This window comes from Tricharina praecox (assembly GCF_024521635.1).
Source record: "Tricharina praecox strain CBS 144465 chromosome Unknown BZA05scaffold_17, whole genome shotgun sequence".
In the NCBI taxonomy this organism is placed as follows: Eukaryota; Fungi; Ascomycota; class Pezizomycetes; order Pezizales; family Pyronemataceae; genus Tricharina; species Tricharina praecox.
In genome coordinates this window covers 1-869811 of record NW_026250419.1, presented here as the reverse complement: position 1 = coordinate 869811, position 869811 = coordinate 1, and the positions used below count along the sequence as shown (strand labels likewise).

General features: G+C 54.3%; 266 protein-coding genes and 8 non-coding genes across 274 annotated transcripts; 137 read left to right on the top strand and 137 right to left on the bottom strand.

Moving 5' to 3' along the window:
* Window positions 1-5796: 5796 nt before the first annotated feature.
* On the top strand, window positions 5797-6012 carry BZA05DRAFT_325507 (uncharacterized protein; the record flags this gene model as incomplete). The annotated part of the gene is made up of 1 exon (XM_051480469.1): window positions 5797-6012. A coding segment is annotated over one exon (216 nt), but the record flags the coding sequence as incomplete, so codon positions are not given.
* A 7190-nt stretch (window positions 6013-13202) lies between these two features.
* On the top strand, window positions 13203-14290 carry BZA05DRAFT_86892 (uncharacterized protein). The gene has a single exon (XM_051488730.1). It carries the CDS (start codon window positions 13687-13689, stop codon window positions 14230-14232), a length of 546 nt encoding a protein of 181 aa, XP_051338330.1. The 5' UTR covers window positions 13203-13686; the 3' UTR covers window positions 14233-14290.
* A 404-nt stretch (window positions 14291-14694) lies between these two features.
* Window positions 14695-15917, bottom strand: BZA05DRAFT_86887 (uncharacterized protein). Its single transcript, XM_051488729.1, has one exon. The coding sequence runs from the start codon at window positions 15558-15560 to the stop codon at window positions 14910-14912; it is 651 nt and encodes a 216-aa protein (XP_051338329.1). The 5' UTR covers window positions 15561-15917; the 3' UTR covers window positions 14695-14909.
* BZA05DRAFT_86834 (uncharacterized protein) lies at window positions 15918-17262 on the top strand. Its single transcript, XM_051488728.1, has one exon. It carries the CDS (start codon window positions 16275-16277, stop codon window positions 17034-17036), a length of 762 nt encoding a protein of 253 aa, XP_051338328.1. The 5' UTR covers window positions 15918-16274; the 3' UTR covers window positions 17037-17262.
* A 1678-nt stretch (window positions 17263-18940) lies between these two features.
* BZA05DRAFT_402674 (uncharacterized protein) lies at window positions 18941-19661 on the bottom strand. Its single transcript, XM_051484136.1, has one exon. It carries the CDS (start codon window positions 19475-19477, stop codon window positions 19127-19129), a length of 351 nt encoding a protein of 116 aa, XP_051338327.1. The 5' UTR covers window positions 19478-19661; the 3' UTR covers window positions 18941-19126.
* A 1376-nt stretch (window positions 19662-21037) lies between these two features.
* Window positions 21038-24542, top strand: BZA05DRAFT_419927 (uncharacterized protein; the record flags this gene model as incomplete). The annotated part of the gene is made up of 2 exons (XM_051485616.1): window positions 21038-22683; window positions 22823-24542. 2 exons carry the CDS (start codon window positions 21038-21040, stop codon window positions 24540-24542), a joined length of 3366 nt encoding a protein of 1121 aa, XP_051338326.1.
* A 4559-nt stretch (window positions 24543-29101) lies between these two features.
* Window positions 29102-29967, top strand: BZA05DRAFT_419926 (uncharacterized protein; the record flags this gene model as incomplete). The annotated part of the gene is made up of 3 exons (XM_051485615.1): window positions 29102-29783; window positions 29831-29855; window positions 29940-29967. The coding sequence occupies 3 exons, from the start codon at window positions 29102-29104 to the stop codon at window positions 29965-29967; spliced, it is 735 nt and encodes a 244-aa protein (XP_051338325.1).
* Window positions 29968-32317: 2350 nt separating this feature from the next.
* On the bottom strand, window positions 32318-33816 carry BZA05DRAFT_86739 (sodium bile acid symporter family-domain-containing protein). The gene is made up of 3 exons (XM_051488727.1): window positions 33684-33816; window positions 33448-33618; window positions 32318-33391 (listed from the first exon to the last, which is right to left on the bottom strand). Exons 1-3 carry the CDS (start codon window positions 33739-33741, stop codon window positions 32469-32471), a joined length of 1152 nt encoding a protein of 383 aa, XP_051338324.1. The 5' UTR covers window positions 33742-33816; the 3' UTR covers window positions 32318-32468.
* Window positions 33817-34141: 325 nt separating this feature from the next.
* On the top strand, window positions 34142-34733 carry BZA05DRAFT_419924 (Rhodanese-like domain-containing protein; the record flags this gene model as incomplete). Its single annotated transcript, XM_051485614.1, has 3 exons — window positions 34142-34303; window positions 34361-34475; window positions 34540-34733. 3 exons carry the CDS (start codon window positions 34142-34144, stop codon window positions 34731-34733), a joined length of 471 nt encoding a protein of 156 aa, XP_051338323.1.
* A 1864-nt stretch (window positions 34734-36597) lies between these two features.
* BZA05DRAFT_375528 (fungal-specific transcription factor domain-containing protein) lies at window positions 36598-39562 on the top strand (the record flags this gene model as incomplete). The annotated part of the gene is made up of 5 exons (XM_051481791.1): window positions 36598-36793; window positions 36868-37152; window positions 37258-38669; window positions 38731-39269; window positions 39354-39562. The coding sequence occupies exons 1-5, from the start codon at window positions 36734-36736 to the stop codon at window positions 39560-39562; spliced, it is 2505 nt and encodes an 834-aa protein (XP_051338322.1). The 5' UTR covers window positions 36598-36733.
* A 2925-nt stretch (window positions 39563-42487) lies between these two features.
* BZA05DRAFT_86688 (uncharacterized protein) lies at window positions 42488-46453 on the top strand. Its single transcript, XM_051488726.1, has 2 exons — window positions 42488-42560; window positions 42639-46453. The coding sequence occupies exon 2, from the start codon at window positions 42654-42656 to the stop codon at window positions 46416-46418; it is 3765 nt and encodes a 1254-aa protein (XP_051338321.1). The 5' UTR covers window positions 42488-42560; window positions 42639-42653; the 3' UTR covers window positions 46419-46453.
* An 899-nt stretch (window positions 46454-47352) lies between these two features.
* On the top strand, window positions 47353-48342 carry BZA05DRAFT_86662 (pyridoxamine 5'-phosphate oxidase-domain-containing protein). Its single transcript, XM_051488725.1, has one exon. It carries the CDS (start codon window positions 47575-47577, stop codon window positions 48244-48246), a length of 672 nt encoding a protein of 223 aa, XP_051338320.1. The 5' UTR covers window positions 47353-47574; the 3' UTR covers window positions 48247-48342.
* A 1237-nt stretch (window positions 48343-49579) lies between these two features.
* Window positions 49580-52086, bottom strand: BZA05DRAFT_402659 (magnesium transporter NIPA-domain-containing protein). Its single transcript, XM_051484135.1, has one exon. It carries the CDS (start codon window positions 51640-51642, stop codon window positions 49879-49881), a length of 1764 nt encoding a protein of 587 aa, XP_051338319.1. The 5' UTR covers window positions 51643-52086; the 3' UTR covers window positions 49580-49878.
* A 777-nt stretch (window positions 52087-52863) lies between these two features.
* BZA05DRAFT_339600 (uncharacterized protein) lies at window positions 52864-54813 on the bottom strand (the record flags this gene model as incomplete). Its single annotated transcript, XM_051480939.1, has 4 exons — window positions 52864-52982; window positions 53107-53384; window positions 53435-53886; window positions 54391-54813. Coding segments are annotated over 4 exons (1272 nt in total), but the record flags the coding sequence as incomplete, so codon positions are not given.
* Window positions 54814-55120: 307 nt separating this feature from the next.
* BZA05DRAFT_402658 (uncharacterized protein) lies at window positions 55121-56717 on the bottom strand. Its single transcript, XM_051484134.1, has 5 exons — window positions 56432-56717; window positions 56155-56379; window positions 55889-56102; window positions 55575-55833; window positions 55121-55520 (listed from the first exon to the last, which is right to left on the bottom strand). The coding sequence occupies exons 1-5, from the start codon at window positions 56707-56709 to the stop codon at window positions 55189-55191; spliced, it is 1308 nt and encodes a 435-aa protein (XP_051338317.1). The 5' UTR covers window positions 56710-56717; the 3' UTR covers window positions 55121-55188.
* A 234-nt stretch (window positions 56718-56951) lies between these two features.
* BZA05DRAFT_402657 (XAP5, circadian clock regulator-domain-containing protein) lies at window positions 56952-58410 on the bottom strand. Its single transcript, XM_051484133.1, has 2 exons — window positions 57678-58410; window positions 56952-57618 (listed from the first exon to the last, which is right to left on the bottom strand). Exons 1-2 carry the CDS (start codon window positions 58279-58281, stop codon window positions 57152-57154), a joined length of 1071 nt encoding a protein of 356 aa, XP_051338316.1. The 5' UTR covers window positions 58282-58410; the 3' UTR covers window positions 56952-57151.
* A 123-nt stretch (window positions 58411-58533) lies between these two features.
* BZA05DRAFT_86625 (uncharacterized protein) lies at window positions 58534-60029 on the top strand. The gene is made up of 4 exons (XM_051488724.1): window positions 58534-58744; window positions 58815-58984; window positions 59033-59151; window positions 59204-60029. Exons 1-4 carry the CDS (start codon window positions 58588-58590, stop codon window positions 59721-59723), a joined length of 966 nt encoding a protein of 321 aa, XP_051338315.1. The 5' UTR covers window positions 58534-58587; the 3' UTR covers window positions 59724-60029.
* Window positions 60030-61110: 1081 nt separating this feature from the next.
* BZA05DRAFT_402650 (uncharacterized protein) lies at window positions 61111-61701 on the bottom strand (the record flags this gene model as incomplete). Its single annotated transcript, XM_051484132.1, has 1 exon — window positions 61111-61701. A coding segment is annotated over one exon (591 nt), but the record flags the coding sequence as incomplete, so codon positions are not given.
* Window positions 61702-61736: 35 nt separating this feature from the next.
* Window positions 61737-62132, bottom strand: BZA05DRAFT_446296 (uncharacterized protein; the record flags this gene model as incomplete). The annotated part of the gene is made up of 1 exon (XM_051487070.1): window positions 61737-62132. One exon carries the CDS (start codon window positions 62130-62132, stop codon window positions 61737-61739), a length of 396 nt encoding a protein of 131 aa, XP_051338313.1.
* Window positions 62133-64906: 2774 nt separating this feature from the next.
* On the top strand, window positions 64907-68369 carry BZA05DRAFT_375515 (uncharacterized protein). Its single transcript, XM_051481790.1, has 3 exons — window positions 64907-65458; window positions 65515-65985; window positions 66049-68369. The coding sequence occupies exons 1-3, from the start codon at window positions 65137-65139 to the stop codon at window positions 68361-68363; spliced, it is 3108 nt and encodes a 1035-aa protein (XP_051338312.1). The 5' UTR covers window positions 64907-65136; the 3' UTR covers window positions 68364-68369.
* Window positions 68370-69731: 1362 nt separating this feature from the next.
* BZA05DRAFT_t221 lies at window positions 69732-69839 on the bottom strand. Its single transcript has one exon. It is a non-coding gene; the product is annotated as a tRNA-Leu (tRNA).
* Window positions 69840-71889: 2050 nt separating this feature from the next.
* Window positions 71890-72682, bottom strand: BZA05DRAFT_86495 (uncharacterized protein). The gene is made up of 2 exons (XM_051488723.1): window positions 72405-72682; window positions 71890-72327 (listed from the first exon to the last, which is right to left on the bottom strand). Exons 1-2 carry the CDS (start codon window positions 72602-72604, stop codon window positions 72162-72164), a joined length of 366 nt encoding a protein of 121 aa, XP_051338311.1. The 5' UTR covers window positions 72605-72682; the 3' UTR covers window positions 71890-72161.
* A 73-nt stretch (window positions 72683-72755) lies between these two features.
* Window positions 72756-74779, bottom strand: BZA05DRAFT_446294 (aspartic peptidase domain-containing protein; the record flags this gene model as incomplete). The annotated part of the gene is made up of 3 exons (XM_051487069.1): window positions 72756-74028; window positions 74104-74586; window positions 74652-74779. 3 exons carry the CDS (start codon window positions 74777-74779, stop codon window positions 72756-72758), a joined length of 1884 nt encoding a protein of 627 aa, XP_051338310.1.
* A 929-nt stretch (window positions 74780-75708) lies between these two features.
* BZA05DRAFT_402639 (uncharacterized protein) lies at window positions 75709-79491 on the top strand. Its single transcript, XM_051484131.1, has 3 exons — window positions 75709-75870; window positions 75924-76258; window positions 76325-79491. Exons 2-3 carry the CDS (start codon window positions 76183-76185, stop codon window positions 79189-79191), a joined length of 2943 nt encoding a protein of 980 aa, XP_051338309.1. The 5' UTR covers window positions 75709-75870; window positions 75924-76182; the 3' UTR covers window positions 79192-79491.
* A 1038-nt stretch (window positions 79492-80529) lies between these two features.
* Window positions 80530-80637, bottom strand: BZA05DRAFT_t220. The gene has a single exon. It is a non-coding gene; the product is annotated as a tRNA-Leu (tRNA).
* Window positions 80638-81280: 643 nt separating this feature from the next.
* On the bottom strand, window positions 81281-82668 carry BZA05DRAFT_86456 (ankyrin repeat-containing domain protein). The gene has a single exon (XM_051488722.1). It carries the CDS (start codon window positions 82386-82388, stop codon window positions 81363-81365), a length of 1026 nt encoding a protein of 341 aa, XP_051338308.1. The 5' UTR covers window positions 82389-82668; the 3' UTR covers window positions 81281-81362.
* A 3581-nt stretch (window positions 82669-86249) lies between these two features.
* BZA05DRAFT_402633 (uncharacterized protein) lies at window positions 86250-86902 on the bottom strand. Its single transcript, XM_051484130.1, has one exon. It carries the CDS (start codon window positions 86839-86841, stop codon window positions 86548-86550), a length of 294 nt encoding a protein of 97 aa, XP_051338307.1. The 5' UTR covers window positions 86842-86902; the 3' UTR covers window positions 86250-86547.
* On the bottom strand, window positions 86901-88345 carry BZA05DRAFT_402632 (Inositolphosphorylceramide synthase subunit Kei1-domain-containing protein). Its single transcript, XM_051484129.1, has 3 exons — window positions 88033-88345; window positions 87852-87957; window positions 86901-87764 (listed from the first exon to the last, which is right to left on the bottom strand). Exons 1-3 carry the CDS (start codon window positions 88063-88065, stop codon window positions 87049-87051), a joined length of 855 nt encoding a protein of 284 aa, XP_051338306.1. The 5' UTR covers window positions 88066-88345; the 3' UTR covers window positions 86901-87048.
* Window positions 88346-88618: 273 nt separating this feature from the next.
* BZA05DRAFT_t222 lies at window positions 88619-88726 on the top strand. The gene has a single exon. It is a non-coding gene; the product is annotated as a tRNA-Leu (tRNA).
* Window positions 88727-88873: 147 nt separating this feature from the next.
* BZA05DRAFT_402630 (beta-lactamase-like protein) lies at window positions 88874-91624 on the top strand. Its single transcript, XM_051484128.1, has one exon. The coding sequence runs from the start codon at window positions 89183-89185 to the stop codon at window positions 91496-91498; it is 2316 nt and encodes a 771-aa protein (XP_051338305.1). The 5' UTR covers window positions 88874-89182; the 3' UTR covers window positions 91499-91624.
* An 87-nt stretch (window positions 91625-91711) lies between these two features.
* BZA05DRAFT_446289 (uncharacterized protein) lies at window positions 91712-93545 on the bottom strand (the record flags this gene model as incomplete). Its single annotated transcript, XM_051487068.1, has 4 exons — window positions 91712-91795; window positions 91844-92494; window positions 92552-93145; window positions 93213-93545. The coding sequence occupies 4 exons, from the start codon at window positions 93543-93545 to the stop codon at window positions 91712-91714; spliced, it is 1662 nt and encodes a 553-aa protein (XP_051338304.1).
* Window positions 93546-93789: 244 nt separating this feature from the next.
* Window positions 93790-96461, top strand: BZA05DRAFT_446288 (flavodoxin and radical SAM domain protein; the record flags this gene model as incomplete). Its single annotated transcript, XM_051487067.1, has 4 exons — window positions 93790-93814; window positions 93864-95269; window positions 95317-96104; window positions 96167-96461. The coding sequence occupies 4 exons, from the start codon at window positions 93790-93792 to the stop codon at window positions 96459-96461; spliced, it is 2514 nt and encodes an 837-aa protein (XP_051338303.1).
* A 363-nt stretch (window positions 96462-96824) lies between these two features.
* BZA05DRAFT_402625 (uncharacterized protein) lies at window positions 96825-98185 on the bottom strand. Its single transcript, XM_051484127.1, has 3 exons — window positions 97933-98185; window positions 97468-97784; window positions 96825-97404 (listed from the first exon to the last, which is right to left on the bottom strand). The coding sequence occupies exons 1-3, from the start codon at window positions 97992-97994 to the stop codon at window positions 97031-97033; spliced, it is 753 nt and encodes a 250-aa protein (XP_051338302.1). The 5' UTR covers window positions 97995-98185; the 3' UTR covers window positions 96825-97030.
* A 4572-nt stretch (window positions 98186-102757) lies between these two features.
* Window positions 102758-104194, top strand: BZA05DRAFT_86302 (uncharacterized protein). The gene is made up of 2 exons (XM_051488721.1): window positions 102758-103116; window positions 103711-104194. The coding sequence occupies exons 1-2, from the start codon at window positions 102844-102846 to the stop codon at window positions 104110-104112; spliced, it is 675 nt and encodes a 224-aa protein (XP_051338301.1). The 5' UTR covers window positions 102758-102843; the 3' UTR covers window positions 104113-104194.
* A 465-nt stretch (window positions 104195-104659) lies between these two features.
* Window positions 104660-107043, top strand: BZA05DRAFT_86259 (G protein-coupled glucose receptor regulating Gpa2-domain-containing protein). Its single transcript, XM_051488720.1, has 5 exons — window positions 104660-105054; window positions 105152-105303; window positions 105377-105584; window positions 105649-105706; window positions 105779-107043. Exons 1-5 carry the CDS (start codon window positions 104825-104827, stop codon window positions 106868-106870), a joined length of 1740 nt encoding a protein of 579 aa, XP_051338300.1. The 5' UTR covers window positions 104660-104824; the 3' UTR covers window positions 106871-107043.
* Window positions 107044-109503: 2460 nt separating this feature from the next.
* BZA05DRAFT_430770 (uncharacterized protein) lies at window positions 109504-111004 on the bottom strand. Its single transcript, XM_051486166.1, has 4 exons — window positions 110723-111004; window positions 110226-110668; window positions 109900-110175; window positions 109504-109843 (listed from the first exon to the last, which is right to left on the bottom strand). The coding sequence occupies exons 1-4, from the start codon at window positions 110917-110919 to the stop codon at window positions 109608-109610; spliced, it is 1152 nt and encodes a 383-aa protein (XP_051338299.1). The 5' UTR covers window positions 110920-111004; the 3' UTR covers window positions 109504-109607.
* A 392-nt stretch (window positions 111005-111396) lies between these two features.
* Window positions 111397-112610, bottom strand: BZA05DRAFT_475099 (uncharacterized protein; the record flags this gene model as incomplete). The annotated part of the gene is made up of 2 exons (XM_051488164.1): window positions 111397-112136; window positions 112190-112610. 2 exons carry the CDS (start codon window positions 112608-112610, stop codon window positions 111403-111405), a joined length of 1155 nt encoding a protein of 384 aa, XP_051338298.1. The 3' UTR covers window positions 111397-111402.
* Window positions 112611-113003: 393 nt separating this feature from the next.
* On the bottom strand, window positions 113004-114048 carry BZA05DRAFT_402607 (uncharacterized protein). The gene is made up of 5 exons (XM_051484126.1): window positions 113802-114048; window positions 113626-113729; window positions 113371-113554; window positions 113248-113305; window positions 113004-113186 (listed from the first exon to the last, which is right to left on the bottom strand). Exons 1-5 carry the CDS (start codon window positions 113852-113854, stop codon window positions 113115-113117), a joined length of 471 nt encoding a protein of 156 aa, XP_051338297.1. The 5' UTR covers window positions 113855-114048; the 3' UTR covers window positions 113004-113114.
* A 1836-nt stretch (window positions 114049-115884) lies between these two features.
* On the top strand, window positions 115885-118056 carry BZA05DRAFT_426239 (mate-domain-containing protein; the record flags this gene model as incomplete). Its single annotated transcript, XM_051485999.1, has 7 exons — window positions 115885-116568; window positions 116629-116664; window positions 116728-116965; window positions 117021-117097; window positions 117151-117727; window positions 117778-117962; window positions 118018-118056. The coding sequence occupies 7 exons, from the start codon at window positions 115885-115887 to the stop codon at window positions 118054-118056; spliced, it is 1836 nt and encodes a 611-aa protein (XP_051338296.1).
* Window positions 118057-122437: 4381 nt separating this feature from the next.
* BZA05DRAFT_402596 (phospholipid methyltransferase-domain-containing protein) lies at window positions 122438-126252 on the top strand. Its single transcript, XM_051484125.1, has 6 exons — window positions 122438-122969; window positions 123070-123654; window positions 123786-123889; window positions 123961-125738; window positions 125797-125887; window positions 125951-126252. The coding sequence occupies exons 1-6, from the start codon at window positions 122813-122815 to the stop codon at window positions 126017-126019; spliced, it is 2784 nt and encodes a 927-aa protein (XP_051338295.1). The 5' UTR covers window positions 122438-122812; the 3' UTR covers window positions 126020-126252.
* A 387-nt stretch (window positions 126253-126639) lies between these two features.
* Window positions 126640-131619, top strand: BZA05DRAFT_402593 (uncharacterized protein). The gene is made up of 5 exons (XM_051484124.1): window positions 126640-127791; window positions 127857-129290; window positions 129344-129616; window positions 129670-131280; window positions 131335-131619. Exons 1-5 carry the CDS (start codon window positions 126922-126924, stop codon window positions 131383-131385), a joined length of 4239 nt encoding a protein of 1412 aa, XP_051338294.1. The 5' UTR covers window positions 126640-126921; the 3' UTR covers window positions 131386-131619.
* Window positions 131620-131858: 239 nt separating this feature from the next.
* BZA05DRAFT_402589 (V-type proton ATPase subunit D) lies at window positions 131859-133282 on the top strand. The gene is made up of 4 exons (XM_051484123.1): window positions 131859-132002; window positions 132072-132144; window positions 132197-133143; window positions 133207-133282. The coding sequence occupies exons 1-3, from the start codon at window positions 131988-131990 to the stop codon at window positions 132889-132891; spliced, it is 783 nt and encodes a 260-aa protein (XP_051338293.1). The 5' UTR covers window positions 131859-131987; the 3' UTR covers window positions 132892-133143; window positions 133207-133282.
* A 444-nt stretch (window positions 133283-133726) lies between these two features.
* Window positions 133727-134592, bottom strand: BZA05DRAFT_446278 (uncharacterized protein; the record flags this gene model as incomplete). The annotated part of the gene is made up of 3 exons (XM_051487066.1): window positions 133727-133893; window positions 133962-134045; window positions 134130-134592. 3 exons carry the CDS (start codon window positions 134590-134592, stop codon window positions 133727-133729), a joined length of 714 nt encoding a protein of 237 aa, XP_051338292.1.
* A 1375-nt stretch (window positions 134593-135967) lies between these two features.
* On the bottom strand, window positions 135968-137526 carry BZA05DRAFT_475092 (uncharacterized protein). The gene is made up of 2 exons (XM_051488163.1): window positions 136827-137526; window positions 135968-136758 (listed from the first exon to the last, which is right to left on the bottom strand). Exons 1-2 carry the CDS (start codon window positions 137035-137037, stop codon window positions 136163-136165), a joined length of 807 nt encoding a protein of 268 aa, XP_051338291.1. The 5' UTR covers window positions 137038-137526; the 3' UTR covers window positions 135968-136162.
* BZA05DRAFT_402584 (clathrin coat assembly protein ap19) lies at window positions 137527-138565 on the top strand. Its single transcript, XM_051484122.1, has 4 exons — window positions 137527-137707; window positions 137767-137800; window positions 137863-137980; window positions 138041-138565. Exons 1-4 carry the CDS (start codon window positions 137697-137699, stop codon window positions 138355-138357), a joined length of 480 nt encoding a protein of 159 aa, XP_051338290.1. The 5' UTR covers window positions 137527-137696; the 3' UTR covers window positions 138358-138565.
* Window positions 138566-138567: 2 nt separating this feature from the next.
* On the top strand, window positions 138568-139549 carry BZA05DRAFT_375465 (uncharacterized protein; the record flags this gene model as incomplete). Its single annotated transcript, XM_051481789.1, has 3 exons — window positions 138568-138706; window positions 138765-139096; window positions 139176-139549. Exons 1-3 carry the CDS (start codon window positions 138654-138656, stop codon window positions 139547-139549), a joined length of 759 nt encoding a protein of 252 aa, XP_051338289.1. The 5' UTR covers window positions 138568-138653.
* A 308-nt stretch (window positions 139550-139857) lies between these two features.
* On the bottom strand, window positions 139858-142120 carry BZA05DRAFT_85964 (Anp1-domain-containing protein). The gene is made up of 5 exons (XM_051488719.1): window positions 141910-142120; window positions 141157-141836; window positions 140740-141059; window positions 140302-140664; window positions 139858-140228 (listed from the first exon to the last, which is right to left on the bottom strand). Exons 1-5 carry the CDS (start codon window positions 141987-141989, stop codon window positions 140166-140168), a joined length of 1506 nt encoding a protein of 501 aa, XP_051338288.1. The 5' UTR covers window positions 141990-142120; the 3' UTR covers window positions 139858-140165.
* Window positions 142121-143498: 1378 nt separating this feature from the next.
* Window positions 143499-146224, bottom strand: BZA05DRAFT_402577 (uncharacterized protein). The gene has a single exon (XM_051484121.1). The coding sequence runs from the start codon at window positions 146136-146138 to the stop codon at window positions 143562-143564; it is 2577 nt and encodes an 858-aa protein (XP_051338287.1). The 5' UTR covers window positions 146139-146224; the 3' UTR covers window positions 143499-143561.
* Window positions 146225-147534, top strand: BZA05DRAFT_402574 (HIT-like domain-containing protein). Its single transcript, XM_051484120.1, has 4 exons — window positions 146225-146421; window positions 146474-146933; window positions 146988-147178; window positions 147233-147534. Exons 1-4 carry the CDS (start codon window positions 146361-146363, stop codon window positions 147454-147456), a joined length of 936 nt encoding a protein of 311 aa, XP_051338286.1. The 5' UTR covers window positions 146225-146360; the 3' UTR covers window positions 147457-147534.
* Window positions 147535-148783: 1249 nt separating this feature from the next.
* Window positions 148784-153869, top strand: BZA05DRAFT_339335 (sister chromatid cohesion C-terminus-domain-containing protein; the record flags this gene model as incomplete). The annotated part of the gene is made up of 4 exons (XM_051480929.1): window positions 148784-151609; window positions 151666-151773; window positions 151826-152803; window positions 152862-153869. The coding sequence occupies 4 exons, from the start codon at window positions 148784-148786 to the stop codon at window positions 153867-153869; spliced, it is 4920 nt and encodes a 1639-aa protein (XP_051338285.1).
* Window positions 153870-155828: 1959 nt separating this feature from the next.
* Window positions 155829-160801, top strand: BZA05DRAFT_402567 (Lon protease C-terminal proteolytic domain-containing protein). The gene is made up of 9 exons (XM_051484119.1): window positions 155829-156348; window positions 156444-157519; window positions 157599-158112; window positions 158392-158525; window positions 159014-159545; window positions 159646-159776; window positions 159909-160032; window positions 160265-160397; window positions 160461-160801. Exons 1-9 carry the CDS (start codon window positions 156105-156107, stop codon window positions 160543-160545), a joined length of 2973 nt encoding a protein of 990 aa, XP_051338284.1. The 5' UTR covers window positions 155829-156104; the 3' UTR covers window positions 160546-160801.
* Window positions 160802-164849: 4048 nt separating this feature from the next.
* Window positions 164850-165336, top strand: BZA05DRAFT_85781 (uncharacterized protein). The gene is made up of 2 exons (XM_051488718.1): window positions 164850-165194; window positions 165278-165336. Exons 1-2 carry the CDS (start codon window positions 164900-164902, stop codon window positions 165280-165282), a joined length of 300 nt encoding a protein of 99 aa, XP_051338283.1. The 5' UTR covers window positions 164850-164899; the 3' UTR covers window positions 165283-165336.
* Window positions 165337-168636: 3300 nt separating this feature from the next.
* Window positions 168637-169215, top strand: BZA05DRAFT_475085 (uncharacterized protein; the record flags this gene model as incomplete). The annotated part of the gene is made up of 2 exons (XM_051488162.1): window positions 168637-168679; window positions 168782-169215. 2 exons carry the CDS (start codon window positions 168637-168639, stop codon window positions 169009-169011), a joined length of 273 nt encoding a protein of 90 aa, XP_051338282.1. The 3' UTR covers window positions 169012-169215.
* A 1140-nt stretch (window positions 169216-170355) lies between these two features.
* Window positions 170356-171389, bottom strand: BZA05DRAFT_85627 (uncharacterized protein). Its single transcript, XM_051488717.1, has 2 exons — window positions 170598-171389; window positions 170356-170462 (listed from the first exon to the last, which is right to left on the bottom strand). The coding sequence occupies exon 1, from the start codon at window positions 171187-171189 to the stop codon at window positions 170641-170643; it is 549 nt and encodes a 182-aa protein (XP_051338281.1). The 5' UTR covers window positions 171190-171389; the 3' UTR covers window positions 170356-170462; window positions 170598-170640.
* A 3052-nt stretch (window positions 171390-174441) lies between these two features.
* BZA05DRAFT_437273 (uncharacterized protein) lies at window positions 174442-176617 on the bottom strand (the record flags this gene model as incomplete). Its single annotated transcript, XM_051486448.1, has 6 exons — window positions 174442-174778; window positions 174841-174882; window positions 174923-174958; window positions 175499-175711; window positions 175868-176005; window positions 176545-176617. 6 exons carry the CDS (start codon window positions 176615-176617, stop codon window positions 174681-174683), a joined length of 600 nt encoding a protein of 199 aa, XP_051338280.1. The 3' UTR covers window positions 174442-174680.
* BZA05DRAFT_402545 (uncharacterized protein) lies at window positions 176473-177629 on the top strand. The gene is made up of 3 exons (XM_051484118.1): window positions 176473-177134; window positions 177209-177512; window positions 177595-177629. The coding sequence occupies exons 1-2, from the start codon at window positions 176757-176759 to the stop codon at window positions 177386-177388; spliced, it is 558 nt and encodes a 185-aa protein (XP_051338279.1). The 5' UTR covers window positions 176473-176756; the 3' UTR covers window positions 177389-177512; window positions 177595-177629.
* Window positions 177630-178313: 684 nt separating this feature from the next.
* Window positions 178314-179488, top strand: BZA05DRAFT_402540 (uncharacterized protein). Its single transcript, XM_051484117.1, has 2 exons — window positions 178314-178518; window positions 178604-179488. The coding sequence occupies exon 2, from the start codon at window positions 178807-178809 to the stop codon at window positions 179257-179259; it is 453 nt and encodes a 150-aa protein (XP_051338278.1). The 5' UTR covers window positions 178314-178518; window positions 178604-178806; the 3' UTR covers window positions 179260-179488.
* A 684-nt stretch (window positions 179489-180172) lies between these two features.
* Window positions 180173-182747, top strand: BZA05DRAFT_446268 (uncharacterized protein; the record flags this gene model as incomplete). The annotated part of the gene is made up of 3 exons (XM_051487065.1): window positions 180173-180929; window positions 181438-181478; window positions 181542-182747. The coding sequence occupies 3 exons, from the start codon at window positions 180173-180175 to the stop codon at window positions 182745-182747; spliced, it is 2004 nt and encodes a 667-aa protein (XP_051338277.1).
* Window positions 182748-184144: 1397 nt separating this feature from the next.
* Window positions 184145-185060, bottom strand: BZA05DRAFT_419891 (uncharacterized protein; the record flags this gene model as incomplete). Its single annotated transcript, XM_051485613.1, has 4 exons — window positions 184145-184171; window positions 184238-184336; window positions 184621-184705; window positions 184876-185060. 4 exons carry the CDS (start codon window positions 185058-185060, stop codon window positions 184145-184147), a joined length of 396 nt encoding a protein of 131 aa, XP_051338276.1.
* A 2223-nt stretch (window positions 185061-187283) lies between these two features.
* On the bottom strand, window positions 187284-189760 carry BZA05DRAFT_85437 (uncharacterized protein). The gene is made up of 2 exons (XM_051488716.1): window positions 188978-189760; window positions 187284-188925 (listed from the first exon to the last, which is right to left on the bottom strand). Exons 1-2 carry the CDS (start codon window positions 189609-189611, stop codon window positions 187439-187441), a joined length of 2121 nt encoding a protein of 706 aa, XP_051338275.1. The 5' UTR covers window positions 189612-189760; the 3' UTR covers window positions 187284-187438.
* Window positions 189761-193532, bottom strand: BZA05DRAFT_85436 (ribosome 60S biogenesis N-terminal-domain-containing protein). Its single transcript, XM_051488715.1, has 6 exons — window positions 192974-193532; window positions 192703-192902; window positions 191088-192624; window positions 190207-191032; window positions 189872-190005; window positions 189761-189815 (listed from the first exon to the last, which is right to left on the bottom strand). Exons 1-5 carry the CDS (start codon window positions 193275-193277, stop codon window positions 189966-189968), a joined length of 2907 nt encoding a protein of 968 aa, XP_051338274.1. The 5' UTR covers window positions 193278-193532; the 3' UTR covers window positions 189761-189815; window positions 189872-189965.
* Window positions 193533-193625: 93 nt separating this feature from the next.
* Window positions 193626-194940, top strand: BZA05DRAFT_475082 (putative isoflavone reductase like protein P3). Its single transcript, XM_051488161.1, has 3 exons — window positions 193626-193912; window positions 193956-194379; window positions 194451-194940. Exons 1-3 carry the CDS (start codon window positions 193880-193882, stop codon window positions 194891-194893), a joined length of 900 nt encoding a protein of 299 aa, XP_051338273.1. The 5' UTR covers window positions 193626-193879; the 3' UTR covers window positions 194894-194940.
* A 151-nt stretch (window positions 194941-195091) lies between these two features.
* Window positions 195092-196271, bottom strand: BZA05DRAFT_375444 (3' exoribonuclease family, domain 1-domain-containing protein). The gene is made up of 2 exons (XM_051481788.1): window positions 196083-196271; window positions 195092-196026 (listed from the first exon to the last, which is right to left on the bottom strand). Exons 1-2 carry the CDS (start codon window positions 196201-196203, stop codon window positions 195296-195298), a joined length of 852 nt encoding a protein of 283 aa, XP_051338272.1. The 5' UTR covers window positions 196204-196271; the 3' UTR covers window positions 195092-195295.
* Window positions 196272-196332: 61 nt separating this feature from the next.
* Window positions 196333-197329, top strand: BZA05DRAFT_355349 (uncharacterized protein). The gene is made up of 2 exons (XM_051481384.1): window positions 196333-196575; window positions 196653-197329. Exons 1-2 carry the CDS (start codon window positions 196498-196500, stop codon window positions 197214-197216), a joined length of 642 nt encoding a protein of 213 aa, XP_051338271.1. The 5' UTR covers window positions 196333-196497; the 3' UTR covers window positions 197217-197329.
* Window position 197330: 1 nt separating this feature from the next.
* Window positions 197331-199916, bottom strand: BZA05DRAFT_402522 (uncharacterized protein). The gene is made up of 2 exons (XM_051484116.1): window positions 199711-199916; window positions 197331-199619 (listed from the first exon to the last, which is right to left on the bottom strand). The coding sequence occupies exons 1-2, from the start codon at window positions 199765-199767 to the stop codon at window positions 197610-197612; spliced, it is 2067 nt and encodes a 688-aa protein (XP_051338270.1). The 5' UTR covers window positions 199768-199916; the 3' UTR covers window positions 197331-197609.
* Window positions 199917-200638: 722 nt separating this feature from the next.
* BZA05DRAFT_85078 (glutathione S-transferase) lies at window positions 200639-202104 on the top strand. Its single transcript, XM_051488713.1, has 3 exons — window positions 200639-200883; window positions 200940-201851; window positions 201908-202104. The coding sequence occupies exons 1-3, from the start codon at window positions 200785-200787 to the stop codon at window positions 201992-201994; spliced, it is 1098 nt and encodes a 365-aa protein (XP_051338269.1). The 5' UTR covers window positions 200639-200784; the 3' UTR covers window positions 201995-202104.
* Window positions 202105-202229: 125 nt separating this feature from the next.
* BZA05DRAFT_446261 (uncharacterized protein) lies at window positions 202230-203722 on the bottom strand (the record flags this gene model as incomplete). The annotated part of the gene is made up of 2 exons (XM_051487064.1): window positions 202230-202906; window positions 202960-203722. 2 exons carry the CDS (start codon window positions 203720-203722, stop codon window positions 202230-202232), a joined length of 1440 nt encoding a protein of 479 aa, XP_051338268.1.
* A 257-nt stretch (window positions 203723-203979) lies between these two features.
* Window positions 203980-206609, bottom strand: BZA05DRAFT_402513 (major facilitator superfamily domain-containing protein). Its single transcript, XM_051484115.1, has 8 exons — window positions 206003-206609; window positions 205916-205932; window positions 205829-205839; window positions 205679-205765; window positions 205550-205620; window positions 205396-205496; window positions 204878-205346; window positions 203980-204827 (listed from the first exon to the last, which is right to left on the bottom strand). The coding sequence occupies exons 1-8, from the start codon at window positions 206377-206379 to the stop codon at window positions 204146-204148; spliced, it is 1815 nt and encodes a 604-aa protein (XP_051338267.1). The 5' UTR covers window positions 206380-206609; the 3' UTR covers window positions 203980-204145.
* Window positions 206610-207312: 703 nt separating this feature from the next.
* Window positions 207313-210533, top strand: BZA05DRAFT_437264 (uncharacterized protein; the record flags this gene model as incomplete). Its single annotated transcript, XM_051486447.1, has 3 exons — window positions 207313-207538; window positions 208089-208234; window positions 208365-210533. 3 exons carry the CDS (start codon window positions 207313-207315, stop codon window positions 210531-210533), a joined length of 2541 nt encoding a protein of 846 aa, XP_051338266.1.
* Window positions 210534-224018: 13485 nt separating this feature from the next.
* BZA05DRAFT_84939 (uncharacterized protein) lies at window positions 224019-224464 on the bottom strand. The gene has a single exon (XM_051488712.1). It carries the CDS (start codon window positions 224365-224367, stop codon window positions 224101-224103), a length of 267 nt encoding a protein of 88 aa, XP_051338265.1. The 5' UTR covers window positions 224368-224464; the 3' UTR covers window positions 224019-224100.
* BZA05DRAFT_402483 (uncharacterized protein) lies at window positions 224208-225332 on the bottom strand. Its single transcript, XM_051484114.1, has 2 exons — window positions 224894-225332; window positions 224208-224756 (listed from the first exon to the last, which is right to left on the bottom strand). Exons 1-2 carry the CDS (start codon window positions 225014-225016, stop codon window positions 224472-224474), a joined length of 408 nt encoding a protein of 135 aa, XP_051338264.1. The 5' UTR covers window positions 225017-225332; the 3' UTR covers window positions 224208-224471.
* A 12976-nt stretch (window positions 225333-238308) lies between these two features.
* On the top strand, window positions 238309-241291 carry BZA05DRAFT_84833 (uncharacterized protein). Its single transcript, XM_051488711.1, has 5 exons — window positions 238309-239100; window positions 239157-239543; window positions 239606-240044; window positions 240097-240291; window positions 240344-241291. Exons 1-5 carry the CDS (start codon window positions 238464-238466, stop codon window positions 241122-241124), a joined length of 2439 nt encoding a protein of 812 aa, XP_051338263.1. The 5' UTR covers window positions 238309-238463; the 3' UTR covers window positions 241125-241291.
* A 4689-nt stretch (window positions 241292-245980) lies between these two features.
* Window positions 245981-246613, bottom strand: BZA05DRAFT_402459 (uncharacterized protein). Its single transcript, XM_051484113.1, has one exon. The coding sequence runs from the start codon at window positions 246554-246556 to the stop codon at window positions 246200-246202; it is 357 nt and encodes a 118-aa protein (XP_051338262.1). The 5' UTR covers window positions 246557-246613; the 3' UTR covers window positions 245981-246199.
* A 3083-nt stretch (window positions 246614-249696) lies between these two features.
* BZA05DRAFT_402456 (uncharacterized protein) lies at window positions 249697-251129 on the top strand. Its single transcript, XM_051484112.1, has one exon. It carries the CDS (start codon window positions 249965-249967, stop codon window positions 251075-251077), a length of 1113 nt encoding a protein of 370 aa, XP_051338261.1. The 5' UTR covers window positions 249697-249964; the 3' UTR covers window positions 251078-251129.
* On the top strand, window positions 251130-252436 carry BZA05DRAFT_402454 (uncharacterized protein). The gene has a single exon (XM_051484111.1). It carries the CDS (start codon window positions 251561-251563, stop codon window positions 252362-252364), a length of 804 nt encoding a protein of 267 aa, XP_051338260.1. The 5' UTR covers window positions 251130-251560; the 3' UTR covers window positions 252365-252436.
* On the bottom strand, window positions 252437-255206 carry BZA05DRAFT_475069 (gamma-tubulin complex component protein). Its single transcript, XM_051488160.1, has 2 exons — window positions 254702-255206; window positions 252437-254636 (listed from the first exon to the last, which is right to left on the bottom strand). The coding sequence occupies exons 1-2, from the start codon at window positions 254800-254802 to the stop codon at window positions 252557-252559; spliced, it is 2181 nt and encodes a 726-aa protein (XP_051338259.1). The 5' UTR covers window positions 254803-255206; the 3' UTR covers window positions 252437-252556.
* A 10-nt stretch (window positions 255207-255216) lies between these two features.
* Window positions 255217-257118, top strand: BZA05DRAFT_475068 (P-loop containing nucleoside triphosphate hydrolase protein). Its single transcript, XM_051488159.1, has 2 exons — window positions 255217-256391; window positions 256443-257118. The coding sequence occupies exons 1-2, from the start codon at window positions 255320-255322 to the stop codon at window positions 257045-257047; spliced, it is 1677 nt and encodes a 558-aa protein (XP_051338258.1). The 5' UTR covers window positions 255217-255319; the 3' UTR covers window positions 257048-257118.
* Window positions 257119-257830: 712 nt separating this feature from the next.
* Window positions 257831-259040, bottom strand: BZA05DRAFT_437257 (uncharacterized protein). Its single transcript, XM_051486446.1, has 2 exons — window positions 258124-259040; window positions 257831-258071 (listed from the first exon to the last, which is right to left on the bottom strand). Exons 1-2 carry the CDS (start codon window positions 258702-258704, stop codon window positions 257996-257998), a joined length of 657 nt encoding a protein of 218 aa, XP_051338257.1. The 5' UTR covers window positions 258705-259040; the 3' UTR covers window positions 257831-257995.
* Window positions 259041-259803: 763 nt separating this feature from the next.
* Window positions 259804-261959, bottom strand: BZA05DRAFT_455064 (major facilitator superfamily domain-containing protein; the record flags this gene model as incomplete). The annotated part of the gene is made up of 9 exons (XM_051487535.1): window positions 259804-260292; window positions 260351-260523; window positions 260576-260882; window positions 260936-260990; window positions 261045-261200; window positions 261252-261304; window positions 261358-261438; window positions 261494-261574; window positions 261642-261959. 9 exons carry the CDS (start codon window positions 261957-261959, stop codon window positions 259804-259806), a joined length of 1713 nt encoding a protein of 570 aa, XP_051338256.1.
* A 6382-nt stretch (window positions 261960-268341) lies between these two features.
* BZA05DRAFT_437256 (uncharacterized protein) lies at window positions 268342-269997 on the bottom strand (the record flags this gene model as incomplete). The annotated part of the gene is made up of 5 exons (XM_051486445.1): window positions 268342-268706; window positions 268798-269266; window positions 269319-269556; window positions 269619-269905; window positions 269959-269997. The coding sequence occupies 5 exons, from the start codon at window positions 269995-269997 to the stop codon at window positions 268342-268344; spliced, it is 1398 nt and encodes a 465-aa protein (XP_051338255.1).
* Window positions 269998-272724: 2727 nt separating this feature from the next.
* Window positions 272725-273895, bottom strand: BZA05DRAFT_402441 (uncharacterized protein). Its single transcript, XM_051484110.1, has one exon. The coding sequence runs from the start codon at window positions 273806-273808 to the stop codon at window positions 272792-272794; it is 1017 nt and encodes a 338-aa protein (XP_051338254.1). The 5' UTR covers window positions 273809-273895; the 3' UTR covers window positions 272725-272791.
* A 622-nt stretch (window positions 273896-274517) lies between these two features.
* BZA05DRAFT_402439 (uncharacterized protein) lies at window positions 274518-277439 on the bottom strand. Its single transcript, XM_051484109.1, has 4 exons — window positions 276952-277439; window positions 276667-276820; window positions 275775-276599; window positions 274518-275720 (listed from the first exon to the last, which is right to left on the bottom strand). The coding sequence occupies exons 1-4, from the start codon at window positions 277151-277153 to the stop codon at window positions 274664-274666; spliced, it is 2238 nt and encodes a 745-aa protein (XP_051338253.1). The 5' UTR covers window positions 277154-277439; the 3' UTR covers window positions 274518-274663.
* Window positions 277440-279145: 1706 nt separating this feature from the next.
* On the bottom strand, window positions 279146-281046 carry BZA05DRAFT_355326 (UPF0075 domain protein). The gene is made up of 2 exons (XM_051481383.1): window positions 280087-281046; window positions 279146-280019 (listed from the first exon to the last, which is right to left on the bottom strand). Exons 1-2 carry the CDS (start codon window positions 280744-280746, stop codon window positions 279342-279344), a joined length of 1338 nt encoding a protein of 445 aa, XP_051338252.1. The 5' UTR covers window positions 280747-281046; the 3' UTR covers window positions 279146-279341.
* An 874-nt stretch (window positions 281047-281920) lies between these two features.
* On the top strand, window positions 281921-284136 carry BZA05DRAFT_84618 (sugar transporter). The gene is made up of 3 exons (XM_051488710.1): window positions 281921-282467; window positions 282525-283643; window positions 283697-284136. The coding sequence occupies exons 1-3, from the start codon at window positions 282332-282334 to the stop codon at window positions 283999-284001; spliced, it is 1560 nt and encodes a 519-aa protein (XP_051338251.1). The 5' UTR covers window positions 281921-282331; the 3' UTR covers window positions 284002-284136.
* A 4536-nt stretch (window positions 284137-288672) lies between these two features.
* Window positions 288673-291381, bottom strand: BZA05DRAFT_402432 (uncharacterized protein). Its single transcript, XM_051484108.1, has 3 exons — window positions 290199-291381; window positions 289540-290059; window positions 288673-289475 (listed from the first exon to the last, which is right to left on the bottom strand). Exons 1-3 carry the CDS (start codon window positions 291145-291147, stop codon window positions 288773-288775), a joined length of 2172 nt encoding a protein of 723 aa, XP_051338250.1. The 5' UTR covers window positions 291148-291381; the 3' UTR covers window positions 288673-288772.
* A 2985-nt stretch (window positions 291382-294366) lies between these two features.
* Window positions 294367-297567, bottom strand: BZA05DRAFT_84516 (uncharacterized protein). The gene is made up of 4 exons (XM_051488709.1): window positions 297248-297567; window positions 297125-297179; window positions 296828-297063; window positions 294367-296763 (listed from the first exon to the last, which is right to left on the bottom strand). The coding sequence occupies exons 1-4, from the start codon at window positions 297438-297440 to the stop codon at window positions 294500-294502; spliced, it is 2748 nt and encodes a 915-aa protein (XP_051338249.1). The 5' UTR covers window positions 297441-297567; the 3' UTR covers window positions 294367-294499.
* A 3107-nt stretch (window positions 297568-300674) lies between these two features.
* On the bottom strand, window positions 300675-302305 carry BZA05DRAFT_446239 (uncharacterized protein; the record flags this gene model as incomplete). Its single annotated transcript, XM_051487063.1, has 4 exons — window positions 300675-301163; window positions 301224-301493; window positions 301562-301578; window positions 301651-302305. 4 exons carry the CDS (start codon window positions 302303-302305, stop codon window positions 300675-300677), a joined length of 1431 nt encoding a protein of 476 aa, XP_051338248.1.
* A 1487-nt stretch (window positions 302306-303792) lies between these two features.
* On the bottom strand, window positions 303793-305522 carry BZA05DRAFT_84503 (peptidase S8/S53 domain-containing protein). The gene is made up of 4 exons (XM_051488708.1): window positions 305384-305522; window positions 304648-305325; window positions 304090-304595; window positions 303793-304031 (listed from the first exon to the last, which is right to left on the bottom strand). The coding sequence occupies exons 2-4, from the start codon at window positions 305295-305297 to the stop codon at window positions 303820-303822; spliced, it is 1368 nt and encodes a 455-aa protein (XP_051338247.1). The 5' UTR covers window positions 305298-305325; window positions 305384-305522; the 3' UTR covers window positions 303793-303819.
* A 4746-nt stretch (window positions 305523-310268) lies between these two features.
* Window positions 310269-312324, top strand: BZA05DRAFT_84464 (Alpha/Beta hydrolase protein). The gene is made up of 3 exons (XM_051488707.1): window positions 310269-310582; window positions 310641-312098; window positions 312153-312324. Exons 1-3 carry the CDS (start codon window positions 310371-310373, stop codon window positions 312241-312243), a joined length of 1761 nt encoding a protein of 586 aa, XP_051338246.1. The 5' UTR covers window positions 310269-310370; the 3' UTR covers window positions 312244-312324.
* Window positions 312325-315993: 3669 nt separating this feature from the next.
* Window positions 315994-316925, top strand: BZA05DRAFT_339263 (glycosyl hydrolase family 61-domain-containing protein; the record flags this gene model as incomplete). The annotated part of the gene is made up of 2 exons (XM_051480925.1): window positions 315994-316539; window positions 316599-316925. Coding segments are annotated over 2 exons (873 nt in total), but the record flags the coding sequence as incomplete, so codon positions are not given.
* Window positions 316926-320716: 3791 nt separating this feature from the next.
* On the top strand, window positions 320717-321541 carry BZA05DRAFT_446234 (uncharacterized protein; the record flags this gene model as incomplete). Its single annotated transcript, XM_051487062.1, has 1 exon — window positions 320717-321541. The coding sequence occupies one exon, from the start codon at window positions 320717-320719 to the stop codon at window positions 321539-321541; it is 825 nt and encodes a 274-aa protein (XP_051338244.1).
* A 378-nt stretch (window positions 321542-321919) lies between these two features.
* On the bottom strand, window positions 321920-323223 carry BZA05DRAFT_84411 (uncharacterized protein). The gene is made up of 3 exons (XM_051488705.1): window positions 322826-323223; window positions 322393-322772; window positions 321920-322335 (listed from the first exon to the last, which is right to left on the bottom strand). Exons 1-3 carry the CDS (start codon window positions 322938-322940, stop codon window positions 322012-322014), a joined length of 819 nt encoding a protein of 272 aa, XP_051338243.1. The 5' UTR covers window positions 322941-323223; the 3' UTR covers window positions 321920-322011.
* Window positions 323224-324640: 1417 nt separating this feature from the next.
* Window positions 324641-325810, top strand: BZA05DRAFT_402408 (uncharacterized protein). The gene is made up of 2 exons (XM_051484107.1): window positions 324641-324895; window positions 324965-325810. Exons 1-2 carry the CDS (start codon window positions 324831-324833, stop codon window positions 325722-325724), a joined length of 825 nt encoding a protein of 274 aa, XP_051338242.1. The 5' UTR covers window positions 324641-324830; the 3' UTR covers window positions 325725-325810.
* Window positions 325811-327231: 1421 nt separating this feature from the next.
* BZA05DRAFT_419857 (uncharacterized protein) lies at window positions 327232-328025 on the bottom strand (the record flags this gene model as incomplete). Its single annotated transcript, XM_051485612.1, has 2 exons — window positions 327232-327373; window positions 327526-328025. 2 exons carry the CDS (start codon window positions 328023-328025, stop codon window positions 327232-327234), a joined length of 642 nt encoding a protein of 213 aa, XP_051338241.1.
* Window positions 328026-329637: 1612 nt separating this feature from the next.
* Window positions 329638-330055, top strand: BZA05DRAFT_339435 (chorismate mutase; the record flags this gene model as incomplete). Its single annotated transcript, XM_051480935.1, has 2 exons — window positions 329638-329746; window positions 329814-330055. 2 exons carry the CDS (start codon window positions 329638-329640, stop codon window positions 330053-330055), a joined length of 351 nt encoding a protein of 116 aa, XP_051338240.1.
* Window positions 330056-333640: 3585 nt separating this feature from the next.
* On the bottom strand, window positions 333641-335200 carry BZA05DRAFT_339270 (ankyrin repeat-containing domain protein; the record flags this gene model as incomplete). The annotated part of the gene is made up of 2 exons (XM_051480927.1): window positions 333641-334563; window positions 334759-335200. 2 exons carry the CDS (start codon window positions 335198-335200, stop codon window positions 333641-333643), a joined length of 1365 nt encoding a protein of 454 aa, XP_051338239.1.
* A 1265-nt stretch (window positions 335201-336465) lies between these two features.
* On the bottom strand, window positions 336466-339106 carry BZA05DRAFT_339283 (uncharacterized protein; the record flags this gene model as incomplete). Its single annotated transcript, XM_051480928.1, has 6 exons — window positions 336466-337484; window positions 337537-337810; window positions 337922-338337; window positions 338475-338737; window positions 338804-338942; window positions 338995-339106. Coding segments are annotated over 6 exons (2223 nt in total), but the record flags the coding sequence as incomplete, so codon positions are not given.
* An 815-nt stretch (window positions 339107-339921) lies between these two features.
* On the bottom strand, window positions 339922-343642 carry BZA05DRAFT_402401 (tubulin folding cofactor D C terminal-domain-containing protein). Its single transcript, XM_051484106.1, has 2 exons — window positions 343333-343642; window positions 339922-343262 (listed from the first exon to the last, which is right to left on the bottom strand). Exons 1-2 carry the CDS (start codon window positions 343489-343491, stop codon window positions 340026-340028), a joined length of 3396 nt encoding a protein of 1131 aa, XP_051338237.1. The 5' UTR covers window positions 343492-343642; the 3' UTR covers window positions 339922-340025.
* A 42-nt stretch (window positions 343643-343684) lies between these two features.
* BZA05DRAFT_475048 (Metallo-dependent phosphatase-like protein) lies at window positions 343685-345495 on the top strand. The gene is made up of 3 exons (XM_051488158.1): window positions 343685-343906; window positions 344006-345143; window positions 345203-345495. Exons 1-3 carry the CDS (start codon window positions 343890-343892, stop codon window positions 345203-345205), a joined length of 1158 nt encoding a protein of 385 aa, XP_051338236.1. The 5' UTR covers window positions 343685-343889; the 3' UTR covers window positions 345206-345495.
* A 62-nt stretch (window positions 345496-345557) lies between these two features.
* Window positions 345558-345643, bottom strand: BZA05DRAFT_t219. The gene has a single exon. It is a non-coding gene; the product is annotated as a tRNA-Tyr (tRNA).
* Window positions 345644-346835: 1192 nt separating this feature from the next.
* Window positions 346836-350023, bottom strand: BZA05DRAFT_84305 (uncharacterized protein). The gene is made up of 5 exons (XM_051488704.1): window positions 349724-350023; window positions 349506-349636; window positions 349185-349382; window positions 348658-349126; window positions 346836-348586 (listed from the first exon to the last, which is right to left on the bottom strand). The coding sequence occupies exons 1-5, from the start codon at window positions 349925-349927 to the stop codon at window positions 346928-346930; spliced, it is 2661 nt and encodes an 886-aa protein (XP_051338235.1). The 5' UTR covers window positions 349928-350023; the 3' UTR covers window positions 346836-346927.
* Window positions 350024-357824: 7801 nt separating this feature from the next.
* On the top strand, window positions 357825-359220 carry BZA05DRAFT_402392 (oxidoreductase). The gene is made up of 2 exons (XM_051484105.1): window positions 357825-358190; window positions 358248-359220. The coding sequence occupies exons 1-2, from the start codon at window positions 358029-358031 to the stop codon at window positions 359040-359042; spliced, it is 957 nt and encodes a 318-aa protein (XP_051338234.1). The 5' UTR covers window positions 357825-358028; the 3' UTR covers window positions 359043-359220.
* A 338-nt stretch (window positions 359221-359558) lies between these two features.
* On the top strand, window positions 359559-361367 carry BZA05DRAFT_402389 (triose-phosphate transporter family-domain-containing protein). The gene is made up of 6 exons (XM_051484104.1): window positions 359559-359932; window positions 359983-360050; window positions 360108-360113; window positions 360163-360380; window positions 360441-360854; window positions 360919-361367. The coding sequence occupies exons 1-6, from the start codon at window positions 359781-359783 to the stop codon at window positions 361225-361227; spliced, it is 1167 nt and encodes a 388-aa protein (XP_051338233.1). The 5' UTR covers window positions 359559-359780; the 3' UTR covers window positions 361228-361367.
* Window positions 361368-361400: 33 nt separating this feature from the next.
* Window positions 361401-363592, bottom strand: BZA05DRAFT_375379 (uncharacterized protein). Its single transcript, XM_051481787.1, has 4 exons — window positions 363156-363592; window positions 362961-363098; window positions 362517-362914; window positions 361401-362465 (listed from the first exon to the last, which is right to left on the bottom strand). The coding sequence occupies exons 1-4, from the start codon at window positions 363479-363481 to the stop codon at window positions 361474-361476; spliced, it is 1854 nt and encodes a 617-aa protein (XP_051338232.1). The 5' UTR covers window positions 363482-363592; the 3' UTR covers window positions 361401-361473.
* A 1123-nt stretch (window positions 363593-364715) lies between these two features.
* On the bottom strand, window positions 364716-365574 carry BZA05DRAFT_419847 (uncharacterized protein; the record flags this gene model as incomplete). Its single annotated transcript, XM_051485611.1, has 3 exons — window positions 364716-365154; window positions 365237-365349; window positions 365443-365574. The coding sequence occupies 3 exons, from the start codon at window positions 365572-365574 to the stop codon at window positions 364716-364718; spliced, it is 684 nt and encodes a 227-aa protein (XP_051338231.1).
* Window positions 365575-370405: 4831 nt separating this feature from the next.
* Window positions 370406-372486, bottom strand: BZA05DRAFT_402383 (uncharacterized protein). The gene is made up of 3 exons (XM_051484103.1): window positions 372468-372486; window positions 370946-372395; window positions 370406-370890 (listed from the first exon to the last, which is right to left on the bottom strand). Exons 2-3 carry the CDS (start codon window positions 372138-372140, stop codon window positions 370763-370765), a joined length of 1323 nt encoding a protein of 440 aa, XP_051338230.1. The 5' UTR covers window positions 372141-372395; window positions 372468-372486; the 3' UTR covers window positions 370406-370762.
* Window positions 372487-377025: 4539 nt separating this feature from the next.
* Window positions 377026-377809, bottom strand: BZA05DRAFT_84225 (uncharacterized protein). Its single transcript, XM_051488703.1, has one exon. It carries the CDS (start codon window positions 377607-377609, stop codon window positions 377079-377081), a length of 531 nt encoding a protein of 176 aa, XP_051338229.1. The 5' UTR covers window positions 377610-377809; the 3' UTR covers window positions 377026-377078.
* Window positions 377810-380313: 2504 nt separating this feature from the next.
* Window positions 380314-381268, top strand: BZA05DRAFT_437233 (uncharacterized protein; the record flags this gene model as incomplete). Its single annotated transcript, XM_051486444.1, has 7 exons — window positions 380314-380413; window positions 380473-380508; window positions 380614-380622; window positions 380745-380794; window positions 380923-380959; window positions 381078-381187; window positions 381240-381268. Exons 1-7 carry the CDS (start codon window positions 380379-380381, stop codon window positions 381266-381268), a joined length of 306 nt encoding a protein of 101 aa, XP_051338228.1. The 5' UTR covers window positions 380314-380378.
* Window positions 381269-388264: 6996 nt separating this feature from the next.
* BZA05DRAFT_455025 (kinase-like domain-containing protein) lies at window positions 388265-389750 on the top strand (the record flags this gene model as incomplete). The annotated part of the gene is made up of 3 exons (XM_051487534.1): window positions 388265-388796; window positions 388882-389125; window positions 389179-389750. 3 exons carry the CDS (start codon window positions 388265-388267, stop codon window positions 389744-389746), a joined length of 1344 nt encoding a protein of 447 aa, XP_051338227.1. The 3' UTR covers window positions 389747-389750.
* Window positions 389751-398286: 8536 nt separating this feature from the next.
* Window positions 398287-400024, top strand: BZA05DRAFT_402371 (uncharacterized protein). The gene has a single exon (XM_051484102.1). The coding sequence runs from the start codon at window positions 398665-398667 to the stop codon at window positions 399760-399762; it is 1098 nt and encodes a 365-aa protein (XP_051338226.1). The 5' UTR covers window positions 398287-398664; the 3' UTR covers window positions 399763-400024.
* Window positions 400025-401198: 1174 nt separating this feature from the next.
* BZA05DRAFT_455021 (uncharacterized protein) lies at window positions 401199-407449 on the bottom strand. The gene is made up of 3 exons (XM_051487533.1): window positions 406751-407449; window positions 406623-406691; window positions 401199-406564 (listed from the first exon to the last, which is right to left on the bottom strand). The coding sequence occupies exons 1-3, from the start codon at window positions 407234-407236 to the stop codon at window positions 401531-401533; spliced, it is 5589 nt and encodes a 1862-aa protein (XP_051338225.1). The 5' UTR covers window positions 407237-407449; the 3' UTR covers window positions 401199-401530.
* A 156-nt stretch (window positions 407450-407605) lies between these two features.
* On the top strand, window positions 407606-410829 carry BZA05DRAFT_437229 (MCM2/3/5 family-domain-containing protein). The gene is made up of 3 exons (XM_051486443.1): window positions 407606-408044; window positions 408096-408408; window positions 408456-410829. Exons 1-3 carry the CDS (start codon window positions 407743-407745, stop codon window positions 410694-410696), a joined length of 2856 nt encoding a protein of 951 aa, XP_051338224.1. The 5' UTR covers window positions 407606-407742; the 3' UTR covers window positions 410697-410829.
* A 364-nt stretch (window positions 410830-411193) lies between these two features.
* On the top strand, window positions 411194-411882 carry BZA05DRAFT_402366 (uncharacterized protein). The gene has a single exon (XM_051484101.1). It carries the CDS (start codon window positions 411315-411317, stop codon window positions 411723-411725), a length of 411 nt encoding a protein of 136 aa, XP_051338223.1. The 5' UTR covers window positions 411194-411314; the 3' UTR covers window positions 411726-411882.
* A 1818-nt stretch (window positions 411883-413700) lies between these two features.
* BZA05DRAFT_84052 (uncharacterized protein) lies at window positions 413701-415071 on the top strand. The gene is made up of 4 exons (XM_051488701.1): window positions 413701-413964; window positions 414129-414334; window positions 414396-414440; window positions 414628-415071. Exons 1-4 carry the CDS (start codon window positions 413803-413805, stop codon window positions 414905-414907), a joined length of 693 nt encoding a protein of 230 aa, XP_051338222.1. The 5' UTR covers window positions 413701-413802; the 3' UTR covers window positions 414908-415071.
* Window positions 414741-415550, top strand: BZA05DRAFT_84060 (uncharacterized protein). The gene is made up of 2 exons (XM_051488702.1): window positions 414741-414975; window positions 415044-415550. Exons 1-2 carry the CDS (start codon window positions 414938-414940, stop codon window positions 415510-415512), a joined length of 507 nt encoding a protein of 168 aa, XP_051338221.1. The 5' UTR covers window positions 414741-414937; the 3' UTR covers window positions 415513-415550.
* An 805-nt stretch (window positions 415551-416355) lies between these two features.
* BZA05DRAFT_402338 (S-adenosyl-L-methionine-dependent methyltransferase) lies at window positions 416356-418679 on the top strand. The gene is made up of 7 exons (XM_051484100.1): window positions 416356-416943; window positions 417061-417189; window positions 417480-417536; window positions 417599-417613; window positions 417671-417796; window positions 417859-418308; window positions 418406-418679. Exons 1-7 carry the CDS (start codon window positions 416684-416686, stop codon window positions 418488-418490), a joined length of 1122 nt encoding a protein of 373 aa, XP_051338220.1. The 5' UTR covers window positions 416356-416683; the 3' UTR covers window positions 418491-418679.
* A 150-nt stretch (window positions 418680-418829) lies between these two features.
* On the bottom strand, window positions 418830-420596 carry BZA05DRAFT_83940 (uncharacterized protein). Its single transcript, XM_051488700.1, has 3 exons — window positions 420047-420596; window positions 419970-419996; window positions 418830-419906 (listed from the first exon to the last, which is right to left on the bottom strand). The coding sequence occupies exons 1-3, from the start codon at window positions 420119-420121 to the stop codon at window positions 418950-418952; spliced, it is 1059 nt and encodes a 352-aa protein (XP_051338219.1). The 5' UTR covers window positions 420122-420596; the 3' UTR covers window positions 418830-418949.
* A 4879-nt stretch (window positions 420597-425475) lies between these two features.
* Window positions 425476-425979, bottom strand: BZA05DRAFT_316111 (uncharacterized protein; the record flags this gene model as incomplete). Its single annotated transcript, XM_051480383.1, has 1 exon — window positions 425476-425979. A coding segment is annotated over one exon (504 nt), but the record flags the coding sequence as incomplete, so codon positions are not given.
* A 3480-nt stretch (window positions 425980-429459) lies between these two features.
* BZA05DRAFT_83807 (uncharacterized protein) lies at window positions 429460-430698 on the bottom strand. The gene has a single exon (XM_051488699.1). The coding sequence runs from the start codon at window positions 430478-430480 to the stop codon at window positions 429782-429784; it is 699 nt and encodes a 232-aa protein (XP_051338217.1). The 5' UTR covers window positions 430481-430698; the 3' UTR covers window positions 429460-429781.
* A 6453-nt stretch (window positions 430699-437151) lies between these two features.
* Window positions 437152-437547, bottom strand: BZA05DRAFT_419833 (uncharacterized protein; the record flags this gene model as incomplete). Its single annotated transcript, XM_051485610.1, has 1 exon — window positions 437152-437547. One exon carries the CDS (start codon window positions 437545-437547, stop codon window positions 437152-437154), a length of 396 nt encoding a protein of 131 aa, XP_051338216.1.
* A 4403-nt stretch (window positions 437548-441950) lies between these two features.
* On the bottom strand, window positions 441951-443146 carry BZA05DRAFT_83731 (uncharacterized protein). Its single transcript, XM_051488698.1, has one exon. The coding sequence runs from the start codon at window positions 442815-442817 to the stop codon at window positions 442092-442094; it is 726 nt and encodes a 241-aa protein (XP_051338215.1). The 5' UTR covers window positions 442818-443146; the 3' UTR covers window positions 441951-442091.
* Window positions 443147-445226: 2080 nt separating this feature from the next.
* On the top strand, window positions 445227-446074 carry BZA05DRAFT_419830 (uncharacterized protein; the record flags this gene model as incomplete). Its single annotated transcript, XM_051485609.1, has 2 exons — window positions 445227-445706; window positions 445772-446074. The coding sequence occupies 2 exons, from the start codon at window positions 445227-445229 to the stop codon at window positions 446072-446074; spliced, it is 783 nt and encodes a 260-aa protein (XP_051338214.1).
* A 645-nt stretch (window positions 446075-446719) lies between these two features.
* On the top strand, window positions 446720-447481 carry BZA05DRAFT_446204 (uncharacterized protein; the record flags this gene model as incomplete). Its single annotated transcript, XM_051487061.1, has 1 exon — window positions 446720-447481. One exon carries the CDS (start codon window positions 446720-446722, stop codon window positions 447479-447481), a length of 762 nt encoding a protein of 253 aa, XP_051338213.1.
* A 1945-nt stretch (window positions 447482-449426) lies between these two features.
* Window positions 449427-450786, bottom strand: BZA05DRAFT_402307 (P-loop containing nucleoside triphosphate hydrolase protein). The gene is made up of 2 exons (XM_051484099.1): window positions 450492-450786; window positions 449427-450350 (listed from the first exon to the last, which is right to left on the bottom strand). Exons 1-2 carry the CDS (start codon window positions 450492-450494, stop codon window positions 449724-449726), a joined length of 630 nt encoding a protein of 209 aa, XP_051338212.1. The 5' UTR covers window positions 450495-450786; the 3' UTR covers window positions 449427-449723.
* A 3014-nt stretch (window positions 450787-453800) lies between these two features.
* Window positions 453801-455204, bottom strand: BZA05DRAFT_83567 (uncharacterized protein; the record flags this gene model as incomplete). The annotated part of the gene is made up of 3 exons (XM_051488696.1): window positions 453801-454381; window positions 454681-455057; window positions 455157-455204. Coding segments are annotated over 3 exons (666 nt in total), but the record flags the coding sequence as incomplete, so codon positions are not given.
* A 1333-nt stretch (window positions 455205-456537) lies between these two features.
* BZA05DRAFT_402284 (uncharacterized protein) lies at window positions 456538-456904 on the top strand. Its single transcript, XM_051484098.1, has one exon. The coding sequence runs from the start codon at window positions 456557-456559 to the stop codon at window positions 456803-456805; it is 249 nt and encodes an 82-aa protein (XP_051338210.1). The 5' UTR covers window positions 456538-456556; the 3' UTR covers window positions 456806-456904.
* A 3275-nt stretch (window positions 456905-460179) lies between these two features.
* BZA05DRAFT_83428 (uncharacterized protein) lies at window positions 460180-462065 on the top strand. The gene has a single exon (XM_051488695.1). It carries the CDS (start codon window positions 460404-460406, stop codon window positions 461862-461864), a length of 1461 nt encoding a protein of 486 aa, XP_051338209.1. The 5' UTR covers window positions 460180-460403; the 3' UTR covers window positions 461865-462065.
* On the top strand, window positions 462066-462970 carry BZA05DRAFT_83427 (uncharacterized protein). The gene has a single exon (XM_051488694.1). It carries the CDS (start codon window positions 462268-462270, stop codon window positions 462772-462774), a length of 507 nt encoding a protein of 168 aa, XP_051338208.1. The 5' UTR covers window positions 462066-462267; the 3' UTR covers window positions 462775-462970.
* Window positions 462971-464629: 1659 nt separating this feature from the next.
* Window positions 464630-467038, top strand: BZA05DRAFT_355271 (P-loop containing nucleoside triphosphate hydrolase protein). Its single transcript, XM_051481382.1, has 3 exons — window positions 464630-464747; window positions 464847-466769; window positions 466823-467038. The coding sequence occupies exons 1-3, from the start codon at window positions 464739-464741 to the stop codon at window positions 466862-466864; spliced, it is 1974 nt and encodes a 657-aa protein (XP_051338207.1). The 5' UTR covers window positions 464630-464738; the 3' UTR covers window positions 466865-467038.
* Window positions 467039-467139: 101 nt separating this feature from the next.
* On the bottom strand, window positions 467140-468088 carry BZA05DRAFT_402271 (uncharacterized protein). The gene has a single exon (XM_051484097.1). The coding sequence runs from the start codon at window positions 468003-468005 to the stop codon at window positions 467289-467291; it is 717 nt and encodes a 238-aa protein (XP_051338206.1). The 5' UTR covers window positions 468006-468088; the 3' UTR covers window positions 467140-467288.
* A 45-nt stretch (window positions 468089-468133) lies between these two features.
* BZA05DRAFT_402270 (uncharacterized protein) lies at window positions 468134-469337 on the top strand. The gene is made up of 2 exons (XM_051484096.1): window positions 468134-468472; window positions 468518-469337. Exons 1-2 carry the CDS (start codon window positions 468292-468294, stop codon window positions 469162-469164), a joined length of 828 nt encoding a protein of 275 aa, XP_051338205.1. The 5' UTR covers window positions 468134-468291; the 3' UTR covers window positions 469165-469337.
* Window positions 469338-470488: 1151 nt separating this feature from the next.
* Window positions 470489-471402, bottom strand: BZA05DRAFT_426200 (uncharacterized protein; the record flags this gene model as incomplete). Its single annotated transcript, XM_051485998.1, has 2 exons — window positions 470489-471285; window positions 471336-471402. The coding sequence occupies 2 exons, from the start codon at window positions 471400-471402 to the stop codon at window positions 470489-470491; spliced, it is 864 nt and encodes a 287-aa protein (XP_051338204.1).
* A 1009-nt stretch (window positions 471403-472411) lies between these two features.
* BZA05DRAFT_339512 (SacI homology domain-containing protein) lies at window positions 472412-475694 on the top strand (the record flags this gene model as incomplete). The annotated part of the gene is made up of 2 exons (XM_051480938.1): window positions 472412-474659; window positions 474706-475694. 2 exons carry the CDS (start codon window positions 472412-472414, stop codon window positions 475692-475694), a joined length of 3237 nt encoding a protein of 1078 aa, XP_051338203.1.
* Window positions 475695-476615: 921 nt separating this feature from the next.
* Window positions 476616-478336, bottom strand: BZA05DRAFT_454967 (transcription factor TFIID-domain-containing protein). The gene is made up of 4 exons (XM_051487532.1): window positions 477644-478336; window positions 477481-477568; window positions 476932-477346; window positions 476616-476868 (listed from the first exon to the last, which is right to left on the bottom strand). The coding sequence occupies exons 1-4, from the start codon at window positions 477895-477897 to the stop codon at window positions 476852-476854; spliced, it is 774 nt and encodes a 257-aa protein (XP_051338202.1). The 5' UTR covers window positions 477898-478336; the 3' UTR covers window positions 476616-476851.
* Window positions 478337-484925: 6589 nt separating this feature from the next.
* On the bottom strand, window positions 484926-485966 carry BZA05DRAFT_402259 (kinetochore component CENP-S-domain-containing protein). The gene is made up of 4 exons (XM_051484095.1): window positions 485800-485966; window positions 485561-485684; window positions 485459-485492; window positions 484926-485352 (listed from the first exon to the last, which is right to left on the bottom strand). Exons 1-4 carry the CDS (start codon window positions 485833-485835, stop codon window positions 485136-485138), a joined length of 411 nt encoding a protein of 136 aa, XP_051338201.1. The 5' UTR covers window positions 485836-485966; the 3' UTR covers window positions 484926-485135.
* Window positions 485967-487303: 1337 nt separating this feature from the next.
* On the top strand, window positions 487304-488732 carry BZA05DRAFT_83287 (HAD-like domain-containing protein). Its single transcript, XM_051488693.1, has 3 exons — window positions 487304-487504; window positions 487571-487733; window positions 487899-488732. Exons 1-3 carry the CDS (start codon window positions 487488-487490, stop codon window positions 488589-488591), a joined length of 873 nt encoding a protein of 290 aa, XP_051338200.1. The 5' UTR covers window positions 487304-487487; the 3' UTR covers window positions 488592-488732.
* A 736-nt stretch (window positions 488733-489468) lies between these two features.
* On the top strand, window positions 489469-490873 carry BZA05DRAFT_83227 (uncharacterized protein). Its single transcript, XM_051488692.1, has 2 exons — window positions 489469-490024; window positions 490110-490873. Exons 1-2 carry the CDS (start codon window positions 489626-489628, stop codon window positions 490728-490730), a joined length of 1020 nt encoding a protein of 339 aa, XP_051338199.1. The 5' UTR covers window positions 489469-489625; the 3' UTR covers window positions 490731-490873.
* A 165-nt stretch (window positions 490874-491038) lies between these two features.
* On the top strand, window positions 491039-491146 carry BZA05DRAFT_t223. Its single transcript has one exon. It is a non-coding gene; the product is annotated as a tRNA-Leu (tRNA).
* Window positions 491147-492182: 1036 nt separating this feature from the next.
* BZA05DRAFT_83217 (uncharacterized protein) lies at window positions 492183-492995 on the top strand. The gene is made up of 2 exons (XM_051488691.1): window positions 492183-492431; window positions 492497-492995. The coding sequence occupies exons 1-2, from the start codon at window positions 492270-492272 to the stop codon at window positions 492968-492970; spliced, it is 636 nt and encodes a 211-aa protein (XP_051338198.1). The 5' UTR covers window positions 492183-492269; the 3' UTR covers window positions 492971-492995.
* Window positions 492996-493638: 643 nt separating this feature from the next.
* Window positions 493639-494983, bottom strand: BZA05DRAFT_83211 (uncharacterized protein). Its single transcript, XM_051488690.1, has one exon. The coding sequence runs from the start codon at window positions 494846-494848 to the stop codon at window positions 493754-493756; it is 1095 nt and encodes a 364-aa protein (XP_051338197.1). The 5' UTR covers window positions 494849-494983; the 3' UTR covers window positions 493639-493753.
* A 479-nt stretch (window positions 494984-495462) lies between these two features.
* On the bottom strand, window positions 495463-496562 carry BZA05DRAFT_83199 (uncharacterized protein). The gene has a single exon (XM_051488689.1). The coding sequence runs from the start codon at window positions 496381-496383 to the stop codon at window positions 495730-495732; it is 654 nt and encodes a 217-aa protein (XP_051338196.1). The 5' UTR covers window positions 496384-496562; the 3' UTR covers window positions 495463-495729.
* Window positions 496563-498273: 1711 nt separating this feature from the next.
* Window positions 498274-500248, bottom strand: BZA05DRAFT_437207 (major facilitator superfamily domain-containing protein; the record flags this gene model as incomplete). The annotated part of the gene is made up of 4 exons (XM_051486442.1): window positions 499554-500248; window positions 499342-499484; window positions 499044-499283; window positions 498274-498986 (listed from the first exon to the last, which is right to left on the bottom strand). The coding sequence occupies exons 1-4, from the start codon at window positions 500042-500044 to the stop codon at window positions 498274-498276; spliced, it is 1587 nt and encodes a 528-aa protein (XP_051338195.1). The 5' UTR covers window positions 500045-500248.
* A 2511-nt stretch (window positions 500249-502759) lies between these two features.
* On the top strand, window positions 502760-504970 carry BZA05DRAFT_83176 (mate-domain-containing protein). The gene is made up of 3 exons (XM_051488688.1): window positions 502760-503875; window positions 503958-504312; window positions 504383-504970. Exons 1-3 carry the CDS (start codon window positions 502916-502918, stop codon window positions 504676-504678), a joined length of 1611 nt encoding a protein of 536 aa, XP_051338194.1. The 5' UTR covers window positions 502760-502915; the 3' UTR covers window positions 504679-504970.
* Window positions 504971-506394: 1424 nt separating this feature from the next.
* BZA05DRAFT_83152 (arginase family-domain-containing protein) lies at window positions 506395-508341 on the top strand. The gene is made up of 5 exons (XM_051488687.1): window positions 506395-506793; window positions 506856-507043; window positions 507122-507205; window positions 507268-507391; window positions 507453-508341. Exons 1-5 carry the CDS (start codon window positions 506635-506637, stop codon window positions 508110-508112), a joined length of 1215 nt encoding a protein of 404 aa, XP_051338193.1. The 5' UTR covers window positions 506395-506634; the 3' UTR covers window positions 508113-508341.
* Window positions 508342-508378: 37 nt separating this feature from the next.
* On the bottom strand, window positions 508379-508486 carry BZA05DRAFT_t218. Its single transcript has one exon. It is a non-coding gene; the product is annotated as a tRNA-Leu (tRNA).
* A 1824-nt stretch (window positions 508487-510310) lies between these two features.
* BZA05DRAFT_375338 (uncharacterized protein) lies at window positions 510311-511201 on the top strand (the record flags this gene model as incomplete). Its single annotated transcript, XM_051481786.1, has 2 exons — window positions 510311-510759; window positions 510823-511201. Coding segments are annotated over exons 1-2 (627 nt in total), but the record flags the coding sequence as incomplete, so codon positions are not given.
* Window positions 511202-513063: 1862 nt separating this feature from the next.
* Window positions 513064-516077, bottom strand: BZA05DRAFT_402234 (uncharacterized protein). The gene has a single exon (XM_051484094.1). The coding sequence runs from the start codon at window positions 515599-515601 to the stop codon at window positions 513412-513414; it is 2190 nt and encodes a 729-aa protein (XP_051338191.1). The 5' UTR covers window positions 515602-516077; the 3' UTR covers window positions 513064-513411.
* Window positions 516078-516138: 61 nt separating this feature from the next.
* BZA05DRAFT_402233 (uncharacterized protein) lies at window positions 516139-519734 on the bottom strand. Its single transcript, XM_051484093.1, has 10 exons — window positions 519410-519734; window positions 518277-519340; window positions 517978-518223; window positions 517840-517920; window positions 517671-517783; window positions 517365-517621; window positions 517217-517309; window positions 517043-517165; window positions 516584-516988; window positions 516139-516524 (listed from the first exon to the last, which is right to left on the bottom strand). The coding sequence occupies exons 1-10, from the start codon at window positions 519452-519454 to the stop codon at window positions 516267-516269; spliced, it is 2685 nt and encodes an 894-aa protein (XP_051338190.1). The 5' UTR covers window positions 519455-519734; the 3' UTR covers window positions 516139-516266.
* A 300-nt stretch (window positions 519735-520034) lies between these two features.
* BZA05DRAFT_419809 (uncharacterized protein) lies at window positions 520035-524698 on the bottom strand (the record flags this gene model as incomplete). Its single annotated transcript, XM_051485608.1, has 5 exons — window positions 520035-520366; window positions 520430-521587; window positions 521715-521861; window positions 521999-524336; window positions 524393-524698. 5 exons carry the CDS (start codon window positions 524696-524698, stop codon window positions 520035-520037), a joined length of 4281 nt encoding a protein of 1426 aa, XP_051338189.1.
* A 702-nt stretch (window positions 524699-525400) lies between these two features.
* Window positions 525401-526053, top strand: BZA05DRAFT_426188 (translation protein SH3-like domain-containing protein; the record flags this gene model as incomplete). Its single annotated transcript, XM_051485997.1, has 3 exons — window positions 525401-525419; window positions 525589-525701; window positions 525790-526053. 3 exons carry the CDS (start codon window positions 525401-525403, stop codon window positions 526051-526053), a joined length of 396 nt encoding a protein of 131 aa, XP_051338188.1.
* Window positions 526054-526793: 740 nt separating this feature from the next.
* Window positions 526794-529191, bottom strand: BZA05DRAFT_83093 (uncharacterized protein). The gene is made up of 4 exons (XM_051488686.1): window positions 528738-529191; window positions 527453-528657; window positions 527364-527403; window positions 526794-527313 (listed from the first exon to the last, which is right to left on the bottom strand). Exons 1-4 carry the CDS (start codon window positions 528909-528911, stop codon window positions 527176-527178), a joined length of 1557 nt encoding a protein of 518 aa, XP_051338187.1. The 5' UTR covers window positions 528912-529191; the 3' UTR covers window positions 526794-527175.
* Window positions 529192-530462: 1271 nt separating this feature from the next.
* Window positions 530463-532238, top strand: BZA05DRAFT_83067 (histidine phosphatase superfamily). The gene has a single exon (XM_051488684.1). The coding sequence runs from the start codon at window positions 530568-530570 to the stop codon at window positions 531933-531935; it is 1368 nt and encodes a 455-aa protein (XP_051338186.1). The 5' UTR covers window positions 530463-530567; the 3' UTR covers window positions 531936-532238.
* BZA05DRAFT_83084 (uncharacterized protein) lies at window positions 532110-533358 on the bottom strand. Its single transcript, XM_051488685.1, has 2 exons — window positions 532973-533358; window positions 532110-532862 (listed from the first exon to the last, which is right to left on the bottom strand). Exons 1-2 carry the CDS (start codon window positions 533237-533239, stop codon window positions 532284-532286), a joined length of 846 nt encoding a protein of 281 aa, XP_051338185.1. The 5' UTR covers window positions 533240-533358; the 3' UTR covers window positions 532110-532283.
* A 909-nt stretch (window positions 533359-534267) lies between these two features.
* On the bottom strand, window positions 534268-535863 carry BZA05DRAFT_83051 (Metallo-dependent phosphatase-like protein). Its single transcript, XM_051488683.1, has 3 exons — window positions 535338-535863; window positions 534635-535260; window positions 534268-534582 (listed from the first exon to the last, which is right to left on the bottom strand). Exons 1-3 carry the CDS (start codon window positions 535480-535482, stop codon window positions 534391-534393), a joined length of 963 nt encoding a protein of 320 aa, XP_051338184.1. The 5' UTR covers window positions 535483-535863; the 3' UTR covers window positions 534268-534390.
* A 21-nt stretch (window positions 535864-535884) lies between these two features.
* Window positions 535885-538155, top strand: BZA05DRAFT_402222 (Smg-4/UPF3 family-domain-containing protein). The gene is made up of 2 exons (XM_051484092.1): window positions 535885-536252; window positions 536314-538155. The coding sequence occupies exons 1-2, from the start codon at window positions 536008-536010 to the stop codon at window positions 537959-537961; spliced, it is 1893 nt and encodes a 630-aa protein (XP_051338183.1). The 5' UTR covers window positions 535885-536007; the 3' UTR covers window positions 537962-538155.
* A 2683-nt stretch (window positions 538156-540838) lies between these two features.
* On the top strand, window positions 540839-542393 carry BZA05DRAFT_419802 (galactosyl transferase GMA12/MNN10 family-domain-containing protein; the record flags this gene model as incomplete). Its single annotated transcript, XM_051485607.1, has 4 exons — window positions 540839-540942; window positions 540980-541343; window positions 541428-542078; window positions 542148-542393. The coding sequence occupies 4 exons, from the start codon at window positions 540839-540841 to the stop codon at window positions 542391-542393; spliced, it is 1365 nt and encodes a 454-aa protein (XP_051338182.1).
* Window positions 542394-543723: 1330 nt separating this feature from the next.
* On the bottom strand, window positions 543724-546111 carry BZA05DRAFT_402215 (uncharacterized protein). Its single transcript, XM_051484091.1, has 2 exons — window positions 545842-546111; window positions 543724-545756 (listed from the first exon to the last, which is right to left on the bottom strand). Exons 1-2 carry the CDS (start codon window positions 546019-546021, stop codon window positions 543792-543794), a joined length of 2145 nt encoding a protein of 714 aa, XP_051338181.1. The 5' UTR covers window positions 546022-546111; the 3' UTR covers window positions 543724-543791.
* A 161-nt stretch (window positions 546112-546272) lies between these two features.
* On the bottom strand, window positions 546273-547710 carry BZA05DRAFT_402214 (uncharacterized protein). Its single transcript, XM_051484090.1, has one exon. It carries the CDS (start codon window positions 547618-547620, stop codon window positions 546412-546414), a length of 1209 nt encoding a protein of 402 aa, XP_051338180.1. The 5' UTR covers window positions 547621-547710; the 3' UTR covers window positions 546273-546411.
* Window positions 547711-548424: 714 nt separating this feature from the next.
* Window positions 548425-549246, bottom strand: BZA05DRAFT_339367 (DNA polymerase-like protein epsilon subunit C; the record flags this gene model as incomplete). The annotated part of the gene is made up of 2 exons (XM_051480933.1): window positions 548425-548733; window positions 548986-549246. 2 exons carry the CDS (start codon window positions 549244-549246, stop codon window positions 548425-548427), a joined length of 570 nt encoding a protein of 189 aa, XP_051338179.1.
* Window positions 549247-550322: 1076 nt separating this feature from the next.
* On the top strand, window positions 550323-551084 carry BZA05DRAFT_402209 (uncharacterized protein). Its single transcript, XM_051484089.1, has one exon. The coding sequence runs from the start codon at window positions 550521-550523 to the stop codon at window positions 551040-551042; it is 522 nt and encodes a 173-aa protein (XP_051338178.1). The 5' UTR covers window positions 550323-550520; the 3' UTR covers window positions 551043-551084.
* Window positions 551085-551626: 542 nt separating this feature from the next.
* BZA05DRAFT_402206 (uncharacterized protein) lies at window positions 551627-553279 on the bottom strand. Its single transcript, XM_051484088.1, has 4 exons — window positions 553075-553279; window positions 552457-553012; window positions 552129-552393; window positions 551627-552059 (listed from the first exon to the last, which is right to left on the bottom strand). The coding sequence occupies exons 1-4, from the start codon at window positions 553113-553115 to the stop codon at window positions 551794-551796; spliced, it is 1128 nt and encodes a 375-aa protein (XP_051338177.1). The 5' UTR covers window positions 553116-553279; the 3' UTR covers window positions 551627-551793.
* A 617-nt stretch (window positions 553280-553896) lies between these two features.
* On the top strand, window positions 553897-556386 carry BZA05DRAFT_446170 (P-loop containing nucleoside triphosphate hydrolase protein; the record flags this gene model as incomplete). The annotated part of the gene is made up of 5 exons (XM_051487060.1): window positions 553897-553954; window positions 554064-554378; window positions 554461-554565; window positions 554633-556161; window positions 556219-556386. 5 exons carry the CDS (start codon window positions 553897-553899, stop codon window positions 556384-556386), a joined length of 2175 nt encoding a protein of 724 aa, XP_051338176.1.
* Window positions 556387-556757: 371 nt separating this feature from the next.
* Window positions 556758-558111, bottom strand: BZA05DRAFT_82735 (uncharacterized protein). Its single transcript, XM_051488682.1, has 3 exons — window positions 557678-558111; window positions 557598-557616; window positions 556758-557534 (listed from the first exon to the last, which is right to left on the bottom strand). The coding sequence occupies exons 1-3, from the start codon at window positions 557868-557870 to the stop codon at window positions 556793-556795; spliced, it is 954 nt and encodes a 317-aa protein (XP_051338175.1). The 5' UTR covers window positions 557871-558111; the 3' UTR covers window positions 556758-556792.
* A 353-nt stretch (window positions 558112-558464) lies between these two features.
* On the top strand, window positions 558465-559559 carry BZA05DRAFT_446168 (uncharacterized protein; the record flags this gene model as incomplete). The annotated part of the gene is made up of 2 exons (XM_051487059.1): window positions 558465-558718; window positions 558839-559559. 2 exons carry the CDS (start codon window positions 558465-558467, stop codon window positions 559557-559559), a joined length of 975 nt encoding a protein of 324 aa, XP_051338174.1.
* A 1497-nt stretch (window positions 559560-561056) lies between these two features.
* Window positions 561057-562087, bottom strand: BZA05DRAFT_402192 (uncharacterized protein). The gene is made up of 5 exons (XM_051484087.1): window positions 561977-562087; window positions 561783-561897; window positions 561638-561703; window positions 561536-561551; window positions 561057-561469 (listed from the first exon to the last, which is right to left on the bottom strand). The coding sequence occupies exons 1-5, from the start codon at window positions 562009-562011 to the stop codon at window positions 561219-561221; spliced, it is 483 nt and encodes a 160-aa protein (XP_051338173.1). The 5' UTR covers window positions 562012-562087; the 3' UTR covers window positions 561057-561218.
* A 3385-nt stretch (window positions 562088-565472) lies between these two features.
* On the top strand, window positions 565473-567445 carry BZA05DRAFT_82580 (uncharacterized protein). The gene is made up of 3 exons (XM_051488679.1): window positions 565473-566147; window positions 566213-566617; window positions 566673-567445. The coding sequence occupies exons 1-3, from the start codon at window positions 565757-565759 to the stop codon at window positions 567389-567391; spliced, it is 1515 nt and encodes a 504-aa protein (XP_051338172.1). The 5' UTR covers window positions 565473-565756; the 3' UTR covers window positions 567392-567445.
* A 1129-nt stretch (window positions 567446-568574) lies between these two features.
* BZA05DRAFT_82577 (uncharacterized protein) lies at window positions 568575-569188 on the bottom strand. The gene has a single exon (XM_051488678.1). It carries the CDS (start codon window positions 569086-569088, stop codon window positions 568678-568680), a length of 411 nt encoding a protein of 136 aa, XP_051338171.1. The 5' UTR covers window positions 569089-569188; the 3' UTR covers window positions 568575-568677.
* A 6380-nt stretch (window positions 569189-575568) lies between these two features.
* BZA05DRAFT_402175 (uncharacterized protein) lies at window positions 575569-576365 on the bottom strand. The gene has a single exon (XM_051484086.1). It carries the CDS (start codon window positions 576225-576227, stop codon window positions 575934-575936), a length of 294 nt encoding a protein of 97 aa, XP_051338170.1. The 5' UTR covers window positions 576228-576365; the 3' UTR covers window positions 575569-575933.
* BZA05DRAFT_82547 (uncharacterized protein) lies at window positions 576066-576982 on the bottom strand. Its single transcript, XM_051488676.1, has one exon. The coding sequence runs from the start codon at window positions 576900-576902 to the stop codon at window positions 576240-576242; it is 663 nt and encodes a 220-aa protein (XP_051338169.1). The 5' UTR covers window positions 576903-576982; the 3' UTR covers window positions 576066-576239.
* Window positions 576816-578627, bottom strand: BZA05DRAFT_82555 (uncharacterized protein). Its single transcript, XM_051488677.1, has 2 exons — window positions 578053-578627; window positions 576816-577843 (listed from the first exon to the last, which is right to left on the bottom strand). Exons 1-2 carry the CDS (start codon window positions 578485-578487, stop codon window positions 577064-577066), a joined length of 1215 nt encoding a protein of 404 aa, XP_051338168.1. The 5' UTR covers window positions 578488-578627; the 3' UTR covers window positions 576816-577063.
* A 1361-nt stretch (window positions 578628-579988) lies between these two features.
* Window positions 579989-580417, top strand: BZA05DRAFT_82524 (uncharacterized protein). Its single transcript, XM_051488675.1, has one exon. It carries the CDS (start codon window positions 580032-580034, stop codon window positions 580320-580322), a length of 291 nt encoding a protein of 96 aa, XP_051338167.1. The 5' UTR covers window positions 579989-580031; the 3' UTR covers window positions 580323-580417.
* Window positions 580418-589248: 8831 nt separating this feature from the next.
* On the top strand, window positions 589249-590139 carry BZA05DRAFT_402163 (uncharacterized protein). The gene is made up of 2 exons (XM_051484085.1): window positions 589249-589742; window positions 589790-590139. Exons 1-2 carry the CDS (start codon window positions 589572-589574, stop codon window positions 589997-589999), a joined length of 381 nt encoding a protein of 126 aa, XP_051338166.1. The 5' UTR covers window positions 589249-589571; the 3' UTR covers window positions 590000-590139.
* Window positions 590140-591327: 1188 nt separating this feature from the next.
* Window positions 591328-595601, top strand: BZA05DRAFT_82468 (uncharacterized protein). The gene is made up of 2 exons (XM_051488674.1): window positions 591328-593698; window positions 593766-595601. The coding sequence occupies exons 1-2, from the start codon at window positions 591492-591494 to the stop codon at window positions 595513-595515; spliced, it is 3957 nt and encodes a 1318-aa protein (XP_051338165.1). The 5' UTR covers window positions 591328-591491; the 3' UTR covers window positions 595516-595601.
* BZA05DRAFT_82465 (uncharacterized protein) lies at window positions 595602-596222 on the top strand. Its single transcript, XM_051488673.1, has one exon. It carries the CDS (start codon window positions 595687-595689, stop codon window positions 596113-596115), a length of 429 nt encoding a protein of 142 aa, XP_051338164.1. The 5' UTR covers window positions 595602-595686; the 3' UTR covers window positions 596116-596222.
* A 464-nt stretch (window positions 596223-596686) lies between these two features.
* Window positions 596687-597940, bottom strand: BZA05DRAFT_419789 (uncharacterized protein; the record flags this gene model as incomplete). Its single annotated transcript, XM_051485606.1, has 4 exons — window positions 596687-596949; window positions 597172-597295; window positions 597771-597786; window positions 597912-597940. The coding sequence occupies 4 exons, from the start codon at window positions 597938-597940 to the stop codon at window positions 596687-596689; spliced, it is 432 nt and encodes a 143-aa protein (XP_051338163.1).
* BZA05DRAFT_t217 lies at window positions 597418-597503 on the bottom strand. Its single transcript has one exon. It is a non-coding gene; the product is annotated as a tRNA-Arg (tRNA).
* A 3154-nt stretch (window positions 597941-601094) lies between the features above and the next one.
* On the top strand, window positions 601095-602521 carry BZA05DRAFT_402157 (pyridoxamine phosphate oxidase). Its single transcript, XM_051484084.1, has 3 exons — window positions 601095-601362; window positions 601549-601851; window positions 601948-602521. The coding sequence occupies exons 1-3, from the start codon at window positions 601264-601266 to the stop codon at window positions 602320-602322; spliced, it is 777 nt and encodes a 258-aa protein (XP_051338162.1). The 5' UTR covers window positions 601095-601263; the 3' UTR covers window positions 602323-602521.
* Window positions 602522-605095: 2574 nt separating this feature from the next.
* BZA05DRAFT_402153 (uncharacterized protein) lies at window positions 605096-605486 on the top strand. Its single transcript, XM_051484083.1, has one exon. It carries the CDS (start codon window positions 605126-605128, stop codon window positions 605342-605344), a length of 219 nt encoding a protein of 72 aa, XP_051338161.1. The 5' UTR covers window positions 605096-605125; the 3' UTR covers window positions 605345-605486.
* BZA05DRAFT_402152 (aldehyde dehydrogenase domain-containing protein) lies at window positions 605487-607553 on the top strand. Its single transcript, XM_051484082.1, has 5 exons — window positions 605487-605677; window positions 605760-605822; window positions 605879-606244; window positions 606324-607199; window positions 607258-607553. Exons 1-5 carry the CDS (start codon window positions 605616-605618, stop codon window positions 607379-607381), a joined length of 1491 nt encoding a protein of 496 aa, XP_051338160.1. The 5' UTR covers window positions 605487-605615; the 3' UTR covers window positions 607382-607553.
* Window positions 607554-608191: 638 nt separating this feature from the next.
* Window positions 608192-609477, top strand: BZA05DRAFT_402149 (Golgi apparatus membrane protein TVP15). The gene is made up of 5 exons (XM_051484081.1): window positions 608192-608419; window positions 608505-608579; window positions 608651-608737; window positions 608795-608884; window positions 608972-609477. The coding sequence occupies exons 1-5, from the start codon at window positions 608356-608358 to the stop codon at window positions 609046-609048; spliced, it is 393 nt and encodes a 130-aa protein (XP_051338159.1). The 5' UTR covers window positions 608192-608355; the 3' UTR covers window positions 609049-609477.
* An 856-nt stretch (window positions 609478-610333) lies between these two features.
* On the top strand, window positions 610334-610830 carry BZA05DRAFT_315219 (transcription initiation factor TFIID 23-30kDa subunit-domain-containing protein; the record flags this gene model as incomplete). The annotated part of the gene is made up of 2 exons (XM_051480366.1): window positions 610334-610402; window positions 610456-610830. Coding segments are annotated over 2 exons (444 nt in total), but the record flags the coding sequence as incomplete, so codon positions are not given.
* A 403-nt stretch (window positions 610831-611233) lies between these two features.
* BZA05DRAFT_402147 (mitochondrial ribosomal protein S19) lies at window positions 611234-611835 on the top strand. Its single transcript, XM_051484080.1, has 3 exons — window positions 611234-611408; window positions 611482-611680; window positions 611765-611835. Exons 1-3 carry the CDS (start codon window positions 611366-611368, stop codon window positions 611805-611807), a joined length of 285 nt encoding a protein of 94 aa, XP_051338157.1. The 5' UTR covers window positions 611234-611365; the 3' UTR covers window positions 611808-611835.
* A 951-nt stretch (window positions 611836-612786) lies between these two features.
* Window positions 612787-615413, bottom strand: BZA05DRAFT_402146 (uncharacterized protein). The gene is made up of 4 exons (XM_051484079.1): window positions 613737-615413; window positions 613425-613678; window positions 613296-613364; window positions 612787-613228 (listed from the first exon to the last, which is right to left on the bottom strand). The coding sequence occupies exons 1-4, from the start codon at window positions 615214-615216 to the stop codon at window positions 613139-613141; spliced, it is 1893 nt and encodes a 630-aa protein (XP_051338156.1). The 5' UTR covers window positions 615217-615413; the 3' UTR covers window positions 612787-613138.
* Window positions 615278-616462, bottom strand: BZA05DRAFT_437180 (uncharacterized protein; the record flags this gene model as incomplete). Its single annotated transcript, XM_051486441.1, has 2 exons — window positions 616234-616462; window positions 615278-616143 (listed from the first exon to the last, which is right to left on the bottom strand). Coding segments are annotated over exons 1-2 (867 nt in total), but the record flags the coding sequence as incomplete, so codon positions are not given.
* Window positions 616247-616928, top strand: BZA05DRAFT_82346 (uncharacterized protein). Its single transcript, XM_051488672.1, has 2 exons — window positions 616247-616596; window positions 616686-616928. The coding sequence occupies exons 1-2, from the start codon at window positions 616371-616373 to the stop codon at window positions 616808-616810; spliced, it is 351 nt and encodes a 116-aa protein (XP_051338154.1). The 5' UTR covers window positions 616247-616370; the 3' UTR covers window positions 616811-616928.
* Window positions 616929-617653: 725 nt separating this feature from the next.
* On the top strand, window positions 617654-618658 carry BZA05DRAFT_82306 (mediator complex, subunit Med20). Its single transcript, XM_051488670.1, has 2 exons — window positions 617654-617741; window positions 617799-618658. Exons 1-2 carry the CDS (start codon window positions 617728-617730, stop codon window positions 618415-618417), a joined length of 633 nt encoding a protein of 210 aa, XP_051338153.1. The 5' UTR covers window positions 617654-617727; the 3' UTR covers window positions 618418-618658.
* Window positions 618658-620612, bottom strand: BZA05DRAFT_82315 (nucleoside transporter-domain-containing protein). Its single transcript, XM_051488671.1, has 3 exons — window positions 620136-620612; window positions 619754-620073; window positions 618658-619697 (listed from the first exon to the last, which is right to left on the bottom strand). Exons 1-3 carry the CDS (start codon window positions 620178-620180, stop codon window positions 618899-618901), a joined length of 1164 nt encoding a protein of 387 aa, XP_051338152.1. The 5' UTR covers window positions 620181-620612; the 3' UTR covers window positions 618658-618898.
* A 3215-nt stretch (window positions 620613-623827) lies between these two features.
* BZA05DRAFT_402139 (Retinoic acid induced 16-like protein-domain-containing protein) lies at window positions 623828-627126 on the top strand. The gene is made up of 6 exons (XM_051484078.1): window positions 623828-624047; window positions 624136-624252; window positions 624332-625008; window positions 625067-625303; window positions 625363-626890; window positions 626950-627126. The coding sequence occupies exons 1-6, from the start codon at window positions 624039-624041 to the stop codon at window positions 627019-627021; spliced, it is 2640 nt and encodes an 879-aa protein (XP_051338151.1). The 5' UTR covers window positions 623828-624038; the 3' UTR covers window positions 627022-627126.
* A 132-nt stretch (window positions 627127-627258) lies between these two features.
* Window positions 627259-629925, bottom strand: BZA05DRAFT_402136 (dihydroxy-acid/6-phosphogluconate dehydratase). The gene is made up of 8 exons (XM_051484077.1): window positions 629777-629925; window positions 629581-629705; window positions 629403-629512; window positions 629215-629273; window positions 629027-629142; window positions 628886-628961; window positions 628644-628824; window positions 627259-628579 (listed from the first exon to the last, which is right to left on the bottom strand). The coding sequence occupies exons 2-8, from the start codon at window positions 629640-629642 to the stop codon at window positions 627390-627392; spliced, it is 1794 nt and encodes a 597-aa protein (XP_051338150.1). The 5' UTR covers window positions 629643-629705; window positions 629777-629925; the 3' UTR covers window positions 627259-627389.
* Window positions 629926-631758: 1833 nt separating this feature from the next.
* Window positions 631759-634342, top strand: BZA05DRAFT_454930 (kinase-like domain-containing protein; the record flags this gene model as incomplete). The annotated part of the gene is made up of 3 exons (XM_051487531.1): window positions 631759-631825; window positions 632084-633295; window positions 633404-634342. The coding sequence occupies 3 exons, from the start codon at window positions 631759-631761 to the stop codon at window positions 633910-633912; spliced, it is 1788 nt and encodes a 595-aa protein (XP_051338149.1). The 3' UTR covers window positions 633913-634342.
* Window positions 634343-636692: 2350 nt separating this feature from the next.
* BZA05DRAFT_375283 (ABC transporter) lies at window positions 636693-640122 on the bottom strand. The gene is made up of 5 exons (XM_051481785.1): window positions 639140-640122; window positions 639039-639087; window positions 638892-638991; window positions 638196-638842; window positions 636693-638146 (listed from the first exon to the last, which is right to left on the bottom strand). Exons 1-5 carry the CDS (start codon window positions 639621-639623, stop codon window positions 637093-637095), a joined length of 2334 nt encoding a protein of 777 aa, XP_051338148.1. The 5' UTR covers window positions 639624-640122; the 3' UTR covers window positions 636693-637092.
* A 613-nt stretch (window positions 640123-640735) lies between these two features.
* Window positions 640736-642549, top strand: BZA05DRAFT_339423 (uncharacterized protein; the record flags this gene model as incomplete). Its single annotated transcript, XM_051480934.1, has 5 exons — window positions 640736-640764; window positions 640826-640863; window positions 640944-641874; window positions 641934-642282; window positions 642355-642549. The coding sequence occupies 5 exons, from the start codon at window positions 640736-640738 to the stop codon at window positions 642547-642549; spliced, it is 1542 nt and encodes a 513-aa protein (XP_051338147.1).
* Window positions 642550-642902: 353 nt separating this feature from the next.
* BZA05DRAFT_402123 (RNA polymerase II-binding domain-containing protein) lies at window positions 642903-644911 on the top strand. Its single transcript, XM_051484076.1, has 5 exons — window positions 642903-643294; window positions 643344-643435; window positions 643502-643560; window positions 643620-643761; window positions 643815-644911. Exons 1-5 carry the CDS (start codon window positions 643191-643193, stop codon window positions 644693-644695), a joined length of 1278 nt encoding a protein of 425 aa, XP_051338146.1. The 5' UTR covers window positions 642903-643190; the 3' UTR covers window positions 644696-644911.
* A 1288-nt stretch (window positions 644912-646199) lies between these two features.
* BZA05DRAFT_426172 (putative CTP synthase 1) lies at window positions 646200-648116 on the top strand (the record flags this gene model as incomplete). Its single annotated transcript, XM_051485996.1, has 6 exons — window positions 646200-646234; window positions 646305-646446; window positions 646518-646847; window positions 646904-647537; window positions 647593-647992; window positions 648053-648116. 6 exons carry the CDS (start codon window positions 646200-646202, stop codon window positions 648114-648116), a joined length of 1605 nt encoding a protein of 534 aa, XP_051338145.1.
* Window positions 648117-648370: 254 nt separating this feature from the next.
* Window positions 648371-649788, top strand: BZA05DRAFT_402114 (uncharacterized protein). The gene has a single exon (XM_051484075.1). It carries the CDS (start codon window positions 648410-648412, stop codon window positions 649610-649612), a length of 1203 nt encoding a protein of 400 aa, XP_051338144.1. The 5' UTR covers window positions 648371-648409; the 3' UTR covers window positions 649613-649788.
* A 2336-nt stretch (window positions 649789-652124) lies between these two features.
* BZA05DRAFT_446146 (calmodulin) lies at window positions 652125-653084 on the bottom strand (the record flags this gene model as incomplete). Its single annotated transcript, XM_051487058.1, has 7 exons — window positions 652125-652159; window positions 652224-652376; window positions 652432-652491; window positions 652562-652687; window positions 652760-652775; window positions 652866-652922; window positions 653067-653084. 7 exons carry the CDS (start codon window positions 653082-653084, stop codon window positions 652125-652127), a joined length of 465 nt encoding a protein of 154 aa, XP_051338143.1.
* Window positions 653085-654782: 1698 nt separating this feature from the next.
* On the top strand, window positions 654783-656221 carry BZA05DRAFT_339351 (uncharacterized protein; the record flags this gene model as incomplete). The annotated part of the gene is made up of 4 exons (XM_051480931.1): window positions 654783-655231; window positions 655292-655541; window positions 655590-655824; window positions 655884-656221. The coding sequence occupies 4 exons, from the start codon at window positions 654783-654785 to the stop codon at window positions 656219-656221; spliced, it is 1272 nt and encodes a 423-aa protein (XP_051338142.1).
* A 172-nt stretch (window positions 656222-656393) lies between these two features.
* On the bottom strand, window positions 656394-658270 carry BZA05DRAFT_355176 (acyl-CoA N-acyltransferase). Its single transcript, XM_051481381.1, has 2 exons — window positions 657796-658270; window positions 656394-657715 (listed from the first exon to the last, which is right to left on the bottom strand). Exons 1-2 carry the CDS (start codon window positions 658094-658096, stop codon window positions 656718-656720), a joined length of 1299 nt encoding a protein of 432 aa, XP_051338141.1. The 5' UTR covers window positions 658097-658270; the 3' UTR covers window positions 656394-656717.
* Window positions 658271-659036: 766 nt separating this feature from the next.
* On the top strand, window positions 659037-660377 carry BZA05DRAFT_402106 (Zinc/iron permease). Its single transcript, XM_051484074.1, has 2 exons — window positions 659037-659997; window positions 660055-660377. Exons 1-2 carry the CDS (start codon window positions 659126-659128, stop codon window positions 660197-660199), a joined length of 1017 nt encoding a protein of 338 aa, XP_051338140.1. The 5' UTR covers window positions 659037-659125; the 3' UTR covers window positions 660200-660377.
* BZA05DRAFT_402105 (legume-like lectin family-domain-containing protein) lies at window positions 660378-662080 on the bottom strand. Its single transcript, XM_051484073.1, has 6 exons — window positions 661813-662080; window positions 661665-661735; window positions 661522-661603; window positions 661183-661443; window positions 660933-661119; window positions 660378-660880 (listed from the first exon to the last, which is right to left on the bottom strand). The coding sequence occupies exons 1-6, from the start codon at window positions 661930-661932 to the stop codon at window positions 660636-660638; spliced, it is 966 nt and encodes a 321-aa protein (XP_051338139.1). The 5' UTR covers window positions 661933-662080; the 3' UTR covers window positions 660378-660635.
* Window positions 662081-662323: 243 nt separating this feature from the next.
* On the bottom strand, window positions 662324-664171 carry BZA05DRAFT_81711 (glycosyl transferase). Its single transcript, XM_051488669.1, has 4 exons — window positions 664024-664171; window positions 663688-663960; window positions 662849-663634; window positions 662324-662798 (listed from the first exon to the last, which is right to left on the bottom strand). The coding sequence occupies exons 1-4, from the start codon at window positions 664098-664100 to the stop codon at window positions 662414-662416; spliced, it is 1521 nt and encodes a 506-aa protein (XP_051338138.1). The 5' UTR covers window positions 664101-664171; the 3' UTR covers window positions 662324-662413.
* A 122-nt stretch (window positions 664172-664293) lies between these two features.
* On the top strand, window positions 664294-664620 carry BZA05DRAFT_446140 (mitotic-spindle organizing gamma-tubulin ring associated-domain-containing protein; the record flags this gene model as incomplete). The annotated part of the gene is made up of 3 exons (XM_051487057.1): window positions 664294-664374; window positions 664426-664503; window positions 664561-664620. The coding sequence occupies 3 exons, from the start codon at window positions 664294-664296 to the stop codon at window positions 664618-664620; spliced, it is 219 nt and encodes a 72-aa protein (XP_051338137.1).
* Window positions 664621-664800: 180 nt separating this feature from the next.
* BZA05DRAFT_355164 (SCA7, zinc-binding domain-containing protein) lies at window positions 664801-666850 on the bottom strand. Its single transcript, XM_051481380.1, has 6 exons — window positions 666600-666850; window positions 666335-666505; window positions 665974-666264; window positions 665467-665811; window positions 665146-665409; window positions 664801-665080 (listed from the first exon to the last, which is right to left on the bottom strand). The coding sequence occupies exons 1-6, from the start codon at window positions 666625-666627 to the stop codon at window positions 664986-664988; spliced, it is 1194 nt and encodes a 397-aa protein (XP_051338136.1). The 5' UTR covers window positions 666628-666850; the 3' UTR covers window positions 664801-664985.
* Window positions 666851-666868: 18 nt separating this feature from the next.
* Window positions 666869-668892, bottom strand: BZA05DRAFT_402095 (uncharacterized protein). The gene is made up of 3 exons (XM_051484072.1): window positions 668119-668892; window positions 667819-668053; window positions 666869-667741 (listed from the first exon to the last, which is right to left on the bottom strand). Exons 1-3 carry the CDS (start codon window positions 668586-668588, stop codon window positions 667166-667168), a joined length of 1281 nt encoding a protein of 426 aa, XP_051338135.1. The 5' UTR covers window positions 668589-668892; the 3' UTR covers window positions 666869-667165.
* Window positions 668893-670513: 1621 nt separating this feature from the next.
* BZA05DRAFT_446137 (CAF1 family ribonuclease-domain-containing protein) lies at window positions 670514-672466 on the top strand (the record flags this gene model as incomplete). Its single annotated transcript, XM_051487056.1, has 10 exons — window positions 670514-670598; window positions 670665-670823; window positions 670892-671006; window positions 671063-671204; window positions 671266-671421; window positions 671496-671600; window positions 671656-671748; window positions 671804-671871; window positions 671937-672046; window positions 672102-672466. The coding sequence occupies 10 exons, from the start codon at window positions 670514-670516 to the stop codon at window positions 672464-672466; spliced, it is 1398 nt and encodes a 465-aa protein (XP_051338134.1).
* Window positions 672467-672507: 41 nt separating this feature from the next.
* Window positions 672508-674186, bottom strand: BZA05DRAFT_402088 (ketoacyl synthase domain-containing protein). Its single transcript, XM_051484071.1, has 5 exons — window positions 674086-674186; window positions 673861-674027; window positions 673698-673805; window positions 672864-673649; window positions 672508-672809 (listed from the first exon to the last, which is right to left on the bottom strand). Exons 1-5 carry the CDS (start codon window positions 674135-674137, stop codon window positions 672642-672644), a joined length of 1281 nt encoding a protein of 426 aa, XP_051338133.1. The 5' UTR covers window positions 674138-674186; the 3' UTR covers window positions 672508-672641.
* Window positions 674187-674382: 196 nt separating this feature from the next.
* On the bottom strand, window positions 674383-675083 carry BZA05DRAFT_446135 (uncharacterized protein; the record flags this gene model as incomplete). The annotated part of the gene is made up of 5 exons (XM_051487055.1): window positions 674383-674496; window positions 674551-674669; window positions 674720-674752; window positions 674820-674937; window positions 674988-675083. 5 exons carry the CDS (start codon window positions 675081-675083, stop codon window positions 674383-674385), a joined length of 480 nt encoding a protein of 159 aa, XP_051338132.1.
* A 2196-nt stretch (window positions 675084-677279) lies between these two features.
* Window positions 677280-682191, top strand: BZA05DRAFT_402082 (uncharacterized protein). Its single transcript, XM_051484070.1, has 9 exons — window positions 677280-679063; window positions 679111-679223; window positions 679280-680417; window positions 680470-680576; window positions 680630-680933; window positions 680985-681164; window positions 681217-681413; window positions 681473-681763; window positions 681826-682191. Exons 1-9 carry the CDS (start codon window positions 677603-677605, stop codon window positions 682007-682009), a joined length of 3975 nt encoding a protein of 1324 aa, XP_051338131.1. The 5' UTR covers window positions 677280-677602; the 3' UTR covers window positions 682010-682191.
* Window positions 682192-682512: 321 nt separating this feature from the next.
* On the top strand, window positions 682513-684689 carry BZA05DRAFT_402080 (uncharacterized protein). Its single transcript, XM_051484069.1, has 5 exons — window positions 682513-682928; window positions 683028-683680; window positions 683735-683926; window positions 683992-684093; window positions 684147-684689. Exons 1-5 carry the CDS (start codon window positions 682625-682627, stop codon window positions 684276-684278), a joined length of 1383 nt encoding a protein of 460 aa, XP_051338130.1. The 5' UTR covers window positions 682513-682624; the 3' UTR covers window positions 684279-684689.
* BZA05DRAFT_355151 (uncharacterized protein) lies at window positions 684690-686433 on the bottom strand. The gene is made up of 4 exons (XM_051481379.1): window positions 686108-686433; window positions 685462-686040; window positions 685159-685396; window positions 684690-685105 (listed from the first exon to the last, which is right to left on the bottom strand). Exons 1-4 carry the CDS (start codon window positions 686148-686150, stop codon window positions 684973-684975), a joined length of 993 nt encoding a protein of 330 aa, XP_051338129.1. The 5' UTR covers window positions 686151-686433; the 3' UTR covers window positions 684690-684972.
* Window positions 686434-689790: 3357 nt separating this feature from the next.
* BZA05DRAFT_426161 (quinon protein alcohol dehydrogenase-like superfamily) lies at window positions 689791-691980 on the top strand (the record flags this gene model as incomplete). Its single annotated transcript, XM_051485995.1, has 5 exons — window positions 689791-690186; window positions 690304-690917; window positions 690992-691354; window positions 691410-691758; window positions 691819-691980. 5 exons carry the CDS (start codon window positions 689791-689793, stop codon window positions 691978-691980), a joined length of 1884 nt encoding a protein of 627 aa, XP_051338128.1.
* A 1336-nt stretch (window positions 691981-693316) lies between these two features.
* On the bottom strand, window positions 693317-694433 carry BZA05DRAFT_446130 (uncharacterized protein; the record flags this gene model as incomplete). The annotated part of the gene is made up of 4 exons (XM_051487054.1): window positions 693317-693596; window positions 693659-693948; window positions 694059-694315; window positions 694415-694433. 4 exons carry the CDS (start codon window positions 694431-694433, stop codon window positions 693317-693319), a joined length of 846 nt encoding a protein of 281 aa, XP_051338127.1.
* A 597-nt stretch (window positions 694434-695030) lies between these two features.
* Window positions 695031-698393, bottom strand: BZA05DRAFT_339456 (uncharacterized protein; the record flags this gene model as incomplete). Its single annotated transcript, XM_051480936.1, has 5 exons — window positions 695031-695388; window positions 695454-695562; window positions 695627-695839; window positions 695893-697895; window positions 697945-698393. The coding sequence occupies 5 exons, from the start codon at window positions 698391-698393 to the stop codon at window positions 695031-695033; spliced, it is 3132 nt and encodes a 1043-aa protein (XP_051338126.1).
* Window positions 698394-699804: 1411 nt separating this feature from the next.
* Window positions 699805-701339, bottom strand: BZA05DRAFT_81399 (uncharacterized protein). Its single transcript, XM_051488667.1, has 3 exons — window positions 701142-701339; window positions 700047-701011; window positions 699805-700000 (listed from the first exon to the last, which is right to left on the bottom strand). Exons 2-3 carry the CDS (start codon window positions 700997-700999, stop codon window positions 699907-699909), a joined length of 1047 nt encoding a protein of 348 aa, XP_051338125.1. The 5' UTR covers window positions 701000-701011; window positions 701142-701339; the 3' UTR covers window positions 699805-699906.
* A 6204-nt stretch (window positions 701340-707543) lies between these two features.
* Window positions 707544-711094, top strand: BZA05DRAFT_426158 (Pleckstrin homology domain-containing protein; the record flags this gene model as incomplete). The annotated part of the gene is made up of 8 exons (XM_051485994.1): window positions 707544-707799; window positions 708095-708725; window positions 708778-709013; window positions 709072-709327; window positions 709362-709796; window positions 709854-710158; window positions 710213-710930; window positions 710986-711094. 8 exons carry the CDS (start codon window positions 707544-707546, stop codon window positions 711092-711094), a joined length of 2946 nt encoding a protein of 981 aa, XP_051338124.1.
* A 1625-nt stretch (window positions 711095-712719) lies between these two features.
* On the top strand, window positions 712720-714635 carry BZA05DRAFT_402054 (peptidase family M48-domain-containing protein). Its single transcript, XM_051484067.1, has 12 exons — window positions 712720-713012; window positions 713086-713217; window positions 713294-713380; window positions 713455-713544; window positions 713611-713631; window positions 713685-713733; window positions 713784-713969; window positions 714050-714088; window positions 714159-714197; window positions 714256-714306; window positions 714373-714404; window positions 714475-714635. Exons 1-12 carry the CDS (start codon window positions 712831-712833, stop codon window positions 714572-714574), a joined length of 1008 nt encoding a protein of 335 aa, XP_051338123.1. The 5' UTR covers window positions 712720-712830; the 3' UTR covers window positions 714575-714635.
* BZA05DRAFT_81285 (Neurochondrin-domain-containing protein) lies at window positions 714419-716950 on the bottom strand. Its single transcript, XM_051488666.1, has 4 exons — window positions 716491-716950; window positions 716279-716432; window positions 715913-716219; window positions 714419-715853 (listed from the first exon to the last, which is right to left on the bottom strand). Exons 1-4 carry the CDS (start codon window positions 716723-716725, stop codon window positions 714675-714677), a joined length of 1875 nt encoding a protein of 624 aa, XP_051338122.1. The 5' UTR covers window positions 716726-716950; the 3' UTR covers window positions 714419-714674.
* A 765-nt stretch (window positions 716951-717715) lies between these two features.
* BZA05DRAFT_375233 (uncharacterized protein) lies at window positions 717716-721328 on the top strand. The gene is made up of 7 exons (XM_051481784.1): window positions 717716-718505; window positions 718560-718961; window positions 719022-719212; window positions 719265-719492; window positions 719552-719687; window positions 719745-720729; window positions 720791-721328. Exons 1-7 carry the CDS (start codon window positions 717857-717859, stop codon window positions 721215-721217), a joined length of 3018 nt encoding a protein of 1005 aa, XP_051338121.1. The 5' UTR covers window positions 717716-717856; the 3' UTR covers window positions 721218-721328.
* Window positions 721306-722797, bottom strand: BZA05DRAFT_81219 (uncharacterized protein). Its single transcript, XM_051488665.1, has 2 exons — window positions 722752-722797; window positions 721306-722696 (listed from the first exon to the last, which is right to left on the bottom strand). Exon 2 carries the CDS (start codon window positions 722586-722588, stop codon window positions 721572-721574), a length of 1017 nt encoding a protein of 338 aa, XP_051338120.1. The 5' UTR covers window positions 722589-722696; window positions 722752-722797; the 3' UTR covers window positions 721306-721571.
* A 1484-nt stretch (window positions 722798-724281) lies between these two features.
* On the top strand, window positions 724282-728066 carry BZA05DRAFT_81181 (SH3 domain-containing protein). The gene is made up of 4 exons (XM_051488664.1): window positions 724282-724690; window positions 724776-726135; window positions 726220-727866; window positions 727947-728066. Exons 1-4 carry the CDS (start codon window positions 724487-724489, stop codon window positions 727970-727972), a joined length of 3237 nt encoding a protein of 1078 aa, XP_051338119.1. The 5' UTR covers window positions 724282-724486; the 3' UTR covers window positions 727973-728066.
* Window positions 728067-728752: 686 nt separating this feature from the next.
* On the top strand, window positions 728753-731072 carry BZA05DRAFT_402041 (uncharacterized protein). The gene is made up of 8 exons (XM_051484066.1): window positions 728753-728836; window positions 728894-729345; window positions 729540-729623; window positions 729686-729730; window positions 729783-729893; window positions 729948-730250; window positions 730301-730659; window positions 730721-731072. The coding sequence occupies exons 2-8, from the start codon at window positions 728935-728937 to the stop codon at window positions 730920-730922; spliced, it is 1515 nt and encodes a 504-aa protein (XP_051338118.1). The 5' UTR covers window positions 728753-728836; window positions 728894-728934; the 3' UTR covers window positions 730923-731072.
* A 124-nt stretch (window positions 731073-731196) lies between these two features.
* On the bottom strand, window positions 731197-733042 carry BZA05DRAFT_375225 (5-azacytidine resistance protein azr1). Its single transcript, XM_051481783.1, has 5 exons — window positions 732495-733042; window positions 732417-732423; window positions 732127-732352; window positions 731987-732056; window positions 731197-731923 (listed from the first exon to the last, which is right to left on the bottom strand). The coding sequence occupies exons 1-5, from the start codon at window positions 732936-732938 to the stop codon at window positions 731423-731425; spliced, it is 1248 nt and encodes a 415-aa protein (XP_051338117.1). The 5' UTR covers window positions 732939-733042; the 3' UTR covers window positions 731197-731422.
* Window positions 733043-733318: 276 nt separating this feature from the next.
* BZA05DRAFT_402039 (glucosidase II beta subunit-like protein-domain-containing protein) lies at window positions 733319-734624 on the bottom strand. The gene is made up of 3 exons (XM_051484065.1): window positions 734453-734624; window positions 733785-734390; window positions 733319-733731 (listed from the first exon to the last, which is right to left on the bottom strand). The coding sequence occupies exons 1-3, from the start codon at window positions 734552-734554 to the stop codon at window positions 733408-733410; spliced, it is 1032 nt and encodes a 343-aa protein (XP_051338116.1). The 5' UTR covers window positions 734555-734624; the 3' UTR covers window positions 733319-733407.
* Window positions 734625-735089: 465 nt separating this feature from the next.
* BZA05DRAFT_339630 (COP9 signalosome) lies at window positions 735090-735808 on the bottom strand (the record flags this gene model as incomplete). The annotated part of the gene is made up of 2 exons (XM_051480940.1): window positions 735090-735534; window positions 735603-735808. 2 exons carry the CDS (start codon window positions 735806-735808, stop codon window positions 735090-735092), a joined length of 651 nt encoding a protein of 216 aa, XP_051338115.1.
* Window positions 735809-736074: 266 nt separating this feature from the next.
* Window positions 736075-739088, top strand: BZA05DRAFT_375220 (Oligosaccharyl transferase STT3 subunit-domain-containing protein). Its single transcript, XM_051481782.1, has 7 exons — window positions 736075-736389; window positions 736465-736488; window positions 736560-736640; window positions 736699-737289; window positions 737350-738377; window positions 738433-738560; window positions 738617-739088. Exons 1-7 carry the CDS (start codon window positions 736269-736271, stop codon window positions 738891-738893), a joined length of 2250 nt encoding a protein of 749 aa, XP_051338114.1. The 5' UTR covers window positions 736075-736268; the 3' UTR covers window positions 738894-739088.
* Window positions 739089-739752: 664 nt separating this feature from the next.
* Window positions 739753-741059, top strand: BZA05DRAFT_402032 (integral membrane protein DUF106-domain-containing protein). The gene is made up of 5 exons (XM_051484064.1): window positions 739753-739878; window positions 739941-739974; window positions 740045-740130; window positions 740196-740632; window positions 740694-741059. Exons 1-5 carry the CDS (start codon window positions 739832-739834, stop codon window positions 740876-740878), a joined length of 789 nt encoding a protein of 262 aa, XP_051338113.1. The 5' UTR covers window positions 739753-739831; the 3' UTR covers window positions 740879-741059.
* BZA05DRAFT_81027 (WD40-repeat-containing domain protein) lies at window positions 741048-743410 on the bottom strand. The gene is made up of 5 exons (XM_051488662.1): window positions 743188-743410; window positions 742927-743105; window positions 742310-742868; window positions 742135-742257; window positions 741048-742075 (listed from the first exon to the last, which is right to left on the bottom strand). Exons 1-5 carry the CDS (start codon window positions 743302-743304, stop codon window positions 741083-741085), a joined length of 1971 nt encoding a protein of 656 aa, XP_051338112.1. The 5' UTR covers window positions 743305-743410; the 3' UTR covers window positions 741048-741082.
* A 746-nt stretch (window positions 743411-744156) lies between these two features.
* Window positions 744157-744748, top strand: BZA05DRAFT_446115 (putative ATP synthase subunit E, mitochondrial; the record flags this gene model as incomplete). Its single annotated transcript, XM_051487053.1, has 3 exons — window positions 744157-744183; window positions 744365-744551; window positions 744678-744748. 3 exons carry the CDS (start codon window positions 744157-744159, stop codon window positions 744746-744748), a joined length of 285 nt encoding a protein of 94 aa, XP_051338111.1.
* A 397-nt stretch (window positions 744749-745145) lies between these two features.
* Window positions 745146-747148, bottom strand: BZA05DRAFT_81055 (WD40-repeat-containing domain protein). Its single transcript, XM_051488663.1, has 2 exons — window positions 746749-747148; window positions 745146-746683 (listed from the first exon to the last, which is right to left on the bottom strand). Exons 1-2 carry the CDS (start codon window positions 746794-746796, stop codon window positions 745205-745207), a joined length of 1527 nt encoding a protein of 508 aa, XP_051338110.1. The 5' UTR covers window positions 746797-747148; the 3' UTR covers window positions 745146-745204.
* Window positions 747149-747951: 803 nt separating this feature from the next.
* BZA05DRAFT_402026 (Dolichyl-phosphate-mannose-protein mannosyltransferase-domain-containing protein) lies at window positions 747952-751201 on the top strand. The gene is made up of 5 exons (XM_051484063.1): window positions 747952-748709; window positions 748774-748785; window positions 748848-749115; window positions 749167-749736; window positions 749795-751201. Exons 1-5 carry the CDS (start codon window positions 748443-748445, stop codon window positions 750973-750975), a joined length of 2298 nt encoding a protein of 765 aa, XP_051338109.1. The 5' UTR covers window positions 747952-748442; the 3' UTR covers window positions 750976-751201.
* Window positions 751202-752037, bottom strand: BZA05DRAFT_474945 (RNA polymerase III subunit Rpc25-domain-containing protein; the record flags this gene model as incomplete). Its single annotated transcript, XM_051488157.1, has 4 exons — window positions 751202-751293; window positions 751350-751775; window positions 751860-751958; window positions 752026-752037. The coding sequence occupies 4 exons, from the start codon at window positions 752035-752037 to the stop codon at window positions 751210-751212; spliced, it is 621 nt and encodes a 206-aa protein (XP_051338108.1). The 3' UTR covers window positions 751202-751209.
* Window positions 752038-753407: 1370 nt separating this feature from the next.
* BZA05DRAFT_339635 (RmlC-like cupin domain-containing protein) lies at window positions 753408-754448 on the top strand (the record flags this gene model as incomplete). The annotated part of the gene is made up of 3 exons (XM_051480941.1): window positions 753408-753583; window positions 753652-754208; window positions 754276-754448. The coding sequence occupies 3 exons, from the start codon at window positions 753408-753410 to the stop codon at window positions 754446-754448; spliced, it is 906 nt and encodes a 301-aa protein (XP_051338107.1).
* A 6890-nt stretch (window positions 754449-761338) lies between these two features.
* On the bottom strand, window positions 761339-761419 carry BZA05DRAFT_t216. The gene has a single exon. It is a non-coding gene; the product is annotated as a tRNA-Gly (tRNA).
* A 741-nt stretch (window positions 761420-762160) lies between these two features.
* BZA05DRAFT_402020 (uncharacterized protein) lies at window positions 762161-763088 on the top strand. The gene has a single exon (XM_051484062.1). It carries the CDS (start codon window positions 762234-762236, stop codon window positions 762885-762887), a length of 654 nt encoding a protein of 217 aa, XP_051338106.1. The 5' UTR covers window positions 762161-762233; the 3' UTR covers window positions 762888-763088.
* On the bottom strand, window positions 763089-764426 carry BZA05DRAFT_402018 (cell division protein Cdc14). Its single transcript, XM_051484061.1, has 4 exons — window positions 763891-764426; window positions 763780-763830; window positions 763516-763724; window positions 763089-763454 (listed from the first exon to the last, which is right to left on the bottom strand). The coding sequence occupies exons 1-4, from the start codon at window positions 764144-764146 to the stop codon at window positions 763179-763181; spliced, it is 792 nt and encodes a 263-aa protein (XP_051338105.1). The 5' UTR covers window positions 764147-764426; the 3' UTR covers window positions 763089-763178.
* A 563-nt stretch (window positions 764427-764989) lies between these two features.
* BZA05DRAFT_80864 (uncharacterized protein) lies at window positions 764990-770003 on the bottom strand. The gene is made up of 7 exons (XM_051488661.1): window positions 769675-770003; window positions 769199-769612; window positions 768835-769139; window positions 767541-768778; window positions 767372-767490; window positions 765835-767308; window positions 764990-765773 (listed from the first exon to the last, which is right to left on the bottom strand). The coding sequence occupies exons 1-7, from the start codon at window positions 769720-769722 to the stop codon at window positions 765004-765006; spliced, it is 4368 nt and encodes a 1455-aa protein (XP_051338104.1). The 5' UTR covers window positions 769723-770003; the 3' UTR covers window positions 764990-765003.
* A 1045-nt stretch (window positions 770004-771048) lies between these two features.
* On the top strand, window positions 771049-771985 carry BZA05DRAFT_446106 (Clp protease-domain-containing protein; the record flags this gene model as incomplete). Its single annotated transcript, XM_051487052.1, has 4 exons — window positions 771049-771187; window positions 771267-771615; window positions 771693-771793; window positions 771849-771985. 4 exons carry the CDS (start codon window positions 771049-771051, stop codon window positions 771983-771985), a joined length of 726 nt encoding a protein of 241 aa, XP_051338103.1.
* BZA05DRAFT_80820 (WD40-repeat-containing domain protein) lies at window positions 771983-774609 on the bottom strand. The gene is made up of 5 exons (XM_051488660.1): window positions 774211-774609; window positions 774112-774155; window positions 773259-774037; window positions 772314-773210; window positions 771983-772262 (listed from the first exon to the last, which is right to left on the bottom strand). The coding sequence occupies exons 1-5, from the start codon at window positions 774428-774430 to the stop codon at window positions 772160-772162; spliced, it is 2043 nt and encodes a 680-aa protein (XP_051338102.1). The 5' UTR covers window positions 774431-774609; the 3' UTR covers window positions 771983-772159.
* A 163-nt stretch (window positions 774610-774772) lies between these two features.
* Window positions 774773-775578, bottom strand: BZA05DRAFT_402013 (uncharacterized protein). The gene is made up of 2 exons (XM_051484060.1): window positions 775137-775578; window positions 774773-775073 (listed from the first exon to the last, which is right to left on the bottom strand). Exons 1-2 carry the CDS (start codon window positions 775486-775488, stop codon window positions 774904-774906), a joined length of 522 nt encoding a protein of 173 aa, XP_051338101.1. The 5' UTR covers window positions 775489-775578; the 3' UTR covers window positions 774773-774903.
* Window positions 775579-777562: 1984 nt separating this feature from the next.
* On the top strand, window positions 777563-778791 carry BZA05DRAFT_339345 (mitochondrial carrier domain-containing protein; the record flags this gene model as incomplete). Its single annotated transcript, XM_051480930.1, has 5 exons — window positions 777563-777625; window positions 777700-777750; window positions 777830-777991; window positions 778062-778467; window positions 778550-778791. 5 exons carry the CDS (start codon window positions 777563-777565, stop codon window positions 778789-778791), a joined length of 924 nt encoding a protein of 307 aa, XP_051338100.1.
* Window positions 778792-779048: 257 nt separating this feature from the next.
* BZA05DRAFT_402003 (translation initiation factor SUI1) lies at window positions 779049-780095 on the bottom strand. The gene is made up of 4 exons (XM_051484059.1): window positions 779895-780095; window positions 779803-779822; window positions 779646-779733; window positions 779049-779578 (listed from the first exon to the last, which is right to left on the bottom strand). Exons 1-4 carry the CDS (start codon window positions 779959-779961, stop codon window positions 779151-779153), a joined length of 603 nt encoding a protein of 200 aa, XP_051338099.1. The 5' UTR covers window positions 779962-780095; the 3' UTR covers window positions 779049-779150.
* BZA05DRAFT_402001 (uncharacterized protein) lies at window positions 779954-781052 on the top strand. Its single transcript, XM_051484058.1, has one exon. It carries the CDS (start codon window positions 780204-780206, stop codon window positions 780699-780701), a length of 498 nt encoding a protein of 165 aa, XP_051338098.1. The 5' UTR covers window positions 779954-780203; the 3' UTR covers window positions 780702-781052.
* Window positions 781053-783402: 2350 nt separating this feature from the next.
* On the bottom strand, window positions 783403-786244 carry BZA05DRAFT_454871 (uncharacterized protein; the record flags this gene model as incomplete). Its single annotated transcript, XM_051487530.1, has 10 exons — window positions 785756-786244; window positions 785518-785594; window positions 785350-785424; window positions 785228-785229; window positions 785073-785180; window positions 784961-785014; window positions 784664-784748; window positions 784217-784310; window positions 783607-783651; window positions 783403-783567 (listed from the first exon to the last, which is right to left on the bottom strand). Exons 1-10 carry the CDS (start codon window positions 785789-785791, stop codon window positions 783403-783405), a joined length of 741 nt encoding a protein of 246 aa, XP_051338097.1. The 5' UTR covers window positions 785792-786244.
* Window positions 786245-786280: 36 nt separating this feature from the next.
* On the bottom strand, window positions 786281-787044 carry BZA05DRAFT_80685 (uncharacterized protein). The gene has a single exon (XM_051488659.1). It carries the CDS (start codon window positions 786817-786819, stop codon window positions 786319-786321), a length of 501 nt encoding a protein of 166 aa, XP_051338096.1. The 5' UTR covers window positions 786820-787044; the 3' UTR covers window positions 786281-786318.
* A 989-nt stretch (window positions 787045-788033) lies between these two features.
* Window positions 788034-789212, top strand: BZA05DRAFT_401993 (uncharacterized protein). The gene has a single exon (XM_051484057.1). The coding sequence runs from the start codon at window positions 788513-788515 to the stop codon at window positions 788810-788812; it is 300 nt and encodes a 99-aa protein (XP_051338095.1). The 5' UTR covers window positions 788034-788512; the 3' UTR covers window positions 788813-789212.
* A 112-nt stretch (window positions 789213-789324) lies between these two features.
* Window positions 789325-791646, top strand: BZA05DRAFT_430673 (uncharacterized protein). Its single transcript, XM_051486165.1, has 2 exons — window positions 789325-790476; window positions 790564-791646. The coding sequence occupies exons 1-2, from the start codon at window positions 789812-789814 to the stop codon at window positions 791552-791554; spliced, it is 1656 nt and encodes a 551-aa protein (XP_051338094.1). The 5' UTR covers window positions 789325-789811; the 3' UTR covers window positions 791555-791646.
* A 3640-nt stretch (window positions 791647-795286) lies between these two features.
* On the top strand, window positions 795287-798245 carry BZA05DRAFT_401990 (ELMO/CED-12 family-domain-containing protein). Its single transcript, XM_051484056.1, has 6 exons — window positions 795287-795467; window positions 795615-795830; window positions 795923-796603; window positions 796665-797110; window positions 797159-797403; window positions 797460-798245. The coding sequence occupies exons 1-6, from the start codon at window positions 795423-795425 to the stop codon at window positions 797906-797908; spliced, it is 2082 nt and encodes a 693-aa protein (XP_051338093.1). The 5' UTR covers window positions 795287-795422; the 3' UTR covers window positions 797909-798245.
* Window positions 798246-798691: 446 nt separating this feature from the next.
* BZA05DRAFT_401988 (uncharacterized protein) lies at window positions 798692-801015 on the bottom strand. Its single transcript, XM_051484055.1, has 4 exons — window positions 800675-801015; window positions 800428-800584; window positions 799313-800369; window positions 798692-799256 (listed from the first exon to the last, which is right to left on the bottom strand). The coding sequence occupies exons 1-4, from the start codon at window positions 800999-801001 to the stop codon at window positions 799073-799075; spliced, it is 1725 nt and encodes a 574-aa protein (XP_051338092.1). The 5' UTR covers window positions 801002-801015; the 3' UTR covers window positions 798692-799072.
* Window positions 801016-801392: 377 nt separating this feature from the next.
* BZA05DRAFT_339465 (60S acidic ribosomal protein P2) lies at window positions 801393-801846 on the top strand (the record flags this gene model as incomplete). The annotated part of the gene is made up of 3 exons (XM_051480937.1): window positions 801393-801551; window positions 801610-801753; window positions 801811-801846. The coding sequence occupies 3 exons, from the start codon at window positions 801393-801395 to the stop codon at window positions 801844-801846; spliced, it is 339 nt and encodes a 112-aa protein (XP_051338091.1).
* A 739-nt stretch (window positions 801847-802585) lies between these two features.
* On the top strand, window positions 802586-806368 carry BZA05DRAFT_375176 (tRNA synthetases class I-domain-containing protein). Its single transcript, XM_051481780.1, has 6 exons — window positions 802586-802870; window positions 802944-803235; window positions 803291-803968; window positions 804024-805047; window positions 805099-805490; window positions 805543-806368. The coding sequence occupies exons 1-6, from the start codon at window positions 802740-802742 to the stop codon at window positions 806254-806256; spliced, it is 3231 nt and encodes a 1076-aa protein (XP_051338090.1). The 5' UTR covers window positions 802586-802739; the 3' UTR covers window positions 806257-806368.
* Window positions 806369-806826: 458 nt separating this feature from the next.
* BZA05DRAFT_446096 (uncharacterized protein) lies at window positions 806827-808356 on the top strand (the record flags this gene model as incomplete). Its single annotated transcript, XM_051487051.1, has 5 exons — window positions 806827-806953; window positions 807015-807030; window positions 807118-807173; window positions 807254-808222; window positions 808286-808356. 5 exons carry the CDS (start codon window positions 806827-806829, stop codon window positions 808354-808356), a joined length of 1239 nt encoding a protein of 412 aa, XP_051338089.1.
* A 394-nt stretch (window positions 808357-808750) lies between these two features.
* BZA05DRAFT_339266 (uncharacterized protein) lies at window positions 808751-811853 on the bottom strand (the record flags this gene model as incomplete). The annotated part of the gene is made up of 4 exons (XM_051480926.1): window positions 808751-809886; window positions 810178-810598; window positions 810836-811354; window positions 811419-811853. The coding sequence occupies 4 exons, from the start codon at window positions 811851-811853 to the stop codon at window positions 808751-808753; spliced, it is 2511 nt and encodes an 836-aa protein (XP_051338088.1).
* Window positions 811854-812397: 544 nt separating this feature from the next.
* Window positions 812398-814255, bottom strand: BZA05DRAFT_401980 (uncharacterized protein). Its single transcript, XM_051484054.1, has 3 exons — window positions 814031-814255; window positions 813837-813971; window positions 812398-813777 (listed from the first exon to the last, which is right to left on the bottom strand). The coding sequence occupies exons 1-3, from the start codon at window positions 814088-814090 to the stop codon at window positions 812734-812736; spliced, it is 1239 nt and encodes a 412-aa protein (XP_051338087.1). The 5' UTR covers window positions 814091-814255; the 3' UTR covers window positions 812398-812733.
* A 94-nt stretch (window positions 814256-814349) lies between these two features.
* BZA05DRAFT_401979 (ubiquitin-conjugating enzyme E2-binding protein) lies at window positions 814350-816030 on the top strand. The gene is made up of 3 exons (XM_051484053.1): window positions 814350-815018; window positions 815416-815658; window positions 815718-816030. The coding sequence occupies exons 1-3, from the start codon at window positions 814431-814433 to the stop codon at window positions 816003-816005; spliced, it is 1119 nt and encodes a 372-aa protein (XP_051338086.1). The 5' UTR covers window positions 814350-814430; the 3' UTR covers window positions 816006-816030.
* A 2659-nt stretch (window positions 816031-818689) lies between these two features.
* BZA05DRAFT_80423 (uncharacterized protein) lies at window positions 818690-820587 on the top strand. The gene is made up of 8 exons (XM_051488656.1): window positions 818690-818935; window positions 819016-819099; window positions 819269-819371; window positions 819437-819493; window positions 819558-819800; window positions 819879-820118; window positions 820174-820275; window positions 820326-820587. Exons 1-8 carry the CDS (start codon window positions 818791-818793, stop codon window positions 820405-820407), a joined length of 1056 nt encoding a protein of 351 aa, XP_051338085.1. The 5' UTR covers window positions 818690-818790; the 3' UTR covers window positions 820408-820587.
* Window positions 820564-821521, top strand: BZA05DRAFT_401964 (uncharacterized protein). Its single transcript, XM_051484052.1, has 2 exons — window positions 820564-821219; window positions 821281-821521. Exons 1-2 carry the CDS (start codon window positions 820820-820822, stop codon window positions 821319-821321), a joined length of 441 nt encoding a protein of 146 aa, XP_051338084.1. The 5' UTR covers window positions 820564-820819; the 3' UTR covers window positions 821322-821521.
* A 639-nt stretch (window positions 821522-822160) lies between these two features.
* BZA05DRAFT_80498 (uncharacterized protein) lies at window positions 822161-826624 on the bottom strand. Its single transcript, XM_051488657.1, has 10 exons — window positions 826161-826624; window positions 825709-826095; window positions 825291-825609; window positions 825024-825214; window positions 824513-824957; window positions 823676-824443; window positions 823490-823618; window positions 823222-823428; window positions 822873-823171; window positions 822161-822814 (listed from the first exon to the last, which is right to left on the bottom strand). The coding sequence occupies exons 1-10, from the start codon at window positions 826497-826499 to the stop codon at window positions 822266-822268; spliced, it is 3633 nt and encodes a 1210-aa protein (XP_051338083.1). The 5' UTR covers window positions 826500-826624; the 3' UTR covers window positions 822161-822265.
* A 5759-nt stretch (window positions 826625-832383) lies between these two features.
* Window positions 832384-833567, bottom strand: BZA05DRAFT_446089 (peptidase S8/S53 domain-containing protein; the record flags this gene model as incomplete). The annotated part of the gene is made up of 4 exons (XM_051487050.1): window positions 832384-832634; window positions 832689-833039; window positions 833139-833425; window positions 833491-833567. 4 exons carry the CDS (start codon window positions 833565-833567, stop codon window positions 832384-832386), a joined length of 966 nt encoding a protein of 321 aa, XP_051338082.1.
* A 75-nt stretch (window positions 833568-833642) lies between these two features.
* On the bottom strand, window positions 833643-834501 carry BZA05DRAFT_80380 (uncharacterized protein). Its single transcript, XM_051488655.1, has 2 exons — window positions 833929-834501; window positions 833643-833853 (listed from the first exon to the last, which is right to left on the bottom strand). Exons 1-2 carry the CDS (start codon window positions 834406-834408, stop codon window positions 833755-833757), a joined length of 579 nt encoding a protein of 192 aa, XP_051338081.1. The 5' UTR covers window positions 834409-834501; the 3' UTR covers window positions 833643-833754.
* A 1206-nt stretch (window positions 834502-835707) lies between these two features.
* Window positions 835708-836753, top strand: BZA05DRAFT_401957 (uncharacterized protein). The gene has a single exon (XM_051484051.1). The coding sequence runs from the start codon at window positions 835741-835743 to the stop codon at window positions 836695-836697; it is 957 nt and encodes a 318-aa protein (XP_051338080.1). The 5' UTR covers window positions 835708-835740; the 3' UTR covers window positions 836698-836753.
* A 2280-nt stretch (window positions 836754-839033) lies between these two features.
* On the top strand, window positions 839034-841826 carry BZA05DRAFT_80303 (uncharacterized protein). Its single transcript, XM_051488653.1, has 2 exons — window positions 839034-841187; window positions 841360-841826. The coding sequence occupies exons 1-2, from the start codon at window positions 839237-839239 to the stop codon at window positions 841488-841490; spliced, it is 2082 nt and encodes a 693-aa protein (XP_051338079.1). The 5' UTR covers window positions 839034-839236; the 3' UTR covers window positions 841491-841826.
* Window positions 841827-843011, top strand: BZA05DRAFT_80304 (uncharacterized protein). Its single transcript, XM_051488654.1, has 2 exons — window positions 841827-842681; window positions 842752-843011. Exons 1-2 carry the CDS (start codon window positions 842162-842164, stop codon window positions 842940-842942), a joined length of 711 nt encoding a protein of 236 aa, XP_051338078.1. The 5' UTR covers window positions 841827-842161; the 3' UTR covers window positions 842943-843011.
* A 1054-nt stretch (window positions 843012-844065) lies between these two features.
* On the top strand, window positions 844066-846504 carry BZA05DRAFT_401946 (ubiquitin-conjugating enzyme/RWD-like protein). Its single transcript, XM_051484050.1, has 11 exons — window positions 844066-844258; window positions 844326-844359; window positions 844433-844527; window positions 844595-844616; window positions 844671-844767; window positions 844832-844843; window positions 844917-845085; window positions 845148-845684; window positions 845747-845879; window positions 845928-846114; window positions 846166-846504. Exons 1-11 carry the CDS (start codon window positions 844229-844231, stop codon window positions 846194-846196), a joined length of 1347 nt encoding a protein of 448 aa, XP_051338077.1. The 5' UTR covers window positions 844066-844228; the 3' UTR covers window positions 846197-846504.
* A 121-nt stretch (window positions 846505-846625) lies between these two features.
* Window positions 846626-849608, top strand: BZA05DRAFT_401944 (exocyst complex component Sec10-like protein). The gene is made up of 8 exons (XM_051484049.1): window positions 846626-846740; window positions 846818-847456; window positions 847534-847661; window positions 847716-848546; window positions 848599-848831; window positions 848885-849260; window positions 849324-849441; window positions 849510-849608. Exons 1-8 carry the CDS (start codon window positions 846669-846671, stop codon window positions 849522-849524), a joined length of 2412 nt encoding a protein of 803 aa, XP_051338076.1. The 5' UTR covers window positions 846626-846668; the 3' UTR covers window positions 849525-849608.
* Window positions 849609-850401: 793 nt separating this feature from the next.
* Window positions 850402-851352, bottom strand: BZA05DRAFT_446084 (uncharacterized protein; the record flags this gene model as incomplete). The annotated part of the gene is made up of 1 exon (XM_051487049.1): window positions 850402-851352. The coding sequence occupies one exon, from the start codon at window positions 851350-851352 to the stop codon at window positions 850402-850404; it is 951 nt and encodes a 316-aa protein (XP_051338075.1).
* A 1091-nt stretch (window positions 851353-852443) lies between these two features.
* Window positions 852444-855903, bottom strand: BZA05DRAFT_401940 (uncharacterized protein). The gene is made up of 8 exons (XM_051484048.1): window positions 855265-855903; window positions 854833-854995; window positions 854630-854760; window positions 854336-854536; window positions 853886-854264; window positions 853058-853830; window positions 852934-853004; window positions 852444-852876 (listed from the first exon to the last, which is right to left on the bottom strand). Exons 1-8 carry the CDS (start codon window positions 855588-855590, stop codon window positions 852740-852742), a joined length of 2181 nt encoding a protein of 726 aa, XP_051338074.1. The 5' UTR covers window positions 855591-855903; the 3' UTR covers window positions 852444-852739.
* A 273-nt stretch (window positions 855904-856176) lies between these two features.
* Window positions 856177-857059, bottom strand: BZA05DRAFT_401937 (uncharacterized protein). The gene is made up of 3 exons (XM_051484047.1): window positions 856827-857059; window positions 856608-856747; window positions 856177-856503 (listed from the first exon to the last, which is right to left on the bottom strand). Exons 1-3 carry the CDS (start codon window positions 856850-856852, stop codon window positions 856379-856381), a joined length of 291 nt encoding a protein of 96 aa, XP_051338073.1. The 5' UTR covers window positions 856853-857059; the 3' UTR covers window positions 856177-856378.
* A 102-nt stretch (window positions 857060-857161) lies between these two features.
* BZA05DRAFT_401935 (uncharacterized protein) lies at window positions 857162-858784 on the top strand. The gene is made up of 2 exons (XM_051484046.1): window positions 857162-858457; window positions 858514-858784. The coding sequence occupies exons 1-2, from the start codon at window positions 857246-857248 to the stop codon at window positions 858763-858765; spliced, it is 1464 nt and encodes a 487-aa protein (XP_051338072.1). The 5' UTR covers window positions 857162-857245; the 3' UTR covers window positions 858766-858784.
* Window positions 858785-858873: 89 nt separating this feature from the next.
* BZA05DRAFT_339357 (uncharacterized protein) lies at window positions 858874-860439 on the bottom strand (the record flags this gene model as incomplete). The annotated part of the gene is made up of 2 exons (XM_051480932.1): window positions 858874-859275; window positions 859336-860439. 2 exons carry the CDS (start codon window positions 860437-860439, stop codon window positions 858874-858876), a joined length of 1506 nt encoding a protein of 501 aa, XP_051338071.1.
* Window positions 860440-861213: 774 nt separating this feature from the next.
* On the top strand, window positions 861214-862639 carry BZA05DRAFT_80008 (uncharacterized protein). Its single transcript, XM_051488651.1, has 3 exons — window positions 861214-861396; window positions 861490-862388; window positions 862541-862639. Exon 2 carries the CDS (start codon window positions 861597-861599, stop codon window positions 862350-862352), a length of 756 nt encoding a protein of 251 aa, XP_051338070.1. The 5' UTR covers window positions 861214-861396; window positions 861490-861596; the 3' UTR covers window positions 862353-862388; window positions 862541-862639.
* Window positions 862640-865353, top strand: BZA05DRAFT_80009 (Sds3-like-domain-containing protein). The gene is made up of 5 exons (XM_051488652.1): window positions 862640-863621; window positions 863676-863757; window positions 863823-864130; window positions 864197-864369; window positions 864474-865353. Exons 1-5 carry the CDS (start codon window positions 862775-862777, stop codon window positions 865170-865172), a joined length of 2109 nt encoding a protein of 702 aa, XP_051338069.1. The 5' UTR covers window positions 862640-862774; the 3' UTR covers window positions 865173-865353.
* On the top strand, window positions 865354-865954 carry BZA05DRAFT_80004 (uncharacterized protein). The gene has a single exon (XM_051488650.1). The coding sequence runs from the start codon at window positions 865534-865536 to the stop codon at window positions 865915-865917; it is 384 nt and encodes a 127-aa protein (XP_051338068.1). The 5' UTR covers window positions 865354-865533; the 3' UTR covers window positions 865918-865954.
* A 137-nt stretch (window positions 865955-866091) lies between these two features.
* On the bottom strand, window positions 866092-868127 carry BZA05DRAFT_401925 (UAA transporter family-domain-containing protein). Its single transcript, XM_051484045.1, has 5 exons — window positions 867527-868127; window positions 867422-867447; window positions 866985-867342; window positions 866768-866914; window positions 866092-866714 (listed from the first exon to the last, which is right to left on the bottom strand). The coding sequence occupies exons 1-5, from the start codon at window positions 867806-867808 to the stop codon at window positions 866286-866288; spliced, it is 1242 nt and encodes a 413-aa protein (XP_051338067.1). The 5' UTR covers window positions 867809-868127; the 3' UTR covers window positions 866092-866285.
* An 810-nt stretch (window positions 868128-868937) lies between these two features.
* BZA05DRAFT_437110 (uncharacterized protein) lies at window positions 868938-869811 on the top strand (the record flags this gene model as incomplete). Its single annotated transcript, XM_051486440.1, has 3 exons — window positions 868938-869039; window positions 869118-869221; window positions 869285-869811. Coding segments are annotated over 3 exons (733 nt in total), but the record flags the coding sequence as incomplete, so codon positions are not given.

The following is an 869811-nucleotide window of genomic DNA, read 5'->3' as shown; positions in this document are numbered from 1 at the left end:
CCCTAACCCTAACCCTAACCCTAACCCTAACCCTAACCCTAACCCTAACCCTAACCCTAACCCTAACCCTAACCCTAACCCTAACCCTAACCCTAACCCTAACCCTAACCCTAACCCTAACCCTAACCCTAACCCTAACCCATAACCCTAACCCTAAGTTCTTCGTGCAGCAACTTGTTAATTCAACAACTGTTACCTCTGTCCCTGCCTCGGTGTTATTCGGTCGGGACGGGAAGGGCGAGGAAAAGTAGGGAGAGATCGCGTTTACAGTGCTGCCAGCGGGGGTATTTGTTCGTCCTATGTTTTTACCCCATGTGCTAGGTGACGTCAGCATGGCGCTGCCCAAAGCTTAACAGCTAACTAGTGCCGTCAACTCCTCGACAGCAGCGACGAGCTGATGGCACTGACGCGTTTATGGCACGGAAGAGTCAGGGCCCCGGAAGGGTCAAGGCCCAGGAAGAGTCAAGACCCCGGAAGAGATGTGGGAGCACAAAGGAATGAAAGAGAAAGGAAGGATAAGAGAGCAAGGAAGAATTGTGGGATCATGGAAGAGTGAGCGAGCACAGAAATTTTGGCAGAGGGCCAGTCAAGGGCATGGACGGGGAAGCGTTGACAGCGTGGATGAGATGCCGGCACAGAAGAGTTGTAATAAAGTACACTGGGAAAGTACTATACCACTCGGCCAAAAGGTATTTTGATGGCTGAAGGCCATCAACCCAGTAGCTACTTAAGGCCAGGATTTCTGAACTGTGACAAGAGTGGTAGGAGCACGGAAGAGGGAGGGAGCATGGAAGAGCTCGCGGCAGGAAAGAATGAGAGGGCATGAAAGAGTTGAAGGAGCGGAAGAGTTGTGGGAACACGGAAGACTTTTTGGAGCAAGAAAGATTTGTGGGACTACGGAAGAAATGACGCCGCCGGAAGGGTCGAGTTGACGACACCGACGAGCACGGAATGTTCGAGTTCACACACCGACGAGTTGATGGCCAGAAGAGGTTTAGGAGCGGAAGAGGTGTGAGAGCGAAAGAGGTGTAGGAGGAAGTCCATGCTGCGAACAAGTCAAGGAGCGGAAGAGTAAAGGAGCCAGACCACCGGCCGGAAAAGCTGACGGCACGGACGAGTCCAAGGGCCGGAAGTGGTGACGGCATGGAAGAGGTGACGGCACTGTCACGGTTGCCAAGACGGCACCGACGGGATCGGGTCGGGAAGGCAGCTATCGCCGTCACATGCGCCAAGGCCGACGGTCTTGGCGCCATGAGCGTCTAGAAGAAGGAATCTCTTAGCGTAAATAGAACATCACCATCGATTTATCCATCAACGTCATGGCTGATTTCTCTCAACTGCGTATCGCGCCCCTCAAAACCCCCTATTCTGTGCAGTAAACCAGTCTTCTCTCTATAGCCTCCCAGTCTACGAGCTAGGCGCCTTGACAGGCACGGAAGAGGCGACGGCGCCGATGGGTTGTGGGAGCACGGAAGAGGGAGGGAGCGGACGGGCTGTATGGACAGGGCGGATACTGCTGTTATGTAGATAGGTTCCCTGATATCAATGAATCTACAAGATGCTCGAATGCTCACCTAGCGTCGTGCCCACGGAAGATCATTCATGGCAGGGTGGAAAGCCCTACCACCTTTCTCTATGCACCCACCGCATTCACCGTGGCATTACATAAAGACGCAGTCGACTGCCTAATTGAGTAGATTTTTTTTTCCTGAGGTCGTCCTCCTCTGCCGGACCAGGACTGACCCGTCCGTCCCAGGCTCGGACCTGACGGAGAAATTTTGCAACCGTCCGGACCGAACGATAGAGAACACTGAGGCAGTACCGCTCCGTACTGAAAATTACGGCTGATTGCAGAGTTGTACCAGCCAATGTATCCTGCCGACCGCAGCTGCAGGCAGTACTGGTGAGTACCGCACCCGTCGATGCGGCGATAGCGATCCCGCTCTGTACTGAGCAGTACGGACAATTCCTGACCTATGGGCCAATGTATTATGCCCACCGCAGCCGCAGGCAGTACCCATCAGTACTGCGCCCGGCGATGCGGCGACCGCGGTACTACTCTGTACTAAGCAGTGCTGAATTTTACTGTGCGGTGCCAACGAAATGTGTGCTAATAGCCGCGGCCGCGGGTAACACGCGGCGACAGTCTGCTACTGCGAGTTCGGTACCATCGTCTAGCAACAAAAGGCCTCTATACTGTACCGGTCGGCACTGCGCATTACATATCATTACAGCACAGTAAGATGTGAGCGGGGCGCGCCCTGGCTGGTTATGACCCGATAAGGTCCATCGTGCGTGTCCGCATCCTACACCTAACCGGGTCGTGAATATGCCCGCCGTAGGGGTAGTGAACAGCCACCTTGATTTAACTACTGAACTACTTGGAACGAGATTTACTAGCTTGTGGAGTGATCACTGCGGAACGGCTGAGTCTTGACGGCGCGGAAGGGTTGATAGCGGGGGCGAGCTGACTGCACCGAAGAGTCAAGGAATGAAAGAGTTGACGGCGCGGAGGGGTTGACGGCGGGGAAGAGTTGAGTGAGGAAGTCGATGCCACGGACGAGTCACGGAGCGGAATCGACATGGAGCGGGAGAGTCAAGAGTTGAAGGCCTCGGAAAAGTTGAGGGAGCTAGTCAAGCAACAGAGGAGTTGAGGGCGGCGGAGAGATGATGGCACGGATGAGGTGATGGCACAGAAAAGCTGAGGGATCAGGATGAGGGCGCGGAAGAGTCAAGGAACGGAAGGGTTGACGGCACGTAACAGTCGACGGCGCCGAAGAGTTGAAGGTGCCAAAGAGTTGACGGCGGCGGAAGATTTGAAGGTACGGAGGAGTTGACGGAGCGGAATGAGGGCACTCACGCTTCAAGGAACGGAATACACGTGGAACGGAAGGGTTGACAGCGGCGAAGAGTTGACGTTACAGAACAGTCAAGGAATGGAAGGTTTGATAGCACGGAAGATTACACGGCATAGAAGAATCATGGAACGGAAGGGTTGACGGCACGAAAGGGTCGGGTTGACGGCACCGACGAGTTGACGGCAGCGAAGAGTTGACGCCACGAATGAGTTGAGTTGGCGGCGGCGATGAGATGACGGCGGCGATGAGATGATGGCGGCGATGAGACGACGACACCGATGAGTTGAGAGAGCGGCCGATTCAAGATGGCGCTGAGGAGTTGAGAGAGCGGCCGATTCAAGATGGCGCTGAGGAGTTGAGGGAACGGGCCGCTTGAGGGAGCAAGATCAGGGCGGGGAAGATTCAAGGCCGCGGAACAGTCAAGGCTCCGCAACAGTTGAGGGAGTGTCCTAGTCGAGGGAGCGGAAGAGTCGAGGGAGGAAGTTGATACCGCTTTCCGGTTAGCTGGAACCACAATAAACATTTCCAGGCCCTACGGGGTCCCAGTCGGACTCCGGGCATTTTGGACTTCGGACTGGATGCTCTGGTCCGGCAAATCCTCGTCCCGGACGGGACCGCGTCGCCAGGCCCTAATAGTTTTCCGTCCAGACAGACTACCGGTATTCCCAGGCCTCAACCGAGCATGTCGGTGATCCTTTTCTAGAAGTTATGATGAAGTAATGCATTTCTTCATGCAGAAACTGCAACACCATGAGATGAACCCCGGGTAATAGAGTTGCCGAACAGAGGAACCATGCGGAGACGAGTCGTTCTTGGTATAGAGTGAAGACTTGAACGGGGAGCGATTCCAACTGAGATGATGGCTTCGTATGGACCGAGAAGGGTGAATTCACACCGATAAAAAGCTGAAACAAGGAAAATCGCTCACAAAGTATAGGCAATGCTTTTCTCTCTCTCAATCACATAAACACTGCTAATACCCATAAACCATCCATCACCGGTGCCTCACCCGCCCATACGGCGCCGCCAGCCTGGCCTCGAATACTACCCTCTACTACAGCTCGCTCCGGAGACGTCACCGCTTTCCAGATGCTCCACCTGCTGATACAGAACACGAGGCCTGCTGTCTTCTGTGCGCGACTTGCATCCGAGTGCGGAAATGAGGGCATAGTAGTGTGCTATCGGATACGTAGGGAGGTTCTTCGCGCTCGGATGAGCTTGTGGCTGAACAGTCACCGGTTATCAGCTGGGATCGTTCGTAGAACTTCAAGATTAGAGCTGTGGAGCTGTGGAGATATGAGCTGTGGATGGACAATGTAGCACCATACGAACCCTGGACAAACCGACCTGAATACCCGTATCATGCAGAAGTCGCACGGCTGATCGGATGCCTGTTAGTAACCAACCGACGGCAATGCTTTCTGCACACACCAACGAATAGGCTCGCAGGACTATAATACCCCCGGGAAAGCCGAACGAAGGAATGAATGCACTGCATTCACCTCAGCTTTCGCTACGGTCAGTTCGGTCCGAAAAAATATGGCGGACTGTAGACTCAGGAGTTAAATATTTCCGGTAGCGAATGAACTAACAGTAAGGCTGCTGATGACACGGTTCGTATTGCGGCCGACTCTCAGCTACAGTCAACAAATACGCATCATCGACACGAGCCAATAAAGCGCTGGCTCCCACTTCAAGAACTTGAATAAACGCCCAGCCGACAACGATCGTTCCAGCCAATGGAATCCCGTACCACTACGGTGACACACCCCCATCTACTGCTTGAAGCACCGGCTTGAGTCGTTGATGACTCAGGACTCGCCGAATCAGGTGTCAGGACTGAGTCGTCCTTTACCCAAGAAATAAAACTGCACTGATGTAATTCGTTTCACTTCATATCACTTGGTATACGGCCTGGCGAATAATATTCTTCTTTCCCCCGACTGAATACGACCTTTCTGGACCATAGAAGTCGGTAAGACACACTACGAGTATCTTGTATGCTGTTTTCGTTTGCTGCAAACTCGTATTCCTTGATTAGGTACTCGATTTACGCGGCAACACGAGACGAACCGGTACTACCCTCTCTTTCACCTCGTCCCTCATGCCCCCCTCTCCCTTCCGCTTCCGCTGCGGAAGGAACGCGCCTACCTCCGCCACCGATGCTACCCTCGCCGTAATCTCTGCCGCGTCGTCGTCACCCGCCGCCCTAAACACCAGTCAGCCAGCACTTGTAGTGCGTGGGAAGTCCAGTACGAGCGGACTACCTCTTTCGACGGCAATTTGCATGCTGATCCTCGTATTTGCCCCCCCCCCCCCATTCCTCGTGCACGATTTGGTCCGACAGGCTTCCTGTCTGACCTCCTGCCACTGGGCTTTCAGCTCAATTACTGCGCTTGAAGGGATGCTCCCCGAGATTACATTCTCCTGTGACCGCACCCACTAGCAGCGGTCGGCTGGCCTACCATCGGCCACCCATTTCCGATCCTAGCCCGTTCTGGCTGGTGAATAGAGGAAGAAAGATGTATCTGGTTGGTGGATAGAGCCTTGCAGCTTCGGACGTCCAATGATGGCGAGTGACGGCTGCAGTTGTGACTGCGGTTGTCTGTGAGGCTGAACTTGCGCAGTTGGAAGAGAGGTCTCACGGAGTCCTCGACGTAATCCTAGAGGTCGTACATACAGTATGTGCAAGAAATATTCTGGTTATAAAAGCCCCTCCAGGCTCCAACTCCCACGAAAGGAGCATCACCATCACCGGCATCGACCAAGCAACAGATCAATCAAAGATTAGGAATATTCTCCCGAGACCTCTACACAGTCCCACTTTCCAGCTCAAGCTTCAACGATCATGCGCTGCTCCTCCTTCCTCATCCTCGCCGTCGCCACGGCCGCAAGCACAGTCGACGCCTGGTGCGTCCCATGGAAGGACGGCGGCACGCTCCAACTCTGCAAGCAACAGGGCAAGCGCAACTGCCTCGGCGTGAGTAGCGACGACACCTGCATAAATCTCATCGGCGGTCCCTTTGTTTCCGGCTGGGCGGGCGGCCACTACCAATGCACCATCTACGCGGGGAGTGGGTGCACGGGAACTCGTGCCATGGTCGATCGTGAGGGCTGGAGCAAGTTCGATTTCAATGCTTGGAGCATGAGGTGCCCGTGTGTCTGAGATTTTGCGGTGGAGAAAGCTTGATGGGCGATTGGTACTATAGTTTGTATTAGCAGGGGCGCCGGGCAGTTTGTAACGGGATAAATGAGGGGAATAATAGTGCTGGGGAATGTGTGTGCCTTTTCTGTTGTAATCTTGGTTATTTCTGAATGGTGCGACTCGTTCTGGAAGAAATCCATGTACGATTGAAACCCCTAAAGCTTGAAGTCTCGAGTGTCGTTCCGATGGTGTCCAGCGAGTTGTGGAGTTACACTGTCAGTTCCTTCCCCCAACCCAATAACGTGATCGCACAGTTGCGATCAAGCCTTGGATTGGGTTTCGTAGATAGCGCAGCAATTTCCACAAATCTAACCTCTCCACCGCTGCCACTTTCTCCCCCCCTCACTACCACCGTTCTCTTCGTCCCGGATTTTTGCACCGAGGCCTGTGCTTTTATCGTGCGATCCACACCTCGGGGACGCTGTCCTTGCGACACGGCAATCATTAGCAATCCCTTCAGGATCCGCAGATACACGAACCGTAATCCAAGTCGTTTTGGGCCTAGCGGGTGGTTTCGTACGCCGATGTCTTCTTCAACAGGTCGCCTGTCAGACTCTTGCCCTTCTTCTAACGTCGCCGAGTAATGAGGAAGTGATGGCCGAAAGAGTAATATTTCACTGGGGTTGGAGGGGGGTAAGATAGTGTGGTTGTAAAGAGTGTTGTGGTTGAAGAGGGGAGGGGGGGGCGGTTGGGGGGATACTTGCCGTGATTGTCGTGAAGACGGAATTTCATGGATGGATATTCCAGACATCCACCACGATTTATATCTACAGATTTAGTACCTCTCTCAATCCATCCAGAAAATTTTCTTCCTCTACATTTTCGGTACGTACCAACTCTACATTACAACAATTTACCTAGGTAATAGGTATACTCACCGGTTCTATATATATTAGTTATCACTGAACAGAGCCGAAATCAATCACGCGATTTCGATCCAAGACTGCGCTGGCTAAATTAAAAATAATACTTTATTCATTGGACAAGTAGGCACTTATGTGTCCTACTTGCCTATACACTCTATAAACCCCGACGAGGCAGCAAAAAACGCTCCTCGCCGGTGGCCAGGCCGGCTTTCCTCTAATTCTTGAAGAGGCGACGAACTGCACTCCTCGGGGCCGGCCTGGCCTTCTTCGCCTTAGTGTCTTCGCCGGCACCATCTCCCTCCACCGAGCGCTTGCGCTTGTTGGCATTCTTAGGGGTGGCTGTGCCCTCCTGCTTGATGGAAACGATCTCGTCAGCGATAACTAGCCGTGCCCTCGTCGCCGGAAAAGCTTACGCCTTCGTCTCCGCACTTGTTTTTGATGGCAACGACCCCCGTGGTCGCGCCGGAGTTCTTGACCTCGGCCAAGGCCTTGCGAGGCTCTTTGGCCTCGGGCTTCTTGTTGGAAGCCACGATGTTCCCAGACATCGCAGCCTTAGCCTTCCTAGCTTCGCGGATCTTGGCTAACATCGCAATCACGGTCGGGTCCCGCGGATGGCTGCGGGTAATCCTCCGGGTGCTGCGGCGGGGAGACCAAGACATCTGAAGGGTGTCGGCACATATTTAAATTAAGTGATCTGGGGAGGTGAATTTACCTTGAGTGAAGCTTGTGGTGAGGATATTATGATATTGTTGCTGCTGCTGTGGGGTCGAGGAGTCAGGACGAGTGCTCAACTAGCGAGAGGATAGGAGAGGAGAACTGGTAGGATGGGATAAAGAGAGATATGTGGAGCGGGTGGGTAGAGGAAGTGAGGTGGGTGTCGCGGTGAGATTAGAGGTAGCAGTGCTATTGTGCGGGGGGTCGATGAGAGATGTCGGTTGTGATGACCAGAGATTGTCTTTGGGAGTGGTGAGAATGGGAAGGGCGGGTGTGGAAGTAAGAATCTTACACTTGAGGATGACGAGCAGAGGTATTATTCGAGATAGATGAGAATGGGAAGTTTTTTGAAGAGAGAAGCTTAGACTTGAGGATGATCGGTCGAGGTTGTTGTAGGAAGGAAGGAGGGTTGTTGTGTCGTGGGTTTTGGCGGAGCAGAAAGAAAAGCGTTGCTTGGAATACTTGCAAATGTGAATATTACTAGCGAATCTCATAAACTTTTGCTTTTGTTGCATCCCTCTTGCACCAATCGTCTTTTGTAGCCGCGTATTCCCTTATCTAAAGCCCGGCATATGGAATCACTCGGAAACCGATTCTGAAAATACCCGGCCGGAGCCCGAAGCATGTTGGCGCACTCGCAACCGAATCGGAAAACACCGGCCCGCAGCCCTACAACGGTAGTTAGATGCGCAGGCGGCTATTAGAAGGAAGACGTACGATGCCCCGCCCCAAGACAGAAGTACGCCTTCCAGGCACGAAAGCACATCGCCGCCTCCGTCGAAGGGAGTCCGAGATCACCATTATCAGATGGTGCCCAGCACACAAAGGCGTCCCCGGAAACGAGAAGGCCGACGAATGGGCCAAACGAGCAGCTGACAACCCCACCGCACGCGGAGTGGAGGGCCCCCGCCCCCTCAACCAGTACAACACCAGGCCTCCACATTTTTGAGTCTATTCATTGATTTCATGCGACCTATGTAGATAATGGTAATTATTCACCCGTCCTTACCTCTACAGGGAGAGAGAGAGAGATTTTCACATGCAACCTATCACCTCCACAGGTGGCAGCGCAAGACGTATCACGTGACGACATATTGTCGAGTGATATTTCATGCCCCACCCGTGATGTCAAAAACAAAAACAAAAACCGTCACCACCCCCGGCGGGTGGCTTGGAAACCCCAAGAGCTGAATACATACGGCCATTCACCCGGTTTTGAACCGGGGACTTTCACTCAGCTCCCCTCGTCGATTACGTGGCCCTAGACCACTGGACCATGCGGGGTTTTTTCCGTGATGGAAATAGCAAATTGGAAAATATGAAGTGGTACGTGCCACCCCGCGATGGGACAGTAACAGCGACGATGAAGTGACACCCGTTAAGTCGGTGCATATTTTGCTCCCCCCCCCCCCCCCCGCAGCTGAGCGTCTAGATGATTCTTCCATCTCACGCTGCGGCATATATCTCCTGCTTCGACGCTCCGAGACACTGGCCTCCGCAAAGGAGATGTGCCTTCGAAGAAGCGAAGTATGTACTCTTGATACCTCCTGAGTCCTCCGTCGGAAGGATACCACTGTTGGGGAAAGCACATGCGCATAGACCGGTATGAGGGGCCGGATCGGAAAGTGGCATATACGAGGATAGCTAGGCCGACCCAAGAATACGTAACACACTGCAAGAATTGCTCCGGACACTGCACTTTGCTCTTCACCCGCTCCTCTGCTGGTGCGCTCATCACTTCTCGGTGCCCAGGCGGAGACGGAGCTTCCACACCCAACCAGTTGCCTGGACTGCGGACTGTGCACAGCAACTTTGAAGAATGGTTGCGTAGCCGAGCCAGAGTGGAGAATCGAATGCCTCGGTATGTAGAACAAACGCAAGCGTTCAACCCTTCGGCGTTGCGAGTGATAACAGTGGTTTCTACCCTCTCTCAAGATCTAGGTGGCTTCCTATCTTTCTCTCCACGGCATCGAAGACCCAATGTGAGTCTCACTTAGCAATCCCCTGCTTAACTCCGTTCGTACCGGAACTCAGCCGACAGGGTTATCGGCCTCTCCCGGCGATGCAACGTTCAGGGCAATGCGGGCGTCGTCTCAAGAGTGAAGACAGTCGACGGCGAGGCTAGAGAAGCAGCTGGAGTATGTACGTAGCCATAATCCACTAGCAGCTATAGTAGGATGACTCAAGTCCATGCATACTCCCTTCCGTGGGGATGCATGTTATGTACTCAGTACATGCTATCGCCGACCGATCTACAAACGCCACCAACGTGGCCGCCGCCCACGGGTCACATGATATCATTCCGGAGGATTCACCGCGCGAGATACCTCCGTCTGCTGGCCGGACTCCAGTAACAAAGTAACCACCCAACTCTACGCAAACCGTCGCCACTCCGCTGGCTGCTACTAGCAGTACGATATGATAGTATCCGAGGCTAACGAAACACGAGGCTCACTCACTTCCAGCGCATCGACATGCCTAAGTACACACGGTACTACATACCCACTCCAGTTGGAATCCGCAACCGAGCAACGTTAAAGCCTCCGGACTCCGGGCATCTACTGCGTCATAACGCTTGCCCTACGGCCGACGAGAGTCCTTCCGCAGCTTCGGAAGCCACCAACGACATTCTGCCATTCTGCCTGGACGGGCGAGTGCAGCCTGTATGTAGAGTAGAGTACTCAGTAGGTAGCAGGAGCGTGAGGCCGCATGTCCGGTCGTTTGAGCGTCATTACCCGCTACACACTTAGATAGAGTACTTGGGTATATATTGAAACCTCCGAGCTCCGCCCTCCGCCTCAAAAGCTCACGGCGGGTGGCAATAACCCGGAAACGGTAATGGCATCCCCGCAATTCGTCGAGTGCGATCACATGACGTTCATCACCACCACCTACCGTACTTTGCCTAGCACCTAATCTACGTGGAGAACAGTAGATCCTTCTGGTTCCCCTTGTAGTTATGTAGCTGTCTGGACCCTGCGTAGAGTACCTAGTTCAACGATACTCCACTCCGACGTCAGCACTGAGCAGCCGCAGCGCTTGGATATGTATACGGTATGTATGGACCGTATGTACGTATGTACGTATGTACGTAGGATGGGACAAGTATGTAACTATACATACCTTGTATCCAGATCTCGTGCATCTAGATCTCCGTGCTATACATCACGCCATGAGCAATGAGCCATGGCCACCGCACAGGCGCCGCGCTACTATACCTAGCACAAGTAGCAGTAGTTCGATAAGTACCCAGGTAGATACATATCTCGAGGGCGCAAGTTGCAACGATGAGGCCCTGGGGATGGGGCCTGGAGGGGGGCAAAACTTGTTGTGTACGGCTCGAGTCTAGATGGAGGTTTGCAGGTTTCTTACTTTCTTACGTACGTCACGGGGGAGGAGGCGTCACGGTGGCCATGTGCATCAGACTCTAGAGTAGAGGAGTAGTTACCCTGGATCTGCGAGAAACAGCGAGAAGGAACGAGAGGGGTACGTATGCCCGTCGAGAGAAGACGAGAGAAGACAAGACGAGACGAGACGACGAGAGACGAGTCCCTTCCACTTCCCCGTTATGTACGACGAAAAACAAAACACGGTTCGTCGCCGTCCGCCTCTCCATCCGTCCCTCTCTCCCATCCATCCATCCGTCCCTCTTTCCCATCCAGCCCTCCCTCCCTCCATCCTCAGCTCAGTCGTGAGAGTGAGCACTGAGCAGCGGAGTGGACCCTGTCCTGTCCTGTCCGCCTCCACCCCCCGGCCCCCCTCGTTGATTTTCAATTCAGGGTCCCCCCCGCCGGAGCTGCACAGTGCAGCGTCGCTATTGATCCCCGCAAGCATAGTTGTTGTGTCAAGCGAGTTTCTCCGCGGTCCTTTTTTAGCCTGATAACCACTAGTGCATTCACGGATCAGGTCGGAGAAATCGGATGCGGTTTAGCGGGGATGCGCATGGGCTTTCTCGAAGCGGTTAGGATCGAGGTGCGCGGGGGTGAGGTGGGGGGTGGAGAGGTGGAGGAGGAGGATGAGGAGTAGGAGGACGAGGAGGAGGGCGAGGGAGCTGGATTCGAAATTGGATTGGATTGGATTTGGATTGAGTTCGGATTGAGCTGTGTGCGAGGGGTTCGATCTCGAGATGTGGGGGGTACATGCGGTAGTTAACCATGTACACACGAGTCAGAAGTCAGTGAACAATCATACTCTGGTAGGCAGTAGATAGAGGAAGGTACCGATATCCATCTGCGTGTATAGTACCGTAGAGAAGAGTGGGTATCCTCCGTGTGGCTTGTTTGTTTTGCTTTGCCACGTCGTATGATGTATCGGCATCGACGGTGAACATCGGTTTCTCAACTACCGTCCGTCCGTCACCTGGGTACGGTAACTACTTCAACCTACTCCGCGGCCCCGTGGGTTGTTTTCATACGTATTTGCTTTGCCTGTCCGGTGGATCTCGATGGCAGCATGGCCGGGCATACTCGGAAGATGCGGTTTGCTCTGCGTAACGCTTCTATGCCATCGTGACGGTGACGGGCGGATGGGCGGATGGATGGAAGGATGGAATGGTGGCTGACGATGATGATGATGATGGTGTTTTGTTTTGTTTTTGTGTTTGTTTTTGTTTTTGTTGTTGTTGTTTTTGTTTTTGTTTTTGTTGTTGTTTTTGTTTTTGTTGTTGTTTTTGTTTTTGTTGTTGTTTTTGTTGTTGTTTTTGTTTGCTGGCTCGTTCGGGCCACGCACATCTCGGACCAGTTCACGGTTCCGGCATTGGTGTCGACGTTGACGTTGGCGTTAACGTTGACGCCGACGTTGACGCGTTCGACAGCCATCCGGACGGCCGTTTCTCATCGCCAGAGCGCCCGGCCACCGTGTCTGCGCCTATGTAGGTAAGTGGTAGTACACATAGGCTCTCTTTGATGCCATCGTCAACACTGAACCCCACTCGATTTTCGGTAAGGTGAGAAAGTTCACGATGTCTCGGACGTCGCGCGCTCCCCCACTCCCACTCCCAGGCGCAAGCCTCACCCGTCTCGCATACTGCTTGTACATATGATGATGTGTGATATGAGCGTTGCCACGTACTCTCTAGCCTGTGTAGAGACAGTATCTACCTGCTAGTAGTTACTCCAGAGTACCGGCGCTCCGGTCCGAGAAGTGTTGCTACTTGGTTAACTAACAGCTGGCAGCCACTCATCATCACTGGGGTCAGCACGTTGCGTGCGTGCGTGCGCATGTTGAGGTTTAGGGCGGCACGCGACCAGCGCGGTGTAGCGGTGTAGCGACATAAACCATCGTCGTTAAGCTTAAGGGTCCACGGGGGAAGAGGACGCGTTCGGCCTTCGGGGGACGCGGGGGGACGACGCATCGGCAATCGTGGGAAAAGGGAAAAGTCTGCCTCGTGATGGGCCCCGATCGGTGGACTGGACTTGCCAGCTCGCTTTCTCTCATAGGTTGGGAAGAAGGTAAGTACCGGCCTAGGTAGCCTCGTTTGAAATCCTCAACGCTGGTTCCGGATGTAGGGGAAGGGCGTTGTCGTCGTGCTGGTCGACGCGACCTGGATGGCTATCGTGGGGTACGGTGCGGTACTAGACGCGCAAGACGAGGCTAACTGTAGGTAGCTCCGCGAATCGGAAACAGCGTTTCGAATCAGCAGAGCTTCATTGCTCAGCTCCTAGTCCAGGAGGAGGGACGAAGGAAACAACGCTCTCGCAACCGCCGCCATACGAGTGACACCTAGGTTCTCCATATGACTCCTCTCCCTCTCCCGAGTCCCAGCGAGCCCGATCGCTAAGATTCGACTACGACCATCACCACCACCGCAACCATCGTCGCCATCTACCGTGTCCAGACACGTGCACCCGCCTCGGATATATTACACATCACCACCACCGTTATTCATATCATCCATGACCATCTCACCGTCACAAAACGGGAACAACAGCACAGCACAGACCCACCCTTAGGCAACGGAGGCGCGGCCCTGGGTTCCATCTCTCCGTCCATTTCTCCGGCGCTCCCCTATGCGAACCAGTCGTGTCACTGTGTGGGGTACGATATGACGCACGCGCACGGTCACGCTCTCGCTCGGTGTGTCAACTACCAGGCGAACCATCGTAACATAGTACTACGTTCTAGTCACGAACACTGTGCTCCGCCCCGCCTCGTCTCGTCTCGCCCGGGCAGACGGTGTTCCACGATCCGTAAGTCAAGGCGCCGCTCGCCTTCGAGGTTTCGACACCAGAGACGGAGACACCAGAGACGGAGACGGGGTGCTGCGGTGTTTTGCTCCGTCGGTGCACCTGTGCTGACCCACCTATTATGCGCGTACATACCTATTACCTATGGGCCAGCCAGGGTGGAGATAAGGCGGGCGGGTGGAATGGAATCAGACAGGCAGCAGCTACATATGATGCAAACAGCAGAGGCGGACGGGGCCTGGGGATGTGGATTGGATGGGTATGGGATGTGGATGGGATGTGGATGGGGATACCTGCCTGCAACTCGCGTCGGGAAACCTCGCGGACTCGATAAGAGATGGGGATGGCGGATGGAGATGTGTTCCGTTCGGAGGGCCGTAGATGTGCATAGGTACTCTGGGTAAGTACTGGTACAATGGCCAGCCCCATGGGATGGACCGGTCGAGCTCGAGGGAGTTATGGTCCTTTCGGGGCTATGCTATGCTATGCTATCATAGCAGAGCTCCTACCTCCTATCTACCTAAGGCGCAAATTCTACCGGGGAGTAGGGTATCCCGGTTCTTGGGAATGAACGAGGGAAACACGTGTTGAATGCTCGCTGCCCGTGCTGGGGGTTGCCTGTATCTGCTGTGCTTGCTCGCGAGCTCGCGAGCTGTTCGGTACGGAGATAGAGCATACATAGAGCAGCCTCGGCCGTGTACATACGGTACGCGGGGACCTGGGGTTGCCTGGGTGTCGGTATTTCGAGCCGTGCCATCCACAAGCAGCCAGCGTTAACTGGATATCAAATCAACGAGCTGTCAGATCAACCCTTCCGTGCCCTTGCTGGAGTAGAGTGGCTAGAGTACTCTAGACTCTGAGGTAGTCCGTTCTATCCGTCGTTCCCTGACTTCTCGGGAGAATCTCGGCCTATACTTTATATCTACAGAGGTCTCCCAGGGGCCAGATGACATCGGGCAGTCCGGGCAGCCCGCAGCAATGTTTTTCCGCGCTCGCTGCTTGCTTGCCATCATACTAGGTGTCATACCTTGTCGGAAAACCACCACTTCCACTGACTGCCATTCAGCACTACTGGTATCTACTAGTACATAGTCACTAAAGAACCCCCCAAACCCAAAAAGAAAAAGAAAACAAAACAAAAACATCTGCCCACAAATAAAACCCGAAACAATCGCCAGATCCCGCATCTCCACCAGACCTCGTGAGACCTGTAGGCTGTAGACTGGGTACCGTAGGTATCTACCTGCCTGCCCGGAGTGCCGAGATGTTCCTTCTTCTGCCTACCTACCGTATGTACCGTACCACGCGGGGGAATTTTGGGGCGGGGAGAAATGCAAACGAAACTTTGTTTCCCCCCTCCGCATCTAACCGACCTCCGCGGGGGAGGGGGGGTGACCGACCGACCGTGCGCGATCGATACCGATTGCTTTGCTTTGCTCTGCTTTGCTTTGCTCTGCTTTGCGTTGTTCTGCTTCCATCCTTCTTTTTTTCCCACGACCGTGATCTCGCCCCGCCCCGCCCCGCACCGCATGATGTGATGTATGAGGTATGTAGGCACCCAGCTCGGGTTCGCTGCGGGTTCGCGAGCGAGCGTGCGTCGTCGAGAGAGTCGAGACGGACGGAGGTGGAGGTGGAGGTGAGCCGTGACATGTTTTCCGTCCTTTCGGTCGTTTTTTCCCCCCTCACGCCCCTCTTCTCCCCCCTTCTTCGTAGCATAGACATTCGTTTGCATCCAGATCCCCGCAAAACAAAAATACCAAAAGGAAAAAAGGCAAAGTTTAAGGGAAAGAGGGAGGGATGGGGGAGTTTTGGGGGATGGGATCTGAGATCTCGCACATGAACTCAGATCGGGATGTAACTATGCCTCTGGGCTCTGGAGAGCCCAGAGGCCAGAGGCCAGGAGTCCAGGAGTCCAGCGCCCAGCGAAGCAGCAAGCAAGTTAAGGCAAGGCAAGCTTTCGCTTCGGTTTCTTCTGTCTCTCCAAGACTCCAACCCCTTCACCACGGCGCTCCCGTGGAAAAGAAAAGAAAAGAAAGAAAAAGAAAGAACGAAAGCGAAAAAAGTTTAAAGTCAAAACCGCCAGGAAACGTTTCGTGGGAGCTGGTATGTAGTGTAAATACCGTAAAAGAAACCCCCATATTTTTGATCGATCGGTCGAATTACTGTGGAGTTACTAGCTGCAACGGGCTAGGGTCTACAAGTGTGGGGAAATGTGTTTTCATTCCGATTCTGGTCGAGTATTTTCCACTGCGGTAACAGCGGCCGCGGCTTCCTGCGTGTCGTCGCGTTGCATCCTTCCATCGTCCGTGCTGGATGGATGGACGTGGGTGGATGTGGGCAGCAGCTAACTAGTGGGCACCGGGCAGTGGGCACCGGGCAGTGGGTTATGTAACTCCGACTTCCTCCATGCTCTAGTTGCAATGTGGACGCCATCCCGGCGTGGAGCATGCGTGTCGCTCTCTTCGTCTTCATCATACGTAGGAATCCCTTCTTTTCGCGACAACAGCCGGTTCGAGAAGTGTGGTGGGCGCGGGGGCGGCGGGGAGAGGGGCGGGAAGGGCAGCTTCAGACAGACGGACGGACAGATGGCAAAGGGAAGGGAAGGGAAGGGAAGGGAAGGGAAGGGAAGGGAAGGGGAGGGAAGGGAAGGGGAGGGAAGGGAAGGGGAGGGAAGGGAAGGGAAGGGAAGGGAAGTGACGGGACGGGGAGATACCCAGCTACCCATCGCATTGTTGATATTCGCCTCTCGGATGACTGTCAGCTCGACTCTCAAGACTCGAAGTCCTTGTTTCTCCTCTCACACACGGAGTTGCGAGTTGCGAGCTGGCTGGTTGGCTGGCTTGATGGGATGGGAGGGATGGGCACGGGATGGGCACGGGATATTCCGTCCGGCGGAAACGCCGGGGGCTTTTTTGTTTCTGTCTGCCATCTCTGGGCGACGGCTCGGGAGACGGTGGGTGTGGGTGGACTGCACCCTGGAGGGTTAGGCAAGTATGATATGTACTATGGTTATCTGCTCAATGTACATACATGCGTAGCGAGTCGATGGTGGGTTGGGATCAAGACTGGACGACAGTGGAGACATGTTTTGCGGCTTCCTTCAAAGAGGCGTCTGACGGTGCAGTTTCGACGGGGTTGTGGGTGTCGTTTAGGAGACAATCGTTTGTGCATAGCTTCTTTGGTGGACGCAGTGTACCGGTACCGGTAACTGCCTATCTTACGATCTGCACTTTACATGTGGTAGTGGTGGTGGTGGTGGTGGTGGTACACAACTATCTTACGATCAATACCTACATGTGGATTCGACGGTGGTGGTGGTGATGGTGGTGCAAATGACGAGGAGGGGTTCTCTGGTCGCTGAGCACTGAGCAATGAGCACTCTGGATTCACTATTCACCTTTCGCAGCAGTTCTGCCTCCAAGTTCCCCCCCCCCCCCCCCCCCGGGCCCCCCGGGGGACAATCTGTGCCGGAATGTCGACTGTGGGCCCGGGGCGACGCTGGCTGGCTGGTATGTGGGTAGGCAAACATGCGCAGACCGGGGGGGATGGGAGGAGTGCAGCGCGGTGCATGATCGGACATGATGTTCCGCCGGCGATACGGTTAGATGCAGATGGTATCATGGTAGGTGCTCTATCTAGAGTATGTACTCTATCTACTCTATTTCCCGCGTGACGGTAGATATAGTAGTGGATGAAGTCTCTCGGTTCGTCTGGGGAAGAAGAGGGAGGAAGGGAGGGAGGAAGGCATGAAGGGAGGGAAAGGGAGGGAGGAAGGCATGAAGGGAGGGAAAGGGAAAGAGGAAGGCATGAAGGGAGGGAAAGGGAAAGAATAAGGGAAGAGTGGGAGAGGGAAGGAGAGACGGAAGGAAGGAGAGAAGGAGGGAAGGAGATGGTGGATAGATGCCATTTGTTTCTATTTCCATTTCCGTCAGAGGTTTCAGGTACACATACTCTACACCTTCTTCATCTCTCCGTCCATTTCTACAATCCGAAGTGGGCTTTGTCCCGGGGTGCGGCGTTTCCGGGGGAGCAGCGTTTCCGGGGGAGCAGCTGGTGGGATTATCTAGATATTGAACCGGGGATATCTTTCGGCGGGCGCTTCTGACATGTACCTACTCTGGCTACCTGACCGGCCTGGATGGGGTGGGATCGGAGTGAAGTCATACATACCGCTGCAGAGTCGGCTGCAGCAGTCACGATTGTCGTATGTACTCCGCGGAGGTGAGGCAGTGGAGTACTGACTAGGAGGTAGAGTAGAGTAGCGAGTGTTCGAGGGGCAGCGTTGTTGGCTGCCTGCGCAGAGAGTCTCCCTCCTCGTCGTGGTCGTCGTGGTCGTCGTGGTCGTCGTGATTATCGTCGTGGTCGTGGTCGTCGTGGTCGTCGTGATTATCGTCGTGGTCGTCGTGGTCGTGGTCGTCGTGGTCGTCGTGATTATCGTCGTGGTCGTCGTGGTCGTGGTCGTCGTGGTCGTCGTGATTATCGTCGTGGTCGTGGTCGTCGTGATTATCGTCGTGGTCGTGGCCGTGGCCTTGGTCGTGGCCGTGGTCTCCTCGTCTCCTCCTCCTCCCCCTCCACACATGCGCATCGCCCAAACAGAACAAGTCGCTCCTGTCATCCTGGTTCCGAGTGAGGAATGGTCCGCGGATCGTGAGTGGCCGCCAGAGTTCAGAGTGCAGTGGACTGTGGAACTATTCACTGACCAGCACGAAGCTAGAGTGCTAGTGGTTACTTGGTTACTCGTAACTGCCTAGCACAGGTAGCCCGCCTGCTCGCCCGCCTGCTTTTTCTTCAGCGTCTTCTTTTTCTGCATCTTGCATCTTGCGACGTCGTCGTCGTTCTTTTTTGCCATCCATCGTTCTTCTTGGCTGTCCCTCTTCCCTCTTTCTGTCGAATCGGCACCCCATGGATCACCGTCTCTCTCTCTCCGCTAGTGGTTAGAGTCTCCTCTGCTCTAGAGGCCTTGGGGTGCTTTGGTCTAGTCTCGTGTAGGCGTAGGTGCAGTTGCAGTTGCAGCAGCGGTGCGGTGCGGATTCGTTTAGTGCTGGCGCGGGTGGTGGTGTCGAGGATGTCGGCATGGTGGTTACTCTTGATGGCGCGGAGAGGAGCGTAGCTTGGTGGAGTAGAGTACTTGTACCCCGGGTGCCCCGGGGCATCGTGGGCGACAAGACGAAGAAGAAGACGAAGACGGTGAAGGAGGGTTGTTTCTTCTCTCTCCCCGCGAAAGCCAAAAATACATACTACGACATTGCAACAGCACCGATCGTGATAGTCGCCATTACGGTATCGCCATCGAATCGCTCACACCGACACCGGATCGCTCACATCGACACCCTCAGACCGCCTGCGATTGGAGCCAATTCGGACGGACCGACGAGCGAGCGACAGCAGACAGCAGCGAGACGGACTCGAAGGAGGAGGAAATAGAGAACGCGCAGGACAGGACGAGCCAGCGACAAGCCAACAAGTCCAACGAGCCTGGGCATTCACACGGCCTCCCGTGTTCGATCGAACACTCCCACTCCAGCCACTACTAATCGATTTCGGTTGTCGAGTCCGGAGGGTGAACGCGGACCGACACCCCACGAGCCAGAACCCCCACCAGAGAGAGAGAAGCCTATAGCGAACCACCATTATTCCGAGTCGGCACATCCACTTACTCACCTATCTCTCCATCTCCCGGCCGCCCTCTCCGCTACCATCGTCGCTCGAGATCCATTTGGTTGGTCCCCTCGGAGTCGTCACACGCAGCCTGCTTCATCCGCCTGGTTGGACAGCCACGATCCACACAACGCATCGTCCGACATCATCGACATCCCCCCCTCCCCCCCCCCCCGGATTCCTCTGTCTGTCCGTTTCCGGAGACACGTCCACCCCACGAAGACGGAGACGAGAGGCGAGTGGTAGAATAGTTACTCGTGGATTCGCGGACGCATAGATACTTGAAAGGCTAGTTACCGTGGTGGTGGTTGTTGTTTTTGTGGCGGCAGCGCACAGCAGCAGCAGCAGCAGCGGCAGCAGCAAGAGCAGCTCCGTCTGCATCGCCGGTCACTACCGTCTCGTCTCTCCTCCCGTATAACAGTATCTTCATCATCATCGTCATCGTCAGCATTCTCATCACAACCATCGCCGACAGCACCGCCACCGCAACCACAACCTCAAAAACAACCACAACCACAACCTCAAAAACAACCACAACCACAACCTCAAAAACAACCACAACCTCAAAAACAACCACAACCTCAAAAACAACCACAACCTCAAAAACAACCACAACCTCAAAAACAACCACAACCTCAAAAACAACCACAACCTCAAAAACAACCACAACAGCAGCCACTCTCCCCTCCTCGCGACTTCTAAGCCCTCATCTCCTCTCGGCCATCGCTCTGCTCTCATCCTCAGCACAGGGTTAATCTCTCTCTCTCCCCTCTCTCCTTGTCGCCGGCCACTCACTCGACGATACAGCCATATATACCTCCGTCTACAACGTCGCATACGCAAGCTGGATCGTTGTGAAACACCGACACCTTCTCGACTCTCGAGTGTGTGAGACGCAAGCAACGCACGCGACACGCTAAACCGGACTCTCACACCCCCTTCGAAGCTCGATTATTTGAGTTCCTGTCCTCTCGGACATTCTCACTCTCTCACCTGCTCGCTTCTCGCTTCGCCCATCCTGCTCAACTGCCTTCCCTGAGCCCGAGCTTATCCCACCCCCCCCAGCTTCCAACAGCTCTCCCTTCGTCCCTTCATCCTACATACTACTATACCCACCGCTCCCTCCACCTAAGCCGTTGAACCCTCCCCCAACACCTCCCTTCCCACGGCGAAATCCACCCCGTCCACAGCTGTGCTCACTCACTCCCTCATACACCCACCCCTCCCCCTTCCATAGAATAGCCCATCCGTAGCTTAGCTATCATCACCAACACAACCCATACAACCCACACATCCCACACATCCCACACATCCCACACATCCCACAATCACAGCTCACTGTCCACAACCCACAATACTTAACCCGAGCCTATTCTCGTTGCCCCCCCTTCATCACACTTCTGAACCCGTTTGCGACCATGGCTTTCGCCCAGTTACGGCGTAATTAAACCCCCTCCCCCACAATATCGCGCCTTTTACCTTGCCTCAAATTCGCGCCGTCAGTTCCGTACTACTCAAAACCTATTCGATATTTGACAGTCGCGCGCAAACATGCTCGGCCGTCTCTTCAGCACCGCTACATCCACCGCGAACACATCCCCCAGCGGAACGCGCCCGTCAACCTCCCACGCACTCGAGAGCGACGAGCTCTACACACGAAACCTACTATACCCCGATTCCTCCTCCACCTCCTCGGTCGCTTCCTCCTTCCACTCGTCGTTCAGCCTCGCGCAGTCGCAGAGCAGCGTGAGCAGTTATGGCGCCGCCGACAACGTTGACCTCGAAGCTTCTCGGGATGTGCGCGTCATAATCGCACAAGACGCTGTCGCTTCCGAGCACATTAAGCTCGTAGTCTACGACTCTAAGCCTAGTAGCGCGCTTCCACCGCAATCACAACCACCGCCACAACAACCACCACATCTCCAGGGTTCGACCGGCCCGCCGCTTGAGGAAGGTCCAACATCACCGACGCTTGGTGCTCCTGGCGGTGGCAATGCGCCTGGCCCCTTGGGATGGTCCCGTCGACGGAATCAGTACTCGGCCGGCGGGCAGCATGCGTCAGCGTTGGGAGGAGGTGGTGGCTGTGTCCCTGGTGGCCCGGATGATGAGTTGAGGGTCGTTACGGACTGCATGTTTGGTGTGGCTCCATTGTCGTACAAAGGACCGTCGACAAAGGTACACATTTTGCCTGCCATTGAGGAACGCAGGGCTTCGGTCACCAGCACGTTGTTTCCTTCGAGGAGTGGATCGGTGCGCGACGATCGTCACAAAGCGACATATCAACCACAGCAGCCACAGCAGCAGCAGGGGAAGGAGAAGGAGAAGCGCAAAGCTGTGCTGATCACTCGACTATTCTCGGTGGCCGTACCCCCCTGTTCCACACCGACGATCGTCGATGGAGGCGTCGGCGGCGGCGCACGCACCATACCCCAATCGGGATCCGGGGAGCATCTGCTGTCAACCCCAGCGAGCTCAGTCGGTTCCACAAACGGGTTCCCCTTCCCAAAGACTGGTGGTCAGACGAGTAGCAACGGTAGCACCGCTTCCACTGCGCCGAAGCTGATCAAGCCTTTGAAGTCATCCATGTTCGCTATTGGATTGATCATATACCTGCCCCCTGCTTCCGCTTCCCCTTCCGGCTCGTTTCCGATGCGATGTTGCCAGCACAAGCCATTACTGTCGTACGATTCCGAGTTTCCCCCTCACCGCCACGAATACTGCTGTCCTACGCCACCGAGCTTCTTCGACGATGAGTACCAGCATTATCACCACCAATCCCTGCCAGCCGGAGGACTCAGATCGGGTTGTGGGCTGGATGATCTGCATGCCGCAGCAGCGGCTAGCGACGGTAGGATGGATCTCATCACCAAGCATTGGGACGTCATCAGTCGGGCGCTGTCGGATCTTCAACGGATCGCTCAGGCACGGATTCTCGAAAACCTCACCTCGGCGCGCTTGATGTCGCCGCAACCGGGTTCCGGTGTTCATGGTGGCAAGTACCTGAGCAACAGACCGGAACTGCGCAGGATGGCGCTGATGCGTGACGACGTTGTGCGATCCGAGGTGGAACGCATGCGGTGGCGCGTTGTGACTGGAATCAGCATGCCTCGCGTAGTGGTGGGACAGGGCCGATGGGACCTCTGGCAGGAGGAAGCCAAATGGGCGAATCATCGCTTTGGCGGCAGGGATATGAATTTGTCAGTTGACCTCTGCTCCTTTTTCTCGTTTGACTCGCGTTTTTATCCATGTTGTTTTCTGCACCTTGTTGCTGCGCATCGCATTTGTTACTGGGAAGGGGGGATCAGTTTGCTGACTTGACTTGCTGTTGTGTCACAGTTTCTTCCTCACCCTGCTTACATCCTTCCTCGGTCACCATACGGAATGGCTCGATGTGCTGGGACCCGACGCTTACAAACGGCGTCACAAGCAGCAACTTGAAGCGCGGAGTAATCCGGAGGATAGTGCGATTCCCAGGAGGACCATCATAATGACTTCGGATCGGATTTCCGCTAGGAGGTTAATATACCTCCTCTCGGCATTCCTACCAGCCAAGGCGCACCAGACCTTAGAATCTTTACCTTCCCCATCCAGAGCTTCCTCAGTTCACCATCTCTCTCAATCGCCGCCGAGCTTCCTTGCAACCGGAAGCATTAGCGCGCCCGTGAGTAATTGCGGATCGCTGAGACGAAAGGCCAGGAAGAAGCCCAGCAAACTCAACATGGCGGTGTCCAGCGAGAGCGAACCGGACGATGGCGTCGATGGAGCCGGTTTGGCTGGCTGGACCATACCCACCGGCAGCAGTAGTCTCTCATCTTCGTCGGTGTTGCCTTTGCCACCGGTTCCTACCTCCTTGCGCAACCAACGAGAGAGCACCGGAACAACACTCGTCACCTTACCAAGTTCGGCGACGTGTGTGGCCAGCGCTCCTGCAGGTGCCCGTGGGATCATACGGCCTGGCAGCAGTGGAAGCGCCGCCAGCATCAATCTCATGTCGACGCTCAAGAGGTCCGGAACCACAAACACCTCCATGGATTCGACCGGCTGGGGTAGCTTTCTCAGTTTCTGGAGCAATCCGAAGTCACGCTCATCTACAGCCACGAGTGAGGCGTCCTTACAGCCCGAGGAGCATGTTGCGCAGCAGCAGCAGCGTCGCGTCACATTGTCGTCGTCGTCGAAGGGACATGACGATGAGGAACCATTGGATATGAATTACATCCTTGACGATGAGTCATCCCAAGGACCGCCACAACCATTCTCGCCGTTCCTCACTGGATCACTGCCAGCGATGGAGCAACTCTCGGTAGATGATGTGGACGGTGCTATCAATGTTCCCCTAGACCTCTCCATCGTCAACTTCACCTCGCCGCTGTCGTCACCTCCATCGTCGTGGGCGATGCCGCATTTGCACTCGAGTCTTGGTATGGGACGTCCTTTCGTCCCTCCACCACCTCCCACCGTTCACCCCGACGATGACCAAAGCTATAATGTGGCTGGCTGGATCGAGGACGAGCGCTTCCATCCGGACTTTGTCCTCCAGGCGGTCAAGCCGTATGCTGAGATCGAAGCAGACATCCAACGCGCTATGCGTAGCGAGCCAACTCCTGCTTCCACGGGCCTCACTCCCTGGTCGGAAACCGGTTCTTCGTCCACCCCCGGTGGCGATAAGTGGACCACCGTCTCCGAGGTCTTGATCGCAGACACAAAGCGGCTGCAGATCAAGCGGATGCGCCTTCGGCGGCGGACAAAGAAGGCGTCGCAGAGCATGGTGACCCCGCTGCAGGGACAGTTCAATGGATATCTCGCTGTCGGCCTCGAGGAAAAGGAGGAGGAAATCATTGATGAGGAGATCCTGGTCGATGTCGATGACACGCTCGCGAGTGCAGTAGAGCGAGTGATTGACGAATGTGAAGGTGGCAAATGCAAGGATGCCATCTTGGGCGCACTTCAACGTGTCGTCGGTGAAGTGGTCAATGGCGATCCTGGAGCCCGATGGGGCGGCAACTGTCTCACAGAAGGCGTTGGCAGATGGATCTGTGGGGTCGAGGATTCGGGCTAATACCCTGCGGTTGATTTGCGGGAACTCCGTCCCTTCGTTTTGATCCTTCTACGGGTTGTATCACGAGTTTTCCAGTTTCTTTTTTTTTCTTTCCAATTGTTCCTTTTTTCGGCACGGGGCGCTCATCGGCATCGGCATCGGCATCGGCATCGCATCGGACGGACGGAAGGCTGGTAGATGGGGTGATCTAGCATTTGCATCTTGTTTTCAATCTTTTTGGTGTTTCTGTCATCGTTATCCACCCTTCGTTTCCATTTCAGCTTTTCGGGGGTTTCTCTTTTACGTCTGGGCTTCGGTGCGGTTTCGGGGTTTATTTTACTTTGCTTTACGATATTACACTTTGTAATAATTTCTTTCGGGTGTTCTTTCTTTCTTCCCCTCGCTTAGCTTAGAGCAGCGTTCTTTTCTTACTTTGTTTGGGGACAGGGACGGGTTTTTTCCATTTTTTTTTTCTCGTTTGGACTTGCGTGGTTCGTTGAGCAGGCTGGCTTCTGAATTTTGGTCCGGGGACGGGGCGCCAAAGGCGTTTTTTGTACTTGTTTTCTTGATTGCCTTGCAGGTGTTTTTTTCTTTTTCTACTGAGTTTTGAGCGTGGGATTTCTTTTATTCCTTATTGTATGAGTATCTTTTAGGCTACCGATAGGCTGGGTCAGTGCAGGGGTGAAGTGGAGCGGTGACATGAAACATGAGGATATAATTATGCAGGTGTCACCTATAATTTTGATTGTTGGTGGAGTGGACGAGGAAGCATGTGAATTTGGTATGCTACGGCGTAGAGTTGAGGAAAAGCCACAGTCGTCATGATGCAGAATGGAGCTGCAGATTCAGCAGGAGCGGCCGGCGGACATGGCGGGGCATGTGAAGCTCTTCGGATGGATGGTGGACGCGGATGTCTACTCTACTCTACCTAGTGTAGGCTGTAGGTACCAACATCACCTACCTAGAAAATTGGAGATTAGATGGCCATGAAGAAAGTTGTGCCCGGCCCAGAACGAAGGCTATTCAAGCAAGTGAGCACCTGTTTACTCTTCTTCGTCTTGTTTGTTTCTTCACTGATCTCGTATGACCTGACCAAGTAAGTACGGTAGGTACTGTATAGTTAGGTGTGGGGGATCTTGGTTTCGCGCTGGATAGATACTCGTTTCGTATCAACTGTATACTTTCTTAATCAAAGGGAAGGGAAGGCGGGGGGCAGGCTATTATTTACCGTATCGATACTCGCGGCAGGCATAAAGTATCTGGATAGCGACGCCTATCACGAGCACCGGTATGATGGTGCCGAACATTCAACAAGGTGGCATACTTGGAAACAAATACTGGAAGTAATTTCTACTTCAACGATGCACTGCACTGTTTTTTACATCACCAACGCGGCCAAAACACGTATTCACCCAGTGGCACCATGTGAAACGGCCGATCATGCGTGGAATCCGGATACCGGTACTACATGTCGGTAGCATAAATCCTATGCATAGTACATACTCCCTTGATTGGATATATGCATATACTCTAATCATGGCACATGCTAGTAATTACATACTTGAGTAAGAATGCAATGCAATGCTGGGTAGGTAAGTCGACCGTGACGGACCGCGTTAATCTACAGCTCGATAGACGCCGAATTTGAGTCTTCGTTGAACGCCTCCAAGAGTATCATCGAAGTGGGAGGATGATGATCTGCCATCGCACCGCTCCCGCAGCCTCCTTACTGTGGCGATTCTCGAGTCGACCGCAGGGGGTATCTCTCTAGTAAATTCCACTGTGCGGGTTCTTCCGTTCCGCGGAGTGATCACTGAAGGTAGTTATGAATATTAGTTTTGGTGGATAAAATTGGGGGGACGCGAGACGACCACCTATTATGGGGAAAAGAATCATCCGAAGTGACTCGTGCTGACGGTTGGTTATGTCTTAACATCGAGGCACTGGTACCCGCGACGATGTCAAGCGGGAAAACATCGTGGTATTACCATCTGTTATTTTAGGAAATGGTGGTGATGGCATAAATATGGTCAGATATGTATTTTGGCGCCCTCCGTTCATACTGCCATACAGTTACAGGAGCGCAGTAGTAGCAGCGCAAAAGGATCATAAGCAGGAGTGACCCTAGCTCATTGACCTCAGTGCCCGCCTCCTCCTCTCGTCTCTCTCCGCCCATCTCTCTTCCCGCTCCCTGAACTCCCACTCGGACACCTCACTTGCCGCCTCTTCCCTAGCACCTCCGGGATCCGCCCTTCCACATTAGTGGTGGCCGCGAGAAAGCCTAAGATGGCCTGGCTGCACTGCTCGTCTGCTAAGAGGTCACGGATCATAAAGCGATCCTCGCCTCCCCCCGTCTGCTCCCGAACCTCTGCCCACAGAATCTTCTGCTGGCTCTTCAATTCCGGGCAGCAATTGAAGAGGTGCTTCCGAGTCTAGGTCTTGTAGCGACACCATCCGCGCCGTGCGTCCGGGGGGGGGGGGGGGGGGGGGGGGGGGGGGGGGGGGGGGGGGGGGGTGTATCGGGAAAGCAGAGTTGTTGTTATTGTTCATCGCGGGAGGGCACCCACCACTTCATATTTTCCAATTTGCTATTTCCATCACGGAAAAAACCCCTGCGTGGTCTAGTAGTCTAGGACCACGCAATCGACGAGGGGAGCTGAGGGAAAGTCTCCGGTTCAAAGCCGGGTGAATGCCTTATGTATTCAGCTCTTTGGGTTTCCAAGCCACCCGCCGGGGGTGGTGATGGTTTTTGTTTTTGGCATCATGTGTGAAGCACAGAATCTCACTCGGTAGCAGTCATCACGTGACATGGCACGCCTTGTGATGCCGGCTCCTTTATAGTTTAATCATCATTGCATTCAACCTTGTTGGATCATGGCAGATTACATACCCGTTTCCACTGGGTCTCTGGCGCCGACCGATGGCCGCGAGCTCGATACGGGTTCCCTATTGCTCTCCGCTCAACCCTCCCTGCTCAACCCTCTCCGCCGCTTGCGCTGCAAAAATAGTACGTCTCGTCTATGGGTCCGGGCCCGGACTGACTGGGCCTAACTGGACTGGACTATGTAGAACACTGCTTTCGAGATGACAAAACGACAGAGATCTCTAGATCTTTACGGGGCTTTCATCAAAACATTGACCTCAGCCGATGCTAGAATTCCTCGAGGCGTGTAATCTGGAGGTGTCAATACTTGCAACTGCAAGACCAAGACGCAGGGAAATTTCGATATCCAGCACGGAGTCTAGTGATATTCTTTGATCGCCGATGTAGAAGCGACCTTGTCGATTCTACATACTGCATGTTTTACGGGGTGTAAGAATCGTATCGGGTATAAAATCCTTCAAGTATGCGATGGCAGTACCATTTCCTGCCAGCTCAAAGAACAACCTGTTCCATCAAATCAACATGGCGATCATTCACCAGGTGGATACAGCTCGCAATCCACCATGCTGGAAGTGTGTAATAACCTTTTTCTGCTGCTCCATCAAGCCTTTCACCACACCTCGATGTAAGTTTCACGGGTGGTACGGTTGCGGTAGAGAGAAGACATGCCGCCCGAGATGCTCGTGCCCTAATACCTCAATTACTTTAACGGCAAACGTCTGTAATGCCATAGCTTTTGGCACAGTAGTCTATGATGCCATAGTTTTGAAAAAAAAGTCTAAAATTCCATAGTTTTGTTCGACGTTTCCACCACCACTTAAACCAACCACCGCTCAAACCCACCACCACCCACCACGTAAACCCACTGCCGCGAGCGGTGGAGAAGCTGTCGGCGAGAGGAGAAAGTTAAAGAGGACTCCTGTCGGCCTGGAGTTGGCAAAGAGCCCTCGCAAAACCACCACCACTAAAACACCCGTCTACTTGCCAATGCCTCTCCTGGCCGAGAAGCGGGTCGACAGAAGGAGAACACGCAAGGGGAGAGAGGATGTAGATGTTTATTGACTATTCTGTAGACGATGAGAGAGAAAGAAGAAGAAGAAGAAGAAGCAGACGGCGGAGAGGGCAGGCGAATCGCTGGCCCCGCCAACGTTGATGCTCACTAAGTACTAATCACATCCGCTTCCTCCCACCGACAAGTCCTTTGGCTCCCTCCTCTCGCCGACAGCTTCTCTACCGCTTGCGGCAGTGAGTTTACGTGGTGGCGGATTTGAGTGTTGGGGGGTTTGAGTGGTGGTTGGTTTAAGTGGTGGTTGAAACGTCAAACAAAACTATGGCATTCTAGACTTTTTTTTTTAAAAACTATGGCATTATAGACTACTCAGTTCACCTCAAGGTTTTCCGGAAACTGAAATTGAACAATTCGGTGTCCTGGTGGGGAACTGAATTTGGCTCTAAAACCGGAAACTGAAAACTGAGGCCATCCAAACGGGCCCTTCTTCTTCTTTATAACCTGCGCTGCACGAACTCCTCGAATTCACTTCTTTCTCTACCTCCAACGCTGCACGCTTCTATCTAAATTGCCTGCGCAATTTTAAAGGTAATCCAATCTCTGCACCCCCCCCCCCCCCCATTTGAACTCGTCACTTACTATCCGCCCTCACAATCAAATTGAAGTCGCTTCGTCCCCACCGCCGTCATGTCGAGCAAGGTTCACTCTGTGGTCCCCTACCTTCCGCCCGAGATCTTCCTCGAGATCTTCAAGCACCTGCCCACCCACCAATCCCGCGCCGCCTTGGCCTCCACCAGCCGCACCCTGGCCTGCTACCTGCGGCCAAAGCTCTACAAGTTAGCGGTTGCCGCCGACAGCTCGTTCCGCGAAACCCGTCACCGGTGTGCCCCATGGCGGTTCGCCATTTTCAACAACATCCTCGGCCTCCTCCGTCACTGCCTCGACGCCGGACTCCCAGTGAACACCTCCAGGGGGTTACCCGAGAGGGACACACTCCTGATCTACGCCATAGCCTATGGCCGCAGCAGTATCATCGAGCTGCTCCTCAGCCGTGGCGCCGATGTGAATTCGACGCCGCACTACACGCCCCTCTCGGTCGCCGCCTACTCGTGGAATTCCTTGGAATCCACGCCCGCCGGCAGTCTCGCCTGCTGCAAGGTCCTGCTGAGTTACGGCGCAAAAGTCAATGAAGTGCTGGACACCGGCTACGTATGGGGGTATGCGCCGCTGTGTGCCGCCGTCAACAGCTATATTTATGATCCGCACTGTGGTCGTTTCGAGGTGATTAAATTGTTGGTTGAGAACGGCGCCCGCGGGTATAATGGGTCTGAACCCGATGCCTTGGCTCTCCTCATGGAGGGGGTGGTCGGTATGACTAAGAATCAATATCTACGGGTTGCTAAACTCGTGATTTAGGCGGAGGCGGATGGAATACTGGATTGTGAGTGTTTACGGATAACGACATGAACGGGTGGTCCGTATAAATAAGGAGCAATATCTACGGGTGACCACACTCTTGGTTTAGGCGGAGGCGGAGGGATACTGCATTGTGAGTGTTTACGAATAAAGATCTGATGTCCAACTTCAATCAATATCTCATAACGGGCCGTTCTTTTCAGGGGAGGGGTTGCCTTCCAAGTTTATTACCATAGTCCCCAAGTATCTGCACACTGTCACTGCCAACGTGTGCTTGCACAATTCTCCCCCCGTTTCTCCTCTCGAGTGACAGAGTATGTTCACTTGAGAGTGTCTGGTACCGCAGAAAGGCACAGCCGACTCGCTCAAGAAATGGCTTTGAGAACGGCAACTGAGCAGTGAGCACACACCCGGCCATCTTTAAACCTCCGTCTGTATATGTCGGCTCGCTTGAATTTCGTGTATTTGATGTTGATGATTGATCCTTGCACTCCAAGACTCAGGTTGGGGTTTAAGTACGGCACTCGCCTATCTAGCATGTTTAAGTGCTGACACACACACAACCGCGAAGGAAGTCTCCGGTGCCCGGGGCGAGAAGCGGATGCCAGGAACGAAGACACAGAGATAGGGTCATGGACGAGCCGGAGACGTCGTGCGGCCTAGGCAGGGATTCGGGGGGTGGGGTTGGTATGATAGACCAGGCGACACGGGGGCGGGGATGGTATTTATCTTCTTCTTCTTCTTCTTCATTTCATCTCCCTTGGTACATATGGCAGCAAATTACCTACATATTCACCAAAAACCTTTCCCTCCCAACGACCTCATTCTTAAAGTATCAACGCGCGTTCACCTACTCCCTGGTAGCAGGCAGCACACTGTGGGAAACGTCGGGTTCACTCGATGCTCAGCAAGCGCAGTGGGCCCAATCTTTAAGTCGGAAACTCTATTAATCCGTCTCTTTTGCTTTATCTACCGGTATCTACCATATCGAGCCGTGTACTAATGTCTTTAGCCTTATGTAGGGCTTGAATAGGCCTACGAAATAAAACAGTCCTCGTATAATCTAGCTATAAGCGTGTTGAACTCGTGAGGCCTCCGTAAGGGCTTTGTCAAAATAAGGCTGATATTCTCTTTTGCCTCAAATTGTCGTAACTCCGATGTAATGCCTATGCAGCGAAAACCACCATCGTATACATCGGCCTTCTCACTCTGTGAGCCTTATCGCTTCCGTCAGGCCTATATCTTCATTGTTGAAATGCCCAGCACTGCCGTACAATAATGATTGTGAACTTGGCAGGTTTTGTGAAGCATTATGGGATATATCAGTTTGAGACAAAAAATCCTTAGAACACTACACGCTCAATCTCTTCACATGCGTTATACACGCCTTCAATGAGCCTCGTTCAAAACCATGGGTTCTATCACTCTTATGAGTTAGTAGTGCATATGCGAAAATCAGCCTGCTTGACATCGGCAGCGGCGGCAGGTCGAGAGGAGAGAGCGGAGAGAGCGGAGAGAGCGGAGATGGGAGGTTGGCCGTCTAGGTATTCTGTAGGTGAGGGTGAGAGAGAGAGGCAGCTCGGACAGCATCAAACCCGCCAGATGTCCTAACATATTGTTAGGCGCAGAGTTTTCTGAAGACAGATATGATGAAGCTTATTTTGAAGTTTAAAACCCCCGAGCCCACGGCTTATCCTCTCGCCAACAACTCCTCCTCATCTTTCTAACACCTCCTCATCTCGCCCACAGCTCCTGCATCACTTCCTCCACTTCCCCCTCTCACCGCAACTGCTACTGCTACTCCCCGCTGATATCTCATCTCTCATATAGCTCCTTCTTTCGCCGCTGTTCCTCTTTTCCCGGATAGATTCTCTTGCTAATAGCTGCTATCTCTTACGGTTACCGTCGCACTCTTCCATCACTTTCTCCTCTTCCTCCTGTCGCTACCAGCGCGGTATCCACGGCGAGAAGCAGTAATTCAGCAGGACTCAGTGCTACTACTTTGCTGCGCAGGCAGGGCTGTATCCACGGCGAGGAGCAGTAGGGGACACAGTGTTGTGAGTGGGAGACTAGGGAGCGGGGAAGAAGAGTAGTTTAGGTATATAAGGGTACGGAACAAGTGATAGTCATCGTCAAATTAAGAGCATCGATAATTGATAAGCATTGCAAGAGGTGAGGCTTGTTGTAAAAGAAGTCATTAGGGAATACTTATGAGCGTATAAGCCTGACTAATCCTTATCTTTCAAAATTCCCTACAGAGCCCATATGGAGCCCTTATGAGCTTCTAAGGCGGGCCGGCCAGTAGGCGTTGCAGAAGGCTTATGAGTCGGGACTAATTTTCACTGGACTCAGTATTGAGGAAGCCATATTCAACAATCAGAGCTAGAATTTGAAAACCCTGACTAAGCCTTATTTTACGACAAGACTTTTGGGGAAAAAATACTAATATTAGTATTTTTTCGTCAAGAGTGTAGTGCCAAAATCGCCCCCATGTATAGCTGCCATAATGCTTTTGACTTTAGTACACAGCTCGATATGGTATATACACACAAGCCCCAAGAAACAAAAAGCAATATTATTGAGACCACATCCATCCATCCATAAATCACCTCTATCATCCTACGTTTCCATGATACACCTACTCGTCATCCTCCCACTTCATCCTTGGCTTCAACCACTTCAGGGCCTCGACAAGAGCCAACAGCACCGGCACCTCAACCAGCGGACCAACGGTTGCAGCGAGGGCCTGCTCGCTCCCAGCACCATAGCACGCCACGGCAACAGCAATGGCAAGCTCAAAGTTGTTACTCGCAGCGGTCAAACTCTGAGTGGCGGTCTTTTCGTAACCCCAGCGGGCGCGCTTCCCTCCATGACCGAGCAACCTACATGCCCAGACGGAGGCCGCAAAGATCATGAGGAAGTAGACGACCAACGGCGCGCAAACCCGGAGGACGGAGGTGATCTTGCCCACGACGTTGCGGGACTGACTGGCAAACAGAACGAGAATCGTGAACAGCAGTCCGATGAGCGACCAGGGCGCGATCCAGCGGACAAAGTTCTTGTTCCAGCGGTCGATGTCGCCCTTGAAGATTCCGAACAGCACGACGAAGCGGGTGACGACGGCGGCAGCCAAGGGGATCCCGAGGAACACGGCGACCGACTTGGCAACGACTTCGTAGCTGATGTCGACGGATGAAGAAGAGCGGGAAACAACACGGATGTAAAAGACCGCGAGCGGAGCGAAGAGGACGATCTGGAGCATGCTGTTGAACGCCACAAGCATGGCACAGTATTCGCCGTCGCCGCCGGCGAGGTCGGTCCAGATCAGCACCATGGCGATGCATCGGGCTACACCGACGAGGATGAGACCCTCGCGGAGCTCGGGGCGGTCCGGGAGGAAGGCCCAGGAGAGCGCGAGCATGAAGAGCGGCGCTATCACCCAGTTGGCGATCACCGAGAAGAAGATTTGGATCCAGAGCTCGCGGAGGCGAAGGAGCCTGGGAAGCATCTCGTAGCGCACTTTGACGAGGATGGGGTACATCATGATCAAAAGACCGACGGCTGTGATGCATGTTAGCCGAGTAAATGGAGGCTCAATTCAATGTGAAGCTACGTACCGATAGGGATGGAGACATCGACGAACTTTCCGCGCTGCAGCGCGGGACTAGTTTCAGGGACGAAGTAACCGAGGATGATGCCGATGGCCATGGCAAGAAAAATCCATATGGCCAGGAAGCGGTCGAGGAATGACAGCTGCTTGAACGACGATGCCGCGGGAGCGGAATCACCTGCGTGTTTGTTTATAGTCAATATCAAGATGATGAGAAGTAAACAACGAAGAAAGGCAACAAACATCCAGTCACGCAGTTCCCATTCTCGAGGTTCTTTTCATCGTCGCTGGGGCGATCCATCTTTCGCTGCTTCCGGGAAGATAAGAATCAATACGGGAAAACCAATGTTGCTGGAGTGGCAATGGGATAAGAAAGTTGCGAATACAGGCGCTGGTTGATGGGTATTCTGATACTCGGCCCCATGGCCCTTTTTTATGGCAGCCAGCTATGTGCGCGAGTGTTGTCGCTGGCCAACTCTGATTGGCCACCGGCAAATTCTCGCATATGCAGGGATCCGACAGCCTCAACCCTACTCCACCCCACTGCCCAGCAAACAAATGGCGGGATACTCTGCTCAGATTCACCAATGTTATTTCCACCTCTCCGTAGTTTGTATAAAGCTCGAGTTCCTCCCAGAAGCTTCAGATCCCCAGCTCTTTCCCCAAAAATACCCATCACTCTCCAGATTCACTTCCGAAACATGGCAACCACAGAGCAGAAGCCAGCGCCTTGGCACGCCGCCTTTCCGGCGCCGGTGTCGAAGGCCACCTTCGTCACCCGAGAAGAGACCCGCAAGCTCTTTGAGGCGAAGACTGCGGGGAAAGATTTCATCCTCGTTGACGTGCGCCGTACCGACTTCGAGGTAACTCCAGCCTTCTGCCTACTACTCTTCCGCAGTTATTGACGATGATATTCTCAGGGTGGCACAATTAAACACTCCATCAACCTTCCCGCCCACTCCCTCTATCCGACCCGCGAGGCCATCTACAACCTCCTCCACGGCGCCGGAGTGTCTCTCGCCATCTTCTACTGTGGTATGTTTCCTCCCCTCACCTCCCTCATGTTGTCCTAGGTACACGCACTAACACGGCTGAAAAGGCTCCTCCAACGGCCGTGGCCCCCGTGCTTCAGCATGGCTGCAGGATTACATCAATGAGAAGGGTGACGAGACGATCAAGAGCGTTGCACTTGAGGGCGGGATCAAAGGATGGGTTGGGGCTGGTGAGGAGTATGTGCAGCTCGTTGAGGGGTATGAGGCCGAGGTTTGGGCGAAGGGTGGAGAGGGGTGCTAGATATCAAGATGATATGCAGACTTCTCAAACCAGAGCCAACTCGGGATTATCAATGAATTCTTCCAGCTTTCGCAGCTCTATCAACATAGGCAACAGGCGACGATTCAGCTGGAGACGACGAGACGTGCTGCTGAAAACTGGCGCATTTTTCGTTCTGCATTCCAACGCAGCAGTTGAGAACGTGGAGAAGCTCCCGTTAGAAAGTTCAAAGATCACTTACCATAATTTATTTCCAACACAGCAGATGCCCCTCGCTCCACTCCACTGTGGAAAGTTCTTGTTTTATCATCCTGTGATAGTATCCGCCCAAGCCCGGCCATGATAGTTTCAAGTATATACACGAAGTTCGTTCCCTGAGAGTCAAGACCACAAGGACTCCTCAGTGCCTAGTCTGGTCTGTCTGTCAAAGTTAAAAGAGTCCACACCCACGTCCACGGCCAACCTTCCGGAACCGTGCAGCGCAAACTGCGAGTGATTGCTTGTGCACATCATTCACATCGGGACATGTCCCGGGAATCGATAACTGGAAATAGGGGATCCTAGTCTCTAACTATGCTGTTGTGTACTTCTTCCAGGCGTATCCTCATCCTCGTGGGCAGCCTGTTCAGAAAGTAGGTAGCGAAGAAAGCCGGTTCCTCAGAGGGAGCATGACGGAGCAACAACTTACACCGAGTATGTTTGTGTGAGCCATGACAGAGATATGTAGCATACCTAGGGTTTTTGGAACAGCGAGTCGATAGCAAGCAAGCATAGGTAGTGCTGTCTGCCACAAACTCAGCCCCATAGATCAGCACTAGCCATGTCATGTTCGCCGATGCCTCATCCACGAGATCGACTCCTTTGTTATTTTTTGGTTTGAGCGTAGTCGCATTCACTATGGCGGCGTACATTTTTCCCCCTTGCTATCCACCGTCTACCTAGGCAAATAGTTCGAGGTGGTCACCCCGGGTCTCCTCCCGCCCTCGAGATTGGCAGTCATTGCAGCTACGATATCGCGGGCAGCGAGTGATTTTCGATGAAATGGTTGGAGACGCGATTCCTCACTAAGAGGGGCATGTAGGAACCGGCAGATTAAGGAAACGATCAGCTTTATTTCTGAAGAGGGTGCATATAGAGTAAATCAATCACTGGGGAGATGGGATTCGCTGTGCCGGCTACCTATCGTGGACGATAAAATGCCGAAAGAGAACTGAACTGGACCAAAGAAAAACCCGGCTGCACAAGCAGTCACTCACCTCTTTTAGATTTTGTGAAGATCTGCGGTTGCTTCGGTTGGGTCCAGGTAAGTATAATAGGTACAGTACAGTGGGACAGATACCAGACGAACGTGTATCAAAGTACTATATCGAGGAATGTGTGCGATCCGGTGAAGCATTTTCAGCACCACAGTTTCGCACTCGTTCTCCGGGGATTTTCCGCTCGTTTCAAGCCATCGCGTAGTGCGTACTTAGCATAGCTAAACGTGGGTAGCTGCCCCTGCTATCACTATATCAAGCGGTTTGACATCGAGTGGCCGCTCTCCCTCACGTACATCGAATTGCATGGTGACATTTACTACCTACAGCGGCTTGAACGCTTCATACAAAGACATCACTGGCCTCAAAGAATAATGAAAATGAGGACGACAACGAAGAATAGGAGTTCCACAATGCGTTGAAGAGATCTCATTTATGTAGGATGTCATGTTAAATTTCCAATCCTCAGACAGGGGTTTCAACGAGCTGTCCGTGCGGAGAGAGGCAGTCCGTCGGCATGATTCTTCCCGGCTGTCCGTCGCGCCGACTAGGTCAGCAAAGACGCGCACTGTCTGCCGTGTTGCGCATCCTTGCACCGACGAACCAGGAACCTCCGATCCCAAGTCGGATAGGTACTCTAACTACAGTGCGCGGCAGGATGACCGCGTACTCTAGATAGGTCCCTCTCTCTCGAGTCTCCACAACTCTCACGGTTACCTACATACGACTGCAACACGGAGAAATTCTTAGACCGAGAGGAAATCAATGTCGCAACCCGAAAACGACTCGACCTACGACCGGGAGTCGCCCTCGGAAGCCGCAGGTGTGAGTAATTACTTCTCCCCTTACACAGCGGTCGCCGGTGTGCTGACGAAGAGTGCTCTTGACCCTCAAGCCAGACCACGACCGGTAAACACCCGCACAACCACAACCACAACAATCCGTTATACCAGTCGCAGAGCCAGAGCCAGAAAAACCCCGCGTGCGACCACTGCCGCGAAAAGAAAATCCGCTGCTCCCGCGAGCGCCCAACGTGCCAGCACTGCCGCGCGTCGCGAACAGACTGCTCCTACACCGAACCGCAGAAGCGCGCGCCGGAGGTCTCAAGGAATGTACACCGCTTCGAGGAGGTGAATGGTCGTCTGGATAGGATCGAGAATGCTATCGGCAATCTGACGAGGCTGGTGCAATCGCAAATGCGAGGGGGAGGGGGAGGAGGCGGGGGAGGAGGGAGGGTGGGGCAGTGTACATGTGGAGAGAAGTCGACGGCGGCGGCGGCGGCGGAGGAGATCGATAGACGACCGCGTGCGCGATTGCACAATCCGAGTTTTGCCACGTCGCTGGTGGCGAGTTCGATTACCGCGCCGTTTCTGAACACCGCCGACGGCAACGACAATTCCGGAAAGCAGTTTGTGAAGGATGCGCTAGGCACGCCGCAGTACCTTGGGTCTTCGTCGATTCTGTCGCTCACGACCGAGGCGCAAAGCCTGGCGGAAGAAAAGCTGAAGTCGGCGAATCTGCTCCCGCGAAGGCTGCTGGATCATGGGATGGCGCCCGCGGGTGGTGGTGCTGATGGTGCGAGTAGCCTCGAGGATATGTCGCATTCGTCCGCAACGTTGGCAGCGGCGATTCCATCGTACGGACATCACCTCATCCGCGAGGGAGCGGCGCAGGTGAAACAGTATATTCCGTGGAAGGCCGAGGCGCTGGAGATGGTGGATGAGTTTTTTAATTCCATGTATCACTGGTTCCCGATCATCAATGAAGAGTCGTTCCGTAGGGATTTGGACAGGATGTATGCGGAGCCAGAGGTGATGCAGAGAGACGGTGCATGGATGGTTCTATTCAACAGCGTGATCCTCTTCGGCCACTACGGGAAGTCCATGAACGCCACATCACACGAGCGCAAGGTCATCGATTCGTACAGTACGCAGCGCAAGCAGACACACTTCTACAATGCATGGTCTGCCCTCGACGACCTGGAAGTCACCATGACGCCGAAACTACGAAACGTGCAGGCGCTATTCACAATGTCTCTCTGCTCCATCGAGCTCTCGCGACCCGCACTCTGCTGGAGTCTTCTGTCGCAAGCCGCCAGATCCGCACAGGCACTCGGTCTCCACCGGCGCGGGAAGCCGCAACAATCCGCGTCACGCGTTCATGACGAGGAGAGGAAAGCGCTGTTCTGGTGCATATACATCCTCGACAAGGAGATGTCACTGGTCTTTGGTCGCTCGGCATCACTCCCAGAGTTCGACTGCGACGTTGAGTTACCCGTCGACGACGGGAGGAATCCATTCTTCAAGAACTTTCTGGCCGAGATCGAGCTGGCACGGATTCACTCGTCGATATACATCCGGCTGTACTCGGCGCAGGCAGCGATGCAGAGCGAGCATGATCTTGGGGTGGCAATCCTAGAGCTCGATAGGGAGGTGGATGGGTGGTGGGAGCGTTGGAGTGACACGGTGAACTACTTGAATAAGGATAGGTCGTTCAAGACCATTGACCTGTTCGAGCACGTACAGCTCAAGTTTGGGTATTACTCGAGCGTGACTCTGATCAACCGCATTGCGAGACCGGGGATGGCCGAGTACGCGCAAAGTCAGCGGAAGGCTTTGGAGAGTGCGCGGGCGGCGATCAAGATGACGATGGAGGTGGTAGCCAGCGCGCCCGACCTGGCCAATACCGGCTTGATGCTATGGTATGTAGGCTTCCGCATGCACTCGGAATTGTCAACGGAGACTGACCGAGATGTGTCACAGGCTCTTCAACTGCAAACCGTTCACCAGCTTCTTCCTGCTATTCTCCAACATCATCCGCAACCCCGCCGCACCCTCATCTACCAAGGTGGATCTCCCGCTGATGCAAGCGCTGGTTGACTACTTCCGCGAGATGCAAGACCGCAACTACGAGAGCGCTGCGCGGCTACGCAGCGTAGCCACGGCATTCACGAACGTCGCCATCTCCTTCCTGCACAACTACCGGCGACAAGTGGGCGGCTCGGGCTCGGGCTCCGACTCACCCCCTACCCGGGCGCGAAAACGTCCGCGGAAAGAGGACGAAGCACGGCGGACGTCGGAAGCCGAAGACAACCTCCCGCCATTATACCCACTGCCTCCCACAGGCGTCAGGAATCCTAGGTACTCGCGGCACTACCTAAAGGCCTGTCCCCCCGTCGCCACGGCACCACCGGCACAGGAAGTACTACCGGGCGTGGATCTTGAGACGACGTCGTTCCTGCGGTGGCCATCGCCGCCCATGACTGCGCCCGGCTCGAGCACGGACGACAGCCCCAACGCCGGTAGCAAGCTCAACTACGGATCTGCACCGCAGACCACAGATGCGCCGGACATCTTTGGCGGCGGAGGTGCAGGCGGAGGCGGAGGGGATATGCCGCTGCCCCACAGCGGCATAACAAACACGGATATAGAAACGCTCATCGCGGAGCCGCTGGGGTTCCAGATGAGGATGGAGCAGGCTGCTACGAGGGGCCCGCTGGACTTTGATTGGTTCGGCTGGGAGGCGCATTTTGGATTGCCGCTGGATGGAGGGGCGCCCGAGCAGGGCGGTGGTATGCCGCTTGGGGGAGGGTGATTGATGTGATGGGGATGGGCATCCAAGTATATATGTGTAGAGAGGATTTTTGGAATTTGAGTCGTTTAGAGATACCCTGTAGAGTTGAAGCTTCTCCAATCCCGCGATTGATTATGTATCTGTGTGCCTACTCGGACTCGGAGCTGCTGTGGAGTGACCATCTATGTGGTCCGATTTCTGTGTGTGTCCGGAAACTGCTGCAGTACATGGTAGTTACCTAGAAGCTTGACTCGGCGGCCGAGCGAGCATGTCACCAAACATATATATACCGGTATCGACGGAGCATCCAAAACCTCAGCATGCGATGATTGCTAGCTGGTGCCAGTGTGCAATACGCTTCCTCTGGCCACCGCGTGTCGAACTGCGGCTTGCGCCTTCCGGCGTGTACGTAGGATCAGGGCCGTGCACCAGCAGAGCACTCGGCGGCCGGAGTCCCTGCATACGGCGATGCACATTTGCAGCGGACAGTCGCGGCAGATCCGCACGCGAACGACATCACCGACACCAATGCGACGCGACGCGACCTAAAATGAGACACGGAAGCCCGAGCGCGAACTGCTAGTTGTGTCACGTGGCTCGGTGTTCCGACCGGCTCCCGACGACGCCCGTTAACTACACCGCCCCGCTGCCCACCACTCTGCTGAGGAAGGAAGGACAGGAAGGCCAGGAAGCGATTCACATGCCAAACGTCGCCGCGCCGCCGCCGCGCGCGCACAGCTCGTCGTGACTCACGCCATGTGTCCCGATCGAGGATCGATATGTAAGTTACATGGAGTCTAGAGTACACGCGAGGTTAGCGGGAGACGAGGGATGGATGGATGGTGGATGGGTGGGTGGATGGATGGGTGGTGGGTGAGGGCAGTGGTCAGGATGCGCCGGATTGCGGGGGGTGCCGGTTTCGGTCGGACAGAAGGTCCGGCCGGGGGAACGGGGCCGAGGGGGAGGCGGAGGAGCGGGGGGAGGCGGGGGGAGGAGAGGGAGGGGGGTTATGTAACTTGGACCGGCTGGGACGTGGCGGCGAAAGAGAGTTGTTCACAGCTCGTTAAGGACAGTTACCATAATTCGGGGTGAGGCTGTGAAGGTACCTAGGCTAGCCCCCCACCCCCCTCGAAGAACCACATATGTAAGTATACATCTTCCGGCGAATTTCGGGGCGGTTGTTTCTGACGGAGAGGACGGCAGGAGTGTCCTCGTGATACCTACTGCTTGTTTATAGTCAACGATCTTCACTCAGCTTATCGCATCCATGATGCATAGATATCGTAATTGCGCGCGCGTGTGCTCGAAATCGAGCAGTCGAGATCCCTTCTCGTCAGCTCGAGAGTCGAGAGTCGAAAGCCTACCGTGGCCGCAGAAATTAATCCGGAACGCAGAAGGGCGCGAAGAGAAGAGATGATCTGATATGATAGGCTCCCCCTCCTCCCTCCCGGCTCCGGCCCCGGCAACACGGATGCCGCGGCCACTCCCCCGAAGAGAAAAAACACCGATCGATGATGCTACCTAGATGGCCGGCTCGCATCGCATCCTGACTCCCTCCCTCCCTCCCTCCCTCCCTCCCTCCTCCTGAGGGGGTGGGCACCACCCAACTGAGGGGGCGGCCAGGGAGTAACCTTGAAAGTTGACGTAAGTGCTCGGAGCAATCAAATCCCACCTCGCAGCGCGCTAGGTGTTCTCGAAGAAAAAGATTCGGGACGAGTAGGGTGAAGAAGGAGGAGAAAAAGAAAAGAAAGAAAAAAAATATGATGAGCACACCAAGCAAACGTCCATGATTCATGCCGATATTTTGTTCGGAGGATGGTCGTGCGTGTGTATGGGTGTAGATATGTATGATATGTATGTACGGATGACTGGCTTTCCCCGCCTTTTCGCTACGATTGGCTCCTTTGCGGGTGTGACCACGGGGAGTTTTGTTTCTCGTTGAAGAAGAAGGAGAAGACGAAGACGAAGAAGAGATGGACCGTGACGGTCGATGAGAAGAGCTGGGTGCATCCTGGGTCCGATCGAGGGGCGTGGGGCAGAATCCGCAGGAAGCTTCGGCCGCCAGAGCATACCGATGTGTGAACCTAGCCAGCCCGGGACATCCAACGTCTCGCTATTCTACATGGAGACACCCGCGACGCTCGGCTGCTACGTAACGGCCATCTCGGTACATACCAGCAAAGTGGGTATACATACGCCGTATATACGGTATATAGTAGATATGGAAAGCAGATCGCAGGACTTGGGACTCCAGAGAGTTCTGGTTCGGTCCCTTTCTCCAGGAGGATCCCCCGCAAATATTGCGTACACAGCGCGTGTATTATATGTATCTTTACTTCAATCTACACCACGCAAATACGTATATACATGACTACAGTGTAATTGGTATAGATACTGCGAATGTAGAGCAGATACATATCTCCATACCAGCCCTTCCATTCGACACCCATCTCGATTCTCCAGCTCCAAAGAAGTAGCGTCTATGCAGACTCCATCAGAGACCGTGCCCTAGTGTATACTAGCACTGTACGCCATCCATCACGGCGCAGCCATCCCATGCTCGATGTGGGAAAGTGTAGTCCATTCCTTAGCACTGCCGACTGCCCAGCGGTCGCGCATCCGAAAATTTCTCTTCGAACTTTGAGTGTTTGTGTCACACACACCCTGCCTCCCCCAGCTCGGCCTTTCGTTCTGACTGCCTTCCTGCCCGCCCGCCCGCCTACTTACTCCGTCCATTCACTCCTCCATATTCCTTTTCTCCTCTTTCCTCCTTCGTCATCACCGTACTCGACTCTATAGAATCGCTTTCTTTCGATTCTTCCCTCTCGAGGTCCCACACGCACGCACTCATTCGATAAGCCTTCCGAGAAGAAGCACTACCACTCCGTTCGGTGTCATCATCGATTCAATCTCCTCCCCCGCCGAGAATATCCTCCCCCACACCATCCCACACGCGTACCGACGACCTTCGCAGTCGTCCGTCCAATGAGTACAAAAGCCAGTATCACCATCTAAACAGGTTCGTGATCTCCGGTCCCGGCGGAGGAGGCGGCAGCGGCGGCGGCGGAGGAGTGTGCTGACCTGACTCGCTCTACAGAATTTCGCTGTCTGAATGGTGTTCAAACCGTTCACCACTCTCGCTCGTCAGAGCATCTCGAGGCACCTCGTCAATGGATACGCACAGTCGGTCGTAGCCGCCACCCAATCGTCGTATGCCTCGTCGACGATCCCCATCAAGTTCGGCCAGAACAATGCTCCGGCCAAGATCCAGAATGCCTTCGGTGGTGCCCATTCGGGCCGCGCCGCGCCCAAGGACGGCTCCGGAAGTGAGAGCGTGAATGCTTACTTCGCGGCACAGTCGGCGGCGGATGACAAGGAGGACCGAAAATATCTCTTCTCGAAGAAGATACTCTGGTCCAAAGCCCAGCATCAGCAACAGCAGAAACAGCTGCTCGGCGCGATGCCCGAACCCATAGCCGAGCCCCTGTCGGTCCGAACACGATCGGATTCTCTCGGCTCGGTTGCGGAGGAGGAGGCCATTGTCGAACTCGAGGCCGGTGCTTCGAAGGAGGCGGAGGCGGCGGTTGTGGATGAAGTTGAAGCTGCGGCGGAGGAGGTGACGACGACGGAGGAGCCACAGGCTTCCCTTGAAGATGTCCTTCTGCAGGAGCCTGAGACCCCGGAAACGAGGGAACTCAACGCGCAGTTGCAGTCGTTGCGCGATCAGAGACGATGGGAGGAGGTAACTATGGTCTTCCGGCATATGACTGAGCAGGGATACACGCCGAATACGGCCTCGTATAATCTGCTTCTCGACTCCATGGTCAGCCTACGGCCTCGATATGTCGCGCAAGTAATCGATGTTTACTCGGCGATGCTTCGGCAGAAGCTGATCCCGACGACGAGCACTTACACCATCTTGATCGACTTCCTCTCGGCGCGCGCATTGGGATCCCTCAAGATCGCCACCGATGCCGAACGCGACGCCCAACGGTTCGGCGTTACACTCGAATCCAAGACACAGCAGGTCGAAGATATGAAGAATGAAGGCGCAATGGACCTGGCTCTCAGCCTATTCTACGACAGTACCGAAGTCCGCATCGAGCGCGTTTTCCCGACCTTCGTCTACCAGACACTGATCCACGCTTGCTCCAAGTACAAGCGCGACGACGACATGCTGAAGGTGTATGCTCACATGGAGACGCACGGAGTCGCACCTACGCCGGAAATCATCAGATCGCTCATCCGGGGATTCGGCAGGACCGGGGATGTCCGCGCCGCGGTCGAGACATATAACTGCTGGTTGCAGATGGGTATCGCGCAGGACCCCGCTATGATGGATCAAAGATATCAAGTCTACACCGATCTTATCAAGGCCTACATGGACGCAGGTGATGCGGCTGGCGCCCTAACTTTCCTTTCAAAGGTTGTCGACATCAGCCGCGAAAGAGAACGCATTGAATGGCTCAAGCGCGCCGTCGTTGAAGGGTTTGTCGCGCAAGGTGACATCGCCGCCGCCAAGAAGTGGACTTCTCAGCTGGCAATTCAATTTACACCTAGCGAGTGGCTTGCCCGCTTGATGACCCGGATCGCAGATCAAGACGAACTCGACTTCTCCCGACAAATATACAACACCATCAACTTCGACAACATGGAGCTCAACAACATCCAGAAACAGCAAACCACCGCCGAATGCCAGATGTCCGGTCTCGCGCTCTGCATCCGCGGCGAGAACGTCGATCTCGCCCGCGATCTCTGGCGTGACCTCTGGGATCGCAACACGTCGACCGGTCCCGACATCTCGGCGACACTCGCATACGTCGGCCTCCTCTTCCGCCAATCATACCCTAACGAGGCGCTCGTCGTGCTCAACCAGTTTAGTAACTTCTTCCTCGAGTATCCCACCATGAACCAAGTTCCGGATCCCATCTTCGATATCGAGGCCAAGCGCACCGCTCTCCGCGAGGGTTTCGAGCACGTGATCGTGAGCCTTTCAGCGAGGAGTCTCCTCAGTCCTAGCATTGCTCTCGACATCGCCGGTTTCAGCCTGGTGCACTGCAACGGACTCGGACTCGAAGCTTCAAGGCGTGTTGTCGGACTTTTCGACCGCACCAGACTGATGGGTTTGACTGCGTCTCAGCTCGCACTCGTTCTTCAAATCCAGTACAACTTGATGAAGACCAGCCTGGAGTCCGGAATGCCACTTTGGCCCAATGATAGTGCAACCTTCCACACTATGTTCGGTCTCGCTCTGGGTCATCAGTTCCCGATCTCCGGACCGATCGCGGAGCTCCTTGGACGTGGTGCTGCTATGCTCGCTTCCGTTTTCCCCGACATGGAGGAAACCTGGAAGCAATACGTGCAGCAGGAGTTTTTCAGGACCGCTACGCCCGTTTCCATGGTTTCCGTCTCTCCCACCCTTGTGGCGGTGAACGAACACGAAAACCCCATCGACAAGCACTACGATCCGTACTTCGCGAAAATCGATGTCAAGACCTCTGACTCTATCGACGTCATCCTCGATCGCTCCAAGTACAACAAGATTGCCGATCTGAGGCGCATGTACCGCAGCTCCCGACGACAAGGCCGCACTCTTCGGCTGACCACCCTGGCCAAGATCATCACCGCCGCTGCTCGCACTGGCATGCACGAGGACTTTATGGATGAGATCATGAGGAACGCTAAGATCGATTGTCCTCCCGGATCACTCGAGTATCCCGTCGCCAGATTCGGTTGGGGTTCTCTGTTGGACGCTATGATTGCCGCTCAGCTGAACCTTGGACATCGCGACAAGGCCCGCACCTTCCACAAGGAGATGTCGAGCTACAACCTTTCGCCTTCCGCCAATACCTATGGACTTTACATCGTCTCCCTCAAGGCCACTCATCAGACCTACGATGAGGCCTCTGAGGCTGTCACCATCTTCCAGGAAGCTGTCAACGAGAATGTCCTGCCCACTTCCTTCCTCTACAACGCAGTTATAGGAAAGCTCGCGAAGGCGAGAAGGGTGGATGATTGTCTTGCCTTCTTCACCTCCATGCGCCTTGCTAGAATCAAGCCTACCTCGGTGACCTATGGAACGATGATCAACGCGCTCACCCGTGTGGGCGACGAGACTTTCGCGGAGGAGCTTTTCCAGGAGATGGAGTCGATGCCCAACTACAAACCTCGACCAGCCCCCTACAACTCACTGATCCAGTTCTTCATCACGACCAAGCGTGATCGCACCAAGGTCCTCAACTACTACAACCGCATGCTCGCGCGTGGTATCGCTCCTACCGGACACACTTATAAGCTCATGATTGAGGCGAATGCTACTCTCGATGAGCCGGATATGGCTGCTGCGGAAGGTATTCTCGATACGATCGCCGCCAGTGGTCTTCCCATCGAGTCTGGACACCACGCCGCCCTCATTCACGCCAAGGGATGCGTCCTGCACGATATCCCCGCCGCGGTCGAGCACTTTGAGAAGGTCATCAACGGAGGCAAGATCGTTCCCGACAGCACCCTTTACCAGGCTCTTCTTGAGTGCTACGTTGCCAACCACCTCGTCTCCGAGACTCCCCGCTGGGTCAAAGACATGGAACACAAGCGCATCCAGATGACTCCGTACATCGCCAACACGCTCATCCACGGATGGGCCATGCAGAAGGACATCGAGAAGGCGCGCGAAATCTACGATATGCTCGGATCTCGTGCGGGTACGGCCCGTCGCGAGCCCAGCACCTACGAAGCCATGACCCGCGCCTACCTCGCCGTCCAAGACAGGGAGAACGCTAAGAAGATTGTCGATGAGATGATGGGACGCGGTTACCCCAGTGCCGTTATCGCCAGAGTCCTCGATCTTGTTCGTATGAGCGATCAGCCCGATGCTTGAGCGAGTCATCACCTTCCACGTCTGCGTGCAGCGTTGGAAACTTTTATTTTCCCTTGGTTCCGGGTCTGATCATTTAACGGTGTTTTTTTTCCTTTCATTTTTCATTTGTCTAGGGTCTGCTTTCGTGTTTCTGGTGTTTTCTTTTTTTTTCTCTTTGGTTTTTCCTTTTGCTGGATAGAGGGGATACGGAAACTGGATGGGGAAAGGGTGGATGGGTGGGGGTTTCTTGCGTTTCTGTTTCTTTTTCGTTTTCGTCATATGGACAATTCATTGATTTTTATTTGCATTTTTCTTTTCTTCCTTATTGGGGCGGGTTCTATCGAGTTTTGATTGAATCTGTTTTTTTCTTCATTTTTGTTTCATTCATACCTCTTTTCATTTTCGCACTAAAGCGGGCTTCTGGGGAAAGTATTGCAAAATTGTGCTGATATCTAATTGAGTGGGTGTTTGCTTTCCTCTTCCGCATCTCTTTTTGTTTCATTTCATACTTATGGGTTTGGGCAGGCGTTGGTGGTTTTGCTTTTTTATATCTTTGAGGTGGTTGATGGCGGATGGGGGGATGGCTCAGGCGGTCAGCGGCGATAGACGATACTCTCTACTCTTTTTTATGTCCTACTGGATGTAGAAGCAATTGGAATTTGGCGGGCGGGCCGGATGGGACGGCGGTGGATGGTGTAATATTAGGACGACAAGTCATACACAATATACATACTTAGGAGAGACTTTTGGGATTTTGTAACGTTGCGGTTGTGTGATGAATTCGAGTTCCCGATGGCAGACGAGCTGTACGTACGGATGTATTCCCGTAGCTTTATGCTAGAGATAGGTACGGGACGGACTAGGTACCTACTCGGGAATGAGACGCTGGAGCTCAGTGGAAATGGACGCATCATGATTGTATGATTATATCATACGGCCAATGGCCATGGGCCAACACGGATCGATTGACGCCGATGCCAGCAGGAGCACAATTGTGATACCTCTTTTTAGGTTCCGATCTACATAGTTACACCCCGCCATACTGGGCTGTCGTCATCCCGTCCGTCGCACGCATTAACCCCGCCCCGTCCTGTCGCTCTTCCATCTTCTCCATACACTCCCACTCCCACCAATACCTTCGATCCCACCCTCAACCCGCGAAAACAACCAAGACAAGATGCCCCCGCCGCAAGCGCCCTGGGCGCCCCTCCTGCAATCCCACATCGCGCACCTCAAGCCATGCACCTTCACACTCGCCACGCAATCTACCGCGCCCTCACCAACCTCCTCCTTGTACCCCTCCCCCATCCCACCACCCCTTCACCAGCCTCCGCCACCGTCTCCGCGCTGCCGCACACTGATCCACCGCGGCAACCTTTGCCGCCTCCCAGAGAACACACACAACCCTTTACTGCACCACAACGCGCGGGTATGGGACAGCGACCTGCCAACGTTCACGACGGACGCGCGGACGAGTAAAGTCCTTGGCGGGGACACGACGGGCGGGCAAGAGGTCGAGGCGTGTTTCTGGGTTGCGGAAACGCAGAATCAGTGGCGGATTCGAGGGAGGTGTTTTCTTCTGTCGGAGGAGGAGGCGGTGCCGCCGGGGGAGGTTACGGATAGGCTGCGCAAGAGGGAGCAGGGGGGGGGGGAGGGAGAGTTTAGTTGGAGGAAGGAGGTGCAGGCGCATTTTGGAAATCTGGCGCCTGCCATGAGGGGCAGCTTTGCGAATCCTCCGCCTGGCGCGCCGCTGGGGAGTGATGTGGGGGGACTGGTCAAGGGGGGAAGGTTGAGGATAAGGACGTGCTGGCTGATGAAGGGATCTCGAAGATTGCCAGGGGGAATATGAGGGTCGGTGTCGTGGTGCCGAACGTGGTCGAGCGGGTGGATCTGGCGGCGGATGAGGGGCGGGCGAGGAGGTGGGTCTGGTGGTGGGTGGGCGAGGATGTGAAGGGGGAGGGCGTGGAGGGGGGTTGGAGGGAGTGTGAAACTTATCCGTGAGGAGTGCGAGGGCGAGCAATACGTAAATGAGTGTACTATGGCAACCCGATGATCAATGCTGGGCGGAATACAGTACTCTCCAGCCAGACAATCAATATGTTTCGGCGTAAGCCACACCACCAGCCCAATGCTCAGCTCTAGTATGTACACGCCACACACCACCGTAACACGCAGCCCAGCCCAGCGCTCGGTCCACTTAAGCAAGACCCTACAATTCCCTCCGCAGTTCCCGTTCCCTTTTCCCCGTCCCCCGTCCCCACCCCGTTACCGCTCAACAACCACCACCTTCCCCGCCAACCCCTCCGCCACCCCCATCCCCTTCTCCTCGCCATTCTCCGCCCCAGGCCGGGGTATGGGACAATTCCCTCTATCCTTCACCCTGCGTACGGGCCGCGCCGATCCGTCATCGGCAATCTGTCGTCTGGGCGCCGGACACGGCAGCAAGTGCGGCGCTCCCACTACTAGGAACGCCAGGATCGCGGTCGAGGTGAACAGCGAGGCTGTGCTGAACGACTTTGGGTGCAGCGCGGGGGGCATTGTTTCGTTTGCGGGGAGTGGCGGGGTGTGGTTTAGTGGGGTGGTGGTGGTGATGGGGTGTAGTGGTGATGGGGTTTTCGATCAGATGGGTTGAGGGAACTGGTGGTGGTGGTAGTGGTGATGCGTGCGGTCGAGCGGAGGATGTAGGTTGAAGGTTGAATGAAACGAGTGTACGGTAATTCGCAGTGAGCGGAGTGGATGAAGATGCGATGCGGAGGTGGGAGGTATGATGGCGGCTGTCCGCTCAATTGGTGCAAGTGTCGAAGTGGGGAGAGGTCGTCTCAGCTTATGAGCCCCTGCGAGTTTGTGGCGTGGGCGTGGACGAGGGCGTGGGCGTAGGCTTGCGGCGGATAAGCGGCTCTCGGAAACGGAATTTGGCGGGATGTTTTTTTTTGTTTGGGCGCACGACGAGCCTCGAGAGGGGGATGCAGGGTAACTGCGAGTGCGGGGTGCCGGTGTCATCGGATGTCATTCGCTGCCATCAGAAGGTGAGACCGATGCTCATTGATGGTTGCTCTACCGAGGCGGCGATCGTGCTCATGATTCCCATTCCGTCCGAACTGTGACAGACGTCATTTTACAGACGGCTCGTCGTTTGGCATGAGACGTCACTCGCGGGTAGCTGCACCAGCACAGGTTCGAGTTTCAAAGATTTTACATAATTACTTACATAAGCGCTTCTCATCCAATCCGCCAGTAATAAGTTCAATCCCCCCTCTCTCCTTCCTCCTATCTTACAAAGAAAACTCCGCGGCAGTGAATACCACCAAATAAAACAAAGTATAAGACGAAATGAACGGACGGATGGTATAAAGCAGTCCAAACAGCACAAAAATCCAGCCAATAAACGAAACCGGGACTACAAATCAAATACATGCAAGAAGGAACGGTATATGTTACGGAAGGAAATAATCAAAAAAAGTATCACAAGTCTAGAGTGAAGTTACGCCCTCCCCTCGCCACCATTATCATCCTCCGCCTGCACCTCCGCAACATCGGCATCAGCTTTCCGCTTCCCCTTGACAAAATCCAACATGACAGAAAGACTACTCCTGCGTGCTCTTGGCGAGCCCTCCGTCGTCTCGTAGCTACGCTGCCTTGCGAGGGTGCGTTCGGCGATGACGGTTTGCAGTTGGTACCCGGTCATGAGGTTGCTACCGGGCATGAGGCCGAAGGCACGCTGCAGCTGTTCGCTCTCGGAAGGGCGCCGGCGGTGGGCGCCGGGGAAGAGCGGGTCTGAGGCGGCGGTTTGGAGACCGTGAGCTACAGCTTCCGGCGGTGAGGTGGAAAGACCGGGGGTAGAGACGGCGTTGGAGGAGACTGCAGAGATGGTGCGGTAAAAGGACGGGCGGGTGCTGTGGGATGGGGAAGGGGGGATTGAGGTGCCGGGACGGGAGCTAGAGGCGGGGAGGATGGGGATTGGCATTGCAACGTCGCCGTCTTCGTCTTCTGCGGAGTCGATAAAGCTTGAGGAACTGGAAGAGCCGCGCTTGCGACGGGATGAGATGAGATAGACTCCCGTGAATGTGAGCCAGCAACCGATGCCGAAGAGGATCATCTTCCTATTACTGACGGTCTCAAAGTCTCGGTAGAGAATGGCGGAGCCGACAATGACCGAGATCGTGAAGAGTACGAATTGCGTGGGAATTACTTCGGTGGAGTCGAAGCGTCGGAGCGCACGGTTGATGTATTTGACCTGCAGGACAGCGGTGGATGCCAGGACGAAGGTGAAGAGGTAGGCGATGGGATACTGGAAGATGTGGTAGAACGACGACGAGATCAGCGACGAGATGCCTTTCGTCGACAGGACCGTGTATCCACCGAACAGCGCCACCAATCCCAGGTCGATCATAACCGTCTTATGGCCATACTTCGACGACAGCCGCATCAGCACCACGATCATGACACACGTGACGGCAAAGTAGACCTCGAAGGCGGTCTGCGATATCGCATCCAGAATCTCGTCAGGCCCGAGCTTCGTCTCCTCCTTCTCGGCACTCCAGACGATTACCACTGCGCCGGCGACACTGACAATAACCCCCATGACATCCCTCGCGCGGAACGGCTCTTTAAGCAGCACCGGCGCGATGATACAGTTCGAGATCAATGCCACCACGCCTAGCGGCGAGACAATACTCGCCGCGCAGAACGCATACGCAAGGAAATTTCCACACTCGCCAAAAAACATCATAACCAAACCCAAGATCCAATACGGCGACGAGACATAGCTGACTGGGGCTTCCGAGTCCAAATCCACCTCGTCCTTCGCACTTCGTAGCGTCCCATTACTTTCCCCCCTACCCAGCAGCGGCGCATTCTCCCCCGCGCCCTCTGCGCCCTCGACATCCGGCGATTCGGGATCTCGGCGCCCAGCTATCCGTGACTTCAGCCTCCGCACTCGCCTCCCCTCCGCTTCTCGCTCCAGCCGTGTGTGCGCGTACTTCTGCACATTCAACGCTAGCGAAATGAGGACGTTTCCCGCGATGGCGATAATGATGCCTATGAACGACGACCACCGCTTCAGATTGTCCTCCGTGTCCTCGCCGTTGAGGATTTCCACCACGAACCATCGTAGTGGCGTTGTGTCGTTTGCCCCCGCGAGGAGGTCGGACGGAGGATAAGGGAGTAGTATTGGTGTTGCTTCTGGGAACGAGGTGAAATTCCGTGACAGCGCCGCTTGCTGCATGGTATGTAACGGGCTCGACATGGTGTCGAGAGAAGAAGGTAAGATCGGCCGCGCGACGTGAGGATGTGAAAGGTAGGAGAAAACGGAGTCGAGAGAAATTCAAGGAGTGACGGAGAACTACGTCGCAGTAGGGGTCGGATAGGTCGGGCGGTGCGGGGGTCCGAGGCGAAAGGTAAGTAAGTAAAGTAAGGTGAGAAATTAGTAAGTGAAGATGGATATCATGTTGATGTACGGCGGGACTGGGGACCGCGCATGAAGAGTCGCAGTTATGTCGGTTTGGCGGGTGTTAGTTACTCGATGATGAGGTGAGCCCACTGTTGGATTGTCTAGCGATGCATGGAGGAAATTGGCAGCGGCCCTAGAGTCGGGCCCGGGGGCTCGGCACTGGGCAGCCGTGCCAAGGTACAGTCACTGGGTATCACTCACAAGCAATACCGCCAGGTGTCGAATGGTGTCCGTTCAAACACGTTGCATATGGCGGAGAGCAGAGAGGATAGCGAATGTGAGTTGCTATCAATAGCTACCTCTGTTGCTCCGCTTGCAACTGAAATTCCACCTTGCCACTTCCAATTGTACCAAGAATGTGGTCACTCCACCGTCTCCTCTTCTCAAAACGTCCAATATTATACACCATGACTTGCCAGTCATGAACCAGACAAACACAATTCAACCAATCGCCGAGACTGCCGGCAAATCCTCCAATGTAGCCTGCCGGTTCGCGCGACACCACTGTACTCCCTCCACCCCCTCTTCGCTGCCCCGTCCCTCCTCCACAAGCTCAACAAACGGTACCTGCTCCGCCCACGCGGCTAGGACACATCTAACGATAACCGCACATTCCTTAACCCTCACATTTCGACGCAGGGCGCTGGTAACGTTCTTCACGGCTAGTCCGAGATCGTCAGAGTATTTTCCGTCCTGAAGGACAGCAGAGAGGTATGTGTTCTCGAGGAGTTCGCAGGATGCTTCGAAGACAGCGTCTAGTGGGTTCGGAACGTCGCAACAGGCAACTAGGCGCTCGATGAGGTTGGCATACCGAGAAAACCGAGCAGCAGCTTCACGGGGATGGCTGCGTACCGGCACGCAATAATCCACGTTCTCGACTGTAACGCCGTATCTCGCTCGGTGAGCGACGTAAGGGCCGAATGCTTCGGACTCTTTAGCTAGCCCGTGGAGCTTGTTGATTAGCTCTTCGAGTGCAGTGACACAGCTGCCAGTGGAGCCGCTGATAGTGAAGCGGACCGCAGAAACAAGGTTGGGCGCGGCTTGAGGGACGAGTCCGCCGAAAGCGATGCCGACGACGGCACGTGGCCAGGTACAGTTGCTACCAACAGGGGAGCCACAGGCGTCGAGTATTACGCCTAGTGGGTGTTTTTGGGCAGAAGTTGACGGTGTATGCATCGGTGGGAGGTCGAAAGAGAGGGAAGCACGAGAGCCTTAGGCGGCATTAGCATCAACGGTCTCTCGTGGTAGTGATGAACATACCGCTCTCTTTCCCCCGTAGCTCTCGCTTCATCTTCGCTCCGAGAAGATCAGCCGGTTCCTTCGTAGTCCCATAGAAAGCATCGACTTGTTTTGCGGACGGCAATCGGCGGAGGTATTCCAGTGAGCTGCCACCAAACTCCTCACTGTCCTTGATGTGACGGCCTTCTCTGATAGCCTTTAGCACAGAAGACGTGACGTATATCGACTGAACCCGGACAATTGAGTTTGCGAATGGAATGCTGCCGCATGCAATATGCTTCGCCATCAATGTGGTATAACTAGATCTGTTAGCAAGTTCAAAGTTGAGCGGAGGGCTCGGGAGACATACCCACTTCCCTGAGAGTGACCATGGCTCGGTGCCCTGCTGCTAAATTGCAAGGTGAGTTTCCAATACCCGCCAGACTGCGAAACATATAGCGAAGCACCGAACGCGCCAAACCCCGAGATGGAACTTGAGAAGTCATTGACTGTGAGCCTGATACCGAGGATGAGCGCCAACGCTGCCAGTGATTCCCGCGAAACCTCGATGCAAGCTCTCCCATTCAACATCCAGCTGGATCTGGTATCATTGAGCCCGCTGTTCAACTGTCGAAACATCACGTCTTCGGGCAGAAAATCTTCCGAAGTCGGCACTCTACCCCCACTTCCAGGGTGGTCGAGTGATAGCGCGCTGGAACCAAGCCACTTATTAAACTGCCGGCCAATCTCATTCAGCTGGACTTTTGAGGAAATTGATGAGGATACGGAGTGGATAGTCGTGGACGAATGAAAGCGAGTGAGCTTTGCACGGCCCGGTATCATACCCGTACTTCTGGCTCTAGAAAAATGTGGTCGGACTGCGGGCGAATGGCTCACTACTTTCGGCTGCTCGAGGCTTCTCATGCAGCGGACTAGTAGTGGTTGTCGAAGCCTTGCTTCCACAGGAGTATCATCACTGGCTTCGGGGGTCTTCTCTGCATCGCTCTTTCCACGGACGTAACTAAGGCCGGACTGGAATAACGTCTCCAGTGCCGGAAAACTTGCGAGCCTGGAAATCGACGGTGCTGCAGCAATTACGCCCTCCGGCATGCCTTCGTAGAGTTGCGATCTCAGAGGAGGAACATGTCGTTCCCCTAGACTTTGCACATCCTGCTTCAACTGCTCCAGTACCACGGGAAGACCATCCGGCGGTTCAATCTCCGAATTGATGTGCAGCTTCAACTCCTCCCATTCCGCCATCTTTTCTGCATGTCTCAGCTTCTCGTTGCGAACATCTTCCCGCGCCCTGTTGATATACTCCTTCACGACTGGCGTGAACTCCATCTCCCCTGGTAGTCCCTCGCCCTCTGCCACCATCTTGAAGATAGACCTATAAAGCGGGACCCAACAGATCTCATCATGCCAGCTCCTCCGCACCTGGTCGATGGCCGCAGACGTCCACAAGCCGTTATCCCCCGCTTCTATGAGCCCACGGATAGTGGTCAGCTGGGGTGGGTCCGTGCTTCCTCCCAAAAATGTGGCCAGCCACGAAGCACGCTTGACGTAGAAGTAGTCCATCTTCACCGGGTCTGTGGCGATGCGGGCATCGTCCCGGCTGCGAACTCGCTGGATTCGCTCTTGAACGATGGCCCAGAGGGCGAAGGCGACGCCGAGGACGGAGATCCATGAGGCCACCGTTTGAGAAACAACCCAGGGCTTTTCGTCGTAGTCGTAGAGACCAGTCCCCATGATTCGATGAAGTCTCGCTGTAGTTTTCGATCCCAGGGCGGTGTCGTCGATGGGAAAATGTGGCTGCCTATGTCTCGTGAGGTATTGTACGAAGATGCGGTGAGCAGCAGGACGTAAGGTTATAGATTATGCGTGGAGTTGAGCGGATGCTATCAATGTCAGGCACACTAGGAAACACCCAAATAGGATGAACAGGTATGGTATCCATGTCAAATGCCGCATCATACTAAAATGCAATTGCTACCACCGTTCCATAGATAAGTGCTGAGGCACATACTTAAGCAGGTACTTAAGAATCGTACAAAACCCCAAGCACAAACCGCCACAATAACGAATACAAGTGCCCGATAATGCTCTTTCCTCCTCGCCACTGCCTCAAACTCTGTAATCAAAGCCACCACCGCCATTTCCCCCGGGAGGCCTATTGCCCATACCATAACCACGCCCGGCATCACTGGCTCTCTCGTTCACATAATCCCCACCGAATGCCGCGCGAGACCGAGATTCCCCTACTACGGGCCTCTCTAGCGGTCCGCCAGCGAAGAGTGGACTGGCGTTTAGGCGTTTCCCAGCGTTTCTTTGTCCAGGCAGCTGGTTTCCAGAGATACTCGCTTCTCCTTCATTCCCACGTCTCTCGAAGCCCACAGGTCTTTGTGCTCTAGACCGAGGAGAGAACCCCGTAGGCCTATAAGCCGGATCATCACGAGCTTTAAACCATCCATGTCAGTATGTGAGCATTGCATGTGCGGGATCATACGTACCCGGGAATGCAACTTGGTCTATTGCTGATGTTTCCATTCTATAACGCTTATAAGGCGGTCCGCCCATGGTCCCAGTAGGGGAAGGATAACCGGACAATGAAACACCCGAGTCCGCGCCCACAGAAGGCCGCCAGTGTTGCCCTCGCGAGAGCTGCGGCAACCGGTCTTCTCCCGTAAGGTCTACAGCTGAAGACCTATCCGTACTCCGAGCCGTCATGACTGATAGGTGACGGGAATGCCTGTTTCTCTCGTTCGTCGCCTACAGCAACACATTAGGCTTGCGGACCACAAAAGCATGATACAGCGAAACAGACTTGCATCTGAAGTAGCTTAGGCTCAATCCTCTTCAGTTCCTCTCTTGCCTTGTCTGCTTGCTGCCGCAACTCCTGTTCATTGCTGAGCAAGGTCTTTATTCGTTCCCTAAGCTCAAACATCTTACTGTTCGCCAACCCAACGCTTCTCTGGTGCGCATGGAGCAGCTGGTTGTAGTTATTCTGCAGTCTTTCCATATTTGTCGCCTGATAGCGTCTATCCATAAACCTCAGTACATGGTGCCTTCGGAAGAGGGGGAGGAACTTACCGCTCCTGCTCCTCCTGGTAATTCCAAAACTCGAGGCTGCGCCAACAGATATCCATGATGGTCGTCGGCGACAATCCATAGAGCATCGTCGCTCTCTCTTCTTCGGATGGTTTTAACGCTCTTTGAACAATGAAGTTCTCCGATTGCAACGTTTCATTGCAGATCGCACATTGCCTCTCGGCGACGACGACTTTGCTGGCGTTGCACCGTCCACAGAAAATGTGACTTCACGGCGTTAGAGGGACTTCTGGACGAATGGAGAAAATGGTTCAGTCACCAGCAACGTGTAATGAGCGCACTTGAGCCTAGATCGCTGCGGCAGCCATTGCAGGTTAATGTGAAATCCCCCATTGTGACGGCTCTCGGTGCGGAGTATGTTCGATACGAGTCTGTGCGTAAAAGGCGAGGCGGGTTGTTCGTGCGGTAGAAGTATGTTTGGGCGTTTGTGCAGCAATAATTGAGGGCGAATGAAGTGGGGAGACAGTGGAGAGGGGTTGGTCTGAATGGCGAGAAGAGATAGGACGGGTGGGACAAGACACAAATGGCAGCCCGCATGATTAGTCACTCGATTGGGCGACGAGCAGCGACGAGTTGGGTAATCTTCTTTATGGACTCGGAACTGGCAGGAATGGTCGGGTTTGTGGTCACCACAGTCTAGTAAGATACCAGGTATGGTCTTCTACTCACTCATATGAGTTGGTGGACTATCAGTTGATGTCGTGGGCTGGTTGATCGAGCGACACCTTTTACACAGGATATCAGACTACCAAATACCCGTTCTGATGTAGAGCAAACGATTACTAGGTAAAAATTACTCATATTGTCTCTGAAGAATGCCCAGATCATTGTAAATAGAGCATCCCGCTCAGAGGAACAGCACACCATCGTGTACACGTGCTGCAAATCTTAAGGCAGGTATTTGTCCATGCTGTAGCTTCGATTCACATATCATCCCGAAAGTACACGCTTCATATCGTACACCCATCGCAAAGTCCCATCACCCAAAAAAGAACGCATTCCCACCCAAATCCCGCCTGACCATTCCCTTGTAATCCACATTCGGGTCGAAGTCCGTCCAGATGCTGGCAGGGAATATGTGTTTGTTCCTCTCGTACCACCGTCTGTCGACAACCTTGGTCATGGTGGGATCCTCTTTACCGCCCTGTGCCGTTTCGGCGGAATTCGACGACGATTCTGGCTTGGGGTTTGGGTTCGCAGTGTCCAGTTCCGATGGATAATCGAAGAGTAGCCCGTGAGGTCCAACCGTCCGATTGGCGATGAAGTAGTAGAATTCGTAGTGGTGTGGTATTATCACCTCGCCGCGAACTAGTAAAAGATCGTCGACGGAAACCCGGAGCCATTCCCGTCGTCCGGACATACGTCTAGCGCGCTCCAAGAAAAGCCAGACTGCCTCGCCCTTCTTGACTGTGACTCCTTCGCCGTTCGGTGGTGCTACGTTCGTGCCTGGAGACATCTAATCAACCTTCAAAGTCCACGGCCAATAAGTGAGAGGATGAGCCTACCGTCGTAAAAGACAAATGGTATCGTGATCTCCTCATTCTTGATCTTATCTTGCAATTGAAGAAATTCCCTCCGCAGCATTTCCCTCTCCTGGGCCTCCCTCAACAGCGTACTTTTCGTCAGAGCCTTCGGTGGCGGCGCCTTCAGCTTCGGATTGAACTTTCTCTTCTTCTCGGGCGCCTCCTTCATCGCCTCGCCTTCATCACTGCCCTCCACCGGTCCCCTCGAAACAGATCTCGACCGGTCCTTCTCCTCACTGCTCCCCCTCGACTCCCCACCCTCCTCGTCATCATCAAATCCAAACGACAGCTTTCCCTTTGCGACCGCCGGCTTCCGTTTCTTCTTTGCAGCTTGATCGGGGCCGGCGGAGCCCTCTCTCGACGTGTTTCCGGACCCGCCTCTCGTGGACTGGAACTTCTCTGCCGCCTGGCGATCGCGCTGCTCCGCAAGCTCGGTCCTACGTTTCTTAAAGTCGGCGAGGTGTACGAGACCAACGGTCTGGTTCTTCAGCGCATCTTCGAGCGTATCGGTGTGGCTGGTGAAGTGATTGGGTGTGGTCGTGCGCGAGGAAGGTGCCGACGGCACGGGAGTCGAATCTGTTGACATTGTGGTGGCGATGGTCGTGGTGTTGTTGAGAGCAGTTGCCTGGCGTCGGTCTCGCGCCGGGTTTGGATTTACATAATGGGGTTTCAACGGTAGTTGCCGAGGGAGACTGTCACGTGATTTCGCCGTTACCGTTAGGGTCACTCGCATTTTCGGTGTTGTACCTACATTCCGTATATGTAAACATTCCTTGTACGTCAGCCACCTATAATTCACTTGTGTGCTGCGGTCATCATCTGAATCCATCAACATTCCCTCATACCTCACTGAACACTATCATCATACAATCACTTTCGTTTTGCAGTGACCATGTCGTCTGTCGAACTCACTCCCTTCTCTTTCGCACAGGACAACCTCGCTCCTTTCTCATTCGTGGTTCTTCTTGGGCTTTCGTTTACTTCGGTCATGCTTGCAACTCTGACCATGTGTTCTCATGCGGACTTCAATGCTTACTGGAGGAAAATCAGTTCGTGATGCACATTGACACTCGGCTGGGAAACGAGAGTGGAGCTGACTGAGGCCATCACAAACAACAGATGCCGCCGCGATCTGTGTCATCACCCAGTGCTATGTCTTGAGCATGGCTACTGCGATAGTGTGGTTCGGCAGCGATGCTTCACTCCAGAATTGCGAGACGCTGTATATGGTCTGTGCTGCGTTCTGGCTGATGGGAAAGAGTATGCTGTACATGTGGTACAGTGAGAAGGTTTGGTAGCCTTGATGCCTCGCGGACTGTGTGCTGAACTGTTGGCAGGTATACTCTCACTGGAAGAGCGAGGGACTGGCCACGAGCCGGGCCAACGTCTTCAACATCACGGCCAATATCGCCATCTTGGGACCATACATGGTAGCCCTGCTCTGGGTCTTCAGCTCGTATGGCACTCCATTCACCAGCTCGTCATTCGCAGCTCACTGACATCCTCAGTTACGACGTAATCCCCACCAGTCCCACCAAAACCTGCAGCATCGGAATGTCCTTCGTCCCAGCCACAACCTACCTCCTAGTCTACACGACTGTGGTATGCCTCTTCATCTCGATGTCCTCCGTCTGGCCCTATCTCCGGCGAGACCGGCTCATACTGGCCGACGTCGCATCTCCATACCACCCCACCATCCACCCGCCGGAGCAATACCTCCAGCAGCGCAAGCAGAAAAAGAAAGCCATCGTCGATGCCGGGCTCAACATTGTGACCTCGCTGGTTGCCATCAACGTCCTGTGCGCGTTCCTGATCTGCCCCAACGGCGTCACCTGGTTCAATATCGCTTCTGCTGCCGCGCTGGATCTGGGCTTTGCCACGCTCGTGACAACGATCGCAACGTGGATGGAGAGGGACATCCTGCCCGATGATGCTTCGGAAATTACTCAAGAAAAAGTGCTTTGTGATGAATGTGCGTCGTATGCTAGCATGGAGAGTGACACGTTGCATTGGTACGATGTTTTGTGATGGGGATGGTGTGTGATATTACTGCTGTGACTCCCGCTCTTGCATACTGACGGTTGCTTATCTTCTTTGCTGGAGGATACTTGCCATTCATTGTGTTGTTGCTTCTATGTTTGTTCATTGTCTCTGTCTGCTGAATTCTTACCCTTGTTGCTTCTGATTACTGGACAGGTTTGTTTTTCCATTTTCTGGTTCTTCTTACTTCAAGAGAAGCTGGGCCTACTTTCATTGCCTTTTTTCTTCTACTGTTTAGCGACAGATCTTTGATGTATTAATATTGTGTGGACCCAAGCGCGGGAAAGAAACGTGAAGAATCATGCTACATCACTCTCATCTACCTACCGTATAGCAAGTAAGAAGTCCATTGTACTTAACACGGCCTCTGGGAACTCCTCCAGCTCTCGGGCTTTCTCAAGTTCTCACTTGACCGTCATCAGTCACCAGCTCCGGTCACCAGCCCCAACGACCAGTCACGAGCTCCAGCTCCAGCCACAGTCACCAGCCCCAGTCACCAACCTACTCCTCCGCCTTCGTTTCCTCCGCCTTTGGCTCCTACTCATATAGAGCTGTAGAGTAGATATACGAGAATAGTAGGCCCGGTCAGCAACGCACTGCCTCCTTCTTCTCTTACCCCAGTAGCCACCACCCCAGCCGCCCCCGCCCACCCAGCCTGCGCCACAAATCTGCAATTCGATAAGCCGCAGCTTCGATAAGCCGCAATATTCTCTACCCCAGGTACCCCAGGTACTTGCAAAACAAAAATTCACGCATTTCGCATTAGGCGTCCTCGCTTCAAGCATGACGCATATCATTTATGTATTTACGTCCGTCCCCAACCCGACAAAGAGCGCCCAGAAGAGCGCCCAGGAGAGTTCCCAGGACCCAGGAGAGCCCGGTGAAGCATTTCCCATGCGTGCGCGCGCGATAAGTTGTCTCCCGAGTGATACGGCGTGATCACCGCATCTATCGCTCCGATAGTGTGCCGCCAGCTGTCATAATAATCCAGGTGCTATGGTTATCCCTCACCTATAGTATAACACTCGTCGCTATACCCCCCCACCCCACGGTCCGCCCCTCATTCTCCTCGGGCCCCGACATATCCCCCGGCGTCAAATTCTGCCCCTGGACTTCCCTTGGCAGTGGGCCAGTCAGCCCTGTCGCCACGCCCGCCACGCCAGTTACGCCAGCTACGCACGCCAGCTACGCCAAGCTTTCCCCCACGTCGCCGATATAATACCGACACCCCCTCCCAGTGCATATCCCACCCACGCATGAACCGTGGTAACAGATATGATAGCAAGCGCTTGCCTTTCGACACACTGCAGTATGTAACTACAGGCATGCATTACCAAAGTGGTATGTGAAAACGTGAGCATATTCGCAGTCCCGATTACTCCCCCACCCAGCGCCCACCGCCCCACCGACCGACCGACCAATCTATGGTAGAGTAGTGAAAAAAAAGGCGAGAAAAGAAATGAAAAGAAAGGCTAGAGGCCATGTTGAGTACTCGGGTGTGAGGGTAAGTGATGCACCACCACCGCGAAATGGCGCTTAAGAAGGTACACCACTTACCCTTACACCCGTGTACAGACAGAAGAAAGAACAAAAAGAAAAACAGGGTATAGTACGGTACGGTATGGTAGCATAGTGGTGATACAGAGCAGCGCAACGCAAAGCAAAGCAAAAAAAACAAGAAATACCAGCACTCTGCATCCGGCGGCATCTCACAAAACAAAACAGGCTGGAAGGCTGCATAGAAGGATGCTTGAAACACACCACAGGCGGCAGTGTAATCGTGTCGATCACTCGCAGAAGTAAAGTGAAGCAAAGGAAACCGGTGTTCTCCATTCCCCATCAAGGCTGCCTTTCTCATTCCCCGTTCCCACAATTCCGGTTTGCTGCAGGGCCATACCTGCGCCAGTGTTGATCCAATGTCTGCCGATCCTCCTCCTCCACCCGCCCCTCCTCCTCCTCCTCCTCCTCCTCCTCCAAAGCCATCGCGAGAAGAGTATCGGCCTACCGAACTCTCTCGACCCTTTCACTCCTCGGCTTCGAGCCGACGGAGGTTTGCCCACTGCTCTCAACCTTCCTCACTCTCGTCCCCTCCATCTCAGCGAACCCCTCATCGTACTGGTAATAGTACCCCTTACTAGTCTTCTTCGCCTGAGGACGCTGCTCTCCGCTGAGCACGCAGCAGATGCAGAGCATGTAGGCGAGCATGCCGAGGCCATCGCCCAGGACCTTGAGTGTCTTCTTTGCCTTTGAGGGTTTCGGGGGTGGTGTGGGCACGAGCTTCTCGCGGATCGGTTCGACGACCGTGATGGATGTGGCACGCATGCGGTTTGGACCGGTGCCAGCGGGCTTGCGGGTAGTGGTAGTTGTGGGCCGCAGCGGTTCTAGGGTGTGGTGCATTGTGCTGCTCGAGATGGAGGTTCGGGCGGAGGAGGCTCGACGAGGAGTCGACGCATGTGATGTGGTGTTCAGGGCATGTGCATTTACGGGACTCATGGTGGTCGTAGGAGGTTCGGAGACTTGTATAGCTGGCGTGGGGGAGCCAGTTCGGGCAGACGAAAGGTGGCGGGAGAGGTTATGGGAGCTGCAACTGGGTGGTTCGTGGTGCGAAGGGGGGTTCGTATTCGGATTCTCGATTCGGGTTCGACCGGTGGTGGGGGAGGGGGGTTTTTTTTTATATTAAATTCCGTTTGCTTTTCAAGTTGTTCCGACGCGTCGGCGGGGTAAAAACGGGGTGATGGAATAGAATATAGTGGGTTGTGAGAGGTTTCTGTAGGTGGATGAGTTGAATGGGGGGGGGGAAGAATGAAGCAGAAGGAGAAGGAGGAGAATGAGGCGGCGGTGGATAAAGGGAAGTAGAGTCAGTCAGTTGGACCGGGGGTCGGAAGAGACGGAGAGGGTTTTTATTTATTTCGGGAGGAGGGGGGGCGAAGGAGTGCGGGTGGGCTGTAACTATCGGGGAAGGAATGAATGTACCTCACTCTGGCTCGCAGTACTCTACTCTACCCAGGTCTGGTTCGCAGTAAGTCTCGGACAGAGTGGTTGCCAGCGTCAGTTTCGCGAAGGTTTGCTGGCTTCGCTGCTGCTGGTGTCGCTGCGGTGTCGATGATGTATGCCTAGAGCTGGCAGAGTGGTCCGGGAGTCAGAAGGCGGAGTGTGGGTGACACCCACACCTGGTCGGAGGCGGTCATGCTAGCTGGATGAGTGCGTTGAATGATGCGGTTTTGCGCCGCAGAGTCTCCGGGATTGGCAACGGAACGCCGAGCTGAGACAATGTGGGGCAAGTGGCGGGTGTCAGCTGCGGAATGCGGAGAGGACTCACGGCGCAATTCTAGGCGAGGCGCGGAGGAGGAGGGAGAGGAGGAGGAGGAGGCGGAGGACGGTCAGTTGAGGCGCTGGTGGACGAGGCGAGTCAGCTCATCGGCAGCAGGATGGAGATAGAAAGGATAGGCAGATAGGTGGGCGGTGGACGGTTGGCATGTAGATCGAGTGTACTCGACATGGGCGTTATGATTGCCGGTGCGTGTGGTATTGTTATTATCGCCATGGATGGGTGTGCGGCACTCTATGGTTGAGCCATACAGGTGGTCGAGATCGGGATGGCCGTCCGACAAGTCAGGAACGCCCCAGGGCCGACAAACGAATGAAGCGAAAGAAGAAGACGGCAGAGAACGAAGGATGAAACGGCTGCGAAGGCCGAATGGACCGCGATCGAGCGAGCGAGCGATTTTGACGCGTGCGTGGTCAGCTTTGGAGGCGAGCGTACCGTGGGTATGCTACATCCGAACTCTGGAAACATTTGACTGGCCTGACGACTAACCACTGACGAACTGACGACTCCTGCGGCCCGATCTCCGGAACACCAATCGTTTCGGGCCCGCCCTCACGCGAGCGAGAAAAAGCGAAAGAAAAAAAAAAAGAAAAAGAGCTCTAGTGCGCTGCAGTCGCAGGTGTCTCGAAGGTGATCCTTGCAATGCTTGTCTACGGCGTGGAGCTGGACACTTGCTTACTTGGGTAGGCACTTCTTGGCTACAAGGCTGCTGTATTTAATCCGAGCACTTGATCGATGGTGACGAGGAGGAGGCTGTTCGCGCGCGCCGTGAGGATTTCGAAGCTCAAGCTCTCCGTCTCGCTAACGATCATGTTGATGGCACGCATGGTGGACGATCCGTGAAAACCCCGATGCAGAACGGCACGGAGAGAGATGGAACGCTAATGGGCTACACGCACCACCGTCATGATGTCGGCGAATCACAGCTGCTGCCGACTCCCGAGCGCCGACATCTATATGTACTCGTATGACCCTCCAGATCCAATTGGAACTCAGCCGTCGGCCGCGTAACTCTCTACTCTAGAGTGCATGCGCATGGACCCTCACTCGGTAATGTTCCGAGCTGCCGTGACGCAAGTCCCCTGCTTCCGGAAAGATGGCAATAGAGTGACTCTCTCTCTCTCTCTCTCTCTCTCTCGTCTCCGGAAAGATGAAAATGGAGTAGAGCGATTATCTCTATCTCTGTCTCACTGTGACTCTCTCTGTCTCTCTCTGCCTCTGTCTCTCTGTCTCTGTCTCTCTCTCTGTCCCTCTCCCTCGCCTCCAGAAATATTACATACAATGGAGTAGAGTGATTCCCCCCCTCTCTCTCGCCTCCAGAAATATTACATACAATGGAGTAGAGTGATTCCCCCCTCTCTCGTCTCCGGAAGGACGGATTCCGCTGGGAATCAGTATGACGGCACGGGTCCGTGTCGAAGGAACCAAAGTCTTAGTTAACCTTGGTCTCATCTCACCGACTCAAGCCGTGCAACCCCGTCCATCTCCGCAGGATCTTCGAGCCTCGCCATGCAGCGCCCGGTGAGCTTCACTCTGCAAGGGCGCAGTCCACGATACTATGTGTGGAGCGGAAGTACTTGTACCACCCATATCTACTCGTGTACACAGGAAATCACTCGACTCGTCACGCGATGAGCCATGTGATGTCGAAACTACATTCCATGAATTTACTTGTTTGCAATGCGCATTGCAATTTGCCGCAAGCTGAAGGTCGTTCTAATGTTATTCCCTTCCTGCCAACTGTAGATAAATCCGATTCCCCCTCCCCCTTCCTGCCAACCGACACTTACTCATCTTGCGGCTGATTGACGTTGCTTACTTGATTGCTGTCGCTTAGTCACCACTCGCCTGTCGCACAAAATTTCTCTCCAGCCTGCGGATCACATCTCGTTCTCCTTTCCTACATTCGTCGCCTGCATCCGCCTAACTGATCCCCCCTCCCCCCACTCCCCCGCTTCTGCTTCTCCGTACTCGCTCACATCTCGTCATACCTATCGCTCACCCTTCAGGCCTTTCTAAACGCTCAGAAACGGCCCGCTGTTCATTGAACCCATACCGATCAAACCCCCGTTTATGCAATCAGGATCATCAACAGATAACCTCGTGCCTCTTCCGAACCTCTCTCTAGCGTCTCCAACCAACAACTCGCAATATGGCTCAGGTTCAGCTGTCTTTGGTGGTTCCCACCCTCCCGACGGCAGCGATGTCGGCGGTAGCGGGGGAGGAGGCCGAGGCGGAGGCGCGTTAGATTCTGCGCAGAACGGAGAGCACACTCCCCGCTCGGACAAGGCCAACCGGATTGCGCGATACGATGTAGCGAATGCAGTACAGTTCACCGTTACCAGGACCGACTGGACTGGGAAGTCGTCGAGTCCGATCTCTCGATTTCCCAATGGTATGCCCCACCTTTGCCCCCCCCGTATGTGTCGACTGCGGCTAACAGTCCCCTAGAGGTTCTGATCCACGTCCTGTCGTTCCTCGAGCCTTCGGCGCTTCTGGCTGCGTCTCTGATATCGAAACGATTCTACGCCATGGTCAACTCGCCGGATGCGTGGCGCTCGGCGTTTGTTCGCTTCTTTCCGCTTCCGAGTGCACAGTTGGACGACCGTGTTTCACCTTCACAACTCGCTTCTCAAGATAGGCGGTACTTCACGCGGCTATCGGCGACCGATTCTGGCGGCAACTTCTGGAGGAAAGAGTATATGCAAAGGACCCGGCTGCTTCGGAGTCTGAGCAGAGGAAAGTCGCAGGGTTATGGCGTCTCGAACAAGCAGAACGGTGGGAACTTGGTGGTTACATATCGCTCTTCGACAGGACCATTGAGCGTCAGCCATATGGCGGCAAACTTCTCTGAAGCTGGGGTCCGGGCGGTGCATGCTTGTCTCGAAACTCGGTTTGTGACAGACAGCGACCCTACAAGAGGTTTGTGCTCTTGCTGCACCTATTGCTAACGACACCGACTAATATGAGTTGCCTGTATGTTAGGAATGGTGTTGCACAGTGCAGCAATCCCTCTTGCGCCCCGGCACATCCAGCAGTACCATCCTGATTACGAGGTCGCCGTCGACATGAACGTCAATCATGTCATGGATCTCTCGGAATCGCTAGGATGGATCATGGGCGAAAATGTCCCGGACGGCAAATGCTATCTTCAGCCATTCGATAACCTTAACATGCGCGACCGGAATCCCATCGATCCTCAGAACGCGGATTATATTCAAGCTGGAAACTACGGACACAACCCATCAGTTACTTGCGTCTGGATCGCGAAGAAGCGCAGTGGCGGTGTCCGTGACAGTACCAGGGCTTCCGCTATGGTCGGCAATTCTAGAGGATACCTCCGTATATTTTCGATCGAACCCAATAAAAGCAAATTTGCTAGAGGCGAGACCAGAGGAAGCGAACATATCCGGGAGCAAATTGGAGTGTACTGCATATCTCCGGGAATACCAATCGTACAAATCAAAGTGGACGAGGACTTCTCTCCCGGGACGGCCAAGTACGTGAGGAGGCCTTGGGTTGCCGTGATCAACGCATTGGGGGAAATCTACTACCTTCGCGGCAAGCCTGGGAATTCTTCAATCGACGACTGGAAGATCATCCCACAGACGACCCGAATCGCAACACCTATGCATGATGACATCTTTTTCGGGCTCGGTGAAGGACTGCTCGACAAGCCCGAAGAGATGGAACAATTGCTGCTGAACATGGAGTATTCTCGCATCAAATGTCTGTGGGAAGGATGCCGGATGGACTGGTTCATGGAAATGGATTGGGCCGGCGGTAACGTCATCACCGGGAGGACTGGAAGCCAGAGCAACTTGGATGGAGCTTTGACCCACAAGGCAGACATACCTTTAACGAGTTACCACCTGCGACAAGCGTGGGCGACCAAGCCGGAGAGTTTCGTCCGCGATATTCGAAGTGGGAATCCGGAGAAGCAATCTCCCTTTGGAGGTTGCCTAAACGGATCCGGCAGCGTTTCGCCATCGACCGAGTTATCGGAAGATGGAATTGAAACCCCCGACCAAAAGGACGACTGGATTGCTACCGAAATGCGCATTCCGGGTGGACTGTTTACTCGAATCACGGCATACAGTATCGACAATTCCCCTATCTCCAGGCTCGCCCCCACCGAAGATAGTATGCAGCAGCAGAGATTGCCAGGAGGAAGTGCCCGACTCTTTGCTGTCGGAACCAACAATGGGTCAATTTTTGTCTTCAACATAAGGCCCGCAGCAAACGGGCGTCCCATCCGGATCATCCACACAGACAGTCCGCAGATCACCACGCTCGCTGTCTCCTCACTGCTCGTAGTCCACGGCGGAGACGACGGCTTAGTACAAGCCTGGGATCCACTCGGATCGACGAGTGCCCCCGTGCGAACGCTTCACTCCAGGTTCTCGGCCAGGGCACGGCGCAGGTTGGAGCAAAACGTCGGCGTCATAATCCAAGACAACCAGTTCGCTGCTCGATGTCTGGTGCTCGATCCGGACCCGACAGCCCTCCGTGGTGTTGTGGCGCTCGGTACGCTCATCCGCTACTGGAGCCTCTCGACCAAGGATTTCAACCCGGGCAAGAAGGGAAAGAAGGTTGGTGGAGTGGGCAGACGCGGTGGAACGCCCAATTGGAACAACGGAAAGGCCGGGGTTCGAGACGTAATCGTTGGCGATTCATTGGCGTTGCAGAAGGAAAGAGAACTGGAATGGCGGGCGGCGGAAGAACTCGAGAAGCGCTACGGCATCGGTATCGGCCACGCCGCGCTCAGCGAGGAGGAGATGCTCGCATACGCCAGCATGGTCTCGCAGGAAACCTTCGAGCGGGAATCCTCCAACCGCAGCGACGTCGGCAGCAGCCTCAGCGGGCGCAGCTCCCAGACCATTACGCCCGAGGGCTCCCTGAGAAGCTTCAGCCACGAGGAAGGAGACGATGATTTCCAGCGCGCTTTACGACTCAGCCTCCAGGACGTTGAGGTCAGCAAGATGGAAGACCCGGGACCCGCGGAAGAAGAACTGTGGGAGGACCCTTCGCTGTTTACGGAGTCGACCGCTACTGCGGGACCGAGCAACTCCTACCCCGCACGCCTCCCGCCCTCGTTGGCTGCTAGTCCGATGCCCCGTGGATCACCGAAGAAGGGCGGCCGCGTCAAGGTGCCCATCAGTGAACTTGCCCAGTGGTCTGCCCCCATTGCCGCCCACACAGGCGACGAGTTTGAGGATGATCTGGAGCTCGCTATCAGGTTGAGTTTGCAGGAGTATGAGCAGGCGCAGGCGCATGGGAAGGGGAAGGGGAGGGCTTGAGCGGGTCGGAGTGGGTGGGGAATGGGTGCGGATTTAATGGTGCTGGGTTAGCGAGCGTGCTTGCGAGAGAGTGGGGAGGGATATGTGCGAGGGCGATATCTGTTTGTGCTTTAAGTTGCTTTGTCGAATTACCTACTCTGTGTATGTGTACTGTGTACTACCGTGACGATGGTCTTGTCTTGTGAGGCCCCGACGAGGGACGAGGGTGGTGTACTAGTAGGCTATCAAATGATGGGTATCAGTGATACCTAGAAGAATGCCAAAGCTGTAACCACTGTACAAAGACCGCTTGTAATCTCGGCGAGCCATTAGGGAAAACTGCATGATTACATTCCATCCGCCAACATGATTCACATAACACAACGACCACAACCTTTTAAGTGTAACAAAAGGGATAAAGGCCCATACCTCGCGGACCAAGAAATCGAGTGATATATCGCCACACTTCCCCTTCCCCTGTTGCAACATACCTACCGTGCCATTGAATCTGTAACAGCAAGAGATTCGGGCCTCACTTAGCACCTACCTTGTACCTACACAGTGCACTGAGTACTCGAAGCTTGCTACCTGCATATTTCGGGGAAGATCACCAACTCGCTCACCCCAGAACGACAAAAACGGAAACCCCAACCCGACCCCAATCCGCCGCCGCATCCCGCCGCATCTCAACATACGGTACCCAAGCACTTTCTGCCACCTAGTACACCGCATGGACCGAGCCCCAAGTTCCCAACGGAATCATGTACGATGTATGATGTGTATGATGTGTATGATGTGTATGATGTGTATGATGTGTAGTGGAGTGTATTGTAGTGTACAAAGTGAAAATAAACGACTGAAAAGGGCGGAAAAAGGCGGGAAGGCCGTTTACGGTTTGAACTTTGAAGGCATACCTAGAGGTTGGTAGGTGCGCTTCGTGACGTCACTGGCCAGTGCTCCGAGTTGAGTACGCGTATGATATGTACCTACCAGATGATCAGGGGACGTGGTCTGAACTCATGACGTCTTCAGGTGCCTGGTGGGTGAGTGAGCTAGGTATGACCTAGATATGTACCGTGTCGAGCTTCTCAGTCATTCCGGAGCTACTACTAGTAGTAGCCGTGTGCTCGGCTTCGGTACCGGTATTGAATAAGGCAACAAATGCCTGCTTTCCGGGATTTCTAATGCTGTATGTAGTAGATCGGCCCGGCTGTACTATGATCCTCCGGGGGGACCCACGGGGCACAAGCCGTGACTCGTATGTAAGAACAAGACTCCGTCCGTCCCCCGGCTCAACCTCGCCCCTCCTCCTCCTCCTCTTATTCCTCGCTCTAGTATCCCCACGGCAAATCTCTACCAAGCAAAAAAAAAAGACCAAAAAAGAAGTCGTGACAGGAGTGGGACTTGAACCCACGCTCAGTTTCCCGAACCAGGAATCGAAACGATCGTATTAAGGTAACCTTAACCTGGCGCCATAACCAACTCGGCCATCCTGCCTGATGATGGTGACTTTCACTACCAGCTAATCTTTTACATTAAGTCAGGACAGCGGAGGTTGCGCTCGATATTTTCCGGGCTTCTTAATCTTGATGTTGCTTCGACACCTGAACGACCGACCGACCGCGCATCGAAGCGAGCGAGCGAGCTTCGTTTGCCGAGTCAGGAACCCGCGCGCGCCCACTTTGAAGGCACTCAGAAGAAGCGTAATATGGGGGTGGGGCACTCTATCTCGCACGCGCTGCCTAGCCGTGGCAGGGTGTGCACTGTAAAAGCGGGGATATAAATTGCGGACGGAGAATGGATCCAGTTCGGTAAGGTTTGCAGATCATCCGTGGTGAGGATGGCTAATGGCTAGGGCATACTGCTTGCTTGGGTAGGAGGTATGATATGTAGGATCACTCACCGCTCACCGGTGGGTGGTGGCTGCTTACTCAACACTCAATTAACACTCAACACCCAACAGGCAAATGGAAGTCAACACTCACCGGTGGATGCTTACTCAACACTCAATACCTGCCGCTTGCTGATGAATTATATACTGACGAGCAAGGTACGGGGATTGCGCGCTGCATAGGGGAGGTGGGGGAAGGGGAGTTCATACCTGGAAGGAGAGTGTTGTAGAGAAGCGTAATTCTCCGAAGACCCGACGGCCATCTCGTCTCGTCTCACAGTCTCACTCAGGCTATGTAGGAGTGCAGTCTCCAGTCGTAGGGAATATCAAACGTTGAATCATAATCACTCACGCGGAGCTGATAGGTATGCATGCATCTACTCGCATTTTTGGGTGAGATGTCCGACTGATATGTAGACTGTAGCACCGGTATCAGCTTGCAACATGAAACAAAACAAAATACTGCTTACGAAAAACAAACAAACAAAAACAAAAACCGAAATACTCAGCTCTGCTTACTACAGATATAGGTACTTGGACATAGGGGGAGGAGCCTGAAGGCAGGATTTACCGTGTGCTACCTATCGGTATGTACGATATTGAAACCGGCCACATACATACATTCTACATACTTTTTTGGGGGAGGGGGAATGTAGATTCTAGAACCAATCGATCATGCAAGAAAACCACCGTACATCGATAGATAGCACACAATCCTATGTCCCATTTGACTGTACAGTGTACGGTACTCTGGTATCTAGTATCAACAGTACTTTATGACCATTGACCACGCCACAATGACAAGTTCAGTCCGGTCCTCCTCCTCCCTCTCCTCCTACAATCCCTTCTGGAGACGCCCTCACCGCGCAGTGCGCAGTACGCACGACAAAGGCGAATCCGCCGAGCATCATTAGATACGGAAAGGAAAGGTCAATTTGTGTATGTACCGACAGTCTGTACCCACCTAGGTATGTAGCTAGTAGGTCTCGCCCGCCCGTCCCAAAACCCAACACCCAGAACACCACTGCTGCCTATCCATACATACATGAAGCATTCAAGCGCAGCCCTACTAGAGTGCAGTAGATACTCTAGCTGTGCCCGGCCCATCCAGCCATCCAGCTTGCATCCATCTAACCTCCATCCAACCTCCAGCTTGCATCAATTCAGCCTCCAGTTCCAACCTCCAACCCGCAACCTCCAACCCGTCCCTACTTACTTGTGTATGAGCGCAAAGACCCGCCAAGCGACGCCACCAGATTCGTTTACGTCAAGCGGCAGGCAGGTTGCGGGCAGGACGCGGGCAGTGCGCACTTCTCACTGCCAAGTTGACGGCTTGACATCCTGCACCTCTCCTCCCGCGTCTAAAGCGTGACGGGACGGAAGGGCTAGCAGAAGGCAAGCAGAAGGCAACAGAAGTGGACTGCTCCCCACTAGGACTGCCCCCCCACTGGGACTGCTCTCCACAGTGACTGGGACTGCTCCCCGCTGGGACTGCTCCCCTGCGAGGACTGCTCCCGTGGGACTGCTCCACCGCTAGGACTGCTCCCCGTCACGATATATCGTCCAAGCCTCTCCAGCCAGCCAGCCAGCCAATCACAGTCTGGTGGCGGTGGCTGTCCCTGAACTCGAATCGAGTTCAGCCGCACGCAGTCAAGATATGCACCCACCACCCACCACGCACCTCCCACGCACCCACTTGCCCTCCCACGAACCGTCTGCTGCAACGGCAAGTCCCGAGCACAGAGCACATGCACTGGAGCTGACATCGCAGCAGACCAAGCCAAGCCAGAGGACACGTTGGCATGTCCTCCAAGTTCTAATGATCGGGGTTCGGGGCGTATCTTTCGGTGGGGCAGTGTTGACTGGTTGACTGGATTGACTGCTCCACCGTCCACGGCCAGGAACGGCTGAAGACTCTGAAGAAGTCGTCAAAAACCGAAATGGGTTGCCGGTGTCGTGTGATGGATGTGTGTGCGTCTGCACTGCACTGCACAGATATTTTTCGCCGCCAGGGCCAAGTCCTGGCCAAGTCCTGGCTCAGCCGCTTTCGCTGCCTGCGCTGCGCAGTGCGCATCGCCGACTATTTTCTTTCTTCTCCTCGAATTATTCACTGAGCCATCCAATACATCCCGTACATCTAGTACATACACGGTACATGAGTGGACACTTACATCGTATGTACATAATGTATGTACAGAGCCCGAAGGATCGCGCGTGTCATGTCTATGTACTGTACTGTACTGTGCTCAAGATTCATCGTCCCAGCTGCCCACGCCCCACCCCACCACCCAAACGAGAACACACAAAATGCATCAACTCCACTAAACATAACATCGGACAGTGCGTAATGCGGACGTATATGGAAACACATGGATAGGTATCAAAGAAAGAAAGAACGCCATGAAGGAAGAAAGGAAGAAAGGAAAGAAGGAAGGAAGGATTAGAAACGATAGATACAGTATCAAAATTGCAAACGCGCCCCCAGCCCGCAGACATACGTAAGGAATTATAAAGCACGCTCACTACCTAGGCGAACCCGGGCTGATAGGGCTGAAAGCATTACTATGCGGCCGCGAATCTGGCGTAGCCGGACTAATATCGCTAACGGAACGGTGATGTGATTCTGCCGTCATGGAGGACCTTACAGGACTGATGACCTCTCCCTGGTGCAGGAGCATCTGCTGGTGCGGGGGCAGGAGCGGGCTGTCGACGTTCCGATGTGGCACTGGGTCGACGTCTTCCCACGAGAAGCGTTCGCGTTCCCTCGAGATTCCCGACAGTTCTGCCGGATCCATGTTGACGGCTGCCAGTTCGGTGCGCTCCACGGGTATGTCCTCCGCCGCCATCTCGATCGTTGGGATCTGACTGCCGTACGGCTTTTGCGCTGATTCGCCGTACGCTTCCCACACGCCCGGCTTTTGCTCATTGGGCAGTTCTGCGGGCATCCCGCCCGCCATCCCACCGGGCATGTCCCCCGGCAGCTCCTTCCGCTTGTTGCGGAGACGACGACGGCGGCGGAAATAGAAAACTGCGATCAGAGCGGCGATAACAACCAGGCCGGCGCCGACAGCTATACCCGCTATTGCGCCGGTGGAAATGCCACCACCCCCACCGGAAGAGGTGTTCTGTGGCGCATCCTTCAGGTTGAGGATGGTGACGATCTGGTCGGCGCCAGGAGGAAAGACTGCCTGATGCAGCGAAAAATTGCCGCGGTCGAAATTCGTCACTATGTAGGCGTCCTGGAGGAACGCACGGCCGAGGGTATACTGTTTCTCGTCCGTTGCGCGCTTGAGGGGGAAGTATCTCAACTTTTCGGTGGTGTTGACGTAGGGCCACGAGATCTTGAGGTCGAGAGACTCGTACGGTACATCGATTCTGACCTGATTGGTGCTGCCGATCTCCCGCTCCAGTATGAATGAGAAAGTCATGTTCAGTCTCACGAGGCCGTCGTATACACTCGTATCGTTCATGAGATATAGGTTGCTGGTCGAATTCCATTTCAAGCCCAGATATGTTTCAAACTGCCTGCACGCGCTTTCGGGAAGCCAGAGAAACGGCGTTGTCGAGTCGATCTGGACCAACGCGGGCTCAATCATGAGAGTTGCCGGGCCGGCGCCCCACGGTGGAGTGCCGGTGCCCGACACGATAATCTTATTCAAGCTGGCGATGGGATTCTGGTTGGCGTCGAGCGCAAACGAAATGTTGTGCGGCACGTAGCGGCCGACGTTCGTCCCGCCCAACACGAGATCGGCCGGAGACCTCTGTCCAAAGTTTCCTGCAGTATATCCCCAGCTCCTGCGGGAACGTCAGTGGGTCATCGCCACGTCGAGCGCTCAAGCGCGCGAGATTTCAGCAGGTGTTGCTATGTACCTAGAAGGGATGGTGCCCGTGTCGAAGAGCGTCGAGACAAAACTCGGATACAGTTCCTCGGCGACAAAGCTACGACTCTTTAAGCTCAATCCCAGCGACCCCAAAAGCTGTGTCGTGTCGTTGACTATTGCGATCGTCTGGTCGTTCATCAGCAGCTCCCTGCCATCCTCGCTGCCGATTTTTATCGAATCCCGCCCGAACTCGCCAAAGCCGAAGTCCTTGCTGGTGTGCTGCAGATTAGGTTCGACGAGATTTGGCAGCAACCCGAGCTCGTACGGGCCGATCTCCTTCCACGTTATAGAATTCGCAGGCGAGAACGAGCGTCCGCGCGAATCGCAGCTGTAGCCGGATCTCGGATCATTACACCAGACCGAGCCCACGGTAGTGGTGATGGAGGAGCTCGTTCCCACGATGAGATATACGGTCTGCACGGGATTCCCGAGCCGCAGCGTTATCGTCGACCATTCTCCGTCGTTTCCATACCTGTCGGCCGGGAGGATGGGGGATCAGCTCGAGCGGGCGCGCGTGCGAACGGGGGGACAACAAACCACTTTGCGCCATCCGTGGGCACATGTATCGGCAACTTTTCGTTCGCGGCGAGCGTGCGCGACACGGCCAGAACGCCCACGACCAGGCCGATGCAGAGAAAGCGGCGATTCAGCGGCAGCATGGCCATGCGCGCGGGGGAGGAGGATTAGGAGGAGGATGAGGAGGGGGAAGAATATGCGATGGTATTCAGGTGACTATCCAGAGTGTGGGAGCCTGATTCCGACGACGAGCGGAGGGAGTCCCGACCACGGCAGCGATGGGGCTGTTTTTTTCCTTCTTTCTCAGGGATTAATTACCTGTGCTCGACCGACTACGGCTTCATGCCCTAGAGTTCTGAGTACATGCTCGTGTGGAGCCGAACGGGTAAGGCGAGAGAAGCGAGCGACGGAAAAGACGGACGGGATGGTATGCAGTTGGGGGGCTGGAGGCCACAAGGAGTGAGCGAGTGTATGTAAGTGAGTATTCGGGAAAGCGAGAGAGGACGTTGGCAGGACAGAGCACATGGGCTGCGGTACCGCCTGAAATCAAAGACCGGCCCGAGGGGACCCCCTCATCATCGACGGTCTCGAAGTCAAGGAATGAACTCCAGGCTGACAACAGTTCCCAGGATGGCAACTGCTTAGCACAGCCAAGTGAACCCGCCTGCGCGCAGACGAATCCCCGATGCTTGATCCCTATGGAGGCGGCGGGCCAATCATGCTAGTTAGTATGGAGACTTATGCATCTTCACAGTCGACATGGTCTACATGGTCTTCGGAGGACTGGGATCAATAATCTGCAGGCTGCGAGAGACGACTGCGTGCTAGTAATTGCTGCTCCACGTCCGCAGGGAGGATTCCCTCCAGTTCTTCCCCCCATCAGATCGTCCGCCCGCTTGCAGGCCTCTGACTGGCTCTATTCGCGACAACAGGGGCCCCGCAATGGGAAATCCGCCGCTCATCATCGGGCGTCGCGTCCTGCCCCGACCAACGGCAGACGGCCATGACTGCTGCGGCTGTGATATTGGTAGAGTATATGGTCGGAGTAAAGCAGGTGTTGGGTGCTAGATAGAGCAGTAAGCACTCACCCCCCGACATGCCCTGCTCCATTTACTCCACCAGTACTGCAGTATTCTACACGCCACCCAGATCGCTGAAGAGGATTTTCCGTTCCCCTCTCGTCTGGTTGTCCGGCTGGAACTCGGTGGCACTGGGTGCTGGGCAGGTGCCTGGAGCGGGTGTGCGTTTGTGTGTTGTGCAATGAGCGATGATTGCCAGGCTAAAATTAGTTAGTTGTGTTACGTGCACATCAGAATGCACCCAATGGATGGCTGCGATGCGCCAGACAAAAAGGCTGCCCTGCCCGCCCTGGACTGAATGCAATGCTGTGCTAGGTATACACACGTTCGTTCCCCGTCAACAGTCAACAGTCGTTAAAGTGACCATCATCCCCCCACGAACCCGTTCTGCCTCCTGCCTTGGCTGGTAGTGTAGTTGCTGCAGCATCACCATCGCTATTACCGCCGTCGTCAAAACAGCAGCACCAGCAGCCATGCGGTTCGTCGGTGGGCCTCTTCTGGCGGCCTTAGCCGCTTGCGGGACCGCCTCTGCGGAGCGCCTTGAATACGGTACGCATTGAGTTCGTTCGCGCTCAGATATATATCGCGAGAGAAAACTGACATCCTTATCTGCAGCCAAACATACAACGACGACAACATCGGAACACTTGGTTCCTCGGAGGGTTTGGGACCATAACCCCTATTTCCACAACACGACGACGACTGTCAACCGTCCAACTCCTCCTTATGAAACCACGTCTCCTCCTTATGTCCCGTCATCTCATCTTCCTCATGGCCCCAGTTCTCGTCCCCATGCCCCGTCATCTCCTCCCTATCCCATATACTCTCCGTTTCCTCCGGAGATATGTGAAACCGACCCCGTAACAACGACTGTCTACAAGTATAAAACCATGACTACGGCAATCGCGTCTGTCACCCAAACCGTCACCTCGACTCGATTCATGGCACCGCCTCGTCCTGTCCTGACATTCACGAAACTGCCGCCGAATGCTACGAGTACCGCGCTGATGCCGGGCACGGGAGGCGCTACTACGGCAGAAGATGCTACAGCCACAGACACGCTCGCAGCCAGCACTGCAACGCAAGAAAAAACCACACGGACTGTTGTCGTTGTCGTTGTCGCTCCGACGTCCGATGTCACAATGACCTGGACTCGCCTGGATCAACCACCGCCTACCGATGAATTCAATACTTTTGATTCGCAGTCGTGGACGCCTGCCACCGCCACCGCTCCCAGCAACGGCACTATGACCACAGCTCATTCTGTGAGGAAAAGGGACAAACGATATGGGTATTATTACGGTAGAGATGTCACCGAAATTATTACCGGGACGGGAGGAGGAGTGCATACGCTACCATCCTGCTCGCCACGCAAGACCATCACCGTGACCATGTCGAAAACCCTCTCCAAGAGTTTCGTCTCAACTTTCACCAAAACAAAAGTCACAACCGTTACCGCACAGCCTTCGATGTCCGAGACCATCGCTTTCCCCTCAACCTCAGCCGGGGAAGCTGAAACAGTAACAAGAACGACGCCTGGGGCCCAGCCCAAGCCTACGCCTACGGAAATTTTTGTCACTGTTACTTCGACCATCAATGAGGTCTCAAATCCCAGGACGGTATGGGTGCAGCCTCCCAGGCTGCCCGGCTCCGGTGGTGGGGCCCCAGTCACAGCTATACCTAATGATGGAGCATCAGGAGGGGATACGACTCAAGACTTGGCACAAAATCCACAGGTGCCGACCCAGGTACCGCCACCGGTAACACAGCAGCCTCCAGGACCAGTATCACAGCAACCTCCAGTACAACAGCAGCCTCGGCCAGTACCACAGCAGCCGCCAGGAGACGTAACTACTGATGCAGTGACAACGAACAATGGAAGGCCCGCGGTTACTCCTGTTCTTGCTCCGATCCCTGGTGATGCTGTGGTGACAACAGTTATCGGCGGCACTCCAACCGTTGTATTGGGAAGTCCAACCACCGTCGGAGGAACCACCAGGGTTGTAGCTCCGGACGGAGGACCCGTAAGGACCACGGTTGTCGGCGGGGTTACAATCGATATTCCAGAAGGACCGACCGTGGTGCTTGGAGGGACGACAAGGGTTGTGCCTGTGAATGGTGGTGGCGGCGGGACTCCAACTACGGTTGTACTAGGCGGAACCCCCACGGTCGTCGGCGGGGTCACCACGGTTATCGGTGGGGTTCCCATCATGACCGGCGGCACCCGGACAACCGTCGACGGTGCACCCACGATCATTGGCGGCTCCTTGACGTTCATCGGCGGATTCTCTACAGTCATCGGAGGTACACCGACAGTTGTTGGTGGAACGACCACAGTTATGGCCGGTAATGGTGGTGGCGAAGTGAGGACCACAGTCGTCGGCGGAACACCCACCGTGATCGGAGGACAGACCACAGTCGCTGGCGGAACACAGACCGTGATCGGAGGACAGACCACGGTTGTCGATGGAACATCCACCGTGATCGGAGGACAGACCATGGTCGTCGGCGTAACACCAACCGTCATCGGAGGACAGACCACGGTCCTCGGCGGAACGACTTCGGTGGTTGCCATTGGTGGCCCGGACAGGACTATCGTCATTGGCGGGACTACCAGCGTCATCGGCGGAACATCTACAGTCATTGACGGGACCTCTATGGTGGTGGGTGGGCAGACCACAGTCGTCGGTGGAATAACGTCGGTCATTGCTGGAGGAACTGAGGGAAGAACTACCGTCATCGGCGGGACTACCAGCGTCATCGGCGGAACATCTACAGTCATTGACGGGACCTCTATGGTGGTGGGTGGGCAGACCACTGTCATCGGTGGAATAACGTCGGTCATTGCTGGAGGAAGTGAGGAAATGACTACCGTCATCGGTGGGACCACGACAGTCGCCAACGGACGGACCACCGTCGTCGGGGGCTCCACGGCAGTCATAACCGGGGGCAGTGACGAAATGACCACCGTCATCGGTGGAACCACAACAGTCGTCAACGGACGCACCACCGTCGTCGGCGGCGTTACTGCGGTTATAACCCAAGGAGCAGAGAGGACAGTGGTAGTCGGCGGCACGACCACAGCCATCAATGGACGCACAACAGTGATCGGAGGAACGACGTTGCTCATGGACCCCGAGCCAACCGGGGATGTGCGGACCACCGTCATGGGCGGATCAACATCGGTAGTCGGTGGAACCACCACCGTAATCGGAGGAAGCACCTTTGTCCTCGACGGTTCGACCACCGTATCCGACGGCACAACGGTAGTCGTGAGCGGCACCAGCAGCAGCACTGTCGAAGCCAGCACCACTACTTCCGACGAATCCGCAACGACGACATCCGCCAGCACCGGACGTGCCAGCGCCTCTCGCTCCTCGGCCGCCATGGCCGGCTCCCGGCCAGCCGCATTCGCATCGTCGTTCCTGCCGCTGCACCTTGTCTTTGCGGGTATTCTCGGCGCCGCTGTGGTCCTCGTCTAATCTACTTCTTCTTTTTGGCGTTCCTTCATTTCATTTCCTTCTCTTTTCTTTAAAAGTATATGGCGTACATGCATGCACACTAATGACTTGACACGATGGATGGACTCTCTCTCTTTACGCGGGATTTTGGTTATGAACGGATCGGAATATGATATGTATGGGTGGGATGGTTTTTGTTTTCTTTGGGAGGGGATGGGAGGGAGAGGGGGAGGGGGGCGCACATGTAAGGTTCTTTCTGTCACAAACAAAGTATCTGCCTGCCATAGAATACTGCTACGTTTAATTATACCTACTTCTCTGGCCCGAATGCCACGTGCGAAGCGATCACTCGAGTGTAAGCATACGATACCTACTTGTTACCCAAAATATCTCATTCACGTGTGTGGGGACACGGGCCAAATGGATACGGGCCAAAGACACGGGCCAGACCGCTTGCGGCGCGGATGTACCGGATGCGGGTTACAGGTGGAAGCGCTCATGACGTCGTACGGTGGGTATATATTTGGGTTTTACTGTTGATGGTGGAGGAGTGGAGGGGTGGAGTGAGGTGTGCGTGCTTTCACCGTAAAGAAGTGCACTGGCTTTGCGAGGGATGTGGTGTACAAGTAGAGTAGGTAGAGTACGGATTAGAAAGTTGAAACCACCGGATTGGAAAACGGATTGCAGACAGAGTATGATCGATGATGATCCGAGCGGAATGGACACGGGATGTCACTCGGCTACTACGAGTGGTAGAACATTTTGCTTTCGGAATCATCACCGTACACACTCACATCCTAGGTATCTAGGAGGCGGTACAGACCGTAATCATTCGTTTATCTACGGCGGAGTAGATTGGTAGGTAGGTACATAGGTTGGTCGAATGCATCATGATGAAGCAAAAACCATAACTCAGGTCATCGCTATGTGTACTATGTATGTGTTCAATGTTGAGTTCGCATATCCGAGAGGTCAATGCCGGTTTCTTTTTGTGGCCAGCTCAGCTGTAGACTCTACTACTCGATAGACTTCCTGTTGCAATGCCTTTACTCTAGGTATTGATCGCGGGCACCATACCTCCACTGGGTACCACTAACCCGCATTCCTTACGCGGTGGACTTCTCTGTACTCTACGATATGTACGGCGGTTCAATGGAGCTGATATGTAGGACTGGCGTGGAGGTCAAGCACTGCCTACATACCAGTACATGTAGACAGAGTTCACGATCTCTGCCCTTGGATGGCATCGATCAAGATAGGGCTGTGCGCCATGTGACTGCGTCTATGTCGCATTCAGACACCCACCCCCAAAGATAAAAATAATTTGAATGAAAAATTCTCCCAAAACAAAAGATATCGTGACAGGAGTGGGACTTGAACCCACGCTCAGTTTCCCGAACCAGGAATCGAAACGATTGTATTAAGGTGACCTTAACCTGGCGCCATAACCAACTCGGCCATCCTGCCTTGTGATGGACGCTTTCACCTAGTAGTCAATATGTCCCGTCAAATTAGGTGGAGGCGGATTAGAAGAACCCGCAGCCTGCAGCCTGCACCCGGCTTGCGGGTACCGATATCGCTAACGCGCGGTTAAACTGCAAACCATAGACCGTAAACGGGACGTGGACAGTACAGACGTTTCGAGTACGTTCAGTCCCATGATAAAGCTGATGGAAAAGAATCATTACTACAGCTCGGAAATATAAATTGGGTAGTAAAGCCAAGGTAGGTAGCTAACAAAAAATGACAATCATCCACAGGACTCAGGAGACAGAACGGAAAAAACATCTACATGCCCGTATCTGTCTCTACGCGTATCGAAATGAGAAGAACGGAGGACTAAGAAGACCTAAGAAGAACTAAGAAGAATAAGAAGGGCCAGCGTGAAACTATAGGGTGTATGGGCAATAAACAAATATGTCCGCACAACATGAAGTAGAGTAGAAGGGGAATAGTGACTAACACTAAAAGCAGTAAAAGGGGAAGAACGAAGGGAAATACACGCGGGAGTCAACCAGGAAATCCCCATGGTGCAGTCGTAAAGTAAAGTAAAGTAGATCAAAGCAAAGTAGACTACACTATGTACATCGTACGAGTCAGTACTGTCGGGACCCTCGGTGGGCTAGGTATCGAGTGATGGCGCTTGGGACGGGTGTCACATGATCGCCGTCAACCCGACCTCGAACTCGCGACTATTCTCCCTCTCCCCCGGCACCATTGCTTCCGATGGTTTGATATGGAGCCGGGACAAAGACATCACCGAGCTTCCCACCCTGATGATCCTCCTCCTCCACTAACTCCTTGACCGTCATGAGCTCATTATCATGCCTGGCGCCAAAGCTGCGTAAGGCACCGACGATTTGGTGATTGCCATTCAACTCGGCAAGGGAAAGCGGACTGTCACCCGTAAAGTTACGAAGGTTGAAGTTGGCGCCGTGCTCGAGGAGCATAGTCACGATCTCGATGTACCCCGCCTCAGCGGCGAGGATGAGTGCCGTATCGTCGTCCTCGGTGCCCATGTCGATGGTCCGCCGGACGCTCTCGAAGCCGAGGAGGACCCTCAGCGTCTCGCTGCGATTACAGGTGACGGCGAGGTGGAGTGGTGTGAGGTGGCCGTAGTCGAAGGCCGAGGCCTTTGCGCCGCACATTAGGAGGAGGTAACATAGCTCGCTCTCGCCGTACTGGCTGCAGTAGTGGAGTGCGGACTTCTGGTTGTCGTCGACGCCGTCGAAGTTGACGCCGCGGACGAGGAGGAGTTGGACGATTTCCACGCGACGTGCCCGCTCGCGGGAGTCTAGTGGTTCGTCGGGCCGGGTGCCCACCTTCCTCGTGTAGACGTTCCAGCGAAAGATTCGAATGATGCATCCCCGGTCTGCGCGGACGGTGACGATGAGAGGGTTCCCTGCTTCGGGACCGTGATATGAGATCAGGTCGTCCGGGAGCGGGATCGGGTGTTCAATCGTGCTGTCCGCGTGGTTGAGGAGGAAGCGGACCACGCCGGCGTGCCCTTCCGCGCAGGCCCAGGTGAGCGCGAGGCCTTGAGATTGGGAGTAGTCGTTGAGGAGACGCTGGTAGAAATAGTCTTCGAGGGTATCGGAGAGGCCTATGGTTGCGCGACAAAGAGAGTGGACGTCCTCGGGGCAGAGGTTGTCGGCGATTTGGAGGAGGAGCTCGACGGGGATGGAAGTGGGCGTGAGCGGCAAATTTCGAGACGGCATCTTTTCCTCTTTGTGCTTTCCTTTCACCGCGGAGATGGTCAGTTTGGGTGGGGGTCGAGTTATTTGTTTGATATATAGGTGTGTATATGTATATCTCGAGCTGGTCCGTCTGCGTTTCCGAGTGTCTGTCCGTGTGTGTGTCCGGGTGTCCGAGTCTGTGTGTGTGTGTCTGTCCGTGTGTCTGTCCGTCCGTCCAACTGTCCGTCTGCCCGTCTGTCTGTGCTTTGCTGTCGTGTGCGTTGCTGTCGTGTGCTTCGTTCGGTATTCGTTTTTGTAGTTCGCTGTAAGTAGTCACTAGCAACAAACAATAGCAGACGCCGCCGATAAATAGACAAAAGAACGTCCGGGCATAACTCGACTCGGCCGCGCTCACGATCCGAAGCGGGAAGCGTACGGGGAGTGGGGTCTGGTGGTTCCTCGAGCCGCGAAGAAAAGAAGAAGTTGAGCGCAGTATGCGCGGACGAAGGAACTATGTAGCCCTTTGTGGGGGTTGATTCGACCCAGCCAGCAGCCTTTCCAGAACGCCCGCCCTGCGCCATCCATAGACCGTACCGTACTCGATGCCGAAAGGAGGGCCCGCCGGTCGTTGCGCTGGGTGGGCTGGCGAGGAGAGGGGAGGGGGGAGGCTTTCGTTCCGCCGCATCATTGGCGCTTCCCCGCCCCACCCTAGGGCGTCCAGCTACCTCTCCTGGGGTTCAATCGACTGCAGGATGATGCAATGGAGGAGGAGGGGCCGGTGGGCAGCGGGGGGACCCATCGTCTCTGCAATAGAGCGGCCTCTATAGGTGGATTATCAGACAATAGCGTCTCGCCATTCCAAAATGGACCGTCAGACTGGACAGAGGTGAGGATGCAACCCTGCCTTAGCCTGTGCAGAGGCCCTTCCAGTCCTCTGGGAGCAGCTGTACGTTGGATTGGCAAGCCCCGGGGGGGCGAGGGGAATGTGTAGTTTGGTTCCATTCGTCTAGCGGTTGGGGGGGGGGGAGGGTTGATTGTCGTGAGGTTGGATGAGGGAGAAACGGGGTGGACGAAGTGGGGCAATCGACAGGTAGGCTTGGTATCGCGGATGACCGGGGGGTGGACGGTGGTGAGCTTTCAGGACTGGCACGCAAGCAAGTTCCAGCAACCGTACTGGGTAACTGGCGGGGACAACGTTTCGGGCGGTGACACTGGAAGGCGGAAAGGGAGAATGATTTATCGTAGCCAGACATTCTGCAGAACACCTCTGGAAGTACTCTTCAGGTCACGACCCCGGGGATTTGTGTTGCAGCTGTGCAGCTCCCCCAGCTCTGCAGCTCCGCAGACCTTCAGGGCGTGGGCAGATACGATATGGCCATCAGACCCCGCCGTGAGCGTCCAATCCCTCTCAACCACGAAAGATCTCACTGCTTCCACCTCCATGCAGTGGATCACCCGCTGGATGATGCGGAGCTACTCTAAGCTGGGAGACGGAGGGAATGCATCGGCGCGTGGGCGGGTGCTCGACAGTGGATGCGTGTAGAGTAATTGGTAGATAGTGCTATGTATAGTAGTGGTAGAGCAACTCTGCTTCCTGGCAGGGGATCATGGATGCACTCTGGGAGTCCAGGAGTCTGGGGAGTCTCGGGTCTGGGGTCTGAGGTCGGGGGTCTACCGTACTCTATGAGTGGGGCGCACTAGAGCAGAGAGTAGAGCACGGTAGGGGCCAGCAGACGGTCGGAATGGGACGCTTCGGGCTGAATCTCCAACTGCAGACCTGGGCACGGGGCCCCATTCGCGCTAGATTTTAGCCGCGCGAATGACAGCGGGCTTCGCTTGTCAGGGCTGGAGTTCCGGGTGGAGGTGCAGTGGCGTACACTGGTTAGTGAGTTAACTTCATTCCACCAGAACGCAGAACGCAGTCTGCCAGTCCCGTAATGCCCTCAGCTTCCATCATCCTGTTGGTCCCCTCCCCCCGCAATCATCATCATCATCATCATCATCATCATCATCATCGTCCTCCTCACCGACCGCCTCCTCCCACCAGTCGCCGGCATCATGCCTGTCCTCCCATCACCAATCTCGCCACGTCTGCACGCCGCCCCCCAGTCACCACCAGCAGCTCCCCCACAGCCTAGGCCGTACATAGTTTCTTGGTTCTTGTATGTAGTTCTCGGGTTCAACCTCCATCCCTCCTCCCCTCCCCGCCGTGACCACTTCTACTTCCCCCAAACCTCGGGACACAATGGACATGAGCATGGGCATCGACTGGCCGCATCTTCCCTTCACTGGCGAGAAATTGCCGAGCTCGGGATGCATGCGTATGTAGCTGGGCCGAAAACCCTCCTCGCATTACATGCATTATCAGCATCCATCCACAAGCGCCATGATTCCCTTCCCCCTCCCCTCCCAACGACGTGGCAGACTGAAAACTCAAAATCCACGCCCGAGTGTTCCCCCTGCCTTTACTTCCCAAGAAAAACAATAATACCTACGGCAATGGTGCGGTTCCGTTTGGATACACTGCACCGGGTCCGGTAGTTACTGGTACGTACTGTACAATGCGTACTTGAGCATGCAGATCGAGTCCGACCTCGTGCCGGACCGGAATATGTAGAGTAAGCGGTTACTACTCTATGAGGGAGTGCTCCATGATACGGTACGGTAGTGTGCCGCATTCCACTCCACCAAGCCACCAACCAAAACCGCGGGGATATATATGCTATGCCACGGTAAATAGCTGGTCGGTACATAATGTATGATATCTCCAAGCTACCACTACCACTATATGCACGCGCACCCCGTACACACTGCAGTTGGATTGGGTTGGGTTGGGTTGGGTGCGAGACTGCGAGACTGCAAGACTGCGAGTCCTCAGTCGGCGGCCTGGGCACGTGTGGCGTTCGGTCTGGCCTTTTACAGGGCATACTATACATACGATCCATACGATCCATACGGTAGTTGGCTACCATCCATCCATCCATATATTTCCCACCGCCGGATTCAGTGCGGCCGGCGAATCCATCACGACCCTTCACCCCTCCCCGAGCCCCCCCTGGCCCCTGCCTGCTGGAGGGAATAAATATATCATATACCCTAGAGGTAGGCGCGTTTAACGTTTACAACCGTAATAGAATAGAGTGGTAACCTAGTTCCCCAGTTGGTTGTCCCGTTGTGTATGAGGTATGAGGTAGACATCGTGGACATCGTGGACAACACACCCATGGTCGGCCCCATGGTCGGTCCCATGCCGTAGACGGTGGACTGGACGGTGGACGGTGGGCGCCATGGTGGACGCCGTGGAAGGGCGCCGGAATCACGCTAGATGAACATCCAGTCCGTATCCAGTCCATATCCAGTCCACATCCAGTCCATACGGTAGCCATGTTGCAGCCAGACTAGGCGTAGTCCATGGGCGTAGTTTCTATGTGTGTATGTGTGTGCTTCAGCCTCAAGCCTCACGGTCTCCCAACACCATCGTCGTCGACAGCGTCGCGGAGGGTTATCCCTTTCGCCGTGAAGATCGGGCATTTTACGCGAGGACGGGGGAGGGGGAGGGGCGATTCGATTTGCTCCGGCCAATGGCACCGGGAGTTTGTTCTGTTCGTTCGCTGTGGGAATCATGAGATATGTACCGTAGTGGGAGTGACACAGAAGCGGGGCGGGGAGGGGGACAAAGGGCAAAAGGCAGAGGCAGGAAGTTCGTCAGGCTGCAGTTCCAGCGGCATCACTCGAGCGCGTCCCGACCCCCGATCCTCCCTCCCTCTCGCTCGTCTCCGACTTCACAGGCAAGTGCGAGACGTTTGGTTGCATGGCATGCATGATCGCTAGCGAGGACAAGACGAGACGAGACGAGACGAGACGAGACGCAAGCTTGCGCTGGAAGCAACGGAAGTATGATACAGAAGGTTTTGATGACGAATCATGCTGCGCAATGTTCTCTGCATGACGTTCAGCATCATGGCCCACCGCCCACCACCTTCTCCTCCTCTAAGCTCTTCCCTGTGCGTCAGGGCCGTGCGCGTGTAGGTAATAACTGAACTAACACTATAGGTAGGTAGCTTCGGTACCTATGGTATCATGTATGTAGGATACATACATCATCGCATGGTGTGCAGTAGGTACAGTATGTACCTCAGGTCGGTATTGGCCCCTCCCACAACTCCGATTCGCACCTGAAGAAAGTGCTAGTATCGATATCTCAATCCATCGCAACCGGCAGCCAGTAAAATAGCCAACCCATCCCATCCGCCCTGACAGTGGTGGACGGAACAAACACAGGAACATTAGAGTATGTAGAGTAAAAAGTAAACCAACAAAAAAGAAAAAGAAAAGAACACCACCGAACTGCAGTGGGAGGAAGAAGCTGATGACAACGATATACAGACAGACCGACAGACAGACAGACGAATCCTGCTATGCAACGTGAGAAAATAAAATTGAGAGATCCAATATGAGATTCAAAATCCAAACACCCGACGAACGAACGGAGCATCCCCGATTACCGCGCCGAAAATGAACCCCCGCCCCACCCCCACCCCACCCGCCCACAATCACACCGAAAAAAAAACCCAATCTCCCCGCACTCGCACGGACGCTGTCCGGCTCCACCCCACTACCCATCACTCTCGTCCGCCTGGACCCCGTCCGCCCCAAAACTAAAGGTTGCCCCCCCCCTCCCGTTTCGAGATATGTGATCCCTCTATACCTCGACGGTGATTCTCTCCCTCCTAAATCTTCGTCCATCGCTGGGCTCCGTGCTGCGACGAAACTTGTTTCCGCCGAGGGGAGCCCACCCATCTCCCTGCCAGTAGCTCTTCCCAACACCAATCAGCGCCCTGCCGAGGCGCCCCTGCCACCCCTCGCCATTATTCCTCCCCTCGAAGGGCTCCTCGGACGGCGTGGCACTAGTCCGCACGACGTGTCGGGCCCACGCAAAGATGATGACCACGAAATAGAGCCGGATGGTCCAGAAGATAGCAATGATGAAGATGCTAGTAGCGGATTCCGGCTGCAGCACGCCAGCACCAATGCCAGTGGCTGCCGCATCCGCGGGTGTGCCGACTGCCACCGCGTTTTGCCCGCCCATTAGCGTGTCGGCAGGTGTGACGACCACGTTGACGGCGGAAACGTTGAGCGCGGGTGACGTGAAGCCGGCGGTTTTGTCGATCGTGTTCGCAGCAGATGCGACTACTGCAGGCGATGTTGCGTGCTTGGCCGCGAGCACGAGGAACCACGACACCGCGAAGAGTATCGTGTACGCTATGTTTATTACCGAGTCGAGGAGGTAGATGTAGGCGAACGAGAGCGCGGCGAGTGGCGAGCGCTTACGGATGCTCGGCGTGAGGTAGCAGAGGAAGCCGAACAGGCTGAGCGAGTAGACGTACATGGACAATTGTACCACGGAAATTTGTGCACCTGTTTGCGATTAGCTTTTTTTGATCTGCCCGCCATTTATCAAGGTGACGATGACGATGAGGATGATGGTGGATATGGGCGACAAACCGCTGAGTATTGCCAGCACTCCGACAACCCCGGAGCACTTATTTATCAGCACGCTCATGAGAACGACTTGGGCGCCATGCTGGAGGTCGAAGAAGCCGAGAAATTTCTGAGTGTGCGATCTCGTTAGTTGCATCGCTCCCCCTCCACACCCACACACACGCAAGGGACACAAAGAACGCACCTTCGGTGTCGGTAACCGTAGATACTGGGACATCTTTCAAAGTGCTCGATAGGTAGATGTAGCACTACTTCGCGAAATCGATACGGCGGTGGCTATCCGGCCAAGGACCCAGTTGCGCGGTGTCGGTCGGGGTCAGGAGATCGGTAGAGTAGACTTGTCGAGCGATTCGAAGCGCTCAGTCGTGTTTTGTTCGCGTAGAGCAGTCGGCGAGTGTGCTGTCGGTGGAGTGGAAATCGATCGTGCCGCGACTGAGTATCGGTACGATTCGGGGGTCGTCAGGAGTAGGAGGTATGAGGCGGAGAAGGAAGAATGCAAGGAGACCGGATGGTAAACAGCCCGTTCTCATGATCCCAGCTCTTGGTCGGAATCCGAACCGGGTTCGGCACACGCGAGATGACAAACCCAATTTGCCATCCGCACCCATCGAATCTGTTAGAGTACTTGCTTACATACACCGCAATTTCGGGAATTTCTACAGCCATGCGACGCCTTATCGATGGATGCACGATCAGCTGCGATGCACAGTCTTCGAGACTCCGTGCATTGAAAGAATTGATGTACTTTTGAGTTAAGCTTACCATCCTCAGGCAGGATGGCCGAGTTGGTTATGGCGCCAGGTTAAGGTCACCTTAATACAATCGTTTCGATTCCTGGTTCGGGAAACTGAGCGTGGGTTCAAGTCCCACTCCTGTCACGATATCTTTTTTTTCTTCCCCGACATTTTTCTTCTTCACGTTTTTCTGGTGCTCATGTTTTGCGGGGTGACGGGTAACAAGCACTGCATTAGCGTCTTCCATTCGGGACTCGCTTCGGTCTGGTGTTCAGCAGTTTGCATGTCTAAGTTTTTCTGTATGCTTAAACCTACCAAGTAGATTCAATCCCATCATTTCCTGAAATATTACCGACCTCCACCGTTGTGAGATCCGAGTCATTTCCACCTACCGTGTCGGCCTAAATCCGAGTCCACCGTCGGCCTGAATCCGTCTCACCCTGACAGGCAGCCGTCGACTCACCGCACGTCACCCCACCAACCCACGCATTGGCGTCCCTCCAGCACCGCGCTCGGCGGAGTCTCCCAGCATATATACTCTCGCAGCTGTACACCCAACCACTCCGCCGACGAACATTCCACACGTCGCTCGCGCTCGCTATGAAAGTTCACGCCACAGTTCTCAGCGTGCCCTCCAGCGACACCCCCGGCACTAACATCGTCGTGCATTTCGACGACCGCCGCTACCTCTTCGGTCACATCGCTGAGGGCTCGCAGCGCGCGTATGTCGAGCGCCGCGTGCGCCTCGCGAAGGTGCAGGATATTTTCTTGACTGGACGGACCGAGTGGGCGACTACTGGTGGGCTGGTCGGGTTCTTGCTCACTATTGGCGATGCGAGGAAGGCGGATGGGCAGCGCGCTGAGGGGAATCCGGTCACGATTCATGGCGGCGAGAACTTGCTACATAGTATCGCGGCGACGAGGAGCTTTGTGTTCCGTGGGCAGCTGAAGGTTAGGGTGGATGAGCTCACTGAGGCCCCCGAGCCGAAGGTCTTTACCGACAACAACATTACGGTGAAGACGCTGCAGGTGCGGCCGCGGGGCGGAGTTGAGGAGTCGGCAAATAGGAAGAGGATGACGGAGGATATGGATGAGCAGGAGAGGATCAAGTTCCTGAAGGAGGTCGTAGAGAACATGTTTGCGTCGCAGAAGAGCGTCAATAAGGATCGAAACGAGTTGGAGGAAGTGGACCCGCTAGTGGTCGGCGGTAACGGCAGCGAGCGGAGCGAGAAGAGGAGGAAGAGTGAGGATGAGGAGAATCCCGGGGGGATAGCCAGATATGTGCAGTCGCTTCCACCATCGACGCCGTCCGCGGTAGCGCTCAGTTACATCGTGGTGCTGCACGATCACCGCGGCAAGTTCTTGCCACACATCGCGAAGCAACTCGGTGTCACCCCCGGCCCGATGTTTGGGAAGCTCTCCAACGGTCAATCGGTAACGACTCGGGATGGTCGGGTTGTGCAGCCCGAAGAAGTACAGGAGCCCTCGATCGCTGGAACCGGAATCGCCATCTGCGAACTTCCAACCGAGGAGTACGTCGAGGATTTCGTCGCGAACAGGGAGTGGTCGGATGTGGAAGCTGTCCAAAAGAAGCTCGGTGCTTTCTTCTGGATTCTCGGGTCGGGAGTAGCCCACAATGCTCAGCTCGTCGAGTTCATGCAGCGGTTCCCAGGATCGAAACATATCATCGCCTCCCCGGATGTCTGTCCCGATCCCATCAACTTCAAGGGAGCGGCCAAGTTCACCACGAGACTGAATATGATCGACCCGGTGTTCTTCCCACCATTACACTCCAATTCTACGGCCGAAGTAGCTCCGCCCAAGGAGGCCATCGGCGCCGAGGTCGGAATGGTGTTCAACATCAAACCCGAGTGGTCCCTGGACACGACTCAGATACCTCCCCCCTTCTCCCCAGAAGAGGCATTCCTACCGGAAGAAGGCGGCAAAGAATTCATTGCCATTGCCACGGAGACTCGGGAAGATCTCGCACAATCGCCCCCGGAAAAGGAAGACTTCCCCGGCAGCGATGTTGAAGTCTACACACTCGGCACCGGCTCCGCCCTCCCCTCGCGGTACCGCAACGTCTCCGCCACCCTCATCACAATCCCCAACAACTGCTCCATCCTCCTCGACTGCGGCGAGAACACCATCGGGCAGATGAAGCGCGTTCTCACCGTAGAAGACTACAAGCACCGTCTACTCGACATCAAAGTCCTGTACATCTCGCACCTGCACGCCGACCACCACCTCGGCTCAATTTCCTTCCTGAACGAGCAGCGGCAGCTGCTCCGCAGCACCGGCGACGGCTCCCGTCCCACCTTTATCGTCGCCCCGCAGCGCTTCTGGACCTGGCTCACGGACTACGCGCAGATCGAAGACATCGGCATCGACCACCTCGTGTTCGTACCGAACGAGCATCTGCGCAGCGTCTACGACGCTCCCGCCACCTACGGCGCGCTGCTATCCGCCCTCAAACTGGAGAAATGGGAGACCGCGCCGGCATGGCACTGCCAGTCATCGTTCACCACGGCCGTGACGTTCTCCTCGGGCTTCAAGCTGGCGTACAGCGGCGACACGCGGCCGACGCGCTCGTTCGTCGAGATCGGCCAGGGCGCTACGCTGCTGGTCCATGAGGCGACCTTCGACGACGAGCTCCTCGAGGAGGCTATGGCGAAGAAACACTCTACCATCGGCGAGGCGATCAAGAGCGGCAGGGAGATGGGCGCGAGGAAGACCGCGCTCGTGCATTTCAGCCAGCGGTACCCGAAGAGTCCGACGTTCGGCGCGGGCGATACTGGCGACGTCGTCTATGGGTTTGATTACATGCGGTTCAAGGTCGGCGAGGTTAATAGGTTCAAGAGGCTTGTTAAGGGGCTGGCTGAGGTTTATAAGGGCGAGGAGAAGGAGGAGGAGTAGATATGTAGACGGAATGGGTAAAATAGGTTGGAGTTGAGGATGCGGCTCAGGGTTTTTGATTTTGGACTTTGTTATGGTGAATGTAGAATTCTACGGATGTTGACGGTATCAAGTGCTACAGTATCAAGTGCTACAAACGTGGTATTCACAAGATTTCAGCAGTGAGGATGGGTGAAGATTTTGACAATGAGCTTTCCAGGGTGATCGCACTCCCTAAAACCCAAAAGTCGAACTCCTACTCGCAATGCCATCAAACACGACCGTATTATTGATGGGCACGTACTGCGAAGTGATGACCTATTTCACTAGTCAGCTTCATCCCATCCACTCACAAACCGAACTTACCTTGACGATCTCCTGCGCCACGATACCGCCTGCGAGAGAAGCAATGGCATGCAATTCTCCACCTCCAGCCCTGACAACTTCCTTAATCGTGTTCTGGGCATGTTCGTTCATTTCCCCCTCGTACCCCACCTCCTTCAGATACTCCTCCGCAATCTTTAGCATCTCGACAACATCCGCCTCCAACGTGCTATCCTCGTCGCCCGCTGCCCTGCCATGCCTATCATAAAACGCCTGCCACGCGCGGACCGCAACATATTCATGAATAGTAGACTTATTCCAATCGGGATTAAAACCCGCCAGCGCGGCGGTGACAGCGTGTTTATGGTGGTCATCTTGGGTATACTCCGGCGCGAGCGGGCGGTAATCGATCTTGCGCACGAAGTTGGCATGTTTAGCAAAGAGCGTGATTTCCTCGAGGGAGATGGACTCGGGATCGCGGCCGAGAGCGGCGAGGATCGATTGAGTGTTTTCGAGAACGAGGAGGGCGTCGCGGCGCGCGCGACTGCGGTATAGCGTTTGCAGGGCGACGTAGGTGCTGCTTTCTGCCTTCATGTCCGGGAAGCCGCCGGAGAGCGGGAGGAGACCTGCGCCTTGGTTTGCGCGCGATTGGAACTCCCGGACTGCGTGTGCGATTATCCAGAAGTTGAAGGACTAGAGGGATATGATCAGTCGTCGAAATGCAATGACCAAGGTGTGTGTGCTACAAACGTTTTTGGAAGGGTTGATGCATCGAGGATCCTCCAGCACTCCTCGGGTGTCCGACGAGAGCTCGGCTTCACGAACGTTCTTGAGAACTGCTGCTGCGGCTTCTTCGTAGTTCTCTTCGCTGCCGCCGGGAACATTCGTCCTCATCCTGTCCAGGATCATCGCCTTAAAGTCGGTTTTCTCCTTGTAGGTTAACGGGTTGGCGCCGCCGTGAGTGGCCCTCCATTCTTCCAGGTATTTCAACAGCAGTACGACGTACGGCACATGGCCGTGCTTGTGATCGCTCATTCCACCATCGTTTTCGGCCGCGTCAACGCCCGTACCAAGGTCCGCGACAAGAGCCGAGAGCTCCTCCCATGGGTTTAACAGCCTTAGGTCTATCAGGGTATCAGGGTGCGTGTCGACAATGCAACGGGTAGGCGCAGCGATCCGCAGCGAGCATGTAAATCCGATGGAGTAAGCTAGGAAGGTGGGTATCTCCGGCGACAGTTTGAGGACATCGGACGTAAGGAAGGGCGAGACGACGACAATGTGTGTGAACGGCGAGGACTCCGGTCGGAACAGCTCCGGCTTCGTGGCTAGGAGGTTCGAAAGGTTCTGTGCATCGCGAGTAAGTTATACGAACGTAAACGGCAAAGCGAAGGCTTCCAGCATGGTCACAGACGTCTTCGATGTAGCCCCCCCGGACATCCGGGTTCAGCTCACCCAGTAACGCAGCTGTCCGTTCCGCGCGAGATTTTCCTATGCTGTCCTCGTCCAGGAAGAAGTTGACGCCAAGATCTGCATCGACTACCTTCTTGTCGTCGATGATTGTGAATTTGCCGACGCTGGGGAGGATAAGGTTCTTGAGCGTCTCGCAGCCAGTCGCCGAAGCACCGAAGAGAGCAATGTGTGCAGACTCAAGCTTGTTCTGCCCATCTGCACCCCACAATCGCAGCTGTCGGTCGTACTTTTTCTCCTTTGAAGAGGGGACTCCGCTGGCTGTAGTTGACGCCATAGATCGTTTGCTGGCGAGCGAGGTACGCGGGGTGTGGATGGATGATGTGAAGTTAGACGAGAAGCTTGACCTCCGTATGATAGCTCCGACAGCGGAGCATGCGGAGATCTGATAAAAAAGACCTACTAATACTAGTAACTTTTCGGAATTTGCCGAAGCCCCACTAAAATTCTCTTTCTTCTTTGGAAACTGTTGTGAAGTGCCCACTCTGTCACCTCCCTCACCGCCGGCCATGATTTCTGCCATGGAAGAGCCCGGTGCTCTGCAAGGTCGGTGCTGCACGTCGATAGCCCACTGTTTATGCTTACGCGGTCATAGAGCTCGTTCAAATATGGCACAACTACCGGTCTACCTTCTTCGGCGTCGTGGTGGCGGCCGCGATTATCTACAAATGCCTACAGTCGCTTCGCACGCTTCTCCACCAAGAGACAGCCTCAATCGGAACCATAAAGCCCGCAAAGAGCCTGGACGGCGTAGTTATCAGCGGTAAAACGACGTCGGAACCGAAAGAGAAGAAGGAGCCCGTGGAAATCGAGAGCGTTGCCGACCTTGGAGCGCGTATCAAGTCCTCGTCTTCTGCTGAGGTCAAACTAGGTCCAAAGCGCGTGTCAGGGAAGAAGGTGCCGGCTAAGAAGGGCAAGACGTTGCGTGGAGGCCCTACCAAACCAGCGAAGGACGAGGGCGACTTCGATCTTCAGATCTGCATCTTCTACACCTCGTTGACCGGCTCTACTGCGCAGTACGCCGAACAGCTGAAAAATGACCTCTTCTCCGAGAAGGATGGGGTGTACCCCAAGCTCTCCATCCCCACACCGTCGAGCTCTCTGTCGGAAATCCCTCTGTCGCGCAAGTTCTTGCCGCCACAGTTGCACAACCTCGAGGAAATCGAACTGGACGACTACTTCATCTCGCCGCCGAGCACATCGGAGGATGGACGGAGTGTCAAATACATCTACCTGGTTATCACTCCGTCGTACGAGACCGACTCCCCAGTCGCGCCCTTCCTGGACCACCTCCAAGAGACCCACCACGACTTCCGCATCGACACGGCGCCTCTGCGCTCACTCGCCGGCTTTTCGGTATTCGGCTTTGGTGATTCATCCGAGTGGCCAGAGTCCGAAGGCAATTTCTGCCAGGATGCTGTGGCCGTCGACAAATGGCTGGGAAAGCTTACCGGAGGTCGCGCTGGCAGCCGCAGGATGTTTCCCCTGGGAATGGGCGATGTCAATCCGGCGTCGTCCAAGGCGGACAAGGAGTTTGGCACGGCCGTATCCAATCTGCGGGAATGGCGCATTCATTTGGAGGATGCGATGAAGGAATACTGTGAGACTGGTGAACTCGGTGGTGGCGGTGAATGGCGGGCCGCTGTCGAGTCCGGGGATGAGGATTCCGACGAGGAGGATGTTGCCGACGAGGAGCCGGCTAAGGATATGATGGATCTCGAAGATCTTGGGGGAATGATCAATCGGTCGCCCGATGTTCTTAAGACCAAAGCTTCGTACCGTCCCGCGCCACTTCCTGTTGACTTCACTTCGCCGGCTGGAAAACTAGCTCTCGAGGCAGGCGAAGGACAGTCTCCAGCACGCAAAGAGATGGTCCCAAAGGACGGCGTCACGTACAACGCTCTCACCAAGCAAGGATATGCCATCGTCGGATCTCACTCCGGTGTCAAGATATGTCGGTGGACCAAGAGCGCACTGCGCGGAAGAGGCAGCTGCTACAAGGTAGACCACATCCCTCCTCGCGCCCTCACTCAACTAACGATCCGCAGTTCTCCTTCTACGGCATCAAATCGCACCTATGCATGGAAACCACGCCGTCCCTCAGCTGCTCGAACAAATGCGTCTTCTGCTGGCGGCACGGCACGAACCCGGTCGGCACGACCTGGCGCTGGAAAGTCGACCCGCCGGAAGAAATCTTTAAGGGCGTAGTCGAAGGGCATTACCGCAAGATCAAGATGCTCAAGGGCGTTCCCGGAGTGCGTGCGGACCGCTTCAGCGAAGCGTTCCGCATCCGGCACTGCGCGCTCAGTCTCGTCGGCGAGCCCATCTTCTATCCGTACATCAACGAGTTCCTCGCGATGCTGCACGCCGACGGGATCTCGTCGTTCCTAGTGTGCAACGCGCAGCACCCCGCGCAACTCCGCGACCTGGGTCCAGTAACGCAGCTGTATGTGTCTATCGACGCCAGCAACAAGGAGAGCCTGAAGAAGATCGATCGTCCGCTCCACCGCGACTTCTGGGAGCGCTTCATGGAGTGCCTCGATATCCTCCGCGAAAAGCGCCACAAGCAGCGCACCGTCTTCCGCCTCACCCTCGTCAAGGGCTTCAATGTCGACAACGAGGTCAGGGGCTACGCGGATCTGGTCGAGCGCGGGCTGCCGTGCTTCGTCGAGGTCAAGGGTGTCACGTTCTGTGGTACTAGCAGTGCGGGAGAGGCGGGTCTGACGATGGATAATGTCCCGTTCTACGAGGAGGTCGTCGAGTTCGTTAAAGCCCTGGACGAGGAGCTGGCCAGGCGCGGGCTGGAGTACGGGATTGGCGCGGAGCACGCTCACAGGTACCTACACCTCCCCCCCTCCCCCCTTTCCCAGTCACGCACACTAACCATCTATTCACCAGCTGCTGTATCCTCCTCGCCTCGAAAAAATTCTTCATCAACAACCGCTGGCACACACTGATCGACTACGAGCGGTTCTTCTCGCTGCTCAAGGAAGGCCGCGAGTTCAGCCCCGAGGAGTATGTCGGCGAGCCGACACCGCTGTGGGCGAACTGGGGGAACGGCGGCTTCGATCCCAGCGATGAGCGCGTCTACCGGAAGGGCAAGGGGCCCGATGGCAGGCAGAAGGCGCGCGAGGCGGCGGAGGCGCGGAGGATCGAGGCGGAGGAGCGCGAGGAGGGGGTGGGGGGAAAATAGGGATTTATCTGTATGTAACTTACATAGTTTGGAACTTGGTTTTGGGCGAAATGGTATGGCGTTTGGAATTGGAAAAAAACGAGGGAGCTGGCGTGGTCGAGTGGCGGCTGGCGGATATGTGCACGCGATATCACCCGGTTTTCCCGAGATACGTAGATATGTGGATAAAAGCATTTAGCTGGCAAACTCGCCGGATGCTGCTCTACCTATCCGAACAGATCGGGAACACGTAGGAGATGAAATTCTACAAAGCTTTCACACAGTGTGATGTGTTCTATTTTGGCTTGGCTTGACTGGAGGGGAGTGCTCATGGAACTAATGGCCATGAAATGCAGGTGAACTGAAGCTTTCTATTCGTGCAACGTCCAACTTGAAGGGTTTTCTTACAAGGTCAAGCTGTTCGAACTACTGGTTGACGATAGATACGCCGGCACCGAGTGTCGAGCACCGGCAGACCGTTCACATCCCAATTACTCGCCAAATCCGCACCCTGCGCCATCCGGCAGCTGATATGTAGATTTCGAATATCCCTCACTAGATATGCTACTATTTGCCGTCTCCTCTTCCGCTCAATCAAACCCCTGCACAAGCGCAACAAGCGAAAAGTCGAGTCTCCCGGTACTCTCCTCCCTCTCAATAAAGCTCTGCACGACCTTCCTAGCTTCATCACAGAGCACGTCCTCATCGCCGATGTAGCCACGATCGAGCGGGCCCCTCCTCCGGCCGTCGAGCTCGTACAAGTGGTTGTCCTTGACGCTCTTGACGAGGCAGACGTAGTGCAGCTCTACATCATCCTCTGCGCTCGGCGCCGCCGTGGCGCCCCTCGACGCCGCCTCCAGGTGCGCGCTCGACAGCGCGGGACTATTCTCGAGAGCGAGCGCGCGCTCCGCCATTGGCAGCGGCTGCGCGGTCGCAAGGAAGTCGGCGAGCGGCGTGTTGGGTTCTAGGTAGTTACGACACATCCATCAGCGACGCACGCGCCTGTGGGCGGAAGCAGGAGGCGTACGGATCTGGCCCCGCGCGCCGTTGGCCACAGCGTGCAACACGCCGATCAGCCCGCACGCGTTCCGAATCGTCTGCTTGAACCAGACGGGGTCCTCGTCGGCGCCGTGGCCGGTGTAGTGCTCGGGGCGCGCGGCGTCCTCGCGCTGTCGGAACTCTTCGTAGCTGGCGGAGACGGGGAAGACGAGGAGCAGGGCGAGCGCGGGGCGGGGGATGAACGCCAACAGCTCAGGGTCGGAGAGGGAGTACACGTCTACGAAGGTCAGGGTGGGGGACACCCCGAGGTTGTGGATCAAAGTGGTCATCAGCTCGGGGTTGCATCTGGGAGGGTCAGGTACGTTAGCTGTGGGGGTGGGTGGGGTGGGTGGGGGTGGGTGGGGGTGGGTGAAACAGAGGGGGGCAACGGGGGGGGGGGGGGAGGAGGCAACGGAGGAGACAACGGAGGAGGGACAGCGGAGGGGGGACGTGCTCTAGAGGGATGAATGATTTTTTGGGGGTCGTCCCGGGCGCGATGCTGGCGGTGGTAGACATCGTTGCGGGTGGTGTGTGGGGGGGAGGATGTGGGAGGAGATGGCTGGTGATGGGCCGATAGTGATGAGCTGGTGGTGGTTGTGATGAGCTGGTGGTGACGATGAGCTGGTGGTGGTTGTGGTGGTGGTTGAGCTGTCTGGCAGGCAGCTATCCGGCATGAGGTAATGGCGACAAGTCTCCCACAGCAGAGCCGCAGGCCCGCAGCAGCTATGGTAATAATAGGCACATGTGCCGAGCAGCGAGCTCGGTCACGGTCGCACACGATTGACGAGCCATGATCCACTCGCAACACAGGCTCCGAATCGCACCGAGCGGCGGCACGTCAGCCGTCAAAAGAAAGTCTGACACGGTGACACGCAGCGAAGGCCGTCGGACAGTCGTGCTCGTCCTGTAAGTAACTGGTAGTAGATAGAGCAAGTCTGTATCCACCCGCCCGCCCGCCTGCTCAACCATCCACCCACCCACCCAACCCACCCGCCCAACCCACCCGCCCGTCCATCTCCGCGCGCGCGCTCAGACCAGTTGTTTTACATTCCAACTCGACGTTTGGTGGCCGTGGGCACGGACCAATGCCTCCGACGACCCCCACCCGCTCGTACCACAACCCCCCCGCTCTTCTCCCCTCAACTCCCCCCCCTCCCACCCACGCTGTCACTCACACTCACACATCCATCCCTCCACCACTAACTAGAGTTGAATATCCACCCTCCACATCCACCACCCACCACCCACCACCCACAACCCACGCACACACGCACGATGGCCATATAGATATATGTAGGCCATACACAACACATCGCTTATTCAATGGCTTAAGGGCATGGGCATGGGCATGGGCGCAGGCGCATCACCGCATCATATCATGCATCTGTCCAGTCTGTCCAGTCCGTCCTGTCGCCAAGAGGTGGGGAGGGCGAAACGACCGATTGGAGTCTCAACAGATATTTGTACTCGACCAAAGAGAGTCATGCAACCCTGAAGCGTGCGGGCGAGCGAGCGAAACGACCCGCTGAGGCTGGAATACCTAGAGTATATAGAGTAATGATGAATCATCTGACCCTCCCCACCCTCTCGCCCGCACCCACCCACCCACCGCTCCGCACCGCACATCTGCCCGCTCCGCTCCGTCTCGTGCACGCCCTGTGCACGCACCATCGCACCATGGCACCACCTTGACTCCTCGAGCTCAGCTCCCACCCCACCCTTCCTCCCACCTCTCCCAAGAAAGAAACATAAAAAAACAAAAAACAAAAAACAAAAGCAGAAACACAAGCAGAAACAGATGCTGGTGCTGGTGCTGGTGCTGGTGATCGTCGAGACCGTGTGCAGGCTAGCAACAAGCGAAATTAAATATCCGGCACCACGGCCGGACGCAATGGCCACCACCCCACACACCCCTCCCACCACCCGCGCACCCCCCGGAACCGGCGCGGCGCGGGAGGGGATGGGGGTGCGCACAATACAAACGTAGGTGTGTAGAGTGTGGAGAATACGGTACGTGACGGAAGGTAGATTGAGGGGAGTAGGAGGTATTGGTGTGCACGTTTAACTACGGGGAGGGGAGAGATACCTGTCACGGATGCGATGGGAGAGTGCGAGGGGACGGAGAAGGAGAGGAAGAGGATTGGAGGGGAGAGCGAGAGCGAGAGAGGATGTGCGGGAACAAGAACAGGAACGAGCAAGTGCCTGTGATGTTCGGATAACCGCATTCTCTCTCTCTTTCTTTCCCTCACTCTCGATCGACAGGTCAACTCTCCTCTCCATCAACCGGCCCCGCCCTTCAGTCTCTCTCTCCATCCATCCATCCAGCAGAGCAGCAGTTAACTACCGTGGAGGTTTGGTGACGCAAAGCATCCACCAAAGGTAGCCGCACCCGAAAGGATGGGTTGAGAGTGCCAGCACATACATGTTACAGCACCACCACGTCTGTCCTCCGCACTCGGCCGCCGCAGCTGCTGGATTTTATTCCATTTCGCCTCGGGGCGATGGATAAGGTGGATGTGTGGCAAGGATACCCGGAGTAAATGTAAAGGTGGAGGGTGCACGCTCGCGAACAACTGCTTCACTCGACGTGGTGGTTGTGGTGGTGCTCGTGGCGGTGGTGGTGGCGGTGGTGGTGGTGGTGGTGGTGCTCGTGGTGGTGGGAGCTGTTCCGTGAGGGTGGTTGCTGTGGTGGTGGTTGTGCCTGTAGGCAGATATAGATGGAGTCGTTAGTAGACGGGCGCCCTGCGGTGGGGTGCGGTGCGGTGGTAAAACAAGTAAGGGCGTGCGGCGCGTGGAGGCTGAAGCTGTGGATGCAAGTGGCCTTTAAGTCCGCTCGCCTGCTCCGGTCGCCTTCTCCGGTAGGTGCTAGTTATCGTGTCGTGCTATTGAAAGCAAAGGTGAAGTGAGAGTCGCATAGAGTCGCATAGATAGATTCTCGCCAGATTATCCCAAACGAGAGGTCCCCGGGAGCGGGAGCATGAATACCTCCCTAGGAAGCGACCAGAGCGGCTGTCGTCCGCGCATTCCATTCCATTCATCCGACGGACGGACAGACAGACAGCTCGACAGCTCGTCGAAGCTCAAAGCTCCTTCCTCACCTTCCCTCGTTCCGACAGCTCCTTCCTCGCTCCCTCGCTCCCTCGCTCCCTCGCTTCGTTCCGAGCGCAGCGGAGCGGAGCGTGCATATCATAAGAGGAAAGGAATCACAGACCGCAGACCGCAGCTCGCAGCTCGGTGAGTGCGCGCTACCTCAGGGATACGAGTCAGTACATAGCATACCTAGGCCGTACGTTACAATACGAGCGCAAAGCACAAAGAGATCATCTTTCCATCTTTCCTTCCTTCCTTCTTTCTTTCCTTCTTTCTTTCTTTTTTTCTTCCTCGTATATACCGTATCGTAGCGCGCGAGCGCTGCGGCGCGGCAAAGCGAAGCTGCCAAAGCAAGGCCTGGCCAGACTCCAGACTGTGGGGTCCGGGAATGCTTACCTTATCCCCCGTCGCCCTCCCCCGACGCCCGAGTCCTCCCCGGCTCCGGCTGCGACGCCCGACACCTGAGACCTGAGACCCCGTCAGCGTACGTAGCCGGGAAGCATCCGAAGACCGGGGAGGATCCGAGTGTGAGCTTGGCTTGAAGTGACTTGGCTTGGATGAGCATGGATGGAGCAGGATACGAGGACGAGGCTTCGTCTAGACTTCAGCTTGATCGATGGATATTGGAGGGGGGATCTGCCGGCCGGAAAGATCTGGGTACACAATCGCGGAAGAGACGTGGAATCGTGGAGACGTGGAATCGTTCCGGGCCAATTGATTTTTGCGGTGTTTCGTGGAGACGAAAGACGGTGGATGTTTACTCACGGTACTCCACGGTACTCTACTTCACTGGCCTCGACTTTCCCGTCACTCTCCTGTCACTATCTACATAAATACAACCGATCGTCACTCACCCATACACATACACGCCGACATACACACGCACCCACAAGCGCGCGCGCGAGAGCAGGTGACGGAACACTTACCTTACTTACCATTTACGCCACGATCCAGCTGCCGAGCTGCCAAACTGCAAAACTGCCAAGCTGATACTGCTGATCATGCTGATCTTGCAGCAGCCACCGATTAGTGTTGCACATTGATCCGAGCCTTCCTCGGCGAGAATCCCGAGGTTGCGCTCTACATATGTAACTTGTCACCTCTGGCGTGGCTGACAGCAGCAGCGAAAGCGACAACGACAGCAGCGGCAACGACAGCGAGGGAAGATCGGCGGCTGCTCTTGCCAGCTGTTAGCTGGTGGGGCAACGGGGAAGACACACAGGTGGGGGTGGTGGTGGGTGGTGACGTCCTCGATGTGTGAGTGAGTTACATAGCACCGGACAGACAGTGGAGCGTCGGAGGAAACTCGGGCTCCGTAGTACTGTCTGGGTAGGTAGAACGGAGCTGGTCGGTTTCGGAACTGTCGAAATGAGCATCAACTCAGAACCCAGGAGTCAGGAGCTCTTCCGGTAGTTTCGGTAGGGAGCGGAGGTTAGGTGGGGAGGTGGGAGGAGCCATTCATCGGTCGGCGTGGGATTCGGAATAGAGCCGTCGTCGTGTGTACTCCACGTAGGTAGAGGTAGATAGACGCCCTAGTTAGATACGACGGCGTTTGGAGGGGCCGGGTCTCGTGTTGTTGTTGTTGTTGTTGTTGTTGTTGTTGTTGTTGTTGTTGGCGAACTTGCGAACTTGCCAAACCGCGAATCACGGGAGGAGAAGCCTTGAGTCCTTGAACGAGCTCGACTGCTTGGCTCATGCCCCATGGGTGTTGCTTGTTCTGTTCATATCCACCTCCACCTACCACCCACGCTTTTGCTTTACATACCCCCCATGGTGGCCCGACCCATCCCAACCCCAACCACAACTCACACCCAAACCCAAACCCAAGTTACTCCATACCCAACCCAACAGTCGTTGTTGCACTCTATCTATAGTAACGTGCCCCCCCCCCCCCTCTGCCTCATCCAGAATCAGAATCAGATACAACTCGCCTTGTACAGTACGGTGCACGACTTGGGTACCTGCACTCGGTACGTACGTACGTGCAAGAGTGCGTGTTTCCCCGCGAGTCGCGAATCGCGAGTGCTTGCTCTCTTCGTCGCCGGCAGCGATCAGGTATTGAGGTATTCCAGGTATCGTCTGTATGTATGGCTGGGGTTGTGACTTGTCGACCTAGTTACTGACAGAGTGGGTACCGTACGTACCGGATCTGCCTGCTCATTTCACGGAGCAAGGGCACGCAGGACGATGAAGCAGCTCGAGGAGGACGAGATTCAAGGGCAAAACAAGGTCGCAATAGTTGCTCTAATGATGGTTACTCCACTCTACCTAGTTGATGATGGCCGGCTGGGCGAGACCTGTTCGCGCAGAGGGCTGGCTGGCTGCCATGGGCTGGTATGGGGCATGCTGGGGGATGGATCGGGGGTGCATGTTGACATGGCATGGCACGGACGGCTGTTCGTCAGTCAGTTGCCAGATGCCAGTTGCCAGATGCCAGTTGCCAGATGCCAGTTGCCAGTGTCGCAGTGGACGTACGACGGACGTGCTCGACTCGACTCTCCGTAGTTACTCTACCCTATCTGCTAGAGAGACACCAAAGTGCAGAGTGGTGAGTGAGTGAGTGAAATCGACATCGGTGAAGCCCCCCCTCCCCATTCGGTGCGCGGGATGCAGGTTGCTGCTGCTCGATCGCCGCCGTACATCTCGTTCCCATTCTCATTCGCTATCCCACACAACCTGACTGGAACCATGCCAACCTGCCTGCTCATTCGTGGCCACCACTCCCCCCCTCCACCCCGGGCGACAGACAGGCAAGCACCTGAGCTGCGCAACACAACAACAACAGAGGTGGCTTGAGAGCGGCCTACGTATCTGAGGAGGAGAGCGCCCGTCCATCTCTCCCCTGGTTGCTCCGGCTCGCTCTCTCGCTCACGGCTCTGCTGCTGCTGTGCTGCTGCTATTGCTGCTGCCGCTGCTCGTTCTCTCTCCCCTCTCCCTCCTTCTCTTTCAGCTCCCCTCCCCCTCCACTCCTCCTCCTCCTCGTCGATCACTCTTCCTTATTCCCCCGTCACTATTACCTACCTCCTAACCACCACCCCCCACCCTTCCTCCCCCCACCCCTCCTCCTTCTCATACTCCCTCCTCCTCCTGCCCCCCCCTCTTCCTCTTCAGGAATCACTCATCCTTTATTCCTTATCTTAAGTTATCGTATCTCTCTTTCCTCACATCTGTACCTCCGTCTCCCTGCCCACGCTCCATTCGATTGTACTGGTCACCATCGTGCTTGGGCCTGTACTACTACCTAGTACTCTCGACGCGGATCCCGAACCGCAACGGCAACATATCGACTCATATCCACCTACAGAGCCGCCCGCAGCCCGCCCGCCGCCCGCCTCCACCACCACCACTGCCTCCTCCCCTCCCCGATCCTCCATCCTCCATCCTCAATACCGAAACCAGAGCGAAGCAAAAAAGCTTCATCATCTCGCCCTGTCCGACTGTCTGCTCCACCACCCTTTCCGCCGTCGTAACGACCATCAATTTTTTTTTCGGCCCGGCACTGCCGCGAGATTGTTTTGGAGGGGGTGGATCGAATTTCGTCTAGCGAACTGCCCTAGCACCCGCTGCTCCGCTGCTGCCTCTACTCTGTTTACATCTCGCTCCCCGGCTGTTGTTGAAGTGACGGAATGCTATCTACCAGGGTTCGTCCACGCTAAAAACACGCACGCACAACAACTCTGAAGGCCTGCCTGCAGAGCGCCAAAAAATTAATCCAACCTAAAAAAAACACCCCCATACTGGGAGCAGTGCAGAAGAAGGAAAAAAAAATTAAAAAAATCTAGCACAAGTTCAAAAGACAAGGGCCCGCATATTCCACGCAGCGCACGAGTGTGCTGAGCAAAACTCTGGTGGAGACTCAAATAACGGCCCGAGTCTTTTTCGAACCCATCTTCGTGAATTCCCCACCCATTCGACGGCCAGCCCATTCGACGGCATTCGAGCACTACGGCATACCGAATACACTGCTACCTACCTCCCCCCTCCCTCCCCGATTTCGAACCAGCATATCCGTTTCGGGAAAGGAGACGGAGAAGGACAAGGACAAGGAGAACGACAGGGAGTAGGGAGACGAAAGACGAGAAAGACAGGAAAGACAAGAAAGAGAAGAACAAGGCGAAGGAGAAGAAGGAAGAGTGGGATTGCATTTTCGGGGACGGTTAGCGAGACGCAAAGGAGCCAAGAACCGAAGAACCGAAGAACCGAAGAACCGATACCAGTGCGGAAGTTGAGTTTCTGCGCCAGGCGATTGGGTTGTTATGCAATCGGAGAGCCCAGCAGGCGCCACAGGAAGCAAATGGACGGACGATCCGGTGTACGGTCTGAGAAGGATGACCCTAAGCGATGAGGCCGAGGGCAACCCGACGCTGTCGGACGACCAGCTGTATATCCTGCGCTCAATAGCCTTGGCCGCTGCGAGCATGTCAATGGTGAGCGGATTGTTGGTTGGGTTTTGGTTTATTCGAATGAAGAGGAGTTTCCGACATCAGTATGCGCCTTGCCGCCGCCTCCCGATCCTTCCCACCATATGTACGTTTATGTACGTTGTCTGTGCTGTTTGTACTGACTTGTGGTGCGCCCTCCAGCCTCATCATGTTGATGATATTCTCGGACTTTTACAAAGCGAGCTGGCAATTGATATACCCGGCAGTCGTCTTCACCAAAGGCGCCGTTTCGAGCGAATCTCGCTTCTGCCAGACAGCCGGATTCATGATGTCGATGGGGATTGAGGCATCGGGTATGTTCTTTCTTTTCTCCCAATTCTTGTGTATACATGTGTGTGTGTGGGGACTGACTTTTGCTCTCCTCAGATTTCGCCGTCCTCGCCATTGCTGTCCATAGCGCTCTCTACATCTTCAGACCTGGGCTGGGAAGGGTTGGGGAAGGTGGTCTCTTCAGATATCGATACTATGTTTACACGGCCTGGTTCGCCTTCTCGGTGATGATGCCGTCTCTGGCATTCGTGAACAAAGCCCCTGCATACAGTGCCCAAGGGACCTTTTGCTACCTACCCGTTCGGTTGGTGGTCCCCTTCCCCGGGAGCCTTGTTGCGATGATGATGATGCTGACTGGGATTCTGCAGGCCGTTCTGGTTTCGATTGGCTCTAGCATGGATACCGCGATATCTGATTCTCCTGACTGTGAGAGGCCCCCCTTCCCTCCGACGGGCCAGCGAATGCGGCACCGTGCTGACGATTTTTTCTTGGGAACAGATCCTCATACTCTACGCGGCGATATACGTCTACGTGCGCATGAAGTTCATGACGTTTCGGACTAGCGTAGGGGCTTCCACACTTGACGTGGAGACTGTTGATTTGGCTCCTCCGGAACAGCCCAAGGAGCCGCCACGGCTTCCCTCGCTCGATTCCCACGGCCTGATCCCGCCGCCCACGGACAGCCAGCCAACGCCGCCGAACGGGATCGAGCAGCCGTTTGCAAAAGCCCTCCTCGCGCCGTTCCACGACAGGACCAACCTGTCGTCGTCGTCGGACTCTCGCAGCTGCGACAGTAGGAGGGGATCGTTCCCAACACTTTTCCCACACGGAATGATGATACCGCCGAGCTCGGTCGAAGACCGTACGAGCACCGACAAGAGACGACAGATCAACGACACTGCCAACGAAGAAGCTCGGCGGAGACGAATCGCCATCAGCCGGCAGTTGAGGCTACTCTTCATCTATCCGTTGGTGTACGCGCTCATGTGGGTGCCACCACTCATCAGTCACGCCTTGCAGTTTACGGATCGATTCGTACAACACCCTAGTTTCCCACTGCACTGCGTGGTTGCTTTCACCCTACCATTCCAGTGTTTTGTGGACTGCTGGCTGTTTACCATTCGCGAGAAGCCGTGGCGATACATACCGGAAACGCATTATGGATTCGGCCTGCGCAAGTGCAAGGGGAAGAGCGCAAAGATTGGGGCGGAGGAGGGTGGGGATCTGGCTTGGAGGAACAGGAAACACATGAGCTTTGAGGCCAGGAAGGCGTACGAACGACGAGACGCCGAGACGCACGAGGCGGCCGAAGAATGGTACAAGAGGGGGGGTGACAGGAGGGAACGGGAACGGGAACGGGAACGGGAACGGCCGGAACGACGTCCGAGGGAGAGTTGGTGGGATCTCGAGCAACGACGGGCCGAGGAAGTCGATCTCGAGGACGAGGAGGAAGAGGAGGAAGAGGATGAGGACGAGATTATGGGAGTGGGGCCGCAGATCCGATATGACGAATTCGACGAACTATCGAGCATAGAAAAGAACGGCGGTGGCGGCGGCGGTGGGAATCCATCGTCATCAGGCGGTGGATAATCTTCCATTTTTGTAATTTGCTTGAGGTTGGGTGGGGATCAGGTGTCTTGGTTTTTTTTGGAGGGAGTTTTTCTGGAGTTCGGGTGGGCTTTTGTTTTCATTTTTTATTTCATTGATTTCATGCAAGCGGTTTTCTTTTCTGCACATAATTCTCTATACCTTTCTCATTCAAGGTTGCATTTTGTTTTGGGGAGAGTGGGTGTATTTGTTTTCTGTTGGGGGACTGCAACGATTATACCTTTGAGACGATTCTTTACTTGCAATCTAGGCATTCGCATAAGCATGGGGAAATAGCGGAGCGGAGCGGGGAGAGATGGGCTGTACTTTACTACCTACACACAAACAATGCCAATACCATTACTTGGCCTGTCTATTTTCTTTTTTTCTTTTCTCTCTCGGTCTGGCACTCTCTGGCTTGTGGATCCGCCACGCATCCAGCGTGCCCCAGCCGATGTGCTTGCTTGCTTGCTGCGCTGTGCTGTGCTGTGTATAAATGATTGGATGCCCAGCCGGTTGGCCGCTACCTGGCCGCTACCTGATACTTTAACTTACCTTACCTTACCTTGCTCGACCTGGGGCCGACCTGACCTGGGGCCGACCTGACCTGGGGCCGACCTGACCTGGGGTCGACCTTATGTACTCGACCTTACTCGACCTGAGCTGTGCCGACCGTTGGGCTAGAGAGAGAGGGAGGAGACTAGGAGGAGCGGGCTAGAAGGAGCGGGCTAGAAGAAGGGCTAGGAGTATATGATGCGCGCCGTGACGTGACGTTTTAGATGCAGAATGGATCTGGAGCTGGAGCGTAACTGCCGTGGTGGAGGGGGGGGGAGGACGGGGGAAGGTACTGCCGTTTGGACGGTGGAGGGACTGTGGTTGGCGGGGATACATATGAGAGGGGGGCTGTGGATTGGATGGTGAGGATGATGGGGATGAATCATGATGGGGATTAGGCGGGTGGGGATCGGGCTGCGGTCCGGACTGTGGACTGGACTGTGGGCCGGATATCTATGTAGGCCAACCGGCTGGTTTGCTGCTGATTTGTGGCTTGCTTCCTGGTTGGCGGACTGGTTCGCTGGCTGGATGGATAAAATGGTTAGTTAGGGAGCTGGCTGGCTGGTTAGCTGGCTGGCTGAATGTGCGGGGATTGGTGGCGGGGATTGGTGGCGGGGATTGGTGGTGGCGGTGGCGGCGACAGTTTATGAACATCACGATGGCTGACGGCGATGGATGGATGAACGACGGCGATGAATGGATGAACGAGCGGGCGGGGCGGGGCGGGCGGGGGATAGACCAATTACGTACCTGCCTGCTTACTTACTTCTTACTTATTTGGGTTTGTGACCACGTCTCTGCCGAGCGTCGTCGCTGATCGTCTTCGGTCGTCGGTATATAGCTAATCGGTACTTGGCTAATCGCTCACTCACTCTCCCTGGCTCCCTCTCGCGGAATTGAGCCGCGCGGAATCTGATCTCGCGGAATCCGGCCGCGAATACGGCATGAGGTATGTATCTCCACAGTTGTGCTCCGCCCGCTCACTGTCTCGGGCCCACCTTCCCCCGGCCCCGGCCCCGGCACAGGTTGCCGACGCGAGTGATCTCCGACGCGAGTGATGTCCGCACGGCGCTGGCATCCATGCTCCGACGCTCCGACGGCCGGTTTCAGTTCCAGTGGGCGGGGTGAATTGGTGCGAGACTGTGGAGGAGAAGGCTGTAGACGGATATCTTTTACCTACGGGGATGCTCGTGGGCGTGAGCTCCACTCTCGAGAGCTCGGGTTGAACTATACCTAGTGTACAAAGCTCAAGCTGGCCGAGCATACGGTATGTATCACTGAAAACCCGAAGCCTGCGTACTTAGACCTCGAGTCACGTACCAGGTATGTACCGTACAAAAACGAAAACATCGAACCTCACCGATCGTGTATCACATTCTGCATCACGACCTCGAATTCGGCAGTACCATGTACCTATCTACATTTCCATCTACCATACCGGCACAGCTCTCGGGGTTTCACACGCTCCACAATCCACCTCTTTCCCTTCCTTTTCCTTTTCCTTTTCCTTTTGTGGCTTGAAATAGCGTAGCCCAGTACGCCCGGCCCCAACCCTGACCCCGACCCCGGCCGATGACGGCTCCCTCCCTACTCTTCCTACTACCTAGTAGGGCTGATCGCTCACGTCTGTGTGTTTTTGTGGCTTACGTTTTTTCTTTCTTCATTTTTATGGGGCTTTTGCTGCTTGCAGGGTCATGCCGGCCGCACTGGACAACGCAGAGGAGGAACGGTATCTAGCGTTAAGCGCGGTTACGGATACCGGATGCGTACACACAGAGGTAGGTGCTCGATAAAAAGTCTCGCTTCGTATTCGCCCGAGGTTCACTCCTCTTCCTGTCACTCGGAACTTCTGTCACTCGGCTGCCTGCATAAGGTATGATACATGTGGATGTTATGCGTCTTATTGCCTGTTCCCGAGTCACTGCTACTTTTCTCTGTACTCTGTCCTTTTGCATAGCTACAGCTTTCATGGCCTTTAAGCCCACAGCCCGAGCCCGAGTCCGGCGACGGCCAGTTATCGTCAGATCCTCTGTCTGAAGCCCGGCTTCATCCGCCGTTTACACGGTCTCGTTTCCTTTATACGCAGTTCCATTTCCCATCTTTCCCATTTTCCTCGTATAATTACATCAACCAAGTCAAGTCCAGTTCTTCTCTCAATTCAAACACACATACACATCACCATTCCTCAACCCTCAACCGGCACCTCCGCCTGCGGCGTGATCCTGGCGAGATGTCTCCTGCCACCAGAATTCCAATCTAGCAGGGCAGTGTGCATAACCACGCGATTATCCCACACCACGACTGTTCCCGGCGCCCACTTGACACGCACCTGGAAGTCGACGCCGTACGCTGTGTGGTCGTACAGGAACTTCAGCAGCGCTTCCGACTCCTCGAGCTTGAGGTGTTCGATGTGGCGTGTGACTGCCGGCGGGGTGGGGGGTCAGTATATGTGTGTGGGGCGGGGAGGGTGGGAATACATTGCGGGTTGACGAAGAGGGCCTTGCGGCCTGTGGCGGGGTGCGTGCGCACCAGTGGGTGGCTGTTGACCACTGGTGGGCGGCGGACAACGTTGCCGCGTGCGGCGGCAGCGGCGGATTGCTCGATCCCGCTGTGGGTTGCGCGGAGGCCGGCGAGGCGCTCGCGGAACAGTGGGGAGAGACGGTCGTACGCTTCTGTCATCGAGACGAAGGCCGTGTCGCCGCCTGAGACTTTGCCGTCTGCGTCTGTGGGGGTGTCGAGGATGTACAGGAAGGCTGGAGGCGGGTTTAGTGGAGATATGAGAGGGGGGGAAAGGGGGGCAGACTGGTTCCCGGCGGCTGCTTCTCGTAGGTTACGTCCGAGTGCCAGGCGACGCTCGAAGTCCGCGTCTTGAAGATGTCGCCGAGCGTGGGATCGTCCGCTCCGCGGTGGACGAGATGGATCTCGGGGTGGCCCTTTGGCTGGCCGCTGGCGGGGTGGATATGGTGGCGTCCGAAGTAGCCGCCGAACTCGAGGGCCTGCGAGATCGGAAGGGAGGCGAAGTCTTGATCTCGGAAGGCGACGACGCCGCGCTGCGCCACGAAGAGGGCGAGCTCGTCTTTGCCGGCCGAGTCAAGGGACGAGAGCTGGACCCCGCGGACTTCGGAACCGAAGCGCGGCGTAAGGTTGTCCCAGGTCACGCTGCCATCGCTGGGGAGCAGGTGGGGGAAGGTGGGATCCGCATCTTTGCCGTGCTCGGTGTGTGTATATTCCTCTAATGGATAGTAACTTTTATACACAAGTCAGTTTTCTCTCCGTCCTGCAAAGGAATGAGGAACTTACACCCCGCCATTTTCCTTCGGACCAGTGAGCTCCAGTGTAGGCAGATACTCCGGGTGCGTAGCAGGCGCATGTTTCCCGTGCCCATGGAGCTCCCTTTCTTTGTTGAGATAGCCGCGGTCATAGTCTTTGTAGGGAACTCCAGACGTCAGGTCGACTGACAGCGGGGACCCATCGATAGTGACAATTGCCGGTGCCATGATGCTTTGAATTAACGATGGTTCGTCCGTACGTATTTACGCTCGTGATCCGATTTATATACATGCCCACCGATTGTCATTGGAGTCATCCGATGTCGCCATTACATGCTATCGATGCTGCAATGCCTTTGAATTATTTCGTGCTACCCCGTACCTCCCGAGTCCGGATAAGTCGGGTCATGTTGGATGTGTAGATACGCTGGCGATCATTGCGGTCACGTAATTTCGATACCGGGTTTCAACATGGCGGATAATAAGCAGCCGGAGATGTCTCCCCCACACGCAGGGGATGGATGGTGCAACACACTGTAGACGCAAACAACATATGTAAAGGCAGTATTATTCCGTCCATCTCCCCCAGTCTAAGCCATCAGCATCGAGCAAGTAAGTAAGTAAGCAAGTCGATCCGACCAACAGGGCAGCTACAAAAAGTAGCATTTCTCCTGTCTGCAGGAGACCATACAAACCTCCTTTCCTCCCGGCCTAAACGGCTTCACAATCAACAGGAAGAAGCCTCGATTCCTCATCTGGCCCACCCCCTCGTACACATTCCACTTTCTTCTCCTTGTAGGAGTTGACAAACGTCAGGCTGCCAATAATGAGGAGAATTCCGACTAAACTGGTGCCAACAGGAAAATCACCCCAAACCACCATCTCCCAGAACAACGCAAAGATCACTTGAGAAGCGATGATCTGAGAGCCGATCGACCCTTTTGTCAACTGCATGCCTCTCGTCAAAGCCCACTGCATGGGCAACCCTCCTAGACCAAGCACAAGAGCACATCCCCACTCCAACCGATCCGCCGGTAGGATGAGACCAGGAAGTGCTGGCACGGTGGCGAGGCAGATGATCGACGTGATGGAACCGAAGCCTAGGAAGTATGATACCGGGATGAGCGGGTCCGTCCGCTTGCCTATCCAGCGGAGACACGTATAGGCGGTCGAGGAGCCACACACGCCGAACAGGGCGAGCGCAACTGCAAAGATCCTCTGGGATTCAGGAGCGGCGGTGAATCCACTTCCATCCAGCGGAAGGAACAAGAACGAAGGCCGGGCTATCAGGACGACTCCGATGAACGCAACAAAGGCGGAGAGCCTCTCGATGAGGGTGAAGGGCTCCCGAATGGCTGGGATGATCGCACAGGCTATGCCCACCAGTGTCGGCACGAGAAAGCTGATCACCGTGGCATCTGGCAGAGGCAAGTAAACGAGAGCAGCTGCAGCCTGTTAGACAGACCCGCATCGTCTCGCAGACCAGATGACAACTTACAGTAGAAGCCCACAACACCCACGAACCCTCCCAATCCACGCAGCAACAACAATGGCTGGAGATCCCTGCGGCCCAGCGGAAAGTGGGAGACCTTCTTCCACCATCCAATTGCGAGGCAAACAGCGAAAGCGATGGTCATTCTCCAGGAAATGATGTTGAACGGGTGTAAGTTCTTTCCGGGAAAGGTCTCGAGATAGCGAGTGATCAGGGCATTCACAGATGCGATCAACTCGGTCAGGAGAAGCCACATGACTCCGCGGAGCTGGTCAGAAACTCCTCCATTGGCCTCGGAGTTGTCGTCGTGGTTGACATCGCTGTCCGGATGACCTTCACGAATAGCCTGGTTGTCGTCCTGAAGCATGACCGAAGGCGACGGGGAGGAGGAGCGGATACTGCCGTACTCGCGACATGTGGAACTCATGGTGAATGTATTATGGGTAGTAATTGAGTGTAAGAGAGGAGTGGAAGGGAAGGAATGGCGCGGGAATGTCCCGAAGGATGTGCGATGCGGAGGAAAGAGAGAGGTGGACTGGGTTGACAGAGCAACAACTCGAAATCAACAACTTTGGGATGACAATACCCGAATACAGTTAGCGGCATCCATTCCATCTTTGTGTCAAAGGGAACCGAACCGTTGGATTCTACATTCCTGATTTTATGTACACTTGACTGGAAGATCCTCTATTTGAACTACGGCTGTCGATATGATACATCCTGACCTATTAGTTCGACCCCGACATTACGGCTACCAGCCGCTTGCAAGGTAAATTTCAGCCCTACTCCTCTCTATGCAATCTTCTCACAGCCTCACAGCCTTCTCAGCCCTTCCCAGCCCTTCCCAGCCCTTCCCAGCCCTTCCCAGCCTTCCAAGCTCTCGCAGCCTTCCCAGTTCTCACATCGCAGCCCTCACATCCCAAACCTCTCTTCAGCGTTGAGCATTAGTAGTGATGAAGATGACACACGCTCCTACGATCACCACACTGACGATGATAAATATCTAGACAGTTGTGAGCACTGAGCAGAGCTCCAATGATGCCGCAAATAATGGAGCACTATACCATCTGCGTTTTTGCCCCTGATTGGACGATGGCGGCCCTCTTGCTATATTTCTCGATACTGCAGGAGTTCATTCAGTTGAGCCAATCTCTCTTTGTTCGTCTTCCGGGGTACGTAATACTAACGTCTTTAGATAGTTGCACAAGCCAGCGCCTAAGCACACGAGACTCAACGCCCAGAAGATCAGGCCCAGCGGCAGGGCCATGCGCCTTTCAACCAGTGACGGCTCAGTTTTGAGCTGGAAACTCAGGATTATGGCGATCGACACGATGCACATGTAGATGGACAGCCGGAGCCACGAGAGGAAATCTAGTGTCATGCTATGTGTGAGCTAAGATCGGCCACCACCACCACCAACTCTTCGGACGGAGCTCACTCACTTCTCTCATTTGCACAGTGATCGCGGGCATCGCTCGCCGTGTTCTCGAACACCAAAGCCGAAATGAATGGAGACGCGAGAATAAGAGGTGCTTCCGGCTCCAAACTGCGGACAGATATCAGTACATACCACCGCTGCGCATGTACGTCGAAGACCGGCGGGTATCCGGATACTTACTCCTTGACTATGACGGGCTGCGGCCCACAGGTGCGAGTTTGAGAGCCCGGCATTCTAACTGCTATCCGGGGGTAGTCTGGGGACGATCAAGTTGAAGCCCAAGTTTGTGGGATCCGAACTGGGGGAGACTGGTTTATTAACTCGGGTACGTAACGAATGCCCCTGAGCGCTAGTACATAGAGCCAGATGCTCATCTGATGCTGGAAGCTCATGCCTCCCAGAGTGGTGCGATCAAAGCCACACACAGGGGTAATAACGGTTATAGGCGGTGATATCATCACAAGCCACGAGTAACTACCTACTTGGACGCGACCGCACCCAACGCCGCCGGAGAACTCACAGCCTGCTCAGCTCGCCACAATATGCCCTCCACGTATCTCCTGGCCATACTCTCACTTACGGGTATATCAGATGGGAGTCGCTCCGCTTCGCTATTGCCAGATACACCGGAATGGTCTCCCCAAGGAAATCACCAAGTCGGAGGCAACCCGACGCAATTTGCCAGTTACGACGCCCAAGAGGGTCTATAGCTCCTTGACACCAGAGGTATGGAGGGTGGTTTGTTATAGGTAGATACCTACAGTATCGTTCCATCTATGGGTGAGATTTCTTGCTGACTATCTTGGCGGGTGGCTTGGATAAACCTCAGCTGAGCTCTCCGGATCTCCACCGAGGAATCATTATCCGATGCACAGTTCCACGATATCTCGGCCGATCCTACATACAACAGCCGGATCAGTATTAGATATTGCCGTGCTAGCAGTTATCGAAGGTCGTCTGCTGTGTCTCGATGTGGAGATCGAAAGCTGCGGATGGTAAAAAATAAAGCTGTGAAGCATCAAAGGATTAAGAGCCCAAGTCAATTACAGGCTTGATCGAGGTGGCAGGTACAGTACAGTGTACCTGTCTTCTGGGGACATCTAAGTTGTACTTTCGGTGGTATCGATTGCAGCACTTCGACACAGTGAGAGGGACTGTGATAGTGCTCCTTCGCCGGGTAAAAGGCAAGGAGAGAACGGGATGAGAGCAGTCTGGAAGTGAGGTTATTGTTTTGACGTAGACAGCTCGATTATTGAGCTTCGAGTATCGCAGTGTGAAACGTAATGGTGCGGTGGATTGACAATCATCTTTATAGCGGAGAGGTTCTTTGGTCGGTTGGAGGTGGCACGGCCGAGACTTGATGCAATGTAAAGGATCGGAGTAATGGCAAAATTCGCCATCCATTGTCCACTGAAGCCCATTAGTTATCGCCGTCGCTGTAATGCCTTCTACGCGGAGAAATACTTAGGTATTCGGAGACTGGACCCTTTCTCCGCTTCTTTTTCCACCCGGTTAGCTATCGATTCGGATCTGAGAAACTTCCCGCTTATCTACGGCGAGAAGTGTGCACCCTGCGCCATCCTTGTTTTCTTCACGATCCAGTAGCCCTCCGCAATGCGCATCAGAACAGGGTATGCTGCAAGGAAAGGGCATCCCTTGCGGCCTGCATAAAGATTCCGTGCCATGGCTGGGCTGGCCGCAGACAACGGACGACATCTTTCAACTCAACCTATCTCCCCGCCTTAGCCCGCGAGCTACTCATTGCCTGCACTCGCATTTGGATTCTCCTGCCTCATTGTATTTAGGCGGCCCGAAGAATAATAAATGGGCCCATCGTGGGATAATCGCTGCTTTACTTGCAATAATTCGCTCTGTTTCTCCGTCCCTCCATCCTGCAGCCTCCCCCATCTGCCTTATTGCGCCACTCCAGGCCCTGAGTAACTGATCCACGGGCACATTTTATACCTAATCCACGGGCACATTTTATACCTAATCCACGGGCACATTTTATACCTGGTCAGGGATCACGTCTGCAAAGCTCCGAGGCCCGCTTTATCGAGCCAATCAACGGAAGCCCGCTCCCCGCCATCGAGGTACGTGCTGGATTACATATGGTTTCTGGTCGCCAGTAGAACATCTCCCAGATCTCCGCTCGACAGAACACCACCGGCACGATCCCGTTCTCCGTTTTCCGTCCCGCAAGCCTTCAATAGCCAGAGCAGTGCGTCCTAACCATCCGGTACCTCGAAGAACAGCAGAAAAAATGGCGGCATCAAATCGGCCCCAGCACCTGTTCCCGGATGCCTGGAGCACTGTCTCGGCTGGATCAAACGATTCAGCCATCGACGACGAGTCAGACAGCGATGATCAGACACAGACTCACAGGCTCTCCCGGGCTCCCTCACGGTCGCCGGTGGCGGATGTTTCGTTGGTGGGCTCGTTTAGAAGGTCCTCGTTCACCTACGGCCAATCTCGGCCGACTTTCGTACCGTCGTCCCCGCTCCCTACAGCTGTTGAAACACTCAGCACGACGGAGAGAGAAACGATGCTGGAGCAAGAGCGTGAGCTTCTGCGAGATGCTGCTGCTGACCGGAGGAGGAACTATGGCAGTACCGCGAGGAGACCTTCCAGCCCTCCGAGCTCGATTATGTCTCTGGGACCACGGGCATTTCCCACGTCCAGCAGCGACGACGACGAGACTACTGGCTTACTCAAATCGACGGTTCAATGGGAGGAGGCTGTCGAAGCGGGACGGATCCATACGACCTACTGGAGGGAGATAAAGGTGGTGGCGAAATCTGCACCTTTGCTCTATGTTACCTTTGCTCTCCAATACAGCTTGACGATTGCGTCGATATTTGCCGCTGGCCGATTGGGCAAGAACGAACTTGCCGGCGTCTCGTTGGGTTCCATGACGGCCACGATCACTTCCAATGCGATAATTCAGGCACGACCCCGCTCACCAGCTTGCGGACTGTTCAATGTGCTAATTTAGGGGGCGGGATAGGGATTATCGACCGCATTGGACACTCTATGCGGGCAGGTGGGGATTCGTCGGCATTTATTCCGTAGTTGCCTTGCTTACTGCTGACACAACTACCGGCAGGCATACGGAAGCGGGAACAAGACTCTCGTCGGCCTTCACGTGCAACGAATGGTTTGCTTTCTCATGGTGGTTTCTTGCGCCGTGGCTAGCCTCTGGATGTGCTCCGAACCGATTCTGAATGCCATCATTCCCGAACGCGAACTGGTGGCCTTTGCCAGTCTGTACCTGAGGGTCCTTGCATTTGGTATTCCCGGCTATGCCATCTTCGAGTCCGGAAAGCGGTTTGTTCAGGCACAAGGTCGGAGATATTTTATTTCTAGATTGTTGTGGCAGAGTTATTGATACATTCATAGGACTGTTCATGGCTTCGACCTATGTGCTGTTGATTTGCGCACCTACAAATGCCGTGCTCAATTACGTCCTTGTACAGGTGAGGAATCTTTCCTGCGACTCGCCAGGGTACATGGACTGACCGTCAGCCAGCGCTTCGGTTACATCGGCGCTCCGATCGCGGTGGTAATTACCGACTGGCTTATGGCCCTGCTGTTGATCTTGTACGTCCGGTTCGTGCGGGGAATGGAGTGCTGGGGTGGCTTCTCCCGGAAGGCACTGTACAACTGGTCACCAATGATCAAACTTGCGGTCCCGGGGCTCATCATGCTGGAAGCCGAATGGCTAGCATTCGAGATCCTCACACTGATGGCGGCATACTGGAGCACGGCACATGTCGCGGCACAGTCGATCCTCTCCACCACTGCATCACTGACGTTCCAACTCTCATTCGCGCTCTCCGTTGCCGTTTCCACTCGTGTCGCGAATCTTCTGGGAGCGACACTTGGAGACTCGGCAAAAATGGCGGCACAGCTGGGATTGATGCTGGCGGCAGGTGTGGGGCTGTTCAATTTCATCTTGATATTGGCAACTAGGCACTGGGTTGCTAGGTTGTTCACGCAGGATCCCGAAGTCATACAGCTATTCGTGAAGACCATTCCCCTTGGTGCCGTGTTCCAGCTGTTTGACGCTATTGGCGCCTGCACCGCGGGACTCCTTAGAGGACAAGGTCTTTTGTTCTCTCCGTATATTCCGAAGTCATAACTAACGTATCCATAGGCCGTCAACACCTAGGAAGCTACATTAACTTGTTTGCGTACTACATCCTCGCAATGCCGATCTCAATCATTGGCGCGTTCGTTTTCGACATGCAGCTGCTGGGCCTGTGGAGCGGCGTCGCTGTGGCTCTCCTGTTTATTGCCGTGGTGGAGACGACAATCATCATGAGAACCGACTGGGATAAGGTGGGTTCCCCTTCTCTTTCTCTTCTTGCGAGGTCAACAAGCTGATAGAAGATAGGTTGTGCACGAGGCGAAGGAACGGGTGGAGACCAGTTAGTATGTGACTGGGTTTGTTTGATAGGGTGGAAACGGGCAAGGGATTACTGATGAAAGGTGAGAACCGGAAAAGAATGATGATGATTCGTCAATGGTCACTAGCGGCTGTATATATTAAGTACCAAGGCACACGGTTCACCCAATTTCTGCGATTCCGCGAGTGATACGTATGATGCCATAGTGAGGTGATTTTCGAATTGGCCAGCTAGGCAGCGTGGATCACTATCCAGTGAGTTGTCAGACATCGGCGAGCGGTGCCGCATACCGATTGTCCAGTATCACCTATGAGTTTCAGAAGCACCTTGCCATAGCTTTAATGGTGGTGAAAAGGAGATCAGACGTGTGACAGAGTTTTGAGCAGAGTTCCAAGCCTAGTTGCCAGAAGATTCTGGAAACCGAACGGCACTTGATTACAGCACTTGGTGGAAACCAAAAGCCGATGAGAAATGGGAAGCTGGTGGATCGAGAAGCCTGAGCGTTGCAAGGAGCCAGCATGAATAGGTATTCCCTGAGCCCGGCTGATTAATACCGACGTTTTCCTACTTTGCAAATAGATTTGTTGCATGATACGGTTACGGCGTTTGTAGTTTTGTATTCCTACTGTAGCTGGGTAGAAGCATTGACTTGCTGCTGCAAAGTATGGGTTGAGTTGAGCTGAGCAATCTGACTGGAGTCATCTCACAGTGGGTTGAGGTTTCATTGAGATTGGTATTAGTCGAGTCATTATGTGTGTAGCAAGATATATACTTGGCTTGTCATTACTTCGAGTCATTTGGCGAGATGGAATGAGTGTTAGGACCGTTTTCTTTTCTCCGAGTCTCGAGTCTCGAGTGATGCGTATGCCAAGCCAATGCTTTTAGCTGGGTGATCTAACTAACCGCTTCTTTGTCAGTGCAGATGGGGGCTGGCCTCACTTCGCGCGTCATCAACCGAACGTCACACCGGACGCAACAGCTCCATTGTCCCGCGGCCACCATCGTCCCAGCGAACACCGTAACTTTAAGCGACTCCGCCGTAGTATCCAGCGGCATGCCACGAAGAATCCCATGGCTCAGCAACACCGCCGCTGCCCCCAAGACCGGGCTTTCCGGCACAATCGCGAAGACCAAACCTGCCAAACCGCCCATAACCAACGCCGCACCAGCAACAAAACGTCAACGTGCCCTACCTGTAGACGCACCGGACGATGAAGACCCGCTGGCAAATATAGAGTATGTTGGGGGTGGTTCTCCCGGTAATGGTTCGCATCGCACGCCCGACTGACGCCCTGCTACCGCAGGTACATGCACTCCTCCGACGACGAATGGATAATGGTCGAAGACGAGTTCCTTTCCATCGCACAGCTCTACACGCGCTCGGTCCACCGTCAAGAATACCAGCGTCTACAGCTCGAGGCGGCGTCGAAGAATGCGGGCAAGATTTCCAATATCCAGCGGCCCGTCGTCGGAAAGCCGGCGCTCTCGAAGGCGACCTTGCTAAAGCGGAAGATCGTGGCAAAGAACGAACAGCAAAAACGGACACTTTCCAGGCTCGCCTCGGGCGATTCCTCGGAGGATGAGGACGAGAACATCACTCGGAGGAACACAGACCTGATGACGTTGATGCGTGGGGATACTGGTTCGCAGGCGTCGCTAAGCATGCTCATACCCCAGAAAACTGTGGTGACTAGGGCGGCGGCTGGATACACTGATTCCCAGGCGTCTAGCCAAAGGAGACATCTTGTACCGGTCCATAATCAACAGAACGCGAAGCCTTCCGCGCTTGCTAAGCCAAGCGGAATGGTTGCGCGTAAGCCTGTTTCTGCTATTCCTGCTTCGGTCACTTCAACTGATGACGATGACGATCTCGACGCGCCGGTGGTGAAGCATAGGAAGCAGTCCATGAATCCCCCTCGTCAACCTACCTCTTCCACAGCACCTGCAAGCTGGTCTGCTACTCAGCCGGTGAAGACGGAGATCCTACTGGATTCAGATGATGATCTTGATGCGCCGGTGATGAAGCAAAGAAAGCACTCCGTGAATTCCCTTTATCAATCAGCTTCCATTCCACTATCAATATCCACAAGATCACCTTCTGTCAATCCAATGGAGTCAGAAAGGAGTGTGGTGCCTGCAGCGAGACGGCCATCGAAGCAGGAGTTCTTGCTGGATTCGGATGATGACTTTCCGTCGTTGATGTCAACGAAGCCTATCAACTCGAGATTCAAGGGGAGGTCGATGGCAGCGAGAGAACGAGCCACCAAAGAGGCCATTTGATAATTGGGTTGGAGGACCGGCGTTTGGTTTGATTATACGGCCAGATTGGTCGTTGGGAAGGCGTTTGGTCTGTTTAGAAGATGACTATATATGATACCTTTGCTCAAATAATCCACATCCCATATGTATGCGGAGTTCCCGCCAATGTCGCCAACGTCGATATCTTCGGGCTCAACGATAAGCGACCGATACGGTCTAGCTCCCGCAGAGCCGCATCTTAATCCGTCCCTGATCTCTCCGCTGGTCCGAAAGGGCTTCCGAGTGCTACTGCAGCACGGGATCCCGAATGGCGTTATGGTCACCGTGTTAGTGAAGATTGTATTCGCAGCGGTCTCCAAGAAAGCCGGAAAGTGTGCGTGGATGTCATTTGAGAGCACAGCCTCGTGTACTTTTTGCTTGGGAGGCAGAAACTGACGGCCATTGGTGGGAACTCGACCAACTTTATGATTCAAGACAAGCCCGGGTCTCATATTCGGTCGGGTGACCCCACGGGGAGGTCATCAATTTATTTTGCATACAGTCTGGGCCAGATTATCGCAAAAGTAATATCCAAAGAAAGCTTTTCCTGTCCGCTGGGAGGCCGGAATGGGGATTTCGAGGGCGACCCCATTCACATGACAGCCCCACAGAAAATCCTCGAGTGATGGGCCGTGAAATGAGAGGATCGGGTGGCTCATGAGACACATTCGTTAACGAGTGTGGGTATAAACGGCTGAATTTCGCACCAAAAATGACTCCATCCTCCACGATCACGAGCACGGTAACATCGATGCGGACAGCCCGCACAGACATACAGCATTCGGACCTGGAACCGTTCTTCGCCACCAACACCAGGCCACTTGGGAGTTTCTCCGTGGCAGATATGGGGACTTGCTGGTTGGAGTACGGCACCTAGTCAGCCGCAAACGATGACGGCGATGAGATGGGATCTCAGCTGTGACTTCGATATTGCAGTGCACTTTCAAGGGCCCTGGATGCTCGCGCAATTGTCTTTCTTCTCCGTCCGGCGCCTAGTTTAGAATGCCGGTTGTTTAATTCCCAATTATTTTCCGGATCGTTTCCTCTTCGCCCGTCCGTTCGCCCCCAAAAAGATGCGGAGACTCACCCTAGGCCGCAACCGACCGGCGTACACCGTAGTCCTAAACCCGGGGATGTGTTGACGTACTCCATATTCTGTCCGACGAGGTTTCCTTGCTTCCTAGAAGCACTCTGTTGATTGTTATTTGGTTTATTTTAGTGTTTTTAGTTTTTTCTTGCGGGTTTCATGTGACTGGGAGGTTGTTTGCTCGTATGTATGCCGTCTCCTCCACTCCGCTCCCGGTCCCGGGGCGGTCGAGGTCCTTTCCTACATATGTAGAGCACTTATCTTGAGTACCTACTAGTACTTGGATAGATACCGGTATCCTCCCCGAGACGCATCCTCCGCATCGGATTCGCCAGGAGTCGATACGAGTTGTCACACAAGTTCCCCGTTGCCTACTTACTGACCTATCCCGTTATCGAGGAGGGCGATAACGGCTGCACGCGTACAAACCTAAGCACGTAGTACATACTTCAAGCATAGAAAGTTAGAAACGCAATTAAGCATATTGCTGATGCGATAAACATCTGTATCTACTCGCGTGAGAGCGGGATTGACACAGATTCCCGTTTGGCTTGCATCTGTTCTTCCGGTTAAAGGGCAACCGATCGGTGGCGGCTATCACGTGCTGGCTCATAACTCATGCTCGCGTGAACAACTGAACAGTCCTTCGGTAGGACGGAAGTAGTCGAGTAGTACTAACTGGTAGTTACCCAGCGTGAAAGTTCTTCACGAGCCGGAAGACAGCTGTACTGTGCAAGCTCGGTTCGACTACATACGAATTGTTTCTAGAGGTGTCTGGTGTGGGCAGCTAAGCACTTTTATAGAGAGGTTCCGATGGAACGTAGAGTACTTATCTAAGAGTTGACTACTCTGGATACTGGCCCAACGGCCCTTCAGGCGAGCGGCAGCTGGAAATGGCCGGCCTGTTGCCTGCCGTCAAGAATCCCCCCAACGGGTGCTGTTGTGAGGAACCCTATCCTCAACCCGGCTACTCTGCTGCAGATGGCCCCCGGGTATCACATCTTCGCATCCGCGCCAGGGCGCCCTCCCATACGCCCCACGAGTAACGACGAGAACACCGAGCTGGCCCAGAGGGCGCCCTTTCCCGATATCGGAACCTGGTCGCTGGTCTTAAAATCCTAGGTGTCGTCGGACTTTTCTTGGTGATCTGTACTCTTCCATCTTTCCCATCTTTCCTCCGTTCCCTTGTTCCCTCCTTCCCTCCGCCCTCGCTGCTCGGACAGACACAGTCCCAACCTTCGCTTCGCCCATACACACATTGAGCTCTCCTTCAACAGGAGCACGTACCGAAGCAAGATCCCCCCCTCCCGCCCAAACCTCACCTATTACATCTTGCCATCTTGCCATCTTCGAATCGTGCTCCACCACGGCCCTCGAGGATAGTTGTAGCGCTCGCCATGGCGACCCCAGGAGAGCAAGACGGTGCTGCATTACGAGCACGGACCACGTCGGAAGCAATGACGGCAGCGGCTGAACCGCCAGACTCTCCCCCACAACAGGATGATCCCTCAAAACCGCGAAAGACATTTGGTCGCATCGCACACAATGGCCGTTGTGAGTATTTCCTGTTCCGCATGGACATCGTTGGGCGTGGCTACTGCTGCTGCTGTTGCTGCTTGGGAACCCAGAGATTAACCGCCAGAAAAACCTCTAGTGTTCGTGGTCCCACAGACCCATGATATGGTCTCGACTCTCCTGTCGCCCTCAACGCCGAAGAAATCCATAGATCTGTTCATCCTTGGTGTATTGGCCGTACACATCGGCCTCTACTTCACCCTGCCGACCGCGCTCCGGACGCCCGTGCTACTCGTCCTGTTTTTGTTCTGGCGAGCTTCCTACAACGTCGGATTGGGATATCTCCTGCAGGCACAGTCGAAATATGGTCAGTTGGTGTATTGGGCCGAGAAGTACGCAATCTTTGATCCCAAGTCGCCCTTTTACTCGCACATCCGCGAGGACATCGAGTCGAAGGTCCGGAACGAGGTGATGAGTGGCGATTACAAGTTCGATGATGCGCCCATTGAATACAATACCTGGCTCGTGTTCCGGAGGCTTGTAGACTTGATCTTGATGTGTGACTTCGTGAGCTATGTGTTGATGGCCATGTCCTGCGCCACCCAGCCGGCCAATGAGGAATGGTACTTCACCGTCGGAAGATGGGCTGGCGGCGCTGTCCTCTTCCTGTTCAACCTCTGGGTTAAGCTTGATGCGCACCGCGTTGTCAAGGATTATGCTTGGTGTAAGTGCTGTTTTCCCCCGGTGGTGGCCTTCCCCTCAGGACTTCACTCCGTGTGTTTGTCTTGGGGTCGCCTACGCCCACATACGCCCTACACGTAACACGAGCTAACCGTCCGCGCTTTTGGCCTGCAGACTGGGGTGACTTCTTTTACCTCATCGACCAGAACCTTACCTTTGATGGTGTTTATGAGATCGCCCCTCACCCGATGTACTCGGTGGGATACGCTGGATACTACGTGAGTGATGATTCGAAAGAAGAAAAAACTTGCTTGCGTCTGGGCTGTGCAATTCTGACTTTCTATCTCAGGGCATTTCCCTCTTTGCTGCTTCTTACACCGTTCTCTTTGTGTCACTCGCCGCTCATGCCGCTCAGTTCGCATTCTTGACGTTCGTGGAGAATCCCCACATCGAAAAGACCTACAACCCACCGGCGCCGCGCAGAAAGTCCCAGTTGCAGGAGGTCCCTCAGTTGGACGACGATGTCGCTTCGTTGTCTGGGTCGGTCTTCACCGACATCGGCCATGCTTCCTCCGAGCGCCCGCTCGTCCAGTCTTTGGATCCTTGGAACAGCGTCCATTTCTCCAGCATGCTTCTCGTATTCTACCTTGGTGTGTTCGCGCTTGCGACGCCTAGTACTCCCATCTACCAGGCTTTGTTTATCATCCACGCCTTGCTCTGGAGACTCTGGCACACCATCGGAATCGGAGCTGTACTCGTTGGCCAGAGCAAGAACAAGAGCTATGTTCGCCACTTCTTGAAGTTCGGTGAGACCCGCGAGGACGCTTGGAGACAGTGGAAGGGTGTGTACTTCGTTTCCCTTTCGATGACGCACGCTTCGTTCATTGCCGCTGCCTGGAAGATGTACCAGCTCCCATCGTCCGACGAGCGTATGGCACTCTTCAGACACACCGTCGGAATAATGCTGGTCGCACTTCAGGTGTGGACCGCGTTCTCGATTCACGAATCGCTCGGCGAGTTTGGCTGGTTCTACGGCGACTTCTTCTTCGACCTTCCCAGCCCTCACCTGACGTACTCTGGAATTTACAGATACCTCAACAACCCCGAGCGTCTCATCGGTTGTGCCGGCATTTGGGGTATCGTTCTGATCGCCTCGTCTTCTCCCATCTTCTTGATCGGACTGTTCTCGCATGTCTGCGCGCTTCTGTTCCTTAACCTGGTTGAAGGGCCACACATGCGGAAGCTGTACGGAAGCCAGATCCGCAACGAAGCCGGGGTTGCCAAGACCATCCGCAAGGCCATGCCCCCTCCCGTTGCCGACCAAGTCCGCATGTTCCAGGGCAGCGTCGACAAAATCGTTGCCGAGGCTGCCGATTTCGTTGAGGAGTTGCTCGAGAGATCCAGACCCCGTTTCCCCAAGGCTGTCATGGGCGTCATGAAGAACACTCAGGCAAGATTCGCTCCCGCAAGGCTCGCTATCGAGTTGTTGTCCGATAGGGATAGCTCCTCCATCACCCACGATACCGAAAAGTACTCGCTCAAGATTGACAATGCTACGCCTCAGGAGGGCACCGAGACCTTGGCTGTAGCATACGGCGAGTCGATTCATGTTACTTGGACTGCCCCCATCGACCACTCGAGCAAGGACTGGGTTGCACTGTATAAGATTGGTGAGAATAGTGCTCGCGAGGTTTCCCGCATCGCTTCCATGGGCCGTTGGATTGCTGTCTGCAAAGACCAATACGACACCAAATCCGCCGACCAAGGAATTATCTCTTCCGACCAGAAGAACGACAACAACCCGGACACCGTTATCGGCAAGATGGAGTTCCGCGGCGAGAAGAGTTTCTGGAAGAACGGTGTCTTCGAATTCCGGTACCACCACGATGGAAAGCACTCGGTCATGGCCATCAGCCAACCGTTCGAGATCTGCGTGGAGAAGGTTGAGCTCGACGATGATGAAATCCGTGACGGATCTGCCCGGGAATCTGTAGAGAGACATCTGCTGCCCATCGTCAAGAGATGCTTCGATGACCAGGACCTCGCCCCCATCGATGTCGATGAGGTCTTCGGAGGTGTCGCCGATGACACCTGCAGTCGCAGGATCGTCTATGCAATTAGAGAAATGTATGCATCCTCCTCCCTCTCCCCCATACCTATACACACTAACCCCGTCATCACACAGGTTCGGCGTCGACCTCGCCCCTAGCGTCGTAAAAGCCGACGGCAACGTCCGAAGGCTCAGCTGGAGAATATGCAACGCCCGCAAGGTCTTGGTAAGCAATATTTCCGTTTCCCCACACCTGTCAACTTTCTTCTGACTGCAACTCAACGTGAAGGCTCCGTTTAGCATGCACCACGGCGCAAGCTCGGAAAATAACTCGCCGCCGTCTACTCCCAAGCGTTAGTTGAGTAAGTAGAAACTACTTACTTGTGTGTTATGATGACTTTGTTGATGATGGGCTTTTGGCGATTTCTTCTCTTCTCTCTTTTCTTTCTATATCTGGTGGGCGTGTGTGTATTTTAAGTGCATTGGTAACGAGGGTGTTGTTTGATTCTTCTCTTTTGGATGGTGGAAAAATGGAAATATGGTTGGATCTATATGTGGAATCTTAATTGATCTGTATACTCACTGTCGGTCGTGCTTTTGGGATGTAAATCGTGATGTGAGGATTATCGTTGCCTACACAGCACAGGTAGCATTGTTTGACTTCGTCCCACGGAAGTCCTCAAGGTGGAAGATGAAGGTGATCTCCGCCAACCGAATAATTACCTAGAATTTGGCGTTTGCCACACCGTTCGTGAAAATGAAGGCGAGCACCGTAGCGGGACCATTCGCACTATTGATGTGGACGTCGCATCCAACAAAGCAATTGGCAACGGACATGTAGTTTGCTGTACATATCTCGGTGTGATGATCTTGCTGCCGGTTGCAGAAATATTAGGGATTGTCTCATGTTCTCGCACTGGTCGCTTACTTAATCACAACTTGGGGTTCGGCTAGGTCCGACCGGGACAAGCGGACAGTCTTGGCGCACGCACAGCTCGAGAAAAAAAGTTCTGACATACAACTTCTGACCATAGCGAACCTAGAGAGGAGAAAATCTCCAAAACTTTGGATTCGCCTCCCACGCCTTCCCACTTGCCCTCAAAACCCATGCGGCCGGCATCCCCAAGAAGCCGCCTTCATTTGAAAATCTACAATCACTCGTTGCTTTAATTCTCACCATAAACACTCTCCCCGCCCTCGAGCACTTCTTTCAACCCCGCGATCCTCGATTGAAACCCAATCCATATCCGCTGCACGAAAATGCTTCGTGCCACCACCACCCGGATCTCCCAATATACCACCGCTCAGAGACACAATATCCGGCCGTCGAGCTCCTCGCCCACACGTTCCGTCCTCCTCCCGTTCCTGTATCCATCGTCTTGCCACACACCAGCATGGCTCCGGCATGCCTCGACGTCGAAACCCGCCGCCGCCCCAGCAGGCACCGCCGCCCCGGCAGCGACGCAACCCAATCCCGCGAGTCGAGACCGAGCATACTCCACACACTCGAGCATACCAATCCCGGATGGAATCCCGTCCATTGAGGGTGTATACATGCGGACCGGGACTGGGACTGGGAGCGGCCCCATGAGCCCGCCCGGATTCATTCCCGGACGATCGACGGATGCTCCCTCGCTGGTGATCGTCGACACGCCGCAGCTACCGATCACCGCGCGCAGAAAGCCTCGGATCATTCAGGGTGTCTCGGAGGACAAGCATGAGGCGCTGGCAACCTTCGAGGCCTGCGTCAAGGTCGGACGTATCGCTAGAGCGCAATTGATCCTAAACATGATTACCAATGTCCTGGACCGCGATTCGCCTCTGATGGTCGGCGCGCAAAATACTTTCTTGAGAGCTCTGCTGCAGAGAGCGCTGGCGGAGAATAATCAAGACAGTTTGCGAGTGTTTTTTGCCTGGTATGAGGACACGATGAAGCGCGACTTGGAGATTCTCGGGGATTCTTCGACGTATGCATTGTTGCTGGAGGGAAGTTTGGCTGTGAAGGAACGTACACTGAGCCAGCGGTATATCCGGCAGTACGTAAATCACTGGAAAGAACGTGGGATGGCCATCAAGGATGTGTTCGCGCAGCCGATTTTGACGGATGAGCAAGTCATCGCTGTTGCACAGGTAGGGTCTCCATCGTGCGGGGGGTGGGTGGGGGAAAGTGCGTCAACGCTAACCGACATCATCAGTCCTGCGGCCTAGACCCGGAAGAACTCTCCGATAAACACAAAGAACTCTTCGTCAAAGACGAACCGCTTACAGGTCCAAGTATCGCAGAGATCCCGGAGGTACATTCATCGAATGTTAAGGGAAGCAGTTTGCAAGCGATCAAGCAGTCGCTCGTGTCTCTGACCGACCCCGATGCAATGCCCAACCGCCGTCCGTTCGGCGAAGACGAAATGGCCTTCTTCATCGCCAGACAGAAGGTACTAGAGGAACATGCAATCCAGAGTGCTCAAGAGCGATGGAGGAAGGATCACGAGGAGCTCGTTGCCAGGGGAGCGGCCCCGCTGAGAGGCGACGTCGGTGCTCTCTTGTGGACCTGGCATCAGTCTATGGTTCCGTTGATCAAACAGGAGCTGCAACGAGTTAGCGAAGCCGAGGAGGACCCGACATATCAAAGTGCTTCCGATCGCTGCTTGTACGGACCATTTCTGCGGTTGATGGCGCCCGAGAAGGTCGCGGCGGTTGTGGTGTTGGAGATGATGAGGATGCAGAACTCGCAGCTGAGCGGTGAGGGAACGAAGTCTGCGTTCGCGGTCATGGCCATCGGCGGTATGCTAGAGCAGGAATACTATGCTCAGGAGTTAGCCAACAAGAAGAACCGAGATATTTTCGGCGTGCTGGAGAAGGACGGCTTGAAGGAACTTTTCAACGACCGGATTGCGTTCCGACAGCGTGTCCAGAGAGCTCGACAGAAGATGCAGGAACAACCTAAAGATACCTCCTCTGTGATGTTGGAGTGGCCTCCGGCCGTAAGGGCAAAGCTCGGAGCCGTTTTGATCTCGATGTTGCTTCATTGCGCCAAAATACCCGTCACCAAGAAGAACCAGCAGGGAGCGAAAGTAACCCAGTACCAGCCGGCATACCAGCACGCCTACGAGTACGTTCGGGGAAGGCGATTGGGCGTCATCAAGTTGCACCCGGATCTTGTGGCAAAGCTAGGTGCCGAGCCACTTCAAGGAAGTGCATTGGGACGGAATCTTCCCATGCTTGTTCCCCCGCTTCCATGGCTGGCATGGAACGACGGTGGATACTACTACTCCCGCTCGCGAGTCGTTAGAACAAAGCAGAGTAAAGAGCAGGATATCTATGTTCAGGCGGCATCAAATCGTGGTGACCTAGACCAACTGTTCGAGGGATTGGATGTTCTCGGCCGGACCGCTTGGCAGGTCAACAAGAGGGTGTTCGACGTAATCCTGGAGGTCTGGAACTCGGGCAAGGCATTGGCCGATATTCCTCCTAAGGAACTTACATCCGAAATCCCACCGGAGCCTCAGCCAAGTAATGATCCGAAAGTCCGAGTCGAATGGGTAAAGCTTGTGCGCGAGGCCAAAAACGCCGAGAAGAACAACCACTCGCAGAGATGTACCATCAACCTGAAGTTGGAAATTGCTCGTTCTGTATGTGCTTCCATCCTTGTAGCGATCACTGGACACCTGCTCACATGTGATAGTTCCTGTTTGAGAAATTCTACTTCCCTCACAGTGTCGATTTCCGAGGCCGAGCATACCCCATTCCGCCGAACTTGAACCATATCGGTGACGATTTGTCCCGTGGAATTCTCATGTTCGCGGAAGGTAAGGAGCTCGGCGAGAGGGGCCTCAGGTGGCTCAAGATCCATTGTGCCAACTTGGCTGGTTACGACAAGGCCAGTTTCGCCGAGCGTGAGAAGTTCATTGACGAACATCTCGAGGATGTATTCGACAGTGCGGACAACCCCACAAAAGTGGGTTACACTTCCCCTTTGAGTGATGCATTGATATCTGACAACCATGATAGGGCAATAGATGGTGGCTTAACGCAGAAGACCCATGGCAGTGTCTCGCCACTTGTATCTCCATCACGGAAGCACTGAGAAGTCCTGACCCAACCAAATACAAGTGCCAGACTGTCGTCGCCCAGGATGGTACCTGCAATGGACTGCAGCATTATGCAGCGCTCGGTGGTGATAGGGAGGGTGCAAAGCAGGTCAACTTGGAACCGAGTGACAGACCTCAAGACGTCTATACCGGTGTCGCGGAGCTGGTCAAGGCACAGGTCGCGAAGGACATGGCCTTGGGTGACCCCATCGCCACACTCCTCCACGGACACATCACTAGGAAGGTCGTCAAGCAGTCGGTCATGACCAACGTCTACGGTGTCACCTTTGTTGGTGCTCGTGAGCAGATCCGGAAACAGTTGGACAACGTTGATGCGATCCCACGTGACGATAAGCACCAATGCGCTTCGTACGTTACTCGGCTCGTCTTCGATGGTATCAAGGAGGTGTTCACGGGTGCTACCAAGATTCAGCATTGGCTCGCGTTGACCGCCCGTATGATTTCTCGGTCCGTCAGTCCATCGCAATACAACCACCTCGAAGATCACGAGAACGGGCTGCTACAGGACTCCACCAACTCTCATATCCGGCGCAAGGGCAAGGTCGAATTCATGACTTCAGTCGTGTGGACAACTCCCCTCAAAATGCCAGTCGTGCAGCCGTACCGCCACGAAACCAGCGTAGTAGTCCAAACCAACCTGCAGAAGATCTACATCTCGGACCCGGCAGCAATCGACCAAGTCAACTCCCGAAAGCAAATGACCGCCTTCCCACCGAACTTCATCCACTCCCTCGACGCAACCCACATGCTGATGAGTGCCATGGAGTGCGCGACGAACGGCATCACCTTCGCCGCTGTCCACGACTCCTTCTGGACGCACCCCAGCGACGTCGACGGCCTTAACCGCATCCTTCGCGATGCATTCATCGATCTCCACTCTGTTGATATCATGCAGAAGCTCAAGCAAGAGTTTGAGACGCGATACAAGGGGTACAAGTATCTCGTCAGCATCCCGGCACACACTGAAACCGCTGCGCTCATCAAGGCTGCACGGAAGAAGTACGCCACTCAGGTCCTGGGCAGTTCTGGCCTCACGGTAGTCGAAGACCTGCAGTGGGAGCTGAAGCGCGATCAACTCCTTGCCTCCAACGATCCCGACGAGGTCGAAGAGGGTCGGAACATGATCACACCCTCCGAGCTTCTCAACCGCGCCGGAGGTGCTGCCAAGGTCGAAATCAAGGAATCTCTTGGTGCCGAGCTGGGCGCTGTCGACTCCACGCCTACAGACGTTGGTATTGACGCCAAGGAGGAGGATAAGATAACTGGCGACGTCTTCGGCGACGACGAGAGTGATCCCACTCCCTACGATCCCGAGACGGATCCGGAGGAAGTAGTGGCGGATTCTGAGGCTGGACATATGGAACTTGACACTGAGGAGGCAGAGCATGAGTTGGCGGAGGAGCAAGAAGATGAAGAGCCACAGGAGAAGCCTAAGAAGAAGAAGTCGAAGCCAGTGATTCCCATGGTACATGTCTGGATGCCGCTGGAGTTTCCAGATTTACCTGCGAAGGTTTGTCTCATCCCCCTCCCCCATTTTCAAGCTTGGATACTAACGATGCGACAGGGTGAATTTGATGTCACAGTGCTCAAGGACAGTCAATATTTCTTCTCATGATCTCCCCCAAACGTTAAAAAGCGGTTTTGTTTGCGGTGTATTATATCTTTTTGGGGTGTAACGGGATTTGCATTTGTATTTTGATTTCGTTCGTATCGTGTACTATACTAGGATGTGTGTATTGATGAGTAGGAGGAGGAGGAGGGGAGGGGATAGAAGTTGCTTTTGTATATATCATAGACCGACTACATGCATGGGTGGTGGTGGGTGGTGGGCGGTAAATTCTAGATCTCCTCGTCGCAATTCACTGCGGTTTTGTTCAATTATCGTTGCATTCGACCTTGTTTTATCATAGCAGAATTCACTATGCGTGAGATTGTGTGTGTGTGTGTGTGAGAAAGAGAGAGAGAACACCCGGTGAGACGAATGCTCGCCAGCCGAGTGTGCTGCCATGACCTCCGTCCCAACCCAGATCACGTGAATCGGCGGCTTGGTTGGGTAACGACGTAGTTACATATAGCAGACAACTATCGAGCTCCAGTCCAGCTCCATCAAGCGAGTAACCGACGTCAACGCCAGCCCGCACAACAACCACCATCTTCTCACCATCATCCTCCCGTCGCCGTCGTCACCACCACATCCAACCCCCTACAACCGCAAAGATGTCAGGAACAGGAGTAAGTCCGCCCAGAGATGGCCCATTTGGCAGGTGACAGCGAGCGAGAGCTAACGACACCCCGCACCAGAACCGCGAAGCCGTATTCGCAACGCGGCAGTCACTGGGGCTAATGAAGTCGAAGCTGAAGGGCGCCGAGATCGGTACCTCCCGTCCCCGCCCCCCTCCCTCCCCTCCCTCCACTGACCATCCCAGGGCACTCCCTCCTCAAGCGCAAATCCGAAGCGTTAACAAAGCGCTTCCGGGACATCACGCGGCGCATCGACGAAGCGAAGCGCAAGATGGGGCGAGTGATGCAGATCGCGGCGTTCTCCTTGGCCGAGGTGACATACGCGACTGGGGGCGGGAACATCGCGTACGAGATCACGCAGTCGGTGCGTACAGCGCGGTTCCGGCTGCGCACGCGGCAAGAGAATGTTTCCGGCGTGCTGCTGCCCGCGTTTGAGGCGTTCGTTGTTGAGGGGGAGAGAGGCGCTGGAGGCGATTTTGCCCTGACGGGGCTGGGGAGGGGTGGCCAGCAGGTCGCCAGGGCGAGGGAGGTCTATGGTAAAGCGGTTGAGACCTTGGTAGAGCTTGCGAGCCTGCAGACCGCATTTGTTATCCTTGATGATGTTATCAAGGTTGTCAACCGTCGTGTCAATGCCATCGAGCATGTCATCATCCCCCGGACGGAGAATACTATCAAGTATATCAACAGCGAGCTGGATGAGTTGGATAGGGAGGAGTTCTACAGGCTCAAGAAGGTGCAGGGGAAAAAGCAGAGGGATGGCGAGGAGAATGATAAGGCGATTGCGAAGAGGCGGCTGGAGTTGGAGGAGAAGGGACATGATGACAAGGAGGGCGGCGAGGATGTCCTGGGCGATTCGAAGGATGAGGATCTTATCTTTTAGTCGGCGGTGGATGGGGGTTGATGATTGTGTTGGACTGACTGTTACTCTTTTTTCGGATGGGGCTTTCTCCTCCCCTTCTTGTAATTACTGTGTAAATTACACATCTTATACCCGGCGGTATGGTGCACGCACTTTGACGTTTACAAACAAAATCACAGTCGTGAGATGAATGCGTACCATTTCACCGAGTGATACCTGTGTCTCGCCGCCGCACATTATGTGATCAAACCAAGGCTGGCATCAAAATGCCGACTGAAGTATATCAGATTCGCATGCAAGAAGCATTTCCATATCCGCATTGCCGTAGTGTAGTACATTACAGCGTCCAAACAGGGCTCAATTATCCCGTCCATATCATCCCCTCTTGCCTCCTTCCTCCTTCCTTCCTTCCCTCCTTCCATCGTCCCTCCCTCCCTCCCCGCCAATTCTAAACTACAATTCCCCATCCTCCCCCTCCCCCTCCCTTCCTGTTCCCCCCTTCTCCCCAGCAGATAAAGAAAACCAATACACATAAACATTAAATGGAAATGTAAAGGAACACGACTAATGAGCTTTGGAGGAGAGGAGGAGAAGAGGGAAGTCGGAGCCCCCACCGCACCGAGCCGACGAACGCACTTGGAAAAATGACACGAAACGAGACGAAACGCAGCAAGATGGAATAAGCAAAGCGGGCATACAATTGTGCAATCGGGGGGAGTCGGGGGCGAGTAGCAGAGCAGAGCAGCAGAAAAAATTGCAAGTTACAATGGAATGGAAAATGGAAATCGAATAAAACACGCATTCAGATAGAAAGCCAACAGACAAAAAAAAAAAACCGCAGCAGCCCGGAAGAATATCATAAGATGACGCAGCGACAGCCCCTTGCGACGCCTGTTCCGCCGCCGCTGCCAGGCCCGCCGAACGCGCCTTTTGTGCTCCGCTGTGTGCCGTCGTCGTCGCCGACCTCGGCGGGTTTTATCGCCATGTGGATCACGTTCGACGAGTCGGTGCTTAGTCGGCAGTCTTGTCTGTCTGTCAGCCTTGGTTTTTCTTGCTTGCAACGGGAGACGGCAGGTGGGAAGGAACAGTACCTTTCAAGGGATTTGCATCCTGCAGATACGCCCCGAATTGTATCAGCCTGATAAACAAAGAGCTTGCCGGTCGTTGGTCCCAATCTATGCGCACCGATCGTCAGCCCTCTTCCTCTTCCTCGCCCTCTTCTCGCCCTCACCACCCCCCGAGTATCCCGCTTTTCTTACCATCTATCCAATCCTTCCAGATACACTCCTTCAGCTGCGCCACCGTCATCTCCATGGGATCAGTGAGCATCTCCTTCGAGCTCGGGGACTTGACGATATGTCGCTCGAGGTAGCCACGGTCCAGCACGAAATTCTGGCGAACGCCAGACTGCACCAGCACCGTGATGGACAGCGACGTGGACGTCGCCGTGATCTGCTTCGGCTCCGTCTCCGCCTGTGGTTCGGCTGCTGCTGCCGGCGAAGGCGAAGGTTCGGCAGGGGCTGCTGCTGTTGCTGCTGCGGCCGCCGAGGACGACGACGGCTCCGTCGACGTGGACGTCGGCTTCGGGTCTTCCTGTGGCGCCGGGGACTCGGTGGCGACTGCGGCGGCGGGCTCAGATATTGGTGCGGTCGCGACCTCCGGCGAGGGCGCGGACCCGGGCGCGGCGGGTGTGGGCGCGGCGGCGGCTGGCGTGTTCTCCATGGCCGCGTGGGGATTCGTAGACAATTAGATTATTCGGGTGCCGGTTTTTCGTCGCAGCAGAAGGTGTCAACGGGCTGCGGCAGCGGAGGTAGAGAAGGTGGAGGAGGCTGGTCACAAGTCCACAAGCTGGGTGAGGGCGGAATATCGTTTGCTGCCTTCTTTCTCTGCAACTACTCTATGTACTGCTGCCGGGTTCTTTTCGTTTTCGTTTTCCTTTCCTTCCTATGTATGCTATGTAGCAGCCCGGGCGGTCTGTCTTTCTTCCTCGTTCTTGGTTTCCTATATGTCGGAATGAGGCGGTCGGCCGTTCGTCCGTTCGTGTGTCGGAAAGGGGCGCAGCTGGAGTACGGCCTGCCGCGGATTGGATTGAGATGTGAGGTAATGAACCCCCCGAGCCCGAGCTACGTAATAGTCTGGTCGTCGTTGTCGCTAACTTTATTTCCCCAGTATTCCCCTCGTGTACATAGAGCGTGCTCTGCGTGTGTGGTGGTGGGCGGGCGAGAGAGCGAGCGTGTCGGTGGTCGGTAGTCGGTGTCGGGGCGGATAAGGAGTGAGTTGACGATGAGATGGGGGAGGAGGGAGGAGGGAGGGAGGGAGCTCCTGTTAGTTAGATAGATACCAGGGACTGGAAGGGAACAGGAATAGGAACACACAACGCGGTGAAGGATGAGAAAGAGAGAGAGAGAATAAGGCGCCACTTCACCTCGCTATATCTAGATACTCCGAATTCTATCTAGCTATCGACTTTATTCATACTAACCTCTTAACTCTACATGGCCGACCGACCGAACCCCTGGGGGAATGGTGCTTAAGTGCTTAGGCTTCCGACGTCGACGCGCTGTGGCTGCAGAATGTACCGTCTATTATGGCCGAGGGTCCTACGCAGCCCTCCGCTCCACGCGCCAGCGGCCATACGTGCAGCGGCAGCAGCGGGCGAGTGGGGCCTATGTCTACATATCGTGAATATAAATTACGAGACTTTGACAAGTGCTATCTGTACCCGTAGACACCGGCATATCGTCCACTCTATTCACAATACCACGAACGTGGCGGTAAAAGATACTCCCGTCCGTAGTGCTTCGACACATATTGCCGTCACGTGGAAATGTCGGATATAAGAGCGGATTCCCCAGCTGCACGGTGATGTATCTACTGCTGTCTGCGTCCGCAATCATTGCCTACCTGGATATGGATGGCCATCGATCCGTAGCGTGTCTGCTAGATACCTACTCTAGTGGATGGTCTTTGGAAAGAGCTGTGAGAGAGCTGTACTAAACAGCGGGTAGTAGCGGTATTAATTTTCACGCGACAGCACTCGATGCTTTCGCCCCGATGCCGACGATGGGGCTGTCGAGCCGCCACCTAGGAGTTGCGTGCAGACGAAGCGCGAGTGCCCGGTCCGGTTTACACAGATATTTCGGAATCCATTGCAATTGCCACCAAGAACCTAAACAACTCCCGCTCGCAAGCCAGAAGCGAAGCCCAAGCAGATACCTGCGCAGCAATGCAACACAAAACAGCCATCATCCAAAAGTCATAAATCATTCATTCGTTTCCACATCACATCACATCACTGCGGCGTGGTTCCCGCCTCTTCAACGACCACATCCAGGCCCCTCTGGTGGTACGGAGGATCGTACCCAATCCACAATCCCAGCCCCAGCGGCATTGGCATTGGCATTCCCACGCCCAGCCCCGTCCACTCCTTTGGCGCGCCTGTGCTCCCCGTCGACTTCCTTCGAGCGGCCTTTTTGTTCTCCCGGCGAGACATTGAGACCGGTGAGGAGGGGGTTTTGCTGCGTGTGTAGGGGGAAGGTGAGGAGGAGATTGTGGGCGGCAGGGTCATGCTCCGTCGCGGACGGGGTTTGGGACGGGATCCTGTGGGCGGGGTGGGCGCGGAATTGGGGTGGGGTGGAGCAGTAGCAGCATCCTCCGACGAGGAGGAGGAGGAAGAGGAGCTCCCGCTGAGCGACGGCGGAGGCGGCGGAGTAGCAGCAAAGAACGTACCGTAGCCACCCCCAGCGGCAGTGGGCGAGACGGGGGAAGCGAACAGCGGGGACTGTGCGGACCCGCGTCGCGGCGAGGGCAGGAACGTAAACACCGGCTCCATCTGCGGTGTGATCGGGGACGACACAGAGTGCGCGCGCCGCCTACGATGGTACCATTCTAGTGGACGGCATCGTTAGAGTAGTGCCCACGTCACGTCAACGGGGGTACAGTGGGGAATGGGTTACCCTGAAACCCGACCCTCCTCGTCGCGCCCCTCCTGCTCCGTCGCCGGAGACGGCTGCGCTGGTGATCGCGCCGCGACGGGCCAGACACACAGTGGATCCAGCCCGCGACGACGAGGAGGCAGGTTGCGAAGAAGGCGAGCACGGCCATTACGGTTAGGAATGGCGAGGCGCCCTGCGGCGGAGGGTAGTGGTGAATTGGCAGTGGTGGCATGGCTTGATGGTGGGGCCGCCGGCGAGGGTAAGCATTAGCGAGCGGGCTGGCGGGGAGGGAGGGAGCGCTATTATGGCGCCGATGGGCGGAGAGACAAGCTTTGCGGGGAATTGTCTCGGTCGTGCTTCTGTCAGTTCAATGTATGATCGGTTTGGTCCATGGGGCCGGGGGCGATGATCACACGGGGACATAAGCAGAAACAGAAGGCAGGAAGGAAAGAAGACCGGCACATTTACACGTGGCAGCTGGCAGGCAGAGCGATTTGTTTTTTTCCTTTCTTTTCTCGGGCGAGCGATTGGATGGATCGATGGTTGGGTACTTGCTTGTGCAAACTGGCTGCCTGCTGGAGAAAACCAGCTGCCCGCGCGTCGCATATGGCAATTCAATTCATCCCCCACTCTCTGCATTTGGCTGGGTGTTGTTTCCGGTTTTTTGCTCTGCTGCAAGGCTCAAGCAACCGTCAGTTACATAACGGAATGGCGGGGGACTTGCTGCTTGAAGACTTGGGAGAGCAGGGGATGCAGAGTAAGCCCCACTAACTAGAGTAACGTCCACACGCGCGACGGCGGTGAGCTTGAGCTTCGAGTTCCGCCTAAATAAACGCTCGCCGCCATCACCACCACATCGCATCACAGCATCGTCCAACATCCGCGCCCACTATGGCTTTCAAGTGAGTCTTCTAGCTGACGACGCCAATGCGGAGGAGACGAAGAAGCTGATCGTATCTAGATACCTAATCCTCCTTTCGCGACAAGGCAAGGTGGTACGTTTCACCCCCCAGTTCCCTCGCTGCTCGCCCGTACTCACCCGTGTCCCCCACTACAGCGCCTCGCAAAGTGGTTCTCTACCCTCGGCCCAAAAGACAAAGCCAAGATCGTCAAGGATGTCACGGCACTCGTCCTCTCACGTCGGACCCGCATGTGCAACTTCCTCGAATATAAAGGTTCCTCCCCCCGTCCTCCTCGCTCTCTGGTACGCGTCTGACCCGTATCTCTCCCCGCAGATAGCAAAGTCGTCTACCGCCGCTACGCGTCGCTCTTCTTCATCGCCGGTATCGACGCCACCGACAACGAGCTGATCACGCTGGAGATTGTGCACCGCTACGTGGAGCAGATGGACAAGTACTACGGCAACGTGTGCGAGCTGGACATCATCTTCAACTTCCAGCGGGCATATTTCATCCTTGACGAGCTGCTGCTCGCGGGTGAGATGCAGGAGACAAGTAAGAAGACGGTGTTGAGGTGCATTGCGCAGCAGGATGCGATTGAGGATACCGAGGGCGAGGAGGAGGGTCTGAGCAGGATGATGGGGGGCAGCTAGGCGCTGGGGCCGAAGGGAGCGTAGTGTCGTGTGGCCTGTGGCCTGTGGCGTGTGCGCGATTTGGGGGCGTTCTTAGACTCGTAATCATCGTTCCATTCTCGTATGTAGCTGGCTGGTTTGGTTGGCTGTGACTTGACTTCACGTGCTCTCACTCGCGGGATTGAGGCTCAGGAAACGGAATTTACCCGCCCCAACGACAAGAACCGAGCACCCAGCTCCAACTGAAGCTTGGGACTCAATCCACCCAAATTCAAGATACCCAGCACCACCACCACAACCCACCACACCACACCGCCATGGCCGCCGCCCCACCCACAACCGCGCTCGCCTCTGGCCCACCAGGCTGCACGTACTCGCCCCTCCCCCCTCCTCCCCGCTCCTCCCTTAACCCGCACTAACCCACGCAGCGTGTACGTCCGCAACCTCGAAGAAAGCATCAAGCTCGCGCCCTTGAAGCAATCTTTGCAAGCGCTATTCAGCCAATACGGCAACGTTCTCGAGATCGTGGCGAAGAAGTCGCTCAAGTCGAAGGGGCAAGCGTTCGTAGTATTCGACAGCGTCACGTCCGCCGAAAATGCTATCCGCGAGGTCCAGGCGTTCCCGCTGTTCGATAAGCCCATGGTCCTCGCCTTCGCCCGCACCCGCAGCGATGCCACGGTGAAGCGTGAGCATGCGGAGGATGGAGGTGAGGAGAGTAAAGAGTTTGAGGCGCATAAGAGGAGGAGGTTGGCTGAGAAGGGTGGGTTCCCTTTTGCCTTGCGTATTGCGTATGGGGGGGGAGTGTGGGAGGGGGAAGGCTGACGTGTGTGGCCTCTCAGAACGCAAACAAGCGCAAGCCGCTTTGGAGTCGTCGCGGGCAGCGGCGGCGCCCGCCGCGCCGACCGCCGCACCCAAGAAGCCAGCGGGGCTCAAGTCGACCGCACCCGCCGCCGCGCCGCAGATTCCGGACGAGTACCTACCGCCGAACACGACACTATTCCTGCGGGACCTGCCTGACGACACTGAGGAGGAGACGTTAGTTGGGCTGTTCTCGCGGTTCGACGCGTTCAAAGAGGTGCGCATGGTGCCGGGGCGCAAGGGCATCGCGTTCGTCGAGTTTGAGACGCTGGAGGGCGCGATTTCCGCTAAAGAGGGCATGGGCGGAATGGTCCTCGGGGATAATATCGTTAAGGTCACGTATCAGAGGCAGTAGTGGGAAGGGGTGTGTACTATTAATGAATACTTGCTTACCACGTACGGTACTTGGGTTTGTGATTGGGACATGGGATATCACTCGCTCCTGGCACCTACTGTGGGCAGTCAGTCAATTGGATGCGTCGTTCGGTGGCATGCAATTAATGATTAAACAAAAAATGGTGCATCGTTACTAACCCAGCTCGGGACATAGAGATGTGTATGATCGGATGGGATGGGGGAATGGGGGAATTAGAATGCTACACCGAGCCCGTTATCAAAACTGCAGACGGACGTTGGACAGAGGGGAACACAAATTGCCACAATTTAGATAGATCGTATGCAATAAATGAACAGTAAAGCACCTAGCAAAGGCAAAAATGTATCCATTTCGTATCAACAATCGTACAAGAGAAAATTACAGGACCACATTACAGTCAGTCACCGCATTTTGCAGCAAAGTCACATAATGTACAGTCGGTACCCATCACCTCATCTATAGCAGAATGCCTTCCTTCAGCAGCTCGTCCCAAGGATTTTTCATTATAGATCCCATCCAAAGAGCGGCGGCGAGGAAAAAAAGCAATAATACACATGATATATAGATTGAATCGAAACCACTACACTCAACTCCTCTATGCTGCAACCTTCTTTTCCACATTATTTCCGGCAGTGTCGACGAGTCCGTTTTCATTTGCCTGTGGTGGTGGTTCGTTAGCCATGTGTTCCCAATCCAGGTCGGTGGGAGGTAGGGTGGAGAGTTCAACGAACCTGAGGATTGACCTTGGCTGCGGCAGCGGCATCTTGCACGGGTGCAATAGCTTCGCCCTCGCCCGCATGAGCATGGGGTCCGGCGGCGCCTCCGACAAGCGGCTTCGCGGCCTTCTTAAGTTCCTCAGCCTTCTTGACCTCATCGATCTTGCGCTTATCTTCCTCCCACTGGTCCTTGGGGATGTCGTAGTTCTCGAGGAGCTTCGCAATGCGTTCCTTCTCGGCCTTTTCGGCGGCCTCCTTGGTCTTGCGCTCTTCCTCCATGCGCTCCATGTGCTTGAGGTCGTCGGCCGAGGGCTCGTAGAGATGCCAGATAACGTAATGCGGGAGTCCGACGACCGAGAAGCGCATGCGCTTCGCCATCTACGAGTTTGCACGTTGCGTTAGTCAGTCAGTCCCGGAGACGGACGGACGGAATGGTGCATGCATATATCGTACCTTGCCGAAACCTTCCGTTTCCGCGTGTTTCTGGAACGAGAAGGCGGGGAAGTGGACGCCTGCTCGGAAAACTTTGGCCTTGGCCAGGATACTGACACCGCCGACTCCGTCGATTTCCATCTCGACGTCTGGGTCACCGTAGGGGTCGCGGAGGTAGGCCAAGTGGGGACGCCAGGTGGCGTATTCGGCGTACCCTTCGACGATAACTGCATCCTCATCGAGGGTATCGGCAAGGGCGAGTGCTGTTTCAGATTCTTGCCAGGAATTCAAGTCGTAAGGCTGCTCGCCGCCAAGCCAGTCAGGCAGAGGACGCCAGACATCTTTTCCGAGCCACCGTGTCAGTAACCCGCACCGAGAAAACCATTGTGATCACCGCGCAAAATGCAAATCACCGGTTGATGTTCGGATGAGACCTACTCGGTACGATGACATCCTTATTATGCCTCATGAGATCCTCTAGGATAGTCGGCGGAGCAGTCTCCACGTCGGCATCCCTCCAGTAAACCCAAGAATGGTGCGGCCTCAATGCAGCGCTCAGTAGCCAATTGCGAGCCTGGGCCATGGTTTTTCTCCTGCTAGCCTGAGCAGCGAAGCCATGTCTGTTCTCGACATCCTGCTTGACCTTCTGGCCGAAGTCCTTCTCGATGAGCGAGATCTCTCCGTAGGGAATCTTATCATCCGGATCGTTCTGAAGCGCCTCGAGATACTCGGTCAACTTCGGCAGCGTCTTGTCCTTGGAATCCGACACCAGGAATGCGAGATCGATCAGGTGGTGCGGATAAGTGAAGTTACGCATGTGCGCAAAGAACATTGGAAGATGTGCCTCCGCATCACGGAGAGGAACACAGAACAAAATCCGCTCGCCCTTCTCCCATCCGCGCGCCGTGCCCTGAACATCGCCAAGATCGTAGTGTCTGACGGTGCTGAGTAGCGGGTCGTCCCGTAGGATGAAACCCAGGCCTAGTGACGGCAAGAGGATATCCCGGAAGGAAGGAAATATAAGGAGGAGAATGACGGAAGAGATCAAGGCCATGCCTCCGATCTTGAGTATTAATTGCCGTCGCCATCGTAACGCTGGTCGTGTTCTGGGTTGAAATCTGGCCGCTCGCTCGCGTTAGCTACACACATCCCCCAACTGAAAGTATGGCGAATGGGGGAGGAAACGCAGACCTATGAGGGGAAATAGAAAAAGTATTGCTGGGAGCATACGCGTGCCCATTAGAATGAGCGTGAGAGTGCCTGGGCATCATCGCAGGGCCGTTGAATGCATGCAGTCGCGGAAAAAGTTAGCAGGCAGGGGCCCGTGGAAGAGCTCTTTGTCGAGCAGTGAGAATGCCGAGACGAAAGGGAGCTGGCGGAGCTTTGTTCGATTCTGGAAGCGGAGGTCGAAGAGGAATCGAGCTTAGTTTTTGAGAAGGGAGCTTTCGGAGGCGATGTCTCTCAGATCTCTCCTATCTCTCGCGTTTTATCTTTTTCGTCCGTCTCGGAGGGAGGAGGAGGTGTGAGTGTCGGTTCAAGGGGCTGAGCGGGAACAGTGTTTGAATTGTTTTTGAGCGGGAGAAGCTTGTATGTGGGCCGGGTAGCTTTCACGTTTCACGAAGCCTGTAAGCCTGGCAGCGTGCAGCGAATAATATCCACCAGATGGACATAAGTGGTACTGGCGATCACTTCTCCGGCTTGGCAGCAAACATTCCACACGTGAGATGCACATCGCCATTCAGATGGGAGGGTTTCATTATCACCTTCACTCCAGTTCTTCTGACGACCACACATGTATTCCCCGTAGATGTAGGATCTGACCGGACGGCTCCCGGACTGGTCGATTGTTAGGAGGGAATCCAGATTCCAGAAGCGGTATGTTCCGTGTTACACATACTTTTTTTTTGGTAGGGCTTAAAATAAAGTGCAAGTGAGAAATTGGAACGAAGGTTGAAAAGATAACCCAATTTTGACTTGTCCTCCGGCAGTCTGATCTGGAATTGAAATGCATTTTGATCTTTGAGATGACAAACCAGCCATCAGCATTTTGCAAGTGGTCAGATGTCGGTCAACATCCATAACATCTCTCGCTAGGATTTGCCTACCAAGTATGCAGCATCCCCTTTTTGTCCTCACCAAACTTACTGCCGTTTAGAGACCCGGTGAACAATGCCGGTCACCTTGGGTGTTTGTTCGATAACTACATGGTACATATAACGCTCTCTGTAGCATATCTGTATTGTCCAGTGTCCCATAGCCATGGAGGACCCAAAATTTCATACGGTACATACATCTCCTGCAGACCATTTCGAAGCTTGCGTCGAGCTCTAATCCTGAGACAGCTACGGCGAGTGTTTGGCGCAGACGTATCAAAGAAGAACGATCCTGCAGCACCTCCGAAGCCAAGAGGTAGGTGTGCACGCACATGATCGTCCTCGCTTCTCTGCCCCGTCGCTGGTGGACCGCTAGCATATATAGATTCCGAACGACAGCAGGGGCACGGACATACATATACACAGCTATGATCCACCAAGGTCAATTGTTATGATCCACTAAGGTCGATTGCTATGATGATTAAACAAAAACAAATCCGCTTGCATAGGTTACATCTTTCACCGGGATCGATCTAGAGTACCTACACCCTTAGAGTATAACAGCACCCCCCTTCATACCTAATTCTGGGCCATGTTATGTATTGCTTTCTGCTACAGGGTCCACCACCGGAGGTGGGGGACGAAGTATAGGATGTTTGAACCGATGGAAGCAATGAAAGTTTAAGTCTTGAATTATCACTCGTACTAGGTATACATTCTTCTCCCCAGTACTTAGGTAGATTTGATACATTATGTGTTTCTCTCCGCCTCATCACAAATGTCCATCCAATGTTTCCACTCCGCGCTCCCCTCACCCGCATCTGCCATCTCCACCACCTTCTTGAAGGCCCGCGCCAACCCCATCTCTAATGATACCTTCGGTTCCTCCCTTGCCATCGCCTCCAATCCCACCTGGCGAGCACAGTACACCGCCTCCTTCTGGTTCCCGGCGACCGCAACGAGGCCGTAGATAAGTTTGTAGAATTCTGCGGTTCTGGGCACGTCATGGAGGGCAATCTTTTTCCATACGCTCCAAAGGCGACTCCATTTCCCGGCGATGCCAAGGGAAGTGAGCCAATCCAGATGGTGCTGCTTGAGCGTGTACGTATACGGCGGGTCCGAGAGGGAGCCGTAGCCCTGACCGGACCAGACTTTCGGGTGGAAGGTGAAGGTTCTCGGAAGGAAGGGGAGTTGTAGTTCTGTCCGTGAGTCGTGAGCAATAATAGCTTCGCGAACAGGAGTAATAGGTTCTTTCATGAAGGCAAGGAATGTGGCGTAGCGGAATTCGGGGCGATTGAAAAGTTGGGCGGATTGCGAGGGTGAGAGATAGCGAGAGAGGCGGTTCAGATAATTTTTGATCATAGAGACACGTTTATCGGCATGAGATAGCCAGCCTTGGGAGTATTGCGATCGAAGTTCAGGGCAGACAGCGAGGTGTGACAAGATGATGTAGTAGTGTTCGGGATGCACCGGTTTGCCGGCGGCTCGAAGCGATTCGAGAAAGTACTGGAAAGACCGGATAGGGTAGGCTTCTTGCTTGTGGATGTTGCCTAGAATCTTGAGTTCGAGCTCCGATTTGACCTGGAGAGCAGGACTCGCGAAAGGAAGGTTCTGGTAAAATGTTCGAAGGAACGGCGTGGATGCTCGATCATCGAAGTCAATTCCTAAGAGGGTTGACGCTTTGACGAGGGGTGATTTCAGTGCATTGATGTGAGCTCGGTGGATGACGGAGTAGTGGGCATCATCGGACGGCGGTGGTAGGGTCGAGAGGTATGTGCTAAGGTCGCCTGTATTCAGGAACTCGGGGAAGGTTGCATGATTGGTAACATCCATTTCAGCAGCCACTGCAGGATCCGAAGCCAGAGACCCCCAGTTGTGTAATGACCTCGTGTGAATCATAGGACCGCTAATGGAAGTAGCAGCAGTTGACAAAGTACTGTACTGGGCATGAACCGGCTTAAGGTCGTCCTCCTTCGTCTGTTCTTCAACTTGAGCTGCTTGCTCATCTTCCTCTGCCCACTTCCTTTCCCGTTCAGCTCTACGAGCCGCCTCCGCGGTCCGGTGACGCTCAGCCCTACCCAAAATTGGCGCCCACAGTCCCTCGATGTCCATCTCTTCCCGTTTGGACTGGACAAACAGCTGCACCACGAGCCGCTGGTTTCCGCCGTTGACACACACCCACCCCGCACTCCCAGCCTCATCAACCTCTCCCAACTGCGTAGACACCACCTTGCCCCTTCTCTGTTTCCTGCGATTGATAAGTCTCAACTCGTACCGACCTAGCAACCCATCCGCATACGGCGTCCACTTGTACTGCGAGCGCATAAATCGGCAGAGTTTATCCGCCGTGGCATGTAAATGGCGGATCGAGCGGGCGGTTCCAAGAATCATCAGCGTGGTGCCAATGGCTGGCGGCGGATCAAGCGGTCGCAGGTCGAGAATCTTGAGGTCTGCAATGCCGTGATCTTCAAAGAGCTGATTGAGCACTTCGGAGAGTTCCGGTGGCGAGTCTTCGGGGAGCTCAGGCAGGACTTGTTGTTCGGCAAGCGGGTGGCGAGGGGCCTTCGGTGTTTCGACACGGAGGAACCACGGGACTGATGGGTCCCCTTTCCAGGCGGGGCTGGTAGGCTGTCTGACCGGGGGCGTGAGTATTTCCGCTTCGACCGGAGTATTGGTGGGCTCGAGGGGTGGCGTGTCGGATTCTAACTGAGCTTTGGCTTCGGCGGGAGAACTGATGGGGAACTCGGGCACTACTTGACCCTCCAACTGTGCTTCCACCGGAGTGTCGCCAGGCGTGTGGGCCACTGGTTCGGTATTCAACTGGACTTCCACCGGAATGTCGCCGAGAGTGTCGGCCACTGGTCCGGTCTTCAGCTGTGCTGTTGTTTCCGGGGTAGACTCATCGGCTATGGCAGAATCCGGCTGCACATCTGCTTCCTCATGAGTTTTCGTCGGATCTTCAGTCTTCTCGCCACCGGGCGTGTCGGCCACTGGCTTGGTCTTCAACTGTGCTGCTATTTCCGGGGTAGACTCGTTGGCTATGGCAGAATCCGGCCGCACATCTGCTTCCTCGTAAGTTTTCGTCGGATGTTCAGTCTTCTCTGCAGCCTTCTCCATCCCAACAGTCGCAGATCCAGGCAACGTAGACTCCAACCGCAACCGTGTATGGTGAAATCCTCTCACAGGCAACAGCTTGGCCCCGGTCCCCACTCGCAACTGTCTCGTGGGCAGGACCGAAACCGACGAGCGAATTCGAGCTCCCCATGCTGCCGCGAATGATACGAGAAGTTTTGTCGAGCAGGCGGCGCAGCGTTGTGGGACTGCCATTGTATGCTGAGTCGTGGGGTCGGAGATGCACACAACTTGGAACAAGCAGATGCAGTCTGTGTTACATGCGTTCCAGAAAATTGAGTCAATCCTAGATGGGGCCAAGCCTGTCTACCCCGCTAGAACCCCACCCTATTGCTAACTAGAATACACACTAGTAGTTGCCCCAGCATTTAACATTCACAAGTGCCGACCACAATCCATCGGGTCAAAAACATCGATATGGAGTCCCCCGAAGAGAAATTGTTAAGAAGCTTCGTCTTTGGGCGTCTCCTCAACCAAGGTAACAACCGTTCATGCCTGTCAGAAAGCTCAAGCATAATTGAATAACATAGACACGCGCACCAAAACCGTCAATCTTCTTGGAAAGATCGATTCTCAATCCGCCATTGTCATCGCCGAGAAGACAGCTTTCACCACGGACCCTGAGTTTCTAGAGTCCTTCTCACAGCCCAGTCACTTGTCGGCTTTGTCTCTAGTCGAGCGGAACGATATATACCACTGGTTCCTGGCTTCCCAAGCCACCGGAGAGCTGCCTAGGCATGCGGAGGCGAAGCTGACGCTGATATTTCCGGCCACGGAAACGCATATCCGGAAGTATTCAGTCCAGAGCCTCAGGATGGTTACAGAGACGCCAGAGATATATCGAGAGCATGTCTTGCCGTACGTCAGTTCGAAGAGAGGGGGTGGAAGGCTGAACTGGGTTTACAATGTCCTTGAGAAGAAGAGGGAGAGCGAGAGCATCATCATTGAGGATACTGATGAGCAGGAGGGGTTCATGTTACTTCCGGATCTGTACGTTGAAGCTGGCTGGCTGGACGCACTGCATGTTTTCTAACGGTGAGACAGGAAGTGGGATAGAAGAACCATGAGCAGCTTATACACGATGGCACTGGTTCTCAGAAGGGACATCACATCGGTCCGAGACTTGAAGAAGAAAGACGTCCCCTGGTTGCGCAGACTTCAGAAGAAGATCCTAGAAGGAATCTGTGACAAGTATTCCGGGATTGAAGCGGATCAAATCCGACTCTACATTCACTGTGGGATATTTCTATCGATCCTCAATACAGGAGCATTTACTAATAGAGCGTTAGATCAACCCTCCTACTACCATTTCCACATTCATGCCGTTGCGATCTCGCATGACGGTGGAGGTGGCCAGGCCGCGGGAAAGGCGATGCTACTGCAGAATGTTATCAGTCAACTAGAGGGTATGGCTGGCGAGGGCGAGGTGGGATTTGCAGATGTGGAGTTGACGTATTTCGTGGGCGAGGAGAGCGAGCTGTGGCAAAATGTATTTTCCAAGCTCAAGAAGTAAGGCTACGATAGAGAGTGGATTGATTGTCATGGCTTCCAATGCTACAAGTACCTAACAGCCCCAACGCATTGCCCGATAATCTTACAACCCCGCCTCTCACAGTGACTTCACACAATCCATTACCGACACCTGGCATGAAACGACTGACTGAATTAGGCCTCTTGAGTACATATTTGTACAAGTGATACCTTATGACTGGTAACACCGCAGATCATCACGTGGGAGGCGCGGCTAAACATGCTCTAACTGGGTTGGGAACCCTTCTCGTCGCGCACCACAACTTATTGAAATCCATCGATCGCGTCTGCCCGCCATCCACTACCATCACGACTACCACCGACCCCCGACTCCCGACCTCCCGATCTCTTCACGGACCCTCCGGCGGTGCGAACATAACTTCTCGGTCTTCCCGTATACCCGAACCGAACGCTCCGAACGCTCCTCACCAAGTGCGCACTATCTCCTGCTGCCTGGTCCCAACAATCTTCGACTCCTCACTTGGGGGATATGGGGACTGAAGTTTCGGCTGAGGAATAATAAGAAGAACGGAAGTGCTGCCTCCACCAGCTCTACAGGATATATTGGCATTTCTCGGCTTCGCAGTTGCGAGGTAGTCCAACAGCCGTCCTGTCCTCCGCGCCACGTCCAAAATGAACGGGTCCGACAACCAGTACGTCGCGCTGCATCAGATACCTCCTGTGGACGTTGACGATGCTTTGCAATACACACCACTGTCGTCCATTGTTCCGCTCACGCCGGGTATGTGTGGGATGTCCGGAGAGTCGATATGGTCCCTTGTTTGCTAACACATATGCCGGTATAGACATGATCCCTATACCGACAATCTCCACGGTTTCTGGGTTGTCTTTCTACCACTCGGATGCCGAACGGGAAATCTCGCGGCAAGCGCTCGATCTCCTCAATCAACGATTCGAAGAAAGGCCGGGTTCGAAGTTTGTCGGGAAATATGTACAAGATATTTCATCGCAGCTCCTAGCCGCGTCTGCAACATAGTGAGTCGAGTGGGCTGAGAGGGAAAATGTATCATATTGCTAACCTTGTTGCCTGGGCCAGTCGTTTCAAATCCGTATCGCATCGCACCGATCATGTTGATAACTCGAACCAGATAGCGGTGGACATGCTGCGCAATGCTGGCGCAGGCAAATTTGCTGAACTGGTGCTGGGACGGTCCAGTGTCGGGTTTACAATCGCACAGCCGGTGCAACAGGAAACAAATGCCATCCTAGTGGCAACACCGACAAAACAGCCTGTTATTCCAGCTCAAAAACCACCTTCTACTCCTCGACCCGCACCTTCCGCTGCAACGATGACACCGAAGAATTACAGCTATGGGAATCCGCCTGCGAAAGTCTATCTACAGCCATCTCGACCCAGTCCGCATCCGTCACCGTCGAATGGATATCCAACATTCCAGGTTCAGATACCGGTCGTGACTCCAGTTCAGCCTAGACATGCGCCCTCAAACGGTGTCTATGGATCGTCGCCAACATCTTCCGCTTCCGCTCAGGTGGCCAAAGCTGTAGTTCTCCAGCCGTCGCCGCATATCGATCGCTCTGAGTATACGAAGTATGGGAAGCTAGATCAAAGGCTAAAGCAATCAAAACCGTTCACGCCGGGCTCTACCCAGAATAATCGGAAACGCAGGCGGGACGACTCTGATGATGATCGCGACAACGGTCCTATAGTCGGGGGGGTAGACCAACGTGCAAAGGCAGATGGCTCGTTGACGGCGCTCATAAACCTCGTCGACTCCATTTTCCAAGCTGAGGACAACCTTCAAGGAGATACGTCGGGTAGATATGCGGAAGCGCACGAGTCCTCTAGGTTCTGGGTGGTCAATACGGCGGAACCGTGCCTCTCAACAGCCATACAATCAAAACTCGAGGGAGTAATACAGAAAGTCATCTCAGTTAAGCGGTTCGCACAGGTGCCCGTTGACGACCTCATGAGGCTCGAAAAGCTCTGCGAAAACGCATTGAAGAGGACCGACGCAGAAAATATCATGCCACCAGAAAATCTGGCGGAATATGACATCGAAGACTGGCTGACACGGATTGCTTCTGTGGACAATGGACTGAAAACTGCGAAGACGGTTCTACGGATAATGGTTGGGGGGAGGGAAGAGAAGCAACTATATTCCGAAGATTTGCTGGCGAGCGTGCTTCTCCTCATCAAAAACCTGATTGAAGGAGCACTTAATCCGATGATTGAGATGAGATCCGGAGGCGATCAACCAGGGCCCTTCAAATCTGCGTTCGCTCAGAAGAAGATATTGGGTGGTCTTCTTCATGAGGTCACGAATGTCATCACTTTGTTTTCGCAACTGGTCGCCAACGAAGAGGCCACAGAATCGGCCATCAACTCTGCACTGTACATGGCGGCTGCTATAGTGTTTGTGGAGAATGCGAGTAACGAGAAGGACTCATTGTTTGGCATCCAGAGGGTTGAGATGTTTCGGATGGCCGCCATGGATATCCTGGCGAAGATCTTCGCCCGCTATCCGGAGCAGAGATCAAACATCATCTTCGAGCAGATCCTTGCCAATTTGGAAAAATTGCCAGTGAACCGCGCTACAGCGAGGCAATTCAAACTGGTCGAAGGGGGTAAGAACATCCAGCTGGTCAGTGCGCTGATCATGAGGCTCGTTCAAACTGGTGGTACATATCAGCCGCGGAAGAAGAAACGTGGCCTAGCATCGAACGAAGACGGAGAACCCCAACCGGAGGATGAATTGGACGATATCGACCATGATGACCGAAGCCCGGAGGAAACAGTGACGAAGTTGCATCATCTCTGCAGCCCCCTTCTTGACGATGCGCAGAAAACTTCCAGCTCGATTGTCAGTTATCTAGTTCAGAAGGCCATGAATACCACGAAAACTGGGGACCAGCCTTACAGACATCTGCTGGATATTTTCACGGAGGATTTCCTGGCTGTGTTGGGATCTCCGGAATGGCCGGCCGCAGAGCTTCTCCTTCGCAGCTTAGCCCGTAGCATGTGCAACATCATCGACGGCGAAAAGCAGGCCGTCACTGCAAAAACAATGGCTCTAGATATGCTTGGTGTCATGGGAAGTGGTATCTGTGATCTGGTCGTCCATTTGCGGGAGGGGCGTCGAAACCGGGAGGGAGGAGATCCTCAAATGTCTCAACTCATCGATAAGTACCTTGAGATTGACACCGGTTCTAATCGGGCCGCTGCTGTAGCTGCGCTCGAGGAGGAGCTGGTGGACTGGGAAGGACCATTTAGGATTGCTCTTGAACATCTGTTCGCAGCTCGCACACACGACAATACTCTCCAGAGCGCTTGCGGATACTACCTCACCGTATGGAGCTCCAGGATTTGCACGCTGTGGGACAAGGTAGCCGAGGACGTTGATGATTCAGAGAGCGATGTGTCGAGATGTGCGTCGAATTTGAAGCAGATGACCATCCATAGAGAATGGGATGATGACATGGACATGAGTTCATTTACGCCATCACAGATCCGACAAGCATATACGCTAACTGTGCTCAACATGCCGTTTTGCCAGTTCTTCGAGCAACTATTCAACCGGTTGCTTCGATGCATGGATGACAATCAGGCACAATCGAGAAGCAAGGCATTGAAGTCCATCACCCAACTACTCGGAAAGGACCCAACAATTCTGAATCGCACCCAAGTCATCCCGTTCATTATGAAGAAAGCGCAAGATGCCAGCCCACTCGTGCGCGATTCTGCGGTGGATCTGCTGGGAAAGTGCATCGCAATCAAGCCCGAGATCGAGGGTCTGGTCTGCAAGACTATTATTGAGAGGTCTGTCGATACCGGTGTGGCCGTGCGGAAACGCTCCATGAAGATATTGAAGGACATATACCTGCATTCGAAGAAGGAAAATCTCAGGGTGATGATTGCAGAGGCTTTGGTGCTGAGAATCAAGGACAATGATGCGGGAGTGGCGGAGCAAGCTCGTAAGACATTTGAGGAGATATGGATAGCGCCATTTTATTCATTAATTCCCGAAGACGAGTCGGATGCACCGGTCGATATCACTCCTCAGATGAAGCTCGTTGCCAGCGAACGAGTTGCTGTGATCATTCAGGTTGTGCAAAAGGAAATCATGCTATCCGCCTTGCACGACGTCATCAAATCGGTGAGTCCCTCGTACCGAAGCGGCCAGAAAGATGGAGATGCTAACGCTGTTTACAGCTGCTCCAACAAGACGGCAAGAACTCCGAACAAAATTACCGAGTGTGCAAGAGGATGATCGGATCGATGTTTGACGATTTGTTGAATCTTCAGGGCGATTCAGACAAGGTATAGCCCACAATTGGCTTTGGTCGGCCTCTCACTAATTGCGCGCACTTAGGGAACTCGACAAAGCACGATTCAAACGTTGACCGTTTTCGCGAAGGCCGACCCCAAGCTATTCACACCCGCTCAACTGATGATGCTTCAGCCATACACCGAAAACTTGACCTCGAACGATTTGCACTTGTTCAGGAGTGTGATAGTGATTTACAGACACGCCTTGCACATCCTTACAAGCCGGCAGAATGCGTTTCTGCTGGAGGTGCAATCGAATCTGCTTAAGAACCTGACTCGACTGCCATCCCAAGAGCTCCGTGAAGTTGTCAGTTGCCTGTGGACGATTGCGGGTATCACCAACGACCCAGCTCGTCTGATTCGGGTTACTATATCATGTATCAGTAACGTCCAGAAGGCCACTGGCAAGCCGATTACCGACCAGTCCCAGGAGAGAAGAGTGGTTCGGACTCTATATATCCTCGGTCTTTTCGGACACTATTGCGACTTTGAGAGCTCGGTCGCACAGTTCAAATCGTCTTTCTCGGACCGGAAAGTAACCGATGTATCTGGTTTCATCACCGAAACAATTGTTCCGTTCTGCGCACCCGACATTGAGCCGTCTGTCCGGAAGGCCGCAATTGAGAGTTTAGGTCACGTGTGCCAAACACATGCCGCTCATTTCTTAATGCCACAGGTGCTGAACATATTCGACCAAGTTTTCAAAGAGCAAGAGAAGGATCAGATGAAGCTTGTGCTGTCCGGCATCAAGGGTTTTCTTGGGCTGGAAGAATCACGGAGCGAATTTGCACGCGAAGAAGGTGCTGACCAGAAGCACAAGAAAGGAGATCAGCAAGATGAACCGGGACGTTTGACACAAGCCGCATACATCAATCAGAACGATGGTGTCAGTACCAGTCTAGCCCAGAGGTATCTAAAGGAAATCACGGCAATCGCGTTGGGTAGTCAGGATACCTATGCTATCGTTGCTACGGAGGTCATTGCAAGCATTTTAAGACAGGGACTTGTTCATCCGAAAGAGGTACGCACCGCTCCTGGCGGACGATCACGAGGAATTGAATGCTGATTGGATCCATTAGCTTGTCCCTGCCCTAGTCGCTCTTGAGACGTCAACGGCGTCGCAGATCAATCAGATCGCCTACAGGGAGCACAAAACCCTCCACTCAAAACATGAAACAATCGTCGAACGCGGTTATATGGACGGCGTGCGCACGTGCTTCATCTATCAGAGGAACATCATCGGCGACGGAGCTGGTGCCACTACTGATCCTTACGTCGCCAAACTTCGACCGCTCTACGACATCGTCAAGGAGGGGACTAGGAAAGTCAAGAAGAAGCTGCTCGACAATATCATTCGAAGCATCGATTTCGATCCAATCAAGCTTAACGTTGAAGTTATTCCGACCCATCTCGACTATGCCAGGTTCGTCATTGGCAACTTGGCCTTCCTGGATTTCGCTACCACGGATGAGGTGTATCAGGTCATCACAACCATGGAGAAGGTGGTGGCGAACACGGGTGTCATGGTAGCACATTCCATTGAGACGGATATTTTCTTCATCAAACTTGAGAACGGGCAGGAGCCACAAAACAAGACCGTCAACCCACAGCGCCTGAAACTTCTATCGACCGGAGCAGCTATCTTGATGATGGTGTGGGCCGCCAGGACTTACCTTAGAAAGGCATTCGGAATCAACGAGAACAAGCTCCGGGACTACAAGATCGGCAAAATCAAGGCGAATGATCCGACCATGAACAAGGTGCCTGGTCGCAACCCGAACGTCAACATGCAGACGGTGTGGGAGCAGGTTGAGGGGACGGCACAGGGGCTAGAGACCAGCGACGATATGATGGAGCAATGCCGTCAGTTCCTCGAGATGTTGAGCGTGGACAGCGAGTTCAAACTTGCCGCTGAAGGCGAGGACGAAGACAATCTGGACTATGCGAGGGGCGATACGCCGGGCGTGAGCGAGGACGGCGATCGACCGTCACCCAACACCCCTAAGAAGAAGAGAAAGGGCAGTGTAGATCCCTCCGATAAGCCGGTCAAAAAACGGAGGGCTGCTCCCGCCAAGAAGAAGAAGTAAGAGGTGATCGTTAAGTCTCCGGACTGTACATTGTTTTTTGTTTTTTTTTAGATGTGCTGCATGTACAATTACTACTATTATTACGGGTATTCGGGCGGTGTTTTCACGGCGTCTTTGGTTTGTCTGTCTTTTGTTAGCTTTTTCAGAATTTCTTTGGGACTTCATTTGTTTTTTCGCAAATCTAAAGTTTTCTTGCTCTTTTGCATGTTTTTACCGGCTGACTGTACTGGGGGGCGGATGTTTGGGGCGCTGGGTTCAGGTTTGGGAAGGAGGATACATGAGAAGAGTTTCTCCTGGCTTGAAGTTGTGGCATCTTACATAGGACATTACCGTACCGACCTACTTGATTTTGTAATCCTCAATTGCGTGTTGTGGGCCTTGCGGTGTAGTTAGCTGTCTCTCTCCACGTTCATGGGTACAATGTTTGTACCTACTTGTCGCCGTTGCGTTGCGTTTTAGATGTTTTCATGATTCATGTGGAACGGTACTGTTTCTCTTTCTTTCTTTCTTTCATCATTTCTATATTTGACCACAGTATACCTAGTAGGTAGTACATTCAGTTCTCGTCCCCTGGCAGTTGCTTCCCAATTGCTTCCCATTTCTGTACGGGATCCCGAGGTATTCATCAGTCTCAGGCTCATTGGAGTACATACCAGCACCACCCAACTCCACCAGTGCAAAAGTGCCCAAAGAAATCGCAAAAGAAAAATTCGCATCAGCCTTCCTCCTCCCCCTCTTCCTAGACCTCCTATGTGGATCTGCACGTACCGCCTCCTCGCTCCCCCTTCGCATCTCCGTCGGAAAAAGCACAGAATCCAGATATCTGGAGCTCGACATTCCGGTCTCTCTTCTGCGTCCCACAAGATCGATCTCCCAGTGCTCCGATTCCCCCCTAGGCTACGCAAATTCCCGGAATAGAAAAGTCTCCACCGTTTTTTGCAGTTTAATCAGTAATTACTTGAGACCTAAGTAGATCATGGCAATATATGTACACACTCCGGTTCCACGCCACTGTCCAACCCGACTTCATCGAGCAGCTCCGTGTGGCTCTTCCTACTCCGTCCCGCCTCCTGCCTCTTCATCGGGGGATGCCATGAAAGAGATTGTGGGAAGGAACAGCAGGAGTGACCCTGGCTCCTCAACCTCAGCACCCTCCCCCTCCTCTCGTTCAGCTCCGCCTCCCTTTCTTCCCGCTCCCTGAGCTCCCACTCGGATACCCCACTTACTGCATCTTCCTCAGCAGCCTCTGGCATCCGCCCGCCCACATCAGTGAAGGGGAGGAAGTCTAGGATGGCCTGTCTGCACCGCTCTTTCTGCTGGCTCTTCCATTCGGAGCAGTATTCGAAGAGGTGCTCCCGGATCTGGGTGTTGTAGCGGCACCATCCGCAGCGGGCGTCTGGTCGCTCATACTGGAGGTACCTACTGGCCTGTGAGGAAGTGTCCTGTCTTTAGCTGGTAAAACCTCGAGGCCAGGTGCTTGGAGGCCATGGCTGGGGTCGGGCCCGGTCTCTGGCCAGATTTTCTGCTGAACCGGTACTTCTTGTTGGTGACTCTGGCGTCGGCTCATGCTTTAGCTTTTTTCCACTTGGTTCCCGTGATGCCTCGCCTTAGGTATGCGAGTGACGGAGGTGGCAGCGGCCTGGTGGCGATGTGCTTCCATGCCTGGATGGCGTACTTCTGGCCGGGGCCAGGGGTGTCGTGGGTCATCCTTCTAATGGCTGCTTGTGTGTCCGTATAGATGGTGACTCTGCTGAGGGTGTGCCGCCTTCATGACACCAACCGGGGTAACGTCGGGATGCGGATCCAGCCTGTCCGGGTGATGGAGTGTGAGTCAGGGCAGTTTTGCTGTGATCACCGCCAATGATCGGATATCCTACGGGGAACGATAAAGGCTCATCGATAGAACCCCGCGAGAAGCCCCTGCCGGGGGTCGGCGCCTTGCCGGCATGCACTCTAAAGCCTTGGGTTCACTAGGTATACCTAGTATTTACATCGTGCACTTCCGACTCTGGAAATCCTGCGAGCACAGCTTCTGCCTATTTGCTACTATTCCTATCACGAACCTGCAGAATTCCTGAAGGAATGATGAAATATAGCTGCTGAAACCGTTCAATTGTTCCTCGGATTTCTAGGCGATTCTCGAAATAACACGTGAACTGCCACGTCTCCCAAACAGGTTAAAGAGCAGCGACAAATCAGGGGAAGTGGCGGCCGTCGATCGCTGCGTGCACTTCTATGTGCTCTACCGAGGTCCCGACAACGCTTATGATAGCTCCCCGACCTCAGCACCCCAAAACCTCCATAACAGCAATCTGTCACACGAACATCAACTATTACTCTGCATTGTCCATCGCAAAACAGCTTCACTACCTCATCACTCAGTTCCGCATCTCATCTAGAATGGTCAACATCATCAAGCCCAGTACACTTCCACTCATTGCACTCCCTTACGGCACCGTTCTTCTGCCCGGTGTAGTCCGTACGTTACCTCCATTCCGTCCCATTGCAACGCAGGGCTCCGTGCGCGCGCACACACAAAGCTCGGAATAGAACGTGCAACTAAACCATAACTAGTCCGGATCTTCGTCTCGGACCGACGCGACATCACCGCGCTCCTCAACAAACTCTCAAACAACTCTTCGACGCTCGATGCCTCGAACGTAGCAATTGGGTGTATTCCCCTACGGCCGCCGACCGAAGACGCGACGCGCGTGATCCACGAAGAGGGCGATGAATACGAGAAGGATTCTTCGTCGCGGGGCACCCACTCCACTAAATCGTTTCAGGCAGCAGTGCTAAACATCGATCCGTCCTCGGTTACCGTCGACGAGCTGTGGACGCATGGTACTGTCGCGCGGATCGTCGGGTTAGAGGGGAGCTCGACGGAGTCTACGGTCGGAGATGTTGCTACGGCCGAGAGCGGCATGGCGGTGGTGGTGGAGGGTGTTAGTCGATTTGCTGTGAAGCAGTGTCGGCAAAGAACGCCGTGGATCGAAGCCGATGTTGAGCACTTTGTCGATGACGCCATCGCGCCGAACGACGAGGGAACCATGGAGTTGTTCTTGCAGCTCAAGTCGCTGTCGAGGGAGCTGATCTCGCTGCTGAGATCGAATAATTCTCGAGGTGCCGGTTTGCCACCGATGGTTGCGCGGCGGCTTGAGGTGCTCATCGCCAAGAAGGACGCGAATGATGCAGGCTCGTTGGCGGATTTCATGATATCCGCTGTTGAAACATCGTTTCCCGAACGGTTGGACTTTTTGTCGGCGGTCACCGTGCCGAAAAGACTCGAGAAGGCAGTCGCTATTTTGACGAGACAGGTCGATCTCATCAAAGCCGCGAATAACAGGAGGAATAGCACTAATACCCAAATCCCGTTGCCGCACTTGATTGTGGTGGATGGTCGGAGGACCAATACAGGCACCAGAGCAAGGGGAAGACGTGGGATTGCTTCTGGTGTGGGTGGAAGTGGTGACGAAGAAGATGCGGAGGAAGACAACGAGATGGAAGAATTGGCGAAAACGTTGAAGGATGCAGGGTTGAGTCCTGAAGCGGAGAAGGTAGCGAAAAGAGAGATGCTGCGTTTGAAGAGGATGAGTCCTGTACAGGCAGAGTACGGTGTTTGTAGGACGTATCTTGAAACACTCGCCGAGGTAAGGCGAATCATACCCTGTGGAGCCGATCACGAAATATCACCCGATCCCCATAGCAGCCGGACTAATTTTGCTGCAGATACCGTGGACGAAAATGACGGAGGACAATCTCGACAATACTACGCTTGCGCGAGCCCGGAAGCAACTCGACGACGACCACTACGGCTTGGAGAAAATCAAGAAGCGTCTTCTCGAATACCTCGCAGTTCTTCGGCTCAAGCACCAACTCGAACTCGAGCGCGAGCTGGCCATACCGAAGGCTGAGCCCGAGACTGGCGGCAAGGAACTGGTGAAAGCTAGTGATGTGAAACAAGGGAAAGCGTTCGAGCTTCCTCCATCCAATCCAACCAAGCAACGGATCATCGATAAGTCACCCATCTTGCTGCTCGTCGGGCCTCCGGGTACGGGAAAGACAAGTTTGGCGAAGAGTGTTGCTGCCGCATTAGGTCGGAAGTTTCACCGTATCTCGCTTGGAGGTGTGCGTGATGAGGCGGAAATTAGAGGCCATCGGCGCACCTATGTGGCAGCAATGCCCGGTGTGATCGTCAATGCGCTCAAGAAGGTTGGAGTGTCTAATCCGGTCATCCTTCTCGGTGAGTGCATTCTTTTCGTTTGTTTTGTTTGTTTTTCGGCCTCTCGTGAGAGAAGATGCACAGGTTCGTCGGTACATGGATCAGCTGTTGCAGAGGAATGATCTGCAGCGTTAAAGTGGCAAGGCCATTGGTCCTTTCCAATTGATGAGCCTGTCAGACCACCCGCACTGCATCCAATACCAGCCTCTCCCTCTCCCTCTCGGTGCATCCAAAATATCATCCCGGATAGCCGGAAACTTAAGTTCTGAGCTTGTGACTGACGGGTCTCTAATTCCGCAGACGAAATCGACAAAGTTGGCGGGGCCAATTTCCATGGCGATCCAAGCGCAGCTATGCTTGAAGTGCTCGACCCGGAACAGAACTGGAGTTTCACCGATCACTACATCAATATCCCCATCGATCTGTCTAAAGTGGTAAGTCCATATATGTCCTGTCCTATCGTATCTGAAATCTCCGATGCGTCATCCCTACTCCTTGTTGCTCCCCGCAATTTTTATTTATTTTTCCGCCCCTCCTCTACGCTCTGGCCGTGACTGGCCAAAGACGCCCCCCCCTCCCCCACCCACCCACAGCCCCAAGTGCGAGTCCAGTTGTGACAAACCGCACCTCGGTTGCACGTCTTTTGCAAATGCCCTCCCGACTCCCCCACGCACCATCGTTGGTCCTCGAGGCGGTGGTGCAGTGTCACTCGAAGTCATTCTCCTCCAGATCCTAGCAGTGATACCGCCGGATAAACTGGTGGGGGACGCAGGATTGCATGGTTGCTTGCGACATGCTTAGCGACAAGATACTTTCGGGAAATTAGAAACTGCCGTTAGCATTTCGCTTATACGTTTCGTTTGATATTTCCTTTTCTGATGTTTCAATATCATTCGACCAGCCTGGCTAACCCGATGTGTAGCTATTTATCGCTACAGCGAACTCACTTGACACAATCCCGCCGCCGCTGCTGGATCGTATGGAGACGATTCAGCTGAGCGGTTACACGTCTGTTGAGAAGAAACACATCGCATCACAATACTTGATCCCCAAGCAGCTGAAATCGAACGGCTTGAGCCCTGATCTAGTAGAACTGCCTGACGAGGTGCTCCTCAAGATCATCACCTCTTACACTCGGGAATCCGGTGTCCGGAATCTGGAGAGGGAGGTCGGCAGCGTTTGTCGCGCGAAGGCTGTCGAGTTTTCGGAGGCAAAAGACCTCAATGACCTAGCGTCATACAAGCGTAGAGTCGAGCTTTCGGACCTGGAGAACATACTCGGGATAGAAAGGTATGATCACGAGATCGCGGAGCGTGGTAATAAGCCAGGCGTTGTCACCGGGCTTGTAGCGTACAGCATCGGAGGCACAGGCGCCATACTATTCATCGAAAGCTCGTTTATGCCGGGCACGGGGAAGTTGCAGCTGACAGGGAAACTTGGCGATGTTATCAAGGGTACGTCAGCAATCCATCTGGCGGTGGTTTCGGCGGATTCTCTTCGTTCCCGGCGCTGCCGGACGGGTGCATGTCGCTGACAGCGGGGTCGGTGCTACAGAAAGCGTTGAAGTCGCCTTGACGTGGGTGCGAGCCCATGCCTACGTCCTCGGTCTAACACACCATCCGGATGAGGATCTCATGAAGAACAAAAATCTACATGTGCACTGTCCCGCCGGTGCAGTCCCGAAAGTAAGTGATCGATAAACTCTCCTTTCGGCTCTGCAGCTCGTCCGCCCATCCTCTCTAGAGTATCAACCTTATCGCTCGAGCTTGAGCTCCGCACCCGCAACGAAGCTAACGACGTGTGTTTGACGCTATCAGGATGGCCCAAGCGCTGGAATGGCGTTCACGGTTGGGTTGATCTCCCTTTTCGCTGAGCGACGGGTTCCGCCGACGCTTGCCATGACTGGTGAAATGTCCCTTCGTGGTAAAGTAACTGCCGTCGGTAAGCTCACCTATTTTTACACCAGTTATCTTTTCAATCCAATTTACTCGTTATTCCCCATTTCTGTCTTTCGTCCCTTCCTTCCCCATCCACCCATGGACCATGCACACGAGTGGCGGTGGCGGGCGGAGCCAATACGACCCCCACCGAGCAATTAATTTTCCTACATTATCGATTACCTTATATAGTGCTACTACGGGAAGCAGTGGCTAACAGCAGGCTGTATCAACAGGCGGTATTAAGGAGAAACTCATTGGCGCACTCTCGGCTGGCATCAAAACGGTCCTCTTACCCGCCACCAACCGGAAGGATGTCAAGGAGTTGCCGCAGGAGGTCAAGGATGGAATGGAGATCCTCTACGTTAGGTGAGTGATCGTTCTTTTGGTCTTTGGCTCGGGACGATGGTATGACTGACGGGCGATGTACAGAAACATCTGGGAGGCACTCAAGTATGTCTGGCCCGAATGGACGGTGGGAGATGAAAACGTGTCGATGCTGGAAAGCAGGCTTTAGACACGGAGAGAAAGGTTTTGATTCCAACGAATCCTGGTAGTTTCGGGTTGTGATTATGCACGGACGAATGGTAGAGAGTATTCGGGCGGGCGGGCGAAGTTGGTTCTGCTGCAGGGTTTTTTTTCTTCATGATTGCGCTTATTCTTATTCGCTTTATCTACCCATTCAACGTGTGTCTCGCTGCATTTTGGTTTTTATTTTCCGCCATAGTACCATACGATTTCAATTTCACACGTACCCGTTCTGGAAACCACAATCCCACTCTACTTGTAACCGAGATCTTGGCCCAGCGGCCAGCCCCCAGCCCAACGTTCTGGATCTGGGTACGGTTCGCGAGATATTTGCGGGCCGCGGTCTGATTGACCCAGAATAGACACGCAGGTAATAGGTAATAGGTATCCCCCCCCCCCCGAAGCGAGAGAGCGGCGGGGTAGAGTACTAACTGTATAGTAGTGTACATAGGTAGAGTGTGCACTCCATGTAACGAGGTGGTACGATCGAAGGATCCGAGGCCAATCGACGGAAATGTATGGCTCACCCGAGCCCCCCCCCTCCTCCTCCGTTGATGCGAGGCAGGCTGGAGAAAAGGAGAATATCGTATGTGTGGATGTGTGTGTGTATGTGTACCCTGCCTGCCCATGCGTGCATGTAACGGCTGCTGTCCCTCCCTCCATCCCCTCGGCGGTGGTAATGGGGTTCCAGCTCCAGCTCCAGCTCAAGCTCAAGCTCCGGCTCTAGCTCCACCTACAGCTCTAGCTCCAGCTCCGGCTGACACAGAGGCCACCACCGCCGCCGCCAACACGCAACTAGGCGTCCACGGTACTCCAACGAGTGATCCCCGCTCCCTCCCTCCCTCCCGCCCCCGCGCAGGCAAGCAACAGGTGTATGTAGATTATATCCGGGCAGCCGAGTGGAGTGGGGGGAGTGGCCCCCACCATGTATGTAGCTAAGGCCCCAAGAGCACGTAAAGTTAACCGCGCGGCTGTGGTCTGTGGCCTGGGGGGTTGATCAGTGGGGTTGATCAGTAATCAGTGATAACTTGGCTTTAATTTCCGGTGAGCGAACGGGGACCGGCGAGCGGGATACGGTAGGTGTTTATCTGTCGGTCGGAATGTCGGTGCGTCTGTCGGTCTCGGGGCATGCTGAAGCTGAGATGCTGAAGACACGATTATGTGTGTCTGCATGTCTAGCGTGCGCAGAAGAGGGTGCGGGTGCGGAGCTGACTGAATAGACCGCTCCACAAGCAAGCGGACAAGACTCGTATGTAACTCGCATTCTGGAGTACCGAAGGTAGTTGCGTCTGGACTCTGCCGTCTGTGTGTCCGAGTGTCCGAGTGTCCGAGTGGGTTCCGAGCAATCTACCTAGTACTAGTAGGTACATAGCGGTAGCCGGGCCTTCCGGGAAAAAAAACGAGTGATGCACTGTTGTGATGCGTGAGCGTGTGAGGAAGTTTCAACTTTCAGGTGGGTATCGTACGTACCGATATCGCATCGCTGGGACTTGGGTATCGTACATACGGGTACCGGTATCGCTAGAACGGTGGGACGGTGGGTTGGAGTACCTACATACCTACATCATACATGTCATGCCAGCCTTCAGGTAAGTATCGAGTTTGGATTCTGGAGCAGAGTTCGAGCCTGTTCGAAAAACAGACTGCGCGTGTCCCCCGCGTATGTTTAGTATGGATGGATGGAGTTGACATGCTTGGGCGAGTGTCGGGCGAGGTTTGCAGTGGCCCATGATCCATCAGTGATATTTGAGAATCGAGTGGAGCGGTGGTGGTAGTGGATAGGTCGGTAGAAACACAACACAACTACGGTAACCACCTGCTGGAGATGGTGTTCCAGAATCCAGATGACTGATCGATACTCTAGGTACCTATCCCCACTGCTCAGTGGAGTCAAATTTCACGCTGCCGGTTTTCGGCGACTTACGTGCGTACGCTAGAAGCACCGGTAAATTCACGCAATGATCTCCATAGTACTCACTCACTCTTTCGATGGATGGATGGATGGATGGATGGATGGATGGACGAGTAGAGGCATGTATGTCAACAGCAAATTACAACCAAAGATCACGATTACACTCCTCGTACTGTAACTCCATGGCCCGTTGGTCATCTCACCCCAGTGAACTCTGGGGGTCGCCAAACCCGAACCAGAGCCAGAACCGCCCCCTCCCCCCGTCTCCTCGTCCGTCTCCTCGTCCGTCTCCTCGTCCGTCCATCACTCTCCCGCGGACCAATAGCCACCAATAGCCACCAATAGCTGCCTACCTATACCGTAGTCCTATCCCGCAGTCCTTACCCGCAGTTCTCGCCCGCATGAGGTTCACCATTCAGTCAGTACCTACCTACCATATCCCGCGCGCCCATGATCCCGCCCATGATCCATCTCGCCCTGCCCGTAGGCCTTGTCCGTAGGCCGTGAGCCGTTCTAGTCCATCCATCCATCCACGGACAAATCCGTCCGTAACTAGTATTCTAGTAGTCTAGTACTGTAGTACTGTATGCGGTTCACATATGCACGCCTAGGTAGTTATGGGCGCTGGTCGCTGGCCGCTGGGGAGCCCGTTCATCGTCAACCACCCAAGTAGAGTACATACCCAAGTAGATATCCACCGTACCGTATCGCCGAAACCTTAGTCTTTTACCAATTGAAATGGAACGCACGCCGGGACAAAGTTCCGCAAACCACGGATCCGTGGTACGTACATACATATCGTGGTATGTATAATGATTCATAGAGCTGCAGTGCAGTGCAGAGCAGAGCAGAGTTATCCCATCCCCATCATCCATCACAAAAACTCAAACACCGATACCTACGGACCTACCTACATATCCCATGGGCTATGGGCCTTCGTCAGCTGAAAGAAGGAAAAAAAATGGTCTGATTTCCCAAACATCTGGCACATCTTATGCACATCTTATGCACGCTAGCTAGAGTAGTTGGCCCGTGGCCCATGGTGCGCACTGCCAGTGGGTGAGTGAGTCCGTGCAGACTCCAGAGCTCCAGACTCCAGACTCCAGAGCCCCAATTTCCAACAACAACCTGCGAAGGTGAAAGTGCGGAAAGTCTCCGTCGCATGTAGGGCTAAGGGCGCAGACCGGGGGGGGGACTGGGAGAGTGGTGAGGAGTGAGTGAAGAGTGTTGGCCGTCCGCCAATCATCGTCGGTGGTCGGTCATGGGTGTTCAGTGGCCAGTATGTAGCCGTTAACTACAAGCGGGCGTGTCTCACCATTCCTACATGGAAAGAAATGATAGTTAGTTGACTATCGAAGGATGTACTCTATGTACACTCTAGGTACTACTCTAGGTACTCGGGGGGAGTGGGGGATGAGGAATACCTATCTGGGCGTAAGCGTTCTCTACCCGCCGCGGTGTTGCCAGTATCGAATTGCACATTTTCCCCATGTGAGAAAGGGAGCACCCAGCGCGGAATACTGTCCGAATTCTGGAGTAGGTAGGTAGGTCAGTATCTAGCCACGAGGCGAGGCGAGGCGGGCAAGGCGAGGCGAGACACAAAGCGGTGCGAGCGAGCCAGCGCCGAGCGGGAGCAAACTTCGGATTTTACAAATTCTTATTTTCCTAGAGATTATCATATCTAGATTTTGTTGGGTCTACTTCGTCTTGAGTTACGCCTGACCGGATACGGCATGTCCCCTGCAGTTTTGGGGGTAGGTTGCCTATCCTATCCAAGAACCTTGACCCTGATGTCGATCTCCCGATGCCGACCGAGCGGCCGAATAAAAAATATTTGACCCGTGTTGGGCGTGAATGGGGGAACGAAGGAATCAGGATGTCATCTCGACGGTTGGATTGGCTGTTGGCTGAGAGGAACGACCGTAACGCGTGCCTCTTTCGTCGACTCTCCCCGAGCGCCCCCATCGAGCCCCCCTTGCCAGCCAGCGAGCGCGGCTAAATCTCGCACATACTCTATATAGGGAGGGCTGGGGGCACTACTCGACTCGTTTGTTGTCCCGTAGGCCGGGGGCCGGGGAGCACTCCGTCGTCGTTGTCTTCAGCCCCCCCGCCCCCAGCTTCCCCCTCGGCTGGAAGCCAACGGCCAACGGCCAACGCGCAACTCTGGCCACGGATTATACGTACACACATGTAACAGAGGTACTCTAGAGTAGATTCCTGCACCGGTCAAGTGAGCGCAGACGCTGACGCGGACGCGGGCGCAGACGCAGACTCGTAAAGTGGCGGCTGTCACCTGCGTGCTGAATTCTCCGACGGCGGGTTTGGGGGGGGGGGGGGTGGAGGGTGGAGGGTTGAGACGGGGACGGGGGAGGGAAGGGGGAGGGGGGGCGGAGGGGCGGGGAAAAATCTCCGTGTGGTCTGACCGGACCAAATGTCGCTTTTTTGTGAGTGGCTGATTGGGGGTGCGACGGGGATGTGGATGTGGAGTTTTTTTTTTTGCTTTCTTTCTCGATGCAGCCACATCATACCTACTCTGTGTACACTCGTCCGTTGGCTTGGGCGGGGTTTCGCCCAGCCGGGAGCAGGAATCGTTCGGGCACAAAAGCCCGAGACAGCGGGGCCGGGCCGGAGACGGACACGGAGACGGACAGAGACAGACACGGAGACGGACACGGAGGACGGACGGACAGGAGGATCACATCGGATGGTGTGCATTGGACGAGTAGGTAAGGCCTTCCCTTCGTCTCACTAGGAAGAAACCCCTCTCAGCCCCTGCAAAAAAATATTAATAATAACAATAATAACACAGCCTAAGGAGTAATGCACTTACTTATTTAGGTAGAGTATGTAGAGTAATAGAGTAGCTGGGCTAAGTTCGAGATGGCTGCTTCATATAAACCCGAAAACGATCATACTACTATATACCACTCCTCGGAAGCGGGGACGGGGGACGGCGACGGATGGCGACCGGGTTTGACGTGGGTGCTGGGCAAAAGCACCGAAACGGGGCAGTGAAGCTTTTGCAGAGTACTATCATAGAGTACATGCAGCGCTGGGGGGGGAAAACAGCCGGGAGTTGCATGCTGGGTTGGGTTGGGAGCTGGGAGGGAACATAGAGTATCGCAGCATACATGACTACATACCCGCCATGTATCCCGGCGTCCCGGGATCCCCGTATCCCCGTGGGTATGTACAGTACATACGCCAGCTGGCCTTGTGGAAAAATACAGGATGAGGAGGAGATAAGTGTTTACGGTTCGCATGAACGCCAGACCCTGTGAAAGAAACCACCGCCGCCGAGAAGGCAGCAGACTAGTTTCCTAGAGTACCTGCCTGCCTATCTGCCTGCCTGCGAACCCATTTATCCGCCCGCGCCTCTCCGATCGTTCAGGCGGCCGCGGTGGAACTGCAATGGAACGACTCCATGACAATGGACATCCGCCGGGTCCCGGGTCCCCAGTGTTCCCCCCATGATACCGTACCCAATACCTACTTACCGTATGCATTCCGTTCCAGCCCCATGTTTCCAGTCTCTCCTCGTCCGCATTGACGCACACCGGCTGGCATGTGCTGAGCTGCTGGGGAGGTGCTAATGTAAACACCACGCTCACCACGCCGCCCCCGCCCCCTCGATCCCATAATCCATATAGATAGGTAGATCTCTTCGGCACCTCCAGTGCCAATCGTGTATGAGTAGTGTCGGCACCTCCAGCCAGGAAGTATTTGGCATGTAGTAGCCCGTTACCGACTATGCTTCGGTATAAAATAGTACGTACGTGACTTGCAAGTACTTGCAAGTACCTGCCTACACTCACTACACTACTACCTACATAACCTAGTATACGTATTTGGTCGGTAGCTTGAGCTTTACTGGATGCTGGATGATAGGTGTGCAGCTCGGCACATTTTCGTGTGTACATACACACATACACACATACATACATATATTCGGTACCTTAGACATGCATACATAGGTCATACATAGGTCATACATACCTCACACATACCGTACATAGGCCTCATACATACATACCTCACACATAGGTACATGCATGCGGCCGGTAGGCAGGCAGGCAGGCAGGCAGGCAGGCAGGCAGGCAGGCAGGCACATAGGTTCGTGATATGTACGTAAGGCCCGGCCACCTGAGGCCAGGAACTCGAGAGCCGAGCGCAGCGGGCTCTTGCAGATGTTGCAGGTCGTACAGCTGGCGACCAGAAATCTTGGCCGAAAATCCCCTTGAGTCTTTCTGCGGGGCTGTTCGGTGTTGAGAGCGGGCTCTTGCAGCTGGCTATTGCAAATTGCAACTGTTGCAGCTCTTGCAGCTCTTGTGGCTGGCGGCAGGATTTCTTGGATGAAACCCCTCTTTCCGCGGGCCTGAAGTTCAGTGTTGAACGCCGGCTGTAAATATTTACATACTCAAGTACCTGGATAGGTAGGTACATCGTGATCTGAACCCGTGGACACCAGGCGGCCAGGCCCGTGACCCGTCAGGCCTTCTCGCCGCTCGGCCATCCCCCCCCTCCGTCCTCCCCTAGTCCCTAGTCCCCGCGGCTGCGTCAAAATAGCCTCATTCCACCAGCGGCCAGTGGTCAGCCCGCTGAATCGCTGATCCGCTGATCAGCCATAACAACCCCCCAGCCGGCTACAAAATTTGGTACAATAGGTATGCGGTATGTACTGGTACATACGCATGAGGCGCATGTGCGTGAATGGGAAAGGGAGAGGAGAGGGAGCTGCAAAACTGCGTAGACTCTGCCTTTTTTTGGCTGGGATGGACTCTGAAGCGGCTACTCTACTTCCTACCGTAGTAGTTGAACCTGACTGTTCAGTCGGTTAATCAACTGCGTGAGTAACCTCAAATAGAGCATAGACTCCAGAATAGTTAGAGTAGAGCAGAGTGCTGTAATCGATGAAAACCGTATCTTCCTATTTTCCCCCTCTATGTTTTTTCTCTATTTGTATATATTTGCGGCCTTTTTTTTTTTTTTTTTTGGTTTAGTTTTTCCTTTTTTTTTCCTGCCCCCTCCCATATCTCCCTTTGGAGGGTTTAGTTAAGGCGGGAAATGTGATCTCTTTTCGAATCTCGACTGAGGACTGACGGAGAAGACTTTAGGGGTGTAGATACTGTAATGATAGAAAGGGTCTCGGTAATCGACTAACAAACCACCTCCAACTTCCAAGCCTCCAACTTCCGAGGCTCAACAGACCTCTCCTTCAACTTCCGAGGCTCAACAGACCTCTCCTTCCTCACCATCACTCGCGGGAAGTAGTTCCCGAAGCGTTTACTCCTGTCCGACCGGCCACCGGCGGCGGGCGGCGGGTATCAACCCAGCTCAGCTGAGCTGAGCTGAGCGGTACGTCCTTACTTACATCCAACTAAACGGTGCGCATGCCGACTAAAAAAAAGCGATATCGCATCTTTCCAGACACACCTGCTGCTGCTGCTGCGAAGTAGATCCCTACTCTACTCTACTCTACTCTACCCTACGCCGCTGCATTCCGCTCCACTGGACTTCCGCTGACTCCACTCCACGTCCAATCGTCCAATCACGTGCGCTGCTAACTGCTTAGTTAACTCGGTCCCATGGACGTCAGGTGAGATGTTTATCGATAACTGTGTAGGCGTCGACGTTGCGATGGCGAAACTCGGGGGAAGAAGGGGGAGGGGGAGAGGAAGGAGGAGGAGGGGGGAGGGGGTGCAGATGAGCCTTGAAATCTGCACGCACGCCGGGGCCGAGTTGTGGAGGGGGAGGCCGTATCACATTTCTGTACATAACCGCCGAAAAAGCAAATCCTCAGGGTCGGGGTCTCTCTCTCTGTCTGTCTGTCTCTCCCTCTCACTCTCACTCTCACTCTCACTTTCTCTTGTCTGTCTGTCTGCCTGTCTGTCTCTCTCTATCCCTCTAGTCCATTTACTACTAGCCCTCTCGCCCTCTCTTGCTCGCACTCAAAAAGGAAAATACCGAGACGAAAAACCTCGCCCCTCCTCCGCTCCGCTCTGTGCTACTCCAGGGTAGGTAACGTAACTAGAATATGTATGTAGGCCAACAGGGTGAATCACTACATACAGTGGAATCAATGGAACGAGCTGCAGCTGCATTCTGTCCCAGTTCATTTCGGGAGAACCCCCCATCATGTATGTAGGGAACGTAGGCCAGTCTGACACAATGTCCACCGTCCCAAGGGATCAATTGCAGAATTCAGGGACTCGTCCGCCCGTGAACCGTGGAGGACATCCAGAGTAGTGTAGTGTATGTAGTGTAGTCGCATGCAGCCAGTCGGCCCGTCCGTCCCACACACCCCCTTCACCAGACCTGACGCACGGAGAGTTTGGCGTGAGGGGGGAAGGGGGTCCTGTACACTGGATAGTAGCTTGGGGCGGCCTGCATGCAACATACGCCAACCACGGCGTTTGGGAAGGGAAGGGAAGGGAATGGCGGCAGGAAGAGGAGGACGTGGAGGAGGAAGAAGCGGAGGAGGAGGAGGAGGAGAAGGACGAGGAGGAGGAGGAGGGAACCGAGAAGGTCCTGCCGAATGATTAGGTTAATGTATCTTGGAACGTTTCATTGCGAGGCAGTTTTTTTCAACGTAAACTAAAGTGGGGTAGGGATCAATGATCGTAACGAGAACGGGTCTATGGGTATGGTGGGACAACAGGACAACTTTGACGTTTACCGCGAGCCTGCCCCCAAGCCTCGGATTCGTCCTGATGTCTCAGTGATCTGGGACAGTCTAGCCTAGCATGGGCCGGCCCGGGGGTGAGGGTGAGGGTGAGGATGAGGGGGGGGGAGGGGGGGGGGGAGCTGGATGAGAGCACAGATGGATGGCCCATGCGGGCTATCCGTGGCGAAAGGAAAGTGGGGCGACTGTTGCAGGTTGGCACGTACGCTGTCGTCGTCGTCGTCGTCGTTCTCGTCGCGATTTCCAGCCATCCGCGAACGAACGTGTTGGGTGTGCAGTAGACCCGGCCCTCACTGGACAGAGTGGAGAAATCCTCCGAATTTCCCGAGGGTGCGGCCCGTCCTTCTCTGGGGAGTGGGAATACCAACAGTTCTTTCAAACTCACTAAACATGCCTGCCTGCATGCAGATATATGTGATATCGGATTCTTTGGTCTGGACGGTGGTGGCGACGGCAGCGGTGGTGGTGGTTGTGATTGTGGTGGGTTTTCTGTCGGTATGACAACGGATTGACAACGAACAGGAAGCAGTGCCAGCTAGCAGCTTGCACTATGCGGTTGATCGTAGAATGTAGAATCGCCAGAAGGTGTCGGGGCAGGTGGTGGTGAGGCGTATGTGGTGGACGAGTTGGCATGCAAGGGAGGTGCGGCCGGGAGCATGCTGCACCACCACTATCAAGCCTTGACCCTTGCTGGCTGGATGGATGGCTGGCTGGGTGGATGGATGGCTGGATGGCTGGCTGGCCGGCTGGCTGGCTGACCGCTCATTCCTCCACATGAAAGATCCGGAAAGGAGGGGGTGGGAAACACCATTGTCCTGCTTAGCTCGGACTTCCCGCGCGCCTCGCACCCACTCTCCCTCCCCAAAACCTTGATCCCAATGCCACGTGACGGAAGTTTTCGACTGGGTAGATGGATCAGCACTGTGGTGTGCAGCGAAGATGGACATTACGTTAGGTATCTCGACGATCAGACGAGATGTTCGTGGTGGTGGGCTGGATTGATAGCGATACAATTTTCCGCTGGCATGCGGACAAGATCCAGGGAGGTATAGCATACCGATCGGTTCCCTTCTCTCTGTAGGGTGCAGGCAGGGACGACCGAATTGATCTGGGTAGGAGATATTCTCTGCTTTGGACGAAATGGGAGTACGTCAGTCAGTCAGTCCCCGGGATGGCGCGCACCGCAATTACGCGATTGCTTCGTCGACTTGCAGTTGTCATGCTGCGCGAGTCGGCCAGGAGAGATTGTGCAAAAGGTGTCCTCGAGGTATTACTCCCCGGTCACTTGAGGAAATTTTGGGCCCTCTGGACTCTAGAGGCGGAAAAGATGGGCATATCAGTCGCTGCAAGCAAATCCCCTCCCCCCAAGACGTCCGCTGCGTGTGGGTGGTCATACACCGACTCGATGGGGCGTAAACTCGGTAGTTGCAGGGGAAAAAAGGCATACCAGGGAAACTTAATGCGGGTAGAGCCTTTCCTCTAGACCACAGTCATACATACATCCAGCGAATCCTTACAGCTGTGCCTGCTGGGTCTGGTTCGTCGTGATCCCGGCGTGGTATCCTACCAGCGATCAAAATGGGCCGCCTTATGTTCCGCGGCACGGGGACAGGAGAATTCCCTTCCACCATGAAACAATGCAGTCGCAGGGGACAGACGCTCGCTTGGGGTTTTTTGTCGAAGCGTTCGAATGGCCCCCCTCTTTGGCGCATTCCGGTGGTTTCCTTAGCCGTGATGCGTGCATACTCGGTACGTCCCATGATCGGAGCGTAGACACCTGCGATTGGGTGGTCAAGAGGAACTGGGGGCGGCGGCGAGGGGGCGGGGGGCGGTTTGCTCGCCCTTCGCGATTGCTGGATGTACATACAGTGGTGTATATAGTCGTATGGGTGACGGGAGGACGCCGTGAGGCCCGCATATCCATACGGGCAAAGTGCGGCGGCGTTGGCGGTCGCGTCGGTGGCATCCCACAGGAAGCAAATGCTAACACGCAGGCAGGCAATCAGCCATGATTCCACTCGTACCCCCAAAGTCGTCATCTCAATCGCTATCGCAAGTCCATTTCGTTGCGAATCCAATCCAATCCATATACTTGTCCGTCGTGAACCTACTACGTCAAGTCGTCAACTCGTATGTAGGTACGTATACTTACCTATAGGTATATATGTATAGGTATATATACCTCGTACTTAGGCACGCATGTGTGCTTCCTCGGCTTCTTCTTCTTCGTGACCCGGGCAGAATTGTCCCCACTTCCTAGCACATATCCTGCATTGGCTTCGATTCGGTTGGTGGAAAGTGGAAAGAACACGGTGGAGGCGCTTTCGTTCGCTCGTTCGTGTCGTGTGTGTTTTTTTTTCTTTCTCTGCAGCTGTCGGCGGGCGGGCTTCGAGCTCGCCGGCCGTCTCTGACGAGTGGACCCGGTCGCATCGCGGCTGTGATGTACGGAATCGCGGCTTTTTCCCTCCCCCCCATCGTGCTACCAAGTGACACGAGGGCTTTTTTATTCCGTCGGCTGGGCTCTTTTGGTGGTAGCTGGCGTCCGTTCCGTGTACATAGGCTTTTCCCACCAGCATGTGCTGCAATGCATGCGAGCAAGCGGGTGAGGATGCCATTGGTTTGCACGATATTGGGATCGGAGCTGGAAAAACCCGCGTATCAAGCCTCAAAGCTTTAAGGCAATAGAAATGTGCATCATGCACGCTTGGGTGCTGAATTCTGGCAGATCGAGCGACGAAATTGTGATGTGATCTAGTTTCCAATAATAATTGGAACCACAGGAGAGCTAGGCAATCTGAGTGGTACTGGTACCACGAAAAGCATTGGTGGGTGAGGAATAAGCAAGCTGCCTGTGTTCGCCGCTCTCACCCCCCTCCCCCCCCTTCCCCGTCCTCTATCGACTTAGGGGCCGAATCGCGTTTCAAGCTCGTGCCGAATCAGCTCAACGCCTGCATGCGCCCCCTTCGAGCCGGATCATACGGGCATTGCATCGACGCGGGTTGCGGATGCTCGAAGAGGAAAGCGCGCGTGTTCGGATTCATCTGTGTCCCTTCCCATCAGTGCGAACTCCTCCAGGCGCGTACCATTTGCGGCTGATTCGCTTCCGCATGGGGCATGGCGGCTGGGCACTAGCGACCCCACATCTCGCAATTGGCCATCGCTCATCGACAACGGACTGGCGTGTGTGGCCGCGTGTGGTTACGTACTGGCTCGGCGTCTTCTCACTGGCCAGCCGGACGTTAAGGATGATTTCGCGAGAGGGTGTGAAGAGTGAGAGAGCTGAACGCACCTTGCGACCAGTCTTTTTTTTCCCCCAATCAGAGCCCGGTCTAGAACCGGGCGATTTGATTCGCATGTTTGTTTCGTCAGTCCCTCTGCGGGAGGGCGGGGGCGCGAGGGGTAGTGTCAACCTGGTGATGCCATTGATCCGTCGACTCTCCTAAATGCCCACCCGGAATCTCCGGTATGGATGTTGGCGGCGTCCCGTGATACGACGGTGGGAAGAATGATGGATCGGACCCATCGAAAAGCTCTCTCCGAAGCTGATAACCAACCCTTCGGCTGGGACAAGCGAAGTTTGGTAGAAGTCGGGAGCTGCCAGTAGCCGCAGCCACACACCCACACGGGGGGGCGTGCGATGCCAACAGTAAGCATCCACCCCTCCACTGTCCCCTCCTAGCCTAGGGCCCCCCCTTACCGGCCGCTGTAAGAAGCAGTTGCCCAAACTACCTACTGTGCAAATATTTCTTGTGCGTACCAGATACGTCTCAGCCTCGTTCATTATTCCTGCAAACGGCCGAGCACGTTTTTTTTCTTTTCCTTTTCTGTTAGGTCTTTCTTTTTCTTCACCCATCGGGTGGAATGGTTCCGAGGGAGGAAAAAGAGACGAGACATTGCAGCCTGGAAGTACATACTCGAGGATTTTTTCTGTGAGCATGGAGCGTCCTATCTCCCAGCAGGCGCAATCGAGCAGAGAAGTGGCCGCTGGCGGCATTGAGATAACGGCAGAGAAGTCGCATGGCATGTGATATCTGAGGAACCGACGACGAGTTTCATACCTGCCGCAATACGGACGCGATCGCTTAGGGAAGTCCGACTGCTGAGTGTGCGAGTTGCGTGCGTGCGGGCAGCCTGCGTTTGGGTCGCACCAAACCTCCTCCTCAACCTCCTCGTTCGCCAGTTGGTGCAGCAGGGAGGGAGAGATAGAGAGGGAGAGAGAAAGTCGATCTGAGATCTCCTGCTGTTTTTGACATTCCATCCAGGCCAGTCGCACACTTGGATGCCGCCCATGACATACCAGGTGGTGGCGGTGGTGGGGGGCAGCAGGTCAGGCAATGCGAGTCGTGCGTTCTCGAGTATGTAAGACGGGCAAAGTGTGGATGGGGTGATGACACGGAAATCCAGCACGGAGGGTTGCGGTAGGACGGTTGTCCGGGGAATTAGTGTGGTAGGGGGGCGGGAGGGCGGGGGGTGGGGGGAGGCGAGCAAAGAGTCCACTATGATGGTACTCTATGGCCGCCAGGTTTCCCTTGAGATCTGAACGGGTTGAACGGGTTGAACGGCTGTCAACAAGGACTGCACTGCAGCGCAGAATTGCGCCTAGAGAAATGTACTCTAGTCAAGCAGGAGCGGCTCGATTCACCGGCCAAAGACGATGCATCGTACTGACTGACTGAGGGACTGACGGACTGACGGACTGACTGACTGGCCGACTGGCCGACTCTGGATTGTCTCTGGACTGTCTCAACTAAAACCCATTAGCCGAACGTAGATATACATACGAGGACTCCTCCCCCTCCACTGGGTCGATAAATAGAATGGATACCACCTCACTACTGGTCGTCGGGCGGGTCGCCTAGAGTAAAATGGGTAATTTTTCCATCTTCACGGCGCGAGAAGCAAATCAAAAAACCCGACTGTGATGCGATGTGATGTGAGTCTGTGACTACTCCTGCTGGGGGACGACACCACCTACTCCACACCCGTGCCCTAAATCCCTTGAGGTGTAGCACCGCAGCTAGGACCAGTAGGAGGAGGAGTACAGACAAGCATGCAAAGCGATAATGTCAATGGAGGTTATAAGTAGAGTATAAACGGCGCTGGCATGTTGGGGCGCATGTAAAGTAGAGAGGCCCGACCGGGGCGAACATCGTGACGACTCCCGGCATGCAGTAGGTATGTTGGATAGTTAGCAGGCAAGTGCGGTGCCGGCCCGGCAGAACTGCCTAAATAAAGCACTCTGTGCTCAGCGCGGCGCAGGCACAGGCAGGGAGGCGGGCGGGCGGGCGGGCGGGCGGGCAACCAGCCAGGTAGGCACGTAATGGTCGTCAACATCCTCCTCCTCCCCATCGTGCCTCCTTCTCCTACATACTCCTCGCTATAGGAAACCCAATGGCGCACGGCACCATACTCGGGCTTCGAGCACATGGAACCAGAGCATCCTCTCCCTCCGTTCTCCGTCCTCTGCTCTCCCAACAATCCGACTGAAAATACCGCACACATAGCATGTGCTTACCTTTGCCAGGATTCGTTAGCTAGCTGGCTGAAAACACAACCTCCTCTGCTGCTGCTGCTGCTGCTGCTGCTGCTGCAGTGCTTCCGCTTCCTCGGGATACGTCTCTAGAGTACCTTGAACGTTCACCACGCATACAGGGCGCGGGGACGTTGCCGCACCGGGATATATATCATACCTTGGGCCGTGCAGAGGAAGTGTTGGGCTAGGAACTGGGGAGCTGTGTTGGGGGATTCCATGAGATTACCGTACATACGTACGTATCCTCCGCGGCCCGCCGTCCGATCCGAAATAACCTCACCGAGCAACCAATCATCAGTTGTTTCCGGGAGAGGTGGGGAGAATTGAATCGGCTGTGTTGCAGGGGTGTGGGAGAGAGTGTGGGAGTGGGAGACTGGGAGACCGGGAGAGTGTGTGGGGCGGACGTCGTTGCAATTGACAGATTTCGATCGGACTCTAGTTATGTGCGGACCCGCGTTGAGCAGGAAAGCGGCAGTGACACACCACCCAGCAACAACAAGCTTTCCATAATTGTCCGGCCGTGCAGCGATCGCCCGGAGGGTTACTCACTTCATGTTGCTGAGACGGAAGGAAGTCGGGTGAAAAATAAAATAACGAGGACACAGCGTGGACGGGTAACGGGAACACGCCCGCTTGCCTCCCCCCAAACTGTCTGCCTTGTGGTCCGCTCGTGGAATCGATTCGATCAAGCCCAGGAGCCCCGGTCCGTCCTGGCTCGGTCTCGGTCTCGGTCTCGGTGTCGAGTGGTCATGTTTGTGACCCACGACTCCACTCCACACGACCAAGAGCAGACAACCCGATCCATTCCACTCTACCTCGCTCCTCGTCCTCCTCGCCCTCCTCCCTCCTCCCCTCCTCCTCGTCATCCTCATCATTCTCATCATCCTCCTCCTCTTGCCGTGGAGAGACGTATTCATCTTGTTGCTGTTGGGTTACCGTCTGCCCATGGGTTTGTGGGAATGGGAACGGGATGAAGGGAGCGGGGCGTGCACGGGCGTCGATCTGATAGGCTACCGTCTTCAGGCTCGCTCAAGATGTCGCGGAGAGAAAGCGTAACTGGAAGCTAAAGCAGCATGCAGCAACCATCTGAAAGGAAAGAAAGAAAGAAGGAAAGAAAGAAAAAAACCCGCTAGCAGGCCCCGCCGCCCCACTCCCTCCACCTCTCACCTCCGTCCGCCGCTTACTTTTGATCCTTTCCCCACGCTTCTCCGGCGAGGTGGGTAATCCGTTTGATTTGATGGGGGTGAATCGCTCCATTTCCGGCGAATAGCGATGATCTCTGGAGCCGTGGTTGGTATGATGGTACTTGGGTAGGGTGGTCACTGGTGATGGGTGAGTTGGTCCCCTCCCCCCTACCCTGGCTAGCCCAGGAATTATATCGCTCCCTCCCTCCCTTCCCTACTTCCCTTCCGTTCCCTACACATGTACTTCCCTTCTTCCCTTCTTCCCTTCTTCCCTGCTGGCTGGTGGGAAAGGTGGTGGTGCCATGGATCACTCATGTAGAGTAACCCCCGTAGTGAGGAAGCGAGTCGACGCTAGATGGCGCCGGGTTCATCGCCATCAAATCGACGTGATGCCCCGCGCAGGACTCGCCTCCTTTGGGGTTCTTTTTGGCTCGGAGAGCGGTCAAAATGTCCGCCCGTCGTTACGTACGGATAGCTTGACTCGACGCGCTGCAACTACCTTGAGGGGAAATAAAAAATAGAACAGACTGCTTTCGGTGGGGGAGGGGTGTGTGGGGGGAGGGTTCGATGAGACACCTCCCTTGCATCGGGGGCGGGGCGGAGGTTGAGGAGATCAGAAATGGAGCACGGCGGGACACTTTCGGATTGTTCATTATTTGCGGCTGTGATGTACCTACTAGAGTGGTAGATGCGGCCCTGGATTCGGAAGGTCAGGCCCGGAAGTGCTCGGACGTTCGAGTGCTCACCCATGAGTGGCCCGGCAATGGCCCGCTACTACATACAGCCTCTCGCCCTCGCCTCTGCTCCGTCGCTGCTGCGCTGCTGCAGCCTGCTCTTCTACACGACTCTACGAGCAGCAATCTTCAGGCGCTAGCACGAGCCACGGAGAATGAGCAGCAATAGGACTTCGATCGTCGCCACGCTTTCTGTCCGACTCACGGATTTCAGTCCCGCATCGTGCCATGGCGAGAGTGGAGCTATATACCCATCTACTATTTTACATGTGTCGTCGATCGGAGCGAACACACGGACGGATGAACTGCCGTTGATCGCGAGCATCGTTATAGTACTTTACTATAGCTTGGAGCCGCAGCGCTCGAACAGAACGTCCTACCGTACACACGACGCACGGCAACATTCGACCGAACGGCGCCGGTGGCCGGGTCCCGAACCGTTGCAGTTGGGCAGCCGAGTGCCAGCCGGTGCGGCTTCGAGCTCCAGCGAGGGAGACCATGGGCAGGCGGGCAGCAGGTTGGTATATCGATGGGTAGGTATCTCAACAAGAGGGAGAAGACGCGGATGTGTGGTACTGTACGTACCGGTACTAACTGGTACTCACAGTACAGCGGACGAATAGCGGAGAGCAACTGGCGGAATCGTTCCGTCGCGATCATCCAGGCACCTCGAGTCCCTACTTACCGACTTCTTACCTGCCTGCTCATGGCGTGCCAACGGATGTGCGACCACGCGCCTATGTACTCTACCGATATGTGGACGGCGGGGAGGAGCGGGTGGTGCTAAGCGAACGAGATAGACGATGCGACGCCCAGACCTTAGATCCAACGGTTGGTTTTTCAAGCCGGAATTTGCATGAGCATCAACACAGACTCAGGTACATAAATATGTAGCTCGGCGGCGGCGCAAGGTAAGATACATGCCCAAGTAAGTACTGGCCCACCTATGTTACTTTCCCATGTACCTTCTAACTAGGCAAGTACTCTATCTAGGGACCTGGGTGGTGCTTGCTACATATACGCTGGAGCTAGAGCTTCTACATATGGGGATGCGCTGCTACCAGCACTAGTATAACTAGCAGTTACTCTGCTCTAAGTTGGGGCCTAAAGGAGTGGAACGTAACTACGGGGGTGAGGGGGCCCAACGAAAGAAACGAATGCTGTGCTGCGATGCTGGCCAGTAGGAGGCCACGGCCGTGCGGGTGTTGTGATATCTACTTTCTACATACATGTTCTGTTCCTCGCATGCATCGCAGAGATATATACCGGTACGGTACAGATCTGTGGGAGTGAGCGTGCGAGGAGGATCCCGCAATGCCGAGGGTGGCGCCGTACGTAGCGCTCCTCTGAGCATTGTTCCCCCTCGAGCTGTCCGTCGAAGCGCGGCGAGCTGTAGATGGCTACTTGCATAGCTACCAGCGCAGCCAGCTCTCTCTCTTCTCCGCGTGCAGACAGAGGTACATGGTTACTACTAGCATAACTGCTAGCATACCAGCACTCCTGAGCGAGGACGGTAGTGCACATACGCTGCGTGCGATGGGCCTAGGCGATGGACCTAGCATTCCCGGACGCATGGCCGCTGGTCGTCGTCGTGAGGGACACATCCATCCTCCCTGCCTGCCTCCCTGCGAGCTCATGCCTCCCGGCCCTTTTCTCCATCCCTCCCTCCCTCCTTCCCTCCTCCCCTCCTTCCCTCCCCCTCCTCCTCATCATCCTCCTCCCCCCTCCTCCCCTTCCCCATCTCCCCGGCCAGGGTTTCGACTTCGGGAAATACCTCTGGAGAACGAGCGAGCGAGCTGTCGCGCAGCTTGGCGCAGGTAGCGTCCCAAGCCGTCAAGACCATTCTGTGCAGATGATGGCGCGGTCAATCAGTACTCGGTCAATCAATCGAGTGGACGTCAGTGCGCCCAGTCCTCGGTAGGCAATTTCCCTCCACCGTCGTCTCCTTCTTTCGGGGGGTGGTGATGGTGGTCAAGGGCCCAATCCTCCTAACGCGAACCAGACGGACACTTTTAGTACCCAACTCTACTACTTGCTAGTAGCTAGCCGGCTCGCCCTCTCTTTCCCTTTCCCTTCCCCTTCCCCTTCCCCTTCCCCTTCCCCTTCCCCTTCTTCCCGCCGCCGCTCCACAGAAACCAATTCCCTGTGCCTTTCCCGCCGCGGACGAGGAAAAAGCAATGGCCACCTCGCACTAACGATTTCCTGATGCCACCGCCAATCTGCAGGGTTGGGCTAAGCTCCCTAACTATTATTCACTCGACCTCCAGGTACTTGTGCACTTGTGTTTTTTTTCTTCCTCTTTCCTTTTTCCTTCTTTTCGGTTCTCCGCAGGGTTTTTGTGATCCTGTGTTTCCTTTTCCCTCATGGTTTTATTTCTTTTTTTTTAGGGGGGGAGGGGAGGGATACCTTACAGCTGTTATTCCTCGCGCGCCGCACCGCCGCAGCGCCTCATTCCTTTTTTTTCTTTCTTTCTTTCCTGCCAGCCTGCCTGTCAGGACTTTGTCTGTGTCTGTGTCTGTCTCCTTAGAGGAGTTAGGGTGTCGTCTCTTCCTGGCAGCGACTCTCCCTTCTCCATTCTCTCTCTTGTCCTCTCGGCTCTCTGTCTCTCTCTACCCCCCAGTCAGTTCAAGCCCTGCCTTAGTCGTCAAACAGAAATAGAGAAAAGAAAGAAAGAAAGAGAAAAAAAAGGTCGTTATATTGTGCTCACATGTCGTCCCTTCCACCATCTCCCCCCTTCGCGTTCATCCGTATCCATCCCATCATCCCGTCCGGCTTTCCTTGCTGCAAACTTCGGTACCGACAACTTCCACGGCACAGCAACGACTCACCCACCCACACACTTTCACACACACACCCTCCCCCCTTCCAAAAAAAAAAAAAAAAAAAAACTACCCGGAAGCTCAGGCTGTGCTCCTCTTAACCATAAGCCTACCTCCACCAACCCCCATTCACGTCCAAAACTTGCCAGCCATCATCGTCACCGCTCGCCCGCCTCATAACCCTCCCCCTTCGCCAAAAAAAAAAGCCTCCCCCAGCCAAAACTCCTACCACTACCACTACAAACCCTCACTGCCTGACTCTCACTCACTCACTCACCCGCTACTCCGCCCAGAGCCCCCCCGTCCATGCACCGGCCCATCTGCTCGCTACTCTAAATCCGCCGCGACTGCATCTGCTTCCCCAATTGACAGATATTCCGCTCTAATTGGCTCCGTCTCCGTGTGTGCGTGTGAGCGTGTGTGTGAGAGAGCGAGCGTGTGTGTGTCTGTGTGTGTGCGCTTGTGTGTCGTGTTATCCGTACTGGTCTTGCTTCCGCGCCTAATCCAGGTTGAGGGAGGAGGATTGCTCAATCGCCCCCGGACCTGCTTAAGCATCCACTACAGCAGCATAGCAGTATCAGCTCCATTACCTCCCGGCGCTTCCCCCCCGCACACTTTCACCCCCCAGCTACTCTTGCTCCTGCTCTTGCTCCTCCTCCTCCCACTGCTCCTCCTCTTGCTCCTGCTACTTCTACTGCTGCCGCTCCTGCTCCTGATCCCCCCAACCTCCCATCGCACCTGCTGTGCCATAAATGCACGTCTCCATGCAACCGTCTTCGTCCCTACCACGAGGTCTCCAGGCTCCGTCTTCCTTTGGTGCGCGAAGATCGATATCTCACGACCTGGCCCGGTTCTCCCTCGACCTGGAACGAAGACCTGTACACAAGGTGCCATACCCGTCGCCTCCAATGTCGCACTCCCCGCCGCCATTAAACCCACAGCCTTCCGACGACCAGCGGCTGCATCAACATCACCACCAGCACCAACACCACCACCAACATCACCACCACAACGACAACAACAGCAATAACAACAACAGCGACAGCAACGACAGCAGCAATAATGCCAACAATAATCCGACATACTACCCTTCAACCGCTGCCCAGCCTCAACCTAATTACGGCTCCTATCGATATCCGCAGGAACAGCAACAACAGCAGCAGCAATACCACCAACCGCAGCAGGACCACAGTCGCAACCACCACCATCACCACCACCAACAGCAGCAGCAGCCGCAACAGCACCACCACCATCACCATCACCAACAGCAGCAGCCACAGTCGACACCGTTCAGCGTCGGAGCTTCGTCGCCAAGGGAGCCAGAGAGCTTTCCCGCACCGTTCCCGTCGATAACCGGTGAGCAATTCTCGCCCTCGGTACCGTCGCCGTCCGGAAGGTCGCCATTCGTACCGCAGACGAGCTTCTCAGCTCCGCCACCTCCTAGAAGGCCAAAGTCCCATGTGGCTTCAGCTTGCGTCAATTGCAAGAAGGCCCATCTGGCTTGTGACAGTATGTTGACTCCTTTTTTATGTCTCATTCCAATATCCCGATGGACACCGCCGCCGCCGGAAATCCCGGCAAAGCTGGAGCGGCCTATTCATTGGCTGCTAGCTAGCTAGGCCAACCGCCGGTCACTATTTCTGCAAGAAATCCGTCTAGCTGGGTGTGCTAAGTTGGCGCCGCTGCGACCGAACTGGTTGACAACTGGACGTTGAGGGATACCAACAAATCAGGGAGGTCTTAGGGACTAACCTTGCCTCGATCCACCGACGGAATTTTCCCCCCTGTTGGTCTTCAACTGCAGTTAATTGATTGCCTTTGAAAATCTATCCCCATATTTCTTTCTTTCTTTCTCTTTCTTTTCTTTCTCTTTCTTTTCTTTCTCTCCATTAAGCTGTAGTCCATCATTACGGAGTGATTTTTTTTTGAGGGGGAGAGATTCTCGAGTGATCGTATGTGATCAAATTGAGGGGAAGAGTTGCTGGGGATACGGAAGCTAACATTGGCCTTTTGCTAGCCCGTCGACCTTGTCCCCGATGCGTAGGATTAGGCAAGCAGGTACGTTTCGGCGAAGTTGAGCGTATCCTCGGAAAGAAAACCATTGCTAACAGTCGGACTCAGGAAACCTGCATTGATGTTCAACATAAGAAGAGGGGTCGACCAAGGTTACGGGATGATAACAGAGCGCATAGCTTCGAGGCTCAGATGCAGCGTCCTGGTATCTACTCGTCGCCGTCGTCGCCGTCGATATCGATTCCGACTCGTAACGGAATGAATAGAATCCTGAAATCCCAGCCAGGCCGCCGTCAGTCCTTGCAGGAGGACATACTCGGTCGTGCATCCAATTATTCTGACCAGCGACGGTCATCCAAATTCAACCTTCCTCCGATATCTGATGCTACAGCTTACCTGACAACGGAGCTGGTCGTCGCAAAGTCGACCGACGATATGAGGGAGCTGCTCGGGTACTCGGCAGCGGAGCTCGACTGCCAAAAGAGCCTGTTCGATATCGTCCTGGATTCCGACCGGGCCAAAGTGGATCACCTGGCGACCAGAATCAACGAAGAGATCCGGGAGAGGAGGAAGCCCCAGGAGTGGCTCGCCGGGCATCAGTTGTATGCGACAATACAGGCCGTCAGTGAAGTTCAAATTGCAGCTGCAACGTATGGAACGAGTACTCACTCGGAAGCCCTTCATCTGCGGCGCCCGGATGGTAACTTCATCCGTATACGGATCCGCGCTCAGGTGGCCTTCGTTTCGGTTGCTTTCGTTGTGATGACGTTCTCCCTCGCCAACGAGATGCCGCCTCCTCTTCAGCTCAACCACAGTGCATCCTACTCCAATCTGAGCTCGCTCCGTACTCCGACACCGAGCACCACACCATCGCTCCAGTCGCCTTCGTTTCTGACATCGAGCCACGTGCTCCAGCTGCAAGGCGGCCCTTTCGGTCCCCAATCCCCTTATTCGCATGCTGGGATATCATCGACATCTCCCGTGGAGTCGCGACCGCGAACCATGCAACATGAACCACCGTATCCGCCGTTGGGACAGTACTCGAATTCATCTCAGTCTCCGGCGTCCTCCAATTTCTACCGGCCGCCAGTATCACCGGCAACCCTCACGCCGACGGGGTCCACCAGTTCGTCTATCTCGGGACCGCATACCTCCGGGCACCAGCAGGAGGATCTTCAACTCCCACCACTGAAGCTGAACTCTGTGCCGCAATATGGAAATAGGATGAGGACCAGCATCATCGCACCGGAGGAGCCGAGGCGGATCGAGATGCCAAAGAGAGAGCGCATAGGAGTTCGCGAGATGCTAGGATGAGGGAGGAGATATCGACACGACAGAATCGACCAGGGGTGTGATGACAGGAATCAGGGGCGAAAGGCTGAGTGGGAGATAAGAAGAAGTGCTCCGGGTTTTTCACTCGGTGGTGCGATGATGAAATACGGGAGCGAGCCCCCTTTTTCTTTTCTCGACAGCTATTTATCCGGATTTAATGGGTTGTCTCGTTCCGATGAGCTCGAGATGGTCTCCTACGGATCCGGTCGTTTGTTCCTACTGCAGTCGACGGCAATCGACAGCTTCACCCGTTTCGCTTCCCCCCCTTTTTCCGGGAACTCGTCGCGATGGTTATATTCTACCATTTCATTTTAATCGGCTACAATTTTACTTTTTTTTTGTTTTGTTTACAGTGAGCGCAAGGCGGGGTTGGTGGTTTCTCCTTGGCGGCTGTAGATGTGTTTTTGCCGGGAGGAAGAATGGCGGCTGTCAATCATGGGATGTCCTCGTTCTTTAGGCTTCCTCGGAGTTTTTCCTTTTGTATGGGTCTCATCGCTTTCTTCTCTTACGGTCTCTCTTGGGTTCTTTTTTTTAGCGTGTCATTCATCTGTTTCCATAATCTATCTATCCGGCTGGGCTTTTTCTACTCGTCTTATAATAATACCCCCCCCTCTTTCTGTCTGTCTGGTCTGGTCTGGTCTGGTCTGGTCTGGTCTGTTTCTTTTCTGGCATTGGCATTGGAATTTTCTTTAGCAGGGTACAGTACGGTAGGGACGGACGGTGACGGTGACGGTTGGTGACGGGGGTCGGTGGTTTTTTTCCTCTTTCCTTTTGCCTAAGGTGTTTTCACTATCATTTCTTCTTCTTTTCTTTGCGTTTGTTTTTTCGTTTTTCATTTATTCTTTTTTCTGTCGTTGGATGGATGGAAGAGGGGGAGGAGGACTTTTGGCTTGGGGAATGGGGATGGAGATGGGGGTGGGGATGGGGTTGGAGATGCGGATGGAGGTGGGGAGATAGATTCTAGGTATCATGGTGGTGGGGGGTTCATTAATGGGTCTTTATTTTTTTTTTGGCATTGCTGCGAGCATTGTTGGGATTTTCTTGGGTGAGTTGAGGTGAGAGGGGGAGGAGGTGGAGGGGGAGAAGGCGGGGGGAGTGGGGGGAGGCTGGGGGAGTGGGGAGTAGAGTAGAGTAGAATGTAGTCGTCTACTACCGTACGTGAGGTCTTGTTGAGTGCGTTTGAGTGCGTGTGATTGCGTGTGATACTTGGACTATGGTGATGGACCAGATGGGTTTACGAAGCATGATGGGCTTGGAAGTTTGCTTGTTGAGCTTTGCATGTTGGAACTTGCTTGGAACTTGGAACTTGGAACTTACTTGGAACATCACGTGGTTTTCTCAGTCATGTGGAGTGTGGACGGGCCTTGTCTGGTTGGTGTTTATTGGCTGGGCTCTTGGAACGTTAACTACACGGAAGGTTGAATAGACTCTCAGCTTTCATCGCAGCAGATAAATCAACTTCCAAGCCGTACCTTTACAACATTGCAGTCGGGACTCGGGACTTGGGACTTGGAACTCGGAACTTGGAACTCGGCAGCGAAAGGCGAGTGAGCCTTTGTGAACACGCCCGCCTGCTCTAGAGTACATGAGCTCCTTTATGATGCATGCGGGCGGTGGGAGAGGAGGGGAGTAGCTGTAGGGGAGACGCTGTAGGGGGAACAGCTGTAGGATGGGTGGAGGGCAGGGGCGGATGTGGACTCATGCAGTCCTGAGCATTCCTGCGAGGGGAATGCAGATGTGGGATGTGAGATGTGTGCGGTCAGCACGAGTGAGCGAGGAGGAGTGCAAGGAGTGCGAGTGCGGGTATCACGGTGTAATGCAGCAGCCACAGCAGCCAAAAGCAGTACATACACACGCAGTACATGTACGCATAGGTATCCAGGCACGCAGAGCTCTGCGGCCGGGTGCCAAAGTGTTTCGTTGAGGTACCGTAGACCGGTCTGGGAGGAAACACACATCCCCGTTGCCAAAAGCGAAAGCGAAACCGCTGGCCGTGGTGGCTGTGTGGTGGCCGTGGTGGCCGCGGTGGTCGCGGTGGTGGGCTTGGGACGGGAGGCACGGCTGGGGCTGGGGGGTACATACCAGTACGATATCGGAGCATCCGGCTCACGCCTCCGGAGTCCTCTGTGATTCTGTGGCCCCCGAGCCACCCGAACCACCCCACGCCGCCGTGTAACCTGCCCCATCCCCGGTCGACCCCAGCCCCAGCCCCAGCCCCAGCCCCAGCTCCAGCTCCAGCCCCAGCCCCAGCCCCAGCCCCAGCCCCAGCCCGTGCTGGCCGCCACTGACGTACATGGCTTCTGGAGGCCTGGGGAGGGGGGGGGGGGGAGAGGGGGGTATGTACTGCCTATCGTAGCTCTGCATGTAACCGTTCGTAAGGAGCAAGCATCAGGTACCTACCGTACTGTACCAGGTACGCTACGTACTCTGCGTACTGGATGCGAAGTCGGATGCGAAGGTCGGATTTGGCACCCGTCGTCCATCAGCCAGAGTAGGTGGTAACATACGGGTTGACTCTGGACCTACGGTATGGTATGATATCTACTACCGTATTGTGCCGTACATATGTAGAAGCCTCGAATGCGGGATTGCCAAGGTGCGGATCGGATGCACTTCTACACGGCACTTCCACACCTCCACCCTCCCACAGAGTGCACGCCCCCCCTGGAGATATTCTCCGATCTCCGCACACATCACACACATCCTACACATTCCACGCATCTTGCACATCACACACATCACACACATCACACACATCCTACACATTCCACGCATCTTGCACATCACACACATCACACCTATCCCATCCATCTCACCCACCCAAACCCATCTCACCCATCTCGCATCTCAAACCCCTCCCGCAGCTGGGTCTAGATCTCCCGGGGGGTGTCGGGGTGGTCGTGCGGTATGTAGGTACATTAGGTACATTAGTTACATTAGGTAAGGATGTACAACACATCTGAGGAAGAGATGCAAGCCACCAACATGCTCATGCTCGATAACCTACATCCATCTTACCAGGTGCTTACCTTGGTAGTTATGCACCCATGCAGATCGCGGTACATCTTCCCCCCTCCCCTCCCCGCCTACGCACGCACATCCCTTGTAGGAGGAGCAGGGGGAGGAGGAGGAGGAGGAGTAGGGATATTTCAATTTCCCGAGTCCCGATCGCCATGGACTAGATTGCGGTGTTGAGATCGGGCTCGAGGTCGGGCTCGTGGGGGGTGAAGGGTGAAGGGTGAAGGGTGAAGGGCAGTGGCGCTCCCTTGTGCAGTGCCTTTCTTGGCTGTAACTGCACGTAGCTGTATATACGCAAACCAGTGTGTCCGTGTGTCCAGCAGCTGGGGACTGGCGTGGCGTGGCGGCGCGATCGATCTTGCTGGCTGGAGCCTGGTGGGTGCGTTGCTGTTCTACGGTATACTCAATGAGAGTACTGGCGGCCCAGTAGCACTCAGTCGGACGGCACATGGCTGCCGGCGGTGGCCCTTTCGTCCCAGTCCCAGTCCCAGACTCCCAGTCCCCCAGACCTAGACGCACACCCGGAATCCCCCCCCTCGCTTCAATCCCAAGTTCCCAACACCGGCCCCAAGGTTTGAGGTTCCCAACGAGGCGTGCGTACTGTGTTCCCCAGGCCCACTGGCCTACATATGGTATGCATGCACCGCACTTTGTCTTCCGGCTATACCCTCCGAGCACTTACGATTGTATGATACCGGTATATCTTCGTTCCCCAATTAATGTGGAACCCACTGCCCAGGTCTCGCCCTCCTCCTCCTCCTCCTCCGCGCCGCTGCTGCACTGGGAGTGGGTGTGAGGCGGGATAGTTTCCGTCCATAGATACCGTATGCCTGGTGCTCTGGCCGCACGCAGGAGCGGATGGAAGCTTTGGGGTTACAAGGGCAGCTGGTTACCACAGTGGTCGGTGTGGTATATAAATACCTACCTGGTACCAAAGAAAGCACCTACGGGGTGCCAATCAGTTTTGTCTGGCACATACGGTCAGTACCAAGACCAAGCGGTACCGACGACACCAATTGATCTCATCCAGCCTCTGCAATGTACATACATTTCAACACTTTACGAAGCATGGACACATGTAAACACGGGGTAGGTATTTGCACATTTGAAGCCTTTTTGACGAGATATTTTCGCTTCAGGTGGGATACCCAGGTTAGAAACTCTCGAACAAGTAATATCTACATGAAGCAGACCAATTTTCCACCGGCATTATCATCCGTATGATATGTACCTAGGACGTGGTAGATTCCTTCGTGACTACTCACGATAGGAGCATTGTGGATACCTAATAGATCTATGTACCGCCCACTGAACCGGAAGGGAACTGCACCGTTGGCTATTCCGATAGGTATGAGTGTAACTAGGCCTTCCGGTACCGAACAGGAACAGTCACAGTCGGTACCGCGTCAAACCAACTAGGCGGTTTTAAGATCTACTTAGGTCGCAAGCAAATACTGATTAAACAAAAACCTCCGGTTGGTGTCATCAGCATCCTCCCCCCCACATTTCTGTATCAGTGCACGACGGTAGCGAGACCAGGAACTACAAAACCAGACTCCATCCTGACTACCATTGATGCTCCCGAGCCGCAGGTAGTTACATGGATCGCCGTACATATATCTTACAAATAGAAATCACTGCTAAGTAGCCCGCATCTAAGTCTCGACATCCACCTCCATCTGCGCCCCCAGCCTAGCCCCATCACCAACAAAGTGCGCACTCAAACTCCCGCGACTCCACTCCTTGACATGAGTTTTTGCCGAGCCCTCCCACAGTCTAGCCGCGAGCCTCTTGAGCATCAGGTCCTCGCCAGTCGACACGCCCAGCATCTGCTCGATCCAAGCGATAGCGCCGTTCCTGGTGATGAGTGTCGTGCCGCCGCCCTCAATCGCCGCCGCGTTCCATAGCAATCCTAGGACCCGCTCCTTTGCGTGGTCGGTAGAGTTGGGCGAGATGTACAGGTTCAACACGTTGCCGAAGACATTGCGCTTGCGGTAGAGTACCAGGTCTTTCTCCGTCTTGAGGCCTGCGGTTAGGATGTTGAGGATCCAGGCCACCTCCTTGTGGTGCTCCTCGCCGACTTGGAGTGTGCTGAGCATGAGTGGGAGGTCGTGTAACTGCAGCAGGGGACCGCGGAGGAGGAGCTCCATCACCTTCTCGTACAGGAAGTGGGTAGGATTGGCGAGGACTTGAGAAGCTTGCGCGAGGAAGATTCCCATGGCTGATGGGAGTGGCTGATTCTTCGTTTCTTCTTCTTGAGAAGAAAAGGAAGCAAGAAGTCCCAAGATCAAGTGGCTGATTTGTGTCTTGTTGCGATACGGTGATTCTTCGAGCTTCGACACCACAGAGCTGAGAAATCGAGTAGCCATTTCTCGGATGTTGGCATCTTCGGATGAAAGGCACGCCATAGCGTATGCAACACAGTTCCTTTCAATGGCTGCTTGGGCGTCTATGATGTGCGCAGTAGACACCAAGCAAAATGTGATCGCCGGAAGCATGAAACGAGGATCGTACGCCTTCCCGAGAGGTGTAGTATTGTCCTTAACGCCCGCGAGGTACGAATCAAGGGATTCAATCTCAGCACTGCTGGTGACGGGGGTGAGATGGAAGACGCTCTTCGCAAGCAACTTGGCATTGACCACGACTTCCAGCCGGCCGCGAACGTTGGAAATGAGTGGCTTCTCAGTGCTCTCCGAAACCGACCAAGATGCTACACTCGCAGCACAACTGCGCGCCAGATGACCCTCGATATAAGTGATGATCATGAGAAGAAGGCCGTCGATGTGGCCGTTAGTTCCGCGGTACAGCGCCATGACACCATTCATCGTTCCGATGTTGCATAGTGAAGTCTTGCCAGCAAGGAAGAGTTTCGAGATGAGGAATGCAACGTGATGGTGGATATCCTCTGCCTCATAGATCGTATCCCGCTGGGCAAGCGGGTTGTCAGTGTGTCCAAGGACCATCTGCAGGAGCTTTGCGAGGTTAAGTGACTTTTGCGACGACAGCGAGACCAAGTTGACAGCCAAGTAAACAACCTCCGGGACATTGATGTGCTTTTCCAGGCCTGCCTCCAAAACTGCGTTCAATGTCGATTTCGGGATGATATTCTCGAGTTTGATCTCCTTCCGTGCAATAAGTCCACCTGGACCAGCTGTCAGTAAAATAATCCAGGTAGAGAGGAAGGATTCACATACCCAGTGCTTTCGCAAACGCGGCCACTTTGCCGGTCAACACAGCATCTTCCGCAAAGCGCCTCGTCAGGTAATCAAACACCATCAAGAACCACCTCTTCATTTCTGGCTTGGCCGCATCATTCGAATCCTGAAGCAGAGCACCGACCAAGGCCACCGTATTCTCCGTCAACGCGCTTCTTTTACGGTCAGTGGCAATGTGTTTCAGAACCTGCTCCCGATCCAGGGAAGGGAATAGCGAGGCAGCCCTCAGAAGAACATTCACTTGAGTGAGGTCCAGCGCCGACTCGAGTAATTCCTTCTGAGTAGCTTCGAAGATGCGCTGAAGTTTGGTCTTCACCTCCTCGTCGGCGGATTCCGCCCAAGTATACGCTGCATCACCTTCACCTGCAACCGAGTAGGCTTGCAAGAGCGCCGAGAAGCACTCGGAAAGCATCTGCACGGTGTTTCCGGCCTGCAGATTCTTCTCCAGTTGGGCCAGCGATTTGTTACGAACGACTTCCACCTTGGGAATCATCGCGCACACAACCGCTGTGTGTTCCGGTGTTGCCGCCTTATAATAACTGATCCCTTGAAGTTCTTCCGCATCGACGGCCGAGATGTAAGCCACGAGAGCAGAAGAGACACGACTAGACATAGTCTTTGCCTTCAGCAGACGGTGGATGACATTGGCGCCGATGATATCTCCACGTTCCGCAGATCGGTGCAGAATGAAAGCAAACAGTTGAGAAACTGTTTCATCCCGTATCAGGGAACTCTCGGAAGAGAGGCGTTCCGCCAGGTTACTGACATCTTCCGGGGAATAGAGCAACGTGATGATAGTGCGATAAATGAAGAGAACCTAAGGCATAATTAGCACCACGAAAGAATGTGAGAGGGTTAACCAGATTATCGTACCTTCGACAGGTCCTCTTCCGACAAAGCTGCAAACTTGGACAAAAATCCGGGCAAGGAACTCGTGAAGATTTCCCTAACGGACTCGAGGGCAGAATCACTCTGTTCGGAGACGGTAGAGAGCAATTCGGCGTATCCTACCGTATTGTTAGCACTCTGAAAACGTGAACGGAAAACATTCAAACAAACCATGTGATAATGCCACCACGGCAGAGAGCCTTTCTGCTGGAACAGAAGTATTCAAGAACAGTGGGATACAAGCGCCCTCCTTCGTAACGAGAGTCTTCGTTGTCCCAGCCACTTTCTCTCCCTGGCCCATGAGTTGAAAGGCAACGTACTTCATCAATTCGTTTAACTGGGTGATAACGGCGGCGGCTTTGGATGTGCTGATATTCCGGCTCTCAGCAACCTCCGTGATCGCCCTCTGCACGACAGCGAGGTCGAACAGCGATGGTTCGATTCTACGATGCAGCACGCCATCCGAGAGCAACGCGATCATCTGTACGTCTATCCTGCGATTAGGGAAACGAGTAAACATATCGCGAACTCCCACGGCGCTGTCATATTCACGTCCCCCATTAGGTGCGATTTCCAGGCCTTGGTCTCCTTCTTGCAAGTAGTTCTTCAGTTTCGGGATACTTTCGTCAGTCGAGCCAGAGCTGGCAACTCTGTCGCACAAAACCGCAAGGACAAATCTGTTCTCGCCCAAAACTGCGCAGGATTCGAGGAGTCGCAGCAACCACCGGACGCCACCGAGCTTCTGTTGGCTGGAGTGATCCTTCGACTGCATGAAGAATTTCCACTGTTCTACGAGTGTCATGACCAACGGACTGACTGGTGCAAAGTTACTGGCTTCTGGCTTCTGTTTTTGGATCTCTGCTGCAAGCTCAGCGTAGTCGTCCAGATATTTGAATGGTCCACGGATGCATCGTGCCACGACTTCGTCTAGGAGGGAGAGGATCGCTTCCAAATCGCCGCTATCCTCAAGGGTGGATAAACTCTCCAGCAGGGCATCTAGTGGCGACGCCGATGTTTCGGCCTGGAAGAGGTAACTGGTGGAAGCAAAAGAATGGAGTAACGTCCGGACCTGTCGCTGGGAAGTATTTGTAGCAGTGCTGCAACATCGCTTCAAAATAGCCACGAATGGTGAATGCTTCATAGCAGCTATTTTTGGGTAAGCTCTCTGCACTGATTCATCATCGGCAGCAGGCGCACTTACGAGTTTTGTTCCACCACTTGACATCCGGAACCTCAGTCGCGATCTGCAACAAGTGTCCCATCTCGAGTTGCTTCATGCCCTTTTGGTCCTCAAATTCGTTCCCGAGGAAGTTGCTCAGCGCAACATTTACATCATAATTACCGGACAAGGCCAACTCGGGAATAGTAGTATAGTATTCCGCAAGAAGTCTCATCCTCGCTTCAGTCTGCAAAACACCCGATGTCTTTCCGGCAATGTTGCTCACCACCGATGCATCTGGGATGCGCTTGCAAAACTCCTCGATGACGTCAAATCTGCACCTCTTCCATGTCTCTGTCGGATCGTGTACAGAACCCGCCGCCTCGTCGAGTGCCTTGAGGACACTCCGCAGCTTCTGGAAAGCACTGATGAGAAGCCTTGTAGCCAAGAACCTGATGAAGTTGTTCTCGTGCGTCAAACACTTGGACATAATAGCTTTGGTAAGTGGTTTCGGCAGGACGTTCTCGACAATAACATTGGTGGGAGGTGGAAGTATTTGAGCTTCCGGAGCTCCAAAATTCTCCGGTATTGGAAGGGTGATCGTGGAGTGCAAGAACGTGCAGTATCCAATCCAAGTAGATGTAAGTTTTGGATCGAAGCTGAAGCTCCAGTTGGACAGAAAGTAGTCAGCCACCAGCTCTGGACACGTCTTCAAGATATCCAGCATTAGGTCGAGCTGCATTGTGCTCGCATACGGTCGGATATGCGTTAATAATGAGGATAATATCCGGTTGAACACTTTTGGCGCAGACTTCCGCTTTTCCTCGTCCGCCATGTGTCCAGGTGGATACCATCCATGGTCCGGGAAACATGCTCCGCTCCCACGTTTGGTGCAAACGCTCATCAGGAACTCGTGAGCAATGTCCGCCAGTGGTTTTTCGATGTCTTTTCCAGCATTTGACGTCTTCACGGTCTCTTCGCGGGTGTACAGTTCCAGGATGTGTGCCAGAATCCACTCATTGAAGGCATTCGTTTTTGTAGCTCTCGGGATTTCTTTCTCGTCCAACACCCTCGTAGTGAAGCATGTCAACAAGTCGTTTATGATCTCCGGCGTATCCGTCTTCAGGTGCTTGAAAATCGGCGTGATCCAACTCCTCAATCCCATCATTTCATTCCGAACACTTGGCTCGCCATTCTGCAGGAACGACAAGAAGAACCTCAGAAACTGTGTCCGTACTGACGGTCTTCCGATCTCCTCAACGGTAGCCTTCGCCCCTCCCTTCACCTCCAAATTCCGCGGCAAGTCCTTGATCGTGAAGTCTATAGTCGAGTGGACGAATCCGCACATCGCGCCAAAGTTGAACCGATTCATCTCCGTCAATAGGCGCAGACATGGCGACACGACCTTGTCCTTATTCCCCGTCAACCCACGGTAGATGATCTTCAACGTCGTCGGCTGCAGCAGGCTCTTGATGAGGATTGTTCCGTAGTTCTTGAACTCCTCCTCGTGGTACGAACATATCCGGACCAGGTTCGCCATTGTGGCCGGGACCAGCGACAGCAAGTTGATAGAATTATTCTGCGCAGCGTCAGATCAGCGCACATTCCCCTCGCCCTCTCGCAGACAACAACAAAAAAGAACTCCGGGGGTGTATACCTGATTAGCATAACTCCAGATCTGCACGACCTCCGCGAACGCCGAGGACTCCTTCTCTGCATCGTCGCTCTCCTTCTGCGCCTCCTTCGTCTGCGTCTCGAGGTACTGCTTCAAAATGCTCCGATTCGCTGCCGCCTCCAACTCCTCCACCTCCGGCCCCTTCGAACACCGGAACAGAAAGTCCTTCACCGCCTTCAATCCTATAGCCACCGCGCATGTCAACACCCACTCCCTACTCCACCAATGCCCCCCCCGGATCCGCGCGCCTTACCAGCCCCGCTGTAGTCGGCCATAGCGCTCTGCAGCGCCCTGATATTCCCGATCGGGCCCGCCAGAGCAGGCGCGTTGGTGGGGGCGACATCTGTGCGTCGTTTTTTCGTGGGTCGCGGGGGTGCCATATCGCTCTCTGGTCGTCGTCGTTGTTGGTTTCCTTCCTTCCTTCCTTCTCTTCTCGTTCGTGATTGAGAGCTTCGTGAGGTTTTGCTAGGGTTCATTTGCTCTGTCTGAACTTTTTTTTCTCCCCCGAGAGTAGGGAGCGGCGTTTGCCGGGTCACGTGGGAAGGAATGTGGGACATGGAAGAGCACTCGTGGCGCTTGGTCGCGTCGCCGGATTTAAGCTGCTATGTACGCTTAAAATAGCGGAACTCCGCTCCGGCTCGGACCTCCAGAGTCCAGAGTTCACACCTTATGGGCGCACATATCTATCACCAGAATGTGGGGTAGATACCATAGGTGGGGCAGATAAGTGGGGTGCTCGGATTCGCATTTTTAAGCTCTGCGGACGCCGGAGATAGTAACATGCACCGATTGGAAATATAGTAGTGCAGGAGATCTTCCTCATCCGTCAGATTTCTAATATTTGCTGGGGGATTACCGAGCATAGCTGAGAGCTGCGAATTTACGATTTGCGATTTGTAACATGCTGAGTATTAATCGGAATGCACATGGTTTGGTTGACAGTCGTGCTCTCGCGTGATAATAGCTTCATATTTGCTATAGAGCGAATGACGAGCTGTAGTTGAGGACGGTTATCTGGGTATATAAGTCCCGCGAACTCCACGAGCTATCATCATCTCATCATCTCATCATCAACATCACCAGCTCAGCTCAAACAACCTCTAAAGCTTCATCAACACCTCAGTACCCATCCCAAGTCCAACTAAAGCAATACAACACAATGGCAATCCTCAGCAACGTCGCCATAATCGGAGTAAGTCACTCGCCCCCTCACAAGCACCAAGCTAACCCCTTAGGCATCCGGCAACATCGGCGTTCCCGTTCTCACCGCGCTGCTCGCAGACGCCTCACTCAGCGTCACGATCCTCGCGCGGCCCACCTCGTCAATCCACAAGTCCCCACCATCAGGCGGCAAACTGATCGCCGTCGACTTTTCTGACCACTCTGCGCTCGTCAGCGCGCTTCAGGGCATCGACGCGGTAGTCTCGACCGTGGGCGCGCCGGGCGTCGCCGCGCAAAAACAGGTGATCGATGCGGCGGTGGAGGCGGGCGTCAAGCGGTTTATCCCCTCCGAGTTCGGGAGCGACCTGGATAATCCCAAGTCTGCGGGCCTCGCGGTGTTCGCGGGAAAGGTCGTCGTAAGGAAGCAGCTAGAGCAGCTGGCCGCACAGGGGAGGATTACTTGGAGCGCGATTACGCCGGGCGCGTTTTTGGATTGGGGTTTGTTCCTACCTATTCTCCAAAAAGGTACGTGTTGGGATGTGGTGACTGATGCATGCCGCTACGTGTAGGTATCAAGGTCGGCTTCATTGGCCCCAACCCGAAGACGAAGACGTCGACGCTATTCGACGGGGGCGAGCGACCGTTCGCCGCCTCGCTGCTGAGCGACATTGCGCAATCGGTGGTGGGGATCCTGCACCACCCCGAGGAGACGAAGAACAAGCTGTTGTACATCTACAGTGCGCAGCTCACGCTGAAGCATCTGACCGAGACGTACGAGAAGCTCCTGGGCGTGCCAATCGAGACCACCGTCGTCAGCACCGAGCAGATCGAGAAGGAGGCGAATGAGAAGATTGCGAACGGCGACCCTAGTGGGTACGTGCAGTTGATTCCTAGGGCTATCTTTGGCGAGGGATACGGTGGAAGCAATGTAGGTAGGGATAGCAATGCGCTGTTGGGCATCAAGCCGCTGGATCAGGCTGGTCTCGAGGAGGTCATCAAGAAATATTTGTAGATAGCGTACATGCACTTCTGAGGAAATTTGAGTTCTCTTTGAATTTGCTTGGTCTTTTTTTTGTTTCATCGTGCTCGCATTCAATCCGTGAAGCCCATGGCGGCGTATATTTTCTCCGTTTCAGAATCTACTTCGACCGGCCGGCCATGTGGAGAGCGAATCGAGTGCTCCAGAGTGAAGGGCTTCATATTCATCTTCCATGATTTTTGCCATATGCTATCAAATGTGTTTCGATGGTAAAGTAGGTGGCTAGTATCGGCGGTGAGAGAGTCATTACCATCCAGCCAATCGCTATGGAAATTGATCGTCAATCTCGCACCAGGTCATCCAGATAGCATTAACAAACACAAAGCAACCACCAACTCCGAAAGCCAGCCCAATTTTCTCCCACCATCCATGCTTCTATCCACTCATATCCACATCTGCCGTACCGGCCTTCACCGCCAACACCACTCGCTCCTTAACCGCCTCATTGACCACCGCCCTCACGCCCGCAGCCACCTGCACAGCACTGTCCACCACGCCGTCAAACACGCTTCCCTCGACCTCCCCCCTAACCCACAAGAGCGAGATCTCATCTCTACCGGCCATATACGCCACCAACGCCGCAGCCTTAACATCATAGCCATCAAGCGGGCTCGGATCCAATACCGTGAGCAACCCCTCATCCCCGGGCACCTCGACGAGCGCCGCAATGCCCGCACTCACCAGATCCACACACTCGATGCCGGCATCCGCAACCGCAGCCGACGCGCAGGTGATCGCGCCAGCGAGCGCCTGCATAGCGCCCAAGCCCTCATCATCAATGGCGCCCTCACAGTCGAGTACCGTAACGAAGACGTCGATGCCAGACTTCGGGTAGGCAGCGGTCTTTATGGCGCGGGAGAGAGCCACCTGCAGCTGCGCCGAGAGGTCGCGTTCCAGCGCGTCGCGCACATAGCCCCGCCGCGCACCGAGCGTAGAGAACGGCGCGAATTTTAGCTCCGCTGTGATGCATGCGTGCGGGGAGAAGACGGCGGATGGAGGGAGCGGCCGGGGTCCGTACACGCTTGCGGTCAGCTTGAGGGTGCTCGGGAGGCTGAGCTCGAGGAAGGCGCTGCCCGTCGCGGGAGGGGTGAGGGAGGTCTTGAGGACTACAGGGGTGGGGGTTAGTGCGGGGCGGGGATGGTGGGGTGGTGAGAGGGTGTACAGATTTTGCGGAGCTCTGTGGGTGCGCAGCGCGCTGGGGGTTGCGCGGGTGATGGGAGGAACACTGGGGTGGTGGTTGTGCTGCTCGGGCCGTTTATTCGTCGTCTGTCGGCCATTGCCATCTTTGCCGTGCTGTAGTGGTGGCTGTGTGGTGGAGGTGGATTGCAGGTGGGTTGCGCGTGTCTATCCGCGTGTCGTGGAGGCAGAAAGTTTGGTGTCACCACGACTAGGGTACTAGTTGGAGCCAAGCCAAGAAGCCATTAGCGGCGAACTCTACCGAGCTCCCACTTCACTGGATTTCGCTCCTTTCCCACCATTGGGACCATGACACACGCCTCGACACACACCTCCAACACCTCCACCTAATCACCCACCGCTAACCCGACAAAAGGTCTCTACACTCACTAACCGCCCTCATGGCTGCTGACGGAGTTGACAAGGACGACAAAGACATCCTCGCGGACCTCGACCGAGAGGCGGGCGAGTACCTCAAGGTTCGCGGCTGCCCCCCTCCCCCGCGCATCCCCACCCAACCCTCCCAACCCGCACTGACCCAACCCTGTGTGCACAGGATGCCGAGATAGCGCGGATCCTGTCGGCGTTCAAGCTCGACGCGTATGCGATTCTCGACCTGCAGCCTGGCGTAGCCGAGAGCGACATCAAGAACTGTTTCCGGAGGAAGTCGTTGCTCATCCACCCGGACAAGACCAAGAACCCATTGGCGCCCGATGCGTTTGACCGGCTGAAGAAGGCGCAGGCCGAGCTCATGGATGAGAAGAAGCGCGAGCGGCTCGACGAGGCGATCGCAGATGCGCGCATGCTGCTGATCCGCGAGCGAAAGTGGACGGTTGATACGCCAGAGCTCAAGTCGCCCGAGTTTGCGAAGGACTGGAGGGAGAAGAGTAAAGAGGTCTTGATCGATAATGAGCTGCGCAGGAGGAAGCAGATGAAGGCGCAGTTGGCCGAGGAGGGACGGGAGCAGAGGAAAGCGGAGATGGAGATCGAGGAAAGGAAGAGGAAGCGTGAGAATGAGCAGGCATGGGAGAATACGAGGGACAATCGCATCAATAGCTGGAGGGACTTTCAGAAGGGCGGTCTGAAGAAGAAGAAGCAGAAGACTAAGCCCATTGGTTGAGGATGGTTCTGGCTGGGGCGTTGGGTATGATACGATATGACTTTATATCTTTTTTCGTCTTCTTTTCTTGATCATGCTCGTTTGTGGATAGGCCAATTAATGTGGAGGCGGTGAGCCTCATCTCAATACGTGCGAGTGACGATATTTACAGACTTCTCAGCCTAGCTTGCTGAACCAAAGTTTGGCAATGAACAAACAGGCGATGCAACTCCACATCTACACAATGATCTACCTAGCCAAACGAAACGAAAACGAAAAACAATAATCGCAACAATTAGAGATATATGATCCATAGAGAAAAAAAGAAGCAAAGAAGATATCGACAGTCGCCAATCAAAGCAAGTCAAATTTAGACCAAACCCGACCAAACATCCGCCATGCACAAAGACAAACTCAAGGAACATAAACCCTCGAGTAACCCACACACTTCCCTCGACACGTCACACAACTACTCCAGTTATTCATTGCAAGGCAGACCCTACAATCTTCGCAAAGACTCAGACACCTACATGGCCACACAATGACCGTCCGTGGCTCGCTCTGACAGACTACACACAGAGGTGCGCCCGCCTCCGTCTCCGACGATGTACTCTCCCCTCGCCGGTGCAGGAGAATACTCTCTAGCGCCGCCTCCTCCGCTATTCCCGATAGTTGAGTAGCCGAGTATTGCCGTCGTGTGAGAGGTGTTGGAGCAGCCAGGTGTCGCGCGAGGAGCCGCGCCGAGGCACGGTCTTCGGGACATTGTGGGTCCAGAAGGGCGGCGAGACGCATGGGGTCGAGAAGCGGGGTGGCTTCGCGACTGGAGCGACTAGAGCGGTGGGGTTCTTGGGACTGTTCACGGCTGTAACGGCCGGAGCCTTCGTTTTCGGCTTCGTCTTCGGAAGAGGAAGAAGATGAACCAGAACCATCTTCAGATGGGGCGTAGTCTTCGTCTTCTAACTCGTCGTTATCGGAAAGATTTGACGTGGCGTCAGGCTCACCCTCTATTGTTGTTCGGCGAAGCAGTTTGGCTGCAGCGAATAAACCCCATCGGCTCACTACGGCCAGTACACCCCGTAACAACTCTCCCGCACCAATCCACCGTCCTCCCATCGGCCGCCGAAAGTCTTTCGCGCTTTCGACCACCCCCGAAAAGTCCTTCCTTTCCATGGCGAATGGTCCTCCACCCTTCCCGGTGGTCGCGAACTGTCCCGCCATATTCCCGCGGTTCCTGTGATCCAGTAGCTTCTGCCGCTCGCCCTCGAGCCAGGTAACGGCCGGTACACGAACCGCACGGCCTTCGTTGAGGTATGTTGCTTCCGCTGCGGCGGTAAGACATACGTACCCGAATTTCAACAAAACAGTGTAGAAGTCCTCACTAAGGGATACCGTAACGGTGCTGGAGACGGTGTGGTTGGCCCGCAGGTTGTTGAAGCCCTCCGAGAAGCTTATTCTCCCAGACGGAGTGAAGAGCGAGGAGACCATCAGTGCCATTCCATAGATTGCGCCACATCCCGAGATCGCGGCGAAAATCAGGAGGTGCGGGATGAATCCGACAACGCTGACAGTGGGGAAGTTGAGAATTCCGGCTGCGCCGCTATAGTAGAGGGCAACCGCGAAACCCAACAGGAAAGCCATACCGTAGAAACCTGTGGCAAGCAGACGGTACCTTGTTTGCAGATTGAATATGGCCAGCACATGCGAGGTAATGTGTGACATGGCTGAGAGGATGGCGATGTAAAGGACCTCCGATGGAACCAGCTTCTCGCCTTTAATCTTGAAGATTTTGACATCGTTCTTTGTCTCCTCCAGTTCTTCCGCCCTAGCATCCTCCGCCTCGCCCTCGTCCTCACCCTCTCCCTCGTCCTCCGCCTCACTCGCACTCTTGCTAGAGTTGGTGGTCTCGAGACGGTAAGTCTTACGTGTCGCTTGTGCCTCGGCCTCAGCAAACGCCAGAGAGTGCTCCAGCAACGTCATTCCCGTCTCGGCGACCGGAATCCTGCCCATAAGCGAGCAGCAGAACACCTCGACGAACTGCGACAGGGAGAGAGTCTTATACAGGGGCCACAGGGTATCCAGCGAGCCCTTCGGCGGGGGCACCTTCTCCTCTGGATCCTTTGCGGTGGACGCCATATCGATCCACTCCGCGTCGGGGATCATTCCGATAGCCTCACAGACGGAGCGGTCGTCGAGCCAGAACGAGCCCGCCTTGCCGATAGCATGGAACAGCACGTCGGCGCCGTTCTCGCTCGCTCCGCGCTGGAAGTTCACCGACGTCTGGCAGCGCATCGCGTACATCATGTGCCACACCTGCCAGACAAGCATGGTGATCGGGATGATCCGCATGGCTGCGCGCATCTTAAACGGTAGCCGGATCGGCCGCCGTAGCGAGGCATAGATCAACGTGCGGTTCAACAGAACCGTCTTTATGCGTCACCCACGCGCGCGAGAAGTCAACACGGAACAGAGAGACACAGGCCGCGAGTAAGGGTGGGAAGAGGCGTGAGGAAGCTACCATGAAGAGACACTGTATCGCCCATTTGCTGGTCGCGTAGGTCAACACGCTTCCCATGTTGCGCACGTGTCCTCCAAGGGTGTACGACGAATCTGTGGCGGTGGTGTTGGCTGCGGTTTCGGCAGCGGCGGAAGCGGCGGAAGCGGCGAGAGACGTCGCGTTGGTGGTCAGAGCTTCGGCGGCGGCAGGGATCGGCGAGATAACGGGCTCGGCGGCGGTCCCGACGTATCCGAGCGACGCCATCTTTGCGAAGAAGCGGGGTATCGAGGCCATTGAGGGAGCGCGGAAGCCGTGGGCTGGGTTCAACGCCGCGGTCACGACACTTGCCGAGGCGGTGGCAGGGAGGGCGGACGAGGACGATGCGACCGAGGACTCCATTCTCAGAGACCGCAGCGGGTTCGTTGGCGTTGCCGTTACCGTTGCCGTGGTTCGGGGGGGAGTTCGTGATCGCCGCTGAAGTATGGGGTTGACTGTGGTTGGTGGATGGGGATGGTGTTGTTTCTGCCGGTGGATGAGGTGAGCTCGTTTGGAGTTAGTTAAGCTGGGGGCAAGCTAGGCAAAACGTGTTTGTCTCGGATCGGGATCTGGTGCATTGATCGCCAGCAACAAAGGCGGGTATCATATCTAGCGGTGCCTGGCTTACCCATCATGACGCATTCAACTGTAACGCCGTTGGTTCGGCTTCAATAATGCTTATGGATTATTCTTCTCCGAACGGCTCTCATTTACTGGCGATGGCTTCTCCGATATTCCATCACTAATCCTTTTTCCCCACTGCCTTTTCGCGTCATGCATGAGCAGTGAGCGCAGGTTATGTGACAAGGGTCATCTTTCCGCCGGTCGCTGCAGAGACGCCCCGCATTATGCAGACATATGTCATAAATACAGATCAGACCCACACTGGTTTGTTCACAGAATCGCCGGGAGAGCTGCAAAAGTGCAAGTGCTGAGGAGAACATTACCAATTCCTTGGGAACCACTGGTAAAAATCGTCAGGACGCCCCAACGCCTCTGGTGAGCACATACGTATAACCCGTGCTCGTGCACCCCGCATCCGTGTATATATAAAAACCAATGCACCCGCTGTTCCGCCGGTCGCTCCCATCCATCCAGCACCTCAGCAGCGTCTTCCAGCTTCATCTCCGCACACCCACCACCAGAGCACTCACCATGGCACGTCCCCCCCTCCGCATCCTGTCCCCTCCTCACCCATCTAACCCCACTTGCAGACCGCCCCCTCCAAAATCACCGACTGGGTGCCGACAGACTCAAAAACCGGCGAATTCAAGCGGAGCACCTCGATCTTCCGCAACGCGCTCAGCTCGTCTCTGTCCTCGCCATTCCCGGCGGTCTCAAACCGCTACCACCTCTTCGTCTCACTCGCGTGCCCCTGGGCGCACCGCACACTCATCGTGCGCAAGCTCAAGGGCTTAGATGCCGACCCCTCGCTGCTGCCAGTATCAATCGTGCATTGGCACATGGGCACGTCGGGCTGGCACTTTGCGACTGCGGAGGAGGCGGCGAACAACCCCGAGCTCGCCGTTGCGCCCGAGGGCGTGATCGGCGCCCGCCACCTCAAGGATCTGTACTTCGCCGCGAGCCCGGACTACGCGGGGAGGTTCACGGTGCCGCTGGTCTGGGATACGCAGAAGGGGACCATCGTCAACAACGAGAGCGCCGAGATCATCCGGTTGATGTACACCGAGTTTGACGGGCTGCTGCCCGCCGAGAACCAGGGCGTAACGTACTACCCCGAGCACCTCCGCGCGCAGATCGATGAGTTCAACGGCTGGGTCTACGACGGGCTTAATAACGGCGTGTACAAGTCAGGCTTCGCCACGAAGCAGGCGGCGTACGAGGACGCGGTCACGGGGGTGTTTGCCACGCTGGACCGCGTGGAGGAGATCCTGGCGGCGTCGCATGCGAAAGGCGGCAGGTACATCTTTGGCGAGCAGTTGACAGAGGCGGATATCAGGCTGTACCCGACGGTTGTGCGGTTCGATCCGGTCTATGTTCAGCACTTCAAGACAAACTTGAAGATGATCAGACATGATTACCCACACATCCACAAGTGGCTCAGACATTTGTACTGGGACATTCCCGCATTCAAGGAGACGACCAACTTTGAGCATATTAAGAAGGTATGTGCAGTTAAACTTGATTTTGTTGGATCGGCGAGAGCTGACGAGGTATCTAGCATTATACGATGAGCCACTCGCAGATCAATCCCCACGGCATCGTACCGCTCGGTCCTGTGCCGGATATGCTGCCCAATGACGAGTAGGGCTGTAGAAGCCGGTGGAAGAGGGAGGAAGCAGATGTCTTCTATTTCCTAGATGGGGGATACATGTGCCTATTTTATCCATGATTGCGAGCCAATGCGATTTCAGCGTTTGTCACGCCGAACGTCCCCTCCATGATACAGCAACTAGCAGCAACCAATGATCCAATTCCTTTCAATGTAGTACTGCAGCTCTACAACCAGTTCATAATTTTCCCCATTCTAGAACCTAGGAAATCTATGAAATAGCCGCACCCTTGAGAGTGGGGGCTTTACAAACGCCTCCAGAGCTGGTAACCAGCTTCGCGACCGCCTCACCCTTAGCCTTACCCTTCTCTCCATCGGGACCGACCCATCCAGCAAGCGCACGGTCAAACGCCACCGTCGTATCATCCTCAAGCGTCTTGAACCCAGGCTGGATCTGCTCAAAAATCTTCTTCTTGGGGTTCAGCTGGGCATCGGGGGTTCCCTCATAGCCCTCAAAGAACACTTTTTCGCCTGCCTGGGCGCCTGCCGGCGGCGAGACAAGCTCCACGAACTCCTTCTTGTGGCTAGCCTCCTCTCCTGCCGCGGGACGGGGAGAAGCCGCAAGTACCATGGCGGCGGATTTGATACCGCGCATAACTACGGGCTTGAGGTTGGCAACGACCACGACTTTGCGGTCCTGCATTTCCTCGAGGGGGACGAGGCCGTTGAGGCCCGAGCAGACGGTGCGGACGGGAGGGAGAGGGTTGAATTTGGCAAGGATCTCGGCAGGGAGGTCGGTGATCTCGGAGTGGGGGGTGATTACAGTGCTGCTGGGGTCGTCGCCCATGGCGATGGTAGAGACGAAGAGGGAGTCGGCGTTGGGGTGGGGACGGCAGTAGAGGATGTGGCCGACGCGGAGATCGAGCTGGGCGGGTGACATGACGGGCTCTGCCCACTTCGTCAGTAACTAGAAAGACAATTCTTCCCGGATGGTAAAGTACCTGGTTTAGGCGGGGGGGCCTCGCGCTTCTGCTTCACCTTCTTCTCCGTCTTCTTTCCCTGCCCCTGGACGGCAGCCACCGCGGCACCAGCCGCATCCTTAACCGTTTGTGCGACCTTCTCGACGGTCTCCGCCGCGACCGCGGCACCCTTCTTCGCCTGCTCGACCACACCCTTCGCGGCCGGCTCCACAGCAGCCGCAGCCGGCTTCTTCTCCTTCTTAGGGGCCTCCTCAGGCTTGGGCATAAACAGGACCTTCTCGACATCAACCGTGACCTTCTCAGTCTCGGGGACATTCAAACCGAGCTCCGGCGAGTTCTGCACAAAGTCCAGCCAGCGGATGACATGTCTGCGGCCCTTCTCGCCGGTGCGCTGTTCATCGCTCCACGCGGCGACATCGTTCTTGACGCTGGCGTAGACGACGGCGTCGGCGATCGAGAACTTCTCGCCCAGGAGCGTGCTCCGGAACTTGAGCGTCTCGTTGAGAGTGTCGAGAGTGCTCTCGGGTACCGGTGTGCACGGGAGGAGCTCGAGCCATCGCTGGATCTCGGCGGATTCCTCGGCGGTGTAGGTTGTGTTCTGGAGGGCGGGGATGAGAGATGCGAAGTGCGAGGCGATCGCTGAGGCCCCCGTGATGGTCTTGTCGCCAGCGGTGAACTGGGAGACTGCCGGAGTCGCGGTCGAGAGCGTTATCGACAGGTCTTTGAAAGACGTGACGAGGAGCGAGAGAGCTTTGTCGGCGGGGGAGAGGGCGAGGGAGGCCATGGTTATGTAGCGGCGTGGGGGGAACGCTGAGACTCTGGAACTGGTGATGGGAGCCCAACGGAGGGAGCGGGAAACAATGCGGAGAAGCGACAGCTTGAAGGTTGAGGATGGGTTCGCAGATGATGGTGGTATGGACGATTGGGGAGATGGCGATCGCTGTTTGGTGGGGTGAAATGATTCACACGCGGCGGGGCATAGCACAAAATTCGGAAAGGGTTTAGGGCACGCGGCAATCTCCGATGCCCGGGATGAGGACATAAATCATCATTTGAACTTGGATATCGCTCGATCAGATCGATGAGGTAATGGGCATCATCAGAATGGATGACAAAATCAGATGGTATCTATTCTCCGCGAAATCAAATCCGCATCTTATGTATGTAGATGCCGCAGCTAGAAGCAAACCTGCAAAAGCACACCGAATTAAAGCATATAAAGGAATCGCCTAACTCTCCTCCGTGTACCGTCCCCTTCCATCGCTGCCTCCCTGGAGTCCAGCGCCTCTCTCCGTCTATTCTCCCTGCCCAGCCTCCACCGCTGTAATCCTACAAGACAGCACACGACGAGCATGCACCCAGCACACGTCAAGCTGCCACTGATGTACTCAGGCCCCTGGTCGGCGGGATACAGCCTTGTCCCCAGCAGCGGACCACACTGTCCCAGCCCCTGCAGAATCGCCATCCCCGCTCCTCGGCTGCTCTCGGTTTCTGAGTTGTTTCCGTTCCAGGTGATGACGAGGGAGATAATGGCGAAAATGGTACCGGCGGCAAGCATGATGCCGACATAGCTCATGACTACGGTAGAGCTGTGGGTGGCGAGGAATTTCGAGGTGGGAATCTTCTCTTCCCACCATGCGCCGGGGGATTCGATATCGGCTACGTCTGAGGCGAGCTTGGTGAGGCTCTTATGGAGTAGTCCGGAAAGCACCAGGAGTAGGTAGCCGGAAATGCTGGTGATGCAGAGGATGATTAGCGGAACGGAGCGGGAGCGGAATCGGTCCGAGAGATATGTTGTGAGGAGTATGACACAAAGGCCAAAGATGTAAGGTGGGATTGAAAGTGCTTGGGCTTGGGCCGGAGAGACGGTATTGACTCCAAGGTCCATCCTGCCAGCTGTAAATAATCGATCCATGGGTTGTGAATGAGGAAGACCTACTCGTTGATGATGGTAGGGAGGAACACGGGAAGAGACGCAAATGAGACGTTCGCAAAGAAGAAGATGAGAGCCGTGATCCAATTCCCCGGATCTCTGAAAGCTCTCCAGACCTCTTTCCACCTCAGCCCACGCCTCTCCTCGGTCGCTATCACAGTGCCCGTATCCTCCTCGTCATCACGGACCACGAGCAGTCTTCGGCGTGCAATCTTCTTCTGATCTCGACGGAGGAAACCAGCATCGGCGGGTGAGTCCGGGATGAAGTAATACGCACAAATACCGGCAACGAGTGACGGAAACCCTTCGAGCAGAAAGAGAAGGCGCCACGGAGCTATCGATGACGGTATCGACGTGATTGCATAGGCTAGAAACCCAGCATACGCTGTAGCCAATGGAGCAGCCGAAATGAACAGGCCTGTTCGGAGTGCAAGCTCTTCCCTCCGATAGAAAAGACTAAGGTAGAACGGCACACCTGATTTTTGTCAGACAGGCGAGCCTAAGTTGATGAGGTCAAATCATACCAGGACCAAAAGCTGCTTCAAAGATTCCAAGCGCTGCCCTCAACACAACGAGGGAGAACCAATTGACCGCCAAAGCTTGCAATGAAGCTACCAGACCCCACCTTAAAGCCAGCTATTAGTAGCTTTTCCACTCCGGATAAAAGGTTACGCATACCCCACCACACAACAGGCGACATATTTATGCGCCGGAAACACTTTCCACAGCAGCGTACACCATTGGAAGAGCTACGAGGATCAATCAGCACCACACTTGCGAATCTCCAATAGTGTGCGGAAGACTCACGATGTAGGTTACATAGAACGCTGACAGTAGCCATTCATACCTGTCGCCGCTCAGATCGAGATCTTCCTTCATGCCAGCTATCCTCGCCTGTGTCAAGCGACTGGGTGGTTAGCAACGATACATTACAGAACGTAATGCCCACCGTCTTACATTGCCGATATCTACCCAAGCGGTGAGGATAATTAGCGCCCACGCTCCCACAGACACCATCCATCAGACCGAGCAAGTTGTACTTACTACTTCGATCCAAAAAACTAAACCATGCGTCAGCAATCCCGGTGCGCAACTCCCTCCACTTTCCCCTGTGGGGTCTCGATAGCATACCTGAGCATATACAGCACGGCCAGCCCGCCGACAAGATACTTATCGAGCTTCCTGACGACGGCCCTCTCTTCCGCCCGCGTATACAAAAACTCCCTCCTGCGCATCCTCCTCCTAGGGCTCCTCAGCGGGGGCTCGTGACCATCCGGCCCCTCGTCGATGGCATATAGCACTTCATCGCCGCCGGAGTAATCGCCTGCATCATCGTCGTCGTCGTCGCCCTCGTCGTCCTGAGTCTTCCCGCCCAAAAGCTCTTCGCCCTCGCCCTCGGCGCCCCGCGACTGCAGCGGCCGCATCTCGTACCCCTCCTCCCCCTCCTCGTCCTCTCCCCCCGGCGCGTGAGCGTGCTCACGGTCGGATCCGAAGCCGGAGGAGTTCATTGAATGGCGTGTGGTGTGTGGCAGCGTGGCTCGGCGTGAGGAAAGGGCGTAGGTATACTGCGACTGCCTGGGTAACTATTCGCGCTGACGGGGAGGTGTTGAACACTGTTGGTGATCGCGTCGATGGAATTCGCGGGGAAGGGGGGAGGGGGGGCTCCCTGGCTAACTTAACTATGATATGCTACTCTACCGACCGACATAGCTAGCCCTGACCTGACGTCTGACAACTGGCCGCTGGCCGCTGGCGCCTGGCGGGGGGCCCGTGTGGAGAATCCCTGCCGGCTTGGCGGGCCCGAGGGCGAAGCGAGGGTGCGTGATCGGCTGTGAGTAGAGTGCCGTACTACTCTATTCTATTTCTATATGTGATAGCAATATGGCGGTTACAAAGTTTGTATCGACAGCAGGATTCAATGCGAATACATGGCTTTTTAATTGGGGCTGGCATTGCACACTTTCAAGTTTCAATTGATGTCTCCACGATATTTATAGTAAAGATTGCTCCCTTCCAGTCTCCTACCTCGCACCCGTAACTTCAAACTTAGAGTACTTCCAGTGTCCGCGATTACGACAACCATTCCCAAGCCCAAAATGCATCTCATATTTTCTAACATAATGCGCATGGAAACCCAAACGGACATCGACAGCGAAAACCACGGGCCACCGCAAAAACCACAATCACAAAAACAACCACAAAAACCACACCAACACCAGCAACCACAACCACAACAAAAACAACCACAACTACAACCACCACAACTACAACCCCACCCCCAACTCCACCCCCGCCCCCCCGATGCAACCCCCCGCACCCGGCGCCGCTCACAGCGACGAATCACCCGGATCCTCAAGCAGCACCTGGACGCCTTCGGCACCGAGCTATCCGCATGTGAGGTATCCTTAGTCTCGCGGCTACCAGCGGAAGACGCAGCGACAATGTTCGTGATCTGGCTGTGCGAGGCGATAACATTTTTCCGCAGCAAGAGTGCTAGCGAGGCTGTGCAGTCCGCCGCTATGGAGCGAGAGAACCAGCGGCTCACGCGAGAGCTGGATGAAGCGAAGAGGGAGCGCGAGGAGTGGGCGCTGAGGTTTAGCGAGAAGGAGACCGAAGTTAAGGGCATTACGGCGGCGTATTTTGCTCTCCTGGATGGCGGGGGGAAGTGTAGGAGGTGTGGTGGTTAGGCAGGATTCCGTCTATGCTGCATGGCTTGAGAGGAGGCTGGCTTGCGTCCTAAGGATGGAAACGGTGGGTTGTTGGTGTGGTGTGGTTGGTTGCAGTGGCTGTGTTGGTAGTTGTTCGTTGTCGTGTTTGTACACTGCGATGGATGAGTGCATCTCATCCTTTGTTTCCACTGCACGATGGTGTTTGCCACGAGTGATATTCCGTGTGTGTGGCCACATGAACCAGCCAACCAGGCCGCCCGGCAGCCCGCCCGCCAGCCATAGCAAACATTGACCCCGTTCACAGCCGCGCAGCATAGTTTCTTCCGGCACCTCTTTGTTTTCCGGCCTGGCCGGAGTGTTTAATATTGTTATGTCCCGCTATATCATCCCCACGTTCTGTCCATCTCTGCCGTTTTCGTCATCGTACACAGCTCTCCACATCACGAACTACGCCTAAACCTGCCCATTAACGGTCAGATAACTAGAGCTGGTGGGTAGCGTCCGCTCAGATGATTCTGCAATAGCTGCTTACACTGTTTAGAACGTAGTCAAGTTACGGCAGGAAACACGTTCGGGCAAGGAAGCAAACAAACACGACCGCTCGCTCGCTTCTTCACACCGGCTCACTCACCCCCTGGTCCCCCGGTCCCACAGTCCGTCCACCATGCCGGCCAAAGCGCCCGTCGACGAAAACGTACGGTTCCTGTACAGCTGTCTGATCCGCAGCGACTACCACTACGCAAGTTCCCATCAGTTCCATCGGTTCCATGGGGCGATCCTCCTCTTGATCTCTTGCACATACTGACATTCCACCGCGCAAACAGATCGACTTCCACATGGTATCCGCCGACTTCGGGATCAACCCCGCAGCGGCGCGGATGCGCTGGTCGCGGCTGCGCAAGAACATCGCGCTGAACAGCGGCTTCAAGAATGATCCGAACATTGCGCTGCTGTACGGGCAGGGCAAGAAGAAGCGCAAGCCGGAGACTGCCGCTGCCGGGGGCAGGGCGAAAAAGGGGAAGTTCGTCAAGGAGGAGTGTGAGGATGATGATGAGGAGGCCGCAGGCCGTACATGGAGGGTTAAGTCCGAGATCAAGCTTGAGGATTCCGAGGGGTTCGGAGGGGGCGGGACTATTGACGGGGTATTCGGCGGGAGCGGCGGAGGCGGAGGCGTCGGTACGCAGTACGGCGCTGTCATGCGGGCTGGACACGCCCCGGGAAATAGCTTTGCCGTTGATGGTAGTATTACGGGTACGAGGGGCGCCAGTGTGGGAGCTACCTTCGGAAGCTTGGCCGCAAGCATGGATAGTTCCTTCCCAGCCTTCAACCATGGAGCCGGACGCCTCACGATCGGCGGGGATGTGGGGGAAGTGGCGATGACCGATAGTAGGGATCTCCAGCCGTTCGCCACTAGAGAAGATGTGCCTATGATCCACAGGGTGTGGGCAGCCAGCACCGCTATCAGTACTACTAGGCCTCGTACCAACCCGGGTAGCGGTACCTCGATGGAACAACGTTCGACTTCGCTAGAAGCCGTTTCTACTGGCTCCTCTGGCCCCAACTCTAGGGGGGGTACTAGGCTGGCCGCGCTCTCGTTGCCACCCGATAACAGGATGTCGACTCCCACTATCGATATGAACATCGATATCATCTCGCCTGTGCCTAGTGCTGAAATCGAAGCTGCAGCTTTCGCACACACGCCAGCCCCTATCGTTCCGTCGGCTGATCATGACATCGAACGCAACGTCCTTACCGTCGTCAACGACATAGACAAGGACAAGGGCCAGGGCACGGACGGGAATATTGCCCCACCCACTAGCAGCAGCACCGCTGAAACCGAAACCACAGCCGCAATCGACGACAAGGGCGAAATCACCCCTTCGATTACCTCGATCACGCAAGAGCAGGAGGAGGTGCATGAGCGTGAGCATGTCGCCGAAGACACTGCAGCAGCAGTCGTTTCGCTCCAGCCAGTCGCACCCGCGGACAAGGATGGCTCTGACACCGACATGTACACGGTCAGCGGGGAGCAGAAGGGAGCGGTCGAGCAGATGGGGCAAGGCTGCAACATCGATATGGAATTGGATGGTGGTGGTGGTGGTGAAAATGAGACCTGTCGTAACGACAAGGAAGTCGGTATTGGTGGTGTTGGTGTTGTTGGTGGTGTTGGTGGCGGTGACAGCAGCACTATCACTATCACGGAACCCCGGAAGAACCTACCCACCGGCAGCCTAGAGGAGGAGGAAGCGGAGGACGACGACGTCGAGCATCGTGTCGTGGTCGTCAAAGAAGAAGAAGTAATATACGCTCCAGGCCACAGCGGAAACGTCAGCAGCAGCGGGAATACGAAGGAGGAGGGTGAGGAGGAGGAGGAGAAGAAGCAGAAAAATGACAGCGCATTGCTAGTCGAATCCAAGGATAAGAAGCTTAATACCGCAGCTTATGGTTCTTGCGAAGATGACCTCAGACCTGGTCTCAGCTGCTCCGAGTTGTCGGACGTCGACGAACGTCAACCCCCCGAACACCACGACGATGGTTCCACTTCCATCGTCGTCGATGAGTCCCACTCACATCTGTCGGTGGTGCACCTCACCCTCCCCGCTGCCCCCGAGCAGGCTTCTGCCTCAGACACCGACGACGAGGAGCAGGAGGTGAAGGAGGAGGAGAAGGAAGAAAACACCGTGCCGCTGTCTCACAGCACTGCCAAGGATTCGCCTGCTGGTGCCTCCACTGCTGCCTCCGCTGCTGCCTTCGCTGTTGAGACTAACGACAATAAACTCCCCCCAGCGACTGGACGCTTGCTCCGCAGCAAGACCGGTGCCAAACCGAAGGCGGTGGTGGTGGTGGCCGGCCAGCAACCAATTACCATCGACACTTCGGACGAAGAGGGGGTATCGGAAGAGGAGACGCTCGAGGAGGGGGAGGAGGCATCGGAAGAGGAGGAGGAGGAGCACTACGAGGAAGAGGACAGCGACGGTGAATATGTTGAGTAGGCAGGATCACTGGCGCACCGCGCACTGGGGACGAGTGAGACACTGTGATATGCCTGTTCCGTTCGGTTGCTCTGCCTGCCACGTCTGCTTTCTCCCCCATTCCCCCATAGATGCAACATTTCATTCTTTTTTTCCTGTCTATTATTTCTTTTCCCGCCGTCATTCATGTACACACACACCTTGTATTCCCCCCAACAGTTTTACAATTCCTGTATTCCCAAACCCGCCTACCCTGTAAAGTACCGAGCTAACTACTGTGCTATCCCTCCACAGTTGGCTTGTGATCTTGATCGTGATCGTAACCGTGATCGTGATCTTGATCGGGGGGCAGAAGGGGGGTGCGATGGCGAGTGGATGCACGGGAAATTATGTCTCATAGATCCCCATTGAATTTTGCCCTCCACCCAAATGCGAAATGCGAAATGCGAAATGCGCTATCTTGATGCACGTAGAGTACTCTACAGTAGCCCCATCGTATCGTATCATCTCACAGGATGTAAGCCCGGAAGACGGGTGGTGGTGGTGGTGGGGAGCGAGATGAATACCGGCCACTAACTAACCGGCTAGACTACTACCTCGCAGCTGCTGTTCAGACGCAATGTCTCTCTCTCCCCCCAATGCGCTATCGAGCTATCAAGCTATGTACCGGTACAGTATCTAGCTCGAATCTGGTAGTTAAGCGATGTCATTTCTAGCAGGAATCTGGTGTCTAGTGTCATCTGTCCCTTGTGATGGACTGAACTATACTGTAGCCCAGCTATTGCCTTACCTTCTTACCTTACCAAAGTGTGGGCCAATACCAGCGGGGCGGCCGTCTCTAACCAACTTATGTAACTAGAGTACCTACGCCCCAGCTACCTGATTGTTGGATCCAACGTCTCACCACCTCCCTCCCCCCACACGGGCCCCGTCCGTTGATTCGGGCCAAGTTCGCCGACGTGAGGATTATTCTTACTCCGCTATCGACAGCTGAGTGCGAAATCATATCATATCATATCACAGAATGGAGTCTCCCCGTCCCCCGTCCCCCGTCCCCCGTCCCCCGTCCCCCGTCCCCCGTGCCTCCAAAAGCTAGCCTCACATCGCACTGACACACACGTCCCACACGTCCCACATACACAAACACGTGCGCAAAACATAACACACACGCACACACGCAGGCCATCGTGACACTGCCAGCCAGCCAGCCAGCCAGCCAGCATCAGACTCAGCTTCTCAAGTGCGCATGCGAATCGGTAGAAATGCACCGTCAGCATGCTGGTTCGACACAGACACAGACACAGCGTTAGCGGATCTCGTACACACATAGATGCGAGTGCGGTAGGTAGGTGGGAGGGTAGGAGTTAGGAGATAGGAGGTAGGTAGGAGGTAGGAGTTAGGTGGGATCGAGGTAGGTGGTTGGGGTGTCCTCCCCCCTCCATCACATTCTCGAAATCTGATGGGGATCGTAGCCAAAGCGTCGGATTCGCGAGTGAGAGGGAAAGGGGAAATCTCTTGCCACCGAGAGAGATGTGGTGGACGGATCCAGAGCCAGAGCCAGAGCCAGAGACGAGACCGTCTTTGCCCCCCGCCTCCCCTCTTCCCCCTCCCCCCGCCCCACTTCGGCTACAGCCACAGATCGGGAGCATTTCAGATCGATCATTCCCGGATCCCGCCTCCGCCGCCACCACCGCCGCCTCTCCCTCGCATCTCGCATCTCGTATTCTCTTCTCTTCTCTTCGTTCACTTCGATTTCTTGCGGGTGCGGGGGGCGGGGCGGAGCGCACCCCCAACGCGCGCAGTTCCGCCGAGGGATCCCCCCCCCTCCCTCCCTCGCTCCCTCCCTCGCTCGTTGAGTTGTTGTTACCTGGGCTGCATCGGCCGGGTTCGAAATCTGGAGGCATAGGGCGAACGACTCCTGTCCTTGACTAACTAACGACCACCCGACCACCCGACCAGCGCTTGGGGGCCGAGAAGCGTGCAGATGTGAGTCGGAAAGTGCAATTCGGTCCGCGAATCACTGGGATGGATTGGCTAGCCGGGGGAGGGCCCCTGGAGGGCCGAGACGAGTGACAAGCGAGATATTATGTACAATACGCATAGGTGGGATGTGTATGTGTGTGAGGTACAGCATGAATAATAAGTCGGGTCGAGGTGCTATATAGGTGCGTAGAGGAAATATGCGTCCACGGGGCCGGCGGGGCGGAAGGTTCGTCGGGCTATGGAGAGAGAGGGGAGAGGGGCGAGGGCACGTGCTGCACGTCTCGTCGTGTCTCGTCTCGTCTTGTCTTGTCTTGTCTTGTCTTGTCGGGGCACGAACCACTTCCGCGGCAAGAATGTTGGCCTATCGGAGGACATGAAGTGAGGTCGGAAGTGGAGGCGTCTGCCGCGCTTGTTGCTGCTGCTAGTTAGATACTGTTGGCGTCGTTGCTGGCGTCGTTGGCGTTTTTTCTTCTTTCTTCTTTCTTTTCTTTTCTTTTCCAGCTTCTACTCAGGGAAAACACTTGGATCGTCTTTCTTCGATCCGGGGGAGGGGTATGTGCGCGAGACGTCTGGTTCGGGTATCTATCTATCTACTCATCCCAGCGTCCACCGGAAACGTGTGTACGGTAACTCGAACTGGTGCTTTTTTGCTATCCCGGGAAGGCGCGCGGAGAGGAGTGCACCACTCAACGCGTAAGGTGCCACAGGCGTTCAGGCGAGCTGGGAACAGAGTGTGGCTTGCTGAGGAAAAGGAGGAAGCAGAGGAAGCCTCGTCCTCATCCAGCCGTTCATCCACCCATCCGTCCCCTCTAGTTTCCCTTCTAGTCTCCCTTTCCCGCCGTGGGGATTGGGGATATACCTCGCAGGCGGTCGTGCGAGTATGTACCGGTATGTAACGGTGGTGCAGAGCATCCATGGACTGACCGACCGGGCATGGCATGGGCTGGAGAAAAGCACAACCGTGGCCTACTTCTCACAGTACTACATTGTTGCCCTGTCCCCCGCGGACCGAACCGCCGCTTCAGCCACATCTCTCCTCCACAGTCCATACGCGCCTGCTAGCAGCTCGCTTCGGCCGTCTGTCGGCGGCGGTGGTGGTCAATCACATCTCTCACTTCCTCTCGCTCTCCGCTAGTTGGCGGTTGGTAGTTTGTATGTAGTTGGCATAAGGGGAACCCGGGGACAACCCTGTGCCTCTGGTAGTACTATACATCTCATGTCTCACTGCACGCATGTCCTCGTATTTCGCCTATATCCAGCCAACCTAAGTAACTTGCACTGTGTAGTAAGCCCCCCCCTCCCCCCTCCGAACCGAGACATCGAACCGAGACCACCGAACCGAGACCACATATCGATCTCCGTGGAGCGGAACGGAGCTTGTGGTTATATTATGGTGGCCATGAAGGGTATACATAGCAACATTGACCGAGTCCATCCATGCGGTGGGCCCGAGGTGGCAGGGAGATCCAGTCGGAATCGGAATTTAGGACACCGCACCAGGACTGAATTACCGAGTAATAGTAGCAGCGGCCGGTGGGCGGGGTGGTGTTTCGTGTACTATAGTCAAGGTAGGTATATCATATGAAGTATGAAGATGGTGGTAGCACGGCCGTGCGCAAAATCCGGCTGACATGAACCAGGAACCTGGGCCCACCGGCTTACATACACACGACAGCGATGCTGGGTAGAGTGATTGACCACTACCTAGTACATACCGGAATGGCGGTATGAGGTGGGGTGCTGTAGTTGGTGCTGGGGCACAGCTCCAGGGAGTGCGGTGCGGAGTGCTCGCTCCCGCGGCCGGGAGTACTGGATGCCAGGCCAGCAACGTCTCTTCGTGCGCAGTCATCCCCTCCCCCGCCCCCCGCCCCCCGTCTAATCCGCCCAACCGCAGGCCACCTCCAGGCTCTAGTAAGCTCCACCGCAGGATCTGCAGGGAGGATGATGGGGCGGCCGTTGATCGCTATGTATGCCAACCACCACCAACGGCCAACGGTCCACCGCCAACGACTCGTTACCGGCCAACACCGGTCAACCCGCATGAGTAATCATGTAGTGGCGATGCGAGCGAGCGTGTTCTTTTCGGATTACCAACTCCACTGTACATACAGTGTACTGCGCAGCGTGAGTGAGCAGGGGGGCAGGATCGCTGGATGATTACAATTCCAACCACATCCGCATCTACATCCACACGGTTCGGTGGTCCATCGCTGAGGCCGGAGGACATGTCTCAGTTCGGTTCAGACTGTTCGGTGAGCGTCGGTGGTGAATTCCGGGGAGGCAAGACTGGGCAGGATTCAGTGGTAATCAGCATCGATCGTACAAACGCCCAGTTATGTACAGTGTATGTATGTATGATATGCTTGTAGGGATGTATAATGTATGTAGGTATGGTATATCTGTCTGTATGTATGTACGATGGCTATAGTACCCACCTAAATAGCCGGCTATAGTAGAACCCGCTATGAGCCATAATGAGCGAGCGTAACACCGCCGCGGGGACGAAGCAGAGCAGTAGAACCAGCAGCACGCACCGGCGTCACGCCATCTACATGGTGACATGGGCGTGGACATGGACATGGACCGACCGACCGACTCGTATCATGTATGTACAATACACAACCTGCACAACCTGCAAGCAAACATGCGATCGATGCCCAGATCCACAAGATCCACAAGATGCACCATTTCGTCCGAAGTATGTACGCACGCCGGAGTCTGGACTCTGGTCGATGCTGGTGTCGTAGGAATCCACTCTACCCCACGGCTGCTACGCTATATCGATCTAGCTGGACACTGACGTCTGCGGGGGAGGGTGATTAAGCATAACATTAACCTTTTATACATACTACTTATGCACAAGCAATGCCAGCCAGCCAGCCAGCGGTTTGGGTGGAGAGGAATGTCCGGCGTCCGCTCCGCTATCATATCATATCGATGGCTGGCGGAGGCTCGTACGTGTCCCAACCGACCGATGCTGCCTACGGGGGAGCTGTCAGATGCTCTAGTTAGTGGCTTGCGCGCGTCAACGTCAACGTCAACGTCAACGTCAACGTCAGATGGATGACTGCATCGGCTGGGTCACTGGGCAATGGAATTTTCTCAGTTTACGTTCGTTGACATGTAGTATTTAGGCACTTAGATTATAGGTAGTAGGTACACGGACATCTCGAGTACCGCTAGTTACCGGTTGATATGGATCGTGCAGTGCAGTGCAGTGGAGTGGAGTGCGGTGAGCGTATGTAGAGAAGTACATTGCAATTTGCAAACGCCCCCGCGATACGGAACCGAGGCTCGTGTCATTCGTACATATTCTGCATACCTAAATACCTACATAAAAACTTATATACCTATACGCATAACAATATACCCATAGAATCTGCATGAGTGATCCAGCGATCCCGCGGGATGCCGTCATTAGGTTACATTGCACTTAAGTTGCAAGTTGCACATTACCATTACATTTGAAAATTATACATTGCACATTGCATTACACATTGACGACTGCCTACCCAGTACCCAGTACCTAGTACCTTCGGTATTGCACGTTGCACATTGCACATTATATTGCACATTGCACATACATCGGCGCATCGCATCGCACCTCAGCGCCGGTACCGTATAAATCTCGCACATTGTAGGCGCGCGAGCCGATATATCGCCGTTTGTTGACATGGCATCGAATCGGAGACGGAGCGCCGCGGCTATAGAGTGCAGAAATAAAGTTGCGCGCGGGAAGTGCGGAAGCTATGTACAGAGATTACGAAATCTTTATACGAAATTTACGGGTGAGTACCGAAGGAGGTGGAGGGTTGCCGAGGCCGAGCTGGTTGCCGAGACCGAGACCGAGTCCGAGGCCGGTGGTGGCGTCGGTGATTACGCCGGGGATTGCGCCGGTACCGGTATATTCGGGTGGGTGGCCGGCATTGATTTGATGTGATGCGGACGGTTGCCGGGGCGCTACGGCGCGATGGGCAATGGTATGTGTGTATCCGAAGGAAATTCGAATACCGTCGTATCGTCAATACCGTTACCGTATTCCATAGATCGAGTGGCAGTGTAGGTACTTAGGCCCCGGCCCCTTCCCCGGCCGCCCTCGGCCCATTCCCGCAGCTAGCCAGCCAACCAGCCATCTGTCCCCGACCGAGCCTTGGTGGCCCTGTCGGTCCAAATCACCGTTTGCGTACGCCGGAGCAAGTCAGAGGTCTCAGGGAATACACGATTCCTCCCCCCAACCCCGGCGCAGTAAAAGTAAGTACTCATGTGCACATGACACCACAAAGCTCAAACTTGAAGTCGAATTTCCGAAATCGAACAGAATCGAAGCCAACCCCGGCGGCACATGTTGTAAGAGTAGGTTATGTACTCATGTACACACCATGCCACAAAGTTCAAAACTCAAACCTTGAATTCAAATTTGCGAATTTGCGAAACCGAACCGAATCGAATTCAACGGCATCAAACATCAGTCACATCAGTCGTGTCTCAAGGGAGAAAGGCCCGGCACGGGCGGAGAGCTACAAACAGCAGCCGCTCCGCAGGGTTCTAACTTCTCGGCGTCCGAGCCGCCGGCCGCGGGTGGCGGGAGCAAGGAGTAGGAGATCAGATGAACCCCTCAACTACTAGCGGTATGTACCTGCATAGGTAGAGTACCTGGATGGCAGAAGTCGCTCTATGTCCGTAGGATACTAGTTGCGACTGACTTCCGATCCGAAACCACCTTCCCGCACCCCTTCCCGCCGCCAAATAACTAAAACCATACGGAACGAGGACAAGGCCGTTGCGAATTTTTGAAGGTCGGAGGAGCGCTACTCTAGACATTACTTTAGCAACCGGCCGATCTCCGTTAACGGTCCGGGTATGGTAAACGCCCCGTGGCTGCAACTACCCATAGTAGCCGTAGGTACTCTACCTAGCCACGGTACGGTACAGAAAAAGCAAACAACAGGCGTCGCCGTATTGAGGGAAGGGGCGGTTTAGCGAGAACCGGAGTAACGGGGATTTTGAAATTTGATTTTCAGGGTCTTGTTGGGCTGTGAGTGAGTGAGTGGCTGAGTGAGTGGCAGGCAAACGAAACGGAGGGTACGTACAGTACCGGTACTTTACTTTGGGGATTTGTATTTACTGTTTACTCTAGGTAGGTACTCCGGCCTGCCCTAGGGGTTGGCTATTTCAGGTACCTACCGTAGGCATGTTTACTATACTCTATGTACTCTATTGTGCTCTGTCTGGGGATACCTAGATGGTCGTCGCAGTATGTAAATACCGAGGAGATCGAAGGGGCGTGGAGTACTCTAGGTACTCAATGCCGAGCCAGACCGAGATACCGTATCAAGCGCGGCGGTCGGGGGGGGGGGGGGGGGGGGGGTGATTCATCATTCATTCAACAGGAGCTCAGGCTAGAATCGACATCGGCCTACTGCATAGTAGAGTACCTGGCAAGCTGCCTCCCAAAAAAACAAAAAACAAAACCATCGTTGCGACTTACCAGTTACCTACCACTCTCACTCGACTCGTCTGAACTAGGCAGTCAGTCGTTCGTCACGCCCCCCCGTCCCCCGTCCCCCCGTCCCCCCGCACCACCAGGTCCACTACTAGTAGTTACCGTCAAAGCGCCAAAATAGTAACTAAAGGGCGTTTGCTAGTCGCAATTTCCGCCGGGATAGTTAACTGTCAACTATCGCTCGATATGTAACATACATACGATTAGGATAGAGTGCCATCATCATCAATGCTCATGTGCACGCGAATGTGTACGCACGCTCAAGCTCGTCATTTTACCTTTTACCTTTGCGCAATCACCGCTAAGTTACGGACGGTAACTACCGTTGGAATTTCGGAGGTGAAGGTGAAGGCAGAGGTTGCCTGGACGGAGGTTGCCTGGACGGAGGTTGCCTGGATTTGCGGAGGTTGCCTGGACGGAGGTTGCCTGATGGTGCGGTCACCGGTGCGCTTGTGGGATTGTGGGATACGTATCGTATCGTATCGTGCAATTGCTGAGATGACTGCTAGGTGCCTACTCAATTGCCTAGCCTTGTGCTCGTATGTATCAAAGTATTTTTTCTCTTTCTCTTTCCTCTCGGCCCTGCCCACCCAAGGCGGTGGTCGGGCACGGCTACGGGTAAGTATACTTGGGTACACGGGTTCTTGCACGGTGAAGGCGGAATAGAGTACACACTCAGGTACTTACAGTCTTACACGGTGAACACAATACAGAATAGAGTAAAAAAAGCCAAGAAATAAAGTACCTCCGTCTCCGTGCGGCGTGCGCTTACTCGCAGATACAATTCCCCCCCTCCCTACCCCGTCACGTACATACAAGGGAGATGTTCGGATCGATGTATGAATGTATGTAGTATGTGCGGTATGTACGGTATGTAAGGCAAGGACGCGAGGTAGGCAGGCGACATGAACATTGAGCAAGTGCAATGGTTGGCTATTGCCGACCAACATACATACAGTACAGACCGACAAACGGTGAACCGTTGCATTGGTGTGTGGTGTGTGGTGTGTGCACTGCAGTGACTGTGCACTCTCCCGGGAGGGAGGGCGTGTTGGATTCGATTCGTACCGTATTATAGACCGGGATTTTCTACTATTATCATGTATCTACATACCATGCCTATACCTATACTAGAGCTTGTATATCCACGCATGGGGGCATTGGGGCCGTTGAAGGAAAGACGAAGAAGGAAAGAAAGAAAGGAAGAAAGAAAGAAAGAAAGAAAGAAAGAAAGAAAACCCTAGATGTACGATCAGCATCGTACGATGGAGAGAGTACATAAAGTAGATACTGTGCAACATATCAAGATTCGATTTCTCAAATAGCTGCGAATTGAATTGCCGATCGAGAAGAAAAACAACCAGTTCGTCCCGAGAGCCTTCACACGAATCATCCCATCAAGTATGTAGGCATCATAGGATGGATAGGAGTAGTTGGTAGTAGATCCTTCTGTGAACTCCTGTGGATGCCCTAACTGGGTACCCGAGACGTACAGCACCTCGAGTATGTATGATATGTATGTTGATTAGTATTACCTACGGCCTATGGTACTTGCAGTATTCACGGTCACTCCGATATCGATATCGCCTGCTCAATGCTCACTGCTGCTGTAACGTGTAGTCCCGTTCCACGAATAGATAAGGCTCGAGAGGCTTGACGGCGGCGGAATACCGTTCCCAGGTCAGTGCGTTGCCTCGCCTTGCGCGGATCCCGGCGCCAATCGTAAGGCAAGGCATGATCTCAAGAGTCGAGGGTCAAGAGTCAAGGGGAGTAGGTACCGTACCGGTAGGACACCAACAGGTTGAGCACACTCGTCTCGAAAAATATCGAGTTCTGGAGAAAGATTGTTATCATACCGGCGATGGCCGAGCTTCTACAGCGGATCATACGGCATGCGGATCAAGCCGCGGAAGGTCCGTGGAAGACCCAGAGAAGCCGTATGCGCTCGGCACGGCACGGCTCGGGAAAAGATTGCCAATGCCAATGCCAGTGGTACAGAGCCGAGAAAGCTGATGCTATATGTGAGTTGGTCGGTCAACGTGGAATCGATTTAGGTATGATTAATAGAGAAAGAAAGATAGAGAATAAGATGGATGGTAACCACAGCCTCGCGCGGTGAGCGATGATCAAGGTCGATCTGGGAGAACTCACAACCGCCGGTCTGTCGCCAAGTGCGGAAAGGGCAAGCGGACGGGGACAGTTGCCAGTATGTAGAGTACATAGCCACTCACCAGTCGCCAGTTGCCAGTAAGCTCGAGACTCGGCAGCGAGAACACTCCGAGCACGGCGTTGTTCGCTGACAGGTCATGACATGCCGAGCTTCATGAGCTGAAGGCATCCCCGTATATATCACCCATATTCGTATGTAGAGTACTCTACTCTACTTATTACTTATCCAGCAGGTCCCCCAGCAGCCAAGCCAAGTGTCACATCGACAAATTCTCCGATCCCTGTAGTTAGTACCAGCCTGTCCCTACCAGCCTGTACATACCAGTCTGTACCAGGTCCCTATCCCTATCCCCTATCCCTATCCCTTCCCTTCGTTCCTTCGTTCTTTTTCGGCAGCTCTGCCGGTCATGTACGGTATGTACGTCATACAGGGTCCCCCCCCCCCCCCGCAAAAAACGATGACGAAGAAAAAATAGGTGGCATATGTAGACTCTAGAGTACATACATGTCTCCTAATGTATGTACTGCGGTCGAGGACGAGGCTGCCAGCTAAGTATGTAGGAATGTACTTATCGTACGTGACAGCTGCAGTGCCCGTCTCGAAGAGGAGAACGCACGCGGGTGGGGGATGGGATCGGGGGACGCGGGGAAGTTTTCGTCCTTCCACAGCTCCAGTGCGGTGCGCCAGAGAAGATACTCCACATACCTACATACAATCGCGAGGAGCGCTCGCTGCTGCTGCTGCTGCTGCAAGCGAGCAGGGGGGCCTACGCCGGAGGGTGGGGGAGGGAGTGGGGAGGGGACATCTGCACGACACAGCAGGCATACATATCATACATACATCATGCCCACGAAATTAAATTCGTCCAATGAATGGGTGGTGGAATCCCTGACCTGGCTGGCAGTGGCCTGGCCGCCGGCGGGGCTGGGAAACAAAACAAATTGCAACGATGGTCAGGCAGGTACCCGTTTGCGCTCATGGATGATGGGGCATTGAGGGGCGAGGGGAGAGGGGAGAGGGGCTGCTGGGGGCTCGGGGGTGATGGTGGTCTATAAACGGCGTCGAAAAATAATAGCGATAGTTATAGCTGCCTCCCCGGCGACGGCCTGAACCTGAACCTGAACCTGGACCTGGGCTGTGTACACAGGGTGCAGTCACTCAGTGCGACCCGATGTCAGTCCATGTACTCAAGTAGTAGCAATCGGTACGTGCTCCGCCGCTGCCGCCGAGATCATTCTACCGAACGTCGGGAAACCCACTGCGCCATGGGACGATGGGGCGATTGTGGCCTCCGTTCACGTGCGACAAACGGATGCTGTTGTTCGATATTATATGATACAGTGCACTACCGGTATCAGATCAACCGGACCGTGCGCATGGACCTAAAAGGCCGGCACCGAAGAAGGTTCAGAGTTCAGAGCGCAAACAGTGGCCGGAACTACTACATACCACTAGTTAATCGCGGCGGTAACGGAGAGCATTCACCGAGGACGACAACGCTGAGCCAGGAAGCCTCAAAGCGATGGGCACGACTCACGGGAGGAGCTCGGAGATCCGGCCATTGTGCCTCTGCCTCCAATAGGGCCAAGTCGGCGAGTTGCCTCGCTGTCGCCGGCCAATCCCTATCGCCGTTCGTTCCATAGCGGGATACCGACATCTCCCGAGACCAGCGGGTTTCTGTGAGCGCCGGCAGATTGACGCACTCGACGTATGTGTGGTAACCAAAAAGCCGACAATTCGCTCGGAATATTCGTCTGCGGGATTACCACTCTAGCTTCTAGCAGCACTACCGTAGTTACTCTAGTCAACTATTAGCTCCGGCTTCTCGATAAATGGATGTTGAGCGTTGGCGATGGTACTAGTTAACTAACTAGCGCCCCCAGTCAGAAGTGCAGTGCATGCATGCATACAGAGGTACGGTAGGCACTCGAATACCGCACGGTCACTAAAAAGACGTCAGAGATCGTGTTATTTGGGCTCGGGGATTCACGGATCCTGTAGGTGTAGTGCTAGGTGCGTCTACCTAGTACGTCAGTAAAAGTCAAAAGTTGTGCAGCCAAAACAACTGCCGGCGATGGCGTTGGCTGCATGATGGAGGTAGGTATCGTGGTCGCGGTATCGTGGTCGTGGTATCGTGGTCGTGGTATCGTGGTCGTGGTTGTGGTGGTTGTGGTTGTGGACGGTATATAGCTCTAGTGTAGCAAAGCTTGAGTTTGAACTTCAGGTCGCAGAACCTAAACCTTCCACGGGTTAGCCGGCTGACAGACAGCACAATGGCATTGCTCCTGCGCTCGATCCGAGAATGCCAAGGTTCGCATCGGGACACTTCCGCCAGCAACCGTATGGCGGAAGTAGATATCGATGTATGTAGTCGCGGGCCGTATCCATGCATGTCACGAGTGAACTGTATATCTCGATAGCCCCCCCAACAACCTCTCCGCTCGCCACATGGTGAGCGACGGACGAGCGGACGGACGGGGAGAATGATCAACAGGTCAAATGACCGGGAATGCGCGAGAGGGGGGAGTTTTTTTGGGGGAGAGGGAGGGGCACCTCGGGCTAGTATTATGCAGGTACCATACCTTCCATCTTCCATACCTACCATACCATGCCATACCGAACCTACCGTAGCTACCATACTCACACCCACACCCACACAAGTTTATACATACACAAACCTGCAGACCGGAGCCAACGAACGGACGTAGAGGACAGAAGGCTTCAAAGTGCGGTTTGCATTGATTACAACTTACAAGAAAAACAAAAGCCTGTGCTTGGACTTGGCCGGACCTCTGCGCTGTACTGGGGCCGGTCACAACTCCGGCTCCAGATCCAGCTCCAGATCCAGCTCCGGCTCCAGCTCTCAGAAAAATCGCTATTCGCCATAGTAGAAACCGAGTCCGCACTGCGTAGTGTGGGGGAAAGGTTTGGGTTCCACACGACTACCTACGGTACTAACTAGTAACGCTCGAGCGCCGAACAGATCGCGGATGCGAAACATATATGAGTTATGTAGAGATGCATAAAATAAAGATCCTCTAGACCTACAGCATCGTCATCAAGGCAAGTGTGTGTGTGTGTGTGTGTGTGGCACAGAACAACTAACTGTTTGGCTGAACTAAGTCACTATTCGCTGAGAAGAAGTATCTACCAAAAATACGTATGTACATACAGGTAAAGTAAGGTTCCGGTATTTCTCGGACCGTCCGTCGCCGCCGACCGCCGACCGTTGACCACGGAGAAGCAGAAGATCCCGATCCCCGGCTCCCGAAACTCCCCACTCGGACCTGAGACCTCCAACGCCAGCCAAGTAGCTTGTGTAAATAATGTATGATATATATGATGTATTTATTTGTGCATGTATGATATGTAGGCGTATGCTGAGAACAATGTATGCTGAGAAAAAAACCAAACAAAGCAAAACCAACCAAAAACACAAACGTGAACAAACAAACGTGAACAAACAAACAAACAAACAAACAAACAAACATGCAGAACGGGAAGAGCGGCGAACGGCGAACGGCGCGGAGATAAAATGCAGGGCCGGGCGTATATATATAGAGCAGTACCGGTGGTCGGTGCAGCAGCAGCGCCGCGATATGCGAAAGACAAAAAAACATGGAAAATATAAATATATAAAAAAAGGAAATCAGATCAAACGGCGAGCAGATCAGAATCAGAGCAGAGCAGGACAGGTACTTCATACATCACACAGAAAAGAAAAGAAAAAAAAAGAAAAACGAAAAAAAAAAGTAAACCAAAAATAAACAAATAAAAACACAAGACATCAACAGTAGAGTAGCAGCAACTGATCGCTCAAAAAGGAAGAAAAAGCACCCGAAAACCAAAAATAATAACACAAAACCCCCCTGATCCCAGTAGAACTAATACTTTCCCCACCACCTATAGTTACGCCAATCTCGTGCAAACACTCAACCCAAAACAAAAAAGACATTAAGAAATAACGACGACGGAATACAGAGCACGGCGACGGGCTGTTTCGCAATATACTTAGGGAAGAAGAAAAAAACAGCAAATAGGAAACTCCAATGAAAAGGAAATGCAAAACGAGGACGAGGACGGTGAGGACGACGAGGACGACGAGGAGGACGAGGATGATGGAACGGATACAGCTGGCAGCAATGTCGGCGGCTCCGGTATCGGGGCGAGCTCGAGGAAGCTAAGAAACGAAACGGCATATCGGCGAGAAAACGATTCCCATGCTAGGCAGGCGGCCGGGCTGTAGTGATGGTCGATTCTCGCAAATTGCTTCGTCCATCCTCCTCATCCTCCTCCGACGAGCCTAAGCCTCGCAGTCGTCGGCGGCAGCAGCATTCGTGGCGGAGAAGATGAGGGCATCGTACTCGTAATCGTTATCGTGGCCATGGTTATATGCGCGGAGCATTGAAAGTTCCGACGGCACCCGGAGTCGGGCCGTCATCGGACATTGTCGGCCAACGTCCGCCCCATCAGGCGGCAACACCGAGGCCAAGCTTACGGCACCGCTGCCACCGCCGCCGTAGCAGTAGTCACCCGTGCTCTCATGTTCAAGTTCAAATTCAAGTTGTTCTTCATCTCTGCCCGCAGCCTGTTATTTCCGGCAAAAACAAAAACTCGTTAGCTACTGGAATTCAACCGTTTCCTTCCACTTTTATTTTTCTTCTTCTGCTTCTGCTTCTTTCCCGCAGAGGCAGGGCAAGGTGGTAATGGGGAAGGGTTGCTTACCACACACTCGGCGCAGGCGGTATTGTTCACCCAGACCCAGTTGTCACAATTGTGCGTATAGAAATTCTTGCAGCGATACCTGAAGTAGCCGGACGAGGCCTCGGAAGCTAGAGTAAAGGCCATTTTGCTAGATGGAAGCTGCTCAGATGGGACTCCGAAGTAGGGACTTGGAGGTTTTTTGCGGATGATGCTGAGAGGAAGGCGATGGAGATGTTGCGATGGGGATTGAGGCGGTGGTTGATTGGTTGCTTGCTGTTATGGACTGACACGAGCAACAATCGAAGGCGGAAAGCACGAGTGTGTGTGAGTGGATGTTTGCGAGTTGGTATTGAGCTTGAGAGGCCGATTTGATGCTGGACTGGGAAACAAGAACCTGAGGCGGGGGAGGAGGGCGGGCTTTATGTAGCCATGTCGAGAGGAGGAGGAGGAGGAGGGGGGGCGCCATAGGTCGAGCCTTCATAATTTTTCCGACAGCCAGAGCATCTGCGTGGCATCAAGGGTGTTGAAGTCGAAACCAATCCATAAGTGGTGGGGTGTAATGATATCGTGGTGTAGTAGCGTACCCAGAGTACTAGTCGAGCGAAGGTACCACGCCATTATTAGGGTCGGGATGCGGTTCGCTGTCGCAGCTGCGCTCTTGAGCCGCTAGTAATAAGTAACGTTCGGACCCTGCCAGGAAGTGTCTTGTCCAAACATATGCGCCACAGTGAGCGAGAGATCAGAGATCGAGGGCGCAGCAGCAGCAGTGCTGCAGTGCAGCAGTGTACGCAGAGAGCAGCAGCAGACAGCAGCAGTAGCAGTGGAAGTATCTACTCCAGCAATCTAGTACATACTCCAGCAATCTACAACCGATCAAATCGAGCTTGGGCAACCAGACCCGTGAATGCGGATGCGGATATAGCAGCGCATTGCTGGTCGCTGGCCATGGTTGGCAGCCCTGGTCAGAAACTCCGTATGAATGCAGGGCACCCTCGGTCGGTCTCGACTCGAAGGATACCCCAGATTCGACTATGCGAGTATGATTAAACAAAAAACAACCCCTCCAGGTTCGACTCCTACCACCTACTACCACTTACTACCACCACCACCACCACCACCACCACCACCACCACCACCTCCACCTCCTACACCACCACCACCACCTAACACATCCACCTCTTCCACCACCCCAAATACCAGCGCTGAATATGCACTGTCTGACGGCCAATACACTCTGCGTTCTAGCGCGCGACCTGCCCTGCAAGTCGGGGCCCTTCTCTAACTAGAAACCGCTGGCTGCCCTCCTACATACAACCACAAAACTTACTTACTCCCTCCTTTCACACCGACCCACCGCTGGACTATCGGGCTTGCTTTTGTTGTCAATCTCGCCTTTGCTTTTTCCTTCCCTTTTTTCCTTTCTTTTTTTCCTTTCTTTTTTTTCCTTTCTTTTTTTTCCTTTCTTTTTTCTGCGCTCGCGAGGCTTCGCGTGCGTATTCTACGACACCTTGTTCTAACAGATTCCCGTTCACCGCACGCCCCCGACTTGCCTACGTGGCCGCTGCAAAAGGTAAAAAATTAATAAAAAAAAACAATCATCTCCTCGGGCGTGTATGATGCCACAGACTCGGACGGGCTGGGCGGCCGAGCTGATTTCCTCACCGCCAAAGCCAACATCTCGTGTTCCTGCGTGCATGTCGTCATTGAGCCTGCGAGAAACGGAGCAGAGTTACGGATGGCTTGGGCTTCGCTGTTGGGCCCGCTTGTTGCTACCAGCCCGGTTGCTCCTACTCCAGCCAGTGCTCCGGCTGCTCCAGCTGCTCCGCATCTCCGCATTTGAATCCGAGCGATAGAGACACAGTCTCATCCCCAAACATCATCTGGCTTCCTAGTACCATTCTGTTGCCCTCTTTCCTCATTCCGGATGGGTTGTTGTTTTCCATGTAGCTGTACATACTGCCTCAATTGCAAGCCTGTGGCACCGTCCGGATCCCAGCACCGGGCGGAAGTCTCATTGTTGCTATCCATACGAAAATTCTTAGCGTCCACGGTCACACAAACACCCCTCCACCATTACCACCACTGCACCACCACTGCACCACCACCACCACCACCACCACCGTTTGACCGACGCCAGGACGCGGACTCGCAGACATGCTCGATTTCTCGTCTTCTGCCGTGCAGGGGGGCATGTCTTCGAGATGCCAACTGGAACATGTGTGTCTCGTCAGCACGCGCAACCAGCCTATCACTCGTGAGATAGCTCGATGGATGGATGTTCTGCTGTCTGTACGTCTGTCTGTCCGGAATTATTTATCCTGGTATCTGTATTTGCCTAGAACCACACACCCCCCATGCCATTCCACGGCCACCTGGGGGATTCGATGGAGCTCGCAGCTTGCCAGAGGAATCATCACTTCATCAATGTACTGTTCCGGCCTAGTAGGCCTCAGTCCTCTGAGAGTTACCAGTAGTAAGGAGATGATGGTTTGTCATTGCCCATCCTGGTCACCATCGGGCCGCGCATGATCGAGTCGGTTCATTTCATTTTGTTTGTCGGCCCTTCCCGTACGGATATTTTTGTATTGGACGATCCCGCCCTGGCCTGTCCGTTCTTCTGAAACGTCCTAGGATCGCAGGTGTGCAGGACTCGCAGGACTCGCTGGAGCTGGAGGTATGTAGAGTACATATTAGGGCTCCCTGACCCAGCTTCCCCCGTTGTCAGAACAAGGCTGAAAAAAAACAAAACAACATCCAAGACAACGCAGCAACCACCAACAACGTGGCCCGGGCTTGAATGGAAACACTAGCCGATGGTCTTGGATTTACATCTCGCTCACTTGGTGGTCCTCGTACAGGCGGTGGCAGGCGACGCCTTCGCGCCCCGCCCCTTTCCATCCCCCCTCCCTCCTCCCCAGATTGTGGGGATACGGGCTAGCTAGAGGGCTGGCCATCTCTATCTTCTCCGGTGGACTGCCAGTATGCAGGCGATAATCTATTCTCCCTCCTACGAACACACCCCGTCCATCATCGCTACTGTCGACTGTAAGGCTTGAGCCTCCCCCCTCCCTCTCTCTTCCCAACCCCCCTCTCCTCACCCCCGCTCCAATGAACGGAACACATCTACCCGGACCGCTATGTACGGTCGTGTTGGAGGTGCTTGGACATCGATCTTCGCTTAGCCCCATCCCCAGAATCGAGTACCTCAGACATATGTAGCAAACCGCGGATACCCTACGCCATGGACTTGGCAAAGTACCGGTTGGGCTCTACGGTCGGTACTGGCGTGTAAGCATTCTAGAACTCGGCAAATACCCGCGAATACCAAATCGACTTACCGCCACACAGACCAGCCAAACTAACCAGCCCGCGCGCAATGTCCGACCCCCCCCCTTCCATCCGTCCAATCGACGGCCGAGCTCGCGACCATGCCTCTAAGTGACAGTGACTTTGGCGGACGAAAGACAACCAGCTGCTTGGGAGGGGGGAGGGAGTGCGCGCAGGAGTGCGCACAGGAGAGACAGAGTGTTCAGAGGAGTCGGCGCGAGTTCTAGGCCAGGCTGCCACAGCTACTGCTCCACTTGCGAGAGCACGAGGGAGGGGGTGGGAGGTGGTATGATGCTGGCAGGTGTTCGGGAGTTTCGACGAGCTCCTCCAGCAAGACACAGCATTGATCTCGGATTGCTGATCGAGGCGGGGGGGAGGGAGTGGAGCGGGGGGGGGGGGGGCGGTAGTCGAGAAGGGCGAATGCCAGGAGAAGGCCCTGCCTGCGGCAAGTGGAGACAACAGGACAAACAGATCCAAAGAAAGGCTCGGTTCCGATTGGATTCCGGACGGCATTTGCTCGAGCTCACGTCCACGTCAATATGTGCCGGCGAAGATGGATGGGGTGCTCTCCCCCCCTCCCCGACCGCTCCTCTTTCTTTCTTTCCCTACGCATGTATGTGTGTATGTACGTACGAGCTGCTGCACTTGGAGGGAAAATCGGCAAGACGAAAGAAAGCTAGAAAAGCGGAAAAGCTACCTAGAACGAAGAAAGAAAGAACGAGAAGCAATTCCGGCCGGGGGGGTGAGCAATGTTAGCTAGCCCCAAAACCCCAAGATTACTTGGTACACTGATTGGGCTTAGCACCCGAAGATCTGGGCTCGATAAACTTTGAGGCCACTGACTGGATCCCCGATCCCTCCTTGGTGACAGATCGCGATTGAATGGCCAGGAATATCCCCCCTCCCCCGTCCCCCCTCCCCCGTTCCCTTATCCCCCCCCCTCCCCTCTACCCATGGCCACACGATGCTGTGTGACGTGGCTTGGATCCGCTCGGGATGTTCGACCGAACGTTTTCTCGTCTCGCCGCTTCCGTCAGTGTGGTCGAAGCTCAGTCCACCAGCCCAACCAGCCCAGCCCTCCGGCAGGACCAGACCAGACCAACACTTTTTCGGATCCCTTTTTCCGATGACGTTGTCTACCTCCCCCCATACTCTTGCTGCCGATTGGCCTATACTGCCATCGTTCTGGAAACGAAGCCGGCGGATGCATCATCATCATCACCCATCATCGTCATCATCATCATCACGTTCGCAGCGGACCATCCGGTGCAGTCGTCCGATTATTTTATTTTATTTTTTTGTTTGTGGGGAGAGACAGAGAGAGAGGGAGAAAGAAGAAAAAAAAGAGATTATGCACACCAGAGCACCTGCAATATGGAAAACCCCATGTTTTTACACCGCTGGCTGCAAACGATTCCACTCTGCAAACGCCGATCCCGGAGAAATGGTCAGGAGCAGCGCGGCCGACCCTTGGTGCTGTAGGTGCAGTGCAGGGCAGCGAACCTGGCAATCCGGAAACAATTCTTGGGCACGGCATGAATGAGGACTGACGGACTCGCAGAGGAGGGAGGGCTCGCAACGGCGAGAGGAATGGGTGGTAGGCGGCTGTGTTGGTGGTGGTGGTGGTGGGGGGAGGAGCAGGCTGCAGGCCTCAGGCTCGGCGAATGGAGGCTGTGATACCTACCGTACGGTGCTAGGTGGGGCCTGCTGCCAGCAGTCTTTGATTCGAGTGTCCGGTCTGGCCTGCGCAGCGCGCCGGGTGCCTGCGTAGGAATTGATAGCCGAGTTCACGAGCTGCAAGCTCAGGCTGGTTCGCAATCTTTTACCTTGACATGGAAGCAGCGACGAGTTGTCTGTCGGCGGTTTTGTGTTTTTTTTATTTTTGCTGGGCGGCAACCCGGCACATTCTTACCCGTCCGAGGTGTTGGAAGCGGAGGAGCGAGGAGCGGAGCCTGGGGGGATGATGTGGGTGGGCGTACGAGAAACTTGACGACGACGAGGACGACGGCGGAGGAGCGAGAACCTGAGTCCGTCGGCCACACTCACAGAAACGGACGGACTCACGGATCATCGGACCCACTTTCCAGCTCCGATGGGAAACGAGTCCTGCCTTCCGAGACGCTTTGCTTCACGGGGGAGCTAACTACTGCTGAAAAAAAAGTGCTTCAAATAGGTCGACCGATCAATCCTCAATTGTACTACATACATACCTAGTACAGCATTTGTTTCAGATCTTGCCTTGTCGCAGGACTAGATCTTAATCGCTTGCTGCTGCTACTGCTGCTACTACTGCTACTTCTGCTGCTGCTGCCATGAACTAGTATTGAAACAGCCACCCTCGCCGCTGGGCTTTTCGGATATCTGGATTCGTTTTGGTGGTGCAGAACGGGACTGCAGGATTATACGGCGAATCTAAACCTATTTTGAGCTGTGTTTCACCGGTGAACACACATGGAAAGGGAGCAGTTATGACTACTCAGTTGCTCTCACGAGGTTTTGGCCGTATATAGCTAAGTTACATACCATCGTGTGGGGAAGACACGCCTCGGTCAGCATTGCTATGTGCATACTAGTTAGTCCGGACGCCCCTCTCCATCCCCCTCTCCTTGATAGACCTCCGGATACCCGTATGTAACCGGAAATACGGATACTCACTCAAGATTGCCTCACTCAGTGTCCCATCGCCGTGTTCCCCGAGATATGTATTCACAGCACGCACACCAATGCAAGCCCGGCTCCGCCCAGCCTCGAGATTACGAGCAGACGATCATATTTCCAGTCGGACTCAGCTCGCTCTCGATAAGTCGTCGTCTCGGTCCGTTCTTTCCCTATCTGCGCTGCAAGAATAGGCCTCCACTCCCTCCCTCCGTCCGCCGTGGGGGACATTTTCAGCCATGATTAGTGCATCGGTGGGTGAGTAAACAGACAACGGGGAATTACTAGTAGTAGGTAAAAAGTATGGACTACTTCTCGATCAGCCGCATTAACTCCTCCTGCTACTACTAGTATCTACTCTACATATCAGACCAACGAATTGCCCCCCCCTCCGCTCGCCTTAGCATCACCATCACACGCCACATGCGCAGCGCAAGAAGCCACTGACACTTTGGCCGGGATCACAGCGCGTATAGTTCGTTACACGCTGGCTGCTGGAGGTCTCCGCATCCGCATCGATACTACATACGGTATACCCAGACCACACCGTATCGCACCAACACCCGGTTTGCACCGCAAGGCTGTGGCACTGCACGCACGCACTTTACTCGACTGCAGCTTACTCGGCCTCGAGCATGGGCGGGGGTGGATGGGAAGAAAGGCAAAAAGAAAAGAAAAGAAGAGAGCATGCATGCATGCAAGCAGGCAGTCGGGCAGGTAGAGGCAGGGCAGGCGCGGGAGGACCTAATGAACGAACGAACGAGGTATTCCGTGGCCCGTGGGTGCGGCTATCGCCGCTAAAACCTTTTTCCTACATACCATCATAGTTTTGCTCTTTACATACGCTGAGTCAAAAGCAAAGAACATTTGATGCAATGTAATGTAATGTAATGTTATGTAATTCTAGGCTATGTAAGGCCATGTACGGCCATGTAAGGCCATGCTATGTAATGTAATGTCATACTAGGTAACCCGGTATGCGTCTTCAATTCGAATTTCGCGTCGACCTCAAAGTCTCAGAGTCTCACAGTCCACCAACCACAGTCCAAAATCCACAGTCTCAGTTCGCCTCTCGGGAGATGGGGGTTGGAGGTGGTCAGCCGCCATCCGTAAAGTACCAGGTCAAAAGTTATCGCCACTCGCCCCTACGAGACCACCACACCACACATGTAGACCTCTCGAACACCACAACCACACAATATAAAGTAATACAAACTTGCATACAAGATGATTAGATATATATCCAGCTTCGACAAAATTTTCAGCCAAAAGAAATCAATATTTTATGCGACGTTATGCGGCTAACCCAAGTCCCATTGTCTCAAGGCTATCCATTTTTAACCACAGATTCTGCGTCCCAAACACACTGTAAAAAATATTGGGCAATTGGAAGTCCTTGCTAACCGGGTAGGATATCTTATAATAAACAGGCTCGCAAATATAAGCAGTTGTGGTTCAGCAATGCGGCCTAGGAGAAGAGTTTGTGGTTTTCGCTGGTTGTCGTGCAACTTTTTGTATGGGAGCCCCATACAAAATGCGAAATCACTGTTCAAGTCATGTACAACCCACCGCTAAAAACCATCAGTCTTGACTAAAAGCGGTCAACTTTTGTATATGTGAGGGCTTATGATTCTATGGCGTCTGTGAAAGACACAATATTTTTCCGTCAGACGAAGGATGAGTTTTAGTCATGTGAAAATGGCCATTTTTGGTGTAAAACGGTCCCCCTGAAAACTTTTGACCTAGTACTTTACATACCCAGATATATAGCACGAAAACTTTGAGCACGCCGAGGCCGAGTGAGTGCTTGTGGAGGAGTGCAGAGGCGCGCGGAGGATCCCGCCGGCAGCGCCAATAACGGCTACGATCGTCGGATTATTAACCCCCGCCTCCGCTCGCTCGCACACCACACACGACCGAATGCGCGCAATAATGCGCGGGCTGTCTCAGTTGGTGGTGGGGTGGGGTGGGGGGCGGGGGGTGGGGGGTGGGGGGACTAGAGTATCGCCTTGGTACCTCGAGGCTGACCACTGAACAGTCGCCACTGATTGGACAGTGATACCATCTAAATACTTATGTTGATATATCATATGATATATCATATATCCACATGCCGACCGGATTCGCGATCGCCCTGCGGCCCTAGTAGTCTACTACTATTCCTACTATTGCTAGTAGTAGTGTTACAGATAAGTACCACGTACTACGTAGGTACATAGAGGCCGACCCCCGACCAGACCACCGACCAAAGTGCAGAAAGTGCAGAAATCTTTTAGCTTCGAGAAGGTGATGCTCCCCAACCACGCATGTACAATATACTTTGCAGGAGCCATGTACCTAGGGTTTTCCTACATACACAAGTACATAGGAAGGAAGGAAGGAAAAAATACGTGCTTGCTTGCTTGCTGGCGCACGCGGTTGGATGACGTCAGTATAAACCTAAGGTATCTTGAAGCCGGCATTGCAGTGCTGTGCAGTGCTTCCCTCACGTTTGTTCGTGCGTGCGTGTATCTGGCATCTACCAGGTATCCACCTACAAGTTGCCTACATTGTATGTCCCATGCGTACATACGCCTGCAGCCCGCGAGGTTCTGCCTGCCGAAGTATTTACTCATGTACTTACAGCCTTATCCACTATTTGCCCGGCTGCTGGTACGTCATGTACATAATCTGCACAAGGAGATAAAAGGCGAAAATTCGGCCTTGCCCGTGGTATCCACCGTGACCACTGCGACCACCCCGCCGCCGCCGCCGTGAAAACCAATACCGGAGCGGCGGGTCGGCGAGTCGGCGGGTCGGCCAGCCACGCAGCCACGCAGAAGCCGAGCCGGTAGATTTGCTGCGCGCAGAATTCGGTTTGCTCGACTCGACTCGGCCAGGCTGGGCTCGCCTCACCGAGCAAGAGGAAACGACGAATGTAGGATACGACGAATATAGGAATGTACCGTTGCACCGTTGTACGACGGTATGGTACGACGGTATGTACTATGTACGGTATTTACGGTAACGGTATTTATTGCGGCCCATTGCCCACTCCCAGCCCGCAGGCACGTTGAGAGTAGTCCACCACCACCACCACCACCACCACCCCGGCCACACGCCGCCGCCGCCGCCGTGAAAACTGGAGACGGATACGGAGACGGAGCCGCATCGGCGGGTCGGGTCGGTCAGCCAGCCACGCAGCCTTCGAGCCGGTAGATTTACTGCGGGCGGGGATCGCCTGCTGCTGCTGCTGCGCGCAGAATTCGGTTTGCTTGAGTCGACTCGATGAACTCGACCAGGCTGGAATTGACCGGACTCGCCTCGTCGCGCGAGAGGAAACGATGAATATAGGAATATTCGTACGACGGTATGTAAGACGGTATGGATGGCGTTTACGGACCACGGTGTGGACGGCATGTAGTATGTACGGTATTTACGGTAACGGTATTTACGATATTGACTGTAGCTCACACGAACGCACGCTTAGAGTAGAACACCCACAGTGCACTGCACTTTAATTCTAGGCACCTAATGGCTGCTCCTCCTACTGCTGTTGCTGCTGTTGCTCCTGCTGCTGCTGCTGTTGCTCCTGCTGCTGCTGCTGTTGCTCCTGCTGCTGCTGCTGTTACGCGATATTTTAATCTAGATGATCTACGTCAATCCATCCTACTCTCAATTTCATCATGCTCCGCCGACCTCCGCGGCGAACTTTTACCCGCTGGAAGGACAGGTGCGGTGCGGATTTTTGTTTGATAATTGTAATTGTAATGGCAATTGCGATTGGAATTGTGATCGTATGATGGCTGCATTAAGCCTTGATTTGGGGTTTGGCAAATCATATTTTTGTCTCATTTTATTTCTTTGGATTTTTATTTCTTTGGATTTTTAGATTTTTAGATTTTTAGATTTCTTTTTCATATTCCGTTTGACTAACGCGGGGAGTCGGGACAGGATAATTTTTCTATGACCTGGTGGAGTCCACTCTCGGCTCTTTGCGAGGGGGGGTATTTTTTACTTTTCCGCGATTGAGTAGGGATTCTCGTCGGACGGGGGATACGAACGCCCGCGCAAGCGCAAGTGCGAGTGCGAGCCAGCCTGGCCGGGTCTCTTGCTGTGGCGCAAATAATACAAAAAAGCAAAAGTAGGAGAGGAGAGGGCTGGATCCCGTTGCCTATAGTACCGGACTTACTTCTTACTATTGTAACCTACCTGGATGCAGGGTATCAGTCACCTGCGTTCCATGATCCATCGTATGTAACGGCAGGGGGGGGCTGGGTCCAGGGGGAAGCTCAAATGAGCAGGGGGATCTTATTTTGCCGATTGCATTCAATTCTGTTCCCTACATACGCTATGTAGGTGTTTATGTAGGTATAGTAGGTATCAAAATACTGGAAACACTGGAGATGGCCGACACGATACCAGCAGCACTGCGGCAGGCGTGTTTCCGAATTGGCTTGCTTACTATGCAATGTACCTGGAAGCTGCGTAACGGTTCACGGACGAGCGGTCGTTTGTACATGAGCTTGGTAGCAGGTATCATGTGTAGTTGCGGGTCGGTTAGGTTTCAACCCAGCCGGAACGCGTATGGATGTAGAGTATTTAGAAACCGCCGTTGCACGTGGGGGTGAACGGGGGCGGTGGGGCGCATCGAGTAAAAAAGTAAGCGACGGGATCGATTTATTCCGTCTAGACGAGAACTACTTTATACCTAGTACCGGTATACCGCCCACTCGGGTCCTTCAATCGTCCCATAGTCTGGACTCTCTTCCCGCTATGTAATATTGAATGCACATCTGACTCTCTCGTGTCATGTGCTGGTTAGTGGTCACTCGTAGGGACCAGGGGCTTACTAATTGTTAAGCGCCGCTGAAAGCAATTCCGTAGGGCCCAGGGCCAAAGTGAACCGAGCTGCACCACTGGCGATGGTTTCCACTTTTGGACTTTCATTCTGCTGTGGTTAATTATTATGGTCAATAGTCATTCCATCGGCGGGATGTGGACCCTTCCACTCTACTCCCCCATACTAGCCTCTCAGTTCCCCGGTTTCTGCAAGGAACTGGGGGCGTCGAGTGATGGCTAGTGGTAAAGTGATCCAAGGAACATTTATATGAAGTATCGATCGTGCGGAACCCGGCGGGGGGTTCTAGGTGGGGCCGGGACTGGGCTGGGACGTAAGATTGTATTGTGGTGGGATGGGAGTGGCGCATGTTTTGCTTCCGGAACGAGTTTTAGCGATAGTGGGGGTACGCACAACACCGCACCGTAGCCCACCGCGGTGAACGGGTGGATGAGGAGGGAAGCATCTAGGAGTCACGATCCGGCCAACCCCCCCCCCCCCCCCCCCCCTCTCCCTTTCCTCCACCCAACCGACGAAACATCGTTGCCGTGATTTGCATATTCGAACTGAGGAACGCGCGCTCGCCATGCATGCTCCAGACCGAAGGACCTCCGTAAGCTCTGGCAGATCCCTGTTGGCGTCAATTTCAGCCTTGCGTAGGTATCTTGCGTGTTCAATGCGCATGATGATGATATCCGAGATGTAGGTATGTATAGATAGAACTTTGGGGATGAGGCGTCCGATCCGGCGACGGCTCATGATCCATGGGTCCGTAGTTAAATTTATATATTTATGTAGGTACATACTATCGAGTGGTGCGGCGTGGTGATCTTCAGCAGGTATGTGTATACCTAGTACCGATGGTGAGTGATCGCGAGGCGGTAAGCGTCCCCTCCCCCCCTAGTTATGGCCGGGCCCGGAGCGTGAGAAGTACTATCACAACGTCTCGAGAATTCTCCGAACGAGGTGTAATAATACAGCGGCCGTCCAGGGAGGTCTCAGAACGAGGATCGCTCGAGCCACACCCCTCACAGCACGACATGGTACCTATCCCGAGAGTATTTTCTTTTTTGGGGAGGAGAGAGATCTGAAACGGTCTATTAGCGGGTGAAGACCAAGCTACGCACTTCCGGCGGTATTCTGATTCCGGCTGGCTTGGGTTCGACATAACCCGGGCGGGGCGGGTCGGAGCGGACTACACGGCGCGGTAGTATTGCCGAATACGATACGATCGCAAGAGTAGCTGAGGTTCCGGCGTGTGCGCGTGACTTCGCTTATCCGTTCTAGCCAGCGCCGACAAGAGTGATCCATGATGCTGGTTTGGGGCGGTGGACGGTGGACGGTGGACGGTGGTTCGTGACCTGATGACACGGCGGCGGCGCCGAGCGAAATTTAGCATCAGCCCGCAATAGGGCTTCGTATGTACGGAGATGCCCCACAACACGAGTGCATAGTAATAGCCATGGTGCCGGAGTCCATGAACTAACGCAGAAGCGATGGAACAACAGGCGACCCCCGGCTCCTTATTGCTGGTGGTGGCGTGGCTCGTGGGGTAGTTCGAATAGTCATCTAACGGTGGTATGTAGCTACATCGTACCGTCAGCCTCGAAAGTTGATAGGGACTCCGGGGAGATGCGATGGAATCAAACGTAAGAATGGAACCACCACGGCGAAAGCTGTAGCATGCGGCTACACCATGCGCCTGGCAGGCGAGGCTGGCATTAGGGAATCCCCGTCGTCGCGAGCAGTCGGCTACAGTCACCGTATCTGTGGTGCCCGTCGAAGTTGCGCCTGAACCGTGAGTGCTGTAAGCGGGGGGCGAAAGGGCCTGCGCAGCACCGGAAAGACTCGAGCGTCGATCACTCCGAGGGATGCCGAGTATGTAGGAACTTATGTAATGGCAGCAGAGTTGTGGTCACAATAGAGTTGCCAGCTGGCTCCGCGCCAAACGATCAGTTCGTTGGCGAGTACCAAGCCATCCGGGAATGACGCTTTTGCGCTTTTTTAAACGATCTAGGATGTTGTGGGACCGGCAAAGCCACGAAATATTTTATAATCATTCGCTCTCTGCTTCCATGGTTCTTTTCGTGAATGGAGGTTTCAATCTTGATGTCCATAGAGTCTTGGTGTTTGAGGGGGAATTTCGAAGTCTTGGTTGCACAAGCAGCCAGGACCAAGCTCTGCGTGTTCAGACGATATCGACGCCGTAAGTGTCCACCGGAGGGCTCTATTACTACTTACTCATGGGAGTTACTGGAGGATTGAGTAATGGGCTGTACCGAGAATCTGGGCACTCAACAGTTACAAATGTATACGTACTGGGTGTGCTCATGAGTTATCACTCACCTCTGCTCTGGCCACCGCTTGCTTCGAAATCACACATGACAACGCATAGGTTAAATGCAAGTACCACAACACACGAAGAGATGTATAAAATGTATAATTTTATGAAGAGAGAATTTAAACAGTGGTAGATCGGCCAAACGATCTAAAGGGTCAAAGCTCAAAAGAAACTCACTGATGGTGTGTTGACGGGTCGAAGCCTGATTCCAGGTTGTGACTTCACAACGTTGTGAACTACCACTTTCTGTCCACCTTTCCTTTTCTGTACCCTCTCGCCTTCTTGTTACCCTCCTCTCCTTCTCCCTCTCCTCCCCTCTCCTCCCCCCTCCTCCCCCGCCCTTTCACACTCGTTTCTACATCTTCTCTCACAAACCGACACCTTTTCCCCCCTTGGCTTTACGCACAACTACAAACCATCTGGACACAACTAACAACTCTGCGGTCATCATGACCGATTCCGACTTGGACGAGATGGAGACGGAAACTGGGCAGCTACCGGCTTTCCAAGGCGCCACGAAAGCGATACGTCCTGAAATCATTAACCGTACGAATGCCTACCTCGAGAAGCTGATGGCTATCTCTCGTCCTAAGAACAACCTCCCTCCCGCCAAGGCCACCCGCCCTCCATCTCCTACAATGGCACCCGCCCAGACTTCTGGTCCTCTACCGCCCCACCTGAGACCTGTTAGGGATAAGGGTGTTGCCGGTCCCCGTCTGGACGATGCCAAAAAACTGCCCCCACCTTCTCCTTCACTGCTTCCTTCGGAGCATTTCACTACCCCTAGTTTTTCCTGCCCCCCGTCCTCTCCCATATCACCGAATTCACCTCTGATGACTACTGCTCACGAGAATAGTCGTCTTTCACCTCCGGACTCGACCTCTGAAGAGTTTTATCCACACAAGAAGAGAACTTCGGTTGAAGCTAAGATCAAATCTTCCAGCGCCGAGTATGCCAGGCCTGGCAACACGAAGTCCGTACCTCGTGCTCCGTCTATTGATATCGACGAGAATGATGAAGGCACCTCGATCGGTTTGTTGCGCAACCTTGTTAATGCCGTTCCCAAGACTATGATTATGGTTCCTGGTACGCACTTCCATCCATACTTATCTAATATTGGTTCACATCTAACGCAGATGTAGGTAAGCTACTCATAGACTTGCTTGAAGCCCACAAGAGCATCAAGATCCGTTTGGACGCTACTGTGGACACCCTCTTGGATTACCAGGAGGACCAAGCCAGGGTCAATATCGCGAAGGACTACTTCATACACTTTATACAGAACAGCGGCTTTGACGCCAAAGGCTTGTGGTGGAAGTCGTACAAGGCGGCCGATACGTGGATCGACGCTGTACTCGCTGACGAGCAAACGTACATCGGTGTCACTCCCGATGACCTCGACGAAGAATCGTGGTTGGCCGAAGTCCTGCGCTTGCGTGGACTCCCAATTCCCGACCGTCGTGAATCGGTGGTTGATGGAAATGAGAATCCTGCGGATAACGAGACGGCGAAGCCATCACCTGTCAAGAGTCAGGAAACCCCATCCGTTGAAACCCTATCATGGAAGAAGTACTAACCGGCTAGAATTTAGAAGCAGTTTCATCGATTCAACTCGCGCACGATGTCAAGCGGGCTGTTGCAGACATGGAGCGCCAACATGCATTGGGCATCCTCCCGAAAGAAGACAAGCCTAAGTTTTTCGCTCCTTTACCTGCCAGGGTTTCAATTCCTGTACCTGTACCGACCATTCATCCGCGCCCATTGTTGCCAGTAGACACCAAGGTGGACCAGATCGGCATCCAACAGGAACGATTCGAGCGACCTATGTCTCCCCCAGTGTTTCATCTCACGTCCAAAGAGCAGAACAACCAGTGGCCTGCTCAGGTGAAGCATCAGAAGAGCTCGCCACCGCTTCGCATCTATTATCCGCCCGGCAACGATTCTGAGACGGATCATGACGAGCTTCTTAAGGACCCGGGTATCCCTTCAGGAGGTTCCGTCGGCTACTATATGTCCGACTACTCGGATATGTAAGTTTCTAAAACCCCCATCTTCCGGCCAATTGTCTAACCTTCCGTCTAGGCCCGTGGTCACCCAACAGCTTCGACCTAGTGCGCCTAGGCAAATCGAACCCACGCCTAGGCAAATCGAACCCGCGCCTAGGCAAATCGAACCCGCGCCTAGGCAACCCGAACCTGCGCCTCCAGTGGATGATACGCCCGTCTACTACGGTGAAAGCTTTGACCTCCTTGCCGAAGAACAGGAACGAGGTTTGGGGTATGTTCCGATCAAAAGTTTCTGAAATAAATAATTACTAACACTTTTGCAGACTCGACTGGTTCGAGGGAAGACGTTCTGCTGAGAGAGCGCACTGGGCCGACCGTGGTCTTTCGCCTCGGCTTCAGACTCGGGGACTTCGTCCCCCGAAGCGCGATGGCAACAGTGAGGATGAAAGGTCACCGTACCTCCGCGACGGAAAGCTTGACCCTCGTTACCGTAAGGTGACCATCACGCATCTTCCCCGCATTATTCAATACCACGAAGCATTGCCTATGGTCAGAGGGGGTCCCATCGAAGTGATGCGTCTCCGTCACGATGATCAGGAAGGCCAAAAAGCTACCTACACGAGCCTTGAGGTCACTTTTCTCACACCGGAGCAAGCTTGGAACTACTTCCATTGGATGAGTTCGGCTCCCGTCTACTTCCAGGAAAGGGTTCTCAAAGTTGTGATGGAGCAGGTACCGCCATTGCCCAGTGGAGGGGAACTGTTCAGCCGCGACAACTGCCGCGTATTCACAGCAATTCCCGGTAGACGTGCGATGGGGCACAACTGCGCGAGTGTCTCGGAATTCGTCAAGAGGACCCCTTTACCTCCCGCTCTAACCGAGTATCTCAAAGCCGACGTCTTCGTACACCAGATGGACGGTCCTGGTGTTTTCAAAGTTGAATATACCAACTTTAGCACTGCGATCTACGTCAGGCGCTTCCTAACCATGAACGGGTGGACTACCTGGCCTGCTTTTGATGTCACGTGCCAACCTATTGACTCACTTCCCAAGCAGCGAATCTTCGGTTGCGTGTTGAGCAACTGGGATTCCCCCCAGTTGTGAGTGGTGGTACTGTGGCCCGGCTGACAAAAAGTTGCGATTTTCTAGTACGACCATAATGTGTTCCGCGGCGGTGGTTCCCCTTGCTCTTTTCCTAGGTATCTCTCTTTCATTCTGCTCTGTGCCATTTGTGATTTCGGTCCTTGGACTGTTTAATAAGAAAAGTTCTTGCTAAATAGTTCAATCTTTTTTTGTTTGTTTTACTCGGGGAGTTTACTTTTCTTTCATGCCTGTTGCTTGCTATGATTGAAGATATCGGGAATGCTGAGAAAGGTAGTTACAGAGGGGCGATGTTTCTCTGCCGCTTTAGGCTACTTCGCACCTTTTTCCTGCTAAATGGTTCAATTTTTTTCTGTTTGTTTACTCGGGGGGTTTGCTTTTCTTTCCTGCCTCTTACTTGCTTTGATTAAGAATATGGGGAATACTAGGGAAGGTACTTTGTTACATGGGGACGATGTTTTTTTGCCGTTTCAAGGCTTTCGCACCTTGTATCTCCATACGATTGCTGGGTGGTTCTACACAGCGTGTTTCAACAACATGACTATGATTACATCCTAGCTTTGTTTGTTCCTCTCCGTCATCATGGCAAAGTGACTCGTAAATGGTATGCTATCCGTGACGGCATCATGGCAAAGTAACTCGTGAATGGTATGTATGGTAGATACCTATGACGTAACGGAGCTTCATATCGGTGGAGCCGATATACATAAGCAGAGGAGAGAACAAGGCAGGCTACAATAGTAGAGTCGACACCAGTCGCAGTGTAAAGCGCCTAAGAGTTTCCCGCGAGTCGCGACGCAAACCACCGCTCTATACCATACCATACCTATTGCATGAGCCCAAACCACGTGGCAGCACTATCAGCGCGCGCTGGCGCCTCCGCATCAACCGCGGCACACGCGAGTCGCGACGCGAAGGCTGAAGGCTGACAAAAGCCAGCCTCTACGTACACACTCTACGTCACATTCTCGGCCCTTCCGCTTCCCTACTTACATACTTCGAGTGGGTGTACGAGTATACATAGCACCCACTAGTACTCTACCACCTCCAAAAGTAAAAGCAGCAAAAGCAACATTTTGCATGAATTCCGCACCCGCAGGGGGGGACGGCGTGGACGAAACGCCGGATCCGGACGGCGGGTTTGCGCTGTGACGCTGCGTGGGCCGGATTTGGTCAGCTCGATGGATCCTGCTGATCACATCGAGATGTTGCCAAGAAGCAAACATGGACTTTCGCTCCCCGCCCCTCCCTATTCGCACGAACGTCTGGGAAGAAGAAAAAAAAGAAACGAAAAGAAGAAAAATACTGGCGGCGGAATAGATTTTTTTTTTGGATTTTTTTGGATTTTTCAACTTGGGGTTTTTTTGTAGGGCGAGGTGAGAAGAAAGCGAAAAGAAATCAGTGGTGGGAACCTGCAGCACAGCTCAGCACAGCTCAGCACGTTCGCTCGCTCGTTAGCATTGGAATCGAATCGGTCTGCGCTTGACCGCACTACTGCCACGCCCCCTCTCAGCTTCCTCCTCCTTCTCCTCCTCCTCCTCCTCCTCCCCCATAGCTCCACGGAGTCCATCAAGGCCGCAATGGGTTATCCCGAGTTCTGGAAATGCACTTTCGAGGTCGGTCGTCTTACAAGTTACGAACGAAGTGTGGGCTGCGCAGCAAATGTGCGCGGTTGACGAGCGGAGTCCCGGTTGGTGGAGACGGGACGTGGCGGAGGGACGTGGAGGGAGGAGGTGGGGAGGTGGGGAAGGAAGGGAAGAGAACGAGGGAGGGTTGGGAACCAGTACCGGTTAGTCCGGGAAGTTGCGTTGCTGGTTCAGGACGGATATGCAGGCGGGATGAAGCTGCATCTGTATGTCTGTCTGTATGTATGTATGTGTGTATGCAGCTGTGCCTTTCGTGGGCGTTTGCTCGGGTGGCGTGGCGTGTCGAAGGATTGGAATTTGGGGGGAGGGGGGTTGGCAGGGCGGATGGTTGTTTCCGTTTTTCCATGGAGGCATCGAGGACTCGATGCCGACTTGCGTGGCGGGCCTGGTGGGTGTACCGTAGGCGGATCGTGGTTGGTGCGTGCGTAGAGTGGGGTGGGTGGGGTGGCCAGGTGGGGTGTGTGAGGTAAGGTAAGGTAAGACACGGAGGGTGTAGGAGAAAGCACTGCTGCTGCTGCAGGCCAGCATGTGTGTGTAGGACTCGTCTGCCCCGGCACTTCTGGGGGATATACACACACTCCAGGCCAGCCAGTGGGCGAAGGGCTGAGCCATGTTCGCGGGCGGGGGAGCTGTGGCGGCTGTGATGTTGGAAGAATGGAAGCTGTATGATCTGTTCTGGTAGTACAAGTGATGATCATAGACATGGCAGAGTATGAGATGTAATGATCTGTATGTACGTTGTTTGTTCCGTTGGTAATACCACGATCTCACGCAATCGCACCTCCGGCAGCAAAGCCATGATTTACGCCGCATTGCTTTTACTTCTTCCTCTTGCTAATACGATTCCACTGGACATCTACGTTGCTTGTTGGCCTGGCCAGCCGCCGACTTCCAGCGGATGATCTCGCTGGCCAGAGTATGTACATATCTAGCGGGCTGGATGCTATGATACCAGATCCACTGTGGCACCCGTATATATATTCGCAGGTAGTATTTCAATATCACCCAGCCCAATCGATCTTCGGTAAAGCAGTGCGGAGTTGAAGTTATCGGTTGATTGGCTCCGGCATCAAGTGTTGTCTGCGAAGCTTTTTCGGGAGTCACTATAGGCGTCGAACGTTCAACCGCTAGTCTGCCAACGGAAGACGACCAGTACGGTACCTATTTACATACATACCTACTAGTAGATGCACCCATGTGCCGAGATACCTATCCGTTCGTCTGCACTGTTGGAATCGCTAGTGCTGATGATGATGATAATTTCCGGCGCCCACCCATGGTTGATGGCGCACATGGACTCTGTCTGCTAGCCGGTCGACGGTCGAATGCTTTTGGTATGGTACGGGGTCTCCAAGCACCGGAAGGCATGCGCATCTCAAATGTATCTGCCTAGGAGATGCTCGGACTGCCGGTAGCGGCTCAGTGGCCTGCCAGTCGTGCCGTCGAGCTCGGCGTGGGTGGGGAAGGAGGAGGAGGAGGACTTGCTCTATTAGCACATCTCGTAGTGCAGAAACGAGGTCGGCGAATGGTTAGTTTCTTCGAGTACCGTAGACCGTTTACGAACTTCGAAGCACTCGCTCACTCACTCGGATTTCCTACCCAGTCAGCTTCAGTAATGCACCGGAGAAGTGAGTTATATCTGCGTCTCTCACGATCAAGGGAGCCGGGGATCAAGTACCGGTACGTACATAGGGAGAGATAGAGTATGTACCAGTACTGGTACTTTTCCTATCAGATTGATGACCGGCTGGTTGCTCGTTCCGAGTTGTTGTTGTTGTAGAATCGGTATATACAGTACATGTCAACCGTATCCAATTGGTCCATATCCCCAGACAGCAAACGTGATGAAAAGACACTCCTCCAGTTTGAACTTCGAAGTTAACAATGATCTCACTTTCCCTCCAGGGCCTCCACACCGACATGTGTGCCGCCTCCAAGCTAAGCGGAAGGGTTGGCCATGGCCCATAGCTTCGTCCGTCTGGCCAGTGACAACAGCAGCCCCGGATCTTGCAAGTGCAAGTGCATAGAGCAACGTCGACGAAACCGCGGTGACGTCGGTCATCGAGCTGCTCAGCCGTCGATTCCATTCTCTGGTGGTCCGTCGGTGGCCCGTGGAGGGGTAGTTTTCCGCAGTAGAGTACCTAGATCAAGACGGACGGGGGTTTTATTTCCCCCGCCCCAGCCCGCGCCCACGCCCACGCCCACGCCCACGCCTCCACTCCCGAGCGTTGCCCCGGCCCGCGCATGCATAACTGCATAACTAAGCACCCAAGCATCCAAGCACCTCCCAACCTACTTCCTGACATCATACCAGTAATCCAGTAATGCCCCATCAGTATTAGCGAGCGAGCGACGATCTGCCAGGTGCCAGGTGCCTCTCTTCCTTCCTTCCTTCCTTCGTCCCGTTTGCACGCCCGCCCGCACGCACGCACATATGAGTCGCACAGTCGCACACGCACGCAGTGCACACCCGCCGGTGCGATCATCGAGCTGGCTGCTAGCTGCTGCACGATATCGATGAATCATGAATGGGGGTTTCAACATTCGGATACGGTATACCCCTAGATTTTGCCGTCGTCATGGACTACCGTACTTACATGTGTAGTAGCTGTGGCGCCGGGTGACGATGGGTACAGTATGTACTGGGAAGGCTCGTCCGGCTTCTTGCGCGTTCGCGTTGAAACACCAACGAAGTGTTGATGTCATGCTTTTTTTTGGCGAGCTGGAAAACAGGGATGGGATCATTGGGATGAACGGGACGGCAAGCACCGTTGGACACACACGCACCCACACACCGACGCGTGGGGGGGCGGGGCGGGGCGCGGGGCACAGACGGTACACACGGTACGGTTATGGGTACGGTACGGGTCCCTGAGCCGGACCGTATGTAGGGCGGGCGTGGCGTGGCGTGGCGGGCACGTAGCTACCGTACCGTATGTACCCAAGTGGATATTCATGCCGCCACCGGAAATGGCATCCCGCTACCTAGTTTTTTCCTGCGAGCGCGCGGCTAAGACAAAACCAGTTTCAATGCGTAATCGATGGTCAGCCTTGGATGGAGACAAGTCTGGTCGCAGCGGGTGGCAAATGATTTGCCAGTCTATGGCAAACTATATTTCAACGTCTTAGCGCGAGTGACTTGGGGTGTACCAGGGGCCAAACGACTTCCCATTCCAGACGATCAAGTGGACGAAGAATTTCACTGTCTCCATGAAAAAAGCACATATAGCCTTTTCGGCTCGCTCGAGGCTTCGGATTTAATCCTGATGGCCGTGGTGAGATAGAGCTAGCCTTGCTTGCGCTCCAACACCCGAACTGACCACTGACGAGTCTCCACCAGTAAAAAAAACTGCTTCGAGAGGCCGCGTCGTAAGCCTTACCTGTCTGGACTCTGTCAATGCAAATTATTTCGGGCCATCGAGGAAGGGCATTTCAGGGTAGAATCACACGAGGGTTCGAAGCCACGCCCGCAGTGACCAGTCTACCGTAATAGTTAGTGTTCAGTGGAAAGATCGTCGAGCTAACTACTACTCCGAGTAGGTAGTCGCAGTGAGTCAATTGGTTTACAAGCCCTCGTACATGTGTACATACATACCGTCGTAGGGCCTTGTGTGTGCTGAGTCTGCTGCCCTCCTGCTGCAGATACGACGCGTAGATGATGATAAGACTTTTGCCGCTCCGCCGGACGACTCGAAGCACTCTTTTGCTGGCACGCGGATGGTGGCCATGCCGTGATGGTGCTTCCGGTCCTCCGCTACGAAACACCAGGAGAAGGAGAAGAAAGCCCATAAAGGCATGCCGGCGGCGTACCGCTCCGCCGTATGTACGTGTGAGTGTGACCAGTCGGATCTAGATGTCGTTCATGTAGCAAGCTGGCAGCTGCCTCAGCACTGCTTCACAGGCGGATACGGTCGTAACTATTGGGTGCAGAGCAAATCAAATCAACCATCGACCTCCCGGAACCGCTGAAACTGGCCAGTGGCTGGCCGGGCTGGACTGGGCTGGCTGACTGACTGGTCTCTGGGATCTCGTCGTTGCACGAGTACCTCGATGTGCCGCAGATTTAACTAGGAAGGGTGGCAATTGATGACGAGTCCAAGTCCGTCACGGCGTCATCCAGCGATGCAGGGTGCGGTATCGTCCAGCTGAGAATCGCCAAGGTGTCTGATCCACACATGCAGCGGCAGCATCAGCAGAGGCAGTAACAGGAGCAGCAGTACTGCTGTACACAGGCCAGTTTAGTTATCGTCGCCTATCGGCCATAGAGATGTCTGCGAATTGCTGGCAGTAGCGATCCAGTCCGACTCCGGAACCTTCACGCTGCAGTCTAGTAGATCAACTAGGCAAGGCGGGATATTCAGGGGTGGCTGCGGATTTACCCGTCAAAATCGAACGACTGAGCACCGTGCAGAAACGCCCTTCGCTGCAGAGCGACCTGCCTGCCTGCCTGCCTGCCTGCGAACACCAATCGTCGTCGATAGTCAGTTAGTAACTCGAGCTGTGGAGGTGAAACGGCGACATGCCACCCATCCACTATCCAAACGGAAGCTCGCGATGCACTCACCGAGAAGGAAGTGTGCATAATGTGGTACTTCCGCTCCGGGCCTTCCACTGGAGCTCAGCTCTTCATCGAACCACACGGTCGACGATCGCGAGGGTCCACTGCTGCTGCTGCTGCCCCGCCCCCCCCCCCGTAAACTCTCCGGCCATTACATTACAAATTCCCCCCACTTCACGAGGTCACATTCGACCGCACAACTGTGAGGCGAAATATATACCTGACCCAGCTGATGCCGCCGCTCCCCTCCCCCCCACACACGCCCGCAGTCACTGCAAGTCTGCAAGTCTGCAGCCGTCGCTTTCGTATTTCATGGGTTCGCAATGCTAACAAAGGTGAGCGATATTTTAAACTTCCATAAGCGAAATCCCAGCCTCCTGATCCGCATCGACGGCAAGGTTGATACGGAGTGTACATACTTCCTACATACAGACGTGCGGGTGATTTTCTCCCAGCGAGACATTCAGTGACTGACAGGCACTCCCCAGCAGCAGCAGCAGCATATATTACGTCTTCGTCCTCGTCTTCGCCTTCGTCTGTCTTATTCCCAAACCGCATCAGCCAGTTCCACCCACTGAACGTCCCTGCCTCCCTGTGAGTCTACCCAGGTAACTTATCAGTGAAAATCTACAGTAGCGAAGTTCTCTGTGCAAATGCGGGCTTGCCCGGTCGAGAAGTAAGGTAGATCAGGATTCAGAGTGGGGGCCGTCGAGGTATTTTCTTTCGGATATACATAAGCGATCACTCGGGTTATCGCCGATATCTGATGGTGATTTTTGGGATGCGTGGAATGCAGAGGGTTGGGCGTGTAACCTCAGCCTGGCGGGTTTTAGGACGAACATGCGACTACTCCAAGTCAAGCTTTGCTACTGCGCGCTGGAAAATTGGCAGCTGGCTATCGCCGTGACGATATTTTCGGCTACGATGTTCCGATTGCGAGCTGGGCATAATTACTGTGGACCGCCGGGCACGCCGGTTTTGCGGTGAATGGTTAAATAACGAATGCCGCGGAAGAAATTCAATACCAATTGATGCAGCCTTATTTACCTGTATTATTACTGCGTAATGCAAGGAGTGGTAAAAGCTGTAGTATTACTACAGTATTTTTGGACAATTGGTTGTGACAGCATCAAAACGGTCAAAATACGTGTTGTTCAATACGCCTTGATTCGATATCAATATTCGTCCAACGGAAATAACGTTCTTTTTATACCCCCTCTTTGATAGGAAGTATAAGGTGAAATTGTTTCCCTTAAATATAACCGCATTTCTAAAGAGCTAGGTAGTAAGAACTTGACCAGCAGCTCATACATAAGTCAGGGCCTTAATTCAGCATTCGGTATATCAATTATCCACCTTTGTAATAGATTGAATGAACCATTTGTTTTCATTATACTCGTGCTGCATTTTCTATCTTCGTCTAGTAGCCGTCCGAGACCCCTACCTTCAGCGTTTCACTACTTTCCTCACTCATTGATCGTATGGAATAGGTGTTCGAGTGATGAACCCAAAAACCTCGAGACGGGCTGGGTTCTCTCTGTCATCACGGTTGCATGAGATCTTCGACCACTGCATTGTAGCTGAAGAATTGACAGGAACTTCGGATAGCGAATGATTGCTGGTGAAGTCAGAAAAATAACCGTTGTTAACTGGCCCAACCCACCAAATACCATGGTTCATCGCAGGCTGTTACTCCCGAGCAGTTCTTCCTAAGCGATGTTTCCGGTTTCGCCGAAGCACCCAAGTAGTTGTAAGCCAATATTTGGCCCTGTTATGATCACCACGGTTGGTTTAGCCATACCTCAGCCTCCGAAATTGACCAACCAACCATAACTGCCACCTTCTCTACCAAGAGTTCTCCTCAATAACCTTATCGTCACTCTTCCCTGTTTCGCTCACGGTTGTGAAATCAGATACTCAAAATTTAAATTTCTCTCATCCTTATTATCCCCGGTTTCCCACAGACCAAAGGCCTTAATGGCTCCAAGATAAATCTTGTTCTGTCACTCAACAACAATCTGTTCCTCTTTTCGAAATCATGTCGTCCTCCAGGCAAACATTACAAATTCTACATCTGAGAAGATGTCTTTGCGTTCGCGGACTAACCCGGAGCGACAACTACTTCTTCAGGAGTCATCGCAGGGAGACCTCCTGCAAGCATCATGTATCATGTAATACGATGGCATGGGTTGTGCCCTTACATGAAAACGCGAAGACTCTTCGACGTGAAGGAACCTGTGTATTTGTCACCGATGGAGTCACGGAGTCATGACGTATTGCGCGTAGAGCGCTCAGGTGATCCTGAATAATGCCGTCGGTTTCATGCTGCCAAGAGGTCATGTGACATCCCGTGATCACGCTTGACGAGTGACCTGTGATGATTTTACGAAACAGAGGCCATGAGTGTTCTACCCATACATACACTAAAAGCGAAGCATACCGGTGACATGGCCGCAGGTATAAGACTCTGCGGGCAGGAACGGTTGCCTTGAGTACCCTAGTTCTAACCCTCACACGCGGATCTTCAACACGTCCCATCCCTCTGCACTCAAGATGCCCGCATTCCCCGCTCGTCTAGAAATACCCCTCCAGTTCTGTATCATCCTCGCGTCCTCTAAAATACCCCGTATCAAACCACCATGGAAGCTTTCCGAGAATTCCTAGGCTGCTGTCTTCCCACGGATCCCCCTGCTCCACCTCCACCTCCCGTCGTACCTCTCCAAACACTCACCCCTCAAAACCCTCAGCCACCCACAGCAGGGCCTGGAAAGCGACGAGTCAGGCCAAACGCGCCGATGAAGCTGAACCGTTACGGCGCGAAGAATCCGTGGGCGTCTCCACAGAGGGTGGAAAAGGATGGAGAGGAAGAGGGGGAAGCGCAGAGGAGGGAGAGGAAGATCGAAGAGGATAGGTGGGAGAGGATCCAGCAGTCGAAGAGGGAGGAGAGGGACAGGATGCAAAGCAATAGCCAGCCCCAGCACCAGCACCAGCCCCCGGTAGAGCCGAGATTGCATGAGCCCACTGTTCCGGACGATGTGTACAAGCCGCAAGTTCCAAGCGGTACCAGTGTGAGGCAAGCATCCTCGGTCACGAGCGGTAGCAGCGGAAAATCCCAGCGAAAGGGGAGAGGGGACAGGAAGGGCAAAGGAAAGGCGAGAGTGCGCTCGCCGTTAGCCGACGCTAAGGAGAAGGCCTCAGCCGACGCCAAGGAGAAGGAGGAGAAGCGACTGAAAAACAAACAACGTCACGAGCGTCGGAAGAGACAGCTTATTGATGGACGGGACGAGCAAGAGGCGAAGCCGCCGGCACATGCGCTGACACCAATCACCCCGGAGTTCATGGAGATCCCGCTCGCCCCGATCAAGCCTTCCGCTCTCTCTCCCGGCCCCATACCAAGCCAGATCCCGCATGCAATCTCTCCCGGCTTCAGACCAAGCATGATACCGCTGCCCTCGGGTATGATCACGCCGCGTACGCAGCTGCATCTGCTAGATCCGCATCCCTCAAAGATCTCCTCGTCGACGCTCCGTCAGCGGGCAAAGATTGATTTCATACACAATAACATACCGGCAAAGTATGGAGACGGGTATCTCTCGCGGATGCTGGTGATGTGTGGCGGCGATGAGCGGGAGGTTGTCAGGAGACTTGGCACGGGGGATATTCCCAATGCCATGAAGGATGCTGATCCGATGATGCCCCTGGATGAACACGGGCGGTTTTCGCTGGAAGATAGCAGGCCTCGTGCGCCGTAAAATATGAACGCGAGTTCCACGTGCAATCCCCCGAAACGAGTTATTTTCATGACCGGTAAACGCCCAGCTGCGGCAGCCAATGATGGTGGATGGAACATTCGTCTGTCTGCCTTACGCATATGCGACCTGCGGTCAAAACCCAAATCCCGATGTTCCGCAAGCAGCACTAAGAGTCACAATGGCCCAAGAGAGCTCCAGCTGATGGTTCTGCGTTAGAGCGGGGCTACACGTTGTCGTGCAGGTAACTACTATGGGGGTCAAATACGGTAGATTATTCGATTGAACCGACTGCCCCGCTTTTGTCGTGGTAACTTCCCCCGCCTTTCGGGTATGTTGATCATAAGGGCCGTGGGGAGCTGTATGGAGAGGGGGTATAAAAACCGCCCGAACCCCCCGCTTGTATGAAACCTCAAGCCATTGTTCAGCCGTATATCGCCATTCCTATCATCCAACCTCCCTCAACCATCGAAATCAATCGCCACAATGACCAACATCTTCGCCGAAACCTTCAAGCTAGACACCAACAAGCCGCAGACCCTCTCGGGCCGTGTCGCCATAGTCACCGGCGCCACCCGCGGCATCGGGCTCGAAATAGCGCTTGCCCTCTCCTCCCTGGGTTGTTCGGTGATCGGCACATACAACACCTCCACCGCGGCAGCCGAGCGTCTCACGCAGGTTCTCCCGTCGTTCACCGGCGTATCAGCAAACATCCTCACGCCGGAGCCCTCCATCGCGCAGATCCTCGCCGCGCTGGGCGGGCGGAAGGTCGACATCCTCGTCAACAACGCGGGGCTATCCACCCTCTCCTCGCTGTCGGCCGCGAATTTCGCCGAGACCCTCATGCCGACGTTAACGGCGAACACACTGTTCCCCGCGCTGCTGGTCTCTGCGCTGCTGCCGCATTTCTCAACGTCGGGAACGGGCAGGATCATCAACATCAGCAGCGAGGGCTCGCATCTCGGCCGGCCGAACACCACCGCGTATAGTGCGTCCAAGGCGGCGCTCGAGAGTATGACGAGAACGTGGGCGGTGGAGTTGGGGCAGAAGTACGGCGGGATGACGGTCAATGCCCTGGCATTGGGCATGATGCGCACGGATTTGTACGAGCAGCTGCCAAAGGACCGCCAGGAGTTCTGGGAGGCGAAGGCAAAGCAGAATCCTGCGGCGCCGAGGTTGGGGGTTCCTAATGATGTGGCGGGAGTGATCGAGTTTTTAGTCAGTCCGGGGGCCGCCTGGGTGACGGGACAGGTGCTGGCGGTGGGGGGTGGAAACTTGATGATGGTCTAGGACTAGTTTGTGAGTGGTATGTAGTGAAAAGAAGCAAAACGCAATCATTTGGATATCTGGAAGAGACGTGTTACTGCAATTCAATCTTTCTTCACCTCATCCGAATGATGTAAACAGCCGCGAAGTACAATCCTGCTCCGCCAGTAATCAAAAAGCCCCTAACTCCAAACTCCCTCACTCCCTCCACGCTGTTTACGCATCCAGATTCCCCAAATCCATCCTCATAAGCAATCGATCCACCTTCGCACCCTCCCCCCTTCCATCATCCCACTCTTCCCGTTCCTCGTCGATCCGGTGCAGTCTCCCCATCAACTGCTTTAGTAGTGCTGTGACCCCCCTACACCTTTCCAGCACCGCCTGCCTAGCCGACTCCTCATCGCCCATCATGAGGTTCTGGACGTCCAAATCCTGTATCGTATATCGATGTCTCAGTCGTTCTATCCCGCCGGCCATCACATCACATTGCTGCAGGAGGTTCTTGATGAGCGGAGCGAAGACAATATCCTCCATGAAAAGATTCCTCCGGATGGAGACAAGGTACGCGTAGTGGGCTCGCATGAGACTTTCGGGATCCTGCTGTTTCTGGTCGTGGTCGATGTCTTGGAGAGTGGCCTCATCAATACTGGGGCGCGAAGACGACGATAGCATGGTTGATGTATGCCGCCAGATATCACCTTCATCCTCATCGTCGTCATCGGCAGTTGCCTGTGGCGGTGAGACGATGTCGACTAGTGATTTGAAAGCACTTTCGATCACCTCGCCTTGCCAGTAGGAGACTAGGGTCTCGAGGAAGAATATCGTGACGGAGGCGGTGGCCCAGATCTTCCTCTCTTTGGCTTCGCGCTCACGGAAGACGGCTTTGCGGCTGATGCGTTCTTCTTTGGTGACATGGGTTTGCACTGGTTGCCGCCGGCCTTGCCAAAGACTCTGTAGACGCATCTGTGCTTTCCGCACCGCGATAAGGTATGCAAAGATGGAGTCGTAATCCTCTAGATCGGTAGGCTGTAGAAATAGCTCCAGCGGCCAAGAGAGGTGGAAATTGAGAGATATTGGCACGCCTACGAGGATATCTTTAAAGCTGTCCCCAGATTTCTTGCCTGGCGTGGATGCTGGTGGCTGGTAGAGGGAAAGGAATAGTAGATCTCGTGCCGTGTCGAGACGCTCGTCGATCACTTCTTCGCCTTGTAGGGAGGAGAGAACGCCCCAGGTGCGTGTTAGAATCGCTGATACCTCGCCCTCCTTGATCAGTACACCGCCCGTGGGAGCCTTCAATGCACCGGGCCGACGCCATCGGTTGCGAACACGCTCAGAAGACTGCTCAATCAGGTTGAGTGCGAATTCTCCACGGCCGAGAAGGAAGAACTCGCGCAGGACATGGATGGCGTCTAGAACCTTCTCCGCTGGCAGGAGAGTTTGCAGGGTATGTCTCGACAGCGACAATCTTATTGCCGCGATGGCGTTTGTGAGCTTCTGTGGCGTGAGTGGTGATTTGAGGGATTGCAAGAACGTCAGATGCATCGGTAGCAGTGTCATCTCAGGTGATGCGACAGCCGCGGTCGACTCGTTTGTTGCGGCCAATCCACCACGAAGCCTGATCATCGATAGCGCGCGCCCGATAAACACGATCGACGAAGCAGTCTGTGCCGTGACGAATCCGGGAAGAAGTCTCTTGTTGATTGTGTATTCCTTCAGCACGCCCATTTCCTCCTCACCGCCTGGGTTCTGCACTACATCTCCCTCAACCTCCGTGATGAAGAAGTCCGTGGATGGGCTACTGCTCCCGTATGTGGATGACGACGGAAGCCGACCGTACAGCACCCACGTCGATATCTCCCGCAACCACGCTGTCTCAGCGATCTCGAGTAGGTGCAACGATGCCTCCTCCAGCGACGGATAACCAGTGTAAATATCCTTCCGCAATCTGTTTATAATCTCCGCGCCGGACATATGGACCCCATCCTTTTCCTTACTCGGTGCGATCGCCTCCACAAGGTCGCTAAGATACCGCAGTATCCTATCCCACCCGTCAAATCCGCTCATAACTTTCGCTAGTGACACGATATCATAACCATCGACAATCCCGGTTTGTCGCTTCAGTATAGACTCCTCGACAGCCAGTATTCGCGTGCGAAAGCGCTGCAGATGGTGTGTTTCGATGCCGCTTGCTACTGCGCGCGCGATCGTTGAGGGGTGCGAGGTAGTGATGCTGGAGCAAGCACGTCGCAGAGAGATATGGAGGTGGCCGAGGTTCGAGAAGTTATCTAATAGAGCTCTAGTGAAGAAGGAGAGTTAGATGCGTTGGTGCTTGCTCCGCTACGGCGGGGAGGGGGTCGGTACCTTTCCGAGGGCGAAACGAGGGGGAAGGATTTAAGGAGGCCATTTGCGGTGAGCAGCGGCGATGGGTTTCCGGAGAGTAGTAGGAAGAGCTCGTGGAGCATTTGGGTATCGGTTCGAGCGTGGCGGGGAGGTTGGTTCGCATATGGAGGTGTTGGAAGGTGGTGGGTTTGAGATGATGTCGACCGAGGGTTCGCGATCTGTAGCGCGTCGCAGTTCGAGGCAAGGATGGGGGGTTAGTTATGGTTTCAGTTTCCCGTCTATGCACGGTGTGTTTTTGCTGTGTGACGTGAGAATGGTTGCCTCTGACGATGGATTCATTACGGACTGTCCGGATTCAATTGCCATCAAGAATTGTTGGCTCTGCTTGCAACTGTAAATCGTCACAGATTCGAGGAGTCATGGTATTGCCAACAGCCATACAATCGACTCGGAATGAGATGTGCCGTTCTCCCCACCTCACCCCCGACCGGTCTTTTCTTCTAGGTAGGTAGCTGTTACTTACTCACCTTCCATATCTCCGGTCAGTCATATCCACACCTCCTCCTACTTCAATGAAAACAGAAAGAGAATCAAACAGCTAGAAAAAGATTTACAGAGATACCCAAAGACTGACCCACGATGACTAGGCCGCCTCCTCTCATCTCCCTGCGCACCGCCGCCTTCCGCCGCACCCCCACCTCCGCCGCACTCTTCGCCAACACCACCTTCACACTCCCCGCATCCACTACCTCCACGCCCACACAGAAATGGGCAATCCTCGGTCCCTCCAAGTCAACTTTCCTCTCGATCCTGCGCGGCTCCCTCCTCGCCTCGCCGCCCAACTCGCGTAGCTACCCGTTCCTCTCCGCACACAAGAAATGGCCACACAATTCCATCGAATTGGTCTCCTTCGGCGGGGGGTCAACTCAGGGAATGCTCCATGGCGGCACCGGTGGGGACGGCTACATCTCCGCGCGCTACGAGACGCTGCGTGAACAATTTGACCAGACACTCTTTGAATGGCTAGAATCTAGCATCGAGTCGCGACTGAACCCGTACGAAAGCGCGACGTCGCAGCGGCTGGCAGAGGAGGCGCAGGAGGCTGAAGAGAATAAACAGTTACTGGATCGGGTGATGGTGGAGCTGCGCTTGGTGGAGCTAAAGGACCAGGCGGTTATGACGCTGAGTAATGGGCAGTCGAGGCGAGCGAGGATCGCCCAGGCACTTTTGAAACGCCCAGAGCTACTCCTGGTTGATGAGCCGTTTATGGGGTTGGATCCGAAGGGTCATACACTTTTGTCGGAGTTGCTGGATCGCGTTTCGACGCCAGCAGCGGGTGGAAGTGCCACGCCAGTGGCGTTGGGACTGAGGCCGCAGGATCCGGTGCCGAAGTGGTCGACGCATCTGGTGTATGTGGAAGATGACAAGGTGGTCTCTCTGGGCGAGAAGGAAAACGTCATCTCGGAAGTCAAGAATCAGGGCAAGAGAATACTCCTAGAAGGCGACGAAGATCGTGAAGGTCTTGGAGTGGTTGAAAAGGCATGGGCAGGAATAGGGAAACTCAATCCATCATCTCCACCAGAGAAGAAACTCGCAGAACCTCTCGTCGAAATGGAAGGCATCAAGATTGCCTACTACGACAACGTCATCTTATCCGATTTCTCGTGGACGATCCGACGCGGTGAGAAGTGGGGTCTCTTCGGACCGAACGGTATGCCTATGTCCCAATGATTTCCAACCACACATACTGATCCACACTCAGGTTCCGGCAAGACAACATTAACCTCACTCCTCACATCGGATCATCCACTAACCTACTCCCTGCCTATAAAGCACTTTTCCCGTCCGCGCCTTCCCGAACCTGGCCAACGCGGCATCAGCGTCTTTGAGGTACAATCCCGGATTGGCCTATCATCACCAGAACTGCACTCCTTCTTCCCACGGCACCTATCCCTCCGTCGCTGCGTTGAATCCGGTTTCGCAGCCACATTCCTCACAATACCCGAGATATCACCCTCGCAGCGCGAGCACCTCACTGCCATCCTCGCCGAGTTTCAAGATCTAGTGGGAGACTGGGATATGCCATTTGGCGACGCAGACATGAGCACGCAGCGTTTGGCGCTATTTCTGCGAGCTACGGCGCCGAAGCGGGATCTGACGATCTTCGATGAGGCGTTCAGTGGCATGCGGAAGGAGGTGCGGGAGCGGTGCTTTGGTCTCCTGCAGACCGAGCGCGGATGGGATGAGGGAAGGCAGGCTATGGTCGTTGTAAGTCATGTATCTGAGGAGGTGCCCGAGGGCATTGATAGATTCATTAGGCTGGGCGAGAAAGGAGGGAAGGAGGGAGCGGTCTTTGGTGAATTTTAAGGGAGGAGGGGACCATGTAATGTGAATGTATAGGGGTATAATTTGCGACGATAAAAAGACCTCAGTCGAATAATATTTTTGACGATATTTTTCGAATCGAATGATTTCGAGTGAAGATGATGTCACAGCCTGCCTGCCCCTGCCGGTGAATGCCGAGGTAAGGGTTCGGACTCGTGCTGTGCTACTGCAGACCTGTTCGCGTCCCCAAGCTACAGCTGACAGCTTCACCTCACCTCCAGAGTCCACGACGCGTCTCACCACGATCACTTCCTCCCCCACGAACCACATACGCACGAAAACGCGAAAAGAACTCCAGCAAAACAATGTTCACAACATTAACCTCCCCTTCGCACCGTCCCACCGCCTCCGGCACTCCCAGCGTACGTTCCCCCTCCCACCCACCGTCGTCGGTTCCTGCCCTTCTGGTCTCCTGACCTTACTAACACGTCCCAGCAGCAGCAACGCTACAATCCCTCAATCCTGCACCCTGTGTTCTTCACCGATAAGCTCGGCAAGCCGGGCGTTGCCTTCGGTGGTATGCGTGGGACCATTGTCGACTCCTCAATGAGAACGAGCCCTGTTGCTGAGGGATATGTGTGGAACCCTGCTGGTGGCAAGAGTGCTGTTGGTCCAAAACTATAGCTTTATGGCCGCGGTGGAGGGGGGAGAGGATGGAGGGGAGAGAGGGAGATGTGAACGAATTGAACGAACTACTGTAAATTGAGGATTAAACGAACGTATTATACAAAAATGGGCTGCTGCTTGAGCGGTGTGGGGAATGGAGGGGGATGGGGATGATGGGGGTTTCGAGTCTCGATAAGTATCTAATAATGAAAATGCCGCCGTTAAGAAATTGCAAACTCCTCCCACGCCGAACTCCACGTGCCGGACCTGTCCATTAATCACCGTCCACTTCCCCCCTCCCCAACAGACAGCCAGCTGTATGGATTACCGCCCCAGGGCGGCGGCCTCCTGATCATCTCGCTCCAGCATCCAGATGGCGCTTAGATAGCCGCGTTTCATCCTAATTCCTTATCAGCACCAGCAACCATGTAGAAGAAAGATGAGAAACCCACTCTTCGCCCAAAACACTCCCCATACTCGTGATGGAAGCATTACTAATCTGCCTAGCATGACCATTGAGCCTGACGGGTGTGATAGGCGGCCTCGAGCTCGCCGCGGACACGCCCCTGGCATGTTTCCTCTTCGGCGTCTTTGGAGTCTTAGGAGTTTTCGGCTTTGTCATCTTGGAGTCGCTGCTAGAATGGCGGCCATGCCATCCGATCCCACTCATCCTCTTCCCAGCGTTCGCAGTGATGTTGTTCTCGCTGACACTCCTCCCCTTTGCCGTGGCAGGAGGCGACGCAACGACCACAGCCCGCTGCGCCTCGGCCACGCCGGGCGCGATCACGACGTCTTCGATGACATCTTCGAGGTGCTCGACGGTGACGGGGAAGGGGCCACGGGCTCCGCGAGGGTCGAGCCGCCGGCGGCTGCTGGGAACTGCGGATGTCGTGGTCGCTTTTCCGCAGGTTTCTGGGGAGGGGGAGCGGGTGATTACGACTCGCGGGGTCAGCCGCGGCGATTCGGGAGGCGAGCCGATGCAGCAGAAGTTCAAGGGGGAGGTTTTGAGGAGGTCGAGAAGGGTGTTGAACATTTTTGCTCCCGTGGTGGTGGGTCGTTGGGTTGTTGTTCTTGTGTTGTCCCCGTCGAGTGAATGGGAGGAGGGAGGGAGTGTCTGCCAGCTGGAGAGTGGTAGTTTCCACCGCTGCTGCTGCTCGGCCTTGTTTAGAAAAACCCGGCTGTCCTCCTGGATGGAAATGACAAGGGCGAAGCGAAATTGGGATGCAGCTCGGGCCGCTCACAGTAGTGTGCGTACTATCTAGGTAGGTGGGAGTTCTAACTAGTGCTGCAGCCTGGAGGCTTAAGGTTTAAGTTGGTGAAAACTGAGGGAGGAGAATAGAAGAAGGCTGATGCACGTTGATTTATCTTCATCACTAGCACAGAGAACTGGATTCAATTCGAGAAATTATAGTTCTCTGCGAGTCTTTAGGGCATGACAGATGAGATAGGTATTGTGAGTTCTGCTTTCAATACCTACTTAGAATGCACGTAGGTATCATCAAAACCACGCAACACCGAAGCTCGTATCCGAAGTTCTGTTCTCCGAGCAATTATGTGCAGAGTCAAGTTCTTTGATCATCATTCAATCGTAAAAATTCGCAGTGTGCAACCATGTTGAATTCGAGATGTTGCAGTCCAGGTTCTTCCCATCGTGTCGTACAGTATTGTCATCAAGAATATTTCAACCAAGTAAAAAAAAGCAAACGCATCCCCCTTCCCGAAAGTAAAAAGCAAACGCATCCCCCTTCTGAAAGCACAGAAACTTTTCCGGTCATCCTATCGTCAATCCTTAAGCAGACAAAATCTAATCCTAGCCAAACTTGACCGTGGCTGAGAGCTAGATGTTGCGGGGCTGAGGGGTGAGGGGAACTAGTTCCTTTCTGTATTTGCCATCCTCTCGAAAGGATCTCGGAAGACGTCGGGAACTCGGAAAACGATTCAGTCAGGCCATAAAACAACCTAACCAACGAATCTCTCCGGGCTGTTCAGGAAAAGACAGGAAAAAAAAGACTGAAAAGCGTGCCACAAATGAACTCCCTCTCAAAGAAATTCAGGGGAAAAAAACACAAATCAACCAATCAACATCATATCGTGTCAACCTCATCAACTGCGCGCAACGCAGGCACAACCGATCAACGAGCCGTAGCTCCGTGCTGAAGCATAATCATGGAGGGTCCCATTTCTCCTTTGGTTCTCCAGTTCTTTCCAAAGCGCTGGACAGTAATAACCAATAGCAGAGCCAACAAGCAGATGAAACCTTGGGTTGTAAAGCTCCAATCGGCTCCAACCTTGTTGCTCCAAGTCTTCTGGAAGATCGGGGCGAGGAAGCCAAAGAACACGCGACTGAAGTTGAGCAGCGCAGCGGTGATTGCGGATTGCTCGGGGAAGCAGTCCAGGACATATGCGGAGATCACAACGGTGCTCGTCATCGCAGCGAAGACGAAGAGACCCCAAGTGACAGCGACCACGGACCAGTGCCAATGCCTCTCAAGCGAGAAGCCAACGAGGATCAGTCCGAGGGTCATCAACGGTGAGGCGTGGTACAGTCCCCAGAGACGGTCCTCGGGCTTAAAGATCCCTTGGTTCCTCCGAATAGAACGGTTTTGCAGCGCTTCGTTGAACTTGAAGATGATGTTAGCCCTGTCGTTACGAACTGAAGGGGACGAGAATGTGACATACGAAATGGCCGAAGAGCTCGCCCAGAATTATCGCCACAATGGGCGCAAAGTAGATCAACCCAAGGCCGACCGTATCAAATCCGTACCCCCCTTTTGAAACTGTGGGTACCAGGTATGAAATCAAAGTTCCATTGAGCCCTACAGTCCACATGTACGTCGTACCGTGGTAAATGACTGCAGAAGACGTCAGTTTTCTTCAGAAATCAAATAGTTGACGAGCACTCACATAGCAAGACAAATTGTGGCTGCCGGAAGACCAGCCAGATGTCATGAACCGCCTGAAAAAACTTCTTCCGGCCTCCGGCCTCGTACCCCATCATCCCCGAGAGGGTGAACACTTTGTCTTCAAAGTAGCCTCCAGGGTGAAGGGGATTATTGAACCGATTGACACGGTCATAACCCGTTTCTTCGAGGATCAGAATGACCAGAAGAAGCCCAAAGGCAACTAAGCCGACAGCAACCCACCATGCCTGACGCCAGGTAAGTGCCTTCAGGATGAACGAACCCATGAAGGGTCCGAAGTATGGACCAATCTGGTATCTTCAGTCAGTGTACCGTCCGGAGTTGACATCTTCAGGCAGCTTACCAGAACAGACCAGCCCCAAATACCAATCATCCTGGCATGCTCCTCGAAAATAAACCTCAAATGAGTCAGCATGAACAGAGTCCAACGCAATGTTGTGAACCCTACTTACATCTCTTGGATGATCGTTAGTCCTAGGACCTGGGGAGCCGAGGAAAAGAATCCTTGAAGTACACGGATGGCGATGGAGCCAATCCAATTCGGAGAAACCGCACAGAGTATGGTGAACATGAGCGTCATCGAAGTACACCAGAACATAACAGGTAAGCTAATAATCATCAGTAATCATTCGGGACGAGTTGTGGCTTGAGAGACGAACACTCCGTAGCGTTGAGCAAAGGGGATCGTCAGTACACTGCCAAGTCCCTGAGTCTAACAATAATTAGATACCTGTCCCCTCGATGTACTATTCAAGATCAACTTACGAATGTGTTACCCGTCAAGGAACGGGTCACGTCGATGAGGGAAACACCCCACTCCTGGCTCTGCGGAAGCATCATGGGCACCTGGAGCATGAGTTCTTCGTAGCGAAACCACATTGCAGGATTAGAGTGAACATACGCCATATCCGGACAAGAAGTCCGTGAGAAAGCTCATGAAACATATAGTAGCTAGAAAAAGGTACTTCCTGCCTCTCAGCCACTGTGGGAGTTAGCAGATGGGCCTGAGGGAGAACATAAATCCGCAGGGTAGAATGAATGGATCATACGTTCAGCGGATCAAGGTTGTCAGCAGGATCGTAACCCATATAGAGGACCCGAGGACGGGCTCTGTCCTGCTGCGGGTCAATTGTTGCTGGGGGGTGAGCAACGTTCTCGGAGAAGTTGGCTGCCGGTCGGTTGACTCTCATAACAAACGAGTAGGTTCCAGTGCCGTGGGGGTGGCGGGGGCGGTGGTCCTCATGAGCCTGAGCATGAGCGTTTCCGGAAGGGAGTTCGTTCGTTTCGGATTCAACTTCAATGCCATGATAATGGCCGGTAGGGAGTTCGTTCATCTCAAACTCACCATTGCCAGAGTGTTCAGCCATCTTGAAAGCAGTTGGATGTGTCCGAGACCGGGAATCGAAAAGCCTGGATGAACAATCTCGGACGGTAGCTAGAAGGAACCAGAGAGCTGTTGATCAGAACAACTAGCAAAGATATGGAAGAGAAGATCAGAAGGGTATGATGAGGGACGATGGGGGAAGATGGATGAATTTCAGAAGCAAAGGAGGAGGGGTGGATTGGGTAGAAGCAAAGAAGGGGTGGGCTGGGTAGAGAGCGGATGGGTTGTGGTAGTTGTATAGACGCAGCTATTCAAAAGCAGATGTTTCCCGGCCATTCTACCCTCCTCTTCCTTCTATTGACTGTACGTTTTAGGACAGCCAGACAGAACATCAAACTGATAAAACACCCCGAACTTGTTCACAATGCTCGAGGAACCCAAGATACTATGAGAGAACCTTCCTGGTGAGATTTAACTTCTAATATCATGTATTTGTTCATTTCGTACTATTCAGCGAAGTCTCACTGGCTACCCGCCACGGGCCCCGATCCTGCGTAAGTGGCTCAAAGGACAGAACAGTTTCTGCCGCCATTCCTAATCGAGTTCACAGAGAGCACTTCCACCCACCGTCCCTGCTTTGCTCCGTTCGATCGAACCCATCTGTTCAAACAACTACACATCGTTTTTTCACCTTCTAGTCTTGAGAGTGGTAATCTGAGCATATACCATATATATTCGTTCTCCCTTGGCCATGAGTTCATTATTCCTTCTCCTCTATTCAGTTTCTTTTTCTTCATCCGTTCCCTTCTATTTTCCTCTCCATCTACTCTTTTTGGCCTGGCTATGTATCTCCTCCCCTCCCATTCCCGGTCTCTCTCGGTGTGCTCTCGGTATATCATCATTTCTCACGTCGTGAGAGTGCCTATTGGTACTCGGCGCCAGATCTACAGCCTGTTCCAACGATAGCGGAGCACCTAGTCGGATACTTTGACCTCACCACCAATGGTCTGTGGACAGAGTATCGGATCTCCCAGCATTTAGCCACTGAAATGCTCCGTGGCTCCAGGTATATTGATCACCTTCCAAATACTAGCTTTGAGAAATTGGAATGATGATAACCTGAGTCGCTTTAGCTCCACGCCTTCTATGGCCACGTCGAGGTTGTTTTGAGCGTCTACTTGCATGTCTTCGCCAGGTATCTCACCAGATGCTACATGATAATACTTGCAACACCCCGTCATGCTCTCCGTTTACGCCTAATGCTAGTACTCACGAGCTCGAAATCCTTCCCACTTTCGACTAATTGATTACCGATTCTACGCACAATCTCGATTATCCGTTTGATATGGGCCCGAAGAGACATGAAATCACTCACACTATTGAGGTACTATGCACCGGTGGGTGATGAAACTTTCCGCTCCTTCTCCCGGAACTTACTGATAATGTTATCCAGATGTGACAGGATTTGTTTCGAGCAACGTGTATCCACGGCTGCAACGACACCAACTTCAGGTACATCTACGGCTTCGAGAACTCCACCTGCGGCATGCCGGCTACGTCTAGACCGCTGCCAACAGGACGAATCGTCTCGTCAGGCTCGTCGAGGGAGTCCCTATCAACTCCTCACTCCGACGGTTGTCGGTCACTGGCTTCACCAACGATATCCCTAACGACGACATGTGTACGGATTATCAGCAGAGAATCCTCATCTTGAAGAAGCCAGTCGACTGATCGGATCAAATGGTAGGACTCATGCTTGGGTGGAATAGCATGTATCTGTCTTCCCTGCATCGCGCTGACAGATTCCTTCACCTTCGATCAAGAGTCCCACACGAGGGAGTCGTGGAGCCTTCCGAGAAAGAAACATACTACGGGGCAACTGGAAGTCGGGGTGAAGTGGAAAAGCAAGATTGTGAACCGATTACTCTGGTACGTGTCTCGAGTTCCATACTTCCACAGGTGGTTTTGCGGCGGTAAATCCCGGCGGTGAAAGAAGGTGCGTTGATGTACAGATTTAGGAAAAAATTGCGATGATGGCTTTCGATCCAAGGTGATTTCCCGAATGACAGTGAAGCGAGGATTCCGTGAGGGTGCAAAGCAGTTTCTTCAATACCATTGCTGCCGAACCGACATGTACGTGCTTAAGCCGTTTAACTGGAGCCTCCCTGCGTGAAGCGCCACTTCACGCTTCCCGACTCCCACCGATCTTCGGGGAGAGCCACAAGAACCCTTGCTTCATCCCGCAGTCGATTGGTCTTATCTTCACGGCTCTGGCAAGCACCTCCTCTCTCGGCATCAGGATCTCTACACCCTTAAGAGCCACGGCATCGGGACGGTTTCATCGGGAGGGCGGAAAGACGGGACCAATCAAACCTCATCCCCTCGCGTTGCAGCCAGGAGGATGATGTTTTTAATGACGAAACCCGCAGGAAAAAAACCTCGAACACGTTTGGGGCGTTATTTCAGTCCGCTGTGCTCTTGCCACTGCTGTTGTGCTTTGCTCATGCCTGTGCTTGAAGAGAGAAGATGGAAGGAGAGGGGTGAGGGGGTTTTATAGATGTCGCCGCCGGATTTTCTGCTAGCTAGTGAGGATATCTCTCGACCCTTCGAAGGATAGCCCTATTTAGGGCTCCATCTTCTGCCGCACACATTCTACTTACCTTCCTTCTTTCTCTTCCTCTTCCTTCTCCTCTTCCTCTTCCTCTTCCTCTACCATCACCAACAGTGACACCAACACCACACTTAATAGGTGGAACCATCCGATCAGCACCAGGACGACACTACCGGGATCGAAAAGAAGTACAATAACAAGCGTCCACATGTCTCAGCTTGGTTCTCAATACTTTCACTGTGACAGCGTGGGCATGCAAACATGGGGACGTTTGCCGTGGGAACCTGGGGACCAACTGGACAACAAACGCGGCGGATACTAATGGACCTACAGCAGCCAGGGAGCTTTGTGGGGAGGGAGTGCGGACAATGCAGGCTGCACAGAAGACAACAAATGGGATCATGTACCCGGCGACCTCACGACGGATCAACAAACCAGCAACTCGGCAACTATCCGGCGGACACCAAGCCAGCTCACGAAGATCAATGAACGTATATCAAAGATGCATCCTTCCACCACACCTCAGTGTCCAATACTTTGATTGTGGTGGAAGCAAGAGTATGCAGACATAACTTCATTCGAGGGAACGTATGTAGTATGCAGTAGATCGTGAATAGAAACTATTCGGCCAATGTGGCTAGTCACAAACCAATCAGGTTGTACCGGTGCTGCTACATGGACTGGAAAAGTAACTTGAGACAGATCCGCCCGGGGGTGTGGAAGGGAATGAAGAAGAATTTCGATTGCAGTCCACCAAACAAGCATCCTGAAGCCTGGCTAGTACACATAGACTTGGATGTACTTCCTTTCTTGATATTCGGCTTCCGAGGGTTTCCCGGCAGGTTAGTGATTTGCTTTCCACCAAGCCCTACGCCTTTCTCACTTTCCAACGAGTCAAAATAAGCTTTATGCCACAGGATTAGCCTCGGACGCACTAGCGGAGTTTCCGAGCCGCACCCGCCCTCTCCATAAATACCCCTCTCCCGCTCCTTCCCTCACTCCCTTTCTTTTCTCTCTCCAAGCAGCGGCATGAGCAAAGCACAACATCAGTGGCAAGAGTGAAGAGCAAGCACATAGCAGTGGCAAGAGCACAGCGGACTGACATAACGCCCCAAACGTGGTCGAGGTTTTTTCCTTCGAGTTTCCTCTATAAAACGTCACCTTCCTGGCTGCAATGCGAAGAGGCAAGGTTTTTTGTGGTTCATTAGTCGGCTCCATGCGAGGAATGCACATATCATGCCCAGTGGCATGAGGTCGAGATGGGATTCAGCATCGCTCACTCGTCTGTTTCCTACCGCGTATATTGACCGGTGGATTGGGAAAGCAGCACCCCGGCCGGGCAATAGGGAACCCACATCGGGCTCGTGGCCAGCGGTCGGAGACAGTGGGGTGAAACCGGACGTGTACACAGCCATGATCTGCAAAGGTCGAATGCTACGACGATGAAATAAAAAACAAAAAGCAGCACCCCGGCCGGCCAGAGTGGGCAGGAAAGGAGTGCGACGGTTCGCCATAGTCAAGATAGGCTGCATGCGAAATAAACTGAAGATCTCTCTCTCTCTAGGAAAGTAGCAGGGTCTAGCGTGAGTGTGAGACCGTTTGACTCGAGTGACAGATATTTCATCAATAATAAAATCACCGTTCTTGAAGGAATCGCCAGCGAAGAGGAATGAGAAATGACAGCGAGCTGGGTAGCATGTCGAATGCAACCGCCACTTGTGACTTCCCGCTGCCGCGCACTCCGCCCTCGTCTCGACTCTCAAGATCTCAAGCATAAGCCTAATCTAGTAAAATTTTGTATAGTTGTAGAGTCGCACTGCGGCCTGTAGTAGTTTACGCCTCATCCAAATGAAAATTCCTGTCAAATGTATCGAGATAGATAGGAGGATTGGTAGGAATATAGAAGTTAGAACTCTTTTGTTGCTTGCTTCTTCTACCCCGGGCCGGTACCCTTCTACATATACAGAATATGTCTATCTTGCGAGATAGACCCGCCGGCGAGACCAGACAGCAGAACATATCTCCTCCTCCGGATACAGTTTGCATGACCGAATCCTTGACTCCTTCAAAACCGTGCTTCTTGAAACGTCACCACCACCGTACAGCGGGAATGAGGAGATATCCTTCATGTGCTCCGGACGCCGTAACCTGGAAATTCCCAGCTTGCTGGTTGGGATAGTTCATCGACTTCAGTTTCGACCCCACGGTGTATAAAGAAAGAAAGTACATCCAAGTATATGTGTAGCCAGGCTTCAGGATGCTTATTCGGTGGACTGCGATCTAAATCCTCTTACAGTCCCCTTCCACACCCCCGGACGGGCTAATCTCAAGTTAATGTTCCAGTCCATGGGCAGTAGCTGTATCAGCACGAACTGATTGGTTTTTGACCAACCACATTGGCCGAATGGTTTCTATTCACGATCCTATTACATACTACATAAGTTCCCTGAATGAAGGCATATCTGCATATGCTCGCTTCCATCACAATCAAAGTATTAGACACTGAGGTGTGGTGGAAGGATGCACCTTTGATATACGTCCATTGATCTTCGTGAGTCCGGTTGGTGTCCGCCGGATAGTCGAGTTGCTGGTTTGTTGATCCGCCTAATTGTGGGTACGTGATCCCGTTTGTCGGTCTTCTGTGCGGCCTGCATTACGTCCGCACTTCCTCCCCACAAAATTCCCAGATTGCTGCTGCTGGTCTGTTAGTGCCCGCCGCGTGGTTAATCCGCCGTATGCGCGGGCACGTGATCCCGTTCGTCGGTCTTCTGTGCGGCCTGCATTACGTCCGCACTTCCTCCCCACAAAATTCCCAGATTGCTGCTGCTGGTCTGTTAGTGCCCGCCGCGTGGTTAATCCGCCGTATGCGCGGGCACGTGATCCCGTTTGTCGGTCTTCTGTGCGGCCTGCATTACGTCCGCACTTCCTCCCCACAAAATTCCCAGATTGCTGCTGCTGGTCTGTTAGTGCCCGCCGCGTGGTTAATCCGCCGTATGCGCGGGCACGTGATCCCGTTTGTCGGTCTTCTGTGCGGCCTGCATTACGTCCGCACTTCCTCCCCACAAAAATCCCTGGTTGCTGCTGCTGGTCCATTATTATCCGCCGCGTGGTCCAGTTGGTCCCCAGATTCCCACCGCAAACATTCCCATGTTCGCATCAGCTCACGTTGTCACAGTCAAGGTATTGAAAACCAAGATGTGACGTATGGGCGAGTGTTTGTGTACTTTTCGATCCGCGCCGGTAGTGGTGTCCTGGTGCTAGTCGGATGGTTTCTTCCTTTGTAGAAAGAATATTACCGATTGATGTTGGTGTTGGTGTTGGTATTGGTGATGGTGGTGAGGAAGAGGAAGAGGAAGAGGAAGAGGAAGAGGAAGAGAAGGAAGGAAGGTAAGTAGAAGGTGTGCGGCGGAAGAAGGAGCCCTAACTAGGGCTACCCTTCAAAGGGCAAGAAATACCGCCACTAGCTAGCTGAAAATCCGGCGGCGACATCTATAAAACTCCCTCACCCCCCTCTCCTTCCATCTTCTCTCTTCAAGCACAGGCATGAGCAAAGCACAACAGCAGTGGCAAGAGTAAAGAGCAAGCACATAGCAGTGGAAAGAGCACAGCGGACTGAAACAACGCCCCAAACGTGGTCGAGGTTTTTTTCCTGCGGGTTTCCTTATAAAAAACATCATCCTCCTGGCTGAATGCGAGGGGATGAGGTTTTTTATGCACCCCAGCGGAAGAGAAAGCGCAGCAGTAAGAATTCACTCATTCCATTATACCGTGTGACCCGGGTATATTTCATATCCATTCGTTATGCATGTACATATTATCCTTCCCTTAGGCTACAGGTATCGTTCGGGATCAAGTATACACAAGCTCCCCAATTCGTCACCAGCCCTTGGCCGGACCCCGCCAGCCATGTAAGGTTTTGCGGTGAGTCGGGGTCGCTGCTGGTCCCGCTTTCTTCGTTTCCATTCATTAGGTTTATCACTTCCTTCGTCCCTCTGTAGAACTCGATAGGATCTGCTACCGAAAGCTTTCCGTTCTTTGCCATCGGTTTGTAGTCCGGATTGCTGGGTAGCGGCTGCTCCGTCCATGTCGAGCCGTCCCATTTTAAGATCTTGATCTCGTCCTCTTTGCCGGCTTGGCTGGTGACCATGATTGTTCGCCGTTCCGTGTGTGGTACCTCTGCTGCGGTGAGTGCGGTGAGCTTTCCGTGGGCGGTGGCGAAGGCGCATTAGTTGGACATCACAATAAAGTCGTCTGGGAAGAGAAGGCACACATTCAATCCACTTCTCGTACTCGGGTCTGTCCCATTTCGTATCGTTGATGTTAACGAATAGCGTTTCCGGCCAACAATGCTCGTCCAGTCGTTCGTCCTCGGCCTGATAATACAATCTGATCTGGTTATCGAAATACTCTCTATCGTCGTATGTCACCGCAGCAAGTCCGGACCCTGGTATTGCTCTTGGAAGTGGTTCAACGGGGGTAATGACACTCCAGTTGCCGGATGCGGGGTGGCTGTCACTGCCGCGGTTGAAGTTAAACTCTTGGAGAGTACCGTAGGGGAGTTGCGCGTAGAGACGTAGTTGGGAAATCTTGCCAACGGGGTACGGCATCGCTGCCAGCTGGGACTGTGGATGTACAATGATATCGAGAGATGAGAGTGGACCGAGATGCCAGTCGTTTTCTTCGGACGTGATTTTTAGCTCTTGGATGCGGTCGTCTCCCGAGATGTAGAACACATATGTCTTGGGGTAACATTAGGAATTAGTACACGAGGAGGAGGAATTGTAAACTAACATCCGCCCCCCATTCTAGTGCTGCCAGAGGAGTCCCGCTTTTCGCCGGCACGGAGAGAGGAAGCTCACGGGTGCAGTTCTCGGATAAATAATCCGACGACAGTGCCCTCTGAATGATCTTCCCGCTGGCCACCTGGTAATACAGATCTAGCCCTGCGCTGGCGAGTGCAGAATCTTCCGGCATTCTGTGTTCCTCCTTGATCCTAGGATCTTCCGTCGATTCCTCCGAGCCAGAGCGACTAGGTATTCCATTAGCCAACGACAACTACTCGCCTCCGGGAGCCCACTCGAATGTATTTACCTTTTACGCGAAGTAATACCAACGGTAATGCCGACTGTGATACCAGCCAGGAGGGCGATCACCAGAATCATCAAACCGAACCGTTTCCTCCGCTTCCATCGAGTCGGCCCCGCCTGTGCTTGGGCTGAGAGTCTGCCGTTCCATCTGCGCGTCGTAGATGCCGCCGGAGCGTAGAATTCCACCACCGCAGGAGGCGTTGGTACATTCTTCCCCGCATATGCCGCCGGTAGAGCCGTATGGAAAGCCGGAGGTGCGAAGTACTCCGCAGGTGCGATTCTGTCAGGATCCTGTGGACTCAGCAAAGCAACTATATCCACAGTTGAGCAACCAACATGCATACCCTAGCAGCGGCCGCTGAGGACGATTCGGCGGTCGACATGGTTGCAATTCATGAGTTTGAAGTTCGTAGCCCCCATTCCGGCATTCGGTGGTTAGTTATATTCACCTCGGAGTTGCCGTTGAGTCATGGACCATATCGTACGCGAAGAAATAGATTGATTGGGAAGCTATCTACTCTCAATTCTTGGTCAGGCACCCCGTCGCTGTGGGACGTCTCGAACGCCTCATCCCTGGTCGCAGTAGCGAGACATTAGGTTAACGTTAGGCCCCCACGGTGACTCCGGAGAACACGATGGCACATGCCTATATCGACGATCTGCGTGGCAAAGCTATTTATGGGCAACCTACCTAGTCACGCCAGAGATACTGTTCCAACTTTCCCAGAGGAAATCTGTAAGTGGGGATCACATACAATCTTTCGACTACCGTTGAAGTCCTTTCTCCTCTTCATTGGCTGGTTTAACTCCGGCGCCGGATAATGGAACACTCTTAAACTTTTCCCCTCTTCCCACGAGTGATATGACGAGAGAAACTATGGAAGAAAAGGGAGAAAGGACAGGAACATTAATTTCCATACACGGGATATCAACGGCCTCCTGCCAACTGTCAACCTTTCATAACCCATTGTCCATGGTCATTGTCCATCGCCCGCTCCTGTACAGTATCCGCCATGAAGTAGTATGAAGATAAACTCCCTTCGACAGCCCCCTTTTGCAAATGGCTCTTTTGCCAACCCCCCTCCAGGCCGGCGATGCGCCGAGAGGAGTGCACCCACAGAAGAAAGAGGAGGGGGAGGAATTTGATCGTCTATTCTGTAGAGGATGATCAAGAAAGAAGAAGAAGAAACCCCCGCGGGACCCAGCTTAAGTCTCCCACCTCCCCACTTGGTCGAACCCACCATGCCCACCAACAATGAGGTAAATCTTATACTCGCAGCCGACTACGTACTTCAAGATTTTTTTTTCCTGATGGGCTTGTAGAAATATGCGTCCGATCAAAGTATCCCAATAACCTAAAGGATGACGAGTAAGATAGAGCGACATAATTCAAGACGGACGACATGTGTAAGGAAATTGTATGCCTCTATTTCTTCTACTTCTTCTATATGAACCACTCATATTGCATGCCCTTTCGCATCCCATTTTCATCAAGTCAGATAGCCAATACAACATCGAGACTCCTGTCCTGCAACGCTCTATCTCATCATCTCTCTACCGGGTCTTCTCTTCGTACGCCCCCCCGAACATGCTGTGCGACTCCCTCCGCCGGCCGCTTCCGTGCTTCACTAGAGGCATCTAGTGATCGTTTCTTCGACTCCCTCGGCCGGCCGCTTCCCGATCCCCCCGTACAACGTCCGAATCCTTCGAGTTGTCGGCAGAGACGCCTCCCGTACGACGTCCGAATCCTTCGATTGGTCGGCAGAGACGCCACCTGTATCGTGACGCATAGCACTCTTGGGATTCAGTTCGAACGGAGAGTGTCCTCCGGAGGTGTATGTCGCTCCACCAGAGGCACCCACGCAGCAAGTGGAATGTTGCTACACTCGCTCTCCCAAACTGTTGCTTGCTCGGATTAGTTTCGCTCCTCCATATTCTCCCTTTCGGGCTTTGGCTTACCAAGGCAAATACTTCCTTGAACCGTCTTCTGACGGTCATGGAGGCCGCTGCATTCCGGAAATGTGGGGAATCCAGCGATGCTGCCAGCACCCCCACCCGCCACCACCAATGAAGGCGCAGCTGAGCGGGTGATGGGATCAAATGGTAGACCCGCTGCGTGAGCTTCAGAGTAATCGAATTGGGCAGCAGGGATACAACAAGTTAATGTTGTCTGCATTCAGTGTAGAAGACAGCGTCAGCGAGATTTCGAATCACTGATCCAGATTAATCTCAAAGGAATAATACTAACCTCCCTGCATTTATAACCCTCATGGAGTAGGAACACACATGTTCAAAAGTGATAAAGAAAGGATGCCACGGATGGCTGAAATGTTGGTGTGATGTGGAGTGGATTGAAGCGGTGCGTGGTTGTGGTTGCGGGGAAGGTTCGAAGGGGTGTGGGTTTGTGTTGTGCGATTGTGACTATGGGATTGTGACTGCGGGGTGGGTTCGAAGCCCTACGTGACACTGCGGGTTTGTTATCTCATCTTCCTGCAAGTGGAACTTCACCGAGTAATACATACAATTGTTGTTGAGAACAAAGGGGGAGGGTTATACCCAATCAAGATATGTCGAGTGATCATTTTCATCCAGCTAAACATAGTGTAGCACTTCACGTAGTCCTACTCATAGCTGTGTCCGCGCTAGATGTCGGTTCACGTGAACGACCACTTGCCCTTTTCCATATTTGAGGTCATACTTCCGTCCCGGACAGTTACCCTCATGTCCTTGCGGCTGCCCAGTACCAGTCAATCCTTCACCCATTAGCTGCGAACATATCACCTGTCTAGGACTACTCATCCCTCTCCGCTGTAGCGGTATGAGTGTCCGGTATAATAGCCCATCATTCGCTCTGAAGACAAGAGAAGAGAAATGGGAGGAAGGACATGATAGGTCTAATACCAAGGAGCAAGATGAATCGGTGAAGGTGGAAAAAGAGTTGTGATGATAGTGGTAGTGTTCTATACGATCACCATTGATTGTCCAGTAGAGCAAAAGGGAAATCCGCATAGCTAGACTCGCGGGCGGATCTAGGTTGGTGTTTCTGGCGTTCGCGTTAGTCTTAACAGGCTTATATGCGAAATAGGATCGACGACCCCCCCAATCCTTCACTCTAATCCGTCCAGTGTAAGAGCAGGAAAGCCAAATATATTAACATCATTCTACTTCGCCAAATTTCTACTTCTTCCTCTCTCGCTCCGGCACAATCCCCTTTCTCTCACCTGTAATCTCCCAATCAAGCTTCTCCCCTTGCACCCCCAACTCCAGCAGCGTCTTCCTCTCGACCAAACTCAGGGCACTCCCATCCCGCCCATACATAAACGGTCGCTTCAACCCGACCCTCGGATTCGTGATCACCCTCGGCGTCCTCAAAAAATTCCTACTCGCCGAATGGAGCATAAACGGGTGCATGAGCACCACGTCGCCGGCCTTCCCAGTAACCTCCACAAACTCCGAGCATGCATGAGCCTGCTCGATGAACCACCTGCCGCCTCCAAAACCCGGCGGCACGCCTCCCGGATGAGCGTGGAGATACCTGGCGATGACGCCGATGCTCTCTGGGGCAACAACAGTCCCGCCGCCCCCCTCAACAATATCCGAGAACAGCGGCACGACGAGCAGCCCCTGCTCCCTCGAGTCCAAGAAATGCGTGAAGAAATCCCCATCCACATGCCAATCCCACATCTTCCTCCCGTCGCGGTTCGTCCCCTCCTTCGGCTCGGCGCCGGGCACGCCCAGGTTGACGATGAAGGCGTCGCTCCACGAGCCGGTGGCCGTGTCAATCCGGTCCTCGCCGCCGAGAAGATCGCACATCGCCCCCCACGCTAGTGGCGCAAATGTCGATGCGAGCTCCCGCGTCGTCGCGGGAAGGTGGATCCGCTCTTTGCTCCATGTGCTAAGGTCGTCTGCCGAGTAGCCGAGGCGCGGCCACAGTGTTGATAGCCATGGTGCGGCTTTGGCGGGATCGAAGACGCTGGGAAGGTGCACGTAGCCGTTGGCGAGGAAGAAATCGGCTTGGTCGGGTGCTAGGTGGTTGTATTGGTGGGATTGTGTCGCTGGTGGTTGTGCTGGTGCTAGCGGTGGTGGTGCAGGCCGCGTGTATTTTGGTGGGATTGGCGGTGGCTGTGGGCGCGGTGGGAGAGGCGGCGGAGGCCCGGAGCGGGTGGGCATGCGCGGCGGAACTGGCGGTGCCATCTTTCTATCTGTCTGCTGTGTCCGTTTTCTTTGGAGGAAGAGAAAGAGCGAGAGGGAGCGGAGAGGAGGGGAAGATAACAGTTATACCATATCGTCACCCAAGACCGAACAACGCATCGCGGTACGCCCTGCATCGGGATTGACAACCGAGCTGCAGATCACTTTAGGGTGCACATTCCCTTTGCAGGACACCTTGAGAGTCGACAGAGGGTTAGGGATTGCGAGATATGGGTTTCCCGTGATCTGCATGGACTTGCCGGCTTTGCGGAACTCTGCAAACCGGCCGAAAGATTCACATGTAGGATCGTGAGGGCCAGCAGAGCAATGTTCGTGCAGATAGAGTGGCTATATGTAGGCACCGGTCACTGATATCGATAGGCACCGGTCACTGATATCGACAGCCCGAGCCTGCTAACTAACGCGCGGGTTCGGATCCCGAAAGATAGATCGACTGCAGTCAGGATTGATATGTAGGTTGAGTTGCGGGAACATGGATACAAAAGGTTTTCGGAAACCAATTGATATTGCTAGCCTTCCGGTAAGTATTTTGAGCTGCATGGGACGGTCTCCCTGTTCCCCGCGAGTCGCTCATGCCGGCATGAAGGCCAATAGGCCTCGATAGTTGGGGTCACCACGAGACCAATCGCAAAAAAGCATTAAGCAATCGGGGAAAGATCTCAATCGAAGGAAGCTTCACTAGTCACGAATCCAACTATTAATACATGCTGTCAATTGAAACCCAAACAAAGCGACACTGGCCCAACGAAGCCATAAACAAAGCAATGCTTCAAACCCATTTGTACGCTGAGCGTCCCCGCGCCCACTATCGCAGTGCGAATATATACAGGCATCGTCTTACATAATCTCCCTCGCCCACGTAACTACCTCCGCACACCCCTTCAGTCCGGCCCTCCTCCTACGGTCACGAACGCTTTCATCCTCCCCATCGCCGGTACACCAATAGAGCAGCACAGCCTCAGCATCCTCCACGACCTCCTCCCAGTGCATTGGCAGCTCCATGCCCGCCTTTGCTGCGGCGCGGAGGACTAACACATCTGCGAGGCGATTCCGTACGTCACGCCATACGGTGGTGGAGTGCTGGAACCAGACGCCGCGATCGGCCGCGATGCTCCAGTATGTGTATTGCAGTGCGAGTGTGGAGAACAAGCGCACGTCGGCTTCGAGTTTAACGGGGTCCCGCGGTTGATTGCGGGATGATTTTGGGTGTGGCGCGACGATGTAGCCTGGCCAGCCGGGGTAGTTGAGAGTAAGGTTGAGGAAGGGGCGATAGAGCAGCTCGTGGCAATCCAAAAAGCGTTTGCGGATGAATTGTTGGCGCTCGTCGGGAAGTGGTTGTTGTGATATGGCTGGGTCTGGGAAGCGGATGGAGACGGGGAGAGAGGCGTGCCATTGCGACACGTAGACTTCGTATTCTCGCACGATGGTGATGAGAGAGGTGAGGCGCTTTTCGGTTAGCGTCATTTGTGGGTCAAGGAGGTAGGCTTCGAAGGAGGTGACTTCGTCTACGAGACGGTTGTGGAGTCGGCGGAGAAAGATTTCGGCGGTGTAGAAATACCATAGTCGTTCGGTGTCCAAGTAGACGGCGCCTCCTGGCGCAGGACCAAATGACGCTGGAGGACTAGGGAAATGGAGGGGGTACTCTAGCTGTGCTCCTGTGGGCACGGGAAGGGATAGCTCTGCGCGGAGTTCAAACTCCGCTTTGAGGCAAGTCCAGTAAAGGCGTTGTTTGAGGTATTGAGGGTGGCTCATTCCCGAGCTGACTCCATCGACCTCCACCCGTGAGACGTCGACCGAGCGACCCTGTGCCAGGTGAAGGGTTTGCCAGCTCAAGCAGGCGGAGTGGAACATCTTGTAGGCGGATATAGGATCTAGCTGGTATAGATACCAAAACCTGTGGTGGATATGGATTAGAAAACACGTTGTGGGCGATGGAGAGCTATCGTACCCAGCAAGAGCGAGACATTGCCCCGCCAACTCCGTTTCCTCCAACATGACAATCCCCAATCTACGTTTTGCCATACACCAGTACCCCTCCGCCCTCGCTATCCTCTCGAGCCGCGATCTCTGTGGATCTCTCGTCGTCTCTCGATTATAAAAGTGCTCGAAATAATCGTCTGCGACCGCTCCAAGCGCGCAGCAAAGGAGCATCAAGCAGGCCTCGGAATCCCACCCGCATCCTTTGCCCTCCAACGTCGAGCATATTGCCTTGTTGAGAGATTCGATGTTTATTATGGGGTAGTTGGGGTGAAACCGCTCGAGATACCGCATGTGTAATACTCTCACCTCGTCCAGCCCCAGATGCATCTCCTCCCCCAGGCTCTCTCTCCAGTTTCCATTGGAGACAAGGCCGCAATAGGGCGACGTCCTGGGAAAGACACTCCATGCTAGAATCCGGTCAAGCTTTGATGGCGTCTTGATCCTGCTTGTGCCCGGCATGGTCGAGTTGGAGTCAAAAAGTGTGTGAATCGCTGGCAAGGGACTCGGAGCCTCGTGCATCGCAGTCACGATGCTGGCCGTGCTTTGGTAGGAGAGAGCGGGTGACACCGCCATGGCAGGTGATACCCCGGGGGGAGACATTGAATTTGCTGCTGCTGCTGCGCAGAGGTTGCTAAGAGCAGCGGCAGGACTTGACATAGTGTTCACTGTAGTAATAGCAGCGCAATGGTTGTTGGCCGTGCCGGCAGGACTAGGTGGCGGGGCGTTCTGAGTGCGAAGGATTCCTTCGATGCGGTCGATACCCTCGAGAATACGCAAGCTTGTCCTTTCGTACCTGACATGCAACGACACGAATCAGCTATGCACTCGAGGAAGTAAGCTCGTCAGAGAGGTCAACGTACAAGCTCAACTCCTTCTCGTCGCCCCCAACGCACTCCACCCCCATCCTCGCACAACTCCCACACACCGGCTTGACGCCATCACATTTCGTCTTCCGCAGTCGACAGTTCTCGCATGCGGTGGGAACTCTCTTTCTCGGAGCTGTAGTGGATTTCCCTGTAGCCGGAGACACGCACATTTAGTGACGCTGTGGCAAGATTCGGCGTGTGCTTGATTTCGATGAGAACCGCCATCACGAGATAGGGGTTACGGGCGGCGAGGTCGAATGGACTAGGCATGTTACCTACCATCGGTTTTTGTTCGCTTTATACCCCGGTGATCCGGGCTCGACTTGTGCTGTGGCGGCTCTCGCTCACGCTCGGTGCCCGCGACGGAGTTTGAGCTGTCATCCGGATTCGAGGAGGGGGTGGTCATGTTGGCGGTAGGGGCGCAAGGCGGAGCACTATTTTCTGTTGGCAGCTGTTGGTGTAGGCGGTAGTTCAAGGTCATCTCGAGCGCGGGATATTGATTCGATGAGGAGGCTGCTGCGATAAACGCGACACTTCTGAAGGGGGGGGAGCGCGGACTGGTGGAGATCGCATAAGGCTGTCTGGGCTCAAGCTGGGTCAATGCTGGGATTATGCATGGAGGCTGGCCACAATGGTCTGCTTTTTGCTGCTAGATACTTGGTATGGGGAATGCGGAGTATTTAAGCGTCATTGCGTTGTGGGGTTGGGATCGATTTGATGGGGAAGCGAAGGGCGGGGGACGCGTGAAGGAGACGTTCACTTAAGGTGCGGCTCCGGTGCTGTGTGACTAGCGTAACGGGGCGAGTGAAAAAAAAAAAGCCACGACAGCAGCGACTCTCGGTGACATGTCCGGACGTATTGCGTTCGCCCTACCAAGTACCGATTTTGAATCCCGTTTACCTGCGCCATACGGCTTCATTTTCGGCGAAACATTCGGGACATATAACCTTCTATAGTTGATCACGATGAGGCCTCGATACGGTATCACTAGCGGAGTATCAGCATGTGAGGACTGCCAAGGGTTGAATGACAAATGTCTCGGAAGTAAGCAGACTTGGGCCCCTCACACGATCGAGCCGCGGCACATATGAGATGTCGGTCGTATCCATATGTAGGTGTTATGCTAATGAAAACCTTGTAGGACTGCATTTAAACCGGGCATGTAGGCATCTTTGGGTCTGTATTCGGGTACATTCTTTGTCTCTGCACCCGTATTCATCAATGCCGACGTGCCGACGGGTACGAGGGACAAGAATATTTCACACTAGACGGCCAGCCGCGGCCCGCCAACGTACGCCGGTGCATCTCGTGTTTGTTTTTTATCTTTCCATTTAATCATCATTTCATTCGATCTTATCAGATCAAGACAGTTACGTGTCCGACTCCGGCCCACTGTCTCCGAACTCTGGCCACAAGCTCGGAGCGGGCTCCCTTCTGCCCTCCGCCCGATCCCTCTCTCGATTGCCGCTAGAAAACTACATACAGAGAGAACGAGAGATAGAAGGGAGGCCAGAAAGAAAGAAGGGAGGAAGGAAAGTGAGAACGAGCGGGCCTAGAAACCGCTCCACGCTTAACTATCGTCACCATTGCATCCAGTTCTTCATCCCTCTCCGAGCACCGTTCTGGTTCCCCATTCCCTGATTCGGCCTTCCTTCTCTCTTGAGCCCTTGCCCGTACCTTATCCCAGTCTATCGCCGCCCATCGACTAGTGTCACCTCGGATTGCTGTTGATGGCTTGCTAGGATGAGCTGACCTGAGTGATAATCTGTGAATGACCGCAAAAACGAAGGGCCGAAATCGCTCAACGTGGCTCCTCAGCTGACATCTACTAGTACGCTCGACTGTCTCACTATACATCAGAGCTATCAGCTACCTATGTATCAGCCATCCGTCCGAATCGTAGATCTATCGCATCACTTCCCCTGAACTGAACTGAATTGCCGAGTGATCGATCAAGTCCCAACTTCCAAGTGACTGATCCACAGCTAGAGTACTCTACTCTACAAACAGCCTCTCCCACGAATCATAGGAGCGACATCTTCCGCCCGACAAACACCTCACTGCTCAGGTTGTTTATCTTCTCGGCATCTTGGAGTCTTGGGCCATGCCCCTATTTCATACTTAACCTCTAAGCACTCACCTGGCCCAGCAACGCCGCTACTGCATGCATCGGGAAACGATTCGAGACTAGTCAACTCATCTAGCATCTCGGAGCGTCGGATTTAACACACAAACGCGTCGATGCTCTTCCCTTCATACTTCAGGACGCCGGTGTGGACTGCCATTGCATGACGCGCCGCGATAATTGGAGTCTCGATTATGTCGCACGATTCATGTTCTCTGCACCCCACAGTCGCCGCTGACGGAGGTGGCGGTCGCGATTGACCACGAGGAAAGAGTCGTACAGATTTTCGCAAAAGGAAACATCACGATGCATAATTTACTAAAAAAAACTTGAAAAGGTACTGTGAACGTCGTTTCTATTTCATCATACATCATGCCCCCAGTTCAAATCTATACAAAACACCCAAGAAAAGAAAGAAAGAAAAAAGAAAATATCCTCCGCTTCTGGCCGCACATTTCAATATTTACATCATCCCCATGTTTCGGCCAACCCAAAAAAATCTATCGAAATAAACAAGACATTATTTTATGAGGTGAGTGCTGGTTTACTCGGCAACAGAGTTGAGGACCATCTCCCGCACAGCAGGCAGATAGTCTCCCTCAACGTGTCCACCGAAACCGACGCTCATCTTCATCAGCTCCCTGTAGTTCTTTCCAGGGCTGACTTTGCCGACAATGACGGGGGTATCGGTCTCCACCTGCTGGGGGACAACCAGGGGCCGTCCAAGGATGGCCTCCATACCCTGGAACGCGAAGGTGACGGCCTCCTTGGCACCGCCCTGAACACCGGCCTCGTCGAGCATGGTGATGCGGACACCGTCGGGCTTGAACTGCTCCTCCATGTACTTCCAGATGTTGGGGTTGTAGGCTCCTCCTCCGCACATGTAGATCTCCTTGATGTCGAGCTTGCCGTCGGCGGTCTTAGGTCCGTACTTGCGGTACGCCTCGACTGCGGCCTGCGCGGTGATGCGGGTGATGGTAGCGACGGTGTCCTGGGGGGAGAGACCCTTCGACTCGCAGAGCTGGATGAGCTCGTACGCTTGCTGGTCGCCGAAAAGCTCGCGGCCGGTGGTCTTGGGAGGAGGCAGCGAGAAGTAGGGGAGGGTCTTGAGGTACTCGTCGACGATCTCCTGGCTGACAGTGCCGGCGGCACCGAAGTGTCCGTCTCTGTCGTACTCCATCTTGTTCTCGGTGTAGTGACGCATGGCGAAGTCAATGTACATCTGTATAGCTCGTCAGTTTCTGAAGAGGAGAAGCTTCAATCTTGAGCTGGGAGTCATTTTTACTTACGTTACCTGGGCCGGTGTCGAAGTCGTAGATTCCGGACATACCGCCGTTCTCCTGGGAAGTGGGTGGGATGAAGCAGACGTTGGCGATACCACCGATGTTCTGGCAAGCGCGGGGAATGGTGGGGTGCTGGAGGACTAATCCGTCGAAGAAGGCGATCATGGGGGCACCCTGGCGTCCGACCGACTGCTCGGAGATTCTGAAGTCGGTAACGGCCGTCTTGCCGAGGCGGGCGGCAAGGATGGAGCCCTCGGCCATGGTAAGGGCGGATCGGGTCTGACCGTCGGCGGGCATGGACAGGAGCCAGATGGTCTGTCCGTGAGAAGCGACGACATCGATGTCCTTCTCGAGATCGTAACCGTGGCGGCGGCAGAACTCCTCGACGGAGTCGGCGAAGACGTCACCGAGCTGGACGTTGATCTGGCAGAGCTCCTCGGGGGAGGTCTTGTTGGAGCGGATGATGTTGAAGACCGGCTTCTTGATGCTCTGGGGAAGCTCAATGTCGTCGAACTTGAGGATCTTGAGGTGGAGGGGCTCGGAGGGGGATTTCTGAGTGAAGTGGCAGAGGACACAGTCGACGGCGTCCATGGAGGTGCCGGAGTTCAATCCGAGCACGCGAAGGGAAAGGCCTCCGCTGGGAGTGGTTCCGTTGGTGGTAGACATGTTTGTGAAGTGGGTAATGGAGGTAGAATAGGTAGTAAGAGTCTGCACAGTTCACGATATCGTACAGCTTTGTGGAGCAGGAGGAGGAGGACGAACGAGAAGCCTCCCTATTAATATGGCGAGCTGCGGAGCTCAGCACCCCAGCTCTTGGAGGCTCCACTCTCTCGCCGCTGCCCCGCTCTTCACGGCCGTCTGAACGCCGCTGATTTCCCCGGCGATAAGAAAGATTCTGATGACGATTATGAGATGGCGATCTTTCTCCGTATTACTCCCCGGGCGGAAAAATTCCCTGCAGTCGCGCTACGCAGTGGTTAATGGCCACGCGAGAAGTGTGGGGTTGGGGTTGCCACGGCACCAGGGGCGCATCGGAAAAGCCGACCATCTCCCCGACCAGCGATCGAGGCTCAACCCGACAGGCCTAGATGTTTTTTCCAGAAAACCACCAGCCGCACATGATGAATCTCGTGATTCCGATCGGGATGCCTGCTCTCATTGGACAGACACGCGACAAACACCAAGAGTCGACAAACACTCGGATCACTGTGGAGACGGCCCACGGACGGGCGGGGAAGGCGGGATGATTGGGAATCTGGAGCGCGCTGCCATGGAACTTGGTAAGTGCTTTTTCTGGGTATGGCGCTACTATGCCTGAAGACCCCGCAAAGCTGTTCTCCGTCGATGAGGTTGACGATGTTGAAGTTTGACCGCGACAACGACCGCGTCGAAAATCGCGACTCGCGATGCCCTCGCACGGCGGATCATCCATTCTTCCGCGCCATGCAGCCCACAAAGGAGCGTCTGGTCGACCCATGGTGAAGGGCCGTCAAGGCATAGCTTGCAGCTGCCATGTGATCTCCAACGCTCCAACGGTCTGGCACATACCCTTAGCGGTTGGTCAGGTCAGGCTCGCGCTCTCACGGCAAACCCCTCGTGCATAGCGTGCAGAAAACCGACATCGTCCCAACTCTACCGTACTCACGCGATCATTCGGGGTACGTTCGGAAGCATGGATTTTGCTTCTTCGTGCCCTTCAGCACTCTACCAGCTGGCCGTTACGCTATCATCAGGACGGTCGTACCGTTCGCAGCTGTGGTAGAAGTCTGGTTGCCGGATCGGGCGCACGGTTTCAGTTTGACGGACACATCGGAAATCCCGAAGGACTCCCCGTAATCCGCTTGAGCTCTTACGGGTTTAGCGATTACCCCAGACAAGCGCCCCGCACCCACTCTTGGTTGGTTTCGTGTGGAGGCAAGCGGTGGGGAGGGAAATGGGTTCTCGCCGCTAGCTAGTCCCCACAATGACCGTCCCCACAACCAGGACCAGCCAAACCAGCCAGACCAGGCCGCGCCACACTAACTATGGGGAACCGAATATTCATGCAGCGAAGACTTGAATCCTTCGCCAATTCCATCGCAGCTACCCGGGCAAAGGGATTTCACCTCCTCTGGATATAAGAAGTTCGTGAGTCCTCCAACCCTGGGCTTCTCATCATCACCATCCACATCCAGTGTTCGCGGCCACTGCTCGGTTTCCATCACATAGCACGAACAGTCGACAAGAACAGTCTCTCGCTACTCTCACAACAATGGTACGGACTTGGGGAAATGCGCGGGGTGCCGCCCTGCGAATCATGGTGTCGGTCGCCTCGTCTTCCGCATTCTTGTTGTTCGGATACGATCAGGGAGTTTTCGCCGGTCTCATCGGAGGCTCTGCATTCAAGGGTACGCGCCATTCTCCCTCGCGCTCGTAGTGATCTCAAGACTGACATTCTCATTAAGATTCATTCAACAACCCGGACACTACTACAATTGGAACAATCACTGCTATCTACGAAATCGGATGTTTTCTCGGCGCTATTCTCACATTCTACATCGGTGACCGTCTCGGTCGCAAGAAGGCTATCTGGCTCGGTTTGGCTATCATGCTCGTCGGTACTGCTCTCCAGGCCTCTGCTTTCGGTGTCGCACACATGATCGTCGGTCGTATTGTCACCGGTGTCGGTAACGGTATCAACACTTCAACTGTACCCATGTACCAGGCCGAAACCACCAAAGCCCGCTCCCGTGGACGTATGATTTCCATCGAGGGATGGTTCATCACCATCGGTATCACCATCTCGTACTGGATCACCTACGGTACCTCGTTCTCTGAGGACGCGACCCTCCAGTGGCGCACTCCCATTCTCCTCCAGGTCGTCTTCGGTGCCATCACCGCCGTCATGCTCTTCGGTCTTCCTGAGTCTCCCCGTTACCTGATGGCCAACGACCAGAAGGAAGAGGCCCTCGAGGTCCTTGCCGCTCTCGAGGGTGAGGACAAGCACTCCACCGAGGTCCAGTCGCAGTACCGTGCAATCGAGTCTGCTCTGGCCGCGAACATGGCCAACAACAACGGTGTTGTCGTCTGGAGGGATTACTTCAAGGGTGGAAAGCAGCAGACCTTCCGCCGTCTGGCATTGGGTTACTGCATTCAGATGATGCAGCAGCTGACTGGTATCAACGCCGTTATCTTCTACTCCGCCTACCTCCTCGAGAACGTTCTCTCCCTCGACCGTGAGCTGTCTCTGATCGTCGGTGGATGCACTGGTCTCACTTTCTTCGTCTTCACCTTTATCCCTATTCTCTTCATCGACAACTGGGGACGTCGCAAGCCTTTGATGCTCGGTGCCGCTGGACAGGCTATTGCCATGGCCGTCATCGCTGTCTGTGTCAAGCTCTCAGTCGAGGATAACAACAAGGCCGCCGGTACTGCCGGAGTCGTCTTTGTCATGGTCTACATCGCCACCTACTCCGGTTTCGCCTGGGTCGCTACTCCCTGGTTGTACCCCACCGAAATCAACGAGCTCCGTTTCCGCAACCAGGGAACTGCTCTTGCTACCTCTGCTAACTGGCTCTGGAACTGTAAGATCCCCCCCGCTGTTCTTTCTGTGAGCCTCACACTAACATCTCCTTAGTCGTCGTCGTCAAGATCACTCCTCTCGGTGCCGAGAACCTCGGATGGAAGTTCTTCCTCATCTTTATGTGCTTCAACGCCGCCTTCGTCCCGATCATCTACTTCCTGTACCCCGAGACTGCCGGCAAGACGCTCGAGGAGCTGGACACCCTTTTCCACGAGACCACCCACGCCTGGAAGCTCACCGACAAGGGTTCCAACCCCGTCCCCGACCTCGAGGCGCCCATGGCCTCCGGCCTGTCCAGCGACGAGGACGTCAGCCGCAAGCGCGCCAGCCACAGCAGCATCGCCGACGAGAAGTTGTAAGAAGGGGATGCATGACTTAATCGTTTGGCCGTAGTTACGTCACTACACCACTATACCACTGCGCGTTTTCACTTCTGGGGTTGTATATACCGATTTTACCACTGTTTTTTTTCCTTGTGTGTGTGTTGCCATGGGAGGTTGTGGTGCTGCTGCGGTTACGTTTGATATGATGATTCATGTTTGCTATGTTGGGATGGGCTGGGCGGGGCGGCGGGATATCATGATGGCTTCACGTTTTTCTCTCTGTTTTTTTCTTTCTCTTTCTTGTAATGTCTGGGTGGCTGGTGGTTCGGATTTTAATTTTAGTTAGGAATGTTGTAACAAGAAAACGAATGTTTTTTCCTCATCCATCTCTCTCACTCACTCAACTCTTGAAACGACACTCGCCGCTGCTCCCTTGCATCAAAGCCAGAAGGAATAAGAGTTGAAAGTTAAACCTCGCCTCCCTCTTCAAGAGCATCAGGGATCCAGCGCCGGAAGGAATAGGAACAAAATTCCCGCTCATTTCCTCTCACCCGGTATGCAGAGTACCAGCCACCCATCTAGAGTATCCAAGCCCGTATGCATAAGATTGTGATAGTTACCCGTGACCGCGCAACGCTCCCCCTTTGGGAAAACTAAATTCCCCCGGAAAAAAGAGCCCGGGTTAACCGTTGGTCCGCTGCTCCGCTGCTGCGGCGCTGCTCCAGTCTCTGCCGTGCCGTGCCCGTGCCTTGGCAGCACGAGACGAGAGAAATGTGCGACGGTGAGACGGTGGGAGGCAACAGTGAGACACCCCGTTGCTTGTTGGGGCAGCGGAACTTCTTTCCTCCTTTAGCACTGTTTTGTAGCTTTTAGCACCGGTTCTGTAACTCCAAGACCCGCTACCGGATTATCCGTCTCGGATGTCGATATAGAGTCGAAGTAGGAAAGTTAGGTTTTTGCGAGCGTGGCTTTCGGAGGCGCGGACGCCGGGGGTGCTGGGGGTGGCGGGGGGGAAGGTTTAGAGTGGGAAGTTGGGAAGTTAGTGCCTACAAGACGGATACACTTACCATAAGCGGTGGGATGGCGGTGATGGTGGGCTGGTAGGATGGACGTCGGCCGGCGATGCAGCAGCAGCGGCGGCGGCGGGAAGGATGGGCGCGAGTGGCTAGGCAACTACTGGAGTAAATGGTGCTGTCGGAAGATTGGTGTGTCTGATGATCAGATATACCCAGCCTCTGCTGGCGGTTGTGGTTGTGATGCCACTCGTCCGGACCCGGATACTAGGGGATCATAATCGATCATTGCCTCGGCGGGGATCGTCAGGAAGGTGTTCTGGAATGGATGGAAGGAGTGAGATATGTACTCTACATACCTAGGGTGTTTGGATGGAAGATGAGCGTGTGGAGAATCTGAGATGATGGGCCTGGGTATTCCTATGGCGTAAGTTTAAGGTTTTCAGCCACCCGGGCAGATGGCATATCTACGGAGAACTCGGCACATATATCTATTTCGCGATTGGAGTAGTTGTTTGGTTGGTTTGTAGGCGCTCAGCGGGCTGGACTTCTCTACAGCTAGAGGACCGACGACGTCGGGTTTCTGTAGGGTTTCGGTGAGACCTGCACAGTGCTCCCGGAAGGCGACGGGATTGGGACTCGGGACTCGGAAGATGATGCCTATGATGATGGAGACTGGGCACTGAAGTATCGAGTCGAGTGGCGTACATACTCCGACTATGCAAAGCGGTGACTCGATTACCGTGCTCTTGGAAGTTGGCCCACAAAGATGGCAGCAATATTGTCCGTCCTCCGCCCTTCTCCGAGCCACAGCCGCCAGCGCGGCGCTCGATCACTATTCACCACGCCCAGCACCTACTAGGTACTCTAGTACATTCAGGTGCGTTATCGAACCTACATATCTCGCATGTCTAGCAGCATCCATGCACTCTGAGTCCCCCATTTCCACGTTTCCGACAGGGTTTTGTAACAGCTTTCTTCCAGAAGAGATCGCCAGCGTCATGCGATATCACTCTGACCGGACGCCGGATGCCGGCTGCCGAGTCCTGAGTCCCGAATCCGACGGCGCCTGTCAATGGTCGTCAGGTGTGCGGCGATGGCACTTCCTGCGAACTGGTCACTGGAGACTGCAGTGGTTGTCCGGCAACACTGCTACCCGTAGTTACCGTATTTTCTGCTGCTGCTCACCTGGTCAGAGGGGTTCGTTCCTCGGGAGCAAGAAACGACGACACTGCCCCGCCGGAAACGGTGTGGTTGGGGAAACCCTCGACTACACCGGGGTACTTACTGTATAGTGAAGGGGGGTAAAAAACGTGGTATGCAGCACTACAATATCCCGAATTACTGCGTGTCGGGCTAGAATATGGTACCGCTAGGTACTTCTGCAGGCGCTATGACAGAGATAATCTGATACGTAGAACTTTGGCTATGTATTGCAGGTGTACTATATACATCACGGAGAAATAGTATCGCCAAAGAAAGCTCAACGTATTGTTGAAAGATATACGTTGTAATACAAATGCAATTAAGCACAACGATATCGCTACGCGGATCAAAAAACAACGTATCCGGTATATACCATATCGATACGTCCGTGTATCCAGGATACAGTCACTCCTTTCCCCGCAACGTATAAGTATAAGAATGTGGTAGTTAGTATGTTGCCACGCATATTGAATCTCGATACGTACCGTATAGTCAAATGGGGGTTTATAAAAAAATGCTAGGGATGTCGTATCAGTACGATCAAAATACGTGTTTTTCTGTGCCCTGATACAATAGCAATATGCGTCCAGCTGGAAACAATGTTTTTTTACCCTCCCCCCTTGACTATACAGTATTGGATACGTATCCCTAATACGTTGTGGGAGTTCGCCGCAGGTTGTAGCACGGCTTATTCGTGGAAATATGTGTCAAAGCAGTAAAAACACGCTGTGACCTGTATCGATACGTAGTGTTGGAGTACCTACATAGTATGTAGTCTGTTGAGAATATGCACCAGTGCTGGTTACGCATTGTACTGCTGCCAAATATCTTATCCCCCCCCCTTCACTAAGTATACAGTAGGTACTAGGTAGATGTGGAAGCGGAGTTCCAACTTCCGTCTGTCCTCTGTCCTCTGTGATCTGTAATCTCAATCGCCACGCTCCGTGCTGTTGATAGTTATGCGCTTCGATTCTCGTCTTGATGCTTGAAAATCGAAAGGAACGACATAACGGTCCTTGACTCCTACATACCGGTATTTGAGTGAGTACTCCCTCCTATAAGCTGACTGGCTTCGCACATCATGGCACATCGGCCCGTGTCCTGGCTCCTGCGTCGGGAACATCGACCTACTCTTGCGCCGTGGCTGCTGCCGAGTGAGTTTCTGTGCTTCCGTCCCAGTCCCAGCCTTACATGCGAAGATCCGGCACGCCTTTATGTACTCTCTACGTTCTGCACAGAGAGAGTGTGTGTGTGGCTCATTGAAACGAGACCTGCAGCGATGCAGCGGGATGCTCTCTACATTCTCTACCTATTCCCCTCCCCCCACTTTGCTCCCCCACCTCCCAGGATCACCGCCCCTTGAGCCTTCACCGTTCCACCGCATACCACCGCATCCCATCCCATCCCCGCATCGCATGATTCCCACCCCATCACCGCAATCATCTCCACCGCACTCACATAACCCACCCCCGCACATAACCCACCCGCGCACACAACCAACCCGCGCACATCTCACATCTCCGCACATCTCACATCTCCGCACATCTCACATCTCCACCCGCCCAAGGGAATTTTCAAGTAGGTAACACTAGAAAGAAGCCGTATGTATATTATTTCCAAGAATTGAATCCACCGCCCCTCATCCCCTGTGCGCCATCACTTCCCGCCGCTCCAAATACATTCCCCTCCAATTGGTAATATTCCCCCAACGGAAAACACGCTTTAGCAGGCCCAAAAGCAAAACAAACAAGACTCAACAGTAAACAGCAAATAAAAAACAAAAAACAAAAGCAGAAGACAGACACTAACAACAAAGGCAAAGGCAAAACACAAAATAAAGGCAAAGGCAAGAGACGAGACGAGACGGAAAGAGACGAGGAGAGGTGTGTACATACATTTCCCACCATCCAGATACCCCAACCATCCAGACACCATCCAGATCAACCCATCCACAAAACCAAACACAAAACACAAAAACCGAAACACAAAAATCAAACAGATACCCTCCAGCCCAGAATCAAAAAACACCAATAACCCCCCATATCCCCCCCCCCCCCCCCCCTCCCCTCTCCCCCTCTGCTGCCGAACAAAAACCCAGCCCCGCCAAAAAGTACACAAGAAAAGAGAGAAACTCCGAAGTTGGTGAGTGAGCTCAAAAAAGCCCAAAAAGCTAGAAGCCAGAACCCCGGAAAAACCCCGATACAAGACCCGATACAAGACCCGACACCAACGTACTCCCCCAATGTACTCCCAGAAATACTCATACCAAACCGGAAACAGGAAATGAAAAGAAAGAAGACAGGAAATGAAAAGAAAGAAGACAGAAAAAGAAAGAAAAAACGCCAACCGAAACGGAACAGAACAAAAATTCAGCCAGCCAGCCTTGAACAGAATCCAGATAAAGAAAAAATAAAAAAGGGAGGAAAAGTAAAAAAAAGAGAACGCCATCCATGCCATCCTGCCCCTTCCCCTTCCCTCCCTCCCAGGCCTCCCCGCATATTCACCCTGGCTCTTCCTTATCCACTCTTATCCACCCTTATCCACCCCCCTCCCCCCGGCCCAACAACCTCAGCCTATGTGCTGTGCTGTCAAAACCTCGGGCCCTCGACGGTCCCCCCCTCCTGACCGCGCACCGCGCCCTCCAAAATAATCCGATTCCACATGCGCTGCCTCTCATCTCTATCGCCTCGTTTCTTGAGGAGGGCATCGACGCTGCCCTGTATAGCATGGACCTGATCCTGCATGCCTATATCCTGGGTCTTCCGTTCGACGAGGAGGGGCTGCGCGACTCTCCGGCGGAGATTATCGAGCTCGCTCGTCATGCGTCCGAGCTCTAGCAGGGTAACCTCGACGTAACCGCGCGCCTTATCGTGGTACACGTTGATTTCGCGCAGCAGGCGCTCGTTCTCCTTAAAGTTTTGGCGCTTCGATGAGTGCGTGCTGATGCGCGCCCACAGCGACGACATGGCCTCGGCCTCGCCGCGGCGTATGTCGGCGAATTCCCGCACGATCTCCGTGCGGATCGGCCCGTTCTGCTGCGATAGCCCCATCAACCCCGCTTGTATTATCGTGCCGTGCGCGATCAGTAGCCGCAGGTTGGTTTCGAGCACTTCGACCGCCGTGTCGAATGTCTGTGCCAGGCGTGCGCGGGCGATGGTGGCGGGCGACGGCGCGAGCGACGAGAGCGGCCACGGGAAGGGTATGCGCTGCAGCAGTGTCTTTCGGCCCTCGAGACGCTCCATGTGTAATGACGTCAATTCGCGCAGCGCGTATTGGTTCACCGACAGTAGCCTACATAGCCCGCAAGATCAGCGCCCATGTTTCACACGGGGCGTGGGGAGGAAGCCAAATTTACTCGTCTAGAACTCCCCCAACTTTTGCGGAAAACTCCAGCAGCCCCACTACGTTGTCGCGTGCGTCGATGGCGAATTGCTCCAACCGCGTGCTCAATGTCTCGCGACAGTTGAGATCCGAGTACTTGACTACCGTGCTGAGGTCCGCTACTGCCATCTCGCTCTGTTTTAGCGATCGCGCGAGTTCCGAACCACCGGCCGCGGAGTCCACCACCCGCTCGAATGATGCCTCGATACTCATGAGCGTCGGGAAATCGATGTTGCCGCCGAATGTCGAGTTACTCGTCCCCACAGTGCTCCGCGATCCAGTGAAAAGTGATGTTCCCAGCGATAATAGCACTGGTATTATCATGACGAGCACAAACGTGACGACTGGCTTCTTGAGGTTCCGCGCGAATGCATCGATCTGTGACGAAAACTCCTTGTAGTAAACTGTGGACAGAGATTCCTTTCCTTCATGGGTCAATGACGCGGTCGGGGAGGTGATGATTTCATGGCGAACACGGCTTTCGGGGATTTGGGCTGAAAGATATAACAGAGGGGCTCAGTACAAGAAATGAAGGGAGGGGGAGGGGGGGGGGGGGGGGGGGGGGGGGGAGGAGGCGTGAAAGTGCAGGGAGCGGGAAAGGAAGAGGAAAGGAAGGGAATTGCTGCTACCCACCACAATAGTTCCAACCCATTGCCTGCCGCTGTCGGGACAGCTCGCTCATGCGCAACATATCCCCCGACTGGCTCGTCGCCGTTCCGTCACTCCCGTAGGTATTCGACAGCACCAAGCTGCCCTGGAATATGCGCGACCCCTGTCCCTCTTCTCTCCTGTTGTCCTCAATCTCCGGCGACAAGTCACGCGCATTACTCGCCCGTCGGTTTCGTACGGATGTAGTGGAGTTGTAGTCCCTGATAAAGCTCGGCGTGATCGGCTTCGACAGTCCCGCGTTCGGCTGGAACCCAGTCGACGTCCCTCGGCGCTTATTCGGCTGCGGGTTTCCGTCGCTTCCAATGTAGCTCGTAATCATATCATACGCCGACATGACGGAGCGCGCGCCGTTGGAGCCCGCACGATGATGGTTCTTGGCGTTCAAGTTCTGTTCCGTCAGCGCCCGCAGCGGTGGCGGTCGCATTGTGTCTTCCGGCGAGTTGCTCCTACTCCGATCGCCGTCAAAGGGGTCTGGCGACGGAGTCCGCCCCGTAGCCGGCGACGACTCCCTCGAGTCGCGGCCGCCCATCTCTCTATCCGGAGTCGCGCGATTGGAGCCAGGCGGCGGCAGTCGAGGAAAGTCGGGTTCCGGCGACATGGACAGTCGCAGGTGGCGACGGGCGACCTCCTGGTCCGAGAGTGGCGGCAGGCGCATAGGTGTGGGTGATGATCGCAAGTCGTCGTGCGATCTGTTGGTTGGCGTCGAGCTGGACCAGAGCGCCGACCCACTGGTCGCATCGTGCGGCGAGCAGTCGGTCTCCGACGAGAAGGAGGGGGGCGGTGTGGGCAGATGCATCATTCGATTCAGCGGCAGCGATGGTTGTTTGTGCGAGGTTTGCATTCCCAAGCTGCGGTGTAGTGGCGGGGACGGCGAAGGTGATTGTGGTAGCTCAAGAGAGGTGCGCATTCGCATCTCTTGAGGTTCGGGGGGTCGCGGTCGCGGGGGCGGTGGCTCGGCGTCACTGTTGGGATAGTCCAGGTGGGTTTCGGTTACGAGCTGGCTGTCGCGATATTGAGAGTTGGAGATTTTGGTACTTGTGAATCGAGCGGCGTAGTAGTAAAGGCGATCGGTGAGGGGAAGCGGAGGATGGGGGGGTAGCGATGGTGGTGGTGGAGGTGGAGGTGGTGGAGGTGGAGGGGGTGGTGGCAGTGGTAGCAGCGGTGACCGGGGGGGGAGAGACGTTTCTTGTAATACCTCACAGCGAACCCCGCAACAGCCTCCTGAGAAGGAGGATTCGGACGGGGACGAGTAGGAAGAGGAGGGATCAAAGTGGGAGCTACAGGAGGATGTGGGTGCAGCAGCTGCACCAAGCTGCCATGCACGAAGCTGGTCGGACTATCTGATGGTTAGCAGTGAACTGCGATTAAGCGGAGGCCGTTCCCCCCCTCCCATGGACCATGGTCAACCATCCGCCATCCCCCACCCCACCCCCAGAAAGTCCCCTCCGCCCCCCTCGTCGCCGCCTCACGCGCACCGTGATTCGTCGAAGCTATGCGGGCTAATCCCAATACGGTAATTTACTGCTTCTGGGTGTTTTCTTTTTCCTGGAGAAAGCATGGCCAGAGCCAGAAAGAGAAGCCCGCAAAGGTCTGTCCCAAGTCTGCTCGTCCGCTTCTTTCTCTTTCTCTTTTCTCTTCCGTCGGTGAGCGCGGTCGGAGTCGGTCGGGGGGAGGGGTTGCGTGGTGGTGGTGGGTGGTGGTGGGAGGTGTGGTCATGAGATGGATGAAACGGACGGAAGAACAGCAGCGAACGATCGGAACCCACCTCGAGCAATGACAATAACAACGGTGTAGATGACGATAGCAGCAGCAAGCTAGGCGAGAGCTTTAGTTCCAGCTCTTCGTCTGTGTCTGTGCCTGTGGTATCTGCGTCTGTATCTGTGTCTGCGCCGCTTCCTCCGCCGCTTCCTCCGCCGACTTCCGAATCCCGTACCGCCAGAGCTTCTTCTTCTTTCCTGGGGTGATGACGGTGCGATACTAGCCAGAGCAGTCTCAGAACAAAGAGGAAACAAAGAAGAAGTGCCACTCCCAGTCCCAGTCTCAGCACCGCACACCAGTAGCAGCGGATTCCGCTCATTAAGAAGACTTCCGCACTCCCAGCCATCGTGAATCCTGCCATGCTGTGATTGGTTGCGACTGTGTGACTGTTCTGTTCTGTTCCGTTCCGAGTTGTCTCTGCTCTTGAGTCTTGACGGGTAGTTAACTATGTGGAGTATGACTCGTAAATTTCCCGATGTGGCTTTTATGTTGCAAACTAAGGATGTGTCGTGCGTAAGGATGTGAGTGCGCTGCGTGAGTCGTTCGTTTCTTCCCGAATCGCGTAGTGTGGTGTAGTGTAGAGGACCTGCAGAATGAGGAGGCGAAGCATCAGGATCAGAATAAGCAAGAATCGATAAAACCGTTGCTTGTTTGCGAGGGGCCTCTACGCCGTTTTGTACGAAGCCCAAAGAAGGCACGAAGCAGCTGTGGCTGTCTTCTGCCACCCAGCCAGCCAGACAGCCAGACAGCCACAGAAAGCTCGTGACTGCCGATACTTCCACCAGCTGGAGCTCGCAGTCACCAGGGGGGTATGACTGTACCGTATCCAGGTGTCCCTATCCCGTACTCATCTCAACTGCGTAGTGCGAACAGCAGCGCTCGGGCGGCTCGTACTCGTCACTCGTGTGGCCGTTGCCGTTGCGCACGGGGGCGGGGGAGGGGCACGTGATGGCGATAACTACTATCATACTACCTGGTAACCCCCCACTCGTTCGAGAACATCACATCGAGTCGGAAGCTTTCGGGATGGACTCCCATGCTCCCACACTGTTCGCGACGTTTCTCTGGGGTGCGCCCGCAGTCCATAACAGCCCAGTCCTACTGCTCAGATCCTCACTTCGTCTCGCTCCTACATAATGCGGAACCGAACGACATACTTTGGGAACTAACCCCCCACTTCGACAAGGCTGAACCCTCCAACCCCCCAACCCTATGTATGTAACCCCTCCACGATCCATCCCGACCGTTAACGGTTGAATCGATCCTCATATAGATAGGCATCTACATCTTAGGTAACCAACCAGATCCGTACCCAGTCCCCAACCAGGCTCCAACCAGATCCGCGACCAGACCCCAACCAGATCCTCGCCCAGATCCTCATATTTAAGGCTGTAGCCTACTCACCGGCCAACCAACACAAAAGGCCAGCCTGACGTCAACCGTCAACGACCCAACAGTCCACGACTCAACCCCAGGCACGAACCCAGACAAGAACCCAGACAAGAATAAGCAATACCCCGTGTGACCCTCCCCCACCGTCTAGCAACATCACGGGACCCGACCCTGCCCTCTCCATCTCTGCCATCTCTGACATTTAAGATGCGGATGATTCCCCCGACCTCTCATACCTCTCATTCCGGTCCCTCCCTCATTTCACTGCGCCTCGTCCTGCTCACCCCCCCCCCCCCCCCCCTCCCCCTCCAGCAGATGGTACATGTGGTATGGACACCCAGACCGTCATTTGAGTCCCCGACAACGACGACGACGTCATGGAAAGCCGCACGGGCCTGGGTCGTGCTGTACCTGCTGCACCTGCGTCGTACGTGGGCGGGTGTTTATGTTTGTGATGACTTCCGGGTCAGGAACGACCTAACGACCTGAAGCCTGAGACGAGTCGAGGAGTCATACATAGCCCTCACGACCGTAGATCTCGCGATCGCAGATGGTACGAAAAGAAAAAGAAGAACAGAGTAGTGCCAGTGCTTCGTATCGTATCGTATGTACTTGTGACTACATACCTCCTACTTGGAAGTTGGATGTATCTATCACCGCCCCCTACGACGCCCCCCCTCCCCCCCCCCTCCCCCTCCCCGGGCGCCCCTCAACGCCCGCCCGCCCATGCCCGCTTGAATGCCCAGGACCGCTCCCCTACCATGTAGATAGGTAGTCCGTTTACATGAACACCCTCCCTCCTCCCCCTCCCCCTCCATCCTCCAGCACAAAGAAATCGCATAGTTATCATAGGGGTTCGGCCGTTACAGCAGGTAAATAATCATCACGCATATCATCACGCATCATACATACAATACAAGCGCAACTACCGTACAGAAACACTGGGGGTTCTGATCAGAACCAAAGGAGAGTAGAGTAGGAGGCAAAAAACAAGCACAGTATATTAAACGCGAATATGCACAAACACCCCTTCAGCGCGCGAAATCAGAAAGAACAAAAAGAACAGAAATCAACGCCATCATTCCACGTGTATGCCAGCTAGCTACATCGGTACCTCAATGCGCATCCGCCGCTTCGCCCAGCTCCTCCATCAGCTCGACGAGATTCTCCACCAGCGGCGGCGGCGTAGTTTCCTCCGACGTGACGGCATGATTCCTCCGGAGCAGCTCGGCGACAGCCTTCATTACGCGCCCGGGGGAGCGCACGTCGACTTCGCCGGTGAAGCCACAGATCATCGGGCGTCCACGGTTGTAGTCGATGAAGCGCCCGGCCGCTTGAGTGTCGACGCCGTCGATGTAGACGACGTCCTCGTCGCTGCCGCCGGCGAGATGCGCCTCGGGCGTGGCGGAGGCGCTGTTGCTGCTGCCGCTGCTGTGCGTCATCCCCGAGTCCATCATCTGCGGGGCCGGCAGCTTCAGGAGCACGCCGTATGCCCACAGCGTGATTGCGGCGTGGTACACGCCGACCGCCCAGAACTCGCGGAGGCCGCCGGGCCCAAAGGTGCGTGCTTCACGCAGCAGCTGCCCCGCGTGCCATACCGCCAGGCGTGACTCGGGGCCTTGGATCCAGCCCTGCACGATGGGGTAGGCGCGCATGCTCTCCTCCTCGTCTTCCTTGCCCGCAAACGCCTGCAGGTCCTCGAGTGAGACGTAGAGGGTCATGCCGAGAAGCTCGAGCAGGAAGCGGCAGTGCGGCGACTGGTAACGCGGGCTGAGTAGGTTCTTGTTGAGTTGGTCGGGCTGCGGTGAGGTGGGGCGTTCCGCCGTACGTCGGATTGACTGGCGCTGACGGTAATCCCATAGTTGACCCCAAAGGCCGAATAGGGTGTTGAGTTCCGTCAATTCAAGGTCTATGCGGCCACTGTTGAAGTTTTGGGGGATATTGAGGTCGGGGAAGTCATGGATACTGTCGGTAAAGCTGGGAGTCCTTATGTTGGGGTTCCCAGGGGTTGAGAGGTACAAAGCCTTCCAATCTTGAGCTGTAGCTGCAAAGAATAGCTGGCGGCTCTCGGGGAGTGGGAGTGATAGCTCGGCATAGGAGATGATGATGTTGACGAGATACGCCATCGATGCCTGGCAATCGTGCTGGAAGAGCTGGAATACCAGCCGTATATAATGCTGCTGCTCGATCCACTGCTTCCACCGTGAATCCAATATCTCGCCGTTGTCACCGGGGTGCAGCATCACAGGAGGATACTGGGCCCGCTTGAATTTTCCAGCCCGACGCAGCATCGTAGTGATGGTCTGCCGGAAAGACTCGGCGATTTCTATCTTCCGCTTGTTGCCTGACCAGAGACTGATTTCGAGCTGCAACATGAAGGCTTGCAGTGTCTCTAGGTTCCTCGTGGCAGAGTTGTTGGATTCGAACAATTGACCGAGCGAACTACGGACTGCTTCCTGCAATGAGTATCCCAATTTCCGTATAGCGGGAACCGGGGTCAAGACAGCGCCGGCAGCGACGATGATGGTCAACAGCTCAGGGCTCGCAGTGGAAGGGTTAAAGGTAGCAGGATGTATCCAAGCGCCGGACGACTCCCGCTGATAATGAAAATAAAGGTTCATAAGGTTATCCAGCATCTCCGCGGAGGGAAAGCTGGAAACTGCTTGAAGCCGATTATTGAAATCGCACATGCAGAGAACCACCGCCAATACTCTATCGCGTGCGCTGTGATCCAAGCGGAGGTTAATTGCACGCCAGTTCATTTGTATGCGGGGGCTCGCATCGGACGGTATCGATAGTCCGTCATGCTCCGCATTCCCCCGGTTCTCATGGGTAGGAGACCATCTGAGATGCGATCGCTTGAACGCTTCTACACCAAGCGCGAGTTGCTTCGTGCCTGCTGGTGGAGGTGATGTAGTCTCTGGTTGGTGGGTGATGTGTTGCGCCGGGATGTGCGGATACGTAAAGTCGAAAGGAATGGCCCCAGGCGCAACAAACATCTCGTTGTAGGTATCCAACAATCCAAAGTCCATCTCATCAAGCTCCAGGTCATTCATCATCCCGAAGTTGAGCAGATCCCGAGCCGCTGGATGGCGAGCCGTGATGTGGTGCATGCTTTGCACAAAGTTGCGTCCCGCCGAGAGATTCGCGGCATGCATCGGATCTCCGCTGTAGCCGCCCCCGTACTGCACCACATACTGTTGTGTCTCGCCCGAATGATCCGGCACCGAGTAATTCGACATCGTTTCGGGGGTAGGTGCTTGGGTTCCAGGAAAGGTGGTGGTGATATGGCTGGCATCATGGAACGTGTGCGGTGCACTGGTCGGATTTAGCGGAAGTTGGCTCGGCAAGACGCCGCCATCCGAAGGATCGTCATACTCTGAAGATGTTAGCTTCGACTCCTGTGCCGCAATCACCTCACCGGTAAGTCGGATCCTCCGTACCTCGTTTGATTCCCTTCGGAAGTTTTCTGACGGCCTCCAGCAGCACGTATTCGCACTTCATCCCCTTCTGCTCGCACCGATGGCAAGGCTTCTCCTCTTCGCACTTCAACTTCGCGGTTGCGCATGCCTTGCATGCCTGCGTTACTCGTCCCGGAGCGGTCGGTGATCGAGCTCGTCGCTGCCGCTTGCTGTCATTGTTCTCGTCGTGGTTGAGGAAATGTCGTTTCAAGAGGTCGCTAAGGAAAAGGGCTTCGTGTCAACGACACCCAGTGCAACACGGATCGGGAAACATCTTACGCGCGTGAAAACCGCTTGAGGCAGATGGTACAGGGGAAAGGCTTTTCCTGCGTATCTGTATCGATAGTGAATCAGCGAGGTCTCACCGAGAGATCTCTCTCCGGGAATAAGGAAGAAACTTACGAGAGCGGACATGCCTAGCCAGATGGTCGGCACGGGTGTACGACCGGCCACAGTCGCCGCATTGGAAGAGACCACCACCACCACCACTCCCTCCACCTCCACCACCACCTCCACTCCCGCCGCCCCCTCCGGGCACGCCTGCACTCCCTCCTCCTCCAGACAACGTCGGTCCGCCCGGTTGTTGATCCGCCATGCGCGATTGGGTGGCTCGTTGTAATTTTGACCGTCACTTTGCGGCAGCACTTTAGCACGAGGTGGAGAAGCGCGTGTGTGGGCGGAATGTGGGCGCGGAAGGTTGTGCGGGAGAAAGGTGTTGGATGTGATGAGCAGAGGCAGGCCCTCATGTGGTCGCGCCACACACCGAGCCTTCGCACAGGCTCTCGACCTGCATCCTCCGCCGTGGGTCCGTCGTATCAGCCAGGATTGGTGTGCGGGGGTGCTGTTGAATCAACGGTGTCTTCGGCTCCACCTTCGGCTAAACTTCTCGTTTCGGTACAAGCGCAATGCGAGCACAACATTTGCGCCAATCACAGCCCCGACGAGGCCGGGGGGATGCATATATGGATAGTGAGTGACATCCGGTGCAGGAGAATAACGCGGATGCAGAACTCTCGTATTATACATTGAAACTGCATCTCCGAAAGACCAACACCATCGCCACCATCGCCACAATCGCCACCATCGGCCCCACGTCGAAATGGCCTATGTCGTGCAGCAAGACGTGGGATGCCGGGTCCGGTGAACGTGTCGGCGCCGTCGTCGAGGGGGGAGTGGACATGATGGAGACGCTGATACTTCGGAAACAAAACCGAAGATTGCTTATGCAAGGCTTATGCAAGCAAGTAGGAATGTATCCACGAGAGTGACTTTGCGCTCTCTTCAAACACCAATTAGCAGGATGGTCTTTCGGAATATGTACGATTTTGAGTCCTCGGCGAGCAAACGCAGGATGTGGAGGGGGGCGTGCTTTTGAGTACAATCGCCGAAGGATAGGTATCTACCTTGGACCTATGGGCCCGTCGCTATCAGTCGAATGTATTGGGTCTCCCGGTAGGACCGAAAAGCCGGTGGTTATGAGCAGGATCGGCGGCAGAGCAGAGTAGACGGGGGCCACCGTGGGCGAGAATTGAGAGTATGGATAGTGGTGTAGTAATAGATGGTTATGTATTGGTCTCTGCCGCAATCCCCATCCCACGAGACCCCCAAAGTGATGTTCTTTCTCCCCCCTCGGATCCTGTGAGCACTCGTAGTCCATGATGATTCGATGACGATGACGATGATGGGGGTGGTGTCCGCGGTGAGAGTGAGAGGCGGATGAAGACGACGGACTCTCCAGAAGTCGCCTCGCGGAACGGATGTTCTGGGTGCATCCTTGCAAGGTTTTCAAATACACGTGAGCCCGTGGGGGGAGGAGAATGTTGAACTTCGATTCGAATCCGAGGCGTGAGGGACGATGTGAGGCTTCAGGGGCAGTGGTGGTTTTTTCAGGCCGGGGCCTGCGGGGTATTTGTAGAGTAGGAGCGTGAACATCAAAGGGGCGGGGAGCCCGGAGAGAGGGAGGGAATAACAGTTGTCGGAACAGGGAACGTGAAAGCCAAAATTCTTGGGGCCAGAAGTGTGTAGTGTGTACGGTAGTACGACATGACCGTGAAGGGTGCGAGCTGCAGGCCTATCCTGATCAGTTGGTTGGGCTTCCTGGTCCACGGCGGCGGAACGCTTCGCTGGGTAAACGAAGGCGAAAACGAACAACATCTGGAGCAGGGGAGTGAGCCTATACACTCTATTTGTACATAACTAGGCGCGGCGTAGTCAGACCCGTTGCTGCTAACCAATACACGAGCAAAGACCGGAGATACTGACCAATCCACGAGTAAAGACCGTATGTAGGTGGACAGGTGGATAGGTACCTATCAAGGCGGACTGCTGCTGGTCAGTTGTCGCCGGCGTGTATGCATCATATGTATGTGCCAGTACATAGCGCTGATCAAAGACTTCCGACCCCCGGAGACATCTCCTTCCCTGAAGAAGCAGCGTCCGCCCGGCGTCCGGCGTCCGCAGCCCAAGTGCATACTTTACACTACGATAGTCAAGGCCGTAGTTCCTCCAAGCAGCACCCACCTAAGCATGTAAAAACTCAACGGCTGAAGATGTCGATCCCAATCTCCAAACTGACAGCTACTCTAGTTGACTATCGTATCCTCGCTTACTGACCCATGCACGCAATCCACTCAACGCCCCCCGCACGGCGCACGGCGCACAGAAAGACTCGATTGGTAGATCCGGCCGGCTACCGGCCAGTAACGGGGAAAAGGCGCCAGTTCCGCCCGCTGTAACTAGTGCTGGGGGACTACTCTAGTCGAAAAAGGCGAGACACGACAAATCGGAGACGCGGCGATGGGTTTGGATCCGGTTCTAAAGCCTAGGTTCTTAGTTAACCCCACGGCACTCGAGCCGTTTGTAGTTGAGCTCTGAAGTTAAAATACGGTAACAGATGACGAGTACCTCTTGCTCTGCAGTTCCACTAGGTATTTGGGTATATATCTCTGGAGATATGAGCCGTTGGACTTTGAGTCCTGCTGCACATCGTTGTAAGAGTATCGTGGGAACCTATCCGCCAGCCCGGTATATACTCCACAAACCGTGCAGCCCAAGGGTAACGATGGCCAGCCAGCTTGGAAAACTGGAAACTGCCCATAGGATCACAAACTAGTCTCCCAAGGAGCTGCACCGTTCCGACATATAGGAGACTGCAGCTTGGGGGCGAGTGAAAATCAAGTAAGATTGCAGGAGTACTTGAGGTAAGACAAGATGACGCCGCCACCAAACCACCAAACCACCCCGCCAGAATCCAATACCCAGTAGTTATCACGATAGCACAAATCGAGGGCTATGCACAGCGCAGTGAAAGCAGTAGGTACCTATACTTTCTTTTGGTTGCAGCGGTTTCGTTACTCGTATGTAGTCACCATTTCCGTGTTTCAACACGGCGGCGCTTTCATGAGGTCTCACTCGCCAAGCGGATGCTTGTATGATGGGAGAAAAACCAAAATGTGTTCTGAGTCCATCCCAGGTCTCTGGCCTGTGGCAGTATTCTATAGAAGGCGTCATGGCTGGCTACCCACATTGGGCTAACTGCGGGGCTGTCGTTGTACATAAGAATCAATCTTTTTCACGGTGTTTTCTGAGGTTCCTAGCAGTGCTCCAAGTCCATTCGATGTTTCTGACCGGTGCCACCATTCTATGGGAGGCCTCACGGCGGGCCAACCTCAAATCCGGGGCCGACCAAAAGACGGGTGCTAACTTGATCCTCAATTTTCGATTGCAAAACAGACACTTGTGACTTGTCTATCTGGCCCCGTGCAGTCCTAGGCACTGATCTACACTCTTCCTTTCAGACCCTCTACTTCCTCCGCGTTCCATGCTTATCTTAACGATGTTTCTTATCCCTGTGGGCATCTTCCTTCTCGGGAACTGCCTCATTGAGGGCCGTCTTCATCTTTCGGCGGGGTCTTCCCACCGCTCCCGTACGCACCAACTTCATCTTTCCGCCCACATGGCCGTGCAACTGCTCGGGTATCGCCTGCTCGTTCTCCCCCTTGCACTCCTTCCATTGCAGGAAGTAGTGGAAGCTGCCAATGCCCAGCCCGGGAATTCCGGCGCTGTCCGCGTCACGGTCCAGCTCCTCGATAGACAGCTCTTCCGGCTGCAATTCCTCCAGAACCGTATCGCTGGGCTTCATGACGGTGGAGAGCCGCGCGACGGCAATGCCACCACCGCCACCATTCGGCTTCTTCTTGCCGTAGCAGAACACCTTGACGAGTTGGTAGGGCTCCTTGGGGAACCAGGTGAGAGGGTAAGGCTGTGCAGGGACTGCATCCACACTGGCAGCCGGCGGTACGTCCTTCTCCACAACGAACTGGACATCTTAACCCTGGGCTCTGATGGCCGGAATCATGGCGGTGTGTCACCGGGCGACAGTCTTCCTGTGCACCTGCGTGAAGCTGTTATGGAACTCTGTGATACGCTGGTGGATGTCCAAGGCCCAGGGAGAGGTGGATTTGGCAGAAACTTTGGCGGTGTATTCGCGGCTGCGAACATGGGCAAAGAACCGTCTGATGGAATCTAGTAGACGCTCCCGCATAGCTGCGTCCAAAAAGACGGTGTTGGTAGGTGTGCCCGGGAAGATGCTGGCCCCCCACAGGATTTCATCGGCGTGGGATTCACCGATGCCGTTCCATAACTGATTCTGCGAGGAATCGCACATCTCCTAACGTATAGCAGCGGTAAATAGGGTGAGGCGGTTGGTGGCGGAACGGATGCCTTGCTCGAATCTAACCACTGTCAGAATAACCAAAGGGAGAATACACGCCACAGAAGGCACTTCACTTACTCCTCGGACTCACTGATGGGACAGGCGTTCCAACGAATGTCCCACCACGGTTCGCTGCGGAAGAAGAACTGGAACTGCATTGTGTGGTCGTAGGCAACGATGCAGTGGACATCGCCGACCAGGGCGACTGTAGGAAGCGGCAGCTGTGAACCCATGGGATGTTCCCCACGAACAATCATATAGTATTCCCACCGTCTCATAGGGAATATATGGCCCTGTTGTGTCATATGGGCGACCAACCATTGACCTGTTCCGATACGGATTCCTAGCTCTTCTCCCCGGTGTAGACATGTCTTGGGATCGTAAACCCTGTCGTCGACACCGTGTTTGGCGTCAAGGTCGTTGATGAAGGTCGATACTTCAGAGCAAGGGATGCCGACAGGAGGAGTCTTCTGGGTGGCATCATCGTGCTTCATCAATGTTTGCAGGTCCGAATGGACATGGGTGGGACTGCCAGATGAGGAGGCTGCTGAGGCTTGGGAGGCCGTGGAAGCAATAGTTTGGCTGGAGGGTATGTTGCTGGACGAGGATGAAGTAACAGCGACGTCATTGACGGCAGAGCTTGAGGCCTTCATGAAGTTTGCTGTATGGAAATACAAAGTAAAACTGAAGGACGGAAGTTGCTGCAGCATCCTGCACGTGTCGTAGTACGTTATAGCTTCCGGCATTGTATGGTACTATGGTTGTGGTAGATGTGGCGAGGTATTGTGGTAGTGATAGGTAGTGCCACACCGAGTCAATCACCTGAACTGTGAACAGGAAGGGGAAAATGTAAGTACAAGGAGGAAACAAGTCGTGAACACCCTCCACTACGGCTGTACACGTGACTAGTCCCAAGAAGGCCATCCACTCGTCGGTTGCAGCAAAATGAGTGAGATGTTGTGAGATTCTGTGTGAAGAGCAACTGCCTTGGCACATACGACGAAATGGAGGTGATCACGACCATACGCCGCCACAACCTAGATGACCCAGCGAATCGGGAGCATGATAGAGCGAAACAAAACAAATACAGCCTCTGCACAGTGCACAGTGCACAGTAGTTGAACACCAGGAAACCGAAGATCCGAAGCCGAAGGCTAATCCAGTCTCTCCGCGAAAAGTCACGGTACCGCTCATTAGTCTTGTCTCAAGCAAGGTCCGTCAACCCACAGGGTGGGTATTGCTTTCGGGCATTTTCGTACTCGATGGTGTCGCTTTCAACACGAAGTGCCGACGTGTAATATGAGTTATCACTCGCCATCTGTAAAGCTCGGAGCAGAGGACAAGATTCAAGAACAAAAAGCCGAAGCACGCATGTGTACCCGCCCACCTCCCGTCCACTTTCTGTATGACAGCAGGTGCTGATGGCCCTGTTCTTCTACCGTGCCGAGTGGGGGGGGGGGGGGGCTTATCACATGACTTGCCGATCGGTTGGAGAGCGGAGCTCGAGGGTTTCAACTTCTAGAGGAGTGAGTTGATGTGAAGAAAAAAAGTACTGTTGTCGCAGCTCGCGAGCAGATAACTTGTGTGAATCGAAGAAGAAATCGATGCCTTATGCGCATGAACTTGCCCCCACTCTCGCGCGACAGACAATTCGAGGGTTGATGCGTGGATGCAGATAGCCGCCCACCCTACGCCCAACCTCAAAGCCACCAGTCCCCACCAGTCTTAGACAGTCGCAGCCGCCGCCGCCCATCCTCACCCGGAAAGGCCTACGACGATCGCAGACTACTAGTTAGTCTACTAAGCGCGCCCCAACCGTTTACCACCTATTTCCACACGTCACGATTCACGAAAGACCATGATCTCACCACATCAGACCCGCATCAATTCGTCGACAAATGAACACAGTTATCTAGTCAAACAGGCCTTGTCCATAGTTCCATATTTTTCCGTGTATGAATAATACTATACAGGGTGTGAATACATGAACTTATTATTTCCCTTTCGGCCTGTCTCTCCCATAGTACCTATGGGAGTTTTCACCATCACCGTCGCAGTCCCATTGTCCCCCCCTCCTCCTCATCGCACCCCCCCCCCTGCCCCAAGAAGCAGAAGAAAAAAACAAGAAGCAAAAAAAACAACACGAAAGCAAATGACGCCCCCCCAGCCTTCCCCAACAATGCAATGCAAGCCCCGAGTACTATGAAGGAGAAAAAAAATGAAAAGATGTCTATACAGCCGCGGCAAGGGTGGGACGAGTCTAGAGACGCGAGAAGGTACGCTTGAGGAGCTTCGCGCCCGTGCGGGGGGCGATGAAGCCGTTATTTGCGTACTTGACGGTTACGGTGTCGCCCGAGGGCTCCGTGATCTCGAGATCCTGCGCACTCTGTACGAGGAACGCTTTCATTCCCTTCGTGTCGGTCTTGAGCGAGGGGTTCTGGCTGAGCGTGTAGGCGATCAGGCCGGAGACGTCTGAGGGACCGGTTAGTATGTGTTTATAAGAAGAAGGAAGTGGATAAGAGGGACGTACGAGGACAGGCCATGCTTGTTCCGGAAATAGTGTTGATCTTGTTCGTGCTTCCAACCCAGGTGCTGGTGATGTCCTGGCCGGGTGCGTACAGGGTGGTGCAGTCGCCAAAGTTCGAGAATGAGGCACGCTCGTCGGTGATGGTAGTAGCACCAACGACGATGGCATTGCTCGCATCGTTGACGACTGCCGAGCCGGGGCTGCCCAGGCATGCATCACGTTCCTCGTTTCCGGCGGCAACGGAGAAGTGGATTCCGTTCGCGTTGGCCTGGGCGATGGCCTCGTTGAGGGACGTCGAGGGCTCGAGGGATCCGAGGGACATGGATGCGACCGAGCCGGCAAAGTTTCCAGTCTTCATGCGCTTCTCGTGGTTCTGCATCATCCAGTCGATTCCGGCCAGGATATCGGAAGTGAAACCGGAGTCCGGTCCGAGGACTTTGACGGCAATGATGTTTGCATTCTTTGCGACGCCGAAAGTGGTCGAAGCCGCAGTACCAGCACAGTGAGTTCTAATTGTACGTCAGTATCCGTGCAACCCAAAAACAAATGATGCAACCATACCCATGTCCCTGACTGTCGGTCTCGTCGTCGATAGTGAATCCGAAGCTAGCACGGCCATCAAAGTCGACGTGATCCACATTGATACCGGTATCGATGATGTAGATATCGACGTCCTTGCCTAGGGCCCCAGTCTGATTGAGTCCACCCTCGAACTGATACGTAAAGTCGATAGCCGCGATTTTCGCCTCATCCAGACCACCAGCGGACTGGATGGCTTGTCCCTGGCTCAACCTCTGCAGACCCCACGGTGCGTTCACCTGGGATCCCGCGACCTTGATCTCGATATCACGCTCGAAAGTCTTGAGCCCGGTCATCGACATGACGCTGGCTCTGTTGGAGGCCATGGAACAGGAGAAGCCCTTGAACGCTGTGTTGTTGTAGATGCGGTTGACCTTGACGTCCCCCATATCGGCAATCATCTGCTCCAGCGTGCGGGGGTCGTCATTGTCGACAATGACGGTCCATGTGCTGGGAGTTTCCTGCTCGACGGCCTCGTCCGTGCCGTTGGTAGCAGCGGCACTGCTGGCAGCTGGAGCATTACCAGCAGTAGAGGTGGCAACACTGCTAGCAGAAGCCGGGTGTGGTGCGGCGAGTACGGTCGAGACGACCGCGGACAAGACCACGAGGGCAGAAGAAAGAGTGAACTTCATGATGTCGAAGGGTGCGTATATATAAGTCCTTGATGTTTGTCAGTCATTTTCACCTCCACAACGAAGCCCACTCCGTGCAAACACACCTTTTTTGTTTGTTTGTTTCTTTTTCTTCTTGTTTTTCAAAGAATGGGTCAAGCTCTCAAAGCTCTGGGAAGAATTTTCGGGTTTTCTGGTAAAGAAAGGAAGGCCAACGGCTTGCTTCAAGTTGCTCCGAGTGTAGGAATGATTGCGGAGGTGTTAAAAGAATGTGTGCAAGGCGAAGGACCGGGGAGTATCAGGAACGAAGGTGATGAAGAGACTACTTGCTCGTCGAGAATTGAGGGGGATGGGGAGGTGGGGAAAGAGTGGGATGTCGAGGAAGAGGAAGAAGAGAAGGAAGGAACCGTGATCTACCCGAGACCCAGATGGAATGGTTGAAACGAGTAGGTAAGGTGGTTCAATAGGTTATCCCCAAAACAGTTATCACTCGCAGAGTGTGACGAGGCAAGAGTCCCGAAAAGGGTGGAAAGAAGGCGAGAATTGAAAGTGGAAATATGTAACTGAGAAAGAAAAGTGGCCGCCAACACAGTTGGGGAGGACCTGGGGGAGAAGAGAAGGAAATGTGAGGGAGAACGGCTGTGAATGTCGAGAGTGAATCGAATCGATATCGGGGTGCCGAAGCGGTGTGTTAAGTAGAAACCCCACATGGGATTCTAGGCGGCGGGAGGGGGTACGCATCTCGCTTTGCTGCCTCGAACATATCGGCTGGTTGGCGCTCTCACTGTGAGCCAACCAATTCCTCACAAACTGTAGACAGCACTGAAACGTCACGGAGTGTGTGAGCTAGGCCGGGATGCGAATCGGACCAACCACACTAGTGAGCGAAAGGCCATTGGCACTTCGCTCTCGCCCTTGCCCTTGCACGCAACTCCCATCGTCGCAGCGCCGTGAGTGGCCGAGAGGACGACAAGGGCCGACACGACTGCGGCTGAGCAGTGAGCAGTGAGCATTTCACGTTTTGTTCCTGCATCCGCAGACAAAAGACCATTCCCGACGGATGCGCCTGCACGGCGGCAAGCTGGTCGGTTGTGCTACAAGATGTATCATGTACCTTCTTGAACAGCGGCTTCTGATTGGCGGCTACTTCTATGAGCCCCATTTTCAGTGGCAGCTGGAAATAAAGTATCAAGACAACACAGGGGAGGGGGGCACAGCGGTAAGTCAAAGGAGACAGGACCGATTGAGCACGCAGTGTTCTGAGTTCTCCCCCCAAGACTGACAGGATTTTCACCGCAGTCCATGTACTGGTACCTAACCTAGCACGAATTGCCGTTAACCACGGCCGCCTGCCCGAAGCCGCAACATCCCCTGCTGGCTTGCGTACATCATATGTATCGCCGCCGGGGAAATGGGGCTCCAACTGCCTCTATCAGTAGCCTCCCCCGCCCACGGGCGCCCGCATCTCAGCCGCGACGGAAAGAAAAAGCCAATCGTCTTCTCACGCTGATCGCGCGACCCGGCAGCCCGGATAAGAGCTTCGAACCGTTGTTTCACATTTGCAAAACAAAAAACTAGGAGAATTTTCGATCGCGCGAGGTCCGCCTAGCCGCACCGAGCACTCCAATTAATTCGCACACGTCGCGAGCATAACTATTCCTGTCGATCCCCTTCTGCTTTCTTCTTCTTTTCTCCCTATTGATTCAGCTGGAGGGGGTTTCTCTATTTCCTTCTTCGTCCGTGATCCAGTTCTTGCGAATCCCATGGGGGAGGAGGGGGGTGGATGAGGGGACATGGGCACGGCGGTTGAGGCAGAATGAGAGGGAGGGCATCCATTGGCACGGGGTCGCTGCGTGAGACTTTTCGCGTTTCGCCTCGTGAGTTGTTGCATCCCCCTCCCCCCGACACCCCACAGCAGCGGTTGCGGTGCAACTCCTTCAGATTCGCCTCCTCCCCGTTTCTAGTCGCGTCTGGAAAGGGCGAACGAAGAATGAATGGAGGACACGCCCCGGTGCCCCGTATGTAGAGGAAGCTATTTCTTTCTTTTGTGTCGAGAGTCGAGACCCTGGATACATAGGAACTTAGGAAGACGGATTACGGTAAAGCGTGAGGTACCGTAGAGCTGTGAAGGTTTTGGCTGTCCAAATGGTTATCTACATAGCGCGCCACACACACGTCAAATCGGTACCTTGAGGCTTGATCCCTCGGGATGCAATTTTCGCTCTACATAGGGATACCGTACATCCTCATTCTAGGATTAGTTGTTGGGCCCTGGAGACTGGAATGGGCCAGCCAGTTGAGCGCAGCCCACCCGCTTGAGCCGATTCGAATCACGATACCTGCATTATCATTAACCGCACGGTCTACTATTGTCAGGCTGTCAGCCAGTCACCATTCCTGAGCAGCATCAGCGCTTTTACTGGAGCACGGCGGGAACGAATCGTACTGTTGCAGCCGCTGGAGCGCGGAATAGCATCTTCCTATGTAGTACCGGTATGTACCAGGCTGCCAGGCGGCACACGGCCACCGCTAACTAACCCCCGGAGGCTGCGTACTGCTGTAGAGTATATACACGGGCAGTACTGATTCCTGAGTAACCACCTCGGCAACAGTACTGTCACCGTTTTCCTTTTCGGCAATCCGGCGGTATCCCTATCTACCTGCATATGTGGGCCTGATTGTCGGCTCCAGAAAAGGGTGGGAACTCCAGAATATGTAGTTAAGAGAGCTGGATACCTACGGTCCTACATATGTTTCCGATGGCATATTCCCAACTCAATCGTCATCCTGCAAGTTGCAATAGCTGTTCTATGTCTTGCTCTCCGTCCAACCGCATCTCACTGCCACAGGCCCACAGCCAACCAACACCCGCCGCAAGTTCAGAACCTCACAATATACACATAGAACAGACGCAGGCACAGACGCAGACACCCCATACGGTGCATAACTATGCCCCCTCTCCCCTCACCTCACTTCTCCACCTCTCCACCCCACCACCTCGTCGGAAGAAGCTAACCAAGTAGGTGGTTGTTTGACATCTGCAAGCCGTATGTATGCACGGTGCATCGAAACGAAACGGAGAAAAAAAGGCGGGGTGTTTCATGTTGGTGTACATAGGTCGCTTACTTAGGTAGGTGCGAGTCGGTATGTACAGAACAGAACAGAACGGATCGGACAGGGGAAGTTCGGATGGATGGAAGTCTACTATGATAGCAGTTTGGCCTTTTGACTCTCGAGATTTCGTGGAGACATTGAGACGGAGATGGAGACGGTGGAAAGGCCACTGGAGCTTGGAGGTACTGAAGAGTCGGACGTCGAGGGAAGCTTTAGTCGGGGGAGGCTGTTCTCGAGGGAATGTGGACACTGGAAAAGTCCCTCAAGTTACTGAAGAGTCGGAGGTCGGGGGAAGCTGTAGTCGAGGGAGTGTGAAAAAGCCCCTGGAGGTGCTAAAGAGCCGAAAGTTTATGGAAGCTGCAATTGAGGGAAGCTGTTCCCGAGGGAATGTGGAAAAGCCCCTGCAGGTACTGAAGAGTCGGCAGTCGAGGGAATACGGAAAGTGCTTTCACGGGAATGTCCCTCGATTCGGTGTGCAAATTGCACCTCTGGAAATCCGATGTGCGACGCTAGTAGTGCGAGTACTGGACGGAGGTTCCTGAAGCTCACAGTCAGCCAACCGATTCTTGGTTTTGTTTCATCATCGAATTACCTTCAACCTACTTACTCCAACCATCTGGCAACCGTCTGGTCTGCGGGGTCTTTTTAGTTGGCCCTGATGTCTTGCCTTGCCCTTCGCCATCTTCACGTAGGAAATTGCCGATATCGGAAGTTCCGAGCACGTGCAACTGTCTGATCACCAGTTTCGTGGATCCCGACAGAAGCAGCTCAGGGGCCGGCCCCGCCCACGTTCTCGCCGAAAGATGCCATTCGATACGAAGTTATGGCGAGCCCGCAGGCCGTGTTGGGATCACGCCGGTGACGGATAGTAGCATGCGCGTCGTGTTGCCGTCGCACAAGCGTTTGATCCCACGTCTACGTCATGAACGGTGAACCACCCCGAGCTCCGCATCGTATCCTCTCAATACTACCCCGCGGACACAACACAGAGAGCATGCCCACCTGCAAAGAAGCCGAATCGACTGTCCGAAATCTCGGCTACAAGCATGTCTACACGTGGCGCGACTCACCGTATCTCTCTCTCTCTCTCTTTCCCGCCCGCGCCGCCCCGCCCCCTCTCTCCGTCGCACTCGCTAACTGGGCGGACAAAGGAACGCGCATTACCCACCGCACACGCATGCCACTGCGACGACCCATCTGATACTGGACGGCGAAATGACGATATCGCTAGAATCTGGGGAGAAGGAAACGTTCGGGTCTGGCGCGTTGGTGGATGTGGGGAAGCGACAGCTACATGAAGTTTGGATTGGGGCTGGGGGGTGTGAGTATGTCATTGGGGAGTAGGTAACTTTAGTTCAGAACTCGAAGGAGACCTGCGCGCTTCTCAGCGATGGCGCACCTACCTCAAGGTCCACGATCTAGGTAGCTCGTTTATTCAACACGCAATTGCAACTACCTACATGCATGATATAACTGTGCTGTGACAGTCGTGAGTCTTCGAAAGACACGCAATGATGGTGACATGAGGCAGTAAATACCGACCACCGTTACTATGCAGTCCGTGATGGACACCGAAGGCCCCGCAGAATTTCAGAAGTCTTCACACATACCGACACCTCCAAGTGCCAGTTAGCCCAATCAGAAGGGTGATGGCCGAACTCACATCGACTCGGCTCGGTCTCCGCAACACACGCCGACAAGGCTGCAGAAGCCATTATCTCCGAATCCGCATCGGTCCGCATTCGGAGGTGGGGGGGTTCGGTTGTTGGGTTCATGCGGACTTAAGGATCATCACTCGCAGTTCTCCGTTTTCGGTTCCCGTTAGATCTGCATCCGCGTCGGCCCATGTGGGGGAAGGTCCAGATCCCTGTCCCCCACATCCGAAGCTGTAGATGTCTCATGTAGTTAAACCTCCTTCTTCCCCGCGTTGGAAGTGTCGAATTCGCCGCAGTATTATTACCATCATCACCACCGCCCACCATGTCTTCGCACGCTGACATCTCGACCGAAGACTCTACGAGCTTCCCATACATCTACCGCCAGAATGTCTCGATCCCTCTCAAGACCTCGGACGCCAGTGCGCAGCAGATGGTTCGGGGGAATATCTACCTCCCGCATTCAATCGCCGAGGGGAAGAAGTTCCCCGTCTTAGTCACGTATGGCCCGTACGGGAAGGATATCCACTACCGCGAGTGAGTCCCTGTGCTGTGGTTGTGAGGTTGGAAAGTGGTGCTAACGGAATGGGGGAAGTTTCCGGCTCCCGTCGTATCAAGAGGTCAACCCCAAGCACCACTCGGAACATTCCGCATGGGAGACGCCAGATCCCGGATTCTGGACGTCGAAGGAGTACGTTGTGATCCGGTGCGATGAGCGGGGCATCGGAGCGTCCCCCGGGCGGCTGAATACCATGTCCCGCGGCACCGCCGAGGCATTCTTCGATGTGGTTGAGTGGGCGTCCGAGCAGCCATGGTCGAGCGGGAAGGTCGGGTTGCTGGGGATCAGCTACTATGCCGGCTCGCAGTGGCGGGTTGCTGCGCGCCAGCCCAAGGGCCTCGCCGCGATTGTGCCCTGGGAGGGAATGAGTGACTACTATCGTGACCGGTGCAGGCATGGCGGCATCCTGGCGAACAACTTCATCAAGTTTTGGTGGAATCGACAGGTGGTCGTCAATCAGCACGGCCGTGGGGAATTGAGCGAGCAGGAGCTCGAAGAGAACAGGCGCGATCAGAATATCGACAACCGCAATAATAAGTTTCGTGATGACGAGTATTATGCGAGCAAGGAGTACAGCATGGAGGATGTTACTGTTCCGCTGCTATCCGTCGCCAATTGGGGCGGGATACTACTTCATCTCCGCGGGAACGTGGAGGGTTGGGTTCATGCCGGCAGCAAGCTCAAGTACCTGCGCTTCATCACCGGCCGTCACGATCTCCCCTTCTACTACGACGAGGAGGTCGAAGTCCAGCTGAGCTTTCTGGACGCATTCCTCAAAGACGATGACCGCGTCGGCTGGTCGGTCCCCGGCAAGGTGCCCCCGGTCGATCTCGTCCTCCGCAAAGGCGACGTAGGCTTCAACAACGCCATCGCCGAAAAGGCCTACACGCGGCGTACCGAGCTCGAATGGCCTATCGCACGCACCATCTGGCAACAATACCATCTCACTCCCGACGACCTGGGCCTCGTCACGGAACTCCCTACGATTTCGCACCACCAAAAAGTCTCCTACCCCGCACTGGGAAGCATCCAGTCCCCGCAGTTCCTACACTTCACCACCGCGCCGTTCGAGACCGAAACGGAAATCACCGGCAACGTGGTCGCGCACCTCAACGTCTCCGTCACGCCGGACCCCACAGGCCCCACTCCCAGCGACATCGATCTCTTCCTGACGCTGCGGCACCTAAGCGCGGACGGAAAGGAGATATTCTACACCGGCACGGCGGGCGACCCCGCGCCACTGACGAAAGGCTGGCTGCGCGTCTCGCTGCGCAAAGTGAACACGGAGCATGCGCGACACCGGTCGTGGCTTCCGCACAGAGACTACTTCTCTACCGACGTCCAGCCAGTCATCCCCGGCGAGATCTATCCCGTCGATGTGGAGATCTGGCCGACCAATGTGGTCGTCGAGAAGGGGGCGAGAATCGTGTTTGAGGTTGCTAGTGGCGATACCCAGGGCAGTAGCATCTTTTTGCATAATGAGATAACTGATCGGTATGCTCCCACCACCCTCTTCCAATCGTAGTATGGCTGCTGATTATGGTACAGACCGGAGAAAATCTTCAGAGGCAGGAATCATCTGCATTTTGGACCGAAGTTCCATAACTACGTGACACTGCCGGTTATCCCGTCGCAGTGAGTTTTTGTACTTGACTTGAGGAGGACGACGATGGGCCTCTTATACTGTGCTGAAACGTAGGAAAAGGATGTCGGAGGGTGGGGCTTTTGCGAGATTGCGACACGGCATGGAACACGTTGGACCTTGGTTTTACGGCTGGAAATTATGTTTTAGTTTATTTCTTATATTGAGATCATGCCAAACTCACCCCAGGTAGCCTGTCTACCATCCGTGTTGGGTAGGGACCGATGCAAATTATGTGGTCAAATCGCAAGATATCAGTATCGGTTGTGTCGCCGGCGTGATACGATGTGATGCGCGCCGTGTTCAGCCCCCCCATACGGTACTGTGGGAAGATAATTATTCAGTTGTTGACAGGCGACCGCCGGCCAGGACCCTAGAGTATCGCGGCTTAGTTAGTATGCACAGGGTGTCCACCTTCTGGAATTTCATCTTCATCTTCTTACGTACTGGACATCGAAGAAACAGACGGAAAGAAAAGAAAAGAAAAGCAAGTACTCTCCAGTGATACTTAGGGTCCACGCCGTATTTGCGCTGGTCTATCGTGTGGTGCGTGCGTGCGTGTGTGCAGCTGTGGCAGCGATGGTCTGGTTGCACTGGCACCGCCGCCGTCTCCGGCCCACAAACCCTCACCGCATACGGTAATCTCACTCGAGTTTTCCCGAGTGATAAATTGTGCAAAGGGCGTGATGGAAAACTTCATGCCGAGAAAACACACCCCTTCACCCCTCCGTCTATATATAAGTACGGTCCCGGCACTCAAGTGAGTAGATATAGTACTGGCCTAGGTAGAAGGTAGGTATACCTCACGCGACATCAGGAGCCGAGTCGAGTGCTTTTGTAGGTACCAACCTAGGTATTTGCATTTGAGACTCTGAACCGTCATAGCGGAGGGGAGTGGTGGATTCAAGGGTGATTTTCGGAAAACCTATATACATACCTTCATAGGTAAGTACTAATGGTTCTCGCAGCGACTCAGCCCTCGAGTCGATTCGAAGAAAGGTTTGCGGGACGTCACACGAAGTAGCCGCGGCGGGGCAGAGAAACGCCGGTGTGATTATAGATACTACGCAGACCTAGAAATTTCTAGTGGAGGGTTGAGGGGCTGTAGCCTGTGCATTGTCGAGGTCGGGAATCGGGAATTGGGGAACGGTATGGAAGATCGTTGCTATCGTATGAGTGTGGTCACAGTCATACTATACACGGGCGGAGACGCGTCCATGGACTCAGGGTGTATACCAACATTTACAACTCTACGTCGTCACCGCCGCTATCTAGCTGTCCTAAACCTGATAATCTTATCGACCAACACCCAATGAATACTGATAGGAAGAGACTTGGATTGTTCATGCAAGGGGATAGGTCTTCGGAACTGTTACCAAGGAAAGACTATACATCCGCACAAGCAGTGGTCCAGAAGTTAACCGGTTGTCAACCCGGGTTTTGCCAACGCGCTGGAGTTCCTCCGAGCGTCTTCTCTAGGGTCTATAGATTCAATCCGCATTGCCGCTGCCGCCAGGATCGGGGGATAACCAACTATCGGAAGGTTCCACTATGTTGGGTGGGGATTCAGCAAGTTGGAGTGCTATATCCACGACGACGACCACGACGACGATCAAATCCCAGCGGTGGAGCGGTTCGAAGTGACTGTATACCATGGGAGTACATACTACTATATAGGCTACCTAGGGGACCCCCATCCCCCATCCCCCGTACAAGATTGCATCCCGTCTTCGCCACTTGCGGGATTTCGTGTCAATTCTTCCTGTCACGGATGGACCGGCTCGAAATGGGGCGGGCGGGAGTTTACGTGGTTTATATATGATATACTGCGCCTTGGATATACAGTGCCGGCTGGCTTGCTGGCTGGCTATCTCCCGCGCTTCCACTTGGATCTTTCCCATGGTTTTACTCCTTTATTTCACTCCTGACCTGGCCCTCTGGAGTAGGTAGCGGCTTTTTTCTCTTTCTTTCCATAATTCGATCTTCTCGGGGATATTGGGGTGGATTCATGCTCGCAGCTATGTACAACTACCTAGATGACCAGTATGTATGTATATACATACACAGAATAATGATAGTTATCGGCCCCCGGTACAATATTCGCACACTTTTCCGCTCTGATGCCAGGTACCAATATGAGACTGGGGGCTCAGGCCTCGTCAAGGACCTGCCGGCCGAGCAAGAAGATGCAGCAAATACGCACCCCCCGCCTGCCGCATGGAAAGGGGAGAGATACCTTAATTATGCGGCATGGCGGCACGTATATTAGCCAGTTCTCCACGGCGGCCACCTTCCTGCAAGAGCCGCGAGTGATCTCGGTTGGGGGCAAGAGGGGCAAGAGGGGCAAGAGGGGCAAGAGGGGCAAGAGACGGCACTGAGAATCGACATTTCGGGGCGCCTCCGTTCCGTAGCCGGGATTGCACGTGTAGGTGTGTATGTACCTGCACTTGAATTCTGCTTATGTAGGTACCGGCTAGCATATCGCCCTCGCGGCTCTGGGTCGCTGTGAAACTGCACCTGAAGAGATCTCGGCTTCGCTCCGGCATCCCATTCCGTGCCTTGACGAGTTGTGACCCTACGATGTGTCGGTCCTGACGATAACGACGACGGCGGCGGCTGGGGCTTGCAAGGCGGTATTCGTGTTTATCCGGGTATTCGGGAAGCAACGATGATTGCGCAAGCTCCCGGGTATACATATTAACGCCAGTTTGGGAGGAATAACGTGGTCGTGATGAAGTTGCGAGCCGACTTGACCCTGATAGATGCCTACTATACTCATTAGCATGTGCATTCTAGAGTGCTCGCGATGAGGTTGCGAGCCGACTTGACCCTGATAGTTACCCAATCCCGCCAGCATGTCTAAACTCCTGAGTGCTCGCGATGACAACAGTCCGACCCCACGCCTTATAGCCGGTACATGTGCACCCTTTAATCTGATCGCAGGGCAAATCCAGGGCCTGCATCGACTTTAGAGTGCCATTGGCAAGGGTCGGATGTTAGCGAGTGTAACACGGGCTGGCATGAAACGTTGGCGGGCGGGTTAGTGGTTTCACTAGCCCGAGTGGCACCAGCAACTACCTGGTAATACTCTGGCATTCATCACATCACGCATCAACCATCACACATCGCGCGGACTCCCCCGCCTAGAGTACATCTCTACTCTACCGACATGTCGACATGCCTCTTCCGCCTACCGCCTACCTTTCATACATACGAGGGCCCCACTTCCGCCTACTCTACTCTACAAGCTTCCAACTGGGGAGCTATGGCCGGTGGACGACTTGGCACTTTATCCGCGGTACCGCCTGCATCGGAGAGTACATGAGTGATGAGGGTGCTAGTTACTAGTAACTACCAACTAACATCGACAACAGCCAAACAATCGCCTGGAAAAGTCCGCCATCCTTCGTTCTGTTTGGTCCCCGCTTCGACCCCCATGCCGGGTATGTACGGAGAAATAAAGTGCTGTGTCACTTCGCATCGTGGGGGCCTGACGACTGCAAAAAAGTCCGTAGTGGCCTCCTGAAGATCGCTGCCGGTGCATGTTCGAGTGTATAAAGTACCGGGCTTCGCCCTTCCATGGAAACTTCTTCACCACTTCACTGTCACTCCTTAGACGCAGGCTTCTTCGCTATTCCATTCCTTTTTGCTTTGATTCTTCAGGCTCGACGCCTTTGACATCCCACACTCTTTCTCGCTGAGCGACCATCAAACCTGCGTTTATATTCACCCAACTACAAAATCACAATGAAGTCTACCATCATCTCGGCCTTGGGTTTCGCCGCTGCCACTATGGCACATGGCATCGTCAGCAACCTCACCATCGGTGACGAGCTGTACGACATGTACAACCCATACAGCACTCCGTACTTGAACCCCATCCCCGACCTCATCGGATGGACCGTTTCCTCCAACGGGCCCGTCGAGGACGTGTCTTCCGCCGCTATCGCCTGTAACGCCGACTCCAAGGCCGGCGCCATCTCCGCAACCGCTGCTGCCGGTTCGTCGGTCAAGTTCTCGTGGACCGTGTGGCCCGAGAGCCACCGTGGACCGGTGATGACCTATATGGCCAACTGCAATGGCGATTGTAGCGAGGTTGACGCCACCACCCTCGACTTCTTCAAGATCGACGAGGCCGGACTCCTGGCAGATGGAACATGGGCCTCGGATTCAATCATCAACGATGGCTCGACCTACACCGCCTCGATCCCCTCCGACATCGCGCCCGGTAACTACTTGCTCCGTCACGAGCTGTTGGCCCTTCACTCCGCTGGAACTGTGAACGGTGCTCAGGTTTGTACCTCCCATTTCACTCAATCCCACAAAAAAACATATGCTGATTATCGCCTTAGTTCTACCCCGTCTGCGCCAACCTTGTGATCACCGGTACCGGTACTGCTGTGCCCACCGATACCGTCAAGTTCCCCGGTGGATACTCGTCCGACGATGCTGGTATCCTTCTGAACATCTACTACCCGGTGCCCACTTCCTACGTCATCCCCGGCCCTCCCGTCTACCAAGGCGGTGGCGCTTCCGCCAGCTCGACCGCGGCGGCCATTGCCTCCACCAGCGTCGCTTCTTACGCCTCTGAGGCTTCCACCAGTGTTGCAGCCTACCCCACTGAGGCTTCCACCAGTGTCGCAGCCTACCCCACTGAGGCTTCCACCACCCTTGCGGCCTACCCCACCGAGGAGCCCTCCACCGCGTCTGCGCACGGAAACTACAGCACCTCTTACTTCCCTTCGACCCTCCCCTGGTCGGTCGCGATCCCCACCGAGCTCCTCTCCACCCTCGTCGGCTACCCGACCGAGACCAGCGCCGAGTCGTACCCGACTGAGACGGCCTCCACCACCGCCGTCGACAGCTACAGCGCCGAGCCGACTACCACCGTGATCGTCAGCATCCCCATCGGGACCGCGCCTGTGTACGGGACCGCGCCTGTGTACGAGACCCCCGTTCCCACCACCGCCGCGCCCGTAGAGTCCTACTCCTCCATCGGCACCGATGGCGTCATGACATCCACCCTCGTCTCCACCCGCATCGAGAGCGTCACTAGCACCATGGTCCAGACCGTCAAGTTCACGCTGACCGTCTACCCCACCAACACTGCGACCGAGTACGTCGATGACACCACCGCCGCTGCGACTACCGTCTACCAGACCGTCACTGTCTCCCCCACGGCTGTTAAGCAGAAGACGGTCACCGTCACTGCTACCTACAGTGGAAAGTCGAAGGTTCCCGCGTGCACCCCCGCTGGAAGGTACAGGAGCTACTGGAACTAGGCGGAGAAGAGAGAAGAGAAGAGAGGAGAAAAGGGAGAGAGAGGAGTGTTCTTGTAAATACATTGTTTGATACATAGTGTGTGTGAATAGCATGCCTGAGGCGTGTTCGTGTGCTACCTACTACTTGTTTCTCTATTCGTGTGAAGTGAGCAAAGAAATACCAACTGAAAATCATCAAGAAGGAGCGGTAGCTCTAAGTATGCGGAAAAGATCGATGTCCGTCCACCGAAACTTACCAAATGTCCTCCCTAACACGCCGCGCCCGCAACATCCAAAATCACGCTACGTGGTGGTGAACTGTTTTCGATAAATCAACCCCCATGCCAGCTTTCCGGAAGCCACGGCCCACAGCATATATCCGTTTAGACGCTTCTTTAACCAGAGCCGTGCGGTCTTGGGACGTCGCGTTTCCGTATGTACAATACGTATCTATGAGGTATGTACCCCATATCTATGAGAGTACATATAGTACCTTTTATATACCATGGAATACAGGGCAACCTTTTATATACCATGAATACCATGAGTCCATGACAGGGATACAGTTTGACCCACAGACCTTTATTATGGCGGCGACAGCCTACGGGCGGGCGACAGCTTACGGGCGGTCAGAGTCTGGTGAGAAAATAAAGGGGCAACTCTTTTGTCCTTCCGCCATCATTATCATCATCATCTTTCGAATGCTTTCTTGCCTTGAAGCAAGCAGTCGAGGCGTGGGCCACGGCCGAGAACTTTTCCACGCGGCTACACCCCAAAGACCGCACACGAGTCGACTACCGATGCCACCAGTACCGCGAAAAGCCATGTCCCTTCCGAGTGTATGCGACGCAACAAAAGGACCGAGTCGAGGTACGGCGGGTAAAGCCGCTTCACACCTGTCCCGCCCGAAAAACTGCAAAACACAGTCATGTCAACAGCCAGGAATGGTTGCGACGAGAGGTGTCGAAACTTCTCCACGTCACGAGAAAGGTCACCCCCGAACAGATCATCGCCGCGGTCAAGTTTCGGCATAGAGAAACAGTCAACTACAATGCAGCGCTCGAGTGCCGGAACAGTTTGGTAGCATCCAGCAGTGCCGCTCACGCTCTTCAGTTCTTTCATCTTCCGGCGTATCTCCACGCCCTCAAGCTGCACAGTCCAAACTGTTTTATCGATTTGACAACACTGCCTTCGGCAACACCAAAAAACCCGCGAAAACGAGATTTCCAACGTATTTTTATTTCGCCGGCTGAGTCGCGACACGCATTCGCACAATCGCGGCAGTTCACGGCCATCAACGGCACATGTTTGAAGGTGTTTTATCCACAAACGTTACTTGTTGCGAGCGGTATCGATGCCAATGGACAGTCCATGCTCCTCGCATGGTCCGTTGTCGAGAGCGAGAACGAAGACTCCTGGCGGTATTTCTTCTCGCATCTGAAAGCTGCTATCCCGGAGGTCTGCACGGCTACGATCATGAGCGACCGCGATAAAGCGCTTCTCGAGTCGGCGGAAGATGTTCTCGGTCCTACAGCTACACGGCTCTTCTGCTTGGAGCATCTGCGACGAAACTTCGAGAAGAATGGCCATGAAGACTTTAAAGTCAACTTCTGGAGCTTGGCTCGGGCAATCAACCGTGTTGCCTACGATGCGGATATGAGCGTACTGCGTGAGAAGAAACCTACTGCTGCAGACTATCTTGCGAAGATCGATCCTACGCTTTGGGTCGACGGAATGATTCCGGGTGGAATTCATCGTCGCTGCGGGTAACAAACATCGAACGCAGTCGAAAATCTCAACATGCTCAAAGACCTTCGAGAGCTGGGGATCTTTGAATTGTTGGATGGTATTTGACACCAGGAGATGGGAGCACGCCAGGAACGCTATGAACTTGCCCAGAATCCTGCGCCTGGACAGACTATCACTCCTCGTATCCAGAAACTCATCAACAACGATGTTCGTATTGCGCGTTTACATACTGTCACTCGTGAGCCTGAGGATACTGGATTTGTTCACGATACCGAACATATCCAGTATGCGGTAGACTTACCGGCCCGTACGTGTACCTGCAAACAGTTTCAACTCAATCTACTACCGTGCAGCCACGCTCTAGCACTTATTCTTGAACTCTGAAAGGATACTGTTGATTTTATACTCGAAACCTTTACCTACGCTCGTTGGAATAGCACCTACAGGTTAGTTGTTTTTTGGTTTCTTACCATTGAAGTAGTAGTTGCTAATCATCCATTGTAGTCAAAACATGCGGCCATTCGTTTTTTACTCCACCCCTCCCGGCGGATGGCACTGCAAACCTTCATGGTGCCGCTCACCTTATCATACCCGGCGCGATTGCCTCAGAAGCCAACAACTGCCATCCACCTGCTCCCGCTGGATAGTATCGTCAAATTATTGGGAAACGACAGCAGGCGCGTGCGGCGGTTGCAGGGCAACGCGCGGCGGCGGCCAGAGCATCGGGTAGAACTCAGCAACATTGTGGTAGTTGTGGAAGGCCGGGGCATAAGGCGGGTACTTGCAAACTTCGGACAAAAAAGAATGCATAGCAGTTTCATTTGTGTATTATTTATTTTCCGCTCTGTGTTACGGATTTCATGAGTGGTGGATTTTCCGCTCCGTGCAATGTTGCGCACATGCCCGCTCGCAGTTACCAATATTATTTTCACACCAGACTCTGACCGCCTGTCGCCCGCCTGTTGCGGCCATAATAAAGGTCGCTATATTCCCGTCATGGTATTCATGGTATATAAAAGGTTGCCTCCGTATTCCATGGTATATAAAAGGTACATACTCTCCATATCTGTCAGCAAAGATGACTCGGCGTCTGGAACCGTGGAAGACGATGATTCGGGAAGCGACCATCTGATCCAGCGGGCAGCATCGTTTGTGCACACCAACGAAGTACATACCTCATACCTACATGCACATCCCGCTTTTCGTATGTATATAGGAGGTTGTGGTGGTGAACCGGAGAATGTTCTACTACCGACTGGCATTATCACGAGGTCGCTATTCTTTGTGATATCATCCCGAGTCTCGCCATCAACTCCCGAGTCCGCATGAAAGTCGCTGGCTCACGGTCCATGCCCTTCCACTGGAAGGCTCAAAGTATCCCTCAATCAAAAAAAATTATTGGTATCCCCCCCCCCCCCCTTCCCCTCCATCCTCCTCTCGATATCAATATCCGTATAGCCATGGCAGACAACCCCCCACCTACGCCTGCCGCCGCCGCCCCAGCCGCCGCCGCAGGCAGACCCGCACTTGACGTCACAATCCAGAGTTTTTCAGAGCTAGTAGATTCCCTAAAGAACCTGTTTACTAACGTGACCAACCCTGATGGCAGCAGGGCTCCCAACCACGGCCACGGGCCGTCATGCCTGCCCTCCCACAACGTTACCGATCCTACCGCGCCCACGGGGCCAGCGTGCCACAACTGCGACTGCCGTACACCCTCTACCCCCGCCGCGCCAGCCGCAGGGCCAGCCGCAGGGCCAGCCGCAGCACAGCAACCCGCAAGCTGCCCCTGCCCACCAACCAGCGCGCCCTCCAGCGGCAGCAGCAGAGCGGGCTCCAAATCTCTCCAGCTCCTGGAGTCTTTATCCCACGTATTCCAGATCCTGGGCACGCTGAAGCGCTTCGGGCTGGTCCCACAGCCGCGGCGCCGCTGGACCGGCTCGCTGCACTACGGCCTGCGATACCTGTGGCCGTCCATGTGCGCTACCGTTATCATGGTCGTGTGCATACTGACGCTGACACGGCGCGGTGGGGCGGGGGATGCTGTGGCAGGTATGGGGGTGGGGGATTGTGCTGCGGGGGCAGTGGGAGCAGCGGGGCAGACTTGTGGACTGTGGCCGACGAAGGCGGTGGTGACGGCGAGGGTTATGTATACCGCTACGGTGAGGGAGACGGCTACGGTGAGGGAGACGGAGACGGAGAAGGAGACTGCGGCTATGACCAAGTATTGTGTCATGCAGACCGCCGGTGGAAGGGGAGGCGCTGGCACGTGTGAGGTGCCGTAGGTAGGACAATGATGCGGGTTTGGTAGACTTGGTTTACTGATTTACTGGAGCTTGAAATGTTTTGTTATAATCGTCAGGGGTCTTTCGTTGTGATACCCACAGGAGTGCTTTCGTAGGCGATCACTCCGTCATCTACCGTACTCGCGGGATTCTGAGGATACAGCGATGCTTTCTCGTAACAGAGTGTGTATACCGTATCTTCATAGTCTAGATAGGCTGCATAAAGGCTGGCTCGTAACTTCAATTTAATCATTCCCTTCGCCACTCCCGCTGCGCCCGAAATCACTTCGTTTGCCACGCTTTTTACCCGTGTATGTACTCCGTTCAAGTTGGTCACCATGTGGCCCTGCTGGAATCAAACGAGGTAGGTACTAGGGTCCGTAGACAAGTATTGATTCTATATGGCCCTACTGATGTATACATACGCGCACAACACATCGCTCTCCACGCCCGGGGTATCTAAGTACAATCTACACCTTCGTCTTCTCGCCCACAGGGGGCCACACGGAGCCCTCATACGCCTCCTTGACAGCGGGACGTTCGATCATCCTGTTCATCCACTCCCACACGACGGGGAACTCCTCCTCGACGTTCATGTCGAGCCTGTACAGCAGCCTGTACCAGGGCACGAACGACAGGTCCGCAACGGTCATGCGGCCGAGCACGAGCCAGCCATTGCTGTTCTCGCGCTCAAGCTGCTTCTGGACCACGCCGAGAACACGCCGCGTCTCGGCCATGTACCGTGCGGTAGCACTGGGCACTTGCTCAGAATGGTAGTAGCTGAACCACATTGCCTGGGTATCTCGCCGTCAGCTACGATTCTAGAGCGGTCGCGGGGGGTGGGGACGGACCTGTCCGATGTACGGGCCCTGACCGGAAAGCTGGTACGCGAGCCAAGTCTCGATCAGCGCCTGATCCTCGAAACTCTGCGCCCACACCTTGAACTCAGTGTCGTGTTTCTTCGCGATGTAGGTGATGATAGCGGTGCTCTCCCACACGGCGAGGTCATTGGCGCTGTGGTCGACCAGGGCGGGGATGCGGCCGTTCGGGTTGATGGCCTCGAAGGCGAGCGACTTGATGCCGTTCTCGCCGGTGCCGAATTCGAGGAAGATGGTGCGGAAGTGCAGGCCGAGCTCGCAGAGGACCTGCGCGACTTTGAAGCCGTTCGGGCCAACACGGTGCGAATAGAGGGTGAATTGGGGGTTGGAGGCGGACCAGGCGGCGGTTTGGCCTGGAGGGGAGCCGTTAGTCCGAGAAGGTGGGGGAGAGACGCGATGAACTTGCCATTGCCATTGGATTCGGTGGTGACTGTCATGTTGGATTTGAGGTCTGGTGGAAGCTGGGTATAAGTGTTTGTGTAGATGTTGTCTGTACCTTTCCCCACCCACGAGGGAGCCATGCTCTTAAGTACCTGTACCCCGCCATACAGCGGCCACTCCGACTTGCCGAAAAGATAAACGCAGTGGCCGATCACACGCCAATGTCCAAGACTTACCCATGCTTCCCGCAACGTGCACGCTAAAAAGGTAACCACTTGCCCATAACCGGGCCACTACAGGAAAAGTCGGCACAAAGTCTCTCCACGTCCGTTCCAAGATCCCGACCCGAACTACGAAGTTTCTCGTTTGCTGAGAAATCAACGCCTAGCGGGTGACTCCTAGTGACGTGCGGATAGTTCCAGTGGTAGCTCCGAACTAAATAAAAACTTTCCCTTGCTGAGAAATCAAGAGCGGGTGACTTCCAATGAAGCCAGTTTCGGCAGTGGATGTGATAGGCTGCCGTGGTCTGTCAGCTAGTTACGGTGGAGACTTGGGTCACGGGTGGGATATTTATCCACCGGAATACGAGCATCAGCAGCAGCAGGCTAGCGGCCGGCGCAACTCTACCGCGACGTCGATCGTACATGCGGCGGCGAACGCGTTCCATGATCCCGTCCGTGGTTATTGGGCGGGAAGTACCGTTTACGTTGTCAACCATGCGATAACGATGGATAATCCCTGATTAGACTTGCAAGACTGCGGGATCATCGATTAATCCCTCGCAGCCTTGTACGGTTTGCCAGAGCCCCTACGTACGTAGGTGATAGTTATATGTAGCTGACGACTGCTACAGTCGGCAGAGGGAACTCTGCCCAGGGCCCACCGAGCTGCCGAGTATCCCATCTGCCTGCATCGCCATCTTGAACCTTGCTACCGAACGAACCGCGATTATTGGTCGTTTGAAACTTGAGATGGCTCTGCGGAGTCATATGGTGACTTGCCCAGCGCGACCCGGAGGTTCATCTAGCTGTTACAGCCCGGAAGACGGTACTCTATGCTAGGAGCCCGTCCCCACCTGCCATCCGTATGTTCCTGCCAAAGATGAGGACGTGCTCTAGTGGAAGGCTGAGTGCAGAAAAGCAAACCGAATCGACAGCCCCAGAAGAAGAAGAAGAAGATAGTTCCGGGGGCCCGTACGGTACATACGAATGCTGGAGATATATGTGATTACTATCTCTGAAGCTTTGTCAGCGTATCGGTCGATATCCAGGCGAGCAGTATGTAAGGACATGCGATCCGACCAACCGACCATTTGTTCTAGCTACCTACTACAGTCAGCCTCGGAATTTCATTCGTGATGATTGTTGAGCTTCCCAACGACAGGGCAGGAGACCACTGTTTCCGTTGAATCGGCAATTAGCTAGAGTACAGCCCATATGGTTGGGGACGCGTACCTCTGTAAATACCTATTGTCGTCGTAGAAGTGACGTAGCTCGCGAAGCGAAACGGCGAAAATGAAGGATGATAGAGAAGTTGAGGTCCTATTAAACTTCGAACTTCGAAGAGCCATAACGTTCAGTGCCACCCGATCTGGCTTGGCCGGCTATCACCGCCGTTCGGACCCACCGATCCGACTAGCCTTACACTTATCTTGTCTGATCCCACATCTGTATACCTAATGTACTCTAGTTATCCTACATGTCGCTCCTCTCATGGTGGTGGCAGACAACAGAGCGCGACAGTCATTTCTGCTTAGTAACACGAACAATGTACCCCTGTAAAGCCGAGTGACTCTTGTGATTTCTTCGATTCTGGCCATGTGCGTGGTGCACGTTAACCCCGCCCAGCTGTCGATTCCAGGGACACCAAGTCTAGGAAAAGTCAATTCAGCAATAGTTACTGCCTTCCCCAAATTACGAGGACTCGAGCTAAGCATCATCCCCTCGGCCCTAGTGCGCAACCAAATCCGTAGATACTCAAAAATCCCACGAAATTCCGCCGGAATACCGGTACCGGTCTTAGGATTATTCATGGCGACTCGGCGTTTCTTCACACTCTTCGCACCACTAGGGTGGTTCAGATCCGTCGAGTTCAGGTAATTTATTTCTATCCACCTGAGCCATTCGAACTTTAATAACGAAAGCTTATCTGGATGTAACTTTAGTGCTGCCCACCACCGTGACCCGCCCACCCACGCCCACTCCGGAGCCCACAATTTCCTACATCTACGACAAGCCCGCCACCGCCTTCTGGCCAGCGCGGACCTCCGGCATCTGGCGGCCGCTCTCACAGAACACCGATGCAGTCCCTCCGCTCGCAGCATCAACGGAGATCGACGTAATCACCTGGAACATCGATTTCATGGCGGATCACTCCGCGGAGCGCACGAAAGCGGCACTCTCGCACCTCTCCACCGTCCTTCCCGCACTGCTAAGCCACACCATCCTGCTCCTACAAGAAGTCACAGCGCAGGCCCTCGCCGCGGTGCTCAGCGACGGCTGGGTTCGCGAGAACTTTGTCGGGTGCTTGTGGCGGGGGACATGAATGCCATCAGGCCGGATGATGAGATGCTCCCGGCGGTGGTGGGGCTGAGGGATGTGTGGGATCTAGAAGTGGACTGGGATGCGGAAGAGGGCCATACTTGGGGCTATCAGCCGCCTGGAAGGTTTCCACCGACCAGGCTGGATAAGGTCTTGTTTCTTGGGGAGCTGAGGTTTGCGGATCATAAGATCGAGGGCGGTAATGTGAGGAAGCTAAGGAGGATTGGGGTAGGATTAGAGTATACTCCACCGATGGGAGAGCAGAGCGTGAGGAAGGGTGGCAGGAACTGGGTTAGTGATCATTATGGGCTCTGGGCAAAGGTTGGGATCGAGGAATGTGTGCCTGTGGCTTGCGGGGTAAGCAGGGAAGACAATGTGGATTGATACCGACTAGAGTATACACTCTTCGTTCTTCGTTTCTCTCTGCCTCTACCTGATGCACACGGGGATTTCCGGGAGAGTCTCGAGGCTGTTTACGGTAGTAATACTAATGGTGTTTGTCCGAACATACAGAGGTTCCACTAGCTCCGAGGTGATCTTGGGATCCGGAGTTGCAAGTATTTACTGTCCAAGCGTCAGTGAGCGGGAGTACCAGCAAAACTGAAGGTGGGTCGATTATCGACGGTGTTGGAGGAATCGCCAGCAAAGAGGGAAGAGCAATTACAGCGAGCTGGGTATAATATTCGGTTTATGACCCGTCATTGGCTGAATAATTTCTATCCACGATCCTACTACATACTACATAAGATCCCCCGAATGCCGGCATGTCTGCATACGCTCGCTTCCATCACAACCTCAGTATTGAATACTGAGGTGTGATGGAAGGATGCATTTTTGATATACGTCCATTGATATTCGGGAGTTCGTTTGGTGTCCGCCGGATAGTCGAGTTGCTGGTTTGTTGATCCGCCGTATTCGCGGGTACGTGATCCCGGTTGTTGTCTTCTGTGCAGCCCGCATTCGTCCGCACTCCCTCCCCACAAAAGCTGTTGATCTTTTAGTATCCGCCGAGCAAGTTGTTGTCCAGTTGGCTCCCAGATTCCCACCGCAAACGTCCTCTTGTTTGCATGCCCACGTTGTCACATTCAAGGTATTGAGAACTATGATGTGAATTATGGACGATTGTTGTTGTACTTCTTTTCGATCCGCACCGGTGGTGTCGTCCTGTTAGTGTCGTCCTGGTGCTGGTCGGGTGGTTCCTTTCTTTGTAGAAAGGAGATTACCGAGTGGTGTTGGTGTGGTGGTGGTAGTAAGGAAGAGGAAGAGGAAGAGGAAGAGGAAGAGGAAGAGGAAGAGGAAGAGGAAGAGGAAGAGGAAGAGGAAGAGGAAGAGGAAGAGGAAGAGGAAGAGGAAGAGGAAGAGGAAGAGGAAGAGGAAGAGGAAGAGGAAGAGGAAGAGGAAGAAGAAGAGAAAGAGGAAGAGAAAGAGGAAGAGAAAGAGGAAGAGAAGGAAGGAAGGTAATTAGAATGTGCGTGGGAGAAGAAGAAGCCCTAACTAGGGTTATTCTTCAAAGGTCGAGAGAAACGCTCACTAGCTAGCAAACGACCCTTCAAAGGGCAAGACCCACGTTCCAACCTCCAAGCTAGCCGGCGGCGATAGCTATAAAACCCCCTCACCCCCTCTCCTTCCATCTTCTCTCTTCAAGCACAGGCATGAGCAAAGCACAACAGCAGTGGCAAGAGTAAAGAGCAAGCACATAGCAGTGGCAAGAGCACAGCGGACTGACATAACGCCCCAAACGTGGTCGAGTTTTTTTTCCTTCGGGTTTCCTCTAAAACATCGCCTTCCTGGCTGCAATGCGAGGAGGCGAGGTTTTTGATTCATTACTGGGCTCCAGGCGAGGAAAGCACATCATGCCTGGTGGCATGAAGGCGATAGGAATCAGCATCGCTCACTCGTCTGTTTCCGCCGACGGCGTAGGTTGACCGATGGATTGGAAGAGTACGTAGCAGGGCCCAGCATGAGTGTGAAACCGTTCGACTCGAATGGCAGATATTTCATCAGCAGGATATAACTCGCCGTTCCTACGGGTCCTGTTACGCGGAGTTTGAAAATGAGGTTTACACCACAGGCAACAGAAAGCGAGCACAGCCGGCCGAGGATTGACTTCGAACCGATAATCATGACTTAGGAAACGGTGGTATTGCATTACAACTACTCCTATGTATCTGTATATTCGACTGACGATTCCGGCTCGCTACCCATTTCCCACTCCACCACCTCGTCCCAGACGTATTTCTGATTCCGCTTCTTTCCCTCCCACCACTTCCGCATTACGACCACTGCCCCGCTCACCTCTGGATACTTTATCTTCATCAGTGCTTCATACCTATCGTGGCGTGCTTCGAGGTCCTTTAAAGCAGCGCGTAGAGAGCTGATCACTTCTTTTTGTGCAATTATGGTCTCGTTCAGGTTGTTGATTATGTCGAGGTATGAGGCCGGTTGTTGGACTTGGGAGCAGTCGCTGGGTGGAGGTGGTATGTTCTCCGTATCGGAGTTTAGATCCCCTGGGGGAATTTCTTGCTTTTCGGCTGCCATCTTTTGTGCAATTATGGTCTCGTTCAGGCTGTTGATTATGTCGAGGTATGAGTCCGGTTGTTGCGAGCAGTCGCTAGTTGGAGGTGGTATATTCTCGGCATCGGAGTTCAGATTCCCCGTGGGAATGACTTGCTTTTCGGCTGCCATTGTTTGTTGGCTTTGCAGAGCGATATATGATGGGCAATCCGACGGGTTGCAGTGGTAATTGGCGTTCGGTAATTCCTGTCGGGGAGGGTGAGGGGTTTTATCTAAAACTTCAGGAGGCGGCCATGATGATACATAGTATGAGGTCCGAGTTGATTGCGTTTCTACCGGACCCATGAGCAGGAAATGTGCCGATTCAATGGGGAGACTGGGTGATATCATGTGATTCGACTTTTGAACATGTACATCCCTTCAGCCACCGCAACTCATACCAGCCACAAACCCTGCAGTCTCATCTGGCTCAAGATCCGTCATTAAATACCCTTTATATTCCTGAGCCGGTTCCGGTGACAAGTTCGCTCGTCCGTCACCAGATATGCACACTACTCCAGCTCCGGGGATCGCACGCAGCAGCAACCGCGACAGCGGTCGAAAGCGATCAAATAGCCATACACAAGCCAAACGGCTAATATTAAACAATGCTATGACATTGGGAACTCGGGGATCAAAGAACCGGTAGTATACTAGACATACCTCCATATATCACCTTCTATAGGGTTAAGGACAAAGTGGGCCTTCTCCCACTGTTCTTCGTGCTGTGCGGGGGACCATACAACCCACCTCTGTCCGTAGCGCTGCCGCGCATTTGAAAGTACTTCTCCGAGCCCCAGTTCTCTCATATAGTAATACGGCGGTTGGTGGGATCGCTATAATCGTGAGAGCTCCGATCCAAATATAATCCGCCTCACATGTCAATGTTTTATTCCCGACGAACGTCTTCGGCCGAGGAATTTTTGCACCCTGCAGGAATACCTCGACTGCTACTGAGAACAGATGGTCAGAGAGTCGGAGGAATGGATAGACAGGTGCAAGCCAGGAGAGCTTCGGGGAAGCTACAAAGCGGGGTTGTGTCGGAATGAAGGAAGGAGATAAGGTTTACCTGTTGGCTTCGGGATGTACAAGCGGAGACGAGCGGAGACTCGAGAGTCGGAGACAAAGGGAAGTTACACCGTTTTAATAGTGACACCGCAGTGTGTCATCGACGATCGCACACGACGTCTAACAGTCTCGCTTCCGGCGTTGTGATGGGTGCATGCCTCACATGTACCGTACTTGTCGTCCCGAGCAGCGCTTGTGATATCTAGCGGTGGGGTTGGAACAGCTCCGACTAGCGCCGGGTCAAAATCAGACTGGCTTCGCCTAACGTCCCGACTTCTCGTGAGGCCCGAAACCGGGCCGCAGGGACACGGAAGACTCACCATATGAAAGACGCAAAATGCATTCTTCATGTACGAACGAATGCATCCGGATTATCCAACAATCCGCTTGTGCAGCTAGCATACTTCACGCTTCATGCGGTTAGGCGCCATCTGCAGGGGTCCGCTTGTCTAAACTTTGCGTTTGTGGGGAGCGCACAACTTGCCGTCCCGAGTCTCGACGTTTGATGCCTCCTGCACGATAAAAGCTCCCTCTTGACCCTCCACTCCACGCTTGATAGAGCATCCTCCACACCTGAATTCCATCAGAACTCCTACCCACATCCTTCAACGACTCCCGCACCATGAGCCCCAGCACCAACACCATCATTCCCTCCACCGACATTCCCGCGATCAAGATGTCCTCAAGCACCGGAGCTTCCTACCCCTCCGCCGAGAACGCGACGTCCATGGCGCACGTCCGCACCGCCATCGACGACCTGGACCGCCAGATCGTCACGCTTCTAGGTTGGTCGACCCTTCTTGCACCCCCTGCTACTGTCCGTCGGGAGCTAACCGCGCCGCGCATCTCTAGGCCAGCGTATGCGGTACATTGAGGCGGCTGCGCGCATCAAGCCGTCGCGCGATGTGGTTCGCGATCAGTGGCGCGTCGACGACGTCATCTCCAAGGTCAAGGCCACGGCCAACAAGGTGGACTTCCCCGAGGAATTGGCGGGAGAGGTCTATGCGACGTTGGTTGAAGGAAGCATTCAACACGAGTTCAAGCGCTGGGATGCGACCAGGGAGAACGGAAAGGCGGCGGAAAAACTAGAGTAGCGACTTCTGCAGTTCTGCATGAGATGATCTGATTAGTATGGAACCATGATCTCATGGGGAAACTGGAGGGTTGTTTACGACGAGGATACCATTTGGGTGTTCATCAAGATGCGATTGACGATTTTAAAGCATGATTTTCGACAAGCTTCAGTCCGATGTGCATTTTTTTAGTTTATGAAATCAGTAATTTCTTGCGACCTGTGTATGTAGATCATATCAATAGGTCAGATGTGCAGCTGTCGCGTAATCGAGGCGTAAGGGGTCATGCAAGAGAGTGATGGTACATACAGACAGGATGCCCTCCACCTATGTAGCACCGTAGTACTGTTCCGGTAAACTACCAATGATATATACCCAGGCGACGAACTCCTCCAGGGAGCAGTAGCCGGTAGTTTATTTGGTGGCACAAATTAGAGTGAGTTGCTATTTGGTGAGGGGGGGAGATGTAGAGATGCAATGCGCTCTGCTATAATAAAAAGGATGTTTGCCGGTGGAGAGATGCTGCAGCCTACCAAATAAACCACCGACTACTGCTCCCTGGAGGCGTTCGTCGCCTGGGTATAGATATATCATTAGTAGTTTACCGGAACAGTACTACTATACTTATTCTGCTTGGAGCGCAAGCTAAATCTTCCGAGGAAACCATCCGATTGCGAATTGTGAACTGCGGGGCCGAAAGTCGTCCCATCCCTGTCTCAGAAGTGGGGAGCACCCGATCTCCACCTTTCGACCGCCGTCTTTGTAGCCCGATGGTCTGGATCTGAGATACCTACCGGCTTGTACCTGAGATAGTAACCGGGCAGTCTTCGTAATCTTTGCGAACGGATATAGAGTGGAAGGAGATTCTATGCATCCTCCCCACTCTTTCCCCGAGCTCCCCACGAGAGATCACGGAAATGCAAATGGTTAATTCCGAGCCTGTGTTTCAGCAGGAGCGCTTGTTTCTCGATGCGCAGTACGATTCCATATAGCCGCCCAGCATTCTCTAAAAAGCACGACACAGGGGATACATAACATGTATCCCTTCGATCATATAGCACCGCTGAGTGCCAAAATGGCCTCATAAACGGTCACTCTTTGCCCCTCCGTTCCCACTAACCACACCACGGACTGGGATTCTTGGTAGATGGAATTTCTCTTTGCATGCTATTAAAGGCTATATTCCATCATGCTAGTTGCAATAGTGACAGAAGTTACACATTCCACCCAGATGTCCAATTTCGAACAATGTTTTTGCTCCTCTCTCCTTCCAAACAGCCCTCCCACCACTACCTCAAACCTTACTTTTAGCCCCTACAACTCTTTGAATCCGATGTAGGAGTTCCGCTGATCATTATCAGGTCCCTGGCCATGGCCCCGGTACATGTCAACTCATTGCTACGATTGTCGGGTGTGGCGTGGTGTGTGGCTCCAGCGGCGGCTAAGGGCACGTGATGGAGGTTTGTTGTGAGGCTTGGCAAGACCATGTCACGTGCTCGGACTTGGTCTGTATGTAACTTTGCGGCATGGCGGCGTGGCATGACGGCGTGGCATGGCGGAATTAAGGTTCGGACCTGCGCATGTGTAGCCTTTTGAGAAACACATGTCAAACAACGTTGCATGCAGTGTCACGACTCACGGCAGGGAATCAGGCATGACGTCTAGGCAAATCACGTAGCTCTCGACGGCATGCCGTATATACGGTGCTCCATCACGGGCGGGTCCAGTTTACGGTGCCGCACCGTATGTACAAAGACGATCGGCATCTTCTCCGACTCGTGCACATATGGGCAAAAATACTTCCAGATGTCGTGGTAGTCCACATGCGTGGCCAACTCGATATCGATGCTCATTCAATTTGACCGGCATCCATCCATCCATTCCATGTTCGCCGCAGAGGCACAGGCAGAGATCCCGTTCGGTCCAGAGCCGTTCGATTTAGATTCAATCCTCGCCGTCGCTGCTTCACTTGAATCCTCGGAAACCCTCATAATATAGCGACCTTCTCCCTTCACCCTTTCACCCCCACCCAAGTATTTACCAACAGACCCACACCCAGACGAGTGACAAACTACACATACACATACACAAGCAAGTACCCAACTGACCACAGCACCATGACGAAATACCGCGCTATCACGCCGCCGCCGCTCCCCTCCCGCTCCCTGCTCCCGGACAACTTCGCCCTCACGGCCCCAGAAATGCAGCTCCTCAGCGACGGCAGCAACTACCGCATGTGGGAAATCGATATACGCGCGTTGCTGCTGCACTACGGCGTCTACGACGTTGTTTTCGGGTCCGGGTCCGAGTCGGCGCCGAGAGATACTACTAGTACTGGCGACCGCGAGCTGTCGTACCGCCGCGCGCTGGCGAGACGCATAATCATGTCCGGGCTGGAACTGCAACTGCGTCGGTGTATTTCCTCGCTGGCTGGGATAGTCGAGGTGCCGAAGCTTTGGGGGAAGTTGGAAGAGTGGTTTGGAGACGGTACTTAGGCTTCTTGTGATGGTTGTTGTTTTTTTGCGTCATTTATATACAAGCACTTGAACCATAGATAGTTGCCGTCAATCAACCTGTATCTATACCCTCGCCATATTCCCCGTCAAAAGCAACCAAACGTTCCAAATCTCCATCCATTCCATGTTCGCCGCAGAGGCAGAGGCAAAGGGAGAGGCAGAGGTCCCGTTCGATTCAGATTCAGATTCAATCCACGTCGTCACTACATCACTTGAATCCTCGCAAACCGCTAACATATAGCGACCTTCTCTCCATCACCCCTCCTCTCCCCACCCAAGTATCTACCAAGCGATCCACACCCAGACGAGTGAAAAACTACACATACACATACACATACACATACACAAGCAAATACCCTTCTGACCACAGCACCATGACGAGACCCCCCGCTATCACGCCGCTGACCCCCTCCCGATCCCTCCTCCCGAACAACTTCGCATACATGGCCCCAGAATTCCAGCTCCTCAGCGACGGCAGCAATTACCAGACCTGGGTAACCAATATGAGTGGCTTGCTGCTGCACTACGGCGTCTACGACGTCGTGTTCGGGCCCGAGTCAGTGCCGCGAGACTCTACTGGTACTATCATCGCCGCCCGCGACCGCGACCGCGAGTTGTCGTACCGCCGCGCGCTGGCGAGACGCATCATCATGTCCGGGCTGGAATCGCAGCTGCGCCAGTGTATTTCCTCGCTAGCTGGGATAGTCGAGGTGCCGAAGCTTTGGAAGAAGTTGGAGGAGTGGTACGGAAGCGGTACTTAGGCTTCTTATGATGGTTGTTTTTGTTTGCGTCATTTTGTATGTACATATTTCGTATATACAAGCACTTGAACCATAGACAGTTACCATCAATCAACCTGTATCTGTATCCACGCCATCTTCCCTATCCAAATTAACCAAACGCTTAAGTCCCAGATATTGCGTACATAGTCCCGTATACACCCCATTACCGTATACACCCTCACGTTCACGAACCAAAAACCCCCCATGAAACCTCGCCCTGCAAAGCTCCTACCACCTGGTTTTTCGTAAGAGTCTTGGCCGCATCACAACCTATAAAGCGATCATGAGGAAGACATACCAAAAACCTTCTACCGCAATAGTCGGATGATATCATCAGACCAGCCATGCTTGCCCAGAAAAACGGCGGTGCGGATCAAGTCCCAAGGCGTTTCGCCGTTGTCATTCTTCACGTTCTTATCGGCCCCATTCTTGATCAAAAACTTGATCATACCAAACAACTTTCGTTGGACAGCAGCATGAAGAGGCGTGCCCCCGGTCTCGGTGTCTTTTCGATTGATGTCATCGCCTGCCTCGATCGCGAGCCGAGCCATGTAGAAGTCGTTCGCGGCAACCGCCCAGCTGATGGGGCCTTTATTGCCGGGGCCCCCGGTACGCGTGAAGTCAACGCCATGGTCCGCTAGAAGCTTTGTTTTTCCGAGGTTGCCGGCGGATTGAGCCAGCTGAGTAAAGCCACTGTTCGAGATAGCCTTCACGTCGGCACCGGCTACTATTAGGATTTCGCAAACCTCGACCGATTGTGCTAGCCTCAGAGCATCCCATCCAATCATTTCCGTCTTCGCGTTAGGATCGGCGCCTTTTTCCAACAGGAGCCGTACGATCTCGGTGCTATCGTTTTGGGCAGCAATGTGGAGAGGTGTGGTGCACTGAGTTCCCAAGGAATGTGCGTTTGGGTCGGCACCGTGCTCCAGTAATATCCGAACTGTTGATACTTCCTTCGCGTGTAGACAGGCCATATGCAGCGGAGTTTCCAAACCATTGTTTCCTGCCTGGATTTCTGCGCCCTTCTCCAGTAGCAGTCGTATCACCGAATCATGACCCCCGCTCGCGGCGTTATGGAGTGGTGTATCGCGCATGAGATCGCGACTGTCGACTTCGATTCCCTGCTCCAGCAAGAACTTCACTGCTTCCACATGACCGAAAGAACATGCAAAGGCCAATGCTGACCATTTGTCATCCGACGCCGAGAGATTTGCGTGATGTTTCAAAAGGGCTCGCATGGTACCGGTGTTGCCTCTCGCAGCGGCGATGAGAAGCGGGGTCGATCCTTCCTCTTCCTCGCCGTATGTGTGGTCTGACAGCATCTGCGTGGCTGTAGCCTCACGGCTGCTGTCGTTGATAGTTGCTCTCTCCTTTACATGGTGGTCCTTGCCTAGAGCAGTGCCTTTGTACCGCTCTTCAATCTTACCACCTTTGTCAACCAGCAGCCCGATCATTTCATGGCGATCATAGTGGGCAGCAAAATGGATTGCAGTGCCTTGCGAGCTGTCTTTCGCGTTCGGATCAGCACCCCACTCCAAGAACATCTTTACCAGCTCCTTGTGGCCCTTCAGTACGGCTAAGTGTAGCGGTGTTCTTCCATCGCGGTCCCTCGTGCTTATGGCGGACTTCAGTTGTTCCGAATTGTCGGGAGACGAGCTTGGATGGTCGGGGGATGTTTTTGGCTGGACGGATTGGGCCGAAAGTAACCCTGGCTGCTTGGGGGAACCTAAGCCAGATTTGAGTTGCTCCCCTAGCCATAGAGCCTTTTTTCCAAGGCCTTGAATGGCCACGAGATGCAAGAAGTTTCTTCCGTCGCGGTCGACAATATCCAAAGCTTCTGTGACAGAGACGCTGCGGAGCAAAGCCATCATGGTCCCCTCGTTACCCGAAATCATCGCCAGATGGAGGGCCGTCCTGCCGTAATCGTCACGCACGTTCAGAAACGCGCGATTCTCAATCAGAAGCTTAACCACTTTCTCACGGCCCATGAAGGCGGCATAGTGTAAGGGAACTCTTCGCATGTTGTCTTGGAGTTCGACATTGGCTCCTCTCTGAATGAGTTGTGTAGCCACTTTCTCGTTTGCGGCCAAATGAAGCGGTGAAGTTCCATCTCGGGCTCTGTGGTCGACATCGGCTACGTACTCAAGCAGTATGGAGGTGGACGTTCCAGAACCCTCCAATGCGGCGTAGTGCAGAGGCGTAAAACCAGCAATGTCTTCCACTTGTGGCGTCAGGCCGGCAGATATGACCCCTCTGACCATTTGCTCCGTCCCCTGGATCACGGCGTAATGAAGGAACGACCTTCCATATATGTCTCTTTGGTCCAAGTTGGGCCGTATTTGCTTTACAAACTCCTCAACATGGCCAACCGAAACGGAGCGCAAGTCCTTGAAGAATGGTGAGTACCCGAAGAATTCGTGGATTTCGCGGGGGTCAATCTTCGTTTTGTCGATCTTCCAGTGCTGTGGCTTAAGTTCGTCGAATTTTGCTGGTGGACCCTGCTTAGAGGAAAAGAATCGGGCGAAAGCGAACATTAGGGTGCCATCCACTACCTTCAATCTTTGTTGTAACGTGTCCCGCTGGTTTCTGAGTCCATCTACCGCCATTCCTTCCCGGTATTGTCTCTCCCAAAGGCGGCATGTACTGCTGATATTTCTATATACCTCTACCGCGGCAAGGGTTGCCTTCTGACAAATGGTGCTATCTTCGCCGAATCTAACACAGATGTCCAGAAGGGAAACATAAAGTGGAATAACTTTATCCCATTGACCAAGAACTTCAAGATGGTATGTTTTCTTTCGTACGAAAGAGACCAATGCCTCGTCTGGGAGCTTTCTGGCATGGCTGAGAGGAGGAACAATGCACATCAACAAATCCAGCACAGTCCCAAGGGTGTGATTATCGATGCTATCCAGAAGTCTGGAAAGATCGTCGTTCCTAAAGCTTGCCGACGACATTGGATCCTCCTCGGATAGGTTGACGACATCCACTGTTGTTTGGAGATCCCTCAATTTGGAGTCAGGCACAGAATCGGCAATCGCCCACATGAAACCGGAAAACAAGTGTTGGGCAAGGAGTTTCTCTAATGGGGCCTCCGAGGTGACGGCAAGCGTTTGGGAAGAATCAGATTGATCTAGATGACACCAAGTAAGTTATATTCACCCCCACGAGTCGAAAATCTGGGCTCACCTGTCCGTCCATTTTGATGGAGACCTGTAAACCCGACACAAATCCGACCGTCATCCTCCGGGACTTGGTAGTACTCAAGCGGGTCCAATGTACTCGGAGGCACCTCTAAATCCGCTTCGGCATAAGTGCCTCTTGGATGGATGGTGTCTTGCAACCACCAACGCAGATCGGTTTCAAGGGGCCCATCCTTGATGCCCAATACTCGTGTTGACTTTCGGCGTACCGCTGTATTTCCCTCCCGCAACCAATCACCGGTCTTCTCTATACCTTCATCTTCAGCTTTGAGGCGCTCGATTTCTTGAATATCATAGATCCAAAGGGACAGGGCCGCTTCTATCTCTGTCGCATCGGCAATCCACTTCTGATCATGACCATCGTACTTCACGGTGAAATTGATCCATTCATCCTCTTCGGTGAAGCTGGTTTTGACCTTTAGAGACCAAATAAGCCTTGGCGGCTCCCCCATTTCGGATGGCTGATCAAAGAATTCATTCATCACACTCTCAATCGCCTCGGCAACTGCAACTGCCGGCTTGGATGCTAGACCAACCCACTTTGTGAGACTACCCAACCGTTGTCGAACCCTCATTGCATGCTGGCCCGCAGATGTTGGCAGAGTCGGCCCATGCGACCAAAGTCCTCGTGAGGCGAAGTTGCTAGTGCCGGTGCATATTGAGAATCTTTTTGCCATGATTTCCGAGGGTTCCGTCTCTAGTGCGTCTCCAGGATCACTCGAGTCTGCATCTTCTAGGTACGCATCATCTCTATCGCTGTATTTGTTCCAGAAATTTGGCTCAGATGCGATTTCCAAAGCAAGCCAATCCATTTCGTGTCCCGCACTACGAACTCTGGCAGTTACCGGCGGTGTGATCATTCCTCGACGCAACCAGGCTCTCAAACTCGTCATGATAGCAATTGCCACGAGCTGTGCAATTGATGCCGTCCAATTAAGCGCGCGTAGACCTACATTAAATTTAGTCAAGATAAACCCCGGGGGCCTGTGGGATCGCTGCACCTGTAAACTGAAGCACAAAACCAGCAAGAGATAGAAACGTTCCAAGCAAGGTGAAGCCTTCCTCGAAACTAGAGGCAAGCGTCTTCCATAAGGCCCTCCGTCCTTTCTTTGATCTAGACCTGCGGGCGTTCACATCTGTTTCACTCCCCTCCATTCCACGTCTGTGGGACATCAAAACAGATTCCCGCTTCCCCTGAGCAAACATCACGAACGAATCGAAAAGCTGGTCACCGACTGTGTGATTTTTTTGCAACCAGAGGACTCGGGCCCCAAGCTCAGGTGCGCGGGCACTATTGGAACCCGGGGTTCTCCCTTTTATACTTGCCCAAGTTGAGCGTCTGCCCAACGTTGGAGGCACGTCGTCGAGGTACTTCGAACCAGCCACCCACCGCTTTTCCTCGGTGCTCCGCTCAACGATAGCGCTGCAAATCATCATGCCCAGCACAATGAAAATCGTCCCAATTGCCAGGAGTGGGTATGCGTATGATGCTACCGGCTGCCCCTCTTTCAGAAAGTTGTTTTTCCAGGTTGGATGATAAACGCCAGCTCCGACAAAGACCAAGAAACCAAATTGCATCACGATACCCACAACTGCAACAAAAACAAGGTCAAGGACCTTACTACCGCCGTGAGCGTGAACGTTCAGAGATATGTTGGGTGCTGACTCCTCGCCCGGCTGCTGGCGATTCTTGACCACATTACTCTTCGCGATTGGCTGTGTGTCAACGGTAGGTTCCTTCGAGACGCCCGCGGACGGAATTGCACCGCTGTTAGGTGGAAATACGCCGCCGTTTTCCACGTCTCGTACAGGCTTGGTATGCCGAAGACTGTGGGCCGGGAACAGGAATAAATCTTTCCAATACGTTAGGATAAAGCATAAGTTATGGATCAGGATCGCCTATACGTACCACGGACGCCGCAAATTACGGCTAGTACACCACTAAGTAAAGCTTTACACCACATTACGAGAGGGTCATCGACAGCTAAAAGAACCGGTAAACAAAATTGCCAAAATAGCCGAAGGTATTCGATCAATAACTCACCTTCACATTTCAGGATTCCTTCCTTATCCGCCACGGGCGTCGAATAGAGCCCAAAGGTCGATTCCCCGTCATCGAGTTTTTCCAGGTAAACAATCTCCTTGATCTCGGGTTTTCCCAGCGTTCTGACAATCGCCATACCATTCCAGAGCTCGCAAACCCTACCATTCGTTGTCGGTAAGCTTTCCGGATGAAGTTCCCACATAGGTATCAACACAAGAACTCACTCTGCAGACGTTGAAGACATCAACTCGACTTCTGCCGAAGCCCTATTCTCGCGGGCACGTCCGATGATAGCGCGAAGCCAAGCAGGACCGCCGATCCGCAGCGCTCCCACCACCGCCGTGATGATTCCCAACGGCACCACTTGTCACATCTCAGACCCCACTGGGCTAAAAGTTTGGAAGGACGATCTTACTGGCGAACACGATATGGTCGAGCCATCCCTGGCTCTCGGACATAAACGAGACCGTGAATCGTTCTCCGAAAAGCGCCAGGAGCGGTGCGATATCGCTGAAAAGGCTTTTGTTTTATACCGTCAGCCTTGCGACCTCCAACTCGGGGCTTCGATTGCGCGTTCGCCGTCTGCCCACATACTTATTGCTGAAGTCATCGCCTGCGAACCCTCCCTGCGCCTCTTCTTCCGCCGGCGTCGACGTCTCGTTTTGCGCCCATGTGAGGGCTGCGAAGAGTAGCAGCAGCACCACAAAGACGGTGTTCAAATTCGGCATCCCCATATGAAGTCGACGTTGGTGAGCACCGAGGTGATGTGTTCGCGAGACCGCGTCAGTAATTGAAACTGTAGGCCTAACGTATGTATGGAGCCTTCCTGCAGATGACTAGATGCAGAGTAAACGCCTCCCGTTTAGGCAGGTGGCACATGAGGGGCTCTTCTGGTTGTGCAAACAATCAGCCCACCGAGCAAGGCAAGACGATGTGGCGTCTCGAGATCCGAATTGCGGGAACCTGCATTCAAAGATCCTGATCCCAGCAGGATGGATTTATCGTCTCGGGGGAGACTACCACGTGACTTCCGTCTCAATGATCATGAGTGAAGTACTCAACCGCTCGTCCTCGGGCCGTCCCGCCCCAGCCGAGGATTCACCACCAAAGCAGGCGCTACCATCCCGGACCGAAAGACAGCTGTCTGGCACTAGCATCCGCATATCCTCAGCTCCTGCGGTAGCCGCTCCAGCCGCTAAGGACTGGCTCCGACATGCTCGGGACCGACCCAAAAAGTAACAGGGACGTGGTCGGGCGGCCTCAGTCTTCTAACTATTCGGTCCGAGTCTGGGCATGAAAACACCAAATCACGATTTAACCAGGTACCTAGGCACGTCGTTGACAGCTCCATCACACACTCCAGGACCCCCAGAAAAAACTTCAACTATCACATCTAACCCCCCATCTATTCGCCTTTAAAACGACCATTCTACGTTCTATATCGAATCAACAAAGGCCCGCCTTCACCGTCTTCACAACCCCGGCCAATTCCTTCGTACTCCTCCCCCAGTCCACCTTCTCCATTCCCGCCGCCACATCACTCCCACCCTCGGCGGCAACTAGATACACCATAGCACTTGCATCCATCCTGACGCGGGGAAACGGGTGCAGCAGCATTGCCACTAGCTTTGTCACCACGTCTCCATGCCATGGCTCGGCGGTCGCGGCCAACGCCAGGGAGCCGTAGACACGGACGGCGGCAGCTAACTTTGGCACGCTGGTGGTGCGGAAGTGCGCTTTCTGTGTCAGAATGAAAAGACGTTTTCCGATGTCGGCGAGCGGGAGCAGTGACATGTCAATCAGAAGGCTGGCTACATCCATAAGTGGGATTGTGATGCGGTCTTGCGGGTTTTCCACTGCCCGGCGGAAGACTGAGATAAGGGCGGTGGCGAAGTCGTCGCGGGAGGAAGGGGAGGAAGCGAGGTGCTGTAGCAGAGCAATTCGCGAGGCTTTTAGGACGGAGTCGCTGCCGGCCCCGGCGGAGGTGATTAAGCCCTCGACCAGTAACTCACGGACTTGTGGATGGCTGAGGAGTGGAAGGAAGAGGATGAAGTATTCGGTTGTCGGGACCTGGAGTACTTCTGGGCTGATAGGACTTATGGATGGGAAGGCACCACTTATGCTAAGAAACACTTCAGCGGCACGGAGGCGGAGACGGTCCAGCTTCTCCACCGCGAGGCGAGAAATTTTACTTAGGAAAGCCCATTTGGTATCATCTGACATGGAGATGTTGCTGTGGGTAAACAGTGAAAGCGTCGCAGAAACAGCTTCGGAGCGGACCCATGATCCGACATCGCCTCGGGCGTCGACGGCATAATCATCTAGAGAATTGAGGATGGCTTCGATCACCATGGGAACAAAGGTGACGCCGGAACCAAGAGCCTTCATTCCAGCGACGCGAATTTCCACATCGTCTGTGCGACGGGCGGCAGCGATGAGGACGTCGGTCACCTTTTCTGCATCGGCCCCTGACATAGAACGGACCACGTGCCCGAGCGCCAGAATATGCCCTCGCCGGTGGTACGAGGGATCCGCCACCTTGACACACCAGCTCTCGACAAGTCGTTGCCGATTATCAGCCGAGATCTTGTCGAGCAGTGCGTCGGCTGCGGGAACGGCTTGGTCGAGCACAGCATCTTCCATGCGATCTAACGAGGTTTCGAGGATTGCAGTCCACAGCCGCCATGTGCTGGTCAAGGGCGTGATCTGCGTTGGTGTGGCCAGACAAAGTGATCTGACAAGGCGACAGGCAGCCTCGGCCGTCAATTCGGGACGAAGAACAGGATTGATGAACTCGTTTCCTTTCAGTTTGGCAAAAACGTTGTGCTGGAGTGCGTTTACGTCGCTCTCCTTCAACATGCCAGGATCCAGTCGGTCAATAACTTCGGCCAGGGCAAGCAGACAGCCGTGGTAAATCTCGATGTGTTTCAAGCCCTCCGTTATGGTTCGTCGAACGACTGCTTGCAAGATGAACTCTGCTCGCTCGCCGACACTCGTTGCGGTGTCTGTGGGATACGTAATGCGTACCATGTTGCCCAAGCTCACTGCCGCCAGTCGCCGTCCATCATCGTCACTACCCCCTATCCCACGCCAGCCGCCGACCAGTCCCAGGACGATGCTCTTCCAGTAGTCCAGGTCCAGCTTTACTGAAGAGCTTGCAACGCTGATTACTGAACGTTGTCTTAAGGCGACGGCATTGTAGTCAACCGCTTGCACCAATGATATGCCCTCTATGACACACCCGGAGTGACGCCCCACTATCTCTTGCAGTGCGGCGGATGAAGCACGCCGCACGTTCCCCAAAGGATCAAGACAACCGGCCACCACCAGTTGCGTGGCAAGAATTTGGATGATGTGACGACCTTCCTTCAATTCTGTCGCCGGAACTACAATGTCGCCGGCAGCCTGTAGTTCATCGGTGGTATAACATCTCGCCAGACTCCACACCGCATAGCACGCCGCATCACGCACGTTTCCGCCGACGGCGAAAGTTGACCGTCGCTGCTCAAACGACAGAGCCTGAATCATACACTCAACCACTCTCGTCATAACGTCGGTCGATCTCACCGCGCGCTGGCGAAGAAAAGTTGCAAGTGTCAATGTCGCGCCATGCCACTTCTCTGGTGAAACAGCCGAAAAGACTTTTCTTCCCTGCTCGAGAAAGACGTCCTCCTCGTACACACTCATGACTGCCTCCAGCACTTCACCCGCCATATCCGGATCCAACTTTCTCGCCACCACCGCTAGTGATTTAGATGCTCCGAACCGCACCGCTGTATCACGGTCGCCAAGCGCATTCAACAGTCTTTCAATGATATCCTCTATGTAGTCCTTCTCTGTCGGATGTGCCAGGGTCAGTGACGCTACCCATCGGTAGATCTTCATGCCTAGTCTCCGCACACCAGCCGACTGCCACTCCTCGCGTTCGTCGTCCTGTAGTGTTGTCACCAGGTCGAAAATCGTAGGGCAAAATTTCTCCACCACAGCCGAATCGCCCTGTGCGAGTAAGCCTGCTAGCACGGCGAGCACTCCCGTCTTGAGAAACAATGTCCGTGCGTGTGCCATAGTATCAACTGTCGCCATAACTTGCGTTCCCCAGATCACCATAGCATCCAGGAGCCCCAGGCTACGCATGTCCCGACGTAGCGAAATCCGGATCAACAGCAGTGCCGCTGCATCGCTCTCACGGTTGCCTGGCGATGACAGATACGATATTCCCAGGACCAGTAGCCGTTGCGATAAGTGAGGAAGAGTGGTAATGCTCAACGCGGTGCCGTCGAGAATGGACAGGTCATGGGTGACGCCCGCAGGCGGGTCGGTCGAGATGGTGCTCAGATCGAACGGTGCCAGCAGGAGATGGCTCAGCCATAGGAGCAGGATGTATCGTAGTTCCCACGAGACCTTGACACCGGTGGACGGATTATCGAACAGGGTAGCTACAGGATCGAGCAGATGGGGCTGGTTGGGCAAGAAGCGCGATATGATCTTGGGGCCGCGGATCTTGGCGAGAGTGTAGAGCAAGCGCGAGATGGCGACCGGAAGGGTATAGTAGCCGCGTGGTGGCAGATCGCCATTGCTCTGCGAGCTTTCCGCGATGTAGGTTGTGAAGGCAGTCGTGAGAGGAGCCAGGAACTGCGGCAAATGAGGATCGAGGAGTTGGGGGGATTCTTGGAAGGGTTCTAGCTAAAAGAGTTGGTGGATTAGAGAGCGAAACCAGGTGAGGAGCAAAGTAAAGAAGGCAAATAGGTTGCACCAGGTTGACCAGTCTCTCGACTTGCTTCTTGTCGCACATTCGTCGCAGTGATCCAGTCTCGTCGTGGAGAGCTTCTGGAAGAGATGCCAGGAAGTCGTCAAAGACACCTCCCGACGCCTTGTAGAGCTTGACATCGGTATCTTCTCCAGTGGAATCCATATTACTGTAAGTCGGCTTCGGGTTCTATGACGTTCGTTCGTGTGTAGTCCGATTGCTGTTCGTGATTTGATGGTGATGGTTAACATGAGGTAGGTCGTTTCCTTAAGGGTGCGGCTCTTGAATGCTTAGTTGCCCCGCCCTCCGCGTCTAGTTAGCTATTGTTATCGTATGCAAGGATTTGTGTTCTGAAACGCGACGCCATCCCCACTTGCACTTATCACCCACCGCCACTACTTTCAAATTCCCAACCAACGCTACAACACCTCCACTCTGCCATCTCCCACCACGTCGATAGCAGCTGCTACTCTTCGCTGAGAAGTTTCACGCTCATCTTCCCGAACTCCGCCCTCTTGTCACCTACCCCACAAACCTTTCAGGCTCCGCAAGTCTCATTCGCCATGAGCGACCTCGATCGGTAATCATCCTTCCCCAAGCCTTTCGGAAACGAAAGAGGTCAACTCACTACCTGGGTCAACCCCGCCAAACATCCATAACTGACGCGTCTTACATCCAGCTACATTTCGCTTCTACGCGCATGCAAACCCATTCCCGAAGCCGACGTTCGGCAGCTATGCTACAAGGCGCGCGAGCTCCTCATCGAAGAATCCAATGTCCAGATTGTCGACGCCCCCGTGACCATCTGCGGCGACATCCACGGGCAATTCCACGACCTGATGGAGCTGTTTCGCGTTGGTGGCGACGTGCCGGACACAAACTACCTGTTCATGGGCGACTTCGTGGACCGCGGGTTCTACTCTCTCGAATCGTTTCTCCTCCTCCTCAGTCTCAAGGTGCGGTACCCCGATCGCATCACCCTCATTCGCGGCAACCACGAGTCGCGGCAAATCACTACCGTCTACGGATTCTACGACGAGTGCATGCGCAAGTACGGCTCCGCAAACGTGTGGCGGTATTGCTGCGAGGTGTTCGACTACCTAGCGCTCGGTGCATTGGTGATCGGTGCCGGCCCAGCCGTCGGCTCAGGCGACACCGAGTGTGAACAGGAGATTGTGCAGACGAATGGCGACGTGACGCGACTCCGGCGGAATGGTCCCAGTTTGGTGAACGCGGAGGCGGCAAGGGAGATGGCACAGGCACCGCAACAGAACTCCGGCGGTGCAATTCTCTGTGTCCACGGTGGCCTGTCGCCCGTGATTGCCAGCGTCGACTCGATCAGACTGTTAGATCGCAAACAGGAAGTGCCACACGAAGGTGCGATGTGTGATTTGCTATGGTCCGATCCAGACGATATCGACGGCTGGGGACTGTCTCCTCGTGGTGCGGGCTTCCTTTTCGGCGCGGATATCGTGAAACACTTTAACCATGCCAACAACCTTTCATTGATCGCTCGTGCGCATCAACTGGTCATGGAGGGCTTCAAGGAGATGTTCGATTCGTCGATAGTAACGGTGTGGTCGGCGCCCAACTACTGCTACCGCTGCGGCAACGTAGCCGCGATACTGGAGCTGAACGAAGAGAACGGGCCCGTGCTGCGCAGTAGCGGTGAGCGAGGAGGCGGCACGGTGGGTGGTATCGGCGGCGGCGGCATATCAGTCAAGGCGGGGCCTGGCCGGCGATACCGCGTGTTCGAAGCAGCGCCGCAAGACTCCCGAGGAATGCCGGCCAAGAAGCCGGTCGCGGATTACTTTTTGGTACGTATCCCACATCCCCCTTTTCCCAACGTATTCTCCCCGTGCTAACTAGACACTAGTAATGGGACGGTGACGGGTCACGACGACATGATGGAATGTAGATTTTTTCTCGGTTCGATCTCTTTCTTTTCCGCATTCTATACCTGTGCCCTGCTCTGCTCTGATTTGCGTGTTTCTTTTGATTTCCTGATGCTCTCTTCGAGGTTTGGAGATTGGCATTGGCATGATGGAAGCTTCTATTTGTGTATAATATTATCCAGTCACGGATATCTGCAGATTCCCATGCCTGTGAACTTGGAGTGTCGCTAGCTATTGTGGCTGAGACACCAAAGCATACCCATCACTATCAGCCTCATGAGATGCATGCTAAAAAGCGCATCCCACCCAGCCAAAGTGGGGGCTAGCAAAAGGAAGTCCCTCCGACCAGAGTCGAACTGGTGACCAACGGATGACAACATTGCAATTACAGTCCGGTGTGATACCAACTACACCACAGAGGGTTGTTGTATTTCAGTGTCCATCTTACGTTTATATACCATTATGATAATTTGACCAATCAGCAGTCGCAAGTCCGCCTCCGACCTTATCCAGCCAGCCCGACCGACTGCCGACCGCACCCCATCCGCTGCCGCCTCGCCCTCCAGCCTCCCACTGTGCACAGCAGTCCACAACCCCCAAAGCTCCGCCTTTACCCACCCACTGTCTGCGGCCATCTGCAGCCTCCAGCCTCCCACAATGATGCGGAATTCCCGGGCCTCCCGCATCCGTAAAACAAACTGCACCCTGCCACCCTTCTCCGCCGAGGGTTCGCGAGGGTTCGCAAGCGTTGGGAGCGCAAGAGTTGGGAGCTCGCGGCATCGTGCGTCACTCGGCGTCGTGCGTCACTCGGCGTAAGGAATACGCTGTTGAGGTCGGACATGTCATCGCTGATCACTCGCCTTATGCGTCCGTCCGCCTGTCTGTCCGGCGTCCGCAGACCATGGCTATAGTAGTCATCGCCTTCGGACGTTGCCAGTGCGGAGGGCTGAGAGCGCGAGGGATATAAGCAGCCGTCTGACTCGTTGGGCCCGGACAGTAGGTGAGAGAGCGGTATTTACTATATATAAGAAGTATATTACCATATTCTATAGTACTATTTAATAGATGTCGCAAGTAATCAATGATCAAACAAAATAAAATCGTCTTCAAACGCCAAAGAAACAACCTGTAGAGTAGGCCGTGGCCAGTCACGCAACCATGGCAACCTCCACCTCCCTCCGACAAGTCCTACAGCCTCCTACTACCCAAGTATGAACCTCACCAGTCTACCAGTCCACACACGGACACCTCGACCAAACCCCAAGACACAATCCCAAGGTCACATCATTCACATTCACAGCACAGCACACCATCGTCACTTAGCCACCAGTATAAACAGTACTCATCGAAACCCTCAGTTGCAAAAACACCAGGTCATTATTCTCTTATGTACTTCGGTTCCGATCCCACCAGAGAACCACAACAGACTACGCAAACGACCAACCCAACACCTACGCCCAGCCCAGCCCAGCCCACAGAAAGGAAAGAAAAGTGAAAAAAAGAAAACAGAGTTGTTACTGTAATGATGGGAAAAACGCAAACATCAATGAGCAGTGGTCTGGTTTGGTTACTTGGTACGCCACACTAACTCTAGAAGTAGAAGAACAAGAAAGAAGAAAAAACACATCCAGTACTCATTCGAATACGAGAAAAAGAAAGGGGTATTAACTATTACGCTCAACAGAGCACTACCACCAGTAATCCGATTACCACAGGGGGTTCTCCTTCCAGTCGGGAGGGAAAGCATCGTCATGTCGCTCGATCTTTCCGTTCGTCACGATGGCGCCGTGATCGGAGATGGGGTTGACGGCGCTGGTGTGTACCACTTCCTGTCTGCTAACACCACCGGCATCGCGCGGGATCCAGATGGTGGTTGGCACGGTAGTGATACTCGGGTTGTAGTACGCGTCTCTCTCCATCTCGGGCGTGTAATGGACCGCGGGGGCCTCCTGGGGAATCCGCTTTCGCATGTGTTGGTAGCTCTCGTACTGCTGGGGTTTCAGGAAGCGCTTGAGAGCACTGGGCTTAACCTCGCTGATACCGTCGACTCCGTCACCATCAGGGTCCAACGGCATGTCCGCAACACCGTCGCGATCGGCATCAACGGAGGTGCCAACGACGCCGCTCTCCAGAGAGAGCAGGGCCTCCTCCTCGACCTGCAAGTTCTTGGGGAGGTAGTTCAGGAGCGGCTGGACGGCCGAGCTGAGCGTCATCTGGAACAGGACAGTGAAGATCAAGAAGATAATCTGGAGAATGACCGGGCCGGGCATCTTGTTGACGGAAAACAGACCGACCAAGCAGAGCTGGCCAAGGTAGACACCGGTAAGGGTCTGGTACAGAGCCCTCGGGTACACCATTCCGTTGGTGTTGATGTTGATGTTGTACACAAAGAAAAAGTTGTACCTGTAGGCGAAGTACAGGAGACCGAAACCGACGGTAGCGAAGCCCATGACCAGGGGTGCGATGATGGAGTAGGACAGAGAGATCACGCATAGGTTGGTGTACACCGGGAATACAGTGCCCCAGCCAAGTCCAGCCAGACTCGACCAACGATTGAACATCTTGCGAGGAGTGTTGTCCAAGAGCATTCCAAGCACCTTGTACAGAATCAATCCGACGATCTGAACCAAGGCGCCTGCCGAGATCGACAGACCCTGGAGGATCATGAAGGAGATGTAGAAGTTAGAGGCCTTGGGCAGAGCGTCCGAAAGCAGACCAGTGACCGCGGCCGGGTTCTCAATAATGGCAGGGATAGCTGCGGAAGCGGCCGACGACATTGTGGTGACCAAGAACACCTGAATAACTTGAAACAGGAAGTAGCTGTTCTGGACACGGAGCTCAATCAGTGACAGAGAGGGCAAGCCCGAGATCCTAGCCATGATACGGAGGATGATGGGCAACAGGGCCATCAACACAGCTAGCATCACCACGGGCAAAAGACCGGTGATAAGACCGAGAACCGCCTGGGGAATGTCGTTGATGAAGCTCAGGAAGGGCACCTTCGTGGTCAGATAGTTGATCTGCGAGATGGCTCCGACAATGGCGACAGGAATGGACCAAAAGATGACGAGGGCAACGACGAAAGAGGTGGTAGCGGCAGACTTGACCAGGCGCTCCCACCAAAGGAGCTTCATGTTGCTCCAGATGATCTCCTCGGGGGTAAGACCAATGTAGCGGGGAGACATGTGCAGGGGCTTGTGGTGAGCCAACGTCTGAAGAGCAACCTGGGCAGCGGATTGACTGGCGAATTCGACGAAAACGGAACTGAGCTTCTTGGCCTCGCCGGACGTGTGCGTATCCTGAATGTCTTGGATTTGGGGGTTCAGCTCGGCGAGTTTTCCACGGCACCAGTCGATGGTGTCAACCTGGAACAAAGTCATTAGTGATCTGCGCACAACCTACTTGCGCACGGACAAGACAAGCCAACTAAACTAACCTTCTCTCCGATGAGGGGCTTCAGACGGTGCATGGGCCTCTTGGAGCGGTCCAACCAATTGGCAGCAACACTTCCACTCTCTCCAGAGGCCGTAGAGTTGGGCTCGCTCTTAGCGACCTCAGCACCCGCCTTGGTACGCGCCTTGTCGGAGAGCGTGATGAGCTTGACCTCAGCAGCCTCCAGTTTGAACAGAATCTCGTCACGCTCCTTGACCAGCTTATCCAGCTCGGTGGTGTCGGTTGTAATCCAAACGCGCTTGACATTGTCGAAGGTCCTCTTGAGGGCGGTCTCGTTCAAGTAGTGCAACGGAACGGTCTGGAAGAGCACAGTGCGCGCCGAGATACGGGTGGAGTAGATGGGCGACAGCATGTAGGCCTGTCTCGTGGTGGTGAAGAAGATGAGCTCGCGGTAGACGGTGAACAGCACGAACGCGTAGAATATCCAGCTGAGGAACACGTGCGCATACAGGCTGAAAGATCCATCAGTATCAAGTCCCCCCTTCCCCTCCACAACATTCAAGAACTTACCGGTTCCTCGAAGATTCACCGATGTTGCTCATACTCAGGATATCCAGACCCTCGCTAGTTCCTCCACCGGTCGCGTTGAGAGGGAACAGAATGGGCCAAGTCAGGCAGCATCCGACGAAGCAGATCATCTGCGCCTTGCGCAGGTAACGAAGGAAGAAATAGCCATCAAGGCCGTTGGTGCGCAGAACCGTCTCGTCACTGTCGCTCTGTCAGAACAGACACACACACACACACACACACACACACACACAATCCCAACACGAAGACATCCTCCTAGACGGCTGACGAATTCGATCGAGAAAGGAAGACAGGGAATCGTACGGGATGGTCCAGACAGCCTTGACCCAGCTCAACATGCCCGAGAATCCAGAAACACCCTCGACCTCGTCGGCGTAACCGTCGCCATTGTCGTCGTGAACACGCAGTTTCCTCCAACGTTCGATAGCGCCAACCTACAACATGACGTCAGAACCGTGCGCGCAGAAGTCGTGTTCCTCGCGTGGGGTAGGGGGGGGGGGGGGGGGGCGGCCGCCACTCACATAGGTACGAGGCGCATAGATTCTACGGTTCGAGCGGCGCAGAACGATGAAGATCAGGAAGAGGACGGCGAAAATGACGAGATTGACGAGGAGAGTCGAAAGGAAGGCCTCTGTTGTGACTCCACGGGCTTTGCCGACATTCGGATCGTTGTTCTCGTTCGCGATATTCTGGCGCTTTGCCAGGAAAGCGTAGGCCCGGTCCATGATTGCAGTTGTTTAGGCCAATGGACGGCCGCGTGTGAAGGTTGGTGTGTTTACTGTGTGTTTACTGTGTTGTGTTTTGGGGAGGAGGGGGGTGGTGTCGAGGGGTTGGCGCTCGTTCAGGAGCAGGACCAACTTTCTTTCGCGAGGGAACTGATCGATAGTCGGTTACCAAGGGGGCGGACGACCACGAGTTATGTATGAATATAGCCACCACACGCGTTTAGCTTTTCCAGGATTATTGCGAAAGATGAGTTCAGCGAGATGGTGTGTGTGTGGGATTGTTGGATGGGAAAATAGCCTAACGAGTTCCTTGGGGGTTGGGTTTTCCTCCGAGTGTGTTGTTACGTCAAGGGGAGGGACGATCCGGATTGGATCCGCAACACGCACACGCAGAAGCAAGCAAGCAGCAGGCTAGAGCATCCAGCGTCTCTGACTCTGTTCGGTTGCGTGCAGGCGGCGGCGGCGGCGGCAGTGATGACGACGCAGGCTGGAGAGTGTGAACGTGGGGAAAGAAGATATCTAGAATCGACAGGCGGAGACGATAGCTAGAATCGAAGTAACGAACGACAGAAGAGAAGGGGGGAAAGAATGGACAGCTTCAAACCGGAGCCGTGTGAGTGAGGGATGAGGTGGGAGAGAGAGAGAGCAGCACAACACGAAACACACGGTCAAGGGAGGGCAGCCAGCAGGTTTTGCTGTGTCCACATCCTCACGCTGCCCTCCCTCCCCCCTGCGCTAGATTCTCGCCTGGACTTGATCCTATCGACGGGCAATCTCCAGAAGCCCACCATGTATCGTACTAAGTGAGGAAGTGGTTACTCCAACTCTAGCACCGTAGGCCCACTCAGTAGAGTGCTAACTGCTAGGAGAAGAGTTCCTCGAGTGCATCATAGCCAAGCTCGCTATGACAGCACCACCACCGCCAAAGGAGATCTCCGTCCAAAGAGAACAAGGCCCGCAAGCCGCAGCGATGGGTGAAGAGTTTCCAAGCCTGCAGCCTTCTCCGCTCTCGCGCTTTCGCAGCTCCCGACATAAACCTGCTTTGAAGTTTAGGCCATCCACGAATCCACGACGTTCATCAAGACTCGGCATTCCTCGCGGTGCAGGATAGCCGCTGGCCAGCAATCCGCAGACGAGGGATGCAAGCGGGCATCCAGCGGCGCTCTCTTTTTCCTTTTGTGGCGCAAGTTGCAACGACCGTTTCTCAAGATTAGAGTAAGGTACCTAGGGGTCCACCGGGGTTGGGTTTCGGTTTCGGCGGGCAACACAAGAGTTATGTAAAGGCACGGATGACGAGAACGGACCACTGGACGGACCCTTTGAAGCTTCGCCTGCATGAAACATGATCTTCCGTCAAACGCCAGGCGGGCTTCCACGGTCACGGTCACGGCCACGGCCAAACCCTCGCGCCCACGACTCATGGCGTGGTGCAGTGCGGCGTACCGAATACCGTAGATGCCCCATTTCGCTTGAGATGTAGGTAATGGTTTTATTGCCGTATACAGCAGTGGGCTTTCTGTATTCGGCAGCTTGGCCTTCAATAGTACCTACTCTACGGATGGCGATTCCATGTGCATTTTTGTTTCTCGCAATAATCTGTTGCAAGTGCAGAAAGAAAGAAGAAACAACCCAGCCGAGACCGTCTCGACTCTCGAGTCTCAAGCAAGTTGAAACATACAGCATCCGCACACGCACACGCACAGCGACTCGCGCGGTCAGATCAGAGTTCTCCTCTGCGCGGTATCTCCTACGCGGTATCTCCTACGCGGTATCTACTCTAATTAATTCCCACCCGCCGGACTGCGGCCAGTCAGCAAGCAGAGCAGAGAAACCGAAATAGCCACGGTGCGGTGCCAAATTCGACACTCGAAATCTAGACCTTGTGCACCCCCCCTCAGCGTCACGCTACCCTTTGTACCCACTCCCCCCCCACCCCCCCGTCCCCTCGGCCACCGCTCCTTCCCTCCTTCCTCATCACCACCACCATGGCACCACGGCACCGCCACCACCACGGCACCACCAACAACCCCGCTAACTTAACCTTTAATACCGACCCCCCTACCCCTGGCGCAATCAATCTCAAAATCTCAAAATCTCAATCTTGCCCACCCTGCCTCCCGAAACCGGAAAGACGTCGCTCACGCTTGCTCGTTCGCGACTCGCGACTGGCCCGTTCGTTCGCTCACGATCGGCCAGACGAGATCGCGCAGCCGAAAGTGGCAAGGGGTCGGGGGTCGGGGGCGCATGCTGCGGAACTAAGTAGAGCTAGGCTAGAGTAGAGTAGAGTGCGCGCGGACAGGGGGGGAGGGGGGTTTTGCTTGTCTGCTTGTCTGCTTGTCTGCTTGTCTGCTTGTCTGCTTGTCTGCTTGTCTGGGTGGCGATCTCTTCTCGGAGACGCTGTGGTGCCACTGGGTGAAGGAGGGTGGGTGTGCGTGTGGGTGGGTGGCTGTGGCTCAACGTTTCGTGCATATGGCGAGAGGAGTCGGTTTTTTCTTTCTTCTTCTTCGCTCGACCGCAACTGAGCGCGTCTCTCCGCGTGGCTCTCACGTCCATCGCCCGCAACCGCCGCAGCACCGGCAGCACCAGTAATAAGTGGTGCAAGTGTCTCCGGTGCGATGCGGTGCGGGGAAGGGAGGGAGGGAGGGAGGGAGGCAAACAGCGATTGCGACGAGCCCCTCGGCAATGATGCTCCAACTGCAACTGCGACTGCAACTGCGACTGCATCGCCAACAGACTCGATTGGCGACCTCACCTCACACACAGCAAACTACTTGGAGTAAGTACACACTCGCATTGCCAACACATGACCTCCTGCAGCACGGATTCGGAGTGCATATCTACACAGAGTGGATATGTCTCGCCCACATCACATCACATCACATGCATCATCATCTCCCCTTCCCCTCTGTTCGAGATGCTCTTTTTTCTCCGTGCTTGCAGTCTTCGCTACCTAGAGTAGAGGCTATGATGGACAGGGACATTGGACCAGCCCCGCTTATGTGGCGATCACGACGGGCCCGCAGCTGCGGATGAACTCGCTGACACTGCGCCTGCCTGCCTGCGAGCCTGCCTGCGTGCGCGATCGTCTCGAGCCAATGGCCGTCCAATGGGTAACTACCAGGAACGTACATCATACTCTAGATAGTTCGGTGCCGACGGCAACAATCGCAAGGCCTTTGAAGTTCGGAAGGGTTTGCATCGGCGGTTGCTCTGCATGCCGTCTAGGTGCATACTCTACCTAATCGATGGCCGCAGGTGTTTGTGACGATCGTCTTCCGACGTATATGTAGGCCAGTAAGCACTTGGGTATGCTAGAGTACTTGGTGCTTGGTACTCTTGGTAAACCGCGGACACTAGACTAGACAGACGCCGTGTGGTGAGGGAGGCCGTTTGGAACGAGCATGTCTTGTCGTGTCGTGTCTTATCGTGTCGTATCGTCGGTTGTCTACCGTAGGTAGAGTACAGTAGGGTTTTCCCCGATCACGGTGTCGTCTGCATGTGCCTCACCATCGAAGTCTCCCCCCGCCTTTCCTTTCCTTCACACTCGTCGGTCGGCCGACACCTCAACCTCCCCGGGCCCCAAGAAGAAATCAACTGCACAGCGCAGGTGCGCACATACGGGTGCTGGCATACCGTGCGGCAGCGTGCACCCGATCAAATATCCGTTTTGTGTGAACTTTGAACAAAGGTAACTGTTAGTTAACCCGGTTCATCGCCGACGTCGGGAAGGAGAAGGAGAAGGAGAAGGAGAAGGAGACGAAGAGAAAAAAAAGGTAAAGGTGATCTCCGAGGTCTACTCTTAAGAGTGCCTTCCACTACATAGGAAGGTAAACCCTTCGCGGCTCGTACCTAATATATGTATACCCGCGAACTCCGTCCGTCCGTACGTCCGGCTTGTTTGCTTGTGTCGTAGAGTAAACGCACGTGTCAACGCTAAGTTGTGAACTCAAGCTCAAGCTTCCGAAGAGACGATCTGCAAACGGAGCGTTTAGTTAGATAGGTCTGTCGTGTTGGCCTTCAGACTCCAGAGCCCCAGTCTTGCCCAGGACCCAAGCCCCTTCCGCACGCAAGCAAGCAACCAAGCCATCCGCTGGCCAGTGGCGTCGCCGAGCTCCTACATACGTAGAGTACATAGGAGCCAATTGCGATCCCGCCATGGCCGACTCCCAAGAACATGACATATCGGATGGTCACTCTAGGTAGTAACCCGCAGTCGGATGATGCAGAATGGTTCTTGTCCGCACTGGAAATCCGGACTGCTGTTTCGTTGCACCCATTGAATACCTAGACAATACCTACGGTAGACGACCGTAGGAATGTGTAAACAGTTGAACGCACTGCTTTCGTTGGCCGCACCGGCGTCAGGTCGGAGCCGGGTCGGAAGAGGATGGACATTCGAGGTATCGGGGATGCGGCTATCATCATCCAGCAACGGAGCCGAGGGCGATACTAGTAGTTCCTGAGCCCAATCCGAAAGCTGGCCGGACGCACATGAAGTAGTTGAGTCGATATTATGCCAGACGTATGTATATTTCCAATCGATGCACCGACCAAGACCAAGAATGTGTTGAATTGCCGGTGCTGGTCGAGGAGCTTGCGAATTCACATTCCCCTGCGGATGGTTGCGTTAGCCTTAGGAAACGGAATGCGAGATAGTGCCAACTCACTACGCTCATGGGATATCACTGGGAGACATGTTTCGAGGTGAGGTGTGTCCAAGTAGTTTTTTGTCTCGGTGTTCGGGCTCCAAGGCTCAAAGCATGGGATCTGCAGACGGCATTCGGCATTCAAAGCGAACGGAATAATGGTGCTTGTATGCATAAGTGCCATTTATGAGTCTCAGATATCACATTGGTCTAGGTATATTGGAACCAGCACCCAGTACAGTATCGTCAGTTGTTGCTCTACCGTAGTATAGTTTCATGGACGAGTGCATTACGACGCCTTATTCCCGCCCCCTGGACGCCTCCCTAGGAGTCCGGCTCCGCGTATGTAGACTGTTGTGGTGCGCGAATACTGGTAGTGCATAGTTCCCTTTCTGGGAATAATACCTAGGTAGGTACCGCAGGCGAGTGATAATCGATCTCGAAGTCTCCGGTAACTGATCAGTGATCACACAGCCCGTATCACACCGGTATCATATCCACCCGGATGGCCGCGGGTTGCCGTACATCCGATGCCGCCAAAGCTGTGCTCGGCTTTCTCTTCCGACAATAGGTAAGCGTGAACCGTGAAACACTAAAGGCCCATTGCAGTGTGGAGAGCATATATGATCCGCCCAGCGCATGGGCGCCATCGGTTGGGCTAGGAGCTTGATTTCCATATTACTGCAAGTGGCCAGTGGCCAGTGGCTGCTGGGGAACTGACATGCCAGGATGGATGGATGCTCGGGGGGCCTGTTGGATTAGAGGTTTTCCTCGAGTGATGGGTCGTCACTGTCATGTGGAAGGGGCGAATGCCCGTACCTACAAGTACCGTATGTTTCTTTCCCACCCACAGGGGTGAGGGGTCTTGTGTAGGCGGTTTCGGCGGCAAAACGTCGGTCTCCGTGGGTCTTGATGGATGGATTGCTCCAAAACGTTTTTGTTCATTCATTGATTTCCTGCGACCTATCTAGATCATGGCAATATCTGCCCGTTCACCCTCCCCATTTCCCTCTTTTTGCTTGTGTCGGCCCGAGGCGGATGGGCAGGGGAAGTGGAGCTTTCACCTCGACTGGCCAGGGCGGACAGGAAACGGAGGTAGTGGGTTCGCCATAGTCTAGATAGGCTGCATGCAAAATAAAGCAGGAAGATCTCTCTCTCCCTCCCCCCGTTTCTCCGCTACTGTCCAACCCAAGTTTCATCAGGCGGCTCGATGTGGCTTTCCCTGTCCTCCGCCCCGGCCTGTCCCAACGATGTATGAGCGCACCAAAGAAATGACACTAGGAAAAGACAACTTCCACTCCCTCGACTCGTCCCGACCTCACCGCAAGACACTAGTCCTCGCCACCGCCTCCTGCCTCTTCATCACGAGATGCTATGGATGAAGGTGTGGGGGGAACAGCGGGAGTGACCCCCATTCCTCAACCTCAGCGCCATCCTCCTCCTCCTCTCGCCTCAGGTCCGCTTCCCTTTCCTCACGCTCCCCAAGCTCCCACTCGGATACCTCACTTGCTGCATGTTCCTCCGTGGCCTCTGGCATCCGTCTGCCCACATCAGTGCCTCCACAGCTGGCATTGCAAAGCGTGTCACGTGATGATGAAGTGCCAAGTGACATTTGGTGCTCCACCCGTGATGCCAAAAACAAAAACAAAAAACCATCACCACCCCCGGCGGGTGGCTTGGAAACCCTAAGAGCTGAATACATAGGCCATTCACCCGGTTTTGAACCGGGGACTTTCTCTCAGCTCCCCTCGTCGATTGCGTGGCCCTAGACCACTGGACCACGCGGGGTTTTTTCCGTGATGGAAACATGAATTCGAAAATTATGAAGTGGTGCGGGCCACCCCGCGATGGACAAGAACAACGGCGATGAACAATAACAACGACGACGAAGCGACGCCCGCCAGATCAGAGCCTGTCCTGCTTCACCGATATTCTCCGGGGCCCCTGCAGCTGAGCGTCTGGATGATTCTTCCATCTCACGCTGCGATATGTGTCACCTGCTTCGGCTACCTCGACGACGCCTCCGCACAAGAGGTGTGCCCTCGAAGAAGCGAAGTATGTATTCTTGATACCTCCTCCATCTGAGGGGTGTCACTGTTGAGGCAAGGGCGTGGACATAGGTACTTACTCAGGTACATATGAAGGACCGGATCGGAAACTGGCACATACGAGGATACGAGGAAACCTAGGCCGATCCAGGGATACCTAACACACTGCAAATGATTCTCCGGACACTACACTTTGTTCTTCACCTGTTCTCTGCGTCTGCTTGGTGCGTTCATCACTTCTCGGTGCCGGCCCATGCAAGGCGGAGGGTTTGGAGCTTCCACGCCGAGCCTGTTGCCTGGAGTCCGGACTGTAGACAGTAGCATGTGATCGTGCCCCATCCACCTCTGCTGTTGCCTCCCTCCCTCCCTCCGCTGCGTCCAGCGACGCTCATCGCTCATGCTTTCATCGCTCAAACTTGGATTCAATTCCCACGGTCAGAGAATCACGAGCGAGTGACTTTTGATGGAGTATCGATGGAGTGTATCGAACCCCCGCCGCCGCCGCCGCAAAGCATCGCATCGCCGCTTGCGGAACATATGGATTAACTAATATATGCAAGCGGGCCGTCTTTACTTGCCCGGTGTCATTGGGAGCGTCGCGCACCGGCGATAGATGCGGTGGCTTCTATACCTACCGTACCGGATCGCCGTCCGCACTCGACACTCGGTCCAAGCCCGAGTTTCAGCAGGATCGAATTGTGTACCGGATGCATATGATAGTTCTCTCCGCTGCGTCCAGCGACACTCATGCTTTCGCACGATCCCGGCTCAAACGCTCGTATGCACAGCATAGCAAACGTCAGCCCTATGTACGCCCTAGATTTCACCAGAAGAAGCTTTTCGTGGCTGCAACCACCAACGCAAGTTGGCGAGTTGCATGGCTTGGACTTTATCTGTTTGCTGATTGAGGGCGAGAAGATCGCTCAACTTTTGTTTTTTGTTTTTGTTTTTGTTTCTTCATTCCTCGCATGCAGCCTATCTGGACTGTGTCGAGACGTATTGTACTTTCCGCCCTCAAAGAGACGTGGAGCCTGAGGGAGAATTGCAGGTGCGAGTGCCGGGGGTGAGGAAAGATTAGGGTTGCACTGGGAAACGGGGGAATGGCAAGCGAATGTTGCATATGGAAGATAGACGATAACCAACTAGCATCGGCCATGGCAGAGCTCTCGATCTCTGCCATTGAGCTGCATGCACGTAGGTACTCTAGTACCCGCAGACGATTGCCACCGGTGGTCCGATACACAGACACCGGTGGTCCGGTGGGCGATCGTGTGCTTGCAGACGTCGTCGAGACGGAGTCTAGAGTTGCCGGATGGCCACTGGTGGATGTGCTATATATCGCGGCTCTATCAACAAACTCGATAACTGTCTAGCTCCAACCCAATCCAAATCTTCACCACAGCGAAAATGTTCGGCAGCCCCAGCTTCACCGCCGCAGATATCCCCGACCAGACGGGGCGCGTGATCTTCGTCACGGGCGGCAATACAGGACTCGGAAAGGAATCCATCACGCAGCTCGCAAAGAAGAATGCAAAGCTGTACATGGCGTCGCGCACGGAGTCGAAAGCTGTGGGTTTCTCTTCTGCCCGTCCTGTGCGCTCCACTGACCGTTGTCCGTTCCGACAGCTCGCCGCGATCGAAGACATCAAGAAGCTCGTTCCCTCGGCCGACATCCACTACGTCCCACTGGACCTGACCTCGTTCGCGTCTATCCGCGCCTGCGCCAGCACCTTCATCGCGCTCGAGCCGCGGCTGCACGTGCTCCTGAACAACGCCGGGGTGATGGCGATGCCGTACAGCGAGACGACGGAGGGCTACGAGATCCAATTCGGCACGAACCACGTGGGACACTTCCTGCTCACGTCGCTGCTGCTGCCCGCGCTCGAAGCCGCCGCCGATGCGCCCGATGCCCCCGCCGGCTCCGTCCGCATCGTCAACCTCTCCAGCTTTGGCCACAACTTCGCATACAGGGGCATTAAGCTCGATGACCTCCAGAACCACCTCAAGAATGCAAACACCGGAGAGCGATACGGCGTCAGCAAGCTGGCGAATATCCTGCACGCGCGGGAGCTGGCTAGGCGGTATCCCAAGATCACTAGTGTATCCCTCCACCCGGGCATCATCATGAGCGATCTCTACAACGCCGCGGTCGGCAGCAATCCTATCATGAAGATGTGGTTCAACACCATGAGTCTCGTGTGCACGAGCGTTCCCGACGGTACCCTGAACCAGCTGTTCTGTGCAACCGGACCAGTGAAGCCAGAGGATAGCGGGCATTATTATGTTCCGGTCGGGATCAAAGATGATGACGCGTGGTACACGAGCCGCCCGTCGAAGCTTGCAAGCGATGATGCATTAGCGTCGAGGCTGTGGGAGTGGAGTGAGGAGCAGGTGCGGAAGCATGCGCCGATATCATCGTGAGCACAGGGGATCATTAGATAGAGGTTCCTAAGTACATATGGAGGCGGATGATGGCGATTGCTTGAGCGGATACTTGTGTTCCGTTGAATCGAGCGAATGTACGAATTGATAGTACGAATTGACTCGATCGCGCAAGTCTATCAGTACAGTCGCGCGCACTTGCAATCACTCGTGACATGTGAGAAAGCGACTCTTGCCGGCTGCGCTGTTGGCTGTTAAGTATGAAAAGGTTGGGGGCAATGATGGGAATAACCTGGGGAAGGGGATAGCCCAGGAATCGCGCAGATGGATATCCGTTCGTTCCGTCTCTCTCATTTACATGTACTTTACTTGGAGCGATCGGAGATCAGGAACGGGCCGAGGGCAGTGGGTTGGAAAACCGTATGTAACTGCCGTGCGATGATGATTAAACAAAAAAAAGCTGGGTGTTAGGGATCTGCCTGTGTTACGTGGCCAGCTCCGCGTGGCCTTGCCGGTCAAAATTGTCGAGCCCAGGGACAAAGCTCCGACCTGCAGCATCAATCCTTACCTCCAACTCTATCTCTCCGGCCTAGATACCCATAGATACCCCACCCGCGTCATCGAGCACCAAACCCGTTGATCCGCCATTGCCGCAATTGATCGCACAGAATACGTACGCGTTTCCGGGGCTACACCTCACCGACTGCCACCATATCGAACCCAGCACACTCCCGCCGGAGCTGGGGCTCAAGGCCTCTCCAGTACACAGCTGCAGCAATGTCCGCAATGGCCGCACCACGAGAACATGACGGCGCCGACGAACACCTGATGGAGCTCCCGTCGATGCGCAATCCCGACCCGCCTCCACCGCCACTGCCTGCAGCTCCTCCTCGACGCGGCCTCAATTTCCACCCAGCGGTCTATGTCGGGTCCGTCGTCTCCCCTCCATCTCAGCCAGTCCCGGGAGCTAACCCGCCAGGTTCTGGATCACGTTGTCGTCAGCGACGATCCTGTTCAACAAGTGGATCTTGTCCACCTGCGAGTTCGGTATGTACGTCCCATTGTCCCCGCTGCTGCTGCGCGCATCTCACTAACACCCGCTAGCATTCCGTAAGCAGCCCCTCGCGATTCTCCCACCGCCGACGCTGACGAGACGCAGCAATATTCCTGACGACATGGCACCTGGTCTTCGCGACGGCGGCGACGCAGCTACTCGCGCGCACCACGGATCTGCTGGATGGTCGGCACCGCGTCAAGATGACGGGGCGGATATACCTCCGCGCAATCATGCCGATAGGACTGTTCTTCTCGCTGTCGCTGATCTGCAGTAACAAGGCGTACATATATCTCAGCGTGGCGTTTATCCAGATGCTGAAGGTACAATTCTTTTCCCGCCCGTCCTCTCCGCAGTAGTTATCAGGCGCTGAGCAAGCCCAGGCCACAACGCCCGTAGCAGTGCTCGTCGCCTCATGGGCGCTCTCGCTGTCGACGCCGTCGCTGCGCACGCTCGGCAACGTCGCGCTGATCGTGGTGGGGGTGATAATCGCGTCATGGGGCGAGATCGCCCTCGACGCGACCGGCGTGATCTACCAGGTCCTCGGGATCTGCTTCGAGGCCACACGCCTCGTCATGGTGCAGCGCCTGCTCTCCGCAAACGAGTACAAGATGGATCCGCTCGTGTCGCTGTACTACTTCGCGCCGGTGTGCGCGCTGATTAATGGCGCATTCTTTTTGGTGCTCGAGGCGGGCCAGATAAGCTGGGTAAACGATGTCATGGGAAAAGTCGGCCTGCCAATGCTCACGCTGAACGCCTGTGTCGCGTTCGCGCTGAACGTGTCCGTCGTGTTCCTTGTAACCCCCCCTTCCCGTCCCCCCGTCCCCCATCTTATCTTACCGTCTCATCTAACGCGTCTAGATCGGCCGCACCTCCTCCCTCGTGCTGACGCTCTGCGGCGTGCTGAAGGATATCCTCCTAGTAGTCCTCAGCATCCTGATCTGGCAGACGGAAGTGACGCTGCTGCAGTTCATTGGGTACAGCATTGCGCTGGCGGGCCTGGTGTGGTACAAGCTTGGTCCCGAGAAGGTGCTTGAGCATCTGGTCCTGCTGAAACAGGCGGCCATGGAGGGCCGCGCGCTGGGCGTGGTCGCGGTCGGCGTTGTCACGGTGTTGCTGGTCGGCGTTGTGTGGTATGCGTTTAGTGGGCCGGAGGGGGGCGGTGTATGAGGGAGGATGAAAGAGATCTTCAGTTTATTTTACATGCAAAGGGTGGATGTTTTAGATACCCGGGTGGGGGATTTCTTTTGGATTGGATTGGGATAGATGGATAGGTGGAACGATAGATCTAAACAGCGATGCAAACCCTCACGTCACAGTATCTCACTTGTGCCTTCATATTTCGTGTAACGTCATGACTGTGATCCCCATCTTCACATTCCCTACATACATAATACACGCACAACCCAATCCTATTTACAGCTTTGCCTTCGGCGCACTCTCATCCTTCGCCTCGAGGATCTCGAATCCACGTCCTCTATACCTCTTAGGCCAAATGCCCGCCCTTCCAGGTGCCAAAATCCCATTGGGATCGAGCGCATCCTTCAGCGTCTCACTAAGCCTGAGCAGGGCCTGTCCTCCAAAGCCATAGGTCCTGGCGACAACATCCTGATACAGCAGGTGAGTTCTATACTCACCATAGCCCTCCCTCGCGGCCGCCGCGATCATTTCATGCATCAGTCCGTTAACCCTGCGCTTCGCATCGGCATCCGCGCGGTCATACACGATGTTGGCGATGTAGTGCATTTCGCGGCCGGCGACACACCACGTTGGGAAGCTGTCGAAGCCCCACTTGTGGTGCAGCGAGGTGACAAGCTCGTGCACGATCCGCGCGTCGCGGCCCCGCGTAGGCGTGATTGGCGCGAAGAAGGTGTGCGCTGCGTTCGGGACCCAGTTCAACCAGTCTAGCTCTCTCAGTTCCGGGGTCCCGGAACAGATCTTTACGCGCGAGTGGATGTAGTGGGTGGACGGGAGGTCGGAGGGGAGGTAGAATTTCATTCCCGCCACGCGGCCGAACGCGGCCTTGATTGTTGCCATTTGGCTGTTGCGGGTGGCTTCGGGACCGTACACCGTCCCGTAGAAGATCCAGCTGCAGTCTCCGGTGGGGAGGTATTTCTTTGCGAGGGCGCGGAGGGTTTCGCGCGGCATGGGGCCGCTGCCGGACCAGTACTTTGAGCGCGGGGTGGCGAGAACCGCAAGCTCCTGTATCACGTTGCGCAGCTGCGGGATGTTCCCCAGGATCCGCTGCAGCGCCAAAGGCCGGATTATCTCGATGATTTGCTCGAAGTCGTCGTCGTGTGGAAAGGTCACCATGTACGTCTGGTGCTCGGTTGCAGGCATCAGCCACATGCCCATCTTCGTCACGATGCCGAAGTTGCTCTGGCTGAAGATGCCGTCGACGGAGGGACCTGGTGGTGTTAGTGGCTGCACAGCAGAGCGGGGGGGGGGGCGATACATACCGTAGTTGTGCTGAAACGACTGCCACGTAGGATTATCCGCGCCGTCCTTTCCAGGCAGCGCGCCCATTCCCGTCCTTACGATCTCACCGGTCGGCAGAACCAACTCCAGCCCACAATGATTCGCCCAATGGTCACCGTACGGCGTGTAGCCTACACCACGGTCGATACAGTTTCCGAGAACGGACCCGCCGCCGAGATCCGGAGGATCCACCCAAAGCGGGAAGCCCGTCTTCTGCACCTCCTCGTACAGCTTAAAGTACGAGACGCCGGGCTCGACCATGCACGTGGCGGACTCGCCGTCGATCTTGAGGACCTGGTTCATGCGCCGGCCGAGGTCGACGACCACGCTGCCGCGGAGACGCGGTGCCGCGCCGCCGTAGCCGATGTTGCGGCCCATGCTGGAGGGTGTTAGCGGATGAGATGCGAGGATCAAGGGGTACACACCTGATCGGGTAGATCGGCATCAGGTACTTGTTCGCCCATTTGACGATGGTGGACACTTCCTCGACGCTGCCGGGGTAGACCGTGGCCGAGGAGACGAGGTCCTCTTGCTCGACGATGTGGAAGGCGTCGTGGGTGTTACTGCCACCAGGTTAGCCGCCGCGCAGAGCCATCCAGCCCAAGAAAGAAAAGACATACGGATGCTCCATATACCACCCATCCACGAGGGGCTTATCATTGAGCTCTACATTCTCAGCGCCCAGCAGCTTCCTCAGCTCATCGACCGCAAGATTGAAAGTCTCCCTATCGACATCGGGCGGGAGCACAGGCGTCTCCTGGGATCTGGGGGTAGAAGCGGGAACGGTGCGGTTTGAGTAGAGGCGGGCGCGACTCTCAATTGCTTGCTGGTGGTGGCGCGCAGGAATACCGGAGTGGCAGTCTTCCGCAAGGAGTGGAGGAAGAGCTGATGGGGGAGCCATTGCTGCTTCTACTGCTGCTGTGGATTGCCGCTTTGGGATGCTCATTCATCGCCGCGGCGGCGACGAGTGTCTTTTAAAGAACTCGAGCTGCGAGAGCTCGAATTGCCAGGCCTGTACTCATGCGGCATGTAATACTACCCCATACTACCCCATACTACCCCATACATGTGCATACCGTGCATACCGGTACCGGCGGTGCTTCGACGAGGACCCACCGACAATTCCATTCAAGCAATGGTGTCTTTCCCCCAGACCAGCCGGTACTGAGCGGAGAGCAGATCAACGCAGGGACTGGTTGCCGTTGGCGTGGTGTGGGGAAGCCGTCGCCAGAAGAGGAATTGTGGGGGAATGGGATGGCGCGCGGGAGTGAGGTGTGGAGACTGCCCACCGGCAGCTGGGCCGGGTTTAAGCCTTAACTAATCACCGATCTTTTAGATAACTAAGGCTGTGTATTACTTATCAGCCTGGATACACTAGATGGATCCTACTATGAATTGCCTTGCAAGGCCTGCATGGAGTATAAAACTACCACGTGTCCGCGATTGAAGCCGAAGCAGCTACTTACCCCGCATTTCTGTGTGGAGCTTCACTAGAGTACTGCTCAGCTATAAACTATGATTGCATTGGAGCTGTCTGTAGCTAGTACTCGGAGAAGAAAAATTCGGCTGTACTGTCGGTCATGATAATCGGAGAGTAGAGTTGTTTTCTTGATGTGTAGGTTTCGTCACGACGTTCGCTGAAAATGTGTTTCTTGCTACTCGTAGTTACCGCTATCAGCGGTAGAGTACATCTGGCCCGCGGGTGATAAATCATCATCATTCTGGGCATTGATGTTTCGAAGTGGTGTTCGGTTAAACCTCACTTTCAAGTTTCCCCAGACTCCACGAGCAACATACGACGCAAGAAAACACAGCATTCGATTCCACGAGAACAATATGCCGGGTGCCTCCATACCTCTTACATACAAACAATTCCGATTCACCCACCCCGTCCAAAGTGCCATCACACCGGTAGTTACATAGAACCCAGAAAATATAAATCATTAAATTCATCAAAGCCTCCTCTAAATAGTATGCATAATAAGAAAGTATCCCATCCGTACGGCCAGCCAGCCATGGCTCATCACACGACGCAGGCGCAAGGCACCCTCGAATCCTCGATAAGTATCCAACCTTGTGTGTATAGTATACCTAGTACCAGTACACACCAGGCGGCCTACCTATCTACCGTATCCCATCCACCCGCAACCCGCACCCCCTCCTCGTACACAGATATCCGGTTAATACTGTGCCTGCTGCTGAGGCGCATACTGCTGCTGCTGCTGGGGCGCGTACTGTGGCTGGGGAGCATACTGCGGCTGCTGCTGCTCCATGCTAACGCTCTGATCGTACGGGCCAGTGGTGGGAGCATTCGGATGTCCTACGTCACACGCATCAGCCGCCTGCTCCTTCTCCTCCTCCTCTCCCTCCTCACCACCTTTAGACAGGGATAACATACCACCAGCCTCGAGCCCTCCACCGAGTCCCCCGCCGCTGCCGCGACGCGCCTGTATAAGCTGAAAGATGAAGTAACCCAGCGAGACGGAAAACGCCAGCCACGTGAACGCGCCGAGAACGGTGGCGGCGCGCGCGCCCGAGATGCTGCCGCACAGCTGTGTGCCGTCTGCGAAGCATTCGTACCGGTTTAGCATCGAGGCGAGGGCCGCGAAGCCGGCGAGCCTATTGGGGCGGGGGGTTAGTACATAGAGGAAGGGAGGAGCGGGGGAGGGGGAGGGGGAGGGGAGGGGACAGGGGGAGCTACCAGAGAACCCAGGTTAACGCTTCGATCCCCAGCGCGGCCCAGGAGTTGAATATTGCCGGGAAGAAACCGGGGGCGCCGACGAGGTAGCCGAGTGCGATGAGGGTGAAGATGGGCTGTAGTGGGGGTGGTGGGGGCCGTCAGTTAGCTTGGAAAGCGGGCGGGCGGGAAGCGGTAAGCTGCGTGGGTGGGTGGGTGGGGGTACGCACGACAAAGATCATGAAGGCGCCTTCGCCGGCGCCATCTCGGTCGCCGGAGACGAATACTCCTGCCGAGATCAGGACGGCTAGCGATAGCACGGCCTGGAAGATCCGCAGCGGGTTGAGCCAATTGAAGCCCATTTTTGAAGGTATCGCGGATCGCGAGGGGTCAGGTGATACAAGGTGAGTGTGTGTGGGGTCTGCTGTGCAGTTCGAGTCAGCTCTCGAGTCCGGCTTTTTATCACCAACGACGACGACGACGGGTCGCGCATTCACCTCTGTAAGAAAAGCAGCGGCAGGCCACTTGGAGTTCGACTATTTGCAGGAAGCGTGGGTGTGTGGTGGATGAGCTGACGAGAGGAGGAGAAGGAATAGTTGCGCACAAAGAGTGTGGGCTCCGCCTTATGTACTGCTCCGCCGACCATGGGAGGGGGGAGGGGGGGGAGAGGGGCATACGCAGGCAGCGTAGGCATGTGTGATCTCATACATATCAAGGGTTTTTTTCAGCGCTGCGCATGTCCAAAAGAAAGATTGCGGACTGTTTGAGTCCACTCAAGCTGGCGGTGTTCCTGAGACTTTCTCGAGATCGAGAGTCGCACCGGCTGGTTGACTCGCCCTAGCTAGCCGGCCTGTTGGGAGTTTTGCTTTTGCTCCGTCTCCCTTCAGCTTTGTGCCCTTTCTCCTTTCCGAAACGCCAGTTCTGTTTCGAACCGTCTCTCCTCTTCAGTCTCCTCCACGGCGCGCGCACGAGCAAAGCAAACCGCGGGAAATTCCACACCGCAGTGCAGTGTTGTGACTGCACATGTTATATTATTGTTGGCCCTTACCCAGCGTCTTGTGTGACGCTCGCCAAAAGCCCCTAGTCCTACTATTTGATCCCAAAAATAGTAGCGCCCGAGTTGCATTCGATTCGCTGACGCTGACTCTGAGTTCCCAACTTTCTCCCAACTTCCCCAAAAGTCCGCTGCGCATGCAAAACGGATCGGGCTAGAGTGAGGGGTTGGTGGATGGGCGAGTGAATATCGGGATTCTGCAAGGCCTCTGCTAACTAGCACCTCATGACTACAATGTCCGCCACGACGACGACAACGACCACGGCAACGTCAACGTCGACGGTGAAGAACGGCGTGGCATGCAAGGAGCGTTTTCCGCAGTCCGCGACTGACTCCGCACTGCCCACTGCCCAGCCCACAACGGTGGTCATCTATCACCATGCAGGGTATAGTTGGTTATATAGTAGATAGAGCACCAGTTGACCATGCACCACCTCAAGCGAGGCCAAAAAGTAGCAAAATTTAGCGAACGGAGCGTCCTGGGATCATTGTGGGCCGCGGGCGCGGGCGCAGGCGCTGGCTGACTCCTGAGTGAGTGAGTGAGGCTCCCACTTCTTCACTTCTTCAAGGGAGGTAGGTCGGTGGGAGAAGAAGCATATGTACCGGTATCTATAGCTATAGTACCTAGACAAGTAGGTAGCCCAACACACACTCTACATATCCGGACCGCAACTTGTCTATCTACCTACTTGGTTATTGCTCGTGAGTCTGCAGAAGCAAAGCAGAAGCGAACACGCCGCACTTCCGGAACACCGGACTTGCGTGCTGCTCCCGAACGAGGCTATGCGCGCAGATACGTAGGTTGGTGGCTACTTGGTTGCTAATAGGTACCTGGTATGTGGAGTAGGTATGCAATCCAGCCTCGCCCCATGCAGGCACCCTCACTGTAATCACCCTCGCGGCCTCGCTGCCGTCTTCGAGTCTCGAGTCTCAGCCGCACGGTACGTACCACGCGGCTGGCATTCCTTGTTCGGCATGCTTACTAACTGGTACTGAGTACCTACTGCGGAACCAGTTACTCGTGGGATACGGTATGTACCTACGACAAACTCGACGCCCCGGTGTCGTCGTAGTAACCTGCCGCGCGCCCGCGTTCTCTAGTTACATACCCGAGATCGACTGCAGAGCCCTGCGCCTCAATTCCAAGTCTATGTAGCACTGTAGCATCCAATCGTGCCCGACTCTCGCCGCCGCCGAGGAATACGAATATGCCAAGAAAGTGTTCGTCAGTCCGTCCCGGCAACCACGACCGCGGGGGGCGGGATCAATTATTTGCCCAGTCGTTGCACAGCCTCCCTAGTCTGCCTACGGTATAGTGGTCGGCGAATAGTAGGATAGTAGGATAATAGGATAACGGGCTAGTGGGGTGGTTGAATCAGGACGGTAGGATGGTGGTAGAATAGTAGGATGACAGCATACCTAGTAGAATAGTAGAATAGTAGAACAGTAGAATAGTAGGATAGTAGGATAGTAGGATAGTAGAATAGTAGGATAGTAGAATAGTAGGATAGTAGGATAGTAGGATAGTAGGATAGTAGGATAGTAGGATAGTAGGACAGTAGGATAGTAGGATAGTAGGATAGTAGGACAGTAGGATAGTAGGATAGTAGGATAGTAGGATAGTAGAATAGTAGGGGGTGCAGGGTAGCAGGGTAGTAATAGTAGTATGCGTAGTAATCACCCGCAGCAGGCCTTTTGGCGGGATGCCCTGCCCAGTGCCGGAAAATCGCTTGAGCATGAATGGAGATAAGGACTTGGCAGCGGTCGATTATCCTCTCGTGAAACCATCGACAGCATAGGTATACCTATTAGAGCAGCGGGAGGTGTCGGTGCGTATTGATCACTCGGTAGTAGAAATCACACGGCGTCACTCGCACTCGGTGGTAAAAAAAAAGGCTGATAGCCAGCCGCTTGGAACGAACATGCAATAAATGAATGAACAAAAAAAGCCACTTGGAACTAGGTAGAGAGGTGGGGAAGGGTGAGATTAGGCCCCCGAGATGTCATTCGTGGTGCGTAAAGCACAGCTCCAGTGCTCCAAGAGCCCATCGGAGTCGTCCGAGAATGCCTTTCCAATGGGATGGAATACGTGTGAAGCCTAACTTCTAAGTCCCTCCGGTAAAAGGTATGGAACAGTCCGTATAGTACATACGGCAAAGTCCGTTCAGAAGCCAGCCAGCCTTTGGCCCAGGCCCCAACTGGACGCCCACGATCGCCAGTGCCTTCGATAACCCGAATGGCAACCTACTGGCCACTCCGCAACGTCACCATGGCGATGAACTCCAAACTCTTCGGATCCAATAACATTTACACACACCTAATACGGTTTCCCCGTCCCAGCAGGAAGTTGGCCCGAGGTTCGGAAGTCCGGAGCCCCTTCCAGCAAGCAGGGTAAGTATGCCAAACTCAAACCATAGCACTGGCTCCGAGGGCGAGTCCATCAACGCCTGCATAGTCAGCGCGGAGATCACCCCCCCCCCCCCCCCCCCCCCCCCCCCTACATACACCCCTCGGTGGACGGCTTGGGCCGATTGGACTGGTACCTACGGAACGGAGCGACGGGCCTCCTGTTCCCTAACGTCAGCGACGCAGGGGGCCCAAGTGGAACAGCACGTGGGGAACAGCACCTGAGGATCACCGGCATATTCCGGCCCCGGGCTGGAACGTGGAACATGGAAAGATGGGAAAGGCCGCGGCTTCATCCGCTCCTTACGCACACATTTCAACCTACCGTATCGGAGGCAAGCACGGAACCTCCCACCGACGCCGTCAGAATCTCACCTGCCTGACTGCCTGCCGTGAGCGGAGCCCGTATCGCCATGTTGGTCCTATAGTCGTCCGAGAAACGTCCGCACAGCCCGAACTTAAGACGTCCAGCGGAACTCGCCGTCCGCCCCTCCCCCCGTCGCCGACATGGTAGTGGTGGGTGATGCACCGTGACCTCACTCCGAGCGGCACCTAGGTGGGCTTACATACCGTCTTTGGTCTTACCGTCTTACCGTCTTACGTGCAGCGGTGTCCGCCGGTGGGGGTGTGGGGCGGAGAAGAGGTAAGTTCCGTCGTTGCTCCTCGGTTTGGCGGTACTAAATTCTCAGTAGAGTGCGGAGTCTAAGTAGAGTGCAGAGTCCATTCAGAGTGCGGAGTGTATTCTCGGCACCGGACTCGACTCGGTGACGATAGTTACCGTGTACTCTATGTACATAGAGTAGCTACAATCCTACGTAACAATGAACCGAGCAAAAAAAGGTTCATCTCAGCCTCACGGGAAACCCAGTTTCCCCGCCAAAGTCAAGAGAGCGAGTGATAGAACGTGCACATACACACTCGGGCCGATAGGTATGCATAGCTGATATGTACTCTCCATACACAGTAAGTACATGCATACTTCGCTTACGATCCTATAAAGATCCCCGCCCTATCGATACAGGATACAGGATATAGGATACAGGATACAGTAAGCTTCTGTCGGCGCACTCTACATATGCCATCTGATATATAACCTGCCGTATGGCCCGCCCCGCATGCATGCATGGAAAGGCACTCGCCCGATATCTTGGGGCGTCCGCGCTTGCTATGATAAGTACAGTACGGTAACGGTAGCGGTAGCCTTGTTGTGTCAACGGATCATTTCCCCATCTCACACAATGATGCGCCAATGTCCAGTACAGTATTGAATGAAATCCTTTATCCACGTGGCGATAGGATGTGTGCAATGTGTGCAATGTGCATGCCAGCCATCCAGTCATCTTATGGGTCCCCACTCCCGAATCCCGACTCCCGCCTCCCGCCATTCATTTGGACCACATCTACATAGATCCAAACCAGACCGAGTGCTCATGCAGCTGATAATATCACGGGAATTCTAGTATGCACGAAACGACCAACAGACAAACACTTGTCCTGGTCCTGTTGTAGCACCTAGTACTGTATGATACACAATCCTCTATTATGTAACCCAGCGCCCCTCCTAACCCCCCAAACCCCCCAACCCAACCCCTTCCTTCTTCCTGTTGAAAACCCCGAAAATCGAAAAAATACGCATACGCCATTGATCATATCCAGGTGAACAATACAAAGAAAAGAAAAAGAAAAGAAGAAAAAATCGATATCAAAACAACCAACCCACATTGGAATGGCGCGGACGACATGGCAAGGTCGGACGAGAAAAAAAACGGCTGCGGGCAAAAGTAAGCGCAGGGGGAAAGAAAAGAAAAGAAAAAAGAAAGAAAAAAGAAAAAGAAAAAGAAAGAAAAAAATGCAGACGCCGAAGAACCCATTTAAATGGCGCGGGGGGTAGGTGGTATGTAAGAAATGCCCCGCCCAAAATAGTACAAAAACAACCATTAAAGGAAAGGGGAAAGCTAAAATAGCACCAATACGGTTTCTGCATGCATCGCACCAGCTGCAGAAACGGAATCGATGTCAAATGTACAGAGAAAGGTATCGCATGCCGGGGGTTGGGTGGTAGATGCATGTCGCGAAAAGGAGACAACCGCTCATGAATCGACCTCCATTTTTTGGACCGCATCCTCCCTAGCGATCGTATTGTTGGATGTGGGGGTGTTTGGACCACTGGTACGCTCCGACTTGACTGGATTGGATGGCGTTGGAATGGCATGGGCAACTTGGAAAGAGTTAGTATTCCGTGGATGGTTACAGCTGATTGGATGTAAACATACCCTTGATGCCGTTCACAATGACTTTTCCCTCACCCTCATCATCCGCATCATCGCCGGCATCGTCGCGCGAGGGCGGGATCGGTGATTGGCTTCCATAAATATGCCCAATGTACCGCTTCCACTCGCCCTCTTTCTGCTCCCTCTCCCTTTTCATTTCCGCCAAGTACGCCTTGAGCGTGTGCAACCTGCCATTGAGATCCTTCCAACCAGCGCTCTCAACACCGTCCACGAGCACCTTGAGTTCCTTCTCATGTCTACATGCGTCGGCATATCCCCGTGATACCCATTCATCGAGCTCCCTCCTAGTCCTGCGCTCACCGGGGCCGACCGACGAAGCCCTTTCTCCCGACGCATCGAAGCCATTCTGCCGCAATACCATCCGAGCATTCGCCAACTGCGCTTCCCGATGCGCAAGATTGGCCTGTAGCCGTGAGACGAGTTCGGCGTCGCTTCGAAGACGTCGGTTTTCGTCTTCGATTTGTGCAATGTGCCGACTAGCATCATGGAATTTTCTCTCGAATTGCTGGAGCTCCAAGTTTCCTCGCTGCAGATCATCTCCCCATGCCCTTAGATCCCTATTGTTCGCAAGCAGGGTATCTCTCTCCATCGCCAAATTCTGGACCTCCTCCTGCCAACGAACGTGATGACTTGATACGTTCTGGATGAAAGCGTTCGCGTCTTCGGTGGACGCCTTGAGCTCCTCCAAACTTCTCAAATGCTTTTCCATCGCGCTATTGATCCGACTCTGCAGCAGCACAGCGATGTCCTTCTGTGGGTGGTGTTGTTGGTGTAGTCCAATCGGTGAAGCGGCCGGTAGGACGGCCGGTGGCGCCGGGTGATGGTTCTGCACAGGCGCGTAATTCGCGCGAGGCTGCAACGGCGGGGGACCCGGGGCAATGCTGTGGACGGTCTGAGGTGGTTGCTGTTGCTGTTGTTGTTTTTGTTGTAGCTGTTGCTGTTGTGAGATGGACTTGCTTCTCAACATACGTGTGGTGGTGGTGGTGGGGGCGGTGATGTTGTTGGTGGGGGCTTCGTGTTTTATTGTTACCGACTGTGATGGTTGAATCGGTTGTGGAGGGGTTCGACGGCCGGGCATCTCCCCCCTAATGTCGAAGGTGTTTCCAGGACCGGATGCGGCTCCGGGACCCATGCCAGCACTAGGTCCGTTATGTCCAGGATTAACCGGGTTCCACATAGTGCCACGAGAGGGCTGATCGACGGTCGACGAGCCATTCACGGTGGGATGAGGATGATGGTAGAGTGGTTGGGGCGGTGGTGGGTGAGCGTTCGGATGAGGACGAGGGTGGTGAGGATGCGGATGAGGAGGATGCTGTTGTTGCCGTTGTTGTTCCTGCTGCCGTTGTTCCTGCTGTCGTTGCTCCTGCTGCTGCCGTTGCTCCTGCTGCTGTCGTTGCTCCTGCTGCTGCCGTTGCTCCTGCTGCTGTCGTTGCTCCTGCTGCTGCCGTTGCTCCTGCTGCTGTCGTTGCTCCTGCTCCTGCCGCTGCTCTTGCTGCTGCCGTTGTTCCTGCTGCCGTTGTTCCTGTTGAAGCTGCTGGTGCTGAAGCTGCTGTTGCTGTTGTTGCTGTTGCTGCTGCTGCTGCTGCTGTTGCGCCTGTTGTTGTTGCTGCTGCTGTAGCAATTGCTGCTGTAGCAGTTGCTGCCGATGCGAGAATTGCTGCTGCTGCTGCGCCGGCCTTGCACCGCTCTCTTCCGGTGTAGGAAGTTTTCTCGCAATGGTCTTTGGCGTGTGGGCGGGGGTATAAGTTGGAGTATGCTGGCGGGAAAGGGGAGTTCCAGCCATGTCCACCGTGAAGGTCGGTTGCGAACCCACCGGGCCCGGTGACTGTTGGTTCTGGTAGCCATTGTTCTGGCTGCCTAGCGAGCGGCGTCCACGTTTGGCAGCCGGGGGTGCGTGATCCGGGCTTGGAATACCGTCACTTACTTCATTGCCTTCACGTTGACGTTTCAAGGCTCCTATCGGGTGAGCCGAAGTTAGTAAACCGTTTCGCGGTGGTGGAAGGGTATCTTAAACAAGGGTCAGCCCTTTAAGAAAGATTTGCCCGGCAGCGATCATCGGGGGAGAGAGGGAGGGTGAATATGGATATGGAAGTGGCGAGAGCGGCCTCCAGAATAATGCACAGCAAAGGGACGGGGGACATACTCGAGATAGCGGTGATATCAATTTCCTTTCCGAAGCGATCCTGAAACCACTCTGCGAGTTCCCGATAAGTTTTGTGAGGAAACAGCTCTGAATGGCGACACAATTCTGCAGATTCCTCGCCGATCCGCTCGCGATATTTGGAGCGCTTCTTGATGACCATGAACTCGAGGTCTGACGGCTGGTCGGAGCGCCTTCGCCGCAATTCAATCTCCTTGTGGAACCGCTTCTGAAACCACTCCAGATATTCCGCCTTCTCGAGGCCGGGATTGGAGCGTTGGAAACAATAGAACTCTTCGGTTTCCGAGCCGGTGGGGCCGAGAAAGACCTCGGGGCTATTTTCGTCCTGGGTCATAGCGGGGTACGACGGTGGTGGGGGCGAAGAGTGTTGGGAGCTGCTCATGCGTGCGTCGAGGTAGTGTGTATTCTGGGATGTGGCCGTTGCGGTCGTTGCAGATCAACAAACGGTTGTTTGGACCAGTTCTTGGGGGGGTTGGGGTTGGGGTTGTTGGTGTATGACGTTTATTTTTGACAGAGCAAGAGGAAGCGAGCCCAGAGCAAAAAAAACGATTCTTCGTCTTGGGATCTATGTAAGAACAGATTTGTGTTAACCAGCAGGCAATGAATTGTGCGCAGCCATACGAGTGTGCGGTAGAAGGGTAGAGTGGGGGGGGGATTAGGTTAAGAGGTGAGGTGAGGTGAGGACCAGAGACGGGACGAAGGATGGAGGGGAGCAATGGGGGTGGGGGGGATTTTGTATGGCAGGGATAAGCGGAGGTTTATGTAGTTCCAGCGGAGGCGTGGCAGGGAGTGCGGTACATAGGGGGGACGGGTAGATATGGGGGGACTTGATGTAGGGTAGGCCCGAGTAGATGGTCGGCGGGCGAGCAGGCAGGGAAGAAGACAGCCAGACCAGTAAGCCAGTCGGTCAGTCAGTCGGTCGGTCCAGTGGGAAGGGGAAGGGGAAGGGGAAGGTTGGGGGGCGGGTGGGGGGCGGAATGAGGCCGATTCTTGTACTCTGCGAACCCAAATAAAAAATAAAAGTAGAAAGTCTAAGCCCTTTTCTCTCCGCAGTGATGGATCAATACGTAGAGTATAATACAGAGCACCTAACTAGTAGCGGCAACTCGCCATCGTCGAGTGCATCCGGCCGGCCAGCCACACCGGCCTTCATTGTTTCTTCGGCCGTATATGTGTGTGATTGTGGGAATGGCAATGGTGCATCGGGGCAGAGATGGAAGAAAAATTGAAAAAAGGACCAACACTGCCAAGTACGGTACATACCAGTCAGTCAATCAATCAACCCGACAGCTCGTCACTAGCAATTTCACAGTATTACAGTTGTATCGAACCAGCGTACTGAGTCTATCGAGTCAGAGCGGGAATGTGGCCGGGTAGTAGATGCCGCACTAGAGCATCAGGTCGCGGGAGCCGAAGGCGAGGGAGGGAGTTGGTGGAGGACGATGGAGAGAAGGGCCGAGGGAGCGAGGGCGGCGTGGGGGATACGGCGGGGGAGAAGTAAGAGAAGAGACAAGAGAGATGTGAGAGAGAGGGAGAGGAGGGGAGAAAGGCAGGAGAGGAGTTGGAGGTGGAGGGGGAGCAGGTGCGGAATGCACTACCAGGTAGAGAGAGAGAAACAGAGGCCAGGACGCTGGCAGCACTGCACTGCACAGTACCCAGTCTATCAAGTGCCCCAATAACAGTGCCTAACTAATTAACAGCTCTGCCCTCATTTGAATGTAACAAAGAAGAAGAAGCAAACTGCCCCAAGCAACCTCCCCTTCAAGCAGTCAAGCAAGCAAGTAATAAATAGATGCAGCCAACCTAACAACCTAACACCCCCCTGCAAAACCCGTAGACTCTACTCTAGAGACCCCCAGCCGAACTGCCAATCGAACACCGGCGGCTGAACGCCTGATTGGATGCGCGCTTGACTTGAAAAAGGGCGGGTGAAAGACCGATGGACGTCGGCTGGTAGCCAATCATGAGCGCCCGGTGTGATGTTCTGTGCCACGGTCGCCTTGCCTGTCGACGGACGTACGTATTCTACCAACCTATAGACCTACCCAGCAGCTAGAGTAGAGTAGCCTGCCTACTGACTTACCTGGTCACATTGTGAGATTTCAGCCATTATTATGTCGGTATGTGGTTATTGCGAACATAGGAGCTGAGAGGATCCAGCGAACGCCACGCAGCGAGTCGAGCTAGAGTATATAGTGGTATATAATATGCACATAGATTTGTATGTAGAGGGCAGAGGACAGAAGCTCGTAGCCGGCGACCGCCACACAAAACACGGAGGACTAGGGGCTTCGAGTCGAGGAATGTATAGTAGAGTACTTGGGGGTGGCTGCGGTGCGCCTGCTTTCCGTACAATCCGAAGGGGGTGAGGGGGGGTGGGAGAGACGATGACACAATGACCCGATGACAATGACAGCCCGGCTTATTACCTACCTATTGCCCGGACGGCTGCGGTCATAGTCTATTAATGCAGAATCCAGCAGCCAGAAGCTGCAGCAACAACAACAGTAAAGAGGCGTTCAACCTTCAGGCGCTCGGTTACCCCCAAATTCCAAGGAATTGACGGGTTGGTTGGTTGGTTGTACGGGATCTGGCCGCAAGTACTATCATAGCCGACTAATAGTTACAGGTTATAGGTAACTAGCCCACTACTCTACCGCCCACCCGGCTGCTGTTGGGCGGTTGCTGCTGTCAATGCGGACCATGGACGGTTGCCTGCGGGAAAATGAGGAAATCGTTCCGAATAACCAGAGTATGTACCGTGGGGGAGAGAGTAGGAGAGAGTGGGTGGCTGGACGTGCCCCGGACTCGGAGGCTGATATGGACGGACATGGACGGTGGACCGAGTAGGTAGAGTACGGTACGGTACGGTGCGCGCACGCACCGGTACTACTAGTAGTAATAGTGCACCTTGATAGGTACTCCAGATCATCGGCGGATTTCCAGTTGCCAGTTATCAGCTGAGAGGTGGGGCTGGATGAAGCCATCCATCCATCCATCCATCCACGCCCCCTCCCCCTCCCCGGCAGCACCATCATCATCAGCATCATCATCATTATGACACTGCCAGCCCACAAACCAACACCAACACCCCCTTGATCGCCCTCCAGGCTCCCGGATGACGACGCACAGCAGTTCGGGATCTGTGGACCATACATATGTAAATGGATGGTGTGTGTGTGTGGTGTGTGTGGCGATGGTGTATGCATACATGGAAAAAAATCATGTGCGGTACCCGTTCAGTGACCACTGATCAGTCGATTGTCGACTGGGCAGGCAGCAGGCTAGAGAGGTGATCTGGTTAGTGCAGGACTAGACTTGAGTAGAGTAGACTTGAGTAACTAGAGTAGCGCTTCCCACGCCCAGACGGTTGGTATGTAGAGTACTAGTAATAGTACGGTATGTACTCTACTCGCACTCTACTCTCGTGACGGCCAGGATCGGGTTGCATCATGTAGTTGCTTGGTATGATGGGTCTGGTCCGTAGATATTTTCAACTCCTCCTGCTGCTGCTGTATGTACCCAGGTACCTACCTACCGGAACCGCGGGGCGGGGAAGGCAAGGCAAGGCATCAACACGACGAAACCCAGGGAGGCGAGTGAGATGGCACACATTCCAGATTCCCGGTTCAGACTCCAGAGCAGAGCAGGCAAGCGAGTGGTTGCAAAATAATGCTAATTCCAATATGTAAATGCATCGCCAGCTCGGTAGTTGTTTATGCAGTCGGAGAGCAAGGTTCAGTTCGGCTCACCTCGGGTGGGTGGGTTCGACACGACACGACAGGAAGCTGGTGGGTAGGTGGGTATATGGGGATGTGGGTAGGTAGGTACCAATGAACTCCAAAAACAGGTATATAGTAGCCGTTCGTACCTTCCTACCTACCTACAATAATTGGGTTCCGTCGGCAGGCGTGATCTCCGCGTCCAACGAAGCCTAGCGAAGTCAAAGCAACCTCAACTTTCCAGCAGAAACCTCAGCAGCAGCAACAGCAGCAGTATGCATAGGGAGAACGATTCAATGCCCCGGTGCCCATGCACAAGCTGAACCATTGCAATGCACCTGACCACGCCCGACCAAACACACGCCTCGCCGTTGACCTGCTCGGACCGTGTTGCCCTTCTCGTCTCCAGGAGATTCCTCCCCGGCCGGGCCCTAGGTACTCTAGGTATTCGAGGCAGCAGTTCTTCTCCCCCGTTCAATCGCCAACCGTCCAGGAGGGGTGAGGGGGTAATAATCCACAACTTCAGCTGAGCGTGCTGGCATCCAATGAACGGTATGTATAGTATGCACATACCTATTGCGTGGGCATATCTGAGGGGGGTACATAGCGTGGTACACAGCAGTTGCAGTTCTCGCAGAGTCGCAGGGCTATTTCGTGCATACGTATCTACTTGGATGCTGTATGCCGTCTTGCTTTTTCCTGTGCACTCTTTCTTTCCTTCTTCCTTTCCGTTTCGTTTGGGTTTCTGTTTTGGCTCCCACATACATAACAGCGGCCGATTGGGTGGTGTCCTGGTGTTGATGACGCCGCTGGAGCCAATCAGGCGGCGGGGAAAACGCGTAACCCGCCTATCATAGTGCTGCTATGATACTCCGGGAAGCTCTCCTGCCTGGCTGGCAAGCGGGGTGCGACGATGATGATGATAATGATGATGATGATGGGGGGTTTTCCATGATGTCTGGCTGGCCAGTTGCGTTTGCTAATCTGCCAGCCAAGGGCTCCATAACCGGCCAGGTACTGTACTCTGCCAATCATAGGTGGAGAATTTGGTGGCCGTAATGTGGAAACAGCTCGAAACAAATAACGACGGTGTTCCGGTGATGTTCGATGCCGATGTATAACTAGCCCTACTATATACACAAGTGGTTACTCTACGCTAGAGTCTACTGAGTTACGGTACTTTCTATTAGTACTCGCCATGCAGGCTCCGCCGCCGCCGCCGACGGCTTGTGGATTGCGGCGGTCCCTCCCTCGCGGTACATACCATATCGACAACTCTAACTCATATCGTAATACGGTAGCGCATGTTAGAGAGGAACTAACTAGAGTAATTAGAGTAACTAGAGTAGAAGTAGGGTTGAGCAACCTAGTGTACGAAGTAGATGTATGGATGTATGGTAGTTATAGTTAGTATAGTAGCCACACGGACTCAGAACTCAGAAACTCAGAACCCTCGGCAGGCAGGCGTGCGATGCCATGCGATGCGATGCACATTCCAATATCCAATATCCAATCTCCAATCCCCAATCTCCAATCTCCAGCCTGCGAGGGATGAAACGTCTGTATGTAGAGTAGGTAAAGTAGGTATAACTGACACGCACACACCACACACACGCACACACCACACACACGCACACCCACGCACACGCCCACGCACACACGCACAGCACACGCCGAGCTAGTCATGGGCTGCAGTGCACGCTGGAGCACTCTTTCAAGTTTCTAGGTATGATATGTAGTCCGACCGGTGGTGGTGGAGTGAGTTCATCTATGTACTTACTAGATAACTATTCCAGCGGAGAAAGCAAGCAAGAACGAGAAAGAAAGGAAAGAAAGAAAAAAAGCCTATGATGAGTGCAGAGCTGCATTCATTTTTCATCCCGATCTTCCCCCCGTGCGTGCGCCCCAAACAAACATTTAGCCTCCAAAATAAAATAAAAAAACCTGCAACGCCGAAAGAAATGGCCTACCTATTAGTACCCACCGAACTCTTTGGATATGTAGAGTAGACAAGTCGTTCTCCCCGCCATGTGTCGTGGAATAGTTAATAATCATAGTGGAGTAACTAACTGCCACGTTAGAGTGGAGTACCGTAGAGTAGAGTAAAGTAGAGTGGAGTGGGACGGGCCCAACATCGTTGCCCCCCCCCCCCCCCCCCCCCCTTCCTTCCTTCTCTTCCTCCCCTGTGAAACATTGTGGCTTGCGTGCTGAATGTTATTAGTTTGTTCTTAGATCTGTCGGAACGGGTCGCGTGGCAACGTGCAAGAACCTTAGGGTGTTTTTAGTTTGTTTGTTTTTTCTTCCGTACCGTAAAAGTACTGGTACAAGGGCTGGTACTCTGTGTATGAGGTATGTGCTCTGGGTATATAGTAGAAATACTTCTGACCGAGAAGTCTGAAGGACCGGTCTGGGTTCGACGTAGAGCATGTAGAGCATGTAGAGTACCATAGGACCATAGGTACCTACTCTAGGTACTCTAGGTAAAAACACTTCCAATTACTACTACGGTAGAATAGTGCACTTACGTACCACGCCTGGGGTTAGCAAGGGGTGGACGTTGGGTCAAACAACGAGTAGAGTACCGTAGAGCATGTACGGTCATCCGGTTGTTTTTTCTTGCTGCGATCCGAAAGGGCAGAAAGAGTTGGTTGAAACTTGAGACGCAGAACTACGGTGCTCTACAGTCAACCAAGGCCTCTTTTTTCTTCTTCCATTTTAACCCCGAGCTAGGGGAAAAAAGTCGGTTTTTTGTGGTTGAGACGAAACACCACCCGTGACCTGGCGCGGACGTCTGAGGCCGCCATAAACAGCACGTTTGTGACGATTGGAATGAAGGGAAAAAAAAGAAGTGCACACTGCACACTGCAACCCCTCGGTGCACCAGGTTCGAGGGGGGCAATGTGCGGTATGTATGCTTAGATATTTACTATGATACTTTAGGTACTGACGGAGCGGGCGGGCGGGCGGGCTCTTTGGGAATATCTAGGGACTCTACATACCTGAGTATGTACCGTACTCTACTCCACTCCGAAGCAACTTGAGAGAAGAGTAGGTAGCAGCGGGTTGCCGTTTCCAGACGGGGCATCCATGATTCCATAAGTGACAAAGTTATACCTATGCCGGACCTCTGTAGACTCTGTAGTTTCTACTCTTGGCCGCCAGGATCCGCGCGCAGTAACTACTCTGCAGTAGATACTCTAACTCCGTACAGCGGCGGCGCGATACCGTAGTGACCTGCCAGGTAGCTAGTAAACACTTACATAAGTCCATAACTACCATGCTCAAGAGTAGAGCACCAACGCTACCGGATATGGAATGTTAATATATGCAGCAAGGTGTATGTATGATAATATGATTGGCCGGACTCTTCCAAGTTCCCTCCCGGTCGGTGATCTCTAGAGTGGATAGAACCATCTACCTAGTATATATAGTAGCGATGCAAAGTGCTCCTTCCTCGGTAAGTTGCCCGCCGTTGGGAAGCGCCGTCAATGGCCATAGCTAGGCGGTAGGTACTCTACATAGGTGGTAATCAATGCCACGCTTCCTGTCCAGGTTTCTCCTGCTCAGGTGCATGCATGCATGCGTAATAGCATGTTCTAACTCCAATTGTATATATGTGTATATAGTAGTTGTCCTGACGGAGTGCCCGGCTGTGAGGTGAGGTGAGTTGAGCGCATAGAATTAGGAGTGGAGTACATAGGCACTTAGGTACTCACTTGGGTATGATACTCCTCTATAGTACTCTCGTATCTAGGCAAGTAAATTAGGCATGATAAGTAAGTACCGTAGTTAGGTACGGAACCTACCCGGGCAAACGTCGGATGCTCGACGACTCGACAACGGGGGGCGCGGATCTGCGCTCTGCTGTAAGCCAGTATGTACCTACTAGTAGTGCTAGATTCTCCAGTGAAAAACTACTGGGAGGTGCCGCGGCAACTTTCATTGACCGTACGTACGAATATCGATTGGCATAGGTAGTCTACATACGTACCGCTATTAACCATGGGCCAGAAGCCGTGCCAGCCCCCGAATCCGTACTAACACGTAATGCGGACCGTGTGGCGGACTCAGTCTAGCGGTTGGCGGGCAGATGCAGATGCACTCTAGAGTACGGTAGGTATATATGCTACCTACTTGGTATATACATACCGGTACTTGGTACTCTCCTACGACGGAGTTGGTATCCCGAACTTGCAACTGAGTCGGGAGTGTGTACTTTACCGCCTTGTAGAGGAGAGTATGGTACACCGGCGGTAGGGGTCGGCCGTCCATACCTACCGGTACCTGTGAACTCTATGTACTATTCGTACTCGGCCACTGTTGGAACTGTTGCTGTACCAGGTAGGTAGTAGGTACCTGGTTACTCTATATTACTCTGCTCTACCGCGCGCAGTTGGCCGGGTAAAAGGGACGCAGGAGTAGAGTACAAAAATCCATCCATATGTAGGAGCCTCCAGTGTCCACCTCGAGGATTACAAGTAATAATACACACCCAAGTAAGTAAGTCACTCGTGCAGTGTGCACACATCATTACCGGGCGGGCCACGGGTCACAGCACATAACTACTCTCAACAGCACATCTAGTGAGGAGAACGCAAATAGGCGCTTATCCTGGAATTCCGGTAACTACTAGTAGCGGCATGCTACCTACTCCAGTACTCCAGACGAAGAATCACAGGTACATATATCCACTGCCCAGTGCCCACCGCCCAGTCTCGCGCGTACATATATGGAGTAGACTCCCCAAGTAAGTACCCACCACATACCCTTGACTCTCTGGGGCATTGTTCGGTGGCCATCCGATGTCGATTACCGATCCACAAATCCTCCGAAAATTATCCGCTTCCGCTTCCGCTTTGGCCTTCCGCTGTCCGTTGTCCGCTCTTCGTGCACGGAGAGTCGGCCGCGAACATTGGCCCCTCTTCCCCACGCCCCAACAAAAACTAAATAAAAAATAAAAAACACTCGGGTGAGGGTGAGGGTGGCAGAGTTGTTCACCAACGATGGCCGGGTTGGCTGGGCTGGCTGGCAGGAGAATCTCGAGAATCTCCGCCAGGGGTTACATATCATAACTGCAATAATTGTAGCTGACGATACCTGAGTACCTAAGCAAATACCCAAGTACTCTAGATGAATTTTTTAATTTATTTCCTGTAGAGTAGACTCTAGAGTACTATCGAGTACATAATAGAAATGGAAATAGTAATAGTACTAATAAACAATAAATAATACCGGTAATCTCGCAGTACTCTACGGGGGGTGACCGGGGGGTTCCCGGCTACGGCCACTGGCCACGATATGATATGATAGGTACCTGCTAGTACTCTAGTTACATACGATATGTACCCATCCCACGCGGTGGCTTTAAGGATTCCCAAAGCCAGCGATACCCTACACAGCTACATACGGTAACTAGTACGGCATGTGCCGGTATGCATGGTATGTACGTACATTCATACTCGAGTCTTGCATCGCCACTCTGGAGCAGAGCTGAGTTGAGCAGAGTATCATAGGTGCCATAGGATACGGTAGTAGCGCGCATGCCCCCTCGGATGGTCTGCAGTGCAGCTGCACTGCAGCAGCAGCAGCAGCGCGCAAACGATACGATAGGAACGTGCAGTACTCTGCCGTACCGTACCGTACTCTACGACGGCGCATTCCCTTGCAATAATGTAATGCGTCAGCACACTGCGATGGCTGGAGTAGAGTACTCTAGAGTAGATATCGCACCGGTGTTAGTTAACCACCGGTATTAGTTAACCACCGGTATTGGTCCGCCCGTGAATCCGGGCGTGCCTGCTGACGAGAGAGGGAGAGGTATGCACGAAAAGAAATGTACGAAAAGAAAAGAAAACCACGGAGCACAGAGCATGAATGTACGAATGCACGGAAGCAACCCCGTCCCGCCACCCACGGGCTTCAGGCAATCCAGCCGGAATCGAATCTAATGGAATCGCGAGCGAACTGAACTGAACTGATCCATTAACTATTACATAGTACGGATCCAATGAGGCCGTCTGCATCATTAGTTAAATTCCGACCTGCAACTTGCAAGGAAAGAGAGAAGGAAAAAAGGAAAAAAAGAGGAAAAACTGGCCAGAACGAATGCAGTGAGGCACCTGGATATGTGTACTTGGTACGCTGTTAAGCCGGCGGATAGATACAGATCACATGTATGTTGTGTGTGTGGGTGTGTGTCTGGCGGCGGCAGTCTTGGCTTAACTACTGCTCTAAGCAGGTGGGGCGGATAGTCATTAGTAGTTAGTCAAGTAACCACCTGCTAGTAGTCACCTACATATACCGGTATTTCTCGTAGCTGCTAACCACATACCTCTTAACGAGCCCCATCCTCATCCTGTCTCATCCTGTCTCGTCTCGTCGATGTGAGGGCCCCAAGACTCCAAGTGACGCCGGCGTTTCGCTTGTGATGGTGCCACGTTTCCGCGTGCTCGTGCTGCGCTCCGTAGTAACTAGTTGACGCATGCAGAGCTGTAGTTATGTATCATGCCTACTCTAGTTACCGCTGGATTTCGTGTCCGACTGCGACGGCGACGGCGACGGCGACGGCGGGGAGGCGGCGGCTTGAGATTGCGGTCTTGGCCAGAGGCGATACGGTATCACATCATATATCCGCATACCTACGGTACTCTATTACCGTATGGATATATATGTGCACAGCAGTGTACGTTCCCCACCCCCTGCCGGTAGAGCACATAGACCTCGAGCAGAACCCACTTTTCCCGCATGCGATGAGGGGGGACAAAGGCAAGGGAAAAACAGCACGGTGATGTCCATTGTCTGCAGCCCGCTGATCAACGAGCGACACCATCCGGCCTAGCTACTATTATAGTACTATACTCTCGACTACCTACCGTAGTCTACTCTTCCCATTTATGTACAGTATGCCCCCGGGACCTGCGCCTGCATGCAACATATACCCATAGGTAGTTGTTCGCAGTTCCGCGGATGAGTATTCACATTTCTTGGGGGGCCTTAGCGATGCGCAACAAGGCAAGCACATACATACCGATATTACGGCGCGTGCGGGAAGTTCTCCTAGAATAATACTCTACTGGACGCTGTCTTATGAGGCCAAGAATGGAGGATCTAGTCATTGAGACACGCCTTCTGCTTTCGGGCAGAACGTCGTGGAGTTGGGGACAAGGGGCGAGGGGGAAGGTCCCGTTAGCCGGTCAGCCTGAGGTTGAGTGAGGGGTTGTGATTTGTGATGGATTAAGGATCTGGACGTCTGGTGGGTACGGTAGGTAGGAAGGTACTGCCATCTTCTTTTTTGCACCGGTCACGTCGGCCACGCCGGCTCGGTGTAGGGTCCTCGAGGTTATGGCTAACTTCCTACCTAGTTAACCGGTTGGTTACTGCAGTCTGCAGCAGAATGTGGCGAAGGGAATGTACGGTAGACTCTACTCACCAGTTGATCCGCCCCCTTGAACTCTGCTATACCCATCATAATCAACCACCAGCCCCATATGTATAGCAGATTCGAAAGTGCCCGAGACATACCCAGCGCCATGTATGTAGTGTACAACTAAGGATCACCCGCACAATCCGGTATCCACTTCGCACCCGAGTATAAACCCGGCTGGTGCTCTCAATGTCACTTGATCCTCTCCATTCCTTCGAACCCCATTCCGATCCGAGCAAGGCCACGATACCATACCGGACTCAGGACGGAATCTCCCGCTGCCTGCAGGCGTGACTCGTGAGCATGTATCGGCGGGAAAGGCTCGAGTCAAGACTCGGGAGGCAGCCGTAGTGCACCGGCGATGCCGAACTGCTCAGGAGGAAGAGACGGAACCACCGAAGTGGCGGGGTGGATTACCCACAATACCGACGATATGTACCCACGGTACCGGTATAAGGGGTGTGGCTTGAACTTGCGGATAAACCGGCCGCGACGGCTGAACACAACACAGCACCACATAGCACTACACAACGTCGGAGCTGCCGAACGTGGTAAATGACGGCTCGTTACGAGCTTCATCCTCTATATACATATATAAGTGGAGTAAGTACCGTTTCTACTACCTACTTGGGTATTATCTGATAAATATCCATATGAAGGTCCCACTGTGCCATTTGCCCCTATCCTGCTGTAATGCTGCATTACTTACGGTCACATGCAGGCTTGTCAGCAGTGTACAGTACCGGTAAATTGGAATGATCCTCCTCCTCTTCCTCCTCCTTCTCCTCGGCTTGGACGGTTCTATGTAGGTAGGAATGTACGTACGTACTACATATACATATAGCCACGGAAAATTGTGATCCTCTGCAGGGTTATTCTTCAGCGTAGCTATCTACCGGTATTTGTATGTATTTAGCATACATATAGTAGTTGGGTTCTCCAATCCCTCCATGGCACTCACTAATCATGGAACAGCGGTTGATTACTCTACTCCAGGGTGATTTGCGACACTTGATTATTTCGCATACGAAGGAGATATATGAGTATATACGGGACAGACGCCGTCTACCTGGTATAATAGCGCTAACAGGTACTCTACATACTATATTCGGCAATCGCATCGAGCAACCCTCTAACTACATGGTAAAAAAACAATACAGCCCCCCGAAACAAAAGTATCAGTGCCCCGTAATGGCCATTGGCAGCTCAGGTCAGTCATAACGATCCGATGGTATGGTACGTACGTAGTCATCATATCCCAGCCTCCAGGTTACGAGGTGAACCATTCCGGTCCGGCATTTCTACCACTGGACGTACGTACGTTTCGGTAAGTTCGATCAAGACGAGCGGGATGTTGTGCTGTAGCTGTCAAGGTGCTTTCGACGTCACGTATCACCTACTATACTCTACCGTACTCTACTCCCGAGAAATGAGGATTGCCGGCCCGCATGCAGGCCTTGCCTATATATACCGTACTCCACGCATGTATTTCGTCGGCACTTCTCCGGCCGCGCCGCCCCAGGCATATGTAGGTACACACGACTGTAACTGACGATAGCTAGGTATGTAGTCATGACCATGGCCTAAGGCGTTGGTGGTAGTAGCACGAGTTGCGACGCTGTGATTTACATATTGCCGGCTACTATGTTTCGGCTTCGATCGAATAGATACCTATGAGGAGGTTCGAGACACAGAGAAGACGGAGATCCCGTCGATATCCCGACGGGCACTAAATCCCCCAAATACTTGCCGTTGGGTGGTATTGAATATTCTGCCGCATGCGGCATACGGTATCGTGGCCGTACTGAGAATTATACCTATATAGGCGAAGGTGGCTCGTATGCAGTGTCTCGCCCGCTCCGCACGCTGTCTTGACTCTTTACTATAATTTCAACCAGCAAAAAAACTTCCCGTCCCTTCCGAGACATTTTCAAACGTGCTGTCGTCTTCCATTCACGGCAATTCGGTACCGGAGGCCCCTTGCCGTTGTCTGTATGTAGATGAAGGAAGGAACAGAACAGGAGCACGACCAACATGCTTTGGGAACTCTATGTAGCCAATATCTCTTTTCGGCGGTAAGTAGTTAGCTGAGTACTTAGTTATAGGTAGTGAGTCGGCGCCAGACGCACTGCAGATAGGTACCTAGGTAGTTAACGCCGGTGATAAAAGATGTGGCGTTGTGGTTATGTTACATTATGTCTCATATGTATGTAGACATCGCACAGCGAGCGAGCGGATACCCACATAGGTAAACTATTGCCAGCGACGTTGGAGACGGCGACGGGTGAGCCAACAGACAGACATGATGCGGTCCATAAGGTATTTGAAACGCCCATTGAGGGATATTTCGATTGCCTCTAAAGGGCTGTTTGAGCACCAGAAAAGCTACCTGGAGGGCCTCAGATATGTGCACTCTGAAGGCATGCTCGTACTACTATATAGAGTGAGCCCAATCCAACGATGAGTGCGTGACCGTCCACCACGAGCGAGGTTCGGAATACCGGTAACTATAGGCCGAAGTGGCGTTGTGACGAGCTTTGCAGGTGGTCCAAGTGATATATATGCGTATGTACCTACGGCACCATCATGGTTGCAGCACCGTGCACCGTGCGGACAAGGCGCCGTCGTATGTATGTGTGTATGAAAGTCATATACGAACCGTCCCTTCCCCGGTCCAAAGTTCGCTCGCAGCACCTGGTACGGTAGTAACCAGCTGTCTTGTCTCATCCGCCTAGGTACAATGTACCCCCACAACCACCAAGATAACAGCCGCCGGTCACTTCCCCAACCAACACACTCCCTCCACAGCCGGGCCGTAATGTTCAACCAATTTTGATTTTCGTTGTTGTTTCCAGGCAGTGAATGGAGCTTGCGGGGAGCTCTATATACCCAACACGGCCGAGGCTATGTGAGTGAGCAGAACCAGCACGCAGCAACCGTGCAGATGATCATCCGCAATATTGTGGTTGTGTGTTATCGATAACTGAGCTGCGTCTCGCGTGTTACGGCGATTAACTAATGGCGTGTGAGTACAATGGGGCTGGGGGGACCTTGCCTGTTCTTTCTTTGGCCCCCACGCGGGGTACGGGCTCGCGTGCGTTTATGTAGGTAGGTGGGTCTGGTATGGCATGGTGTGGTGTGGTACGGTACATACAAAGAGAAGATGCAACTATCCAGCTGCTAACTAACCATTCGGCCGTGATGTTCGACTGCTCGTGGAGGGAAAGTTGGATTGGCTCGGAGTAGACCGATTACATACTTACATAGGCCAGTTCGGAAGCCCCGCAGCGCTAGCAGTTGCCGACAACTACATACGGTATCTCCTGACATCGTGCAGCTTTCCCAATGGTATCAGTCGGCTCAAGTAGGTACCGCAGGTAGTGGGGAGTGTGCTTGCCACTTTACTTCTGCGCGCCCCCGGTAACCACATACATAGCAACCAAAGCTAGGTAGGTAGCCAGTTAGTATATTACTCTGCTTACCTTAGTACAACGCTTCCCCAGGTGCACATATAGAGTAGCTAGGCTTGCAATATAGCCGTGGGAATCAGTAACACCAGCCGGCCAACTACCCTGGTGTTGCATAACTTTCTGTGGACCTCTGGACCTGTGGTGCATATGTATGTTTAAGTTAAGGCTCGTTGGGTTGCTGCCAGCAGAGTTGAACTGTCGCCAATTCTGGTGCGAAGTAAGTGGTGAAGAGTCACCTGTTCGAATCCTCCCCATGCCACATCCGAACGCGAAGCGGTGCGGTGCGGTGCGTGCAGTGATAATTGGTGAGTGAGAATACGATAGGTAGACGAACGAGCTTGGAATATTTAAGGGAGCCGCAACCAAAAACCAGTACAATCGAAGCAGGGTGATGCGATATAAGATAAGATAAGACGATATTTAAAACTCACTAGTTCGGTAGACTCTCGAGTTGAAGAAGCCGCCGAGCACTTCAATCCTCACACTGTACAGCACCAAACAATTTATCTATACAACACCGCACGCATGGCCCCATTTAGCACCGAAAGCATACTTCTCTATCGCCGAGGAGGCTACCACCCGGTGCATCTTCGAGACCGCATCTACGAGCGCTATGTGATTGAGCACAAGCTGCGCCACGACAGCCGGTCCACGACTTGGGTAGCTCGCGACCTCAAAAAGAACCGGCTTGTCTCGATCCGGATCTTTATTGCCGCCGTCTCGGAAGAAGGTTATACTGAAGCCGAAGTTTTGTTCCACCTGCGACCAGAGCCAGCGCCGCCTCGTTCGGTATGGCAGCGGCTGGGTGGTCTGTGGGTGCAGGACCAGCCCAAGCCTCAAGCCTCGTTCTTCCCCGCGCTTCTGGATCACTTCACCATTTCTGGACCTAATGGCGATCACCGCTGTATTGTCAGCGAGGTGCTAGGTAACAGCATCGGTGATCTCATGGAGGATCCCGTACAGGAGTTTGAGTTTCCTATGAACGCGGCGCGCAAGATCGGGGTCAAGATGGTCCATGCGGTGGCCGAACTACATTCCCGCCAGGTAGTCCATGGTAGTAGGTTACCTATACACATACTTCCTGTCCCCCGGCCGCTGTTCGACCGTGTGATGATGTCTGCTGCTCACGATTTCCCCACTAGGTCTCAATCCTAGGAAGTTCTCCCTGACCATCCCCGGCGTCGACTCGTGGACCCCCGAGGAGCTGCGTAAGTACTTCGGAGAGCCCAGCAAGTTAATAATGCAGGACCTGTGCAACCGCCACCGCTTCGGCGGCCGCCGGTACGAGCCGCGGCCGAGTCCGCAGCGCCCAGAGTACCTCGTCGAGAGCCCGCCGCTGATCCAGCTAACCTCGCTCTGCCTCGAGTCTCCGGGCATCAAGATAACGTACGCCTCTCGCCCACCTCTCTTCTCCCCTCACTAACCCACCCCCCTCGCAGCACCTTCAATACCGCCTTCTACTATATCGAAGGCGACGAGGTCCATAAGACGATCCTGACGCAGCCATCGTTCGCGTCGCCGGAGATTCAATGTCACGACGTGCTCACTCCCGCGTGCGACATCTGGTCTTTAGGTTGCGTTCTGCATCACATATTCAGCAACAACTACATGTGGGTGCCGCTGACGGGGTGCTACCAGGACACGCTGATCGACCTGACATTGTGTTTCGCGAAGCTGCCTGAGCCATGGTGGAGCCGGTGGAGCGATCGCGCGCGGTATTTCAACGAGTACGGACACCTGATGCATCACATGGCTGCTGACGGCGGTGCTGTCCCCAAGGGCAGCGATCTCATCTCGAGGATTTGCTATGCGAGGATGCATAGAGAGGGTGTACACGGCATGGGCGGTGAGGAGTTCGAGTGGTTCAGACACGTCATGATCGGCATCTTTAGGCTGCTGCCGAGTGAGAGGTTCGATGCCAAGGAGGTCGTCAGGTACCTTCCCCCCCGCTGGCTGGACGAGGTCGAGAAAGACGAGGGCAGGAAGGACGAGGGTAGGAAGAAATAGGCGGTGGTTACGAATAGTCCCCTCTCCCCCCAGATGGTTATGCGGTGATCGGCCCGGACTCAAGATAATCAAGGCTTTTTTTCATTTTTGAGGATTTTTTTTCTTTCCCCCTGGTTCGGATACTAATCGGTGCTTCCTAAGCATGGCATTAACACGTAGGACCACCTCCTCGGCTTAGGAATTTACCGTGGAGCTACATACTCGATGGCGAATGGTCGGTGGGGATCAATGATCATCACCGTGAGTATTTACAGCGAAATTATGTAGAATAGCCCAATTTGACCATTTTAAACTGGCCGCAATTACTACCAACCGCCCATTGACTTGGCTCCGCCCAAATAAACATTGCAACTTGTACGCTATGAGGAAAAAAGGCCAATCATTCCCTGGCAGAAGCCTGAATTTCCAGTGAAAATGAGCCGCACTTTTTGCTAATAGCCAGTTTACATGCAGACTCGAATTCAATTGAATCCGACTTGTCCCATTACCTGGACCCTAGGGGGAGGGGCGAGTTGGCCGGAGCATCGAGTGATCGGAGGATCCCTTGTGGCTCGGGGCTGGGCGGCACCGCACTAGCTGCGCGGAGATGTATTTTCCCCCTCGGTGCGGCCGGGATGCGCTCGGCAGTGGCACGGGTCGGAAGGATACGCCCCAGGGCCGCGGTAGCCACGGCAGCTGCGGCTGGCGAAGTGGATTCGGATGGCATTAAGTAGATTCGGATCAGTAACTATATATACTCAACCTCAGGTCCCTAACCACACGGATTTGGCTAGTGACGACATCCGACGGGAACCTGAGACTTGGGGCCGGGTGATGAATTTTGGAACCACATTGTCTATTTTCCGTCGGGAAACTACGGAAAAATGAGCGTGACATAGCGGGCTGCGGGTATATTATGCTAGATGGACCGTGGTTACCGTAGACGCAAACTCTAGTTACTGGAATCGCCAAACCCACTCAACGAAAAGCAACGGGTGATATAACTTGCAAGTATGAACTCCAGTTTCCGAGACGGTCTTCCACACAAGGTATCACTCGGCCGGCCCCGACCTCCAATCATTAAGAAAAAAACTTGCATGCACTTAGACCACCCCTGACCTGGCCTTGCCATTCTCTGCTGAGGATCCCTCCAGAAAGTCAACCAAATCCAACCTATGGGTACGAGTCCCGCCGCAGATCGATTTGCCCACAGCTCCCAGCCAGCCACCCGTAGTAACTACTATAGCGGCATCTCGAATTCCGCTCGCTCACGGGTTGGCTCTTCGAAGTCAGAATCCTGGCCAGTAGGAAACTCCGAACTCCGAACTCCGAGAATGGTGGGTGGTGGGTGGTGAGAGGTGAGAGGTAGGGTAGGTAGGGGAGGGTGAAGGTAAAGGTAGCAGATTGAGGAGCTGGAGCTGGCTACGGTACTGGCTGGTGTCATAGATAGTTATGGGGTTGATACGCCTAGATGATATGTGCTTGTAGGGAATGTCAGCACCGGACAGGAGGTTTTTCGTTTTCCGCCTTCGTTGGCGGGCGGGGGGCGGGAGGGGGGGGGGGGGGGGACAGGTTAGCTCTGAATCGTTCCATTGGGTAGGTACAGACATAGGAAAGTGTTTCGGCTACAGGTAGAAACGTCAGAAACGTCAGAAACGCCAACCGGCCGGCCGGCCATGGCTGTCACATGTCATGCAGTGGATGGATAGATGGTGGGAACAGGTTTCGGGGGCAGGTAAGTAGGTGTAGGCACTGACTGAAAGGAAGGAAGGAAAGGATTTACTGCTCTTATTCCTCCTCCTCTGGTAGAAGAGGGGAAAGCCGGGGAATACCCCCGCCCCGCCGTCCGGAATGGAATGGATGGATGGATTTGCTGGCAATCGAGATTCGAGCGGCAACCTTCGGGTGAATCTGAAGCGGTGCAACAGCACACCCTACATATCTACCTACCTAAGTACCTACCCAAGTACCTACCTTTCTGTCGTCGTCGGTAACAGCGCGTAAATAAAGCGGGAGGCGGCGGCGTGCATGATGCCGTGATCCAGGCTAACTTCGGCGGCGGCGGAGGGATAACGATAAAGAAACGAGATTTTCGGCTCCACGCACTTGGGAGTCAGTCGTGCTCATCTTTATGCAGGCGAGACGCATACATACATACCCACATACATACATACATACGCACGACGGAAAATGGATGTGGATGTGGATGTGGTGGGACGACGCTTGATTATTATTTTTTCGCCCATGAGTATGATGCGGCGTTTGAGGAGGCGACCTTGCTGTACTTGCAGGAAGGCTCTACACATACGGACGGCCGTATGTATGGTGGTGGTGGCATATGTATTTCGAGTACATATGTGCATACGGTACGGTATCGAGCAGAGACTGACTGTCCCACCACCGATCCGAATCGGGGACTTATCGGTATGTAGTTCCGCAGGCCGCAGTCTAAGGCTCCGTATAGTTCGGCTAATCATTTTAGAATCGCACAGATGGGGGAGGGGGGCGCATCCAAGTGGATTACCTACCCCCGGAGCAATATCTACCGTACACTCCCCGTTGAATCGACATCACATATATCTACTTCTGGGTACTCCGTCGCCACCCAGTGAACAGGGCTGCTGAGGAGAAGGCCGGAGCGGAATCTGTCCTCAGCTCATCGCGAAGCAAGATCTGATTTGTCCTGCGGTCCTGGTCCTGGCAGAACCCAACCATCCCAAACGACTGCCAGCCACTGTCCAACATGGTTATGCACAGCTATTTCATCGTGCGAAGATCGAAGGTTGACTGTACCATGAGGAAAGAGTAGAACGAAGCAAGAGGCAGGTACATGCCATGTTCGCACTCCCAGTCTATCCTATCAGGGAAAAGAAGTCATCTGTCTATCTGTTCGCAATTTAGCAGGTAGAATAGTAGGTAGGGGGTTGGTTTAGGTTGATTGTGCCTCCGGGCCCTCCGGTCCATCGTGGCAGTGTCTATCTGGATGGAGAAGTCCAAGAATTGACTTTTCGATCCCCTAGGGGTGACGTGAGTTGTGACGGCAGTACTGTGAGCGATGAGCCTGTCGGCGAGCACATAAGGAGACGGGATGGTGTTGGGAGGAATAGATCGAGCAGGTTCTGGATACCTACCTATACTTGGGAACTGAAGTGGGTGTGCCAAATATGGTTCGGAGGTCTGGGCCTGATGTCAAATAAAATGGTATGACCGAGATTTTGACCAGCGCAGAGCAAAGCAACCCTTTCGGAGCCTTCGGGGCTTTTTCCTTCCTTTCTTCCTTCCCATCGAGGACGACGACCTACACAGTACCGTAGTCTACCTACCTAGGTGTATCAAACGGACGAGAGAGCGGGAGGCAGGAAAGCCCGTTGTCACAGAATGGTCTTGCAACGCAACGCCATCCGCTCCGCTCAAGGGTGTGCGGAACGCCGGCACACCCGCACCAGTTGTATCCTCCCTCAGTGCTGTCGTCTGAACAGTGAGTAATTTAGTGAGCATTGACGACACCCACTTCCATTCACCCCAATCCATTCAACGCCCGCAGCCCGCTTGATGGATGAATGGGCGATCTACCGTATTGATTGGCAGGCCACCGCACTGCACCGCACCACATAGTCACATAGTCACATGTAAGTTATGTGCAGCTGATCACTCTATAGTAGGTGCTCTACCGGCAGCGGGACCAGCATATGTTCGCCCAGGCAGGACGGAAGACTGCCTGAGGCCCAGCCCAGCCCACTGCCCAGCCTCTCTTTCGCTTCATAGCAGTAGATAGGTAGGTAAGTAGGTTTGTAGATACTTGACTACTGCTGGAAGGTTCGGTCTCGAGGGACGGACGGTTGGAACTCCACTGCTACCTATGCCATTGATCCGTAGGCTGCAGGCCGTGAACCGTGAACCGCCGCCGAAAGTCCCGAAGTGGGGTCGAACCTTCAACATCACGTCAAATATCAGATTTCGGTTTCTCGGTTAGAGTAGAGACGTTAGAGTGGAGAGGTTGGAGTGGGGAGTGGGGAGTGGGGAGTGGGGAGAAAGAGAGAGAACGCTAATACCTAGTAGGTAATGCACGTACTAGTTAGCGATTTCGATAAAGAGGATTGGGTCCCGACTCCCGAGTCTCTCTCTCAGATTTGACGGTCAGTGAGAAGAGGTCAAAGCTCCCCCTTCAATAACGTTTAGGACTATGATAGGAGGAGGGGGCGTAGCGGAAATTTTGTAGACTACCTATGTAACACGGCACTGAAATCAAATATCTTGACGCCTATCTACCCCCGGGCCAGCAATGCGGAAACCAGGCTCGGGTTGAGTTTAAGGAGAAAGGGAGGAATAGGAAAAAGAAAAGGACTTGACCTGTAGATACTGCATAGTTTAAGGGCGGGTAATAAAAACGTTGTTTCTCGCTGGACGCATATTGATATCGTATCAGGGCATAAAAAACACGTATTTTGACTGTACTTATACCATATCACTACCATTATCTTAAAAATACGGTAGCAAATCTGAGCTCATCATCCATGCAACAAACAATTTTTAATTTTGTTTCCATATTCCAAATGCCCTGGATGAATGTTTCATATCTATATTCCAGGACTACTCACCCGGACATATGCCGCCGCCGGGTATCGAACCAACACAACTGCTCAGTGTTCGACATATCTAGGCGCCTATTCCAGTCCGTCCGTTCGTCCTGAGCCTCGGACTGGACTTTATAGTATCTCGGCAGTCTGTCCGGGTGCGGTTTTTGGACGGACTAGGTAGTCCAAAAAAATTGACGGCAGGACGGACTACAGTCGACTGCAGTCGAATACCGAGAGATGAAGAAAGTTTTTTCTTCTAGCACTGGCAAAATCGCGCCAAAGTAACGCACGGTCGAAGAAAAGAGCGTGCTGGAATGTCACGTGATAGGTCAGCACTCAGAGGTGTTTTTTTTTCTCCAGTCATAAGTGGAACCGAGTGCAAATCGGACTGTAGTCGACTGCAGTCCGCACCTAGTCCACGAAATCCATGGACTGTAGTCCGGACCGGACTATGTCGAACACTGCCCAAATGCCTGAATGAATATTCATACCGTATCCCGGACTCTGGAGTCGGCATGGTGATGATGAGGATGACCTGAGGCCGAATTCCGGTGGCCCACGGCGGATGAGCACGGTAGGTATGCAGTTACATATTTAAGTATGCAGTTATACATAGTCCTAGTTACACCATAGTTACGTCGAATTCTCAATCCTTCGTTATGTATGTACCTCGAAGTAAGTCCGGCTCAGTACTCACAGTGTTTGTTGCCTCCATCCGATTTAATTCGATTTCATTCGTTCCGATTCGATTCGATATTGAAATAAATAAATAAAGGGAGTCAGCAGTCAGCAGTCACCACCACCAACACCAGTCACCACCACCAACACCAGTCACCACCACCGGGGTTTTTTTCTCTCGCGCGTGGTCCTATACATCACTCACTAGAGTAATCACGCCGCATGCTTTTCTGAAACAGGTTCGCGGCTATAACTGTAGCTACTAGTAGCCATCACGCAGCTTATCGGCCGCCCCGTTTGATACAGTGAGAGTCTGAGACAAACAGACGCCAAGTTCTCACTTCAGCTGTAGACTAGAGTAGACTCTAGAGTGGGATATGTAGAGTATGTAGAGGCAAAGTAACCATGACCTGATATCAGCAGCGCCATAGACATGTAGTTGGCATCGCATGTTAGTTAGCATTGCATGATATGTAGAGTATGTTAACACTGCTTGCATATGAGATTTCTCCTCTCATAACAGCGGAGGCTACACACGTAATTATTGGGTTATCGTAACAGCCATCCGTCCAGTGTCCAGTGTCAGATTGGGGGGTACCATACTTAAGAAAAAGGGTCAAAACGGAGTTAAGTTGCAGTGATCCATCCAATCCATCCATCCATTTGAACGAACAGCCTACCTATCAGAACGAAGCGCAACAGCCCGGCCTCCCTCCACTCCCATCCCCAGCCTTCCAGCCGCTGAAATTCCGCGTCTGGCCGGAAGAGAATTCCGCCTGTCCTGGCCCGTCGTTCCGTTTGGGAAGTCGTCGTTCGCCGGAGTGTTTCACCTCTGCCCCTCCTCGATCGAAGAGGTTCGTCGCAAATCTCGGTCTCAGCCACAGCCGTGGTTGGGTTAGTGTTACATACAGGGCTGATATGATACAGACACGGCACTGGGCATCTCTTCGCCCGATAGACGGTGCCATATGGATCATGTCTGGCCTGGGCTTGGCAAATGGGCTGACTGGGCTGGCGCCGGGGCTGGAGCTGGCCTTGCTCTTCTGCTTTACTCTACGCGCCCTGCAGGCTGCAGCAGCCCGGCCGAGTGGGTGGCTGGCAAGGCATGCGCTGCAGTGCGCTGCAGTGCACCATTTCCCCCTCCCAGACTGCAGCCACTCTGGCTAACTAGCGGGCCACATGGTGCCAGGTGCAGTGGCCATTGACCTCCCCTTTCCTCATACATATAGGTAGAGTACTCTAACTACAGTAGTAGCCGAGAAACAATAGTTACCTAGCATAGACCACCACTCCTTGACACCCGCTCCCGCTGTACAGGACTCTACTTGCATGCGTCAAAAAAGGCTCCCTCCCTGGGCCTCTCGGTACCAACCGGGCGCTACCGGCATACCGGCCACGGCCACGGCCCCGGCTACGCCCCCAAAGCTGAGCGGCCGCCGGCGAGTTGGTTCTGTATGTACGACGTATGTACGAGTGTATGTAGGTCTTGGACGGTGTGATATCTTTGTGCCAGCACCAGCAGCGGGAGGTTACTTTTGGTAAGTTCATGCTTGGACCAGGACGGCAGCGATGGGTGAGGGAAAGAAGGACAGAGGGAGGGAAAGAGGGAGGGAGGGAGGGAATGAAAGAGGGAAATAAGGAGGGAGATCCTCAACAGTTTCTCATCAGGTCGTCGGGGGGAGGGGGAGGGGGGAAGGGAGGGGAGGGAAATCTTCGTCAGACCTGGAACCGTGAAGTGTGACGTTTGCTTGGTTGGTATATGTGGGCCGTGTTATTGCTTTAACAACCAGCCAGCCAGCGAGCTAGCCAGCCGATGAGCTAGCCAGCCGATGAGCGAGCGAGCAAGCCAGCCAGCGGTAGGCTGTCGATGCTGACGCTGCGTATTCACGACGGTGGGATTCGGTATAATGCTTAGCCATTTAGCGATGTTGGGACATGGGTGCGGCGGACATCGTTTTTTTTTTCTCTTTCTCTTCTCGTGGGTGACAGGGAAACGGTTGGTGATGGTGATGGTATGATTGTAGGGACCCTGGACTCTCATCCTTTGCACGTAGTGTCCGCCGCCGCCGTTGCTGCTGCTGCTGCTGCTGCTGCTGCTGCTGCTGGCTTGCCGAATTCCTGGATATCGGCGGGGGCGGGCGGGCGAGCTTAGTGTAGAACGATCGTCGGTGATCTCCTGTCTGTCTGTCTTTCTGTGTTCGTGTCTTCATGTCTTTGTGTCTTCCCGTCTTGCTGTGTCTCGATGCACCGCCAGCCAGCCTGCCAGCCAACCTTCCGTCCGAGTCCCCCCGCCAGCGGCGGCACCGATCCCACTGAGGCCAACTGGTCTGGACTGTGCCGGACTGTGCCGGTTGAAGGCCCGATTAGTTCGTTCGGGGAGATCGATGCTTGTTGAATGCGCCATTAGTCCGTTCGTAGGGTCGATGGTGTTCTATTTGATCTTCGCCCTCTTTCACCGTCCACCACGTTTGGTCGAGATGGAGTAGAGTAGGTAAGTGCTTGGTATGCATCGCGATGCAGCTTGGAGCTGGCCCTTCTTCCTCGACGATGACAACGAATGTACCGACCACTCGTTTGGGCCTCCAACCACCTAGCTCGGAATGCACTGCAGTTGTATCTCCTTTGGGCAAGATCCCCCTTCGCTTTGTCAGTGGCCGTGGGCAACAGCCGCAGCGAAATCCGAGATCGCTCGAAAGAGCCGTGCATGGCAGTTGGAGGGGATCTAGAGCAGATCCACCGTGTGTGCTTGCCTGCTTGCTCGCTGCACCAGAGGAGAGCGCAGTACCGCATGTACGGTATGTCAAAGTATGTATGTGTGAAGAAGTATCATGTATGATGTAGGTGGGTAATGCACTTGCTCGAACATGTGTGTATTATGTATCTACATGTGTCGGTATGTACATGTGTATGTAGGTGTCGTCCGCCTGCAGCCAACCTGCCTCTTGACACCTACAAACGCCAGAGTCACATTGGTTCCGAGTGCAGCACCAGCAGCAGCAGCTTGCAATGCGCCCAGGTCGCCGGTCGCCACTGCACTGTGCTGCCTGTTTGCTGTCCAATGCTGCTGCTGTCTCAGGTCGATAATGCTCCATGGGCCGATTCTCCGTTCGTGATTCACCTTCGGGAGCCACGTCTATCTCAGCCTTCCCGGATGCGTGGGTGCGGTGGTGGTGGGTTCGGGGATGCCGGCGGAGTGTAGTTAGCTAAGGAAAGTCAAGCAAAGGTAGTAAAGTAAGTAGCGTGGTCTCTGGTCTGTCCCCCCATCCCCATCCCCAACAACAACCCAAACCCAACACCCTTCCCCCACCCACCTAACCCACCTAACCCACCCCATCCCCCGCCACGCCAGACGAATAGCTGGGTTCATATAAATGCCCCGCCCCGTTCTTTCAAGGCTGGAACTCGTTACTCTGGCGCGCTGTCATCACCCGCCTTCATCGTGCAGTATAGCCCCATCTGGCGCCTATTTATTCCGCAGCCAACCTTCCGTACTTCCGTACCGTTGTTTCAAAAACCTTCCTCCCTTCCGCGGGCAATTGAGTTGAGCCACTTGAACTTGAGCCTCACCCCTCGGCCCCACACACCCCTCCAAAAAAACAAAAACAAAAAACAAAAAGCAAAAAAACAAAACCCCCAACCCAGTACACCCCACCACCGCCCCGCGCTCTCCCCGCCCGTCCATCAATGACGGCATCCTGCCCGTCATCTGGCGCCGCGGACTCGCACTCAACGCACTCGCCGCCGGAAGACACGAATGCGCAGCGCCTCCGCGAGAACCAGCGACGGTCGCGGCTCCGCCGGAAGGAGTACGTAGCGTCGATCGAGGGGCAACTGCGCGAGTTCCAGCGCACGGGCGCCGAGGCGTCGCGTGAAGTCCAGGCCGCCGCGAAACACGTCGTCCGCGAGAACAGGCTGCTGCGCGAGCTGCTGAGGAGGAAGGGCGTGCTGGATGCCGAGGTGGATGGCTGGCTTAAGGATGGTGCCGCTGCGGCGCCGGCGGGTGTGGGTGCGGGTGCGGGCACGGGTGCGCAGACGTCGATTGATAAGGTCCAGAAGGCGCTGGTGGTCAGAAGGCCGTGTGATGCCGACGACGCGGTTGTTGTGGGACGCAGGAAGAGCACGGGCATGGTGGTGGAACGCACGCGGCGTGGGAAACACGAGCTCAATGTCCAGACCAGGAAGATCAAGGTCGAGAAGCACACGCCGCCGCCGCTGCACTCGGCAACAGCAACGTCGCCGTGCTCCTCGGTCTCGGCGTTCTCGCCGACCACTCAGGATCCGTCGGCGTTGGCCATGGGATTGACGCCGGACAATCCCGCTTCCGCCCCGCAGTTGTCGAGCCCGATGTATCTGCATACGCCGGGATACAGCTCGCCCGTACAGCAGCAGCGCGCGCAGCAGCCGCAGGGCGATCTGTACCTGTTCCATTCGTTCCAGCAGCAGCAACATCAGCAGCAGCATCAGCAGCAGCATCAGCAGCAGCAGCATCAGCAGCATCAGCAGCAGCATCAGCAGCAATCGGCACTGCAAGGGCTCTCCGACAATTTCATGACGCATCATCGAGACGCTGATAAACAAATGCACGTGCATCGCATCCCCTCTCTGGACGGGCATTGCCACAGCGCCATGCAGTGCGATGCTGCGCGGACAATGATCTCGGAGCTGCAGCCGCAGACGCCAATGGAAGGGTTGACGCGGGAGCTGTGTCCGCAAGGATCGACGGAAGGGTGTGTGGTCGACACCACAGTGCTGTTCGGCGTGATTGATCGGGCGTGCATGTGAGTTGGGTCGAGGACTCGAGGTAATGGTAATGTGTTGCAACGAACGAGCTACGATACGATACGACTGTTAGATATTGATAGATATCTCCTCTCCTTCCTTCCTTCCATCTCTTCTCCTTTTTTTATCTTTTTCTTTTCTTCTTTCACCATCTGCACCTACGGCATTTTATTACTCTTTATATTTATTTTTCTTTTGCTCAACCACACTTGTTTTCGTGGAGTTGGAATGGGATCCGGACCGGAGTTTATGTCATGAAACGGGGGGGGAGGGTGGGCATTTGTGGGGGAATTCGGCGGGGGATATGTGATATGATACGATACGATATGCGCCGGCGGATGGGGGATATTCGGGGCTGGAGAAGGTTAACGTGGTTTACTATGTATATACATCCGGTGCCAGTGCACCGGAGTTTGGTGGGGAGGGGGGGGGGAAATACCGGTATCGGTAGTGACGATAGTAGATTATGCGATGGGATGGGCATTGGGCATTGGGCATTGGGCATTGGGCATTAGGCATTGGGACTGCCTTGGAGACAGGTACATATTTTGGTTTGGCCGGTCCGGCGTGGTGGAAACACGCATAACTAATATACCCTGCGTTCATGTTCTCTTGGGGTTCCGTAGGAGGAAGTGTTTTGGACTCTTTTTTTTCACGTGATGTTGCGCGTTCTTCATACGATATCACTATACTAGTGAACCCTGTAACTACCGTGCTGCTGTAGTCCAGACTCCAGAGTCTCGGGATCAATTGCTCTTGAGCATCAGCGTGCTCGGCTCCATGCATCAGGACTCAGGACTCAGGCTATATACCTACTCTATGTAGACCGCCATGTTGCACAGATACACGATATAATCGAATGAATCATATCCACTAGCACTCTTCCTCGGAACCCAAAACATCAACCCCCTTCCCTGCCATCTTTTGACGGAAGTAGTGTGCATAACAGAGTTGCTAACGCTGTGGGCTCGTCGGCTGGAAACACCGCACGTACTGAGCACCAGGCCGTCCTCGTTGGAGTTCGATGGCTTGGGCGGTGAGGCTCGGTCTCCCCCACCCACGTGATGCTGTAACTATACCGCGCTTCACCTGATATCACCCGTGTATAAACCCTGCGAAATGTTGATACCTATTATGTCTTCTTGCCTACCTATTCCGTCGGTGTTACTGACTCCTTTCCGGATTTGTGTCCTTTTGCATCGTCACATAAGTAAGCAGCCTTGGTGGCTTCGCAGCATTGTCCCTGGCTTCTCACCAGAATAAGCATCTTCAAGCCCCCAGCCCAGTCCGGCATTGTCTATTCGCATTCTCTGTCTAAGGCTTCATCCCTCTGTCTAGTATATAAGATCGTTTTCCGTCATAAGCAGTCTTCTTTCTCGTCTTTCTCGTATCATCGGCATCAATCGAGTCAAGTTCTTCTTTCAATTTCAACACGATGTCCGGTCTGAGGCTTTCCGGTGCACCGCCGTCTACCAGCGCAAACACCCGAAGGTATCCTGTGCTGGACACAGCGGAGGGTTTTGGGCGGTAGATACATAGTGGAATAGTGAATGCGTGCATATGATAGGGAAAGCCTCACGGTTCTTAACTACAAACAGTTTGAACTTCGTGCACGGGATCGGTGCCATAAGACTTCGGTTGCCGTGTGTTGGATCTCAAAAGATGCACTCATTCCGTTGCGTTCAACGGATCACCCCATTATTCGTACAAAATGAAACTCCCAACACCCACGCAATCCACATTTCAAACGGTAACAACTAAGTACTCATACCTACCTCGCAAGCATAAAAGACCCACCCTCATCTTCCCCACTGCCCGTCCCCCCACTGCCCAGACTCAATGCCCTCCCCTCACCCCTCCCACCCCCACCTCCACCCCCACCCAGCCCACCAGGACCCCCAAACGCGTGCACCTCACTCGCCCCAACCGTCGGACTCCCCATCCTAACCACTCCCACCGGCGCAATGATAGGGCTATCCCACCTGCCACCGACCAACCCGCCCGCCTGTCGCGGCCCCCCCTTGCCCCTGAGCACCTCTTCGTAGAACCTCCTAAGCGCCTCGGGATCACTCAGGAACGCCTGAATCTCCGCCTTGATCCCCTCCGGCGTAGGGAGGGGAATGCTGGGCGAAATAGGGCTACCCACATCCGGCTCCCTTCTGCTTTCGATGATATTAGCAACGGAGGAACCGCCTATTATCTCCGACCGCGATACCACCCCGCCAACACGCGCTTGCGGCGGCGAGTTGACGCGTAGAGTGTATGCGCGGTTTGCCATGAGATAGAAGTCACCCGTGTCTGAGATCTGCGCAAAGATTACGCCGGAGCGGTGGATGTACTGCGACCATTGGTAGTCGAGCGACCCCCAGGAGTAGCGCACTTGCACGTCCTGCGGGAAGTTGCCGGCGGCTTCGGTGTCCAGGACGAAGTTGAACTTTTTGAGGATCAGCTTGTGGTGCACCCACGGGTCTGGAGGCGGCTGTGGCGTAAAGGATATAGGTGTCAGGATTGTTGAGAGCTCCATGTTTTCCGTCAGACATGTTGAAGTGGATGGCGAAGGAGGCGGCGGTGGTGCGAGCGCAAGTTTGACGACGATGGGCGCTCGAAAGAGGTTGGATTTGGAGATGCGTGAGACCTCGTCGATGGGCGCTTCTACGAGCTTAAGGCCATATCGGTCGATAGTGCGAGCCCAGGAAGTGAGACAGTCCTCGATCAGCTTTGATGTCGTATTTATCCAGTCGATGCGGATGTGATAGCAGTTGTCGGGGTTGTGAAGCCGGTCGTAGTGGAGGGTGATGATTTCGGGACGATAACTCTTGCGTGAGGGATCGACATCGTACTTCATGGATTTCGAGAGGTCGACTTCGGCTTTCTTCTTCTGCGGGTGGCAAGACGCAGTCGGCGTTTTGCCCCCACCGCTCTCACTGCCGGTTGAATCTTCGGTGAGTATCGTGCTGGAGCGCGAGCGCGTGCGGCGGAGCGGAGATGAAGCCGTGTCGGAAAGCGGTGTCTGAGGGACGGACTTATCACTACTCCTCAGAGAGGGCAGCCATCTTCCCTTGCTTGAAGGCCGTGCCGGATTTGCCCAAGCTTCTGCTATGCGATAGAAGAAGTTACCGTCGCGGAAATCATGGCGTTGATTCACATGTTGGAATAGTCCCAACTTGATGAGTTTGTTGCCGACCGCCTCGGCTTCCTGTCTCGTGTTGACATCCTTAAAATTCTCCACGATCCAAGTGACCATCTCTTCTCCTATGAAGCTATTGCTATGTAGCCTGAGGTGCCAGCGTCGATCCTGCAATCGTACGCCACGGGGCCCCTGGAGCTCTTGCGCAATTGCCTTGATGTCGAGATTCTTAGACTCAAACATCTCGGTTGTCAAGAGCTGGCTGCGTCGCATGTGGCCGTCAATATCCGATTGAAACAAACTCTCGAGCTCCTGGGCGACTGCCACCGAAGGATCCACAGTCTGATAGAGTATTTGCAAAGGGTTCTTTTCTTTGGCTTTCTGCCGGGAACCACCGTAACGCTCATAGTGTCGCTCTTCGGGAGGAACCCACCGGTTGCGTTGGAATATCATCGTCAAACGTCGGATACCTTCAAGGTGGATCTCCTCGTCGTTTAGCTCGGAGCCTGGGCCTTGCCCGCGACGTGCAAAATCGGGTGGATCGCACGGAATGAGGACGAATCGAGCTCGCCAATACCTCAACTGGTCCGTCATGGCGTCTTCATATCCTCCGATAAACTGATCCGCGTAGTTCCAGTTGTAGTCGCTGACCGGTTGATACAAGCTGACCCTGACGGGTTTGTACGTGGGCTTGAGAAGCGTTTTGATGTAGCTGGTGTAGTCGTCGTCGGCGGTTTTCTTGGATGATGTAATTGCGGTTGCCGGCTTACGGATATACCGCTTGACTTCAACGTTGTACTCCTCGTCGCAGATCAGCTGGTGTATATGTGCCCCACGGCTCATGAAGCACGATGATCCCGGTGTGGACATATAGGTCTTATCGTATATGCCGTTCTGACCCCCTCTCCCCTGTGTTGCATCAGTGACTTTATTACCCACAACAATCTGGAAGCCTTGCGTGAGACGAAGCGCGATCATCGCCCTGACCAGAGCCTCCCGGTTCCCCGATGTCTCGCTAAGTTCGTAGTCGGAGTTCTGTGAGATAACATAAGGACTTTCGTGATACTCGGTCGCTAGTTGTTCCGCAGTGGGAAAGTGCTCAGTGGTTAGGGGTAGTAGCGCGGGAGTACACAGACTCTTCCATTTGACTGAGGAGATCTTGATAGGTTTCGGAAACACATGGTGCCAACGTCGGTACTGACTCACGGACGTGTGCGTATTCTTCTTAGGATTACTCGGGTTCAAAATCTGTACCCAAGGTGCAATGGCAGTAGTTGGTGATACTGTTGACATATGGCTCAATCCCTTCTCCACATTGGGGGCATGATCGTTTCTGGAACCTGGCGGCCGAATCAATGCCGATGACCCTTTCATCATCTCAATATCCCGTATGCCGCCCAGGGCGCGGTGCTCTAATGGGGATCCCACAATGCTTCTTCTCCGCTCCCTATCTCTTGCTACAACTTCCAGTGACGATGTTGAGACGTTCGATCCGGTGATGGATATTGGACGAGTGCCCCGTATCGGCTTCTCCGGACTCTCTTCGAACTTAAATTCTCGAACTGTGCTCTTAGGAGATAAGGGCCCACTCTTGGGAGACGCAAGGCTATGCTCACTGGTATCGAATCCCCTCGTCACCATTGTCCCAAGACCAGTAACGTCGGTAGTCGTCACTTTGGCTGCAGACTTGGTCGCACCGCCCCAAGCTTTGAATCCAAAACTGATTTGCCTTAGCCGTGCCGCAGGTCTTCCTAATAACCCACCACCACCGCCACCGCCCGTGCTTGACTCAGCTGGTGTTGGAACAGGCGTTGAAGCCTTCGATTCCATAGGAGTTTCCAACTCGGGGCGCCGTTCTTTCATCTTGCGGTCAAAGAATCCACCAGAACGGACGGACATTTGCCTGGTTAAATCACCGCGGAAGCTCGTTCCGAGCACAAATTCATCCTCCTCATCCAGTGTCTGCAGGATTTTCTTGTCTTCTTCGTCGATACTAACCTTCCGCTCCTCGGCTCGCCGAATGGCTTCTTGGAACACGTACAATGGGCGGAATGATAGGTCGTCGTACTGGTCCATCCACCCGAAGTTGTCCTCCTTCCACTGGTCTCTCCTCTTCTTTTCGGCGTCCTTACCGCCGACTTCTCTCGGAGGTCCAGAGTCTGGCAATGACTTCCACAGAGGATTCTCGTGGAGAAAAGGGACGGTTATGCAGGATGTTGCGTTCTCGACTATTCCCATCATCTGGAGCTCATAGATTTTGCATCTGGCTCTAAATACTTGAGTAGCCTTCTTCTTTTGGATTTTGGAATCCTTCTGTTTCTCAACCTTTCCGCTCACCGGACCACGGTTACGCCGTGTCTTCTTTTCGGAAGCCGATGACCAGAAGGAGATATCGATCCAATGAGGCATTGAGTAAACCCAATCACCCGGTTGTAGTGGTGGTTGATGGTTAGGATAGTGTTTTGGCGGAGAAATCCCTGGGCGAAGTTGTGTTTCCTCGTCCCTGCTACTGGCAGGATTACGGTAACGGAAAAGTGGAACCATATGCAATGGAGCCTTGCTAAGGCAGACAAGATCAATGCCCATCCCGTTCGAGACCAATCCCTCTGTTGTAGCCTTCAACATCTCATAATCCACCTCGAAAAGACCGGTGCCAGGCGTAACAAGGACGATAGAGACTCCCGTTCGCACGAGATCCACATCAATGTACGTCCGTGAGAATTGGATGGTAGCAAGGTTGATTGCTTCCAAGATATTCCCGTGAATAGCGGCAGAGGGCCGGCCAGTGATGATCGTTTTTGGCGGGCGCGAAGATTTCCCGGTCGCCGGTAACCTTGGAGACTGGCTCGGGGTCGAAGATGGGCGGAGCTTGTCTACTGGTAACATCGCGGGAGTGCCGGGCCTCGAAACCATACTGGCAGCTGACGACACAGGAGGCGTGAGATCCATCATGTTGTACTCCGCACTTTCCTCTTCGGGAACAGGTTGTACCAGCACATCTCTCAGGAATGTCGCAAACTCGCGCTTGAGTCGGTGGAGGATTACCGTCCAGTCAGCGCTTCCCATATTGGATATCACGACGCGGAAGAAGTCGCGATATCGCCGCCCTTCGCCGATCTCGATCCCGCCGGGTGTTCCGAGGAACTCATCGTCAGACTTCTCGTCCTGGCACACAATCCCAACCGGCTCACCGTGTTCGTACACGATCCGAGTGAACAACACAATCGACACAAGGTGATGGGCATCGATCCGGCGCCACCTCTTGAAGAGCTCCGGCAAGAACCCGTTGATTAATTTGTTGAACATTATTTCACCCCCAACACCACCAGTACCTCCAGCCATTGGATCGTCATTAGGCTCGTCTCCATCGCACCCATCATACGTATCAAAGTGCCACATTTCCCGGCTCATTTGGATGAATATCACATATCTGGCAGATTCAGACCGAAAAATGGGAACCGTCCGAGGTGAGAAGTATGCGGATCTGACCTTTTCTCCGCGGACCCAAACATTACCCACCGTGGCTCGGATCGAGTTGATGAAGAGAAGCTTTTGCGACTTGTAAGGGCAGGTGTTGGAGAGGAGACCGGTGGTCAATCGCCAAATGTCGTTGCGAGTGATATATTGATCGCGAAAGAAGATTTCGACATGGGAAGCTTCATGAAGGGGTTTATCGACCTTGTCAATCACTTGTGAGCAATCACATCACAGCCTACGAGCTAGCAAGGGGCCATACGATTGTAACTCGAACCGTAGCTCTAGACGGAAAGCCGAACAAAGCGGCAACATGACTGGCGAGCGATATCTAGGTACATTGACATGAGCTCTCCCGAATACCGTAATCAGTGGCAGGAAGCTCTGTACCTGTACATTAAGCTTGCGCTGTGATTCTTCCAGTTCTCTAATGACAAATAAAAAGTTCCCCTCTTCCTCCTTCGGTTGCGACTCGGACCTTGACCTGTCATCCTCCCCAGCCACCGATCCCGAGTAGCTTCCTTTCCGCCCTGTCGTCGCTCGTCGCTCGGACGCGGCAATGCCAGTTCCGTTGTCAGATATGTGCCCATTCCCTCCAGATGAGTAGCCCTCCGATGACATGTTCCCGCCGGACGATGAAGATGCCACTTGCGGAATCAGACGGACCTCGGCGACATCTCCAGGCTTCGCCACGCCGGGTCCGAACAGGTCGTAATTAAGCACGGCGTCATGACGGGATAGCGTAGATGTGGCATCGGGATCATGAATCCATAAGGTCAAAGTCCTAGAGCTGCCGCCGTTTGAAACACTGCTTGCAGCGTGGGCTGTATGAGCTGTTGAAGGTGGGTAGAGGTTAGTAGTTGAGGGGCGAGACATTGTAGTGCGGCGTGCGTGCGACGTGCGACGTGGGTCTGTTGAGAGACGAAAAGGATGGCTTTCTGTTGCTTAGAGAGGGAAGATTCGCATGTTGAGGAGGAACTGGGCTCAAGTCATGGCACGCGATGGTCAGGAGGCCGGAATAGTTGCCGTCGGGCGGGGTTGAAGGTATCGAAGGTAACCGACCCTTTTCTTTCGAGGCGACAATGAGGTTGAATTGCGAGAGATGGCGAGATGAGATCAGATTCGATTAGATAGCTGCACGAGTCGATAAGATTGTTTTTTCGATAAGATACAGGATGATCTCCCGTGACCTCTGATTAAGTCGGAACGCGCCAAATTTCACTCTACACGGTGTCTGTGTTTTTCCCCTAGATCGCGCCGCAAGCACTCCAGCAGATCAACTCCCCCGCTATATCCATCAATCCATCACCACTCTTACGCCATCCCCCACTTTCTCAAAACACACCGGCATATAATACAAATACATTTAACAATTCGCGCCAATGTCTTCGTTAGTGGACGCCATCGTTTCGCAGGACATCTTCTCCGATGAGGCCCCAACACCTCGCCCCCACCAAAGGAAACGCGGTGGTCCCAGTGGATCTGCGACAGGTTCTTCACGGCCTGGCCTACCTACAAGCGATGCCGACCAGATGGAGATGGACCCTGATGACGAAGTTGTTGGACCTCGCGGCCCTGCCGGCGGACGGGCTGGACGGCCGAGGACGGACTTGAGCCAGATTCCTAAGGTATCGGATGACGCTGGAGACCAAATCATGAGGGCCTTCATGGACTTCCTAGAACAGTCTGTTTTCGACTCCAGACCTTGAAAATGCGGAGACTGACTTGAATGTAGTTTCATCGAGGACCCAAATAACCCAAATCCCACGCCGCCCATTTCGTCCGCAATGTCAGGTGCCATCAGCACCGACAAATACTACATCGCTCAGATCCACAACATGTCCGCCACGGAGTCGTGTACACTATACCTCGATTTCTCGCACTTAAGATACTGGAGTGAAACACACGTCAAGGGCCTCGCGGAGGCTGTGACGGAGCGACACTACCGGTTCCTCCCATTCATTCGGCGCGCGCTTGAAGCCTGCGTAAGAAAATACGAACCTGAATACTGGGGAAAGACAGGCCGACAAATAGGCGGCAGCGAATCAGTGAGTACTTTCCTGGCCATATTGTGAACAGCATTCCAACTCTTCAGGCAACCCCGCAAACCGACAAGGTCTTCAACATTGCCTTCTACAATCTCCCCCTCACCACCCGTATCCGCAATCTACGCACTGCCGAGATCGGCAATCTTTCCTCAATCTCAGCTACTGTAACCCGCACCTCGGAAGTCCGGCCGGAGCTCCTTCTCGGAACCTTCACCTGCGAGAACTGCCGCACGGTAGTACACAATGTCGAACAGACCTTCCGATACACTGAGCCGACACAATGCCCCAACATTACATGTGGAAACCGCGTGGGTTGGCGATTGGAAATCAAGCAGTCTAGCTTTGTGGACTGGCAGAAAGTGCGCGTGCAAGAGAACTCTGGCGAAATTCCAACAGGCTCGATGCCACGGACCTTGGATGTTATTTTGCGCGGCGAGATTGTGGAGCGCGCCAAAGCTGGTGAAAAGTGCATTTTCACTGGGACATTGATTGTCGTGCCAGATGTGTCAATGTTAGGTCTCCCCGGGTTAAAAGCTCAGGCTATGCGAGACTCCAAGAACGCACCTCGTGGCACAGAAGGTACTGGGGTTACTGGTCTCAAATCCCTTGGTGTCCGCGACCTGACCTACCGCCTTGCGTTCCTTGCCTGCATGGTGACCTCCGACACTGCCGGTGTCCCCGGTGCAATCGGTGGGAAGAGATCCGATGAGGAGGAAGAGGTTGCCCGTCTTCTGCGTGGCACCCAAGCCGATGACGAAGACCGTGCACAGGACGACTTCCTCAACACTCTCACTCCAGCCGAGATCGCTGAGCTCAAATCCATGGTACACAGCGACCACATTTACAGTCGTCTCGTCAACTCAATAGCGCCCACCGTCTATGGCCACGAAATCATCAAGAAGGGACTTCTCCTCCAGCTCATGGGTGGAGTTCACAAGTATACACCCGAGGGTATGGCGTTACGTGGAGACATCAATATTTGCATCGTCGGTGATCCGTCCACCTCCAAGTCCCAGTTTCTCAAGTACATCTGCTCGTTTTTACCCCGTGCCGTCTACACATCCGGGAAAGCCTCCTCCGCCGCCGGTCTCACCGCCGCCGTAGTCAAAGATGAGGAATCGGGCGAGTTCACAATCGAGGCAGGAGCCCTCATGCTTGCGGACAACGGCATTTGTGCTATCGATGAGTTCGACAAGATGGATATCTCTGACCAGGTTGCCATTCACGAAGCCATGGAACAGCAGACCATCTCGATCGCAAAGGCGGGTATCCAGGCAACCCTGAATGCGCGTACCTCGATCCTTGCCGCCGCGAACCCCGTGGGTGGAAGATACAACCGCAAGGCCACGCTTCGAAGCAACATCAACATGTCGGCTCCCATCATGTCGCGTTTCGATCTGTTCTTTATCGTCCTCGATGACTGCAATGAGACCACAGACACCAACCTCGCCAGGCACATCGTCAACATTCACCGCAACCGCGACGAGGCCATTACGCCCGAGTTCACCACAGAGCAGCTACAGCGCTACATCCGCTTCGCACGCACCTTCAAGCCCGTGTTCACAGACGAGGCCAAGATTTTACTGGTGGAGAAGTACAAGCAGCTGCGCTCTGACGATGCCAACGGCGGTATCGGCCGCAACTCGTACAGAATCACAGTGCGTCAATTGGAATCGCTCATCCGTCTCTCTGAGGCCATCGCCAAAGCCAACTGTGTCGAGGACGTCACGGAGGCCTTCGTCACCGAGGCATTCGGCCTGCTTCGCCAGAGTATCATCCACGTCGAACACGATGATGTTGAGGTGGATGAGGAGGAAACGGCTCCTGTGGGTGTTGACGAGGAGGGCGATGCCGATATGGCTGCTACTGCTCCGGAATCAACACCTGCCCCCACCGCTTCTTCACAGCCGCCGCGTGAGAAGACAAAGATCACGTACGATAAGTACATGTCGATTCTCACACTGCTTGTACGTCGTATCAACGCGGACGAGACGAGCAGCGGTACCGGAGTGGAGGAAGAGGAGCTCAAGACCTGGTATCTAGAGCAGCGAGAGGAGGAAATCAACAGCGAGGAGGAGTTAGAGGAGGAGCGGGTGCTGGTCACTAAGGTGCTGAAGCGGATGGTGCGGGATAACGTAGTGATGCAGATTCGCGGAGAGGGGCTGATGAAAGGAGAGGATGGCGAGGGTGCGGGCGAGGGGAGCAGCGCTGATGCCGGAAAGGTGGTTTATGTGCTGCATCCGAACGTTGCGTTGGAAGAGCTGGGTGGGTCTGCTGAGGGAGTGTAAGATGTGGATTTTTGGAGAAATCCCGAAGAACAAGGTGCTTAGTTACGTTAATGATATCAACGCTGATGAGCGATGTTTGGTGATGATTTAATAGAAGCCTGGCCTAGTCACGAGTCACGACTGTGGTTCATAGTATTTTGAAAAGCTCATTATCTACTAAAAGTGATATTTCGCCTTCAACCGTTGGGCCTTGAGGAATTGTCGTCACTTTGGCAGTAGGATAGAGACCTCTGTTTTCGCGGTAGGGAATCCAGGGGGTTCTGCTCGGATTTTTGTTTCCTCATCATGGTAGTTATATTCCGGTTCCTCCCCACTGTCTTTCCCCGCAAAGTGGAGGGCGCGATGTGGGGTTCCTTTGCCCTCCGCCCTGGCGTTTTTTGCTCGGGCCCGTACATGGAGAATGCAAGACCCTGATCACGCCGAGTGATGTACCTGTGTCTCCGGGTAGATGAGGTAATGCGTATGCACTGGATCGTACTGAAGTCATCACGACCTCACACCTCATGACGTAACGCATGCTCATCACGACCGCCCGTATATATAAACAGCACCTCTCAGGCGGCATGTAGGACAGCATCAGCACTCGCCATTCAGCAAATCCAAGCAACAAAACCCGGCATGTCCAATCCCCGATCTAACGCCAAGTCCAAGACCAAGTCCGACGACGAAGCCTACCGCGGCGGCACACTCGCCGAACTTTCCGCACGCGGCGGCACTCACATCCCCGCGGACTCGGGCACGCAAAACGTCGTGCACTCGTCCGCCCGCGAGAAGCACTTCAAGACCGATCCGAAGCTCGTCCACCCCTCCGCCGACAACATGACCGATCTCCCCGACAACCCGCAGGTCTCCGGGCTCACCGGCGAGGTGGTCACCCTAATGGGTGACCAGCTACCGCCCGGCGTCGAGGGGAAGCATGTCGGGCCTACCCATGGTGGGAAACAGATGAGGCCAGGGAAGCACACGCTGAAGGCTTCGCAAGGAAAAGATATTGGGGCAACTGGGCCTGGGCATTACGATACGCAGTAAGGTGAGGTGGTAGAGGGGGGGCGGTTAATGTATGATCTGAAGGTATTGAGACGGCGGTGGAGATTTGACGAGCTTGAATCAAGTAAGGTTTTCCATATTAAAGTGGTGAAAGTGGTGGAATAAATAGATATATGAATTGGAAGTCCTTTTCTCCTTGCCGCGCATATCACAAAGCTTTCCGGACCCTGGAGCATCGTCCCCAGCATCTAACCTGCCAGTGTGTTCCGGCAGTGCTGAGTCCAGGCTGCTTGGGCTGGTCAGAAACCTAGCCATCTCTACATAGCCAGATATTTCGGCCGGCCGCTACACGAACCTTACTAAAATTTTCACTGGCTACTTCTCAGCACTCCAGGCTTTTACGTAGGTATTACATAGTAGAGAATATCCTCTAAAGGACCCGACGGTACACAAATCTGGCCAAGGCAAGACCGTCAACCAAAATCAGCTTGACTCTCGATGTATTCGACCGTTTCCAGCCACGAAAGTACAGTACATCCAATTCCCTCCCAATGCTGATGACTCACTCGTACTTTCCCCCCTCTTCCTCTGTATCTTCCCTTGGGGCGTTCCTGTCGACATCAGTACTTCCTATCTGATCCTTTGGTTTCATCATGCGTACTCGCATTCCCGCCTGGGTATCGAGACTATGGCGGCCTATCATATTTACTTTCCCTTATTCCTGTCCACCGTCCAGGCAACTGTCTCGAGCGATCGCCGGACTAGGCTGAGGCTTGAAGGCTTTTAGCTGAAGAAGCTGACTGGTGAGAAGCCATGGACAATGCTAAGCAGCCACGAAGGAAATGAGGGCAGTATGCAAAAAGACAGTGGAAAATAGCAGTGACACCGGAACAGGCAATAAGACGCGTGATGTCAACAACGAGTGAGTGAGTGTAACCGAGTTGTGCAATCGAAGCATAACGCTCACTCGCGCGTCACATGACTGCCGATAGTTACTCCACTCTGGTTGATCGGCCGCTTACCGTTGGAGTGGCCACAGAACCACGTAACTACTCTAGACACGGCCCCACTCACTCATTGATGTGACCCGTTGGCAGGCTTGGGTACCCAGTACCGTACTCCATCAGATTCGAGGTACAAGGTACATAATGTACCTACTCGAGTGATATGTACCTCTGTGAGTGGTTTTCGCGCAGGAGTCTTCTGGATCTACCGTACGTACGTGCCGAGCACCCTCAATTTGAGCGTCCGAGCGCATGCAGCCAGCTCCTACCGAGCACTGGTGGTTTATCACTTCGCCACTCACTGCTCCTGTGTGTACTTTCGTAGATACGTAGTCCTATCATAAATACTTCGGTATACACCTGATAACTGGTATGTAGAGTACCACACGTGAATCCCGGGGTTATGTACCGAAGGTCACCGACTGCTTCTGCTGCTCCATAGTGCGAAAGACGTAGGAGCGGGAAAGGGAGCGGGAAAGGGAGCGGCCCGAAAGTCTTCCTATCTTCCTCGCCCTGCGATGCGAAGGTGGCCTCGAAGATTCTATATGAGCAGGCTGTTGGCACCGTAACCATGGCGACCCGGGGTCAACATGGACATTTGGTCGGGCAGGCTGATTAGTAAGTGCTTACATAGCTATGCAGTGGAGCCGGGGTTGGGTCAAGCTCCCCCTGTTCCCTCCGGCTCTGCGATGCTCGTTTCCTACATACTTTCTGCCTACATACACCTCAAGATCAACTTTCAAACGGAACTCGCTCACCCGCTCGCACCCGGCACTCCTCGTATCGACGCAGAGGTGTTTCTCCCTCTCCGATTCTCCATGGTTTACCACCTACCTATGCATGCATGCTTGCTCTCTGCCTTCATCACTGTCTCGGAGAACGCGAACCAAGCATCCATCACTGCACTTAACCCGGGGGGCACTGGTGTGCGTTGCTCCTGAACTTGCAATTGGAAGTCCGTGCACCGCCTTTTCCACAAACATACGACTAGCAACTTGCAAGATGTGGCAGATAGCGCTTGTACCGCCGCATTGTCGGAGAAAATCAACAGAACCCGAGCAGCTCTAGCATCTCTCCCTTTCCTCCACGATGATAAACACCCCTGGTTTCATGAAATGAGAGGTCTAACCGGCGGCCTTCGGTCGCGGATGGCGATGGACCCGTCATGGAGTAACCAACTAGTTGGATACCCTAGAGAACCGAGTCGGAGTCTCGGAGATGGGACAGGAGGAAGCTCTCCTATAGTGGTGGCGAATCTGGTGAAAGCTCGATTGCAAGTTTGCCTTCCTTCCCTTGAGCCAGAGTTGTCTCGTACCAGCTGTTTTGTTAGCCGGTTCAACCCATAAACACCCTCATTCGCTGCGCTGGATAGCGTTTTCACTTCGTCAGGGCTGGCGCTGAGGTAGTTACAAGACGCTAACTACCTAGTCACGAAAGACAGGAATTGGTCTGCAGCGAGACACGATCCGGAGCTAGAGTAACAAGACGGGGCGAAATTCATTCCAAGTCTTGGAAGCAGAACCTGTGGCGTTTCCAGTCAGCTTATACGAACGGAACATGCCATACGGTAGCTACTCTGGTTATGGGGCAAGCACACATGCACAGCTGGATGACAGAGAGCACATATCTAAGTACCATTACCATTCGGTGCGCAGGAATAATACTCTAGACGAGACCGAGCAAAATGGCGTCGCTGACCGTCAGAAAGAAAGAAAGATTGGACAGACCCCACGTCGTCCGATGACTGCGTTATGTACAAATTCCTTCTCCTTTAGTCCATGCCTCCGCGCACCGTTGAAAGGCGGCGTTTTCGGGATGAGCTGAGCTGAGCTGCGCTCCACATCTCACATATTTGTTCCCCGAGATTTGTGGGATTCTTCCTTTGCCCAGATCCCCCCCGAATCAGTTGCCCCTGGTCAGGCGCTAAGACACGTATATAGGATACCGGTATACATACGAGGAAAAAGGACCTTAAGGGAATGTCAATTTGGTGGGAGGTTTATGCACGAGCGACAGCATCACCCCCCCGCGTCATTAAAAATTAAATGGAGGACCCACCGACAGCAGATCATGGGACGGGTGGAAAGAAGTCCGCTACGATTTTTCCTTGATTTCATGCAACTACGACTGCCAGCTGGAAGCAGGAAGGAAAGAGGGATGCAGGAAGGAAACTTGAGGGATGCAGGAAAGAAGGGATGCATGAAGAAAAGAGGGATGTAGGAAGGAAAGAGGGATGGGGGAGGAGAAGGAATGTGCCGCTGGATGGTGGGGGCGCTGGACGCCAATGCATAGCGTCCTGCGCATGATCCTGACTCTCGAGCTCTCCGCCCTATTTTTCACCAACGCCTCGCCCAACATCCACAACGCATTCTCAGCCAACTGCATCTCTGCATTTAGGCAGACGATCCAATAAAAACGAGAACAGGCCAAGATCCCCAGCCACAGCAGCCTCATCAACCACGCCGTGGCCTGGTGATCTCGGCCAGCGACAACAGCCATTGGCCGCCCCCACCCTATATACGCCCAGAACACCTCGGACTTCACTCCTATGGATTTTCTTGGCTTGGATCGTCCTTCTCTGTGCTGTGGCGCTGGCGAGGGGCTTTTCGAATGGGTGTTTCGGTGTGGTCGGTGTGGCTGGTGTGGCTGGTGTGGCTGGTGGCCCCTGCAGTGTCCCTTTAATTGTTGGATCGACTGGTACCGGTAGTTGCCGGCATAACTACTATACGCCTCTCGATACACGGCAGGTCCATCGCCATCTCATCCATCTCGACGTGTGGGTCCATCGTCATCTCATCCATCTTGTCGTCAACACCGGCGTGTAGGATCCCAAATGCCAAAACCCTCGGGATGATGCCGCTTGAGAAGTCTGTGCCTGTCCAGCTGCTGCTTCACGCCTACCTATCCTTTCATTATGGCAAACGGAGATGAATTCGCGTGCAGGATTCGAATCCGAGTGTCGCACCTGTCCGAACCAAACGAGTGTCGTATGATAGGTAGGGGTTTCGGCGGTGCTGCAGGCAGAAGGCGCACAGTCAGCGTCCTCGAAAGAAGCCCCCTCGAAAGACCCGCCCGTCCGGCGGGGAAGCGAGCGAGCATGCAAGACGGAGGAGACAGGCCAGCTGCTGCCCAGTGTTCTACAGGGAAAGACCAGGCGAAAGAGTTTGGGGGCATTGTGGTCCACAGCCATGGCCGGAGACTAATCCGCAAGTGGATAGGGCCGTGGGAGATGCTCTACTCTATGTCTATCTCTACATATCTCGGCGCCCAGCGCCAAAAAGTCTGCCCCCCACTGCAATCTGTGGCTCAGCTGCTGTTGGTGTAATTTTTCGGCTCTACGAACAGAGGATGGATGTAGAGTATCAACCTATCTACACAACTGTCAGTAGATGTGCCAGTTCGAACATCCCACATCAACATACCTAGGCGAGAGAGCGGGGTGCCTAACCTGGCCCTCGGGATCAAACGATCGTCCACACCGAGCCTTAATTGTACCCGCTACGGCTTGCTGGCCAATCACCCTTCTTCACCCCCCACCTCCGCAGCAACGTCTAACTACGGTACATAGTCCTTTTCTTTTCCTTGCCCTCTTTTCCCAAACTCCAACAGCGGGAGACTCCTGGCACACAACAAAAGATGATGGCTTAAAGCTTTACCTCAAAATAGCTATTAGTCTCCGAGTGTACCAGATGTCAGTGCTCTGACTCTCTGAGTGTTCGCGTTCTTCTTCCTCCAGCCTCCTCGCATGTGCTCCCCCATCCCCCCCCATTCCCCATCTCCCCCCAACCCGTGTCTGGCTCGCACAGATTTCCTAAAAGAAAAAAAGAAAAAAGAAAGAAAAAAACAAAAAAGCCCCCACAGCCACACACTGGGCTGATCAATCATCAGAGCTCCCTCACGCTCCCTCACACCCTCTCACGCTTTCTCACGCTCCCTTATACGAACGAAAAAAATCCGCAACTCAACGAGCCTCCGAAGGGACGAGATAAGAAACAAATGGTTGACACTCCATCTAGCCAGGATTCGGTCTCTCTCATCGACTCGGGGTTCGCCGCCTCCCAGGCTGGGTACGCAGCCATCATGTGTGGAGTGCATCTAGCATTGGGTGAATTCCTCCCGGCGAGCGGCTTACACGGTATCTCCAGTGATTCAGCTGCTTCGAACGTCAACTCATACGTGTACGAGAACGGGCGACGGTACCACGCATATCGCGCCGGAAAGTACATCCTACCGAACGATGAGCCGGAAATCAGAAGGTTCAATCACCCGCTCCCCTCTGCCCCCTCCCCTCTGCCCCCTCCCCTTCGTGCTGCGCGCGCGCCCCCATTGGCATCAGGAGTTAATCGTTGGCGATGGACTGGTTGTGTTTTCAGGTTGGAGCTGCATCACCACCTCTTCTTGATGCTGCTGGGAGGAGCTTTGCACAGAGCACCTCTAAACGATCCACAGATCGTCTTGGATGTCGGAACCGGAGCTGGCGAATGGGCGATCGATATGGCCGAGTAAGTGCTGGATTGGTTCCGTTCCCGTCCTTGGCCAGTACGGCTTTTTTTTGGCAGGGGGGAAGGTTTCTTTCGTGGAATGCGAGATGGAGATAGATGGTGGATGATGGACATGGACATGGACATGGAAATGGAGATGGAGTGGGAGTTGGAGTTGGAGTTGGAGTTGGAGTTGGAGATGGATGATGGAGATAGAGGTGGAAGATGGGTGGATGAATGCTCGGATGGATGGATGGATGGGGTGATGCAAGACTGCTGGCTGAAACTGAACTTTCGTTTCGTCTTTGTAGGCAATATCCGGATGCGAAGGTCATCGGCAACGATCTGAGTCGCATTCAGCCTCCATGGTATGCTTCCTTTCGGGTTCATGAAGCTGAGGCCATCTCTGTGAACTGACAGAAGCGTGCAGGATACCCGCGAATTGGTAAACGAGGCATCTTCCAAGGATTTGCGTGCATACGATTTTCTAACAAGCTTTCAGTGTCTTCGAGGTTGACGACGCCGAGAGCGAATGGGTTTACCCAAGCAACCACTTTGACTTCGTCCACATGCGAAGTATGAGTGGCAGTTTCTCCGATTGGCCATTGCTACTGAGCCGAATCTACGAGTGCGTCTTCCCGTCGGCATCGTCCCACCATAACCATGCACCTTACTGACTCCCCATCGCAGACACCTAAAACCCGGCGGCTTCGTCGAGTTCCAAGACCACGGCGCCTGTCTATTTGTCGAAGGACCCGACCCAGCACACCTCGACGCGCTCAACCCAGTTTCTCCACCGTCAACGCCCTTCTCGGACTGGTGGACGCTGATGCTCCGCATCTCTGAAGCTCGCGGCCGGCCACTAGTCGTTGCACGGGACATGGAGGACCTAATGCGGGATGCGGGATTCGTCGATATCACGGTGGAGATCAAAGCATGGCCGCTCACGCCCTGGCCCGAGATCAAGGAGCTCAACGAGATTGGGACTTGGGGGCGTCAGGGGATGATGGAGAGTCTCAACAGCTTTTCGACCGGACTCTTGACCCGGGAGCTGAAATGGAGCGAGAAGGAGGTGAGGGATAAAATCCTCGCCGCCGCGAAGGACCTCATACTCGCCGAAAGAAGATTTTGGGTTCAGACGTGAGCTTATTTATCCTATCCCACCCCTCCCCATCTGCACCGTTGATTGGTGTGTGTGAGCTCGAGTGAGAGTGAGAGAGCTAACGATAATGCGCAGATTCTTCATCTACGGCAAAAAGCCAGACGACGTCGGCAGCGGCAGCAGCGACAACGGCAGCGGCGGGGACGATGGCGATCGATGAACCAACCGGAATGAGAACACCGTTAAACCTTTTTCTTCTAATACTTTTGTATTTACTGTTTAACTATGTAGTTTGCTGGCGTAGAGTTTTGGGGTTTTGCTTCTTGAATTAATGAGATGGTTGGTATGGTTGGCGGTGGGGGCGGGGGGGCGACGAACGATAAGTGCGAAACATGGATGGATGGATGGGGGTGGGTATGGAGGCGGGTCTTCTCATGTATAGTATATATATTCCTGCGCGTTATACATGTCAAAGCTGCTACTATTAGATGCACGATGTCGCCCCGTGAGGAGGGGGAGGGGGGGTGGATAATGGTTGATGAAATTGACGTATATGTAACGGAATTGGATTCGGAATTGCTGCCTACACTACCTACAAGGAAAGGACTTGTGCGAGATCTGTAGACGGTAGCAGGATCAACCACCCAGGCAGGATCAACCACCACCCAGGCAGGATCAACTACCTACCTGCAGGACCCATATATCCATAGTCGCGCAGCCAGCCAGCCGTGTGGCCGTCGATACTGCGGTAACTAACAGTATCGGAGAGGTCCTCCTCGGAGTCCTCAGAGTCCTCATCCGTGGGCGTAGGACCGACCTGCTTCCGTTCACCACGGTCGATCATGTGCACCCTCTCACCACGCTCGATCCTGTACACCCTCTCGCCAGGCTCGAGACCACGCTCTCCCATCTCGCCCATCTCGCCAGAAGCGTCCAGTGCTCCCTCGACATATCCACTATCCTCCTTCGGCGCCGTCGTGTCGCTGCCGGCCTGTGCCTTCTCCGACTCCGCCTTCTCATCCTTTGCCTTTGCCGTCCTCCTCGATCTCGGGCTCATCTCCTGGCTCCCCTCCTGGCTGCCTTCACCCGGGAGCCTCGCCGTGAGAACCGGCGGCATCTTCCCGTAGCCAACGGCACAAGTGTTGACGTGAAACAATCCGAGGTCGGCGCGGGTCCGTGTCGGCGGCGTGATCCACTCCACCACGCCCTCGAGGTTGACGCGCAGCAGCTGTCCGTGGTGCGCCCGCCGGTACTTGCGGTATGCTTTCGCCGTCTGCCGGTGCGACCAGTAGACTATCCCGCCTGCGGCGGCGATCACGAATACAAAGAGCAAAGTGAGCGAGATGGCTAGCATCGCTGGGCGCGAGATTCCCGTGCTCGTGGTCGGGGTGGCGGAGGGCTGCGTGGGTGTGGGGGGCGCTGTGGATGATGGGTGCGAGGCGGAGAGCGGATCGATGGATATTGTGGCGCCAGCTCCGGCTTGGTGGATTATCGTGGCGGTTGGAATGGATGCCTCATGTTCCGCGGTCTGGGTCGGTTGAACCTGTGCTGTTGTCGTCGCAGTTGCAACGACAATCACTGACAGTGTTAACTTCTGGGATTGGATGCTGGGTTTCGTATGCGGCGGAAGTTTTGTCTGCTATTCGCCGACGAGTGAGCAGCTATGTCATTCCCAACATTCAATGTGGACCCGTACTACCTTGGCGGTAACAGTCTTGATTGCGAGCTGATCCATGTTAGTCGGAATCTAGCCTACCATGAGTAGATTTGACTTACCGACTGTGCTCTTCTGTCGAGAGGAACTGCAAAACATCCTGCCGCAGCGGCGAGAAGGTACAGCGCGGGTTTCATGATGTATTAGGTGGTAAATGAACAGACAAAAGAAATGCTAGTAACGAGTGTGAGGCGCAGAAGGCCGGTTCTGTGAATGGTATCTCGGGTAGCAAGCTGTAATTGATGGGGGTAGTAAAAATGGTGTGAGTATGGTATGAGTATGGTACAATGTAGTAGGAAATGGTGGTGAAGAAGGATGTAAACTAGAAGAAGATAAAAGACCTCGTGGGTGTCCTGGGATCGGATTGATCGGTACATAGTCCCTTACTTGTTTTGTTGACCTTTTGGTGGGATGAGGCTCCGCCCTATGAAGTCTTGGTAGCAAAAGTTGTGATTGTGCGAGTGATGGGTGGCGGTTGCGAATGAGTGATGTAAAAGCGATAGGTGGTAGATGGAATGTTACAAATACCGGTACCTATAACCGGGTGTCTGCACGTTCTCATGATTGGCTTGGGCTCGTTGACATGAGATTATAGAAATCGGATATCCCTCTTTCCCTTACTATAGTCCAGCTGTCCACCGGTCTTATCTCGACAATTATGGCCACCCAGCCCGGACAATCACTGGTGTCCCAGGTAACTCGAAAGAACCGTAGTTTTGTTCGAGAGTACCGACCGGTAACAAACCTATTCTTTGTTGCGTAGCTTATATTAAAGACGTTGTCCTTTGATGCTGTCCCCAAAGGACCAGAAATCGGTCCATTTATCGTTGGGGAATACCATCTCACTCGTTTTGGCCCGTACGAAACCCATAACCCATGACCCACAACCCACAATACAACTTCTCGATCTCCATCGCCGAGTAGAGTAGGCACAATCAAGTCTTCAGGACGGCCAAGATGGAACGAAGGAAAACCCCCCAGTCCTAGACCAAATGGCCGCCACAAGCCCGCTCGCCAGCGATCCCATCCGCCCCGCTGAGGATACGACGATGGATGGAACAAGTGCTCTCCAGACACACACTCCACCTCAACGGCTGAAGATCTCGATGCAGTGCCACGCTTGAAGCTCCATGTATGACCACCGATCCGATACGCGGGCCATAGACCATGGCGGACGTGTGGGAAGACCCGTGTCAATGCAAGGTACGACAAGACAAGGCAAGGCCAGGCCAGGATCCCGAAATATATCCCGAAATATATACCCAGTTGAGATATTGGACCGAGCCCGGAAATCAACCGGGTCACATTGGGTCTTTTCGGTGGGAAACGCGCGGTTGGCTGTGACGCCTGCGTTGTTTATTCGCGGCGACGGCGAGGACGACGTCGGCGACCGCAGCATCGATACCGCCGTGATGGGTGGCCCAGGCTGGTGTTGACCTCCTATCCATTCCGTCCTGCGCTCCGCTCCGCTTTCAATCTCGACGGCCCCGTGACCGACTGACTGACCGACTGGACTGATTGAGGCCTTTCAAGGCACCACCACCGATCGATCAGATGAGGCATTGAGTGCAATTGTGCGAGATTCCCGGGGATATGGTAGCCCATGGAAAAGCGGCAACGGCTAAACGGCGCAAACGGGCGAATGCCAGGTACAAACAGGCGAATACGGATTGAGAGGAGATGGAGTGTGTGAGGACGCGTATCACGGCCTTCGTCGTGATGACGAGGAAATGGCCGAGCCCGAGCCGGAGGACTTCATACCCTCATCTCCTCGTTAGGGACGGACGAGCAGGCTGGTCGAGACCAAAGGAAGGAATGAATGAAGGAAGGCAAGCTCAAGTGGGCACAAAAGGGTAGGGCGGAGACCCACGCATCACGAGGGTAGAAAGCTCATGGAGGCGAAGATGGAGGAGTATGGTATGAGACGTAAATGGAAGAGAGAAGACGGTGGAGGCAGAAGTGGGAGGGTGTCCTTAGCAGGTCAGGTCGTACAGTGTAGTAGATGAGGTGGAGCAGAAAGATGATACGACGATCAGGATAACTACCCATCCAGAAGTCGCCGTGGACGATGGCAGTTGATAACCCCCTCACTCCCGAGGGTGAGTTCTACTAGGTACAGGTAAGAAGGAGTGAATATGCATACATATGAGGAAGGGACGAGAGTCGAGAGTCGAGACTATGCGTAAGCAAAATCGTCAGGGAAACAATTCAATGTCTGCATACAAGCTCAATCAGGATCACCTACGGTACCTAGTTAGCTTGAACACATAATGTCTGGACTCTGCATACTGACCATCCCCGTCGAGAACGTGTGAAGCGTGTGAATCGTGATGCGTGTGATTCAGCTACGCCTGATGATTCGCCAGCCATCGTGTATCCAATTCCAATTCCAAAGCCAGTCAGCCAACCATGCTTCATTCCTTCCAAGTTCCGCCATCCATCCATACATCCAAGCCATCCATCCAGGCCAGCCAGGCCAGCCAACCACGTTTCCGTCGATCGCGGAGCGGGTGCGCGGGCGCGGAGCGGGCGCGCGGGAGCTTAATCTTCCCTCGCTCGCTGCCCCCAACGCAACCCACGCCAACCCAGTTCACGGCGTGTGTGTGTGTGTGTGTGTGTGTAGAAGTATGTCGGTACTCTAACAGCGGCTAATCTAACCCCAATTCACACCCCCCCCCCCCCAGGCTCCCTCCCCCCCTCCCCCCTTGTTTTCGATCGTTCGTAGGCCTAATGGGGACTCGGACTCGGAAGCAGCCGCAGAATTCCGATGGGCTATCTTTCATAGACAGGCAGGCAGCAGGAGGCACACAGCAGGAGGCAGCAGGAGGAAGGAAGGCAGGCAGCACGCAGGCAACTGAGCAGAGATCCGACACGCGACGCAACGCACGCACACACACCCGGACCTTCCGGTTTGTTTGATATGCATGTAGAGTAGGTGTAGAGTACGGTATGTGCGACCATGTTCCGGATCGTTGTTGCGAACGAACGGAACGAGCGAACGAACGATACCCGCCATGGCGGTTCGCCCGCCACCCCCGATCCCCCCGACTTCCCATGTGAACACAACGCAGGCATATCTGTTTGCTCCGACGAGCGAGCGTGCCAGCGAGGTTGCGTACGCATCTATCATACAGCGCGTCGCGGCGCCAATCATCCGCGATACTATAATCTACCTAGAGTGCGGAGGGTGCGGGTGCGGAGGGCGCGGAAAGTGCGGGAGTGCGGGAAGTGCAGGAGTGCGGGCTGCCCACCTTACAGTAGCCACATACATACGCCTCGACACGAAGGCTTCGAGGCTTCGACTCTTCGATTCGGCTCTTCAAAAACCCAGTGCTTGTGCTTGGTGTTGGCGCTACATACATCTCGTACATATCGAACATATCATACGCCCTGTACCGTAGGCCGTAGGCTGTAGGCTGTCGCTCTCCTCCCTCTCCTCCCTCTCCTCCCTCCCTCGCCCTCCCCGGCGAATCTGCAGCGCAGCGCGGACGGGAATGCCGCACCCAATAACATGGCGCCAATCCACCAGCCAGTCAGCCAGCAAGAGTCAACCAGTCGGCAAGATGGCGCCGGACGCTCGCTCGCTCGCTCGCTCGCGCATGCTGCAGTCCCGTCACCGCCTATGCCACGCCCTGCCATACGCACACCATGCCTACACACACACACTCACCGCACCGCACACAAGCAAGCAGGCGGTTCCCTCGCGCGCCCAGACATCTACATCAATTCCCTATCCAAAAAAGTGCTGTCCTCTACAAACCAACGAAACGCAACCAATTCCGCACGCGCTTGTCCGGCGTGCGGTGTCTCTCTCTGTTTCTGCACTCTTTGTGTGTGTGTGTGTGTGAGCGCTCAGAGTCCGGATCGCTGTGCATCTCACGGCCCACATCCCGACCAAACAGCAATATCCTCTAGCAACTCTAGGTAGCAACTCTAGCAACTCTAGCAACCAGGAGAAAAACAAACTACACGTAGAGATGAAGAACGACAGCAAGAAAAAGAAATACCCGCCCTTCGGCGACGAAATAAGGAAAGAAAGAAGGTCAAAAGGAAGGGAAGGGTCATGTATCTAAGGGAAAAAAACGCACGGCCAGACCGACCGAGCTGCAATCGTCATCACAAAAAAGCATAGACGCATACATACTCTAGGTGGAAATGCTTCCGTCCGTCCTACATAGAGTAGATGTTGAGATCCAACACATGGCGATACACATTGAATGAATGATTGATTGCACAAAAGCACAAGAGGTTTGAATCGACGCTCATTTGATGATTCCCTCCCCACCGCCCACCGCAACCTCCTCCGCCAGCTATGTATAAATAAACAAATAAAAAACTCCCCCTCACCGACCGCTCGTCCCAACCCGCAATCGGGGTATCATAAACTTCATGAGAAAGAAACGGGGCCAAACGAAACAAAGAAGAAAAAACGAAAACAGGAAAAAATATATAGAAAATAAACACACGCACGCGCACACTTCACGGTGACAGCAAAACTTCAAAGTGAAAAGATAAAATAACAATGAGATGAGGCGAGAACAGCTAAAAAAAACAAGGCGAAAACAAACGGACGGCAGAAGAACCAAGCAATAACCCCCCCGCTATGATGAACGATGACGATGACGATGACGATGAATGTGATTCACAAGCTCGCAACATCCTCCAACAAGATACAGCTGCAGCTGTGGCAAAAACATAATGGCTGGTGGTGTTCGTGTCCTCCTGTCATCTTCCATCCGTATCCACACATACATGCCACCAGGTCCAACAGCGATGCATTCCCAATTACTGACAATATGAAATGCTCAAGGAAAAAGAATGGACATTAGGAAATAATGGTAAAAAAATATGGGACGAACTCCTGCCGATCCGTATCACAAGAGCAGTGAAAGAATATTGGCTCGCAAAACAGACCCATTTACCCCACATCGAAAAGGATTGACCGCATTGAAGTAGCGAGGTGATGGCGAGGAGTGGTGTGGTAACCGATAAAGTGTCGAGTGTCGGTAAGAAGATGGTGATAGCAATGATGGCGGTCGCGACCGCGGGTAGGGCGGCGATGCACGATATAGAGGGCTTTTGTCGAGGTTAAGAGGAAGGAAGGCGGTACGTCATCGGGTATGTAGGTCGTTAGGGTGCTCGTATGTGTGTTAAAGTATGTACGGAAACGGATGGTATTGGGGGGATAGGTATAGAGAGTGTGAGACGATTTTGGATCGCCGGTTGAAATGGTCGCAGGGACTACATGGTTCTGTCAAACGATGCCCGAATCCTGGCGAGTGAACGGTCCGAAGCCATCGAACTATCCAGCCACCTCAACCGGCCTCGGACTTGTTTGTCGCTCGTCACGGCCTCTAAACCGATCGGAAGGTCGCTTGTGGTGCAACTCCTCATCCGAAGCATGGGCACTGTCGCAGTCCTCTCCGTCCTCGCCGAAACCTTCATCCGGACCCAGCTCGCCCACTCGCATGGGGGGCTTGATGTTTTGTGCCATCTCGGATTGAATCCGCTGCACTGCCTCCATCATCCGCTGAGTGATGAACACGACGTGTCCCATACATCCTTCACCCTTGAGCCAAAGATATGCGGCGTTCTCACATGCTCTTGCAGCTTTGTCGAGACAGCCATCGATGAATTCCAACCTCTTGCTCTTCTTCTCATCCTCCTTCCTCTTCGCTTCCTCTTCGATCCGTTGCCTCTCCTCTTCCTCACGCTGCAGTCGGTCCTCTTCGGTATCTTCCTTTTCCGAGTCGTCCGCTTCCAGCTCGTCGTCCGAATCGCTGTAGCCGTAGTTGGCGGTAGGCAACGTCATCACCTTTTTCCTTCGGATAGCCATCATCTCCTTCCGTAGCGCTCCTCGCTTCGAGTTAAGCGAGGTCCAACAATCGAACAAACACTTCTGGCTGTCCCCGTCATAGTAGATTTCCGGACCGGTGATGCTCGAGAACTTTGCCTTGGTGGAACCGGGCTTCAGGTTCATCTTCTTGCCTCCGGTCTCAAACTTGGGAACGGCCTGTTCGGGAATCGACTTCGGACGCTCGACCTTGCGAATGTGCGCAGGGTTGCTGGACTCAGGGCCACCGGGGTTAACAGCAACCGTTGGGCCCGTGCCGTGGTCGATGAATTTGCTGGCTGCGATGTTTTGTAACCGTGTAACCCATTCTGGCAACGCAACCAACAGATCGGCTAGAGCATCTGAGTCCATCGAGTCACGCACGGGATAACGATCGGGCAGTTCGTAACGCGTACGTTTTCGCAGGGGCTCGGTGTCTGCGACGAGGCGAGGAAGCTCGGTGGGCTGTTGGGGAGTAGGGTCGGCCAGCTGATTTTGTGCGTGAGGTGACGGCGACGAGGCAGGTTTCGGGTGAGAGGACTCGGATTCGCTAAGCAACTGAGTTGCGGATGTGTTGTTGTTCCGATTCGGTGGCTATTCTCAAAAAGTAGCGATTAGAAACTGCATTGCGAAGTATTTTTGAGGTGATGAATTGGAGGGGTGGGGGGGGGGGGGGGGGGTAATCGGACTGTTATGTTGTGTGATGGGGATTTGTTTTGTTGTTGGAAGCGATGCTTTGCTCTGAAGCGAGTTTTTGTGAGAGCGTAATGGGTGGGGGGGAGAGGGGTGGGAGGATGAGGAGGGTCTGAGGAATTGTGTGTGAGAAATTTGGGTTATTGTGAGGGATGTGATGAATTTTTGGGTGGCGGAATGGGTGTCTGAGCAGAAGGGAAGAAGAGAGAGATTTTTGGGTTGGGTGAGTTGGAATGATGGGTGGTGGAAGGGACAACGACACAGCTAAGCAATGGAGTGGCCGGGTTTGGGGGGGGAGGGGGGTTTGGACATGGTAAGGGATGTGGTAAGGTAGGTAAAGTACTCTAGGTTGGGGGGATCGAACATGCGAGTTGGTGGTAGTAGTGGTGGTGTGGGAGTGGTGTGGGAGTGTGTGTGGGGTGGAGTGAAATGGGACCAGGGAATAGTGCAGAGGGAAGGGGAAGGTCGGTCTAGTTCAGCCTGCAATTGCAGCAACCGAGAGGGTTAAAGTAAGTGAGGCAGATGTACCTAAGATGTGGAGCAGGCACATACATGCCTCTCACAGCAGATAGAAAGAAACCAAGAGCACGACGAATTTGATCGAAGCGAGAGGGCGCAAGGGCGTGGGAATAGAAGGGAAAGGCAGCGGAGCAGAGCGGTTGCACTGGACGGCAATAATATGGGTTTTGGGGCGAATAAATGGGATCCGAAATGAAAAGAGATTTGAATTGGCTTTTGATTCCACTTACACTCCACCATTCAGGTGCGTGCTTGTGTAGAACGGAAGCGGGAGAGAGGGCGGCGAGGGGATGGGGAGGATGAGGAGGATCAGATTACATACTTCAAGATTGAATCGGTACGGTGGCAATGACGACAGTGGATGGATGGATGTATGGGGGTGGTAGTGGCGTTTGTGGGTGGTGGGCGGTGGTGGAGGTGGTGGAGGTGGAGGTGGGTACCGGTACTTAGTAGTGGTGGTGGTGGGTAGTCGTGGTGATATATGTGGGGAATGGTATTGACTTGACTGAAGGAGGGGGGGTGGGCAAGTTAGAATGGCAGGATAAAAGCAAAAGAGATGGCGGAGGCTGGATGGGAAGTATTAAAAAAAAAGAAGAAGAATGAATGGGTGAGGAAGTAAGGGGAGGAAAAGTGAGGAAGGTGTGGGAGAGATCGAGGCTTCCGACTCCAGAGAGTGTGAGAGCAGTGAGCACGCAAGATCAATAGGTAATACAACAGCCACTTCCCCCTCAGGCTCAGGCTCAGGGCTTTTTTATTTTTCGCTTCAGTTCAATCAATCAATCCAGCGCAGCGACGACACAGTCACCACCCAGCCAGGAGAGGAGCTCGAGAAAGGGAACACAGCGCGCTTGATGGGGCCCAGTGACGAACAAAAAAAGCGGCGCCGAAACGAACACGAAATGATGGCGCGCGCGCGCCGGCTTGCAAATCCAACACAGCCCCGCTTGCGACTCGGAAGAGAAAAGGAAAGAAATGTGAACGGAAAAGTGAACCGGCCGCGGCACGTACCAAGTTCAAAGGAAGCTCCTCTCCTCGGCAGTCTATCGCTTCGACTCTCCGTCGGTCAGGTTCAGGTTAGGTCAGGTTCAGGTTAGGTCAGGTCAGGGCGAGTCGGGGCTCGGCGTGTATGTAATCGATTGGATCCTCGAGAGGGGAGGTCCTTGGTGTTCGTCGCTTCGTGAAGCGTGGGCGAATATGGCGGATGGCGGATGGCGGATGGCAGACGACGAAGTCGTGATGAGGGACAAGACAGGAACGAAGCGGGAGAACCCTGGGTATGGTATAGTACTATAGATGGCCCACGTAACCGATCTCGACCGACCGCCGAAACACTAGCACACTGTAGCTGTGGGCGAGACAAGCGATCGAGCGCTCGAAAACAGCGCTTGTATTGTTCGGATATGAGGACAGTCGACCATACGACGCGAGTCCGGGACTGCTTCTGGTGGTGAATGAGGTGGTGTTGGTGGTGGTAAGGGGGGCGGGGACGGTTCTTTTCCGAGCACAGCCGCGAACCAAACAGATGGAAACGAAGAAGAAGAAGAAAAATAAATCAAAGAAGCTGCACCAACGAGGATGAGGGATGACGAATGGATGGATGGATGGATGTGTGGATGGATGGCAGATGCTGCGGTTAGTTGTTGGCTTAGTTCTGTCTGACCGTGACCGGGAGGGAAGGCAGTTACTCTCTGCATACTCTACTCAGCACCTCGAGGTATACTTCAATCCCCCCAATGATGATGGCCCCACTTAGGTACACTCTACACTCAACACTCTCCACCAGAGACCAGGCTTGCGTTTACGGGCTCAGCCCGAGCTTGCCGATGGCCGCTGTCTCTCGCTCCGATCCTTCCTCCCTCAAGCAGGTAGGTAGCCAACATCCGCGCTTTGCTCGTCCATCGATAACCATCGATATCCGCGCCGGGTGCACTTCTCTCCTCACCCTACCTGCCCGGCTAAACTCCCCATGCCATGCGCTACATAGACACATACCGTTGATACATACCTGCTCCACCTACCTACATACGTACTCTCCCTACCGTACTCGCCTTCACATCTCACGCTCATCACATCACAGGAAGAAAAAGTTCATCTCGAGTTTTCTCTAACCGCATCAAGTGTTCTATCCCATCCCTCTCAAAGCCAGGCCCACATGCACTCGGCCACTTTAGAGGAAGTCTGTCATATGTATGATAGGTACCTGCGCCGCACCGTGGACGGAATCCATCCATCCTATTTCACATCGCAAGAGATGATATCATGGTCGATCCGTGCCACAGCCAAGTGAGTAGGTGTATACGGCGCTATACTGCACTGGTACGGGGCCTTCCCTCCATAAAAAGTACATATGTGTCCATGAGCGCCGAATCAGGTGACCGTCGAATCGGCTCGGCCTCTTCACCAGAAGGAATAGAAGGAAGACGACGATCAAGCGCAGTGCCACGTCCCTCCGTGGCCGGGAGGCAGGAAGCAGTAAGCGGATAACACTTGCACCCACTCCCTCCGTAGCCGGGAGGCACGAGGCGGTAAGTGGATAGCACCTCCATCCACCGGATGGCCAAAGCTCTGGCGATGGAGCCGGACGAGATCATCCGCCATCTTCCCATCTTCCCATCCATCCTTCCATCCATCCATCCTTCCATCAAGGGAGAAGGATTCAAGTGCCTCACGCTCCCGGTGCATCTGTCGATCCCAACAGTGAACATGCACTCGCGGAACAGAACCGCAGGCGGATTGAGTGAATCTCTAGCACTCAGCTAGCTACCATCCGTTCTATGCGCGATGGATTATATGTAGAGCAGTTATTACCATGGCTCCAGCATCCAGGGCAAGATTCAGGTACATACGACGCGCATAGTAGATATTCAGGCCCACCTAAGCCAGTCCCAGGTCCTGGTGCCTGGAGGGAAACATGCCCCTCTCTCTCTCCCTCCCCCTCTGCACCCACTAGGTACTCCTGGCGTCGTCCTGGTTCTCGTGCGAGAAGGCAAGCTGTCTGCTGGCTGCTGTCCGCTGGCTGCTGTCCGCCGTCCGCTATCCGCTGGCTGCTTGCCCGCAGCGAGCGGCCAAAATCCGGGCTCCTCCTTCCCCGCACCGGCAAGAAAGGAATAATCTTTTTTTGGCAAGAAGAACCCTCTGGAGTCTGGTTACTTACGTAGGCAACCAACCCACTTGCAGGAAGTGTATGCAGCACGCGCATCGAGGACATGCATCGAGGACATGCATAGCATACGAGTGTGGCCCCAACGAAGCATAAGTCCTCGGTGAGTACTTGGGTAAGTATCTCGAAGCGCTCCGCACTGCTCAGCAGCTCGCTCTCTCCCTCTCTCTCTCTCTCTCTGCGTTGTCCCGCCTCGCCCCGCCCCGCCTCGCCCCGTGCCTCGATATTTCCTTTTCCCCTTCCGCAGCCGAAAAACAAGAAAAGGAAAAAAAAGGAAAAATAATAAATCATGAATGGGGGAGGGCGGGGAACGTGTGCGAGATATAAGTAAAAAAGACCGCATGGCCCGGAATGCGGCTCGCAATGGGAATGGAGAGACAATTCAAACACAAAGGGGAGGGGGGAGTCGAGGAAGTGTCGTGTAGTGTAGTTAGTGTGCTCTGGAGTAACTAAGAAGTAGGCGGTTAGTAGTTAGCTTGGCCTGCCGCATTCCGAACCCTGTCCGCCCGTGTTTCCTTCCCTTCCCTCCCTCCCTCCCGCCCTTCCGTACCCGCTCACGGCTACTACGACTTACTTACTGGTCACTGTCTGTGTGATGCCGGAGTTCGTGTCCTGTGTATCCCGTCGCACATACCTGTACCGGGTAGTAGAGTACCGTATGTATGATTCACATGAAGAGTGTAAAGAGTGTGAATGTGAAGAGTCGACCCGGCAAGAGGACGTCGGCGACGAGGAAGGAGTTGCGGTGAGAGGGAAGAGAGTTTACCATTAGTATGTACCACAGTACATGATCCCCCCGGGCGCACAACCCACGGCTATCCGCAGACAGACGACAAAGCAGCGTCAACGAACAGTGGACTTCCGAAACCGAAACGGTCACAGACAGAGTAAGGAAGTACCTATCCATCGGATGGCACCTATCAGAGTCTTCATCCTCCTCTTCATCCTCCTCACTCCCTCCATCCCTCGACTCCACACACTCACACACACACACACACACACACACACACATATCGCACACACAGTGCACACGCACACGCACCCGATAAGCGACACCCTTTGAACCGGTGACAAAAAATCATCGGGCGGCGTGTGCGTATTCGTATGTACCTGTATCTAGTACGCTTCTCCACCACCTCAACCCCCTCATCCACCACCTTCTCCACCTCCTCCCTCTCTTTCTCTCGTGGGAGAAAAAAAAAAGGCGAAGAGATGGATGGGGTTGGGTGTCACCCCTGTCCCCACCGTGATATATTTCCGCCGGGGGAAAAGACCGAACCGGTGTACCTATGCATGCATTTGCATTTGCATTTGCATGGTGCATTGCCAGTTCATCGACCGCCAATGAGTATCCCCCACCCCCCTGCCCCCCTCGTGCGTGACCACTCGAGTCGCCGTACACTAGGGTACATAGAGTGCAGTAGAGACGCAACGCGCGCACATGGGCGAGAGATAAGATAAGATGCAACCACCCACCCCCCCCAATCATCCACATCTCTGAAGGCGAAAACCGATGATGCCGTGAATGACCGAATGCGAACGGCTTTCCGCAGATGAACTCGGTAGCTACACAGACACATACGACTCGTCACCCGCTCCTCGTCCGCCAATCCCCATCCAATGAACACTCCGGTCCGAATCCCGCGTTACAGTTACAGCTACATACCGTTACAGTTACATACAGTTACAGTTACAGTTACAATTGCAGTTGCAGTTGCAGATTTACAGTTACAGTTACCGTCACCGTCACCGTTACTCGTCCGTCCGGCTCCGGAGCAGTCCCCAAAAAAATCCTCCCCCCCCCCCCCCCACCTCTCGAGCTCGTGAAACGCCCCGCCAGCCGCATACTCTATGTATTATACCTACCTCGTATCGATCGAGGTCACATGTCTCCCCTCCGCCACCTAAATACCTATGCGGCCTTCGACAAAGGGCAAGTCGATACCTACTCTACTTCCCCACCGCATCGCCGCACTCGGAGTAAGTACTGTAGATGGGTATCTAACTTCTGCTCCCTCTACTCTACTCTACTCTATATCATGCACCTAGAATTTCGCCATCGCCGCTCTCACCGCTGGCCACCTATGTACGGTATGTACATATGCTACCCCCGCCCCCTGCTGCAGCAGCAGCTGGGTACTTGGTATGTAGACTCTGGAGAACTCAACTCAACCTCCTTAAACCGGAAAAACGTGACGCTTCTGCTCCTGGCCGGTGGCCGGTGGCCGCTCGTTCTCCACGACACTCTCGAATTACATATCATACCGGTGGGATCGATGGGCTTTTTGCCGCCGCCGGTTCAACACTCGCTCATGAAACCGGCCATCTATCGCCAGCCAGTCGCCTAGTCGCAAGCGATTCCGGTGGTGTGTAGTGTCAACAACAACAACAATAACGACAGCGGACTGAACATTCAACAGGAAGGAAGGAAAGAAGCAGCCGAGGACGCCTCAAGGAGGCGACAGGCAGGCGGCAGGTGCGCTTAGTTATTGGCAATCTTGCGGGAGTCCGAACGAGGCGATGCGATGGACGCGTCACGCCCGCGTGTTTTTTGCCGCACAGCTCGTCCGTTCAGTCGGACGTGGTGTCATGGTGTCGTACCTATATGGCCTCGGCCGTCCCGCGCTCACCGGTCACGATCACGGCGGAATGTGCTCCTCGGCTGGCCGTAATTACATAGAGTGACTATTGCTCGAGTTGCACAAACGTGCCGCCGCCGCCGATGACATGACATGCGCCCTGCGCCCTATAGCTGTGTCGTGTATCTATCGTGTATCGGGTATGTATCTGTATCGTGAGCCGAGGGTGAACACACCCATTTATACGGCCCGGAAGCTTTGTCCGAGCAGCCCAGCCAGCCAGCCGTTCCCGCGTCCCTTCAGCTTCCAAAAAAAACAAAAACAACAAATGCCATGCCTTTGCCATGCCATGCGCTCGAGAGTGCTACGCCAAAAAGAGAATTCGAGATGGTTCCTTGGCGCTGAGTACGTGTGTGCGCTCTTGTGTGGGCTCTCCGTTTCAGGTATCGTGTGTACTTACTTGAGAGTACTCGCAATCATAATTTGGCCATGGTGGGAGGGTGTGAGGGAGGGAGCATGTGGAGCCGCTGCATGGGAGAGGAGGAGCTGGCTGCTGGAGGGGGTAATCATACAAACCCTCCTTTCCCTTCCCTACCTCTCCTCCCGTGTGCTTTTGATCTCTACTCTGAGTAAGAAATCATTGTGTGAATTGACAGCGATTGAGGCGATATGTAAAGAAGAGACCACGTGTGAGAGACGACAACCCGCCGTCACGTGGAACGGGACGGTATGGCAAACAAAACAAAAACAAAACAGAAAAACAAAAACCAGATGTCGCCGCGATCGCTGTAAGCATGAAGGGGGGGAGGAGATAAGATCTCTTACCGTGCCGGCGGCCGGCCAGCCAGCCAGCCAGTGAGCACTGATCACTGGCTAGCTGTGCGTGGGTTTGGAACAAAACGCAGAAGCAGCAGAAGGGGGAGGGGGGAGGGGGGGAAGGAACAATCAGCACCAGCCGGGGATCTCTCTCTGTCACCTAGAGTAGAGTACTACCTACCGGCAGATTCCAATCTTCTTCTCATTCTTCTTCCGCTTCTTCTTTCGCCGCCGCCGGCACTTTCTTCCGCGCGGATGTGCGAGGTGCGATGTGCCAACGAGTCGCTTATCATCTGGTATGGACGGGTGGATGGATGGATGGATGGAAGGGTTCGCCTCGCCGGCCCGTTCCTTCCCTTCCCGTCCCTTCCCTTCCCTTCCCTTCCCTTCCCGTCCCTTCCCTACCATGTCGGGACGAATGAGCGACGAGCGAGTGGGGCTGCCGTTTCGCCCCCTTCCCCCGAGAGAGAGAGAGAGAGACGGGAAGACGAATGAAGCTGAAGATGAAGCAGTGTCTTGATTACCCATCCGCGCGCCGCCTCCCCGACCCCCGACCCCCGACCCCCCACGCACCCGCGCCTGGGCCCTCCAGTTAACGGGGGGGCAGCCGGACAGGAGTGAAGAGTGAACCCCAACAGACGCCCACGCGATGTCATCGTGTGTACTCTAGAAGCTGTGCCTGCCGCCCATAAACAAAACAAACAAAACAAAACAAAAAACAGTTGGGGGCAATCCAAATCCAGCCCAATCCAATCCAGTCCAATCTACCCAGCTGGCGTCATCGTCGCATGGGGTTCTGTAGAGTATTCTTACCATTGTCATACTCTACACATGATTCGGGGCTGGAGCGCGACGACGCGACTAACTGAGAACTCTGGAATCTGGATCGTGTGCGCTGCGCGGTAATAACTACCACATATAACTCCAGGCTCCAGAGGTACATAGCAGGAGGAGGCCCAAGCTCCTCAATCGAATCGAATTGGTAAAATAAAATAAAAATTGGTTACTGCTCACACGCACACACGCACGCTGGCACGCACGCACGTATGCGGCGCGGATGGCGGATGGCGAGGGCGAGGGCGGAGGCTACCTATGATAGGTGGGTGGGTGGGTAGAGTGGTGAGAGTAGCAAGCAAGCATGTCTATCCGCGAGCGGAGCGGGTCGTGTTGGTGCTCTACTCTACATACTCTACATATGATACCGGTACATAGCAAACCGCTGTCGGTCGGAACGGGTCGGGGGACGAACGGTGAACGGCGAACGGCGAATGGCGGGCGTGCGGGTGTTGGGTGTGCGGGTGGGCGGGTGTTGGTGGACCGTGGATGGGCAGTTTTATGCGGCGGCGTCGGGTGAGTCCGATACGATGTTGGTATCATACAAAATCGGACAATGGGGATTTATCCATCGACGAGGGGTTTTGGTTTGTTTGAGCGACTAATCTCATCCTCGTGTAGGTGGCACTATAGTCGAAACATGTCTCGACTCTGTCACTCGATCTGGGGGCTTAATGTGCGTATTCACCACGCTCTCACTCGGTATTGCAACGGTTGAGGACTCGAGGTTGAGGTTGAGGTTGAGGTTGGACGTCACAGTCTACTGGTAGTTACCGGTGGATAGGCCATAGATAGGCCGTAGATGTGTAGGTATGCGACAAATACAATGAATTGATGTTGGATTCCCTTAACCAATGGTTGAGGTTGAGCTTCAAGTTGAGATCGCTGCGCCGCGCTGCGTGGGCGAATGTTGGTGCATGACTCACGGCACGGGCATGAGTCCGATGTTTGTACACAAGTGTAATTATTCCATTCGAGATGTTTGCACTTTGCACTTTGCACTTTTGGCCGTCGCATGGGCCCGATAACATGTATCCAAACATGTCAATATCCAACAGCACCAATCCCCCGGACGGCTGTCAGATCCATCCATTCAACGTCCATCTTGCGGTTCCGTGCCCACTGCTCAGGGATAGAGTACCGTATGTAGAGTACTCTAGGTAGCATCCTCTGCGCATCGGCACGTGGAATGAAATCGAATTGAATGGAATCATACATACATAACTACATGGAAAGTGCAAACTGCACTCTTCTCCACCCGCAGGAAGGCAGCAAGGCAGGAAGGCTGGCTAGCTGGCTGGCCTCATCTCCCCCCCACCTACCGAACGTCTGCCTTCCCCAATGAGCCCCTCTCACTAACTCCCTAGCCACGGTCGACAATCTCGCATGTCGCTTAACTACATACCCGCCTCTTGGCAGCTGCCATCGAACGGAACGAAACGCCGACGGCTGTGAGCTCGAGCTCTAAGCTTTGAGCTCTAAACGGCAGGAAAGGCACGAAGGCAGGCTGGAAAGCCTCATCTCCCCCACTCACCGATCGAACGCCTGCTCCAATGAGCCCCTCTCAGAATCTATTCTACCCACTTTATGTAGCCACGGTTAACGGTCTCGCGAGTCGCATGCCGCTTAATTAGGCACCTACCCGCACCTTGGCAGCTGCCCACCGACCGGAACGAAACGCCGACGGCTGTGATCTCTGAGCTTTGAGCTCTCAGCTCTGAGCTCGGAGCGGTAGGAAAGGCAGGTAAGGCAGGAAAGGCACGCATCGCGCTGAGCTCCCGTCTCGCCTGGTCTCGCCCAGGCTCCAGCCTTGGCACCTTTGGTTAGTGGGTGTTCTCCTCGAGGCTCGAGGGCCTTCCCCCCGCGAGCACACACACACAGAGACACAGAGACACACATAGGCGCTTACGAACGGAGGGACGGACGGCCGGAGTCCACACGACCGACTGACCGACTGACCGACCGAAAACTACAACACAACACAATACATGCTGGGTAACTATGGGTATGAGAGTACTTGGCAACTTGGCAACTTGGCTAGGTATGTAGGTAGAGTAGGTATGCGCTTGCTCGAGAGTGGGTGCGCGCGTGTGCTTTGTGCTTACTTCTGCGCCGCCTGGATTGGATTGGATTCGTCAGCCTGCTTTTGTCCGCTCGGCGCTCGGCGCTCGGTGTTCGGTAGTTGCGACTGGACTGGACTTATCTCCGTCTCCGTCTCCGTCTCCCGTCAGCATGCATGTCGAATGGAGGCTGACAACTGCAGGTGATGGGCTGTGATCGGACCGGACAGGCACGGCATATTCAGATGGGGGATGAGATGAGATCTCACGCGCGTCTGGGGGGGATGCGTTCTGACCGGGGCCCCGAAGTTTATCCTACTATGCATTGTTACTTTCGGCCCTGTCCACTGTACCCGCACCACCACCACCACCAAGAAGAAGATACCGAGGCCGAATCACAACGAATCATATTTCATGAGAATGCACCAACATCCAATATCTTTGAAACCATCCCCCCGCAGACCCAAGGGGGGGATACCCAGGCGACAAGCTTATTTTGATTACATACATTGTTTTTTCCCTTTCCTTCCACATGTTCCCCGCAGCAATGCCATCCATCCATCCCAATAACCATAAACCCAACTTTCCCCAGATTTTCCGGTAGAGTGGATACCTCGGAAACAACCAGCACTGAAACGCAACGGCGCACCCCCAATCCAAAACGCGAGCCAGCCTATGACTCGGCAGCCAGCGGCGGGCAAGTAGCCAGCGTCGGCGTGCCTCCGCATTCGGCCGCACACTGGGTCTTGATGGCGTTCTCGCAGTAGCAGCTCTGCGGCCAGACCTGGAGGCACGCGTATTTGCCCACACAATTCGACTGGCACCCGACAGCCCGCTTGACGCTGCAGTCGTCTGCCGTCGGCGCCGGGGCCTGACCGCACTTCGCCGCGCAGTCGGCGATCACTTGGTTCCAGCAGATGCACGACTCCGGGTACGAGTCGACGCAGGCGAAGTCGCTGGCGCATGTCGTCGTGCACGCGTTCGGCTCGACTGTTGACGCATCCTGTGGCGACGGGAGTGCGAGCGCTAGGGGGAGGAGGAGGAGGAGGAGGGTGCTGATTGACTGCATGGTGGCGGTGTGTAGTTGGAGTGGGTGGATAGTGGTGAGGAGGAGGAGTAGACCGATGTATGGCGGTGGTGAGGAGTTGTCCTTCTGGGAGACTAGACGGGGTAGATATACCCCCTCGACGACAGCTTCTAACTTCCAAGACGCCCCGGTAGACGTCGTGAGCTGTCAATACGAGGGGGAGATATATTGCCTACCTTGGTACTTGACTCAGCTGTGCATAATCTAACGTTTACCGGCCCGCTCGGCTGGCTATATGCAATGGTCATGCAGTTTAATACCTACTGTGCGCATCGGTACTTCAGGCAGCATTGCTCTCGTGGGCTCGGCATCGCGGATGTAGACGAAGCTACATACACTAGGGACGTTCTGCGACCCCTCCGCGCACCACAACTACAACTATCACCACAGCAACGGATAGGGGTCCTACTTAATGGAGGAAGGTCACCAGGCTAGCTATCGTGTGGACATGGGTCGGCGACGCTACCAACAACTACTGAAGTTCGTGAGTAGCGCGAGTTAGCTCGATTTAATCTGGATCATAACAAACACGCTGATTGGATGAAAGCGTCAAAGACAGGGTACAAACCATGTCACTGTCTCCAACGCTTGTCTCTTGCAGTATCGCTCAATGGGCACGGCCGCACCACCATTCCATAGTTTGATTTCGTGTTTTGTAGTTGTAGTTGTAGTTCCAGTTCGCAGTTTGGGGTTTGCAAAACCTCCCACTTTTCACCAACCAGCTAACCCCATCTGATACCCCTGGATAGTTGTAGTTGTGGTGCGTGGAGTCTGCAGAACGTCCCTACTGATGAGGTTGATGCCTAGAGAAGGTCGGCCCTTGCGCGCAGCGCCCAGGCTATAGGTTGAGGTCGGCCCTTGCACACATAGGTCTCAGCGTGTAGGCTTAGGACCGGGCGTGTGTGTGCTACCTGCCCACCGATAAGCAGGCCGAAGCCGAGGCTGCAACAGGCTCCCTCTAGAGTATATAGCTGACACCGATCAGTATAACAGCAGCTACGACGTTGAATGAAAGCAGGTATTTTATTTCTCTCTCTCACTCTTTCCCGCTCACCGGGCGGCGGGGAAAGATTGGCCCGTGCCCGAATTAAACTTAAGGTGAGCTGATCGAGCTATCGAGCTACCAAGCCCCGGCAGATAGCGTCCTACTCTACTCCTACAGCAAGAATTGGCGGGGGACGGCAGCGATATATATCATGCGGACCACATGCCCAGGTACTTACCTACACTATGTAGTACATACATACATGTAAGCGCAGCTAGGGCATCGGTCCATTCATCGTACGGGCCACGCTAAATATACTCCTCACAACCGGGAACTCGGGCCGCGTCCGGGGGGTTGGCGAGGTGGGCGTAGTGGAACGAGTGAGGGCTTGTGAGAACCGTTCCGTACCGACATACGTTCCCGGTTCCTTCCGGATCTACGGCAGTTGTGGATTGTTTTGTTTCGCTAGCGATGGAGGTTGGCATATATCCTCTGCATTGGCGGGTGTGGATATGGACATACATAAGTAGGGCTCGTATTCATTTAGGGAGCGAATAGTAATCAAACGACTCGGATAAGCATACTCCCGAGAAGCCCAGTTCCAACCCGATTAGCATGACCCGGTGAGCAGTCAGCAGCGGGAGGCGTAGCTGCATGGTCATCCCAAGGCAGCGAGCTTTAATCTAACTACTCCACTCCCACAGAACGAACGGTAATCAGATGCAACTATCTACATACTCCTTCCGTCCGTCAGAGCTCGCACGAGTGCAGGATACTACCTACAGGCTACACCGCCAAGTCTCACCAAGAGTACATAAGTATGTACATACCAGGAAAGGAAGCAGATAAACCCTCTCTTGCTCACTCCGACTCGGCCGCAACAGAAACCGGCATATCGATGGCTGCGTTGTGGATACGTTTGCACGAGGGCTGGGATGACCGAGTTTCTTGACATGCGGTACATAACAGCACTTCTCCTCCTCCTCGCGATTCCTCAGCTCGTTGACCGGCTCCATAGATCTGGCGAAGAGGAAGCATCTTCGTGAGAATCTTCGTGATCATCCGCACAAAGCCAGAGGATATGGGAAAGACAAGCATCTGCCTACCTAGTGCCGTGGAGAGGAGACGGGAGTCCTTCGACTTCGTCCGCCTTTCTTCCCCAGACCCCCCCTCCTTTCCGCTCCCATCGTGTCCGTGTCCGCGTCCGGCCCGGTTCGGCCACGGTCCGACTCCCGCCTTCCGGTGAAACCGATTTATGCTGTGCTATATTCGTGTCACCGAGACGGCGCAGTATGTATTTAGTTGGGCATATCTACTTTACTTCCACGGACAGCTCGAATATGTACTTCCATATGCCCCGCCGTTGCTTCGGCTTCTTCTTCTTACCTCTTTCCCGCGGTCTGCTAGACTCCTCAATTGCGCCGTTATACTTGCTGCCCTGTCTCCTTTTGAAATTCACCCCCGAGAATCTTCCACTACATCCGGTTTCCGCTACGGCGGGGGCTTTGCCCACCTGGACCGCAAATCATGCTGCATGAAGAATCGCTGAACAATACAGTGTTGAAAAGACATCATATGACAAGTAGGTAGCGAGTAGCAAAACGTCAAAACGGAAGTTGATTAACAGTGAGAGGTTCGTATGTTACAACCAATATTTGTATACTAGAAAGTTTATGTAATTCTAGCCAGCCGTATGTCGGCTATTCAACCACATCACTCCTTCATTGCATTCATCGCAGAGCATACGACATATCCAACCACATCTCATAGATAACCAGAACAAAGCATCCACCAAATTGTTTGACGAGTGGGTTACGTTATCTCCCGTTTCTCATAAACCAAGCTAAAGTAGAGATACTCCAAGCAAGCAATTATCGATACAGGTGGAAAGAAGGAACTAAAGCAGAATTTAGTACTCAATCCATCGCAGAACATACAACCCATCTCAGAACATACCTAACTACAGAATATAGCATCCACCGGATTTTTCGAGATTTTTAGTGAGTGAGTTCTCCCAACCGACAAAAAGCTTGCGAGTCTCCGTCTTCCGCTCGTCGTCCAGCACGGAACGCCTCCTTACCCCTCCTTGCCAGGGAGCGCTAGGTGGGCTTGCTTCCAGCGAGCGTGCGAAATTTGGTGGTCGCGGCCGTTGCCGGACTCGATATTCCCGATAGGGGTCATAGGATGCCTTAAGTTCTCAGCCTTCTGGGCCTCCATCATCTCCATACTCTCAATGAGGGTCATCGGGCGCCTAGGGCTCTCGGCCCGGCGGGACATACTCGTCCACGTGCGTCCCGTCGGAGTTGTGAAGTCGATCTCAGATCGAGCACAACTCCGACGGTTCCCAGTTCCTCTGCTCCAACACCAGGGGGCGAATGCCCGCCTGGTGTGTGGTGTGAGATAGCAGAGGACCCTGGTTGACAGCACCAGCGACGGCGAACAACAAGGGGCGGTCGCCCCATCTGCATGGATCCCGTTGGGTGTCGGGAGCTCGGTCCTCGGACCGAACTGATGGAAATATTTCCATCGTCCGTTCGTCGTCTTCCTAACGCTCCTTGCCAGGGAGCGCCAGGTGGCCTTGCTTCCATCTAGCGTGTGACACTTGGTGATCTGAGCCATAGCCGGGCTCGATATTCCCGATAGGGGCCATAGGATGTCTGGCGCTCTGTGCTTTGCGAGCCTCCATGATCTCTATTCTCTGGATGAGTGTCATCGGATGTCCGACACTCTCGGAGCTCTCGCCCCTTGCGGGCTATGCTCCACTCGGTTTGCTGCTGTTCTCAGCCTGACGGGCGTCAATGGTCTCGATCAGAGTCATCGGACGCATGTAGCTTCCGGGCTGGCAGATCATGCTGCTCTCTGACCTGGCGGACATGCTCTTGTCGGGCTTGGTCGCCATGAAGTGCCTGCTGGAACCGCCAACGGAGCCAACCACAGCTGGAATCCTTGGGGACATGCTGCGCTCGTCGGGCTTGATGTTGAGGGCCATGTCTCTCTCGGCCTGGCGAGCCGCGATGATATCGACCAGCGTAAGGGGGCGCCCGGAGCTCACTGCCTGGCGGACCATGCTGCGCTCGACGTGGTGGCGGCCTCTGGTGCTCTCGATGCGCTCGGCGTGCCTGGTAGCAGAACCAACCGGGCCAACCACAGCCGGAATCCTACCACCGCCGCTGGTAAGACTTCCGGGGTGATATCGCCATGGGATGGTCAACTCACCAGCAGCAGCTCCAGCAGAATTAGCAGAACCAGTACGACCAACAGCTCCAGCAGCACCAGTACCACCATGAGCGAGCGTCTTGTGAAGCGCCTTCACCGCTCCAGCCGGCCGCGACCTGCGCAGCCGGCTGGCCCCCTCCGTTGGCGGGCACGCCCACAGGCGCCCCGCCGGGGGTCTTGGGCCCGATTTTCGGGCCCGAGCCGAGGGAAATAATTCCCTCTTCGGCTCCCAGTTTTTCTGCCTTCGGACCTCTAGCGAGGATCCGAATCGTGAGGGACTTGACTGCCGGCCGAGTGGCGAAGGCGTACTGTACTTCAAGCCCACTCAAGAGTGCAACATGCGTACCCACACCCGGAATGAGATGATGACCGTCAGATAGGCGGCCATTGGCCTTATCCGGATGCGTGAGAAGAACGGATGTACCAACACCACGGGGCGAATGCCCGTCTGGTGTGTGGTGTGAGATAGCAGAGAAGATTGGTTTCCAGCACCGGCGGCGGCGGAAAACAAGGGACAGTCGTCCCTTGTAGTCCTCTTTATGGGTCCCGTTGGGTGTCGGGCGCTCGGTCCTCGGACCGAACTGATGGAAATATTTCCATCTTCGCGAGACAATTTCTCGCGGGTATCTTCACCACGAGAGCTGGTGCCCTCGGAAGCGTCGGTCCCCTCGGGAGCGCTGGTCTCCTCGGGAGCCTTGACGGCTCCGGCCGGGTGCCACGTCGGAAACAGCAATTGTCCAGCACCACTAGCACCACCATCGCGAGCAAGCGACTTCTCGGAAGCATCGACCGCACCGACCGGGTGTGACCTGCGCTGCGGCATGGGCTCCTCAGTCGGCTCGGCGATGTTCGTGCCGTCTAGTCTGGTTAGTACGATCCTTGGGATCGCGATCGAATTCACCTTCGGCTTCTGGCCTTGATGGAGGAGGAGATGGTGGAGCTTGTGAAGCTTGCTCAATATCTTGGAGCGGATACCCAGATGGTGGGTGGTGGTGGACAATAGGCGGTTGGCGTCTTCGGTGTTGGCTCCACCATGCATACGGTACTCCATGTGTTGCTGGGGTATGGGGCGCTAGGCGAGTGAGGGGAGTGGGGAGAGCTCGAGAGACGGCGAGGAGGGCTCGTTGGGGAGGAGGAAGGACTTGAGGGCGCCAGTGAGGCAACACATCTTGGCTTGCATAGCCATGTGACGGTTGGTATAGGGGGAGGTGGTATAATAGTTGTGGATATCGGTGTCGCAATATTGGTGTTGATATATTCCGGTTGTTGCAGACTTGCAGAGGATCCTGGCCGCCAGCGCTGGTGCTGGCGGCGGAAAACAAGGGACAGTTGTCCGTTGTTGGCATCTTCCTTGTCGATCCCGTTGGGTGTCGGGAGCTCGGTCCTCGGACCGAAATGATGGAAATGTTTCCATCTTCTCAAGAAAGCGTCATTTCCTTGGCCTTGACTGCGCCGGCCGAATGCTTCCCGAGAACCTGCAAATTATCACTATGGGCGACCGCTCCGACCGAGTGTGACTTCCGCCGCGGCGTGTGCTCCTCAGTTGGCTCGCCCATGTTAGCTCCGTTTGGTGTGGTGAGCACGATTCTCGGGATCGGGATCGAGCCCACCTCCACCTTCATCTCCCGACTTCGACTTCTAGCCTGAAGCCTGGGGGTGAATACCCTGTTGGTGGCTGGTTGCGTTGGTGTTGACGGCGTTGGTGACGGATGACATCGGCTTGCTGGAAGAACCAACCGGGCCAATCACTGCCTGAATCCTGCTATCGCTGCTGCCGCTGTGGTTGCCGTTGCCGCCGGAACCTCTGCCACGGTAACGCGACGGGACTTACGACTTACCACCAGAACCACCAGCACCAGCAGCTGCAGCACGAGCAGCAGCACCGCGAGCGAGTGTGTTCTGGGAGGACACCCCCCGCTGCGACCTGCGCAGCGGCGTTGTCTCCCCCGTCGGCGGGCACGCCCACAGGCGCCCCGCCAACATGGGCCCGATTTTCGGGCCCGAGCCGAGGGAAATAATTCCCTCTTCGGCTCACACATTTCCATCCGCTCCGCTATTCTGTGTTGCCATCCACAGTTAGCTTTGAAAGCGGTATTTGAGGGATAGGAAGCTTCAAACCTTCACCGGGGGAGCTTTTCTAAGGTCGATAGCTAAATCTAACGACCCGGCGATGATGGGTGCTTTGCCGGCATCGCATAGTGGGGTTAGTGAACGTGATATATGTTCGCTCATATATGCGTACTGATTTGATGTGGAGGACGTGGTAGATCGAGGATGTAGTAGTGTTGTGTTGGATGTAAGTAGAGAAGATGTGTTGAAAGTAGAGAGAGGGCACAGGTAGAAGTAGGTGGTTGTTGTGGGGCGGGAGATGTCTTGGCATCCCGTAGTTGGTCGACATTCCCTAACATAACCTAACGTAGTTAGCCGGCAACCCTAATCACACCTAACCAACGACATGTCATTCATCGCATCTCACTCAGACAGCCTTGTTGAGACCCCCCACGCTTCTTGGACAAACATGTTATTGGCCGAATACCTACGGGTACATTACGAACAAAAAAAAAGTACACCATGTGGTTGAAATAGAAACCAGAATGCAATTGTATTTCTTCTTAGTCACATAGGTTAATACACAAAATAGCAAGATTGCAAGCAGGACATGGCTGCAGTATAATGTTCTTCTTCAATATGATACGATCATATCCCAGTTGATCTCGAAGTCACTAGTTGATTAGTAGCCGTTATCCGGGAGCTAGGTTTCTTCTAGGTTCGTGCAGCCTATCAAGAGTACAGGGTCTGTCTGCAGTCCTGGTAACGAGCTCGGTGTAGATAGTACCTTCGCTTCCCTCAGCCTCTGCTTTTGCCTGGCGCTGCAACAATCCCTTTCTCAGAGCTCTCTATATCCCTCGCTGGGCCTCAGGTCTATATACAAATCTGTCGGACCGCCCGATTCTCGCTCAATCGAGTGACATGCATGATTGTTGTTATCCAACAGAGTCCAAGACATTCATGCATATGCACACAGAGCACCATACTCTAGGTACTCTATATTGCTGTGGCCCATGGAATTATCAGCCGCTCAAACACGTAGCCACGCAGGAACTCTGGCCCTCTAACCAATGATGGGGGACGACCGGTCAACCGCAAGAATCTCATAAAAATGGCATCCCCCCGTCCGCCCGCCCGTGGTTTCGGCCCCCCGCTTTTTTCCTCGCTTCGTCCTCAACTCTCTTCCATCTCCTCCTCCGTAGGAAAGCCTCGCTGCAAACTACTACACACACCATAAGAAGGCATTGACGATGCCTGACCTGTGGATTCAACTGTCGCGGAATAAGAGATGGTGGATCATTATCGCGGGAGGGGTATTTATCTCCCGCCCGGGCGGGGATTGACCGACTGGCCGACTTGCTAATGGTGAGCATAGCTCAACGGCCTGCTCCTCTTTCTCGGTATCTTGGCGATGTACAACAGCGTCCGGCTGCAGCTCCCCATCTCGCTGTTGTTGCCACTGCTGGGTATCGTTCTGCCGCTGCTCAACTTTCTAATTTTCGGGCACGCGCTCCTGCACGCGGTGCCTACAGCGGTGACGAAGATGGTCACCACGCTCCCTCTCGTGCTGCTGCTGTTCGTCGAGACCATCGTGCTGACGCTGTCGTCGATGCTGTTCGCGACGCCGCTGTCGTCGTGCCGCTTCGAGCGGCGGTGGAACGAGCTGTTCCGCGCGAAGGAGGGCGAGACCATCCGCGGCATCCAGGATAATCTCAGCTGCTGCGGTTACCGCACCGTCACCCACATGGCATATCCGTTCCCGCCGAGGAATGTCACCTCGTGCAGTGATGCGACCGGAAGGACAAAGGCGTGCTCCGTCCCGTGGATGCAGGCGGGCGCTAGCACTGGTGAGATGCTGTTTGCGATTTTTGCGCTGCTTGCGGTTTTTAAGGTTGGTCGCAGGCATTCAAGACTTGTGTACTCGGGGAGTCGGGTATTGACGGAGAATAATGATAGGTCGTCGCGTTGATCGCTATTCAACGTCACACCGAGGAACTCGCGCGCGCGGCCAAGTCGGCGAGCCGCGCTAGGATATCGGAGGCTGGCCGCGTCGAGGAGGAGGAGGCGGATGATGAGTCCTTGGACGAGGAGGAGCATATCCCCCGTGAGCCACGGAATGGCCACAGGGCGAGTGAGCGCACGCCGTTGATGGTGGGTCACTCGCCTTGGGCCGAGGAGAACGAGAGGGACGAGGAGAACGAGAGGGACGAGGAGGAGAGGGTCAGGGATAGGAATAGAGAGAGGGTGATGGCGCGGTAGAAGAGCTGCGATATGGGATACGAAATACCGGATACGATAGCGATGCTTAGATTGCGATTTCTCAATTTTCTCCTTGGTTCAATCAATTTTGTCTTCTACCTATCTACGATCTTCATTTTGGTACGAAGTCGGGCCAGAAATGTTTTCCTTCCAGTGTTTCCGTTCTCGCTGCCGTGTTGAACCGTCCGTTACTCGGGACACGGTTGAGCACTACCATGGCCCACTTTGCGGTCCTCGACTTAATTATCACCAACGACTCCATCTCGCCTCGGACACGGTTCACGACTCTGCCATGGCTACTTCACGGTCCACGACTCCTTCACGGTCCACGACTCTACCATGGCTACTCTTCACGGTCCACGACTCTTCCATGGGCGTCACAACCCCACCAACGACTTCCCACGAATCCTACGAATCCTACAACGACAAACTCCAAACACTCGGCGTGACGCTCAATATAATCTCGTGTTCACCACATTCCTTCCTTCCTTTCTTTCCTCTTTACTCCACCACCACCATAAGTCGGCAACTATCGGCATATCACCACCTTAAACCACCGCCAAAATCCGCACTCACACCTATATTGGCACCCAACACCACTATTACCAGACCCAACCCAACCGTTGAATACGTACGCAAGCAAAGATGAGTTGTATCGCCAACATCTTTAAGTCCCTCCTTCCCCACGACTCCTCCTCCTCGCCGCACCTCGAGCTCTCCTCGCCCCTCGAGCTCTCCCCACTCCCATCCCTCGCCGACCGCCCCACACCCCAGCAACACATGGAATACCGTATTCAGGACGGAGCGAACAGCCAAAACGTCCACCCACATCTGCAGCCGCGCGCCCCACACCAGCAAGGTATCCGCTCGCAGATACTGAAGAAGTTCCACCAGCTCCAGCATCTCCTCCTCCACCAAGCCCAGAAGCCGGCGAAGGTGAACTCAATCTCGATCCCAAGGATCGTACTGACACTACCAGACGGTACACATATCGCCGAGCCGACCGAGGAGACCATGCCGCAGCGCTGGTCACACCCGGTCGGTGCGGTTGATGGTGGTGCTGGCGGGGCTGGGCAGTTGCTGTTTCCGACGTGGAACCCGACCGGATCTGTCAAGACGCTCAAGATGACCCCAATTCGTGGTGGTGTTGCTGCTGGTGCTGGTGTTGCCGCTGGGGCTAGTGGTGGTTCTGGTGGTAAGTTTCAAGTCCCGTCTCGTTACCGTGGCAGGGGTTCCGGCGGCAACGGCAACAGCAATGACAGCGGCAGCAGCGATAGCAGGATTCCGGCTGCGGTTGGATCGGTCGGCATTTCTAACAAGCCGTTGGCATCTGTTACCAACGCCGTCAACACCAACACAAACCCAACTAGCCACCAGCAGGTTATTCACTCCCAGACTTCGGACTAGAAGTCGAAGTCGGAGGTTTCTCGTGGCGGTGCTGGTGGTCCCGGTGGTAATTTGCGGGTTGCCAGACAGTTTCCGATCGGAGCAGTCAAGGCGCCAGCAAAGGCCCTCACTCGCGGTGCTGTTGCGAGTGCGGATGTTGCTCGGGCTGCCGCTGCTCGTGCCGCCGCCCGTGATGTTCGTCGTCCTGGTGCTGGTGCTGGTGCTGGTGCTGGCTCTGCTGGTACCTTTGGTCGTGGTCGTGCTGCCGGAGCTGGTGCTGGAGCTGCTGGAGCTGCTGGAGCTGGCTCTGCTGGCTCTGCTGGCTCTGCTGGCTCTGCTGGCTCTGCTGGCTCTGCTGGTGCTGTCGGTGCTGGTGCTGTCGGTGCAGTTGGTGGAGCTGGTGTTGCTGGTGCTGGTGCTGGTGCTGGTGCTGCGGGTACTTTCGGTCGTGTTGTTGCTGGTGCTGCTTCTGCTGCTGGTGCTGGTGCTGGTGCTACTGGTGGTAAGTTACCCATCCCGTGGCAAACCCACGCCGGAAATCCTACCAGCGGCGGTGGTAGGATTCCGGCCGTGGTTGTCTCGGGTGGTTCTGCTACCACGCACGGCGAGAGCACCGAGAGCTCCAGGGGCCGCCAGCACGTCCAGCGCAGCATGGGTCGCACGGCTGAGAGTACCAGGCGCCCGCTCACCCTAATCGAGGTCATCGCGGCTCGCCAGGCCGAGAGAGACATGGCCGCCAATCCCAAGCCCGACGAGAGCACGATGTCCCCAAGGATCCCGAATGTGGCTGGCTCCGTTGGCGGTTCCAACAGGCACTTCATGGAGACCAAGCCCGACCAGAGCATGTCCGCCAGGTCAGAGGGTAGTATGGCCTGCCAGCCCGGAGGCTACAGGCGTCAAATGACCCTGCTCGAGACTATTGACGCCCGTCAGGCCGGGAACAGGAGCAAGACCGAGAGGAGCATGGCCCGCAAGGGCGAGAGCTCCGAGAGTGCCGGACGCCCTATGACGCTCATCCAGAGGATGGAGATCATGGAGGCCCGCAAGGCTAAGAACTCCAGACACCCACTGAGCTATATCGAGAATATCCAGTCCGGCTACGGCCCAGATCACCAAGTGTCACACGCTAGATGGAAGCAAGGCTACCTGGTGCTCCCTAGCAAGGAGTGGTAAGGGGTCGTTCCGTGCTGCTTGGAGCGGTGGGGAGAAGAGTAACAACGGCGGCGAAGACGACGACGAGCAAATTTTGGACGATCAGGATAACTACATATGTAGGTAATCAACCCCCTCGTCGCGCTTTGGTGATCTGTCGGAATCTGGAAGGAATTTGGTGGATGCTTTATGCTAACTATAAGATGTGGTTAGGTAGTATGTTCTGCGATGATTGGGGCTATGTTGGGTCGGGTCCTTACTTCTGTTTCTTCTTCTATTCCTTGATGTCTCGTTCCACCTATACGGATAAATGCTTGGGTATATATACTCTGGCTTGGTTTATGGAAAACGTGAATCAACGATGGTGTTCTGTTCTGTTCTGTTGGGTCCGGTGTGAGTGTGAGTGCGAGTGCTTTGTGTGTGAGTGGCGATATGCTTTTGTACATAACTCTAGTTCTTCTTCTGTATGTACGTAAGCAAGTCCTTTGTGCCCATCAACCCATGGAAAACCCGTCCGGCCAAGTAGGTAGTGACCACGGTGATAGGTACCCGACGTTTTCCCCGTCTTCCCAGCCAGCCTGCCTTCGTCTCGATAAGGCAAATCCTCCTGCCGGCATTGGGCATATTAGGCTGGCCATGTAGAGGCAGAGTGCTCCGGAGTGCAGTAGCAATCTACCAGTAACTCGATGGACAATCCGTGCCTACTACATATGAGCCTATGACGAGCCCATAGCCTGTTAGTTATGCGGCATGGGACGACGCTGGGTGAATGATGAATCATATGTAGAGTACCAACGGTCCCCCCCCCCCCACCCTCCCACCCAATCGGCCGAGGTTCCATGGTCACCACCCTCAATCCGTATATTTTGTTACAATGGTAGATGAAGCTCGTCGGGAAAGAAGAAGAAAAAACGAACGATGGAACAAGCAGAAACAAACACCACCACAATGAAAGAAAAAAAGGAAGACATTAGATGACAAAAAAGTGCGCCTCGCCAATCCCTCTTCCCAGCCATCCCTGCCTGTCAAAACCGCCCCCGCCCCCACGCTTCCTACATGACATGGCGGGGCGGCATCATCCCCCCTCCCCCCCATCGCCCATCATCGCCCATCAAAGAATGACACAGGACTTATTTGGCTTCGGACCCCTTCTGCCCAGAGTGCTAGCCTTCTCAAAGACCTGGAAGACGCCCTCGCCCGTCTTACTCGAGCACTCGATGTAGTGATCACAATTTAGCTCCCTCGCGGCCTTCTGGCCCTCTTCCATCGTGACAGGACCTCTGGGCTCCCTCTGCTGCTGCTGCAGTCTCGCGACGGTCGCAGCATCGGTTCTCAGATCCCTCTTCAGCGCGACCAGCATGATGGGGATCATGGGGCAGAAGTGGAGGACCTCCGAAATCCACTTATCGTAGACGTTGTTGAGTGAATCCGGGGAGTCAACCGAGAACGCGATGAGGACGACGTCGGTGTCAGGATACGACAGGGGGCGCAGTCGATCGTAGTCCTCCTGGCCCGCAGTATCCCACAGCGTGAGCTCGACCTTCTCGCCATTCCCCAGCGTAATGTCCTTCACGTAGTTCTCAAACACAGTCGGAACATACGCGTCCGGGTCAAACGTGTTGTTCGAGAATCGCATCAACAGACACGTCTTGCCGCACGCTCCGTCCCCGACTATCACCACCTTCCGCCGCGCGGGCAGCCCTGACCCCGATTGCGTGCGGTGCGATCGTCGCTTGCCCTATACGCGCGCAAGGAAAAGGTGTCAGTGCGGCCGTGGGCTAGGAAAGTAGTGCTTTTAGGCGGGGTATGGAGTCGCCGCCACCAGATATGTACCGTGGGCATAGATAGTACTAGCAAGCGGGATGCAGATGCAACTCACCATCTTGTCTCGTCTCGGGGGGTTCGTCTTCGCTTCGGGTCTTCGCTTCGTGTAGGATCTGGACGGGGGTCGTGTCGTATCGTGTGTGCGTAGTAGGAAGGAAGCGGTTCAGAACTCGCGTTCGTTCGCTCGCTGAGTCGCAGGTGGCGGGTGTCGTCAGTTCAGCAGCAGCAGCGGCAGCAGCAGAAGCAGCAGCAACAAATCCGACGGCAGTCACAGCAGCAGAGCAGCAGCAGCACACCAGCTCTTTATGAATTGCAAGTGCGATTGCCCTGCCTGCCTGCTTGCCTCCCACTCGCCTTCGCACCCCGGCAACACAACCTCCTGTATCACCAGCCAGCCAGCCAGCCAGCCAGCCAACAAAAAGCCCAACCCAACCCAACCGCACTCTGCTCGCTGCCACACCAACAGCAGCAGCAGAAGCAGCGGCCGCCTTCACCTGAGCACACACAGCACACCACTTCGTGCTCCTTGCCAGGCATCTACCCTACACACATACACACATACATACCGTCCGTGCTTTAGATACGCAGAGTAGAGTAGAGTACGGCAGTCGAGGAACCCGGCCGGCCGGACGGCCACAGGGCAGACTCGCCTCTCGCCTCTCGAGTCGCCTCTCTTCTCCTCGTGCACGAATTCCCGAACTCGACACTGGTCACAACGTGGCATTGGCAACAGTCACGTCGGGAATGATACCCAAGGCGTTTCCCGACCCAGACCCCGAGTCAGAGCAAGCACCCCATAGGCACTCTACTCCATATATCTAGAGTCCTACCATAGGTACCGTAGCTATGTCAGGAAGCTCAGCCGCACGTATGTATACGCACTTCGCCTACCTGCCTGCCTGCCTGCCTACTTTACACCACACCACCCACACGACACACGACACACACGGCGACACACAAGGCCAATCCTCCGCGCTGCATGCGCAGTTGCATACGAAAGATGTGGGAATTACTCATGGCTGTCATGTCTGCTCGGCGGTCGGCCTAGATATGCAGCGTCGGTAGGTAGGTTATGTAAGTTGTGTAAGTTACTCACACGCTCGAGTTTGGCGGAGGGAATCGGCGTTGGATTTGGGGTTGGATTTGGGGTTGGATTTGGGGTTGGATTTGGGGTTGGATTTGGGGTTGGATTTGGGGTTGGAGTGGCGCCGTGGCGGCGGCTGGTTCGCCGCCGCACGAGGAGGAGGAGGAGGAGGAAGAGTGAGTAGAAGCCGCGTTACCAAGTCCCAAAGCTACACATCGGTAACTATCGCCCGTCGCTCGTCGCTCGTTCCATGCGCCGTGGATCAGTAGACTACTGACTTATGTAAGAAAGTAGGCAAGACTGGAGTAAGCAGACAGCCGCATCCATGATCCATCACCTCAGAGAGTCAGACTCGGGACTCGAGAAGAGTCAGCGCCCGGCGGTGTATGCTAGGTTCTAGTATGTAAACGTAACCCGCTTCGTCAGCCGCTCCCAGGCCCCCATCCCGCACGCACGTGAACGGTGAACGGTGAATGGTGAATCGGAAAACCTCCCCCGGGGTCTGCAGTGAATGCCGTACCATAGGTATGTTGATGATTCACGATGTTTCCCCAACCCTCAATGAAGCCACCAGATCCCTATCCCCCGCATTATCCAACAGCCGGCCGTGCGCCGTCAACTACAGCCGTCAACCACAGCCGGCAACCTCAGTAGAGCAGGTAGAGTAATAGTCGTTGGAATTTGGTGCAACAACCCCCAGACTCCAGTTCCAGTTCCGTCCATCACCACCCCAGGGCCCAACAAAGTCCAAGCCCCTCCCCATTACCCAAGCCCCCCCCCCCCCCCCCCCCCCATTGCCCAAGCCCCCGCAAGCCTCCCCCCCCCCAAAAAAAAACCAACACCCACGCAGCCGCCGTGGTCCACCGTCCCTGTAACAAACCTAGAGTAGAGTACAAACAAAACAAACGAACCCCCGTCCCCCCTCCCTCTGCCCCTCTCTCGCCTCCCCTCCCTCTCGAGTCTCGCCTCCGGAGTTCACCGCCGAGAAGCGATCCGAGAAGCGACGGGGGTGAGTTGGGAGGGAGGGGGTAAGTGGTAAAAAAAGAAGGGAGGAAAAAGGTATAAATATCAGCCTCCTCCCTCCCCAGCCGGCGCGGGGTTTGGGTTTGGCCTCGTATCATAAACGAGGATTCAGGAAAGCCTTACGACGGACCAGGATCAGACGGTATCACTCGACCCCATCCCGCTAGCGGACGGACGAAATATCTTCGCATGCGGCGCACACCATAGTCATGGACTCATGGACTCATGGCGATAGCTATACGGTATAACTACCGTCCGATGAGGAACAGGAGCCGTTCGGTGTATATCGCCATCATCATCACCTTCAATCCAAGTTGTGTCGCATGCGAATCCTCTTCAACTTCAACGACAAGCCCAAGGGCGAGAAACAGCAATGATGATCATAAGCGTTCATTCGTATGACACGATACCCAGGTATGAAGTTGTATGTAAGATGTATGTAAGTAGCATGCTCCCCCTCTTCCTCGTTCCCGTTCCCACCGTCCCAAGCCCAGGCTGTCCTCCACCGTCATCTTCCCCTCTTTCCCTCCCCAAAAAACAAGAACAAGAACAAGCCGTTCTATGCAGAAAAAAACACCCAGTCCACCATGCCCTGCCCCCGCCGGTCCCGTTAGATACATGCACACACAGACAAACATACATACAGACACACATTCATACCTACAGTAACTGATGATGGCGCACGCACGGATAGTTCGTGAGAATCACCAATAAAAAAATATGAAGAAAAAGAAACAGAAACAGAAACAATCAAAGAAGAAGAAAAACGATGAAAGACCCCCAGTTTTAGTACACGAGCATACATACAACCCCTCGCTTCGAAGCCGGAAAAAAAAGCCCGAAAAGAGAATAAAAAGGAAAATCCAGACAGACCCCAAACATTGCGCCATGAACGAAAAAGAAGATGATGTGAGACAGACAACCCCGAAGATGAAAAGGAAGAGAGAGAAAAAAAGAAGAAAAAAAGGATTCATAACACCGGATATTTTCATGCATGATAGATAAGAAATAAAAAATGCCCGACCGAAAAATCATATCGTTAACGCCATTCTCTCCGATGAAATATGGATTGGAAGCCGGAAAAAAAAAGTGGGACAGCTTTTTGGCGCGCGCGCAACCTGGCAGCAGCGAAGTAGCAATCTTTTCGAACCCGACCCAGAGATTAAACAAAGGAGACCAAGAAGATGAAGAGAAATAAGAAGCCCCCAAGATGAAGAAAAGGATGAAGAAGGTTGAGGAGAAGTCGAAAGATGAAGGAGAAGATGAAGATGATTGATTTTTGTCGCTCCTCAAGCGGCGATGAATTGATAAAAGTGTCCCGTCGGTGGTTGCATATTGTTGTGTACTAGGTAAGGTATTCGTTCCTTTGTGTCCTCCTCGCACAATCTGGTTCTGATACTAAAGGGTAAAAAGCGTATTGACAGTTGAAAAGTAATAATAAAGAATTCGGTGTCGAAGAAATAGGGACATTAATCGTGCGGATATAGGTAATTCTCGGCGGGACGACGGTGGAAAGGTATGGATGTTGAGTGTTGGGTGCTGGCAGCGTGGTGGCGGCGTGGTGCCAGCGATGGCCAATGCGAGGTGCGTATGTACTCTAAAACTCCATCGGAATCGGGCTCTGCTTAACATTCTCGCAGAGCGCCTTGATGTCGGGATGGCGGTAGATCTCGGTCAGACCGAGATGCACCTCGTCGCAGTACTTCTTGACCGACGAGCTGTACGATCGATCCTTGATCGTCATGAGCTCCTTCAGCACATCGGGCAGCTCGTGGTAGGCGTTGGCTATGCTGAAGATGATGAAGCGTTTGTCCAGTGGCGCGAGATGGTGCGGGGAGCTAACGGGAGAAAGTTGCGTCAGTCAGGATGCACGACTGACGTGGTTGTGGGATTTTTTGTATAAAACAAAAAGAGGGGGAAAGGGAGATGGTGAAACAGGGTTAGGGGATGCAGTGCCAGCGGAGCTCTAAAGGCAGCCGCTGCTGGCTGGCAAGTATATCTGCCACCTGACGCTAGCCTGTATCTGCAGAGAAAGCTGCATGATCGAGGTTGGATGGGGCTGCAGAGTACTGCCCACAAGAGGAGAGCGACAGAGAGCGCGCAGATTTTGGGGGGGATTTTGTTTTTCTGTGCTTACCGGCCAAGGGCGACCTCCGACCAACCGTTGAGAGCGGTGGCGAGGAAGCGCAGCTCCACGAGGTACTCGACGAGCTGGGTGGTGGTGGACTTTCCGGCAAAGACCTCGGGGAAGATTTCGTGGCGGCAGCGCAGGTAGGTGAGACACGAGACGTCCCACGGGAAGGTGCGGAGGTGCTCGTAGAGTTCGCGGGCGCGGGGGTGGACGAGCCGACTCGGCGAATCGATAGAGCTTGGGAGGCCGAGGCATCTCGAGGCAGCGGGAGTGGTTTTGATTGCCATGTTGGAGATTATTGCTGGGGGTGGGGGTAGGATGTTGGATAAAGATTCCGGTGATGAAGTTGATGGGGTCTGTGGAAGGTGGGAGATGCGGGACTTCTATATATTGCAGTGTGTCAATATGGAGGGTTCGACAGCAATTGCGCGGGGGCCATTGGACACAGGTGGGGACTGCATCGTTCTAGCTTTGTCACTGACCTTATGAGTGGCTGTGGCGGTAGGAGTAGAAGATGGAAGAAGAAGTAACGATGACTTTTTCTTTTTTTCCTTTTTCCTTTTCTTTTACGGGATTGTTTGGAGAGGGTGCTAGAGGTACTTGCAGGTTGCGTCGGGGGGAGGGAGGCGGGGTTATGAGAAGACGATGGAAGCGGAGGAAGATCTTCAGGAAGATGAATCTGTGTTCAACGGAAATACTGGCGAAGGCGGGCCTTTTTCTATACTTGCGATTCTACACGGCGGCCGCAATGCGCTGGTGCTGTTGTTGTTGTTGGGGGGGGGGGGGGTGGGTTGTGATGCTGCATGTAGGGCAGTAGTATGTGGCAGCGCGGATCGTTACTGGGGACCGAAGCTTGACTGACGTTGGACCCCAGGACTGGAAACGGAGCTTAGGTTAGGGGAGGGGGGCAGCGGAGCGATGAGCTGGATGCTCGGGGGGTGGGTTAGGAGGGGGAGGGGGGTGGTAGGCGTGGAGGTGGAGCTGGAGGAGGAGGGTTGAGGTGGAGGCGATCCCTGACACGATTGACGACGGCCAGCAAGCCCCATGGTTCATGGCCACGGCCCCACGGACGGACCACCCAAGCAACCAGATCCATGGTGGCCACAACAACAACAACAGCAACGAGAACCCCGACCCACAACAGCAACCGGGCGACAACGAACGCCGCCATTCCCCATCACACTAAAAAAGCCCGCACTACACAACAACAACAACAACGCTCCTAGTATGTACCTCCTTAGATGTATGTACTCTACAATCACGATGCTGCATAGCATACACTCTGCACCGTATGTACAGCAGAGTATCTGTGCACACAGTACATGCCATACTTGCTCACTCACTTACTACTCACTCACTTGCTCACTTGCTTACTTGCTCACTTTCTCACTTGCTCACTACCGCACATCGGTACGACAACGCCACCCTTTTCTTTTTTTTTACTTTCCGAATGTCTACGTTGTCCCTAAGGCCGGCGGAGGCAAAGAATGATCGTCTATGAGTTGTCCCGCTTCTCGGGAAGCGCGCAAATATTGGCGGGCCAGCTATCTGGCACCTACCTAACGCATCGATACGCAAATACTTATTCATCTACTATTGCCTTGGGGTACTATAGCCCAGCTAACTAGTGCTACTGTGCTCTGCCTGCTTCTATATTTTGCTCGCTCTCGTGAGTTTAAACGCCTAAAAGTCCTATGGCCACGATGGATGCGAGACGTAGGTATGTAGCTACGGCGCGACATCTGGGAAAGTCCGAGAGGTGTGTGCCAGCAGAGTAGGCAGCTGCGCGCTGTACATACACGCTCTCCTTGCTCGTTACTCGTTCTAGATACGATGACGGGAATCCTCCAGTGGCCGAGAATGCTTCACTGGCCAGCCAGCCATGCTTTCTTTGCCTGCCTACCTGCCTGCTTGCTTGCTTGCTTGCTTGCTTGCGTGCTCCAACACAGCCTGGGTTTGCTACTTTACATGTACCCCATTCCAACACCCCACCGGCCGGTTGTGCGGTGCGGTCTTCATGCCATCTCTCACGGACCACCTCGTCTCGAGTGCCGGTTGCAGTGCTGTCTCTCGTCAAGCAACCGGCCGCAGCAGCAGCAGAAACTCGCAGGCCGACTGGGGGACTCCCTAGCTTTGAGATGTGTCCACCACCACCTTCACCACCACCACCTCCACCACCGCACCTCCACCACCCCTCCCTCCGCCCAGCTCCCCCCGTCCCCGCCAATGCATCTGAGCTGGCTGCCATATTCTGCTACTGGTGGTGACTATCCAGCGGGCGCGCGGGCAGAAGTAGGGTCGTGCCGGGATCCGACTGGCCACAACGTTTCGTATAGTGGAGGCCACCAACAACTGACGATTGCATTTATCTCTCTCTCTGTCGGTCGCAATCGCTTTTGACTGAGTAAGAACACAGCCGCCCCAAAGTCAATGGGGCCCGGCTGGCTAGTCTACCACTGCAGGGTCGAGAGACGGGCGAATCACTCAGCAGCAGCAGTCGCAACAGCAGTAGCAACAGCAGTAGCAACAGCAGTAGCACCGTCAAATCAACGGGCGGATGCCGCATCGCCTTTCTATTTTTCGTTTTTCATCATTTTTCTGCTTCTATCTGTCGATTGCGGACAGTTGGGACGCGAAATATAGGCTTCGTGCGTCCCACCCCTATCGATCTCAGCCATTCGAATGTTACCACGGGTTGTGGGAATTGCTGTCCATCCTGTCGACGTAGCAAGTTAGTCTCCTGTCCAAACCGGTAATGCATAGCCCTCACCTTTTTTTGCTGGGAGAGGAGTGGGGTTTCAGTCATAATCGCGGGTCGCTCGCTGCTGCTGCTGCTGCTGTTGCTGTTGCTGCTGTTGCTGCGTTGTGACTGACCCTGCTGCCAGCCTCCTGCTTTGTTGGTTGGGTCGTACGTGTGTGTGTGTGAGTGCGCGAGTGTGCAGAGTACATGTGTGCTCAGTGGAGTACATGTCACTAAGTACCTTCTCAAGCTTCCACCTAACGTGGGAGGAGTGCCATGGTTACTGCAGAGTAGAGTAGGCCGTGTGTGTACTTAGTTCCCAGCGAGTCAGCAGCGGCAAGCAGGCATCAGCAATGGAAAAAGAAGAAAGGAAAGCAAAGGGAAGGGCCCGCCGACGAACCGGAAACCGCCATTCCACGGAAACAGATAAATAGACAAACTTTGGACGAACTGCTGGCAGGATATGGCCCGCAACGAACCAACGGGGCGGCAACACACACACCCACCTCGGCGCACGTGACTTGTCGCGCTACCCAATAGTCCCATCACACCGCAGCTGTCATGTACGCGCTTACTGGCTGCCTGGCTCGCATGTACCAGCCGGCCAGCGAGCAGCAGCAAAACCACGTCGTTCGAACGTTCGAATGGTGGGCTTTTTTTTTGCGAGTCCTATTCCCGTTCTGGGTTCCACATCATCACCCATTCAATCCGTTCCATCCAACCACCTCAACCCCCGGCCACCCCCATTAACACCGCGCGGAACGTTGATAGAAGGCCCATCCGTCCGGTAAGTAAGCGGCGCACCAAAAATCGTAGAGGAAGAACTGTGTGCTGGTGGACGGCCGAGAAAGGGAATAACTGCACCGCTTGGCATAACCCCACATCCCCACACGGTTGGATAGAGAGACAGTGTGAGTGCGTGTGAGTATGCGAGTGTGTGTGTGAGTATGTGTGTGTGTGTGTGAACGTGTGTGTGTGTGTGTGTGTGTGTGTGCTGCGTGTCTTCGCTTCCGCTTCCGCCTCCACCTGCCCTGCCCTGCCCTGCCCGCGCTGCCCTGCCCCGCGCTGCCCTGCCACCTTTCCCATCATTTTTTTTTCCTTTTGCCATCCCCCCTCCGGGTGCAGGAGTATGGTGACGAGTGCCTCATCTCGTTTATTGTCCGCGGTCGAACGGCGGGAGGCGGAATGTCCACGCCCGGTCAGCCAGCACCCACGGACACGCTGGTCGGTAACGCATGTCAAACCCGTCTTCCTGTCCTTCGAGAACATCGGGGGTGGCTGGTCGTGTCATGGTTCCCTTCAACGGCTTTCTGGAACTTCCAGAGGCCTGGTCAACGGTCCGAGCGTGGGCACAGTTGTCCGGGAGTTGATGGATCCGATCGAGCTCGTGGCTGGGGAGTTGTCGGAGTACATACTCGGGTGGAGCATCGCTGGCAAGTCGGCATTCCGCCGGGGTGAGAGAACTGAATGGTTATGGAAGGGGGAGCTCGAGAAAAGGAGAGGTGAAGTTGAAAGAAGCTCAGCTTCGGATTACGTACTCGGCCCTTCAAGGAGGGATGCTCGGGAGTTGCTTTTTGTGTCACGTTGCCCTGTAGCGTATCTACGCTATGGGCGACTTGTTTGCCACCACCACCAGCACCACCCATAATTATCTCGAAAGGCGTCATGATGGAAGAGGGCGCAGCCCGCAGGCTGGAGGGTAGATATCGATATCCGAGCAGTGGCAGTCAACACTCCTCCCCCACCCCCACCCACCCACCACCATTTGTACTAATTTCCCCGCCATAGCACGCAACAGCGAGTAAAGAAGCAATGCAAGCCATCCGCTGAGCCAAGACGTCGACGAGAACTAGTTGACGGCTGAACCAGCTGCGATATCGATCTTGCATGAGCAACGTCGACGGCACGGCCACAGCAACAGCTGCGATAGAGATATCGGTGCCTACAGCCCACATACATATCGCTATCGTGACATATTTGGGCGCAGGCAATGTTTTACCTTCCCGCAGCTTCCGATCACCTGCCCAGAGGTGGTGTGATGGGAATGACAACGAAACGCTGACTTTGGTCAGACCGGTCAAGTTCGTGTGTAGCCTTCCCAGACAACTAAGGTAAGTACTAGCAGTTAAGGCCAGGCCGAAGAAGGCGTTGGGTTGATGCCAGCCTCGCACCTGAGGAAGCCTCGAGGAGCAGATCGAGAGATCGCAAACCCTCAGGGACCTAGGCTCTCAACAGGACGTTACCCGACCCACCAGGCTGAAGCCTTGATAATATTCCGCTCCTCGTGGCACAAACGGCTCGCAAAGGCTGCGCACCGAAGGGAACTGGGCGATATCCCCCCCAGATATTTTCTGAAGATAAAGCTACCCTCTCTGAGAGTCCTTCGAGAAGCAGATATATTGATTCTATGCCGTTGATCCCAACTACGGCGGTGGCCAGGTATATAGAACAACCGCGCGGGATGATCCCCCTCACCACATACAATTCAATGTTTCTTTACCGAGCGTAGAACGAGCCACACTTACTTTGCTGCTTTTGTAAGTTTATCCAGCACACCCTTGTCGCTAGTGTGTGGGACGAATCAAACGACGTCGACGAGACACCAACACCTGACCCCCGGACACTTTCACCAAGTACCCCCCCAAGTATCCGATCTCAACTGCCATCGACCACACACACCTTGCCATATCACCATCACCACCAAACAACTACCCCGCGATTTACATACCTCTCGAGAAGTCTGAACGACGACAAAAATAAGAAATACCAAAAAGAAAGGAAAAAAAGAAAAGAACAACCGCGAGCGCACAATCACCCAGACAGGCCTTTTTGTACGTTGCACTTCGTTCCTCTTTGACCTCCTACCACGCCACTTCCGTTTTTTTTGCTTCTGCATTGCGCTGTCGCTGCTACTACTGTCATTCTTTCCTTCTTTGCAGGTCTCGTTGTTGTTGCTTCCTACAGCTCTACACTACTCAGACAAAGAGAAATGCGCTCTGACAGCAGTACCTCTAAAGCCTGGTCTCCGCGTGGAGACAGCTGGCAACAAGGCGGCGGTCGTGGTGCACACCAAGACACCTTGCCGGTTGCAGCAGGACCCTACCAACCACCACCGCAGGTGGAGCCTGCTCGCTACCGGCCTCCTCCCCACAACTTCTCCGATGCATCGTCCACCGAGCCCCGGTCGCCGTGGTTGTCGTCGTCGTCGTCGTCCACGCCCTCCTCCTGGGGTGACCGCAGGAATAGCGACCACTCCGGCTCCATGCAGCACTTGTCCACACTACCTCCTCCTCCTCCTCTTCCTCCCCCCCGACCACTGCCGCAATCGCCGCGACCGCAAGCAGCTCATCCAGCTCATCGAGCCTACCACGATCGTTCCGGCCATCTAGAGGTGCCGCGTGACAACAACAACAATCTGATTCACGGCGCTGCTGGTTTACTAGCTGCACGAATCCGCAATCCACCCCCGGGCTGTGAGTGGCCGGTCCTTGGCGCCAATGGCAGTGTTCGGCAGGAGCAGCCTTCTGGCAACAAGCCACGAAACCGGCCCCGCCGGCCCAGCGAGCCGTCGCAGCCGAACCAACTGCCTCCGAGGCAGCTCAGGCCCCCGATCCCTCCAGATCACTCGCTGCTCGCCGAGCCAACATCTGAAGCCGTGGAGAACCCAGACTTGTTTGTCGAGAAGTATCGCGAGGACACCGAAATCTGCAGGCGTGCCGCGCAGTATATCAACAGTTCTGGAATGCTGCACCACATGGCGGATGTCTACCAGTGGTGGTGGTCACGGATTCTCGATAGGATGGCCCGGAAGGAGTTCAGCGAGATCACTTTGGATCCACACGAGAAAATCCTTAGGATGCTCCAGGATAATGCCGAGAAGACTGCCAACGACCTGGGAGGCATACGCGAGGAGTTTGAGTTTGTCCCAATGACCAACTACTACGCTGAAAACATGATCCCCAGTGCCGGTTTTACGGTCGGTCAGGTGGAGCTGGCGAGGCGCGATCCCAATCGCTGGAACAGGAGAGATAAACAGCAAGACAAGCTCTTCGCGGATGATCCTACCGGTGAATTGGAGCTGTGGGAAAAGTGGAGGGCCAAAACGACCGAGGAAGCCAAAGAGGGCTACAAGAAGTTCGAGGAAAAGTTGGAAAAGTTGGAGAAGAGGAGGCAATCCGAGTCGGGAGGCCTGCCCTACGATGCGAGGAGCAAGTACAAGAAAACCTCACACCAACCCGGAAATCGCAATTCCCGCCGAGGAGGTAGGGGGCAGCGCCAGGAGAGAAGTTTCCTTACGCGTGCCCAGTTTGATGCCAATACCAGGATCCAAAAGGGAAATGGCAGCCCTGCATTGGGCAGAACCGGAGAGGGAGGAGCCGGAGGAGGAGGTGCTGGCGGAAGAGGAAGGGGACGGTGGACAATGAGACACGGACGCCGTGGTCGTGCGTAAACCGTCACGACCGCAACACCCAACTTTGGTGCATCACTTCGAGATCGAGCAGTACGAGCCCATCGGCTTGCGAGTACGGCACTTAAGAATCTTTCTGTGATGGTTGGGTGTATTCACGGCCCACCAACTCTTCTCAAGGGAGAGTCTAAGGCCATTTTTTTCTTTCTAACGATGTATTACTAGACACCTTTTTTTCCTTCAGCCCGTTTGTCATCTGTTTTCAGCTTCTTGCGTTTGTGCCTGCTATCTGGACATAGATGCCTACCTAGTTCTTTCCTTTACCTGGTTCATGATCGGGGCCACAGTATTTCGCGTCTGGGTTTCCTTGCACTGTTGGAAGTGAACTGCTTTTTGCATCTGTTGTCTGGCGTTCGGATGGAATGCTTTACTCTACTCGGTATGAATGATTTTCTTCTTTGTTTTTGCTCTATCGTTATTTTTTTGTTCGTTTGGTGCCTACATTTGGAACGCGGTTTATCTGTACTCGCTTGCCTTATGCGGGAGTTTGGGGGATGGGGTTTCTGTTTCTGGAGCTTTTGTTTTCGGCATCTGCGACGGGAGGTTGCTTGTATCGATATGTGGCTTATCAAGCTTTGATTTTTCCGTTCGGTTCTTTACTTTTTTTTTCTTCGTCTTTGTCCGGCTTCTCTTTCTTTTTCCTTTTTTTTTCACCTCTTTCATATCTGCTGGTAGCTTATACTGTACTCTACTTTTAAATGGTCTGTCTTGTCGCAGTTGCAGTTGCAGTTGCATTGATATCGGATATACCGACATGTTTACCACCGTCTCCGCCCAACCACCAGCCCGGCAAGTTAATCTGTTTCTACCTTTCTCCGCCATTTGCTCTAGTGCGTTATTGTTGTTGGTGTTATTGCTTGCTTGCTTGCCTTCCAGGTGCAGTACTGAATAGATGGTGCGATAGGCAAACGACCGAAGGGCGAACCTGTGGGCAGTGATTTGTCCAGTTGTTCCGGCATGCCGTGCCTATCGGAACACCATGTTCCCACCACCCACCTACCCACCTACCTAGCATGCGTTGCGTGTGTGCTCGACGGCTGTGGTTGGCGGTCGAGGCGGTGGTGGCAGCAAGTCGATGCCATTAGGATGAGCTTTGGGGGGGGGAGGAGGGCATGCATGGGCCACGTACGCTTGCCTTTGAATACCCACTACTGTACTCTATGTATCTACTGGGGCGCTCGCTCGCGCGCGGGAGATGGTTTCCATGTATGTATGGATGTATGTAGAGTACTCTACTCTGCCCCGCACTTGCTCGCTGCCTGGGGAAATTGCAGTTGAAAAACAATGTATGTACATACCGCATGTATGTATATAATTAGCAGATCTCGAGTCGGAGTTTGGGTGGGTTGCGGTGGGTTCCGAGTGTTGTCGTTGGAAGCGCTGCTGGGAAGCTGCGAAATTGCGAGTGAGACTCTGTCGATCACCGCCCAACGATCCATACTCTACTGCAACGTTCGTTGCGCATGTCAACTATGTGACTGGAAGAGTGTGGAGAAGATGAAGTTCTGGAGTCTGGACCACCCGTCCCCCCCCCTCCCGAACTCGAGTTGGAGATTATCAGCGGCGATAGCGATGTGGCTTGGGCAGGGCCAGGCTGTTGTTTGGTCTATCGAGTGGTCAGCGGGTTGTCAATTGATAGCTCTGAGCTGGTGGAGGTGACTCGACTCTCGAGCTCTCGTATCGTACATGTTGTAGATCTTTCGAAAAGAAGCACAGTTTTGCAAGCAAAAAAACGAAGCAAGAAAAAAAAAAGAAAAGATGGGGTCGAACATCGTCATCAGCTTTATCATCATCAGCTTCATTCATCCCGCAGACGCATGCAGCATAAGGGGATCTCATCGGTTTACCCAATCTTTTCTGTCCTCGTTACCACAAATCGTCGATTTTGCGCCGCTGGGGTGCGCGTGGACCGTGGTGGTGGTGTTTGGGGCAAAACAAAAAAAAAACACCACCACCACCGACCCCCGACCCTCCAGCGAGTCGAACTCACGAACGTTAGAGATGGATCCAGCCACGACATCGAGCTATGCCGTGGGAGTGGGAGGTGAAGTTGTGACCCACACACGCATACATACTTCACCCCTCCCCCCTCCCCCCACACACCCCCCCGCACATCCGCGAATACGTATTGTCGACGTAGACGCAGACGTCGACGACGACGTCTGGGCCGGTCAGCGAACGCGGTGGCGCTGTTCTGTTCCATGGAAACGGTGTTGTTGGCATCGATGGGCCCAAGGCATACGGCCTGCGATTCCCCTCGCTCGCTCGCCCGAGCTCATCCACATACCCCTCCCTCAGGCGAAAGATGGGGGGTGGGGGGGGGGGGTTGACGTTTCAATCCTGACGATGATCACCGGAGAATGGGAGGGCTGGTGGAAAACGATTGAAGGACGGTTTGAGTTGTATTCTCCGTTCGGGCGTGGCATGTGGCGTGGCTGGTGATGTGTGCGCAGTCGCCATGGACAACGTAGACAGACGGGTGCTGCGTATCAAGGTGTTCGTCGTTCCTGTAGGTTATGCTTTGGCCAGCGTGCTTAGTATGAGATATCGAGTGGGGAGAGTGGACAGCTGCTCACCTGGATTATTGGATGAACTGAAGGACTGGGTCGTCGAATCATAATGAGCTTGTCACATGGCGAGTGAGTGGTAATGAATCCGCCCCCAAGCGGATGCACCAACCTTCTTGAGGTTAGCGCATGTGCTAGCCCCACCACAAACTTTTCCAGCACACTTTTGAAGTGGGCGCTCCCAATCTTATCGTAGAAACTTTCTCTCGACCTCTCTCTCTTCTGACAGACAACACCACCACACCAGGTATCGCCATCTTTCACCGACCGAAATAGACGATCAGTAAAGATGCAGCTCGTGAGTAGCCCCCGTCCCCCGCATTGTCACGGGATTGCGCGACAGCCACTGTGCTTTGCATTGCTTTGCTGACCCCCGCTATTCGCCGCCCGCCAATAGACCTGGAAGAACATCGCACCGGTGCCGACGTCGCAGGAGTTCCTGGACATCGTGCTGTCCCGGACCCAGCGCCGCCTGCCCACCCAGATCCGTGCCGGTTTCAAGATCTCCCGTATCCGAGCGTTCTACACTCGTAAAGTCAAGTACACGGCAGAGACTTTCAACGAGAAGCTTTCGGCGATTCTGGACACGTTCCCGCGACTGCAGGATATCCATCCGTTCCACAGTGCGCTGATGAACACGCTCTACGATGCAGACCATTTCCGTATCGCCCTGGGTCAGCTGTCGACCGCAAAACATCTGATCGAGCAAGTCGCCCGTGACTATGTTCGTCTCATCAAGTATGCGCAGTCACTTTTCCAGTGCAAGCAGCTGAAGCGCGCGGGTCTCGGACGTATGGCGACAATCACCAAGCGTCTGAAGGGCTCGCTGGAATACCTCGAGCAGGTGCGCCAGCACTTGGGTCGTCTCCCCTCTATCGACCCCAACACGCGGACGCTGTTGATCTGCGGTTACCCCAATGTTGGAAAGTCGAGTTTCTTGAAGAGCGTGACCAGGGCGGATGTCGATGTGCAGCCGTATGCGTTCACCACGAAAAGTTTGTACGTCGGTCACTTTGATTACAAGTACCTGCGATTCCAGGCTATCGATACTCCCGGAATCCTCGACCACCCGCTCGAGGAGATGAACACCATCGAGATGCAATCGATCACCGCTATTGCGCATCTGCGCAGCGCCGTGCTCTACTTCGTCGATCTGTCGGAGCAGTGTGGATACACCGTTGAGGCGCAGGTGAAGCTGTTCCACTCGATCAAGCCCCTGTTCGCGAACAAAATTGTGTTCCTCGTGGTCAACAAGATCGATGCCATGCAGCCCGAGGATTTGGATCCCGAGAAGCAGGAGCTTTTGGCGACCATCACCAAGACTGGAGAGGTCGAGATGTTGCGCCTGTCTTGCCACACCGAGGAGGGCGTTATGGAGGTTCGCAACACCGCTTGCGATCGTCTCCTCGCCGTCCGCGTTGAGCAGAAACTCAAGAACGCTGTTGGCAATGCTGCCTCCGACGAGGCCGTCAACATTCTCAACCGTATCCACGTCTCGCGACCCCTCAGCGGCGTCGAGCCCCAGCCATTCATCCCCGATGCCGTCCTCAACCGCATGAAATTCGACATCAACGACCCCAACCGCCGCAAGCTCGAACGCGACCTCGAAGCCGAGAATGGTGGTGCAGGTGTCTACAACATCAACCTCAAGAAGAACTACCTCCTCGAGGACGACGACTGGAAGCAGGACAAGATCCCCGAGATGTTCAACGGCAAGAACGTCTACGACTTTATCGATCCCGATATCGACGCCAAGCTCGCCGCGCTCGAAGAGGAAGAGGAGCAGCTGCAGGCGTCGGGCTACTACGACGAGCCCGAAGACATCGAGGACGAGGAGGAGATGGACATCAGAGAGAAGGCCGACTACATCCGCGAGCAGCAGCAGCTCATCCGGAATGCCGCACGATCAAAGAAGGCACTCAAGAACCGCGCCATCATGCCGCGCTCCAACGGCCCGGCGAAGAAGCTCTCCGAGATGGAGGCGCATCTTGACAAGCTTGGTCTGGACCACACCAAGATCTCTGAGCGTGCACGAAGCAAGTCGCGGGGCCGTCGTGGCCACGACGAGGACGTGGATATGGAGGATGGCGAGGGTGCGGCTAGAGGCTTGAGCGTGCCGAGACAGAACAAGCAGAAGGCTATCGAAAAGGCGAAGGCCAGGGCTAGAAGCATGAACAGACGTGACGACGGAACTGGAGAGGGAGATGTTGCCAGAACCCAGGCTGAGAAGATGGCGAAGTTGAGTCAGAAGAAGATGAACCGCATGGCTAGACAGGGTGAGGCCGATAGGCACCAGACTGCCAGTATCGCCAAGCACTTGGTACGCTCCCTTCTCCTTCTCTTCTTGCACAGTGATGCTAACGGGAGACATAGTTTGCTGGAAAGAGAGGAATGGGAACCACCAGGAGTCGATAAACGGTGGGCGGGTGACTGGAATGGGATGCAAGCCAAAAGCGGGATTGATGTTAACGTTCATGTGTTACGGCGTTTGTTATACTTATTGTTACGGATTTGGGTTCATCTGCTGCTGGTAAATTTCGTACCTATTACTCTAAATAGAGAGATTCTCCATTTTGCTGCCGAACTAGCTGCGCTTTAAAATGGAGAGGATTGTGGCGAGGAGCGTGATTCGTGGCGACGATTCAATCACTCGGCAGGTTCACATGTCTCTGTGTGTTGTGTCAACACAGTGGAGGCCGACAACTCATGAGAAGAGTGGTATATATCCTAGAGCGAGTGTTCCGTTTCCTCTACGCACAATCCAGCAAACCCAACGCCGATGACCCACGCAAGCAAAACCAAGCAATAGCAGTAATGAGCACTCCTACAAGGCCCCACATCATCTCAGCCCCTTCATCTCCTCCCCGCCCATCATGACGCCCCAATCGACACCTCCCCTAAGCTCCCTCATGATCTTCTCCCTGCGCTCCTTCCCCTCGCCCTCCCTCTTCCTGACCGCCTTGGCATGCAACTTCTCCCTTACCTTCTCGACCCTTGCGCCCGCCGTAGGCTTCTTCTTCGCGGTCGCGCCCAGTCCTCGACGATCCTTCTTCTCCACCGCCTTGACGGGGTATCGGTCGCCCTGCAACTGCTTCCCGAGCCCCTTGCGCTCCTCGGGATCCCACCCTTTCTCTTCGAGAATCTTCAGCCCCACACCCCGTCTGTGGTGGTGCGGCGGGAAACTGTGTTCCAAAGACGACTGGTGCGCGAGCGTCAGCTCGTGCCCGGTGGCGATGGGGAGGTTGCAGCTGGCGCAGTTTTCCGGCGGTGGGGCGGCGGCGGGTGTGGGTGCAGAGGAGGTGATCCCGACGAGCCGGAGGTAGCGCGCCGCGACGTCCGCCCCGCTGCTGCTGGGCGTGTGCGGCGATGAGGTGCTCGGGAACGTTGACGACGTCTGCCCGGCCGGAATGAAGGTTACGGGGTGCCGGCGGTAGCCCGCGGAATATGGCTTCACGCGCTTCCACGCGTCTGGGTCGTGCGGCTCGACGAGGGCGAGGTCGTTCTGGTAGTAGGTGCTGTGTGCGAGCTCTTGCGGGGGCGGGGGTGAGGATGTCATCTTGGGTTGTGGGGGGAGGGAGGAGGGAAGGAGCTGGTTCGCGCGTAACTAAGGTGAGCGATCGGAGCGTGATGACGTTGCGGGGCGGAAGTCGCCGTACCACGCTCCACGGTCCACGGTCACACAGTGGGGCAAATGTCCCTAGAATCCTAGATCAGGAAGCTTTACGTTCTGCTCCGGGGATCGGACTATTTTTGTTTCTCACGCCATTTTCTGTCCTGCTGGGCAGCTTCTCTTCTGTTCACTTATTCTCTTCGACTACCTACACCTTTGATACCCACATCGTATGCTTCGCAACCTCACACGCACACTCTTCACCACCACGCCACCTCTGAACCTTCGCAGAATGGCCTCCTCCAATTCCACTTCCACCTCCGCCTCCACGCCCATCTCCATGGGCTCATCCAACACCACCCCCGCCTCCTCCACCTCCTTCTCTACCACTCCTACGGGCGAAAAACTAATCTGTCCGCCTCCCCCTCCCCTCTAAAAACCCCAACTAACACCCCCAGTCGCCCCCGCAGACGGGCAGTACACCCGCGGCACGCTCTCCACGGCCGACCTATCCTCCTCGCCGTTCACGCAATTCCACGGCTGGTTCTCAGCAGCGCAGTCGGCATCCGTGTACCAGCCGGAGACCCTCGTACTCTCGACCGCTTCGCTCCCATCCGGCCGCGTCAGCGCGCGCACCGTGTACCTCAAGGAGCTGGACCCGACGGGCTTTGTAATCTACAGCAACTTTGGGACGTCGCGCAAGTCGCAGGACCTGCGCGGGAATCCGTGGGCGAGCCTGACGTTCTACTGGCGGGAGATGGAGCGGCAGGTGCGTGTTGAAGGTGTCACGGAGCGCCTGGTCCCAGAGGAGAGTCAAAGGTACTTTGATACTAGGATTAGGGGCAGCAGGATTGGTGCTTGGGCTAGTAGACAGAGCGAGGTTATTGAGCATAGGAGTACGCTTGAGGAGAGGGTCAGCGAGGTTGAAAAAAGGTTTGAGGGTCAAGAGAAGATTCCGGTGCCGGAGTTCTGGGGCGGGCTTAGGGTTAGGCCGGTATACGTTGAGTTTTGGCAGGGCAGGGAGAGTAGACTCCATGATCGCTTTGTGTACGAGCGCGAGAGTGTCGACAGCGAGGTGTGGACTGTCAAGAGGTTGAGTCCGTAGCGCGGTTGCGGGAAACGTGCTTTTGTCGGTTCTAGAATATTACAATAGCGATTACTGCTGTCTGTCTACCTATCTGCACCGACCATTCACGGCTGAGTCCTGACAAGTCGGAGAAATGGATTACCATTCCGTGGCGGGAGGCGATCACTAGTCGTCACTCGGTCAAACTCCAGTCTCACCACACGAGATGATCTCAGAGTATCAGTTGCTCGTCCAAGGATCCCTCGCGCTTCGCATGTGCGTATTTCGAAGAATATGTGGGTTTTGAGTAGACATGCCATATCGATCAATCCGCACGTGGCGGTAGTGAGCGGCAGTGAGCGGCAGTGAGCGACATACCGCCCTCTCGGCGGAGCACATGTGATTCGGGGTAATAGTAATAAGTATAGGACCCAAAATTAGTGATATCAACCTCGCCCCACTGCCCAGTCGCCAGGCGTTAGTAGGCACAACCCACAGTTTGCTCAGGCTTCAGCCTTCGCGTCCTCTCCCGTTGTACTCCGATCCGCTCGCAGCACGACGAAGCCACCGACCATCACCTCGACCGCCCTCCCCCACGGAACTCCACCGGCGAGGAGACAAAAAAGGAAGGAAATAGGTACCCAAGAAATCGCTCATTGTGCCGGAAAAGGTCGAGTCGAGTGATGAGGCAACGCTTTGCCAGGCAGCCTGTCTGTCGATTGACGAGGCTTCTGCTGCGGAGCTGCGGTCACACTCTGCTTCCCCTCACCCTCGCACTGCTTCTTGACTTGATCCCCCTTCTATCGCGAAATCGGTGGCTTTTCGACTCTCCGAAAATGCGCTTCCGCTTCGCAAGGTGAATCTGGCGAGAGCGGACATCGGGACTACGGGTAGTGGGCGGGAGTCGGTCGGAGTCGGTCGTTACCTACCGAACTACCTACATGGAGAGGCTGTACAATCTGACTGGAGCTGGAACATAGAGTAGAGTACCTAGTGGGCCGAAGGCATGACCAACTGAGACGAAAATATCAGGCCTTTCAGAATCAATTCGGACTCATCTATTTCCGTTCTCTTTTTCTCTCTCCGATACCATTCCCTAAGTACTTGGAGATGTGTGGTCCCGATGTCATGGCATAATGAAAACCAGTAGCATTCTAAGGGCTACCGATAATTTGAACGAATATCGTCATATCGTCATGAGAAGAGTCAGTCAGCAACCACCACCACCCGAAAAGCAAAGTACATGTACAACCGTCTATATCCCAAGCCAAACCACAACCAAAAGCAGTAGGTAGGCACTCGTACTCCCGAACGCCGTCTCAAGAAAGAAAACCCAAAACCAAACATCAACATCAACATCACATCACGCAGCCCTGGTGCCTTCATTCCAGCCACCGCCCCACCTCACAGGTCCATCCTCGGGCATATCCTCGACCTCACTACCGACAATAAACTCCAGCACCTTAGCAACCCTCTCATTCAGCAGCCTCGCGCCGATCTCGCCCTCCATGCGCCCTTCAATCCCCTCCTGCTTCGCCTTCCACTCGCGCTCCTCCTTCCTCCTCAGCGCGCGGTCGACCCGCACGGGAATAGCCAAAGTCACCCGGACCAGCTGCATCCCCACACGCATGCGGCCCACCACATCGAAGTACCCCAGCCCCATCAACCTCTTCTGCACGCGGTGGAGGCGCCCAAGCTCGATGCTCAGCAGCAGGGCATACGTCTGAGTAGTGAGGACGAGCTCGCGCATGCGGGCAAAGCTCCGTTCCAGGCTGGTCACGACCTCGTCATTGACCAGGTTTGGATACTGCCTACCCAGCGCGCCCAGGAGCCGGCGCACCAGCTGGAAATCGCCGTGCAGGAACTCTTGCAGGATGCTGAGGACCGCGCCGCGGAAGGTCGTTTCCACGCCGATGCTGGAGGGGGACTGCGGCGTGCGCCGCGGCGAGGTGCGGTCGTATTGCGCGCGCAGAGTGGGCGTGCGCAGCCTCTCGTAGGCGTGCGAGAGGCGTTGGAAGGCCGGCGTGCTGAGGGGGTGGCTGGGGAGCTTGTCGGGGTGCACTACTTTGCAGCGGTCGAGGTAGTGTCTGCGTAGGTCGTTGTTGGAGCTGCCGCGGCTGGCACCGAGGACGCGGTAGAGGTCGGAGGTGGAGAGAATTTCTGGTGGGGTTAGTGGGCGGTGCGAGGGGGGGAGTCGAAAGGGGGGGCACCTTCGATCAGACGGGTTTTGTGGACGAGGGGATCGTCGTGCGGTTCTGGGGCTGGGACCGGAGCCATCGTTGTGGATTGGATTGGATTTCAATGCTGAGTTGCTCAATTCAGGGCTGATAGGGTTGGAGTAGTTGGCGGAAGTTCGTCGGGTGGTGCAGACACAGGGTAGATGAGGGCCAGTATAGTATGGGTCGCGTGTAGATGGGATGGGCTGATTGCCGGGTGGATGGTCTCCTGGCACGTCGCGAGATGTTCCGATAGTAGTATCGCCGTTTGCTGATCGATCGATTGATAGCAGTTGGGGAGGGGAAGGGAAGGGACTGGAAGAAGATGGCAGCGTGCGCAGGAGGCTTTCGTTGGTTTTCTTGCCGTCCGAGTTTTTAATTGGCATGTGAAAGCGGAGGGACAGCGGTCGGGGGGGATTGCTGGCCGGCCTGAAGATTGGCGTGCGTATCTCTTTGTCGAAGATAGGCCGGGCCATGTTCTTGTTGTGCCTTCACATGTCAGCGCAGGCCGGAAGGGAGGGAGGGCCTAAGCGAACGAACGGAAGGCCAGAAGCAAGGCCAAAACCGGATGGAACTGGCAAGGACTCACGGAGCCAGGGACGGCGAAAACATGTGAGCGCATTGACGGGGAAAGTGAAATGCACGAGATAGAGACATAGAAGTCGCAGGATAGCCGCGGAGAGTAGATGAAGCGGAAGCCGTGGGAGCAGATGGCGTTCGTACTCTTCAGAGACGAGTCACGTGGTATCGTACCGAAGCGGCCAGAGACGATGGTCTTCGCGTGGGGGCGCGTTTGGCTGCGAGCTGCGAGCTGCTGCAGCCGGCGCGGGGCCAAAGCATGTGGCGCCTATCTCCATTCCTGAACCAGCCAAGCTACGTCACGGGGGCACCCAGCGCCCTGTGCCCTGCAGGTATGGATGGACTACCTATGGCGATCAGTGTTCACGACTCCTCGAGCGCATTCGACGGGAGATATTCCAGGACGGCACAGAAACTGGGCAAAGGAAAGAGCTTCAGCTTCCCCAGCAAGCGATCCTTCAAACACCATCAATATCGCACACCCCAACACTATGAACGATAACGACCCCCCGTCGTCGTTGCCGCCGCCACCACCGACCATCGACACTGACAACAGTACCAGAACCGCAAACATCGATCCGCCGTCACCAGCCGACAGTGGCGGACGAGAAGGAGGGGATGAAAGAGGAGGTGGGGGATACGTGCCTCCAGTACCGTCGGTGGCAGCAGTGGATGTCCAAGATGAGGACTTAAAGGTCGCATCCGACGAGAAAGCTCATCGGCCTCGGGGTTCGGCCGACATTCCACGCGAAAGCCTAAAGATCTTACCAGACGGCGCGCCTATTGACTTGCCACCTGCACCGCTGCTCGAAGTTGACGACGCCGGACCGCAGGAGGCACCACCACCGGCGCCACCCGCAGCGCTGCCCACGCCTGCGCCGACGCCTCCCCCACCTGCTCCAGCGCCTGCGCAACGTAAGGTCCACATACAGTCCGGCCCAACGTATCCGCAGTTGAGCAATAATCCGCCGTCGAGTCCCGGGACGAGACAACCGCTGTCGGACGACAAGGATGAGGAGCCAAGCGTGCCGAAGTCGTTTGACCGTACGGCGCAGAGTGGTGGCGGTGGTGGGGCGAGGCAGAGGTATTATGACGATGATGAGACGATTGAGTATGCGGTCCGCCGAATGCATCGCTTCACACTCTACGAGACTACTACGAGGTATTACATCGTCGGCTCAGACCTGCTGGATCAGCAGTTTCGGATCATAAAGATCGATAGGACTGCGGAGGAAGGAGATTTGAGCATCATCGAGGACGAGGTGATATACACTCGAGCGGAGATGATGCGGCTACTGGCTACGATCGAAGACGGTAACATCGCTACTGGAGGCTTAAAACAGAGGTGTCCGTTCTGGGGACTGCTCGGATTCATCCGTTTCACCGGTGTGTTCTATATGCTCCTGATCACGAAGCGCAGCGTGGTGGCCATGATCGGAGGACACTACGTCTACCAAATCGACGACACGGAGATGGTGCCGTTGACGACCAGTGCCGCGTCCAAGAAACCGGACAGGAATTCGGAGGAAGCCAGATTCGTCAGTATCCTCGGAAACTTGGATCTCACGCGCGGCTTCTACTTCAGCTATTCGTATGATATCACTCGGACGCTGCAGCACAATATTATACGGCAACGGGAGGCGTTGGCGAAGGGCCTGGCGCATTCGGATAAGCATGATTACAACGACATGTTCGCGTGGAACCACTATCTCCTGGAACCAGCGAAGGCGGGTATAAAGAACACGTACGACTGGTGCATGCCGATAGTGCACGGCTACGTCGACCAGGCGAACATCGCCGTCTACGGCCGCTCCATCTACATCACCATCATCGCGCGGCGCTCGCGGTACTTTGCCGGAGCGCGGTTCCTGAAGCGTGGCGCGAACGACTTGGGATACGTCGCCAACGACGTCGAGACGGAGCAGATTGTCAGCGAGATGCTGACGACGAGCTTTCACGCCCCGGGCAGGACGTTGTATTCCAACCCAAACTACACGAGTTATGTACAGCACCGCGGCAGCATCCCACTCTTCTGGACGCAGAAGAACGATGCCGCGACGCCGAAACCACCCGTGGAGATGAATCTCGTCGATCCGTTCTTCAGTGCTGCGGCATTGCACTTCGATGATCTATTCGGAAGATACGGTGCACCGATAATCGTGCTGAATCTAGTCAAGAGTAGGGAGAGAATGCCCCGGGAGTCATTGCTGCTTAAGGAGTTCACCCAGGCCATCAACTACCTGAACCAGTTCCTGCCGGACGATAAGCACATCCACTACATTGCCTGGGACATGTCTCGAGCGGCGAAGAGCCGGGATCAAGATGTGATCGAGACACTCGAGATCATTGCTGAGAACGTGGTCAGCACCACTGGCTTCTTCCACAACGGCGCCATCAATGGAACCCACCAACCGAAACTCCAGAACGGTGTATGCAGGACCAACTGCATCGATTGCCTCGATCGCACCAATGCCGCGCAGTTTGTGATTGGCAAGAGAGCATTGGGACATCAACTGCATGCTCTAGGCGTGATCAATGGTACGAGTATCGACTACGACACGGACGCCGTGGATCTATTCACGCACATGTACCACGATCACGGTGACACCATCGCGGTTCAGTACGCTGGTAGCCATCTAGTCAACACCATGGAAACTTACAGGAAGATCAATCAGTGGAGCAGCCATTCACGAGACATGCTCGAGAGCTTCAAGCGCTACTACAACAACTCCTTCCTCGGTATGTCCCCTTCCCTCTGTCCCTACCAGCTACTAATACTCTACAGACGGCCAGCGACAAGAAGCATACAACCTCTTTCTCGGCAACTACATCTTCGCGCAAGGCCAGCCGATGCTATGGGACCTCAGCACGGACTACTACCTCCACCACGCCGACCCACGTCTCGGCCGCAAACGGCGCAGCTACACAAAATGGTGGACGCCATCGCACCTCTCACCACGTACGCTCCCCAATGTTCCCACGCTCCCGGCTCCGCTCGCCGACAAACCGTACCACTATTTCGACGACTACTGGCTCGAATACTACCGTCCAAAGGCCGTCTCCTCGTTCCTCAAAGTGTTCACCTACAACCTCAACAGCACGCTCCGCTACATCCCACTGAAGCAAACCAAAGACGGCAAATACGACCTGTCTCCATTCGTCGTACGCAGCGCCAGCGCCGCGGCGGAACCACCAGCGCAATCCTCGAAGAAAAAAACCAAGCAGCGGCGCGGCATCATCGAATTCCCCGGCTTCCGAGAAAAGGCCGAAGTCGAAGCGTCCGACCTAGCAAACAAGACCTCGGCCGTCCGGCACTGGCCCATTCCGCCGAGCCTACCCGTCCCTCCCCCCACCAGCACCTCCACCACCACACCAGCACCATCCGACCTCCCCCTCGAAACAAGGAACATGCACCAAGCCGTCGAGCGCTCGCTCGACCCATCGATCAGCGACAAGGAGCGCGCCGAGTACAGACGGTACATGGACCACCCGCTGCACCTGCCGCTGGTGACGTCGAGCGCGCCCAGCGCTAGAGACGTGCAGTCCGGCGTTGTCGCTGAGTATAAGGGCTACGTCGAGATACGGGTCCCTGACGTTTCCGACGAGGACGCCGTCGTGTATCGTGAGGCCGTTGAGATTCCAGAGAACCCGCTTGATGTCGGCACCGAGGATGGCGGGAAGAAGAGGTATCTTGCGTATGCCCAGTGGGTGGTTACTGGACGGTTGAAGAGGCAGGGGGGCGGTGGGGGTGGGAGGAGGGGGGAGGAAAGGTGAGGGTGGTGATGGTTGGGTTTGTTTTGGATGCGTTGCTGTCGTTGCTGTTGTCGTTGCTGTTTGATAGCGTTGTGTTCTTTTGACAGAGTCGCCGAGTGTGAGTTAAGCATCATACAAGATCTATTTCCATCTTTCACCATGGATTTCTCATCATCGTTCACAATCTATTTCCATCTTTCATCATGGCTTTCCAAGTTTGCATCATAGTTCAGTGTTCACAGCTTGTTCACAGCTCAGTGCAAGAGATAAAAATGTAACGGGTACGCAATGCTATTACCCCCCCCCCCCCCTCAACGATCCTCACTGCTCACCGCTCCTCATCCTCCTCACTCATCATGCTAAGCAACCTATGTACACCCCACTCACACGCCCTTCTTTCCCCGTCCCCATCCCCTAAACACCAGAGCACCACATCTAGCCCACAGCCAGAAAGAAAAGAAAAAACAGAGAGAAGAAAGCAAAAAGCAGCAAGCCAACAACTCTAGAGTGTAGCCCCTCCTCAGAAAAGAAAAAACCTGCGCGCAGATACAACAACACCAGGTAAAAGTTAGTAAGGCAAAGAAAGCAAGAAGAAAAAATCCAACCCCGTATAAGCACACACGAAACACAAAAAGCCACACAAAACAGTCTGGTCGCAACTGAACTGAACTGGGAAGAAGAAAGGAAGAAAGGAAAAGCCCAAACATAAAGAAAACAACAAAAAAAAAACACGCGCGCCTTTGTAATGCATTTGGAAGATGTAGAAAAAGAGGATAGGGGAGGAAGTATGCGGGAAGAAAAAGTTAAAAAGAAAAGAAAAAGTTAGAAGAGAAGAGCATGTTCGCTACAGAGAGAAAGGTAGACAGGACAGAACAGGACATGGAAGCCATCACCACACCCAAGTCCGATCCGTACCATCATATCCTCATCTCTGCTCGCAACAAACAAGCACGTATTTCATCTCCTTTTCCTTTTTGTTTTCATTTTTTTATTGCAGGTTCTTCCTCCTTCCTCCGGGTAGTAATAGTAGGTTTCATGTCTCCCCAACTTTTGGAAAATGTCGTGTCGTGGATCATGACAGAAAAAGTGGAAGGTTGTATGCGAGTTGTAGTAATACATGTGTAGAAGTCGGTCCGATGAGTCGCTGAAACACAAGAGTATCCGATCTGGGGTATTGTTTAGACTTTGCGGAAGTCTGAGGGTAATGTTAATAGAAGCTCTACAATGTAATATGGAGGGAAACAAGGTTTAAACTTACCAGACAACACGGGATAGATTGACTCGAAGGCAGTGTAGATCTCCTCACGGACCTTGGCACCGGTGAGGACGATCTTGCCGGAGACGAAGATCAAGAGCACAATCTTAGGCTTGATCATTCTGTAGATCAATCCTGGGAACAACTCGGGCTCGTAGGAGCTGAAATGGTGATGGCGCGAAGCCAGACCCTCGAGACGGATTGGGAACTTGATGTCACAAGACCCGACGATGTTCTGGATCTTGAAGTCCGTGAACTTGGCGCCGAAACCCAGCTTCTGTATGATTCGCGCGTACTTGCGCGAGGCGAGCTTCGAGTCGTCCTCAGACTTAGCACCAGTAACGACCATCTTGCCCGAAGCGAAGATCAACGCGGTAGTCTTGGGTTCACGAATGCGCATGATAACAGCAGCGAAACGCTAGATAGATTGTATTCGTATAAGCCAAGGTCTCTCTTCCATTTCATTGTCATCGTCGTCGCCGCCATAGCAGCAACGACGGCGAAAGCAGCAGCAGCAGCAACAACAACAACAGCAGCAGAGCAATCAAGTACCTTTGGATTGTACTCCGCGTTCCTTGCGTGCAACGCGATGGTCTTCAGATCCAAGCGACAATCCAAGTTGACGGTCGCAACGATGTTTCTTCGATCATTGCGCAAGCAAGTTAAGCCTTTGTTTTCATAACGGATAACCAGAAGAAACAAGAGGAATACTCACTGCAAGGTCGGAACGATGCCGCTGACACCGGGGCCTCCACCGGGGGTAGCGGCGGGGGTCGCAGGAGCGTTACCGGCGTCAGGACCTTGCGCGTCTCCCTGCTGCTGCTGCGACTGCTGCTGCTGCTGGGCTTTCTGACCCTCGACGTCCGAGGACGGAGGAGTGATGTCACCAGTGCCGTAAGACAGAGACGATGGTGCGGTAAACGCCTTCGCCTGCAGAGCGTTCTGGGGGTGAGATATGATAGCAGCCATGACGTGAGTGCTGTCGAAGTTGCTGTCGTAGCGAGCGGTTACGGACGGGGTCGTTGCGATCGGTGCCGGGGGGTGGAGGCGGAGGTGAAGGTGGAGGTGGCGGTGTCGGATGTAGGAGCGATGAGGTGTTGTCGATTGGAGGTGTGGCGGGGTATTTATGTGGGAGGGGGGAGGGAGGGCTAGCGGTGGCGAGGGCTAGAATAGAAGTGCGATTGTGCCGGTGAAGTTGAAGGTATGCTGAGTGTCGGAAGCGGCTCAAGCGATTAGGTGTGTGGGTCGAAAATTCAAGAGATGAACAACCAAATGTCTCCCCTGAAGTTTTTTTTTTTTGTTGTTGAAACTTTGGTGGTGTTTCCCTTTCTTCGGTCTTCTGTTGATTTTTTATTTTGTCACAGAGGGATGTGTGTCCAACGAGCTAATGGACTATCTGAGTAGTGGTGGTGATAGATGGATCGAAGGAAGAGGGAGGCTCTTTCTTTTCTGAATCTATCGCTCGGTCGCAGACGATGACGACGCGTTCCGGACGAAGGTATTATCGACGACGACGGCGACGAGGTTACGTTTTCAAAGAGGGTGGGACGACTCGGGCAGATGGCTCGAGACGAGGAGGTCAGACAGTATTTAACTGTCTCGATGGAAGTCGAAGAGAAGAGATGAAGAGGGAGATGTGGCGTTAGGGGTGGTGGTGATGGCGGATGGGACGTTTGGGTGGGACGTTTGTAAGCACGGCAAGCCAAGGGATTTCGAAAATTCTGGAGTGGGCGAGCCGGCCTTTTATACTTGCGGGACGGCCTGGGGGGTCGGGGGGCCAGTCACTGCTGCACTTGCATTACACGCTAACACATCACTTTTTTGAACGGAGAAGAGTAATAGAAGCGTAAGGAGCGCCAAGTCTCCGCGGCAAAGATACTCTAGAGTAAGTATGCAACAAAAATGAAGTTAAGGCCGAAAAAGGACACAACAAGCAACAGCAGGCAGCAAGCGGACGGGGCGAAAGTGGATGGAGGGAGGAGAAAAAAGCGCTACGTGGGTTAGCTGGGAAAAAACTCAAACAGAGCCGGACCCGCTGTCCACACTCCGCACGCACACACACACACCACTGCGACCAACACCCCCAGAGCCAGCATGCGGCTCGAAGCGAGCCGGCCAGCAAAGCAAGTGAGTAAGTAGAGCGCAGGCAAGGTCAGTGTGCGTAAGGAGGGAAGGAGGAAAGGAAGACTGCGTGATCTGTTCGATATAAATGGAGCATGTATGTGTGTGTGTCAAAGAGAGAAGTCTGTTATGTGAGTGTGAGTGTGAATGCGAAATGATGTGAGTGTGTGCGCGCGACCGTGGTTGTTGCAAGTGTCGTCGGCATCGCAGCGACAACGATGAAATCACGGAGCAGAGAACAGCCCCTCTTTCGCGACTCACGCGAAATTTAAATTCGAAGCGGAGAGCTGGCGACAGTGGTGGAACGGTAAGGCAGTCGCGTATCAGTAAGGACGATGGAGAGAAGGGATAGCATGGATGGATGATGAGGGATGGTATGGATGGAAGGGTGAATGGTATGGATGGTATTGGTATGGGTGGTGGAGGAAGAGAGAATGGATCATGATGAACGGAAGGAAGGAACGAAGTGAAAGGAACGAAGGAAGGGGGCGACGTGGGGGAGGGGGGATGGGGAGGGGAGGAAACAGAGGAGGAGGAGGTGTTGGTGGTGGAGGTAGTGGAGGTGTTGGAGGTGGAGGTGAAAGGTGGAGTGGTGGTGGTGGTGGTGAGGGTGGGAAGGGATGTTGCCCGTCGCTGTGTGTCGCTCCATTGTGGCTATGGCTGGTCCCAGCCAACCAACCAGGACGGGGATGGCTAACCGGCTAGCATGGCCTGCAAAGTCTTGTCGAGTTCGGTAGAGTTCAGTCATCGTCCCAAACAAGGAATCTCCTCTCCTGGCTGCCTGTCGTCGGCGGTCGGAGCCTTTTCTCCAACTGCGCTGTGCTTTGCTGTGTTGCGTTGTCGTCATCGTCTTTCTCGTTGGCTGAACCGCCCACCCACCCACACACCACCACCACCAGTGACCACCGCCCTCCACCACAACCAAGACCACCATCCGGAAGCTCCTCCTCTTTTCGTCGCCCGCGATATTATTCCGCGTTCCCGCTGCCCAACCAACCAAACCGTCGACCTCGCGACTGACCAACGAGACCACATGGACTGGCGCCTCGTCTGCCCCCACTGCTGTTGCTGCTGCTGCGACTGTTTCTCTGCGGCCGAAGGAGCTCCTACCCCTCAAAAGAAAGAAAATCCGTCGTGGTCGTCCATTCCGTGTCGTGTCGGAAGGGAAGAAAAATAAAAATAAAATAAAAATGGCTGGCGATAAACGGGAATGCAAGCGACCGTCGAAAGTGAAGGGGGTCGAAAGTGAAGGGAGTTGAAGGAAAGGAGGAATGAGAAGAGCAACACCCGTTGCCCACAAGCACAGAACAGAAGAGAATGGAAATAATAATAAAATAAAATAGAAAAGGAGGTGTCGTCAAGGTGGTCAGCAAATCCCAGCCTGTCGTAGCCAGGTCACGCCTGAAATCCAGTTCCCCCTAACCCCCCTTCCCCCTCCGAGTGGCGACGCAAGAAAAAAGGAGGCGCTTGGGTATCGCCTCCTGGGGCTACTACAACCCTTTGCCCGTCAGCGGCGTATCGATCTATCAAGGACTCGGAAGAGGCAGTCGACTCCGTCCATCCGTACATTCGTTTCACGTCCATGACCTCAGACCATTACGGTTTCAACGAACCCTCCGAACCCTCATGTGCTCCGCATACACATGTAAGGATTGCATCATGCTGATCGTTACATCTGTACGGTAGAGGACGAGTCGATTGATTGGCAAAACCCTATCGATGTCAAGGTCAGAATACCCGGCGCCAGATGCAAAGGCCGAGATCCGTCGTCTGGCGAGGTCAGGCCAGGCCTTCGCGATGGCCATTGGGAATTGGCTCTGGAGTGCCGCGTCAAAAGTACACTACTCTGCGGGAGAACGGCAGAACGTTCGAAACGGCTTCCCCCCCACCCCTCCCCCGCATGTCCCTCGCGGCAAATCTATTCTACGCGATGGATGTCGCGCGTATGTAGACAACCACATCACGAGTCACGTCTTCATGGCCAGACCGCCAGGGAGGGCATCGGCAACTGACGTGCTGCTGGCAACTGCCGAGTGACCCTCTGTGACCTCAGCGACATCTACTCTATCCAAGCGTCCGAAGCGGCAGATGCAACCGCAACGGGCGACTATGTATGCAGCAAGACACCAGAACAAGTGCAGCCATGGACATGTGACGCGGATAGAACTACTCTACAGTTGTCGTTGGGGTGAAAATCAAGGTCACGTTACAAGTCATTCATCCGATTCCGCACGGCTCCGGGTGTCTCCCCACCGCCGACGGAATGCAGAATATGATGCCGGACGGGGATCGGGAGATAACCCAGCCTCGGCACGATGAGTAGGCAGTGCTATCAGTGGTGAGGTTTTGTACATATCAGATCAGACATGTTGGCTGATATCTCAGCGATGAGTTAAAGAGGAGGTTTTTGCTCAAAAGGTTTTCTTCGAAGGTAAGGAATTCGACAATGAGGAGGAGCGTACGTAGCTGGTATCGGTAGCGAGATTGACTCTAGAGGCGGGGAGTATGATGACGTCGGCGCCGCAAAGTAACGGGTCCCGGTAGCTCGTATAGCCGATCCAAACATGATAAGCTTCAACGGTTGCACCTTGGTTTTCATGGCGCAGATACGGTACGAGTGACGATCCCTGGGCACTTTAACGGTTCGCCCGGCAGCAGCAGCTCTCATGCGGATGCGGATGCGGATCCTGACGTTTAACGAAGATCTTCAACCGTTAAACGGCCCCAAAAAAGGCCTGCAAGATGGGACAAATCCTAAAAGGCAGATATCCAACTCCCGAGGCCAAAGTAGGGTCCAGAAATAGTTTCGATATTGACTCAAGAGTCTGGAGGCATAACCATCATCGCACATTCTAGAATCCCAACTTAAGTCTGAATGCTATTTCTGTCATATGATACCTACTCTATGTATGCTCTACCCGAGCTCTACCTCTATCTCCAACTTGACACTTTACGCTATCTGCCTATCGCCTCAACCTTCAAGAACCACCTACCTCATACTCTAAAGTAAACACCCCACTCTTTCCCAGTCTCCAGTCTCCAGGACCCGGAAATCTCATACATATATTCCCGGCGGCCCCAGTCCACGTTTCACATCTGCACGGGATGTGTTCTACCAGTACCAACACATGCATCGAGATTCGATCGACGATTCGTCAGTTACCTACTCTACCTGGTTAACCGGGGAGATAGAGTAGGTGTTCGAACAGGCAGTTACGGTCAGCTGAGTGGTCGAGCAGGCGTTTACCGTACCCAGGTATTGTTTCTAGATACGGTTCGGTTCGGTTTAGATAAGGATTGTGTTTCAACCGTGGATTCGCACCATACATAAAAGCCAGCGTGTGAATGTCGGCTCGCTCCGTCTGCACGCAACGCTCCTCCTCCGCTGAGTCTGACTCCACGAACACCTATAGAGTAGAGTACTTGCGATTCCACTGGGGGGCATATATACGGTACATACATATGCGAGTACGGTAGAGTACCTAGCAGCCGCAGGCCGGCAGTACTCTACATAAACAAACAAACAACCATCCATCTGCTGTGCCTCCCGCCCCTCCCCGCAGTCATCTCTTCTCTTCTCTATGTTCTCTATGTTCTCTATGTTCTCTATGTAGAGTACCATACCTCAGGCAGCACCGATATCTCTCTATCGATGCAATAGATAGTACCCCCCCCTCGCCCCCTAATTACCCCCCCTTCTCCGCGTGTAAAAGTGTGACTCACTCGCCCTCCCTCCCGAGTCCCGTGCATGACCTGACGGAGGCGGGGGGGAGGCGCATTGCCATGCAGTGACGCGGGAAGTGCAATTTTATTTTATTTTGAGTTCAATGTAACTGGACTGTGACTGTTCCAATTCTCCGATCCGGAGACTGGAGACTGGAGTGGGAGGCTTTGAGGTGGGTGGGGTCATGTGAGATCTGGGAAGGGAGGGCTGAGGGTCACGTGATGGCATCGGAGGGAGGGAGTGGAGTGGAGTCGAGTGCTCATGCATGATCACTCGGTGATGTTCCCAGAAGTGCGGGGAAATGGCGGAAATGTGGAAATGTCGGTCGGCGGTCGGCGGGCTGGGCCGGATTACTCTGTTGTAACTTGCGGGTTCTGTGGCGCTGAGCGAAGTGACGCGGTTGCCCCCGACTCACCGACTTCCCGAGTGGCATGCTCGGTAGGCGTTGTGCTCGCCCGCCAAGCGGTGACGCTTCTCTACCATACCGGTTCGTCAAGATACCAGGTACCTAGCTCGGCGAGGGCATGGCGCATCGTCATGATCGGCCGTGGGCCATGGTTTCCATGATCGATCATCGTAGCGCACTGAGCAGCTTAGTTCCTTTTTTCTTCTTTTTTTCTTTCTCGATTTTTTCCCCGTGATCGGCCAGTTTCGGCCATGGCAACTGGAGTACTTGTATTTCATTTTAACCCTGTCCCTCCCGGGGAGTACGATACTTTACGTACCGGCGCGCTCTCGTCGTTCCTTGAGTAGCCAGAGAAACCTCAGGTACATAATCAGTATCCCATGCACAAAAAGCGTAGAGGTCGTGGTGAGATTCTGTGCTGCGGGATCACAACATGTACTTCCAAAACTCACAGACCTTCTCTCCTGCGTATATACAAACCTACACTCTATCTGTGCACCTGTCATTGCGGGCCAATATCCACCAGGTAGATATTGGGAGTATACCGGTAGTCCGAGGGTAGACTCCGGCCCAGATCGACAGAACATAGGCCAGAATTCTCCAGGCTCCAGGCTCCAGCCTTCGGCCCCCTCTGTTCACCGCGTTACATGCAGTACCGTATGTACGGTATATATGCAGATCAGAACGAAACTGCCGTACTATGGAGGTACTTAAGTAAGTAAGAAGAAGTACCAATGTACCAACATTCAACTTCCCGGGATTGTGTACAACCCTCAAGAGCAGCCCTGGCCTCCATATTTACTGGTACGATCCGGATCTCTTCTCGCAAACTTGGGCCCCGCTTCCCGCATCTTCTATGATCTATGGTTTATCCTCAATGCATACCGGTAGTCAACCATATCCCAGCACCCATAGTGAGCCTTTCCAACATTCATGATGCGTCCCCAACATCGATCCCAACATCCGATACCCACCCCTAAGGACCCAACCGCCACGTAGTATCTGTCGGTAACTATTCGCCGCACACCTCTATCACGATTGTGCAGTGTGCAGGGCCCAAACTTTACGCTCTATTTGGAGATCACTGGGCTGCGAGTGAGCTACAGTGACTAGCCACTGCAAGGTGGAGAAACCCGCGGCGGGCTCATACCAACGATACGGCCGTCTATATAGGGTACCTCGAATACGCCCTCGCCGCCGCCGCCGCCGCCAGCATCAGTATGTATCACCGCATACACCTGCGATGTCAAACCCCCACTCCCATGTGATCGTTCCTTCATTCCCGATAGCAATGCGGCAATGTCTTGTGGCGGGCCGCAGCAGTGACGAGGGGGGCTTGCGCGATATTCAGAACACGGAGTCCGCTGGGTGGGAAAAAAGCGATGCTGATTCCTGAGGAGTGCCCGGCTGAAAACTGTCACCGAGTGACTACAGAGATGGGCCCCACTTGTGACTTACCGTTGACAACCCCTACTCCGGTGACGACGCATGTGCATCGCGCATGGCAGGATCCGTGAGGTGAGCTCGGAAGCGCGAGCGCGCTAAGTTTGAAGGATGATTTGGATGGAGACAGGTGTAGACGGTCGTTCGTATTCTAGTATGTACTGTACATAGGCTACAGGACTACAGAGCTACCATGCGTCGGGCCTGGGCTTGGGATGAACTTGGCTGCAAGTGGGGGTCGTACATATCACAAAGTGTTACTATGTTTGTACCGAGAAAGCTGCGTCTTCACCCAAAAGGGATCGGGAAACAAGTGATTGGCCATCGCCATGATCTAGATAGGTCGCACGCAATCAATGATGAATTGGAAGAAAATAGAAGAAAAAACAACTTCACCAGACGCGCGGCCTGACGCATGACGCGGTAAATAAGTGCGATCTAGAGTACCTAGATGGATACGTAGGAAGGTTCCACCCAAATAATGCAATTGAAGTCGAGGCCGATATAGAAAAATCATGTTCGCTTCTTCACGCCCCCCTTGGCAGGAGCCTTCCCTTTGTCCTTTGCAGTAGCCTTCGCCTTTCCCCTAGCAGGACCAACCTTCACATCTTCCTTTTCCCTCTCCTCCCGCGCGTTATCGATGAACGTTTCCAGAACCTGACCTAGGCCCTCGTTGCGTCGGGCGAGTAGCAGGACATCGTCGGTGTTGACGGTACTCCGGTTCGCATGGCTTGAGGATTCGTCAGCCATGATCGAATCGAGGAGGAGGAGGGTGATGGTGATAGTGATGGTGGTGATGATGATCACGGTGGTGATGATGATCGGATACAACTCACTGTGCGAATGATTCGAGGTCTTTCGCAACGTTTTCTATCAGCCATTGTTTATTAGCTTTGGCTTTAACCACAAACCAACACAAATGAAGCCCAGCTACGTACCCGCCTGTGCATATACTAGCTCTGTCAACGCACCGATAAATTGCGGTGTGACATTGACCTGAAGGCTCAGCGATTCGTCGTCGACGATTTTGCCGACGCTGTACCAGAGTGCCGATTTCAATCTCTACGCGACCCACCAGGTTAGCTCTCCAGTTGGGCGGATAAGAGCTAGCAGCAGCAGCAAAGCTTGCGTGGTTGCGTGCGTGCGTGCTTGGTTGCTTGGTTGCTTGGGTGCTTGCCTCGCGATAGCTCTCGTCGTGGTCGTCTCCGGACATCTGGGGCGGTCAGTGGTGGATTAGGGTGTGTGTGTCTGCAGGAGAAGCGGGGAGACGCGACGGGACCGCGACGGATGTTGCAACTACTTGGGTCGTTTGTCAGAGCTCTAACTTGGTTAGTTATCTTGGACGAGTAACGTGGGGCGCTGGCGGTTACACACGCCTAGCTGCTGCCTCGACATTAGCGGCGCCAAGTCCAACGCCTACTTCCAGCAAAGCCCGGCCCAAACGGAAGTAGAGAGTAGAGCGTACTGGTACCTCCTCTGCCTACGCTGCCTATCTCCTACCCACTCTGCCGACCTCTGCCCGCTCGATCATACGTGCCATCTGCACTCTACGTACGATTCGCCTTTCTCTCTTTCCAGGTTTCCCTTCGTGCTCCGGAGCTGCCTGCAGACCAATGCCACAACCTCGCTTCTCGCCACCACCCCCCACTTCTTCCGGCGCCGGGGCGACGGTGGGTGGAATAATGGCAGCAATTGTTCCGGCATGCGAGCGAGCCAGGCCAGCCCCATGGAGGCCAGCGCGACGGGAGATGCAGACGGCCAGTTACCTATCTATCTGCGGGGCCCTTGGGGAATGCCACCAGATAGCCCCGCACCAACGTGAGCCAGTCGCTTCGTAACTTTCGTTTGCTCGTCGACAAGGCCGCAAGGCCGCAAAGGGAGAAAGGGCAGGTCGATGCAGGAACGGCTTCCAGAACCATACCACATCGGCAGTGGCGACGTGGGGTGGAGCTAGCTGGGCCCATTCACAAGCTGTTTGTAGATACGTGAATGTCCGAACACCCCCCGAGCCACAGCAAGAGATGATTTTGTTTCTCGTGCAAGTGGCCCTAATACAGTAGCCCACCACCACGGAAGCACAGTGAAGACTTCGGATTCGACGCCGAGAAGGCATCTGTGATCCGCCGATTGATTACATGCGTCGACGTTATTGGCATTGAACCATCTTAGCCCCTCAATCTAGCTATCTGCTGAAGCATGGGAGTGATGAGCCCCGCCTTCCTGCCTTTCTTTCTCTCTCCTCCGTTGGCCGGAAGGGAAAACACAGCAAACGCGGCTACTACGGTGATAGTTTCTGATGGAAGCGAGAACGGACGACAGCCGGAAAGCGAGCAAGCCCCGTGGGCAGTTGCAGTCCTCTGCTGGACCATGGCTACAGGTTGCCGTAGGCATGCTGGGCACTTGGGTACCTACTGCAGCGAGGAACACCTCCGTACTCGCATTCGACAGCGCTGAGGCACCTATCAATCGTGCTAGGCGTGGTTTACGGTATGCCATCACGAACGCGGGCCCTTCTACTGAGCTGCCGTGGCCACCGGCCGCGTGGGCCGTATTTAAGAAGCATACTGTCCGACTTCCAGGCCATCCTCATCATCCGCATCGTCTCTAACCCCTACAACTCTCCCCCAACTCCTCCTTGATTCTCACGAGTGACCACCCGTGGCACATATACACAGTTGAAGCTTCCTAGAAAGAGTTATCTACTAGCGTCGGCTCTTGAATTGGCCCCCAAACTCTCCCCCCACCAACATCCCCTCTTTGTTTTTGGTTCTTACACCCCGCCACACTTATACCCCACCAAACAACAAACCAAACAGCTCAGACACCAAAAAACATATTGGACTTTATCCCACAGACTTCACCAGAATGGCACCCGTAGAAAGGTAAGGATAACCTCCTCTCCATCTCCGCAAAGTTTGCCTTTTTTTTCTCACATGAAATCTACATAGCTCCTTCCCTCCAGTCAGGGCCTGTCTCTTTGACATGGACGGCCTGCTCCTCGACACCGAAGACCTCTACACACAAGTCACGAACACGCTCCTCGCACAACTCGGCCGTCCGCCGCTCACCTGGAACATCAAGGCCCAGCTCCAAGGCCGCCCAGTTTCTGCTGTATGTTTTTCTCTACTTCACGTTTCGGAAGCCCCCGTCATGTTTCTTGTGACACGTATGTCACGTGAAACCGACTGGTTCACGGGCCATCTTGCGCGTTTCGCGTATAGTGCTCCCAGCCTTCCAGACGAGAACTTTACTTACGCGTACTCTTTCCTGCCCTAGGCAACCAAAATCTTCCGCGACTGGGCCCAGATTCCCATCCCCATAGAGGAATATCTCGTCCGCCAGAAAGCTCTGCAGGCAGAGGTATTCCCGGGCGCAGGGCTTCTCCCCGGCGTCGAGAGCCTGATCGACACGCTGCTCGCATCGTCGCCCGCGTCGCACCCCGAAGAGAAGCTGCACATTGCGCTCGCCACGTCGTCGGCGGAATACAACTTCCAGCTCAAGACGGCGCACCTGCAAGAGCTGTTCCAGCGGTTTCCGAAGGAGCGGCAGATACTCGGCGATGATCCACGGATCCCGCTGGGAAGGGGGAAGCCCGCACCCGATATTTACCTGCTCGCGCTGGAGTCGATCAATGCCGGCCTCCGCAAAGAGGGGAAGCAGGAGATTACCCCCGCTGAGTGCTTGGTGTTTGAAGATGCCGTCCCCGGCGTCGAGGCGGGACGCCGTGCGGGCATGCGTGTCGTGTGGGTGCCGCATCAGGGCCTGCTGCAGGAGTACAAAGGCAGGGAGGAGCAGGTGCTGGCGGGTCTGATGGGCGAGGCAGAAAAGGATATTGAAGCGGGTGTGGCCCCGGCTGCGGACATGGGGGCGATCGGAAGCATTGGCGACGGAAGGGGCGAGCTGCGTAGTTCGCTCGAGGGCTTCGACTACACGCGCTACGGCATTGTCATTCCTCCGGCGAAAAATTAGACGGCGTTGGAGGTGGTGGTCGGTGACGATGGGATACCTGTTGGCCTTTGGCGTGTGTTCTGTTCTAGATTACGCTAGCGACGGTGCAGAGGGAGCGATCCTCGATAACCTAGACGTTGGAATTTCATTGCATATTCCCCCTCCCTTCCCTCCCTCCTCCTTCCTCCCCCGACCGGCATGTGACCGCGCATCAGTGCATGAGTCTTAATTGTTTGCGGGACAACATCGCTTCCGACCTGTGAGCCTGAGTCCGAGCTTGGGGCAAGGCAAATTCCGTTCCTCAGCCCCCGCCTGCATTCACCCGTAAAAACAGGGGAGCCACCTCGCGAGATAAACCCGTGGTGTCACAATATCTATCGAAGTACCCGTCTCCCCCCCTCCCCCCCACTGCCAGCAGCGATGGGATGCGGAGCAATTACTCTCCGCCCTGGACACTTTGAGGGGATCAGCCGCTTAGCGAATGTGCATGAGCGACGAAAGGTCTTACACACATAGCACACCCACCTCCATACATACATACCATCCATACCACGGCACAGTGGAGAAGCCATGCCATCTATCCACCTCGTTAGTGAGTACGGTACAGTAAGGACATGTCGAGGACGGAACAAATTTGCACCGACGGGACGCCCATTGCCCACGCACTCACGCATTCACGCCCTCGTCTGTCTTGGTATGTATCATAGCGACCTCTTTTCCCCATACACAACGGTTGTTCCCGAATCAATCCATCCGTCTCATGTAAGCTGTTTTTTTGCGCCAGCACCTAGCCAGCAGCAAGCTGCAAGCTCATGACGTGTAAATAAAGTGCGGTCTCCCGCGAGGTTTATATTCTCGCTCTCTTTCTCTTTCTCTTTCTTCCTCTCTCTCTCTTGATCTCTGCTGCTTGCTTGCTTGCTGCTTCCTCGGGAGAAGAAGACGAAGAAGACGAAGAAGAAGATCTCCAGTGCAGTCTCGACGCGGTCAGTCAGTCAGACGTTGTTAACCATTGGAACTCCCGGATATATACTCTACGGTACGGAAAATTAAGAAAGATGCCATCCTTCTGCAGGCCCTGTCCGGGCGCTACGGCTCTTGCCGTTCTCCAATCCAAAGCTCTACCGTTCTATGACAGCTTCTTCAACAACCCCCTGCCGTACCTGCTGTCTTCGCCCGTCGAGGCGATAGAGATGCACAACAACAGCGCAACCTCCGCCGAGATACAGTCAACAGCAACAGCGGCAGCAGCAAAAGCAACAGCAACAGCAACAGCAACAGCAAAATCATCAGCAACAGCAACTGCAACATCATCACCATCAGCACCACCAGCACTATCAACATCAACATCACCACTGCGCCGAGTCGAAGACATGGACGAAGACCCCTCCACCAACACCGTCACCGCCGGCGTCGCGGGGGATACTAGTCCCCGCTTCCCCCCAGACGAAGAATCCGTACGCCCCCCCTCCCCTTCCCCTCCCCCTCCCCCGCCCTCCCGCTCCCCCCACCACCCCGCTAACCCCCCTCCCCTCCCCGTAGCGCCTCCTCACCGCAGCGCACCTCCAAAAATCCTCGGGCAACACACTCTTCCAGACATCGCACTACCTGGCAGCGATCGACGCGTACACGCTGGCACTACAAAGCACGCCGACGTACTTATCCCACGAGACGGCAATCCTGCACTCGAACCTTTCCGCGTGCCACCTGAAGCTGTCCGCGCCCACGCTGGCGCTGGAGCATGCTGCCGAGGCGATCCGCCGGAGGCCGGGGTGGACGAAGCCGCTGCTGAGGCGCGGGAAGGCAAGGGAGATGCTCGGGACTTGGAAGGAGCTCGAGACGGCGGTAGGGGAGTATGAAGACTTGTTGGGGGTGGGGAGGGTGCGCGAGCTGCGGGAGGGGGAGAGGGTGGGGGAGAGTGTCAAGCTCGAGGCGGACCTGACGGAGGCAGAGAGAAGGGAGTGTGTGCGCAGCTTGGCGCGGTGCAGGAAGGCGCTGGAGGAGGTGCGGGCGAGCGAGGTGGGGGATGCGATGAAGGGGCTGAAGACGCTGGGGGATGGGCTACTGAGGCCGTTTGGTATCAGCACTAGCGACTTTGGCATGAAGCCGGATGGGAAGGGAGGGTATAGTTTGCAGTTTCAGAGGGGCGGCGGGCAGGCGTGATGTTCGTACGCGGTTTGGTGCTTGTTTTTTTGTGAGCGGCGGCGTTATGGCGAATGGCAATTGGCAATGCGATACTATATACACCCACTGGCACAGCGAGAGGGCGAGCGAGGTCTGTTCCTGCATTCGAGTTCGGGTTAAACCCATACCTACATACCTTGTCTCTGATTTTCCCGTCCATCAGACGAGGATGGATCGGTACATCATGGTGACAACGAAACCAGCCGTTGCTCACACATGGGGAAAAGTTGATTGCATGTAGTGAAGCGCTGGAACAGATTGCGTATGAAACGGCAACAGACACCCAAGGCAGGATGGCCGAGTTGGTTATGGCGCCAGGTTAAGGTCACCTTAATGCAATCGTTCCGATTCCTGGTTCGGGAAACTGAGCGTGGGTTCAAGTCCCACTCCTGTCACTACTTCTTTTTTTCTTTTTTATTTCTTCGTTGTGTTTTGGCTGCGCGGGATGGACCGAGGTTTGGTGGAACGCGGATTGGATCGTCTGCCCGGGTCCTGCCTGAGTGGCGAGGTACACACCGTATACAGGAGAGCAGAAGTACCGTATCAGCGTGATGTAAGTCCCCACTGTAGTTTACACTCTGCCCCACATTGCGGTACGGTACCGGTATGTACTCCAGATCGTCCCCCTCCGGCACCCCGCCACTCACTCACTCCATGGAGTCCCTCGAAACCGTTAGTCCGACACAAGACACAATAGGTGCTCCACAGTGACGTCCCGCATCGTCAAGTCTCGTCGGTCGTCCATCCGCCGTCCGTTGGTCGTCAGTCCCTCAAGGTCGCTCAAGATGTCTACCGTAGTAAACTATACGTCATGTGTCGTCCTGTGACGAAAGCGGAGCGAACTAAACCCCATGTCCTATGTAGTACCTTGTTCAGAGGAGAGGGGAGAGGGGAGAGAGCCTTCCAGCAACTCATCCCTGTTTCCGTCCTGCTGCAGTGCAGGCTGCAGGCACACATGTCGGATGCTACCGTGGGTACTCTATCGAGGGAGGGGAGGGAGATTGTTTTGCATGCTGCCGAGAGGGGATGAGGGAAGAAGGGAAGATGGAGGGAGGAGAAGAAGGATCTGTCGGTCTGTCGGGAGGAAACGGTCTGGGCTGCGCGAGATTTGTTTTGTTTGGAAGGGAAGGGAAGAGGAGAGGAGAGGAGAGGAGAGGAGATCTGCAGGGCTACCGGCAGTGGGCACTGGGCACGTATTACCGGTGCAAGAACCGGTATGTAAGTGCTCATGCTATGTAAGTAGACGGAAGGACCTTGAACCTGGACCTAGAATTACCTTATGTACCGGTAGAGTACTCGAAGCGAAAGCGAGGCAAGGCAGAGGCAGAACCCCGTTGCGATAAAGAAAAGCTTCTTCTTCTTCCTCGACGTCGACGACAACAACGACGACAACAACAACAATAACAACAACAACGGCCGCTCGACTGCCTCCTTTTCCAAGAATCTATACTCGATCCGACTATATATAGTATAGGTAGCAGTTGGCGAACACTGTCCGAGCGAACCCGCATTGAACGCATGGAACGCATCGAACCGGACCAAAACAAAGGATCAACACATCAACTCCTATCTATTCACCTACATATCTGGAAGCTTCGACTTCATACACAACAACGCACGCATTCCACACCTCACAACTCACAACTTGCACCCACGGCTAGTTGGCTTCCGCGAAGACATGTAGGTTTACCGGCTGCGATTCAAGATGAGAGATGAGAGATATGGTGTTTCTAACAACCGTCTAGAAAAACCGCACACTAGAGTCCCTTACACCAGCCCTGCTACCTAGACCATCCCTTCCACCGCCACAAACAATGATCCGGCACGCGCGCGTCCCCTCGATGGCGGCCAGTACGCATACCCGTACCAGCACCAATACCAGCACCAGAGTCTCCTCCCCCACCACCGCCGCCTCCCCATCCCCACCCAGCACATTCACGCACCTCCTCTCGCAGCTAACGCACACGATCTTCATCCTGCTCGCGTTCGCGAACACGATCCGGCTGCTCCTCGGCGCCGGGGTTCGCAATTCCCTCTGCTGTCTCCAACAGCTCAGCAAACGCGCGGGGATCCACCGCCGCTGGAATCGCTTCAAGGATGCGTGCTTCTATGAGCTGCTCCTCCTGCTGTTTCAGCCCTCGCCTGTGCTACTGATACTCATGTGGCCCGGCTGGGTGCTGGTTGTTGGACTGTGGTTGTGGGGGTGGGCTTGGTGGTAGTGCTGGTGGGCGTGAGTGGCAGGGTGGGGTGGCATGGTGGAGTTGGGGGGTTATGGGAGGTTATGTTCTGTAAGATATCTTTTGTTTTTTGTTTGAAGGCGGTGATACCTACCAGGCATGCGCACTTGCGGCAGGCTCTGTATATATTCTTTTCCATGTGTTACATACTTCGTACTTAGATACCGGTAGATACTTTGTTTCAATCCACTTGTTTCTCCACAACCTACTCCACTACCAAGGAACCCGGTATGATGTAGTTACGGTGCGGTGGCGATATCTAGAGTAGAGTATTGATGCACTCGCGAGTCGCACAGCCGGCCGGGGGGGAGGCGCACGTCCCCTCACCCTCCCGAGCCCCTACAGGGAAATTCGATCCGCACCGACTGACTGCACGTGAGAGAACGGCTCCCCCTACTCTAAGTAGAGTAGAGTACTTGCCGTCTGAGCGATTCAAGAATAAAGCTTAATGCTCGGCTCTTATGGCCGAGTAAGACGAGTGATAGTAGCCATGATCCGCGAAGCATCGGCTAGATGAAACGTTCGATTGTCGTGTGATGGTTCATGACGCTCCCGTTCGTCGCGCGGATCGATGGGATACTGGTGTTTGATTTGGCGAGTTGAGTAAAGAGAAGTCCCTTGGTCGCTGGTACGGTATGCACGTTTACGATCGATTGATGCAGGATTTCTACAGTTTTTACAGTTTATACCCCCCAGGTGTAATTTACATGGTCAGGATTTGAGGAGATTCTGTCGACTTGTTGCCCCTCGATGGCGTCTGGTAGCTTACATCCGCTCAGCAGCAGCTTTTACTAGCCACTTGCTGTCGATCTCAGCATCCGTCCCTATGTCCTCCGTCTTCGTCTGAGCCATGTCCTTCGCCTTCGGCTTCGCCTTCGCGTCCTCAACCACCCCCTTCGCCATATCCTCCGCCTGCTGATTCTTCGTCTTCAGCAGCCCCCAGAACCTGACCCTCCATCCGGCCGCCTCCATTTCATACGCCGTCTTATCCAGCTCGCGCAGCAGCACCCAGTTCTCGACCCTATTCCCCGTGTCCTCGACCCATCCGTTCTTCCTCCACGCATAGACCAGATCCGTCATGACCTTCCAGAGATACTGATCGACAGCGACGAGGACGCTGCGCTCCTCGGGGGCATGCTTTTCCAGCGTCCGCAAACCGACAATAGCCGCACATATCTGCGCGCGCCTCAGCTGCTCGCCCCAATGTTTCGCGGGCTGCAGCACGGTCATCACGTCCCCCGCATCCTCGGCATGCTGCGGACTATTCAGGAGCCGCGCGTGATTCAGGGGCGACTCGGGCCCGAACCAGACGCCGACGGCGGCGAAGCCCATGTCCTTGGCCGCACACACCCCCGCGGTGTGCACGATGATCGTGGAGGGGTCGTCCCGCATCCGCGACAAAGGTGTCCCCGCCCGCACTAGCTTCTTCTTGTGCGGCGCGGTGAAGTGCCGTGTCGTCGCTGCGGCGGACTTCGGCTTCGTGGAAGGCTTGGGCAGTTTGGGTGCGGAGTCGCGCGGTGGTGGTGAACGCGGTGGCGGCCGAGAAAGGCCCGCTGAGAACCGCTCGGCTGGTGGACCGGGTGGGCCTGGTGGGCCGCCCCGCCGCAGGAGCGCGAAGGATTGCTTCTTGGGCAAAGCCGCTTTGTCTTCCTTCTTCTTGAAGCGCGCTAGCTTCCAGGCTTTGGGGCGGGGGCCGCCGGAGTAGGCGCGGCTGCCGGCGGCGGCGAGGCTCAGCAGCGGCGAGGACGAGGCGTTGGCGTTGACATTGGCGTTGGCATTGTGTAGTGGTGGTCGCACACCCGCCGGACGCAAGTGTAGTAGTAGCAGTAGGCGTCGCTGGTTGTTGAGGAGGATCGACATGGCGGAGGTGGCGGAGGTGTAGTTCAGTACCGTGGATACTCTAACTTGCTCTCCCGCAACCGGGCGGCCGAGCAACGGATGGATCGTCGTTGGTTGGTTGGGAATGATGCTGGTGAAAGACCTAACCCTGACTTTTTTTTTCCGCGGGTTTTGTTTGACCGCCGGTGCCGTACGTACGTATGTCGTGGGAGGCGGGATCGAGTAACTGCGCGGAGTATGTAATACCGGTAGCTTTCAGGAGATCACCGGATTCGCTGAGGTGCACAGGTACTTAGGTTGGGGATGCAGTTCGACACTTGATTTGCTGGAAATCGTAGGCCATGGCCGTCGGTCTCTCCCCGTTGCTGACAGTTGACATGACAATACGGTATATATCGCAGAATACGAAGCTTAGGAAAAGGGAACGACCATTCGACCTGGACACTGGACAGACCGAACGGTGGTCGTGACGTTCCTTTACCGCATCATCTATCATAGTGTTACTAAGCGGGTATAAAATGCACCCAAGTAAGTGCTATTTCCGCAGCAGGGCTTTCTCCGGATACCGTTCCGAGGGTTGGTGATGGATCATGGTGCAGTCTGATTCGGGGAACTGGGCGTGTGTTCAAATCACACTCCTGTCAAGATATTTTTGCTTGTTTGTTTTGCATGCTAAATACATATGAAGTCCCATCATCATCGTTCGTAATCCTGAAGAATACATGCAGCTATCCATGTCCTCGTATCCCCGTATCATCATCATCATCATCATCATCAGAAAAAAACCCCAGCCCAGATCTAAGTATGCCAACCCAACGCCGTAGAGTGAATAGAAACAAAGAAATCAAAGAAATGCATCATCACCACCATCACCACCTTAGAGTCGTGAAGCAATTGAGCAATCATCCAACCACCAGCCACGCCCCCGTCACCACCGCCGCCAGCGCCACCGCGAGCAAGCTGACGCTCTTCCCGACCGCCCCGGAGCAAACGTACCCCTGAGCCTCCCAGTAGGCACAATCGACCCTTCGGTTCCTTCCATCACCGATCAGGGTGACAGTACTTGTAGCGCCAGTCAGAATGGTGGTATAAACCGTAGCGTCTGTATTCGTCGCGGCAGCGGCAATGACCACAGCCCCGCCGTTGACAGTGGTGGTAACACCGACGAAAGTGACGGTGCTATCGTCGTCGTCATCACACCCCTCGCCGATCCCCGACTGCCCAGTGCCGCAGTTGTTGATCCCGGAGTTGTTGGTCCCCGTGTTGTTGATGCCGCTGTTGTTGCATCCCGTGTTGCCGGTGCCCGAGTTTTCGCACGTTTCTTGCGGGTCTGGCGCCGCGGCCGCGGCTGCGGCTCGGAGTTTTAGGCCTGCGGGTACGCGGAGGGGCGTGGCCGAGGGGCCGGCGAAGGAGGTCGGCCGTGTCCGTGTGGGCGGCCCTACGCTGGGCGTGGAGCTCGGGCTTGTGGTGGTGTAGGGCAAAACGGCCAGTGGTGAGGCTTGGACACCAACGAGGGCGGAGAGGAGGAGGATGGGGAGGAAGGCGGGGAGCTGCATGTTTATTCGATATGGATCAACGAGTACGGTATTGGACTGGAAATAGAAACGGCAATGAAAACACGATCGTAAACAGGAAGCTGGGTTGCTTGATTCGGGAGAGGAGGGAGAGGAATGGGGGATGGAGTCAAATGAAAAAGCAGAGGAGAACAAGTGAAGGAGGAGGAGGAAGATGAGGATGAGGAGGAGGCTGTCAGTTCAGTGGGTACCAATATCGGAAGCGCTCCCAAGCCCGATCCCCAGCCACCGATGATATTGTTGTCGTCATCTTTGTTTTGATCTTGGGTCTTGGGGCTTGTGCGCAAGACAGCTCAGATGTTCGGGCCGGGCAAATCCCTGCAAGTGTCATGCCCGTGAGATGGCGATGGCAGCAAACAGTGATGGGATGGGATGGCCGGAGCCGGAGCGGCGGCTGGATGCAGGGCCAACAGATCGGTCAGGAACGTCGCTAGAAAGGAACGGGAAGCCTGGAAGCTGGAACGAAGGGTCTTCAATTGGACATGCGGTACGTCCGTCGTCCCTATGTAAGCAGGTACGGTATGTACCGGGGAAATATTCGGAGCCCGGCAGTGGAGTACCCCAGTCGCTAACTGCACCTCATGCAGATGATGCTTGCAATCCGGATGACGAAAGTGCATTGCTGCCGCCCCAAACCCGACGATGTCTCGCAGAGTCGCAGTTCGAAGCGGCAATGCAACTAGCAAATGTCAACGGGCACGGCTTTGACGGTCTTTCCCTATGGAATTGGAGTTCGGTATGCAGCACATCTCAAGCAGAGCCGAAGTTCTCGTGTATATCCGACTGTCCAATTACCTGCATCCTCACACAAAGTAAGGCTGGTAGGAGTGCTAGGTGGTTGTTCGTTGTTGGTCGTTAATCGTTTAGAAAATGGTATTAGCCAGTGGTGAGCATTGCGTTTTCGAGATAGGTATGATATTGACACTCCATATACTCCATACGAAACGGACTATTCCAAGCGCGGCGCGGATAACTATCGATGTTGCTGCAACCATTGCCATTGCAGCTGTAAGGCACCTCATGTTGCGTTCCAATCCATAGCCATCGCTGTCCTACACGAGTGCTCGGGAGAGATATGTCGATAATTGCTATGGACTCGTTCGACGTAACTGATGGTTATCATACACAGGGTACCGTACCGAATTAATCGTATTAACGCAGTTCAGCCCATCCCTGTCGTTGCATCTGATGATTCAGATGACGAACGTCCATCTGGCATCGCATCGACTGGGTCTCGGAGTTGACGGCTGGAAGTTGGCATACCTAGAAGGACAAACCCGATAGGTAGGCGCCTCTTCAGTGGCACCGCGATGTCTGACTACCGCACCGGGTCCTCACGGCCTCGTATTCCCGTATTCCCTTGGACCACATACATTTGTAGGCAACCAAAATTAACAACGGCTATTATAAATCCGTCCCGATTTATACCCAAACCTAACAATATTTGTTACGTACAAGAGGCTAATATTCTCGTCTCCCTCTTCCCTCTTCCTGAGCTCCTGAAGTACAAATAGGATCCGATCCCTGAAAAAGGTTTAAGGCTCCTCCCCTCTTCCTGCCCTCTTTCGCTTGAAAAATCCCACGAGAGCTGATCGACCAAAACTAACTGACTGAGACAGAGGACAGGACACACACAAAATGCTGTTGGACGGCGACGACATCCCGCACCCACTACCCCCACACAAAAACAAAAAGAAAATTTCCAAAAAACAAAAACAAAAACAAAAACAAAAACACAATGCCAGACCGGGAAAAATAAATTACAACATGAAAAGCTAAATGGAAAAGCTTGCCAAAAAGAAAACCAAAACCAAAAATAATAATAATGAAGCGCCAATATGACCGGGACTGAATTGACAGCCTCTCAGAGTCTCAGATGGAGTACTCAGGCGACACCCAGCTCGGTGGCCCTCTCCACGTCCTCATCCTCTCCCCGAAGACCTGCAAGAGCATTGTCACCGGCACCATCACGAGGAGCGTGATGAGACCCTGGACAGCAAACGTCCAGGAGAAGCCGACGGTATCGCACCAGGGGGCGATAAAGAACGGGTTGACGAAGGCGGAGCCGTTCAGGAGGACCGCATAGAATGTGATCATGCTCATTGCGTGGTGCGGATAGCAGTCGACGACGTATGTTGAGACCGCAGTGTTGCCCATCTGAATCCCGGCACCGACGAGGAACAACGCGACCTGCCCGACGAACCAGTGGTAGCCTTTGTCCACCGAGATCCCCCACGCGATCAGGCCGATGGTCGCGAGCAGGATCGACGGGTACATCAGCCACAGACGCATCTCGGCTACGCGGACGTCGTTGTTCTTCTTGGCTAGCTTGGTGACGATGAAGTCGCTCAGCGTGCCCGAGCATAGGACTTCTGAGAATAGTGTTCCGAGGATGAGGCCGAGGAAGAGAAGTCCTTGGATCTGCGGCTGGTATTGGATATAGGCGACTGGGAGATAAGTCACGACCGAGAGGATCCACCAGTAAAACGCAAACGAATAAAAAAAGACAGAAATAACAACGTTCGGGTAGGACCAAGTCTTGAAAAAATAGAACAAAGCATCATAGGGCTTCTGGGCGCCAACTCCTGTGTGGACATTAGTCGAGTTCCTGGGAACATTGACGTTGCGACTCATGTACATACCAGGAACAGGCTTCAAGTTGATGAACGGTAGAGCTCTAGTGCGAGCGGGATAATCGTCGTGCTGGGGGTCCGGTGCCTTCTCCGATCCATCGGTAGTGGTAGGCAGCCGGGAGAGCATCAGGCTGCGCGGATACAGCGTCTCGGGCAAGAAGAACACTTCGGCGACCAACAGGACGCCGAAGATGATGGCCGTGAGCCACTGGACCCAAAACTGGTTGACCAGTGTTATGAAACCGCCGACTGTGCTTTCGGTCAGTATTTCCGGTTCGGATGACTTGCTGATTTGAGACCGACTTACTGAGGGGTCCGACCAACAGTCCCATATCCAGGGCCAACACCCACAGTCCAACCTTTTGGCCTCTCTCATGCTCAAAGAATAAATCGTTGATGATAGCTAGTCCGACTGTTGACGCAGGGCTCACGCCCAACCCTTGGAAGAATCTATTTGCATTGCGTTTCAGCTACAGCACTCGGATAGAAAGATACCGGGGGGCGGGGAGAATCTATTACCGTGCGGCCATGTATGAGCTGTAATCTGGAGCGAGGGCAGCCCCGATGGTCGAGAAGAAAGCGATCACCGTGCCAACAATGAAGATGAGCCTTCTTCCAAAGATATCGGCGAGCGACGACCAGATCAACGGGCCAACCGTGAGCCCGAGCGCCGGAATAGCGACGGTCCAGTTCACCTGGGCGTAGGAGATGCCGTACTGCTCCTGAAGCTGCAAGAAAGACGGCACGGTGATGGTGGTTATCGCCGTGAACCAGAAGTAAAAGTACATGACTACGGCAAGGCAGATGAGCTTCTGCGATCGCGAAAAATTCAACGGATCGAATCTGTCCGAGGTCGGTCTGGGACGAAGTTCGATCCCGGCCTTGGGTGCTGCGTATTCTTGCACATAGCCTTGGTCCTGCTCGTAGGATGGGGCAACTCCGGTGTGTACATTGTCGGCTTTGATGGGGGTTGTGGGATCGGTATCTTTCTCGTCGGTGGGTTCAACCATATTGGACTCGGATCCGCGAGACGGAGGAGGCGGCGGTTGTTTAGACGAGAAGGGGGAGAAAGGGAGGCACAGAGAGGTTCTAGTAAGGAGATTGAGGACGATACGATTACTGTCCGCACACTGGAGTTGTATGTATGCGATTCGGCAGAGCGATTAAAAGGCCGAAGAGATGGGGCAATATCGCTGATGGTCCAGAAGAACCAGTGATATACATGGAGGGGGGGGGGGGGGGGGGGGGGGGGGGGGAGGAGCAGGAGGAAGGGGAGGGGCGGAGATAAGACAACGGACGGCATATACTACTATACTACATACCAAGCAGTATTGCTATCGCCTTGTGCTCTCCACGTTTCCATGTGGACCCACGAGAAAGAAAGGCAGAGCCGAATGTTCCGAGTGTCAGGTACGGTCGAATACAAGTTTCAGGACAGTCTGCATGTAACGATTACCTATCCCACGATCTGTGGGCGTCGGGAATGGAACGGGCGATGCAGCGGCGGCGGCGACGGCGGCTTGATACAGGGTTTCCGTGGGGGGGCGGAGGAGTGTTGTCGGCGTTCAAGAAGTGCTAGGATTCTCTAGCTGTAGTGCCCTGATTGGTTGAGGAAGCCGAATGGGTATCAGGACGTATGCATATATAGGCCAGTAGACGCTTAGTGTGGTCTGTAAGTACATGGGGATATGAAAAGAATGAACGGTGTTTTTGCTACGGCAAGATCAGTGTGTATGATACATACTATGCACTGTCGCTTAATGGCCATTCCGCCCCCTGAGCTGATCGTGTTTGCGCGATATAACCAAGTCAGTTTAGACGCTCTGCGGGTAGAGCACCATAGGAAACTAGCTGGTATGTAGTAGGTGCGTGCCCCGGATTGTACAATGGATATCCCACGACCACCGACACCGGGGGACATCGTGAAAGAAAAAAACCGACAATGGGCATCCCACGACCACCGAAACCAGGAGACATTGTGGAAGAGAAAAAACTAATCATCACTTGGCAAGGGCAAAAGTCTTACTGTACATATCACCAACATCTATCACAGTGGCACGCAACTGCCGGGCCAAAGTCGTCTTCATCGAAAAGAAAGGAGTGCAGACACAAGCAGCTCGACGGCACCAGTCGACCGTGGTGGTGGAATGCCTTGCCTTGGCTGTTTTTCACTTGGATGGGCGCGGCAAATGAACCATCGAGACTCAAGAGACTCACCGCGCGGCCTATTCGGACGGCGGCTGTTACTGCCCCCTCACCCAATCACACACACACCAACCCGTTCCTAACGGTCTCTCTGTGGGTTCGTCCGGTCGAGAAGGAGGAGGAGGAGGCTTCCCCTCCGTTCCAAGTCATTCACTAGCCGTCCGGAAAGCTGGAACGAGATGGACGGGATGAACGAGACGTACCATACGAACGGGACGAATGAGATGAACAAGATGACCGATCCAGATTACTACCTACGACATACCGTGTGGGCCACCAGATCGAGACGAGCACCGGCTCAAAGAGGCCTAGGAAGCGAGCCCATATCTCTGCTGCAGCGCCTTCTTGATGGAAAACCTGCAGGCTGCATTTCCACGAAACGAACCACATCGTTAAAGCAGCACTGCTGGGTTCCCCAGAATGTGTGGGGGCGGCTGTGGGGGCGGCTGTGGGGGCTTGGAAGTTGGAGCGGCAGTCTGCTGGAAGAAAAAGAGTTGTCTGTCCAGTGTCCACTCTGGAGTCTGACTGGATTCATTATTAATGAAATCCCCCCGTTACGGACGGCAGTGCATGGCCCTGCGAGCAACACCTCGTTGAGCCTTGAACTCAATTTTTTCTTGGATATGGACGCAAGGCCGGCACTGTCAGGGGTGTTTTTGGAAAAGCAAACTTATTCGGATGTACCAAGGCCTTGGCGCGATAACCGCATTAGGCGCCACACTCTCCAAGCTTTCCTCGCCACGGCAAAATGGTCCCGTCGTAGCCTGTAGGTACCACAGTGCCGCTGGAACTCAGAAGGTCACGGTGTTCCAGTCAACCGCTTCTCAAGTTACGTAAAGTGCCGAGACCGGTAAGTTTCTTGTGCGGGGAGGGGGTGGCCCGGTGGGGCGATAAGGGTGCATCCGATCCGAGGGTTTATCGGGTAGGGCCCAGTCCGTAGAGACCGGGCCCACTAGAAACGACAATTGATCTACGACATACCACAGGCTGCCGCTGCTCGCATGTGCGGTGCTCAACGCATGTTCATGGCATGCACCTATCATACGAACGAATGACGATTTTTGTCATTCGACGCGTTCTTAGTGGTTGTGGCGGTTGTCTCACTCGGCGGCAAGGCGACTGTATACCCAAATGCCTACACACCTAAACACCTACCGAGCTCACGCACTGTGCGAGACAGATTTGCGCCCTATCTGCATGCAGTATGAGCTGTCGGGCTTGTTTCTGTGATCGACTGATGGACCTCTCTTCCGTGAATGACCTAATAGGGCAGGCATCATGAGTATAGCAATTGGGTAACATCTTGTGCTAGTGTCTGAAAAATCAAGAGCTAGGGTACCTTGGTAAGTAGTACTGACTTCCATAGGTACCACCTACGGTACTCTACCTGCACTGAGGCCGGACTCCGGGACCCGATCTCCTCTGCTTACGGGTGGTACTGCCCTGCAATGCTTTGTTTTTTCTTCACACCCTCCCTATCCATCTTGTATGCTCGCCTCCCCTTGAGACCCTTTCAAATACCCTTATTCACGGATCCCGGATTGAAACATCCAGTACATACACGCATACCTCAACAGGACAAGACGTCCCTTGCCATTGGAGGGAAAGAGCAATCACAACACCAACAACAATAGCACCACCACCAGTAACAACAAAAACTCGTCCCCCCGTTAGCTATGACGGATAGCACCGCGGAAGAGATGGCACCCGTGGCGGCATCGCCACTCGGTTCATGGGTTCCCCGGTTCCTACGGATACGAAGGACCAGAGACGAAAGCGTAGCGAACGAGCGCACCTCACTATTGCCGAAACCCACTACGGATTCGTCCAACTCGATAGTATCACGGCAGGACGGCGAGTGTTTTCCGATCGAAGATCCGGGGGACGAGACATGGATGAAGCTGGTCGTACGGGAATTCATTCTTCTCACCAAGATGAGCGTGCCGGTCATACTGGCGTACACGCTGCAAAACTCGTTGCAGACCATCTCGGTCCTCGTGGTGGGGAGGTTGAGTCCCGAGCACCTGGCTGCGGCTGCGTTCTCGTACATGTTCGCCATGTGCACGGCTTGGCTGATAGCTCTGGGTGGGTCGACGGCGCTGGACACTCTCTGCTCCTCGTCGTTCACCGGCTCAAAGAATCCCCACGAACTGGGGATCCTGCTGCAGCGGTCGTTCGTCGTGCTCGGCGCCATGTACGTGCCTGTCTGCTTCCTGTGGTGGTTCTCGGAGGGCTTGTTCTTGAAGCTCGGGCAGGAACCGGGGATCTCCCGGGACAGCGCTTTGTTCCTGAGATGTCTCATCCCCGGTGGACTGGGCTACATTTTCTTCGAGGCCACCAAGAAGTTCCTGCAAGCCCAGGGGATCATGAGGGCTGGAACCTATGTCCTCCTCTTTACGTCTCCGCTCTCGGCTCTGCTCAACTACCTCTTTGTGTACACCTTCAACATGGGGCTCGTGGGCGCCCCTTTGGCCACCGGACTGACTTATTGGATTTCATTCGGCTGTCTCGTCGGATATGCACGGTTCGTACGCGGATGGGAAAGTTGGGGCGGATGGGACAGAAGCTGCTTGAGCAATCTTGGGACATTCGCCAGACTGGCCGGCTTAGGCGTGATCATGGTGGGTACGGAATGGGTATGTCACATCCCCCCTCCCCCGTTAGTTTCATTCGCACCAGCAACAGACTAAACTTCCGCCCTTTCCCCTCCCCCTCCAGTGGGCCTTTGAAATCGTTGCTCTCGCCGCCGGCCGCCTGGGAACCGTTCCCTTGGCCGCCCAGAGCGTGATCATGACAACCGACCAAGTGCTGAACACGATCCCGTTCGGCATCGGAGTAGCCGCCTCCACGCGGGTCGGAAATCTCCTTGGAGCACGAGACGCGCGCGGGGCCGCGAGAGCTGCGAATACGGCTGCGTGGCTCAGCATCATCGTCGGTGCTGTGGTTCTGGCCGCCATGATGAGCGTCAAGGACTCGTTCGCGCTCATCTTTAACGACGACATGGAGGTCGTGCGCCTCACCGCCGAGGTCATGCCGTTCGTCGCACTGTTCCAGATTGCCGATGGGCTCAATGGTTTGTTTTCTCAGTCCTAGTTTTGGAGATGTACACATGGAATTGACGAGGTTGAATCGTAACTGTGTAGGTTCATGCGGTGGATCGCTACGAGGCATGGGCAGACAGCACACCGGCGCCATCGTCAACATCGTCAGCTACTACTTTGGCGCCCTGCCGCTGGGAATACACCTCGCATTCAACGGGTGGGGACTCGAGGGCTTGTGGGTCGGCCAGTGCATCGCACTGTATCTAGTGGGCGCTATGGAATGGGCGCTAGTAGCGTTCAGCGATTGGAATCTACAGGTCAAGAAGGCATTCGAGAGGATGGACGAAGGGGAGCAGATTGAGAGCGGTGGGCTGTTTCAGCAGGCTGAGGAGGAGTAGTGGTATGGCATGGAAATTCACCGTAGATAGGGTTATCGCTTATCAGTTAGTTTACGTAGTGATGCATGATGTCTAGATCTAGAGTAGATAGCGGTTGCGTTCACGTATGTACGGGAAGGAAAGCTTTAGTAAATAGCAATCCATCTCATGAAGCTCATCTTTCGTATGACGATCTAGCACATACAGTTCCACTTATCCGTCAAAGGAAGTATCGGGAGCTTTTAGCCATGGCACGATTTCTACATACCCATACCCATCCCTATCGACCCAGGGAGCTTTCGATTGAAAACCGGCCGCCGCGCTGCCGTCGCTATAAGGTAATCGCAAGCAAGCAAAGCAAGCATCGTCCCACGGTCACAGCCACGGCCCACAGACATGACATGGGGCCAACGTCCAACGGCGGTATCAAGTTCCCGCCGCTTTGAAAAAACTTATCTACAGCCTACATGCAGGAGGAAAAAAAGCTCCCGATCAAGGCACCCCCACGGGCATATCATCTACTCTATGATACTTACCTTGTGTGTAGTACATACTATAATTTATATGTGGAGGTAGGTAGGCTCCCGGCCTGCGCCTTGCAGTGTGCACCTGCAATAGCCCGCGAAAATTAATAGAGTAAGAGGGATTGACGATTCGCAAAACGTAAAGACATCCCATCCCATCCCATCCATCCATCGGGCAGTTGCGATGGCACGGGGAAAGGAAAAGGAAAGAAAGGAAAAATACACTCGAATCGATTCGGGTAATTATGTAAGTGCATTTACGGGAGCATGGAAAGGCGGACGGGACGGCAGAAGGTTTAAGGAATCAAGGGAGGAAGGAAGGGAAGAAGGAATAACAAAGGAATAACATGTATCGTGCGCATCATAGAGTACGTACGACTTACTTACTTGAAGTCTTGGAAGTTGGCTGTGGTGTACCCGCATTGCCTACACACATCATACTCTGCAGCATCCGCGGGGGAATTCGCAGGAAAAGATTGGCTGCATGTATGTCTCATGAGTCTAGAAGTAGCGGTCGATGACATCTGTACCACCTGATATTTGCTTTTCCGATATGTAGTGAGATAACCGCCGGCCGAGTCCCCCTGCCCCCCACACACGCCCCACCCTCCCACCCCCTCCCGATTTAGTCCGATACAACGGGGGGGGCAGTGAGCCACCACTCGTGTCCCCGGAGTCCGGTATCACGGCGGCGCGCGGCGGCTGTGGGGTTGATGTCGGAAGGACACTAAAAGCGGCCACGTTTTTGGGCTACCGATCTGGCGGCGCTGCCGCAACCACACATCGAATGCTTAAACAAGCCAGCACTAAGATATATAGTTCGGTTGGATCCCCCGGGACTCGACCCTGTCCACATGGCTGATCAGTGGGGAACTTCGGATAGGCGATGGAGCAAGACGTAAACTCTGGAGATAGCTGGACTAAACCTTTGGGATGCTGGCCTACGCCCGCCGCTGCCCGCTGGAGGAACAGGACGGGAACGAGCCAATCGATTTCGAACGTCACCGTCGAACTCTACACATGTACGAGCCCCATATGGACGAGGCCGGTCGCTTGATGGTTGGCTGGCTGGCGCGATGGCGTCGCTGCCCAGCGCTGTTACCTAACTCGATGGCGCTTCCTCGCCCATTCCTCCTCCTCGAAGGCTGCGCTTCACCACAATTTACCTAATATCATGTCGGTGCAGAGCTGATCTTGCAGCAAGTATGTACAACAGCAGACAGCAAGGCGGGGATCCAGGGAAGGAGCCAGGGAAGGAAGCATGTACCTTCGAATTGCATGTCCATCCAGCAAGTTTGTTGTGTTGCCGTGAGCTCGTATCATGATGAGCTGGCCACGATAAAAGGTCCTTCCCCGCGCAGCCCAACCGACAGTTCCAATTCACCATTGCATAGCCGGCACTCAAGGCTTTCTTCTTCAGAGTACTTTTGCAATTGACTGCCGCTCGTACGCAATGCTTTCGGTCGCCACCCTCCTCCTACTGGCCACTGTCGTGGCCGGCCCAGCTTTCGGCCACGAACACGCCGGCGACCCCTCCGTGTTCCTAGCCGCACAGGGCCCGCACAAAGAGCATTTCTGGTACAATAACATTCCCGGTGATGGTGGAACTCAGGTAAATTTTCCCGCAGTCCGTTTCCGTGATATATAACGGCCATTAACGCCCCATTCCGCCAGGCCGACTCCGTCTTCTCGGGCATCTCCACTTTCGGCCGCCTCCCCTACTTCCCCTGCCTGGCTTCGGACGCGGAGAAGTTCGACATCGCCTTCCTTGGCGCGCCGTTCGACACCGGCACTTCGTACCGTCCCGGCGCCCGCTTCGGGCCCTCCGGCATCCGTCAAGGTTCTCGCCGCCTCAATCTATAGTACGTTGGTCATCTTGTACACACATGTTGGCTTATACCGGTGCGTGGTATGGAAGGCTCACATCGTGTCGGTTTTAGCGGAGGATATAACGTCCCACTCGAGGTGAATCCGTTCAACTCCTGGGCGAGAGTTTTGGACTGCGGTGATATTCCGGTTACTTCGTTAGTTCCCCTCTCTTGAAGCAAGGGTGATGGATGGATGGATGGGGGCTAATGGAGAATAGGTACGACAACGAGTATGCAATCAAGCAGATCGAGGAAGGCCATCATTCTCTCATCTCGCGTGAGCCTGCTAGCGATGCTTCAAAGCCCGGTCCCAGTCTCAAGGGAAAGACCCTTCCCAGAGTGGTAAATCTCCTCCCACCGGCTTGCACACCCAGCGAAGCAACTCTGACCGGAATTTCCCCAGATTACCCTCGGTGGTGACCACACGATCGTCCTGCCCATCCTGCGCTCCATCAACCGCGTCTACGGTCCCGTAACCGTAATCCACTTCGACTCGCACCTGGACACGTGGAAGCCGAAAGTCTTCGGCGGAGCGCCCACCAAGGTCGCGGCCATCAACCACGGCACATACTTCTACCACGCGGCGAAGGAAGGACTCCTCCGCAACGACACCAACATCCACGCCGGGATCCGCACGACGCTCTCGGGGCCCAGCGACTACGAAAACGACGGCTACGTCGGCTTCGAGATCGTCGAAGCGCGCGCCATCGACGAGATCGGCATCAACGGCATCATCAAGAAGATCGTTGACCGCGTCGGCACGACGGATCCCGTGTACATGTCCATCGACATCGACACTCTCGACCCGGCGTTTGCGCCCGCCACCGGAACACCCGAGACCGGCGGCTGGTCCACCAGAGAGCTCAGGACTATCATCCGCGGCCTTAAGGACGTGAACCTCATCGGTGCCGATATCGTCGAGGTCGCGCCCGCGTACGATACTAACGCGGAGCTGACCACTATGGCGGCCGCAGATGTCCTCTACGAGGTTATGAGCATTATGACTATGAAAGGAGCTCTCAGCTACCTTGGTGCCCCCAAAACGACGTCCGATGAACTTTGAAGGCAACGATATCATAACTGCTGACGATTCCTTGAGTGCTACTGCTGCGATAGGGGTCAATCTGGTGTATATATTCTTTATCATGTTTTTGTCGATCAACGCTTTGCTGTCGAGATGTCGGATGGGGTTTGGATTGGCGGAGATGGTCGTCGCTGCTGCCGTAGATCATGACGCTGGGGGAATTGAATTAAATTAAATCAAATCAATGCAAGGATGAAGCCTCTCCAAGTGATGGGAAATAAAAAGAGCGAGAAAAAAAGAAGTCGTGACAGGAGTGGGACTTGAACCCACGCTCAGTTTCCCGAACCAGGAATCGGAACGATTGTATTAAGGTGACCTTAACCTGGCGCCATAACCAACTCGGCCATCCTGCCTTCAATGTGATGTTTTGTTTCAAGCACAATTTGGTCCTCACTGCAAACACGTTCGTCAGACTTCCATGCCTCATCGATTGCAGTCATTCTTTGAGGCCCGAGCTGGAGGCACAGTAACGGGCACAATATTGGCACCATCCCATGACGACGAAAGAAAAAAAAGTGCCGGCAGCCATTACATATGTAGCCCATCCCACCCCGCCCGTCACCGTTGCTCATCCACCACCGCCGACACGCCACTCTTCCTTTGTGGCACGGACGTTGCGCCGGGATGAAGAGGTTGACGCACGCGTTTAACTACTATAAGGTTCATGGATCACTGTCCAGGCACAAGGCGCGCACCGGGCGCCAGCGCGGAAGCGGGCGGAAGCGGCACCGACGGGTGTACGGCGCCGCTACTTGAACACGAACCAAGGGCCGTGGGTTATGGCATGGGGTGGGTTATGGCATGGGGTGGGTATGTAGGAGGGGGCGGGTATCCGTGCTTGCTGACGACGGGGCTGAGTGGGCTGAGTGCGATCGTGGACTCGGGACAACAGGTCTCAGGACGGAGGTTTGAACGACAGGCAGTGGGCAGTGGGCAGTGGGCACTGGCGATGAACCATGACGCATCGACAAAGATAGATCTGGAGGCGGTAACTTCTGAAGTTCTGAACCCCGGGCATGTTTAACCTACCTACTATAAACCCACTCAATTTGAGTCTTCCTATAACCTTGTCCATATACACCACCATGACCCCTCCTCGTACTCCTCTCCCTCCACCTCGTACTCCCCGCCGTCCACCTCGTACTCATCCCCGTCCACCGCCCGTCGCCTTCCCCCGACACCGTTCGCTACCCATCACCGCCCCCTCAAATTAGTAGAACTCCTCACAGCGGGAAGAGGTAGTGACCGACCTGAAGAAGAAGAAAAAAGTGAGGTGCCCCCCTCATCGGAGTAATCGGAATCGAATTATGCCCCCATTCCTCTCTCCCGGAGGAGAAAGAAACAAGAGCACGCTGCGTATTGCACTAAGATGGCATCATCCACAATCTTCGCAAAGACTTCCACAGGGTGACCTCTTTTTGAGAGAGGGCCCTTGGTTTTCTGATGCCTGTTGCAGACGTGATTCACGCCAGGCCCTTGCGAGCAGCCAGCACAAAGACTGGTGTAGTGACTGAAGATTTCTCCGAATTTCTCATGTGCAGGGGACGGAGACGACGAGCATCGGGTAGATGAAGTGTCGGTTTGTGGCACAGAAACGCAGCTTCGATGAGGGGGGACACCTGAGGAGTGGGAATGAGGGGGAAGAAGAGTCGGATTATTATAGTGTGACAGGCACCGGGTAACTAGAGCGGGCTGACATAAGTTTGAGATTCTGCCAACTTTAGCCCACGGGGGTACCTGTCGCTCGATGGGGTAAGTGACCGAAGCGCAAGCGCCCTCTTAGCGTGGCTGTGTCCCTGCATTTGGCCGCTAGGGCTTCCTACCTGCACTACCTCGCACTCGCTGGAACAATCACTCAATTCCTCCTGCTGTCCCCCCTCACTTCCGGGATCTACAACTGCGTACACCCCAGCTGTACGGATACGTCTGTGGGGCGATATACATGTGCAGTAATAGTAATATCGATGCAGGGGGAACCATGGATACGGCGTGCACCGAGGTGAATGTCAATGCGATTGACATTCAGTGAACGGGTCTAGATTATTTCACCCTTACCTTTTTAAACGATCTGACCCTTTCGGATGAAACGCCCGGGATGATTAAGAGTGAGGAAGGGTAAGGTAGGCGTAGTATAAGGAAGCTAGCTTCCCCGTTCAAATTCCGCGGCAAACAATATACGATAATCCAACACCACATTCACTTCTATTTCTTCACTCGTTCGCCGCCTTTCTCTCTTGCTCTTTCCCTCCCCCTCTATCGCGGCTTAAAGTCTGGACCTTTACAGTCACTACCAACCACACTCCCTCACCACATTTGCTCAACACTCGACATCTCTTTACAACCCTCCTTACCGAAACTACCAAACAACTACAATCAAAATGCAGAGCATCCTCACCCTCGCCGTCGCTGTCGCGCTCTTCACCTCTAATGCGCTGGCGCACATGGAACTCAAGACTCCTTTTCCGATTGGCAGCAAGTACGACACCACAAACACCGGTTCGGCCGTTGACTACGACATGATGCGCCCGATGGCGATTGATGGCTCCGACTACCCGTGCATGAACGCCCACCACGCCGGTGGTCATGTCACCGCAACTTACAAAGCGGGACAGACGTATTCGATTGAGTATGTTCATATCTTTCCCCTCCCCGAGTTCCTCATGTGCCGAGATAACTAACCAGTGAGCAGACTCGTTGGCTCGGCGCCTCACAACGGTGGTTCTTGCCAGCTGTCGCTAAGCTACGACAACGGAGCCAGCTTCAAGGTGATCAAGAGCATCATCGGCAACTGCCCCGTACAGACCAGCTGGGACTTCACCGTTCCTACCTCTGTTCCCACTGGCGAGGACGTCCTCTTCGCATGGAGTTGGATCAACAAGACCGGAAACAGGGAAATGTACATGAACTGTGCGCGGGTCAACATTGAGAATGACGACTACGCGGCCTCCGAAACCTCGTTCGAGTCCCTCCCAGCCATGTTCCGAGCCAACATCTTCAGCGACACTTGTCTCGTTGACGAGAATGTTGATGTTGTCTACCCCAACCCTGGTGAGCAGGTCGAATACGGTGTTGCCAGCCTCCGTGGCACGGCCGCAACTGAAGTCCTTGGATGTCCCGCCGACTCTGGCAGCGAGGTCGTTATCAGTAGCAAATCCGTCACGTCAACCGAGTCAACTGCGACGACTATGTCTTCGCTTTCCAGCGCGGAGGAAAGCTCCAAAGTGGAAGACCCAGAGATAGTCGTGACAGCGGACCAGACCACGGTTGTGGAGGATAGAACCACCGCAGACCTCGCCACCCCTACTTCCACCGTTATCTACACCCCCTCGACCATGACCACCCGTACTCGCGCCTACACCACTGCCATCACCACCTCCCCAGCCGTCACCCCGATCACCGAGTACGCCCCAGCACCCACTGTCACCCGCACCGCCACCTATGTCTCCACACCCACTGTCATCAGTGCCTCCGGAAAATGCACGCCCAACACGATGCTGTGCTCCGACGACGGCGCCAGCTTCAGCGTCTGCGACCACGACGCATGGGTCCCCATGGGCGCTGTGGCTTCGGGCACCACCTGCAGCAACGGCAAGATCGTCCGGTACAGCGCCCTCGGAGCGTGCACGGTCGATGGCGAGACCAAGTGCCTCGAGAACGGAACCAAGTGGGCTACGTGTGCTCAGGGAGCGTGGATCGATATGGGCGCTGTCGCGGCGGGCATAAGCTGCTCGAGCTACTAAACTAGGCTATCGGCGTACGTATCTGTTACGGAAAATGTGCTGGATGGCTTCGCTGTCTGTGTACTGTAATTTCATATCTTCTTCTTTCTTTTCCCCTGCTCGCTTGTACCTGTGCGGGTTCTTTTTGTGATATAATAGGGGGGGGATAATTGGCGTCCGTGGTTAGCTGTTTCGCTGTTTCGCTGTTTCGCTGTTTCGCTGTTCTTTACGAGAAAATAAGCCTTTGGAGTAGTTAGGCACCCTGCCAGGTATACTGTAGTAATAAACATGATGTAGTAGTCTTCCATTTCCGTTCCGTGACACCCGTGCTACATGTCTACCTTCTATGTACCTTCTATTCTACAGCATTACAGCCTACATACCGCACGCCGCCTGTTGAAACCGCGTACGCGTCGCCAGGACCGGGACCGGGACCAGCAGCAGCAGTGGATGGGCGGCCTGGAAGGAAGCGGGCCGTGATTCGCCCCCCTCCCCCGTTTCCCACTAACTCCTACATACATAGTAGTGGAATACGGTAACTAGAGCGCAGACCCGGAATTTGGCGATCGGCGGATAAAAGCAAAGCACGATGGCCCAAGCGAGGTATCCGCACACTCAGGTCTCAGTTCGCTGGGTCCTTCACCCACCACAACCACCACAACTAGAGTACAACCACCACCGCCTCTTGCGGCATCCCGTCGTCCCGCAGCCTCGTATACGTATCATATGTAGAGTAAATACATGCCGGTAATCACTCTGCACCGCACAGCACCCGCTAAATTGGTTCTCCGCTCTACCTACGTAATGGAAGGAAAAAGCTCGGATACTTGGGCTAGTACAGGAGGGCTGTCCTCCCCCTCTGCCCCCCTCTCCCTTCCCCTTTGACGTTACGGGACCTACCGAAAAAGGTACTCTATGTACTGGTATGTACCTACAAACTCAGCGGGTCCCGGTTTCACTGTTTCAGCCTACCTACCTACATAGACTACCTACCTAAAGATCGTAAACGTGGTTCCTTTCTCTCCTACCCCCTAGCTGTCTTTCCACCCTCATCACCGCTCCAGGGTCAATGCATGCAGTGGCCTAATTTGGACGCCCGTCGACGTCTTCCATCACTCGAAATCTCATCAGAATCTCATCACCGCGCTAGGGCCAGTGCATGCAGTGGCTCCGTTCCGAAGATGACGATCTCGATATGTATCTTAATACAAGCTTTCCTGACGAGTCCCAAGTGCCAAAGCGCTGGACTAGATACCTACCAGGTAGGTAGGTAGATGCCGCTTCCGAGAGAAGAAAAAAAAAAAGATGGTGAACGCGCAATTACATACCTACTATATTCCTAACATTGCTTGTCCAATAGGTACTGAGGTATACAACACATGCAAAACCAAATCAATCATCAAGCCAGCCAGCCACAGCGCCATATAACAAGAAGCTATAACCCTAGCCCCACTGCAAGCATATCAAAACATCACAACGCCAACAAACAGGATAAAGGAGCATAACGTCGTCAAAAAAGTTTACAAGCGTAGAGTATAGTATTCGTGTCCACCCAATACCTACTCCTTTCTCCCTACAGTACCGCGCAGTTCCTTCTCCACCAAACCGACGGTAATATCCTTCAGATCCGTGCCAACGCGCCAGTACAGCAGGCGGACGTTGATGCGATCCAGTCTTTCCCTGGCGACTGCCCACCGCCTCTCCCATTCGATCTGACGTTTTGTGAGCTGCGGAAGGTCTGTACCAGCGCTAATCCCCGTGGCGGTTGCGACCCGGTGCTGGAGCCGAGGGGGTGCTGCGGTTCGTACTTCCTCCAGTGCTGGGTTCGCCGTGATGACTCTTCGTAGTGGTAAGCCGGCCCTGACGTCATGGGAGGTGTCCCGACGTGGTGGTAGCGGCGGCGGCAATGGTTCGGCCGATATGGTGGAGCGACGGGGTGGTGGCGGTGGTGGGGGAACCGTGCCGCGACTGGAAGTTGCCTGTGCATCTTGCGCCGATTGCAGAATTGCATTCGGAGTGGAATGGTGTTGCTGGAGTGCCGTGGGCTTCTTTGGAACCGGAGGACTGCGGAGACTTGGTGGTTTTTCGGGCCGTGAAGGAGGCGTGCTATTGCGGATGCTCAACGTTGATGTACTAGAGTTTGAAGAGCAAGTCGATGCGTCGTTCCTATGAGGAGATGGTCGTGGGATCGGCCGTGGATTCGGAAGGGGGGATTCATCTTCAGCCCAGTCGTCCCGTAGAGGAGAAGGCCGCTGCAATGTCCCGCTGCTATTATTGCCGTCGAAGCTCATGAGATTGGATCCCGGTTGGGTGGGTTCTCCGGCAAAGACCGAATAGTCTCGTGTGAGATGCGACGTGACGTCTCGGATGCAGACGGCTATAACCCTGTCCGGCCATCGTTCCGCCATCTCCGTATACACTTCCAGATCCGCCTCGCCCGAATCTCCTACAAGCAACCACTTCCGACTAGGAAAATCCAACATGACGCGCTCTACTGTCCCTCTCTTGCGGTCCGCAGCAGGCTCGAAAACACCCTGAAACATACCGTTGTAATGTTTGAGGTGGAAAGACCCTGGCGGAAGTCCGGCCTCGCTGAAGAAGGACCTAAGCACAGGGTACAACTGCCACGGAGAATTCGAGATGTAATGAACCGAAACGTTGTAAGGCGGTGAAGCGAGCGTCTTGTACCAATCACCCACACCTGGAACCATGACATCGCGCACCGGCATCGTGAATGCTGCTCTTGCCATCTCACGTGGGCCAATTCCAATCCCGGAGTGTTTGACCGTGTCATCGATGTCCGAGATTAGCGAGATGCCTTCGGCGGAATGCATCTTGACCTCTTCAGTGATAGACAATGTTTGTGACGCTAACACACGGACAACGGCGTGGGTCGGCACGAAAGACAACCGCTCCCTGACGCTAAAGTGACCATTCTCAGAGGTGTATAGTGTGTGTTCGTGAGCCTGGGTATTGTTGGTGTTATTGTAGAAGATAATGGTAACTGGGGTCCTGGGAATCGCCTGATGAGTGAACGGCGCAAGTCTTTCGTCAAACGCAAGGTTGGCAGCTCGTAGTTCTGCGGGAGTCATGGTAGGCTGCGGCTCCTGAGCTGGATTGCTTCGCCACAATGCACTTCTCCAGCTACCGCCGCCTTCAGACCCAGCTTCTGAGCGGATTGACGCACTGGATGATTGCAGAGGTGGTCCATCACTGTCTTCGGACTGACTAGGTGCCTGCGACGACAATCCGCACATCCATCTCACAACACTCATCTGCCACCTGTCCTTCCTCCCCAGCGGCCCTGACCGTGACGCAAAGAGCCAGCCTCTCACATCGACCTCGCAGACGTTATCCTCCTCGCCGTAATCGAGGTCGCCATGGTAGAACTCATCGTAATTCGCGAACGCGGGTTCTTCATTGACATCTTTCCGTCTCCGCTCCTCCCCCGACAGCTCACGGGCATAACTCGGAAACAACCATAGCTCCATATTATCCGCCGTTACCACTCCCGTCTCCGGCAGGTTCTCCCCAGACACATTGTTGGACCTATATCCGGCATAGTAGCTCTGCTTGAGCTCGCTGGCGGCCTGTATCAGCTTCCTCCGTCTCGCGCCGGGCTCCCTCGGTTGTCCGTCCGCCGTCGTGCTCGACGCTGTAGATGTCGCATACCGCGCAGCAGCCCTTACGTACCCCCCCCAGCTCTGCTGCTGCTGCTGCGGTGCTTCTCCGTAGTTGTTATAGCTCATGGTGTTGTCTTTGAAGCTGCGCCGAGCCGAACGGGATCTTAGGCTGACGCGTTGGGTGACGGAGCCGTTCGCATGCCGCTGGACACGGGCTTCTTTGTTGAAAGGCTGGAGGAGACTTATTCGGCGGGATAGTCGGAGTCGGGTTGCAAGGGAAAGGAGAGCGTAGATTCGGGTTCGGAGGTGGACCCGGGGCTGAGTGTGGCGGCGGCGAATATAAGAGAGCGACTGGCGCAGCCGTTGGCGAAAACTGCGGGGATCCAGTTTCCAGAATTATCTCTGCAATGCAGGCAATACAGGCTTTCCTCAGCGACTCCGTGGATATTCTTGATTGCTGACGGGCAAGCGGGAGGCAGTAAATGGAGGGAATAGGTGGTGTATGTAGAAGATGTGGAACTGGACTCTGGAGTCTGGAGGGCTTGTTCCGGTGAGGTCATAAGTAAACCAAGAGCCTCATGCTTGGTAGTCGCTTGCGTAATAGCATCTGCGTAGTGGCTCTGACTAGCGGGAATTGTATTGCCGTCACAGACTACATCATAATTATTACGAAGTCCAGTGATCCAGTGACTTCAAAATTTAAATGCGTAAAGCGAAGTCTCTTTCTTTTCGACTTCATACGGCTTCGGCGTGTACTTGTGCAAATGCCATACACTACTCTTACTCAGGCCCTACCCCAATGGCCCCAAAGACGCTCCTCCAACGGTCCCTCTCCGCTTCACCACAGCGACAGGATCCATAATTTCCTCGATGAACTTTCTGGTTATCTCATTATTGAGTGGCTTGACCGTAAAGTCGGTCAGGCCATACTCTTTGGCCTTTTCACGATCTCCTAGCTCTTCTGTCGCAGTCACTCCAATAATGGGAAGGTTCTTCCACCGTACCATTTCTGGGTCCGTCCTGATGAACTTCGTTGCCTCGAATCCGTTCTATTTATTATGTCAGCTATCATGTGGCGAAGAATAAATAGCACTGGGTTTTGACTGACTAGCAACGGCATCTGTATGTCCATGAAGATGAGGTCCACATGGGTATCCTTCTTCTTGAGGATACTGATGGCATCTCGACCGTTCAGAGCCTTAACCACCTCGCATCCCATCGACTCCAGCCGTTTCCCCATGACCACCTGATGAGCCCAATTGTCTTCAACTAATAGCACTACAGTGCCCTCAATGTGGATCTTGGCGAACTCGGATGCCATCTTATTTTCTTCGTCTTCCAGGTCTTTGCTGTGAATGACGATGCCAAGAGTTTTCGAGAGTGTCTTCTCCTTTGGACCAAATACGACCTCCGATTCGGGAGATGGTCGACCGCATGGTACTGTGAACCAGAACGTGGTACCTCTATCGAGGATGGACATGCACCCAATGTCACCAGCCAGCAGAGAAACGAACTGAATGGCGCAGTGTTAGCCGCTTGGGTAAGCATCTGCGTAAATCTCACTAACCTTCCGAGCAATGTTCAATCCAATGCCGTCTACTCCAATCGTCTTTGAGTCCTGTGCAGAAGTCTTGTCTAAAGGTGCAAAAAGCGTCTGTCGGTCTTCGTCGGAGATTCCAAGGCCAGTGTCCTAGAAAAATCTGTCAGAAATACCACCCAAACGCCTATACATGGCCCTTACCTGGATCTCAAACTTGACCTCCAGCGAATTTCTCATGACTTTTTGAGTGAAAACCTTCAGTCTCACTTCTCCCTCGACCGTAAATTTGAAGGCCTTGATCACACGTCAGAAATGATCACACATTATCTCTCGGGAGAAGACGGCTGACGTTGGACAACATGTTGACAGCAATTCGCCGGATCTTGCTGTCATCGCCCACCAGCATTAAGCGTGAACCATCGCCAAAAGCACTCTTGTCGATTCCCGATGTGTCGACTTCGAAACGGATCCCGTCTTTAGCCATGCTCTCCGAAAACAATGTCTCCAGCTCTTCCACAAGATCCTGCAGGATGAAAGTTCGCCGGTCGATGACAACCTCGCCGGCGGTAATCTTGTTGAAGTCGATGATGTCCTGGAGTACGAGCACTAAACGAGTCATTAATTATGGCTATGGATGGGAGAACGTGATATTTACAGAGAGAATTGAGTGAGCCGAAAATTTGACGGATATAATTCACTTGCTCCTCGTTCAGCTTGTCTCTTGTGCCATACAAAAGCTCCAGCAACCCTATGATTCCGGCCACGGGTCTAATGCAGCCATCAGTATACACCGGTACCAATGTACTGGAGGATTGGGGTACCACGTTTTGAGCTCCCTTGAGATGGTGGAGATGAACATCTCCTGTCTGGTCTGGACGTCTGTCATCTGCTTCTCCTTTGAGAACCTGTTGAAGTTAGTCTAAACACTCATATTTCAAATATTTCAGCCAGGTTAACAGAACCATTGAGTCTGATCCACGACGATCGCCAAAGCCGCAAGTAATCCCTCTTCCTTCTCTGGGTTCTCGTACAAACATTTCCCTCTCAATTCAACTACCAATGGTATCGTTCCCGCATACAAGCCGATAACCTGAGTTAATGGCTGTCGGTGGGTGATGAGTTTGTTGAGAGCCCATTCTTCAAAAGGCAGCCGCTCCGAAAAATCTGGTCGCCAAATATCAAGACGAGCGATCCATTCAAACCCCTCACTGCACAAATATCGTCAGCGTATCTCTCCCATGCCCCGGCTGGTGGTTCCTACCCTATGCTCGCCTGTAAAGTCTCTTGACCCAGAACCGCCTTGGTTGCAGCATTCGTGATCACGATGTCACCATCCGGAGACAAAGCAATAAAGCAATAATCCATCTGGTCTAGGATCCTGTCTTTGATGTGTGCTACTCGCTGCATCATGTTCAACCCTGACTGGCCTACGGCACAGTCTGCCAATGGGTTGGCGGGATCGACGAGCTCTTTCTCTTCGTCGGCATGATGGTGCTGTTTTCTCCTCAACATGTCGCGCTTCCGGCGTCGGTGCTTGTCCTCGGTAGCCGTCTGTGTAGTAAATGTAGCATCTTCATCCAGAAGTCCTGGAATGAACGTCACCGTACTGTAGCAATAACCGGTGTGGAACGGATCAACAAGCGCAACGAACATCGTAGCAGGAATCTCCTTGCCATCATCTCGTTCAATGCAAACCGGAGCCGTGTCTCTCGTGGCAAGATCCGAATGAAGACCGTCTCCCCGCTTTAACTGCTCCTGTTCACCGTAGTAGTCGTAGCTGTTGTACTTGGGGCCCTCTCCATACATCTCCGCCCTCTCAGCAGCGTCCGTCCCGTTCTTCCACGCCTCTTGCTTTTGGAGTCTGATCTTGATATTCTCAAAGACCTGGATAAGGGAGACCCACTGCCGTATGCCCGGGTCCGCGAGTAGAATATTCAACTGGTCAAGGGTGTGTCCTTCCAGACCCGTGGCGAGAGGCTTCTCAAAGCCCTCCTCATCCAAGTTCTCATCCCGCTGCACATCATACTCCGGGGGAATCCAGTGCTCCTCTCCGCCCACCGCAACATTTGACTCTTCCTCTCCGAGGTCATCCAATTGCCTGACCCTCAGGACTCTCGCAGCGCATTTGTTGGCGTAGATGACGACATTGCCCTCTGAGAGTAGCATCTGCGGCGATGGTGAGCTGTCGAGGAGGATACTCGGATTGATTCCGCCCGGGAGAGAGGTCGGGTTATCGGCGTCAGTGCTGTTATACCCGCATTTCGGACAAACATCGAATTTTACGGAAGTTAGCTTCTGACTGTGCCGCTTGAGATGGTTCTTGAGCTGCAGTGCATGTTTTCGTCAGCTTCAACAACAACCTGCATCCGCCATGCCATGAGACGGAGGGCGTACCGTTGCCACTCGGGAGAACATGGCGGCAGAAGACGAATGTGTCATGGAAGCCCGAGGTGATAATAATAAAACACAATAGAGACCGGTCCACAACGTCGATTCTTTTGGGATTCTCCTGGGAAGGTGGACGACAAGGGAGAGTGCTCATCCAGCCAGCTACCAAACACCCTCAGCACTGTAGGTACTCGGCGCAGAATGGAGGATGGATCGATGGGTACAGTGTCTTGATGAATATGTTGTGGTTGTTGTGATTGAGGGGGGTGCTTGGGCTCTGGTTAGGAAGTGATAGCCGGGATCAAGCAATGCAACAGCAGAGTGCAACCGTTCTCATTTGGGAGACCCTCTCCCCCCTTTTGAAAGTATCTACCTCACTCTATGCACTAAGATTGGTGGAAATACAAGAAATCAATCAACGCCATTTAACAAAGAATCGAGCACAGAATACAGAGCACAGTAAGAATGCAAAATTTGAAGGTAAAAGCACTTGAATCTTCAAACCCGGGATATAGAGAACGCAACAGTACATGGTAGCCTCTAGCAAATGAAGAAAACGGAGGAGCGAGCAAATACTTCGCCCCAAGACAAACGCCTAAAAAATCTCCATTGTGCAATCATGACGGCTGTGCTAAGATGGCTTCTGGAAAGGACTTTTGACGATTCGCATGTGCGTGTCGTTGAGTAGAGCCTGCCAGTCGGTATCCAGCAGATCGCCAATCTGGCCTCCTAACGTGCCAGCACCCAGCGTGCCATAGCGATCGCACAGCTGGCGCTGCGCCTTCGTCACACGCGCAGTTTTCGGCGAGTTGATTCCATGGGCAATTTTGAAAAGCTTCGTCATTGGGAATCCAGGCGGCGGCAAGAATTTGTGGAGCGGTGTCGAGGCCGAAGCGATTGGCGTGATCTGATTGCCGGCGTGGTCGGAGAGGTAGTCGACATCCGAGACACCCGATTCCGGGTCTTCTCTCTGTTAGTTCGGCTCTGTGTTCGGGAGAGGGAGAGGGAGAGGGAGAGGGAGCGAACCTGACAGTAATACTGCTGGTCCCATTCCGAAACTCTGCATAACAGCATCGGTATGAACGTCGAGGTGGGCTGCCCATTCCTGCTCGCTTGCAAACTCGAACAATATCGGTGGGTGTTCGCCGGCCATCGCTTTCTGCTTCTTTGTAAGTGGCCGAGCGCATCCGAGCCAGTTGCACGTGAACCGGTCCCTGTCAAAACTGCCCTGCTTATGAGTCAAGAGGTGGCGCTTGAGATTGTCGATATTGTGGAGTTCCGCAGCACAGTCCTTCCATTTGCAGCCGAATCGCTTGAATTTGCGAGCGCGGGAATTCGACGGAGTGAAAGAGCTCGCTGTGTCCTGCGTTCGGCGTCGCTTGGCTGGCTGTTCTGAGGTCATCGGCGAAGTTGAGGACTCTGGACATGAGTCGATGAAGATGGGTTGCGTTTCAAAGTTGGTTGCACGACGCGAAGAAGCGCGGTATGACGGCGCGCTATGTGGTACAGGAGCCGCATTTTTGATGCCACGGACTTTTGGTGTAGCGGCAACTTCCGAAGCTTGGCCTCCCGGTGCAGATCTACGAGCATGGTTGCGAGCTCGCTTCTTAGAGATGACTGGTGTCGACAACGCAATAGGCGCACCATCCATCTCAACTTCTCCATCGGCAGCATCGAGAAGAATAGGGTTTGGGTCGACGAGATCCCATCTGATGGTGGAGAGATCGCAGCTCCAATCGAGGCCTAAGTTCTCCTTGAGAGGCAGCAGATGGTCGTTGAGTCCACGCTCGGTTGGATGCCTGCGTGCGGCTATCAGGATGTCGCGCGCGATGGTGGCTGGATCGTATTTGGACACCCTTGCAGCTTTCTTTCTGGAGATCACCTTGGCTAGTGGCTGATTGAACTGCGGCCACTGCATCGAACCAATATGTTGTGCGTTTGGATCGCGCAGCGAAGGGCCTCCTCCGCTTAAAGCTGGGACGATGCTTGGGGGGGTCTCCGTTCCTAGTCCGGAGAGTGTGATACCATCAGTGTGCACTTGGCCGCCACCGTTACTGGGAGAGTGATTGTCGATATCCATGCAAGCCATCTCCGGCGGGGCCAAATATTCGGCCGCTGCTGGCGGAGGGGGAGAGTCGTCGAGAACCACGATGTTTTCGGGTGGTGCTGACATTGCTGTTATTGCTGTTGTTGATGTCAATGGTGATGGCACTGATACAGGTGCCGGACGTGGGGGAGCAACGGAGGAATAGTCATATAGCGGATGACGTGCAACGTGCACTTCTAGTTTCGGATTCGCAGCAGGCACTACCCATTTCAGCTGGGCTGCCGTAGAATTTATCTGCGCGGGTCCTGATGGAGGTGTGACTACGACTGTCGAGCTTCCTTGAGCCCTCCTCCCGCTCCGAACACCGCTCGGGGTATCTCCGGCATGTCCTGGACCCCGGAGTTGATCTATCTGCACTATTGGAGCAGGTTGCGGAGGTGTCCCGTACGGGGCTTGCTGATATATCGCCCGGGGAGGTGGAACCGGCGGAGTGTAGCCTCCATTTTTAGCCTGCTCCAAAGAAGCTATCATGTACCGAGCCAACTCACCTCTATCGTACAAGTGCCCTAGAGTGTCGAAGTATGCACACATGATGTCGAAATCGTTGGCGTCCCGAAGCAACTGCTTGATCGTCTCGACTAGAACGGATACCCCTTTGGTCAGATGGAATGCACATGCCGCTGCTGCGAGCACCTCAATGTCCGCGACCGGCAGTGGCCGCTTCTGCGATGGCGTTGTGACTCCATGTGGTGCCTGGAGCGTTTGACCTGGAGCAGAAGGCTGGCAAACAGAACCACCGATCGCAGGGGCGGAAATCCGAGACTGCTGCAAAGGTTGAGCTGGTCGCAAATGCGATATCTGTGGCGGTTGTGATGCCCACGGAACCTGCTGCAGCGGAAGAGCCTGTTGCGGAGGAACCTGTTGCGGAGCTTGTTGCGGAGCCTGTTGCGGAGCCTGTTGCGGAGCCTGTTGCGGAGCCTTTTGCGGGGCCTTTTGCGGGGCCTGTTGTGGAGCCTGTTGCGGAACCTGTCGCGGAACCTGTCGCGGAGGTTGTGGCTGGTGTGAAGTAGCAATTTTCCCAGCGGGAGAAGGCACAGGCTGAAGCTGCTGTTGCTGTTGTGGGGCAAGTTGCAGAGCTTCGGCCTGGTTAGGGGTAGCAGGCTGTGCAACGGGAGTGGATACAGGCAATTGTAAGGTTTGTAGCGTCTCAATGAGTGGTGACTGATTCCTCAGGGCATCCGAAATAATTGAGTTATAGAGAGTAGGGTCACTCGTCCTGAGCATAGCAAGATATCCGTGAACATCTAGTTCCTGTTTAGGCACTCCACTAACAGCAGCGCCTGTCACTGGCAACGAGCCTGTCACGATCACTGGTTGCTGGGGCTGCTGCTGCTTCTCGGAAACTGGGATAGCTGCGGCTTGAACAGGCGGAGGGGCCGGAACCACCTGAGTCGTTTGGTGGGTCGGATGACTCCGAGCAGCCTGAGGAGCCTTGGGAGCTTGGGATACCGGGCGGTCTTGAGAGGTTTGGGGAGCTGGATGAGATTGAGCAGTCGGAGGGGTCCGAGGGGGTTGGAGAGCTTGAGGAGCACCAGCAGTACGGGGGGCCTTAGCCTGAGGAGCCTGAGGCACATGAGTCGCTTGGGGAGCAAGATGACTCCGAGGAGCTTGAGGAGCTCCGTGAGCCTGAGAAACTTGAGAAGCCTGGATAGATTGAGGAGCTTGTGAAGTACCGAAAGCAGGCACGACCGGTCCGGGAGTAACGCGAGGCTTAGCTGGCTCGGGGAGATATAGCCGTGGCTGAGGCTTCTGAGGCTTCTTAACCATCGGTGGTACGGGCACGCTCTTCGAGCGCAGCACCGGCGTCGGCGACTTCGCTTGTCCCTGCTCTGCCGGAGGGACAGGTATAATCGGAGGAGGCAAAGAGGTGGGAGGTTGCACAATCGAGGCTTGGTGCCGGGCTTTTTCAATCGCCCATTCTTTCTCTCTCTGTAGCTGCTGCTCTCGCTGTAGTTGTTGGTCTCTCAGCTGCTGCTCCCTCTGTTGCTTCTCTCTCAGCTGTTGGTCTCTCAGCTGTTGGTCTCTCAGCTGTTGGTCTCTCAGCTGTTGGTCTCTCAGCTGTTGGTCTCTCGGCTGTTGGTCTCTCAGCTGTTGCTCCCTCTGTTGCTGCTCTCTCAGCTGCTGCTTTTTCCGCTGCTGCTCTTTCCGCTGCTGCTCTCTCTGTTGCTGCTCTCTCAGCTGTTGGTCTCTCTGCTGTTGGTCTCTCTGCTGTTGGTCTCTCTGCTGCCGCTCTCTCTGCTGCTGCTCCCTCTGTTGTTTCTCTCTCCATAACTGCTGCTCCCTCTCCTCCTGCAACTGTTGGTCCCTCTGCGACTGCTGTTGGAAGAGTTTGAGTTGTTCCTGCCGATTGTGTTCCAACAGTGCCAACTGAGCCGTTGACCGAGCACCTTGGGCATGTCCCGCAGATGCCTGTGGAAATACGGTGGACTGTTGCGACGAAGATGCCAGCGCTGAAGGTTGGATCCGACTAGGGTACTGATAACTCTGGTCCACGCCCGAAGTTTGCTGAAACCCTTGCCCAACATTCGTCCTCTGCTGTGCTGGGGGCTGTCCCCCGAAACTGTCCACACTTGGCTGGCGGGCTAGCGATTGTGCCCTCTGTGGAGGCGACGGCTTGTAGTACTCTGACGTTTGGGTAGCCGGGGCAGAAGCCGTGTACGCGGGAGTCATGTAGGCCGACGAGGTTTGTGGAGGCAGGGCCTGGGCCGTGTACGTCGGGGCCGTGTACGTAGAGACGGGCTGTCCCTGTGTGTAGTACTGCTGTGCGTGACTTGTCTGTTGCGGACGGTAGGTTTGCTGCTGCTCGTACTTTTGAGGCTGGTGTTGCTGCTACGAAGGTCAGCACGGCTTCCCGCGTGCTGTGAATCGGGGCTTTCACTCACAGTAGCTACGTTGGGGTAGTCTTCTTGGGCCACCGGGTATCTCTGCCCATAATCCACCGTGCCCGGCCCATGACGGTCAGTCGCATCGCCGACACCAACACCTCCGCCGAAGTTTGGGCTTTGATATCCCTGCATAGTCGGATAAGGAGTACCGTTGTAACCCCATTTCCCAGTTTGTCGAGTGATTTCCGGCCTCACATACTGCTGTAGCGGATACGGAGGCCGGTCTCCAGAGGGAACAGGTGCACGCCGAGGATTGAGATTTTGCGCCGACGCGTCGTAGGAAAAGTCGCTGTCTAAAGACATTTCTGCTCACTCCCGACGACAAGCGCGCGTGCGCACTACGTTCGGGGGTAGACGGGAAGCAAACCGAACGGAGTTGAGGGTGTTCTGTAGCGGCGGAATCAGCGTGGAATCAGCGTGCGATCGACATTATTCGTTAAAGCTATGAGCGGTACGCGACTCTGTTGCCGCCATGCTTATGCAACCCAGATAAACCCAGCACAATTTCACCAATCACGGGAGTAAAATATACGTACATGTCTTACTGGGAAGTACCGTAGATTTGATCTGTTGGCTTTGGTTCGTGGGTGTTTGCTTTATCTGATTATTGACGTGAAATATGCAGTCGTTGAAGCACACTGGTGAAAAGGTAGCTGCAAATATGATAAACAAACGTGGGCGGAGCTCTCATCCCAAGGTCACGAGCAAAAGCGCAGTAGCGCGATGAGGCTCGGCGGGAACCTTCTCAGCTAACCTAATATGGCTGCTAGGGTACCCTTCACTTTAGCTCGTTACATAACTGCAGGAGATTAGGGTCTGTAACCCTCGCCCGCACAAATCCAAGCTTGTTGTGCGCAGTAGTCACCCGCCTGGCGCATGCTTCGCCCCACAGAGCACATTCCAATTTCACGAAAAATCAACACCCGCAACGCCGCAACGCCAACTCCGCGACCCCCCCGAAGACCCCAGCAACCTCCCCCGAACGACCGACCACCGAACGACGCAATGGTTAAGCTCAACAACGGTGTGTTACCAAAATTCTGCTACTTTGGAGGATTGGGTTCTTTGCGGTGGTGGAATTGAGCAGCGAGGGCAAATAGCGCGGAGGAGAGATGGAGCGCTGGGGTGCAAAGAGCGGGAACGCAAAGCTTTAAAAAGACGGAAATGCTGATGGAGCTGTGTTTTCGCATCAGGACTCGCCTCTTCGCGCAGAAAGTCGCGTAAGGCTCACTTCTCGGCCCCTTCGTCGGTCCGCAGAACCATCATGTCGGCCCCTTTGTCCAAGGAGCTGCGTGAGAAGCACGGAGTACCTACCCTTTCTCCTTATTCTTCACCCCGTCTACTCCGTACACTTCGAAGCGCAATCGTCCCTAACGCATCCGGCTGCTCTCCAGGTCCGCTCCATCCCCATCCGCAAGGACGACGAGGTTATCATCACTCGTGGATCTCTCAAGGGTCGTGAGGGCAAGGTCACATCGGTCTACCGTCTCAAGTACGTCGTGCACGTCGAGCGTGTGACCCGCGAGAAGGTCAACGGCCAGTCGGTTCCCGTCGGCATTTCACCGAGCAAGGTCATCATCACCAAGCTGAAGCTCGACAAGGACCGTGAGGCTATCCTGACGCGGAAGGGCGGCAAGGGTACCGAGACCACTGCTTAAACGACAAAATGAGCGGCGGTAGGCGGCGTGGCTAGCAGTGGGAAAATAGAAAGGGTGCTTCATACCGCTAGTTTTAGTTTGGGTATTAGGGGTTGGCTACGTTTTCTGCTGTCTTTCTCTCACGCCGGTGTATGAAAGCAAAAAAATAATTTGCGTCTCATCATCACGGCACATTGGGGTTTCGGAGTTGTTTTGCGGGCTGAGTATAGAGATATATACTCAGGTTTGGGTTTTTTTCGGGATTAACGGATGTGCTCTGATGAAACGGTGTGATTTCAGTGATGGTAGAGTTGGATGTTAATTACCAGGACCACTGCCTTCACCACTGCTGGGCGAGACGACTATTCGGTGTACACGAGGATGTTATCATTCCATATCAACAAACGACCCTACCAGTTCAGCAAACCATACCTCATCCAAGATCGATATCTCCCAGCTCGTTCAGCACATGCGCAACCCTCCACTCTTCCCCTTATCCCCCCTTCTCCCATTACTTCCCTTTTCAACGCCAATAATATCACCACGGCAATCACACGATTCTTTTCGTGAGCTATGGTTGTCGGAGGTAAACAATTGGCGGATAAAGATCCACATATACCATCGCGTTGCAGACCGGCCCCTAAGATTTCCTCCGTGCTGGAAGTCGGTTTGAATGCGAGGGACATTTTTGATCATATATACACATTTAGATTTCAATTCCAGTTAATTTGAGTTTAATCCGAATCGGACGACCAATTGTTTTGTTTTGTCAAGTGGAGTGAAGTGAAGATGAGTGCATGTACGTCGTGGTATCTATTGTACATTTTTCCACGTTAACAATGAAGAAAAGCAATTGCGATCACTCGGTAGAAGGCTAGAACAAAAGCTGCCCCCTGCTCTCTGCCGAGAACCCCCAACGCAAAGAAACAAACCATCGAATCATCTCTACACCCCCGAACCCCCAGCCAAAGGCACCGACAGTACTAGGGCATGAGTATTTCAACAGTTGCAGGTATCCCCGCGAACAAAAAAATCCACTCCCTACCCCCCTTGCGTCAATCGTAACAAAAGGACAGAAAACAATGAAGACACCAACGGAACAACAGGAACCTTCAAACTTTGGAGTCGCCACCAAGCTTGCACTTAGTACACAGTCCCAGCAGAACCAGAGCCGTAACCACTATGCGAGCTCATGTCGGAACCGCCGGCGGAAGTGGCATTCATGTTCTCCTTCAGCTGCTGCTGATGCTTGGACCTCGCAGTGCTCTTCATTTTCATAAACTAATGGTCTCAGTCAGTCCAGCCCACCATAATAGGGATCTATTTCAAACCTGGATGAATGCGAGCTGGTGCTCTCTGGCGGAACTAGCGCTGAATGACGGTCAGTAAACGCAGCTTTCGGCGAAAGGGGGATAAATACCCAAGCATAGCAGGGGGCGGAACCAAGATCTCTTCGGCGACGTCAGGAATGACTTCCCTGGCCTTCCCTTTGTCGGTAGCTGGCGCACCCTGGATGTTGGCCTTATCTTGAGAGAGCGGAGTGTTGGGTTGAGTGTTGTGTTTTTGTTCGGGACGGCCATTGCTAGTACCACCTGGTCCGGTATTTTTGGGGTTAAACTGCTCGTACTGCCTGCCGGTACCGCGAGATCCAGTGTTCTTGGGCGTCGGCTGTGGGAAGAGCTCGCTGGTGTCGGCCTGACCTTTGAAGCCGCGTCTGCCTCCAGACTTCTGTCCGCTAGGGTCGAACTGAGGTCTAGCTGGAGCAGTAGAAGCATCCCACTTCGGCTCGTCTATCTCCAGGGTCGGGGTCAAGGCAGTCATGGGGACGGTCTTGAGAGTTCCTCCTGGAACAAATCCTTGTGAGAGTCCACGAGCATAACCGGTAGCACCAATCGTGACAGCTGGATAACCACCAGAAAGATCAACAGGATTAATGCGGCGCTGCGAAATCGGGGATTCCAAAGACATGCTCGCCAGCCTCTGTTCAAAGGTCGGCATTGCCGGTTGGGATGGGGAAAAACCGGAATACAACGCGGACGACTGGAGCGACTGATAATGGTGCGCGGCCTGGAGCTGCTGAGCTGCGAGGAGCTGCTGAGCCTGAAAATTTTGCGCGGTTAGGGACGGCGTAGCCGATTGAAGTTGACGATAGCTAGTCGCATATATTTCAGCGAGGTGTGGGTAGAACCTGGCGATGTTGTGAAGGATTCCCTGACGGAGTGGATCCATGCTACCCATCATCGGCTCGAAGTCTGGTGAGATTCGGTCGCCTATGCTCGTCCTTGCAGACTGCATCGGTGCCATATGGCTCTGCATGGGAGTCATAGGAGTGTGCGTCGTCGCCATAGGGGAAGACAAATGACGCTTGTATTCCGACCTGTATTCCGGAGCGGAATAAGGAAGGGTGGGCTGCTGATGCATCTGCGGGGTTTCGATGGACGGCAATCCCGAAGGTGCAACATGGCCATGTCCTCCTCCCCTTCCTCTCGCTCCGCCAGTTTCACCGGTCTTAACTGGCGTAGGCGAACTACGCACTCCTCCACCACCTAGGTATCCTCCTGGCTGGTGCTTGTGCTGCTCAGGACGTTCCTGATCAAGTTCAGTCGGAGGGGTCCAACGGGCCGTCTATTAAGGTCAGTACCTAGTATAATCTTGGAGAAGGGATGAAAGGAAGCATGATGGTGCTAGAAGGAAGGATTTCGTACGTTCGGTTGATTGGCAAAGTGCGTCTTGATGATGCCGTACGCCCAGGCATCTTTGGTGAACTTGTGGAGAGGACATGAGACGAACGGCAGGGTCAACCTCATGGCGAGCAGCTCGTGAACAGCGTACTTGCGAGGAGCCTGCGGCATTGAGGCCCTGTAAGCTTGGGTGGCCATGGCGTGCGGTAAGGTGGGAGGTATGACGGAGATTGTTGACTTTGCTGTTGATTGAGATGGATATGGGGGCAGGGAAGGGCAAGAGAGAGACTTCTGCGGGAAAGTGGTGATGGGCGGTAGTTTTAGTGGTCGCGAGGAAAGAAAAAGAAAGATTGAAAGGAGTGAGATGGACGTTTGATGGAAGGTTGAGAAGAAAGAAAAGCTGTGTTGCAGCGAGGAGGAGGTTAGCTGGTTGTTGTGGTTGTTTGCTCAAAAGGTCCCAGACGTGGTAGCACAAGCCACCACTTTGTTTTACTTTAGAGAAGCCGGCAGCGATGTGCAAGCACCAGCACTTCAGCGGGAACATCGTGGGCCATCCGACCTTGGTCACTGGAGGCCCTCCTCCACACATACCAGCAGTCAACTTCAGTGAGCACACCAAGTTTTAAGGGGCGACTCTAGTGATGGTGCACACTCCGGTACAGCAGATATATTCAGAGAGAGCAGTTCAGTTTTTTAATTGCATACGGCCTGTACAGACTATGGCAACCACACAAGGGTCCTTTCGTGCAGCAGATATATTCATTTCTGTTTTTGTTTGATCAGTAATTACAAGTAATTACATGCGGCCTATCTAGATCATGGCACTATCACCCCGTTCAACCCCCCGTTTCCACGCCACTGTCCAATCCGACTTGCATCGAGCGGCCCGATGTGGCTTTCCCTGCCCTCCGCCCCGGCCTGTCCCAGAAAAGTAGATACACGGTAAAGACTGAGTGAGGATATATGTCGCATGTCACGTGATCGAGCTGCCAGGGGCTGGGTGTTAGGTTTGAGACCAGTAACCATGTAGAATCTCGACCCGCACCGCAAGAAAGTAGTAAGCCGGACTCACCGATCGCGATTCGGCGTCGATCACGATGTGGGATTAGCTAGGTATCGAGGAACGTCTTCAGGTTGGAGTGGAGAAAGAGCCAAGAGTGGTAGGTGAACTAAAGGTACGCACGTGAGCAGAAGCTATGGACGGCAAGTTTCCCGAGTGCTATGTAGCAAGTATCGCACTGAGCCTTCCATCAAGAGGGCCGCAATACGGACGATCGTGAGAGATGGCCAATTGAGGGGAATGAGGGGCCTCCCAAGTTTCACCCCTGTCTGCCTTCCATCGTTCCTCCGAGGAGATGTCCACCGTCAAACTCCGACGGAAGCATCACATATTACCTGACACTACCGTTTTACCTCACTCAGTCATAGCCTCGGCGGGTCGCGAAGTTTGACCTTCCGTGCCGGTGCTGGCCGCTGGGAAAAAGAACTTTTATCGATAAGGCACTGCAAACCAACCGATAGGCTTGTCGATTCCACAGGCCCTTCGGCATTGAGTCGCGCTAAAGGGCCAAAGGTGCGGGGCTTACAGATTCCACGCGAGACACCACCGCTATTAGGTCTTCCGAAGAGACATTGTTGGGCATAATCGTGGGCATCTACCCTTCTGGGTAATTATGTGCAAATGCAATGTCTATAGTTGGATAAGAAGTAGAGCGTCCCCCATTTTGACTTTCGGGAAGGCACGGCTCTTTCGGTAGTGATCAACAATATGCGAGAAGCATAAAAGGCATAAATACCCCACGTTCGACGTCCTTTGCGCCTAAAGTTTTCAGTCCGGCGTTTTATATCTTCACTATGCTTCGATCAATCGCAGTCCTCCTCCTGGCCGCCGAATTGGCCGCAGCCCATGCAGACACAGTCAAAGGCGCCGTGATATTCTCTCGTCACGGAGACCGAACATGGAAGGGAGCACCACCCACAACGCTCACCGCCGTCGGCCAGCAGCAGCTCTACAACTCCAGTACATACTGGCGGTCTCGCTGGCTCGATTCGGTCTCCGGGTACCAGATTGTAAACCTCAGTGAGGATGTTTACAACTCCGCCCAGTTCTCGGCCGCTACACCTGATCAGCCCCTCCTCGTCACGTCTGGTCAGGTTTTCCTCCAGGGATTGTACCCTCCGCTCAATGAGACATCTGAGCATCCGCTGTCAGGATATCAATATGTCCCTCTCGCCACGATACCTTCGGACTCTCCGGCGAGCATCTGGCTTAAGGGTGACGACGGATGTCCTGCGTACGATGATCTTGCCGACAGATGGAACTCAACGGCCGAGTTTAAAGCCCTTGAAGCGTCAACGAAGGACTTCTACCTTTCCTTCTACGACAACATCTTCGCTGGTGTCCTTCCCAAGAGCAAGCTGTCCTACAGCAATGCCTACAATATCTTCGATTACGTCAACGTCGGGATGGTACACAACAAGACCATATCAAACTCGATATCCCAAGAAGAGCTCTTCCAGCTGCGAACCCTCGCCGACTCCGCCGAATGGGCCAAAGCCGGCGCCATTTCCTCCGCCAACGACCCCCTCGCCGTCTCCGGCCTCACTTTCTCCAGCAAGGTGCTACAGCAATTGCAGGCGATTGTCGACTCCAAGGGCACCAAGAACCTCCTCAACGTCAACATCGGCTCATACGACACCATGCTATCCTTCTTCGCCCTCGCTGGCCTCCCCTCCGTCAACGCGAACTTCTACGGACTGCCCGACTACGCCTCCACCCTCGCCTTCGAGCTATACTCGCACACCGACGCCTTCCCGGGGGATCTAAGCGAGCTCAAGGTCCGCTTCCTCTTCCGCAACGGCACTGATGCTCCTGCAGAGAGCTTCCGCCTCTTTGACAGCAGCACCGCTGCCCTGTCGTGGGCCGACTTCAAAGCGGGAATGGAGAAGATCTCGCTCAAGAGTGTTGAGGAGTGGTGTGCATTCTGTAGTTCTACCGAGGACTACTGTCTGCCATACAAACAAGAGACGAGGGCTGTGACGAAGGAGGTCGCTGGTGTTATTGGTGCGGTCGTCACCCTGGGTGTGCTTATCGTTGCGGCGGTTGTGGCCGCCGTGGCGGGTGTTAGAATCTCCAGGAGGACGAAGCTGGGGTCCGTGGCGGTTATTGCTGGTGGAAAGCAGTTTGATGAGGCCAGCTCTTATGCTGGGTCGAAGTTGTAAAATGGATGATGTTTCACGGGTAAAATGACTTATGGTTTGGGCAGGTTTATGATTTCAGGGTGTACGGAAGAAGAGGAATGAAGAGGGTATCCGAAGATGATAATTTATGACCGAGTTCTACCAAACATTGGATATATTCTCCGGCTAATCAGCCTTGACCTTTGGATACAAATATGCTATAATGAAATCCATCCGCAACTCCACACCAAAAGGAAAAGCATTCGGTAAGGCGAGTGATATTGCATGAGTATCCTACCAACGCACTACAAAAAAATACAACTGGCCTACCGCCACAAGAGGGTGCAATATGAAGCTACCCACATCTGAGCGAAATGATACACATGTCCATCAACCATCCCCAACACCCACGGCTGCCGCATTCTCTCCGCTGATACCATCCGCACTGGCCTGCATCTGCCCCATCAAAACACCCACATACCTCTCAGCAGCAATCGCAAAATTCTCGACCATAGCAATCTGTGCCTCTACTGCACCCTCACTGTCTGCACAATGCGAAGCTACATACCGCAATGCAGTAAGCGTATTCCTCGCACTTACTGCGGCCGTCCGGGACGCCTCCAGGGTCTCCACCAACACCGACGGCTTCCTAGTCTTCTCCTCCCTCGTCTTCCCCCCCTCCCGCAGCAGTTCCTTCCCCTTCCCCCTGCCACTCTCCCGTCTCTCCGGCACCGGCGAGACCGCAGGCGACGCCTCATCCTCGTCGTCGTCCGCCGCCGGTGACAGCGGCGGAGAAGGATTCTCGACCGCTATTCCATAGCCCCGCAGGAACTCGGCGATCTCGCCGTTGCGCCGCGCATAGTTCTGCGCCTTGACGAGGGATGCGCGTTCCGCTGGGAGGTTGCGCGTGCCCCGTTGGATCCGCTTTTGGTAGCGCTTGGTGATCCGCGCTATGGCGCCATGGAGCGGCTAATGGCGTGCGGGTATTAGCGTGGCTGCGGGAAGGCGGAGAGGAAGGGGGGGCGGAAGGAAAGAAGGACGGAGAGGTGGTGGTGGTGGAGGAGGGATGGATGGCTCACTGTGTCCAGTTTACTCCAGACCGTGCGGCCCACGAATTCGGCGGGGGTGGGCGTGGATGGTACCCCGGAGCCAGAGGCGGCGGGTGTGTGTTTCCGCTTTCTGGTTGTGGTGCTGTTGCTTGTTGTTGCAGGCGGGGAGGGTGCGGGGTCCGCGTCGGGGTCGGCGGCGGCGGCGGTGGTGTTGTTGTTGATGGTAGGTTCCTGGTCTGCGGGCTCAACTGCGGAGGTGAGGACCGCTGCGGCGGCGGCGGCTGGTGCTGCGGACATGGTCTACGGTACGTTGAAAGCTGAAGCCGGTTGAATGGGTGGCGACGCGGGCTGTCGCGGGGCGGGTTATAAGTGAGCTTCACTGAACTGACCGGACGGTGGGTGGCTAGATGGCCATATTTCTTTCTGACAATGAGGTTTCTTTTTGTTGCTGGGGCTGATATGGATCCGAACCGTTTGCTGCGCTGAAGGAGGCGGTGACGTTGTCGGTGGAGACAAAGGAGATGGGTGTGTCTCCCTCACGAAGACTGGATCTGCAGGGATCGGCAGCGGCGGCGGCGGAGATCGAAGTGTGGGTTAGGGGTTAAAAATCGGTGGCACGGACCCGCTGCGGAGAATTGATGCTTGTGGATGGATCGGGTGGTCAAGTGAGGAGTTCTTTGTGATTTCGAGCGGAAGGGCTGGGGTGGGGAAAGCTGCAGCTTGGAGGTTTTCATAGCGTGTCACTCGTCTATGCAGAATACTATGGGCGGCCTGGCAAGGTGGAGCAACCACTAGATATCACAACAGTCTTACTTTCGGCCGGATTGGCTTTCAGCTCGGAAGATTCCTAGAGAGGAGAATCACGGTTGCTGAGTAATCAAGTAGAATCCCCGGCCGGAAGCACCGTAACCGGCCATCCAGGAAGCAGGCTATCTACGCCCTTCAACATCCAGAACAAAAGATCTAGGTATTTAATACACCTTCCGCGCCCTGAGATACACACTTCCCCATCCCCATATCCACAAAACAACCAAGCAAGCCTCCAGTACCTACCGCAACCGTACGTAACCAAAAGCACCAAAGCAAAGCACAGAAAAACAGAACGAGAACACATAAACCGCCCATCGCTATGTAGAAAAGTAGTATGTGATGCACATAAAACCCGCCACCACAACAGGAACACCATTGCCCCACAAGTCTAGTGAACTACAGACTCAAGTATCCAGTGCCGTCGTATATTCATCGTGGCAAAGCTGTCCATAGTCGTCTTTGTCGTCCGTCTGTCGTCGTCCAGTCCATGATGCCAAACTCCGTTCAACAGCACGCAAAAGCAAAAGCAAAAAAAAGACATTTGAGCACGAAAAACAAAGTAGCCCGCCCCCACCCACCGCCAGAAATCTCATGAGAAAAAGATATACCGCACACCAAAAAACGCAAAGAAAGATCAACTACAAGAAATACTCGCTCCTTCCAGTCCGTCCCTGTGGCACCATCCGCTGATCATCTGGTACGGCCTGGAAGATCGTGAACCGTGGCGTCAGGTCCTCTTCCAGTTGCATGATGCTAGCAACGTTTCCGCAGCGGTAGCAATAGTTTGGTGCCGACCACACGGTCACGACGTCCTTGTTTTTGAAATGATACTACGCAGTATTAGCCCTACGAGCTTGCACGACAACATCATGGGGTAGCTACCTTGTAGCCCTCGTTGACAAGTTGATGCGCCCTTGCTATCAGAGACAGGCCGTTGACATGGTTAAACTCTGTGGCGACCTTGTCACCGAACAACCAGCCTGCTCCTCTCGGTGACACATTCCATGTCTCGACATCCTCTGGATCGCTCCACACAAGATCACAGAACGCACCCTCGTGCGGGATCTCTTGTGCACGCGCGACAACTCGAATCTGATCCAAAGTTCTTATCTCGGGGCTCAGGCCTCCATGAACACATAGCACGCTTCCATCGATGATGGCGGCTAGTGCAAGGAAGTCGAACACTTGACAGCAGCTCTTCCAGACGCTCGCGTTGCCGTATTTGTTCTGGCACTCCTCGTAGAACCCATACACCTGTGTGATTTGCCTACTCTCGTGGTTGCCGCGCACGAGCGTGATGCGTTCGGGATACTTCGCCTTGAGGCACATGAGCAGCGTAAACGTCTCGAGGGAGAAGTACCCGCGGTCCACAAAGTCGCCGAGGAAAACGTAGTTTATCTTATCGGGCATGCCGCCACCGACGCGGAAGAGCTCTAGTAGGTCGTAGAACTGGCCGTGGATATCGCCGCAAACGGTGACGGGCGTCGAAACTGGCTGGATGTTGGATTCTGGGTAACCGCAGAACGAGTGAGTACTAGCCAGCCTCAACAGCAGCGGCTGCTGTAGGGTTCTCGGGAGAGCAAACCCTCCATCAGACACTCCTTCACCAGCTCGCATAACCGCTTCATGTCGCCTTCGCTTAGGTATTTGCATTTCTTTGCCATCTCCAGCCATTCGTCGGGTCCACCACAATTTGAGGGTGCAGGCCCTCCCATGTCGCCAATGCTCATCTTCTTCGGGGCAGCGCGCGCGGCAACGGTGAAGTTATTGAGTGATGAGAGCGATGATGAGATATCGGATTTCGAGGCGTAGGCGGAGGAGTAGGATGAGGACTCCGAGGTAGAGGAACGAGGAAGGAAAGATGGGAGGAGCTGTTTGAGGGATATGATTGCTGATTTTGGGGGGGTGAGTCTCGCGGGAGACAGGTGGGGGTGTTTCGTGTGAGTTGAGAAGTGGTGGCAGAGAGGATCGACTGGAGCGGACTGTGGTGATGATTGCTTCTGGTGGCGATGCTCGGTTGCGATAGTTGGGTCGTAGTGTCGTTGTCGTTGCTATTGTTGTAGAATAGGTTGGACTCGATAGAACGTTCAGCCCAAGCGCGGGGGATGATGATATCAACTTCTTCCTCTAAACTTGACTAAGCCGCAAACATACAACAACCACTCTCCCACCTCCACTACCTTACACACAACCCTGCCTCTCACTCTGCGACCCCGATACCTTCCCTTCACGCAAACTTCGAACTGCTCATAGCAATGGCGTCTTCAGCGCCCGCTCAAGCCACGCCGACGAGAATACGACCGAGAGGTGGAAGACACAGCAAGGACAAGGAAAGCAGCAGCACCGGCAATGGCCAACAACCCACCGTTCGCCTGAAGGTTGTGATCCGCCACCTTCCCAGTCTACTCAAGGAATCCGAATTCCGCGGTGTAATGAGCAACTACGTCAACGACGACACTTGCGACTTCTTCAGCTGGAACCAGGGCAAAATCCCGGAAGAGTTTGTGTTCTCCACTGTACTTTACTCACGCAAAGCATAGCTGATGAGCTATTTTGCGCAGTCGTAACAAAGCTCCGACACCATCGCGATGCTATATCAAGATGAAGGATCCGATGCAAGTCGCAGCTCTTAACAATGCCATCCGAGCGCATGGCATTTTCACGGACAGCAAGGGAAACTCATCGTTGCCCCAAATGGAGTTCTCGCCATTCCAAAAGGCTCCAAAGAAGGTCCAGCGCGTCGATACTAGGGCTGGGACGATCGAATCCGACCCCGATTTTCAAGCTTTCCTCGCATTACTAAACCCTACTGCAGCTTCTGCCGGCGCGGAGGGGGGGGCAGAGGGCGCAATCCCGCCTACACTCGACGCAAATGCACCTGCTTCCATCCCGGCCAACGACCCGCTCTCGGTTCCGTTGCCCACGAATGAGCCGTATGAGAAGCCGAAGACCACACCCCTCATTGAGTTTATCCGCAGTCAAAAGGCTTCACCAGGAGACAAGGCAAAGAGCAAGGCTACCGAGAAAGCGCCCTCCGATAGCGGCCGCCCTAAGAGGGACCGCCGGGCGAGGGAGAAGGCGAAGCTAAAGGGGAAGGAGAAGGAGAAGCTAGATGGCTCGAAAGCAATCGAGCCTCTGGCGCTTTTGAAGCGAGCCGATTCGGGTCCGAGCCGTCTTGTCCGGCAGGGTGCGTCGAACATTGCGGCATCGTCGGTATCATCATCTGCGCCCAGAGGTCCGTCTAACCAAGCTGCGCAGAAATCGGATGAAAAGGGAGTCACGCCGGAGCCAGAGACTGGGGAAAAGGGCAGACGTAGAGAGCGCGAGCGTCGGCGCGGTGGTATGTCTGGTGTCGCTGCAATTCTTCAGCGTGATCTGGGAATTGGTACGGCAGCCAGCGGTCGGCGTACTCGCGGAAGGGCTGCTCCACCCTCAGAGCCCGCGACTCCAACCTCGACGACTCCCACTACTCCCGTGACCCTTTTCGTTACAACACCTACAACCCCATCATTTGGACCATCGGTGACTGGATCCGAGCCCACTACCCCCAGGACACCACAGCAACTTCCAGATTCGCCTTCCCGTTCACAGCAGAGGCCCCGCGAACGCCCTTCTAGGCGCGAACGACGGGCTGCAAAGCTGGAGCGCGAAGAATCCAACGTTTCCAATACCAGTACTAGTGCACCTTCAACTCCGATCGCTATCCTCGGGAGCCAGAGCTCAGGCCTTGCCCCTGGTAGCCCCGCGGCGATGCTAGTGAAGCGTGAATCCACGCTGGGTGAAACCTCCTCTGGCAATTCCAGCGTCAATGCCAGTCCCTCTGCTCCTGTTCTTGCCCCTCTCAACACAAGCATTCCGCAGGGCCCGGCAACGACCACGCCCACTACACCTACCGGACCGAGGGGAGGCAGACACAGAGGGCCGAGAGGTCACAGGGGAGGAATGATGGCAGTAGGAAACTCTGCTCCGGCCTCACCACAGGTTCCCGCCAGCCCGACTCCTCCCACTGGTCCCGCTGCTGGAGTTCACGGACCACCATTCGGAAGAGGAGGACATCGCGGAGGACACCGCGGTGGCAGAGGTCAGCCGTTCGGCGGAAGGGGCGGAAGAGGAGATGGTGGTCCTAGGGGAGGTATGGCAGGAGGTCCTGCGGGCAATGGTCAGAGTGCTGGTGCTCCTCCTCCTCCTCCGGCGGCGGCGGCAACTTGATTTGTGCGTTTCATTGGGGTGGGCGGCGCATGAGCATTTCTTACCTTCATGATTGGGTCCTCCACTATTGTTTTTTTTACGCCTGTTACAGCCTACGTCGCTGTTGTTACTGACTCTGCTGGCCATTACAAATGAACTTGAGAGCCTTGTATTCTACGCCCTACTGAATTGATGCCATCAAAATGTGAAGTTAACCCAATTTCTAGCAAGCGTGACATTGCTCCTGGAGGAACTCTACTCACTAGCACCGGTTCGGTAAATCGGCCAGATTGATGAACTCATTGGACCATCTAGACGAGCTGACAAGCCAGCCAGCCATCCGAGATGCAAACCACCCTGCTATCTACCCACCGGGACGCAAATCACCCAGCTATGTACTCACCGGGCCGCCTCACTGCTGACGATTTGAGTATGTATATAGGATAGCTGCACCGCCTAGTCCGGCGCATCGACCCAGCCGTCCGGGTCGGTGAACGCCCACACGAAAAAACGGAGCCGAGAAACACGGTCACCGAACCGCCAACCGAATGGAACAAACCTTACTATATTACCTACGGGCCTACGGCCACAAAGCGCGGATCCCGTCGGCTCAAACTGTTTGACCGGTTCCGGTGGACCACCTACCCTTGTGGTCTTCGCATCCTACTATTCCGGCCGAGTGGTCGAGTGAGGTGTCGAGGAGCGAGGATATAGATAGACGGCGGAGGGGTATGGGAGATACATACCGCGCCGTGTAACGGACCTGGTTGGGTTGGGTTTACAGGTCGGTCATCGAGCCCGTGGACTCGACCTTTCCTACAGCTCCGTGGGGGAAGAGATAAAGCTCTATTGCCACGATGTGACGGAGAGAGAGAGATCTTCCTGTTTTATTTGCGATATCGACGGAATGTTGCAGGTGTTGTTTGACAGCGGAATGTGCGAGTGACACGACATGCGCCAGCAATTATGTTTTCGACACTCTGCCTACATAGAATGCATAGCTACCACCCGGAAGTCGCGCAATCGTACGACGAGTTGACGCAGGATGTCCAGGTCTTCCCGATGGCCTGCATCGTCGTATCGAAAGTGGCCTATGGGGTCGTGAAAAGATCTGGAGGCCTGGCAGGAAGTTGTGGACCTGTGGTGGCTAGACATACCGGTACTCGGGAGTGGGAATAAGTCCGGCCGCTCTGAGCAGATACTTCTGTACTATGGGTATTCAGAGTACGAAACAAACGCCAAGTCGAAACGCGACAGACGCAGCCAACGGAATGCAACCGGCCCACGGTTCGTAGCGAAGAGACCACACTGGCATGAGGAATGCGAACCCAGGTAGGTAGATATTGCAGAGCAGGGAGGAGTTTGGCGGACCGAGAGAAAGCACGATTGCATACGCGCGTTGTACTCTACTCGCATACATACATAACCGTCCGGTGAAGTCGTCATGTGCTGTGTCACACGCTCCGTCAGCACTTGCTTCGGATTCGGATGTGTTTATCTAACCTCCCCTTTCGTTGTGTGTTCTCGCTCGCTCTCGTTTCGAATCCCCGACAATCACCCCCGGGATGTACGACTCGATGATTGGAACGACGAATGGCAGCTACCGTGCCTTGCCTTTTAATCTCGCCACTGCATACTGTGGCTAATTATCTCTTTATGTGCGTCCTCTTGACCCCCTACCGGCATCATGATTCCCAGGCGCTTTCGCCCGAACATGGCTGAGTATGTAGGCAGAGAAGTAATCAAAAAGTATGTATCCACCAGATGCTCACGTGCTCATCGGCAACGCAGTGCTTAGCGGCCAGCAGCTGGCTCGGCATTGGATTTACTCACTTCTCCTGAAGACCGGGTGACTCGGAGGTTGTCACCACAATCGGGCTGTATTCCGCCGGACGTGGCAGGTCCCACGACGAAGAAGAAAAGGGCAGGAAAAGGACGATAGACAAGCGAAGAAAAGGGCGAAACACAAGCGAACAGCGCGACCGGTCTGCGGGGTTGGGGATAGTGTGTACGACGACACCCCACGACATGATGGATACGACCACGAAGCCCCAAGCAAGGAAGCATCATACGGGTAGCTATGATTGCAGATATGTGCTATACGACGGATACCGGGCTGTGCCGGTGCCCCTTGAGTGGCTTGGTAAACACGGTATTGTACCTCACCTCAGCATTCTGCACACTGCACACTGCACCTCGATATCATGGCATTATTGCCGCCAAGGGGGAGCAGGCACAGACCGAGGCGCTAGCGCTTCTGCCTGCGTGTTTGTGGCAAGGCCACAAATCTCCTACCATCGGGTGCTAGGCACTCTTAAGGGCCGGCTGCCTGCCTCTCCTGCAGCAGAGAACCTGGATAACCAAAAAGTAACAGTTTGTGTTATTTTATTTGGCCTTCCCTCCCGCTAGTCACCAGTAGCTGTGAACCCCGTTCGTATCCGAGAGTCTCTGCTTGCCAACCGAACAAAGGGCCAGCAGTGTTTCTTCTAGACCCCTTCGCCCTCCACACCACATTACATACACGCCGCCTCCACACCAACCCACTGCCACCCACCACCACTACCACATACCACTACCACCATCCTAGCTTCCATTTTTATATATCACCTTCGTCCGGCCCGACTCCGGCCTTCGCCCTACACTCTCCCTACATGCACGACACGGCCGTAATACATACGATCGGACTCCACGCTCGCTCCAGCTAGACAAAAAGGACTCGTTCATCAAGCATCACGCACTCCTCCCTCCAACCATCGGCAGCGTAGGGGAAGGTTGGACTACCTACGCATATCTACAACGCATTGTCCACGTTGCGCTTCGGCCGTATATATACCTAATCGCTAATAATGTCACGGTTAATAACAAAGTTTGCCGCCCCTCCTCCCCCCTCCCCCCTTCATGTCCGTACCTTCGCATTCCCCGCCGCCGCCGCCGCCCTGCATCCACTACTCTCATCCCTTGGGATGGAGGGAGGGAGAGAGAGTTCCGAGCACAGCCTTGTCGTACGTAGCAGTAAACTGACGGGGCACAACGAAACAGATTCGCGGTACTGGCCGTGGTCGCGCTCGCACTCTGTTACTTCTCGTTCTCACAATTCTCGTCGAGTTCGTATGCGACATCACTCAACCCGAATGTCGCTGGAGGGGCAGGAGGAGGAGGAGGAGGAGGAGGAGGAAAGGGGCCGGTGGACGTGGTGGTGGACGCGGTGGTGGGCGAGGTGGACGAGAGCCTCCAGGGCGCTCACCAGCAACTGGCGGCGAACTCGGTGTTGCAGCCCGGCAATGTGCCCGGAACTCCCAACATGCTGTCGGCCGAAGAGAAGAAGCGGATAGAACAGGAGGCGAAGAAGAAGGAAGAAGAGAGGAAGAAGAAGGAGGCTGCCGAGTCCAAGCGGAAGAAGGAGGTTTGTTTCACCTTTTTTTTCTCTCTCCTCCGGGAATGGAAATGATTCAATTTCGGTTGCTCACCAGAGGTGTCCCGTGAATAGGAGGCTCAGCAGAAAGCTTTGGCCGAATACAAGAAGATCAAGGTTCGCCTTGGGAGCTTCTCGGTCCCAGCGGACATGGTGCACACCCCCGACGGCCCCAAGCCGGACGAGATCGTCCTGCTCGCCGCATCGGACGGTAAAGGTCACAACGGCGGAATCGAGAACATCCTCGAAGACATCACGCCCAACCGCCAGGAATACGCCGATCGCCACGGCTACCACTATCAGTTCCTCAACATCTCCAAGTACGACATCGGCAGCGCACACCCGGTATGGGCCAAGCTTCCGGCCATCGTCGAGACTTTCAACCTGTATCCGCAGGCAAAATGGATCTGGTGGCTGGATCTGGATGCAATCATTATGACACCGGACATAGACCTGCGGAGCCATCTCCTCTCCCACGAAGCGATCTTGAAAAATGCCCAATTGGACGTCGAGATGAACAGGTCCGGCGGAGGCCTTTCCGGCTCCAGGACGCTCAAGACCATCAACCCCAACAACGTCGATCTGATCGTCTCGCAGGACCCGAACGGCGTGAACGCGGGGAGCTTCCTGATCCGCCGGAGCGAGTTCACCCGCATGTTCGTCGACATGTGGTCCGATCCCATGTTTGTCCGCGAGAACTGGATCGCGCAGGAGCAGGATGCTATGGTATGTGTTTGCTTCCCCTGTACGTAATCCAGGCACGAACCGGGTGGCTAACGGATGACTGCGTTGTAGATGCATCTGATCAAGGAACATGAAGTGGTCCGCGAGCACATGGCGCTGTTCCCGCAAACCCTCATCAACTCGTACCCGCTCAGGAATGTCCCCATCATGAGCTGGGAGAAGGGACAGCTCGTGATACATTTCGCCGGCTGCTGGGTCGAGAACACGTGCAACGAGCAGTGGAAGGAGTTCATGGCACTGCGGACGCCGCTGACGCCGCTTACTCCGCTCAGCAAGGCCGCGCCGCCGTCCAATTAGTTGTTGATGGGAGGGGGGGAGGGGGGGAGTTCGATTCTGGTACATAATTTTACGAGAGCTTTGTATTTCATTTCGTTATCACTGGCACTGGCACTGGGTATTTCAATTCATCCATTGCATGCACTCTTCATCTTCATACCTACCTACCTACTTTGTGCATTTCTACCTATCAAGTACCTGGGGTATTCTCTTCTTTCTCTTCTTTTCACTTTTTCACTTTTCTTCTTCTTTTCACTTTTTCACTTTTCTTCTTCTGTTCTCTTTATGTTCTCTTTCTGTTCTCTTTCTGTTCTCTTCTGTTCTCTTCTGTTCTCTTCTCTTCTTCTACCTATTTAATGTAGATACTTTATCCCGGGGTCCGGTTGGTTGGTTGGCTGGTTGGTTGGTTATATCATAGATGGGAGGAACGGGGGGCACCTACCTCAGCGAGCGAGCAAGCGAGAGAATTTAGGGGCATACATATCATATTATACCAAACGGCGCGGCGGAACTCTTGGTGGATTTCTGAGCCGTGCGCACAGCGAGTAATTGAGTATGTATCTAATGCTTCTTGGCTGGTTACAAGCTGGCGTTACAAGACCTCGGCGGAGTCTTGCAGTTGTGGACAAGCCCTCGGCGCCGAGCGGAGAGTCTTGGGGTTATGTACAATACAACAGTGCAAGCCCTCGGCGGCCGCTGAGTGCCTTGCCGAGTGTCTTGGGAAGTTGGGGTCTTGGGGATTGGGTCTTGGGTCTTGGGTCTTGGGGATTGATTATCTACCTAGCTGGTTGTGGCAAGCTTTCCGCATGGCATGTCGTTGGAACTTGGTAGTCGTGGTGGGGGTGGTCATGGCATAGTGGTGGTCGTGGCGGCGGGGTGGTGGTGGTAGCGGCGGTAGTGGTTACGGTGGTAGTTGGGTCACGAATATCACTCTCACCTTCTCGCACAGAACACGACTGGTAAAGTCGGAGTTCGCGGAGTTGGCCCGTTCCGTCGTTCCGTTCCGAGAAGTGACCAGCGAATTGTGGGGGTCTGCTCTCTCGCGATCCTCTCCTCGTCTCGTGGCAGTTATCGGCTGTCTTTGTTCTCAAGGTCGAGGTAACATGATATAGTACTGCTTATTTCACCGTGTACCATACCAACCCGAATTTCTTCCCGCGTTGGTAGGTATCCCATCCCATCCTTTATGATCCACTCCCCTTAAACCCCGCCAATAAAAGTACAGAAAATCTACTACTACACACATGTACCCCACTTACCCCTCCTCCCTCTATTGATTGCTGTATGTACAAAAAAAGATGAATTTTCTAAAAGCAAGCCCGAACGCCGCCGCCACCGCCTGATCTGATCAAAAGGAAAAGAGAAAAGGAAAAGGAAAAGGAAAAGGAAAACGCACGCATCATCAAACGCATCACCTCGTCACTTTCCGCTCACCTTCTGCCTCTGCCTCGGCCTCCTCTTCTTGTTCCCCGTAGTAGAGGTAGGTGTCGAGCTCCCCGCCATCTTCCTCAGCTCTTCATCGATGTCCCACACGCCGCTGCCCATGATGCCCATCATCTCGTGGACCGAGTCGTCGGGGGACGGCGAGCTGGGGCCGCTGAGGCCGCTAGGGCTTGGCGAGTTGATGTTCTCGGGGGAGTTTTCAAAGCTCAGGCTTAGCAGGGGCTGCGCGGGCTGGCCGCAGCGGGATTGCGAGGCGGAGGAGGGGAGGGAGGCGGGCGTGGCGAAGGCGCCGAAGGGCGTCAGTTCGCTGGTTGACGGGGCGGAGAGGGTGAAGCCGTTGCTTAGTGGTGTGGCGGGTAGGGGCGGAGGTCGGATGACTGGAGTGTCTTGTAGAAAGTCGCCTGGGGTTTTGGGTGCGGGTGCAGGTGGTGGGGGTTTAGAGGCTGTCCAGGGGGAGGTGCTGGGCGGTGGTTTGCCGATTGTTGAGGGTGCGACCTGGAGTGGTGGGTGTGCCATGGTTGATGGTAGGATCCCCCATGACAGGTCTGGAGTGGCACTGTTGTTCAGCTGGGATTTCTTTCGGCCCTCGGGAGTGGTGTAATCGAAGCGGATCGGCGAGTCGGCCATCGCGTTGAAGAAGCCGTCCTGTGCGGCGAGCAGCTGTGCCTGCGTCGATTGCCATGTATAAGGCGTCTCTGGTGGCGCCGCCATGTGCTGGATGTAGTTGCTGATCACTTGGCTGCAGATTTCTTCGGTTTCGCGGGTTTCGCTCGAGGTTCGGTGCGGTGTGGGTTGCACTGGATGGGTGAGTGTTACGTGGGGGTTTGTCGAGGTAGCAGGCTCCGGGGACTTCGAGGGGGAGTTGGTGGTAACGGGCTTCGACGGTGATGATTTCCTTGAGACCGAGGCTACTTGGATTGTATCCTCCACGGAAGGTGATGTGGATTTCCTCGCAGGTGTGGAGATGCCAATCCCGCTCCCGGTCCTCATCTTCTCCCCGCCATTGTCGACACCTTCGGCATTCCGGGCGGAGGCCTGTAGCGCCTTTTCCTCCTCCGGTTCCGCCGGTTTGCCGACAGCGGCCTTCTCCACCGTCGTCTCCTTCTCTTCTGTAGCTTGTGCTGATCTGTCCGGCGAATTGACACCACCGCTGACTCCTCTGCTTCCTCTCCTCTTCTCCTTATCCGCACTCCCGGAAGGACCTGCTTCCCCCGCATTCATGGCAACATGTATCGTCTCGTCCATAGGCGTCTGCTTCCGTTTCGCACTAGCCTTTCCCTTCGTCTCCTCTATAGGAGTCTCCTTCCGTTTCGCACCAGCCTTTCCCTTGACCTTCTCCCCCGCCTCCGTTTGCATCTCCCTCTCGCCACTAGCAGTGACCCTCCTGCTCCTACTCCTCCTCCCCGCGGCCCCACTGTCCTTGTTCTTGTCACTCTCCTTACGACGGCGCTTCGCGACCACCGGACTGAGCGCGGCAAAATCGATCTTGGGCCGCTTCTTTTTCCAGTCGATAATCATGGGGGTATATTTCTTGGTCTCCTTCTCCGTCTCCTCCTTCTCCTGACCGTTTCCAATCTCGACCTCGAGCTTTCGTTTGCGTCGAGGTTGCGACGACGGAGGCGGCGAGGAGGCGATCCGGATGTCGACGGTGATGTTGACGGGTATTGGGAGCTGCTGGGTGGGCGCCGGGTCGGGCTGCAGGTTTCGAGGGAGTGGTAGTGAGTCGGAGGAGGGACCGGAGGAGTTGGGGGAGCCGGAAGAGGAGGAGGGTTCTGTAGTTGTAGTTGCCATTGTAGTTGCAGTTGTGGTTGCCATTGTAGTAGTAGTAGTAGTTCCCACCCTCTTCTCCGCGCTCTTCCCAGTCCCAACCTTCGCCTTCGCAAAATAGTCTACGATCCTGGGGTCCTCCTGTTTCTCCATCTTCTTCGGCGCTACATTCACCTGCAGCACCGAGGTACTCCCTCTCCCTCTTCCTCTTCCTCTCCATCCCCCTCCACGGACTCTTCTCGACGGGCCCCTTAAGTACCGCAGAGTGCATGTACACGCCATAGCCGCGCAGATAGTTCTCAGCAATCATGACGATGCGGCGGTCCCGTGCACCCTCATCGCATTCATCGTCGCTGCCAAAGCAGATTATGTCCGACGGGAGGAGGTCGGCATCCGTGCTGCTGGGGATCGGTATTGGTGGGAAGATCCGCGGGGTCATCGTTCGAGGAGTCGAGACAGAGACAACTGAACGAGAGTTGTCAAAGGTAAAGGTGGGAGAGTTAAATCCGAAAACGCGTGGTGGAAGGTGTCTAGCGTGGAAGACGTGTGTGCAGGGATTTGTAGCAACGGGTGGAAGTACTCTACGAAGGAGCCGCACGCACGTCATCATGGGTTCTCACATCGGTTGGTTCGAGTTGAATATAAATCACTTCGAAGGGCTGGTCCCGAGGCATCTTTTGAAGGAAACTATGGCTGGCGTGCTTTCACTAATCCTTTAGCCTTTCATCAGCATCCATGGCTCACGATATTTGTCTCCCCGATACACAAACTTAAGTACAGTTTCGTTAACTAAAATACAGTTTACTCTACATGTAAGAGATGCGGTCCATCACTGCCTGCCTTCCCTGTTATGATTCACCTCTTTGGCGAATCCATCCCTCCCCTCGCCACGCCGTTCCTTCTCAACCCTCTCGTCGAACAACCTCTGCGCCTCCTCCTTCGCCCTCTCGCGGTCTCCCGTACTGAACGAGAACGAGTCCTCCTTCGCCTCCGACTGCTCAAACCCCTTCATGGCCGATCTCCTCGGCCACGCGGAAGCAGTGGAATCGTCCCTGTTGGCGGCATCACCCTGCTCACCACGGCGCAGGCGATCCCACGCCGATCCGCCCTGAGAGTTGTTATTCTGCCTCGCCCTGACAACCCGGGAGTCATCCGACTGCGTCTGCTCGGAATCGCCAAAGAACGGATCATCATCGGTGTGCCGTTCATTCGCGCGCTGCCTGACGTTTTCCGCATCCGCCTCCCTCTTCCTGCGCGCGCCCACTTTCGCCTCCATGCTGATCCTCCTAGTCTCGCCGCTATCTTCCACCACGCCGCTGGCACTACCATCCGCCGGCTTCCTATCCTCGTAGAAGTCCACCCCGCCGAGACTCTGCGGATCCCCTTCGTCCTGCTGCTGCCGCTCCCTCGCCCTCTGCGCCTCCTGGCCGACCTGCATGACGGCCCTCGTAACCCCCGCCCTCCCCTCCTTCTGCCTCTGCGCCAGCCAGCGATCCCTCGCCTCAAGGTACCGTTTCATATTGGGATCCTCTCTCTGCATCTTCGCAGTCTGATTAAACGCCTGCACACCATAACTCGTGATCCCCCAGAGGCGTCCAACCGCCGTAATAAACGCAAAATTCGTCAGCCTGCTAGCCAGGAGCTGCCACTTGGGCTGGACACCTAGCCGATTGCCAATGCCGCGGAAGAGGAAGCCGACGTTGCGCTGCCGCCGCGTCATCAGCGCGCCGATCGCCCCGCCCGCGAGCGTCCCATACAACGAGCCTTTTGACTCCGCCGCGTAGAAGACTGCGTTGTAGTATGCGAGCCCCTCGTGCTCCACCGCTGACGGCCGGAAGCCGAACTCGCGCTCTGCTACGGCGAGCTGCAGCTGGATGAACCGCTCCTTCGCCGCGTCCGAGAAGGTCCCGGAGGAGAGCCCGAGAATTCGAGTGATCGGTGGGTGCGGAGGGTACGCGCTCGAGCTGGTGTTGTATGCATCATCGCTATCGGAGGAGCCGAAGTTCGAGTCTTCGGTCGTGGCCGAAGAGAGCACCATTTTGGAGATGGGGGTGATGGCGTTGGCTGTGGGGTTGGTTGGTTGGCTGGCTGTGGGGAAGTGGGATGAGACGACGGCGGTCGGCTCTGCTCTACTCTAGCTCCATAGTAGCGAGCGATACGTCATTTCGCGTGGTCCGTGCTTCACTACTACATATAATGGTTGACTTCACCCGACATCACCTGCTGTCTGTCCGTCACGCTTTCAACCGCAAAGGCCATGTCAGGGCTCAAACAGAACCCGCCTCTCACCACCCGCCCGCACGTAGTATTCAAAGGAAAGAACCACGCATGTCCCGGCGCCAGACACACGGCAAAAAGCACGCACGCCCATCCATCCCAAGAGAAGAAGAAGGAGAAGAACAGAAGAGAAGAAACCCTAGTAATACAAAGAATTGACCCCCAGGTGTGAAAAGAAATGCCAAACCCATGCCCCCAGAGACTCCCCCAGCCGTGCAAGCAAACGAGCAAGCAAACGCACAAAAAAGAAAAATCAAGCAGACCCTCCGTTAAAACCAAAACCAAACCAAGCAAGTGACACCCCGTGGAAAGCAGATCGAGCACGCAAAGTTAGGAAAAGAAGAAAAAAACAGATAAGACACATCAGGAGCACCAACAGACTCCCCCGCAAGATCAAAGAATGCCCCTATCGACCTCGAAAAAAAGTATCCTAATCCAATGCCAAACTTGTCGAGCCGGATGTCTATGAGAACTAGCAGAAGAACCTAAAGAAACCACGGACCGACCCGCGCCTCTAACACCGTGTTGCTGCTGCTGCTGCTGCTGTCTCTCACTGTTGTAGATTCTAGAACGCGTCCTCATCTTTAACCTTTTTCTGTCTCGGCCTTCTGGTCTTCTTTGCTGGCTGAACATCCTCGGGGCTATCGGATCCGTTATTGGTCAGGTTGGCACCTTCGGCCGACGGAGCGGGGATGTCGGCGATCTTCTGGATGATGTCGGCGAGGAAATCGAACTGCTCGACGTGAAGGATCGCCTGCTTGAGATGGCCGGCGGTGATGCGTTTGCTGTTGCGCAGACGGGCTTCTTCGGACGCCTTGTCGCACAGAGAGATCATGAACAATTCAAGGGCTTTGTTGACGACGACCGGAGTTACCTGGAGGCGCAGAAACATGATTGATTAGCCACGGGTCGGCGCGGGTACCCAGCCGAACAGCGGGAGATGGATAGCGCCAAATGGAGGGGGCATTCCATACCCTGCATGAGGGAGATTAGGGCGAGCGAGGGGTATTGTAATAGGTGGTTGAGCGCCTACAGAGTAGGGCAGAACGGGGGGTAAGGGGGTGGGTATTGAAGGGTAAGGTGGAAGAGGGCATAAAACAAAGTTGCGATGTGGGAGTGGACGAACCTGTGCGACTTTCCCGACGTCTTCATCGGCCTGCATTATGCGCTTGATCCTCGCCACTGGGAACTTAGTTTTGATATGCACGTAGCGGGGAGCATTGGCAGACGGAATTGACGGAACCGGGGGTGAGGCAGTTTGGTTGTTACCAGAGCTGCTGTTGCTGTCGCTCGGATCGTCAACCACTTCCGTTTTGACGTTTCTACGGCGTCGGGTGGCTTTAGGTTTTGCACCCGGCGGTGGCGAGGTCGGTGGCGGTGCTTGCATCGCGAGGGTGGGTGGAGGGGAGGAGGAGGATGCGAGGGGATAGTTGTTCTGGTTGTTGTTGAGAAGCTGCTGGGAGTTGTTGTCGTTGTTGTCGTTGTTGTTATTGTGGTAGTGGAGTTGTTGTTGTTGCTGGAGTTGTTGCTGGAATTGTTGTTGCTGTTGCTGGAGTTGTTGTTGCTGTTGCTGGTGCTGCTGTTGTTGCTGGTGCTGTAGCTGTAAGTGTAGCTGTAGCTGTTGTTGTTGTATTTGTAGTTGTTGCTGGTGCCGGTGTTGATGTTGAAGTATCTGGTGATGATGCCCGTGATGCAGTAGCTGCTGCTGGTGGTGGTGTTGGAGTGGAGGGGGCGATGCGGCGTGGGGGAACAGATCCACGAAAGCACTCTGGGATTGTGAGGGTGGAGGAGGAGGCGACAGGGATGACAGTGGAGGTGGGTGATGTTGGTGATGCTGAAGATGGTGGCTAGTCGTCGCTTGGGCTGAAGCGTGGACAGGATCGTAATAGTATTCGGACATTTCCTTTTTCGCCTTCTTTCTTTTCGCCCTCTCTCCCTTCTATTATTTTCTGTTCTTTCTTTTTTCCTTTCTTCTCTTTTCTTTTCTCTCACTCCAACACACTGTCTCTCTTTCTTTCTTTCTTTCTTCTTCTTTACGTCTTGTTTCTTTGTGGGGATGAAGCAGCGATGGCGGCTTAATGAGACGTTTTGGCCGACAGACGGGAGTGGGTGAGTGAGTGAGATAATATCGCTGGATTGGGAGGGATGTGTGGAGTCGATATGCGAGTTGCGGCGGGCTGTGGCGGTGTGGTCGTCGGGAGAGAGACGACTGCCGGAAGCGGGCAATTGACCGGACAAAGAAAGGCAGCGAATCGCCTAATGGGGTGAATTTAGTGGGGCAGAGGACAGTTCAGAGTTAAGAAAAAAATCAGCACAAGTCCAAGGTCGGGGGAAAACGCCTTATTTATGTCAGAGTCAACCACACACACTCACTTTCCCGCGCAAGTAAACCAAGCAAAGCCTCGAAGCAAAGGACGGAAGGGAAGGTACGAGGGCGAGCTAGGCGCAATCTGAATAAACCCGACCACCACCACCACCACCACCACCACCACCATCTCCACCACCATCACCACCACCACCACCAACCCACCACCGCTGGCTGAGTGACCAACCCACCACCAACCCACTACCACCCCCCTCCTACGCAGCCCTTTCCCTCCCCCTCACTAAGCCGCATGCAAAGTGCTGATATTCGGAGGAACGAAGTTGACGCGAAAACGTATGACGGGCATCCAGAATCCCTTCTCACTTACTCATTCACTCACCTTTGTCTCTGTTCTGTCAGGCATGACACAGACTCTCCCTCCCCTCCCTTGTATGCATTCCCTTCTTCGCTGTGTTCTCTCTCTCTGCATCTCTTCGCTTGACCGGCCACAGCTCCGTGCTCTGTGTCACCCTTTGCCTTCTCCATTTGCCTTCTCCCCCTCCCCCTCCTCCTCCTCCACCTCCTCTCAGCTCCCGCCTCGCTCGTCCCCCTCGCCCCCGTCGCTTTCTCTTGTCTTGTCCGTTCGACGTGGAAAAGAGTTTGGGCACCGGTCACCTTCCGCCACCCCGGTAATCTGGTGTACCCGGCGGCCCAGACAGCGACGACGGAGCAACCCAAACCCAAACCCAGCCCAACCCAGCCCAAGCCGCGCTAACCCTACCCATCCCATCATGCCATATCCCTACTCCAGCAGCCCTCCCTCCCTTCTTCTTCTTCTTCTTCTTCTCTTCTCCTTCTTCTTCTTCTTCTTCCCGTAGGAAGGAAACAAAAAAGAAAAACAATCTTTAAAAATCTCCTTCCTCGTTTTGGATGAAGATAACTGAGCACTCGAGCCGCACCCACACGCGTTACTGCCACACTTCCCGTCCTTCCTCCCGATGCTTTGATGCTCCTTGCGCTGCCGCTCACTTACCCTGCCTTGCCTATCCCGAATCCCGGGCGTGTTTCGCGTCGCTCTTCTTCGGAGGACTGACAGAGGCGCTCGGAGGCGGGATGGGCGAGAGGGTGCTGGTGATGATGTGCGGCGCCGGGTGGGTGGTCCGACGGGATGTGGTGCGTGGAGAGTCGGCGATGACGGGAAAATTACTTGATCTAATCTGACAAAACACTATTTACGGAGTTGCTTGCTTGCGTGCGGCGTGGCTACGGTATGTTGGGTGAGGGGTACTCTATCTGGCATGTGGCCGGTATATACGGGGGATGGGTCGTGGATGGTCGGTGGGTGATAAATCTAAGCGGAGCAGTACGATAGATAGATAGAGGGGCACCGAGAGGCACAGTGAGAGGAGGAGTGTAAGTTAACGTGGGGTGCAGAACATATGAAGTCGTAGGAGAATGCACTTTAAAAATATCTCTAAGTATTTATCTGGCCTCGGAGTGCATCTTTAGTGCGGAAACGTAAAGTATCATACATGCCAACTGCTTCCGTCGTCATGATGCAGTTGGTTCCTTCCCCCTCCCCCCTCCCCAGCGCGTAGTGGAAGCAGATATATAGGTTATGGTACGCAATCAGCACTGGAAGGCTATTCCTTCCCTCTCGGTCGTGACGTTTCCTCCTCCGGCAGAAAACCCTGTGCCGTCGCTCTGTATCAGCACCAGGCCGGGGAGGATCTTGTCCTTGTCCTTCTTCGACGGCTTTCCTTTGCTCGTGAGATCTGCTTCGCAGACAAAGCATTGCACCAATCTCGCAGTCTTGTCGTGTGGGTCGTCGGACGTGGGTGTCAAGAATTTGTCCGCGCATGGTTTACAAACCACATGCCCACAAGGTTTCGCCACTGCAGAGTCTGCATGTTAGCCGCAGCTACGTATCGGACAGACGGTGGGGGGAGCGGTATGTTACTGACGCATGGCCTTCATGCTGTTGCTCAGCACCTTCTTGCAGCTCGGACATATCCGCTGCGGATCACCATACTGTGTCTTCTCGTCCGCCTCCTCCGTGAATTTGACCGATATCAGCGTCTTGAGCGAGTAGTGGTGGATGTTGTCCTTCGTCGACGCAGGGCACACAGGACTCAGCTTCGGCGTCTTCCGTGTGATGTCCGTACTGGCTACTGAAGGCGTCAGGCTGGGGACCCAGAACGACGGGAGCTTGGTGGCAGATGCTTTGGTCTGTATGCAGCCGAGTCAGAACGAGGCAAGGGGACATATAGGATGGTGCAGGCTGTCGCTCACCTTCTCCTCCGACAAGGCTGCCTTGGCCTTCTTTCGCTCGTCGCGTGCAAGTCTCATGAGCTCCTCCTCGTCCAATTCGAACTTCCTCTTGGCACCCCCGGGCTTCCTGTTGGCCTCGTCTCCCTGCGCCGGCTCCTCCTCCTCGTCCTCCTCGAGCACAATCTTGCCATTCACCCTTCCCACGACCTTCGGCGCCATGCCGACCACACTCTTGCCCTTGTTCTCCCTGCTATTCCTGATCTCGAGGCCCATCTGCAGGAGCTCAAAATCCTTCACGGCGCGCTGCTTCGCCTCCTCATCCTCGAGCACGCGCTGCTCCTCGTCCTCCTTCGCTCGCCGGTCCAGGTCCACCTGCATGCGCTTGATCTCCTTCCGCTGCGAGAGCAGGTTCTCGACCGCGCACTCGCGGCAGAACAGTTCGCCTTTGGGACAGGCGACGGGGTCGCGCGCTCGCACCAGGCACAGGTTGCACGCATCGAAGGCTTTGAACGAGTCACGCGTGAGTCGGGTTCGTTGCTTGCCGTAGTCGCCTTTGAGCAGGGAGCGTTCGTACGAGCTGTAAATCCGGCATGTCAGCGATTACCACCGGCCGCGAAACAGCGGTATGGGATTTCTCACGTGAAGAATGCGAGAGATGTGTTGCGTTTGGAGTGCGACATGGTGATCGGCCGTGTGATTAATTGATTGATTGATCTCTTCCCTCGGTCTATGTGTCTGTCCGTGCTTGAATGCTGCTGCTGCTGGAATTCGTCGATAATTGCAGTCTGTAGGAGTGTCTGTTTCCAAGCAGCTCAAGTGTATAGGTAATACTCAACTGCATGCGCGCAGACCGTTGCTGGTTGGCTGGGGGGGCATCCTGCGTTGCCACTAGCAACGTGCACGTGCCGTCCCAGCATGGTGTTGGCAAGGCGTGTTTCTCTTTTGTGTTTACTCCTCCAGAAAGCCGCCCGCACCACTACTTTACCACAACAACCCTCCACTTTGCTCGGGCCTCATCATCGATTTCCACCAACATCTACCCCGTGAATAATAGCCATCCATACCTGCCACTGGTACCCACACGCCGCTTTGTCGACAACACGAACCAAACTCTACTGCCGGTCTCATTTAACAGCAGGTGTCCAGGTACATACATACAGCAGCGAGCGAGCGACCCGCAGCCCGGCCCGCACCACCAACTAAAATTGAACCAGTACTCATCCGTCTGACCTCAGCCCCCCCCCCTCACACCGAGCCGTCATGGCCGGCGAACGACCAGTTCGTAGCTCCCTCTCCCTCCCTCTCTCTCCAACACCCTGTCCTCACGACTTGCCCCTAACTAACCCTTCATTCAAGATCCAATCCGCTCTCCCTCGACCGACCTCGAGTCACGGCAGCAGAATCCCCCCTCCAACACCCATTGGGAGAGTATTGCAGCCAAACAACAACAACAACACGATGATGCCACCGCCGTCGAAGGCGTTGACCGCGTCCTTCAAAGCCAACAAGCCTACCACCAGTGAGTAACCAGCAGCAGCATCCGCACCACCTCCCGTCTCCCCCTCGACCATGCTGCGGCATGCATGCATGTATGTATGTGGAGCGGTTCACTAAACGCACCTTAACAGATGGCAACCAACGCACGACGCTCGCGGACCGCGCCGCGCAATTCGACAAAACCCGACCGATGCTTGCGCCGAAGCGGTCGAACAGCAACCTCGCGGCGATGGCGAAGACGCCGGCGCCGGGTGTCAAAAGCGCCATCGGGGGGAGTCGCCCGCCCGGCTCGTCCAGGCCTAACAGCTCGCTGGGCTTCAGACATGCTACCCCCGCTCCCCGCAGGCCGTCTAGTGCACAGAGCATGCAGGAGGACGAGGAGGTGTTTGACGGCGACGATGGCCCAGAGAGCGCTTTTGAGAGATTCAAGACGCCCCGCATGAAAGGTGGGGACCTGCAGCCGCGTGTTCCGTTGGTGGTGGAAGGTGGAGTGGTACTGTGGTACGATGCTGATCCCTATGCCGGTAGAATCGGAGCTGCAATCGAAGCTGGCACATCACGAGGCCGAGATCAAGGAATTGAAGTCGATGTACTTTGACAGTCGGCAGGAGTCGGCCCAGATCAAGGACAAAGGTAGGTTCCCCCGTGTCGTTTTTCGATTTAGCGGGCAGATGCTCAACCCTGTTGTCGTGTGCGATAGAGGTACAGTGGGAGACAAAGCGGGTCATGTTGGAGAGCGAGGCGGCTAGAGCGAAGGTCGAAGCCGATACCTTCCGGCGGAAAGCGGCCGAACTGGAACGTACCCTCGAGGACGAGCGAAGAGATCGCCGTATTGAACGGGAAGATGCTCAACGGAGGTCGAGGGATGAGCTAGGCGACTTGAAGCGAGCCCACCAGCAGGCAATGGACTCGTTGGAGCGTAAGCTCCGTATGGAGCTCATGGACGAGAAGGGAAATAAGGCGAGAGAGATTCAGGAGATGAAGAACCAGATCGCTATGGAGAAACAGAGGTTGGAAATGCAGATGGATGGTACCGGAAGGGAGACGAGGGGCTTGAAGATGGAGCTGGAGGCGAAGATGGCCGAACTTGAGCGGGAGCGCAACCTCAACATTCAACTCCGGGACAAAATCTCGGAATCCGACTCGCTCAGTCTCGGCATGGAGTCTACGACTCGGGCTCTCCGGACCCGGATTGAGGCGCTCGAAAACCAAGGGCAGTCTCAGGCACATGATTTCGCTGCGTTGGAGCTACAGCTTAAAGAGGCGCACGAGAAGACGGCGATTGTCGAAGAGAAGCTTCGCAACGAGGAGATCATCAGACGCAGACTGCACAACCAGGTTCAAGAGCTCAAGGGAAACATCCGTGTGTTCTGCAGAGTCCGTCCAACTCTCCCACACGAAAGCGACAACGCGGCCGAAATCCGCTTCCCGGATACGGAATTGGAAGGAAAGGAGATCGAAGTGGTGGGACCCGCCGAGAAGAGCGCTTTGGGCAAGGAACTCACCAAGACGCATCCGTTCTCGTTCGACAAGGTGTTTGGTCCCAGGGACCAGAATGCCGATGTGTTCGAAGAGATTTCTCAGTTGATTCAGAGTGCCTTGGACGGATACAATGTCTGCATCTTCTGTTATGGTCAGACCGGTGCCGGAAAGACGTTCACCATGTCTTCTCCGGACGGTATGATTCCTCGAGCAGTGCATCAGATCTACGAGACGGCCAAGGGTCTCGAATCCAAGGGCTGGACCTACACCATGGAGGGAAACTTTGTCGAAGTCTACAACGAGAGCATCAACGATCTCTTGGGCAAGGCGGACGACTTGGACAAGAGAAAGCACGAGATCCGTCACGATCCCAAGGAGATGAAGACTACCATCACAGATGTGGAGACTGTTGTCCTCGAGGACCCAGGCCAGGTTGACACCATCCTCCGCCGCGCCTCACAAACCCGGTCGGTCGCCGCGACCATGGCCAACCAGAGATCCTCGCGGTCTCACAGTGTCTTCATCCTCAAGCTCAAGGGTGTCAACCATACAACTGGCCAACGGAGCGAGGGAACTCTCAACTTGGTCGATTTGGCGGGTAGTGAGAGGCTGTCACACAGTCAGAGTGCGGGTGAGAGGCTGAAGGAAACCCAGAGCATCAACAGGAGTTTGAGTTGCTTGGGAGACGTGATTGCGGCGCTGGGCAGTGGCAAGGAGGGTACTCACATCCCGTACAGGAACTCTAAGGTATAGTTGCCCATCCAGTTGATCGATGCGCTAGGAATTTGCTAATACGTTGACCAGCTCACCTATCTCCTGCAATACTCGCTGGGCGGCAACAGCAAGTGTCTCATGTTCGTGATGGTGTCACCGATGATGGCCCACATGAGTGAGACTTTAACTTCACTCAAGTTCGCGACCAAGGTCAACAACACCACCATCGGCACTGCAAAGAAGCAGATCAAGGTATAGAATGCCGGAAATCATAGTCAAGCTTTGCCGGCGACACCGAGTCGGAGGTCTTTATGAGGAGTTTTTTTTCTTTCTTTTTTGGGTTTTAGCGAATATAGGGATGTGGGATTGCTGGATGTTGATTAGTTTTATATGTCGTTCATACCCTTCCACTTAACTAGGCCTTCTCTTCGACCAGGTTACAGGCGAAGAGTGTACCTAATAATTTCCTCGCTGCTTACTTACTTACTTTACTCTTGTATCCTCTTGTATCGGTTCATTTGTTGCTCTATACCACTCGTTCTTTGTTTTTTTTCCTTTCGTTTTCCTATATGTATGTTCACAGAGAAGCTGTGACGCCAAGCTGGTGGCGGGGCACCAGAGCTCCAGGCTCTTTCTGTCTACCTACTTGAGCACGTGTACAACGTTACGTATCCTTCACCAACGTGCCATCTGCGAGCCTCCCCTCCTTCGCGTCCATGCCCGGTAGCCGGTAGGTGTCTGGATCACCAGCACCCGGCTCCTCGTCGGGATAGCCCAGTGATCTCCGCAACTTGAGGACCTCCTCCCTTACCCTCCTCGTAGCCTCAATCCTCAACGCGACCGCCTCCCGTCCCGTCCTGAGCACTTCACTATCCTCGATCCTTGCCGCGCCCTCCCGCTCACACAGCGCCCGCCACTCTCCCCTCAAATCCGCAAACCGCCCATCGTCCACCGCAGCACCATACACGACTCTAATCCTTTTCCCGACCCGGGGCAAGAACCGCGGAAACCCCCGGTCCTCCGCCATGACCCGCTCCAGGCCGGTCACAAACATTGGCACGAACGTGGGCTGCACGCGCGGCTCGAGCAGCAGTCTCGCCACACCCCACTTGAAGTAGCGCATCTGCTGCGCCTCGTGCTGATGTACCCTCCCCTCGGGGAAAATATGCACCCACGCGCCGCCGTCCAGTAGTTGCGGCAGCGCGTTGAGCGTCGGCTGGAATAGCCCGCCCAAGGGGGACTTGTGCAGCCGGTAGGTCTGGTGGACTTGGCCGAGACGGAAGAGCACCGATGTGGGGAGAGTCGTGAAGCAGATGTCGGCGCTGCCGAGCGCGTGACGGTGGTTGGCGGGGCCAAGGAGGAGGTGGGAGAGGGGGAGGGTGCCCCAGATTAGGGGGTCGTCGAAACTGCGGGAGGGGAGGCGGCGGTGAGCAAAGGAGCGGGCGTGCAAAGGAGCGAGCGGGGCTTACACGCTCTTGTGGTTTGATGCTGTGCGAGCGGCTTCAGTAGGCGTCTTGCCGGCCGGTGGTGGTGGTGGTCGGTTACGCACCTGTCAATAGCCCGCGCGGGATCGGCTCTCCCGCGGCGAGCGAGCGGCGCCGGGACTCGAGCAGCGAGAGGAAGGCAGGGAGTCCTGTCACCGTAGTGCGCGCGGCGCCGTAGAGGAACAGTTTGCTAAGGAGGCCGACGGTCCAGATCGTGCTCGTGGACAGGGCCGTGTATAGCATGCCGGCCTGGGGCATCGCGGGGAGTGGAAGGGAGAGTAGAAGGGGTTACCTAATGGATGACGCTGGGGTAGTGGTACCGGTACTTGGAGTACCGGTTGTTGTTTTTTTGGTGTGTGGAATGTGCCTGCCGTTGCCAGGTAACCACACAAGACTAGAGTACAGAAAAGGCGGAGAGGAGCATGTGATAATCAAGCTGGGGGCACCTGCAGATTCGGGCAATGCAGTGCAGAGCGTGCAGCAGTGCTCGGTGCGGCTCTTGCGTGGCGGACAGATCAGACGGCAGGGGATCACTGGACGGACGAGCGAGCGGAGGAACACGCAACAAAACGACAACACAGCCAACCACTTTACTTACAGGATGATCCGCAACTGACACTCCCCACACACACGCCTGTCTCCATCAACACGACACGGATACATATCTCGAGCACAAACACAACACAAACACAACCACGAACAATCGCGCTTCCATACACACGCACGCACCCACCCACAACAATGGAGAAGTTCTCAGGCTTCCGTGATCGGGGTATGTTGGTGGAGCGGACCGACCCCATCCATAGCAGCTGGCAGCCAGCAGGGGAGGCGGGGGTTGGAGTAATAGCTAATATGTTTTTTCATGCAGGCACCCAGATCGCGCCGTTCCTACCAATCCACGGCCCACAGTCATGGTTCCAGAGCACATATGGCTTCTTCATATTCCTCTTCCGCCTACCGTTCTTCATCTCGGTGGTTGCACCGTACCTGCTGATCGTGAATTGGCTGCCCGTGGGCTCGTTTATCCGGAAGGTGTGGCTGTGGTGTATACTCGGCGTGAGCGGAGTCTGGTGGGTGGATTTACAGGTTGAGGGTGTGAAGCGCGGGTATGTCCCTCGTCTCCTCGTGTGCGTGTGCGTGTGTGTGCGTGTGTGTGTGTGTGTGTGTGTGTGTGTGTGTGTGTGTGTGTGTGAGGGAGGCTGGATGCTGACACGGGGGAGAAACAGATCTCTAGCACGACAAGCGACGCGCTTCCCAGGCCCAGGCAACATAATCCTGTCCAGCTACACCTCCCCGCTGGACGCAATCTACCTCTCCGCGATCTTCGACCCGATCTTCACAGCTTCATACCCCAGCACGCGTCTCGTCGAGCGGGTATCTCTCCCCGCGTTCCTCTTCCGCTACTTCTCGACGCCGACCCTGCGGCCCTCGTCAACCGCGAACCTAATCTCACTCTCCGACCTGCTCTCGCAGAACCCAACACGCACGATCCTCGTGTTCCCGGAGGCCACACCAACCAACGGCCGCGGAATCCTCCGCTTCACCCCCGCCCTCGCCTCCGCTCCCAGAAAAGTCAAGATCTTCCCGATCTCGCTGAAATACACCCCCGCGGACATCACCACGCCCGTGCCCGGTGCCTACCAGAAGTTCGTGTGGAGCTTGCTCTCGCGCCCGACTCACTGCATTCGCGTGCGTATCGGCGATACGATCTATAACGATGCCGGCGGCGAGCGCAGGAGGTCCAGGTCTTCCGAGGAGGAGGAGAGGGAGCGCGAGAGCTCGGATACTGTCGCCGACGCGGACGAGGATGAGGATTTAGATGGCGTGTGTGAGCGCGGGAGTGAGGCCTTGGCTAGAATTGGTAGGAGCAAGAGGTTGAATCTGGGCGTGAAGGAGAAGATTGAGTTCATTGCCGCTTGGAGGAGGAGGAATAGGCTGATGGCGTAGGTTCTGTCAGTGCTGTGCGGATGGCGGGGTGGAAGCAACTTGGCCTAGGCGGTGGGTATGATCTGTTTTTTTCTCTTCTGCTTCTGGAGATGTTACGAGGTGACGAGGGCGCGGGGTGTTGCTTGAGAGCGAGCGAGCGTCGAGGGATGTGCGGTTTTGGTACACGCTGCATTGACGTACAAATGTTTTGTCTGCGTAGTCGTCAAGTCAAGTCGTCGTTATTTTCTTTGAGTTGAGTTGTGTATAGTTTACCTCTAGTGATCACGTATGGATACTAGACGGGGCAGAAAACGAATGAAGATTTGGAGATTTGGAGATTTTGGGAGTGGATGCTGAATGGTTGTGTGAGTGGGTGATGAGTAGGTGAGTGAGTGATGAGTGATGCGCTGTGATGCGTTGTGTGGTTTGCGGTTTTGGGATTGGGTTCGGACTTGGAGCTTGTTTGCATGCAATGGGAAACAGCCGTTCCAAGGACCGAAAGGGAGATGTTTAGCTCCATTTTCCCTCTCACTTCATCCTCCCAACGGTATCCGTATCTGTATACATCAGCAGGATTGAGGTCAATAAATCATCTTCCTGAGCATAGTGTATCTCGCTGTAGCCATGGCCGAAGACTCGGATACCAAAATTGAACCCAGACCCAATACCACCCGGTGCCGATGAATGTTTGACGGGGGGTGGAGATAGGATGGAGATGGAGGTGGAGATGGAGGCGGGGGGTTATTCTCGTTGTGCGCGGTGGCTGTGTTAAAGGCTGTAGCCACTTCATATATCCTATGCGCCTATGCACTTTCGATCACTCGCCTGCTGCGGCTATCTACACATATCTCTCTCGTCCGTGACGTAGTGTAGCTGCTACTACGGGCAGGTAGTAGCTATCGTAGATCAAGGTACCATCCCCTGCCCTTTCGTTCTAGACGCGTCCAGTACCTTCCACGACCTTCCAACAATCGGCCGTGCGGGCTGAAGGCTGGAGGCTGGAGGCTGGAGGCTGGAACATCCCCTCGCGGCATGTCTCATTGTCTCGGGACAGTGCCGGGACAAGCGTAGCATATCTACCTAGCATATCATACCTAGCACAGGTAAAAATACGCACTGTCCTCCCCCGTAGAGTAACGCGGTGTTCACAGACTCAGCCCTCCGGAACTGAAGCTGGGACACCGCAGATACCTAGGGGATTCCTGGACACAGCGCGGAAACGTGCATTGTGACCTGCCGCGCACGCAGGGGGACGGAGATACCAGCCCGTAGGTTCGGTGGTGTCTGCTGCTGGTCTGGTGCTGGTGCTGGTCTGGTGGGAGGGAGGAGCAGTGACGGCCTGCGGCCTGTGGCATACGGTACGGTACGGTGCGGTGGGTCAGGGGGAGGGAATGGGGGGGAGCTAAGGCGGAGAGCGATCCGTACATGTAAGGCAGAAAGCAGGCCGCCGTCTGTCTGTCTGTCTGGCTCGCTGGCTGGCTGGCTGGCCGTCGATGGGCTGGTGCATGCGAGCTTATCTTGCCCGCCTCTGCACTCTCGACTCGTTCGGAAAAGGAATATAATTTTCTCGTGGAGTAGATATCGTATCGTAGGTATCTATGTCATAGAGCATGTAGAGTATGTATCGTGTCCCGGCCTACACAAAGCTACCTCCCTACCTACCTACACAAGTAGAGTACTCTAACCCCTGACGACCTCCCACTTCATATCCTTGACCGAAACCTCAGCGCCGGCCTTCTCGTCGTAATCAAACCAGTCTCCCTCGTTGAGATCGATCTCCTTGAACGGCGTGTTGCTGTCGAGCCCCTTGGCCTCCCAGTTCCCCTCCGGCTTGAACTCGACGAACTCACAGCCGCGGCACTCGAGCTCTAGGATCTTCTTGGGCTTGGGCACCTCGCTGTGTTGGTACGGCTTGGGCTCGGATTTGATCACTGCACGTGGGGAGGAGTTAGTTAGGGTGGGGGTGCGGGTGGCTGGGGGAGCGGGGGAGGACGTACTCGCCGAAGACTCCCTCTGCGCGCGCAAACATCGTTAGCAAACACAACACCAACCACATCCCTTCTTCCCCAGCACCCAGCAACAACACGCGGAGAAAGCACCTTACAGGTCTTACACCTCCAGACGAAATTCGCCTCACCGCGACTGCCCGTGATCTCCCTAGTCTCCTATATTATTCCTCACGCATCAGCACTGCGGGTGGGAGGGGGGGAGGGGGTCACGTGGAAGGGATCTCCCGCAACGTACGAAGCGCGTAACGCCAATCCAGTTGTCGTGCACCTCGCGGCAACTCGTACATGACACCTTGAACATGTAGTAGAACGGGTCGCCGTCGACGTCCATGGGGCGGAGGTCAGTCACCCTGGAAAGTGCGTGGGGTGTTAGCACAGCACTCCATCTCATGGGCGCGGGGAGGGGAGGGGAGGTGGGTAGGTACACACCCCGTGAGCTCGGCGGTAAGTTGGAGGGCGAGCATCGTGATGTCGCGTTTTGGTGGTTTGGTTTGTGGTTGTGGTGGTTGTGTGGTGGTTGTGTGGTGGTTGTGTGGTGGTGGTGGCGGTGGTCGTGGTGGTTGTGATAGTGTAAGGCGGGAATGGAGGATCGGTTGAGCGCGGGGTAACTGGGGTGTGCACTGTGAGGTTTCGTTAAGCTCGCGAAGATGCTAGGATCTGGGGGACGGGAGAATGGCACGCCCACGCCCACCCACCCCCCGCTTTCGTGTCTTGTCACCCGCCGATTAGTTACTGGTGCAGTGAGGTGTATCACCAGACCGTCTTGCGTGCGTGCGGGCCCGCCGAGGAGGACGAGGACGACAACAACAGCAACAGCAACAACAATTGGACCCCGCAAGCAGTGCGGCCGGCAACCCAATCACCCAATCACCCGCGCACATGCACCGCACCGTACTGCGGTCTCGCTCTGGCCATGAACTGGAACCCGCCCAAGCTTGCCCACTCGTCCACCCACCCTCCCAGACCTACAGTCAGGATCACATCACGAAGCATATTGCGTGCGCGTCACCGTCGAATCGAGGTGTCCAGCTATCCAGCTATCCGCCCCACGCCGCACGCCTCACCGGCATGACGGCGCCCACCTCACCTCTCCCCACTTCCCCCCTCCTCCCCTCCCCTCTCCCCACCCCCGCGCACGTGCTACCTCCGCCCCATCATAGCCAATGCACGATGATCACAGTTGGTTACAGGCACGTTAGCTACATACCCCACTAGCCGCCACGCATGCATTGCAGATTAACGAGATTGCGGGGTACTCTAGACGTCTCCCATGTCCTGTCCTGAGGATAACGATGTGCACTCGTATCGGTGATCACAGAGGACTGTTTCGCGGCCGCGACCGATGGCGAGGTGGAGTGCCTGCCTGCCTGCCTGCCTGCCTGCCTCCCCGCCGGAGGAGGCCTCCATATTGCGTATGTAGAGCTGAGCTGAGGTGATCTGGCGGCCTGCCTAGAAACACCACCTACCCCCGGCGCATCGCGATGGCGAGCATTCGTGTGGCCGCCGTCGATGTGCTGTACGGTGCTCGGTGTTTCTTCTACCCCGCAGTCCATATTGAAAAGCAAAAGCAAAAGCGGAGCGGAGCTGCGCTGGGCTGACTCGGTTTCTGACTGGCTGGCTGGCTGGCTGGCCACCGTTTCGTCTGGGCCCGCTGTGGTTTTCCTGCGGCGGAGGCCGCGGACCCTGCCGTGGTGCTGCTGCTGGGTGGTGGCGGCGGTGGGTGCTGGTGGTGCTGAGAAGGTGCCGCCTATACCGCACCTTTTAATATCCGCAGCCAACTAAATCCCGCTCCCTATGCTAGATACTTGCAGCAACGTGGGCTGGTAGCAACTGCCTACCTACCCAGCTGCGTAAATCGGCGGGGCAGCAGCAGCTGATTCCCCCTCCCTCCCCTCCCATCCCCTCCCCGACGGCGACGAATCATCCCCCCCCCTCCCCGACGAGACAATGTAATGCACGATCACGATCACAACGCACGCACGCACGCACGCCGCGGTGACCTGGACGAAGGATTCGTCGAGCTCGATGGCCGGGTGGGAGGGGATGCAGAACATGGTGCAGATGTACTGTACTTTGTATTTAGTACATGCATTCTGGAATAGAACCTGACTCGACCTGTCCTGACTCCTGTATGGCCGCACGGCATTCTAGAGCTCAGCTCGAGAGGCTTAAACTTCCATTCCGTGTGGCTGAGACCTCAGGAACCGGAGTACACCGTACGGTACCGACAAGAACGAGAACGGGAACGGGGCAATTCCAATTTCTTCGAGTATTTGCATTCGAAACGGGCATTGTCAGTAATGCTATAGTATAGCTAAAACCGCATGGCATGAAATAGGCTGGCGAAGTCCAGCACCAATACTCAGTAAGCTGAGAGGCTGAGAGCATGAGCATGAGCTTGAGGTTCCTAAGAATAGCGCAATCCCCAATGACGTACTGGTACATACTACATAGACGCACGCACGCCTCACGTGTATCTATAGGCAGCCCGGTACTGCGGTCGGGTATGTAGGGATAGGTAGTAGTTATCTGCAACGCATAGAGTAGAGTACCCAGCGATGTTCCACGCATAGATCCACGCATAGAGTGGCAGAGTAGTTCCAATGGCCCCCACGAGGCCCACGGGGGTTTTATATATCATATATGTCGTGGACTCGTGGCTGGGGCAGCGGGGCGGCGGGGCGGCGGGGCGGCGGGGCTCGATTGGAGTTGGGATCAAATCGCATCGTCGCCTAGGTAATAGGTATAGCGAGACAACTAACTACCGCGGCGAGGGTTGGCCTGGTTACATGGTGGTGGAGGTGGAGCTGGAGGTGGAGGTAGACGCAGTGACGTGGTGCGACTGGAGTCTGGAGTCTGCCGCTGAGGGTCAAGGCGCGGATCATGGGCGTGGGCGTAGATGGACCATGCATCGTGGGAGTCGGGCTTGGGCTGCCGTGGCGCTGCTGGTGTTTACATGAGGCACAGGGCTATTACTATCTTCATAAAAGAGTAGAATATAGTCCCTGGCTTTATGGCAGACCATGGACGGCGTTGATGGTTGCAGCCGCGTCACATGATGTGAACTTGATAGGTAACAAAGTGCAAGGAAATATAAAGCCATGCCCGAAATCCAGTAGCCGGCGGCCGCAGCCTCGCGAGTCGCAGGTCCGGACTCCCGGACTCGGACATCGACCGCCTGGCCGTGGGTCGTGGGCCGTGGCGCCGTAGTGTCGTGGCGTTTGTGGGACGGTGGGAGTGTTTGCGGAAGGCTGCAAGGGACGGCCTTTTTTCTTTTCGTGGCCAGGCAAGGCAATGGCTGAAGCCTTGTGGCCCACTGCCTACTCCTGGAGGGGAGCCTTCCGTGCAGCAGTATGCAGGTACGCCCGTATGCCCGCAAGCCCTTGATCACTACTGGGGGCCGCTCACGGAACCTCGTTGCTGCATGGCGTCCGGGCTGCATGTTTGGCGCAGTGCTTGGAGCCTTGGAGGCCGTTGGTAACTACTCTACTGTGGGACCAAGGTGTGATGGCGGGCAGACCCTATGCGGTTGTCTCAACGTTGAGTTGTTCTGTTCTCTGTTGCTGGTTTCGTGTTCGTTATGATAGGTAGTCGGACGTCGGTCTGTGGTTCAATACATCAGGCGTTAGACATTATCCACCACCGCAGAGGCGGCTTTTCTTTCTTGCCGCTTTTATATAGTCAATTGAATCAGTCTCACCAGTTGTCCGTACTCGTCGGAGGTCTCTCACTGCCTGCTTCTTTATATAGCCAGTCTCGCGATGGTAGTTACTCTACATTATGTACCTACTTCATCTTATACAGAAGAGGTCCTCAAACCCAGCTGGGTGACTCGGGGCAGGCCGGAAACCCGCTTTTCGCAACCGACCAATGAGTGCGGCCGCCCAGCCGCTTACTTTGCCCTTTGGGGGCATTGGGCTGGGAACTGAAAACTTGGCTGGGGCTGGGCCGGGCTTATGTCCTCTAGTCAACCCTGAACGCCTCTTCTACACGCACTGCGACGAGACGACGGGCACCCACCCTCCCTATCGATTTTTTCCCCCTCATCGCAGACCCTTTCTTTCTTTCTACCCTCTATACCACCTTGCAGCGGCGGCTTGCAAGACCCTCCAGTGCAACGAACGGCAAGTCTTGTTTTACAGTCAGTGCCGTGTCGTGACACCGGTCGGCGGGCGCAAAGACTATAGTAACTAACGCGACTCCATACTTATGCCGGAGTACAGATCCTACTACTCGCGCGTCATGTCCAGCTCCTCGCTGCAGCAGCAGCGACGGCTGCTGCCTGCTCCGATAGAGGGAGTAGGAGAGCAGATGGTTGCGCCGCCGGGGGTGGGGGTGGGGGTGGGGGTGGTGGTGGCGGGTGCTACGGGAGACCGGGAAGGAGGAGGAGGAGCGGGGGGGCCGGCTACTACTACTCGTGAGAGTGTGCCGAGGATCGCGGGAGACCGGGAGGGGGGACACCGAGAAAGAGCGGGGGCAACGGCTACGCCCAGTGACAGTGGGCAGAGCGTGGTCGCGGGGACGGTGGGAGATGCGGCAGGCATGCAGTCGCAGTTTCAGTCGCAGCTGCGGCCGGTATTTCGGACGGCGGAGTCGAATGGTTTTTTCCCCCGATGGCAATTGTTGGTTGGTTGGCAGTGCTGATTTCAAACGCGTATATAACAGAAGGATCCACAAGACCGAGTACACCGCCGCAAGTGATATCGGACCGGAGCTCGTCGCCGGAAAAGCTTGTACGCGACATCCCCGAAGAGCTGAAAGCGCTTGCGAACCGGCGATTACATATGCCGGAAGACAAGATCGGGATAAAGCGAAAATGCAAGTGGTCGAAGGAGGAACGACTGGTGCTGCTGGGGTTTCTGGGTGACTGGGATAACTACCATCAATTGAGAAACTCGGCGAAAAGGGTGTGGAACGATCTTGCGCTCGACACGGGACCCTTCTTCGGTACGCGGTCGGCGAAAGCGATCAAGGCTCAGTGGGCCGATTTGAAGAGGCGATACGAGCAGGCGCGACGGCGGGTAGGCGAAGGCGCCAAAACTGAACGACAATGGGTTTCCATGGAGAACGGTAAGTTTTCCCTCCTGCAGGTTACGTATTGCGCAATTGACTAATGAACAAATAGGCTGGTTAAATAAAATGTGTCCAGACTACCGCTTGATTGATGAAATCATAACAAAAGACAAATTGCTCGCTCCGTTCGTACCTGAAATCGTACCCAGAAGACCCCCCCGCCCTCCCTTCATATCTGGAAACCTACAGAATCGCAGAAGACCCCACGCCCCCTTCGCACCGGGAATCCTACAGGATGACATGATACCCCACGCTCCCTTCGTATCTGAAAGCGGCGGCAGTGGCATCCCCGGCCGCAACCTCATCTACGGGGTGGAAGAGTTGCATTCCATCAGCTCTGGAAGCGAGAGCGACAGTGACGGCTTTTCTGAACTGGAAGCTGATTATCGCCCACCAGCTAGAGGGCCAAGAAAGAGGAAGGTATCCCAACAGAACGGCCGCGGGAGGAAGGCTGCTAAGAGAAAGGCCACTTCGCTGGAGGCAGAGGCACTCGAGTCGCTGGCAATGCAGCGGTTGGTACAGGAGCGGGAAAGGCTGGAGTATATCAAGGAGAGAGATCGAGAGGACCGACGACTAGCCGCAGAGCGCGAGAGGAATCAGCACGAACTGCGGTTGATGCAGGAGCGAAGACTGGACCAGGAATTCCAGCTGCGGTTGAGGGAATTCCAGCTGCGCATGAGGGAGTTCGATAGGAAGATCAGCCAAATGGGAAATGGCCCAGGCCCTGACTTGGGAGTGGTCGGTGAGGAGGAGGGGCACGGAGATATTTAATTGTAGTGTACATAGTATAATGCTCGTCGTGGCGGGCTGAGTGCCCGAGTGCAATGTTGTTGGGTTTCCTCCGATCGCAACATTGGATCGAGATACCGGTATTCCGGTCACGGCACTGGAGGGAGCGGAGGACACGTCTGCAACGCAGTTGGTCGGGTTCTTCGAACTGCTGTCTGTCTATCCGTCGAACGCTCCGTGTCCGTCCCTCGGCCTCCGTCGCCGACCGGCCGAACGCATATGTATACATGGCGGCGGGTTTCTGCAGGAAGCGGTGCTCTGCCTGGGCCGGGCATGGGGCGCAGAGTTGTTTTATATGTACATATCTACTGGATCCAACTATGGTTACTGCGGCGGCCGCCTCCCAACCGTATGTAGCCTCCGCAGGACCGCAACGTCCTCTCAGTGGTCTGCCAGAGCTCGGTGATGCCTACATACTATCTATCACTAGTATGATACCGTGCAGCAATCACCGATCTGGAACAGAATATTCTCCGAGCGATGCGTGTGTGCGTGCGTGTGTGCGTGCGGAGTACATGGCGCAGAAGCGACATCGTCGTTGCCCGGTATGTACTTGTGTACCTGCGTGCGCGGAAAGGAGGGGAAAGGAGACAAGCGAGTGGTTCCTGGGCCCCGGGGGCCGGGTCTTTGAAAGGGGGAGAGGGGAACTTGGGGCGGACCAGCAATAGAGTAGCTCTGGGGTCGGAGGGCATCGACCGCACAGTAGTTGCTCATCTCGATGAATCGATGTCGATGTCGAATCGATATCGACGATTTCGCCCCGGCCGCGGTTACTGGCTACTGGCCTCTGCCTACCTAGACGATTGGGTGGACCGACAGACCGACAGATTGGCTTGTATGGGCATGAACCAATCCCGCGAGACGAGGCATAACCATCATGGCACTCGTCCTCGTCTTGGAATATCAATCTCAGCAAAGTGGCGCTACTCAGAGGTGAGTACCAGTGGACACTGGAAAGGGAGGAGACATGGACCAAGGAACTTGGAAGAGAATCCACGCCTCCTCCTCCCCTTCGAGAAGGCTTCTCCGCCGCCGCCGAGGTCACCACACACGCCACACTAGGGAGGTAGGTACCAAGGTAGGGCTCCACTTCGGTGAGTCCGGCTTCTCCTCCGGGTTGTTGTGCCCGAGTACCGTAGTTGTTGAGGAGGTAGATAGATGGATTCAGATCCCAACTCCCAACTTCCCAACTTCCCAACCCAACCCAAGCCTTGCAATCTCACCCAGCCCCCACCGAGCAGCGAGCTCTTTCTGCTAAGAGCTTCCCCTTACCTTCCCATACCTTCCCTTCCCTTCCCTTCCATTCCTCTGCCGGCCCTCGACCCCCGATCCTCAACCCCCGACCCTCGACCCTCGCTCCTTTTCCGCCTCCGCCTCCGACTCCCACGCGTCTCGTCCCAGGTTCCTGTATGCCCTGTCCTTGCCCCCAGTCCCAGCGTTCCACAGCCAGCCGGAATATCCATCGAAGTATCCATCAAGAAAAAGCAAAGAAACTCAAGGAAGAAATTTCCACACCGATGGAGCATTATCGGCTCCATAGTAGAGTAGAGTAAGACATCCCCTGTCCAAGCCGTGAGTCGACTCGGTAATGCAATGCATGCGGGCAACGCGAGCAATGTGTGCATGGCAACTTGGCAGGGAAGGCTCTGAACTGTGAACGGACTCCCTCTGGAGGTCATCCATGATCCAACAATTGTCGATAGCAGCCCAGCCGCCCGGCGGGTTGAGGGTTGGGTATTGAAGTCGGGGTGTGTTGAATGTTTTTCGCTAGCCCTGGGACACAAAAAAGTTGGGCGTATGAGAGGTGGTGTCGACTGCTTGGGCCGACCGACCGACTGGGCCACCGGCGCTGACGCTGGAGCTGTTGCTGGAGCGGGAGCTGGAAGGGAGCGGGAGATAGAGCAGTAAGCGGTGAGAACCGACCCGGCGCCGGAGTGCGGTTCCGTGCATCCGTCAGGACTCTGATCATCAATGAGCAACGATCAGAGACGTTCGTAAACAGGCCTGCCGCCTGGCGATGGATAGGCAAACGTGTGTTTGTTAAATAGTATATGGAGTGGAGTCTGTCTGTCCGGGCCGAAGTTTCTAGAGAAGGGGTTCGAACCCAACTCGACTCGATTTCATTTTGGAGGTTCGGGCCGCGAATATACTCGATACGCTCGATACACGGAGCAGCGGAGGTACTCCGGGCACCATATCCTCCTACGGTAACTTATAGGTCACTCGCGCCAAGGCTACTCTATATGCGCCCAAAGTGCGGATTCTGTTTCGTTTCTGTCCGTTCGTTTCGTTTGGCGGTTTCGATCCCACCGATGCGATGCGACGAATGCAACCCTTTCCGTTCCGTGCGGCGTGAAAGCCATGCATACTCTACATAAAAACTCTACACAAAAACTACTATGGTGGGTGGGTGGGTGGGTGCAACTTTTTTTTCTGTTTCTCTTCACACACACCGCCGCAAACAGCCATCCATCGGACATCCAACCTGAAACTCGGCTTTCCTATGTAACTGCACGGACTGCACGGACTGCACGAACTGCAAACGTCCAGGGAAGAAAAGGGGAAGGGAAGAAAAGGGAAGGGAAGAGAAAAATATATTTGAAGGTGCGGCTTGGATATGCACGCTCACACACACACACGCTCACACACACACGCTCACACACACATCGTGGATAACTGCCATGTGCCTCGGCGCCCTCGAGTGGCTGTAACTACCTGGCGAGCTGATACACACCTTCATCGAATGATGCACACTCTAGCAGCTGCTGCCGACGAACGAGCTTTGAAAGTTCCGTTTGTGTTTGCCTGAGCTGTGTTGGGTTGGGTTGTGTTTGGTTGGCTTGGATTTAATTGGTTTGGTTGTGTTTGGTTGGCTTGTGTTGGGGTTAGGTTGCGGTTGTTTCTCGGATAAATCATGCAGCCTGGAGCCTGGAGAAACCCCAATATCTATCGAAACTCGAACCGAAAGATACGGTATCTGCCGGTGGTTCGCAACGAGCGAGCATGCACACTTCACAGCTGCACTGCACGCTGCTGCACACGCTTGGTGCACGCTTGGAAGTTGGTGCCCACTGCACAATCTATGATGAGTATTCTACGACTGCTGGAACAGACGGACGGACAGACAGACGGGTACCACGAATGCTCCACCACTCCACGACACGACAAGGAAGGTTTTTTCTTTCCCCTCGACAGATAAATACTCTACCCACCGTGTGCATGCATACTCCGGACAGAAGGGGTGAGGGGGGGGGACGGGGGGGGGGGGGGCGGGGACGGGGTTACACGTGTGAATGGATAATCCGAGCGGACCACGACCTGTAGTAGGTAGTACCAGTACAGGTCACATCACTCTCGCAGCGCCGGCCATCCAGCTTACCCAGCAGCTGCTCGGTACTCCCCTACATATATGGGCCACATTGCACGAAATAAGCACCTATGTAGGGGTCCTCGGTGTGTATCCCGATATCGAGCCCGGCCGCGGGCGGAAGTCCAACTGCAAAGTATGTCTCGGCCTCCCTTTATTCCCGGCAGTGAAGTGTCCGGAAGCAAGAGAGGTCTGATATCTACCGGTATTGACGGACGGCACGGCTTCGAGGGTATATATGATATATCTGGAGCCCGAGCCGGAGCTGGGGAAAACCTTCAACCACTGATGGACATTGGATACCCATAGTTACTCTAGTAGCGACTCGCGAGCACTCTATGCAGCCTGTGGGTGCGATCGCAATCCTATGTAGACAAGTCCACTCTACCGGTAGATATAGTACGGTACGGTACGAAAACGCTCCGCGTTCGTGGGATCCGGGGTGTTCCCTGTGGAGGATTTCACAGTACCTACATACAGGCTACCACCTACCTACCTGCCGTACTCTACGCGAGAAGGTGCGGTAGGTACGGTGGGTCAACATTGGAACGGAGAGGAGTCAGAGTCAGGGCTTGGTCTGGGTGGTTACGCCGGCGCCAAAGGCCTAATGGCCCAAAGATAGATGGTACGTACTACATCGTAGTATGTACCGGGTGCTAGGTAGAGACTCGAGGATATTCCGAGGAGGAGGACGGGAGCCTCCTCCTGCCCGTCCGCCTGCCCGACGGGAAAGGACCCATTACTAACCGTAAGCTATGGTAGGTAGTACGGTACTCGCCGGCAGGTCGAGATCTTTCGCGGTTGTTTCGACTCACGCGACCACCTACTTACCTGGGTAGGTATCATACCTACCACCTTAAAGAACCAGCCCTGCGGAGGAACCAACTAACCAACTAACCTGCGGGCCGCAACAGCGGGTTCTTCACATGTACGGTAGAGGTGCATGCGTGGATTTGCGCTGTCATAGCCTTCGGAAGCAGAAAAACTCCGGTATGTACCTACCTTGTATGTATGTAGGACGGCAGCTAGGCAGATATTCTCTCTCTCTCTCTCCTGCCTGCCTGCCGTGGACCGGACTGGACCGGCAAGCTCGGTGGATAGTTGCATTGAAGGGTTCTGAATATATAGTACCGGTAGTACGTGGCTTGGAGGTCGGACTGTTGGAGGACGTCTTACTCTTACGGTTCCACGGTTCCACTACTTGAGCTTTGCACTGGGGCTATGTAGGTGAGTAGTTGGAAGCTTCGTTACATACTGCCGAGGAACGGCTGGGGCAGTGGGACCCGGATGGAACGGGAACGGGAACGGGAACGGGTAGTTCGGGAGTTCGGTATGTACCGCTATGCACCGGTACCGGCACCGGGACGGGGGGGCGGGGGACGGGGGACGGACAAGCTTGCCCGGACTGGACTGGACTGCTTAGTCCTTCCATCCATCCTTCCATCCATCCTTCCATCCATCCTTCCATCCATCCTTCCATCTGCCCCGCGCGCCTCGACGACGAACCAACTGCATATGATACATACCAAGCAGCGCTAACCAGTAGCCGGCGATCAGCCGCAGCCTGAGTCCTGAGTCCCGAGCCTGACGTGAAACGGCTCGAGAGTCGACGCCTACCGGGAAACAAAACAAAATAAAACCTCGAGAGTCAGGACACACATACACAAACATACGCAGAGTAAGCAGCTCAGAAGCGCCGGAAACGTATTTATGTATCTACAGTCTGTGCCCAACCACATAACCATTGGCGCCTGCATATATACCAGTAACAATCTGCATGGCGGTTAAACGAGAAGCAATCAAGGCTGCTGCATACATACCTACCAATCTGCACACCAGTAGGTAGCTATCTGCATGCATATCCAAGTTGGATAATAGAGTACATGATATAGGTACTCTAGAGTAGGTACTCTACATACCTCTGAGTCTGACCTATGCACCGCTAGACAAGTGGGCACTGGGCAATGGGCACATGTAGCCTTCTTCTACGAGTATTGGGTGTTTGCTACAGCGGCACAGAAGCACAGGCACATGCACGGCGTGTTGATCGACACCCACCGGCCGACTGAACCAGCAGCACCACCACAAGCTCGCAGTCACACTCCCACTCACTCTCACTCTCACTCTCACTCTCACTCTCACTCTCACTCTCACTCACGGCGCACGGAGGAGAATTTTCGATTTTCGATAACCACCGTACTATTACCCAGACATGTATGTATTCGCGCCGACCGGGAAGACCTCGGGAAGAGCTCGGGACCAGGGCGGGAACGGGGCGGGGCGGGATACTTGTTACATCATACCTGTTGCTTGCGCGTGCCTAAACGAAAATAACCATTCTCCACTCGTGGGACATGGGCAAGGTCGGTAATACTCTACATACACAACCACGCCGCGAAGGCGAAGGCTGAAGCAACGGCGTCAGCGGAGCGAGTACGGCATAGTTACGGACCTAGTAGGCATTGCAAATAGTTAAAGCCCCGGATTCAAGCATCGAGCGGCAGCCCGGAGTTTCCAAGACGAAGACGAAAGACGGAGCGGGAAGAAAAATTCGAAGCGGGGCGAGTGGATGGGGGGGGGGGGTCACATTCATGCAGCACAAGGAGAGGAGGGAAGGAGGGGGGGAGGTCACAGAAATTCGTTCGTCACCGTCGCTCTTTTTGAAACACACTGCGGCTGCTGCACGAGATACAAATAAAAAGGAAAGGAAAGGAAAGGAAAGGAAAGGAAAAAAGGAAAAAAAGACTGCAAAAGGAATAAAAAAGAAAGAAAAGACTGCAACAGGAAACAGCCAGCGCGCGGATGTGGACGTGGGAATCAAGCAAATGCAGCGGCAGCAGGTTCTCCCGTGCTGTGAGTGAGCGGTCGGCCAGTCGGCCTGTCGAGCGAAGAATTCATCACTTACTCGCCTGGCTGTTTCGTTTCTTTTGCATCTCTGCGACCGAACCCCTCACAACGAGGCCTTTTTTACTTCACTTCACTTCACTTCCTTTCCAATCCTGCCCTTAGTCCCTGCCCTGCCCTGCCCTGCCCTGTGCCTGAGCCTGAGCCTGCAAAGCGCCACCGCTTCGTTCGATCCTACTAGTATCTAGCCCTTGCGTTCTTTTGTCTCGTCTCGTCGGGAAGAATCGGCGGCTACGGTATGGTAACTAACCATAGGTGTCATTGCAGTACTAACCACTTACCTATAGAAGGTATAGGTATAGGTGGGATGTATGTACATACTGCTCGATGGAATCGCTTCGGCCCGACCGAGGATCGCGGACGGCATCTCGAGGTCGGAGACGGCTGGTTGGCTGGTTGGCTGGCTCACAGAGCCCACGCGCATACACGTACATACGGCCGTCCTTCAGGCTTCCACCCATCCGTTTGCTCGAGCTTCGGACCCGGGACCTTCTACCTACCTATTCTTTCTTGGCGACTGTTGCAGCCCTGATTGCTAGAGTACATACCTCTTAACCTACCTCATACACAAGTGCTTGCTCACCTAGGTATCCCCAATTCCTAGCATCGCTGTTTGCAAAGTTGCAAGTTACAACTGTCCCCGACCATAAATCTGCAGGCGTGCACGAGCTAGGTAAGAGGCAAGTTACTAACGAACTACTGTACCTCTTCACCCAGCTGCCGCCGCCGGCACCGCCTGGCATTCCACCTGGCTTTCCACCTGGCATTCCACCTGGCTTTCCACCTGGCATTCCACCTGGCTTTCCACCTTTGGCCATCCGTCGAGTCTCGAGTCTCGACATTTGCGCGTGCCGACCGATAGACAGAACCTAGATAGGTAGATAGATAGATTAGATAGATTGAGCATCTCCATTCTCAGGCTGCGAGGAGCTCTGGAGTCTGGATAGTGGATAGCAACTCCAATCCACCCCGCCATGCGCCCTGCGCCCGCTATCAACACACGCACACACGCACAAACACCCCACTTCAATCAATGCTGAATGTTCAGTCTCCACTCAGATGGAGCGGAGGTAGCACGTTCCCCCTCAAGGAACCCATCGGACCCCTCCATGAACCCCCTCGAACCCGCGAGCCGTAGTATCCTCGACCCTCGAGAGGTGAGCTGAGCGTGCCACTTTACATCCTCCGCCTAGGTATCCCGCTCAAGCCCCAAGTCCTCACGCGAACCCGCGATGACGCCACGCCGCAGCAGCTCTGAGCCAGCTCCTTAAGCCAGCTTCCCCAAGCAAAGCAAAGCAAGGATCCCCCCTCCTCCCTCCCAGCTTGCTTCGGTACGGTAGAGTACGGTGCGGTACGGAGGGTACTTACGCACGGACTCTCGTTCCCTTCCCCTCGCTAGGTTCTCTAGATACACAGGCTATTTTCTCACCACACACACACACACACACACACAGAGAGAGATTTGTGTGCGAAAAAACTTTTTCAACAATCGACAATCCACAGCACTTGGGACTCGGGTGAGAGGGAAAGGGGTTTTGTTTCGTTACATGGATGAGTCAACGAAGGAAAAGGGGGGGAGGGTCTGTGCCTTTCGTGCGGTACGAAAACTTTTTCTCCAGTGTGTTGGGTTTCCCAGGAGAAGAGAGGAGTTGGTGGTGTCTTGTCATGCCCGTGAAACCTTGAGTTACATACGGTACTCATGTACGAGTACGTGCGTGCGTGGGCGACAAGAGCGGTTGCTGCCGGACGATCACTGCTCCTCTGACCTGCCCTGTCCTGCCCAGGTCGGTCGGTTCCAAAACGCGGCGAGCAGGCAAAATCCCATTCGATCCAATCCCAATCCAATTCGATTGGGTTCTGCAGAGTGATGACGATGATGTTGGGGGCACACATACGTACATAAGGTATTTACCGCCGTACGCTCAGGTGGAGGGAGTGAGAAGAACTTTGTTTTTGGTGAGACCAGCTCAGAGTTTTTTTTGTTTTCTTTTCGGTACGGTAAGGTAAGGTAGAGTAAGGTAGAGTAAGGTAAGGTAGAAAGAAGAAGAAAAAGTAGTCATTTCCATAGGCAGCCAAACAAAGGGAATCCCCAATCATCCTCCATCCTCTCATACATGACCATTGACCACGAACCACGACAGACAGCAAGGAAAAAAATAAGGAAAAAAGGAAATCCATCAGATCCGAACCTTCATTCAATCCACCATCCCATGTTCCTTCCTCCCTTATATCCCACCCATATATCCCACCACCTCATACCGTTCCATATCCCATTTCCTCCCGTTCCGTATCCCATTTCCCCCCCTCCACCGATCCCATTCCCGTTCGTTCATTCCCGTCGACAAGCAAGATCCCACCACCACCACCTCCGACCGGCCGTTTCCTAAAAAATAATTCGGAAAGGCGGCCCCATTCATATACCATCCATCCAACGACTGAGACTGAGCGGCGAGTGCGCACGCGAATTCCATCCATCCAACCATCCAGACCACGAACCCAAAACCAGACAGAGAGGAGGAGGGGGGAGAAAACAAGAAGGGGAGACATAATTACAGCTGATTAAAAACGTGACGAGGAAGAAAGAAAGGTGCAGAAAGAAGAAGAAAACATCAAGAAAGAGAAAAGAAAAAGAGAAAAGAGAAAAGGGTATCTTCGAACAAGAACAGAAAAGAAACAACCAACAGAAAAGAAACAACCAACAGAAAAGAAACAACCAACAGAAAAGAAACAACCAACAGAAAAGAAACAACCAACAGAAAAGAAACAACCAACAAAAAAAAAAGGACAAAAAAGACAAACAGCCAACCAACGATCCACCGCACCCAGCATGCAAAAGAGAAAACAAAACAGGCAAGGGAAGATTTGATAAAACCACCCCGTCCCCCATTCATCGAATGCACACCACCACACACAGACACAGACCCAAAAAGAAAAAAATGTTAAAACAAAAACCTCCCACCCCACCCCAACCGAAAGAGGAAAAAAACAGACAAGAAACTTTTGTGTTTTCCCGGAAAAGCCAAAGTTTCCCCAAAAAACAACAATAGACAAATGCAGAATAGTAGTACAGGCCCAAGAAAGAAAAGGAAAAGGGAAAAGGGAAATGAAAATGAAAAGAGCAAACAATTCAAAACATTTGCTTTTGAGCGCCCCCCAAAAGAAGCCCAGAAAAACTTGACATGATATACGAATAGAAGGAGAATAAAGTTGTGGATAAAACATGATTAGAAGCGAAGACGTTGGAGGGAGGGGTATACGTAGAAAGGTAAAACGCCACCATCTAAAAGATTTCAAACCGGAAGGGAAGAGAGGTAAACATAGGAATTAAAGGCGGGTGCGGAGGGGAAAGAGAGAGACAGAGAAAAAGACAAGGAGGTGTTGATTTAGGCGTCGGCATGTTTGAGGATTTCTTCGCAGTTGACCTGGAAGCGATGACACCACATGGCCATACCCCTCATCAATCTCTCGGTCTTCTCCCACTCCTTCTCGCCGTTGAACATAGCATCGACGAACTCGGCACCCGACTGCTTGCCCATCTGGACCTTAGTCTTGGTCTCGGTGTGCTTGGGCGAGTTGACGCGCCTGGCGCCAGTCCACATGTACTCCTCACAGGACTTGAGGAGGTTCTTGAGCTTGTGCCACAGCCTCTCGCCGCTCTCCATGAACTCCTCGATGATCTCGCGGTTCTCGGGAGTGCGGATGGACCCGAAAAAGTCACGGGCGCGCTTAAGCTTGGAGCTCAGCTCGATGAGGAGCTCCCAGAGCCCACCAGCAGTGCGGGTGGCCTCGTGGGTGCGGCCGTGGTGGAACTTGGTCCAGTTGAAGACCCACTCGCCGAGCGAGTTGGCATCGAAGACGGAGCCGAGCAGGATGATGGGCCTCTCGTTGGAGTCCCAGTTCTTGAGGGAGTAGTCGGACGGGATACCGGCCTCGGCGGCCTTGCGACGGAGCTCGTCCGCATCGAGGCTACCGCCTTCGGTGGCCGACCGAGTTGGAGGTGGCGGCGGCGGCTTGGCGGAACTGGTACGGGGGGGCGAGCGCGGCGAGTTCTCACCGGACCATGTGTTCTCGCGGCGCTGGTGGGAGCGGGAGCGGCGACCCTCGGCGACGAACGGCGGGGGCGATTGGGGACCAGGGGCCGGCGTGTAACTAGGAGGAACAAACTGGGTGCGAGAACGAGTCAGCAGAGTTTCTGAGGTGTCTATTCGGACGATAGTGGCGGCGTCACGAGCTTGGGGTCTGCTTCTGTCGCCGCTCCTGCTGCTGCCACTGAGGGTATAGCTCCTCCTTGCTGGCCCTGACGCCGTACTGACCACCGTCCTGGTCCAAAGACCGGAGTGAATGAATATGGATATGTATAAAAGGAACTTACGTATTCGCCGGTCGAACCCGGAGGGAACCCGTAGGCGTAGATGTTGGGCATCGGAGTGCCATGATGAGCGTGAGACGATGGGGGAGGCGTGTGGAGAGGCGTGTGCATGTAGCCTTGCTGTGATCGCCCGTGACTGTGACTGGTTCCGGGACGAGGGGAGGTGGTGGATCGATGCGGCTCGAACTCGCTGTAGCTCTCGTGCCTTCGCGACGACGATGGTCGCTTCACGTATTCGGCACCCATGAATGCTGGTTCTTGCGTGTTGCTTCGGCGACGAGAAGATGGGGTTCGGGGAGAAGGAGCCGGGGTGGGGACTCCGTATCCTGATTCAAAGTATTGTTGTCCGGGCCGAGGCATTCCCGGCTGGGTGTTGGCGTAGTAGGTGCCTTGGGGATACCCAAATGGCTGCGTATAGGTTGGTTGTTCGAACTGCATGTGTGGGGAGCCCTCGAAATGGCGCCAGGAAAGCGTGAAGGTTGTGATTGGGATGCGCTGTTGAATCGAAGTTGGAGGGATGGAGAGGGGAGAGGAGGTTAGGGTGATGATTCTGCTCGTGTTTCTAACATGTAATGTGGTGGATGTGGAGCGTGGGATATGTTTGCACGGCTGAGTTATAACGATCCCTAAACAATCGTCGAGGAAGTCGAGTCTGCAACGGTCGGAGAACTAGTGTTCGTGAAGTGTTGGAGATATCCACTTTGGAGGATGATGGTGAGCTAGAAGCGAAGTCCGTAATTCTTCGTTCTGGTGCTGGATGCACGATGATATCGTCGGAGTCTGGATGACGGTTGGGTATGTTGAAGGAAGAAACGAAGTTGTGCGCAAGGCGGGGGGTGCGCACCCGGAATATATAGATACCTGCACCCAAGAAATCTTGTGCGGATTTCCGCAGGTGTGGGAGGGCGACATTGTGACCCTGGGCCAGGGAGGGCGGACCCGGCTCACAGGAGTCCACACGGCCAGACTTAGGCTAGACTCTGGTGCAGCACCCCTGTGCATCTGGGACTCGGTGTGGTTGAATGGGCAAGGCTAGATGCAGACTGTCGATAGGGAAAACGAGAAGAAAATGAGGCCACGGATCGAAGTGTTGCAATCCGTTTCCGCCACAGAAGACGAGTGTGCGGAAAACAGAGGTGAAGAAGCAGCTCTGGCAGTGCTCTCTCTGTGTGTTTCTCTCTCTCTGTGTGTTTCTCTCTCTCTCTGTGTTCCTCTCGCTGTTTCTCTCTCTCTCTGTGTTCCTCTCGCTGTTTCTCTCTCTCTCTCTCTGTGTGTGTGCATTAGCGGCGTCGATACTCGCTGGATATCTCAGCAACCGAAGCAGCTGCGAGCGATATCGTTCCGCCTTCTTCCAGTGCCTGCTCCACTTCCATAGAATGGTTTCAATTCTCATGTGCGTTGCTTTTTCCGGCAGCGTGCGGGCAGGGGTATAATTGCAACCCCCCAAACTCGTAAAATGGAACTAACCAAGACGGTGTGCCCGATGGAAAGATTCTTCTCTTCTATTCCCTACTCACTTTCGTCAGCTCTCGTCGCCGCCTGCGCCCCCATTCACTCCCACTCCCGCCATTCACCCCCCCCCTCCCCCCATTCACATTCACCCAATACTATACATACCAATGCTATGCTCCCTCAGCAGCATTGCGGGACTGACGCATTCCAGCCTGTCCTTACCATTCGCCCGTCTAATATAAGGCACAGTATTCCTCGCAAGTGAGCACTTGAACCAGAGTGAGTGAGTCGTGAAAGAGAGCTCGGGCAGAGAGAGAGAGCCAGATCCACCAAACAAACAGGTAGCGAAGAAGAAGGAAGCCACCGAAATGAACCTCCTAATTTTAAAACGTGAGAATTTTTTCTCCAGGGATGTCTGCAAGACATGACCAATGAACGAGCCCGTAGATTGAGGTTGGCGCTCAATTTCAACTGGTTACATACGCCGGTCCTCCCTCCCCCCCTTCCCGACTATCGGGACGCCCATATATATGCTAACTGTAAACAGTCGTGTACTCTACCTATCCTGGCGTATAATCCTGGTCATAGTGAGGAGCTTCCCTTTGTTTCAAATCTCGCGAAACAAAGGCCTTCTGTTGTGTCGTCCTTCCGTTCCTTCCAACTTCGACAAAGAGGAACTATCTACATACGATCGTCGCCGAGTGTTGCAGAGTTGCAGCCGAAATTCAGGCCCTCATCCTCCACCCCCCGTTAATCCGGTCGGTCGCTCGACACCACTTTTCCCGGTCCCTCCGTCTCCCCCAAGGTGTACTACACTCTAGGTGACGGAGACGGTCCGAGAAACATTATTGTTGCTCTTGGTACTCTGCCTACGGTCCGGCACAATCACAATGTTAGCCATGGTACTATGATATGTAGTGGAACAGCATTCCCACCTCCGTCAAGAAAGTCGCGAGCGAGCGACACTGGGGAAGTCATCTGGATACGTCTTCTTCCCGGGCCGAGTGGATGCCATGCCAGCAGAGTATCGAGCTCATACCGGGTGAGATCTGCGGATCACACTGACAGCCAAGAGTGCCAGAGCCTTCTTCCAATTTACCGAAGCCGCGAAAAGACGCGGATGCTCGTTTACCTGCTCAACATATGCTGCCTACATACATGAGCACTTGCTTGGATATGTATGCAGCCACGAGCGAGCGAACGTCGCAAGCGTGCGTAGTGGTGGTTTTGGTGGTGGCAGTGGCAGTAGTGCTCGGTTCCTCTCTGTCACTCATCATCCATCCTGTGATCGGCTGTCCTTGAGTCATTTTACATACTCTACGCACTGCTAGTAAAATTGTCCCGCTCGCGTCGTTGAAGATAAAGTGGAGTGGGCTTGTAAATCGCACCCATCGGCGCCATGCACACTTTGCAGTACTCTAGGTGTGTGTGTAGGATCGTTCTTGAAGGCTGTGCGGAGTCTGGCTATGATGACACCCATCCGCTTTATAGCAGCATGAGGCAGCAGCGTATGGACGAGTCCTTTGGGGTTCTGGTTGCTGGGCAACCTGCAGACCAGTGGACAACTCAGTGGATTTGTCGCTCTAACGCTGCAGCATCCTGGCCGGTCGCAAGATTCGTTGTGTCCCAGGCTGCGCGGGACATGGGCAGCAGGCCAGGTCGTGTCGTGTCGGCCACACAGAATGTTCCCTCTGTCGGTTGGGCACCAAAGATCAGACCCGGCTGTAGAGTAGGTAGGCAAGTAGGTACTTGGGTGGGTAAGTAACTATGATGTGGGTGATTGGGCATCTTCGCGCGTGAATGCACACCGTTCTGCCTGTTGTGGGTAAGGTACAGCTCCAGCGTCCAAGGCTTCAAGGGGATCCTGGGCCTTGTTGCTGTTGTTGAGGTAAACGGATCCGAGATAAAGAACCGACTGGACGCACGGACGGACCGCAAGTCAGTGTCGGTCTCACGATTATCAGCAGCAGCGTGTCGTTTTGATGTCGAAACCTGTGCTGCTGCTTCGGTCGACTTGCCGCGCGAACGGACAGACGGGCGAGCGACGAACGAGTGTGGCTTCGCTTCGAATGATTTAATTTTCCCGTCTGGCTGCCGGCCCAGCACTTCCAGAACACACGACCGACTCCGCAGCGCCCGCACGCCCCATATTTAACACTTGTTCTGGCCCAGAGTAGAGGGCATTTCGTTAGCTACTAGTTAGCAGTGAGCGCATACTCTAGACACACCCACATCCGCGCGCGCACACAAAGTGGTGAGGTTTTTGGCGAGTGAGGGGATCCACCACGTCCTGACTCCCACTGTCTCTCTCTCCTCTTCTCAGGATTTCAAGACCGGCCGGTGAACGTGCAGAGGGCGTGAGACTCGGATTGCGACACGTAGGTACGTTGGATGTGAACACTGTGTAGGTGGTGTGCTTCGCACTTTCCGTGTGTCCATGTACATGCCGCCTGCTCCTGCTCCTGCTCCTGCTCCACCTCCTCCTTACATACATGATAAGTCGAGAGCCAGTCGATAATCCTGCGATTCTGCCCCGCAGCGGGGAGGGGTGGTTGGGCGATCGTGAGGGAAGAGGATGGATGATGGGATGTGTGTGCGTGGGTGTGTGTGAGGTGAGTGGGCTGTGACGACAACGCACGCACTGACTGGATGGATTTTTTTCCCTGCGTTCCCTGAACAAGCACCATCACATATTTCGAGCGGCTCGAGAAGCCTGGTGGGGGGTGACGTGTTTCGTTCCAGCAAATAGCAGCGGGTAAAATATACAAATCGGTAGCATGCGATGGGAGAGATGACGGAGCGAAGGCGGTGGTGGCGGTGGTGAAGGTAGGTGCAGCAGGTGGTGATGGCCGTATAGTAGATGGTGGGTGCCTGAGGTGGGAGACAAGGCTGGACGGAGAGCGATGGGATGAGAGGAGGAGAACGGGAAAACACCCGCTCCACGACGTCGGATTAAAGTTGACTCTGGGTGAGCTGGGGGGAGGATGGAGGGGGGAGGGAGGGGGGAGGGAGGGGGGAGGAGGGATCGTAGGCCGACGAGGCTGAGGGATAGGAGCTGATCTGTCATCCTCAGGCTGTGAGTAGGGGAAGTTCGGGAAAGCGGAGTCCCTGTGCAACCCACACGAGTTCCACGATGCAAAAACCGGTTTGCGGTGTGAAACAGATGTCGCTTTCGCCAACCCTGCAAAAAAACCTTAAATCCTCCATCACGTGCGAACGGTGTTGCTTTGTTCCGATCCGATCCATCCAACTTCAACGGTCGTGGTGTATGCCGCACGATGCCTTCTTTGTTCACCCCATCACCGCATCGCTGCTAGGCTCCTCGTCACCAGCCTAAGGCTATCGACTTCTGCCCGGCCCAGAGCGATTGCGCCCTCGAACACTCATCATCGGTGCTGAGTCACCTGATCGACCTATAAGTAGGTCGTGAGTAATGTATGAGCCCTTCGAAGAAGAAGAAGAAGAACAAGAAGAAGCCAGTAACCAGCAACTCTCGAAGAAACCAGTGGCTTCTGAGAGGGTCCAGACTTTCGAGACTCATTCACCGTGGCAGGTGGGGTTGGTACAACCCCGCCCCACTTCGCCTCGATCATCCCGAAGCCATGTGAACCGCCTCAGGATCGATGTCTGACTCCTGTGCACACTTACGCAGCTGTCGAACGTCGTTTAGTGACTGTGTCCCGAATCCGGCGCTGGTGGAGAAGAACTCAAAGAAGACTCACGCATCAATTCTCGCGGGTAGCTAGCCTTCGCCGCTTCCCCGACCGTCCTGTCGGCCTACGCTGGCGGTATGTACATACATCTGAAACCGGTCCCGTTCTCAGCGCTGGCGAAGCGCAGCCAGGCAATAGCTACATACCTGCAGTACGATGCTGCCGTAGGTTATGTAGGTAGTGATCCCCATGACAGCGAATGTCGACATCGAACGTGCGGGGTCAAAGCAACCTCACAATGCACATCCCCGCGCCCGAGTTAGCCAATCGTAGGATTTCTCGTTGCTGCCCCGTGCAGCATAGCATCGATATGGATATTTCCCGAGATGTTGGGAACAGCCATATCCGGTCCGATTCGGGATGGCCGGATTTAGCCCCGACCGGGCTCGGCCGCTCGGATAATCCCTGTCGATGTCTGTGCAACCTCCCACTCCACCACCCCAGTCCTGGCCCGCTAAACTTTAAATCCGGCCGACTGCCCCGATTATGTAATCCCCACCCCTTCCCCCAAACGCCTTACAGACACGTGTGGAAAAGTGACATCATCGGAATCGATCCATCTAGACGAGTGTTTGCCACAATCGAGATTTGGGGATTTGACATCCCAGAGATTTGAACATCACCTCCCTCCCTTCGACCAGTACGGAACCTCTGCTACCCGCCCGACGAGTTTTGGATCTCGGAATCCCGATGACTCACGTACACACGGTAACCGACGAATCAGTATGTACCGCGATAATCCCCGTACATAGCGTCACCTCCATAGGAGCGCTTCGGCCATCCATCCATCTCCTTTCTTTAGAGCCACTCCGCCTCCAGCGGACGCGTCGCACTCCGCACTCCGCCCGTAGGGGAGAGAAGAGCGAAGCTTCCAGCATCCCCATCCCCATCTATATTTCGCCCCTGACGTACATACCAAGTACCGCACAGACAGACGGACATCCCTCGATCGAGTACCTGCATACACCGCTACCTATTAGAGTATTGTATGTACATAGAGTACATTAGGTACGCATCGCCGTCGTCGTCGTCATCGCTTTCGGCCTCAATCTCGCCCACCAAACCAAGCTGCGCCGCATTGCGCACATAGATTATCACCTTCATCCCCTCCCACCCTCCGTTGGTGAACACAAATTGTTCGCTCTCACATGTCGTTCCCGCGGTGCCAACCAGCACGAAACAACAACGAGTCCGCACAGCCACAATGACTCACTGCTTCATGATCACCGACCGGCCCTACGGTACGGTACTCACTCACTATTCCCGCGGTCACAACTTTCCGATATACATACCTACAACCGAGCGTGACCCAAGGACTAGCCATTGACGAAGCAGCCATACTCTCCAACCGATACAACACGAAACGTATCGTCGATAATGATGTGGGTGGGTGGGTGGGCGGATGGATGAATGGAGCAAGGAGATTTATATGAGTGGATCTTGTTGGAGTAAAGGGGGGTCGCCTGCCAGCTGGTGGCTCATTCACTGTGGCTCACTCGGGGGGTGAGTCGAGCGCTTTTTGTAGATATTGAGATATTTCCATCAGTCCCGCGCGTACGAATAACAGTTGGATTCTTGGGAAATTCTTGTCGTGGTCTCGGCTGTTGGATGTTGGCTGTGGTTTTGGTCTCGGCGAATGGGGAGGGAGGGCAGGGAGGAGGAGGTGCTGGTTTCATGTGCCGGAAGCTGAAATGTAGGTACCTAGTAGGGCACGCACGCATACATACACGAGAAAGTTGTAAACAACCCGGTCCTGCTATCCTGGCGGTGGTTTGGTGTATCACGAGTACGCCTATACGTAAGACTCCATCCGTCCATCCATCACCACCATCACCACCATCACCACCATCACCACCATCGGATCGAGGAGTACCCGTCTGCGGACGTCAATCTTCGTATCCCAGACGCTCCTGCCTGCGTATGTAGGTACTCTCCACACTCTCCACTTCCCAGGGCAAATCAGTAGGTAGCCCAGGAGCTGATATGCACGCACGCTCCATTCTATCTGTAACCCTCGAGCCCAGGCAGACAGACGAGGATGTGCAGACTTACCAGTATCATGGGCATGTACATACCCGCTCCGCCCCAGTGCACGTGCCCACGAGAACACATCGAAGCGAAGTCGATGGCTGTGGGGCAAGACGAGATGCTCGCGACAACTCGACGGGCCACTGCCTGCGGGATCGGTCGTGTGGATCGAGCGCCTCACTTCCGAGAGTGGGCGCCGAGTGAGTTCTAGTGTATCTATGGTGAAGGGGGTCATGGGTTCTCACGTCGGTCTGGCCTGGCGGCGGATGCGTACGTATCGTCCGTCACGTCTGGAGAATACTGGATGGATAGACGGTTTCTAGGTAGGTAAGCAGGCACATAGGTTCATTAGGTACATAGCTCTACCAGCTGCGGATATTTTCCGCCTGTAGATACATACATACGGTTGCATATCGATCCGGCGTACCTACATCGACGATCTTCCAGCACCAGCACCAGCACCGGTTGCAGTCCAGCTGCGGCCCGACGGGGACTCTCGCCCTCCGGTATATGTAGTGCATGCACACATTCCGGCTCTCTTCCACCAACATGCATGTGCTGCATATGCATTCATCTCTACCCCATACCCCATACCCCGTACCCCATACCCCATACCCCATACCCCATACCCCATACCCCATACCCCATACTCCCCCGCACATGGACCAGCACACGTAGGTACTAGCAACGAGACGCAGGTTTCCGCTACATATACGGTATGTGCTGTACGGTACGGTACGGTACGTGTGCCATCGGCTCAGCACGCGGGCATATCACCTCCGTATGTATGTGCCAGCAAACCCATGTACGGTACCCACGCGGGCACGGCTCCATGGAGCGGCACGTGAACGGGAACGTGCACGCCGGTCAGCCAGTCAGTCCGCTGGGCCTTCGGCGGAAATAGTAGAGTAAGTTTCGACGCCGGATGTCCGTCCGAATCGGTAGGTCTGGTAGGTACCGGTGTGCATACCTACCCGACTTCATACCCACCCACCGCCAGACAGGAACAAACTCGACAACTAACGTGGCCGAGGCGAAACAACTTCACCGTCGCACCGACCGGTGTTCGTCCATCGGAGGGTAGGTACTTGGTAGATATTGGCTCCAGACTCCAGGCTCCAGACTCCCAGCGCATGACCTTGCCGTGCCGCCTGAGCTCGGTGGAGTTGGACTGTGGGAATAGGAACGTGAGGCACTTGTGCGTCCTCCCGTGAAGCCCCCTTCACCCACCCACTCCCCTCACAATGGCAGCGATAACAACCCACAACCCACAACCCACAACCCACGACGACGCAAAACGAAACCCTGTAGTTACCTAAACACTCCCGACCGGCGGCTGCGCGTATGTATGGTACCGATATTTCACATACCTATCACTCGACGAAACATGCCTACTCTTGGGATTAGAGCATTGGCTAGAAGCTACCTGGTCGAGGTACACATATACACATGTATATCCCTCGTATGGTCGTGACAAGACCATGGACAGAACGCCCACGGCCCGCCGTTCACAGTTGCTTATAGGCTGGATACATTGTACGAGTTTGGTAAAACAAAGAAACAAAAAGGTGCATAAGATGTACTCTATATTACATAGCAGCTCTTTCGGATACAAGTTACAACCACTGCCCAGTGCTAATACGTAAGCGGGGATGACGGAGCCGCGCAATCGTCAATAAGGCTTCGAATGGGACTGTCTGTAAATAGTAAGAATGTACTTACATTACGAATCGCTCTTGTAGGTGTGTACGGTTCCATCTCCGCCAACATGATACCCTGTATCGATACTCGAGTAGGTATTGGAGTACTTCTTACTTACATAACCGGACTGGATATGTAATCATATAATCTACTCCATGTACGAGGGAAAGCCTAAAGCAAAAGAAGAGGGAGAGGAGGAGGGGGGCGTGTATGTGAATGTGTGTGTGTGTGTGAGCTCAAGTAAGTATAATGGATGTGTATGGTTCGCACTCTCACCTACATGCACGGATAGTCCGGCCGACTGCTTCTATTTTTTTCTTGCTCCACCGCACCGGCATCGTTTGTCCCATATTCATGCGGGTGGCCGGGGAAGCAGCATGAATGTTTCCGGCCAGGCGTGCCGCGTATCTATGCGGAACCTGAACTACCGGCATCGTCAGGATGGATAGGTGGATGGAGGGATGGAGGGATGGGAGGGAGGGATGGGTGCGTGGGTGCGTGAATGTGCCGTTATCGTGACGATAAGGATCGATGGATGGATGCTTGCGGATGCTGAGCTGGCCTGTCGGCCTTTCGGTCGGTCGCTCGGTCGCTCGGGAGGTCGGTCGGGATTTGGGTAGAGCGTGCAGAGTACTGGGGCCGAGAGATAGTGCGAGCATGGAGAAGTACTCTATCTATGTGGAGTATTCTGCTCCACCGATGAGACGCGCGCTTGTCACTCTATATGTGTGTGCGTGAGAGTGAGCGAGTGAGCGAATGTGTGTGCGTGCGCGAGTGTATATGTGTATGTGTGTGGCGTGCGCGTCCCAGGCTTCCTTGAGGAACGAATGCGAACCTGAGCTGAATAGTGAGACAGAGCTGCGGGCACACCCACACCTTTGCAACGGACCAATTAAAAGTCATCCGGCTCCCACGTCTGGAGGGGGGCCAGAGGAAAATTCGGTACGAACACGCCCGCGGCCGTTTTAAGGTGGGGTGGGGAAGAGGCTTGGGATGGGCCAATCACACGAGGGGTGCGGTGGGTACCTGCAGCATTAGTTTCCGCGCTGACTCTGCGGGTTTTTTGACATATCATATGTAGAATGTAGTTATCGTCCCATTGGGAAATGTGGAGATGCTGGTGCTGGTGCTGAGGCTGATGCTGATGCTGATGCTGGAATCCGTCCTTGCGGTCTGGGAGGATTACTCAAGTAAGTAGGCACCTACAGTGGATGAGGCCGTGCATCCGGCGTGGCCAGGTGAGTCTTGATTGAAGATTTCTTCGTCGAGCTGCCTTTGTATGTACGAACTTAGGAGGCTTGCTCGTTGAATCTTCCGTGCTGATGTGGGCGATGGATGAACAGAGCGCACAACTCTGTTACCGTACGGTATTACTATACCTATACCTACCGTATTGCCGGCTGAGGATCCAAGAGACTTGATGCTCGAGTGGATGGAGGTTTGCCCAGGAAGATTTGCACGTGTGTGTGAGCTCCATCCAATTCGTTCGAGCCCGAAGAAGTGAGAGACTGTTGCATTCCTTCCCAGTCCCAAGGGACATGTGTTCGTCGGCGCCTCGGCAGAATGAGAACTCTGGGGGGGATGCCCGCCATCTGGGGATCGGGACTACTAGTAGGCAAGTGCCTATTCCCCTACAACGGTGAGTGCTCACGAGTGATCTGTAAATTCACACTACCTACTAGTACTCTAACGATTTCTTACGATCACGCCGAAAAGCAGGAAGCATCATACATCTGACGGCCTCGGCCACCCCACACTTCTGAATATAGTAGTCAACCTCAGCTAGATACTTGGGTACTGCAACTAGTTTATTGGCGATTCGAACCAGTGGAAGTGATGGTGGTGATGGTGGTGATGGTAGTGTTGTTGGTGAGGCTAGCAACGGACGGGGGGCCCAACAGCGGGACGCCACCGAGTTCGGCGTGTTCCACGTGTTGGGGTTGGTTCTGGGGTTGGCATGGGTTGGCATGGGTTCCGTCGGTTGGCTGAGCTTCTGGTTGGAACTTGGAGGAGAAGGTCCGAGGAGGTGGTGGGGTTTCGATCGGCCCAATCGCGCGTGCTAGTGGTTGGGCGTGCGCGCACCTGAGTTGGTGTCATGACCGGTAAGGGCATTTAGCACTGGAGCAGGCGCTCGGACCGATGAAGCTCACAAGACCAACGATCCAGCCCACGTTTTGGAGCGGAGCTTTACGATGGTTATCGGCGCCGGGCTGGGCCACCTTGTGCTTTGTTTCCAATTGAGCCGTGAACGTGGGCTGGCCATGGGTGGCGTTCACGATACTCTGGACTCTGGAGAGTGCTGTATAGTACCTACTCTAGAGTACAACCACAGTAATATAGTAGGTATCATATGTACTTGCAGACGAGTGAAAAATGTTCTGGGGGCATGGTTAGGCTTAGCAATCTGGGCGCTCTCGTTGGAAATCATACCGGTATCTCCCTTTGCCCAACAACCGCAAGAGATGAAAGAGGATCCATAGAGTACCGTAGGATCGGAGCACATGGTTAAAAACCACTATCCAGCCAGCAAGTACTGTAGGACCGCCATTTCAGTAGTGTACCGTAGGGTGGCGGTGGTTCGTCTTGTATGTAGGTATGATAGGTAGGTAATGGTGAGCGTGATATGCCATGACACCAATCATGCTGCCCTCCAAAGCTTTCTTCCGGGTCTGCTGGATGGGCTGGCTGGCTCTTTCCCTCTTCTCGCGGCCGGTGACGGTTGGAGCGGAGACGGTGCAGCTGACGGGATTCCCACCACCGAAAGCCACCCACAATACGGTACTTTGTGCCGGCGTTGTTCTACGGCTTGCTTAGGTACTATGTACTTTAGTACGTAGAGTACATACCGAAGGTGGGTGGGTATCTGGCAAACTCGTAAGCAAATGGTGCCGGTCCGTCACTGTCTCATCCCGAATGCCATTGCCCATGCTATGCGCCAGTCGACTTCACTACGATATGAACGCTGGCCTGTGGTGGTGCTGCTGCTGTTGTGTTCGGGCACTCCGCTCCAAGTACTCGATCCACCATACCTACCCCGTGGACAGTTAAAAGTGTAAAAAAGGGGAGGGAGAGAGGGGAGCTGAACTTGGGAACATGTATGGCTAGCTTACTACCTGGGTAGTTCGGATCCAACCATACATCCATCATCGTGGAGCACCGTGTGCATCATGCACGGCCGTGGTTGGGAGTTTTGTCGGGAGGATCGGCAGATAAGAGGAATTATTGTTGTTGTTCTTTTTTAAATTTTTCTTGGAGGTGCAGCAGCTACTCTGCACGCTGCATCGCCGAAAGCTTGAGAAACACCTTCGATTCGCCCAATAGAATCGCCCAATCGTGGCTCGTTTGCTGCGAGGGAGCTCTTGTTTGGGTAGATCTCGCTAGAGGATTTTCCGGACGATAGGTACAACAGATACGAATCGACCGGTACATGTGTGCGGGTAGTGGGTGGGTGGGTGTAGGTAGGAGTTATCGCCCCCCCATCAGGCGGTAGAAGGTATGATACTCCCTCCCCCTTCACCTCTCCATTGACGAAGACGCACTCGACATATGTAAATACCCAACTATGTAGCTATCCCCTTACTCAGTGGTCCGGACAGAAACACGTACATACATAGGAAAGTACATACCGACATCTCCATCTCGATGGACCGGATGGTTCAGATCATTCATCGACACAGCAGAATGTACGTACGTAAAGCCTGCATGGCAGGTCCTCACTCCGCCGTCATTTTCCAAATAATTGCCCCGGGTACAACGGACATCTGCTTGGATATGGTTAGGGTCGGCATCCTGATTCCTCGAAGTCATCCTCCATCAGCATCAGCAGCCATCCAGCATCGTTCACCGAGTTATGCCGGATCGGGATTATTTCCTTTGGCGGTTTCACCTCCGGTTCTTTCCCTCCACCAAGTTGCAACCCTCCCAACTCACGCTTTCCCCTCCGGAGATGTAATTTTCTTTCTTTTTTCTTCGCGTCTATTCAGCTCTCCGTATCGTATTCTATCTGGGTTATACGAACCTAACATAGAAGTCGACTCTCTTTCTAGAGTAGAGTCGCCATAGTAGCTTTCAAGTGCCAACAGTGACAACGGAAACACAAAACCCCTCGACAGTTGACACTCCCTCCGAGCCAGCTAGTAACCCAAATCACGCTAACAACAACTCCCTAACGCCTTCTTCCTTCCCTCCCAATCTCGCCTGGTCAGCCAGACAGCAATAACATCCGCCGCCCAAGCAACATCTCTTTCTCTCACCTAAACCATCTCTCTCGCACCTAAACCACGACAACCACCACCCACCACCACCACAATCCTCCTCTTTACCATCAAACTACAACCCTCCCTAAAGCGGGAATTTCAATTAAACGCGGCCACCGCAAGAAACTATTGCCGCCTGCTGCACACACATTAGACTTACTATCAGGCCCCTTCCTATTCCCACCCCCCCTCCAGAAAAAAAGCCTACGTTATCTCTCTGGCGATAACATCGTATACCTATACCCCGATCCCACTGGTTATTCTGGCTTCCAGCTGGCTTCAATGACTCCTCATGCCAGCCCCGTTTTATGATTCCCCCCTTCCTTCCAAGGAAAACAGCAACAACCCGGCTGGCCACTCTACACTCGTTCGATCTTACACGTCGCCCGTGCTTGGGTCATCGACTCCGTCTTCAATCGCCACTACCGCGACTGGAGACTCTGCAACCACCACGACCACGACCACTACCGCCATCATCCCTCAATCACAGGCCTCTTTAGAATCACACACTCCATTATATTCCCTCCCTCCACCAGCAAAACGCACTCTGTCGTCGTCATCTTCTTCGCCCTCGTTGTCGTCGCGAAGCTATGAGGCAAAGACTACTACTACATCCACATCACCTATTAAAGAGGAACCCCGTTGGCACCCTTTCCCTCGCCCCTGGAAATACCATCCGTCGGGCCCCCTACGCACCTTCACCCTTCACGGTTCCGATCCCTCTAACGACTACCCCGGTGGCGTTGGCGGCGTCGGCGTCAATGAGCACGACTTCCCAGCTCAACTGCCTCCTTACATAAGTCCAGCCGAGAGCCCGATCGAGCGTCCTTCCACTCCGCTCTCTGCCAGAGATATCCGTCCGGAGGACCGCAACCGCATAGCTACGGCACACAGCTTGCTCGGAAAGACAGTGAATTGGCCCACCCGATTTCAATCCAACGGCGCTAGCAATCGTCATGAGCGCCCCACGGACCGCTGCAACAACAGCAACATTAACAGCATTAACAACACCAACCATGATATCCCTCGAGAAGGCGATGCGACACATGTTTCCGAATGCGGAGAGATCGACAGTGATGTCATGGATGGACCGGAATCTATTTCTGCTGTTATGGCTAGTGAGAGCAGCTCTCGCAGTAGGAAAGGAACCCAACTATTGGGCTTGTTTAAGGAAAATAACAAGGCTATCGAGGAGCGGGGACGAGAGAGGCAGCGACGTGAGGAGAAGGAGAGAGAGAAAGAGAAGGATCGGTTCGAGAAACGACGAAACAGAGAGAATGAGAAAGCAAAGGAATCGGCTGCGAAAGGTATCATCGAAGACGTTGCTCTCAATCCCTTGCAGTCGGCGCCAGCCGAAAAAAATAAGGAGAAGGTTCTCTGTTCTGATTCCGTCTCAGTTTCGCGTACGAAAGATGATAGAAATCCTCCATCATCTCGTGATGTCACTTCTCTCGACGCCGTTCCGGGTGATGACTCCTCGAGGTCTGTTGCATTTACTGTCTCGAGACCTTCCTCTTCTCCTCCCCTCCCACCTGTGCGAAGCATAACTGCAGATTCGCTAGATGCGGTGGACGGGAGATTAAAGTCTCTCCAGACACCGTGCGAGGGTCTGGCTGATTCCGGGTATCACGAAGGTGACGCAAGTTCCCGTTCGCCGGAATCGCAGATCGAGTCTGTTGCTTCATCCTGCACGTCCACCGTGGTTGATGGTCGTCGACCCTCGAGGAAGGCTGATGAGGAAGGGGACGAAGGTTCAGATCACACCGTGCTTGCACACGATGATCACGATCACAGTACGTCTGACCACACTGCATCCGATCATGACGAAGAGGAAGGCGAGGACGAAATCTCGTCGGCCGTTTATTTCCCTCACACAACACCCTCCATCACTCGCGTCCCATCCTCTTCGACGATCCCGAGCACCAGGCCATCTGAAGCCTCTTTGGATAATCCGTTTCAACGACACGCCGATACCGTGGAAGGAGATAACCGACCACGCGTATACTCTCAGCACGCTGTCAACTCTTCCAAAGTGGACCTATCCATCCGGAACGAAGATGACGAAGTACTTTACCACCGTGATGGCAAGAGGAGGCGGCGCGTTTCCGTTTCCGAGGACGACAGCCACAACTACAACTACGCATCGGCTGCGTCGTCCGTAGTATCCGAATTCTCAGATAATTCTGACTTTTACGAATCCTCAACCGACGATATCGAGAGGAGTGTTGTGGAGGATTCGGACATCGACGTCGTCACACCTACTTCTCGAAAGACCGTTCCTGTTCCCCGGGCCAAGGACCGCCATGACGGTGCCAACAACAATAACGCTCCTCCTCTCGGTGCGGTTGAACTGAAGCCCTACAAGCACCAAGTCGGTGGGCACACTGCGTTATTCAGGTTCTCAAAGAAGGCGGTCTGCAAGAGTTTAAGCAACCGCGAAAATGAATTTTACGAGGCAATAGAGACTAGACATCCCGAGCTTCTCAAGTTTCTGCCCAGGTACATCATCCACATTCCCCTTCCCCCCATCTAATATTTCCACCGTCCGATGCTAAACTGGCTACAGGTATATTGGAGTCCTCAATGTGACGTGGAAGACCAAGAAAAAGAAGCTGTCCAAGAAAGACGGCGAGGCTTTATCGAACGGCACAACGGAACCGGTTCCCTCAGTCAAACTGGAAGACGGATCGGACGCTACAAGACGTGATGATGGGGCTATCTCTTTCGGACCGCCTTTACCACAGGTTGTCTTGGAACAAAACCGACACATCATTCCCGATAATCTGTTCCGAGTCTCGACGAGTGCCCCTTCACCATCTCGACTTGAGGATTCGATGGCATCGGGAGACGATAAGAAGACCGGTACAGACGACAGTGGGATGAGTACAGGCGATGAGGCCTCGTTGCCACGCCCCACCAAGAAGAAGCACTCTAGTTGGGGGGCTACCGTCATCAACCGGAAATTGCAAGAGCAGGTCCTGAGAGAGGTGTTCTCACCGCCTCCGGCCCACCGTCATCACCATCACCATCACCATCACCAGCGGACTCGTTCTGGCTACAACCCTCAGAAGCGGCGAGGCTCGGTAGCCAATCTGGATTCGGCTAGGGTTACCGACTTCCACAGGAGCAACACCGACGTCGGACCAGGGCCGTCTCGATCGGATAGTAATCCGGAGGATCCGAGATTGAGGATGCTGCGTGGGGATGTCGAACGGCGATACGCATCGAGTACCGATCTGCGGAGTCTTTCCAAAGGACAACTTCCGGTCGATGACGAGGAGAATAGCGCACGAGATAGCCCTGCGACCACCGAGGGTCAAGCCACCCCAGTGCCAAAGTCGCGACCCCGAGCCCGATCCGGCAGCATACCTAGAAGGAGGGATCGCCTGAGTGTTCCGACACCCAATGAATTCGGGATGGAGGACGATGGATACGGTGGAGATCGAGAGGATGAAGTCTTTAGGATGGACGAAGATCCGCAGATTAAGAAAGGGTCGTGGGCGGAACGATGCATGACGAGGGCCGCGTCCACACCCAACGCGGGGTCACGCAAGGATGCCGGTGCGCCAGCTCCCGGTGAACAACCCAAAGAACGGGTTGAGCTCTTCTTGCTTTTGGAGGATCTCACTGCCGGTATGAAGTCGCCCTGTGTTCTGGATCTCAAGATGGGAACCAGACAGTACGGTGTCGAAGCTTCGGAGAAGAAGCGCAAGTCACAGGCGAGAAAGTGTGCGGGTACAACATCCCGCGAACTTGGAGTCCGTGTCTGCGGCATGCAGGTGTGGAACGCCAAAACTCAGACATACATGTTCGAGGACAAGTACTTTGGACGAGACTTGAAGGCGGGCCGCGAGTTCCAGAGTGCGCTCACTCGGTTTCTGTCGGATGGAAAGGACGACTCGTCAATCCTGCGTCACATCCCCACCATTCTTGTGAAGCTCAAGGCTCTCGAAGTGATGATCAAACAGTTGCCCGGGTATAGATTCTACGCCAGTAGCTTGCTTGTCCTTTATGACGGTCAGGATAAGGACCGCACAATTGACCTTAAGATTGTGGACTTTGCCAACTGCGTCACCGCTGAAGATGCGCTCCCGGAGACAGCCACGTGTCCGCCTAAGGATCGACACGGGATTGATAAGGGGTATCTTCGTGGGCTGAGGTCCCTGCAGATGTACATACGCAGCATCTGGAAGGAAGTTAAAGGGTCGGAATGGACGGAGAGAGGCGAGGATGGATACATGAGCAGGGAGGATCAGCGGGATGATATCGGGTCGGGATGGGACTTGCTGGAGGATCTCGGCGAAGTATCGACCTAAGACGGTACTACTTCTACTGAGAACGGACCACGGATTCTACGAAGACTTATGCGATAATGACCGGGACGATCACGAACAAAGTACAAGAGGAGACACATAGACGACCGAGCAAACGGAGGGGGAGTGAATTGCACATTCGGAAGATGGTGTCGGTGGTGCGGTGGTCTGTACATGGCATTGAACCGAGGTTTCTGTTTATTTCTTCTTTCTTTTTTATTCACACCGTTTCCTTTCTACCTTTGGTTGTCTTCAATTTTTTTGGCGATTTCGGTGCTTTGTTTTTGGTTGGTGGGTCGGGGTTGGGGGAACTGGAGGAGGGTCGGTTTCTTTTTCCGCATGCATGCTTTCAACGGTTATCGTGTTGCCTCGATCATTCGCATCGTTTTGCTCTTCATCATATATTTTTTTGTTTTTTATTTTATTTTCTTCTGCCCGGAGCGTTGCTCTTTTTTTTCCTCCCCTCGCATTCGGTTGTTTTGTTTTTTTGCTTTTTGCTTTCGATCGTTGGTTGGGTTGGGAATTTTTCCTTTTTTCTTCCCTTGCTCCTGCTTCCTGTTTTGCATAGCCAGGTTGCGTGCTGCTGCTTGCTTACTAAGTTGAGTCGATCTGTTCTGTTTTTATGGATGAGGGGGGATGGAAGGTTTGTCGCCGATTGTATGTATTATAATTACACGGGGGACTTTGGAACCTTATTTTTTTGGACTTGCCTACATCTTGGTATTCTCGTGATGTGTTCGTGATGTGTGTGTCGGTCGGTCGAGGTCGGTCGAGTGATGCACGTGATGCACGGGATGCACAGGATGCGGAACGGGTGGATGCGTGCCGTTCGGCCACAGCAGTCCATCGTGAAATCCAATGATCTCGTCTAACCCAGTCGTACATACTTCGGTATGTAGCTAACTGCAGGAAAAAAAGGAAAGTTCGTGGGATGGGACGAAGTTGGTGCGTGACGATTCCGGCAGTGACGACTGACGACAGGATGGATGGGGGGACGGAGGACGTAAGGCTGGCGGCCCCGGCCAGACTTTGGCTTACATACGGGGCTACATACCAGCTCAGCCGAGCAGATCCACCGAGCCACCGAGTCACTCGAAAGTGGTAACCAGCTTGGGGTTTACGTAAACCACTGGATCATACCTCATGCCGCCCGTGAACAGCGTCAGCTTCAGCATCACAAGGTCTCACCCATCACACGCCCGCCGTTCCACAGAGGTAGAGTCATACTTTTGGTGGCCAGCAGCATTGACACGGCGATAGCGAGCACGAGCACGAGCACGAGCGGTGGCAGCAGCCCGGCCGGGCGACGATCCGTTATTCCAAGTGCCGGACTGGACCGGTGGACGCGGGCTTGGAACCGGGCTTGGAACCGGGCTTGGAACCGGGTGCAGAGGACGTCGGGCCGGTCGGCGTGGAGTTCACAACGGCCGACAGGGTCTGGATCGGTAGGTTCGATCGGCTCTACCCCCCCGGTTGTCGGGTGGGGTGGGGGTCTTCGGCGGCCGTGAGGGGTTGTCGATCCCGATCCCGTGTGTCCGTGGGGGTCGGTTGGAAACTTGATGTGTGGGGGGTAAGGGTGCAGGGCCGAATCACCGTTGGAACGCTCGCTGGGCGGACGAGGAGCCCGATTGCTATGGTACGCCCGAACTACCCACATACACACGCCAGCAGGCTGCAAGGCGGGGTTCGTCATGTTCGAGGCGTCGTCACCGTCGTAGTCGCTAGGGGGCTGCGCACTCGCTTCTTGCGAGACACCCCCTCTCACCATCCCCCGTGATCTAGACTTGAGGTGGTGAGGGTAGTCACCTACAGCTTTCCACGACGCCAACGCCCAAGAAACACCGTACACGTGCAAAACAAAACCAAAAAGGCCGAAAAGCAAAAATCAATGTCCAGATGGACAACTGACCACGGCAGGGCTCGAACCTGCAATCTCTTGATATCAAGTTGAAAACTCGTAGTCAAGCGCCTTGCCATTGGGCCACGCGGCCTGGATGTTTATTACGTGCACTACGGTAACTTTGAGCGTAGAAACAAAAACAAAAAGAGCGAGGACTTTCTCGGGCACTCGCACACAAGACCTGGCTCACAGCAAAGGAGAGATATGGGAGGGCCGTACTACATCCGGGTAGATGCCTATCTGCTTTTCTCCGAGAAAATCGGAAATGCTAGACCCGCAGCTTACACAGGTAGATGTTCTGATGTTCAATCGGCGTGGATTCGAGTAATACCGCGCACTGGTACCGGTATCTACTTACTCTGTATGCGTATTTACTGGGGTGTGAGGAAGAGTCGTGCACCACCACCACTACTAAATAGTGCTTAATGGGGTGCACCACTTATCCTTGCACCCGAGTACATACATTATTATTAAAGTACTAGGTTAAAGGTTTTCGTACGATGGCCGTTTTATACTAAAAATGCCCATTTTCAAGTAACTAAAAACCACCCTTCACGTGGCGGAAAAAAATCGAGTCTTCTATAGAAGCTTTGGAATCGCAAGATGCATAACACATAAGAAGTCTGACAACTTTTGCTTCGAATTGGTGGCGCATGGTACGGTATTGTGCACGGGTTGGAGAGTGATTTCGGATTTTGTATGGGGCCCCATACAAAATTATTGCGTGACAACCAGTTTCAACACCAACTTCTCTACCATACGGCATTACTCAACCACCACTAGTTAGAATTGTGTGCTGATTTCAATCGAGGTTCTCTACCTGACTTAGAAGACCTTCTAATGATCCACATATTTTTATACTATCTTATGGTTGCTGTATCTATGGCGGGAAATGACTTGCCTCGGTGAAAGGGAAATCTGCCAAGCCACTCTACTTCGCATAAAATAATCTGCCTGGCGAGCTGGAAATCTCATTGAAGCTTTATTAGTATATATTCATGATATACGCCAATTATTAGTACCCTCTTAAGTGTGGTTGTTGTTTTATAGAGATATATGTCTGTGGTGTGGTGGCGCTTTTGGGGAGGTGTACGAAAACTTTTGACCTGGTACTTTACATACTATGCGTTGCCTTCGTTCCCCCTGGGGATAACCAGGAAGCCAGTGCTCTACTATCGCATACCTAGTATGTAGTACGTACATACCTACTTGGATCTACGCTTCCCCACCGCGCGCGATTCATGGTCGATTCATGGACGATCATCCGGATCCGCGCGGTAATCTACATGTCTACATACCTATGGGATCGCACAGCACAGCGATGCAGCGATGCTGGTGGCGGGGATCCGTACTCCGGCCGTCGGCAGCCGGCGAGGGGATGATCCGGGCCCTATCGATTTATAGTACCTATAATGTAAGTACATAATCACCAGGTAGGAGTACCTGGCTTTCATCTGTTGAATCTGCTCTCCCGAGTCCCATCCGTTCCTTCCCTCCGCACCCACTGTGTAGATTCACTGCCCTTCCGTCCGCTCACCCTTCCCTTGCCCCGAGTATCCGTTCCATTGATGCGCAGGATCTGCGCGGGGCATGTATGTACCATTGTACCGTTGTAGGTGGGGACGTGGGGTCGGTAGGTGGGAGGTGGGGTCCGCAGGATAGGTACATACCTGGTAGGTAACCTTTCTCCAACGACACATAAGACGAGAAGAGACGAGGCGAGGGAGGGCATCGTACGACTTTGAGTACCGTTTGCTTTTCGCGGTTGTTTCTCAAACAGGACATTAAAGATACGGTATAACTATGGCTTTCATGCTCAGCACGCCGCGGAATTGGTCCGTCTGAGTGTTATGCATTTTTTGGCCTTATGCTGTGTATATGGTATCTGTAATCCAAGTATACTAGATATAACTGAGCTGCAGTCCATGTCCGTGGAATAGTTATGGGTGCTGTTGCTTCATTCCTTGAAGCATTCATTTCTCCCAGACAGACACGGAGTAGAACTTCCTAGGTACTACATAATATAAACTATGTACACCATCTATGATCTCACCCCCTATCCACGGCGGCATAGGTATTATTTACAGGGTATTTTTGGCCCGATTGCTCAGTGCTTACTGCTCAGTGCTTACTGCGCTAGGAGGGGAGATGTCTCGAGTAAGGTTCTCCCATACCTGGCTGCAGCTGTAGGGCCGTGGCGTAGACAATCCGGGATACCTATACCTATATCACTGTCGATATGCATCATGCAGTTTCTCCGGATTTCCGATGGTTAGAGGGGATGCGGATACTCCACATAGATGGGCTTGCCCACCTATCGGACCTGACCTAAGTCCGAGACACCCACCTATCACCACTGGGCGGAATAATGCATAATGCATAATGAGTCAGTCATCACCATCGTCGTCGTCGCGGTCTTGCGCTGTGCGTCCGGAACTCCTTCGGTCGTGCTTATTCTTCGGCGCAAGGGTTACGGACTGTCGCCAAATACTAGGTATAGATACGGAGGTAGGTAGTAGAGATGCTGGGTAAGAATTACCTACCCACGCTGCGGATCGATAGATTCGATATGAAGCCCCATCTACTTTCCTAGGTCGAGGCGCAGAGTATACGCCACCGTCCAGGTTCTTGAACCATTATTCTACCTGGTTACTGTAGTTACTGATCCGCTCGCTGCAGTTCACCGCAGTGAGCCAGACCCCAGTAACAAGGACGAGGACGAGCATGACGACGCAGTTCGCCTTGTTCGATATGCCGTCCGCCCCTGTCGAGCAGCCTTGAGTCGAGCCTTCTCTTCTTGAGACTTGGGCCGAACGACTAGCAGAGTATGTAGGTACTCTAGAGTCCGCCGTCGAGCTGGGAAGCCCGTTGTCAAGCTGGGCGGAGTTAACGAGTACATTTGGTAGCGGACCATGGAGATGTCTCGAATAACTACGGGCTGCTGCGTTGGTCTGCGTCGGCGTGTGGCCGTGCAAATCCTGGGGGTAACCAAATACATACCGTAATATCTCACTCAAGAGGAAATACTCTACTGCCAATAGTTCTATCACTAGTAGGCTTTCTATCGTAACTACACTATCTATAATATCTGGAATCTTGGCCTCTGATACCTATTTCTATTTGGTTTACTAGGTGTACTTCCCGTTCAGGCAATAAGTAATACACCGCTAAGCGCTACTCTATAGTAGAAAACCAGAACTAACACAATAGTAGATACCTGCCAAGTGAGTTGATACCGTACGGTATCTGGGTATATATCCCCATCTGCTCTGTCGGTTGAATCTTGCCAATCAGGGGAACTGGCCTGGGGGATTTCCCGCTAATCGGCGCTTTGATTAACCACAAGGCGAAATACCTACCTCCGAACGCTTAACTTTAACCAAGTGTAAGCTTTGTGGCTTAAATTAATATAGCTATGTCCTATATGTCATGCTCCGCACGGCGGACATAACTGCCTGCGTACCTCATGCGACGGGTTAGTACCTAGAGTACCTGCCTATCTCCGTTGCTACGACGAGCTGCGGACGAGCCCAGGATCGCAAAAGCCCAGATTGACTGCTAAATATTGAATAGTGATCATGCATATGCCCACCGGACTGTGACTAACTCCGCAAAAAGCACGCAGAAGTCCGGGCGGCATGCGTATCCTGCGTATTCTGTCCTGAGGTATGATATGTATATAGCCGGCTAGGAGCAGGAGCAGGAAGGATCTCAGGAACCGCAACTGCAACTGCACAAACGCCCGATCCACCCATCCACCCATCCACCCACACATACATCGATCCATCCATCCGTACGAGGGAACTACATAGTCTAGAAAAAAGGAAATCAGACCTGAGACAACAATAGCGATGCCCACCTTCTACCCATCCGTCTCGCCGGACTTCATGGCCTGGTGCGCCAAACAGAAAGTGTTTTGGACCGCCAGTGCACCTCTGCGCGGAGATCACGTATGTCTCCCATGCCCTCCCATGCCCTTCCCGCCCCCACCCACCTCCCCACCCCCCATCCATCCGAAAGCCTACACTGCATGCCCGGCCGTCCGGAATATCACACACACACACACACACACACACACACACACTCTCTCTCTCTCTCTCTCTCACCTACATTATGTACTGACACACGCACACTAGATCAACGTCTCACCCAAAGCGCTCCTCTCCAGTGCGTTTACATTTCTTGGGCCGAACTCCGCAGCATACGTTGACCTGACCGGTTCGGGGGTGGAGACGATCGCGCACCTGAAGGAGAACGGGCGGATCACGATAATGTTCAACAGCTTTGACGCGGGGCCGCGCGTGTTGAGACTGTTCTGTAAGGGCCGCGTGGTCGAGAAGGGCGCGGATAAGTTTGATGAATGGTTGGATAGGTTTGGAGAGGATGCAGAGGAGAAGTTTAAGGCCGTTAGGTCCGTTATTGTGCTGGATATTTTCAAGGTTCGTGGTAATTCCTGTGTGTGTGTGGGGGAGGGGGGGTGTGTGTGATTCCCGGGGAAGAGGAGCAAGTGCTGACCCGGTTGTCCACGAATGCAGGTGCAGACCTCCTGTGGCTTCGGTGTGCCTTTGCTCTCGATGAGCGCTGGGGACGACGAGACCCCTCCAAAGCCCTGTCTCATTGACCGCCCCACCATCCTCAAGATGGGCGCGCACGCTGTGTCGGCCGGGAAGCTGGCTGAGTTCCAGGCCACATATAATGGCTACTCGCTCGACGGGCTCCCCGGGTTGTCGTCCGCCGCCGCCGCTAGAAGAAGCAAGGCAGGCGCCGTTTGGTACGCTGCGACTGCTGCTGCACAGGCATGGGCGCCGCCGAGGGATGTCTGCGTCCTGCTGGCTGGTGTCGTGCTGGGTGTGGCTGCTACTGTCGCTGCGGTGACGAGCGGACGGTGGGTGCCCGTCCAGGCTTTGTGAGATGCGGGCTGCAGGTTGGAGATCGATAGATGAGGTCACTGTTTTGGGTGCTTGGAGTCCGTGCCCGGAGGGATGCATTCGGTACGATGCCACTACACCGTGGAGATGCTGTGATACCAGCGAGGGGCCAGTATGGCTTTAATATGTATACCTATTTGCGCAATGCCACACACTTTACTTTTGCTAAAATCGAACGTCGTTGGAAAGCGGAACCCGGCGGCGGGTTGGAGTCCTTTGGGCCGCTCTGTCGACTCTTCTGTTGCCCGAAGTTCTGAACGAGTTAGCTGGTGTGGCTGAACCTTTTGGCATCTGTGAAATTGTGAATATGCAAACCTCATGCGCATTCTCCGTCCATATGTCGTGGATTCTCACTCTACTGGTAACTAGAGTATCGCGAAACTCCACTCTGACACGCCTCCCCCTCCTCCTAGAACATGACGTCTATTGTATCCCATCTTCGGGATTTATCGGTGGATGTTATTGCTGAGACGCCGAGTGCATATAGGTAACTAGCATGTAGCTATCGATTGGATGGAATGAACGAAGCTGTTTCGAGAGGCTCTATTGCATCTGTAGTAAACAGAGGAGCAAGAGTTAGTGTGTCTGCATGTACGCTCGTTGCTGCATGGCTATTGTAGTAAGGGCTTCCAAGTTCTCGTTAGATACGCTGATCCACGAGAGGCTATCATAGTACAACAAACGCCGAGTGAAGCACGGCAAGCGCACTCTGCGCCCTCCAGGCTCCTACGCACTGCCGCGGATAATCCCTCCGTTTCCTTCGTTTGGCAAATACACACAGACGCGGCTCGCAGCACTGAGTTTTTCCCATAGCTATCATCTATGTACGGGACCTATCTATTAAAGAACGATCCCACGTATTTCACTTCTGTTCCACTCCTCTCAAGGTAGAGGAATCCGGGCTCGCCCAGAAGGGAAGCCTGGGAAGGAAAGGATGGGAACTAACCATGGCAACCCAACTTCCTGATCTCGACACCCGTGGTGTGGTGACGATCCATCTCACATGCACGCACGCCTCGCTCGCCGTTCGGCTCGGACTTAGAGGATGCAGAATATCCCGACGTCCGATGCAGATTCTTGGAGAGATCCTGCAGGGTGCTGCACGTTTTCACTCGATGTGTGGGAAAACATGTACCTGTAAATACTCCTTTTCAACGATACCTATCCATCTGGCTTTGATGCGATCGTTTAAAGAATCCAACTCGATACCTCGCCACCGTACGCCAATGCCTAAGCCCATGTTTCACACTGTCTCCACCGCCGCTCAGTCCAAGTCCACCAGCCAGCCAGCCACGGTCCACTACGGTCCACCACGGTCTAGAATACCAAGCCCGATTCCCCGCAACGGAGGTGTCTCAAACCTTCCTAGGTTTCCTAGATATTGTTTTAGCGGTTGTTGATGGACCAAGCTTGTGGCCTGGAGCAACGTCGTTCGGCGTTGTGGGGTTAGGTTTGTCGTTAGTTACTACCGTAGTTAACGATCGACACGGAACTGTCAGCTTCAACTTTCAACTTTCAAGGTCACGTCGCTCTTGTGTGTGTTTTGAGCGGACGGCTGCATACAAAGTGCTAACGATCGATTGGAAGGTTATATCTATGCATAGTACAAGTGTAGGTAGGTGGCTTGCCGCCACCATCGGCGCTATTTCCCGGGTTTCTTCTTCTTCCTTTACTTCGGTGGGGGATTTCTTCCGCTGTGAGCCGTGTTCGGGTGCTCTTGACCATTACCTATCGGTGTACTCTACCATAGCCGTTACGGTGGCTTTCTCCCTCGCGAATACTACTATACACACAGAGAGAGCACGGTGGATCGTAGGTATGCATGAATGAGTGGGGACATTTCTTTTGTCTAGATACATACCGTACAGGTATGTACCTTGGTAGGTTTCCCGCAGCAGACCCCACGGTGGGGTCCCTTTTCCCCGGGCGGACGGAAGCCCGGACGGTTTACGTACCGCGAACCTCTCTGGTCGAAGGGAAGGGAAGGGAAGCAAGGGTCGAGGTGAGACGTGGATACGGGGGCGGGGCGGGGTGGTGGCTCGGATTCGGGAGTTTTTATTTGTATTTTTATTTTAACACGCGGTTTCGAAACTCTACTATGATAGTATGTACGCTATCGTGTAGTAGTAGTGCTCCGTCGGTAAGTGCGAATGCGGGGTTCGGATAAGCGGCGGGGGGGCTAAGGCGTGGCGTCAGCCCCGCCCCTCCACCACTGTGATGACGGAACACGGACGACGGAAGAATGAGGATGGGGATGAGGATGAGGGAGGGATTGGGTTCTTACGTGCATCGATTATCGCCACCCGAGCGAGTACAATACATACCCGGATAATACGTGGGAATGCTCGGTTCTTCTGCTATGTACATACACGTGCGGGCGGATGATTATCGGCGTCGTCGTGGTCGTCGTGGCTGTGATCGTCTTCGTCGTCGCCGATAGTTCGAGTAGAGTAGCTTGAGCTTCCGCCGTCACCTCGGGCATTGGAGCTAGGACTTATCTCCGGCGCCGTCTCGTAGCTAGTGGTGGGCTGGAGGACCAGCGCTGCGCTGTGCTGCAAGTAGTCCAGAGCACAGGCCCGAGTCAAGCCGGGCGGTGATCGCAGAACGCCTGCCAAGAAGCCGAACGTGGGTGCTGTGCTTCCTTCCTCCTGATGAATGATTTCAAATTCGAATCGACCAGAACAGATGGGCGCGGGAGAGGAAACGCGACTAGACAGCAAGCAAGCAAGCTGCTGTGGTACATACCGGGCTCATCCAAAGCGCCTCCTCCCTCCTCCGGAGGGCAATGTTGCGAGCCGCAGGAGGGTGTGGCAGCCCAGGATCGCAGCTGGTTAGGCTAGCTGCCTCTACCTTACTCTACACTACTCTAGCTTTGCCGAGCAACATCCCACTCGTGCCGCAAAGTGCACCCCGCAAACATGGCGGGACGCTTGACGCTGGATGGCTGGATGGGGGAGGGTGGCTGGATGGCTGGATGCTGGCTGGATGCTTGCCGGGACTCTAGATCAACTCGCGCCCCGATGGCGCCTACGAAAACGAGACGAAGGGTGGTGGGGAAATCGTGGTGGTGGTGGTGGTGCTACCGGTGCTGGTGGGGCTGGCGGTGGTGCGGACGTCCGGCCGGCCTGGGACCTGGTGCTGGGGGTGGCAGCTGGCCAAACGTATATAAGTGCCAGAGCCATTCCGCAATCCTAATCCAGTCTCTTCAGCGAGATCCCATTCACTCACTCCAACCCCACTACATCCATCCATCACACATCCGTTCCGACACAATCATGAGTCTCACACAGCAGATTTCGCTCCCCAATGGAGTGAAGTACGAACAGCCATTGGGATTGTATGTTCTGCCCCTGCCCCCTCAGCGTACCGGCGGTTTCGGTGTCGTTGGGCTTCGTGCTGATTCCATTGCCAAATCACAGGTTCATCAACGGCGAGTTCGTCAAGGGTGTCGAGGGCAAGACCTTCGAGGTCCACAACCCATCGTTCGTACATCCCGTCTCCCTCGCCCTCGCTTTCCGACATGCTGACCCCCCATCAGTGACGAGAAGGTCATCTGCTCGGTCCACGAGGCCACCGAGAAGGACGTCGACATTGCCGTCAAGGCTGCCAGAGCTGCCTTCACCGGAGGCGAATGGCCCAAGTTGAAGCCGTCCCAGCGTGGCCAGCTTCTCTGCAAGCTCGCCGATCTCTTCGAGGAGAACGTCACCAAGCTCTCGTCGGTCGAGTCCCTCGACAACGGAAAGGCCCTGGCCCTGTCCAGGACCGATGTCACAATGGCTGCTGGATGTTTGAGATACTACGGTGGTTGGGCGGACAAGATCCACGGAAAGGTCGTGGATACTCAGCCCGGAACCTTCAACTACACCAAGCACGAGCCCATCGGCGTCTGCGGACAGATCATCCCGTACGTGCACCGATCGATACTTCCACTGGGGGATGGGGGAGTGGGCGGATGGATGGATGGATGCTGACAGACGAGATAGATGGAACTTCCCCTTGCTCATGTGGGCCTGGAAGATCGGTCCCGCCATCGCCACTGGTAACGTTGTCGTCCTGAAGACTGCCGAGCAGACTCCTCTCAGCGCCCTGGTTGCCGCTGAGCTCATCAACGAGGCTGGTTTCCCTCCCGGTGTCATCAACATCATCTCCGGTATCGGACGGGTTGCCGGTGCTGCCCTCTCGAACCACATGGATGTCGACAAGATTGCCTTCACTGGTTCCACTCTCGTCGGACGGACGATCCTCAGGGCCGCTGCCGACAGCAACCTGAAGAAGGTCACCCTCGAGCTCGGAGGAAAGTCCCCCAACATCGTCTTCGCCGATGCCGACATCGAGAAGGCCATCGAGTGGGCCAACATTGGTATCTTCTTCAACCACGGCCAGTGCTGCTGTGCCGGTTCCCGCATCTACGTCCAGGAGTCCATCTACGACACCTTCGTCGAGAAGTTCAAGGAGAGAATCCGCAAGAACGTCGTTGGTGACCCATTCCACGGCGACACCTTCCAGGGACCCCAGGTTTCCAAGCTCCAATTCGACCGCATCATGGGCTACATCGAGCACGGAAAGGAGGAGGGAGCCGTCGTCGAGATCGGAGGAAAGCGTTTCGGGGACGTCGGTTACTTCATCGAGCCCACCATCTTCTCGAACGTCACTCCCGACATGAAGATCATGAACGAGGAGATCTTCGGACCCGTCGCTTCCATCGCAAAATTCAAGGACATCGATGAGATCGTCGAGGTCGGTAACGCTACCAACTACGGTCTTGCCGCCGCCGTCCACACCAAGGACCTCAACACCGCCATCGAGGTCACCAACCGCCTGAAGGCCGGAACCTGCTGGGTCAACTGCTACAACATGCTGTAAGCTCTCCCCCATCCATTGACATATCCAAAGCCACAGTGACTAACAATTTCATAGCAACACCGCCCTGCCATTCGGAGGCTTCAAGGAGTCTGGTGTCGGACGTGAGCTCGGAAAGGCCGCTCTTGCCAACTACACCCAGGTCAAGACCGTCCAGATCAACCTCGGTGGTCTCGGTTAGACGCATCGCATCCACTGCTTGAGTTCTGTTTTTCTAAGCATTTTTCATGAGTCCGACGACTGTAACGTAGGCTGCGGCTGGTTTTTGTGTTTCGTTTGGTTTTTTGGGGGACAGGAGCGCGTATATCTTTTCTACTTTCTGTAAGATCAACTTGAAATTTTTGTCGATCAATTTTGGTACCTGCAAGTGATGCTGTGATGCTGTGATGCTGTGATGAGACTTCCGTGATCTACTGTTATGCGCCACTTCGAACAGCTACCAAGTAGTCTAAATGGAATTTGGATTCTTATGGGCTGTCACTCTTGGAAGTCCATATCCCCTCCACTATTGTGCAGGAATCACTTGGAACGTCCACGCCCGGCAGAGATGAATGTACACACTAGTAACCTCATCAAAGCTCATCAAAGCTCATTGAAGCTCCAACAGAGTAATGTTCCAAGCACTTGCCTCTCCTCTCCCATTATCGCAACCACCATGATCTACCTACCAAGCTCCCTCTGAGATCACATGCTGCGGCTACCTGCCTAGGTAGATATCCGCAGCAACCAGCCGTGATAGGTGCACATAAACATCCAAATGTAGACTGCGGGGGAAACTTGGATAACCAGTTTTCGTTACGTTTCTAGCTGTAGAGTTCGAAGTTGGCGGGGTAGGTGAACCGGCCGCGAATGGCTTGCAATAAACCTTGCGTGGTGTAGTACAATACATAGCGTACTTTACGTTTCACGGCATGACGTCCCTCCGGCCGGCCGCGTACTGCACACATGCAGTTAGGCCGCCGGCCCAGTCATCCAGCCACGACCAGCAGCAGTTACTACATAGAAGTGATTTACCCGGCCCGGACACCACCAGCCTCCTCCTCACTGCCGCCGCAACTTAAATCAATCGTAAGTCCGGGCATCATTCAACGAAACAAATCTATCACCCAACCGACTTGAGCTTCATCGCACGTACAACGCAACACAACAGCAGCGATGGATAACCTCTCTAACATCTTCCGCATCGTCAACATGGGCGTGGGCGTGATTATGGTTCTCGGTATGTTTCCGGCGACGGATGCGACTGATCCTCCGGGTTGAGTTTCGTTCCGTGCTGACGATGGACGTGTGTGTGTGCGGTGTAGGCGGTATCAGCCAGTTCTTCCCCATCTCTTTACAGAGCGTCATAGTCGGCTGCTACGTTATGCTCTTCGGCGTTGGTAACTATCCCCCGCTCCGCCCTCTCCCTCTCCCGTCCCGGGCTAACATGTGCTGTGTCTGTGTGCCTCAGGAACCGCCCTCCTCGAGATCCAGGTCCCGCCAACACAAGTCTCCCGCTACGCTTCATTTATGTTTTCGTTCCTCGGCCGCGGAATTTGTATGGCGTCCCCACCCCCACTTCCACCCCCACCCCTCCATCGCTAACAACCGGTAGTCTACATTTTCATCGGCTCGATCCTGATCCACGATGGATGGTTGCGTGTGATTGCCGGCTCGATCATTGGGCTCGTCGGTGTTGCCTACGGTATGTCCCCTCCCCCCCTCGGGGTCCCGAGTCCCGAGTCCCGGCTCCCTCCCCGGCCCAACCAGTTGGCTAACATGTGCACAACAGCGGCATTGGAATTCGTGCCCTCCATCGAGCCGCCACAGAGCATGCGCGATTCGCAGTGGGACGGTGAGCAGGTTTAAGCTCGCTAGGTAGTGGCCAGTAGTTGCGGCAGAAGTTACGTTTTGGTGGGCGCGGATGTGTTTGTGTGTGTGTGTGGGGCGGAGTTAATGCTTATGCGTAACGTTGATGGCATATGTTGCTCTTTTTTTCCTTTTCTTATTGGGGCGCGAAGGGCTTAGGGGAGGCGAGGCGAGCGGAGGGGATGGGGGTGGCATCTGTATTGATACCGAGTGATGTCGACTTTAGGTGAAGTGGGAATAAGTGGATAATTGAGTGCATCGGATACATAGCCGCGCGGCGGGGAGGTGCTGGCGGATGGGACGAAGATTAAGCAAGTGACCGATGGTGTCGGCGTGAAGATGGACCGTGTCTACGTAAAGCCTGCATATAATGGCAGCCTCAAAGCGAAGTACCCACATGAGAGGGTGGGAACCAAAGTGATAGCTTCGGTACGAAAGCCTTGTCGTACTCGGGCTCGTGAACTGTGGACAATCACACGATATCACCTTCTCGGCTGCCGTGATAATCCATGACTCGACGTCGAGGAGCTTAACCGCCGATGCCTTGCTTTCAGCGATCCGATCACTCCGCCGACCGTCAACTAAACCCGGGTAGGTTCCCTCCAAATCGCTACCCGTCTTGAATAAGTTATCGAGTTCTCCTCCAACATTCCATCCTAGCGAGCTCGCAATGCTACCGGTACTTCACGTTACCTACCATCTACCTTAGCTAAGAGGTAGGCATTCACGCACCACACCTAATCACTACTCACAACCCAATCTGCACTCCTCTCACCACCCACACCCACACCTCACAACCAACCACGCGCAACTCTCCCACCCACCTCCGCACAACCGCCGCAATATTTCCGTTTGCGTCCTTTACACCCACCACACCCACACCACACATAATCCCAAACAGGCAAAAACAAACCTCACAAAAAAAACAAAAATGGCATCTCCAGCCCCAACGCAGGCACCGGCAGCAGCACCAGCCTCAGCACCCGCGCCCGCACAAGCACCCGCACCACCACCCGCGCCCGCGCCCGTACAAGCACCTGCACAAGCACCCGCACCAGTACCAGCACCGTCCCCATCGCCCCCGGTCGCAATCAAGACGGAGCCCGAGGACACCTCCAACGGAGACATCGAAATGAACGGGATGCAGCAGCACGTGGACGCGGCTCCCGCCGTCGCCGCCGCGGCCATCCCCTCCGCCGTCGCCGTCGCCCCCGCCACCACCGCCGCCGTAGCAGCAGCAGAGGAGCCGACCGGAAACGCGAGCACAGCGACGATCGCGCTCCTGCCCCCGGCGACGCGTAAAGACCGCAGCCTGCGCGAGTTCCTGGATATGATGGAGGAGTACGCGCCTATTGTACGCTTTCCCTTCCCTCCCCCGTCCTCTGTCCCCGCTCACACGTACTCCAGATCCCCGACGCAGTAACCGACTACTACCTCTCGCTCGCCGGTCTCCAGACCTCGGACGTGCGCCTGAAGCGCCTTCTCGCGCTGGCCACGCAAAAGTTCATAGCCGACATCGCGGCAGACGCCTACCAGTACTCGCGGATCCGGCAGAACTCTTCGAACGTCAACAACGCGCCGGGGGCCTCCGCGGCGGGGGCTGCGGGCGCGGCGGCAGCAAGCGCGGCCGGAGGCCCGCTGAGGCCCACGGCGAGGCCGGGCTTTGGAGGTGGTGGTGGCAGTGGTGGCACCGCAGGGAGGACGGTACTCACTATGGAGGATCTTGGAAGCGCAGTCGGCGAGTATGGCGTTAATACTAGACGGCCGGAATTTTATAGGTAGACCACAGGGAGAAGCGGCGAAGGGTGTTTGGGTTTGTCTTGTCTTTCTTGCCTGCGGTTATTGGGCTTTGGGTCGGGGTTCTTTTTGTAACGTAATGTCTCTTTTTCTACTACGGCAATGTGTCGCTGCTGCTGCTGCTGCGGCGGCACAGGTGGGGTGTCTGTCTGTTTGCGTTTGTGTTTGTACGTACTTGGTTGAAATAATGCGTCACGAATGACTTGGTTTTGGATACCTATCTGCACCGGAACCCGTCGTGATGATCGGTCGCTCGGGCTCAGGTGGGACTCGGGAGATGGAGAGAAGGTGTTCATCCATCTCCGGTCCAGTTCGGTCCAGTTCACTGTTCGGGATTCTACTTGCCGAGTGAGGTACATCGGCGGCGGCGGGATCTCGAAATCACGACGTTTAGAACCTCCATGGAAGCACGTGACGTCTTGGCCCACACCCAGCGAACTTTAGTTCCCGTTCCCGTCCTCAATCCATCCACCCCACCACCGCCGCCGCCGTACCACACGTCCCCCGCCCAACAACCACAATGTTCCCCACGCGCGCACTGCTCAAGCGATCAATCTGGAAAGGTCCTTTCCCCATTCCCCCCCCCCTTTACCCCTCCCCCCCTCCCCCAGCACCCCCAACTAACCTCAATTCCAGGCCCGTTCCTTGTGCCCATGCCCCTCCAAAAAGCGAGCAAGCCAGGTGCGAAAGTTGCCCCGATCAAGACGATGGCGCGCAGCTGCACAATCGTGCCCAGCTTTGTCGGGCTGCGCTTCCAGGTGCACAACGGAAAGTCCTACGAGGATGTCGACGTCAGCGAGGATATGGTCGGGCATAAATTGGGGGAATTTGCTGCGTGAGTTTGTTCCTACACGAAAGGGAGGGGGATGGGGGGGGGGGGTGGGGGAAGAGGCTAATGTGGTAAATGTGGTAAATACAGGACGAGGAAGAACTTTACGTATAAGCAGACGAAGAACCGATAGACGCCGCGGCGGAGGAGGAGGAGGGGGGGAGGGACGGGGAGGTGGACGGGGGAGGGGGACGACGACGGGAGACGACAGGTGGCAGTGTATTTTTACTATATACCGTGGCTACGGAGGTGCTGCTTTTTTTTGGCGCGTCTGGAATCTTGATGTCTGGAATTGGCCGGGTTACGTGGGACGGTAGACTATATAGAATAGAATACGATGGATGGCCCGGTGGAAGAATGTCTTCCTTAAAAAATCCATCCCATGGGCCATGGTCGATTGGTCGGGAGGGTGCGGTGTTGAGCTACATAGCAGGCAGTCCTTCAGTACTTAAACCCGCCCACCGGCGGATAGAAAGCTCCTTTCTGTCTCGCTCTCCAGTCTTAAGTACCAGCACAACCTCACGACAGAGCCTGCCATGTTCTATACCCTCACTCGCACCCCACCCTCCTCACCAGCTGGGCAACCATCGTCGCAAGCAATCGATGACCAAACAAAAGCACCCATCCCCCTATAGAGTAGCAGCCCACCACCTTCCAGCCCCAAAGTCCCCCGCCTCTTACAACGCACGTTATCACTAGAGTAGTGTAAAGTTGTATGGGGGGGGGACTCATGCGCCATCACTCTGCGAGGTAGGTGAAGCCTACCCCCGCGCCATGTTTTGCCCAAGTTATCGCGGTACATAGGTAGGGAGGTCCCAAGTCATCGGATGGGCCTCGCACACTGCCTTTGTCTGGGGAGTTCACCCTCGAAGAAGAAGAAGAAGAAGAAGAAGAAGAGGTCATGTACGAGTGCTATGTACACAATCCTACATCTGAGCCGTCGTTACGGAAAGTGGGCGTTGGGGAGACGAAGCATGCCGCCGAGAACTGCGAGTGAAGCCTTAGTTATGGGAGGGATGACTGGTTGTCATCGCGGACTCGTGAGGATGTAACTCCACGATTCCACGGAAGGTGGGCTCTGAATCAACGGAAGCTAAAGGCCATCAACGCTGCCACAATGAACATCACGGTTTAATACCTGGGACCGGGAGTTCCTCTACATCTCCGTCCCTACTAGTCTCCAGTACATTTCCAGTCACGTAACACCACTCACAACAAAACCTCTCCGTGATCGTGTAAGTACCGTCTAACAAGCTAGGGAAAGGAGTGCGACGGTTCGCCATAGGTAGTCTAGATAGATAGGCTGCATGCCAAATAAACTGAACATCTCTCTCTCTCTCTCTAATAAGCTGGGTATCTACCGTGATCCCCCCCCAAAACACACGGGTATCCACCGGGAAATGATCCCCAAAAACACACCCAATTAACTCCCCATCAAAGGTATTAGTTGGCCCGCTGTAAATATTACGTTGCCCACGCCTGATAGTCCGCATCCCATAACGCCATCAATCCAAAGTCCATATCGTCGGTTGAAAAGTCCAGACCGTCGTACTCCTACACAGCGCAACGCAGAGTAAGTATACTATCCCGACAACCAAGCGCAGAAGTCTATTGGGTATACCGCTATGAAGTCCAGCAGCGCAGGATCGCTCGGCGGTCTTTCGTCTGCCGCCAGGGTGGAGGGAGAAGGCTGTTCACCCGACATCAGCTATGCTCGCTCCGCATGACCAGCAAAGCAAGGCAAACTTACATTCACAAATTCCTGGTTCGGGAACCCCTGGTACACTCTGATGCAGCGGTCCGCAGCCTGCTTCATGTACCGCTCCGATAGCTCGGGCGACTCTTTGGCCTTGACGAACGCCAGGACCATCGAGAGGAAGAAGTATTCCCTGATGACTGTTCCCAAGATTCGAACGCGGGACTCGAGCAGCTGAAGCGCACCCTCCACCAGCGCGAATGATGAGTCTCGGTAGATGTGCAACATGTCCCTCGACAATGCTAGTCCTATGGGGAAAAACTGGTCAACGGATCAACCATGGTTGGACGTGGAGAGAACCCTTACCCGGGTTAGGCTTGTTGATGAACAGGTCTAGGCAGATAGTCAGGGCGGCTTGCATGTGCTCGTCCTTGAAGTATAGTGCTCTGAGAACTGTTGTATCCTGAAACTGCTTGGAATTCGAGAGTAGCATTGTAGCGTTTTCTAGGCACACGTGCCTAGAGTAGCTATATCTCGGATCCTTCCCTTGTGCTGCGAAGGGTGAATGAAGCAACAGAAGGAAGCGACGCAAATAAAGATCAAGCAACTGCTTTGGCAGCGACAGCCCGGCTTCAATATGAACCTTTGAAGTCGTTTCGATCTTGAGATTGTGCGGGATGTCTTGCAGGTACTGTGTGATTTCCTTGTCCAATCTAAGAATTTCTTCGTAGGGTGGATTCGCATCGAGGCTATTAACCAGTCTTGCAATCTCCATCCTGACAGGCAGAGAACGTAGTAACACGATCTGGAATGATGTCTCGGTACAGTTACTGGGCCGCGGGTCGGGGGGTACTTCAGTCGACTCCATGATGTCCCAGTCGTTGAGATTCAACGGGGGGCGGCAGTCGTGGTAATTGCCTTCTCTGATTGGCATTCCGCGTTCCATCGCCGCCTGCAGATCCAACTCCAGGATCGTCGCCCAAAGCCTTCTCCGCATTTCGGCATGGAAGACAGATACCTTCCACAGCGAATCGGGGTCCCGGTGCAGTCCCATGGTCATGGCCAACCTGACAAGCGTACCCACCGAGATCCATAGAGCATGCAATTCGATCGCGTTCACCCGCTTCGCGATGATGAGCAAACAGTGGATGCGGATAAGCGTGATGTCAGGTCTTTGCCGGTGACATAACCACCGCTCTACCGCATGCACCCATTGTACTGCTGTCTGGCGGGGCGTCGTTTGCGCGTTCGCCATAGGCAGGGTCGGGTCGGCGGCCTCTCCCGAATTGTGATGCAGCAACATCCCGCAGGCCATGATGAGCAACAGTTGTGCGACGAACGCCGATGAAGCTTTTGCCGTGTCCCTCCAGAATTCCCTATACTCCTGCCAAAAGCTTGGTATGTGCAAGATCCTGTGCGTCGACTCGAACATCTTCATGTATACGCGGACCAGTTCGTCCGCCTCCGACGATGGCGGCATGCATTCCAGAAGGTTTGGCAAGCATGGAAACTCCTCTTGCTCTTCCTCGGCCCGAATATGTTCTTTCCACACATTAAAATCCTTGCGGAACTGGGAAAGAGTCGGATTCAGCGGTGCAGCCTCTCGCATAAAGCACCGCAAACCATCGAATTGCGTCATCAAGGTGGACATATGGCTCCTCCCAAAGTATCGAATCTTCGCATTCTTGCCCCTAACGAACGGCTTGTCCTTGAACTTGCTTTCTGCGGTGAACCTGTCCGCAGAATTACAGATGCCACCATTGCGGTCATCCGAAGTAGTGCTGCGTGGGCCACAGTCACCAGGCGCGCTCAAAAGACGAGATATCGGTACTTGGTGTTGCTCCATAGGACTGGCATGACTGGCACTGGTTCTCAAGATTCTGCGATCCACGCCATGATCGACATACTGTATCTGCGGCAATTGTTGGCTTTGAACATGCACTGGTTTCACGAACGGGGGCTCCGTCGTCCTTTCGGCTACCACAGCATCGAACCGTGGCGCAATCCTTTCGTACCGGTCGAACGCGTGAGGTGCCGGTGCAATGTCTGCTGTCGCACAATTGATGGGACTATATGCGTGCCTGATCGCTTGCGAATCCTCATACCCTCCTCCTGTTCCTGTTCCTGTTCCTGTTCCTCCTACTCCTACTCCTACTCCTACCCCCCCTACTTCTCCTGTTCCGCTACCGCTACTACCGCCATTAATGAACCTCGGGTTTCCGGGGGTGCTATGGCGCTCGCTCAATTTCGCGACTTTAGTCGCCACGGGACTTTCATTCGCGTAGATGCAGTCTCTGCGGCTGCTGCGACATCGCTGACACGGCTGTTCGCGATCGCATTTGAGTTTCCTCCGGCGACACTCATAGCACGAGACCGGAAACCTCCGACGCTTCTGTGTGGCCGTTTGGGGCTGCGGATGTTGTACGTGTCGTATGCGCTGCTGCGGTGAAGTCGGCGACGCTGAGGATCGCTCCAACGAGCCGCCCGAGGACAGTGGTGCCGCCGGTGGTGGTGGTGCTGCCGCGGGAGGTGCTGAAGGTGCCGGTGCAGCTGAGGGTGGTGGTGGCGGCGGCGGCGGTGGTGGCGGTGGAGGGGGCGGCGGAGGAGGAGGGGAGGCGGGAGTGAGGGTGGGAGTGGCAGGAAGCGTGACAGCTTCGATGCTGCTGCTGTTGCTATTGCTGTCTGGTTCTTCGCCGCGCGAGGTCGACATTTCTAGGAGACGCGTTTGGGGTTGAGACTGAAATGGCGGAAGACGGCTGGTGAAGAACGTGCCCTAAAATCCGTTATCATCCGCTATTGCCGAAGGAGCTAAAGCCCATGCCATGCACAACACGGGTATATAGAATCATACTGGACCGATTACCATTGCACGGCTTTCTGATCTTCACTGGCTTCTCGGGCTCAAGAAGGATCGAGAGGATAATAGGGCTGCCGAGAGGCGGGGATTTGTAGCGAATCAGGCCCGGCGGAATAAACCGTCTCTGTGGCGTAAGAGGGATTATGGCGGACAGGGCCTACGGAGTTAGCCATGTGGGAAGTTTGGTCCTATTGTATCCATGGCCAGTCTCTCTTTCTCTCTCTCTTTCTCGCCCCCTGAGGCCTCCTTCTCCCTCTCCTTTCGATCCCGCGCGGGCCGGACTCGATGTCATCGGATTACAGGGTGACAAACGCTCACAATCACTTCATCCACAAGGTTCTTGGTTTGCTGTTTACAATCTACAAATAGGTACAGTTCCAATTAACCAACGTTCCCCAGGGACTATGGTCCTTCGGTTTCCGATTCGCCTTCTACCCTAACCTGCAGTTGTGCTACAGCGTGCTGGTCCGTACACCCAGTTGCAGCCGGTGCCCACAGGTTCGAAGCTCCAGACTTGATCGGCGAATATGGGGGGCGGTTCAGGACGAGTCACGACCTTAACCCCCAAGCTCAAGGTCCATAAGCGGTACCGAAGACCAAGGCTTGCGTCGAATACAGGCGACAGGCAGGCGATTCATGATGTGCCTGTGCTATGTGGGTACATGTGGCAGCAGCAGATAATCCCCAAGTCTCGGCGATTTTAGACATCCCATCCGTGCCAGCAGAGTGCTTACTCCCAAGGAGATTATTGATGTCAGCTACCGGTCTGGAATCGCCATGACTACCGCTAACGCCGACAGCTTGTACACATGCTGACAGCCGGCCTCGTACATAAGTACATACATGCAGATGTTATGTCCGTACATACACTTAGAGACCATATGATTTTATATCTAAGCTTCCATTCTCATCCGAGCTCGGCGGCGGAGCTACCAATGTCCATGATGCCAAATATTTTGCGGGGAAAAACATGGTAGGTAAGCAATCAGTCCCTTCTCCAACGCAGGCGGGAATCGGGATGAGTGTCTTACAGTAATCGACCGACGGCCGGAGAGATGAATATCCCCGGGCCCTTCACATATCTGTGATGTGCGGGTACCTACACGATTCGAGCATGTACGATTACGAGATCTCTTGGAACCAGAGTCGCGGGCACCAATTCCCCCTGAAACTCCGGTGAGACCATATAGTACCACACCGTATATCGACATTCAACGGTTGGAAGCCGGAGTGGTGGGGATTTGCAATTACTGGCTGCAAGTAACGGTGGCCCGAAATCCATATCCCGATTTAGCCACGATATACACATGATGATTACTTTAGACAGGGGATCGTGGATGTAGCTCGACAGTCGGCATCCTCGCGACCGAGTGCTGGCCTGTGAAGACAATCGCGTTACATGAGCGCGACCATTGTGTACACGCGATCCACACATGCACATGCACGTCAACCCCACGATTCGCGAGCAACCTCTCTCCATTCTCCACCACATCCACCACAATGCCGGTAACCGGGTATGTCCCCCCACCTAGCACTCCCCTCATAGAACCCCTCCTAACCCGTTGTCCCAGTCTCTACTTCATCGCGGAGCAAACATCGACCAGCAACTCGCCGCCCATAAACATCACGCTCTTGGACCGGCTCCAGAAGCGGCACCAGCCGATAGCCGCAGGAGGGTACCGCCTCGACCACCGGCTCCTACGTTCCACCGCGCCATCCAGCGGCTCCAGCGGCTCTAGCGGCGGCCCCGACGGCTCCAGCGGGGGCGGCCCCTCCCCACCGGCGTTCCTGCAGTACCTCGAGATCCCGCACCTCTCGCCGATCCCGTTCGCTTTGTGCGGGAGCGCAATCGTGACGATCGACCGAGACTTCGCGCAGATCCTCAAGACGAAGCTGAGCACGCTGTGGACGCTGCGGCAGACGCTGCGGGCGGAGGGCCACTGCTACGAGGTCGACGACTTCCGCGTGCGCGTCGGCCGTGTCATGGGTGATCAGGTGCGCGGCGTGGTCGTCGAGGTCGAGTATCTGCCTGTTGATACCATGAATGCCGGCGAGGCCGTGCTGAAGGACTTTATTGAGGGACTACAGCTGCCGTTTCCTGGCAGGTGGGTGCTGGGGACGGAGAAGACGAAGGAGTGGACCGTGCTCGATACCGGGAGGCTGTATTGTGAGCTGTTAAGGTTCCGATGAGATGGGAGCGACGGTTTGGCGACGCGCCTGGAGTGCGAGGTCATGCTGCTGCTGGAAAAACCGTACAGTCATTATCTCTCTGATTTCCTGGCGCATATCCGAAAGATGCGTGAGAGCCGAGCACATACAAGGCCTAAATGACTCCATTGTGAATGGGATATCCTTACAGTACTCAAGAGAGCAAGCAATTACATGTGTACATAACAGACCCCTCCACAATCGAGACCCCTCTCGTACGAATACATGCATACTAGAACACTCCAAAAATATATCTAGGATATCTCTCACACGCCTCCGAATGTACAACAAAGGATAAACAGAAAAAGAAACAAGCAACGTCGCAGTCCATAACGCCAGTTCGACACACCCTGTAACAAAAACGAGCCCAAAAACGCAGTTCCAAGCAAAGCAATCCAAAGTCCAAAGTCCAAAGCACCCAATCCCCAAAGCCGACAGTACCCCCAAAAACCTCGATATCTAATCAATTGAGTATCAAGAAACTCAACATACTACCCGTTGCCAGGCCAAGCACCAAGCACAACCCCATGAAGCCACCGCAGGCCTCCTTCTCATCCTCATCAACGTAGTCCGGCGCCACGATCATGCAACTACTTCCGATCCAACCGCTAGTGAAGCCGAAGCCCAGCTGCACAAACATGTAAAACAAGTCGCTCTTGATGAAAGCTCCCCGACCGTTGACGTTGCACATAAAGTACAACGGTATGAAGACTAGTCTTGCCACTGGCAGGATGGCCAACCAGCTGGACTTCCGAATGATAGCCCTCTCCCACCCACAAACTATGCGGCCGGACAGATCACCAACGTTCCAAAGCAAAAAGGCGGTTGGGATGAAGACATCCGGCTGGAATGCTCGACCGGAGCCATCGGGGTGTACCGAGATGATGGCTTGGGTGAAGACCGGGAAGACCATTGTGCAGCAAAAGGTGAAGAAGATGGCGATGGCCGGAATCTTCAGTTTCCGCCACAAATCTATAAGTGGCACAGACCTCCGGACCACAATCCCCCCCTCGTCGTCCTCCTCCGAATCACTGGAGGAAAGAGTCGTTGCCTGTGATTTGCAGTTGAGGCTGATGCTGTGACGGCGAAGGAGTACCAAGAATAAGAGAAGGCAGAATCCGGAAACGACGGTTGCGGTCATGAAATACGCGAATGCCGACTTTGGTGAAGAAGAGGTTCCCGTCTCCTGCGCAGATTGCGGAATCGCAAGAACCGAAACGATCTGGGCTATCGCAGGCAGCACTCCAGCAATACCTTGACCGCTAAACAGGCCCATCAGCATACCGAACTCCACACACAAAGAGAGGGAGGAACCGACGTCATGATGGCTTGCGTGTAGACTCCGCCGAATCTGTTCACGAACGCAAACACGCCATTCTGGCTGAAGCCACAACTGGCGGCCGCAACGCAGACACAGAGCAAGACCAACGCCAAGTACGACGTCGCACCGACCGTAAACATGATGGTCGACAAGGCGAGTATCGTGAACGTGACACAGTTCAGCACGAGCGAAGTGCATATACGGAAAGGGTAATTCGCTGTGCTCTGTCTGTTGGACAAGTAGATCATGACGCCGAGATTCGTAAAGGTGCTGACACCGAGAATCATGGATTGGAAATTGTTGAGGATAAACTCGTTCTTGATGCACCCAGTCAGCGTGGTGCTCCGACCTGGAGCTTCTCGCGGAAGTGCATATTAACCTCCGAGAAGCGTCGTTGGAAGTAGGTCGCGCAGGCCATAAACATGTTCCAACTCCACAGCCTTGACGGTATGACTAGCCGTTAGCTACCTCGGTCCGGAACGGCGCGCGAGACAAGCTTCGCAGGACAACCTACATGGCAACGCCCAAGAGCACAAAGATTCCATATTCGAACACCGAGGTTTTGTGCGGTCCCTCGGACGATCTAGACCCGTGCAGGGAGCTGGACTCCCCTTCGCCATAGTCCACGTTCGGGATGGACTGGTAGCTGGAGGGCTCCGCCGGGAGCAGCGCCTTCTTCGCCGACTGGACGACGCGAGCCATGATGGCGTAGAGGCTAAAACTGGGGTTTGGGGTTGAAGGAAAGGCCGTGGAGCTAGGTGAACGGGGAGGCGAACTGTCCGACGTGTCTCCGTGGTGGTATGATGGGGAGGGTGGGGAGGAGAGGCGGATGGAGGTGGCCGGGGAGCGGGGAGGCATGATCTATATAACAGCGGTGTGTGTGCGTGTGTGTGCTCGGGCGTATCGAGACTCGAGAGCTCCCTGGCTTCACCCGGGGCGATTTGCGGCTAGCTGCTAAGCAGTAAGGCTAGAGTAGAATGCGGGATGGTATTGTCATCCGAAACCGTACGAACGAACGGACTGGTGGTGGGCGAAGACGGTCGGTGGGTGGGTGGGTGAGCGGATGGGTGGTGGTGGTGGGAGAGTCAGGAGTAAACACCAGCGCAGGTGGACTCTGGAGCGTCAGGAGCCATCGACGGCATTGCCTATCGTCAGAGGGTGGCGCATGGCCCTATCAGAGTAGGTACAGGGACCCTGCAGATGACACCCAGATCGCGCTTCGAGATCTGCACCTGGCACGCGTGTTCCCCACAACCGTAAAATCTTCATCGCACTCGTAGCCTACTATGTCAGTACTTACCTAATGTACTGTTTCCTTCAGAGCCACCTGCGAAACGAAGCCAGCACAGTGCACACCGGGGTTGGAAACAAGCAGCCGCTTCGGTGCGAGAGCACCGTGTCCCCACGAAAGTTCGGGTTCTCGTGGCGAGCAAGCCGCCGCATGCGTCTTCCAGAGTAACTTCGGTGGCCAGCGGAATCAGTCCCGCACCGTTCCGTGATGATGCACATACGAGCCAGGTCGACGGCGTTTTGTCACACGAATAGTTAACGGCATCGAGTGCCGAGGCAGCTACATAGCGAGCCTGGAGACTGCACATCCTTTTGTTCCGGAGAAGCTTTCTGTTTGGATTCCGTGCTGGAAGGGAAGGCCGACGAAGAGGCTCGTCAAGACTGCGGCCGGGACCATGATGTCCGCCGGCATAAGCTCATCTTGGCGATGCGGCGTAGGGGGAATTCCAACTGTTCTTGCAGAAAGAGATGAGCTACTGATAGAGTGGAGTGGGCTCGCAGGTGCATATGCATACCTGAATAGATACCCAAAGATGAATATGGTTCTTCTTCTTATCTTCTTATCTATCCTTCCATTCCTTCGACTTCGCCGTTCCGGGGCCGCCTAGGACAGTGTGGGGGCAAACATTATATCGATCTCCCTTCTGCCACCAGGTCCTCTGGGCTTCGAGCTGTGTTGGTGAGAAAGCCCCGCTGCTACTATGCCGCAGGGCCTATGTTTTCGGTAGTAGACAGGGCGTACATATGGGGGTGAATCACACTGTGCTCATGACCTCGAATACCCCACAGACCGTCTTCTAACCCCGGGTTTTGTTGGAGTAAAAATAAAAAAACGAGGGCAGCCATCCAAACACATCACTCCTCCAGCACCAGTATGTAGGGATTTGAACAGTCTGACGAGAAATATGCCGCCGCCGCTGCTGCCGCCAAAAGGAAAGAAAGGGATGCGGAGCAGATGTATTGTACACAGATCCTGCATCATCTTGCATACGGGTGTTGCTCGGGATACTCCCTCCACGTAGATGTCTAGTCCACCCGAGTTATTTCCGAGATATGTACTGGGTGGCAGGTGATTTCGTGTTTGTGTCTCTTATTTCTGGAGTCTGGACTCTCAAGTTGCCGGATCACCTGACTGCACGTGATACCGATGGCGCACAGCATATGATTCGTACATATGAGGAATCAGGATCGGGATGGGCCGTCGAAGGACTTCGAGTGACTTGGCCAACTTCCGACTGTGCACAGGAAAGAACGGAGATGCATGCCCATCACGGTCTTACATGGGCTGAATACGAGTATGATCGAATGAACAGAAAACTTCACCGACATCGGATCTCACTTCGTGCCGAACCTCCAGGGTGGACCGAAGAGGTGGACGAGACTGTCAGGCTGAAGAATGCTGGGTCCAAGATACACGGATCTGATATCTCTGAAGCTGCGTACTGTACCGCAAGGCTAAGGCTCATTCTTGATCCAGTCGAGGCTGAGGGCGACTCCGAGCCTGCTACATATCATCCGAATCGAGCCGGATGTGGATATCAATGAGTCGTCTGTATCACATCTAGCCAGCCTTCACATCTAGCCAGCAAAGAATCCATTGCCTTGTTGCGTTTTGTCTGCACGAGCTGGCCAAGGGATACTTGGTACCGAATCATTACAGGGCATCCTATAGATGTATGAAAATATTGCCAGAGCTGAGATCCGCGGATTTTTCCCAAGGTGTACTTTGATGAGTGGCTGAGTGAGTGTCATGACCTGACCTCTGGTCTCGGGACGTGTTGCATCATAGTTAGTCACACGGCAGAGTAACGTGAAAAGAGCTAGTGTTTGGACAACTACTAAGGGCTTAGGGCTTGGCAAAGAAACTTTCGCCGCCCACAACCATCTATAAAACCCCCCTTCCTCCCATCGTTTGAAAAGTATGCGATTTTACTTCATAGTCAGTACTCCCCACCTCCACATTCAGTACTATATGTCGCGACACCATAATACTAACATCATTTCTTTCTTTAGGGATCATTTCTATAGTAAATCGTCTCATCTGAACTCTTTACAAGAGCCACAGAATCTCCAACCTGGACGATGATCTATATCCTCGCTGCCCCAGAGTGAAGCCTGTTTTGCCGGTCCTTCGGGACAGGTGGGTGATGATCTCGACCTGAGTTTCCGTATACCTCGCTTTCGAGTGGGGTGGGAACGAGGGTGGGCGGCGATGGAGGTCTGACAGGCCCCTCTTTTTTTTCCCCCGTCTATTACCCAGGCCGCTGCGCGTGGAGTAGAAGGGGAAAGTAATGGAGTTGAATACGTTTAAATAGTGATTGTGTATCCTTGAGAATTATTGTTTTGTTAGAGCTTTGGCCAGCAGTATCATGCTGAAGGAATTCCCTACTGCCAGTAATGTCGGGAATGGGAGAGCTCTGTTCTTTGGAAAGCTTGAGAGAGAGAACATCAATTTATTGTCGCATGCGGCCTTTACTAGACTATGGCGACCACCAACTTCCTGACCATTCCTGCCAGCTCCGCGGGGTAGCTTTGGAAAGCCTATACACATAGCTTGCTACTCCCCTCTGGTTCTTGGTGATTGCGCATACTAGGAATATGCACCTTTTGTCACTCCCTTTCGTCCCCCATTCCCATCGAGTCCCGAATTTTGCTATGCGGAAAATGGGGGGCGTCGAAAGAATGTCAACGCGATGAAGAGCACAGATGTAGATCATGACGGGAAAAATATGTAAATTTAAGTAGAGCATCCTCAAGCTGAGTCCTCAAAAGTAGCGGACCCGGATAAGCTCTGGCGCGGGCACATAGACCTGGCGATAAGTGCGTACCTTGCACCCTGGACCTCTTTGTTTGCGTCCCGCATCCCTAGAGCAAAAGCTCAAGTTCCACCACGACCACGACCAGCCGCGGCCACCAGCACCTCCGTCCCGTCCCACAAACCGCACCTATCCATCCCAACGAAGCTGCAGATCGCTGTCGTAACTCTCCCTAGATGGATTTTGTGCGTTCCCCAGCAATCCGGTTCCCATCACGATGCACGATGCACGGCGACGATGAGCACTGCTTTACTGACGCTGTGGATCTGGCAGTGGAATCGGCTCATCGGCGGCTCCGGCTCCTCGAGCTCTACGCAAAAAGCTCCTCCACCGCCTACGACTCCCGAGCAACGTCTCGCAAAGTTCAAACGTGTCTGGCAGCAGCTACTGGTGCGCCTTCCGACACCCGCACTCCCACACACGCGACGCGCGCTCGTTCGCTGACGGCTGGGCGATGGGATGCATCTAGGGCTCGTGGCGAAACACAAGAGACAACGACCCCCACTCCCAGGAGACGCTGCGCGGCTACATCAAGCGGTTGACGGATCTGTTGATCGAGGAGGAGAAGCGGTCGACGAGACTGTGCATGAACTTTTGCTACGAGCAGCAGGTCTTCATTGCGCTATCGAAGATCGGACAGTCCGGATCTCCAGCTGTCATCCGGGAGTGTATAGTTGCGTTTTCAACCCTGATCGACAATGAAGACGAGGATTTTCTAGGTCACGAGAGCTTTGCGCACAGCTTGATCGCCTTCCTGAAGGCTACGAGTCAGCGCTCGGTTCCGTCGTTTGAGGGCGAGTTCGTAGAGCTGCTGTTCAGCATCGCTTCCAAGATCCGATCGAGCCCGGGGATTCTGCGGGTGTGGTTTACGAATAGCGCCGGCGAAGGGGGCGGGAAACATTATGAGAGCCTGGAGCCTCGGGAGCGGTTTGCGGGTATGACGAATAAAGAGGATTTCCCATTGTTTTATCTCTTGATTGACTACGTCCATCAGGAAGGCAAGGTAGGGGACTTTGCTAGGACAGGACTGCTCTACATCGTCGAGGCCGCGTCTTCGTCGGGCGCGTTGGAGCGGTGGATAGTAGAAAGCGACCTGGCGACCTTGATGGCTTCCGGGTTGGGGGCTTTGTATAGTCAGTTGAGCAGGTTGGCACCTCCCTGCGCATTTCATCACCATTCCCTCAGCGCGTTGACTTTCCGACAGAAAACTTGCGATAACCTATTCGACCGAAGAGCCACCTACGATCCTCGTGCTTTCCGACTTTGTTCCTCAGCCTGCATCGGGGGCGGAGACGCCGAACTCGCCGGAGTTCAAGACGCATCTCGATACCTTCCTCTCCTACCTAACGTTCTGGCAGGATGTATTGGAGCATTGCCGTTCCGCAGAAGTAAAGCAGACACTACTAGACCACTTTCAAGTGTTGTTTCTGCAGCAGCTGCTGTTGGTTCCCCGATCATTGCCATTCCGTAATTGCCCTGACACGAGTCATAATGAAACAGATATCCTTCACTGCTCGAATCCTCGGATGCCGACGGTGGATCCTCCGTAGCTGTTCTGACGTATGTTCGTGTCGTCCTTGACACGCTGGATTACCCCGACATCATCCACCTGATCCTCTCGTACCTCATGAATATGCCAGAGAACCCAGAATCCATGCAGGTGCAGTCGCGCACCAAGAGACGACAATCCCTAGATATGCTGTCGAGAGCAGCGGATGTGATGGACAGCCCTACTCCAGCCATCTATAGTCTGGCGGACCTGATAATGACCAGTCTTGCGTCGAAATCGCAGCAGACCGTGGCAACGACCCTGAGACTGGTATCCACAATCCTGCGAAAACACTATCCATACTCCATGCACACTCTTCTCAAAACCATACCCGTGTCGGGCAGCTCCCCAACACGCACGATCGGCGCGCACAACGCCGAGATGGAGATGCTCTTCCAGATGGTGGCTGATCTAACCGGCGAAGGAAGGGACTCGGCGCAGACTTACGGTGACCATCTCAAAGACTGTCAAGGCCTGTTGGAGTCTCACCCTTGCACCACGAAGTTCTTGGGTCTTCGCGGGAACATCGTGGGCGGTAGTGGTATCAGCAGCGGTGAAGATAGACTGGCACGGATGCACATGCACACGCTGAGCCCTCACGACCCCTTCCTCCGACACCTGGTGGATCTTCTCGCCGCCTTCTTCTCAAATACGGTAGAAACCAACCTGGTCCTCACATGCGTCATCGTCGACCTCGCCGCGCCGGCTTACATGCGTCCCGAAGGCTGGCTCTACTACGACCCAGCACACTACGAGTTCCCCGAAGACGACGATTCCGACAATGAAGACGATGAGCTGGACACGATGGAAGAAGAGCTCGCTGCGATCCTCGGCGACACCACTCTCCTCTCGACCGAAGACCTCTTTGCCGAGAAGGACCGCCGCCGCCTCCGCGAAATCAAGCTCGCGCGGCGCCACCCGCGGCTCCGGCGGCGCCATGCACCGCCCATAATCGAAGCGCTGCAAGACCTCGTCGCCCAGATCGCCGCATACCGTCGGGACATCCCCGACCTCGACGACAAGCTCATGGAGCGGCGACGGGCCTTCGAATTCACCGACGAAATCAACGATGCCCTAGCCAGTACGCAGACCTCGCAACCGCCCCCGCTGCCCAAGCAGCCATCGCCGTCCTTCCCCATGCCCATGCTCGATCCCTTCTCGGCGCGCAACCTCATCCTCGGCCCCGATGTCGCCCGCGGCCGCACCCAGTTCCTCTCCCCGACCCCCTCCTCCCGCGGCGTGTCGCCCGCTATAGACCCCAACTCCCCCTTCGAAAGCCACATCGCCGACACGACGACGCGCAGGATCAAAGTCCTCATGCCCGGGCAGAAGGGACTGCACCTACCGCCGCCGCCAGAGTCGGAAGAGGGGAATGGAGAGGATACTCCCGAGGTGCTGCATTCGCCCCCGTCGACGAGAAATCAGCAGCAGGGTGACTTTACCCTGAGCCATCTATTAACCAATATCATGATCTTGCAGGTAAGCTTCTTACTTGACTGGGGAGAGGGTTGAGGAGGACGGTGCTGATAAGATCACAGGAGTTCATTTTGGAGCTGGCGGCACTGACACAGGTCCGCGCGGCGCTGTTCGCTGATGTTAAGTTTGCGTGAGCGGTTGGTTGGTGATGGGTGTGGGTGTGGGTGTGGGTGTGGGAGGGAGGCAGTCGTCTCGTTTTGTTTTTTTGGTTGTTATCATATTTTAGAGCGAATGACCGGTATCGATTGGAAACGAGTGCGGGTATTACAGGAAGGAAGGGAGAGGGGAGAAGGAAGAAGGAAGAAGTCGGTGGTACTCTGGTACTCTAATAGCAAGCAAGCGGACCGAGTAGACAAGACGCAATTTCGTTTTCATGCATCATATCATACTACTTCCTACTATCTTACCAAAACAAAGCAAAAACTCCTGCCTATATTCGACATTTTTTATCCCGTCATGCTGTATACAACCCACCCCCACCCACGCCCACGCCCACGCCGATTTACAGATCAGTGACACATCCGTGACTGGCGTCAGACACCAGCTTGGTGTACTTGTACAGTGTGCCCTGGGTGTACTTCAGGGGCTTAGGCTTAAACTCCTTCCTCCGCTCGGCGAGCGTCGCCTCGTCGACAATGAGGTCGAGGACCCGCTTCTCAGCGTCGATGATGATCTTATCGCCGTCGCGGACGAGTCCAATCGGGCCGCCCTCCTGAGCCTCGGGGACAATATGACCGATGAGGAAGCCGTGGGAGCCACCAGAGAAGCGGCCGTCAGTGATGAGGGCCACGTCCTGGCCGAGGCCGGCACCCATGATGGCCGACGACGGCTTCAGCATCTCGACCATTCCCGGGGCGCCCTTGGGGCCCTCGTAGCGGATGACGACGACGGTCTTCTCGCCCTTCTTGATCTCGCCACGCTCGAGAGCCTGTACGAAGGCGTCTTCGCCGTCGAAGGCGCGCGCCTTGCCCTCGAAGCGGAGGCCCTCCTTTCCGGTGATCTTGCCGACGGAGCCGCCGGGGGCGAGCGAGCCGCGCAGGATCTGGATGTGGCCCGTAGGCTTGATCGGGTCCGACAGGGGACGGATGATCTTCTGGTCGGCGGGGAAGCCCTCGACTTTCTCGACGTTCTCGGCCAGGGTCTTGCCGGTCACGGTCATGATGTTGCCGTCGATCAGGTCGTTCTGGAGGAGGTACTTGAGGAGAGCGGGGGTTCCGCCGATGCCCTGGATGTCGGCCATGACGTACTTGCCGGAGGGCTTGAGGTCAGCAAGGAAGGGAGTGCGGTCAGAGACCTTCTGGAAGTCGTCGATGGTGAGCTTGATTCCAACGCTGTGGGCGATGGCGATCAGGTGAAGAACGGCGTTGGTAGAGCCTCCGGTGATGTTGACGACAACCATGGCGTTCTCGAATGCGGCGCGCGTCATGATGTCGCGAGGCTTGATGTCCTTCTCCAGCAGGGTACGGATGGCAACACCGGCAGCGAGACATTCGTCCAGCTTGGACTGGGACTCGGCAGGGTTGGAGGACGAGCCGGGAAGGGTCATACCCATGGACTCGATGGCTGTAGCCATGGTGTTGGCGGTGTACATCCCGCCGCAAGCACCGGGGCCGGGGCAGGCGTTGCGGATGATATCGAATCGCTGCTCCTCGTTAATATCCTTGGTGATGTATTGTCCGTATGCCTGGAAAGCTGTCTGTTTGTGAGCCCGGGGATCGTTTTTCGACGAGTGAGTCTCCATGCAAAAAGTACGCACCAGAGACGATATCGATCTGAGCACCACCTTGGCAGGCGGCCTTTCCGGCCTGGATGGTTCCTCCGTAGACCATGAGGGAGGGCCTGTTGACACGGCCCATGGCCATGACCACACCCGGCATGTTCTTGTCACATCCAGGAATAGAAATGTTGGCGTCGTACCATTGTCCTCCCATCACGGTCTGCGATGCATGCGGATTAGCAAGACCGCACATGCGATCGGAGCACATGATATAGACTGACCTCGATAGAATCCGCAATCAGATCGCGCGACTGCAGCGAGTACCTCATACCGCTCGTGCCCATGGAGATTCCGTCACTGGCGGCAAAGTCAGAACCCCGTATCGCCGACCCGCCCGGAGTTTCGGGATATCGGCGACATACCTCACACCGATGGTGTTGAACTGCATTCCGACCAGACCGGCCTTCTCAACACCCTCCTTGACCTTCTTGTTCAGGTCCAGCAGGTGCATGTTGCAAGGGTTGCCCGAGTACCACACCTAACATCCGTAAGTCACCGAAGCAGAGAGCTCGTGTGTCCGCGGAAGCGCGTAGGGATCGGGAAGTGGTACCGATGAGATGCCGACCTGCGCCTTGTTCATGTCCTGCTCGTTCATTCCAGTCGCATACACTACGTAAGCGTCGTCAGCTTACCCACACGACTGCGTTGTATCCATCCATCCACCTGTCGTCGTCGACGACGACGGTCGATCATGGCAACGGGTGGTTGGAAGGGAAGGGAAGGGCTATGGTAGCTAACACATTGCTTGCGATGCACCCTGCGACTTGGGCTGAGTGATGTGCGCCGAGGACTTGTTTATGCCGCTCGAGCTCGATGACCGCCGAGCAGCGGACACTGCAAACGTCCGTCTGTACGAGATGGGTCAGCAAACGGCCGGGTTTCATGCGATCGAAGAGTGCCGTAGGAATTGACGTACGCAACATTCTTCGCGGTAAGAACCTTTGCCGCAGCGGGCCGGAGGTGTAGTCGCGAGAGCATGGTGGCGGGGTGTGGATATGGAGGAGTAGTGGGGGCTGAGTGGCTCTGTGTTTTATTTCTTCTCTGGCGAGTTGAGTCAGCGGCTGGTGGACGAAGACGACGATTGCAGACGGGTTGGGGGGGCTTCGACTCACCAGAGCACGGGAGACTCGGGGGAGTGCGGTGTGTTGAGCGGAGAGACAGACAGGTTTCAGTAGGCACTACAATATAGTACACCAGCAGTGACTCGAGGCGAACGGATCACCGACTGGAAGAAAAAACAGTGCCAAATGCTTCAGGTAAGCAGCGGCGTGTGATTGGTCGGATGCTTGCACAGCATAGGTGCGGTATGTAGGTGCGAGAGCCGCACGAACTCGCTAGAGCGAGTCTGCATGCCATCCGATATTGATCCTATGATCCAACAATCCAACGGTTCAATGATCCAATGATCCAGTAGTCTAGTAGTCCAATGGTCCAATGGTCTAAATGATGTTGTTTGCACTCATATCTGATACTCTCTACATTTTCTGGATCACGGCCACAGCTCCTCTGCGTTAGCCGCAACTTTGATCCGGAAATTTGGATTTTGCGGCTGGATGGCCCTACCTAGACGTTACTCCGGAGTCGGACCGGTCACCGAGTATCACCCTCGACGGTGGCCCATGGACATGGAGGGGCTTCCCGTGATCTCGTGATGGAGTCACCTCATGTCAGTGTGCTTTCCGACCGAATATCTTCTCAGTAAATACTTGGTTACCGCCCTCTCCGTGAAAATTGCTAAGTATGAAGAAGTGAGTCAAAAAAAACTGTGACCGTGTACCTAGAAGTGTGTATGTGTACCTAGTGGGTATGTGTACCTAGTGGGTATCTCCAGCTTTCCGATCCTTAGTTATACGATACTAACAAGTATGTACCTACTTTGCACGTCTGCCTTGACGAATTGCACGGACAGTCCGCCGGGAGTCGCCTTCATCGCTTGCAGATACAACGCATGTGCATAAGGTATCTACGGTACATAAAGCTGAGCGCGATTACGGATAATCTGCGTGCGTGCAAGCGGCGCATTCGAGGAAATGTGCACTCCTGCCAAATCTGCGTGAAGCTACCAACTCTCTCCAGGAAATAGCCAACAGAAGCGGTAGACCGTCGCCGACAAAACCCACCGTATCTGTTCCGTTGCACTACTAGCAGATACCCTATCTAGTATCTACCGTGGCCACATGATCTGGACGGGCCGAGTGGGGAAATGGAGGCCCCTACTCTAGGTACACAAGGTATCATAGTAACTCTGTGTTGTTTCGGCCATCAATATGATATGGAAAAAGACCAGGCTCAAACCTTGAGACGAAACCTATCAATGGAGCCGGCCTTTGTTCTCACATCGGCCGGAAGAACATTCAACCTGAGAAGTAAACACGGTCCGGCCGAGTACTTGATCGCAGACAAGATATGCAGGTATAGTACATGCATAGAGTAGGTACATACCTCATACCTCCTACTATCTACACGTACACTCCGCGCCGATACGTACTACCTACATTATATAAGACGCAGTCCGGAGTCCCTTCACATGTATGTCGTGGGCAACGGTGTTCGGGTATTCGCACTTCTGTTCCCAACCTTCTTACATACTCGCACCTATGATAGACACCAAGAACCCGAACCTAGGTACCCTATTGCAGATCTTCGTGGGGTTGCATGGTGCCGTACATGACTCGGAGAACGTGAAACAACAAACACTCAGAGAGGACATCCAATCGGCCCGGCCCCCAATCTTTAATCCCCCTCCTCCCTTCCTCCCCCTTCCTCCCCCCACACACACCCCGCCTTCTCAGACTAAAGCTACTTACCACCTGCTGCACGGAGCAGCGTCGCCGCCCTCCTCCTCCTGTCAAAAAGGATCCCCCTCCGCTCCCGCATACAAGAAGAAGAAGAAAAAGAAAAAGAACTCTCCTTCTTACTCGTCGCTTTGCGGAACGGCCATTTCTACATATCTACTTACGTGTGGGTGTCATCCAGCCTCGTCTTGTCGCTAAAGCAGTGTAAGTGCCTACTTGTTCTGATATCAGCACCATCATCATAATCATCAGCATCATCGGCAGCTCATAGGTTGTTGCGCATGAAGCCTGTCGTAATCATGGCGCATAAGAATGACTCTGCCGCATCTCTATCTTTGGCCACGTCCTTGTCGCCCGCCGCCTCCAGTATGAATAGAGACGCCGAATCCAGTACTGCTACTACTGCTGCTGCTACTACTACATCACCATCACCGTCTTCCGCCCCCCACTCGAACCCTGAAGCCCGCCCCCAACACCATCTCGCGAACCCCAACATATTGCTCGGCGTCGCCCCGCAGTCCCCCAGCCTTCGTTTGAAAACAGACTTTGTCTTCAGCACCTCCACTCCTACTCCTACTCCTACTCCTGGTCATACTCCTACTGCAACCACAACCGCTCCTACAGCTACCGTCACAACCCGAAGCGTGCGCTCCGACTCCGCTACGGCGTCGTTGACTCCGGCGACGACGGCAAGCATGGTCAGCGAAAGCCTCTCCCCGATAGGTCCTTCCTCGGCGTCGTCGTCCTGTTATTCCCCAGGCATGGATGCCATCGGCCGCATGACGCCATTGCCGTCGCCTCTCGCCAGCTGCGAGTCTCCCGGACCCTGGAACCAGTTCAGAGGGTTGTCGCGGAACCCCTCCGTGACTCGGGGAACCCCGGTGCGACCATCCCTCAGCAGTCGCGGGAACTCGGCCCTTGTCACGTCTAGTGGCGAGTCGCTCGACACTGCATTGGCGGCGCAGAACCAACGGATAACCTTCCAAGCTCTCCGACCACCACCTGCTCCTGCGCAACCGCAGTTTTCCTTCAACGGCACGACGGGTCAGAAGCTGGATTTTGAGTCGACCCTTCCGATACCAATCCGTCGCAGCCTGTCGAAGAATGGCGGACACGAGCGGAGTCCCTCGCTACCGGTATTCGACGCTTCGACCAAGATACACCGCGAAAAATGTCTGGCGCAGCGACGGAGAACACTCTCTTCCGCCGATTCGAGTCCATATCTCAGCGGGAGCGTCACGTCGTTGTCGTCGGTTTCCAGCATGGAAACGTGTTGCGCCGATCCGGACGAAAAGAGTGTTCGGTTGATCAGGAAGCAGAAGCTCGAGAGCTTCGAGGCCAAGAGCACGAGGACGGGTAGGGTCAAGAGGTGGAGAGGAATGCGTCTTATAGGGCAAGGTGCATTCAGCAAAGTCATACTAGCAACATCGGAGGACATTCCGGACGAGGTCGACCAAGTGCACGACGAAGGTGTGGTCGTGGACGACGAGCCCGTCACTCTGAACCCGCGGAAATACGTCGCCGTGAAGATTATCGAGCACGGCGCCGCGGGTACGGAATCGAAAGAGAGAGTGGAGAGCGGCTTGAAACGGGAACTCGACATTCTCATGTCCGTCCATCATCCCTGTTTGGTCCGGTTGAAGGCTTTTAACATTGAGCCTTCCCGCGCGCTATTGGTGCTTAACTTTTGCGCCGGAGGGGATCTGTTCGATGTCGCCACGGATTACTCGATCAAACTGAGGCCGCGGTTGATCCGCCGTATATTCGCAGAGATCGTCAGTGCCGTGCGGTATCTACATCAAAACGGAATTGTACACCGTGATGTCAAGCTCGAAAGTATGATATAAAACCCCCCCTCCCACCTTTACTTGTGGAGTGGCCGTTAGAAACCTTTTTTTTTGTCTTTTTTTGTGGCCCTTTGAGGGATATTGATCAGTGCTCTAGACGTCCTGGTCAATCTTACACGGCCACAGCTCAACGCTGTCTCAGATTCGCCCTTCGATTATCCTCACCCCATCATCACACTCACCGATGTGGGACTCAGTCGTCGTGTCGACTTTGAGAAGGACGATCTGCTGACCACACGGTGTGGCTCGGACGACTACGCCGCCCCCGAGCTCATAATGGGACAGCCGTACGATGGGCGCTCGACCGATGCCTGGGCGCTCGGCGTGCTACTTTATGCACTGCTGGAGGGACAATTGCCGTTTGACCCGCCGCCCGATAGCTCGGAGAAGAAGATGCGGAGTAAGACGGCGCACAAGATTGCTCGCTGCGAGTGGAAATGGGTCAAGCTGGCGGCGCCGGGCTATGACGAACAGTTTGAGGGCGGAAAGAGGATTGTGATGAGTCTACTGAAGCGCGCGCTAAAGAGATGGAAGCTCGACGCTGTCTGCGATGACGAGTGGGTCAAGAACGCTATCACTGTGCCACTCCAGGAGATTGAGGAGTGAAGATCAACACGCTGCGTTCGTGTTGGTGTGTTTGGTTAGCTGCTAGCTATGAGGTGATTATTTTGCCGTGTTTTATTTTATTTTCTTTATTTTCCTTTGGGCAAAGGTTTCACGATGGGATGGGACGGGATGGAAGGGGGGGAGGGGGAGCTGGGCATTTGGAAATGCATTGTTTTTGGACACGAATTAGTTTTTCGGACGGGAGGATACAACGATGGATGGATGGATGGACAGATGGGATTATGGATGATGGTTCATGCTAACACCATTCACCGAGCTACCTAGCCAGGTACTAGAGTACATCTTACTCCATGCTAATATTGCGACCCCATTTACTTTCCCTTTCGTTTTCCGTTTCCGTTTTCCGTTTCGGTTTCTTTTCCCGTAATCTGAGCTTTCTTCCTCGAGGCTGAATCGAGTCGGAAATGTACCTCAGATTGGCTGCAATTTTTTCTTTTTTTCTTTTTCTTTCTAGCACAATGACAAATGGCATTGATAGAACGGTTGGTGGGTGAGTGGTGGGTGAGTGGGTGAATGAGTGGGTGAGTGGGTGAGTGGGTGCGAGGGGATCATCTATGGCGTATCAATCTGAATTTCATCTACCGGTTGGGTTTATTAGTTCTTGTTGCGGGGGTCTACTACATGTACTCACTATGTGGACGGGGTGGAGGTACGAGGGTATGAGTGAGAAAAGCTCCGAAGTCATCCGCCGGTCCAGACGTACGCTATGGGGAACGGATCAGGGCCATAGATAGCACGGAAAGAGGAAGAGGCGAGGCGGAGACGGATACACATTCTCGGTGCCATCGAGATGATGCCGTGTAGCCTCATGGAGACCAATCCCCGAATCCCCCGAGTGGCTAGCGGCGTAGTGATTCACGCACCCGGCGGCAAGGGAAGAACCGAATCCTGGAATTTCAAATCTGCCAGCCACCATGCGGTGGGCGGGGTTCGGTTTCTGCGGTTGGTTCCCCACCAGCGTTGGAATTAGGAGGAGGTTTGCTCAAAACTTTGCATGGCATCTCACTCGGCGTACGAGCGATAAAACATGATTCGTGCCCCCCGCGCAACGACCCTGCTGACCCTGTCACTGATACCTACGGGAACCTGCCCAGCCGTAAATACTCTACATATGTACGGATTTAAGGCAGTTCTCTTGTAGGCTTTCCGTCAGGGTATGCATACCGGTGCCAGTAGTATGCTCAATGATCTGCTTCCTGGGTTTAATGCGAAATCATCAGATTCACTGGTATAGTGGAGTATGTAGATTGGCGAGAGATGCCTATAGATCCGGACACGGATGGGTTGGTGAGCTGCGTACAGGCAGCAACTGATGGATAACTCGAGGTTTATACGTAGGTGCTGGAGACGGATCTGGACATCGACCCCAAGGAAGCAAGGACATATTTCATACACAGCTGTGCCGTGGAGTCGCTCGGCGATTCCACGCCAGAACCGGTAGCTTTTCTGGGCCACTGCATTTCGCTGCGGAAGTGACACACAGCCGAAAGATGGTAGTTGAACCTTTCCTCGCAACTTGAAGCATGTTGGGGAAGGAACCAACTGGGCTACATAACCCCGTCTGGTTCTGGAGAAGATTTGTCCATATTGGTCCTGCCGCAGATAACCCTTTCCTACTGTGGTATCCGCGGGTTTGACCCTACCCTCCTGTGGTGTTCCAGTTCTGTGGGCTGCACGTACAGACTCATGTGGGATGACTCGTGACTGCAGACGCTTTCTATAAGAACCCACCTCCATCCACCGTCCCCGTCCTCCTTCCTTTACACACTTCTCTCAATCATAACAACAACCACACACTCAACCATAACAACATCCACAATCGCCCATCTTTATCTCCTTCATCAATCTTTACTGCTTTCATGAAGCCTTCCAATCAGCCCTCGGTGGCTCGACAAACTCCAAGAAATGATTGTCGGATGACTAGTATTACGATCGACTTCCGCTCTCTACTACTGCTCCGCCACGCCATGCAGACCTAAGGTACTAACCTCCCCAATATCTCCTCCCAAACATACATCGCTGTTTTCTATGTCTCGGTCGAGCAGGATTGCAGTTTTCCTTCCCTTGTGTTATCGAGTGTCCACTATTCTTGTGCTTTTATTCCCAAAGCGCCTGCTGTGGATCCCTCACTAACAGCTTCAAAAACACAGAAGAACCGCTTTTCGACGTTGTCAAACAACGAATGGATGTACGGATGGAAACAGACTCCGTCTCCAACTGCCACGGGCCCGGGCTAGTAGGCTCATTCCATCCCTGCCGCAGACGGGCCCGGGCCGCCCTGCAGCCTCCAACTACCAATGGGGCTGCCTCGCTGGCACCAGGCCTCGCTCCAACTGCGACGACCTGTCAACATTCCCAACAACCTTCTCACGGACAACCTGTCCGAGAAACCTGTCGGTCTTCGGCTACGCTCACCAAAAACCTCCACATCAAATTGATGTCTGAGAAAACTAGTCTGGGAGAATAACCCAGGAGTTGAAAGAGCGCTTCAAGGAGTGTGCTTAGTCGTTGGGTTCCCCGGTGAACCGCTGGAGGGAGCGCTGCGAGGCTGTTCGAGGAGGAAGAGGATGATCTGTGTCCGCTGTGGCGGAGGTCTTGAAGGAGTTGAAGGAGATGTGATCGATTTGGACGAGATACGGTCGTTGTTGGTTTTTGTTTTCATTTGTTTTCATCTTTGTTTGTTTTTTTTGTTTATTTTTGTCTTCGTATATCTTCGTATGTTTTTGTCTAGCAATGCTCATATTCTACCTCTACAAAACCTCTGACTGCGTAATTTGTCCTGATTCTATTGATAGTCATAGAACCTGGTGGACACTAGAAATTCCGATGGTGTGCTCACATACTCGAGTGACAATCTATGCATGACTGTATTCCATTATCCAAACACCCCACCCCCAACAAGGCAAACCAATCATCAGGCCAAAAGGAAGAAAAAAGAGTGGAGATATGATACAAGGGATTGGATTGCACACGCGTACACTACGGGGCAATATTTACGGGGGGTATTCAGACGCAGGGGAAGAAGAGATACTAGAATAAAAAAAACCTATAAGAGAAAACTTCTATGTGCAGGGAAAAAGCAGTCTAAAGAAAAACCGGTAACATAAACCCCCCAAATTTTTTAGTACTGCCAGCTTCCCCCCTCATCGTGAGGAGGTCCTAGGAGGATGGTGGCTGCTGCTGCTTCGACTTTCTGGGCTCCTCCAGCTCCTCAAGCTCCTCCTCCTCCGGCTGTCCGCGACCCTCTTCCGCCATCTCCGCATCCAACCGCTCCTGCTCCTCTTCGGCGGGCCGTGGATGGTGCGGTCGTTGCTGGGGATCTTCCCCACCGCTGATCTGCCACTGCATCAACTTCTTGAACGGCCCGTCGCGCGCGACCAGCTCCTTGAACGTTCCCGTCTCCGCCACCTTCCCGTTGTTATCGAGGACGATGACCAGTCTGGCGGCCGCGATGGTGCTAAGCCTGTGTGCGATCGAGAGGGTGGTCGTGCTGGAGTCCATCAGCTTGGAGAGAGCCTCGTTGACCGCGGTTTCCGACTCGGCGTCCAACGCGCTGGTAGCCTCGTCCAGGATCAAGATGTCGGGCTTCTTGAGGAGCGCGCGCGCAATGGCGATGCGTTGCTTCTGGCCTCCAGAAAGCATGGCTCCGCGAGGTCCCACGTTTGTCTCCAGACCCTCGGGGAAGTCGGAAATGAAGTTGCAGTTCGCCCTGCGTGCGGCCTCAACGATCTCGAGTTTGCTGGCGGTCGGCTTACCGTAGGCGATGTTTTCTGCGATGGTCCCGGAGAATAGCACAGGTTCTTGGGCTACCACGCCGATACGTCGGCGGAGGGATTTAAGGTTCATGGTCTTGATGTCTACGCCGTTGATCGTGATGGAGCCGGAGGTGGGGTCATAGAAACGGAGCAGGAGCGAAGAAATGGTGGACTTTCCACCTCCAGATGGTCCGACGATGGCCACACTCATACCCGGTTTGATATCGAAGCTGATCTTGTCAAAGATGGTAACGGCAGGGCGGGTGGGGTAGGCGAATGAGACGTCGTTGAATTTGATGATACCACGAGCAGAGGTCACCTTCGTACCGACAGTCGAACGGATCGTGGGTTTTCTGTCTTGTAGCTCGAAGAGACGACTTGCAGCTCCCACTCCTTTCATGAGCTCGGAGTAGAAGCTTGATAGGCCAAACATACTAGATCCGGCATAGGCGGTGTACCTGCATTTCTGTTAGAATACTTCAGGGAATTGTGGTGTGAGCGCCATACATCAAGAAAGACGAAAGTTCTCCGATTGTGATTGTCCCGGATTTGACCAACGACCCTCCAATGTACAGAATCGAAAGAATCGTCATATTTCCAATGAGACCAGTAGAACTGAAGAACGCGGCGCTGACCAAGGCCTCTTTTCTGCCGAGGTTGTAGATCCTGCGAACGCCCTTATTGTACCGGCCAACTTCCAAAACTTCACCTGCGAAGGCCTGACTGGTTCGGACATTGCTCAAGCGCTCTTCCGCAACTTTGGTAAGTGAGCCCAGGGATCGCTGGATCTTGCGACTGAGATTCCGGATGTTTCGTCCATAGAAGAACGCAGCGACCGCGATTGGAGGAAACATAAAGGCCATAACCGACGTCAATTGGAAGCTCACGTAAGTCATCAGTGCAATACCCGCAGTACCAGTGACCAGCGCACGAAGTCCATCCGAGAGATTCTGTGTGATGCTCTTGCCCACGATAATAGTGTCCGAAGAAAGCCGAGAGATCAGATCTCCAACGCGGTTGGCATCGAAGAATTCTGCATTCTGCACGTAGGTACGCCGAAAGAGTTGAGACCGGAGACGGGCAACGATACGCTCACCAACAAGCCTGAGCAGGATGATACGACCATAATTCGCGCCAGCACCACAGCATAGAACCTGATCTCGGGTTAGGCTTCTAACGGATTCGAAGCGGGGCGCTACGTACAGCTGCGAGAGCACCGTAGAATTGCATAGTTGTAAGCCCAAAGAGCATATCTCCGCCGTTGGGATTGGTTGCCGCATCGAGTATCTTTCCAATCGAGAATCTGTGAAGTTCAGCACTGGCACATGAAGATTGATGAAAAGAACTTACGGAATAGCCATTGTTATCGATGAGCTGAGCAAGAGTAGCATAAAGGCGCCTGAGATGGGGTCAGCATCTACAATTTACTGTCCGACCCCTCCAGGACCCACCTCCCAGCCACTTGGACTCCGGTTTCGCGATCTTTAACAGTCGGACTATTTCGCCAAATCCAGTTTTGCCACCGGATTTTCCATCTTTGTTGAGCTTTGCCGATAGATTTACTTGTGTTGCCTTTGCCGCCTTTTCCGAGAGTTCAAAGCCGACGGATTCCGTTTCCACGGCGTCCTTAGCTACAATATCCTTTACCTTCTCCTCCTCTGGCAGCCTTGCCTGTCGTGGTATTGCCGAATTGTAGAATGACCGTGTAGATATAGGGCTTGATGTTCGGGGCTGCGGAAAGACGAACTTTGTCGGAGGTGACGAGCTGAGATACCGAGCATGGCCGAGCGCCGCTGAGCTACAGCTCTGAGATTGCCGCAGCGGGCCCAGCGCACATAGGGGGATGGATTGGAGAGAACATAGGACGCGAGCCGGTGCTATGAACCGACTTGTTTGGGCCAATGCCCGTTGCAATGGGCGACCAGCTGCCTTCATGACATTGACTGCGGGACAGGCGGGATTTTCCGCCGAGGTAGGTATATGCCTCTTGTGATCCGGCAACGAACAATCGAAGGGTCAGACGATGTGGGGAGGGGTGCGGCAATCTGTTGGCACCGGGGATGGAGGGGGTTGCGTTTGGTGGGTGGGGTCGGATTGCGTGGGGAGGATTGGAGCTGTGGAAGCCTGGCGTGGGAGGTGAGAAGCAAGGCATATGTCATGTTGAAAATGTCCCAATCACGTGATATCCCGAGAATTCTGATCCTTTTGCCAGTGGCCAGGCCTTAGTTAGAGTGGACTTTGGATGGTCATGATCATGAGCCGAGCTGGCCGAGGAAGAAGATTCCCATCCGAAAGCCCGACCAACGCCTGCTTGCTTCATTACCTATTTGCTGACTGACACAGGTACCTCAGTACTTAGGCACTTGTGCTGCGTAACTATGGGACGGCAGTATTCATCGAGATATGGCCCATCTCGATTTCGATTCCATGTGGGGCCGGCGGCGAGATACATTTAACAAGTAATGGCAGAGACTTCTTCTGCCTGTATTTCTGACATTCCCCCCACACACACAATATTCCGTTATGTAGCTGAAATATCATGACTCTGTATCGTAAGTGCATGGTGCCGTATCAGGTCTATTCCCCCGTCTTTATCCCTTTCCCCACGCATCAAGATGTGCAGCGCCGATCGACAATGCGCGAACACCATCAGCGATATATGGATGCATCTCCACCGAGAGTCGGACGTTGCTTTGGGAATCCAGGTCTCCAGGCTTCACTTTATGTCTGCCGATCAGGCTTTCGTGAGAATCGAGTAAATCGGAAAAGTGACGATGCGCGCACCTGTGCTTCCTTTTCTGGTTGGGTTCTTCGAGAACATTCACCTGGAGGATAACGACCTGAAAGTGCCTAGCTCATGCCAATTGCCAAGGATGCAGGCCTCGTGCCCCTCAACCCCACATCAGCTCAAAAGTCCCCTGCTAACAAAGCTCCTCCATCTCAACTCGATAAACAACAGAAAATCCTCAACTTCAACCCCACTCTTGACGTTCTCCAGAAGTTTTGTGCAGACCTCACAGACAAAGTAACCCAAATACATCGCCATTATGGTTTTGGACTATTCCAAGTGGGACAAGTGAGTACCGTCTACCGCTTCCTCTTGCTCGATGACGTACTAACCGAAGCTCATCTCTCAGAATCGAATTGTCTGATGACTCGGATATCGAAGTCCACCGTAAGCCATGCAGCCGTCCACTCCAACAGCTTCAACAGCTTCATCCGAGAAAATATATTGACACCAGTCGCCATATCTAGCAAATGTCGACAAACGCTCCTTCATCAATGCCAAACGCCGTCAGATCCACGAGAATCGCTCGCTGCGGAAACAACAGATGAACCACTACAAGACCGAGATTGCCATGAACGACCACCTTCTCTCGATGCTCGACAAGTTGATCGCGACCCTCGGCGACCATTCCGCTGAGCCTGCCGCCGACATGGTCATGCATGCTCTCATCCAGCTCTCGACGGAGGACAACTCAAATGCGCCGCAGGTACCTGTAGGTACCCCCGGATATGCCCAGATGATCGCCGCGCTGGTGGATACCATCAAGAAGGAGATCGACGAGGAGAATCCCGCCGATCGCTGGAAGGCTTTCCTCGACAAGCTGAGGGACCATCGGGGAAAGCTACAGCAGCAGACAAAGGACACCTACAAGAAGCTGGCCGACCTCGAAAAGGAAGAGAAGGCTAAGATTACCAGTGATGATGTGCACGAGGGTTTCTCTGCGGGTCACGTCAACAAGAAAGAGGTAGCTTCTTCCTCGTCCATGGCAGCATCCAAGAAGAAGTCTGTGTCGAAAGTCCAGGCTGTTGAACAATTGAACCGCCCTTCGGCCATCGGTTTCCAGCCATCAGGGGATCAGTCGGTGTCTTCGGGCGCCGAGGCGGACATCGAGGAGATTGCCGGAGAGGAAGACGACGATGACGAACAGCATTTCGAGCCCACTGCGCTTGGAAAAGAGTTCGCGAAGATCAAGATAGGGGAATATAACCGTTGTCTAGCTTTCATCCGGGAGAATCCTGCGGTTGTCTCGGAGAAGGAGACCGACGGGCTTCTGATTGATGCCTTCAACTCCCAGATTGCTGGCAAAGATGTATACGCAAAGCAATGCGTGCACCAAGCGCTGCTGCTTCAATACTGCCGACAGCTGGGTTCTGATGGCGTCTCACTCTTCTTCAAGCGGTATTGCCGATACACTATCCTTCCTCCACTCAATTTGGCTTTACTAATATTTCCCCCAGCATCACGACCGCCGGGCACCACGCGCAGAAGGTTTTCTACGATGATGTGCACCAAACCTATTCTCGCATCAAGGAGCGTGCACGGGAAATATCTTCGGAACAGGAGAAGGGTAGCCAGGGCGTGGAGCAGATTCAGCTACACGCGGTGGACCCCAACACGACCATCAACATTAGTATACCTCCAGCCAGTTCGGATGATCCGGAAGAGAAGCAAGCCAGGGAGGTTTTCGAATCATTCCCACCAGGACTGAGAAGAGCCCTCGAGAGCGGAAGCCTTGATGAGGTCAACAAAGTTTTGGGAAAGATGAGCGTCGAAGAAGCCGAGGAAATTGTTGGGCAGCTTGGAGAGGTATGCGGTTCTCCAATCAGATAAAAAAACACTGGCCACCCGTGTAACGCTGTTGACTCACTCACTTCGTAGGGTGGAATGCTGTCGCTCGAGTCCCAGATCATCGATGCCACCACGGAGGACGGCCAGAAAATGCTGCACGAGCTCGAGGAGCAGGAGGCGCGAGCGAAATCGGGTACCAGCGGCGACAGCGGAACCGACACTACGGCCAGGAACAAGGGGAAGAACAAGGAAACCGAAAACCCGCTCGCCGCGGAGGTGGATTAGTTGTTTTCTTTTTTGTGTTTTCTCATGCATGCTGGTCTAAATTTGCGGAGTAACTCTTCAAGCGGAAGCTCCAGCATGTTTTTGTCTGGCTGGGAGTTTGTAAAATCTCTGTTTTCATTGGGAGATTCGCGGGCAAAATTTGTACTTTTATAATGAGCAGCGTCCTTCAATTCGATGTCTATTTTCCGTCCATCTGTATGATTGCTCTCTTGCATGTCCTCGAGCACCGTAAATCGTTAGAGTGATCACCCTTGTCTCAGGCGGAAGGCAACCCGATGATGATGGCGCCGCTAGGTTTCTTGGCACTACTTAAAAAGCCCACTCGCCGAGCTTCTGCAAGCAACACCACTTGACGCACAACAACACGTCTTCCCTTGAAGTCAAAGAAGAACAAAAGACAGAGGAACTACGAAGAGAGATATTACCCAGGCAGAGGAGCTACGCACCACCGCAGCGCAACTTTTTCCCTTCGTAGCTCTAGTCTTTGATCTCTCAAACCCCAAGAAGAGACTGTAAACAAAACCCGCCCCAAAAGCCTTTGCCGCTCGCCCGCTCTACGCGTTCCTGGATCACCTCTACCACCACTACAATAATCATCGGAACCACCAATCTCAGATCACGAAACGCCCCCCCAGTCCAGCATGAGTTCATCTTACACCGACGAAACTGTGCGTTCGAAGTTGTCGGCGCTCAACGACTCCCAAGATGCGATTGTGGCTGTTGCGCAGTGGATCATGTTCCACAGGTATGTCTTGCCTTTGGCCATGCAAGGAACTCTGACCGACATCAACCAGGCGACAGGCAAAGCGCTCGACAGAGTTATGGTTCGAGAGGGTCAAAGAATCATCCGCCCACAGGAAGCTTATGCTTATTTACCTCGCTAATGGTATGTCTACGATGCTCTGTCGCCTTCACAATTACGATGCAATTGACTGATCACTGTCCGATACAGAAATCATCCAGCAGTCGAAGGCGAAGAACAAGCCCGAGTTCGGTAACGCTTTTACACCGGTGAGCCCCGCCATGTACTCGGAGGTTACGACAACTGGCTAATTGGTTTCGTTGTCTAGCTCATCGCCGATGGAACCGCAGCCGCATACGATGGTTGCAAGCCGGATATTCAGGATAAGATGAGGCGAGTGGTTCAGGTCTGGAGGGAGAGGAACATCTTCAAGCCCGAGGTTCAGGCGGAGATTGAGACGAAGATCGAGGGTAAGCGGTATCATGTCTATGGCTCTGTAGTTCCAATTGCTGACCTACCGAAGCTATCGACCGAAAAACATCCGGTGCTTCGAAGGGTGGTCTCGGCGGAGGTCTGAAGCTCGGCACCGGCTTCCTGGGCGCGGGAGGACTAGGCAAAGGCCCCGATGTGCCGCTTGAATTCGTGCCTCTCCTCAAGACACACAAGGAGATCCGCGACAAGGCCTCAACGATCGCCATTACGACTGGCACCGCCAAGAACGAATTTCACAAGCAATTCGATGTCGAGCAGCTCCCGGCACCCCCGGTGTATGCCGCCAGGCTTTCTACACTTCTCAAGACCCTCGACACTGCGGATAATGCGGTCAAAGGTGCCATCGAGGCCCGCAAATCTCATATCCGCAACATCGAGAGGTTGCTGGAACAGAGCAAGGCAGCATTGGCCAAGGACGAGCAGGTGGCCCTGGATCTTGCAGAGAAGCGAGCAAAGGCTGAGGAGACTAAGGCATCCGTCGAGAATCTGATCATGAAGGATCTTGAAGAGAATCCCAGCGGTGGAGATGGGTCCAGAACACCAAGGGAAGAAAGTCCCGAGGAGCTCAGATCCCCGGAAATCGAAGCCTTGACTCCACCGGCCCAGATTATGCACGAGCCTGAGCCGCCCACCCCCGCAAGCGAGCTTCATCATCGTCACTCAATCGCTCCTGCTGCACCTCCCTATCCGGCCGAGTTCCATGCTGGAGCTTCCGAATTGTTGGCCAGTCTAGCTGCGCCGCTCAACAACAACGGCTCTGGTCTCAAGAGATCTCCGTCCGACGATGCCAACATGTTTGAGGGCATCGACGAGGATCTCGTCAACATGTTTAAAAAGGAAGGCGCCCAGCAGCAACAGCAGCAGAAGAGGCAGAAATTTGAGCCACAGGGTGACGACGAGTATGTCCCGTAACGGCGTGAGCAATCTCGATTTCGTACATGTATGCATACGGATGAACACATTTTCGCGAGTAATTCAGTGTTCAGATCTATGGAGAATTGGAAAACGATTTTGTTTCAGGGGTCCTTTGTTGATGTTTCCTTAGTTTTCAGTTTTACACTTCGGTGCGGGAATTTGGGTGTACTTTTAGCGGCCACAATACGATTCATAAATGAGCAAATTATCCCCATTATTAATGCTTTCTCACGCATTGATTATTCTGGACTCTGGTCGAGCAACATTTGACTGGGAACCTACATACAGCGTGGGATGCCCGGGACCCTGCGGCTGCTCCAGCAATTGTCCATCAATCTTGGCGTGATAGGGTCGTGTGACAGCCGTTAACCCAGGCCTCCAGATTCCAGCTCGACCTGCGATTTCAGCTTGACCTGCGATTTCAGCTCGACTTGCGATTCGACAAGACCTGCTTGTGTCACCGCTGTTCCGGCCCCTCGATCTAGATGCCTCTGTTTCAAGGCTCCCATGCGATATCAACGATTCTTGACGCACCGCCTCAACCGTCCTGCATCAACATGCGTGCCTTCTCTCACGAAGCCAACAACTCTGCACATCCTCAGGAACAGCCGGTGGATAAGTACGGTGACTCGCCTTCTTGTGGCATGCGAAGTCGGATTACCTACTTCTTATCTGCCACCGGAAGCACCAATCATAGCTAAACTGCCTAGTTCTACATGTGATGTGGGTTACCACTTCGAGCCTCAAGTCAATCTCTATTCAAGAGATATATTATGGGTGGACATCAAGATTGCCGGCTTTTTCTATGGCTTTCTGCCTCAACACTCGGACCGGGGAAATGGGCAGTGGGAGGTAGTACTACTGTAGATGTGTAGAACCTCATGGTGATGTGGATATTGATTTGGGGCATCTCCAGGTCCTTCCTCGAACAGTGAGAAGTTACTTAGGGCCTGTTTGGTTTCACAGAACCTCGCAGCCCGCAACTTTCAAGTCTGAACCCTGTTGCAACTTGCTGCCCCACTACTAGCCACACTAGCGTCTCTTGAGCCCCACCATATGCTAATTCTCAACTTCCACGCGAAACAACCATTTTTCGTCCCTTCCCTCTCCAACAACCCACCACCGCAGCGTATACCTTTCGACATTCGCGATCTACTTCATTCGAGACACTCAACCCCCCGACAAAAAGTCAAGATGAAGTATGTTTTGGTGTCTGGAGGTCGGTTTACTCTTTGGATCTTGAAATATGGGGCATTCCTGATTACCGGGTGGGGGCTTCAGGTGTTATCAGCGGTATTGGAAAGGGCGTGATCGGTAAGTTTTTTGTCTGGACCTCTTGCAGAAGGGTGAATGTGCTGCTAATTCACTGCTTTCGTATAGCCTCCTCCACCGGCCTGCTGCTTAAGACGAAGGGTCTTAAGATATGTCCTCCTCCGAGTTTTCTGTGCGCCGTGCCTCCGGCTGACCTTCCCACGTCACTTCAATCAAGATCGACCCGTACATGAACGTCGATGCCGGAACCATGGCCCCCACTGAGTACTATTACCCTTTGTGTTGTGCGACACTCTGGCCGCGAAATAGAGGGCTGATCGTACTATTGGTAAAGGCACGGCGAATGTTTCGTTCTCAGCGACGGAGGAGAAGTCGATCTCGACCTCGGGAACTACGAGAGATACCTTAACATCACCTTGACCCGAGAGAACAACATCACGACCGGGAAGGTGTACCAGCAGGTGATCGAGCGGGAGGCACGTCTACCCTTGATCTTGCCGATGGGTGGAAGGGGAACTTTTGGTTGACAGTATGGGGGGCATTACAGAGGCGTGGCGATTATCTTGGAAAGACGGTGCAGGTGGTTCCTCACCTGACAGACGCCATCCAGGATTGGATAGAGCGTGTCGCACAGGTTCCTGTCGACGAGACAGGCGAGAAGCCGGACGTCTGCATCATCGAGCTCGGAGGAACCGTTGGAGACATCGAGTCCGCTCCGTTCATCGAGGCTCTACGCCAGCTCAGAAGGCGCGCGGGCAAGGACAACTTTATGCAGATCCATGTGTCACTGGTGCCGGTCATTAGTGGTGAGCAGAAGACGAAGCCCACCCAGGCGGCCATCAGAGATGTTAGATCTGCCGGTCTGTCGCCCGATTTGGTAAAACTCTCCTACCGAGTGCGACAGCAAGTATGGGTTCTGACGTTTGAGGGTAGATTGCCTGCCGTTGCCCGCAACCGCTCCAACCGGCAACCATTAAGAAGATTGCACTCTTCTGCGATGTCAACAACGAGCAGGTTATCGCTGTTCACGACGTAAACTCGACCTACCATGTGCCCATCCTCCTGGATGATCAGAAGTTGGTCGAGCTTCTCACCACCACCATGTCACTCGACAAGATCGAAATTCCCGCTGCCTACATCAAGAAGGGCAAGGCCCTCTGGAAAGAGTGGAGAACTCTTACCCTTGCCCAGGACCGCTTGTACGACACCGTGACTATTGCCCTTGTCGGAAAGTACACCGATCTTCACGACTCTTACCTCTCCACCGTGAAGAGTCTGGAGCACTCCGCAATGCACTGCAATCGCAAGCTGAACCTCGTGTGGGTTGAGGCCGAGGCTTTGGAGCCCGCTGTTAATGCCAGTGATCCCGCGAAATTCCACAAGGCATGGCACGATGTGTGCACTGCTGACGGTATCCTGATCCCTGGAGGATTCGGCGCTCGGGGGACTGAGGGAATGGTGGCGGCTGCCAAGTGGGCCAGGGAGCACAAGATTCCGTACTTGGGAATTTGCCTGGGAATGCAGGTTGCAGTCGTCGAGTATGCCCGGAATGTTTGCGGCATGAAGGGTATACATCCAATTTGGCGGCGGTGGTGGTTGTGGCATAGCTGACTTAAACCCAGACGCACACTCCGTTGAGATCTCGGCTGAGACCCCCAACCCTGTCATTATCTTCATGCCCGAGGGATCGAAAACTCACCTTGGAGGAACCATGCGTCTTGGACTTCGCCCTACCGTCTTCCAACCTGGATCGGAATGGTCTAAAATCCGCCAGCTCTACTCAGAAGCTGGTCAGATTCTCGAGCGCCACCGCCACAGATACGAGGTCAACCCCGAGTACGTCGACCGGCTCACCGAGGCTGGTTTGAACTTTGTTGGAAAGGACGACACCGGTGAGCGTATGGAGATTGTCGAGCTCAAGGAGCACCCTTACTTTGTCGGTGTGCAGTTCCACCCTGAGTACCTGAGCAGGGTGTTGAACCCCAGCAAGCCGTACCTCGGATTCGTGGCGGCAGCTTCTGGGTATGTGTATCCACCACTTTCTCGGCGATATAAAATTTATACTGATGGGTCTTGTAATAGTAATCTGGAGAGGTTTTTGCACCCGGAGGGAGAAGTTCTGACCAATGGCGATGTCTCTCCTTAGCCGCAGTATGAAGTACGTGGGCACTTGGTTGTAGAACTGGTGATGGGGTGAAATACATAATAGTTACCTTACACGACACTTTTGTATTATACATACACAATGTAGATACACATAACGGGGCTGGGAGAGCTTCTGTGGATATCAACTGGACATTGCCCTGAGAATAACCTCCAATCGTTCTACCATGTGACATCAAACGAGAAATTCGGCCAGTAACTAACACAACCCTAACCGCCGCAACTCTATCACGCTCTCTACTGCCACCGCTGATCCGGCGGCATCCCCGTCTCGCAATGGCAACCCAACGAATACGACACCTCCGACCTCTCCTCCGGCCGATCTCACATCTCCACCCCACTTCGCCGCCACCATGCAAGCCCTTCAGCACTTCCGCCCCATCGCTCGCCGTGCGCAGCACCGGCCCCTCTCCCACCGTCAACCACAACGCGCAGCGCTTCCGCAGCAGACAGAAGGAGCACCCAGAAGCGTACAAGATTGCGCTGATCGTGCCGATCGAGTACGTGTTGTCGGCGCACAAAGCGAAGCAGATCCCGTTCCGCCCACAGACGTTCTACAAAGTGATCGAGGCCAGCCTGCCGCACACGGGTTCGCGGCCGTCGCGAGCCTTCGGCGAGTTCATTTGCCGCGAGTTCGCGATGTCCGCCAAAGACTTTGGTGCGATAGCGGTGTTCTTGGTGAAGACGCTGCCGCATGTCAATGGCAGGGATATGGATGAGGGGAAGAGGAATGTGAGGCTGGAGCTCATGTATACGATATTGCATTCGGCGGCTCTGTTGGGTGATCCTGCGGCGGTTGTCCTGCATTTTCAGCTGCTGGATGGGATCACGAGGAAGCTTGGGAGGAAGACGGAACAGGTGGAGGCCCACGAGGCGTTCCAGCGCGTGCAGGAGGTGGCGAGGCTGGGGAATTCGGCTGCGCTGGCGGTTGTGGCGTCGACGCTGGAGCTGAAGGGGGATAGGAAGGGTGCGCTCGAGGCGTATCTCAAGTGTGGTGAGGCGGGGGATGGAGATGGTTATGCGCACGGTGGTCAGCTGGTGAAGACTTTGAAGGGCGATCGCGAGGAGGCGATGAGGCTGTGGAGGAAGGGCGCTGTGTCACTGGATTCGGCGAAGTGCTACTACAACCTCTCGCTCGAGATCGACCCGAAGGATCCCGAGCATGAGAAGTTCATGCTCAAGGCGGCGGCGAGTGGGGTGCGGGGTGCGGCGCATAATCTGGGCTTCTATTACAGCAAGCTCGCGGAGAAGAAGAATATCCCGCTCGCCAAAGAGTGGTATTGTGTCAGTCAGGGGGAGGGAATGGTGGAGAGCGTGTATAATTTGCTCGCGCTGCTGAAGAAGGAGGGCAAAACTGAGGAACTATCGACGTGGGTGGGGGCGGACATGTTTGTGAAAGCAAAGCTCAGCGATGTGCAGGAGCTCAAGGCTAGAGAACGCTTTGCAGGGCCGAACCCGGGGCAGGCGGCAATCCAATAAATATCAGGTTGCCTATCACTTGCACGCATGTCCATGAGATCTCACTCGTGAATGCTGAGCCTCCACAGGCGACACTATTGGGGGAGAGTCGCCAAACTAGAGACAGGTTGGCAAGATCAATTGGGATCGTCATGTATGTTGAACACGATCACTACTATGTTTTAGATATAACGAAGACTCTGCTGCCGACCGATAGACGTAAGCTCGTGGAGCTCGGTATGAGGTAGGACATTGTGTGGTGACCCCGTCGACACAAGTCCCTGATGTCGAGATAGACGAAGAGCGCAGGGCGGCTGCATGCATGCAGTACCAAAGACCAATCCCTTCGTTGGACCTCATGGGGCAACGGGTATGTATACTTAGAGTATTGTCATGTGATCGAGCGATCTCCACCCTCCCCCTCAAGCACAGGGCAGCCGGAGACTCCGCAGACACTGTTTCCCCCACAACCACCAACAGATCATAAAAGCGAACAGCACAGAGAGAGAGAGGGACAAACACCAAAACCACCTACTCCACACAGCAAAGCCCCATCCAGAGCACTGTGCATACCAGTCAATCGCTCCGGTTTGATATCCACACATCCGCCGTGTGCGTGCCGGCCGGTCCGCCGCCAACCGCACGTCACGCAACAATCTCCGAGTCATCTCATAAAGACAAAAGACCGGAGCTCTCTTTGTTTTTTCTTCTTTCTTCTTCTTCAATTTGAGATTTAAGTGACGAATTCATTGCTTCAGGCTCAAAGAGGGAGCTCGATCAACCAAGCCCAGCCTGGGCTGCCTGCGCACAAAGGGCCGCCGGCCAAGCGAAGACGACGACGACGACGGCGACGGAAGAGAGAAAGCTCAAAGGTGGGCAGGTTAATATACGATAGTGCCGTATATACCTACATCCACATACCCTTCACCCTTCGTCTATGCCAGCCCGGTGCCGGAGCATGCGTCGTTAAAGCAAACAACAACCCACGAAACGAGACCGAGACTGCCACTGCCACTCTCCAAGAACTCGGAACAATTACAGTACTTAACATAGCAACGTCACCTCCCCCCCCCCCCCCCCCCCCCCCCCCAAGTCCGTTCGTCATCACACCTCGTGCACCCTACTTTACACCCCTCCACTCCACCTGCTTCCGCTCCCTCGAATTCACCCACCACCACCCCTCGAACCCACCCACCTCCGCGCCATCGCGTCCACCTCACCTCAAACCACCTCCACCGGCACCATGCCCAACAGCAGCAGCCGCGCCCGCCGCGCAGGGCCCATAGCGACCAGCAGCGCCTCGTCGACGCAGCGCGCGAACCTCGCGCTCGAAAAAGTGATCCAAGACCACATCCCGACGGTGTCTACACACCTAATGCAGCTGCTGCACCTATTGCGGCCGGCGACGACGACGCCGCCGCTGTCGACGCGCAGCAAACACAGTCTGCTACAGTTCGAGCGCGAGCTGCGGAAGCTGTGCCACCAGGCGCAGGACGGCGTGCGCACCATGGACGCCGAGCTGCGCACCATCGAGTCCGGCTGGGCCCTCGTCGACAAGCTGCGCTGGGAGGTGTGTCGTCGCGACTATAAGGGCGTCATGAAGCTTGTCGAGCTCGTGTGGGACGCGGGACAGGAGCGCATGGAGGAGCTCAAGGAGGTGTCGTTTACGGAGGTCAGGACCGTGGCGATGGTGGGGAGGGCGGCCGCCGCGGCTGTGCCATAGGATGGAACGGGACGGGGACGAAAACCTGCGCTTTCTGCTTTCTTTCTGTCTTCTGGCTTCGGGCTTCGGGCTTCTGACTTTTGAGGTTGTATTATTTAACCTTCTTTTTCCTTAGTTATTACTCACGCATTTGTGTTTCCGTTTTTTTTTTCTTTTTTTCTTTTGTTTGTTTGCTTTGGGTTCGGTCCGGGTCGGCTTGGTTTGGCTTTTTACTTTTTCTAGGAGTTTGAGTGTTGATCCGGTGTGCTGGTGTGCTGGTGCGGGTTTCTTCTATCTATTTCTGTTTGAAGTTTGAGGACTTCACGTTTCCGTTCTGTCTATTGGTCCAGTATCTTGGGTTTGTATTCTGGGGGGCTGCTGCTTGGGAGGATGGCATGGGTCGGCATGGGCATGGATTGGGGTGCGAAGGGATTATCATTTGTCGACAAAGGGAGGGACAACATGCCGTGTGTGGGGAATTCATTATTCAGTATAATTCATTCAAGCAAGCACGCACCAACATTCAGAAGCAAAATGGAATCTCCGAAAGCACACATCAACCATTCACTCGCAAGCAGAATACAACACCAGAGAAGAGCAGAGCTCTCGCATCATGAAAGGGAACATCTAACTATTCATTGCGGCAATAGGATGGCCCGGACAAAAAAATGGGTAGACGGATGAGACGGTAACAGAGAACAGAAACACCATTTCACGCACAGAAAAAAGAAAACCCTCCGATCCCCAAAGAAGCAAACGTACCACCTCCCCATCCCTTCGAGAAAGCGAACATGGTCACCACCTTGCCCTCTAGCGGAAAGTACGAGGCAACTATTTCTGCATCATGAGCTGGACGAACTCGTTGTCTGTGGGCCGGGATGTCAGTTTCGGGTCGGCCATCATGTTTAGTAGCACGGAGGTGGAACATACAGTCGATCCGTCCATCGCCATCCTGGTCAGCTTCCCGGATCATCTCGTCGACCTCGTCATCGGTCAACTTCTCCCCGATGGAGGTCATGACGTGTCTCAGCTCGGCGGCGGAGATGAAGCCGTTGTTGTCGCGGTCAAAGACCTTGAAAGCCTCTGTTGAACGCGTCAGCCATCGCTGATACGGGATGGAAGGTCGAATAAATCTCACCTCGGATCTCCTCCTCACTGTCGGTGTCCTTCATCTTGCGGGCCATCATAGTGAGGAACTCTGATAATCAGAAATGCATTAGCTCGGCGCCCTGGCTGTGTGCGAACTCAAGACGGAAGGAAGGAAATACCAGGGAAATCGATGGTTCCGTTGTTGTCGGCATCGACCTCGTTGATCATGTCCTGAAGCTCCGATTCGGAGGGGTTCTGTCCCAAACTCCTCATGACGGTTCCCAACTCCTTAGTGGTGATCTGTCCTAGAAGGTAGAAGCAGCCAGGTCAGCTCCACGAAGGCTGCAACGGCAGGTGTGGATATGATGATAACTAACCATCGCCGTCTTTGTCCTAGATATTGAAAAGAAGTGTGAGTATTGTGTGTAGTGGACGTGAGGGGTAACAGGTACCACCAGTAGCACCACAGTGGGGGTAACTTACGAACAGGGAGAAAGCCTCCTTGAACTCGGAAACCTGCTCTTCGGTGAGGGAGTCGGCCTGTCGTCAGGTATTAGCAGATGGAAACGAAAGGTTATCTGCTTCTTGCGATGCTCGACGATATGTCTTTGAGCTGTCGGTCACACAAAAGGTGCAGGACAGCATCAACTACGCATCTTCAAGTTGCTCGAGATGCGTGATAACTGAGGAGCAGGTAAGCATTTGCTGAAGGGGATTCATACCATCTTGTTTATTGGTTGGTTATTATTTGTTTGGGTGAAGTTGAAAGGGTTGAAGGTTGATGGAGGGAAGGTATGGTAGGATAGAACTCGGAGGAGGTTGGACGTGTCAGGGCGGAAAGGGGAGCTAAAGTAGGGGAGGTGGAGGTGGGTGCGTTGGTGGGCCGTAGTTTAGGTGGTGGAGACAATGGAGGGGTACAGAATAGAATGGAGGGGAAACCAGAGAGGGGCAGGGATTGCAAGGGATTCGTTTCTGTTGCTGCTGTTGCTGAGCAGCTGAAAACTCAGCCCGAAATGGATTCCCTGATTCCTCCTCGAAGCGCCCAAGGCTAAATTAACGAAGTTCACATTCCCTATCGCGCCCCGCGGGGATTGACATCAGCTGAAGGCTGATTGTAGTGATATCAGATATGACGAGATGGGAAATGCTTGTTTCGGGATTCTTATCTTATCCATCGTATCTCCAAGTAATCCTGCTTGTTACCGGCGCAACTGTGCGTTTGGTTTTGTCAACAAATAGAAAGTGCTCGTTCACGACAACCGCCAGCCTCGACCTGCGCTGCAACAGTTACTGCGTCTACCAACCAAAGGCCGACATACATATCCTCCCCCGATCCGCGCAGATCCACCCACGAGAAACATGTCGTCGAATTACGGCGCAAAGAAAACCTTCGGAAAGCAAAAAACGTACGGAAAAGCCGTCAAGTCACATCTCAACGGCTGGTTCGGGAGATCACTGTGGAACGAACTCGAGAACTCCTCCGGGGCCAATTCGAAGCGGAACGAGCCTGTACCAGACGAGGATGCTCTCACAGAGGAGTCGGCTTCCGTAAAGAAAGACAAGGCCGCCCCAGCTCCTACAAAGAAGGCATCAAAGAAGCCTATCGACGTGGTAATTGCTGTCGAGGATGAGGATGAGGAGGAGGAGGAGGAAGCGGCCGTTGTCGTAAAGGGGTCGTCGTCCAATGCACTCGACGATATAGTGAATCAGCTGGACGACCTGGGAATAACGGAAGACGCGCGCCCACCTTCACGGTCACCGCCACTGTCACCGCCACCATCCGAACCGATCGTTATAGTCGAGCGTCGGACCAGTGTTGTCGTCGCGCAAGATCTGCACTCGCAGTCGTCAGTAGGATCGTTACGGGAGAGTTCGGACAAAGAGAACGAATCCGGCACCAGCACTGCTACGGCAACCCCGACGACCGTATCCAGCACGCTGCAGAAACTGGCCGAGCCAGAACAGGAGCCTTACTCCGGGAGCACCCCCCGCAGCGTCCTTGGAGAACGCGATTCTTTGTCGGTGAAAGAGTCTCCGCCTAGAAAGCGGGGACTCAAAAAGAGGGTCTCTGCGAGCACTGCCGGCGCACCTTCACCGTTGCGGACTGAATCCTTTACTAGGGAGGAGTTGTCGAAGGATGTGGTGGAGGATTCGATCATAGTGTGGGAAGATGAGGCGAATGATAGAATGGGTATTCCTGAAAGGAAGTTCGCCATCATTATTGAAGGTGGGGCGACCAAAAAGGCGACCACTCCTAAGGCGACCACTCCTAAGGCTTCTACACCCAAAGCATCGACACCGAAATCGTCAACATCCAGGAACGAAATACCAGAAACCCCAGCACATAATTACGCTGAACGAGGAAGTACAGTTGTAGCCGGAGACGAACCTCCACTCGCAATGGCATCGAATCTCAAGACCGAAATACCGGAAACCCCAACAAAAGACAGCACCGATGATTCCATAATAGTGAGAGGATCAGTGTCGTCACCAGCCTCCGCCGAGGCGACTGACAGCTCCGTTTCATGCACCGACGATGCGTTGGTCCAGGCACTTTACGGAGATGAGATAACGGAGACCGATGTGCTTCTGGGGCTGTGCACGGAGCAGAAGGTGCTCGAGTTCGATCAATATATCGACTCATTGCTTGAGGATTCGTCGATACGGAAACTGGGAGAAGCATCCTACAGTGAGGTGTTCCTGCAATCGCGAACCGATTCCAACAGCACCACGGTTCTGAAGATCATTCCGTTCGGCCAGGAGGAGCAATGCGAAGTGAAAAGCATCATCCAGGAAGTGAGGATCTCCAAGACCATGGCACAAATCGACGGCTTCATTGGCTTCAGGGGGTGCGTTATTCTTCGCCCGCTCTTCCCCGGTGAATTGTAGACTGACTCTGTGTGCAACAGCGCGTACGTAGTTCAGGGCTACTTCCCCGAGCCCCTGATGGACGAGTGGGATAACTTCGACATGGAGCGGGGATCAGAGAACGTCCGGCCAGACTTTTACGAAGACCACCAGCTCTTCGCAGTCATCCTGCTGGAAAACGGTGGATCTGATCTCGAGCATACCGAGCTCCAGAGTTGGGAAGAGGCGCTGGATGTTTTCTGGCAGGCTGCGAATGCCTTGGCGAGTGGAGAGGAGAAGCACCTTTTTGAGGTAATACTACCATGTTGCTACTTCGGACATGTTTCTGACGATATATAGCATCGAGATCTCCACTGGGGAAACCTAGTCATCGACCGCAGAGAGGTAGAGCCCAGGAAGAAGTCGTTCTCCGCCAATCCGGAGACACTACTCGAAGGACTATCATTAGAGGACAAGGAGTCAACCCTCAAGGTATCACTGATCGACTACACCCTCTCCCGCGCTCGATGCACCGATGACGAAAACGACATCGAATTCATGCCACTCAACGACACCGCGCTATTCGGCGGTAAAGGTACATTTTATTCCCCCGCTGCACCCACTCATCCCTAGAAACTAACATCGCAACCACAGGTGACTACCAATTCGACATCTACCGCTTTATGCGCAAAGAGGTCTCCTCCGGCCTCGTACCTCCCGAGGAGGAGTGCATCGACTGGAACGTTTATGCCCCCCGCACAAACATCTTCTGGCTGCACTACCTCACCAACATACTCCTCACGCGCATGGGGATCCCGCGGCCAGCCGCACGCGGCAGAAACGCCGCAAGCCAGACGGAGAAGGACTGTTTCCGACAGCTGGAAATCGTAGCGAAAGCTATCGACCCGAGGAAGAAGAAGTTCGGGAAGGGACCTGCCATCACATCGGCGGGGGATTTGGTTGGGTGGGCGAAGGCCGAGAAGTACATCTAATCATCATAGTTTACTAACTAGATCATTCATTGGGAAACCGGAGTTGGGGTGCAATTGGCATGGTGTCTTTCTGTCTTTGATTTTTGTGTCATGATTAATGATATCTCTTTGTCCACTTGTTTCCTGGACTCATAAACATGGAGTAATGATTCTTCGTTATCTCTCTAATGTAGTCGTGTTTATCAGTGCTCGATCATTGGTGAAATCCGATGCTGCAGGGAAGGGAGGTGATCCGCGATCCCATATTGCTCTACAGCTGCACAGCATAGCCGATAGCTAGACCCTTGATGACGACACGTCTGAATCGAGTGATCTTGGGAGTGGCTAAAGTACACATCGAGAGACAGATAAATGGATGGATGGACAGAAGAACCTCTTCTGATCCGAACAGGCGTAGTGATTCATAAGGAAAGAACAGTAAACCCAATTAACCAGGAGAAAAAGTTGCTAAGGAAGTATGGAAAAGGTGAAGGAAAGGAAACGACGTGCAAAGCAATCAAAGCTTATCTTCTTCGTCATCCCCACCGTCGCGAATGGCAACAACCCTAGCTCTCTTCGAAGGCCTCTGTTCCGGGGACGACGGCTCCATCCTCTTCCCTTTAACATCATCCTCTTCTTCGGTGGGTTTCTTGTGCTTCAAGCTCTCCAGCAGGCGCAAGTAGTCGTCCTCGACGTGATGAAACGTCTCGTCCAACTTGTCGATCCTGTCGAGCCTTGCCAGCTGCGCCAAAACATCGACCTGCTGTCTGTAAATGCGTCCTTTGACGATGAGACGGAACATCTTGTGGGCCCTCTTCTCCTTCCTGTTGAGGCCGCGCAGCAGCTGCATCTCCAGACACCTAAGGAACTGTCGCTCGGGCATCTTGGCTCTCTCTCGGACCGCCTTCAACGGGAACTTCCTCGTCGCAACATCGACCAGTTTAACCGAGCGGAATTCTTTGTCTCTGTTGAGCCTGGTCATGTCCTGGAGATCCCTCAGGTCACCGAATTCCTCGCTAGGGTCTTCGACCGTGATCTCGCGGACCTCGGAGGAGTTGAGGTAGTGTCGCATAATCGCATCGTAGAAATTCGATCCGTGGCCCTCACGCTGATACGGCGGTAGGATGATGAACTGCGATAGCCTGACGCGCACCTGGCCCGAGACAAGGCTATGGAAGTAATAGTACCTATAGAGAGTACAGTACCCCACAAACAAGTACATATTGTCCTTCTGGTTCCGCTCGTACAGGAAAAACACATCCCAGCGCTTGTTGCTCCATTCCTCGTCGTCGAGATCGATAGCCTGGCCGCCCTCGATGTAGAGTTGTACCAGGAACTGCAAGTTCTCCAGTACACTCTGGCAGTCGACATCGTCGATCGAAGAGCGCCATGCTTCGAAGGTTCGGCCGGAACTCGTGTAGGTGCTGTGGAGCCTTCCCGGTGGTGTGAACACTTTGCTCTCGCGAGCCGCCTTGATGTGGTCGGTGAACTCTTCGATGTTGCGCTCAAACGCATCTGTTCACGCTCTCCATTAGCCTCCCAATCCCCCCCTCCTCCCCTCCTCCCTGCCTCCCGTTTCACCCGAGAAAACTCACACGCAGGCATACACTCCTTCAGCGGCATCAACACATCCTCAGCCTTAACCCCCCCAATAGGCTCCACAACTTCCGCCCAGGTCACGTCAACGCAGGGCGTCATGTCGTCTGCGGCGAGGAGTATCCGCATCTTCAGGTCCTTGTAGCCATAGATCGCTTGCGTCTCGCCGTAGAGACTGTACGTGAACAGCGGTGCGAACTCGGAAGTAGTGGGTTTGCCGGTGATCGGAGAGATCAAGGTGAGGGAGAGTGCGTCGTTCGCATCGGTAGACCAGTCTTCGGCGTCGAGAGTGGTCGCCATGGCGAGTACTGGCTTGGGCAGTGGGGAGAGCGGTTGGTGGTAGTGGTGAGGGTGGTTGTATGGCGATTCGCGCTGGGGAGTGTCGCGTTGCTTGGTTGGTGTTTGACGCGATGGATCACTAAATCGGCGCTAGTGATACATAAGGCGCCCAACTGACTCACAAGTGAGCATTCGGATTTACTAAACTGGTTCGCGAATCCCACTCGGATTTGCTTCTTTAGAATGGCAAGCAGACTTCTGTACGTAAGCCATCGGTGGGATCTCTGTTGAACTACGATTTCCGTATCCTAGCACCTCGGTGAAGTCGCCTTTCATCCAAGTTGAGGGTTTCCGTCCGGTCAGTACGATATCCATAGCCGAAAGAAACATCAGACTCAAGCATGATACTATCGCCATCACCAGCTCCTTCCATTGTACATACACGCAGAAAGCATCCAGTCCGAATTTCTAATCAGAGTTCCAACCCCGCCTTCGCCTACATCCTCCAGCGAAAAAATAAAATGGACCTGGCCAACCTAATTCTTTCGTAGGGAAGAGCTGTATGTACCTTGGGGTTAAACTCTCCGTAGATACAGCTCTCTCGTTTCACCCATGACGATCGAGCTGCCATCGAACCGTCCATCCAGAATGCGGGATGCGGGATGCCAGGGTCGCTCTTGGCGACGCTACCATAGTCCCCAATCCCACCTCCCTCTGTATGTAATACCTAGCTCCATAAGCTCTTGAACCTCTGCGGGCACCCATCTTGACAACCAGCAATCCGAACCCAATCCATCATATGCTTCGTCGCGGGTGGTGAAATAGATATCCCCCCGCTGCTGCTCCTCCCAGCGACCACTTCCTCCACCGACTCCCGCAACACCCCACCACCACACAGGCACGCACACACGAAACAAAAACCATAGCCGAAATGCCAGAAGGTCTTCCCACCCTTCTGCTCTACTGCGCCTTGATGGCGATTGCGTACGGCACCTCTTTCTCCCTCTGTTTCTCCGGCGGCTGACGTCCCGCAGCTCTTTTGCGGCAGGCATGCTTCCTCTCGCCGTAACGCTGTCCCAGTCGCAGCTCCGAATGATCTCAACAGTCGGCATGGGCGTCCTCGTAGGAACCAGCATGATCGTCATCATCCCGGAGGGCATTGAAACGATCTATAGTGCATCGCGGAGCGTAGCGGTAGCCATGAACCCTCCCGCCGCTGGAGTCCAAGCCCGTTCGTGGGATCTCGGCGGGGGCCCGGACATCTGGGCGCGGGAGGAGCAAACCGGCGACGGTGGATTACCCGCGACGGTGGAGATGCCGCCGCACACGCACGAGCACACGCACACACATTCGCATTCGCACGACGGCCACACAGAGGAGGAAGAGGCAGCGGAGGAAGCCGGCAACCCGCACAAGTGGATCGGGCTGAGCCTGATCACGGGGTTCATCCTGATGTACCTAATCGACAGTCTCCCGAGCCACAGGCACGGCGCGGACGAGCCGCCCTACATCGCCATCGACAACCTGGGCGGGTCGATGTCACCCTCGCCGCCCGGCGGCGGCGGCAGCAGCACAGCTACGACCAGGCCCAACAGCATGACGTTGGGCCTCGTCATCCACGCGGCGGCCGACGGGATTGCACTGGGCGCGTCCTCGGCGAGCAGCAATCTCGCGCTTGGCGCGATCATCTTCATCGCTATCATGCTGCACAAGGCACCGGCGGCGTTTGGGTTGACCGCCGTGCTGCTGAGGGGCGGTGGGCTGGGAAAGCGCCAGGTTAGGACGCATCTGCTCGTGTTTTCGATGGCGGCACCGGTCGGCGCGCTGTTTACGTGGTTGGTCCTGGGATTGTTGGGTGGCGGCGGCGAGGGGATGCAGTTCTGGACCGGTGTGCTGCTGCTGTTCAGTGGTGGGACTTTCTTGTGAGTTTCACTCTCCTCCTCCCCCCTTCAGTATCGATCCGCTACTAACGGCCATAGGTATGTGGCGATGCACACGATGCAAGCCCAAGCCGCACAGCTGCAGGAGAACGGACAGAAGGGCACCGTCAAAGACGTTATCGCGGCGGTTTTTGGAATGGTTGTGCCGTTGGCCACGCAGATTGGACATCACCATCATCATTGAATCAACAAAAGCTTTGTGTACTTACCTTTACCTTCTTGTTATATAGAGATCCCTTTTCCCCCTGCTTTTGAGTTGATGTTTTGGTTTGCTTCTTCGAAATGCAGTGGTTGGCTGATACCGCATTGCGAATGATGTATGTACTTGTATTGATGGAATCTCACTCGATTTGCAACAGGTTTTTCCAGACTGTAAAATTCGCTTTAGAGACAGGAATCAAGGACGCAATGGACACCAACAAACAGCCAGAAGAAAAGCAGTGAGAAAAGTACGATCCCAAGCCAAGGAAATCAAAGCAAAGCAGGCGAATACCGCAGGAAAACACCGAGCATCCAGCATCCCCTTAGTTACCAGCGCCATAGCTCACCGACGCATCTCCCTCCGCTATGTACCCGAAATTCACAAATTCACAAATGAAAATCTCTCCCATCACCTTCCCTTAGAACCGCGAGCTCCGCCTCTGAGTTCTGTACGCGACCCAACCGACATAGGCACCGGCGACCACAGTAATGAAGATCAGACACTTCAGGAAGAACCACATCCAGCTTCCACCCTCGGTAGGCTCCTTGTATCCCTTCGGAGTCTTCGTGCTCTTCCGCGGCTTGTCGGAACGACCGGGGCCCGGGCGGTTGGGGTTCGCAGAGTAAAGGTTGTTGGCTGTGATGCTGATGATGTCGTGGTTGTCTGCGGGGAATCAGTATGGGAGGAGGAGCAGCAGGGGGGGAAAGTGAGGTACCGCTAAGCTCTCCGCAGTGCGCGCTGAATCCCAAGTATGCGACCTGCGGAAGGGTGACATTTGGAGCATTGAAGCACTGGACCCACTGGTCGACATTCTTGTACTGCAAGTCAAGCTGGAGGTAGTTCTCTTGGAAGTACGTGAGCTTCGCGCGAGTGGGAATATTTGCTCCCCTAATTCCCCTTGCCTTCACGATCATTAGCTTAGCTCCCCCCTCCCCCCTCTCTCCCTACCACGCAGGGCAACATACCGAGCAACCCGCCAGCTCATTCTCCTTCCCGTCATGCGCATGATCGTAGCTCGTCTGCCCGTCTCCGAGCATAGCAGAGATGTAGGGGAACACAACGCCCGGCCGGTTATTCTTGTAGGTGTCGAGGAAGATACCCAGGCCCTCGAAGTTGTCGATGCTACCGAAAACAGGCCCGGGCAGCGCGCGCTGCTTCGTTATCCACAGGGCCATGCCATCGCCGTAGAGGTTGCCGGTGCCGTGTACTTTGAATTCCCACTCGATCTATGCCTCCTCGTCAGCCCCCTGCATGGTGGCGGGTGGGGTGCGGTGCGGTGGGGGGAAGGGGGGTGAAGGACGTACCTCCCAGTTCGTCGCGGTCAATGGTAGTCGCGACCAGAGATACCCAGCCTGATGCTGTCGGTCCGACGTGAGGCGAACGTACCTGTCACTCGTCGTCAGTAAGCTTCTTCAGCGGCGTGGGGGTCAGGGGCGAGAGTTCGTACTGGTCGGCGCGAATAACAGTATCACCACCCCAATCGAACCACCGGCTCTGCAAGTCCTGATCGAGGTATGGCTGTCACGGAATACAAATCAGTTCCCTCTCTTCTCTCCTTTCTCTCTCCCAGAAGCAGAAAAACAAGTGGTACGCACCGGAGCTAAGCTGTGTGTTCTCAGCGGAACACTCTTGATCCCGTCCTTAGCATCTGGCTTTGCGACTGCAGTCTGGGCCAGACACAGGATCGCCGTGAAGACGTTCCAGCTCCAACGCATTTTTTTGAGTTTAGGTAAGGTAAAGTTCGAATATAGGAAATGTTGCGTGTGTGCAGGTGTGTGCGGGGTGTATGTAAGTTAGAAGTTAAAAAAAAAAGGAATGACGACTGTTGTTACGAGTGTTTAGAGGCGTGACAATAACTGTGGCCTCAACGGTCTGGGGGCGGAAGGTACCGAAAGCGGCATGGCATGGCCGCGGGCTTGGCAGGCGGACTGTGAACGCGTCGACCACCATTGAAACATTGCAGCCTGACCGTGGGAAATTGAAGATGTGGAACTAGGGCCCGAAGGAGGAATGATTCAAAAGTGAAGGCTCGAACCCTATTAGCAAGAGTACAGCGAATAATGAGCATTGGCATCTAGAGCGATGTCGTCGGCTAGTCTTGCAGTGGTGCATTTGATATCAATTCACAATGTATCACTCGTGAAGATCTGGAAATCAAAAACTGGCTCTACTTCTACAACGCACAGCCTCTCCGCCCTAAGAGGTAAAATACAGCCAACTAAAGCCGACCCAGCTAGCGACAACTCCAACCGCTGAATAACTGCTCGTGAACATGAGTGGCAAGAACTCGTAACGATCACCAAACACCACGCCGTGTATCAGACTTGTGTATGCAATGAGCGGTATCGAGACGATGATGAACAACGTCGACGGTCTATCGAGTAGCCATTGGCGACCGGATGGTGACATGGGTACCAGCCTGTCGAAGGTGGTGAGGAAGACCACCAGCCACGCGATGGTGTAGACAGTCTTGATTGGAAACTCAGGAGCGGTGAAGAGGAGGGGGAAGAGCGAGACGTGACCGGCGACGGCGAGGGGCCGGAAGGCGCCGAAGTAACGGCGGTCTTTGAGGGCGAGGAGACTGTGGTGGGTTAGAAATTGTCATGACCCTCCAGGACACAGGGGACCCACCTGAACGGGAAAATAACGAGCAAAATCGCCTTCTCATGAACATGCCATCCAAACAGGAAAGAAGCATACCCACAGAGTGTCACCGCACCCACAAAGTTATCGAACGTCGGGACGGCAAATAGCTTCACCAACGGCAATATCTGGAAGAACAACGTGAGGATGAACGTCATCCGCGGTGTGATCTCCGGCAGTACCGCAAACGCCGTATCGCCCACAAGTCCGCGGGTGACACTGTTCAACGCGCTGGTATCAACGCTGAGCCCCAGTCTCGGCGCAACATAGATCAGAACCCGATCGACGAACGAATACATGGCCCATACATTTGGCGCCCAGTACGCATGGCATAGCCCGCGCGAGAATGGAAACAGCCGTGAAGCCAACTGGGCCAGTTGTCCCCAATACGCGAATGGCCCCAGGGCTGCACCAAAGATCGCTACGATGCCGACACCAAGCTTGATGCAGTTCGCAAAACGGATGTCGGGGTTTAGTCTTCGTAGATCGAAGTTGGACCCGAGACAATATGCGCGGAGAAGGTAGACGAAGTATGCGGGTGCGAGATAGAGGTAGATGTGCTTGAAGCACAACAACGTTGCGAACAGAAGGCCAGAGGCCAGTCGAGTTGACGGAGACCGTGCGAGGAGGATGGACAGTAGAAGGACCCCATACATGAATCCGTTGTATTGGAAGTGTATGTGGTCGATCAACAGCAAACCAGGAGAGAGTAACAGCGACAGCGCGACAGCATGGGCGGCACGTTTCGAGCCCTCAGGAGCATAAGCCACAAGTCTGCGCACATCAGCCAGCCGTCCCTTCCACGCCCCACTCCTCGGGTCACAGACTTATGCAGAGCAAATACAAGCATGAGCTCGGTAATGATCACGGAGAGTCGCTGGAACAACACGGTTTGCTCGCTCGCGTAGCCCAGGTTCTCAACCTTGAGCATCTCAGGATCGAAGTGCTTCGCGACCTGACTGAGAAGCCACTCGAAGCCGGCAAAGAACGGAGGGTAGTCGAGCGTCCATTCCGACGTCTTTTCGTAGTACCATTGCTTTACGGGGAGCGAGTGCGTGATGGCGAGCCAGTTTCGGTGAACCTCAAAATCGGTGGACTTGCTGGATGGAGCGGGCGGGTCAGTTGTGCGCGTAGCAAGAGACACACTGGAGGAGGAGGCCTACTAGGCGGGGAGAAGTAAAAGCTTAAAAGCGGCAGCCGCAATGGCGGTTTCCATCAGCGATGGGTGAAGTCTCTCCATTGTTGCCGGCGCAGCATTGAAGGGCTAACTACGATCGCACGGTTGGGAAAACGTGTCGTCTCGACTTAAGCTCCACATGCATGACCACTGACCAGCCCTGTCAGCGGCACGTTCCGACTCCCTCAACTCACAAGCTCTGGTCTACACACACAAACAAACATCAAACTCCAGACGCACACTCCAAGCAAGCACAATGCCACCCCCAGCAGGAACTTCCCGCCAACGCGCCGCAAAAGACGTCGTCGATGTCCTGAACGAAATCTCCACGCTCCTGGTACTCCCTCATCCCACTACCTCACCCAAGCCACGCAGCTAACGAACGTAGCACACCGGACTGGACAGGACCACGCTTTCGCTGTGTGTCTCGTTGATCGAAAACGGCGTGAACCCTGAAGCTTTGGCTGTCGGTTTCTCTCCACTCCATCCAGCTCGAACGCGTCGAGGCTAATGTTTCGAGTAGAATGTGATCAAGGATCTTAGGAGGGAAGCACAAGCTTTGGAGGAGACGGACGGCCATTGATTTGACGCGTATTGGGGATTGGGCGTTTCAATATCATACGGAGTTTTGGAGTTGTTGTTTCTTTTAAGTTTTAATCTGCAGACACGGCACCGATATTCATGCTCATGCTGAATCTTGTATAATTGCCCAAAGAGAAGAGGAGACTACTATATACGGTACCGTATCATACAAACAGGAAGAAAACTCTTAGATATAGACCAGATCGTCTACAAACACCGATGCAAGCCAAAAAGCGATACCAAAATAGCTATTAACAACCATATAGCGCCCAAACACCAAACACCATAGTAAACCTCTGCACTGCAATACCCAAATGCAAACAATCCCTCAAGCCCCTCAAATATCAACGCCAGTGGATGGACCCTCTATCCAGAAATATTCAGGGAGGATTTCCGCTGGGCAGGTGGAGGAGGCGGTTGAAAGGGCTTTGACGAAGCAGGTTTCGGACCGCCCAACACACCTGCATCGACATGCAGCATCAGTACGTGCTCTGATAACGTAAAGTGGGCATCCTAGGAGCCATACCGCCCAATATGCCGTTCGGACCTCCACCAGCATCGCTATTGAATAGCGGCTGGCTACCGGGTCGAAGTGCACTTGCCATGAGTTCACGCATCCGAATGTACTGTGACTTCTTCCGCACCGGAACCACGATGTGACGATCGAAAGGCTGCGGCACACGCTTCGAAATTGCCGCCATGACGAGCTCGGTCTCTTCGTCCGAGTCGACGGGCATGGCGTTGGCCTCGAGCTCCTCGGGAGGAGCCGCGCCTGCATTGATTGCGGCTTCTGTAGATGCATGTGTCAGAAAACTGCAGCGCAAGAAATGGAAAATAAACAACGTACTCTGTTGTTTGGCCTGATTCTTCTTCTGATATGCCGCTAATAGGACATCGTATGGCTGGGATCGCCCGATAACCGATCGCTTGGCTCCCATCGAATGCGATTTGCAGGTCAAGGACCGAGCGCAAAGCGCGCCATTGGGTAGTGGAACACCACACTGCTTCTCGACATCGACGGGTGCCTTGATCTTGGGCTCCGGCTTCGTAGGCTTCTCCTTCTTCTTCTTGGTCTTGGGCTCCTTGGGGAGTTTCGCCTCGTCGGCTTTGCGCTTCTTCCCCTTCGCGCCCCCCTCGCTGTCTTTCTTCGCCATCTTCTTCGCACCCGGGCCCTTTTTCTTCTTCGCCTCTACTACAGGCCCAGCACCTGTCACAGATCCGGCAACAGATCCAGCACGCACACTGCCGGCACCGCCCACACCGCCCACACTACCCACACCAGCCACACCGGCTGCACCCGCCGCACCACCCGGACCATCCTCGCCCTCTCCATTCGCCGCCGGCATTGCAGCACCCGTAGCATCATCCTTGCCCTTCCCAGCGGCCGCAGCAGCAGCAGCGGCCGCAGCCGCAGCCTCTTCCTTCTGCTTCTTCTTTCGCTCCTTAGTCCTCTCGGCCTTCGCCTTCAAGCACGCACGCACATGCTCAGCAGCAACGGTCTTAATGATGCCCTTCTTGCAGTACTTGCAGACCAAAGTGACGGGCTCGTCGTGGAGCGGTCTTCCCGTGGCGAATGTCGAGATATCTTTTTCGTCCAGCTGGGTAACGACCGGTCCTGGGGACTTGGTCGGCGAGGATTTATCATCTGTTGTAGACCAGCGATGTCAGCGGATCGAACAGATATGTAGGGAAGGGGATAGTTGTAAAGGGCGAACCTTGATTTTCTAATTGTCGCGCGCGCTCTTTCCAGTTCGCCGACTTCTTGTTATTGGCGCCCTTACGCGCCACGCCGGACGACGACGCCGCGGACTTGAGCTTCACGACGTTCCCGGAGAGCTCCTTGTCATTGAAGAGCTTGAGAACAGCATCGTCTGATCGCGCGGTAGCTGTTGGCGGCGACGCGTGGGGCACGGTGTCAGTTACATTCGCTCCGCTCACTGAGATAGGGGCTCGGTAAGATGTGGGGTATGTATGGCTCACCAGCATTGTTGTTGTTCGGACGACTCATGTTTAATTCGAGGCGGGTGCAAGAAGAGAGAGGTAGCGATACTCGGCTCGTTGCACCTTGGTAGTATGGAAGCTTGTTGCGTTGTGTGTCGTAAAGCCCCCCCAAGAGCGGTGCGACGTGCGCACGAATCAGGTAACGTAGCCGCGATAGACGCCTAACCGAGTCACGGTTGTTTCAGGCGGACATAGATGGGAGCCGCGTACCAGGATTTAGTTACTCCAAGTCCAAGATGCTACGATGAGGAGGAAGAGAAAAGGATATGGAGAAGACATAGAAGGAGATTATTATGTATATTTTCGGAGACTAGAACCGGTGGTATCTATATCTACTTGTACAGCTGATGATAATAAGCAAACGCCACTCCTTCGACATCCATTGAAAAGTAAAAAAACAACCTGCGCTTCGCAAAAATGCAGAATAACCAGCACAGCAAGAAATAAAGCGAATAATTTACAGCCAGTAGCCCGCAGAAATGAACCTCACCACCTCACCACTTCACCACTTCCGCCTCACCCTTTCCCCACCTCGGACAGCCCCTCTACACGTATGTCACCTTCATTCCCATCCCTACGGTTTTTGCGATCTTGATCCAGCACAGAAGTAAGAATCGGCGGATCTTGTCACGCATCCTCTTATTGTTGGTCATCCATGCGATTACCGCCAGCATGACTATGGTCTGCAGCATCGAGAAGGGTCCGCTGTTGGTCGTCATATAAGCCTGCATCCTGCTCAGGAGTGCCGTCGTCGACGTGATGAGGGATGTGTTCGGTTTCGTTCTGCCTGTTGCTCGTGGTACGACGGCGGCGGTGGCGGCGGCCTTCTTGGATTCCTTCGCTGCAATGGCCAGTCTCTTCTTCACTGCCGCCTCCGCTGCAGCCGCAGTCTCATCCCTAGCCACCGAGCGCTCCGCAGGCTTGACGGAGCTCCCTCGTCGCCGTGATGTCCTACTCGAAACCGACGCTGCCCGAGAGTGCGACTTCCTCTGTCTATGTTCATGCTCGAGCCTTTCCTCCTCTTCCTCGATTTCTTGGTCGCGCAGCTTCTCTAGCTCGCGTGTTTCGCGTTCTCTCGTCTCCATGTCCGCCTTCAATTTGTCCAGATGCATAAAGAACACCTAAGTCGCGCCGTCAGCACCCATGCCCATCACACATAATCAAGGCTTGCGCGGGGGGAGGGGATGGGGGTACAGACCTCCCTCTGTTCATCGTCAATGTCCGTGCTCATCTGGGTAAATTCCTTCGCATAATCCCAATCGCCCACCCGTGGCAAAACGTGCAAGCAGTAAAGTTCCGTGATTTTAGAACGCTGCATCATGGATTTAGGGTCCTCGTCCTGCGAGAGCGCGCTGGGCACAGCGCCGAGATACGCCTCGATCTTCTTTTGGGTTATAGATTGCTCGGGCGAGTGCGAAAGAAGTAAAGTTGCCCTTTTAACTGTCAGACAAACGCGCGCGCGCACACACAGATATCCCCCCGCGACAGGTAAACTTACAGCGTGACAACGACATCGGCGTCGACCCTTCCCTCGTCGCCATACTGGCGGTTAACCTCGTCCCACACCGCGCCGCTCCTGATCTTTGCGACGAGCTCCGGCCACTCCTTCGCGCCCCAGGTGGCTTTACCTTCGGATACGGTCATCTTCGCGGCGGCGTCGAGGATCGCGAGGTAAAGTCCCCAGAACTTGATCCGGAGGGCGCGGGGACATTGCCGGATCGAGGCCGAGGGGTCATTCACGACAGGCTGCAGCGCGGCGAGAGCTTCGGGCAGCCGGCGCGTCAGGAACAGGTTCGTGCAGCTCTTGTATATGTGCGAGATGGCTTGTGGCGGCAGGCGTGTTTGCTCGGGCTGCTGCGCCTGGCGTCCGTACGGCGCGGCAACATTTTGAGGTTGGCTGTAGCCATTCTGCATGTTGTTGTTGCCGTTGAACATGGTTCTCGGTGGGTGAGGGATGACCCTGAGCATTGGAGATAATGCGCGGGGGGATGGGTGGGATGTGAGGGATAGGTTGGATGTGCTTGACGGGAGGGTGGGGGGGATGGATATATTTTCTGGGAACGTTTAGGTGTACTATGGGGCTGGCAGGCTCGGGGGGTTCGGGTTCTTGATGTTGTTGGTTGCTCGTGATGGAGACGGGGAGCTTGTTTCGTTCGCAGAGTAGGAGTTGACCAGAGCAGGCCTGTCCACATCCCTTGATCGCCCTCTCTCTCTAACTACCAACAGCCGAACCGAGGTTGATGGGCCAATCACCACCACCACCACCGCCGCCACCCCAACAACAACAACAACACGGCCCACGCAGCTGTTGTCCGTGAAAGTAAGTAATAAACAACAACCAAAGTTAGGAAGCAATGGCAGCCGCCAATCGAAGGAGGCGCCAAACAACGAATGCATATGCGCGCATGTAACTATTATTGCACCCAGGTACACGAGTATAATTCGTGGTGATGCATGGAGGGCATCTCACGGTCGACGGTCGTGTGCACATGCTCGCAAGCTCTCGGTCGACACTCCGACACTCCTTCTTGCCCTCCGCCCCTCCACCTACAAATACGACAGCTTCAAAAACAAAATGGGGAGTGTTTCCGGTCGCGACTCGCGCCACACCAACCCGCGCACATGACTACTGGCTCTCCCACTGGACGCAATGAACATCCAGAGTGTTTTGGACCTCGGGAAACCTACGGCTTCTACCGGTACCCACGTACGTCGGTATGCCTAGCTGAAGCGTCCGCTGGGAGTGGCTGCATCGCAGCTGCAGACAGGCCACACGCGCGAGCATGCGGGGTGGCCATAGTTAACAGCGGGGATTAGGCCTGGCGTCTGGTCCACCGGCGTCATGTTGCGACCGTTCCGCGATCCACGCAGATATAGTATGTACTGTACATACCCATCTCCAGCTACACACTTCCACCGTCGTTCTTCGCCGTGGTCCAACGCCTCCGTTGGGCCCTGGAAGTCGGCGCCGTCCACGCATGTGTCAACCAGCTATTCGCCGCCCCAAACAATCGGCCCAAGACTAGCACTCCACTCTTCTGGTCGTGCAAACCCGTCTCCCTCGAGTCCTCGAACGCAAATCCAACCTCCACGTAATCGTGCACCTGTCGGACATGCGTATGTAGCCACGATGACGATCTGGTAGCGTTGTTCGGACACCTATTCTGTCGGATTGGTGGAGCGAGGATTGAGCCGCAATGGCATAAGTGGGGTCGGCTGGATTGAAGGGCGTTTCACCGGGAGCCGAGACGATGAAGTCATGAAGCGTGAGGGATGAGTGTTGTATGGTTGGCGGGGAAGGAACGATGTGATATCTCAAAAACCAATGGTAAGTGTGAGGTAGGTAAACCTACCAGTATCTGGAGTGCTCTACTACATAGCACTAGTAATTAGCAGCCGTCGAGCTCTCCCTCATCTCGCACACGTGCTTGGCACTTGCAGATCGATCGCGTTCTCCCGCGGAACACGCTAGCAGCTTCAGGCCCAGCTAACCCCGCCTACAAGCAAGGTTAGCTACTCTACGCCATGCGCATCAAACTTTCAGGCCCCTCGTCACTGCATTCTCAATCGCAACCTCCCACCGAAAAACTAGTGATAGTGACAATCGGGGGGAACAGGAAGGAAAGAAGGAAGGAAAGTAGCACAAGCGGCTGTGCGTGATGCATTGGCTTTCAAGGCTTGTACGCAGCAAACCCTCAACCATTACCACAACCACTGCCGCCACCACCGCCACCGCTCTCCGCACGTCCCAAACTGCAGGAAGCGCAAGAAAGAATTCGAAACAGCCGCAACTTCCAATACCACCACTGCTACCGCTCTGGCTGCGTCTTTGTCCTCCCATCCTTCTCGAAAAGACTTCCTACCACTACAGCAACAGAATCACCACCAAAAGCATGGAGGTAACCAGAGATGACTACGAGAAGGACGACTCCAAGCTCTTGAAGGATATCGTCGAGGCTATCAAGACAGCGCAATTCGGTAAATCATTGTTCATCACCCATCCGTCACCTGCTAGATGAGCTCACCGATCGTCCCTTTGCGTAGTTGCCATTGACCTGGAGTTCTCGGGTGTGCAGCGGAAAACAAATGTTCTCGGAAGAAAACAGAACATCCGCGAGCGATATCTCCAGCTGAAGGAGGGAGCAGAAAAGTATCAAGTGCTGCAGTTCGGAATCTGCACCGTCCAATACGATGAGACTGAAGGTCTGTAATTTCATGCGGGCGGTGACGTGAGAGGGGTCGAGCATCCAAACTGACGCAGCTGCGCCCAGCAACTTACATCTGTCGACCGTACACCTTCCCACTCTGTCCGGTCACGGATCCGAAGTGGCAGATGGAACGGGAGTACACGTATCAGTCCAGCGCGATAAAATTCTTATCGGACAAGTGAGTTGGACCACTGAGAACTTTGGTGGATGTACCTATCTAACAGAACATGCTAGCCATTTCGATTTCAACTTGCTGTTCTCTAGCGGAGTGCGGTACCTCAGCCACGAGGAAGAGAAATATGTACGGGACAAAGAAGAGAAAGCCATCGGGGGCATCATGGAAGATATCCACATCGAGGAGTCGCAGGAAGAATTTGTACGTACCTCCTGTTGCGTGACGCATAGGGATGAAACTGCTGTTGCTGACTCTTTGATAGCTCAAGTCGGTCGTCAACGAGCTGCAAGCGTGGATTGATGATCCAAATCCAGAGTACGACTTCATCAACATCACTGGACCGAATAACGAGATCAACGGGTACCAGAAACGCCTGGTTCACCAGGTTGTCCGTGCAAAGTTCCCGGAACTGGTCACTGTGAGCTCATCCTCCGGAATCATAACTGTCTCCCGTAACAATCGTCCAACTGACCCACTGCTCTACGTGCGCAGATGAGTCGCAGCAAGTTCATCCAGGTGATCAAGAGAGACGATGAGCAAGAAGCCACAGTCCTCAAGGAACGCAAGGAACGATCCGACTACAACATTAAGAAGGGTGTAAGTGAAACCCCGCTGGTTGATTCACAACCTACGAGACTGATGGATTTCACAGATCGGCCTACGGTATGTGTTTGATGCTTTGAAAGAACGCAAGGTTCCCATTGTTGGACACAACCTCTTTGGCGATCTAATTCATCTCTACCGCGTAAGTTTCCTGGAAAAGTATGAATTCACGACTAGGACTGATACCGTCGCCATAGACCTTTGTTGGAGCCCTACCACCAACAGTTGAGGACTTTGCGGCGAAAATCCATGAGGACTTTCCTGTGTACTGCATCCCACACTCCTACTTTGTCTCGGGCACGTTTCTAACGTACTTCCCCCCGCCCAAAGAGTTTGCGACACCAAGTACATCGCAACCTGTGAAGGACACCAGTCTGGGGCTGCTTCTAACCTGCAGACGTTGTCCGATACGCTCAACGCCCTTCTATATCCCTCAATCTGTATTACAACCCCTCCCGCCCCACTTCGCATGACCGAACTGACAGTACCCCACAGCATTGCACCTGGATCACCAGATGGGCGCCAACGTCGACCACAATGCCGGCTACGACAGTTTCGTCACCGCCAAAGTCCTTCTGAAGCTGATCACCAGCTACCAATCTCGTCTCGGCGAGGGCAAGGAACCGGCAGCGGAAAAGAAGGCCCGCGAGGGTATGGTCGAGTTCATCAACTTGATGGGCCAGTACGATCCCGCGCATTCTGACCAAGCTGCGGCCCAGGGCGATGAACTTCTCCTGCCGCCTTTTGACTCACGGGTGTGGAATGGCTTGAAGAATCGCCTGCGTGTCAATGGAACCGAGGAATGCGTGGTCGTTTTGGATACGATAGATGAGGACGGTGGAGTCAAGTTGCTCCTTTAGCTTCCCGTTAGACTATACGGTCACTACTGGTGGCGGCACGATTTTGTACATATAGTGTAGAATTGTGTGACTCACACATGACACCCTTCTTCTAGGTATCTACCTGATTTGAGTTATGGTATGGCAAAACAGATCCATAATATACAAAACTCGTTGTCTCTACCCAGCCACTCTACTACATCTTCGCAAAGCACAGACTAGCATTCGTTCCGCCGAACCCAAAGCTATTGGACACAGCCACGTTCACCTTGTGATCCTGCGCAGTCTTAGGAACATAGTTGCAATCAAAGTCCTCCGCTGGATCACCGGGATTATCCAGGTTGAGTGTCGGCGGAAGTACATTCTGCACACACATGTCAATCGAAGCCCAGCAGGAGCGTCATGGGGTATCACTCACCTCGCTCACAGCCAGCACCGTGAACAGCGACTCGACCGCGCCCGCAGCACCAAGCAGATGTCCGACGGCGCCCTTCGTGCTCGAAACGGTAATCTGCTTGCCACTCCTTGCGCCAGCAAACAGCGTCTTGATCGCCGCATTCTCCGCTGCATCGCCCAGCATCGTGCTAGTCGCATGAGCATTAACATAGTCGACCTTCTCCGGCGCGATCCCTGCATGCACCAGTGCGCGCCGCATACTCAGCAGCGCGCCGCCGCCATCCTTTGGCGGCGCGGTGATATGGTGAGCATCGGCACTGAGCCCATAGCCCCTGACCTCGGCATAGATCCTTGCGCCGCGGCGCCTCGCGTGCTCCAGCTCCTCGAGCACCATGACGCCGGCGCCCTCGCCGATGACGAATCCCGCGCGGTCGCGGTCGAACGGGCGGCTTGACGCCGCAGGATCGGCGTTCCATGCGGTGGCGAGCGACTTGGCGCGCGCGAACCCGGCGATGGCCAATGGGTGCACGCACGCCTCCGCCCCGCCTGCTACCATCACGTCCGCGTCCCCGAATTGGATGAACCGGGAGGCGTCGCCGATGCTGTGTGCGCCTGTCGTGCACGCGGTTGATACGGCGTGATTGGGACCGCGGAAACCGTGCTTGAGCGTTATGTGCCCTGCTGCGAGGTTGATTAACAGGCGTGGGACGAATAGTGCGGACAGCTTTTTGTAGCCGCCCGTGGAGAAGGCGAGCGACGTGTCGTAGGCGTCTTGGAGACTACCGATGCCCGAGCCGATGCACACGCCCTGTTGGGTGGGTTAGTGGCGTAGGTGCGGGGCTGCTGGGGGGCCCACTGTGCGCTCCCGCTCATGCTCGCTGCTGGGGGTCCAGCCGGCGTCGGTTAGGGCTTCTTCGGCGGCGGCGATGGCGTATTGCGAGAAGAGGGCCATGCGGCGTTCGTCCTACGTGCAATTCCCATCAGCTTGAGATGGATAGGTGCGGAGGATGTGGGCGTACGCCTGGCGCCAACCACTCCTTCGGGTTCCAGCCACCATCAGCCTTTGAGCCGGCGGGAACGAGCGCCGCAACCTGGCTGGGGAGGTCTTCGAAGGCCTTGTCGCGGCCGCGGAGCGAGACGACGCCGCATTGAGAGTCAAGCAGGCGCTTCCACGTGTGGCGGACGCCTGGGGTTCATGATCAATCAAGGGTTCTATGACCAAGGCGAGGGGCAGGAGGACGCACCCACTGCCAAAGGGGTTACCGCTCCGAGTCCCGTTACTACTACGCGGCGCATTGGTGGTGGAGGGCGGGGGAGGTGGCGGACGTGTGTGGTGTTGAGGCGGCCATGTAGAGTGACGTCGCCAGCGGGCCCGATGAAACTCGCTAGAATTATTCCGTAGTTTGTCACGTGCAAGCGGTTCTAGACGCGGGGGAAAGACGGGCAGTTTTTGACATCCACTCGCGTGGCCTTATGACACTTCTAGATATCCAGCTCATATCGAACACTACAAAAACTAGACAGGAAAACAGAAAGCAGGCTTAACGCCTTCCCGGCCGTTTTGGTCTCTGGAAAGTGGTCTTAACCTCCGCCTTGGGATGGAACTCTTCAATAAGCTGAGCTTCACCGATCTCGTCTGGGCTGGTTGCCTCCAGCTGTTCCCTCGGAATTAGCTTTCATCTGTGGGAGGAAGATGAGAGAAATCGTACCCTCTTCTGAATTCTCAGACCGCATTCATTCTCGACGGTAGCCACTACCGCAGCCCGCGTGGAGGCGTACAGCATCTTCTCCTTGATCTTGCTGTCGGCGGGACAGGTGTAGATGAACACTATTCCCATCAGCATCCGTTTCCCGTGCGGAGAGGTGGTAACCACAAACCCAACGGAGCTTCCTCGACGCCCTCGTGCTCATCTGCCGCAAATCAACCTTCCATCCCCTTTCCAATCCCTTCCCAATACTCCCACCCCGGAATACGCACGTTTGAACACGAAGAACGAGAACCGCGGCGCATTGTCTGCGATGACCCGCGTGAAGTCCCGGATGGCGGAGGTACTGGCGCCGGCGAGCTCGATGGTTTCCTTCTCCATGTTGATTGCCTGCGACGCCATTACACTCTGCCCACTGTCTCCGGTGAAGGGGGACATACCAGTTGCACCAAGTTCACGAAGCCCCCAGATCTCATGCTGCTGAGGGCTTCAAGGGCTTCCTCGCTGAAGGGGAGGGATATGCCGCTGCTTGACATTTTTGCGGCGGCGGCAGCGGTGGAGAGTGGTAGGCACTAGTACGGGTGGTGATGGTGGTGGTGATGGTGGTGGTGAGGATGTTCCGTTTCAGGCGGAGGGCGATGATGCAGCGCGCGGCCGGGAAGCTACTTGCTTGCGTGCTTTCGCGTAACAGGGAGCTGTCGCTTGTCGCCTGCGCGTGCGGGGAAATCTACGGCATCTGTATATAGTGCGATTGCGCAAAGCAAGGCGTGAGGGCGTGCGATTGCGCAAAGCGGATCGGCCAGCCGTTGGTAGGGAGTTCGGGTGTTCCACTTATGAGGCTTCACACATCGGGTGTACCTGATGGCATTCGTTCACGACGGCTCACTTCACCGGGTGCAACTTTTGTTGCTTCTCGTTGTTGATTGCCTGAATGCGGACACCTGCTACGCCGGCTTATACTTGGTTCCCACCACCTGAAAGAAAGACAACTTGATGTGCAGACTTATGGGATGGGTAGTTGCAAATATCACTTGGTGTACCGGTACAAATCTGACATCCTGTTCTGACAGCAATCAAAGGACGACAGGTCCAACCAGAAGGCACGCTGTGCAGAATGCGGGGTCTCAACACTTCGAAAAGCCGTGGCGGCTGGTTCAATCAAATCACGAAAGCGATGATTGCCCCTCACGCGACTGGCTCTCGAAACCACCATGCTCCATTTTGAAGGCAAAAGAAGCCCCAAATGAGATGGAAAGGTGGTTCTTTGGTCACTATATTCTTCGGGGACGAAGAGGAATGTTGCATCAATTACTATCAAACGTTATGTAAGATTTGGTACCGACCATCATTGCTGATGATCGGAATGACATACTGTTAGCGAAATTGTGCAGAAGCTTCACTCTGGGCTCCCGTTGTATAATGGCACGCATCAGTGAAAATGAAGTGTTGCGTGTGATAAGGATGGGAGTCTGAGGAAGGAAAGGAAAAGATATTTGCGGAGACGCGGGGGACATTATATATTCTCCGGGCTAGGGTTAGCGGCGGCCAAAAATGCTTTCACGTGCTGCTCTCTGTCGGCTTGGCAGTAACTTGCCCTGCATGTTTGAGGGAAAAAGGGTCCCGATTACTCAGCAAGTTTAAGGGTCTCATCTTATCTTATCTTGGTGAAGGTGAAAAGTTTAGCTGAACCTCATCTGTGGCTGCTGCAGGGCGACCATGGTGCTAGCATCCTTTCACCGGGTTGATGTTTGAACCCCACCGAGGAGCAACATGCCAGCTGTTAGAGGGCTGCATCACTAGTACTGGTACATGGAGGTTCCCATCCTATGGGAAAGGCCGGTGGCGGTGGAGCAAAGTCCATACGCTATAACGCTACAACACTGGCTGTGCTCTGAGAATTCGGAGCACTTCCAATTGGAACAGTCGAGCTCTCTCCGGGCAGGACGGAGGAGTGTCCGTTGCATATGCACAGTCGGGCCGGGAACATGTTCGGTGAACACACGTCAGACGTCTAGCCGACCAAAGGGCTGAACCTTCAACCGACAGGCAGACTAGCATAGGCGGCACTTTAGGCGGGCTCGCAGCCTGATGGATATAACAGTATCCGGCCACAAAGACACCTTGTTCCTTTTTTATTTATTTTGCAGTTGTCTGGTGAGGCCTTCAAAGTTCAGAGTTATAAGAAAAAGCTGCGGGGTATTCTGCAGGATGTCTATGGTATCAGTGCTCCATAGCCCAGACAGCTGTCGGATCCAAAATTCCCAGCCAATCGTGCAATATATTGGGGATGTGGACGATTCAAGCAGGTCAGCACTGGATAGTATCGGCTTTTTGTTCGTGCATGCTTCAACCTGGCCAGCACACATGCAAGGCCTGCTGTGGGGAGATGGATTGCCTGAATGGCAGCTTGTGGTGCTGAGGATGGGAGTCAACGACGAATTGCTTTTGCTTTTGCTGTTGCTTCTGCCTCTGTCTCTGAGCGGCAATGCTGATAAGCTGCCAAGAGTCTGACCAATACCATTGCCATTGTGGCTAGCCTGTCGCTAGAAATAGCCAAGGCCTTCCTCAGCCTCAACAGGGGGCAAAAGCCCCATCATTGAAGGGAAAGACATCCAACCAGTGCCGGTGAAGCCTCTCTATCCATTCGAGTACCTAGTTCTCACATCCCCTACGAGTACGAGCACAAGAAAATACGATACACGAAGCTCACGACTACCCTCTCGATTATTCACCCCCCCCCCCCCACCCACACTTTGGCTCAACTCTCGTCAGCAGACACCCAGCTCCCATCGCATCTGCGTGACGACGACGACGAAAGCCACCCTGAGCTGCTCCTGACAATCGCTTTGCTTGTCCGCCGTACTGGAGACGATCCCGGAGAAGCAACGAATCAATACAATCACCCCCGTCAAACACTATCACTTTTTACCCGCTCGTCCTCCGGCTCTCAAGCTGCTGTAACCTGTCCGCCACGACACTGCCGCCATTCTGTAACGGCTTCCACCACCCACCATTATAACCATCACCACTATTCGGCCACGACCTGCTTGAGCGCATGGCGGGAAACCCGCAGAACAACGATCTCTTACTGGATCTCGACGATCAGGGGCGTAACTATGGCAATCCAGGACGGCCTCCGGCCACCTCCGAGGAAGAATATGCGCATCGGATGTCCACTTCTTACGACGAATTCGTAGGAGGGGCCGGTGGACCGCCATCGCAGCCCTACCAACCAGACCTCGATCCACCCCCTCCTCTCGACTTCGCGCAGAACCATCGTACGTACTCGCAATCTTCCGCGTTAGACAATTACCAACCGTACTATGACGACCTTCACGATGATGGCCGTTCTACTACTGGGTACCATTACGGGCATGGTGATCATGTCGACAGTGAGGGTGGTGGTGCTCCTAGCAATAGAACCAGCATCGTCGGGAGGGTGAAGTCAGCGCTCGGGATGAATCCAGAGTACAGCGAGATGGATCTGCCGTTGACTGAGACAGCGCGAACGCGCGATGCTACTCCTGGGGCTAGCGACTCGGCTCCGTCACGTCAGAGATCGAAGAAAGAGAAGCGGAACAAAGATGGCGGTGGCTTCAAGTTCGGTTTTGGGCGCCGGAAGGTCGATCCTTCGACCCTTGGGCCTCGCGTAATAGAACTGAACAACCCCCCAGCGAACGCAACAAACAAGTACCTCGACAACAAGGTATCCACCGCAAAATACAATGTGGCTACCTTCCTGCCAAAATTCCTGTACGAACAATTCTCGAAATACGCCAATCTTTTCTTCCTGTTCACCGCCGGTCTGCAGCAGATCCCCGACATCTCCCCGACAAATCGATATACTACCATTGGACCGCTCATTGTTGTGCTGCTCGTGTCAGCAGGTAAGGAGTTGGTCGAAGACTGGAAACGGAAAACCCAAGACAAGGATCTGAACAGATCCAAGACAAAGGTGCTGCAAGGCTCGACTTTTGAGGAGGCGCGATGGCTCAGTGTGCGCGTTGGAGATATTGTCCGTGTGGAATCGGAGGAGCCTTTCCCGGCAGATCTGGTCTTGTTGGCTTCGTCGGAACCGGAGGGATTGTGCTACATCGAAACCGCCAATCTGGACGGCGAGACGAATCTGAAGATCAAGCAAGCCATTCCGGAAACGGCTGATCTGGTCAGCCCTGGCGACCTTGGCAGGCTCGCTGGAAGAATTCGGTCCGAACAGCCCAACAGCAGTCTTTACACGTATGAGGGAACTTTGACAATGGATATGGGTGGCGGAGAGAAGGAGTTGCCCTTGAACCCGGACCAGCTCTTGCTGCGTGGTGCTACCCTCCGGAACACACCTTGGATTCACGGTCTTGTCGTCTTCACCGGACACGAGACAAAGCTGATGAGAAATGCGACGGCAACCCCCATCAAACGTACTGCGGTGGAGCGGACAGTCAACGTTCAAATCATAATGCTGGTTTCGATCCTTTTGGCACTGTCTGTGATTTCTTCCATGGGAGATGTCATCAAGCAAGTTGGGTACACACGGTCTTCACACCCTCACGCAGCTGACGTTTGTAGTCCACCAGCAATTCAATGGGGTATCTCTATCTGTCGAGCCACAACCGGGCAAAACAGTTCTTCTCCGACATCTTGACCTACTGGGTGCTGTACTCGAATCTCGTCCCGATAAGGTCTTTCCATCCATCCGTCTTTGCCCAATATTAAACACATTCTGACCCTCGTGCAGTTTGTTCGTCACTGTAGAACTGGTCAAATACTACCAGGCGTATCTTATTAACTCCGACCTCGATATTTACTATGCTGAAACGGACACTCCCGCTGTCTGCCGCACATCCAGTCTGGTCGAAGAATTGGGCCAGATTGAATACATATTCTCCGACAAAACTGGAACCTTGACTTGCAATATGATGGAATTCAAGCAATGCTCTATTGCCGGTATCTGCTATGCTGGTGAGGTGCCGGAAGACAGCAGGGCGACCATCCAGGATGGCCTGGAGGTTGGCATCCATGATTTCGAGAAGATGGCCGAAAACCTAAAGACGCATGAGAATCGTGACATCATGCATCACTTTCTCGCGCTTTTGGCCACTTGCCACACGGTTATTCCGGAACGAAGGGAAGACAAGCCCGGCCAGATCAAATACCAAGCCGCTTCACCAGACGAGGGCGCATTAGTCGAGGGTGCAGTCCTTCTTGGATACAAGTTTACCGCCAGAAAGCCTAGATCGGTCACGATTGAGGTTGACGGCAAGGAGTACGATTATGATCTGCTCAACATCTGCGAATTCAACTCCACGCGAAAGCGCATGTCCACGATTCTTCGTTGCCCAGATGGAAAGGTGCGAGTCTACACCAAGGGAGCAGACACGGTCATTATGGAGCGGCTCGCCAAGGGATGCACATATGTGGAATCGACTTTGCAACACTTGGAGGATTACGCTACCGAAGGTTTACGAACACTGTGTCTTGCCATGCGTGAGGTTCCCGAGGATGAGTACCGACGATGGAGTGCTATCTACGACAAAGCGGCTACGACCATTAACAACCGTGGTGACGAGCTTGACAAGGCTGCCGAGTTGATTGAGAAGGATCTTGTTTTGCTTGGAGCTACTGCCATCGAGGATCGTCTGCAAGATGGCGTACCGGACACCATCCATACTCTGCAGACTGCGGGCATCAAGATCTGGGTTCTTACGGGTGATCGCCAAGAGACCGCTATCAATATCGGCATGAGTTGTAAGCTCATCAGTGAAGATATGACTCTCATCATCATCAACGAAGAAACCGCAGAGGCTACAAGAGACAGCATATCCAAGAAATTGACGGCAGTCCAGTCACAGAAGGATTCCGGTGGCGAAGTTGACGTAATTCCTTCCTACATTTAGCCGTCACAAAACGTTTGCTCATTTTGTCTAGGCCCTGGCACTGGTCATTGATGGTCGCTCCCTCACATTCGCCCTCGAGAAGGACCTCGATAAGATGTTTTTGGATCTCGCCGTGCTGTGCAAGGCTGTTATCTGTTGGTAGGTGCAACCGTTCCAATTCTTTTGATGCGGGCGATCTAACCCATCTTTAGTCGTGTGTCTCCGCTGCAGAAGGCTCTGGTTGTCAAGCTTGTCAAGCGTAATCTGAAGTCTCTCCTGCTTGCTGTCGGAGACGGCGCCAACGACGTCAGCATGATCCAGGCTGCCCATGTTGGTGTTGGTATCAGCGGTGTTGAGGGTTTGCAAGCTGCTCGAAGTGCTGATGTCGCCATTGGTCAATTTCGTTTCCTCCGTAAACTGCTACTCGTCCATGGTGCGTGGAGTTATCAACGTATCAGCAGAGTCATCTTGTACTCGTTCTACAAGAACATCACGCTTTACATGACCCAGTTCTGGGTATGAATCCCTCTTCTTTTTATTCTTGTGCCCAATACTTATCCCCAACAGTATGCTTTCGAAAACGCCTTTTCCGGTCAAGTCATCTACGAATCATGGACCTTGTCGTTCTACAACGTCTTTTTCACCGTCCTGCCGCCGTTAGTCATGGGCATCTTCGACCAGTTCATCAGCGCGCGGTTGCTTGACCGCTACCCTCAACTGTACCAACTGGGCCAAAAGGGACTTTTCGTATGTTGACCGCTAATTCCATGCTTTTCAGTAGAATTCTGACCGGTTCTAGTTCAAAGCCAGTAGCTTCTGGTCGTGGTTGATCAACGGATTCTACCACTCTTTGATCCTCTACCTATTCTCGCGATACATCTTCCTTAACGACCTCCCACAGGAGGATGGCAAGCCTGCCGGGCATTGGCTCTGGGGTACAGCTCTGTACACAGCTGTCCTGGCCACCGTTCTAGGAAAAGCAGCACTCGTGATCAAGTACGTTTCCATGCAATATCCACACCGGTCGTTTTACAGGTCTAACAGCGTACGCGCAGCATGTGGACCAAGTATGCGGTCATGGCGATCCCCGGTTCGATGGTTATTTGGATGATATTCATGCCCATCTATGCTACCGTTGCTCCGAAGCTTGGTTTCTCCACCGAATACTTCGGAATCCTCGGCCGTATGATAGAATCACCTGTCTTCTGGGGTATGGTCGTGGTGTTGCCGGCCCTGTGCCTGATGCGTGACTTCGCCTGGAAATACGCAAAGCGGATGTACTACCCGCAGACATATCACCACATTCAGGAGATCCAAAAGTACAACATTCAGGACTACCGGCCGAGGTACATTTTCTCCCAATATCCAGTTCTTAGGTCTGGTGCTGACAGCTCTTCCCCTTTTCTAGGATGGAGCAATTCCAAAAGGCAATTAGAAAGGTCCGACAAGTGCAAAGAATGCGCAAGCAACGCGGATACGCGTTCTCGCAGGCCGATGAGGGTGCCACACGACTGCTTAATGCTTACGATACGACGAAGGAGAGAGGACGCTACGGAGAGATGCAGAGTGCAACTGGACCATCCAGACGGTAACTTTAGCTTTGTTCGAATAATGTGTTGCTTTTCTGTTTGTCAGCCCTGCTCGCATCGTCATCATCATCCCCATTTCCATTTCGAACTGCTGTAGCTCTTCTACCTCTACCTTTTTCTCTTTTATTTTCTTGTGGTTATTTTTAGGGGTTTAGGCGAAAAAAATATTCTCTTTCTTGATACTCCGAACATGGCTGGACATAAACTCGTAGTGATTGTTTCAACATCGTAAGACTATGTGGTGATTTGATGTTGAAATAAACACCTCCACCATTATCACTCGCCCTCAAGATCGTGAGGGCTCTGTAATATATACCGGTGGTAGAGTAACTGGAAATCGGTGCAAACCTCACAGAGGTTGACGTGCATGTCCACGTGTGGCCGAGCGATGCGTTCATTGCTGTGCTAGCGCGCAAATCCGACCCGGTCGGTTAGCGCCCAGCGTGCTGCCGCTGGCAGCTAAGATCCAAGTCGCACTTCTGGGGTAGTTGCATAACTCATTGTTGCGCTTTTGAATAGCAACACACACTTCTCCAAGTCATTCATTGTTCTACACCCGGTCACAATCTTGTCCTCTAATTGATCGCGCCGACACCCACCTGCAATATCTAAGACAGCATGGCGACCACATCGTCGGCACCGTTCAGCACGTCGACGTCCCCACTTTCGGCATCCGTCACACCTCCTCGTCAGTCCGGCAGCGCAGCAGATGGCGATGTTTCCCCTACCACATCAACACCCGCGAACGTACCCAGAGCGGGGGCAGCTAAGAGGAGGAACTCTATAGCTCGTGGAGGCCCGATCCCGCACGTGCAGACGAAAATCGGACCTCAGAGGACGTCGAAGGTTTCGCAGAAGCTGAAGATATTACCGTCGCCCGCGGATCAAGATGAAGAGTCCGGGAGGGATGTTTACTCGCAAGGTTCGTGCAGGCTTTCCATCTTCCTCTTTCACTTCGACCCCTGAAACCATCTGGTTCCGGCAAGAAAAACCGTGCTGACCGGCCGTTCGCTCCCAACAGTTACGCGCATCAAGGACAGCACAGCGCGGCGCGATGCCGAGCGTCTCGGAAAAGCCGAGCGAGCGCAGCTCCCCCGAGTGACTGCGTACGCCACCGCAAACTCCTACGACCTCGACGGGCTGATGAAGTTCCTGAAGGCGCGCGCATCGACCCGGGGCTCTGCGCCCAGGAAATTCGACGAATGCATCTTCACGCCGTTTTCGTACTCGTTCAGCAAGCAGGCCGCGTTGACGCCGCAGATCGAGGATCTCATCAACCTGCACGAGCAGGACGTCGCAAAGAATATGCCGACGCCCGCGGAGAGCGAACAGCAGCATCCCGGTGAGACCGATGACGTAAGAGATGATCGCAGCTTGTATCACTTTGTAGAACAGCAGAACCGCGCCATCAGCTCGTCGGACGTTTTCTTGTTCCAGTACGGAGTTGTCGTGATCTGGGGCATGAGCGTGGAGGAGGAGAGTCGGTTCCTCAGAGATATTGCCAAGTTCGAGACGGAGAAATTGGGGGAGGATGATGTTCAAGTCGAGAACTTCAATTTTTATGTCACCTCCTCATATCAGCCAAGGATATACAATGATTTCATCACCCTTAAGGATGGAAGGAATTACATGGTGAAATTGAGCATCAGTCATGCGATTGCCCAGTCGGTGAAGGTGTGTTCGCTTCTCCATCTCGTTCCCTGGTTTCGGTTTGCTCACATACAAAAGATATCTCTATTCGAAGACCTGGTTGACAATACGATCGAAGACACAAAGTCTATTCCCGCCGATATAGCCACGTCCGGCAAAGTAAAAATGAGTCGTCGAGACATCATGAAGCACATCGGCGAGCTGTTTATCCTTAGGATAAACATCAACTTGCAAGGCAGTGTTCTGGACAGCCCAGAACTGATGTGGGCTGTACGTCGCCCTATCCTCCTACCTCCTTCTCCGCGTTTGCATCGAATCTGATTGTTTTGCCTCAGGAACCCCAACTCGAACCCGTCTACCAAGCAGCCAGAAGCTATCTGGAAATCAACCAGCGTCTCTCGCTGCTGAATCAAAGGCTGGACGTGATAGGCGACTTGGTGAGTCCCCTTCCTCTCCAACCCTTTCCTCCCACTCACTAACCATCCGCCAGCTCCAAATGCTCAAAGAGCAAATGTCGCACTCCCAGGGTGAGCACTTGGAGTGGATCGTTATCATCCTCATTGCAGCAGAAATCCTGGTGGCGGTAATCAACGTCGTGGTTGATCTCATGGCTGCCAGCTAGATCTACCTATCGTCCCTCATCCCATCATCCCCCGACACCCCATCATCCTAATGTCGAGTTTGGTCTTTTCGCCTGTTTAATCCCTTTTCTTTACTTTAAGGCGTTGATTGATCCTGTATGATGTCTTCCGTTTCACAAAAAAAACATCAACGTGAAGCGTAATTTTCTTGTTGTTTGGGAGGAGTTTATTTCTTTGGGGGTTGATTGTAGGCATGTCTACGTGTGAGCTTAGAAGGTGGCCGGGAATTGAAGGCCCATGATTTGAATTTCTATCTGAGAATTGTGGTGGTGTGCTCCGAGAACTTTTCCCATCCGTTTCTACTCACAAATGAAGTGCGCGGCTACTACGACACTCACTACATAGTTTTTTTCCACCGGTCACATCTCTCTTGCGATTGCGAAATAGGTAAAAGTTGGATACTCTATGTAATACATATCAAAATTCGGAGCCAAAGGTCTCCTTGCCGCGGGTCGTGTAATAACTAATGTACAATAAACAACAATAAAAACGGCCGTGACAAAAAAAAAAAAGAGAGAGAAAGACAAAAGCCTTCTCACAAGGGCATCCCTCAATCAACGGCCGTAATAAAAAAAACAAAGAGAGAGAAAGACAAAAACCTTCTCACAAGGGTATCCCTCAATCAAACGACCAACGCCCGTTTTACCGTCTTTCCAAACGCGTGTCTATAATATTTCACAACTTAGCGGTCGGGACGATTGTTCCGAAATGCCTCGTGATGGTGTCCTCGGCCTCCTTCTCGATGCGGGACAGGAGCTCGGCGCAGGTGGGAATGTCGTGGATCAGGCCCATGACGGTACCGGCAGTCCTGTTGCGGGAGTTAGCTTGTGTGTTTGTGGGGTAGTTAGGATGGGAGCTTACCAGACACCGTAGTCAATATCACCAGTGATGAAGACCTCCCTACCGCGCTTGCCGCTAACGTAGGGCTGAACCTCGGAGAACTCGCCGGTGGTGCTGGTGGTCTCGATGCGCTTCGCCTCGACCGCGGGCTTGTTCTTGAATAGACGAGTGGTGTTCTTCCAGCGCCGCAGGACAAGCTCCGTGTCGTCTTCGGTGGCGGCAACGATCGCCTTCTTCACGTTGATGTGGACGGGCGCCTCTGTAACGGTTGTTAACTAGTGCTCTGAGCTGGGGGAGGAGGAGGAGGAGCATCGGGATGCATACCAACAGTGCACAAGAACCTCGTTCCCATATTGATTCCGCAGGCGCCCAGCGCCATGGCGCTGGCAAGTCCCTGCCCATCGGCGAAGCCTCCAGAGGCAATAAACGGGATCTTCAACTCCTGAGCGGCCCTGCGCAGCAGGACACCATTCGGAATATCATGTTCGCCGACATGTCCAGCACACTCGACACCATCGATGCTCAAAAAGTCCACCCCCAGCTTCTGCGCAGACAGCGCGTGTCTCACGGTCGTGCACTTGTGGAGGATGAGGCAGTTTGCAGCCTTGAACTTGCGGATGATGGGGCCCGGGTTGTTCCCCGCCGTCTCCACGATCGTGATCCCTTCGTCAATGATCACCTGCGCGTAGGCGTCGTAGTCCGGCGGCACGATTGCGGGAAGCAGGGTAATGTTCACCCCAAACGGCTTCGTGGTCATCGTCCGCGTCCGCTGGATCTCCAAACGCAGCGCCTCCGGGGTGGGCTGCGTCAAAGCCGTGAGAAGACCGAGACCGCCCGCGTTTGATACGGCGGAGGCTAGCTCGGCGTACCCAACCCATTGCATTCCGCCTTGCACGACGGGGACTAAGGAAGTTAGTTTTGTGAATACGCGGGAGGGAAGGAAGGGGGAGAAAGCGGAGAGCTGGCTTACTGGCTATTCCCAAGGCTTCGGTGAGAGCAGTTCTAAGAGGCATCTTAGTGATGTATTTACAGTTGCGGTGGTGATGGCGGTTGTTGTGGATGTGAATGGGGGATGATGAGAGGAGTTTACGTCACGGGGAGGGAGTATATAGAGGAAGAGAGGGGAGGGGGGTTTGTTTTGAAGTAGCAGCAGCAGAGGTAGGACGTAGAAAGGTGGTTCGGAAGGCTGTTGCCGTCTTAAGTACATACATTCCTCCGGCGAGAGCTCGAGTTGCGTCGCGGTATTCCCCACAAGCTGGCAGTGTATAGTACACATCCTTGTTCTGCCGAGGCTCTCCATCGGTGTCATGTGGTATCCATGTTCACAGGCGACCATCATCGAAAGACACTCTACATACCAGTACTCTACATTCTCCCCGCCTTGTTGCCGACACGCCGCCTTGCAGCCCCACACTGCGCGGAGAACGAAGCCAGTCGATCTGAGGACTGTCCAAACACCATTGCAAAACACATACGGAAAGTATTTCCAAAACGGCCTTGACATTTGCGCCGGGCGAAAAGACAGGTCTCCTCAACTCCTCACCTCCTCATCTACGTATCACAGGTACCAGTACATAATGTACCACCATTCCTCCCAGTGACAGCAGCTGGCGTTGCCCTGCATGAACAATGCACGGGTCATCGGCATTCTCCCGTTCCGCGTGGTGGCTCCACGGGGAAATGGATGCGAGTGAGTTCCTATGTAAATACACTTTGAATCGCGTGCTGATCCAAGACTGCCCAGACAAGCTCTGGCCCCATGACACTGCTGGAAGATTTCAAGGAGGTTTCGGCTTTCAAATCACTCGGCTGGTATGTAGAGTATGATATGATGACGAGATTAGATCATCCCACGTGCTCCGGTTGCAGCCGGCTGGAGCTGGGGCGGAAGTATATATAGGCGCGTTTAAAGTGTCGGCTTGCAAGCCACGATGGGCGGAAGTATCTTTTGCATGGTAGGTTTGTATTCAGGCACTCCGCGGACTGGAGGCGGGATAGCCGCCGCCGTAAAGCATAAATATGCTTAGCGGGCGTGGATTAAAAGGATCTCACGTGGCCCGGTGTAGGGCGTGCGGGGTGCTTTACGCGGGCATCGAAGTGAGGAGTATAGAACAAAGGAGTTGGACGTTGGAACAGCACCTGTGTCGAGGTCCTGCCCTCGCAGTATGTACATATCTTGCCTGGGCGTGAATCCTGACTTTGCAACCCTTCCCGCTATGCTGGAGGTTAGGAAGTATGATACATACAATGCCCGCTGGTGAGAGAAGGTTTATATACTTCTCCGGCTTCTTCAAGATCGCATGGCTTTCTGTCTCGAGTTCGGATTTGGGAGGGACGAGCTCTTGCGATATGCCTGTTGGAAAAGTGTGAATGAATATTGAAAAAGTCTGAAGGCCTCGAGAGGACAGACAAGAAGGTTGATAGGTGGCTAGTGCCCCCTGCCGTCGTCATGACCAAGTAACCGCCTACATACGCAACGACTACGCAACGAATGACTCGATATTACAACAAGGCCGTTGCCGGATCGTAGAAGTGATATGAGATGTATCTAAAGGAATCCGTTTCAGACATCTTCAAGGCCTCAGGAAAGACATACACATAGCGTCCCTCTGTGGTACAATGCCTTACCTCAGGTACCAGAGTACATAGATACATACTGGCGCCTGATGCGCATCTCGCCATGAACCTGCGTCCGCCATGTGGGTCCCAGCATACCGTATTGCCCTGCCACAATACTATGTACTAGTAGTAGTGCCTGCTCCACCTATGATCTTCCAGTCGTTCTTGTCGAGAAGGTTGTCCTGCATGGGCGGCAGGCACGATCGATAGGCTGAAGCCCCTCGGAGCCCCTTGTGTGCCTGGTCTCCGCCGATGGTTGGTATGTCTGGTATGATAGGAATGACCATCACGTTATGTTCCTAGCTGTAACTACCACCCAGCAGTCACCAGGAAAGGGGAGCATTTCGCTTGGCCCCTGAGAACCGCAGCGGTGGCTCGCCCAATGTCCAGTAGGATGGAGCAGAGGGGTTGCCAGGAATCCTCAGCAGCCAGAAGAAGTGGCAGCTAGCTATCACAGCAGAGGATCAGTAAGGGATGGCACGGCGACAGGTGTCAGGGGCGGCGGCGGTGATCGGAGGAAAGGGAAGGGAAGGGAAGGGAGAGTCAAGCGGTGATTGGCGTGTGTCCGATCCGTGGACATGGTTGGAGCCGAGAGCTCGCCGCCTCCAGCGGCTGGGGGGGCCAGAATCATGCGTGAATTCATGGACCTCTGGCATGCACGGATATGAGCTGCCCATCATCTACGGTACTATACCATACATACCGGTATGTAGCGGAACGAAAACTCTGTATCTAGACCGACCGACCGGCCGCAGGACGGCTCCGAAAAGTCTGCAAGACACCGTTAGAGTAGATCGGACGCTCGACATAGGCTCACAGGAGCTCGCTCTCCATAGAACCTACTTATACTCCGCTCTAGTACCGCCGCTTCAACCAAGTAGTTAACGCGCGGCTGGCCATAGAACCGGGCGGGCACCCGCAAAAATTCAGCGCGGTGCCAAGGGCCAGGACGATAGTTGTGGCCGGTAGATACCCTCGGAGAGGGGTTCTCTCCCGCTCGGATTCTCCAGGCGAAACCTTTTCTGACGAGCTTCTTCCGTCTCATAGGCTAGCCGGTCTTTATTGCGTAGGGACCGTAGAGTGGACAACCGGCCTTGCATCCACGGCTGTCCATTACCGGCATTACTGTCATCTCGCTCTAAGGACGTGAAGAAGCAGTTCTGATGTGGCAAGCAGAGCAATGAAGAGACAATGATGGTATCTACGCGTGATGGTGTGACCTCATGCTGATATATACGCCTCCCGCCCTTTCTCCCCCGTGCAGAGGACGTAGTTATTGCTGGAATTCCGTCACGTCTGGTTGGAAGCAGCAGCACCTTTCTCTGCCCACGAGCAAAGCCGCATTTGAATCCAAGCCCTCTGAAGCTTCTCTTCAAGCACTCACTCCCCTCCCCGCCAGCTGGTACTTAGATAGTCGCCATCACGTTTTGCCATCGCCCAACCCCGACCGCATCCTCTGCCCATCTTCCACCACCACCACAACCATAACCACCACCAACCCACATCCATCCACCCATCACCATCACATCCAACCCACGCACCCACCCGCATCACTCGTCGCATCCGCTCGCCAGCCAAATTCACCCTACACCCCCTCCCCCCCCCCCCCCCCACACACACACACTCACCCACCACACGCCCTGCCCACGGGGCGACAAAATCGAGTCCTTCACGCAAAAATACTGCGGCTGACATTCGCTTCTGGCGGTCCTCCTAGAGTACATAAGAACACTATATACCTACACCTGTACCTCGAGACAACTCTTCCGTTTGCTTGCATCCCGCTCAGTTGCTCGAAAAATTAATACCCCCCAGTCGTCATCAACCCCCTCCCCCCTTCCCCCTCACTACCGCCCGCCGCCGTCGCCTTCGTCCTCGTCGCTGCCTTGCCTTCTTATCTCCCTCCGAGCAGGCGATCGACTCTCCACAAACCTACAGCCAAAAAGCCATTTGATTATGGAAGAGGGAGACTACAGACTTCCTCTTGACTTTGGGACCCCCCGACAGAGCGTGAACAGTAGCGACCTCGACAGAATGCATGCCCGCCCAAGTCCGCTTTCGGCGGTTTCGCGACCACAGGACCCCATAGCGACGTCGCATCCACGGCCCCTACCCGCTCCGCGAACTATGGCTCCGTCGCATCAGAACCTTTTGCCTTCGGCTCCCGCGAGCCCTCCTACTCCCGCACCATCGCCTACCCCCCAGATCCATCGGTTACCGACCTGGTCGACCGCGAATGAGAACGAAGATACTTTTCTGAGAGATGCGCGACCTCATTTCAGCAAGCTTGACTCGCAGGAGAGGCAGCGGTTTTTGGCAGAGATCTTGAATCTCTGCGACTCGCAGCAGCTCAGTTTTGTGCTCAACTACGTCTCGCCACGGCTCAAGAAAGATCCCTTCAAGACGTTGCCTAATGAATTATGTCTTCGAGTACGCGCCTCCCTTGCCGCCGCCGCCGCCCTTCGCTCCCCGTCCTTGTCCCCCCTTCCCCCCGCCATTACTCCGCTGTATGTCAGATTCGCTAAGCTCACGGCGGTGGTGGTGTAGGTTCTCTCTTTCATAGATGATCCGAAAACTCTGGCGAGAGCCTCCCAAGTGTCGAAACAGTGGCACGGCTTGCTAAGCGACGACCTTACCTGGAAGAAGCTTTGCGAGAAACACAGCTACAGACGACTCAGCAGCTCCACATCTTTGGGCCCGTCCTATTCGAGTAACCAGAACGACGCCTATCTTAATAATGCAGGCCCGGCGTTCCCGAGAGAACCAACGTTCTCGGCCGTAAACGTCAACAATTCGGGCTTTATCTCGGAGATCGCCCCGCAATACAACGCTCAAAACAAAAGACTCAGACCGAAAGCGACGTCCTACAAATCGCACTTCAAGCAGAGGTACATGGTTGAAACTGCATGGAGGACCGGTGGAAAGGCGATCGCGAGGCAAATTACTCCTGATCAGGGTGTTGTCACGTCTCTTCATCTTACACCCGATTACATCGTCATCGCTCTGGACAACGCACGGATACATGTCTTCGACGCAGATGGTCAAAGCTTGAAGACTCTGACTGGGCACGTGATGGGTGTGTGGGCTATGGTTCCGTGGGGAAAGACGTTGGTCAGTGGTGGCTGTGACAGGGACGTTCGCGTATGGGATATGGAGACTGGGTATGTTACACGTTGTGATTATTGATGGTAGTTGTGGTGGTGGTTTACGCGTGCTAATCGTGTTTGGACTTCAGTGAATGCAAAAACATCCTCCGTGGTCACACATCGACCGTTCGATGCCTCAAGATGAGTGACTACAAAACCGCAATCTCTGGTTCCCGGGATACCACCCTCCGCATCTGGGACATCGAAAAGGGCGTCTGCAAGAACGTGCTGGTCGGTCACCAGGCGAGCGTACGTTGTCTGGAGATTCACGGGGACCTTGTCGTCAGTGGAAGTTATGATACCACAGCGCGAGTGTGGAGCATATCGCAAGGGACATGCCTGAGAACCCTTTCGGGTCATTTCAGTCAGATATACGCTATTGCATTCGACGGAGACCGGATCGCCACTGGATCGTTAGACACTTCGGTCAGAGTTTGGAATCCCCACACTGGGTGAGCATGCACTTTTTTCTCCTTTAGACGGGGCGCGGTACTGATTCGACTCTAGAAACTGCCTGGCCGTCCTGCAGGGTCACACCTCACTGGTTGGACAGCTACAAATGCGCGGAAATACGCTTGTAACCGGAGGCTCCGACGGTTCGGTTCGCGTCTGGAGTCTCGAGAGAAATGCTTGCGTGCACCGCCTTGCAGCACACGACAACAGCGTTACATCTCTGCAGTTCGACGAGACCCGCATCGTTAGTGGTGGTAGTGATGGCAGGGTCAAGGTTTGGGATCTCCGGACCGGAACACTGGTTCGGGAGTTGTCCAGTCCTGCTGAGGCCGTCTGGAGGGTTGCATTTGAAGACGAAAAGGCGGTAATTTTGGCTATGAGAGCTACTCAGACCATCATGGAGGTTTGTTCCCCTCCGTCCACAGCTGTGGGGATTTGTTTCTGACCATTATGATGATTCTAGGTCTATTCGTTCTCGCCGCCACCAGAAGCACTCAACGAATACTACCACTCGTCGAGTCCGGGATCCGAACGGTCAAATATTGACTTCGAGCAAGAGGACGATACCATCATCGATGACACCGCCATGGATGAGGGCGATGCGCTCTACGGAATGGAGGCTTAGGCCGTCGTTCACCATTTGTCGAAGACACACCCCCCGCATTGATTTTCCATCCCTGCGAATATTGCTTGATCAGCGGTGCACCCTACTGAAATAAGTTTGCAGCGTGGTATCCAAGCGGTATATGTGAGTATGATGCTTTGACATCTCATTTTGTTTCTATATGGTATCTCTCTTTTATTATCCTCTTCTATTTTATATCATTCAGGGGGGCTTTATTGGAAAAAGACGGGCAGGCGTCCAGAATTGGTTCGTGTTCAGGGTTTTTGTTGTGGGGTTGGTTGGTTGGTCAGTTGGTTAGTGGGTTGGTTGGTTGCGGGGTCGGTTTTTGTTGTCTTTGGTTTCCTTTTCATTTCTCAGTTTCTCATCACTTTGTTTATTGTTTTTCTTGACACTGTTAGTGGAAATTTATGCCCACTCTATTCCCCTCCCCCTCCCTCTGCCGCTATTCCTGTCTATCCTGTTTTTTCTTTTTTCTTTTTCTTCTGTTTTTTTTTTGTTATTTTCTTTGTAGTTGCATCGGAGTTCTGTGGCCAAAGCATGTTGCATGTTTGTATGAAAGCACGCGCATAAGTAAAGAATTGTGGAAGTGGAAGTGGAAGTGGAAGGGGAAGGTAGGGGGGAATGAGTGCAGCTACTCTATGAAGATGCTGTCTGGAATCTGGACTGGACACACGGGTTGCTTTTTTGTGGATTTTTTGGAAATAGATGTCTTGTTTTTGTGGATGATTTGCATGATTTGGAGTGGAGGGGAAGGGAGGGGAGAGGTGTTGCGGAAGACATTTGTTTTTGGAGTGAGTGGAGGGGGGGGGGGGGGGGGGGGAGGGGGGGGGATCGAGAAAGCATACATACCGTACCATACCATACGACGCATCATCATCATCATCAGACATTACGGCAGAGCAGAGCAGAGCAGGTAGAAAGCAATATCGCGCAGAAAGTGATAGTAGCAATACAACGTCGAAAGAAAGAAGAAACAGACGGAAGGAAAGAAAGAAATGGAAGCAAGCAGAACGCCATTTTAGAAAAAAAAAAAACCGTGTAGTGAAAACCGCCCTCCCTCTCCCCCGCCACATTTCTCTCTCGCCGGAGGAGGATGATCGAAAGGAAACAGCTTCCGTGAAGGAAAAAAGAAAAAAGAAAAAAAAGATCCAGAGTTCCATCCTACCAACCAACCAACCAACCACCAGTCCAGTCCAGTCCAGTCCAGTCCAGTCCAGTCAAGTCAGTCAGTCAGTCAGTCAGTCAGTCAGTCCAGTCACAACCCAATTCTAAAAAGACACCCAGCATTTGCGGTATATATTTCATCCGCGTCCGTCCGTCCGTTCGCTCATAGCAACTAATGCGGAGTATGACCGCCGGCCTCGTCGTCGTCGTTGGTGCCTCCCGCGCCATCATCAGATTCCGGTTCGGGCACATTACGCTTATCACTCGGCTGCTCGCGTAACTCGTTGACCTTGGCAGTGTACGACGCCTTGTTCCTCTCGTACTCCTCGAAATACGGCCTCTGGCCCTCGTGCTTGAGGTCGCGCCACGCCTGCGCGAGCGCCTTGTGCATGTCGAAGTCGTCCTTGAAAGATTCGCGCTCACGGACGGCGTCACGTTCGCGTTCGCAGAAGCTAGAAACCAAACCCGATTAGTGCGGCTCGTGGGGGGGTGGATGGGAGTGGGGGGTGGCTACATCATGTACGCATTCGGCGGCCTCTTAGGTCCACCGCGAGTGCGGTAACCGTAGCTGCGCGTCGCGCCTCCCTTGGGCGGCTTGGTCGGAGCGGTGGCGGCAGCACTGGTAGGAAGAGTGTACGGTGGCGCCGTCTCGGCCGGCGTGAACGACTGGTTGACGAAGGGGTAGTTGGTGTCGGCGCGGGCGCCGCTGTCGCGAGTTGGAGACTCGGAGGCCTGGCGCATGGGCGAGTCGACAGGGGGAGCATCCTTCCTGGGACGCTTGACGCGCAGGGGCTTGTTGCTGGGCTGTATGTGTGCACAACACGTCAGTCAGTCAGCCAGTCACTCGTGATGTGGGCGCGCGCGCGCGCCGCAGCTGTGGGGATGGGGGGGGGGGGGGGGGGGGGGCGGCGTACAGTTGGCGGGGGACTAGGGCTGCCGTCCGAGTCGTCGACACGGGCATCGGTGCGCTTCTCCAGTTGCTCGAGCAGGAATGCACGCTCCAGGCGCATGCGTTGGATCGCACGACGAGCGCGCTGGATACGCGAGGTGAGCACGTCGTTGGAGCTCTCGATCTCGACGATGCGCTTCTTAATCTCTTTGCATTTCTGGCGGTACGATTCCTCGACGGAGGCCGGCAGAACTGGAGTGAGTCCTCCAATAGGGGACTTGGCTGTTGGAAAAAAAGTATGTTAGTGGTTGCTCAGTGCATAGCTGGAGTGTTTAAAGGAGCGGTAAATATCGAAGAAGCACGGAATATTACAGGACATACGCTTGGGTTCCTTTGGCATGCTGAAGGACTTGGAAGAACAAGTCGGTTGGTGTTTGCGTGTTGGTTCGGAAGAGTTGTAGCTTGCTTCAAGGTCGTGGTGTTGTGTGGAGGTTAAAGGACGAGTAGTGAATGGCAGGTCGAAGGTAGCAGTTGTCGAAGTGGTGTTGCTTTGGCGCAGCGGTTCATGGAAGCACACGCTAGTCTCGGGTGCGCCCCAATTAGTCTCAGACACACGCTTAAACAACTGAAAATCTATATCATCGGCAATGGAGAAATCGGCTTGGCGGTCGAGTGACATCACATGGGTCTCTCTACGGAAAACTTCAGACGCCCCGCCGATTCTGAAATTCAATGCATCACCGATCAAGTAGTGTACACAAGCTAAATGAAACAACACAATAGAAGGACGATAGCGATACAGAAGTATATACCATTAGATATACCTAAATGAGGAGAAAGAAGAAAAGGAGACCAAGAATCAATGCCCAAATGACGCCAGAAGACACAGATCCGCAAAGAGAAAAGAAGAAAAAGGGAGAAAAAAGAAGAAAAAGCACTCTGGTAACATGGACGCGATGTAACATGCAATCAAGTAGCAAACAGCAGCCAAACAAAGTTATACAACACCTGCCGCCCCATCATTACCACCAGCACTTCCCTCGGTGCCACACCACTGCTCCTCCGCCAAACTCGATCCGGGGGGTGAGTCGTGAACCGGTGACAGTGGCGAGTTCGGTTCGGATGGCATACCGCCTGAGTCCACAGGGATAACGGACGCCGACCGAGAATCGTCGTCCTCCGATTCGGGAAAGACTTGGTCCGCATAGGTTATCCAGGTCTTGACCATGGTCTGGTAGAGGCCAAGATCCGGTGAGACTCCAAATGGGTGGGCAGAGTTGGGAGACAGTCCCATTCCGAATACGATCGCCAGGTTCACAGCATGCATCTTGTTGACCGCGGCGTTGCTCGCGACCCTACGTTATCAAGTCAGTAAATGTATCGCCCGGAATGGCAACACGGGAGGGGTAAGGAGCAATACCTAGCAAAGTGAATGTAGACCCGACGAAGAAAGTAGTAGTTGTGCGGCTGTAGTTTCATCATCGTCTCTCGGTATCTCGGTACACGATCTTCCTCTTCAGGTATGTCGGCTAAGACGAACTCGGGCTCAGTATTCTAATTTGGCCTAGCTGTTGGGGGAAGGTTGAATCATACCAGTCAGATCCCTCAACTCATCCAGGATATCCTGCTCGAGCGCTTGGACGGGCAGTTCTCTCATGAAGCTCTTGAACGCGCCGGCGATGACATTGATGTCGTACCACCTGTCATCGTCCATCTTGATGTCTTCTCCGGAATCGAGGGCAGCCTTCAGGGCGTTGATGCTAGCAAGGGAGCCCGGCACCCGATAGAGTCCGACTTCAGCCAGACCTATGACAACATCGTTAGATCTTGTGGCGGAATCATCAAGAAAGCGAACATACCTCTCATCTCGATCTCCGTCAGTAATCCTTCAATGATGATAGGTACTTTCACATTGTCTCTCCTGCATAGCTCTTCCAACGAGACGCCAAAAACTGGCTGCGGCATTCGGGTTGCAGAGGCCATGGTAAGAAGGTCAATCGACTCGGCGCCCTCACTAACGTTCAGACCGCGGACGGCGGCGACGATCTTCAGCCATTCATCGAGGTCCTTCTCTGATGTTGCTTGCAACACGTAGCTGGTTCCACTACCTGGGGTTATTTTCCACAGACCTTTATCGCGTGATTTACGAGGACATGTGATCGACGCAACCTGCTTGAGATCGATGGTAGCAACCGGCCTCCGGCCGTGCTCAACCTTGAAGGCAGGCAGCTCCGAAGCGCGGACAACTCGCGAGGTATGCTGAGGAGGGGTCCATCCACTTGTAAATGCGATCGAGATCGGGCGTACCGCCTTGAAAATCGAGTTGACTCCCAGTCGCTTACCACCTTTCCTCTCGGTCTCCACTCGGACAGCAGTGGGCTGGCGCTTATGCTCTGCCCGCATCTGGTTCCTATGCAGCCTGTCCATGGTTTCCCTCTGCTTGGCATCGCGTCGGAGCTTCTCCTGCTCTCGATGAACTAGCTTCCAGAAGACTTTGATTCTGCCGTGCTTCAAGAGCTGGTTTTCCCTGTTTGCGGAATCTCGGAGAGCCCTCATGTCGATAGGTTCCAGATTTTTAGGCGCGAAAACATGCCGAGAAGGGTGCGTTTCATCGCTCTGCGCATCCGTGTGGTTCGTGAAGTTATTGATGAAGTTGTACACATACCGTCTCTTGTCAAAGTTGATGAGACGATTGTTCTCTACCACCATGTTCGGGACATGACAAACAATCTCCAACAACCGCTCAAGCATCCACCCCACCGAGGTGGTTAGAGGCTTTGCTGGTATTTCCCCGTCGACGGACTCGGGAATGACCTGTTCGAGAGTTTCGCATTGGGATACAAACCCGCATGCGTTCTTGACTGCAAGTTGCCAAGCGAAACCGTATGCTCTGCTCTCTGGTCGGACCAGGGCGGTAGAGATCGCACTTCCAACGAACGAAGGAACATGCCTGGACACCCCACTGTCCGAACTGTCGTACAGGTCCATGCCTGACATTCGTTGACGACAGATTGTGAGCGCCTTCAGGAGCGTTGCCAAACGATGTGACCGCACTTCGACACTAATCTTGGGCTCGGCCACCTGAGACAGTATCCAGTTGGACAAATCTTGATGTAATGCGCAGAGATTCCTCAGCGGTTTTGGCAACGTTTGTAACAGAGTGCTGGTGGTCTTTTCACGTCGCAGATTTCTCAACAAAAAGAATATGTCTTGGATCGGGCCATCCTCATCGTGCGTCAACAGTGCGATCTTCGGCACAAAGAAGCCCATCGGCTCGGCACTCTGAATCTCAAGCTGCTCAAAAGTGAACATCCAGTCAACTAGTCTGACAGACGCAAAAAATTGAGCGACTCGCACGTCCAGGATATCTATGAATTCCGAAATTTGACTGATATTATCCGGCTGGGGGATTGTCAAGCTTGAGGTAGCGTTCCCGGGACTGGGGAAGTCGAACGTCGAAGGTGTGAACGAAAGACTCGCAAACTTGTCTTTTATGTTGTGCCATAAAGAATTAATCTCGTCGGCTTGCTTTCTAAGCTGGTGTATTTCCGGCTCGGTGGATCTCCAGAACGCGAGCTCTTTAGCAGCGATGTCCAGAAACGTCGTAAACGACTCCGCCAGGTATTGGTCGCAGTGGAAGTCCAAGTAGAATTCGCTGATCCAGATGTGAATTGCATCCAATATACCGAAGTGAATTTTCGCCACTAGGGCCCAATCAACAGAGTCGTCCTTGACATGATCAACTCCGGTCCAATCGGGAAAGACAACATCGTCACTCTCGTTGCCACTGAAGCTCGCGGCAGATTTGGAACCAACTAGGCGTTTCTTCAGATAGTCGATGAGGACGATAGGAGAGCAGTAGCTGACATAGTTAGCAAAAATGCGGGCCAGCGGACAAGATTGATATTTACCTGCGATAGGTTGCGAAGAAGGTGATCGTGAATACATCCATATCCATACGAAGCATCGGCGGCCGGGAATCCCCACCTTCCGATCTGTTCATCCTTCTGCTAAACTCTTCAACGCCCAAGACGAGGATATCGACCAGCCTCTCCAGTGTACCACCTTTTGGCACAACGACAAGTGAGGTTGCCTGACTCGGAACGTCCAGGTCGAATCCTTCCCGCAACGGTGTGTTGGGAATAGAATCACCGTACACGGATACCCTAGGGGAAACGTTGGCACTCAGCACCTGCGAGTACCTTCTCGACACCATACTCTGACGATTAGAAGTGGTTTCAATGACACTGGTAGGCCGCGATTGCGATTCGTCGGTTATAGACTTGAGGACAAGTTCTCCGTCCTTAGAGTGAAACAGCTGTTGTCCGACTCCCGCTACATCGCGGATGGCGCGAAGCATAGCATTGTCTCCGCCATGTAGCACCGCCGTACGTTCGTGGGTCGTAAAGTCTAAGTCGTCGTATCCGGTCGTCTGTACTGTGGGCCGGGACGGCGGAAATGACCGAGTTCGTCTGATAACCTGCTGGGGTCCAGGAGATAACGGAGGTCGTAGGTTCTGATTGGACTGCGCACCGAGAGGATATCCCCCGGACGTGCTGATCGGAGACCCTAATCCTGAACTCGGCGTTTTCTTATGCATGGTACCGGAAATTGCCAGTGTGTCCGATCTGTCAAAAAGAGAGAAGTTGGCACGTATATCAGTGAGTATCAGTGGTATATTAGCACCCGTGCTGAGCGGAAGCGTCTGGTGATAATGGGATTGCAGATACAGTCCAGTGGAGGACGGTTCGCATGCCAATGACTTGTCAAAATAAACCGTAGAGTTGGCAGATGGTGGAGTCTGGTTGTTCGCATTCAGATACTGAAGCATCTGCTGGATTTGTTCAATCTCCTTGACTTCAACCTCCTTCCTGGTCGCCAGCTCAGGATTCGTATCGATCCAGTCTTTCTTCCAATTGGCAAGGGATTCCGCGATCGCGTTCATCCCTTGGACCATTTTCTGGTAGTCAATATTGCGGTCACGGCTGGAGTAAGCATCGTCCATGCAATGCACGAGATCACCAAAGAAAGGAACCCCATCGGAACACGGAAAATCAACCCCCACACCCTTCGGAACGAATGCTCGGCCGTCCGGGGTCTCCGGTTTTCCATCGAGTCTTCTCCGCTCCAAGATTCGCATGGCTTTACCTCCCGTCTCTCTCAATTCCTCGACCACTGTGGGAGATATAGCGCTCCACGTCTCACGCAGTCGAAGTATCGGCGGCGATAATACCGCCATCATGATCGCCAGATATCCAACCATGTCACCCCTGCTCTTGAGGAGCTGTGCCACTTGGATCCACTGGGATAAGACTGCAACTCTCAGCTCGAGATGGTGTGCAGGCTCCCCACTGAGGACATGGTCAAGGACTCGGTCTCCGAGGAAATGAATGTTTGCAGTGCTAAACACCAATGGATTGCGCTGGCTAGGCGGAGGAAGATGTGGCGACACGAGCAGGAGTGACACATCGTGCACTGGATTCCATGCCCGGGCATACCTCAAGTGGAACAGGTGGATTTGAGCGGCAAGGACCTCCGGGTTGATTCGCATGAAGGCTTCAGCGGTGAGCTTTGCGGTGATAACCCGAGGGGGCTCCGGAAGGGGGTTAGTAAGTTCTATAGTCACATCAGAATCGATTGCAATCTGATGATCGGACAAGACTCACCATCGGCTATACCAAGGGCCTTTTGGAGTGTTGTGCGGGCCTTCTCAATCGCCATTCTCGATGTTTTAGCGAGCTCCCGGTTGTGAGGTCCTACGGCCTTCTCCGCCAGCAGCCTCGCGCAGTTGTAGCAACCGGGCTCGAGCAGCAGGCCCGGCGTAGCAGTAGCTAGTATCTGCAATATCTCGCCTATTCGTGCCGACGAGTCCTTCAGCGCCGACAGCTCCAACAACATCGACAGCACCGTTTCGGGCCCGGTCCATCCGGATAGCGAACGCGCCGCCCAGTGGACGAACGAAGAATCCTGCGTGAACATGAGCTCATGACAGAGCGCCTCCACGGTGCCATACTTGACACTACCGTCATCCTCCAGAACCAGCTCGGGATGCCTCGCGGTGCTTCTGTGCCGAAGACTGGATACATCGAATGCCGCCGAAGCAGTTGCCGGAGCACTCTGCGGCCTCTGTGGACTTGGGGGTCCTGCATCAATCTCGAACGCCCTGATCTGGTAGCTTGAAGGCGGCTTGTATAGGAACATCTGACCATCGATTATCAAGGCATAGTGGAGCTTCCACGCATCTCTCATGCTGGCTTTCTTCGTATGGGAGTCGATAACGTTCAACCATCCCTCTCGGAGGACACGATTTCGGTTCGCGTGTTCGCCGGGTTGCATGACCGATATAGAAGGGACGCCTCCCGTTTCGAACCCTTTCGAATGACCGCCTTCTTGTAGCTTCCGTCTGTATTCTTGGGCATTCGCGGCCACGGAAGGGCGTGGGGGGACATCGCGATTCGGGGGCGAGCGTCCGCGGGAGAAGATGTTGCCCAAATCGTTCATCGATCTCGATATGCTGCGGTAGTGCGTATTAAATGAGGTTGAAGGGGCGAGCTTCTTATGATGGCGGTAGTGGGACCCCATCTGTGCGGAGGCGGGGATCGCTATAGGCTCGGTTCTGTCGTCGTACCTGGATGTTGTCGCGGTTGCGAGAGCTGCTGCCAGCGTTGGGTCGATGGTCGCGCTGCTGCCGCTACCGCTGCCGTTATTGTGGGTGTTGTGGCTGCTGCTGCTGTTGGTGTTGTTATTGTTGACGCTATTGTTGTTGTTGTCCTCGTCGGTTCTCGCATGTACGACCGATATCTCGATCGGTGGTTTGCTTTTCAGGTACGAGGAAGGGGAGTGGACGGTCGGGCTTCTGAGGTCGCCCTTTTTGGATTTTGCGAAGAAGTTGGTAGCGAGGGGATTGGGAACCTTGCGGCTTCCCGGCGACTTGCGGCCATCTGGAAAATCGGAAGATGAAGCCATGGGACGAGCAATCTGATTGGAGTCAGCTTGGATGTGCGAACTCGGTATAGCAGTAAGTATGCTGCGTATGCCGTGTTGATCCCGTCTTGCAGTGCAACACGTGGAGGGGGACGAGAGAGAGGTATGAAAGCTAAAGACGCACTCTAAACTGCCATTATGCGATTTTGTGTTTTTGTTTTTTTTTGCCGTGGGTTTATTTCGAGGCCAGGTGGAGAGTGGTGAGATCGCGGGGGAGAGAGAGGAGGGGAGTGAGGCTCGTATGTAGCAGTCGCTGACGATGGATGGAAATAACGGTTGAGCCGAATGGCAGCTGGTGGTTCTTGTGACGATTGGACAGAAGTGTGCACGGGCAGGGGTAGCCCCTATTGCCAAGACCCCGACCCGATTTCAGCCATTCGGCTCACACAAGGTGTCCAGCAGCACGACAAGTCTGCGACAGGGCCCTGGCCCCGCGTGCGGGCCGAAGCTGAACATTTGTTCTCGCTGCAGAAGGACAACTCGACGCAATTCTGGCAGGCGCGGAGAAAACACGCACTCGCACATCTAGGTACCTACCTCGTTGTACATTCCTCACGATTTTTTCGAGCAAGTGCCACGAACCATCTGGGAGTCCTTTTTTCTTTTACGACAATCTTTGACCGTCCTGACCGGTCAGATTATCTTGCATCTGTTCAGCTAGTTATAGGTGTACTATAGGGTACATACCTAAGAACATACCTCATACCCACTCTACAGAATTTGCGGAACTGCGGCTCGCGAAGAAAAGTTGATAACTGACGTGCACACACAGCATGGACTGCATGGCGCGGGTAACTGGACCGATCACGAACGAGCACCCACGCATGTGCAATGGGATGGCAGGTACATGACTGGTACTTTACTGCAGTAGCATACCTAGTACAGAGATCGAACCCGAGAACGAAATTGCCCTGGCAATATGATCTCTTGTGGACATGTACTCCATGTACTTCTCAATTGGAACGGGCCGGCTTGCAATTGGAAATTGCCATTCGGGATTGACACAGCCGAGTCAGAATCAGTGCTGGGACGCGTGCATCCACCAGTCACAGGGACATACCTAGGGGCAGCTCGTACTCCTACACATGTAATCTAGAACACGCCTTGTATCTAACAGATATGCAGTGACTTCCCCCCGTGGGCGGTGTCTCTACCGGTACCATGTACTCTATAGGCACTCTAGGAACAGCGGAGCTTCAATCACGGCCTACCTTCATACTGACATATGTTGGGTACTATGATAGGTACTCCCGCAAGCCGCCAGGGTCAGGACCGTTGCACCCGGAGGAAAGAGGGTTTGTCTCAGATCTCCCTTGCTGGTGATTCGCCGATCCACTACCTACCTTGGTACCGTACGTTATCGGTGCCGAGTTTATTGCGCTTGAGGCTGGATAAGAAGCGGCTCAGAGTGTTGATCGGCGTTCAGTATAGTACCTGTCGAACATCTGTCATGGCGGCCCCCTCTTGGTGCCAGTGAGTGCCCACGAATCTCTCCTGAAGGAATATGTAGACTGCAAGTAGTCGTTACTCTCCTCTGCATACAAGAACAAAATGCACAAGTCGGGTAGATACACCTCCGTCCCCTAGACTTTGGACTCTGGACTCTGGACTCTGTCACTCTAGAGATCCTCACAATCGGTAATTGCGTAACGGAGATATTGGCCGGAGGAAACTCCGGCCACTAACAGGTCCCTACTACATGCTATTAAGTTAGCATCTAATAGCTCCGAATCAGGCCAAGGGCCGGTTCCGCTTTGCGTCATGTAACCGGCACGCTAAAACCCCCCAGCTTTTCTCCGGATTCACGGAATGAGAGTGCCGGAGAGTTAGTTAATAACTATCCCCACATTTTTCCTCAAGCATAGAGTGCTCTATGTGTATATGTGGAGTATTGCCGCCGTGTATATGTAAGTTGTGTGCTCGCTTATGACATTGTCCGGTGGTTATATATCTGGTGGGAGAGAGGGAGGGCCCGAAGGGAGGGAGGATCAGTGGCCTCTCCTAGTAGGTAGGTACTCTAGGTGAGTAGTACTCTGCATGTCCGAATTGACAGATCTCCGTACCTCAGTGGCTATCGACAGGTGACAGGCCTTCACCCAAGGCCGCCGGATCCCGTAGCCTTGCGCAGCAGACCTGTCCTCTGTATGTATCATACGCGTGTATCTACATACCATGCCTACATATCCGAACCTTTCCGCCCCCAGCCTCCCCCCTCCCCTCGGAAATGGGAAACTTCCTGCCACCTGGCTGGTGGACGGTGATCCGAGCGCTCGCAGAGTCGCAGAGTCGCAGTTTAATGGGCGTAGCATAAGCGCTTACATACATGCTACGGTACCTAGGGGCGTTTGCTGACGACTCATGAGACGTGCACTTACTATGATGACGGCGCAAAGAAGTGCAACTTGCAACCTACAAAAGTGTAGATCAAAGATTGATGGGACGGTGGGACCTGAGGGCTGAAGGCTGGAAGCTGGAAGTGTACACGTGGTGGAAGGTTGAAGCTTGAAGGCTGAAGGATTGGTTGGGTTTGGCGAATTCTCGATACTCTACACTGTGCTGTGATATGTGCTGGTACAGGTCAACGACGATCACTCAGCTCAGCTCTCATACTGACCTACTGGCAGGCCTAATACCACTATTTCTGTCGTCTCGACGTCTCGCGAGTCGCCCTCAGGCTCAGACCTGCTGCTTCAAAGCTCACGTGCAATGTCTATTTCTAGAATCATGCGCTGTGCACTGTGCAGACTCACTGACTCAGTGGCTATCCGTAACCGTTTTAACTTCTAACTTCTTGCTGCTATTGTCGGTTCTGAGCCACAAATCCCCCAGCGGCAGCAGCGCTTCTGGTGGTACGTCTAAAACGCCACGTGTTGATCGAGCCCGCTTGCGGTCTGCCTTCAGGGTAGGTAACTTTTGGAACGGTCCTGTTTAAGCTCGAATGGCAAGACACTGCGGTACGGACTTTGAAGCTCAGGATTTTGGCTTGGAACATGAGGTAGTGATACATAGGCGGGGTGAGGCGGCGGGGGCTCAGGCGTTGCTCCGTGACTCATAACTTATCACTCTCCACAGACTGCCGGGAAGTCTGATAAGAAGGCCTCGGGGCATATTCTCGGCATAGTGGCCGTCTATACGGACGCGCAAGCGGCAATCCGGAGGGTGATCCACGATGCTCCCAGTCCCGGCTAGAAGCACGCTATCTAGGCTAGGAAACACATCACCGACGGCCGCCCCCCGCCGGAGGGAAATCAAGATCACCATCAAGGTCGGATGGTGTCCGGCATGCAAAGGCAATCCACGGACGAAAAGCAACCAGCAACGCGGAAAGCCATGGTCAAGTATGTGTCTCAAGCCGAAAGGCATCAGACCGACTCCCGAGCAGACCGACTCCGAGCAGAGTGATGAACCATGAAGAAACCTGAGTGACTCTGTATGAAGCTCACTACCGGGGCGGGGATGTCCAATCTCATTTCTCATCGTACGTTTACGGGTTAGAGCTCACTGCCACGCAAGGGGCCGACCCTTTTCGAGGACAGCCATCGCCTATTTTAAGGAAAAATGGCGCCTACATACATAATAGCACGATGCATTAGGAAATCGTTGCCGCGTTGCTTGATGCGTGATTGATTGACAGATGCCAGCCATCTCCTCCTTTTTCTTCTTTTTCTGCATACTTATGCACGTTTTAGCGAGTGCGAGACATGCGGTTGGTTATCTGTGACGAGACCGAGTCTCGGAGTCGGCTCTGCTGGACGTGTGTGTAGAGTGACTTATGTAAATACCTTGTGCACCTGTAGGCATCGTGAAGAGAATTCTGCACATGTAGATATGGACCAAGGTAGGTGGTCGGGCGAGAGAACGAGGAGATGCATGTCTGTAAGTATGAAGGTATGTGGGTATGTAGGAGTGTAGAAACCGGGCAATCGACACCTGCCTAGCTTTCAAGCTAAGCAAGTTTGTACCGAGATGGAGAGACCGCCAACGAGCGCTGAGCGAGAGAGCCCTGCGCCGGAAAAAGGAGTCTTTTGGGGTCTAGCTAGCTGGGACTGCAATTGACACCCGGCCACGCTGGGGGCCCACGTTGCCTTCGTTTCGTTTCGGATCCTTGCTAGGTAGGGAGGGGGTGGTGTGGGGCTTGTTGATCCTCTGGAAACCCAAGCGGAGTAGAGTGCTCGGTCAATCAGAAAAGGAGAGCTCGGAGACTCTAGTGTGTTTTGCACGCAGCAACAGTGATGACAGTGGACTCTTACCGAGTTCCAGTGAGAAGGATCCCTGGCTTCAACTTTGGGCGAGCTCGAGCTCTGAAGACATCGTGGGCACATTCGACTTGCCCGTCCTCCAGCCGGTCGTCCGCTCGTGGTTGGCGCTGTGAGGGGTGCTGTGGATCTCACAATGTGCATCCCTTTCAATGACGTATCTACGGTATTCAGGAACGATGCGTTTGGCCCAAGCTGAGGGGATGCGAAACGAGCTTCACGAGAATTCCGGTCCTAACGAAAGCGGTAATCCCCAGGTGGGGCAGTGACCACGTCCTGTATCTACCGTCCTCTACACAACCCACAGCCAGGCGTGCCGTTCCGCGTGTGATGTTGGATCCTCCGAGGTGCAGCATTTGCTCCCGTGCGTGCATCTGTTGATGCTCATAGATGACGATGTTGTCGACCGTGAAACCCCGCGTTGGAAGGCAACCTGCTCAACATCGAGGACGGAATCTACTCCCCGTTGGTGCGAATATGGGCGATCATGTAGCTCTAGTGATGGCCGTTCTGCAGCGAAGTGGCGATCGTATGTAGTCGCCGACAACAGAGGAATCGGTCTGAAGAAGCGCTCCGGCCGAGATGCCACAATCCAGAACCGCATCGTGTCCATCCAACGTATCCGTAGCTGTTTCGGAGTTTGTCAACTCTACTAGTAGCTTGTCTGAGATCTCTCGAAAGTCCGGGCCCTGAATCCCTTCTAATTAGCAGATAGAGTAGGTAGGCTTTTTTTCTTCCCGAGAGTCAACTCAACGCTAACTAGCACCACCACCATCGCCTCTTCTCGCTCATCTCATCTCCTCTCAACACTCCGTCTTCGTCTCCTCCTCCTTGATAGGTGCGCCATCGCACTCCTATACCGGCTTCGCATCCTCCACCACCGCATCTCCCTCCACAGCATCTCACTCTATCCGCACCATATACATACCGGCACTTATCAGCCAACATATCTGCCATTTTATACCCACCCCCGAAATAATAACAACAACAACCAACCGACGGACCTGTCATCACACTCGCCTCGCCAGCCTTTTCCGTACCTGCTGCAATATCAAACCGCCAGACACCAGACACCTCCCTCATAAGTCACTGCACATCCACTCCGTACCTTACCATACATACCATACCGTGCCATACCAACCATACCATACCATACCGTACCGTACCATACCCACAGCGGCCGACCTACTACACATCCAATCTACTTTACTTCGTTCCCGTCCGTCCGCCCCCGACCACAGTCAGGATAGAAAGTGGACTAAGCAACGAACAAACCCCCCCACCCTCCCCCACCCCGTCACGTATCCTCAGAATTGTTCCCTCCCGCCGCCATATCCAACTTCAACCGCATCCGTCCGCCCGTCAATCCACCCACCCATCCATCCTTGCTTGTTGGCGCGCGCGCCCACGGGGTCGCTGAAACTCTGTAACGAGAGGACCAAGGGGAGTAGACTTCGGAAGCCACAGTACCAACCCATCTACACTGCCCATACGATCCATAACTAAGAAGAACAAGTACCATCCCTCGAGTGTAATTCCTGGTGTGGATTCAACGACGTGAGCACTATTACTTGCCGTTCACGCACAGATACCTGCCTACATACGCATCATATATCGTCCATATTACCGTGTTTCCGACTTGCAGCAAAATACTCCGCCCGCTCCGACGAAGCCCAGCTTATTCTTTCTTCCTCTCTCTCTCTGCCGAATAACGGGTGCTATGCGTAAGGAGTAGAACAGTGCAACCCAGCGATACCTACCACCCAGGCACACCCAGGCACACCCCCAACAAACCCCGGGAACATCCCATCAGCTCGACGCAGGTTGGCCACAGTTCACTGCATAATTAACCGCCGCTTCTACTCCTCCTTTCGGGCGAAACAGTCGGCCCTCCCACACTCACCCGCCCCCCTCAGAGAGCTACTCCGCTCATATGCTGCGTGCAGATGACGAGCTTTCGCTCCTCAAAAAACTCCAACACCAAGGACGATTCATCGCCTTCGCCGTGGACACAACGCATCGGTTTACTCAGCGGACGACGTAGCGGCAAGCGCCGCTCTCCGGTAGAATCTTGCGTTTCCGGATCCACAACCCTCTCTTTCAGCGGAGGAGATCCTCCAACTCGCGAAAGGAATCTTGGCCTTCGACATCTCGCGAGCGACTCCCAACTGCGAAACCAATACTCTACGCCGTCGCTCGTTCCCTCCTACGGCACCAGAGATCGCGCGCCGTCCCTCTTGTCAGACGCACAGTCGTACCGCTCCAACGGTATGGCTGGGATACTCGACATGGATCGCTCTCGGAACCGAAGGGACAGGACGTTTGTTGGGAGCCAGTGCGCCGTCTGCGAAGAACCGCTCGAACATACGCTTCGCGGGGAGCGAGTATTGCAGTTTTCCTGCGGGCACGTTTCGCACGAGGCATGCTTCTACGAGTACATCAAGGAGGTGGATGCGCAATACTGTCCGGAATGTAATTCTCCGTTGGGCCTGGATTCCAGTCGTGGAGGAAACGTTTTGGATCTCGGTACGTACATGGCGACAGCGACAGCGACAGCGATGCCACTTGCCTGCCGATACCTCGGGTGATCGTGCATGCAACAGGTTCACGCTAACAGTACCAGAGAAACTCAGTAGTATCGTGCGATCGGTTTCTGTAGCTGACGGCCGAGAGACCCCGCGGGAACGAGATCGAGACCGAGATAGATTAGACCACGATCGATCCGACCGAGACCGAGACCGAGACCGCGACCGGGAGCGAGAGCGAGAGCGAGACAGGTCGGAACGAGAAAGACCTGATCAAAGCCGGGGAGGGGACAAAGACACCGGTTCTACCGTCCAATATGATCCATATGGAAATCGAGTCAACGCACGAAGTAGACAAGGAAGCCGAACTTCGAGTCTGACCCGTGACAACCGGACAGGCAGTCGCAGCGAGATGGGGGATTCTGCCTTACGACACGAGAATGGACATTGGCGCAATAACAGCAACGTGTCTGGCGGAGATTATGTGGAGCAACCGCCGTCCATTGCTCCCCCGGCAATCCGGCGGCAAGATTATGACTTCCACAGCATGGAGAATGAGCCAAGTCCGCGCAACTCGGTATCGAATCCGATCCCGCCACCGACATTGACCGTGAAGAGCGAGTTCCCCACTCTCAACCGTTCAAAGACCCAACAAAGCTTGACCTGCTTGGTTACGTTGGAGGTTACCCAAAACAAATGGCAGAACTATGCAGATGACGTTCCCGCGGTTCCATCGGCGTACGACTCGCAATATGCCCCGCCCAGTCCTACCGGACGAAATCAGTTTTCGTTCGATCGACCCGAAACATCCACACGCGCACGGGAGCGCGAGGCACAGCTGGAGCGTGAAGAACAAGACCACCTCGCGACAATTACCGAGGAACTTCGTCAGAGGGTCGAGAATTGGCACGGGTTGGACTTCAATCGGTAGTTTACCCAACTATTCGTTCCTTTGGAGTTTTCTCTAACGATTCTTAAGATTTGGCAAACTTCGGCTCCATGGCACGATCAGAGTCGGCAAGGACTGTCAAGCGTGGCAGGAACTTGAATGTTACCTTTTCTCAGAAATGCTCATCTGCGTGAAGGAGAAGAAGGTTGCAGCATCTCCCCAGTGGGCAAATGGACCAGCGAAGAAGAAATCCGTCAAATGCACGCTCAAGGGCTCGATCCTGATCAAGAAGCATCTCAAGAAAGTCGTGGACTCTGGTGGAACCGGTATAGCCTTCTTCCTCGCTCTTCGCTTCTGATTCCCGATGACTGACGCTGTCTGCAGATGATCACATCCTGACACTGAATTTGTCCGTGGTGGAGCTGCCGCAGTTCCATCTTTCCTTCCTAAACCAAACTCAGCTGGAGCAATGGCAGCGTGCACTGCTCGATCTCAATTCGGACCATCCGTTGCGAAGCCCCACATACGAGGATAAACAGACCATCCACTCGGACGTGGAGGACGACGATTACCGAACGATGAAGACGACAAGGCGAGTGTCCTCCGTGAATTCCAACTACTCTGGCACACACGGTGGTCGGTCTGTCGTTACTTACTGCGGCTACTGAGTATAGCTCGTCTTCCAGGGGAGGGAGAGTGCCTCGGTCCATGCATATTCCGCTCGATATACTCGTCGTCATCCCGGTTTCATCCTCGATGCAAGGCCTTAAAATCAACTTGCTTCGAGACTGTCTCAAGTTTGTCATTCACAGTTTGGGCGACAAGGACCGGCTCGGGTTGGTCACTTTTGGATCCAGCGGTGGTGGTGTTCCCTTGACTGGTCTCACGTCAAAGAGCTGGAGTGGTTGGCCCAAAGTCATCAGCTCGATCCGGCCCGTTGGTCAAAAGAGCTTGCGTGCAGATGTGGTGGAAGGGGCTAATGTTGCGATGGATCTGTTGATGCAGAGGAAGTCCAGCAACCCTATTGCTTCGATCCTGCTGATAAGTGATTCCCAAACATTGGAAAATGAGGCGGTGGACTTTGTAGCGTCTCGTGCCGAAGCAGCGAAGTATGTCGAGACTTCCGAGCGATTCCAGGGAAAACGAGAAATGCTGACCTCTAGCAGAATCACAATCCATTCTTTCGGTCTGGGATCAACGCACAAGCCGGATACTATGATTGAGCTGTCGAACAGAACAAAGGGGTTGTTCACTTATGTGAAGGATTGGATGATGTTGCGCGAGTGTGTTGCCGGTTGCATAGGAAGTTTGCAAAGTCTGTCGCACCAGAACGCGAAGCTCAAGCTCAAGCTTCCAGAGGGATCTCCAGCGAGGTTCGTCAAGATCAGTGGTGCACTGTATGTCTCGAAGCGGGCTTCAGGCCGGGACGCCGAAGTCTCGTTAGGCGATCTTCGATTCGGGGACAAGAAGGGTAAGCGCAATGAACTCGACCACCGTTTTGTCTATCATACTGACTAGAGTGCAGATGTCCTGGTGCAACTTGTGATCTCTTCCGACAACTCCCAAGCCGAACAGGCTCCGCAGGATGCGTGGGAATCGATTGTTTCAGGTTTGGAAGCGTTGGGTGGCGCCGAGCAGGATGATACACGAACTATGAGCATCGAAGAAGTTCCTCTCATCCAGGCCGACTTGACATACGGGGATATTCAACGCGATGGTACTCTGGCCCAATCAAGGCCTCATCTACTTACCATCACCATGCTTCCACCCTCGAGCTCCAAGAAGAATGGTCGTCCGGGATCTCCCCCCATCCCGCCGCACCCGATGATCGTGCAACGCCGCATGGAGTTGTTGACGTCGGACATGCTGAGCAGGGCGTTGGTTCTGGTCTCACGGAATCAGCACGAACGTGCCCATACTCTGCTGAAGGAAACCCGAACCATCCTTCGAGGGTTGGGCAAAGGCGGCCTCCCGCCGCTACCTCCACCGCCATCACCGGGAGGCGCAGATAGCAGCGAAATCCAAGCTGCACAGCTCTCGCAACTGTCAGCTCCTACACCACCCTTGGAGAGTAACTTCACAGCTGCGGCTGCGATCGACGCTACTACATCCGCTGCACTGGATGCTGAATTGCAGTCTGCGCTTGAGTGGATCATACACCCAGCGGTGTTCACTAGGGATGCGCGCAAGGCAGTCCTTCAGGCAATTGGTGTTATTTCTTCGCAGAGGGGAATCACTTTCAGGTTAGTAACCAGGCCAGGTTTTGCGCACTAAGGCACTCGCTAATTATTCGAATAGAACCGCGTGCGAATCGTTGTACGCAGAGAGGATATCGGGGGTCAAGCGGCTGTCACTGCTGGCAGGAGAATGGAGAGACGTTGAAGAGTCGCTCGCAGAAGAGGACTGATTGATCATCATCAGCAGACAAGGTCATGTCTTGACCATCATCCACTTTTTCTACTTTGCCCTCTTTCTCTACTGTCTACTTTGTCTATGTACTGTGTTTATTTGTCTATTCGAAACGGAAGGAGTCGTTGTGGGGGCCATTTTTTTTCTTTTCCTTTCGGTTACAAGCTTTTTGATCTTTTCTTTCTTTCTTTCTCATTAGTTTTTGGTTTTAGGGTGTTGTTTTAGGGAAATTTGTCGAGTTTTATTGGTCGGTCAGCTGCTTTGTGATCACCTGCATACAGATGTTGTTAATGCCTGTCTGTCTATGGGTGTGCCATACCCTTTTCTTTTTTCTTTTTTTTTCTGCTTCACATTCTTCTTCTTATTCTTACTCGGCTTCGGAGTCGGTAGCAGCTGCAGTGGCCGTTGTACAATTATTATTTTTTGGGGGACTTTCTTGGTTGGAACTTAGTTGGAAACTTGGGCTCACTGAACGAGCTCACTGTACGAGTAGGTAGTAGGTACCGGTACTTCTTCTTCTATGTAGGGAAAATGATGGGCGGCGGTGGAGGTGGAGGTGGAGGAGGTAAACGTTATACGGTACATGACTTGCTCGGACTGGTCTCTTGAAAACGGGTATGTGAATGTGAGTGTATGTTGTGCATGTTGCATATGATAGGCCGAGTTGGTTTCCCGTACATACACCTGGCAACCGAGTCCCGACCATCTCCACCGGGCATATTATCATACCACCTTAATCCTCGGTATGTACGGTAGCAGAAGTACTATCAATTCCTCTGAGCTCGATGCAAGGTACGGTGCAGTAGGTACTGCAATGCAACTTACTCAACCTTGTTCCGCCCGAGCCCGGGTCTACGGCACGGCCGATTCCATTCCTGTGCTCGTGAGTTGTCGGGCCGGGACTTGCCCATATCCTTGCGTTTCGTTGGGTATCTTCATCTAAGAGGCTCTTTTAGGTGAGGCGGCTGCCTCTCATGTCAGAAATTATATTACCACGGGTGGATGGATGGATGGGTGGTGGAGATACTCATCTACGGTAATGAGTCCAAACCCGTGGGCCCGTTGAATTGGGCCAGGTAGGTACCGTTACCGCGAGTGTCCTTGTATGTAAGTGTGCATTCCGAGTGGAAGATACGGTAATCGGAAGTGATGTGTGCACTGCTTGAGCTCCCTTCCGCTTAACCTCACGTGCTACGTGCTTAGCTTCGACAGTAGACGCCGGCCCGGTGAGTTGCCAGTGGAAGGCTCCCGACTGGCCAGTGGCGGACCCGGGACGGCTACACTCTAATTTGACGTACCCGTGAAGTCATCCAATCCCGATTCCCAATTACCCTCAGGTTCCGGGACGTCACCGGCAGTATGCAACTACATAGCGAGATCTCGCCATCTCTCTCGCACGCCGATTTGCGAGTGCTATGTAGATCGGGCGTCTCGCGAGGTACATAAATCTTCGCTTCCGTATGCGATCTTAGCCTTGGGTGGCATAGTCGTGAATCTCTCTGCCGGATACCGTACCGTCGGTAACTAAGGTGTGACGTCCGTCGCCGTCGGATTAGTGTTCCACCGGCCGGCCCATGCGCGCAACGCCGCGCTCTCTACTAGTGAACACCATACCATTACCATACCTACCGTACCTACCATCTGAGGTGAAACCTATAATCACCACGCACACGCACAGCTTCAGCTTCAGCTAACCACCTTGGCCCCATAGCCCGAGCTAGGTACCGTATCACTATGTTCTCGCGCACCCTCAAGCTCTCCCCGCTGCGATGCCGGATCTCTCCGGCTCCTTCGACGCCATTCCAAAGCCGGAGCGCCTACGTCCGCTTTGGCCCGCCCCGCGGCGGCAGTAATAACTACCAGCGCTTCAACCGCCGCCCAACCCTTGGCGAGATGTGGGAGAGTCCGCGGTTTAGGTTAGTACTCTCAGCTCTCTACTCTCTGCTCGATGATTGGGGATTGGGGATGATAACGTGGAGTACTCTGCAGGAAGATAGCTGGCGGCACAGCAGTCGGCGGCGTCACCTTCTACGCTTACAATACCGAGGTTGTCCCCGTGTCTGGAAGGAGACGGTTCAATATCGTCAGTGTCGAGAATGAGGCGAAGATGGCTGTGCAGATGTGAGTGCCCGTGGGCGGAGGGGTGGAGGGGTGCTGGTGGGATTGGGGTTAACCACACGGGGCCCGCGCGGGATAGGTATGAGGAGACTATTGCGCAGTTTGAGGGACGAATATTGCCAACGAATCATCATCTCACGAGGAGGGTGAGGAAGATTCTGGATCGGTAGGTTTTTCTCGGGGTGTGGTTGGAGTTGTTGGTTGGGGGGTTGCGCTGATGCTGACGCTGGACCGTCAAAGCTTGATACCGGCGTCGGGCCTGCAGGATCTCGAATGGGAGGTCTTCGTGATCAAGGACGACTCCATGAAAAATGCTTTTGTAATTCCTGGGTAAGCCCTGCAGTCTGGCTGGAAGTATTTTTTCGCACGCTCTCTGACTCGGACTGGATTGGATAGAGGAAAGGTCTTCGTTTTCAGGTATGGTCTTGCCGTGAGGTCGTGGATGTTTTATGTACTTAGACACCCACCAGCGGAATCCTCCCTATATGCGGCGACGACGACGGTCTAGCAGCCGTGATGGTACATACATACTCTCTCTTCGTATATTTTTCAGCATCTAACCAGCTCAGTCCCACGAGATAGCCCACACAGTAGCGCACCACGCCGCCGAGCGCCTGAGCAAATCGTTTATTGCGCTGGCTGCGGTGCTGGTGGCGGGCATAGCAATTGGAGACCCGGACATGGTCGGCCGGATGGGCAGGATCCTGATCGATCTGGTGTACCTACGGCCGGGGTCTAGGAAGCAAGAGGCGGAGGTAGGTTTCGTGACTTCCGAGTGAGTGAAGAATGGGGGGATCGGGGGATGGGTTGACTGAAACCGAAACCGTGAGCGTAGGCGGATTATATCGGCCTCATGATGATGGCGCAGGCTTGCGTATGTTGCCCCCCCTCCCTCTGTGAACCTGTGAACAGTTCCACTGAAATGAAATGCCATCGATCAACAGTATCGACCCGAGAAAGCGGTGACGCTATGGGAGCGCATGGTAAGCCTCGTCATGAGTATGCGGATGGAAATCTATTAACCACGCTCTCCTCCTACAGGAAGCTGCCGAGGAATTTTCCATGCCTCAGTTTCTGAGCACTCACCCTTCTGTACGTACCCCGCAAATCCGATCTCCCCCATCCTCAGGGTTGAAACTGATATATGCATGTATATAGAACGTCAAACGGATCCAAAACATTCAGCAATGGTACGTATTACATAACCTCGTTGGGTGGGGGTGGGGGCCGGCAGAGTTGCTGACCGATCGATCAATGCAGGCTTCCGGAGGCAAAGGTCAAGAGCGAGATGAGTGATTGTTCGGGCACTCCTGCTGTCATTGACGAGTTTGTCAAGGTGTTTGAGTATCCCAAGTGGTGATTTCTACATACATACTGGATGGAGGAATTCATAATAGACGAAGTAAAAGAGGCACTTATTTGTTCTCATCTCACGCAAGTCCAGAATGAAGTGACATTGGCTATCTATAGACCGCGAGAATGGTCATGAGATTCTCCAGTGTCTCGACCAGTTCCTTCACCTCATCACCATATTCGGGCGGTACCAGCGCCACAAGGCGCGAATACACCGTCCGCAGCTGTTCCACCTCCTTCTGCAGGAACCGGCCCGACGGGCCCAGCGTGGCGAGTACACACTCGCTCGCCAAACTAAACAGCACCACCGCCAGCTCCAACTTATCTCTTCCCCAAGAAGCCGTAGTCTCCTCCACAAACGCGACCAACTCCCTTGCCCAGACCTCGTCAGCAAACTCCTCCGCCTGCACAAACGTCTCCAGAAGCCTCGCCTCCTCGAGGGCCAGCTGGCCCTCCAAGTCATCATCGCAGTTCGCCCTCAAGTCCTCCCAGACCGTTCTCCACGCCCGGAGCTGCACAAACACCTCGCGGCCATGTTTCTCCTCCATGACGCCGTGGAGCGCCGTGACGACCCAGGGGCGGTAGTCCACGCCCGCTTCCTGGCCCCGCGTCCACAGGCCCAGGAACACATCCACCATCCCGCCGGCCTCCTCACGCAGGCTCTCGTCCTCGCGCAGCCAGAACGCGAGAGCGCGTACCGCGCCAATGATCAGCGCGTCGCGCTCGGGACCGCCAAGCAGCGTGCTGTCCCATGTCAGCTGCTTTGGCTGGTCGGCGGGCTCGAAGCCGGGCTCGAAGTACGCTGCGCCCGTGTACACGGCGTCCCAGCGGTCGCGCAGGAATTCGAGGGTTAGTCCGAAGGTCTCGGAGATGTCGGTGCGCAGCTTGAGGAGGTGGTCCGGGGAGATGCCGATTTGCGAGAAGTCGCTAGCTGTAGCGAGGAAGTTCAGGAAGACAGAGAGGATGTCGAAATTGCAGGCGAGCCGCTGCGAGGTCGAGGCGTACGAGGGTAGTGCAAGATGCGCGAGGAGCGAGGGGAAGGAGGCCCGGATGTCGATGGTGATTATTTGTAGGAGGAGGTAGAGGTATGGCGGCGTGTTGGAGGAGGGGCCGTCGGTGGTGGGGGTGGAGAAGCGTTGGAAGAACTGCGAGGGTGCGTAGGAGTGTAGGAAACTGGCGATGATTATGATGCAGTGACGGCGCTCCTCCGAGGATGGCCCGGAGCTGAAGATCGCCCTGAAGGCGGCGTAGAAGGGCTCGACCCATTCTGGGTCTGCGGGAATGAACTGGGGATGTCAGTGGGATTGACTATCAGACTATCCGGTGGAAAGAATCGACTACATACCTGAGAGGGTACCCTCGTCAACAGCTCACCGAGGAGCGAAAGGATCGCGAGTCTGGTCTCACGCTCACAGACGCCTACTTTGTTACCCAACGATGACAGCAAGCGTTTCAGGCAGGGCCTGACGAGCTCCGCCTCGCCCAGATCACTCGTGAAAGCATGCTGCAAAACCAGATTCGCATTGTCGTTTGCTGCCAGCGCATCTACAATAGGCCCAAAGTCTTCAGTTTCAACAATCTTCCGTGCACCTAGTGACCCTGACGCAAACACGATGAGGATCTGTAGGATTGTAGCTACCGTCATCGCCGAGCTGGAACACATTAGTTGCCATCGCCATCGCCGTCGTCGCATTCCCGGGAAGGCACACACCTTTCAGGAATAACCGCTATCAGCGCTGGTGTCCGGTCCACCAGGAACGGATTGTTCCCAGCATCTGGTAGAGACGTGGCGAAGGCGTTGATGATATTGACCGCGAGCTCCACCATCTGTGTCGCCTCCTCGGGAGACTTCTGTTTCGTGGTGCCTGGAGTTCCCCCATCAGCATCAACTTCTCCGTCCACCGTGCAATATTATGCCCTTACCAGCTTTCAACAGCCGATCGAGAAACGTCGGCTTCAGGGCCGCAGCGCAGCGTTGGAACACGCTGGTGGGGTCGACGACATGGTTGCTGATCGACAGCACCATAGCCAGTCCAACGAAACGCGAGGTATCGTCATTTTTGGAGAGAAGGGAAACGCATTGCGATATCAGCTCTTCGCCCTGTTCCTGTGGTTGTGTTGTTTCGCTGGTGCCCGCGGAAGACGATGTTTCGGCCATGGCGAGTGAGGGTTAGCTGGAGATTTTCGTGGTGCAATTGTATGACGCAGGGACGTCACGTTGGCTTTAGGCTCAACCACTCAACCCAGCCAGGACCCCAAGAGGGCCATTGAAAGTTGGATCACCATTTGCGGAGTGGTCACGCCCGAGTATTTGGCGATTTTGGATAACTCGAGAGGGGTCGGAGGAAAGATTCGAGAGGCACGGTAGTTAAAATTAGATTTAATGTACGATCCGAGTCCTGGTGATTCGTGAATCGTGACCGGCATGATCCACTTGGCGTCTCCTATGCAAAGATGGCGATATCGTAGGATGCAATTCCGTCCGAATAACGCTCTGCTTCTAATCTCCCTCAACAGGCCGACGAGAATGTTGAAAGATACCGTAGAAAGTCTCTGAGAGTTCTGGGCGCCACAATGAACCGTCAATGGCAGCTTCTTAGCAGGGTTGATGTTGTCAATCTAGGAATCAAATTAGTTACGTGGCGGTGTACTCGGGGGCCGGTGTCTGTCCTCGGTCTCGGCCTCTGGACCGAAGGGCCAGATACCTGTGACCAAGAGTGTTTACGTCGAGAGTCGAGACGGTCGCAGGCCCTCGAAGCGTCATTCCGGAATTGAGCCGCAGGCCTAGCTTGCGGGGCCCCGCACCATTGAATGGCGAGATTGTGTCGAGCTCCATGAAACCTTCAAAGAGCTTCACAACAATCCTCGCGTTGATACCGTATCCGTCCATAGAAGGGGCCACTTGGGGATCTGGAGCAGTGGACCGTCTCACCACAACGAGTGCAATCGCAAAGACCCAAAACGCACCGAATCCGTGGCATCGCCATCTAATTCGTCTCAGATACTCGGCCGTAGTTAGCTCTAGACCTCCCTTGCCGACGGGCTCGCCCCGATTAATGTGAGCGGCGGGGGTCGCCGAACCCCTCACCATGTGACTTTGTGCTACGTCAGAGGGCACTTCAATAGAAAGCATACCGAGTCCTCGAACCACATCATTCACCTCTTCATCCGTCCAACTTTTGCTGTCTCAAACAATTAGTTGAAGAAACCAGCCCCATCGTGCTATCTCACATCCAACAAGCTTCTTCGAGTCCGATTCGGACCTTCCTCGTTATACCCGTCGTTTGCAATGGACATCGACGCTGCAGGGTCCCACCTCGACCACAGTCGGGCACCTTCCAGTGCAGGACCCGACGAAAGTGACTTCTATAACCTCAACGACGATAGTCAGCTGTCGTCCTCTCCCGAGACAGGTCATGCGGGCGACATGGGCGGCGGCGTCGATGGCGAGAGGAAGTCTGCATTCTACGACTACAAACAGGAGAAGACGCTGCGGCAAACCGACGCAAAGCTATTCTTCCAGCAACAGCAGCAGCAACAGCAGCATAGCCAAGGGGTAGGTCAGAGCGGATGGAACTCTCCCGTCCTGCGTTCTTCTACCTGGGGTGGCCCCACAGGAGGTCGCAGTAAAACCGGAAGCGTCAAGTCCTTCACTTCTTCACACCACCACCATAATCCTCACCAGAGCCCATCGTTGCAGCAGTTTTCATTCGGTGCTCCCGTAGGATCCAGAAGCCAGACACCAGGAATCACGGCGATCGGGCTGGCATCTTTCGACAAGCCTCGTGAAGATAGCCAAGTCCAAGGGCCCGGAATGGGTCGATTTGACCCCCATGGCATTCTGGAATCCGCCTCTGGCGGCGGCGCACTTCCGCAGTTCAATGCATCATCCGGAAATGCCGCCGTACCGGTTGATCCTCGCGGTGGATATGCAGGCAGCAAGTTCCCATGTATAAATCCATTGTTATAGCTGTGCTTACCAGCTCTTGTAGGTGACCCAACCTTGTCCGCAGAGCTGTCTGTCATCTACACCAATGTTCAGAAAGTCCTCGATCTTCGACACAAATACTTGCGGGTCTCCTTGCAAGGTGGCAGCGACAATCCCAACGATGACCCCAGCTGGAAGATCTACCCACCTCCCCCACCTCCCGTCTGGGTGGAAGATCCCGCCAAATCCGTCGGTCTTCAGGGTCCTGCCGACAGCATCGATCCTACTGCCGCTGAAAAGTCGTTTTGGGCGGGAAGTGAAAACCCCAGGGAAAATAAGTACAGAAAACCAGGCGAAGACATCGGCGAAGATTTCATCTACGATGAAGTCGAAATACCTGGGGAGGATGAGATGGTTTTCCGTTTAGACGACAAGGGCGTTTATCAGGTCTATGAGAATAAGAAAGGCATGTACTGTCCGCTTAATCCTGACTTCAGAGGATCTGACTCCTTTTCTTTCCGTGTAGCGCTGGATACTGATATGCCGATCGTCACTATTCCTGCTATACGGGAATACTACATGGACCTGGATACCGTACTGGAAATCTCGAGTGATGGTCCGAGCAAGAGCTTTGCGTTCAGACGGTTGCAGTACCTGGAGGGCCGATGGAACCTGTACTCGTTGCTCAATGAGCATCAAGAGATGGCGGACTCAAAGGTATGGGGATAGATGACCAGTGCCCGAAGTCACTAACACTGACGATTACCAGAGAGTGCCCCATCGTGATTTCTACAACGTGCGAAAGGTGGATACTCACGTTCACCATTCCGCTTGCATGAATCAGAAGCATCTGCTACGCTTCATCAAGAGCAAGATGAAGAAGTTCCCAGATGAAGTGGTGCTGTATAGGGACGGCAAGCACTTGACCCTGGCGGAGGTTTTTGCCAGTATCAATCTCACAGCGTACGATTTGAGTATCGATACACTCGATATGCATGTGAGTCTATTGCTAGCCTTTAGCTCCAGAGTTGTGATTCTAATGTTTGGAACTTCCAGGCCCATACGGACTCCTTCCACCGTTTCGACAAGTTCAATCTCAAATACAACCCCGTGGGAGAGTCTCGGTTGCGAACTATCTTCCTTAAGACGGATAATTATGTCAAAGGCCGATATCTTGCGGATATTACTAAGGGTAGGAGCAACGTTTCCGATAATGGAGGCACAAGCAACTGATCATGCGCGACAACAGAGGTCTTCGCCGATCTGGAGGCTAGTAAATACCAAATGGCCGAGTACCGTATCTCCATCTACGGACGCTCCGAGGACGAATGGGACAAACTCGCCGCGTGGGTGGTCGACAACAAGCTGTTCACCCATAACGTGCGATGGCTGATCCAGATTCCCCGGCTTTATGATGTTTACAAGTCAACGAATCTTATCACATCGTTCGAACAGCTCATCAGGAACATCTTCAATCCATTGTTCGAGGTTACCAAAGACCCAGCTAGTCATCCAAAGCTTCACATATTCCTCCAACGTGTCATTGGATTCGACAGCGTGGACGACGAAAGCAAGCCTGAGCGCCGGACGTTCAAGAAGTTCCCAACACCTGCGGACTGGAACTTCAAGTCCAACCCTCCATACAGCTACTGGGTCTACTATCTGTTTGCGAACATGGCGTCGTTGAACGTTTGGCGCAAACAGCGTGGATTCAATACCTTTGTCCTCCGACCGCACTGTGGAGAGGCCGGTGACACCGACCACCTTGCAGCGGCGGTACTTTGCTGTCATTCCATCAGTCACGGTATCCTGCTGCGTAAGGTTCCCTTGCTGCAGTACATCTTCTACCTCGATCAGATCGGAATTGCAATGTCACCACTGTCCAACAACGCGCTCTTCCTGGCCTACGACAAAAACCCGTTCCAGACCTATTTCAAACGAGGATTGAACGTCTCCCTGTCAACCGACGATCCGCTCCAATTCGCCTTCACCAAGGAACCACTCATCGAGGAGTACTCGGTCGCCGCACAGATCTACAAGCTGAGTGCCGTCGACATGTGTGAGCTCGCCATGAACAGCGTCCGACAGTCGGGCTTCGAAGGCGCCCTGAAGGCGAGATGGCTTGGAAATGATTACCATCTTTCGGGTGTTGCTGGCAACAACATGGACAAGACCAATGTGCCGAATATCAGGATTGCTTTCAGGCATGAAACACTGTTGGAGGAGCTGAGGATGTAGGGCCATAACCACCCAAGCCACAGCGTATCAACCTGAATGCTGACCTTTCATGAATAGGATCGAGAGATATGCCACCGGTACGGCAGAAGCTACATCCTCTTTGCCATCATCCGAGTTTCCACCAGCGTCGGACCTACCACTGCACCGCTCACACTCCCCAGCAACAAGTATGCAGACCAATGCAGCCACCTATGCCGGCACACTGGTAGATCAGCAGCAAAACGCACCGGTGAAAGCATCCAGCGGCCGACTACGTGCCGGCGAAAGCGGCCACGAGCACGGCACTATTTCTCCCGGTGGATTATTGAGACAAAACACTGATGGCAGCATGGCAGGAGCCTCGTCTCAGGATGGTGGTGCCTATCGGGATGTCCACATCACGGGTTCCGAACCCAGGGTGTGGCCGGGTATTGTCAGTAGCAGCATGAAGCGTCAATCGAGCGTACAAGAGATGGATCGTGCAGCAGAGCAGCAGCAGCATTAGGCGCGCTGTGACTCTGCACCAATTGATTTGCAGTATACGATGGAGAGTTTGTGGTTGTGTGCTAGGGTGTCATGTTCAATAAATGATAGTACTTTATCACGGTTACTCTGATTGGATATGCTACAGTAGAAAAGTGAACGGTCCCATGACTAACAAGCATGCAAGAAAACAAGAAGCTGAACATCAGAACAAGCCCAATCCAGAGAATGAAATACAAAAGCATGTTGATAACTCCCCCGAATGCAAATGAAACCCAAAAGACAATCAACAGGCAGGTGAATGAAGAACTCCAACGCAAGCAGACGCAGGCAGGCGCACATATAAAAATACAACCAACAGACAGACTACATGGCATCACTCGTCATCATCCATCATACTAAGCATCGACACCTCGGTATTAATAATTCCCGCAAACTCCTCGCGGCCGATGCCCGCCTGCTTTGCCAGGCGGTACATGCTCTTCAAACTCGTCGAGATATGTTGTTTTACCGCGATCTCGACCTGGATTCCCGTGTTCTGCGCCTGCTCCTCGAGTCTCGCGGCGAGCTTCCCATCCGACCCCGCCGACCCCGCCGACAGTGGCCTTGGTGCGTGCGGAGGCGAGGACGTAGGCGACGTCGCCATCGTGTGCACCTCGCTGTCCGCCGAGCCGCTGTAGATGCTCGAGTCCAGCGCGGGGACGACCTCGTCGTACTGGCTGAAATACGCCTCCTCGCTCGGCGGGTTGGGCAGCTCCTTGGCCGCCGGCGTGGCGGCAGAGGACCGGTCGTACATCGCCCAGTAGTCGTCGTCGTCCTCCTCCTCCTCGCCCTGCGCCGCCGCCTCTTGAGGCAGCAGCGGCGTGGCGTCAGAGAGCTTCCGGCCGCCGGTGGAGCGCGAGGCGGAAAATGCCTCCTCGGCCGCTGCAACGGTGGCGTGCCATAAGGCTGTGTCCTCTGCACACGAGGAGGCGTGCACGTCTAGCACCCGCCACGCATCGTCTTCGCCCTCGGGGTCGTTGGGTGACCATGTGTAGATCACTGTCAGCCCCCAGTCGGCGAGTTCCAGCGATGCGTTGAGGGTTTCCTCGTCCAGCCGCTTTATGCCGTTGAGCTGGGCGTGGCCGAGCTCCAGCTCGCCGCTGGATGGGTGGGGGGTCAGGTCGAGGGTCGATAGGTGGGAGACGAGCGCCGCCCCGTGCGTGGCGTTCCAGGTCAGCAGCGAGGCCCAGTTGTTGGGGCTGCTGAGGAGCTTGACTCGGCTGCGGAGAAGGTGCGTGAGGAGCGGATATAGGCTCTCCGGTGGCGTGGGTGAGGTGAGGGTGCTGGGGATGTGTGCCAGCAGCGGCGGGAGGAGGGTGGAGGGGAGCGGCGGGTGGATTGAGTCGGACATTTTGGTGTTGTTCGTGGTGTCCTTTGTTTGGTGGTGAGGGGTGAGTGGTGGTGGGGTTGTATCGTGAATTTGATGCTTGCACGTGCGTAGCGTTGATGGTGGGCGAGTCTATGTGCCGGGTGTGAGTGAAATCGAGTTCGATCGAATCCTGGGGCCCCCACACTTTAGTTGCTAGACGAGTATTTCTATCTCGATGGCCAGGCCAGGCCCTTCTGTTTATATAGGCTCTTGAACAGAGTGTGGAGAAAGACACCGCGGGGAAGCGGAACGGACGAATGGAGGGAGGTTAGGTATTATGTCCCGGGACATGCACTACTTTATATTCCACACCCTGCCTGCACTGGATCTAGCCTATGATTTGCTCTAGCAGTGACGGTAATGGCTGCCCGTGAGCTTCAAGAACAGGAGGACTGTGGGGAAGGGCATCGCAGAGGGGGCGTGTGGTGGGCAGTGTTGCTTTTTGCTTTTTGCTGGTTTGGCCATGACCAGCCAGCGTGCAACTGGTTGGCAACGACGCCTCTTTCTGTCATGTGCAACAAAACAAGGTGGAGAAGAGGCCCAACTTCCTGGCCGTTGGTGGATAATCGAATCAAGCCGGTTGGAGTCTGGACGATGGTGGTTGCGAATAGCCGGGCCCGGCTCATGTGCAGTTAGAGTGTCACTCGCGAGAAGGAAGGTGGCGGTAGTGGTGGTCATTAATTTATGACTGGACGATTGAAAGTGTCATTCCCGTACTGCTGGAGATGTCTATTTAGCCATGGAAGTTTCGCCGACTGGCCACGTTTTGACCGACTCTCGGCTCTCGACTCTCGATACTCTAAACAACAACGGCCATAATGTGGCGCGAGACACCGATGTCTCGAGCGGCCTTCCCTTCCGCCATATTACTGTTCTGCAATCGGACGGGGGTACTATTGGGCATTCACCGCGGATGATAGCGCATCTCGGCCGGTGAGAATGGAGTCTTGAAGATGCAAGCACCCATTGAGGTCGTGGTAAGGAGAATACCTGTCCGCGGCATCACTGTCATAGGGGGGAGTGCACAGTCAAAGCCCACTTCACCTCGACAGGTCAATGCGGAGCTCTCTCGTAATCCTAAACCAAAGCTGAACTGTCAGCAGTTGGATTATCCACACCGCTGGAGCGGAGAGGAGGCTGCCGAGCACTACCTAGCTAGACTCGAGGAACAGATCCGGCTGACCCAAGAAAAGATCCGTGCATGGAGCTCCGATCTGTTTATTTTCCGAGACGGCAACGGCAACGGGAGTGGAGGTCTATGTTGCTTGCACAGGTCAGTCACTGGTGGTCATTTTGGAGGAGGCTATACGCACATATGTATATACAGGATCTCGCACCTGCGGTGATGACGCAGTAAGTGGCTGAGGGTACATCGGAGTTGCGGAATAGACCCCGAGCATGTCTCGTCGACCTGGGCAACCGGTTGTCAGTAGAGCAGGGCGGAGCAAGATGTCCAATTACCAGAGGCGAGAATATGAGTGCGGTTCAGTGTCTTTCTGTAGAAAGGGAATGAACAACGGAGGCCGAATTGAAGTTGAAGCTCTTCCTCGGTCCTCTCACAAACATCTCGTGGCCCGGTGCCACGGTTGGCCCAATCAAGCTAGCCCCCTAACAGCTGCTTGCTGCACGGCGCTAGCCATCAAGGCATCCCCGTCAAGTCAAGTCAAGTCCGCCTTCCGTCCTTCTCGGTCTCCGTTCCTTCCCCACCCCCCTTCGATTCGCCATACAACAAGAAAGACGACCGTCGGCTTGGGTCCCACCCCACCCATCGTTCGAACTATACATCTATTACTAGTACCTCATCAACATCGCGGTCCTCAGCTTCTTCGCTTGGCTCCGCAACCTCCTACCCCCCTCTCGCTCTCCCCCGGAAGTGAACGATGCCATCCCTTTTCTTGGGTGTTTACAAGGCAGTCTACGGCTACACCGCCCAGAACAACAAGGAGATCTCCTTCGACGAAGGAGACATCATATGTGTTCTCGAGAAGCCTGCAGACGATGACTGGTGGAAGGCAAAGAAGAAGGGCAATGTAGTGGATGACGAGGAGCCGGTTGGGCTCGTTCCGAACAACTACATCGAGGAGGTAGGCAACAGCCGTACAATGTCCGGAGCGCGTTGGCGGTAAAGATGGTTTCTAACGTGGAACGCGGTACTTCCGAGCTATCTAGTTCGAACCTATCGCGAAATGCAAAGCACTGTACGACTACACTCCACAGACCGAAGAGGAGCTGGCTTTCAATGAGGACGACGTCCTGGATGTGTACGACACGTCCGATCCGGACTGGGTGCTCGGTGGTCTCAAAGGCCAGTACGGATACGTGCCCGCGAATTATGTCGAGAAAGGAGACGAAGCTTCCAGCCCTGCAGATGATGGCGCTGCCGCAGCTGCGACCGCTACGGCAGCTGCTGCTGCAGCAGCGGCGGCTACTTCCAAGAAACATGTTGCCTTCACGCGAGAGCGAGAGGAAAATATTCCAGAAAGTCCGTCACCTGTACAGCGACATGCACCGCCTCCTCGCGACGAACCCCCTTCGCCAGCTCTCCCGGACCGCGAGCCTGCTCGGTCCCCACGTCAAGAACCGCCTAGGGCCGCCTCCCCTCCCCGCCAGCAACAGCGCGAACGCGAACGAGAACACCGCTCAGAGCCCAGCTACAGCCGGGACGAGGGCCGGCCGGCCGCACGACCTACCGCGAATCGCGGCGGCAAATCGCCGAAATCGCCCCAGTTTGTAGAATCGGACGATTCCGATGGCCCCGGCTTGCCGCTCAGGAGGCCTGGTCAGGCTCCGTACCGCCATGGTGGTGACCAAGACAACTCATCACACCCTATCCCACCCGGATTTCGGACCTACCCTGTCATGGAGGTGGATTCAAAGAAGAAGCGTGCTGCGACTTTAGGCTTGGGTCCGAATCGCATCATTCTGCTGCCCGACAAGAGCTCCCGTCCTAGGGAAGAGTGGACTATCGACAACATGACCGGATACAACTACGAAGGGAAACACGTTTTCCTCGACCTCAAGCATCCCTCAAGATCGCTGGACCTCCATGCCGGATCCACCCAAGTCGCCGAAGAGATAATATCTGCACTCGGAGAGCTACGGGGGATCCGTAAAGCGGCAGGATTGGACGAAGTTATCGCGGCTGTCAACGGAGCCAAGGCGCAGGACATCGGAACTGTGCTCTACGATTTCCCAGCGCAGGGCGAGGACGAAGTGTCGGTGACAGCGGGAGACGAGGTTGTAATCCTGGATGACACCAACGACGAGTGGTGGCTGGTTAAGCGCCAAGTCAATGGGGAAGAAGGTGTCCTTCCCAGCAGCTACGTCGAAAGGGGCAGGAAGAACATATCGCAAACCTCCGGAATTAAGGAATCACCCGGTGTTCGGTCCGACTCACGCAAATCGCCTCACATCCCACAGGGCAGCAGCAGCGGCGCCGGTGAAGTTAAGGTTTCCGGGGTTCCGGTGAGGAGGAGCAGCTTAGCGGCGCCTTCACAGAGTCGAAAGTCTGCGGCGCCGGGGAAATCGAGTATGCCTCATCAGCCTCCTTCACGCTTGCGTTATCTCAAAGAAAGGCCCAATAGCGATGCTTTACTGACAAAAAATACTACAGAGCCCGATACCTCCCAAATTCGCACTTGGACGGATCGCACCGGCTCTTTCAAGGTCGACGCCCAGTTCCTCGGCTGCAGAGATGGCAAGATTCATTTGCACAAGGTCAATGGTGTCAAGATCGCCGTTCCGGTGTCAAAGATGTCTATGACCGACCTCAGGTACGTCGAAGACAGAACCGGGATGTCTCTCGACGAGGACAAGCCGCTATCGGAGATCATGAAGGAGCAAAGACGGAACAACGCGCAGAACGAGCAAGCCGGTATTGCCGTCCGGCCCAACCCAATTGCTACAGTCAAGTCCAACAACCAAATTGATTATGATTGGTTCGACTTCTTCCTGGGATGCGGCGTGGATGTCAACAATTGCCAGCGCTACGCATTGAGCTTCATCAAGGACGAGCTGGATGGGTCATCGTTGGAGGATCTCACCTCCGACGTCATGCGAAGCTTGGGTGTGAAGGAAGGCGATATCTTGAGGATCAGGAAGAAGCTAGATGAGAGATATGGTCGAAAGAAGGATGGTGGTAACGGTGATGGAACTGGGGCCGGTGGTCTGTTTGCGGATGGCAACGGCAACCTGAAGACATCGCGAACGAGGCCACCGCCAGCTGTTCAAACTGGAGCTGTGGATCCCAAGGCTCTGCAAACCCAGAAGGAAAAGATGCAGGCCCAAGCACAAACGCAAGGTGCGGCATCAAACTCGCCTCCAGGAGCGACATCAGAATCCGGGTTCGAGGACGAAGCTTGGTCCGTGAAACCGACCAAGGCACCGACTGCTGCTCCTGCTGCGTCCCCGTCCCCCCCTCAGCAAACACAGCAACCGGCCCCGACGGCACAGCCTCCTGCGCTGACCGGTGCTTTGGGCGAATTGGCATCATTGTCGCTTGACACCCCACCACTCCAACCAACCGTCATTACTCCTCCCCAAACTTACCAGCAACCCGGGATCAATGCACCGGTGCCGGTTTCGAATATGATGCCACCCATGTTTACCGGACAGCAAAACGCCAACCAACTTTCCAATTTCCAAGCTGGACGGGCTCGGCCGGCTGCACCTACCATGTCTGGGAACAATTTAGGAATCGCGCCGCCCCCAGCGAGACCCCTTTCTGCACCACAATCATTCATGACGGCTCCTGCGCAGGCACTGACCCCAACGTTCACTGGTGCACCAAACCAGTTCTCGTATATGAATCCCCAAGGTCAGCCAGGAGGAATGCCACAGATGTCATTTCAAAACACCGGAATGATGCCGCAGCAGTACAGCCAGATGGGGTTCCCAATGCAGCAACAGACGCCGATGCCGATGCAGGTACAAATGACTGGAATGCCGATGCAACCTATCCCGCAGCCACAGATGCAGCAGATGACGGGCATGCCGATGCAGCAGCAGCAGCAGATGACCGGAATGCCAATGCAGCAGATGACTGGGCAGCAACCCCTGCCGCCATTCTCGATGTACGGCGGCGTAGGGTCGAACGGCGCTCTCGGCGTCAACAGGATTTTGCCCCCGCCGTTGATACCCCAGCAGACTGCCGCCTCATTACGTCCTCAGCCCACTGGACCGCCGCCGCCAGTTAGGTTTGGAGTGCAGCCGAAGAAAATGACGCCGCAGCCCACCGGAAGGGCTAACCTAACGAAAGCTAGTACGTGTTTCCCCCGAACCCTGACTAGGTGGATGGGAATGTTCTAGAATTGGCGTTCGTGTTGACTGACACCAGTGTAGCGCCCGAGAATCCCTTCGGTTTCTAGTTCTCAGCATTTTCCCTGGTTCTGGTTTTATTCTTTCGTTCGCACTACAGCTCTAATTAATCGACAATATTTCGCCGATATCCTCGTAGCCTCATCTCTGGTGTTTTATTTACCGCTGCAGATTTCCAACAGATGGGTTTTTGGGTACGATAGCAGTTTGTTTTTGGGTTTAAGTGGCATGTGTGATCTAGCCTGCACTGTGCACTGTGATACGTGCTGCTTCGTTTTTGTTGTTTCGATCTTCATGTTTATGCTCTTTCCCTCTTAATCTCTTTCCCTTTTCTCCGCTTTCTGTTTCTTTTCTTTTGGCTCGTCTTTTCCATTGCCAGTCCTCTTTTCCTCTCTCGATCTGTATGCTCCTAAGGTGTAGAGGAGAGGGGGAAGAGGGGGGGTTTGTGGCCGTGGTTATGATGGTGGTGTGGTTAGTGTGCCGTCGTGGCGATGATGTAAAGGGATGTCGATGTCTGTGTAGAGAGGTATAATCAGGACCGTTTAGAGTACGTACGAGAATTCCAGCAAGATTTTTCGCCAACTCTCTCAGACGCCCGAAGAAGAAAATTCCACAAACGCATTAATTATTGATTGCATCCGGGCCGAGATGTCCCATAGCGACATCCCCCACCTACACGAATAGATGAGACAGGCGGACAGGGACACGAACATCGCCGAAGATGTCTGTGTGTTTATGTACGCGGCAATCTAGGCAAGGCAGGCTCGCTGGGTTGGCTATATAGACGTGGGGGTTGATATGAGATGGCACTACTACATATCAGGGCCGGGCACTCTACGGTACATACAGATTCGCCCTGGCATGGCTGCGAACGATCTTCCACGGTGCAGCTTGACTGGCGAAGGACGTGGTAGGTATAAATCCCGATATGTAAAAGCAAGCATTCACACTGGTGCTAATTGGACAACCAGTTTCTCTTGCAGAGTAGGTTTCCCCGGCGCAAGACACAGGTATGCTTGTTCGGTTGACATCTTACCGCCACACCGCGTGCGGGGTCGGGCTTTATTCCGAGAAACCTCTATCGCACACACAAGGTTCCTCGCCGAAGTGGTGTGTGGGTGGGAGGGAATCCCTTTTTTCTTCCGAGGTGCTAGGTCGGCGCGCTTCGGGTCGACAAGACAATCGTTTCGTCACGCCGAAATTCGCAAGGCCGGCGAAGAAGGACAGGCAGCCCCACCTAGAGAGAAGTGCTAAGGTCCGCCCTCCCACCCCCCTTCGCTCGCTCACTCCGCTTTCGTCATCCAAGTGCGCACCGGGTTCATATTTCGCTCAAAAACCCTACTCTCTCCTTCTTCTTCCTTCTCTTCTCCTCTTGATCCGATCAAACTTCCATACCTTCACCAAACAAACAAATCTACCTCTTGTAAGTTATGATTGCTTTCACTCTGTGAGATCTGGGAATGTTGCGTTGGTGCTGGTGCATGGGCGGATGAGATGGATTGTGGATGCTTGACTTGACTTGACCCCGCTGCGGGGCAGGCATGCATGTCTTCTCACTCATCGAAGATGCTGGGCTGCGAGGAGACACAGGGCTGACATTGCGATTGCGATTTCCAGACAAATCACCAAACAATCAAAATGGGTGCCACTGATGTCTTGTCGCGGAAGAAGGGTGTCATCGTTGGAGACGATGTTCTGAACGTAGATCTACACAACATCCCCCAATCACCCGGTCCATGAAGACTGACGGAGTGGCCTGGTAGCTGTTCAAATACGCCCGCGAGCACAAGTTCGCCATCCCCGCTATCGTACGTTTGTTCTTCTCTCTCACGGTTTTGTGGCCGGCGCTGATGGGAATAGAACGTTACATCCTCCTCGACCGTCGTTGCTGCGCTCGAGGCTGCCCGCGACTCCAAGGCCCCCATCATCCTGCAGGTTTCCCAGGGTGGTGCCGCCTACTTCGCCGGAAAGGTAACTCTATTCTCTCCTCTACCTCACTTCCCTAGTCGCTAATATTCTACATAGGGCGTCTCCAACACCGACCAATTCGCCTCCATTAACGGTGCCATCGCCGCTGCCAACTACATCCGCAGCATTGCCCCCGCCTACGGCATCCCCGTGGTCCTGCACACCGACCACTGCGCCAAGAAGCTCCTTCCCTGGCTCGATGGTATGCTCGATGAGGACGAGAAGTACTTCAAGCAGCACGGAGAGCCTCTCTTCTCTTCCCACATGATCGATCTCTCCGAGGAGGAGAAGGAGGAGAACATCGCCATTACCAAGAAGTACCTGGAGCGCGCAGCACCCATGAAGCAGTGGTTGGAGATGGTGAGTGTTCTGTACGTGCGGAGGGGTGAAGTGGGGCTAATGGGGTGAAGGAAATCGGAATCACCGGAGGTGAGGAGGATGGTGTCGACAACACTGGTGTCGACAACTCTGCTCTGTACACCCAGCCCGAGGACATCTACGAAGTGTACGATGCTCTCGTCTCCGTCTCCCCCTACTTCTCCATTGCCGCCGGGTTCGGAAACGTCCACGGAGTCTACAAGCCCGGAAACGTGCACCTCCACCCCGAGCTCCTCGGAAAGCACCAGGCCTACACCAAGGAGAAGATCAACGGCTCTGAGGACAAGCCCCTGTTCCTCGTCTTCCACGGTGGTTCCGGATCCACCAAGGAGGAGTTCAACATTGCCATCGGTCACGGTGTTGTCAAGGTTAACTTGGACACTGATCTCCAGTAAGCATTCCCCTTCTTCACCCTTCACCCCCACCCCGCTAACTGAATTCTTCCACAAAAGGTTCGCATACCTCGAGGGTATCCGCGACTACATGCTCAACAAGAAGGAGTATGTGTTGAAGCAGGTCGGTAACCCTGACGGCGACGACAAGCCCAACAAGAAGTACTTCGACCCGCGAGTGTGGGTTCGCGAGGGTGAGAAGACCATGGCCGTCCGTGTCAAGCAGGGGCTGTCGGACTTCAACACTTCCAACCAGTTGTAAATGTTTTCTTCCTCTTTTCTTGCTGGTCTGGAACGGAATTGTCTAGGGTCTGGGTGAAGGGCAATCATTGAAATGGAATTGTTCAAACCCAAAACGATTGTCGTGCTCCACGTGAAGATGTGATGTGATGTGAGCTAAAGCTCTACCCTACCTCACCTCACCTTACCTTACCTTCCCATTCATCGGTAATGAAGCGAGACACATTGCCGGTTCGTTCCGATTCGGGAGCGAGCGGGAGCTACAGGACCCGCCAGATTGGTCCGCTCGGGACAATCGTGCATCCGGGCGGTGGTTGGCGGAAGTGAGATCTCCCGAGGTAGCCGGCCAACGGGATATTCACTGCCGCGGTTGTGCATGAGTATTGTATTACAATAGCTTGAATTGTATCTAACTACTGGGTACATGACAAACAAAGCACCCCCCCTTCCCTTTAACAAACGCCGCCGGGTATGCAAGTAGAGTAAGAAGTAGGTACAAAATGTAGCACGGAAGAAATCTACCTAGAGATTCGCTGCCAGCTTCGGTGTCGGATAGTTCTTCTTCACCACCGTGACAATGACGGTGATATCATCCACCTTTCCGCCATGGTAGTTTTCATTGGGGAATAGCCTCTGCACCTCCTTTGCAAATGGCCCGTCACGCTTGGTGTTCATGCTCGCGGACTTCGCCATTCTGATCACCGTCCGAGCCAGGGCGGTATGCAGCGGGACATGATCCTCCTTCGTCATCGTCGCCGCGGTCAGGTGCTTCGCCGAGGTCTTGATGCCTTCACCCTCCACCGGGATCTTCCAGCAGTGGGTTTCGAGCATCTTTGCCGACACGCCGCGCAAGATCTCCTGTGCGGAGATGTTGTCCCACACTCCGTCGGTGGCGAACAGGACTACGTCACCTTCCTGCAACTGGTGCGACGAGGTCGTGGACATCTCGGGGGTGTCGCTGGGCGTAACTTCCGCGGGCGAGTGCGCGGGGATGTACACGAGCTGGAGCGGGAAGTTGAAGTCCTGGAGGCGTGTGTGTAAGTAGGCGTATGTACAGACGGGAAGGGGAGCGGGAGCGGGGCGTACATGGGTTTGTGGCTGCGAAGCATAGTGCACCTTTCCCTGACGAAGGATCACGAACCCCGAGTCTCCCAGACTATCCATCCATCCAACACATTAGCCCTCCCCCCTCCTCTCTTCTCCGCGCAGCTTCGTCGGGAACCTACTTCGCAACATTCAACGTCCCATCCTTCTTGAAAACACCCAGGCACGCGGTGGCCGCGCCACCCTTGATCTTGTCGTCCTCCAGGGTGCGCGCGTATCCGATCTCCAGCAGATCTCGTGGGTTCACCGCCGCCGACGTCGCAGCCTGCGCTGCAGACGCAATGCTGATAACCAGTGCCTGCGAGAAGATTGCTGAGTCGATACCGATCTTGTCGTAGCCGCCGACGCCTACACTCCACGCATCAGCAACTGCCCCGCCCCCTCCACCCTCTCAGCCAGCAATTGAGCTCACCATCAGCCTATGTACCCAACGTCAGCCTGGGCCACCACCATACGGATCCCACACCAACAGCAGAGGAAGCAAGCATACCACACCGACCGCCACCGCGTCATTACCATCGCCCTCCGCGTGCTCCAGTCCGGTGACAAAGTAAGCGTCCTGACCGGCGCGACTCCTGCGCTTCTCCGGGTTCGGCGTGGACTCGGGGGAGCCGCTGACGTGGCTGAAGATTTCCTTCTCTGGATCGTACTTTTTTCCCTTTGGCGAGAAGGAGGCGGACGTGTAGAAGGTGAAGGACTCCGGCGGCGGTCCTTTCTTGGTCGCGAATGTGCGCCGCAGGAACGACGAGAGGTGGTGGTGGTGCTGTGGCACACGGCGTGTGGGTGGGAGGAGCGGGAGTGGGAGCGACATTGGGATCGTCGTCCGCGCTGCTGTCGTGGAGGTGGAAAGGTGCCGGGGAAGAGCGACGGGGAGGGTGCGGCTGCAGTGCCGGGAGATGAAACGCAGGCTGGATTGGGCGTGTATTCGCATCATGACGGAGAAAACAATCTGTGTAACAACTCAGTTAACAACTCAATGGTGAAGTGGAATAAAAAGCGTGCCGAAGGTTTAAAAGGTTAGTATACCTAGTGGTAGCGCCAACGACGTCGTGACTCGTGGTGATCTTCGTGGGGGCGATTAGAGCTAACGGGAACCACTTCCCCGGAATGTACGAAGATGTCATTCTAGACCTTGGATCTGGTGTGGGTGCTTGGCGGCATATTGAGAGAGGTTAAGATCGCCATCTGCTCTGCGGATTGGATTCTGGTTTTATGCAGTCTGCAGGAACTATTGGTCACGGGATCATCTCGATGCCATTCCAAGCACATCACTGGATGAAGTTCGTCTGAAGTACGTAAAAAATCAAGTGAATTCACTGTCCTGCATGCAAGCAGGCTTGAACAAGCGTTATGAAAATCAACTTATATCATACAGCGCACATCTGCATCTACCTTCCTGCGCTTCACAGACCGTCCTGATACACAAACACGACATCCTCCAGTTTCTTGTCCTTGACGATTTTCTCCGCGTCCAGAGCCTTCTGGGCATTCTCCAGCATCTTGAGGGCATCGGCCTGTTCCTGCTTCACCTTGCGCTTGACGAAGTCCTCCTGCTGCTCGAGACTTAGCAGTTCACGGCAGGTGATGCCATTGACTTTGTTGTCTCGCGGAGGAAGGAACGTGACATCGTTGCAGAGGCGGGGCGTGTAGATCACCATCAGGTAGCAGCAGATGGAGACTTCTTTGATCCAGTCGATGCGGTCGGGTCCGTGGGAATTGCAGTGGAACTGGGCAACCAATATCAGCAGGCGAGACGAACAATCGTGACAAGAGTAGATACCTGAACTTCAATCTTCCGTTCCTTCCCAGTAAGATCACAAACCGTCCCCCCGCCCAATTTCTGCACAAGATACCTCAACTCCCCGGTCGCCTGAAGCTCCGTCCCCTCCCCAGGATTCCTGCTGCCATCCTGCGGCGCTTGCCCAAGCACATACGACTGCGTCTCGGGGTCCTCCGTTGGCGGCCACTGATTATTCTGCTGGGGCGGCAACTGGTGAAACTGTCTGACCTCACGGTTGTGACAGAACGAGTAACTCCACCACCCCGACACAAAGTACAAGCACTTCCCTTCCAGATCCGAGAGCAATTCCCATCCGCGCGTGGTAGCGCGCGCAAGCTCCTTCTCTTCCTCGACCTTGGAGAGCTCCTTCTCCGTCGCGTTCATGGGCGGTGGGGGCCGCACAACGGGAATTGCGCAGAGGAAGGACCGGTCGGACATTCGCATCAGCTCGTAGGACTCGGTGAGGTCGTCGCTAGCGGCGGAGTCGGAGTCGCCTCCCAGCGGCTGCTGTTGGCGATTACTGCTGCCGGTACGTGCCTGCGCCTGTGAGAGGATCGCTTCGGCTTCCGCGGGCGTAACGAATGATTCCGGGAACTGTATCTCATACTGTGTGTCGGGAGCGATCAGAAACGTGGCCCTCCATCTCTCAACCACCGGTATGTACCTACCTGGGGAAATGCAAGCAGGTCATCGTGCACACTGAACAGCCCCACGCTGGTCTGTGTGAGTAGTCCAATCGCAAGGAGGAGTGCTGAGGATATTATAATCATCTTTGTTATGTGTGGAGGTTTGGAGGTTCCATCACATTGAAGGTATGTCTCTGCGGACTACTGAGTGGTGGTACTCTAGCTACTGCTAACAAGGGTTAAGGCCAACTTTACAAAGCGAGAGCTTGGGGTTGCACGAGACATGCCACAGGCGCCGTAGCCGCGGGCAGCAGATATTCCCTTTGGAAAAGATTTATTCACAGCGGGTTTCTCAATAGGACAAAGCAAAATCACCAGGCATTAATAGAGGGCCTCCACATCAACAAATTTCCTAAAATGCGAACAAGCGTGAGGTATGTATGTCTTCTAACAAATACACAGGGCGTGAAGAAGAAACAAAAACAGAAGCCCCCAAGAATTGCAACACAAACGCCAACTCCAAGCAAGACATTCTATCATTGCACAGGAAACATATGGATATGGCCTGATGGAGGGTATGGATGTGAATTTACTTTAGAAAGATTGCTCGATCGCTAAGTCCACCACCAAGCATGCGATCTAGTCTCGCCGTGTCCCTCTACCTACCAAAGAGTGGGTTTCAAGCCTCCCCCAGATGGGTCACCAGCGCGGTAAGTCTTCCAATCCTCTCGTCTTTGCGAGTCGACCCCGACACGTCCCGCTCGTATTTGACCGAAGGCTTCAGCAAGCCCGCCGCAGAGTCATATTCCCATCCCCCCGCAACCAGCGCCTTGACCATCTCGCCGTCCGGCGCTGCCACAAGTCCGAGATAGAACGCAGCCGATTCCGGGGTTATCGAGGTGTATGCCCTCGAAAGCAGCTGGAACGTCATCTTCCTGAAGTCATCCTGAAAACGCTTGCAAAGCGGCTTAACAAGATCCGACCACTTTGGACTCTCCAGGGCAACATACACGGCGGGGTAGTTGCGGGTGTACAGTGCTCTCAGGAGACTGACAGCGTTCGAGAGCTGGGCGTCGGCTAGGATCGCAGTTGGAATACGCTGGGTGAGGAATCGTGCTTCGTTCCTGCAATGGTGGGTCAGCCGACGGTCGGTGCAGCGAGCGAGCTTCGTTCGAGCGGCCAGGCTGCTCACAGGTCACGATCGTGCACCAAACACAACAGGTAGACGGTGTAGAAGGTCGATAGAAGCTTCAAGGTCTCGGGATTCAACGTGTTGGTGTCGATCTGGGCGTTGTGTTCGAGCTCGGACAAAATGTCGACGAGAACCGCGGGGTGCATGTCCGCCTGGCACAGGTCGCTGAAGTAGGACATGCTGAGACTTGGGGTTGCGAGCGCCATAATGCCGGTGTGGAGAGATGGTAATGCTTGGATGCGGGGAGGCGGGGGAGGCGTTGTGGGGGAGAAGGATCGTGCGTGATGGTGGGGGAGGGGTTGAAGCAGAGGACGGTAAGTTACGACGGCACGAGAAGCTATGTAGACTCTAGAGTAGCGTACCACTATCATAACTATCATAGTAGAGTATAAGGTGTGCAGCTCTTTCCCTCAGCCGCCGCAAAGCTCTAATCTTCTGGCGCGTGTGGTCCCGGCAGCTGCCCAACCGCTTTGCAGGGGTCCGCCGAAAAGGACACCTTCAATCATAACCTGCTGTACGTACCACAAGGGTCGCCTTTACCTACACTATTTCCATTGCGCGGCCTTGTGCCGAACTCTCGACAACTGAACCTCAATCACCAAACACCTCCCAACTCCCCTCCAATTCTTCAACCCTACCCACCGTCTGTCCGTTCGTCATTCCAAAATGTCGATGGACGCGTTCTTCAAGGACGAGTCCGCCAGGAATCTGCGCTCGTTGCTGAAAGTCGTCATCCTCGTCACCATCGCCGGCGCTGCTGTCTCAAGTCGACTGTTTTCGGTGATCCGTACGTAGTTCGGTCCTCAATCCGTTGGCCCACACGCCGCGGACAGCAGCACTCATAGCTAACTTGCAGGCGCAGGATTCGAGAGCATAATCCACGAATGTACGGTTTTCCCCCACTTCCGGTCCTCAGTCCTACTGTGCGCCTGGAAACTCACTAGCTGGTCCGAACAGTCGATCCATGGTTCAACTTTCGAGCCACCAAATACCTCGTTAAGAACGGGTTCTACAACTTTTGGGATTGGTTTGATGACCGTGAGGGCCGCTGCACTCCGACGGTACCTATTGCGCAAGAGCTGAATTGTGGTTATAGGAACATGGCATCCGCTGGGACGAGTCACTGGTGGTACTCTGTACCCAGGCTTGATGGTTACCTCCGGCGTTATTTACCACATCCTCCGGTTCCTGACATTCCCGGTCGACATTCGAAACATCTGTGTCCTGCTTGCTCCGGCCTTCTCGGGATTGACTGCACTAGCTACGTACTTGTTCACCAAGGAGATGAAGGATGAGTCGGCTGGATTGCTCGCTGCTGCCTTTATCGGTATTGCACCTGGTTACATCTCGCGCTCGGTGGCTGGTTCCTACGACAACGAGGCAATTGCCATTTTCCTTCTCATGTTCACCTTCTACCTCTGGATCAAGGCGCTCAAGCTTGGAAGTGCGTACTGGGGCGCTCTTTGCGCTCTGTTCTACTTCTACATGGTTGCCGCATGGGGTGGATACGTCTTCATCACCAACATGATTCCTCTGCACGCCTTCGTGCTAATTGTGATGGGTCGCTACTCACCGCGCCTGTACGTTTCGTATGTCAGCTGGTATGCTCTCGGCACATTGGGCAGCATGCAGATTCCCTTCGTTGGATTCTTGCCCATCCGCTCGTCGGAGCACATGGCCGCGCTAGGTTTGTAGTCCTCCTGTTAATTTTTTCCGTGGGAGTTTAATCTAATGTTTCCGTGTTTAGGTGTCTTCGGTCTGCTGCAGATTGTTGCCTTCGTGGACTACGTCCGCTCCCAGGTTCCGTCCAAGCAATTCCAGTCGCTGCTCCGTGCTTTCATCATCATTGCTTTCGTCGGATCTTCTGCCGCACTTGTGCTGTTGACCGTCTCCGGAACCATTGCGCCATGGTCTGGCCGCTTCTACTCGCTGTGGGATACCGGCTATGCCAAGATTCACATTCCTATCATTGCGTCCGTCTCGGAGCATCAGCCCACCGCATGGCCTGCCTTCTTCTTCGACTTGGAGATGCTGATCTGGCTCTTTCCGGCCGGAGTATACATGTGTTTCAGAACCCTGGCAGATGAGCACGTTTTCGTTATCATCTACGCCATCATGGCCAGCTACTTCGCCGGTGTCATGGTCCGTCTCATGCTTACTTTGACTCCCGTTGTCTGCGTGGCTGCCGCTATTGCCCTGTCTAACATATTGGATACCTACACCACTTTCGATGTGCCTGAGCCTGCCGCAGTTGAAGCTGCGATCGCCACTGAAGAGAAGGCGAAGACTGGGGATAAGAAGCCCGGTCTCTTGACCGCCAGTCGTGAATCTATCGTTGGAATCTTCTCTCAGGGATCCAAGATCACTGTAGTCGGCGCGTTCACTTTCTACCTCTTCCTTTTCGTGCTCCATTGTACTTGGGTCACCTCCAATGCTTACTCTTCGCCATCCGTGGTCCTCGCATCTCGTTTGCCCGATGGCTCGCAGCACATCATCGACGACTACCGTGAGGCGTACTACTGGCTAAGGAAAAACACTCCCGACGATGCGAAGATCATGAGTTGGTGGGACTACGGCTACCAGATCGGCGGAATGGCCGACAGAGCTACTTTGGTGGACAACAACACCTGGAACAACACCCACATTGCAACTGTCGGAAAAGCGATGGCTTCGCGTGAGGAGGTCTCCTACCCCATCCTCCGTCAGCACGATGTCGACTACGTTCTCGTCATCTTTGGCGGTCTGCTCGGATATTCCGGTGATGATATCAACAAGGTAAGTCCGTTTGCTGGTTAGAAATCGTGAAGTAGGCACACTAACAATACACCAGTTCCTATGGATGATTCGTATCGCCGAAGGCGTCTGGCCCAACGAGGTCAAGGAGCGTGACTTCTTCACCCCACGTGGCGAATACAAGGTCGACGACCAAGCCACCGAAACGATGAAGAACAGCTTGATGTATGAGTCCCGCTGATCTCACCCACATACTCATACATGCTAATGTTCTTTGATAGGTACAAAATGTCGTACTACAACTACCATGCCCTCTTCCCTGCTGGCAAGGCCCAGGACCGTGTTCGTGGTGTAATGCTGCCTGAAACCGGGCCCACACTCAATACTCTGGATGAGGCCTTCACCAGCGAGAACTGGATAGTGAGGATCTACAAGGTGAAGGATCTGGACAAGCTCGGAAGAGACCACGCTTCGGCAGTGGCCTTCGAGTCGGGAAAGAAGAAGAGAAAGGGAAAGAGCGGACAGAGCAAGGGCGCACGGCAGTTGAGAGTAATCTAAGCTTGCCGTTTTGTTTTCTGTTTCTTGTTTCTTTTGGTAGTCTTTTTTTCCTTTTTTCTTTTTCCTTAAATGGGTTGGGTCATTCCGGATCCTGGTGTACGGTTGTGGGATATCCTTCCTCCCTTTCCCGTGGGTTATGTAGACTGGCTATCAAAAATGGCGAAAAAGAAATGCAAATGAAGCTTACTACAACGCACAAGTCCATACATGACACGTTTACGCTTTTGTTTGTTTAGGGCCCGTCTGGATGCACTAATTCTTCAGTTCCAGTTTTAGAGCCCAGTTTTAGAGCCAAAGTAAGTTCCCCGCCGGGATACCAAATACTGTTCAGTTTCAGTTTCCGGAAAACCTTGAGGTGAACAGAGTGTTTGGCAGTTCCCAGTATACTCAGACATAAGTCTAGATAATAGGCTTCACCAGAACTTTAGTAGTACACACTGTAGACCCGCTTTTTTTTTCTCTTTCCTGGAAGGGGAGTCCATGGTTGAAGTTAAAATGTGGTACTGAGTGGTGGTGAAGAAACTGACCTCCAGAGGTCAGTTCCAGTTTCGTCGCCGGAGCTACACAGTTTCAGTTTTTTCTTCTCAGTTTTTGTGAGATTCAAACAGGGTTACAGTTTTGTTTGCTCAGTTTTTGCTAAAACTGAGGCCATCCAAACAGAACCTTAATGATTGATTCCATGCGACCTATCTGCAAACTCCACAGTAGATCATTCCAAATTGACACGTTTACGGTGTGAAAATGCCTGTAGTGGATTCATGGAAACCGAGTGATAGACTGCATGTCCACCGGGTAATCCCACCGCCAGGACTACCATGAAGTTGTGTAACCCCAGATCAACGCCATAACACATTACATATGCCCGTTCCTGACGTGAAGATGTCCGCTCGTCCACAACTACAACCACCGCAACTCACGACGACCACGACGGAAAAGCCATGGCCGACGTACAGAACCAGATGATCCTTCGCGACCCCCAGTTATTGTTTGTTTTCCCCTAGGAGTCCAGAGATGGGTGGATGAAAAGCTAATGGAGCGCGTGAACAGCTACTGGATCCTATTCCCGATCACCGGTGTTATGGTACTTCCATCCGCCTCATTCATTCGTTATTCGTGCCCGCGACCCAGAGACTGATTGTCGGTCTACAAAGATCCTCACTGGTGTGTTACGGCACTATGCGACGGTGCTCATGCAATCCGATCCGAAGAAGCAAGACATCAAGGCACTCCGCGAGCAGTATGTCCACACACGGCCCCCATTTCCTGCGAATCCCTCCCCCTCTAATCAACGGTTTCGCACAGACGCAACCTCCTCCACGGCATCAATCTCCGCCAAAACCTCAACCAGATCCCCTTCTCGTCCTTCGTCTCGCGTAAGAACGCCCTCGTCGCCGCCTACAAGCGCGGCGAGTACCTGAAGGACCCCGGGGCGGTCGGCCAGCCCGCCCCGAACCCCATGACCGACCCCGCCGGCATGGACCAGATGATGAACATGCTGAAGGGGAACATGGCCATGATTGTGCCGCAGACGTTGATCATGGGCTGGATCAACGCCTTCTTCTCGGGCTTCGTCATCATGAAGCTGCCGTTCCCGCTCACCATCCGCTTCAAGAGCATGCTGCAGAGCGGTGTCGCCACGAGAGACCTCGACGTTAGATGGGTCTCCAGTCTGTCCTGGTACTTCCTCAACCTGTTTGGTCTCCGCTCCGTGTTCAATTACATCTTGGGCAGCGATAATTGTATGTCCCCCCTCGAACCCCCACCTGCGATCCGCATGTACGCTGACTGCTCGCCACGTAGCTGCCGACCAGATGGCCGCCCAGATGCAGCAGATGAGTCCCGGTACCGGCGGTGCGAGTATCTTCGGCCCCGGCCAGGACCCGAACAAGATGTTCATCGCAGAAGTGGAGAACCTCGAGGTTGCGGGTGGTCAACATGAGTGGGTGCTGAATGGCGTCGAAGATAGGCTTCTGGCTATGGCGTGATGATGTGTACAGTGGTGGGTTAGACTAGATAATAATGTGGGATCACTTGCGCTTTTGGATACCTCTTGTTTGAGATGTAGTTAATGAAGTCGTTTGCTTCCCCAACCAGCGTAATTATCATCTTATATCACTCGAAATAGCGAATCAAAGTACATTCGCGCCTCCCAGGCGCTATTAAGTTTTCCTATTACGATATCAACACACCTACTTCGTCCCCGCCGCCGCCGTAGCAGCAGCAGCAGCAGTCCCCTCAACCCGACTAACCAGCCTCTTTACACTCGCCCACTCCTCATTCCTCGGGGAATCCAGTGTGACATCAAACACGGTAACCATTCCATCGAGTCCTCCGACCGCCACCCTCTTCCCGTCATGCTGCTCCCACGCAAGTTTATTCAAGCTCTTGGTCAGATGGGTAGCGCCGACCCTCGGCGTCGGCGTGGCCTTCGCGATCGGGATCTCCGTGTCAACAGTGATATCCCAGATCTCAAGCTGGCCAGCGCCGTCGACGAGGCCGAAGACACCCGGTTTCGTGGGGCTCCAGCGCGCATCATAGACGACGTCTTCGCGCGAGAACTCGAGGATCGGCTGCGCGGACGTGCTGGTTCCTGCGGCGGTGGTGGAGGTGGCGGCCGGTGGCCGCGCTTTCCACAGCTTTACGCTCCAGTCCAGCGAGCTGGAGAGAACCAGGTCGCCGAGGTCTACGGGCCCGCGCACCGGGTGGAAGTCGACGGACATGACGGGGGCGGCGTGCGCGCGGTAGGAGATGCGCGGTTCGATGCCGGCTTTGGCGCCTGCGCGGTCGTAGCGATGGCATGGGTAGATTGTGCCCTCCTCTGTGCCCACGAGGAAGTAGGTTGGGTCGCTGTGGGGGAAGGCCATGCAGGTGGGCGCGAGGTCGTCGGTTTTGGAGGGGGGTGGGGCGATCAGTTCGAGGAGCTCTTGGGGTTGCGCGAGCATGTCTACAGTCCAGCCACAGACTACGCCGTCCGTGGAGCTGCTGAGGATGTTGTTGGCGTTTTGGGTGCCGATTACGGAGACCGAGTAGACAGGGTGTGTGTGCCCGGATCCGGTGAGTGGGGTTTTCAGAACGGGTTGCGACTTTGCTCTGGTGTCCCAGAGTAGTACTTGACCGCTGTAGGCTCCACCGACAATCAGGTTCGGGTGGAATGGTGAGAACCTGGCCGTAAGGACATCGCTCTGGAAAAAATGTGAGCAACCGAGTACTAGGATTTCCAATGGACGGGGGCAGTCATTACCTGGGCATGGAAGACATATTCAGCCCTGTCGTGCAGGTGCATATTCCACACCTGCACCAAACCATCTGGATCATGGGGTGCCGAAGGGTTCTTGGTGTAAGATGCTAAGACGAGCTCGGGGAACTTGTCCGTGTAAGCTACTAGCCACAACTGACAGCTCAATCTGAGGAACTACCTTCGGAGAGAAGTTGATATCGCTGACCATCCGCTTCTTCGACCATCGCTCGTCGTAGAACTGCGTGACCTCCTTCAGTCTCCTTCCGGTCTGATCATCGTCCTCCCCATTGACACCGAGTCCATAGTCCGCCAGAACATCATACTCCATATCCAGCGCGCGCTCCACCACTTTCGACGACCTCTCGATAAAATCCAGAAAGTCCTCCGAAGCCGTAATCGCCGTCTTCTCCTCATCTGTCAGTTCTCGCGCAAAGAACCCCTTATCCGTATCTCCCTTCATGGTTTCCTGGTCCGCCTCCTCGAGATGAAGCAGCCGTAGCTCCTCCTCAATCTCCCTTCTCAGCCGCTCTCGCAGCTCCTCCTCCTTCTCCGGCGACAACAGGGCGTCATCCTCGGAATTATCGGTCTCCGTCCATGTCTCCGTCGTCTGCACCTCCTTGCTGTACGTGAGGATTTCCGGGATCGGGGATGGCGGGGCGTCGTACACGATCGTGACGGGAGTCTGTGATATTGTCTGGAAGCCCAACGTGGTCGATTCCGGTGTCATGCCCAACCCTCTACCGGAAAACGATCAGCATCAAATGCTTCCCTTATAGCATGGGGACGGGAACGTACGAAGGAATGATCGGAGACGTGATTTCAGAAGCGTTACTCTCCGCCGCCGAGAGCACCGAGTTTGGTCTGCTCCCCTTGAAAGTACTGGGCCCCGTCGACGCCGGACGGTCACCGACAAGGTCTCTGACCAGAATCTCGATGCTCTCGCGATTGTACGCACGCGGTATGGGAGCCGACATCTAAGAGGCGGAGAAGACACGACGGAGGTTAGGTTCATGGCCGAGATGGTATGCGATGGGAATGGATCTTCAATGTATGTACCTCGCTCACATCTTGACTTCGGCGCGTCGTTGACTGTAGCTGTCGCTCGGCATTCCTTTTCTTAATCTCTGCCAGGCGCTGCCGCTTTGCGGCGATTTCGGCCTTCCGTTGCTCCATCTCAGGAGAGCTCGGGGGATTGGATGTCGCTGTATGCTGTGTGGAGGTTGATACTCGGCGGAGAGCTTGCGGAGAGCTGGGCCGGCTCGTATTGCGTCGGTCTTCGTACGGCAGTAACCAAGCAGTCGCGGACTGGATATATATCTGGGAGTTCCGGGTTTCGTCGTGCGGTGTTGAGTTGCTTGTGGGATATTCCTAGCTTGAAGGAGTAAGATGGGGGGAGGAGCCGACAGGTACGGTAGAGCACATCTCTGGATACTAGGGATGTACCACTTCACTCGAGCTGCACACAAAAGCTGTGGGCATATCCACGGCACATGGACTCCAAACCGACCCTTCCAATCCGCTCCACTGACACAATACCCACAATCCCCACCATCGCGGGGCTCCCCGCACATCAATTCACCCGGATCCCCCAAGCTGTACTGGTACATACTCTAAAACAGCCCCGCCCGAGGAACTGTCCCAGCAAAAAAGACATCAATGCACATAGAAAACAGTGCCCCGACAACCATGCAATGCAATCCAAAGCTCCGTCGATAATCCCCCACGAACAGCCATCGATTTCTGTGCATTTTTAGCGCACGTGTCTTGTTGTCGTGCGGCTCATGTCGCTCACTGCTGACATCTTCGGAGCGTTTCGGTGATGTGGGAAATTTCAATTCATCTTCGCGTATTGCAACTCTACCGAACCGGACTAACCTCAAACCCTCCCCTCCTCCCTCCTCCTCCTCCTCCGCTCCGCTCCGCTCCCGCCCGCTGCAAACCTCCATCCATTCCACCACATTCACTCACTCTTTCCAACACACAACCCGAACCCGAACCATCCCACGCACCAAGCGCGCTCTCACAATGGTTCTCTCAACACAAGCCGTCAACGTACGCTCCCACCCCCTCTCCGCCCGCGTCGGTATCGGCAATGCCTCCGGCTCCGCACGCACGTACGCACGTACACACATACACACACACTCACCCTCACTCACACACACACATACACATATACACATCCTACACAAAAAAACAAAAACGCTGATTCGTGAAATGTCATGGCGTCCCACAGGTCCTGCGCTACTCCGCACTCGGCTCCGGAATCCTGTACGGACTGTACCACCAGCGCCAGCTGTCGTCGGCGGCGATTGTTGCCGCCGACCAGGCCGAGTACAACCATAAGGCCGCCCTGATCAAGCAGGCGAAGGCGGAGTGGGCCAGAAAGCACCCTGTCAAGGCGCCGATCGATACCGGCGACTGTACGTTTCCTCTCTCTATCTCTTGCTATCTCTATCTCTCTTTCCGATTGATATATACCTATGGGGATGGGAAGAGAATCGTGGCTGACCCGTGCGTGCGTGTGTGCGAACCTTGATTCTACACAGTGATCACCGACCCTGACGATAAGCGGTTCGACTTGGAGAAGTTCCTCAAGCACGTGGCTGGTGAGGCATAGGCTCGGCAATACCGTCGAGCAGATGAGGAGGAGGATGGCATTGCGTCTCTGAATGGAGGCGTGGTTGTGACGCCGATGTTGGGGATAGGCGATCTTTAAAATGGTGATGGGCGGGTGAGGGCGTGGGCGAGGGCAAGAGAGGGCGAGGACGTGTGATGGCGATGACACTGGTAGTAGTGGTGTGGTATCCACAAGATGGAGTAGAACTCTTGATTTGTATCATAGCACTTTTGCATGGTCGCGGTCGGTATTTGTGGGTTCACTGCTGCTGCTTTCTGCTGCTGAGGACACTCTAGACGTTTCGGTTTTTTGTTTTTTTGTTCGGACATAATCTCAAAAAGAGCTTGGTTGACTGCAAGTGGTCACGTCTCTTCTTCTTCTTCTTCACGCTGTCAGCGAGATGTGAACAAGCTGTGTTGGACCATGCACCGAACCCCCCATACATATGTCCGCCATTTACAGCTCTATATCTTCTCTAGCCCATAGTTTACAGGTCCTGTCTTGTCCGCTGCTGACGATAAACCGGCCATCCATGCTGACGTCGACACTGGTGACGTTTCCGGAGTGCGCGCTGAGACTCTTGACGGACGCCCAGTCGTCGCTGGAGTGGATCTTGACTTCGCCGTCGAAGCCGCTGGTGACGAAATACGTCCCCTCCGTCTTCATGTCCGTCGGCAACCCGCTGCCAGCGCCATTACCACCAAAGAACCGGATGTCACTAACTAATTTCTTGTGCGCACCGATAGTAGCAGTGCACCGCACCATGCGCACATCCCAGACCTTGACTGAAGCGTCGCCCGACGACGACAGCACACGGTAGCCGTCGGGGTGCCATGCTAATCCGGTGATCTCGCGGATGTGGCCGTCGAGAACCATGATTGTCCGCCCCGTCCGTAGATCCCACACCCTACCAATGGAATCGAGTCCACCACTGGCGACCAGAGCGCCGTCTCCCTGGAATGCTATCGAATAGACCTCCCTCGAATGACCTTCCTGCAGCAGCAGCTCCTTCTGGGTTTCCAGATCCCAGAGTCGCCATGTCGTATCGAAGGACGCGGAGCCCAGGTATCGACCGTTGGGATGGTGTTCCACCCTGCAGACTCGCGCCGAGTGACCGGAGAGTGTGGCGATGGGCGTATCTTGTTTCAAGGACCACAGGTGAATATTGCCTTCGCCACCACCGGACGCCAAATTCGCCGAATCGGGTGACATGGTGATGGTAGCCTCCGGATGCCACGAAATCCCTCCCACCCTGTCGGTATGTCCACGGAGCATCCCCTTGTCCTCGAGGTTCGGCACCGCGAGCATTCGTATCGTTCCGCTCCAGGCCCCGGCCGCGATGAGTTTGCTGTTCGGAGAAAATCTCGCCATCGACACGGGCCTATCGCCGGCAATCTGCGAACCCAAAACCTGGTAGCCACCCAGATGCTCCTTGATCGTCCTCCGATGCTTGATGTGCTTCTGCAGTGGGATTGCCGCTTCCACCTTCTGCCTGTCGATGCGCTCCCGTGCCCGTGGTAACGAGAATATCGCGATCTTCCTCCGAGCATCCAGCAATTCGGGCTCTCCGGGGGTATAGTACTCCTCGTCGTCATCGCCATGGTCATCGTCGCCCTCCATCATGTCGCCATCCCCCATTTCGACGTCCTCTCCATCCGCCGTAATCCCCTCCTGCTTCAGATACAGCAGTTCCCTGAGGCGATCCCGCCTATCCCCCGGCCCTTCCCCGAACAGCGTGATTGGCTCCCCCATCTCCCGCAACCGCACCCGCACCCGCCCGTCATCCGTAGGAACCACGATCGCCGCCGCCTTCTTCTTCCGGTCCATCTGCGAGAGAATTGCGGACGCCTTCTCGGGCGCTATGCCGGCTCGCGCCGTTGACGGGATCGCGTAGTCGCGGTCGATTGGCAGGTTCGCATAGTCGACCATCTCCTCCTGCAACGCGAAAAGTTCATCAGTATTTCGCCCGCTCGCAAGTACTAGAAGCTGTGTGTTCACACCTCATCGTCCTCGACGTACGCCTTCCGTGAGGGGTGGACGCCTGACATCTTGGGCCGGTAGAGTGTGCTTTCGGATTCGTGATGGGGGCGGAAGAGACAGCGCGGGTCGAGTGGGGTTTGGTGGTCGTCGTGGTAGTGGTGGTGAGTAAGTGAGTATGTAACACGTCCGTTGTGAGCCACGAGACTGGGCGCGGCGCCGCGCCGCGCAGCTTCGGTAGCGAAAGAAAGGTGCAGGGGGGTGTTGGAGCGTGTGTTTTTCAGGGTTCAGGGCACCACAGCTTGTTCGCCTCGGATACAAAGCGACGAAAACCGCACACGGAGATTCGGGCTCTGCTGATTCGTTTCTTAGAAGCTATGGTGCAAGCACAGACAATTGCGCTCCTACGCTGGGCGCAAGCGTGTCGCACCAAGCCCACAGTTCCAACTTCAAGCGTCAGGTACCCACTGGATATCCGATCAGGCAGCAACAACGGTAGGGCCCGTCAAGCGGCCACGAGAACTTCGTGAATGAAAGATGTTCCCCGGGGACCGGCAAATCATCAATGCTCTGCAAGCAACGCCCTGTCATCTCCACCTCTATTCGGAGGAGTAGCCGAGATGACGACTGGCTGGAGCCGCACCTGCCCCCACCTGCCGCGCGGCCTGTCGTCGTTCCGGGTCCCAGGTCTTATCTGCATAAACCCAATTCATCATGGCCTCTGTGTCTCCTGCCGACAATACTTCACCGGCTATCACCTGTAGATAGGATTCTTGCGGCCCTCATCAGCACTAGGCACTCCCTCTCCAAGCTACCCACTGCGGTCAGACAGACTGAACTCCCCGTATCGATCATGGGGATCTTACTTACCTAGCCCAATGGCTCCCGTGGCAATGCCGATGCCTCCCCCTTCTCCTCGAATGGAAGGCGCCGGTTGTGATCGGATGCTGTCCACAGGGGAATGCCCCACCGAAGGCCAGCACTGCGCAGGTATGTACCGGTACCTGGTACTAAGTTCTGTGGAGAGTGAGTAGGTACCGGTACTTGGAGTAGATTCATGTAGATATTGGTTTCCAGATCCACGGCGTCCATCAATGGGTACGGTAGGTTCGTTCAGAAGTCGTCACGGCGGGTATGTATAGTATCAAAGTCTTGACTCTAGATGGCGGGACCCAGTTGGCGCCTTCAAATCCAAGACGTTCCTCCCATCATCTCTCCCATCTTCCATCCATCGCCCGCACTCTAGTTGATGCTCCCCTGCACCTGCATCGTGCTCCCGACTTCGCGACCCCGGCTCCGCCGCTACTCCTACTTTCACTTCCCACGCTCTCGGATATATTACTTGCTGCCCTCGCCCGCGTGTTTTGGAAAGGCATATCTGTTCTGTTGCCTACTCGCCGTCGTGTGCGCGCGCTCAGCTTACACGTTCTCTTTCTTCAGCCTTCACCCTTAATTCTCCTTGTGTCATCATTCTTCTTCTTGTCTCTCCTTTGCTGATCCCCGCCGACCCCAAACCTAGTTGGGCCTCAACTGCCACCGTTGCTCTACGTACATCCATCCCTTTATTTCAACACCATTGTCTTCTCACCTTCTACTTCTCTCCATCCGTTGCAACTACTACCACCACCTCCACCTCCGCCGCCCGCTGCAGCAGCTTCTACCCATTGTACCTGCATTTCTCAAAGCTACCTTTGTTCTCCTCCCCGTACCCGCCAGCATGATTGAGGTGGCGCCCGGCGTCCGTCAGCGTGGCGCCAGAAGAAAGTCTCCCAGTAGAGATGCCGGCCTCGGCTCGGGGTCGGAGGACGACCTGCTGGAAGCTCCCCGAGCGAAGAATGTAGTGGCCGCCTACATCCGCCCCACAGGATTCCCTCGGCGCTACAAGGTAGTGTTGGCTGTCCTTACCATTCTGGCCTTTGTGACCCGCTTCTGGAAAATCAGTCATCCTACTGAGGTTGTCTTCGATGAAGTCCATTTCGGAAAGGTATGTTTGGCCCCACCGATTGTCATATGTTTCGTCTGGCAGTGTTCGCTAACAAGTGTTGTAGTTCGCATCATACGTAAGCTCCCCGTTCAGTTGAACCGTGCGCGCGGAACCCCCCTCTGATTGATCCAACAACAGTACCTGGAAGGAACCTATTTCTTCGATGTCCACCCTCCGTTTGGCAAGCTCCTGTTCGCCCTCATGGGCTGGTTCGTTGGTTACGATGGTCACTTCAAGTTTGACAACATCGGAGATTCCTACATCGCCAATGGTGTTCCTTACGTTGCATTCCGTGCTATGCCGGCAATGTTGGGCTCTTTGACTGTGCCCGTGGTGTTCCTGATCATGCAGGAGTGCGGATACAGCTTGCCTGCCGCGGTCACTGCCGCCTCCCTAGTTCTCTTTGGTATTACTCCATGTTTCGTCGCAACGCGAAACAACAGCTGACGGCCGATAGACAATGCCCACATTGGACAGACCCGCTTGATCCTCCTCGATGCGACCCTGATCCTCTCCATGGCTTGCTCTCTGCTGGCCTATGTCCGCTTTTACAAGCTCCGTCACCAGCCCTTCGGCTATGGGTGGTGGAAGTGGCTGCTCCTCACCGGAGTTGCTCTTTCCTGCGTCATCTCCACCAAGTACGTTGGTGTCTTCACCTTCGTCACCATTGGTGCTGCGGTGGCTATCGATCTGTGGAATCTGTTGGACGTCAAGCGCGGGCTGTCACTTCAGCGCTTTTCCCAGCACTTCATGGCCAGGGCCTTCGGGTTGATCATCGTTCCGTTCATGCTATACCTATTCTGGTTTTACGTCCACTTCGCGATCTTGTACAAGAGCGGGCCCGGCGATGACTTCATGACCCCCGGCTTCCAGGAGACCCTGTCGGACAACGCTTTGTCTCTGAGCAGTGTTGGCGTCAACTACTACGACACGGTCCAGCTCCGCCACAAGGACACCAAGGCATTCCTGCACTCTCATGCGCAGAACTACCCTCTTAGATACGAGGACGGAAGAGTCTCTTCCCAGGGTATGCTTACGCCCCATCCCTTGTCCGATTACCACAGCAATCTGACATTTATCTTCAGGTCAGCAAGTCACTGGTTACCCGTTCAACGACACCAACAACCACTGGGTCATCATGCCGCCCGTTGCTTTTCCGGAAGACCAGCGCGTGAACCGCCCTGTGAAGAACGGGGATGTGATCAAGCTCCACCACGTCATGACCGATACCGACCTCCTCAGTCACGATGTCGCCTCGCCTTACTACCCCACCAACCAGGAGTTTACCACCGTCCCCCTGGACAAGTCCTACGGTGAGCGTCACAACGACACTTTGTTCGAGATCAAGCTGGAGCACGGAAAATCCAAGCAGGAATTGAGGACTCTGGCCGGTCAATTCAAGCTCCTTCACAAGACGAGCAAGGTAGCGATGTGGACGCATCCCAAGCCTTTGCCAGAATGGGCCTTCAAGCAGCAGGAGATCAACGGCAACAAGAACGTTGCGCAGGGCTCCAACATCTGGTACATTGAGGATATTCCATCGCTGGCTGAGGATGATCCCCGCAACGTGAAGTCCGCGAAGCAGGTCAAGCACATGTCTTTCTTCAAGAAGTACTTTGAGCTGCAGCGCGCCATGTTCCACCACAACAACGCATTGACCTCTTCGCACCCTTACGCATCCCAGCCAATCCAGTGGCCTTTCCTTCTGAGGGGAGTGTCCTTCTGGACCAAGAACGACACCCGTGAACAGATCTACTTCCTCGGAAACCCAGTCGGCTGGTGGATCTCGTCCGCCCTTCTCGCCGTGCTCGCCGGTGTCTTCGGAGCCGACCAGATCACGCAGCGTCGTGGAATCGATGCTCTGGACCGCATCACGCGCAACAGGCTGTACAATTCCACCGGGTTCTTCTTCCTTGCCTGGGCGTCGCACTACTTCCCTTTCTTCCTGATGGGTCGTCAACTCTTCCTTCACCACTACCTGCCCGCCCACCTCGCGTCGGCGCTTGTAACTGGTGCTCTGGTTGAGTTCATCTTCTGCTCGGAGCCTCTGGAGAAGGAGGAGATCACCAAGGATGGAAAAAAAACCTTTGTCGCTGCCGGTAAGCAGAGTCTCCTTGGGGCATGGATCGCCACCGCTGTCGTGTGCAGTCTTGTTATCGCAGGATTCGTGTTCTACGCACCCCTCACCTACGGCACTCCCGGCTTGACCCCGGCGCAGGTAGTAGCGCGGAAATTGCTCGGTTACGAGTTGCACTTTGCGAAATAAGGATGACGATTGTATGGAATTGTTATCTCTTGTGTTTTTTCTTCTTTTTCTTTGGTTGGAAGCTAGGGGGAGTTGGATGGTTGCGCGCGAATGGTGGCGCTTGGTTTCGATTTCGAAAAGCTCTCTCCTCGATTTCTACCATACTACCTACTGGGCGGAAGAAGATAGTGCATGATTATCGTTTGTAGCGTGGGTAGAAATAGCGAACTGTTTTTTAAATTCGGGCACAGATTATTACTCTGCCTCTTCCCCGTCTTCTTCATCTCCTTCTTCTGCCCACCATGCAACCAAACCCATTCCTGCCTGCTGCGCGGAAGCCTAGAACCGTAGTCAGCATCGCCATGCAACGATCCAAGTGACAAAACTCGACCCACAATGATCTTATACGGCGGCTTCCTCTCGACCTCCATGCGATCATCCTGCAGATGCGGGGGTATCGGCAGCTGATCTTCAAACGCCTCCTCCTCGACACGGAATCTTATGGTCTCGTTCTTATCCATGAAGAACTCGTTGCCGTCATTATTCCAGATCCAGACGTTTTCCTTGACGTCGAAGGTGCTGCCCTCGAAAAGGTACGCGTGCGGAATGAAGATCTCGTCGAAGAAGTCGGTCCGCACGTTGATCCCGTGCGGCGAACTCGACGATATCCGCCCCGTCAGGACTTCGCCCTTGAACGGGCGGAACACGATTAGTCGGAACTCAACGTTCACGTGCGCGCTGCCGCTGCCGTGCCCGATTTGCCCCTCCGAAACGCGAAGGATGTCGAATAGGCAGATGCATAGCCCGAGGTTGTAGACTACCTGTGGAGTGGATGGGAGACGGTTAGTGACGGTGGAGGGGCGCGGGAAGGGGAGGGGGAGGAGGGACGGGGGCAAGGGACGGACCTTGTTGGCGTACTTGGCGTTGATCTGGTCTTCGAGCGCGTCGGCCGTGTGCTTGCTGAAGTCCTCGGGGTCGACGACGACGAGGTCGGCGAACGAGCTCTGCGGGTCGCAAGTGAGCTAGGCGGTCTCAGGGATTGTGGGTGAGCGCAAGAGGAGGAGGGCGCACGAGGATAAACATTGCAGCGGATACTTAGCGAGTGGTAGTGCAGTGTGCGAGGTCACAGTCGCATAGCAGGTGGTCGTGGTGGCGCCGTGGAAGGAAGTCGCGGTTGTGAATCGTTCGTGGACCGTGAGTCGTGAGTCGTCCGGCTGGCTGGAGACGCGTCTGACTCTAAGTTCGCTGTGCCGTGGTCAGTGATCTCGAACTTTTGCCCCACCACACCATGCATCCATGTTTCTTTAGGGCCCGTTTGGATGGTCTTAGTTTTCAGTTCCAGTTTTAGAGCGAAATTCAGTTCCTCGACGGGACACCGAATTCTGTCCAGTTTCAGTTTCCGGAGAACTGTGAGGTGAACAGAGTGTTTGGCAGTTCTCAAATTACTCAGCCATAAGTCTGAATAATAGGCTTCACCAGAACTTTAATAGTGGACACATTGTGGCCCCGCTTTTGTCTCTTCCCCGTAAAGGGAGTCCATGGTTGAAGTTAAAATGCGATACTGAGTGGCGGCAAAGAGATGACCTGTCGAGGTCAGTGCCAGTTTCGTCGCTGGAGCCGCACAGTTTCAGTTTTTTTTAAGGTTTTTGTGCCATCCAGACGGGGTCTCAGTTCCATTTGCTCAGTTTCTCGAAAAACTGACAGTTTTCGCTAAAACTGAGGCCATCCAAACGGGCCCTGAGGCGTGTCGAGGGTCCGGGACTCGGGGAACCATCCATCTCCACTCGCTGACCATCCGCCACCACCGACAACTCGAGGGTTCGAGACGGTTCCAAAAATCTTCAATCCGCAGCGGAAGTGGACGAAGTGGAGCGGAAGCGGAAGTATTAGCACACGCAAGATTCAATGCGAGCGAGTGACACAGAGTGATACATCTCCGACAGACGGTCGGACACGGACATCGGGTATGTAGCGCAGCAAGGTGCTGACACAAGATCCGGCCGTGGTTGGTCGTTGTCAGTCATCGCTTATCCGACGATTACCTTGTAATTAGTGTTGCTCCAACATTCCCTGCCCCGCAAGCCATCAGCCATCGCGCTTATCCCATCATTACACATTATTGTCACCCGCAAAAAGTCATCTAGCTCCCCCGCCATCGTGGTGGTGGTGAACAATGATTACCATTATTGCAAGAGCTGTGGAGATCCGGCGTCCAAGGCAGCGCTTTTTTTCCCCTTTGCCCTGACTATAAATCCTCCGGCTTCTCCCCCACGGATCCGAAAATGAAGTCCACAATCATCGTCCTCATCTGTAGCATCCTCGTTGCGCTCACCCTTCGCCACCACCAGTACTTGCTCACCAGCTTCTTTCCGGGCAACACCACTATTTCCACTACCACGACCACCACGACTCCCAACATAATCCAAAAACCCGTCCTCGACATCCCCGCAGAAATGTCCATCGCAAGAGCAGTCGTTAAGGCCTTCAAGGCGATCGAGAAGTCCGAGGGCGCCGGCGCAAAGGTTCGCCGTTCTATCGGCGTGCCGCAGCTAAGGAACTTCAGCCCGTTCCTTATGCTGGATCACTTCTCGGTGGGAATTGGCGCTGGCTTTCCCGACCATCCTCACAGGTACGCAAGCTCTTTTGCGCGCGAGATAACAGATACCGCGAACAGGTGCTGACATGGGTATACAACAGAGGCCAAGAGACGATAACCTACCTCCTGCACGGCTCGGTGGACCACGAAGACTTCGCGGGCAACAAGGGCACGATCTATGCTGGCGACCTACAATTCATGACCGCGGGGCGGGGCATCGTGCACGCGGAGATGCCAGGCAAGAACGACGACGGCTCGCCCAACGTCGGGCTACAGCTGTGGGTGGACCTGCCGAAGAACCTCAAATACTGCGAGCCGCGGTACCGCGACCTGCGGGGCAGCGAGATCCCCACCACCACTACCGACGACGCCCGCGTCACTATCAAGATCATCAGCGGGAACTCGCACGGCGTCGACTCCGTCAAGGACCTGGCGTACACCCCCGTGTGGCTCCTCGATGTCACCATGCAGCCGGGTGGAAAACTTAGCCAGCCCCTGCCTAAGGGGTGGAATACCTTCGTCTATGTCCTGAAGGGAAGTGATATTGTCTTTGGTGAGAAGACGAAGGTCGGGCAGTACTACAATGTCGTCTTCGACCAGAATGGCGATGGCATCGACGTTTTGCTGCCTGATAATGCCACCGAGGAGGCCAGGTTTGGTAAGCTCACTCCCCACTCCACTCCGCATAGAGTGCGTTCCGGCAGCAGTACTAACGTTCATCCCAGTGATCGTTGCCGGCCAGCCCCACGACCACAAGGTAGTCCAGTACGGCCCGTTCGTAGTCACGTCGGAAGAGGAGGTGTACGAGGCGATGCGGGACTACCAGTCGAACTCGAACGGCTTTGAGCGTGCCAGGAATTGGCAGTCCGAGATTGGAAAGGCCATGCTGGGGGCTTAGAGTTGACTCTACCTACCTAGATACTTGTGTTGCGCGTTCCTTTGTGCCCTTTGTTTGGAGCGGTGGTGTTTGAGTGGGTTGGATCTGGCGTTTGTGATTTGAGAATATATGGAATAGATTTTGGTTTTGAATGGCACTTTTGTACTTTGCTTCTTAGCCGTGAAAATTACTAGTGGGATCTTGTGGCGAGTGATTTATTGTATCAGGCTCCATGCGAACTCACTCGAGCCGTGAGCCCTTCCCCTTCCGTACCAGATACTTCTGCTCTCAGAGTGCTCACTGCTACTGGTACCTGGATGGCTGTTCTACTCCACACATCTGCTCGAATTGCTTCTACATGAATAGCCTTTGCTGGAGTTGCTTCTGTTCGAATTGCTTCTGCTCGAATTACACACCTTAATTCCGCAGAGAAAAAAAAGTAAAAGAGTTAACGGCCCGACGAGGCCAGATTGCGACACAAACTTCGATCCACTCGAATCTTGCATGTACATATTTCACACATACATAAAAACGATTCCTTTTGGCCAAGCTTCGTCCGATACAGGAGAAGAAGACTCTGGAGTCTGGAAGAACACCAGTTTCGCCACCCACCTCCCTCCTTTGTGCACTTCACTTCTGGCTGGGCTTCTGGCTGGGCCTCAGATGCGGCGTAAGCCGACCCCCTTCCACTGCCCACCCCATCCACCCCCATCCACCCACGACGCCCACCCACACCCACACTCGGAACTTGGAAGTTGGGCGGTTGCATGGATGCTGCGAGAGGGAGGAGGAAGTTGGTTAACTAGTTAGTTAGGGCTTGGGGTTTAGTAGACGACCGGCAGCTGCAGGGTTTACACATGTGTGCAAGGGGGTTTTCCGGCCGACTGACGGATGGTGTCATGGGGTGACCGGCGTGCAGATTGTTTCGTGCGCCGTTTCGGAGTTTTTTCTTCTTTATGGGGGGGGCCGCGGGAAAGGGTGGAGTGGAGTGGGGACGATGGCTTTGTCTGGAGGATATGCTGCGTTAGGGTATTTCTGAGCAGGCGGAGCGGGGACAATGGCATTGTCCAGGGTGTGTGCTACTACAGAGTATTTCTGAGCACACCGCTTAGGATTGTCTGTGTGGCCTCATGATCGATGTCACCATAAAAGGTTCCGGCTGGGCAGGGGGGAGATTCGAAGGGCTCACTCTCGCTCGCTCGCCTTCCTGCTCGCTTCCGTCGGTCGGATGCGATGTGCGGCTGATGTCCCGCAGATTTTCTCCGCTCGCCTTCCTTCGCTACCACCTGCTCCGCCCGTCTGTTGTCGTGGCAACGGCTCTGTTGACACCTCTCTTGAGACCACCCTGTTCACGGCTACGGTTACGGCTATCGCGGCCGTCTCTCTTATCGCCAGGGGCCCTCGTTAGGTTACGTGATCCAACTTCGCCCCTTGCCTGCTAGAGCATATTGGTCTGTACTAGTACGTAGTAGGGCTAGCCATCTACTCTACCACCGCTATCACGTGATCCGCCTTTGAGTGTCGGACCGCCGTGTACCGGCAATTTATACATAGAGCACAAGCATTCCGATCTCGGTGAATTTGGTATGATATGATGCAGCATGCACTCTCCATCTCGATACATTCTCGTCTGGCCAGCCCATTGGCAGGATGGCCGTTTGTGTCTCCGCCGTCCGTGCGGCTCTGCGGGGCGGGACACCAAATCCCCATCGGGAATCGGTCGCTACCCTTGTCCGCTCAGCCCAAATCCCTGCCACTGCTCGATCAGCCAAACAGACCGACCTGCACGCCAAGCCCGCCAGACAGATCAGCCCAACCACCCAATCAGCGTCCACCCACCCACAACCCGCTGCGCTCCACTCTATTCGGGAGCCTGGTCAACTTCCGCGACAGAGAGAGTCCGACAGCCCTCTCCTCCGCCGCCTGCCTGTGCCTTTCGCTCCTCACTCACTCTCGCTCCCTCACACTCTCTCACTCCTTCTTCCACACCCCCCACTCCTTCCCTCTTCCATTCCTTCCTCTCACAACTCTCTTAAAACAGTCCACTCCCTACACGACAATCTACTTCCTCCCCCAACTATAAAACAATCACACCTGCCGTCGTCTCATTCTTCATTGGCTTTCCTCCTCCCTTCCTCCTACTACCACTCCTACTACACACGAACACGAACACGCTTGCTTCATACGCGTTCAACCCTACCACTCCCAACTACCACTCCCACTCCGATTCTCACTCCCACTACTACCACTACCAAACCAACCAACCAATCAACCAACTCTCCTCTACCAAAAATCACTACACTGAAACCCATCTACTAGTCCTCCCGAGAAAACAATCCACAGTTACCCGTAATCATGTCGGCCTACTCTGCTTCCCACGACAACTGGCTCAGCCTCAAGCATCGCACCAAGCCCTCGTACGGTTTCGCCTGCGGCGACCGTGACAGCGATTGGGATTTCGCCGACACCCCGAGCCGCGGCTACTCTTTCGCGACCGAAGACACTCCCATCCAGCTACTCAACATGAGCGGTGGCATGGACGAGGACGACATCCCCGTTAAGAACGTCTGGTGTCCCTACCAGACTACTGCCTCTGCTGCCCCAGTCGTGGCTGAAGAGGAGATGAGCAGCGGAGACAACATGGACATGGATATGGGCATTCAGCAGCCTACCCAGATGCTCCAGCAGCAGCCTCAGAACCAGTTCATGCAGCAACAGCAGCAGTTTGAGCAGCAGCAGCAGTTTGCTCAGCAGCAACAGCAGTTTGCCCAGCCCACCATCAACAAGAGGAAGCGCGGCTCAGAGAGTTTGGAAATGAACTCGGGCATGACTGCTTATGAGTACCAACAGATGTCCTTCGACGGTTCCAAGAGAGTGCGAGTTGGAGCCTAATTCCACTACGAATTATGATGCAGGTCCAGCTTAGAGATAGGAACGGTACAAGTACGAAATATTACTAACCATCTCCCCCCCCCCCTCTAACGCTGTCGTCTGTAACTGCATTCACAAATTTTCGTGTAGAGTTCGCAGGCTGTTTCTTCTACTCAAATTTCCACCTCTTTTTCTTCCTGGACTTATGATTTTATTTTACTTTGTCGGTGCCAACTTTACGGGCTCGGGGTTTTTTGCTTCTTTTTTTACTTTTGTGTTATGGGGAACTGTATTTTTTTCTCTCTTTCCAACCGAAATATTCTATCCTGTGTCCTGGTCTTTTTGTCTGTTTTTTTTTCCTTCCGGTGTTTGAAAGGTTTCCTGTTTCGTGAGAAAAAAAAATGGGTCAACAAGGGGAATTCGGTCGGTCGGAGCTCGGGGGACATCCACAGGTATTTGTAGTGTCGGAAATGTATATTATTTACCATTTACCATTTACCATTTACCGCTTCAATGGACTTGAGGCAAGCAAAGCAACGGAAACTGGGGCGGTATGTGTGCACTGTGTGTTGGTGCGTAATCTTTGGAGTTGGTGCCGGTGTTGGTGCTGGCCCACTCTATCCTATCGCCGCAGACTGGCAGACTGGCAGGCAGGCAGGCAGGCAGGCAAGCAAGGCATTTTCGGCGAGGTGGCATAGTTCTGCGCTGCGTTGCGTTAGATCTTGCGCCATCACTCGGACGACGCCTGGCTTAGTCCGGCTATTTTACTCTAGAAAAACTAGCCGGATCCCGAAGTAGAAAAGAGAGGAGAAAAAAAGGGGGGAGGGGGAGGGTTATTATTAGAGTTTTTTTTTGGCACTGGCCAAAGTTCAAACCGAGCCGGAATATCGGTTCCCTCTCACGACTCCATAGATAATTCTCTTCTGTAAAGTTCGGCCAGAACGAACGCCGCGAACTCTGTCCGTGCACTCCCCGTGCCCAGGCTCAAAAGCCGCGTTTATCGCTCTGGCACGGCACGGCACGGGCGCAGAGGCTCAGAGCGAACGGCGTGTGCGATAGGGCTGCGGCGGCGACGGATCGCAGCCAGCGAGGCCGCGCCGTCGCGGACTTGGGCACAGTCCCAGGTACCATAGTTTCCGTCAACGGTCAAACACCATATATACGCCGCACCAAACGGGCGGGCAGACAGGTAGGCAGGCAGGTCTTCCGAGCCTTTATGGTACATCAACGTTCTGCACCGGGTTATGTGCGTACGTAGGAACCTGAGCAATCACTCGATGCGCTAGCAGTCCACGCCTGTCGCCCACTGCCCGTCGTCCACGCCCACTGCCCAGATTCCCATTCGTGCGCGCAGGCTGTCCACCGCTGTCTAGCATCTGGCATCTGCCCGAAGCAGTGGTTCGGCTAGCGATGCTCGATTCTCGAGCAGATACATACCTACCGGATAAGGACTCTAACGTAACTAGCGTGCGGTGCGATGGGTGTGCGAGACAGAAGAATCGTACGGGGGCTTCCTGACATCTCTTGGTCGGTGCTAAGCCTGTGATAACTACTAGGAGTAGAGTACCTGGCTGCCTGCCTGCCACGGCCGTCTTTTCCGTGGTCTCGGTGTGGGGGGAGGGGGGAGGGGGGAGGGGGGGTTTTGTTCGGAATGGGAAACGATTTTTTGCTCGCAGAGTCACAGGGGTGATGTTACACTGCATCGTATGCTATGTCGGGGCAGATAACCAGAGTGTCGTTGCGGGTTTAGGGCTTAGGGTATCGAGTGGTAATATTAATGGTGGTAGGTGTGGGTAATAGAGTAATGGGCGGTCGGTGAGGCACTGAGGCGGACCGATCCATGATGGACTCAGACTCCGGCTTCCGGTTGATGATTTCAGCCCGTCGTCCGGATCCGGCTTTCATTATCGGTCGTAAGTCGTAACTGACGATTCGCAGCGGTGATCGGTTACGTAAGCACTTCGACCTCGACACATGAATCAAGTGTTGGACCGCACGAGCTGAGTTGTCTGATGATTCATAGTACTGAATCGTGTCACAGGTATTCAGGCGCATGTTCGTAAGCTCATAGGCATTGTATTCCACCTATACTCACACACAATACACTTCCACGATGGATGACTACTACCAGGTAGGTATTGGTTATCTATTGGATTTCTGTGGTGGGCGCATATGGTGGAAGTGCCCGTAAACTTCGATCCTCCAATCCCAGCTTGTGGGTACTCGGTCTGTATGCTCTTTGTGGCCTTCCGTATCCCATTCCCCAGACTCGGCCGTATGTAGACGATTTACTCTACATACCTACCGTGGACCGTGGTTCACTGTCGGGAGAGCGTCCAATGAGAGTAGTAAAGTAACGCCGAATCACTCCGACTCGAAGACTGGTTCATTCCAGTTCCTACCACGTTAGACCAAGCATCGGCTCCACCGTCTCCGCCAACGTTGTCCTCTCGTACCGTATCGATCATCGGCCGACGCTCCAACCCCGTCGCCGCCACCGCTGCCGTCCAGGGCCCACGCCCCACTACCTACCGAACACTCCCACGTGAGCTGGCCGCTGTCAACCGGCGCGAGGGTTCAGGGGCCAGATTTCACATGCCACCGGGCGGCGGGGTTTGTAGCGGGCTACCGCTGCCAACTATATCCAGCGCCGTTCGACGGTTCGAGTACCTAGCTCTGGAGACTACATAGCAGCGTCCGCTCCTTCCGAAAAGAAGACGATGGAACCGTGTTCTTTGCTGAGACGTGTACCTGGTAGGTACTCGGTCACGGCGGAGGCTTCACGGTGGATTTCTATGTAAGTACCTTCCGGCTGACTACATTATTGTACGATTTTTGGCGAGGCGATGTTGTGTCTGCGATCAACGATTGTTGGTATTGCCGACGGGGGGTAGGTAGATAACTAACGGGGGGAAGCTTTTGTACTCGTACTACCTATACTCGTACTCTGCATTTGGGAAGAGATAAGCGGCCCTTCTAAATTACACAGCATTCGATTTCATCGTTCCCCACCACTTGAGCAGATTGGGGGGAGATGACGATGGGTTTTTTGCACATACCTGGGTTTTTTCACCCTTATTGTTTTTTAGGGTTTCTGCCGGATTACGCATCATGGCCGACAGAGGCTATGTACTTCTCATAGGTTTTCGTTTTCTGTTTGGATGGGAATGAAAGGTGTTGACAATGAAAGGCGGTTTTCTTCTGTTCCTTATTCCTTCGCTTATCCAGGTACTCTAATAGGAACGAGGGATGGCGAACAGGCAATCAGATATACCTAGCAGCGAGATATACCGGTATACATGTTGGTGTATCGAGATGCTGCGTTCCTCCGTCCCCTCCCGGAGCGCATGCAGATAAGTGTAGCGAGTCTACCTTAATTTTGTTTTGTTTAATCATTATTGCATTTGACCTTAATAGATCATGGCAGATTATATAACCTTTTCCACCCCGCGAGTTTGCCTTAACGATTGCTGGTTGGCTCATAATACCTACAAGAGTCTTTCCTCGAGTGACTTCTGTGATCCACCACACGAACTCGGTAGCCATCATACTGAAGGTGATGCGCCCCCGATTACAGACGAGAAACATCATTTATGTACGATCAATACTGTTCCAAGAAGCTATATATACGGAGGGCAGCCATCTTCATTCATGATCCATCCATCCTCCAAGCCGACCGCTTGAGATATGGAGTACCCATTCATACACTGGCGCCCAAGATTGAAGAAACATGTGCGTGGTTGTTGCCCCACACCCTATCGTTTCGCGGGGGTTGTTGCTCTTCATTCTCGATCGCTATTTCGACATCATGAATAGTACAAGAGACTTGTGTACTTAATATCCTCCCTCTCGGCGGCGTACCTTTTGCCGTTATCTGTCCACTTAGCCGTATATTATACACACACATTGTTATCGCCCAGCGTGCAGCTCCCCACCATAACCACCACCACCACTCTTGTCACGTTGAGCTCCCCTCGCACGCACACCGCCATGGCCAGCAGCAAAATAACCCCGCTTCGTCGAGCGAACAAAAGAATGAATGATTCAGCCGGGATTTGAACCCGGGTCGGGCGCAGAATGCTGGATGGCAAGCGCCCATGATACCCCTACACTACTGAATCGATGGTAATGTTGGGCAAAATGCGCACATGTACCCATCCTCGTAGCGTTGCGGCGAATGGACTCCGTGGACGGCCATACGCAGCGAGCGGGCTTGGCCGGAGTTTCTGTCCCCCGCCTTTTTTCTTCTCTGCGTCGCCGCGGTCTGCATACTGTCTAGTCTCGTGGGCTGCGCACACCGCACATGCCCATGACGACGCGGCACGGCACATTATTTCCGGTGGTGGATCTGTGTTCCTTCATGCCTTACTCTATCCTACTTTGTGCGTTGCTTGGGTATTCCATTCCGTTATGGGACGGGTTTGGCATGGAAAGCAACGGTGGAGAATAGGCTATACCTAAGGAAGAAAGGAGTGGTCGAACAACGGCGGCGGCGGCGGTCTGATGTGAATACCGAGAGTTTAGAAGGAAGGGATGAATATTGAAGCCGGTGGGGAGGGTTTCCGTGGAATTGTTTGACCGTCATGCAAATGTCTACTATTAACTATATATTCTCGTGGTTAAACTGGCTGGTTTTCTCGACACGGGTCGCAGCCTCTACGGTCCTATTCAATGCCATGTTTTGTTTGAATCTCAACATCTCGAGTGGACATTTGCACCAGACGCGCTTGAGGACTAGATATGGATGTCGGCCCGCAGGTGTGCCGAGCGGTGAACGGCTGGCTGGCCGCTGAGGGACAGGGGCCGGAGTACCGGTAGACTAAGCTGTCGGCTACGCTGCGGGATACGTCATGACCCCTGGTCCGCCCTTCACGCTCGAAAAAACCTCACCGGCGAATCGATCGCATCTACTACCTACCACAGCCTAATCCCACAATGAAGTTCTTACAACGATTACCGCGACTATTATTTCGACCTGCGTGCGGTACACCACTACATATCTCACGAACAGCGATCCGCCACAGCTCCAGTTCCAGCTCCAGCGCCCCGCAAAAAACCTTCTACACGCTCTTCCCGCGCAGCATCCCTTGCGGCGCACCGCCGCGCGGGCCGTTCGACATCGACCTGCGGGCGCTGCAGCGCGAGTTCTTCACGCTGCAGCAGATCTCGCACCCCGACGTGTCCTCGCGCCAATCCCCCGCCGCCGCGGACGACGTCGACTCGTCGTACATCAACCACGCGTACAGCACGCTGCGCGATCCCCTGAGCCGCGCGGTATACCTGCTGTCACTCCACGGGATGGATGTGGCAGAGGACACTGGCATGGGAATGGACGATAAGGAGTTGCTTATGGAGGTGCTGGAGGCGCATGAGGTCATTGAGGAGGCGCGCAAGAGGGAGGATCTGGAGGTGCTCGAGAGGGAGGCTAAGGATAGGGTGCTCGAGAGTGAGAAGGCCGTTGGCGAGGCGTGTGAGGGCGGTGATTGGGAGGCGGCGAGGAAAGAGGCCGTTAGGTTGAGGTACAGGAGGAACGTTAAGGAGGCTGTCGCGGCGTGGGAGGAGGGAAAGCCGGTGGTGTTGATGCATTGATGGAAGAATATTGTTCACCAAATGTTTTGCGCAAGACCGGTGGAGGTGCCTCCACTGCAAAAAGAGGAACAGGTGAGCAGTCCTGGAAGATGGATTAGCTTGTTGAATATGTGTACGAGTACCCGCTGCGACAGAGGAGGAGGAGGAGCACACGAGAGAGAGAGAGACGGACTGGACTTAAGAGTAAAGTAGAATATAGTATCTACCGCTTGTTTAACGCCATAATTCGGAAACCCAATACACAAAACACAACCATCCCATCCACTTATCGTACATCTAATCTGTTCTACACTACATGCCAAAAGGCTGGCTCTCCTTGAGGTCTGCAACCAGTCCATCAACATTGCTCATGAACTCACCGAGCATGGCCTGCTTTTCCTCTGTTGTCCGGTCGATGCGAACCATCTTTCCCGGAGGAGCTCCCTCCGGCGCAGGACCGGTCGCAGGCGTCTCAGCCATGAGATAGAAGTAAAGGAACTCGAGTATCTTGAGCTTCACTTCGCGAGGAGTGTCGCGACGTTTGAACAAGGCGGTGACGGTAGCCAGACCATCGAGTGCCTCGAATACCTGGAAGATATGGTCAGTATCGCATCTGTCGGCGATCCTTCGAGGTGGGGGGCGCACGAACCCTAGTGTTCTGAGGATGCTCTATCAGAGCGCACACCAACGTGAGAAGTGTGGCAGACTGGACGTTGCAGCTGTTGCCGGCGTCCAGAAGGTCGAGCATGACGTTCATGTGGATCTCTCTCGCGAAGAGCTTGCGCGACGGGGGGTGGAGGAGGAGCATTCCCTGGATGAGGTCGAGTGACGCAAGGATCAGGAGGTTATTCTGATTGTCTGCGCCCCACCACATCAGCATCTGAAAAAAACCGCCGTGCGGACTTCGACGTACTGTTTTCCTTGCCGAGTAGTCGTTCCAAACAAGCTATGAGTCGGATAGTGACTATGATCCACCTGTCAGTTTTCATTCCCTGCTGTTTGTCGCAAAGGGGTCGCTTCATACCGTTCCACTCGAATCCGTTCTGCAGCCTCAAAAATTCCCTGAACGCAGCATCCTTCGGTTTCGCAGCGGGAACAGGCGGCGGAACGATGCTATCCCTTCTCGCGCCATTCCTCGGCGTTGGTGGCGGCACCGGCGGCGCCGGAATCTGTAGACACATCTTTGCCAGGAAGCCCTCGAGGCAGCGCAGGCCCTTTCGGATATGTAGGGTGTCGTAGGACGAGACGAGGTCAAACGAAGAGGATAGAAGAGCTTCCATAGTCGGCGAACGGGATTTTGGAGTAAATTTCAAGGAATGTTGTTTTGAGTGGGTTGGTAGTGTTTGGTTTCGCAGGAGAGGAGTCGCGAAGTCGCGTTAAGGAGGGAGCTTTAGGGGGAGGTTTCGGAACGTCAACAAGCTCGGTCAGCCTCGCCGGTTACCACAGGAACACCCGACAGCGTGCGGTGCCCGGCCCGATCTGACGTCTTAGTGGTCCATTATCTGGCGTGCAATCTTAAAAAAATGACCCTCGACCCTACCCATTTTGCGCTGATGTGGAGTCAACTTCAAGAGCAGAATTGAATACCCCCTCTTGTACCTGTACTTCCCTGCCATCGACTTATCTAATCCATCAGGGACCGGGGCAACCAATCCCACTACCATTGCAGATCTCATGCGTCCCTTCCATGAACCTCACCTCCGTCTCCGCGTCCCAGGAACAACTATTTACATACTTACACATTTATCCCATCAAGGTCGGAAAGTCCGTATCACTTACTAAAGCGAACAGACCTACCGTGTAGAACTACTCGTAGCGTTGAACGGGCATCGATTAGGACGGGAAGCCGCGTATTTAAGGCCTGAATATCAAGAATAAAGGACCAGTAAAAGAGCCCTCGAATAACATATCGAGGCATCAGATGCTAGGTACTTACACCATTGCCAAAACACTACAGCCGAAACCAAATGATCGGGAAATACATATCGCCCACAAACAAAAAACAAAACCCTCCGATCCAATGATGGTAGCCAACTGCCTTAAGCGAAAAACAATGATTTCACGGCATCTAACTTCATGTGCTTCTGTACACTCCAAAAATAAAAAATAAACAAAAGAAGAAACAATCGCCTGCTGCTTATACCTCATCATCGTCGTCACTACCCAGCAGCTCGCCCTCGTCGTTATTGACAACTGAGTAATCCCCGCCCCTGGCGAACGAATTCCTCGTTGTGTACCGGTGAGTCCGTGTGAACTTACCCGCCAGCCATCCGCCCAGTGCCGAGAGGATAGTTGGGATCGCCAGAACCACCGCGACGATGGCGGAGATGGCAATGATCGGGTACTGCACGAGAGGGCTATCGCTGTCCTCGCCCAATCTGATAGCACCGAAGCCGCCATTGAGGATGTGAGTCCAGACGTAGTATCCGATTCCACCTGCGGCGGCAATGGGGATGATGACTGCCATGAAGAGACCGAACCCACTCATCCCACTCTTGAGCTTCTTCCCGGGGCAGGCCTGAGGATCGAGCTTATCTAGCTCGAGTCCACCCTGACAGGTAGACGCGGGGATACGACGGTAGCCGGGCTTGTAGTACTCGTCCACGTTGGGGTCCTTGCAGACGGCGGAGTGATCGATGGGTGAGAGGCCCTGGACGAGCTTACAGGTGTTGTCGGATTTCCGCTCGTAGTTGAAGTCGCATTCGAAGTCTTCGGCTACGCAGGTACAGTTCTTGAGCGTCTTGTGGAAGCGGTCGATCTTGCGGCCTATGTAGCAGCGGTGGTCGACAAGCTTGCGGTGGTATTGCGCTTCATGGCCGAAGAGACAGCGATCTTTGTTGACGCGAGGGGACCAAAGGAAGAAGTCTTCGTTACCATCGTCTCCGTCTTTAGTCTCATCCAGCTTGCCTGCGGGTTATATTAGCATCGTACACCCCAAAAATTGCCACAAGCAGCTGGGATATCTTACACTGCTGATCGGTAATCCCGCTAAAGTCGAGATGGACCGTGTAGAACTTCTCTCCGCCTCCCTCCTTGTACCCCCACAGCAAGAACTTCCGGCTGTTGTCCATAGGAACGGTGGAGATATCGGTGACCTTCAACTTCTCGTTGAACTTGTACTCCAGCCATGACTTGCCCTCATCCAAAGTGTACAGGACCATATCGGTAGGCTTGGCCCGGTCCACGATGATGATGATGGATCCTTGATCACCATACTCCCACAGATACTGTCCCTTGCGAACCTCGACCCAGTTGATGCCTCCATCCGTCGTCAGGAACGTGTCTCCGTCTGCGAAACCCTTGAGCTCGTCTCCAACGTTACCAACAGCCATCATGAGTCCAATCGCGGAGCCAGACGAGAACGTATGTCGGGGATCAGATCGCTCAGTGTAATGATGAAAGTTCAGCGAGCATTTCTCGATGCCACCACTGCACTTATACGCTTTCTTTTCCGAATCTTGGGCTGGAGGGGTGATGTAGTCCCATTTCCCGCCGTCGTTGTGGGTGATCATACTCCGCAGCTTCTTCTTCTCGCCCGTGGACGCAGCCTCGTGGTTCACCACGCGGTTCACGATCGCAATACCCTCGAGAATTTGCATCCTCTCGAAGTCGACGAAGCCATCCTCATTCCTGTTGACCGCGTCGAGTGAGAGCACATAATTCGTGCCGTTGGAATTCGACTTCAGCAGGCTGCCGTACTCATACCCCCTGCGGTCGTTCACAGTGACGTGGAGGAACACGGAATGTGTGACCGAGTCCAGGACGGTGTAGGCTGTCTGATGCGGAACATTAAACCCATGTGGGAAATGTGCATCCGCGAAAGTCTGGCCATCGACCGAGGCGGAAGCCTGGAGCGAATTATCGTCCTTGACGCCAGCGACCACGATGAACTCCTGCATAGTTGCGTATCCAATGATGCGGTCAAAGTGCTTCTTCTCGTCCTCGAAAAAGGTAGAGCTCGAAAGAAGTTCCATCGTCTCTGCCCTGGGGTCTTCGTTTGCCGCGTGCTCGCAGAATACCAGCTTATCCGGCGTCTCCTTGCGCTGGGCACGCACCCACTTGCAGGCTCCGGAGTAGCTCTTGAGCACATGCCACTCCACTCCTGCAGAGGTGGTGTACCACGCGATCGTATGGCATTTCATCGGATCCGAACAATCCTTCTGGCTGTGCCAGATGAACCATTCATTCTTGAGAGGATGGAAATCCAGGAATGGAAAACCCTGCCTATTGGGCAGTTCTGGGGCTTGCATCTCGCTGAAGCTGTGTCCGCGATCGGTGGTATAGTGGATCGTCTTGGAGTTGGTGACGAAATATACATGTTTCCAATCGTGCGGGTGCGGGTATACGGCGATGACTTTGGCGTCCTTCAGGACGTGCTCCCACTCCTTACCGCCGTTGTGGGACACCCAAATTTCTTGCTTGTCGGTCATCATGAAGACGGTCTGCCGGGTCAGTCAGTCAGTCTCTGTAACATGGTATATGGCCACCCAAGATACATGACATACCTCTTCCTCGGTGACGGCCGCGGTCTCTGCATTGTTGAGATAGAAGTAGTCGAGGGGCTTCTTTGCACGGAATTCGTGGGACGTGGACACAATCTTTCCAGTCGAGGGCGTGGAAATAGCTGACACAGTGAGAAAACCATTCTGCTGGAGAAGAGCGGGCAACTATTACCTTCATCACACTTGCGTTTCATCGGCTCTTCCTTATTAACACCGTCTTTGCAGCTATTCCCGGGAATCTTACGGTATCCACTCGGCCCCATGTACTCGTCCTTTGGATTCTTGCACTTATTCGGCGGAATCGGCAACTTGGCATCGGTTGCCAAAACGCACTCCTTCTTATCGTTGCGGACAAAATTGAAGTCGCACTCGAAGTCCTGGTCTTGACACTGGCACACCTCACTCTCGGCGGCTGGCTCCTTGTAGAGCTCTCCGGCGCTGCAGTCGGCATCCTTCTTGCGGCGCCAGAAATATTGCTTCCGCCCCATCAAACAATCTGGCTTACCGTCGTCGTCGTACCGTGCATACCATTTCACGTAATCACTCTTGTCCTCATTGTCCTTATCGAGCTTACACTTCTTCCCGTCGAAAACGTCATCGAAGTCGAGGTCGAAAATGTGTCCCTTCTTATCCTTACCGATGCCAGCGAGAATGAACTTGAGACTGGTAGAGTCGGGAGTGGTAGTCAACAGTCGAGCGCGAATCTCAGTGTCGAGATTTACATCCTTCCAGGTCTTTCCGTGGTCCTTGGAGTATGAGACCTTGTCCGTGAATCCCTCATCGTAGACCGCCACTATGATGGAACCGGCTCCCCCGAACTCGTACTTGTGAGCCTCGGTCCGAGTCCTGGTCCAGGTCAATCCTGCGTCCTCGGAGATGTACAGATCACCGTTGTCATAGCTGTCGAGGTAATCACCGGTATTTCCGACACCCATCACGAGGCCGGGTGCCCGGCTCGAGTACACGCGGCCGCCATTGGCCAATTCTGTGATCGAGTGGAGATGCAGGTCCTTGCCGTCGGCTTTGAGAGCCTTCCAGGTACCCAACTTCCCGTCGTCAAAGGAAATCTTGGTCTGCAGTTTCTTTTCCTTCGCCCCGCTTGCTTTGACTTCATCAGCATTCGCGACGATGTTGGCTAGCACGATGCCCTCGATGCCCTCGATCTGCTCAAAATCAACCAAGCCTCTGGCGATACGGTTAGTGTTGTCCAGGTCACGGGTGAAGTAGGTGCCATTCGAGTTGCTGGTGAACAGCTCTCCAATAGGAGCTTGGGTGCCTTTCGTGGTCAACACATCAACCTGGATGCTGTACGGAGTGGACTCAAGGATGGTATAAGCGTCTTCTTTGAGCCCGCCGTGGTCTTGTGGGAACTCGGCACGGTCCCAGGTAGTCGCGTTATTCGATACGTATCTGGAAACACCATGAATATTTCGAAAGGATACGAATGAGCAACACATGGAACATACAGTGCCATCTCCTCCGTGCCCGCACCGCGAACAGCCGCAACTATAAACTTGGAAACAGACGCCAGCCCAGCCAGCCCCCTCACACTGTTGTAGCCATCCAATTTCGGCTCGGCTGAATCTTGAAAGAAGTTGTTGGATACCATTAGTTTGCGGTGTTCCTGGTATTTGTCATCCCCGTCAACGATACAGAAGATCGCGTCCTCGGGGCCTTCTGTGAAGAGCTTGTTCCCGCGCGCAAACAGACAACTATGGGTGTTTTCGACTAGGGGCCGCACGGTACCGAACCAATCCTTCGAGTAGAAGGTCTGCACAGCACAAGGTCAGCAACCCGTATTCCCCGCACCCCCAACCGGAGATAGCCCACCTTGTCAGGGCAATTGTACCCCCATATATCGTCGGGATCACATTGCTGTCCGGCATACAGCACATGGTCCGGATTTGCCGCACTGAACGCCAGGGGCATCTGGCGTATCGACACCGGCAGGTCCACCGTAAACTTCTTCCAGGTCTTTCCCTTATCCTTCGTAGCCCAGTGGTCTTTCCCGTCCGAAAATATCACGGCACGATCCTTATCAAAAGGATGTTGCACGAATTCGACAGCCTTTCCCTTGACGTCGTCGATGTTCGTCCAATCCTTTCCGTCATTTTCTGACCGATATACATCTCTGCCCTTGGGGTCGAACGTCAATAGCACGGGACTGTCCTCGAAGTAGGATAGGGCGGCCGGAACGTTTTGGAACGTTGTCTTGTGGACCGAGTATTTATCGGCGAGGGCGCTCTGGTAGCACAGGTAGTGTCAGCTATCCACAGCTATGGGAGGAAACGCCTGTAGCAACGTACCGGCAGCAGTACTGCTGCTGCCAGCGAGCACAGCCTCAGCAGCCGCATTGTGAGAGTGGTAGCCGTTTCGTTCCGATCAGCACAGCGTTATTGCCTTGCAGACAGTGCGGGTCGCTTCGTTCAATAGGTTTTACCGCGACGACGGCAGATCGATCGTAGGCAGGGCGTAAAGTGGGTGTTGGTGATGATGGGGCGGTGGTGGCGATGACGGAGAAGAGGGAGGAGGAGGATGATGGGAGGGGATGTGATTTCGGCCTGAACTTGACGTGTCCTAATATCTAAATCTAGCCGCGTACCCCAGGACTTCCCCGTCATACCTATTGTTTCACAACGGATCCTGAATGCGGTGAAGAGAAACCAATGCGGCTGTGCTTCGATACGGGCTCCTAGTAGCTACGTGGGGATACCCGTCCCCTTCAATGGTGAAAATTCCATCGGCGTGAGGAAACTTTCAATGCGGAACTGTGCAACATGCGCAGTGAAAGCTTCGGCTTTCCCGGTGCTGCAGGCCACAGCTTAGCACCTACGTGCTATGCATACCCACTTACTTACTTGGGTGCAGATATCTATCACCCCGCAATAGGATCTCTGGCCTATGCGCAAATCCTATATACATTGGAGGCGCGGTCACTGAATTATGGCCCCGCCACCGCTCAGAGTCTGAAGAGCAGCAAAAGGTAACGATGACTGAGTTGCCAGCCACCATCTCCCAATACCAGTCAAAATGCCCCTCCATCCGCCACTTCCGAGCGAAGAAAGCACCCGGACGCAAGTATCATACGGTACAAGAACACCGGTTGAGCTGGTTCAGCAAATCCCTTTCTGGGGATAACCATGCCTCAAGAATTACGGTATGTACGATGCTTCCTTGTATCGGAATTCGGTAGCTACAAGTGTACCGCCTGCTTAGATAGTATGAGGTAGCTACTATGGTGCGACCTGCGTGGTGCCACGACTGTTCCATGGACAAGGACTGCGGCTCATATTCGGGATTGCCGTTACAGTACCATAGAATGCACTAAAGTACCGACTCTCCGTGAGTCCCGTCGGGTGTGTTGGGGCGGCCGAATCCCGAAGTTCCGTCCGACCCACCGCCACCCTAAGTGCGCAACACGGTCCAAAAGTAACCCCGACCGTGAACGCCGAACCCCCGAACGCCGAACCCCGCCTATGGATGACATGTCTCGGCGACCATGCTCTAGCTCTTCAAAGCTATCGGCCGCCTCCACCGGGTCCGAAGAACGTCACCAAAGTACCTGCATACCACCATCATACCCACATACCACCACCATACCCACATACCACCACCATACCCGCACCCGTTGTACATTAGAACACCCGTACCTACCCCCCCACCTCTACGACACGCCCTCAATGTCTACCTTCCCCCTAATGGTCCGCCACATCCGACGCCTCGTCTCTTCCCGCGCGTTCTCCACCACCTCGCAAAGCCGGGATTGGTACGTGCCGACACCTCTCGTACACGAATCCGTAGCCGGAGGCTGGCACACCTGTACATAACCCCCCCTCTTCCTCTTCCTCTTCCCCCGGCCTTCCCCGCGCACGCGCTGACCCCCCCATCTCTTATGTAGACGACATTTACTCGCGGCTGTTAAAGGAGCGGATCATCTGCCTGAACGGGCCGGTGCACGACGGGCTGAGCGCGGCGATCGTCGCGCAGCTGCTATTCCTCGAGGGCGAGTCGCCCGACAAGCAGATCAACATGTACATCAACTCGCCGGGCGGCTCGGTGACCGCGGGCCTGGCCATCTACGATACCATGCAGTACATCCGCTCGCCGGTGAGCACCATCTGTGTGGGCCAGGCTGCGTCGATGGGGTCGCTGCTGCTGGCGGCCGGCGCGAGGGGGAAAAGATATGCCCTGCCCCATGCGAGCATCATGTTGCATCAGCCGAGTGGTGGTTATGCGGGCCAGGCGTCGTATGTTGCTGTTCTCTCTCTCTCGCCAGGTTGGCGCTTGGATTGGTGCGTGGGCACGAGGCTGACGAGTGATCAAGGGACATCGCGATTCATGCGAAGGAGATCCTGCGCGTGCGCGAGAAGTTGAACCAGATTTACGTCGATCACTTGACGAAGCCCCACACGCTCGAGGAAATTGGTACTTGGCCATTGCCCCTTCTTGCGTTCTTTTGCTTACGGAGTGTCTCAACTAGAAAAATTACTCGAACGCGACCACTTTATGCCAGCTGAGGGTGCATTGGAGATGGGTCTTGTAGACGAAGTTCTGGGAACACGGAAGACGACGCCCGAGTCGCCCGAGTCACCGCCTTCTGAGACCAAGAGTTCGTAGATACACATTTGAAATACGAAACCCACCATCACCACACAGAAATTCTGCATTCCCGCATTCCTGAATCGAAGAAAGAGTAGAATTGCGCCGGGTACTATGAAAAAAAAGAAAAATTGCGCCGTAGGATATTTCAAGAAGTGTTATGTGCAAGCCCAACTCCCCAACCAGCCAAGCTTAAGGAAGGAAAGCCGATCCAGCAAGGACCATGTTCTTCTTGGTGAACTGTACCTTATAGACCGGAGATTTCTTGGTGTACCAGACGGCAAGTTGATCGGGCCTGTATGATTAGTCAGTAACTAAGAAGATAAGCTTGCCGGGGACAACATACGTAGCAACGACGTCCTTGCCTCTGCGCTTGGTTCCCGAGCCAGTGCCATCCACCTTCGTGGTTCCGTCAGTAGGCCCCGACGTTCCGGATCCGTTCATGGGTTCCGGGGCATCGGCGGTGGATGCACCGGTGCCGTGAAGCACGTCCCAGCAACGGACAGTCATGTCCGCCCCTCCGCTAACCAGCACATTTCCTTCCTGTGAGAAGGACAGACTGTAGATGCCGGTCTTTCCGTGACCACGCATCGACTTGAGGCGCTTTCCCGCGGCGATGTCCCATATGTTGATCAAGCTATCCTCACCAGCGGTGGCAAAGTACTTTCCGTCCGGGGAAGCGGCGAGTGCCGTGATGGGAGCCCCATGTCCACTAAACAAACGGACGGAATTGCCGGTATTGATGTCCCACATGCGGGCGGTCTTGTCACTGGATCCTGTAAATAGGTAGTTCGAGTTTGGATGCCACGTTACCGAATCGACATCGCTCAGATGTCCAGCGAAGATACGCAACGGGTATATGTGATCGCAACTCCACAGTCTGGCGGTGTGCTCATAGCTTGCTGTGGCAAAGTAGTGTCCGTACGGTCCAAAGGCGACATCCCAGACAGGAGCGTCATGGCCTTTATAGGCTACGAGCGCGGTGTATGTGTCCATCGACCAGAGGCGTATGGACTTGTCCTCGGAGCAGGAGAGGAGGTACTTTGCGTCGGGGGAGAACGACACACCGAAGATGGGTCCCGAATGGCCGATAAGCCTGCGCGATTTGGGCGCAATGGGTTGGTTTTCCGGGGGAATGATGGAATTCAACGGGGTTCCTTTCACCGACCAAACACGAACGTATGACTCGGCAAACCCACCAGCCACCAGCTCCGCGTCCTGTGAAAACTCGAGACAGTGAAGTCTTGATATGTTAGTGACCGTGTCAAGGGGCTGTGGGGTCGAGACTCACCCGTCATTTGTATTATGGAAAGTGTACATGCATACACTGGGCAGAGCCGGGCTTGGTCCACCGCTGAGGGAGATCGCCTCTCGACTCTCTCGAACCAATCTAACCTCTCTCTCGATGTCCGCGATCGTGTATGGCGGAAGTGGGACGCTCTCTCGCATGGGGCTGTCCTCGCTCTCTTCACGCTTGATCTTCTGGAACTCGTCCACAAGCGAAGACCCAGCAGTAACACCGAGTTCATCGTTCCGGGAAGCATCCCTCATCCTGGTATCCTCATCTCTCAATTCCTCCTCGATCTCCTTCATCTCGTCCTTGTCCATGGGCAGCGGCCCCAGCTTCACCGCCGGCAGGTTCTCCGACAGGTCTCCACTTCCGGATGTGTGGCCTTGGATACCCTCGCCTTCCTGTAGCTCTCCGCCTCTATCAAACAACGAGGTTCTACCGGGTATTGATGTGAGTTCGAAGTACTGGTTCAGACAACGCAAAACAGTCTGACCCCCGCTCTCGCCCGTCTCCTCCAGATAGTGTAGCAGGAGGTTTTTCGTAGCAACCGGAAGCTTGACTCGGTACTTGTTCTCGCGGTAAAGCCTCGCTAGCGTGTTCTCCTGTACGTGAGCCGGCAGCGCAATCCTCGAGAGCTCCTCCAGGTCGTGCCCATGATTGGCCTCGTGTTCTTGATGGTGATTTTTCCAGAATGTTTTGCCGGGTCCCATAAATCCTTGCGAGATCATCGTGAGGTAGAAGTGAACAAACACCGGGTATTCGAGACGCTTGAGGTCGGGCTGAGGACATCATCAGCTCCCGCATTCGCAGGGAAGGAGGAGGAGGAGGAGGAGGAGGCTCGGACAACCCGTACCTTGTAGATGTCGAGAGAATTGTCAATCCACCTGCGAAGGTGAGCTATGTAAGGTTAGCCAACGACTCAACGGTAGCTGCGCGACAGCTCAATACTGACAGTAAGCTCGCTCGTACATGGCGTCCGGATAGTCTTCTGGTTTCGCGATGATTGGGCGCCCTTCGGCGTCGGTGTGTGCGGATTCGACTCGCAGCATTGCTTCCGTTTTGGAGTATCCTTTCTTAGAGAGGTATTCCATGACAATCTGGTTGAGTTGTTGAGGTGATCCAGCTGTGTGGGCTCCCCCGGAGGGGGTGCTAGCACCCGTCTGAGAAGCCATGGCGTAGGGCTGTGGTAGGGCTGCCGTCAAGACGGACCGTGATCGCAAGTGTGAATTAAGAGGTCGAGTCGTCTGAATGGGAAAGTCCGGAGTTGAATTGGAGACGCAGAGTGGGGTGAAGTTGGGTTGTTACTGGTCGCGTTTGTTTAACGGGGACGCGACTAACTAAGCAGACAAGCGGCTCAACGTCACCTAGTCCCTGAAAGCTTCACCTCCAACCTTAAGAACGAACCCTAAACCTCGGCAATCTGAGAAATGCGGCGCCGGCAATGATGCAGGAACGGCATGTAGGGGGCATATGATGTATACTGAGGTCTTTCAAGTCCTGTAGGATAAATATTCTGCTCGAACCAGGTGGGTTAAATCCAATGAAATTACTCTACGCCTACCCACTATCGTTACTCGCCAGAGAAAGGTAAAAAAAAACGGAAAGAAAAGAAAAAACCACTTCGTTGCTCTCGATGTAGAAACCACTACTCCAGTGAAAATTCCAACTCGCGATCGGCTCTTAGAGCCGGAGGTAGTAGTTTGATGGGTTCATCGTCGGCCACATTGTCTGTGTCTTCGTAGTCACCGCCCGCCGTCGCCAGCAACCACAGTATCACAACCATCGCCGAGAAACCCCACAGCAGCCTCATCCTCCCTACAAAGACTGTTAGAATGTGCATACTCCCCCCTCCCCTGCCATCCAGTATCGGCGACTTACAGGATACCCTCTTCTTGCCGACCTCCATCTCCTTCTGCTTCTCGATCTTCGCCTGGACTTTGTCGATCCTCCTCTCGTAGTCGGCGACCTTCTCCTGCTCAACCCTCAGCCTGTCCCGCAGCGCATCGATCGAGACGATCTCATCCTTGAACCGCTCGAGACCTTCAATCTGGGTCTTGAACTCGGCACGGAATCTGGCGTCCTCGTTGCTGAAGCTCTGGAGGAGCTCTTTCGCCGAATTGCAAAGGTCCTCGATACGCGCGTGTAGTTCCCGCAGCTCGTCCAGCTTCCCACTCAGTCCTCCGGCGCAAGCGTCCAGTCGTTTCCGTTGTTGCTGGGTGAGGGAGTGCATGGCGCTGAGGAGCTTCCTTGCGACCAGTGGTTAGTCGGGCCGATGTGTAGCTCTAGCGGAACACCTACTCGGTATCGCTCTGCTCGGGATTCCGCTGCGCAGCATCGTACGCCGTCGTCGTCGGGGTTCTCTTCAACACCGTTTGGCGATCTCCCGCACGGAATATTTCCAGTTGATCCGGCGGTGGTTTGCTGCTGCTGCCGGAGGTGTGAACGTCTTCGCGCTGACCGGGATCGTCAGGGCAGTCGCGGTCGCGTTCCATAGCTTGTCTGGGGGGGAGCTCCATCGCGCGCAGCTATTGGTAACGAGAGTGGGGGGAAATGGGTTCCGTTTATTCGAGCTCCAGATCTGGGCGGAAAGGGGATCACGAGTAGCTATGCACGGTCCCTTGGCAACGTCTGCCGGGGCGGGCCCCACTCAGCGCCAACTTTGGGCGCATAAATTTGCCGCGATGGGATTTCTCCACGATCGGTTTCTGCTCCCCGTCCATCCATCCATCGCGCAAATCTTCTCTAGCTCTGTCCCATTTGACTTCAATATGGCTCAAGTTAGAAAATCCGCAACTGCGGCAGCTGGCGAAATTACCTGCAGATGCACAAATGGTACGGCCATGCAGCGAGTCGGCTTTCGCAGACGGATCCTGGTCATTCGTCCTCTGTCTACATACACAGCCTCTCGGATTCATCACTCCCCGAAATCTTGCGGAACAGTTCAAGGACCTTCCAAAACCCACTCGGATAGGTGCGGATTCTCCACAGTGTGCATACCCCGCAGCAGGTCGTCGAGGGAGCTGTCAACATGAAGTCAGACTGCTCGGCCCAAAGACGACGAGTGATAAGCTAGGGAGAAGCCGACCCCTCAGACAAACCCACGAGTCACATGTTGATCGGCTCCTGACTCGCGAGAGACCCGGGAGGGCGGCGTGTTCCGAGAGATTGAAGGATTGCATACTATACGTAAGCGTATATCTAGTGCAGAGAAAAAGGGCTGGACTGCTGTTTGATCTTCCTCCACAGTTTTTGGTTCGCCGGAGCCTCGGAGTTTTTGCTGCAGGAGCTCGCGGACGGGCCGGGGCGATACTTGCCAGAGGATACCGGTGTGTACATGCTTCGCTATCGAGTTCAAGAACACCGCCGTGTTCTGGAGTTGAACTTTCCAGCCAAAGGTGGCCGTATTTGTAGACAAAACGCCCGCCATCTCTACATGCCCGCACGCACCATCGTTTGTACGTACTCACGGCATGTCATCACCGACGGTAATCTGGCGCTTTGGACGAAGCTTCTGCTCTCCAACCCCGGCCACAACGCCTCCTGTGCACTGATATGTATGATAGCCCCATACCACCCACGTATATAGCCTCCGGTCGGGATCGCGCCGATGCTACATGAAGTTTCTTGCTGTTTGAGCGGGGTGGTTGGACGACAATCGATTGCATGACATCTGACTTGCCTATCTGATGATCAGATTGCGGTGCTAAAAAGGTACGACATGATACATCCCTGGCGACGCCGCCACATCCCTGCAGAAAAAAAATCCCGACTCTAATTTTTTCCCACATCCGCCGCAAAGTTCCTCAGCGCCCTGTGTCGAACGGACCTCTCTTTGGTGGGCCAGCTTACAGACCACCGCACTTGCGTGCTCCCTTTCTTCATCCCCATGTTAAGCGGTCAACTAACCAAGTAGCTAGAGTTTCCACTGCCTGCTCTCCTCTTCCTCTCTTTCATCCTCCTCTTCCCCCTCACCGAGTGCCCATGAAATAACTAGCGAGCTTGCAAAATTCCCTCAGCTCCGTCCGCCGACCCACCCCATACAAATTGGCCCATCGTCGCACTTGCGAGAATCTTGTGCTCGCCAGACGTCCTTAAAGACACCTCTATTTGCCCCTTACCCGACGTCGAGAGCTCCCCTTACTATGCTGCGATAATAACATCTCCGCGCTCTTTCCCAACCCTTCCAACAAGCCCATAAGCCACCCAGTCCAGACCAGTCCAGCGCAGCTCCAAAAACCCAGTCCCATCCGATGTCTCAGGTGCTCGAACAGAAGACAGCTCCCATAGCTCCCCCGCCTCCGCCGATGAAGGAAGCGGACTCGTCGTCGTCGGTCAATACAGCTATGAAGGACATTGCTTTTGGCTCGGTTAGTAGCCTCCACCTTACCAATTGTGCTTGCCGTATATGTTTGTTCCGTACGTGAAGCTTACTCTTATAAAGCTGGCCGGCATGATGGGGAAAGTGCTCGAGTATCCGTTTGATACCGTCAAGGTATGACGCAACGAATGAAGAAAGAAAGAAAGAAAGCAACAGATCTGTTACACGTAGCTCACCCACCCTCGCTCCACAGGTGCGGCTGCAATCCCAGCCAGAGGATCGCCCGCTGCGGTACCGTGGCCCTATCGACTGCTTTGCCCAGAGTCTCCGACAGGATGGACTGCGCGGAATGTACCGAGGGATCTCATCGCCGCTGGTCGGAGCCGCGGCGGAGAACTCATGTCTCTTCTTCAGCGTAAGCACCCAGGCCTCCATCCACGCCCCCCCGCATGACCGGTTCCTAATGTGCACCGATCCGCTGACAGTACAACCTCGCGCAATCCTTCACACGGCGGAACTTCTACAGCGAGCTAGGCCCCAAAGACGATCTTCCGCTGCTCGCACTCGTCACCTGCGGCGCCGCCAGCGGCTCGTTCGCATCCTTCATCCTCACGCCCATCGAACTCATCAAGTGCAAGATGCAGGTGCAGTCCATGACCGCCCTCGCCCCCGGCGACCACAAACGCCCCGGCCCTTTCGCGCTGATCGGTGAGGTCCACCGCACCTACGGGCTGCGCGGGTTCTGGAACGGCCAGATGGGCACGTTCCTAAGGGAGACGGGTGGCTCGGCCGCCTGGTTCGGCGCGTACGAGTATGTGTCCGCCGCGCTGCGGCGGCGGAGGAATACTGATACGCTCAATGCCGGGGAAATGATGCTTTCTGGGGCTGCAGGTAGGGGGGGATTTTCCCGCGGGCCTTGGGCCTTGGTCCGTCGTTCCCCTAATTGGCTGGTTGACTGACGGGTGTGCGACAGCTGGTGTGAGCTACAACCTCATCCTCTTCCCCGCCGACTCGGTCAAATCGAGGATGCAGACGGAGGCCATCGGCACCGCCGGCGACAGAGTCAAGGGCTTCTGGGAGGTCGGCTCGGGAATGTACAGGAACGGAGGATTCAAGGCACTCTACCGGGGCTGCGGTATCACTTGCTTCCGCAGCGCGCCGTCGTCGGCGCTCATCTTCCTTAGCTACGAAAAGATGAAGGAATGGAGCCGGTAGGTAGGAGGCTGGCGGCGGCGGCTACTATGCATTATTGGTTGTATTTTGGTTAGCAGGCACCCGGTTAGATTTACGTTTCCCTTTGGCGTTTTGTTTTGGGAGGAGCGCTCGAGGATAAACTAGAGGCGGATAGATATTGGCGTGTTGCTCTGGTTGTTTTTGATTCCGCGATTTTGGCCATGGGATGTTCAGCAGCAAGCATGAATGGAGACTTGAGTTCGCATAGGTATCGAGCGCTCAATTCGTGATTGGAATCAAGCCGGTATATTGCTACGCCCAATTCGTGATTGTCATTAAACCGGTATACCTATGCTACAACCACGGCCCAGTACTCGTCCTTTTCCCATGCCAAGGCCATCTCACGCCGCAGCTTCACCCTTCTTCTTCTTCTTATCCTCCACCTGATCGACATTATCAAACGGCACCTCAGGGTACTTCTGCTCGAGGTACTCCAGAATATCATCACTCAGGTCACCCTGAACGACGATCTCATCCTGCCCGGCCGCGTTCTTAGTCACACTCGACCCGCACGCAAACTTCTTTCCAAAGTCCTTTGCGACCTTCTTCAGGTCCAAACCGAACGTTTCCAAACCGGTAACGATAATCACGTGCTTCCGCTTCGTGCGCTCCACTCGCTTCAAGGTGATCCGGCTGCTCGCTTTCTTCTGCGCTTCGCGCTCGGCTTTGATCTCTTCCTTGTCCGCACGCTTCGAGGCTGCGGCTTCGGCCTTCGCGGCCTTCTCTTGTGCTGCCACCGAGAGGTTCGACATCGCGGCTTCGACGGCTTCTAACACGGGAGTTAGCGGGCTGCTCTGCTCTACCCTCGACTGATTGTCTGCCTGGATGCCACCTACCGGTGTTGTAAATCACCGACACCAGGTCCGCGTGGTTATTCTCGAGCCACTCGCGACACTTCTTGGCCGTGTTGGTGAATTCGCAGTACTACCGGTTCGCCGTGTTAACCCCCCTTCCCCCACCTCGCGCTCCTGCTGCTGGGGGTTGAAAACGAACCTCCGGGGGAAGTGTGCATACTGCACGCGCGGTCAGGCGTCAGTCAGCATGAGGGATTGGGTGCTGTGGGATGGCGGGGGAGCAATGCTTACTTCCGCAGTAGAGCGTGACCTTCGCGGGTACCGCGGGGATGTCGCTCGTGGGTTCGGTGTCGGCCATTGTGTGTATGTGTGTGGGTGGGTGGGTGTATGTGCGGAGGTCGCGTTTCGTGTCGTGTCGTGTCGTGTCGTGGAAGCTGGGTTACGTGCTAAGCTTTGTGCCCCGCAATGATGTGCCACACATCCCACTTTTGCCAAGATCTGGAGCTAGTTGGTTGGTGGGTTGGAGTAGGTAGCTAAAGCTTCATTGGTTCTCACGCTGGTTTGGAGGTTCGGAAATCTGGATACGTTTTTGTTCTGGAAATGGGGACGGTAAGACACGGCGGCACTGCAAATCCCGAGACACTCATGCCCATACCATCCCGCCTCATCTGGCTGCTATTAGTACTCAAGGTACAATGTCGCAGCCCCACTCACGCCCCATCCCCCGCCATGCCTCCCAGACTCCCGGCGTCCCAGACCAGCCAAACACGTCCGATCACTCACTCCGCAGGCGTCGCATCGCATGGATTAACCCCTTTCAAGTTTCCGCTCCAGCCTCAGCCTCAGCCCCACGCCCCATCCTCCCTCGCCACCCACGCAGCTAATAATCATCTGTTCCGTTCCGACCGATCCATCAATCCATCACCGCTACTTACTCTAGCCAGTTACCACGCCGGTCCGCCCGGCGCGGCTAGGAGTTCGTCCGGAACCGAAAGTGCAGGTTCGCAGGTTCGCAGGTTCGTGCTGGCGGCGGCGGCGGCGGGGATTGGTTCACGATCGCCGATGTATGAGGTTTTATATCAGCGACCCGGAACTTGACGAGGCCGTGGTTTCGCTCCTTTTTTTCTTCTTCGCTTGAACCTTGATGGCCCGGCGATATACCTATGGAAATAGTAGTATTGGCAATTAAGGAAAGCCCGGCACTGGGCAGCGCGCGAGATGTTTCCCCTCCGCTCCGCACCCCTCCCCTCCGCTCGAAAGAGGCCCACCCCTTGGGCCTTGGGCTTTCCGCTTTTCCCCTACCCATGGTTGACGTTCGTTCCGGCGTATGTAGATCACCGTTGGATATGATATGTCGACAGGGATGTGGCATTGCATGGCCGGGCGCCGTTGGCGGATGCGATGGCAACTAGCAAGTTGCAAGAGTTGGAGGCGCCGCCCGAAACCTTTTCGTATGTAGAGTATGAGGTAAGCAGCTGGATTGCCTCTGACCCCTCCACCCCTCCACACTCACCCCTCCACCCCTCCACCCTCACACACCCGAATCCGTATGCCCGGGCGACGGGCGTATGTACGCCAACGTAACGTTGCGAATTGGCCGGCCGGCCGGTTCGTGAGTTCGAGGTCGAAGCACGCTATCATAGTACCGTATGTAGATGTGCCTCTCCCCCTCCCCCCCTCCTCCCCTCCCCTCCCCTCCCCTCCCCTCCCCTCCCCTCCCCTCCTCCCATCCACCCCCCTGTTACCAAGCTGGCTAGTAAGCAGCCGCATGCATGCGTGGATGCGTGGATTCTGGAAATCTCAGCGATTGCATCAACCGATTGCATCAACCGAATCCGGAGGAGCAGCTTCTCTTGCATCTTGCATCTACTCTGCCTCGGAATACTCTAGTTACACGTTTCGTGGGACTAACAGCCTACAGGGCGATTGGTGCACTGCAAATGCCTCTCGTCGAGTGGAGTGGAGTGGAGTGGATCACCCAGCGGATGATCTGCAGTTGCATCTGCCGAAGAGCAGGACTGGAATAGAAAACGGGCGTGCATAGCCAAGTTGAAGGCTTGAAGGCTTGAAGGCTTGAAGCCAGCTAGTTGGCCGTCAATGCCCATTGCCCGAGACTACATTCAGATTTACATTGGGTACATAGGCGAGAGGTTTTGGCTGGTGGGCTGGCTGGCTGACGAGCTGGCGGGCTGAGCGGCTTATCACGCCTGCCCCTCCCTTGCTCCATCCTTCCCTTCCTCCGTCAGCTGTGGCGTCGCCGGCCGTCCCTGGGGTCTGGCTGCCTGGCCGAGTATCCGACGGTGACGGAGGCCTGTGCCGATACGTATCTCCGTACATACTATACATAGAGCACCCAAGTACCAAAGGGACAGCCGTTGATCTCCAACCGCCCCCCCCCCCCCCCCCCCCCACTTCCGGCCGTGTGTCTTGCGTCTTGCGTCTTGTCTTTTCTGCCTGTATGTGAGGTTATGTAGATACTGCGGGAACTGTTTCATATCAGTATGCAGGCGGACCCTTCCCTTCCCTAAGTTCTCTTCCAAGTTTCCATGGCCCCACACCCCTCGCCTGTAGGGTTTTCCTTCTCAGCCGGCACATTGGTATTGGGCATTGGCATTGGGCATTGGCATTGGGCATTGGCATTGGGCATTGGCATTCGATAAGCAAGGAATATATAGGATATTAAAGCTGTGGGCATTGGGGACTGGGCACTGGGGAGTGGGGAGTGGTAAGACTCGGGGGAGTCGTGGGGAGACTCGGGGGAGCCGTGTCGGTTCGTACGACGTAGCATGTGATGGAGTCGGTGTTGAAATACCTGCTCTACATACATCCTATGGCCAATATCCGAGCTGTCACTACCAGCAGTAATACTCTACCATATACAGAGCCCTCGCCTAGGAACTCAAGATATAGCACCCAACCCACCCACTTCCTATGCGCTGCATACCTACCATAGATGTGTGCACCGGCCCACCGAGCTCCTGGCGAGTGTTCCCATCACCGAATCTATCTCTCGAAGTCGAGCTGCGGGACACGAGCACGAGATCGGAGAGTCGGAGACTTTAGGAGGGCACAGCATCGGCGGGGCCGATGCCGGGCTGGACAGTGGACAGTGGACAGTGGACAGTGGACAGTGGACAGTGGGGTGAAGATTATATTAAAAGCTCTGACGTCCTCTGGTTCTTCCTGCCTTGCCACGGATGGACGGACGGGCGGACGGGAGGACGGACGGGATGGGACGGGATGGGATGGGATGGGATGGGATGGGATGGGAGTCGTTTGCTGGTTGGCGTTAAGTCGATGGGAAGATCCATATGCTGTATGGGAGGCGTATGGAATTCACCGTTAACCAAGCTTCTCCTCGCCTGAGTAGGTCCTTACTCTAGGTACTCTAGGTGCCATTCTACATACACCTCGCAGAAGGAGGGGGCGATCCTCACAGCATGCATTCATGGTGGAGGTTTTGAAAGTTTCGTTTCGTATCTACACACATAAGCATGGGGGCTGTCGACATCTCTGCAGCAGCAGCGTGCAGCGCATGGCCATAGGGTAGAGTACTTCCGCTTCCGTCACGGCGTCATCTTCCCTTGCGTCGTCGGATCTGCCGCGGGTATGGAGAGTACTAGAAGTTAGGCCCGCGTTCATTCGGGGTTGTGGTCGATCATACATAGCACGCAGTACAGGCGAGCTCCGGAATGACCCGACGGCAAGTGATGGCGTGTGATCGACTGTCGACTGGGTAGATATCCGCAAAGGGCCGTCAATCGACGGTCTCCCGAGCGAGATGCGCTCTATCATAGTACTAGTAGTTACCCCGTGGAGGTTGGAGCCAGTTGCCGTAAGCGTGCCAATAGATCTCTGGATTCTGGATTCTGGATTCTGGATTCTGGATTCTGGATTCTGGATTCTGGATTCTGGGGCTGGATACATATCGCCGCCTTACAAGTTGCCGAGTTACAGTCGGCGGCTGTCGAGCGTAAAAGGTTTCACTATACATACTACCTACCCACACCGTTCTCGTCTTCTGCTTCTTCCCCACATCGTGCAACCGCTGTTTTCCCACGACGGATCCGAACGGCCCGGTGCTAATAGATTGCTCAATCGCTGTTTGGCCTCGTGGAATTGAACGTTCGGCTCCAGCCCGCCATAGGTACCATAGGGCCGTAAGTCACTGCTGCTGCTCCGAAGAGGCTGCCTACTTGGCCAGCCGTTCAAACGGGATTGCCGAGATGACTGCTGTGGGGGACTACCATACCCACTACCTATTATGATAGGCACCCAAGTATATCCTTCAAACATGGGATGACAGCGGAAAGCGGAAGGGTAGACTTACACATGGCCGCCGAAGTTATGCACAGTAACATATCCTAGCCCAGCCTAGCCATTGCCTCGCCTCGAGAGTCGACAGGGCTGGCACGGTGACACCCCCACCTCCCAAAAGAAGAAGGAAAAAAAGATGTCTGCATATATGAGAGTACATAGCCGCAAGCCGCTAAGCTTCGATCCGCAATCTCCATCCGCCCGCTACATAGTACATATCGTGCTGGGAGTCTGGGGCCGGATGCTGGAGGATACTCTGGAGGCTACTCTGGAGTCTGCCGTATGGTGGTACTTACACGGAGCTGGAGAAAGGGATTGATGAGCAGTGCTATGGTATGAAGGATACGAACCACAAAGCCGCCATCAGCATCAGTATCAGCATCGGTAGATCTGGATAGTCGTAGTGAGGGGGGAGGGGGAGGGGTTGTGGGAGGGGGAGGAGCGTGCATGCTGTCGGTGGTTACTGCATACAACCGCCTAGGTACCGGTACCGGTACCGTATACCATTTATCGAAGTTCGAGCCCAAGCTCAATTAGCTTTCGTTGTGTGTGATGTGTGCGAGATAAGGGTATGGATATGGATAGAGTTTTTATCGGTTGCAGACACTGCACTGCACGGCACGACAGGAGGGGGAGGGAGCAGCCGAGGAAAGCAGATACAGATACAGATACAGATATGGGTATCTCTTCCATGGCCCATGGCCCATGGGGTCGGAAGTGTTACTGATGTATGTACCTCTTACCTTAGGTAGGCAACTTTGGAGTCTGGAGGATGCGCACCCGCAACGAGCCTGAGCGGAACAAGAATTGCAACTTGCAACTTGCAGCCTGTGAGACTGGCGGAATACAATTTTACTCCAAGCGGTACGTATTCCAAGCTACTCCAAGCTGTATACCTATTCCAAGCCACCAAGCGATTGTGAAAGCTCTGCACGAGTGCATACCGCGCGGTTTTCGTTGCCGAGCCGAACCCCGAACCCCGAACCCCGCCGCCCGCACCCGCACCCGATCGTCATCCCCGCGTGCTGTACTCTACACACACACATCCCCGCACTTCGCCGCCCCGCCCCCGCCCCCGCAACGGTGGCACAACACTACTATCGTATATATACATAACCAGTTTCCCTCCCCCGTACTCGTACTCGTACTTACGTACGCACACAGACAGACATCGACGGCTGCGAATCCCGACTTTGCTTGCCTCCTTTCGTTGGGAATTTATGACGCGGAGGACACTGCGGCTCTCTCTCTCTCTCGTACCTATTCCATGCTTCATACTTCATACCTCTATCATCCCCCTTACCTACCTCTATGTAACCATCATATATGTAGCACAGAGCATCAGATCTCCCCTATGCCATCTCGGAGATCATGAGGCTGGGCTGGAGGCTGGGGGTGGATGATCTTTTTTTTGTTGGGAAACACATACGTCGTGGCCTCGTCTTGTGATTGGGCGGCTTCCACGCCAAAAGCGTGGAGAAGGTCTACTCTACTTACCCCAGACCTAACAACGAGTAGAGTACCACCGGTACCCCGATCACAGCAAAACAGAAACCTCCGTCTCCCCCACCACCACGAGGCCAGAACACACGCCTACACCCCCGGAATCTCCGCACTCCGCACTCCACAGTCGGTCCAGGACAGGGTAAGGCAGGGCGCGGTGGTGTTCGGTGTCTACTATTTTATACTAGTAGCTGCTTAGGTACGTGGAGTGCCGTAGAGCGAAAAGTCCGGGGGAGATATGTGGTTAGTTGGGGAATATACAGCAACGACGTCTGTGCTCTCGCTATTCCCCCGAGTCCCAACGGGTCGGCGCTGTATGTACCAGAACTTACATACTCTCCGCCCATGTAGAGCACGGATGAAGTCATGGCGAGTATGCAGTTACAGATATGTTGTTGAAGCACTCACAGGGCTGGCTGGCTGCAGTCGATGTCGAAGCCTCGACGTCAACGTGCCTGATATATAGATGGATATTGATGATCGGTGGGTGGACACTGGAATGGAGACGCGGACAACCACCACCACCACGGCCAAGCTTCTTCTTGTTTATTTCTCCTGGAACCAAGCAGCGAACCAGCGAACGAACCAGCGAACGAAGGAAGGAATGAACGAAGGACCCTGTCCGACTATCAATATAGGGATATGTATGTATCAGAGGGTGTGGGTAATCCGCGCCTCCGGAAAATCGCTTGCGAATGCAACGGCACCCCCCTCGCGACTCGCTCGTTCTTCATGCCTGCTTGCTTGCCTGCCTGCTTGCCCCCGGCGCGGCCGTAATATGTGGCCATCAAGAGACCCATCGTTTCGGGAGGAGGAAGGGAAAGGATGCGGAAAGGCATGTGGAGTGCCGTAGTACTTGCTGCTTGGTTGCTTGGTTAGGTCCTTGGTTACTTGGTTAGAGCACCCAGTGCACACCACATGAACACAACTCGACCCCGATATTCCCCGGCAGTTCGAGGGACGGAGTTTTCTTTCTTTTCTTGTCTTTTTCCTTCTCCCGTTCCCGTTCTCGTAGTCCAGTTTGTTTCGTTTCGATCTCGATTCCAGCGAGCTCGCGAACGAGCGCCGGAGACGCAGCAGCTCGCAAACGCGAAGAAAAAAGAAAAGATTCAAGAAGGAAAAAGGAAGGAAAAAAACATCCAAGATGGAGAGGAGAATTCCTCCTCCTCGGATCCGGACGAATGGGGGTGGTGCCGCAACCGGTGTGTGCGTGTGTATGTGTGTGTGTACGTCTCTCTGTGCGTGCGATTCGTTCACGAATCACGACCGTCGACCGCTCCCCCGCCGCCGCCGCCGCCGCCGCACAGACGAAGATGAAGACGTAGAGTAGACTCCCGATTGTCACCTCCCGATTCTCCCCTCCGTGCACCGTGGGCATGGCTGGATAGAAACTCATGTAGAGTGGTTATGTAGTTACGTGCATTGCATACTGCACACGAGAGATGCGGGCGGGTGGATGGACGGGCAGTTAAATGGACGGATGGATGGATGGATCTGTGGATGGTGTTTGCGTCCGTGTGGTGGATGTGCGAAGAAAAACTGCTCTTCCATGGTGACGCTGCCATCGACTACGTATTCTACTCAACTTCCATCCTACGAGGTAGAGTAGGTACCGTAGAGGAGTTAAGCAAAGCTGCGGTCACCGAAAAAAAAAACACATGTTTTGGCTTTGGTTTTGGCTTTTCTTCCCTCCTTCCCCTTCCCTCCTTCCCTCCTTCTTTCTTTGCGGCCGGTTTCTGTCCCTCCGAGCACCCTGGTAAAGCCGTTGTTTCTTTCTTCCTTTTCTTTTCTTTCCTTCCCTTTCTTCCTTCTCTTTTGCCTCCCTCCCCTCCCCTCCCCTCCGTCCTCCGTCCTTCCATCCCTCGCTTCTCGGGTGGAGTCGGTGAAGTCGCTGGCCTGGCATGGCATATCATGGGAGGGGAGGGGAGGGGAGGGGGGGAAGGCGCGTATCTCGCTCACTCGCTCGCGGCGGCGCGGTGGCGGAGGCGGAGATAGACAAACCAGACCGCTGGCAGTGGCAGTTGCACGGCTAGGACCATCGACAACCAGGTATCTAGAGTACTCAATCGGCTCTACCCAAGTCATACATATGAAGCACCCACTTGCTTCCGAGCAGGATAGTTACCGGCACCTGCATACAACTCGCAACCGGCTTCATGTCAACAGTCAGACGGGATCCCTACTAGGGAGAACACACCCGTGGACTTTGCTTTCTGGATCACCACCCTAGGTACATGAGGGAGGGACCGACTTGAATTTTCGGCGGCGGCGTTCTGGAATCTGGATCGTGGCAAGCGGCAAGCCCTGGATCCTTTCCTTCCCTTCCTTCCCCAGTGAGCGAGCGAGCGAGCTGATCCTTGATTGACCAAGTGGCTGCTTTCCGCTCTGGGTACTCTGGGTACTTGGGGGCGGCGGCGGTAATCACCATGTACTGGTACTCTGTGGCCACGGTATCTGCCTAGTCGCTCTGGCAGTGCCAACGTCTGCGGTCGACTCGAGGTATCATACCTAATCTCCATACATGGCAGGCGGACGGACTGACGAGCAGGCACGCAAGAGACTGCGAGAAGCACGGTACCTACGATACAGGTACTCTATGTATCCCGAAGACCACCGTATCACAGTAAAGTACATACATCCACCGCCTATGTACGATGTACATGATGTGTTGGTGAGCGTACTCCATGTATGTACTTGCTGGATCGGGCGCGAATAAGCAGGTACGGTACTATTCTCCACACCTGTTGCGTCGAACACAAATTGTGTCTGTCTGGGGCCAGCATCCGCATGGCGATCATCACCGACCAACCAAACTATACCAACCAAACTATACCAACCAACCAACCAACCAGACCAGCTAAACCCATACCAAACCAAACCACATAAACGCTCCGGCTGTGGGGTCTGTGATGTGCTGTGCTGTGCTTGCTGTATGTATGCACTCTGTGCATACCAAAGTGCCTTAGGTAAGTGTGTAGTGCGGCAACGATGTGTTTTATTTGCTTCGTCTCGAGCCCGACGTCGTGCCTGGAGGGAGAGACAGGTGTGTAGAGTATGTACTCTAGATACTAGTAGAAGTACAACTCTACATGGGCCCGACTACCTCATACTTCGCCATGCCGTTGGAAGCATGCAACCTGCAACCTGCAGGCCTTGAACCTTTTTCTTTCTTTTTCCTTTCTTTCTTTCTTTCCTTCTCCTCCGCCATGGATACTCTTCACACATACATTCATGCTTACCTACATACGACGTCGGTATCTGCCTTCTGCGTCTGGCACCGTCCGCGTACTCTAGCTTCTCTGGCGGGCCTGGAGGAGTTAACCACCGCCGTCGTGGAAGAAGCTCGCAGCTCGCAGCTGGCAGCTTTCCACCGTCACTTACTTGCCTAGCATGCAAAAGACCCCGCTACGAATCTAGATACGTGCGTACGTGGAGGAGCAGCACCAGCAGCAGTGGCAGTGTCTAGCAGCAGTGCCTAGAAGTACTATATGGTACTCTAGTGGTAGGTTGTAGCGGTGGCCATTCTGTGGAGGAGTTTGTGGAGAAGTACAGTTATGTCCTCTGGAGTATAACTAGAGTATGGGTAGAGTACATAGAAGAAGAAAGTCTCGTTAGCCGGCCGGCCGCCCTGGACGTCTGCTAGCGCCGCTGCGCCGCCCGCGACACTTCCCTCCCCCCGCTGGTATGTAACGTCGTTTAGATATCTCCGCCAGTGTACTTTTGAGAACCCCCTTCTCCTTCTCCATCTTCCACTCGCCTTTTTGTTTGAGACCCCCCTGGCAACCTGTGAGCATGTAGGGGGGGCACACACTTGCGGTACTCTTATGTACGTATCCATCCGATCCATGTCCGACTCCCCTTCCTGCTCGTCTCTCACCCACACACGCTCTTCCGCCCGCCCCCCCCCCCAAATATTACCCATAACCTCACTCTACATATTCCCGTCGTCGTCCTGCTCTAAAATATTAATATTAATCGTAATCTAGTGCCCATCGCTTCCACACCTCCCAAGAAAAAATCCCCAAACTCTCAAACCAGTCTCCAACCTTCCCGACAGTTAATTATCCTCAGTCTCGCTCCTCCTCCGGAAAAGCTTTCTTTGAGTCGGCTCTTCGCTTCCTGTTCCTGCACACATCGCAACTGTCGTCTCGTTGCTCCGTTCTCTCACCGCCTCTCATCCCAAAAACGTCTAACCGTCCTATCCAACCATATCGAATACGACTACGACTACCCCTTAGTGCGTCAACTCGAACTTGCCAACTTTCACTCACCACTCGCTCGCTCCCTCCCACTGCCCACCCACGGACCTGTCGATACCACCCACTACTCCCCACCTCCCCACCCCACCAACCTCAGTGCCCCCGTGTTCGCGACAATAGTTCGCGACCATGACTGAAGTTCTTACGGTGCCGGCCCAGCTGGACAGTTACTATCGTTCTTCGTCGCCGAGATGTCGCTCCCCACAGCAGTCGTATACACCACCATACGATGAGACCACGATTCCGCGTTCGCAGCCAGACGACTCCTTCAAGGCTTTTTCGGTTACTCGCCAGCTTTCGCCTCCTCCGTCGTCCATCTCGTCGCCGGAACTGTCGAGCATTGCGTACTCGAGACACTCGTCGTCCTCGTCGTCCGTCGCCAGCAGCATATGTCTGGATTCCTCGGAACAGGAGGACCCAATGTTCTTCCCCGTGTACAACTTCGGTACCGCCCTGCCATCACCGTCGCCATCACCGGAACCCCAGCAATCCTCATCCGAAGAGGAGATTGAGACCCTAGAGCCGCAGTCACAGCAGCAGCAGACCCCAGATTCGGATGACCAGATGCCACGGCCGAGGCCTGCGGACGACACGTGTGTGAGGACAGAGCCATCACGGCACGTTGACTATCTGTCTCATGACTGGAGGGAGGAGGATATCTGGGCATCTTGGCGGTACATGGTGCGCAAGAGGAACGTCCACAGCAATTCGGCACGACTGGAGAATGCGTCGTGGCGAACATGGGGGAAGAAGAAGTACAGGCTGAAGACTGTCTCCGCAGACAAGTTGAACTGGTTAGTTGTCTCGACTGTGTGGGTGGCTGCGCCGTCACCGCCGCCGCCGCCGCAGTGTGTAGAGAGTTTTAACTGACAATCTCCCAGGTTGAAGGATTGCGATGTTACTTGGCTCTACGGACCGCTGTCTGTGGGTGCGGAAACTCTCACGGCACATGTCCCTCCATCACCAGCTGCGTCACCCGCGGAAGCAAAACTGCCACGTAACGATTCCTTCTACAAGACGAAACCGATCCTGAAGAAGCGGAGTATGTCGGAGATCATGCTTCAGAAGTCGCGGTCGACGTCGAGCCTGCTCAAGCAGGCGACGGCGGCCATCGCTTCGCAACAGTCCAACCGGCTTTACCCCCCGACACTTGTGAGCCGCGCGAATTCGGATTTCGGTTCTTCGTACGGTTCGCGAATCAGTCCCGCCGCCCCCAGCGATATCACATCGGCCGTTTCGACCGGCTGCCAATCGCCCTCGGCCAAGAAACATATTCACTTCAACGACCAGGTCCAGCAATGCATAGCCGTGGAGACGGACGATGACGACGATGATTACGACGACTACATGTACGGGAGGAGGTACGACGCGGATGATAGTTCGTCCGACGACGGGATCGTGATGATGGCTCGCAAGGGAAGCAAGGATAGCAACAAGGGGGGATCCAGCGAGCCACAGACAATTGCGCACCTTCCTTCGACTACACTTAAATACAAAGAGGAGCCGCCAAAGAAGAAGACTGGTTCCTTCCTGTCGTTGAACTCGTTCTTCAAAGCGGCGGTCCCCGCCGCCGCCCCTACCCCAACACCGGCCCCAGCAAAGAAGTCATTCGCTCTGGACGACGATGACGATATGGCTGGTTTGGATTGGGAGCCCAACGGAGGAGGCTTTTCACTGCCGTCGTTCGGCAACAGCAACAGCGGCAGTTTACCAGCGGGAAACACTCCGAATACCGACGACTTTCAGTTACCGAATTTCAATTCCTGGGAGGACGATGAGCTGGAGACCGGACTTTTCGGAAGGGCCGTTGATGCCGTTAACACAGCCCGAGATATCGCCCATGTTCTTTGGAATGTGGGATGGCGAAGATAAGGAATCTGGCGGGCAGGGAACAAGGTTGAGATTTCTCGGCCCTTCTAGGGGAATGGGGGCGGTCCTGATTTTTTTTCTTTCTTTTTTTTCTTTCTTTTTTTTCTTTCTTTTTTTTCTTTCTTTTTTCCCGCTTTTCGTTTCGGGTGGTGCTCAGGTTTTGATTGTTACGCATTCGATTAAGGATTAAGAAGGCCCGTTTTTTTTCCTGTTTTCTTTTTTCTTTTCCTAACTTTTCTTCATGGTGATGGTGCTGGCATTCGTACATATTGGGAGGTTGGTGGGGCGGGTACGCACTGTACATGTTTTCCCTTTCCCTCTTCTCTATTTTCTGTTACCGGGTGGGATGTTTTTGTTTTACCTTTTCTTTCTGATTTTCCGTTACATTTTCTCCTTTCTAACTTTGTGTATGGGACGCGGACGCGGGAGTTTATGTGTGTGCTTTTTTTCTTCTTTTTTTCTTCTTTTCTTCCGATTTCTTTAACGTTTTTCATCGTTGCTTGCTTCAAATGGGATATGTGGGATCAATGGGCGGGTTGGGTTTATTCTTTTTTTTCCTTTAGTTTTTACGCTATGGTGTTTATTGAGTATGAGGGGTCTGGGTTCTGTTTCTTGCACTGGAGATGGGGATCAATGGGGGAGGGGGATCAATGGGGGAGGGGGATCAATGGGGGAGGGGATCAATGGGGGAGGGGATCAATGGGGGAGGGGGATCAATGGCAATGGAAACGGAAATGGCAATGGAAGGAAGGGGGGCTGATGGGCATTGGGGGGGGGGGATCAATTGTAATTAATGTATGATACAAAAGACAAAGTCAAATTACCAATTCATCGACATGTACGGTATCTGTACGGTATCTGTACGGTATCTGTACGGTACCTATTCGTTTGCTCGGTGCAGTCATTGTAGTGTAGTGTGGTGCATGGTGATGCCGTGTGTGTCGAGATGTTTCCGCTGGGCTGGGCTGGGCTGGGCTGGCGGAGTTGGGCTAGACGAGTTGGATCAACATCGGAGTGGGCATGAAGTATGTAGGCTGATAGCTGAGATATCAGCTCCACGGGCAAGAACAGCCAGCCAGCCACTGAACGGATAAGTGCACATGGTGTTTCTTCCTTGCCCATCCATCCATCCATCCATAACAGACGACGCCGTCACGCCGCGCGGATGGCGGAGGGCAGTTGCGGATCGCTATCTATCTCAGTATCTATCTCGGTACATATCTCGGTGACAGTCGGTGACAGCCTTGTGCATTGTGCATTGTGCATGAGGATGGAGTAATGCTGCGTAAGAAGTATGCCCATGTAGTCGGAAATGTATGTAGGCGGGGATGCAGCCAGCCAGTCAATCAGCCAGCGAATCAGCCAGCCAGTCATGTTGTGGATGTAGTCCCACGTTTCGGGTTTTTCTTTTTCCTTTCCCCGTTGCTGCCATGGGCCATTGCTGCCATGGACCATTGCTGCCATGGGCCATTGCTGCCAATGCCATGTGGGATTGCGGACTAACTACCGGTAGGGTAGAGTACATAGAGCTGCGGGAGTATGTACATAGATTGTCTCGCGGTAAAGAAACGCTATCTGTCTACCTATCTCTAGCTTCCGCTCCTTCAGATTCTACATACCCTTGTTTCACTCCTCTTTCTTCTTTGCGGTTTCTAGACGTCTGCAAGCTGACGGTGTTTCGCCGCTTTGTATGTACTCTACGTACATAGGCTGTAATTTTCCGTTCCCGGACTGACGACATCTTCGGAGGTGCTACTTATCTGCCTATCTTCCCATCTGCCCATCTAGTTAGGGTCCACGGTACAGCTTTCCTTGTGCCTCTGTTTTTGTTTTTGTACATAGGCAGCAATTTTTCCGTTCCCGGGCGGCGCGGGGGTGCTATCTGCCTATCTGCCTATCTGCCTATCTGGAGCCGTGGCCCATGGTCCAGTTTCATCTTCTTCTTAGTTCCTTTCCCTTTGCTTCTTTGTACATAGAGTCATGGACCCTACTACCCAGGATCGAGGCAGAACCCACTAGGTACATACCGGTAGATGATTGAGACCCTGGGTGGGTCTTATCTCGGTGCCCGGTATTCCAACTTGTTTTTTTTTCGAGGGTGTGCTTCCCGAAGCGGCGGATAACCACGGTCCCTTTCGTTTGAAGGCTTGAAGCTTGAAAGCTTGAGGCCGACGTGCGGCGTGGGATGTGGGGTGTGGGGGTACCCTCTGCCGTATCGTGAAGCCCCTCCTCGATACCGGTATCTACCCGCATCAGATACAGATGGGGGGCGAGCAGAAGAAAGTAGAGCGGTGAGTGGTGGGGTGGGGGGAGGTGGGGGAGGTGGGGGCCCATGCACGATCCATCACTCGTCGTTCTGGCCGGCCGTCCTCGTTGGAGCTTCCGGTGGACACAAGTAACTGCCATTATCTCATAAGGTCGAATGCAACGATGATTCAACCATAAAAAGAAAGGATAGATCTGCCTCCCTCCTGGATGCTTCAGAAAAAGTAGTCTCGCCGCTGAAAATTCCGGCGGAGTCAGACTGTCAGAGAGAGAATATCGGTTTATTATCCCATACGGACTGGCTTGGCCCGTCTGGACTGGGGGGATATTTCGGCGGTGCCTAGGTAAAACCCTCTACACAGTTCAGTAAGGTTGGTAATTCGAGTGAGAAACTGCCTACCCACGTAGAGCTGAAGGGTGGGAAAGCGAGTGACCAAGCGTTCTTCGTTGGGGTATCTGGAGGAGGTGGAGAACTTGGAAAAGTGTCTAGAGTAGGGTTGATGCTGAAGTGTGTAGGTAGCCCACTGGTGTTTGCGAATGATGGGAATAAGAGTGGTGAAGCTGTTGTTGCTCGGCGGCAGTATGTGGTGGAGGGGTGAATGAGGGGTGAATGGGGTTGGGGAGGCGAATGGATTCTCAGAGGAAGCTTGGATGATGCGAGAAGGTAAAGTGGGAGTGAGCACTGAGAATCGCTGGGTCAACGAAGTTGGTCGCTTCTTCCAAGCTTTGCTGGCTCAATCGGTCTACTACACTCGGCATCACTCGCGTGGATGATGGATGATGGCTGGTGAATGGGCGACTGAGATTAAGCGCGATGATAGGGTCGCCATACCTACTGGTAGTCTGAACAGGCCACCTGCGACAATAAATTGATGTTCTCCCTCTAAGCGCTATGACAGCAATGGTGTGAAAAGGGCCCCTTTACCGGTCCTAACATTTACTCCGATGGTTTTATGAACAGAGAATTTGAACAAAGCTTGCCACGGGTGGAAGCGGTCGAATGCTATGCTGGGGCTCCCAAGGAATCCAAGAAAGGGTTTGCACAAAGGGCTGCTGGAGGTATATGGCGAGTCACTTCCTAGGTATTTACACTCCAACCGGTTGGTCAGAGACGGTCGTCTGAAGAGCGGGTGGTTGGGGCCGGTATCAAAAGTTCAAATCTAAACCGTCCCTATCTGGTCACAGTGATGAAGATTCTAGCTTTACGGTAGAACGCTTCAATGCTGTTCCCCCACGAAGAACCAGCCAGCTGTCTCCAACTTTCGATCTGGCCCCAGAGAAGGATAGCACGTGCTGTCAAGGTTGACGATAGTCGCGATAACCGCCGCCGCTGTCCATCACAAGCGCCATCCACCGCGTCGAAGGGCCCGGGTCTTCGCGAGTTGCATGACTTTGCGTCCCTGAGCACACGCTAACTACGGCCCACCCCTGTGCTGTGCCCTAGCCTGCGTGCATCACCACTCTTCATAGAGTGTACTAGGTACCTGGTAGTGGGTGTCTGTCGCATGTAACTTTCCCAAACGCGCCCACACAGACACAGACACAGACACACCTCGCCATCCATTCTTTTAAACCCGATATTCCAGTCGGACTCCCTCCGTATGTGATGGACGACATTACCGAGCTCATAGACCGGCTCTCGAACGATGAGGTACTTCCTGGATGCAAGAGAACGGGAACTCTAATTCCTGCCCCCCCCCCCTATCCCTGGTGGGATCAATTGGCGGCGCAGCTCGCAAGCAACGAAGAAAGCTCACCGACTGACAACTTCCGGTGACGAACGGTCAAAAAACTACAGGATGCCGTCAAGAAAATGGCAGTCTTCAAGCTGCAGACGAATATCGGCGACCCCTCGTTTGCCGAGATCTTCATTGCCCAGGGCGGCCTCGGGAAGCTGCGACATCTGGCTCTGTACTCGAGCGGGAACACCCTGGCGTACGCGCTCACCTCCTTCTCGCGTCTCCTCGAGCTCGACAAAGGCTGGGATTATGTTACGCCGGATCTGATCTCGCGGGTGAGTGCCTACGTGCCTATGTGCCTGGCGCGCAAGCCCCGCGCACGCGTGTGTGGAGATCCAGCGCTCACTCACTGGGAGGGTGATCATAGGTGGTGGAGCTCATCGTCACGCACCCGCTCGTCAATATCCTTCGAGGCGCCATGTCGATCCTCGTTGCGATCGTATCGCACCCGCACACGTCGAACCAGAGCCACGGCTCCTACAATGGACCGTTCGGGTTCCGCGCGTTGAAACCGGCCATTACGACGCACTCGCAGTTCCTCGAGATGTTGGTGAGCAGACTGTCGTCTGCCGACCACGCGCTGTGTGCGAACTCGCTGCAGCTCATCAATTCGCTGATGAGGGATGCCATTACGAATGACACCGATGCTGAGTGGCCGAGGTTTATCAAGCGCTTGCAGGATCTGGGCGTCATCAAGGCGGTGTTCGTGCTCATGCAGAGTTCGGCGCTGCAGGATCTCGCGCACCCTCTGCTGGAGTTCCAGGCTCTGACGAAAGTCCTGTTGAAGCGGTGGAGGGATGTGAAGGTGGATCTGGAAATTAAGGAACACCGGATAGCACTCAAGGGACTCCACCTTGCCAGTGCTCCGGAAACTAAATCGGACGGAGGAAGTAGTACTGGCTCGAAGAGGCGTGTGCACAATCCCGAAAAGTGGCGGAGGTTGGGCTTCGAGACGGAATCGCCGGCGTGGGAGTTTGGGGAGGCCGGATTTCTTGGAATGATGGACCTGACGGATTTTGTCCGGAAGGATGAGGACGGGTTTAGGAAGGTACGAACTACTACCCCCCCGTGATCGTAGCCACGCCGGAGACGGGACTGACAGGAGGAAGGTCATCATGGAGCAAAATGCAAAGCCCCAGGCGCAGAGATGTCCGGTTGCCCGGGCGAGTCTAACGGTCACGGCTCTCCTGTACCACCAGTTCGAAGTCGACAAGTCGGATATCGACGACCCGAAGACGTTCCAGGTCCTCGAATCCCGCACCAACTACGATCGTGCCTTCCGCCCCCTCCTACTGCAATGGTCCCGGCTGCATACCGCTGCACTTTCGTCGTTTCTCAGACTCTGGCAAGAAACACAGGCTGAGGCGGATGACTTTGATAAAGTTGCCGAACTGGTTCGAGTGTTGATCTACCACGTTATAGGGCATGCGCACAGGACCAAAGATGTACAGGACGTCGAGGACGAGATATTGGAGATGGAATGCGCACGTTTGAGAGACCTCCAAATGGAGATTTTGGAGCAGACGTACGAGAATGCCTGGGGGAATCACCTCACGTAAGTCCATCATATGTCATCACTCGATTCAATTCTGACCAAGCTTAGGCATGTAAGAGAAGAATTGAAGGCCGAGGCGATGCAGTTCGTCAAGGAACAGCGGATAAGATGTCTCCTTCAGGGCTCATGGTTCCCTGTAACGGCACCCCAAAGAAACGGCGAGTCAAAGACAGACATACATTCGGTACCCTGGCGATATGTCCGTCTGTCCCACAACCGGCGATACCTCCATTACTGCGACTACGAACGCGAAACCGCATACGAACCCAAGCTCGAGGAGCTTCCTCAAAAGAGTAGGCCCTCCATTCTACTGCCTTCATCGCAGGGACCCACAGCTAACAGATGACAGTCGACCTCTCCACTGTTTCTAGCGTAGTGTCTAATGTCGTCCCCGCCTCGATCTCCTCCGCCTCCTCCTCCTCGGGGACTCTCACACCAACCCTCAGCGGCGGCCGTCTGGCCTCCACTAAAATCACCATCCACGGGTATCCACCTACCAACACCAACAACAGTAACAGCAACTCGAACAAATCCAACGCCAACAAAGAAGTGGTCCTGCTAGCTCTGCACCCACAGACGCACTCTTCGGCATCAGAGTGGCTAGACGGCCTACTGATGCTGCTGAACCAACAACCCATCACGTCGGAAACCTCGAAGCTCGTGAACATGGTCACGAACTATGGCCTCAAGATCCGTCTGCTGAATGTGCGCTATACCGACGACTACCATAACTCTCCGCCGGAGTTACCGAGTAGAGGAAGCGTCGATGAGGATTATTACTATAACCTGTTTGTTTGAATTGTACGGTTGCCCTGGAGGGTTGTGGGTGGGTGCGCGACTGAACACGGCCCCCGAAGTCTCGGCTCTCGAGCATTACTTCTTGTAACTTTAGTCTCTTTCTTTCTTTCGATTCCTTTTCCTTTTCCTTCTTTTATGTGAGAGAGATACCACAATGCGATTCGAATCGGTTGGCTAGTCTGGTCTGGTTGGGGCTGGTCTTTGGTGGGGAACGTGTGTCGAGGGAAACAGTGTAGAAGTACAAACATCTTTTTCTTTCTTTTCTTCTTTTTTCTTCTTTCTGATGAAGCATGTGCATCGTAACTTTGGGATCCACATATAATGAACAGTGCGGTGAGAACAGAGGCAAATAAAACCAGCTGTAACTACAAGCACACTCTTGCAGACTTCATTGAAAACAGACAGAGCAGACAAAGGGAGGCCTAGGTAGGTAAGGTAGGTATTTCTACAAATACATGATATCAATAGGTAGAAAGCAATTTAGAAGAAGAATGAAAGCCACAAAAAGCTCGCAACATTAACACGGTTTCGGTAATATCAAAACACACAAATACTGACAACATCGAAAGGAGAAAAGAATTTCGGAAGAAGAAGAAGAAGAAAATGGATGGACACGTTTGACGATCGAAACAGACGATTAACAGAAAGAACAGAACAAGGTAAGAATGAAGAAAGAACGCACTCCGGAACACCTAGCAAAGTTTTCCCGAAAAACTTGCTTCCCCCTTTCCCTTCCCCTCATACAAATGATGTCCCCTACCTCCTACCCCCCTCCCCCCCACTCCCCCCCCTTCCCGCCTCGAAAAGAATAGGTACGCCCAAATAAAACATAATAGCTCAAGCAAGGGAACAGGGACCAGTCGCGCAGATTGTTGATGATGCGATACGTCTTCTCCGAACTCCACAAACCCCTACAAATGAAATAAAAAGACGGCCATAACGAAAAGAAAACACAAAAGAAGATGTGGTAAATCAGTCTAATGACGGATAGGTAGCAGGTAGAAGGAAAAAAAGAAACAAGTAAAAGAGACATGGGAAAACAAGAATTCCCCGAAGAAAGAAAGAATCCCACGGCTTTGCAGAAATGGAAGTCGCACAACTTCGCCGAAATGGAAGTTGAATGGATTCGGTCGATCAAGAAGTAGATTTTCCAATCCGGGTCATCTACTTCTTGCCCAGCTTCTTCTTGGTGGCCAGTTTCCGCGCGTTGAGCTCCTTCTCGAGGCGCTCCTGCTCGATGTCTTCCTTGATGGCGTGACGCCGGGCGCGCTCTTCCTCCTCCAAGATGTCATTTCCGGCAGCTTCCATGTCGCTGTCAGACTCGTAGTCGGATTCGGCGTAACGGTACCTGTTGCATGATTAGCACTGGGAACTGATGGCATATATCGCATGGGTATTGCATACCGTTGACGAGCACCGTATCCGCCTGCACCCTCATCCTCGTCATCGTCGACAATCCAGTCATCGTCCTCGTCCTCGTCCTCGTCGTATCGGCTTCTGCGGGACTTGGCGGGTTTCTTGACGGGAGCGGATGCATTCTTGCCCCTCCAACTGATCGGAGAAGGAGAACGTTTCCTCTTGACGGGTTCGGTGGCGGGGCGAGCCTTGTCCATGGCTCCTCTGCCTTTGGCAATTGAAGAACGTCGGCTGTCGGGCTCGGATTTCTTGGATAGTGACGCCTTTGAATCTTTACCGAGCGGTTTCTTGGCCAAAGTGCTCTTCTCAGCAGTAGGCAAGACTCCTGGACTCTTGCTCTTTCTGTTTGGAACCAAGCCGCTGTTGTTAGTTGCCTGGTTCCGGGCTTCGAGTTTCTTCTGCCATTGCTTTTTCTCCACAACCGGTGCACGTGGCTTGTGAGTGATGATACCTGGAGCCTTCTTTTCCTGATGTAATTCGGCGGCTTTGGCAAGTAACTCCTTGTATGACAACTTCTTCTCTCCCACTTTGGCTCCGCTACCGTTGCTACCGCTGGTTACTGCAGAAGGTCTGTCTCTAGGCGCCATGGTTGATGATGGCCTGGATGATCCTGTGCTTCCAGAGAAAGTGGCGCTCTTCTGTGGTGGCGCATAACCCGTCTTCGCTGCGGGCATAGTACCCGCCCTTACAACAGGGGCAGAAGAGCCGGTCCTTGCAGTAGCTCCAGTGCCGGCAGTTTCATTCCCCTTTTTCTGCCTCATCTTCTCGAGCAACAATCTCCGACGTTCCTCCCTTTGTTTGTCGGTCTCGGTCGCTGGTCGACTATCGGCAATACTGTCAAGCTTGCGTTTCTTGACTCCATTGTCGCCTGTTCTCGCGGTGGACGAACCGATGCCGGCGCCGTTCGTGCCGGTCTTCGGGGCGGTGCTACCATTCGTACCTGCTCTGGCTGCGCTCGCGCTGTTGCTGATGGACGTTGAAGCCAGTCGGTCGCGGATCACTCCGGTGGACGCGGGGGCTCGCGAAGGTCGTGACTCAACCGCAGCTACATCGGGAGTGGTTAGAATCCGCACACATCAAAACACATGGTTCGCGGCACGTACTTGTTCGAGGTTGCGGAGGTGGCGCCCTGCCGGCAGCACTGGAAGCGGAAGCGGAGGTGGACGAGGGAACCGGTCGCTTTGGTGCAGGCGCAGTCGTCGCGGCGCCACTGCCTCCTCCCGTTGGGGCATACTTGCTCAGAATCGCAGAGAAGGTTAACTGTACGCCCTCAAATTGTTAGCGCGAAATGTGCTTGTGCGGTCGGTCGGTGGGGGGTTGCGAGTGTTCGAGCGAAGGTTTGTTACTGACCGAGGATTCTGCCATGGCATCAAGCTTTATTTCGAATGTTGCCGGGTCACCGAGTTGAAGAACGAGTAAGAAGGGCTTGCGGACCGCGACAAGTTGTGAATGTCGTTGCCGCAAGCCGATGGATTTGGACGGATCTGAGTCGCTTTTCGTCTGCTTCGGAGTATCGCACAACGCCAGCTGCCCGGAGCGGGGTAGAGGGGTTTTTGCGGTGGCGTGGGGTGCTGAGGGTTGAGGAAGAGGAGACGGAGAGGGTGAGGGAGAGATGGGGGGGAGGTGTTGCTTTCTTTGGTTGTTGTCCGAGCCAGCCAAGTTTATCGCTTCCATCATATTCGCGATTCCAGCCTCATACGCCACTGCTGTTAGTGCCACGGAGCGCCAGGTGTGGCTGCCGAGGTGGCTCACTTTGAAAGTGGCTCATCTTGATAGTGGCGCAACTGCGGCTGCCACTTAGGGTTAAGGGCTTGCAGTAGCTGCAGTCACAAATTATATCCACAAGCAGCACCCACACACCCCACCCTAGCGAAATTCAACTTTCCATCTTCGGAATTCTCCAGACGACATTCTCGCCAACCCAAACGAACACGAAGACCAGTCTCCGCTCGAACGGTTAAATCGATTGTATCTCGCGTTCACTCAACAACCTGTACGTCAGCCCAACTATTTACCCTTCCGACCAATAGTCTCGTTGCTTGTCGCTAAACAGTATTCCGACAGTACAATGAAGCACCTCGCAGCCTACCTCCTCCTCACCCTCGGCGGTAACACCTCGCCCTCCGCGGAGGACATCAAGACCGTTCTCGGCGCCGCTGGTGTTGAGGTCGACAACGACCGTCTTGAGAAGCTCATCGCTGAGCTCTCTGGCAAGGATGTCAACGAGGTACGCCTCCATGCGCCATTCGGGATCTGATGGGCGATTACTGACGAACCGGCTATAGTTGATCGCTGAGGGATCCACCAAGCTTGCTTCCGTTCCTTCTGGAGGTGCTTCGTCCGGAGGTGCTGCTGCTCCTTCTGGAGGTGCCGCCGCTTCCGGAGGTGCCGCTGCTGAGCCCGAGAAGGAGGCTCCCAAGGACGAGGAGGTACGTTCTCATATTTCTATTACTACAGTTGGTGCTCTTCTAACATGCATACAGGAGTCTGACGAGGACATGGGTTTCGGTCTGTTCGACTAAACGAATTTCGATCTTCAAAAATAAATTAGACGAAAATCGGAAACCATGTTTCGATGCCATTCCCGCGTTTAAATACAATCATGGGATAATCATTGAATTTTATGACCACTGTGACTTACAATGTGAAGGAGGATTTGAAGAAAGCGAGTAAATCTGAAACATTCACTACGAGGCATCTGTGCTGAGTTGTTTCCGTCCATATGTAATTTCACACATGTGATCATGGCTCGCTATCTTGGTCGCATTTCGTTCGCCTCTAGTTCTTCGACCATAAACAGACGGTATACCATGCCCACCTACTTCGCCGTATACTGGAAGGACCAACTGGGCCGTATTTTGTACATAGGTTTTGTATATGCTTTATGAGCAGCATTTTCTTCGATATATAGCATGTTTCTCGGCATGTCTTGATGCGCGTGCGCAGCATACTTGTATGAGACAGCAAGGACATGAGGGGAAATGGAAATGCCCATTTGTGTTGGTTGAATCATTGACTGCGTGCGACGGTCTGCGACCTATCTAGATCATGGCAATATATAGAAATGCCTAGAGAGAGAGAGAGAGATCTTCAATTTATTTCGCATGCAGCCTATCTAGACTATGGCGAACCTATGGAAATGCCCATCATGGGCAAATGACGTTGACCCTGAGTTTCTCGAGTGACACGTGATGACTAAGGCGGGTAAATGCTTCAAAAGTAGTTTGCCCCACCAAAGGCTTCGTGCCCCGCTTTCTCGGGAGAAGACTCACCCCCAAGGTCAAGGTTACTCATATACCCCAGGTATAATTACACCTAATCGCATCTCATCGCTTCCTTGATACTTCGCACCGCATACGTGAGCGTTTACCGACTGCACTATTCGAAGGAACTCAGAGCTGGGAGCCTAGACACCATGGATTTCCCTAAGGAAGAAGAGAGGATCCTTGAGTTCTGGCGCGAGATCGATGCGTTCCAGACTTCACTGAAGCTCTCGGAAGGGAAAGAGCCCTTTATATTCTACGACGGTCCGCCTTTCTGCACAGGGTGAGAGACTTGGTGGTTCATACTCGGGAGGGAAGTCAATTGTAGTAGTTCGCTGACCTCCGATTTCCGCCAGACTTCCTCACTATGGACATTTGCTCGCGAGCACCATCAAGGACATTGTCCCCCGATACTGGCACATGAAGGGCTACCACGTTCCCCGCAGGTTCGGGTGGGACACGCACGGACTTCCCATCGAATACGAGATCGACAAAAACCTCAACATCCAGAGCAAGCAAGATGTGTTGGATATGGGTATCGACAAGTACAATGCGGAATGCCGGGCTATTGTCATGAGGTACTCGACCGAGTGGAGGCAGACCATTGATCGGCTGGGACGGTGGATTGACTTCGACAACGACTACAAGGTCAGGCTACCGGCCACAGCCTCTTGCAATCGTGGAGAGCTGACATTGTGTGCAGAGTATGTATCCGACCTTCATGGAGTCGGTATGGTGGGTCTGCAAGCAGCTCTTCGACAAGGACCAAGTGTACCTTGGATACCGAGTCATGCCATACTCGACCGCATGCACAACGCCGTTGTCCAACTTCGAGGCGCAACAGAATTACAAGGACGTCGTCGACCCGGCGATCGTTGTCTCCTGCCCTCTGATCGACGATCCCAAAACCGAACTGCTGGTGTGGACGACCACCCCGTGGACTCTCCCCTCGCACACTGGTATCGCGGTTCACCCCGATTTCGAGTACCTCAAGATCCACGACCAGGCTAAGGATCGGAATTTCATTATCCTGGAGTCCTGTTTAAAGACTCTCTACGGTGAGAAGGGTTTGAAGAAGGCCAAGTACACCGTCTTGGAGAAGATCAAGGGAAAGGACATGCTGGGATGGAAATATACCCCCCCGTTCGACTACTTCTATGATCAGTTCAAGGACTACGGTTTCAAGGTCCTGAATGCCACCTACGTTACAGCCGACAGTGGTACTGGATTGGTCCACCAGGCTCCAGCTTTCGGAGAGGAGGATTACCAGGTCGCAATGGACCATGGCATCATTTCTGAGAAGAGACTTCCCCCGAATCCCGTGGATGAGTCTGGACGATTCACAGCCGAGGTGACGGACTTTGTTGGGCAGTACGTGAAGGTATAGCCAGTGTTCAGCTCAACTCGTAGGAGCGGCGGCTGACCTTTTGTTGTAGGACGCAGACAAGGCCATCATGAAGATGTTGACCGAGAAGGGACGTCTCATCGTGAAGGAAACCATCACCCATAGTTACCCCTTCTGCTGGCGCTCCGATACGCCCCTTATTTACCGTGCTGTCCCCGCCTGGTTCGTGCGCATCACCAACATCGTCCCCCAGATGTTGCAGAACATCGAGAAGTCTCACTGGGTGCCAAATAACATCAAGGAGAATCGATTCGGTAGCTGGATTGCCAACGCCCGTGACTGGAACATTTCCAGAAACAGATACTGGGGAACACCACTTCCCATCTGGACGTCCGAGGATCGCCAGGAGGTCATCTGTATCGGGAGTGTGAAGGAGCTGGAGGAGTTGTCCGGCGTAACTGGCATCACGGATCTTCACAGAGATAGCATTGATCACATTACCATCCCCAGCAAGCAGGGCAAGGGTGTTCTGCGGAGAGTCGAGGAGGTCTTCGACTGTTGGTTTGAGTCTGGAAGCATGCCTTACGCCAGCAACCACTATCCCTTCGAGAACAAGGATGTTTTCGAGAAGGGCTTCCCTGCTGACTTCATCTCCGAGGGATTGGATCAGACCCGTGGCTGGTTCTACACTCTGCTTGTCCTTGGTACCCATCTCTTCGGAGTGGCACCCTTCAAGAACTGCATTGTCAGCGGAATCGTCCTGGCAGAGGACGGAAAGAAGATGTCTAAGCGTCTGAAGAACTACCCTGACCCAACTCTGATCATGGACAAGTACGGATCGGATGCGTTGAGATTGTATCTGCTCAACTCGCCCGTCGTTAGGGCCTTGACCCTGCGGTTCAAGGAGGCGGGTGTCAAGGAGATTGTTGCGAAGGTGCTGCTTCCTCTCTGGAACAGTTACAACTTCTTCGAGCAGCAGGTGCAGCTGTTGAAGAAGTTGGAGAACATCGATTACCAGTGGAACCCCAAGAGCGTAGGAAGCACAAATTTCATGGACAAATGGATTCTTGCAAGTTGTCAAAGCTTGTTGAAATTCGTTAATCAGGAAATGGCTGGTAAGTTGCAAATCTTCCTCTCCATAGACGCGGCCTAATAGCTGGTTCTAGTGTACCGTCTTTACACCGTCGTTCCTCGTCTGGTGGAGATGATTGACAACATGACCAACTGGTACATCCGGTTCAACCGAAAGCGTCTGAAGGGAGAATTCGGAACCGAAGACACCATGCACGCGCTGAACTCTCTGTTCGAAGTGCTCTACACTCTTGTGCGAGGACTGGCACCATTCACACCGTTCTTGACCGACAACATCTACCGGCGCCTGAGGCCGTACATTCCCATGGAGACCCTGCCGGAGAACAATGAGAGTGTCCATTTCTTGCCATTCCCCGAGGTTAGGGAAGAGTTGTTTGATGAGGTCGTCGAGAGGAAGTTCTCCCGCATGCAGAAGGTCATCGAGCTGGCTCGTGTCTCCAGAGAGCGGAAGACTGTCGGTTTGAAGGTACGGTCATGCGAACTCACTCATCTTTGAGCTAAAGCTGATTTGTTCTCAGATCCCTCTCAAGACCCTCATCATCATCCACCACGATCAGGAATACTTGGACGATGTCAAGTCACTCGAGTCGTACATTACCTCGGAGCTCAACGTCACCGAACTTGTCCTGTCATCGGACGAGAACAAGTACGGTGTGGAGTACAAGGCGGTTGCGGACTGGCCTGTGCTCGGCAAGAAGCTGAAGAAGGATATGGGCAAGGTGAAGAATGCCCTCCCCTCTGTCACGAGTGAAGACGTGAAGAAATACGTGAGTTCTGGTGAGCTCGAGATTGCTGGAGTCAAGATTATTGCCGGCGACCTCATTGTCGTTCGAGGACTCGCACAGAACGAGGCCACGAAGGACATGGAGACGAACACCGATAATGATGTCCTAACCATCCTCGACACGGCTCTCTACCCCGAGCTCGAGAGCGAGGGGCTTGCTCGTGAGATCATCAACCGAGTACAGCGTCTGCGCAAGAAGGCCGGCCTGTTCCCCACAGACGACATCAGGATGGAGTACAAGGTCCTCAAGGACCCAAGTGGTCTCGCCAAGGCGTTCGAGCAGCACGCACAGATGTTCGAGAAGGCGCTGAGACGGCCGCTGGATAAGGCGGAGATCACGCACGTGGAGCCGCTGCACCCCGGTGTGGATCTGGACAAGATGATTCTGCAAGAGGAGCAGGAGATCGGTGAGGCGACGTTCTTGCTGAGATTGATGAAGCTTTCATGAACTTAGCGGTCGGGTGGGGGGTGGTATGTTGGGTTGTTTTCGGAATGTTTGGGGGCATAAAAATAGTTTTACGCTCAATAGAGAGAATTGCCGGCCGTCATCCCGCGTGTGTATTATCTCTTTTCGGTCTCGCCTCCGCTGTGAGAGAGAGAACATCAACTTATCGTCACGTGCGGCCTATCTCGCCTCCGCTGTGAGTGTTGCGATTCTCGTTGAAAAGCCACCGTCGTCACTCGTTCAAGATATTGCACATTTGTCATATTTGTAATATTTGCACGTCTGGAGACTCCTGTTTATTTCACACTTGCTTCTCCTTCTGTCTGGTCATCCGCTGTGTTTTGCGAATGAATCAATCAACTGAAACATCACACTCATATTCTCAACAGTGAGGCCTTGAGCGAAATGTTGCGGTCTCACGAGTCACGGCAGGGGTGAGTTTGTCGTGCAGCATGTTTAGGTCGCACAACGTGTTGTCGTGGAGACGATGATCAGCCTCGCCTACTCGACAGGTCCCCCTTCCCCTCCCCTCCAACAATAACGTCCTCCGTTAGTCCTCACCTATAGTTAACTATGTTCCCAACGTCAGCAAAACGGCAAGCCCAAGCCCAAGCCAAAGCCGAAGCCGAAGCATCGCCAACTCCAAGACCCATTAGAAAGAGGCGAGAAAAAGGCCTCTTCGAGGACGGTGTGTGGAAATGTATGTCGATCTCCCGTGTCCAACGTCTGTTCATGACGGCTGACATGTCTCGACTCGCTAGGCAACTGTGATCCACGGTCCGCTACTCAAGCCCCTCATGCCAGTTCATGTATCTATGCGTAACAAAACCTGACTTTGGGCTTCACCTGCGCCGCGCACTTTAGCAAAGAAGCCGTGGACCTACAAGTTGCCAAAAAGGGCCCCAACAAGGGTCGCTGGTGTACGTGCTCCGTTATGTACAATGTACATACATATCTCCACGCATTCCGTGGCTGACGCTATATATGTTATGGGGCAAAGTCTGGACCTGCGCCCACCCCAAAGACCATCCCGACAAATGCAACTTCTTCATGTGGGACAGCGATGCGGAAGCGCACGCACAAATCGCGAACCCGCCGCCTCTCTCGCCGATGCCGGTGCCAGCAGCACCGCGAACACCCTCAAAGCCTAGGCCCACCCCGACTAAACGCCAGCAACCAACGCCATCCACCGCCACGCCCAACACTCGCAAGCGCTCCCGCGACACCCTCGGACCCTTCTTCAGCGCCAGGCGCACCCCCTCCCTCCAGCGGGTATCGGGATGGCTCCTGCGCGACAACTTCCAGGCCCCCTTCCAGGGAGAGGAAGAGGAAGAGGTGGAGGAGGATGATGACGATGAGGCATTCGCGACTGCGCCGCTTTCCCCGAGCCGGAACGTGTCGCCGACGAAAGCGCGCCGCACTCCCTTCCAGACTTCGCCCTCAAAGGCCGCGTCGGGGAAGTACCCTCCGCTCGGCACCAGCTTTGTCAGCGACGCGGACACGGTGCCGGACGATGACATATTCGTGTGCCCGCGCACGGTGCCGCGCGGTCGGCGCTCGGGCATCTTCGATCCGTCCACCACGGGCCTGTCGCCGCAGAAATTGGCGCTGCCCCTGGTCCAGGAGGTCCTCGAGCTGCTGGGGAACGACGAGGAAACTGTGGTCCGGGAATCGACGTTGTCGGACTTGGCGGATGTCCTCGCTGTGCACGTGAAGCGGTACGATGGCGTTGTCCTGGGAAGGGATGCGACGAGGAAGGTGGTGCTCGAGAAGGATGCGGAAATTGAGGATTTGAAGGAGGTGGCGAGAAAGGTGGTGGACGAGAAGGATGCCGAAATCGAGGGTTTGAAGGAGAAGATTAGCATGCTCCAGGAGGAGAAAGCTCTGGCGGAATGGGCGTTGGAGCAGGCTGAGAAGCAGGCTGAGAAGCAAAGCTCCGTTACGACCGTGGGATCGGGTTTTGGGCTGGGTATGTATTTTTCTCCCCGAGGGGCCGATTGCAGCCGTATGATGTTGACTGACTCGGACTCAGGGAATCTGAATGTTCAGTCGACTCAGAGTTCGCAAGTTAGGTCTACGCAGGGTTCTACCTTATTCCCGTAGTCTTTAATTCCCAGATACACAGCTTTTCAATACCATATCTGCAGTGTCAATTTCAAATCAATCGCCCAGGATCGCTCGTTTTTTCCCAAAGACATGATAGGCTAGTAGTCCATGTACATCGTCAACTCAGAAATAGACCCTATTCTCATGTCTCCCCAATCTGAAATCTCATTCCAGAACCAAGCCATCATCGGTATCAAACGCCCGACCGAATCATCAAACAAAGACAAAGGAAACAGGTATACGAAGTAGATGTACGAATAAGCGCCTCCCCCCAATCACACACAGACGGAGCCAACACCCGCAAATCAAATGAAATGAAATCAAAAAGGACAAATCAACACCTTTTTCTTCTCCCATTCTCATGCATATCGGATGAACTCGTCGAATTGACTCAAAGGAAAGCGCTATTGGTTGAACCCACATCGTCAAGCTTTGCGACCACCTGGTTGAGAACACTCAAAAGGCTAGGCAGCAGCAGACCGCCAGCCTTACCTTCGAGCCTCAGAACTTCCTCACACGACCAATCCGACATGCCGCCCACGTCCAGATCGAGGTTCTGCTTCAACAGGGCATTGGCCTCAGTGGGAACGATGGAACAGGTGTAGTAGAGCCTCGCGTTCTGCCTCATTTTGTTCTTTTGAAGGACGCAGGCTCGATACTTCTTGTCGGCTCCGACCGTCTTGGACAACATATGGGTCTCCTGGACTTCGGTGATGACGAGTTCCATCGGGACTCCTCGGCGATGGCGCTCCAGGTAGACGCTGTGGCGTGTCTCGCACTTGAGCAGGACTCGCTTGATCACCAAGGAAGGACCATCGACGACGAAGTTGACCTCAGGAAGTCCATCGGTAGTGGTACAAGCGATACTATCGTAAATGTGCTTGATGAACGGGTCGCAGTTGATATCCATAAGCTTCCTTCCGACGAGTTCCACGCGGTAGTCCCACGAGTGGAGGGGATTGGCCATGTTCACAGCTCCAAAGTTCTTTTTGTCGCCGTAGAGCGTAGCCTGAAAAGTCTCGCCATCGACACAGAGAGTCCTCTTCTTTCCCTGCTGCTCCAACTGAAATTCCCAAGTCACCCTGTAACTGATCGGTTTCGGTAAAAATAGCTCTTCTCCACCAGCAATCTTAAGGTCTCTGATGTACTCCATATCGAAGTGCTGCGTAGTCATGATCCTGGTGAATGTGGACTTGATCTTATCTTCGGCTGGAGCATTCACGATAGAGTCCCACTTCTGCCAATCCGATTCTTGCTTGACTATCTTTCTAGGAACGTCAAGGAAGATCAACCGGCCCACCTTGGCCTCAAGCTTCAGTTCGCCGTGCCAACCACGAGCGTACTCAAGGGCGTGGAAGAGGGTTTCGTTGGTTTTCTTCGAATTGTGTTTGCGAAGAGTTTCAGGATCGTCGGGTCTGTGAATCGGTCTGGGCATCTTCTGGTTGACTGTGCGCCTCAACGTCCTTGTGGCAGGCTCAGCAACAGCCTCAGTCTCTTCAGCCTTTTGAGCCTGAACAGGTCTGCGCACTCGAGGTCGTCGGGAAGCCCCATCAGTTTCCGAATCACCGTTACCAACCGGCGGGGATCCTAAATTAAGGCCACCGATGGGGTTCGAAAGCAGGTTACTCTGAGCGAGGGGTCGTTCGCGAGGCCGCCGAGAAGCTCCAATGGTCTTTGATTCTTCGTTAACAACTGGCTCGGGTCCCAAATCAAGACCGCCGACAGGCTTCGGGGCGGGAACTCGCTCTCGAGGCCGTCGAGTAACGCCAAAGGCGTCTTGATTTTCGTTACCAACCGGCGGAGGTCCAAAATCAAGACCGCCGATGGGCTTCGGCGCGGTGACTCGCTCTCGAAGCCGTCGAGTAACGCCAAAGGTGTCTTGATTTTCGTTATCAACCGGCGGAGGTCCGAAATCAAGACCGACCGCGGGCTTCGGGGCGGGAACTCGCTCTCGAGGTCGCCGGGTGGTGGTGCTAGGAGCACTAGTATCTTCTTCGGAATCGGTAGGCCTAGTTCCCAAGAAAGTACCTGGAAGGGTGTCACGCTCGCGAGGGTGCCTCGTCACTACTGACTCTGTGATGCCTCCATCGGAATCCGTGGGACGTGAACCGAGATCCAGTCCGGCTCCAAGGCCTGATTGACTACTGATCGATGGCTGGTAACTAAATGTCGGCTGATTCGGTCCCATGAAAAACGTTAGAGGCATATCCGCTTGAGAAGACGATGTTGGTTGGTCTGACTGCTGCGATATAGAATCTTCCTTCTGGCCTTTGATGCGTGGATGCCGCTTCACCCCCAGCGCCCTTGATGCCGCATGGGGATCGTCCGTTTCAATCACTGTGTCTCCGGCAGCCGTACCAGCAGGAGCCTCCGGTGGTGGATGGTACACACAGATCATGTCCTCAAGTGCGATCTCTCGGTGTTCGCGGATCTCATCAAGAATATTATCAGTGTGCGAGGTGCTAGGAAGTACCACGGCTTCGCGCGTACAAAAAACGTAGCCGGCCCAATCGCTGTGATCCGGAGTCTTGTAGGCCGAATGGACAAGACCAGTTTCAACCCTGCAGCTCTTGTGCTTATACGATGTGTAGTCGTATTCCAACAAGCGTATAGAGTACAACCGGTCGAGATCCATCTCGTTCCATTTCGAGGTGTTGTCGAAATAGGTGGTTCTCGCCCTACCGGATTGATTGGCAAACGAAACAAATCTCAGCAAAAACTTCGCCTTGTCTTCGCCATTTACGCAGTGGGTAAGGATTGGCGTGAATTTGCGGTTGTAGAATTCCGCTACCCTGTCCAGCTTTCCGATTACCATTTCAAGGGTGCCCACGTCGTTTGCCCCAATCGTCACAGTACGCCTGCCCCAGTCGTGGGATACAGCACAATCGTAGAGGCGTTTTAGCTGGTCAAGTTTGGTGGGATTGCCCTCGAGGTTCAGCATCGAGCTGAAATCCTCCTGGCTGACCTTTGGTTCCCAAACCTGCTTCAGGCTGTACTCAAACATGAAGTCTTGCTCTCCGGAGGTTTGCTCGAATTTCATGTCTGTTGACGAGATCTACCATCCATTCATCAGCCATCATCACTGCACTCGCAAACAGCAAACCAAAGAAACCACATACCAAGCCCTCCTCGCCGTCCCAGAGAGTGCTCGGGGCCGCCGGCGCCGACTGAACAAACGTGTTCTCGGTCCAGAGCACCGGGTTGACATTGAAAAGAGTTGCCGGTGACCTCACGATCTGCTGCTCCGGATTGGGTTTGTTGGTTTCCCGGGCGGTCATTTGGTGCAGATAGTCCATGAAGTCGAGCACGGCATATTCCATCAGTTTGCCGTCTCCTTTGAGCACAAACTGTTGCTTGGCCGGATTGAAGCGACACTCCACATGGTACGAGTACGGACAACTGCTGCGGTAGCTGTTCAGAAGCTTGTCGACAGCTTTCGGTGTGTAGTCGTACACACTCCGAACCGTGACAGTAACGCCGAACGAGCCCGGCATGGCTGGTGAAGTGGTGGTGATCTGCTGGTATGTGGGGATCGGATGGGCAAACGGGAAGGAGCAAGGGTTGAAGAGAGGGTGAAGGGGGGGTCGATTGCGGGGATGGGGAGGTGGAGGGTGGAGGGGTGGAGTATGATGGACAGTGCGGTGTAATGTCGCACCTGGGGGCTAACGCTTGCTTGTTTGTCTGGGAGCGCAGGAGCGGGAATAGTACTCTAGGTGCGGCGCAAGGCGGTCGGTGAATTCTTCCCGTGCGGCTCTTATTCCCTCTCTCTACGCAAACTTCTGTATTGTCCGTTCGGAGTTATGTACCTTCTCAGTACGAATGTCTTATCTACTATCGCGCTTTGTGAATGTAGGTACTCTAAGTGCGGGTAGCTAGAGTCGTTTTACTAGTGCAGCATCCCCACGCTCGCTCGCTCACGTTGGGCTCATCTGAGGAGATGTGCTGTACTCTAGTTGTGTAGAGCATCGATAGGAGTTCGAATGACCACATCTACACACGTCGAGACAGTGAATACGCAAAGACCATGCGCAGCAAAGGCATCATAAGCACTCCAGATGAGAGGCACAATTGCTGTTACTCCTATCCTACACCCGTCTACAAAACTCGCCGCCCTCATCTCATCGTGATGAGAGAGTTAGGTACAACAAAAACAAACAAAGCACTGTCAAGTGCATCTACTCTACTCCCCCACCTTCTACCTTAGTTAGACCAAAAATAAAAATTTCTGAAAGGGAATTTGGGAACTCTTCGGGGCAACAGCTAAGTAAACAAGCACCTAAGTACACAAACGACATGATTTACCGCCAAAAACAAAACTCCAGAACCCCAGATTACAAGACAGACATCTAAACCGACCACTGTTGCTCACTGCTCCTACGCTGTGATCTTGGTGGCTCCTAGGAGATCCGCGAGGTCGTCGACGTTTACGTCCTTCTCCTGCGCAACGTTTTGCTGTTCAGCTCTCTCGGCATCCTTGACAACCTTGGCCGCTCGGTCAGCCCTCTCCTCTTCCTCCTGCTTGGCCTCTGCCTCTTCCTCGTCGTCCTCCTCGTCTTCGTCGTCAGTGTCCTCCTCCATATCGCTCAAGCTGTCGAGGCCGTCGAAGCCACGCTCCGAAAACAGTTCCCGTAGTTCCTCGACGATGGGGTCATCCCCTGAGAAATTGTTGCCATTGAGCTCGAGAATCTCTAGCTTGGGCAGGGCCTTCTCCGTTGCCGCCTGGATGGCTTTGGCGCCCTTGATGTCGATTTCATTGTACTGCAGACTCAGCTTCTTCAGTGCCGGCGTCTTGTCCAACTTCAGCGCTTCTCCGAGCAGGACACCACCGTGGGCCGATAACAGGCATTCGCCTACGCACAGCGCCTCGATCTTCGTCCAACCAGGCACAACAGTAGCGAGTGCTTCGGCACCGATTTCGGTGAAGGTGTTGTCCTGCAAGTCAAGGTGAAGCAAGCCGATGCAGTGCGACAGACCGTCGCGCAATAGCTTGTCGATGCCCTTCGGTCGGATTCCGTTCTGCACCATCTTGACAGTCTTCAGACTTTTGTGTGCTGCGTAGGCGCTGGCCCAAGCCTCCATCGAGCTATCTTCGAGGCGATTCCGACCGCAGACGATGGTTTCCAGAGGAGGCAGAGACGAATCAGCGGCTTTGACGGCAGCTAGTTCCTTGATCGAATTGGCGACGATCGTGCCCCCGACGGGACCGAGACCATTGTTGTTGAGGAGAAGGTGGCGAAGGGGGCCAGCCTTGGAGTAAAAGTCCTTGAGTGGTTCGGCCAAACGTCCACCGAAAGCGTTGTCGGAAAGATCGACGGTGTGGAGGTTGGGGAGTGCGAGGAGTGCGGTCAACAAGGCGGTGAGCGCATCGGGAATCTCGGAGATTAAACGGCCAGTAAAGATATCGGCAGCGTTGAAGATCTACATCTCCTCCCGTTAGCGTGATGTCCAGGGTCCTCTCAGCAACAAATACAACGCACCTTGAGATTTTTCTTGGTTTTCAGAACCTCCGCCAGAGCCTTGCATGCTTCCACTCCTAGGGTATTTCCACCAAGGCGAATCTCTTCTACATCGGCGTTCGACTTGAGGGTGGCGATATGAGGCTCGATGTCGGCCTGTGGGTGACGCGTCAGTTGCAAGCACACCCCCGGCTTCTGAGTCCATTGCGACTCACAGCTTGATCGAGCTTCAGAGGCTTTCCGTCGCTCGACCTGAGGATGAAGATGTTGCTCATGGTGCTGCTGAACAAAGGGGTACGAAGCTTGGTATCTGGATGTGTAGTATGGTCTCGGTGTATGGCGGCGAGTGTGTGAACGGTAGAGGGATGGGTTGGTAGGAGTACGCGAAAGATGTCGAAGCGGGGCAAATTGCAATTTAATGGAGGGGTGAGAAGGAAGAGGCGGAAGTGACTAGGCTGGATCGGGAGACATGATTGTCAATTTACGTTGCGAAGGCAACGGTCGCATTCAAAGTTGCCAAGGCCGAACACCGACCTTTAACAGCGCGTGTGAACCACGCCAAAGCCACCCTCCATTCCGAAACTTCAATCACCATTCTCTGTCACTCCCACAACGATGTTGACGTTCTACGCCGAACTGCTCAGTAATATTAGGGCAATCACTCTTTCAATTCATCTGTCGAGTCCTGCCACCGCATCTACCAGAATTACCGTCGAACCAAGTGCTTCCGCAGCAATCCTACACCACCATGGAGAGTCTATCCGCTTGCCGTTACCGGGAAACGTGAACCCCGAACACCAACAGCGTCAGTACGGAACCACTGTGGGAACGGAGCACCTCTCATGCCGACTGGAGGTGGCTCCTCCGCCACCGCCAAAAGGCGAAAATTACGCTCCCTGGTCTGCACCAGAGCTCACGCGCACGGAATCAGCGTCCTTCGATTGTCGTAAATGTGGCTCAACTCTAATACCAAGGAAGCGAGTAAAGAAGTGGAAGGATTTGCCGTCGGGAAACTGGGCTGATATGATGGACTTCTGGCATTGTCACAAGCCCGACGACGACCGCAAGAAGAAGGACGAGGCCGAAGAAGGTGAGAGCGCGAAATACTCTACCTTTGGAAAGGGGTTCGCCGTGGAACGAGGAACAGGATTGGTTGATCGACTCTACTTCCTACTCCCGGCGGACGATTGCGAGAATGTTCAGGTTAGTCAATCAATATTACTTTTGCGGATTGATTGTTCGTTTGTTGCCGTATCCGCGTCCAAGCTCTCGATCGTTTGCCCTCCCGCGATGTACCTACTGGGAAAAAAGAAGGTGCCCAACTGCCTTTCGGGGTGTATGCTCATTGGTTGTGGCAACCGATACAATTTCCCAAGATTGAATCCAGATGGTAGTTTGTCCCGACTTTGCGGGTGGCGTTGTCCTCACGTTTCGGCGTTGATGGATCTCGATGCTCGTGAGCAAATGGTGAACTATTGTTTAAGGCTCGGATTGATATCCGTTGCCGCTTTCGAACCTCCCCATTTCAACATGTTGTCGCTAGATATATGGCAGTGTGCGTTATTTTGGGAGGTACATACTGATGTTGATTCCTTTACAGATTGCAGACGTAAAACTGAAATGTTCATTGTGTGAGACGGAGCTCGGTGTGGTTGATGGCGATTCGAAGATGTGGAAAATTAACAAATGGAACCTCCGCCTCAACGATCAAGAAAAAGAAACCACGTATCCACTGGAATGTTTCCTCTCCTCGCAGATTATCTCACATGCCGAAGAGGGAGGTGTCCGCCGTCTTTTGGTCACCAGTGAAGCCGATGTGGATACGCAAGCCAATGGTATTAAGGTGCGCGGACCACAGCTCTCTCCACTCTGGGTGCTTTCAACTAACAGACCAATGTTCAGATATGGATTTTCAATACTGATTACCGATATACCCACACGCACTCTGCCGAGTCAGTCCGGGCAGTCAAGCTCCTCTGGCAGACTGTGGAACCTGGGGAGAAGGTACCAACAGATTCACTAAAGGCCACCGGGTTCGAAGGTATCGCGTTGGATCCGACGTGCCTACAAACGCTGAGAAAATGTCTGCACGACAGTAACGGTCACCTCCCCGGAAATATAGGGAAGACAAGTATGGGGCAGTCTGGTGAATGGAATGTGGGCTCTTTGAGAAGATTTGAGGAAATTTAAAGAGATAATCAACCATATCAATAACCATCCATCTATCCATCGCTGGGCGCTCGGGAGTCGGTGATTTTGGCTCCTCTGTGATGGCACATATGTTTCAAGAACATGCATACCGCCGAAGCTGTTGGTCGCACGTGTGTCCTGGTTGCCACCGCTGCTGCATACCAAGTACTCGTGTAGTGGATATGCTGGAGAATTCGCTTCCCAGGATCCGATTTACCGCAGAAGCACGTTTCACAGTTTAACTGCATGACATTCTATGGTGGTGCACCAACATCGTCAGGTACATAGCCAGCCATACACGTCCCCTCCCCCCTCCCCCATCTGGAATAGTCAGTGTTTGAAAGCGGCACTTGATGTTGGCCAAGATGTTTCGTCCACGGAATGATGCCATAGATACTTATGCATGCTTAAGGCGATCACTCCAGAAACGGGCGACGAGAGGCCAACAACCGCGTTACGTGTTGGTGTCTGGGCTCGACGTAGCATATGCACCGATAGTTATCATAGTAGAGAACGGCTAATAGGTATTCCGAACTGCCCGATGCCCGTGGGCGGTTAGGTAGGTAGGTGGGCGTGGGCGTTGAAACTCGAGACCTACCCCCCACCACCACTATGCTTGCGTGTTCTGTGTAAATGATGCCAATGGGTTACGGAACATCGTCTTCCAGCGGAGTCGGAGACTGCAAACACCATAGTATCTACAACAGTGATAGGGTATTCTGCAGTAATCTTGAAACCCTTGGCGCACGTTCTCCCCTCAGTCCTGAGTGACCTTCCCCACCGCCTCCGCTGTTAGATGCCTATCGGAGAAGGGCGAAGGTCTCCCCTCCACAGCGCTCGCTCGTGGCCCAACGCCTGGCGACTTGCGCATGCTTAAGCATCACGGTTCACCGGCCGTGGTCGAAGCAGGAACCAATGCACGTTTGCTTACCCAGCGGATGACAATTCAGACTCCAGAGGCCATGCGGCCATGCCATGCCGCAACTCATGCATCCTTGGTAGCTACGCGCGTGGGTTGTGGAAGCTATTCAGAGTGATTGAGTATCGTACATAGGTACATCGATATGGCAGCGGTACAATGTATCTATCTAAAAGGCGTCTGGGAATGCAGAGTAAGTACTCTACATAGATTCAGTGATGGCCCGTGGCGCTTACTAGAAGTTAGCTCTGTGTTCCGCGGCGCTTAACGAGTTATGTACTCATTACGGACTTCGCAGAAACGGTACATACCTCATACATACGGACAAGTGACAATAGATCGATTACGTCGGTTCGCTCGACTATACTATAGAGTATCGGAAATGATTCCGTGTGCACTGTGAACGGGTCGGTACCGATATGATTGCGTACCACTTCCACTTCGAAACGTTACTCCGGTGTACCGATCGTGCGGGTGGGCGGTCTCCCTATGGTATGTACTCACATACCATAGGGAGACCACCCCTATTCTTTTTGAGTATTTAGGTATTTATCTTCGATGGTATCGGCGAAAGAAACTGGAAAGAGTATGTATGAGAAGCTCTCGGGATATGTACAAGTACAATACAGTACATATCTGGTGGTACATTCTGCCCGCCGCACTTTGTTTGGCTAGAGATTCGCCCGGGAACCTGCTTGGCTATCTAATAATATAAGGTGGATGCGATGATCTCTAAAACGTGCAAGAAGTTAGACTTACTGTATCGACAGCTATATACAAAAACAACTCTTTGCGCCCACCCGGACCGGTGGTTGAACCCGAGGGACAAGTTCAGGCACAATGATTACTTGTGTAAGTACTATTCTTAAGTACCCAAGTCCCTACTTATTGATTAGTATTACGGAGGGCTAGACAGGTTGACGTTCTAGATCGTGGAAATCGAGGGTGTACTCGGTCAGAAAGAGAGTGAAAACTTCCTTTTTATTTCGTACCCGGTCAGAATTTAGTAGCATACACAGGCCATCACTCGCCGCAGTACCGGGACCAAGATGAAGTGGCGTGCGTTTGACGTTTCAATGCGACGATAAATTGATGTTCCCTCTCTCTGTATCTCTCGTTCGACGTTTCAGCCTGGATGTTGCAGGCTGCGCAGAAGGAGTACATAACAACTGTATGTACGGAAGCACGACAGAATCGTAGTTAGAGTTCCGGATAGATTATGCAGCTTGGAAGTTGGAAGCCAGCCACATCGCCAAGGAATTCCCATCGTTTCCGCAGGTGTTGGTTCGGATTTCTGTTCGTGCGATGAATGTCAACCCCCGACTCCCCGAGTCCCCGACCCGACCTACCTAGAATAGCTTGTCATGTTTCGTGACTCGTCTGCGTGCTGCACAGCTGCAGGCTTACACATGCCAAGGGGCCGGGAACCTCGATGGCAGTAGGGAGCTCGCGACTGTCCAGGGTTGTATTTAGAATCCGGGGCAGCCGACACATCGAATCAGTCCAGTCCAGTCCGAAGGAGCAGAAGAAGAAGAAGAAGAAGAAGAGCAGAAGAGCAGAAGAGCCCGAGAGCGGCAGCCAACAGACAGAACGGCACAGAACAGAACAGAACAGAACAGAGCTACATCGTATCGTACCGTACCGTATCCAATCCAGTCCACCATCTGCAGGAAAACCCGCCCTCCCGCCCTCCCGCCCGTCGAGCCCGCCCCCCAGGCAACCGGACCATCTCGCTTCCGCCGTCGACGCGATATCCACCCGTAGACAAACCGCGGGGGGGAAAGTTCGCGTCTAGATCTCGTCGAAGCTAGATACTCTAGCTGGCAGCCACTCGAAATTCCAAATACCCGTCCCCGTAGCCACGAGATGGCCGGCACAACTCAGACTGCACCGGCGGCATCACCGGACTATCCGCCGCACATACTGAACCACATAGCGCAGATCCAAGAGCAGACGCGTGCGAGATCGGGATCGCTGTCGAATTCAAACAATGGCACGAGCCCTTCCGGTCGTGAGTATCCATCCGCGCTTTCACTCGATTTTGTTTGTTTGGTCTGCACGGTACACTGGACTAATGTCGTTCTCCCACAGCATCCGATGGGGGCTCGTCGTCGCAACAGTCCAATACGAGTCCGTTCTTTGAATTTCTGAAGATTCATACTAGTCGCAACAAAGGTAAGACATTCTTCATCTAGTGGCACCCGAGACATCGACGACTCGACGTTGCATGCGGTATTTGGAATCGTGCACCGCAGCGACGCAGCGACGCAGCGGCGATTCCAAATACCTACATGAGAAAATCGAGATTGTCTGCGCGAGACTGTGCTGATGATTCGCCCACGAGTGATTCCGCCAGGAGATGGCGATAAACCCAAACGCAGAGGCCCCAAACCGGACTCCAAACCCGCCTTGACTCGGAAGCAGGAGCTCAACAGACAGGCACAGCGGTAAGTCCATATCCTCGCGCGCGCACATGGTCGATAGAACCATCTATTTATCATCGGGGGGACAGAACGCATCGCGAGAGGAAAGAAAAATACGTCCGTTCGTTGGAAGAGGATGTCACCCGGTATGATGGTCCCCTGCGCCTCTGTGGAAGAGAGAGAATACCTGGAAGCCTTACGCCGCCTCAGACTTCGAGAAGCTTTCACCATCATCACGAAGGAGAAGACGCAGATCTTGCAGGAGAACCGGAGACTGAAAGAGATATTGGAGCTTCACGGCATCGTGTACAATCCCGATGATGAGCACTCTCCACGCACACCGTACCAGCAACAACAGTACCAACAGTCAAACCAGATGCCCGGGAATGGCAGAGGCAGCATGTCACCACCTGCCAGGAACTACGATGAAGTCGGAGTAGATTTCGTTCTGGCGTCAGTCTCCGTTACCTCCCCACACCCTCGACAAACACGAGGAAGCTTAAGCTGACACGGTTGCTAAGAAACCCACAGGCTGGAAAGACCATGCATGGAGCATATGATACCGCTCACTTCTAACTCCGTCAACAACCCACAGGCGGACTTCCACGGGCACGCGCTGATGATCTCGTGCCCGCCGGAGTACCATAGCATGCAGCATCCGGGTATTACCTGGGAGCCGCCAAAGAATCTAGATCTGCAGACGCCAGACCTGTCCGTTCTTTTTCACCTGTCGAGTAGATTGCAATTGGAAGGGGAGATGACGCCTATTGCGTGAGTTTTTCTAGCTAGCCGCGTGAGTGAGGATGGATGGGGCTGAACATCGTAGGGTATGGGCGACTATTGCACGCCATGAGCGGTTTGCCGAGTTGGAGCTTGGTGATTTTGAGTTGGTGAAGCAGGAGCTCCTGCCCAAGGTCAAGTGCCACGGGTGTGTATCCCCTATCCGCATGTCGTGTCCTCGTGCTGATGATGTCGCAGCTTTGGTGCCGTCGTCGAGGAATTTGAAGTAAGCGATGCTTTGAGTCGCCTTTTCGCAAACAAGCTCCGTCTGGCGTTCTGATATGTTTGAAGGGGGAGGGCTTCTGAGGTTTACTATTTCGTTTTATTTCGTAATATATATTTTGTTCTTCTCAGTTGTATCATGGTGGTTTTGTTTGGAAGGTTACGCCCTACTTGTTTACAGCTCTCTATCATGGGTTAGGAATTGAAACGTTTTTAGTCATTTCACTTCTGTTTCCCCCCCTGCGCTGCCCAGCCAACGCGAAGCTCCTCCCAACGTCAATTCAACCGATCTCGAACCTAAACCTGCGACGCGAACCCACAAAACTACTCACACACTCACAACTCACACAACACCACTCACAACCCACGACCACGACCACCACACCATGCCCTCCCGCGCACCACAACCTTGACCTAACCTCACCACGACACACACCACACCACACCTTACCTATCTACAAACCGCCACCATGAGCGACAGCGAACTATTCTTCAGCCTTCTCCGGATCTCAGCGGCGCAGATCCTGCGGGCGGCGGGGCTCACAACCGCGAAGCCATCAGTCGTCGACGCCTTCACCGACATTCTGGCGCGACACCTCCTCCTGCTCGGATCGACAACACGCGAGATCGCCGAGTCCTCTGGGCGGCTGCACGCGGATGTGGACGACGTGCGGCTGGCGCTGGAACATGTTGGCGTCATCCGGCCCGTCAATGTTTATGCCGACCCCGACGACGTGGACACGCACGGCGTGGACTCGCTTGTCGAGTGGTTCCGTGGGACACATGCGGCGGAGATGAGGAGGGTCGCGGGCTACGCGGGAAAGGGTGAGGGCGTCGGGACGGAGGCGAAGAATGAAGAGTGGATTGCTGGTATGTTGAACCCCCCTCCCCGGTGTGGTGAGATGGCTGTTGCTGACGAGGATGCGAATAGCTATCAAGAAGATCACAGAAAAGAGGGCGGCGAGCTCATGAGCCGCGGGTTATCGCTGCGACTATTATTACTGCTACTATTACTACATTACAATTATGTGCTTTCTTACATCGTACGGCTGGGGCGTGTGGAGATCTTAGGATTTTTTCTTTTGGAGGGGGAATATGGCGTTATTTGTTTCTGCGTTCCCAAGTTTGGATGCCATGTTAATAATACCACAAATTTCACATCCATTCAATCCATTCAATCCATCTTCTCTCGAAAGAGAAAAAAAAAGTTCTTGAATTCAACCTTTCCCAATTCAATTCCAGAAACCCCTTCCTGCCACTGCCACCACTGCCACCACCACCGACCCACCAACCCATACACACAAAAAAATGAAAATACAAGAAATGAAAAATGAGAGTTAAATGTTATGAAGAAAAGAAAGGGAAAAAATGGGCTGGACTTTTTGGGCGAATCGTATAGGTGACAGACAAGATGTGTCGAGGGAGGAAAGAATTGGTCCTTTCTTTTCCAAAAACGCGCTTGCATTTCCCCTAAGCAGACTCCAACCCGATGCCCAAAATGTCAAGTTTATAAACAAAAGGGAAAACGAAGCGAGAGGCAAAAATGAAGGGGACGAAGTCGAAACATATATGGAAGAAAGGCAAGCAGAGGAAGCAAGAAGTAAAGAAACAAAGGCTAGCTATGAGCGAGTAAGCAGAAAAGTGGAAGAAGAAGACACCCCGTTGACGAAGAAGAAGAAGAAAAAGAAGAAGGGAAGGAGAATCCATAGCTACAAGGTGAGATCAAGAAGAAGAAGACGAAAAGGAAACCCACATCAGAAAGAAGACCAAACACAAAAACAACATATTCAAAACACGCCCCCAACGCTTGAATGTGATGATGTCTCGCAATATAAGACACAGGATTAAAACAGCTCATTAAGAAAATCAGAACATCCTTCCCCAAGTAACTATTATCCGCCTTCCGAGTCTTTCAATTAACCTGCACCTACTGGCTGATTTGACTGGCTGGGCTGCCTTGCTGCTCGGTTGCGGTACGGCTCATCCTGCGGTCCACCTTGGCCATTGTGGTGGTCTCCATGGCCATTCTGGTCACTTGGGCCGCCGTTCAACGCAACACCACCGCCGCTGACCTGCCGTTGGCCGTGTGGGTTTGGCTGAGGTTGCGGTTGAGGCTGGAGCTGGGGCTGCGGCTGAGGCAGGGGCTGGGGTTGCGGCTGAGGCAGGGGTAGAGGTTGGGGCAGGGGTAGAGCGGTTGTGGCGGGAACACCTAATGGCCGCGCCGAGGATTCTCTTTGCCATGCCACACTCTGGGTCAAGTCGGAATCGACTCGGTGGAAGACGGGGGTAGATGGCGGTCGGTTGCCCTCTCTTGACCGCGGAGGCGAATTCTGGATGATCATGTGCTTCGGCGACGGCCTGTTGGCAATGTCACCGTACCGCTTCAAGATGTCTTTCGTGGTCACATCTGCTCCATTGGCGAACAGATTGGGATCATTCAGGATCGACAGCAAGTCTTCTGGGACCTATTTTTGAACAATAAGTCAGCCTCCGATTGTAACAAACCAGCTGGATCTTACTCACCTCGCACATGGCCTCGTTGTACTCAATCAAAGTGTGTACAGCTTCGATGGCCAAGAAGCTGTCATCCATTCCGGCGTCCTTGTTCTTCGAGTACAGGATGTTCGGTGTGATGACTGTGGACAGGTTGTGCACATCCATCTTGCTTCCGGTTTCTTCGCCGGATTCCTCCTCGATATGTGCGAAAGATGCTGTCCAATTGAGGAACGAGAACAAGATCTCCATACAATCTCTGTGACACTTCGGTAGCAGACAACACGTCAGATGGAGTATCCGGCGTTTCGTCACCTCGTCGGGTGCTTCTGTGCGGGATGTTAGCATTCATCATCATCAATGATCACCGTGGACTTACTCTGCGACATCACGAACAAGCGATGGAGCTTGAAAGTCAGTAAGGGGTCAGGAAGCTCGCGAAGGAACTTCTTCAGCAGGGCAGCAATCTGAACGGCATTTTCAGCCGTTAGATCCACCTGACTATCACCCCTGTCTAATGCTTCCGCGAGAGTGTTGAGGCGCCGAATGTTGCCGTTCTTGCGGAAAACGCCCTCTACGGACATATCTGTTGCATGGCCCGGTCAGTCTCCAATACTCGAGCAAGAGAGAAAATATATATTCTATACCCATCTGGCGCATTGCAGCGATCGCATCGTCGACTATCTGGGGGATTCGTAAGTTGCCTGGTCCGACTCCCAGTCCCGATTCGGCGCCGTCTCGCTCGATCATGACTTCCAGCGGTATACCAAAAACACCTGATTGTTTGGTAAGTCTGTTGTTTCTGATGATGATTTGGACTATGGCAAAGAGACCTTTTTTTTTGGCGCCTTTCTTCTTATCATTTGGCTGAAACGCCTTACCGAACTTTCCCCAGAATGTCTTCTTGTTGGTCTCGATCAGCCCCAACAGTTCCTCCAGATTGAAGTGTCCCTGAACCAAAGGCTCCATGTTCAACACGGCAAGATGTCGGACGATGAACGAGTCAAGCGCTGTCAATTCGGAGAAGTACCGCTTTCGTGGCTGGGGGATTTCCACAGGCGCAGGTTCTCTTATTGGCTGGGGCGAGGAGAGATCCCTTTGATGGCCGTTTACCAGGCGCGGTTGGGTTGACGAGGAGCCCGAGTAATTATTCGGCCTCTGGTGTTTGAAGGCATTTGGTCGCTGTTCCCTAGCCTGTTCTGCGGCCACTATCCGAGGAATGTCATCCAAAGTGAGCGCCTTCTCGTCACCAAAAGCACGTTCAACGACATGGTCCCCTCCGAAATTGTCTTCCACGATTCTGAACTGGCCTGTTTCCCGGCGCTTATCCCGTGGTTGCCCTTCAGCAGAACCCGGTCGTACGCTGTCTGCCTGGGGCGCCTCTATTATCCTAGACTGCCGGGCCTTCCGAGCCGAGCTTCCTCCCAGCTGCTTGTCTAACCGTGTGGACCTGAGCCGCCGAATGTCGTTCACAGTGTTGGTGTACGCTTCCGCCTGCTCCCCGCCATACGACTTGGACCGGGATTCCGAGCGAAGCAACGGCGGTTCCATGGCCATCCCGTGTCCTCCGGTCGAATCATAGTCTCGAAGGTTAGGGTCATCTTGACACACCGTAGACACCGTGAGTAAGCGGACAACGTGAGATTGGGGGGGATTGCAATGTGGCATACCGGATGTGTGAGGAAGTGTACCGCCTTGACGCAGCATCACCAGCAGTCGAGCAAGCGCAACCCGAAGAAGGAATATGTATTGCTTTAACCGTGTTACATGATGGAATCCATCCTTAGCATCGGGGTACCGTGGGGCACAATTGCGGCAGACCACGCGGCCACGTTCTTGAGAAGTCCACAACGCATCGCCGAGAGCGCCTTTCAGCTCTCGATTGCAGGTCTGACAAGTCAAGCAAGCTAGATGCCATCTCTTCTCTTCAAACTTCACGCACTCGTCCTCAATCGTTGACCGACATCTGATACATAGATCGGAGTGCGAATCGGCCAAATTTTGGGATAGTCCTGCGGTAGATTCGAGCGACTGCTTGGTGTCCCTGGTGGCTTCAAGGTTGGAAAGCTCCTCCAGAAACAGCTCAAGTGCCTCTGCGTTGTTATGTTCGCGCTCCTGGCCATGCGTGTTAGCCATTGCAGCCAATGTATGTGGTTCGAGGGGAGGAGGGAGGGTGTGTACCAATCGTAGGGCACCCTGGAGACTTATGCGGATCAGAAGCTTCAGGTAATGGGCGAGACCGGTTACGAGGGACAGTAACTCTTGAGTGACACCAAGCTTTCGGACTCCGGTTTCCTGGGTCTTCGAAAGCAAGCTAAAAAAAGCAACAATCTTCTTGCAGAGGAATTTGGCTTCGCGTGCGTATGATAGTCCTGTGATTGTTAGAATCGTATACCCTAATTTTCATAACTCACAATCCCACGGGGAAGACGAATTTCCACCACGTACCCTTGGGCGCCACTTTTGCCAATCGAATATCCAAATTATCTGTACAGCCGAATAATATTTCCACATGCCATATGAATCGCTCGGCAACGAAGACACCATCAATGTAGGCGCCGTTCGAAACGTGCAGCAGCATATCGCTGATACACGCTGCGGACGACTCCTCGAAGGCCGACAGAACACTCCAGATCCGGAAAACTTTCTGTTCCATCTTCTCCTCTGCTTCCCTTACCATAGACCTCCGGCTATCCGAGGGTGCGTCCACGATTTCCTCGGGCTGTGCATCGATAGCTGCGGGCGGGGCAAGCCGTACGTTCCAAAACTGTAATGCAGAATAATGTTAGCAAGAAGACAGTTGGTGGCTCGCCCAAGCTCGGGCCAGATACGCCATGCGGTTCGATGGGGGTGTGCCTGGGCGAACCTTGTGGATCATATAGCATTCGGGGTGCCAATGCTGGTTTTGCCCATTCCTGAATATCTCGACGAATTGTTTCAAAATGGCCGTCTGGCAACCGTTGCATTTCGCGGCGAATTGTGTCGAGTAGTGATAGTGACAGTAAACCTTGCTTCCGTGCTCGTAGTACGAATCTTGAGGGCCAAACACCGTCGGACAGACACAGCAGGTGAAGTGCTCGATGTGGTATTTGCGTTCGAGCGCCGTGATGTAGGAACCACGAAGCGCCTCCCCACACTCGTGGCATAACAGGTCCAGTCGTCGAAAGTAATCCTTCTCGCACAATGGATATTGGCCGGGGCCGTTGTCATCGTCCACGGGGAAGAACTTGGAAGCCACTACCGCGCCGCAATCCTGGGATGAGGTTCCAGCGTGAGCAACATAGCCAAGCGTTGGACAAGGGTAGCGGACAGTATTACCATGCATTTGAAGCAATCCAGATGAAAGGTGCCTCCGATGGCCCTCACAAACTGGCCGGTGAGAGGATTCTGGCATTTCTGACAGGTTCGCGTGTGCTTCGTGGAGGGTGCAGCCCCGCTCGCACTTCGCCGGACAGGAGAAACCCCAGCACCCCCGCTTCCAACGGCCAATCCCCCAACGGGCGCGAGTCCAGGTGAAGGGGGCGCAACCGGTGAGCGATTGCCGGGTTGAGAGCCGGCCCTCTGTCGCTGGTGGGGAACCGTTAATTCTCTCGAAGGTATTGCGATCTGGGGAGGTCGGGGGTCTCGAGGCGGTTGGCCATCGGACGGTGGAGACATGTGATGTGTGAACCGAACCGCTTTCTCGCTTGGGGTGCTACTGCTGCTGCTCGATGCTGCTGCCACTGCAGATCCAACCGGTCGGGAGGAGGGGGTGGAGAGGGGGTGAGTGTGTGGACGGTTGTGTGTGAGTGTAGATAGATGCGATTCGAGTCGGACACGAAAGCGAGATCGAGTTGTCTGCTGGGCGGGGGCGCGCAGCAACTAGTAGGTTGGTTGGTTTGAGAGGGGGGTGGTTGGGTTAAGGATCAATGGAAGCGAGAGTTGCGCGGGAAGTTGTATGTACAGGTATAGGTATGCTGCAGTATGTACCCCGGACCTCTCTCTGTCTGTCTTCGCTCTCCCTTCTTCGCCTTCTTCTTTCGCCTGCTCCGTGGGGATTCTGTCTGTGTATGTGTATTTCTTCCCCCTTTTTCCGCGTCTTGCCCAGCTCACCTTCTTGCTTCTCTGTCTGCTCTCTCTCGCTGTCTTCTTTCTTTCTGACTCTGTCGTGCTGTCTCCCTGTTGCGTTCCTGTGGTTAATTGTAACCCGAACCGCGCACTGGTTGATAGCGGCGAAGAGTGGTGATGTGTGGGGGGTAGGGGGGATTGAATGAATGAACGAATTGAATTGAAGGAATGAAGGAATGACTGAAAGAATGGGATCACCGCCTCTGTTCGCAACAGCTGTGGATGAGGATGTAGGTTGTAGAGCAGAGTAGCACCCCAGCACCCGGGGGGAGAGACGAGGGATTGTGCGAGTATGAAAGGGGTGGAGAGCCAGGGCCAGGGTTCGCGAGTTGGCGGTAGGTGGTAATTTGGATGATTTGGAGGTGCTTGCACTCGATAGTAGTTAGTACGGATCTAAGAAGCAGGTAGCGGCTGCGGAGTTTGGGGATGGGTGAGGCGTTGCTCGGTTGCTGCAGCCACATTGAGGCGCTGATCGATTTGCACCGCCACAGTGAGGCACTTCCCTGATAATGCAGCAATAGTGTGGCGCAGTCTTCGCGCCAACATCCGACACTGCGGCGTCCTGCTTTTCTTCCACTAGAATTCAACAGCGACAGATACTCGCTTCAGGGAGGCCGTTGACTGCAAGTTGCGATAGGGATTTACTTATGGTTTGAGGAATTTTCTCTACCATTGGGCTATTTTTGGAGCCTTCTAAAGTTTTGGGTTGACGAGCAGTCAATGTTTCGAAGACCGTGTTCCAATTCCGTCTCAAGCTTCCGTCCGTATTAGACTACCAGTATCCCCCTTGAACCATAAGTTGATTGTTCTTTTATCTTTATTTATTGCCTCGAATGCAGGAGAGTATAGTACCTACATTGAAGGGATTGCCAGAATCTCCTAATGGACAATCAATGGAGAATTCATATTCTGACCTCTATATTTACCGGGACATAACACGGTTCCGGATGAAGATCAAGGGACTTCCTGCCGCGACTGCAAACAATGTATGTGGTACATGCGTGCTCGATCCCACTACAGTGACTTTATCTAGAGTTGGATGTATCCTCAAAGTAGATAGTAGGCGATCTCTAGATCATGCTGGCCGATAGTTCTGCGTATACGATTATTATCGAGTCGGGTCTTCTTTTGTGATATGTGCATACCTGATTCTAGACGGTTGTGGGATAATAGGTTCAAAGCATCAATGCAAAGTCATTTTTATATGTACTTTGGTCGCCTGAGCCTCAGAAAAAATAATATGATCAGTCTATTTCCCCCAACCCTAAATTCACCGAGTGTTACTTGATGCACCGTGACTCGGAGCACCGGTCACACTCTTTTTCCGACCGAACGGGTTGACAGCGGTCTGTACCTATGTACTTGCATGAATCAAACGGCAGTGCTGTGTGTGGATGTCTTAGTTCCGTGCAGACTATCGCTCAGCGCCATGCCTGCACCACGCGAGATGGTGATTCCAATATGTACGTGCATCGCCACGTGTGAGGGGTTTCTCCAAACTGCTGGCCTCCGGGAGAGATGCGCGGCCGGCGAGCATGCGTGATGGATGGAAATCCGACCAGATGCCTCGGACCAAACGATGGATATGTGTAAAAGACTTAATCACAATATCTCGCTCGTTCCGAGGGGGAGCTGTGTCCACGACGTTGGATATAAGCTGGATACATGCAGTCGGGCAATCTTAGACTGTCTTGCCGCCACTGATGTTGGCAAACGAATATCGGACGCGGCCGCTGAGGAAGATGCAGTAAGCGAGGTGTCCGAGTGGGAAGTCAGGGAACGGGAAGAGAGACAGGCGGAGAACTTGAGGCTACTACGGTATTGCCGTGATCTAGATACCGGTAGGCCACGCGCAATTAATGATTAAACAAAAAAAAACATAAGCTAGGTCTGCGTACGCTGATAGGTACCGGTAGGCCTTGGAAACCGTTATTCTCGGCTTCATTTCTTTTGCTCGTTTCGATATCACCTTTCCTTGGAAGAGCACCACGATTAATAGATAGCCAGCTGCTCCGTCTTGCTGCTAGGTACGCAGGAGCTCCTCGAAATAATATCAATCGATTAGCTCGTTGAAGCTCAAAACAACTTTTCGCCGCAGGTCCGGTGGCAGAAAATTTTACTTTAAGGCGTAACAGGAAGCTTCGAGTCTCAATTTAAGGAGACACATACCTAAGATGCTCTGGTTGGTGCTGATGGCCCCTCGGAGCAAATGTGGCGTGGCAAAGTCAGTCGAGGGTTCAAGCTCCTGAAGATACGAGAACCTTGGATCTTCGAGCAGCAGGTCAAAATACCCCGACGGGACAATACAGGCACCACAGCTGACCCCGATGGCACTCTCAAGTACGGTAGGTATCATGGTTGTTGACGATGTTTGGTGCCGGCTCGGAGCGCGTGAGAGTTGTGGTCGGGAGATCGACGTCAAGGATAATATGTAGTAGTAGGCCCCGTAGAGCCGACGCTCCTAGCGCTGCTCACAGGTTATCACCCGAAAAGCTCCATTCCTGCACGAACAAGAATGGATGGCCAACTTGTGGTGCCTCTTGCAATCAACCATCAAACAAAAACGCCACCTTTTGATATTTCTGTGATGGAACATAAAAAGGGTTGAATGCGAAATAAATCGATGCCCCTCTCTCTCTCCATCTGTAGGCATGCGAGCAAGCGAAAAAAATGGGACATGTGGGAGCTGCAACCCTCCACAGTGCCGCAGATATACCGCTAAAGTAAGTTCCATGCCGGCATAACCAACGGATAGGCAGCAACTTCAAGCTCGTTCCCTCTTAGTTAATCAGAAAGTAGAGACTGATGGCCGCACTTTACCTGGAAACCCCTCCCTGGCCGATTTCGAAAGACTACTGCGCACTACGTGCGGAAAATTCGTTACTACTCTAGTTACTCATGTTATGCAGAGCCGTTAGGTGTGTTAATTTCACGACCCTGACGCGGCCCGCTAGAGTGGCTACTACACCACCACCAGAGTAGCAGTATACCGTATATACTCGGATGTAAGGGTAAGTGGTGCCTTATCTTGCGCTGATAATTCTTAATGGTGATGAGGCACGACTTATTGGCTGTTCCTGGTACTATGCGTTATCGATCTGATCGTTACGGTTGAAGGTTTTTTTTTAGAGGTATGTACGGTACTCTAACGTATGAGGTATGTACACAGTCTTAGCCAGGTAGTGTAGAGCCCGCAGTTCAGCGGCGCCACCGGGTATTCCGGTCGAATAACTGCCACCGCTCAGTACTGTCGAGTAGATAGCTTCCTACGAAAAACCGACCGACTGACAGATCGAGCGAGCGAGCAGGGATCGGCTGGCGTTCGACCAGATGCATATAATTCGTCCCGGCTCCAGACTTAGTTACAATACATGACGGTCTTTTCAGCACGCCAAGAGCTAACCCAACCCCAATGTGCTCTCCACTCTCAAACCGTAGCAGACTGTCTGCGACCACCTTGTTCCTTCTTTTTTTTCTTTCCGTTTGGGCTGATGGTGAGACTGGCAACCCGGTGCTGCGACTTCTGCGGGAAAAGCTATGTACATACCCGGTACATCATACATCTCCGCAAGTTCTCGACGCAATAGCCTACTGTTTTGTCCATAGTCTCCCAGTGAATTGGTTATGTCCACGCAGGCGTTCATCGGTTGCTCAAGTATCCTTCGATAAGTCAGTAAGTCAATAATTCAATAATCGCTTCAAAGTGGAGTGACTCTATCGCTGACGAATCCACGGATATTCAGTCATTAACGGATTGATCCCCACTCATCTCCATTAATTGAATCTAGTTATTAGCGGATTGATCTCCAGTCATTCCGGGGTAGTGACTCGGACCACTTACGGCTCGGGCACGATTTCTTTCTAAACAAGCCATTATACTCAACTCGCTCATTTCGCCGCATTCGGTCTAAAACTGCCGTGACATTTTACTTTTACTTTTACTTTTTACCGCGTTAATAATTTAGTTCCGTCCCGAGTACCACTTGATGGCAGATCCTGGTATGTGCAGTAGTCACTCTACTCTACCGGTACCCTAGGTACTTTACTCTTGACGTCCATCTCACAAAATACCGAAAGCGGAAATTCTTGAGTTCAGAACCGCTTTCATTCCCGTTACCTGGCGTGGGATCCGCACCAACCAACCTCAACGCAATAACCGGACCGTCCCTCCCCTCGTCGGCGTGGCGAGAGGATTCGTCTCAGCGATGGGATCGATACGAGTGTGTTTCTCGGTGCACACGGTGTGCTCACCCATCTGTGTCAATTTGATTTGGTTGGTTGGTTGGATATGCCAGTCTTGTCCGGACCGGCTTCAGCTTGGTCGTCTGCCTGTCTGCCTGCCTCCTGTGTCCGTATATCTCCAGGTTACCTCTTCCGGCCCATCCCATAGCCAAATCACAACACCATGCCGCGATGCCGAGGATAACCATGGCTTGAAATGTGATAGGTATGTAAAGTTGATACCAGTGAGCGTGCGGAAGCCGTATACAAGCATGCATGAAATATGTATGTATGCCAGACTGCCACTCCGCTTGCAGGAATCCAGGTTGCCGTGCGGTCGATCAAAGCGGGCCAACGTGAGTAGGAATCAGGGTATGTAACCAGACCGAGCAACATCAATCCCCGCCGTACGTACTTACCGCAAATCTGGGGTTATCTTTGTGGAAAATCGTTTTGCCGAATCTTCGCTTGGGTGTTGGTTACCTACTTCAGACCATTTCGCATCGGACTCAAGGCCATCAATGATCCGACGGCATCGTAGAGATAGCTTGCCGGTGGGCTACCGGTGTGCTCTGTAAAGAGACCCCGCGTATGAAAAGAAAAGAAAAGAAGTACAAGCAATGATCAGGGCCGAATGCAGACACGGCTGGGTTGCGGTGATGTTATAGACCCCGCTTCCAAGGCCACCAGCTTGTGCGTGCATCAACTCTACAAGCACATAGACAGCAGCATTTGAAGCCGCCTGTTTCTCAGACCCGCGTCCGCAACTGATCGATCAAGTCGTAGCAGCGCGGGGTAAAACTGGCGGTGTCGTGTCCCATAATTACCCTTATAAGCCGGGTGGTGCAGGAAAAGCAAAATGCTTGCAGATGCTCTGAATAGTGAATATAAACCAATCTTAACACGCCCCACTAGACTGCCACTCCGAAGACCGATACTCAGCTGCCTATACCAGTAGCCTCCTAATTTCTGACCGAGAAAGTAAGAAAGTACAGAGAGAAGAATAAGGAAGGTTGTAAATAAATTAAAAGGAAAGGAAGAATTGGGATTCATATTCGATAGTATCGGCAACCTTTCCATCGATCTGCCGCATCACCGCCCATTGATCCTCATCTCAGTATGGAAAAGCACCTTTGGTGGAACCGCTGTGCATCGCACTGAACACCCACAAATATCAGTATACGCTCATGACAGTGAAGTGGCCTGAGTGCAATTACTTCTCTATCGATGCTATGACGCCATTGATTACTCTGGGGCCATACTCGTCCTCGTACCAAGATCCGTCGCCGTCGATATGGAAGAATTTCGGTGCCGGGAAATATTTTTCGGCGATGACCATGTCCTCGAGGGTTGCCTTCATTTTTTCGAAGGTTTTCAGATCCTTGCGTCTGTCGTCTCGACCTCTATCTTCCGAGCCATCAGGGCGTTGCTTTCCAACATGGGCACAATATAGAAGCAGGCCCGCTAAACCAGCAGCAAGTGCAGTTGCGATGGAACTGCCTGATATTTTTCTTGTACCTGCACGGCTGTCGGTAGCTAGCGATGTGAAATTCTCCCCCTGAAACAACAGGTCAACGTCCTGAGTTCCAATCCTTCCAGACCGTTGGCCGTTTTGGGTTGCCGCCCCGACACAGAATATCGGCTTGTAGAAGACTCTCGGATAGCCATAGCTATTGCCCTGGTCAGCTCCGCCGTCTTTTGCTGCGCAGAACATGAGAATCTTCGCCTCGGAAGCCTTGTCGATTGCCTTCCCCATTTTATCCACCGCCGCTCCGTTTTCGTTTGTCTTCTCGATGGTCCAACTCATCAGGATTATGTCCACCTTTTGTTCGACAGCCCCGATAATTGCCTGGAGAACCCCCTGTGTTACTGAATGCTCTCATTATGTGGGATTGAAGGATAAGAATGGACATTTACCTACCTCTAACGCTGACTCGGCAGTGATCGTGGGTTACCCTTCTCCTTCACAAGTATCCAGTCTTGCAATGTATAGCTTAGCCTTTGGGAAAACCTGAAGGACGCAGTCGGCCATCTCGGTCCCATGTCCATTCGACGAAGGGAAGTGGTGGCGCCCCATACGGCCGCGCCTATGGAATGACATTCCGCCCGAGATGCTGCGCGGTGTGCCCGAAATTTTTTCGATGCTGACGCCATCATCTATGATAGCAATCTTGACCACCGCATGCTTATCCACATCATCCGGGATGTCTTTGACGAATAGTGAAAACAGGTTGATGCGCCTGAGCCACTCAGACCTGCATGTAAGGAATTGTTATCAGTTGGTGAATCCCCTCCAAGCCTGAGTGAAGAACCTACTCACGTTTCATTATCTCCTCTAGGATACTCCGTGACCGGTCCTGATTCCATTTTCGAAGGCTTGGAAGATACGTCTACCATTTGGAAACGTACCTCCAAGTGGGGACAGGCTTCCTTCAGTTTGGCTTCGTATTCTGCGTAGTTCTCCATTCCTCCCGATACAGGTCTCTTCGGGCCACATGCAGTTGGTCGGTCAAGAACATAATTTACAGTCGAACGAAAGTAAGTGGACACAAACGGAATTTGGAAAGCCGTTGGCCGATGCCACCTAACCAAATATCGTTGCGTGTCCACTTAAGTACAAGGGAGTAGCAGAAAAATGTAACAGTGCCTTGTTGGGATCGATCTTGATGGTCACCTTCTTGAGCTGTCCCGCAATAGGAGCTGTCAGCAATTTTCTTTTATCAGGAAGGGTACGCTAAAGGGATAACTATCCACCAACCTGCTTCAACTGCTCCAGCCCGTTTTTTCCGCACCAATTCTGAAGGATAGCTCTTTTCCCTGAGGTATACAGGGAAATTTCCACAACGTTTTTTGCAGCTAATGCAATTTTGTCGCTGCAGAGATCTTCCTGTTGCCAGTCAAGGATCTCAACTTCAATGTCTTTTAAAGCTTCCTCGATGGTGCGGTCACTGTGGGGAAGTCTTTCTTTGTCCTCCACCGTTAGTTTAATGATCTTCTTTACCTTCCGCTTCCGAAGCCAGTTGAATACAGCCCCATAGTCTCGATACGAATCTCGCAATTCTTTTGGGAGCGGCCCAAGACCCTCAGGGGCATCTTTCAGCTGTTCACTCAATAGAAACCCGGGGGGAGCTAGACGTCCTTCAATATCGTATCGATTTTCACGTGCCTCAGGTAACCCTCCACATTTGGAAGTACGTCGACGCCGATATATCGGAGTGCCATGTGTATGGGAGACCATTCCGTCCTTCGAACGTCGTTTATCGTGCTTCCAAGTACATCCTGTATACCGGGGTTCTCCGCTAGGGCTTTCTGAACCTCCTTGATGTATTCCTTGATTCGGGTGCTCTTCGCTGCCTTTTCGATCGCTAGACAGAGCGGAGTCTGATTTCGGTCATTCATGGCGGAAACCATTTCGCCATGATTTCTTAGCAACCATAGCACAAGGCTTCTGCGCCTGGTGAGCGAAGCGGCGAAAGCACGATTGCCTTTGGAATCCTCCGGGGCGAATTCTGATGTGCTGACGCGGATCGGTGCCCCCGCGGAGTAGGTTTCCGTCTTCGCGTCCTCGCCCTCCTCATTCTCCTCATCACCGCCCTCCACATCTTCACCATCCCCGTCACGCTCGGCCCTGCAACTGATATCTTCGGTCAAGGAGAAATGGAGCAGATTCCTCTGATCATCGAGCGGCATTCTGAGGTGTTCGCACGAATATTCGGCGTCCAAGACGTTGGAGCCATCAACTAGGAATGGGGGGACCTTTGAATCGTCCGTCAAGTATGTCGAGAAGTCCACCCCATCTTCACCGCAATCAACCGCATCGATCAGGTTATTAAATATATTTTGTATCTTGCGCTTTAATTTCCGGTTCTTGCCTTTACCGGTGTTGGGATGTGAGGGCTGACCTGTAGATTTGCCTTTGATGGATTCGAACGGCGCGCGATTGTTTTTCCTAGATTCATCACTACCGATGGAATTGCTGGCCGCTTTACCACATCGTTTTTCCAAGTTGGTCTCCGTTGCGGGGAACTCGCGTAGACGGAACCCATGCGCGCGGTAAACCGGTTCTGCGACGCTGTTACTGTTGCTCTTGGAAAGGGTTGAAGATGTGCAAAGGTTTCCCGATGACTGGTCGGCTAACTATGTAATTGCTATAGAAGAGGAGTATTGCTGTGGAGTCTTGTGAGCTCTTGAGACGAGAGTACGCACGCGTGTATCAAGTGAATGGGAGATGAGAGATGTTTTGCTGGTGATTCGAGCGGAGGTAGCGGCGCTAGGGGAAAAACTGAGGAGGGTCTCCAAGAAAGCTTTTGTATAATGATAGTGAACACTTTGGGGGTCAGTAGGATGGAAGTCGATGTCTAGACATCACTGTCCGGGTTGCCCTCCATCCAGGCTGCCAGAGTGCCACTCCGTCAGTTGATCGCAAGATGTATTCGTATCGGCGATGGGGCGCCTACGAAAATCTTATTCCAAAACCAAAACAATTAAATATCACTTATATTCGCGGTAAATGCATATAGCATTTGGATCGCGCTCCCGTGCTGCCACTGGTTCCTTATACGTGCCTGTCATGCCTTACACCGTTGATCAGGGGCGTAGTGACAAGAACACCGACAACATCCCCACTTTCGAGATCAACCTCGAGCCCAATGGCGATCCGGGATCCTCATACAGATATCAGAACGAACCTGGCCAGATCCAGCGGCGCATTATCGTCGACCGTCATTCCACGTTTCGTGCGGACCATACGGTGCAAGGGTACTTCACGACGGTCCTCCACGGTCAATACGACTCGAGCGATGCAGATCTGAAGGCAACTGTAATTGTCGCTAGTTTCAGATTCCTTTCTTCTTCCGAAGAACTACGATTCCGATCGGCGAGCATCGAGTTCGTTTTTCAGGACCACAACGATTCGAAATGCGGTCCTGAAGTCTGCGATGTGTTCCCGCGTGGGAAAATCGACTTGGACCCAAGAACGGCACAGCACCAAACGAATCGAAACTTCTCAGCACAGGCTGGAGCAACTGCTATCGGCGGCGGAAACTTCGACGTAACCGCGGGAATAGAAAAAGGCGTTGGCTATGAGCGGAGGAACCAGGGATCACTCGTTGGCAGTTGCAAGACTAGCGGACGGCAATGGGGTCCTCAGAATACCGCAAGATGGGCCATGAGCGAAAACAAAGTTCAGAAAAACGGCATCCCGACGAACCTCGAGGTGGCGATCCTGCTCAAGCGTCAGGGCGATTATCCTTTCAGAGCGGCAATAACTGTATCTGCATCCGTTGACAGCCTGTACGGTACCACCGCGAGGTCTCGGAAGCTTTGGGGACGGGACGTAATCGACCCCATAAACTTTGATCCACAGACAAAATCGACGGGAAAGGCCCTAGACGACATCAGTCCGGAAAATCTGTCGGAATTTTCTCGAGTTATGAAAGGCGTGAGCAGTGTTACACCCACTCCGTTCCTCAAAACGGCTTCACGAACTGCCAGGCAAGTTGCCAGCTCTCCGATCCACCAGACATGATTGGAGATTGGACAAGGTTAACCTGAGCATTCACAGTGGTAGCACTGCTAGAACACTGGCAGAGCAAGAACGGGGGCAAAAGGGCCTATGAATAAGCCTTGGGACTCGTTGGCCACGGTGTCGCGGGTGGCCAGGAAATTAGATATCTATTGGGAGATACAAGAGCTTGAATCCAGCGCATTTGCTGTACCTGTAATAGCAAAACCTCGGCGAAATTGATGCCGTTCCAACGTGAGACTTGCGAGCACGATATTGTTATGGTATTGGTGTAGTACTTACTGAAGTAAGTATTAGGTGCTATTCCCTCACAAAATGGCGAGTCGATATCGGGTTCTCCAGGTTTAAGGGTTCGAAACGATGTCAATTTTACAAGCTTTTTTTAGCCTTTTTAACGTGCATTTGGAGCATCTGCACCAAATACAGGCTTGGTTTTTCTCTGCCTCTAGATTCGAAGGCGGTCCCCAATTCTGATACTGCCTGCATCGATTTCTAGGATTATATGTGTGGCAAAGAAGCATTTGGCAAACATGATCTGGCACTGTACTCTACACTGGATAGTGACATCGACGTCTCGCAGTGCAATCTATGTATCTACTCTATTTTTCTCCTTATGTGCGATCTCTTAAATTCGATAGTCCACTGCGTACTCCAGGAGGCCAGCTCCTGGGCCTGTGACTGCTAGAGATTACTTTGCGATTTGGTCACGCAAGCAGACGGTCCATCTCGGATAGAAATATCTCATTGCTCATAAAGTATGTACGCCCTGTTTCTTCCGGATTGTCCAATAGTACTCACAAGTTTGTCATCCTAGACAGAATTATTATTCGTTAAATCTTGGCAGGCCGAGTCCCCTCATATGTATTGATATCTCCCGTTGACAATGTCAACGTCCCAACTCTGCCCCTTCATTCACCCGTATTCTCTCCCCACTTGCGATCCGGAACCCATACAGCGCCAGTACCATCACGCGGTCGAACGGGAGAGCAAGCATGTCAGACCCCTCGGAAGTATGTTCACCACTACGTCTACTACGTCTACTACGTCTACTACGTCTACTACGTCTACTACGTCTACTACGTCTACTGCGTAGTACACCATTAGCAGTTAGGGATGAGGATTTCTCGAGAAAGATCCCCCCACCGAAACAGACAGAGTTCGTGCAGATTCTTACACTTCCCTCCGTCCCCTTCGATGCGGCACTTGTGAAACTTCTGAGGTGCTCATCATCGAATAAAATCCAGTGTCATTGCAGTCCACGGCTTAAATGGCGATTCCGAAAACACTTGGACTCACGTATCCACCCGAGCAATGTGGTTGAAGGACTTCGAGCTCCCCTGCGCACGTGTCTTGACGTTTTGCTATAAGGCAAACATCGAAGTTGCCGGCCCAGAACTGGTCTTGCCGGCGGGAATTTGGGTGCAGCCGTTCAGCTGCTGCGTGCCATCATCTCCGAGAGGAAATCTGCCGACGTAGGTGTCCAGTCTATTTCATACGTTGCTTTGAGGTGCTGATGATCAAAAGGTGCCTGCACACCAGCGCATCATCTTTGTTTGTCATGGCTTTAGAGGCACTATTGTCAAGCAAGTACGTTCTCAGACATGCCCAAGATACTAACACCGTAGATATGTACAATTGGTCTAGACCATGTTGCTAATAGGCACTTGTTGTTGGCGCTATGTATCGCCAACAATAATCACAAATACCCGACCATTTCCTCAGCCACAGTTGGAGTGGTAATAAACGATCGAGTCTCCTCTCTGGTTCGGTGTATCTTGGACTGATTTCTATGTGGCTAGGTGTTCTTCGGCACTCCACACAGCACATCCTTGGGATCCTGGGAACGAACCATCTTCAATATGGCCCTGACGACCCAAGGAAAACCTGGAACACAGCACGAGCATTTGATTCGTCTTTGCGAGAAACGGCGTGTAGGCGAAGATATCATGCGGGATATCTGTGCGAGTTTTGCGACAATATCAGAGAATTGCTCGATACTCAACGTCCAAGAGAGCAAGGAAGTCCCATGGCTTAATTCTATAGTTTTTTTTAGCTCCTGGACGGGTTGTATGTAAAAACACACTGACGGAACTGCGGCCCCGTATAGGTTGTGGATCGGAAATTCGGGGCGTGGGAGGGTTGCAAAAACGATCCGGAGCCTCTGATAAGGGAAGGACACCACATGGCGCTGTGTTCTTCCCTGGATTCCACCCAAGGAGACTTTGAACGTTTATCGAGCGTCATGGAGGACATGAGCGCGAGAGAACCCAAAAGTAGGAGTTTTGATTAGTCATCGTTTGAAGCAGTGCTGACACAGTCCTCGATTACCATAGGCTTCGACGCTGACTACAACTCTTTTTGTGAGATGATGGCAACCGCTTTACCCATCCCCTTGAGAGTGCCTGCCAGAACTTACCCAGCATTCTGCAGCTGGATTACAGAGGACCAAAGGTACCGCCGCTGGAGGGATAAGGAAGATCATCTCATATTGTATCTACGCGGCACTTCGGGCATGGGACAGTCTACTATCTGCTAGTTTTTGATGCGGACCATGCGAGCCACTGGGACGACGGTGCTGTCTTTCTTCTGCAACAGGCTGGACGATTGTCGGAAATCGGGGAAGCATATCCTTCTTTCGATGATTGGCCAGCTTTTGTTTCACGAGCCGCAACTCTATTGCCACATTCATGAACTGAAACAGTCACTGTCAAGAAGAGTCTCATTGTGGAGCGAAGAAGACGTTTGGAGTCTGTTTGGAGCCATCGTTTCGAGGCCAACGCACCGAAAGCTGGTATGCCTTGTTGATGCCCTTGGCGAATGCGGTGATAGGATATCTAGATGGCTTATGGGGCAGTTCGTCTCACTCCAAGAGGAAACAGATTTCCCACTAAGGCTCATTGTCAGCGGTGATGCGAAATTCTCCGACATTGTGCTAGAAAAACTTCAGGAGAATATGGTGGTGATCGACCTTGACAGCAGGGGCGATGGGCGGACTAAAGTTTTGGAGTCGGTTACGGCTGCATGGATATCGGATCTAGTTCGGAAATCAGATGCTTATACCGGGCTCGAGGATTTCCTTTTGGGTCACTATCGACTTCGTTGGACCGATACGACAACATTCCTCGCGATCAGACTTTCCTTAGAGCTTCTTGTTCCCCCGATAACCGGAGCTACCATGCATTCGCTGGGTGAAGAGGTACGCAGTTTAGATATGGACCTGCCACTGATCTACGCAAGATTGCTGGAGAATGTTTCCCTGAATGATCGATCGTGGGCGCTAAAAGTGCTACACTGGACCTGCCATACGTTCCGCCCGTTGACGATCAATGAATTCTCCGTTGCACTGTCAATCCATATCGACAACAACCCTACGCATTCGCTTTTGGCCGACGGAAGTATCCCGCTGGATATAATAAGCGATATCGCCCGCGTGTTCGGCCCGCTTATCATCACTGTGAGGGATGAACTACACCTCGTTCACCCATCTTTCAAAGATTTCCTTGTCCGGAAGAGAAAAGGGAACGAGGGATGTGATGCATGGTACAGCTTTGAAAATGCCGACTATCTCCACAGTTACATTTTTGATATTTGCCTTGAATACCTCTCCGCCGACCCAACATCGCAGGTAGCCCTCCAAGGCGAACAGTTACTGGAGGATTACGTACAGCTTTTATCACTGGCACCACTCCTCGTGGACCAAAAGAAACATAGCCTCCTGCTCTATGCATTCCAATACTGGCCGAAGCACTATCGGCGGTCTGCGGATCTGCAACGAGCACCCTCTAGCTATAGCAAAGTTCTTGATTTCTTGAGCACCGAAAAGATTGCAAGGCCGTGGTACAACGTGTACGGGATCCTGAGCGGCGACACGACAGTCCCATACTCGTACAACCCGGTATCAGTTGCGGCGAGGTTGGGTCTTCCAAAAATCGTCGAGGAATTGTCGGACAGGACAGGCTCTAAACTGTCAGCATCCGAGAGACAGGAACCATTGGATGTGGCCGCTATGTACGGCCATCACACTATCGTCCGAGAGCTTCTGTGTTCTGATATACGGCTCTCAAAAGCGTTGAAATCAGCCTCCGGAATGGGTCATCCACTTGTGGTTAAGGAACTTCTGGATGCGGCAAAGGGGCATGGATTGGAAGTCGCTCAGCTCTCTGTCGAACGCGCCTTCTTTGCTGCGGTAGCAAACGGGCACGCTGAGGTCGTTAAGTTGCTTTTGCAATCACAGGACGGCACTTTGGCCAGCAAGACCCACGATGACTGGACACCTTTGCAGCACGCGGCACAGAATGGCAGGGACCATGTGGTCAGCGTGCTCCTCGACCATCGACAGAGATCCAAGACCAGCACCGGAGAAGGAGACAAGGAAATACTTGCCGCGAAAAGAGGTCGAGGTGAAGGACTGGAAGATTCCGGCTGGGGTAGTGGGGCGGAAGTCAGTGATCTGGACGCGACTGACAAGAGTCCCTTGCACCTGGCAGCGAATGGTGGGTACCTTAAGATTGTCAATCAGCTCCTGGGTTCAATGGCGAATATGGGCGTGGCGGGTCTAGCAGCGGTTTCCGGCCAATCCAATCCGCTTCATCTGGCTGCTTCCGGAGGTTACCTCAAGGTGGTTTTCCGGCTGAATGGTGCTAATCCAAAGCTTGCCGTAGGCAGAGATGGCAACAAATGCACTCCGCTTCACATTGCTGCCAAGAAAGGACATGTTGCGGTCGTCAAGTATATTCTCGGTCTTGAGGAAAGGGTCAAGTATCTTCTCGGTCCTGAAGAAAGTTATGCAACCTTGACCGAGGAACAAGGTCGCCAGCCTCTCCACCTTGCCGCCGAGTTTGGCCACACGGCCGTTGTGGATGCACTTCTCGCCCATTCACCGAAAATAGACGTCAACGTCACAGATGATAAATACTACAGTCCTCTGCACTTGGCGGCAATGAATGGCAACCCCGACGTCGTTCTCAGGCTGATACAGGCATATGCGGAAGTTGATGAACTCGGCGGCAGTCATGAAGAATCACCACATCTGACTATTAACGGTGGACACCTCGAAATCATCGAAATACTCCTATCCTACGGTGCCTCTTTAGAGAAGAAGTCGGGAAGCGGGGCCGAATGGAGAGCCCTTCACTATGCTTGTCTTCGAGCGCCGGTAGTAATCAAGCTATTCGTCGACCGAGGAGCGTATATCGAGTCCGTAACCTGAGACGGATCATCGCCGCTGATACTGTCTGCTTACGCGGGCTCGGAGGAGGGTGTCAGATGCCTCTTGCAAGCTGGTGCAAATACGGCTGTCGTGGACGACTCACACGCCACTGCATTACACTATGCGGCTTCAATCGGCGTATGGGAGTGTGTCGAACTGCTGTTACAAGCTGGTGCAGACCCTTTCGTTCAGAATACCTACGGCGGGACCCCGATTGCCACGGCTGTTTATAAATGCCACATAGGCCTCGCCCATACGATGATCGACTGGCTCATGACCCAGAGAAATGGGTCGAAGTCCTTCAAGCTTGCTGTGAAAAGTGGCTCCCATAGCCTTGTTATTTTGTGGCTTGATCACCGGCCGGGAAACAGCAGCAGCCAGACTCCTTTGCTGTTTCGCCTGGCCGGGGAGTTGGACACTCAGGAGGTTTTCAAAGGATTTATGAGTTCCCTGGACGACCATTCAGAAATCTATGGAATCCGAGATGCCAAGGGACGATCCTTACTTGACGTTGCGACTGGGGTTGACATGAGGAGTCTGCTGGAGCAGCATCAAGCGACCTCCGACACCATACAGGCAGAAATGCCGTCACAGGAAGCGGTATCGACCGAGGACCCGGAGACGCAAGAAATAACACAACCTTCGAGGGCACCCCAAGAAGACGCCAGCTCAGTGCCAGCGCCTTGTCGTTGCAAGGAGATAGACCAAATCTGCTTCGTCATCAACAATCTACACTGCGACAACTGTAGATCCAAGATTGACGACGACTTCTACTATGGTGAGTGCATCGATCCTCTGGCTCTGGCATGGAGAACGGCTCAGTTGACTAACAGTTTCGTGAAACACAGATTGCTGTACGACTGCCTGCTATAGATACGGAGCATGGGTGTGTAGAGAATGTTATGCCGAAGGACGTCCGCCTGGATGCCCAAGAACTGGAGAGCATAAACTGAGAGTTCGTTATGTGTATGACAACCTACGTTCATACGAGGAGTTATCCCCGTGGGTGGCAAAGATGGAGTTACCGCTCGTGTCCTAGGTGCCTAGTAGCTGGATAGGGGCAGTTTTCCTCTTGATTTTATGTTCTCAATTTCTCTTCATGGCGATCGCGTTGCGGGACTGAGTTGGTATCTATGAAAGGGGTTTCAGATGTTCTGTGGGTATGAGAGAGAGATCTTCAGTTTATCTCATTCTGTGGGTATGCAATTGCTTTGGAAATCTGTTTGTACGTGAGCTGCGGCATCGAAATGGGCTTGATAACTCGCTCTTTCCGGTGCACAATAGTATGTAAGTTAGTCAAGCGAATCGGCATGCTCCAGAAAGACCGGCTTCACTTCACCCATCGCTCCGAGATGTGCTACTTGGAGTCAACCTACCGCACCAACCTATATCCGGCATAAGAACAGCTTCGCAAAGTTTGTTGATAACTGTGAGTCGAAGCACTCTGTGGAGCGTTACATCTGTTAGTAAGCGGTTTGTGGGCTAGTGGTGGGGGACGAGGAGCGGGACGGAGGACTCTCTGGTTTACCTTTCATCGGTACCGAGACCAAAATCATCATCAATAATCAATCGTTCGCCCACCAGAACCATCTATTCATTTCCCCACCCATCGTCCCCATCTACAAACAGGCAGCTCAACTCCAGAATAGAGTAGGCAAACACCCGAGGCTATTTGTAGGTTGTGGCTGCTTACTCCACCAAAAACCTCCACATCTTGGAAGTTAAAGAATCACCCGGAACTGCCGTTGTCCTCCTGGAATCGACAGGACCTCTTCCTCAGCTACTCCGGACAAAGACCTCCCCAATCGCAGGCTCGGCGTCGAAATCACTGTGATGCCGTTATCCCATATCCATAGCAACATTTTCTATCCCGGCGAAGGAGCATACAGATGGGACATACAATGTAGGTACTTATATAAGCAACACGGAGGGGACTTCGTCGAGAGGATAACTGGGCTATCGTGTTTTCAAGCCTTTGGTGCTTCGTCGAGAACTTGACTGAGCTGGTGTATTTTTGAAGCTGCGGTGCTTCGTCGAGAGCGTAATTGAGCTGTTGTGTTTTTAACCTTTTGGTGCTCCAGTAGCCGCTTTACTAGCGTCTCGGCGCTGAGTCGGCACTGATCAAATTCGGCGGCTGCATCTCGTGCCGTTTGCAACCATGCCTCTTCTGGCCGCTTCGGGTACCTTTCGTTAGAGCTTGGTCTCTGCTCACCTCCGTCTCGCAACCCAACTTCCTCCTGCTCATCCCCCACCCAGCGTACCCCATCCACTCTTCTACCTTCCCAATACCATCATACCCTCCTTCAGCTGGGAGCCGCGCTACAGATGAATCAGTCCATCATCCGCCTCACGCGTGTACTGTTGCCCCGCCCCCGCATAGTCTAATTGATACTACAAGACCCCCTCTCTGACTTTCCTGTAGGAGATTAGTGAGCTGAACAAGACTAGCGACCTCTGTAAGCAAGCTTTCCGTCTCCCGCTCGAGCTTCTTTCCTCGAAACACCGCTGATGTCGGTTCGTTCTGTGCAGCAATCGCGGTTGCCTGTCGAGATGCGGATGTTCGAAACGTCAGGGCTGTCATCCTGGGACCACCCGACACGCCGTACGAGTTCGGATTCTTTGAGGTAAGGCAGACAGACTGCTGCGTGCATCTATTGATTCCGCGGTTCGCTGACAGCTTCCATTCCATAGTTCTCGATGAAGTTCGGCAGAGGTCCTGTTGGCGCCGCCCACCACCGCGAACTCTACTGACGAGCTCCAACTATAGACTACCCCGCCAAAGCCCCAGCCGTGATTGCGCTTTCGACAAACTCTGGAAGAACTCGATTCAACCCGAACATCTACGCCGGCGGAAAAGTCTGCTTGTACGACTCCACTCCTCCCCGTGTCGTGTGGGGGTCCGCTGCTAACCGATGGGATCGAAATCAGGTCAATTCTTGGGTGAGAAGCTACTTGATCGCGCTTCACTTGATCGTCGGCGCGAGAGAATGCTAATGCCACCAACCGCACTCAGAACATGGAGAGGCGAACGCGGCGAAGAGTGGTCATCGGCGCAGGGACTTGAGTCCATCTTAATATCAATCCAGAGCCTAATGTCCTCAAATCCGTATGAGAACGAGCCGGGTTTCGAAAACGCCAATCAAGAACACGATAAGGAGAACAAAAAGGCTTATGTTCTCAAGGTTCACACTAATTACCCCCACATTGTCTAGCTAATTGCGGACTGACCACTTTGCTGGAACAGATTCGACACGAGACTCTACGAATAACCGTCATCGCCCGTCTGGAGGAGTATCTGGGCATCAATGCCGACGGAACTCTGCAACCTTCGCCTGCGCCGCCGGATCTCGAGTCCTCTGAAGATGGCGACACCTCCCTTGCGGATCTAGAAGGCTCTATTTTGTTCGAGCCTTTCAAGGATCTGTGCAAGCGACGATTCTTGTGGTACTACGACAGCTATATGACTTCCATCACCGCAGAACGCCCGAAAGTGACCGATGGCCAGGTTTTTGTGAGGATGCCGTTCGAGCACTCTGGAAATACCATGGAGGGCAGGTTCTACTACACAGAGCTGGAGAGGAGAATCAAGCTGGTAAGGGAGAGATTGGACAAGGAGACGGAGAATTGGGCGGCGGAAGGAGCCATCATGGCCCAGAGGGAGAGTGGAGTTGCAGCCAATCTCCAGAGACAGTACGAGCAGACAGTTGAATATTACAAGAAGAGCGACTCCGTCACGTTGGACATTGAACTCGTTGACAAGAATCCCTTCCTTTGGCGAGTGGTGGGTCTCACCGGGGTTCTCCTTCCGATACCGAGATGTTTGCTGACCACGTGATCTCGAAGACGTATTTCGGTCGCCCCATGACCAACCTCGATGGTGGCCTATTCAATATCGAGATTGCTTTCAGTCCTCGATTCCCAATCGAGCACCCGAGAGCTCGGTTTAGGACCCCATTCTATCACTACAGGGTTACCAGTAAGTAGCACATGTGGTAGTGTGAGAGGCACCTATTAACTTGTGTAGGCGATGGCGTTCCGTGCTATACTGTGACCAAGACAGACGAGGGTAGGGCGCATATCGATGCCATCATCCACCTCATGGAGGAAGAGAACGGGCCATACGATCCGCGCACTCAAGTCAACCAGGAGGCTTCTAAGCTTTACTGGGGCACCCCCGAGCAGAAGCGGGAGTACAACAGGAAGCTCAGGAGGTATTTAGCCCTTCGCTCCTGTTGAGTTGGTCGTTCGCTAATATCCATTAGGTCTGTACAAGCCTCCATGGACTACGCTTAAGTTGGGGGTGGATACAGCCGATTTGTCTACGGCCGGAGAACGGGAGGGATAATCGTTTTAGTAATGCACAAAAGGCTTGGGTGAATATTCTTACAGGCGCCCTGGGTTTAGAGCTCATGACTTGCTAGGGCGTGTCAGGCACGGGGATTTCTTTTAGAGTTGTTGTGAGGCGAGGCGTTGTTTGGTCTGCTCAGGGTTTTCTTGCATTTCTCTACAATTTGTGTTGTATCTGCTTTTCAAATTACGGATATTCTTCGTGTCAGTATACGGTAACTGCTCAGTTCTGCACACGAAAGCATTCTGCCGACGATTGCTGGCGACTCTATGTACTCCATGTGATATTTCGTGACCTGGAAGCTCTGTGAAACCCAGTCCCAAATCAGTTAGACGACAAACTTTGTTACCCTGCAGAATACCTAGTAGCTCTCGCGACTTCCAGCTCCTGCTCGTCTCCCCCGCCATCTCTTTCAGAATGGTGACCACGCAGGAATCAACTCGCTCGATCTTTCCCAAGGCGAATAGCTTCTCTCTAGAGGAGTTCTCGGTAAATTCTATCCCCCATTGCGCTTCCATGCACACTTCTAGAGCTAGCGGACATCGACTGACACGGAAGCTCTCCAGAGTACGGACTTCATCGTCAAGGACTTTATAGAGGGGCTCACCGACAGCAGCATTCCCGCTAGCCGTCGCTCGGGACTCGGGAACAATGCCTTCGACCCGAAGCCGTACATCCGCACCTTCGAGGCAGCGCTGGACCGGTTCAAAGAGCTCGACGAGACGCTCTCCGAGAAGGAGTCGGAGCTGAAGGAGGGCGTGCGACGCGCCGAGATCGAGCACACGCGCACGCTGGATCGCCTGGGCGAGAAGTTCAACACCACGCTTGCGGAGTTCCATCGGCTCGACAGTAGCATCACCGACGGTGGGGGCGTCGCGGTGCGGATCGGTGGGCAGTTGGAGCAGCTCGACAAACAGCGGCAGAGAGCCGAGGACGCTAGGTTCCTCATTCAATGCTTTACCGAGTTCAATAGAGGCGACACCGGACGACTCGAGAGGCTGCGCAGAACGGGGAGGATCGAGGATAGTATAAGGTGTGCGGTTGTTAGTAGACAGCTCAGTTTGATCGTGAAGAGGAACGAAGGCGGCGCAGGGCAAAATGCGAGGACTAAAAATATGATTGAAGCGTTCTCCGAGAGCCTGGAGCAAGATCTGCTAAGGCAGTTTGATGATGCGTATCGAAGGTTCAAGATAGAGGCTATGAAGGTAATCAATTGTCGATCTATAACCCGAATCCTCTCTTTCCCTTCCAAGTATGTGAAGCTCATGCGAACTGTGTGAAGGGGTGTGCCAAAGTGTTGCATGATTTCAACGGCGGTGCGTCGGTCGTCAGCAACTTTTTGAACCAAATGGACTTCTTCATCGCGACGGGGAAGATCAATGCTGGCGAAGTGACCATCGAGCAGACCATGTAAGCTTGCCGAAATGCCTCCAGACTGGTCCCAGAAGATAATCCGTGATATAGAGAGGAGAAGCTCTCCGATCCAGATGAAAGTCCGCCGGGCCTCGAACCGAGTCTGCTGTCTCTGATCAGTGAGATCCGAGATGTCCTCAAGGTCGAGTCCAAGACCATCAAGGAGGTCTTTCCGTATCCCGAGCAGGTACTGGGCACGTTCCTTCAACGCGTGTTCCAGCAGTCGCTGCAGCAGAGGCTCGAGATGGTCCTTGACAAGACGGCGACGCTGTCACCACTTGCTTTCCTACGGACCCTCCAAGCCTCGCGAGCTTCAGTAATCACACTGGCCGAGGATCTGAAGGCTCATGGGTTGACGGAACACCCAGGACCATTGTCGGCATCCACCACTATGGTTGTCGACCAGAATGTCGAGGAGCTGTTCGTTCCATACTTGCAGGACCGCGGGTACATGGAGAAGGAAAAGGATAATCTGGAGCAGCTATACAGCGGACTCCTCCTAAAATTCAGCATCTTCCACGACCAACGGAAGAAGAACCAAAACCTGGGTGTCTTTGACCGACTGAAGAAATCTCGAGAGCGTGCGATCGAAAAAGTGCTTGAGAGTGACCTTGCAAAGACTCAGAATGGTGCACTGAGCCGGATCATCGGCCTCGATCGGAGGTCGGGCGGTGATGCACACTTGTCGGATGTGGTCGTTTCGGAAGTGGATGGCCAGCTGAATGTTGACTTCTCGAAACGTATGTTGAAGTGGCTTGCTGAAGCAGTCGGACGAAGTATTGAGTTGAGCTCGGCGGCGGATACTCCAAAGGATGTTTCAGCCCTGTTGAATATCCTCATTGAACATATGCGTACTATGTACATAGACGTGGCTTTGGATGCGTAAGTTTCACTTACACTCTGCTACTGGATGCCTCGACTGATATCTACGCAGGGCAATGGACGTCGCTGAGCAACAAACTAAAGCCGAGCCAGATCTCACATACGTCCTTGAGATCAAGCCAGCAACCAAGATCATGCATCTGATGTTCTCATTCATCAATACAGCTCTAATACCGCTCTCGCAAACCTCCTTAACCGCACGCCGGGAGATGGTCAAGTTCTCTAACACCACCCTCACCAGCTTAGAGCAGAAGATCAACAACATAATTCAGAAAACCATTGACCGTCTGTCGCACCTTCATCTGCTCCTCTGCCTTCGCTTAACTAACTTCCCATAGTCGTAATCGCCTACACCGGCTCCCTCCTCGCCAAACAAAAGAAGCAAGACTACCGCCCCAAAGACGACGAAGTCAGCTTGACGACGCTCCAAACTCCCACATGCCTCAGCGTTTGTGCGTTCATTACCAAAGTCCACGCCGTTGCCATCGAAGCCCTCGACGGCGCGAACCTCGACGGCTTCCTATCCGAGATCGGGGCGGGACTCCGCGGCTTCCTGCTGGAGCACCTCAAGAAGTTCCAGGTAAACCAGGCGGGTGCCATCATGCTGTCCAAGGATATTGCCAAGTATAGGGATCTTGTCGATAGATGGGGGGTTGCGAGCTTGAAAGATGGGTTTGAGCTGTTGCATGAGATTGGAAATCTCTTCGTCGTTGGGTAGGTTCCTTCCTTCTGCGGACTAGAGAGATGGTGGTTGTTGCGGTGGCTAACAGCGCGTAGACCCGCTGCTCTGAAAGATAGAATGCGTGATGGCGTACTGGCGAGAGTCAAGCCGGGGATTTTGAGGCCGTACCTCGTCAAGCGGGATGATTACATCGCCGTTGGTATCGAGAAAATCGTTTGTCCACCCCATCCACCCCATCCACCCCATCCACCCATTGCCCCTATGACTAACATTGGTGATAGCTCATGAGCGATTGAGACGAATTACCCCATTACCCCGTTACCCCCGTTACGTTACGTCCTAGCCTAGATATGGTAGAATAATACAAGTCCGAAGTTTTATATTTTGTCCGAGTGATACATCTACTCTACGCGCAAAGGTGCCAACGTAAATCGAAAACATAAACCCCTTTTCATCTGATCATCTCCACCACTTTCACCGCCAGAGTGCAAGGCTTTTCTCTAGAGTATATACAAAAAAAAAGAAGGAAAATGCACACACATGAGAAGAAAAGAGAAGAGAAGAGGAAACATTAGGTTGCATTTTGTAAACGTAGGTAAGTAGGTGAAGAGGTATCCGGACGAAGCTCACCCTTCTTCTTTCACCCCTTTGTGAGAAGTGAGAAGTGAGAAGGAAACAAGGCCCAAGAAGGGTGATAAAGGACAAGAAGTAACTAACGGGGAATAGAGTAGAGCCTCGGAGAGGAGAAAAAATAGATACATAACATACCCGTAAACACCGGTTCCCAAAGATGTAGTAGGTATGATACTTGGTAAGGTAAGTAAGAGCCTGTCGTTTCCCTCGTTCATACAGGCAGGCACTGCACACACACAAACAGTCGTGGATAGAAATAGTAGGTAGCAGGACGGGAAAACGCGATACCACATGAGGTTGAAGAAGTGAGACCTTCGGCTTCTCTCTCCCAATTCATCACCCTCATTCTTAGCCCTGTCATAATGATTTTAAACAAGAAAATAAAAAAATAAAAAAACAACGGGAAAAAAAAATGGATATAGCAGCATCTCCAAACTCCACACAAGTGCATGTCATTCCCCGATAACTATCCCAAAAAAAAAGAGAGAAAACAAAAACAAAAAATGTAGTACACCAGGCATGAACACACGAACTTTAGCTTTAGCTCCCCGTACTCTCTGTTGACGAAGGCCGGAATGCCTTTTCCACACCTATCAAGCGTCGAAGTGCAAAAAGTGTCTCCTGTGCGCTCTCCACCGTCTCGTCCAACTTCCGCTCTTGAGTTATAGCCATCTTCTTTATCCGCGCCATCTCGCTGTCGGCCTGCTCTATGACCTCCCCGCACTTGTCGGTGATCTTGTTTTTCGCCAGCCGCAGCTTCTCGAGCTCTTGTCGCTGCTGCTCGACGATGACCTCGAGTTGCTGGAGGAACTTGTGGTCTCGTTCTCGCTCGGCCGAGATGGCGGTGAGGTGTACCTGCAGTCGCTCGATCCGTTGTCGGTAGCTATCATCTAGCCGTCGGAACTCCTCCCGCACAACGTTGTACTGGTTCACGGCCAATTCTCGTTCCGCTTGCGATCTCGACATCATATTCTTCAAGTCCTGGACCTGCGAATCGCTCTCCCTGATCTGGATCATGGACCTCTCGTCGAGCTCCAGCCTCTGCTCCCTCTCAAAATCCCTCTCCGCCTTCAACTCATCAATCTTTCGATCCTTCCGCGCGAGCGAGCTCTTGTCGATATTATTCTGCAGTATGAGATTATCGTTCGTGCTCTGCAGAAAGTCCCTAGCTTGTCGAATCGCCTCCTTGGCCTTCCTCTCCTCCTCTCTCGCGGTGGTCTCGACCTTGAGCTCTCTCCGCAACCGGTCGTTCTCCGCCATAAGCTTCTCGATGACCCGTCCGCTCTTCCCCGTGGTGGTGCGAGTCGGTGACGTCCCCAGGATCGCCGACGATCCCGCATCGTAGGCGTTCAGGTAGCCCGAGCCGTTCCCGTTCGTGTACGGCGGTGACGACGGGATGTCCTGCGGGCGCGTCTGCGACGTGCTGATGGGCGTGCTGTCGAAGTCGATGACCAGCGACTCGCTGCCTGCTTCCGACGACGTGCCGTTCATACTGTTTGCTACTGCTGCGCTAGTTGTGGTGTCGTCGACAGGCGATGGCGGGCATATGTAAGGTGTAAGTAAGGCGAGGCTCCGTGTGGGTTGGGTTCCCGAGTCGAGTGCTGCTGCTGATGCTGCACCAGGCGTTCAGTGGGCGCGGGCCGGATGTCTGCGGCGCGTGGTCGGACGTAAGGGTGCTAGGTGTGGGTGCAGTGGTAGTCGTCGTGTGGAGAGTGATGACGGAGGAGGATTGGAGGGCATCAAAGGGGTCTTCGTCTAAGAATGTAACCTAGTTTGGTGGATCGGCCTGCCGGCCTTTTCGGGGGTTGAGATGAGAGAGAGCGGACGGGATGAGCGATGGAAGATGGGAAGGGTATGGGTTATTGATTGGCAAAGTAGATAAGAAGCAAGGGCAAAGCAAGGAGACCGATCCGTTTTTTTTCTCTCAGGTTTGTATCTATCTCAGCATTGAGGAGGAGGATACCGAAGAAGATGACGTGCGGTGAGGGATGAGGAGGGGAAGGGGAGAAAGGAGCGTTTGTTCGGGCGAAGAGATAATTGTTGTGTCTTTCTCTTCTCACGAATTCATACGCATCGGCTCATGACAGCATGCAAGCCAGCAGAAGAGCAGAGCAAAGGAGAGCAAGAGCAATAAAACAAAATAGCAAGGCGTTCGCTGTGAGGAATGTGGATGGAAGGATAGAAGGCGGCTCGCCCGTCGCTACGGTAATTGGGGACTCGCTCGCGTTCGGATCCATGTCTTTGGAACGCTGCCGTTTTGGGGAAGGACGGTAAACAAATATGGACGGAACAGGCAAGAAAAAACCGGGACTTCCTTGGTATGGAAATCGGGACAAATACCCGCGTCAAACCTGAGCAGTGACATATATACTTCAACTGTAGCAGCTGCGGAAATCTGACCAGATCGCAGTGGTCTTCAATCGCAAAAAAGGAGGGAGCAGAGAGAGTCTTGGGGGATGTATCGGTATGTTTTACCATGGACAAAAATAAAAATCCACAGGGTTTGTTGCTCGGTATGACTGCAGTCAGCCATTCGGCCAATTACAATTATCAGTCATACAGTAGCACGGGTGGCCCGCTGTGCTGGATGGTATGGAACATTTAATCATCATCATAGGTACAATAAGATATGAAGCAGTAAGTATCCTCGGTGGAAAACAAAGAGAAGAAAATAGCAATATGAAGCCTACAGCATCCTACCAGTTGGCCGCGTTGACAAACAAATAGGCCCGTAAAAAAGTGGAAAGATAGCACATTGTACAAAGAGCCAGAGAAAAGAGAAAAAAGAAACAACATCAAATTGCCTGCAAGCTGGCGATGTGAAGCAAAGTAGAATATGGAAACACAACCCAGTCCGCCCTCGTCATCCACTCTAGATCTATGCGTCGGGAGTGGCAACACTGCCGTTGACAACCATATTGGTGTCGGCAGAAGTCTCGGTCTTGATGTTTTCGGTCAGAACTTCGGGACGGAACTTGTTGACCAGCTTCTGAACCTGGGGACGGAGGTCCACGTCTGTTGTAACACTTGATTAGCCTGGATCCACCCGTAGAGTGACAGCAAATGACTTACGGTTTCTCCAGAGATCCTCCAAGACGTCAACACACATCTCACGGACAGGTGGGCGAAACATAGCGAGGTACCTTTGACAATATTAGTAAGGATTAAACCTCCAGTGGGAACCAGAAAAACTCACTGCAACATCTGCACTCCCAAGGTGGCCCTATCCGGATCCAAGCAGAGGATCTTGACCTTATCGAGCAACTCCTTCGGGATCTCGGGAATCTCCGACAGCATCCTCATGAACAGCCTATCCCTCGCCTCCAAGAAGGGAAAGATGGCATCCATAGTCTTCATCATCCATTTGGGGTACTGCTGATCTCTCGTAAACCCACCACTAGCCATGACCTTGTCGTTGTACCACTCCTCGTTGAGCCAGGCGACCGCGACATCCATCCGCCTCCGGAAGTCCTCTATGATGTACTGGAACAGGCGCTCTCGGATCGCGTCAGCGAGCGACATGGACTGTCCAGACTCGGACTTGACTGTAGTCTCCCCGTGGGATCCTCGGGTGGCCATGCGAGTGAGCAGGGTGATCCAGCCCTCGCGGTCCCAATTGCTGGCGGCTAGTCGATTGATTCCCAGCTTGCTCTTACGCGAGATCAGGGAGGTCTTCTCGAACTCATCGATCAGGAGGAACATTCTGTCCATTGATTCGAGAGAGGCTCTGTGCGCTTGCTCGGCGGTGATACGTGGCGGCGGTGGGAGCTTGAACTCGCCCAGCTGCAGTTGGATCTCGTCGTCTTCGTCGTCTTCCTCCTTCTTTTCGAGCTTGGCGAGAGTAAGCTCCGTCTGGTTTGAAGGCCCACCACCAGCTACCTGAGACCGAGGGGCGGTTGGAGCTATGAGCATGGATGCCGACGGCGGAGGCTGGTTGGCCAGGACCACGGCGTACCGGCTCTTAATCTCCTGTGAATCAAGTCAGCGACTGCTCCGATCAACTATCAGTGAACCCGAGCCATACCGCGATAGCTGCCTCGAGCTTGTTCTGATCCACTGAATACATGCTTCCGATGACAATCTGCAGCACCAGATCTATTGGTAGCTGCTGGCCATCGAAAGATGTCATTGCCGGATCAGTAGCAAGAGTGAAGAGCTTCGCATAGGTGACCTCGCCAGACTGCATCGGCTGAAAAGGGACGGGGGCAGCCGGCGGAGGTGGAGTGGCTGTAGGAGTGGAAGAAGACTGGATGCCGATCATCTTCTGTCGTTTTGCGTCGGCTTCTTGTTGGGAGGCGGCTGCTCGCTTTCGTGAAAACGAGTCGTTCAATTCCGCCTTTGCTTGTGCGAGCCTCGCAACGTGTTGTGTGATCCTTCCAGTGAAAGGGGTTTGTGGGTTGCTTCTGCGAGGGTATTAGTTTTCGTGACGCCGTGACGCCGAGGAATTGACGACAACTAATCTGATATAACATACCTCACAACATTCAGGAGCATTATCCGCACGGTTTTCTCCATCGAAATGGCCATGAGACGATCATGGACCGTAACGGTACGGGGCATCTTCGAGAATGGGTTGAAGCCTAACACCGCGCCGATAACCTTTTGTGCCAGCGGCGGTCTAGTTTTCACCAGAACGGCCAGATTATTCAGGGTGGCGGTGATGAGAGTTGGTTCACTAGATTTTGCAAGCACACATTTCCAATGTTAACGAAAGGAAATCGCCATGGTGATGCTGGGCTTGCTGGCTGGCTGGTGTGTCATTTCTTACCTTAGGTCCTCGTGCAGTATGCTCAGAAGGCGGTCCAGCAGTCCCTGGGCTTCAGCATCGAGTGACGGCAACGAAAGGAGGGGATGATTGGCAGGCACCGTAGCCAGATTCGTTTCTGAGCGATCCACGAGCTATACACGATCCAGCAATCAGCATATTCACCAGTAGAAGCTTCGGTGGTAGTGGGAGAAGAAAGCGCATACCCTAGGGTCGGTGATGCCCCGCGACTGTACCAGGATAACGCGCTGGACGAATTTTATGCAGCATATGCGCACACCGATCGGGGCCACATCCCACAAGCTCAGGATTTTCGATTTGATAGCAATCATCTTGTTCCATGTGTCTGCGTCATTGCGGTTGGTGCATCTATAAGCCAAGGAAACGAGCATTCCCATCGAGTTCTTAGTAAATAGTGCTTTTTCATGATCCATATAGCCCAGCCCTCCCCCGTCCGGTTGCGGAAACAGCCCCCTCCCCGCCGCCGCCGTCGACTCCTCACTCCAGAGTTGGAGGGCTTTCTGTCTATCGAGCCAGGTATGGTATATATCCGGGGAGGGCAGCAGCGGTAGGGTGGAGGCTTCGGGGGGAAGCGGTGGGCAGCAACAGTGGTAGTAGTAGCAACAGGCAAGACATACATGTGGCGGAATATTATGGGATATACGGAAGCACTACACTGCACCACGCTCTTCAAGATACCAGTTTCCGTCTCGTTGGACAGTCTCAACAAAGTATCTAAGCAAGCGATCGCCAGTTCCTGTTTGGCACGCGCATCGACCACCGGAGTCGAGAAAGTCTCGGCCAGAAAGTCGGCGCCCCATCGGCGCACTTCGACGATAGGTCCAGTGATTATGGGAAGTGTGCCGTGTAACACCTGCGGCCAAAACCCGGGGTCCCGCAGCACCAGATTGCGCGCTTCCCCAAGCTGGTTGAGCTGAGCTTCCACTGAGGGCTGAGCCGCCATGGCCGCCGAGAAGGCGGGGGGGTTATTACTGGAAGAAAGGTGGTACTCCGAGATCGTGGATGTCGAGTTGGTGAGCTAGTCGGCGAAGCCTGGAGGTCGTGTGTCGGCGTGCGAAGTGTTGCTAGAGGCTGAGTTGGAACGTGCGAGATCCCGACCGTTGGAGGAAGATAGGAGGGGGCGACGACAAAGGAGCAACGAAAAACTGCGGCTGGGTTGTGACGGATGCGATAGGGAGGGTTGTTGTTGAGGTGTAGAAAGAGTTGGGGTTCTTTCTTGTCATGAACGGATGTGCGTAGGATGAGTTGAGTTAGTTAGGTGCAGGTAACGACCGGCAAACGTCAACTTTCCCTTCTTTGATGGCCAGCGCTAACTGGTTTAGAAGGATGCATTTGCTGAGCCACACTTCGGCTCTATGAGCGCCACACCGCTTCCGAGTTGGGTCATCATTATCATTCGATTCACACATAACTACACCGGACCCGACAAGACATCCAACAAGACACCAGACAAGACATCAGACATAGCATGAGCGACGGTCGCCATAGTTTAGACAGGCCGTGTATGTACGACAATAAATCGAAGTTTTCACAGTCACATCAAGAGCGAAGAGTTTCCATTCTAGCAGACCAATAAATAGCCAATAAAACACCAGTACCAACCCATCTACCTATACACATTATTGTACAAAACCCATCCTCATCCGCGTCACGCCATTTTTATTCCTCAGTTATTCATTCTCCCCGTGATGATACACGATCACAACGGGCAGCAGCTCCAGATTGACCCAGCTACTTCGCCAGCGGTCCGCTCTGGATTGTGGAAGCGTTCGGGGAGATGCCGCCCTGCACTGGCGCATCCGGTATCGGCACGTCCTCGAAGTTGTCTTGGGCGACCGCCTTGATGGTGTAGATGTCTTCGTGCGCAACCTTCATTAGCCCACAACCCACACCTTACTGCCCGTGCCGGCCATTCCCGACCGATGGTCGCAAAGGAAGGAAGGGGGAAATGGGAACATACACACGGCGGCCGTGAAGCCTACGATGGCCAATCCGGTCACGGCATTCTTGACGACGAACGGACGGCGGGCGCGCACGATCGACTGCCCTTGTCGGGAATCCGGCTTGTAGTATGAGCGCTGAGACTCTCGGGGCTTCCCACTGCGGTTGTCAGATTGCAAACGTCAGCGGCCGGGTCGGGCGGCGGTGGGGAATTGCCCGAGAGGCTAGATATACTCACGCGAGAAGTAGGGCGGTGGGGAACATTGTCGTGGTGATGGTGAGCGGAGTGCTGGTGGTGGTGCTGGTGGGGTGGTGCCGGTAGTAGTGATGGTGGTAGCTAACAGTGGCGGCGGGGGAAAGTCGAAAGTGGAGGTGCTTGATTGATTGGACTGTGGTGGTGTACTATATGACGTGCCGTGACTTTTCGCCAAACCAAACCGTCCAAACCGATTCGTCCAAACCGATTCATCCTTACATAACTTAAGTGCGTATTCAGCAAATCTAGTTACGCTTGCTTCTTTTAAGCGAGAGTCATGTGTAAAAATCCCACGTTACACGACGCCTGCGTATTTACCTAGCTCCGTCACGAAATCCTCAAGTTTTCTATCTTCACCTTTGCGACTGCCACAACACGCGCGTGCGAACAGTGCGATCACCATGTCGAATTATATCTTTAACCCTCCTCCGCCGCCACCGCCGAAGGCGACTATGCCACCGGCGCAATCGGGAGATCAGTGGGGAAACAGCCCACAGGGAGGAGGAGGTGGTGGACGTGGAGGTAGAGGTGGAGGACGCGGCGGCGGCGGGCAGCAAAATCGCGGAAACTACGGCGTACAGAATCGCGGCGGCCGGGGCGGGCGCGGGGGCGGACACCAGAACAATTTCCAGCGTCCACAGCAGCAGCAGCAAGGTTACCCTTCGAATTTCCCGCCGCGGCAGCAACCCTTCGCGCAATCGCAATATGCACCATCCGCTCACGCTCCAGCGCCCGCGCCAGCACCGCATTTCAATCCCGCCTTCTTCCCGCAGCTCGCACAGCAGCAGCAGCAGCCCGCGCATCTCCCGCAGCGCCCTGCATATCCCCTCCCTCCCGCCCCGCTCCAGGCGTCGCCTTCAAACCCGTTCTTTCCGCAATGGACACCCGCCGTCCCCGCACCCGCACCGTCGCACTACCACCAGCCCTCGCACTCGGGCGGGCCCACATCCTACCACGACCTCAGCGCTCCCAGCGCCCCCTCATCATACGCACACTTCTCCACCCCCACTTCCGCAGCAGCATCTTCACCTCGCCCGCACAAGCCGGAAAAACCCGATATGCAGCACGAAGAGTGGGTAGCGCTCAATGGCGGGAGGCTGTTGGGGACAAATATCAAGCCTCCGGAGACAGAGGCGGAGATTGCGGCGTGGATTGCGGCGCGCAAGGCACGCTTTCCGAGTGCGAAAAGGAGGGAGGAGATGATGAGGGAGGCGGAGGAGAAGGAGAGCCGCAGGTTGGTGGTGATGGGTGAGGAGGAGGAGAGGCGCAGGAGGGAGAGGAGGGAGAAGGAGGAGAAACGGAAACAGCAGGAGGACGCGGGAGAAGATGTGCCTGTGGATGTGGATGGTGATGGTGACTCCTCCGGCAATGACGACGGCCCGCCAGAGGAAATATCAGCGCATTCGCGCACCGTTTTCCGCAACGACCGAAAGAAGGGACCAGCGCCTGCAAAACCAGCACCAATCTGCAAAACTTGGCGGAAGTTGGGCTCGTGTCCGCGTGGTGACGAGTGCAGATTCCGACATCCCGAGAAACAGGAGCAGGATAAGAAGAAAGCAAAGAGGGAACGCCAACACAAGGACGGGCACGCCCGCCCGAGCTTGTATCAGCGGGTTTGTTCATAATTTCAATCCATCCATGCTGGAAATAGGCTAACAGTGAGTGGTAGCTCGTGGAGAAGGAAATGGACCGCGAGAATGAGCTGCTGCTGGAGGTTGTCAAGTACTTGGTCGAGGTGGGGGCTATAAAACAGGATAGTCGAGGGGGTGGGGATGCAACGAAAGATGAGGCGACCCCAGCGGTGGCAGCTGAGGGGTCACTAATCGAAGAAGTTGGAGATGCGGAAGACGAGAAAGTCCACGACGTAGACGACAATGCAGAAGCATTACCTTCTGAAAATGAGGCAGAAGTTGGAAAATAATAATATTCAATCACTCACACATGTGGAACGCAGTTCCCAAAACTTTGAATTTGGTACCTCTGTCTCATCGCCGCCATAAATTATACCATACAAAAACAATCAAGGTTCTTACTCAGACTTCTTCTTCCACGCGGTCGATCGCACGGTGGTTCTGGCCCTAGCCTTGCCACCCTTCTTCTTACCCGTACCGCCCTTCTTGATACCAGAGTCCGAAGTAGCAGTTGCCCGCATTCCCTCAAAGACATCCACATGTTTCCTCAGCTGCACTGCACCCGCCTTTCCAAGCAACTTGGTGGCCCGGCCAATGGTAGCTGCTTGCTTCGGGTCCGTACGAGGGACGTAGCCCTTGGCGCTGCCCGCCTTGGGAGGGGGTCGGCGCTGACGGTCTCGGTCGTTGTGCTTCTCTTTGGCGTTGCGCTTCTGAGCCTTGGCCGGCGTTACTCGCAGCTTGCGGTCTCCCTCCATCTTCTTCCCGTCTAGCAACAGGGCCTGGTCAACCGACATGGCGTCCTGTGATACAACACAACGTCAGTACAGCTTCTGGAAACCCTGGGTTTGCGCAACTCCTACCTCGAACTGGATGTATGCAAACCCCTTTCCAACGTTCGTCTTCGAGTCTCGGACAACTCTGGCATATTCGACCTTTCCACAGGGGCCGAAATGTCTCCAGAGGTTCTCCTCCTGCGCCTCGAAGTCGAGGTTTCCAACGAAAACGCAGCGCTTGTGGTCCTGCTTTGCCGGATGCGCGACGGAGTCGACACGGATGTGGCGGTCGAGGACGACGGAGCCGTTGAGCGTCAGCGCCTTGCGCGCACCGGCGGCATCCTTGTACACGATGTACGCATTGACGGTCTTCTGCTTCTCGTGGAGCTTGTGGTTGACGAACGCAGCCTTGCGGGGGATCTGCTCGCTGAAGGCGACAGAGCGGAAGCGCACCGAGGAAATCTTGCCGGCGGTGGCGAAGAACGCCTTGAGCGTCTTGTAGTCTGTTTTCGACGAGATGGCGTTCGACGGGACGTTGCCGAGGAAAACCGTGCGGTTGGACTTGTCGATTTCGACATCGGCAGGATTGATGAGGGATTCGTGCTTGATCTCGAATCCGACGGGTTTCGCCGGCTCCTCCTCGTCGTCGTCGGATGCCGACTCCGCACCGGCTTCCTTGTCCTCTGTTTTTTTACCTTTCGCCTTCTTTGTCTTAGGCTTGGGCTCGTCGTCCTGGAGCTTCCGCATGTACGAGTCCTCGATGTCTTCCTCGGCAGCCTTGCGCTTCCGCTTCCGGCTTCTGTCGGTGACGACGTCTGATTTCTCCGCACTCGGCTCCGCCACCTCCTCCGAATCCTCCTTGTCGTCGTCATCCGACTCGATATCTTCATCGATCTCGCTCAATTCCTCATCATCGCCCTCCCCATCGTCGCTGTCGTCCTCGCCGCTGCCCGACCCCTCCTCGTCCTCGTCCTCCTCCTCGTCCTTCTTCTTTCTCGAAACCTTCACCTGCGGTTTCGGCTCGGGAGCTTTAACACTTCCTAACTGCGCCGCGGAACTTAGCAACCATCTCGCACGACCAAAACCAGCACCAGCACCGGCAGCAGCAAGCAGTGGACTTACACTCGTCTCGAAAAGCGACGCAAGCGTCGGATCGATCTTTGCCGCCGACTTTGTTGAAGACTTCCCCATGGCTGGCTGATTGTTTGGCGGGCGAACGACTCGAACTTCGTTTTTTTTTTGCAGGGCGAAAAATTATCGGCGTGGTGATATGTAGAGTACTCAGAGCGACTAGCCCGCGCGTGAGCGTGTAACTCAGCCTAGTGCTCGCTCTTTTTTTCTTTCGCTTTCGCGGGGGGTTTGGCAAGGGAACTTGGAAGGTGGATTTGAAGGCTTGGCAGTGGGGTGTAGGAATTGGGCGATTTGATACGGCAACCCCCACCACCACTACCACCAACGACACGGCGGTATGTATACACACACTGCACACACACTATCTATGCGAACGAACGGGGATCAGCGGTGCGCACACCTTTCGGTAGGGAGGTGGTGGATGCCGGATAGGATAGAACTGCAACTGCTGCAGGAGACGCCGTCGCCTTAGAGATTGCAGTTCACAAGCACATCTCGCATCTCGGATTGAGATTCGGAGGTCGGAGGTCGGGGGGCAGAAGTCGGAGGTCATTCCACAGCTTGGCTCTCCACACATCGCATGGTGCGGGATCGGCGAAGCGGTACATATGTCCGGATGCTCGGGTTAGACAGAAGTGACCGATAAGCGGGCCGAGGATGAGCACCGGAAGAACCCATGGGCTTCCGGGCGAAGAAACCACGACGGCCAAGGCCGTCGCCAGGCGAGCGGATCGTTGGACACACGCCGTCCAGCAGAGTGCTAGATGTCTACGGCGGTTCCTGTTGGGAACGATGCATCGTCACAATCAAAGCACAAAGCAAAGCGCGAGATGACCCCAAGGACAACGGCCGAGGAAGGCGACAGAAGCCGAAGACTCGAACACGTCCTCTGTGACGGACATGCCGTGAGCACAACGCCGTCATTATCCCGCGGAAATTCCCAAAGCGGTTATTTTACTGTTTTACCCGATCGGGGTGAATAAAGGCTTTCCGCACGACTCTGCTGCTCCCGTTTCGGTAAGTGTTCCCACCTGCCGCTTGTGGGCCGACCCTGCCCACTTTACGGACCACCCTAAGTAACTCTAACGAACAATATCTTCGTGGGGACAGAGGTAGAGTTCTTTGCTCGCAGGATCAGGTACTTCCTCACTCTACTCTACTCAGGTAGAGTTCGGCGGCCAGGCATTGTTCGGCGGCTTGCTTGTGTCGAGGAAAGGATGGATGGATGGATGAATTCATCACGCTTGCTGGTGGTTCGCTCGCTCGCTATCCCTCCCTGCGCCCCACGTCTCTTTTCCCGCATCATCTGCCCGCCTGCTTTGCTGCTCGCTGCTGCTGCTGTTGCTCACTGCTCGCTGCTCGGCGCTCGCTCGCTCTCTCGCTCTGTCTGTCCGTCCGTCACTCGCGCGCCGCCCGCACCCAACAATCAGCAGCAACCGATAACTCCCACTGCCACTCCCACTCCTCCCACACTATTACACCCACCACCACCACTCACGCACCCACCACTCCACTCCAACTCCAACTCCTCCCACCAAACTCACAACAAACCCTTTACGATACGACTACGCACGCTTGACGCTTCTTCTCCTCCTCTCCATCCACAAACTCACAAACCTTCACGCCATCGTCATACGCCGGTCGCTTTGCTACAGCAAGCAACCGACAAGAAGCACCAGCGCTCCCACACGCTTCCAACGCACGCATCATCCTCCCCGAGACTTCCTGAGAGGCGGGCTTGCCGACTCTCTCGCTCCCACACCACACCCCCCCTTCTCTCCCCACACCCCTTCCACCCCCTCCCCCCCGATCATCCCTACTGCGCTCCCTCTGCGCCTCTCCCCTACCCAGCACCAGAAAACGTCACCGCCGACTCCCTTCTCTCCCTTCTCTCCCCGTCCAACCCTGCCTACTCCTGCCATTCCGTTGTTCGCCTTGTCTCTCTGCTCCATCACGACCCCTCCAGGATATGACAGCGGTCGCCGTCCCTATCCACACATTCAGACCCCGTAAGCACCCTTCCTCCCCCCAATCCACCTGTCAGTCGACGTTGCCCCCATCGATTTAGTCTCTCCTCACCCGTCTACTTCCGTCTTCCTTCACTGAACAAACACCTGTGCTGTCCCACACGTCTCCCTCTTCCCCCTGCTGACCTCGCCAGGGCTCACTTGACTTACTTAGCATTTCCAACGCCACTACCACCCCCACACCCTCCTCCTCCTACTCGTAGGCTTCGTTCGTTACTCCCTTCCCGGTTCCAGCGCGATCTTCCTCGTAGATCCTCCAATCCGCCTTCTCGCGTATTCGACTTTCCTGCTCGAAGGCATCCACCCCCCCTGCGCGGCCTACAGAACGCGAAAAAATCAAAGCCAACAAGTACCAAGAGCGTTATCGGATGGCACCAGACGCAGGAGGGCCTTCCGTGAAATCCGCAACTATCGCTGCTGGACGACTGGAGAGCTCCTACCAGAGAACGGCCAGTCCCCTGTCCAACAAAGTTGCTGCGAACGCGGTTCTCTCAGCGTCCGCACAGACCCGGACTACGCCTACGAAACGACGGAACGATTTCCAAAACGACCGAGACTCCGATTCTAGCCTGAGCGACTTCGAAGTTGCCGACTCCGACGCCGAAACCGAACGGCTACACATCTCACCCCAGAAGCAACGACCCGGCCAGATGGTACAACACACGAGCAGCTCCGTGGTCACGACAGAGACAATGGCGTTTGAGATACCGGTTGCTAAGGAGGGAATTTTCAGACCTGCTACCGCAGACACGACCGACGATCATGCTGTGCACTCGTCTCCAGGAACGCCCACACGCAGTGCGAGCAAGAAGCGAAAGCGAGAAGAAATTTCACCGGCTCCACAGCTGCTGCCTTCCGAGGTTACAGAAAATAGCAAGTCGGTACAGCCTCATGCTCCCCCGAAAAAGAAAGTTTACGCGCCGGACACACAACAAGAGGCTCTGGGGACTGCGAAACCGGCCGCCTCGGAACACAAAGACCAACACACGACCGCAAATGGTGCTCCGTGTTCTCCCAAGAGTGCAGCGGCGACCAACGGTGCTACCGGCCACCCACTGAACGAGTCCACCAGCAAAGCTGCTACCGAAGGTCCTATGGACATCGATCAGCAGCCGGATGACGATGCTGAGGATGAGGACACAGATCAACCGCCTTCCGCTCCGGCGGAGGAAGAGCCAGGTGAGTCCGTAGATGTAGCTCCCGATGATGATGAAGGTATTTGATTGCCCCCCGGGGTGTTTGTACGATCGGTAATTGACAATTATTCAGGTGCCGAAGAAGAGGCTAAGAAACTGAAAGCCATAGAAGATCTGGCGGAGATTGAGAAGATTTTTGCAAAGCTTAAGGACAGGTAAGTTTCATGTTTACCTTACTGTACCTGCTGCATTGGACGCATTTCTAATGGTTGCCATACAGCATATACAATGATAAGCTTCAGCGAGTCGAGATTGAAATGAAGATGTTGGGAGAAGGCACCCATCCCGAGTACGTAGCACAGAAGAAGTGCATCGATGAGCGACTGGAGGAGAAGGTCCGATTAGCGGATGCCCAATACCGATACGCGATGGAGTCACTGCATACCTCGACGAAAGTCAACAGGGCACAGGTACATTCTCAATATTTCCAGCAGACTCGACAACTGCGGGAGGAGTCGTTGTACAACTGTAGCGAACTGTGGTATGAAATCCAACGTGAACGTCGTGCAAGTGAAGCATTGGTTCCAGGTAAGCATTCTTTTCTTCTCATCTGCGCTGCGAGCTGAGAGCTGACTGATATGGTTTCCTTTGCAGAGTACACTTTCAGGATACCCGACAGACAGAGTACCAGAGTCAAACAGCGGATGCAGTACAATTGGGAGGTCACATTGCTCCAGGGAATCCAGCAGCACATTGGATTTCCCGCCGCGCCGGATGTTGATGGTGCCACAGAAGATGAGAAGGCTGAAGATTTGGAGGCTCTGGGGGTATGTCATCACCCGTTTCACAATCTGTTATTTTCTTTTTCCTCGGTTCCCAGGAACCCTACATGTTTGTGTGACAGTAAATTAACTCAATGTGTTTGTGCCAGATCAATCCACGCGCGGTCGCTGCTCGCTCAGTTGCGCCTCCCAGCGTAATGCGGATGGATGACATCGCCCCACATAATTGGGTGCATGCTCACTCCCCGCCATCCCCTGTGATCCATACTGCAGCTTCCCAGCAGATGCAGCAACAGACGCACCCCGCTACTGCTGGTACCCACATCCACCATCACCACCACCGACATCGCCATTCGGCTCAGCAAGGATTCCAGAGGCCGCAACAACACCAGCAGGAGCAGCAGCAGACGAATTACTCTGCACCGCCGCCACCTCAACCGTCGCGACGTGGTCCGTCCAGCAGCAACCTTGGTCCACCACCGTCGTCGTCGGCTTCGTTGGCGTCGCTTCTCCATCCGCCGCAGCCCGAGAGTAGCGTCAAGATGGAGGCTCAGGCATCCCAAACTTCGCTGCCTCCGTTTAAGAACACCGAGGCATTTTCGAACTTTTCCTCACATCCACAGCAGCAGCAGCGTCAATCGCCTTACTCGATGGCCCACATTCAGCACCCTTTCGGGCGGACTACTGGTAACGAGCACCAGCAGCACGTACCCTACCGACTGGAGGGCGGACGTAGTCCAACTCCTGGAGAGAGGATGCACAGAATGAAGGAGGAGCTTAGCCAGACCACTGAGCGGATGCGTGGCTCACTTTACCGACCCGGCGGAGGAGGATTGGGTTACTCATAACCATGTGCGATACGATGCGAGAGTTTTTTGATGCCTCTTTGTTTCTTGTGCGAGCAACCACAATATATCCGGGTTTGGAAAGGTAATGTCTGTCTGTTGTCTGTACTTTACGGGGTTTCATTTGGTTAGTGGCGATGGGATCCGGTCCGGGGGTCGGTCACTTTTGTTTTCTGCTCTCTGTCTTGTGTTTTCTTTTGGGGGCCAGTGCTTGTAATCTTCGGCTTGTCGGCGTACCGTCATTTGTCATTTGGGTGTTATTGTGATCTGTGATTTGCGATTTAACGTTCTCTTTTTCTGTCCTGTCCTGTCTCTCCATTCTTACTTCACTTTGCCATGTATGTAAGTACTACTGTTATTCCGCATGGTGATCATCATGTGTTGGGGTTTGTATAGGGGCAAGGGGCGAGGAGGGGAGGGGGAAGATGAACGCTACTTGCTTTATATACTTTTCTATTGGTTTTTTTTTTCCGCAATTGTGGTTTTGTTGTTATCTGGGATTCTGGGATTTGGTTCTCTGGGATTGGGGGTGAACTCAGTGTCAGTGCTGCGAGTGACGATTTCTGCAGTTGGGACATGCTCCTGTTTGTTTATCATTGGGTGTTCTGCTGGAACTCGGTGGACATATGCTATATGCCATAGTTACATCCGAGAGGAGGGAGGATGGGGAAGGAATGATGGGGGAAGGGATGGGAGGGGGTCTGCTTTAGTTTTTGCCGTACATACGATGATGGTTCTGCAAACCTAAATACCCTTTTTGGCTGGAACATAAGCCTGGAACATGGAACATTGCAATGGAACATGGAAATGGAAATGGGAATGGTATTTCACGAAATCCCGATCCTCCGCAGCCGGAGCTTACCGCCGCCAAGTAAAAAGCCTATTTCCGGTCCATTCGCCGCGTCTCCAACTCTGGCTCCACATTCTCCGCGAACGAACCCTGCAAGTGAAGTGAACTTTTTTTATTCACTACATCTTACTTGACATATATATGGATATGTATCTTTATCATCATCGGGCATGAAGTGCCTCTGTTCTACTCTACTCTACTCAGCTCTACTCTATAAACCCACCCCCCTCCCTCCCCGCGCGCCCCTCCTCCCCATCTATCGTACTCTAAATACTCTTCTCCCTAGCCACGGCGGCCATCCTCCTTCTCTTGGCGCCCAAGCGCTGACTTTCAAAGCCATAAAGAAACGCGCCGGCAAAGACGACGGTAGCGCCGGCCATGACGCCGGACGACAGGGTATTTCCAAAGAGCCAAATGCTGAGCAGCAGACTGACAAGTTTGCGGATGTTGAGCACGATGGTGACTGTCAGTGCCGACGAGATGCTGCCGAGAATGTTGACGCCGCGGATGCATACGTATTGGGTTAGGGAGTTGAGGAGTAGGAAGAGCACCTGACGTGGGATGTGGGGGAGCAGGTTGTTGATGCTGGATGGCAAAAGCGCGTGTGCGGGTAAAGGCGGTGAGGACAGGAGGCGCGTGAATTGTGTTTTAATCGAGGTCGAGAAGAGGAGGAAGAGTGGGAGGGAGAGCGCGTGCTACACTGGGGGTTAGTACACGGAAGATGGGGGATAAAGTAGCGGGGACAAACGGTGTAGAAGAGACCCTCCCGGTAGTTATTCCCGAAGGTGGTGTAGGTGTTTTCGATGTACAGGCCCATGAACGCCGAGAGGACCTGGGCGACGAAGAGGATCGCAAGGCCGGTCAGGAAGCGGCTCATGGATTTCTCAGTTTCTCCCTGCGATCACTGTCAGTGCCATATCCCACCGCACACCTTCCGGGCCAGAGAAGAAGCCAGCAAGCCATACCATCCCCTTCGAATCCCCCAGCGCAGCCAGCACACAGCCGATCGTCAAGATGACGACCGACAGCACCTGGGTGCGCGAATAGCGCTTCCCCCAGATGTAGCCAATGACAAGCGTAGTCATGCTCCCGCCGCTGCGGAGGATGATGTGCACGGGCACCGAGATATTGTATCCGAACGCATAGTTGTTCAGCACCGAGACACTGAAGAACAACACAATCTGCACCAGCCAGCGGTGGATGGGGATCTGGTTCGGCTTGAGGAACGTCGGCGATCGCCGGTCAAAGTGGTATATGAACCCTTCGAACGCCACCAAAAGGAATTGCGCGAACGTTATTAGGTGCCCGCTGTGCGGCTCTACTCTGGCGGGTATTAGATACTGTATTCGGGGGAGCGAGGGCGAGAGTATTCGCAGGTGGAGGAGGAGGAGGAAAAGCGTACTTCACAATGGCTTCAAGAGCGAAGACCTACACACACAGCAAACATTAGCCAACCAGCCAACCAACCACCATCTCATCCCGGCGCTTTTTTTCCACCACCACGTACATTTGAGCAACACCCTCCAAAAATAAGCGAAACCATGATGGCGGTCTGCGCCCACACAGGGACGGTGCTCTGCGCAAGAGCGGAGAAGACTGTCCTTCCGAACCCCGCGGAGCCAGCGGCGGTGCCCTCCAAGTGTGGGCGCGCATCGATCTGGCTGTGGCTGATGGTGGCTGCCGCCGCCGTCTCGGCGGAGGACGACGAGGACTCGGTGCTCGTCTGCGGCGGTGTCTGTGTCGACGACACGAGGGAGCCTTTTCGGCGGCGCGTGGGGTTGCGGGCCATTGCTTGCTTGCTGTGTCTGGGTGTGTGGGTATGTGTGTAGGGATAAGACGGGGAGAACAGCGGAGGCAGGCCTTCTTATGTATAGACGTATGTGCGCTGGGATGTACGTAAGAAAGGACAGCTCAGCGATTATCCAACCCTCGTTGGTGGCGAGTGAGACGTGGTGATGGAGTCGCGTTGGTTATCCGTCAGTCTATTGTTCGTTGTGTGTGTGTGTGGTTTGTGGTGTGTGTGTGGTTTGTGTGTGTGCGTGCTTGCGATGGATGGATGGATGGATGGATGTGTATCCACCGCGTGCCACGCAGAAAGCGAGAAGAAGCGTCGAGTAGCGTGCGATGATCAGGGATCAAGCATGAGGTCATGGTCTGGCTGGCTGGCCGTTTGGCCTAAAATGTGATCTTATCTGATTGCTGGGGAGGGACCTTCACAGCGTCAATTCTATGCAGGACCTACCTTGTACCTCTTAGTTACAGGCCGAGGCTCGGTCGGACAAACGAGCAGCTGATGGGAAACAGTCTAAAGACTGGATGGCCTGGCGGGCTGCGGAAACCGAGCGGCCGCCAGATGAAGCCCTACATACATGCAAACGACCTCCAGCGTGCGAACATCCCATCGCCAGGGTCCAAGAGATAAGCGAGACGGCGTTCCGTCCCGCGAAAAGTCTCCGCTGTATAAATTATGTACATGCCTACATAGTACTCGATGGCGGTATGTACCTTGCACGTGACCGCGAACCCTTACATAGAAAGACTGGACTCCAGAGACCAACGCACCAGAAATGGTATATAGAAAGTGAGCAGAGATGGCACGAGCTTGTATTGTACATATGATCTGCTAAGCCTGCGTGGGGCTAGTTATGATTCGTGCACTGTTGAGCCACTCGTGCACTGTTGAGCCACTCGTGATTCCTCGTTGCCGCACCCGATTCCACACTCCCCCACCAAATCTCACTCTGTGACTGCATCACCACCGACGACTCTCGAAGCCGACCAATAATCATCAGTCTCGGCGAGATTGGACGGGTCTCGGCGACGGCTAAACAAAACCGGGCTCCGTCAACGCAACCATGTTCGCACCTTTACCACGACAGTACAGCGACTGACTCTCCACGGCAACAAGATCAACAACCATGGCGACCACAAGCAACGACGTTTCTGCTACTGCTCCTGCTACGCCAGAGCCAGCTTCGCTCGCCAGCGCTTTGCCATGGTTCGAGGATCTTCTGGCATGGGTAATTTGTCCATGATTTCCATTCTGTCGAAGCGTTTGCGCATGCCCCCCCGCTGGCTAACTAATTGAATGAAAACAGATAATGTCTCTGCACCTCCAAGTCGTCGATGCGACTGGCCCTCGTACAGCAAAGCCCGATCCGATCGAGATCATGATCGCGCCCGAGTTAGGAGCCATCTACCTGTAAGTTTTCCCCGCTGCTCATTCTCGTGCTCGAGTTCGATGACCCTAATGCATATGTAACAGCCTGGTCCGCCGGTCCACCAGACACCTGGGCGATAGGAGCTGCGGTGTGCTGAACGCCGAGCTGTGGAAGCACCACCGCATCGAATACAACCAGCGCAAGTGCTACGTGGGGTACAAGCCAACGCATGATGGGGATGTCGCCGCGATCATGTACAACGAAGGGCCGCGCCACACGCGGGCGATCTTCCACGCCTTCTGGGAGATGGGCGCAGCGCTCGAGGAGCTTCTGTACACGGCGATCCGCCGCCAGCAGCTGAGCCGCAGGTGGATCCAGCGTGCGTCCATCCTGCGGTACGTGCTGCCGGAGACAGACGGCGACAACCCCCGCGTCGTCCCGGTCGCGGACGCAGACATCCCCGGCGTGTTCCCGATGATCCCGTTCAACCTGCCCATCGACCCGCTCACCAGGCGTCACTTGCCGACAGGCTGGTGCCCTCCCGCCGATGCGACCCTCACGCTCCGGGAGTACGCCTTCACCACCATCGGCCACCACGCTCTCCAGCGCCTCGTCAATCCCGTCCCTGACG

Excerpts from the sequence above, each read along its gene's own strand:
- BZA05DRAFT_86892 (XM_051488730.1), top strand. The coding sequence starts at position 13,687 with ATGACGCACGCGCACGGTCACGCTCTCGCTCGGTGTGTCAACTACCAG.
- BZA05DRAFT_86887 (XM_051488729.1), bottom strand. The coding sequence starts at position 15,560 with ATGCAAACGAATGTCTATGCTACGAAGAAGGGGGGAGAAGAGGGGCGT.
- BZA05DRAFT_86834 (XM_051488728.1), top strand. The coding sequence starts at position 16,275 with ATGCGTGTCGCTCTCTTCGTCTTCATCATACGTAGGAATCCCTTCTTT.
- BZA05DRAFT_402674 (XM_051484136.1), bottom strand. The coding sequence starts at position 19,477 with ATGTGCCGACTCGGAATAATGGTGGTTCGCTATAGGCTTCTCTCTCTC.
- BZA05DRAFT_86739 (XM_051488727.1), bottom strand. The coding sequence starts at position 33,741 with ATGGATCGCCCCAGCGACGATGAAAAGAACCTCGAGAATGGGAACTGC. Across the intron at positions 33,619-33,683 it reads TGGGAACTGCGTGACTGGAT|GTGATTCCGCTCCCGCGGCA; the intron begins GTTTGTTGCCTT and ends ACAAACACGCAG. Across the intron at positions 33,392-33,447 it reads CGATGTCTCCATCCCTATCG|CCGTCGGTCTTTTGATCATG; the intron begins GTACGTAGCTTC and ends CATGCATCACAG.
- BZA05DRAFT_86688 (XM_051488726.1), top strand. The coding sequence starts at position 42,654 with ATGGTGTTCAAACCGTTCACCACTCTCGCTCGTCAGAGCATCTCGAGG.
- BZA05DRAFT_86662 (XM_051488725.1), top strand. The coding sequence starts at position 47,575 with ATGCCCCCGCCGCAAGCGCCCTGGGCGCCCCTCCTGCAATCCCACATC.
- BZA05DRAFT_402659 (XM_051484135.1), bottom strand. The coding sequence starts at position 51,642 with ATGTCGAGCCCGTTACATACCATGCAGCAAGCGGCGCTGTCACGGAAT.
- BZA05DRAFT_402658 (XM_051484134.1), bottom strand. The coding sequence starts at position 56,709 with ATGCGGGCTGCCATTTGTGTCTTGTCCCACCCGTCCTATCTCTTCTCG. Across the intron at positions 56,103-56,154 it reads TACCAGGAGGAGCAGGAGCG|ACGCTATCAGGCGACAAATA; the intron begins GTAAGTTCCTCC and ends GTTTATGGATAG. Across the intron at positions 55,834-55,888 it reads CTAAGCTACTTCAGATGCAA|GCGACGAACGAGAGAAACAG; the intron begins GTCTGTTTCGCT and ends GTGTTGCTGTAG.
- BZA05DRAFT_402657 (XM_051484133.1), bottom strand. The coding sequence starts at position 58,281 with ATGTCAACAGATTCGACTCCCGTGCCGTCGGCACCTTCCTCGCGCACG. Across the intron at positions 57,619-57,677 it reads ACCATTTGTCTTTTACGACG|GCACGAACGTAGCACCACCG; the intron begins GTAGGCTCATCC and ends AGATGTCTCCAG.
- BZA05DRAFT_86625 (XM_051488724.1), top strand. The coding sequence starts at position 58,588 with ATGTCGTCTGTCGAACTCACTCCCTTCTCTTTCGCACAGGACAACCTC. Across the intron at positions 58,745-58,814 it reads TGCTTACTGGAGGAAAATCA|ATGCCGCCGCGATCTGTGTC; the intron begins GTTCGTGATGCA and ends CACAAACAACAG. Across the intron at positions 59,152-59,203 it reads CTGCTCTGGGTCTTCAGCTC|TTACGACGTAATCCCCACCA; the intron begins GTATGGCACTCC and ends TGACATCCTCAG.
- BZA05DRAFT_375515 (XM_051481790.1), top strand. The coding sequence starts at position 65,137 with ATGCAATCAGGATCATCAACAGATAACCTCGTGCCTCTTCCGAACCTC. Across the intron at positions 65,459-65,514 it reads GATCTCTCGATTTCCCAATG|AGGTTCTGATCCACGTCCTG; the intron begins GTATGCCCCACC and ends ACAGTCCCCTAG. Across the intron at positions 65,986-66,048 it reads AGACAGCGACCCTACAAGAG|GAATGGTGTTGCACAGTGCA; the intron begins GTTTGTGCTCTT and ends CCTGTATGTTAG.
- BZA05DRAFT_86495 (XM_051488723.1), bottom strand. The coding sequence starts at position 72,604 with ATGTGTTTCCATATACGTCCGCATTACGCACTGTCCGATGTTATGTTT. Across the intron at positions 72,328-72,404 it reads ATACATTATGTACATACGAT|AAGAAAGAAAATAGTCGGCG; the intron begins GTAAGTGTCCAC and ends TAATTCGAGGAG.
- BZA05DRAFT_402639 (XM_051484131.1), top strand. The coding sequence starts at position 76,183 with ATGCGGTTCGTCGGTGGGCCTCTTCTGGCGGCCTTAGCCGCTTGCGGG. Across the intron at positions 76,259-76,324 it reads TGCGGAGCGCCTTGAATACG|CCAAACATACAACGACGACA; the intron begins GTACGCATTGAG and ends CCTTATCTGCAG.
- BZA05DRAFT_86456 (XM_051488722.1), bottom strand. The coding sequence starts at position 82,388 with ATGCCGTCTCGAAATTTGCCGCTCACGCCCACTTCCATCCCCGTCGAG.
- BZA05DRAFT_402633 (XM_051484130.1), bottom strand. The coding sequence starts at position 86,841 with ATGCTCCGTTCGTTCGTCGGGTGTTTGGATTTTGAATCTCATATTGGA.
- BZA05DRAFT_402632 (XM_051484129.1), bottom strand. The coding sequence starts at position 88,065 with ATGTCCCAGTATCTACGGTTACCGACACCGAAG. Across the intron at positions 87,958-88,032 it reads TACGGTTACCGACACCGAAG|AAATTTCTCGGCTTCTTCGA; the intron begins GTGCGTTCTTTG and ends TCGCACACTCAG. Across the intron at positions 87,765-87,851 it reads AGTGCTGGCAATACTCAGCG|GTGCACAAATTTCCGTGGTA; the intron begins GTTTGTCGCCCA and ends AATCGCAAACAG.
- BZA05DRAFT_402630 (XM_051484128.1), top strand. The coding sequence starts at position 89,183 with ATGAAAGTTCACGCCACAGTTCTCAGCGTGCCCTCCAGCGACACCCCC.
- BZA05DRAFT_402625 (XM_051484127.1), bottom strand. The coding sequence starts at position 97,994 with ATGTCTACCACCGCCAGCATCGCGCCCGGGACGACCCCCAAAAAATCA. Across the intron at positions 97,785-97,932 it reads AAATCATTCATCCCTCTAGA|ATGCAACCCCGAGCTGATGA; the intron begins GCACGTCCCCCC and ends TGACCCTCCCAG. Across the intron at positions 97,405-97,467 it reads CGGCGCGCGGGGCCAGATCC|AACCCAACACGCCGCTCGCC; the intron begins GTACGCCTCCTG and ends GTAACTACCTAG.
- BZA05DRAFT_86302 (XM_051488721.1), top strand. The coding sequence starts at position 102,844 with ATGATGGCCGGCTGGGCGAGACCTGTTCGCGCAGAGGGCTGGCTGGCT. Across the intron at positions 103,117-103,710 it reads AGACACCAAAGTGCAGAGTG|TTATCGTATCTCTCTTTCCT; the intron begins GTGAGTGAGTGA and ends CCTTATCTTAAG.
- BZA05DRAFT_86259 (XM_051488720.1), top strand. The coding sequence starts at position 104,825 with ATGCAATCGGAGAGCCCAGCAGGCGCCACAGGAAGCAAATGGACGGAC. Across the intron at positions 105,055-105,151 it reads AAGAGGAGTTTCCGACATCA|CCTCATCATGTTGATGATAT; the intron begins GTATGCGCCTTG and ends TGCGCCCTCCAG. Across the intron at positions 105,585-105,648 it reads TTTTGCTACCTACCCGTTCG|GCCGTTCTGGTTTCGATTGG; the intron begins GTTGGTGGTCCC and ends GGGATTCTGCAG.
- BZA05DRAFT_430770 (XM_051486166.1), bottom strand. The coding sequence starts at position 110,919 with ATGGCACCGGCAATTGTCACTATCGATGGGTCCCCGCTGTCAGTCGAC. Across the intron at positions 110,669-110,722 it reads CCGAAGGAAAATGGCGGGGT|TTACTATCCATTAGAGGAAT; the intron begins GTAAGTTCCTCA and ends TGTGTATAAAAG. Across the intron at positions 109,844-109,899 it reads CCTCTTCGTCAACCCGCAAT|TCACACGCCACATCGAACAC; the intron begins GTATTCCCACCC and ends CCCCGCCGGCAG.
- BZA05DRAFT_402607 (XM_051484126.1), bottom strand. The coding sequence starts at position 113,854 with ATGCCGGGCTCTCAAACTCGCACCTGTGGGCCGCAGCCCGTCATAGTC. Across the intron at positions 113,730-113,801 it reads CAGCCCGTCATAGTCAAGGA|TTTGGAGCCGGAAGCACCTC; the intron begins GTAAGTATCCGG and ends ATCTGTCCGCAG. Across the intron at positions 113,187-113,247 it reads CAGGGGCAAAAACGCAGATG|ATATTTATCATCGTCAGTGT; the intron begins GTATAGTGCTCC and ends ACAACTGTCTAG.
- BZA05DRAFT_402596 (XM_051484125.1), top strand. The coding sequence starts at position 122,813 with ATGGCGACCCCAGGAGAGCAAGACGGTGCTGCATTACGAGCACGGACC. Across the intron at positions 122,970-123,069 it reads CATCGCACACAATGGCCGTT|TGTTCGTGGTCCCACAGACC; the intron begins GTGAGTATTTCC and ends AAAAACCTCTAG. Across the intron at positions 123,890-123,960 it reads TGGGATACGCTGGATACTAC|GGCATTTCCCTCTTTGCTGC; the intron begins GTGAGTGATGAT and ends TTTCTATCTCAG.
- BZA05DRAFT_402593 (XM_051484124.1), top strand. The coding sequence starts at position 126,922 with ATGCTTCGTGCCACCACCACCCGGATCTCCCAATATACCACCGCTCAG. Across the intron at positions 127,792-127,856 it reads AAGTCATCGCTGTTGCACAG|TCCTGCGGCCTAGACCCGGA; the intron begins GTAGGGTCTCCA and ends CGACATCATCAG. Across the intron at positions 131,281-131,334 it reads TTCCAGATTTACCTGCGAAG|GGTGAATTTGATGTCACAGT; the intron begins GTTTGTCTCATC and ends ACGATGCGACAG.
- BZA05DRAFT_402589 (XM_051484123.1), top strand. Across the intron at positions 132,145-132,196 it reads GCTGAAGGGCGCCGAGATCG|GGCACTCCCTCCTCAAGCGC; the intron begins GTACCTCCCGTC and ends TGACCATCCCAG.
- BZA05DRAFT_475092 (XM_051488163.1), bottom strand. The coding sequence starts at position 137,037 with ATGCCACCACTGCCAATTCACCACTACCCTCCGCCGCAGGGCGCCTCG. Across the intron at positions 136,759-136,826 it reads GAGGAGGGTCGGGTTTCAGG|AATGGTACCATCGTAGGCGG; the intron begins GTAACCCATTCC and ends GCCGTCCACTAG.
- BZA05DRAFT_402584 (XM_051484122.1), top strand. Across the intron at positions 137,801-137,862 it reads TTTCGCGACAAGGCAAGGTG|CGCCTCGCAAAGTGGTTCTC; the intron begins GTACGTTTCACC and ends CCCCCACTACAG. Across the intron at positions 137,981-138,040 it reads CAACTTCCTCGAATATAAAG|ATAGCAAAGTCGTCTACCGC; the intron begins GTTCCTCCCCCC and ends CTCTCCCCGCAG.
- BZA05DRAFT_85964 (XM_051488719.1), bottom strand. The coding sequence starts at position 141,989 with ATGATGCCCAGGCACTCTCACGCTCATTCTAATGGGCACGCGTATGCT. Across the intron at positions 141,060-141,156 it reads TAAGGATGTCATCGTACCGA|ATGTCTGGCGTCCTCTGCCT; the intron begins GTAGGTCTCATC and ends GGCTCGGAAAAG. Across the intron at positions 140,665-140,739 it reads AAACGGAAGGTTTCGGCAAG|ATGGCGAAGCGCATGCGCTT; the intron begins GTACGATATATG and ends GCAAACTCGTAG.
- BZA05DRAFT_402577 (XM_051484121.1), bottom strand. The coding sequence starts at position 146,138 with ATGGCAGTCCCACAACGCTGCGCCGCCTGCTCGACAAAACTTCTCGTA.
- BZA05DRAFT_402574 (XM_051484120.1), top strand. The coding sequence starts at position 146,361 with ATGGAGTCCCCCGAAGAGAAATTGTTAAGAAGCTTCGTCTTTGGGCGT. Across the intron at positions 146,422-146,473 it reads TGGGCGTCTCCTCAACCAAG|ACACGCGCACCAAAACCGTC; the intron begins GTAACAACCGTT and ends TGAATAACATAG. Across the intron at positions 147,179-147,232 it reads AATCCGACTCTACATTCACT|ATCAACCCTCCTACTACCAT; the intron begins GTGGGATATTTC and ends ATAGAGCGTTAG.
- BZA05DRAFT_402567 (XM_051484119.1), top strand. The coding sequence starts at position 156,105 with ATGTGCTCTACCGAGGTCCCGACAACGCTTATGATAGCTCCCCGACCT. Across the intron at positions 157,520-157,598 it reads ATCTTGAAACACTCGCCGAG|ATACCGTGGACGAAAATGAC; the intron begins GTAAGGCGAATC and ends ATTTTGCTGCAG. Across the intron at positions 159,546-159,645 it reads ACTTGGCGATGTTATCAAGG|AAAGCGTTGAAGTCGCCTTG; the intron begins GTACGTCAGCAA and ends TCGGTGCTACAG.
- BZA05DRAFT_85781 (XM_051488718.1), top strand. The coding sequence starts at position 164,900 with ATGTCGCTTTTTTGTGAGTGGCTGATTGGGGGTGCGACGGGGATGTGG.
- BZA05DRAFT_85627 (XM_051488717.1), bottom strand. The coding sequence starts at position 171,189 with ATGACGACTTTGGGGGTACGAGTGGAATCATGGCTGATTGCCTGCCTG.
- BZA05DRAFT_402545 (XM_051484118.1), top strand. The coding sequence starts at position 176,757 with ATGAGCAGCAATAGGACTTCGATCGTCGCCACGCTTTCTGTCCGACTC. Across the intron at positions 177,135-177,208 it reads GCAGGTTGGTATATCGATGG|TACAGCGGACGAATAGCGGA; the intron begins GTAGGTATCTCA and ends TGGTACTCACAG.
- BZA05DRAFT_402540 (XM_051484117.1), top strand. The coding sequence starts at position 178,807 with ATGCCACCGCCAATCTGCAGGGTTGGGCTAAGCTCCCTAACTATTATT.
- BZA05DRAFT_85437 (XM_051488716.1), bottom strand. The coding sequence starts at position 189,611 with ATGTCTAGTCGTGTCTCTTCTGCTCTCGTGGCTTACATCTCGGCCGTC. Across the intron at positions 188,926-188,977 it reads CGCGTTTGCGAAAGCACTGG|GTGGACTTATTGCACGGAAG; the intron begins GTATGTGAATCC and ends CAGCTGGTCCAG.
- BZA05DRAFT_85436 (XM_051488715.1), bottom strand. The coding sequence starts at position 193,277 with ATGTCCCACATTCCTTCCCACGTGACCCGGCAAACGCCGCTCCCTACT. Across the intron at positions 192,903-192,973 it reads GGCCGACTACAGCGGGGCTG|GATTGAAGGCGGTGAAGGAC; the intron begins GTAAGGCGCGCG and ends CGGTGGCTATAG. Across the intron at positions 192,625-192,702 it reads TCTGGAGTTATGCTAATCAG|AATAATTCTATCAACTTGCT; the intron begins GTATACACCCCC and ends GACGCTGCGCAG.
- BZA05DRAFT_475082 (XM_051488161.1), top strand. The coding sequence starts at position 193,880 with ATGGCAATCCTCAGCAACGTCGCCATAATCGGA. Across the intron at positions 193,913-193,955 it reads GCAACGTCGCCATAATCGGA|GCATCCGGCAACATCGGCGT; the intron begins GTAAGTCACTCG and ends CTAACCCCTTAG. Across the intron at positions 194,380-194,450 it reads GGGCGCGTTTTTGGATTGGG|GTATCAAGGTCGGCTTCATT; the intron begins GTTTGTTCCTAC and ends CGCTACGTGTAG.
- BZA05DRAFT_375444 (XM_051481788.1), bottom strand. The coding sequence starts at position 196,203 with ATGGCAATGGCCGACAGACGACGAATAAACGGCCCGAGCAGCACAACC. Across the intron at positions 196,027-196,082 it reads CACAGAGCTCCGCAAAATCT|TCCTCAAGACCTCCCTCACC; the intron begins GTACACCCTCTC and ends CCACCCCTGTAG.
- BZA05DRAFT_355349 (XM_051481384.1), top strand. The coding sequence starts at position 196,498 with ATGGCTGCTGACGGAGTTGACAAGGACGACAAAGACATCCTCGCGGAC. Across the intron at positions 196,576-196,652 it reads AGGCGGGCGAGTACCTCAAG|GATGCCGAGATAGCGCGGAT; the intron begins GTTCGCGGCTGC and ends CTGTGTGCACAG.
- BZA05DRAFT_402522 (XM_051484116.1), bottom strand. The coding sequence starts at position 199,767 with ATGGGAAGCGTGTTGACCTACGCGACCAGCAAATGGGCGATACAGTGT. Across the intron at positions 199,620-199,710 it reads CGATACAGTGTCTCTTCATG|ACGGTTCTGTTGAACCGCAC; the intron begins GTAGCTTCCTCA and ends TGACGCATAAAG.
- BZA05DRAFT_85078 (XM_051488713.1), top strand. The coding sequence starts at position 200,785 with ATGCACCCGCTGTTCCGCCGGTCGCTCCCATCCATCCAGCACCTCAGC. Across the intron at positions 200,884-200,939 it reads CCACCAGAGCACTCACCATG|ACCGCCCCCTCCAAAATCAC; the intron begins GCACGTCCCCCC and ends CCCCACTTGCAG. Across the intron at positions 201,852-201,907 it reads ACTTTGAGCATATTAAGAAG|CATTATACGATGAGCCACTC; the intron begins GTATGTGCAGTT and ends CGAGGTATCTAG.
- BZA05DRAFT_402513 (XM_051484115.1), bottom strand. The coding sequence starts at position 206,379 with ATGAACTCCTCCGGCTTCGGATCCGACCGTGAGCACGCTCACGCGCCG. Across the intron at positions 205,347-205,395 it reads TGAAGCAGCTTTTGGTCCTG|GTGTGCCGTTCTACCTTAGT; the intron begins GTATGATTTGAC and ends GACAAAAATCAG. Across the intron at positions 204,828-204,877 it reads CTCCCTACCATCATCAACGA|GATGGACCTTGGAGTCAATA; the intron begins GTAGGTCTTCCT and ends TACAGCTGGCAG.
- BZA05DRAFT_84939 (XM_051488712.1), bottom strand. The coding sequence starts at position 224,367 with ATGCCGTTTCGTTTCTTAGCTTCCTCGAGCTCGCCCCGATACCGGAGC.
- BZA05DRAFT_402483 (XM_051484114.1), bottom strand. The coding sequence starts at position 225,016 with ATGGCCTTTACTCTAGCTTCCGAGGCCTCGTCCGGCTACTTCAGGTAT. Across the intron at positions 224,757-224,893 it reads CCGCCTGCGCCGAGTGTGTG|GCTGCGGGCAGAGATGAAGA; the intron begins GTAAGCAACCCT and ends CGGAAATAACAG.
- BZA05DRAFT_84833 (XM_051488711.1), top strand. The coding sequence starts at position 238,464 with ATGACCGATTCCGACTTGGACGAGATGGAGACGGAAACTGGGCAGCTA. Across the intron at positions 240,045-240,096 it reads ATGTCCGACTACTCGGATAT|GCCCGTGGTCACCCAACAGC; the intron begins GTAAGTTTCTAA and ends CCTTCCGTCTAG. Across the intron at positions 240,292-240,343 it reads GAACAGGAACGAGGTTTGGG|ACTCGACTGGTTCGAGGGAA; the intron begins GTATGTTCCGAT and ends ACACTTTTGCAG.
- BZA05DRAFT_402459 (XM_051484113.1), bottom strand. The coding sequence starts at position 246,556 with ATGGGCTTTCTTCTCCTTCTCCTGGTGTTTCGTAGCGGAGGACCGGAA.
- BZA05DRAFT_402456 (XM_051484112.1), top strand. The coding sequence starts at position 249,965 with ATGGAAGCTTTCCGAGAATTCCTAGGCTGCTGTCTTCCCACGGATCCC.
- BZA05DRAFT_402454 (XM_051484111.1), top strand. The coding sequence starts at position 251,561 with ATGACCAACATCTTCGCCGAAACCTTCAAGCTAGACACCAACAAGCCG.
- BZA05DRAFT_475069 (XM_051488160.1), bottom strand. The coding sequence starts at position 254,802 with ATGCTCCACGAGCTCTTCCTACTACTCTCCGGAAACCCATCGCCGCTG. Across the intron at positions 254,637-254,701 it reads CTCGTTTCGCCCTCGGAAAG|AGCTCTATTAGATAACTTCT; the intron begins GTACCGACCCCC and ends CTTCTTCACTAG.
- BZA05DRAFT_475068 (XM_051488159.1), top strand. The coding sequence starts at position 255,320 with ATGACTAGGCCGCCTCCTCTCATCTCCCTGCGCACCGCCGCCTTCCGC. Across the intron at positions 256,392-256,442 it reads GGGTCTCTTCGGACCGAACG|GTTCCGGCAAGACAACATTA; the intron begins GTATGCCTATGT and ends ATCCACACTCAG.
- BZA05DRAFT_437257 (XM_051486446.1), bottom strand. The coding sequence starts at position 258,704 with ATGTTCAACACCCTTCTCGACCTCCTCAAAACCTCCCCCTTGAACTTC. Across the intron at positions 258,072-258,123 it reads GGGAGTGTTTTGGGCGAAGA|GATGAAACGCGGCTATCTAA; the intron begins GTGGGTTTCTCA and ends ATAAGGAATTAG.
- BZA05DRAFT_402441 (XM_051484110.1), bottom strand. The coding sequence starts at position 273,808 with ATGGCACCGCCAGTTCCGCCGCGCATGCCCACCCGCTCCGGGCCTCCG.
- BZA05DRAFT_402439 (XM_051484109.1), bottom strand. The coding sequence starts at position 277,153 with ATGACCTTGAACTACCGCCTACACCAACAGCTGCCAACAGAAAATAGT. Across the intron at positions 276,821-276,951 it reads AAAGCGAACAAAAACCGATG|GGAAATCCACTACAGCTCCG; the intron begins GTAGGTAACATG and ends CTCCGGCTACAG. Across the intron at positions 275,721-275,774 it reads CAATGTCTCGCTCTTGCTGG|GTTTTGGTATCTATACCAGC; the intron begins GTACGATAGCTC and ends TATCCACCACAG.
- BZA05DRAFT_355326 (XM_051481383.1), bottom strand. The coding sequence starts at position 280,746 with ATGTCTACCACCAACGGAACCACTCCCAGCGGAGGCCTTTCCCTTCGC. Across the intron at positions 280,020-280,086 it reads TCGACACCGGCCCAGGTAAC|ATGTACATTGACTTCGCCAT; the intron begins GTAAGTAAAAAT and ends CGAGCTATACAG.
- BZA05DRAFT_84618 (XM_051488710.1), top strand. The coding sequence starts at position 282,332 with ATGGTACGGACTTGGGGAAATGCGCGGGGTGCCGCCCTGCGAATCATG. Across the intron at positions 282,468-282,524 it reads CGGAGGCTCTGCATTCAAGG|ATTCATTCAACAACCCGGAC; the intron begins GTACGCGCCATT and ends ATTCTCATTAAG. Across the intron at positions 283,644-283,696 it reads TGCTAACTGGCTCTGGAACT|TCGTCGTCGTCAAGATCACT; the intron begins GTAAGATCCCCC and ends ACATCTCCTTAG.
- BZA05DRAFT_402432 (XM_051484108.1), bottom strand. The coding sequence starts at position 291,147 with ATGCGAATGCGCACCTCTCTTGAGCTACCACAATCACCTTCGCCGTCC. Across the intron at positions 290,060-290,198 it reads AATGGGTTGGAACTATTGTG|CCCAAATCCCCGAAAGCCGT; the intron begins GTGGGTAGCAGC and ends TATATCTTTCAG. Across the intron at positions 289,476-289,539 it reads GTTGGGGGAGTTCTAGACGA|GCTACTGTCGGTGAACCAAT; the intron begins GTAAATTTGGCT and ends CGGGCTATGTAG.
- BZA05DRAFT_84516 (XM_051488709.1), bottom strand. The coding sequence starts at position 297,440 with ATGGCGGATCAACAACCGGGCGGACCGACGTTGTCTGGAGGAGGAGGG. Across the intron at positions 297,180-297,247 it reads GGCTAGGCATGTCCGCTCTC|ATACGCAGGAAAAGCCTTTC; the intron begins GTAAGTTTCTTC and ends CTATCGATACAG. Across the intron at positions 297,064-297,124 it reads CTCAAGCGGTTTTCACGCGC|CGACCTCTTGAAACGACATT; the intron begins GTAAGATGTTTC and ends CCTTTTCCTTAG.
- BZA05DRAFT_84503 (XM_051488708.1), bottom strand. The coding sequence starts at position 305,297 with ATGAAGTTCACTCTTTCTTCTGCCCTCGTGGTCTTGTCCGCGGTCGTC. Across the intron at positions 304,596-304,647 it reads ACCGACAGTCAGGGACATGG|AACTCACTGTGCTGGTACTG; the intron begins GTATGGTTGCAT and ends ACGTACAATTAG. Across the intron at positions 304,032-304,089 it reads AACAAGCATGGCCTGTCCTC|ACGTCTCCGGCCTGATCGCC; the intron begins GTACGTCCCTCT and ends CCGGTCCCTCAG.
- BZA05DRAFT_84464 (XM_051488707.1), top strand. The coding sequence starts at position 310,371 with ATGTCTTCGCACGCTGACATCTCGACCGAAGACTCTACGAGCTTCCCA. Across the intron at positions 310,583-310,640 it reads AAGGATATCCACTACCGCGA|TTTCCGGCTCCCGTCGTATC; the intron begins GTGAGTCCCTGT and ends GAATGGGGGAAG. Across the intron at positions 312,099-312,152 it reads CATAATGAGATAACTGATCG|ACCGGAGAAAATCTTCAGAG; the intron begins GTATGCTCCCAC and ends ATTATGGTACAG.
- BZA05DRAFT_84411 (XM_051488705.1), bottom strand. The coding sequence starts at position 322,940 with ATGGCTCCCTCGTGGGTGGGGAAAGGTACAGACAACATCTACACAAAC. Across the intron at positions 322,773-322,825 it reads CACCGAATCCAATGGCAATG|GCCAAACCGCCGCCTGGTCC; the intron begins GCAAGTTCATCG and ends GCTCCCCTCCAG. Across the intron at positions 322,336-322,392 it reads AGGGCCCGTACATCGGACAG|GCAATGTGGTTCAGCTACTA; the intron begins GTCCGTCCCCAC and ends CGAGATACCCAG.
- BZA05DRAFT_402408 (XM_051484107.1), top strand. The coding sequence starts at position 324,831 with ATGGCGACTCGGCGTTTCTTCACACTCTTCGCACCACTAGGGTGGTTC. Across the intron at positions 324,896-324,964 it reads TTCAGATCCGTCGAGTTCAG|TGCTGCCCACCACCGTGACC; the intron begins GTAATTTATTTC and ends ATGTAACTTTAG.
- BZA05DRAFT_402401 (XM_051484106.1), bottom strand. The coding sequence starts at position 343,491 with ATGGATTCCACTGGAGAAGATACCGATGTCAAGCTCTACAAGGCGTCG. Across the intron at positions 343,263-343,332 it reads TCGAGAGACTGGTCAACCTG|CTAGAACCCTTCCAAGAATC; the intron begins GTGCAACCTATT and ends CAACTCTTTTAG.
- BZA05DRAFT_84305 (XM_051488704.1), bottom strand. The coding sequence starts at position 349,927 with ATGGACCGGGCCTACGCTTTCCTGGCAAAGCGCCAGAATATCGCGAAC. Across the intron at positions 349,383-349,505 it reads AAGGCTGTCTGGACCATCCC|TGACGAGACGGTTCTGCGCA; the intron begins GTACGATTCCCT and ends ACAGAGCGACAG. Across the intron at positions 348,587-348,657 it reads AGCCCCTCATCGGAGAGAAG|GTTGACACCATCGACTGGTG; the intron begins GTTAGTTTAGTT and ends ACTTTGTTCCAG.
- BZA05DRAFT_402392 (XM_051484105.1), top strand. The coding sequence starts at position 358,029 with ATGTTCGGCAGCCCCAGCTTCACCGCCGCAGATATCCCCGACCAGACG. Across the intron at positions 358,191-358,247 it reads CGCGCACGGAGTCGAAAGCT|CTCGCCGCGATCGAAGACAT; the intron begins GTGGGTTTCTCT and ends CCGTTCCGACAG.
- BZA05DRAFT_402389 (XM_051484104.1), top strand. The coding sequence starts at position 359,781 with ATGTCCGCAATGGCCGCACCACGAGAACATGACGGCGCCGACGAACAC. Across the intron at positions 359,933-359,982 it reads CACCCAGCGGTCTATGTCGG|GTTCTGGATCACGTTGTCGT; the intron begins GTCCGTCGTCTC and ends CTAACCCGCCAG. Across the intron at positions 360,381-360,440 it reads CGTTTATCCAGATGCTGAAG|GCCACAACGCCCGTAGCAGT; the intron begins GTACAATTCTTT and ends GAGCAAGCCCAG.
- BZA05DRAFT_375379 (XM_051481787.1), bottom strand. The coding sequence starts at position 363,481 with ATGAGCATCCCAAAGCGGCAATCCACAGCAGCAGTAGAAGCAGCAATG. Across the intron at positions 362,915-362,960 it reads ATGCCGATCTACCCGATCAG|CATGGGCCGCAACATCGGCT; the intron begins GTGTGTACCCCT and ends AACACCCTCCAG. Across the intron at positions 362,466-362,516 it reads GTCGTTTCAGCACAACTACG|GTCCCTCCGTCGACGGCATC; the intron begins GTATGTATCGCC and ends TAACACCACCAG.
- BZA05DRAFT_402383 (XM_051484103.1), bottom strand. The coding sequence starts at position 372,140 with ATGTGGAACCCGGTTAATCCTGGACATAACGGACCTAGTGCTGGCATG. Across the intron at positions 370,891-370,945 it reads CATTGTGAACGGCATCAAGG|TTGCCCATGCCATTCCAACG; the intron begins GTATGTTTACAT and ends ACTCTTTCCAAG.
- BZA05DRAFT_84225 (XM_051488703.1), bottom strand. The coding sequence starts at position 377,609 with ATGTGGGAGCCAAAACAGAAACCCAAACGAAACGGAAAGGAAGAAGGA.
- BZA05DRAFT_402371 (XM_051484102.1), top strand. The coding sequence starts at position 398,665 with ATGACGGCATCCTGCCCGTCATCTGGCGCCGCGGACTCGCACTCAACG.
- BZA05DRAFT_455021 (XM_051487533.1), bottom strand. The coding sequence starts at position 407,236 with ATGTCTCGCCCCTCAACTACTAACCTCTACCCACCTTCAACAGCTCAT. Across the intron at positions 406,692-406,750 it reads AGCGCAAGCTTAATGTACAG|ATATCGCTCGCCAGTCATGT; the intron begins GTACAGAGCTTC and ends CAATGTACCTAG. Across the intron at positions 406,565-406,622 it reads CTACGGTTCGAGTTACAATC|GTCGATAAACCCCTTCATGA; the intron begins GTATGGCCCCTT and ends GTGATTGACAAG.
- BZA05DRAFT_437229 (XM_051486443.1), top strand. The coding sequence starts at position 407,743 with ATGTCTTCGTTAGTGGACGCCATCGTTTCGCAGGACATCTTCTCCGAT. Across the intron at positions 408,045-408,095 it reads TTCATGGACTTCCTAGAACA|TTTCATCGAGGACCCAAATA; the intron begins GTCTGTTTTCGA and ends ACTTGAATGTAG. Across the intron at positions 408,409-408,455 it reads AAATAGGCGGCAGCGAATCA|GCAACCCCGCAAACCGACAA; the intron begins GTGAGTACTTTC and ends CCAACTCTTCAG.
- BZA05DRAFT_402366 (XM_051484101.1), top strand. The coding sequence starts at position 411,315 with ATGTCCAATCCCCGATCTAACGCCAAGTCCAAGACCAAGTCCGACGAC.
- BZA05DRAFT_84052 (XM_051488701.1), top strand. The coding sequence starts at position 413,803 with ATGAGAGGTCTAACCGGCGGCCTTCGGTCGCGGATGGCGATGGACCCG. Across the intron at positions 413,965-414,128 it reads TGGTGAAAGCTCGATTGCAA|GAATTGGTCTGCAGCGAGAC; the intron begins GTTTGCCTTCCT and ends CACGAAAGACAG. Across the intron at positions 414,441-414,627 it reads TCGTCCGATGACTGCGTTAT|GATACCGGTATACATACGAG; the intron begins GTACAAATTCCT and ends ACACGTATATAG.
- BZA05DRAFT_84060 (XM_051488702.1), top strand. The coding sequence starts at position 414,938 with ATGTGCCGCTGGATGGTGGGGGCGCTGGACGCCAATGC. Across the intron at positions 414,976-415,043 it reads GGGGCGCTGGACGCCAATGC|ATCCACAACGCATTCTCAGC; the intron begins ATAGCGTCCTGC and ends GCCTCGCCCAAC.
- BZA05DRAFT_402338 (XM_051484100.1), top strand. The coding sequence starts at position 416,684 with ATGGTTGACACTCCATCTAGCCAGGATTCGGTCTCTCTCATCGACTCG. Across the intron at positions 417,797-417,858 it reads CTACTGAGCCGAATCTACGA|ACACCTAAAACCCGGCGGCT; the intron begins GTGCGTCTTCCC and ends TCCCCATCGCAG. Across the intron at positions 418,309-418,405 it reads AGAAGATTTTGGGTTCAGAC|ATTCTTCATCTACGGCAAAA; the intron begins GTGAGCTTATTT and ends GATAATGCGCAG.
- BZA05DRAFT_83940 (XM_051488700.1), bottom strand. The coding sequence starts at position 420,121 with ATGAAACCCGCGCTGTACCTTCTCGCCGCTGCGGCAGGATGTTTTGCA. Across the intron at positions 419,997-420,046 it reads TCGACAGAAGAGCACAGTCG|CTCGCAATCAAGACTGTTAC; the intron begins GTAAGTCAAATC and ends AACATGGATCAG. Across the intron at positions 419,907-419,969 it reads TCAAGACTGTTACCGCCAAG|ACAAAACTTCCGCCGCATAC; the intron begins GTAGTACGGGTC and ends GGCGAATAGCAG.
- BZA05DRAFT_83807 (XM_051488699.1), bottom strand. The coding sequence starts at position 430,480 with ATGATTTATTATTTTTCCTTTTTTTTCCTTTTCTTGTTTTTCGGCTGC.
- BZA05DRAFT_83731 (XM_051488698.1), bottom strand. The coding sequence starts at position 442,817 with ATGGAGTACCGTATGCATGGTGGAGCCAACACCGAAGACGCCAACCGC.
- BZA05DRAFT_402284 (XM_051484098.1), top strand. The coding sequence starts at position 456,557 with ATGCTTTCTTTGCCTGCCTACCTGCCTGCTTGCTTGCTTGCTTGCTTG.
- BZA05DRAFT_83428 (XM_051488695.1), top strand. The coding sequence starts at position 460,404 with ATGCGCTCTGACAGCAGTACCTCTAAAGCCTGGTCTCCGCGTGGAGAC.
- BZA05DRAFT_83427 (XM_051488694.1), top strand. The coding sequence starts at position 462,268 with ATGATTTTCTTCTTTGTTTTTGCTCTATCGTTATTTTTTTGTTCGTTT.
- BZA05DRAFT_355271 (XM_051481382.1), top strand. Across the intron at positions 466,770-466,822 it reads CCAGTATCGCCAAGCACTTG|TTTGCTGGAAAGAGAGGAAT; the intron begins GTACGCTCCCTT and ends CGGGAGACATAG.
- BZA05DRAFT_402271 (XM_051484097.1), bottom strand. The coding sequence starts at position 468,005 with ATGACATCCTCACCCCCGCCCCCGCAAGAGCTCGCACACAGCACCTAC.
- BZA05DRAFT_402270 (XM_051484096.1), top strand. The coding sequence starts at position 468,292 with ATGCTTCGCAACCTCACACGCACACTCTTCACCACCACGCCACCTCTG. Across the intron at positions 468,473-468,517 it reads TACGGGCGAAAAACTAATCT|TCGCCCCCGCAGACGGGCAG; the intron begins GTCCGCCTCCCC and ends TAACACCCCCAG.
- BZA05DRAFT_454967 (XM_051487532.1), bottom strand. The coding sequence starts at position 477,897 with ATGGCTGCTATCATATCTCACCCCCAGAACGCTCTGCAGGCGAAGGCG. Across the intron at positions 477,569-477,643 it reads GGCATCGTTCCGACCTTGCA|AAACATCGTTGCGACCGTCA; the intron begins GTGAGTATTCCT and ends CAATGATCGAAG. Across the intron at positions 477,347-477,480 it reads ACGCGGAGTACAATCCAAAG|CGTTTCGCTGCTGTTATCAT; the intron begins GTACTTGATTGC and ends CAATCTATCTAG.
- BZA05DRAFT_402259 (XM_051484095.1), bottom strand. The coding sequence starts at position 485,835 with ATGTCCGGAGACGACCACGACGAGAGCTATCGCGAG. Across the intron at positions 485,493-485,560 it reads GCTAGTATATGCACAGGCGG|AAAACGTTGCGAAAGACCTC; the intron begins GTACGTAGCTGG and ends AATGGCTGATAG. Across the intron at positions 485,353-485,458 it reads GACCTCGAATCATTCGCACA|CCATGCGAACCGGAGTACCG; the intron begins GTGAGTTGTATC and ends CGAATCCTCAAG.
- BZA05DRAFT_83287 (XM_051488693.1), top strand. Across the intron at positions 487,734-487,898 it reads AAGGCCGCCCAGTTTCTGCT|GCAACCAAAATCTTCCGCGA; the intron begins GTATGTTTTTCT and ends TTCCTGCCCTAG.
- BZA05DRAFT_83227 (XM_051488692.1), top strand. The coding sequence starts at position 489,626 with ATGCCATCCTTCTGCAGGCCCTGTCCGGGCGCTACGGCTCTTGCCGTT. Across the intron at positions 490,025-490,109 it reads TCCCCCCAGACGAAGAATCC|CGCCTCCTCACCGCAGCGCA; the intron begins GTACGCCCCCCC and ends CCCTCCCCGTAG.
- BZA05DRAFT_83217 (XM_051488691.1), top strand. The coding sequence starts at position 492,270 with ATGGAACGCATCGAACCGGACCAAAACAAAGGATCAACACATCAACTC. Across the intron at positions 492,432-492,496 it reads GTTGGCTTCCGCGAAGACAT|AAAAACCGCACACTAGAGTC; the intron begins GTAGGTTTACCG and ends ACAACCGTCTAG.
- BZA05DRAFT_83211 (XM_051488690.1), bottom strand. The coding sequence starts at position 494,848 with ATGTCGATCCTCCTCAACAACCAGCGACGCCTACTGCTACTACTACAC.
- BZA05DRAFT_83199 (XM_051488689.1), bottom strand. The coding sequence starts at position 496,383 with ATGCAGCTCCCCGCCTTCCTCCCCATCCTCCTCCTCTCCGCCCTCGTT.
- BZA05DRAFT_83176 (XM_051488688.1), top strand. The coding sequence starts at position 502,916 with ATGACGGATAGCACCGCGGAAGAGATGGCACCCGTGGCGGCATCGCCA. Across the intron at positions 503,876-503,957 it reads TCATGGTGGGTACGGAATGG|TGGGCCTTTGAAATCGTTGC; the intron begins GTATGTCACATC and ends CTCCCCCTCCAG. Across the intron at positions 504,313-504,382 it reads GATTGCCGATGGGCTCAATG|GTTCATGCGGTGGATCGCTA; the intron begins GTTTGTTTTCTC and ends GTAACTGTGTAG.
- BZA05DRAFT_83152 (XM_051488687.1), top strand. The coding sequence starts at position 506,635 with ATGCTTTCGGTCGCCACCCTCCTCCTACTGGCCACTGTCGTGGCCGGC. Across the intron at positions 507,206-507,267 it reads GGTGATATTCCGGTTACTTC|GTACGACAACGAGTATGCAA; the intron begins GTTAGTTCCCCT and ends AATGGAGAATAG. Across the intron at positions 507,392-507,452 it reads GAAAGACCCTTCCCAGAGTG|ATTACCCTCGGTGGTGACCA; the intron begins GTAAATCTCCTC and ends GAATTTCCCCAG.
- BZA05DRAFT_402234 (XM_051484094.1), bottom strand. The coding sequence starts at position 515,601 with ATGAGCTATAACAACTACGGAGAAGCACCGCAGCAGCAGCAGCAGAGC.
- BZA05DRAFT_402233 (XM_051484093.1), bottom strand. The coding sequence starts at position 519,454 with ATGACACATTCGTCTTCTGCCGCCATGTTCTCCCGAGTGGCAACG. Across the intron at positions 517,921-517,977 it reads GTCGTGGATCAGACTCAATG|GTTCTCAAAGGAGAAGCAGA; the intron begins GTTCTGTTAACC and ends TAACTTCAACAG. Across the intron at positions 516,989-517,042 it reads GATTGAACATTGCTCGGAAG|TTCGTTTCTCTGCTGGCTGG; the intron begins GTTAGTGAGATT and ends TGCGCCATTCAG.
- BZA05DRAFT_83093 (XM_051488686.1), bottom strand. The coding sequence starts at position 528,911 with ATGGCCACCCAAGCTTACAGGGCCTCAATGCCGCAGGCTCCTCGCAAG. Across the intron at positions 528,658-528,737 it reads ACTTTGCCAATCAACCGAAC|ACGGCCCGTTGGACCCCTCC; the intron begins GTACGAAATCCT and ends TGACCTTAATAG. Across the intron at positions 527,404-527,452 it reads CCGCCCCCTGCTATGCTTGG|CGCTAGTTCCGCCAGAGAGC; the intron begins GTATTTATCCCC and ends ACCGTCATTCAG.
- BZA05DRAFT_83067 (XM_051488684.1), top strand. The coding sequence starts at position 530,568 with ATGCTTCGATCAATCGCAGTCCTCCTCCTGGCCGCCGAATTGGCCGCA.
- BZA05DRAFT_83084 (XM_051488685.1), bottom strand. The coding sequence starts at position 533,239 with ATGTCCGCAGCACCAGCCGCCGCCGCCGCAGCGGTCCTCACCTCCGCA. Across the intron at positions 532,863-532,972 it reads TCTGGAGTAAACTGGACACA|CCGCTCCATGGCGCCATAGC; the intron begins GTGAGCCATCCA and ends GCACGCCATTAG.
- BZA05DRAFT_83051 (XM_051488683.1), bottom strand. The coding sequence starts at position 535,482 with ATGAGCATTGGCGACATGGGAGGGCCTGCACCCTCAAATTGTGGTGGA. Across the intron at positions 535,261-535,337 it reads GAAGGAGTGTCTGATGGAGG|AATCCAACATCCAGCCAGTT; the intron begins GTTTGCTCTCCC and ends GCGGTTACCCAG. Across the intron at positions 534,583-534,634 it reads TTGTCAACGAGGGCTACAAG|TATCATTTCAAAAACAAGGA; the intron begins GTAGCTACCCCA and ends AATACTGCGTAG.
- BZA05DRAFT_402222 (XM_051484092.1), top strand. The coding sequence starts at position 536,008 with ATGGCGTCTTCAGCGCCCGCTCAAGCCACGCCGACGAGAATACGACCG. Across the intron at positions 536,253-536,313 it reads CAGGGCAAAATCCCGGAAGA|TCGTAACAAAGCTCCGACAC; the intron begins GTTTGTGTTCTC and ends TATTTTGCGCAG.
- BZA05DRAFT_402215 (XM_051484091.1), bottom strand. The coding sequence starts at position 546,021 with ATGACCCCGCGGATCTTCCCACCAATACCGATCCCCAGCAGCACGGAT. Across the intron at positions 545,757-545,841 it reads GCGTGTACATGCACTCTGCG|GTGAATGTAGCGCCGAAGAA; the intron begins GTACTTAAGGGG and ends TCGGTGCTGCAG.
- BZA05DRAFT_402214 (XM_051484090.1), bottom strand. The coding sequence starts at position 547,620 with ATGGTGCTCTCTTCGGCCACGACCGAAGACTCGAACTTCGGCTCCTCC.
- BZA05DRAFT_402209 (XM_051484089.1), top strand. The coding sequence starts at position 550,521 with ATGACGGGCATCCAGAATCCCTTCTCACTTACTCATTCACTCACCTTT.
- BZA05DRAFT_402206 (XM_051484088.1), bottom strand. The coding sequence starts at position 553,115 with ATGTCGCACTCCAAACGCAACACATCTCTCGCATTCTTCAC. Across the intron at positions 553,013-553,074 it reads ACATCTCTCGCATTCTTCAC|CTCGTACGAACGCTCCCTGC; the intron begins GTGAGAAATCCC and ends CCGGATTTACAG. Across the intron at positions 552,060-552,128 it reads CAACAGCATGAAGGCCATGC|TGGCGAAACCTTGTGGGCAT; the intron begins GTCAGTAACATA and ends CAGACTCTGCAG.
- BZA05DRAFT_82735 (XM_051488682.1), bottom strand. The coding sequence starts at position 557,870 with ATGCCCCAGGCCGGCATGCTATACACGGCCCTGTCCACGAGCACGATC.
- BZA05DRAFT_402192 (XM_051484087.1), bottom strand. The coding sequence starts at position 562,011 with ATGCTCGCCCTCCAACTTACCGCCGAGCTCACGGG. Across the intron at positions 561,898-561,976 it reads CTTACCGCCGAGCTCACGGG|GGTGACTGACCTCCGCCCCA; the intron begins GTGTGTACCTAC and ends CGCACTTTCCAG. Across the intron at positions 561,704-561,782 it reads GGATTGGCGTTACGCGCTTC|GAGACTAGGGAGATCACGGG; the intron begins GTACGTTGCGGG and ends GGAATAATATAG.
- BZA05DRAFT_82580 (XM_051488679.1), top strand. The coding sequence starts at position 565,757 with ATGCCGGAGTACAGATCCTACTACTCGCGCGTCATGTCCAGCTCCTCG. Across the intron at positions 566,148-566,212 it reads TCGGACGGCGGAGTCGAATG|AAGGATCCACAAGACCGAGT; the intron begins GTTTTTTCCCCC and ends CGTATATAACAG. Across the intron at positions 566,618-566,672 it reads ATGGGTTTCCATGGAGAACG|GCTGGTTAAATAAAATGTGT; the intron begins GTAAGTTTTCCC and ends ATGAACAAATAG.
- BZA05DRAFT_82577 (XM_051488678.1), bottom strand. The coding sequence starts at position 569,088 with ATGACCTCCAGAGGGAGTCCGTTCACAGTTCAGAGCCTTCCCTGCCAA.
- BZA05DRAFT_402175 (XM_051484086.1), bottom strand. The coding sequence starts at position 576,227 with ATGTCTCCCCTTCTTGTTTTCTCCCCCCTCCTCCTCTCTGTCTGGTTT.
- BZA05DRAFT_82547 (XM_051488676.1), bottom strand. The coding sequence starts at position 576,902 with ATGTTTTATCCACAACTTTATTCTCCTTCTATTCGTATATCATGTCAA.
- BZA05DRAFT_82555 (XM_051488677.1), bottom strand. The coding sequence starts at position 578,487 with ATGCAGTTCGAACAACCAACCTATACGCAGCCATTTGGGTATCCCCAA. Across the intron at positions 577,844-578,052 it reads CGGGTTCGACCGGCGAATAC|TTTGTTCCTCCTAGTTACAC; the intron begins GTAAGTTCCTTT and ends TCTCGCACCCAG.
- BZA05DRAFT_82524 (XM_051488675.1), top strand. The coding sequence starts at position 580,032 with ATGCTAACTGTAAACAGTCGTGTACTCTACCTATCCTGGCGTATAATC.
- BZA05DRAFT_402163 (XM_051484085.1), top strand. The coding sequence starts at position 589,572 with ATGACACCAATCATGCTGCCCTCCAAAGCTTTCTTCCGGGTCTGCTGG. Across the intron at positions 589,743-589,789 it reads TACTTTGTGCCGGCGTTGTT|CGAAGGTGGGTGGGTATCTG; the intron begins CTACGGCTTGCT and ends TAGAGTACATAC.
- BZA05DRAFT_82468 (XM_051488674.1), top strand. The coding sequence starts at position 591,492 with ATGCCAGCCCCGTTTTATGATTCCCCCCTTCCTTCCAAGGAAAACAGC. Across the intron at positions 593,699-593,765 it reads CTTCTCAAGTTTCTGCCCAG|GTATATTGGAGTCCTCAATG; the intron begins GTACATCATCCA and ends AACTGGCTACAG.
- BZA05DRAFT_82465 (XM_051488673.1), top strand. The coding sequence starts at position 595,687 with ATGGCATTGAACCGAGGTTTCTGTTTATTTCTTCTTTCTTTTTTATTC.
- BZA05DRAFT_402157 (XM_051484084.1), top strand. The coding sequence starts at position 601,264 with ATGCCCACCTTCTACCCATCCGTCTCGCCGGACTTCATGGCCTGGTGC. Across the intron at positions 601,363-601,548 it reads CACCTCTGCGCGGAGATCAC|ATCAACGTCTCACCCAAAGC; the intron begins GTATGTCTCCCA and ends CACGCACACTAG. Across the intron at positions 601,852-601,947 it reads TTGTGCTGGATATTTTCAAG|GTGCAGACCTCCTGTGGCTT; the intron begins GTTCGTGGTAAT and ends CCACGAATGCAG.
- BZA05DRAFT_402153 (XM_051484083.1), top strand. The coding sequence starts at position 605,126 with ATGTTGCGAGCCGCAGGAGGGTGTGGCAGCCCAGGATCGCAGCTGGTT.
- BZA05DRAFT_402152 (XM_051484082.1), top strand. The coding sequence starts at position 605,616 with ATGAGTCTCACACAGCAGATTTCGCTCCCCAATGGAGTGAAGTACGAA. Across the intron at positions 605,823-605,878 it reads TTCGAGGTCCACAACCCATC|TGACGAGAAGGTCATCTGCT; the intron begins GTTCGTACATCC and ends ACCCCCCATCAG. Across the intron at positions 607,200-607,257 it reads GTCAACTGCTACAACATGCT|CAACACCGCCCTGCCATTCG; the intron begins GTAAGCTCTCCC and ends ACAATTTCATAG.
- BZA05DRAFT_402149 (XM_051484081.1), top strand. The coding sequence starts at position 608,356 with ATGGATAACCTCTCTAACATCTTCCGCATCGTCAACATGGGCGTGGGC. Across the intron at positions 608,580-608,650 it reads CGTTATGCTCTTCGGCGTTG|GAACCGCCCTCCTCGAGATC; the intron begins GTAACTATCCCC and ends TGTGTGCCTCAG. Across the intron at positions 608,738-608,794 it reads GTTCCTCGGCCGCGGAATTT|TCTACATTTTCATCGGCTCG; the intron begins GTATGGCGTCCC and ends AACAACCGGTAG.
- BZA05DRAFT_402147 (XM_051484080.1), top strand. The coding sequence starts at position 611,366 with ATGTTCCCCACGCGCGCACTGCTCAAGCGATCAATCTGGAAAG. Across the intron at positions 611,409-611,481 it reads CAAGCGATCAATCTGGAAAG|GCCCGTTCCTTGTGCCCATG; the intron begins GTCCTTTCCCCA and ends CCTCAATTCCAG. Across the intron at positions 611,681-611,764 it reads AAATTGGGGGAATTTGCTGC|GACGAGGAAGAACTTTACGT; the intron begins GTGAGTTTGTTC and ends TGGTAAATACAG.
- BZA05DRAFT_402146 (XM_051484079.1), bottom strand. The coding sequence starts at position 615,216 with ATGGAGCAACACCAAGTACCGATATCTCGTCTTTTGAGCGCGCCTGGT. Across the intron at positions 613,365-613,424 it reads CGAACCAGGAATTTGTGAAT|CCTTCTCCCTCCACCCTGGC; the intron begins GTAAGTTTGCCT and ends TCGGGTGAACAG. Across the intron at positions 613,229-613,295 it reads CGCTGCTGGACTTCATAGCG|GAGTACGACGGTCTGGACTT; the intron begins GTATACCCAATA and ends TGCGCTGTGTAG.
- BZA05DRAFT_82346 (XM_051488672.1), top strand. The coding sequence starts at position 616,371 with ATGGCGGACAGGGCCTACGGAGTTAGCCATGTGGGAAGTTTGGTCCTA. Across the intron at positions 616,597-616,685 it reads TGTTTACAATCTACAAATAG|CGTGCTGGTCCGTACACCCA; the intron begins GTACAGTTCCAA and ends GTTGTGCTACAG.
- BZA05DRAFT_82315 (XM_051488671.1), bottom strand. The coding sequence starts at position 620,180 with ATGTTTATGGCCTGCGCGACCTACTTCCAACGACGCTTCTCGGAG. Across the intron at positions 620,074-620,135 it reads TCCAACGACGCTTCTCGGAG|AACGAGTTTATCCTCAACAA; the intron begins GTTAATATGCAC and ends GGGTGCATCAAG. Across the intron at positions 619,698-619,753 it reads TACACGCAAGCCATCATGAC|CGGTCAAGGTATTGCTGGAG; the intron begins GTCGGTTCCTCC and ends GGGCCTGTTTAG.
- BZA05DRAFT_402139 (XM_051484078.1), top strand. Across the intron at positions 624,253-624,331 it reads GTGTCTGGCAGCAGCTACTG|GGCTCGTGGCGAAACACAAG; the intron begins GTGCGCCTTCCG and ends GGATGCATCTAG. Across the intron at positions 626,891-626,949 it reads CCAATATCATGATCTTGCAG|GAGTTCATTTTGGAGCTGGC; the intron begins GTAAGCTTCTTA and ends ATAAGATCACAG.
- BZA05DRAFT_402136 (XM_051484077.1), bottom strand. The coding sequence starts at position 629,642 with ATGCTCTCGCGACTACACCTCCGGCCCGCTGCGGCAAAGGTTCTTACC. Across the intron at positions 629,274-629,402 it reads GGGTGCATCGCAAGCAATGT|TGTATGCGACTGGAATGAAC; the intron begins GTTAGCTACCAT and ends ACGCTTACGTAG. Across the intron at positions 628,825-628,885 it reads TGATTGCGGATTCTATCGAG|ACCGTGATGGGAGGACAATG; the intron begins GTCAGTCTATAT and ends CATGCATCGCAG.
- BZA05DRAFT_375283 (XM_051481785.1), bottom strand. The coding sequence starts at position 639,623 with ATGAAGGCAGCTGGTCGCCCATTGCAACGGGCATTGGCCCAAACAAGT. Across the intron at positions 638,992-639,038 it reads TCGATAACAATGGCTATTCC|ATTCTCGATTGGAAAGATAC; the intron begins GTAAGTTCTTTT and ends TGAACTTCACAG. Across the intron at positions 638,147-638,195 it reads GAACTTTCGTCTTTCTTGAT|GTACACCGCCTATGCCGGAT; the intron begins GTATGGCGCTCA and ends ACAGAAATGCAG.
- BZA05DRAFT_402123 (XM_051484076.1), top strand. The coding sequence starts at position 643,191 with ATGAGTTCATCTTACACCGACGAAACTGTGCGTTCGAAGTTGTCGGCG. Across the intron at positions 643,295-643,343 it reads CAGTGGATCATGTTCCACAG|GCGACAGGCAAAGCGCTCGA; the intron begins GTATGTCTTGCC and ends GACATCAACCAG. Across the intron at positions 643,436-643,501 it reads GCTTATTTACCTCGCTAATG|AAATCATCCAGCAGTCGAAG; the intron begins GTATGTCTACGA and ends TGTCCGATACAG.
- BZA05DRAFT_402114 (XM_051484075.1), top strand. The coding sequence starts at position 648,410 with ATGGCAACCCAACGAATACGACACCTCCGACCTCTCCTCCGGCCGATC.
- BZA05DRAFT_355176 (XM_051481381.1), bottom strand. The coding sequence starts at position 658,096 with ATGGCGACCACTCTCGACGCCGAAGACTGGTCTACCGATGCGAACGAC. Across the intron at positions 657,716-657,795 it reads GAAGGAGTGTATGCCTGCGT|ATGCGTTTGAGCGCAACATC; the intron begins GTGAGTTTTCTC and ends GAGCGTGAACAG.
- BZA05DRAFT_402106 (XM_051484074.1), top strand. The coding sequence starts at position 659,126 with ATGCTTCCTCTCGCCGTAACGCTGTCCCAGTCGCAGCTCCGAATGATC. Across the intron at positions 659,998-660,054 it reads TTCAGTGGTGGGACTTTCTT|GTATGTGGCGATGCACACGA; the intron begins GTGAGTTTCACT and ends TAACGGCCATAG.
- BZA05DRAFT_402105 (XM_051484073.1), bottom strand. The coding sequence starts at position 661,932 with ATGCGTTGGAGCTGGAACGTCTTCACGGCGATCCTGTGTCTGGCCCAG. Across the intron at positions 661,736-661,812 it reads GAACACACAGCTTAGCTCCG|CCATACCTCGATCAGGACTT; the intron begins GTGCGTACCACT and ends ATTCCGTGACAG. Across the intron at positions 660,881-660,932 it reads GCACTGCGGAGAGCTTAGCG|ACAACCACGACATCATCAGC; the intron begins GTACCTCACTTT and ends GATTCCCCGCAG.
- BZA05DRAFT_81711 (XM_051488669.1), bottom strand. The coding sequence starts at position 664,100 with ATGGAGAGACTTCACCCATCGCTGATGGAAACCGCCATTGCGGCTGCC. Across the intron at positions 663,635-663,687 it reads CTTGTATTTGCTCTGCATAA|ACTTGTGGCTTATGCTCCTG; the intron begins GTCTGTGACCCG and ends TGATGTGCGCAG. Across the intron at positions 662,799-662,848 it reads CTCGTTATTTTCCCGTTCAG|TCTCCTCGCCCTCAAAGACC; the intron begins GTGGGTCCCCTG and ends AACCCACCACAG.
- BZA05DRAFT_355164 (XM_051481380.1), bottom strand. The coding sequence starts at position 666,627 with ATGAGTCGTCCGAACAACAACAATGCTG. Across the intron at positions 666,506-666,599 it reads TCCGAACAACAACAATGCTG|CTACCGCGCGATCAGACGAT; the intron begins GTGAGCCATACA and ends CGCCGCCAACAG. Across the intron at positions 665,081-665,145 it reads TCCGAACGGCATATTGGGCG|GTGTGTTGGGCGGTCCGAAA; the intron begins GTATGGCTCCTA and ends ATGTCGATGCAG.
- BZA05DRAFT_402095 (XM_051484072.1), bottom strand. The coding sequence starts at position 668,588 with ATGCTCAGGGTCATCCCTCACCCACCGAGAACCATGTTCAACGGCAAC. Across the intron at positions 668,054-668,118 it reads GCCGATGTCGTTGTCACGCT|GGCAACTTTACTTCTTTCGC; the intron begins GTAAGTTTACCT and ends GACAGTTAAAAG. Across the intron at positions 667,742-667,818 it reads TTGACGATGAACAGAGGGAG|GTGTTCTTTATGCATCTGGA; the intron begins GTCTGTACCCCC and ends GGCGCGACTTAG.
- BZA05DRAFT_402088 (XM_051484071.1), bottom strand. The coding sequence starts at position 674,137 with ATGCGCCGCGTAGTAGTAACGGGACTCGGAGCGGTAACCCCTTTGGCA. Across the intron at positions 673,806-673,860 it reads AGGAGTGGTTGGCGCCAGGC|GACGAACGCCGCATGGCCCT; the intron begins GTACGCCCACAT and ends AATTGCACGTAG. Across the intron at positions 672,810-672,863 it reads CGGTGCTGGCTGTGAGCGAG|AATGTACTTCCGCCGACACT; the intron begins GTGAGTGATACC and ends ATGTGTGTGCAG.
- BZA05DRAFT_402082 (XM_051484070.1), top strand. The coding sequence starts at position 677,603 with ATGGCGGGAAACCCGCAGAACAACGATCTCTTACTGGATCTCGACGAT. Across the intron at positions 679,064-679,110 it reads TGGGAGATGTCATCAAGCAA|TCCACCAGCAATTCAATGGG; the intron begins GTTGGGTACACA and ends TGACGTTTGTAG. Across the intron at positions 681,764-681,825 it reads ATTCAGGACTACCGGCCGAG|GATGGAGCAATTCCAAAAGG; the intron begins GTACATTTTCTC and ends CCCCTTTTCTAG.
- BZA05DRAFT_402080 (XM_051484069.1), top strand. The coding sequence starts at position 682,625 with ATGGCGACCACATCGTCGGCACCGTTCAGCACGTCGACGTCCCCACTT. Across the intron at positions 683,681-683,734 it reads CGATTGCCCAGTCGGTGAAG|ATATCTCTATTCGAAGACCT; the intron begins GTGTGTTCGCTT and ends CACATACAAAAG. Across the intron at positions 684,094-684,146 it reads TGGACGTGATAGGCGACTTG|CTCCAAATGCTCAAAGAGCA; the intron begins GTGAGTCCCCTT and ends ACCATCCGCCAG.
- BZA05DRAFT_355151 (XM_051481379.1), bottom strand. The coding sequence starts at position 686,150 with ATGCCTCTTAGAACTGCTCTCACCGAAGCCTTGGGAATAGCCA. Across the intron at positions 686,041-686,107 it reads CGAAGCCTTGGGAATAGCCA|TCCCCGTCGTGCAAGGCGGA; the intron begins GTAAGCCAGCTC and ends TAACTTCCTTAG. Across the intron at positions 685,106-685,158 it reads GATATTGACTACGGTGTCTG|GACTGCCGGTACCGTCATGG; the intron begins GTAAGCTCCCAT and ends CTCCCGCAACAG.
- BZA05DRAFT_81399 (XM_051488667.1), bottom strand. The coding sequence starts at position 700,999 with ATGGCTTCATCTTCCGATTTTCCAGATGGCCGCAAGTCGCCGGGAAGC. Across the intron at positions 700,001-700,046 it reads GAGGATGACGGTAGTGTCAA|GATTCTTCGTTCGTCCACTG; the intron begins GTATGGCACCGT and ends ATGTTCACGCAG.
- BZA05DRAFT_402054 (XM_051484067.1), top strand. The coding sequence starts at position 712,831 with ATGTTCTCGCGCACCCTCAAGCTCTCCCCGCTGCGATGCCGGATCTCT. Across the intron at positions 713,734-713,783 it reads ACGGTCTAGCAGCCGTGATG|TCCCACGAGATAGCCCACAC; the intron begins GTACATACATAC and ends TAACCAGCTCAG. Across the intron at positions 714,307-714,372 it reads TTCTGAGCACTCACCCTTCT|AACGTCAAACGGATCCAAAA; the intron begins GTACGTACCCCG and ends GCATGTATATAG.
- BZA05DRAFT_81285 (XM_051488666.1), bottom strand. The coding sequence starts at position 716,725 with ATGGCCGAAACATCGTCTTCCGCGGGCACCAGCGAAACAACACAACCA. Across the intron at positions 716,433-716,490 it reads CGATCGGCTGTTGAAAGCTG|GCACCACGAAACAGAAGTCT; the intron begins GTAAGGGCATAA and ends GGGGAACTCCAG. Across the intron at positions 715,854-715,912 it reads TGACGAGGGTACCCTCTCAG|TTCATTCCCGCAGACCCAGA; the intron begins GTATGTAGTCGA and ends TGACATCCCCAG.
- BZA05DRAFT_375233 (XM_051481784.1), top strand. The coding sequence starts at position 717,857 with ATGGACATCGACGCTGCAGGGTCCCACCTCGACCACAGTCGGGCACCT. Across the intron at positions 719,213-719,264 it reads AAGAGATGGCGGACTCAAAG|AGAGTGCCCCATCGTGATTT; the intron begins GTATGGGGATAG and ends GACGATTACCAG. Across the intron at positions 720,730-720,790 it reads CTGTTGGAGGAGCTGAGGAT|GATCGAGAGATATGCCACCG; the intron begins GTAGGGCCATAA and ends TTTCATGAATAG.
- BZA05DRAFT_81219 (XM_051488665.1), bottom strand. The coding sequence starts at position 722,588 with ATGTCCGACTCAATCCACCCGCCGCTCCCCTCCACCCTCCTCCCGCCG.
- BZA05DRAFT_81181 (XM_051488664.1), top strand. The coding sequence starts at position 724,487 with ATGCCATCCCTTTTCTTGGGTGTTTACAAGGCAGTCTACGGCTACACC. Across the intron at positions 726,136-726,219 it reads TGCGGCGCCGGGGAAATCGA|AGCCCGATACCTCCCAAATT; the intron begins GTATGCCTCATC and ends AAAATACTACAG. Across the intron at positions 727,867-727,946 it reads GGCTAACCTAACGAAAGCTA|CGCCCGAGAATCCCTTCGGT; the intron begins GTACGTGTTTCC and ends ACACCAGTGTAG.
- BZA05DRAFT_402041 (XM_051484066.1), top strand. The coding sequence starts at position 728,935 with ATGCTTGTTCGGTTGACATCTTACCGCCACACCGCGTGCGGGGTCGGG. Across the intron at positions 729,894-729,947 it reads CCGCCTACTTCGCCGGAAAG|GGCGTCTCCAACACCGACCA; the intron begins GTAACTCTATTC and ends TATTCTACATAG. Across the intron at positions 730,660-730,720 it reads AACTTGGACACTGATCTCCA|GTTCGCATACCTCGAGGGTA; the intron begins GTAAGCATTCCC and ends CTTCCACAAAAG.
- BZA05DRAFT_375225 (XM_051481783.1), bottom strand. The coding sequence starts at position 732,938 with ATGATGCGAATACACGCCCAATCCAGCCTGCGTTTCATCTCCCGGCAC. Across the intron at positions 732,057-732,126 it reads GGGACGTTGAATGTTGCGAA|TCTGGGAGACTCGGGGTTCG; the intron begins GTAGGTTCCCGA and ends ATGGATGGATAG. Across the intron at positions 731,924-731,986 it reads CTTCGCAGCCACAAACCCAT|GACTTCAACTTCCCGCTCCA; the intron begins GTACGCCCCGCT and ends ACACGCCTCCAG.
- BZA05DRAFT_402039 (XM_051484065.1), bottom strand. The coding sequence starts at position 734,554 with ATGATTATAATATCCTCAGCACTCCTCCTTGCGATTGGACTACTCACA. Across the intron at positions 734,391-734,452 it reads ACCTGCTTGCATTTCCCCAG|TATGAGATACAGTTCCCGGA; the intron begins GTAGGTACATAC and ends CCCGACACACAG. Across the intron at positions 733,732-733,784 it reads AACGGAAGATTGAAGTTCAG|TTCCACTGCAATTCCCACGG; the intron begins GTATCTACTCTT and ends TTGGTTGCCCAG.
- BZA05DRAFT_375220 (XM_051481782.1), top strand. The coding sequence starts at position 736,269 with ATGTCGATGGACGCGTTCTTCAAGGACGAGTCCGCCAGGAATCTGCGC. Across the intron at positions 737,290-737,349 it reads GGAGCACATGGCCGCGCTAG|GTGTCTTCGGTCTGCTGCAG; the intron begins GTTTGTAGTCCT and ends TTCCGTGTTTAG. Across the intron at positions 738,378-738,432 it reads CCGGTGATGATATCAACAAG|TTCCTATGGATGATTCGTAT; the intron begins GTAAGTCCGTTT and ends ACAATACACCAG.
- BZA05DRAFT_402032 (XM_051484064.1), top strand. The coding sequence starts at position 739,832 with ATGGCCGACGTACAGAACCAGATGATCCTTCGCGACCCCCAGTTATT. Across the intron at positions 739,975-740,044 it reads TCCCGATCACCGGTGTTATG|ATCCTCACTGGTGTGTTACG; the intron begins GTACTTCCATCC and ends CGGTCTACAAAG. Across the intron at positions 740,131-740,195 it reads ATCAAGGCACTCCGCGAGCA|ACGCAACCTCCTCCACGGCA; the intron begins GTATGTCCACAC and ends GGTTTCGCACAG.
- BZA05DRAFT_81027 (XM_051488662.1), bottom strand. The coding sequence starts at position 743,304 with ATGGAGCAACGGAAGGCCGAAATCGCCGCAAAGCGGCAGCGCCTGGCA. Across the intron at positions 743,106-743,187 it reads GAAGTCAAGATGTGAGCGAG|ATGTCGGCTCCCATACCGCG; the intron begins GTACATACATTG and ends TCCGCCTCTTAG. Across the intron at positions 742,076-742,134 it reads AATATGTCTTCCATGCCCAG|AGCGATGTCCTTACGGCCAG; the intron begins GTAATGACTGCC and ends CATTTTTTCCAG.
- BZA05DRAFT_81055 (XM_051488663.1), bottom strand. The coding sequence starts at position 746,796 with ATGTCAGGCGTCCACCCCTCACGGAAGGCGTACGTCGAGGACGATGAG. Across the intron at positions 746,684-746,748 it reads CGTACGTCGAGGACGATGAG|GAGGAGATGGTCGACTATGC; the intron begins GTGTGAACACAC and ends TTCGCGTTGCAG.
- BZA05DRAFT_402026 (XM_051484063.1), top strand. The coding sequence starts at position 748,443 with ATGATTGAGGTGGCGCCCGGCGTCCGTCAGCGTGGCGCCAGAAGAAAG. Across the intron at positions 749,116-749,166 it reads CGCCTCCCTAGTTCTCTTTG|ACAATGCCCACATTGGACAG; the intron begins GTATTACTCCAT and ends GACGGCCGATAG. Across the intron at positions 749,737-749,794 it reads CGGAAGAGTCTCTTCCCAGG|GTCAGCAAGTCACTGGTTAC; the intron begins GTATGCTTACGC and ends ATTTATCTTCAG.
- BZA05DRAFT_402020 (XM_051484062.1), top strand. The coding sequence starts at position 762,234 with ATGAAGTTCTTACAACGATTACCGCGACTATTATTTCGACCTGCGTGC.
- BZA05DRAFT_402018 (XM_051484061.1), bottom strand. The coding sequence starts at position 764,146 with ATGGAAGCTCTTCTATCCTCTTCGTTTGACCTCGTCTCGTCCTACGAC. Across the intron at positions 763,831-763,890 it reads GAACGGATTCGAGTGGAACG|TCACTATCCGACTCATAGCT; the intron begins GTATGAAGCGAC and ends GGTGGATCATAG. Across the intron at positions 763,455-763,515 it reads AGCATCCTCAGAACACTAGG|GTATTCGAGGCACTCGATGG; the intron begins GTTCGTGCGCCC and ends CATATCTTCCAG.
- BZA05DRAFT_80864 (XM_051488661.1), bottom strand. The coding sequence starts at position 769,722 with ATGCGGCTGCTGAGGCTGTGCTCGCTGGCAGCAGCAGTACTGCTGCCG. Across the intron at positions 769,613-769,674 it reads CAGCAGCAGTACTGCTGCCG|AGCGCCCTCGCCGATAAATA; the intron begins GTACGTTGCTAC and ends CTGTGCTACCAG. Across the intron at positions 767,491-767,540 it reads GAAACGCAAGTGTGATGAAG|CTATTTCCACGCCCTCGACT; the intron begins GTAATAGTTGCC and ends TCACTGTGTCAG.
- BZA05DRAFT_80820 (XM_051488660.1), bottom strand. The coding sequence starts at position 774,430 with ATGGCTTCTCAGACGGGTGCTAGCACCCCCTCCGGGGGAGCCCACACA. Across the intron at positions 774,038-774,111 it reads ATTCTCTCGACATCTACAAG|CCCGACCTCAAGCGTCTCGA; the intron begins GTACGGGTTGTC and ends TGATGTCCTCAG. Across the intron at positions 772,263-772,313 it reads GGCAAGGACGTCGTTGCTAC|GCCCGATCAACTTGCCGTCT; the intron begins GTATGTTGTCCC and ends CTAATCATACAG.
- BZA05DRAFT_402013 (XM_051484060.1), bottom strand. The coding sequence starts at position 775,488 with ATGCACTCCCTCACCCAGCAACAACGGAAACGACTGGACGCTTGCGCC. Across the intron at positions 775,074-775,136 it reads CGGCAAGAAGAGGGTATCCT|GGAGGATGAGGCTGCTGTGG; the intron begins GTAAGTCGCCGA and ends CAGTCTTTGTAG.
- BZA05DRAFT_402003 (XM_051484059.1), bottom strand. The coding sequence starts at position 779,961 with ATGGCCGACACCGAACCCACGAGCGACATCCCCGCGGTACCCGCGAAG. Across the intron at positions 779,823-779,894 it reads GGTCACGCTCTACTGCGGAA|TATGCACACTTCCCCCGGAG; the intron begins GTAAGCATTGCT and ends CCGCGCGTGCAG. Across the intron at positions 779,579-779,645 it reads GTCGGTGATTTACAACACCG|AAGCCGTCGAAGCCGCGATG; the intron begins GTAGGTGGCATC and ends CTCCCGTGTTAG.
- BZA05DRAFT_402001 (XM_051484058.1), top strand. The coding sequence starts at position 780,204 with ATGGGGACGGTAAGACACGGCGGCACTGCAAATCCCGAGACACTCATG.
- BZA05DRAFT_80685 (XM_051488659.1), bottom strand. The coding sequence starts at position 786,819 with ATGAGTTTCTATCCAGCCATGCCCACGGTGCACGGAGGGGAGAATCGG.
- BZA05DRAFT_401993 (XM_051484057.1), top strand. The coding sequence starts at position 788,513 with ATGGGCCCGACTACCTCATACTTCGCCATGCCGTTGGAAGCATGCAAC.
- BZA05DRAFT_430673 (XM_051486165.1), top strand. The coding sequence starts at position 789,812 with ATGACTGAAGTTCTTACGGTGCCGGCCCAGCTGGACAGTTACTATCGT. Across the intron at positions 790,477-790,563 it reads TCCGCAGACAAGTTGAACTG|GTTGAAGGATTGCGATGTTA; the intron begins GTTAGTTGTCTC and ends ACAATCTCCCAG.
- BZA05DRAFT_401990 (XM_051484056.1), top strand. The coding sequence starts at position 795,423 with ATGGACGACATTACCGAGCTCATAGACCGGCTCTCGAACGATGAG. Across the intron at positions 797,111-797,158 it reads GCCTGGGGGAATCACCTCAC|GCATGTAAGAGAAGAATTGA; the intron begins GTAAGTCCATCA and ends GACCAAGCTTAG. Across the intron at positions 797,404-797,459 it reads CGAGGAGCTTCCTCAAAAGA|TCGACCTCTCCACTGTTTCT; the intron begins GTAGGCCCTCCA and ends AACAGATGACAG.
- BZA05DRAFT_401988 (XM_051484055.1), bottom strand. The coding sequence starts at position 801,001 with ATGATGGAAGCGATAAACTTGGCTGGCTCGGACAACAACCAAAGAAAG. Across the intron at positions 800,370-800,427 it reads ACCTCCGCAACCTCGAACAA|CTGCGGTTGAGTCACGACCT; the intron begins GTACGTGCCGCG and ends CTCCCGATGTAG. Across the intron at positions 799,257-799,312 it reads GGATACGGTGCTCGTCAACG|GTACCGTTACGCCGAATCCG; the intron begins GTATGCAATACC and ends ATCATGCAACAG.
- BZA05DRAFT_375176 (XM_051481780.1), top strand. The coding sequence starts at position 802,740 with ATGGATTTCCCTAAGGAAGAAGAGAGGATCCTTGAGTTCTGGCGCGAG. Across the intron at positions 802,871-802,943 it reads GGTCCGCCTTTCTGCACAGG|ACTTCCTCACTATGGACATT; the intron begins GTGAGAGACTTG and ends GATTTCCGCCAG. Across the intron at positions 803,236-803,290 it reads ACTTCGACAACGACTACAAG|AGTATGTATCCGACCTTCAT; the intron begins GTCAGGCTACCG and ends CATTGTGTGCAG.
- BZA05DRAFT_401980 (XM_051484054.1), bottom strand. The coding sequence starts at position 814,090 with ATGAGCAACATCTTCATCCTCAGGTCGAGCGACGGAAAGCCTCTGAAG. Across the intron at positions 813,972-814,030 it reads CTCTGAAGCTCGATCAAGCT|GCCGACATCGAGCCTCATAT; the intron begins GTGAGTCGCAAT and ends CGTCACCCACAG. Across the intron at positions 813,778-813,836 it reads AAACCAAGAAAAATCTCAAG|ATCTTCAACGCTGCCGATAT; the intron begins GTGCGTTGTATT and ends GAGGAGATGTAG.
- BZA05DRAFT_401979 (XM_051484053.1), top strand. The coding sequence starts at position 814,431 with ATGTTGACGTTCTACGCCGAACTGCTCAGTAATATTAGGGCAATCACT. Across the intron at positions 815,019-815,415 it reads ACGATTGCGAGAATGTTCAG|ATTGCAGACGTAAAACTGAA; the intron begins GTTAGTCAATCA and ends ATTCCTTTACAG. Across the intron at positions 815,659-815,717 it reads CGCAAGCCAATGGTATTAAG|ATATGGATTTTCAATACTGA; the intron begins GTGCGCGGACCA and ends ACCAATGTTCAG.
- BZA05DRAFT_80423 (XM_051488656.1), top strand. The coding sequence starts at position 818,791 with ATGGCCGGCACAACTCAGACTGCACCGGCGGCATCACCGGACTATCCG. Across the intron at positions 819,100-819,268 it reads TCATACTAGTCGCAACAAAG|TGATTCCGCCAGGAGATGGC; the intron begins GTAAGACATTCT and ends TTCGCCCACGAG. Across the intron at positions 820,119-820,173 it reads GGGGAGATGACGCCTATTGC|GGTATGGGCGACTATTGCAC; the intron begins GTGAGTTTTTCT and ends TGAACATCGTAG.
- BZA05DRAFT_401964 (XM_051484052.1), top strand. The coding sequence starts at position 820,820 with ATGAGCGACAGCGAACTATTCTTCAGCCTTCTCCGGATCTCAGCGGCG. Across the intron at positions 821,220-821,280 it reads GAATGAAGAGTGGATTGCTG|CTATCAAGAAGATCACAGAA; the intron begins GTATGTTGAACC and ends GGATGCGAATAG.
- BZA05DRAFT_80498 (XM_051488657.1), bottom strand. The coding sequence starts at position 826,499 with ATGTCTCCACCGTCCGATGGCCAACCGCCTCGAGACCCCCGACCTCCC. Across the intron at positions 826,096-826,160 it reads TGGATTGCTTCAAATGCATG|GATTGCGGCGCGGTAGTGGC; the intron begins GTAATACTGTCC and ends ACCTCATCCCAG. Across the intron at positions 822,815-822,872 it reads ACAACGAGGCCATGTGCGAG|GTCCCAGAAGACTTGCTGTC; the intron begins GTGAGTAAGATC and ends GTTCAAAAATAG.
- BZA05DRAFT_80380 (XM_051488655.1), bottom strand. The coding sequence starts at position 834,408 with ATGGTCTCCCATACACATGGCACTCCGATATATCGGCGTCGACGTACT. Across the intron at positions 833,854-833,928 it reads GGCTGGAGCAGTTGAAGCAG|CTCAAGAAGGTGACCATCAA; the intron begins GTTGGTGGATAG and ends ATTGCGGGACAG.
- BZA05DRAFT_401957 (XM_051484051.1), top strand. The coding sequence starts at position 835,741 with ATGCCTTACACCGTTGATCAGGGGCGTAGTGACAAGAACACCGACAAC.
- BZA05DRAFT_80303 (XM_051488653.1), top strand. The coding sequence starts at position 839,237 with ATGCGGACCATGCGAGCCACTGGGACGACGGTGCTGTCTTTCTTCTGC. Across the intron at positions 841,188-841,359 it reads CTTGCACCTGGCAGCGAATG|AGATGGCAACAAATGCACTC; the intron begins GTGGGTACCTTA and ends TGCCGTAGGCAG.
- BZA05DRAFT_80304 (XM_051488654.1), top strand. The coding sequence starts at position 842,162 with ATGATCGACTGGCTCATGACCCAGAGAAATGGGTCGAAGTCCTTCAAG. Across the intron at positions 842,682-842,751 it reads TGACGACGACTTCTACTATG|ATTGCTGTACGACTGCCTGC; the intron begins GTGAGTGCATCG and ends CGTGAAACACAG.
- BZA05DRAFT_401946 (XM_051484050.1), top strand. The coding sequence starts at position 844,229 with ATGAATCAGTCCATCATCCGCCTCACGCGT. Across the intron at positions 844,259-844,325 it reads CCATCATCCGCCTCACGCGT|GAGATTAGTGAGCTGAACAA; the intron begins GTACTGTTGCCC and ends ACTTTCCTGTAG. Across the intron at positions 844,360-844,432 it reads GAACAAGACTAGCGACCTCT|CAATCGCGGTTGCCTGTCGA; the intron begins GTAAGCAAGCTT and ends CGTTCTGTGCAG.
- BZA05DRAFT_401944 (XM_051484049.1), top strand. The coding sequence starts at position 846,669 with ATGGTGACCACGCAGGAATCAACTCGCTCGATCTTTCCCAAGGCGAAT. Across the intron at positions 847,457-847,533 it reads TCAAGATAGAGGCTATGAAG|GGGTGTGCCAAAGTGTTGCA; the intron begins GTAATCAATTGT and ends AACTGTGTGAAG. Across the intron at positions 847,662-847,715 it reads GTGACCATCGAGCAGACCAT|AGAGGAGAAGCTCTCCGATC; the intron begins GTAAGCTTGCCG and ends TCCGTGATATAG.
- BZA05DRAFT_401940 (XM_051484048.1), bottom strand. The coding sequence starts at position 855,590 with ATGGCGGCTCAGCCCTCAGTGGAAGCTCAGCTCAACCAGCTTGGGGAA. Across the intron at positions 854,996-855,264 it reads CCCATAATATTCCGCCACAT|ATGCACCAACCGCAATGACG; the intron begins GTATGTCTTGCC and ends CTTGGCTTATAG. Across the intron at positions 854,265-854,335 it reads ATGCTCCTGAATGTTGTGAG|AAGCAACCCACAAACCCCTT; the intron begins GTATGTTATATC and ends ATACCCTCGCAG.
- BZA05DRAFT_401937 (XM_051484047.1), bottom strand. The coding sequence starts at position 856,852 with ATGTTCCCCACCGCCCTACTTCTCGC. Across the intron at positions 856,748-856,826 it reads CCCACCGCCCTACTTCTCGC|TGGGAAGCCCCGAGAGTCTC; the intron begins GTGAGTATATCT and ends TGACAACCGCAG. Across the intron at positions 856,504-856,607 it reads AGGCTTCACGGCCGCCGTGT|ACATCTACACCATCAAGGCG; the intron begins GTATGTTCCCAT and ends TTGCGCACGAAG.
- BZA05DRAFT_401935 (XM_051484046.1), top strand. The coding sequence starts at position 857,246 with ATGTCGAATTATATCTTTAACCCTCCTCCGCCGCCACCGCCGAAGGCG. Across the intron at positions 858,458-858,513 it reads GCCCGAGCTTGTATCAGCGG|CTCGTGGAGAAGGAAATGGA; the intron begins GTTTGTTCATAA and ends AGTGAGTGGTAG.
- BZA05DRAFT_80008 (XM_051488651.1), top strand. The coding sequence starts at position 861,597 with ATGGATGGATGGATGAATTCATCACGCTTGCTGGTGGTTCGCTCGCTC.
- BZA05DRAFT_80009 (XM_051488652.1), top strand. The coding sequence starts at position 862,775 with ATGGCACCAGACGCAGGAGGGCCTTCCGTGAAATCCGCAACTATCGCT. Across the intron at positions 864,131-864,196 it reads AAGTGAAGCATTGGTTCCAG|AGTACACTTTCAGGATACCC; the intron begins GTAAGCATTCTT and ends TTTCCTTTGCAG. Across the intron at positions 864,370-864,473 it reads AAGATTTGGAGGCTCTGGGG|ATCAATCCACGCGCGGTCGC; the intron begins GTATGTCATCAC and ends TGTTTGTGCCAG.
- BZA05DRAFT_80004 (XM_051488650.1), top strand. The coding sequence starts at position 865,534 with ATGGTGATCATCATGTGTTGGGGTTTGTATAGGGGCAAGGGGCGAGGA.
- BZA05DRAFT_401925 (XM_051484045.1), bottom strand. The coding sequence starts at position 867,808 with ATGGCCCGCAACCCCACGCGCCGCCGAAAAGGCTCCCTCGTGTCGTCG. Across the intron at positions 867,448-867,526 it reads TTGGAGGGTGTTGCTCAAAT|GTCTTCGCTCTTGAAGCCAT; the intron begins GTACGTGGTGGT and ends CTGTGTGTGTAG. Across the intron at positions 866,715-866,767 it reads GGGAGGGTCTCTTCTACACC|CACGCGCTCTCCCTCCCACT; the intron begins GTTTGTCCCCGC and ends CCCCCAGTGTAG.